The sequence below is a fragment of the Polypterus senegalus genome, chromosome 7, assembly GCF_016835505.1.
Source record: "Polypterus senegalus isolate Bchr_013 chromosome 7, ASM1683550v1, whole genome shotgun sequence".
In the NCBI taxonomy this organism is placed as follows: Eukaryota; Metazoa; Chordata; class Cladistia; order Polypteriformes; family Polypteridae; genus Polypterus; species Polypterus senegalus.
In genome coordinates, this window is record NC_053160.1 from 126,175,642 (window position 1) to 127,179,577 (window position 1,003,936).

Sequence of the window (1,003,936 nt, forward strand, 5' to 3'; positions counted from 1 at the left end):
ATGACGTGGACCTCAGACAACCAGCTCCCAACGGTTTGCCATTTCTCTATTTTGGGGCTAGATAATCTGTTGATCCACAGCACCGAAAGTAAGATTAGATTAAAGAAAGGATTTCCAGAAGTTTACAAAGAGGAAGCCATGAGATTTCCAGGGAGTGGATAAAATGAGTTTAGAAGAGATTGTAAGAGAAGAGAGGTCCAGGAGAAGATATATATTAGAGAAAAAGTTGATGCGTATATATTGTGAAAACTCGGGTCACTGTTGCCCCTTTAAACCCAACAGACAGACCCTCAGGACACAGATTAAAAGCAACACAAAGACATTTTCATATGTTCCTCTTTAAATAGTGCCTCTACGCACCACACCCACCATAAATAAACAAATACCAAGCACAATAATCTTAAACTTCTCCTCTATACTACCAAGCAAGTTTTGTCCACCTCCACCCGACTCTGGCTTGCTTGCTGGGTTTTCGGCAGTCCTTTATATATGGTCCGACCCTGGGTCAGATGGAGAACTTTCTCATTAGCCCGAAAGTACTTCTGGACTCTCGTCCTCATGACTTGATAGTACTTCCAGTCCCAAGGCCTATCTAGTCCCAAGGCCTTCTAACAGCATCCCCTGGCGGTACCCATGGTGCCTAGCAGGGCTGAGATACCGAACTCCATAGTCCATGATGCCCTGCGGGAATCTGGGGCACCATTAAGTTGTAGGGAATCTACCATGTAGCACTTTGGGGGAGGCAGTATCCAAACGTAGCCGCCTTCCCTCATTCTTCCATCCTCTGGGTGTCCTGGCTGGGCTGAGCTGCCAGCCATCCCTTACAATATATCTACTCTATATATATAAAATCCTAAGCCTAAAAGTGCAACAATTTTGTGGAACAATTTTATGTAACATTTTTATGTCACTTTTTTGTCACGCTTTAAATTGGACTTTTTTAAAAACCTACATATATATGTTTGGTATTATTCTTCTCAGAATTTATAGAACTGCTGCTGCTGTACAGGCTTTTAAATGTTTGAAGTGCCGTACAAGATACAGATGGTACAGCAGCAGCAAGTCAGCAGCTGATTGAGCAAAGAGGAGGTAAAAAACCTGTATTTGTTTCCCATTGTTTCACTGTTTAAGAGGGGGTTTCAGAAGAGTGATCACGTCTCCTTGAGGTGAGTTCAGCCCACCTCTTCAGAACACGAGCATCAGAGACACGAAGTGGCTGGCACATAGTGCAGACCACGGAAGTTGGGGTAAGCCCCCTAGTATGTATATATATATATATATATACATACTATATATATACTAGCCATCCTCTGCGGCTCCGCCTGCTTAGTAGTGAAACAGGACAGTGAGGAGAACCCTGCCCAGATCCCTACTCCTAATGTCCCACTTCCCCCCTCCCTTGGCCTGCAGCCTCTGTCTCAGATTACCGTGAATATATGTAGTATGCAAGCAAACTATGATTCTTAGCGCAATGAGAGAAGTCGCAAATTTAACTGGAATGTTCAAGCAAATTATAGAAAAAACCCAATTTTAATCCGTTAAGTACTTCTTTCATGAAAAGCGGACAGACATACAGACAAACAGACAGACAGTCATTGGGTTTTCATATATACACGCTCGTGTGTGTGTGTCTGTCTGTCTGTCTTTCTCTCTCTCTCTCTTTCGCTGCACAGGGAATGCATAGGGAGAGACTGAACACTTGCAGAAATCATCGTCGCACAAACCGAAAGGGTAACTGGCTTGTTCGTATACCAAGTCTGTGGTAGTGAACAGATGCAAAAGTTTGGCAAACTTTTTGGTCGTAAACCAATTTGTACGTGTTCCGAGACGTTCGTGAACTGAGGTTTCACTGTATATATATATATATATATATATATATATATATATATGAGTTTATTTATGTATATGTATGTATTTGTGTATATATATGTATGTATGTATTTTTTTTCCTTAATGGGAACTGTTTAATATCATACCCTTGGTTTATTGTATTGGGACTTTCTAAGACTGTATTTTATGTTTATAATATTTGGACTGTATTGTCAATAGATATCTCTATTTTAATCCTTATACACCACTGCTGGGGGCTTGTTTTGTTTTGGACGTGCTCTGTCTCTAGGTGTGTTAGAGGACAGTGACTTAATAAAGTGTGGTCTAGCCTAATGTGAGGAGACAAAATGGGGGTTGGGGGTTCTGGGGTTTGGGGGAGAAAAAGAGCAAGCTATTTCTAATCTATCCTTTAAATCCTTAAAAGTGTAAGTGCCAGTAACAATTGACTTCATGGCAATAACTCCTGGAAAAACTGGAAATTAAGATCAAAGCTATCTTATGAAATAATGTACAGTACTACCATAATTCAAGACTACCAAATGTCAACAAAAGTTCAAAAGCAATGTCTCCATGACCAAACAGTTAACTTTGTGAGCTGGAATGTTAAAGGTCTCAATCAAGAATTAAAGAGAAAGTATTTTCTCACCTAACAGGTCTAAACAATAAAATAGTATTTTTACTTATTAAGCAAGGATCAGTTTCAGTTGCACAGAGATTGGACTGGCCAAATATTCCACTCCAGCTATACAACGAAAACTAGAGGTGTGGGGATTCTTATACATAGAACAATTTCATTTGTAGTATCAGATGTAGTATCTGGGGGCTGTTCCACGAAGCGAGCTTATAAAATCGAGGATTATTTGTAATAGCCTCGCTTGAGTTAGCCTAACAGTTCACTTCAGGCTCATTGAGTTCCACGAACAAATTCAGGTGTATTTAATCTCCGCTAATTCAAGCCAAGCTTGATAAGCGAGGCTCGTGCGCGTATAAAAGGCTGCCTTGTTAATCGATGCTGGATAAGTAAGAATGGAAACTAAGGAAAGAGCTGCGTTTTTTTCGCAGGCGGAGCAAGAATTATTATTACAAACCTATGAGGACTACAAAGCTATAATAACTAGAAAGGGGAACACGAGCTGTATTATCAAAGGTCGTGAGGCTGCATGGCAGAAAATAGCTGACCAGTTAAATGCGTAAGAACATGATTTTAGTAACTTTTGTGTTAAGGATGTCAAACTATTTAACAACTAAATGAGAACAGTTTCAAGCCTTCAAAATGTATAGTCATTAAAATTTCCTTTTACATATGCATTTTGTTACCAGTTGTAAGGTACTTTAAACTGCACAGGCTACTACAATGTCACACGCTCTGTCTGGTGTAACTCTGAGATGCCGCAGGCAGTTAAACCTGGATTTTAACTGTCCAAATGTCATTTCAATGCGTGCCCTTGTCTTACAATGGGCATGGTTGAAATGTCTTTCTGCTTGTGTTGCAGGATCTGTATATGGTGTGAGAAGAAACGGTAGACATGGGTATCCTCTGTCACCAAGCAGCACACCAGGAAAAATTCCTATAATGGAAAGTAGACACATTAGACTGTAGTATAATAAACTATAGTATATTTGTGAATTTTAGTTGACTTGCCTTGTCTGAGGCTTTGAGCCAGTGAAGACTCGCAGAAAATTCTGGCATCATGTACTGATCCTGGCCATTTTGCCACAATGTTTGAAATTAGATGTTCAGCAGTGCATACCATCTGAAACATTTTAGGAAATGGTAATGACATACATTGCTAATGTTGGACGACTACACTTTCACCTCTTGTATATAAATGTGAGATATTATCAGTACTTACCTGTACATTAATACTGTGATATGATTTGCGGTTTATGTAATCAGGCTCTGTTGGACCTGCTGGAGCCTTTATCCTCACGTGTGTACAGTCAATGGCTCCAATGACGTTAGGAAAGCCTGACAAATTAAATTCAGTTACTTATCAGGTAATGATTTATGTGCTGTAAATGAGTAGATGTTTAAAGATTAAGCACCATTAATTCCAAAGAAAGTTTCCTTAATGGCAAGAATTCCTCGGTGGCCAGGAAAGGTAATGAATATATTTAAAAGGACTTTAATGCAACGCAAACCTTCCTGATTTCACGGCACACTGTAGATTTGCTTAAATGTTCAGCATCCCCCACACTGTACAGAAATGAACCACTGGCAAAATAACGCAAAGCGATACACAAAGACTGTGCAACCGTAAGGGCTTTAGAGCGCGTGTGTTTTAGAAATGTAAGGTTCCAATAACTGACACAAATATGCAATACTGTGTCTACTAAATCTATAGCTCGATAAATAATCATCCGCAAAATGCAATGGATCTATCCTGGGCCGAAGTAATTGTGGAACCTGTTGCCTTAAAGCTCTACGAATGAGCCTCGCTCCCTCATCAACTGGATTATGAATAAATGGGCACGCCATGGTTATTCATGTAAAAGCCTTCAATGCACTCCTTGTCATTTTATACTTTCTAAGTAATTAGAATCGCCTGCATGTAATCTGTAATAATTTTATATTGGAGGGTCGATGTGTGCGAAAGAGGGAGAGAACAGCAACAGAATAATCCCAGCCCCGCAGAATGTCGTGCTGTGACATCACATGGCTTGTCCAATCATATTCATCAAGGTAAGCTAAGCTTCACAACTAACCTGCCACGGAGCAGGCTTGTCCAAGAGCATATGTTGGCATAGTAATTAAGCGGAGCTTCAGGTTAGCCTCGTTCGTGGAACCGAATTTGGAGAAATTAAACCGGGATTATCGAAATAAACCTGGATTTTGAGGTTAGCTTGCTTCGTGGAACAGCCCCCTGATCCTGAAGGAAGATATGTGATTATCTTGGGCAATTTATTTATTTGAGATTTCTAAACCCAAACTCAAAAGCATAGTCCTTCTTTTCACCAATACATCACTGTTAATCAAGAATTGATTATTTCTCTATAGATAACAATTTCTTGACCACGATTAAATGTTACAAGTACAACGCTATTGTTATCTCTGATCATGGAGCTCAATCATTATGCCCCACATACTCATCTCGCAGCTGGTGTCTTAACCCACTTTTATTAGAAGATGAGAACTGTACAGAGCTTATATCCAAGCAAATTGATTTTTTTAGAGACAAATACATCTTCACAGGTCTCTGCAAGAATACTCTGGGAAACTCTGAAGGCTTTCTTAAGAGGACAGATTATTTCATATCTCTCACACAAAAATAAATCAGAAACCAAGAAGGCATTAGAGTTAATCCATGAAATTACCAGAATAGATCAAGAACATGCCAGGTGTCCAAATGGGGCACGTTTTAGGAAAAGACAGGCTTTGCATTCAGAACGTGACCTTTTGACAACAACAGATACAGAACAACTAATTTTTAAATTGCAACATCATTACTATGACTGCAAAGAGAAGGCTAATAAGGTCTTAGCTCAACAAATCGACAAGCAGGAAATTCATAATGCAGTACCAGTAATTACCAACACAGATGGAGACAAAATCGTTAACCACAAAAATATAATGCACGCATATAGAGATTACTATAAGTCCTTATATTATCAGTTTAAAGAAGACAAGACACAACCTGGATGCATTACAAATACCAGAGTAAGATACTCTCAGTGCAGCGGAATTGGATAAACCTCTGGCACTCTCATAATTACTGGATGGTATAACTCACTTCAGAGTGGGAAAACAGCAGGCCCTGATGGCTATCCTTCCAAATTTTATACAAAATTTTCAATTAAGTTAGCTCCCATTTTATTAGCAACGTTTACAGAAGCTAAAGACAATAAAAGTCTACCACAGACTTTTTACCAAGTTTTAATTACCATCTTGCCAAAGAAAAATATGGACTTGTTACAATATGCATCACACAGACCAATCTTACTTCAGAATAATGATGTTAAGATACTCTCCCAAGTTCTACCTAGAAGGATTGAGAAAGTGGTTCCTTCAGTAATATCACAAGACTGAACTGGATTTATTAAAGGCAGACACTTAGCCCCCAAATCTTCGATGCCTGTTTAATGTAATATATTCACCCATAAAGTCTAACACCCCAGAGATATTATTACCGCTAGATGCAGAAAAAGTATTTGATTAGGTTGAATGGGACTACGTTTTCACTACATTGAGGACATTTCGGTTTGGTCCAAACATATGCGCATGGATCAAATTACTGTATACCAGTCCAGAAGCTTTGGTTTGTTTTAACAACATTATTTCAGACTACTTCAAACTAGAATTTACTAGACAAGAATGCCCCCTGTCACTAATGCTATTTGCAATCACCATTGAGCCACTGGCAGTTCACTGTTGAAATGCTTAGATAAAGGGGATTACCAGAGAAGGACTTGAACAGAAAATATCACGATATGCAGATGATATGGTACTATATATATCAGATTCACAAAATACTGTGCCTGCAGTCCTAACAGCACTAACAGAATTTCAAAAGATTTCTGGTCTCAAAATTAATTTGAATAAAAGTGTGCGCCTTCCAGTAAACTCTCTAGCACACAAAATCAGATTGGACAACGTTCCCTTTTATCATTGCAGATCAGTTTAAATACCTAGTGGTAAACATCACAAGTAAACATAAACCTATTTATTAACAAATTGTGCTGTCTACATGGAAAAACTTAAGCATGACTTGCATAGATGGTGTACCCTTCATCTCACTTTAGCTGGAAGAATTAACATTTTTAAGATGAATATCTTTCCTAAGCTTCTTTCTCTATTTCAAAGCATTCCCATATACATTAACAAATCATTTTTTAAGAAGTTAAATTCAATCATAACCTCATTTATTTGGAATTCAAAACATCCATGCATCCAAAGAGCAACCCTACAAAGACCTAAGGCAGCAGATAACATGGCTCTACCTAACTTTCGATTTTATTACTGGGTGGCAAACACACAAGCTATAAAAACCTGGACATTTACACAAATAGATGAACACACACATTCTTGGTCTGCAATAGAAATACAATCTGGCAGTACTTCTTTATATTCCTTGCTTTGTACCCCAGGTAATACGAGTTATCACCAATATACTAACAACCCAATTGTGCTTCATTCGCTCAGAATATGGAACAAATGTAGGAAGTACTTCATGATAGAGAAGCTTTTATCTGTGGCACCTCTGCATGGTAACCACCTTTATTTACCCTCTCAAACGTGCACAGTTTTTAATGTTTGAAAAAAATAAGGGATTAAATCACTTAGAGATCTGTGCATAGATAATGTCTTTGCATCCTATGAACAGTGGTACTCCAAACTTTACTTTCCATCAACACAATTCTTTCACTACATCCAAAATAGAAACATTGATAAACAAAATCTGCCCAATTTTCCTCACCTCCCACCTTCTTCTATTCCAGAAGGAATATTGATCAGTCTCAAGGACTCAGACAGCATTTCAGTAATATATAAAACATTTTAAAGTCCCTCCCTTTCAAAGATCCCAGATTACAGTGGGAAAAGGATCTCTTACTCAACATTTTAGAAATGGAGTGGAAGGCAGTCATGTACAGAATTCACTCTAACTCTATATGCACGAACCATACAATTATTCAACATAACAGCACATTTGTCTCTTTCAAAATTGTCCACAATGTTTCCAGAGCAAGATCCAGCCGGTGAAATGTTGCAATCAAGCTCTAGCCTCATTGGGCTATATGTTTTGGGTGTGCATTAACATCATTCTGGAACAGAATCTTTAAATGCATTGCAGACAGCTTTGGTGTCACAATCTCTCCCAATCCACTAATAGCCATGTTTGATTTACTCTCAAATGGGTTTAAAATGGAGAAGGACAAACAAACTGTAATTGCCTTTACTTCGATAATGGCACGTAGATGTATCTTGCTCAAATTGAAGAATCCTGTTCTTGTTTTAAGTCAGGAAAAAGGAAAAAATTAAATTCTCACTTAGAGCATCTATTCAAAACTTTTTTAAAAAAAAACCTGGCAGGATCTAATCAATAACCATTTTGAATAAGTGCTTGAATTGGGGAAATTGAGTTTTTTCCCCCTTTTTTCCTACTCATAAAGTTTTACTCTGGCTGTTGGTCTAGCTTTATTTTTCATGGGTGGGGATTGATTTGAACTTAGTTTTGCTAAGTTTCACTTGTTTGTATGGAATGTTACTTGCTTTTAATAAATTCAATAAAATGTTAATAAATAAACAAACAAGCAAACAAACAAACAAATAAATAAATAGAGTTTGCTGGTAATTGGGGTTCTTAGATGATGCAGAGATATTTTTCAGTATAGCCTGGTGGTAGAATGGAGGTCACGCTGCAAGAGTGAAAATAAGATTAGGTCAGATGCGTTATGCAGACTTCCATACAGGGATGCCACAGTCTTAAAATTTGGAGATAACAAGATGGTAAAATTATGAAGAGGCTGGGATGGGAGTTAATAGAATATTGAGACCCCTTGTCTTTAAGGACCTTAAAGACAGAGGAACTAACTGGAACATTGAGAGTCTGGAGAAATAATGCATTTCACTAAGTATCTTGATGCCTTGACAAGAGAAAAGAGATTGGCTTACATTCTACAGAAAGGGCAGGATTCCATAAGACTGGGAATAGCTGTACCAAACTGGAGTTGTGCCAAGATGTTTCTCAACTTTCTGCCAAACCTGCATACCATATAATACTAAGGGACTTACACAATAGTGAAAGGACTTTAATTTCAAGTCAGTGAAGGGAAGAAATGAAAGATCTAAGAACACCATATTGCATTCCATTGGAACTCAGAATGGTAGAATTATGAGAGGATTTATCTTCACCATATTTGTTGAAAGGTAAGTACCCAAAGATATAGCTGTAGGTCTGGTACAAGCACCTCTCCATTGAACTTATCATGAATCAAAGTGGAAAGAAAAATGTCTTACCATTCCATAGAAAAGCAGGCTTAAGAAATCTGATCAGTATTTTATGGCTTGAAAGAGAGGAAATATAGCACTAATAAAGTTAAAACGGGGAACTATATTTATTTTAATAATTGCCAATCTAGAATGGAATGTCACTGGCAGTGAGGAAAGGCATTTCTTGACACTCTTAAAAATACAATGGTAATTAGAATATATAATGTGTCGAGGATGCCAGGGGTGACAACCCGGCCGGGACGCCTTCAGGGACCGGAGGTGGGCATGTGCCCAACTGGGATCATGTGGGGGCCGCCATCCTGGTTGCTTTGGGGGCCATGGGTAGAGGGGACCCTTGGTCACCGCCAGGGGGCGCCCCAATGCCTTGGGGATCCTGGACCTCAGCACTTCCGCCACACCAGGAAGTGCTGGGGGGAAGAAGAAAAGGAACACCCAGAGAGCTTCCGGGAGAACAGCCGGCATTTCCGCCACACTGGGGCGTGTCCAGGAGGGAATACCGGGAAACACCTGGAGTTCATCTGGGAGTATATAAAAGGGGCCGTCTCCCTTCATTCGAGGCTGGAGTCGGGTGGAAGAAGGACGAAGCAGAGAGAGAGTGGAGGCGGCCCGAAAAAAGGCAAGGTGTTGTTTAGCCAGGACTTTGGGGACTTGGGGGTTTGTGTGGCACTTGAATTGTAAATATTGTGTATAATAAACGTGTGGTGGTGGAAAACAACATGTCCGCCTGTCTGTGTCCGGGCCATTTCCACAAATGTCAATGTCAATATCAACTTTATTTATATAGCACATTTAAACAACATAGGAATGCTGTGGCCAAAGTGCTTTACAATAAAAGAATTAAAGAAAAACATACAATTAACATGAATAATATAAGCAGAAATAAAATAAATGAACATAAATAAAATAAATAATAAACAGAAGTAATGTTACATAATTACAATAAGGAATTACTGTAGGTCACGGAAAGCAAGTGAATAGAAATAAGTCTTTAATCTTGTTTTGAACAGTTCAATTGTAGACGACTCTTTTATGTGATGAGGTAAAGAGTTCCACAGGCGAGGAGCAGCAGCTGCAAAAGCCCTGTCCCCCTTGGTTTTACACTTGGTACAAGAGACAACTGACCAGAAGATCTAAGCACTCTGGATGGCTGGTGTAAAGCACACAATTCAGATAAATAGGCAGGAGCAAGTCCATGTAAAGATTTAAAAACTAGCAACAAGATTTTAAAATCAATTTGAAAAATAACAGGCAGCCAGTGTAAAGAAGCTAATATTCTTGCCCCAACCAGAACGCGAGTAGCAGCATTCTGGACCAACTGTAACCTGCGTATCAGGGATTTGCTAATCCCAGAGTACAGCGAGTAATCAGTAGTAATCAAGGCAAAAAAATATAAAAGCATGAGTAGCATTCTCAAGATCCCTAGAAGATAAAAAAGGCTTGATCTTACCTAAAAGACTGTAGCAAGGCTACATAGTAGTAATAGTGTTGTCTGTGTTTGTACCACATGCGTCTTGTTTCCATCACCCCGTTTACTGTTTGTGTGTGTCAGTGAATGCCGTCCCCGTAAAGGGGGACAGATGATGGAAGGAGACCGTTGCCCCAAACCTGGAAAACACAGGTTTTCAATCAATCAGTTACATTTGTCACAGGACTATAAAAACAATCAAGAGGGAACGAAGAGGGGAAGGAGAAAGGAGGAGAGAGAGAAGGAGACTTTCATTATACGACCATGAACCACCTGTACCTGCTGTATTCCACATCGCGCATTTCCATCCAGTTTGTTTTTCATTCTGCCGGGCTTACTCCAACACCCTCATCACGAGGGTGCAGTATTACCTGAGTCAGTAATAATAGAGATGTCATTGAATACTTTAAGGAGGGCCGTCTCAACACCATGATAACGCCTAAAGCCAGATTGGTAGATCTCAAATAAATTATTGGAGTTAATGTGATCAACCAATTGATTATAAAAATTCTTTCTAATATTTTAGCCAGAAATGGCAATTAGGAGATCGGGTGAAAATTGACTAAAACTCCAGGATCTAATTCAGCCTTTTTTAGACTGAGACGCACCGCAGCATGTTTAAAAAATGAGGGCACAACTCCCTCACTAATAGAATCATTGATAATGGCTAGTAAAGATGGGCCCTAAACATCAAAGGCTTCCACTAAGAGACATGGTGGTACAATATCAAGAGGACTGGGAGCTGGTTTAAGGGTGTCAATAGTTCTTTTTAGCTGTGAAAGTGAGACAAGATCAAAAGATTTGAATACAATACCATGATTAACAGTAGGAAGTTCATAGTCAGTTGGAGCAACATCATAGCGAATTTGATCAATTTTACTGACAAAGAATGAAAGAAATTGCTCACATGAAAGAACAGTGCTATTTAATCCCATCACAGAATGAGGGTGAATGGCTGCATTAATTGAATTAAACAAGACCCTAGGATTCTTAGAATAACGGGATACTAAATCAGCAATCATGTTTAGCTTTCTTAACTGCAACCTGGAAGTTGAATAAAGAAGTCCTAAAAATCTGTTTAGAAACAATCAGTCCATCTTTTTTCCAAACGCCGTTCCACAGTTTGACAGGCGCAGCGCAGCGATCGCGTAGTTTCATTTAGCCAGGGAGCAGGTCTTCCCTTATTACAGCGTATCTTGAGTGGAGCAATTGAGTCTAATACCGTTTTACAAGAAGAATTAAATTTTAAGACAGAATCATTGATACAATCATATTGAACATGCATATCAAGACTAGAGAATATGGTTTTAAAATCAGATATAATAGAAGAATTTAAAAAGCGAGAGCAGCGTGAAGCACAATTAGTAGTAGGGACATCTACAGTAATATTCAAATCCATCATTATAGAAAAGTGATCAGTTAAAGAAACATCGCATACATCAATAACTTTAACTAAAATATCACGTGTAAGAACGAGATCAAGGGTGTGACTGAGAGAGTGAGTTGGCATATTAATATGCTGGATAAAATCAAATGATTCCAATAGTGATAAAAAGTCATATAATGTCCTGCAGAAAAGGACAACTGTCAATGCCAAAATATTTCAATGGGTTAGCCAAAGGGAATGTATGGCGGAGAAACTGACTGGCAGAGTAGGGAAATTAATGGAAGGAAAACAGATTTGGCTCAGTTAATTTTATTTTTATACTTATAAACATAAATATATGTAAATTATATTTTACATTATTATTTTATTTCAAACATACTAAATAAATCAAGGATTTGAGGAAGATCAGAAGGACATTACCAAAAAAGAGAAACCATTATTAATATATAAAGAAATTTTATGGTATGAGCCAAGAGCTACAATAGTGATGATCAACTCAAGACTGTGAAGAGCAATAACAAGGGACTCAAGTGAGATATTTAAAAGTAGAGGAGAAAATGGACAGCCAGGCCAGTCTGGCAACTTCTGAAACCAGCTAGCAAAAAAAAAATGATCTAAAACGTTCCATAGAAAATGCCAATTCAGGCGGTCAAAAGCCTTCTCGAACATGTGAGCCAGCACAGCTGGAAAAGAGAGGTGGCTACGACTAACTTAATATCTTTTGCCTCGTGAGAACAGAAAAAAGGAGTTTGATCAGGCTAGATTAATGTATGAATAATCCTAAACAGACACAGTGCAAGGAGCTTTGTTTAGAACTTTGCATCTGTATTCATCAGAAAGTTTGGGCAACAGTTAAAGCAGGAAGATTGCTCTTTATTCTTTTTTAAATTGAGGGTAATAAATGCTTAACTAAATGAGGAGTGCAGATTGAAAAATGAAATAGCATTGTTTATCATATTCATGTAAGGGGCAGTTGATACCATAATGCAGAAAGGACCTCAGGAGGCAACCATTAGGAGTAGGCGAATTTCCAGAACTAAAAAAATCTTGAGCCTCCTTAAGATCTGATAAGTAATTGGGGATACAGTGCAGTGCCTTTGTCGACTGAAAGATTGGAAAACGACATGTTATCTAAAAAAGAAATTCTGAAGGAAAAGACTTAGAGCTTTCAGTGAATATTTCAGATTAACACTCCAGGAAATGGTTATTTATATCCAAAGTGTCATTAGTTAGGTTCACACATTTATTTTTAATAAATGAAATAGTTTCAGAAGCCACAGATTTTCTTAATCTCAATGCCAGTAACTTAAGCTCCAGAAACATAATGTTAAACCAGAATGTAGCGAAACTCAAATTCAGCTCTCTGTAACAGCAAAGGGTTTAATTCAGAGAGTACACTTGAGAAAAAAACAAAAAAATTATGATCTGGATTTGCCACTCAGAGGTGCAGTTCCTCCAAACATGAGAAGTGAGATTAAAGTTTGATGTTTTTTTTGCATTTGTGAACCAAGTTACTAGCATATTCAATCATGAGGTGAAGAATCAAACCTTTTATGGCTATCCATACATGTGTGGAGTCATCAGAAGAGTTGGAGTTAATTTTAATGAAATCTTCAAGCTTTGAAAAAGATTCTTTATTCTTTTGAGCAAAGATGTATTGAACTTCCACCAGGCGCTCAGAGTGATGGCATTGGGAGGTCAATTTCCATCATTTTGCAACAATGATCTGAGAGACTGGCTGTTTCAAGAGTTGCATTAACAGGAAGGGAAGCAAATGACTTAGTGAGAATGGTGGCTGGCCAAAAAAAAAAAAAAAAGAAAAAGTCCTAACAGTGGGTCAATCAAATGAGTTCAAATCAAAATTTGAACAGGGTTGGAATTGAGACAAATGCATTGAGCTAGAGGAGCTGCCGTTTTGTCTATCCAAGGATTCACAAAGGCATGTGCATACTGACAATTACATCAAAAGCTTTCCGATTCAGAGTCTTGCTAGTTGTATGCAGAAAAGGCAGATTCATTAGGTGTTGGAGAATAAATGCAGTACAGGGCTCTTTTACTATCAGTAATTCACTTAGCATGTAATAGAATCTGCCATTGTCATCTTGTACCAGCTGTCTCAAAATACCTTGGCTAGTTGCTACACTTCATGGACTGATGCCTACAATAAGCTTGGGCCTCGCCAGGTCAACCTCATACTCTGCTTACATCAAGTTTCCCTTATTCTCTTATTTCTCCCAATGGGACAGTCCAGAAACAGAAAATCACAAAATAGAAAAGTACATATATTGTAAAGAAAGTTGAATATATAAAAATATAGATAAGAGAAAGTGCCAAAAAATATTCATTGAATTAATAAATAAGAAAACAACCTAATGTCAATATACACTAAACATTAGTTAATAGACCCTATATACAATCCAAACATATTTCCAAATAATCATTACAAAATAAAACATATAAAAAATACCATACCCCAGACACACACAAAGTCCAGAATGGAACTATAACTGAGAAAATGGTGGCAAGTAATGAAGCTGGCCTTACTCCTTGAAGTAAAATGGATGGTAAAAAAATCAAAAAACGACTGAAATACTAGTGTTATCCCATAGAAAATGGGCCAAAAAAGCCAAAGCAATCTCACCAGTGGGAGTCTCACCACATATGAAGGGTTTTCCATGCCCTTCCTGTAGAACTGTAATGAGATAAATTCTGGAAGTCCTTTGGCACTGGTAGTGGTTTATCAAAATCTGTCTTAGTAAGTGAAATTGAGATGACGGTGTAGGAAGAAATTTTCAAAATGCACCCAAAGAAGACAGACTGGTTGAATTTAATTTTTTGTGCCATCATGCGTGGCACTCATTTTAAAAAAAACTGACCTGCTTGTGCTAGAGTCTTTAAAGTATTTTATTTATTTTATTTACATATTTTTTCTATAATTAAAGTTTTACTCTGCTGACCTAACTCTCTTTCCCATGGATGGAGGTCGATTTGTTTCAAACCTAGTTTTGTTAAACTTGACTTGCTTGTATGGAATGCTATTTGATTTTAATAAAATTTATAAAATGTTAAAAAAATATATTTTAAAGAAAGCTACCATGGCAATGTGATCACATCATAGCATTCATAGCAGTGCATTCTGTTTCAAAATGACAGAACATGATGACATCACAACCCTTGAGTTAAATGGTGAAAAAACAAATTAAAACACTGTACGGGCCAGATGTGGTTTTCTCACTGATCATCTTCTTCTGTCTGCATCTTAGGTAGCCACTTTACTTCACCTAAAGTCATGTGGCTCAGTTCGATTGCAGAATACAGAGACACATCAAGTGGCAACCCCTCAGGAGTTTCTCTTGTGAGCATTCTTACATTCTTTCTTCCATTTAGATCAGTGTTTTTGTTTTATTCTTTGTTGGCTGTTTTCTTTGTTTTCAAGTTTTGGAGATGGATCAAAGAAGAATGTTTCTGAGGATTTTGTTTCATTCTTTTCCCAAATTCCCCAAACTAGTAGTTGCCCTACATTTGTCTCAATCCTCAAGAACAATTTCTTTAACTACTTAACTCCATTTCAGAGCAAAGTGTGTAAGTTTCAGTTTATTTGATGTCCACTCACAATCTCAAATATTGATCTGTTCTAATTTGTTGTGTATGAAATCTGCAAGACATGCATTCACTCACTGGAATGTTGCTCAGAAATAGAAAACGCTAAGCCGAATGGCAGCAGAATTTCCTGGAGCTGGGATCCCAATTGTGGTAAAAGAACTCGCCAACTGTGTTAGAAATTGATCTGCTAATTCCGACCAATCCAAATACAATGCAACTTGAGTGACCTTTTGCTTCTCTCACACTTCTTTCTTAGTATATGTAATCAGTTTTCTTGTTAACTGCTTTCCTTTTATTAGGACTGCCACAGAGATTTATTGCCTGTGCCTCTAAGGAACACCACAGGAAAGCACTACATGTATATTTGTGTCAATGCTCAGTTATTTTTTTAAATTTAATCATAAATAAATGTTTTTGAAGCTTTCCATACAGTATATATTGTGAAAGGAGAACACCCTCTTGGCATCTTTTCACATCAGAAATAATACAAAGGACTCCTGATATACTGTAGTATATGAAAAGATTTAGGTTGTTTGCTTTGTAGAAAATACACGGGAGAAAAATAAATACAAGTTCAACATAAAGTAAAAAAAAAAAAGATTACAATTTTAATTCCATCAATGTATATTTGTATTGTACTCTTCCCTGAGTGCAGGCTCAGAGAGCTGTAACAAATTCACACTAAAATACAATTTCAAACTTTAACAATTGTCATATTATTGTTAGGGTATGTCTAGTAGACAACAGAAAAATAAAAACTCCAGTCAGCAGCTTTCCTGGAGAAAATAAACCTCTGGATGCCTAAAAACGAAGTCAAAAAACAAAGTCAGACACAGTCACAGTCCTGGAGACCTGTGACCCGATATTTGCGCGATAGACATATGAGCGCCGACAAAATAGCGCCGATTAAAACGCGGCGTCAAAATCGCACCGACAAAATCGTGCCGACAAAATCACGAAAGTTTAATTAAATGTGAATTATTAGTTTAAAGCATATATAATAATGTTTATTTTAGAAGTCAATATTATGAGACGCGGCATGCTATCAGCACGGCACGCAGATAGTCCTTAAGATCACGCCCTGCATATGTAGGAAGAATTGCAGCAAGACATCTTGATAGTTGAGCGTATTTGTATACGACGTGTTATGCCAACCCTCGACCCTGAGTTATTTGTTCGTGGCATGCCATCAGCAGTTATAACAGTTATAACCTAGCACATAATGTGTACATAATGCTCACGTACGCGTCCCACTCTCTTGGCCTCTCTCGCGATTTTGTCGTGGCGATTTTGTCAGCGCTCATATGTCTATCGCGCTTTTGTCGGTGAACCTTGCTACAGGGGGATACCGAGAAAAAAAATCAAAATAAAGGAGAGTTAGCAACAGTTCTTAATCACTGCAACACACAGATTTCTAGACTCTTTAACCTGGATTTAAAGCTGAGACTGAAAGAAAATTTCCTATATAAGCAGTTCTTCAGCTTTGGGGTCCTGTAACTTTAAGCTCACACTCCTACTTTTGTTTTATTAATCCTTGGAATCCTTAGCCGACTGAAATGGTGAGGTCTTAATATGAGCTTCGCTTGTAGTGATACATTCAGATAGTAAGGTAGTGCCTAGACTATTTCAAACTATATATGTAAGAAGGAGAATTTTGAAGTCAGCCCTGCACTTAACTGGAACCTATGTAAAGATTAAGAATGTGGTTTCATTTCTAGTTCTTGTGATGAGTCTTGCAGCAGTATTTTGAGTTTACTGTAAACTTCATATAGATCAGGTTCAACAGCCAGTGAAAAACACATTGCTGTAGTCAACCCTAATTTAAATAATTACATGAATAATACATAATAATAAAACATTTGCAATTTTCAAATATTCCTCAACTAGAAAAACAGGTATAGTGTTGTAGATATAAAACATTGTAGTGTTGGATTCAAAGATAATTGTATTCTGGTTTAATATAACTAATGTTTAAACCTACTGAGTTGTTTGTTTTTTATTTTTTATTTTTTTGCAATCAATTTTTTTATCGATTCAAGGAATTTAACATATAACTATACCTACTGAATTAAGTAATGAAATATGTTGCAGTCTGCATCATACTCCCTAATGAATAAAATTTGTTTTTTTCACTATTCAAAACCAAGTAGTTGTCATCCGCCCACTCTTTTAATTCACTAAAACAATTAAAGACACTAGTGAAGAAATGCTGTTTGGTCTGAAGGAAAGTTATAGCTTAGTAAATATCAAAGCAAGAAACTTGGATCTCCCTAACCAGTGTGGTAAACCAGACACCAACACAGACAGACACAGGAAGTCCCAAATCACACGCGTTTTTTTACAAAGTCCCGCACACAACACAGTGCACCAAACACCCTTTCAAAGTCCGGGCCTCTTTCTGGTCCTTCTTCCACCACCTCTACTTCTCTCCTCCGAGCTCTGTCTTCTTCCTCCTGACTCCGGCTTTTGACTGTAGGAAGGCGGCCTCTTTTATATCAACCCGGATGTACTCCAGGTGCTCCTGGTGTAGCAAAAGTGCAGCATGAGCACCCAGAAGTATTCCGGATGTCCCTGGTATTCCTTCTGGCAGCACATCCGGGTGTGGAGGAAGTGTTGACATCCAGGGCTCCTCAATCCTTCGGGCGCCCCCTTGTGGTGGCCATAGGCCCCAGTATGGTTGAACTTCCATGCTTGAATCCCGTGGCCATCATACACACCAGGGCGGCTGCCCTCTCATGGCCCGGGGAGGTATAATTCCTCCCCTGGTCCTTCTAGGTGTCCTGGCTGGGCATAAGCCCCAGGCTGACCGCCACACCAGGCACCATATTAGAGCCCTTTCTGGCTCAGATGATTGCTGTATCTTCTTCAGAGGCAATACCTCTCATGCAGCCACTAGGCACCCAATTTAAAAGGATTTCCATTCTGAGAAGACATACATATATATACAATATATATATTGGCAGGAGGCTGTGGGTCATACCCAGCTGGGACGCCTGGAAGGGCTGGGAGGCAGTGTATATGTCCCCCGGGCCACGAGGGGGAAAACCCCCTGGATAGTGTGGGGACCACGGGGATGGAGTGAGGAGGCTCAAACCCACAGGGGCCTGTGGCCACCGCCAGGGGGCGCCCTGAGCCTCATAGAGCCTGGAAGATCTGCACTTCCGCCACACCTGGGAAGGTGGATGGAGGACCTTCCAGGGACACCTGGAGTGCTTCCCAGTGCTCATGCGGCACTTCCGCCACACCAGGAAATGCCGCCAGAAGGACATCAGTGAGCACCTGGAGCACATCCAGGTGACTATAAAAGGGGTCGCCTTTCTACAGTCGGGGAGCAAGAGTCGGGTGCTGGAGGAGGATGAAGCTCCAGCATGAGGAAGAAAGGCAGCCCTCGGACATTAAAAGGCCCGTGGTTTGGGGTGAATGGTGTGGGAGCACTGTGTGCTGTGCGGAACTGTGTTGGGGACTTTTGCAAATAAAAGCGTTTGTTTTATACTAGTGCCGGTGTCAGTCTGATGGTGTTTGTGCTACCTCTCACAATACAGACAGTATATATTTATATATAAAATCCAACGTCTGTCTGTCTATATGTCTGTCCGCTTTTCAAGAGAGAACTACTTAACGGAATTCGATCAAGTTTTTTTCTATAATTTGCTTGAACATTTCAGTTGATTTTGTGACTTCTCTCATTGCATTAAGTATCATAGTTAGCTTGCGGTACCAATCTATTTGCCCAAAACCGACAGAGAGGCTGTGAGCCAAGGGGAGGGGGGGAGGATCCTCCTCAATCATGCACCAGCCTCCATTCGACTCTACCTAGACATTATCATCTAAAGATTGTTAAGGAGTAGTGTTTGACATTTTTGAGAGAGAGATCACAGCCATGTGTGTTTTAGAGGGTATCTGCTGATTGCCAGAGATATCACAGCAACGTGCTTTTCTCCCCACGTGGGAGACGCTCTCTTGTCAGAGCTGAACACAATCAGATACAGTGCCAATGTTTGACGTTGGAGCATACCTACCTTCCACTTGGCCAGAACTACATTTCTTTTTATTATTTTTATTGATTTTTTAAACTTTGTTATGTTTCACTACTACATGGGTGGGGCAGCACAGGACAGCTAATAGGTAATAAGAAAATGTCCGGACTTTTGTCAGCCATCCCTGATGTCACTCTTATTATACCAACACGGTTTCAGTTTTCATAATGATGGACTATGTAAATAAAGAATTTTGTGTCTTCTTATCTTAAAGCACCACTGCCATGAAACTGGAATACCCTTATAGCTTTCACATCTCATCACAGGGTTTTCCAACACTTCAGCGTCTACTTTCTTCACATTCTGATATGCAGTTATTCTATCACTTCCAGTGCTGTTCACTATTGTTCACTATTTGACTCACAGAAACCCTATGGAAATATTTTTATTAGATAGATAGATAGATAGATAGATAGATAGATAGATAGATAGATAGATAGATAGATAGATAGATAGATAGATAGATCCATTTCATGATCAATTTAGATCCATTCCTAGCCTCGGAAAAAAATGGGAGAAGAATTATTTGTTTTTAACTAAATCACAGAAGATTAGCATAATGTAATAAAACAAAATAGAAAGCCTTCCTAGTTCCACTGACATTGCCTTCACTCTCTTCTCACGTCCTTTTCGGTCATCGTTGTTTCCTCTTCCAATTTTGGTCCCTCAGACAACCCATATTTATTATAAAATTCGATTTGGGCTTCTAGACATGTGATATTACACACATTTGATTGGCAGGCCATCTGTATGATGGATGATTTCTGTCTCAGTTTTTGATCTATTTATGTATCTCTGAACTCCTTCCTTTTCCCATACTGTAAACTAATTTGGTAATTTCTAGTCCTGTAGCGTCCATTTGTTCGTAGGTTATTAAGTATTTCCTGGTCTTCTGCTTCATTTATACAGATGTTTAAAGGTGATTGATTATTGGTCAATTCAGGAAAAGAAGATGCTTTGATGTTAATTTTCCATGCAAGTGTCCTGTATTTCAGTCCATCTCTTTTGTTTGAGCAAATTAATAATGAAAATACAGACATCTATTATTCTCCTGTGTTTATTGCTGTTTTTTGCTTAATGTGATTTATTGAATGTTGTAACCTAGAGTAAGACCTTTTTGGGCCTCATTTCTGTGGGTATTTTTGAAGGTCAGACCTAGTTTTCTATTTTAGTGTCAGAATCACTACACTCTACTCTACACTCCTAATAAATAGGAAGCTGTCGTGAAAAGTTCAAAATATATTTTAATGTTCAAAAATATCAAGAAAATGACCCATAGGAGGAAGAAAATGTGAAAAACGAATCCAATTCAAAGTGCAAAATCTTTATAAAATGAGAATATCGGTTCCAAAAGGAAAAATGTAACAAAAACGCTCAAAAGAGCAAAAAAAGAATTGCTTTAATGGCAATCCAATTCAAACAAGTCTCAAAATACAACCTGTAAGCAATAACCCCAAGACCGTGCTGAAAAAATGTCAAAACTAGCAACAACACACAGTAAAAATTAAGGTGAGGTGGTAGCTCTCTAGCTAAAGGATCTGGGCTGGCAACTCAAATGTTGCCGGTTCAAATTCTGGCAGTGACAGAAGAAATGCTACTCCGTTAGGTCCTTAAGCAAGGCCCTTAACTTGCATTTGCTCCAGGGACACTGTACAAAATAGCTGACCTTGCGCTCTGCCCCCAAACAGCTCTGTGTGTGTCTCTGAAGAGTAAGTTGAGGTATGTAAAAAATGACAAATTCCTAATACTGTACAGGAAATTGCATATCTATACTAATAAAAGGCAAAGCCCTCACTGACTCACTCACTCACTCACTGACTCATCACTAATTCTCCAACTTCCCATGTAGGTAGAAGGCTAGAATTTGGCAAGCTCATTCCTTACAGCTTACTTACAAAAGTTGGGCAGGTTTCATTTCGAAATTCTACGCGTAATGGTCATAACTGGAACCTATTTTTATCCATATACTGTAATAGACTGCAGCACGATGGCTGTGGGAGGCGGAGTTGCGTGTCGCATCATCACACCTCCCACGTAATCGCGTCAACTGACTGTGAACACAGTACGTAGAAAACAAGAAAGAGCTCCAAAGAGCGCTGAAGAAAAAACGCATACAAGCATATTCATAAGTGCAGCTACTGCGGAAACAAAGCACGGTGTAAAATTAAATTAAGTTTATAGACACGCTCCCGCTGCCGTTTGTCATGCCTTCGACGAATGCTTTATTCGCGAGATACAAGTTTAATGAGAAGACACGAGGTATAAACGAGACTTTGGATCACTTTGTAACGGAGTTAAAATTGCTGTAGCGAGAAACTTTTAAGTGCCAGGTCTTAGCTAACATTATATAAAGCCGTGGACATCGCAACATCGAGCAGCTCACGTGAACTGACTGAACGCAGTACGAGTGATCACTTCCATGAATCAAACCTGTTCAAAAGACGCATTACACAATTGACAAGGTAGGAAAATAATATGCTCCAAGCTGAGCTACAGTGCTAACATGGTCTTGCGGAAGCAACTTCGTCACGCTGCCACCAAATACTCACAGAAAAATCCACAAGTTAATACACACGCTGTCTCTAGAGTTTCTCCACACTCAATGTATTCCTCGCATCCCCATTATACCCTCTGATCTCCCATTTCAATTCAGATGCCTCCAATTTCCAGTAAGGCTCTGCTGCGCGATGACAAGTAATAAGTCTCAGGGACACACCCTACAAAAGGTTGTCATTAATTTGAGGCAACATTGCTTTTCTCCTGCACAACTATACGTTGCATTCTCAAGAGTAAGCTCGCACAGCTTTATTATATTACAACCGTAGTGCTGAACTGACAACGTGATATATAAAGAGAACTATAACAATCGTAATAAACGAACAATAAAACAGCGGAGAACCCGTGGATTAAATAAAAAGGCAGCTTCCTTGGCGAAGCAAGGAAAAAGGATGGCCTTATATGTCGTTCGTTTATAAAACAGCGGAGAAGCTGTGTAAAGGCTGCTTCACAAAAAAACAGCGGAGCACCTTATATGAGCAGGCAGTCAGCTAAAGAAGAGAATCAATAAATATCTATAATCATGATAAACAAACAAAAATAGCTGAGAGGCCACGGATTAAATAAAGGAAATGGGTACCTGAACAGTAAAGCAAGTCTCAAATAGCTACACAATAACTATAACAATCGTAATAAACGAACAATAAAACAGTACAGAACCACGAAGCAAGGAGAAAGAACGGCCTTATATGGCGTTCGTTTATAAAACAGCGGAGAAGCTGTGTGAAGGCAGCTACACAAAAAAACAGCAGAGCACCACACTTTGAATGTATTCCTCGCATCACCGTTATACCCTCTGATCTCCCATTTCAATTCAAATGCCTCCAATTTCTAGTAAGGCTCTGCTTCGCGATGACAAGTAATAAGTCTCAGGGACACACCCTACAAAAGGTTGTCATTAATTTGAGGCAACATTGCTTTTCTCCTGCACAACTATACGTTGCATTCTCAAGAGTAATCTCAGTGCACAGCTTGGTCATATTACAACCGGAGTGCTGAACTGACAATGTCGTATACAAAGTGATCCTTAACAGATAATTATTGGTATATTTTCCCTCAGTTTAAAAAGGTTTTCTTTTCTTCTTAATCAAAATTTAAAAGCAGTACTTCGTCGCTGCGAGGCACGGGGATTTTGCTATATACAGTTGATATATATATATGTATGTATGTATGTATGTATGTATGTATGTGTATATATATATGTAGATATGTATATATATGTGTCTGTGCATGTATGTGTGTATATATATATATATATATATATGTATGTGTATGTGTGTATATATATGTATATTTATGTGTATGTATATATGTGTATATGTATATGGGTGTGTGTATGTATGTGTGTATATGTATGTGTAAATACACTCACCTAAAGATTTTTAGGAACACCATACTAATACGGTGTTTGACCCCCTTTCACCTTCAGAACTGCCTTAATTCTACATGGCATTGATTCAACAAGTTGCTGAAAGCATTCTTTAGAAAAGTTGGCCCATATAGTTGGGTCAGTGCTAGGGCCGCTGCTATTTTTAATATATATAAATGATTTAGATAGGAATATAAGTAACAAGCTGGTTAAGTTTGCAGATGATACCAAGATAGGTGGATTAGCAGATAATTTGGAATCCGTTATATCATTACAGAAGGACTTGGATAGCATACAGGCTTGGGCAGATCTGTGGCAGATGAAATTTAATGTCAGTAAATGTAAAGTATTACACATAGGAAGTAAAAATATTAGGTTTGAATACACAATGGGCGGTCGAAAAATCGAGAGTACACCTTATGAGAAGGATTTAGGAGTCATAGTGGACTCCAAGCTATCAACTTCCAAACAGTGTTCAGAAGCCATTAAGAAGGCTAACAGAATGTTAGGTTATATATCACGATCTGTGGAGTACAAGTCCAAGGAGGTTATGCTCAACCTTTATAATGCACTGGTGAGGCCTCATCTTGAGTACTGTGTGCAGTTTTGGTCTCCAGGCTACAAAAAGGACATAGCAGTGCTAGAAAAGGTCCAGAGAAGAGCGACTAGGCTGATTCCAGGTCTACAGGGTTTGAATTATGAGGAAAGATTAAAAGAGCTGGGCCTTTACAGTTTAAGCAAAAGAAGATTAAGAGGTGACATGATTGAAGTGTTTAAAATTATGAAGGGAATTAGTACAGTGGATCGAGACTTGTATTTTAAAATGAGCTCATCAAGAACACGGGGACACAGTTGGAAACTTGTTAAGGGTAAATTTCGCACAAACATTAGGAAGTTTTTCTTTACACAAAGAGCGATAGACACTTGGAATAAGTTACCAAGTAGTGTGGTAGACAGTAAGACGTTAGGGACTTTCAAAACTCGACTTGATGTTTTCTTGGAGGAAGCAAGTGGATAGGACTGGCGAGCTTTGTTGGGCTGAATGGCCTGTTCTCGTCTAGATTGTTCTAATTGTTCTAATTGTTCTAATATTGATAGGATAGCATCTTGCAGTTGATGGAGATTTGTGGGATGCACATCCAGGGCACGAAGCTCCCGTTCCACCACATCCCAAAGATGCTCTATTGGGTTGAGATCTGGTGACTGTGCGGGCCATTTTAGTACAGTGAACTCATTGTCATGTTCAAGAAACCAATTTGAAATGATTCGAGCTTTGTGACATGGTGCATTATCCTGCTGGAAATAGCCATCAGAGGATGGGTACATGGTGGTCATGAAGGGATGGACATGGTCAGAAACAATGCTCAGGTAGCCCGTGGCATTTAAACGATGCCCAATTGGCACTAAGGGGCCTAAAGTGTGCCAAGAAAACATCCCCCACACCATTACACCACCACCACCAGCCTGCACAGTGGTAACAAAGCATGATGGATCCATGTTCTCATTCTGTTTACGCCAAATTCTGACTTTACCATTTGAATGTCTCAACAGAAATCGCAAATCATCAGACCAGGCAACATTTTTCCAGTCTTCAACTGTCCAATTTTGGTGAGCTCGTGCAAATTGTAGCCTCTTTTTCCTATTTGTAGTGGAGATGAGTGGTACCCGGTGGGGTCTTCTGCTGTTGTAGCCCATCCGCCTCAAGGTTGTGCGTGCTGCGGCTTCACAAATTCTTTGCTGCATACCTCGGTTGTAACGAGTGGTTATTTCAGTCAAAGCTGCTCTTCTGTCAGCTTGAATCAGTCGGCCCATTCTCCTCTGACCTCTAGCATCAACAAGGCATTTTCGCCCACAGGTCTGCCGCATACTGGATGTTTTTCCCTTTTCACACCATTCTTTGTAAACCCTAGAAATGGTTGTGCGTGAAAATCCCAGTAACTGAGCAGATTGTGAAATACTCAGACCGGCCAGTCTGGCACCAACAACCATGCCACGCTCAAAATTGCTTAAATCACCTTTCTTTCCCATTCTGACATTCAGTTTGGAGTTCAGGAAATTGTCTTGACCAGGACCACACCCCTAAATGCATTGAAGCAACTGCCATGTGATTGGTTGATTAGATAATTGCATTAATGAGAAATTGAACAGGTGTTCCTAATAATCCTTTAGGTGAGTGTATATGTTGATATGTGTATATATATATGTACTGTATATATATGTAGATGTGTATATGTATATATATATGTATATATGTGTATATGTAGATATGTATATATATGTATATACTGTATATGTTTATGTGTGTGTCTGTGTGTGTGTGTATATTTATATATATGACAGCAACACTCATAACAGTGACAAAATAATTACATTGACAATCATGTTATGTTATTTTTAAAATGTTTCCTTTTCTTTTTCATAACTTCTTTAACACACTACTTATCTGCTGCGAAGCGCGGGTATTTTGCTAGTGGTAAATAAAAGATTAAAAATCACCAAAAATCACTAAAACAATACTGGCAGTCGACTCTAAACAACTTCAGTGCAATTCAGACTTAAATCCACTTTTTCTGGACCTAAATAGCCAGATGAAGGCCTCAAAAGTGGTCATATCAGGATGGCCTCGCTTCTTGGGATGCCAACCACAGAACACAATGAATGAACTCACATTAAAGCAACAGTACATAACTAAGAGAAATAACATATCAGTATAGCAAAACAGAAAAGAAATACAAACCCAGGAAAACAAGACTGTAATATAAATGTAATATAAAAAGGCATTTGTCACCCTTAGAGTCAAGATGCAAAACATAGAGTGCTATTTTATACAAAACTGGCCCATCTGATTTTAGTCATACAATGCTTTGATAATATAATTATTCCATAACATACCAAACTTGCACTACAATTATGTGAATTCTATAAGGGATGCATTTCTAACAATTTTATTTTTAAGAAGTGTACGTCTGCCAAAACCCAAAATAACAGTATTTCACAAGGCAACCTCCATACTGTTTCTTTATTAACAGAACTTTTTATAATTATTATAAAACTAGTTATGTGTCTTTCCTGAGCATTGTTATGGTTATCTCCTGACATGTACTGCAAATATGACCTCTGCTCTAGATTATCCCTGTCAATAAAGAAAAAATGTTGGCATGTGACGTGTCAAATCCTAGTCAGTCTTTGCACAAGCCAAGAATTGAACTTAGCCTTTGAACTTGGTGTAATGCACTCAGGTTACCTGGAACAAACAGAGTGTAAGGCAATGCATCTAATCACAACAGACCAGCTAACTAAGAGGAAATACTAGGGTAAAGTTTAGAAGAGTAGAAAGAATACAGAAAGATCAAAGGTGTAAATGACTTTTTATTTGCACCCTCTGGAGTGCTGTTTGTGATTGGCTACAAGTATTCTGTAGAGTTGCCTTTTTCACTGAAACAACACAAAATTGCTATTTGTCACCTATGTCTTTGAATGCTCAAAATATTTAAGGGAACACTTAATCATCACAGTCTAACACCAAGTCGATTAAGCTTCGGGGATATCAGTCTGTCAAGTTAGTAAGCATAAGTGATTGTGAATGAATTTCACCCGCTTTGGTGCAACTGAACATGACAGGGAATGGTTTTGCAAGTGGTAGCCACAGAAAATTGCTCTCTCCTTATTCTTCCTGACTGATTCTTCTCTAGTTTTGTGTTTTGCTAGTGTCCTTGTCACTACTGGTAGCATGAGGCAGTACCTGCAGCTGATTCAGACTGCACTTGGTAGTCCAGCTGGCCCAGTATGGCACATCCAGCACAAGAAGGTGTGCTGTGTCTCCCGTCTCAGGGACGTGGTGGAGATGCCAGTAGATGGGCAGTTACACAATAAGAGCTAGCAGCAGGACTGGTATCTGCTTCATTCTGCAAGGAGGAGCAGAAAGAGCATTGCCAGAGCCCTACAAAATAGCCTCTAGCTGGCTACTGGTGTGAATGTTTCTGACCAGACTGTCAGAAACAGACTCCATGAGGGTGGCACAGGGGCCTAACATCCTCTACTGTGCTCTTAGACCATCACTGTGCAGCTCGATTGTCATTCTGCAGAGAATACCACAATTGACAGCTGCGCCATATGTACCCTGTTCTCTTCACAGATGAGAGTAGGTTCAAAAATGTGCCTAGTGTATACCTGCACTCATTTGTGAAGAGAATGGGACGCCAATACCACAGCTCCCATTTGTGGTATTCTCTGGTGAGATTTTATGGATCCAGAAACTACAAAAAACCTTTCTTGAAACCTGACTTTCAGGAAAATAGTCTTCAAATTTAACTAACAATATTTTGTAAAAGATTAATCACAACAAGTTTTAATTGGTTAAAATTGTAGTCTTGTAGCAGTGCTACTTAGATTTGTACTATATTTCCCAGTGGTCATAGCGGTTTAACGCTATTGGATAGCTTTTGGAGGGTATAGGAGCTGCTGGGAAGAAGATAGAGTGGACTGGCTCTTTCAAAAAGGGGTCTAGAAGTTGGACTACTCCATTGGGCTATTCATACGCTATTCACATCCATTTGGATTAACCGTTGATTATTTTGGTTTACTGTTCCGGTCTGAATGTGCGGTATGTCTTGTGCTGTCTGTTTATGTGAGTTTGTACGGTTTGGATATGTCTTCATCAGAGGAAGCGCTCCCAATCACCTCATCCTACACCGCTTCAGGAAACTAAGACAAATTTTACTTTGCTTACAGTGAACCATTCACAGGATTTTTCTTTCACCCATCCAGCATCAAATGCTTCTGCTACATTGGACTGGTTCCGACATTGTTTATTGTTTGTAGTGTTGTCTTTGGATTTGTTATCACCTTTGGGGAACGGAGAGGATTGTTGCATATGTGATTTTGTTATATTGTGTGTTCTTTTTCCTTCATTTGATTAACATATTTCATTATTATTTATTGATTTGTTGGGCTACTCTGTGAGCGAATCTGTGCTTGCCAGGTCACTGGGTGTGTTCCTGGAGTCCCCACCATAAAATAAATAAATTGTTGTCTTTCTGACCGTGTGAATCTTAACGTCACCATGACTGCTACAATCTTCATTTCTTTTTTCTGCCTCATTCATTTAGTCAGTTAAGTTTTAAAGTTATCAAAAAAGTTGTTTTCAATTCTTTTCATCTAAAGTTTTATTTTCTTCTTTGGATCTACTGTTTTATTATAACTGTCAAATATTGTTTTATGCCTTTCCTGAAGTGATAAGTTAAACTTTTACAAAAACTGTATTATGTCTACAGGATATCATAACTTCATGTTCCAAGTCACAGTTTTTGTTTATAGGATTTAGGGGGCTTTGCTATCTGTTTGCTTTGCTCGCTAACTCTCGGGCCTGCACTACGCACTAACCTCTTTGCAGTTCTGCCACTCACATATGGGGATGCGGATGTACAATTTAATCAGATTTTTATTTTCATGGGAATTGTTACATATACATCATAGAACTAACTATTTTACATTACAGTGAGTAATTAACCATATTAAAAAATAGTAAAACATAATAGTTTGAAAGTAAATTATATTTATGTTGCATTAGATTTATGCATTGTGTAATACAATTTCATTCTGTTTGGCTTTGAAATAAACACGCAAATACTTTTTAATCGTACACTTTTACTGTAAAGCTTCAGTAAAAACAATTTTTTAAATAAAAATTCCGTCAATATCGCATTGAATTTTGATTCTGTGTTTGGACTTTCATTGTGACAACGCAACATATAACCGCCTGTGATTGAATTTCATTTCTTTCTCTGTATTAAATAAAACGACATTTTTGAATGTTTGGCTCTGAGATTTGTTAATTGTCTTTGCAAAAGTTATTCTAACGGGAAACTGTTAACGTTTTAATATGCAAGGTATAACAAGATTTCCTTTGTTATCCGCGGAAGATTTACTACATTACCTGTCTTGGATACATCCTTCTTTCTACAGTAATTTGTACACTGGAAGACCTGACGGTGTTAACGGTTGTAGATATTCTTCAGGATATTGTAAGTTGATGTTTTCATGTTCCGCATGATCATAACCAACTGTTTCAGCGTAGTCTATTGATACGCATTTAACCAATTTGCCATTTAACCGATTGTCATTTAAGGCGTTAATTCATTTGACTTCATCATTTCTCAGTGCTACGATTGCCAATGTACTCATTTTTTCTGTTGATAACCCTTTGGGATGAAATTCTTCAATATGATTTGAACATAATACATCTTCTTTAATTGGGAATGTTAAAATTTATAAGAGCTGAGAGAGGAGGAACTGTGTCTGTCAAAAGCATTCACACATTGAGAGGTGAGAGCACCGTGTGCGTGGTTGAATATGGTTGAGAGGAGGGCGTGACTTGAAAAAATCTCATGGCAAAAGTCTCACAGGACTTGGAAAAAATCTCTTGATAAAAGTCTCATCTCGTTCCAGGATTTTTTTATATAACAACAACAACAACATTTATTTATATAGCACATTTTCATACAAAAAGTAGCTCAAAGCTCTATATAATAGAGAGATAGATTTATTTCTGCCCTTGATTATCACAAGCATCTGAGTGTGATTAAAAAAAATAATAACTTAAATTATTTACTCCTATTGGTGATAAAAGTTATAAAAAATAAATAACCACAGTCCACTTTAGTTAATGTGCACAACTAGATTCATGATGACAAATGCAACACTGCATATGTCAAACAACAGAAATGCTTCATGCCAGTCATGACAAACAGTGGAACCTCTGCTACCTAGTTTAGGTGAGCTCATGTCAGTGTGACAAGTGAATTTTGTTTCAAATTCAGGCTATTCGTTGATCACAGAATTTTTTTTTCCAGTATCTACAGCTGACGCAAGGCATTATGACTGATGGCTCACAGAACTCCTATCAGTTTTCTCAAAACCCTTTTTTTCACAGAATGCAGTTAAAAAAGCACTCTAGGTTGATGGAAACACAATGCAGCTATCACTGTGTTTAAATTCTTAAAGCAATCAGTAGAGAGACATAATACTGGCAAAAGGCTTAGTACTAGATTCTACATTGATGACCCTTAAACAGGGTGTAATGTTGTCATATCCAAAAGCAATCTGAAACTGTACGTTTACAATTTCTTTATGGATGATAGTTAAATAATGGCAGTGCCTCCATCAAGGGGATGTGGGAGGTGCGTTGTCTTTAGGTGAAAGGGAAATTCATAGAGCTAGCCAATTGTAACAGAGCTCAAAGTGACACAGGAAGTCCTTTAAAATAGATGGTGGCATGAACTGGAAATCAGATTTGTTTTGGGTAATAAGGGAAACTCCTCTTCAGCATCAGTCTAATGGTCTGATCCACTGCCTTAATCTAAAGTTACTTTGGAAGTTTCTTTTAGAGATACCATTAAAACTTTCTATGTTGAAGAAGGAGAGAAGCATCTCTGAAGCATTTCATTTTAAAGCTTCCCATTGCATAGGACTGGATACACTGTATTAGCTCTTCTGGGAGGGGGTTTACCTATAGAGTGTGGGAGAAACTCTGATATCATGCCAGCATGTGGTACATTAGACTATTTCAATTTGAATGGAATTCCAGGGTCTCTATTTTTATTTTGGGTTTTCTGTTTCTGTATATCTTGCTTATATTGTGAACTTGTTAGCACTGAGTAGGTGGGGTAGGTACAGTATAGAATTCCAACGCATGATTTTTGAATGTGCATTTTTATAGTAAAAAGCAAGGTTAACCACATATTTGAATAGAAGGTAATCGATTCTTTGTTGTTGTTAGTTCATCAGCTGCAGAATGTACCTAGGCCTTGATTTATTATTCTGTTTTAGAAGTTTGACCAGTTAAAGAATCTTACAGAATCTCTGCAGAATTGAAACAATTTGATAGTCCAAAGACATGCAGGTTAGGTTGATTGGCGATTCTAAATTGGCCCTAGTGTGTGCTTGGTGTGTGGGTGTGTGTGTGTGTCCTGTGGTGGGTTGGCACCTTGCCCAGGATTGGTTCATGCCTTGTGCCCTGTGTTGGCTGGGATTGGCTCCAGCAGACCCCTGTGACCCAGTGTTCAGATTCAGCGGGCTGGAAAATGGATGGATGGATGGATGGATGATTCACAAGATTATTATTGCTTTCAGCAGTTAGACTGTTTAATGGCAAAAAGTAGAGTGAGTATTTATTTTATATTTTCTGTTTATTTTGTGTAATATTTGTTATTTTTCAGTATTAATACGCATATTCAACACATTAGCCTTTGCAATGGTTTTGTGTCCTGAGGAGTGAAGAAGTCTACTGGTGCCGATATGTAAGAATAAGGGGGGTGTGCAGGACTGTAGTAACTACAGGGGGATAAAATTGATAAGCTACAGCATGAACTTATGGGAAAAGTAGTGGAAGCTAGGTTAAGAAGTGAGGTGATGATTAGTGAGCAGCAGTATGGTTTCATGCCAATAAAGAGCACCACAGATGCAATGTTTGCTCTGAGAATGTTGATGGAGAAGTTTAGAGAAGGCCAGAAAGAGTTGCATTGCGTCTTTGTGGACCTGAATAAAGCATATGACAGGGTGCCTCAAGAGGAGCTGTGGTATTGTATGAGGAAGTGGGGAGTGGCAGAGAAGTATGTAAGAGTTGTACAGGATATGTACGAGGGAAGTGTGACTGTAGTGAGGTCTGCGGTAGGAGCAACAGATTCTTTCAAGGTGAAGGTGGGATTACATCAGGGATCGGCCCTGAGCCCTTTTCTTATTTGCAATGGTGATGGACAAGTTGACAGACGAGATTAGACAGGAGACCCCGTGGACTATGATGTTTGCTGATGACATTCTGATCTGTAGCGATAGTAGGGAGCAGGTTGAGGAAACCCTGGAGAGGTGGAGATATGTTCTGGAGAGGAGAGGAATGAAGGACAGTAGGAACAAGACAGAATACATGTGTATAAATGAGAGGGAGGTCAGTGGAATGGTGAGGATGCAAGGAGTAGAGTTGGTGAAGGTGAATGAGTTTAAATAGTTGGGATCAACAGTAAAGAGTAATGGGGATTGTGGAAGAGAGGTGAAAAAGAGAGTGCATGTAGGGTGGAATGGGTGGAGAAGAGTGTCAGGAGTAATTTGAGACAGACGGGTATCAGCAAGAGTGAAAGGGAAAGTCTGCAGGACGGTAGTGAGACCAGCTGTTATATGGGTTGGAGACGGTGGCACTGACCAGAAAGCAGGAGACAGAACTGGAGGTGGCAGAGTTAAAGATGCTAAGATTTGCATTGGGTGTGGCGAGGATGGACAGGATTAGAAATGAGTAAATTAGAGGGTCAGCTCCAATTGGATGGTTGGGAGACAAAGTCAGAGAGGCGAGATTGTGTTGGTTTGAACATGTGCAGAGGAGAGATGCTGGGTATATTGGGAGAAGGATGCTAAGGATAGAGTTGCCAGGGAAGAGAAAAAGAGGAAGGCCTAAGAAAAGGTTTATGGATGTGGTGAGAGAGGACATGCAGGTGATGGGTGTGACAGAACAAGATGCGGAGGACAGAAAGATATAGAATAAGATGATCCGCTGTGGCGACACCTAACGTCAGCAGCCGAAAGAAGAAGAACAAGTATATATCATTCAAAAGTATTTTAAAGGATTTAGGAACCCTGCGGATGAGTGTATATGTAGCATTGCTAGTTTTAGAGTTAGCAAGGCTACACCTATAAGGAAACTTCCGATAAATAATTTTGGTGGTCCCATGTAAGCCGTTTGGTGGAACATTCAATGAAAAAGGCAGTGCCGCAAGATAGGGGATGCGTTATGAGCCAGTGAGTAACTATGTTAAATAGTTACTAAACCAAAAGAGTAGTACTTGCTGTAGGCAGCCATTGTATTAAGCTAACAGATTAAGGCAGAGGCCATCATTGGATTTACTAAGACTTTACCCATTTTTTGAGGAGTTCTGGGCACATTTCCCACAGCCTTTATTTCCCAGACCTAACTGTTTATTAGACTGCAATATAACTAAAAGCTAATATATTTCCTATACACTTATATTTATGCAAGAGAGCTTTTCTTGTGATGGACATTTCATTTGTGTCTGCGCACTTTTATTCATCATTCTTTTCCTTGTGGTGAGTGTTTTAGCATTGTAGAAGGTATAGAGATCTCAATATTCACCTTTGGTCTTGCATCCTTATAATAAAACTAAAAGGCTGATTAGTGAATCTTTAGTATTTCTATGTTTCTAAAAATATTTCAAGTTACAGATTCTGGTGCCCACCATGAAGCATACACTCTATATAACAATGATTAAGATCATTCTCTCTACTTCTTTCACCTGTGAACTATGTCATTGAAGAGTCATGCACAAGAGGATGCCAGTTTGAGGACGTTACAGGGTGTTAGCACCATTTGTGCTCCCAACATCAGTGTCAGAGCACACAAAGAAGTGGCTAAAATATTGAAAATATCTAGATTCACTTAACATCCCGATTCTGATGAGACTGGAGAAGGAGGATGTTGACTCAGTAGTGTTGTAGGTTGACATTTATGATTGCCAATTGGCCTTACAAAATTGATATATGGAAGTGTGTAAAAGTGCCATCATTGACAATTGAGTCCTCCATGTCTATCAAGATGACTCAACTGTGTGATTATGTTGAGGAATTGTTCACTCATTTGGAGGACGTCCTTAGTAAATTGTCATCAAAGAAGAGGTCATTGGTGGGAGCAAGAGTTACAAGGAACAATTAGAAGAGGCATCGTTGCCACTACATTACCCATCATCAATGGGAAGGACAAATACCAAGTTTTCCTAAACCATCTCATCCTCTGCAGTGCAATGTCTTCAGCTTCCAAAATTAGAAGCAATGTGCATGTTGACTGCAGTACTCATTTTTGCGGAAGAAGAGGATATGGAATTGACTCCACAAAATCAGACTGAATTAATGGGAGTTTTTAATATTGCTCTTAGTGGATTGGCGTGCATCTAGTGGCTGACCAGAAGGAAGAATATTTATGACTGACCCATGTTTCTTTTTTCCTCAGTGGTTGGTTTTGAGCAAACTACATTGTCAGCCGCGGGGAGTCTCCTTGCAGTGGTCGCAGGTGTGCCAGGATGATTTCTTGAACCTTAAGGCAGCAATAAGGATTTCATTAGTCTTAGCACTGCCAGATCCACAACTCCCAATTCAGGCACAAACAGACAGCAGCTGCCTCAGTACAATGATAAAGAAGAAAATGTAATCATATAGGCATCATAATCACTGTTGGATCCAGGGCTCAGCTGTTCAGGCAATCGTGTGAGTTGAGAAAAACATGGAGCCAGTACATGGAGGAATTACTGTCTGACGTAATCTATGACCACTGTGCTCTGATATGGACATTTAATTGCCTGAAAATATCTTCCCAATAAATAGGAGGGTCTTGCAGCTCTCTAAGTGTTGCTTCAGGAGGGATGTGTGAATCTCATTCCAGAGGCATTGTGTCAAGGAGCAAAGCCAATTACGATATCAGTAGTCATATTAATAAGTCAAGTTAGTGAATTCCGACACATCGACAAAGTACAAATGCACAGCTGTGCTCTGTCAGGGAACACCCTGGTGAAAGAATAAGTCATATTAATTTTATGGAACTCCTGGTTTATGGCCTCAAGGATCACAACTTAGATGGAACACACTGATCCAACACTATCCAAAGTTAACTGAGTGTAACAAATGTATTAGTTAGCTTGTTTTGAGTTTTACTTGTAGATGATCAGGTAAATCTCTGATATCAGTTTAATTCTTATGCTATTAACCAATTCCAGTAAGGCACTTGAAAAAAACACAGTTATACTAAATATAAAACTCATGACTAAAATGAACAATGCTGCAAATCCTCCCTTTCTCACAAAATCATTAAGTACTTTTAGCCAGCAAGTTATTCAGCATACGTGTGTCAAGAAAGCGACTAGGGCTCCTTCATACCAACGACAGCACGCCTGCATAATGCCTCACTCTGACTGCTCTGTTATCTTTAGCCAAATCAGGACGTTTTTCTTATTTTTTTGTAATTCTTGTGTGTTTGAAGGAAGTTGCTGTTGTTGTTTGTTAGAATCAAGAAAAATAATATTGTATGTAAGAGCTAAATTACCCCTTGGGATAAATGAAGTGAAATTAGTCTTTCTATCTTATCTTATATACAGGATGACACAGAACAACGGGAACTTTTGAAAAACCCAATAAAAATAGAAGAGATCCAACAAAAAAATTTTATTGACAGCAATTGAACCACTACAACTTGCCTTTTAAGAGACAGTAATCCAAATTATCAATGTCTGAAAATTACGTCCTGTAGATGGCGTCCTCCTGTACATATGCATTCTTCCAATCTGCTGTTGAGGTTCCCCATTGATCGCTGCAACATCTCAGCTGGAATACCATGAATTTCATCTTGAATTCCTTGTTTTAATTCATTCAGTGTCCTTGGCCGAGTCGTGTAGACCCGACTCTTAAGGTAGCCCCACAAGAAAAAAATCACAAACGGACAAATCTGGTGATCTTGAGGGCCAGGGAATGTCACCGAATCTTAAGATGACACGGTTTGCCGAACAATTCTCGCACAGCTGCCATTGGTTGCCTTGCAATTGATTACTAAATTACAGCTCAAGGTCCCTGTTCCGCAGTGCTGCCAACTGTACATGGCTGCCACTACGCATTTCAAAAGTTTCCGTTTTTCTGTGTCACCCTGTATTTTCACATAGTTCACCCTGATGTGGGTTTTGGGAGTAAATTTTTCTCAGTAAATTCTTCCAACACTTTCTAGGCTTATCCCAGATAATTCCAAGCCATCTAAGAGATATAATAATCATTTCTCCAGCATGTGGTGGGTATGTTCCTAGTGGGTCATTCATTATACAGCCTCCCATTGGAGGTACCAAGGGGGTGTTCTGTATACATGCCACAGCTCCTTCAACCTTATCATACTGGCTAGGGGTCCCAGTCCAGTGCTGGGCACTTCATGCATCATAGCTGGAACTCTATGTTTAATGTTGTATTATGCATAATTTAAGTTGTTATTGTGGAATGGAAGTTAAAATCTATTGCTAGCTTCTGTATGAAAATCTGCATGTTCTCTGTATGGCTAGGTATTATTATAACAGATAAATAAGCGTGCTTACATAGAGTAGGGCTACTTTATCGTCCAATTAAGATGCCAAACGTATGACAAGTTTTCTGATAAGCTTAATTAAAAATATAAGAAAAGACTAGAATTTCTGTTTTCCGTTGTAATCAACAAATTGTGTAAGAATGTTCTGTGACCTTTAGATGAAACTGAGCTTATTTTTCTAACCACTGCTTTGAAGATCTCTGTTATAAAATGCAAGTCACCCCCTTATGAGGGGGCTTTTGCACTTAGTCTCTGTAAGGCAAAAACCCTCTACTCACCAAGAATAAAGAAATAAAAGAATTCTGCTTATTTGAATAGGTGTCCGCCGGCTGTTGTCTCGACTTCGTCCACATTATGTACTCTGGACATTTGCCCTGCAGAGTGATCATTATTTGCCGTGCGTTAATATTCTTGTGATTCTGTGTGTACATTCAGCCATTACAATATTTTTTTCTGTTCATGGTCAAAATGATTGGGAATTTCTTTGTCATTTCCTCAAAAAGTATTTTTGAAATATTTTTCCTTTATATATAAGACATTGGGACATCCACATGTAAATGATGTCATCCATAGCAACCAAATTCTGGCTACTCTTTAACGTATATCCATTGGTGGGCATGGGGGTGTCATATGTGAATCAGCAACACTCTCAAGACAGTGCTGGAGAACATGCTTGTGTGCTGTAGCTGTTTTGTTTCCTTCAGTTAGTTGGACTGGCAGGATTGAACTGGCTTGGTGTGTGTGAATTGGTCCCAACTATATTCAGACTATACCAATGTGCAGGATAGCTATAAAATACAGTTTTCCGAATATTAAAAATACCTTGCCACAAGAACTTTATACAAGGCTACTCATTAAACTGAATTTTGATTGGTCACAAATGAGTGACAGCTCATGTATCAAGTTTGGAACTGAAAACATCAAATCACATTTGATCAGCCTTCACCAATGAGAGGAAGGTGGCATGTAAATGGCAATAAGCCTCAGGCACTGAAAATAAGAAGGGAAACAATGCAGCTGGAGACGGATATGCAAGAAAAACAAGTAGTTATTTGATTTTGTTTTTATAACTATAATGATGTATTTTTGTCACATCTGGAAATTTCTTACTTGCTTGTGTGGCTGGTGTCTAATGTCACTTGCTTAGATAGGTAATGTTTTAGACAGCAGGGAAAATCATTATTACCATAAATCTAAGGATAGGACATCTATATTTATATACACAATCAGTGATGCGAATCGTCATCAGAACAAACATCATTCTTCTAAGGCTGTATTATTTTATGTCATTGTGCTGACTCATGCTCAGTGCTGAAATAGGCTGAGAGCCAACCCCTGCATAGTAGGGCCATTGTGGCCTAATGATATGTGAAGTCAGTAACAGTCTTCTCCTCTTCGAGAATGTTCTGTGTCTCCTGTGCGGATAAATAAATGAAAGGACAAACTGTATTTTTGTCAAATTAACTGTTAAATGAGAAGTGAAATGCCATGTAAACAGCAAACAGCTTTTGGTTTGCACATCTACACGGTGCAGTTTAGACTTGATTGTACTCTGCAGGTTTATTGTAGCAAGTTTCCCTTTTTTTCATCTTTCTGTCTTTGTAAGTTAGCCAGGTAGATTTCAGAGAGAAATTCAGCATCCCCATTATTAGTGGCACAGAATCCATTCTCCAATGTCACTTGTAGCATTTCCCCCAAAGTTAGCAGTTAATTTATTTGTTATAAATGGGGTTGTTGATAGCACAGTCTAGCAGGCATGTTTTGTGAGTGTGTCGAGAGGAGGATGTGATTGTCAATTTGGCACAGCTTTGTGTGCGCAACAGCAAAGAATACGTCACGTTAGAAAATGGCAAAGGAATATTAAATATATATTTTGAACATGGAGATTGTAAGTATTGTTTTCAATTTGGATTGGCTGAATTTTTTTCGATTATTTTTCTGCTCTATGCCTGGATTATTCTTTGGGATTGTATAACAGGACTTGTTTGCTGTAGATTGTCTTTTTTGGCCAAACCTTTTTTTTATTTTTTTCTTTGTATTTGTCTTATTTGGTTTATGCAAATGTCTTGTTTACCCTTTTATATAAGCTGAGGCTATACAGTCATCCCTTCTTTTGAGGAAACTGTGATACTTATGGGGCATTTAAGTTTATTTTTGAGGTTTAAATACCTTTTGCATTTGCAAAGTCTATGGAAGTTCTCTCGAGTTGAGATTAATTTTATGTAATTAGCCTGATTTAAATTTTACAATGTTTGAAACAAGAAACAAACACAAAACCTTACCTGGTAACACAATAGCCAATAGCCAATAGATTAACTATTTTTATTTTTTTGTTTATTTAACTTGCATATAATAATGCACAGCGCCTTTTAATTTATAGCAGGATTTATTGCATTGCAAGAAAAACAATGCAAATGCTGAGAAAGTTACCTTGTTATTGTGTATTGCTTATTCTGTTATGATAAAGTAAAAAGTGCCTCTGTGGGTACTTTAATGTCATTCAAACTTCTGACGCTTAACTTGTCTTGTATTGATCACATTTAGAGTGAGTGTAGGTGGTGTAAACAAATCAGCTATAACTATGAGTGGTGGACCCTGACTTATGTGATGGATTAGAATTTAAATTGTCAGGGGAATTGGCGCAAGAACTGAGAGAGTGACAACTGGGGTGGGCAGCGTTTGGAGGAGTCATAGAACAGGGCAGACAAACCCAGCAGATGCTTGACATACCTGCTCCTTATTTATTCCCATTGGGTGGTAGCAACTTGAACGGTTAGGAAGACGACACAGCCTAATAGTTTAAAGTGGAAGAGGGTCCCTAGCTTGCTGGGGTGGCCCTTTATCAAACAGATCTAGATGCCAGAATTTAGCCAATAAACTGCCATAGCGTAGCACGCTGTTCCTGACCTAGAGCAGCTCTGACTTGGTGTTTCTGTAACTAATTTCAGGGCTTAGCTTGAATTGATCTCATGGATGATGTTCAAAGCAGCCTCAAGGCAAACAACAGGGAAGGCTCTAGATACAAATTAACCTTGAGGAACTTTGTGCTCCTAAATAAAAGAAATTAGGAGCCACTAGCTTTAATTTATGTGCCCAATAGTAAAATATGTTAAATATTCATCTTTTAGTCTCTTACCTGTCTAACCTCTATGTACATGTGTCTAATTCTTTTCCTTCTCCTGTACAGTGAATCCTTCCCTTGTGCTTTTGTGTCCATTTTGATGATTTCAGAAACTGGATATAATTATAACTTTCTAACTATGTACAGTCATACTGTAAATAAGAGTGTGCTTTACCAGTCTCTGAGTCTTTGTCACTTATTGGCCATCATAATGTCAGTGTCAGATGGTCATCCAGTGTGGTCAACTTTTCCTCTTGTTTGAAGTTGGCCAAGATCAAACTACTTAAGCGATTGGCCTTCTGAGTTTATCCTGCCTAATTCCTCCAAGGTTGAGACATTGAGCAAATTTCACACTTTTGATTTTATTCTATTCTGTGCTGAAAAGCCACATTTACAACGAGCTGCTGAAATAGTCAGAACAAGTAGGATCTTAACACGATATAGAATATCGTGGAAAGGCTTCCCAAAATCTGTTATGACTTATCTGAGAATTGGCCTTTTATTGAACTTTTCATTAATTTCTATTCTGCTCGTACTGTCTTGTCATCACATGAGTTCTTCTGTAAGGTTTCTTCTTACCAGTTGTTTAAAGCTTCAGTTCCATTTTCTCCAAAAATGGTTAAATAATCAGGCCATGAATCATGACAGAAGATTAGGAAGCTGGAATGATCTCTCAGCTTCCTTGCTGCATATTACCCCTCCAATTTGCAAACTGGCTTTCCAGTTCCTTGACTGTAACCTGCACTGTTTTCTCAACATGCAATTGAAGGTTATCTCTAAAGTTGTTGAGGCTTGGGTCTTTGAGTTGGATATTCTGAAAGGTAATACCTGGATCTGTACGACCCACTGACTTTCCTTGCTTTTTAGTTTGTGCTCTGTCTCAACACATTTTTATGCTGAGCGAGTGATTCTAGCAGAGTGTACTGCAGAAACTCCTGTAAGTTTCCATTCTGTAATGTTCTGCCTGACATCACCTTGATTGTGGGAACACAACTGTCAACAGCTGCTACAATATGAAGCAAAACCAAAGGATTATTCTGAAGTGTAACACTTAACTTTGAGATTTCCCCAAACAAGTCACAAGGAATGAGACAGAATGCCACAAAAGACAGCCTCTTGATTGGTGTGTTCTCCCTTTAATGTCCATATTTTTGAAATTATAGCCAGGTCTACCATATGGTAGTGCACATCTGTATACTGGCATGCCCTGTGTGATCTAAGTGCAAAAAACAGAAGGAGCCCAGTAAATGTTGGAAAACCAATGGCGAGTCTTCACTGCAGAATGTGTGCACTTAGAGCAGCCAAATATCACACCGATTACTCTTGGATCGCACTTGCTTTTGGAGCTGAAGTTGTATGTTTTCCATATCAGCTGTAGTCAGTCATAGACTTTTTCAGTCATTGAAAGGTATTTCTAAATGTTTAACATGACCAATCACAGTCTGTGTGGTAAACAATGGAAGGAAAGGACATGTTTTCGTATTTCTCCTCTTAAAGCTGCACCTACTTCACCTGAGGCACCCACGTTCACTCTGGTTCCATCTTCAACAAAGGCCCACATTTTTTCAAGCACAGTGTGAAGTTAAGGAAATACCAGTGGAAGCTAGGATAAGGAAGGAGGTGATGATTTGTGAGCAGCAGTATGTTCCATGCTGGGAAAGAGCACCACAGACGCAATGTTTGTTCTGAAGGTGTTGATGGAGAAGTATAGAGAAGGCCAGAAGGAGTTTCACTGTGTCTTTGTGGACCTGGAGAAAGCATATGACAGAGTGCCTACAGAGGAGTTATGGTATTTTATGAAGAATTCGGTAGTGGCAGAGTATGTAAGCGTGGTACAGGACATGTGCAAGGGAAGTGTGACAGTGGTAAGGGCTGCGGTGGGAGTGATGGATGGGTTTAAGATGGAGGTGGGATTATATCAGGGGTCGGCTCTGAAATAGAGAAATGCTCTAGAGAGGAGGGGAATGAAGGTCCAAGACAGAACACATGTGTGTGAATGAGAAGGAGGTCAGAAGAATGGTGAGGATGCAGGGAGTAGAATTGGTGAAGGTGGATGAGTTCAAATACTTGGGATCAGAAGTACAGAGTGTGGAAGAGAGGTAAAGAAGATTGTGCTGGCAGGGTTCCGAAGAGTGTCAGGAGTGATTTGTGACAGATAGGTATCAGCAAGAGTGAAAGGGAAGGTCTACAGGACAGTAGTGAGACCAGCTATTGGAGACAGTGGCACTGACAAAAGACAGGAGACAGAGCTGGAGGTGGAAGAGTTAAAGATACTAAGATCTGCTTTGGGTGAGATGAGGATGGATAGGATTAGGAATGAGTACATTAGAGTGTCAGCTCAGGTTGGACATTTTGGAGACAAAGTCAGAGAGGTTGAGATTGTGTTGGTTTGGACTTGTGTATAGGAGAAATGCTGGGTATATTGGGAGAAGGATGCTAGGGATGGAGCTGCCAGGGAAGAGGAAAAGAGGAAGGCCTAAGAGGAGGTTTATGGATGTGGTGAGAGAGGACATGCAGGTGATGGGCGTAACAGAGCAAGATGTAGAGGACTGGAAGATATGGAAACAGATAATTCGCTCTGGTGATCCTCAATAGAAGGAGCTGAAAGAAGAAGAAGACGATCGGCAACGTGGACTCTGGCAGGGAGGCATTAAGAATGGTACTCCATCTACAGCTGCTTGTCTAATTTTACGGTCAATGATACTTTCAAGTTTGGAACATCCAAGGAATTCTCAATAAATAACATTTTGTTACTGTTTTCTCCTGGTATAGTAAGTGCTGAGATACTTTTATTTAAACCTGTGAAAACACCATGAACAAGGATGTCAGTTCACATTAAGTCAGGTCAACAGATGTCAGGCCATAATCTGTTTAAAATGATAAAACCATCATCATTTCAGGATTTGCTAAAGGTTGAGGATTTTTGCATTGTCTGTTTTTTTTGCATCTTTTTTAAGAATAGTATTTGATTCCTTGTGTGTTTTCCATTTGCAGTGTCATTTATGCATGATTTCAGGTTTGTTATAATTTAATTAAATCACGCAAGTGGCCAATGACAGAGAAGAAATGAAAAACAAGACGAAAACATTGATAATAAATCAAAAGAGCAGAATAAATTTTAAGGTCAGAATACAAAGATGAGAAATATAAGTTGTGAAAATAAAAAAAAAACAGAAAAACAAGATCTAAAGTTAAAAAACAAAGAAAATGTCTATACATTAACTTGTTTCAATACCCCTATCACAAAGAAATATCCATCCTTCCATTATTCAACCCGCTATATCCCAACCACAGGGTCACGGGGGTCTGCTGGAGCCAATCCCAGCCAACAAAGGGCGCAAGGCAGGAGACAAACCCTGGGCAGGGCGTTAACCCACCGCAGACAAAGAAATATGTTGATTTATTTTTTAGGAAAAGTAAGTATAACCTAAGTTGAATGTGCCTGGTTGAATCATAAATCCCATAAGGGTAACATCACATGCCACTCCCAAATTCAGCAGCGCCCATGACTCACCAGTACAAAAACAGCATTTTCTAAGAAAACAAAATGGCAGTGTGAGAACTAATAAAACGTGCACAAATATTTCAAATTTTGAACTACAGTAAATAACGGGTTAGGGCTTTGCTGATTAAGAACACTTTTGCAGAGATTTTCCTGAAAGAAAAACAAAGACTTGTTTTTAAGATTATGTATCAGATAGTTTGGTCTTAATGAGATTGCTTATCATTCCTGCTTTAAGAGGTTGAACATAAATAAACAAAATTTAAGAGAGGCAAACACTTCATAGGTTGGTATACTGTAGTAAATATAAACATGCAAAAGAAAATACTGTGAAAGTACCCTCATGGGGCTTTTGTTAGACTTTATTTCAGCAGTTGTGTCAGGGAGTTCTTAACACCTTATGTGTGCTTAGACATAGCATAATTAGTTATGATGGTACATTCCTTGAAAGCAGTTACATAAGGCTGAATCTACTTCCAGGCATTTTATTTTTATCATTTTCCATTTAATTATGTTACACACACACACAATCACACACATAGATATATATATATAATAAATATTCTAGTTGAAATTCAATTAGGGTGTGCTAATACTGTAAATTTTTGATTAGCACTATGAAGAGGGAAAAGTTTTTAGAATTATTTAAATGCATTAATTGAACAAAAGAGGCTAATAATAAATCAACAAAATAAAAAAAATGTTTACTATTATAGGAAAAGGAGAAACAGAAAGGATACTTGTAATTATACAAAATAAACTTACAGGATCAGTTGCAGTATACCTGAGACAGTACTGTACTAGCTGCAGATCAGGATCAGACGACAAAGTATGGTACTAAGAGGAGATGATCCTCAGGTCTAAGTGCTGTTGCAGTAACCAACGAAATACAGTAAGATCAGCACCAAGTTGAAATAATCCACAGCTAGTGTTGTTTTGGCTTCGTGTTTCCCCCTGGATTGCTCAGCAGGCTGTGTGACTACCCATTAATGGAGGCACACTGGCAATTAACATCTCGCTCTCACTCAATTAATGGTATGCCACTATACATTCCTTTAGATGTAAAGGGACAGAGCACAGAGAAGCAGTACATCCTCATGTGAACTTATTAAAAATAATTGTAATTGTTAAACTACATTAGACTGAAATGATTGTTACTGTTGTTGTAAATGTTATTTACTTCAAGCGTAAGAAAATGCCCTGAATTCAATCCCTATACAGAAAGGAATGATGACAAAAGTTAAATGTTAGTAGAATCATATCTGGAGCATAATTGTTTCTCTCTAACTTCTGGGCAAATCAACCATCAGGGTGACAAAGGTCCAAGCTCTGGAGCCTTGGCATGTTGGAGAAAAAAATAATGTGAGCATTTAGATAGATAGATTTAGATTATTTAGATACTTTATTAATCCCCAAGGGGAAATTCACATACTCCAGCAGCAGCATACTGATAAAAACAATATTAATTAAAGAGTGATAAAAAAAGCAGTGCAAGTTAAAAAATGCAAGGTGGAGAGTGCGAGGCAGATATAACAGTCTATAATCTTGTGTAGTGTTAACGTTTACCGCCCTCCAGGTGGAATTGAAGAGTCGCATAGTGTGGGGGAGGAATGATCTCCTCAGTCTGTCAGTGGAGCAGGGCATTTTTCTGTTTCAGCAGCACTTTGTGATGTTTCATTCAATACATGAACATGGTCACTCAGAAGTCATATCGGTACTGCTTGATTTAATGTATGAATTTCTGAGGGAGACCAGCTCCCTGACTTGTTTCTTTCTTATATGAGAAGTTAATAGACTGTAAATAGACTTCAAGGCCTGTGGAGAGGCCTCTCTCCTGCTGCACCCTACGCAACTGTGCTTGATCTAATTCAGGAAAACAGCCCAGTTGCCCCACGGCAAAAAGACTTTCTGAGACTAAGGTCATAAAGCTTATGAAACCATTTCTTGACAAAGGCAGAACCGTAACAACAGTTGCGTGGAACTTCCACCTGCAGTACACATGTAGTTTGTGAGCATGCCAATGTCGATCAAATAGAGGAAGCTCTGCAGTCTACTTAGACTTTATGCTGTAGGAAGATAACTAAATGAATCAAGGTAAATAACATTCGATGTTGCTTTTATATAAGTAACATATAAGTGTTTTCATATAAAGACCATTACAAAACATAATCACAATCAGCACTGCACGATATCTTGGCAAGCTCTGTAAGCCGCATTGTTTCATTGAAGTACAGGTGTGGGGCAGACTGACTGGCAGGATGATGCCAGTTCTGTTGCTGCATCTAAACTGTGCCATCTTTCACCTTTTCACCTGGTGCAGCTGCGTTGTTCTTATATGTGAGTGGACGTTTCTTGTGTGGGTGGCTTCTGTTCTCTTTCTCCGATGTAGAACCCTCATCCTCATCTGAGTTCACTTCTGTTATAGCATGTCTTTATTTGAAAACACCAGTGTCAGATCAGGGGGAGCGTGAACGCAACTGAGAGAATAAAACTGAATAAACAAAAAATAAAGCACTAACCTTTACAAGTACCATACATTTACACCATGTAAATACAATTAAATGTATATTTTTATTGTATAATAGTAACAATAAGAGCAGCTCACTACTCAAAATGTTTATTTTTGGACAGGGAAAGGCTCGTACCTACGGCCTCTTGATTATGAGTCAGCAGTTCTTACCACTGTTTTTATGGTACAATAGTAACAATAAGATCGGCTCACTACTCAAAAAGTTAATTCTGGGAAGCAGCCAGGATCGAACCCGTGACCTGTTGATTATAAGTCAGCAGTTCTTCCAATGACGTACACTAACCCAATTTCTTTTTCTTTGGTTATATTCGTGAATAAAAGCGGACTTGTTTTGTTATACGTGTACCTTTTATGAAAGTGTTTATTTGATATTTGGACTTCAGTCTTCACACATTATATACTTCATGTCAAACTTTTGTTGTTAGTACTAAAACATGGAAAAAGTTTGTCTTTTACGTATGTGTTCAACATTTCTTGCATTTCCTATCATCCTACACTTACATAGAATATAAGTGAAATGCATGTGTTCCAAATAACAATATATTATTTTATCCTATATAACTCCAGGTACCTCACTCCCAGATAAACAAGGCTTGAGCTGAGAGAGCTTTTTGCCCTTTCTGCAGCAGTGGGGGGATGTGATACCAGGCTGCTTACTGCTTGTGATTGTGCTTATCGACACATTTACAAAATAAAAGACACTGATGGAGAGGTGCAAAGGGATTTAAGGTGGGTTGGGATTACAAGTTTTTTAGTAGGCTTCAGGGATTCTAGTGTTAAAGCATGCAGTTTTCTAAAGTTATTTAACAATATATATGCAGTATAGTAATTTTTATATTAATTTATATCGTAACTACATAGCACCTAAAGACATATAAAAGCCTTAAAAGCTTAAGACCGAAACATTATTGTTTTACTTTTGTTTTTTTAGTGTGAGTGGATTTGTGATTTAAAATTTACTAAAAAGTTAAAATGAAGATACCGGGATAGTGGAATTTCTTTTGTTACACATTTGATTTATGCTGCATCCTGCCTTTCTCAACAAACTCAGTAGCTGCTTGAGTTTGAGAACCTTGAAAATAAGCAGCTACATTGTAGGTTCCACAACTAAACAATTAAACACAATTAAAAATGAGAAAACAATTATACCATAAATTATTGGAAAGACAAACAATTACTGAAAAGTAACTAAAGTCCAAAAAGATAATAAATTAAATGCAAATATAGAAAAAACACTAAAAAATAAAATACAAATTGTGACCCTAACCCTCTAATAAGTGCTTCTTATTTGTAACTGACATAATGAGGGTCTCCCTGAGTAAAGGTTATGATTGGCTGGATTGTTGCCGGTGGCACACAGATTTACAACAAAATGGCTACACTTTATTTGTATATTTCCATTGTACCTTGTAATGTGGCATTTATTTTGGCATATATTTTTAGCTACAAGAGCAAATAAGACACAATCCCAAGTGAAGAGAAGTGTATTCGCTAGAATTTGTGTTCATTGTTTTAATTTTTGGGATTCTGTGTCAGCACAACTGACTTCTTTCAAAGCAGTAAGTCATCTAAAAGGTTGTTTCAGGTACCTACCTGCCAATGACATATTAGAACACTTATTTGGCAGGAAATAAAGGAAATCCTTTTTATTGGCTTTAAGGATAAAGAAAACACTTGTAGATGCCAAGCTGGAAGAAACAGAACACTGTTAGGGCACAGGCATGCTGGAAGTCACACTGTACTGGGAAAAAGGCAGGTCTGATTTGTAAAATGCATTTTCCTCTAGTGTTCCACAAGTATCTGGTCAGACGCTTCTCTTATTTTTATTATTTGTCATCACACAGATACAAGATGGCAAATGTGAACAGCAAAGAATTGTTTCTCTATTTCAAGCAAATGGCATGATTGACAATTTAATTATTGTCAGCAATACACAAAGAAAAAGTTAATAAAATAAGAAATAGTGAAATAAATTAATATTATTTAGAAATGAATGATTAAATGGGATGTCTCAGGCAGATGTGAATATGATTAGGATTTTAAAGTGAATAAGGTGTGCTTCAGTCTTAATAGCAAACAAAATCCTCAGGCCTGATGGGAGTTTACCACTAGCAGCAAGTACTGAAAGAAATTAAATACATTTTCTATCCTCTGGGTAACACTTTAGTTTAGGTGCTGCACCATTACTCATTTACTCTTATGCAAGAAGACTTTAACAAACACTTCTTTTGTTCTTCATAACACTTACAAAGTATCAGTAAAGTGTGTACTCATCTCTGCAATGTGACCTACTAGCAAAACTTCACTTTAGAGTGGTCTAAGGTGGCTGACCTGAGACACATTTCTCTTAATATTACATATCTAGAATAAGACCTGTGAATCCTTCATCATATTACTATCAAGTCAATATTCCACACTGCACAAAGATAAATGACCTAATAAGAGGATGCATTTTTGCAGGACAATAAACCTCTTCTATGGGAATATACAGATGGGAAAATTACCTGACAACTGGCGCTTTAACACTAGAATTACCAGAGTTTACGAAAAAAGTCATAGATCCGGCCCACCTTAAAACCGTTCGCACCTCTCCACCAGCATCTTTTGTCTTCTAAATGTGCCGATTAAGACGAGCAGCAAGCAGCTGGCTATTCCATCCCCTACCGTCGCAGAACGTTTACTAGGTTTTCCCAGCTCATGCCTTGTTTGATTATCTGGGAGTGACTGAACTGTTGGAGCTTTAGTGTTGAAATAATAGTTTGTTATTTGGAACAAATGCATTTCATGTGTGATCCGTTTCTACAGTAATCTGTGTAAACACATTGTTAAAACAGAAACTTTTTCATATTTTAGTAATAAATGTTACAAAATGTAGGCATAAACTATAGAATGTGTGAAGCCTGATTTCCAAAGATCAAATAAACACTTTCACAAAAGGTTCAAGGACGATACCAAAGTTTCCGTGACGTAGCGCTAAGATATGCTGTCTCAAAGCACAGAAGGCCTGCCATTCCTCAGAGACCCGAGTTCGATTCTAAAATTCAATTTTAAAATCCTGATACTCTGTATATCCAACTCATTATAATAACTATTCATGGTGGCTCTAAAATCTGTAATAATCCCTACTCTCTCTTCTGTTTCCTTTTCCGGTATCCTTTTGGTGGTGGCTTGTGCCACCACCATCTACTCAAAGCACCATGATGTTCCAACAATGATGGATGGATTAAAAGCCAGAAGTCTGTATGACCATCAACATCAAGTGACTCCGTGAGAACCCTAAATACAAAGAGGACTGTTTGATTTATATTAGATAGAGTGCCCAGAGGGGACTGGGCGGTCCCATGGCCTGGAACCCCTGCAGATTTTATTTTCTCAAGCCGTCTGGAGTTTTTTTTTGTTTTTTCTGTCCACCCTGGCCATCGGACCTTACTCCTTTTCTATGTTAACTATGTTGTCTTATTTTATTTTCTTATTTTGTCTTTTATTTTTCTTTTCCTCATTATGTAAAGCACTTTGAGCTACTTTTTGTATGAAAATGTGCTACATAAATAAATGTTGTTGTTGTTGTTGATTCCCCGCTAGGGCGAAAGTGTTATTTTTTTTTCTTTTTAACCTCAAACGGACATAAAATTTATAAATTGGTATGCACTGTCAGTTAATGAGATCGTTATATTTTCATGTGGGATGATCCTTTTAAAATATTTTTTAACAATTGAGACTGCAATTAATATGAACAAGTTTTCTTGTGTCCTAAACACTTTCACAAAAGGTTCAAGAACAATACAACAGCTTCTGTGGCGTAGCGCTAAGATTTGCTGTCTCATAGCGCAGCCGGCCTGCTGTGCCTCAGAGACCTGAGTTTGATTCCCTGCTGGGGAGAAAGTGTTATTTTTTTTTCTTTTTAACCTTTGCCGCTCTACCTGCCTGCAAGTGTCTGCTTTCTGTGTGCTGGGGCGTTTTTCTTTTTTTTTTCTTAAGTAAATCAAGTTTAAAATGTTGATTGCGGTTATTTCTGTTGATTAATTCATGCTTTCATTCATTATAGCTAATTCTGTTATCAAGTGGTCGCTGTTTTTACCTGTTGTATACAATCTATCTAGCGTCTTTCACATCTATCTCCACTCTCACTACATACTTGCCTGCGTGCAGCATGTGTCGATTGATATAGGATTTAATGTATTTCTTTTTGACAATTCTCCGAGTTGTAAAATACATATAATTTATATATAAAATGAAACTTCTATATAGCGAATACTGTTATGTATCTGTCTAGTGCCTTTCTTGTCTATCCATTTATCTAGTGCCTTTCACATGTGAATGTACTCTCATTGCCTGCTTGCCTTTCTGCAGCACCTGTCAGATGTGTCATGCCTTTCACATCTATCTATCCATTGTCGCAGTAGGGGGCAGTAGTGCTCCCTTGAACCCTCAGGTACCACGCCAAACACCTGGTAAAAGTGCTACAATTATTCTTTTTATTATAACAACGTGGCGCAGCGGGCGTTTCTTCGGCACCTACCTCTGAACCTTGACTACGGTTTTTCAGTTCATATAGGTAGTCCTTTGTGTCCGATGTCCAGCAGCCATCCCGCTGCCGTAACGCACGTGCCCTTTCGGCTTCAATCATTGCCCGGTCTTCCTCGCTTCCCGTCAGGTAGGTCCACGTACTCGCGGCATCATCTAGGGGCTGTTCTTTTGGGCGATCCTCATTCTTCCAGATTTTTTCCCCATAGCGTACCGAGGTCTAGACAGGCTTTCCAATGCAGCGCTTTTTGTAGAGGGTAGCGTTTCTACCGTCGGACGTTCGAGCGGGACCTTCTTAGGGTCGTCTGCGTACACAAAATTTGTTTTAAATGCAGGTCCCCTGCCAACGGACGGCCAGAGAATCCTGCCGACTACGCCAGTGTCGCAGTAGGGGGCAGTAGTGCTCCCTTGAACCCTCAGGTACCACGCCAAACACCTGGTAAAAGTGCTACAATTATTCTTTTTATTATAACAACGTGCACTAAGCACCCTCCACTCCACACTATTCATAAACCACAATAACAATAATAAATCAATAATAATCACAATCCTCCACTCCCAGATGCGTTGCCCTCCTACCACCCAGCTCAGCTCGCCGTCTGGGAGTTCCCTCAGTCCTTTTATATTCCCTGACCCGGAAGTATTCCCAGTCCCCAGTCCATGTGATCTTGTATCACTTCCGGGTCAGGTAAAAAGTACTTTTCTTCATCCCGGAAGTCCGTCGCTCTTCCTATGACGAACTTCCGGGTCATAGTGTACAAATAAGTCTCTGGTCCTCCCTGCAGCTCCCTCTTGCGGCCCCTGTGGTATCCAGCAGGGCTGAGAATAAAAACTACATAGTCCATGACTCCCTGCTGGTCTTAGGGGCACCTCCATACTGCAGGGAGGGCTCCATCTGGCGGCTTGGGGGACTTGGCCGGAATAAACTGCCGGGCACAGTCCACAATACTTCCCCCCCAGCGAAAAATTATAATTTTGAGCATCCTGCTCCGCGAGGGATGTCTTCCTCCAGGAGGATCCGAAGGTCGGGTCCTGGCAATGTTGTCTAGCCTCCCTGGAGAACCTTGGGGGAACGTTATAACGGGCATCCCTCTGATCCCTTGTCCTCCAAGGACAGCATCGCCACACATGACCCCTCCGACGACAGTTATAGCAGATCCGCTGTCCTCCTGGTCGCCCTCCTCCGTGATACTGGAAGCACCTTGGTACTCCTGGCTCACTCCATCTCTCCGCTGGGACGGGATTATCAGCCGCTCTTACATTTTCCAACTTATTAGGAGAGCCCCGTTTTATTTTAAGGATCTCCTTTTTATTCTTGGGCTTATCTGCAGTTTGAGTCTCTCTATGGGAAAGAGAGACCCCTTTCACTGCTTTCTCGCCCTTTAATTTATTTATCGCTGGAGGTGGCGTCTTTAGCACCGCAGCGTCGCGAGAGACAGCACTTTTCAGCTGCTCCGTTCCGATCGGCGCTTCCTCCTCTCCTTCGGTCATCACGCAACAATCCCTTGTTGGGTTTGCAGTGACTTGACACCCGGTACTTATTAGACGCGGGGCCAGTTCGCACTGCGTCCCTTTATACTCTACGATACGGGAGGGACTTACCTGCGCTCCCGCATCGATCATCTCTGGAGCTTCTTGGCGCAGCCGCTGCACGAATCCCCTCAGAGCCTCCAACGGTGCTGCTGCCGTCGCTCCCAACTCATCCATCTGTTTCTTAACATCTGCCAATGTCTGTAAGAAAATATATACGGGCTCGAGCAATTTCTCGAGATCCCGCAGTCCCACAATGTCATTTATTTCGGCCAAAGGCAAGCTACTTTCATTATTCATCTTACCTTTCGGCCGGGAGCCAATGAGCACGTCCGCTCCTGGCACGTGCTCGGCTGGGTCTTGCAAAGGCTCTTGGGAATTGGAGTTTCTTTTAGAGGGCCGGGGTGGCGCTACTGGCCGACTGCGATCTGCCTTTTCTATTTTATCGGCGGATCGTTCAGTCACATCCCGTCCCTTTTTACTTTCCCGAATAGCTGGCGCTGCTTCGCCTGCCTCCCCTTCCCCTTCAGGGAGCTCGATTCCATCACGGAAATGCTGACCTCACCTCTGGACTGTTGCCGACCTTCTCCTTCCCATAATCCGTTTGGGGAAATCACGTGCCCCTTTTCGGCAAATGAAAGGTGACCCTCCTGGTCATATGATCGACTGTAGTCCTTTAGTTGCTCCCAGCCAGCTCCGGGATAGATCACGTGACTTTTTTCGTCAAATAGGATCCCTTGTTGTCGACTCCTAGATGGGCTAGCCGCTTCGTCATCACGGCCATCTTGCCTAGGTGGGAAGTATTTCTCCGACTCATCGTCAGAAACGAAAAGACAGACCTCTGAAAAATAGGAATAAATCCCTGGCGCAGCGGGCGTTTCTTCGGCACCTACCTCTGAAACTTGACTACGGTTTTTCAGTTCATATAGGTAGTCTCTTTGTGTCCGATGTCCGGCAGCCATCCCGCTGCCGTAACGCACGTGCCCTTTCGGCTTCAATCATTGCCCGGTCTTCCTCGCTTCCCGTCAGGTAGGTCCACGTACTCGCGGCATCATCTAGGGGCTGTTCTTTTGGGCGATCCTCATTCTTCCAGATTTTTTCCCCATAGCGTACCGAGGTCTAGACAGGCTTTCCAATGCAGCGCTTTTTGTAGAGGGTAGCGTTTCTACCATCGGACGTTCGAGCGGGACCTTCTTAGGGTCGTCTGCGTACACAAAATTTGTTTTAAATGCAGGTCCCCTGCCAACGGACGGCCAGAGAATCCTGCCGACTACGCCAGTGTCGCAGTAGGGGGCAGTAGTGCTCCCTTGAACCCTCAGGTACCACGCCAAACACCTGGTAAAAGTGCTACAATTATTCTTTTTATTATAACAACGTGCACTAAGCACCCTCCACTCCACACTATTCATAAACCACAATAACAATAATAAATCAATAATAATCACAATCCTCCACTCCCAGATGCGTTGCCCTCCTACCACCCAGCTCAGCTCGTCGTCTGGGAGTTCCCTCAGTCCTTTTATATTCCCTGACCCGGAAGTATTCCCAGTCCCCAGTCCATGTGATCTTGTATCACTTCGGTCAGGTAAAAGTACTTTTCTTCATCCCGGAAGTCCGTCGCTCTTCCTATGACGAACTTCCGGGTCATAGTGTACAAATAAGTCTCTGGTCCTCCCTGCAGCTCCCTCTTGCGGCCCCTGTGGTATCCAGCAGGGCTGAGAATAAAACTACATAGTCCATGACTCCCTGCTGGTCTTAGGGGCACCTCCATACTGCAGGGAGGGCTCCATCTGGCGGCTTGGGGGACTTGGCCGGAATAAACTGCCGGGCACAGTCCACACCATCTATTTAGCCATCTATCAACTTCTGTCTGTGCATTATTCAATGATCTGTCTGACAGTATGTGTCTTACAGATCTTAAAAATAACAAGTTATAAGGACACTTGTTCAAGTTAATTGCAGTCTCAATTGTTAAAAAATATTTTAAAAGAAGCATCCCACATGAAAATATAATGATCTCATTAACTAACAGCGCATACCTATTTATCAATTTTATGTCCATTTGAGGTTAAAAAGAAAAAAAAAATAACACTTTCGCCCCAGTGGGGAATCTAACTCGGGTCTCTGAGGCCTGCCGTGCTTTGAGACAGCAAATCTTAGCGCTACGTCATGGAAGCTGTTGTATCGTCCTTGAACCTTTTGTGAAAGTGTTTATTTGATCTTTGGAAATCAGGATTCAGACATTCTATAGTTTATTTCTTACATTTTGTAACATTTATTACTAAATATGAAAATGTTGTTTTAACAATGTGTTTATACAGATTACTGTAGAAATGGAACACACATGAAATGCATGTGTTCCAAATAATGATCTATTATTTCCACTCTAAAACTAACAATTCAGTCTCTCCCAGATAATCAAACAGGGCATGAGCTGGGAAAACTTTGTGAACATTCTGCGATGGTGGGGGATGGAATAGCCGGCTGCTTGCTGCTCATCTTAATCGGCACAATTAGAAGACAAAAGACGCTGGTGGAGAGGTGCAAACGGTTTTAAGCTGGGCTGGATCTATGAGTTTTTTCGTAGACTCTGGTAATTCTAGTGTTAAATCTAAGCTTCTCATACCACCTTTATTCAAACAAGGTTCATAGTTTTTTCAGAGGGTATGACAGCTTATTCCATTGCATTGTAGGACCCACTCATATGTACACACAATGGGTCAATTTAAAACCACCAGTTACCCCACTTACATGTCTTTGGGGATGTTGGAGGAAAGTCATACATGTAGGAAATCACATGCAAAAACAATAATTTGCAAATTTCACTTAGACAATGACTGGGATTTGAACTTGGGATGCTGGATTCAAGTGGCATTAGCACTTATTATTGCACCACCTTTCTGCCCAGTGGAAGGTATAGTTAGAAATAAATAAAGAATATGATGATAAATCAACCTGTTAGGTCAATTTGAAAATCATGCTGTAAATGCAACAGATGAAAGAGGAAACAATACAAAAAGTTATTGATGTATTATGGGCAGTTTGAGCACCCACTACCCATTTCACCTCCGTTCTGAGCCAATGTCCTTCAGTGAATTTCAGCAGGTTTCACTCCCTCTACCCAAAGAAATCTCATCATATTCAACAACGGTGCAATCACACAACGGAGCATCCATGTTCATTTGACTTTGTCTTCAACTAAAATAAAGGCAGAGCACTGTGCTGTGTGTGTCCTGAGCCCATAAGCCAAGATGAACACGTTATACTGCGTCAGCTCCTATTCATTGTGGTTACCGCGTAATTTTCACATTGCCTTTACTTTTTTATTCGCCCTTGTGTATACAGTATTTTAAGGAGCAGCCAGTATGGGTTTATAAGGAGATGTTATTGCCAGTTTTAAGACTAAAGTATAAGAAAAATCAACTACAAAGGTGGGCAATAACAAACCACCTTTACCATGGCTTCAAACACGATTAATTCCGAAGTGAGAAGCCATTGGTATCAGGACTAACATGTAAATAGTGTAGAATTATTACATTGGTTCACTTCATTCCAAAACATTTGTATGTAATACACCAGAATCTTAAGCTTTACAGAACAAGTGACAACTGTCCAATTAACATTTAAGAACTTGTGCAAAAAAAAAAACTAGCTACTGCAACACTCAAAGTCATCACAGAAGTCAAAAGCTCAATCCCGCTCATTTTCCTTGGATCAGGCAGTGCACAGTCTTCAAAAAACTGCATTTAATGGATGTGTGCCATTCACTATAACTTAAAGAAACAGCAGCACTGCGAACATTGCTTCTTCTGTCTTTTTATTTGCAGGATATATTAGATGGCTCAGGAGCTGTTATTTAATCATGTATTTTGCAGCATTTAATGTTTAGGAAATACATTCAATCTTTAGAATATAGAAAAAAATCAATCTACTAAATTAAGAGAAATGTAAATCTCTTGTACATTCTGTAATTTAAAGCTAATCCTTTGGTGTCACAAAATATTGCAACATTTGTTCTCACTGTTTTAGACAACAAAGAATTGAAAGCTATGTTTGATTTTCAGTCTAATGAAATTTTAACATTGTTATGTGCTGTCATTTTGCTTTTCTTGTGGGTTCCACCATTTTGTGAGTATGCCAGCCACTGGTAGGTTGCAGATTATAATATCACAAACAAAAGGCTTTATAAGCCATAAGTCAAAACTTGTGAACACTATGGACGCAAAATCAGTATAAATGTTCTTGAGTATGTGATTATTTTTGGCAACAGATTCTTTCCCATTTAACGAGTATGATTTATTATTCATATTTTGTGGTTTGTTAACATTCTTCTTGTGCTTCTGCTTTCACCTTAGTTTGCTTTATTATTACAATCCATCTTATGATTCCTTTCTCCATACAATAATCATTACAAATTCACCAATATATTTAGGATGTAAAACTTCTTGAATATGTAACCAAGGATATGTGTAAATCTAAGCCAGGGATCACTTCAGTAGAATTTGTTCAAAGATTTATTTATGGTGTTAATTATTAGGTTATTTATTAGAAACCTGTTCTTAAATAATATAAATTAATAGAACTGACTTGTAAATCAGCTCAATAAATTATACAGGTCACATAAGTTTAAAATGGTGTGTAAAATATTTAAAGAGCATTTTATTTTTTCTTTAATTATTGATAAATTCAGATTCTACTCTCCCCACTTAAGCTGAAGTGGATGATTCCGAAATTCAGAAACAGTAAGCAATTCAAAAAAGTGAAAAAATAAGGAGCTAAAAAGTAAGTTACATCTGAAAAAGCAGCTGTACAAAGGGTAAGAGAATTAACTCCAGCACTAACAATGGGGCAGATGTGACCATAAGAGCAATGGTTAAAATGCTAAAAGACAGCTGGAGAGAAATATTCCAGAAAAGGCAAATGATGACCCAAACAGACTGTTTCAATTTTTTTTTGTGGTAAACGAGCAGCCAAGGAGGAGGTGAAGAATATTAGGAACAGTAAGCTAGAATATATAGACAGTGAAAGAGCAAATGTTTTGAACTTGCATTTTATTGAAGTTTATATGTGAGAAGAAGTCAAAAACCTTCCAAAAGTAAAAGAGACGGATGATGGTGTACTAGAAATAAACAGTCTGCGATGTAGGAAATCACCAGAACCAGAGAACATTTATTTTCCAGTGCTAAATGAAGTTAGTGAGTGCATATACAGTATAATCCCTTGGCACATATTTTTAAAAATATCTCTGCACAATGGGATAATTCCTAAAGACTGGAGGCTAGAAAATATTATAACCTTGTATAAAAAGGGTGATAGGGCTGATCCTTCAAATAAATTCAAGAACACAGGGACACAGTTAGAAACTTGTTATGAGCAGATTTCATGCAAACATTTTTCTTCTCACAAAGAATTATAGACATATGGAATAAATTACACAGTAGTGCAGTGGAGAGTAGAGCTTTAGGGACCTTCAAAATTCGACTGTTACATTGGAAATCTAGATGAATAATGTGGATGAGCTTGGTGGGCTGATTTGCCTCTTCCTGTCACAACCTCATATTTTAATGTTCTAATTCCTTTAGGAGCTATAGACCAAGTACTAAAAATGTCATATCTGATGCCTTATCCTGTTGTTTGATTACAACAATTATAACAGGGAGCTACAAGATTAACAAGAATAACATTCTCTCAGTACAACTTGATATACAATGGAAAAAAATAGAATTGTCCTGATAATTTTCAAACTGACTTTAAATAATGATGAAAGTCATGTTTCTCCCTTAAAAGACACAACTAATTAACTGCTGCTTATCTGTGAATAATAATGCTTTAGGGAAGCTTATGACATTTTATTTATGATAGCCCTATATTATTGAAGACATTTCACAATTCATGAGGATGTTATATTTTATACAGAAGAAAAAAAATGCCCTACCTATCAACCAGAAGGATTTTGTTTATTCTGCCAAACCTTAAGAAATCACAGGTACCCCATAAAGTTGAGAGCTTGGTCAAATAATAAAAATGTAAATGGATTAGGCTGTGCAGTGACCTGAAAAAAGTCCCATTAAAGTACATGGAATCTGCTGATCACTAGCTGTGTATGGTAATCAACTAGAAGAGTGTATAAGAAGAGAGTTAATGCGTCTTTATTGACCTGTTGACATGGATAAGAGACAATGACATACCTGTAAAGCTAGCTTGTGCTGTGTATGTTAGGTATGTTAACGAGTGACAGTGTTTAGAGATGGGATTTCCTTTGGCACAACCAATGTGTTCTGGTTTATTTAGTTTAAAAAAACTGTTAATTCATAACTGTCAGCTTCCACAATGTACTGCCTGCTGTCTTCTTTGTTTCACTAAAACCATTTCCTTAAAGATGACTGTAATCTTCACTGAATAACACTCACCGCCATCTCATCCAGTCAACTTGCAGCAGTTAGGCAACATTACAAAAACCAGCCAGCATTTCTCCATTCATTACAGAGACTTTACATTTTTTGGATTTTGTTTTATTTTTTCATATATATATATATATATATATATATATATATATATATATATATATATATATATATATATATATATATATATATGCTCAAAAGAATTAAAGGAACACTTTTAATCAGAGTATAGCATAAAGTCAATGAAACTTATGGGATATTAATCTGGTCAGTTAAGTAGCAGAGGGGGTTGTTAATCAGTTTCAGCTGCTGTGGTGTTAATGAAATTAACAACAGATGCACTAGAGGGGCAACAATGAGATGACCCCCAAAACAGGAATGGTTTAACAGGTGGAGGCCACTGACATTTTCCCTCCTCATCTTTTCTGACTGTTTCTTCACTAGTTTTGCATTTGGCTACAGTCAGTGTCACTACTGGTAGCATGAGGCGATACCTGGACCCTACAGAGGTTGCACAGGTAGTCCAACTTCTCTAGGATGGCACATCAATACGTGTCATTGCCAAAGGTTTGCTGTGTCTCCTGCACAGTCTCAAGGGCATGGAGGAGATTCTAGGAGACAAGCAGTTACTCTAGGAGAGCTGGAGAGGGCCATAGAAGGTCCATTACCCATCAGCAGGACCAGTATCTGCTCCTCTGGGCAAGGAGGAACAGGATGAGCACTTTCAGAGCCCTACAAAATGACCTCCAGCAGGCCACTGATGTGAATGTCTCTGACCAAACAACCAGAAAGACTTCATGAGGGTGACCCAAGGCCCCCATGTCCTCTAATGGGCCCTGAGCTCACTGCCCAGCAGCATGCAGCTTGATTGGCATTCGCCATAGAATACCAGAATTGGCAGATGCACCACTGGTGCCCTGTGCTTTTTACAGATGAGAGCAGGTTCACCCTGAGCACGTGACAGAAGTGAAAGGGTCTGGAGAAGCCATGGAGAACATTATGCTGCCTGTAACATCATTCAGCATGAGCAGTTTGGTGGTGGGTTAATGATTGTCTGGGGAGGCATATCCATGGAGGGTCAAACAGACCGCTACAGGCTTGACAAAGGCACCTTGGCTGCCATTAGGTATCAGGAGGAAATCCTTGGACCCATTGTCAGACCCTATGCTGGTACAGTGGCTCCTGGTGCACGACAATTCCTGGCCTCATGTGGTGAGAGTATGCAGGCAGTTCCTGGAGGATGAAGGAATTGATACCATTGACTGGCCACCACACTTTCCTGACCTAAATCCAATAGAACACCTATGGGACATTATGTTTTGGTCCATCCAATGCCACCAGGTTGCACCTCAGACTGTCCAGGAGCTCAGTGATGCCCTGGTCCAGATCTGGGAGGAGATCCCCCACAACACCATCTGTCATCTCATTAGAAGCATGCATCGATGTTGTCAGGCATGTATACAAGAACACAGGGGCCATACAAAGTGCTGCATACAATTTTGAGTTGCTGCAATTAAATTTTGGCAAAATGGACTAGCCTGCCACATAATTTTTTCACTCTGATTTTTGAGGCGTCTTTGAATTCAGGGCTCTGTAGGTTGATCATTTTCATTTCCATCAAACGATGTGGCATCCTTTCGTTCCTAACACATTACCCAGTCTATATCAGTATAGATATCCAGGAGGATTTCTTTTTCCCATTGAGAGCTGATGTGTTTTCAAAGTGTTCCTTTAATTTTTTTGAGCAGTTTTGAAAAATAATGTAACATGATTGTGAAAGTAATTGTTTTGTGTATTTGGCGGCAGCGTCACGAAGTTGTTTTCGTCTAGCTGCATTAGAAAATGTACCATGACGTTGACCACCTCATTTTTACTGTTTTCTCACAGCTTGGATTGCTGCTGTCATAATGGGTTTGAGTCTATATATATATATATATATATATATATATATATATATATATATATATATATATATACATACATATCTTCATATCTATATACATATATACATATGTATATACAGTAGATATCTACACTATGTACATATCTATCTACATCATATATACACACACATACATACATACATACATACACACACACAAATTATATATGTGTGTGTGTGTGTGTGTGTGTATATATATATATACACATACATACAAACATACACACAGGTATACAGTGGTGTGAAAAACTATTTGCCCCCTTCCTGATTTCTTATTCTTTTGCATGTTTGTCACACAAAATGTTTCTGATCATCAAACACATTTAACCATTAGTCAAATATAACACAAGTAAACACAAAATGCAGTTTGTAAATGGTGGTTTTTATTATTTAGGGAGAAAAAAAAATCCAAACCTACATGGCCCTGTGTGAAAAAGTAATTGCCCCCTGAACCTAATAACTGGTTGGGCCACCCTTAGCAGCAATAACTGCAATCAAGCGTTTGCGATAACTTGCAATGAGTCTTTTACAGCGCTCTGGAGGAATTTTGGCCCACTCATCTTTGCAGAATTGTTGTAATTTAGCTTTATTTGAGGGTTTTCTAGCATGAACTGCCTTTTTAAGGTCATGCCATAGCATCTCAATTGGATTCAGGTCAGGACTTTGACTAGGCCACTCCAAAGTCTTCATTTTGTTTTTCTTCAGCCATTCAGAGGTGGATTTGCTGGTGTGTTTTGGGTCATTGTCCTGTTGCAGCACCCAAGATCGCTTCAGCTTGAGTTGACGAACAGATGGCCGGACATTCTCCTTCAGGATTTTTTGGTAGACAGTAGAATTCATGGTTCCATCTATCACAGCAAGCCTTCCAGGTCCTAAAGCAGCAAAACAACCCCAGACCATCACACTACTACCACCATATTTTACTGTTGGTATGATGTTCTTTTTCTGAAATGCTGTGTTCCTTTTCGCCAGATGTAGCGGGACATTTGCCTTCAAAAAGTTCAACTTTTGTCTCATAAGTCCACAAGGTATTTTCCCAAAAGTCTTGGCAATCATTGAGATGTTTCTTAGCAAAATTGAGACGAGCCCTAATGTTCTTTTGCTTAACAGTGGTTTCGTCTTGGAAATCTGCCGTGCAGGCTGTTTTTGCCCAGTCTCTTTCTTATGGTGGAGTCGTGAACACTGACCTTAATTGAGGCAAGTGAGGCCTGCAGTTCTTTAGACGTTGTCCTGGGGTCTTTTGTGACCTCTCGGATGAGTCGTCTAAGCGCTCTTGGGGTAATTTTGGTCGGCCGGCCACTCCTGGGAAGGTTCACCACTGTTTCATGTTTTTGCCATTTGTAGATAATGGCTCTCACTGTGGTTCGCTGGAGTCCCAAAGCTTTAGAAATGGTTTTATAACCTTTACCAGACTGATAGATCTCAATTACTTCTGTTCTCATTTGTTCCTGAATTTCTTTGGATCTTGGCATGATGTCTAGCTTTTGAGGTGCTTTTGGTCTACTTCTCTGTGTCAGGCAGCTCCTATTTAAGTGATTTCTTGATTGAAACAGGTGTGGCAGTAATCAGGCCTGGGGGTGGCTACGGAAATTGAACTCAGGTGTGATACACCACAGTTAGGTTATTTTTAACAAGGGGCAATTACTTTTTCACACAGGGCCATGTAGGTTTGGATTTTTTCTCCCTAAATAATAAAACCATCATTTAAAAACTGCATTTTGTGTTTACTTGTGTTATATTTGACTAATGGTTAAATGTGATTGATGATCAGAAACATTTTGTGTGACAAACATGCAAAAGAATAAGAAATCAGGAAGGGGGCAAATAGTTTTTCACACCACTGTATATATGTGTATATATATGTATGTGTCTATATGTGTGTGTATAGCTTTGGTCACTGAGTGCAAGGGAAAAATAATAAAATATAGTTATTAAACAGTAAAACATTAACGTTTTAAGAAGTACAGGTACATTGAGCACTACTCGAGTGGTTGCGGGTAAACTACATTTTAAAAGACGATATAACAGAACAGGTAAGTAGTACTAACAGCAGCTAAAATGTATATGGATCATCTCTCAGTAGTAGATCCATTTTGAAAGGCGCTACACGACGGCTGTGGTATAGAAATTACATTTTCTATGTGAACGTTCAAATTTCTGCCTCTGGTAATGTGCCTTACCGGTATTACCAGAAATTAAAGAAAATTTGTTTTGTGTCCTCTGCAGTGTTAAGAGAGAAAGGCTTTGGTTTGGGATAAAAGGAAAAAAGGTGTAAAGAAAGGAAAGTTGCCTTTTTCTTTTATATAGTATAGAGAGATGTGTTAAGCTGGCGTTATGATCGCCTTTTGGGGACAGTCGCGGTGGGTCTTGTGTAGACTGGTGAGACGTCCCTGCCATTAATCGGCTGTGATGGCACTGTCAGTCCTCCACTCGTGTGCATGTCTTCATAATCCGAGCTGAGGACCTGATAATCGTATACGTGCAAAAGAAAGTGTGAATCGCCTTAATATTATTTTGCCGTGGTGTAGAAAAGGGGTGTTTGCACTTGTCTGGGCTATAGCTCAGGGGGAGGATGAAAAAAATTAAAAGTGCTCACTTTGACTTAAGGCAGAAGCGCAGTCAGCATCTCAAATCCCGACACAGCTATGCGCGCGTGCCGGCTGCTCGACTTTTGCTGGGTAGGAGACCCCAGTTTTTGTACACACGTTCCACAAATGAGACACACGGGTTTACCGGCAATGTCAGTAAACATATACTCAGCCTCCCATCGGTTTTTAAAGGCTCTATGTTCAGAATCACCTTTTCTCTTTGGCATCGTGTGGGCTAGCTTGGCAATAACTTGTAGCATCATAAGCTAGACTTGATTAACGTGGTAAGTGTTCGACAAGGCAGCTGAAGCGCTGGATTATGGGATCTGTAGTTTATTGTGTTACCAGCGCTTCATATCCCCGGGCCATTAATAACAATAATACAGTATATAAAATGATCTCGTGGGCCGGATATAATTACACGCCGGGCCGGATGTGGCCCGTGGGCCTTGAGTTTGACACATATGGACTAAATAGAACTTGAAAAGAAATATTTTTTGGAATGTGATCGCGCAAGTCAGATCGAGTTGACGCGCACTACAGTACATCGAGTCCACGTGCTATTGTGGTTTTGCTTGTGTGCCTCAGTAAGTTACCGTCCCCTCGCTCTTACTTTTTTATCGTTCATCTAATTAATACACTGAGTATGGCTTTACCAAAACAATCATTGATCGTGAATTGATCATTAATCATGAAGCTTCAATAGGTGATCAGTCTTTCTGCGTAAACCGCATGTGTTTTCATATGTCTCAAACTAAGGGGATGCGAGGTTAAAATGAATCAAGAAGTGCGCGTACATACTTAGTGCATCCCCTCTCGGGAATCGAACCTCGGACGTCGGCGTTACAGGCGAAGGCTCTACTATTGCGCCACGGCGTGTGGTTTGTCTATTTGAGCGTAGAAGTGTAATTCGGTTTTTGTTCAGCACTCTTTGGAACTGTTGCCTTTTGCCTGCACACTGTGTCAGTTCACGTGAGCCGCTGAATATGGTTTTATATGTCACTCGCTCGCTTCTAATTGCTTCGCTGCCTTCTTAATTATATAATGCATGTTTTCTTCAGCGTATTTTGTAGCTCTTCCTGGTTTTCTACGTAATGCGTGATTATGTGAGAGGCGTGATGATGTCACACGAAACTCCGCCCCTCACGGCTTTCGAGCTGATCTCCATTACAGTAAATGGAGAAAAATAGCTTCTAGTTATGACCATTATGCGTAGAATTTCGAAATGAAACCTGCCCAACTTTTGTAAGTAAGCTGTAAGGAATGAGCCTGCCAAATTTCAGCCTTCTACCTACACGGGAAGTTGGAGAATTAGTGATGAGTCAGTCAGTCAGTGAGGGCTTTGCCTTTTATTAGTGTATATATATATATATATATATATATATATATATATATATTTATTATTTACAAATGAGCTTCCTGCATTTTTTCTGTTTCACAAAAGAGAACCCCTTACATTTCATATACAGTAAGGGAAAAAGGAAAGTAGATACTTTGTATTTATGATCTTTTAATTTGCCATGCACTGCAAAAATGTATATTTAATGTTTTGTATGGGGAAATGGCTGTGTTTTGTATTTTATTAAAAATAAATATAGCCATTTTGTTTCATTTGTTTTATCAGGTGTTGATTTGGGAAGCTGATTTGAGGTCAGTGCGGCTTGACGTAGCAGAGTCCGATGTTTGCTGAAGCCTCCAAATTTACATGTAATTAGCTGAACATCACAGTTGGGCCCTGTTAGTACACAGTTTTTAATCGAGGCATAAGGTTTGGCTATGAACGAACAGAATTTGTTTTCATATCCCCTCAAAGAACTTGGCTCTGCATTTCATTAGCCCATTAAAGATTGTCGGTCAAATGGCTTTTCCCAGTTTTGTCATGTCTCCTTGACATCTGGGTTGGTGTTTTCTCTCTCATTTCTCTTTTCTGGCTAACAGGGATCTGAAATATTGTCTTGCCCAGATTTCCAAATGTGTTCTTTGACTAGGCAACTGCTAACGGCTGCAAGACTTCTATGACCAAATTGTTTGGTAATTAAGCCCTAATGTTCACTTCAAGCTTGGCGTTTAAACACAAATCCAATTACAAGGTATATCAGACAGGAATTTGTTCTTCTTTTTACTGCTCGCCTCCATCCTTTCTGTCTATGCTAAAGTCAATGTTCAATGTCCTTCAGATTCACTTTCCAAATCCAATCACGACATCTTGTACTGAAGAGCAAAGTTATCCAGGCCTTCAAGAAACTAAGCCAAAAACGTTATCCCGGCTCTGTGTATGATTTTTAATGGAAGACGACCAAAAGATGTATTTTGGCTGCACTCAGATAGAATTGGGAACACAACAGAACACTTATACATCCACATATCTTGCTATTGTGTAGGTGAAAGTAACCTTGTCGTGTAATCTTTTAGTTTACAAATGAACTATAACGTGTCACAAAAATGTCTTAAAGAAAGGGAGTAAGTTGCAGGTAATAAACACAGGTTTACTTTGTAATTATTTACACACACCGATGACTTACAAATTGATTTGTGCAGAAACTGAGCCTTAGAAGTGATCAGGCAGAAAGTGCCTGGCAAGCACAGAGACAACTTTGAAATAAAGTTCTGCAAACACAATATCTTGAGCTTTGCTCTAGTTGTTCAAACTTTGGAGAAAGAATAAACACACAGCAGAGGCATTTTAATCCCTCTGAGAGATGCAGAACCTAATAAAAGAAAAGCAAATTAATTCAGGAGTTTAATAAAAGACAGAAGCCAGCCAAAGATGAGTGGACTGGAACAGCAGAATCTGTGATGCTGTCTATTACGGCCCAAACTTAGTGATTACTGCAGATGAAACTCAGGCAAGCAACTGTTGTGTTTTTGGAAATCAGGGGCATTCATTGGTGCCTTTTAGTATTTTTTTCTTAAGCACGTATCAGAGTTTGGACAAATTTTAATAATTTGTACACGCTTTATATCCAAATAGCTGCAAAACATGGCACAGAGATGCAGGTGGGAATAAGGAAAGAGGTGCGATTATAGGGATAAGGCTGTCAGGCTTGAACACTTTAATTGTTCCCAAAAAATGATTATAATTTGGTTGGGATTACTCTGCAATATTTTTTTTTTTTTTATCAAAAATGAAAAAAAGCAAACAGTCACAGTTATGTGAGAAAACAGATTGGAAATGTACAAAAAAAAAGTTAACGATTCAATGTTTTACACAGGATTACATTTAAATGTACACTGTACCATGAAACGCACTGGGATATAGAGAATAGAAGATACGTTTATGAAAAAGAAACAGCCTCTGGTGTTTGTTTTCAAAATAAATATTGATCTGCAAAAATGGCAGGTACTGTGTATTATTATTGAAAGTTGAAAAAGAGTTTTAAGACACCAGAAAGAAATCCATAGCAGTTTTTAGCTCACCCCTGAAGGCCCAGGAGTTCTTGGATGGAAAAGTCTAATATTCCTGGGATCTTCAAGGACTTACATGTAAGAGAACTTCTTCATGCAGCTGGGAGTTCATACAAGTGATGACAATGAAGATTTCTACAAGAAATAACATAAAAGAAACAACCAACCAAGCCAAATTAAGTGCAAACATCTGCACTGATGTTTTACCCACAAGGCATTACCAAACAAGTCAGAAGACTGTCTTTTTCAAATCAGGATGCTCAAAAATTGATATTATACTTCTCAAATGTATTTACAGAAGCAGAACACTGAAACATAAAATGCATTACAAATGGAAAAAAGTGGCATTTTTTTCTATTTTACAAAAAAGAATTCCTTACATTGGCAAGTCAGAAAAGCTTGACGTGTAGCTCATAAAAGAACAATGTGAAAACCTTCTTTAACATGTTTCTGAAATAATTCAGAGTTCCCAAGTTACGATCTTCTATGAGAAAAAAAAAAATCACCGAAAATTTGAGTGGTTTGTTTGATAAAAGAGCAGAGGTTAACAACAAGAAACAGAAGAAAGCCTTAAGGTAAACGGGTATCCGTATTTCAGTTTATCATCATTTTCCATATAGCTTGATAGCTGTGTGCTTGAAAACAACAAAATTCAAATGAGTCCTGGTGTGATACTACCGGGTGGTGCACAAAAAAGCATTCCCACACTCACTAAGCCAGCAAAGCTAGCGGGAACTCGGTAAGCACAGCATTATGCTGAGTCAATTCAGTTACCTGCATATGTGCTGGAGAGAAGACATGGCATTACTCTTTGGAACAGCTTTTTTCAATTGACAAATTGTATGTTCATGTAGATCCTTTCATGTAGACATGTGAAGGATTAGTGGAGAATCGCCTGCAACATGCACAATTCAGCGAATGATGAACAAGTGGTGGACTACTGGTCCTGTGAACAATGCACTGAAACCCAGAGACCCTTCAACCCAGACCACAGAGGTTGTGGCCGATACTGCAGATCATATACCAAAAGCTAATCATAAGTTTACATGGCGATTATCACAGTAAATGGGTGTATTATGAATGTTATATGGAGCAGAATTTAGCGTCACTGCTGGCAGAGGCCATTTTCAGTACAGTATTTAAAATGGTCAGTAACATTCTTTAATAAAATTCTCTAACATTAATAAAATAACAAATCACTTTTAAAGTGTAATACTGTATATCACCTGTTACTCTTTTGTTACTAATGAAACTTTAATGACATCGAAAATAACACCAGGCTACTTTCTTGTATGCCACCTTGTACTGTATATACTGATAGAAAAAGAATAAACACTTAATTGTTGAAATTATAATAAAATAATATTATGAGAGCAAAACAATAGGAAAACAATTACATCTGTGAACAACAATCACCTTGTAGTTCTTCAGTATCTTGTGTTCGGTCACTGCAGCTTCAGCCAATCAGTCACAGAACTGGCAATTGTAGAGTAGCATCTCATTTTTGCAAAAGGACCTGACAAATGTTTTGGCTACTAGCACACAAAGGGTCAGATCTAAAGATGTTGTGATCCAGGGCATCCAAGCATGATGCATGGAGGTTGTGGTCAAGGGTAAACATAAGCCAGAAGAACAGCTGCACACCAGCATTCCTCAAGACAGTTGTGACCACAGCAGTTATGAGTGGTCTGGCACTATTCTGCTATATAGGGTCAAGGTAGTGAAGGAGGTGTGACAATGGAATTTGCTCTCAGGCCAGAACCATGGAGTACATAACTGAGTGGGCATTGTGTTTCAGGAACAGACCTAAAATGACTGCTCAGTTATGTCAGTCCTGTTGTGGTGTAATTACTCGAGGACATCTAGAACTGAAACATTACCTTAATTTGAGATAGAGTGGACTAGATTCATTTGTTACAGTGGAATGCAAAAGTTTGGCCACCCTTGCTTAAAATATCTGTTACTGTGAATAGTTAAGTGAGCAGAAGGTTATTCACAGTAACAGACATTTTATGTAAGGGTGGCCAAACTTTTGCATGCCACTGTGTTGTCTGGAAATATTGGTACATGACATGCCTTCTTTCTGCATGCCAATGACCCTATCCCTTGTTTAACGTAACATCTGAAGCATTGAGGAAAGCCCAAAACTGACTAAGTGAGGCATCTGCCTTGCTGTGACTTAAGCTTTGAAGCTTGACTTGACCGGGCCTTTTCTACCAGTTCACCTAGCAAACTCTGGGGTATTTGACATGTTGCAATGCCTGGCTGAACAAGTTGTGTTGTTGGTCATTTTGTGAAATGTATACAAGTTATGATTATTTTTTTATTACAGAAATTAGTGTTTTGTTTTTCCATCAGAATATTTTATTTATTTATTTATGTGGTAAATGTAATTCTCATGTACCAGATGGTAAGCACATTTTATGTAGCAAAAAGTGCATTGTGTTACTAGATGACATTTCACATTGTTACATCTGGACCGTCAGTAACTAAACTGTAGTGTAGTTAATTCTGTACATACAACATATTTTAGTATTGGGTTTCAAAGGAAAAGAATAAATCAATGGCAATAAAAACACAGAGCTACAAATGTATGAACTTAGAAAATAGCCATTACAATCTTATTGTATAGTACTGGATTAACATTAATATGATTTTCAAATGTGAATGAAGCTTTAGAATACAGAATGAAAGGAAATTCCATACTGAATGTATTTTTAATTGGAGAAACCACATAGTTCTCAAAAGAATGACAAAAAAAAATATTACTGCAAAAGGAATGCCTAAAATGAACGAGTATAAGATGATCTTAACTAAATAATAGAGAGAAAAAGTAATTTTTACATGCCATACTCTTCAGTACCTTGTTGAATTCAGTACCTGAAAAATAACTGAACCTTTAACAAATTAAATTCATATTGAATAGGGAACCTCAAAGCAAAAAGAAATTATCCTTAGGAAAGATAACAATGTAAGAACTACTAAATACACTTGCAGGTAATGCTGGTTGCACCTGCCATTTTGTTTTTTTTTAACCCGTTTTTAAATCAAGGTGGCACAGTGGTTAATGCTGCTGCCTCACAGCTCCACAGTCCTGGGTTCGAATGTATGGTCCTCAACTGCCTTTCTACATTCTCCCCATGTGTGTCTGGGTTTTTCTCTCAGTGATATAGTTTTTCTCCCGGATGCCAAACTGTGCACATTACATTTACTGGCGATTCCAAACTGGCCCAGTATGAATGAATGGGGGGTGTGTAATGAGCCTTGAGAAGGACTGGTGATCCACCCAGAATTTTTGCCAGCATGGGCAGCAGCTTTCCAAAACCTGAACTGAATAAAGGATGTTAGAAAATTATTGGTTATTTTTTAATGCCTTTTGTCATCTGTCTGAATGAGTGACAAATTCTTAATTTGCACTGTGTGGTATTAGTTACTTTCTTGTATAACATGAGAATTTTTAATACTTTCTTCACAATGTATTTAATATATAATTACTGTAAATGCAAGGGAAATAAGATAGAAAGGATTATCCCCAATATAAACCAAATCATCTCCCGTCAGTGCCCTCCTCCTCTAATTTATATTGTTTTTCAAATGCTGTACCTTTTCTTATCCAATATTAGTCAGTTGTTTCATATTATGGCAGGTTGCTCGACTTTTACCCTTCTTACCTTTTATTATTTCAACCCAAGCACCAGAATCAGTTGAAACATAAATGTTATTTAAAAGTAGAGAAAAATGGAAGGCTTCTGCTCCTAAAGACAGAAAGTTTGTACAGAAGAGAGAGGGTTTACAGAACAGGATAAACATCTGGAGGTACTTGCTTGTATATTAAATTTTTGAATGTTCAAATGTTTCCTAAACTTTTAGTAAAATTTCCATATTAAACACATACTTAAGAAATTGTACAAATTGCCTTTAAAAAATGTTTTAATCCAATAAACTTCAAGAAAATGAGGAAAAGTGCCATAGACTCATTTTAAAAGAAGAGCCACAGAATATCTGTTTTTAATTACCTTATATTGAACACTCCATTCACAATCTTTTGTGAACTGTCATAGGCTATAGTTTAAAAATGGTTACATCCCCAAGTAGTAGAAATACTTATAAATTTGGTCTTTTACAGAGTCAGGGCTCAAATAATCCAGACATCCACTGCAGGCTGAACCCTGGATGAGGGAAATGTGCAAGTGATTGTTACTGCTGCACTAAGTATCTGCTATAATTTCAGTTAAATATTAACAATTTCCACATGCTGACACAAGCTCAGGCTTTCTTTTGTTTCTTGATAAAGACAGAGCTGTTCATTCACAGGATAAGCACAATGAAACAGTCAAAAAAGGAACAAATCCTCCTCCCAATATTATACAACCAGTATCATTCGGATTTTCTGACTACAAAATAACTTATTTAACAGTGGTATACACAGTACAACATGAACTTCCAAGTAGAGAAAAAATAAAAAGACTGTGTCAGGCTTAAAATATGTAAACGTTTAAAGAACAAAAATGGAATAAAAAAGTCTTTTTTTTCTACTTAAAAGAAGTTTTGATTATTCTTGATCCATATAACAGCTTAATGGGATATATACAAATGATCATTTAGCAGTTCAAATCATGGTGATTTTTAAAATGCATTTCAGTCTTAAAAATGTAAAAGGGGGGAAAAAAAGAGGTTTGGACCCACTTTCTTCACAAAACTGATAGAGGAAACAGTGGGCTCAGACGAAGATCCTCTGTTAACTGTACACAAGATAAATAAATCTTCTCTTCAGATTCCTCCTTGAGGGCAGTCAATCACACACTCATGGTCATGCTTGGAGAGTACTAAAAAAAAAGAAATAGCCTAAATTAATACAGACATGTTTAATTAATGATATGTTCAGAGCCACCAAGTGACATTAAGACATCCTAAAGCCATACACATGGCTCATTTGCTCTCTCTGGCAGCAGAGAGCTTTAAATCAATTAAATCAATTCTGGAAAAACAAATGCTGAAGCTGGACATTTCCTCTAGGTTTAACGTATGTCACAATTTATGTTTTTGTTAACTAGTCTTATTACAAGTAACATTACCATTCCTGTTTATATTATGTTGCAATACTACAGCAATACAGAATGTCTGAAGTATACCATTTGTGCCTAACTATAAGGAATAACTCCTGTATCAGTTTATCAAATCAATCAGTCTAAGACTATTGTGTTGCCAATGTTTATTTGTTGAAACTGAGTATAGAATAATATTCAGCAATACCTTAACTATACAGTTAGGTCCATAATTATTTGGACACTGACAACAATTTTCATAATTTTGACTTTATACGCCACCACAATGTGTATGAAATAATTACATGATTTAGGTGTAAGCTTTCAGCATTAATTCAAATGGTTTAACAGAAATATCATATCAGCCATTTAGGAATGACAGTCATTTTTATACATGATCCCAAATTTTCAGGGACTCAAAAGTATGATTGACTGACAAGCTGTTCCATAGCCAGATGTGAGCAGGACCCTCATTATTTCAAGAACTATTAAGCAGGTAGAAGGTCTGGAGTTGATTCAAATTTTGGAATTTGCTTTTGGAAATTTCCAATATGAGGTCCAAAGAGCTGTCCATACAAGCAAAAACAGGCCACTGTGGTCATCGCTGCTCTTGTGAAAAGAATGGATATAAAAGCCATCAACTCAGAGAGGGAGAGGCAAGTTCGTTTTACCATGTGAACGTCACTGACAGAATAAAACTGAATAAAAAAAGGCAAAAGTTAACTTTTACAAGTAGACAAAATTGAAAGTGTGTGTTACTGACTCAAATCAAATGTATGTTTTTATTATATTATAGTAATAAAAATAGCAGCAGCTCAATACTCGGAGTGCCGAGACTCGAACCCAGTACCTTTGGGTTATAAGGCAGCAGCTTACTTTTGTGCCATTCAAGAATACATATAAACTTCCAGTCAATTGATATTTGAGCTTGGGTTTTTAAGTCGTTGACAGCAACATGTAAATCGAATGATTTTTTTTTCTTTGGTTATATTCTTGAATAAAATTGCATGTGTTTATTTGATATTTGGACTAAAGTCTTCACACATTATACAATTCACACCATTATTAGTATAACATGGAAAAAGTTTCTGCTTTAGGAATGTATTCAGCATTTCTTGCATTTCTCGCATTTCCTTTCATCCTACACTTACCCAGATCTTTGTAGACACGGAATATACGTGAAATGCATGTATTCCAAATAACGATATACTGTATTATTTACCCTATACAACTCCAGGCTCCCCACACGGAGAAAAGGAGTCTTGGCTTGAGCTGGGAGATCTTTTTGCCTGCAATCATAGCTCCATCAAGGTGGGGGATGGGACAGCAGGTTGCTTGCTGCTTGTGCTGATCAACACATTTACAAAATAAAAGATGGAGATGCGCAAAGGGATTTAAGGTGGGCCGAGATTATGAGTTTTTCGTAGGCTTCAGGGATTCTAGTTTTAAAGAGAAGGAATGACTGCTGAGCTCAGCAACACCAGAAGGCCTGGACAACCATGGAAGACAACTGTGCTCGATGACCGCAGAATTATTTCCTTGTTGAAGAAGAACCAATTCATGACATTTAACCAAACCAAGTACACTCTCTGGAAGGCAGGCCTATCATTGCCAAAGTCTACAAACAACTGAAGACTTCTTGAAAGTAAATACAGGTTTACTACAAGATGAAAACCACTGGTAATCCTTAAGCATAGGAAGGACAGATTAGACTTTTGCCAGAAAAGATTTAAAAAAAACAGTCCAATTTTGGAACAGTTTTTTTTTTTTGGACAAAAGAAATTAAGATCAAGATCAATACATACCAGAATGATGGATAGAGAAGAGTATGGAGAAGAGAATGAACGGCTCATGATCTGTAACATACCACATCATCTGTAAAACATGATGATGGCATAAGGAGGCAGTGTTATGGCATGGGCATGTGTGACTGCCAATGGAAGTGGGTCACTGGTGTTTACTGATGATAAAACGGCTGACCAAAGATGCAGGATGATTTCTGAAGTGTACAAAACTATACTGTCTACTCAGATTCAGACAAATGGTGCAAAACTGATAAGACAACACTTCACAGTACAGATGGGCAATGAGCCAAAACATACTGGGACAGCAAACCAAGTGTTTTTCAAGGAAAAGAAGTGGAATATTCTTCAATGACCAAGTCAATCGACTGACCTCAACCCAATTGGACATGGAATTCACTTGCAGAAGATAAAATTGCGGATAGAAAGTCCAACGAACAAGCAGCACCTGAAGACATCTGAAGTAAAGGCCTGGCAAAGCATAGTAGAGTGGAAACCCAGCACTTAGGGAAGGCCATGGGTTGCAGGCTTCAGGCAGTCATTGACTGTTAAGAATTTGTAACCAATTATTGAAAATTATTTTTGTATTCGTTATTATGTTAGTTTGTCCAAATACTTTTGAGCTCTTGAAAATGAGGGACCATGTATAAAAATGTCTCTTCTCTAAATGCCTCATACAATGTTTTGTTAAATGCCTTAAATTAAAACAGCAAGGTTTCAACTTCAATCACATCTTGATTATTTCATTTAAAGTCCATTGTGGTGGTGCACAGAACCAAAATTATGAAAATCGTATCATTGTCCAAATACTTATGGACCTAATTGTATAATTACCAAGTGTATGTCTCTTCATTTCACATTGAAATAAAAAAGAGTCATCTCACTAAGTTCTAAAGTGCATCTGATCAGGAACTTTATAAGAAATTTTAATTTCAAGAAATACAGACCATCTGTTGATATATTATCTAGATTAATAATAACTCCAGGAAGGTGTTAAAAAGTCTGCCCTTAAAAGGCATTGATGGGTCAAAATGAAAAGAGGTGAAGTAAAGTGGCAAGTGCTTCACCATGGCACTTGTGAGGCAGGAATTTGGATGAGTCAACACAGGTGGTAGAAATAACCAAGTAGGCCTATCCAGTGCAAGAGCTGCAATTTTCAGACTTCAGGTTCTTCCTTGGTTATCATCAAGGTGTGTATGAACAATAACTACACCTAAGTTAAATATTAGGACCCTTGGGCTTTGTTGTATAGCGATACCAGGAAAATGTTTTCACTGTTACCATACATTTATAGGATATTTCCTATACGTATTCCAGATGTGATAAAAAAAAGATGAAAGCTCCCACAATTATTATTGTAAAAACTAGTGACTTTGTTTAATAGAAAAGCAATGAATAAAAGGAACAATTCAATCAAATGAACAGAAACAAAATGATTTTGGTCTGCGTCATTAGAACTGACTATATGTGCTCTCACCCTAAATTCTAGCTAAATAGCTTGCATATCTAATTGCCAGTGAGTATTAAAGTTTATATTTTTACTCAAAATGTGCTAGCTTGTTAAGTTATGAACAACAGAGGCTTCTGCTCCAAACCCTTGTATTTATGTTCCAAAATCTCCTGTACTCACTCTGGCACATGCCACTTTGTAACTCCTAAAGTAAAGGTCTGCATTGCTATGGAAATTCTGCATTAATTTTGAGGTCTGGGTCAAGGATTTGCAGCATGGGTAAAGGGTAAACATTATTCATGTGGAATCAAGAATGGTCACCGCCTAGCTGAACCTTTGAGAAAATTACTTAATGAAAAGTAAATAAACTATCACGAATACCCTACTCAATTGTAACACTATGGAATGAGACAAGGGAAGAGTTGGGGGCAACTCCATGGTGAACCCCATTTAATGGAGCAACAAAAATAAAATAAAGTAGTAAAGCAAACACAAAGTTCAGTGGCCACAGTTGCTTTACACAAAGGGCCAAGCTTATAACTGCTACACAGTAGAGCTCTGTCTCCTAGCCCATCTAGTCCTTTAATGAATGCCTTCTTCTGGAAGTTGGAAGGTTTATATAATGTGGGGTCTGCATTATGTGAGCCACCTGAGGAAATGAGGTAAGTGACCTGAGTTTCTGAGAGTTCTTCAGGACTGTGGAGGAAAGCAGAGTTCAGAGACCTGAAGGTGTCCCCCCTAAGTGCTCGTGTGTGACACAACGCTGTTTCATTGCAGAGTTTCATGCAGTCAGAAAAAATGAAAAATCTAGTGTACATATCTGTAATGTGCACACTGTCTAATTTTTTTTTCAAATGAACTGTTCCAGGCATTATGATGCATATGTATAACAGCAGTAAAGGCAGACACACAAAAGTGAGTATTGGATGGAGCATTATTTTCTTTTCACCCTCATAGATTCTGCTGTTTTAACAATCCTCTTACAGTAGACAATGTGCCTAATTCATACGCTTTTTAAGGGGAAATGGAAATGCAGTCAACAGTGGAATGGAACTTTTGCAAATGAAAGTATCCGAAAGAGGATGAAAAACAGGAATTAAGTTTGTTGGCAGTGGACAGGAGTGTGACAGAAAATCAGTACCTTGCAGATGTGAATTATAAGGCTATGTCACATTAGGTGACTTTTCCACTTGACATTAACATTAACTATATGACAATAACATTTTATCCCGATGACCAAAAACTGGACTGGTAAAGGTGGGAGCCCTGTAAGAGAAATATCCAGCTCATCTAAAAATGATCTATGGTCAATAGATGGTTCCTTTTTCTGACCAGCTTGTTTAGTAGTTTCAAAGTGTATTGTGTATGAACTGATTACCTCCTAGGTAAATAATTATCTACTGCTGCTTCTAGAGTCCTCATTATAATTTTATGTTTATGTGTTTGTATGACTTCTTACTCCAGAACAATGCTGTCTCATGTAGGAAGAGCAGTAGTGTCTACTTTGCTTTGGCACTCAATTTTTCAGCTTAAGCTTTAGTTGCAAGACCCTTCTTCCAGCTAAAATCAAAACTCTCCTCAAGGCAGATTCTAAGTTTCATCTGAGAAGACTGATCAATCACAGGCAAATGATATCCAGACCTGTCTCATTCTTTCACCATGTATCACTTGGCTAGTGACTAAAGAACTGTAACTCAACCACTGGCAAGCTTTATGGAAAATAATTTGCACCAGTTATCAACAGAAAGGATAGACGTACGTGCATTCAAAAAAAAAAAAACAATGGCAACATGTCCCGTACTTCCTTTAAAACCTATTGCAAGCACTAGCTTTTCAATCTCTGCTTGGCCTTAACACCTGCTCTGCAGCAGGACTTCCACTGTCTAAGGTGTGGCCTTTTAGTGCCGAAGCAGAGGGTGATGGAGTTGGAGAGTCTTAAATGGCTACCGACTGCTCAGCACATTAATTTCCATACCAGTTAAAATAGTGTGAAAACTCAAAGGCTGTAAACTGCAGTACAGCCTGTAATCACAAGCTTTGAGAAACTAAGAGAGAGAAAATTATCCAAACAAGGCAAAGTGCACTGAACATCCTTCCACATGTGCCAGAAAATCTTCCTACAGACCTTGGAATCAACAAGAACCAAACCACGTTGATTACAAGAACTATAGTCTGTAACTTGGTAGCTAGGATAAGGGCAGTGAATGTATTAACATATATCATTTTCAAGTTATTAGGGTTGCTTTAAATAAAAATATTAACCTTTGTTAAGCACATAAGAAATATGACAAATGAAAGGAGATCATTCAGTCCATCAAGCTAATAACTAAGCTGTTATCTCATCCAATACTTCTTAAAGGTTGTTAAGGTTTCTGCTTCAAGTACCTGTCTCGGTAGTTTGTTCCAGGTTCCTCCAACTCTTTGTATTAAAAACATTTTTCTGGTTTCAGTCTTAAAAGCACTTTCCCTTAATTAGCGCTGGTGTCCTTGAGTACATGATTTACGCTCAGGCAGAAAGAATTCTGCTGGATCTACTATATCAGTACCCTGGAGAATTTTGAAGACCTGCAATATGAACCTCATGCAGTCTCCTCTTCTTGAAAAGACAACCGGTCCAAGGTGCAAAGAATGCTGAAATGTCTACTATACTAATGAAAGTATGTACCGTATGTATTCTTGAGCCTCATGCAGTCAATGAAAGGTTGTAAAATATCTACCACTTTACATTGGTTGTTGCTGATAATCATTGTGAACAAAGAATTATCACAACAAAAACCTGAAAATATATGAAATTCAGAAATAACACTATTCTCCCAAAATGTGTAATCCAACAGATTTTTTCTACAGAAAACCCTTTAGTAATTAAATATGAATTCTGACATTCAAAAATGGAGCCACTCTAAATACCAATGGGTATTATTAATGTATGAACACAGTGTTTGAAGTATTTTGGTATATGTTGTCCTTTCCTTTCCTTTCATCATCTCTTACTCCCTTGCTCAGTTGGCCACTTTCTGTGGGGCCTATGGGGAGGTCATGCCAAGATAGGGTGGCTTTAGCAGTTCACTTTATATGAAACAGGCAGTACAACATCATTTTAAGGTTAATATAGTAGATTCTCTCAGTTTTACAGACTATATGTGATGTCTTTATATAAGTATGAGAGGTGCAAATGACCAAAAAGAAATACTGAAAACATCAAATATTTCCAGGTTACTAAAAGAGCATTTCATATTTTAATACAAACAATTCTGTTAATCTTGAATGTTTTAGCTAACAGCTCAGTACACAAAGGTCAAATTCAACTTTTAGTTGAACTGAATTGCCCCTCAGATTGAAGGCAGTTGTAAAATGAATTAATACTTGGCGTGAATGCAATAACAATTTGCTCAGATTGATTTAATGAGATGAGTTGTTTCTTAAGCTCGGTGTATTTAACATACAACCTGTATTTTCCATCTACTGTACAACAGCATTCTTAGCAGTTATTTGTTTCACTTTATTCAGGTTTTTAAATGCAAATGATACACATATAAATATAGAATAAAAATTTAAAGACATTGAATGGAACTTTATAGTAACAGAAGTTAATGCACGATTATCTTCAATTTTAGTGTGCCTAAACTTTTAATGCATTTTTTCACTTTTGAAATAGCAATCAAAAAGAAAAAACAGCACCTACACTTTCACTCTGAAAAGGATTGAGGAAGTTCCCACCCATCTCTCCGTCGTCCCGTGGAGTGCCTGGTTGATTAGTCATGCTCATATTACCAGGAGAGTTCTGCCCAAAACAAATACAGAACAGCATGAGTAGAGCACAACAAGACTTATGTCTACCTTGTCATAGGAGTATAAGCTGAGGACGACAGTATGAATCTCAACCATGATTTTGAATATTAGAACAATTGTGACAAGAACAGGCAATTTAGCCCAACAATCTTGTTCATCCTATTTACCTAAATTGTTAAAAATATCACCAAGGAAACCACGACAAGGAAATAAATAAGGGTATGTGGCAGGGTCAGGTACATTGAGTGTGCCTTTTTAATTTTACTGTGGATTCAGAAAGCATTCAGAAGCCCTCACTTTCTGCACACTTTACTGTGTTGTTGGTTTATATTAAACATATAAATTTGCCATTTTTGTCCATCAATCTACACTAAATAACCTGTAATGACAAAGTAAAACCAAGGTTTCATAACTGTTTGCAAATGTATTAAAAATTAAAAACTAAAATCTCTCATTCATGTAATCATTCAGACCCTTAATTCAGGACTTCTAAATTTTGGCAGTTTATTTCATTCTTCTGGACAGATCATCTTAAGAACTGTTAGACTGGATGAGAAGCATCTGTAAACTGCTATCTTCCGGACTCTTCACAAATGTTCTATGTGGTTTAAGACTGGGTTTTTTGGCTTGGCCACTCAAGGACAGTCAGAAACATGTTCCAATGCCACTATGGTGTTGTCTTGGATGTATGCTTCAGGTCACTGTCATGCTGAAAGGTGGACCACTGTCACATACTGAGGTCACATGCACTCTTGAGCAGATTTCTTTAAGGACCTCTCTGTATTTGGCAACATTCATCCTTCTTCAATTCTGACCAGTCTCTGCTGCTGAGAAGCACCCTCCATAGCATGATGTTGCCAACACCATGCCTTATCTTAAGTATGGTATTAGGAAGGTGATGCACAGTACACGGTCTCTGCCAGAAATAGTGCTTGAAGTTCTAAAGAAATAGTTTAATTTTTGTCCCATCAGATTAGAGAATCTTTTCCCTCATGTTCTGAAAGTCCTTAAAATGATGTTAGGCAAAATCCAAGTGGGTGTTTAACAACTCTACTGTAAATGCCTAATTGATGGAGTGCTGCTGAGATGGTTATCCTTCCAACTAGTACTTCCATATCAGAAGAATACTTCTGAAGCTATGTTAGAATGACCATTGTGTTCTTGGTCACCTACCTGACCAAAGCCCTTTTTGCCTGGTTACTCAGCTTTGCTAGATAGCAAATTCTAAGAAGAGTCCTGTCAGTTAAACTTCTTCCACTTCACAATTATTGAGGCCATATTAATCCTTGCCCTCATCTATGCCTCACTACAGTTTTTTCATGGAGATCTATAGAGAGTTCCTAAGACTTCAGGGCTTGGCTTTTGTCCTGACGTGTATTGTGAATTGAAAGATCTTATATACACAGGTGTGTGTCTTGCCTCTGGTGGACTCTGATCAAGCTCTGATACATCACAAGGGTAGTTAAAGTGAACAGGTTGCACCTGACCACAATTTGAAGTACCACAACAGAAAAGGGTCAGAACACTTACATGCATAACAAAATTGAGTTTATGAGTTTTAAAAAATCTGAAAACCTTTTGGAAAACATTGTGAGTGTAGATTATTGGTAAAAATGACCCTAACCCTAACCCCAAATTCATACATTTAAAATTAAATCTACAACACAATAACATGTGCAGAAAGTGAAGAGGTCTGAATACTTTTTTGAATCAACTGTAGATTACAGTTCATGGGATTATTTACAGTAGGTTATGCTGTTTTTAATGTTCTGGCAGAGAGCTCAGTTTTTATCATTAACCAGATTCCCATAAAATCATGATACAGTTAAACGTTCAGATGGTTGGCATCAAAGTTACGGACATACTTCATTGTGCTAAAATACAATAGCAAATACCTTGGTGAAATAATAATTTAAAAATTCTTTATGTTTCCTTATATTACTGGCATCCTGAAGAGAATAATAAGATTAATGCTATCACAGATATGGATTGACCTAGGAATAAACTACCTTTTGATATCCATTAAATTCAACTTAATATTATTTGTAACCAAGTATAGGAAAGTGAAACACAATTTCTAATAGTGTAAAAAACACTTACTTTTAGATGCCTCATAAAACCATTACAAAGACCCTAAACAAAGACCTCTAAAACTACCACTTTTCTAATGATTTGTTTCAAAAGCAAATGCAACTACAGTATAGGATAAATAATGACTTAAAGGCTCAAAACAAAAATATTCTTGATTGTTTAAACCTCACCATTCCAAAGATAAAAAATGTATGTTTATACAGTTAAATCTATCCATCCATCCATCAATCAATCAATATTTTAGGCTGCATAATCCTGTACAGGGTAACTGGGGCAGAAAGTACTCTGGCAGCATTAGGCTCAAGGTAGGAACCAATCCTGAGTGGTGTGCCAGTCCATCAAAGATCAAACACTCAACATGGAGCATGCAATATGTAGATTTTTTTCAACTATTCTTTTCTTAAACATTTACTTTGAGGTAAAATGTTTGTTAGTTTAGGTGCATATATCAGGCTGAAAAACAGCTAAATAGGTGAGAATCTCTTTGATAATTTTAACAATTAAGAACAGGTAAAGGTTTATTGCAATGGCATCACACCTGACAGTTAAAAATCATAAAATAAAGTAATAACTGAAATATCGAACCTACATAACTGGGAAAAGATGAAGGGGAAGAAAAAGAAATGTAAAGCAGTTCTTTGTGTTGCGAGAACAGCTAAGGCCTAGCTTATGCATCATCATCAATTACATTATTATTGTATTAGGGTATTATTACAGGTGCTAGGAGCTGTAATAAAGCATTATAGAATTTGGTCATAATACTTGATAAAGCTACCATTGAAGCTGTAGACAAAGTGGGTGGAGCTGACACCCCACCTAGGTGAAACAATTTTTTTTATCTAAATTAAAAAAAATTAGTGGTCCAAAAACAGAGCACTGAACTGGAAACACAGTATTGAAAAACCCATGCTTGAGTACTCTCTAGTAATAAAGCTACACTGCAAATTGCTGATAGGCTGGTAGTCTGCCTGCAGCTCAATTATTATAAAAATTAATTTTGGATCCTAAACTGTCATGTAAGTTTCTAAATAAAACATACTGTACATAGCTGAGAATTAGTTTCCTTTAACAAGATTCAGGTTTTGTAATAAATCTGTTGGCATTGCTGAAAAGGTGGAAATCTTTTTTAACCATGCTTAAAGCTGAGCATTTCAAAATAGTGATGCTTCATATGATAGCACTTTTGTATCCCAGATTTACTGCATTCTGCATCTGCAACTCATACCAATCCTCTCTGAGCAATACAATAAAATCTGCTTAACACAGCTGTTTCAGCTCAAAGGAATAACCTTGAAGTGGATGATGAGAGTGGGGCATCATATTCGACCTGCAGCAAAAGAAAGCAGTACGTTCATTACTCTGGGGCCCAGAGGTTTAATCCTCCACTAATGAGGAAGATGTACATTTCCAGTTTCAAGTGAGCAGAATAAACTCCCTATTCATTCTTCATATAGAGAGGTTATGGAAATTTTCCGATCAAAAAGAAATCATCTGCCACCAATGTCCTGTGCTTTGAGCGACCTCTTCATAATTCATTCATTGAATAAAGAGGTTTACACTATAGGCTATAAAAGAAAGATGATCACTAGGAGGGTACTTTTCTGAGACCCTTAAATCCCGTACAGTGTTATGAGATTAAAGTTGGGAGTTACAAAAATAATAAACACTGCCATTTTCATGTGATCAGCCTTGGGTCAAGCATAGTGAAATACTGTAGAGGTAATGTAACAATGTATAATGGCCGTCATTACTTGATTTTAAACCAAACCACATTTAGAGACTTTGTGACTCACTTCAAGAAGGAGTCCTTTATTTATTTTCCAAACTGGTTAGTTGGGGTCAGAACATACCCAGTATCGCAGAGGCAATGGGTTTACAGTAGGCACCACCACTTTCTGAGGGACACTCGCATTCTCTTGTTCAAAGTCACTGTACAGAGGCCAATCAACCTAACTTGTACCCTGGATTACATGTCTGTGCTACCCCTCAAGGTAAATTATGGGTGGACAAAAAATAAGGATACAAAATGTAGAATGTCCAACTTTTATTTATGTCCATATATGGAAAGTGCTAGTTAAAATTTTCAATCCATAAGAATGACAAACAAAGCAGCTATAGGTCTCACTCATCAAACTAGCATCAACCTAATATCTCCATTCAAAATATGCAGCAAAGTAAGCCAGGTTCCAGACTCATCAATTTTTCATTTCTTTCAGAAGACGAATAAATAATTGATGTCACTTAGGGAGTGCTAACTTTACCACAGTAAATGTTTTAAATAACGTGCCTTATCAGCAAAGAAAACCAGAAGCTCATTTTATGTAATAAATAATAAGCCTGTAGCTTACAGCATCAACAGTTTTTGACAATATTTTTTAAATTGTTTTGTTTTTCAGTCATCCATCTAAGATTATAACTAGAGTCTAAAGCTGTGCTTCTCAAGCTCTGTGTGGCTGCAAATGTTTATTCTAACCAACTTCTGTTTTGATTGGACTCCTAGCCTATTCTAGCAATATTTTATTCCCCAGTTTCTAAGTTTTGGTGTCAATATAGAAATTACAAACTAAATTTGGAGATCTTTTTTTCTTTCATTTTTAAATGTGACATCTTATTTCATCTTCCTATCAGCACATTGATCGGTACCCTACTTTTGGCATATGTTAGCACAATTGGGGGTGACACACTACAAATCCACCATTTCATCATATTTGACAGCTGCCTCAGCATTAAAAGGTAACAGTTAAGTGCTCATGAGGACCACTTGCCTGTATCTACTATTTGATGCCTCATGACCATTTTTCACTTTTGTTTCATTTGCCAGTTCATTCTGTACCATAAGCCAGATGTAAAATGTTTACATAAAATATTGTGCACTGAAGTGCAACATTTTTTAATGAACGCAACTTCATGGGTGAACTGATGACTGTTTGTTAAGCGTGTTGCTATTGTTACATGTGCAAACCTGACCTTAAGCGTACAGGGAGTTCCTAATTCTTGAATATACACTGTGATTACAATTCACACAATGTCTGAAAATTGGCACAGAAATAAATCATTAATGGGAAATATGCAAATCATTCAATATCAATCTGCTGTAAAAACAGTGTACTTGGAAAATCTGCCATAGAAAAAATGATGGCAACGTCTAGGTTTGTGACTATTACAAGTAGAAGTGACTTGTTCACTAAACGCAAAGTGAATTGGCAATTCCAGCAAACCCTGGGATGGCAAGTTTAGGGTTGGTTTACTGAAATAAAAAGTTATACAATTAGGTAGCCACATTCTTCTCATTTCATTTCCAAAGTCTCTTTAAAGGATTTATGAAAAATGAGTGATTCCAACTGTATATAAATTTATAATATATGATTAATATTGGGCAGCACAGTAGTTTTGGCTCATTGAACAAGTTTCCGGGATTTAAATTTCATGTTGTAGATATGGAGCCTGCATATTCCTGCTGTGTCTTTATCAATCTTCATCCGGGTTTTCTCCCACATCTCCAAAAATGTTAATTTTAGTTTAATGGAATCCACCACCCAGAAATTATATTCGTTTTAATCTGTTATTTACCCGGTGCAAGGCAAGAATCAGTTCTAGGCAGCCAACTTCACACAGGGCCCACTCATGAATCCAAAAGCCTACACTGAGCCAATCTAGAATTACTGGGTAAAGGAAAAGTCCACTGAAAAAAGAAATAACCTTTTAATCTGTTACTTACCCCTTGATTGTTTGTAGTGATGGCCCAAAAAATATGCATTCACAGAGAATGCAAATAACAAAATTCATGATACAGCGGACATTGAACAACTGCAAATAATATCAAAATGTCCATGAAAAAAATCTCAGCATGTATACATCATTCAAAATAACTATATTTTAGCTGGGTAAAATATTGTTAAATGATCTCTGAAAAATATTTTAATGTGTAAAAGTGAGGCACATTCAAATGAGATCAAGCTTTTGAATTGAAGACCTGCACCATCACCCCATTTATTAGTTATTATTATTATGTTCTTAGTGGTTCGCCATAACTGCAGTACTTCAGGGATTTTCAAATATCAGTTTGTGAAAGTGCACCTGTGAAATGACGTTCTTCTTGTTGAAGCATCATGTCTATGCACAAATACAGGTACAATATATTCACTTGATTTCTTTAATTTTTAATCTCTAATTATATCAGTACTCCTCTCTCAGACTGTACTTTGAGATGCTTATACCATGTCAAGCACCATGGTAGCCAGTAAATGAGGTACAGTACATCAGGGCAGGAATCTTGGTCAATAAATGAGGGGCGTGAGGGATCTTCAACCTTATTTTAGTCTGAACATACCCCACTGTTGTACATAGAGGATTTTCCAAAAAATGTTAATTTAACAATATTTTATCTGAAATACCCTAGTTTAGGGGCATTGAGAGCATAGAACTGGATACCTCGCATGTGGATCATATAACATAAGTTATTTGAGATTGTTTTTCATGGACATTTTGATATTGTTTGTGCTTGTTCAATGTGGGTGTATGTTATCTCCACAGTCCATAAAAAATTAGATACTTTTTTTTCTTAGCTATCTCTACAAACAATGTAGGGCCAGTACAAGATAAGAAAGTGGTTGTTTTTGGACGGATTATTCCTTTCCCTGACAATTGCCAAGTGTTCCACTGTAAGTGTGTGTATGCATCTCTAGGAGAGACTGCCTGTCCGTTTAGGACTGATTCTTGCATTGTGCTGGATGATACTAAGATAGGCTCCACTAGCTCACAACATTTAATTGGCTTAAGTCGGTCAGGTTACACTGATTCACAATATACCTCAGCTGTAATGGGTGATTTTTAACCTTTCACCTCTTCCTTCTGTCTTTTTTCTTTGTCTTTTACTTTTTAAAATCTGTTGGGTCTTTTTCATATCTCAGTATATTAAAGTTCTTTAACGCTTCATTTATTTTCCTTTGCGTTGAACAATTTCTGTTCTTCCAAATTCAAGCAGCTATCTTGCTTACCAACCACAAATCATCCATTTTCCAGCAGTATATGAATTTCTAGTGACAATACCCATAAGAATGACAGACTCTGTTTTCCCGTTTTCAGACCACCTTTACATTAATTGGATATCAACTCCGCTCAAATTACTCCTCATTAGTATTTTATATTATGTTTGACAGCTCTCATGTTCTTTTCCAGTACGGTTGAAAAACACATCATAAAATACCATGAAACTCTCCTTCACAAACACATCTGTCTTATGTTCACTAATAATTCATGCCCTTTAGTTTCTAAATTCCCTTCTGGGAAGAGATAACACTACCTACTTACTCGTTTAGAATCAAAATCTCTATGAGTGCCAGCAAGCTTCACCTTTTTTCCTCAAACAGAACAAAAACAGTCAGGCACTAATTTCAAAGTACTGCATACTGGAAATGTCAATGTTTACCTTCACCTATGAACCTGTCAATCAGTTCAAGAACTGTCAGTTTTGTCAGGCTTTCCCTGCACATGTTTTTACATACATACATTATATATATATACATTAATCCCTTCTCGATCGCGGGGGTTGCGTTCCAGAACCCCCCGCGATAGATGAAAATCCACGAAGTAAAACCATATGTTTGTATGGTTATTTATATATATTTTAAGCCCTTATAAACTCTCCCACACTGTTAACATTATTCGAGCCCTCTAGACATGAAATAACACCCTTTAGTCAAAAGTTTAAACTGTGCTCCATGACAAGACAGAGATGACAGTTTTTTCTCACAATTAAAAGAATGCAAATATATCTTCTCTTCAAAGATGCATGTCAGGAGCAGAGAATGTCAGAGAGAGAGAGAGAGAGAAAGAGAAAAGCAAACAATCAAAAAATCAATACGTGCTTTTGGGCTTTTTAGTATGCCGAAGCACCGCGATAAAGCGGCATTTTTTAGAGGAGCGTCCGTATCCTGTAGGCAAACAGCCTCTGTGCAAACAGCCCCTCTGCTCACACCCCCTCCGTCAGGCAGAGAGAGTGAGAGAGACAGAGAAAAGCAAACAATCAAGCACCGCTCGGGAAGCATATCGTATATCATTGAGGAGTTTTAGTTAATACGTAATACATGCTCTGATTGGGTAGCTTCTAAGCCATCCGCCAATAGCGTCTCTTGTATGAAATCAACTGGGCAAACAAACTGAGGAAGCATGTACCATAAATTAAAAGACCCATTGTCCACAGAAATCCGCAAACCAGCGAAAAATCCGTGATATATATTTAGATATGCTTACATTTAAAATCCGCGATGGAGTGAAGCCGCGAAAGTCGAAGTGCGATATAGCGAGGGATCACTGTATATATATAACCCAATTTATATTATATTTACCTAACCCAATTGTTACTTTGATTCAATGAATATTTAAGCTTATTTACCTAAGGAGCAATAACAAGAAGCAGAGAGGGTGGATCACAAATTTATTTTATTATTAGTAATAACAAATGTTCTGCACAGTAAGTGGACAGACACACCTTCTGATTTCAGTCTGATTATGTTTAGTAAGTTTCAAAGGTACAGTTATCCAGCATTTTGTGGCAGAATCATCATCATGACTGCACTCCACTTAATTGCATTAGTCATTGTGAAAAGCTCACATAAATGGTTAACTTGAAGGAAAATTTTTAAAAGCAGTGTAAATTGACAACCAGGTCCTCCCTGCGTGGAGTTTGCATGTTCTCCCCATGTCTGCGTGGGTTTCCTCTGGTTGCTCCGGTTTCCTCCGACTGTCCAAAGACATGCAGGTTAGGTGCATTGGCAATTCTAAATTGTCCCTAGTGTGTGCTTGGTGTGTGTGTGCGTGTGTGTGTGTGTGCGCCCTGCAGTGGGCTGGCGCCCTGCCTGGGGTTTGTTTCCTGCCTTGTGCCCTGTGTTGGCTGGGATAGGCACCAGCAGACCTCCGTGACCCTGTAGTCAGGATATAGCAGGTTGGATAATGGATGGATGGATAAATTGACAATGGAACTGATTATTCCCCACTCTGCTTTAGCCACTGCTGATTTTTATAAATGTCACAAAATTAGAGTGCTCGACATGGTTACTCACTACAAGGAAAGGAATATCTCTACTTCACTGTATACCCCACTGGTCTAGCAGTGAACCCAAATGCTTTGCTTTCTTCTCCATTAGAAATGAGCAGCACAGCTGCTCCAATATGAACTAACCAATTTAAGAATGATGTATTAATCGTGATCATTAAAATCATTAAGTAAAGTGTTCCTATAAACTAATTACAATTTAGTTGTGGTGCTGTATATTACTGTTATATACTGTTACATGGAAGTCACACTACTGGTGACTCCCACACTGGGAGTAATGCCAAACAAGTCATACATATTGCAATTGTGTATTAGTGTATTGGTGAAAGCACAAGGAATTGATAACCAAAAGATAAAACAAGATTTAGGTGCTGAACTAGGCCTTCCTAGGCCTGTCTGGCGAGGCAACTTGCCCACATTCACACTTCTTAAGTATCTCAGTACTCTGCAGATCTTACACTGGCCTGGCCTATCTTCTTCCAATCAGCAAGTCAAAGTTGGCTTCTTAACTCAAGTAAGGTAAGTCCTGTACCATTAGGGGGATTTAAACTGCCAAGTGAGCAACTGTGTGCTGCCATTTAACAGTGAGAAGAGTAACAGTTGGTCTCCTGCCAGTCCCTTCGGATCTGACTGTTTAAAAAGACACCATTAACCTGTGTTACCTGCTAATGTTCTGACATCTTTCTTCTGGATACTCTTTTTTTCTTTGAAAACTTACTAAAAGAGGCTTACTGCTGGTGACCTTCTTCCTGTACTGCATTGTGGATATGAATCTCTTCTCTTAATGCAATGCTGAACACTACCCTTGTCATATAGATAGATAGATAGATAGATAGATAGATAGATAGATAGATAGATAGATAGATAGATAGATAGATAGATAGAACTTTATTAATCCCAAGGGGAAATTCACAAATGCCAGCTTTAGCCCTAGCAATTTCTGCTAGCTGCATAACTCTTCAGTTTACTAGCTAGTAGCTCCCCTTTTTTTACAACGTGCCCAAAGATTTGGCTTTTTTTGGATTTTTGTTGTAGTGGCACTAAATATTTCAATAGTTCTGTTTTCTCTTTTTCTTTACTTTATGTAGTATACAAAATAGTCCCTGTTTGCCAAATACTACAGTCTTGCTGTGGTACTATGAAATATACAGCACAATACAATGGAATGTACAATTAAATTAGCTTTGTAGAATGCTACCACTAAGAAAATGCATATCTTAAGTAGGTAAATTGCATTATATATGGATATGCAATTTGTAAACAAATCCATGCCATCTTGAACTTCTGACCAACATCACACAGAATTACCACTTTTCATGAAACATACACATTTTTATGCTACACGTGTGTGAAACACTAAAATGAATATTTCATCATGTGGATTGAGGTAATTGCATGCTGTTAATCAACTCAACACTCAGCTACAAACCAACACTACTGCATTAGTTAGATAATGGCACAGAATGCATGTTATTTCAAGGGTAAACTAATGTTACTGTGTAATGTGGTCAGTAGGATAAGAAACTGTAACAGTTTTGTACATCATAATGAAAAACTCATATTTGCTTTTCAAGAAGACCACCTGTTTAACAATGCAGAATTCCACGTTTTGCACCTATTCCTGAAATGCTACTGATCCTTTTGTCAAAACCAAAAAAAAAGGTGACAATGTTCTCTAAGACAGAATGATAGGGAGTTAATGTGATAGTGGCTACAAGAAATGGAAAGAAGAAGAACAAAAGCATCTATCTGTCTGTCTCATGGTGTCACTCCTGCCATTTACTTAAGGATGAAAAGCTAAGGTTGAATACAATAATTTGAGGCTCTGGACAAACACAACATACAACTGGATAGTTTAATAAGAAAATGAATGTAATAATGGATGGATATATTACCAAGTTTAGAGATTGAAGAAAAAAGTAACATGCTTACTTACCTTGGAAATACTATCCATATCTCCTGAGCCTAAATTAGAAAACAAACAGGACAGTATTTGTTTTTTAATAGTCAATCATTAACATGGTGATACAATATGCATAAAGCTTTAAGGGTTCTGTCTGGACAGTGCATAGAAAAGAGAAAGAAAGAAATATTTCACCCAACATTGTTTAGATATCACAACTGAAATAAAAAGGTGAAGAAATGAGTATGAGAAAGTCACTGATGTAGTTTGGCGCGAGGTTATTTAAGGCTTTGTAGGTTATTAGTAGGATTTTATATTCGATTCTGTAGACACAGGGAGCCAGTGAAGATGGAGCAGGATGGGTGTGATGTGCTCGCTGATGCTGCGTCGAGTAAGGACTCTTGTAGCTGAGTTTTGAATAAACTGGAGCTGTGATATAAGATTAGAAGGGGCACCTGCCAGCAGTGAGTTACAATAAGCAATGTGGGATGTGATAAAAGCATGGATAAGTTTCTCAGCATTAGAAAAGGAGAGGAAGGAGCGAACACAGGATATGTTACGGAGGTGAAAGTAAGAAAGTTTCTTAATCTGATTTATGTGGGTGGAATAAGAGAGGGAGGAATCAAAAATGACACCAAGATTCTTTGTAATAGAGCCAGGTCTGATGAGATCACCACCAAGATGGACTGGGAAGGAGCTCATTTTATTAAGTTGCATTTTAGTCCCAATTTGCAGGAGTTCAGTTTTGTTGCAATTTAAGTTTAAAGAGTTCTGCTCCATCCAGGTTTTAATTTCACTAAGGCAGGCTGTGAGCTGAGAAAGCTCTGATGAAGTTCCACTTTTAACATTGAAGAAGAATTGAGTATCATCTGCATAAAAATGATAGCTCAGTCCATAGCTACGAATAATATGGCCAAGGGGAAGCATATAAATACAGAAGAGAAGAGGGCTGAGGACAGAGCCCTGAGGAACTCCTTGTGTGACTGGCGCTGAGCTGGATCTGTTGTTGTAAAGACTAACAAACTCTTGCCTATCAGGCAGATAGGACTTGAACCATTGGATGGCAGTGCCAGAGATACCCAGCATGTTCTCCATTCTGGACGGTAGAATGTTATGTCTGACAGTGTCAAATGCTGCACTGAGGTCTAATAGAATTAATATGCTGGTTTGTCCAGAGTCTGCTGCCATAAACAAATTACTGGTTACCCGTAGCAGAGCAGTTTCACAGCTGTGCCGCGCCCTGAAACCAGATTGAAAGGGTTCCATCAGATTGTTCGAGGTTAAGTAATTGGTGAGCTGGGAGGCTACAACACGCTCAAGAGCTTTTGACAGGAAAGGTAAGTGGGAAATAGGGCGGAAATTGTTAAGATTGTCAGCATCAAAACCAGACTTTTTTAACATTGGGGTTACAGAAGCGATGTTAAAAGTGAGCGGCACAGAGCCAGTGTCAAGGGATGAGTTTATTATTGTTGTAGCAGTCGGGATTATGGCATAAAGGCAGGATTTAAGTAGTGTGCAGGGGATGGGGTCCAGTACACAAGTAGTCGGCCTCATCTTACAAAGCAGGTTATTAACAAACGCAGATGTGACTGGTGAGAACTTAGAGAAGGAGCTGGATAGAGTGGGAAAACAGGGAGAGATATAAACAGATGATGTATTTATGTTAGCTGAATTATTTAGATCTTTAATTTTGTTACGGAAAAAGTGCAAGAATTCCTCACAGACTTCAGTTGAAGAGGTAGTTGGGCCAGATGTGGGATGGAGTAGTTTATTAACTACAGAAAACAAAACCCTTGGGTTATCATGGCCACTTTCTATTATTCTGCCATAGTGGATGTTCTTAGCAGCAGTTAGTGCTTCTCTGTAAGCTCTTTGGTGGTCAGAGAAAGCCTGGATGTGTACGGTGAGGCCAGCCTTATGTGACATTCTCTCAAGGCGTTTAAAAGCCTGTTTGTTTGGGACCATTCTCAGCTGATAGTTATGGACATTAGGGGGAAATAAATAGTCTGTATCATTCAATCAGAAGATGTGTATAAATGCAGCAGGGTTTTATTGTACAAATTAACTATCTAATTTAATACAAATATTTTAAATAGTTTCAAGATTCATCAGTAGTCTTCTATGTCCAGCTTTGATTAATCAAAACAGCATAAAAGTAGCTGATTCATAGGTCTTAATTTATCTTATCTACTTTACATTTTTTTTACAAACTATGCAGAATAAGAGAGAACATGTTGGAAGTTCAGTTATCCTGAGTGATTCATCATAAGTTAGCAAAGTGCATTTGTTAAACAATGATGGTGTCAGGGTAAAACGGTGATGTCTAGTATTTAAATGTTAACTTTAAACAGTATATATGTACTGTTCAATGATCTTAACAGCGGTGGCCACAATCCCTTGGCCTGGTTTAACAATTAAAAAATGGGCTTCCCTTTGTTTAGATTCAATAGGGAAACCTTCTTTAGCTCTTGCTTACTTGAACAACCTGGTTCTAAATATCATCAAATTTTTTACTTGTTACAAACATAAAGACAGAAAGAATGAGAGAGACAGACAGACAGATACACCATGATCAGAAACAATTGTGTCTTCAGATTCCTGAGATTTGTCTACCAGCAGTGATTTAACTCTTTATTATCCCACTGCAGTTTTTTTCTTTAAACTACTAATTCCAAATTTAGGTATGTACCTCTCCCGCATTACATGTAAAACATTTTTAAACCTGTTCCACTGTTCCTTGACTGTCTCCACACTTAAAAGCTTATCCCTATCTATTCTTCATAGACTGACACATCTGGTCAAAATTTGCCCTACTAAAGTTAAACTTGATAGTTTTAGTCCTTGATTCACTCTCTTTCAAAACACTGAGAACTGTATTATATTATGGTCACTTGACCCTAGTGGCTCAATAACCTCTACACTCTCAATTCTATCCTAATTATTAGAATATACAAAATCAGACAGGCTTCCCCAAGTGTTGGCGCTTTAACATTGTGTTAACACTAGAATCCCTGAAACCTGAAATTTTTTTCATTGTCCCAGACCACCTTAATTTTTCTTGTAGGTCCTTACCACTGTACCAACAGCCTGCCAATAAGCATTTGTTTTGCAAATGTAACAATAGGCAATCACTAGGGCCAACGATTTACCGCAGCAAGAAATTGTAAATTCCGTGGCATGTTTTTTTAAATTCTGCGGAGTACCGTGGCGTGGCAAATGCAGTACCAGAACTCCATAAGACTAATTCGTAACCCAAGCAAAATAACTGAAATTTTTCTTATTCTTAATCCTTAATAATAATCAATCATAATTCGTAATACTAATCAAATAGGTACAGGATGCAGCAGAAATAACTCCCACATTTCGAAAAATCACTGTGTGGTCCCCAAAGCAGGTAGAGGGGTGTGGTCCGTTCTGTTAGGTACGGTACATAATAAAGTTTTCAGTCGTCACCATGCCGTGGTCAGGTGAGCATCGAGGCTTTGTAGTGGAGGCTTTTTTCAAAAATGGCGAATCTGTAGCTGCGACGCAGAGGGTGTTTTGCACACGGTTTGGTTTACATGCTAATGAAAGTGTTCCAGACCAGAAAAAGATTTTGCTGTGGGTTCAAACAGTAAGGGCAACAGGAGGTTTTCAAACATCGTCCTTGGACCAACTAAAGGAGGCTATTCAAGAAGAAATTGAAGGAATTTCGCCCAACATGCTAGTGAGAGTGATGGAAAACTTCCAAGAACGGCTCCAAATGTGTATCAGCCATCAAGGCCACCATTTGGACGATATAATTTTTTAAAATTAAAGTAAAAAAACTTTTTTATATCTACATTTGGGAAATAAAAAGTTTTTGGTGATACCTCGTAAAATGATAAAACAAGCTTCCACTTGATGCTCTTTGTTTACACTGCAAAATGTTTGCAGCAAAGGAAAAAAAAAAGACACGCTGACTCAACTACCATAATATCTTGTGTAAAGGAGGAATGCAAATCAATTACCGTAAAACTTACAAAATCAGTGGCTGAAAATTGGTTTTATTGATCAGCCTTTTTACCTGTCTTTTTTTAGTGAAAATCGGATGATTCTGATACCTAGTTATTGCTAAACTATCATAATTTTGTTCTGCTACATACATCTCCAACACACTTGCATTGTGGTGGAAAAATGTGTGCTCCAAAAGCTATCATAATATATACGTTTTATTTAGGCGGAGCATGAGTAAGAATTCTGATGCTCTAGTGTCAAACAACAAATATAGAAACTAACTTAATGAGGAGAGTTATGTTTATGCTCCAGTGAACTGGGACACTTTATGATATTTCTGAGTTAGATTTGATCTGTAAGTAAACTCAAAATGTGATTCTTCATCTGTAGAGAAACTGGCCTTATTGTCATGATATACAGTATCATTTACTTGTTTTTAATTATTATATTTCTTTTTTGATAGATTATTACATGTGGTTTTGTTTCCTTTCTGGCAATAAACTACTTTGACATTTTAATTGAGGTTAAAGTCATTCTTCAACAAAACTGCCAATAGCTTTGGTATCTTTTTAAAAAATGTCTTTATCATAGTGCTTAATGAGAAAATCTTTGGAAAGTAAATTTGCTATAAAAGTGGTTAATTCCAAGCTAGTGGCAAATTGCGTAAAACAATTAATCAAAATGAATGAAGCTATCACATCCATGTAGCAGCTGCTAATATATAATCATTATCACCTCTACAAATCATAAGCCTGATGTTTTTCAATGCTCTGACAGCGATAACACTGTGTGTCCTTATTTATTTTAATTACAATGTCATTTCTTGTAACAATTACATGTTTTAAATGTAGTCATTTAAAAGCAATGACTCCAGCTTTTATTTAATAGGACATTGAATAATAAGGTTGTATTCATTCATGTCAAGCATGTTTCTGGAATATTCAGAATACTGGGGGTAAGATCACATAACTTGTCTATCAATTTCTGTGCTATGTCAAGTCTTCTGAAGCAGACAAAATTAATTAAGCAAGTGGCTATATCTCTATGGAGGAATATTTCGGACAAAATGAAATAAATAAATAAATGCGTAAATAAATAAAAGTACTGTGAAATGTGAGCATAAATAAATAAATGTGTCATGAAATTAGAGCCTTAATAAATAAATATGTCATGAAATGAGAGCATAAATAAATAAATGTGTCACGAAATATGTTTTTCGCTGCTTATTTATTTATTTATTTCATTTTGTCCGTAACATTCCTGCAAACCGTCATGAAATACGGCTTGAAATAAAACTGTCACTTTCACTCGTCAAAGTTGAGAGGGTGGGCTCTAACACGCCCTCTAGTTACTGATTAGTGAATCGATAGCACAAGAGTTAATTAGAAAAATGCTTACTACTGCCGATGAAATGGATTCTGCCGAAGATATTACGTATTTCAGAGAGAGAATTGAAGATTTATCGGAAGAAATTACAATGTTGGCGGCCCTTTTATATTCCGATATAGATGAAACTGTTTTTGAAATTATCGAAAAACAGGTGGAACGGACTCGACTACACTCCAGTTCAGGTGATGCAGTACCCTGCTCTGGACGTCCATCCTTTGACATTCCAGCTGAGTCAAGAGAACACCTTCTGTTATGCGGTTTAAAAGTACGACAGATTGCAGATCTGTATGATATATCAGAGAAGATGATCACAAGGCGAATGAGCCAGTTTGATATACGGTAAGCTGCAACGACTGTATTAATTTAGGTACTTTGACATGGAATGCCCAAAGCAGCTCCACCTAATATTTTGAACTGAACAACTTTACCACTGATCAGAGCTGTACAGTTGTTTGAAAAAGTAGCTGCGAATATGCAACTGACTTTCTACTCGTAAAACAAGGGTCAAATACTCAGTTCTAAAAGGGCCGCCAACATTGAAATTTCTTCCGATAAATCTTCAATTCTCTCTCTGAAATACGTAATATCTTTGGCAGAATCCATTTCATCGGCAGTAGTAAGCATTTTTCTAATTAATTGTTATGCTATTGATTCACCAATCAGTAACTAGAGGGCGTGTTAGAGCCCACCCTCTCAACTTTGACGAGTGAAAGTGACAGTTTTATTTCAAGCCGTATTTCATGACGGCTTGCAGGAATGTTACGGACAAAATGAAATAAATAAATAAATAAGCAACGAAAAACATATTTCGTGACACATTTATTTATTTATGCTCTCATTTCATGACATATTTATTTATTAAGGCTCTCATTTCATGACACATTTATTTATTTATGCTCACATTTCACAGTACTTTTATTTATTTACGCATTTATTTATTTATTTCATTTTGTCCGATATATTCCTCCATATATCTGTTTCTTTGCTGTTGTGTTAATCCATGAAATTTAAAAACTGAGCTTGCTAAAAAAAAAAAAAAATCTTTTGAATGTATCAAGTATGTACAGTATCAGTGTCAATTGCTGTTGTGTCTACGACCAATTATTAACACTAGAATCCCTGAGGCCTACGATAAAACTTGTAATCCTGGGCCACTTTAAATTCCTTTGCACATCTCCATTAGCATCTTTTGTTTTGTAAATGTGTTGATCAGCACAAGCAGCACGCAGCCTGCTATCCCATCCTCCCCACCGCTGCAACTTAACTCAGGAAAAAAGTTCTCCCAGATCAAGTCTGTTTATCTGGGTGTGAGGTGGCTGGTGTTGTATAGAGTAAATAATATATTATTATTTGGAACACATGAATTTCATGTGTGTTCCGTGTCTACAATGATGTATGTAAATGTAGGATGACAGGAAATGAGAGAAATGCCGAACAGATGATTAAAACAAACTTTTTTCATGTTATAATACTAATGTTGACATGAAGTGTATAATGTGTTTAGACTTAAGTCCAAATATCAAATTAACAATACTGCATAATACAACTATGGACAGCCAACTGCCCTAGGTCAGGAGAACTTTGACCATACAGGTAAGTCTTCCAAATCATAGACTCCTAAAACATTATTTGTTATTGATAAAGTTTTTTCTTACAGACACATTAATTGGATTTGGAATTGGATTGGATTTTTTCTATCAATTGTATATCTTCAATTACTTTATATTCTTTTAAACATAAGAATTTTTAAAAATGTGTTTCTCGATGTACAGGTGAACAAGAGTTTACAGACTTCTCTATTACTGTGCCTTTACATAAACCAAAGGTTGTTTGAATCCTGACGTGGCTACTGTCTTTGTGCAATGCAAACATTTTTTCCATGTCTGTGATGATTTTTGTGCATTCTGTTGAGGGTTGGTTGTCATGAGACAGAAAATAGACAGATTGATATAATAAATAAATATGTGCACTTACAGTGGGATGCAAAAGTTTGGGCAACCTTGTTAATAGTCATTATTTTCCTGTATAAATTTACACTTTCTGTAAATCCAATAAACTTCATTTCACTTCTCAAATATCACTGTGTGTGCCTCCTATATGATATATTTAACTGACATTTTTTATCTTAACAACCAACGATTTATACAGGAAAATAATGACTATTAACAAGGTTGCCCAAACTTTTGCATCCCACTGTATGTGCATAAATATTGCAAGAATATACACTGTTTTTTGCACTGCAAATATGTGTAGGTTGCCTGCCTTTAGTGTTGAGTTTCATGTAAGTATGGATTCAATTGAAAAAATCTGAACTGACTAGATTGTTGTTTTTGTGATGCACTGTGTTCTGTTACAAAAGAATGGAAGGTCAAGCTATGTTTCTAAACAAATGTGAGATATGGTGGTGGTGACGCTTAATCTGACTCTTCTATAATATCCCCATAGAGAGTCAAAAATGTCACATTTTCTTTTTCGTACTTGAGACATACGGAGAAGCTGCTGTACACTAGGAAGTCATTACCCACAAAATAAGGATCAGATGGAACTAAAACGTACACTCATTACAGAAAATCCAGACTCGCTGGTTATTTAATAATCACAGCTAACACAGTCTCAAGAGAGCAGGCCATACATAACTAAGGCAACAAGTCTTTAAAAAATATTGATTTACCAGTTTTGCATTGCATATATTTTATGTTTCACATTTTCTAACAGCAGTATAATGCATGCTATCACAGAAGGCATTTATATTGTTATATAATGGCATTCACAGTAATAGTATAGTTTCTCAGTTTTATATTTTTACTACTCCTACCTCTTACTGTTCAACTCAGATGAGGTAAAAAAGCAAATAAAACTGCAAAAAATATATAGCAGAAGCACAGTACAGCATAGTTAAGCTTCAACTAAACATGAAAAGGAAATGGGTAGATATTTAACTTTTATGACTGATCAGAGGTGAATCAAAGCAAATGCACAATATCAAAAAATATTTTTAAATGGAATGAAAGTGTAATTTAGTTTTACTGTTCAAATGATATTTATTGTAAGGTCATTCCAGTAGTATTTTACTGGTGAAACAAGGGTTTACTTTGAATACTTACACAAATTAATAATCATTACCAACTTACAATGCTCTGAAAGTAAAATATGCAGAGCGTCTAACAAACTTTGAACAGATAAAATAAGCAAGAAAGTGAAGTAAAAAGTAATATCTATACATATTTTACCTAATGACCCGTTCATATGATGGGGCTCCATTCCCCCCATTCCTCCCATCGGACCATCTGACCCAGGACCCATTGGGAACTGTTAAAAGAGAAGAATAAAATCATCAGGTGTTGATACTTCCACATATTTTCAATCTATTTTTTCAAAATTAATATTTTTCTAAGTTGAGTTGAGAAAAATTTTATTTAGCTTTGTCTTAGGACTATTTCAGTAAAATAGAATGCAACCAATTTAAAATGACAGAATAACATATTAAGAATTTCAATCTACAGTAATGACACATTTAACTGTGGAATGGAAATTAAAATAAATTACCTTATTGAACAATTGCTTAACAATAAGCTGACTAACTGCAAAATATAAAAGAATACTGAATTTGCATACACAGTAGTAGTCGTCTTAGCACTACACTACTACTGTTCATATAAAAATAACATATTTATTACATGTTCCTGTTGAAAGTCAATTAACCTTGTTCACCTCACACTGCAAATTTCCAAACAAAAATGTTTCTCAACAAAGTGGTACAATTCCTTCATACCGTGTCCCAATGATAAACCCACATTCTTGTTAAAGGAAAATTCACACTGTCACAAGTGTAAAGAGATTTATATCAGGGGTCTATTCCAGACAGGAGGATTAGTGTGAAATCCATTTTATCTAAGCTAGGATCCACAGAAATATGGCTATTTCCATTCCAGAAAAATCCTGGATTTTGTCAAATGTATGTTTCTGGAACAGATAAAGTCAGACTTATGTGATCTGTGAGGTTAATTATGCGGATAATTCACTAATCCTGCTTTTTAGAATGGTCTCCTGACTTTGCCTGTTCCAGAAAGAAAGATTGAATTTAGTTACTGGGGCAACCAGTGCCTAGAAACTAAACTGCAAAACATAGGGTTTCACATGAAGGATTAATGTTTTGAGGTCACAATAATTTCTCAGCAGAGAAGCTAATTGTACGACATCTTTGTCAAAAATGTTCAGAAATGCTGATCCCAGCTGCACTATTTAAGAAGCAGAGAAAGCCAATAAAATACCATTTTTCTTTCTTCAATGGCCAACTGAAATAGAAGCACAACTCCTTCACCAAATAGGGCAGAGAAAGATTAGACCCTGAACGGACATTCTGGCATGCTAAGGGAATTTCCTACATTAATGTTACTGTTTAATATTGGAAACTGCAATATATTTGAGCAAATGGCTATAACATGCATTTCCAATGTAACATTTTGCGGCTTTGAGCTGACATCCATGCAAAACCTGTGCATTACTCATTATGTTTTGCTAACTGCTGCTCTCTTTACAAAATTTGAGATGTCACACATATCACCAAAGCAATGATACACAGGGCAATCTGAAAAGTGACCTGATGTTGAAACAGCATCTGCACACATAGGTTGTCTTCCCAAGTCAGAATTAAGTAGCCACCATTAAAGAGAAAATCTACAGAACTGCAGTCTACATTAATAATTAATTTCCTAAGCAAAAGTTACCAACAATAGACTTGCTAGTGGAATGATTTCACCACTTCAAGAAATGGCTCTGTAGACTCTCTTTTTAAGCAAATACCTATGCAATTATAATGCAGTTTTGATTTGGGGATCTTAAATAGAATAACACAAGAATTATTGTAATTCTTTTTACAAATGTATACAGAACCTATGACTACAAATGAGTTTGACATTCTCCTTCTTGTTTTACTTGCTCCAAGCAGGGTCGGAAATAAAAGACAAAGAGAAGAAGACAATGTAGAATGTTGTAAAGATACACATGGAGAGCAGGTTAGAGATTATTAAAGTACTAAAATTCGAAAGTCTAAAAAAACTGATAGTAAAGATCGCATTATCGCTAACAAACAGAAATTATTACTCGGTGAAATAATTGAAAAGCGAAAAGAGATCAAATATTGGGACATAGGTGATATGACAAAAGTATGTAGATATTGTTTGGCTTTAAACTTTAAGTCGGAGAATTGTAGATCATCTAATTCGAGTTGCCATCAGGGTAAAGTAGTGTTTCTTCCAAATGAAGAGGTGTATCCGCAAGAATTAAAAGATTGGTTGTTTGGTGAAAGTGAAATCCACATACGTGAGCAAATGAAGCTAGTAGGGGGCAGAGCCCCCTAGTATTATAAAAGACCAACATACTTCCTGTGGTAAGCGTTGAGAACTTTGACACTCAAGTATATGGAGTACAAGCCAAAAAAATTAGAGAACGTCTCCTAACCTTGTCCTGGATAGCTAGCTTGACAAAACGGCATCCTAACCTTCTACTGTTTTATACCAGAAATAATCAAAAACTGGCTGTTTGGTAAACTGGTATGACTTTCACATGCTACCACTGAGCTAAAGACAGTTTTTAAAACCTGCAGGTGAATGAACAAATCATAGGGTCCATATTTTGAAAATGCTCTAATTCCTTGCAAACTTTAGTGGAAAAGCAGGTTTGCACTAAAAGAAAGATTTGTTTCCAAAATGTGCTCAGAAATATGGAAAAAAGTCCACTCTAATCTCAAATGTTTAAATACTAGCACAGGTTAGTTCTAACTTCTTGGATGTAAAGATTTAAAAAATTATGACATAATGAAATTATACAATTAAGATATTGAACAATGTAAATACAATGTTTATACCAAACAAATCTGATAATGACACTTAAGAAATCTGTATTGCCATGTCTTCATTGTAGATATGAACATCTGCATTAAATACTCCTTAACCTAATTAAATGTCAAAAAATGAAGTACTATATCTATTATTTTACTCCATATTTAATATATATATATATATATATTGATGCACTTCTTTATTCATAACTGTTAATGGTGTTTGAAATGGTTTGGGAAATCTGTGAAAGCATATTTGCTTTTCTTTTAAACTCTATTGACATTTCAATATATGTTACCGTAAATATATTTTATTTATGCCTTAAAAGGGTATGCAGACATATATGATACTTTTAACCACACATGTAAAAGTATTTTAACTTATTCTTCAAATATTAGTTGTTATATGAGGTGGGAGATAAAGCTCATTTCAAATAGATTAGGTAAAAATGTGTATATAAGAATCTGGACTTTGATTAAATAGAAACACTTTTATGCCAAAAAAGTTTGAATATTTAATAAAAAAAAACAAAGAAAGCATTTTTCTACATAGGGTCAAGGGAATGGAATCTTATTCCTGCTACTCAAAAAAAAACATTGTAATATGTTTTATTTTGTAAACATATTACATTATTTTGCAATAATTATTTAATTATTTCACAAACACATTGAATTATTTCACAAAAGTATCAAACTATTTCACAGATACTTTGATTGCTGCTGCTGGTAACATAGTGACAGCTTTCATGGGAGAGGTTAAGCACTATTTAAAAACATAATATAACAAATAAATGGTTTACAACTAACATATACTTTATTTATAGGCTTTTATTACTGAATTACACAAGGCACACTCTTTTCTGATTAGCTGTGTGATTGAACCCTGGTGTATCATCCACTATGTTTGCTTCCTGCCTTACACCCAGTGTTGCTGTAATAATCCAGGCTCTTTGTGACCCTAAACTGGGCAGATTAAATTTACCCCTCAACATCTGTAGGATTATATGTGCGGTATAAGCCTATAAAGTCTGTTCAGTTCTTGTCACTTAGTTGCATGCTATGCATTTGCTTAACCTCTTGCACAATAGTTGTCACTAGACAACCACTGAATGCACATGCATGATGACATTAAATGCAGCAAGCAATACCTTTACGAAATAACACAATACTTTTCTGAAATACTGCAAAAAAAAATGTTTCTTAGTGGTGGAATAAACTTCCATATATGGGAGATGTCACTACAGTAAAGAAAAAATGCCAGGAATCAAGTGGAATAAGAATTAAGGTGGGGGCAATTTATTGTAGTGTCACAGTGTCAACCTAAAATCTTCTGTTTGAATGGTGTGAGGGCAGCCATAGTTACCCAGAAAAACAAAGAGAAAACGAAGAAGATGTGCAGACTTTTATATAGAACACAGAATAGTTGAGAAATGTAACCAACATTTAAACATCACCTATTCAGTGTTTCATAAAGACTGACATTGCTGTTGTTTAAGGATGCTTGTTCCCTTCACTCAAAAAAATGTAATACAGTAATCCCTCCTCGATCGCGGGGGTTGCGTTCCAGACCCCCCCGCGATAGGTGAAAATCCGCGAAGTAGAAACCATATGTTTGTATGGTTATTTTTATATATTTTAAGCCCTTATAAACTCTCCCACACTGTTAACATTATTAGAGCCCTCTAGACATGAAATAACACCCTTTAGCCAAACGTTTAAACTGTGCTCCATGACAAGACAGAGATGACAGTTCTTTCTCACAATTAAAAGAATGCAAACATATCTTATCTTCAAAAGAGCGCCGTCAGGAGCAGATAATGTCAGAGAGAGCGCTCGCTAAGAAAAGCAAACAATCAAAAAATCAATACGTACTTTTAAGTATACAGAAGCACCGCGCGGCATTTTGTAGAGGAGCGTCTGTGTCCTCTGTGCAAACAGCCCCTCTGCTCACACCCCCTCCGTCAGGCAGAGAGAGTGAGAGAGATAGAGAGAAGCAAACAAGCACCGCGTGGGAAGCATATCTTATATCATTGAGGAGTTTTAGTTAATATGTAATACATGCTCTGATAGGGCAGCTTCTAAGCCATCCGCCAATAGCGTCCCTTGTATGAAATCAACTGGGCAATCAAACTGAGGAAGCATGTAACCTAAATTAAAAGACCCATTGTCCGCAGAAACCCACGAACCAGCGAAAAATCCATGATATATATTTAGATGTGCTTACATTTAAAATCCGCGATAGAGTGAAGCCGCGAAAGTCGAAGCGCGATATAGCGAGGGATTACTGTACGTTATTTCAAAATGATTACTGCATTATTTTTGCGGAAGTATTGCATTATTACGCAAAAGATATTGTCTGGTATGGTTGGTATTATAATCGTGCACGCACATTCTCTAGACATTCTGTGATGGCTACTGAGGAAGAGATTAAGAGTGTGAGGATAGCTCACAACTTTGCAAAATAATGCAGTTTTTTATGCTAAATAATGCAATAATTATTTTTGGAGTGATGTGAAAAAGCTTGCATAATTTTTCTCTCTGAAAGAAACAAATACTATGGAATTATTTAAATATAATAAGATTTCATTCTCTCACAATAAGTCTTGATTTATAAATGACAGTATTAAACATTCTGCTGGTGAAGACTCAAAAGGTGTGATTGCGCTAGATTTTTTAAAATGTCTGTTACTTACTTGGAAATCTTCAATAAGAATGGTTATAATAGGTGATGGTAACTAGTCTCTTTTGAAGATGTACTTAGGCATGCATCTGTTAGGTCATTTGCTCAAACACTGCAATTCTATTGCTTGTAGAACGACGATATTCATTCAATAAGTGGGGATTTTGACATGAAAATTCTGGTGGGAGCATGCAGGAATTTTCTCTTACGTGTGCTGACCGCTTTAATATTAATGTTAAACTTGTCCAACTAATAATGTACATTTTTGTTAATGGCTACTGAGACATACAGGTTCACACATCACAACAAAAAATCAATTAATCAATAGGAAGTTGATGCCTGGTTTGTCTTCATTGGCAGCAAATTATTGTTATATCCTCAGATATCATCATCATTGACAAAATACATCAATTTGGATTTACATATTAAGTAAAATGAGAGCCTTGTTACAACTCTGTGCCCAAGAAAATAATTTGGCTATGAACTACCTAAATAATTGTAACACAAAAAATAACACACAGTCTTCACACACTGCATAACCTGAAGACAAAACTGTCGGGCTGCTTCGGTACAAATGCTAACCACTGAGCCATCAGGTGATTTCTTGACAGAACAAAGCTGGCAAACAATTTACCTAGACTTTCTTCATTAGGACGCTGCACTTCTTTGAAAAAAGGACACCATGCTGTTTGATTCTTTTTAACAAAGGATCCCTCATCTGATCTGTTTTTTTCTTTCTTTCAGATTACTGTAACCACCATTAAGGGTGCAAATGGTACTGGACTTTTTATACTTCTTCACTCAATGGCTTGTGCTGAACATTCTTGACTGGGAAAAGTTTGAATTGGAAATACACAATTAAAAATAAGGCAGTTCTCATGTTCATGCAGAGGATTTAGGACTCTAGCTTTCAAGTCCCATGACTAAACTAGAAAGATTAGGTTGTACAGGGGCGCGCACACACACACACACACACACACACACACACACACACACACACACACACCTAACAGTAAAGCTAGAACACTGCAGGGGCAATTGGTCTAGCTTCTTAGTCATAAATATGCTAGCAGCATCCAGCATGAAGACAATTTAACATACTACAGAAAGCTATTATTTTTTAGACAAGAATTTTCATTTAATAGTAAGTTGAATTACTGAAGGAAGTTAATGAAGAAAGAGTTGAAGGTTATAATGCATATTTCAATAATAAGTTCAATTACTGAGGGAAGCTCATTAAATATTTTTCACAACTGCCCTTTAATGCAGAAACCCACTTCCTCACTAATGTGATCGTTTTGTAATTATTTTACTATGCAAATCGCCAGGTCTAAATAAAATGTAACAGACTTTTTTTTCCCCTACACTGCTAAAGTCTGACTTTCTGGCTCCATTTTATCTTTGCCATGCATTAGGATTTAATGTAGTCTGAATTACTGCTACTCTCTCCTTAGTTGTCTTCAAGCAAAACATTCTGAAGTTCTGGTTCACAGTTTGTCTAATCATGAAATGTACTGTTAATAGTAGCAGCTGTAGTAATGGTAGAAGTTGTAGTAGTAGCAGCATTAGTTAGCATTACAGAATATATTAACATTCTTATCATACTTACTGTTGTTATAATTGGCCAACATTGTGTTAAAAGTGTCTACCAGTCTTGCATCTAGCTTATGAGCTCAAATCCTTGCTCAGTCATTGACTTTGTGGAATTTCCATGTTTTCCAAGTGTTTGTATGAGTACTTAAAAGGATATGCACTTTAGGTTAACAAGCAAATTACATTAAGTCGGTTTGAGAATGTTATTATTATTGCTGTTAAAGTTGTTGTGGATTCTTTTACATGTCAGAACAATCTTCAATCCAGTTCTAGTCATTTAAAAATTCTGACGTTGAACACTAGGTGGCACTGTAGCACTACAGTTAGCATGGATCATTTGCAGCTCCAGGTTCAACTTTCTGCTCAGTCAGTCTTTGTGGCAGAGGATACAAAGACCTGAACCAAGCAAAATGTTATAATAGCAATTCACTGAAATGAGTGTGATGTTTTGTTTTTATTCCAATCTTTTGGCTTCTAATTATCATGATTCTGCTTCTACTGCAAACTGCTGCTTGTAACAATCTGAATGATTTGCTTTGTATACCTAAGTTAGTAATGCTTGTATAGGGAATTGCATTGTGTGATTACAAGGTGTATTTATATTTCTTACAATAAACAAAACTATGAGAGCTGCACACGAGCCCATGAGTCACAGAGGGCTCAAATTTACAATGCCTAGCTGGGACACATGAGGAATGCTTCAATGGCTTCAGAGTTTAAATTGAGAGTAAAACCTGTTTATTTTTGGCCAGCCTATTCCTGGTAGAGCTGCTTATATGGCGTTCCACTACATATTATTGTTTGCTGCTTAATTAGGATGTTTAGTTTACCATTACAGTTATGGCTGCAGTATATTCTTCTGGACTCCTGGATGATGCTTCTTTTTCTCCAGGTAAAGAACACACCCTACTGCCAAAGTCATCTTTACAAATTGGCATTACATTGTAGTGCCATCTCTGGAATTGGCCAAGTCTTAGGTCTGCTGAACTCTCAGACAAAAGCCTTGCTTTCCTAAATGCTTTTCTCTTTATAATTTTTTATCACGTTTGACATAATTAGTTCTTCATGAGATGGTGAAAGATTATTGTGACACAACTAAAGGATTGTGGTGACATGTTTATGTTAGACCTAATCTGCTTGTTTGAAAGTCGTGAGGCACTTGTGATACTAGGCTTGGGGTTGCTAGCAGTGAGCTTGTTAGTGCTCTTTCATACTGAAAAAAATAAATTAATTAATCAAAATAAGAAAATGAAAACTGAGTGGATAATACTACTTGTTTAAGTTTTAACTATTTAAAAAACAGAATAGCAGATACTAAATAATGTAATTTTTTACAAAGAGGATGAAGATTCACTGAGAATTTGAATGCCTGTTGGGAGTAACAGAGATGTTATGAATCATACAAGACAGAAAAACTAAGATTTCTATCATTTTATCAATATGACAGCTTACTGTGTTCAAAAACCAGAAAGTAACGTTTCATAAAATACTTACATTAGACCTGTTTCCTCCCTGTGGAACAGGATTGATTATGTACATGTTGTCTCCAGAATTGGTAGAATCTAGAAAAATAAACACAATTGAATAAGGAAATGTACTGAAATAAATGTGAAAAAGTAATGAAAAAAAGAAAACTCACAGTGCAGCATTCATTTGCAAGCTTTGAACAGCAACATTATCTACTGTATACTATTTCCTGATCTTGAATCCAGGTGATGGCACCCTTTACCTGCAATAATTTAGGATCTCTTTTTGTCTGATAGGTATACTAATATTATGCCTAACTCTATATAAGCCCTCGATTAGGGAAGAATAAATAAAACAAATCTGTTAGCATTTCAGTTTCTGGTTAACCTATAATTTATTCTCATTGGAATCTATGATACTGGTAATAATGTTAACAAAACTAAACATCCTGAAAAAAACATACTATATCCACAAAAAAACCACATTATTTCAAAACATTATGACCCAAGAAATAATAAATGAAACACCTTAAGTGCTGAATAAAAATGATGGTAAGCAATGAAAATTTCCTACATAACTTCTCTTGATGTGAGCAAACATTTGCGAAAGAGCAGTCTGTAACAAAAACAGTTTAGAGTTTAGATAAATCATATCTTATGTGATGAATGCTACAACTGCAATTTCCTACTGATGATTCATGTTTTAAAGCCTAAGAATGTTTTTCAAACAATCCGCATGATGAAGGCCATGGGTGTTGAATCTGGAGCATCTAGCCTACTAATTTTGCTTTGTGTGCAAAAAAATATGCTCTATTGTATATTTGTGTGCTGGCTAAGGCACAAACATTTGCCCGTGACATCTACTGGTCATGTATGATAAAGGTATGGCTATGTGACCTATGATGGCCTACCTTATGACTGAAACTGTCAAAACAGGCTCCAACTCCAGCACCAATATATTAAAATAAACAGGTTCAGAGAATTAATTATTGAAAGCTTTTATATTACATATTCTGAATATCTATTTATACCAGAAGCAAGTACAAGTATGTATAGATTTATAGATTTCTGCAACCAAATACATCTTTTACATCTTGCCTGAAGAAGGGGCCTGAGTTGCCTCGAAAGCTTGCATATTGTAATCTTTTTAGTTAGCCAATAAAAGGTGTCATTTTGCTTGACTTTTCACTGCAACCAAATATTAATGTATATATTTTTTTGGCTCTAAATTACCAAATCACTGCACTTATACTGGGTTAGATCTGTGTGTGCCTATAAACTAATCTTGATATCTTCAAATTAGGGATGGGTGGTACCACTATTTTTGAAATTGATGTCGATATTTTATGTGTCAGAATTCTAATACCGATACTGAGTATTTTTGAAAGAGCATAGGAATTTGTTTTCGACTAATGATAGTGTTTTAGAATGGTAATATTAATGGGTCAATCTGTATTTAAATTTACTAATATTACGACACGGTATCAAGGTCACCATAGCAAATTTATTACAAAAATATATTAATAGAATGAACATGTCAGGTTAATTTCTAACCCGCTTGTCTCCAGACCAGGGCTGCAGTGAAGTGCCAGGGCCTATCCCAGCCACCATAGGGCATAAGGCAGGAGCAAACCCTGGACAGTGGTCCCAGCCATTGCAGGGCGAACACACCAGAAACATGCTACGGTCAATTTAGCTTTGCTAGTTCACCTAACCTGCATGTCTTTGGACTGTGGGAGGAAATTTACGCAGACACAGGGAGAACATGCAAACTCCACGCAGGGAGGATCCAGGTTGTGAACCTCTGTCACCTTACTACAAGGTCGCAGAATTACCGTCCAGAATGAACATTCAAATGTAATAATGATAATATAAACCTCTATGTTTTCATAACAATTTGGTTATTTGTTTAATACATGTAAAACTGCCAATCACTTCATGAAAATACATAAACTGATCCCCTTAGAACACTAAGATTTACTACAAAAAAAAAAAAAAAGTTCTCATATTTGGATTTTCTATTATATTCTGCCCTTCTCTTTTATCAAGAAAGATTTGGTCATATTAGGTTTACATTACTTAAGTTTCCATCCATCCATCCATTTTCCAACCCGCTGAATCTGAACACAGGGTGACGGGGGTCTGCTGGAGCCAATCCCAGCCAACACAGGGCACAAGGCAGGAACCAATCCTGGGCAGGGTGCCAACCCACCGCATTACTTAAGTTTCAAATTTGTATTTTGAAAAAATAACATTGACCTTTTTTACGCTTTATCCTATTTTGTCTCTGTGGGTGCAAGGCAGGAATAATCTCTGGACAAGGTAATTTAACATTGTCAATCTACCAAATCTGCATGAATTTGGACTGTAGGAGGAGGCAGGAGCACAAAAAAGGTAGATTTTTTTTTTATTACACTAGATGCTGTTACAAATGCAATTAAAGAACTTTTAAATCCATTGTGGCGGACCGCCGGGGCCCTTACCTGGCCAGGATGCCTCGATCATGGAAGGACCAGGGGAGAGAGCTTACTGGACCTTACAGGGGAGAGAGCTTACTGGACCTTTCCTAAGCCCAATTCAGAAGCATTTCCATCACACCCGAAAGTGCTGCCAGAGGAAGCTTGTCCAACACCTGGGATCCTTCCAGGTGCCCTATAAAAGTAGCCAGCCACCACTACTAAAGGAGCCAGAGTCGCGAGGAGGTGGACAAAGCTTGTCGGGAGAGGAATGAGGCTTTTGTGTTGGACTGTGCATTTGGTGCTTTGTGTTCTGTGATGTGGGAAGCAGAGAATAGTGTATATAATAAATGTGTGCTGTGTGGCAAACTCATGTCTCTGCCCGTCTGTGTCGGGCTGGGGCAGCTGTACACGCCCTGGGTTTCCACACCACTAAACTTGAAAAATAATTAATATTTTTATTAACATTTACTTGTGCACTTATTTTTTGGAAATGAAAAACTACTTTCATTGAAAACTTTCATCTTCAGATTAGGCATACCTAGTAAGTATTTTGCATAGTGTTAAGACTATTTAACATTCTTATTTATGTATATAGGTTAAACTGTACCCTTCTTTTAAATCTGGAGAAAAAAGAAAATGGACAGAATCTGTGGCAAAATGCTCTAACAATTATGCTTTACACTATTCCATCCATCCATCCATCCTCTTCTGCTTATCCGAGGTCGGGTCGCGGGGGTAGCAGCTTAAGCAGAGAAGCCCAGACTTCCCTCTCCCTGGCCACTTCTTCCAGCTCTTCCGGGAGAATCCCAAGGCATTCCCAGGCCAGCCGGGAGACATAGTCCCTCCAGCGTGTCCTGGGTCTTCCCCGGGGCCTCCTCCCGGTTGGACGTGCCCAGAACACCTCACCAGGGAGGCGTCCAGGAGGCATCCTGATCAGATGCCCGAGCCACCTCATCTGACTCCTCTCGATGCGGAGGAGCAGCGGCTCTACTCTGAGCCCCTCCCGGATGACTGAGCTCCTCACCCTATCTTTAAGGGAAAGCCCAGACACCCTGCGAAGGAAACTCATTTCAGCCGCTTGTATTTGGGATCTCGTTCTTTCGGTCACTACCCATAGCTCATGACCATAGGTGAGGGTAGGAACGTAGATCGACTGGTAAATTGAGAGCTTTGCCTTACGGCTCAGCTCTTTTTTCACCACGACAGACCAATGCAGAGCCTGCATCACTGCGGATGCCGCACCGATCCGCCTGTCAATCTCATGATCCATTCTTCCCTCACTCGTGAACAAGACCCCAAGATACTTAAACTCCTCCACTTGGGGCAGGATCTCTCCCCCAACCCTGAGAGGGCACTCCACCCTTTTCCAGCTGAGGACCATGCTCTCGGATTTGGAGGTGCTGATTCTCATCCCAGCTGCTTCACACTCAGCTGCGAACCGCTCCAGAGAGAGCTGAAGATCACGGCCTGATGAAGCAAACAGGACAACATCATCTGCAAAAAGCAGATGGAGGCTTTACACTATTATGTGTCCTATTATGCTAATAATGGGCTTTACATTTCATAAGTATTTAATGAGTGGTAAATGGCAAAATGCTAAGCTAAACTAAAAAGTCTTCAGTAAACCACCATCTACATAACCCTGCTAGCAGCAGCTACCTGCATAACATCTTGTGCCTCTTTGCAAACTCTCCTGCAATGTTCCCTTTCTGGCACTGACTGTAACTAAATCACTGTGCTTCAGGATTGCATCTCTATGATTTTTTTACAAACGCCTTTCTGTTGGTCAGCATGCGTGTTTTTAAAATGGGCTACTTGTTTTGCCACAGTACTGCTCCTTCTTCTCACAAATATTGCATCAGTCAGCTGTATTCTTATTTATCTGTAAAAAGTAGAAGCATACAACGCTACGCTTTCAGTCTACCATTGTCGTATAACAGTCTGCACTTGTGAAAGGGGCGTGGGTTTATGGGATCATCAGAGAGACGTGAGAGTGGAAAGTGTATTAGTACATTAAATGCCTTTGCAAGAACCTTTCTGCCGGATCTTACACAAAAAAATACTAATCCATATTTTTTAATGGTACTTGATACACCAAATGAGTGTAGTTTGAGTACTGAAGTATTGATTGCTGTGGTATCGATCTGCCCATCCCTACTTAAGATATGGAAAGAAACTGGCGTAACCAGAGAAAAACCAGGAGAAAACATAAAAATTTCACACAGACAGTAACTGAGCCTAGGATTTAAATATAGCACCAACTAATCACATTTTTTAAAATACATTACTACTATAATAAACCTTTTAAAGATATCAACAGACAAGAAATTAAAACTGGTAGCAAAATCTAAGTACCTACTATACGTTTAAGTGAAAACTTTTTATACATTAAATCTAACATTTGTATTTTTCTTCTTTTTAATTTGCATTTATAACCAACACTTGGAGGTATTCACACCTCAATCTCTCAAAAAAGTATGTAGGATCTTTTTATTATTACATAATGTTCATAAAAAATGCCATAGTATATTCGCTGGTTAGAAACACAACAATGCTGTCTAATAACTCAAGGACAGTGGATCTGGATGTGTGAGTGTGCCCTAAAAGGCACTGTTGTCCTATTCATGACTAGAGCTTGCATTGTAACCCAATAGAGGTTCGGTCCTCTATTATTTACATAGGCTTTATGTAAACTTATACTAATAAATATTTACAGATATATACAACCAATCATGATGTTTGTTTGTCCTGAAATCAAAATGTCCCTGGCTAACAATGTGGGTGAGTGTGACCAGGACCAATGTCTGTCTTAATATGCTCCAGCTTCCTAAGACCCTAAATTTGAATTAGCTGTTTACCAAATTCATGGATTTATACATGGATTCTGCCTAAAGGCAAATATAAACATTATAATAACTTCAATTGAAACGAACAAAGCATACAAGCACAAGGACAGCATGGAGAAAAACAAAACAAGTATTCATAGCTCATTTGTGAAGATATGAGTATGATAACCACAGAGTTTAGAAACATAAGTAAATGGCTGAGCAAAACTATACATGGATTAGTAGTGAGAGGGTGGAGCACAAAAAATTAGCTTAGGGATAGCACCAGATTATTAAGAGTTTTATTAATTTCACCGTACACTTTAAAAGTTGTTTTGTTATTTTATCCATCCATCCATTATCCAACCTGCTATATCCTAACTACAGGGTCACTGGTGTCTGCCGGAGCCAATCCCAGCCAACACAGGGCGCAAGGCAGGAAACAAACCCCAGGCAGGGCGCCAGCCCACTGCAGAGTGCACACACACACCAAGCATACACTAGGGCCAATTTAGAATCGCCAATCCACCTAACCTGCATGTCTTTGGACTGTGGGAGGAAACCAGAGCACCCGGAGGGAACCCGGGACACGGGGAGAACATGCAAACTCCACACAGGGAGGACCCGGGAGGCGTACCCAGGTCTCCTTACTGCGAGACAGCAGCGTTACCCACTGTGCCACCGTGTCGCCCTGTTATTTTATTATTTTAGAAAATGGTCATCCAATTTAATAATGGTGCTCACTATTTTAAATTCTATGCTAAAAAATGGTTTCCATCAGCAGCAGTGCAAAGTTACATGCGCTGTAACATGTTCATGAAACAGACAAGATCTGTCTGTCTGTTGTGACAATTGCTGTATACATTTATGAGGACTTAATTCACAGAACCAGTGGCATGCGACTTTTTCACTATTTGCTGAATTGTGAATTTTGCAGGAACACTCACAATGGGGTTCTTTGACCCATCATACCCCATTAGGGAGTGAACTCCTGGGGTTGTTGTGGCATGCACAACTACTTCAAGGCCTGCTTATTACTTGTGCTGAAGATACTCTGGTGTAGTTTCCTGGTCCACAAATGAGAGTTTTTCAGGTCTAGAAAAGTGGGAGGAACCTAAAAACCTCTGCATCTTGAAAAACTAGACATCAAGATGCATCGAATGATACCCTGCATGTAGCGGTTTTCTTGTACAGGTGAGTCTTACAAACACAATATTGAGGTTACCAAAGAGGACTGTTTCACTTATGTTAGGTAGATTGCCCAGAGGGGACTGGGCAGTCTCTTGGTCTGGAATCCCTACAGATTTTATTTTTTTCTCCAGCCGTCTGGAGTTTTTTTTGTTTTTTCTGTCCACCCTGGCCATCGGACCTTACTTATTCTATGTTAATTAATGTTGACTTATTTTTATTTTTTACTGTGTCTTCTATTTTTCTATTCTCTATTTTGTAAAGCACTTTGAGCTACATTTTTTTTTGTATGAAAATGTGCTATATAAATAAATGTTGTTGTTGTTGTTACAAGTTTTAAGGTGTGGACAATACAACAACAATTCATTTAGTGAGAGTATGAAAAACTGTACTGTGTTTTTAATAGTTTTATTTTAAACAGAACGAAAAATCTGCTTATTTTTTACAAAGCTTACAACAGATGTTAAAGTTACAAAATTACTTTTATTAATAAAACATCTCTGGATTTTTGACTGAAAAATTATATTAAGATAATGGTAACTTAATAAAGGTATTTCTGTTGGTATAAATGTCCTATTAGTAAAAGAACTTTTAAATTCATCTAAGACAGTCTTAAGCCAAAGTCATAAAAACAAAGTATATTTTGTAATAGCCTGGCAGAACAGAATTTCTGCTAGAAAACAAAAGGGCCATACCAACCAAGAAACAACTACACTCTTTCAAAAGAAAAGAGCAATATTCAAAATGCTCAGGAAAAATTTCTCAAGGTGTCATTCATCGAAAACATACATAAAATTGTGACTGATGAAACAGAATGCTGATTACACAAAAGACAACTGTCCTAAATTAAAATAAAACCATCCACTAAAAGCTGAAAGCACACTAAAGCTTGACTTGGAAAAAAACAGACTTGCATCATTTCACCTTTAAAACCATCAGGAAAAAAAAATATATAGGCCAAGTAATTCAGCTGACTGGGCTTTTTTGGGTGAACTGCTCAGCTTGAGGTAAATGTTTATTTACTGCTGAGCCATGCAGGATATGTTTGTTGGAATCGATCTGGATGGGATTTTTTTCTCTAAAATTCTCTAAAGGATCTGTAGCAATAACTCAGGGAATCACAATGAAAGTCAGCGCCTTCCCAGTTACTTAACAGGGCTAGAGCCCACAGATGGTGTGTTTGCTCAGCCCCACTTTACCCAAAACAGGTAGCAAGTTACTCTGCTCCATGCAGACTCTGCCTGACTTTCTAAAATGGATTACTTAAATCATAAAAGAATTTTTATAGCATTATTGAGACAATGCCAGCAATTCAACGAAACTCCTGAGTGACCCGATGAGAGAGCATTAAGACTTAATAATGGCAGGACCTGCAGTGCAAGAGAAGTTTTAAGTCTTCCTTGAATTTATTCTCCCATCAGATTAGTACCTTTCACAGTTAAGGAAATGCTGGTCATCAACATATTAATTGATTGGTTAAAAAACTTAAATTTATACATTTCATAAACTTTAAAGCCAGCGTTCTCTTAATTACTTGACTAATTAATAAGTTAATTTTGGTTTACTTTTATTCCAAGTTATGAACACAGAATTATTTTCTTTTAGACAGACAGAGGCTTTTTAATAGCAACATCGCAAATGCTTGTGTTATACAATTAAAAGGAAACTGATAGGAAAACAAGTATTAATGAGAATGGGCAACTCAGTCTAACAGTCCATGGAAATTTCTATTCACCTTATGTTTAAAAAAAAAAAAAAATTAGCAAATATATTTGTGGTGAGCCAAGTCTGTCAGCTTCTACCAATTAATCAATGGATAGCAGATGTAGGGATGGACTAGTAGACAAAACATCATTGTTTGAAATCCAACACTATATTGAGCCTGGCATTCACAAAATACAGTCTATTAAAACTGGAAAACTGGAGCACTTCTAATTGTTATACATTATACATTATACATTGTTGTATTCTTTAAAAACTGTCTTAGAATGCTAGCCACAGTGAAAGTTGACACAAAACATAGAGGAAAAACACAATAGATGATGGTACAGCTTCTCAAGCTTACTATATTGCAGTGCTCTCAACATTTCTAGAATGAAAAGCGGAAGTACAATTAAGTTAGTATTATTTACTGAAAAGATAAAAGGGTAAAGAAAAGAGAGCAGTGGCAAATGCAGTAGATAGCAAATTATATATATATATATATATATATATATATATATATATATATATATATATAGTATATATATATATATATATAATGTTAAAATGTGTGGTCTGTAGCATTTGAGGTGAAATAAAAGAAAGTATACTGAAAACCTGTGAAATGCCAACTCTCAAGCTCAGCTCAAGAATAGTTATAGAGTAGCACAAAATGTCTTACCACCCCCCACACTCATAAACACAAAAATAAAAGAAAGGATTTCAAGAAAGCATCCATATAGAATCATGGAATTCAGACCCCTTCTAGAGCTAGAGAAGGAAAAACTGGGTAATTAGTGGCCAGGTACCAAAGAGTATACAATTGTCCATTAGTGATGCTATAATGACATGAAATAACAATAAGAAATCTGCAAACACAATTTAGATTGGTGCAGCACAACCTATACAAGACAGGTTTTCATTCTGTAAAAACTGGAAGGTAAAACATTCGTAAAAGCTGCACCATACTGTACATGTGAAAAGATTTGTTATCTTTATGGCAACCATGCCACCAAATTGTCTATATCAGGTAATCCGTGACTCTAAATATTAGGCTCAGTACTCTGGGCTGTAGGAACCCGTCATGGGAAAGCAGGAATTCAAAGGATTTTCTGCCATAATCCACTCTTCTAGCAGACTGACTGCTCCAGGACTGATTTCGCGTGCAAATAAAAGTCGCCCCCAGAATATGACAGCATAAGCATACCATCCTGGAGTTTTAGTGCACTCTGCTGATAATTACCTTTTACACTTTAGTTCCAAAAGCACTTCAGCATGGCAGCCAAATTTTAAATATACCATTTGCTTTGTTGACTTCAAAAGTTTGTACAAAAGCAACCTACAGCACATGAAACGTTTAGGCTGGCTTTTATTCTAGTCACAGGAACGAAACTGCTTTACCACCAAAAATTTTTTAAATAACAGCTTTTTTGTGTGGATGGTTTCAGTTTTACAAATGAAAACTAATAAGATTGTGAAACTGATGTGATTTAAAACAAAAAGGGTGGAATTATTTGGAGATTCTAAAAATGGTTGATAAATAGTTTAGGGACCAAACTCCGGCCAAAGTTAGCAGTGCCTGTAATGTTTGTAATTATGTAAAATACATTATATCCACCTGTGTCTGATTATTGAAATATATTATTGTATCTTGTTTCTGTTTATTGAAATTCTAAATGACATGCAAACAGCTGAAACCAGCTGGTGTTAAATTTTGAATGTTAAGTCACAGGAAAACATGTATACACACTAAAGTGCACTGTTTCTGTCTCTCTTAGAATGGGGCAATTAGTTATTATAGGCAAATATCGGTAATTCTTATGCTATTATGTATTATGATACTTAAACCACATGCCATCTTAAATTACAATGGAGAATATTAGATAAGCAGGGAAAAATAAAGTTATGCTTTCCATAATGTTTGGACTGAACATAATAAATTGTGGCCCTATTAAAAGCCAGAGATGCCTATACTGAGACATTAGCTACTGCTGAGCTGATCAGATCATCTTTCTTGGATTCCTCTTTTAAGAGTAAATTCTAACATTTGATTATTTTGTTTATGGACTTTTGCCCTTGGTTTCTGATATTAATCATTCAGTTTTGTGTTTTGTTTATTTTGTAATCTTGTAGACTATTTTTAAAACCTTTTATTAAGAATATTCTTTTAGATCAACCTTCATATTGTTTTCAAACATTTACCCATCTACAGCAGAGACAGACTCCTTTACAAGTCTAAATGGATTTGGCCTGCTGTGCCCAAGTCTCCATCTGCACTCAACATGTTACAAACAGCAAAACTTTCTTACTTTATCAAAAACAGCTCCACTGCTGTTATACAAACTTGCAATTGCTAAATCGACATTCAGCACTCCTCTCACATGCTTTCTACAAACAAAGGTTGCATTCATCATCTGTAGACTACCCTTGGCACCTCTACATGTTTTATGCACCCACTTCATACAAACCTTGCATTGGATTGAATTTCACCCATCACCTTTACCAGCTATGCACCCACCTCATCCATACTTCCTGTCTCCAAACATATCCTCGGTCTGTCCTACATTTAAATGAAGGTATCTTGCTTCTTAATTAGGCTTCCATTTCACTTCTTTCACTCTCTATTCTGCTTCACCTTTTTACCATTTGAGATCAATATATGAGAGCTTTCATTTTTCATGAACTTCTCTGGTTACATGAAACCAAACTACATTTCACAAACTTAAACTTGATCTCTGGCTCTTTTCTCTAGCATTCTCTCAAGTCATTTTAATTACCTATATCAAAATCTTGAACCCAAACTTCAATTAATCACCCTTTCCTTTGTAGAGAATTATGAGCAGTTATTTCCCAGTCTTCAGGAATTTTACCTTTACACACAATCACGTTGCATATGTCTATTAAACACTGAACTTGATGACCTTCTACTTCTCTCAAAATTTCCTCGGGCCTATCACTATCTAATCAATTTCCCTCATCCACCACTTACTCCATATACTTCTTCCAGGTATTGTTGATCCATTATTATCAGTCATGATTCTTCTTTCAGGATTTTTCAGGCTCTTCAAACCCACTATATTCCATCTTTTATTTTCCATGTTCTTCATGATCACATTTCTCCTCATTTTGCAAGTTACTTGCAAATTCCTGTCTCTTAGGTTCAGATGAGGCTGGGATTACAAGTTTTTTTCATAGGCTTTGGTAATTCTAGTGTTAATTATTTCTATGACCATTGCCACAATGTAATTCCACATTACCGGTGCCCAAATTGCTGTTGTTGGTCCACCGATGTTGTACACTTGGGCATTCACTTTGAGTTCCTGCACCTCATAGTTTAAAAATTAAGCACTGACTGTTGGAAAGATGACATCTCACATCACGTGATGGCATTGGAGCACTACTGCCAACAACAAAGAATCACAAACTGACAGCATCATAGCAAGAAAAGCAAAATAAAAAGGCATCAAAAATGTAAACAAATTATATTAAAATTATTAACAAGTCAAGTCAAGTTCAAGTTGGGGAGCATGCACTGGTACAGTGCGTTGCCGCACCCACTACACAATGAAACAACTTGGGATCCCAGTTTGAAACCCCCCAAGCAGACACGCGGTGCAGTCCCACCCTCCAGAAATGACCCTCTATCTGCCGCAGCTAGGTGTTACGTGGGCGACCCCTTGTTTTGGTCCATCCACTCAAGTCCCCAACAATGAGGATCTTACAAGCCGGATCACCCTCGGGGAAACGCGCCACATGGCCATAGTGCTGTAACTGATGCTCCCTCACAATGCAGATAATGTGCATCATTTAGGACTCCATGAGCAACCGCTCATTCGACACAAAGTCAAACCAACGGTACCCAAGGATTTTCCGGAGAGACACAGTACTAAAGGAGTCCAGTCTTCGTCTCTGGTCACTGGATAGCGCCCATGTCTCGCAACCATATAGTAAGATCGGCAGTCGTTCCCAAATCTGAAAGTTCCAGAGACAAAATGCGTGCAACCTCATTAGAAACAGGCTGGTCTTGGAGTCTAGCCAAGTCCAGGCTCATTTTCCTAGTAGGTAGTAACCTACTGGACCTAAGCTGGATCCTAAGAGTAGCATCAACAAGTCTGTGGTCAGAATTCACAAACTGGGCACTTCTGTAGATCCTGCAGTTTTGCAAGAGTCTGCAGCGTCTGCCCACGAGGATGTGATCGATCTCCTTCACCGCACCACCAGTAATTATTAACAGTATGAAAATAAAGAAAAAAAGTGACTCTGGCCCGAACATTTGTGCATGGATTAAATTACTATATACTAACCCAGAAGCTTCAGTTTGCATCAACAACATTTGCTCAGACTACTTTAAACTAGAACGTGGCACTAGACAAGGATGCCCCTTGTCACCACTGCTGTTTGCGATTGCCATTGAACCACTGGCAATACATTGTCGAAATACTGATCAGATAAAGGGGATTATCAGAGAAGGACTGGAACAGAAAATCTCCTTATATGCAGATGACATGGTACTGTATATATCGGACCCAGAAAATTCTGTGCCTGCAGTCTTAGCAGCACTCACAGAATTTCAAAAGATCTCTGGTCTCAGAATTAATCTGAATAAAAGTGTACTCTTTCCAGTGAATTCTCAAGCATATAATATTAGATTAGACACCCTACCTTTTATCATTGCAGAACAGTTTAAATACCTCGGGGTAAACATCACAAGTAAACATAAAGCTCTTTATCAACAAAATTTCGCAGTCTGCATGGAAAAAATTAAACAAGACTTGCATAGATGGTCAACCCTTCATCTCACACTAGCTGGAAGAATTAACACTGTTAAGATGAATATTCTTCCTAAGCTCCTTTTTTTATTTCAAAACATCCCAATATACATTAATAAATTATTCTTTAAGCAATTAGATTCAACAATAACCTCATTTATTTGGAATTCAAAACATCCACGCATCAAAAGAGCGACCCTACAAAGACAAAAGGCAGAAGGTGGCATGGCTCTACCTAACTTCCAGTTTTATTACTGGGCAGCAAATATACAGGCGATAAGAACCTGGACACAAATAGAAGAACATACACAGGCTTGGACCGCAATAGAAGTAAAATCTTGCAGTACTTCTTTGTATTCCTTGCTCTGTGCTCCAATAAACACACGTTATCGGCAATACACTAATAACCCAATTGTGCTCCACTCACTTAGAATTTGGAACCAATGTAGAAAGCATTTTAAGACGGAGAAGCTTCTATCTGTGGCACCTCTGCAAGAGAACCACCTCTTTCAACCTTCACAAACATATGCAGTTTTTAATATCTGGAAAAATTTTGAATTAACTTGCTTAGAGATCTTTATATAGACAACGTCTTTGCATCCTATGAAAAATTACATTCCAAATTTAACATTCCAGCTACACATTTCTTTCACTATCTTCAAATCAGGAACTTTGTTAAACAGAACCTTCCAGATTTTCCTCATCTTGCACCCTCAACCATGCTGGAAAAATTATTGCTCAATTTCAAGGAGTTAGACTCCATCTCTACAATATATAAAATCATTTTACAATCCCTTCCTTTCAAAGATCCAAGAGGACACTGGGAAAAAGATCTCTCAATTAATATATCAGAAAAGGAGTGGAAAGTAGCAATGCAGAGAATTCACTCAAGCTCCATATGCGCAAAGCATACAATTATACAACTCAAAATTATATATCGAGCACATCTGTCTCGACTAAAACTCTCCAAAATGTTTCCAGGACATGATCCAACCTGCGAACGCTGCAACCAAGTCCCAGCCTCAACAGGTCACATGTTCTGGGCCTGCACCAAATTAACATTATTCTGGACAAAAATTTTTAATTACCTGTCAGACAGCCTTGGACTCACAATCCCTCCTAACCCATTAACAGCTGTGTTTGGGGTTCTTCCAGAGGGGTTTAAAGTGGAGAAAGACCAACAATTTGTGATTGCATTCACTACACTGTTGGCAAACAGACTCATTCTGATAAACTGGAAGAATCCAAACTCTCCTCTTTTAAGTCAGTGGGAAACCGATGTGTTATATTATTTGAAATTGGAAAAAATCAAATACTCAGTTAGAGGATCTGTACAGACCTTTGTCAAAACATGGCAGGATCTAATCAGCAATATTTTAAAATAAGTTCATAAAGCACAGAGAATTTTTTTTTTAAATTAGGTATGTTTACAAGCCTTAAATGTAACGTTATTTGGCTTGCTCTCTCTCTCAGGGGTGGGGATCGATCTGTTCTTAACTCAATTTTTCTTTTTGTAAAATCTTGATTGCTTTGTATTTATTGTAATAAGATTAATAAAAAAAAAAAAAGTGACTCAAAACTGGTTCATAACAATTACTAAATATAATATCTTGGGCTTACTGGAACTACTTTAGCATGTATTAACATGTCATGAAATATTGATGAGGGCAGCATGTTAGCATAGCAAATAGTGCTCCTTGGGTTTCAGTTTGATTTTTAGCTGGCTTACCTTCAAACTGTGCATGTTCTCTCATAGTTTTCTGCAATTTCCTACAGGGAATTTTGTCATGCAACAGTCCACAAACATGATGTTAGACTGATTGAAAAATAGAAACTGGTCCATTGTGAGCAAGTGAGAGTGAAGTCCACAATACTTGTTACAGAGTGGTTAATTCCTGGAGCTCACAGTTGATGGGATAGGCTGCAATTTGAAAAACCACTGCCAGTGAAACACGTGTAAGAAACTGGATGATAGATGTTGTTTTATTCATGTAGAATGTGCTGTTTTCTGAGAGTCACATTATGGTGCCTAGTTGGAAACAAGCAGTGCATATCAATTACTGTATGCTCCCATGTAGGCAAATCTCTCCCAGGCTTCTCCACTGGATTAACTTTTAAAGTTATTGTATGTTATTAGACAAGTTCCTTGCATATACATTTGTAGATTTTTGCTAACTCGGGCAAAGAAAGTCTTGGTCTATTGTGCTCAAAAGTCTACATTTCATACTGTCTGAGTCAAAATGTCTGAAATTACAGGTAGCCTTGACTAAAGCGATCAGGACTGACCCTAAAGGGTCCCTTGAAGGAATAGCAAAGACCATATCCATATGCAGTCATTCTGATGGAAATAATCTCAGAATAAATGCATACTTCCCACTGTTGTAAATGGTGCTCTCTTCATACTGTATATGTAAAGCTTTCTACTTGTTGGTCTTTACATCAGTCGTATGAGCCAGTACCGCTACAAAAAAAGTAAATATGAAATCCATATGATACAGTCAGAACATGTACTTGGAATGCATCAAATAAATTACTAGTCACAGGCCAAGCATTATACAGGGTTTTTCATGAAGATCTCACTTATTATAAAAGCTTATATTTTAATGATACTTTAGACAGAGCAATACATCAAGTGTCATGTATTAACACAGAAGTCAGAAGCTTCCAATCTCAGCAGGGGAATCTGAAAGTTAAATAAAATGGCTACTCTTCAAAAAAAGCACAGCATTTCTTTCAGTTTGTTGTTGCAAACCCTGCAACACTAGTATAGCGGTGACAACAAACAACATTTAAGACTCAGCTACCAAGAATTGTTAATACAGTTCACAAATGTCAATGTGTTATGAGTAACCATGCAAAGCTGTGAATCTAAATGAGCTAATTGCAGCACTTCTACATATGGAATCTCTGTAACACTTTGGAAAAAGAGAATGATGTATTGCCCCTGTTAACTGGTGTTGGATACTTTACTGTTATAAATGAATGTATTTTAGTGGTATAAACAATTATAATTAACTAGCTCTCTATGTAAAAGAAAGACAAACAAGGCAAGAATCACTATGCAATAAAAACCAAACAGAGCAGGGACTAAGTCTTTTGTATTTCTTTATCTACGAAACTCATGAAACTAGGATTTTGTGTAACCAGTCAAAATTCTTTCAGTCAGAAGTACTTGACCCTGGCTCTTGACTTGAATTAAAACCAATAACAAAGTTATCTTTTATCATTAATGAAACCAAAGCTTACATTGTATAAGGAGATCACATGAGATTTGACTGTATTATGCAATCACAATCAAGCATACATTGAGTTTAAGTTTAAAAGTGAATATTCTATAGCTTTGTAAAGTAGATACATGGTGGAAACACCCAACATTTTAAAAGAACTTAACAGTCTGAAGAAACATCAGTCACTTATTGCAAAATATTGTAAACATAAGAATATCATTTTGCGTTCAGAAGGACATACACCTTAGTTCCAACCCTTTCAGATAATGGATTGATACTGATTATTAACTGAAAAATATATATTATTGACCTTCAATATATCTTTGTTTCCCTTTTCAGTAAATTTATATTTACCTTTAACAGATTTATATTTTCATTATTAAAAAATTATGAATTATTGTTATGAATTAACAGTGTAAATTAATTCTTTCTTAAATTCATCTTATGAACCACCTGCACCTAAAGAAACATGCATGTTACATTTCTTGGTAAATACAAATGGGCCCAAGTGTAAAAAACCATTAATGTGTATGTGTTAGTGGGCTTTGAGATAGACTGACACACTGTCGGGGGCCGTTTCTTTACTTGTGCACAATGATCTCCACCAAACCCATCTAGAAAATGCCCCCGAACTGGATTAAGCTGTTTAGAAAATTATATCATTGATATGTTTAGATTGACAAAGGTTCTATAACAAGTCCTAGTATGGTCACTCTTTGTGTGGTGCTTGCATATTCTCTCTGCTTCTTTGTGGTATTTTTTCAAGCCCTCCAAACTTTTTTCCCCACATCCCATGATTTGAGGCAGTGCAATGGTGTGTGCGAGTGTGTTCTATGCTGGACTTCTGTCCAATTTTTGGTTGGCTCTAAATATTTACCAGATGCTGTATGCTTTGTTTTTCTATAACAATAAAACTGGAACAAGCAGGTTTAGTAATCAGCATGCAGGGATGGATGTAGGTGCACCTTCAACCTCACATACAGATTTGTAAAAGATCGTAGAAAACAGGTACATAAAAATCGGAGGGCTCTCAATTATTTACTGTATGCAGTGTGCAGCTGTAAGACTTGCAAAGAAAGCTTTAGCAGAAAATATAAAAAATGAGTCATTGAATCCCATTACTGCCTGTGCTGCATAACGCACCAAAAAGAAAAAATGTGATTCCCGGCATTCATTGTTGTTAATCAATTGACTTCAGACTGCATTTCTACTAATGCTTGCTTTGAAACATTTAAACTGGAATATTTTAACGTACATCACACATAGGAAGTAAAAAAAATGATCTTCTCTAATTAACTATAAATTTTATAAGAGACCTTTTTAACCATAAATAGCATTAAGGCGGTTTAAGAATGTTACATAAATTAGAATAGTGAGACAAAATTCATTTTTTTTATTTTGAACCTTTTTTCATCTTTGGGAGAAAAAGCTAGTTGATGCTGAAGACTAATGATTCAAAATGAGTACCTCCTGACTGTTTACAAAAGACATTTCCACTATATTTCACATTTCCAGTACTGAATAAAGTATAGCATGTCCATATAAATACTATTAACTAAATGCTAAATGTAGAAAAAAAAATTGTAGACACACAGCATTTTGTCTCATTTCTTCTATTTATGTAAAGAGTCACCTCTGTTTTTTAAAGCATTCTGAAATCCAGAAAAAAAGTACCTGCTGGGCTGGGCATTATTGGAGTTCCTGGGGGGCCCCCTCCTCCCGGCGGACCCTGCAAAGCAACAACAGGATGAGTGAGTCAAGCGCAAAGATGAAGACAATGGCAGTTTATGAAATGCTGTGAGAGCAAACAGCCCTGGCAACCTGCTCCTAAAACAAACAGTTATTCTAGGTGCTAGGAGACTTAAGTAAAACAGAGGGAGCAAGTATAAAAAGAAGAGAAAAATATATGGTATTAGAAAACATATAAAAGCTCAAAATGATCAATTTCAAAAGACTATCATAAAGTAAATACTGCACCTTCAGGTCTGTTACAAGTGAAACGTTTAAAACAATTGAGGCACAGCTATCAACACAAAGAGTATGGCACTTGTGCCAATTTTTGTCTGGGATGTCTTCCGTGTACATATCTCTCATCTTCTCTGTAATAGCATGTAAACTCTAATTTTTTTCCCCACAGTTCTTACTCATGCTGTCAAACCAAATGATTTACCTAAATTTCTCTGGTGTGTGCATCTGTTAATATGTCTGCTCTGGGATGGACTTGTGGGTCACTTAGGTCAGGTTCTTGACATGACCCTAAAGCTACCAGGTTAATTGTAGATCACTAATAAAGATATGGGATTGCTGGATACACAACATAGTGCCTGCATAACCAGGAATTTTAAAATGAAATACTTTTACCAAAATCCATATGCACAAATATCTGATTTTATAATATCTGGTGTGTGTGAGTAAACATGTGTATGACTGTTTATTGTTTATCTTCTTTCAATAGCATTCAAAAGTTTTGAATAATCTAAAAAGTCAAGATAGTACTAATGTGCCAAATGGCTATTACAGCTTGAAAACACTACCTTATAATTTATTATTCACATATGACAAAAAAAAAAACATTTTCAATAGCCATCACTCAAGTATTTCAATCATAAACTCTCTTAGCTCATCCCTAATCATTCATGTTTAAATGCTAATTGATTATTAGAGAAACTTATGAAATTAATTATGGTAGTAAAATTGAAATCTGTTATTCTGTTAAATGAAGTACATAAATTAGCTTTCCTTGCAAGATACTTGCATACCTAAAATTCAATTCTGGGCCCTAGCACAGCCAAAATGAAGCAGCATTCTCAAAAAATATGTCAGTATGGTGTTATTTAATGTGACAGATTGTCAAGAAACTGAAGATTTCCTATAAAGGTGTCTGTTACTATATTGAGTCTAGAGGGCAAACTGGATCTCACCAGGATAGGAATAAAAGGGGAAGGGTTAGATATACAACTGTATAAGAGGATAAGAACACCAGAGTGTGTAGATTGAGAAACAAATGCTTTATGGGTCCTCAGTTGGCTGGTTCCTTAAACATACACCAAATGCCAGTGTCATTTGCAACAGATTAAAATGGGCAACTGAACATGAATGGTTGAGTGCTGGGTTATTCCAAACTTTTGCCTATTTTAACCTTCTCTTTTTAATTTGTCAGTTTCAAATATGACTTTTCTTTGAAACTGTCTCTAAAGCCAGCACCCAGCAGACATCTTTTTTTATATGTACGTATATATTTTATTGCTTACTTATTTTTCAAGATTTTTTTCAGAGGTTCATATACGCTCTAACCTCATGAATAAATTATAACTGGTCACATCTGCTTGCAATTGTTACATTTTCGTACCGTAGTGTGGAATTTCCTCTGGAATGTGGACCTTTAGGGTACTTATGTGTGTAAATGTTGTACAGTACAGCTTCAATATGCCACTTTTGCAAGATTTTTGTATTGCTTTAACCTTGTAAACATAAAGTTGGCAATATGTACCTGAATTTAAGATTACATTTTGGTTATGATTAATTTAAGGAAATTTTAAAATTGTTATTAGAGTTCAATAATTATTCTTGGACATTTTAAAATGTCTCCACCATGTTGTTTATACTGATGACACTCACTGCTGATCACAAAGGTTGGACTTAGAATTGTGCAAACTCCATCCATCCATCCATCCTCTTCCGCTTATCCAAGGTCGGGTCGCGGGGGCAGCAGCTTAAGCAGAGAGGCCCAGACTTCCCTCTCCCCGGCCACTTCTTCCAGCTCTTCCGGGAGAATCCCAAGGCGTTCCCAGGCCAGCCGGGAGACATAGTCCCTCCAGCGTGTCCTGGGTCTTCCCCGGGGCCTCCTCCTGGTTGGACGTGCCCGGAACACCTCACCAGGGAGGCGTCCAGGAGGCATCCTGATCAGATGCCCGAGCCACCTCATCTGACTCCTCTCGCGCGGAGGAGCAGCGGCTCTACTCTGAGCCCCTCCCGGATGACTGAGCTTCTCACCTTATCTTTAAGGGAAAGCCCAGACACCCTGCGGAGGAAACTCATTTCAGTGGAGTGTGCAAACTCCACTTCTAAATAGTGAAAGCTAAAAGTCACTTCTGAGATTAGTCTGATATTAGTTTGAAAACCTTAGATTTTTTTCATAATTATTTTACTTTGAGATTTAAAGGTTTGAAGTTTGTCATAGTTTGACTTTTGGCTGTCTCTGATCACATCCCTGACTTATATCAGTTCTAGTTATCACTTCTTTGGCTGTTCTGTTTTTAATTTGACTTCTAGCTTGTTGTACCCATGATTAAAATTTAACAAAACTGAATTAAACTATTTGTTAAAATTGAGGTGTGTAGCTTTAGATTGCCAATTTCTCTTTCTGTGCAAGATTTAGAATATCAATTTAGGAAAGGCACTGCACAATATTATGGGACTGCTACCAGAATACAGCAGAACTACGATGTGTAAGGAGTTACATTTGACTTGTATAATGTTTATTATTAGGGCAAAAGGTTTATTTTTGTTACATCTATTCAATCAACAGTTTGGCAAAACTTTGCAGCAAACACTTTAAATGATATTGCAAAGTCAATGCAAGCTTTAAGAAGGTAATTTTAAGTAAAGACTTATTTTTGCCATTGACATGTAGAGTACTTTATGTGGAATGGGTGGAGAAGAGTGTCAGGATTGATTTGTGACAGACGGGTATCAGCAAGAGTGAAAGGGAACGTCTACAGGACAGTAATAATAATAATACTAATAATAATACATTAGTGACACCAGCTTTGTTATATTTGGTTTGGAGACGGTAGCACTGACCAAAAAGCAGGAGACAGAGTTGGAGGTAGCAGAGTTAAGGATGGTAAGATTTGCATTGGTGTGATGAGAATGGACAGGATTAGAAACAAGTACATTAGAGGGTCGGCTCAGATTGGACGGTTGTCATGAAAGAGGTGAGGTTGCGTTGGTTTGGACATGTGGTGAGGAGAGATGCTGGGTATATTGTGAAAATGATGTTAACAATAGAGCTGCCAGGCAAGAGGAAAAGAAGAAGGCCAAAAATAAAGGTTTATAGATGTGGTGAGTGAGGACATGAAGATGATGGGTGTAACCAAGCAAGGTGCAGAAGACAGGACCATATGAAAGAAGATGATCCGCTGTGGCAACCCCTAACAGGAGCAGCTGAAAGGAGAAGAAGACATGCAGACTACTTTATGAAGTTCAGAGCACTGCTGAATTCTGCTGCTTATATTGCATATCAACAAGTTTACTTTGCAAATTTGTTCTTGACATTAGTGGCCCAGAGCTGCCAAGATAGACTCCAGCACCTGTGACCCTGAACTAGAATAACAGAACTCACTAATGAAAATTAATATTATTTTTTAAAAAAATCACTTTACTGCTCCCTCACACATTAGTCAAATAATCTCAACCATCACTTACTTCATGGCCTGTTCAATACTAGGTGCCTGAAATGGATTAAGTTTTGCGCCATCAGGCATATCATTGGCTATACGCTAAATTATAGCCAGAACTCAACAAACGTACCATTACCTTCTTAACAAATGCCTGAAAACACCACTGCTCTTTTAAAATCACTTTGCTAAATGATTACAAATATGCTTGCTATGATGTAACTGTATTGTGAACAGCTGCTAACTGCTAAACACCACTGGCCATAATCTGTTTGCAATACTGTATTTTTGTCTGCTCTGCTCAGTTCAATAAAGCATAACATAAAAGACACGATTTAAAAGAAAAATTGATGGCACAATTGACTGATTGACTGATAGCAACCCTTAGGCAGAGTCATGTCAAACTTAACATTCAACAAAAGTGAGCACATTATCAATTATATGGGAAATCAACGTATAAATGAAAACACTAAACCTGAAAATTTTTCTTGACACATTTAATTATCCTATTTTTATTGGTGACTACTGAATACTTTATCTGGTTTTCAGTGTACCAGAAACATTTTCTTGAAGTGCATATTGACTTTCATTCAAAGGCGACATGATTATGTGCTTGTTCTACAAAATGACTTGAGTGCTTCTTTCTTGTTATTTGTTCTTAATGTCAGCACAGGCTGCACGCTTATTTTAACTGAATCAGAATAAATGCAGATTAAAGGCAAAAAGAAAACCTTAATTCTGACTGCTAAAAAAAATAAAGCTTTGATGATTCAAGATAGGGAGTTTTCATTTTTAAGTTCTTGTATTTTTACGGGAAATCAATATATAATATTTTTAGAAAAATATACAATGTATTCCAAAATTTTGTGAAAATTGTGTACCCTCTTTATTAATCCTTCTTTCTTTGTAATTATTTGAGATAACCTTTATAGAAATCGAGCAACTTTTCTTGGGGATTTTCTACTGCTGGTATTTAACATTTCTATATAGGAGGGTATTGTGTATATTTCTGTATATATGGAACAATTTCCACTTTAATAGAAATATAAATTAAGCTGACAAGTAAAACAAAAATTGGTTAACTGACCTCACCTAGTCAGATCAAGTCAACTGAAGATTATGAATTGGCCTAGTATGAGTGTGAACATGTGCCTGAATAAACCCTGTGACAGAATGACTCCTCGTCCAGGGTTAATTCCAAACCTGAAGCAAATGGGAAAGGCAGTGGTTCCTGGCAGCCTGAATTGTACAAGTGCATGCAAGAAGATTGTTATATATTTTAAGCATCTGCTGTAAGGTAAAAATGTGGTTAGAAATAGTTTAAATAGAAATAATTTCCTGTAGTCCAGTTTACTGAATAATACAGTAAGATACCGAGGAATACAGATTTCTTGATTCTTGATTAAAATAAAAACAGCTACTATTTCTCAATAAATGTCCTGCTGACACTTCATACGTTTAGGTTAAGCATAACCAATTTCATCTATTGTAGTGTCAAGCTCACTTATTCTAGTTCACAGCCTCAGTGTTAGGAAAAGCAATTGACTAATTACAAAAGCAAAGCATACAACATAGTAGTGAACTTCAGAAAGCTTTTGATATGGACCCACAGCAGTTTAATTTTAAAACTAGAAGCTGTTGGCATTGGAGGTAATGTACACAAAACTAGATCTCAAATTGACAAAGAGTACAGATAAGAGGATTATACTCTGTGTGGGGTGAGGTCATCAGAGGTCTATCTTTGGACTACTCCTGTTTATAACTTATATTATTGACATAGATTCTGTTGTACAGTAGTTAGCAAATATGTGAAATTCCCAGATGCTAAAATTGGAAGATAGCAGATACAGAGGAAGAAGCAAAAATAGTTCTTAAAGACTTGCACAATCTACAAAGTCTACATGTGGGAAAAAGAACATAAATAAATATAAATTTATTTATTTATTACATTTATAAATAATAAGTATAAATAATACATGGGAGACACTAAACGTATAGGAAGTAGCCTCAGAAAGTGATTTAATGGTTTATGTTAACACAAAACCCTAAATGTCTACGCAATGTTCAAAAGAAATTAAAAAATGCAAATAAAATGTTAGGTTATATCATAAAAACTGTTAAGTATAAATCAAGTGAGGTTATCCTTAAACTTTTTAATGCACTAATGTGACCTTATCTGGAGAAATGTGTACAGTTCCTGTCACCGTGCTGCAAAAAAGACATAGCAGCACCTGAAGCTGTGCAGAGGAGATTAACCAGGTGCATCTCAGAATTTTAGGAAATATGCTATTCAGGCTCAAAGAATTAAAACTGTGTAGTCTCAAGCAGAGGAGACTGTGTGGGGAAGTAATCTAGGCCTTAAAATTCTCAAATATTTCAATAAAGTAGATCTAGCCAAATTATTCTGAATGAATTGCAAATCGCATATGCGAAGACAGCAGTGGGAATTAAGAGAAAGTGCATTTAAGGCTGGAGCCCGGAGGCACAACTGTGGGAATCTGGAACAAAGTACATGTAGCTGAAGCAGAAACCTTGACAAATTTTTAAATAGTATCTGGGACGAGATATTCGGACAGCTTAGCTATTAGCTAATCAAACCAACTCGATGGACTAAATTGTCTCTCATTTGTCAAATTTCTTATTTTTTTCAGGTTCAATATAAATATTTAAAGAAAACCTAAACTTTCGCAAAATAAAACTTTAATGGAAATTGTAAAGCATGCTACCAAGAAAGATATGCTAAGATATGCTAGACACACACACACACACTATCTAGTCACTGTGTTAATCAAACTGTTTCTGTAGCTGAAGAAGTCTGAAAGTCTGAATCTGATTGCTGTCAAGGTCTCTCCAAGGAGGACTGCTTAGATTTAGTCATGCTTATAACTGTGATCATATGAACTAGTTATGGCAGTAAGACATTTTATATACTAAGGTAGAGAGCACAAACAGAATATTTTATCACAATTTAGCACCACAGGACAGTACAAAGAAAACTTTCTTATTTCATTACTCCTAGTTGAAACTGAAGAGCCTTGTGTTGCTGGCTTGCTAAGCGTTTCTTTAAACTGTTTTTTTTGTGATTTTTGTGATGACTGTTTCATACTTTCTCAATTAAAAACCCAATATCCCTCTCCAAAGGCAATTTTTCTATAAAATTATTTTAAGTGACAAGTAAAGAAGAGACTGGGGAGAGAAGTCAAAAGAAGTATGAAAAAAGAGAAATAATAAGAAGAAATCAAAATATCAATTACACTTTAATATAAAATTAACTGATTGTTGGTTTTTTAGATATGCAAAAAAGCATCCTGCAGACACCTAAGCCTGTTCATTGCAGCTTGAGTGATGTTTAAAAGTCATCTGGAGGCAAAATAAAAGCAATATATTAATAAGCATGTTACAGAGTGAAAGCCTACTATCACAACATTAATACTGATTTACTGCCAAGAGTCAAATTTCTCAGCAGGTAATATCCACACACGTCTCGTTGCTTTTTGTACTTAGTTATTCATAATTAAAATTTAAAGTAATTTAATGCAACCTTGAGTTGGAATACAACATAAAATTATGTGTGTGTATTATCTGGACTGAAAATACTACATATGTGTACTAAAATTAATATACACAATTGTTCATTTACATATAGTGTTGTAGATATGACTTTCATGGATAATTTATGCATGTAAAATTGTATTCTTAATGACAGCTATCCATTTTTCCAGCTTTCAGGTTTGTGGTAATGTATTTAACCTACTTTAACCAATTTTTTATAGTTACCTACTTTAAATTCCAGAGACTATTCTGGCAACAGTGAGTTTGTTATACTTTATATATATATATATATCTCCAGGCTCCAGAGTAAACTAATTTAGGTGAAGAATAGAGTTGTTCCCTACATTGCCTACAGATTTTAAAGTATGTTGCTATCAGTCAGTGTGCAGGGTTCAAATGGCATTACTGTAGGTAGAAATAAAATTTTATGTTTTTGAAATTCTTAGTTCATGAAACAGTAAAATTCTTAGTTCACATTCAGGAAAAAGTAAGCATAGGTTAAACATTAAAAATTCCTTGGCCAGAAATACACCTCTCTTCAAATGGAAATGAATGCAAACATAGGCAATAAGAGGTAATGTGGTTTATACTTTTTGTCTACATTCCAAAAATGCATACTTCATCAGAATTCCAGGTTTTGCATAATGTAAAAAGGAAACTACAGATGGTTCAAAACGTTGCCATATTCTGTGAAATTATTCTATATAGCTATTACCATATGCAGGCATTTTGATTCCCACTGTACAAAGATGCTGGATTGCTGCCATAAAGGCTTGCACTAATGGCAATACTTGAGGTACCTCTACATGTGGCCAAATACTACTACGAATATGACCTGTTTAATTGGTAATGCCTCATCAACAGTTACCTTAAGCCATGTTTAAATAAATTGCAAAACAATTCCAACATTTATGATTCAAGTAGAACTATTCAGATGCAAGACAGATGACTAATGGTGATTAAAATCTGACTGATTTAGGTACTAGGCTGAGGTCTTACTGTGTCATCAACAGAATTTACAATGATGGCCACTGTATTAAATGTACACATTCTAGAATAATATTTACAATCTGAAATAAAGAAACTTCTCAAGTATTTGAATGGCTTACTTTAATATTGATTTATTATGGTTCTGATCAATTTATCTCTCTCTAAATGTGTAGAACAGATAATCATATCCAAAATTGCAATGGGTTGGCTCACCATCCAGGCTTGGTTCCTACCCTTATGTCTAACCCTGGAGGATAGATACCAGCTTCCTGTAACCCCAAACTGGATAAGTGGGTCTGGAAAGCAGATGAAATATTTAAATATTGTATTTAATGTTTTTAAGTTTTCTTTTTAGAATAGTACATAAAGGTCTGTACATTTTTTAAATATGTCAAGTTGTGTATTTTAAAATTAAATTCAATATTTTAGGACTTTATGTATATCTGTGGGCTCTTTAGGACACCTGCTGCCATAGCCACTGTGCTATGACATTAGTTTTCTTAAGGAGCTTTGTTCTGTGTTTTGGCTTTAGTGCTTTGCTATAGATTATGAGATCAATGGTTGGTGATTCTTTTGGTTTGGAGTATTTTTTTAGTCACCACTTACTTCTTGAAGGTTCTTTATCTTATGTAGCTTTTGAATTCCACATTAAATTGTTTAGTTTCTTGTTCTCTTTCCCTGTTTAGTTTATTTTCTGAAAATTCAATTTTTGCATTCCTTATATTATTTAATATACTCATTAAATATAATGAAAAGTATTATGCTGGGCAAGGTTTTTGGTGATTCTGGCCTTCCTATTTGCGAAATTCATAACACAATAAACATTTATATATTAATAAAATTTGAAAGAAAGCTTGATTTAATAATGCTTCAAAACTACATTAAGTTTTTCATATGCCTTCAACACTACAAAAACGATTTGGTAAAAACCTTTCATGACTTGGTTAAAACTTTTACAAATTTTGTTTGAAACATGCATCACAAAACAGCAACCCTTCCTTTTCTGGGTAATAAAACACCTCCTGGTAGATTTTGACTGTTGCAATGTTTTAATATTTTTCTTCTGTCATTACCATGCATCATCTGAACATGGTAAAGCCTTACTTTTATGTAACTTTAGTATTTTCTTTGGCTCAAAGACAGGAGCACAACACAAGAAATTTCAAAATATAATAAAAAGGGTAATAGACAATAAAACTTACCTTACAGAATTAAAATGAAATAATATCAGGTCATTCTTATATAGCACTCTTCTCAGAAGACAGGCATGCAAAGTTTTACAAATTATAATAGTAACAGAAAACACAGCATCTTGCTGTTTTCATACATACAATACATTTACACTAAGCAGTGTTTAAAGAAAAATTGGTAGCAACATCCAATACATTATCTAGCTGGTTTAAATATAACCAAAAAGATGTTAAAAATGACAAATTGAAAGGGAAATTCACACTTTTTGCATTCTGTTTTTTATAAAGTTTATCTACTCTGATCTAATATTTTTGGCATGTATTTTCATTACTCTGTATCGTAAAAACGTCTCTATAAGTGATCTTAAAAGGAGCAAAAATGTTATCGATTAAATGCCTTTACTCTAAACAGGGAATTGAAACCCTACATTTACTAGTATTACAATAAATGTTTTTAAAATTGCAATTATTTCAAAAATCTTCCTTAACCATTTTTCTACAGACTAATGGGAAGAAGAAAGCTGATATATCCTTGCTTCCTATGTTTGAAAATGTAAGCAACAAAAAGCAGGGATACATGTAGTACTATTCAAATAATTTGAGAAAAATAACACACTTGATTTACTGGAGCTGTGGAAGACCAAGGTGTGGTTTTAAAATCTGCTAAGTAAATTTTGATGTTGAATAGGTTTACATGGGGGATTGAGTAAGTACTTTACTAAGTTTACTAAATTCAGTTTAAGCTTACTGAATAAATGTAAATATCTCCGCTAATTGGTCAGCACAGGCCTGGAGCACACGTCCTTGCACATTATCAGGACCTGCTGCCTTCCTTGTATTGATGTTTTTGAGTGCCCGCAGCACATCATTTATGTATACGACTACAAACTGTGAGTCTCCAGGCAGCTCAAAGTGACTGTACGTTTGTTATTGTACTTGTCGAACCGTGCAAAGAAACTGCTAAGTTCCTCTGCTAGGTTGGCATTGTTATTGGCCAGTGTGTCTTGTATGTCATTTTTCTTTTTGTAATCCGTGATTAATCGGATGTCTTGCCACATCCACTGTGAGTTTGAGTTACTGTCAAAGTCCTCCTCAATCCGTTGTTTGTACATTAGTTTAGCAGACTTGATGCCCTTCTTGAGGTTAGCTCTGGCAGTTCTATAGGCTGAGGTATCTCTTAATTTAAAGGCTTTGTCCCATTCCCTGAGCAGCTGTTTGACTTCACTATTCATCCATGGTTTCTCATTTGGGTAGACCTTAATCCTTTTGTTGACAGTGACATTGTCCACACAGTAATTAATATGACAGCACAGATGAAGTATACATGTCTCTAAGTCTGTCTGATGAAAAAATATATTCCAGTCTATTTGTTCAAAGCAGTCCTAGAGCTGGCAAATGGCAGCTTCAGGCCAAACCTTAACAGTCTTGCTAATTAGATTAGTATTGTTGATGAGGGCTTTGTGCACTGGAACAAGAAACAAAGAGAGATGATCAGACTGGCCGAGGTGGGGGCGTGGAATGACCTGACAGGCGTCTTATGTTTGTATAGATGTGGTCTAAGGTGTTTTCCCCTCTGGTTTTACAATGTACATGCTGATAAAATCTGGGGAATACATCCTTAAGATACGCTTGATTAAAATCCCCAGGATTGATAAAAACTACATCAGGGTGCGAGTTCTGTTGTTTACTGATAACGTCAAACAATTTTTCAAGCGCTGACTTAACATTAGCCTGAGGAGGTATGTATACTGCCGTAACCATAATAACAGTATGTTGTCTCGGTAGGTAAAACAGTCGGCAGCTTAGCATCAGATATTCCACGTCCAAACAACAAAACTTGTTGATTGTAGTTATATTAGTGCACCAAGCATTATTAGTACAGACACCCAGTCCTCCACCTGTTTTCTTACCAGAATTGGGGGTTCGATTGGCTTGATGGAGCGTGCAACCTGCAAGTTCAACTGCTGTGTCCGGTAAGGTGGGATCCAGCCACGTCTTCGAAAAAATCAAAAGGCAACAGTTCCTTATAGTTTTAAGTGTGGAAATATCCAGTCGGAGCTTGTCCATTTTATTTGCGAGTGGTCTAGTATTTGCAAAAAGAACGCTAGGAAGAGGGGTTTTATGCGGAGCAGCCTTTAGCCTAGCTAGTAATCCTGCTCGCTTGCCTCTTTTTTGCTTCTTCTCCCTGTGCCATCTGCGTCGCAGTCCTGCAAGTGTAGTAGTCAACATAAGTCCCGGTGATCTGAGAATCTCCTGTGGTATTGCTTCTGTGTTATAATAATTATCTTTGATCTTAACATTGATCAAACATGGCCATGTTTGGTGTCATTGGAAACATCAAAGTCCCAGCTATCCAATGGTGTGAATTTTGTGATGATATTTCCCACACACACTCCACCGGAGTTGCTAGGTGGTTCAAGCCCTTAGTCGTGGCTGTGTTTGTGAATTACGTTGTGTTTCTCAAGACTCCTGAGGGCTTGTTTCGCTTAGGAGAACCTGCTGTAATTGTTGATATGTTACTTGAATATTTTTGCTTTGTGGAGTTATATGCGAGAACACACAAAAATGCAGGTGCAAGGTGTGACAGTTTTTCTAGTTTTTGGCATGCAGTTTCTGTTTGCTCAGTTGTAGCGGGGGTTCAAAGCCTCATATAATATCTACTGCTTGGGACCTTTCAAATGATGTGCAACACTTAGGTATTCCTTGTACAGACAAAGCTGTAACTATGCGATCACTATGAGTGTGTAGTACACACCCATGGCTTTCAAACGAGGTACTGTTTGTGTCTGTCTATGACGCAGTTCGTGCGTATGATGTGGCGAAATGTATTTTAAAAGATTTTCTGAACCCTTGTCAGCCTGGTACCAGGCTGCTTAGGGATTAAATTAACTGACCAACAAGGTACTACATTCGATCTTTGTTTAGTGTGAGTGTATATGCATGAAACATAATCAGTTTTTACCAACATACATAGGCAATTTGCAGCAATGTCTGGGTCTCCTAACATAGTCGGTGCACTATATTGGATTAATATTGCAATTAGGGCGCTCTTTGAGAATGAAGCTGCTTTTGTTAACTGTAACCAGTTACATTAGAGTAACATCCCATTAAGTCATCTGTGTTACCAAAATTAGACTGACAAACTTCATGGCTTGGTGGTCCAGGTCAACCAATGATTTTTTTATTTTCAGGTAAAGCAGTGTTGGCAGACAACTTGCTGATGGTGCTGTATGTGTTGGCTGGCTTGTTGGCAAGGTAGCTGGCTGAACCCTCAGCTTTTCATATGGCATCTACTATTTATTGTAACAGCAATCATGTTATTACAGGTACCAGGTCATAAAGAGTACCCACTCAGATGCTGGCACATTACACCTTTCTGACCCACAGAATGCATAGGAGAGCTGTTATATTGCTGTGCATTCTCTTGGCTCACTCAATTGTGAAGTGCAGTGTGAGGTATTAGGAGGGAGGCTGCTCTACTAACACATGAAGTTCTGCAGCATAGTCGGGATGTTAAATAGTGGAAATAGACGAAATTAGAGGTGGGTTCATGTAAACACACATTTTCAAGATGACTGATTGTTTTTTTTAACATTTCATTAAATTTATTAAAGGCAAGTAACATTCCATACAAGCCATGCTTTATAAATATTTTGTTGCCATATGCATTTTTCTGTGTTTTTTTTGGTGTAAACATATTTTCATGCTCGAATCCACACAAATGTTTATAAATGAAACCCCAGGTGCTAGCTGACTCGTATTAGATGCCAGAGTTTCTCCACAGGGGAGTCCTTATTGTAGTACTGTAGATTTTTCCTCCTCTCCTGTTTTGATAGGTGGAGTTTCATTTCTGTTGCACCAGGGCTCATTACTACACTCTGGATGTGGTTTGATACCAGCATGTTGAGTTATCTGTTTGGTAGTTCAGGCCTCAGAATATTCCAGAATCCTTATTCTGACTTTTGCATTCCTTCAAATTCCTTTTCATTCTATCTGGAATTGCGCTCAGCACTAAGGTTTTAGCTCCTTTACACAGCTATCATCATTTCCCCTTTGGGTTGGCTTTCTCGTCTAAAATATCTCATTGATTTCTTTTATGCTGCCAGTTACAATTGCTCCTTTACCATAAATTCTTATTCTCCTAGATCTCCCAGGCCTCATTCTCTTTCTTTCTCTCTGTATACTTTTTTACTGTAATTTACTTGGGTATTGTAGCTGCCAACATGCTCCATGCTTCCTGAAATAATCACTATGAAGAACTGGCTGTTCTCATTCAACAATTTGATTCACCTAGAACTTTTTATGTCTTAAATACACAGAAAATCCAGTCATTTCACCCATAAATGGGATCCTACTACTTGCCTGGTCAAACATTTATAAGCAAGAATTTTGAGAAGTAGTGCCTGGCTTAGTTGGATGTTGTAGTGTGGTTTAGGGGCGCCAAAGTGGAAGGGTGTGGAGGAGGTTGGTTTGTGTGGACTTGTACTGGTCTGAATCCATGAGAAATTACTGTACTTGCTTACATTTAACAATATACCAAGAATGACTAAACAGTCTTGCTGTCTTTTCTGAGCAGGAGATTGTATATCAAGTGATTTTTTTCACTAATGTGTTCGTAACTGTGAAAGCTCAAAGGCCAATCTGACACAAATTAGTGTAGTAAGATAGGAACTGTTATTTACTAACTTTGCTTTACATTAAAAAATACTCTGTTGTATTTGGTTAGCATTGTATGAAAACACAAGCTGATAATCTTTTGCATCTAAATTGAAACAAAAAAAGTACATGCTGGTAATGATTATGATAGATATGGGGGTTGAAATATTATAAGATACATGTTGATAATGTATAATTAATAATGGCATTGTGAAATGACTGAGGTGGGGGTTTAGGGTAGAAAGGGTAGAAAGAACATAAGCACAGTTCTATACTGAAAACTGATAGGTATAATGGCACCCTTGGTGTGACAAGTTTTGCATTGCTACAGTGGGTGATGGGGTTGTTATTTCTTAAATGATATACAAATAGTAACCCCAAGATATGATAATATTTTTGATTATATTTATAAACATTTACTCACAAAAAATGATGCCCTGACACTACATCTACTATTGTTAGTTAGTCCATTATTTTTCAATGTGTATAGTAATGTGAACAACATAAAATGAGATTGATAACATTACTGCCAATCTAAATGTACTTTTTTGTGTTTGGCTAATGATTATGCACTTATTAGCTAGAAGGATTCCAGACATCTGCAGTGGGCTGGCGCCCTGCCCAGAATTTGTTCCTGCTTGTGTCCGGTGTTGGCTGGGATTGGCTCCAGCAGACCCCCGTGACCCTGTGTTAGGATATAGCGGGTTGGATGACTAATGGATTCCAAACATATGAAAGAGATAATTTAGTTTATTTATATAAGTGCATTAGTACATTTATCAATCAGTGAAAAGTCTTTCTTTTAGCAGAAGATCACAATATTCGGTAACATCACTTTAAACGCGACAGTATTAAAAATGAGAGAGTTTTTAGGCACAGAATATTAAATCATGACAAAATACAAGTCAAAAGATCAGCCACTACACAGATCTGTGAAACGTGTAATAAATGAGTTTCTGTGCAATTGTGGTAGCCAATTGTACTGGTGTATTGCCCATCTCAACAGCGTTTTGCATGGTTTTGTCTGTTTGTGCGTACTGTCTTGTCTAATTTGCATAATGTGTATACTGTGAGTTTTGTCATTTTGTCTCAGTTGGTTTCTGCTCTTGCTATGGAACTTTTTCAGACCTCAACACCTCATTAACAGAAAGGTGGCACTGTGTGTCACAGTCTTTAAACTAGAGCTCTGTATACTATTTTAAAGACTCACAGTAATTAATAAGATTTGTTTTGTTTTGAAAAACACTCAATTTTGTGTATATGCAATCAAGCACTTTATGACAGTACTAGCAAAATACCGGCGCTTCGCAGCGGAGAAGTAGTGTGTTAAAGAAGTTATGAAAAAGAAAAGGAAACATTTTAAAAAACGTAACATGATTGTCAATGTAATTGTTTTGTCACTGTTATGAGTGTTGCTGTCATATATATATATAGCAAAATACCCGTGCTTTGCAGCGATGTTGTGTGTTAAAGAAGTTATGAAAAAAACATTTTAAAAATAATGTAACATGATTGTCAAAGTAATTGTTTTGTGTATTTGGCGGCAGCGTCACGAAGTTGTTTTCGTCTAGCTGCATCAGAAAATGTACCAAACGTCTGACACGCCTCCTTTTTACTGTTTTCTCACAGCTTGGATTGCTGCTGTCATAATGGGTTTGAGTCTACATACTGTATATATATATATATACATACCTATCTACTTTGTACATCATATATACACACACATACATACATACATACACACACACAAATTATATATGTGTGTGTGTGTGTGTGTGTATATATATATATATACAATGTAGATAGGTGTGTGTGTGTATAGCTTTGGTCACTGAGTGGAAGGGAAAAATAATAAAATGTAGATATTAAACAGTAAAACATTAACGTTTTTAGAAGTACAGGTACATTGAGTACTACTGGAGTGGTTGCGGGCAAACTACATTTTAAAGACGGTGTAACAGAACAGGTAAGTAGTACTAACAGCAGTTAAAATGTATATGGATCATCTCTCGGTAGTTGATCCCTTTTGAAAGGCACTACACGTCGGCTGTGGTATAGAAATTACATTTTCTATGTGAACGTCCAAATTTCTGCCTCTGGTAATGTGCCTTACCGGCATTACCAGCAATTAAAGAAAATTAGTTTTGTGCCCTCTGCAGTGTTAAGAGAGAAAGGCTTTGGTTTGGGATAAAAGGAAAAAAGGTGTAAAGAAAGGAAAGTTGCCTTTTTCTTTTATATAGTGTAGAGAGATGTCTTCGCTGACGATATGAGCACCTTTTGGGGACAGTTGCAGTGGGTTTTGTGTAGACTGGTGAGACGCCCCTGCCATTAATCGGCTGTGATGGCACTGTTGGTCCTCCACTCCTGTGCGTGTCTTCATAATCCGAGCTGACGACCTCATAATTGTATATGTGCAAAAGAAAGTGCAAAGCGCCTTAATATTAGTTTGCCGCGGTGTAGAAAAGGGGTCCCGTGTTTGCACTTGTCTGGGCTATAGCTCAGGGGGAGGATGAAAAAAATTAAAAGTGGTCACTTTGACTTAAAGCAGAAGCGCAGTCAGCGTCTCAAAGGCCGGCACAGCTATGCGCGCGCGCCGGCTGCTCGACTTTTGCTGGGCAGGAGACTCCACTTTTTGCAGACACGTTCACGCTATCAAAAGTCTCCGCGCTCTTTGGAGGTCATTCATATATATATATATATATATATATATATATAGCAAAATACCTGCCGCAGAGGAGAAGTAGTGTGATAAAGAAGTAATGAAAAAGAAAAGGAAACATTTTAATAATAACATAACATGATTGACATTGTCATGAGTGTTGCTGTCATATATATGCCTGCCTGAATAAGTCACCCTTGCTTCACTTTTACTTTTTTACCGTTCACTTAATCATGGCTAGTGGCGGAAAAATTATAAAATGGAAGGAGGATTACACTGAGTATGGCTTTACCAAAACAATTATTGATGGGGAATCGATTATTCATAAAGCTTGAATTGGAGATCTGTTTTTCTGTGTTAACCTCATATTTTTTCATACTTCTTCTCAAACCAAGGGGGTGCGAGGGTAAAATGAATCGGGAAGCGCTGATCAATGTAATCGGTGTACCAGGAAATCATGCATTGACAAAAGTTCCCCTTTGCCTGTAATGCAAAGTGTGTTTAAATGCATTATTTTTTAACGCATTATGGAGCACATGCATCGAAGCTTCTCAGCTGTGCTTGTGTTAAGAAAAGGAAGCATTTTAAAAATAACGTAACACGATTGTCAATGTAACCTTTTGTAAGTAGTGCCTGGAGGATTCAGTGTGGAGAAACTCTAGAGACAGCGTGTGTATTAACTTGTGGATTTTTCTGTGAGTATTTGGTGGCAGTGTGACGAAGTTGCTTCGTAAGACGGCATTAGCCGCGGAGCTCAGCTCAGAGCGAAATGAGGTGAATGGGAGGGAGATGATGACGTCACTCCTCCACCCGCCTTAACTGTCAATCCCCCCACAAACACAGTCTCTCGGAATTTGCATAAACACAGCCTTTGACCAGCAATTTGAACTTAGTTAGAAAGTGATCAAAACTGTCGTTTATACCCTGCGTCCTCTCATTAAACTTGTATCCCGCATTAGCCGTGGGCATGACAAACGCCAGCGGCAGCCTGTCTATGAACATATTTTAAACTTTAGGTTTACACTGTGCTTTGTTTCCGAAGTAGCTGCAGGCATGAATATGCTTGTACAGTATGTGTCACTCGCTCGCTTCTTATTGTTTCGCTGCCTTCTCAATTGTATAATGCATGTTTTCTTCAGCGCTTTTTGGAGCTGTTCCTGGTTTTCTACGTAATGCGTTGACAGTAAGTTCACATGATTACGTGGGAGGTGTGATGATGTCACACGAAACTCTGCCCCCCACGGCCATCGAGCTCAACTCCATTACATTATATGGAGAAAAATAGCTTCCAGTTATGACCATTACGCGATTTTAGAATTTCGAAATGAAACCTGCCCAACTTTTGTAAGTAATGTAGCTGTAAGGAATGAGCCTGCCAAATTTCAGCCTTCCACCCACACGGGAAGTTGGAGAATTAGTGATGAGTCAGTGAGTGAGTGAGTCAGTGAGGGCTTTGCCTTTTATTAGTATAGATTAAACATAACTTGGAAATATAAAAAAAACTGGAAGAAATTGACATTATGAGCACTGTAGAACAATGTAGAAAATTTTAAAAACTCAAATAAGTGTATATGATGTGGCAAGAAGGAAAGCATCACAAAGTTTACCTCCATATCTATTCAGTAGTTTGGCATTCATTTCCTTACCTGTATGTCTATTTTAAGTGCCATCGTTAAGTCCTTCTACTCTACTGAAAACAAAGGACTAATTTAATTGAAAAAATACCTAAATATTTCTAAGAGTAGATCAAATCTGACCGATTAGCTATATCCAATTTATGACTGATAATTTGAAAACTATCTGCTTTATACTGTATGATATGTGTTAATTTTTGCCTGAATCATTTGTACACTCATTAATCTTTTTGCTTAAAGGTGTCTATTTGTCTAAATACCTGAATAGTATTCATTAGGCTTATTTAAGGTGTTTTCACACTCCTACATTGTAGCAGTGCTACCATTGGTTAGAACTGCATCTCCCAGCAGTCCTTGCAGGGCTGTTGGGGGCAAAGGTGGCCAGAGGGGTTCAAAAGGAGGGCAGGGGACGAAGAGAATGGAAGTTTTGTTCTTGTTTGTTTGGTGCTTGTTATAACTGTTGAACTGCCTGTCGTTGTCTGCTTTACATCTTCGTGTCCTGGATTGTGTTGTTTGTTGGGGTCTGGAATCATTCGTCTACCTGTTTACTGTTACTGAGGACGTTGTCTGGATTCATTGGCTTTCACGGAAGAAGGAGCGCTCCTGAACCATTCATCGGTCATCATACTTCGGCAATTACCGGTAGGACTGTGTTTTTCCATTTCCCTCGCTTCATACAAATCACTGGACATAACTTCACCGCTGATCATTTCATACATGGACTTTACTGCGTGTTTGTCGTGTTTATCTGTTAATTGTAATATCGCCGAAGAGATCAGGGGTGGTATTATGGTTTTCATTTAGTTAATTTAATTTCATTATACTTTTTTATCGTTTAAGTCCCAGTACGTTTTCTTTGTCTCTGTAGTGTGTGTGTGTGTGTGTGTGTCGTGCCAAGGCTGGGGTTGTCCCTGGTAATCCTCATATAAAATAAATAAATCACCATCTTCCACGACGGTGTGAATCTTAGCGGCTTCTGACCGCTACAGATTTTGGCGAGCCGGGTAGGAGCCAGGGTTATTTACGACACCTTCTAGTGCGACTTCACTAACACCCTTTCAGAAGCATGTCTGTTGTAAGCGCAGTGCTGGGCGAGGAACTTGAACTTAGTGAACCGCTGGTTGATGTGCGTCCGCTGCCTAGGCCGCGTCACGTTACGGTCAGAGCCCCTCTCGAGGAGGAGTTGAGCCTGCTGGATACCCTGTGTGTCTCCAGTCCGGAGCAGCCCGAGATCGGCGAGGGACAGCTTCTGCAAGACCTGACGTTGCGCCTAGAACAGCTAGAGACGCGGGTTGATGACATCGCCCGCAGTTTTCTAAATCGTGATGAAACTGTCCATGATCTTATCGAAGTGTGTGCAGCGCCTGGAAGCCAATATGAGAGAGGAGATCAGGAGGCAGGTGCAAGAGAGCTGGCATGCCATCACGCAGCCAATGGGGCAGTCGACTCCTGTAACGGGAGTGAGGAACGACTGGGGACAGTTGGCCTTGTCCGTTGCGGTGCCGCGGATGGAGTTTCCAAAGCTGGCCCCTCAGTGTGCACCCACGGGCATTGTCGACTTTGTAGAGGAGGTCGACGTGTTCGTGGAGCTGCATCCTCTGAGTGGAGCCGAGCTGCGGGGATTCCTGAACACGGCACTCAGCGGGCCGGCACGCTCTTGGTGGTTTGCTGAGCGGCACAAGTACAACTCCTGGGCGGAGTTTTGCGCTGCTTTCCTGAACGCGTTCCTCTCTGACGAGTACCAGGCGCTGTTGGAAGAAAAGCTCCGGACCTTTGTGCAAAAACCATCGCAGAGCCTCCGGGACTTTGTCTTTGAATTCCGTGCGTTGTGTCTGAAGTGGCGATCTGACATGCGTGAGGAAGAGATATTGCGACGTGTCCTTGATGCATGTGACCCTCGGGTGGCTGCTACTCTGAGGGGGGGCGTGAAATCGGTCGATTAGTTGGTGAAGGTGGGGTCCCGAGTGGAAAAGGATTGGGCGGCTATCGGACTTAGTGGGTCTCGAAAGGGTCCCACGTCTCGAGATGTCCCCTGTCCGAAACCACGAGGGAAAGCCCCAGTGGATCCCCGGGCCGATCTCACCTTGGTGCAAGCCACCTTGCCCCTCTTAGTGGTGCCCATACAAGTGCGGGGTGTCACTGGAAAGGCAGTCATAGATACAGGGAGCACTTATACCCTTATGAAATACAGCTTGTGGGAAAAGCTTAAAGTACCTCATGAGCAGTTAAGGGAAAGTGCAAAAGTAAAATTCTTTCTTGCGGATGGAAGGCGCGACGGGCAAAGGGCAGGGTTCCCATGAGGTTCTGCTTACATGAGACACACTGGGAGACAGAAGTTTACATCCTGGAAGATGACCACCTGTCAATGCCCTTGTTACTGGGAATGGACTCTCTGGTGTCGGTAGGTCTTACCATCCATCTGTCGGCTGGAGTATGAGTTGCCGGGGGGTGGAGTCCATCGGTTTGGGACGAAGGCTCAAGGTAATCTGGTTTGGCCTAACTTGTGTTATTACCTCGCGCAGTTGGTGGACGAGCCCAGCCCAGTAGAGAAGGCTATTCTTGAACAGCCGGAGCTCATTCAGCCACTGCTTAGGAGGTGGCACTCTGTGTGGACGGACAAATTGGGTCGGACTGAGGTGGTGTGTCATCACATTCACACAGTCGACCCTGTCCCTGTTCGGCACAGGGCTTACAGAGTGTCGCCTCTGAAAAGAGGAATAATCAAGGAGTGGGTCGACTAGATGTTGGCGGATGGGGTCATTGAGCCTTCCACCTCGCCTTGGGCTAGCCCTGCGGTGCTCGTTCAGAAGGCCGACGGGACCTACCGATTCTGTGTGGACTATCGGGAGCTGAACAAGAAGACCTTAGATGATGCTTACCCCATGCCCCTCATTTGTGACATCTTGGAGTCTTTGCATGGGGCAGCGGTTTTCAGCTCCCTTGATCTGAAGTCCGGGTATTGGCAGGTGAGGATGGGGAAGAGTAGTATGGAGAAGACGCCGTCATCACCCCAGGAGGGTTGTTCTAGTTTCGGATGATGCCCTTTGGACTTAAAACGCTGGGGCATCATTCCAACGGCTAATGGAGCAGGTCCTCCGGAGACTCATTGGAAAGACCTGTTTCGTGTATATTGATGACATCATCGTATTCTCCCCATCTGTCTCACAACATCTGAAGGACCTTGATCACATCTTCCAGCGACTGCAAAAGGCTCATCTGACACTCAACACCGCGAAGTGTAGATTTCTACAGGACCATCTAAACTTCCTTGGCCATTTGGTGTCGGCAGACGGGGTCCGGGTAGACCCAAAGAAAATTAAGTCCATCTTGGACTACCTAGCGCCCCAGGAGGTAAAAGTCTCCAGCGCTTCCTGGGGATGGCTGGGTGGTTCCACAAATTTGTGCATGGGTTTGCCGACATCGCTGCCCCTTTGTTCCAGCTGCTGAGGAAGGGATCCCCCTGGGAGTGGTCACCAACGTGCCAGGACTCCTTTGAAAGACTTAAACAGGCATTGATATCGCCTCCAGTCCTGGCACAGCCTGATCCCAAATTAACCTTTCAGGTCCACACAGACGCAAGTGACCTCGGACTCGGCCGTTCTTGCTCAAACTAATCAAGGAGAAGAGAAGTGGTGGCTTATGCTTCACGGTCATTGAAGGGCGCCGAGTATAATTATTCCACCACCGAGAAGGAATGCCTCGCTGTCGTGTGGGCCGTGGAAAAGTGGCGTCACTTCCTGGAGGGACATCCTTTGAAGTCTACACCGACCATAGGGCTCTGACCTGGGCATTCAATTGCCCGAAGACCACGTCTAGGCTAACAAGGTTGGTTTTGCGCCTCCAACAGTTCACGTTCAGGGTGTGCTATCGGAAGGGTTGTGCTAATGTGGTGCCTGATGCCTTATCCCGGGTGCACGAGCCCGCACCGATGGTATGTGCGGTATCGGTCTCTAACCCTTGGCCTGATCTTCCCCTGAACATGCAGGAAATTTTTCATTCTCAAGCAGCCAGTCCTGTGTGTCAAGGGTTGAGAGAGGGCTCAGGGGGGAGGTCTGACCGCATACATTATAGGGAACTTCAAGGGGCACTCTATCGCTGCATTCCTACAAAAGACCGGGGTTACCATTATCAGTTGGTAGTGCCCGAGACATACGTGCCCAAGTTCCTACAGTATTACCATGACAGCCCGATCGGTGGACGTACTAAGACGCTGTTTAAAATCTTGGAGGTGGCATGGTGGCCGACGATACGCAAAGACGTCTGGTCCCATGTCCAGACTTGTACCACCTGTCAGCAATACAAAACCCCACCTGGTCTCCCCTCAGGACAGCTCCAGCCAGTAACCATCACTACCCCGGGGGAGAGCCTAGGCGTGGACCTAATGGGACCATTACCCACTAGTAAGGACCGGAAGACCTACCTGATGGTGGTTGTGGACTATTTTACCCGATGGGTGGAGCTATTCCCCATGGCTAATGCCACAGCCAAGAAGATATGTTCCACCCTGAAGGATGAGATCTTTACCCGATGGGGGGTGCCGAAGAACATCATCTCAGACCGGGGCCCGCAGTTTACCAGCTCAGAGGCCGAAGAATTTTGGAAGCAATGGGGGGTGGTTCACCTGAAGACAACAGCGTACCATCCCCAATCTAATCGCACTGAGCGGGTGAACCGGACCCTGAAGACAATGATTGCATCCTTCGTCGGAGACCATCATCAGGATTGGACACGGTGGCTGCCTGAGCTGCGGTTCGCATTGAACACGGCGGTGCACGAGGTTACGGGTGAGACCCCTGCATTGTTAGCTTTAGGCAGACAGCTAAATGGTCCACTAGAGAGGATAATTAATCATAAACCACCCAATCCAGACACCTCAATACATGATCATTTGCAAACACTACAACTTATCACACAACAGGTAAAGGAGAGGATGGTGAGGTCCCAGTCCAGACAATCTCAGTCGTACAACCGGAGACATAAGCCTGTGCAATTCTCAGTTGGGGAGAAAGTCTGGATCAGGACTCATCCCCTCTCCAAAGCCTCCGATAAATTCACAGCTAAACTGGCTCAAGTGGTTCGGCCCGGCAACTATAGTCCAAAAGAAAGGACCAGTGACCTATGCGGTAGAGTGGGGATTGCCAGGGACAAAGAAAGTAGACACTGTTAACATCGCTAACCTCAAGCCTTGGTTCGGCCGTACACCACGGCCTGGGGAGGGGGATTGTAGCAATGCTACCATTGGTTAAAACTGCATCTCCCAGCAGTCCTTGCAGGGCTGTTGGGGGCAAAGGTGGCCAGAGGGGTTCAAAAGGAGGGCAGGGGACGAAGAGAATGGAAGTTTTGTTCTTGTTTGTTTGGTGCTTGTTATAACTGTTGAACTGCCTGTCGTTGTCTGCTTTACATCTTCGTGTCCTGGATTGTGTTGTTTGTTGGAGTCTGGAATCATTCGTTCACCTGTTTACTGTTACTGAGGACGTTGTCTGGATTCATTGGCTTTCACGGAAGAAGGAGCGCTCCTGAACCATTCATCGGTCGTCATACTTCAGCAATTACCGGTAGGACTGTGTTTTTCCATTTCCCTCACTTCATACAAATTACTGGACATAACTTCACCGCTGATCATTTCATACATGGACTTTACTGCGTGTTTGTCGTGTTTATCTGTTAATTGTAATATCGCCGAAGGGATCAGGGGTGGTATTATGGTTTTCATTTAGTTAATTTAATTTCATTATACTTTTTTATCGTTTAAGTCCCAGTGCGTTTTCTTTGTCTCTGTAGTGTGTGTGTGTGTGTCGTGCCAAGGCTGGGGTTGTCCCTGGTAATCCTCATTTAAAATAAATAAATCACCGTCTTCCACGACGGTGTGAATCTTAGCGGCTTCTGACCGCTACAACATGGTTTGCTTTGTTCTAAATTAGGAAAGTCAGTTTCATTAATTTGTATAAATTTCCAGTTTGATCAGTGGTGTTTCACAGTGCAAACATCGAAATAAACATCCCATGGACGTGTCATAGGCTTCTTTCATTGGACAAAAACATTTTTTTTTTACAGGGGAAAATGTTGCGGAGTACAGACAACATTTGTGTTTGCGGACTGACAAATTTTCCATAATTATTTGGTTTATTTAGCAAATGCAGCTCTATGAGCAAAATGTCTATTATTGAAAAACTGGAAGAATACCTGTACCTATGTGTGTATTTATCTTTACCTTTTTAATTGTTTTTCTTGCTCTATGTTAACCCAAGATACATTATGCTGTGAATGAAATTCTTTAAAGGCAACAGATGCTTAGCATGACAACCACAACATGCATCCTTTCACCTATAAGGCACAGCATTTACTTTAACTAGAACAGTCCCCTGTCAGATCACATTGAGACCTCTGACTGCTCTAGGGTTCACTTGGTACCACTCACATACAACCCTTTCCAGAGGGTCTAGGTTTGGTTTTTCTCTCCAGTACGTAAACAAACCACACGTTCAGGGAAATCACACCAGAGCTCAAAAAAAAAATGCAACAAACATACTAGGTGTGAAAACACCTTTCGATTACAGATGCTTCACCATTAAGTGTTGTGTGCCATGTGCTGCTGCACTTTTTACCAGAACAATCAAGGTGACTGTTGATGGAAGTTTTAATATATTAGTTTCCTGTGTTGTTATGGAAAATATAGGTGTTTAAATACGCATGTTAAGAAACCATTTAGCAAAATGACAAATAGGCACAATTAAGTTAAGGTATTATTAAGGTGCAAAAAGTGTAGTGTAAGGGTCGTGGGTGCGCATGGCAAATGATAAGCTTAATGCAACCTTGTCAACCTTCACTTTAATTTAAAAAAAATCAACTTTCAACAAATGGCCTCTCAAAGAAAAAAATAACCAGAAAGAACATAAAACTACAATGTTGGACCTCAGTGATTTTTTCCTCTTTCTTTCAAAGAAGAAACAAGTGGCAGTGATTAAGTAGTAACTATTTAAGATGCTTTACACCTTTCTGTTTATATTAATTAGTCCTGCCACTGACTGCAGTTTCACTTTAAAGTATGCATAAGTTCCAACAATCATTTTTTCAGCTTTGCCTTTTAGGTGTCCTTCATATTTTCTATATAACTAAGATTTGCCATATTCATTCCTATGTATAATGTAATCTGCTGTATGGTACCACTGCTTGACTGAGTGGTGCATGGAATTTCTTAAAATGCATGCTTTTTAGCACAGTACACATCAGCTCATTGCACTTAAATTTGGTTTTAGTTTCCACATTTATAGCTTGGTTGAACAGTTATTTTTGATTCAAAGCTTGACTACTTTGTATTGACTAACAGGACAACTTTACTTTGTTATGATGATGCATTGTTTGCTTGCAACAGTAATTACAAGGAAATTGCTCATTTACAAAATATACTTGATATCTAGTGTTCTAAATAAACAGGCCGTTGCTCTTAGTGACAGATGTCACACTTTTATTGCCAGGCAACATGTGCATTAAAGGGTAATAGTCCTTTCAAAACTTTGGTGCAAAAGAAAACATTGCTCCGTATGTTCAGGATGCTGTCTTTTTTTCATTATAGCAACTATCACTTGAGTGACGTAACAGGACAAGGCAATTAAAAAATGAACTTTCTTAGTACATCATTAAAAACTGATTCAGAGAAAGTAAACTGAATGTTATCATTATTATTCAACTGTAGAAGACTTGTGCAAAACAATTTGTTTATAAAACAAAAATCAGAGAGTAAACAAATATAATCTTTTCAAGGGAAAAAAGCTAAACAAACATGAAGACTGACATAACAAGTTCAATGAAAGAGTCAAATTCTATGACTGATACCATACACTTTGCCCTCCAACACAACACCTAACCATTACTGAACCTGAAGGGTAAAAGGCTTGTACCCTGTGACATTGAGCGAAATGTAGGGACCAGAATTTGGAGTATTGGGCCAGTCCTCTGCATTGAATACACTCACGTGTATACTATGTCACCCATGTGCACCAGAGGATTGCCATCTGGGCACACATAAGATATGAGGGTACCACCCTAAGATGAGAGGGGGCACTGTCACTTACAGTCAGTCTCCGTTTTTTCACAAAACTTTCGAGAAGCCACTCCTTGAGGGCAACAGAGCCAGAGCAGCCCTGTCCCTTCCAGACCTTCTGGTATAAAAGGGCGACACTCCTGGAAGGTTGCATCTCCATCTGGACTTAAGAGTTTGACTAGCAAGAGACAAACTCAGATAAATAGTCTATAAGAACACTACCAGAGCAACTTAGAAGGCAAAAAGTCAACAATTTACTTTTGTTTTAATAAAATGGGTTTGCCCAGTTAGCACCCCAAAAATTTTCAGACTTGCCCTGCTACAACTGGGACAATTAACATAATCAGCAAGTAATAGGGATATGGAGGGAAACTGTAAAACTGTGGGAAAAAATCCATGTGGACAGAGGGATAACTCAAACAGAAAGCTAGGATCTAAACCCAATTTCCCAGAAGAGGGAGTCAGCCGTGGCATAATATATGACATAATGTTATCATCCAACACAACAACAAAATTCATCCTTACACAAAATACTACTTTAATTGACTTGGTTTCCAAGAACTATGACCTCAACACGAAATTACAGCTTATTTCTGCCTTTTCAGCACTGAAGAGGTTAAATGACATATGTTACCTTACACATTTCAATATGATTTGCTAAAGCAAAGCTGAAGATAGCAACAATCCTTTTGAGTCCACACTTAATACACACTGCCTTATACTTTGAAATCTGAGAGACAAATGTACAGTGCCCTGGACACAGTGAGATGTTACTGTCACTGTTATCGCTAGGTATCCCATTAGCATCTTTGTCCTTGGGGCACTACAAATGCCCTTTTCTCTTCACTGCTGGTTTTCACAGAGTTATAGAAGATGTGAAGGATGTCACTTCCCACTTTGAAGGAACACAAGGAAAAAGAGCCTGCTCTGCCCTTTCTTATATAGTTCCTCTGTGTTCTGAGACCTGTCCAAACTGTCATTAATGTAGACCATCAAGTACTTGTAGGAGTGGACCACCTGTACATCCACTCCTTGAATAGTGATAGGACACAGGGGCCCTTTGAAGCGGAGAAATTCAATAACCAGTTCGTTAGTTTTGCTGTTTTTAAGATGCAGACAATTGTTTCTGTACTAAGAAAGAACCTATACTCTGCCCCATCTCCTTTATCAAATCACCCCATAAGTACAGAATCATCGGAGAATTACAAACAAATAAGTCAAACTTAAAGTAAATTCGACTCAACCTCCACCGATAAAAAAGAGAGGAAGGCCAACAGACAGAGTAAAACTTTAAGAGTAGAAAAGAGGGAAGAAAATCCTTTTCTCCCAACATAAAAGCTGATTCTAAAATGTTATTGATTAGATCGCACAAGGTTATAACACTTTTGAACAGATACTCTAAGCAAGAATTAGATTTTTTTCCAATTTCAAATAGTGCAAAACAGTTACCCACTGAGTTAAAAGAGGTGGGCTAGGATTCTTCCAGTTGAGCAAGATAAGTCAGTCCTCAAGACTGATCAATACTTCTTCTGGAATAGAAGTAGGTGGGAGGTGAGGAAAATCGGGCAGATTTTGTTTAGCAAAGTTTATAATTTGGAAAAAATGGAAAAACTGTGTTGATGGGTTTATGTACAAATCTCTAATTGATTTAATCCTGTACGTTTTCCAAACATTAAAAACTGTTTAATTTTGAGAAGGTGGCAAAGGTGGTTATTGTGTAGAGGTGCCACAGATAAAAGCTTCTCTGTCTTTAAGTACTTCCTACATTGGTTCCATATTCTGAGTGAATGAAGGGCAATTGGGTTGTTAGTATATTGACAATAACTTGTATTTACTGGGGTACAACGCAAAGAATATACTCAAGGAAGTACTCCCCTTTATCAATATACCCCATAAGCACAGAATCATTGGAAAATTTCTGTAAGTGACATGACCTGGTGTTATAATTATTGCCAGAGGTGTACAGAGTGACGAGAAAAGGAGACAGGAATGTTTCCTCATGGTGCTCCAGTGTTGCTCACATTTTTAACAGAAACATAAGCCTTGAATCTCAGAAACTACAGTCTTCCCGACAGTCCCTTAGCTAGGACACCATAGACTCATCCACCTGCATATCTCTGCAATCACTGAGTTTAACCCATAACAGGAATGGCTATATGGTATTGAAAGAGCTGGAGAAATCAAAAAAACAATCCTCACACAGTGACAAGAAATATATATATATATATATATATATATCTTGTCACACATGTGCACATGGGAGGCAGCTAAAGGGCTTGAGTGAAGGCAGTTCTGAGGCATGCCGGGATGTGGCAGAGTGCACTGACTCTTTTTCTCCCTTTTCTGTAGACCATTCCCGGGTGATTCCACCTGGCTCTCTTGACGTCACTTCTGGGACCGAGCCAATGGAAGTAGACCTTACCGGCTCTGGCCCCTGTGATGTCACTTCGGGCTTGATCCAATGAATGAAGAACGTGGGCTTGATCCTTATGACCTCACTTCCTGTCTTCCCCTTTAAAAGCCTGCCCTTTTTCCCTTTTCCCTAAGTCTTGTTCTGGACTCAGTTGTATGCACTTCAGTGCGGATTATTTGATAAAAACGACTTTTGCAGCCGGGATACCATATTATATGGGTGGCTGCCCCAAACCTTTATCTGTTTATGTCTCGTTATTGTGACATATATATATATATATATATATATATATATATATATATATATATATATATATATATATATATATATATATATATATATAGTCATGCATACATGTCTGGTGACCACCTTCTGGGATGATAAGGGCTGCTGACAATGATATAGTCTTTTCCTTCTTCCTCCACGGCCAAAAAAAAAATGCCCAATAAATACAACTGACCCCGCCTCACCACCAAGAGGAAATTCTGCTCCTTCGAAGTCCAGCCCTATACGAGTAAATCTGGCCTGTTCCTGGAAGGTGCTGTCAGATACTAAATTAACTCTACTAAATTAACTCTTGCAGAGGAAAGAGTTATCAGCTGTCTTTTTTATTGTCATTAAAAGGCTTTACCAGAGTGGTACCTTAATCTTTCTTTAACTCCTTGTCTTTTCTGGTTGCCCGGCTACCCTTACAATATTTGTCTGCGGCATTTGTGAGCCAGTAGAAAAAAGAAAATATCAGAATTGTACAGATGCTATCACCAATCCCAACCCCCTACACACTCTACTTTTCAGCTTTTTTGTTTTCAGGTCAAGAAGTCTACAGATTTTTTTTCCTGAAATTCATGATGTCCTATTATATATTGACTATTTATTTTTGCTATATTCAGGTTATAAGACTCAGCTAGGTTTTTCATGCCTTACAGTGTACAGTATTGCTGCAGACAATATGTTGCTGTTCCATATGCCAGAGGGGGAGGGAAAGAAAGCTAGAAAGAAAAACAAAAGTGCTCTAGGCAATTTGGACTAGACTGATTACTATTCCACTAATGAATATCAACATATGTACTGGAAATGCCAGACAAAACAGAAGTGCATGAATCAGATGTTCACTTCTAAGCCAATACACAAGATACTTTGTGCAACATCTGGCACAACTATTTCTACACTTCAACAAAGATGCATTAGGCCTTCAAACTACAGACATCACCTACCACGTAATTCCCAGGAGACGCAGAAGAGTATGGTATCTAGAAGAAAAAAAAAAGAATGGAGGTTAGCTGCTATGTAATAACAAACCACTTCAGGAGGTATACTTCAGTGACTATTATCAAAACATATAAATCTGATTGATAACGAACTATAGTAAATTACTTCATTAAAGCTGTGTTCTGGTTTACAGTGCCATTTCTCGTAAGGTCCATTGTAAAGTGGCTTACAAAGAATTTAATAACATGGTGATTCAAATGAAATAAAACAATACATTGACAATGCATGCATTATAATAAAGGTAACCTAAATAGTACAACAAGGTCTAGAAGGTTTGTAAATTAGACCTTCCAATATTCTCCTGAATTTGCATTGTCAGTCATAGTTTTGCTGGGACATAATGTTTAAACTGGAAACATCAAGCACAAGGCACATGAAAGCAAAGTCATCTACACACTCAAACTCATTAAAAGGCCAATTTAGAGTCATCCTTGAATCTTTGAGGGGCATGGGATAAAAGCAAAGAACCCAGATCTACAGACTATATATGGATTGTGACCAAGTTACAAATTGAACTTGGGTGTCTCCAGATTTAAAGCAGCAGTGCTAATCACTGCTAATATTTTAAAACAAGGTCATTAAAATTTGAAAATGCCACAAATATTTTTTGACCATCATTAAACATATTTAAATATGCACTAAATTGCTTACTACAAGAATTAAATACTGTATATAATGGGCTAAATAATTAATGCAATGATACAGTTCTAGTAAAATAACTATCTTATCAAATTATATTAATTTCTCATTACTTACACATAGGAAGCAAGAGTTTTGAGGCAGAGGCAGAATTAATGAGTGAGGCAGTGATTTACATAAATGTGCATCACTGGAAACAATTTATGAAATCTTAATGCTATACACACACATATACTGTTTACATATATATATACATATACACACATATATACATATATATATACATATACACACATATATATATACACACATATATATATATACACACTGTGGACGCTGGCCCGGACACAGACAGACGGACATCTTATGTTCACCCAACACACGTTTATTTTTATAATTACAGTGCACAAACCCCAGTGCCTCCAGCACCGATCCCCCAATGTCCAGGCCACACAGTCCTTTGTGCCTCTCTCTCCTGGCCGCCTCTAGTCCTCCCTCCGGCTCCGTACTCTTCCACCCGACTTCTGCCAATGACTGGAGGGAGGCGGCCCCTTAAATGGGAACCCGAATGGGCCCCAGCTGGTTTCAGGCAATCGTTTATAGCCACACCCCAGTGTGGCGGAAGTGCCGGCTGCGCACCCAGAAGCCGTCTGGGTGTCCCCTGTCGTCTTCCCCCCAGCACTTCCTGGTGTGGTAAAAGTGCTGGGCTCCCGGGATATTTAGGCACTGGGGCGCCGCCTGGCGGTGGCCACGGGTCCCTACAGGGCTGGGCTTCCAAGCCCTTCACCCGAAGCCCCCAACATAACCAGGGCGGATGCCCCCTCGTGGTCTGGAGGAGGCACAAGCCCTCCTCCGGTCCTCCTGGGCGTCCCGGCCGGGGACCACAATACATATATATATATAGATATACTGTACACACATATATATATATATATATATAGATATACTGTACACACACATATATATATATATATATATATATATATATATATACACACACATATATATATATACACATATACATACACACATACATATAGTAGCGCATGTGCATCAGATGACCTCCTCACAGGCTTATTCGAGGTATGTAATATATAATAATGTAAGGTTTGATCATATAAGAGAAAAAAATGCCCAGTTTTGCTATGTTGTGAGTTGAAGGACAATTACAGCAACAATGATACAGAAGATGGTATGCAAGTTTTTTTAAGTATTGCCTATGTGAGAAATACATGAATAAAAGCACATTTGTATTTCAACATTAAAGTTTGATGATTTGCTTCTCTGTATCAAACCATTTATCAAACATCGAATCACACACATTGATCCTGTTGGAGCTGTGATGGGGCTTGCCATCACATGTTGATAGTAAATAATGATGCTGGCGTCACGTACCAAAACTTGAACACACATGCCACCCATGTTTTTCCTGGTACTGCAACTTGTTTATGCGTCGTGGTAATTTCTGATGATGTGCTCAGAGGACATCTGAAACCAATGCTGGGAATGTGAGGCAGCCATGATGTGTGCAGGTAAGCGTTAAGTGTAAACTGGCCCTTAGACCCCATTTGGTGGTGAGGACAGAGCTGTCAATGTTTATGATACAGGTCTTTTTCACTAATATTAAATAAAGCTGTTAGAACAGTCATGTAATTATACTTTTTAAAATTTACAATATGGAAAATTAACTCTCCAAAATTAAAAATGTAAAAAAAAAAACAAAACACAACAATGGGATCTTTATCATTTATTTTAAGCTTCAGATCAGTCACACAAATCTTTGTGTTGTTATTATCTTCAGTTTATTGCAAGCTGTTGTTGAATTTGCTGACAAAGTACATGTGTACTGAATTGACTTTAGCTGCAGGTGGAAGCTCCTGTTACACTCCTGCATCTTGAAGTACTTCATGGTAGATCATGAAGTGTGTTTTGGATCTTTGTTTTGTAGAAACCATTCTTTTTCTGGCTCCAGTTTCCTGACTGATTGTGCGACATTGTCCTCGAGTGTTACTTGATATTTAGTGGAATCCAGTATTAACTGTACTGAGTGTTTCCTGTGCCGCTAGCAGAAATACAACCTCAAAGAATAACAGATCCACTCCTGTACTTAACAGTAGGCAACATGTTCTGTTCTTTCAGTGATGCACCTGTTTTCTCCAAACAACCCTTTTGTATTTGTGGCCAAAGAGTTTCCTTTTGATGGCTCTTCCATAAAGGCCCTGTCCATGTAAGCAACACTGCATGGTAGAGCAGTACACCATCAATCCTTTTGCAGCTGAAAACTTCATGCAGGTCCCTTGCAGTCATATGGGCTTTTTTGTTTTGCCTTCCTGTGCAGCATACAAACTGTTCTATCTACTGTATCAGTGTTTTGGTCTTCCAGATCTTGCCTTGACATTCACGATTTCTCTTAACTGCCATTTCTTAATGACATTTTGGACTGTTGAAATTGCTAGCTGGAAGTGCTTTGATATCTCTTTATAGTCTTCCCCTGATTTGTAGGAATAATTTAATTTCCAGATTCTCAGTCAATAGCATAGAAGAGTCCATGGTTTTTGAATGTCGTACAAAGTTAGAAGACTCAAAGAATTTATTAGTCTCTGGAAGTGTCACCAGCTGACAATGCCTAATGATAACTCTTAACCAAACTTTCACCTAACGAGCTAAGCCACAGCAGAACAACAACCTATACTGTTCTGAGATGTTACCACTGAAAGCATGTCCAAACCTTTACAAATGCCACATTTACAAATATAGAATTGCTTTAGTTTGTTTGCTATGTAAGTTTTATTTAATATTTTTACATCAAATTTTAAAAAAATATGTAATTCGGCTAGGGTGTCTAAACATGGAGCTGTACATTAACACTAGCTGCCACTCCGAGTACTAAAAGGTTCACACCAGATATAACATAATTGTAAATAAATGCTGAAAAGTCTCTGATTATTCCAGGCACATTATTTTATTACTGTGTATGTAGGGGTGATATGTCTTCATTTCTTCCATTTGCACAACTTCTCTGAATTGTAGCTGGCATTCTGGACCAAAGTTGCCTGTAATAACTTGTCACTGAATGCTCATAGATTCCTAATTTTAAGGAAGGTTTGAGCTCAGAATAAGTTAGTAGGACAGAGGCAGAACTGTCTGTATAACGTTTACATGCTGCCATCCATTACTACTTTGTTTGACCCAAATTACATTGCAAGGAAACTGAAGTTATGAATAATCAAACAGTTCATTCAGAGTTGCTGCTGTACAGAGAGACTTGATTTTTACAAATCTTATTCCTGCTGTTGTTTTAATATTCCCTTTCAATTTAAACATTTTTGTTATTCATATGTAATTAATCATTTTGCAGTGGAGAATTTCAGATGTGTGAAATTTCCCATGTTTTTTTAAAAGTACAGTATTGAGCTGAAAACAAAAATAATTTCAGAAACATGTATGTGAAACGTTATGGACAATTAACCTCTGAATGTTCTAAAGCAGAAACTAAGGCTCTGTTTAATGTCATGGCAAGAAACATTGCAATCTCGAAGGGCCGTCTACTGACATTAATCATTTATGCAACCAGGACATGAAATATGAATGCTGATTCACTGAAATCCAGCTGCATTTGGCTGAGAACAAACACAAACACTATGAAACTCAGAACATCTTTAATCCATGATTTTCATGATGAGTTTCAGATAATATTGCAGAATAAAAAAAGGAATTTTGTTTTTCACTCTGCCTCACAAAACATAAACCAAACACGGGCCGATTGAGTTTGAAAATAAATCAGTTTTAAACCTTTTCTTAATACAGTGGAAAAAGAATGAGAATGTCGTATAGGTAACATCATTCTTTAGTATTTTCAATTCACAATGTTTACATTCAAAATTATTTGAGGAACCAATCAGCATCCACTGCTACTTTGTTGCAGGGGAGAAGGGACTCCCATGCTATGCTGTCGAGACTTAAATCTTTAAGGGAGTTTTGTGCTTATTGGTGGGGTTGCATAAGGTAATTTGGTTGGAAGTGAGTGGATAGGAAAAAAAAAACTGACTCTCATGCTAGAGCTGCAAGTCACATTTGCTAGAAAATGCCTGCAGGCTGAATGATCTGTAAAACTTGGATGGGTTAATTGTTAAATTTGATTTTTAGGGGATTGTTCTTGTATTTCAACCTATTCAACTTATGTTATTGACAATATGAGAATTGAGCAAGATAGAAATAATTCTGTGAGCATGATTTGATTCTATTAGGTATGTGTTAATAACAAATATTTAATACTACACCGAGGACAAAAAAAATGAGTACAAGCTTTGCTGCAAGCATTCCCTTACTCTAGTGCACCACATGCAGCTTAATATCTGATGACACGTGAAGTTCTTTTACAAAGACAAGGCCTGAGTTGCCTCGAAAGCTTGCATATTGTAATCTTTTTAGTTAGCCAATAAAAGGTGTCATTTTGCTTGACCTCTCACTAAAGACAAGAGACATAATGCAAAACAGTGCTTTGAGTTTTCACTTTAAGGTGACCAAAAAATTTGGGTAAGTATGACTGAGCACCCATCATTGGCATAACTACAGAAAGTATTTTCTTTATTATTAAGTTAACATTAAGTTAATGTTGCTCTCCTTCCCACACTTTCATAAGCCTAATTATGACACATCTCACTGATGGAGGTCATTTTTTGTTATAATCTTTACAAAAAAAAAACAAAAACAGAAAAAAAAACAAACAAGGGAATATTATAACAAGCAGAAACTGTAATAATAATAATTCAAACACCGCAACACTGATGTGCATATATGTCATCCACCAACTTGTCCTCAGAAGGGACAAAATATGTTATCAGTCCAGAAGGCCACTTATGTGTCATAAGTGGAGACACTGTCAATCAAGAGCAGAATGATAAAAGAAAAAAAAAAGATGGCAAAGAAAAAAGATGTCTCATGGACTACCCTTCATACAGCCCTTAATCAGTTGGACTGCATTAGATCAAGGCTGAATTGTGGAACTAGACAAATGATTGATCCATGTAGTAGAATTTAACAGACTGTAAAACAAGACTGTTATGTGGAAGGAGAAGACATATCAGGATGTTTTCTGGGAAAATGTTACAGCAAATGTACTGCCAAAGAAGCCAACTTCATAAGCCTCTGCTGGAGAGTAGAGTGAGATAAACAGAAAATGTTCACCAAAGCTTTACCGGAGTGGAGCTAGTCTTGGCAACTTGTTTCTTCCTTTTTCTCTTGCCTAGAGCTGATGCACCAACCACTACTTGATGATGCCCACTATATTATATATTATGACTTTACTGGAAGCTGCCTAACTATCGATAACCTAGCAGGAGTACATGTACAATGACTGTCTCTCCTTCAAATATAGTTACTGTCACTGACTAGTTTGAGGGAGCTCATTTTATTAATTTTTAAATGCTAACATTCTGGTACTGACTTGGGAACATTTACATAATAACACAAACTCCTACTTTTCAAGGGTATTATTGCTGTAAATTCCCATCTTCCCGACTGGTTAAAGTGAAGGGCAAAATTTTCAGCACATACAGTACAGTATATATTTAGCCAAAGATAGACAACACATGAGGATTGGATATACTGTACAATAGATAAAAATATCAGGTGACAAGACTTCAGCATAATTATGGCTTCTCCTAAGGTATCTGCACACCTTTGAAAAATCAAGAAAGAAAAATAATAAATCCCCCAACAATTAAAAAAAAGATTTATTTAACTGTCATGTTTATAAGCATGCAGGATATTAATCATCTTTTTTGATAACAAGTCAACGCTAACAGGACAAATGATGATACCATGTATTTTTCAAAGAACATCTTAAAAGACTACTAGCACATTTCTTACTAACTTATTAAAATCATATTACACATACACTATATACACAGTATATACATTGTAATGGATACCAGGCACTGGCTGGCATTCCGGCTGGGAGGCCAGTTTGTTCGAAGGGCGGAGGGAGGATAATTACATGGACTATTTACCTCCCCAACACACTAGGTGGCAGCCCACCTGGACGGTGGTGTCTCTGTGGATGCCCACAGGGTAAGCTGGGAGTTGCAGTTTGATAATGTAGCCCTGAGGTGTTACACATTCTTCCCATTTCAGGGTACATCCACCTGACCTGGAAGAACCTCCCGGGTCTGGCATAAAAGGAACCACTCAAACGCATTCAAACGAGTCAGAGTCGGGATGCAGTAGACAACACTTGTCTGGACAGAGAAAAGGGAAGAAGAAAAAGGTGGATTTGTATTGGCACGATCTCTATATTGAGGTTGGTTAAAATAAACCATCATTTGAGCTACAATATATATTGTTGTCGGTGTGTTGAAGGGTTTTGGGATTTTGTGGTGCCCTTTACTGGTCACTACAATAAATATATATATATATATATATATATTGTGACAGTAGGGGGCAGTAGCGCTCCCTTGAACCCTCAGGTACCACGCCAAACACCAGGTAAAAGTGCCACAATAATTATTTTTATTATAATAATTACATGCACTAAGCACCTTCCACTCCACACTACTCATAAATAACCACAATACTCCAATAACAATAATCAATCCTCCACTCCCAGACGCGTTGCCCTCCTACCACCCAGCTCAGCTCGCCATCTGGGAGCTCTCTCAGTCCTTTTATATTCCCTGACCCGGAAGTGTTCCCAATCCAACAGTCCACAAGTCCTTATTCCTTTTGGGTCAGGGTAAATATTGCTTTTCTTGACCCCGGAAGCCTGTCGCTCTTCCTGTGACGAACTTCCGGGTCATAGTGTGTAATTGAGTCCACTGGCCTAACGACAGCGACCCCCAGTGGTCCCCAAGGTATCCAGCAGGGCTGTGCATAAAAACTACATAGTCCATGAGGCCCTGCTGGAATTCGGGGCCCGTCCATGCTCTCGGGAGAGCTCCTCCTGGCGGCCTGGGGGTGAGGGCCAGAATATGAAGCTGGCCATCCACTACAATATATATATATATATATATATATATATATATATATATATATATATATATATATATATATATATATATATATATATACTAATAAAAGGCAAAGCCCTCACTCACTCACTAACTCACTGACTCACTCACTCACTCATCACTAATTCTCCAACTTCCCGTGTGGGTGGAAGGCTGAAATTTGGCAGGTTCATTCCTTACAGCTTCCTTACAAAAGTTGGGCAGGTTTCATTTAGAAATTCTACGCGTAATGGTCATAACTGGAAGCTGTTTTTCTCCATTTACTGTAATGGAGATGAGCTTGAACGCCGTGGGGGCGGAGTTTCGTGTGACATCATCACTCCTCCCACGTAATCACGCAGTACATAGAAAACCAGGAAGACCTCCAAAAGCGCTGAAGAAAACATGCATTATATAATTGAGAAGGCAGCGAAACAATAAGAAGCGGCGAGTGACATATACAACCATATTTATGAGTTCTGCTACTTCGGTAACAAAGCACGATGTAAACCTACACTTTAAATTAAGTTCATAGACAGGCTGCGCTGGCGTTTGTAATTTAGTGCCTGCCCATATAAGGCCGTCCGTCAGCGGCAATCCAATAGCAAACTCCCACTAAATATTCACGGGTTAAGGACTGTGCTTATGCAGAGGAAGATGAGATGGTCAGGGTGGTGTTTGGTACAAACTCAGCGAAACTGCGAGAGAAAGTTTTAAGTGCCAGGACTAAGGTAACATTAAATACAGCCATGGACATAGCGAGATGGCACCAGCACAGCTGGGAAACTTCGATGCATGTACACCGAGCGGCTCACGTGAACTGGCGCGTGCACAGATAAAAGCAACAGTTCCAAAGAGCGCTGAACAAAAACCGAATTACACAATTGAAAAGGCAGCAAAAAATATGAAGCGTCTGATACATACAAGCATATTCATAAATCCATCTACTGCGGAAACAAAGCACACGTTGGAAAAAGTCAATGTCCCGCTAAAGGAAGACAGTGTAAAAAAAACCCGTGCATGCAGTGTGTCAGGTCTCAGATGAAGAAGAAGACGAGCTGTTTATTGATGCAGTAAGCGAATCGATGAATGAAACCTGTCATCTTTACAGCGATTGACAAACACGGAATGTAACTTGAACACAACACATCCTACAAATACGAACCTGATTGAAAGAAATAATGATAATCAAATCCTTGATGACAGCAACACTCAGTAACACTCACAAAACAAATACTGTATATTGACAGTCATGTTACGTTATTTTTAAAATGTTCCCTTTTCTTTTTAGCTTTTTAACACACTACTTCTCGCTGATACGGGTATATATATATATGTATATATATATATATCCCGATCTACATACTCGAATAATGGATACTTTATTCGCCATCAATGATTGTTTTGGTAAAGCCATACTCAGTGTATTCATTAGATGAGCGGTAAAAAGTAAGAGCGAGGGAGGATGACTTATTGAGGCATGCAGGCTGTAGTCTTGCGTCAACTCTATCTGAATTGCGATCACATTTAAAAAAATATCTTTTCAAGTTCTATTTAGTCCATATGTGTCAAACTCAAGGGCGCGGGCCACATCCGCCCGGCGTAATTATATCCGCCCGAGATCATTTTATATACTGTATTATTGTTATTAATGGCCCGGGTATATGAAGCGCTGGTAACACAATAAACTACAGATCCCATAATGCAGCGCTTCAGCTGCCTTGCCGAACACTTACCACGTTAATCAAGTGTAGCTTATGATGCTGCAAGTTATTGCGAAGCTAGCTCACACGATGCTGAAGAGAAAAGTTGATTCTGAAAATAGAGCCTTTAAAAACCGATGGGAGGCTGAGTATATGTTTACTGAACCCGTGTGTCTCATTTGTGGAGCTAATGTGGCTGTAATTACAGAATTTAATCTAAGGCGGCACTATGAGACAAAACATCAGGGTAACCTGAATGCAATGCAGAAGATACAGAAAGCAGAATAATTAAATAAGAATCTGACACTTCAGTGGACGTTTTACCGTGCACAATCACAAAGTGATTTCAAGTGAAGCTGCTTTTATGGGAGACACAAATGCACCAGTGCAATTTGCCCCACTTTCCCTGTTGCCAAGTAATGTTAAACCAAGTCGTCACTACGGTGTTCCCAAATACGCACTTTGCTGATAATCTGAGCGCACTGAGTTTGCACGGCGCTTTGGTGACTTTGAAGAACAAAAAGTCCGTCTACATGCGGCTCGAACCTTGTGCATGTTTGGTAGCACATATCTGTGTGAGAAGCTCTTCTCAGTGATAAAGACTAACAAAACAGCACACAGGAGTCGCCTCACTGATGAGCACCTGCAATCCATCCTGAGAATCTCCACAACACAGAACCTCACACCAAACAGAAACGAACCTGTTGCCAAAAAAAGATGCCAGGCGTCCAGCTCTAAAATGACATATGAGCAAAGACAACTGAATGATTTGATTTGTTATTGCTGAAAGGAACACATTTTATTTATATTTCCAGGTTTTGTTATGCAGCATGTTCATATTTGAATTTGTATAATTTTGACAGGATATATTTTTATGGAGAGCAAAATCTTTTGGGATATTTAAAATCTAAGTTTATTTTTATATAAAATTACATAAGAGTAAAGAAATTTGAATGTTTGTTCTTTTAACGTTTACTTTATTTCTAACTTGTATAATTTAGACAGGATATATTTTTATGGAGAGCAAAATATTATAAGTTGTTTAAGGTTTGAGTTGATTTATTCAGGAATAATATTCCTGTCTGTTTTACCATTCCTACCAAAGATATTTCTGTCGACTAAATAAAAATTCCTTCTATTTAAAATTTAAATAGAACTTGAACAAATACGATAGTTCATAATATCCACGCAGACTTGCACGTAAGAGCGGAGTTATCCGTTTTAACAAGCAGCGTATTGCACTGATACGAAATAGCTGTGTGTGTATATATGTAGATATGTATGTATATGTATATATATGTTTATATATGTGTGTGTGTATGTATATATATATATATATATGTATTTGTGTGTATATATGTAGATATATATATATGTATGTATATATGTGTGTGTGTATATATATATATATATATATATATATATATATATATATATATATGACAGCAACACTCATCACTCACAACAGTGACAAAACAATTACATTGACAATCATGTTACGTTATTTTCAAAATGTTTCCTTTTCTTTTTCATTGCTTCTTTAACACACTACTTCTCCGCTGCGAAGCGCAGGTTTTTTGCTAGTCACCTATAAAATCCTGGGCGTCCTGGAAGAAGGCATCATTGATTTGCCAGAGTAACCGTGAGGTGCTGATGTCAGGGGTTTGATCCCTGTAAGAGAATGCAAAAGTGCATATACCTGACGAGCCCTAAAAAGGGTGAAACACATGTTGGATACTATTTGTGTTATTTGTCAGATACTGTATCACATATCTATGATCTGCTTCTCACAATTGGGAGGATGTGGCAGATATCTGCCAACTGGCACACCAACCACAAGCATTACCTGGTAAGTAACCACCCAACTAATCAGACTGCATTTCAGACCTAAGAATATACAGTATATAAATATATATACATACATACTGTACATACATACATACATGCACTAAGCTCACTGCCTTAGAATGGCAAACAATGTTATTAAAGACCTCAGACATTCTGCACAATCGCTTTATCTCTCACCTTTCCTCTGACATACAGTACAGGACCACTAACGCTCACAGCAGTAGATTCAGGGATAATTTCAACTAATGGATCTCAATGTAACTGAGCAGTTAATTATATATACATATATACTTTGTTGGCAACTAGTTTTTTTAAAAAGAGATTTACAGTATGTTGCGTCTGTTTTAGTTAAATGATTGGTACTTGTACTTGTTAATTGTACTAAGCTTTTGTTATCCTCAATGGCAGGCAGCATGACAATATCACATTCTGATGTGTTCTTCCAAATTTCACTGAGAATTCTGTCAGAAACACAGCAACATCTACCAACTTGCAGCAGAACAGAACAGAACACTGACAATGGTTACATCGACAAAACTCTCCATAGTCAAAAAAAAAAAACAAATTTTTAAATAAAATAGAAAATGTGAAGGACATAGCCTGATACTTATTTTTCTTCCTAGTTTCTTACATCAATTATTTCTCTCTTGAGAATAGTAAGATTATACAAGTTATGAGTCAAAACAAGCCTGAAACTAAAGGAAACAGAAAAGTGTCTTCTCTGATCACATTTGAGCCCCTGATACCAATACTGATAGCTAATGAAATCATAATATACAGTATTAGCTGGTACAGATAAAATATCACAGAAAAAATATTTAGTAATCTCACCAAAACAATTCTGCCTCATTATGACTTCAAGGTTTACAAATGTATAGAAAAGCTTGAGCATCCTGCATGGGGACTTTAGGGCATCATCTGCAATGGACATTAGGAAAGCCACTTTGGAATCCACAGTCTTGAGGTGATTTTGCTTACACAGCCATATTCTTATTTTTTTTAACAGACCAGTTCAGGAATACTTTACTTGCAAAATGTTCTCATTTTATGATGTAACAGATGAATGTTATACAAAATGCCAGCTACTCAGTTTTGGGAAATAAGTCATATTGATCACCTGCACTGCAGAGATCATTGAAAATGCAGTCAATACTACATTGAAAAAAATAAATTAATGTTATCTAATTTGTGAGTGATATTAATAAGGCCAGTAACACTATTTTCCACAAAAAAGAAGAAACATTATCAGATTGGGCCAAGTGAATAAATCTCATACAAGACACAATTAGTAAACAGGGACCTAAAAAGTCACAAATTAAAAGAACATGCTGTCAAGACCAGGTGGCAGGTTAAAACACTGCGCTGGCACATGTGTAAACAGAGCAGTACTCATATAAATTCAATATTATAATAGTGCTCCTCCCACTTGATTACTTGAAATAAATACAAAAGCATCAAAGTAAGATCCAACCCCAAAAATAACAAGGTTAATTAAATCGATATTCAAGGGTGAGAAAACAGAAAGAAAAAAACAATACAAATAAAAAGCAGCAAAACCTGACTATATTTGATTACCTATTTAAACACATATTTTTATTCTTACCCAGCCAGGTATTTGCATTTCTTGTTAGTTTCAGAAACATTTAGCAGTCCCTTTTATTTAAATGTAAAGGAAAGTAAAACAGCATCTGGACTGTCTGAACTTTGCTAACAGTTTAGTGTCCCATAATCTTCATGAAAGATCCTTTGCTGTCATTTACACAGTTAAATAAATCTACCTGGATGTCTGGTTGTCAACAGTTCCATTTGTCTGTACCTAGTAGCACTAGAGAATTACCTTCCATGGCACCTGCAGGTATTACATTCAATAAATCCATACATACTGACAGGCCTTTCTAAGTTTGGTTTTTACTTTTATTTGGGCACCTCTACAGGATTCTTCTTTAGAACCATTCCAACTAAATATTCGTTTTTTTCTTTCCAGCTGGTCAACTCATTGCAATGTTATATTAATATGATTAACTACTTAATCACAGTGTTGGTTGCAATTAACCATGATCACATTTTTCAAATTGCTTATTTACTGTAAATGCAATATAAATGGGTTCTAATTCAAAAATAAGTATGTAACACAAATAGGTTAACACAAAATTAAATTGAAATAAAACTACATTGATTAATAGCCTGTCAAAGGGCAAATGTTACTTTTTATTAACTTGTTTTTATTAAGGATTCCATATTCAGCTCCTGGACAGCCATGGTGATAGAAAGTTATGTTTCAATCAGATTCTTATCTACAGGGTGGTGCAGATCTAATTATGCAGATCCAGATCGTCTGGATGACTTTGATTTATGCAGGGACGATTCCAGTTTGGCACAAAGACAATTCTTCATGTCGTCAGTTCACACACTTCGCGATGGTCCAGGATTTTTCAGGTGATTTTCTATGTAATAAACTTAGTAAGTTATAGCATAATGAAAATTGCATAATTAGGTCTGGACCACCCTATAGAAGCTGTTATTGGATCTTCTTGTTAACTTGATATTTCGGATTACTTTAATTCCTTGTCTTTAAATTGTTCAAACTCCATAGTTGTTTCAATAATGTCAGTAAGGATCAAAGTAATGGTTCAAAGTTTTCAGACTTTTAATTAAAGCTGAAGTTACATTATTTGAGCACAGAACAAAGGGCTATTCTTACCACTTTAATTATTGTGGCAATTGTTAATGATTACTGTGCGATTACTAAACTGTTTTCATTCTTTTTTTATTCTTGATAACTTGAGGTTGCACTTGACATCATTGCCATCTTGATCAAGTTGTTCTATTTGACTTTGGAATAACACCTTGAAATGGATGTCATTATTATTAACTAATCCAGCATCAGTTTTTCATCTTATTCTGTAAACATGCTCAACAGTTGCCATCACGTTAGTGTGCTGGTAAATGTCCAATGACAGATATTTGATCAAAGGCAGACAAGATTTGTGTAAATTTGAATTTTGTTTTTTATTCTCCAGTGAAACCTGGACTTAGCTTAAGATACAGTATAAGCTTGTGTTAACTTAATGTGTTACCATAATGACATAATCCAATGAGAGAATGCTTTATGCACATGGTTGCTGCTTTTTGCTGGTGCTACATGATTTTTTTTTTTTTGGTTAGGTTTTGGCAGTGAATATTTTTAACTGTAGTTAGAGGTTTTGACACTGTCTCAATATCAGTTAACAACTTTGCATTTTGTGGGGCAAGCAAATCTGTAGTTTGGGTTTTGTCAGAGTATTTGCTCTTGTATAATTTGGATGTCACAACACTGCCATGCTGATCAGACACTCAATCATTGCAGCTTCAAAGTCTGAACTTTTATCCTTGGCTAAACTCTAGAACATATAGCATGACTTTTATATGTCAAAAGGAATTGTTTGTTAAATTACACAGCCTGCCATAATTGTATACCTTAAGAGTGTGAAAGTTTTTCATTTGAATATACAGTCTGAATATACTGTACAACCTTAACAACAAAAGTGAATAACTTCATGATGTCATCTTACAATAGAAATTCAACTTGTGCAAGACATGGGAAAAGCCAGATGAACATTTAAATTTCAATATGTGTTCTCCCATAGGTTACAAATATTGCATATTAATCAGTCATGTCCTTCAGGAAGGGGCGGTGGCTTTGCTGTTATTTATAGATCTAAATTAACAGTCAGTGAAATTGTTGTTATTATTGCACCATGTTTTGAAAGTTTTGCACAAAAAATTATTTTAGTTTCTCTAATCTTACTTGTACTTATGTATAGGCCTCCCATGCCCAACCTTGTGCTCTTCATTCAATTTGAACTCCAGGTTTTTCATAGTATATATTTTTTCTGCTGGTGACCTTAATATCCACAAAGTCGGTCCAAGTTATAGTTAGGCAGTGAATTTTCAGACATTCTTCATTGTTTCAACCTCTTACAGCAAGTTACATTTTCTGCATATAAGAAAGGTCATATTCTGGATTTGGTTTTCACTGCAGGTATAGATATATACAATCTTGTGAGTACTGAATGGAGTATTTAAGATTATAAACTAATGGCATTATATTTTATTCAAATGTTCCATTGAATCAGTCTGCACAAAAACATGTTATCTGATTTAGGAATATTAAAAACATTGATAATGCTCTCTTCTCTAGCTTTGTTATTGAGCCTTTATGGATCACTACAATTCTGTATTTCCATTTCTTTTTTATCAGTTTGTACCTATGAAAAAAATGTTCTACATGGAAAAAAAAGTAAATTATGTACACTTAAAGCTAAAGGAAGGTAACTTGAATGACAATATAAAAAAGAGTCAGGTCTTACCGTTTATAGACACATGTTTGAATGACAGCAATGAGAATACATTAACAATCTCAAAGCTGCCAGATCATCATAATATTAATGATAGATCAGGCAACCCTAAAATTCTATATTATACAATAAGAAATTGCACAGATTGACTGAGAAGTCAGTCTGATCTTCAAATGAGCAGTGTAATACACTTTTAAACTATTTTATTAATAATAAAAAAAAATAATAATTTTCTCTTCATTTTCTGTTCCCCTAATGAAGTTGAAATTTATCCCATAAGTCCTCCTCCCTCTATGGTTTTCTCGAGTTTTACTGCTGTCCAGGTGGAACACATTTTTAATGTGGTGTCAAAAATGAGGGCCACCAATTACGTTTTGAAACATGTTCACACTTACATTTCAAAAAATTGTTTATCATCCATTTGTCCTATTATCATTATGATTGTCAAAGACTCTCTCACCACTGGACTAGTTCCCCCTGAACTAAAAAATGCTGATATCAAACAAGTCCCCAAGAAGCCAGAACATGGTGCGGGCAATCTTTATGAACAGATCTGTTCATAAAAAAGAAACATTTTGTTTCTTGCTGAAATTCTTGAATACATTGTCTCTACTCAATTACACCATCAATTACCTCTTCTTACTTTATAAAACCCATTCCAATCTGGTTTTGGACCTGGATGCAGCACTGAAACTCCCCTAGTTAGGGTTATGAATGACATGCCTATTTCTGATGACTCATGGGCTATCAAAATCTTAGAGCTGCCTTTGACACAGTCTGCCACAAGTGTAATTGATGGAAAAATGGCTGATTTAAGTCTTACTTATAAGACCTCAGAGTGCTCTAATAGGTAACAACAAATCTCACTTTCCCCAGTGCACCATAGTGCTCCCCAAGGTTCAGTTCTGGAACCTCTTCTGTTTACCATCTCATCTGGTCATTATTGTAAAATCTAAGTATATTTATCTCTACCATTTCTCTCAAAGAAATACAGTCATGGATTTCCTTAAACTAAACTGTTCAAAGACTGATGTTATTGTAATTGGTTCATCATCATATCACCCCTATACTTACTACACTGGTTTTCTGATAATTTACTCATACATTCAAAACTCTTGTCCTCAAATACAAAGTAGTCTGTGGCACAACCCCTCATTACATTTGTGACCTTGTCAATTTCAATGTTCACTTGCACTCTCTTTGTTCTACTAGCTCTTTATTCCTTAAGCAGCTGCTTTCCAAACTTAGGTCCACTGGGGTAAGAGCTTTTCCTTGAAGTGCTCCCTGGATATGGAATGTCAAGCCAGCAGCATTTATAAAACCCTGACTCTTGACTGCTCTAAGAAGCAATTTAAAACATACAAATTCAATGTAGCTTTTAAGGATTCCAATATTGTTTGAGGTTTTCTTTTGCTTTCCTTTTATCTGCATTATTTTATGTTGTTATTGTGCCTGGGAAAAATAACGTGTTAATTTTTGCGATTACTGTGGCCTGTTTAACCGATTAAAAGATATTGTTGCATCCAGGGCTGCCAACCAGGAAAATACATCAAGCAGTGCTTTGGTCAGGACAGCATTTTCATGTATTATGATTTTTTTTTAATATTATAAAACAATAATAATAATAAGTTAGGTGTGTACCTAAAGAATAACATACACATTCAGTACCATATTTATTTATTTATTTTACTACTGTTAACAATTTTACATAAAATTTTCATTTAAAGGTAAAATAGTTCATATTATGTGGTCCACAACAATACAACATATGTCAATACATAGTACCGGTGTTTATTTTCTTGATTTATACATACAGACAGGGGAGTGGAAGAAAAAAGTTGCAAAGATAAAAATTACGCTATTTTTTGTTTCATTTCATGTTTCTCTAAGAAGATCGAATCAAAGTTGTATCACATAAGTGCTAAATAAGTTATCTTTGAATGTCACTAAAACCAAAATAAGTCTCCAGTATCTCTGTATTTAACTTGCCAGTCTGCCAACCAGCTTACAGTGCTGACTGCCCTAATATAATAACAAAATTCTACAAAACAGAAGTGTAATGACTATCCCTACCCATGTTCTAGTTTTCAGCATCTTCACTAATTTATGGAAAGAACACAACATGGAGATAGCAGAGATAGCAGCAGCTACAGAGGCCTTTTTTTAGTGTGCCTGGAGCAAAGGTGTCGGTTGAATAGTGTCTTCCAACCATTATTCTGTGGTGGAACACACTTTTTGCAACCTGACTAAATCCCAAGGCATGATTCTGTGAACCACAAAAGCATCAAACCTCTTAGACTTGCAAAACTGTCCAAAGGGGCAGTACAGGGCAAAAAAGCAGCTTGGAAATTGTTTTTCACTGACATAGCACTTAGTGAGCAGTTTGTATGGATTTTCCAGCTGCTTCATCCCTTTCTCTGCTTATACAGGTAATCCTCTCTCTGCCTCACTCCACTGACCCAGGGTCAGAGGCAACTCATATGCTCATTTTCCCTTGGCTCTGCAAGAGTCATTAGCGAACATGAATCCAGGCAGATGCACTACAGACACATTTCCTGGCTTCTACAGTGCTCTTTAGGTGCTGTGTCTGCAAAACGGCAATCACAAAGCTGCTTGTAAGTCGGCGACTCCAGGTAGTTCCATCCTCATCCTCATCGTGGCCACTACCAGGCGGCACCCCGGTGCCTGAAGAACCCTGGACCTCAGCACTTCCACCACACCAGGAAGTGCTGGGGGGAAGAAGACTGGGGACACCCGGAGGGCTTCTGGGTGCGCAGCCGGCACTTCCGCCACCCGTGGGGGATTGCCGGGAAGCAGCTGAAGCCCATCCAGGTTGGGATAAAAGGGGCCGCCTCCCTCCGTTCATTAGCAATAGTCGGGTGGAAGAGGACGGAGCTTGAGAGAGGAGTGGAGGCAGCCAGAAGGAAAGCAATTTGTGACTGTGAGGCCTGGACTTTGGGGGATCGGTGCTGGAGGCACTGGGTGTGCACTGAACGTATTTGTAAATAGTTGTTAAATAAATATGAGTGTGTTGGGTGCAAAACCGTTGTCCGCCTGTCTGTGTCCGGGTCCAGTTCCACAATGGTTAATATGATGTAGTTGATATTGGCCGTAAGAGAATAACCTGAAGTGTGAAATGAGATGTTGTAGTATTCTAGAGTTTTGAATCAATACCTTATATATTTTATGCAAAATCATAATGTTTAAAACAATCTTAATGACTCTTATTAAAATTCATCTTAATTGTACTACATATTGAATGAATTGTAACAATTATTACATTTGTTGCTTAATGTTAAACACATACAGTTTGTGAAGAAGGTACTGAAATAACTCTAAACTTCACAAAATCGCAGATTTTAACTTCAGTCCTATTTTTTGCATAGTTTAAAAATTGGTAACCAGTTCAATCTTTACAAATGTAACCATCACAAAGAAGTTTCATTTAATCCATTTTGGTCATATCATTACATAACTGGAGAAATATCACAAACGTTAAATTAAAATATATAACGTTTTTAAAAAAGAAGCACTCTTGCTTTTGGTCATGATTTTGAAAAAAAGAAGGAAAAAATTAAAAATCAAAACACTTACAGATAATATTTTTACCATTTACTAATTATGAATGTTGAAATTAGTTCACCGCTTCACAAAGCTTCATCATGCTCAGCAAAGTCATTCCAAAGCTGCCTTTTGTTTGCTGTAGAGCTCTCACACTTCAATTTCCAAATTGCATTCTGTCTGCAATCATTTATTCCAAATTAAAATGTTGCCTGATCTGTATACTACAACTGTAGCTTTCACTGCATTTAGCCATCAATTTTGAATGTAAAAAGAGACAGAACTTTAGCAGATGGTACATTAATACATTTTCTGAATAACACAAATCTTAAAAAAAATCACAATTTCATCCATTACCATAATGGAATATCCTACTTTAGTATGGTGCATTTAAATTACTCTAACGAATAAAATGAAAAGGAGACAGGCCATCACAAAGTTAAAATATTTTTTATCCTGCATAATAACTGTTAAAATTACTGAAGGGTTAAACTGTCAAAAAATCTGTGGTCATGTAAATGATTCAGAAATATTTAACCATGAGTTCACTATTGGGAATTCCTGGCAGTGTGTGTATGAGTGTTCCCTTTAACTGAAAGGCATCCTATCCTTGGATATTTTCATCTTTTTTATATTCAGATGAAGGATAGATGTTCCAACTACTATTAACAAGCGTCTAAGTCTCTGCAATCTTTGCTTCATTCTCTGTATTCAAAGGGTGCACTGATTTTGTTTTCACATATTTACAGACTATATGAAAACTGTGATTACTGAAAATCTAAAAACATAAAAGACACAAAATTGTTCCTCCTTGCCAGGTGCAGAGGTTACACATATTATAACATTTTTTGTATTATGTTTCAGAATAAAAAAAACCCCAAAAAAAAACAGCCTTACACCAGACCACAGTCGAAAACACTAAATCAGAGGCACAGTCAGAAGAGCATTACAAAGATCTACCAGTGGTGTTTTCAGCAGGAAAATTCTGGTAGGGCCATACCATAATATTCCTATATAATTGTATACTTTTCTATAACAGATATTTACTTAAGTAATTAATATCTCTCTCTTTTGTTAATGAATTTTCTTGTCTCTTAACTGGTATGTGCTACATGGCCTTGACTGGGAAAAGCTTAATCTGAGCAAACATGGAATTAAATTAAAAAATGGATATGCGCACACACACACTACACACCCTAGGGTACACAGAACACTGCAGGGCCAATTGTTCCAGCCCTCCCAACTGGAAACAGGCTCGCAGGAAAGACCATGTTTTGTTTTATGCACCAACTACAAGGTCACTCAAATAGATTTGTTTTAGTAAAATATTGTTACTGTATGTTTTGCTCAGTAAAATGTATTTAAATAGTATATTAAAACAAACCCTTGATTTTACATTGATACGCAGAAGAAATTCACCTGTGGCAGTCAATTTGTTAACAATAAGTTAAATTGCACAGCGTACTTCCTGCAATGGCAGTGAGTCTGAAGGGACCTGTAAATGAAACATACTCAATAAAGAAGCTGAAAATTCATAATCAGACTGAAGTCATTAAGCCTAAATCATAGTCATAGCACAAATAATAAAATCACTAACTAAAACTTTCAAAATAACCGAGACTGAGTGCTACAGTGTTTACATGAATTTACAGTCTTCAACAAACTGTTGTGCTGGTGATGTCACATCAAACAACCTGAGGCCAAACCCCCTAGCAAGTGGATTCAGCTACATGGAAATGATTTGACAAAATGGTAGTGCCCACAGTAAAAAAAAAAAAATCACATGAAAACACAAAAATATTTCAACTCCTTCAAAACAAAGACAAAAGAAAAAAAACAAATTGGAAAATCTGAATCAAAAACAACCATAAAAAGACTAGAACAAAAAAGGTACATAACATCTAGTGGAGCTGTGCTGTTCTTTATTTCCAATTCCAACACAGCACCACTAGAAAATGTGCACCACCATCTTATATAGGCAGAACTTGATGACACAAGCTATTCATTCAAAAAATAAAACAAAAAATGACAATGGTAGAAAAAACACAGATTTATTGCAATTTGTATTGATATTAACTGTTACGGTTTGAGACGTGATAGAGATTGACAGGTTATTATTACTTTGCAATATTTTATTAGTATTAATTTCATATTACTGTTGTATTTTAAATTAATTCTATATTGACAGTGTGCTTTTTTATATTGCTTTCTTATTACACAGGTACAAATCGCAGGAAATTATGGCTTTACAAGAGGACACTCGGTGTGGCAGCTTTTTTACTTTTCATATACAGTACAGTACGTATTATAATACGAATTAGTTTCTACTCCCAAGACACTTATATTGTGTTAAAGAGAGAATTACAGAGATGAGGACAAATAGTATCTTCTTTCTTTCTTTTAATTTAACAGCTATGAAAAATCAATTCCTTTGCCATTGGCTCAGCTGTTAAACAGTGTGTAACACTTTAATTGTGTTTCCTTGACCATTGAATAGGGTTAGAATACCTATGCCATTTTTATTACAAGCTTTGTTAACACTCTTTCCAGTTCTGCAGTTACTACATCATAAAAAATAATACAGCCATTTTAAACTTTAAACTATGGCTCCTGGCCTACTTCAGGTTGCAAAGTATTAGATTTAGAAGGGAGACTTACAAAACCTAATAACATTATTAAAATGTTGCTGTGCTCAACCCTGAAGCAATTCAACTAGAATATCGAGACTGCCAACAGGATACAATGGCAATAAAAGGAAGGACAGAGGCTCTTTTGTGAGAAATTAACATTTGAAATAATACAAATTATAATTTGAAACATAAAAAATATGAAGACAATTTTAATTGCAAATATCTTAATGATATTATTGAAGATTTTCTCAATGCTAAATTAACATATTAGGACATATGAGTATATATTGAATGTATATTGTTTGGTTAAGTCACACATCACTAAATATTTACAAGAAAAACTACAAAAAAAAGTTTTAGGTCTAACAACATTTATTTAACATGCAGAAGTATACTACAGTGACTTCCCACAAAGTTCCAGCCATCTCCTTAGAGACTATTAGGTTAAACAGAGGTTAAATGCACTTACTGTACTGGAATAAAGGGTAAAATATTAAGAGGATAGTTGAATTAACTCACACAGTCTAGACGGTTCACCGCCAAAAGCGCGATAAGACATATGCGCCCCGACAAAACCGGGATGGACAAATGAGCGCCAACAAACCCACTAACTGGTTTTCGACAAATGCACGCTGACAAAATCGTGAGAGAGGCCAAGGGAGTGGGATGCCCTTGCTGCAATTCTTCCTACATATGCAGGGCGTGATCTTAAGGACTATCTGCGTGCTGTGCTGATGGCATGCTGCATCTCATAATATTGACTTCTAAAATATACATTATTATATGCTTTAAACTAGTAATTCATATTTACTGAAACTTTCACGATTTTGTCAGGGCGATTTTGACGTCGCGTTTTAATCGGCGCGCATATGTTTATCACGCAAATGTCGGGTCACAGTCTAGACACAAGGAAGTATCTGCCACACACGTGGACCTCTAAACTGGCTCTACCAGACAAGACAAGCTAAGACAAGACTGCACATGAGAAAAATGTAGTGAGTGCTCTGTGGGTTACAGAGTCTGAGAAGAAATATTGTGACGTGTCTTGCCACTGCATGGGCTGTAGAGAGTGGAAGTAGTGTTGGGGTGGAGTCTTGGGGGAACACTTTTTGTAAGGGTTTAGGGCACCTCCCTAGAGAGAGAGAGATGTGTGACCAGGATCACGGCTAATTAATGGTGTGTGAAGGAAAGGGGAGGGGTTGGTCAGAAATGGTAGTTGTTGCTGGTGCGAGAGGAAGACAGCATCAGGTTGAGAAGGGAGTGAGGAGTTAAAGAGCAGGCAAGATGTACATAGGACTAAGGCAAATTATTTTTGTTATTTTGGAGGTGTTCCCATGATCCAGAAAATGGTCGGTGGTAGGGCACCATTTATATCGCGGCATATTCAATAAAAAGCCAGTCTGCATTTGGAAGACTCCCCCAAAAAAGCGCCTCATGAGTGTGTTTTATTCGATGGGACGTTACAAAGTTTTTTTCTTTAAGTATCAAAAACAGAAACTCGGAGATAGATACTTGTAAATTTGGGGAAAGTTGCTTCCTTTGTATAAACACATTTAGACTCAAGTACAGTACTAGATATTGAAATATTACTTACTGAGTTAGCACTGGGGGGATTTGGCCAAGCTCTACCGCCTCCGGGACCCCTGCAAAAAAATTTCAGTTAGAAATAGTGACTTCACTAACACCCACTCTTTAGCATTTTTCTACAGTACAGATAATAATTTATTAGATCCCTAATAGTACATCTTTCAGCCAATTAAAGTTAAAAGTAATCAATATAGCTGTTTTTTTAAAACCTCATAGGTGAGAAAAGAAGCCAAACATTTGTCAGATTTATTTAGAAATATAAGGCAGTAGGATTAGCAGAAAAACAAACTTATACATATTGGGGATTGCCTTATAATTTTCTAAATTAGTGCCATAAATAAAATATGCAAAAAAAAAGACAGGATTATACAAAATCTTTGTTGATGCTTAAAGATCATCATGTCTCCTTTAAATGTCACCCTGGGAAGCTGTTTATTCGTGCCATAATTCTACTATAGTGTAGACTGTGACTCACAGAGCTCTTGAAATACCACCATCTGGCAGTTAAAAAAATTTTAAGGCTATATTAGACTAAACATCAAACAGCACAATGCTGCCAGAATGTGATCAGGACATTTCCAGAAAAAAGAATCTTCTCAATGTGTGAATTAAGCCACACATTTATAAATCATGTGAATTTATAAGAATAAGAATTTTTCATAAATAAGTATATTTAATAAAAAAAAATTCAGAACGTACATAAAACACTGAAAAAGAAATAAATCTTATTGTGGCAGTGCTTTAAATTACTGTGGACCCTGTAGCTATACGGTTAGCATACTAAACATTCTGGTAGGGTCACCTTTGGCAGTGCTGGTTGAAGCACCAGAACAAGAAAGAAAGTGACAGTGGTGTCATTTTGTCCTGTATTTCAAAACAATATAAACACAGCCACAGGTCTTAGAGGAGACAGAGTTCTAAGGAGTGTGGCCTGCAGGGGGTGCTTCAGATCACCAAATCTGATACAGACAGACACTGGCTCAAATCTAGCTCAACACAAAGGTTTTGTGGGGAAAGTCTTTTCCAACAGTTTCCCACAACAATACTGCACAGTATAAAGCACCAAGCAACACACAGCACTTGTCTTCTTGTCTTTTCTTCCTTTACTCTCCGCCTCCTCCTCCCGTGCATGCTCTCTCCCCAAATCCTTCCACTTCAAAGTTGTCCTGGCTGGGTCGGGGTGCTGGCCATCTGCCACTGGAGCTATTATGAATATTTACTTTTAAAATGCTATTTTTTCTCTTAAACAAATGCTTGCATTTCTTCCTTATTGTTCCTGCTTCCCTTTGACACATACACATATGGAGATCCATCACAATAAAATGTATAATAAATCTATAAAGAAGACCCCAGATGTTACAGAACACATTAAAAGCTCGCAATACATTTACATACAGTAATTATTTGTTTAAGTTTTGTTCACTTCTCTCCCTAGGATATCATAACTTCTAGTAAACATCAACATTAAACTTCATTATTAACATATGTGGTATGACTGTTAAGCAATTTTGGATAAATATTACTATCATTTTCCAAAGGACAGATGCATATATTAAATAAATAGTGCTGATATTCTTTGCACTAATTATGGGAGCAACCTAATGAGATTCAGAGTTACTTCAAGTACAGTAATAGGTTGCTTAAACCATAAAAAGAGGACATCTAAAGCTCTTAATTTTACATCTTGTCGTAGGGTAGCTTAGTTGAAGACCTCTGTAATTTTATTCCCATCCGAATTGTTCATGTCAGCAAAATTTACAGACTGTGCATTTATTGATAATTATTGTACCTTTTACCTTTTATAAAAAAAAAAAGTAGGTTAAACTAGTTCTTCGCAAATCAACAGATCAGTAAAATTCCATCATTTGAGAGATTTGGACACGACTGAAATTACAGAGGCCTGCCACTAACAATCATTTACCCCCACCTTTGGGTGTAAAAGTAATCCCTTCCAAATACGGATGAAAAATTACAGAGATCCTCTGGTAGTGCAAACTAAGGCAGCTTTAATATGTCACTGTGGATTAAACTCGGCAGCAAAGACTACTGCAATCTGGAGTGACATGATCTACAAGTTTACTCCGCTATTAGAAATCAAATTTAAGTACATTAGACAAGAGGTAAAAATCACATAAGACAAACAGAAACATGAGATAATTTTATGATTTCATCAAAGTATCTACAATACATAAACAAACTTCTTGACCTTTTTGATTCCAATAATGAATATTTATAAGGGAGTGTGTGTTATTTTTTATTTGTCAGTGGGTAATTACTCTTATAGCTGTTCTTATGTTTTACTAGGGGGCTCCACCCCCTGCTCACTTTGCTCGCCCACCCCCGTGTTTGGTTTACTGGATATACAATACAATACAATTTATTTTTTGTATAGCCCAAAATCACACAACAAGTGCCGCAATGGGCTTAAACTGGCCCTGCCTCCTGACAGCCCCAGGCCTTGACCCTCTAAGAAGACCAGAAAAAACTCCCGGAAATAAAAAAACCCTTGTAGGGAAAAAAAAAATTGAAGAAACCTTGGGAAAGGCAGTTCAAAGAGAGACCCCTTTCCAGGTAGGTTAGGCATGCAGTGGGTATCAAAAAGAAGGGGGTCAATGCAATACAGTACAATATATAGAACAGAATAAATCTTCAGTACAGTATAAAAATAAAAATTCTAGAAGTACGGAGTAGAATTTCACATTAGATGATATCACATAATATGATTTGGATTTGTTTTAAGTCCTGGAGACCTCATTCATCAAGCTGCCTCCCCCATTTTGCCATTCCACATCTGAAATTGCGCTAATCCAATGAAAGAACCCCTCTTTCCCACGATTCCTGTGATCCTCCATCAAGGATGACTTTACCTTAGGTAGGCAATATACAATTTAAAGAGATTGTTATTTTCTTGGGAATTGTTACATATGCATTATTTTCACTTTTACTTTAAAAACTTTTGTAAAAACAATACCTTTATTTCCGGCCCCGTGCGTGGTTACATCTCTTTCTTGCCAGACGTATAATGCTGCTCGTGTTGTGAAGGGGTGGTGGGGGGGTCGGCTAGACGCACACTAAGGATATGCCTTTGGATCATTTGCTGTCTTTTTGCTGCTTGTGAGCTGCCTGTTCTGCTTGTCGCATGTCATTGTTTTAAGAGCTGGGAGCACATGATGCTTGTCTGCCAAATGCAATCCAACAACTGCTAGGTTAGATGTCTGTGAACTTGTTTTAAATGATGGCTCACTGCCTAGTCTCACGTGATGTTGTAAAAACAATACTTGTCTTTTATTTCCAGCCCCCAGCGTGGTAAATTTCTTTCTTGCAGGATGTATAACGCTGCTCGCCTTGTCGGAGGGGTTGGGCTACTGTTGCGCTGCCCTTCAATCTTTTTAAACAGCAGCTGTCCTTTTTGCTACTTTGTGTCTCTGCTGCTCTTGTTATTGTGCAAATCTATGTTTTGTGCATTGAATGATGCGAATGCAAAAAGACTTTGTTTTCTGCTCTTTTCCATTTATTTCTGACCTCGCTTTGTCCTGCTATTTTTTCAATTACACCTGGTCCTGATGATTCATTTCCTTTTCATTTGCGCTAATGCGATCTTTTATTTGTCGATATTTAATTTATAACGTATTGTCCTTTATACGATTTATATGCACTGAGACACCTGTATCTGTGTGTGCTGCTTCCCTTTACACTACAGATTTTTTTTTCCTATTCTCTTTCGTCTCACGGTTCTTTTATTTGTCTTTCATGATCTTAATGTGAAGATCACGTATCATCTCATAGTCGTTCATTCCACAAGATTTTTTTTTTATAATAGAGAGATGTATATATTAATATTTTACTTTTATGACCTTCACCAAATCAAATTTCATGTAACATGTTAATGATGTGCCTTGCAGTTAGGAGACCCGAGTTCGCTTCCCGGGTCCTCCTTCCATGGAGTTTGCATGTTCTCCCGGTGTCTATGTGGGTTTCCTCCCACAGTCCAAAGACATGCAGGTTAGGTGCTTTGGAGATTCTAAATTGTCCCTAGTGTGTGCTTGGTGTATGGGTGTGGGTGTGCACCCTCTGGTGGGCTGGCACCCTGCCTGGGGTTTGTTTCCTGCCTTGCGCCCTATGATGGCTGGGATTGGCTCCAGCAGACCCCCATGACCCTGTAGTCAGGATATAGCGGGTTGGATAATGGATGGATGGATGTTAATGATGTTACTATCTCAATAAAATATCTCTAAGAAATGAGGTGAACAACTCCAAGTCTACAGGCTCAGACAGCAGCAGAAGGTATCTTGTTTTGTATAACTCTTTTGTACTTTATTTTTACCCTTTCTTATCGCATGAATATATTTTATTGTTTTAATATTTGTACTATTTTGATATGTATGACACTCTTGGTATTTGGAAGTATAGAAACAAAATACTAGTAGAGAGATACTTGTTACAGCTAAAATTAGTTTCAAAAAACAAATATTTAAAAAAAAAACAAACAAAAAAAAAAAAAACAGACAAACAAACAAAAACCTCCATGGACATTACTGTCAGATTTTAAGGGTCATGCAGATACCATGATGTCACTCCATACCAAGTGACTTTACTTCACAGTTCATATTTGAAACATTGTTGATCATACTGAGATATGGAGACTTCCACTAGAACAGGAGTTTTTAAGCATTTCTCTTGGCATGCCACCCCCAGTAATTATTTTAAACAGGTCAAGGGAACACAACTTTTTTACGGTCTTAAAATCTTAAGCACTGAACTGTTATTAAGTATTATTTGGGTGTTTTAACATGGTATTATGGACAGCTTGTGTGTGCACATGTGCCCTTTAATTTTCCTTTTGTTTTTTTTAGTAAATTATTTTTTTTAATATATGTGCACTAGTGTGGTTTGACATGGATTAAAGTTTTGAATGACTTAAATGTTTATACATAGAATAACAACTGTGCATTTAAATGGTTTTTATACTCAATGTTGAAAGAGGGCCAGACTTTGAGTTTGAAATACCTGAATGTTCATTTGCACACCCTTATTAAACAGAAAGTGGTTGTTAATGGGGGATTCATCCATGTCACAGCACACCAGATTGTGTCAGAGAATGGAAAGCCTACTTAACTGAAAAGGAATCTATAAACGACTATTACAGAGATTGACAGGTATTCTAAAGTTGAAGGCTTGTCCTACAGAAAAGTGAAACCTGTGGTTGCCAAGAACTATAATTTCTCATTGAACAATTCCAGTAGGACTTAGCTGCTTATGTTTTTTTCCTGTTTTCATGAAGTCATTCACATTCATTACTTTATAAAACCTAATCTGGTGCTACATAAAATAATTGTGATGACTGTATTTTTTGGATGTTTTATGGAATTCTTTGGTATTGTCTGTTTTTAGAATATATTCTGTTTAATGTAATCATGCACTGTGGATGTTGTGAATTAATTGAGTTGGGTGGAGGATGAGAGCTAATAATGTAGACTTTTGATCCTGCAGTTCTCTGATTCAATGTATTGTTTTTTTAATAGAATAACTCTAGATCATAAAATAAAAAAGGTAAAAATAACAATAATAACTATAAATAATCCCAAGGGCTACAACCCATGTAAAACGAACATTGACCTAATCCTGTTGTTGTAGATTAGGGTGCCCAACTCCAATCCTGGAAGGCCGCTGTGGCTACATGTTTTCATTCTAACAATTTTATTAATTAGTGAAAGTCTTTTACTGCTAACTAACTTAATAAAATTAATTTCCTATTTTAAACACACACCCTTTAAATCAGGAGTGATCAACTTCACTCTTGGAGGGCTACAGTGGCAGCAGGTTTTTGTTCCAGCCCAATGTCTTAAGGAGTAGTCAATTATTTCTGATTCAGCATTTATAACCCAAGTAACATTTTTTCTGCTTCATTGTACTTGTCTCGCTTGTTAAGACTTTGAACCCTTAATTGCTTATTTTAATCTTAAACAGGCTGCATTCACTCTTTTAATTGCTCCTTATTAGCAATAAGATGCAAATGCCAAAGGAACCAGCAGTTCTCCATCATGTTTGTTTCCATTTACACCTATGTGTATTCACTGGTTTAGTAAAATGCTCAAAAGGAAACTGAAGAGAAAGTGAAGAATGGAAAATTACTCATCCATTTCAGGCTTCGAATCATTTTGATGATACAATTAGAAACAAAAAAAAAAACTTTACGATTTAAGGATTACCTGACATGACAGAATTAAAACACTAACAAGCCTTGATATTAAAAAAGACCTGTTATTGGCAACAATTGTTTTCTAATTAAGCAACTGAGTTGGAACAAAAACCTGTAGCCACTACGGCCCTCCAGGACCAGTGTTAATCAAAATTTGATAAAGGGGCTAATGCTGTGTAGCTTCTGATTAATGAATGTTTAGAAAATGCATAGATATTACAGATATAGGCATGACTATTATCCTTTGCCAGTCTTTTAAAAAAATTCATAATATGAATTCTGAAAATTCTGAAAATTTACTGTTTTTGAATTTTTGCATTAATGGGGTAATACCTAAAATTAACCGAAGGGAACAGCCTTACTTTGCCCTAAAAGGCACATCATTATCCATGCAGAACTGTGCATTAACAAAATTACTTAGATGTGGAAGAAGCCAACAAAGACACTGTTAGACCAAGTACTCATGTTGGCTTTTAAAATTGCACAAACAAACATATTCTGATAAGTGGTTTAGAGAGGTACAGATTATTTCAGATGGAGAATCATGGCCATCCTTTTATGATGCTGCAAAATGAAGTTATAGCTATGTATTTGTTGTATTTCACACTAGTAAACAACATTCAGAATTTAAAACACCAAATGTATTAATGCCTTAAAATCTTATTAATTTACGGTAAACTCATTGTCTTATACATCATTTTTGCTGATTTCTCTAACAGGTACCTCCTCTACATTAGTCTTTTCCTCCTTTTTCCTCTTCCACATCACTCAACAAAAAATGCATATCGTCATTCACAAAATTGAAATGCATTGCTGTATGGAACACTCAACTAAACAATGACAGACTTGGTGTTTTAAGGGAAAACTTTTGCAAGCACAATAATAAATGAAACATTACACATTAGCTACTATATACCTTGTTACTTCATGTCTTGAAAGGTACAGGGTGCCATTTACTAAAGACCTGACTGGTCTTAAAAAAGCAAAATAATTTTTGAATTAAGAGAGGGTGACATGGTATCTAATTTGTACATATACTAGATAATTAAAAATGAATCTTTACTCCTTTTGAAATGTGTGCTTATCAAATCATGTAGCCTGGTCTCTGTTAATATCCAAACTGTTCCTAAATCAGTAACTTTGTACAAAAGCTTAATGTTAATTCAGATCTCCATGGAAACCCACGAAACACTAAAACCAATCTTACATACCTAATAAACACACTTAATTCTCTCCTGCCATTGCAATAGTCTTTGTAAATAAATAACATTTTCTCCTAAATTATTTTTGAATTTCAAAATACAGTCATATTTTCTTCTGTTTACATTCTGAAATGAAGGCGGTAATAAATATTAATGTACAGCTGGGTGTAGACTGTTTCCCTTTCTTATTTACTGTTTGCAAGAACAATAGAAAAATGATACTAACTTGTCTCGTGCCCTTTGAAAATGAAGTAAGTATGATAAAGAAGACTTGTGCTGACAAGAATTAAGTCTTTGTGTTTTTTAAATGTTGACATTTAAAAAAAATTGCAAATGTAGTGTTGATGTTGAAAATGCTAAACGGCATGGTAAATTAATTACTTTTTTTTAATCAAGTTTTAGCTCAAATCGCAAAGTATTATTTTGGAGAAAAAAAATATGAATACAACAAACTGTTTATTTTATGAGCATGATTATACAGGGAGCCAGGGGTCATATTCCAGCATTATCAGATGAAAAATATGTGCAGAAAAAAATCGTACTCAGCTAATTAATTCCATTCAGAGTTAATTTTATGTATTGGAAAGATGTATATATTTTAAACAAATGTAGAACACATAATGAGAGGAGACCCACTGTACACACATTTAGAGAAACCACAAAGCCATGTAAATGACTGGGTAAATGTACTGTGGAATCTATTGTTCTGCATCATGTTCAATCCCTCGCAAAAAAGTTAAAAGCTGCACCCACTTGAATGTCGGTAATAACTGCTGTCAAAAATCCATATCACATTACAAAGAAAAATTCAGTTTTTTGTAGGGACTGAGATATATATATTTGTATATACTGTTATGAACCCAGACCAGCCTGGCATACTAGTGAAAGCTCAGTCTAAAAACCCAACTGGGCTAGAACTGGGAGGGACTCAGATAACAAAATACTTAAATTTGCTTGTAATTATGTGGCTACTAATTTGTGGAACATGGGAATTCAGCAATTGATCCGAGCATATGGGATGCAATGGCACTTAAAGGCCACACCACCTTGTGCACTACGGCACAGGAAACTGACCTTTTGACTTGTTGTTTTTCTTCAGACAAATTCCGATCAGGATGCTAATTTCTTGAACTGTTACCTTATGGAACAACTAACTGAATATTTTCTTACAATAATGTGTTGAAGTAATATTAAACATAAGGGAAACAGAAATAATGAAACATAACTTATGTAAAGAAATGTATAGTTTGACTATGTGTTAGGGATATAAGAAGAAACTGTTTAGCTTAAGAAGGGGAAGTATTACACTATCTCAAAAGGGAAAGTCCAGGGTGAGAATTAATCAAGAAATGGGAGAATCTGGACACAACGGCAAAAAATATTTCTTTTATAAAAAGATTAAGAATAGGGAATCATATTGAAGACAGAGAGGGAGGACTAAATATTTTAAACTGCTATATAGATATCATTTTTCTTTTTTTACATTTTCCATTTAATATTTTTAATTTTGTATTTTATTCTTGTGCTTTAATAAACACACTCTTCTTGTTTCAAATCGTTGGCTTTAAAGATGCATACCTTGCTAGGCTTGAGTGTACTTCACTCTTGACAATATTCTTAAAAGCTCACTTACAGTTCACAACCAAGTCCATACACAAAGACATTACCTTTAAGACACTATTACACCAACATAAAACCAAACTTTCTGTTTTCTGTTCTGACGTGTGCCTTGCTTAAATGCATTTGAAAGTTTTCCACAAACTTTTAGTCTACCAGGAAAATGTTTATTTTTTCAAAATCCACAACACAAGAAGAATTTCATCTAGTATACCAGTTCAACCAGCTTATCACCCACTTCAATTTGGAGGCATTTGGCTCTGTTGGAAATTCAACAACTTCTTCAAAGGCAGCAGACATGTCATCACATGGTAACAAACTAGTAAAAAGTAAATAAAATTTAAAAGTGTATGGGAACCTGTTTGTCATTTGTTTATGTATCAACTAAATTAAATCATTACATTTTTCTTTATAGTGACTGTCCATGATGGAAAGTCAACCAACAAGCTTCACACATTTATCTCCGTGCGTCGCATCTATCTTGCTTGCTTTTGTTGGCATGCTTGCACCACATGACCCAATATGCAGTCAGCTTAACTTAATATGCCAGTTTTTGGTATATTTGTGGAAATCTGGACAACAGCCACATTAGAAAGCAAAAATACACAACTCTGTAGATGGGAATCTGAGACCCTGAAGTCTGAAAAAAAATGCAAGTTATAAAAATCTAAGCAATAGATATTAAACCAGTATGAGTTATCCACACTGCTAAAAATGAGCAACTATTTTGAGAAGGATTACATTTAAAAAAAAAACAATTTTGTCCTTAAAACATCCTTTTTCAAATATCTTTTCATGCTGTTAACCAATTTCACCATCTTAAATTAATTAGGAAATTGTGTTCCTTAGTGGCAAAGGTCTTATGCCAGAAGACTGTTCATTTAAATTCCCCTACTTTTTGCACCTCATCTGCCATTCTCCCAAATGCAGTCATTTGGACACAATTGCACAGAGATATATCTACATTGCTTTGGTTAAAAAAAATCTAATTGCTTTAAAGTCTTTGAAAAAATTATAATCAAACATAGGCTGAATTGTTTCAACAGGTTTAATTGAATTACTCTAAGGAAATGTCTTTTTGTTTTTCTGAGTATCAACAATGCTTCTCCAGAATCAGAAAATCACTTACATATTCATGCCAGGCATTCCAGGACCACCTAAAGCATTCAGAGGGGGTCTCATTCCTCCGCCATAACTCTGCAATGATAACCAAGGATCAGACTAACCACAAAAATAAAAAAGAAAACCAAAGAGGAAGGGAAAAGAAAGGAAAGTAAATTAATAATTTTCGCAAATATGATGGGATAACAGGAAACAGGCCATTCTAATTAGCAGTGACTCGGCATACAGTGTGCAGACTCAGTGTTACAGGGGATTCAGTCTCAGATTAAACAAATGTAACAGGAATCCTCACACCATTTGATCTTCAACTCATTGTACCCGAGATCTACCCACTGCAATTACTTAATATGAATCTACTGACATTTTGGGTTCAGATTTGAGGTGTCTAATTTCAGTCTAATAATGAACTGTTCTTCTACTTTTAGTTATCTGGACATAACAATAATCTAGCATAGTTCTACTGATCTTTAGCTTTGGCAAGGCAAGGTAAGGCCCAGCATTACTGTTATGAAGTGGTGTCACCTATGTTATACAGTTATGTGTCATATTTCTTTTAACAATGTGCAAACATTCTAGAAACACACCTCATTCTGCATTTTCGTGTCATATATGGAATTTGGAGATGTGGCATATTTCAACACAATTTCAATTCCTATTGACATATTCAAATGGAAAATGGCTTTTTGTTTTTTTGGCAGGTGGTCTTTTTTACATTATCCCAAGCTGAAATTAATGACACTAGACTAAAGTTGAATTAACAAGTTCTCCTCAAAGTATTTATGAGTTCAAAAAAAATAAATTCTTCAGTAAATAAACAGAATTTTAGGTAATAACTTTGTTAAGCAGTTTTAAATGGAATTGCTACATTAAGTAAATAATATGATACATTTAGAGAAGAAAAGGGGGATATGTCAAGTATCCTTAAATTGTCATAAAAGTGATTCTGTAGCTGACCTGAGATTTAAACAAGAAAAGACTCTGTAACTTGGTATAAACTCAGGGTAGACTATTCCGATTCAATTACTACCACTTAATCAGAACATGAAAGAAAATCAAATTTACATTATTTATTTTAGCTAAGTACTGCTAATAATATATACATTACATTTACCACTAACTGGTTCAGTCTGGTGTGATACAAATATCATTTAAAATTTGAAGTATGCTAGTTTGTTCATACACTAACATATATAGTTTTGGCCTTGCTGATATGATCTAATTAAACATGTGTGCATTTTTTGGGTAAACATTAATGGTATAATGGCATAAACAGTATAAACATCAGAAATAAAGTTAGAGTGTCACTTCATCAAATGTTTAACACTAGAATTACCAGAGCCTATGAAAAAAACTCGTAGATCTGTCCCACCTTAAAACGCTTCCCACCTCTCCGTCATGTCCTTTGTCTTCTAAATTTGTGGCTAAGCAGCAAACAGCAATAGTTTTTGCCTACATTTTGTAAAATTTATTACTAAAATATAAAAAAGTGTCTGTTTTAACAACGTGTTAACACAAATTACTGTAGAAACGGAACACACGTGAAATGAGTGTGTTCCAAATAACAAACTATTATTTCCACTCTAAATCTCCACTTCACTCCCAGATAATCAATCAAGACATGAGCTGGGAGAAGTTTGTGCACATTCTAAGTCGGTGGGGGGAAAGAATAGCCGGCTGCTTGCAGATTGTGTTTATCAGCACATTTAGATGAACAAAAGATGCTGGCGGAGAGGTGAGAACGATTTTAAGAAGCGATTTAATTTGGGACGAATCTATGAGTTTTTTCGTAGGCTCTGATAATTCTAGTGTTAAGGACAAGAAACAGATTGGATTTATTACTGTGGGCACAAATAAATAATGAATGTACTAAATTATTTTTTCAGAATTTAATTTATACATTACAAATATAAAACAAGAATAAATTACCTTTGCTGTTAATAGGTTATGGATAAACCAGATTAATAAAGATATAATAAGCATACAATTTTGTATTAGCTTTTTTTGTTGTTTACAGTAAACATCCATCCATCCATTTAGTGTACTCAGTGTACTTTAGTGTTTTTGGTCAGGGGAAGCTGGAAACTATTTGGAAGCAACCAGCACATGGTGAGAACCATGTCACACTCACATGCACACTGGGCCAGCTTGCAGATCCATGTTTTAGGGATTTGGGAGGAAACCAGGAGTATAACTAAAAATTTGCAAGTAGGCAATGATACAACATCTAGACTTATCACAGAGATAAGCCTCAAACCTAGTCTCTAAGACATGAAGGAGGGGTGCTATCTACCACACTACTGTGTCACCTTTAATTTATCATTTTGTATTTATTGTTTTGCTGTTTGCATAATAATGAGCATTTATTTGGTAACGACACATTGTTCAATAAAGAAACAAAGCCTGCAGCCTGAAAGTGTAATTATTGACCTCATTTACTAAAGATATTAATAAGGAGGGATGGATGGTTAGTTTCAAAGAATCTAGGTATACATAGCTGAGCAGGAAAAAAAAAAAAAACAAGACTAAACACTCTATTATAAGGTATTGTTTTTTAAAATCCTGCCTACGTTTATTCTTTTTCCCCTTAGTTCTCTTCCTTATGAAATAAGCTGGCCCTATTTTATTTTAACAGCTGTACCAAATTTGAATCTGGAATTGCAACTGATGATAATCAAAGGTTAGGATTTTAAATAATATGTTTGTTAAAAATATGTCTGGATATCTTCAATAAATCTTGCAAAAAGAAAACTTCTGTTTAGCAACCCATGTGGTATGCAAATATCCAGTGTGTACAACTGAGAAATAACATACAATAATTCTTACAATTAAAATATGTTTTACAAACCTGTATAAATATACAGTACTTAAAATAGTCTTACACAGTTGCTATACTTATTTCAGCAAGACTTAAAGGATCTGCTGCTAACGTCTTGGCGTCAGATACCACAGGACACCTTCAGGGGTCTTGAGGAGTCCATGCCTCAACAGGTGGGAGCTGTTTTTGCGACATGAAGGGACCTTCACAAATTTCAATTTTTGGCAAAAGGAAGACAGCTAAAGCACTTTGGCAGTGGAATGGTTCAAGCTAAACGTTGAAGCTACATGTCTGACAACCTGCCGACAATTTTAAACAAGCAGTTCTTTGTAGTATTCAAGAATGCCCTAATCTAATAATCACTATTCACAACTGCACTCTGTGCGCATTGAAAATTTTGTATTTTAAAAGCAGTTAACAAATGCAATTTATAGATGATTAGCAAAACTTAATAAACTGATCAGATTTCTTGGCAATTTGTTAATTCTGAAAAAAAAATTCTTTTATCACAAGACAACTGACTGGAAGCAATTAAACAGATCGAGTTGTTCTGTCCTGTTACTCAGAATATTTTAATTTTTATTATAACTACATTTGTATGACATTCAGTTTAATTGTGCTTTATTTTTTCATTATGTTATGATCACTTTTGACTTTTTAAAAACTATTTAAACTACTTACAAATTTAGAAGATTTGGTTATAATATTGTCCTTATAACATATTATGAAATAAAAAGTGAGGAGGGCGGCACGGTGGCATAGTGGTAGCTCTGCTGCCTCGCAGTAAGGAGACCTGGGTTCGCTTCCTAGGTCCAACCTGCATGGAGTTTGTATGTTCTCCCCGTGTCTGTGTGGGTTTCCCCCGACAGTCCAAAGACACAGTTTAGGCGCATTGGCGATTCTAAATTGTCACTAGTGTGTGTGTGTGTGTGTGTGCCCTGCAGTGGGCTGGCGCCCTGCCCAGGATTTGTTCCTGCCTTGAGCCCTGTGTTGGCTTGGATTGGCTCCAGCAGAAACCAGTGACACTGTGTTATGACTGACTGAAAAAGTGAGGAATGAAACTGGTCATTGAGCAAGATTCAGCTCTATCCTGCCACCAGCAAATTTTTTAGTTTCTCTATTTTTATGGACATATATACTTTCCAAAAATAATAACAAAGCATCTTGAAATTTTTAGGAAATATTTTAATTTAAAACTGTATATTCAGTGAATTAACTACATTTATAAGCAGATTCTTATAAAATAATTTAGATTTTTATTATATCAGATTGTACTCCATTTTAACTCCTAAATTAATGCTGCAGAAAGTCTTGGGCATTACTTTATGCCCATGTAAACATCAATAGTTACTGTAAAATGAAAACATGTAAAACAGACATAACCATTAACCTATCAAAGCATCTTAAGGTATTATGATGTTCTACCATATTTTTCAAAACACATTTTTACAACCTTGGCAAGTGTAAAAGCTGCAATCCACACATTCCCAGTTGGAAATTGAAGATGCTCTAACTGTGTAGAGACAAACATTACTTTTCTTGTATAATAATGCTGAATACTTCCATTTATAACACAATTTCCCAAAGGCACAAGCCTAATCCTAATAATAATCCTATACATATGATAACAACAGTGATCCTTTGGCCTAATTTACCATGTATATTATCTTTTAGCTATTAAACTTTACAATATATATCTAGTGATGCCAGAATTGGTTCTAGTTACCCAAGACAAAGAACTCTTTTGTATAGTGCAGTTTTCTATTATGTACATTTTTCTAAAGTGTCTACCACTAGTGTCAAGAACATTAACTGCTAATCTGAACTGGACCTTTATTGAATCAAAGTAAAATAAATTTGATATATCAAGAAGCTAAAATATAATTAAATTAAATTATAACATACTGGTTAAGAGTCGAATTAGTGGCACATTTTTCATTAAATATACCTATAAAAATATGATTTATTACATTAAAATGACATACCTGTGGCCCAAGAGGAACCATGCCTCGAGGAGGTGTCATTCTTTGCATTGGTCCACCCATGTTAGGATGCCCTGCACCAACCAAAAAGTATATAAAGATTGTCAATAAGGACCTTTATATTTTTTGAAAATATTTTATTTATTTTTCTCACCTGCAAAAACATTTCTTGTTTTATTGGAGAAAACAACAAAGTAAATAATACATTGTAGGCTTTTGAAATATAAAACCTGCTGGATGCATTATAACAATAATGTATTACAACAATGACTTGGGTGCTGAAGTGTTAGTTAAAAATTTCATTTTATTCTTTGCCCTTATAAAATTAAACTACAATCTAATGTTAAGGTGATATTGTAGAATATTATTATCTACTAAAATGTTTTTAACTGAAAGGTTGGCTGCATTAGAAATCATGGTAATGCTGTTTTCATCTTGGTGTGAATTTTATAATTTAAAAAGTTTTTCAATAAAGAGCTTTCATACCAACTTCATAAACCAATTATAAATTACCTAAATTATCTATTGTGAAATTTCTAAAGCGCTGGATACATTTACGTGGCTGTAAATAACTGCTCTAATAAAACAAAATGTCATTTACATTAGATCTTGCTAAGGATAAAAAAAATGATCACTGGTTGAATAAAGAACAGTATTATTAAGTAATCAACAAACCTAAATATATGCAATCATTTACAAATATACAATATATACAGTATATAACAAAGCTGAGTACATCCCTGGATAAATAAAATGTTATGCAAATACAAATCCAGTATGTTTAATACATTTTATTTGTTTATAGCTAAAGTGTAAGACAAATGAAGTCAATTAATTTGAAAAATGTAAATGTCTGCCTTTAAAGACATGTTTTCATAGCAGTTCACAATTAAAAATGTTATTTTGTGCACAAATATTAACAGTTTAACAATAATGAAAGGTCCATATTTAAGAGCTAACTGCAAAAAAGCAAGTGCAGTATACCGTTCACTAGTGAGATACCATTCTTTTATTATTTTTTTTTATATTTAGTATGTCTGCCTTTATTTTGATTCTCCAAGGCATGGATGATACAAGGTCTTGCATGAATCTGTGGAGAGATTTTTTGCCATTTTTCACAGATGATTCTTTTTATCTACTCTTTGCTGGAAGAGTTTTGTTAATCTTCCATCCACTTTAAAGCATCTCAGTGGTATTTGATTGGGTTCAAGTCAGGGGGCATATTTGGTCTCATGCTAGTTTACACTTTTTTCTTTTTTTAAAAAACTCTTACATGATACTTTGGAGTATGTTTTTATCATTGGCATGCTGGAAAATTCCTCTTTAGCTTCTTGAGACTTGCATTCATGGTGCCTTTATAAATGTCATCTCCCCTACACCTTTTGCGCTCATGCAGCCCCACAACAGCTCACTCCCTCCATGTTTCATAGTTGGCACAACACAGTCACTGTGCTAGTCTTAGCCAGGTCCAATCTAAGGATAGAAATACCTGATATGATCCAAAACAAAATTAATTTTCATTTCATCAGAACAAAGAATGCTTCTAATATTAATCAATCTTCTTTTCATGATCTTTAGAAATGTTTTATTTTGCAGTTTTGAGTCTTTTTGCGTGATTGGTTTTCTTCTTTAATGTCATGCATAGAGGTCGACTTCATGCAATGTAGTTCACACTGTTTTAGCAGACACTGAAACACACATTTTTATAGATAATACTTGTTTCAATTCAGAAGCACTTGCTTGTCTGTTTTTCAATGAGAGGTTGCGTAAATAGAGAATTGGCTGTTCCTGTACCTCCTAACCATGGCTACACTGTGTTTTGGCTTACTGTATGTTCATTAGCCTACTAATGCTTTTGTAACCTCAACTATATTTTTGAGGTCACAATCTTAATTGGTCCGGCAATTCTTTTCTATGTCGAGCCATGCTTCATCAGGCACATCTTAGGCCAAAAAAGAAAGCTGTGGTGTTCTCAGATTATTTTATAACCTTCTTTCAAGCAATTGGCCTTAACAGGAAATCATAGATGTAATCATTTTTGTTGTGGTGCTCACAGGTATAGTCAATTTTGTTGCATTTTTTCCTTACAGCATGCATTTCCAAACTAGTCTATCTACATTGTTATTGTGCTTGTTTTAAAATATAAAAAACATCAAATACCCTACACTGTAACTGAAAAAAAAATGCAACTACTGAAAGATGATACAATTTAAAATCACTTAACATGTTAGTTATATTGACCGTGGTGCACTCAGTTTTATTATATACTATATTATATACAGTACTACATATTAAATTACAAAATTGTTGCATTGAACAACTGACATGAGCTAACTTTCTATGAAATTAATTAAAAGAAAAATACAATTTCTCTCTTTTTCTATCATAGACCCATATTTGTTGCAGTCCTAAATGATAGTAAGGGACAAATGTAAACCATTTCTTGTCAAGTTAGCAAAAGCATAAGCTTACACGCTTAAGATAGTCTTGTTTTCTCTTAAAATGGCCTAAAAGTTTTCCTTGGCGATCTTGTGTTAAACTACAAAGCAGAGTATTGCCTAAAGATTGAACTGTCCATTTGCTTCAGAAAAAAACAAATATAGGCCATTGAAGTGGAAAAGCAAACAAAATGATCTAATACCTTGTTGCCTTGTTGGATCTATTCCACTTGACAATAAAGCTTGGTTTCCTGGGACACCTCCAAGTGCCTAAACACCAGATAAATGAGTTAGCAACATCAAACAATGCATAAAACCTTCTAGACACAGAACTATTATATACTATATAGTATATTATTATGCAGCATGTACATGATAAATAATTAACCAAAAAATCTATTTTTTCTTATTACATAGCTATACCTTTACAATGTAAAAATAGAAATGTAAAGCATGCATTTCTTACTTTGTAATAGTACAAGGCATAAATAAACAGAACGATCAAAAGCAATAGTTCTCTAAGTATAAACAGGCAAGACATATTGGGGGTCAGATGGAAGCACACGTGAAAGCAAAATTTTGAGTACTATTATTTTTGGTTAACATAGTACTTTTATTATAGCAGGTAGTGGTCCACTTCAGTCAACCCTAAAAAAAACAAAGTTTGAATGATACTGAGACTATTATATAGTAATAAATAAAACTTCAACATGGCCAGATCTCAATACTAGCATCCTTGAGTTTCACTTAAACAAAATCAAAAAACACTTGGCAAAATTGAATAGTACATTATTAACATTTATTTATTTAAGTAAAGGCACTACAATAATGTAAATTTGATAGCCATTCCTACTGAATAATAACACATATATATTTAATATAGCATATATTCATAATCATTGCATTATACAGCCTTTCCACAGATGAAATAAATGGGATATTTAAACAAGTCAACATACAAAACATATCTGGTCTGGACGTAGTAATCAATTAGCTAAAGTACTCACAAAAAACATATATATCAGTAACAGTAACTATGTCAATATACTGTTAATGTATATTAATATAGTTGCTATCTGGCATTGGTATTATACAAACACATGACAAAACACCTTAGGATCCTAGCTGGCAAACCCACAGGCAGACACGTGGTTATGTGGGCGTCCTCTTGGCCAGGTCCAGCCGCTCAAGTTCTCAGCAATGAGGATTCTGAATGTCAGATTGTCCTCAGGGAATTGCGCCACGTGGCCATAAGTGCCATAACTGATGCTTCCTCACAGTGAAGGTAACGTGCCTCATTCGGGACTCCATGAGCAATTTCTCATTTGACACAAAGTAAAAGAAGTGTTACTCAAGCATTCTCCAAAGAGACACAGTACTGAAGGAGTCCAGTCTTCATTTCAGGTCAATGGAAAGCATCCATGTCTCGCAACCATATAGCAAAACAGGAAGCACCAGGACTCTGAAGACGTGGACCTTCGACCTCTTACAAAGATACCAAAAGCACTATAAAACCCTTTCCAGCTATTCTTATGACTCTAACCTTAATTCAGAAACTATTACAATGACTTTGCCTTTAAGACTCTGGTGCAACTTTTGATACAAATAGCCACAGAATTCTGTTGGAAAGCCTGGATAACGTAGCTGGACTTTTAAACACTTTGTAACAGTTGTCACACGTGCCTAGTGTCATTGTCTAGCTGTACTTTTTCATCATTGCAGTAAAGCACAGTATCTATATTGGCATTAGAATCCTATTGTTCAACTACAAAGGAGCACCTGACTCGGAAGGCCAATAAAAACTAATAGGAGAGGGTCTGACCATACCTATAAATGCGAAGATGCAGTAACAAAGGAGAGAGGAGAAGAGAGGCAAGGAACAGCAGCAGACAGAAAGTTGTGAATATTACGGAGAAAGCTATGCTGCCTACAGAAGGAAGCTGGTGAACCCGGTGTGTTTATTCATGGAAGGCAAGATGACTTAGCAACAGAGGATCCTTTTACTGTTTTTTGGAGAACATGGGAGAGGGCCTGACATAATTGTCTAAGGAGGAGGTGTGAGATAGATATTTCACAGTACTGAGGTATGGCTTGGCATGACCCTCTCAATAACAGACATTTAAAAACAAAAAAAAAACAGAATTTCTACTGATGGACATTCAAAAGACGTTATTTCTCACTCTTAGTTAATCCTTTATAATTGTTATGAGTATATTCATGTTTTATATTTCATGTTTTATTAGTGGAGTATTTTGTATTGTAATCCATCAATGTGGGGGTTGTATTGCAAAATGTGATTTATGTTAATGGATGATTTATTAGTTTGTAATAACAATTTTATGTCACTCTTACATTCTGCTTCTGTTGGTGTGTCCTGTACTTGTTGTGCAAATAGTAGGGAAGTAATTCACATGCCACATCATTTATTTACTAATTTTTTTCTTTTTGCTACTGCTATAGGTAGTGAAACACAAGACATTTTAACCTTATGTTTTATACAGAATGAAAGAAAAATGTTTAAGACATAACAGACAGTTAATGGTGACTACCATATATGCTCACATATAAGTCAGGTCTTGAAACCCGAAAAATCAGTCATAAAATCAGACCCCAACTTATACGCCCGTTCAAAAATGTGACACTTAATTTTTTTTTTTTTTTACATCTTTGTGCCTCCTCCAATCTCGCATCAGTTTCTCAATGCATCAAATTTTGGTGCAGCAGTGCAGCTACCAATTTCTTTCGATACTTAAACAATTTTTAATTCAAAACCAGCTTCATATTTTCTTCTGATCAAATGCTCCATCACAGATAAATGATGCTTTTAGAGAAAAGGTGTATGAGGGTGTGAGATACAAAAAACACAAATCAGTGCAAACGTTGTTTTTGAATAGTTTGGGTATTACTGTGTGGTCACGTAGGCACAATAGAGAGAGAAAGGTTAGAAGCACTCACTGATACAGCGCATTGCCGACCCACATAGAAAAAAAAAAAAGGCAGTGTGCTCCATGGTTAATCCCTAAGGAGGGCGTTACAATATCATGATCCCTTGTACCAATAATGTGTATTTTCCGCATTCGACTTATACGACCGACATTATAAAATACCAGAAATTATACTGTAAAATCAAGACCCGACTTATCCGTGAGTATATACGGTAGTTCTATCCAACAAAAAAAAATTTAAAAACATTCCACGGAAAAAAAAAAAAACGTAATTGTTTCGTAATTTTGCATTAAATAATCCACATGCCAGTTATCTGTGATAAAAATGTGCAAAATGTGTGCATTTTTTATTTAGTAATATTAACAACAAAACTGTATTTAATATCAACAGGGCATATGTCATTCCCGCAATACAATGCTTTTTGATTGAAGATTTGGTTCATGACCAATGGATAGAGAGACAAAGGTGGATGTTCAATTGAAACTTTTTTTTGGAGTATTACTTTAATAGTTTACTTTCCACGTATCAAATCATTTTCAATATATTCTGTAGGACAAAGTGGACATTGGCAATTTTGATTGTTTTTTAGTGGTATATAAGGCATGTTAACATAGCAGTTATGCCCACACTTTTCTGGCTTGTGAGCTACTTTTCAAATGACCAGGTCAAAATGATCTACCTACATTAAAAATGCTACATATACATATACATATATATATATACATACACTGAGTATACTTTATACATAAAATATATGTTGTCGTACCTTGCATAACTGAATAACGTTTATGGCACAATAACATTTATGGTCACTACAGTATTTGGATTTAATAATCTTCATGTGGGAAAAGGCTGACTCGCATAAATAAGTAGAGCCGAATAATGCAGTCAAGAAGGTAGCTCTTGGAAGGACTTTTTATGCTTAATGATTGAGTGACTCACCCGGAACGATGCTTCGGTGTGTCTGCCTTTGCTTTCGAATTCAGCCGAGTGAAACATGACGGCTGTCCGATTAACTGCAATTTTAGTTCCCCCTCCTTTCTCTTTCTCAGATCGCTTTTCGGAAGGAAGTCAGTTTCGTAGTTTTATGAACAGTTCAAAAGTGCCTTTCCACATTTTCCTTCTTTGGAATAGCAATGATAGATTGACAGATCAGACAAATGCAATTTGATTGTGACATTGTGAGAAAAAAAATCCTCTTCCAATTCCACATCCAGCCCATACCCTCCCCAAACAATTTTTTTTTAATCCCTTCTTTAGTCGATATAAATTGGAAGGCTAAATAGATTCCAGCCGGAGTTTTGCAGTAGTTCGCGCGTTTGATTGTAGGTGCGGGATGACCAGTGTGTTAGAAGTAAAGAGATCTCAGACTGGCCACCCTGTATGTCAATCAAGTGACAAATGCCACAGGGAGGATATATGATAGACTAACGTTTAAAAATTTTTTTTTGAATGCAACGCAATCTACCTGCACTACCTTTGCGATCTACTGGTTGATCGTGATCGACGTCTTGGGCACCCCTGAGATAGCAGATTTAACTAGGATGCAGAAATTTAGCTGCACACCTCCTTCCTTGCATTCCAGAGTAAATGGCTGAACTGCAGCTTGACCAGTATCAGACCTGTACTTCTGTTATCAAAGGCATAAATCTGAGATGATCTAACACCTTTGCAGAGGCTCTTTTAGACAAAAAAGTGTCCAAATGGACATTGATCTTAAGTTTGTAGCTGAAAACTGAACTTGGGCTGGATGTGTTGGACAAAAAACTGGAAGTGACTTTGATCTAATTACCCGAGGTTGCACCTTCTTTCAAAAACTATCTGCACTCATCACTTCTTACTCTCTGAAACTTAAAGGCTGTCAAACTGTCTTTGGGGAGCATTAAGGCAGACAGTCCACTATTTTTGGGTTAGCTGAAAGCCGATAAGTTGCTCTCTCTTTGAGGAAGTTTAAAGCTAACAATCTATAATATCTGTAAGCTAAAATAAGCTGTCTACTATCTGTGGAGCAAAGAGCTCACAAACTTTCTTTGGCTTGGAAGAGGCTCTTCATAGAGCCTTGGAGCTGGGTGTCCTGAACTCTAAGATGCAAAATGCCAAGCCAGGCTCGGTGCCAATACCTGAGCCCTGTCTGAGAACACTAAAAAAGAAAATGCAGATGAGACAACAATTAGCTTAACAGCAAGTTGAGAAATGCAGGATCACAGCACACCACAAACAAAGGACCACATAGCAAACATAAAGAGTGCACTCCAACACAAAAAAGTCCTCCACTTGAACATGGTGGAACAACAGAAACAACTCCACAAAACATTGAATACCATCCTTAAAGACGGAATCTTAAAACTGTTTATCTTTGCAAGAAAAAATTAAACTCCAAATACTGTAGCTTTCAAAAGGCCATAGTTTTCTGTTTTATATGTTTATCCATCTTGTCTGTCTTGTGTCCTGTCTACTATGTCAACATATAGTATATACAGTTATCATGCTTGTATAATCCTTGTATTTATCAAAAAATTGTATTATTCTGTTTCTTAAAATGAATGTGCTTCAATTCCTTAATAATAAGTTTAACGGCCAGAGACCCTCCCCCCTACAAAGAATGGAAAGGAAAACCTTACCAAATTATTTAAATAGTTACCAGCATTGCCGAAGGCAAAATTTATAATTAACTAATTGAGTGATCTATTCATCTTTTTCCTATAGTACAACCTCACTCTTAGTTGGTAATAGGTTAGCTTTAGTTGGTTAGTGTAACATAGTGGCTATAAAGTTTCACTGCTGTTACTAATTGTTCTCTCTGTATATTGTGACTTGGGGGTCTGAAATAAAGAGCCAGTCATTAAGACAGTCTTTAGCAGATAAAATAGCTACGCACTGCAGGGGTGAAAAATGCAAGCTCACACTACACTTACAGTTGAATGTTCCAGTTAAAAATATTGAATCCCTCCGTGCCAGCCTAATAAGCTAATAAGCTATTTTATAAATTAAATGTTATTCATCACACTCTGTAATAATTAAAAATCTTCATACATGCATACAGTTTTTGTCTATTCACCACAAAATCTTTGTACAATATATATTGCTAATAACAGACAACAGCTTCAACTTAGCTGTCTTAGTAACAAAAGTACATAAAGAATTGCATGTTCAACTACTGAAGACGATTTTAGTTCAAGTTAACCCTTTTTTACAAGACAAAACTTTCAGCGCCTGTTGTGATGTGACTATGCCGTATATCACTTTTACCCAAATATTTTATACAGTAATTTCCCTAATGCTATTTGCCTATAAATTATCCAAGGATAATATAATCCTGGGCATTGTTTGACATTCAGCTATTAAAATCATTTAATTCATATTTAAAAATGAATAAGCTAATATATGGGTAGGCTACACACCAGGGTTGCTACTCATGCTAAGCTGCTCTCTGACTAGGCTTTAAAGTAGATCTTAAGTCCCTTCCCTGTTAAGCTTAGCACCAATTTGAACATGCTCTTTTGGATAGATAAAAGACGTATAAATTCATATATTCTGGAGTTTATAACATGATCAGTGATGTGCATGATCTTAACATACCAAGAAAAAATGTAAGTGCTGGAAGAAGTTGTATCTTTATATATAATTCACTAAGGGCACCCAAGACAATGAGCGCAAGCAAGACAGAACCCCGTCCGCCAAACAAATGAATTAAACTGGGAAGAACCCCAAGCACAATGAAGAGAAAACTTCAATATTAAATAATAATAATAATAAACCTGGACTAGATTACTATGATAAGGGTGCTGTGCAACATGACATATTATTGTCTCTCTAGCATGACAAAATATTTAGTCATCAACAAAAAGAGTTACATAACTTTATTATATTAAACATATTACACAGAGAAATATTTTTTATTTATGAACCAGTGTAGGTATAAATCTTCCAGGTACTTGTCAATTTTTATTACATCTTTCTAATACTTTGCCACACAGGAAAACAGTCGAGTGTAGTAGGAAAGGGCCTGCGGTCAGTAAATATCACACAGGAATTAACTAAACTCACTTTCTCCATATCATTTTGGGTGACTGTCTGCACATTATTTTTGTGGCACAAGTGCTCATCTAGCATTTCTAAAGGCTACACAAAAGAGAAATACTGTAAATTGACTTCTCTTGGTTGAGACTGCTTCTTCACAAATTTTGGGAGATACAGGGATAATAGGAGATGTTACCTCAGGCAGGGTCATAATGAGGGACAGGAAAAGGACAGAACAAAAAAGGATAACAATAAGCAGTAAAAAAATACACAAGGGTGAATGAAATGAGAAGTCAGGGGCAGAAGAAAATCAAAACTGATATAAAACCTAACACTAGGCCTATTGGGTGATACACTAACCGATCTATAAAATTTTCTTTGAAGGAATCTTTCTACCAAGGAATGACATGCTACATTATAGAGCCTTTGTATTGAAAGTAAAACATCTGCATATGTGCCACTCACAATCAAATGTCATGAATTGTGTGCTGCATTAAAAAAAGATGGTAACAGCCAAAATAAAAATTAAACATGGTTCTTACAAATAGGTAAGTGTTATAAAACTGTGTTGAATAACCAAACATTTTCATTTTAGGAACCAATTTCCAAATCAGATTAGAACTGCTATCCACAACAGAGATAAGAAGTGAGGGTATGTCTTTATATGACATATTCTTACTTGATTTGTCACCAATAAGAGTTATAATTATAGACCAGACCAAAATGCATACAACACAGCTAGTGGGATGAAAATTAGACCATAGTTGCCTCCTAACACTTACTCTATGATTATTAAGAAATTCTCATTTACTGCATTCAAATGCCGCAAACATGTCACTCACTCTCTGATAACTACTGCCTGCCTGACCACAGACATGAATAATACAGCAAATCTAATCAATGCATATCATTCTTACTGCAGATGCACAGAACAAATGCAGCCCCAGGGACTGCCTTAATAAACTACATAAAAGCATGATTGTGCTACTAACTAGAACATTTAGTTGCTATGTTTGTATTGCACACCATGGTATAATATGTTTTATCATTTTATTATAAATAAGAGATCTTAAACCATGAGTAAAAAAGTGGCACATTGACTGAAATGTAAATTAAAGGGACAAAGTATTAAAAAGCTGGGTTTGAAGTGGAGTCCTCAAAATATGGGACATCTTTTGGCTTACCATAAGGTGTGCAGGAGTTGTGACCAGTTTGGGTATGAAAGAACTACTGAAGGACAACAATCCCATAATGCCGTTAACTACTAAAGGTATGAGACCTTATGTTTGTTTTACAAAATCAGTGGGTAGAAAGTTACTGCTGAACTTTAGAACATTTGATGACCGAAAATGAGAATGGAAATATAAATCTTATTACTGTGGATGGCAAACACCTTGTATACACAGTACATCATTTTTGGATACTTGTTCCAGAACATTATTTTGTGTTGTTGTTGCATTAGTTTTTCCTTACTATATTTGTAATCATTTTATGGTGTATTGTAAGTGAAATTGTCTCTCTATTATAAAAAAAATGTTGGAAGGAGACGAGACGTCATTTTCTCTGAGAGACACTTTCACTTCCCGTGAGATGAGACTTTGTGCCAAGAGATTTAACTACTCCTGGGGCCAAAAATAAAATAAAAAAACAAAGAGTAGATGACAAAGTAGAATTTTGTAAAGAATCCAAAAACGCTGGTGTGGTACACATGCTGAGCAGGTTAGAGATAATAAAAGTATAAAAATTCGAAACTCTCAAAAAATGATAGTAAAGATCACATTAGCACAAACAAACAGAAATTATTAGTCAGTGAAATAATGGAACAGCGAAAAGAGATTGAATATATTGTTAGGATTTAATTTTAAGTCGGATTTAATTTTTCCTGCCATCAGGGAAAAGTAGTGTTTCTTCCCAATGAATAGGCCTACCCATGAGAATTAAAAGTTTTGTTGTTTGGTGAAATTGAAATCCACATACGTGTGCAGCACAGACGCGAAGTTGCTGGCACATAGTACAGGCGGGGGGGGGTTTTGGCGAGTGAAGCGAGCAGGGGGCTAAGCCCCCTAGTGTTTAATAAGAATAAATAGAAATATTCTTTTCCTTTTTGAGTGAGATTAACTACACCTGTATATTAAGCAATTTTGTACACCAGTGAAAACAAAGATCATTTTCTTCTTTATTGAAATGCCTGTGAAGTAGCCTTTCAAACCATCACTTTAAAAAATAACAATAACAAAACATTAGAACTTGACATAAAGCAACAATCTAAAAAGGAAGCTGTACACTGCAAATGCTTCAACACATAATGGCAACCACACCATCACACTATAGCATGTGTATGGATAGCCTGTGGCATAACAAAACAAGGTTTATGGCAATAAATGAAATCATAAATACACATTAACCATAAGTACCAAAAACTAATGACAAAGAAATGGATGAAGTAAAACAAAAAAAAAAAATAGCAAGAAACAGTACAAAATACACTCAAAAGAAAATGAATGCAAAAGGACAATTAATCTAGAGGTCTGTTAAGAAAGACCATGATTTTGACATTAAGGAGGCCAATAGTAAAGAGGGGCATGCTTGGGAGGTACTATGAACTTGGTTTGTTTCTTGAATATTATGTTTGGATTTTGGATATACTCTTTAATGAAAATGTCTTGGGTGCATACTTAAGTGCTTTTAAAGTGGATTAATCAAGGACGTTGTATTTAAATTGGCCTAGACCGTGTATTTATATATTACCCTATGACACAATTACAATTCTATCACACAATTAGCTGGTGATAATACAACTTTGATGTTTTGTTATACTAAGATGCTACCACCATGGAGCTCAATAAATTTCCAAAAACAAAGTTTAAGCTGTCTAAATACTATGAAAATTCACTTTATAAAAAGGATTTTCCAAGGCTGAATTAGTTTCACAAAGCAGTGGAAGACTTTTGTTTGAATATTTTAAACCCAGACCAAAAAAGGGATCTTTGAGGTTAGTGTAGATTTCTTTTGTGAAGTTCAGCAAGTTATCTTTTGTTTTACCTTCCAATACAACATATGAAAATGTGTACAACTTGTAGGGGATTATAAGTGGAAGAATACATTTTGCTGAATTTAATTAATTTGGATGATAAAAGTTTGCCCATTTTCGTTTTGATTTCAGTTTAACTACTAACAATTATTTGACTAAACCAGAAACAAAATTATTATTTAAAGTTCTAACAGAATTACATAATTTGAAATTTTCCCAAATCAGACTATGGTCATTTGTTTATTTAATACATTTTTAGCAAACAAACAAAAAAAAAATTACACAACCAAAACTTTGATTATCATTGAATTGTTGGCATCACTCTCCCTTTCAGCAATACAGAGTTGAAATATAGCAACCAAAAAAAAAATCTACAGTTATTTTTATAAATTATTTTTAAAAATAAAGAATGATTTTCTGTGAATAAGCAAAACAAATGTAAGCATTGTTTTCATGCCATAGTGTGCAAATGAGTCTGAGTAAGAATAAAGACTGTACCTGATTGGGTATTCTGAGAGGTGGCCGAGGGCCTCCCGGGTATCGAGGCGACATGAACGGCTGTGAAAAATAAATGAAGAGAAACTCAATTAAGAACAGCATGATTAGCTCTAAAGGCAATCCAGATAAAGTGTCTGTGACCTGTAAGTAAAATGTCAAGGCATCTGCACAAGAACTGAATTAAACTGATGCATAAATGTAACATTTAACTTGTTGTCACCAGAACTCGGGAATCTGAAAAAGAAAAGAAAATCAGCTTTTTTGGGTGGGGTCATCATACTAAATTGACCACCAACAGCAACATAATGTCATGTACGTACTGTATATAAGTAACCCTTTCTTAAATGTAAATAAAGCATAATGTAGACAGCCTCTTTTAAAACCTCTAATAATCCAGTAGAGTGACCCCATATTTACCTAACCCCACAGATGATTGTTATCACTGCAAATTATTCTCGTGGCTTTTTCTGTCTCTCATTTGTTAAAGCCAAAAATATACCACGTAACGGTTCTTTAACCACATTTGAGAAATTTTAAACTAAATGTGGTTTATATATAAGATTGAATTAATTTATTTAAGTTATTTATTATTATGATTATTAATTAAATGAAGATTATGATCATATGAAAGTGCAAAAAGAAAGTGATCCAGCTGCTATTCTAGATGTGTTACTTACATTCATTGGCACCTATGCTTGCTCATTTGCTATTGGCACCTATGCTTGCAAAACCATTAAGCAATAATGGTGGGGCAGCTGAGAGTGAAGAAAAAATAATGAGCTTTCGTAACTACCTGACATTATCTAAATATATATTTTCTCAGTAAGTAAACTATAAAGGGTACCGTATTGCTAAATTTTGAAGTAAACAATCAAATTAAAATGCAAGAAACAGACAAGTACTGAGACAGTTGCTAGGATAACAAAAAACATTAACTGCATAAAGGCAGAGCTTCAGAAACACTGAAAGACCAGTTTTGAGTAATCAACATCACTGTTATTACCAGTTTTCATATATGTTGAACTAGCAATGGTAAAAAGAAAAAATCTAGGTTAAATAATTAATTAGTAATATTACTATTGTACTGAAAATTGTTGCTTATTTCAGCTCTCATGTGGAACACAATCATTTAAACTTCAGACTTGACCAAGGAAGATTCTAGGCATAATGATAACGACATTGATCCCTACACCTTTGATAAGGCAGTTTCTGTGTACTTTTCTGTTATTTGGACACAAGTCCATTTTGCTTTTACCAATACATAAATATGTGTAACTTGTAATTAAGTAAAAAGAAACCATTAAATAATGTTGAATTATACTCAATGTGTCAATTTGTTTTCAGAATTCAATTTGTATTAATGATGCTATCTTTTGATGTATACTAAATGGAAGTTCAAAACCATATAAAACTGTCCCAAAAATCAAGACACAAACAAATAATTAAATTATATTTTTTCAAGGGATAACTAAACAAATGAAACTGGAATTAAGTTTACAATTTACAAACTACTAGACTTAATCAAACAACAATAACAAACACACCATCGGATGATAGTTCAAAAGAAGCCTAAACAATGTATACATAGAAAAGAACTAGATGGAAAAGAAAAATAATGAGTGGAATTATTAAGAATGGAATAGTTGAAAAGCTAAGTAGAAGATCGTTACCACAATGTCATAACAATCTATACAACAAAACTAAAGTGCAAGGCAAAAAGTCATGGATCACAGCATCAAAAGAAGAACAAAGCAACTGTTCAGAAATATCCCAATCTGAAGGCAACCAGAAATCTACCAATTTAAAGTTGAAATTTTTAAATCAGTGACTGTTTATATAACTCAACTACATGCCCTGCTGAGACTGTAGAATGTGTGAAAGTGCACTGCTAGTTTTTATGAGCTAGAGGGTCACTTGGCCTGTTACGATTTGCATTGAAATGTATTTAGTAAATTAAGATGAGTAATCACACGAGAGAGAGAGAGAAGCTATAGGACGAGGCTTTGCTGCTCTTCTTATTTTGAGATTTCCAATACCACTGTCTGAACACTGCATTCAGAAGAAGCTATGCAGGTTGGGTGTAATAGTATCAAATGCCAAGGATGAGGAAGAATTAGTCTCTGCTCTTTACTAAAGAGAAAAATGTTATAATTTCTGTTGCATTACAACTGTATAAATATTATCACAACTTAGTACTTTTCAAATTATTAAAAAAAACAGGACAGATATATGCTGCTGCATAATTTGACACTGAAGTTGAACAACGGACATTTTGTTATTTTATTTATACCATGGGTACCTTATTTTCCATTGTAAGTGAGACCATGTTCATATTGCAACTTATTTCATTGTTAAGACCAAGCAACTATTGACCCCTTGCAGATCAACATTTTGTTGCAACTAATAATGTCTCTGAAGGCCTCAGTCAGGCTCAGGCTAGAAAACTGCCAAAACATTGTTCACTTTGTTTACTCTTTAATCAGTTGTGTCAAGGGAGTGCCTGCATATTCTGGAAATAGAAGGGACTATAATGAGTCACACACTTAGTACAGGTGAAATTAAAGAAGAGGGATTGTCAGGTACTGATAATTATGTCACCTTCATTACATTTACTCAGCTTAAGTCACACTTACTATGTAGACCAAATAGTTACCATTATAGCACTAAGGCAAATTTTAAAACCTGTGCCCCTCTCACATTCAACTTCAAAGTCATTTCATAGTCCTGGACCTGTTTTGCTCCTAAGTCTTTACTTTGTTTGTGAATAATGATTTTCATGGTTTTTGTTTTTTTTTTTATTTCTGTTAGTGGTCTCCCACAGACTCCAGTTTAACTCCATGCCAGTCTTCCCCCAGAGTTGTCCACTTTCTGTATCAGATCCACAAAATAAAGAATCACCTTACAGATGGCTATGGCTGTTTAAGCATTCACAAAATTACATACTGCTTAAGGTTTATCTGCCAGAAAAACATGAGTGTTGATATGTCAAAGACCTTCAGAGAACTGGACAGCTCTCTGTGGTTTTACATGCTGGATGTACAATTAAGCCTAAACTGGAAAAAAAGTTACCACAAAATTCACATGGAAGAAAATAAATTTTTAGGTGAAAAGCACATTGAACAAATGAGACATGGAAATATTTTATACATTAATATTGTAGTTGCATAGGTTTTGAATCATTTTAACTGAAGTGTGAAGTTATTTAGGTTTGCTTTTCATTTTCAGAATTCACTTTTCTAATGTTTTGGGGAATTCTATTCCCTCATAAATTTTACTTTATTCAGAGGCTAATACTGTATGTAGGCAGGGCCTTTCTCATTGTTGCTGTTTCAGTTCTACCTATAAAGTAAAAAATGACAGGAATAGTGTAAGTCTTTGTTTTACTTTTGTCCAATAAAGGACTAGTCTGTTTTGTGTCTTTTCTTTAATCAGGATTATTTTCAGTTTGGAGTAAAAATGAACATTTTCTGCACAGAGGGCAGATTTTTTTTTGTTAGAACAGAGAAAAATGGGTATATGAATTTAACATTTTTTTCTTTCCCTGAAGATTTTCTTTTGTCATACAATTTTATAATCACTGTATGTGGGTAACATTAAATTAGTAGAGATCAAGGCTCCTCAAATCCCAGCTCTGCATCATCACTGAGAAATTGCACTTTGTCTCATCGTTCCCAGTTGCTAGGATATTGAACTGTGATGGCATAATTAGAACAGATCTTTAGTGTACAGGCAGGAGCAAAAAAACACAGCAAAGCAACTTCTTAAAGCAATATACATCATTTTATGCATTTGCATAGTGATTCAGTCCAATTCAGAGTTACAAGGGGCTGGCATCTATTTGGGCAATATTCGGAACATGGCTGGTGCTAGGGACAATCACACACTGACAGACAATATGCTTATTCATACAAGTATAATTTAGAGTCCCCAAATAGCCAACCAAACATAGTCGACTTGTGGGAGTAAATAAAGAATTACAATCACACAGGGAAAACATGCAAACTCTATACGGACATTAACCTAGCATTCTTAAAATAGGTCACCAAAAATTCAGGGTGAGGGAAAATGTAGGGCTCATCTGAATAACTAGGTTAACAGTTTTTTGCTTTTTTTATACATATATATTTTGTACATAAGCACTGTGAGTTTTATAATGGTTGATGTGGGACACTTGTAAAGAGAGTGTTGAACTCCTACTACAACATCAACACAATAAATACAAAAAAAAACAGACCCATGAAAAGTTGTGCATGCCCATGCTAAAACAAGACTACTTTATTTTGGTTAGTTTGCATTGCTTAATGAAGTGAAACTATCCAGTTATTGTGGTTCTGAAGGTGGGAACACTATGGCACAAACTCATATTCACATCAAACGTGAGTTATCTAGATTGGAACTGCAAATTCACTTTGGAGCTGGAACTGCACTGGACTAATAGGAAGCTGTTTTCCTTCTCATTCAACAGAAGCATTGGACAATTTTTACTTTTCAAAACTTTTTAAAATATTTTAAATAAAACAAGGATCTATTTATTATTTAACAAGCAAACTTCACAAGAGTGTACACTGCTAAATAACCTGACTCTGAAGCTCCTCTGTGGAAATTTTGCCATTATATCCATTTAAACCTATGGGAATGTGTGCATTATGGAAAATACTGTGTTACAGTTAAATGTTTATTCATGCAAGATACACAATAAGTCAAAATGTATCTACAATAATATATTATACGATGTAGTAAGAGTTGCACATGCATCTGGGAGATTTGTTTGTCTAAGTCGCTGTGAAAAAAGTTCAAAGTGGTCTGGTTAAATACAGTCATATGAAAATGTTTGGAAACCCCTTTCAACCTGCATAATAATTTACTCTACTTTCAACAAAAACGATAACAGTGCTATGTCTTTCATTTCCTAGGAACATCTGAGTCCTGGGGTGTTTTCCAAACAAAGATTTTTTAGTGAAGCAGTATTTAGTTGTATGAAATTAAATCAAATGTGAAAAACTGGCTGTGCAAAAATTTGGGTACTCTTGTAATTTTGCTCATTTGAATGCACTGCTCAACACTGATTACTTGCAACACCAAATTGGTTGGATTAGCTTGTTAAGCCTTGATAAAAGGTATTTAAGATGGCCAATTACAAGTCTGAGCAAGAGTGACAGCATGGGATCCACAAAGCAACTCTAAAAAGATCTGAAAACAAAGATTGTTCAGTATCATAGTTTAGGGGAAGGCTACAAAAAGCTATCTCAGAGGTTTAAACTATCAGTTTCAATGAGGAAATGGAAGGCCACAGGCACAGTTGCTGTTAAACCCAGGTCTGGAAGGCCAAGTCAAATACAGGAGCAGCATATGAGCAGGATTGTGAGAATAGTTACAGACAACCCACAGATCACCTCAAAGACCTGCAAGAACATCTTGCTGCAGATAGTGTATCTGTACATCGTTCTACAATTCAGTGCAATTTGCAAAATAACTATCTGTATGGCAGGGTGATGAGAAAGAAGCCCTTTCTGCACTCACGCCACAAACAGAGTCGCTTGTTGTATGCAAATGCTCATTTAAACCAGCCAGATTAATTTTGGAACAAAGTGCTTTGGACTGATGAGACAAAAATTTAGTTATTTGGTCATAACAAAAAGAGCTTTGCATGGTGGAAGAAGAACACCACATTTCAAGAAAAACACCTGCTACCTACTGTCAAATTTGGTGGAGGTTCCATCATGCTTTGGGGCTGTGTGGCCAGTTCAGGGACTGGGGCCCTTGTTAAAGCCGAGGGTCGGATGAATTCAACCCAATATCAATAAATTCTTCAGGATAATGTTCAAGCATCAGTCACAAAGTTCAAGTTATGCAGGGGTTGGATATTTCAACAAGACAATGACCCAAATCACAGTTCGAAATCTACAAAGGCATTCATGCAGAGGGAGAAGAACATTGTTCTGGAATGGCCGTCACAGTCCCTTAACTTGAATATCATCAAAAATCTATGAGATGATTTGAAACAGGCTGTCCATGCTCGGCAGCCACCAAATTTAACTGAACTGAAGAGATTTTGTATGGAAGAATGGTCAAAAATACCTCCCCCCAGAATCCAGACACTCATAAAAAGCTATAGGAGGTGTCTAGAGGCTGTTATATTTGCAAAAGGAGGCTCAACTAAGTATTGATGTAATATCTCTTTTAGGGTGCCCAAATTTATGCACCTGTCTAATTTTGTTATGATGCATATTGCATATTTTCTGTTAATCCAATAAACTTAATGTCACTGCTGAAATACTACTGTTTCCATAAGGCATGTCATATATTGAAAGGAAGTTACTACTTTGAAAGCTCAGCCAATGATAAACAAAAATCAAAAGAATTAGGAGGGGTTCCCAAACTTTCTCATATGACTGTATTAGCATGTTTTACTATTGTTACTATGGTTGCTTCCATTTCCACATATACAAAAAAACAGCACTGGGCTGTTTCTGTTTTTTGTGAGCTGAGACTGCATCAATAGTGCAGATCCATAATTGATTTCCAATGCAAAATGGAATAGATTGAAAATAACAAGAATGCTCACAAGTGTAACTGATGAAAAACAACTAGATTTTCCATCCTCGTCCACTAATGTTGACAATAGTGAATGTGCATGTGACATTGTTCTGGAAAATAATTAAGCATGTGGCAATTTCATTAAATGTGTTACTGACCTAGAAAACTGTTGAAAACTGATGCTTAAGTAAGGTCTTGTTTCCTTTCTTATACATATACACTTATTGATTCACCCATGAATTTCTTTTAAAATGTTTTATTAACAAATACTTTGTACTCTAATAAGAAAAGGTAAGGGAAAATAAACAACTAAATTTGGATCAAAAATGAGCATTAGTATTAATGTAAATTTGAAAGAATGAGCTGATACAGGTTTATGCAATCCTCTGGGATTCCAACGGCTGTATCACATAGTAAAAAATCAACAACAAAATCAAAAGGACAAACAGTAAATTTAATAACTTTTAAAGAAGGTATTTAAAAACAACTTGTTCTTTGCATAGTATTACACTGCACCACATACAGTATATACCATGCAGTACTTCCACAATGAAAAAGTCCACCCCACTTCTTGACCCTGGAATATTAAATCCTCTTTGCAGAAAAACTGCAATTATTTAATATCTAAAAATATTTATAATACAAAAATAACTGAAATAATAATAGAAAAAGATGTACCTTCAAATTAAAAACTAGAACCCCACTGTGATTTAAGCAAATAGAATGATATCATTTTCTATTCAAAGTAGAAATTACAGATTTGTTAAAAAAAACAACCTGAAGTCATAGAAAAAAGTTGCCAGATTACATTACCAACACAGATGTAAAATATATATAAATAGGGAAAGAAACAAATAAAAAATATTAATGCGCTATGTACAAAAATCCAAAAAAAAAAAAAAAAAATGTAGTGTCAAAGCCCCAAAAGGCCATATAAAAATACTGCATAGGGGACAAAACACAAACTCCTTATTAACAAACTAGCAATCATTTACCGCGCTCTTCCATCCTGTGATTGTGCTTTTATAAATTATTGTCTCTGTATTAGTAATATGATTTTTCACATTATTATGTAATGCTGTCTTATTTTAAATAGAGGCACTCTTTCATTACTGTGGCATCATTTATGTTACCAATTAAGCACATGGTCAGGCACCTGTCCAGGAGTCATTATAGTCATGACGCTATTGTGTGGAAATTATTAAAGAACGCAGTATGCATTCTTGGGAATCCACATTTTTGGATAAAATTTAGATCATGATTATAGCACGGTCAGCAAATTCAGCTTTACTGGAATCTTTACACCTTTAATTACCTTTCATTTTTAAATATCTTGATTTTGAAGACTCATTCAGGTTTTAATGACATATTTCCAAGTCTTTCTGGCCTTCTGACACTTTTTTTTCCTTTGAATTTAAAATCTCCATCTTTGTGGTTTATTGTGGTGTGGTCTATTACCATTCATCTTTCCTGTCAAGCTATCTTACCAATAGGGAAAAACAAACATGCCAGCTTAAAATAAACCAACTCCTGAAGAGAAAACGACTACAACTGCAAAACACAAAAAGAAGAAACAGATTTGAGTAAAAAAGCGGAAGCTATTAGAAAAGATCTTCACAAGAGAAATATGTAAATTTAGAAAAAGCTCTTTTGGCCCCTGATCATTTGTCCCTGCCAAGTTTATGTGTGATAATTAGTCATTAAATACAGAAACCAACACTATAGTTTGCAGCACTGCATCACAAAGAGTCTTTGGCGTACAACCAATTTAGAGTTTCCTATCATATGAACTTGAGCATCTCTGGGATGTATAATAAAACAGGAGTACCTAGAGAAACTCCAAGTGGATATGTGAAGAATGTGCAAATTCTGTACAGACAGTGGTCAAGCAAGCATTTCAACCTAGAATTCTAAGATGAAGAGGTGACTCCCAGAACTTATGAGGACCACCTATAAGGACAACCAGGTCAGGCAATTTCTGATTTCCAACCTAATACCTGATTATAAACTAATTCAAAAGTACTATGAGATTTGGCTCTGCATTTTATCATGAATATTTAATGTTACCGGATATATGTCATAAGCATTCATTTCTATGTATGCACCTGCACTTATAACCACAATATAATTTGTGCTCTTCAAGAATTAAACAGGTTGTGAGTAATTGTTGCACTTTTCCATTCAATATTTATTTCAATGTGTTTTTCTGTGTACAGAAAACAGCTGTCTCATTTACATAATTTGAGTATTGTACAGCTGTTACAATATAAAGTACAATTTATACAGCAATTGTTTGGAACTGTAGCTACAAATGGCTTATTCTTTAATTATTTATTTTACTGGTACAAGTTGCATCCTGTTCTTATTTCTATTTTAATGTATAGCCACATAATGTTTTTTCTCTACTTATGAAACTCTGCTTAATTATTTCTGTTAAAGTGAGACTCTTTGTTATCATGGCATCTAAAGTGGCATGGATGGAAAACAAGTTTCCAAAACATAATTGTTTTAAAGAAGATTTTTGATACTATGATGTTGAAATGAATTCTTCCAGGCTATGGTACAATATTAAACTTCGGCTTTTCTTAAAATCCCTTAAGCTTTTCAGCATTATACCACTATTTGTAATACTTCTGTTTCACTGCCTTCCTCTACTAATGTAAACCTTTATAGCACACAATCCATACAGACAACTCTGCCATATGCAGGATTCAGACAAAGGATAATACAGTTATGGCACAGCAGTGTTATCCATTGTGCAGTATGTTGTTAGTGCACATAAATAACAGATGGGTGGCACCTTGGTACAGCTACTGACCTCCTAAAAAATTCAGGTTTGCAGACACCACCCAACTAACTTTGTGTGTGCATACTCAAAAACACACTGGTTTTCTTACATGAGAATGTTTGTGCTTGCTTTGACAGAACAGCAACATTCGCTACAAAATAAACCTGTTAACTAATACAAGTGGCTGTTGTACTGTCTGAATTAGTAGCAAGGGCAGTGATTTAAAGTAAGAGAACAGAAGATGAACCATAGTCAAAAAACAGACAAAGCCTGTAACCAAGAAAGTCAAAAAATCAAAGCATTAAAGCTTAAAGAAAATCCTAATTCCTAGTCAAGTAGATTCTAAATAAGAACCTAAATGCAAAAAGTCAAACAATAAAGAAAATGTGAGATAAATATTTAGGATATTCACAATCTTGGACAAACAGGAAATGCACAAACGTTTGACCTGGTGATGCAATGAACATGCCTTGCAATGGCATAAAAGCAATAAACACATGATCACAAAATGGTAACAAAACAACACTGCAGGAGAATGCTTTCAGTTTTTAATGTACTGTAGTTAAAAATAACTTAGAATGGAATAAAAATGTTAAATATGAACTCCTTATTGTTTTAGAACTCTTATTTATATACAAACTTTTTATTTAACCATGTTTCTGTGTGGGTTTCCAATGGGTGCTTGAGTTTCCTCCCACTGCATTGGCCCTAGTGTGTGTCTGGTGTGTGTGTGTGTGTGTGGGGGGGTGTGTTTGGGGGGTTAGTGTTTTCCCTGCAATGGTCCGGAACCCTGTCCAGAGTGGCTCCAGCACCCCCGTGACTCTGGTCTGGATTAAGTGGGTTAGAAAATGATAGTGACTTTTATTTAAAGCCTAAAATTATAATTTGAAAGTAATACAATGGATTTAAATAACAAATAACTATTTACAGCCTTTTTTTTAAATAAAGATCTATTTATCTATCTATCTACAAAGAAAAAAGTCACTAACCTCTATCAAGTACTTAAAAAGATAAGGTGTGGTGTTGGATTGACTAACACAATTGCTTTACAACTCCAGGGAGCCTGGGTTGAAACCTGGACCAGCACAGAATTTATATGTTATGCCCACATTCACATGGGCTTTCTCAATGCATTCTAGTTTTCTCCTACAGTACTGTATATCCCAAAGATATACATGTTATACTGAATACCAAATGATCACAAAAGTACACTATACACTATTATACCATATAGCAAATGTCAAGTTTAGAGTTATTACTGCTTCCTACCCAGTGATGATGAGATTGGCTCCAGCCCCCCAGACCCTACATTGTTTTAGGGAGGTTAAAAAAGTAGGAAAATTGATAAAACAGATTATTAATCATTTAGGGGAAAAAAATCATTTTCAAATAAATGTATTAATTTTTAACAAATAAAAAGTGTAATTATTTATTAAAATTATGCGTAGTATTCTGTAAATGTTCAACAGTTTTCTGTTCTTCTCAAGGGATTCATCCAAAAAAATTTTACCAACGGCATATTCTTTCGACAACTTCTGAATTCAAATAGTATGAAAATGTAATTTAAAGCATTTTTCTTTTGGAAGAAAATGATTCTATTGTACATGTACTAACTACATCATTTTAAAGGTGTCTGCACTTGTTAAAATGAAATTGTTTTTTATTTGTGTCATACTGTATCATTTCTGAAAAAACTGAACATTGAAATAAACACGCTGGATTTTCTGATCACAGTGAGCTTTTCAGAAATATCCTGGATAGCATTAAAATTCTAGAGTACTATGTTCAGATCAGTCCCTTGACATCAGTGAGTCGGTGAATCCATATCAAACAGTACAAGAAAATGACATTCTTCATAAGCCCAAAATTTACACTTCTATTGGAATTTCACTGTGACAGCCTTGATATAGTGCAGCTTTCATTTTCAAATGTGACAAGCCAGCTTTTGTCTATGAAACGCTATAAACAGCAAAAGGAACAAAAATGTATACACTACAGAGATTTGAAAGACGACATGCAAAAAGGTTTTCTTTAAAGATCTGATGAACGCTGAACAGATAAACTGCAGTTTGCTGCGAGGTTAACAATGTAATTTTGGTTGAGGTGTACATCAAGTACCATCATAGACAGAAATGCAGAACAAAGCAAGTGAAGCATTTGGAGTTTCTGGCTCAGTGTGTATAAACCAGTTAAACAGTGCTGTTATCCTCTGGCAGCAACCTTACATTCATTTTTATTAACTATGTACACTATATTATATATAAAAATAATTATAAATAATATAAAAATATTTCAGCAGATATATTATTATTTCCTAATGTGTCTGACAAAGTCTTGCAAATTGTTTTATTCTGGCATACACCAAAGCAAGAAAAATTATTAAATGGATTGTACTGTAAGGTGATTTGTATTATAAAGTGGTACTGTGCAAAGCAGCCATTTAAAATGACGAAAGGCCAAATGAAGGAAGGATATGTTTGTATTTAAGTAATTTCTTCCATTTCTCTTTTTAAAAAGTACCAAATGAAAATATCCCTGTAACAAATACTGAATTATTGACCCACAGAGAACCAGTTCATTTGACAACTAAGAAATGTTGCTTCTTCTGCCAGGAAGTATTATAGTCATCCAACAATTAGCACCAAGAGTGAAGATTATTCTACAAAACATATTTTCACATGGACTTGGGCTACAAACCCTTAAACAAGTAAACAGTATCACATTGAGTTCACATAATTTAGATTTGAAAAAGCTACTTAAATACCAAATTCTAGAAACAACACTGAGATCTGACCTGAGCACTAGAACTGGAAAATGAAAGATGCCACAAGATGAGTCTGTCAGGAAAAAAATCAAACTAAATCTCCACTCATATAATTGCATCTACTTTTATACCAGACTCAGAATCTGGGTGTCACATATCAGAAGTTTGTACCAGGCGGAGAAGCATGGATATGTATGAACACATACAGGTGCAAAAATCAAGTCTGCTAAGCAGGTATTGACTGCTACTTGTTTATACATATTGTTTCAGTTTGTCCACCACCTTAAGATAAACAAGTGGGAAGTATGGGAAAAGACCAAGGGGAAAGGATCGGAATCCCAGATGAGGAAGACAAGAAGTGTGCGAAAGATCAGCCTCCCCACTGAGGTAAAACTTGAACACAGGATAGAGATAGTATGTTCCATCTGTTCATGGATGCTCTCTTATAGATGAACACTTTGAGTCCCCACTTGATAAATAGGAATTAGTAATTGAAGGGCCCATAAAGACTTATTTTGGGCATAAAACATACCACGGAGAAACCAAAGAATCTGTGTTAATCTGGACAAGTCTAGGTATTGCTAGCCTGGTCTTAAAAATGATATATTAATATCTGTTTCCTTTTTAGTAATACAGTAGTGTGGCTAGGGTGCAAACTATATTGACTTTGTGTACAGCACACCTTGCATACTCCATCTATCTATCTGTCTATCTAGCTATCTATCTACAAAGAAAAAAGTCACTAACCTCTAAAACTGGTCCCCATATGGTGTGTGAATGTTCTTCACAACACTTACACAGGCTTAGAAATTTAATCATCCATCCATTATCCAACCCGCTATATCCTAACTACAGGGTCACGGGGGTCTGCTGGAGCCAATCCCAATTTAATCAGGTTAAAAGAAATCAGACCAAACACTTTTCTCATGGAAGCTGCATACCATTAAATGAAGCACAAACAATAACTGCAAATGTCCCCATGCTAGTCCGTTTAGAATTTATTGACTATACTTTTAAATACTTGACATCTTTTGACAAGCTCAGCAATTAATGAAAAAAGGAAGACAAAAGTTCTTCCAATGACAGCTGTAAAAAGCATGTACTGTAGTTCCACCAATGAAACTAACTGTAATACCCCCAGATATTTTTCAGACAACCTTTCAATGTTTAGTGGAAATCTTGCTTAAAAGGGGAGTTTGAAATGCTGACCCAAACTATATTTGTGTTATCAAAATGCAACTATAGAATTTAATTGGTAACCATGATGAGAAGTCACAGATCAAAATTCCATCCTGCAACCAAGCACAACAGAATTTTTATTTTGAACTAAGCATATTAATGTAGTGAAGTACTGTACTGATGTGGTGGAAATACCGTATAAGCTTAAGAAGTCAAGAAAAAAAAAGCCCTGAGCATTTAGAGCAATATGGCTAACCTGGACATTATCTTAGTTTTTCAAATACAGTAACAGCTGTATCCTTTAAGCCATCAGAAAAATAGAAATCTCTGAAATGTATTCTAATGAATTTTAGCACAGTGTGAACAATTCGCAATTGATATTATATCTGCACACGAGGCTGTAAGTGTCGCTTTCTCCATTAAATGCTTTCATTGTATTTCTGATGGCAAGCTCATGGTAATTTATAAATATTTTATCGTTTACAAGGAAATAAAAAACCTACTTGATGGAAAAAAAGGGAGCCTGACCCACTTGTGCTCTTCAGAATTTTCACTCTCCAATGCAATTTTAATACCAGAAATCAGGGACTGAAGGTCAATTCTTTTGTACCATTTTCCGGTTATAGTGATTTGTATGTTCTTTGCAATGCTCCATTTTTAGATTTCCATTCACATCTTTAGAAAATGACAGTAAAAGAACTGGACAATTGGAATCTGTTAACTTGCTGATGTTTGTTTGCAGCCACAGATATACCTTCTCCTGCCAGCAGATAACAGCATTTTAACTCTTCTGTTAGACACAAACAATACATTAGTCTTATACGGCATACAAGTTTGACAATGACCACAGAGCTTTTATCATACCTTTAAAGCAGTGGAATTTGCTTTAATCTTTTAACAGCTGTATAGCGAAGCTTCCAGCTGTTAAGGTTAAAATGTAAAATATTAAACTGAATTATATACTATTTACCTTTTGACATATCACAAACAGTTATTATCAGAATAAAAGAAACATTTTCAAAAACCACAAATATGTGTAACATTTTGTTTTACAGGTTCAAGAGTATGGCCATGTGGTTATGGTTACATAAGATTAATCTTGCCTTATTATTTACTTATACAACTATATAGTATGAAATCTAATTTTAAGCAATTCAAATTATTAAAATTAAATAGAATTTTCATTAAGAGCTCATATTTAACTAAAACTCTGCAACCTATTCATTTTAATGTCCAAGATTCAGAGGTAAAGCAAATAGTAAATAGGGAAACGTTTATACTTTTTACTTGTTACAGGTATAGTTGAGCAGTAGAATGGTCAAGGGGGCACCCCATACTGCAAATGCAGGCACCATTTTTCTATTTGAATTTATCTCTATATATTTTAATTCTTCCATTGTCTTAAAAGCATACCCAATACAATACAGGTGAATGTCTTAAGATATCAGTTTACTAAGATTGCTTGGATGTTCAATGATATTTCACCACAGGCAGTCCCACTGCATATTGAAAATGAACACCGAGAGAGAAGCTGAACTGTTAAATTATTTTTGGCAATCAACATGTAATGAGTGTTTTGAATATGATGTATTTATTTTGTGATGAACTTTATGCTTTAACTTTAACTAGATCAACGCAGATTTAACTGATGATTGCTGTTTACAACAGTACTTTCTGTAGAACATGAATCTTGTATGAGTATGTAACAAGGTTTCAGTCTGTATGAAATTGCAATCTTGTAAAGCTTGTTTGCAGAAAATCACTCTTAACTGTTGCTTAAGACAGAAAGTGAACTTAAAAGCCACCCGGGAAAGGAAGAGGGGCGCATGAAGTGCAGAGTACTATCAAAGCCAAAAAGGAAGAACTCAGGTGAATGTTTCTAGTATAAAATTCAGATCAGAATTGTGCACTGCCTGTGAATGTGTAGGGGCTCCCCTTGATGCAGAAGATCATTTAAGGAGAAAAGTGTTTGAGTTACTTTTATCTGGCAAACAAATGGGATCCTGTAATCGTTTGATTTTATTCAACATTGTTGAAGCCAGCATTAGTTTAATTTCCCATAATGTTTGTGAAACAAAAGGGACTGCATCATTTTGCAGGTGCTATACAGGTTAATGTATAAATCTTTCCTAAATGAAAATACGTGTTTGTACGGTGGGTTTTCTATAAATGTTACAAGTTGTTCTTACTGGTATTTGGAGGGGAATTTGGTTGATGGAGGTGTTTCTATTAAGGGATACTGAATCACTGAAAGAATAAGAAATTGAAAGATTCAAAAGTTTAAAGGGAAACAATTGCAATTTCTGGCAAAGAATACTAAATGCTAATTAAATGGAGGTGGCCGGATTTGCACTAAAGATAGTAAAATAGAATTTTTCCAAGATGACCATCGGAATATTAATCTGGTGTCTGTTAGGAAAGGTGATGTACTTACAACTTGTAAAGCAGGCAGGCATAATTTCTTTTTAAATACAAAAAAGAACAGAGTGTCACATGTTTATTTGACGGAAAGTACAATGCCATGGCCAACTGCAGATGGGTTGGGCCAACTACCACTAAGGATAGAAAATAACAGCAAGCTATCTAAAACTCCTGAAGTTGCACTTGGATATCTGTTAGCAAAGTTAATATTGTATAGTTATGGTTATTTAAAAATGAAAGCATTACCTTTAAAAGTGTTTCAGACAGAAAAATGAATAATTTATCCAAGGTGCAATATCACAGCACAAAGGCATTCAAAGCATTTCTTACACTGCATTTGCTGAGAAATATGGTCCTATGGGCAACCACTATTTGAGAAAGTGAAAGTAGCAGTCCGGTCAAGGCTCTCCTTTTATTAATCCAAGCTTGTATTTGGCAGAAAACATCACATTCAGACAGATATTACAGGGACATGTTTATTATTTTTGTCTTTTCCTATCTTTCATCTTTAAGATGATACTTAGTCACTCATACATAGAAGGATTCCTGTGATTATGGCATACTTGGCAAGAATTATCAGGGATATCTGATGAATATTGATTGATATTTGAACCTGCCTGTAGCCTCTTCTCAGGTCAGCTAGGGCTAGATGCTGCTGTGGCAGCAGCCTGTCCTGCCAGAAAGAGAAGCTCATCTTTTGACAAACCTCAAGGGGATATGAACATTAATAGAAAAAATGATATACAGAAGTCCCATGCAGGATTTAGGGCCTTTACCTATGATAGCTGATATTGAAATTCTTGCTGTGCTCACATTGAAAAATGTATGTTTTTTTAAATGTCATTATGGTTACTATTGCTTTTATTATTGAATTTTTTTGTGCCTCCCTGAAGTGATTCTGACAATTTATGTATTCCTTGTGGTGTTTTGGCATCCAATAAATCAAATGTTGGTGTTTATTTAGAGAGTTAAGAAACAGTATCTTTGTAAAGTTTATTTTTTTAACATTATGCTGCAATGCCATTTTGTTTTTCTTCTGGGTGCAGCCATTTACTGGAAGTAACATTGATAGTTTCCATAACGTTGAGTTCCAGAATTTCCCAGGGATTTGCGGCATATGATGTCATCTGTGAGACCATAAACAGATTGGCCTATGCATTACATTAGTGAGACTGGATAAAAACTGTTTTATTTGACTATTACTTCTTTGGTGAGTTTCTGGTTAAAAGACTTACTTTCTGACTTCTTGACTTTGATTCTTGTATAGACACAAGATTTGATTGACACAGAGGCTTATCAACTAGTTAACAATCCCAGCATGGGTTGCGGTTTACATATTTCTCCTGGTTCTTTACAAAAAGATTTTTACTCTATTCTGAGATGGAACAATTAACTCCATGCCCCTAAACAAAGGGAAAGCTAAGTAATCAGACTCATGTTCTAGAGTACAGTCTCACTTTTTTCTGTTGTTCAGTAAGCAAGCTTGTTACTGTCGTTTAGTGTGTTCCTCAGTGCTTCCATCTCAGTGAGCAAAAAGGAGTCTATGTCTATTTTCTGAATTAGGGATTGATGAGGAAAAATGCAGTGACTGTATTCTCATGGTCCAGTAATACCACAACTGTGAGCCTTTGCAAAGTGTTTTGATGGCCATGGTAGTTTGTCAAACTTACATGCCAGGCTGACCTACACATTCTATTTGCTTTGTGCTGCTACAGTGAAACCTGAGCCATCAATTTTGGGATTAAGTCAAACCTGGAGGGAAAGGAACTCAAAGGTATATGTTGCTTCTCACTCCTGACTGCAATTTTCATAGACAAAATATCTAGGCATCTGTTTTAGGATGGCTCTATTGTTTTAATGACTGTAATTTTAGGCCACAACACAGTGTGAAGTAGCTTGGGTGAGAATCAGGATTATGAGTCATCTCTGCAGATGGGCAAAGCAATCATTGAGTAGAAAGCCACTACACCTGGCAAAAGGGTTAGAGTATACTTCTGTGTTACTCAAGCACTTTAATGTCAAAAGGTTTGTAAGTGACTGGAAGTGTGGCACCAACACTGCAGACGCTGAACCAGATAGTAATTTGAAACAAGGACAAAGAAGTAATTTCATTAATCAGTCTTTTTGGTGCATTTTGCCATCTTCACCCATGCCTATGTTCATTACCCATGCATTGATCTAAAAGAATGTAGGTACAAACCACTGAAATTATGTTGCTCAACAGGACTGTGAAACTCACTCACAGTGTTAGAAGGAAAAGCTTACTAGGAGACACTGGAATAGAAATACTACTGCTCCTGATGAAAACGAGTTCAGGTGAAGTGGGTTGAATATTTAACACTTTGGAACACACGCATTTCATGTCTGTTCCGTTTCTACAGTAATCTGTGTCAACACATTGTTAAAACAGAAACGTTTTTATATTCTAGTAGTAGATGACAAAATGTAGGCATAAACTATATAATGTATGAAGCCTGAAGTCCAAATAGCAAAGAAACATTTTCACAAGAATAACACAATTGCACTTTTATTCAAAATATAACTGCAGAAACAAAAAGCCGCCTAAATATGTGACATTGACACCACTTTATTGTAACTGCCTCCGTGGCTCGATAGACTCAGCCCCCGCTTGGGAATCAGAAGGTCACGAGTTCGATCCTGCGCCCCTCTGTTTTGAGAAGTAAACTGCTCTTATTCTTACTGTTTTAAAATAAAAGCATACATTTGATTTCAGTATGTAACAGCCGGTGCAATTTATGATCCTTGTAAAGGCTAGCTTTTTTTTTTTTTAATTCACTTTTCATTCTCTCAGTCGCGCTTCAGAATCAATCTATACAACCCCATCTGACACGGCTGTTTTCACTAAAGACGCGCTATAGCTCTGCAGTGTACCACGATGCATACTAACGCCAAACACCCTCAACCTAAAGTACCGGTTCTGACACACAAGCGCTGGCTGCTTTCTTCGTATCTCACCGTCACTTGCTTTTCTTTTTATTCAGTTTTATTGAGTGTTCCTGCCAGTCCCCGCATGTTGCTGTATGCTGTTTCTTTTGTACCGGGACATGCAGAGGAAAGAATGGTAAAGACCAGTAACTTCGCGCTATATGCAATCATCAGACACTCCCCATCTGCCCGTGTCGCTCAAACACAGGAACATATATTGGTGTAAAAGTATAACAAAAGTGCACTTTTATTCAAGTGCACTTTTCCCATCGCCTTTTCCTGTAAGAAGCAGTGTACACACTTCTCTCTATGCTGTGGTTTCTATTACACACCTGAAAGAAAGAGACAATACATGTGAACATATCCAGCATACAGCAACATGCGGGACTGGCAGGAACACTCAATAAAACTGAATAAAAAGAAAATCAAGTGACGGTGAGATACTAAGAAGACAGCTTCGCCAGCGCCTGTGTGTCAGAACCGGGTGGGGGCGTTAGTATGCATCGTGGTACAACGCAGAGCTATAGCGCCTGTATTCTGTTTCTTTTGTACTCCAGGGCACGCAGAGGAGAGAATAATAAAGAGCAGTAAGTTCGGCGCTATATGCAATCATCAGACACTCCCATCTGCCCGTTGTTTTGTTATACTTTTCAATACTTTTTATACTGCTCAAACTGGCATGCTCAAAAAATACACGTGTAATGCCACGAAAAGTGCACGCAGACACTTCATTTCACAAGGTGTGTAATAGAAACCACAGCATAGAGAGAAGTGTGTACATTGCTTCTTACAGGAAAAGGCGATGGGAAAAGTGCACTTGAATAAAAGTGCACTTTTGTTATACTTTTACACCAATATATGTTCCTGTGTTTGAACGACACGGGCAGATGGGGAGTGTCTGATGATTGCATATAGCGCCGGTTACTGGTCTTTACCATTCTTTCCTCTGCATGTCCCGGAGTACAAAAGAAACAGCATACAGCAACATGCGGGGACTGGCAGGAACACTCAATAAAACTGAATAAAAAGAAAAGCAAGTGACGGTGAGATACGAAGAAAGCAGCTTCGCCAGCGTTTGTGTGTCAGAGCCCGGGTACTTTAGGTTGAGGGTGTTTGGCGTTAGTATGCATCGTGGTACACTGCAGAGCTATAGCGCTTTAGTGAAAACAGCCGTGTCAGATGGGGTTGTATAGATTGATTCTGAACGCGACTGAGAGAATGAAAAGTGAATTAAAAAAAAAAAAAAAAGCTAGCCTTTACAAGGATCATAAATTGCACCGGCTGTTACATACTGAAATCAAATGTATGCTTTTATTTTAAAACAGTAAGAATAAGAGCAGTTTACTTCTCAAAACAGAGGGGCGCAGGATCGAACTCGTGACCTTCTGATTCAAGCGGGGCTGAGTCTATCGAGCCACGGAGGCAGTTACAATAAATTGGTGTCAATGTCACATATTTAGGCGGCTTTTTGTTTCTGCAGTTATATTTTTGAATAAAAGCGCAATTGTGTTATTCTTGTGAAAATGTTTCTTTGCTATTTGGACTTCAGGCTTCATACATTATATAGTTTATGCCTACATTTTGTCATCTACTACTAGAATATAAAAAACGTTTCTGTTTTAACAATGTGTTGACACAGATTACTGTAGAAACGGAACAGACATGAAATGCGTGTGTTCCAAACAACGATCTATTATTTCCACTCTAAAACTCCACTTCACTCCCAGATACTCAATCAAGGCATGAGCTGAGAGAAGTTCGTGCACGTTCTAAATTGGTGGGGATGGAATAGCCGGCTGCTCCTAGCTTCTCTTTATCAGCACATTTAGAAGACAAAGGGCGCTGGCGGAGAGGTGTGAAGGGATTTAAGAAGCAGTTTAAGGTGGGACGGAATTACGAGTTTTTTCGTAGGCTCTGGTAATTCTAGTGTTAATAGCGGGTCATGAGTGATTTTTAAATACAATTTAAAAATATAAAATTTGAAAAAAGTAAAAGGTAACATTTGTGAGCGCTCTTTTCAGCTGCTTCATACAAGCTGCCATTTCCCACTCATCTACTGTAGGTACAGTTTTCTGCATGACAGCAGTATATCTTAATGTCTGTGTACTCACTGTAGGCACACAATCCTTATAACAATGCAGCAAATTACAATAAAAAACATATTTTGAAAATGAATTGTTTAAGTTATGTTTGTTATACCTTGTCCAATCGCAACACTCAAATCTGGTCACTACCGCACAAAGAAATAAGTTATTCCCAGTAGAAGCCATAAGTTTGATAGGTAGCATGAAATCAACAGTTGACAAAGTTTGCCTCTTTTTTTGTTTTTTCTCTTGGAATACTCATGGTTCAAAAAATATATATATTGTCACAAAAACGAGACATATGAGTCATGAAAAGGTTTGGGGCAGCCACCCGTATACTTGTTATTCTGGCTGCAAAGTCGATCAAATGAATAACGCACTGATGTGCACAAAACCGAGTCCAAAACAGAACTGAGAGAATAGGGAATAGGTTGAGGCTTTTAATGGGGAAGACAAGAAGTGACGTCAAAGGGGTCAGGTTCATGAAGGTCTTCTGCCATTGGTGCGAGCCTGGACGTGACATCACAGGGGCCAGAGCCGGCAAGGTCTCCTTCCATTGGCTCGGTCCCGGAAGTGACGTCAAGAGGACCAGGTGGGATCTCCTGTGAATGGTCTGCAGGCAAGGGAGAAAAAGAGTCAGTGCACTCTGCCACATCCCGGTATGTCTCGGAACTGACCTTACTCGAGCCCTTTAGCTGCCTCCCATGTGCACGTGTTTGACAATATATATTTTATATTAATGCATATGCAAACCCTATTGATTGGGAGATCTTGCACCTGGAAGTAGGTCAAAATGGTGGCGCACTTAGATGCTGTGGTTGTGTGTTCTCCGGCTCAGAGTTTGGTTTTTCCACCCTGCATGGATAATACATGTATAGCTGGCAGGACATTTTATCTACGTCCACAACATTCCGGATGACATCGCATGGGCACTGGTGCTCTCTGTGGATTACAACTGATACGCCGGTGGCGGTGGAAAGACTGTAGGCTAAGGAAGCAGCCACATAAACCACCGCTTCCAAGCATTTTTTCCTCAAATGTGAGGTCTCTGGTGAATAAATTGGATGAGTGGAAGCTTGGATTGCAATGGAAAAGATCATCAGGGACTGCTGCATCCCGCTGAACATGGAGAAGTGCCTAAGCCAACTCATATCGAGTTAGCAGGCTACACAGCATACCGGCAAGACAGGACAGAGAGCTCCGGTAAGAAAAGAGGAGGTGGGCTGTGCATTTATATGAACAGTAGCTTGTGTACGAATTCCAACATAGTCACCAGACACTGCTCTTCAGATGTTTCTGACAATTAAATGCAGACCTGTATACCTCACCTGTGAATTCAACGCCGTAGAGCAAACTGCTGTGTATATAGCACCAGATGCTAATGCTAACTCGGCTCCGGGGCTTTTGCATGACACCATCAGCAGCAAACACAGCAAGTATCCTGAGGCTGTTCACATCATTTCTGGAGACCTTAATCATTCTGAAAGCAGTTCTCCCCAAATTCCATCAACATATAAAGTGTGCAACGAGGGGAGTAAAAACAATGGACAAGCAGTACACAAACATCAGACAGCCCAATAGGGCTAAACCCCTAGCACACCTTGGCCAGTCTGATCATACCCCCCTCAGGAGACAAGCTCCCACTATGACCAGGACTGTTACCATATGGCCCGGGAAGGCCTCCCAACAGTTGCAGGACTACTTTCAGAGAACTGACTAGGAGGTTTTCCATCACCAGGACCTGGAGAGCCATACGACAGCAGTCCTGGATTTCACCAGGTTCTGTTCAGAAAATGTCACCAGGGACAGACGTATAAGGATTTATCCTAACAGGAAGCCCTGGTTGACGAGGGAGGTCCAGAGTCTGCTGAAAGCCAGGAAATACTGCTTTCAGGTCTGGGGATGGGGTATTCTACAGTGCAGCCAGAGCGAACCTGAAGAGAAAAATCCAAGAGGCCAAGGCAGTATACAGAAGGAGGATAGAGATCCAGCCATCTGAGGAGTAACAACACCAGGCAGGTGTGGCAGGGCATTCAGCACATCACCAGCTACAAATCCAGCAACTCCTTGGCCGTTGAGGGAGACGCTTCTCTGGCAGAGCAGCTGAATATCTTCATTGCCCGTTTTGAGGTGACACCAACAGTAGATCCATCACAGTCCCCTGTTCACAATAGCAACACACTCACGGTGGAAAAGTGTGAGGTGAGGCGGGTGATGAGAAAGGTGAACCTGAGGAAGGCTGCAGGACCAGAAGGGGTGTCTGGATGGGTGCTGAAAGACTGTGCAGATCAATTGGCCGGAATCTTCACTAGGATTTTCAACTAGTCCCTGTCCCAGGCCACTGTCCCATCCTGCTTTAAAGTCCTCCATCATTGTTCTGCTGCTGAAAAAAATCACTAACAGTCTGAATGACTTCCGCCTAGTGGCACTCACATCTGTCATTATGAAGTGCTTTAAGAAACTGGTGCAGAGTCATGTCATCACCTGTCTGCCGGTAGACCTGGACCCACTAAAGCAAAGAGAACCACTGAGGACGCTGTGGCTATAGCCATTCTTGATGCCCTGACCCACCTGGAGCAGAAGGTGAGTTACGTCAGACTGCTCTTTGTGCATTTTTTAGCTCGGTGTTTAACAGCATCCTGCCATAGCAACTGGTGTTCAAACTGGCAGATCTGGGATTTCCATCACTCACCTGTAGTTGGATACTGGACTTCCTGTCTGGTCACTCCCAGAGGGTCAGGCTGGGTCCCCACACCTCCACTGCTCTCAGCCTCAACATGGGGACGCCACAGGTTTGTGTGCTTAGCCCGCTCCTCTACACCCTCTATACATACGACTGTATCAACACTCACTATAGCAATGAAATCATAAAGTTCGGATGACACGATGGTGGTCGGACTCATCTTGGGCAAGAAGGGTGAGCTGGCATACAGAGATGAGGTGGATTGGCTGTTGGAGTGGTGCAGAGTCAATAACCTGCTCCTTAACACCCAAAAATGAAGGAGCTTGTTATTGACTTTAGAAAAAAACAAAACTGACATCCAGACACTCATCATTGGTGAGGCCTGTGTGGAGAGGGTACCGATGTTCAGATTTCTGGGCATTGAGTTGGAGGATGACCTGATCTAGGGCGCCAACACCAAGAAGCTATTGAAGAAGGCGCAACAGAAATTGTATTTTCTGGGAATCTTCAGAAAGAACCATCTCCCCAAAAATCTGCTCCTTGCCTTTTATCACTGTTCCATCGTGAGTGTGCTCACATACGGACTGTGTGTGGTACGGCAGCTGCACTTCCTCAGAAAGGAAAGTGTTCCACAGGGTCATCAGGACAGCGAACAGAGAAATTGGCTGTACCCTCCCCACACTGGAACAAATCAACACCTCCCGATGCTGCAGAAAAGCAATAGACCTATCACATGATTCATCACATCCCGGTCATTGCCTCTTCCAGCTTTTGTCATCGGGCAAGAGATACAGAACAATGAAAACCAGGACAAACTGCCTTAAAATCAGTTTTTATCCAAAAGCAATCGTGGCCCTGAACTCAAATAAAACTGCTTCATATCATTCTCTAAATGTGTAATATAGACCTTGAGTCAACCAGTGCAATTTGTATATTTAACCAGTGCAATCTGTATACTGTATATGACAAGTGTAATTTGTATATATTTGTAATGTACTTTTATTACTATTCCTTTTCTTGTTTTTTAACTCTTATGCCTCACACTGAGTCAACAGCACCTTTAATTTCATTGTTCTTTTGTAAAAGTGACAATGACAATAAAGATCTATCTATCGGGTCGTCCAGATCTAATTATGCAATTTTCATTACGCTATAACTTATTAAGTTTATTACATAAAAAATCACCCGAAAAATCCTGGACCATCGAGAAGTGTGCGAACTGACGACATGAAGAATCATCTTTGCGCCAAACTGGAATCGTCCCAGCATAAATCAAAGTCATCCAGATGATCTGGACCTGCATAATTAGATCTGGACTATCTATCCATCTATCTATCTGATATTACCTAGAAAGGCAAGAGGAAAAGCAGTGGTTTCTCAATGATAATTGTATTTATGACTATTTATGTACATGGGCAGGACATAAGTTAATATGATTTATGTTTTTACTCTCAGATCTTATAAATAAATGCTATTGTCCATATGCCTTATACAATAATCTTGTTTGCGTTGTATAAATAAGGCAAAGAGTGCTTAAACAATTTGTTTTTTCAGCTTATATTAACTTCAAGCTGAATATAATAAAAGATAAAGAACACCTTCCTTCATATGCCCACATATGCCAAAGTCAATTATGGAATGTTTCACATGCTAGGAATAAAGTGATTCTGATTCATGATGTGACAAAAAAGTTATATGCCAATTCCAATAGTGGTTACCACTAGATATGCCTAATAACAGGTTAAAAACTGTAGAATAAAATGCACACCAACTGCTGAATGTTAGCGGTGCACTTGAACAAAGGTGTGACCAAGGATTTTTTTATTTTTTAAAGGGGATGTTCTGTTCTGCTATCTTTATATATAATACGCTACTGTAGCTATTCGTTTTTCTGTCCAGAATTTGAAATCACCTGTAGTTCGCAAACCGCTTGACCTATTGATCTGAAATTTGGTACACACAACGTGATGTCTACTATCCGCTTTTGGGGTGACAATTGACATCCAAGTTTATTTCTATTTTTATTTTATTGTAGAATCAACTCTTGTCAGCAGCCAGCAGGGCGGCCATGAGGCACATGCGCACGGGCACCGTACTCATCCCTACCACCTTCACCGTCACTTCCCCTATCTCTTCATATCTTAAATCATTCTTGAAGCAGATTGAAGACTTAAGTGGCAGCTTAAGTGAAAAATTAAAGAAAATGTAATTGCAACACAAACACCGACTTAATCAGTTTTAATGTGAAAAGATGCCTATGAAAGAAGAAAAGAAGCGAGCCACTATGGTGGAGAAAAGAAGAGCTGCTCAGGAAGCAGTAAGCGCATCAACCTCTGAGCAAACGAATGCTAAACGTATAGAGAAAGAGTATATAAACTATGATTGCTCAAGTTAATTGTATTCACTGCATGTCATCGTGCAGTACGCCGTTACTGGTAAGAACGATAATTGACTTAGTGGTGGAATTCTGTGAATCACAATGTTCAAAGCTTTAAGGATTTTTAGGCTGACATACACAAACTAGGTGTCAGAAAAGCTGTTTTTTGAGACCACGCTTTGGGAAGAGTTATATTAGAAGATGATAAATATGACCAGCAACACAACAATACTTTTTCTTGACCAGCTATAAGATATTTTGCATACTCTTATACACTGGCCAATGAGTATTCAATTTTAACATGTTTATTTGTTTGTAATGTTTGTATTATTTTATCTCTCCTAATATTCTGTTTGTAATAATTAAATTGTTGAGAGTATGCACTGACTGAATGTGCTCTATTGTATGTCATGAAATGGTGCCAACTAAAAATGAACAAATTTTTACTTGTGGACAGAAAGTCACATTCTAAGTACTGCATAAATAAGATTTTCTCATTAACTAAGATACATATGTTCATTCAGATTAAAACATTACTACAAGGAATCACATGGGAATCATGATACCCATGCAATTGGGAAGTTTTGCACAACTCTCACATCTTGCACATTCATGATATCTAGTTTAGTAGAGTCCTTATTAAATTCTTGACCACATACTGCAAGAAATGATTTGCTTGTCAATTAATAGTGGATTATGAAGCAAAAAAGTTTTCAATGTGGATATATGGAATTTTGTATGTCTGATCTTGTTTCACCACCCACCCCAACCCATTGAAATCCATGGACGCAGCAAAGTGGTAGTCTGAGGTTATTACCTGACCGTGAGGGCCCATCATGGGATTGCTGGGATTGTGGGGTGGAGGCTGTGCGTGTGGTGAAGGCTGTGAACCGGGAGGTCCCTATGGAGAAAAGGAAATTCATAGGTTACAACATAGCAAAGTAAAAGAGATCCGCACTCCACATGTGCTCAAAGCTGGGGATTAAAGTGTTTTGCTCAGTGACACTGTGCTCAAATAATTTTATCTAGGCAATTTTTTTTCTTTCCTAGTGGTATTTCTGTCAGCCATATATTTAAATCAGTGATCCGAGTTCAATGTACTTGTGTGAAGACCAAAGGCAGTGCATGTTTGTAAAGTTAAAGTTGTTGAGTGATTAATAAAAGAACTTTATACTGTTGAGAAACTTGTCAGAATATAAATTCATTTTTATCTTAGTTCGACTTCCCAGAATAACTAGTAACGTTTTACAAAATAATTAAAAAAAAATTCAACATATGGTTAAGCTATTTAAAATATAGGACAGAAAAATTACCTTAGAAAACAAAATGTATCACTTATTCACCAGCATTAGCAATGTTATGCTAATGAACCAATCAACACACTCAGAACATTTTAAAGTCATAAGTGGAATGTAATGGTTCTCCAGATTACTGTTTGACAAGTGTCAAAATCTATTGCACAGGATGATCATTTTAACTTTAGTCGATTTTTATATAGTGCACTAGTAAGACTACATCTGGAGTATCGTGTACAGTTTGGGTAGCCATGCTAAAAAAACAAATAGCAGTACTTGAAACTGTACAGAGGTACATCCAGGCACATGCCAGGGCTTAAGGACATGTCATATTGTGACATATTCAAAAAATTAAGCATGTTTAGTCTGAAGCAGAATAGATTGTGTGGGGACCTAATCTTCAAAATCCTCAAAGGTATATTGATAAAGCAGATTCGGGCAGAATTATTCCAGCTTAAGGATGAATCACATACTCAACGACATCAGTGGAAATTAAGGGGAAGTGCATTTAAGACTAAAGCCAGGAAGCACTTCTTTATGAAGAGTTATGGGAATCTGGAAAAAGCAACCGGAATATACAGTTGAAACAGAATCCTTGACAACCTTTAAGAAGTATTTGAATGAGATAATGGGGCAACTTATTGTAATTATTAGCTAAACAGACAAGCTTGATGGACTGAATAATCTACTCTAGTTTGCCAAATCTGTTGATTATATGTACTGTAGCATCTTCCCATTGCTACAATACAGGTAGACAGATTTGTACACTGCAATTTGAAGATCAAATGCAATATATGATACCACTTATTAGCACTGTCCAAAATTCTCTGGTGAGTATAAGCTTATTGATTGTGGCTACTTGAGTTTTCATCTGTTTTAGGTAAAATGTTTTTCTATATGGCTGGTAACACAGCCTGTAAATGGAGTGTGGTGACCTAGCTCAAAATATTTGATTAAGAGAAAGCTGAAAGCCTTTGATTGATTGGTAAGCATTGATTGGTGACATGTACTGTTTTATTATTGGACCTATTTCAACACAGTATTACAGAGTTGGCTATGAACTTTGTCGATCTTTCACTCAAAATTCTTCCAAACTGCGACATGCTTCAGGGGTGTATTCTACTTCAAGATATAAAACGAATTGCTTAAACACTCCCACCAAATAAACAAGCCGTCTCAAAGTCTATACTAGGCGTAGCAATGTATTAAAACACTTAAAGTTGCCAATGCAAATTAAAATTTTCATAACTGATTAAAACTATTAATTTTAAATTAGAATTAAGTTAATCAAACTACAAATAACTCTTTTTATACCTAAAACATACATTGTTAACTCTATTAATTTGATTGAGTACAGCAGGTGCCCAGGACCTCTGAAACCACCACTGAAAGTGGGAAAGAACTCAGATTAACGGTCCTCTAATGGAAGGGTTGGCACTAAACGCACACACACACGCTAATATACTGTTTTCATATATCCTGACCTGCACGTCTTCTGAGAATGTCAGAGTTGCACCCCACAGAAAGCCCACATGGACTAATGTTAAACGTTGTACCGTTAATGAAGAAGGACTGTACTACCAGATTTTTTAAAAAAAGTTCGATAATAGCATTATGCAAAACTCAGCAATGTCACTGCAGGAAAATCTGACAGAAAGTGCTTTGTTGAAAAGCAAGAGCTATGTCACTAAGAAAGGCACAGACAGTCCTAAGTAGACATATTCATTATTTCACTGTCTGTGAAACTAGCAGAAAATGAAGTCACGCTAGGTGAGATTTGTTACTTAACAAGTCAGATAACAAGAATACATATGAAAATGATTTATTACACTAGTCGTCTCCAACTTGGTGATAACCAGGGTAGTCAAAGTAAGATATTGCAATACTTTTCTTATAACACAAATGAAAAAGGTGAACCTGAAGATGTTACAGCTCCTATTTGCAATTGGTGTTACAAGACTTGTATATCAACAAACAAGGCAACACATCAAATCTTGCAAAGCATTTAATGCCTTACTAATACCAACCAACCAACCATTATCCAACCCGCTATATCCTAACTACAGGGTCACAGGGGTCTGCTGGAGCCAATCCCAGCCAACACAGGGCGCAAGGCAGGAAACAAACCCCAGGGAGGGCACCAGCCCACCGCAGCTTACTAATACCAATGTAAATAATTGTTTAGCACAAATTACAGCTTAGACAAGCACTTGGTCAATGTTACAAAGATTAAGAGTGACACTATAGTCAAGTAGATAATATTAAACTTAATACAAATCTGCCTTTGGTGATGTCTTACACAAAACCAATTTAGGCAAAATATGAATAGTTATACATCAAAACAGATTTGTGCTGAGTGGACAGTTAGTATAGAAGCAGCAATATTATATTTTCTACAGTATATTCAAGAATCATCCTGACAGTTGCTCATATTGCTTGCATAAAATTAGATATGCTATAGCTTTAGTATGTTATTTACAAGAACAGAACTTCCTGAGAAACACTTCAAAATGGTATTTTAACAATGTCCACTTTTTAACAATGAGAACCTGGTCAAACTTGTTGCTGCTGTCCGAGTTTATCAACATAAATATTCTCTTCATAACAACGATTCACTCCCAACAATAACTCTGTCAAACCTGCTATAATCCAGTTCATGGAACTCAAAGCATGTCAAGGTAATATAAGACACACGTCTATAAATTTTATGTGGATAGCGCTTCAGTCCGAAGCAAGGTACATACAAGTGCACACAAAAAAATGGACTGATTCAAAACCTCCAATTAACACACAAGAATGCAGGAGTGAAAGCAAAATACACAGTGGAAAACCCACACAAATACTAAACAAATAATGACTAGGTATCGGTTTCATAGCCAAAACCCCAGATCCATATGAGGTAGGAACATTAACTGCCCCAAGGTTCTTTTATATTTTTGACAAAATGTTAATTTGCTATTCTTAATACATTATTTGTATATGCACACTGGAAAGTGTGTAGCAGAAACACTGAGTGATAGATTGCATTTGGGGATTGAAGAAAATTACACCAAAAATAAAGATGCCAGATGAGGAGAAAGGGAGCTCCAGGAGACCCAGTCTAATTTAGCACATCTCGCACTCAATACTCAAAATAAAAAAAAAAAAGATGCCCAGCAGCTTCTTAAAGGTCAAGTTGTTAACAAAGAACAAGACAGATGCAGAGTCCTGGAAAAGAACAACCAAGACAATAATGTGCACTGAAATGTCCAAAGATGGAAGGTTAAACTGGTATGACACCAAAAATAAGTACTAGTCATGGATATAGTAATGTGTATCCTATCTTGTGACATCTGGAGTAAGGCACTAATCAACACATCATGGGAGGACGACCCATACAGTGTATATAAATACATACACTCGCACTGTCAGAAAGGCCAAGTCACTTCAGAGACACAAATTAACTTACCATGTACCTCTTTAGGAAATAGAGGAAACTGTGCATGAAAGAACTATTTAGGCTGGGAATCCAGTTTTTACTACAACTGTAAAAGTTGGCATCATTTTACGAAATTGCTTCTTGTGAAAACTGAATGAATAGTTTGCCATCATTCAAAGTATAGTCAAACAAAATCAAACTGTTTTATTTAGTACAGTTAGCCTAATTACGAAGCAACATTAAAGTATGCTTGGTAGAAACGCAATTCTAAAAATATTAACTATATGATCTGAATAAATGAGAAGCCACTGTCAATTTTTGGAAGACTGACACCTCCCTTGACAGTTCAAGCAGTCTGTTTTAATATATGCAAGTCTGTTTTTTTTATTGAAACTATGAGAAACATGAGAGGTATGAGTTGAATCAAGAATACATTTTTTCCTTAGTATTGCAAATTTATAATAAACCACTTTTGAGAAAAACCTAGACACTCCCCAATGACTGGAAAAACAATATTTACCATCTTATGGTTATTAAGAACTCAACAAATTAACTGAGGCAAAAAGATTAAAAATACAATTTACAGCAGATACGGTACGTCATGCCCTTGCCATCAACTACACAGGTTGTTTTACTTGAGGGTTCTTTAAAACATTATATAAGTAAGTTATAAGTATAGCAACTAACACAGCTGAATGTTTTTAAGCAGCAAATGCATCTTTACTGTAAAGTGTTGACATAATAATGTGTAAATGAAATGTTGATGCATATGCTATACCACTGACTTAATTTTTAACTATGCCTGCCAAGCAAACAATGATGAAAATATAAACAAAGTGAATGCATAGAGATATCCCAGACTCTGCTTAAATTAGTTGTTTAGCTTTAAAGTGTTTATGTATGTAATTATTCTACAATTTAGTACCCTACTGTTATTATATTCTAGTAGTATTTTTATATATTCATATATGTGTGCTATACAAGAATACATTGTAATGAATTGAAAAAAGGCACTGGAGAAGTGTTTTATTAATGTGATATTTCAACAAAATGAAAACTATAAAAAATTACAATATGCTCTAAACTACATGTAGAGCAAAATACTGAAAATTATCACTGTATATCAAAAAGGGATTTTTTAGTAGGCAGATACCCTCACAATTCAAAGTTTTTTACTTCTTATTAAAAGTTGGAAGTAAATCCATTATTATTAAGATCATTTTAATCTTGGCAGTTACAAAGCTGTCTAGGTTTTTAAGCAATGTGCAAAACACCAGTGCCCTGCTAGTGTGGTCGCTGAAAATAAATTTTAAAAACACATTATGGTATTACAAATCACTTGGTACCTATTAATGCATTTGTGAAAATGTACGCTCAAATACAAACGACCCAAAGAAAGTCAATAGTTAGGTGTTCCCTTCAATTTTAGCCAATTTTAACGCTGAAATGTTGTGTTTCTGATCAAATAAACAACAATGCTGGTCTGTGGCAGGGCGTCTTTAATGATGTTTTATTGAACCGTTTTGAAAAAAACAAGAAAACTTTTCTCTGATTATAAATACTGGCTTTAATTTAAACTGAAATAAAAAAGTCCCATAAAAAGAATTTTTAGCCAAAAGTTTCATTGCTGCTGAAGTGAGCATTTAGTGGTGATGCGGCGAGTGATAGCTTTGGTAGCTTCTGTTCTTCCACACAGAAGTGCACACATGTAACGGATAGTGGCTGCTCTGCATGATACTGATCAGAAGTAAAAGGCATTGTGGCTTTTGTTTGTGATTATCCTATTTAAGATGTGTGTATAGCTAATTGTACAGTATATTCAACAACATCAGAATAAGATTTCCATGTTGAACCAAAAACAGAACACTAATGGGACCACAGACAGACAGATAGATAGATAGATAGATAGATAGATAGATAGATAGATAGATAGATAGATAGATAGATAGATAGATAGATAGATAGATAGATAGATAGATAGATAGATGAGAAAGACAACATAAAAAAAAGAAAAACCTGGCAGTTACAGCCTCCTTTGCAGGCCTATTTCTATTGGTATAATTTAAGTCTATACAGTATATCAATGCACATTGATGCCAAATACAAAACATGACAAAATTAAAATGATCTTTAAATTTGAAATGACTGCCACAATAGCAGCATTGTGTTATGTGCTTAATGCATATTTGAGCCATAAATTTACATTGAAACTTGCAATATCCATGTCCAGAAAACTTTGTCAGCTAAAAAGTACTTTCTTCATAGTATGTAGGTTTTCTAAAAATATAGTCACAAAGCACTGTAATACAGTGGATTAAAATTAAAAATACTGAAGGGAACTTTAAAAATAAACTAATAAAAATCTGTCTGATCCTGCAAGTGTTCAATGCACTGGGAGAGATCTGCACAAATTTGATGTATACAAGTGAAAAGCTGTTCCATTTTAGATTTAGGCATGGCTAAAAAAAGTGGCCTCAGCAGATGCAATGTTCCGAGCATGTGTACGCACTGACTAATAAGATTCAAGTGTCCTTTAGTGTTTTATAAGTTAAGAGAGCAATTTTAAATCTTTTTGGATTTCCATGCAAACCCGTATTGTATAAAAGCAAACCTTAACCCATCACAAATTTAGTAGAAAATGTTCTGAGCATATTAAAGATTACAGAGAATCTTATTAATGAAGTTTTACAGAGGGGCTTAGCAATAATAAGTTCAATTAGAAAAATATAAGACTGTCTATAGCAACAAAGGACAAAAAAAAAAAAAAAACATGCAGTGAAAGATTAAGTTGTACTTGCTTCATGCTAATTAACAGATTTATCATTTTAAAAAGACATCACTATTTTTCAAAAATAAATGAAATTCAGATCACAAAATACATGCCTATCATGCGACAAGAGGAAAATAATACCTGTATGATGGCAGTTTAATGTATTTTTTGCACTTGAAGCATGTCAATTGTACAGTATTTTTTGAAACGTTTGTGGCGACCTACATTTCTAAAGAATTAATATTTTGCTGGGCAGCATGGTGGCACAAAACTTAGTGGTGTTGCTTCACAGATTCATCCACCAAGGTTTGAATCCTGACCATGTTGAGTGCGAATGTTGTGTTCATGTGTTACCCTGGTATTTCTCCCCTTTTCCAAGGATTTACAATTTAGGTTACATAGCGACCCAAATGAAACCAAATGTGAGAGTGACTGTTAGCAAGCCCTGTGATGGACTGGCGGCCTGTTCAGAGTTGTTTTCTGCCTTGCACCAAGTGCTGCTCACACAGACTCTGGAATGCCACAACCCTGACCTAGTTTGAGATGGTTGTTTATTTAAAAAACTGCCCACAGTAATAAGCATAAATGATAATGGCTCACTTATAACAGCGACTAGTGTTCAGATGGAGAATGATAAGTAATAAAAAGATATCTGTGCAAGTTATATTTGTTTATCAATCAAAAGGATTTAATAACAAAAAGATTTAACAGTTAAACATCAACAATACCTGCTAGTCCTATATTTCATACAGTAAATCTATAGTAAATGTGACATGGGCCCATAGATGTTGTGGCTCCACAAAGAGATTTTTCTTTTAATATTCAGATAATGAAAGTTTGGATTAATATACAAGAGACAAGATAATAAATTGATTGAACAGATTTGATAGAAATCAGACTGCCAGGTAAAATTAAGTAGATTCATTAAATCAAAGCAATCAAAAAATAACACTGGGACCTTATACAATGCTAAAATATTAAGTGAGGTGGTAGCCAAAATGTATACTCCTGGGAGAGCCAGTAAGCAGATAAAACACATTTAAAAATGCATTTCGAAAAAAAGTAATTTTCAGTTGGATCACAATGCTTTTTTAGCAAAGGGGTTAGAATGGGTATATAAAATGTAGACAGTTTCTAATCATCATACAGTAAGTGCCATTATTTGTTTTGCAATATTTGCTCATCTTTTTCATTAGTAAAAGTATATTCATTATTCTATTAAAACCACACTGGAGGGATCTTATTCTTTAAAGTGCACAGCATGTACTCAAAAAATACAATAAAAGCATTTTATTAATAGGAGAAGATGCACAGAAATTATCAGTGTCAGTCCTTAAAATGTGCATCACATCCTTGACCTTCATAATCATTAATAAAATCAAGTTCAAAAAATGAAGAAATATGTGAAAATAATTTATGCCTAAAAGTGTAAGAAATCATACAGTGTATATTCATTCATTTTCCACCACTTTTCCGACTGGGTCACAGAGGCAACCTTCTTAGCAGTGAGGCTCATACTGTACGTCCTTTTCTTCAGACACACTAGCCAACTCATACTGGGGGATCTTATAGTATTCCAATGGCATCTAAGAGATATAATCCTCCCAGCGAGCCGTGAGTCTTTCCCAGGGTCTAATCCCAGTTGGTAGTTCCTATAAAACTTCCACTGGGAGGCGTCTGGAAGGTTGGTGTATCAGATGCCCAGACCACCTCTTCTCTAAACCTGTCCTGGATGTTTGTGCTTCTCAACCTATCTCTAAGCAAGAGCTCAGATATCCCATAATAATCCAATGGTATCTAAGAGATATAATCCTCCCAATGAGCTATGAGTCTTTCCAATGGTCTAATCCCAGCTGGCCGTGCCTGTAAAATATCTGCTAGGAGGTATGCCCGAACCACCTCTATTCTGATTCTATCCTGGATGTCTGTGCTTCTCATCCTATCTATAAGCAAGAGCCCAGATATCCTGTGGAGAAAGCTAATTTTGGTTGCTTGTACCCATGATACAGTTTTTTTGGCCATTACCCAAATCTCGTGACCATAGGTGAGGGCTGGGGCATAGATTGACTGCTTCTTGCTCAGCTCCTTCTTCATCATTATGGATCAATATAGCGATCCATGTGTCAATCTCAACATCCTTTTCCCGTAACTCATGAATAAGACCCTGAGGTACTTAAACTCCTATACTTGAGGTAGTAACTCATCTCCTGCTCAGAGAGGACAGTCCAATTTTTTCCTACTTAGGATCATATTCTCAGATTTGGAGGTACTGATTCTCATCCTCGCCACTTCACACTTGGTCATAAACCATCTTAATGTGTCCTGGAGTTTACAGCCAGATGAAGCCAATAAAAAAAGCAGTGACACGATTCCAAGGTCACTAAACTAGACACCATCATCTTCCCGACTGTACCTTGATATCCTGTCCATGAAAATTACAAACTGTACAGGAGAAAAAGCACAGCCCCTGGTGGAGTCCCACAACCAATGAGAACAGTATTGATGTTTTTAAGAGTATCAATCAATCAATCAACATTTATTTATATAGCACATATTCATACAAAAAAATGTAGCTCAAAGTGCTTTACAAAATTAATAGAAAGATAGAAGACACAATAAAAAATAAACATAAGTCAACATTAATTAACATAGAATAAGAGTAAGGTCCGATGGCCAGGGTGGACAGAAAAACAAAAAACTCCAAAGGCTGGAGAAAAAAATAAAATCTGTAGGGGTTCCAGACCAAGAGACCACCCAGTCCCCTCTGGGCAGTATGTGGGCGGAGTTCTCACTTTGATAATACAAGGGCCAAATAGCCCTTATTACAGTCCCCGGAATCCCACCCAGTATAGAATCACTTGAGGAACATGGTCAAACACCTTCTCTAAGTCCACAAAACATATGTAGACTGACTGGGTGAAGTTCCATGGCCCCTCCAGGATTGTGATGGTCCACTGTTCCAAGGCCTGGATGAAACCCACATTGATTCCTCTGGATCAGAGGTTCCATGATTGGGCAACATCTCCTTTCTAGTACCCTGGCTGAAGAGTGAGCCTCTGATAGCTGTCAGGTCCCCTTTTTAAAAATAAAGACCACAGTCATGATCTGCCAATCCGGAGGCACGGCTCCCAATAACCTTACAACACTGAAAAGGAACATCAACCATGACAGCCCAATAATGTCCAGAACCTTCAGCATTTCTGGGTACTGCCACTACAGAGTTACTACATTACCTCAGTTATCTCCCACCAAGAAATGAGCATTGACGACCCCATATCAGCTTCTGGCTCTGCCTCCTCCAAAAGGGGGTGCCTATCAGGTTCAAGAGCTCTTCAAACTGTTCCTTTCAGCTCCACACTCCATCATCATTTCAGACAAGAATTTCTACACCCTTGCTGAGAACAGTCTGGGTGAAGCTCTGCCTTCTTCTTCCGATTCCCCTGATGATTTGCTACAAACTCTTTGATCCCGACTGATAGTCGCTTTCCACGGTCTTTCCAAACTCTGCTGTTGTGGAAGTTTCCCCAGCTAACTATATAACAATGCTAATTATACAACAATCTTAATTAGTGCAAACTGTAACTAGTCTGTTTTGTCAGACTCCGTAGTGCCATGCAGTTTACAATTTGAAAACGCTTGGCAGTCTCGCTTTTTAAAAACATCAAATCAATTTAAGATACATTTTCTTAATTAGCATTTCAAGGCTTACATTTGTTATTTAAAAGTGGTAAAATTTACAAGTGATCCAAGCTCTTTAACTCTCTAAGTAAAACAAAAACATCATAATTTCAAATTATTTTGAAGCCTGCTGCTGAGAGTGGAGAAGTAGTTTCCACTTGTTTACCTGTTATTCTGTAACTTAATAACAGCAAACTGGAAAGACAGACAGACCGTCTCTCCCTACTTGAAAAATGACAAATGTGCACACCCTTTCAGATGCTGACTCTGACAACTGTCCTTCAGGAAGTAACTGTAGTGCTACAGTACAGTTGGCACATCAGTAAAGTATTGTAATGACTCTAAGCATTATATCAGCCGGCGATGGCATTAGCACTGAGTCAGCAGCAGTATAAGCTGGCACTCCATTATTCAAATTAGCAACATCACAGCCAACCACAGGGAACACATTCTAGTGTGGTCAAAGGATGCTTCCAGTAGAGCAGCTAAATGCTTTGCCATTTGTTCTGCTTCTCCTTGCCACAACATTATATAACATATTTGGAACATCACTTACCCTGTTGTCGACTCAAACGCATTTCTGACAGGTTTTTCCAAGGCCTCAACCCTCTCTTTCTCTTCTTTTACTCTCTCCCCCTATATATATTCTTGCATCGCAGACTTAAACTATACTAGAGCAGATGGTTTCAGGTTACATCCTGCACAGCATTAAATTATACAATATAGAGAGTTTTAGATGTGCTGTAATAAATTCTAAAATGTTAGTATATATTTCTCTGGCAAGATGACATTCAGTTTTTCTTGCTTCATGTACAGATTCTGTGTTTTAAATTAATATTATATTTAGCTGCTTTTCAAAGACAGTGTATTTTTAACATAGGCACAAGTTTTGAGTATACACTTTTTTTTGCTTGGAACACATCCACATTTACTCTAATCATACATTAGAAAGGGGTAGTGATGAGACATTAATCTTCTAAAAAGGCCTCAGGAGAGCTATACATGATGGCCAACAGTATGTTGAAGATGCATTCAATGTAGCAGAAGACTGAAATTTCAGAGCAAGCACACATCTGTCCTGTTTTACAGCATCAACCAGCAGGCTAATGATCATTTAGAATAACAGGACTAAATCATTAAGAATTAGGGACTCATTTAAATAATTAGTGGAATTCCTATGAGAGTTTGGCACTGGAGTATTATTAGAAAAGAAAAAAAAAACAGAACTAGAAGAAAAACCTGAAAATACACTTTTTTATCCTTGTCAATATGGCAATGCATAAGCAAATATTTAGACAAATGCTGAGTAAAAAGATTTAATTAAGATTGTTTAAACTGTTTAAGTATGGTTTTGTGCTTGACAGGATATCTCAGTACAAATAAAGACTAAGCAATATTTGGTTAAGATTCCCCCCACGAGACTTAAGGTAAATAAGCACAATTTTCTTCCATAGTACTATTCAAAATCTTCAATTTTGTTGTCAACAGGATGAAGCATTTCAAACTAATGAACATGTTACAATTAAGAGATGTAAACCATATTAGGTTGTCAAAAAAAGACATGTAGGGTGAGACAGCGAGCAACCTACTGTAACTTGAAAGCATAGTTATGTCCTCGCACATCCTATATTTAACCCAAATAAAACTCAAATTATAAAAGCCAAAACAAATTTAAGGTTTCAAAATAATAAGTTCCCAAATAAATTTAAAATAAAATCTAGTCATTTTTATGTATCCTTTTAATAATTTAGGGGATTGAAAACAATTTTTGCCACCTTCTTTAGGTATGAACGAGATGCCCCATGTCTGCTTGCATCTTAATTTCCATTTCCAAATTGCTTTTTTAAACACATATAACTTAGTATGGATTAATCAGTTTCCTGAACTAGCTCATTTCTCTTAAGAGGCAAAACCAATCTATTCAGCATAGAAAGCTAGTCAGGGACCTTTCTTGGCTGGAAAACCTGTCTATCACAGGGCACACATACTTTACTCACACTCAAGTGATTTCTGTCGTGTCCACACTTTCTTTGGTGCTGACAGACAACCACACCTATAAAGAGGAAACTACAGAATCAAGAAAATACCTTTGTGAAAAACATGAAAAACCCACAGTGATGGTAGGTAGCTGAGATTCAGGTCCAGCCCTAGCCATTGAACATCTATGACTCCTTGTATAATAATTATCATCACCTTAATACAAAATAAAGCACCAAATGCTTGCAGGTTTAGTTATGAGAAGGATAAAAAAACATTAGCATCTGCACTGAAAAATGATCTGTTTATCTTAATAAACAAATGTACTGTAATGGAGGAGCTGTGAAAGTACTAGTGACTTTTGATTTTGATTTGATATAATTTATTAATTCCCAATGGGAAGTTGTCTTTTTACATGACCTTTGGGGGTCAGAGTGCAGGGTCACCCACTGTACTGCACCCAAGGAGCAATTTCAGGTTTAGGGTCAAGCTCAAGGCGCAGTGGAGTAGGATTTCTTCTGGCAGTAGCTGGTTCAAATCCTTGCACAAAAACTGCAAGACTTCATATGTGCAAAACTATAATTTGTGATGAATACAGTTTATTGAGTTTATCAACATTGACTTAGTTTATAAATGCCAATACCCTCAAGATCCAAGCCTTCTTAGAATTTCAAGTAAAGAACTACACACATCTGCTTGCCACTCTAAAGAATGCCATAACCATCTCAAAATTTAAGTTAATGCTGATTATTATTATTACTATTATTACTATGTTTTGTATAAATTATAAATCACGTCACTGTTCATAGTGAAATTTTAAGTTAGCTTTTTTCTTCTTCATTTTTGCCTATAATAATTAAAAAAGATCTACAGATTTTTAAAAACACTTTATTATTAATGTCTGTTTGTATAAATGCATATAATATTATGTCATATTCTGTTTTGTAACTTTGAGGATGCACTCTGAATTTGTCTTCTAAGAGAAGACTTAGATAAAAATAACGTCAACTGAAACAAATAAGAAGGTTTTCCAAAGCATACAGACACTAAAAGTAGTGCAGTACTGCACGGCTTTACTGGCATGTCAGGAGTAAAATCAGTTTCTACTAAAAATAAATAAATTTAATAACACTGTGTTACTGAAAGATATTTTTATTACATGCAGTCCATATAAAAATTACTGTCATGGAAATTATGCATACAACTCAAATTACACAGATAATAATGAAAAGAAAATAACTACAAAACAGTATTCCAAGCATGCCAGAGATCTGATTATTAAAAAGTAGTAGTAAGGTGATGGAAAGAAATACATTTCTAAGGCATTTAACATCCATCAATGCTCAAAGCACTCCACCATACAGAAATACAGTAAATAACTACCAGCACAATGCTTAGATCTGGCCGTCCTTCTAAATGTATTTTACATGACAACATATTTAAGTGCTGGTGAAGTTACTGCAACAATATCGACTTGAACTTAATACAAAGTTGTTATTCATGAATGGTAACAAAGAAGCCTTGCGTGAAAAAAATACACCTGACCTTGCTTAGGAGAAGGAAGAGTGGTTTATGATTAGTAATGTTGCAACGATAACTAAGAATGGTTCCAAGGCCATTTAAAACTTCTGTCATTTGGTACTGGCTAAAACATTAGGCTGCAGCACACAGAGCTGTGTTATTAACATTATCTGTTCAAACAATATATATGTTTGAACAACAGCTGATGACAATCATCTTTGGCAACTGAGTACCAAACAACAATTTCTTCAGCACATAACTGACATTTGAACCAGCTAATGAACAGGAACATATTTCATATTTCCTTTTTAAAAATCCATTGTTATCCTTGTACTATTCAGTCTACTCTTAATCAGCTTTAGAACTGAAAGAGAACAAGCTTTCAGATCGAAGTCAGGAATCAACCCCAAACACAAATAATGTATGCATTCAAAAAAGAAAGAAAAAATAAATAACAAGACAATCACACCTTTGTAGAAGTTAGCATCAGCACCAGCATAACATGTAATTCTGCAAACAGCAGGACATTAGCACATCTGTGGCTACTATAACCACTGGCGGCTTGAAAGGAGCCATTTCAAAAAAGATATCAGTTTTATTTAATTTTTTGCCACTACACAAATTAGTTCTGCTACTTGAGTGACATGCTGAGTACAGATGGAAGTGTCTGCACTGCAATGAAAGAAAGGCTGAGAGGTGCAAGGATGAAATTTGGAGTTTTGTGCGCCATTCTGACTTCTAGTGAAGTCTGTCTATGGCATTAAACAGTAAAGTTTTTAAAAAATTGTATGTGGAGTAGTGAGCTCTACTGTATTGGAGTGATATATCGACTATGAATGTGAAACATGAAGCAAACCCTGGAAGAACAGAGATGAGAGTGACCATGTGGATTTGTGGGGTGTGAGCAAGGCTTGGTATGGAGGTGACAGCTGTTGTGCTAAGGAAAAGCAAACCAAGGTGGTTTCGATATTTGGATTAAATAGCAGAGAATGATTAGGTGAAGTGGTGCACCAAGATGGATGTAGCAAGAATAAGTGCCAGAGGGAGGGTAAAGAAAAAGAAATTTGGAAGTGGAGACAGATAAAATGAAAAGAATGAGTCTCAAACCAAAGGAGGCTCTGGACTGTGGAGAGTGGACAAAAAAGATGTGGAGGGAAACCAGTTAACCTTGATAAACCTATGGAAAACAGTCAAACTGGTACAAGGCAATTTTCCAGAATAGTGGCAGCATTTGAACATGGATTTTAAAAGGTAATGTGGCAAAACTGTTTTTATTTTATGGCATGTGTTTCATTCGATGGCGCAATAATTACCTGTAGTCTGCATCTGGGGAGAAAGATCTAAGATCAGGTCAGGTCAGGTAAGGTTGGGGAGCATACATTGTGTTGCCACACCCACGACATGATGAAAAAGCTCGGGGTCCTGATTGGCAAACCCCCAGGCAGACAAGCGGTCCAGTCCCACCCTCCAGAAATGACCATCTATCTGCTGCAGCCAGGTGTTACATGGGCATCCCCTTGGCCTGGTCCAGCCACTCGGGTCCTCAACAATGAAGATCCTGCAAGCCGGATCATCCTGAGGGAATCACACCACATGACCATAGTGCCATAACTGATGCTCCTTCGTAATGCAGGGAATGTGCGTCATTTGGGACTCCATGAGCAACCGCTCGTTCAACACAAAGTCAAACCAGCAGTACCCAAGGATTTTAAGAAGAGACACAGTACCAAAGGAGTCCAGTCTTCGTCTCGGGTCACCGGATAGCGTCAATGTCTCACAACCATAGAGCAAGACAGGAAGCACCAGGACTTAGACCTTTGCCCTTTTGCATAGATATCGGGAGTGCCACACACCCCTTTCCAGCGACCCCATGACCCCCCCACCCTCTCCCAATCGATCTATTGACTTCATAGGAAGAGTCACCAGAGAGATAAATACCACTCCCGAGGTAAGTAAAGACCTGTGGTGAACTAATATGAAAACAAATTAATCTACTGCTAATGATTTCTTTTTTTTTTAAACAAATGCATTTTTCACTTTAAATGATCCTGTAGTATAGCTAACCTTTTATTGCTGAATTCTTTTTCAGAATAATTAATTTAAAATATAAAAGTATAATTTGGCAGGGTATTTCCATTTGAAAATGTCAGCTTTATGCATGATACGATACATATTCTTGGAAAACAAGCTTTGTTAGTTTAAAAAGTAATATTATTACCATTTCTACATTAAGACATATTTGCTCCTATGAAGACTACAAAACCTCCCTTATAGGTTATAATAGGTATTTGGTGGAAAGTCTCATAATATTTTGAAACTTAAGTTGAACTTAAAAGCCTAAATACTAAGTGGGAAGGCAGTTACAGTTCCACCATCCTCACAGTCAAGTTCAGTGACAGTTTGTGACGCTTTTAGCAGCAAGGAAGTGAAAACTTTCAAGATTTATAGTAAGATAAATAGCATAAATATGGAAATACCAGTGAGACATGGTGCTCCTCTGTCAGAAAAATGAAACTGAGGCTCATGCTCATGTTTTAACAAGACAATAATTCAAAGAAGGTAACACTGCAGGGGTGTAAAGTGAAACAAAAAGAAGTCTTGAATTGCCGGGTAAGGCTAGTGATCTAAGCCCAATTAAAGAACTGTGCAAGACCTCAAAATTGCTGTTTATTACTGTTCTCCAACTTACTCAACACAGCAACAGCAATTTTGGAAAGTAGGAAAGGGAGATACTGGTTCAGCACAATGTGAAAAACAATTACTGTTAGTTAGAACTGTCTGAAGTCATTCAGAAAAATAATGATCTAGACGATGAACACTTAAAAGTAATGACATTTATTTTATTTTTTTAGTGATTTTTTTAGTGATGATAAGTAACAACATATATAAAACATGTAGAATTAGAGTAGCAGTTCAAAATATGTTTACTTTTTTTGTTTTTATTCTTTTGTACATCTGTTCTTCTTCCACAGCAAATATATATCAGAATATCTAATACAGGCTGTTATTTGTGTTATGATTAATTTTGTGAACTCTGTGATCACTCACTCTGGAAGGCAACCTACAGTATGTAAAATATGCAAGACGAGCTCCTCTTTTTTTCTTTATTACCAAAAAAAAAAGCAATAACAAATAGTTTGGGAGAGTAGACCTCAACAACATAATTTTAAAATAATACATTTGTCTATTTTTCTGATGTTAAAAAGGTCATCCACTATGTTCAGAAATGAAAAACAGTAAATCCACTTACCGTAGTTTGCAGGTCTGAAGCACAAAGACACTAAAAGTATGCATCATAATCAAAAATATTTTCTGTAACCGAGTACACACACACTCTCCATTGCTACAAAGTGAAAGCATTAGTTTTTTTTTTTTTTTTTTCTTTTATTTCAGAAAGAATAACACTAGTGAGGACATCATTCTACTAAACTGGGACAGTTACAGATTTCTTTCCATTTCTTTTTCAAGGTTTGCTTTTCATTCAGATTTCTACTCAACACTTTTCATTACATCAGTATCACAACACCCATTCCTCTTTTAGGTTATTTTAATTCCTTAGTAGATAAAGCAGTTTTCAATCAGAGCAAAATAAAGACATATGGCACTGTGCTGGCACCATGGCTTGCCAGACATTTCAAATTAGACCCTATTTTAATATTAGTATTTTCTAAATTCTATACATATCTTTATATAGACATTGTAGTTGTATTTGTTATACATACACAACAAAGAGAGTACCATTTTGGCATATGTTTATTAGCATATTGTTGTTTCCACAACATTCCTTCTTACCCAAGTGATAGCACCACTCTCTGGCTCTCATTTTAGCTATTAGCTATTTGCTTGCAAATACCAATTGTATTCTTATTCGTTAAATTACAACACTTTAAGATAATACGGTTACTTGGCTGGAAAGGCATGACAACAGTCAATAGAGGCAAGAATATACAATAAATAAATGCAAGTAGATAAAAAAATGTAATTAGGAAGTTCACAGAAATATAGCCTATGTCTGTATTTTTCCTCATTCAGTTCTAATATTCAGAAATATGTAAATAATAGCAAAACACCACTTGCGCTTCTCCTCATACTGCTTATATAGCTGATCAACACTGCCAACTACCCCACTGGACCTTAAATGAAGCCTTAGAGGCTTTTCCACTAGTAAAACAGCAAAGTCTGCATAATTTATAATGCCTCAGGCTTGAAATTTTCTTCAGTGATGCTGAACTCGGCAACTGCTACTCTGTTTTTATTTAGGAGCAGATGAATAAAAGAAAGGGTTTCTGGTATTGTGCAAAACAAGAAATCATCAAGATCCAATCAAGGGAATGCAGGCACACATTTTGTTTAAAATACACATTTTAGCATATTTAGTAAAATATACATTTTGTTAACTTTCTTGTGTGACACAAAACAGAAATATAAATTATCCACTAAAGGTTTCCATCCATGAAAGACAGTTACTATAGCTAGAAACAGCAAAGTCAAAAAACCTGGTCTAGTTTTGAGTTTCAGATGCGTTTTGTTTTCTGGCTTAAGTATATACACTATTTATTTTTTGTCATTTTTCCTTTTCGAAGTATTTTTTAATGTATTTTTTGTAATTTTTAATTTTTGTTACTATTGTATTGTTTAAATATTATTAGGTGTTTATGTCTTTTACATATATGCCTCATGAGTTTGTTCCTTGCTTTTTAGGGGTGTTACCCCAAGGGTTGGGCCCACCTTGACATCACCTCTGCCTTTACATTTTAGCCAAAAGTTGAGGTCCTGAGAAAATCCTTGTCATAAGATCATTCTTAGTATGAACATTTTTAGGCAACACTTTAGTTTAGGTACTGCAAAATACATCCATTACTCATTTACTCTTAAGTAACAAGACCTTAGCAAGGACTTGTTTGGGTCTTCATAGCACAAAGTATCAGTAAAATACTTATGTATCTCTGCAATATGACCTACTAACAAAACTTCACTTTGGAGTGGTATGAGACGTCTGTAATGAGTCATATACTAAATATATAACATTAAGAGAAATGAGACAAGTGAATCCTTCCATTTCAATATGCCACACTGCACAGGGATGAATAACTTATCTACTGATGTTTTATAAGTGTTATGAAGACCAAAAGAAGTTATTGTTAAGATCTTGTTACATAAGAGTAAAGGTATAATAAATGCATTTTTGCAGTACTTAAACTAAAGTGCTACCCATTTTTATAATTTCTTGGTTTATTGTTATTTTGTTTTGGTTTTTGGTTTCTGAGTACTAGATTTGTGGATGAATTTTGTTAGCTTTGGTTTTACATCATTTCCTATTTTCACATTGCCCTTGCCATTTTGTTCTTTTGTTTATTTAATAAACTCTTTGAATTTAAAAAAAATCACACTTTAGTTTGTGTCCTTCAAGACAGAAGGTTTTAAAAATTTCTCCACTCTTGAATGGTATTTTTGTGCATTTAAAATATTTCTGGAGTTTTAAAGGCAGAGCCTAATTTGGGATCTGTGCAGGCTATAAAGCCTGCCTTTTGAGTTTGGGGTCTGACTGCTCAGGAATAAGCCTGTTATTGGGCTTTTGTGGTTTTTAAGGTCAAGCAGGCTACATCTCATAACATTATCACATCGGGCACATGGTAATGCATATGGGGTATTAGTAAGATGGTAGATATTTTTATAGTGAGAAGTAATTTATGAATATATAAAAAGCCTAAAAAAATATTCACAAAAATAAATATAATTTTATATGCCACATTCTTAAAACATGTAGTAGTTGCTTACTGTCTAACACAAGGTTTCATGCACTCAGTACATTTTCATTTGGTAAAAGCTGTATCAGTGGTAAGATGCAAGCAATATGGTTAAACCAACACAGCCCACAAGCACTCATTACAAGCTGCTTGCCAAATGAACCTGACAAGAATTCAGAAAGATACATTTGTTTAACATTTATGTTAATTTTATGAACTTCCAAAGTATAATGGCTATGTAGTTTTATTTTTCTATGAATGAAAGAATTCAAGCTGTCAGATGAATAATTAGAAATAAAGATCAAATTGAACATACGACACAAGTAAACAATGATAATTTACTCTTGCCTTTAACACTCACATCTCTCATGGTCTCTAGTCATGGTGTTGTTTCTTAGTCTTTACTTTCACCCTCAGTTCTGTTTCACTTCCATTGTGCCTTGTCTTGGTGTCCTTACTTTGCTATCACTGTGGATATGCTCTTTACTTTGTTTACATGGTTATGTCTAGAATCTGTATTTATTAATTTATTTTGCTTATAAAGATAGACTTGATCAGTAAGTGTGGCTGCAGGCCTAGTCGTGAAACTTAACTCCATGCTAGCTTGGCCATGTAGAGATGAATGATCATTTACTTTATTAAATTATATTATCCAGTATATTTTAAAATACACCTATTTTTTCATGCCTCACCTTATGTGCCATGCTTCATTTCCAGTACTGGTAACTCTTTATCCATATTAAGTAATTTTGCTCATTTTAACTAACCTTTTTAATCACAAACTACTTGTTAACTAGTAATTTCACAACTCTATAGGTAAAGGAGAAATCTCAAAAAATATATAAACCCAGACTTCCTAAAAAAAGCAATGAATTTAACATTAAGGGTACATTTACCTTTAATGTGAGCTAGATATAGACTAACACAATTTAATATTGTAAACATTTGGCACTAGCCATATATTTTTTTGTCATTTTTACTATCCTGTTGGTAAACAGATGTTAGACCCTCATATTTTAATTGATCTTTTTGGAATTATTCAAATGGAACGCCCATCCCTCAAAGACTGTCATAGTAATATTAATTAGTCAGTTCGCTTTGCTACACAAACTGTGTACTACTACACTTGCAGTGGCTTAGTAAACATATCACTCAAAACTGAAAAATATTAAGTACATTTAAATGGATCAGCACAGATATTTTAACAAAATACACACATATTCTTATTCCTTTTGTTTTTTATGCAGTAGTAATTCCATGATTTATTAAATATCCAAAGTATGTTTTTCCATATTTTTCAACATTCTCTCATTAACTAGCTCTTTCTCCACATATAACATAGAACAAAAAGCAGAACAGAAAGGCTACTTTACTGCTTACTACATTCTAACATCATTTAGCCTGAAGGGGGAAGGAGTACTGCCTCCCAGCTAAAGAAGACTGTTTAAAATTTCCCCAAACCCCGGCACTCCTTCCTCTTGACTCAACTGTCTCTGAGGACTTTAAACATTTTTTGACTTTTCCCTGGTACTCTGTTTATCCTCCCATATCCTAAAGACAGGTCTGTTATATTAACTGTCAATTTAACATTGACTCATTTTGAGTGAGGGTGTTTTTGTGAGAGCATGTCCTGGAATGAGAAGGCACACTTGTCCAGTGCTGGTTTGTTCACAGTGCTCCATGAAAACTTATAAATGACTTCAACAACTTCAGAAATAGATGGTTGAGTGGAAAAGAGTGGACTGGAAACATTAAAATTTCAGAAAAAACTATTTTATATCATATTAATGATATAAAACGCAATAAAACATATTAAAACATATGTGATACAATAAGACCCAATGATTATCAGCACTCTACAAATCATAAAGTGATGTGGAAAATGACCATGGGGGAAAAAACATTCTCACCATACTCATACTGCACAATCAACATGTCAAATCATATGTTCAAAACACATACATTTTTTGCTAAAATGTCATTAAACCAGTATATAACATAAACAGGAAAAGAATTCCCAAAACAATGTGCTTTTGAATTGAAGGTCGGCCTTTCCATGTCATTCATTGGTCAAAATTCCTGTATTATCCATCCATTATCCAACCCGCTATATCCTAACTACAGGGTCACGGGGGTCTGCTGGAGCCAATCCCAGCCAACACAGGGTGCAAGGCAGGAAACAAACTCTGGGCAGGGCACCAGCCCATCGCAGGGCACACACACACCAAGCACACACTAGGGACAATTTAGGATCGCCAATGCACCAACCTGCATGTCTTTGGACTGTGGGAGGAAACCCACGCAGACACGGGGAGAACATGCAAACTCCACGCAGGGATGACCCGGGAAATGAACCCGGGTCTCCTAACTGTGAGGCAGCAGGGCTACCCACTGCGCCACCGTGCCGGCCCTTCCTGTAATATTTTGTGAGAAATTTTTTTTTGTCTGGTTCTGCATGAAAACATGAGATACATTTTTTTTCTCAGCCATCACTACAAACTAATTGATTAAGTAACAGATGGTTAAAAAAAAAGATAATTTTGGGTGGAGCAATCCTTCAAACAAAAGGAATAACAATGTTAATAGTAATGATGATCAAACATCATAGAGGTAACATTACTCTTGAGTTTTAAGATAGAATTCTCGGGACAACATAAAATAAAATAAATATTTACAAACATTAAAATAAATTATAGTTTAAAATAATAAAAATAAATGCTAACATGTAATTTGCAACACTCTCAAGGTAGTAAAATACAAGCAAATCACTCAACTTTCAGAAAAGAGCATTTTCACATTCTTGCACATCTCTGTCACTAAATGCTGCTTCCACATAATGAGACTGAAATGGAACAAAACTTTGCGAAAATATAGCTTAAGACAATAAACTATGGTAAAGTATTTGGATAACCTGAAAGTAAAACTCAAGCCTCTTCCATTCGGCTGTTTTAAGGATACAGACCACTAAATCAAAACAGTGTATGCTTACACAAAAAGAATAGCTTGAATTTGTTACATAAAGTTAGCAAAATACTGGCTATTTATGGGCTGATCATTAATCGCATCAGAAGAGCAAAAAACTTCCAATGTCAATTATTGTGGCAAGGAAATCAGCACATCACTGGTTGTACTGTAAGGAAAAACATGAATGCAGTACAGTGCAGTACAAATTTGTCACCTAACATAACCTCATGAGAGACAGATGTTGCTGGAAACTATGTAATATAACAAAGGAAGAAGCAGAAAAAAATAGAAAAACTATTATATACCTACCTTAATAAAAGTATAAGTACCTCTGTGTCCATCCAGTTGCTAAGTCTCTGTCATTCCAATAGTTGGTGCATATGTATAACAAACCTTTCTCTTTTTACTATATGTGTTTTCTCAGGAGATGTTTTCTCTTCTCTTCCATTTGCAGGCTTGTATCATGTTAATGTTAAACTAGTCCTTTTGATTTTGTTTCAATTTCCATTTAATGTTGATATACTGTGTGAGGGTACAATAAATAAAGCTCTGTTTGAAGTGTTTGGGACACCACAGAAGAGGGGCTCAATCATACTACATCCTATTGTGGTATCATACCCTTCATTCAATCCTCCTTGCTTTATCCCTGGAAACCAGCTTGCTATAGTCTCAGTAGCCTTGCTGGCAATAATGCATATCTGTTACAAATATTGCAACTACCTGATTTTCAAGAACATTTGACAAAATAAAAAAAAAAAAAAAACAAAAAAACAAACTACAAAATGCATAATTACTATGCTGAAAATGAAAAGTGCTGACTATTAGTTGTACTTGTGAAATACAGTTTAAGATACTAATTTTTATTTGTTTTTTGCACAACATGGTTGATTGCGGAATGTGATCATTAGAGTTATTCTTGCTGACCTACAGACTACAAAAACATTATGGGGTGTATCAGTGCCTCCTGTCACACACGTGCGCATGGGAGGCAGCTAAAGGGCTCGGGTAAGGACAGTTCTGAGACATACCAGGATGTGGCAGAGTGCACTGACTCTTTTTCTTCCTTGCCTGCAGGCCATTCCCGGGAGATTCCGCCAGGCTCTTCTGACGTCACTTCCGGGACCGAGCCTATCGAAGGAGACCTTGCCGGCTCCGGCACCTGTGATGTCACGTCCAGGCTCGAACCAATGGCTGAGGACCTCAATGAGCCCGACCCCTATGATCTCACTTCCTGTCTTCCCCTTTAAAACCTCCTCCTTTTCCCTAATGCCCTCAGTTCTGTATTGGAACTCGGTATTGTGCACAGCAGTGCTATCATTTGTAAAGAACGCTTTGCAGCCAGGAAACCAAATTATACGGGTGGCTGCCCCAAACCTTGCTTTGTCTCATCGTGGCTTTTGTGACACTCCCCTTCTGAAACTTGCAGAACATGCCAGGGTGTGTGGCATTGCTCAAGTGACAAAGACAAATGCTTTGATCAGATCATAAAGCTCTTAGTAAACAGAATAGAGAAGTTATGATGTTACTTGCCAAAATGTTCTTTCTCATCTTTTCCTTTTACACTTAATTATTGATAAAGCAAAATACAACATATCCACTGATTTCTCTAAACCAAAAAGCTGTTACTATTATAAGCTAAAATCAAGAGATCATTGCACCCAAGATAACAGCTGCAGATGTCACAAATAAAGTTTGCTTCATTATCATGATATTCTCATATTCATCCATCCATCCATCCATTCTCTTCCGCTTATCCGAGGTCGGGTCGCGGGGGCAGCAGCTTAAGCAGAGAGGCCCAGACTTCCCTCTCCCGGCCACTTCTTCCAGCTCTTCCGGGAGAATCCCAAAGGCGTTCCCAGGCCAGCCGGAGACATAGTCCCTCCAGCGTGTCCTGGGTCTTCCCGGGCCTCCTCCCGGTTGGGCGTGACCGGAACACCTCACCAGGGAGGCGTCCAGGAGGCATCCTGATCAGATGCCCGAGCCACCTCATCTGACTCCTCTCGATGCGGAGGAGCAGCGGCTCTACTCTGAGCCCCTCCCGGATGACTGAGCTTCTCACCTTATCTTTAAGGGAAAGCCCAGACACCCTGCGGAGGAAACTCATTTCAGCCGCTTGTATTCGCAATCTCGTTCTTTCGGTCACTACCCATAGCTCATGACCATAGGTGAGGGTAGGAAGGTAGATCGACTGGTAAATTGAGAGCTTTGCCTTACGGCTCAGCTCCTTTTTCACCACGACAGACCGATGCAGAGCCCGCATCACTGCGGATGCCGCACCGATCCGCCTGTCGATCTCACGCTCCATTCTTCCCTCACTCGTGAACAAGACCCCGAGATACTTGAACTCCTCCACTTGGGGCAGGATCTCTCCCCAACCCTGAGAGGGCACTCCACCCTTTTCCGGCTGAGGACCATGCTCTCGGATTTGGAGGTGCTGATTCTCATCCCAGCCGCTTCACACTCAGCTGCGAACCGATCCAGAGAGAGCTGAAGATCACGGCCTGATGAAGCAAACAGGACAACATCATCTGCAAAAGCAGTGACCCAATCCTGAGTCCACCAAACCGGACCCCTTCAACACCCTGGCTGCGCCTAGAAATTCTGTCCATAAAAGTTATGAACAGAATCGGTGACAAAGGGCAGCCCTGGCGGAGTCCAACTCTCACTGGAAACGGGCTCGACTTACTGCGGCAATGCGGACCAAGCTCTGACACCGGTTGTACAGAGACCGAACAGCTCTTATCAGGGGTCCGGTACCCCATACTCCCGAGCACCCCCACAGGATTCCCGAGGGACACGGTCGAATGCCTTTTCCAAGTCCACAAAACACATGTAGACCGGTCGGGCAAACTCCCATGCACCCTCCAGGACTCTGCTAAGGGTGAAGAGCTGGTCCACTGTTCCGCGACCAGGGCGAAAACCACACTGTTCCTCCTGAATCCGAGGTTCACTATCCGACGGACCCTCCTCTCCAGAACCCCCGAATAGACTTTTCCAGGGAGGCTGAGGAGTGTGATCCCTCTATAGTTGGAACACACCCTCCGGTCCCCTTTTTAAAGAGGGGGACCACCACCCGGTCTGCCAATCCAGAGGCACTGTCCCGATGTCCATGCGATGTTGCAGAGGCGTGTCAACCAAGACAGTCCTACAACATCCAGAGCCTTAAGGAACTCGGGCGATCTCATCCACCCCGGGTCCCTGCCACCAAGGAGTTTTTTGACCACCTCGGTGACTTCAGTCCCAGAGATGGGAGAGCCCACCTCAGAGTCCCCAGGCTCTGCTTCCTCGTGGAAGGCATGTTAGTGGGATTGAGGAGGTCTTGAAGTACTCCTCCCACCGACCCTAGCGTCAGTGAGGTCAGCAGCGCACCATCCCCACTATATACGGTGTTGACACTGCACTGCTTCCCCTCCTGAGACGCCGGACGGTGGACCAGAATCTCCTCGAAGCCGTCCGAAAGTCGTTCTCCATGGCCTCTCCAAACTCCTCCCATGCCCGAGTTTTTGCCTCAGCACCAACCGGCCGCGTTCGCTTGGCCTGCGGTACCTATCAGCTGCCTCCAGAGACCCACAGGACAAAAAAGTCCTATAGGACTCCTTCTTCAGCTTGACAGCATCCCTCACCGCCGGTGTCCACCAACGGGTTTGGGGATTGCCGCCACGACAGGCACCGACCACCTTGCGGCCACAGCTCCGGTCAGCCGCCTCAACAATAGAGGCACGGAACATGGCCCATTCGGACTCAATGTCCCCCACCTCCCTCGGGACGTGGTTGAAGTTCTGCTGGAGGTGGGAGTTGAAGCTACTTCTGACAGGAGACTCTGCCAGCCGTTCCCAGCAGACCCTCACAACACGTTTGGGCCTACCAGGTCTGACCGGCATCTTCCCCCACCATCGAAGCCAACTCACCACCAGGTGGTGATCAGTTGACAGCTCCGCCCCTCTCTTCACCCGAGTGTCCAAGACATATGGCCGCAAGTCCGACGACACGACCACAAAGTCGATCATCGACCTGAGGCCTAGGGTGTCCCTATTCTCATATTCTTCAAACTTTATTTGACCATGGTATTTTTTTATTCTTATTTTGTCATTTGGAAACAATGGAGAAAATGCCATGATAAGGTAAAGAAAATATTTTTAGACTACTGGCTCTTTCCTTTGTTTGTTTAAAAATACCATCAAGCAAACATAGTCCAACAAAAGTGCTGTACAGTAACTGTAATTTAACTTGAGCTACAGAAGGAATATATATAGTATCATATTTTATCTGACTTAGCCACAAACGGCCATGCTTGAAAGATGCAGTGTAATCCTATATACTACACTGTAAGAAGCAGCCACAGTGAACCACCGTGTTTTCCTTTTAAATTAGAAAACAGCAACCTGACTCTGAATGGCTACCTTCCAGGTTCCAGAGGGTTCTGATGATCCTTGTGGTTCAGGATTTTCTATTTACTTTCTATTTTATTGGGGGTTGGGTACAAAGCTGAGGTCTATTTCCTCCATGCAGTTAGAGCTAATTTGTGGCGTAACAAGGAGCAACATAAGCAGTCTATTTTCTCCACAGAGTTACAGCAAGGAGCAACATAAGCATCTTGGCAATAGCAGGAAGTCCAGCGAGTGAAATCAATCTTTGTCACTAAGTAGTAAATGAAACACTTGAAAGCATTTATAGCATGCACAATCATCAGACCAACAACATGGCACAGATTATCTCCTCTATAACAATAAGCTGAATTTCACAGCCACCTATTGATTATTTCCTTATTTAACAAAAATTATTTTTGTCCCCTATGGTTTTTCCTTTTTTGCAGGATCTGTTTCAATACTTCACAACTGTGCCTGCTCAGATTCTATAATGATTCACTTATTACTTGATACTGTATATGACCAAAATGAATACACTCAAATGGAAGACAGCAAGGGTGTGTCACTCACTAAACAAAGACATTCAGTGCTTCAAGCACCACCATCACAAATTTTCCAATTCTAATTAATCAATTAACAAATTGGTCAGTAAATAAGCTGAATAAATACAAAAGCAGTGTGATCTGAAAAAAAAATAATGGATTGCTTTCAGATTTATCAGCTTTAGTGAACTCATGCTATCTAGTAATATTAGGTTACAGCATCACAAGTCTACGAGTATAAAAAAACTGCAACACGCCAAATAAGTCTTCAACAAATCTTCACAGGGAATGAATTTTACATTATGTATGAACACTTACATTATTACAATAACATAAAATAACACAATACAAGGATAATGTGAAAGAAATGCATAAGGAAGCATCACTAGGGGGAGACATTACACCAGCAACCAAAACAACAAAGTTTTTAGTGGCTTTGAGAACTCCACAAAAGTTGTGTTGCAGGCTTTGTTTCCATTAGAGGGAAATTACATCAGTCTTTATAATAGAAAACATCTTTCTTTCTAATAGGAAAGTAAAAGCTTCTAAGAAAAGAATGTGTTTTTTTTTTTTGCTAGTACTGCAGGCTGAAAGATCCACAATGAACTTCCACTCATTCATCAATTATTTCAGAATTTACTGCATGGATCAAATTATATACAAATATGTTCATATGTTTATAAAAACGATTTATGTTGAGCAAGACTTTCTGCCTGACCCATATATAAAGCAGAAAACTGTGGTTTTTATTTTAATTACATTGTTTAGCTTTAATACTGGTGCCCCATCTGAAGCTGGTTTGCGCCCAGTGCTGTCAGAACGTGCTGACTTGTGAGCAAAAATTAGAAAAAAAATGGGTAAAGAAAATGGATATAATTAGCTTTTACAGACAATTTAGCATTGACAGGAACATAAATGAAAGCAAAAGCCATATCTTATTGAGTTTATTTCTCCTTTTAATTTTATACTATGGTGAATATAATGTTTACAGATGTTTAAGATTTGGGTTTCTTTGCACGACATATATTTTTTTTCTTACATCTGAGATAATATTATTAAAAAAAAAAAAAAACCAAGTAAACAACATTGCTGGAAATTCTCCATACTAGTTAATCTAATTAGAGATTAAACAGGGCCGGAGCCTATCCCAGAAGCTTCAAGCGCAAGGCAAGAATCTGGAAAGCGTGCTAGTCCACTGCAGGGATACTAAGTACATTACTGCTTTCATTTAGCTGAATTGAAATGTTTTTGTGCTGTCTTATTATATCTCTGAGAATGGATTCAATGGACGTAAAACAAGAAAAAGCCAAACAAAGTTTAGATTGACAGACATGCATTAACCACACTTACTAATGTCACTAATAATGAGCATTAAAGACTGATAGCTGTTTGGTTTTTTTTTCAGAAATACCTAGAAATACAAATTTATCATTAAGATTTAGAAAAGAAAAAGCCGCTGGCATGGGCTTTAACTGTTCTACAATTCTGTAACTGAAAAAGAGGGCTATGAAAAATAGTGGACAGACATTAATTACAATATTTAGAGGCAAAAGAAATCAAGTGCACTGACTCACATGATGAAGATAATTCTTAGGTGATGCTCAAACATTTCTGGAAACATGATAGAGCTTAAAATAAAAGAGGACTCATTGCCCTACTTGGATAATTTCAAAGCTCCAGTGGGATAGTAACGTGTGAGTGTTTTATTATATTATATTATAACAAAATAAACTGTGCACTGACATGACTTGTGCTTTGAATCTCCATAATGTTGAAATTTCACCATTGTTTCATGGAATATTGTACAAGGTGTTTGGTTGACCTTAAAATGTTAGTACTTGGCCCCATTATTAAACTGAAACCTTCAAAGACCTATTGCTGGTTCTGGCTAACTGCGGCCCTGAGCACTGGTTTATTACAAATACTCAACGGTATATTTGAACAGACTGATTTCTGATCAATGACTGATAGACAGACATTAGACAATCCTTAACTACCATGAAACAAAATCATGACAATAGGATGTTGATTATACAGTAGAGGAGTGTGTCTGGTATGTCTCACACTGGTAAAAATAAATGAATAAATAAATAAATGTATGTAAAGACATGATGTGTTTATGTCTGTTGTGACAGATAGGGGGTGCTATCGCTCCTTTGAACCCCTGTCCACAACTCCAGACACCAGATAAAAGTCCAAATGATGACTTTATTAAATTGCCACAGTGCACAAAGCGCCCTCTCCTCCACAATACTCATATATATCACAATACTGTACTCAATCACAAATACAATCCTCCACTCCCAGACGCGTTGCCCTCCTACCACCCAGCTCAGCTCGCCGTCTGAGAGCTCCCATAGTCCTTTTATATTCCCTGACCCGTAAGTGTTCCCAATCCTCAGTCCATGTGATCTTGTATCACTTCCGGGTCAGGTAAAAAGTCCTTTTTCTTCATCCCAGAAGCACGTCATTACCCTTGTGCATGTGACTCGGACGTACTTCCGGGGCGTAAGGTAAATAACCTTTGTTCCCCCCTGCAGCGTCTCCTAGTGGCCCCCATGGCATCCAGCAGGGCTGTGTATAAAAACTGCAATGTCCATGATGCCCTGCTGGTCTTCGGGGAACCTCCATACAGCAGGGAGGGCTCCACCTGGCAGCTTGGGGGTATTGGCCGGGATAAACGGCCGGCCATACACCACACTGTGTAAGTGCTCCAATTGAACCTTCACTTCTCCTTTGTACAATCACTCTAGAATGTCCAAAGTGGAGCCCAAATACTTTTCTTGCCACTTTATTAAAGACGCAATTTAAAAAGACAATACACTACACTCTAACATACAGTAATTCTTAAATCCTTCTCAAATACTGGATACAAATGCTGCAAGTTGACAATCAATTCTAACAGAATCAGAACCTTCCCAACCACTTCCTGTACTTTACCCATCTAATCTCCAGGCTTGTCCAAATACTGTCTGGTCTGGTGAACTCATATTGACATTAAATAATGTATGCTTTATGAGGACCATATTGAAAAGTAACGGTTCTTGGGTGTACCAAATCTTGCACACTTCATTTTAGATATTCTTTAATTGCTGAGGCTATACAGAATAAAAGAAATTAAAAGGCTGCCTTTTAATTTTTTCCTGGATACCAAAATTATTTTGACATGGATAAATAAACATTTTTCAAAGGCACACTGTATGACCCTGAACTGGATCAGTGAATTAGCAGATGGGTGGATGGAAATCTGATTTGTTACTTTCTTTACCATTATTTTCATATCTTTTTAATTTCATGTGATCAAATCCATCCTGACGGTATCTGACACAAGACTGGTAAGAACCAGGAATAGGACACTAACACACAAAAACATCACGAAAACAGGATATTCAGCTCAACAAAACTGGTCCATTCTATTGACCTAATTTCTAAAAAAAAATAACAGATGTGAGTATTGAAGGTCCTTAAAGTCCTACTGTTCATCACAATACTTATGAACTTACTCTCTGAAAAAAAAATATTTTTTGTACAAAATTTTCTCTTAACAAGCTTCCATCTGTGTTCATGAAGAAGTCATTTTAAAATAAAAGTTGGAATCTACAAAAATAATTCCCTTTAAAATTTTAAACACTTCAATCATGTCATTCTTAATCTCTTTCTGCTAAATTGAAAATGTTCCTCCTGTAATCTTTCCTCAAAGATCTTATCTCTAAGTCCAAGAATCAGCCTAATCACTTTTGTCTAGATTTGTTTTCTTTTTTGCAATATGGAGACAGAAACTCTACACAGTATTCCAGATGAGGCCTCACTAGTGCTAGCTTAAGCATAGCCTCCATTGACTTGAAGTCCACACTTTTGGCTATAGAGCTTAACACCTTCTTAATTGCTTATCTGCATTGTCTGGATGGACAAAGTGAAGAGTCTTCTATGAATCCTAAGTCCCATAAGGTGTATGTTCAAGTTTGAAATCTCCCAATGTGTATTCATTTCTAACATCAATGTCGCTCCTGGAGGGCCACAATGGCTGCAGGTTTTCGTTCCAACCCAATTGCTTAATTAGAAACCAATCCATGACAATTTCAGACCTTATTTAATTTTATGGCTTGTTACTCTGCAATATTAGGCTCTTCTATCTTTCCTTTCCAAGGATATTGTCCAAATGATTTGAAGGCTAAAATGGATAATTTTCAGTCCACCACATTTTTCTATTGTGTTTTATTACACCAAATAGTACATGATGAATCCACACAGATGTAAATGGAAATAATTTAGAAGGAGAACTGTTGGCTCCTTTGTCATTTTCATCTTATTTCTAATAAGGAGCCATTGGAACAGTGAATGCAGCTGTTTAAGACTGAAATAAGCAATTATGGGTGGGAAATTTAAGAAAAAAGACCCTAAAAATGAAGCATTAAAATGTTACTCCAGCAAAAAGTGCTTCATCAGCAAAGATTGACTTCTCTTTAAGAAACTGGGTTGGGACCAAAACCTGCAGCCACTGTAGCATTCCAGGACCTACACTGCCCGCTCCAATTCATTTTATTCACTGAATTCTTTTGAACTACCCATTTAGACGAATTGATGCTTTTACTTCATTTGATTAATTTACACTCCAGCGTATATATAGGGGGAGCTTTGATTGCATCCTGAATATATAATTTAATAATTTGTACATCATTTGGATATACAGTATATGTTTGTGTGTATATAAATATAATTAATTACATTTAAAGTTCAGTACACAAAACAGAGTTGTTCTTGTATCATTATTTATTTATTATTTATTATATTACTTATTTGTATAATTTGTTATCTAATTTATTTGTCTTCTTATTTGTCTTGAATGAGAACTGTGTAGCTCATAATGACTCAATCTCGAATCAAATGATCAAGAGTCATTGGAGACTGGTTCTCAGGTAGTGACTCATTCATGAATCAAATGAATGAGAATCATCAGACAGATTCTTAGGTTGTGAACCAAATTCTTATTCACGAATCAAATGAGTCAAGACACATGATTCTGGCTGTTCTTGTGCATGCACTTTAAATATCGATCAGTTAAACGAAAAGACACTGATGGCATCATGCAAGAAGGATACACATGCGGATTAGCATTTCTGTTGAGCTCCAGTGAATCGATTTGTCTGTGCTCACAAATTGGTTTATATGATTCACCAAATAGAGTCCTTCAAAATGAACAAGTTGGTTGCAAATCGCCCTTTACTACTGAATGACTTTTGATATGCTCAGGGTTCTCTGCTACCCTTTATCTATCCATCTATATATATATATATATCTATATATACAGTATGTTTATGACTGGGGACCCTACCCAGCCGGGATGCCTGGATGGTACCCAAGATGGACGATACCTCCCCTGGGCCATGAGTGGGCAGCCGCCCGGGTCTGCCTGGGGGCAACGGGAACGGAGCTGGGACACTCACCCCTACAGGAGGACGTGGCCACCGCCAAGGGGCACCCGGACGCTTACTAAATCCTAGATGAAGAAATCCAAGGGACACCAGGTGCTCTCCTGACACTTCTGCCACACCAGGAAGTGTCGTCAGGTGGAGCACCTGGAAATCATCCGGGTCATTTTAAAAGGGGCCGCCTCCCTCCATTAGACGAGCCAGAGTTGGGAGGAAGGAGACGGAGCTTGTGAGGAGGGGTGTGGAGGACAGAAAAAGAAGAAGAGAAAGAGAGAAAGAGAGCCAGCTCTCTGACACTTTTAGTATTGGCTTTAAATTTTACTTGTACATTTTCCCAATTAAATGTATGTCCTGTTGATTTCTGGCTGAATCCTGGTTATCAAATGAGAACGCCATCAACAGACACTTGGACATAAATCCAGCATATGCAAACTTAAGAAGAACTTATTCATAATAAGACTTTACACCCAATAAACCCTCCCCCTCCCCGGACCACATGGACTTAGCCACCCCTCACCACGTAATTTATTGCTATATATTGCCTTTGATTCTTGTAAGTCTAAGCACTATCCTCTGATGAAGACCCCTGGTAGGGGTTGAAAGCTCAGGAATAAAAACTACTTTATGATACGTGATTCATTTTCTCCCTTTGCAGATCTCCAGCTGCAAGTATGCAAACTGTATCACAGACCTTCTCTTCATTCATATCTATATATATATCTATATTTATATATATATCTATATCTATATATTTATATATATATCTATATCTATATATATATATATATATATATATATATATATATATATATATATATATATATATGTACAGTATATATATATATAGGTCAATGTGTGTATGTATGTTCCAGCATCACTTCCGAATGGCTGGAGCGATTTTCATGAAACTTGATAGACATGTTTGTCATTGGTAGACTAAAAATGCTGTATGGTGAAATCAACCCTAACCCACCCCCTTCTGGGAAGGGTGGGGGGTGATCTTGCAGTCTTGTATGCATGTTATCATCCAGTTGACACTCTGAACGACCACCAGAGGGTGAACTGGAGGTGACTGCCAGCATTCTTTATGTTTGAGCACTACCATACCCCTGTTGCTTTTGAAATTAATTAGAGTTGGCTGGGTTGGCATTTTTGGGACTCATTTTGTCTTTGTTACGGCCATATATATATCTTATATATAAATGTCTACGCGTGGAAGTGTGTGTCTCTGTCCGGCCCGGAAGTGAGAGGTAGAGTCAGGGAAAGGGCTCCACCTCCTAGGATATGCAAGCGAGGCCATCACACCGGCAAAAGGAAACCTCCGAAGAAAGACTGCTGCTAATGCACAAACGATGCGAGCACGCCGGCAACACGAATCCTCATAGCAGAGACATGCCCAAAGTAGTTCTGACGATTTCAATACTTTCTAGGATATATATATATATATATATTATATATATATATACATACATACATACACATATATAAATCTAAATATATAAAAGCCAAATACCACTGACTCACTCATGAGGACTCCTGGGACTTGAAATTTGGAATATAGGTTACCCTTGGCCCATAGGTGCTCGCTAACAAATGGTTTTAAAAATTTTGTGGACCAACCATGTTCTGTCTGTATGTCTGTCCGCTTTATGTCTGTCCACTTTTCACAAGAGAATTGATTAATGGATTTAGATCTGGCTGTTTTCTATAATTTGCTAGAACTTTTTGGTTGATTTTGTGACTTCTCTCATCGCGCTAAGTACCATAGTTCGCTTGCGATACTGATGTATTTATGAAAATCCAAGAGAGTGGCAGTGGGCAGAGAGCAGGCAGCAGGACCTTCCTCATTCCCTCGCCACCCTCTGTTTGAGTTAGTCTACGTCTCACCATGTGTTGGAGTGCACCTTGCCTCCTCTTAGCTAGTGATGCTGGTTTGTTCAACAGACATTATCATCTACAGATTGGTAAGGAGAAACATTTGACATTTTTGAGAGGTCAGAGCTACGTGTGCTTTACAGCATAACTGCTGATTGTCAGAGATATCACAGGCATGTGTTTTTCTCCCCAAACAGGGAACACTTTCCAGTCTGAGCCGAACACGATCAGATACAATGCCAGCGCCTATTGATTTTTGAAGTTTGTCCTGTTTCATTAAGTCAATGTATGTGTGTGTATATTGTGATGGCCAGCCGGGTCCCATGCCTGGCCGGGACACCCTTACTGCATCTGTTCCAGGGGAGCAACCATGGGCAGCTCGATACCTCCCCCGGGATGCTTGGTGGCAGCCTCCCTGGCCGATGGTAATTCCCCAACCGGTCGCATGGCTCCATGGGAGATGGAGTCTTCCACAGCCTGGTTGGGAGCTCGGATGGCCGCTAGGGGGAGCTCCATGGAGTCAACAACCTGGCTGGATGAGTCTTCAGCCAGTCTAGGACCAGGTGGTCAAGTACCTGGAATGCTTCTGGGTGGGCTATAAAAAGGGCCAACCACCACCACTCGGCGGCCAGTCAGGAGGAAGAGGACTAAGCTTGAGGAGGAGTGGTGGTAAATGAGAGAGCGTTTTGGTGCTGTTGAATTGTGTTTTTGGGACTTTGTATTACCTGTGGGTCACGGGGAAGACATGTGCCCACAGGGGAAGAAAAATACAAAGCCTGTGAATTTTGTATGTGCCTCTGGGTCAGTCTGTGCCGGGTCGGGCACTTATATAACGCCTTATTACAATATGTATGTATGTTCCAGCATCACTTCCAAATGGCTGGAGCGATTTTCATGACAGTTGGTACACATGTTTTTCATTGGTCGACTTAAAATACTGTAGGGTGAAATCAACCCTAATCCTGTGGGTAGGGTGGGGAGGGGGTGATCTTGCGGTCATGCATGCATGTTATCATCCAGTTGACACTCAGATTGACCACCAGAGGGTGAACTGGAGGTGACTGCCAGCATTCTTTATGTTTGAGTGTCTGTGTGGGTTTCCTCTGGGTGCTCCGGTTTCCTCCCACAGTCCAAAGACATGCAGGTTAGGTGCATTGGCGATCCTAAATTGTCCCTAGTGCATGCTTGATGTGTGGAGGTGTGTATGTGTTTGCCCGGCGGTGGGCTGGCGCCCTGCCCGGGGTTTGTTCCTGCCTTACGCCCTGTGTTGGCTGAGATTGGCACCAGCAGACCCCCGTGACCCCGTGTTAGGATATTGCGGGTTGGAAAATGACTGACTGACTGACTTTAGTAATGATAGCAAAGTAATGAAAGTCCACATGCATCATATGAAACAGATCTTCCTTCCAGTTTCCTTGTTAGATAGCATTGCTCTGCTTCTGCAGTAGGATTTCAAGAACACATTGGCACTTTTAGATATATCATTTCTATTTCATAATTTAAATGTATTATGCATTTTGTAACTTTTTTTCCAAGAATACAGTAATGTCTGTAATACCTTGCATCAATATATACAATCAACTTAATGTCAATGTCAATTTATTTATATAGCACATTTAAAACAACATAGTAATGCCAAAGTGCATTACAATAATAGAATAAAAGAAAACAAAAACAATAGACAATAAATCATAAATAGTAATAACATATATGAACATAAAATAAGATATATAATAAACAGAAATAATGTTATATAATCACAAAGAGGAATACATCCACATGTTATTATTCAACCAGTTTATTACAATTGCGGGTCATTGTGCAGAGTCTATGCCAACAGCACTAGATGCAAACGCAGACGCTCTGGTTATTATAAAACAGGTTCACACAGATTTCCAAAGTTATATTGGGCCAGTTTAGAGTTAAATTAATACACACATTTTTACGATAGAAGAAAAAGACTGGAGAGTATCCAAAAAAAGATATGTGAAGAATACGCAATTTCAACACACACAATATGTTAAGTCTTCGAACCAAGGGCCCTAAGAGTTGCAAGGCAGAAATGATTGACATTGTTTCACTTTGTGAAGTAAGATGCTTTAATCAGAAAATCAAGTTCACACAAATATGATTTTATAGTTATGTTATCTGAACTCTGTGCCAAAGACAAACATAAGCATAAAACAGGAAATGACATATTTTATAAACCAAAATTTCATTAATCAAGCATTCACCATTGTTAAATATACAAGATATATCTAAATGGGTCTGCAGCCTGCACACACATATGGCTGGAATAAACAACTGCAAACAGGTAGGCAAATCACAAAAACCGCTGCTACTAAAAGCCCAAGACCAACATCTGCTTACTTAAAAGGACAGCTGGCTCCAAATATACAGAAGACAGCTGCACCTAGATCTGACTTGGCAGGTAGAAAATACAGATCAGATACAAGGCAACTGTTGCACAGACAGAACTGGTCAATTGGCCAGACAAGCAGAGAATATGCAGCGGCTGACAAGCAATGGTTTGGCAGCTTCAAACATAAAACAGAGACAGACATCTTTCACCTGGTTGTTGGTAAAATACCTCACAGAAAAGACAGAGAAAGGAAGCTGCCACTTAGAATGATAGGTAAGAGTGAAACGGGAGTTGAGGGAGTATTGCATCTGTGTATTTCACTCCCTCAACTAGCAAATTTTGGACTTTTTAACCCTTCCATTCCTTTTAAATAATTAAATATATTACCTTTTCATTTTTTTACTTCTATTCTTAATTTCATATTCTTACATGAAAGTATCAATCTACTTTTTTGTATATCATAAGCAGAATATTTAAATCCATTATAGAAAATAAAACGTAAGGGTAATTATTCATAACTACACAAAACACATTTACACAAAAAAATCCTTATACATCAACAAGCTTCGAAATATAATGAGTCCTTAAAAATGGAGCCCCGATTCAAACCACTTTTTACTCCACATCCTTGTTTTGTGCAAAAAATACATGTGAATACAGTTCATTTGTCATAGGAGTTGATTTTGAGAGGAGACAGACTTAGAAGAAGTGGAAGGATCTTGGGAGAAGCATTTTTAATGTAGATACTTAGTACGGCAAAGAAGAGAATACAGGATGTCTGGAGTATTCTAATAAACAGAAATGTGATCAAAGAGGGAAAGTGGGTACAAAACTGTTTGGAAAAGAATGTGAAAAGGAAAGTAAAGAGAAACATTTAGAAGTGAGGTAAGGAGAGGTGGAAGGGCTTGAGGAACTGGGGAATAGGAAATATTCTTTTAAATAGGGACTGAAGCATTTAAAAGTGGGCTCTAGTCTAATATTTGGGTAAGAGTATCTATGGATTTGAAAACAGAATATATGATTAGACTTACGGATCAATGCAATCAGCTCAGCTGTTTCACATCAGCATTCTGTGGGCCGTAATTTAGGGCACCGCACCCACATGAGTATCAAAGTGAGTCTGAGGACAGTGATAGAGAGGATTTGGGGGAAATAAAAAAAAAAAACAGAAACAGGGTTGTGGAGCAGAGTGTAGAAATCAGGAGCATGAGCCAGTGTGGAGGACAGAAGGCATGGCAGTCGGGAGTTAGCCCAGCTTTGATGTTTGTCCTGTAGATGCCTATAAGAGGAGGTGGTAGGAAGACGGAGCCAGGTTTGACATATCCCAATGATGACCAGATGAAGAGGCTGGGATGCAAGCTGTGTTAACAGGTTGACCGCGTATGCCGATGTCATAGCTCCCATACTTAATGGGTGAGCTGGGGCTGAGAGGATGAAGAGTGTCACTGAGACACAGAGAAAAAGAAGAGCACCCAATTGTAACTTTCTGAAACTAACCTGTGTGGAATTTATTTATTTATGATGTTTGATTTTAACTTACACAGAGCACTGGTCCATTTTATCAGAACATTTAGAGGAATATTTGTTATAATATTTATTTATTGAAGGAAGACACACAGAGCTATAGTGCTACTCACCAGATAAAACTTCTAAAATTCTTCAGGTAGATAAAAATATTTTAATTCACTACTGTGGAAAAACTTTAAACTGAGATGTGACTATACATTGTACTCTACTCAAAATCGAGTCATAGAGGAAAACCGAGTAACACTTTTTATATTTGGAACAATTTGCTTGAGAATGTCAGTGCCTGTTGAAATAAATACTTATGGATTGGTAACTCATTTTTGTCAGTCATTTTTAGAAATAGATCTTAGAAATACGTCTTGCCTGAAGAAGGAGCCTGAGTTGCCTCGAAAGCTTTCATATCATATACATTGTCATTTTGCTTGGTGTTCTGAAGCCACCCTTTTCCACCGTGTATACCGAAGCACATCTTTTCCTATGAAATGTGTCACTATATCAGTGATTTTGTTTCCCAACAGAAACTCAAATAGTTATTCAGACTTCTGCTTGAACAAGATCTATGTTTTGTTTATCTGTTATTTTTGTCATTCCTTCATAATAAATGCTGCATTTTTTACAAACTGATAAAACATGTTAATGATGCCACTACATTTCTTGGTATGATTTTTGCACAGTTCACATAGTGGGTTAACATTTCTTAAATTTAAAGAAACTCTAATTAAAGCATGTTACATTATCATCTTTATTTTTAAGGAAATCTTCTACTTTTAAAAGTCAGTGAGTGCTCTCTAATGAAACTTTTGTTTATGTTTGTCAAGATGATATGAGCTAAAGGTTTATTTCTCTTTACAAATGCAGCTTTTCCCCACAAAACCACAATAATGAAGGAGGCTTGATAAAGGAAGGCACACAAAATAAACCTTTACTACTGGCAAGTGTAAATTAGAGGAGATTTCATTTTTTAAAATATTTTGATTATATCTTCAAAACTTCTCTGCACACTGTCAAGTCAAGTGTGATTATAATGTCATTACTGCAACATACTTTTTGGGTCAGTGCCTCAGTCCATATATGGCAAACACACCAGCCAAACCAAGTCAAGAAATAACTGAAAACCTGAAATAAAACATAACAATCAAGTATTTGATTTTTGTTAAGGTTTTAATTATTAAAAGTAAAAAAATATATATTCTGGATAATATTGTAGACCTATTCTACTACTACTAAAAAAACATCTGTCAGAGTCTCTTTACATGCTAGCTGTATTACAAGTATATACAGCGGACACTGGTTCACCCCTATATCAATGACTGAAAGGCCAAGTGTGAGCTTCAGTTGAGGTAAAGACACCAATAAATTAAGTAATGACAAGAATACAGGACCCCCAGTAACCAGAGGTACAGAGCATCATATCACGCCACACTCCAATGTGGTATGGGGCATCCTGGAAAGTGTGCCCTATCTGGGAGAATACCCCTTTCTGTATGATCATTGCCTTGGAGTTAGCACATCACATCATACAGGAGCATGCAGGAGACTTGACTGTTGAAATAGCAGATCTCGAAGCAATTCAAACATCCATTTTAATAAAACAAGTCCAGGTAGTGCTGAAGCAGGTCCATAAAAAAAGCTTAAGCGTGTAATCACATCAGACTCATTATAGGACAATGTGGTCTGAAAGTTTCAGGCTTTAATAGGGCAGCCCTGACCTTTTAAAGTAACTCCAGGGATGCTTTGAGCGAAAGGGGCACGGGTGTGTTAAGGAAATTAATAGTTACATCCATCACAGCTTGATAAATTGGGGTTAAATGAAAGAAATAAGAATTCACTCACAGGAGAAAAAAAAACAATGCAGAGAGAGAGAGAGTGAGAAAAGGCAAGAATGCATTTGATGTGATGGAAGAAGACCATCTATTTCCATTTGTAGTTAAAGCATTTAGCATCTATAAAGAAAGTTCCATGGCTTTGTTTTCTGTTTTTTTTCTTTAAGCTCTTAACTCATCTTTATATTGTATTAAATTCATTCTCTTACTGTAATATAAATTGGTTGCATTACATTATAATTTCTGGGTTATAGTGGAATACAGACATGTCCCAATTATGATAAAGACAAGATAAAGACACACACAAGAGTGTGTGTGTGTGTGTGTATAAGTGTGGAATGATGCTGCAGTGGTCAGCATTGTGATTTCACAGATGAAGCATTTCTGTTTCTAATCCTGATCTGGGAATTTTCTGCATGGAGTCTGCACACTCTCTCTGTACCCTAGTACAATTAATGTGGTGTGGATGGACTGGCGCATTGTCCAGGGTTGAATCCTACCTTGAGTAAAAAGCTGAAAAGTCAGGCTCTGGTTCTCTCTCATCCTGTATACTTAAATATAGGAGATACAAGAAATTGAACACTGATGGATGAATGTATATACTGTATATTTATACACACACAAACACAAGTCATATTTGATCCTGCTCAGATTATGCAACAAGAAGCCAGAATATGGGACAACAGGCACTAGACAGACAATATGTGCCATAGGTATACAGGGTTTGATGACTCTGCAGAGGTTTTAACCCAGGAGAAACATAGTAGCCCGGTGTACGCTAAGGGTTAACATCAATTATGCGCAGGCAAATTTTATAATGAAAAAATGGCACCATATTATTCTCTTGAATATATACTGTAGCTATCTGTTTTGAGCATCAACCCTGACAATACCATATTTTGTCTGCATAGTCCAATTTCAAATCTGCCTCTTTCGTTCTGAAATTTTAAAAGACAAAACAACTAAATACATTCTAGCAGTAATCCCCATGCATGATTTAAAAATAAACTTGAAAAAAGTCCTGTAGTTGTAACATTGCATACATATACTAGGACTTTTTGACACTAATATGTTCAATATAAATTTTTTGCCACACAGTACAGAAGGCTCTTTTGTGAAATGCAAGTCATCCCTTCTCTTTGTTAATGATGAGTCACTCAAGCAGCTTTCAAACAGAAAAACTGGAATAGAGATGGAAATTTACAGTGGAAATCAGTAGGGGATGTGCTGATGCTGCATAATCTTGCTGTGTAGCCTCTGTAGGTCAGTGCACAATAAGCAGACTATTATTTTCTTGATTGGGTTCATTAAAGACCAACATGCTGAAAGTCTCTTAAGGATGTTGATCAATTCTTGAAGAATAAATCAAACATGTTGAAACATAATATAAAAAAAGTTCCAAGTACTTACAGAAACTGAGGGCAAGAACTTTTATTTAAAATAATAAAATGAGGAAAAAATCCTATTTTCAAATTATTGCTTTTGCACTGAATCTAACATCTGTTTTTATGGTTCAAAGCAGCATCTCCTGTAATATAAATGTTTAGTGTGCTTGTCTTTTTTTGAGCCTGCCAATTAACTTTCAAAACAGCCTGAACAGCTAAGGTTTACTTTCTTTAGCAAATATCAAAGCTAGTCTTATTGTAAGGTGATTTAAAATAAACTGTACAAATAATAATAATAATAATAATAATAATAATAATAATAATAATAATATCCTGAATTGCAATAATGTCATTCTTTTATGAAAAAAATTTCTAGAAGTCTTTTTCTCAGTGATACACTAACCATCTCATTACAGGCAATTGCATCACATTAAAACATATAAAAGGCCAAAAGCTTGGCTACAGTTGATAAGAGGAAGAAAAGCACAACAAACCACTGCAAAATAAATATCTGGCCTCAGGTTTTTTCCACTATAAAGAAAAAGGCACTCGGAGACATTACTTGTACCTTGACTACACAAGTAACAGAAGCTTAAGTACTAACCTATAGGGAAAATATGGAGAAAGAAACTGTGATTATTTTTAGCCACTGTTTAACAATGAAATATATTTTTTTTAATGTAGCCTCTTTGATATTCTTCTATCGAACAACTTAATACCCAAATAATAGTGAACTCTGTCAAAACCCACACTCCAGAAAGTGATTTTGTGTGTGTGTATACAGTATATATATATATATATATATATATATATATATATATATATATATATATATATATATATATATATATATATTCATTCCATACCGGATCAGTCGAGGCCTGAGTTAACAACGGCCAACACCAGCACTGTTAGCCAACAGGGTGCTGGTGGAAATTGGGCTACTGTTGGTCGAAGATGGAGAAGAGGAGGGAGACATATCCAGAGGCCGAAGGACAGGAGGAAGGTAAAGAGAGTGGAACTGAAGGTAGGAACTTTGAATGTTGGCAGTATGACTGGTAAGGGGAGACAGTTAGCTGATACGATAGCTGATAAAGAAGGAAGGTTGATATACCGTGCATGCAACACACTAAATGGAAGGGGAGTAAGGCCAGATGGATTGGAGATGGATTCAAATTGTTCTATCATGGTGTGGATGGAAAGAGAAATGGGGTAGGGTTTATTCTAAAGGAGCAGTATGTCAAAAGTGTTCTGGAGGTGAAAAGGAGTCAGACAGAGTAATCATTATGAAGCTAGAAACTGAAGGTGTGATGATGAATGTTGTTAGTGCATATGTCCCGCAAGTTGGGTGTTCCATGGATGAGAAAGAAGATTTCTGGAGTGAGTTGGATGAGGTGATGGACAGTGCACCCAAGGTACAGAAATGGTGATTGAAATGGATTTCAATGGACATGTTCGTGAAGGGAACAGAGGAGACGAGGAGGTGATGGATAGGTATGGTGTCTAGGAGAGGAATTAAGAAGGTCAGAGGATAGTGGATTTTGCCAAAAGGATGAACATGGCTGTGGTGAATACATATTTAAAGAACAGGGAGGAACATAGGTTATGTACAAGAGTGGAGGAAGATGCACAAAGGTAGATTATATCCTATGTAGAAGAGTCAATCTGAAGGGGATTGAAGACTGCAAAGTGGTGGCAGGGGAAAATGTAGCTAGGCAGCATAGGATGGTGGTCTGTAGGATGACGTTGGAGATCAAGAAGAAGAGGAAGAGAGGGAGGACAGAGCAATGGATCAAAGGTTGAAAAAGTAAGACTGTAAGGTTGAGTTTAGGGAGGAGGTAAGACAGGCACTGGGTGGTAGTGAAGTTGCCAGACAGCTGGGAAACTGCAGCAGAAGTAGTAAGAGTGACAGCAAGAAGAGTGCTTGGTGTGACATCTGGACAGGGGAAGGATGAAAAGGAAACTTGGTGGTGGAATGGGGAAGTACAGGAGAGTATACAGAGGAAGAAGATGGCGAAGAAGAAGTGGGATAGTCAGAGAGATGCAGAAAGTAGACAAGAGTACAAGGAGATAAGATGCAAGGTGAAGAGAGAGCTGGTAAAGTCTAAAGAACAGGTGTATGATGAGTTGTACGAGAGGTTGGACACTAAGGAGGGAGAAAAGGACCTGTACCGATTGGCTACACAGAGGGACCGAGCTGGAAAAGATGTGAAGCAGGTTAGGGTGATAAAGGATAAAGATGGAAACATACTCACAAGTGAGGAGGGTGTGTTGAGCAGATGGAAAGAGTACTTTGAGAGGCTGATGAATTGAGAGAATGAGAGTGAGAGAGAAGGTTGGATGATGATGTTGGAGACAGTGAATCAGGAAGTGCAACAGATTAGCAAGTAGGAAGTAAGGACAGCTATGAAGAGGATGAAAAATGGAAAGGCCGTTGGTCCAGATGACATACCTGTGGAAGCATGGAGGTGTTTAGGAGAGATAGCAGTGAAGTTTTTAACCAGATTGTTTAATGGAATTTTGGAAAGTGAGAGGATGCCTGAGGAGTGGAAAAGAAGTGTACTGGTACAGATTTTTAAGAATAAGGGTGATGTGCAGGGCTGTAGTATCTACAAGGGGATAATATTGATGAGCCACTGCATGAAGTTATGGGAAAGAGTGGTGGAAGCTAGTTTAAGGAGGGAGGTGATGATTAGTGTGGTATGGTTTCATGCCAGGAAAGAGCAACACAGATGAAATGTTTGCTCTGAGGGTGTTGATGGAAGTTAAGAGGAGCTCAGAAGGAGTTGCATTGTGTCTTTATGAACCTGGAGAAAGCATATGACAGGGTACCTTGAGAGGAGTTGTGGTATTGTATGAGGAAGTCGGGAGTGGCAGAGAAGTATGTTAGATTTGTAAAGGATATGAATAAGGGAAGTGTGACAGTGGTGAAAACTGCAGTAGGAGTGACGGGTGCATTCAATGTGGAGGTGGGATTACATCAGGGACTGGCCCTGAGCTCTTTCTAATTTGCAATGGTGATGGATAGGTTGACAGGCAAGATTAGACAGGAGTCCTCATGGACTATGATGTTAGCTTATGACACTGTGATCTGTAGAGAGAGTAGGGTGCAGGTCGAGAAGACCCTGGAGAGTTGGAGTTTGCTCTAGAGAGGAGAGGAATAAAGGTCAGTAAGAACAAGACAGAATACATGCGTGTGAATAAGAGGGAGGTCAGAGGAATGGTGAGGATGCAGGGAGTAGAGTTGGCGAAGGTGGGGGAGATTAAATACTTGGGATCAACAATTCAGAGTAACAGGGATTGTGGAAGTGAGGTGAAAAAGAGAGTGCAGGCAGGGTGGAATGGGTGGAGAAGAGTGTCAGGAGTGATTTGTGACAGACGGATATCAGCAAGCGTGAAAGGGAAGGTCTACAGGACGGTAGTGAGACCAGCTATGTTATATTGGTTAGAGAGGGTGAAAACAGGAGACAGAGCTGGAGGTGGCAGAGTTAAAGATGCTAAGATTTGTACTGGGTGTGATGAGGATGGACAGGATTAGAAATGAGTACATTAGTGGGTCAGCTCAAGTTGGACGGTTGGGAGACAAAGTCAGAGAGGCAAGATTGCATTTGTTTGGACATGTGCAGAGGAGAGATGCTGAGTATATTAGGAAAAGGATGTTAAAGATAGAGCTGCCGGAAAAGAGGATGGCCTAAGAGAAGGTTCATGGATGTGGTGAGAGGGGATATGCAGGTGGTGGGTGTAACAGAGAAAGATCCAGAAGACAGGACGATATTGATGAAGATGATCCGCTGTGGCAACCCCTAACAGGAGCAGCCGAAAGAATAAGAATAAAGTGAAGTTTGGCACATCATATAAAACCTAGCCTTCAGAAATTCCCACATGAATTCCTACTGTAGTACAGACAATGAATGTAACACTTCACCTAGCCTAGCAACATTCAACCCACAATGCAGTGCCACGACCATTGCCAATACAGGTGGTTGTGGCATTGACTATATACTAAATGATTCTATAATTAATTGAGTGCTGAGTCTGTTATATTCCAGTTTCATTAAGTGAGCGTGAATGTGGGTTTTCACAGATTAATTGTTACTTCAATTAGAGCCTCGTTACTGACAAGCACCGTCTCCACACTTCTCTTCAAAAGACTCGCAGGCCCTTTACTCACACACTTCAATCCTGTGGATTCATGGCTGTTACAAGGATGACGATCAGCCATTGACAATCAAAGCAAATAACGAATTAGAAAGACTGCATTTGATGAAAACAAGCAAAAAGTTTGGAGTTTTCTTTAAACCTCAATTAAATTAATCACTCATTGCTTTGCAAGACAATGAAACTTTTTTGTAGAATATAGAGCTCGTTATTATCCTGCGGTTAATATTCTTTGATTTAAAACAAACCTGCGTTCCCTCAGTGTGCAGTAGACATTGTATTTATGTGTGTTAGTTACTGTTACTACTTATTATGGGTTTGTGCACTGGTAGCTTTGATACCATTGACAGTTTCTTCTATATTGTGCTAAATGCACTTTGTGATGTGTAAAAATATTTTTTTTATTTAAAAAAGGATACCAATGTTGTTGGTAATACTGTGTACTATTATGAGATGTATGAAGAAGAAAAAAAAGTATTGCTACTACCTCAGATTCTGTTCAGTTATAGCTTTTTTATTGCTTTTGTATGTACTTGTGTCACATGTGACCAAATTTAAAAGGGAAACAATGAATAAACATTACTTGTTTTTCAATACATTCATTTGTGTTTGTTTAAAATTTCTTTTGCCCTGCCCGGGGTTTGTTTCCTGCCTTGCGCCCTGTGTTGGCTGGGATTGGCTCCAGCAGACCCCAGTGACCCTGTAGTTAGGATATAGCGGGTTTGATAATGGATGGATGGATAATATAAGGAAATGAGAAATTTCAATTTTGATGCAATTAACTAACAGATCCCAGGTTAAAACTGATGAAATATTGTATTGTCACTGGAGATCAGCATGCATGCAAATTTTGAAGGAAATTGGTTTGGTAAAAGTGGGTAAAAAATTGACTGCAAAATTTAACCCAGACAAAAAGACAACAAGTTGAATAAAATCATGTTTTTAAAAAAAAAAAAAAAAAAGTGGGAATGTTACAACATTTATACATGTGTAATTGCAAAATAAATAAGGCTGCAATGATTAGTCGACGTAATCGACGACACAGATTTTTTATTGTCGACACGTCATAAACAGAATCTTCAATAGAGGCTCCAGTCACAAAGAACCACATTGGTTTTTGTAACTGCAATGCACTACATGAATGTCTGGGGGCAGTATTGTTTGTTATTGTTTATCAAGACTGCACACAGTCCTACCAACGAAGAAGAATGTCTGAGGAGTAGAATGTAGAGGAAAAAACGTGGTTGCAATGGCGAGTCGGATAGAGGAGGGGGAAGGAGATGGAAAAAAATTGAGACAGAAACTTTCTAAAGTGTGGGAGCACTTCACCAAAAAAGGAAAAAAAGTTGAATGCAGATTATGCAAAGCAGAGCTTTCTTTTCACAGCAGCACCACCGCAATGCATGAGCATCTGAAACGCAAGCATACTGGAGCTGTGATGCTGCCATCTATTGAGAGGTAAGTTTTAGCGAGAAAAGTTAGTGTCAGGTGTTAACATTGATGTATGTACTATAATGTGTATATCAAGGTTTCAACAATGATAGCTAACCCGTAAACCGACACATACTTGGGGGTTAATGCACCCCTGGATGCCAAATACTTTTTAGCTGCAGTTTTTAAGTAAACGTCACAATTCACAAAGAAAATGTGAAATTTTAATGGAAAGAGCATTACAATTACTGCAACACTGATCATTTTACACACTGCAAATGAACTGTAAAACTATTAAAAAAACTACTGCAATAATCTATTATTATATGTTCAAGGTGCAACTGAAGCCAATTGATGAAATTCAGTAAATCACTGAGCCAACTGCGCTTGAACTGGCTGCACGCAAACACACAGAGGTAAATGCTGATGATTGCAGGCTCATCTAGTGCAGCGGCTGAATCCCAGAGACATTAGTACTGCAGTTCTGCTGGGGTCGGCAGTGCTCATGAGCTGGCTGCTCAACGAATGTACGGCACTGACTGATCAGTTCCGGCATCATGCCAAATTGCTCTGTGAAGTAAATATAGCTGGTTGCGGGATTCAATGAATGTATGTTTCCGAATATAATCGCCCCCTGCGTGCTGGCAAATTGCACTGAGACACGACTACAGCCGGTTGCAGCATTCAATGAATGTACATCGCTGAATATACTCGGCTCCGGCGTGCTGACAAATTGCACTGAGAAACAACTTTAGCCGGTTGTGGAGTTCAATGAATGTACGTCGTCGAATGTATGTTGTCGCATATACTCGGTTTCGGCATGCTTCCAAATTGCACTGTAAACCAACTCTAGCTGGTTGCGGTGGTTTAAGGGTTAAGTGAATATAATTTCAGTTATGTTTGCTAACGTGATTGGAGCTATAGTAAACAAATGAATAGTTGTAACTGACCCGTCCTAGTTTTATTTTCTTCTTTTTTCGTATAATATTTGAGTTCATATGAATAATAAACCATCTCTAACTAACGTTAAGTAACCTGTGTTTTGGAATACATCAGTAATTAGCTTGTTACATATTTTAGTCCATTATTTTTTTATTTTGGCATAATATAGTACATGATGTGATAAACTACAACACTTTGCCTTCAGAATGTGATGATTAAAACATCTTTTTCTGTCTGCAATATCATTCTTATGTACAGTAATCCCTCGCTATATCGCGCTTCGACTTTCGCGACTTCACTCTATCATGGATTTTAAATGTAAGCATATCTAAATATATATCACGGATTTTTCGCTGGTTCGCGGATTTCTGCGGACAATGGGTCTTTTAATTTATGGTACATGCTTCCTCAGTTTGTTTGCCCAGTTGATTTCATACAAGGGACGCTATTGGCAGATGGCTTAGAAGCTACCCAATCACAGCATGTATTACATATTAAGTAAAACTCCTCAATGATATAAGATATGCTTCCCGCGCGGTGATTGTTTGCTTTTCTCTCTCTCTCACCCTCTGTGACATTCTCTGCACCTGACGGAGGGGGTGTGAGCAGAGGGGGTGTTTGCACAGAGGCTGTTTGCCTAGAGGATACGGACGCTCCTCTACAAAATGCCGCTTTATCGCGGTGCTTCGGCATACTTAAAAGCACGTATTGATTTTTTGATTGTTTGCTTTTATCTCGCTCTCTCTCTCTGACACTCTCTGCTCCTGACGGCGCTCCTTTGAAGAGAAGATATCTTTGCATTCTTTTAATTGTGAGAAAGAACTGTCATCTCTGTCTTGTCATGGAGCACAGTTTAAACTTTTGACTAAAGGGTGTTATTTCATGTACAGAGGGCTCTAATAATGTTAACAGTGTGGGAGAGTTTAAAAGGGCTTAAAATATATAAAAATAACCATACAAACATATGGTTTCTACTTCACGGATTTTCATCTATCGCGGGGGGTTCTGGAACGCAATCCCCGCGACCGAGGAGGGATTACTGTATTCCTGCTACCTTTACTCCCTCTGAGTGTCTCTTCTCAGCAGCTGGGAACATTGTCTCAAAGAAGAGAGCCAGCCTCACCCCAGAGCATGTCGAAATGCTCACGCTCCTGCACTGCAATCAAGAATATATGAACTGAATCTTTTATAAACTGTACATTATTGTTTTATTTTATTTGTTTATTTTTTATTGTATTGAAGCTTTATTTAAACTTTTGGACTTTAAGACACACCAGTGGCCATTTTTGTTAAAAAGTTAAATGCACTTTTTTTGTTTAAAGACTGTGTGCACTTTATTTTGTATTGTTTAATGTATTTCTTTTTTATTGTGATGGTCACACTAATATAAAACATCTGATTATTTTCAAATTCATATGTTTCACTGGTTATTTTAATTTTATTATTATTAATTTTAATTGTGTTAATGCAGAGACATCAGGGTGACATTCACAGGTGGACAGACGTGAGAAGATGAGGTAAGACATGCACTGGAGCCCAGGTCGCAGGCATCAAAATAGTCATGAAATAATCGTGACTAATCCGGAAAAAAAATTGAACGATTAGCCGACTACCAAAATAATCATTAGTTGCAGCCCTAACCATAAAGCAGGTGGGACAGAAAAATACATAAATAAATATAAAAAATAAAACACTTTACAAAACACCATAACAAAATGAAACAGAAGTCTCACCCATAAGTACAAACACCTATAAAAAAGATATATAAAGAAAAGTCTTAAAACTGAAGAGGCCATGCAGGAGCTGTGGATCCAAGGTAGAAAACCAAATAGGAAGCCCTAAGCTGACTTGTATCAGAGGCAGTGGACGCATTGCGGGACAAAAACAACCTCTTCTTCAGGGCTAAGAAATAAACATATTTATTATTGTTATGCCCAAGCATAACATATCAAATAATTTGCACAGCAAAAAGGTCAGACAAGTCACTCTATTATAAAAAAAAACTTTTCAATGAGATGTGATCTTTTGAAGAGAGACAGAGAGTCAGACAGACACTTCAGAGAGATACTTTCAAGTCCCGCAGCACCGTCCTTTGGAAGCAAATCGCACCGTACTTACAAACATTTTCAAACAAGATCATGGTCATCTAACATTTCAGTTGTTGGCACACCCCGTTTACAGCCTTTTCAAACAAGAACACGGTCACCTAAACGCTCAGTTACATTATTAATGTGTATATAAAAGTTGAAGCTAATCGTCTCTTCTTTAATAAATCTAATCAAGCAAAACTTAGAATAGAACATACGCAAGGTCTCATTGATCACATTCAATATTCAAATATCAATAGTTCAGATAAATTCAAAATAGGTAAAGCAGTAATATTACCATCATAATATAAAGGTAGTCCAAGAGCATTGCAACAGTTATATCATGTTGGAATGACAACATCATGAACTATCGGTTGGCCAGATTTATTTATTACAATGACGTGCAATCCACAATGGCCAAAAATCTGCAGATTCTTGAGAACAATGCCACCGGCTACATCAGCTCTGGATATTCCCACTTTCATAAGTAGATTGTTTTATCAGAAAGTCTTATTTTTCTTGAATGAACTTGAAACAGTGTTCGGTCAAATCAGAGGATACATTTACACGATCGAATTTCACAAACGGGGTTTGCCTCGCATACATTTATTGGTTACTTTGCAAAATAAATTATTAACTGCTGCTGTAGTGTGCTGAAATTCCAAACAGAGAAACCTGAAATCTTGAATTATGGTACAAAGTCATTAAACACATGTCTCACGGACCTCATTTAAAAGATTCAATATGTTGGGACTCAAAAGAAAAAAAGTGTTTAAAGAAATCTCCAAAAGCGTTTATTCAAACAAAAGATATGATTAAGGCTGGTTTTCCTGATTACCGCCAAAGAGATAATCGTCATGAACAACACACTTATCACGGAAAGAAAGATGGTACAATTGTGATGCTCGATATTTCAATGATTGTACCATATAACCCGTATTTGCTCAAACAATTCCATTGTCATATTAATGTCAAGTATTGTGCATCGGTTATAAGTATTAAGTACATCTACAAGTACATTCATACAGGGCATGATAGAGTATGCGTAACTTTATCGAGCGAACAGTCTCAGAACGAAGTTCAAGCATATTTAGATACTCGCTATGTCAGTGCAATGGAAAGCAGTTGGCATTTAATGGAATTAAGTTGCTTGTTTAAATATTGCATCACCAAAAGATATCTAATAGTTTAATTTAAAATTGTTGTTAGGTGAATCAAAAGGAGCAACGTCATGTTCTAACTATAGATGGAACTAAGTACGGACAACTATATGTTTGAAAAGATGTCTGATGCCACTTCTGTAACGATGCCTTCTTCATGTACTTAATTATGATAGGTGAAGTTGATGCTTTACAATTATGGGAAGCATTCAAAGAAACATTAACTGAAAAGTCGAATGAACAAACGGCTCTTTCGATCATCAAAGAAATGTTAGAAGCATAAGATTTAACAATGCACCAATTTGGACTTCCAGAAGAAACAGACAAATCAGAGGTTAAGAAAGACATAACAGCAGACAAAAATTTAACAGTGGAAGACCATAAAAAATTATATCAGGAAAGTTAATTCCACATGTTGATTTTACTGAAGTTTTAAAGTAAACGTGAACATAATGCGTATGTAACAATTACCATGAAAAAAAAAAAATCTCGAGCAGAGCAGAGGGCGAAGCTCCCTAGTTATTTAAAAAAAAAAATAGAAAGAACAGCAATAAATAAAATAACCAGCATCTTACGTATATAATAAAGCATGCAAGTCACTGGGCACATGATGCAATAGTAAAGGCTTGGCAAAAAGCATTTACATTACATGGCATGTATTTGTATGAAATAGACTGAGAAATTATAAGGTAATCCAAATGGAGACTAACAAAATATGAAATGACCACTGGATTACTACCACAAGTAGTAAGTCTATGATAAGCGGAATACCACTATGCTTTGCACTCACGGGACAGAAGGACAATCCCGACCGCTTTTATATAGTAGATTATTGTACTGTACAATTAATTACACACACACACAGTTCTTACACACAACCACTAACCTATGAAGGCACAACCTCAGAGGAGAGTCTTCAGGTGGTGCTGTATCTTCAGCAGGTGCGTCGTTAACTTCTTCCGCTGAAGGGGTACTAGGAGTAGGCAGTGGGTGTCTGGGTGCGCGGCTGAAGAACATCTTGATAGGCAGTTGTTGGCGCTGTCTTTTCATATGCATGAGGAGGCTTTTGTAGGGTATTGCCTCCTTCTCCTGGATAGTAAGCAACTTCCTCCGGCGCTTAGTTTTATTGTCAGAAGGCTTAGAAAAAGCAGCACGTTTAGGAGCCATCGTGGGGCTTAGATAAAAGTTCTCAGAAAGCGCATGCGTAGTGACGTAAGCATGTATGAGAAAATAATCGCGATAGAGTGAAGCTGCGAAAGTCGAAGCGTGATATAGCGAGGAATCACTGTATATTTTTCCCCGTTGGACATTCAATATGTGACACAAGTTTTGACCAACAGTGTAATAGGTTAGTTCACTTACACACAGGTTCCACAGTCACAATTTGTGTCACAGGGTTGGAAATAGAGCAGTAATTTATATGTATAATTGCATCTACTTAATTTCTTTTTTGACTGGGAGGATATTAGTATATATGGTTATACGTGTTTGTTGCTGGGTATAACTCAATAAAGTACATTTAAATAAAAAAAGTCTTCATAATTATTGCATTTCATTATAAGGCATTATAATATAAGGCATGCAAAACTGAAAAAAGTAAACTCATGTGTCATTTATTCTCACTCCTTAAAAATACAAAATGAATTGAACATGAACTAGTTCAAAATTGAAATGGTGAACTATGAATGTGAATTTATTCATTTTAATCTGTGTGAACTGAACTTTCAGCTAGTTCTTGTGAGGTGGGAACTTGCACAACACTGGTCAAAATAGACTGCTCATAATAAATTAATGAATCAAAATTGCCCTAATCCTAGTGAAACTTTTGGGCTTGGATGTTCTTGCACAGTTTGTCCACTATAGGTTGCAGCTGGCTTATGGACAATTTCAAATCATTTTCTACATTTAGATGTACTCTGTTTTTGGTTATCAGTACTTTCAATGCAGAAAAACCTGACTCAGACAAATACAGTACGTTGCAAATGACAAGAAGCATCAAATGGCTTTTTTGTTCAACACTGGGTATTTGTTTCTGAGATTCCTCCAAAATTTTGACAGGAAAATAGCAGAGATTTGCATTTTCAATCTTTCATCATTGGCTATTTCCATTAATTCCTCTTGTGACCTCAAATCAAGACAATCCTCTTCAGTTCTAGACTCAAATTGATTTCTGATCCAGCTTAAATGATGATTGTCCAGGTTTGGGAAGCAGTCACTAAAGAATTCCTTCAAGTGTATCAGATGTGGCAATTTTACAGGCAGGACTATTGGAAAATGTCCTGACCTCTTGTCTTCCCCCGAATTTCTTAGCAGAATAAAAGCACCTCAACAAATTATAGACATACACAATAAGCTGTGCTGCATTAGCTACATCTATTACATCCTCAGCCAGATATCCATCTACACACAGTGTTGTCTGACAAAAGAAAAGTGTCAATTTTATGTGCAGTTTCCTCACCAAGCAATTCCTAAATTATGACTTTGGTCACTGGTAATATCTGATCTTCTCCAATTTTGCGAGCTTTCTATGCACAGGCATTGCAATGTGATACCTAAAAAGATGCCTTCAGTGCCCTTTCTGAAACCGTTGCTTGCTGTGTGAAAGTGCTCACTTGCTTCATAAGTACTGCTGCTTTCCTTTGGAAAAAGTCAACAGGTTTCCTAACATTAGCTGGATGGATGCTTCTGTTATAGACGTCTTTTTAATTAAGATGGCTTTAAACATTAGTTTAATAGAATTTCCTGAAAAAGAATGCATTTGGGGTAATAAAGTTTGGCTGTTTTTTTAGCCAGCACAAATCCGTACTCTATGAATTAAGCTTCATACTTTCTAGATTTGGATTCTGCTTTTGAATATGACTTATTTGATGAATTAAAGTAGAACTACAAAATGAGTTTTCTTCAGAATGTTTCCTTTTAAAAAACGGTCTATCATCATGTATTTTTTAGCATTCAGCACATTGTGTCTAGGTAGGTTGTGAACTGCTTTAATGCAACAAGTGTATGTCTATGGCAGCCTTTGAGAAGAATTTTTAAAATGTGTGTATTAATAGGCGTAATCGACAAGCGAACTAATGAAGTGACGATGATATTATTAAAATACAATGTGAACTGTCCCTAATCATTACATCTTGCCTGAAGGGGTCTGAGTTGCCTCAAAAGTGTGCATATTGTAATCTTTTTTAGTTAGCCAATAAAAAGTGTCATTTTACTTGACTTCTCACTACATTCATAATGGCTAACATGGTACAACACCCTAGTACAATGAGAACTAGAAAAATGCTTTATTATTTACAACTTTTTAAATAATAAAATTGAATTTTTTTTTTCCCCATGTTGCCACGGACCCCCTGACATATCCCTGTAGACTCACAGGGTGCCATGGACCTCAGGTTGGGAACCACTGATTTAAACATACTGTACCATAAATATTGAATGGATGCTGATTCTTATGATTGGTCAACTCATAGAGCTGTTCTACTCTCATGTACTGTCAACTCATGTTAATTTGCCAGCATTTTTCAGAGTAAATAAGTGGTCCCTTATAATTTATCATTTATTAAATGATCATATAGTCTGCATTAGCTTGGTAATTTAAACATTATTCCTGTTAACTTTATAAAGTTTCTATTGATGGTGTGGTCTGTGAAGGGTTCTAAAATAAAATAAAGATAAATTGACCTATTAATTATTTAAAGACAAAAGTAAATTAAAGGCCAATTGAAAAGGTTATAAATTATTTAAAAAATCCAATTGAGAAACAGCGAAAGCGGAACTAATTTTTAAACAAAATTATCACTTACAGTATTGTTAACACAGAACTGAACAATATAGTATTTTTAATTCACCTTCACGTCATCAGATGGTTGCTTTTACCACTGGCTTTGTCTTATCTGCCTCTGTTTATTCCCCTTCTAACTAATGTTCTCTGACTTGCATTATGCTCTGCAAATTCTGGAGCCAGGATTTCATAAATGGGTGGGCTTAAAATTGCCACAAGTAAGCCTAATGTTATTTTTCTTATTTTTAAATACATGTTCATCCAAAAATAAATCTGTCATTTTAGAAGTCATACCACTGGGAACATAATTTTTGTCTTTACTCATCTAGTTTGAATTCATTGCTACTTGAAATACACTTGCAAACTCTGAAAACATTTTGACTGCCTACCTTTTGATCATACATACAAGAAACCTGTCCATTACAGCACACCCATGTCCCAATAATATTTGTTATATAACTTTGAATGTTACATAACAGCAAACAGATTGATTAGTGGCTTAGTTTTTGTCAAGAATTGTGGCATTTCTTGGAATTTGTACATTTACAAAGTGCTGTCCCTAATTTTACTTGACTCGTGTTTTGAATGTCTGTAGCACACATTTCCAAACTCTGAATCCATGAGCGAACCTACCCCTCAGTTAGGATTATCACCAAAATGCCTGCACATTTTTCCCAAAAGTTGCATCTTTTCACATCCTGTATTCAGTTATATACCAATGAGCCTCAAAACTGCATGTCTCACTGGCTGCAACAGAAGTACCAATTGAGTCAGTGGCTCATGAATATCGGACATATCTGTGACCTGGCCAAACATTAGACATTTGGTGGTAAAGTGGTTGTAGACTTTCCAACACAACAAATAGTAGCATTGGTAGCAAACCTATTGTTAAATCTTATACAACAAGCAGCAGTATTTTCATCTGCCACTGGGGTATCACCAAAATTTTTAGTCCCAAAATCAGACCATTAAACATTTAGCAGTTCTCTTCATTTGTTTTTGTTTATAAAACCTACAAGGTCTGCTTGTCAAGACATTGTTATCATTTATCTTGTCTTGTTTCCTGTTTCCTTCCTACAGGACATATATAAATAGCAAATTCAATAAGGTACTAGCTGATAGCTTCCGATTAATATTCAATATTTTAGGTGTTTGTGATTGGTAAAATTGAAAGTCAATCTAATTTTTGATACCACACAGTAAAATTGCTATCCACGTTAATAAAAAGAAATGTCTATATCTGTGTATCCGGTTGCTAAGTTATTCCAACAGATGGTGCATCAGAAACATTTACAGCAACAAAATGCATTGTACTTGTCATTCTAACAAATTTGACATTGCAACCATTTGTAGAAATGCGTTTTATTGCTACATATGTTTGTGGTGTGCCATTTGTGAGACTGACAAACACAGTAAATTTTACAAAATACATCTTAATAGATATAATTCTTTGAAAGTATCTGGAAAGCATAAGTGTTACCATTGGTAAAGTTAACTAGTGGTTATGTTTATAATTGATATTTTAATCAAGGGAGATATGTATAAAAATGAATTTATGTATGTAGTATAGGTACATGTAGTATAGGGTGGGCCAATGAGAAAAGAAGATGGGCACAGGTCTACCCAGGCCCAATACTGGCATCATGCCTGTATTTCACCCTAAGGGCTCAATAGCCTCAACACTGTGTTGCATAGTAGTTTTTTAAACATGGAAGTATCATGTTTTTTTCTTTTGTACAGAGCCAAAATCCTTCTCTGTTCTTTCATTGCAACTGTCACTTTAAAACAGTCTTTTGACAATATGCAGCAGATTTCTTCTTTATTATAATATATTTTGTAAATGTACTGTTTTGAAAGACTTTTTAACTTAGTGTAAGGTGTGGAAGTTCAGCCCCAACACAGACAGGAACAGTGATACATAAATCCCAAGCACACACATTTTATTTGCTTTTCTTTCCTTTACACAGAACCAAATACCAACAATTATTACTCAGTCCTTTTTTCTCTCTTCTTTCTCTGTTTCTTCTGCCACTTTCACTCCTCCACACAAGCTCTGTACTCCACCTCCCTACTCCGGCTCCATTGATTGAGTGAGGCAGCCCCTTTTATATTGCACCCGGAAGTGCTGCAGGTTTGCTTCCATTAGCTTCCTGCAGCACTCCTCGGGGTGGCGGAAGTGCTGCATGAGCTCCTGGAAGTACCCCAGGTGACCCTGGATCTTCTTCTAGCAGCACTTCTGAGTGTGGCGGAAGTGCTGCTGTGCAGGGCTCTGCAATTGTCCAGGCACCCCCTGGCGGTGGCTACAGGCCCCAGCAGGGTTGACCTTTCAGGCTCTAATCCAAATCTGGCCCCAATGCAAACCAGGGGGGCTGCCCTCTCATATTCCAGGGGAAGTATTGACTCTTTCCCGATATTTCTATCTTCAAGGTGCCCCGGCTGGGCAAGAGCCACAAATGTCATTATATCTTTTTCTTTAAGTCTTGGTTAAACAAACTGTAAATATATTTACAAGGGCTTGCCTAAAAGTATAAAAGAAATGAAAGGCAGGGGATTTAGTGATATGTAAAATCAGAAATGAATTGTAATCTTTTTCCTTTTTTAAAGATGAGCTTTATTTGATTTGCCAAGCAAACGTTATTCTTTCAAAGGTTTATACAAACATTTGTCTATTGTTCCATAAGTTCTGCTGTACAATATGTAACAGATTATTGTGCCTTATTATGTTAGAAAGACTGGTTCTAGTGAGATTACGGCCATGTCTCACACAGAGATAGGCTCACATCATTTTTGTTGTTATAATTTATTTACTTATTTATAGCACTTTATTTGACAAGTATGTAATTAAAGTGTAGGTATTAATCTTATCCCAGAATTGTCCTAACAACACTGAGCCACTGCTAAGGCATTTGTAGCCCTGTTCCAAACCTGCCTCTCATTGTTGTTCCTTTCGTCAGTTACATTGACTCCACTGACCAGCAGTAACTCTCTGCAACCTCTATGGGAGCAGTAGATGCAGCAGACACACGGTAGCAATTTCCAGATTAAATTAACTCACGTTTCCAATTGAATTCGGTCTAATATGTATGTCTGATTGACGACCTAAAGGTACTTTAAATTGATGCTCAAGCTGCATATACATTTCCCAAAATATATGGCTTAGGGGGGTGGAAATGTAGATCTGATTTTTCAAAAACTATTTAGATTTACTTAAACACTGATGAAATTGATCAATTAGAATACATCACCAGCTTTAGATACAGTTAAGACTAGAATTACTAAAGCCTACGAAAAAACTTGTAGATCCGTCCCACCTTAAAAAGCTTCACACCTCCCTGTCACGTTTTTTGACTTCTAAATTTGTGGCTAAGCAGCAAGCAGCCTGCTATCACATCCCCCACCGGTGCACAGTTTTCTCAGCTCAAGTTTGTTTACTTGCGTGTCAGTTGCTTGAAGTTGTATGGAGTGAGAATTTAAGCAAAATGACACCTTTTATAAATACTATATCATTATTTGGAACACTTGCATTTCATGTGTGTTCCGTGTCTACATAGATCTATGTACACACATCGTTAAAAAAGAAACGTTTTTCATGTTTTAGTCATAATTGACAAAATGTAGACATGAAGTTTATAATGTGTGAAGCCTGAAGTCCAAATATCAAAGAAACACTTTAAGAAAAAGTACAAATATAATATAACAAGTGTGCTTTTATTCAAAAATATAACTACAGAAAAATAACCCGCGTTAGAATGCGATATTGAGATGCATTTGCTAAGAGTGCTGTGGTGGCACAACAGTATCAGCTCTTGACTGGTAGTCTGAACTTCACTGGTTCGATTCCAGATGAGTCTGTTTTGAAAAGTAAGCTGCATGTATTCTTACTATTTTAGAATAAAAACATACATTTTATTCCAGTATGTAACAGCCGGTGTAATTTATGACACTTGTAAAGGTTAACTTTTTTTTTATTCTGTTAATCTCTTAGCCGTGTTCACGATCCCAACTCATTTCCACTCAGAGTCGAATCGGGCTTGTGAGATTTGTCCAAAAATGAGCCCATACAAAAAGAATAAATAAATATAGTGTTCAAAATGCCGGGCACGTGCATCATTTTGAATGAATTAACTGAACAGTGGGCTTTTTTAAAATGTTTTTCTGAAGATGTTTTTGTTAACTTAGTTCATGACGTAGTAGGAACTCATTGAGTTTACTAAAAATGCGCCAAAGTCGTTTCAATCAATATCAATATAATCTGACTTTAAATTAACTGTATATATTCAGGAATGAGGTTATATATTCCGACGCTGACTTTATATATTCGGTAATGACTTTATATGTTCTGACGCTGACTTTATATAATCAGGCTATGACTTTACATATTCGGGAGTGACTTTATTTATTCTAACTCTGACTTTATATATTCAGGAATGACTTTATATATTGTGATGACGACTTTATATATTCAGGAATTACTTTATATATTCAAGTTTTGACTTTATATATTCAGGAATGACTTTATATATTCTGAAAATCATTGTAATTGCCTGTTTGGCACCCCATTGGGCACTGTTTAATAGATATATAAATAAACAGCTTAGGGGATAGATATATAGATAGACAAGAAGGAAAGCCACTATATGATAGGCAGACAGGGAAGCTGCTATATAATAATAAAATTACTGTTATTACTATATAGAAAGACAGGGAGTTCAAGCAGGCAGAACGGCAAAGGTTTTAAAAAAAAACAAAAAAAACATTTTCTCCCCAGCGGGGAATCGAACTCGGGTCTCTGAGTTAGAGCAAGTCTGCTCCGAGTGACAAAATCTTACCAGTACACCATGGATGCTGTTGTGACATTCTTGAACCTTTTGTGAAAGTGTTTATTTGATCTTTGGCCTTCAGGCTTCACACGTTTTATAGTTTATGCCTACGTTTTGTAACATTTATTACTAAAGTATAAAAAAAGTCTGTTTTAACAATGTGTTTACACAGATTACACTAGAAACAGAACACACATGAAATTAGTGTGTTCCAAATAATGATCTATTATTTCCACTCTAAAACTACACTTCACTCCCAGATAATCTATCAAGGCATGAGCTGGGAGAAGTTTGTGCACGTTCTAAGTCAGTGGGGGGAACAGCTTTTTTTTATCAGCACATTTAGATGAACAAAAGACGCTGGTGGAGAGGTGAGAACGGTTTTAAGAAGCGATTTAAGGTGGGACGGATCTACGAGTTTTTTCGTAGGCTCTGGTAATTCTAGTGTTAAAGACACAAACTCCACAGTCCAACTTCCTCCTCCACCTCCATCTTGTCCATTATCAGAGAATTGTAAGATACTTTTGTCAGACTCTATGTGTCAAGGCTTTTAAACATTTCTGCAGGTTTCTAAAAGGGTCAAGGCATCACATTTTTAAGGCAAGTTTATATACAGTATGATGTGTGCATTAGACATGCACAGTTCATGCTGAGTGTTTGTGGAAAAACTAGACAAATATTTAACTTGATAAACATAAAGCATGTGGTGTGCTATCTGAGGTCAAACAGTTTGATGCAAGCACTATCTTCATTTCTTTTAATTGCTTTTGCCATAAACTACTGAAGTCTGTATCAATTCCAGAAGTAGAGAAGTGCAGATCTCTTCAGCCACAGTCCTATTTTATCAGATTTTAATTGTTTTTACATTTAATATAAGGAAAGCATGTTAATAGAAAAATCTGGAAAAGTACTATGTCTTGTTACCCACTTGTCCGTCTATAATTTGAACTTTGCCATGACCAATTCAGGTTTGTATGGGACAACAGTTTAAAATAGCAAAACTGGGTTTAAAGGAAGGAATCAAACTTGTATCTGGCGCCATCACTGAGCACATTTACAGACAGTATATCTACACTCTCTTACACAGTGTCAATTTAGTGTTACCATAAACAGAATATCATTATGATGTGGTTAGGGTTATGGAGGTCCTAGGGGGAAAAAACAACATGCAGACAAGAGGAGAACATGCATACTTTGGTTCACATTTACATCCAGACTCCTGCACACTGAATTGTCAATGATTTATTATGAGAGGCAAGATTTCTAGACTATTTATTGCATGATTTAAAGGAGCTTAGCTGATTTCATTTACAACCCCAATTCCAATGAAGTTGGGACGTTGTGTAAAACGTAAATAAAAACAGAATACAATGATTTGCAAATCCTTTTCAACCTATATTCAATTGAATACACTAAAAAGACAAGATATTAAATGTTCAAACCGATAAACTTTATTGTTGTTTTGCAAATCTTCACTCATTTTGAATTTGATGCCTGCAACACATTCCAAAAAAGCCGGGACAGGGGCATGTTTACCACAGTGTTATATCACCTTTCCTTTTAACAACACTCAAAAAGTGTTTGGGAACTGAGGACACTAATTGTTGAAGCTGTGTAGGTGGAATTCTTTCTCATTCTTGCTTGATGTACAACTTCAGTTGCTCAACAGTCCGGGGTCTCCGTTGTCGTATTTTGCACTTCATAATGCGCCACACATTTTCAATGGAAGACAGGTCTGGACTACAGGCAGGCCAGTCTAGTACCTGCACTCTTTTACTACCTACGAAGTCACGCTGCTGTAACACATGCAGAATGTGGCTTCACATTGTCCTGCTGAAATAAGCAGGTATGTCCCTGAAAAAGACGTCGCTTGGATGGCAGCATATGTTGCTCCAAAACTTGTGTGTACCTTTCAGCATTAATGGTGCCTTCACAGGTGTGCAAGTTACCCGTGCCATGGGCACTAATACACCCCGATACCATCACAGATGCTGGCTTTTGAACTTTACACTGATAACAATCCAGATGGTCCTTTTCCTCTTTGGCCCGGAGGACACGATGTCCATGATTTCCAAAAACAATTTGAAATGTGGACTCGTCAGACCACAGCACACTTTTCCACTTTGCGTCAGTCGATCTCAGATGAGCTCGGGGCCAGAAAAGTCGGCGGCGTTTCTGGGTGTTGTTGATATATGGCTTTCGCTTTGCATGGTAGAGTTTTAACTTGCACTTGTAGATGTAGCGACGAACTGTGTTAACTGATAATGGTTTTCTGAAGTATTCCTGAGCCCACGTGGTAATATCCTTTACAGAATGATGTTGGTTTTTAATGCAGTGCCACCTGAGGGACTGAAGGTCACAGGCATCCAGTGTTGGTATTCGGCCTTGCTGCTTACGTGCAGAGATTTCTCCAGATTCTCTGAATCTTTTGATGATATTATGGACAGTAGATGACGAAATCTCTAGATTCCTTGCAATTGTACATTGAGAAACATTGTTCTTAAACTGCTGGACTATTTTCCCACGCAGTTGTTCACAAAGTGGCGAACTTCGCCCCATCCTTGCTTATGAACGACTGAGCCTTGGGGATGCTCCTTTTATACCCAATCATGGCAAACACCTGTTTCCAATTAATCTGTTCACCTGTGAAATGTTCAAAACAGGTGTTTTTTGAACATTCCTCAATTTTCCCAGTCTTTTGCTGCCCCTGTCCCAGCTTTTTTGGAACATGTTGCAGGCATCAAATTCAAAATGAGTGAAGATTTGCAAAACAACAATAAAGTTTATCAGTTTGAACATTAGATATCTTGTCTTCGTAGTGTATTCAATTGAATATACAGTAGGTTGAAAAGGATTTGCAAATCACTGTATTCTGTTTTTATTTACGTTTCACACAACGTGCCAACTTCATTGGAATTTGGGTTGTATAATAAAATAACAGTGTCACTGTTATACATTTTTTTTATAAATTCAAATTTCAGTGAAGTATGAATGTGAAAACTTTTAAGCAATCTAAATTCCAGTGCACAAAAGCAAACAGATTAAGTAAAACACAGATTTTTATACAGTAAGTCTTTGAAACTTTGTATTCTAAAACACATATCTCATTTTAGCAGATGGCAGAAAAGAGTAGAAGGATTAAAATGTAACATTTATTCCATTTCAAAAATTTTAAATTGTTCAAATAATGCATTAACCATTTTATATAGTTTTAATCAGCTTCATATTTACAGAAACAATAAGTCTACTTAAAATTAGTTTCACAACAGTTTTTGGTGCAGATTTTTACAGCAATCTTAAAAAACAGAAATTACTTCAATCTGCAGTGAGTAGTTTACAATAAACCGTCAATGAGGAAGCAACGATACGAGGGACTTTTTATTACTTTCATTTCATTTGATGAAATAAATGTTTTTTCACACCCAGTGAAATATGTATCTAGATTTGCATTATATGTACTATGGATAGTACGAATTTCATTGGCCACTGAAAACCTTTTGTTTTGTGAGTTTTTTTTTTTGGGTATACACACACATACACACAAAATTCCCAGAAGCGGGCAACAGCCCAAAAATAGAGTGTAGTTCTCAAATATACCACTAGGTATTATATTGCCAACAATCCGGTTAATCACTCCACAGAGTGGCAACGTGCTGATTGAGTGTACGTTTCTGGTATTTATTTTAGAATCATGCACATGACAAGAACAGTTTTTTTCCACCAAGCCACTATGGCAGATTCCCAGGAGACAATCATGATCATGTTTTTTGACACTGGACAGTGTGTTAACAGGTGACATTAAACTCCACTGCTGATGTGCACATGGAAAAGCATCAGCAAAAATCGTCCGGAGAAGTGGCACACCCAAAACTGGATTTTGCACCATGATAACACACCTGTGCACATCACATTGTCAGTCAAAGAGTTTTTGAGCAAAGCAATATGGCTGTTGCCCCCCCAAACCAACCCCCCCATAATTTACCAGGTCTCACTCCCAGTGAGTTCTTTTTGTTCTCACAATTAAAAATGAGGCTGAAAGGAAGGTGATTTGCTACCATGCAAAAAAACACAAGAGGTTCTAGACATGGTAACAATCGATGAGTACAGGAAATGATTTCAGAAGTGGGAGAAGTGTTTGGACAATCTAAAGGATAATTAAATAATTGTTGTAAGTTTTACTGTAAAGTTTTCTTTTTTTTTTTAAACAATGCTGGAAATATTTGGGTCCCCCATAGTATATAGCACTGTGCAAAAGTCTTTGACCACCCTTTGCTTTAACACCTGCATTTCCCTTAGGTAAACTTGTATGCAGTTTCTAAAGGTCCTTCCACGGTCGGTTGTTTCACATGCCACAGATCTATTATAGATTTGTTTCTGTCTCTAAAGGTAATCCCATATTGGCTTGATGAGGTTGAGATCAAGGATCTGTGGATAATAAAGCTCTATTTTTTTTTCTTTGTATAGAAAACCTACATATTATAACACTGTCTTGCATGCAACTAGTCTTCACTCTAAGCTTCTAATTAATAATCTTCCAGATTTTTCAAGTTAGAAAAATTTGTTCTGAATACAATAGATACGCTAGCACTTTGACCAACAGATTTACTACCCATGGTTACAAAATAAAAGTGTAAAAAAATCCATCTAAAAGGGTACTTACTGATCATGAAGGTTTGCTGCACTTGAATAAGAAATGTACTGTACACCAAATAGACTGGTATATAACCTTTCAGTATGTTTTCTGCTTATGCAAAGCAGGTTGTTAGATCTATAAAAAACTAGCATATTTTACAATTCAACCTTGTTTTTTTTTGGCCGTTCACTCTTTTCACTTTTACCCATAATGTAGTAACATGCCCTGACCAATGAATACTGTAAGTCTGTTACTTATAAATACATTTAAAAAGCAGTTGCTGCTCGGTATACCAAGATATTTCTGTTCATACTTTGGAAGCCGGAAGTAGCAAAAAAGTATGTGAGGGTGGTACAAGATATGTATGAGGACAGTGCGAGTGCAGTAAGTTGTGTGTAGTTACAATGACAGCTTGTAGGAGTAAGATGGAGTATATGTGCGCAAATGAGAGGGAAGGTGGTGGAATGGTGTAACTGCATGGAGAAGAGGTGGTAAAGGAAAATGAATTTAAATACTTAGGTTCAACAGTCCAAAAAAAAAGAGAGTTCACCAGAGACGTAAAGAAAAGATGGTGGCACTGATGAAAAGACACAAGGCAGAGCTGGAAGTGGCAGAGTTGAAGATGCTATGATTTTCACTGAGAGTAATAAAGGTAGACAGGATCAGAAATTAGTATATTAGAGGGATAAAACAGTTTGGTGACTGAATGAGCGAGACTAGATTGAGATGGTTTGGGCATGTGAGGAGGAAAGATGAGGGGTAGATCAGGAAAAGAATGTTAAGGATGGATCCACTAGATGAAATGAAAAGAGGAAGGCCAAAGAGGGGGTTTATGGATGTAGTGACAGAGGACTTGACGGCATGTGGTGTGGCAGAAAATGATGTAAAATATAGGGATAGATGGATATTGATGATCCACTGTGGTGTCCCCTAAATGGAAGCAGCTGAACAGGATAAGAAGATTTTGAAATATGATTGTTTATTTATTTATATAACTGTCACAATTCCTTGATTTTTTTTTGTGTGTATTTTGTTGGAATAATTATTAAGCACATCTACTCTCTTTTCACCTGCGTTGGACTGGCACCCTGTCCATGGGACTGATTCCTGCTTGTACCTTATGCATACTTTGATAAACTCTAAAACCCCCATGACCCTACTCAAGTTTATGCAAGCTTAGAAAATGGTATGGTATTGCATCTACTTTATTTTGCATGGTATTTCACATTGACTATTACTAAGAAGATGAAAAAAAAGTTATGTTTAGTTGATTTGAAGATGAAAACTGTTTAGGAAATTAAGGCTAAGCCTCTTCCCCTACACTAATCACAATGAACTTTACATAAAACACAGGTTTTCAGTATAGCTTCTTTGTCAAATTGCATGACAATCTCAATTTGACAATCAAGATAATAACAAAGTGGCCTCTTACAGTCACAGGTTAAACAAGTGTGGAACCTTTCCTCACCCATCTTCCTCAATTCTCATGCTCTGTTGACATGCACAGTAAGAACTTATAAATACAATGTGTTCCCACACTGGTGTCTTTTATAACACAGGCATGGAAGCAACGGTGACATTACAGACAAGTAGTGAGCAAACAAAGTAGAAAGAAGGAGTACTGTAGTCACACAGAAATACTGTGTGTAGTATGGGCATACTATGAAAAGATGTGTCAGAACTTTGCGGATTTAGGGCACAATATTGTGTAAGCACTAATAAACAATATGTATCATAAATAACAGATATTAGTGTGAAAAGGCATATTCCCATTGGTATTCAGGGTGAACCACAACATTGCAAATTCAACAAGAAATAAACAAAAATGGCTAATTGACTACACTAATAATAACTCTTTACATTTACAGTATATAGTGCTTTTCTCCTTACTCAAAGCACTTTCCACATGGGGAGAACCTGGGACGTGAACCCATAATCTTCTTATTGCAAAGTAGCAGTGCTATCACTAAGCCACTCAGAGTCAAAGCACTACATCTTCCTTCTCAAATGCTTTAAACAGTAGCACATTTAATTGTAAATTATAACATTTTCAAACTTTATAAGTTATAAAGATTCATTGTTATTTAAGAGCAAATAAGATAATAAAATTGGGCTACTGTTGGCAGAAAAAGAAGAAGAAGAAGTCCAGAGGTAGGAGGAGGAGGAGGAGGAAGGTAAAAAGAGTAGAACTGAGGGTAGGAACTTTGAATGTTGGCAGTATGACTGGTAAGGGGAGAGAGTTAGACAATATGATGGAGAGAAGGAAGGTTGATATATTGTGCGTGCAAGAGACTAAATGGAAGGGGAGTAAGGCCAGGTGGATTCAAATTGTTCTATCATGGTGTGGATAGGAGGAGAAATGGAGTAGGTGTTATTCTGAAGGAACAGTATGTCAAAAGTGTTCTGGAGGTGAAAAGAGTGTCAGACCGAGTAATAATTATGAAGCTGGAAACTGGAGGTGTGATGATTAATGGTGTTAATACATATGCCCCACAAGTTGGGGGTGCAGTGGATGAGAAAGAAGATTTTTGGGAGTGAGTTGGATGAAGTGATGAACAGTGTACCCAAGGGACAGAAAGGGATGATTGGAACGGATTTCAGTGGACATGTTGGTGAAGGGAACAGAGGAGACGAGGAGGTGATGGGTAGGTATGGTGTCAAGGAGAGGAATGAAGAAGGTCAGAAGTTAGTGGACTTTGCCAAAAGGATGGACATGGCTGTGGTGAATACATATTTTAAGAAGAAGGAGGAACATAGGGTTACGTACAAGAATGGAGGAAGATGCACACAGGTAGATTACATCCTGTGCAAAAGAGTCAATCTGAAAGAGATTGAAGACTGAAAAGTAGTGGCAGGGGAAAGTGTAGTTAAGCAGCATAGGATGGTGGACTGTAGGATGACGTTGGAGATTTAGAAGAGGAAGAGAGTGAAGGCAGAGCCAAGAATCAAATGGTGGAAGATGAAAAATAAAGACTACGAGATTGAGTTTAGGGAGAAGGTGAGACAGGCACTGGGTGGTAGTGAAGAATTACCAGACAGTTGGGAAACTACAGCAGATGTAGTAAGGGTGACAGCAAGAAGGGTGCTTGGTGTGGCATCTGGACAGAGGAAGGAGGAAAATGAAACCTGGTGGTGGAATGGGGAAGTACAAGAAAGTATACAGAGGAAGAGGATGGCAAAGAAGTGGGATAATCAGAGAGATGTAGAAAGTAGGCAAGAGTACAAGGAGATAAGATGCAAGGTGAAGAAAGAGGTGGCGTAGGCTAAAAAAAAAAGGCGTATCATGAGTTGTATGAGAGGTTGGACAGTAAGGAGGGAGAAAAGGGCATGTACCAATTGGCTAGACAGAGGGACCGAACTGGGAAAGATGTGCAGCAGGTTAAGGTAAGAAAGGATAAAGATGGAAATGTACTCACAAGTGATGACAGTGTGTTGAGGAGATGGAAAGAGTACTTTGAGAGGCTTATGAATGAAGAGAATGAGAAAGAGAAGAGGCTGGATGATGTGGAGATAGTGAATCAGGAAGTGCAACGGATTAGTAAGGAGGAAATAAGGACAGCTATGAAGAGGATAAATTATGGAAAAGCCGTTGGTCCAGATGACATACCTGTGGAAGCATGGAGGTATTTAGGAGAGATGGCAGTGGAATTTTTAACCAGATTTTTAATGGAATCTTGGAAAGTGAGAGGATGCCTGAGGAGTGGAGAAGAAGTGTGCTGGTGCTGATAATTAAGAATAAGGGGGATGTGCAGGGCTGTAGTAATTACAGGGGGATAAAATTGATGAGACACAGCATGAAGTTATGGGAAAGTGTAGTGGAAGCTAGGTTAAGAAGTGAGGTGATGATTACTGAGCAGCAGTATGGTTTCATGCCAAGGAAGAGCACCACAGATGCGATGTTTGCTCTGAGGGTGTTGTTGGAGAATTTTAGAGAAGGCAAGAAGGATTTGCATTGCATCATTGTGGTCCTGGAGAAAGCAAATGACAGGATGCCACGAGAGGAGTTGTGGTATTGTATAAGGAAGTCAAAATATGAGAAATATGTAACAGTTGTACAGGATATGTATGAGAGAAGTGTGACTATGGTGAGCTCTACGGTAGGAGTGACGGATGCATTCAAGGTGGAGGTGGGATTACATCAGGGATCGGCTCTGAGTCCTTTCTTATTTGCAATGGTGATGGACAGGTTCACAGATGAGATTAGACAGGAGTCCCTGTGAACTATGATGTTTGCTGATGACATTGTGATTTGTAGCGATGGTAGGGAGCAGGTTGAGGAGACCCTGGAGAGGTGGAGATATGCTCTAGAGGAAAGGAATGAGGGTCAGTAGGAACAAGATAGAATACATGTGTGTAAATGAGAAGGAGGTCAGTGGAATGGTGTGGATGCAAGGAGCAGAGCTGGCGAAGGTGGATGAGTTTAAATACTTGGGATCAACAGTACAGAGTAATGGGGATTGTGGAAGTGAGGTGAAAAAGAGAGTGCAGGCAGTGTGGAATGGGTGGAGAAGAGTGTCAGGAGTAATTTGTGACAGATGGGTATCGACAAGAGTGAAAGAGAAGGTTTACAGGACGGTAGTGAGACCAGTTATGTTATATGGGTTGGAGACGGTGGCACTGACCAGAAAGCAGGAGACAGAGCTAGAGATGGCAGAATTAGAGATGCTAAGATTTGAATTGGGTGTGACGAGTATGGACAGGAATAGAAATGAGTACATTAGAGGGTCAGCTCAGGTTGGGCGGTTGGGAGACAAAGTCAGAGAGGCAAGATTGCATTGGTTTGGAAATGTGCAAAGGTGAGATGCTGAGTATATTGGGAGAAGGATGCTAAGGATAGAGCTGCCAGGGAAGAGAAAAAGAGGAAGGCCTAAGAGAAGGTTTATGGATGTGGTGAGAGAGGACATGCAGGTGATGGTTGTAACAGAACAAGATTCAGAGGACAGAAAGATATGGAAGAAGATGATCCGCTGTGGCAACCTCTAATGGGAGCAACCGAAAGAAGAAGGAAGAAGTTATTTAAGAGCAAAAAGAAAATCATTAATTTGAACATTCTGCTCATTTGAATACAGAGTTGTGGGTCAAGAACAGTCATTTAAGGTTTCATATTGTGCATTTTATTGGATAACTCTGAAATAAACACTTTCTGGGTATCACATGAATCACGCCTGGTCTTTCAACCTGCCACTGGCTATCCACATTTGCTTATTTTTCTTTAAAGTGCGCCAGCTATTCTTTTTTAAGGCCTAAATGCCTTCCATTATGTCCTTCTTTTCAAAGTTTCTTGCTTGTTTACTTTCAAGCTGTGGGCAATGTACATTTTTTATGGTAAATTGGATAAGTGTTGGTCTAGACCATTATTTAACCTTTGCATCTGTGTTAAACACAACATACTAAAATAGCCACTTTCCACAAAAGGACACTTCTGTGTCCTTTGATTAAGAAAACAGAACTCACTAACTTTGCTGCAGCTGCATTATGTTACAAAATTGTAGCAAACAGGTTAATTCATTGTGAAAGCCCTTAACCCACAAAACATTGCGGGTACTTGTGTGCTCTTCAAGCAAGGTCACAATGCCTGAAGAAAGGCATCTAATTGGTCATCTGTTGTTTATCTTAATAAAAATACAGTATCTGTGTTTGCTCATCCACCTTTCTGACTAAAGTCCATTCATGTCCCCCCAGTCAAACAAATGCTAATTTCATAGTCTCTCACTTGGTATTACAGAATCCATCTATTTTTACTGTTTTCCAACTTCTCTATATTTTCTTGTCTTCCTCTTCATATTTATCTCCATCTATTTATGTATAATTCTAATTACTTTCTTTGTTTTCTCTGCAAGCATTCAGCCCACATGCCTATTATATTCTGTTTGTATTTCTGTCCTGCTTTCTGTATATCAGTCTCTATCTATGTATGTTTGTTGGCCTGTTCATCACACTGTTCCCATCCATATGTCTGAGTGGCAATTACTCAGACTGTGAGTACAAATGACTCTAAGAACTGTTTAAAACCTCACCCAATGCGGTATAAAGGTAAGCAGTTGCGACAAGATGACAAATTGCTGGCTTTACCTGAAAGAATCCTGGAGGAACAGGCCCCACTGGCATGCCATCTCCTGGGGGAATGCTTCCTAACACCGGGCTGGGGGCTGCAGCAGCACTCTGGAAGAGACCAAGGGAAAAATAAGCTATAGTCATAACACAAAACACATCAAACAAGTACACATGAATGATCATGTTTGTCCAAGCAAAAAAGAAAATTAGTTACTTGGGATTAGTAAGAAATGAACTATTATTTTTTACAACACATTTAAAAAGAATAAAAAATACTGTAACACATTTAAAAAGAGTAATTCATTTGGTGAAAGTACAGATTTAAAGACAAAAAATGGATTTAAAATAACATGATAATGAAGAGGCTCCCTTCATTTTTTGTTAAACGGCCCCCCTTAACTGTTCAATAGTTACACATGTAGCCAGTAAGTTGTGAACTCTATCACAGCTTTTACAAAAGAAGATCTATTTGTGGAAAACACAATACACAGTCATGAGAACTCACAATGAATCTTGACAAAATCAAGAACCAGATAGGGCACACTAATAATCTAACTCAAATTCACACACACTATACCTAACCTATGGCGAGGCAAATTACCACTTACAAATATCTCAAAAGGCATACAATATCTGAAAATGTATATTAAGATAATATGTCTTGTGGAGGATGGCCGGCCGTTTATCCCGGCAGCATGGAGGTCCCCAGAAGACCAGCAGGGCATCATGGACAATGGAGTTTTTATGCACCACCCTGCTGGATGCCATGGGGGCCACTAGGGGACGCTGTAGGGAGGAGTAATGGATATTTTCCCTACGCCCCGGAAGCACACGTGGACAAGAGGAATGACATGCTTCCGGGGTGAAGAAAAGAACTTGTATCTGACCCGGAAGTGATTGAGAGTCACATGGACTGGGGATTAGGAACACTTCTGGGTCAGGAGATATAAAAGGACTGTGGGAGCTCCCAGACGGCGAGCTGAGCTGGGTGGAAGGGTGGCTTCACGTCTGGGAGCTGGAGGATTGGTTTATTGTTTATTGTATTAGTTATTGTGATTTGTATGAGTATTGTGGAGGAGAGGGTGTTTTGTACACTGTGGCTGAAGAATAAAGTAAATTTGAGGACTTTTACTTGGTGTCTGAAGTCATGGACAGGGGTTCAAGGGAGCGAGAGGGCCCCCTATCTACCACAGTGGCGTAGTCGGCAGGATACTCCAGCATCTATAGCGGAGGACCTGAATCAAAAATTTCTGTAGGTAGTGAAACCCCGAGAAGACTATGGAGTCAGGAATCACCACAGCATCGCCAAAACCTGAAAATTCCGAGTCCAAAATGGGGAAGAGGAAGGGCAAACAGAGCGACAACGCCAGCGGGAGTGCCTTAGGTGCAATGGCCGCCGCTCGGGAGGAGTCAAGGAGCGGCCTTATAAGTCCAGAGAAACCTCCAGGATTCAACAATCGCTCTGAGGTATGTGCCGGGAACGTTAATAACAATCCATTTATTATTACTCACTTTGTCCCATGCATGTACCTCGGAGATGATCACCTGGAGGCTCCGAGGGAAAAAGGATCAAAATATCTTAAAATCCCAGACACTTTCAGATATCTGAAAAGGACTCTTAAGGTATCACAAAACCATTCTGAGATACTGTGAAATAACTCCAAACACATTTTGTGATATCTAAGATCATTTTGGATGATATTAAAACTGTTTACATTTTCATATATCTGAAATGCAATTCAAGATTCACTATCTCAAAACGACTTCCTATAAAATTTCCTTTCAATGGGAAATCTCTTATTTTAATATATCTTCAGATGTATTTTAAATATCTGAAATTGTAAATGAAACTATTTTAAGATATCTGGATATGAATTTTAGAGATCTTAAAAATGTTTAGTTGTTATTTTAATAAAATTTGAAATGCGAACAAGATATCTTAAAATGCATTTTGATATCCTTGTGAATCACAATTGAAACACTTTTTTTTAGATATCTCAAATTCATTTCCTGATTATCTTTAAATGGACCCCTGGTCCACTTGTGTTATACAGTCTAAAATGGATAAAATACACTCCGTTTTTAAAAATCCTCATTTTAACATTTTTTTTTTGTTTCTGGTCAATTTAATGTTTACAAAAAAACAAAAGAAAAAAAAACTCATTACAGTCAAGTCCACGTTGTCCGCAAAATCCATTACAACAACGTTGTCCGCAAAATCCATTACAACAAAGTAATTTTGTATAAAAAAATCAGCAACACACAAATACTTCTAGCCTTGGCCCAAATATCATGATTTAGGTGCTCCACAGAACAATCACTTGGATTCTGTCTGCAGCTAAACATGTCTGTAGAGCTCAAAAAGGTTTACTGCAGATTGGAGACACTGTGGATGGATCTAGGGGCAAGATAACTGTCAATCAAATTCAACAGCTGTACTTGAGCTCTGGAGGTCTGCCACAGCCAGTAAGTACATCAACAAGTTTGAGGAATCATTTTTGCTGACTGCTGAGCTTCCTTGAGTTTGTTTCTAACATGTTTCATAAATTCATTGAGATTTTACCCTGTGATCTCCTGCTTACCATTATTTTTACAAAAAACATTTTTGTCGCATTTAAATGCATCTTTGAATTTTATGCTTGCAAATGTATGCTTCTAACGATTCTTATTCTTAAATGTGTTTTCTTCATTTCCTTAAACTTTTTATTACAATCATTTATGTAAAACATTTCCAGGTCAACAATAAGGATGACTCACAAAAAAAACAACTAAAAGTCAGAGAAAGCCAGTCAAACCCTTAGGCAACATAGGTGGCCATCACTAATGAACATTCCATGATATAAACAATGAGGGTCACCATTTTGCTAACTCAGGGAAAGTGCACTCCGGACACAGAGCTCCCTTTCCCTACTTCTCACCGAAATTGATGATGGGAACAAGAAAAAAAAGGTGTTGCCATCAGGTCTTTGTCAGCTGCACACGCTATGTGTAAATTTCATTATAATGAAATCCCTATTATACAGTAACTAATTGTTTTTTCAGTCCCAAGCACAGCACTTAATCTGTATTAAAAAATGAATTTTAAGAAATCTGAAAAGCATATATACTTGACTATCTATTGTTAATAACACAATAGACATTCATATATTTTGTTTTGTCTAGTTACTGAACATTGTACAATTTAAATGACTTTTAAAAAATATTTTATTTATGTTAGAGTTTTTCAGAGGCCAAGGACACAGCACATTGCTGTTTAACATGGTGTTCTCATAGCACAATTACTTTTTACATGAAGGCAGTATACACAGTGAAGTATCCAAATACTTTTTTGAATATGTGAAAAATAAAACATTTTTTGGTAGCAGGCTTCATATCTCATGTGACTTTCTCAGACTTTGTTTGCTTTTTGCCTCAAAGTATTGTATTTACTTCATGTGTAGCAGACTCTGGCTTTTTTTTTTGACAACTAATTGGCCAATTCCATTAAATAAACCTTTGCTCGTCTAATCTACTACTAATACTACTTATGGTTTACGAAGCCTTAAAAAATCTCGCTTCATCTTATATATCGGAATGTCTGACACCTTATATTCCAAATCGTAACCTTAGATCTTCAAATGAGTGTCTTCTTAGAATTCCCAGTGAGGCGGCTTTCTGCTGTTATGCCCCCAAAATCTGGAATAGACTGCCAATAGGAATTTGCCAGGCTAATACAGTGGAGCACTTTAAAACACTGCTGAAAACACATTACTTTAACATGGCTTTCTCATAGCTTCATCTTAGTTTAATCCTGATGCTCTATATATGCATTTAATTGTCATAACTAGTCATGGTGGCTCTAAAATCCGTACTAACCCCTACTCTCTCTTCTGTTTCTTTCCCGGTTTTCTGTGGTGGCGATCTTCGCCATCACCACCTGATCAAAGCACCGTGATGTCCCTACATTGATGGATTAAAGGCCAGAAGTCCACATGACCATCATCATCAAGTTCTTTCATGAGAACCCTGAATACAATGAGGACTGATTGTGAGGTCATTTATGTTAGGTAGAATGCCTAGAGGGGAATGGGCGGTTTCGTGGCCTAGGAACCCCTGCAGATTTTATTTTTTTTCTCCAGCCGTCTGGAGTTTTTTTTGTTTTTTCTGTCCTCCCTGGCCATCGGACCTTACTTTTATTCTACGTTAATTAGTGTTCTCTAATTCTATTTTCTTATTTATTTTGTCTTTTTTTTTCTCTTTCGTCATTATTTAAAGCACTTTGAGCTGCATCATTTGTATGAAAATGTGTTATATAAATAAATATTGTTGTCGTTGTATCTGTGCCTGAAGGTTCAATTCTCCATGCTATGATATCCATCTCATTAGAGTTAGAACTTTAGCAGGATGCATAAGAGTTTAGTAACGTTTATAGGCTTTCCACATCGTCTTCTTCTTGGTGTTACTATTATTAGTAATTTTAACAGTTGTAAAATGACCAATGATGAAAACAGCACTGTATAATCCTGTGATGCCTATAGTCATATTTGGGTTGAAGTTATGTTTATGTTTCATTGTTGTTTTTGACCAATTTTATTATTCCTAATGTATTTGCTATTTCTTTTGGTTTTATATGTGATGTTGTAATAGTGTACCATCTCTGTAAATGTAGTTATGTTCCATATTCTTTGTGAGTGGAGCAGTGGCTTATTTAAACTGGGTGAGAAGGCTCAGGAGTGGGGAATCACTAGTTTAAAGAGTTTCTGTCCAATTTTTATTAAGTATTGATGTCTATGTTATTAAATTTTCTGTTTTTGATTATTTTACTTCATATTAAGTATACTAATTACCAGAATATGATTTGGACCTTGCTGTGGATTGCCTTTTTGGCACTCCCCCTTTGTCTCATTTTGCTCTATTGAGCTTTTGTGCTTTCTTATCTATTTCTGTGAATACATCTTTTGATTTATAAAGATTCCTTTGTGTCCTATTGTTCTCAAACCAGGGGTTGATGGTTCTCCTGTCACTTGTGGAGCTTTTTCTTTATTTTGAGATATTTTTACTTTTGCCAGCTCTTCATGTTTGGACCTGTTCCATATTAAGCCAACATGTAATCTTAGGATCCTGCCTGAAACGGACAGCCTCTGCTGGGCATACTGCGTGAGATTCTACCCAGCTGCCTAGATTATTTTTTGGGGGGCTCCCCCATTTTACCTTAGAGAAACTCCATATATTTAAACCTATAAAACTGTGTTGAGATATTTTCTATAGTGTAATTTAATCTCTTGGATAAGCATCTGCTATTTGCCAAAAATATGAGTATTTAACTGACCAACACCAGCAAACACGCCCATTTGTGATACGTTAATCTCAAAATTATGCAAAGGTGTAAAAATTTTAGGCACATAGTAAATACAGCATATCAGGGAAATTGATACATGTGGTTGAAGCCCTGGGATCAGCAAGGCATATTGGCTGGTCATGTTGATCAAATGGCTTTAATGGTTAACAGGATTTACTAACACTTCACTGGCTCTCATTAACTGGTGACTTTCAAGGCCAGAAAATCAAGATGCAGATAACAAATCTAGGAGGGAGGATGACTAGAATGTTGTACCATGTTAGCCATTATGGATGTGGTGAGAAGTTAAGCAAAATGACAGCTTTTATTGGCTAACTAGAAAGATTACAATATGCAAGCTTATCGCGGCAACTCTGGCCTCTTCTTCAGGCAAGATGTAATCAATTTGCATCTTGCCTGAAGAAACGGCCTGAGTTGTCTCGAAGCTTGCATATTGTAATCATTCTAGGGAAGCAGGAGGAAAAAGAAAATTACATGAAAAACACTTTACTTACTTTTTTGCTAATCAATTATTCATTTTTGACAGTGATTCACAGAAAACAATACAAAAAGAAATTAACAATATTAATGTGCTAGAATACAAACTAACAAATGTATTATTTCAATCCCAAAGTAAGGGATTTCTAAAAAATAATTCTGGAAGTTTGAAAAATTCAGTAAATAAAACAATACAAAATTATATTAGTCAGGTGTACTTTATATACAAATGATTTTTCCTTTAAGTAATTGGTAGGGAGCTTGAAGATTTCTAGCTTTACATTGCACTGGCTTTCCTTTCAAAAATCAGGCAAATGAGAGGACCCGTCTCCATGATAATCTCCATTGTTGTTTGGAATAGCAGACTTTTGATAATCTCTAAAGCTTCCTGGTGTCGTCTGCCAAATGCTGCCTGACTAACAATAACTTAAAAAAGCTCAAGGGCTAAAAACAGATCCCTCTAAAGTGCATAAAGGTAGACAGTTGACTAGGTAGCTCTCAAATTATGTTTAATTATAAACATAAATGCCAAATTTGGTAAAAGAAGAAGGAGAAAAACAGAGAAATAGTTTTAAGATAATGACCCAATATTACACATAAACTGCTCAAAAAAATTAAAGGAACACTTTGAAAACACATCAGATCTCAATGGGAAAAAGAAATCCTCCTGGATATCTATACTGATATAAACTGGGTAATGTGTTAGGAACGAAAGGATGCCACATCGCTTGATGGAAATGAAAATGATCAACCTACAGAGCCCTGAATTCAAAGACGCTCCAAAAATCAGAGTGAAAAAATTATGTGGCAGGCTAGTCCATTTTGCCAAAATTTAATTGCAGCAACTCAAAATTGTATGCAGCACCTTGTATGGCCCCTGTGTTCTTGTATACATGCCTGACAACATCGGTGCATGCTTCTAATGAGATGACAGATGGTGCTGTGGGGGATCTCCTCCCAGATCTGGACCAGGGCATCACTGAGCTCCTGGACAGTCTGAGGTGCAACCTGGTGGCATTGGATGGACCAAAACATAATGTCCCAGAGGTGTTCTATTGGATTTAGGTCAGGAAAGTGTGGTGGCCAGTCAATGGTATCAATTCCTTCATCCTCCAGGAACTGCCTGCATACTCTCACCACATGAGGCCAGGAATTGTCGTGCACCAAGAGCAACTGTACCAGCATAGGGTCTGACAATGGGTCCAAGGATTTCATCCTGATACCTAATGGCAGCCAAGGTGCCTTTGTCAAGCCTGTAGCGGTCTGTGTGACCCTCCATGGATATGCCTCCCCAGACAATCATTAACCAACCACCAAACTGCTCATGCTGAATGATTTTACAGGCAGCATAATGTTCTCCATGGCTTCTCCAGACCCTTTCACTTCTGTCACGTGCTCAGGGTGAACCTGCTCTCATCTGTAAAAAGCACAGGGCACCAGTGGTGCATCTGCCAATTCTGGTATTCTATGGCGAATGCCAATCGAGCTGCATGCTGCTGGGCAGTGAGCTCAGGGCCAATTAGAGGACATGGGGCCCTTGGGTCACCCTCATGAAGTCTTTCTGGTTGTTTGGTCAGAGACATTCACACCAGTGGCCTGCTGGAGGTCATTTTGTAGGGCTCTGGCAGCGCTCATCCTGTTCCTCCTTGCCCAAAGGAGCAGATACTGGTCCTGCTGATGGGTTATGGACCTTCTATGGCCCTCTCCAGCTCACCTAGAGTAACTGCTTGTCTCCTAGAATCTCCTCCATGCCCTTGAGACTGTGCAGGGAGACACAGCAAACCTTCTGGCAATGACACATATTGATGTGCCACCCTGGAGAAGTTGGACTACCTGTGCAACCTCTGTAGGGTCCAGGTATCGCCTCATGCTACCAGTAGTGACACTGACTGTAGCCAAATGCAAAACTAGTGAAGAAACAGTCAGAAAAGATGAGGAGGGAAAAATGTCAGTGGCCTCCACCTGTTAAGCCATTCCTGTTTTGGGGGTCATCTCATTGTTGCCCCTCTAGTGCATCTGTTGTTAATTTCATTAACACCACAGCAGCTGAAACTGATTAACAACCCCTCTGCTACCTACTTAACTGACCAGATTAATATCCCATAAGTTTCATTGACTTTATGCTATACTCTGATTAAAAAGTGTTCCTTTAATTCTTTTGAGCAGTATATTTACTATTAAAAATATTCACATTTTCAGATGTGTTATAAATGCTGTGGCTCCAGCTTAAATGATATAATAATAACATATTTCAAAATGGAAGAATTGGTGAGCTTCCTATCCCTAGCCATTTGTGTGAGTTAGTGGCCAAAGTGATTCATTTTTAAATGACCATACTTCAAATTTAAATGACGCCTTTGGCACACAGTGGCATACCAAGAAAATTACTTACTTTCATTCTATTTCCCCTTTAAGAATAACATCATATACTGTAAATTTTGCATTTACCATATACAAAAAAGTCTGTCAAATAATGAGAACTTAGTGGATCATATGAGAATGAGTAGTTTTTTGTTTATTTTATTTTTGTGATCCTGACTACAAAAAAATTGACATCTACTTTTAAAGGAAACTTCTAACAGACTACAAAAAAAAATTAAATTAAACTTACTTTCATAAATGAATAACTTGAAATACTTGCAACATTTATTGTCACAAATACATATCTTTCTCCTTCATGGATTTTAACCCTATAGTCATATTTCATTTTTTTCACATCTCCAGATCACATACATTATCTTAGACTAAGGCTTGATTATTTTTAAATATAAAATTAGAAACACGTCTTTTTGTCTAAAATATTTCAGTACAATAAAGTAAACATATTTTATAGGACATAATGCTAGTATAACAGTCCAAATGTAGACTATATATCTAAATACTTAGTTTACAACAACAACAATATTTATTTATATAGCACATTTTCATACAAACAGTAGCTCAAAGTGCTTTACATATTAAAGAATAGAAAAATGAAAGACATAATTATAAAAAAAAAATCAACATTAACATCGAATAAGAGTAAGGTTCAATGGCCAGGGGGGACAGAAAAACAAAAACTCCAGACGGCTGGAGAAAAAATAAAATCTGTAGGGATTCCAGACCATGAGACCGCCCAGTTCCCTCTGGGCATTCTACCTAACATAAATGAAACAGTCCTCTTCGGATTTAGGGTTCTCACTGTTTAGAGGACATAATGCTAATATAACAAAGCAAATGTTGATTATGTTTCTAAATACTTAATGACAAAGTGCAAAAGAAATCTCATATGTAGAACTAAGAAAGATGAACAAAAAATACCCTAACAGTCAACCTCAAGTTTCCTTTACTCTTTCATCCATCCATCCATCTATCATGTACTCCACTTATCCGTTTCAGAGTCATAGGGAACTTGTGCTCAAGGTGAAAACCTGAAGAAAATATCGTAACTCTTCAGTTTGAGAACTTTTATCATAACATGATTGCAAAGAGGTAAACAGTACCAAACAGAAATTAATATCAGCTACATGTTTCAATTTTGATTAATTACGGGGTTTAGATTAGGTGTGACATTATAAATGTGAAGACTGGCCACTGGAATTAGTTTCATGTGATGCTGTGCAGGGTGACAGCTTGGCCTATGCACACTATATTTCCTTCTCAGTTTAAGTGATTGACTATGCGAATAACTGAATAATGGATGCATTTTTTAAAATGTGAATTAAAATTTTCTTCGTAACATTTAAGCCAATTTTGTTTGGTTTTACTAGTTCTACAAATGGTTCTAAACCAAGGAATCTAAATTCTTCACATGAAGCATCCCAAATAACATACACTTTAGTACATTCTATTGAAATAAATGCTGTTGTTGTTGTCAAAGAGGGAAATTATTTTATATAAATTTATCCAAAACCAAGCAAACAGTAGAGCATCACAACAAAGGAATTGCTTACCTCTGACGTTTTAGTGAATGATGAAAAATATTTGGCATTGACACAATAATGCATCTCAAGGTAATTTTTGAAATAATCATACTTTGCTTAGATCGCTTATTGAATTTTAAAACATCTTTATTGTATGTATGTATTTATCTTAGTCTTGGTCATATTTCTGTTGGTTAATAACCATGAAAAAAAGTATTTTGACTCAGACCTGCAGAAAAAGTTTGGCTTTTCAGTTAGCTCTGAACAATGCAAAAATGGTTTTGAATTGTATTGTCTTCTTGCTGATTAATTTCATTTGGGATCTGAGGTGTACTTTTAGAGTCTTTTATAACAGTGAAGCAACATTCTGAAGCAAATACTGTAGACCTGCTGATTGATGATGTGTTTGTTTTCTTTTTATTATTGACTTGTACTTTAGTTTAAACTGATCGATGATGAGGCGCTTTATATAATGAGAAGCTTCAATGTTTTTGTAAACCATTTCATGGAATTTCTGCCTAGAAGTCAAAGTAAGTAATTCTGGCTCTCAGCAGAGTTGATAGCCTTGTGCCAGTTTTCTTGCAACAATCTCTTATTAGGATCAACTTGAACTTTAACTTAATTATGGTCTTTCCTTACATAAACTTCTTGTTTGTTTATTTATTCTTTCCACACAGACCTGAATTGTGAAACTTCACAAAACTATGCATTTACTTGAATCTGTATCTTAAAGCTTTGTTTTTTTTTCTAACTGCATTTAAAAGCGATAAATATGCAATGAAGAGACTCAGGTGAAAATGAGATTGAATGAGAATCACCTCATTATAACACCTTACTTGTTTATCTTAGTATTCCTTTAAAAATACCTTCATAGCTCATAATAAGCACCTCAGCGAGAGAAAGAGAGACAGTGACAGAGAGAGAAAACACTATTGTAAATCTAATGTCAGTACAGGTCTACTAAATGCTTTTTAAGAACTTAGCACATTAATATTGAAGTCTTATTAGGAAAAATTAAAACAAAGGAAAAGCAAAGTAATGAAGGAGTTCAGTACGTGATAGACATCTACCTGAAATTTTATTTTATTTTGTCTGTAACATTCTTCCACATAGTGTTTTGCTGAATGTGTCTCTCAAAAATCATTTTATTACATTACACTGTGAACTACAGTAAGTCAAACAAATGAAAAGTTGACCTATCTTGTACATATACAAAACACTGATCACACACTGTACCAAGAATTCAATTCAAATCATGCATTCTGGATTCAGGAGCTATTGATGATATGTACTGAGCATTAAAAAAAATAAGAAAGAAAACAGAAAACATTCTGGCCTAACGACACTGGGATTATGTATGGACATCCCCGGCACTGTAAGTGAATCAAAGCATTACCCTTGAAGAAATCCTTGCTTGTAGTTTAAAGGTTTCTGTGAGCTTTAGAAGCGTTGAAGTGAATTTTGGCAAAGTCACAGAACACAGAGCTAGTGAAGACAAGACATCTGAATAAGAAAATGAAAGATGACTAGGAGGATAACAAAATGGGCACTTCTATTCTTATTGCCCAGTAACAGCGTTTGAGAAGACAAGTCCTTTGAATCAAATATATTCATGTAGTTTTTCTTTAGTTAAATCCGCATATATTTAATTAAATTGAAAATCAATAGGCTATACCTGTACAATGCACATCTAACTCTTTCTTTAGCTGGGCTGTATCCACTGTCCTATTATCTTTAAAACTTTGCGTAACCCACCCATGCAATCCTGCTGTGGCTTCTAAATGCCAGCAGCAGGAAATTTAAAGCAGTGGTATGCACAATATGAGGCATCATTGACAGCGGCTTGTGTGCAAACTACAGAGGGTAGTGGGTGGCATCATTAAGTGGTAGTGAGCACAAAACAAAGTAAGAAACGGCAGAAACTGTGAATTAAATGCTAAATGTTCAGTAAGTATACTACTTCTGAGTAACTTACTTAGTTATGCACCTGAAATGAATAAAGAATGAGATGATTCGCAAAGTGTAATTTCAGATCATAGAAAAGAGAGAATGTCTTCATGTTTAGTTTAGTTATCGAACACTTACATCATTTATCATAGAAATGTTTGATTTTAGTAAAGTAGAAATTCTTTTGACTCCAATTTTGCTCTCTTCAGTTTTGTTTTGTTGGGGTGAAAGAGTTGGAGGGGCTTTTTTGAGGTGGATGGATAAGACTGGAATGAAATCAACGGTCAATCAAGAAAACTGATTTCTAAATCAGCTAATCATTTTTTTCTATTTAACTGAATCAAACAATTTTGAACAATGTAATATTCATACTACACAACTTTAACACTTGGCATAAACAAAATATGATTTATAATTTTCACTTGCATGCTATAAATACAATAGCGCTCTAGGCTTCATGCTCATAAAATTCCTATTACTGTATTCCACTATGAGAAAAAGGTAAAAAAAAAAAAAACCTTGCGTGAAGTGCGTGCTTCTTTTTCTGTATAATTTGTTCATGCAGAGAATCTGAAATTTTGCACTGAAAAAAGTGAATTAACCTTCAAACTCTTGAACTCTGAGCTTTAAATATTATACAAGTATATTCTGACTGGTTCCTTCAACTGAAATAGTGACATCTGCTAGAATATTATAGGACTTTGAATAGCACTTTGCATTTAAGAGGAAAAGGCTACTCTTCCCAAAAAAAGCTGTCCCCTTTGATAACAATAGAACCTATGCAGCCAAACACAGGAATAGGCTATTCATGTAGGTAATTTGTCACTATTAAATGGTGATATGAAAAATTATGCAATGTTGCATAATTATGTCCAGAGTAACGCAACATTAATAACAGATATTTGCATTTTTCAATTCAGATTTGAACACACACACACATAGACAGAAACATCGGATTTTGAAAGTATTCAGAACTTCACTTGCTGCTTTCTTTGATTGTGTTGTAGATTTAACTTTAAATTGATTAACTTGCCTTTTTTGCCCATCAATCTACAACTCAATACCATGTTTACAGAAAGATCTACACATTTATTAAAAATCAACAACTGAAATTTCTCGTTCATATTAGTATTCAGACCATTAATTCCAAACTTTGCAGAAGCCCCTTAGACAGCAACTATAGCTTTGAATCTTCTTGGGTAAGTCTCTACAAGCTTTGAATACCTAGATTGTGGCAGTTTATCCCATTCCCACAGCAGATATGATGGGAAGATGTTCTATTGAGTTTAAGTTTGGGGTTCGGGTTGGCCACTCAAGCATACTCAGAGACATGTCCTGGAGCCACTCAAGCATTGTCTTAGCTTTATGGTTTGGAATATCGTCATGCTGAAAGGTGAACTGTCACTCCAGTCTGAGGTCACATACACTCTGGACCAAGTTTTCTTCAGTGATCTTGCTATATTTGACTGCAACCATCCTTTCCTCAATTCTTTCTTTTTTTTTTAATTTTATTGAAATCACACAACATTCCATACAAATAGATCAATTTTACAAAAAAAGGATTGAAAACAAATCAACCCCCACCTCTGAGAAAGAGAGCATGGGCAGCAGAATAAAACTTAAAGCTAGTAAAAATAGGTGAATATAGGCAGTCCCCGGGTTATGTATGAGATAGGGACTGTAGGTTTGTTCTTAAGCTGAATCTGTATGTAAGTCAGAACAGGTACATTATTTTAATAAATGCTATTGTTAACCGACTGGAACCAAGTGCTCTGCCAACGAATGGTGGAGTTTCACCTCTCTGACCTTTTTATTATTTCAACTTTATTTTCCATGGTGATGGTTTTTCTCTTCTTTACTGTATTACCCGCACTTGCATCAGATTTGTGTTTCAGAGACATTTTTGAAAGGTGAAGACAAAAGGTTAAGATGAGCTCTGCTGCATAGCACTGTACACACTATCACAGCAGGAAGGCACCCGTCGTCAACACGTCTGGTGTACTGACGAGAGACAACTTCCTATATGTACATAACAATACAAACAGGCTTGCTATTGAGAATGAATGGGGGTGACAAGGGGCGATTCACCACCCACCCACCACACACTCACCTCCACTTGCATACAGCATGCTGCCTGCAGCGTCTGCCCACCGAGAACGAACAGGGTGCGGCCAAAGGAGGGTAGTGAATTGCCCACCACCACCCCCATTCAACAGGCAGCTACCCGAGGCATACTACAATGCTGCCCCACGCCACCCCATTCACCCTCAATGGCCTCCGTTCAGTCACAACTGGGTCACCGCTTGCAGCTTCAACAGCCTCCCACCAGGAATGAATGGGGCAGCCGTTCGAGGGACACTGCAAGGCTGTGTGGTGGGCGGGTAGTGAAATGCCCCATCAAGCCTCCGTCTTGCACATGAGCGGTAGCTGAGGCCCTGGTGACTATGGACCATTTGTCATGCACCCAGCCACCCACTGAGAATGAATGGAAGCCGGAGTCGCCTGAGGGACACTACACTGTGCGAGCAGCGAAATCGCCTCTGTCCAGCCACCGCTTGCTGTGTCCCCAAGCTGAAAATAACGAATCAGTTACTGAGGAGCCTGTGTCGCGTTACCCAGACAGATGAAAAAGCAGCTGTGGCCCTGTTCATAAGTCGTAAGTCAGATGTCCGTAACTTGGGGACTACCCGTAGATGAATTAATAAGTGAATAAAAATAAATGGAGAAGGAAAAGAAATGGGGAGAGAATCTGCTTCCTCAGTGCTTTAAAAGCTTATTTTAAAATGTTATTGATTAGATCCTACCAGGTTTTGAAAAATTTCTACACAGATCCTCTAAATGAGAATTTGATTTTTTCCAATTTCAAATAATATATAACATCAGTTACCCACTGACTGAAAAGAGGAGAGTTAGGATTCTTCCAGTTTAGCAAGAAAAGTCTATGTGCTGTCAGAAACTCCACACAGAGCCATAGCAAGGTTTGGGGCAGTCACATGTATAACTGGTATCTTGGCTGCAAAATCGTGAATATATTACACAGCACTAATGTGTACAAAACCGAGTCCAAAACAGAACTGAGGGAATAAGGAAAAGGTGGAGGCTTTTAAAGGGGAAGACAGGAAGTGAAGTCTGATGAGTTGGGCTCATAAGGGTCTTCAGCCATAGGCTCGAGCCCGGACATGACATGAAAGGGGCTGAAGCCGACAAGGTCTTCCTTCATAGGCTCGGACCCAGAAGTGATGTCAACAGGGCCAGGTGGAATCTCCCGTGGACGGTCTGCAGGAAAGCGAGCAAAAGAATCAGTGCACTCTACCACATCCCGGTCTGACTTGGAATTGCCTTTACTCAAGCCCTTTAGCTGCCTCCCACGTGCACATGTGTGACAGTGCCAATAGTGTAGCAAAGGCAATTACAGTTTGTTTGTCCTTCTCCACCTTAAGCCCATCTGGGAGTACAGCAAACACAGTTGTTAATGGGTTAGGAGTGATTGTGACACCAAGGCTGTCTGAAAGGCATTTAAAAATTTTGGTCCAGAATGATGTTAATTTGGTACAGGCCCAAAACATGAGACCCAGTGAGGCTGGATCTTGATTGCAGCATTCGCAGGTTGGATCTTGCCCTGGAAACATTTTGGAACATTTTAAACAAGACAGATGTGCTCTATGTATAATTTTGAGTTGAATAATTGTATGCTTTGTGCATATGGAGCTCGAGTGAATTCTCTGAATAGCTACTTTCCACTCCTTTTCTGAGATGTTGAGTTTTCCCACTGTCCTCTTGGATCTTTGAAAGGGAGGGACTGTAAAATGTTTTTATATATTGGAGAAATGCTGTCTAGGTCCTCGAAACTGAGCAATATTTTTTCCAGCATAGAGGGTGGTGGGAATATAAGTTTAATGTCACTGTGTCAAAGTTAGCACACAGGGGCTCTCAGCATTTAGAACTGCTAAGCAAGCATTTGAAGAGAGAAAAGTACAACTACGGAAATGGGCATTGTCCTATTTCTGTATTTGCTGTATTTATCAATAGCACCTGATGACCCCTATTCTCTTGATTCACTAACACAATGTCTTACTTGTATTTCTGAATGGATAAATAAAGAGAAAACTGAAATCTTAGTGATTGGCAATAACGGATACAATGAGGCAATTAGAAATAAACTGGATACATTAGGATTAAAAGTCAAGGCGGAGGTAAAAGCTTAGGGGTAACTGTTGACTGTAATCTGAATTTTAAATCGCATATTAATCAGATCACTAGGACAGCATTTTTTCACTTAAGAAACATAGCAAAAGTTAGACCTCTTATATCACTGAAAGATGCTGAGAAATTAGTTCACGCGTTTGTTTTTAGTCGACTAGATTACTGTAATGCAATCCTCTCAGGAATACCCAAAAAAGACATAAATCGTTTGCAACGAGTGCAGAATGCACCTGCTAGAATCCTAACCAGGAAAAGAAAATCCGAGCACATTTCTCCAGTTTTGATGTCACTACACTGGTTACCTGTGTCATTCGGGATTGACTTTAAAATTCTGCTTATGGTTTATAAAGCTTTAAATAATCTCGCCCCATCTTATATATCGGAATGTCTGACATCTTATATTCCAAATCGTAAGTCGAGTGTCTCCTTAGAATTCCAAGAGCAAAACTTAAAAGAAGTGGTGAAGCGGCCTTCTGCTGTTATGCACCTAAAATCTGGAATAGCCTGCCAATAGGAATTCACCAGGCTAATACAGTGGAGCACTTCAAAAAACTGCTGAAAACACATTACTTTAACATGGCCTTCTCATAACTTCACTGTAATTTAATCCTGATACTCTGTATATCCAATTCATTATAATAACTATTCATGGTGGCTCTAAAATCTGTACCACCCCTACTCTCTCTTCTGTTTCTTTTTCCGGTGTCCTTTTGATGGACTGTGATGTTCCAACAGTGATGGATTAAAAGCCAGAAGTCTGCATGACCATCACCATCACGTCCGTCCGTGAGAACCCTAAATACAAAGAGAACTGTTTCATTTATGCTAGGTAGAATGCCCAGAGGGGACTGGGTGGTCTCGTGGCCTGGAACCCCTGCAGATTTTTTTTTTCTCCAGCCGTCTCCCTGGCCATCGGACCTTACTCTTTTTCTATGTTAACTAATGTCTTATTTTAATTTCTTATTTTGTCTTTTATTTTTTTCATTATGTAAAGCACGTTGAGCTACTTTTTTTAGGAAAATGTGCTATATAAATAAATGTTGTTGTTGTTGTATGGTAGAGATGAAATTGAATCCTCTACTGGCCTTGTTTAGAGCCTAGGTAAGAGCATGCACGTGGAGAAGACAGTATAAAAAGACTTGGAGAGCAGCCAAATACTTTGAAGCCGATGGACTGATGGAAGATTACGTCATCCGTCCTGAAAACCCTTCCAGCGCAGCGCCGTAAAATGGAAGACTGTATACATCGAGATCCCACCTTGATAAAAGTATTGTCTTGCTATGGCTTCCTCCGTTTGTAATGCCGTGTAAATCGTCAGTAAAGAAAGCTAAGTTATTTTCTTTTATGTGATTTCTTACCGCCCTATCACTATGGGAGGGATATCGCCTTTTAATATCATCTATATAGTTTCTGGTTACTTAAAACGCCACAATTACAAAATAACATTCCAACTAGGGAGCTAGTGACCCCTAGAGGAAACAGGAGGTGAGGAAAATTGGGCAGGTTCTGTTTAACAATGTTCCTAATTTGAAGATAGTGAAAGAAATGTGTTGCTGGAAAGTTAAATTTGGAATATAATTATTCATAGGATGCAAAGACATCGTCTATGTACAGTTCTCTACATGATTTAATCCCAAATGTTTTCCAGACATTAAAAACTGCATATGTTTGCGAGGGTTGAAAAAGGTGGTTCTCATGCAGAGGTGCCACCGATAAAAGATTCTCTATCTTAAAATGCTTTCTACAGTGGTTCCATATTCTCAGTGAGTGAAGCACAATTGGGTTCTTAGTATATTGGTGATAACTTGCATTTATTGGGGCACAAAGCAAGGAATGTAAAGAAGTACTGCAGGATTTTATTTCTATTGCAGACCAAGCCTGTATACAGTAATCCCTCCTCGATCGCGGGGGTTGCGTTCCAGAACCCCCCGCGATAGACGAAAATCCGCGAAGTAGAAACCATATGTTTGTGTAGTTATTTTTATATATTTTAAGCCCTTATAAACTCTCCCACACTGTTAACATTATTAGAGCCCTCTAGACATGAAATAACACCCTTTAGTCAAAAGTTTAAACTGTCCTCCATGACAAGACAGAGATGACAGTTCTTTCTCACAATTAAAAGAATGCAAATAGATCTTCTTCTCTTCAGGAGCAGAGAATTTCAGAGGGAGAGAGAGAGCGGCTAGCAAAAGAAAAAGCAAACAATCAAAAATCAATACTTGTGCTATTAAGTTTGCCGCGGCATTTTAGAGGAGCGTCAGGATTGTCTAAGCAAACAGCCTCTGTGCAAACAGCCCCTCTGCTCACATCTCCTCCGTCAGGCGCAGAGAACGTCAGAGAAAGAGAGCGAGATTAAAGCAACAATCAAAAAATCAATACATGTGCTTTTGTGCTTTTAACTATGCCGAGCACCGCAATAAAGCGGCATTTTTTTAGAGGAGCGTCAGTATCTTTTAAGCAAACAGCACCTCTGCTCACAGCCCCTCCGTCAGGCGCAGAGAATGTCAGAGAGGGTGAGAGAGAGGCAGAGACAAGCAAACAATCAAGCTCCGCGCGGGATGCATATCTTATAGCATTGAGGAGTTTTAGTTAATATGTAATACATGCTCTGATTGGGTAGCTTCTAAGCCATCCGCCAATAGCGTCCCTTGTATGAAATCAACAGGGCAAACAAACTGAGGAAGCGTGTAGCATAAATTAAAAGACCCACTGTCTGCAGAAATCCGCGAACCAGCAAAAAATCTGTGATATATATTTAGATGTGCTTACATTTAAAATCCGCGATAGAGTGAAACCGCAAAAGTCAAAGCGCGATATAGCGAGGGATTACTGTATATTCTATCTATTTGTGTCCATGTCCAGGTTTTTACACTTTGTATGTTTGCTGCCCAGTAATAAAACTGAAAGTTAGGTAGAGCCATGCCACCTTCTGCCCTTGGCCTTTTTAGGGTTGCTCTTTGGATACGTGGATGTTTTGAATTCCAAATAAATGTGGTTATGGTTGAATCTAATTTCTTAAAAAACAATTTATTGATGTATATTGGAATGTTTTGAAATAAGAAGAGACGCTTAGGGAGGATATTCATCTTAACAATGTTTATTCTTCCAGCTAAAGAGAGATGAAGGGTTGTCCATCTGTGCAAGTCTTGCTTAATGTTTTCCATACAGACAGCAAAATTTTGTTTACTTCTGATGTTTACCCCTAGATATTTAAACTGATCTGCAATGATAAAAGGGAAGGTGTCCAATCTAATCTAACACTTATTCAAATTAATTCTGAGACCAGAAATTTTTTGAAATTCTGTTAGTGCTATTAGGACTGCAGGCACAGTATTTTGTGGGTCTGATATATACAGTACCATATCATCTGCATATAGAGAAATTTTCTTTTCAAGTCCTTCTCTGATAATCCCCTTTATCTCATAAGCATTTCGACAGTGAACTGCCAATGGCTCAATGGCGATTGCAAAAAGTAGTGGTGACAAGGAGCATCCTTGTCTGGTACCACGTTCTAGTTTAAAGTAGTCTGAATTAACATTGTTAGTACAAACTGAAGCTTCTGGATTGGTATACAGTAGTTTGATCCATGCACAAATGTTTGGGCCAAACCAAATTTCTCCAATATAGTGAAAAGGTAGTTCCATTCAATCATATCAAATGCTTTTTCTGCATCCAAGGATAATAATATCTCTGGGATGTTTGACTTTGCGGGTGAATATATTACATTAAACAGGCGTCGAAGATTGGATGCTAAGTGTCGGCCTTTAATAAATCCATTTCAAAACGGTCAGAAATGTTAAGTAAATAGTAACGATTTGAGATGTAACAAGATTAAGCTTAGAATTGAACTTTTCTTAACATTATTTTTTCTTTTTTTTGCTACTTTAATTTCCTTATTTTTGTGTAAACTGTTTTACTTCAAAACTTAACTAAACTTAAAAAACGAAGATACTTTGTCTGTGGAATCATTTCTGCGCGTCAGGCTTTTGTTGAATCCCATTTTTGAGTTGAAGCTGCAGAACTTTGATAATTTTGGGAAAAATGCAGCTACATTTTCGTCAGAAAACTGTATGCTTATCCCATTTCTAAACTTAAAATGGGTCTTTCAAGTCCCTCTTTACTGGGACCTGTTCTAAACAAACTGAGCTTATTATCACACTGTTACTCAGTTATAGTAAGAAGGTTCTATCTCTTGCTAACTTATAGGGGGAAAAGACTATACCATAAGTTATGACTATGAAAGGAATTTATATTCTATTCAAATTAAGCAAACATTAATATGAGTTTAACTCAAAACTTTAACTTTCTAAGATTGGCTCTTACATTTCCGGCCCCTAATTGGCTATACAGGAGCGGAGACAATTACTATACTTTACTTCAATATGAGCCAATTACTTTTATATTAACTATTCTTTTCAAATCATTAGCAATAACACTGCAAACAAACATTTTAAAAATTTCATATTTCAAACATTGGCTCTCTTGAAGCAGGCACAGTTTATTCATGGGTCTGTCCAGTGTGCTGGTTTTGGTCCGCACACAAACTCTTCTGACTGCACCTTTGGCATCTGGCATTGTCTTGATGACTCGACCCATTACCCAGGAATTGCGAGGTGTAGCTTTATCTACAATTAGAACAATGTCCCCTGGTTCAAAATTTCTCTAACCTCTCTCTCTCTCATTTCTCCTAGGGCACGAAGTAGAAAATGGCCGACAGTGGGGTAACTCGCGTTGAAATCGTAATTGAGGAACTCCAAGCACTTGATGAAAAGATTCAGAAACTCCTGTCCCGACGGAAATACCTGAGAAATCTGAAGGCCCGGCTGTTGGATAAACCGTCCTTGCCATCTGGAACCGGCGAAACATCAACCCCGCGTTGTGCCGACCTCACCCCGCGTCTGTAGGAGCGGCGCGCTGCTGACCTCGGTGGATTTCAGCTATGCAGGCGGGGGTTCAAGGCCAGAGCACCTCCATCGGCACAGGCGAGCATTTTATCTCAGAACCGGTTTGACCCTCTCCGCGTCCCCATTTCGCCTTCAGCACCTGGTGATGTATTAGTGGTAGGTGATTCCATCGTTAGAAACCTTAATGTCGCATGCCCTAATGCAAAATCGTTTGTTTCTTGTTTTCCCGGTGCTCGTGTCCGAGATGTAATGAAACGTGCGCCAGCAGTCTACGAGAAACACAAGGAGAGGGCAGTTGGATCAATCGTCTTGCATGCCGGCGTAAACGATATAAGGCACCGACAATCAGAAATCCTGAAGGCTGACTTCGCAGCTCTGATTAGAGACACGAAGGAGAGGACCCCATCGGCAAAGATCTTCGTTTCGGGTCCACTACCTCTCGTCAGACGATCCAACGAGTACTACAGTCGTCTGCTAGGGTTGAACAACTGGCTACAGGGTTTCTGCAAGAAGAAGGATGTCGGCTTCATCAACAATTGGAATCTCTTTTTGGAAAGGCGCGTCTCTTCAAGCGTGATGGCCTGCATCCGAACAGTTTCGGCGCCCGGGTCCTCTCCGAAAACATATCGAAGGTAATTCGTTTTTCTTGACTATCTATCTCTGCTCTTAACCCCTTCCGAAATAATACTGCTGTGCCAGGACATGATGAATGTTTAATAGAGTCTTCCGTTAAAGTTCACACCATTAATACTGTAATAAGCAATCTCAATGCACGTAGAAAACCTAGGAAATACGGCATAAACTCCAATAATCTAATTAAAATCACTATTTTAGAGGAACAATGTATTAAAACTATAAAACAGATCACAGATTAAACAAAAATATACACAGAGCGCTAATAATAATAATTTAGTTCCTATTCCAAATAACAATAACGCATAGTACTCATCTCTGCACCTCCAAACATTAAATATGGCACTATTAAATGTCAGAGCTTTAACTAACAAAACGTTTTTATCAACGATCTTATTAGTGATAAAAAATAGATCTTATTGCACTAAATGAAACATGGCTGAATTCAGATGCGCGTCAGTTTTAATCGAATCTGCCCCGGATTACAGTTTTACTCATTCAAACCGCCAGGGAAAAGGGGCGGATTGGCTAACATTTACTCGAGCGATTAAAATGTAAAGATGTCAGTTTTGGTAAGTTCAAGTCCTTTGAGTATCTCGCCGTTGTTATTCATGGAGATTCTCAAGTTCTAATACTATCCGTGTATAGACCTCCTAAATATAACGCGTCATTTTTTGAGGAATTCTCTGACTTAATGTCAATTTTAATTACTAATTATGACACACTCCTAATAGTTGGCGACTTTAATTTTCATATAGATAATCAGTGTGATCTAAAAGTAAAAGAATTTATGAACCTCCTGGATTCTTTTGATTTGAGACAACTCATAAATCAGCCTACACATAAAGCAGGTCATACATTAGACTTAGTGATTACTAAAGGACTGAAAGTTGATATAAAACAGATCATTGATATTGGTCTATCAGACCATTTTCTTCTACTTTTAATATAGAAATAATGATAAAAACACTCATGAGAAGCATATTGTTAAAAACGCTTCTTTGATTCGCAGCAGCTTTAAAACTTACAAACATTTTAAGCAATCAGTCCGTTTATAGTGCCAGCTATAATAGCGAGGACAATGTAAATAGTAAGGTGGAAAGATTTAATTCTAAAGTGAGAGCTGCTGTTGACATAGTTGCACCTGAAAAGACAGTGAAAAAATCTTCTAGCATTGGTATACCATGGAAGACCCAAAGAGTGTCTGATTTAAAGAGAACATGCCGTAGAGCTGAGCGTCAATGGAGGAAGACTAAACTTACTATCCACCACGAAATATTAAAAGTCAAAATAACAGAATACAATAACACTGTCCGTCTTGAGAGACGCTGCTATTTCTCTAATATTATAAATAACAATGCTAGTAATCCTAGAGTCTTATTTTCAACAATTGATCACCTACTAAACCCAGGTAGCTCAAAGGAATGCCTCCTAAGTGCTTCCAGTGAAACCTGTGAGGCTGTCGCTGTATTTTCAATCAAAAATTAATGATATTAGAAATAACATAGTATATCTCCCCAACACTAAGGATCCCCTAAACCCCAACATCCTGTTATAAACAAATTAAACTCTTTCACTAGGATAGATTTACCTGATTTACAAAAATAATATCTCAATTAAAACCCTCCACCTCGTCCTTGACCCGATACCAACAAGGTTTTTCAAAGAAGTATCAGGCGTGCTAATTGATAATGTTCTTGACATAGTAAATTCGTCACTAGATACTGGGGTCTTCCCAGACTGTCTTAAGACTGCTGTAGTTAAACCCCTACTTAAGAAACATAATCTTGACCCTCGCTCTTGAAAATTTTAGACCCATCTCTAACTGCCCTTCTTAAGTAAAGTTCTAGAGAAGGCAGTCATTATGCAGTTAAATGACCACCTAAATAAACATGCTATTCTTGATAAATTTCAGTCAGGTTTTAGAACAAATCACAGCACAGAAACTGCACTCGTTAAAGTAGTAAATGACTTGCGGGTAAATGCAGACAGAGGCCATTTATCTGTTCTCATCCTCTTAGATCTGAGTGCTGCATTTGACACCATTGATCACAACATTCTTAGAAATCGCCTTAGTCAATGGGTGGGCCTCTCTGGCAGTGTCTTAAATTGGTTTGAATCCTACCTGACAGGGAGAAAATATTTTGTTAGTTGTGGGAATTACAACTCAAGACACATGATATCCAATATGGTGTTCCACAAGGCTCTATCCTGGGTCCGCTGTTATTCTCAATCTACATGCTTCCGTTAGGTCAGATTATCTCAGGGCACAACGTGAGCTACCACAGCTATGCTGATGACACACAGCTGTACTTATCAATAGCACCTGATGACCCGATTCTATTGATTCACTAACACAATGTCTGACTAGTATCTCAGAATGGATGAATAGTAATTTTCTCAAGTTAAATAAAGAGAAAACTGAAATTTTAGTGATCAGCAATAATGGATACAATGAGGCTATTAGAAATAAACTGGATACATTAGGATTAAAAGTCAAGACGGAGGTAAAAAGCTTAGGGGTGATTGTTGACTGTAATCTGAATTTTAAATCACATATTAATCAGATCATTAGGACAGCATTTTTCACTTAAGAAACATAAGTAAAGTTAGACCTCTTATATCACTGAAAGATGCTGAGAAATTAGTTCACGCGTTTGTTTTCAGTCGACTAGATTACTGTAACGCACTCCTCTCAGGACTACCCAAAAAGTATATAAATCGTTTGCAACTAGTGCAGAATGCAGCTGCTAGAATCCTAACTAGGAAAAGAAAATCAGAACACATTACTCCAGTTTTGATGTCACTACACTGGTTACCTGTGTCATTCAGAATTGACTTTAAAATTCTGCTTATGGTTTATAAAGCCTTAAATAATCTCCCCATCTTATATATCGGAATGTCTGACACCTTATATTCCAAATCGTAACCTCAGATCCTCAAATGAGTGTCTCCTTAGAATTCCAAGAACAAAACTTAAAAGAAGTGGTGAGGCGGCCTTCTGCTGTTATGCACCTAAAATCTGGAATAGCCTGCCAATAGGAATTCGCCAGGCTGATACAGTAGAGCACTTTAAAACACTGCTGAAAACACATTACTTTAACATGGCCTTTTATAACTTCATTTTAATCGTAATTTAACTTAATCCTGATACTCTGTATGTTCAATTCATCATAACAACTATTCATGGTGGCTCTAAAATCGGTACTGACCCCTACTCTCTTTTCTGTTTCTTTTTCCGGTTTCTTTGTGGTGGTGGCCTGCGCCACCTCCACCTACTCAAAGCTTCATGATGCTCCAACAATGATGGACGGATTAAAAGGAAGAAGTCTACGTGACCATCATCATCATCAAGCCCTTCCGTGAGAACCCTAAATCCAAAGAGGACTGTTTCATTTATGTTAGGTAGAATGCCCAGAGGGGACTGGGCGTTATCATGGTCTGGAATCCCTACAGATTTTATTTTTCTCCAGCCGTCTGGAGTTTTTTTGTTTTTTCTGTCCCCCCTGGCCATTGAACCTTACTCTTATTCGATGTTAATGTTGATTTATTTTTTATAATTATGTCTTTCATTTTTCTATTCTTTAATATGTAAAGCACTTTGAGCTACTGTTTGTATGAAAATGTGCTATATAAATAAATGTTGTTGTTGTTGTTGTTCTTGGTGCAAGCCATTTTTGACGTTTTTGAATTATTGGCAAATACTCTTTTGTCCATCTTTTCCAAAACAAATCAGCCATGTATTGAATTTGTTTCCAGCATCTTCTTGGGTATGGTTCATTTTCTGAAATGAGTTTAGGTGGTATTTCAGGTTTTGTCTTCAATAATAACAAGTTATTGGGTGTGAGTGGTTCTAAATCATTTGGGTCATCTGATGTCTCCGTAAGGGGTCTGTTATTGAGTATTGATTCTACTCTACACATCATTGTAGGAAGGTTTTCGTCATCGAGTGTTTGTTGGTTTAGTGTTGAATTTAAAATCTTTCTTATGCTTCTGCTTTGTCTTTCCCACACTCCACCTTGGTGAGAGGCTGATGGTGGATTAAAAATCCATTTGATTTGTTCTTGCATCATAGCGTCACTGATTTTTTTGTGTTCCAATTTTTTAATAGCTTCTCGTAGCTCTCTTTCTGCTCCAACGAAATTTGTTCCATTGTCTGAGCACATGATTTTAACTTGTCCCCTTCTATCCAGAATCGGAGTATGGCTTGGATACAAGAATCGGTGTCTAAGCTATGTGCGATCTCTATGTGCGCAGCCCTGGTTGTTAGACATGTGAAGATTACTCTGTACCTGTTGACTAGACTTCTTCCTCTTTTGACTAGGAAGGGGCCAAAATAATCAACTCCAACATTAATGAACGGTGGTTGGTTTGATGCTAGGCGATCTTCTGGCAAATCTGCCATTTTTTGCTCACCTACTTTCGCATTGTATCTTCTGCGTGTTGTGCACTTTGAAATTATTTTTCTGATAGCTGAATTTGCTTGAGGTACCCAGTATTTCTGGTGAAGTTGTGCGAGCACATATTTGCGCCCACAACGACCAATTCATTTATGAATGTGCTGCAATATGAGAGAAGCAACATGTGAATGCTTGTGTAGAATTGCGGGATGTTTAGCTTCTTCAGGCATTGCAGCTTTATAGAGTCTTCCTCCTACTCTTAGTATTCCTTCTTGTATGATCGGGTCTAGTTTATAGATTTGACTGTTCTTTTTAACACAAGTCTTTTTCTTTAAAGCTTTTAATTCTTCTGGAAATTCATGCTGTTGACTTAGACGGATAAGCTCTGTTTCAGCTTTAACTAAGTCATCTAGAGAAATTGGACTTGGTTTTAAAGTCTGTTTATACTTTTTCATGTGCTTTGTGATGAGTGATTTTTGTTCTTCTGGAATACCTTTAGTCTGACTGGCTTCTAGTTGAAATGTTTTTCTTTCATTTCTTAAGTGCAACAGTATGTCTTTAAACTTGAGAAACCAAGCCACCGCTTTCTTCAAGCGATGCCAATCTGAAAAGTAAGTGATTAGTTTGATGATGGGTTCAGTTGTCTCTCCTATTTTCGTCAGAAAACTAGCTAAGGCCTGAACTGGATTCTACCATCTGAGAACAGAGGACATTTCTGCTCCAGAACTCGTCAACGAAGAAAAAGAACTGAATTATTCAGAAGGGTATGTTGCTTTTGTCTACTATCTTCGCATGATTATAAATAAAAGCAAGGTCGCCGCACCTTGAGAAGATTTGAAAGACTGTGATATTATATAGAAAGACGTCTTGAAAAGAGACATTTTGGATGATCTGATGTACTTTGGTCTGAGTCATTAAAGCTTTATTTCAAGGAAGTAATTGCTTTGTTGGAATATCCCGATTGTGATGATATTGCTGTCAGGAAACGTCCTGTCATTTGCTCTAATTGTTGTCATGGCAATGTTTAAACAGAGCTCAAGTGAGATCGGCAGTGACCTGAGTTCAGACTCGAAGTCAGAAAATATAATTAGAGATCTTAAAGATCACATAAGTCAGAGGGAAAATAAGCTTTCCGTGTTCATAGCTGAGATCGAAAGTCTTAAAAACATTCCAGAAAACCGCTTAATAGTGGCGAAAAGATTTGAAGATTTTCGTGTGCCACACAGAGAGCTAGAAGAACGATATGAAAAGCTACTTTCTACGTCAAATAAGGAGGGAGCGATTCAGAAACAGAAAACGACATTCGCCGAAAGCTTTAAGAAATGGAATGAATTCACTGTCACTACTGCGGCGTGGCTGGAAGACGCAAATAGACTGTTAGCACATAAAGCTGATGAACAGCTAGTTAATCAGTTCAAAGAGATGCAATTTCAAGAAGGGGTTCGTTCAAAATCAAAAAAACGAAAGACGTCACCTCAATTAAAACATACTTTTGATGTTAAACTTGATTCTTTAGCTCAGAAAAACGCAGCTACATTTTCGTCAGAAAACTGTATGCTTATCCCATTTCTAAACTTAACTTTTAAACTTTCAAGTCCCTCTTTACTGGGACCTGTTCTAAACAAACTGAGCTTATTATCACACTGTTACTCAGTTATAGTAAGAAGGTTCTATCTTTTGCTAACTTATAGGGGGAAAAGACTATACCATAAGTTATGACTATGAAAGGAATTTATATTCTATTCAAATTAAGCAAACATTAATATGAGTTTAACTCAAAACTTTAACTTTCTAAGATTGGCTCTTACATTTATAGTAAATTATGTTTTCTCAGTTTGTGTTGGTGATTTCTGGGATTGCATTGCGAACTTCTTGCTTGTGGATTTTAAAAGCTTATTAGCTTTCTCTCCATGTTCATAGTAATGATGTCTTGATTTAAAAATGAGTTGTTCTGTTTCTTTAGTTGTCAAGAGGTTGAGTTCTGAATGCAGAGCCTGCCTTTTCCAATGAAGAGCCTCACTTGGACACCTGACATGTTCTTGATCTATTCTAGTAATTTCGCTGGTTAGCCTTCATACCTTCTTGGTTTCCAATTTATTTCTGTGGAAACGATATGAGATAATCTGTCTTCTTAAGAAGGCCTTCAGGGTTTCCCAGATTATTCCTGCAGAGACCTCTGAGGATGTATTTTTCTGTAGAAAAAAACTGATTTGTTTTGATATAAATTCTTTATAGTTCTCATCTGCTAATAAAAGTGAGTTAAGATGCCATTTGCAAGATGAGTATGTGGGGCATAATGATTTTAGCTCCAAGATCAGAGGGGCATGGCCAGAAATAACAATAGCGTCGTACTTGCAGGATTTAATCGTAGGCAAGAAATTGTTATCTACAAAGAAATAATCAATTCTTGAGTAGCAATGATGCATTGGTAAGTAGAAGGAATATGCTCTTGAGTTTGGGTTTAGAAATCTCCAGGGGTCTGATAAGTTGTGGTCAGTTGCAAACTGTGTAATTGTCTTTGCAGTGTTAGATGTCATCACCCCTGTCACAGGAGACCTATCTAAAAGTGGATTTAAAACACAATTAAAGTCCTCAGCCATTATAATTTTATGGGTGTTCACATTTGGGAATGGATGCAAATACATTTTGGATGGTCCCTATCATCCACATTGGGTGCATAATCATTTATCAAAATCACTTTTCAGTTAAATAAATTACCCATGACAATCATGTATCTCCCTTCAGGATCAGACACAACATCTGATACTAAAAATGAGACTGTTCTATGGATAAGAATTGTCACACCTCTAGTTTTTTTTTTGTAAAGCTGGAATGGAACATTTGGCCAGTCCAGTCTTTTTGCAGCCGGGACTGATCCTTGCTTTATAAGTGCGTCTCCTGTAAAAATACTATTTTAGCGTTTAGACCTGTTAGGTGAGAGAATACTTCCTTTTCTTTTTAATTCGTGATTCAGGCCTTTACATTCGAGCTCACAAAGTTAACTGTCCCATCTTGGAGACATTTATTCTGAATTTTTGATGTAATTTTCTTAACCGAAAGTAAGACAGCTTTGACCTTAATTTCCAATTTTCCCAGGGATTATTGCCATGCAGTCTATTGTTATTTTGGTAATTATAATTATAAGGATTAAAAGAATAGATTAAAGATAGCTTGCTCTCTTTTCTTTCCCCCCCAGTCCGTCCAAACCCCGTTTTGCCTCCCTACATGAGGCTGGACCCCACTACACAAAGTCCCAGTCCTCTGACATGGATACAGAGCATGTCCAAAACAAAACAAGCCCCCCCAGCTGTGGCGTATGAGGATTAAAATTGAGATATCTATTGCCAATACAGTCTACATACTATAAGCATAAAATAAAATCTTCAACAGTCTTGAAATATCAAGGTAGTACACCCAGGAAATACAATAATAACAACAAAAAACCAAGGGTATGATGTTAAACAGTCTCCTTTAGAATAGTAAAAACAGAAGAGAAAAAAAGGGGGTTACTAAATTTCTTCCACACATACATACAAAAGTGTGTATAATTGTAATTAAAACATAAACTGAAAGTGACCGACAAGGGAAAAGGATGTATAATTACGATACTAGTATCATTGCAAGCGGATCAGACAGCCGGTATTTCAGGAAAGTGTTGGGATCAGCTTTTTTAAACTCTTTATCTGCTTCCTCCGTAGTGGTAAAGATGTAATGTTTGCCTTGAATATCCACTTTCAGTTTGGCAGAATACAAGAGGCTGTATCTGATATCGGCTTTCCGTATCTGTTTAATATAAATATTATAAAATGAGGCACGTTTAGCTGTTGAGGCTGAGAAATCAGGGAAAATATAAATTAAGTTATTTTCAAATATAATGACTTGTTTCTGTCTGAGAAGTGACATTACATTTAATTTAGATTGTAATTTCTCAAAGTATACAACAAAAGCCCTAGGTTTAAAGGTGTTCAATCCCAGTATGTGGTAAGCTCATGCTATCTCGGTGTCTGATTTAAAGTCCTCTCCAATTACTGTATTTTGGAGAATAGTTCAGCTATGATTTTCACTGGGTTTGGACTTTCACGATTCTCAGGTAGACCTTTAATTCTAATATTATTCCTTCTACATCCATCTTCAAGAGCAGCAAGTCTGTCTCCAAGTTTTTTGCTAAATGTTCAGCTGTTTCAATTCGAGTCGTGAATGTCTGCTTAACGCCTTCCAGCTGATCGGCAAGTGCTCTCAGTTTAGACACATTTTCCTGAATGTGCTCCTCAATTTTTTCCAGCATACCTTTAATCATCTCAAAGCGATTATATACACATATCTCCAAGTCTTTATTATCCAGCTTCTCGCTTGTCTTGAGCATACCATTTATTTCTTTCTTTATCTCTTGCTTGAGCTCAGCGATCATTAACTTTAGTTCGGACATATCATTTCTGCTTTCGTCAACGTAGATGAAGCAACGAGCCCTGTTGCAGCCAATGCTACCGGCTTGCGAGGAGTAGACGAAAGTGCGGACTGCAAGGCCTTTTCCAGTATCAAGTGATCTTCTGGAATCGGCGAGCTATCGTGAACTGCATCACTTGCACATTCACTCCCATTTGGAGACGACACAGTGGACCGTGGTACCGAGAAGTCTGGGCTTTCGCCTGTCTGTTTCAGGTCAGTCTCTGAAAGGCCATACCTTGAACTTGGACTTGCCTGTCTAGGCTTGGATGTAGCTTTAGGTTTCTTTTCTGTTTCTTTCTGAGCCCTTTTCTTACCGGTCATGTTTATATATGCTTACATATACTGTAATAGAACCTCCTCTGGTTGGGTAAATACAGGATACCTTGGTATAATCAGAAATAATAGAAAAAATAATACCGCTGCTAACAGAGCTCCACTTCAGATGTCCATCTCCCGCAACGGATGAAACCGTTTTCCTTTCCTCAATTCTGACCAATCTCATTGTCCCTGCCACTGAGAAGCACCCTCATAGCATGATGTTGCCACTACCATGCTTCACCATTCAGATGGTTTTAGGCAGGTGATGAGCAGTGCCTAGTCTTCATCAGACATAGTGCTTGGAGCTCTCATACAACCAGAGAATCTTTGCTAAATATTAAGCCATTAACCAGTAAGCCTTTTTACATTAATGATGTTATCAGTGACAGGAACATAGACTTTCTTACATTGAGTGAAACATAGCTCAGTAGTGATGGTGCCGCAATGCTAATTGAAGCAGCACCCATTAATTGCAATTTTGTTTACTCATTTTGCCAAGGTTAAAAACTTGCCAATCTATCGAGTATTCTCTTGAGCTGATTAAACTTGACTTGAATGTGTGACAAACACACATTTATGAAAGAATAATTGAGTTGTACTTCAAAGTGACTGGCCAATAGCAGTATTCTGTAGTCTGTGAACACAACTGCAAGTGCTGTTGCTTCCAATGCAGTGCTCATTTTACATTGCTTTTTCCATAAACCATTAGGCTCTCTAGTACAAGTTTTGTTTTAATAAATTTATTTACAACAAATATAATGCAATATGTATGATGGACATAATGCATGATTCTCCAAGTAAAAACTAAACAGCTGCTTTTTAAACATGTATTAATATTCGATACAACAAAATTTTTGGACCCCCAAATAATGCAGATATTACAAGCGATAAAGAAACTACTATCACAAATAACAAGTTGATACTTAATTCAATTTCTACATTTTTCTCTAATGTCTGTTCATTTCCTTGTCCTCCTTAGCAAAGTAAGTTTAAAAGTGTGAAAACATGACAAAAATAAATGTTGGGTCAATTAGTAGTGTGACAGCAACACATGTGCTGAGAATCAGTGCTTTACATGACATTAAACTAAAATCATAGTTTGAAAAAAAGAACTGCTGGCATTAAAATAATGTGTTTGACATTGCTGGAGCCACATATGAGAGATGCTGAATAATGAGCAAGATATCAGATATACAGACCTAAAAAGGAAAAATAATGTAGGGTGTTAGGTAATGCAGATTACTTTTTTAAAATCTTTCAGCAGGTAATGCTGAGACAAAGAAAATACCAGAGCACTGTACTGAATTTAGACAAAATACATTTTATGAAGTGCTGATGCATGGACAGTAATAGCTTTTTCCAAGGATGGTTCCATGTTATCTTCATCAGTTACACTTTACTGAATAACTTGCCTATTCTTAACCCTTGCATTACCTACTGATCAATGTTATTACAACCACTTTCATGGTGTTCCCAATAAAAGAATTGTCAAAGTACAAAATGAAACCCTGTCAATCCATTAAAGCAATTCATTACATTTTGCTTTTTAATGTGAAAGGTACAAATGATTTTAGTCAGTTGTCGAAAAAAGCAATCTTTGCTTCTGCCAAGCAGTGTTCCACAATTCACTACAATCACAGAATGCCAGGGGAACTCAAGAGAACCTATAAAACAGGATCAGAAGATCTCTGGAGAAACAACTTAACTTGTTCTGATAAGCACTTTGAACAAGAAGGAAAGGCAGAGGCAGCATGGGTAGGTACAAAAAGACCATGAAAGAGGGTCAAGGGAACATATTATCCAGGTGTACCTGTACTGAGGGAAATAAAGGCCTGTGACATCATTGAATGTCAGACACTTTAATAAGGGGTTGAGCGGATGTTGAGTTTTGGACAGAACATCTGAACCAGTGATTATCAATTAATAAAGTGTAAACCGCATGGATAAATTAGTTATGGTTGACCTGCGGTTTCTTGGTTAGTAAAGTTCCTTCTAGAAAGCATCAATGTTTAACCACTCCAACATAAGCAACATAAAGGCAATTTAAGCAGCTGCTTTGCATAATTATCTAGTGAAGTACAACACATTTTCAGGTTTGTGTGATAGAGGTAGCATCCATTTATCCATAATCAAATTCACTTAATCTGGACTGGAGTTTTGAGTATCACAGCCTACCCCATAAGCTCCAAATGCAAGGCCTAGACAAGATAACACTCGACTGTTAGGCACACTCAGACAGAGTAACTCAAGTGAATGTTTCACATAACTTTTAAATACTCCTCTTTACCATGAATTCTATATTTTGATCACACTGAAAAAGGTATTTGCATGGCTCACTAACTAACCAAGATGGGCTCATTTTCTAAAGTACTGGCCATTCTGAGTCATATTCCCTTAAGGTGCTACACTCCACTTTGTTTTGCCTTGACAATAACATAGCAGATGCCCATCCCTGTTAGTACTAAATAGTTTGCTTTAGTGAACAAATGAAAAGCTCTCACTCTCTATTTCACATCTTGCACCTACATTGTAACTAAAGCATTGTCTGACTGCTGCATGAACACTTTACTTCGTTATTAAATTGGAAATAGTTTAAAAATCTCTTTTCTTTTCAAATTTTGGATGCAAAAATCTTTACTGGAACTTTCCTTGGCTCATCTACCTCATAATCACTGAATGTGGTTTGCTCAGTTTGTAATTATTGTCATGGTTCATGAATTATTAATATTCTGATCATAACCCAATAAATAAGTAATGCGGTAACATAATAATGCAAATCGAAACTCAGTTATCCAACTGGACTGAATTAAGCAATATAGTGCATTTCTAGAAAACACTACAATGAAAGTATCATATCTGACAGACTCAATTTAATGCAATTACTATATGGAAAATGTTATGAACTAATAATTCATACAGTAGGCTAAACATGTTAATGCAGTTGTATATGAAGAAAGGAAAAAAAAATCAAACATTGAAGAAAGTAAGAATGCATGTGGTAGGCTAAAATGTACAAGGTATAAAATAAAAAATATTTAAATAAATAAGTATGTAAAATGTTACCTAAAATAATAAGATCTACAAGAGGTGTACATGGCAGAACACAGGCTAAGAGCTTAAGTCTTGAGAAGGAAGAAATGAACACTCAAACTGTTTCATATGGTTTCTGAATATAAAGTTTAACATTTTCTAAATAGAGAAGAGACAAACATATTTCCTTATTTTTGCCTACAAAAAAAAAAATAAATTCAGTACTTTGGCAAACAAGTGTTAAAGAGAAATGAGAATGAGAAAAAGGCTTAAACTGAACAATGAAGAAGGATAACAACAATTCCATTATTTAAAGCCTTCAGTAAAGTTCTGTAATTTTAGGTTTTACATATAGTTACTACTGTTTCAGGGGGCCCTTGAGACATCTTAAACAACGGAACTATTCTTTATCCTTAATCTTTTTTAATTATATAATTATAATTTGAGTATTTTTATGCATTATTCAGCTGTGAGCTGCAGACAGTTTTCTCTACCTGACGAAAGTGAGTTTTGGGCTTTTCAGGAACAGATGAAGGTGTTACTCTTCTCTCTCTCTCTCTCCACAGCACCCATGAATATAGAAAAAGATGGAAGAACAGGAGTGTTTATTATCTATCTCTATTCACATTTTTTTCACACTTACTCTAAATAAGAATGCCTGTAAAAATGAAACTCTGGAGCACTGATTTTATTAATGGTTGAGTGAAGTGCAAGCAAGTGAGCGGCTAGGAGCACAACAGTGTTAACAGTTAAATGTAAAATTTGTAACATGAACACAGAAAGGTGTAATACCAGACACAGAAGTGATGAATAATCATAAAATTAAGCTTGTCAAAAGGAATACCTCACTAGTCTGTAAAAATAATAATAATGAGCTGACCAAATATGCAACTGTTCATTTCATTACAAGTCAATCAAAGTTAGTCCTAGTATCTGATCTACCCCGCATTCTGACTATTTCATTTTCGCTAGTCTTTTTAATACAAAACATAATTGGTTATTGATCCCTGGATCATAATGTGAGGACAGCCCAAGTAAATTGCCTTCACTTTCAACATTTAGCTAGGAACTACACAGCTGGTTCTTACTCACGTCCAGTAAGCTTTTAACATTCTCTTTAGCTTCCAGAAGATTCTGAACAGTAACAGATAGTGAAATGAATAAGGCACAAAAGCAAAACGGCACATTTAAATGACAATGGGCCAAATATTGTATGTCTGTAACTGATTAAGCAAGAGCAGCATCAGAGGAGTTTAATCCTCTGCAAGAAATAAAAAGATGTTTTATTCTGGGAGTTGTCAATGCCTTCCTATCTGTCTTTGAAAATTTAATTAAAAAAAAATATAAGAAATGTTACAGGTGATCAAAACTGAATTCATCTGCTTTTGTTGACTTAAACACATACACTTAAACAGTGGGGTACATGTATATGCTTTCATTAGAATGACCACAAAGTATTTTATGAGATTTCAAGCATAAAAGCTATGAAATTCAAGGTACATTGCATTGTTTTAAGACGACATACAGATGACGTGAATTGGTCGCACTAAGTTGCCCATGTTGTGTGTGTGTGTGTGTGATTTGTAATGAGCTGGGGCCCTGTCCAGGGTTTGTTTCTGTCTTGAGCACTATGCTAGTTGGGATAGGCTCCAAACCCAATCATGGGCCCCCTTGCAACCCTGGTCTGGATTAAGGGGGTTAGAAAATGACATGACATATTTACTGTAAAAGTTTAAAATGAATACTGTACAATTATATATTTTAAGTTTTGCATTCACAGAAGCAGGTACTGTATGATTTTTTCTTAGAGTACAATTATTAGACCATCCTATTTAGTCATATAGGATTTTCCCCCATTTTCTAATCATTTGAATTTGTCTTCTTATTCTAGTATGCCGTGGAATAGCATTCTGCATTATTGTCATCTGGTCAACATATTCCACAGCTACCTTTGATGCTGTAAATGTTATTGCTTTAATGAAACCTAAGAATCTTCCTACTAGAATCTTTCATTACTTTGAATCATAAGAAGATATTAGTTAATTGCACATTTAAGTAATGCAGATATGCCCAAGTGGGGATTAGTGGTCTTGGAAACTCCCACTAGATTTATTAACTTTAGCATTCACACTAGTGGAGTTTTTGTTTTCCTCTCCATCCTTTCCACATGAGAACTGCAGGAGTCAATTCTGGCATTATCTTTTGCCATTATAACAGATTCAATTGTAATGTAACTTACATTCAATTTCATAAAATCAGCTTGGGATGTTTTTGTGATTGTACCTTTTCTTTTAAGTTGTAATTTTTCACTAACTTTCTATAAAAATGTCCTACATAAATAAAAGTTGTTCTTGTGTGACATCTTCCTCATGGGACTCAGTTGCATATTTCCAGCATCATCATACAAATATAAAGTTCTGCTCTACTTATCCCTGATAATGCCATCCTCTTTCCAGTATGCTCCAAGAAAAAACTCAAAATATGTTACATCTGTTCAAAATACATCAAGAATTGAAAATGCAGATTCAAGAATTGTTCAACTCTCACAAAGTAATCAGACAAACAAAACTCTGAAACACTGCAATGGCAGCTGAACACAAGGAGGTGAGATTGTATCGGGACTAGAATCCAGACATTAATTATACTGAAAATGTAATCAATCTTCCAAAGTAAGCAGAGAAAAATAATGCATTGAATAACATAAGCAGCCATGTAAATAATCAAATTTTTGTGCCTCAGAGTCATGTAAGGGCACATTTCAATCTTACACATAAAGTTTTCTTGAAGAATGTTAAGCACTAGGACCAAATAAATGGTGTGAAAGACGCTATATAGTTCCCGACCCGGCACAGACTACGCAGAGGCACGAGTAAAAACACACAAGCTTTTTATTTTTCTTCACGCGTGGGCGCATGTCTTCCCCGTGACCCCCAGGCAATACACAGTCCCAAAAGCACTAAAACAACATCAACAACTCTTCCACCTTGCACCACCACTCCTCCCAGGCAACCTCGTCCTCTTCCTGGCTCCTGAGTGGTGGAGGCTGGCCCGTTTTATAGCCCACCCGGAAGTGTTCCAGGTTTTTGACCACCTGGTCCCAATTTCACCTCCGGGTGGGGCTGATGACTCATCCAGCTAGGTTGTTGAGTCTCGGCAGCACCCCCTAGCGGCCACCCCAGCTCCAACACAGGTTGTGGAGGACTCCATGTTCCATGGAGCCATGCGGGAGACTGGGAAACTAACATCGGCCAGGGAGGCTGCCACCAAGCGTCCCGGGGGAGGTATTGAGCTGCCCATGGTGGCTCCCCCAGAACATATGCAGGAGGGGCGTCCCGGCCGGGCATGGAACCCGGCTGTCCATCACAATGGTTATAAATACAGTGGTGGGCAAAGTGGATAACATTATTCAGAGAAATCATTATTCAATGTGTTTTGTTACAAAAAGCTGGGTATTATATTCTCAAATCTAAAATATTGTTGATTTAAAAAAAAAATTATTTAAAAAAAAATTATGACTAGAAGCATATAAAAAGTTGGTGACATATATTTAATTTTTAAATATTTCATGACTTTGGTATTTTTTATACTGTATTAATCCCCAGGGGGAAATTGTCTTTGCATGACTGCTGGAGGTCAGTGTGCAGGGTTATAATGAGAACATAATCAGAGTAAAGGTAAATGAAAAGTAGGTGAGAATTAGTGAGTTTAAGTAAACGTTATCTCTACCCTAAAACAAATAAAAATAAAATTCATTCTACATTAAGCATAGACAAGCAGCAAAGATAATCTGTAAAAAGACATAATGGCTCAGTTTGCACTATGGGCATTTGCTAAAAAATGTCCCAGACCAATAGCAGTGTGGTAATAAGCAGACTGAAAGCTCCAACCTAACTGCAACCTGTTTTCCCAGAAAGCAGCACCACCCAGGATGAGCCTCAGAAACTTTACTGGCATTACTGGCTGTAAACAGGAGTTCTCAGCAGTGCTTCCCTTCCTTGCTGCCCAGAAGCAGTAAGTGCTCCAGCTTGGGGGTGAAAACTGTGCTATGACAGGTTGCCTGCCTGGCATGACAGTGCCAGTAGTAAGACTGATAGTAAACAAGAAAACAACATGCAGTCTTTTTTACCTATTTATAGTATACAGTAGTACTTTACCTGCGTTGTACTTGTCCTATGTTTAGGTACTGTATATGTTACACCATGTGTCTGGAAGGTATGACAATAAAATCTCTTGACTTGACTTAACTAGAATTGTTAGCATAATGAAGCAGTATGTGTCTTTAGTTCAATATGAATAGAAGCAAGAAGTGCCCTATCATTTTATCTGCCTTCGCTACAAAAACAGTGTTTTTATACTTTGCAAAGGAGCATACTCCGTTAATGTTTGACTGTCACTTTTTTAAATACTTCATTATAAGTCATAAAAAACAAACACTCACAATCAATTAATCGGTTGTAACATTTTTTCCCCACCTGGTGATCCTATTACCATTTTCATCACAAGAGTAAGGGAAGCCCTTTCAGACCCAAAGAGCGCTTTTCACTGACTTAGTAAAGTCATTTGTGTGAATTTGCTCAGAATCTCTCATTTAAACTCCATCCTTAATGAGAAAATGATTGGTTTTGTTGAAAACCTGTTTCTAGTTCTTCTCTGTGCCTGTTTCTCTACATTATGTTTGCTTTGAATTCCCCTTACATTTATGTTATAAAAAATGCAATAAATAGATTTATTGATTATATAATAAGTAATTGCACATTTCATAAAATAATCAACTTCAACACCATCCCCAACCTTTCTGGAAAGATGGAAAACGGATGACCCAATTTATACAACCCCAATTCCAAAAACGTTGGGACACTGTAAAATTTAAATAAAAACAGAATGCAAAGTTTTTCGGATCTCATAATCCCAATGTTTTATTCACAACAGAACATAGAAAACATATCAAATGTTTAAACTGAGAAAAAGTGCCATTTTATTAGAAGAATAAGGTAATTTTGAATTTGATGGCAGCAACACGTCTCATAAAAGTTGGGACAGGGCCATGTTTAGCACCGTGTAGCCTCCCCTCTTCTTTTAACAACAGTAGGTAAACATCTGGGAACTGAGCAGACCAGCTGCTGGACTTTTGGGAGAGGAATGTTGTCCTATTCTTTCCTGATATAGAATTCTAGCTGCTCAACAGTCCTGTCTTCTTTGCTTTGTGATGTGCCAAATGTTTTCTATTAGTGAAAGGTCTGGACTGCAGGCAGGCCAGTTCAGCACCCGGACCCTTCTGCTACAAAGCCATGCTGTTGTAATAGATGTAGTAATTGGTTTAGCATTGTCTGCTGAAATAGGCAAGGCCTTCCCTGAGAAAGATGTTGTTTGGATCGGATCATATGTTGCTCTAAAACATGTATATGCCTTTCAGCATTGATGGTGCCTTTCCAGATGTGCAAGCTGCCACTTCCATAGGCATTCCCACATCATCAGAGATGCAGGCTTTTGAACTGTGCGCTGATAACAAGCCAAATGGTCCATCTCATCTTTAGTCTGGAGGACCCAGCGTCCAAGTTTTCCAAAAAGAATTTCAATTCTACTGGCAACATAATAGTTTTCCACTTTGTGAAAGTCAAATCTTAAATGAGCTTTGGCCCACAGAAGATGGCAATATTTCCGGATCATGTTCACATATGGTTATTTCTTTGCATGATTGAGTTTTACCCTGCATTTGCACGGTGAACTGTGTTCACAGACAATGATTTCTGGAAGTGTTCCTGGGCCCATGCTGTGATTTCCATGACAGAATCAGGCCTGTTTTTAATGTATTGCCTTCTGAGGGCCCAAAGATCACAGGCATCTAATATTGATTTTCAGCCTTGTCCCTAGCGCACAGGGATTTCTCCAGATTCCCAGAATCTTTTGATGATAATACGTACTGTAGATGATGAAATATTCAAAGTCTTCCTTTGGTTCCCATCTTGATAGCCTCCTTTGGAGTCTGCTAGCACTTTCAGAGACTGACTGCCTCATTCTTTCTGCCTCAGTCGGAGTCTGCAGGATCTCCGTCTTTCTCCTACAACCCTCCTTGGCGTATCTGGGATCCCTAGGAGGCTAGTCATTCGCTCCTGGTCCTCAAGGCTGTTCAGAAGGGAAACTGTCCATCCCAAGATGCCATTCCTATCGGTACCTCACTGGACACTGACCACTCTGCACTGACTCACTCTCAATTCTGTCTTTTCCTTTCAATTTGACCCCCCTGTCTTGCTCAGGCCCCTCTTTATTCAAGTGTGGATATGGTACCATAATTACCTGTAAGCTGCAGACTACAATTAACTTGCTGTCCAATTCCGCAACAGGGCACTAGTGATGAGCAAACTCCATGGTGTTTGCTTCACCTCGAGTTCAGAGAAATCATAGGAAGTATTTGCGAATATTAATGAACTCAGAAAAATTCTTTGACAATAATAGGGATGGATTCATTGAACTAGATTTGACTGAATTGTAGTGGTGCAATCATCTTGAAAGAGTCTCTGAGGGCTAGGGAAACATCTACCAACTAGATTGGACTTATTACTTTGGCCAAAAAGGTGACCTGAGCTGTGCGGCAGCAACACCAACCACCGCACCAATGTGCCTCTGTGATATCAAAGAAGAAAGAATGCAGTCAGAACCGTGCAACCGTATATTTCAACAAAACAAAATAGAAATGCTGAAATCTCAAAAGTTAGAAAAAAATATGTAGGTCTTTTAAAAGCAGAAAATTCACAGTGGTGTATCATGATTGAAAAAAACTTTGGGTCTAAGTTATGTTATATTAACTACTGTATGTATTCTTAATGATAGTAAAGATAAAAGGTGTACACAAGCTTTACAAATCACTCCCTAGAAACAAAACCTAAAAGGTATATGGGAAACCATCCTCTAATATAAATGTACTAAAACATGGAATCCAGATGGCAGCAACTTAATTTGCTGTGATGAAGGTAAGTCTTCAGGAATATGCAAATTATCTTTTAAAAATGCCATTTTCCTCAAAATTATCACTAAAAAGAGGAGAACAATAATGACACTCATCAAAATAAGTAAAAAAAATCAACACCTAATAAATAATGATTCAAAAAGACTTAAACCAATTTAAACCAATTTGTAAATGAACTCACTGCCTTTTCTTAATCTTACAAATACTCAACATGTGTCCCATGTGTCAAATGGCACACATCAGTCCTGTAATCTAATTTATCCCTGGCTCATTGTAGCATATCATTGTCAAAGGCTGATATAGCAGCCAAAGCGTTCCTTTAATTCCTCAAGCACCACAATCTAAAAAGAAATTAAAGATACCTTTACAATTTGGAGCATACTATAAGTTCACATAATGATAAGTTACTGAGTAAACATTTCTGAAAATATTTTATTCTTTTTTAATTACCTTGTATATGGATTTGTTCCTCATTGACAAATGTTTTATGGTACACAGTGATACAGTGTTTTGTGGTACACTGATCACAATAATTTTTTAAAGGAATCAAAGAAAAGGAATGGCTTAACTTAAATACTAATTCTTCAGAAGAGTGCCAAGAAATACTAATATATGAATTTCTCTGCAAAGAAAGTAATTTATTTTCTGATAGAGAAGGAAATAGTGAACATGTGCAATTTGACTGCGCTACTCCAGAATCACACTTAAGGGAGAAACAGTGGGAAACTCTTAACAAGTAGTGAAAGCAACAACATCTATTACAAATTTAAATATACATTCAAAGCAGCACAAATGCCAAATTAATTAAACTGTGAATTACATTTTCAGTACAAGTTTAGTAAAGACCCTTAAGACTCTGATTTGAGCTTGTAATTCCGTTTATCAGCTATTACACTAAATAGCCATATTGGATGATCAGCTACTAACAGCAAAACTCATTGCAAATTAGTAGTTTAAGTAAATACTTAATATTTCTTTCTAGAGAATCAATGGCTGTTTCACCCACGTCAAAGCCCAACAAGCCAAGAGGTAAAAATAAATTCCACCTTCACCTCATCATTGACAAAAGCTAAAAAATGTAACTAATAAATATTACGTAAGAGATGCCTGGCATGCTGTCAGTTTCCCCTTGTATACTTAAGACACAAGAATTTTTGGCTCTTTGCTTTGTGTCCTTGGGAGATTTGTTCCTATGCCTCTGCGGAGAGTGTAAAGACAGCTCTAGGTTATATCCATGGTACAGAGTTTTCTGTTTTGCCAGGATCCAATTTGTATGGCCTAAACTTGTTGCAGAGCCAACAATCCAGTGACATACTGGTTTCAAATGCACATTTTGTTTTACTTAAAATACAGGGCACTATTGGTTGACTCTTTGCCATTGCTTCAGAACCTGTGAACAATTAATCTATCTAACAGTAAGGTTAAACACATGGGTCAGCTAGAGAAAAATCAATGACAAGCACAAGCTGATACATGAATGAGTAGGGATAACTCATAAGAGCAAAGGTAAGTTGTTGTTGTGGAAACACACTGAACATCAAAACAATACAAAGACAATAAACAAGGACACACATCAGCTTTAAAAGTATTAAAGATGGTAAATTGAATTCAGCTTGCTACCTTGCCAGTTATTGATTAACATTTCAATGAGTGGACAATTAGTTTGTTTTAGAAGGGTGGGAATATTCAGTTGCACTCTTCTGTCTTCCTTATAGTGCCTTTAAAGGGCAACTATGAAGTAATGTTAATGACTATATGATGCTTGTATATTTGCTTATATTGCATGTAAATTTGGAGTTACTTATCATGATGGCATATAGTCATTTAATAATAATAATTTTGAAATTCTTTTTTGTCCCTCTTTATACAATTTCATTTATAATTAGAAGAGATTTAAAGACATTCTGTCTAAACTTATGCATTGACAAAAGTATTCTTACTTTTACATTGCAGGAACGAACATTAGAAAGGGGACCGATAGACGCTCAAAATCAAACACCAAAATGACACAAAGCAGATTTAAAGCTAGACTAAGCTAACATCTGTGTCTTAAAGGATAGTAGCAGAAAACCTACATAGAGACGGACAGGAAATTGAAATATCACTTGATGGGGATTTATAGGAAACAGTTGCCAACGATTGTACAACCATATAGTCCATGTATGTATACACAAACATTATTATATTAACATAAATATAGTTTTAAAATTTTCAATCACAGAAGAGTAATATATACAGAACACTCATAGCAATCCTATTGCCAGCACAGGTAAATTACAATTTGGCAAAAATATTGACATTTCACATTTTCATAATTATTCATATATTTACAATAATAATTTACAACAATAATACACAACATTATGATTATATCTCCTTGAACCTGTCTGATGTTTGTGCTTTCTAGGAGTAGGAGAAAGTGTTTATAAGTCCTACCATCTATACTTGCTTCTCTTCCTCTGTTGAGTCTTTACAATGCAGTATCATGAACATTATTACATAAAACTGTATTAAATTATTTATTAAATTCTTGCCAGATTCACATTATCTTGATTTTATTGTAATGATAAAGTCAACCCATCAACATTTTTCATGCACGGTTTCAATATAAATATCTACTAATAAATGGTATGTTAATTTCTTTCCTTTCAGGATAGCAGAGATTTTTACTTTCAAATTGTTAAACCTAAACATTTTTAAAAGTCTCCAATTACAACAGAGAAGCTCCATAATTCCAGACAATTACTTTCAAGAACAGTTACATTAATCTTAGACTGTAATGGGCTAAAGATCAGTTGATACGACTTTACTAGCAATCAAAAAAAAAAAGACAATCTTTACCTCACATTATGGCCATATATCCTTTTGTTCTACCATTTTATAAAGCATTTGACAGTACTCAGGCAAACATAGCTACTCAGGAAAACTGAAAAAAAATATATATGGGAAGGAAAAAATAGTACTTTTTGAGACAAATCTCCTGAGAGCTACACAAGGGGTTAACTTCACACAACATAAGCAAAAGAGCTTTGCTGCTTACTTCTGCTCACTTAAGACTGAAGACCTGCATATTCAACAGCGAACAAGTCAGCTCCTGTCAATCAAGTCTAGCCTCATTTCACAACCATGCAAAAGAAATCTGTTGCTATGGAAACCGGCCGAGCACTTTGCCATCCCCAAGGTATACAGCATTACACCAGAATGAAATTATGTCCCCGTGTTTTCTCCAATGATAAAGACACCTTTAAGCTACCATCTCTACATATTTGCATACATCCATACACAGACGAGCTCACATGCACACAATGTTGATTTTTTTTTCATACTTACACAAAAATTCAACTGCTTATTTATTAAAATGCAGATTCATTTCTAGTTTTCAAGTCTGTAGGGAATAATTAAGACTCACTGACTAGAAGAACATGACACAGCAAGAGATACATAAAACAAAAAACAAAAAAAACCTTGATTGTTCAAGGGGAAAGCTTAATATTGGCGTCTGAAGACTCCCAAAAAAAGAATGTCAGGTATTTGCATGAATGATCCCTCTTACAAGCAGGATATTGTGCATACTGTAAATAAAGCTGAAAAACTCAACATAAATAGCATTTTAGTTTCATGATCCAACCCATATGTCTGTTTCCTTACACATGTTGTTGTAAGTTGTAATATACATTGTATGAGTTTTTGTCTGACAAATTTTGTTATGTATGGCATTAAGAGTAGTTACATAAAGGAACATATCCAGGCAAGAAGCGTTCACTTTCAAGCACAACACAACTTCAATATTTTAATTATTTTCAATGCCTGAGCACATTATTTGATATAACAAAGTGTTAAACGTACAGTTATGATTTTAACAGTTTAAAAATAGGGAATTATTCAGTCTACAGTATACTATCAACTCAATAATGTACAGTAAATCCAATAGAAATTAATTGTATTGTAGGTTATTCATTACATGTACAAGTACGAAATAGTGAAACAGATATGCTGAAGTTTTTAACAAAAGAGTTCCAAGTTTTCAGAAACTGAACCATAACAAGTGGTTAGGCTCTATAGCACACTAGAACAACAACAACAACATTTATTTACTGTATATAGCACATTTTCATACAAATTATGTAGCTCAAAGTGCTTTACAGGATGAAGAAAAAGAAGAAAAAAGACAAAATATATACGAAAATAAAATTAGGCAATACTAATTACAGTGGGATGCAAAAGTTTGGACAACCTTGTTAATAGTCATTATTTTCCTGTATAAATCGTTGGTTGTTAAGATAAAAAATGTCAGTTAAATATATCATATAGGAGACACACACAGTGATATTTGAGAACTGAAATGAAGTTTATTGGATTTACAGAAAGTGTGCAATAATTGTTCAAACAAAATCAGGCAGGTGCATAAATTTGGGCACCACAAAAAAGAAATGAAATCAATATTTAGTAGATCCGCCTTTTGCAGAAATTACAGCCTCTAAACACTTCCTGTAGGTTCCAATGAGAGTCTGGATTGTGGTTGAAGGTATTTTGGACCATTCCTCTTTACAAAACATCTCTAGTTCATTCAGGTTTGATGGCTTCCAAGCATGGCCAGCTCTCTTTAACTCACACCACAGATTTTCAATTATATTCAGGTCTGGGGACTGAGATGGCCATTCCAGAACGTTGTACTTGTTCCTCTGCATGAATGTCTTAGTGGATTTTGAGCAGTGTTTCGGGTCATTGTCTTGTTGAAAGATCCAGCCCCGGCGCAGCTTCAGCTTTGTCACTGATTCCTGGACATTGGTCTCCAGAATCTGCTGATACTGAGTGTAATCCATGCGTCCCTCAACTTTGACAAGATTCCCAGTCCCTGCACTGGCCACACAGCCCCACAGCATGATGTAACCACCACCATATTTTACTGTAGGTAACAGGTGTTTTTCTTTTTATGCTGTGTTCTTTTTCCAACATGCATAACACCCCTTGTTATGCCCAAATAACTCAATTTTAGTTTCATCAGTCCACAGCACCTAATTCCAAAATGAAGCTGGCTTGTCCAAATGTGCTTGAGCATACCTCAAGCGGCTCTGTTTGTGCTGTGGGTGGAGAAAAGGCTTCCTCTGCATCACTCTCGCATACAGCATCTCCTTGTGTAAAGTGCGCCGAATGGTTGAACGATGCACAGTGACTCCATCTGCTGCAAGATGATGTTGTAGGTCTTTGGTGCTGGTCTGGGGGTTGACTCTGACTGTTCTCACCACTCGTCGCTTCTGTCTATCCGAAATCTTTCTTGGTCTGCCGCTTCGAGCCTTAACTTGAACTGAGCCTGTGGTCTTCCATTTCCTCAATATGTTCCTAACTGTGGAAACAGACAGCTTAAATCTCTGGGACAGCTTTCTGTATCCTTCCCCTAAACCATGATGGTGAACAATCTTTGTCTTCAGGTCATTTGAGAGTTGTTTTGTGACCCCCATGTTGCTACTCTTCAGAGAAAATTAAAGGAGGAGGGAAACTTACAATTGACCCCCTTAAATACTCTTTCTCATTATAGGATTCACCTGTGTATGTAGGTCAGGGGTCACTAAGCTTACGAAGCCAATTTGAGTTCCAATAATTAGTTCTAAAAGTTTTGGAATCAATAAAATGACAACGGTGCCCAAATTTATGCACCTGCCTGATTTTGTTTGAATAATTATTGCACACTTTCTGTAAATCCAATAAACTTCATTTCACTTCTCAAATATCACTGTGTGTGTCTCCTATATGATATATTTAACTGACATTTTTTATCGTAACAACCAACGATTTATACAGGAAAATAATGACTATTAACAAGGTTGCCCAAACTTTTGCATTCCACTGTAACATAAAATAAATGTAAGGTCCGATGGCCATCAGGGAGGACAGAAAAAAACAAAAAAAAAACTCAAGACGGCTGCTTATTGAAAGATCTGATTATATTTTAGAGTGGCTATAATATAACCAAAAAATAATAATAATAATAACCCTATGGTGACAGACTTGAAGCCAACATTTCACCAACGGACGTATGCACTGGGAAGTTAGCTTGATTTCTACCAAAATGGAAATCACAGCTTCATATTTGGTAGTGCACTGTGGCAGTTTGTGAGTCACACACTTGAACACACATATTGTCACTGGTACTGTCACTTGTGCTCTTTTGCACAGACGGTGTATAAATACACAGGCAATTATTTTGATTTATAGAAGTGCAGGTAATACAGAACACACTGGGATTATAAACACAACACAAAAAAGTGGAATATGTTAAAAGTGAGCTTTTACATTTAAAAAGTATACAAACCTTGAACAATGTTCCATTCTAGCATTATTCTTTTTTGCTTTAATTTTTAACATTTTCTTACCAGAATTAAAGTTTTATTATTCTCCTTTCAAATTTACCCATTGATATGTCACAGAATCTATATAGTGTAACCCAACATAACATGACATTAATAATAGTAATAGTAGTAGAAGAAAATGATGTTCTGATGGGCAAATACCTCAAATGGCAAATGAAGTGAAAAATGTCCATGAAAAAAAGAAAAAAATCTCTTGTTACTTGTGTTGCATAATCCACATGTTCATTATCAAGTCAAATTCTCGAAACGTGCAGAACACAAGAATTTTTGCTAAAATATCATTAATACTTACTTCCAGATAAAACTGAATAGAAGGTAAATAGGAGAGGTGTATTCCCATAATTCTATGCTTGACCAATAAATAAAGGAGAAAGGCAAGCATTCAATTCAAAACCACATAGTTATGGGAATGCAACCTTTCCTATTTACCTTTCTATGCTGATTTCTCTGGAAGAATGAACAATATTTTAGCAAGTTTTGCTCATTTTGAACACTCAACAAAATAATGTTGTGAATTGAAGTCAGGACTGTAGCAAAGAGGATGTGAAGCCTTCAAATAAGCAGCAGAGCAGGCCAGGATCTCCATCGGTCTATCTAAACAAACCTCACTCCTATCCAGTCAGCTCTCTAAATACTGCCTGAGGATAGGGCCATCCAGGGGCAGAAATTATAAAATTGCCTTTAAAATTCAAAACGCTTCAAACAATTCTAAAATATCTTTTATGTGTCCAATGGGAAAGGAACCCATAACAAAAAATCTTTGATCCAAAAAATCCTTATAAATCAAAAATAATGATATGAAAATATAAATAAATTAACAAAAATGTTTAGAGAACAATGCAAATTACAGCAAATTAGTTCCAATATAATAATCAAAAATGCAATTCACAGCAAATTAGTCCCAATGTAATAATCCAAAGAAGAATCCAAGAAATAAAACAGAAATAATCAAAGTGAACAATATTTACTAGAACTCCTTCACAACTTCAATACACCATGTCTTTGGCTTTGTAGGCAGACGGAGGGCTCAGGAGTGTTGATGTCAGGGTGGCACCGCCTCTTGGGGCACCACCCACAAAGAACACGGAATATAACTACATTTAAGGCAACTGAACATAATTATGAACATAACAGAAAAGACATAAAAATAAAACACTTATCTCAGAAATAACAAAAATAACAGAACACATAAACACATACAATATCATAAATGATAATGTCCACATGGATTGTGCATTGCAAGTAATGTAATCATTTTTATTTTATTTTCACTTATGTTTTTCACATAGTTTGCAATTGGACAGAACAGGCTGCCATTATAGTCCATTATATCATGAACTGTTTTCTCTCATTCTATAAGAAAACATGAGATTATAATATTTTCTTGGCCAACACTACAAGCTGCATGGGATAAGTAATATATAAAAACATCATGTTCGTGTAAAGGATTCCTCGAAAAACATACATATACTGTATATAGCACTGAAATGAAATCATAACCTAAGCAAAACAGCATAAGCCAGCAATGAAGGAAAAAAGACGAAAAACTAAAGCCAATAACGAAATAAGCAGGACAAAGTTTGATCTTGAAGTACCAGAATCCAAAACAAAATACAGATGAACCTTAAGCCAGGGAAAATGGGCAACCTCATATGGCAATCAAAAAAAGGTTTGAGCTTGACCTATTAAGAGAAACACACCAGCAAAACCACAACAAGTTTCAAATCCATTTAACATACCAATTCCTTTGTTATACCAGTCATGCAGATTTTCCATGACACATAAATAAAGCATAATATCTTGCTTGTGCAACCACTTTTTTACAGACAAGTTGATATCTTCATCATTTGCAGAGCAGGTTCCATTAAGTATTCCTTCAGATTGGAAAGCTGGTGGTAGTCCAATGAGTGGTTTTTGTATTATTTTGAGTCTATGGTTTTGCAGATGAGCCTTTAAAATTGGAACAGTTTGAGCAAGAGCATCACCATGCAAATGATGGAGAATGGTTGACATCTTTTATTTGACACTTTTCAGAGGAATTTTTAAAATTTCAATTTTGATTTATTTCACGGTAGAAACACTTTGATTTGTCATCACCATCCAAGGCCAGTAAGACCTTAGGTCATCTCCAAGGGATACCCTGCTATAATGGAATTCTGCAGCTCATCTCTTGACTATGGCATATGAAGCACACTGGTCTAAGTATATGCTGATTTAATGAAAAAAAAAAAATCCAAAGGTATATTGCTTTCCAGTCTGAGAGATTCAGTTATGGAATGATACTTGAATTTGTGTTTTTTGGCATTCATGTTGAGTTGGTGATAGAATGATAGAAACTGGTAGTTCCTGTGCTTCACTACACAGGAGCTAACCTTTGACCACTTACAAAGTTATTACTATAGAATAAATCAGATTCAGAGTCAAAATTTTTGATCACCTCATGTAATTACTAGAAAGTCCAAGTTCAGGGTATGGAACCAAACACAATTGCCAGAGAGAAGCAGCCAATATGAGTGAGAGCTAGACAGCAGAGGAACACAAATCAGCATAGGCTCTGAACCAGTTAGGGAAGTAGTGAGTAAAGATGCCCTTAGCTAAACAACTAAAATCTGAGTCTGGGAAAACCTACAGTACATAATACAAAATGTTAACATGACAAATGCTGCAGAGAAAAAGAAAATTAAGTTTATTATTTGGAAGATCTAAACTAGATAATCCAGGAAAACCAGTCAGAAAAACAAGATTACTGAACTACTAGGTAAAAATAAAAGACAAAACAGGAAAACTAAACCAGGCAGTGGAGCAGCTCAAAGCTGAAACCTTAATTCATTTCAATGTAATAGTTCATTTAGGTAATTTTAAAGAAGGGGACATTTCCTAATATCTGCAAATACATACTTTGTTTTTCTCTTTTCATTATACACACCCTCGTGAACAACCATTACTTCAAACTGACATTTTTCAAGATAATTTGCTATCTGCAACGGGGGCTCAAACAAATCAATCAGAAAAGAGTATATAAAGTATCTTATTGGAGTCACCCGGTAAATTGTCACTAAGGGATGACTGCTATATTCTGCATGTCTCAGGCCATTAGACTCAAGTTGTTTATCCAAAGTGGGAGCATGACCTTGTATTTGAGAACTAGCAACAACAAGATCCTTGGGGAAAAATACTGCTTTCTCCACAACTCTCAGGTCAACCAAGTTCAACAAATGTCCAAACTGTTATTGCTAAAGTACAGCACACAAGGGACCTTTGTAGGTGCCACACACTATCTCTGACGCTTGTGGTTATTTTCAGACCATTACAGGTAATCAAAACGTACAGCTCTAAAAAAGCCAATTAAACTCTATTTGCCTAGTCTTTTGAACACAAGACTCCAAACAAATTTCTATTCAGAAATGATCTGGAAAAGCTACCACTACACAATTTACGTTTCAGACTTTGCAATGTGCTTTCTCAATGCATTATATACATTTTAAATGCAATCATTAATGGGTTTCAGAGTACAAATATTGCCATTTGGAAAAAAAATTAAGTCATTCAGGTCAGTGCTTCTCAACCTTTCTGGTGTTACAACCCACTTTGTGTACTTCGTGACACACCACCTGGTCCCACTTGGTGAGCCAAGCTCAATCATCAGAGTTTGTGTGGTGTTTCACCACTTGGTGAACAGAGACTGATTGTGACCACGCTGGTCTTCCTTGGTTAATTATATATACTCATCGGGGTTGTGAGGTTTTTCTGGGCTATTTCCGATATTGAATTTTTCTTATCTGGTTGTCTGTTAACCCAAAAAAAGCACAATCATCAAGGGTGATGAGAGAGATAATCGGAGCGGCGAACCACTATCATTAAAAACAGAAACTGGCGGCAGTCAATTGGGGACATATGGGACTCTTCTGGTGTTAGTCATACAAATAACAATGGAAGATGTGTGCTCTGTACACAATACAACTACAACTAAAGCTACTATTAAGAGATTGGGATGAAATTTTTTAAATCTAGCACACCTTTTAGGCATTTTGCATTATTCAATGTCTAACTTTGTCTTTTAGCCAGCAAAGTGCTTATATTTACAAAATCGGCAAAACACTGAAACTACACCAATCTATTAAATTAAGTGCTAATTACAATTTATTTTCTTGTTTCTATTCAATGTTACAGATTGCAATGCTTACTATTTGCCCAAAAGGTGTAAAGGTTTTTCCTATGCTTTATCCTATTGCACTAGCATCTTACCCAGCTCTTCATTTTTGAGAGGCCAGGATTCAGACAAAGCCAAACAAATTTTGTGGAGATGGAAAATATTCTCTAAAGCCTAAAGCACACATAGCTATCACCAAGTGTTCTTATAAAACCTTCAAGATAATCAAAATATTAAGCTCTAATGATACAATATGTCATGTAAGCCTGTATTGTTTATAAGCTACTGGATAAATTAATGTTGCTTCAACACTGAAACATTTGTATTAGCTCACTGTGAGTTGCATCTTTTCCAGTGAAGCAGTTAAGATACAGAATTAATGTGACACCAAATTAGACTTGCTTAATGCAATAATAAGCACTGCATATTAGAACAAAAGACTAGATTATTCTGTGTTATGTACACTTTGATGTATTATAATAATAATACAACAAAACACTGCCTCTCCAACAGACGGATTCACTCCAAAAACATAATGCCCTTAAAGGATAAAGAAAGTGTGACAAATTAAACAATAGTATTAAAAGCTGAAAATAAAGCAGAATGAACTTCTCGCGAGTGAAGTAACAGAGCAAAGCATGAGCTTGCACACAGCACATCAAGCTCTGCTAATTTATGGTATATTATTCTTCAAGAAAAAAGCCTTAAACCATTCTTCGTCTGATGTTCAGCAGTCATTATTTCTGTTTTACAGTTCAAATTTCCAGAACAGATCAATAGTTTTAAATGACAGAAAGTATTTCTTCAGCTCAACTAAGTTGAAAATGTGTCTCAGTGTTTAGAGGGACCTGGACAGCATACAGGCTTGGGCATATTTGTAGCAGATAAAATGTAATGTAAGTAAATGTAAAATAATACAAGTATACAGTAGAAATGCTAGGCATCAGTACACAATGGAATGTCTGACAGTTAAAAGTAAACCTTATGAGTAGGATTTAGGAGTTGTAGTGGACTTGACACTATCAACTGCCAGACCATAATCACAAGCCATTAAGAAGGCTAACACAATGATAGATTATATATCATGATGTGTATAGTACAAGTCCACGAAGGTTATTGCTAAAGCTTTATAACACACTGGGTAGACCTCATCTGGAATACTGTGTGCAGTTTTGCTGTCCAAGCTACAAAAAGGACATAGCAGTGCTATAAAAAGTCCAGAGAGGAGTGACTATGCGGATTCCACGGCTAAAGGTAATGAGTTAAAAGGAAAAATTAAATGAGTTGAGCCTCTTCAGTTTAACCAAAGGACGATGAATGAGTTCATCGAGGACATGGGAACATAGTTGAAAACTTGTTAAGGATAAATTTCTTACAAACATTAGAAAGTTTCTCTTTACATAGAGAACCATTAACGTTTGGAATAAGTTACCCAGTAGAGTTGTAAACAGTAGGACTTTAGGGACTTTCAAAACCAGATGTGATGTTATTTTTGAAGACTTATGTGGATAGGACTGGCGAGCTTTGTTGGGCTGAATGGCCTGTTCTTGTCTAGATTGTTCTGATGTTGTAATGTTTTGTTCAGAAAGTCAAAGATTTCAGCCAAAACTGTGCACTGGTAACATTTAAAAACTGGGGCTAACAAATTATTTTCACTTTTACTTTAAAACTTTTTTAAAAAGAATACTTTATTTCCAGCCCTGGTTAAATCTTTCTCGCAGGACGCAACGCTGCTCGTGCTGTGAAGGGGGTGGGGTCCGGCTGGACTCACACTAAGGAGATGCCGTCGGATTATCTGCTGTCTTTCCACTGGTTCTGCTGGCAAGCTGCATGTTCTTTTTGTCTCGCTACACATTGATCATTTATAAGCCTGTACAGCAGCTGTCCTTTTGCCACTTTGTGTCTCTGCCATTCGCGTTGTGAAGGGGGGGCTGAATGCACACTAAGGAGTTGCAGTCGGATCATCTGCTGGCTTGTTGCTGGTAGTGAGCTGCGTTTTCTGCTTGTTGCGCTTTGCGTCGATCATTTCAAAGCCTGCACAGCAGCTGTCCTTTTGCCACTTCACGTCTCTGCCGTTTGCGTTGTAAATGGGTTGGTGAATTTGGGGCTGGACGCATGTTAAGGAGAAGCGGTCGGATGTACTGCTGCTGCTGGCTAGCTGCATGTTCTGCTTGTCGTCGTTTTAAGAGCTGGGAGCACATGATGTCTGTCTGTCAAAAGCATTCCAACAACTGCTTGGTTAGATGTCCGTGAACTTGTTTTAAATGTTGTCTCACTGACTTGTCTTGCATGACGTCAAATTGTCTTCCGAGAAGATCATGTCTCGTCTCCCTAGTCTCCCTCACAGGATTTTTCTTTATTACAGTATATACTAGGGGGCTTAACCCCGTTTTGTTTTTTCGGATACACACTTTTTAGATTTTTTTTTCTTTGAATTGTTACTATTTCATTAGTTTCACTTTTATTTCAGAACTTCTGTAAAAACAATATTTGGAATCTTTCGAGTCCCAATGTGCTGAATCTTTTTAATGAGGTCAGTGAGACATGTGTTTAATGACTTTGTACCATAATTCAGGATAAGTTTCTCTGTGTGGAATTTCAGCACAGACAAAATAAATAAATAAATCTTTTTTTTTTTTTGCAACATAACCAATAAATGCATGTGAGTTAAACTCCATTTTTGAAATTCTCTTGACTTAAACTTCAAAGCCTTACAACATTTACACACTTCTGACATATCACCAATGTCCATATATTCAATCTCTATTCGCCTTTTTGTTATTTCTCCGAGTAATAATTTTGCTTTCTTTGTGCTAATGCGATGTTTACTTTGTTTGTTTTGACACTGTCGTTGTTTCCTGCTTTCATATTCTTATATATCATATATCTTACTCTGCATGTGTTTTGTGCCTACGTTTTCTTTGAGTCTTTTGAATTCCAGTTTTCATTATCTCTAACCTGCTCTGCATGTGTATGGCCCCCTTGTTTTTTAACCTCTTTATGATGTTTTACTTTGTTTTCTACTCTGTCTTTTATTTCTGGCCTCGCTTTATCCTGCTTTTGTTTCAATGACACCTGGGGCCTCATGTATAACGCCGTGCGTAGACAAAAATGGAAATGTGCTTATGCACAAAAAAATCCAGATGCATAAGACTGTGCGTACGGCAACTTCCACGTTCTCCCGCTACATAAATCCCAGTCAGCGTGAAATGTAACACACGTGTACGCGCCTGCTGTCCCTCCACAACTCCTCCCAGAATTACACCTCTTAAATATGCAAATCAATATAAATAGCTCTTAAGCTCAGCCTTCTGTGAAAAGGCAATGGCAAAAGCAAGAGGGAAAATAGAAGAATTTCACTGAATACCAAGTGGAGGCAAAGAAAAATGTACTATTTATTGGTTTAAACAGTGGTATAAACAACAAAAGGACGTTGATTGAGTGACATAGTGTGTCGGGAGAAACTCGAAAGCTGTACAGTGCCCAAAATAAAAAAAAAGTTGTCAGATATCAAAGTCACCGTGAAGTGTCATATGAAAGCTTATTAGGGTACAGAGAAAAAAAAAGGCACACAGTGCATGAAATGTCAACTTTAATATCTAAATTTCTACTTTAATCACGTAGCTTATTTTGTGATTAAAGTAGAACATCATAAACTTCATCTTAAAATTGTTTAATTTACTAGTTTCTCAATCCCATCGTAACTAAGTAGCACGTTAAATGCTTTGTTTTGTATTTGATCTTCTATGTGCTCTATGTGTGTGAATTACTACGTGCTTCTGAGCTTTTTCTTCCTCCGACAGGACACAGAATCCATTATATTTGTGATATTACAGCTCTCTGAATAATTAAAATACTGAGATGTATACATGATATCATTTTTATGATGATACGAGTTAAAGCATGTTATTAAACATGGGAACACGGTGGCGCAGTGATTCTTCATGTCTCACACAAGATGCTTGCTGCGCCTTTTGCTACCTTCTATGAAACACTTTATTGTAGCAGTACTGTCTCTTTTAAACATACTAACCTCCAATTCCTGTCCTTACTTTTCTTTCTCCAAATACCCAATCGCCACACAATAAGCTCTGTAATAGACATTAAGACATCCATAAGCTTAGCACGCCGATTCTTCAAAACTTTTAAGGAACATCGAAATATCTTCATGGTACATGTTTAATTATTCTATCCATCTATCCTTCCAGTGTCGCAGCAGCACCAGCAAGAATACATCGCAAGGCAGGAACAATCCGTGAAAGGAGTGCCAGCGGCTCACTAGCGCTGCGGTACCGTGTAGTTAAAGTTTTATCTGTATAAAATAATAAACATATTTTGCTGCATTTCATCTTAAAAATGATATAATCCTCATATGTAAATACACGCTTTATAAAGTTGCTCAGGTTGTGCAATATTATAATTGTAGTGAAAGTTTACAGTGAGGTGTTTGTACCAATAAGTACAAACAGTTCTACAAAGAGCACTTGATGGACTGATGGAGTGCGTTTAGAGTTCTTGGGATAAAACTGTTTCTGAGCCGTGAGGTCCGTACAGGAAAGGCTCTGAAGCGTTTGTCATATGAGAGCAGTTCAATAGACAGCATGGCCGAGGCAGTGTGTGCTTGATGCTGTATACCAATAATTCTCTTTCCGATCAGCTGCTGTACAGCTGTGATTCACACTCAGATACAGTGATATAAATACTCCGAGTGGTGCAGTCAGAGTAATATGGAAAAAGATGATCCGATGTGGCATCCGAGTTGCAGTGAGAGTGACAATGTTAAAGCAGTAATGGTATTTGGAATAGTGTGACCATTCTGTGGACCATTATATTGTTACAGGTTAATTACAATCAGATGCATTAATCTAATAAAGAATATGCGGTTAATTTCAGTGTATTTATAAAGCCGCGTCAGGGATGTGGATCTAAAAAAGAAAGGATAACCACACAGGAACAGTAGCACTGCTTTGACACTGGGTGCCGCCAGTCTGCAAAACCGAGCAGAGAACTTGCGTATGACAGGGTATGAGCTACCATGGAAATGTGTGTGGCTTTATGCCAAGTTTAGGTTTTATACATCGTGATTTGAACGTGTAAACGTTCTTACGCAACATTTTTGTGGGTACGCATTGTTTATACATGAGGCCCCAGGTCCGCGCGATTATTTTCCCTTTTCTGAGTAATAATTTCCATTTGTTTGTGCTACTGCGATCTTTACTTTCTTTTTTTATACTTTCCAATTTTCCTACTATCATATTCTTTAACACTATAATTACCAGAGCCTACGAAAAAACTTGTAAATCCGTCCCACATTAAATCGCTTCTTAAAATCGTTCACAGCTCTCCACCAGCGTCTTTTGTCATCTAAATGTGCTGATAAAAATCAGGCTGCAAAGCAGCTGGCTACTCCATCACCCCACCGACTTAGAATGTGCACAAACTTCTCCTAGATCATGCCTTGATTGATTTTCTGGGAGTGAAGTGGAGTTTTAGAGTGGAAATAATAGATCGTTGTTTGGAACACATGCATTTCATGTCTGTTACGTTTCTACAGTAATCTGTGTAAACACATTGTTAAAACAAACATTTTTTATATTCTAGTAGTAGATGACAAAATGTAGGCATAAACTATATAATGTATGAAGCCTGAAGTCCAAGTATCAAAAGAAATATTTTCATAGATGGTACAAATCTAACACAACAATTGCGCTTTTACTCAAAAATATAAATGCAGAAACAAAAAGCCGCCTTAACATGCGACTTTGACAAGTGTTTATTATGACTTGCTTGATGGCGCAATTGACTCAGCTACCGACTGGAAATCAAAAGGTCGCGAGTTCAATCCTGCACCTCTCCGTTTTGAGAAGTAAACTGCTCTTAGTCTTACTATTTTAGAATAAAAACATACATTTGATTTCAGTCTGTAACAGCCAGTGTAATTTATGATACTTGTAAAGGTTAGCTTTGTTTGTTTTTTTTAGTCAGTTTTATTATCTCGGCCGCGTTCACGAGCCCAAATACACCCCACCCCCGCATCTGATACTGCTGTTTTCACATAGACGCTGTAACAGAGGTAAACTCAGCTCTCTTCTACATCGGAGCAAGAATGCACATACCATTGCTTGCATACTACAGTAGAGTAGTGAACGCGGCCGAGATAATTATTATTATATTATTATAACTATTATTTCTACTCTAAAACTTCACTTCACTCCCAGAAAATCAATCAAGGCATGAGCTGGGAGAAGTTTAACAAAAGACGTAATTCTAGTGTTAACTTTCTACACATGTGTATCGCACCAATGTTTTCTTTTTGAGCCTTTCGAATTCCACTGTTTTCATAATCTCTAACCTGCTCTGCATGTGTATAGCGCCAACATTTGTGAACGTCTTTATGAAGTTCTACTTTGTCTTTTACTCTGTCTTTTAATTCTGAGCCGGATTGGACATGCTTTTTTTTCAATTCCACTTGTTCTGGGCTGATAATTACTTTTCTTATTTTCTGAATTTGCACCTAGATTATTCTTTTTCTTTTTTGTCTCTCCAATGATTTTGAGTCTCTTTACTCTGCGCTGCTTTCTTCTTCGCTTAGTCGTCTACATTTCATTTATAACATATTGTCCTTATACGCTTTACATCCGCTGAGAGCCCTGGATCTGTGTGTGCTCAAAGCCAAATCACGACTCAGTGTGTTGCTGCCTGTGCTCTTATTTGGTTTAAGTAGGGCGTTTCTTGCAAGAATCTCATGTTCTACATCATCGCGAGATGGTCCTGGGTCAATCTTTTGGCACAAAGTCTCATGTTTAAGGTCCCCGCGAGATGCTCCGTGGCCAATCTCTTTAGTCTCATGGGCATTTAAAATGTCTTCCGTGATCTTAACGTGAAGATCACGTCTCTTGTCCTACTGTTTCTCTCCAGGATTTTTTTTTTATAATAGATATATATATAGAAAGATATAGATATTTAGATATACTGTATATACATATACTGTATATAGAGAGATATATATAGATAAACTGTATATATATATACTATACTGTATATAGATAGATATAGATACAGTATATACCACTGACTCACTACTCACTCATCATGAAATCTCCCGAACCTTGAGGACTTAGGACTTGAAATTTGGAATGTTGGTTACCCTTGGCCCATAGGTGCTCACTAAGAAAATTTTTTTTAAATTTCGTGGTCCAAGAGCAAAATTTCTTACAGTTTTTAATACCCATTTGTATGTCTGTCCGCTTTTCACAAGAGAACTACTTAAAGGATTTAGGTCGGGTTTTCTCTATAATTTGCTTGAACATTCCATTGATTTTGCAAGTTTCTCATCGTGCTAAGTATCATAGTTTGCTTGTGGTACTGATTTATTAGCGTGAATCCAAGAGAGACTCATCAAGCTGCAGGGAGGGGGGCGGGGCCCTCCTCACTCACATGTCTGCCTAGGGGCGTAACCTTAACTCTGTTTAGTTAGCAAATGAGAGAACTACTTAATGGATTTAGATCATTTTTTTTTTCTATAATTTGCTTGAACATTCAGATTGATTTTGCGACATTGCTCATTGTGCTACGAATCATAGGTCACTTGCAGGAGTGATATATTCGCGCTAATCCGGGACAGAGGCTGTGGGCTGAGGGGAGGGAGAAGAGTGATGTCAGGAGTAGAGAGCTGGGTGGGGCCCTCCTCACTGTCCTGTTTAACTAATATGAGGGCAAAGCTGTGGGGGATGGCTAATATATAATAAACAAGCATCCAAAATATTTAAGCCATGATCGAATATACAGTATTAGACTATATACTTTTCAAATGAGTATTCAGATCTTAATTTCTGGCTAATTTGACAGTTGTACTGGATATTTCTTTGTTCTACACTGAATGTCAACATTGAAACTGTAAATTTACAACAAATTACATGATTACCCCTCAAGTCATGTTTTAACACTCCCAAGGTGTCATGAAACCCAGTGTGGAAAGCTCTGCCTTAGCAATATAACTAACTTGCCTATTATCCTGTTGTACCAAAGACTTTCAAGAAGTTAAATCAGCTCTGAAGATCTAAGTGCTATTTCCTCTAATATTTGAGTATTTTGTCATTAACCATCTGTTTTATGGCATCTTTTTGGCTAGCAACATGTTGGAAGATAAATGAACCTACAGTTTTCTGAACCAAACTATTATTGCAGAATTGCAGAGGCCTGCTGACTATCCTGGTAGCATCAATGTATATAGGCTTTATTTAGAGCCAACAGCAAACTAACCTGCACAGTTTTGGGATCTGAAGAATTAATCTGGCAAGGCAAAGACTGAATTTGATCCCAGGACTCTAGAACTATGAGGCAGTAGTGTGTCTATACCACACTGTCATCCTAATATAAAACCAATATATTTTGAATTCACGAACATCTGAGATTCTACAATATGTTTCTCAGTAATTAATTTTAATACAGAGCATTTAATATAAGTCAGTATGAAATGTCTGTCTGAACAGAGTTCACCTCTACAAGTATGGTCTCCTGAATAAACCATTTAACATACACCATTGTTTGAGGCCTTGAGGCTTCTGTTCTATGTCAGATTTATTTACCAGGTGAACAACTGAATCGGTGGACAACAAGTGCAAACAGCAGCAAGGTTACATAACTGGAACACTAGCTATAAGTAAACTACGACAGTCATATAGAGCGGACAACAGGACAACAAGAACAACAAGAACAGTAACAGATCAAGCAAACTATTCATTTTAAACAGGTAAAATGTTTGAAAACTAAGTGAGGAGAGAGAATTGTATAGAATGTTTCTAAGTAACAAAACATTGCTGAGTATCACAAATTCAAGAGTACTTTCTTGCCTTTCCACCTTCTGGTGATATGGTCATTGAAAGCTCATGGGCACCTTTTATGACCTAGTGAAGGAAGAAATGCCAGTTTTCCAAATTCCGTAAAGAGAAGTCATGTAAATTCAGGAAATATTTTAAGCTGAAGAGTTAATATTTACCATTGTGACAAGACTATTTTATGATATTTTCCTCTCTTACATACTCTACACCAGATCTATTCAAATGGCGGCCCGCAGGCCATATGCTACCCAGAAGGAACCTCCGAGTGGCCCAGCCCATGGTCCGCCAGGACTCCAGACTGCAACTGAAATGATCTAAAAAGCGACCAAAATAGGTTTGTCGTTTATCATTTCTACTTAGTTCACCAGTGGTTAATGAAATCATTGAAGCTTTAAACTATTATATTTTAACAGATGTAAAAGGCCAATTTTTTTTTTGTATTGTTGAGGGCATGTGCCGTTAACATATGTGTTGGTATTGGCTGCCTTTGCATATTCCTGAGCTGCATAAAGGCTGGTTTATATTCTGCACTGGGTGTGAGGGAGTTGAAACGAAAATGACTTCAGAGGTGAAGATGCAGACAGGAAAATATTTCAAAGTACATGGCACTGCTGATGGGACAACCGTGAATTTCAACGATAGGCTGGTTACACTCGTGCTGAAATAATGAACGAAGGGCAGAATACAGTATGATGCAACCGTTCATAAAAACAAAAGGTAGGCATGCAAAACATTTGAAAATTCCTCTGCCCATCATATAGGCTCCTGTTATGAAGATATCTTTGCCTCATGGAATTCAGTTGTCCCTACTGATTTCACACAGGCACACTAAGCTGTAATTGTCACAGATCTCCTTGTGTTTGTGCATCTTTGCATGCCGTTTCTCTTTTGATTTAATCAGTAAACATGTACGAGTGGTCGGCTGCCCGCTGCTTCGTCATGCACAGTGATGTGATGAAGTCTGTGTTTCAAGGTTGCAAGTGTATTACTGTTGCTTTATTCGCTCTGTGATTTACGGCAAACAGTAAACTTTGTTAAAATGGTATTGAAAATGCCACTTCGTTAGTTATTACTTAAGTTGTTTTGACGTGTGCACAATATGTTCTGTTACCAATAAATTCTTCAACGGGAGCTCAACAACAAAGAAACGTGGAAAATGATTTAGTAAAAATAATAATAGTAATACAGTAATTATAATTAATGATTCACTACTTGACATCCAAGATCTCTGTACAAAGACATTTTAAAATAAATGTACTAATCCACTTTCACACCATATGTGTAGCCTTGCTCTTAAACATTTACTCAGGTAGTTTTTTTCTGGGGGAAAAAAATCCATGTGAAAGGCATTGTCGTGGAACTCAAATTTAACCTCTGTCATATGAGTGATTAAAACCGTGTGAATGAAATAGTTTAAGTTCTATGAAAACAAAAATCCCTTGCCTGTCATGACTACCCCTTTAAATTGGGGGAGGATTTCATATTTCAAAAGGGAAACAAATGTTATTGCTAATACTGTCGACTTTTTTCATTTTTATGCACTTTGAGATGTGTCGGAGTCAGATGTGAGCAAAATGTTGGTTTTTTTTTGTTTCAAAATTGGAAAAAAATATTTTTGCTACTACCTCAGACTGTGTTCACTTATAGCTTTTTTTAACATTTTAAACATTTCTTATTTTTAAATACATTCATTTCCATCCAACCATTATCCAACCCGCTTTATCCTAACTGCAGGGTCATGGGGGTCTGCTGGAGCAAATCCCAGCCAACACAGGGCGCAAGGCAGGAAACCAACCCCGGGCAGGGCACACACACACACACCAAGCACACACTAGGGACAATTTAGAATCGCCAATGCACCTAACCTGCATGTCTTTGGACTGTGGGAGGAAACTAGAGCACCCAGAGGAAACCCACGCAGACACGGGGAGAACATGCAAACTCCATGCAGGGTGGACTCGGAAAGCGAACCCGGGTCTCCTAACTGCGTGGCAGTAGTGCTACCGTGCCCTACATTCGTGTTGATTTAAAATTTGTCATTACCTGCTGCTGATTTAAAATTTGTCATTACCTGACAACCATGACACTTGTCGGGAGGCCGAGCTAGATAGGGGCCCGCCCTTTAAGTGGCGTTTTAAAATATACAAACATATTTGAAACATGAAAGGGACCCGAACTCTGTCAGCTGCCTGGGTCCCAGAATTTCCTAGGTGCGGGCCTGCCAGCTTGGTGTGAAAATCTGGCCCAACTGAATTTGTAATCAAATAGCCCGGCTCTACACTATTTTACTGTTCCTTAGCAATAGCCATCCTGCCAAACATACCATAGGTCTGACTTAGGAAGAGAAAAGAAGACAGATAGAGCACCCAAGGTTTGTTATTCAAGGTGTTTGTGCCAATTTAGTTGCAAATTATGCAAATATAAAATTATGTGCATCATCTTTAAGAAGTAATCAGAGGCTTTACAAGGCTCATGTATTCATGCACAAACACTTTATTTTCTGCTTATTTTTAAATTATAGTTATTGTGAAAAATAGTGAAGAGTCTAGAAGAGTATAGTTCCATGACATGAACGGAGTGAATAATTCCCAAACTAACTTTGTAACTGAATTAACAGCCATGTACACAACTCAGGCTATCTCCTTTATAAATTGAATTTACACAAAAATGGAAAACCAGGCTATTCCTTTGATTGGTATATCTTCCGATTTCTTTACATATTAACTTACAAACTAATGATTTTTATTTTGTAATATTAAACTTGAGTGCACAATTAAACTACTGTAACGGCAAAATCCATTAACCTGGGTTTAAAAAATATAAATTGGTAAAGAACACTAATGCAAATGAGCAAACATATACAAGTGTGCAACATACTGTCTGGTAGCATAAATGTTATTACAGATAATCTTAAAACTACTAAAGAACAGTCACTTACATTATATGCCTTAATCAAGACCCAGTCTAAAGCTTAAGGGTCCCTTTCATACATATAATAATCCCCATAGATTTCTGCAACTGTATATATTACTATAGTTCTACACATAACGTGAAAATATAGAAGGAGAAGAAATGAAAAACAAAAGTTACACCATATAGTGTATTGCCTGAAATAGGTGGCATATACAGTATTTATTTCACAAACCCTGTGCTTTTACACAGAAAAATCAGAAACACACCCACTTATTAAAATAAATATATAAACATTCAAAATATTATAGCACTACCTAAAGAACATTATTTTGGCAAATTCCTGTACCTGATGTGTACCAGGCTTCCTTAACACAAAAAGCAGTCTCATGTGCTGCTTTCCCTTACCAATGAATCAACTAAATATATAATATTGAATGGACAATTGTTGTATTGCAGAAAGAGTTGACCCATGAAGACATAAAAACCAGGACCAATAGTCATTCAAAAGCACAACCACAAACAAGAAAAACACTGAGATAGTGATGAACCTCAAAACCTGTAAAAATTACCAGCACACTTGCATAATGCCTCACTGTGACCGTGACAATCAAGTCAGAAGTTTTCTTACTTTTTAATTCTTTTGCTTTATAGTCATTCTGGTGTGTGTACAGAAAAGTGTGTGCATATATTTATTTACTTAGATATGTACCTATTTATTTATTTAAGGATCTTCTGGATAAAGCCAAATTTTCCCCTGGGATAAATAAACTTGGTTCTTTCTTTGTCTCTTTCTTTCAGCTGTCAGTATGTAAAGTTCACTTAGCAGATGCCGGAGGCATGACCACGGGGGGGCTGGGGTGGGTACTGCCCCCCCAGAGACAAGCCGTGCCCACCCTGCGAAATGTTCTGTCTGTCGAATGAAAACTCTGGAGAAGAATAACATTTTTTTTTCAAAATTCACTTTGCAGCACGTTTTGAACCATGTTGACCTCATTCTTTAATTAAAACAGCATATATGTTCCATTCTTCTTTTATTTTCTGGTAGGTAACACCAAGGTCTATGCATAGGTGGCTTATTAAAAAGTTGACATCTTCAACCTCTGTCCCTCCGCAAGCTGCTGGCTCCATGGTTGAGCCCAGCAACGCTGCTACCAACACGGAGCACAGTGTACCCATGTCAGGAACTGAAACTCCAAAAGATGTAGATAATCCTACACAATCCTCCAGCTCTGCGCCCGTGTCGGGTACTCCAAACCTCTGCCTTCAACAAAATATACAGTCCGGTCTACCTGACTTAAATATGGATAGCACATCCCAGCCCATTTTAATTAATTATCCCAAGCGCGCATTCGGAAAGATACTCAGATGTTTTAGTGCAAGCTGGTATCAGTCTCGACCATGGCTTGAATATTCTGTTGTCCGTGATGCCAGCTTTTGCTTTGCCTGCCGCAAATTTAGTATTTCCAATTCGGACCGCGAGGACATATTCACCAAACACGGCTACACTAATTGGAAAAAAGCTCTAGAAAAAGACTGTGGTGGCTTCCACAAACACGCGTCTGGTATCCCGCACGTCAGAGCCATGTCTGCATAGCAAGAGTTTCGGCGACGGGCAGAGATGGGTGAGAGCATAGTTCAACTTCTGGGTCCAAACCAGATAGAAAAGAAAAGATATTATGTGAAAAGCACTGGGGAGGCCGATCAGTTCCTTGCAATCAATGAACTGGCTCGGTGTGGTTACGATCACGAAGGTGGGGAGGAGGGACTTTTCCTTAAGTTCTTTGATTACACAATCAAAAAAGATGCCAAACTTGTAGAAGTTGTAAAATACATAACAGACAACGCAAAATACACATCCAATGTAATTCAAAATTAAATAATTTAGGCTCTTGCCAAAATGGTGGTAAAAGATATCAGGACCAAATATGAAAAAGCTGACTCTCCTGGACTTTGTATTAAAAGTGATGGTACCAGGGTATGGAGGAATATTTCGGACAAAATGAAATAAATAAATAAATGCGTAAATAAATAAAAGTACTGTGAAATGTGAGCATAAATAAATAAATGTGTCATGAAATGACAGCCTTAATAAATAAATATGTCATGAAATGAGAGCATAAATAAATAAATGTGTCACGAAATATGTTTTTCGTTGCTTATTTATTTATTTCATTTTGTCCGTAATATTCCTGCAAACCGTCATGAAATACGGCTTGAAATAAAACTGTCAGTTTCACTCATCAAAGTTGAGAGGGTGGGCTCTAACACGCCCTCTAGTTACTGATTGGTGAATCGATAGCACAAGAATTAATTAGAAAAATGCTTACTACTGCCGATGAAATGGATTCTGCCGAAGATATTACGTATTTCAGAGAGAGAATTGAAGATTTATCGGAAGAAATTACAATGTTGGCGGCCCTTTTAGACTCCGATATAGATGAAACTGTTTTTGAAATTATCGAAGAACAGGTGGAACAGACTCTACTACACTCCAGTTCAGGTGATGCAGTACCCTGCTCTGGACGTCCATCCTTTGACATTCCAGCTGAGTCAATAGAACACCTTCTGTTATGCGGTTTAAAAGTACAACAGATTGCAGATCTGTATGATGTATCAGAGAAGACGATCACAAGACGAATGAGCCAGTTTGATATACGGTAAGCTGCAACGGCTGTATTAGTTTAGGTACTTTGACATGGAATGCCCAAAGCAGCTCCACCTAATATTTTGAACTGAACAACTTTACCACTGATCAGAGCTGTACAGTTGTTTGAAAAAGTATCTGCGAATATGCAACTGACTTTCTACTCGTAAAACAAGGGTCAAATACTCAGTTCTAAAAGGGCCGCCAACATTGTAATTTCTTCCGATAAATCTTCAATTCTCTCTCTGAAATAATGAATATCTTCGCAGAATCCATTTAATCGGCAGTAGTAAGCATTTTCTAATTAATTCTGTGCTATCGATTCACCAATCAGTAACTAGAGGGCGTTAGAGCCCACCCTCTCAACTTTGATGAGTGAAACTGACAGTTTTATTTCAAGCCGTATTTCATGACGGTTTGCAGGAATGTTACGGACAAAATGAAATAAATAAATAAGCAACGAAAAAAATATTTCGTGACACATTTATTTATTTATGCTCACATTTTACAGTACTTTTATTTATTTACGCATTTATTTATTTATTTCATTTTGTCCGAAATATTCCTCCATACCAGGGACCACTGTAACATTGAGAATGTGTCTGTAGTGATTAGATTTGTCCAGATCTCCATCCCTGAAGAACACCTGATTGGCTTAATTGAACTGAATCAGCTTGATGCTGAATATATTTGTAACCAAATTCAGTCACATCTCTCTGAGCTAGGTTACAGCCCAGACAATTTAGTGTGTCAGTGTTTTGATGTCATGTCTGGGGCAAGGGGTGGTGTCCAGGCTTTGTTACAAAACAAAGTTGGTAAGTACATTCCATATGTACACTGCTACAACCACCAGCTCCATTTAGCAGTGATACATGCAATGGAATCAGAACCTCTGGCTAAGAAGTTCTTTGACTGGTCAAATTCATTGAACACATTTTGTCACAGACATTATGTTTCACACACATACAATACACCCACACTGAAAAGACTTCTAGAAATACGATGGACCAGTCATTATGATGTCACAAAGTCCATTGTCAACAATGAGGAAGCTATAAGGGGGCTTCTCTCAGAGGTAGCAGAGGCTGACACTGCCCCTTTTGACATTTGCATAGAGGCATGTGGTCTTTTGACCCAATTAAAAAAGCAGAATTTCTTCAATACAGGAAAATTCCTCCTTCATGTGCTTGGTGTGCTGAAACCAGCCAATGCAATTCTACAGGCACATGCAGTGGATTTGTGCACTGCTGGGGAGGTGGTGACAGCTTCACTGGCCACACTGAAGGAGATGAGATGCCACTCATTCTGGGAGGAGCATTTCTCTCAGTGTGAAAGTAGGCCTACCAATTCGCTCAAAAGGAAACGGAAAGTTAATTCACAGCTTGATGATAGTATTGTCATGTCTACGCTTGGGCATGGTGACTCTGATGAACAAATTGCTCCTAATCAGACTTTTAAAAGGGCTATGTTCAGCATTCTTGATAGAGCTATTGTGGAAATGGAGACAAGATTCTCTCAGAGAAATGTTGAATTATTGAGGGCCACATCGCTTCTCCTGCCAAAATCAGAATTATTTCTTGATCATTCTCTCCTGAAACCACTTCAGGCACTTGCAGGCACAGAGCAAAACAGCATGAGCTTGCAAAATGAAATTGCTGTGGCAAAAGCAATGTTGATCAATAAACTGCCAGCTGATGCTAATCTCTCTGAAGCATGCAAATGCATTCAGCAGTACAAAGAGGCCTTCCCTATGTTGCATTCACTATATGTCACAGCACTCATCATTGGTGTGTCTTCAGCTGCATGTGAAAGCTCTTTCTCTACTTTGAACCGCATTCTCACTCCACTCCGCCGAACAATGCTGCATTCAAGGAAGAGAAATTTAGTCATTCTGGCACATGAGAAAAACATCACAGAAAATCTAGACATGAATGAATTTATTTCAGAATTTGCCAAGAGTAACCGCAGACTGGTCCTGTAGATAATATCCAGGTTAAACACTGGAAACTGACATCCTATAGCCTTCCTAATGACTACAATGAGCCACGTTTCTGTTCTTGCTCTCATATGTTGTATACATTTGACTTTATTGATATTTACCTTGTAGATGTAGTTCTATATTTGTTCACAAAAAATAATAATACAAGTTCCATTGCCTCTGTTAATTTTATTGAACAATAGGTTATGATTTATGCCACAATTTTTCCTTTTATATGTTATATAAAACTATGTTGTTATTATTATTTGACCCCTCTAAAAAAATGGGGATGGATGGATGGATATTTTTTGACAACCGACAAACCAAATGCCCACCCACACATGATGTTCTGGTCACACCTCTGGCAGATGCTGAAGTAGTCATCCATCTCCCATTGTCCAAAATGAATCTGGTAAACTGAAATGATTAACACACTTTGGGGCAGGTTCAGTTCTTCCTTAGGGTTCTAAACATCCAATCAGTCCCAGTTGGTCATATAAGATGTACTGTATCTATTGCATTGATTAGCTACAGATCTATAGAAATGTTATAAGCCAGCTCCACAAAACATATGAAGCTGCATAACAAGTAACATGAAAAAACATACTTTTAAGCTATCTAGGTTACACAAGTGGAACACAATTATGAAGAAGCTGTTTACATGAAGCCATCATAAAGTACATAAACAGTATTGGTCATTCAATTCATCAATATCACTGACCATGACCCTATTTGGTATGAAACATACGTTTTCATCAGTCTTTATTAAATTATTATTTTTTTCAACATTCTCCACAACAATGAGTTTCAAAGGAACTACTCCCTGGCCAAACTCTCCAAATATTTTGTAGCCAAATGTTTCTGAACAGGATCAAATACTACTTTACAATGTGAGAAATCTATGCACACTCTGACATCTGTTGCCAATATAAAGCATAGAACCAGGCAACAATGGTAGACAGAAGACATAGGTCCTTTCTAGCCATAATCTGCTCTGTGTTTTCAGATACCAAAAAAAATAGAAATGTGTCTAACAAAAGCATTCACACAAATGAGAAGTGAGAGGACTGTGGCCTTGATTGAAAATAGTTGAGAGGAGGACGGAACTTGAAAAAATCTCTTGGCAATAGTCTCGTCTCAAGATTTTCTTGTATAATAGAGAGAAAATATGTTAACAACATGTACATTACAGAGAAGCATTCAAGCACCCACTTTAGCTTTAGTGGTATGCTCAAAATTAGTAACTGTGGAACAATACTGCAATAATAATTTATGAACTTAAGTATAACAGTCGTCTTATGATGCCAAATGCCAATCTTGCTGGAATTTACAAGAATAAAAAATAAATTTTAAAAGAGAAGTTATATTGCAAGCACCACCTTTGTCCTTAATTGTACGTAACGACTGTTCAGATAGGTTACAATGTGATAATAGTTAACTAAAGATTTTCATAGTTTAGCACAGCATTGACCTTACAGTATTCTTAAAGAAATGCCATTTATATTAAAAGATATTAATTCAAACTAGGGTGTATATGGTAGGAAGTTATAGCCAAATTTAATTAAGAAGCAAACATTAAATGTATGCATTTTTCACATTATTTTTTTCTGGTTCCATAATTACAAGCTAGTTGTTTGGTTCAGAACATTTGCTCAAATCATAAAGTCATTTATCACTTATTTCAGTATGTTACAAGTAGTGCTTTAATAAAGTTGTTATTTTCACAGTATTCTTCATATGTAATTAAAAAGTGTGATCTACACACATAGTAAATTAGAAGCGAGTTTACGTGTGTACATTTCAGTTGTTTATGTTGTGAAATTTTCAAAGTGAGGCAATCTTAGTAATTTTTATTGTTCACTAATACCTTTAGTCACATTTTTTACTTTTATTCCAAAAATCCTGAAAAATCATATTGCATTGTTTCAAAATTGAATGCGTAGATTGGTGGTAGTCCAAGTGACTAGTAATTAACAAATTGCGTCAATAATGAGGATTTATCAGCAAATATCTTGACTTGTTTATCCATACTCGTGACCATATTTTATTAAAAAATAAAAAATAAATATATGCAATCATCATGCCCATCACGCACCACTTACCTTTGTAACCATTTAGCTAATTTCAATTCTTTTTTGCCTTGTATACAGGCTAGGGTCTAACTTTGAACCTATATGTCCGCTTTACATTAAAATAACATTCAAATAAATTCAAGAAAGTGTTGTCAAAATTCATTCCAAATGTGGAATACTTCAAAGTGCATTAAAAGAGTGTATAATTAGTGCAGATCAAGTAAATCCGGCTAAACTGCTTGTGTGTTCTACTAGTCCAGGGGTTTTTAACTTAGACCGTGGAGGACCACAGTTGCTGTAGGTTTTAGTTCTGTCCACTTTCTTATTTAGTAACTAGTTAATTTTGGTAATGTAACATAACACTTATGCCTTAATGATGACTGACTTGCTTAATTGTTTATTTCCTTAACCATAATCCACACATTAGAGATACCAAACAAACCAACAGAAGATCATCTAACTTATAATTGTCAAACAGTTCTGTAGGGCCAACATTTTTACTGCAAGTAATTTCCTATTTAGCTGTTAATGAAGTCAATCTTTTTATATAATACACTACTGTGGCTGTCCGTTTATCCGTCCAGGAGATTAAATCACCTGTAGCTCGCAAACTGTTTGACCTATTGACCTGAAATTTGGCATCTGCTATCCGCTTTTGGGGGTGATGATTGACCTCCACAGTTATTTCTATTTTTATTTTATTGTAGAATCAACTCTCAGCAGCGGCCAGCAGGGCAGCAGTGTAGCACATGTGTACGGGCGCCGTTCTCTTCCACCTTTGCTGTCACTTCTCCTACCTCTTCATATCTTAAATCATACTTGAGGCAGATTGAAGACTTAAGTACCAGCTTAAGTGAAAAATTAAGGAAAACATACTACGTACTTGCAACACAAACACGACTTAATCAGTTTTAATGCGAAAAGATGCTGCCAAAAGAAGAGAAGAAGCAGGCCGCTAGGGTGGAGAAAAAAAAAGCTGCTCAGGAAGTAGCAAGCCCATCAACCTCTGAGCAAACGAATGCTAAACGTACAGAGAAAGAGTATGAAAACTATGAATGCTCCAGTCAAGTGTATTCACTGCACGTTATTGTGCGGTGTGCCATTACTGGTTACTTAATAATACAGTTTGCTAGTATTCTCACTCAGTCACATCAGTATTTCATTTTTCTCAGATCATCATCAAAATATTTTAAGGACCAGAGCAAATCAGTATTTCTCAGACCTTCAATATTTTCTTTTCAGTTACTGTATTTTAGTGAAACAGATATACAGTATCTCACAAAAGTGAGTACACCCCTCCCATTTTTGTAAATATTTTATTATATATTTTTATTGGACAACACTGAAAATATGACACTTTGCTACAATGTAAAGTAGTCAGTGTACAGCTTGTATAAAAGTGTAAATTTGCTGTCCCTTCAAAATAACTCAACACACAGCCATTAATGTCTAAATCGGTGGCAACAAAAGTAAGTACACTCCTAAATTAAAAATGTCCTAATTGTGCTCAAAGTGTCAATATTTTGTGTGGCCACCATTATTTTCCAGCACTGCCTTAACCCTCTTGGGCATGGACTTCACTAGAGCGTCACAGGTTGCCACTGGAATCCTCTTCCACTCCTCCATGACGACAGCACAGAACTGGTGGATGTTAGAGACCTTGCACTCCTCCACCTTCCGTTTGAGGATGCCCCACAGATGCTCAATAGGGTTTAGGTCCAGCACCTTTACCCTCAGTTTCTTTAGCAAGGCAGTGGTCATCTTGGTGGTGTGTTTTGGGTAGTTATCATGTTGGAATACTGTCCTGCAGCCCAGTTTCTGAAGGGAGGGGATCATGCTCTGCTTCAGTATGTCACAGTACATGTTGGCCTTCATGGTTCCCTCAATGAACTGTAGCTCCCCAGTGCCGGCAGCACTCATGCAGCCCCAAAACATGACACTCCCACCACCATGCTTGACTGTAGTCAAGACACACTGGTCTTTGTACACCTTACCTGGTTGCCACCACATTCGCTTGATACCATCTGAACCAAATAAGTTTATCTTGGTCTCATCAGACCAAAGGACATGGTTCCAGTAATCCATGTCCTTAGTCTGCTTGTCTTCAGCAAACTGTTTGTAGGCTTTCTTGTGCATCATCTTTAGAAGAGGGTTCCTTCTGGGACGACAGCCATGCAAACCAATTTGATGCAGTGTGCGGCTTATGGTCTGAGCACTGACAGGCTGACCCTCCACCCCTTCAACCTCTGCGGCAATGCAGGCAGCACTCATACGTCTATTTTCAAAAGACAACCTCTGGATATGACACTGAGTACGTGCACTCAGCTTCTTTGGTCAACCATGGTCAGGCCTGTTCTGAGTGGAACCTGTCCTGTTAAACTGCTGTATTGTCTTGGCCACCGTGCTGCAGCTCAGTTTCAGGGTGTTAGCAATCTTCTTATAGCCTAGGCCATCTTTATGTAGAGCAACAATTCTTTTTTTCAGATCCTCAGAGATTTCTTTGCCATGAGGTGCCATGTTGAACTTCCAGTGACCAGTCTGAGAGAGTGTGAGAGCAATAACATCAAATTTAACAAACCTGCTCCCCATTCACACCTGAGACCTTGTAACACTAATGAGTCACATGACACCGGGGAAGGAAAGTGGCTAATTGGGCACAATTTGGACATTTTCCACTTAGGGGTATACTCACTTTTGTTGCCAGCGGTTTAGACATTAATGGCTGTGTGTTGAGTTATTTTGAGGGGACAGCAAATTTACACTGTTATACAAACTGTACACTGACTACTTTACATTGTATCAAAGTGTCATATCTTCAGTGTTGTCCCATGAAAAGATATAATAAAATATTTACAGAAATGTGAGGGGTGTACTCATTTTTGTGAGATACTGTAGTATAAAAGACAAAGGTGAAAATGAGATGAAAGCTAGCCTGGTCATCTACTGGCTAGCTTTGCATTTCACTATTGTTTGGCTGCTCATTAAAGAAAAGATGAAACAATTAAAAAGCAATTACAGCAACAGAGCATTAGTAATTGGTTAATAATAAAGAAAGTGGCTGAAAAAAGAAAAAAAAATGCAGCCCTCTAGGATCTGAGTTGAACACACCTGTGATAGTAAATGCTGACTAAGTTTGTAGAAAAATAAACCTAACCAACTTCTGACCACTTGAAAATTCCTTTTCACACAGGTACTCTGGAGTGTTACCAGATTAGTAAAGGTTGCAAGGGGGACAAATATAGCCAGGGTAATACAGTACGCGTGTCTGTCTACTACTGCAACAAGGAACCCAGATGGGAAAGAATTACAGTCACATAAAATTGATGTTAGATAGCAGCGCCCCCTATATTTTGTGGGGAGGCCAACCACAAAATCATTATTTTGTTATGAAGCAAATAATGGCAGCACATAATTCTTGAATTGCACGAGTAGGACCATGTTGCCCTTTAAGAATTTCAAAGGACTGTGGGATGCAGAGATACCAGTGGTATATAAAATGAATTCAGCTTGGTATCCAGTAATCAACAAGAGAGAGAGGGGTTGGGAACATGCACTGATACAGCACATTGCCACACACACCACATGACTAACCACCTCAGGATCCCAATTAGGACCTGAGTGCAGACAGGCAATGGGTAACACCTCAGCACCACTCTAGTTGGAATGAACAGTATAACTGCATGAATTCCTTCATTTGACCAGTCTACAATCAGGAGGAAAGGTGAAAATAAAGACAAAGATATTTACACAGAAGTGATGTGACAGTAGAGAGTACTTTGGTGGCAGATAATGTGGGTCAGCAAATCAAGGCAGGTGGGCTAGTTGGTCAGCATCCTCTTATAATGCACAGTAAAAAAAAAAAAAAAAATCTTTTTCAAGGGAGAGGTTGGAAATGGGGATGGCTGAGGTTTCTTTCTGCTTGATTATTTCCTTTGTTACTACATGTGCCCTCTATGTTCAGGCTACCTTAGTGTTCGGGCTACTTTGACAGTAAATGCAAGAAACCTTATTGTACTTAAGAGCTACTACATCTAGAAATTAATGTACTGACACCACATGTAATAAGTGATATTTTGTAAGGCAGCTCACTAAATAACATTACTGGAACACCTAGCATTATTGGAAATACACTAGAGCGATCATTCTGTTTCTAATTATCTCATTTATAAACTATGCCTAAGTTGTTATAAAGGTTTATCCTGAATGGCCAACAGTCAGATGTGCACAAATTTAAGAGTCACTGTTGAAAACTTAAGGAGAGCAGAGTGTGTGAGTTTGGCAAGTCAAGGTGAGACAAAGGGATGCAAATGTTTTGAGACCTTAACAAGCAAAGTGAGATTTAATGGGCTTTTAAGTTACATAGGAAAAGTCACAGCATACTGGTAACATTGGAAATAGTGCTGTAGTCAATATTAATATTAATCTTTTTGAGCAGGTGTACTTACTCAACTGACTGATCCCAGAACAAAGTATATGTACATTGGATATAACAAGTAGTTTTTCCTCCATGGGCATCTGCAGCTGTTCTTATTTTACACAAACAAAAAAAAAACTAACTGCATATTTTCATTGTGTTTAACGGCATAGAGGAAGGCTCATGAAAGCCACTATACTAAAATCTCAGACAGCTGGTTCCCCATGATGGATACAATCTCCCACCACTTTTTTTTTAATGTGGAGCAAACTGATATTATGCAAAAAAAGCTTTGGTGTTCACATATGAAAGGAAACACACAGTGGATATTCATATGCTTAATTACAGTTCTGATACAGTCCAGAACAAAGTGGGCACTACCTACTTTGCGAGGCTTTTAATGGCATATAATGTCTGTTAAGACAGAACATTTAAATGGGATGCAGAAATCCAGCTTCACCAACAACCTCACTTTCTGAATTTAATTTTCATGTTATCCTTGTAACATGAAGAAAAATGTACAAATTTTACTCTACCAACTTTTTGTCAATATTCCCTGTCATTTTTTCTGCCTAATTCCTGTCTGTAAGTCTAGGAGATTTTGACTATCATCATTATTACTTTGAATGGTTTTGGCATTTGACATTATGCTTAACCTTTTTTCATTATTTTTGTTATTATCTGTCATTTTGCTTTCAAATTTTAGGATACAGCACTGGCACTTTGCAGTTTATTTACATTTGAAACAACTTTCATTACCACACCTTGATTGCAGAAAATCACATCAGATGATGTCCACATGCTGTTTAAGGTAGTGTCATGCTATGCTGAGTGTCTGGATAAACTTCAAAACAAAATTTATTAGGTTGCTTCAATGTAATTTATTATTTTTTCTTTTATGTATAGCACTATTCACTGAGGTTAGGCTTCTTCCTCTTTCGGCTGCTCCCGTTAGGGATTGCCACAGCGGGTCTTCTTCTTCCATATCTTTCTGTCCTCTGCTTCTTCTTCTGTTACGCTCATCACCTGCATGTCCTCCCTCACCACATCCATAAACATTCTCTTAGGCCTTCCTCTTTTCCTCTTCCCTGGCAGCTCTATCCTTAGCATCCTTCTCTCAATATACTCAGCATCTCTCCTCTGCACATGTCCAAACCAGCGCAATCTCGCCTCTCTGATTTTGTCTCCCAACCGTCCAACTTGAGCTGACCCTCTAATGTACTCATTTCTAATCCTATCCATCCTCATCACAACCAGTGCAAATCTTAGCAGCTTTAACTCTGCTACCTCCAGCTCTGTCTCCTGTTTTCTGGTCAGTGCCGTCATCTCCAACCCATATAACTTTGCTGGTCTCAATACCGTCCTGTAGACCTTCCCTTTCACTCTTGTTGATAGCCGTCTGTCACAAATTATTTCTGACACTCTTCTCCACCCATTCCACCCTGCCTACATTCTCTTTTTTCACCTCTCTTCTACAATCCCCAATACTCTGTACTGCTGATTTGCCAACTCTACTTCTTGCATCTTCACCATTCCTCTGACCTCCCTCTCAATTACACACATGTATTCTGTCTTCTACAGACCTAGACCTACAGTCCTACTCACCTTCATTCCTCTCCTCTCTAGAGCATATCTCCACCTCTCCAGGGCATCCTCAACCTGCTCCCTACTATCGCTACACATCACAGTGTCATCAGCAAACGTCATAGTCCACGGGGACTCCTGCCTAATCTTGTCTGTCAACCTGTCCATCAACATTGCAAATAAGAAAGGGCTCAGAGCCGATCCCTGATGTAATCCCACCTAAACCTTGAATGCATCCGTCACTCCTACCGCAGACCTTACCACTGTCACACTTCCCTCATACATATTCTGTACAACCCTTACATATTTCTTTGCCACTCCCGACTTCCTCATACAATACCACAGCTCCTCTCGAGGCACCCTGTCATATGCTTTCTCCAGGTCCACAAAGACGCAATGCAACTCCTTCTGGTCTTCTCTATACTTCTCCATCAACATCATCAGAGCAAACATCGCACCTGTGGTGCTCTTTCCTGGCATGAAACCATACTGCTGCTCACTAAACATCACCTCACTTCTTAACCTAGCTTCCACTACTCTTTCCCATATTTTCACACTGTGGCTCATCAATTTTATCCCCTGTAGTTATCATGGTCCTGCACGTCCCCCTTATTCTTAAATATCGGCACCAGTACACTTCTTCTCCACCCCTCAGGCATCCTCTCACTTTCAAAGATTCCATTAAACAACCTGGTTAAAAACTCCACTGCCATCTCTCCTAAACACCTCCATGTTTCCACAGGTATGCCATCTGGACCAACGACCCTTCCATTTTTCATCCTTTTCATAGCTGTCCTTACTTCCTCCTTGCTAATTTATTGCACTTCCTGATTCACTATCTCTGCATCATCCAAACTCTTCTCTCTCTCGTTCTCTTCATTCATCAGCCTCTCAAAGTACTCTTTCCATCTGCTCAACACATTTTCCTCACTTGTGATTATGTTTCCATCTTTATCCTTTATCACCCTAACCTGCTGCACATCTTACACAGTTCAGTCCCTCTGTCTAGCCAATCAGCACAGGTCCTTTTCTCCCTCCTTAGTGTCCAACCTTTTATACAACTCATCATACGCCTTTTCTTTAGCCTTCGCCACCTCTCTCTTCACCTTGCACCTTATCTCCTTGCACTCTTGTCTACTTTCTGCATCTCTCTGACTATCCCACTTCTTCTTTGCCAGCCTCTTCCTCTGTATACTCTCCTGTACTTCCCTATTCCACCACCAGGTTTACTTTTCCTCCTTCCTCTTTCCAGATGTCACGCCAAGCACTCTTCATTCTGTCACCCTTACTACTTCTGCTGTAGTTTCCCAACTGTCTGGTAACTCTTGTGAAAGGTGCTATATAGGCACCAGATACAACACAGACTGACAACAGAGGTATGTGTAAAAGTGAAACATAAATTTATTTTCTTCACCCGTGGGCCATGTCTTCCCCATGTCCCCTAGGCACAGCACAGTCCAGCACAAACACACCTAAAGTGAATCCAAAACAAAAAGCACAAAAGCCTTCCTCAACTTCTCCCAGGCAGCTTCGTCGTCCTCCTCCTCCTTCCGACTCTGGCATGCTGAGTGTTGGGTGTTGGCTCCTTTTATAGCTCACCCAGAAGTGCCTCAGTTGATAATTAAGGCTGCACTTCCAGGTGTGGCAGCGTTACAGCCCACATGGGCTCAGGAAGCCGTGCAGCTCCCCCTGGCAGTGGCCACGGAGTCCAACATGGATGACCTCCGGTGTTCCACAATTGTGTCCCTGATGCAACCCAGGGGGGCTGCCACTAAGTGTTCCGGGGGACATAGTGTGCATTCCATGGCTGCTCCCCAGAATCCAGTGTCAAAGGGGCGTCCCGGCTGGGCATGGATCCCGGCCGTCCACCAAACTCTTCAGTACCACCCAGTGCCTGTCTCACCTTCTCCCTAAACTCAACCTTGCAGTCTTCCTTTTTCAAATTCCACCATTTGATCCTTGGCTCTGCCCTCACTCACTTCCTCTTCTTGATCTATAATATCATCCTACAGACCACCATCATATGCTATGCTGTTTAACTACACTCTCCCCTGCCACCACTTTGCAGTCTTCAATCTCCTTCAGATTGACTATTCTGCATAGAATGTAATCTACCTGTGTGCATCTTCCTCCACTCTTGTATGTCACCCTATGTTCCTCCCTCTTCTTAAACTACATATTCACCACAGCCAGGGCCATCCATTTGGCAAAATCCACTATCATCTGACCTTCTTCATTCCTCTCCATGACACTATACCTACCCATCACCTCGTCTCCTCTGTTCCCTTCACCAACATGTCCATTGAAATCCGCTCCAATCACCACTTTCTGTCCCTTGGGTACACTGTTCATCACTTCATCCAAGTCACTCCAAAAATCTTCTTTCTCCTCCATCGCACACCCAACTTGCGGGGCATATGCACTAACAACATTCATCATCACACCTCCAATTTCCAGCTTCATAATCATTACTCTGTCTGACACTCTTTTCACCTCCAAAACACTCTTGACATATTGTTCCTTCAGAACATTATTTCTGGCTAAAAGTGTTGTAACAAATTCCCAGGTAAAATGTAATTACAAATTCTGAAAATTACTTATTACATAATGCATAGACATAAACACAGATTCATTTAGACATTTAGTAAATGGTTCACCAAGACATAGGGATTTATGACATTTGTAGTGTAAGATTTTTAATTAACATTCTGGGCTCTTAAGATCGGTTTATCTTTCAGATTCGAACAAGGCCTAGGCTTGTTTTTGACTTTGAGTTATGTTTTTGTCTTATTCTACCGACAATTTCACTTTCCAAATTTCTGCCTTTTCAAATGTAGCAGAAAAACATTACTAAACTAAAGGATCTGTGCAATTTCTGCTGCTAGCAAAATACTCCTAATGTCAAACATGCTACACATAGGCTGGACCAAACAGTAAGTAATACAAACCAATAAATTTAAAAAAGAATGGAAAAAGAAGCCATTCCCTCAAACAAAGAAAAGGGACTTATTTGCAAGGTGATTGTTTATTTGTATTTCTTTATCTTGACAAATAAGATACAAATAGGGTAAGCTGCATTTGAAAATCCAAAAGAATCATGAAAAGAATTTATGGGTAGTTTACAATTAAACACCATGTATTTGAATATTTATTGTGAAAGTGGAACGCAAAGGAAACTGATTCAGTAAACTGAAGACAGAAGAGTTAGAAAGTTGGTGGCAAAGTACTTGAAAAACCTGAAGTTATGAACATATGAAAGAGCAGTGAAAGAGATCAGATAAAGATAAAACTTGGAATTTTCAAGGTGTTAGCCCTAAACATGGTCAATACAAAAAAATGGTAGAAAAAGAGATGGTCTTGATCAGAGTTCCAGGTTCCAAGATAAAAGCCTTAGTGAGAATGTACAGCATACATTGAAGAATCATGGGGATGTGAAATATCACTGCTTACTGGTAGGCCACCATGTACAAGTAAATCAATCAGACCTTTTTCAGTCAATACTATGGGAATTGTTGAGTTATTTCATCAACTTAAATAAAATGTTGTTCCAAATTTCTAAACAGTTTTCATAAGAAATGCTGTTGGAAAGGGGGAATATACACTGCTCCAGTTATTTATTTTATGAAATTCTGTACATGAGGCCTGACACCTTAATAATAGAACTCAATGATCTAGACTTGGACTTCAAATAAAACAGAAAAATCTCCACCCAGCATCTTTAAAGTCAGCTTCTTAAAAAATGTAACATAATGCAATGCTAAGCATGTCCACACTGGCAATGTAGGCACTGGTCATTCACCTGTACATACACTTTCTGAAACTGTGTCTTTCTATTTTAGAGTTGTAAGGAGATAGCACATTTCCTGCTCAAGTCAGACAGATTTGTGACATAAATATTTATGACAATGCTATCAGATACAGCCAAGTCATGCCTCCAAACTACCAGGTCATCGCAAATAAACCTTACTGAATTAGTGCACTTGGCTACAAAAAGCACAGTTTACTTGGTACAGCTAAAAATGTGTTACCAAGTGGAATTAAAATGGTGAATGGGCAGAACAATGCTCCTGTTCGTATTAGGATAAGCTAAAAAAACTAAAGCTTATTTTCCAACTCCTAAAATAAAACTATATTATTATTATTATTATTATTATTATTGATAATAATAATCCTATGTAAAACAAAGGCTGCAAAGTGCCATCACACAACAGCAAAGAAAATGAGAGCACAAAGCTGCAGTTAATCTCTCAGTCTTTATGTACTTCATGATCAGTGCAGTTTTTTTCTTCAGCATTTTTTACAGAGTTTACAGAGTAAACATTTGGCATTCCTACATTGATTACTAATTTACAGTTCCATTGATAATTTCTCTTTATAGAACAGGTCATATGAATAACTATTAAAGCATGCATTAAGGACAATTGTTTAACAGTAGTACTCGGCTACTTTTCTGGATGTGTTGACTTTCTGAAATGTTCTACAACAAATTTTAGGAGACCTAGAAAAAAGAAAATAAAGTATAATCTTTGATATATCTGTGGAATGGCGATTGATTTAAGTGCATCTTTATGAAAGTGGCTTTTTTCTGCAGAAAGTTTTGGAGGCCACTGTGACTGCAATACAACTCAAAATTAGGTTTTCTTTCATAAATCAATTCTGAGTAGAAAGTCAATCAATTGTGCAGACTAAGCTCAATGGCAGGTATGGATAAGTGTATCAGAACCTCCATCATATGAGAAAACAAATTCTATATACAGTACAAAGGACTTCAGATTTTAATTGCTTGCTTTGTGCTGCAATGCACCCTCTTGTTTGTTACTGATGCAAAACAGACACTTAAAATTCACAAGCCTGCAGAATGGACCTGTACTATCGGGGTGTCTCACAGTAGTCAGTAACACATTAACAAATGCTTTCTAAATATTTCTAAATACTGTGCCCTCCATAGCTACATTAAAAAAACACACACACACAGTTGAGATGTCAGGTCATCATAGAGCACATTAATTAACTCCTCTAAACTGAAATGCAGTTTAGATGTGATGGATGAAAGCAAAACACCCACAAAAACTCATCCTAACATTTGGAGAATGTGTAGATTCCAGAAAACCAGTAATAGGGTAGGAATTGAACCCAATCTCCTAAAGTTGTTAGACAACACAGCTAACCGATACTATCACTGGAGACCATCTGATCTTGAACATTTAATTTAACATAATGTAGGAGATAATGGGTGGATGTTTTCTTCATTAGAACACTAAATAATTTATAAAGCAAAGCTCTAATATAAGACACGTTCCATTAAGGTTCCCACTTTACTTTCCTCTATGCATTGGAATTTTTGGCCATTATACTAGTATTATTATAAAGTAACTCAGTCAAAAACCTTTAAAAAAACAAATGTAACGTGATTATTATAAGAACCTTGTCAGTGTATCTATCAAGCCTGTGTGTTTAGATACAGTGATAGCTAATTTGCCTCAATATCTCATCCAGATTGCTGATCCAACTATATGTCTCGTCAGTTTGCTCCAAAGTCCACACGACTCTTTGCATAAAGAAGTGCTTCCTGGCTTCAGTTTTAAATGCACTTCCCCTTAATTTCCACAGATATCCTTGAGTATGTGATTCACCCTTAAGCTGAAAGAATGTTGCTGGATCTATTTTATCAATGCTTTTGAGGATATTTAATAACTGGATTAGTTCCTCCTACATAGTCTCCTCTTCTCAAGGCTAAGCAAGTTTTATTTTTTGAGTCTGTCAGAATAACCACCACAAAATTGCAGTGCATAAACAAAGAGAGCTGAAGTGTGGTACAAAATTCAAACTAATTAACTTAAATTTACCAAACTGGGCTAACATAATTTTACCCTGTTGTATTGTAGTGGGAATGTGATGTGTCTAAAAAAAAATGAATTTTAAATATTCAATCATAACAATAAATGCGAGAGAGACAGGAAACTTTGAAACTCTCAATAATCTTGCACAGCAACAATTAGATGCTGTAGCTTTATATAAGAGAAAGAAAGAAAATTAAGTAATAATTATATTATTTTAGGAAATACACTCAAGGAAATGCAGAAAGATGATCCAGTACAATCAAGGATTATGTGCTGTTTCACTGGCAGACAACAGTTTGGAGCGTTCTAAGATGGTGTGACAGAGATGCTGGTCAAAAACACAAATGGCGGAAGGTTAAGTTTCCTCTCTCCCTTTCTTTTCACCCTTCACACTAGGGATGTGTGGAATCAAAATTTTAAGTATAAAACTTGAAGGTTTTCAGGCATAAAGCATTAAGTTTTTTAGGCTGCTTGGTAACTTTTTGGTAACTGCAACTGCTCTTTAGTAAGGCACTGCACAAAACTAACAGCCTATTGTCAGGTAACAGGCTGATTGCTAAGGAATAGTACCTAGCATGCTGGAAGCTGTGCTGTGTGAAGGTGAATGTGCTGATGGTCACGTACAACAATGTATTACAGAAACAATCATATTAAATTCCAATACTTTGCTATGTAAAGAGGAATCTCTATAAATCGTAAGGAAACGAAGGGAGGTGCAGGCTCATGTACAGAGGGCTCACTCTGCAAAGAGTAATAAAGATTTGTATGATGAAGCTTCCTCCTGCCTGATTTCTGAGTTGTCCAAAAAAGGGGTTCTAGGTCTCAACTTCCACAGCTGTCACAAGAATTATACTTTGGTACCAAACAATACCAAAGTTCTGAGAACATAATAGTACTAGCTTTTTTACAGTATCAGTAGTAACAACTGAAACTTTGTACTGCACTCAAGTGTGACCTATTATAATATGATTATAAGATGAGACAAAATGATGCCAAGATGAATTTAAGTCTCCCACACAGTCCTTAAGGAAGAATGGAGGCTTTGCATTCATTCTTTGATTGCATCAAGCACTTCTTCAGGTGTCCATTTAAGCATTCATCCATTTTCTAAACCATTTGTACAGTTGAGGGTCACGGGGCAAACCTGGCTGACCTCTCACGTAAAACCAATTATCTATATAGAACTGTGCATACTGTAAGGGCTAACAACAGTCGTAGCAAGTAAATATCAAGGCAAGTTCCAGACAAAGTGGCTAAATAAAACTTCTTTGTTGCTTTAAAACACAAAGCACTGAAGTTTTGCCGGTTAACAGGACTGGTAAAACCGTATACTTTATTACTAAATATAAATCTGCAAACACTAAGTTTGCATCATTTGTTTGGCTTTTGAAGTATAATTCCTAAAATATGATAAATGGAGTAAAATCACATTACATATATATAAATAAGTATTTTTGACCCCACAAGGTTATCTGGAAACTGGGGTGCATCCTAGTGGTCACAAGTGCAAAGAGACAGTTGTGGGTTCAAACATACTTATTTTATTTAACAAAGTACCTTTTAATATTCTTTTCCCTTCTTCCTTCCACTTTACTCTGCTCCTCCCAGGTTAGCATTCCCTGCCTAGTCCTGACTCCAACTATTAGACTGAGGTGAGGGGTCCCTCTTATGCTGGTCCCAGGAATACTTCAAGTGCTGCAACACTGTACCTGGAAAGCACTTCCAAGTCAGCCCAAACTTCCATAAAATGTGAGATCTTCTTCTGGAAGTGCCTCATAGTGACACCAAGGACTCCAATACAGCTTTCCTCCCAAACTATAAGTCCCAGGAAACCCCGTGGATGTCCACACTGGAAGTACATCAGTGTAGCCCTAACACCTATCACTTTGGTGGAAGAACTGTTCCTAGTAGGCAACATTCCCCAGTCTGTCTCTCCCTAACTGGGGAAAAAGAACAGGAACAGCCCCAGCAGGGGTGTGCATCCATCCACATTGTCCATCCATTATAGCTTCACTGCTAGGTAAGAAACAATTCTCCATCTCAGTCAGGATGCCAGTCCAACCATTATGTCTTTTACAACATATACTCTATGTACATACTGTATATTCATACAATACCGGTAAAAAGTTTTAGAACAACCTTTTCCAAATCCAGACAAAAATTCTCAATTGGATTAACATTTAAACTCGGCCACACTAAAGCATTAACGTTTTTGTATTTAAGTAATTCCTGCATAGCTCTATGCTTTATGTGTTCTTTTGTATAATAATACTTTTTTCCCCTCATCTCTTCTCTTTGACATCACAGCAGCATATTTTAGTGTATTCTGGAAGCTATAGCATGTGCAAAAAAAAGTTGGTCTTTTTTCCAATAGGAAAGTCATGTATTTAGTTCTTTTGTCAGCCCAGTTCACTCCTTTTGCAGAATGTGTTATGATCATTCATAACCCAGAATCATGTAAGTCCATCAAATGCAACTCAGAATGTGTCAATTAAATCAAGTGTTATATTTTTTTTTTGTCTGCACCCACACACAATGAACCACCCAGACTGGGACCTGAGTAAAGCCGTGCAACAGGTGACGCCTCAGCACCACAATGAAACAGTGAGAGTTTTTTTTTTTCCCTGCCACCAACCCCCAAATTAATCTGGATTCAGATTAACATCATACCCAGGACAAAGCAATTGCAGGTTAAGGGCCTGTGATTGCCAGCACAGACCCCTAGCCTCAGAGCCACCACTCCACCCCATTATACACCAAAGGAGCAGAGTGGTGTATGAAGAAGTAAAAAAATAAATAAATAAATAAATAAATAATTACCATTGGAAAGGAAAATACCCAGTTGTAAATAAAGTTTGGTATTGTAATATTGGGGAGTTGATAGATCTTAGATGGGTTGAATCTGGTCATTCTGAGCAAATCACTTGCTTTAACTGAATGTTCTAAGAATTTCCACAACATTGCAAAACAGAGCAGGAATTACAAACTCAACATAATGCCTATACATGATGAAGTAAGGCCAAACAATAGGCAGTTACAGTTGCAGCAAAGCTGATGAAAAACACGTTCAATCATACTTCCAGACTGTGAGTACTGGAGAAGAAGTGAACTGTAAGAGAAAACGTGGTACAAAACACCTGCTTTAACAGAAAGTGAGGAGGTATGCCTGAACAATGATGGAAATAAAAAATTATTGGGCAGGGTAAAATAAAACTTTTTGAAGTATAACTTTCAGCAAAATCTGTTTTAATACAGAAGGCAGAGGGCACTATACTTTCAATACCATTACCTTTTAAACAGAGGCAGATGTCTAATGTTAGCTAAATTTGCACCGTCTTTAAAAAGGATGCTTCTTATTTTGAATGAAGTAGAGATCTGCAATGAGCTCTCCAATGCTTCGTCACAATTCTTAAATCGATGGGTTGGTTCGGAATTAACATTTGTTGTGGTTTTATTTCAGGTGCAGTTTTATTGTGAAGGCAGATGTATTTTATTCTTCTTCATTGTACTTGTGTCTCAGATACATTTTTCAACTCTCTAAAAATGATGTTTTAGGGAAACAGGAAACTAACTGGCTAATTATGAAAAGAGTTCAAAACCGAAGCCAACAAATTCTTAGTCTGCTTCAGAAATGTGATTAACTACCATATTCTCCAGTGTCCAATACTGCAAATCTCACACAGTAGAAAGCTTTTTAGCTTTACAAACTTAAAAACATCCTAAAATTAACTTTTGTAAAAAGCAACACCCTGCAAAGAGAAGCACCTCAGTCCGCAGCAGGTACAGTATATGAAATTGATTTCAAAGGGTGCATTTGCATTTGAAAAAGAAAGACATATTGTGTTGGAATCCACAGGAACAGGATGAAACTGTTGAGATGATAAGTGCATCCTGCAATGCAAAACGGAGAGTTGTTTAGAAAATCATGCATTTTACCCATCATTGAGAAATATGGAAAAACAGCAAAAAGGAAAACTTCCACTCCACAAGTCATCAAAACCAGACCTGCAGGCACAAGCAGGTTACCGCAAACCCAGCAAGGGGGCTGGCAAGCCACCCGGCAGCTGTTGTGGTAACTGCAGGAGCAGCACAATCAGAAGCAAGAGCCAGCTAAATGACAGCTCCCTGCTGTAAAATGAAGTGTTCATAAGTGAATTTCTCAAACCAGTATCACCGAATCAAAAGTACACAGATTAAATCCAACACAACAAAACATAGTGTTGCCCCAAAAAAAAAACTCATATCTTAGCAGGATGTAGTAGGAGTCGGATAATTTATTGGCAGAAATCAAAATTTGTCTCCATTCATTAAAACATTTTCAAGAATGAGGAACTAATAGCGTTAACTTTTTCATTATAAAATGTATTGATAATTTTCTTTTTGCAAAAAAGTAGACTGCTTTAGCCATTTTTGTAGTTTGGGTACAAGATAAAACGATTATTTCAAGTATGTATTAGGGCAGTGCATTCAACAATTATGCAAAAAATCTCATCATAAACATTAAGAGAATGGTAACTTTGCTAATAAAATAAGCATCAAGGTCAGTATAGGGGGTGGAATCTTATACCGTTTACATTTTGTGATGGGGCTGGAGTGTGTGAGAGCGAAGCACTCATACCCTGCTTTGAGAGTGAATGGCATCTGCCAACCTTCACAGAAGACATGTCTCTGCATTGAAAGGCAGTCAGGATTTCTCAAATTCCAAAACAGTCCTGGCTAAAACCTTATAATTATGCAGGCATGCCTGTCCATTGTTTATACAATCTTTATGTTTTGACAAGATTAAGTGATCTACTGGCCTGAAATTATTTTTTAAAATCTAAAAATTAAATTAAAAAAGGACAATCATTTAATTAAATAAAATACAAACTGTAAAAGAATTTAACAAAAAGAGAAATAACTGTATCAGGGACCATTACTGTCATCTATCAGTCAGAAGGTATGCAAACCTTCTGCACTTTGCAGCCTATACTACAGTAACACTAGGTAACACTAGCACCTGCTTATCTTAGCTAAAAACACCAAACCATTCTAAAAAGTTGTTAAATAAACATTTGTTCATTACATAAATAAAGCATTTCTAGTTAATGAAATCTTGAACAAAAAGTCTGAAATTTGTTTCCTTACTAAAATATGGCTTATCGTTACAATCCCTGAAGCCTATGAAAAAAATTTCTTCGCACCTCTCCATCAGCATCTTTTATTTTGTAAATGTGTTGATCAGCACAAGCAGCAAGCAGCCTGCTGTCCCAACACACCCCCTTGAAGGAGCTCAACTCAGGCAAAAAGTTCTCCCAGCTGAAGGCAAGGCCCTTTCTCTGCATGTGATGTGCCTGGAGTTGTATAGGGTAAATAATACAGTATATCGTTATTTGGAATAAATGCATTTCATGTGTGTTCTGTGTCTACAAAGATCTGGGTAAGTGTAGGATGAAAGGAAATAATTGAAAGGCAAGAAATGCTGAAAACAAACCTAAAGCATAAACTTTTTCCATTTTATGCTAATAATGACATGAAGTGTATAATGTGTGAAGACTTTAGTCCAAATATCAAATAAACACGTGCACTTTTATTCAAGAATATAACCAAAGTAAAAAAAAAAAAATTCATTCAATTTACATGTTGCTGTCAAGGAGTTACAAACCCAAGCTCAAATGTCAATCAACAGAAAGCTAATACATGTTCCTGGAGAGACCGGGAGCTCCGTATTTTGAGTAGTGAGCTGCTATTATTATTACTATAACATAATAAAAACATACATTTGATTAGAGTCTGTAGGGCGTGGTTTAAATTTTGGCTACTTGTAAAAGAATGTTTTTTTATTATTCAGTTTTATTCTCTTAGTAATGTTCATGTGGTGCAAACAATTTGCGTTTCCCTCTCTGACTTGATGCCATTTATATCTATTCTTTTCACAAGAGCAGTGATGACCACAGTTGGTACTGTGACTGATACCTGGTCAGAATTATTTGTTGTACCGGCAATCAAAGACAATGTCCAGTGACTGCTATCAGACTGCACAAAGGCAGAACCGTAACAATAAACAGCTTCTTCACAGCACATTCAGTGGCTAATACACTGCTGCCCTGCAGCACAACTCTGCTTGGCACCATAAAGTAAAATGGGATTTCCACCTGCAGCTAAAGTCACTTTAGTATGCGAGCAATTTGCCACGCAAGTGTTTAGATCTGGCAGGGTCATGCTGGCGGTGTATACAGCCAAAAACAAGAAGTCTGTCTGCATTTTCAATACACCAGGGGTGCCCAAACTTTTTCGGCTTACGAGCTACTTTTAAAATGACCAGGTTGATATATATATATATATATATATATATATATATATATATATACATACACACAGGTGCCGGTCATAAAATTAGAATATCATGATAAAGTTGATTTATTTCAGTAATTCCATTCAAAAAGTGAAACTTGTATATTAGATTCATTCATTACACACAGACTGATGTATTTCAAATGTTTATTTCTTTTAATTTTGATTATTATAACTGACAACTAATGAAAGTCCCAAATTCAGTATCTCAGAAAATTAGAATATCAATTAAGACCAATGCAAAAAAAGGATTTTTAGAAATGTTGGCCAACTGAAAGGTATGAACATGAAAAGTATGAGCATGTACAGCACTCAATATTTAGTTGGGGCTCCTTTGGCCTGGATTACTGCAGCAGTGCAGCGTGGCATGGAGTCGATCAGTTTGTGGCACTGCTCAGGTGTTATGAGAGACCATGTTGCTCTGATAGTGGCCTTCAGCTCTTCTGAATTGTTGGGTCTGGCGTATTGCATCTTCCTCTTCACAAGATTTTCCATGGGGTTAAGGTCAGGTGAGTTTGCTGGCCAATCAAGAACAGGGATACCATGGTCCTTAAACCAGGTACTGGTAGCTTTGGCACTTTGTGCAGGTGCTAGGTGCTGTTGGAAAATGAAATCTGCATCTCCATAAAGTTTGTCAGCAGCAGGAAGCATGAAGTGCTCTAAAACTTCCTGGTAGACGGCTGCGTTGACCTTGGACCTCAGAAAACACAATGGACCAACACCAGCAGATGACATGGCACCCCAAACGATCACTGTCTGTGGAAACTTTACACTGGACATCAAGCAACGTGGATTCTGTGCCTCTCCTCTCTTCCTCCAGACTCTGGGACCTTGATTTCCAAAGGAAATGCAAAATTTACTTTCATCAGAGAACATAACTTTGGACCACTCAGCAGCCTTTTTTTTTTTTTAGCACGGGCGAGACGCTTCCGACGCTGTCTCTTGTTCAAGAGTGGCTTGACACAAGGAATACGACAGCTGAAACCCATGTCTTGCATACGTCTGTGCGTGGTGGTTCTTGAAGCACTGACTCCAGCTGCAGTCCATTTTTTGTGAATCTCCAACACAGTTTTGAATGGGTTTTGTTTCACAATCCTCTCCAGGTTGCGCTTATCCCTATTGCTTGTACACTTTTTTCTACCACATCTTGTCCTTCCCTTCGCCTTTGTCATGATATTCTAATTTTATGACCGGCATACATTTATGGTCACTATGGTATTTGGATTTAATAATCTTCATGTGGGAAAAGGCTGACTGGCATAAATAAGTAGAGCTGAATAATGAAGTCAAGGAGTTTTTGAATTCGGCCGAGTGAAAAATGACGGCGCTCCGATTAATTGCGATTTTAGTTCCCTCTCCTTTCTCTTTCTCAGATCACTTTTCGGAAGGAAGTCAGTTTCGTAGTTTTTGTGAACAGTTCGAAAATGCCTTTCCACATTTTCCTACTTTGGAATAGCAATGATTGATCAACAGATCAGACAAACGCACTTCGATTGTGACATTATGAGAAAAAAAATCCTCCCAATTCCACATCCAGCCGATACCCTCCCCAAACAATTTTTTTTCTTTAGTCGATATATATTGGAAGGCTAACTAGATCACTTAGATTTACAGTAGCTCGCGTGTTTGATCATGCGTGCGGGATAACTAGTGTGTTAGAAGAAAAGAGATCTCAGACTGGCCACCCTATATGTCAATCAAGTGGCAAAAACCATAGTTAGGATATATGATAGACTAACGTTTAAAAAAAAATTTTTCTGAATGCTATCTGCCGATCGATCGTGATCAACGCATTGGGCACCCCTGGCATACACCATAACGTGGAGTACAGGCAGGATCGAGAAAAAAACATGCTCAAATGACAACTCAGGTTCAAATGACATAGCATTTTCAAATACTGACATTTTCATGTATGAATGTGTGTGTTCATGCACAAGAGAGGCACAGGCACATTTGATCTCGTTCAAGTGGTTACTGGAATATAAAATAAACACTTTCACAAAAGTATAACAAAACAAGTGTGCTTTTATTCAAGAATAAAACTGAATAACAAAAAATTCAAGTGACAACAAGATACCAAGAAGATATGATTCATCAGCGTTTGTGTGTCTGCTTATATGCCTTCAGTGATGTCTTTTACAGGCAGCAAAACTTTACACCGGCTGTCACAGACTGAAATCAAAGGCTTTTTCTTTTTGGGCGCATACACCGTCAGCATAACACTGACTCTCTCACGTATGCACACACATTCATACATGAAAACATCAATATTTGAAAACGCTATGCCATTTGAGTATACAGTAGTTGTCATTTGAACATGTTTTTTTTTCGATCTTGCCTGTACTCCGCGTTATGGTGTATGCTACTGAAAATGCAGATATAATTCAGTATCCAAATCTTCCTCAAAAGTGCACTGCATTCATACTCTAATAACTAACCTCAATGCTTGTAAAAAATCTAGAGTGTGCAGCATAAATACTGTGAGATGTGGCCGGCTTGTCATCCCGGCCAATACCCCCAGGCCGCCAGATGGAGCCCTCCCTGCAGTATGGAGGTGCCCCGAAGACCAGCAGGGAGTCATGGACTATGTAGTTTTCATCCTCATCCCTGCTGGATACCACAGGGGCCGCAAGAGGGAGCTGCAGGGAGGACCAAAGACTTATTAGTGCTCTATGACCTGGAAGTTTGTCAAGGGAAGAGCGACAGGCTTCCGGGATGAAGAAAAGAACTTTTACCTGACCCGGAAGTGATACAGGATCACATGGACTGGGGATTGGGAACACTTCCGGGTCAGGGAATATAAAAGGACAGTGAGAGCACCCAGACGGCGAGCTGAGCTGGGTGGAAGGTGGCAACGCGTCTGGGAGCTGGAGGATTGGTTTATTGTTTATTGATTGTGTATTGAGTATTATATGAGTATTGTGGAGCAGAGGGTGCTTTGTGCACTGTGGCAATTGAATAAAGTCTACATTTGGACTTTTACCTGGTGTCTGGAGTCGTGGACAAGGGTTCAAGGGAGCGAGAGCGCCCCCTATCTACCACAATATGAATAATTTAATTAAGAATACAACTCTAGATGAACAATGTATTAAAACTATAAAAACAGACTATAGATCAAATTAAAAAAAAAATACAGAGAGGCACTAATACAAAAAAAATTAATTTCTATCTCGAATACCCATAACGCTCCAATTCAGTTCTGCTCTTCCGAGACATTAAGTATGGCTTTAATAAATTTAAATATTAAATTTAACCATCAAGACGTTTTCCATCAACGATCTTATTAGTGATAGGAAAATCTATTTTATTAATAAGCGAAACGTGGCTTAGCTCTGATGGTGCAGCTGTTTTAATTGAATCTGCGCCTCCGAATTACAGCTTTGCTCATGTGAATCAGCAAGGTAAGAAAGGCGGCGGTTTAGCAAACATTTACTTGAGCCGGTTAAAGTGTAAAGATGTTGGCTTTGGAAAATTCAAGTCCTTTGAGTATCTTGCCGTGGAGTTTCTCAGTCTCTCTGTGTATATACATCCTACATACAATGCGTCTTTCTTTGAGGAATTCTCAGACTTGGTGTCAATTGTAATTACAAACTATGACACGTTCCTAATAGTTGCTGACTTTAACTTTAAAATTAATTATCAGTGTGACCCGAAAGTAAAAGAATTCATGCACCTCCTGGACTCTTTTGATTTGAGCCAGCACATTAGTCAGCCTACACACAAAGCAGGGCATACATTAGATTTATTAATTATTAAAGGACTAAAAGTTGATGTGAAGCAGATTGTTAATATTGGTTTATCAGACCATTTTCCCTTACTATTTAATATAGAAATAATGATACAAAAAATTCACGAGAAACATATTGTTAAAAAATGCTTCTTTGATTCATCAGCAGGTTCAAAGTTTACAAACATTCTAAGCAACCAGTCCATTTGTAGTGCATACTACAATAGCGAGGATAATGTAAATAGTAAGGTGGAAAGTTTTAATACTAAAATGAGAGCTGCTGCTGACATAGTCGCTCCTGAAAAGACAGTTAAATAATCTTGTAGCACTATTATACCATGGAAGACTCAAAGAGTGTGTGATCTAAAGAGAAAATGCCGGAGAGCAGAGCATAAATGGAGAAAAACTAAACTGATTATCCACTATGAGATACTGAAAGGTAAAATAACAGAATACAACAACATAGTCCGTCTTGAGAGGCGTGTTATTTCTCTAAAATTATAAATAACAACGCTGGTAATCCCAGAGTCTTATTCTCTATAATTGATCATCTGCTAAACCCAGGTCACTCAATGGAATGCCTCCAAACAATTTCCAGTGAAACTTGTGAGGCTTTTGCTGTATTTTTTAATCACAAAATTAATGATATTAGAAATAATATAGTACATCTCCCCAATACTGATCCTCTCAAATCTATTTCATCAGGATAAATTTTCCTGATTTATACAAAATAATTTCTCAACTGAGACCTTCCACCTACATCCTTGACCCAATACCAACAAATTTTTTCAAAGAAGTATCGGGCATGCTAATTGATAGTATTCTTGACATAGTAAACTCATCATTAGATACTGGGGTCTTCCCAGACTGTCTTAAGACTGTCGATTCCTCTGCTTTTGAAAATGTTATATTTCTAACCTGCCTTTGTTAAACAAAATCCTAGAGAAGGCAGTCATTATGCAGCTTAATGATCACCTCAATAAACTTGCCATTCTTGGTAAATTTCAGTTGGGTTTTAGAACAAATCACAGTACAGAAACTGCACTCGTTAAAGTAGTAAATGACTTGCGGGTAAACTCAGACAGAGGCTGTTTATCTGTTCTCATCCTCTTAGATCTGAGAGCTGCATTTGATACCACTGACCACAATATTCTTAGAAATCTCCTTAGTCAATGCGTGGGCCTCTCTGGTAGTGTCTTAAAATGGTTTGAGCTCTACCTGGCAGGTAGAAAATTCTTTGTTAGTTGTGGTAATTATACTTCAAAGACACATGATATTCTATGGAGTCCCACAAGATTCTATTCTGGGTCCACCGCTCTTTTCATTCTACATGCTTCCATTAGGTCAGACTATCTCAGGGCATAACGTGAGCTACCACATCTATACTGATGACACACAACTGTATTTATCAATAGTGCCTGATGACCCAGACACTCTTGATTCACTTATAAAATGTCTTACTTGTGTTTCTGAGTGGATGAGTAGTAATTTTCTCAAACTAAATAAGGAGAAAACAGAAATTTTAGTGATTGGCAAAAATTGATACAATGAGGGTATTAGAAATAAACTTTATCCATTAGGATTAAAAATCAAGACGAAAGTAAAGAATTTAGAGGTACCTATTGACTCTAACCTGAACTTTAAATCACATATAAATCAAATTACTAAAACAGCATTAGCAAATGTTGGACCTCTTATAACACAGCAAGATAATGAGAAATTAGTTCACGCTTTTGTTTTCAGTTGGCTAGATTACTGTAATACACTCCTCTCAGGACTACCCATATAAGACAATTGATTGCAACTAGTGCAGAATGCAGCTACTAGAATCATAACTAGGAAAAGAAAATCTAAACACATCTCTCCAGTTTTGATATCACTACACTGGTTACCTGTGTCATTTAGAATTAAAATACTGCTTATGGTTTACAAAGCTTTAAATACTCTCACTCTATCCTGTATTTCAGAAAGTCACCTTACACTCCTAATCATAACCGTATATCTTCAAATGAGTGTCTGCTTATAATTCTAAAAGCTAAACTTAAAAGAAGTGTTGAGGCAGCCTTCTGCTGTTATGCACCAAAAATCTGGAATAGCCTGCCAATAGGAATTCGCCAGGCTAATACAGTGGAGCACTTTAAAAAACTACTAAAAACACATTACTTTAACGTGGCTTTCTCATAGCTTCATTTTAGCTTAATCCTGATACTCTGTTTGTTTGTTTACATAAAATCTTTTTCAATATGTGCATGTCTGAAGACAGCACTCCATTGGTTGTTAGGTTTTTAGACATGGCGTTCCAATGGGTATATATTGGTGAGACCAACTATCTTTACTCTACAGTATATAAGTAACCATATGGCCAAGTAATCTGGTCTGAAGACACAATATTTGTTTGAATGCAGATGCCGAGGACTCTCAAATGTATTTATCATTTAAACAAGATAATAATTCAATTATGTCATTAAACTACTACTTTAATGATGTAAAATGGATAAATGATAATTGTGTCTATAGATTCAGAAAAATAAATATTTTGGGGTTATAACGAAATAGTAAGGTAATACTCAATAATCTTAACTCAAAAAACATGAATTTTGCTTTAGTTGAAACCATCCTAAATTTAAATGTTATCTGAATTCACCTTCAGTCATCACATTTCTGATCTTTCTATAAAATAATAATATAAATAATAAATAAAAAATAATATAAAAACTAGGAAATATTGCAAAAATTGATAAGGTTTTCTTAAGTTCTGAATATTGAAGAGCTTGTTTTGAGTACTGACTATTGTAATGCTTTGTGGTCAGGCAGTTCAAATCAATTACTATTTTACAGGCAATTCAAAACATTATGATCAAAACAAGAAGTAAGAAATGTGAGTCTTGAAATCACTTGATTGGCTTATCAGTTAAGATCAGAGCAGATTGTAAAAATGCTTCTGCTCACATATTTAGTCATAAATGTTTTAAACCCAATCCTGCCTTTTAGATTTTATTGATACTCTGTAGCATAAAACATAATCCCAAGATTAAGGTTTCCTTAAATCTTTCAGATCAAATTAAAACTAGTGTAGAAAGCAGGACTTTTAGCTAAAAGCTGTAAAAAACTTCTGAACAATATTTCACACCATTGATCTCATTATTTTAACTTTGCATACTCCTATTAGTGATGCTGTTTAGGTTGTTTTATGTTGCTTTTCAATTGTGGAATTGTTTTAATTTAGCCTTTTCCATTTTATCTCTCTTCTCAGGGTCTGCCTTGAAGTAAATATGCCATTACATATGATAGACCTGTTAATAAGCATAAAAACGCTTAACAAGTATACAATGAATTTACTGAATCTATATTTTTAAAAAAGCATGACCTTTGGGCAAAGCAGTACGGAACTTGTTTCCAAAAATGACTTGTTATGTTTTGTCATTTAATGATGATGTAATCCATCTGAGTTTTGATTTCAAATCAGTTTGAGTTTCAGACCTTGAAAAGACCCAACCTTGATTCTAACCTCAGTGTTTTCTACCATTTGATGTTATAAAAAAACTGTCCTTGGACCTCATTTTAATTGAGGGGTTATGTATTGTACATTAATTCAGAATGTTATAGGAATCTTGTTTTTCTCACAGGCATAAATCTCAGTCAAACAGAGATTACTTTCTCCTTCACTTCTTGAATGCCAACATTTTATCTGTGAACTTCTCTGACCACAGACTGAATATTTTAAACTAAATTCCAGCCACTTGCACTAAGAAATTGTGCAGCAAATCAGCAATTTAACACTTCACTTAGTAAAAATGTTTAAATCCAGTTTTCATTTTTAATCAGTCTCCAAGTACCAATATTAACTTTCTCCAGGTTCTAGCAATTCTGTGGAAATTAAATGTAATTAAATGTTTTATTAGGAACAATGCAATTGAATCTATTTCTCACTTCTGTCTGTAATACTTGTAAAATACTGCATTTCCCTTTTGAAAAGCCACTGAACTCCTTGTTCAAACAACTGGCAAAATTTCAAATGTATAAAATGTGCTTTTTTTTGTTTTAACTAGTCTGTAGGTTCAAAATAAGTTCAGCTTCTGGTACTTCATGAAAGTAAACAAATACCATGCACTAGTTTTGAAAAATAATACATTTTCAGTTGTCAGAGAGTCATTGTATCCTTCTGTAGTTAAATAAAATTTACCTCTAAAGCTCTCTGAACTACAAGCTTGTAGAATATACTAACAACAGTGGAGGAGCATAAGGACATACTAGATGAAATAAGCTTTTAAAATTAATGGTACATATTTTAAAAATTGTATTAACAATGTGCATTATTGTTCCTAGGATCAAATTCTCATATGCTACACTGTGTGCACAATTATTAGGCAAGTTGTATTTTTGAGGATTAATTTTAATATGGAACAAACACAGTGCTATCAGTCAATCCAAAATGTTAATAAACCTGAAACCTGAATGTTTCGCAACGGAAACGTGAGTGTGAACATCATCAGGGGAATGCAACTAAAGGAAAAATGAAAATTTTCCCATCTCACTTGTTTATTTTCATCTGTTATAGTGAGAATAATAAACAAACACCTCAAAACACCTCAAAATTTACAAATAAACATCTCTGACATTTCAAAATAAATCAATCAATCAATCAATGACCAATATAGCCACCCTTCTTTCCAATAACAGTCATAAGCCTTTCCATTCATGGAGTCTGTCAGTTTCTTGATCTGTTGACGATCAGCTTTTTGTGGAGCAGTGACTACAGCCTCCCAGACACTCTTCAGAGAGGTGTATTGTTTTTCTCCCCGTAAATCTAGCGTTTAAGAAGTGCCCACAAGTTCTCGATAGGGTTTAGGTCAGATGAGGAAGGGGGGCCATGTCATTATTCCTTCATCTTTAAGGCCTTTACTGGCTGGCCACGCAGTGGAGAACTTCGATGCAAGTGATGGAGCATTGGCCTGCATAAAAATCATGGTCTTTTTCCTGTATCACTGTTTGAAGAAAGTGTCTTCGAAAAACTGGCAGTAGGTTTGGGAGTTGATTTTGAGTTCATCTTCAATGCAAAAAGGTCCAACTAGCTCATCTTTAAAAATACCAGCTCATACCAGTACCCCACCTCCACGTTGGAGTGGAGCTCTGTGCCCATTACTGATCCACAGGTCCATCCATCTAGTCCATCAAGAGTCACTCTCATCTCATCGGTCCATAAAACCTTTGAAAAAATCTGTCTTCAGATATTTCTTGGCCCAGTTTTGACGTTTCAACTTATGTTTCTTGTTCAGTGGTGGTTGGGTTTCAGCCCTCCTTACCTTGGCCATGTGTTTGAGCACTGAACACCTTGTACTTCTGGGCACTCCAGGTAGGTTGCAGCTCTGGAATATGAAAGTACTGGAGGATAATGGGTTCCTGGTAGCTTCATGTTTGATTCTTCTCCAATCTTTGGCAGCTAATTTGCGTCTTTTGTTCTCAACACGTTTCTTGCGACCCTGTTGACTATTTGCAACAAAATGTTTGATGGTTCTGTGATCACACACCAATATCTTAGCAATTCCAAAAGTGCTGCATCCCTCTGAAAGACTTTTTACAATTTTTGACTTTTCAGAGTCAGTTAAATCTCTTTTTTGGCCCATTTTGCCTGAGGAAAACTAGCTGCCTAATAATTCTGCACACCTTGATATAGGGTGTTGATCTCCTTAGGCCACACCCTCCCTCATTACACAAATACACATCACCTGACGTGCTTAAATCCAATAAGCATTCAAGTTAATACAGCTTGGAGTTGGAATATACGCATAAAAATGATGATATGGTCAAAATACTCACTTGCCTAATAATTGTGCACACAGTGTATATTCTTACTTGCTGCCAATAAGCTTTGCAAATTTATAACGTGAACACTTTTTTCGTCTTAAGGGCATGCAAGGTGCCCAAGTACTATTACAGGTGAGAAATGACCTAAATGAACTAAAACATGGCAAAAGGACAAAAGCGGAAATGTGTGTAAGCACAAAAAAATCCAGATGTATAAATCTGTGCGTTCACCAACTTCCACGTTCTTTCGCTCCATAAATCCTGGTCAGCGTGAAAAGTAACGCACGTGCATGCGCCTGCTGCCACTCCCCAAACTCCCCCCAGAATTATGCCTCTTTGAATATGCAAATCAATATAAATAGCCCTTAAGCTCAGCGTTCTGTGAAAAGGCAATGGCAAAAGCACGGGGGGAAATAGAAGAATTTCAGCGAATACGAAGTGGAAGCATGGAAAAACGTACTATTTTTTGGTTTAAACAGTGGTATAAACAACAAAAGGAAGTTGATCGAGTGACATAGAGTGTTGGAGAAACTCAACTTTAATCTCTAAATTTCCACTTTAATCATGTAGTTTATTTTGTCATTAAAGTAGAACATCATAAATTTCATCATAAAATCGTTTAATTTACTAGTCTCTCAAATCCCTTTGTAAGTAAAGTAGCATATTAAATGCTTTGTTTTGTATGTTCTTCTATGAGCTCTATGTGTGTGAATCACTACATGATTCTTAAATGGGCTTTCTCTTACGCAGACAGGACACAGAATCCATTACATTCATGATAAGCTCTCTGAATAATTAAAATACTGAGATGTATACTTGTTATTTTCATGATGATAGGAATTAATGCATGTAATAAACATGGGAAAACGGTGGCACAGTAATTATTCATGCCTCACGCAAGATGCCTGCTGTGCCGTGCGCAACCTTCGATGAAATAATTTATTGCAGCAGTACTGTCTCTTTCAAACATACTAACCCCCAATTCCTGTCCTTCCTTTTCTTTCTCCAAATACCCAATCACCACACAATCAGCTCTGTAATAGATGTTAAGCCATCTGTAAGCTGAGATCACTGATTCTTCAAAACTTTTAAGGAACATTGAAATATCTTCGTAGTACATGTTTAATTATTCTATCCATCTATCCGTCCAGTGTCGTGCCAGCCCCAGCAAGAATACAGTGCGAGGCAGGAACAATTTGTGAACAGAGCGCCAGCTCCTCGCTAGTACTGCTGCATCGTGTCCTCACATGTTTAATTATTAACAATATAGATTATTTAAATGAAGTTAAAGTTTTATCTGTATAATATAACATTTTGCTGCATTTCATCTTAAAAATGATATCATCATCATATGTAAATACGCTCTTTATAAAGTAGCGCAGGTTGTGCAATATTATAACTGTATCACAAGTTTACAGTGAGGTAATTGTACTTATAAGTACAGATAGTTCTACAAGGAGCACTTGATGGACTGATTGATTGCGTTTATAGTTCTTGGGATGAAACTTGGGTTTCTGAACCGCGAGGTCAGTACAAGAAAGGCTCTGAAGCGTTTGTCGCATGAGAGCATATCAAATAGGCAGCATGGCAAAGGCAGCGTGTGCTACATGCTGTATACCGATAATTCTCTTCCCAATCAGCTGCTGTAGAGCTGTGATTCCACACTCAGATACAGTGATATAAATACTCAGAGTGGTGGAGTGAGAGTAATATGGAAGAAGATGATCCACTGTGGCAACCCCTAACAGGAGCAGCTGAAAGAAGAAGAAGAAGGTGCAGTGAGAGTAACAACTCTAAAGCAGCTATTTACAATCAGATGCCTTAAACTAATAAACGATATGCGGTTAATTTCAGTATATATGATAAAGTCGCATCAGGGATGTGGGTCTAAAAAAGAAAGGGAAACCACACTGGAACAGCAGCACTGCTTTGACGCTGGGTGCCGCCAGTTTGCAAAACCAAGCAGAGAACTTGCATACACGAGGGTTTGAGCTACTGTGGAAATGTGAGTGGCTTTACGCCATGTTTAGGTTTTATATATCGGGATTTGACCGTGGAAACGGGAGTACGCAACATTTTTGTGCGTAAGAACAGTTTATATATGAGGCCCCAGGAAACAAAAAGGGGGCAGAAAAACACCAAAGGTCACAAATACCATAATCACTATGATACCAAGCAACCAAGAATAAAGGGGCAAAAGAAGTGGTCAAAAACAAAGAAACAAACCTGGTGCTAGTGCTTACTTAAATTTGACACTCACTAATGAAAGCAAGAGAATTTTGTCTCCGCCTATGAAAACTAAGATTGTGAACACCACCATATTTGCAGGGAACTCAGTTAGACATTGAAAATATAACAAACAGTGTTGCATAAATATGGAAAATCAATAAAAAGACTGACTTTACAAAAAAACAGACAAAACAATGGTGAGAATTAGTTTCTTTAGAAATCAAAGCCCCAAATAATTAAAAAAAAAGGCATATAGCGTAGATAAAATAATATATAGAGACATAAATAAAAAAGGAAGAGGGTTTAAGTCTTGTAAATGAAAAGTGGTCATTGAAGATTAATGTAATATGTACCGCACCTGGATTTTTCAATTGAATTATTTTCAATGACTCTTAGAGGCCAAAAAATAAAACAAAAACAACCAAGTAGAATGCTAATGAATATGATGGTGCCAATATACCCCTAAAATCCTTAAAGAAAAGAACCCTTTAACATAGTGGAATAAATGGCAATGTGAAAGTGGACACAAAGTCCAACTTGAGAAAGAGTGAGTAGATTTTTTGTTTACTTTTGTATTTTGTGTTCAAGCCACTTATTACTTAATACACAAACGGAGTACTTGAGTGACCATGTCACTGAATTTGCAATTTTGCTGTTTCACATGTTCAGAACACATTTTTGAGAGCTCAGCGGCATTGTTAATCAGTAAAACATCATGCAGGTAGGCTTATTATATGCAGTTCAAATCTGACTGCACATCATAAAGTATTACTGCATTTGACATTGGTTTTGATACCTGTTCAAATGTAACATATATACCCCTTTATAATACACAACTTCTGTGTCTTATGAAGAAATACCATTCATTACAAACTAATGAACTTGCTGAGGAATTCACATAGTGGTAATCACTAAGCTTTGATAATTTTCATTTAAACACACTAACTTATTGTGAGCTAAGCCTACCAGCTGCTGTCAATCAAATGCAGTATTTCTAAACCCAAAAAGTAGACAGCAGCAGTATAGATTCAGAAACATGATGCTAAGAGATGTGTTCAACAATGTGCATAGGGATTAATTTACTGCTTTTCATCTTTAAAACAGTCAATGCTTTCAATATCACTGCACATTTGGAAAACATACACTTTTACGCTACACAGCTCCACCATCCAAACAATTGTTTCTCTTCGCATTCTGATTCACTGGAAATAACGTTTTCATAGGAAGAAGTATTAACTCAAATTAAAATTAGACAAAAGGAAATCAACTAGAAGAATTTAAATGTTAAACATCACTTAAAGTCCATTCTCAGGGGATTTTCATAAATGGCGAAACAACTACTAAGAAAAGAATAAAAGTATTTAATGTACTGATCCTTGGTAAAACTAAGACAAGTAATAATTTGAGCAAAGCCGCTACCATGTGAAAAGATGAAGACGAAAAGATTTCCTTGCAGCTACATAATATCCCAGTTTTGTGCTTCTGAGATTGCATGAAAAACTTTTGATAGATTTTATCATGGATACAAAAACTGACACAGAATAATTATGTTGGAGCCTGGGGCACAAAATACATAGCTTCAAGGAGATATATTTTTCATAGCAGGTTGTTACTATCATGTTTTTCTTTAGAAGCTATTGACTGGCAGGTTGCTTGTGACTTGAATAAAATCAACTGAACTGGGCTCTTTTTGTATCAAGACTGAAGAGGACCCAGTTTCAAGCTGCCAAGAGTTGAAAAGTGGCAGCAACGGCCTTATGAGATCTTACAGATTAGGGCTGAATGTTTCTAATAGATCTATCTACTAGGTAAAATGGAAAGCATACTTAGCTCCCTGAGTATGACATCCTCTTTATTCTGTAAGTACAAGACAAACGGCAGTAAACAATTTGGCAAACCAGAGATTATTACAAAGAAAACTCATAGTAGCTGTCAGGTTTTGTCAACACAGAAAAAAGTCCTTTACGGAGATTGTTTCTTTGTTACACCTTGGACGGGGGGGGGAGAGAGCAGGTTTGTGGTGAAACTGTTGAGGACTCATTTCTATCTTTATCCATAGCACAGAAGACCAATTTCAGGAAACAGACTAGTCATTACAATCCATCGTGGCCCAACCCTTCCAGACTGAACTGCATATTATACTAATGACATGAGAAGCAGGCATCATTTGACCATCTGAGCTAAGGTTCAGATGTCCTTACATTTTTTGCTGCCTTTAACTGGTGAATAATTGGGGTCTCCAAGGTGGGAACCACAACTCTTTATCTTCTTTGTTCTTTGATTTACACAAACATAAGCTGACAAGGCATTGTGATAATGTAACAGCTTCCTCCCCCAAAACAGCTCAAACCCTGCTCTTTGCAATTCACCCTCTGCAATTATTCTTTAAAAAAAAAATCAAGTATTGTAACATGATGTGCAAACCTCCTACTACCTCTAGAAACATTTCTGTTACTCTGCATTCTTGAAATGTGCCTTCTCTTTATCATATGGTGTAACTGAAAGTACTGTAGATCCCTGTCATGCCTGAACTTGAACTTTATTGCCAGGCAACATAGCAGTTTGTACGACTTTCTCTGGCATTACATTCATACACATAACGAGATAAATACGATACATACTGTATAATTAACATAATATACAATACATGACCCCATCATAATATTATATACACTAAACACATACATGTATAAAACACCAGTAAAGCAAAATTGCACTCCTGCCCAGTAATATTAGGTAAGTCCTATACAAAATAAGCAATTTGTATTGAATGGAGAAGAATAGAACTCAAGAAAAGACTGATGAATCAGGGATTGTATTTAACTATATTGATTGCAGTATGAAATTGTTTCAGTGTCTAGTAGTTCTTGCCTATAGTGACCAGTAACATTTCCTTGATGGTAATAACTGTAGTTTTTATTTATTTACGGCTTGTTTCCTGACCAGAGAAACAAACAGGACCTCAATGGAGTGCAGTTTCAGTCCTACAGTCTGTTGTCCAAATAACACATTACAGTTTATGTTTCAAGTGAGCTGATGAATTAATATAAGAGACTGTTATGCAGAAAGTGAGGAGTCTTTCAATAACAGTTCGACAGGGTGATCCAGATCTAATTTTACAGATCCAGATCGTCTGGATGACTTTGATTTATGCGGGGACGATTCCAGTTCGGCGTGAAGAGGATTCTTCATGTCATCAGTTCGCACACTTATTGATGGTCCGGGATTTTTCTGGTGATTTTCTATGTAATAAACTTAATAAGTTATAGCATAATTATATCTGGACCACCCTATATAAAACTGGGCAAGCACTGATTGGAACAGGTTACACTTTTTAAGTTGATTGAGAAAAAACACCTGTTGCAGAGCTTTTAAAATAACACCAACTATATTTTCATCCCAGTTTACATTGTGAGTGATAGTTATGCCAACAAATTTAAATGATTCTATACTGTTGAAAGTGATATTATTTCTAAATAAGGGTGGAGAAGAACATGAGCGTCTTCTAAAACCCAAAATCAATTCTACTGTAAGGAATTCAAGTTAAGGTTGGCGAGAGTGCACCAACTGGCCATCTGATTCACCTGCCTCCAATATGGCACCTCATCCCCTTGTGTGATAAGGCAAATAAAGTTGGTGTCATCAGGAAACCTCAGCAGTCAAAGGGATAGGTCACTGGAGGTCCAGTCATTGGGTTACAGATAGAAAAGGAGAGAAGACTGAACACAGCCCTGAAGAGACCCTGTGCTCCTATTCAGGAATGATGACTGAATTTTGCCCATCTTCACTGTCAGACAACTGTTACTTAGTAAATCAGAGATCCAGAGACTTGTGGCAAAACCCATATTCATGCTGAGGAATTTCCTGTGGTGAAGCTCTTGTATGATTGTATTAAATGTAGAACCAAAATCTACAAATAAGATCCTTAAAGAAGTAGATGGACAGTTTAAACGCTGCAAGATATAGTGAAGAGCCATGTTCACTGCATCCTTAATTGACATGTTGGTACGGTAAACAAACTGAAGGAGGTATTTGTGTCAGATTTTAGATGATAAACAATCAGACTTTCAAACTACTTCATTATTAGAGAGGTCAGTGCTGCTGGCCTCCAAACATTTAGACTATAAGTATTTTGCTTCTGAGCCAAAGGCAGAGTAAAAGATTTTGTAAATACTGGGGCTAGCTGATCGAAACCATGCTTTAGTGTGAATGGATGGATGTTATCTGGACAAGGAGCTTCACATTTCTGTCTCAGAAAATGGACTTTATGCTCATAAATGCTGATGAAGAGGAGCAGTTGGACTGTACGAGAGATAAAACTGTTGAACTGATGTCCTGAGTGGAGGAGTAGTGCTTTTCACACCAAGGAACAGAAATATAAAATATGCATGGTTATTGTCTATGTGGAGTTTGTGTGGTCTCCTCATATCCATTTGGATTTTAATGCCACAACTACAAGACATACTGATCCGGCTAACTGGTGATTCCACACTGATCTAGTGTGAGTGTGGGTGCATATGCACTTGACTGATGCTCTGTGCGCTGCACTGGTCCCTTATCTGAGTGCTTCCAGGACAGGCTCAAACTCCCTAAAACCCAAATTGCATTTAGCAGGTTTGAGAATGCTGTTTTATTATAAAAACAGCTCTGCTTGTGTTCACTGTTTAAAATACTAGTCTTCTGATGTACCTGACAGAGCTGTCAAGTAATTATCTACGACAATGAAGTACAGTACATGAAAATGAACTATACGAAGTATATGAAATATACTGTAGACTTATTTCAACAAGACATTTACACTAACATATTTCTAAAAAAGAGTCTAAAGATCTACAGTTTTTGACCAAAACCATGAACACTAGCTTCCCCTATGGTACAAAATGGCACTTGCATAGGTTCATTGTGTCAGGATTGTCACATATGCAGAGTACTATGAAATTGTTACTTGTGTGTGATAATCTACATGCAACACATAACTATTATCAAACAGACTTTTCAAGTAGGAACTGAGAAGCCAGTTGGCACAGGTCACAAACTTTAAATAAAGACAGCGAGTCTCAGTAAGTCCATACTTCTCTATATTTTGGTACACTAGATTGGTATTTTCCTCAACCTCCATTTCCATCTGGGCTTAGCGCATCACATTGTTCTGTTTAAGCCTATCTTTCAGCCATCAGATTTTGTGCAGCAACCACACTAAAGTGCATTGATGATAATGTGAATAGTCAATGTCAAATGTTGTGGCTAATGACAAGTTATTTCAATTAGAAAAATAAAATCAAGTAAGATCTAAATAACTGATGTAGAACGAAGAAGGCACATTGGACCCATTACCGGAATCCACATGACAACCAAATATTTTAATTTTAATTAAAAGTCATAAAAAGAAAACTGTATTAACAAAAGTGAATAATAGGAGTAAGGAAGAGGAACAAAACTCATAGGAGGTGAAACTTCAAAATCTGACCTTGGTATAAATACAAAGGGACCTGACTATCCCATGGGGATGTTGTTTCACTTACTGTCAAACAAATTCCCCTGCTCATGCTACAGTTCAGCTTTCTCCTCAGTACTCTAAACTTCTTTTCTCCTGCCATTTGAGCCCTTATCACCAGATATCACATTACTCTAAGCTCTAGAATGCACTGAGTGAAAGGACCTAGTTCATGAACAATTCTGGCTAACCCTAAACAAGCATTTTTGGATTGATGTTACCTTTAAATAATATCCTGACACATTTCCATTCAGGATAACCATACCATGGACTGCCAACACTGGGCGTACTCATCAGTACTCTGGTGACTCTAAACCACAGTGTCCTTTAGTGGCCCTGGGGAACATTCTCTCTACTAATAAATCTATTGTTACCAATCCCACCTTTACACTGAAGTTCCATTACCACAATCAACAAAAATTAACTGCATAAAATTTTCTAAATAAAAACACGTAATCCACAATGAGAGAGAGACATAAATCTGATCAAATTTTGGAAATCTTCTGGAAAAAAATAGGGATTAATTTCTAACAGCTATAAAGTTATTTAGTAATTAACAATCACTGGTTTAACTAATGACTATTATGGGTGTTATTTGGGAAGCAAAAGCAGGAGCAGCCATCTGACAGAGGAAGAGAAGTAAAAGTCCATGAATAAGCCAAACAAAACTAATAGGGAATTTCCATTAGTCTTGCGGGAGTCCTCCCAGATGCTAAATTGCATTACGGTAGCCCTGTAGATTATACTGGAGACAAAAACCTGCCAGAGACTAACCAAGAAGTTTCTGAGGTAGTGGTACTGAGGTGTATTAATAGCTGGGGCCACTAAAAGGAGCTCTATCTGCATGGTTTTAGGGGTTCCACATAACATCCAGGACCCCAAGTGTAGTTTCCAGAGGACGCCAGAGACTAGCTCTTGACTGAGGTTTACAGGTCCCTTACAACCACAAGCCTGTTGAGCATGGAATTATAAATCAAGTGATTGGCAATGACACAGCTAGAACATGAAGAGAGGTCAGAGTGGTTAGAGAAAATAATAGATAGGAAGGATGATTACTTTGTGATCCTTTGTGGGAAATTTGTCGAAATACCCCATATTATAGTAAAGAGCCTTTAATTGCAAAAGTAGTTCCTGTGAAGCATTGTTATTTATTGTTTTTTGCTATCGGTTTTAATTTGTGCTCCCCTCCTTCCTGTTTTTAACCTTTCCTTTATTACACCCCTGTTATATGTACGCTGTTAGCTTCCTTGAGTATTTTGTGGGTTCAAGGACAACTCAAGAACACACCTACTGTGTATTCTAAAGTGTAAAGTGCATTAAAAAAATGACACACCTCCCTACATCACATCCCCCATGTACAGCCTGACCTGAACAGACAATTACCCAACTGCCTTTCATTTAAAGATCACATGAATGCCAATGGAAAGGCAGGGTATTGCTCTTAATCTGTGATATTCAGTTCTATTATGATTGTGTTCTATTAATCATAACCAAAGAGAAAATAAAGGGAGAAGAGACCATAGAAAATTTTTGTATACAATGAGTGAACACTTTTCAGAACAAGGTCAAAATCCAAATCACATTAAAAAGAAACTGTGAAACCTTGCCTAAAATTAAAAGGACCACCAGCTTCACTAACAAATCCCAGGACGACTGCACTTTGTGTAGGCTGCTACATTATGCAAGACTGTGAGAAACCAAGGATGCAAGCATACCGCCACTCTCTACCCATTAATCATTTAGAAACTCTCAGCTACAAATGCCACAGTCCATCTCAAGCTATGTCTGGGGCCTGTTAACTGCTCATTCCACCTAGCCTTGCTACACATGAAAGCCTGCTAATTAAAATCTCACCAGGAAATCCGGGCTACTCCAAACCACAAACCAGGATGCAAAAAAGAAGATACCTATGGTACAGTTTAATGCATACATGCATTTTTTGATCCTAAAGGACACAATTTCCATAGTTACTAAGCAATACTATGTCTAAAAACGAAATGAGAACAGTTTTCTTTATGATGACAATATGTAAATAGCTACCACAAGTTTGCCAAAATGCACTAAAAACATAGAAAGCCTAAATGATCCCAATTATTTCACACTTTTGTCCAACAGGTAGAGCACAATTCCTCAATGTTGGCCTTTATAAAGCCGGCCCCATTTCAGTAAACAGCTCCAAGAGGATAGCTCTTGGAAATTTAAATTGACTTAGAAGTCAGTCATCATCATGGGACAAGAAATCAGTATGATCTCTAAACACGCGCTCTCTTCTAATTCTTCCATTCGCAATGTCTTATAACACGAAAGCAGCTATGGTAGCTAGAATAGTTTGGCAATTCCCTGCACCATTTTATTGTTATAGATTGATTATAATCAAGTGCCTTAAATTTGTAAAAAAAATGCAATCAATTTTGGTGTATTTGATAAAATCAGTGTCATGGTTGCAAATATAAAAAAGATAAGGAAACCACACAGAAACAGTAGCACTGCTTTGACACTGGGTGCTGCCCATTTACAAAACTGAGCTGAAATGTGTGTCTGAGGCTGATGTGAAAGTGTGTGTAGCGTTGCATCAAGATTATTTTTTATACATCTTGACACGAGGGTAGGAAATGGCCGTACACAACCTTTTGTTTGTAAACATTGTTTATACATAAAGCCGCGGCTGTTTTAAATAAAGCCTTTTGTTATGGAAGGAGGCACTACTACAAATTTGCAAATTATTTAAGGAAGATAATGATATTTTGCGTAGTTTTGCAGCTCATCCCAATCAGCAGCTAAGTCTGCTAGGGGTATTTGAAGCCCCACTGCTTCCTTGCTATGCTCTACTGCCGAAGTCTGTGCACTTCTCCTCACATGTTGCATTTTTAGAGGAGTACTTTTGCTGTTTAGTGTATGGGTGTAATGGTATATTTTAAGCACAATGTGTTCTTCTATAAATTAGTACATGAAGCAAGTTAATAAATCTATCTGGTAACAAACTAGACATATCACAAAAAAGTAACAAAAGATTTATTTTCCTTTTACAATGTACTAAAAGGTAGCCAACCTTACCATTACACTAAATCATCAGATTTTAGGATAAGTGGTGATAAAACTATAGAAAGAATTGGGTTGACAGGTGTAATGTGATTACATTACCGTGAAGCCAAGGGTTATGGTGTCAGAAACTTCCTGAACTAGAAGATGTTAAATGTGGTGTCCCTTAGAATCAGTGCTGGTGCTACTGCTTTTTTTAAAACACATAAATGACAGCCAAGCTGGTTAAGTTTACAGATGTACTAAACTAGTCGGAATGGCAGATAAGTTAGAATCATCCAAATTATTATTTGGGTATCTGGACAAAATTTGGGTAGATCTACGGCAGATCATATTTATATACATTAAATTTCAAGTATTACATGTAGAGTTGTAGTCAGAAGTTTACATACACTCATCATGGACATAAATGTCACAGTAATTGTGGACTTTCAATGATTTTTTGAACTGTTCCTTTTCTGCTTTTCTGGGGTGGAATGATTGTACAACATACATTGTTAATGACTCTAAAAAAACAAGTATTTGGTGCACAAGTTTGAATTTATTTTGGATTTCCTAAAATCCACACAGAACGTGTATATGTAATTTTTACAAAAGCATATTAATTAGGGCCATGGTGAAAAAAAAATATGGACACAGTGAAGAAAAAAAAATCTAAATGTTGAGATTAAAGTCGACATGTTGACTTTATTCTCGACATTTCCACTTCATTCTCAACATTTAGGTCGAGATTATTTATTTAGCCGAATCAACTCTAGCGATCAATGGTGAATTACAGATGTCACATGGCGAGATTAAAGTTGACATTTCCACTTTGTTCTAGTAGTTTATTTTGTCAGTAGAATGTTGCAAACTAAACTTCATCTTAAAATCAATGTTTAATTTACTAGATTTTCTCAAACCCTGTCATAAATTAATGTAGCACATTAAATGCTTTATATTAAGTGTTCCCCAACCCTGTTGTTAATCTCTACGCGCTTCTTAAAAAGACTTCCTCTTGTACGCCAGATAGGGACAACATGCATGCAATAAAGAAAACCCGCTCAGAAGAACATCCATTGAATTCTGCGTTCATGTCTCCGATCACCACATCACGAACCCAACATTTACACAATATTTAAGTCAAAGCTGTGCAATACCAATTCCTATATCCAGTTTTTTGGAGCCTCGTCACACCTGCCATAAAGTTCTCTACACTGAACATACACCTGGGGACCCCTTAATGCAAGGGAGCAGGACTACAGCCACGCCCCCGTGCCCCCCGCCACCCATGTTTAATAAATGCTTTAATGCATTTCATCATGAAAAAGATCAAGTATTTATCTTAGTATTCTGAATGTTCATAGAGCAGGAATATCATGAAGTCAATGTGCAGCGATCGCTGCCGGCACCTCTCAGTCTAAGTGGAAGTCTGTTTAAGAAGCGCGTAGAGATTAACAACAAGGTCGGGGAACACTTAATATAAAGTATTTAATGTGCTACATTAATTTATGATGGAGTTTGAGAAAATCTAGTAAATTAAACATTCATATTAAGATGAAGTTTAGTTTGCGACATTCTACTGCCAAAATAAACTACTTGAATAAAGTGGAAATGTCGAATTTAATCTTGACGAAAATGTCGAGAATAAAGTGGAAATGTCGAGAATAAAGTAAACATGTCGACTTTAATCTCAATGTAAATGTCGAGAATAAAGTGGAAATGTCGAGAATAAAGTCAACATGTCGACTTTAATCTCGACATTTAGATTTTTTTTTCTTCACTGCGTCCGTATTTTTTTTTCACTGTGGCCCTAATACACTTCCATAAATTTTGGAAAACTTAAAGGTGTAAAAAAAAAAAAAAAATGTAAAATCTAACAAAATGTATTTCCTCAAATACAGACCCAAAGACACATGGAAAAAGTTAGCAAGTAGCATGAAAGATAGTATTTTGAGGATCTTTAAAACTTACCTAATCATCAGTGTGGAAAAGTTAGGCAAACAGAGGTTAAAAATTTCTGGTCAGCATAGTTTAAATGTTTCTAAAAAATGTGTAAAGAATGACTCATGTTGATTGACAGTTTGTATTTTTGTGCATAACATTGAAAGCACTGCCTTATTTATCAATATCTTACCACCGTAATGTAAATCAACCCCAGAGGGGCATAAGCATTCTTAAGTATCAGTTTTCTACATCTGTCTTTAAAGTGGTAATTCACATTGTAACAAATCTGAATTTCTTAATGAATCACAGAGTGCCACTAATTGCAGCTCTTACTAACATAGCCTTCTGTTTCATTCCCTCTTTACTCTTGAATACTAATCAAGCTCTTAAATTCAACTGTGAGCTACACAGTCACAAGAAACAGAAGTGCCACGCTTCCTCTTGCTGACTAGAACTACATGATGTATACAGAAATGAGAGCATCGTCCATCTCTTTTTCTGCCTGTTGCATGGTCTCTAATTGACACCATCTTTTCATTTTGAACATATGGTGCTAATCCTGAGAAGAATTAATTTCTTAAGAAACAGGAAACAGCTGAACAATATAAATTTAACCCTAATACATTCAGTGTGGATGAATTTAGCACATGATTTAAAATAAAATCAAGAAATGATATCCATGGATATTGTCAGCACTGTCAACTTTAGTTTCCATTTTATTGCTGTGATAAAATTGAGAAAATTACCTACTGCAGTCCTCCTGAGCAATATAATGTCCCTTACATTTATACTCTCAAATGTCAGTCTAAGTTCAGAATCATCCTTTACAATTTTAAGCAAAGTAATTGTATCTTGAGTACTGCCCAATTCAGAAGAATCTCATTATAATGGAAATACAAGAGTTCTAGAAATTAGTCCAGACAATTTAAAATTTTACAGAATAGTCTCACCTGAAATGATAGATAAATTGTGACATGTTAACCATGAATGTGCAGTGTAGCTAGACTGGTATTACATTTTAATGGTACTACACTAGAAGGTGTCTTGAGACCATGGCACAAAATGTCTGCCATAGTGTTGCAGCATTTTCTTCATGTCACCTGTTAACTAATGTAACATTCCCCTTGGTTTGAGTCTACTGGATGGGATTACTTTTTTCTCTTGCAATGTATACTTAAGACTGATATTGCACATAGGTTTGTGTTTTCTGATGCAAGTATATCCTTTATAGTAATGGATGGTTCTCTTTGTCTGCTGAAAGTAAAAAATACAGGTCAAATTCCATTAGAATTAACTCGGTTTTAACGAAATCCTTGGTTTAACAATTTTTTTTGGTCCTGGACAATTTCCTATATAACTAATGTTAAAGCAGCCAATCTAATCTACAAAATCCATTACAACAAAGTCATTCTCCATTAAAAAATAGCAGCAACATGTGTACTGGAATTCTTTTGTACTTAGCCAAAAAAATCACAATTCAGGAGTTTTTCTGAACAGCTAACTAGATTGCACATTTATGTGACTTGCTTTATTCAATTGTTGTCATACTCTTGCAGCGGAGCGGAGTTTGAGAAGTGTATATAATCCTCCATGCTGGAGAAGTTGTGTCATGTAGACACAGAGTATTTCTCCAGAGAGTATGAGGCATGTCCTTCAAATACATGAAACTGGACTCTTTCAGACACCATACAGGTCATTCTTTGGTAAATTTTGGAATAAAATACCATTAATGTGATGCATTTTTAAAATGAGGTTTTAAAAAGTGATAAAATCATTTACATTTGGTTTAATTATAATGTCACATATGGGAGGTTCTGACTCTTTCATTAGATTTCCAGTGAAAAACTGCTCACACAAAAATACTTGCACCCAATTTTATTAAAGTCTTTTAATTTGTTAACAATTGACCCCCCAATGTGGACAGACCTATTCCCAATCTTATGTGGTATAGTTGCATCAGACTTCCAACTCTTTACTGACTTGATCAATAAAATCAACTACTTAAATAAAAAGCAGATAAGCAGAGAATTTAAACTGACTGAATCAAACTTCATGATTGAGTTCCACACTACTGGTTCTTCAAGTAACCAAAAGACTGAATTCAGACTAATTCCTACTCTGTGTGTTTTAATGTGCCAAATTGAGGTAAAAAGTGGATAACACAGAAAAAGCCAATTGCTTGATATCAATGAAAAGACGTTGCATATCAAAATTAAGATGACCAACCCTGTGGAAAACAATCAAAACTCAAAACTTTTTTTTAAATTTTGTGCTAGAAAATGAATGCATCTAACAATTCTCATTTAGTAATGAGACCTTCATGTCCTTTAACTTTTTATCGTGATGTTTTTATGTAAAACTTTTCCAGGTTAAAAAAGAAAAAAGGTTGACTCACCAAAGAGCAGTTGGCAGCCAGAGACAGCCATTTATAAAAGTCGAGGAGTGCATTTTATGTATCCCAAGGAGCACGGTTTTTGTAACTCAATTGCCACATGCTCCAGACACTGAGGGGGATCTCCAACCTTCCTCCCCCCAGATCGTGAAGTCTTAATAATAGTATCTGCACACTATGGACATCAAAGGCCATTTATTAAAACAAAGCAATTACCTTTTCACTGCCATTGATACCAGTTTAAAAATAAATAGATGTTACTATCATATTTGGAATTCTGCAGTCAGCTTGATCAACTGTACATGGCTAAAGGCTACACTAATAGAATTTGATCAGTATTTGAAAGATAAAAATATAGTCAACCTTACTAAGGAGCTTCATATAACAAATTGTGGAATAATATCAGTGTGAAAGGCTACCAGGAGATGAAAACTTGATGCATCATGTCACATCTAATGTGGTAAGGCAGAACAGTTAGTGGCACTGTCACCTCAGGATTTTAGTCTCCTGTGCTTGAATCCCATGTTCTGACACCATCCATATGGAATTAGCATGTTCTGGGGGCTCGCTTTAGTAATTCAAGTTTTTGTCTCTCATCCCCAGAGATGCATATGAGGTTACTGGAGATTTCAAATTGTCCTTGCTAAAGTTTGAATGTGTGTGTCAATGGGGCCTGCAGTGTACTGCTGCCCTGTTCAAGACCTATTCAAGGTACCTACTGTATCTTCCATCCAGTGCAACAATTGTTTAAAGATGGTTTTAAATATTGTGTTATCTGACAGACAGTATGGGCTTAAGCTTAGTATTCAAAAAGTCAGAAACATATTATGTATTTATTTGTGGTTTATCAGTTACAAACAAATAAGCATTCTTTACTGCGAAATATGAATTAAAATCTATCCATTTTCTGCATCTTCTTATTCCGTTATAGGGTGGCAGTAGCCTCGAGCAAATGAAGAAGGTAAAACTAATCTTTTACAAGTTGTAACACACACACACAAGCAACATGCTTTAAAGAAAACCAGCAACCAAACAAACACCATGACAATAGCCACACTGCACAGCCACTAGGCCCAGTCTTTTGTTGGGTAGTAGGGACAGAAACACATCAATAAGCTACTGTGCTGCTCTTTGATTTATAATGTTGCATATATTACCATTTCTCTTTTATTATTCTTTTCCACAACACTTCAAGCAAGTACTACACAGGGTGAATTACACCCTAGTGTACTAAACGTGTCACCTAAAGCTAACAAATTCACACAGTTTTACAATGCCCAACACATACGCTTTGTGTTAATTGGCATCTGTTACTTAAAATAAAATTATAGAACAATAGCTCTACACTGAAGCTTGTTTTGCAAAACTGGTAGAAAACATTTCACACTAAGATTTTTAGATCTTTTGTGTTTGTTTTCCTCTGTCGCTGTATACTTATTCTAATTAGGAAGAAAATGCATTCTTGCTGAGGCAGACACCTCACAGGTAAGATTTTCACTGCTATTCTGTGTCGCTTCCCAGTTTGGAGTGTTATATGTAAATAACCTCCAGAGGTATATTTTTCTCTCTCCGTTGCTGGGTTAGAAAGCTCCCTACTGAATGCTTCTGCAGCTTTTTTCTGCTTTATAAACTAAGAATAAATTACGCAAGGCTCCTTTCTCTGTGTCGCAAAATCCTTGGGAAAAGAAATTGATCTCTTTAGAGGGTTTAACTGTCCACAATAAAGTTTACTACATTCAAAAAATAGCACCCCCAATCCACTTTATCTGTTGTCAGAGGATATTTAAATTAATTTAGAAATACCCATTACAATCTTAACATCTATTATTTTTGAAGAACATTATCATAGAACAATCGCATAATTACGACAATTTAACATATAAGAATTATCACAAAAAATAAATACAAACAATAATTATTGAGAGGCAGTGAAAAGAGAATAAAGGGAAGAATAAATAAGCATTTCATCAGTGGATTCTAGTAAAAATAGTTCTAAAATGATGCATTGTTAATTTAGCAATTTCTGAAAAACAGAAAGACACAAAGATTCAGAGGCACACACTACAGGTTGCATTTCAGCACATAAAACATTTTTATTATAAATCCAGTGTATTATTAGCTTCTTTCAATCTCTTTTGTCTCCAGCTTCATAAGTACTGCTGTTTGGGGTCAGAATTTTAACTTGCATCTCTAGGTGATGCATGTTTCCATTTAAATTACAAAATAATAAAAAACCTTGACAATTTATCCTTATCTATGGTGAAGTTATAGGTAAAGAATACAAATCTAAACTACCAGGAAAGCTTATAAAGAAAGCATCTGCTACATGATCACGCTTCAGTTTATATATATATATCTCCAGGATCTTAAAAAAAATTAATATCTACATGTGAATTGATTCAATATTTTCTTTATTTATGATTTTTCTAAACATAACAAATTGTTTTCACAGTGTACTCAACAACCATTAGTAACAAGGATAAGATGCTCTACAAAAGTTGATAGAAATTGGCTGATGCCCTTTTCCTTTCCTTTCTAGAAGACTTCTCTTTTCAAATTCATTCTTCTTCTTTCAGCTGTGAGGTATACAGGTCATCCGCCCCAAATATTACTGAAAGGCAAATCATGCTGCAGTTGATTGGGAGACTGGCTGCCTGAGACTCATCATCACTCTTCCTCTTAATCTTCTCATGCTGGCTTGGTCACACTTTTTCATCGGGTGCGACTGGGTCCTGTTGGTTTGCTGCCCATTAACATTGTCCTTTAAAGTGTCTTACAGCCAAGATTTTTTCCCATTTGACGGTTCCTTTAATTAATTTGAAATTATTTTTCAATTCTTTTAGATTAGTTTTTATTTGTTCTTCTTTGTTCTCTGGCCTTTAAATGTGTTTTCATTTTCTGTGCTTTGTCAATGGAGCTGCAGTAGGCAGGGCCAACCTTACATCACTGCTGTTGGGTCCTCAGTCTTCCTGCCTTTATATGCAGTCAAGAAAGACAAACCTAACAGTGAAGTACTGAGTTTGTTTTTGGAGATTTATGAGTATCTCTTTGGATTTATTGTTTTTATTTTTTTGTGTGCTATTTCTTTTGTTGCTTCTGGGTATTTGCCTTGTGAATAGAACTTTGGACTTGTTCACCTTAGAGTGCTTTTTACACAAATCCTTTCTTGCTCTTTTGAGCATTTTCTCTGTTTTGTTTCTCTTTTGGTCAATCAATTCTTCATTTATAAAGAATCCTCATTTGTTTTGGTGACAAGCCAGAGTTTTCACAGTTTTCTCCTTCTTGTAAAGGCATTTTGAGCATTGTGAACTCTAAAACAAGTTTCCCCAATTTGAGCCTAGCCAGGCTGAAGCCTGCAGGTAGTTTTCAGGGTAAGCTGGCCTGGGGTTAGCCTCTTCTGGGCTGAGCAATGAAGGTCCTTGCCTGCTTTTACGGGTCTTCCAGAGGTCCCATTATCTTTTTGCCATGCCTGTGACTCCAGATTACAACAATGATAAACATTTGGCTAAGGTTCTGTATTTGTTTATTCTATTTTTAACAACAAACATTAATACACTAGCGTGTATCAATGATGCCATCGACAGAGAGAGAGAGAAACATATTTTTTCCCATCAAAGAAACATAATTTCTTTGCCCCTGACAATCAAGTATCCATGCTTTATACTGTGAAGTGGTACACACAATTACACTCAAAGGCCAAACTGCCTTTAAGTTTTCACTTTAACCAAGCTTTCAGTTAATGTAATTAACTTAATTACTTGACTAGCTGGAGATAATTAACACTTGTGCTGGCCTGAACTATTTTACTGCAAAGTTCGCATAAGTAAGTGCATTTTAAAACTGTCATAATTAAAAGTGAATATTTCAAATCTCAAAAAAACAATTTCATCAATTTACAAAGCTAACCATTTAAAACAAATAGTGGCACTCAAGGGCCTAAAACTGCTAAACAGAAAAATGGTACAAAAAAGTGTGTCACTCATTTGTGTTTATACAGGATATGCTTGTTTGGTATTTAATGCTGCAAACCTTGCTCTATATAAAATTAGACACATGGAGGGAATCTGTGAATTTCACTCAATTTAACCTGTTTACCACTGCAGTATATGCTCTCTAGAACAACAACAACAACAACACGACACTCCTTTTTAGACTGTAACCTGAATGTAAATGTCCTGTGCATGACTTCCTTATTTGACAATCATCACTTTGTAAGTCCACACTCTGGCAGGTTTATAACATTTTGCCTTCAGTCAGCATCTCTTGTGCCCTGTTTTTGTCTCATCCTGCTGCCCAACCTCACTATCCAAGGCATTTTTTAAGGGCCCCAAAGTACAGCTTAAATTATTTAGTTCTAACTACCCATGCATTTTCATTTAAATAAAAAACTAGCAGATGAATACAAAAATACATTGAACACAATTTCAAAAAGACAGAAAAATGTTTTTTACATCATTGACTGGAATAACACAAATTCTCCTTTGCTTACTGACAAGGTTACTGTGCCTTTCATCTTTTGAGAAGCCAGTACTCTAAAGAATTAAATAATTATAATAAGTATAACTATATGGTAAAGAGATTTAATGCTCATCAATATAAGATAACTGACTTTCTGTTCCTGTCTCATGTTTAGCTGACCTCTCAGTTATTAACTTAAAATGTTGATGCCTGACCAAAGAATTTCTCTTAACTGAAGCTGAAAGAATGCAGTAGGGCTATAAGACAAAACACAGATGCTGCAAAGGAGCTTTATTGATCGTGTAATGCTTCCAAATTGATTCTTGTTTTGACATTCTTCACACACCAATGTAAAACCTTCATGAATCATACATCACCCTGTTATTGGGCATGATGAAAAATGAGCATCCGGATTTTGAATCAGAAATGCTGCACTGCATCTTAACCAATAGTCTGAGCATAGCAATCAGTTCAAAACATCTGCAAGCTGATAGCCTAGTTTATAAAATTGTAAATGGACAGAAAAATGGTTTTGACGAACCTGACTAGATTATGTCTTTAATAGCAAATAGGTAATTAGGAGACCATTTTCACAAACAATGTTTTAAGACAGGGGTAACATAGTGGCAGAGGGTCACTGCCTCTGCTAAGTTTATACATTATTCCTGTCTATACGAGATCTGTCACTGAGTATTTTGGCATCAACCCACATCTCAAGCATGCATCATGTACTGTATATGAAATCATCTGTTTAATTAAAATTAGTGTAGTCTTTGTCAGTGCAGGTGTGAGCTTGTGTATCATGCAGGAAACTGGTGTCTGATCCAGAGATATTAAGCTACCTAGATGTCCATTAAATACCGCAGTCTAATACAAAGAAGCGATCGCTAAAAGAAATTGGGAGTTTTATTTAGGTCCATATTTTACTTGACAAATAAGAAGTCTAAAATATCTGCCATAATTTCACTTAGTAATAGCAATGGCTTTACAAATTTCTTTAATAAAAGACTGAGTAATATAAGGTTACAGATTTAGCAGTAATCTTCAAGTATTCCAAACTGGATCTAGTGTATCATATTAGTTCTGCCCTTTCACCAACTTCCCTAATAAAATTAAAGTGACAGAACAGATCTTATGTCTCATTCTCAATTAGTCTGAGAAAAATACACTAAATAAAATGGCACTGTATCAGAATTCTACAAAAGTAGTCATGGTTACACCTCTTTCAAATACTCACATCCAAATTTTAAGTATTGTATATCAAATTTACACTTACCCTTTTCCTTATCATAGCACAAAAAACACTTTAATGCATATTGCAAGTGTTATTCTAACTTTCTCCAAATGTAGGAAATGCCACTGTTCTACTTCTACACTTAAGTGCTGTTTTGGATACTATTGCGGAGAGCATTCTACTTTAAAGGCCTGACAATTTAGTCGACCTATCTGGCAGAGTTTTTCATTGTTTGTTTCATGCTTATCAATTGTTTTCAATACGGATGGATAGTACTACTGTCCACAGTGAGAGATACTGTCCCTCAGGATTCTGTGGTACTACCAATTTTGATTTCTCTTTATATGTTACCCTTTGAAAATACAATATTGCCTTTCAATTGTATCCTGATGACACTCAGTTGTAATCAACCTTTAGCACTAGAATTACCAGAGCCAACGAAAAAACCCATAAATATGGCCCACCTTAAATCCCTTCACACCTCTTCGTCAGCGTGTTTTGTCTTCTAAATGTGTCGATAAGCCCAAGCAGCCTGTTATACCATCCCCCAACTGCATCAGAATGGGCAAGAAGTTCTCCCAGTTCCTGCCTTGATTGATTATCTGGGAGTGAATTGTAACGGGAAATAATTTGATGTGTGTTTTGTTTCTACAACAATCTATGTAGACACATCATTAAAACAGAAACGTTTTCACGTTTTATTAATAAATGACAAAAATGTAGACATGAACTGTATTATGTGGAAGGCTGATGGCCAAACATCAAATAAACACTTTCACAAAAGGTGCAAGTACAATACGACAGCTTCTGTGGTACAGCGGTTAGAACAGCCGACTTATAATCCATAGGTCGTGAGGTTGAAACCAGCTCCCCTGCAAATTTACCATTTTGAGTACTGAGCTGTTCTTATTGTTATTATACAATAAAAACATTCTTTTGATTTGTATCTGTAACAGCCGGTGTAAATTTATAGCACTTGTAAAAGTTAGTGGATTTTTTTTTTCACTTTTATTTTCTCAGTCATGATCACGATGCAACACCCACACCTGGCCCCAGGTCTGACGTGGTTACTTTTTATCTGAAACTGGGAATAACTGTAGATAGTGGTGTTTTGAGACAATGGAACTGGAAATTCTCTGATCTGGAGGGATAAAAGCTGACACACAAAAGCTGGTGAATCTGCCTTCTTCGTATCTCACCATCACTTTAATTTTTTTTTATTCAGTTTTATTGAGTGTTCCTGCTCACGCTGAATTAGTATGCACCTTATGGTCCATGATGTCAAAGCCGCAATGACAAAAACAGAGACATACTGTAGGTATATATGATATTTGGAATTATTCATTTTATGACCTGTATAGTACATTTCTGAAAACATTGCGGCACGGACGCAACATTATTCATAGTATTTAAAGTTGTAAAGCATTTAGCCCCCACAAATTATCAGTGCCTATAGTCCATCCAGGGAGTTTTTTTGGGATCTCAATTTATAGACCTCTTTAAACTCTGAGAATAAATAATACTAATGTAGCTGTACGGCAGTTAAACTCACCCTTTGAATAAATCCTGCGAGAACATTTTAGGTAATATACTCAGCTGCCACAGAGGTTATATATACTGCTTCCTCATATTGTTTTTCAATTTACTGTCTGTTTTGATTTGCCATTAGAAAGTCTCTCATTTTTGTTCTCTTCTCAGCATCCACAGTTGTTGACATGTTTCTCTGTACAGCAAGACCAGCTGTGCAATCACAGACGGAACCACAGATTTGAGTGAGTCCAAGATGAAGCAAATAAGCTAGCGATAAAATAATTTAAATATTCCATAGTCCAAAAGCAGATTCCAAAATATTGATAAGAGGTCATATGCATTGAAAGGTTTAAAGGCACAGGCAAACAATTCCAATAGCTCAAGATAAATAGCACAAAAAGGTCAAAAACAATCTAAATACGGGCTAAAATTAGGAAGTGAGGGTGAAGAAGAGTAAAGCACAACAAGGGGTGATCAAGGGGTATATCTAGGAAGTGGCTGTCACAATGGGAAGAATACAAATACTAGACAGAAGCCATTATCCTATACTCCCCTTTTCAGGTCACCAGCCCTCCTTCTGGCCCAACTCACAAATACGAGGAGCCTAGGGCACAAGGCAGTTGAATGGAAGACCCCTTGGTCTTCATTAAAATGGACATCCCAAAATAATGCACTTGTTTTCAGATGTTTTTAGTTTATAGGGCACGTTTCATATTTAATTGAAAATGACATTATTGAATGCAGAGTGATTAATTTAAAACTTTGCGATCTTGAGATGTTTGGAATTTGTACTAAAATAATACATATGAAAAGGCAGTGAAGGCTGCAATTTTACCTACAGTCAGCAGGTGGTTCTACCTGAAGAATATTGGGAAAAGTCAGCTGGGAACTTTCATTGAGATATCACTAGACGACTAAGTTGCTAGTGGGCAGTGTAGTTGGCTCCTCTAGGTTGTTGGGTGGGGCAGCCTGTCTGGTCTTAGTATGTCTTTATCTACAGTTATGAGTTTTTACACAACATTGGTAATCCTAGAAATTATTCTCATGGCATACTAGAGGTAGCTGGTGGCCAAGGCCTAAAAGGCCTGTCTGGCCACAAGAATACTGATCTTAAAATCAAGAGTTAAAAGTTTGGCAAGGACACAGCTTTTTGTAGAAAACATATTTGGTGAAGAGGGGGTCTTTTGTGTAGCACTATTGATAAGCAGACCAGCCATTCCATGTGTTAGTAAGGGGTCAACTTAAATAGGCAGGCTAATGGAGAAAGTTTTTCTTATTTTTTTTTTTTGTCCTTTTGTGGTACTTTGCATTCATCTTGTACTGTTATCCTTCATTTACAATAAAAAAAAAAATGTTTTGCACTTTTTTCCATGTGGTACTTATTTGGGGATGGCTTAAGATCCCCCTACAGTTATTGCATACTACACTCTTTCTTATTATCTCTAAAAAGGACCAGAAACACTCACCACCTCAGAATTACTATGTCATTAACACAGAGTATTTGTCTTTGCTAAGATCTCAGAGGGAATCAACTTCACTCAAAGAGGAGCATTCTTCTTCCCTTTGTAGAAATTTTCCCTCTGCCAAATAACTAGTTGATAATTCAGTTTTATAAATTAATTAAAATGACAATGTCTCAGGTCACATTTACGTTATGCAGTGATCTGAGACGAAGACGGGAATCCTCCTGTACTGTGTCTCTTCCAAGAATCCTTTGTTTGACTTTGTGTTGAACAAGCAGTTGCTCATAGAGGAACATTACCTGCATTGTTAGGGAATGCCAGATACAGCGCCACCGCCATGTAGCGCTATTCCCCATGGGTGATTTGGATCAGTGGACCCTCATCGTTGAGGACCTGAGCAGCTAGACTGTGCCAAAGGGAAGCCCACATAACACCTAACTGTGGCAGATAGATTGACATTTTTGGAGGACGGGACTGGACCGTGTGTCTGCCTGGGGGATTGCTAACCAGGATCCTGAGCTGTTTTGTCATGTGGTGGGTGCACTTTACCTGTTCATACTTCCCAACCTGATCTGACTTGACAGTTTCATCTTCGGTGCAAAATCATTTGAATTGCTTTTTGCAACTGTGCCCAACTATAAGCTAATTATATTTTCATCAATATCTTCTAGTAAGGCAGTTTTCTTCAAGCTCTGGTGAAATTGTTTCTACTTAAAATGTTGGACACTTAAAAATTTAGAATGAAAATTTACAATGATTCTCTGTTTTCTCTCCGAAATAATTATCTCATGGTGATGTCTGAAATGGTAATTACCATAGGTAGAAGGGACTCTTAAAAATGTGTACATTCTGTCTCTAATGAAAAGTGAGAATGACAAAAGTTGAACTGTTTGCTGAAGATTTCTTATACAGTTGTGCTTGAAAGTTTGTGAACCCTTTAGAATTTTCTATATTTCTACATAAACATGACCTAAAACATCATCAGATTTTCACTGAAGTCCTAGAAGTAGATAAAGAGAAACCAGTTAAACAAATGACACAAAAATATTATTGGTCATTTATTTATTAAGGAAAATGATCGAATATTACATATTTGTGAGTGGAAAAAGTATGTGAACCTTTGATTTCAGTATCTGCTGTGACCCCCCTTTGCAGCAGTAACTGCAACTAAACGTTTCTGGTAACTTTTGATCATTCCTGCACACCGGCTTGGAGGAATTTTAGCGCATTCCTCCGTACAGAACAGCTTCAACTCTGGGATGTTGGTGGGTTTCCTCACATTAACTGCTCGCTTCAGGTCCTTCCACAACATTTCGATTGGATTAAGGTCAGGACTTTGACTTGGCCATTCCAAAACATTAACTTTATTCCTCTTTAACCATTCCTTGGTAAAATGACTTGTGTGCTTAGGGTCGATGTCTTGCTGCATGACCCACCTTCTCTTGAGATTCAATTCATGGACAGAGTTCCTGACATTTTCCTTTAGAATTCTCTGATATAATTCAGAATTCATTGTTCCATCAATGAAGGCAAGCCGTCCTGGCCCAGATGCAGCAAAACAGGCCCAAACCATGATACTACCACAACCATGTTTCACAGATGGGATAAGGTTCTTATGCTGGAATGCAATGTTTTCCTTTCTCCAAACATAACGCTTTTGATTTAAACCAAAAAGTTCTATTTTGGTCTCATCCATCCACAAAACATTCTTCCAATAGCCTTCTGGTTTTTCCACATGATCTTTAGAAAACTGCAGACGAGCAGCAATTATTTTTTAGAGAGCAGTGACTTTCTCCTTGCAACCCTGCCATGCAAAGTCCCTGACACCACAAAATTCTAGATGTTGAACATTGCAAAACCCTGAATCAAATAGTGTAGGCCACTGGGAAACTACTAATAAAATGTATTAGTTGGTGAATGGCAGTGAGGAGGCCCACAATACGAACATGATTGGGATCCTTATCAAAGTCCCAAGGGTTTTATATATTTTATTTAGGACAACAGAAGTAATATGTAAATTATTAATGGGTCAGAGCTTAAAGGTCCCTTGGAGTCATTAGATTAGTGAGGCTGGATTTGGGAAATGATTGAGTGGCAGGAGCTAAACTGGTGGGAAGAAGAAAGCTTAGGGAGGAGAAGATTCTTGTGGTGGTGCTAGACAAGGCAGACAGTGTTGATAAACTGTTTATTGGCAAGTTGACCAGCCACCCAATAGGTTAGCTAGCTGGTTACATGAGCTCTACTATTACTTCTTTTTTTTCATACTTTGTGTTCTCCCAGTTCTGTTGCACTTGCTTTATAATGGAAACCCTTTTACTTTTACACTTTTGTATTCCTTGAGTTTTTGGGCTCTGAATCAGTTCATTACTCCCCTATACTCTCCACTGTTTAAATCCAAAAGAACTGTCATGTGTACATTAGGGTTGGACAATACACGGTTAAAATTACATCACAATATTTCAAGATACTTTTGTCACACTTTTAAAACAGTAGTCATACTTCTATTACTTTTATTATTAATTCCAGCCAACAGTAAACTAAAATATTGTGCAAAGTTTAACTAAATATATTTAAATAAGAAATAAAACTAATCAAGGGAATCAAATATTTAACAATAGCAATAAATAACTAAAGTTAACCTAAAATATTCAAAGTAAATATAACAGAAACATGAATGCTACACTTTAATCTTTACTATAAAAATAAACAGTAAACTCACTCAAAAAGAACCTTTCGTTGAACATTTTGTAATTAGATGTATTTAGAATTACTAACGGTCACGGAAGTCCAATGATCCCCAGTAAGAGCCACAAAGTCCGCTTTCTGTAATGCATCTAATTTTGCTTGCTTTTCAGTGTGCACAAAACCATGCTTTTATCAAGGCTTCGCCGGTAGTCGAAATGATCAGTCGAGGAACGCGCTTTATTCCGACTCTAACATTTTTGTAGCTGTGAGCCCCAGGATGAATGTAAACAGTCAAATGAGATAGAATATGAACTGTCAAACATGCCTACGACTTTAGTCATAAAAATGAAAATGTGCATTTAATGCAAATAAATACACGGTTTCTGAAAACAGAGTAGCATTTTCTTTATCTGATTAAATGAGGCAGAACATAACCAGCTTTAGATTATTTGACAAGAAATAGCATATAAACAGATGCTGGCTTTAGTGCTGACCTGTGACAGGTTATTACAATTCATCAAATGCTAAATATCCTCTCAGATGGTGCACATGTTTCTTGGAAACAGTGATATTTTTTGCCTAAGAAGCTGACTAATAGATACTCAACACAATCATTATGTGGCCTGAAAGAGACTAATCTTTATTATTAACAAAAAATAGATCAATTTAAACATCTTAGTTTTTTGCTAAAATTCCAAGTAATCTTTATAAACAGTTGCAAGGTTGCAATGCATCTTCTATAAAAGCCAAAGGAGATGAAATACAGCCCCATTTTAAACATTAGGCTTCAATATTTTGACCACACTGTGATTGCTGCCATTAGTTGCCACAATAAGGTATAACTTCAAGTGCTTTTAGAGATTTTTCAGAAGAATACGATGCAATCAAAGCATTAACTATCGTTTCTGTCTTGGTGTGAGCACATGACAATTTTTGGGCTGATGCACAGTCTATTGATCTGCAACTACAGAGATTCCTAATTATGTGAAATCTGAAAGCGCCCTCAGCTACAGTCCCAGCATCTTCTGTTTTATTTCATCTAACAAAATAGTCTAACAAAGTTGCTGACTCTACCTTAATAGCAGTTCTGAGGCTGGTAGAGTAAACATTACTTTCTAAGTCACTAGCACCTTCATTTAATGCATGTACAAATAACACATTTGCATATTAAAAAGAGAGGAATTTGTCTTTCAAATTATTTTTTAAAATTTATATTTCCATCTGGGCATTTCATATATTTATTATCTGGGGTTCAACTGAAATGTGGTATTTCCTTGTCTTTGAAGCTGTCAGCCAACTCAAACTGACCTGAATGTTTTTCTTATAGACAACCTTCCCCATTTTGTATTAATGTCTGGGCACAGAAACAATCAAAGATGTAGGCCTATGTCTGTTTACATGGAGTAATAAGCAAAATAAAACCCTTCCTATCAACAGCTACTATATAGTACAATACTTCAGCATTTTTGGTTGTTCACAGAATGAAGAAAATATGTAGGCCTGTATTTGTTTACACAATCTGAGAAATGAGCCAGTCAAAATGACAGCGTTAGAAATTTTAAGTCTAAAAAGAGGGCATGTCTGAGGAAAAGAGGACATCTGGGCACCCTAAATTTCATATTTACTAAAACAACAGGCAATGAAAAGAAGATGCGGTGCCATCAGTGGCATCTTTCCGGTTGGCTTATTGTTGTTGATTGCAGCAGTGAGAGAGAGGGTGATGGCAAAGTAAATGACGAAGAAGGCGATTCCAGAGCTCTTCAAACTATGTTACTGAATAGTCCATGTCTTATGACCATTTCTCACCTATTGCAATGGGAGGACAAGACAGGCAAGGGCCCAAATGTGGCCGCAACAGCAGTGGTAGGTGCATTAGCTGCACACCCAAATGCTTGGTATGTCAGACCTCTTTCATAGAGCTTTCTGTTGCTCTCAAAAGGAAATGCAAATTGATTATCAAAAATGCTAAGATGGCTTATAACTCAAAAGGATATTAAATGAAACCCCTCAAAAAATTGAAAATATGCAATTTAAACAATTATATCATAGGGGTATCTGTGTTTACTTTTTTTGTATTGTAAAAAAGGCGCTATATATGCGTCTGACCTTACACAGGATCACACCAGAGGCATGTATAAAAATAAACTTTTATTTTTCTTCACCTGTGGGGCACGTCTTCCCCGTAATCCCCACAGGCACAATACAGTCCCCAGTACAAATAAAGCACCCAAAACACTCTTCTCCTTTGCACCACCACTTCTCCTTCAAGCGTAGTCCTCCTCCTCTTCCTGACTCTGGCCAATGAGTGGTGGTTGCTGGCCCCTTTTATAGTCCACCCAGAAGTGCTCCTGGTGGTTGATTGCCGAGTTCCAGCTGCATTTCCGGGTGTGGCAAATATGCTGCCCATACAGGCTCAGGCGTCCCAGCTGCAGCACCGCCTGGCGGAGGTATTGCATCGTCCAGGGCAACTAACAACAAAAAACAAATACAGTATATACTATATAATAATATTGTCACAGATGACCGGGGACACTACCCGGCCGGGACGCCTGGATAGTCCCCGAGTTGGACAATACTTCTCCTCGGCCACGAGAGGGCAGCCGCCCGGGGCTATTTGGGGGCCACAGGGACAGAGCTGGGACGCTCTGTATGAGAGGACGTGGCCACCGCCAGGGGGTGCCCGGACAATTAGAGAAGCCTGGATGGCAGCACTTTCACCACACCAGGAAGTGCTGCCGGAAGCAATTACGAGGACACCCGGAGTGCTTCCAGGTGCTTTCCTGACACTTCCACCACACCAGGTAGTGACGTCAAGGGGAGCACCTGGGGCTCATCTGGGTCATAATAAAAGGGGAAGCCTCCCTCCAGTAGAGGAGCCAGAGTTGGGAGGAAGGAGACGAAGCTTGTGAGGAGGACAGGAGGTCAAGAGAAAGAGAAAGAAGAAGAAGACAAAGGAAGAGAGTTGGTGCTTGCAGACATTGTAGTGCTCAAACAGTTAATAAAGAAGTGTGTTTTGGACATTCTGGTGTCGGTCTGTCTGTGTCTGGGGGTACGCTTTCCACAGTATATAACTATAAAACATTACAGTACAGCTTAGAGAGTTTATAAGAACTTTTTAAATTCAGAGATCAGGTTCAACACTCTTGATATGTTTCACCTTGTCATTTATAAAAAAATCCAAATAATGAGAAGTTTAAAAATATTTTATTAGATGAAATAATAATTACCAAATGTATCTAAATGTAAATAAGAGGGCTTCTGAAAGGTATTGGGTATATGATTTTCTTCGCTAAAATTTATTTAGTATTATTTTTTGTTAAATTTGTCATTTATTTGATGACATGTCTACACATGAGATGACCCTTTCACCCATGACAATTTAATATCATTTTATTTCTTTGCACAAGCATTAATGTGAATGTCTTTTCAATGAAAATTCTTAGTGTTATTTTAATACTAATGAATAAATAAAACAAAAAACAGCAGAAATTGCTAATTAAAGTTCTTTTTTTAAGGGTTTATGGCTGACCTCTCACAAGGGGTAAACCACCAATTATTCTTTGCCCCAGTTGCTATTTTAACAGAAGAGTCTTGTGTTTGATGCAGTAATCAATACCTTATTATCACACGGCCAGAAGCCAGGAGTCTAAAGAATTAAGTAGTTGTTCAACTGCCAAACAAGTAGATACCCTGAGAAGAAATTTGGTAAGTCTTTGTCAGAAACAATAGTCAGAAACATACTGTAAATCCTGGCAAGCAATTTTGAACTTAAAAGAACACAGAAGAGCATTCTCTGCTCCATTTGCATTTTCTATATTTCCATGTTCATTAATCGATGACTCAGTTAATCTAATATTTTTATAACAATCATTACTAAATAAAAACAAAACTTACTAGATGTTATCTTGAGAATTGCTTAAAGAAAAAGTTTATTATTTTTCAAATTAAGCAAGTTGGACACACTGCGATCATCAGTAGCATGAATTACAGTGCATATAATCAATGATACTACAAACTATTAAAATTCAATAAATTATAAATGAAGGGTTTTTAAAACAATGAAGTTATTTTCATTGTAAAAAGTACATTATCTATGCTAAATATGGTGAACATGTGTCCTTGGTTATAATCCAGATCTTGAATTACACATCAAGAACAAAAACAGTTTATGCTACTTTTTTAAAAATGGCAAATTGATATGAAAAGATGTCAGAGCAAGGTGAATTTCATATTTAAAGATAATCCATTTTGTAACTGCAGTTGTTTTGTCTCCATTTTTTGACTGCAGTAGTACCCTGGTTTAGAAAAGATGATTAAATTGTGTATGCATGTTGCGGAAGTAAACGAATGTGTGCTTTATTGCATTTTCTAGTCAATTTTTGCCAAGCATGTCAATGGTTTTAAATTCCTTATTAACTTTGTGCAGAACTGTAAAATTGTTTGTTTTTTGAATGTGGATCTTGAAACAATTTCAGGATTACTCCACTGTTAAATGGATATTTTCCAGCCAAAGGAATGCCCCAACTGTGTGACACAAAAAATTAAAGCATTAGTAGCTTTAACTTCAAAGTGTTACCCTTTTCTACAAGAGACTTTGTGACCGAAGGAAAAAGAACTCTTTACTCTCTCCCAAAAATGTGTTTATGTATCACACATATTTAAAAGAGGCATTTAGGATGGTCAGAAAAATGAATTTGTGGTGATCACTCCTTAACCAAATAAATCTAACATTCCTCTAAATTCAGCACTAAAAATGAATGAAAAAAATATTTGGGCGTAAGTATTAGTATGCATTGGGCCCTAGGAACCAAGTTACCCAAACTACAAAATTTCAGTAATGATTACCGCTCTGATTCTGAACTTTCTGATCATAAAACAGGTCATTACAAAAGCAGCTGATGAGAAGAATTCATAATTAATTGCAGAATACTGTATATTTGACGGTCTCTGAGGGTTCCTCTAAAATACCTCTTTCTCTTGAACAAGAAACTAATCAGCACATCGCCATCTTATAACAGGCTTAAGTTTTAAGTTTGGTATTTTTCCGTTCAGCCATTTAAGCTCTAGACCATCCTCAAGAAACTGACACACAAACACACACCCATCATCGAGATATCAATGATTTCGGTATCAGGGGACAAACTTAAAAGTAATATTTCAGATGGGTTAGACTGGTATCTCTATACTTGTATAGTATCTATTTATCAATGCAAAGTGGGAATTATAGTATTACAGCATTTAACATATTAAGAACATTCAGTCAGATAATGTATAACAACTATAAAAAACAGAGTTAAATAAATAAATAGGTTTAGAGAGCTATTGTCATATGTACAGAGTAGAAAAGCAGCTCTATTTATGTTCATCGAGGGTCACCACAAACCCCTAGACAATGGGCATTGCAAAACCCAGAAGAAAATAGAGCAGGCCACTGGGAAAATCCTAGTAAAATGTATTAGTTGGTAAATGGCAGAATGGAGCCCTACAATATATAATAAACAGCATAGTATTGTTTGGCATAAGGAAATGTTATAAAATTTGACTACAGCTGATAAAAGTACCATTGTAAACACATTTAATAAAGCAATATTTCCAAAAAAAATTGCATAGTCATACTATTACTATCACTAAAGGACATTTTGATCAAAAGATAAAAAATGAATATGACATTTCAAAAAATAGTGTGCGGCATACAGTACAGCTCCAACTAAAGTAAGCAACTCTTCAGCTTCTGCAACTAGTAATACCAATTAACGTCTATAAAATAAAGAACAAATACCTTAAGACAGACATACTCATTTGTTACAAATTTTACAGACAACTCCATTAATGAATAAATACCATGACTTTTTGGCTGGCTTTGTTGCCATTGCTTTTTTATAGTCTGTTAAATGAATATATTGTTACAATGCTTTATAAGTTACCAAATTCATAGAATTGTTTGCTGAAAAAAATCTATGTAATTAGTACAATTAGTCACACTAAGGTCTTCCTTACCTACCAAAAGAAACATGAAAAAGAAAGATGTACATAAAAAAATAAACACAAAGAAGAATAAAGAGAAAAAAATAAGTAAAGTAAGTTATCAAATGTCACAATGGCTAATATGTTTTGAGATGTAAAGTGTATTCAATGATTACTTTAAAGTATTCTAGTTGATGGCAAAATTAAAAAAAAGCTATCATATAATGAAAAGTTGTCCTACTGAGTAAACAAAGTGGCAAACTGTTATTGTAGTAACAGTTAAAAATTGTTATTTAGACAAAAAAGAGCTATTAATGGGAGAGTCTTTGGTGTAACCCTGGCACCAGTCAATGAGTAGGTGAAAAGTTTACTCCAGTAGGATATAAACAGACGGGCAAACCAACTAGCCAAGGAGAACAGGCTCTTGAAGAAATCTGTCATGGGTAGGATTTAGTTAGAGTATATTTTTGACAGACTACATAGAGAGAGATGTATTATTATTATTATTATTATTATTATTATTATTATTATTAAATAACAATAATAAGAATAATAATATTTAACATTTATATAGTGCATTTCTCACTACTCAAAGCACTCACCATGCAGGGGAGAACAGAAAACTCTGAGCTAAGTTCAATTTTTTGTTTCTCACCTTATAGGCATCTAAAAGTCCGACTAAGCAAGTTATTTTGTTGAATACAAAGATTCCATCAATCATAATTACGCTTTGTGAAAAAGATTTCTGTTTTTTTTTTTTTTGTTTTTTTTGTGGACTTCTGTTAAAGTTGGTTCCCTTACTAAATGCTAGAAAGCAACTAAAACTGTTAACTGTTTCAAGACACTTTCCAGGTACTAGCAAAACAAATATGTTTTAAAGTATTTCTGTCAAGTGTCAGTTATTAAAAAAGCGTTGGGACTTAACTACACAGGCATTTTGTAAAAGTTGTTCCAAAATACACATGACTGAGAGGGGATGTTTTGAATGAATAACTGGTGAAAACCCTGCAGCTGTGAATTTGAACTTGATGCGGGAGGAGCAGAAAGTTGTAAACAACTAAGTTTATGTTATCCTGCATGTGCCCCTTCTCCTAGAACTGCAATCGACAAATCTTTTCAGCACCAACCTCCCATTTTTAAGTTCTATAAATCCATTATGCAGTGGTGTTAGCTGTATTCGCTACAAAACAGTGGACCAGGGCAAGCTCATTCTTTGCTTTCTCTGTGACAGGGCAGAAAGATGCATATATGTACACAGTAGAATTAAAATCAAAGGGTGAGCTGTGTGGTGCAAGGTGTGCTCACCATTTCCTTCCTATAGCTGGATTATCTGCAAACCACTTGCACTTACAAGTACTACATAAATCAATATCCTCATTTGCTGAAATTAAAGGGAGGTGCTGAGCTAAGCATTACACAGCACTTCTGTACTTAACTGTATTTACAATATACACTTAGATATAGAGCCTCAATGGCTTTAAGCAAAGTCAAGCAGCCTCTGTGCAATTTGACCTGTCACATGCACTGTCACATTTACCAAGGAATCTGCAGCTTTGCCAACAAACAAGCAGCAATGTCAATAAACAGACAAGACCTAGGCTTATATGTACACCATATAATGTATGGTAACAGTAATGCCAGCATTTACAATCCTAACCTCTCTCTCTCTAGAAATTCACATGTACTGTTGTTATCATGTAGTACTATAAAATGTTTATTTTATTTACTTCATTGATAGTTATCTATATAGCACATTGTCATCCATTTTCTAACCCGCTGAATCCGAATACAGGGTCACGGGGGTCTGCTGGAGCCAATCGCAGCCAACACAGGGCACAAGGCAGGAACCAATCCCGGGCAGGGTGCCAACCCACCGCAGGACACACACAAACACACCAAGCACACACTAGGGCCAATTTAGAATCACCAATCCACCTAACCTGCATGTCTTTGGATTGTGGGAGGAAACCGGAGCGCCCGGAGAAAAACCCACGCAGACACGGGGAGAACATGCAAACTCCACAAAGGGAGGACCTAAGAAGCGAACCCGGGTCTCCTAACTGCGAGGCTATAGCACATTGTTCATGCAAAAATTGTAGCCCAGAGTGATTTACAAAATGAAAAAATATAATTACAAAGAAAACAAATAAACAATTGAATACAATAACTTAAAACGGGACAATGGCTTGCTTTGGTAGGACACCAAAGTATTATGTATGCATTGTGATAGTTTCTTTGACCTGTAATCAACTTTCTATTTAATACTCTTTTGTGTTTTTCCAGCACCAGAACATTATTTAATGACTAAAGACACCTGCTTTAAAGAGGCTATTTCCCAGATAGCCCTCACCTTTGTGTGTTATTTTCGGATGATTAGCTCAAAATATGCTGATGAAAGGACATGAAAATAAAACAAAACTGTGGTAACATATTGAATGCTGTATCCATCAGAAAGGGCACATATCATGGGGAATGTGTTCTTTATCAAATGCAGAACTACAGAAACTGTTAAAATACTTTTAGCCAGTACTCAGGTCAGAAATATTATGACTAAGAAATATGGTATCAAAAGAAGGATACACTGTGCTCGTTATTTAAACTACAGCTTACTATTCCAAATAAGAACAGCATAAAGAGAAAAGCAGAAAATCTATACATACATACACACGGTGGATATCAAACATGTACACAAACCTCTTGCTTAGTGTTCCCATGCATATATTAATTAAAAGTGTTTCCATTTATGCAACCAAAGCACTGGATTAAAAAAAAAAGAATTATTCCATTCTAACTACATGCATGTCAGGTAAAGTGACAACTGTAAACTGTGTGAATGATTATTTAAGGGTGCGTTTGTGTGAGTGTGCCCTGTGATAGGCTTGTTTTTCATCCAGGGCTGGTTCCTGCATTATGCTTCATTCTGCCAAAGCAGGTATGATCTCCACACGATCCTTAGCTTGATAAATTCTTTAGAAATTGGAAGGACGGCTGATCAGTTTATTTCTTTCTTTATTTGTTCTTAAATATCATTGATTGCAAGTAGTAATGAAATAAAATGGTCTGGTATGACATGAAATTTAATTCAGCACAAGAAGACTTTTCATACCCAATTGTATGTGTCTGCGATTTTGGGCTTAAATACATATCTAAGCTAAGCCTAAACTATATGTGTATAAAGCAGCAAGGCTCACAGACCATAGCAATATATTTACTATTGCCTATTGTTTATGTTTTACTTTTGGCTAAATATACGTCAGATTCTCAGTCTAATATTTTTGGTTCACATTATAAATATAAGCAGAGCAACAATGGAGTTCTAAGTGAAAATCTGAATAAAAATTATTTGTATTGTTTAATTATGCAGTAACTAAGATACTAGTGTGAGCTTACCAAAAAAAAAATCTTGATTTGAAAATGCACTAAATCAAGGAATTAGATTTCACACTAACCATAAGCTGACACTAAAAGAAAGCAGTGGTCACCACTGAAATATATTTTAGAGTAGAGCTTTAAATAAAGTACACATAACATGAAATAAACAAAAAAAACCTGAGTTGATATACAGCATTCATGACACAGACGTTTTGGGTACAGAGGGATTTAGTGTTGACAGGAAAAGAAAAAAGTAACTTTTTGTTGCACTTACATATTAAATTATACTATAAAATGTAACAGACATTATGTTTTATGATGGTAGTGGTATTCTACTTTGAAATTTGATGCTTGCCTATTAAGCAGACCGAAGTAGTGTGTGATCATTTTCAGGGTTCTACACTAACACAAGAGTAAGGCATCATATTTCAATAACCTGCTCTTATACAGAAAGAAATTCACTTGAAGGATGTTTATTTCACTAGTGTGTTTTAGGTGTCACAATATAATAATGTTAACTAATCAATTCTCAGATGTATTTTAAGTTCTAAAACATATTACAAAAGTAGTTTGCTGATTTGTCAGATACAGAAGAATACATTCCTGTCATCAAATGGAAAAACATGGATGCAGTGAAATAAAATCTACAAATATCAGACAGATGACAGCCTAATCATGTCACAGGAGATAAGTGAGACTCACTTTGCTCAGTATATTTGATCATCCATTATCTTGTGAAATGAAAATTCATGTTTATTTGGAATTAGTTATTTTCAAAGGAAAACACAGTATAGAGACTCACTCCTTCTCAAAAATATTTACTTAGCCTTACTCCAGACCTGATATGCTGAAAGTAACTCAGAGATTGTATTACCTTTGCCTTGAATTGTGTAGAATTTTAATGACACACAAACAGTATATGAACATAAGGTAATCAAGGAAATTACAATTGTCTGGAACAGCGGATGATCAGATTTTCATTTAACAATCTATTTTTCACATCCAGTTATCTTAGTTATGGAGTTTAATGGGCAAGGATAGGCAAAAGGCAGTAAACAGCCTAATGGGGATTCACGTTCAATTTGTGTAACAGACATCTCACTTACTTATGCAGTACCAGAATATAAAAAATTAGAAAATTTGATCCGCTTTCAAATATTGATTTTCTGAAATTGGCAAAATTAATGTGTACTCAAGTTACTTGAGTAAAAAATAATCTCAAAAATGGACAATTTTATTAAATTAAAAAAGAATAATTTGCATGCGTGTACTGTGGTGGATGGTAAGGACCCTTACCTGGCCAGGATGCCTTCCTAAAGGAATGACTGGGGAAAGAACACGCAAAGGGCATTATCTCCAATGGACCACTAGATGGCAGCCCCCCTGGGTTGCTGCGGTGCCTTGGATTCCCACAGACCTTAGAATTCGGTACAGCCCTGCTGGGTTCTGTGAGTGCCGCCAGTGGGTGCTGGGATTGCGGAGCACTACTTTGTCAGGCTTCCACATCACCCAGAAGACCCATGCTAACGGGTCACTGAAAGTACTCCCAGGTGGAGGATTAAAGAAGCCCGCTGCCACTGCTCCAGGAGCCAGAGTTGGGACAGAGGAGACTACTAATGCTGAAGGATTAGTGGAGATAGGAGCAGAGAGACAGGAAGAGACCAAAAAATAAAAGGCAAAGTATTGAGTGTCTACTTGTGCTTATTGTACTGTGTTGCCTGTGTTGTGCTGGACTTGTGCCTTGTGTTTGGTTGTATAAGGTATGGGGAGCTGGAGCACCCCCTGCAGGTCACTGTACATATGGCATCTCTTTGTCAAGCGGGAAAAAATCAGACAATACAGTATATTTCAGACAGATTTCTTTAAGCTTTCATTTTCAAGCTTTGTTACATTTAATTAATATGCAAAACTCATGCTACCTTCTTTGATAATTTTCTCTTCAGGTACAATATTCAATTTAATTCAATTTATTTATTTATATGCATTTATTTTTGTGTAGCGCTTATTGCAGAGTACAGGCTCAGAGTGTTGTAAAATGTTTACAGGTGAAACACATCTTACACAATTTACAAGGTACAAAATGTACTCACATAGGACTACAGATTTAGTTAAACACACAGTAAAACAAGCAGTTTCATACTACTTAACATACATGGATCCTAAAAGCTCATTTATACTTCACGCTCAGAAAGCGTATGTACTCGCATCACGGCTGCCACACGTTCCCAGCATTCATTTGACGTGTCCTTTGAGCAAGTCCTCAGAAATTAACGTGATACGTGCGCGAGTTGCAGTACCAGAAAAAAGTTGGGGGGTGCAGCGTGATAAAAGTTGGAACATGACGTCAGAGTCTCTGTATACTATCTACATGTGACGGAAAGCCTCTATGCAGATCCTACGGGATCCATGTGCGCGCGTTGATGTTTGATGAATGGTTCGATGTGGTGAAGCAAAATGCCGACATACAGATGCTTCGTGGTGCTTTTATATTCAAGCGTTGCATATTCCCGATCTTAATGACACGATACATTTAAAAAGTCTCACAGACTATCTTCTGTGCCGTCTTTTTTTCTGGGACTTCCTCCTCACCTGACAATAGTGGCAAACAGCAATAAATCACCACACAGAACGCATTAAATGTATGGTATTCCAATTCTCTGCACATTTAGAATCCTTAGATTTATACTTGATATCGCTTTCATGATGAAATGCATTAAAGTATGCATGTTACATTTTACAGATACATCGTTAATTTTGTTTAAATAATGAATACTGTTAATAATTACAAACATGGGGATGACACGGTGGTGGAGTGGTAGCACTGCTGTCTCGCAGGGAGTCACGTCACTGTTGTTCCTTGCTTGGAGTTTACATGTTTTCCTGCTGGGTTTCCACAGTGTGCTCCGGTTTCCTTCCAAAGATATGCAGATTTGATAACACTAAATTGATGCCAGTATATGTGTGAGTGCTTGTATTCACCTTGCGATGAGCTGATGTCCCGTCTAGGGATTGTTTCTGCCTCATGCCCAATGCTTCCTGGAATGGACACATCTCTGGATTGATGGATTTAATCAATAAACATCCTTTTCAGAGATGTTGCTGTAAGGTGTCATCGGAATTTAATGGGTGTTCCAGGCAATTCACAGCACAGTGAAACCAAACCTGTTCTTACCATGATAATATCTCGCACTGCCACCTGGTGGATTCTTCCAGATTTACGTAAAGTATGTGCACAAGTATAAACAGTAAAATACTTGCGTAGCAGGAGCGTCCGCTGGACCATGTGTCGCATCACGTGAAGTATAAACCTGGCCTAACAATCCAAGTCCATTAATACTATTTTTGAGTTATGACCAACTAATGGAGGACAGGAACACAAAAACTACAGTCAACAGCATCTCTTGAACTAATAAACCTGTGTGGAGGTCAACGGCCAGTTATAATGCAAATTTGTGACAAAATAAGACAAGGTTACACACTTTTGAAGACTTAGGCAATTTGGCCACACCCTGCATGGACATACAGTTCATATCAAAAGTTCCAAAAAGAAAAACTAGAAAAAAATCATGTAGAGCAGAACACAATTCAGTACTTAGATAAACATTATTCAGATACTGGCATGTTTTTCATTCTTCTATTTATGCATTTGTTTATTTATTTATCTATTTATCTATCTATCACAAAAGGAAAGCATAACAAAAAGGACACCACAGACACCAGATATGTCTAATCCTGGTCTCAGTAAAAGTAAAATGATGAGATCCCAAATACATTTTGTGGACATCTAGTCTTCTTTCTCAATGCCCTAAACTCACTACTAAAGTAAATCTTGGTGGACGTTCCTTTATCTTCTGATATACAAATCAAAGGTTGAATAACTTGAATAACAGTCAGCATTAAATATCACTGTTTCCACGGGCAGCAGTGCAAGAGTTGCGGCGTGTAATCACTTCCTGGACATATAACTCATAAACAAACAAGTGCAAGGAACCACAAACAATGTGAAAAATACTTGTAAACTGAAGAGAGCACCTTGGTACTCAGTAAAAGCAAACAATTATTCTGACCATAACTTAAAAAAACTGTCAAAACACACTGACAGTGTCATCTGTAAAGTCTGCCAATTTCAGTCACCAGAAATTCACTTTGATATTAAACTGTTTTGTACCTTTGACAAAATTCTAAGGTCATTATTAACTTCACCGGGGTCACTATTTGAGCAAAGTAATTTGCAGGGTTTTCTTTTTTTAATAGAAGTCTTGTCCACCTACATAGGACTCATCATTCCATGACAAGGTATTGAGAAGACATTATGAGCATGACAGTGTTTTATAAATAGACACTGCAAAGGAACATACAAGGGTTTCATTCACACCATTGAAATACAGGTATCATTATTACAATTTACATTCAGGAAGCAAACAGTAAAGTTATCGGACAAAAATGAAAAAGAATTTAGCTCCAGCAAAAGTACTCAGAGAGGTGACAAAAAAGTTTGACATTAGGTTCTTCTGAAGTCACATAAATCTGTTAATTGCCTCAAAAAACACATCATGAACAATAAAGTTCTATAGTGCAGATGCAAAAGAAAGAATCACAGAACTCACATAATCATGAAAGGCTTTTGCTTCACTTGAATGTTCACATGTTTCTCGTCTCTCAGGTGCAGCACAATAGAGGTCCCAAAAAACACTGTTGGGGGAGATAAAACAAAGTAAAGTCACTCAGACCCTTAATAATATGATACAATATAAATATTTACATCTACAAGAATAGAAATGTTTTCCTTAATTGCCTAAAAGATTAAGATCAACTGCAATTAACAGATACTGCATTTGAGTGCAAAAAAACTAACTTTAAAGCCTAGTGTAAAAAGGAGACCCAGAAAAAAATTTAATAATACAATGAAACTATCAAAGTGTAGGACAGAAATAAGACTGTAAGGACATTCTGGTGGCAGGTACGCTGCCATTGACAAGTGGCCACTGTTGATAAAGGAGATAGTGATTGCAAAAAACCCTGCAGCAAGTGACTTTGGGGTAAGAGTGCAAATTCAGCAAAACTGGGGATGATAGGAAACATGCATCAAGTCCCACATGCAGTTAAGTAGTAGCACATTGGTCTCTCTGCTCCCCATGATAATACTAGCTGAATACTAGCTGAAACTACAAGAAGAATTTCTAACAGGATGGTCACGAATTTACTAGCCATTTCCTGACCACAAAAAAGATATCTGAGCTACCCTAGAAACAGATCCATAGAGGTGCTTAAAAGGTCCTCCTGACTATAAAGAGTGAGGAAGAAAGTTGGCAAGATTTCACCTGGCAGGAGGAAGACAAGGTAGAAAAGACACAAAGGTAGGAGGAGAAGCAGCAGATATACCAAGGAAAATTCAGTTTAAGTGCAAAGTGCCACACATGGGAAACAAAAATGCTAGATGTGAAACACTGTCATATGGGAAGCAAACTCTTTAAAGAATTTATGGCTTTATGTTAACACAACTTTTTCATTGTTTAAGCAATGTGCAAAAGCCTTTAAAATAAAATGTTAGGTTATGTCATAATAACTGCTGAATATAATTCAAGGGACATTCTGCTTAGAGTATGTGAAGCACTAATGAGTATTATGTGTAGTTCTGGCCAATATGCTACATACAAGTGCATGAAGCTGGGCAGATGAGAACAACCAGGTGCATCCCAGGACTTAAAGACTGACAGACTAAGAGAATTTAACCTATTTAATCCTTTGCAGAGGTGATTGCGTGGAGACCTAATCAAAGTTTTAGAAATCCTCAAAGGCATTGATAAATTAAATCCAGTTCTTTCAGCTTAAGGCTAAATCATGTACTGAAGGACAAAAGTTAATATTAATGGGAACTGCATTAAAGACTGAAGCCAGGAAGCACTTTATACAAAGAACTGTGGGAATTTGGAATAAACTACTCAGACATGTAGTTAAAGCACAACCCTTGACAGCCTTTAAGGAGTATTTGGAAGAAATATCGAGACAGCTTAGCTATTAGCTAAACAAACAAGGTGGATGGACTGAATGGTCTCCTCTTTTTTCTCAAAGTTCTTATATTCCTATGTTGTCTGGTAATCCAGCAAGCCCAACACTTTTATTATTTTCCTTATCATTTGTATCCTGTTTCCAAGACATTGTTAGCCTAGTGTTTTATTACTGTATATTTTTGTAATGAAACTATAATTCTAATTGACATATGAATACAAATAATTAAAGACAAAAAATAATGCGCAAAAGTCATTTCTAATAAACATTTTTGTGTCTTTTGGGTGATGTAATTCAACTGCCATTTTGGTTTCACTTTCCTCCAGCATTCTCTTTTGTTTATAGTAATGAAGCATGTTGTCAGTAATTTGTGTATGGTGTGTGGCTTCAAGGAGGACTGAAACACAATGACATCACACAACAGTTATCACCCAAGTTTCTTATTAAAAACAGATTTAAGAATGATTTAGTTATTTAGGGGAAAGGATCGCTGGGTAGCAATGAATATTTTTACTTTTGACCATCATAATCTTACATTGTGGGCTTTGGTGATCATGCTACTTTGTCTTCCTAGTTTTTGTTGTGAAGAGGTGACAAGAACATGGCAAAAAATTAACCACAAAGCAGACCACGACTTTCACTGGTCTGCCCAGAAAAGGCTCACTCCAAATCAAACAGTCCACAACTAACAGCAGGCTTCAGTCTAAGCAGGCCCAGAAATAGTAAGATGGCATTTAATGTTCAAAAATGCCCTGAAAAAAATTCTCTACAAGGGAGAGGATGATCGTAAACATTTAGATTGAAATAAATGGCCAAGAATGAATCTTTATAAATCTAGATTAATTAAAACAGAAAAATATAACAAAATGCTCAGTGAAGAAGTCCCAATACACAATACCATAATTCTAAATACAACGCAGAGCTCACAGTAAACTCCACAAACTCAATGCCCCTACAGTGGAACTTCGGTTTACGAGTAACTTGGTTTACGAGTGTTTTGCAAGACGAGCAAAAATATTGAATAAATTTTGACTGGATAAACGAGTGATGCCTTGCAATATGAGTAGTATGGATACACTTTGTCTGCTGAGCGTCATGTGATCACAACTCTCTCTCCTTATCTCGCTCGCTCGCCCAGCGCATCTCTCTCTCTCTCTCCTTATCTCACTCGCCCAGCGCTCTCTCTCTCTCTCTCTCCTATCTCGCTCGCCCAGTGCGTCTCTCTCTCTCTCTCTCTCTTATCTCGCCACTCGCCCAGTGCGTCTCTCTCTCTCTCTCTCTCTCTGGCAATCGTCTCCTATTCTCCGTCTGAGTCTGTGTGCTTCACTCATATAGTCAACATCCGTACGAGCGTATACTGTTTACTACAGCATTGTGACTGTGTGTGTGTGCGCTGTGAAGTGCGAGTCCCCATCTTGCTGCCCAAAACACGAAGCTGAGTCTCAGTACTTTAACACCAGCTTTATTCAGCTTGAAACAGCAACAGCGCTGTTATTTATTGTAGCGGGATCTTTATAATGTTCCTTGTATGACCCATTGACGACAGGCGCTTATAGCATGTCTGCGATCTTTTTGGAAGCGCTTATACGACGAACTGCTACAGCGCTGGGAGACTGCGATTGCTTTGGGACGCTCTTCCGCGTGTCATCCCGTTGGGTGGAATCCCACATAAGTTTAGAAACTCACACCAGCCATGATTCTTTTTAAAGGTAAAGTGCAGGTTAATTTGTATTATGTATTTTACATTAATCATTTTTATATGAATAGTTTTGGGTTGTGGAACGAATCATCTGAGTGTCCATTATTTCTTATGGGGAAATTCGCTTTGATATACGAGTGCTTTGGATTGCGAGCACGTTTCCGGAACGAATTATGCTCGCAAACCGAGGTTCCACTGTACTAAGATTCTTTCTCTGACTCAATATATAGCCAGAGGGAGTTCCAAACTGCAGTGGCATCAGGGTAGCCCCATCTCTTGGGGTGCCACCCACAAAATGTACCAACAAAAAGTAAAATCAAAATGTAGAAAAAGTACCAAAATATAAAATCATAAACATGCATAGTAGAAATTTCATATAATATGAAAAATATTACTTTAAAATATAACAAAAATGATAATGAAACAGAAAATACACTTAAGGCCAGGCCGACACCTTAGCCCACCTAATGACTGTTCCTTGTTTTCCCCTCTTTCACCTTCAATGCTCTGTCCACTCTTATTCTTTCTCACACAGTATGTTGTTGTTTTATTAAATCTTAATAAAACCTATTTTTTTGTATAGTTCTGATCTTGTTTTTGTTTTCCATTGGTCATTAATGAACACCACAAGTCCACACTAGAAATTTAAAAAATTCATGTATAACTACTACCATAGACAGCAATATGAAAGCGCTTTTAACTTACAATCTCAGGTATAAAAATGATAACAGTAAGATGAATATTATTTAAATGTCCTACGTGCTTTTCAAGATTTTTTACAATAAAAGTTTCCATTCAAAATATTCTTCTGCAGCTCATTTATTTTAATGTGTTAATGTGAACATGTTCAAAGTTTACATCAGATTAATATTTTTCTAGTACTGTGGATAAGAAAAGTAATAATAATAATACATTTTATTTATATGTCACCTTTCCCATGCTCAAAGCACTTAAAACAAAACGATACAAATATTTTCTACATAAAACAATAAACAAGTAAACACAGGTTATACAAAGGCATTAGGCAGAATAAAAGAAAGAATAAACCAGAATATAATACTAAATGCAATACTAAAAGAAATGCCTGAACAAGTCACATATTTTATGACATAACACACAAACACAAATTATTCTGAGCATCTGGACAGAGAGGTAAACTAAAAAAGAAGGGGCAGAGTGTTATGTTAAGTTAAACACCTCCCTGTTGCTGGTTTGTGTAAAGGATTCTTGCAGCAGAGCTTTGAATTAACTGGAGATGTGATATAAAATTTGAAGGGGCACATGCCAGTACGGAGTACCAATAATCGATGTGGGATGTGATAAAAGTATGGACAATTTTCTCAGCATTAGAACAGGAGAAGAAAGAGCGAACACAGGCTATGTTATGGAGGTGAACGCAAGAAAGTTTCTTAAAGTGGTTTATGTGGTTAGAGTAAGAAAGGGAGGAAATCAAAAATGACACCAAGATTCTTTGCATTAGAAGGTCTGATGAGATCACTGTCAAGAGTGACTGAAAAGGACCTAATTTTCTTAAATTGCGCTTTAGTGCCAATTTGCAGGAATTTAGTTTTGTTGCAATTTAATTTTAAAGAGTTCTGCTCAATCCAGATTTTAATTTCACTGAAGGAAGTTGTGAGCTGAGAAAGCTCTGATGAAGTTTCACTTTTAAAACTGAAACAGAGTCAAGTATCATGTCATAAAAATGATAACACAGACCAAAGCTATGAATAATATGGCCAAGAGAAACTACAGAAGACCAAGGACAGATCCCAGAAGAACTCTTTGTGTGGCTGGCACTGAACTGGACCTGCTGCTGCCAAGACTAACAAACTCTTGCCTGTCAGTCAGATATGACTTAAACCACTGGAAGGCAGTACCAGAGATGACAGCATGTTCTCCATTCTGTACAGCAGAATGTCATGTCTGACAGTGTTAAATGCTGCAATGACATCTAACACAATTAATATGCTTGTTTGTCCAGAGTCTGCTGCCATAAGCAAATCATTGGTTATCCAAAACAGGGCCGGTTCATAGCTGTGCTGCACTCTGGGATTGCATCAAATTATTAGATGTTAAGTAATTGGTGAGTTGGGAGGGTTTAACACACTCAAGAATGTTTGACAGAAAAGGTATGTGAGAGACAGGCCAAAAATTGTTAAGATTGTCAGAATAAAGACCAGACTTTAACATTCGGGCTACAGAAGTGATTTTAAGTATCTGGCACAAAGCCAGTGTCAAGGGGTTTAAATATTATAGTGGAAGCTGTCAGGATTTTGGCATGAAGGCAGAATTTAAGAAGTGTGGTGGGGATGGGCCCAGTATGCAAGTAGACTGATGAAAGGTTAGTCAAAAAGCTGAATGGAGTGAGAATACAGGGAATGATATAAATGAAATATGGATTTATGTTAGTTTAATTATTTAGATCTTTAATTGTATTATGGAAAAACCAGAGGAATTTATTTCACAAGCTCCAGTAGAGGAGGTAATTGGGCTAGATATAGGTCGAAGTAGTTTATTAAATACAGAGATCAAAACCCTCAGGTTATCAGGGCCAATTTCTATTATTCTGCCATAATGTATGTTCATGGCAGCAACTAGTGCATCTCAGTAAACCCACTGATGGTCAGAGAAAGCCTGGAAATGCACAGTGAGGCCAGTCTTACGTCACATTCTCTTGATGCATTGGCTAGCTGCTTTCATAACCATAACTGAACTGTACCACGGAACTGAATGCTTAAAGGAAATCTATTTATGTTATTTTATGTTTTAATAGAGCTGTTTAATCTAGTACTGAATGAAAGGCTGAGTTGCAGTAGTCAACAAGACATTGATGGAATCAGGGAAGACAGAAAAAGATCAGAAATGGACACAGCAAGGATAGAGGGTCAGATATGTTCAGGTTTTCTGAAAGAAATTTAATGTTTACAGGTAAGAAGAGCGAGAGGTAATCAGACAGTGAAAAGTACTGCTTTAGGATCAGACAGGCCCAAATCACTGCTATAAGTGTTGCAGACAGACAGTCTCCTTTAAAGTAGAGGATGACAGGTTCACATTCAACCAATGATCTAACATGCAGGCCAAAGGAAGATACTTCATCTGTGCTCCTGTAACTATACTGTACAAATACAGTCCAATTATTAGAATAAAGCAAATACAATAGTTAAAAATCAAAAAAGCTAAACGGATTTATTTTACTCCAATAAGTGAAGTAAATCTCTGTCCACAATTCAATTAAAATGTAAGTTTGTCTCTGCATGAGCATGGAATGGCTGCACTTGTATGTGACATAAACACGTCAGAATGTTTATTATGAGGAGTGCCTTAATATGCATGTTCAATTATCAAATTCATGTTAAATAAATACAATCTTAAATAAATCTTTCAGTTTTACTACTGCATACCTTTTATTGCTCATGCGACCATAATTTCCAAATCAGCTTTACTCTTATTCTTCAAGCAGCCAGAAAAAGCATGAAATGATTCATTTTTAAACTGGACAGTAGCCTGCTGTTTTGTTCCTCTTGAGAGTAAAATAAAGGTGGCAACTCTACTTGTTGTAAATAGTAAGTGTTACCAGACAGGAATTAGGTAAATAAAAGGGTCTGAAATAACTAGGAGAAAACAATAAGAAACTCATAGTAATAGTTTGAAGTGGTCTTGTCACATATACAGTATTACTCAAATATATCTGGAGCTCAGCAGAGACTTTTAATGATTGTGGAAGTGCAGTAGCACTATGAGGTACTAGTGGTAGTGTTAGGTTACGCGGTTTTCACAAAATATTTAGGACACCGAAATTAGTTTCCAAAGAACACCTAAAAGTAATATTTGGCTATGGCTTAAAATTCCCTTCCGAACATATAGGTGCTAAGTTTGGAATCCAAAGGTACCAATTGAAATTCTTTAACCTTCTTTCTAAAGTCAACATGGTTAACATCGATGACAGTTTAAAAATAGGAAGTGTCTACTGTTGTGCTAAAGGCTAAGATTGAAAAGATTTATGAGGAAATCTCTTCCTTTTCCTTGTGTCTACTGTACACAGAAACACAAAAAGATGTCAAGGAAATGTTTCATTCCTTAAAGGTATCACAGAATATTAAAACTATTACAGGTGAAAACGTAGCAACTGATGTAATAGAAAGTAAACTGTACATGACTATTGTTTAGAGGAGTACGTTAAGCAAGTTTAAATTTAGAGGCGTAGGTGGAAGGTGGCAGCTTACTCAGTACCTGGCTTAACAACTAATGAAATTGACATACTAAGACAAAAGCAAACCTTTCCTCAAATTCATATTACAAGTGATACAATTACCGTAATTGTTTTGCATGTTTTGAACTCAAAGCTCCAGTCTCTGTTCATCCATTTAATGTTAAGTTTGGAGATGTATGATCAAACAAATCCTAATCACTTTATAAAATAAAATTTGTTAACTACGTATATCTTTTTTTTTTTTTTTTTTAATAATTTCACTTACATCTTGATTATTAAATTTCTTGTCTTCTTATATAGCCTTGAGCCTGAAGTTGCCAAGGTAGTCCTTGAGTTATTGTGACCAACCTAAAAAAATTAGCAAGTCGATTCCACAAATGGATGAATGAACAGAATAAAGAAATTCTCATGCATGACAGAAAATGATGCAGGACAAATTTTAAATTAAAGCCTTTACTACTCCTCCAAACATTGGTATGATAAACTTTTACATTAAGATTAAAACAACACATATTGTATATACCCTTAACTCCACTACACTAAGTACGAATAAGAACAATAATCAGAAACCATCAACTATCTCTTCCCTGTTTTGTGTAAATCTGGCCATAAAAAAGCTCTGAGAGCAACTAGAAAGAACCTCAGAGAGGACATAAAAATCTAAAGATTACTTTCCCATATGCAACTTTTCCAGTGATTTCAATCAAAGCCTTCATTTGTATAATCTTGGCGAGTGAAAGGTAGTTGGGGGCGACTCAGTCCAACTAATCCAAGATTTTCTATATAAACCTGTTTGATTTTGTCTTTAGTAGTAGGGGTAAACCATCAAACGCTGAATGTTAAACCAGAAGCATAATGGATATAATGTAGCAACAAGGAATAAGGAACACAGAGGCTCTGGACCTCACAAATAGAAAAGATGCTTGTCTATATGATGTTGTGTTTTATGTACCATGTCAAAATGGAAAAGCAAAAGAAAAAAAACCTTGCGCACCTGTTAACCCATCATACAGCTCAGACACCATCAGGCAGCAGAATATGGTGAAAGCATAGGTTGGCCCACAATTTCTAAATGTGTCATGCCCAGTGATTTTCAGTTGTATAAACTGAAATTTACTGAGGACAAAAATGAAGTTGCATCATGTGACGGTTGGCTTTAGCAACAATAAAGAAACAAATGGTGAACTATTTCAGTAACAATTCAGAACTACATCGCATGTAGAAACAAATTGGCAAGTGAGACAAAGAAGATTTTAAATTCAGGACCATGGAAGTTTATTATAAATAAATATACAAATAAATAAATTAATATTCAAAGTATCGGAGTTAAAAAACTATTAAATTCCTTATACTTTTTCATCTGCTCCTTATAAGGACTCTGCTTTGCCTTCTCTAACTCTCTCTGGTGGCCTCCTCTACTTTTGTCCACTTCTCTGCTCAGCAGGCAAAAGCACAAACACCACTCTGAATCTTTCAGCCTTCATCCCTGCTCTTCCATACGCTCGCCACCAATGGTCGATAACACCTTTCCTCCCTGACTAGCGATCTTTCTCCAATGATAAATCCAAAACCAGACTCTCCCTAGAACTTACCAGTTCCCCCTTTATCTTACTTAGCTCCAACATGAGCTGGTGCTCCTGATTACCACACCACCAACAATGTAATCACCTTGTGAAGCAGCACGCATTCACAAGTGTGTTGCACACCAGCACAGGATTAAACAGGCTGCGCCAAAAATAAATAATGAAACAAATAAGCTACACCAACCTTACCATAAATCTTTAAGACTATATACACCTGCTCAGTATTACCTTATAATCAGAAGGTCCTTTCCAGATAAGCTTACCAAATTTTATTCTCACTTTGAATAAAACACAAAGGGCCATCAAAGTCACAGCTCCACCAGGTGATCAGACTCTCATACTAATCTACAGGCAAATTGTGAAGATCTCTGCTACAAGTGTCCTTAGCTGTGACTTAAAAGGATACGATAATAAATAAATCTTGAAATTGAATTACCTCTGTTTTTCATCAATACTCTAATGACATGAAAGGGGGGCAATGAGTCTTAAGTTTCCAGAAGGCTATAAGTATTTACATCCAGAACAGCAATAGAAAGCCAGCTGTAACCGCAAGAAGAGTTTTCAACTCGTCATCCAGCTTTCATGAAGATTTTCATTTTCAGCATTTTATCCTAGTGTTGCACACCATGCAAGAAGTGTTTAGTTAATTTAGAGATGGCTAAGATATGCAAGGTCTGATTAAGACCCAATGGCTTTACTGCAAAGTGCAAATTGGAATTGCTTACAGTATTCAAATTAATTCAACGATTTTAAATTCAACTGGAGTCCTCCAGATATCCTTGTACTACTGATGAGTCTAATACAACAGCAACACAATTTGACCACATAATGAATAGTTAGTCAAAAATGTCTTAAGTTATCAAAAATTAAATGTCCTGCATCAGTGTCACCAATTCTGAACAAGAACAGGTATTCTGCACCCATAGGCTTGTCTGATGATTCTAACAAAAAGTGATTATAACTGGAGAGTCCGTTACCTTACAATGTTAGAATTCGTAACTATGAAAAGCCAGAATTATAAGCTAAATGTTGTCCAGGGGTTTCCAGTGAACCTTACAATGATAGAAATGTTACCTTGATTCTCCATGTTGGCGCTAATATTTTTTTTAGCAAATGGAAGTATTAAAAATTACCTTACTATTTATGTGTAAAGAAGTTAACAAAAATATTAAATTGTGCCTGGCCATTTACTATAGTGGTATAAAGGAGATGTAGTGTAAAGTATGCTGCTGTCCTTTCACTGTTGATCGCAGATCAAGACTGCATTTAAAAGCATGGCCTATGTGAATAATCAATTTTTTTTTAGAAAGTTCTAGACTTTTTAATCTTTCCCCTCCAACCAAACTAAAAGGATTGTTTTATTCCATTGTAAATATGGCAATAAAACTACAAATTCTGTGATTTTACATTATAGACTGTTAACTGTTCTCTATGTGCTCTAAATCACATTCATATTGACTATGGAGCAGTATCTCAAAAAATTGTTTCCGCTACAATTTTCAACAACAATTTTCAAATTGTTACTTTGACAGAGAGACCATAATCTGACCTTGAATTACTGACAAATCTTCAAGTAGGAAGTATCTGTGTTAGTAATGTGTTACATAGTAAAGCCTCGCTTAGAATACTTTTGATGTGAAGTTGCTGCCTATTAAATATTAAGAAATAAAATTTCTTGTTTATTATATTAATCACAAAGTCTGATATCAGCTTCCCTACTGAAACTTGACTTACACATTCAGATATATTTCCTTTAGTTGAAGTAAACCTAATAGTTTACTTTTCTCTGTAACTCGAACTTCATAAGCCAAAGAGGTGGACATTTTTAATGATGTGTGGTTTGAATATCACAACAGTATGTCATATTACATCCTTTGATTAGTATATCCAAAATTTAAGTGAGTTTGGCAATTTCACATCCAAATTATCTATTGATAAAATAAAAATAATATTCAAATAGCTCTGGAAGCTGACGCCTTTAGTACTGTAAATGTTTTCTTTCCTTGATTGGATTGTATGGGGTTTCTCCAAATTGAAAAAAGTTCAACACACTTTCATAAGAACAATTTAGATTTAATTATCACTCTTGGTTTTGACATTCTTAAGGTACAATAAGCATCTCTCCACTTAATGAAACCTTTTAAGATCATTAAATTAATCTGATTGTTCCTTCAAATTGGTGCAATGTTAATAAAATTAATTAAATACCAACACATTTTACTAGTAAGAATTGCCTCTTTTTATGTAAATAAGATATAAGCATCAGTACTTCAGAAACCTAATAAATGAGCAAGTAATAGAAATGCTGCTGAATATTTTAGAAAAAAGGACATAAAATAGAAGGTCAGCAGGCAGAAATGACACAGATGTCTAATATTTCAAATTTAAAAATGTGGAGGACTGTTACATATTTTCATTCATAAGACATTTTCTATACAGAACATTCACATTTTACATTTTTTCATTTGCCTGATGCCTTTATTCAAGGCGACTTACATTTATGATACAATAGGTTACCTTTCTTTTGGTTTTTCATTTGTAGCCTAGGCAGGTCAAGTGGTTTGCTCAGTGTCACACAGTGTCAGTAGCAGGATCTAAACCCACAACCTCATGGAGAATACAGTGGTGTGAAAAACTATTTGCCCCCTTCCTGATTTCTTATTCTTTTGCATGTTTGTCACACAAAATGTTTCTGATCATCAAACACATTTAACCATTAGTCAAATATAACACAAGTAAACACAAAATGCAGTTTTTAAATGATGGTTTTTATTATTTAGGGAGAAAAAATCCAAACCTACATGGCCCTGTGTGAAAAGTAATTGCCCCTTGTTAAAAATAACCTAACTGTGGTGTATCACACCTGAGTTCAATTTCCGTAGCCACCCCCAGGCCTGATTACTGCCACACCTGTTTCAATCAAGAAATCACTTAAATAGGAGCTGCCTGACACAGAGAAGTAGACCAAAAGCACCTCAAAAGCTAGACATCACGCCAAGATCCAAAGAAATTCAGGAACAAATGAGAACAGAAGTAATTGAGATCTATCAGTCTGGTAAAGGTTATAAAGCCATTTCTAAAGCTTTGGGACTCCAGCGAACCACAGTGAGAGCCATTATCCACAAATGGCAAAAACATGGAACAGTGGTGAACCTTCCCAGTAGTGGCTGGCCGTCCAAAATTACCCCAAGAGTGCAGAGACGACTCATCCGAGAGGTCACAAAAGACCCCAGGACAACATCTAAAGAACTGCAGGCCTCACTTGCCTCAATTAAGGTCAGTGTTCATGACTTCACCATAAGAAAGAGACTGGGCAAAAACGGCCTGCATGGCAGATTTCCAAGACGCAAACCACTGTTAAGCAAAAGAACATTAGGGCTTGTCTCAATTTTGCTAAGAAACATCTCAATGATTGCCAAGACTTTTGGGAAATACCTTGTGGACTGATGAGACAAAAGTTGAACTTTTGGAAGGCAAATGTCCCGTTACATCTGGCGTAAAAGGAACACAGCATTTCAGAAAAAGAACATCATACCAACAGTAAAATGTGGTGATAGTGTGATGGTCTGGGGTTGTTTGGCTGCTTCAGGACCTGGAAGCCTTGCTGTGATAGATGGAACCATAAATTCTACTGTCTACCAAAAAATCCTGAAGGAGAATGTCCGGCCATCTGTTCGTCAACTCAAGCTGAAGCGATCTTGGGTGCTGCAACAGGACAATGACCCAAAACACACCAGCAAATCCTCCTCTGAATGGCTGAAGAAAAACAAAATGAAGACTTTGGAGTGGCCTAGTCAAAGTCCTGACCTGAATCCAATTGAGATGCTATGGCATGACCTTAAAAAGGCGGTTCATGCTAGAAAACCCTCAAATAAAGCTGAATTACAACAATTCTGCCAAAATGAGTGGGCCAAAATTCCTCCAGAGTGCTGTAAAAGACTCATTGCAAGTTATCGCAAACGCTTGATTGCAGTTATTGCTGCTAAGGGTAGCCCAACCAGTTATTAGGTTCAGGGGGCAATTACTTTTTCACACAGGGCCATGTAGGTTTGGATTTTTTTTCTCCCTAAATAATAAAACCATCATTTAAAAACTGCATTTTGTGTTTACTTGTGTTATATTTGACTAATGGTTAAATGTGTTTGATGATCAGAAACATTTTGTGTGACAAACATGCAAAAGAATAAGAAATCAGGAAGGGGGCAAATAGTTTTTCACACCACTGTATATGTATAATGAATTTATTAAAATATATAGTATTGTACCAACTCATCCATCCACCTATAACTGACTTATACCAAGCAGCATCGTGGTGAAGCTGGACCCTATCCCAGCAAGGGTGAACACACAGACACACAAACTGAAATACACTAGGGCCAATTTAGCAATGTCAATTTAACTAACCTTCATGTTTTTGGATGGGTGGAACATCAGGCCAAAGCAAGAATATGAAAACTCCATATTAAATATTACAATTATTATTAACTTTTTGTGTAAGGAATCCATATGTTGTTGCTTATACTCCTATGATGTTGAGCCCTGGATAACCATTCATTTCTCAAATAATAAATTTGAAATGCCAGACATAATTCCACTTAAACTTTAATACTATCAATGTTTTACATTTCCTTAATAAAAAACTACACAGCATAAGATTTTGCCTTCAGCAATTACTTTCCAAATCTATTAGCACTGCATTATAAGATCGCTCCACTTTTACCCAACACAATAATACATTTAAATTTAAGACAGATCAATAGATTTTATATCACACTTCAAAAAAAAAAAAGTCCTTGCAGTTTTGAGCGGTAAGCAAGCCCCACCCTATTGTTTGACATGCTTGTCTCCACACACTAACATCCTTATTCACACAGCGCAACTTTCACTGAGACCACAGTAAAGGTCAGGAGTGGAAGTTAAACTTTTTAAAACAGCATTCAACACTGAACATTACAGCCAATAACCCTTCAGTTTTATGTGTTTGGGAAAGGAGAAAGAAAACCTACATAAACACATGGAGAACATTTAAACTACACAGACAATGACTGCACTCCAGATTCCAATGAGGCAGCACTAAAGTGTTTTCAATTGAATTTCAATCATGTTAGCTATGCAGCTGATTTCCTGTTATGTGTTAAAGAAAATGTGAGGTGATGCTTTCAACAGCCTTTGAACAAGCTTTACCAGCTATAAGCATACAAGTTCTTTAAAAAAAACAAAACAATCATTTATAATATTTTAGCTGCTCAGACACACAATTTCATAATTATATTACTACGTATTTGTATTTATTCATTAACTTTTAAACAGCAACAGCTAAATTGTGTTCATACTGCTGTACACAATATATGGAAAAGGATAAAAAAATTACGCAGCAACATTTTATGAGGGACAGAAGTTTTATAATAGCAGAACAGCCCTGTGACTCTGCCCTGTTTAAGCATATAAGGAGGATAGATGGATGTCAGAACAAGCACATTAAAACTATCACTTATCAACTGTACAGAAGGTCACATAGTTGAAAATACTGCTGCATAAATAATATGAAGAGGATGAAATCTGCAGTTTCTTGAAGAACTTAACTGACATCTACATTTATGTATTTTGTGGTGTTAATTGTGTATTGTGTCATTGATTGACTGGAAAAGCACAATCAAATAAATGTATTGTTATTACTGCTTTTATTTTCTACTAAAAACACATATCATTTTTATATTCTACAGTATATTAACTGTAGAAAATCAATAAAAGTCTAAACAGTGTAAGAAATTCTATAATTCGAAGATTCTCACTGAGCTTTGATTGAGATTCGAATGCTTGTTTTTTCTAGTATGCTCCAAATGTTCCTCATACTTTTTCAAGTTTTCACTGCTCCACCTGTTTACAAACTACTGCACAGTAACATTACTGAAAATTTCTAAAATGGTTCAGTCACATGCAGGCTGCTGCAGTCAGTGAACTGCAAAATAATGCAGTTGACTAAGGTAGGCCAGACTTTGACTATGTTTAGTCCAAAGGACTATGAACACCCAAAATAATTATTTTACCTAAAATGTGTGTATTCATGTAATTAACAGTTGCACAGTAAAAGCTCTTTGTCACTTTTTTAGCTCTGTAACATTTTGTAAATGGTCTCAGTATAGCAACTGAAAAACGCTAGATAAAATTGAATTAAATATACATATATATACAGGAACAATATATTCATGTGAAGTCATATTTTTCCCCACGTGATTAAACAAAATTTAAGAGTGACATAGTAGTAGACTGTTAGATAAATGAGCATAACGTTGCAATGGTTAAAGATAGGAAACTAAAAAAATTATAGTAACAGGGGTGACTACCTAGTAAAGCACTGGATAATGTGTGCAGTTATTAGTTTGAGAGCAGAAAGACATTCAAGTAACAAAGCCATGCATGAATAATTTACCTTAACTGAACACTGGCAAAATTCCTTCTAAAATTATACATGGAAAATGATGAAAAAATAAATGTTGCATTTTTAAGTCTTATAGGTATACAACTGAAACAAGGGTAAGTTAAATTAATATTGAAGTATTTCCTTAGGTCCTAACCACAAATACCTAAAATGTTCATCATATAAAAGGCAGAATATTTTGTAATGGAAAACAGTAAGACCTTGAAGGATCTAATTTTTCATCAAAAGTACACTCACAACTACTGTATCATTGTGCATTTGTTTCACCAGCAAACATTTCATTTTTGGCAACAAATTAAAAACTAAGTTTTTGCTCAAATTGTGTTTGTCAAAAAAATCATGGGGCATTAAAATAAGAGACTGTTGACAGATATCATTCCTTGTATTACTGACACTGTATCTAAGGAAAGGTAAATGGTGTAGACAGTTCTACAGTTTTCAATGCTTTGTACGTAATAGAGGTATAAAGTGTTCAAGTGAGAGAAAGCTGAAGCAAAACACAAACCTCACTGAGTTACAAAGAGACTGAGTTTATTTCATCAAGTGCAACAACACTGTGAGACAGTGGACATTTTTGTAAGTTTGTTTTCAATGAAGATGATGTCATTCCACAACTGATAATGGATTTGACTCACATTTAATATAAAAATTAGTTAAAAATCAAATACAGTAGTTATAAATCGAATGGTTAATCGCACACTTAGGAAAAAAAATTTAACTCTGATCAATCACCAAATAATATTTGTATATCTATAAATATCTGCTATTTCTAATAATACCCTTGATTAGAAAGCATGAGTAAAATATAGTTTTGAATTTTGATTTTATTGCATATGTTAATGTTGTTTTTAATTTACTGCCATATTAGGTACTGAAAACTTATTTATTATTTTGGATGACCTGGGGCATCATGTATGAACAGTGTACACACACAAAAATGTTGTGTACGCCCGTTTCCATGCTCATATTGAGATGTATAAAAACTAAACCTGGCATAAAGCTATGTACATTTTCACAGCAGCCTCAGACCATATGTATACATGTTTCTAATTGGTTTTGCAAACAGGTGGTACCCAGCATCAAAGCAGTACTGCTGTATCAAGGTGGTCTCCTTTTTTAACTATTTGCATCCATGATGTGGGGTTTATCAAATACACAGAAATTAACTGCATATATTTTACAAAGTTTAAGGCACTTGACTGTAATCATTCTATTACAATATAATGGTGCATGGATTGGCCAAACTATCCCCACTACCATGGATGCTTTAGAGTTGTTAGAAGACATTTGAAATGGAAGAATTAGAAGTATTTAAAGATCATACTCATTTCTTGTCCCATGATAATAATAACTCTTTGCATTTATATAGCGCTTTTCTCACTACTCAAAGCACTCAGCAATGATGACTGGCTTATAAATCAATTTAGTTTTCCAAGAGCTATCTCCTTGGAGCTGTGTACTGTTAGAATGCTAGGATATATATTTTATATCATTTTTATAATAATGTTTTGAAGTACGTATATCACATTTTACAGATAAATTGTTAACTTCATTTAAATCATGTATACGGTTAATAATTAAACATTTAAGGGCACAGTGGCGTAGTGGAAGTGCCACTGCCACGCAGTAAGGGAATCATGTCGCAGGTTTCCCCTGCATGGAGTTTTGCATGTTTCGGTTTCCTTCCATAGGCATGCAGATTTGGGGATTAGGTGATGCTAAATTGATGCTGCTAGTGTATGTGTGAGCTTGTATTCACCCAGCAACAAGCTGGTTCACTGTCCTGCCTTGCAGATGATGCCTGCTGGGAAGGGAGCGACCCTGGATGGAATAATTAACACTAGAATTACCAGAACCTACGAAAAAACTTGAAGATCCGGCCCAGACCTTAAATCCGTTTCAACCTCTCCATCAGTATCTTTTGTCCTGTAAATGTGCCGATAAAGACAAGCAGCAAGCAGCCTACTATTCCATCCCCCTACTGCCACAGAACATGCACAAAGTTCTCCCAGTTCATGCCTTGATTATCTGGGAGTGAAGCGCTGGAGTTTTAGAGTGGAAATAATAGATCGTTATTTGGAACACATGCATCTCATGTGTGTTCCGTTTCCACAATAATCGGTGTAAACACATTGTTAAAACAGAAACTTTTAAATATTTTAGTAGTAAATGACAAAATGCTGGCATAAACTATATAATGAATGAAGGCTGAATTTCAAAGATCAAATAAACACTTTCACAAAAGGTTCAAAGATAAAACAGCTTCCATGGCGTAGAGGTAAGAATTGTTGACTTGTGATCAAGAGTCCTCCGGTTCGATCCTGACTGCCTCATATATTTACCTTTTTCAATAGTGAGTTGCTCTTATTGTTAACATTATACAATAAAAACATACATTTGGTTTGCGTCTGTAACAGCCGGTGTACATTTAAAAGACTTGTAAAAGTTACCGTTTTTTTTTCACTCTTATTCTCTCAGTGACGATCATGAGCCATACTACCACCCTAGGGATCTGACGCATGTCATAAATGTAGGAAAGACGGTCCTTGTGTGTGTGTGAACTGTTACATTTGAATTGGATGATTGTATATAGTGCTGAACTGACCTCTCTATACTATTATTTCCTCTGCATGTCCTGGAGTACAAAAGAAACAGCACTATACAGCAACATGGAGACTGGTAAGATTGGGAAAAATAAAAAAAAAAAACACACGGCCGCTGATTACAACCGCAAGATGTTATGATAATGAATATGAATAATATGAATAACGTTGCATCCGTGCCACAATGTTTCCCGAAATGTACTATACAGGTCATAAAATGAATAATTCTAAATATCATATAAACCCATGTCTCGGTTTTTTTTTGACATCATAAACCATAAGGTGCATGCTAATTCAGCGTGAGCAGGAACACTCAATAAAACTGAACAAAAAAAAATCAAGTGACAGTGAGATACGAAGAAGGCAGATTCACCTGCGTTTGTGTGTCAGGTTTTATCCATCTAGATCAGAGAATGTCCAGTTCCATTGCCTCAAAACACCACTCACATCTGCAGTTATTCCCAGTTTCAGATAAAAAGTAACAGCGTCAGATCCCTGGGTGGTGGGGAGCGGTAATATGTATCGTGATTGTGACTGAGAGAATAAAAGTGAAAAAACCTAACTTTTGCAAGTCCTTTAAATGTATATTGGCTGCTACACACTAAAACCAAATGTTTGTGTGTACTGTATAATATTAACAATAAGAGCAGCTCACTACTGAAAATGGCAAATATAGGAGGCAGTCCGGATTGAACTGGGGATCTTGATTACAAGTCAGCAAATCTTATCGCACGCCACGGAAGCTGTTGACTTATCCTTGAACCTTTTTTTGAAAGTGTTTATTTGATCTTTGGACTTCAGGCTTCACACATTCTGTAGTTTATGCCTATATTTTGTCATTTACTACTAAAATATGAAAAACAGTTTCAGTTTTAAAAATGTGTTTACACAGATAACTGTGGAAACAGAACACACATGAAATGCATGTGTTCCAAATAACAATCTATTATTTCCACTCTAAAACTCCAGCACTTCACTCCCAGATAATCAAGGCATGAGCTGAGAGAACTTTGTGCACGTTCTGCGGCGGTGGGGGATGGAATAGAAGGCTGCTTCTCTTTATCGGCACATTTACAGGACAAAAGACGCTGGCAGAGAGGTGCGAACAATTTAATGTGGGCCGGATCTACAAGTTTTTTCGTAGGCTTTGGTAATTCTAGTGTTAAACATAAATAATGAAGATTTTTAAATATTCCTTAAAATTTCTGAACACTCAGTGTTCAAAGTTTATAGTTAGTTTTACTAGCACAAAGACGTTTATTATGTGCTGATTGGTTATATGGGGAAAGAAAACAGAACGACAGGAACTGTGGTTTGGAATATTTGATAGAGACAGCATGGCTGCAATAAAGAAAGCCCGCTCAGAAGAACATCCATTAAATTCCCAGGACACCTTGCCACAGTAGCTCTAAAAATTGATTACAAAAGCAGCTGTACATTTAATGCAGAGAACATTTATGGAAGTTGTGACAAGGCTCCAAGAGGCTAGATGTATGAATGAGTACTCCACTGGTATTGAAATAATATGTATATGATGGCTTTATAAGCTGTGGTTGGGGACACAGACACAGAACTCAATACCAAGAATATCCGTGATGGCATCTTGGTTGGGGAGGTTCCTTGTGAAAATCGCCACAACTAAAAATGTCATTTTCTTAAACTGCCTATGTTGACCCACAGTAAGACACCACACAAACCACATGCAACCCTTTCTCAAGGAGTACAATTACGAATCTCGATTTTGCATGACCTAAATTTACACATGTTGCCCAGAGGGGACTGGGCGGTCTCTTGGTCTGGAACCCCTACAGATTTTATTTTTTTCTCCAGCCTTTGGAGTTTTTTTTGTTTTTTCTGTCCACCCTGGCCATCGGACCTTACTCTTATTCTATGTTAATTAATGTTGACTTATGTTTATCTTTTATTGTGTCTTCTATTTCTCTATTCATTTTGTAAAGCACTTTGAGCTACATTTTTTGTATGAATATGTGCTATATAAATAAATGTTGATTAATTGATTGATTGACATTAGGTCATGTCCTATTGTTTAAGAACCTATGACTTAGAGTAATAAAATCCACATTTTTCAAAGGAACATCCAAGAGTCACACCTATACCACAATATGTTTAAATTATTTAGTGAGCCCCATTAATAGAAGAAGTGAGTGTGGGTAATGTGAGCATTTTCCATTGCAAAAGGTCTAAGCTGTGTAAGGGAAAAGAAAGAGAGAAAGTGCTTAAAACTGCATATAAACTAGGGCATAATGACCCGCACACATTATATTAGAAAATGACAGTACGCATGCAACACTTAACTTTACGCTTTGTTCCATGAAAGCAGTTTAAATATAGGAAGTCTCATTCTGTAAACGAAATGTTTAGACAAGACTTTTAATGATTAACTATTTTAGGACCTTTGGATGTTATTTAATGGCACAGGGGTATTGCTAGAATGTACCTTTTATTTAAGTGCTCATTGGTGTGATGGAAATGTTTACTAGCGACAGGAGCTGTTCTCTTAAGACTACTATTAACCAGATTTACTATGGACAGCTTTGATGTTCACAGAGCCTCCACCAGTTGGTATAAATAAAGAATGACCATGGAATTTAACTTTAACAATGACACAGGACTTTATTTTTCACAACAGTTGTCTTCTCCTATTTCCAGTTTCTCCCCACCCGGTGCTGAAATTGCACAGAAAGTTAGTCTACACAAAAAACTTCATTTTGCTGAGGTAATTCCATCCATCCATTATCTAGCCCGCTATATCCTAACTACAGGGTCACGGGGGACTGCTGGAGCCAATCCCAGCCAACACAGGGCGCAAGGCAGGAAACAAACCCCGGGTAAGGCGCAAGTCCACCGCAGCTGAGGTAATTAATTATTCTTATTCTATCGAAAAGTTAGCTGAAAATGCTGTATATTTTGAAATTATACATTTCTATCAACGATACTTACAAAGTAAAACAAACATTTACTGAAATATTTTATTTCATAGATATAGTGTGATTATCGAAAGTGATTAACAGACTGGGGAAGGAACACAAAGTAAACAATAACAGGCATTTTAACAGAAATGAGGATGATGTCAGAGGACTAGGGTGGCACACATACTGCATATTACTTAAAAAGTCAGTACAGAAAACTAATTAAAGACATCCTCCAGGAATCACAACATTCATAAGAGTCAAACAATGATAAAACTGCATTAAACAACCTTTAAAATAGGGACAAGTTTAATAGCAAAAGGAGTTAACACCAAAAATCCAACTGATGAGTGAATGTAAAAACGCAAAAGTGTCAAAATAAGATACACATTCAATCAGATTAAAATTGTAGAGAGGAGACAAAAAGAAAGAGTTCTTCAGTTTTCAAATTGTTATCATCCACAAGTCTCTTGTTGTCCATAGTGACTAAATAAACAGCAATGTCTTTACTGCATACAATTTTAAGAATTTAATTATAGTGTTCTTTCCACTGTGCGTAAAGTACAGATTTAAATGGAAGAGAAAATACCTTCAAGGCTTAAGACTCACAAAAGAGATGGAAGGTTTAAGAAACAAGAGGCTAATGCCTTGGAGTAACTAAAGGACAAAGTGTAATTTGGCGCCTTAAAGCACTGCTTGAAATTGTCAAAATGACTTGGTTCAATATCCAATAAAAAATTCTTTTCAGACTCATCCTGTAAGTGTACAATTTATCAATGTGAATGAATGTAAGGCAGAAGATTCAGGCACAACAAAGCTGATGTGTGGTCTTGCACGCAAAAAAACACCAAGGCTGAGCTTATTAGACTTTAGTGTTTAATGTACTTGCTAAAAAACAATGAAAAACCTGAAGTAGCAAGAAAATGGCAGAAACACAGGTAGCAGCAAAAAGTAAAATAACGAGCATAGTACAGGACAAATACAGAATAGAAAAGGAAAAATAACACCATGAATCAAAAGTCATTACTGAAAATATGATGAATATTTTTATTTACTATATGCAATATTCTCAACACTTAAAAATACCTTGCAGAAGTAGAGCAAAAAAAAAATAAATTACAATTTTTATCAAAAGAATTCAGGAGTTAGCACTGGCTATTAGTCTTTGTAAACAGGAGAAATGTCTTCAGGAAACATTAAGGTCTTTTTTGGGGTCAACATAAATAAAAATAATATACCCTCGCCATGAATACTCAAGTAGAGAAGTGTGTTACTGATTGACACACAATGATTATCTCATTTAAATGATAATATTAACATAATTTTGATAGCCTGTACATTTATTTAAATATTGACTAGACTACTATAAATTCTTGAGATATAATATATAAAAAAAAACAAACACTATCTTACCACCACCAAGAATGGAGAAATCCAGGAGGTTCCCCTAATGTGATATTTTTCTCCCATCTTATCTAAATAGAAAAAAAAAAGAGATTGTAAATTACAATAAAAAAGTGTAAATTAAACAAATAACATCAAAAATAGAACAAATAATCATCCCGCTTGAAAAGACTCCAGGTGCCCATTAGGTTCATTTGTTCCACAAGGTGATTTAATGTTGGAACAACCAATTCACAAATTGTGTCTAAACAGGGTAACATTAACACCAAATTAGTCACCTGCCTGCTTGTTAGCATTAAAAATAAATGTGTCACAGGAAAGCGATATATCTTCATCTAGCTGCTGTAACAAAAACAAACTGAAGAGCCACATTTCACTTCCAGCTCCACAGCAATATGAGCCAAACCATTTCAACATGAGCTCTTGCATTCTGAAAGTTCACATAGAACAGAATAATACATGATTTACACCTCAACATTGTAACAATTTACTTTTTTAAATATAAAGATGCACAATGGTGGTGCCTGTACCTATTACACTTGACCGTTTCCAGCTAAAAAGTGACAGTTGAATAGAATATTCCCATTGGAATGATAATAAAATGGAGTGATGGAGGAATGGGTATATTGCAAATTTTACTCAAGAGTAAAGTGGCAGTTCTAGACTTTTAAAACAGAAAAGACTTAACTAAACTAATTTCTGTGGCACATCTGCCCATTTTTTAAAAGCACTGCTCTCATATCTCAGGCTTTATGGGCCTGCATGCAATTTTAAAACACAATTGTTAATCTATACAAATAAAATTGTAAGTTATTTGTTTGTGAACTGATTTTCATGAAAAGCTACATGTGTATTACTGCCACTCCAACTTAAAATACCAGCTACATGGTACATCAGGGAAAGTGTTCATAATAAAGAGGAGCAACCGAAAAACCAATGCAAACATGGGACTACAATTCCTATCAGGCAGCTGGAGTGTGCTGAGGATAATGAGAGGACATCGTGATTATCAGGAAGAATCTCATCTAAGACCATAGGTACATTGTTTTCTTCTCAACTAATCTGAATAGCAACTTTATTGTCTGGAGAGATTATAGCTTTTATCAAACGGTACATTGGGGGTTGTGTTTAGTTATGTATAACTTCCAAAAGACAGTTTTGGCTCTTTTAATCTAGACTTTTTCCTGAGAAATTTACAGGTCCAAAAGGGATATACATGTTATCAAACACTTAAGGAGCAATGCACCTTTCTTTCAAACCACACTAAACCAAGAAATACAAAGTAGTATCGGTCATTATTTCAACTAATCAAGGAGTACCCAATAATTATGGAATCCAATCACACACAAAAAGAACACTAATAAAAGCTGAGAAATTGATAGTTATTAGAGAGATAGTATAGATGATGGATGGGACGCAAGCATTTCAACAAACAATGACAAAAGGATCAGCATTTAAAAAACAAAAAAAAACAACATTGGTTTCTTTCTTACCTTAACCCATTATACCATTATACAAATGCAGTGGTACCTTGAGATACAAGTTTAATTCGTTCCGTGACCAAGCTCGTAAGTCAAATCAATTTTCCCCATTAAAATGAATTGAAATGAGTTTAATTCATGCCAGCCCCCAAAAAACCACCCCAATTTTTTGTTAAATGTTTTCAACATAAGAAAAATGTATTTATAATGAACAAATATTGTATACAAAAAAAATAAAACCTAACACATAAAAGAGAATCTCAAGAAATAAACAGATGTTGGCAAAGCCGATTAGCGTATTGTAATATTTTTTCTTTCACTTTTGCTTAACTTAATTTTCTTCTTTTTTGACAAGCTTTCCTCACTTTCATTCTCAAGGCGTTTCAATAGAAACCTATCCAAGCAGCCTTGTTTAGTCCTCCCCTTTAGAATGTTTCTGAAATGCGTTAGGCAAGTGTCATTAAATAGAGCCGCTGCGCAATCTGTTGTAACTTTTTCAGGATATTTCTTTTCAGGAAAATCAAGCGTTAGGCAAGTGTCATTAAATGGTGCCGCGGCACTATCAGTTGTAACTTTTTCAGGATGTTTCTTTACAATAAAGTCAAGCGTTAGGCAAGTGTTATTAAAAAGCGCCGCTGCATGATCAGTTGCAACTTTTTCAGGGTGTTTCTTTTCTTTAAAGTTCGAAACTTTTTCCCACATTGCAAACACTTCCTTTATCTCACTTTATGAGGTAACCTCCTCCGCCTCTGCCTCCTCTGCGATACCGATCTACTGCAGAACCTCAGTATGTTGCCGCGTCTGTAGTTCCGTCAACTCCTCTGTCGTCAGTTCCTCAGAATGTGCGGCGACAAGCTCTTTGATGGCTCATATTTCGAATTTTGGCTCGTAACTCAAGGCAAAAAAAACGACCTAGGTCAGGATAAGCATAAACACATTTAATGAACTTTAGGACGCTATTGTAATCAACCAGGCTCTACTTACTTGAAATTTCTCTTTATTAGTGTTTTTTATATAAATTTTAGTAACTCGAGAATCAAAAGGGAATCCGTTTAAACTGTGATGCATTTTCCTCCCCATTTGATTTTATATTTTACATATTTTCAATTATTACTAAAACAGGAAAAACGTTTCTGTTTTAACAATGTGTTTACATAGAATGTTGTAGACATGGAACACACATGAAATGCATATGTTCCAAATAACGATATAGCATTTATAAAAGGTGTCATTTTGCTTGACTTCTCACTCTATACAACTCTAAGAAACTGACACGCAGGTAAACAGACCTGAGCTTAGAAAACTGTATGGAGGTGGGGGGATGTGATAGCAGGCTGCTTGCTGCTTATCGACACATTTACAGGACAGAAGACGCTGATGGAGAGGTGCAAAGCAATTTAAGGTGGGACGGATCTACAAGTTTTTTCGTAGGTTCTGGTAATTCTAGTGTAAATCATGGCTTGACCTTCTGGACTACTAGTAAGTATTCCTTTAATACATATAGTGATTGAATCCTAAAACTAGAATTAGACTTAGGACCACCTGATTTGTATGTAATTCTTTGACTATCAGAAACGTATCCACATAAACAGGCCATCTATGAGTTAGGAGGCAATGGAACATCCTGCAATTAGTCACATCTCACTCTGAAGTGGATTTTAAAATAGAGAGTCTGTACTGAACCTTGTTCATTACAACTTTTGCGCTGATTTTTTTTAATACAGCTCTGCAACTTCACACTTATCAGCTCCATCAGCAGATACTAGCTTCCCTGTAATTATTTCTAAAAATTAAGTGACAAAACAGCATCTAAAATGATAGGTACCTGCACTGCAGCACAGAGAGATGCAGAATGAGAACATTAAGCCTGGAATCTAAGCTAGCAATTATATTACAGTTGTGCTTGTTTGTGCAATGAAATAAAATTATTCCATTTTTCAAGTTCTCCTTGTATGCTTTTTTGCTGCAGAAAAATGAAAGCTTGTCCCATTTGCTTTGCAAAAACTGAAATAGGAAGAAAAAGTACGATTTCAGTATTTTCTGCTCTGAAACTGAAACAGACACTTGTTTTCATTTGATCACTAACCTTTGTAGGAAGGGGTGTAAGATCACTCAGTAGTTTTACCTTAACCAATGCTATTAATTTAATTATAATAACCAGTAAGAAACCCCACAAGGAATGCCAAGTAAAACATAAGTTGAGTTAGGAATCTCAGTTTAACTTTTCAGCCAGGGTGCCAGAAATATGAAGAGACCTGTAAAATTAATGATGTTTACTAATCAGCGTCCACACTATCACTTTTACTCTCTCTGAATTGGTTTGAATTGGCAACAGACTTCGCAAATAACCCAAACACACTTGTTGAAAAAAAAAATACAACTTATTTATAATATGAGGATGAATATGTATGCCTCTCTATCTATATGAAAAAGACAAATACAAACCACACATAAAATTACTAAAAAAAACTTTTTCTCTCCTATAGAAAAAGGCACGAACTATTGAATTCTGATCTTCAGTTCATGTGGTTAAGAGTGATACTTTTTTTAGCTAGTTATTAAGCTTCTTGTGCCTGCACCGCAGCTTTAATTTCCTAGCTAACTTACCAATCCGACACTGAGTATGAATGTGAGTGAAAGAGCACTTTCTTACTGGATATAGGAAGAGAAACAGAAACTCATAATAGCCAGAACATATCCTTCACAAGGTAATTGGTTACACAGATCCCAATAAAATAACATATTAGCTGAGTTTGTTTTTTCTCATAATTTACTATTAGTAATTCCTGGAATCAAAGTGGGTGTACTTATGGTTTGAGATATACAATGTATGGTTCCTTTCCTAGTCGCCTTTCTCCAGACAGGTTGAAGGATATTCAACACACTTTCTTTTGTGTTTGGAACTCGTCTTCTTCATTTGCCTTGGTTGCCCTTTTATGCTTGCGGGAAGCACTGTAGCTTCTTTTTGAGGGTACAGCACACCATGTCAGTTCTCTTGTGGCTAGCAAAAAGTCTCATCTTGATTAACTGGTGATCAAGTAGTTGCCATTTTCAACAAGACAAAAACAATTCTCTGCTCAAACACTTGCTATCTTACCACACCTTATAAGCATTGAGGCCTCTGCTATACAGCAGAAGTTATGGCCAAGTCGAACAGTGAGCTTGACGGAAAAAGCAATAAGTTAGGGTGTGATAGGGCATTCTAAAGGCAGGAGCAGATGTTTTAACATTGGCTTCTTGGGTGCACATAAACTCATCCTTTTATGTTGACCACTGATGCAAAGTCTGTCCCTCAAGGTTCTCAGTCCTTGAGTTACAGCTATTTGTTTGAGCACAGTTGTTAACTGGTACCACAAGAAGATGCCACTGAGTAGAGTGTGAAGATGTGACTGGTTTACAAAGGGTAATTATAGGCAAGCGCACCAAACGGTTGCTACATGACAAATTCATGTCACATAGATTGCCTTCAGGTAAGAAAAAGAGACACTCAAGCCATTGTGTCTGCTGGGTCTTCTGAAGTATGCCTTTAATGTGTGCTGCACTCCAAAGAGCAGGGGCACCAGCTTAAGAGAGAAAGAGAAGGAACTTCAGTAAAGCATGTAATGTTCCTCTAGGAAGCAAAAAGGTATTTAAACCAGCATTTACAAGGCTTATTTAATCCTCATCTATGCAAGAGAGGGAGAGAGGCCAATGAGGTAAAACTTCCTGGCCCCAAGAGGGAAAATGGTTCCAGGAGAGAACACATGGAACCATTACGCTCCTCAGATTGTGTAGGCAAGCTGACACCCAGTCTTGAACGCCTAGCCTTTTAAGGTCAATGGAAGGCTCAGGGGGGCAGAAACATAAGGGGCTGTTACTGCAAGTTTAAGTAATGTGTTCCTGCTATAGGTCCAACAACACTTGTAAACTGCATTTCTTGAGAGCTATTAACACAAAACGTTATTTTCTGTGCATTAGCTTAAAAAAGGTACCAACAATTCAATCCACATTTAAAAAAAAAAAAAAATTGATAATTTATTTTACAATAAACATTGTTTTTCTTTAGTAAGACTGAAACACTGACAAATAATTTTACAATAGTACTCTTTCACAATAACATAAAATATACAATTGTAATCATTATTCTTATGCTTTTGTAACAGTGCTTCCTACAGTATATAAAGTATTAGTCAAAGACGAACAGTAGTAGTATTATATGCTAATGTCTTTGCAATGTATGTTAACAATTACTAAAAAATGGCACAATACTGAGGGTTGAATATGTAATTTGAATCACTGGTTTTGAAGAATGCTATTGTACTTGGTATGCTATTATACTTTCATTAAAGGTGATCTTTTATAATGTATTGTTTTAAAGGGAATGAATAAAAAAGAAATGCATTATATATAAATTATTGAACTAATACTTTTCTTTTGACAGCATGTGATAATGAATGATAAAGACCCTACTGTAAAATATACTGTAATACTAATCCTGACTTTTTTGAATAAAATTTACTGTAATATTACTTTTGTTTTTCTACCCTGTGCCTTATTATTCATTTATTATTATTATTATTACTACTATTATTATTATTTTATTTCTTTGTGACATGGTAGACTATATAACTAGAATACTATTCTGGTCACCACAGAACATACAATATACAGTAAAATAATGACATGTCAGATTTGACAGGGTTTATATGTAGTTGTACATTAATATTTTGGCCTAATTCAATGTATTTGTTATGTCGATTCCTGTTCACAATTACTTATAATAAAAGGTTGACAGCCCTGGGGTTGCTGGGAGATTGTGCTTTTAAGTTGTAATTTTAGTATAAAAACATAGCAGGAGTAAACATAAATAAAACCTACATAAAGTATATAAATGGCAATAACAAAAGCAATGATTCAATTATAAGATGATCTGTAACAAAGAGCATCTCAAATTAAATCACAACAGGAAGTAGACTGCATGGCCTAAGTGTGCAAAAGAGCAAAGGAGGACAATAAGCCAGGACAGGCTTATTGTTAAGGTTTTTTTTTAAATGAAAACAATTTCACTAACATTTTTCTGCATTTTTCTTTGGTTTACTTTACAAGATTATTATTGGGTGTATTGAATACTTTAGCATACAATTTGCTTAGTGTGTTAATCTTAATAAATGATAAAAAAGAATAAAGAAATGAAGAGATGCAGTGTTAATCATACTGCCTGCATCTAATTTCATTACACCTCAAACATGAATTTTTCAAAGATCTGGTTATTTTACCTTCACAAAATGCAGACCTAACTTTTTCTTTATTTTTACCATACTTATTTAAACTCAAAGAATTCACTCAAATTGAAGTGACCCCATTCAATTGTACCATTAAAACTTTCTGCCCAAAGCAGGACAGAATATCAGTGTCAGTAAGACAATTTGCCACAAATGTGTTTTATTAAAAAATTCAAATTATATGTATTAAAAGTAAGTAATTTTAATCGGTGGGAATATGTTATTGTAATGAAAAATGTAATTATTGGTAATGTGTATATTTTAAAAAGACCCAATGAAGGAAATGAAGATTCCAAAATGTGCTAACTGCTTATAAGATGGAAATGAAGCTTTACATAATTTTGAGGGGATATTTACAAGCAAGTTACCAGTAATAAAGGTTTTCTACCTTTCGTCTGTTTAATGCTTTATTCTTTCTTTTTTTTTTTTTTAATCCGTTGGACTTTCCAACTCCTCACATTCATTTAAAAATATTTGACATACAAATATTAAAAAAAAAAGCCTCAAAATTATTGACCACATTCTGATACAATCTTCTTGAAACACCAGCCCAATGTGATAACACTATGTGACAAATTTTTATTTTTATTTTGTTTTCCTAACCCGTTATGCCTAAAAAAAATAGAAAATACAGTGGGATGCAAAAGTTTGGGCAACCTTGTTAATAGTCATTATTTTCCTGTATAAATCGTTGGTTGTTACGATAAAAAATGTCAGTTAAATATATCATATAGGAGACACACATAGTGATATTTGAGAAGTGAAATGAAGTTTATTGGATTTACAGAAAGTGTGCAATAATTGTTCAAACAAAATCAGGCAGGTGCATAAATTTGGGCACCGTTGTCATTTTATTGATTCCAAAACTTTTAGAACTAATTATTGGAACTCAAATTGGCTTGGTAAGCTCAGTGGCCCCTGACCTACATACACAGGTGAATCCTATAATGAGAAAGAGTATTTAAGGGGGTCAATTGTAAGTTTCCCTCCTCCTTTAATTTTCTCTGAAGAGCAGCAACATGGGGGTCACAAAACAACTCTCAAATGACCTGAAGACAAAGATTGTTCACCATCATGGTTTAGGGGAAGGATACAGAAAGCTGTCCCAGAGATTTAAGCTGTCTGTTTCCACAGTTAGGAACATATTGAGGAAATGGAAGACCACAGGCTCAGTTCAAGTTAAGGCTCGAAGTGGCAGACCAAGAAAGATTTTGGATAGACAGAAGCGACGAATGGTGAGAACAGTCAGAGTCAACCCACAGACCAGCACCAAAGACCTACAACATCATCTTGCAGCAGATGGAGTCACTGTGCATCGTTCAACCATTCGGCGCACTTTACACAAGGAGATGCTGTATGCGAGAGTGATGCAGAGGAAGCCTTTTCTCCCCACAGCACAAACAGAGCCGCTTGAGGTATGCTCAAGCACATTTGGACAAGCCAGCTTCATTTTGGAATAAGGTGCTGTGGACTGATGAAACTAAAATTGAGTTATTTGGGCATAACAAGGGGCATTATGCATGGAGGAAAAAGAACACAGCATTCCAAGAAAAACACCTGCTACCTACAGTAAAATATGGTGGTGGTTCCATCATGCTGTGGGCTGTGTGGCCAGTGCAGGGACTGGGAATCTTGTCAAAGTTGAGGGACGCATGGATTCCACTCAGTATCAGCAGATTCTGGAGACCAATGTCCAGGAATCAGTGACAAAGCTGAAGCTGCGCTGGGGCTGGATCTTTCAACAAGACAACGACCTGAAACACTGCTCAAAATCCACTAAGGCATTCATGCAGAGGAACAAGTACAGCGTTCTGGAATGGCCATCTCAGTCCCCAGACCTGAATATAATTGAAAATCTGTGGTGTGAGTTAAAGAGAGCTGTCCATGCTCGGAAGCCATCAAACCTGAATGAACTAGAGATGTTTTGTAAAGAGGAATGGTCCAAAATACCTTCAACCACAATCCAGACTCTCATTGGAACCTACAGGAAGCGTTTAGAGGCTGTAATTTTTGCAAAAGGCAGATCTACTAAATATTGATTTCATTTCTTTTTTGTGGTGCCCAAATTTATGCACCTGCCTGATTTTGTTTGAACAATTATTGCACACTTTCTGTAAATCCAATAAACTTCATTTCACTTCTCAAATATCACTGTGTGTTTCTCCTATATGATATATTTAACTGACATTTTTTATCGTAACAACCAACGATTTATACAGGAAAATAATGACTATTAACAAGGTTGCCCAAACATTTGCATCCCACTGTAGCTGTTGTTCCACAAAAACTTTGCTTTTGTGATCAGGACAATGATATTTTGAAATGTGTCTGTTTTCGAGAAAATTCTCGATTCGCATTCAATACTGAGTAGTCTTCCAGAATAATCTTGAACTGTTAGAATTGTCCATAAGTTTCTAGAATTTTCCAGAATTATCTACAACTTTCAAGAAACTTTTAGAACTTTCTAGAATGTTCTCGGACTGTCCAATAGTAGTCATACAAGTATAAAAGCACAGGTGACTCAAACCAACATTTCGGTTTATGTTATTTTTTTGATTTGATTTAGATGGCATCAAGAGGTTGTTTGCACCCAGCAGATGCATTTTTCTACGTCTGTGGACAATTTATAAAGACAAGAGCGAGAAAGTATTCCGTGAAAGCATGTCGTAAGATGTGTGAGGCCTACAAGGCATACTTCTGCATGCCTGTCGGGGATCAAGACAAGCCCTGGGCACCTCATTTCACATGCGAATATTGCAAGAAAACTCTTGAAGGTTGGTACAGGGGAGAAAAGAGAGCCATGAAGTTTGCTATCCCGCGAATTTGGCGGCAACCGACTAACCACTCAAACAACTGCTACTTCTGCATTGTGGATCCTACCAAACGTCGCACTGGCAAGAATGCGCCTCAGTTTGTTTATCCAGACATTCCTTCTTCCATTGTCCCGGTACCACACTCTCCTGAGCTGACCGTTCACACTTCTCCAAAGAGGGATCAGCCATCTTCAGGAGACAGCAGCAAGTCAGACAGCGAGAAAGATATTGCAGAGAGAAGGCCATACTTTCCAAACCAGAAAGACGTCAACGATCTGATCAGAGCCCTTGTCTTACCAAGTCCAATGCTGAGCTTCTGACATCCAGGCTCAAGCAGTGGAACTTGTTGGATGAAAGCGGGCAAGGACAGTATAACGAAAACATAATGGGGGACTACATTTGGGGGCTTCTTCGAGAAAGCGATTTGCAGTACAGTCACAAATCTAGAAAACCTACTCATTTCTGAACCTTTTTGAGCGGTTTTGACTGTCTTTGTCTATTTACCATGCAAGTGTTGTTCTTTATCAGACCGCATGAACGAAAAGATAACAATTCCCTTGTTTTGTCACTATAAATACAAAATTTTCTGGGCTGTGGTCATGAAATTAAAGTTTGTGCTGAATGTAGTCGTTTTTCTTTAGGCTTTAGACATAAGCAGTTGAAATATAACTCTTGGAAGCCAGGAACAAAAATTGTGTTACATAGTGTAATCACTGTTACCTTAAAATGAAGTCTGTAGATACAATCCACAATGTTAGAGACAATTTCTGAGGTACAAGTGGAAAAATTTCTTGGTTTCGGTGCACTGCAGACAGAATCAGTAGTATACTGATTTTCAACCAGAGTTGGAAAGAACATTTAATGCAGTACTGTGATCCTATTTTTCTTTAACAATGCCTATGAAAAGTATTGCCATCCATTGAAAGTTTACACAATTTATTATTATACATTGAATAACAGCGAATTTAACTTGGCTTTTTTGATACTGATTAACAGAAAAAGGCACTTATAAATGTTAAAGTGAAAACAGATTTCCTCATAGTCATTTAAATTAACTACAAATATAAATCACATTTGCATATTTCTCCACCTCAAGTCAGTATTTAGTAGATGCAGCCACATGTCTGTGCATGTATTTATCAAGCATTGTAGAATTACTCCTATAAATTGCACTAAAAGTTTGACTAGGTCAAGAGTTTCCTACCACAGTGTAGGACACAAGAAGTACTTATAAACCTGCCTACACCTATTCCCAGCGAGAAGAAGAAGATTTTTATAGTTTCTTTTGAAATATGATATTTTTTCATTTTCTGATGCTAATGCTTCACCTTGTGGAAGTAACACCCGAGGAAGACAGGAAATATGTCAATCAATTCGTCTTTATTCAGTCACAGATGAGTAAGTGGATTCATGCTTTGCAAAGCAGAAGAGCAAAGTTTCCCATTTTCAGTCAGCTATAATATTAATTTTCCTCCCTCCCCATTACAGCATCTAAGTATTTCATCAATTCGGCCAACCATTTCTTTTTTGTGTAGTGTCAAAAGGGACCCCAAAGAAGGAAAGGTCATCTTTCCTGTGTCTAACAGACACGTTCCTACAGGAAGTTACCCAAGTTCAGCTTACTTCACCTTATCTTATGACAGACGCCTGTATGAATAACCTGTTGTTATAATAAACCAGCTTTTAATCCTTAGTAGCTTGCAAGTAATTTTCTTTCACAACCTCAAAGATGACAACAACAACAGAAGAACAAATAAAGCTCTGTCTGTCTGTCTATAACAAGGTAGGACATTGCTGTAAGCTGCATTTGATGCTGCTGTGATGCTGAAACAATTAAGAACAATACTATAATGCAGAACAAGATGGAAAGACTGACACACACACCTTAATGACAGTAAAGCTCCATTACTGGCATGCTTATTTAACAATGTATAATGCGCAGCTGTACTTTCAAAAGAATCACCTTCCCAGTGTTATGACCTCAGGAAACACCTATTGAAAGTAGCAACAGTTATTCTGTCACTGTTTCTATAGTTGCATTCACTCTTCCAGTGATCCAGATCATCTTCCACTGTGTTGCACCATGTCCCCCTATACCTTCTCGAACATGAGTGTCAAACTACAGTCCTGGTGGGCCGCAGTGGCTGCAGGTTTTCATTCTAACCATCTTCTTTATTAGTGACAAGTTTTTGCTGCTAATTAACTTCTTTTGCCTTAGTTTTAATTGACGAGACTCAGGCCCCTTAGTTGTTTCTTTTTCCTTAAATTAGCAGCCAAACAATAAGTAGACACAAAACGAGCCACCACATGACCAGCTCACCTGTGCCCATCACACAATACATGAAAATAAAGGTGATGGTGGTCTCGGTAAGGTTGATCTCGCTGGTCACCAAAACATTTTGTTCTTAGAAAAAACAGAAAAATCAACAGTTTGGGAAATGTCTTCTGTGGCTGAACGAGAGTAGCAACAAGCCATGGAATTAAATAACGAGTTTAATTAACAGCAAGAATCAGCTTTTCATTAAGAGATTGGTTGGAGTGAAATTGGTTGGAGTTTGAAATCCCAGCTTAGCTCTCTTCTGTTTGACTACCATTTAATGAAGAAAGGAATAAATACAGAGGACTGAATCCTTAAAAACAGGGCTATTACAATGAAAGGAAAAGAAGTTAATTAGCCGTGAAAACTGTGCACTGATTAGGAAAAGGGTGAGAATGAAAATCTGCAAACACTGCGGCCCTGTAGGCCTGGAGTTCAACACCCCTGATCTAGAAGACTATTTATGGAATTCCCCGTGGAGTCTGTGCCTGCCTTTATGGACCACCATGGGGTTATAAAGTGAAACATGAATGTTCCAGTAGTTTGTGGAAAGCAGAGCTCATAATACTTTTGTGACATTTCACTATCAGTCACCTATCTTGCCCTGCCTAACTTCAGGGTAATATGCTGGCTACTACAGTACAGTGTTCATGTATGACCACCTGAGTGTTGATACTGTAATATTGCTTTAATTCACATATGTGTGTCCATTCACACTGATCTTTATGTACATGCCTATTTGTATGAAGGAGGTTTGCTTTAACATTACCTTAAGTTAATTCATTGGGAAATATAAGAATTTTAATATTGCCTCAAGTGTTGTAAGGGCATTCAAAGTTTGGTGCAAAATCTGAATAACGATTTGTTGCAACATACCCAAATCATTGCTATTGTAAAGCTGAATGTTCTCTGTGGCCAAAAAAAAAACCATAATATTATTAACACTTTCAATTCGGCTGACAGAACATGGCTTTTTCGTGTAGACGGAGTGATCACAAGATGTACAAGATCAGCAGCATTTCTAAAACATTCTGCCTTTCCTGGGTTTTGCATGCTGATCACTGCCTAAATGCCATCTTCTGGCAGCTCCTAGTGAGTTAAGACAGCTTACAAGCTCTCATAAATACTAGTGAAGTTAGGAGTAGTTTCCAAAATTAAGAAAATTGAGAAAACGCTTTTACCTCTACTCCAAAGAGTAGGACGGAATTTGCATCACTCCTGAGATTTTCAATGCAGATAAAACCATTTCCCTACCCTGACATGCTTGATAAATATGGACACTGGACTCTGCCTCAGCCACTCCAGGATATTAGCATTGTTGTTTATAAGTCATTCCTGTGTAGCTTCATGCTTGGGGTCACTGTGAGAAGTCATAAGGTGGACCTTGCAGATACAGTTACACTATAATAATCAAAACACATTGACTACATATGGTGATCCCTACTTATAATAATTAATAATTAGTTCAATATGGTACTTCTCTCTGGCAAGCATACGGCATACAAAAAATGCACAGGGGCTTTCCATTAACTTCTCCTGACTGCTAAAACCAGGGTACAGCTTCTTACCATGCACAGAGCTAATTTTCTATGTATCACCTTATGTGAAAATATAAAATTATACTGAGCTGGATCAGTGACAACCAACATGACCATTGATTAAAAATGTCCTTCCTTGAGTAACAGACAATATTTCAGAAGGTAATGAAAATATGGACAAGGCTCCCAGGATGAGGTGACAGAATATTGTCAGTTGGGTGAGGAGTGTTTCACATTTAAACTGAAACTGTCTATCAACAGTGTAAAATTGAGCTGCCTTACAATTACAACACTATGACAATGTAGCAACATTTAAAACCACACAAAAATCGCTTCACAAGCCAAGTTTAGCAACTTCAAAAAAATCACTGTCCATTTTGAATAGAAAAACAGAATTAAACTCCACTATATGATGCCTCACACATATTTGCAGCTTCCTTATAGGAGCTCAGATCGACCAAAAGAAGACTCAAGTCCCACAGCAGGACATAAAGCACACTGGACTGTCCAGCACACTCTGTAACTCTTTCAATCTTTATTTTATAGTCACTTCAATTTTTTGATATTTTAAAATAACCAAGCACCTAAAAAATAAATTATATTCATATTCACAGTGCTGGTGAATAATGCTTTAATTACATTTTTGATTACTAAAAGCTAAAATGAGAACATTTATAAAGGTACATTTTAATTTGAAGAACTTAAAACTCTACACCTCAGGAAAGTTATATGAATAGTTTGAAACCCTTTTTCAATAAACACTTTTTTTAAAATATTGTATATTAAACCCTGTACCAGTTTAAACTATCCACTGGTAAGCAATCTGTATCCTTGTGAATTTTTTCATTATACTATCGGGTGTATTGAAAGAAGTCCAACGAGAACAGACACACTTTAAAAGGGCCACCGTTTTCTTAAAGAGCAAAGGAGATTGCATTTATTTGTATTTTTCATTAAACTTTTTAAAGCTTGTTAGTTTATCTTTTCCCCAGCACACTGCTTCACTTATTGTGAAGACATTTAGGTGATTACTCAATTACCTATATAATCAATAGGGACATCACTAGTTAATAGATTGTGTTTGGACACTTTTTTGCAATAAATTGTACTAAACTGAAAACAGAATAACAAAAAGTACTGTGTATAGTGTGCAACACAAACATAAAGGTAAAGTGACCAAACCCACCCTATCCAACTGCAAAACACCCCATTTCAATACATCCAACCTACTTTAGCCTGAGCCAAGAGGTAGATACTAGAAAGGCGCTTATCCAATGCATAGTACAGCACAGCACGGTTCAGTACAGCTCACCTTGGTTCGGCTCAGTTCGGCTCGGTTTGCGTTTCGACTGCAGTGTAGTACCGTTTTAGAGTGGGCGGGATTATTCACGTGTCATTATAGTTGCGCCGCCTCTACTGCCGTGACATCATCGTCCGATGGTAGCCGTGTGCGCCCAAGAGCTTAGCGACCTCCTGAAAAACTTTTTCATTCCGCGTCGCTCCATCCAGCTCTCGCTGGATCCGCTCCTCGGCTACCAACGAGAGGAACGTCTGTACTTCCTCAATAGACCACAAAACAGCCATTTTTGGTTAAAACAAAATGGTGCGTCCGAACCTTCGCTGGCTGTGCTAAAAATCTAGCGGGTCTGTTGTGTCTCGTGTCGCAAGTTCAGTGACGCAGTAATGACGATTTTCTCCGGCCAACCAGTGACCAGCAGAGTTTGCACATCACGTTTTGGTAACGGTTCGGCGCGCTTGGAACCTCGGCTGAGGTGGTACTAAAAAAAGGACCAGGTACCAGGTACTGTTTCCAGTGGAAAACCCCCCAAAAGTGAGCTGAACTGAACCGTGTTGTGCCGTACTATGCAGTGGAAAAGCGCCTGAAGATACAGGGGAAAAAATTCTAATCATAACATCAGACTAGAATAATAGGGAGCTGCAGAGAAGGAGAGATGTATCATGAGGAAGCCACAAGCCAGGATTTAAACAACTAAGCTGATGCAATTCAGTTCATAATTGTTCTGGGGGATGCCCCTATTATTCTGTAAAGAAGATCATTTAAGATTAATTAAATTGTAGAGATAAACAACAGTTCTCCATAGTAACACATTAATTTATGTAGGTGAGAATTAAGAGGTACCATACACATTTTTAAGTAATAGTGCAATAGTTAAGAAAGAAAGAGGAAAAAAAAGAATGAAATATCGGAGACCAAAAGGAAAAGCAAAGAGTCTCAGTTATAGAACATTTGGAGAAAAATACCAGTTATACCAAGGGGACATAAATGGCAAAGTGGGTCGGGGTAAGGTCGATCAGTGGATACTTGCAAGGATTACAGAAAAGTCTAAGAAGAATTCAGAGATGGTCAGCAGCAGTAACAGTAGTAGAGTACTGGTAGTTGGGGTTGCTGAAGCAGGATTTACAGTCATGTGAAAACCCTTCTTACATCTGTTGCATGACCCAATTTCAGCCAAGCTTTAGCCATCACAGAGACAGCCTCACATTTGACTCTAGAATACTTTGGTATACAGAGTGCTTCATGGTTGCCTCATTGACTGCAAAGTGCTCAGGTCCTGTGGCTGCAAAACAAGCCCAAATCATCACTCCTCCACCAACACCATGCTTGATGGCTGGTATGAAATGTTTGTGCTGATATGCTGTGTTTAGTTTTCGCCAAATGTGGCGCTGGGGTGGGAAAGCGAGAAAAAGAGAGATAGAGAAGAAAGAAAAGGACTTTGGTCTTATAGACATTGAGCTCTTGTGGGGAGCGAAAAAAGCGATTCCCCACCTGTAAACAAAGGTGTGCTGTGTGGAGAAACTTTTGTCCTGCCTGTCTGTGTTGGGTTAGGACAGCTGTATGTGCCCCGGTGGTCCACACTCTTAATTCCTATGGAAGAAGTAAGGGTGTACTTAATTTGTCACACATTGATTCTGTATTTTGTCTTAGTTTTGTTAAATAAATACTGGCACTGCGTAATATCACATGTTGTTTTTCACCTCAGGTTGCATTTATCTAATTTTAAAACCTGTTCAGGACCAGATGATTTTTTGATATGCCCTGTTATGTAAAACTATAGAATTGAAAGAGGGTGTACTTTCTTTTTCACATGACTGTATATTGGAGAGTGGAGTGTCCAGGAAAATGGGCAGTAAATAGGAGAAAGGTTGGTTCTGTCTAGCAGGAAGCATAAGCTCCATGAATAGACTCGACGGAAAGCTGGAAAATGCACTTTAAAAAGTTAGCTTGCTTACAGTATTGACTCAAAGACAGAAAAGCAGCAAAAAAACAAAAACTAAAATGATACAAAAATCATAATATATTTAGCTCGTATTAAAATATTACTCAGTTTCTACATCACAATCTACATCAGGGTCCTCTGCTTAAAAAAAAAGAAAATACACATTTGGAGTTCAGAATTGGAATGCTCTACTGAGTTACTCTCAGTACTCTGGCCATTATCTTCTCTAGGTCCTGTCGGAGCATACAAAAGGTTACAGATGGCCCCTATTAAAGAGTCTCAAGTCAGTGTCTGTGGTGCTCCCAAGTGCCTGCAATTCAGTGGTTGTGTTATTCTCAAGGTCCAGGTAACATTTTTTAAAATAAAAAAATTAGTGTTCAAACAAGGAGTTTTGTTAGAAATCTCTGTAAAGAAATAACCTTCTGTTTGTCTCTCCTGGCATAGCCCAAACAAATTCTTCTCATAGACTGAAACAACATATTAGCAAAGACACAATGCTAGAATATATCAAATATGAAAAGCAAACATGATAAAAACAATACCTAGAAATAAAATATTGTATATGAAAGAGTAGAATTCATTTTCAGGAAGTGACACTCCAGAATAAAATCTTTCGTGAATTACAATTGATTGCTTATAGAACATGCCATTGGAAATCGTGCTGTTAAGCCAAGCATTTTTTATATATTAAAAAAAATGTATACCCTCCCTGCTCTTGTGGTTTAAAATTGTATAAACTGGACATTGAGGAAAATGTGAAAAAATGGCTTAAAATTTACCAAATATATTCAATTTAAAGCAGAAAAGGTTTTGAAATCAGATAATATTGGTTAGTGTTTCTGACAAGAAAATGACTTGAAAGTAATGAATGTTATCAGTAATTCTTGGAAAATATTTTTCCTTGTGCTAAAGGCAAATTCCTGTTCAGTTGTCTACTCACAGTAAGCTTTGTGGATGGTTTCCAAGTAGATAAGTAAGTGAAACAGCAAAAGGTTCATTTAAAATGTCAGAATCTCACAAAATACATTGCTCAAAAAAATGAAGCAAACATTTAAATAATCAGATTTTGATGAATGAAATATTCAAGTAGAAAATCTCAGGTGAAGTTGATTCCCTGTTACTTATGCTTCCTAACTGGACAGACTGATATCCATGAAACTTTATTGACTTGGTGGTAGACTGTTATGATTAAGTGTTCCTTTAATTTTTTTGATCAGTGTATATAATTTTATTATAAAAAATGACATAGGTACACTGTTTTACTATATGCTCATAACCTTAAGATACATATCAATGATCAATGACAATCTTAGATTGAAACTGGAAGCATTTGATAAATTTTACAGCTTTTTTCATGTTTGCGCCAGTGGCTCACATCATTTTAAACTAAGACAGACTGAGAATTTTTTTTCTAATCTATAAAAATACTTCACTTAAGAACACAACTTTTCATGGCAAATTCCATAAGCCACTATTGTGAAAAAATGACTTTGACTTGAAAAATACTACACTTGCCCTTTAAGGTTACACCTACCATTTCACAGAACTCGGTATCCTGCCTGTAAATGAACGTTTAGTGGGAAGAGGGAAAGGAACCATGAATGTGAATTCACCAATGCTGGTGAATTTGTTGAGAAAAAAATGATGTAACAAAAGTCAATGGAAAGCAAAAAATTAGCCAATTGAGGGCTAAATTCAACATCACACCGAAAACCAAGGTCAAAGTTTGAAATCACAGGCTGATCCAATTTGTGTGAATTTCATCATGGCAACTCATAATGCGACTCAGTAGTGTGTATGGCCCCCACATGGCTGTATGCAGTCCTGACAACATCTTGGCATGCTCATGGTGAGATGGTAGATTGTGTCATGGGGGATGTCTTTCCAGACCGGGATAAAGGCATAAGTGAGTTCCTGAACAGTCTCTGGCACAACTTGGTGGTGTCGGATGCACCGATACACAATGTTCCAGAGGTTCTCAGTTGGATTAATGTCTGGGGTAAGCATGGGCTATTTAATGGCATAAATTCCTTCATCATCAAGGAACTTGCTGCACACTCTGGCCATGCAAGGCCGGGTATTGTCCGGCACCAAGAGAAACCCAGGGCCCACTGGCTATGGGGATTTCATCCTGGTACCTAACGGCAGTCAGGGTACCATTGCCTAGCACGTGGAGTTCTGTGTGATCTTCCAAGCATATTCTTCAATAGACAATCACTGATCCACTGCCAAACCAGTTATGCTGGATGATGCTACAGGCTACATAATCTTCACCACGGTATCTTCAGACTCTTTCACATCTGTCACATATGCTCAGTGTTACAGTCTTCTTACATCTGAAGAGAATGGGGCATCAATGGCGGAGATGCCAATTGTGGTATTCTCTGGCAAATGCCAATCGAGCTGCACAGTGATGGGCTCAGAGCATAGGTCCCACTACAATACGTCAGGCCCTCATGGAGTCTGTTTCTGACACTTTAGTCAGAAACATAAACATGAGTAACCAGCTGGAGGTCATTTTGTAGGGTTCTGGCAGTGCTCCTCCTGTTCCTCCTTGTACAAAGGAGCAGATACCAGCCCTGCTGCTGGGTTGATGACCTTCAATGACCCTGTCCAGCTCTCCTAGTGTAACGGCGTATCTCCTGGCATCTCCTCCATGCTCTTGGGTTGGTGCTGGTTGATACAGCTATCCTTCTTATGGAGGAATGTATGGATATGCCATGCTGGAGGAACTTGACTACCTGTACAGCTTTAATCGGCTACAGGTACCGCCTCATGCTACTGGTAGTGACAAGGACACTAGCAAAACAAAAAACTAGAGAAGAATCAATCAGGAAGGATAAGCAGAAAGCAATTGTCTGTGACCACCACCTGCAAAACAATTCCAATTTTGGGGGCTATCTTGCTGTTGCCTCTCCAGTGCACCTGTTGTCACTTTCATTTGCACCAAAGCAGGTGAAGTTGATTCCCTGTTACTTATGCTTCCTAACTGGACAGACTGATATCCATGAAACTTTATTGACTTGGTGATAGACTGTGATGATTAAGTGTTCCTTTCATTTTTTTGATCAGTGTATATAATTTTATTATAAAAAATGACATAGGTACACTGTTTTACTATATGCTCATAACCTTAAGGTACATATCAATGATCAATGACAATCTTAGATTGAAACTGGAAGCATTTGATAAATTTTACAGCTTTTTTCATGTTTGCGCCAGTGGCTCACATCATTTTAAACTAAGACAGACTGAGAATTTTTTTTCTAATCTATAAAAATACTTCACTTAAGAACACAACTTTTCATGGAAAATTCCAAAAACCACTATTGTGAAAAAATGACTTTGACTTGAAAAATACTACACTTGCCCTTTAAGGTTACACCTACCATTTCACAGAACTCGGTATCCTGCCTGTAAATGAACGTTTAGTGGGAAGAGGGAAAGGAACCATGGTATTTATAACTGTCAAACAGGGTACAATGTTCACTTTGAAATTAGAAAACGAGAAATAAGAAGGTTAGACCAGTTGTGAGAGTTTCATTCATCAAACAGGGTGTGATAGTTATGAAAGGATACATTATACATATCACTGTGTGGTATACAGGTAAAAACGAGGCACCAGTAGAAACTAGTTAACTGGTAGAAATATTAATATATCATTTGTATTGTTGTTGATAACATCAGAAAGCCACCTTTTTTACTTTTCACAAAAGAGGCGACGCATACAGGGGTGTGGGCATTTTGTTACCTTCAGCTGTCTCTCTTCACAATACATAACCAAAACCCATCCCTCATCACTCTCACCTCAGAAACCGTTTATGATCACATTTTTGGACTTTAAAGATGACCCTTCAATCATTCCACCCCGTTTCACTCTCCAAAATTATTTTTAAATTCAATCACATCTTCACACATTCCCCAAATTCCACAATCACTGAAGAAGTCAAAAACAAGATTAGAAAACAGAATGCCGTTATTTCTTCCACTTCAAATACTGATGACAATAAAGTAGCCCTTAATCAATAAGTAAAATAAGCATATGCTTAGGTCACCAAAGGAAAACAGAGCAGCACATACTCTGTAAAAAAGTAGGTGACAACTTTAAATAGATATACAGTAAGTAGGCAAGATTAAGCATTATTTGATCCATGTTTGTTGAAATACTGTGCATCTTTAAAGTTAGAAAGCAATGAAATGGGAGATGTTTTGTTTCATACAAAAAATAGTTTCTTCAATAGAATTATCTTTTAAAAATACTGCCCACCGATTTCTGTAGAAAGGAGATTTTGAGAATCAGTTGTGTGACAACTGAAAAAGCTTTCTTTAGTAGCCTGTATCACAGGGGTCGGTTTAATAGCGTCTGCTGAGACAGTATTCAGTCAATGTAAAATTTCTTTGTATCATTTTTCTTCATGTTAATGGTTTGAAAGGCAATATTAGAGTCTAGTTAGGTTTCCTTGTATTTGGTCAATACAGAAGAAAAGGAATTGGGAAGAATAGTTCCTTGAATATTTATTTTTTTTTTATTGTCAATCTTTTTTTTTTTACTGTATAGTCTAAAAAGTACACATTTTCAAACATTCAGTGTTTTAATGGTATGTGCAAAATACATTTACTGTATTTCATGATCAGTTCTTATGTTGCATAATAAAAATATCTTGAATATAAATTAACCTTGTCACCTTACTCAAGCCATTCTTTAAAATTCTAAAACTTATTTGTTTAGGACAACATTAAACTTAGCTTTAGACATGTCTGTTGGTTTCCTGTTTATGTATACACTGATTATTCAACTACATAACAATACTTTAGCAAAAAAGCATTTGTTTGCATGTTTTGAGCATACGACTGGATAACAGATGTGTGAATTATACAACATTAGCAACGCAAGAATTTTTTTTTCCCCTGGCCCTTGGTGATCTGTCTATTGCAGTTTGACTCTGTGACACTGCTACTTCACTGCCTACTTTTGCTCAAATGAAAGCACTCTGTACTGCTATGGTTGAGGAATTTCCTATCTTATTTGAATTTTAATAAATTAAAATTAGCTCCACAGGGATCAAAAATGCTATTATACAAAATATGACAGCCTTTCTTGGACACAACTCTATTTTAGCTTCAACTCTTCAGAGCAATGTTACACCTTTATTATTTAGCTATTTCTTTTTTCTGACTTCTTAATAATTGGTGAGAAAGGTAGAGTATTACTATAAAGAGGGAACATCTAAAAAAGTTAAAAATAAAATTATACTAATAAAAACAGATGGATGAATGAGTGATGTAGACAAATTGTATTTTTATTGTTGTTTTGCACTGTTTATGAAAATCTCAATGAAGAAGAATGTTTCATAACATTCTTAAAACTGCTTAATCCAACTCAGGGAAGTGTATGGAGCCAGTCCTACAGAACAGCGAGCAAAGAAAAAAAAAAAAAACAGCCCCATTTTATTCTGGTGCCTTTGTCATTTTAACTATAACAGTTTGTTGGTAGTAGTTGAAGTATAGCATGATAAAAAGTGCCACTTGCTCTATTGGCCAATTGTCAAAATGGTTATAGATTAGAATGTTTCTACTTGAGTACTGAACATAATAATTCGCTTAAAAACACACTATACTGTATAAATAAGATGTCCCATAATACAATTACTGCATAGTTTAAGTATGCTTGTCACTCAGTTTTCAAGAAACTTCGGCCAAAATCACCTTTAACAGTTGAAATAGAAAATCTGAACACCTACCTCTGACAGAAATGTCTGTGCCGATTTCTGTGCTCCTACATGGAGCAAATATTCATAAACATACAGCGCTAACCTGGGGGGAAAAAAAAGAAAAAAGAAAATGGTTAATTTTTATAGTACTGAATATATTTAAAAACAGCCAAGAAGCAATACCTGAATAAAGAGCCTGTAATCACAGGGATCAAAATATTTCATCTATAGCTAACTTGGGAGCTTCCCTATGAAGCTGTTGGTTAAAGCATTTTATTATAGTTTCAATAGCTGAGGGCTTTCAGTTCCACAAACTGTGTTAATGAAAGGGTGCGACAGGGCTCACAAAGTACAATTTCATCACCTGCCCATGAAAAGGATGAATTAGGAAGCAGGCAATGTAGTGTACCTTACTGCTACTTATTTACTACATAGCACTATGTCAGGGAAACCCTAAAAGGTTTTTTTGCCTTTGAGTGCCTTTGAGCAAGCTTTTACCCTGGCTAAACGGTTAATATGTTTTTATTTTTTACTTTGTTTTGTTACATAACTATGACATAAATAACTGAGTATATAATAAGTGACTACCAAATCCCTGCTGTCCACGAGGCAATGTTTGGAAAGGGTTGCACAGAGAATTAAAAATATAGGAATTGGATGTGGACACATTAAGACGTGTTTTCAGTGAATCAATCACAACCGAATAGTACTTGACCATAGGCTTGTGCTGAAAGGCAATATCATTAGCAATCGACAACTGACTACTTACATCACTGATGAATTTTTCTTTCCCAATGATTTCAACTATGTGATTAATAACCAGTTTACACTAGGCACTTGGATCCCAATGCGGATAGGCTGTAAATGCATTGCATTTAGCTAGATACTTCAAATACTTTTTTCACAAAAAAGTAAAAATCCAATTACATTTTCATTCGCAAAATTTAAATTAGCAATCTGACAACTTCTTCTGTTGTGGGGTTCAACAAGGTAGGTGTGCTATTTTACACGTTTTATGTTTTTACTGATAATGAAAGTGCATGTAATAAGCCTATTGTGTCATATTGATAAGAGAAGACAAGACAAGAGAAACAGAATCTAAATACTAAATGCTGAAATAATGACAGCAGTAGCTAAAGCCACAACTTTGTAGCTGTCACTTTGGAGGCAAAAAATCAAGACTGGTGAAATCCAGTTCTACTTACAGTAGATCGTTTAACACTAGAATTACCAGAGCCTACGAAAACACTTGTAGATCCGTCCCACCTTAAATCGTTTTATTAAATCCGTCCTCACCTCTCCCAGCGTCTTTTGTCCTGTTAATGTGCAGATTAAAAGCAGCAATCAGCCAGCTATTCCATCCCACACCGTTGCAGAACATGCACAAACTTCTCCCAGCTCATGCTTTAATTGATTATCTGGGAGTGAAGTGGAGTTTTAGAGTGGAAATAATAGATCGTTATTTTGGAACACACGCATTTCATGTGTGTTCCGTTTCTACAGTAATCTGTATAAACACATTGTTAAAATAGAAATTTTGTCATATTTTAGTAATACATGTTACAAAATGTAAGCATAAACTATAGAATATGTGAGGGCTGATTTCCAAAGATCAAATAAACACTTTCACAAAAGTTTCAAGAATGATACAACATCTCCCGTGAGTAGCAGTAAGATATGCTGTCACAGCATTCCTGCCGTGCCTCAGAGACTTGAGTTTGATTCCCAGCTGAGGAGAAAGTTTTTTTTTTTTTTTTTTTTTTTTTTACCTCAAATGGACATAAAATTTATAAATTGGTATGCACTGTCAATTAATGAGATTGTTATATTTTCATGTGGGATGCTCCTTTTAAAATATTTTAACAACTGAGACTGCAATTAACATGAACAAGTGTCCTTATAACTGTTATTTTTAAGATCCATAACACACAGACAGACAGAGCACTGCGTAATAGAGAGACAGACAAACAGGCAGAGAAGTCACTAAATAAACAGGGAAGGCACATGTACTGAAAGAAAAAAAAAAGATCAACATGTGCATTGTTCCTGCCGCACTGAATAAGCTCAAGCGCTCTAACACCTCTCCATCTCCCCCGATCTAACACTAAGTAACGCTCGCGCTTTTTTGAGTTTTATTTTCTCAATGACGATCACGTTCTAACCCCCCGCCTGCCTATTTTTCATTTAGTAGTTCTTTCTCTGTCTGTCTATTATACTATGAACTTTGTCTATCTATATAGTAATAACAGTAATTTATTATTATATAGCAGCTTCCCTGTCTGCCTATAATATAATGCCTTTCCTTCCTATCTATATAACTATTCCCTTAGCTGTTTTTGATTATATCTATTATACAGTACTTTCCCTGTTTATTTAGTGACTTCTCTGCCTGTTTGACTGTCTTTCTATTACGCAGTGCTCTGTCTGTCTGTGTGTTATGGATCTTAAAAATAACAGTTATAAGGACACTTGTTCATGTTAATTGCAGTCTCAGTTGTTAAAAAATATTTTTAAAGGAGCATCCCACATGAAAATATAACAATCTCATTAACTGACAGTGCATACCAATTTATAAATTTTATGTCCATTTGAGGTTAAAAAGAAAAAAATAATAACAGTTTCTCCCCAACGGGGAATTGCACTCAAGTCTCTGAGACACGGTAGAAGTGCAAAGACAACAAATCCAAGCACTACGCCACGGGTGCTGCTGTGTTGTTCTTGAACCTTTTGTGAAAGTGTTTATTTGATCTTTGGAAATCAGCCCTCACATATTTTATAGTTCATGCCTACAGTTTGTAACATTTATTACTAAATATGAAAAAGTTTCAGATTACTGTAGAAATGGAACACACATGAAATGCGTGTGTTCCAAATAACGATCTATTATTTCCACTCTAAAACTCCACTTCACTCCTAGATAATCAATCAAGGCATGAGCTGTGAGAAGTTTGTGCATGTTCTGCAACGGTGGGGGATGGAATAGCCGGCTGCTTGCTGCTCTTAATCTGCACATTAACAGGACAAAAGATGCTGGGAGAGGTGTGGGTGGATTTAAGTAGCGATTTAAGGTGGGGCGGATCTACGAGTTTTTTTCGTAGGCTCTGGTAATTCTAGTGTTAACATACATACATTCTCAGCATACATTGCCTAACATTTTTCTGTGTCGGCAAACACTGCAGTCTCTAAGGCTGTGGAGAAGAAAAGAAATGAGGTTTCGAAAATATACCTGTTAAAAATTACTATATGTCGCAGTTGGTGCTATATTGCCACTGGTATTGATTGTAACACTTTATCCAGTGTAGATGCCACACAGGCTGGACGGGCATCCTGACCAGCAGAGGGAACAGACCTGGAAGGAAGGACCAGAAAGGGTGGACGGACAGCCCATTAAAAAGAGAAGTTGGTGGAGGCTTATTATTTCCCCAACACACTAGATGACAGCAGCCATGGAGGTCGTTGCACAGTAAGAAGCCAGTAGGGCATGCCGGGATATGTAGTCTGAAAGAGCAGCTCTGCTGGGGTCACTGGCTGCCACGAGAGGGTGCTGTAGGGAGACAAGCTCCCTAATATGGACTTCAGTGCAACCCGAAAGTACTGTCATCGTGCAGTCGCCCTGGCACCGGAAGTACTCCCGAGTCTGTAATGAAAGAGACTGCACTCTCTTATCCAAGCGATTCGGAGCTGGGAGGTAGTGGAGCAACGCTTGATTGGAGGAAGGTAATGCGGTAGGGAGAAAAAGAGAGATATAGTGAGAAAGATCTGTATTTGCTTGTATCACATTTGGAGGGAGTTAAAATATAAAATCTTTGATTATTTGAACCTGGGACTGGACAAGAGTCTTTGTGTTAGGGTTTGGGGCTCACTGATGCCCTGGGTTTATCACACCAGTCTTTTCAGAGTAAATAAACCATCAGTGAGCCAGTGTGTTTAGAAACATGATCCGTTCTGTAGGAGACATACGTCAGGCTTTCTTAAGGGAAGCAACTTCTTGGAGAGGTGCAATCAATGAATCACAAACGCCTGTCACTGGCCCAAAGAGAACTGGACCTTGATTATTACAAGCAAAAGGGATACCATTTAATCTACAGTTCTAACTCCATCCTATAATGGACCACTTTCTGTATAAGGGTGGGATTTTGGAGAAGTTGAAGTTGATGCATGTGGCTTAGTAGGAATAATGCTGCTTTAAAAAACTTTGGAAAGAATACATAAAGCAAACATCATTTATTCACATAATATGAAATAGTTCTGGTACACTTGTATCCATCTCAAGCTACCATACTAATATTTAGTATTTTTATTCATAACAGCTGGTGAAACGAGTCTTTAGCGCTTATGCTAGCAGCATTGACTAAACTTGTGTAGTACACTGGATGGTGTATGCACAAATTCATGTTCATCATTTGAGAATGTTTCACAATAACAACCTAACTTGACCAAACTAAAGATTAGCTGTAAATGCAGATCACATTTGGAGTTAGACATGGGTAGCCACCAAACTTAAAACAGATTAAATTAAAATTCATTGTCTCAACAGAAATATCTGCACAGCGGAAGTGACACTGGATATCCATTTGGGCATGATTTGGGCACTGGAAACATTAATAACAGGATAAAATGTAATCTGGTTAAATTTTATTTGAATACATTTCAAATTCAAAACTCATATTAATAGTTGATGTAAGCTAGGGCCTAAGTGTCACTCATAACCAGAGGTGCTAGAATTATAGCGTACTATGTTTAAATATGTATAAGTTGTAATCAGCAAAAAATCCCACTAATTCCTGACAACAGCACAGCAACAGTCTCAGTCTTCAGGTATTTAGAAAAAAAAAAATTAAAAAGCAATTTAAAGAGAAAGATCCAACTTTAAGTACTATTGTATATAAACCAAGGGATATTATGCATACTTTTTATCCTGCAGTGATGAGACCAGATACAGTATGTTGCATGCAATTCTGCCCACTGCAAAAAAGAAAACAAAAAAAAAAGATTTGCTTCCTCTGGACAGTTTATAATAAAAGAGTTTGTAATAAAAGAATGTCCCTTTCTTTTAGGCTAGGAAAAAGAAAGCTGTTTAGTTTTAAACAAAGAAAACAATATAAAGCGAATTCTTGTCTGCAAAATTCTAAAAAGCATGAATAAATAACTACATCAGAGTTCTATCAGTTAAATAGTAAATCCTTAAATTGAGGAACATAGTGAAAATTAAAATGTGGTGAAAATGGGAAATCATTTCTCACCAAAAAGATCCCTATGATTTGAAACAAACCACTGAGTCATGAAATTGCATGGACACTACGGTAACTTAAAAAATAGCACTGGTCAGATACTGTGATGTATGGTTTCCTCTGATTTGTAAACCTTATCCTGACCATCTTAAAACATTTGACATAAAAAGTTTGATGTGAATTGAAACTGATGAGAGGCTTGACCCACTTAAGCTTACAAAGCAACAAAGGTATGGTATGCTGCCTTGATTTTCTACACATTTAGTATTGTACAGTAAATACGCCATGCATATAGTCATTACCTCAGAATATGGAACTCCAACAAAGCAGCTCATGATTTCTCAAAAATGCAGTATAAAGTTAAAAGTTAACTACATTCTGGAGCACCTAATAAAGGGAATACCATCTGCATTAAATTATTAAGGAAGAAGTGCTGGTTTGGAAACAAAAATCAGTGCTGTTGACTTAAATAACTGTTACAGTACGGACAATCCTGAACAGCAAGTTACTTGAATCTACTGTTTTTCATTGTTTTCTGAGACTGCCTTATGAGTGTTGTTCTAAATAAACAAGGGTGGAGCCTTTCTGTTCATATTCATTGAAAAACTGCCACTCCTCAATACAAGTGTTACCTAGTTAGTGTCAAAGAGTATCTGCTGGTACATTTCAAGCATTTCACTGTTTGGAGGTGGGGGAGTGAAATGGAAAGCAAGTGGTAAAATAAAACAATCATACAAGTTCAAAAAAAGCAACAATATCAAGTCAGCTATTCATTTTAAAGCCTACAGTTCAAAATGCTTCCAGTGCTATGTCATCTAGACAGCAAACTTGTACAATATGCTATTCTGAAGCCTCAGTACATTATTTTAGCCAATTCTCATTCACTTTCATAATGCCATTAAAAAAGGTAAAGGTCTTTCAATATAAACTTAAAACCCATGACCCCTTGTTTAATAAGGCAAAGTAAATTCTTTAAGTGAAAAAACTTTCTTTGACTTGTAATTAGACGTTTAAATCACAGACCTGTTCTTCTTAAAGTCATGCCCCAACAGGCACAAAACAAAATACAGTAAAACATGCCACTGGAACATCTAAGTTGCAGCGATGAAAGACAAAAAATAAATAAATAAAAAGGAATTAACCAACAAGAATACTAACAGCAGCAAGCACATTTTTCGCTTATTGAATCCTTCAAGGGAAGTACCTACGTAATAAACTTGGGCTGCAAAGGCAATAATCCAAAATCAAACTCAAACAAAACAAAAAAGGAGTTCAAGCAAGAAAACAAATACTTAAGATAAATACTCAAAATACAAAACTTGTAATCAAATAAAGGAATCAGGCTATCTAATGAAGGAAAAAAAGAATTATTTTGACTCTTTGAGCCACAATGGCAAGTCAAAAAAAATGGCCACAGTGATGTCAACACAATGGCAGTGGCATTCCACTTAATAGCTGTACTACCACAGGATTATTGCCTGATGACACAACAACATCACAGACATTCAGAAAATCCTAAAATAGGTAATCATGAGATGCTACAAAAATTAAAACAGCCAGTACAAAATTGTGTTCAAACTGCCATTGATCTCAAAAGTTGCTATGTACTATAATTAAAATTGACTTATAAAGCAGCTTGTGAAATTGTTCTTTGTGAAAGATTTTAGATAAAGATTAACTAAAATTAGATCTAAAGAAAAAAGAAAGTTGTCTGCTAGAGCAATGTAAAACAAATTGAGCATCACTCCAGAATTAGTTGATAATAGAGTAAACAAAAAAAAAAACAACTCTGAACACTGTGTGGTTTAATAGGTACAGAACAGACTGTTATTTCTTACAATGTATACCATTAACAAAAATAGTCTTCAACTCATCCACTTTTTGATTGGGATGTGGTAAAGATAATACACATTACCAATCTTAAAGACCATCATCATGACAAACATGCTGCCCACTTCAAAGCTAAAGGAGAAACATTAACATCCTCATTGCACTTTGGTGCACCTACTGTATGTGTGTAGTACATGAATATTGGATGTGGATGACTGAATGTGGTAAACCACATTTGTATTTAAAACAGTTCAGGCAAAACAAAGAGGCTGAGTCTCTCTCTCTCTATATATACTATATACTTGATTAGTGTATATATACTTACTTAGTGTATGTATATATATATTATATATATATAATATATATATATATGTATATATAGTGACAGATAGGGGGCGCTATCGCTCCCTTGAACCCTTGTCCACGACTCCAGACACCTGGTAAAAGTCCAATAATTGACTTTATTTAAATTCCACAGTACACAAAGTACCCTTTCCTCCACTATATTCATACAAATCAACACAATAACTACAAATAACCAATCCTCCACTCCTAGACGCGTTGCCACCCTTCCACCCAGCTCAGCTCGCTCTCTGGGAGCTCCCATAGTCCTTTTATATTCCCTGACCCAGAAGTGTTCCCAATCCCCAGTTCATGTGATCCTGTATCACTTCTGGGTCAGCTAAAATGTCCTTTTCTTCACCCCCAAAGCACATCATTCCCCTTGTCCATGTGTGCTTCCGGGGCATGGGGAAAATAACCGTTGTTCCCCCCTGCAGCATCTCCTAGTGGCCCCCACGGCATCCAGCAGGGCTGCGTATAAAAACTGCAGTGTCCATGATGCCCTGCTGGTCTTCGGTGAACCTCCATCCTGCAGGGAGGGCTCCACCTGGTGGCTTGGGGGAATTGGCCGGGATAAACGGCCAGCCATACACCACAATATATTTTATATATATATATATATATATATAGTCAGGGATGCCAGGGGCCACGACCCGGCCGGGACGCCATAGAGGACCGGAAGAGGGTCAAAGCCCACCCTGGATCACGTGAGGGCTGCCTTCCGGGTTGTTCTGGGGGCCACGGGTCGAGGGCATGGAAGCGCCCCAATGCCTTTGGGACCTGTTGCCCCAGCACTTCCGCCACACCAGGAAGTGCTGGGGGGAAGACTTTGGACAACACCCGGAGAGCTGCCGGGAGGACAGCTGGCACTTCCGCCACGCTGGGGTGTGGCCAAGGGAGGAATGCCGGGAACACCTGGTGCTCATCCGGGGACAGGATTAAAGGGGCCGTCTCCATTCATTCGAGGCTGGAGTCGGGAGGAGGCAGGACGAAGCACAGAGGAGGTGTGGAGGTGGCCCGAAGAGAGGCATTTGTGGCCAGGACTTTGTATTTGGGGTTTGTTTGTGCACTGAACTGGGTCTGTGTGACCAATTTAATACTTGTAAATAAACGTGTGGTGGTTGAGAAACAACATGTCCGCCTGTCTGTGTCCGGGCCGTTTCTACTATATATATATATATATATATATATATATATAAATACACACACTGGAACCTTGAGATACGATCACTTCTGTATACAAGAAATTCAAGATAAGAGGAAAGTATGAGCAAAAAATTCGGATCTAAATACGAGCATTGGCTCGCGTAAAGAGCCACGAGCCAGGCTGTGGGTATGCGTGACGCGTTTCCCGATCCGCCTCAACTCTGGGATTCACCCAAGCTGACGCTGCCAGCCCGTCAGCTCACTCAGTGTTCCTTGTTCTCTCGTAGCATGAGGATCTACGAGTTTGTGCGCTTGTGATTACATTGTTTCGCTGTAGCAGTTCGCCGTATAAGCGTATCCAAAAATATCGCGGACATGCAGACGGAGAATAGGAGACAATTGCCCTCAAAAGGAGAGAGAGAGAGAGAGAGAGAGAGAGAGAGAGAGAGGCGCGCGAGCGAGCGAGAGAGATAAGGAGAGAGAGAGAGAGAGGTGCGCGCACGCGAGCAAGCGAGAGAAATAAGGAGAGAGAGAGAGAGAGGCGCGCGCGAGCGAGCGAGAGATAAGGAGAGAGAGAAAGAGAGAGATGCGTGTGCAAGCGAGAGAGATAAGGAGAGAGGGACAAGCACGAGAGAGAAGAACCATCAGCTCAGTTATGATCACATGACGCTCAGCAGACAAAATGTATCCATACTACTTGTATTGCAAGACATTGCTCGTTTTATCAAGTCAAAATTAAAAAATTTAGCTTGTCTTGCAAAACACTCGTAAACCAAGTTACTTGCAAACCGAGGTTCCACTTGTAAATATTATTTATCAGTGTTATTTGTTAGGAAAATTGATTTTTAAGTTGATTTTTTGGGGGTGCAGAACGGATTAACTGGATTTCCATTATTTTCAATGGGGAAGTTTGTTCTAGATATGAGAAATTCGCTATACAAGCTCAGTGCTGGAATGAATTAAACTCGTATCTCGAGGTTCCACTGTATATCTATACTAATAAAAGGCAAAGCCCTCATTCATTCACTCACTGACTCACTCACTCATCACTAATTCTCCAACTTCCCATGTAGGTAGAAGGTTGAAATTTGGCAGGCTTATTCCTTACAGCTTACTTACAAAAGTTAAGCAGGTCTCATTTTGAAATTCTACGCGTAACGGTCATAACAGTCAACAACTTCCGCCATGTTGAACTTTCTTATTCATAGCCCCATCTTCACGAAATTTGGTAGGCGGCTTCCCTGCGCTAACCGAAACCAATGTACGTACAGTGGAACCTCAGTTCAAGAACGTCTCGTACACGTACAACTCGGTTTAAAACCAAAAAGTTCGCCAAACTTTTGCCTCGGTTCGCGACCACACACTCGGTATAAGAACAAGCCAGTTTCCCTTTCGGTTTGTACATGTTCAGTCTCTCCCTGTGCATTTTCTGTGCAGCGAGCGAGAGAGAGAGAGAGAGAGCGCAAGAGAGAGAGCGAGAGAGCGACACACAGACACGCACACACACAGGCAGCGCGAGACAGGCACGCGTGCACACACACACAGGCAGTGCAGAGAGGCACGCGTGCGCACACACACAGGCAGCGTGAGAGAGGCGCCCACAGAGGCAGTGTGAGAGAGACGCGAACACACACACACACACACACACACACACAGAGGCAGCGCCAGAGAGAGCAGCGCGTGAGAGACTGCGACATATACACACACACGTAAGCAGCCCGAGATGCAGATGCACAGGCAGCGCGAGAGAGAGCTGGATGCATTAAGGTAGGAAGGCAGTTAAAGTATGCACTGGGCTTGATTTTGTTTTCACTTCTGTTTCCAGCGATCTGTTCGTAGCGTGCATTGTTGCAATGTTATTTTTCTTGGTGGTTTATTAAATTACGGATTTTTTCAAATGTTCATTTTTTCCCTGTGCTTAAAACTCTTTTAAAAAGTGCTTTTAGCCGGCGGTTGGTAGCGCTACAGCGCAAACTATTGCAGTGTTAGTTTTCTCTGTTGTTCAAGGTTTTCTCAGTGTTATTCAATGTTTTTACATTTAGTTTACTATTATGCTGTGCATTCTATGGTATAATTAACTATATTTGTGCTTAAAATTATATATATATATATATATATATTTACATACAGTTTGTATGGTCTGGAACGGATTAATTGTATTTACATACAATCCTATGGTGGAAGTTGCTTTGGTTCTACTGTACTTATTTCAGTGGTATGACACCACTGTCAGCCGCCATATTGAACTTTCCAATGTCCCTAATTCTCCAACTTCCTGTGTAGGCAGAAGGCTGAAATTTAGTACTTATTTCGGTGGTATGATGCCACTGTCAGCCGCCATATTAAACTTTTCAACGGTCTTTGTTACTTATGGGCCCATCTTCAAGAAATTTGGTTCGCGGGTTCCCAACGCTAACTGAATCCTACTTACGCATATATATCGCCCATAGCCTGCAGCTCGGTCACTGTGTAAGGCGGCGTTGGGTCCCCATCCCAACGCCTCCCACGTTGTTGGCTGCCTGCCTATATAAGGCCGTCCATCACTCCAGTCTCTACATTCCCTTCCTTGCTTCACCACGGATTCACGCCTCCTGCTGATAACTACAGCCTTTTTATTTAATCCACGGCTTCTCCGCTGTTTTATTGTTCATTTATTATGATTATAGTTATTGAGTAGGTATTTTAGACTTACTTTATATTGTTCAGGTACCCATTTCCTTTATCATTCCAACCGTACCCCCATTACCATGTCTATCGAGGTGATCACCATCGCTCAAAGAACTGTCACTTAAAGAGTGGTTTCCATGCCCGGAGATGCCACCTACCTTTTCCATTCTCTTTGTTACATATTGCACGGCAATATCAGGCTCACTCTTGATATCCGGAGGAACATTGTGTCTTATGTATTGAATGACTGGGACAGGTTCAAGGTGTGGACTAATGATGGTACAGGAGATAATTATACTACACAGGAGCACTATAAGAGTGAAATGCTTAAGCCCTTCACCTATGCATCTGCATGTGAGTTGATGGCTGCCGGTGAATTGTTCAGTTGTCGCTTTCAAGTGTACCGAGATGGCCAAATATTTTACACCTTTTGACAACCGCCAATGCCTCTTAAACATCTTAGATTGACAGGTGACGATTTCAGTAGTAGACACTTTGATGTTTATGAATGTTTAAACTCTCAAAAGCTGGATGTAAAGTTATCGATGAAACTGTTTGTATACTTACAACGCTTGACAGATGCCGAATGTCTCTTCAACACAAGTCCTACAAATACTGTCGTAATTGAAACAATGAAACACATGAAACTCAAACCGATTATGACAGCAGCAATCCAAGCTGTGAGATTTAAAACAGATTACTGTTCACATGGCCAACTGTACGCTGCATGCTCAAGAGTAAGCTCAGCGCACAGCTTGGTCATATTACAACCGGAGGGCCGAACTGACAATGTGGTATACAAAGAGATTCTTAACAAATAATTATTGGTATATTTTGCCTCAGTTTAAAAAGTTTAATTTTCTTCTTAATAAAAATTTTAAGGCAGTACTTTGCCGCTGTGAAGCGCAGGTATTTTGCTAGTGTATATATATATATATATATATATATATATATATATATATATATAAACTCAGCAAAAAGAAACATTCCTTTTTCAGGACTGTGTATTTCAACAATAATGTTTTAAAAATCCAAATAACTTTACAGATCTTCATTGTAAAGGGTTTAAACAATGTTTTCCATGCATGTTCAATTAACCATAATCAATTAATTAACATGCACCTATGGAATGGTCGTTAAGACTTTAACAGCTTACAGAAAGTAGGCATTTAAGGTCACATTTCTAAAAACGCAGGACACTAAAGAGACTTGTCTACCGACTGTGAAAAACACCCAAAGAAAGATGCCCAGGGTCCCTGCTCATCTGCGTGAACGTGCATTAGGCATGCTACAGGGAGGCATGAGGACTGCTGATGTGGCTAGGGCAATAAATTGCCATGTCCGCACTGTGAGACGCCTAAGACAGCGCTACAGGGAGACAGGAAGGACAGCTGATCATCCTCGCAGTGGAAGAGCCCGGATCTCAATCCCATTGAGCACGTCTGGGACCTGTTGGATCGCAGGGTGAGGGCTAGGGTCATTCCCCCCAGAAATGTTCAGGAACTTGCAGGTGCCTTGGTAGAAGAGTGGGGTAACATCTCACAGCAAGAACTGACAAATCTGGTCCAGTCCATGAGGAGGAGATGCACTGCAGTACTTCAAGCAGCTGGTGGCCACACCAGATACTGACTGGTACTTTTGATTTTGAGCCTCCCTTCATTCAGGGACACATTGCAAAACATTTTTAGTTTATGTCTTATGGTGTTTACTCTTTTAGTTTTCATACAAATATTTACACATTAAGTTTACTGAAAGTAAAAACAGTTGAAAGTCAGAGGACGTTTCTTTTTTTCCCCGAGTTTATATGCTTATACTAAGCCTAAAAGTGCAACATTTTCAGGTCACGTTTTTGTCACACTTTAAATCAGGCATATTTTAAAACCTCCATAGTATATGTTTGGTATTATTCTTTTCAGAATGTATTGAACTTTAATGTGATGTTGTTAGATTAAAAGATTCTTATTCCATTTTTAAATTATAAACTATAAAATATCAAGAACTCAGGTCCCGCGAGATGAGAGTTTGTGCCAAGAGATTTAACCACGGCCAGGGCTGGAAATAAAAGACAAAGAGTAGAACAGCTGCTGTACAGGCTTTTAAATGTTCAAAGTGCCACGCGAGATGCAGATCACACGGCACGGCAAGCAGCAAGCCAGCAGCTGATCAAGCTAAGAGGAAGTAAAAAAAACAAAAAAAAAAAACTATTTGTTTTCAATTGTATCACTGTTTAAGAAGGGGCTTCGGAGGAGAGACCACGTCTCCTTGGGGTGCATTCAAACCCCCTCTTCACAACACAAGCAGCAGAGACACAAAGTGGCTGGCGCGTAGCACAGGCCAGGGGGGTTGACAAGCGAAGCGAGCAGGGGGGAACCCCCTAGTATAAATATATAGACACTTCTCATTTAATTAATTTGTGCTCATTTATATTCATCAGCTTATGCAGAAACTTAGTTGAAAGTTACATAAAAAGAAATGCAGGGAAAAATAGCAACACACAAACATCAACACCAAAATAACATAGGAAAAAGCAATTATCAGTATAGGACTACAATTTGCATTATCAATAATTCCAAGTCTGTCATTATTTGTTTTATTTTGAATATATTTTTTTTCTTTCAATTTTTTTCACTTGGCCTACGTATTGCAAAGTGTGTGTAGTGCAGAAAAACTAAATACAATGGAACTGTGATTTATGCTTTAATTTGTAATAGAAAATATATATTTTATAATATATTTACATATACTGCTATGCCACAGGATGTAAAGAGTTGACAGTGCTGCAAGGAGTTTAGGACCCCAAGATGAAGTGCAGTCAAAAACAGGAAGGTAAAGAATTTTTCAACAAGTCCAAAATGAAAATCAAAATTCAAAGTCAAAATAAGCCTAATCAGAAGTCAAAAACCAACATAACTTAAAATAACACAATAAGTCTTAAAGAAATTATCCATAATCTTGTCTCATATTCAATTGAAGTGCAAAGTTCAACTGGAACATCCACTTAAGCCAGATTTCTAACTCTGAAACTTAAGGCTGGTCTAACAAGTACAAGTTTGTCTGACTTCAGATCGATCATGCTGTAGGTCTAAAATGGCAACATAGACTACAAACCTTTATAAATGGATATGATGCTACAGTAATTGGATACACAAAATGCAGTGTAACACATTGCTATAAACTGTTATTTATTCTAATGGAGCAAGCACAACACAGGTTTTACTGGACATGTCCATATTGGTTTTCCGAATGTTTTACTGGAATATGGTCAACTTGAGTGTGAGGTCAGCTCCAACACCCAGCTTTTTAGGTAAAGGAAATACAGCATTGGGTAGAACTGCATAAAGAATTAGTAATAAGAATTGGTCAATACTTGATATCTTTTATTTCTTTTTTTTTTCACTCACCGCATTTTTTTATTAGACATATTTTTTGGGGACTAAAATCTCTTACTCTCAGCTGCATTCAAGCTAAGCACTGGCATAAATAATAGACTAACCAAATATTTATTTGTAAACCAGTATCACCAAAATAAAATTGTCATGTCATGATATTTTCTAAATGGCTTAATCCAGACCAGGGTCGCAGGGGGTCGGGAGTATATCTCAGCTAGCACGGGGCACAAGGCAGGAACAAAATCTGGACAGGGTGCCAGTCCATCACAGATAAAAAAAGTCTGAATACTAAAAACAATTCCTCTTTTAGTGTCTGCAAGTTAAGAGGTGAAACTAAAAACACTGAATAGCATATATTATCTGTTGTATATGAATTAGTGATATGATAATTTCCTGTCACTGCTACAAATTATTACACAATGCACCTTTAAGTATATTGCAGGTACCATCACTCATTTCAAAAGAAAATTTCAACATTGGTTTAATAAAAATAAAAATGTTAGTAAAAATGCTCCCAACCTAGATTTAGAGGTGTTTATTGTTTTTGCCAAAGTAAAGTACATGGTATGGTATCTGACAGTTTACTAAATGACAGCATATCACTTTTTTCTTGGTTACACAGTTATCATCAGTGAACAGAAGGTGTTGATATAGTTTCTGTTTCACCTGACTGTACTTGTTTGGCTCCCTGACTAACAATTCTAGTTTCAACTTAACCTGCTTTTATTTCACCTGAAGACCTGCTAAAGTTCAGCCTCTATGACTTTATCCATCACAGTTGTTTCTATTGCATTAGCTAGTTACCTCTTTACTAAACCATACTATCAATCCAAAAAAGTGGAATTCATGACAACTAAATGTACAGTTTGCCTTTTTGTTTAACTGATAAATTCGAAAAACAGATGTACATGTCGTTAAAGGAAATAGACTGTGAGGGAAAAAAACCTCTGAAGACTGCAGGAGAAGGCAATGTGCAAAGTTATAAATGATGAGAAGGCACTACAATTTTACTATTTACATTTGGTAAATTGACACCTCACAGGTACAGTAAAAGTACCATATTTATTGACATTATGTAGAGAACATCATGAAATAAAAGCACTTTCCTTGTATCTGTCTTGTTCAGTTTAAACTGTATGGTGGTGCAAAACAAGGGTTATTCTTTAAATATGTATATATTCTTTAAATACAAGATGATAGCATTTATTATACAGTAATCCCTCCTCGATCGTGGGGGTTGCGTTCCAGAACCCCTCGCGATAGGTGAAAATCCGCGAAGTAGAAAGCATATGTTTGTATGGTTATTTTTATATATTTTAAGCCCTTAGAAACTCTCCCACACTGTTTATAAATATTCTCCGCACAGTTATACAGTAAACCCTCGTTTATAGAGGTTAATCTGCTCCAGACAGATAAATGAATTTCCACGAAGTAGGATTCTTTATTTATAAATCTTTATTTATAAATATTTTCGCAGTTAGAGCATAGAAAACCTGTTTACAACTTTCTAAATACGTTTTTTAACATTATTAGAGCCCTCTAGACATGAAATAACACCCTTTAGTCAAAAGTTTAAACTGTGCTCCATGACAAGACAGAGATGACAGTTCTTTCTCACAATTAAAAGAATGCAAACATATCTTCCTCCTCAACGATTGCGTGTCAGGAGCAGAGAGTGTCAGAGAGAGAGAGAGAGAGAGAGAGAGAGAGAGAGAGAGAGAGAGAGAGAGAGAGAGAGAGAGAGAGAGAGAGAGAGAGAGAGAGAGAGAGAGAGAGAGAGAGAGAGAGAGAGAGAGAGAGAGAGAGAGAGAGAGAGAGAGAGAGAGAAAAGCAAACAAGCAAAAATCAATAGGGCAGTTGGGTTTTTAAGTAATGAAGCACCGTGATAAAGCCGCCGCAATGAAGGGATCAATGTGAAGGTAGTCTTTTCAGCATTTTCCGTATTTTCTAAGCAAACAACCTCTGTGCAAACAGCCCCTCTGCTCACACCCCCTTGTCAGGAGCAGAGAATGTCAGAGACAGAGGCAGAGAAAAGCAAACAATCAAAAATCAATACGGGCTGTTAGAGCTTTGAAATGTGCGAAGCATCGTGCAGGAAGCATATCGTATATCATTGAGGAGTTTTATTTAATATGTAATATGTGCTCTGGTTGGGTAGCTTCTCAGCCTCCGCCAATAGCGTCCCTTGTATGAAATCAACTGAGCAAACAAACTGAGGAAGCGTGTACCATAAATTAAAAGACCCATTGTCCGCAGAAACCCGCGAACCGGCGAAAAATCTGTGATATATATTTAGACCTGCTTACATTTAAAATTCGTGATGGAGTGAAGCCGCGAAAGTCGAAGCACGATATAGCGAGGTATCACTGTACTTTGTAATTTAGTTTCCAATAAGAAATTATTGCTGTTGAAAATAAAGCTCTTGTAAATAATTGCTTCTTGTGACAATGTAATATCTGCCCTCTGCTAGTAGCAAGGAAATCCTAAAGTAATGGATGTTAGCATTTCTAGCCATAAGTAAACTTCTCAGTCAGGTCTGTTCAAATTTGAATGTGTTTAATGAATAGGAATTTTTTCACATTTTGCTTTTCATAGGATTTGTACCTTTTGTTGCATGTAATGGGCATATTACTGTATCTATACAGGAAAGTACATACATATATATAATACTCTACACTAATTGCAGCTTACCCTTACAAATAATGAAACAGTCATAAAAACAATGCAACCTAAAAATAATGAAACATTCATAAATACGATAAAATGGTAGCATTCTATCATTTAAACTGCCACTACCTGTCACCTTACTTTTGATGCAGCACTGACAACTCCATTTGGGTGCTGGCTAGGGTTGAATTGTACTAGAAAAGTACTGAAAAGCCTAAAGTTTAAAATGGCCTAATACCAGCTACTTGGGATTTTAAGAACCAGAAGTAAAATCAGCTTTCCACTCAAATCCTTCCCCCTGACAACTTGTGGATTTGCCAGGGAAAAACATGCTTAGCCATGCTAGAGACTTCACGAAAGAACATGTTTCAGCATGATAGGGACTCCAAGGGGGACAGACAGCCACTGTTGTATTGCAAGACACACATGTAATGCTAACAAGAGGGAAGTGGTGCGTAGTGTACAATTGTACCAGGGAGGCTGGAGTAAAATTGTGGCAGGTAGGGGTTTGTAGATATCCGTTAATCGCTTCAGAACTGTTTTGGTATTGGTACTGGGGTTCAAAAGCTAATATTGATGCCGAAGTTAAAATTTCAATACCAATCTAACATTAGTACTGGCACTAACATTCACTGTATGAGTTGCTGAAGTTGTACAGTATTAGTGTTATCAGTTATGTTTAGATTTTTGTGCATCTTAAATGGCTGTGTAAGGTAATGTTTTACCATAGTTAGGTTAACCAATAAGCAATAGTCTTAGAGGCTCCATAGTAATCATATATTGTTTTACATAGCACAGAATATTACAACACCAATCACTTTTGGGAAGAACACAAAATAAATTTAGAAGGGGAACCTTGAACTGAACAATGTTGAGTATTTTGTCCAATGTTATAAAAGCTGAGAAGGAACTACAATTTGGTAGGATACAGATGTCCTAGGGTCGGTGAATAAGCAACAAGTTCCCTTCAGGACTTCACCGACTCAAACCAGGTCTCTTCCTGTTCAACAATAAAATCTTTAACATTGTAATCAATGATGCAGATCTAATCAAACAAATGAAAAAAGTTATGGAAAAAATGAATGGAAAAAGTAAAAACCCCAAGGACTGATGATATGCTAGACATGGTTTCACTGGTTGACTGAGCAGTAACAAAGTAACAAAGCAGTAGTGTAAATTAGAGGTACTACTGAGTTGGAGTCTCTGATAAAACAGCAGCACTGCTCACAGGCAAAGAGAAGACTGAGCAGAAGCCAAACTAGTACTAAAAGAAAAACAAAAGAGCAACTACAAAAAAAAAAGTGCCCCTTTAGGAAAATGATATTGACCACTGATGGCAATATTGCCACCTGCCAGAGGTGACCTTTCATTCTAGACAGTAAAGTAAACCAAGAATTTGTGAGTTTATTATTTATTTATAGTACATTTAATGGACTTTTGACTATTCCCAGTTCGGATCTGTCATTCTGTAACTATCCAGTGTGGAATACCAGGGGGCACACTAGCTGACTCACACAGGCAGACGCACAAGTTCAGCACATACATTTTATTTCTTCCACGTAGGAAACACTTTCCCTCATATCCCACATTCACAGCACAGCACGTCAATGCACAAAATACTTTCTTTTGTTCTTTCTCTTCCTCTCTTTGCCTCCACTCTTCCAGCAAATTTAATCTCTCTTCCTCCTGACTCTGGCTCCCAGAGTAGAGGCTGCTGGCTCCTTTTATATGGCAACTGGAAGTGCTCCAGGTGCTTGATGGCCTTCTTCCAGCAGCACTTCCAGGTGTGGTGGAAAATACTGCAACAAAGAGCCCAACAATTCTTGCTTTGCCCACAGAACCCAGCAGAGATGTTCCAAACTCCAGTTCCCAAGGAGCCCTGTGGTAGACCAAGGCACCGCTGCAATTCAGGGGGGCTGCCATCTGCTGTTCCAGGGGAGGTGATTACCTGAGTAAGTTCTCTCCTGGATCCTTCCACTGTCGAGGTGTCACAATCACGTAACTGTCCCGGACATCTGCCTCACCAGTTCACCTCAGAAATGCTAATTTTGAACTATCAAGACAATCGCTATGTAACGTGAAAAATAAATGCAAATATACTGTTTTTTTTATGCCACAGCTTAGATAAAAAAAAAAATCAAGCAAACCTAGAAATAGATCTTTTTGCTCAGAGAATACCAAGAAACATTATCGCCATGGCAAAGTGATGTGAAGTGAAAATTTGGGCATAGTTTGTGAAACAGCATCATATTTAAATAATAACCACAAGATTAAAAAGAAAACAAAATCTGCAGGGGATCCAAGGCCAAAAGACCATCCAGCCCCCACTGGGCATTCTACATAACATAAACGTTCTTCAGTCAGGCTTCACATGACAGAATTCTGATTAAGTTAGTCTCATGGAAATATGAGACATTCACCATCATTCCATCATTTCAGGGGGCTGCAAAGTGCTTTGATCAGGTAAAGGTGGCACAGATCGAAGAACCGGACAAGACAACAGATAATAAAAGGGATTAGTAAAAATAGTAGATCCCTGCAGAAAATGATAATTCTATACCCATACAATCTATAAGGAATACAACTGAAATGTAACTCTGTAAAAGCATTATTAATTTTTTTTAAATGTTCCACAGTATTACCCTGGCACATTTCTATAGGTAAAGTATTCCAGATATTAGGTGCATAACAGCAAAATGCCATCTCACCAGTTCTTTTAAGTTTAGCTCTTGGAATTATAAGCAGACCTCTAATTGAAGATCTAAGGTTACAACTTGGGAGTGTAGGAGGACAGTTCTTCCAAAATATAGGATGCAGCAAGATTATTTAAGGCTTTATAAACCATTAATAGTATTTTAAAGTCAATTCTGAATGACATGGGTAAGACATGCTCAAATTTTCTTTTTCTAGTTAAGATTCTCACTGTTGCATTCTGCACTAATTGCAACCAATTCATGTCTTTCTTAGGTAGTCCTGCTAGGAGTGCATCACAGTAAACTAGTAGACTAAAATAAATTGTTAAATGAAAAAATGCAATCCTCTTAATCTGGTTAATATGTGATTTAAAGTTTAGGTCAGAGTCAATGACAACCTTTAAATTGTACCTAAGGGATCAAGTTTATTTCTAATGCCCTCACTATATCTATGTTTGCCCATTGTTTTAAAAAAAATTGTTAAAAGAGACATTTACTAAGGATCTTTTAAGAATGTTTTTTTTGGAAATAAAAAAAACAAACCTGTAAGTATCACATTAAAATAAGTCGCCAGAATTTCTAAATAATTAATCAGAGAGTGAGTGACGATTACTACCACCTGAAAACATTCAACGAAAATGTGCCACACTGTTGTCAATACCTTTCAAAAGAAAGGCAAATCATTTCAAATACACAACATGGTGGTGGTGGTATTTATCAGGATGAACTGGCATGCCTCATGTTGGCTAGTGAGCACGCAGACAGTACCTTTCAAAGGACCTGTTAGCTGTTCTGATATAAGAAATTCTCCAAGACAATATGGGAAAAAGATGTAACCAGAAAGGCAAAAGTGTAAGTGTTATGATTTCCAACAACAACAAAGCACAAAAAGGAGAGCAAACCTCCAGAGATCCTGATCAATTCTGAGAGTGGTCTGGGCATCAGGGACAAATCTAGCCCTAAATACAACAAGAAGGCATTCAGGCCTGCACAGGACCCAAGTGGGGTTTATGCTTTTAATGTTTAAAACAATTCACAAAAAATTGAGAGGGGAAATCAGTAACTCTCAGATACTCAAAACAAGTCAACAATTTTTAAACATTTATGGATTTATTAAGAAGATTTTAAAGTATTGTAAAAAATAGAACAGCAGCAAAATATAGAGTAAAAATAGGAATGCCTAAAAGTTAAAACTTAAAAGGAAACCCTTCTAAACACTCCCCTCCTCCACGATTATATACAACTTATATGCATATTAATGCAGTTTTCATTTAGGTTTCTATAATAGAATAAGGCAACATTATTGCAGTTCATTTCACTGATGGTTTTTACTATTATCTATAGCATTTGTGACTACTTAGATCCTGTTTTCTGTTGTTCTATTTTATAGTGCACAGGCAACAAAATCAGGATGAAACTGTCAACGTGCAGTTTCTCAGACATCTGATATTTTGCTATCCCAAACCAGCCATGATGAATGTTAGTAGCACCATCATCTATGCCAGTGCTTCCCAACCTCAGTCCTGTGGCCCCCCTGTGGCAGCAGGTTTTTGTTCCAAAAAGATTCCTAATCAGTGACAACACCTGATAACACTGATCTCATTTAATTAGCTGGCATTATTTTTCTTTTATTCTACATTCAGAAAAGCACAGTAGCATGATTTTTACATTTGTAGGACATTTAGAAATGTTTCTGCTTTTGCTATAGATTTAAATGCTTGACTCTATTTTGTTGATTTTATTATGTTCTGTCCTTTCTCTGGGCAGTTTTTCCCGTCCGTTGTATCTTACTAATGACAATTAAAAATAAGCAGAGCAGACACGCTGGCAAACACTGAGTAATCAAAGGCTGCAACTACTTTAGCATCAGACCCAATAATCAGTAAATAATGGATTTATTAAACAATTAGAACACCTAGAAAAGTAGAATGAAAATCAAGATGAAAATATTGTTAAAAAGAAAAAAATACATTATTCCAGTATAACTGCTTGGTACATTTTAATATATTGTCACACACAAGCGCATAGGGAGCAGCTTAAGGACCCGACATGCAACACGACAAGTTGTGCCAGGGGACTACAGCAGGGTACTAACCTCTCTCTTTCTATTTTCTCAGAAAAGATGAAGCACCATCACCATAATCTCACCCTCTGGTCCCCATTTGATGACGTCAGCTATCCATCCATCACCATGGTTTTCCCAGCATCTCACTGTTTGATTTCCGGTCCGGTCCCATAAATTATCCGTCTACCTGCCCTTGTGTGTCTGATGATTTTGTTAAAATTATTTGGCCTTGATTTACAGTATACGGGGCCTAAAAAAAACAAATTTTTATGCGCTTGTTGTCTGTTTACCATATATATATATATATATATATATATATATATATATATATATATATATATATATATATATATATATATATATATATAAACTTAGTTTTCTAATTTCTATATTGTTCCCAAAACACAGAATTTGGGAAATAACACATCACTTACTTTGCCCAGGAGTCCAATTAAAAACAGAAGCTGGTTGGAACAACAAACCTATATCCACAGTGTGCCCCCAGGACCAAGGTTGGGAAACACTGATCTATGCCACCTTCATGATGTAAAAGTCTACATATTCTTCTACTTCAGAATCAGTCATTACTGAAAAAAAATACATAAGCAGAAGCTGAAATCAGTTTTTATAATGACACATTCAATCTGTGAAAGTTCACCAGAAGCAAGGAGCTTTGTCAGTGAGATGTAATTCTAATTGATTGATCAGTTGACAGCTTCCTGTTGAAGTTTCAACATCTGAATCCCACAAGTTCTGTCAAGCAGATGTTTAGTAAAACCTAACTTGGCACTGAATGTGTCACAAATTGTATATATGTATTTCTTGTAAGATACCCTGCTGTTTAGATGATCTATTAGTGTAACCACATCATTTAAGTTTATATACTGTACGTCTGTTTGCTCCTTGAAGATGAATGATTTTTCATGATATATTAGGTTTTTATTATAATATTTATACTGCATGTTTTGTTTTAGTTTTTAGATTTTTCATTCCAGGTTTCTTTCAAATTAAAATATATCTATGCTTTACCCACTTTTATTAATGTCAGAATTGATGTGATTCTACTCTAGCCCTTCCTTATTTATCTGTTTTCTCCTGGCTCCTCCTATCTGTGCCTGTTGCCATGCAACTTCAATTAACTAGCAATCACATAAGGAGAGTGGAAAGGGAAATAAATAAAACTGCATGTTCAGATAGTAGTGTTACTCTAGCACTGTGTACTTTTATGTCTTTGGAAGATACATATTTGCAAGCTTCTTTTACATTCTAACTTTGTCCTGAGTTTTTTCAGAAACATTTGCTTAAATATTTTGCCTAACTTACAAAAATATGTTGTTTTGACTATTCTTTAGTTTCCGTTATCTCACATTGTCCAGGCTTTGATTTAATTAAAGGAAAGGCCCTCATGAGTAACTCATCACTCAAGCAAGTAATCAGACTTTTTAGAGAAACAAATCTGATTTTGAAATGCATTTAGGTTTTGCCTTAGTACTAGCAATGAAATATATAAAAAAAATAATAATAATTCTGTATACCAACTCCCGATAACAACCTCAAAAATTCTTCCATTAGTCAAAGAAACACCTGTCTATCTTTCCAAATTATTATGATAATGTGTTCTGGAGGAAAACGGTATACTGATGAGAATCAGTGCAAACAAATAAATGATTTTACAGCATGTGGCTGTTGAATACAACTACCTGTATATACAGTATATTCATGATTACTCTTCTACTTGTGCCTTATTTGGACTTCTTTTTAACTATTAAAAAGAGACCCTAAAATACACAAGAAGAGGAACACAGCCGAATAGATTAGTCCTAATCAATTCTCAGAAAAAATGATTGAGATGATCAGAAACACAAACAATAAACATTAACAATTTATGAATATCTCAATGTAAGTAATTTTTTGATATAAAAAGGTCAAGTACATAATATACAGTAGTTTCCTGTTGAAAAATCTGTAGTCTTGACAGGTTGGAGCAACATAAAAAGAAAGTGTGTTATTTTAATTTAGTACTGTCGCCCTCAATTTTTACAAGTAAGCTTCACTTTCTGGTTGCCTATATCCTGAATTCATGCCACATGCTACAGAGAATTTGAGTAGTTTAATAAGGATTTGCTAACTCAATTTGCTTCTAAATCCAATGCTTTGGAGCTCTCCTGTATGTTCTCTTTCAGTGCAAAGAGCCCTTGCACAATATTTGAAAGGCAAAGCCCCATGACATTTTTATCCTGAGTGACTCAAACAATAGCCTTTTCTGATTCAAAACATTTTACCACAGAAATTCATAAATACATTAGCTATTTTCATCTATCTGAAAACTGCTCAAATGAAACTTTTATTTTTAAATTGCCAGAATTTTACAGAACATTTTGTAATGTACTTAAGTAATGAACTCAAAAGCACATAATACAACATATAAATAGTTGACAACTACTGTACATTAATTTCACTCAATATATTGAATCATCCATCCATCCAGTTTTCAAAAACCTGCTTGACCAGTTAAAGGTCAAAGGGATGCATGAATCATGTTTAAAAATGAAAACAGACAGTCTTATAGTTCTAAATAAGAAAATAGTAATGATTCATTAAGTATATTGTGATGTTAGAAAATGTACTTTGCTTTTAATTTTAATTATCATTTCTGCTTTGTATTCCATTAATTCTGTGGGTTTTTTCTAGAAATTCAAATTTCAGTTTTGATAATTGTGGAAGACATAATAAATTAACCACTGAACCATAGGAGATTCATTCATATATAAAAATAAGACAACTTAATATGCTCCTATATTTGCTTTACAATGTGATACGAAAATGTAACCAAATTTATAGCAACAGGAAGGGGGTTATAAGGATGGCAAAGGGAAAAGTATCACAATAAACCTTCAAAAATGAAAGCCAACACTATCATAGAGAGACAGAGAGCAAAGTGACAAGCAGGTGCAATATGGCAGGTGGCACTAGGGGGTCAGAAGAGCCTTTAATGCATGGTGCCCTGGAAATGAAATGGACAGATGACGCTCCATGAAGAAAACTGGCAACAGCAAATGTCCATCATGTCTCCAGAAATACACTTCTTTTCTCCGTAAACCCCTGTGAAATGCTGTATCTGACAATATAACATTATCAAACTCAATGAACCCAATTCAAGGTGGACTGGGGTATCTGATGAACTTTGAATAAAAGAGGTTGATTAAAAAAAAAAAACCTGCAAGATGGTCAACCCTTCATCTCACTCTAGCTGGAAGAATTAACGTTGTTAAGATCCTTCCTAAGCTTCTCTTTTTATTTCAAAACATTCCAATATACATGAACAAATAATTTTTTAAGTAATTAGACTCAACCATAACCTCATTTATTTGGAACTCAAAACATCCACGTATCCAAAGAGCTACCCAACAAAGACCTAAGGCAGAAGGTGGCATGGCTCTACCTAACTTTCAATTTTATTACTGGGCAGCAAACATACAAGCTATAAAAACCTGGACACAAATAGATGAAAATACAAAGGCTTGGTCCGCAATAGAAATAAAATCCTGCAGTACTTCTTTATATTCCCTGCTTTGTGCCCCAATAAATGCTAGTTTTTGCCAATCTACTAATAACCCAATTGTGCTTCACTCAATCAGAATATGGAACCAATGTAGAAAGCATTTTAAGATGGAGAATCCTTTATCTGTGGCACCTCTGCATGAGAACCACCTTTTTCAACCCTTGCAAACATATGCAGTCTTTAATATCTGGAAAAGATTTGGGATTAAATTGCTTAGAGATCTTTATATAGACAACATCTTTGCATCCTATGAACAATTACATTCCAAATTTAACTTTCCAGCAACACATTTCTTTCACTATCTTCAAATTAGAAACTTTGCTAAACAGAACCTGCCCGATTTCCCTTATCTCCCACCTTCCTCTATGCTGGAAAAAATATTGATCAATTTCGAGGACTCAGACAGCATTTATGCAATATATAAAATCCAAGAGGACAGTGGGAAAAAGATCTCTCACTCAACATATCAGAAAAAGAGTGGAAGGTAGCAATGCAGAGAATTCATTCGAGCTCTATAAGCGCAAAATATTCAACTCAAAATTATATATTAAGCACATCTGTCTCGCTTAAAACTGTCCAAAATGTTTTCAGGGCAAGATCCAACCTGTGAACGCTGCAATCAAGTTCCAGCTTCACTGAGTAACATGTATTGGGCCTGCACCAAATTAACATAATTCTGGACCAAAATTTTTTAAGTGCGTTTCAGACAGCCTCGGTGGCACAGTCCCTCCTAACCCATTAATAGCTGTGTTTGGTGTACTTCCAGATTGGCTTAAATTGGAGAAGGACTAACAAACTGTGATTGCCTTCATTAAACTATTGGCATGCAGACTTATTTTGCTAAACTGGAAAAATCCTAACTCTCCTCTATTAAGTCAGTGGGAAACCGATGTTTTATATTATTTGAAATTGAAAAAAATCAAATTCTCAGTTAGAGGATCTGTGCAGAACTTTTTTAAAACCTGTCAGGATCTAACCAAAAATATTTTAGAATAAGCTCTTAAAAGCACTGAGGAAGTAGATTGTCTTCCCATTTCTTTTTCTTCTCCATTTATCTTTATCCGCCTATTAAACTCATCAATTTATGTATTTTTACAAACTTTACGTTTTACTCTGTTGACCATGCTCTCGTTCTCAGGGGTAGGGGCTGTTTCATTTTCAATCCTATTTTTTGTAAACATTGATCTATTTGTATGGAATGATTACAATAAAATCAATGTCTGTAGTACTAGGTTGTTGTACCGTGTTAGCCATTATGAATGTAGAGAAAAGCCAAGCAAAATGACACCTTTTATTGGCTAACTAAAAAGATTACAATATGCAAGCTTTCAAGGCAACTCAGGCCCCTTCTTCAGGCAAGATGATTACATCAATCTATTATTCCTGGACCAAAAATGATTACAATTTTTGATTTACAGTCAACAAGTATGTTTTTCCTCATTAAATGCTTAACCTTTATCAATTTGACCACTGTACATCTCTCATCAAGAAAGCACACAATAATGAGAAGCAGAAAACTGGTGGTTTTGACAGGTAAAGCTGAAAATAAAGGATACGTTTGACAGGCAGGATCAAGGTTCTATTGAGTGACTAACACAACATAACACTAAGACACACTGACACACTAGCTTATATGTCCAAAAGAAAACATGAAAAATATGCAGCATACACAGCTTATTCTACAGGGAGGAAGATTTACTACTATGAACACCAAAATTATGCTATTTATCATTATATCAAAAGATTAAATTGCCTCAATATATATAACTAGCAAAATACCCGCGCTTCGCAGCGGAGAAGTAGTGTGTTAAAGAAGCAATGAAAAGAAAAGGAAACATTTTGAAAATAACGTAACCTGATTGTCAATGTAATTGTTTTGTCACTGTTGTGAGTGATGAGTGTTGTTGTCATATATATATATATTTACACACACACACATAAACATACATATATATATATATATATACATATATACACACACACATATATAAACATATATATACATATACATACATATCTACATATATACACACACAGCTATTTCAGATCAGTGCAATACGCTGTTTGTTAAAACGGTTGACTCCCGCTCTTACGTGCAATAATAAATCAAATCATTCAGTTGTCTTTGCTCATATGTCATTTTAGAGCTGAATGCCTGGCATCTTTTTTCGGCCACAGGTTCGTTTCTGTTTGCTGTGAGGTTCTGTGTTGTGGAGATTCTCAGGATGGATTGCAGGTGCTCATCAGTGAGGCGACTCCTGTGTGCTGTTTTGTTAGTCTTTATCACTGAGAAGAGCTTTTCAAACAGATATGTGCTACCAAACATGCACAAGGTTCGAGCCACATGTAGACGGACTTTTTTTGTTCATCAAAGTCACCAAAGCGCCGTGCAAACTCAGTGCGCTCATTTTATCAGCAAAGTGCGTATTTGGGAACACCGTAGTGACGACTTGGTTTAACAGTACTTGGCAACAGGGAAAGTGGGGCAAGGTGAACTGGTGCATTTGTGTCTCCCATAAAAGCAGCTTCACTTGAAATCACTTTGTGATTGTGTACGGGTTAAAACGTCCGCTGAAGTGTCAGATTCTTATTTAATTATGCTGTTTTCTGTATCTTCTGAATTGCATTCAGGTTACCCTGATGCAAGGCAGCTGAAGCGCTACATTATGGGATCTGTAGTTTATTGTGTTACCAGCGCTTCATATACCCGGGCTTTAATAACAATAATACAGTATATAAAATGATCTCGCGGGCGGATATAATTACACGCGGGCGGATGTGGCCCGCGCCCTTGAGTTTGACACATATGGACTAAATAGAACTTGAAAAGATATGTTTTTCAAATGTGATCGCGCAATTCAGATAGAGTTGACGCACTACAGCCTGCATGCCTCAATAAGTCATCCTCCCTCGCTCTTACTTTTTTACCGTTCATCTAATGAATACACTGAGTATGGCTTTACCAAAACAATCATTGATGGCGAATAAAGTATCCATTATTCGAGTATGTAGAGCGGGATATATATATATACATATATATATATACCCGCGTCGCAGCGAGAAGTAGTGTGTTAAAAAGGTAGAAAAGAAAAGGGAACATTTTAAAAATAACGTAACATGACTGTCAATATACAGTATTTGTTTTGTGAGTGTTACTGAGTGTTGCTGTCATCAAGGATTTGATTATCATTATTTCTTTCAATCAGGTTCGTATTTGTAGGATGTGTTGTGTTCAAGTTACATTCCGTGTTTGTCAATCGTTGTAAAGATGACAGGTTTCATTCATCGATTCGTTTCTTACTGCATCAATAAACAGCTCGTCTTCTTCTTTATCTGAGACCTGACACACTGCATGCACGGGTTTTTTTTACACTGTCTTCCTTTAGCGGGACATTGACTTTTTCCACCGTGTGCTTTGTTTCCGCAGTAGCTGGATTTATGAATATGCTTATCAGGCGCTTCATATTTTTGCTGCCTTTTCAATTGTGTAATTCGGTTTTGTTCAGCTCTTTGGAACTGTTGCCTTTTATCTGTGCACTGCGTCAGTTCACGTGAGCCGCTCGGTGTACATGCATCGAAGGTTCCCAGCTGTGCTGGTGCCATCTCGTGCTATGTCCGTGGCTGTATTTAATGTTACCTTAGTCCTGGCACTTAAAACTTTCTCTCGCAGTTTCGCTGAGTTTGTGTCAAACACCACCCTGACCATCTCATCTTCCTCTCCATAAGCACAGTCCTTCACCCGTGAATATTTACCCGTGGCAGTTTGCTATTGGATTGCCGCTGACGGACGGCCTTATATGGGCAGGCCCTAAATTACAAACGCCAGCGGCAGCCTGTCTATGAACTTAATTTAAAGTGTAGGTTTACATCGTGCTTTGTTTCAGTAGCAGAACTCATGAATATGGTTGTATATGTCACTCGCTTTCTTATTGTTTCGCTGCCTTCTCAATTATATAATGCATGTTTTCTTAAGCGCTTTTTTGAGCTCTTCCTGGTTTTCTATGTACTGCGTGATTACGTGGGAGGCGTGATGATGTCACACGAAACTCCGCCCCCACGGCGTTGAACCTCATCTCCATTACAGTAAATGGAGAAAAACTGCTTCCAGTTATGACCATTACGTGTAGAATTTCGATATAAAACCTGCCCAACTTTTGTAAGGAAGCTGTAAGGAATGAACCTGCCAAATTTCAGCCTTCCACCCACACGGGAAGTTGGAGAATTAGTGATGAGTCAGTGAGTGAGTCAGTGAGTCAGTGAGTGAGTGAGGGCTTTGCCTTTTATTAGTATAGATGAAGGTGTTTTTTGTATAATGTAAGATTCCAGGCATCAACATTTACTAGACATTTTGTCATTTGTTGCTTTCACTTCAGGTTACCTGTATAGTTTCAGTTTTCTATCAAACAGTCCATCATTATTTTGTATAGTGCCATTAACATCTTGCAATATCACATGACACTTTACAAAGCAGACTGGATTACAATACAGTATCAAAGGGAAACTCATCATTACATTATAATGCAAAATGAAGTAAAAATAAAATAGAAGCAAAATTCAAAGCTGGGAGACATCTAAAGAATTATGGAGATGATCTGTCAATCATACACTATGTACATATTAAATCCATACATATACAGTATACCATACAGTTAAAATACACACTACCCATACTACATGTAAAATTCAGAGTGGAGTGCCTTACATACTTCAACTAACATGTGTAAAAGATAAATGCAGATTTTTTAAATTAAGAATCTGCAGTGACACAATAAAATCCAATCCACTAACATGCATTATTGCTGGACTAGGTTTTAATCATTATTCTATTGCTAATGTTGCTTCTCTACTGCTGACAGATTCTTAATTATATGCACCTCCAGCTTTTTCTTTTCATTACAAAAAATGATTAGGATGCAAAAAATGAATTAATAAGAAAATAGTGAGGCAACTTTTAGAACCTGCACAACAGGACCAAATAGCAACAATCTAAATAAACATACATTAAGGCATTTATTTTAGTAAGGCAGGACATTCCATGCAGAGTATATGCAGTGACCAACAGCGGTTGAACCCTACAAAAGTCTACCAATTTCATGAGTTTTTGTTTGAATGAATGCTATCTCGAAAGTAATACACTTTCATAATTCATTATATTTTATTTTTTAATTATCACAACCTCTGCAAAAGCAGCTGTGAATATTAAAATATCTAAATGAAGTTACTATTAATGTCTCACACTTTGCATGGTTCACTACAAACATAGAGAACTGTCTTAATAATATGAGATGGCTGCATAAAACACAGTTGTTGGAAGACTGATTCGAATAAAATACAATACACACATCGATTGACCTAACAGGGGCTGGATCAAATGGTTTTCTTTTATAAGTCAGTAAAAGACAGATGGTATGTAATGTTATTAAATCTTATATACATACCTTGGGTCGCTAGCAACCCATAACCTCATGCTTACAGCTCTCTGAATTAACACTACAATCCCTGAAGCCTACGAAAAAACTTGTAATCCCAGGCCACCTTAAATCCCTTCGCACCTCTCCATTAGCGTCTTTTGTGTTGTAAACAAACAGCACAGGCAGCAAGCAGCCTGCTATCCCATCTCCCCACCGACACAGCTCATGTTACACAGAAGATTCTCAAAACTCATGTCTGTTTATCTGGGTGTGAGGTGCCTGAACTATAGAGGGTAAATAATATATCGTCATTTGGAATACATACATTTCATGTGTGCTCCGTGTCTACAACGATCTATGTAAATGTAGGATGACAGGAAATACAAGGTTGTTGAACTAAAACAGAAATATCCTTCCAGGCTGTGGGCTTACTGGTCGGGTAGGGTTCCCATGTGGAGACCCTCACAATATTTTATAAACATCTCAGTTTTTCCAATTTTTAATTAGTAATGTAATGTAATGTAATGAATGACCTAAAACAGTGATAAGGTACTGTAGCAGAACTGCCAGAAGTTTACATTTAAAGTTTAGGTTAGCAAAAACTGAAAAAAAAAGAAATATCAAAATATTATACATGGGCCTTCTTCAGGGAGCAACTAATAAGTTACAACCTATAGATGTTCTGCAGCAATTAAAGTCGTACAAATTAAAGCAAACAATTTTCACAAATGTCCCAAATTCTGTTGATTACTTAAAAACCCTCTGATTGTCTTTAAGAAGAGTTCGAACAGACTGTTACTACACCCACTGAATTGCCACTTGGACAATATTTCAGTGATAATTGCAATTAACAAATTAAATGTGACAGAATATTATCCTTAAAAGTGTAGGTCTTTCATTTAAAGAAATTGCAAAAAAACAATAAAAGCGTATGGTGTCCTACTGTTGTGATGTGGGATTTTGCATATAACTTGATATGTTTTGTATGTCTTTATTTATAATTTAGGCAAACCAATGTAATTTATTCGTGTTTGCCAACCCCACCCCCAACCCGCCTATTTACGACTGTCTCTTTGTAATTTTATGACAGGATTTGGGGGGATGTGTCTTAAACCAGTTTGATGAGTATTTCTTTGCTAAAGTCTTTGTCTCATCCCCCACACAAAGCCAGGTTAGCTTAGCATATGGTCTTGGGGGGTTGCAGGTGTTAAAATGTACTATTTCTCCCATTGGTCTGAGATATGGCTGTCTGGATTGGCTGGAGGTATTGGACAGAAAACCTATAAATTTGATGCTCAACCACATTCTCTCTCTCTAACCAACATATGATGAAGAAGCATCTCTCCTGCTAACCTGTAATGATGAAGACAACACAATGAAGAGCACAGCTCAGCAGCCATATTGAACAAACATGTGGCTGAAAGCTGAGCACCAACTATGCCTTAACTAGAGACATTTTAAGTAACTACAAGTATGTGTGCTACCTGAGTTACACATCACCATTTTATCAGGTTGTATGGTTGCCAATATTCAAATGTACTTTGCATTTTGTTATTATTTATGAATATTATCAGTAATACATTATTTTAAATGTAACTTAACTCCAGCTTGTCTTTTTACTACATCTAATTGCCTGAGGTTATAGATATAGAGGGGAAGGTTATATACAGTAATACCTTATAAACAGTGGTAAGTCTGTGAGATTAGGCATTCTAAGGCTACATATTAATAATACAATCGGGGAAACAACAGGTAGAGCAATATATATTACTCTACCAAGATAAAACACCTACAAAATCCAAACGCAATTGGAAACTGGAAGAAACTGATAGGAAGGGATCTGGCAGACACAAAGTCACAACCCAATCAGAAGACAAGTTTCTGATGGTCACCAGTTTACATGACAGGAACCTCACAACACAACAGCTTCAACCACAGCTTATCAGTAGGCGAAAAAAGCAAGTCTAAGTTTCTACTGTGAAGAGAGACATTGCCCAGTCTGCAGTAATACGCAGGTGGTATTTCAAGGCCCTATTTTGTCATTTTAGGAATTGCTAATTGATAGCCACTTGCCCTGTCAAACCTGCAGCACAAACATGAAAACCTAGCAATGCCCTAACACATGCAAGTAAAATTATGGCAAAATTAAGCATGTGGTATGGGATGTCCACAGCTTGATAATAGTTAGCCTGTTTTTAATAAATGTATAATAGGCCGGCCGGCTCTGTCTCCCTAGGAGGTATAGTCTGCCCCAATTACCTCATCAGCTTTCTGAGGTGCTCGATAGAGGCACTGAGACATATAAGGAGAGCCAGCATGAGAACAAAGGGAGAAAAAAAAATGAGAACCGAAAAAAAGATAAAATGATGGAGTTAAAAGTGAGGAGAAGAGAGGTAGGATTGGGAGTGAGCCAGTGCAAGAGAAGCAGACAGCTGGAAATGAGCCCTAGAGAGGAGCATGTGTGGCCAGCACTCAAGAGGAGGCTCATGGGTCGCTCCTGCTGAGTTACCATCATGCTTGGGAGTGTATGCTCACTGGGAGGAGCCATCTAGACGGTAGCAATGGGTGCATAGCAGAGCAGGGTTCTGTGACTCCCTGGAGACTGCTGCATTGTTTTAACCTTGTTTTTAATGGATTATTTAGTTTGATGGATTTTTAACCTTCACTAGCACTACATTTTTTCTTTATTGTAGTGCTGGGCGGTATACCGGTTCATACCAAAAACGTTTTTTATTTTTGTTATGATATGGATTTTTCTTATACTGGAACACCGGTTTATATAACCTAAACAACATTCGGAATGTGGCGCAGCGGGAAACTATTTAAGGGGGGCCCGTTTTAACTGCTACAACGCTGAACACGGATGCAACGGAGTACATGCGTTAGTGGAGGTATTGCGCTGTGAAAATGGACAGAGAACATTCTGAAACTGAAGCTGTAGCAGACAATAAAGTTGAACATGATGACACAGAACAACTTTTGCTGAAAAAAGGAGCTGTGTCTGTTGTCTGGAGATATTTGGTTTTAAAAGGGAGGATGTGGACCTTTATGTTCAAATGTGTGAATATTGTTTTGTATACTACTGGATAATACTGCAAGCCAAGTTGTACTTGTTTTATTTTTTTTTGTTTCCAATAGTGTGTAATGTACCTGGGTACTGTGTAATAGTGTGACAATGCCAGTCCCCTACAGACTCCCTCTTCCCACATGGGAGTCTGTTGAACCAACACTATCGATAGATATGGTCGAGATGAGCTGACAAATTTCATTGAAGCCAGGGAATAGTAGAAAGTGCTCAACGGCTTTTATTAACAAACAGTCAAAAGTAAAACCAAAAATGTCCATTGTGCAGTGTTCAAAAAATATAGTACCCAAATAAACAGCAAATCCATAAAACCAGTGAAACGTGGGGATAAAATCCATAATAAATAAATCTGTTAAAATAGAGGTTAAAATGCAGTCTCTCTCCTCACTCGATCGCAGCCCACCACCTTCTGTCACCCCACCTCACCCATCACTCGTGTTGCCAGCGGAGACTCTGCAGCACAAACTCCTTTCTGCCGACCCCCGCCACACTGCGCAGCCAGACCGTCCAAGGTCGGCACACCTCCCGTCTTCCTTCGTGCTCACTCAGTCACTCCTCAGATCCATTGGGAAGTCTTGCAATTTGCCCCACTCTACGCGCTTAGTCAGTGGGGTGAACCAGTAGCCCCTAGAGCACCTCAGCCTGTGCTCCCTCATGGAGTCCCAGCTCATGCTGCCTTTTCCTTCCTGGTGTCTGGATCGTCTCCCATGACTGCTTTTTCCCTTCTTTAACATCCTTCTGTTCTATCTTTTCTTTTTTCCTTCTCCCTATCCTGCTAGCCCATAAATATGTCTCCGTGGGCACAGCGCCTTAATCACACGCCACAGGAAGCTGACAAAGCAATTGAGAATGATCGGGTGCAACTAGACCCAATCACCTCATCAACTCCCTGCAGTCATGCAATTCCACCCACGGAGACAGACACAGCAAACTGTATTTAAAAACGAACCATTTTTTTTTTGAAGCAGCAAACCCACTAAAGCACAAATAGCATTATAAATACAAGTTGCTTTTTTATTATTTATGTATATAGCTTAGCTTGAAGCAATGTCCATATTAATGCAATTTGCCGTAATGGTGGTTCAGTTGATAAAGATGTCATCACCAAGTTGCACTTGTTTTATTTTATTTTATTTTTATTTGGTGAATACTGTGTAATGCACCTGGGCTTGAAATCCTTGAAGTAATAGTATCATTACTGGAAGTTGCACTGTTATTTATTTTATAGTTATTATTTATTAGTTTAAATATTATGCAGCTTAATGATGGTAAAGTTGTTTAAAAAGTCATTTTAAAGTGTCAGTGGAGGGGGATTGTTAACATTAACAGAAAGCGTAGTTGGTTTACAAAAAATATTTACTATTTATTCCTTTTCTAAGACATGTTCAATGCAATACAACTTTTGACAAGCACCTTTTACTCAGTCTAAATGCCTCTTTGGATGGTTGAAAATATGTTGTCAAAATGATAGTTTAAATTGTTTGCAAAATTTGTTCAATAAAAAGGTTCTATATTTTGACTGCAACTGTCATGCAATGTGATTCTTTCTCTTCATTAGTGCCCCCCCTTGACAAATATCACTTTATGAGGCCATGCAAATCTGTATTAATACTTGTGTGCACATTCAAATGTTTTCTTGTACAATGTGCAATTCTCATGACAGTGGAATAGGTTATTCTTAGCCAGTCTACTGCAGTAATTGCAGCGGAAAATTTGGTAAACATCCACTCATGCATAGGAAAAAATTACCGTAAAATACCGGGAAACCGGGATAATTTAGAAAAATACCCTGATATAGAATTTTGGTTATACCGTCCAGCACTACTTTATTGGATTATTTATTGAATACTTTGATGCACTACACTTTGGGCACTGTGTGTGAATTTGTTGGTTTTAATAAAAGCACTTTTTTTTTTTTTTTGTTTTGCACCAACCCCTGGCTTGGCACAAGTGTTCTCATTTACTCGGAAACGTTATCGGTGGCAGGTTCAAAAGGCTCCCAAAGGGAATTTGAAGCATGGAGTCAACCCACGCCATCAAAAAATTAGTGCATCCACTGTTAGTTTTGATCAGATTAGAGAAGCAGGTTACGCAAAATGGCCTGAAAAGTTCCACGCTCTCCAGACTGCTTTCTACTATTTGACTTGGAAGTTCTTACAAATTTATCCTATTATAATCAAATTCTTGGTAGTGTGGCTTATACCCCCAGAAGTTTAATTTCTTCAAGATGTGACATCTTGCAATAAACACACGTTATCGGCAATACACTAATAACCCAATTGTGCTTCACTCACTTAGAATATGGAACCAATGTAGAAAGTATTTTAAGACGGAGAAGCTTCTTTCTGTGGCACCTCTGCAAGAGAACCACCTCTTTCAACCTTCGCAAACATATGCAGTTTTTAATTTCTGGAAAAAATTTTGAATTAACTTGCTTAGAGATCTTTATATAGACAATGTCTTTGCATCCTATGAACAATTACATTCCAAATTTAACATTCCAGCTGCACATTTCTTTCACTATCTTCAAATCAGGAACTTTGTTAAACAGAACCTTCCCAACTTTTCCTCATCCATGCTAGAAAAAATATTGCTCAATCTCAAGGACTTAAGACTCCATCTCTACAATATATAAAATCATTTTACAATCCGACCCTTTCAAAGATCCAAGAGGACAGTGGGAAAAAGATCTCTCAATTAATATATCAGAAAAGGAGTGGTAGTAGGAATGCAGAGAATTCACTCGAGCTCCATATGTGAAAAGCATACAATTATACAACTCAAAATTATTTATCGAGCACATCTGTCTCGACTAAAACTCTCCAAAATGTTTCCAGGACATGATCCAACCTGCGAACACTGCAACCAAGTCCCAGCCTCAACAGGTCACATGTTCTGGGCCTGCACCAAATTAACATTATTCTGGACGAAAATTTTGAATTACCTTTCAGACAGCCTTGGCCTCACAATCCCTCCTAACCCATTAACAGCTGTGTTTGGGGTTCTTCCAGATGGGTTTAAAGTGGAGAAAGAGAAACAAATTGTGATTGCATTCACTACACTGTTGGCACGCAGACTTATTCTGATAAACTGGAAGAACCCAAACTCTGTTCTTTTAAGTCAGTGGGAAACTGATGTGTTATACTATTTGAAATTGGAAAAAATCAAATTTAGTTAGAGGATCCGTAGAGACTTTTTTCAAAACATGGCAGGATCTAATCAGTAATATTTTAAAATAAGCTCATAAAGCACAGAGAATTTATTAATTTAGGTATGTTTACAAGGCTTAAATTTCACGCCGTTGGCCTTGCTCTCTCTCTCAGGGGTGGGGATCGATTTGTCCTTAACTTAATTTTTCTTTTTGTAAAATCTTGATTGATTTGTATGGATTGCAATAAAATTAATAAAAATTAAAATATATATATATATATATATATATATATATATATATATATATATATACGGTAATGGCATCTGTAGAGGAATGTGATTTTATTATTTCATATTCTTCAAATGGTTAAGGATTACAGACAACATTTTATGATATTCAAACCTACATGCTTTATATGTAAGTATACTTTTCCTTGGCTTGAAAGCAGCCTGTCTAAACATGGAAAAAGGAAGTATTAGTAAAGGCAGAAGGCAGTATTAGAGAATGGAAAATTTTCTACAGTCAGAAGAGTAGACAAATACTTTTTGCAGACAAGTCTAGCAAGATGAAAAAGTCAGAACATTAAATGGTGATCTGGTCATAGTTCTAGACTCTTCATGTACATAAAATCTAAGCCTGCAAAGCAAGAGGATGCAGTGATTTAAACTTAAGAGACTCAAAGCCATACATATTGAGTGTGTCAGCTAGAGTCATCTAGGACAGCTCCTGAAGTATTCTAGATTGAATGAACTCATTTTTCATTTCCATGTACTGTCCCTTTATTTATTTTCACTTTTTGGAGCATTAATATTCTGAAACATTTTTAAGGGCTATAAAGACTGAATAAAAGTTTATTACTTGCTCCACTTTCTTGACTTGTTGTTCTGTCTTGCTATCTGGGGTAAAGAGAAAAGATGAGAAACCCTCTACTAGGATAGTGAAGCACAATAGCATTTAGGTCTGGGTAAAGTTAGTTCATAGTCCCAGTAGCATGTGCACTGCAACAGCAAGGTTTGTCTCCTTCCAGACCAGAAGAGTGCACGAATAAGAGAACAAGAGTTTTGGTGGAAGACGTGTGTATCTACTGTCACACACGTGCGCATGGGAGGCAGCTAAAGGGCTTAAGTAAGGACAGTTCCGAAGCATGCCGGGATGTGGCAGAGTGCACAGACTCTTTTTCTCCCTTTCCTGTAGACCATTCATGGGAGATCCCACCTGGCTCTTTTGACGTCACTTCCGGGACCGAGCCAATGAATAGTGAAACAGTAAGCCTTTATATGATTCTGTCTCATATTTATGACACTACATAACTCAGAATTTGTGTATGGGAATGAAAGCATCTAATGTTTTAGGAAAGGGTCACCCTAAAATCCTACCATGATAAAAACATGGCAGAGAATGCTGATGTGATGAGTATTGGTCTGACATGCAAGTTAACAATTTTCCTGTATGTGTCATAATATCATAACTACTACAAGGTTTATAAGAAAGTACACTGGGAAGAAGCAAGACAGAGTAGGATTGTTTGCATTTGTTTTCAGTTGTTACTAGTGGAGTGTTAGTTTGTGTTTTTGTACTGCTGCTGCTTACTTAAGGTCAGTTGCAGGTCAGTTCAGGGGCACATCAAAAGTTCTTTGTTTGTGGACTAGCGAGCGGCCAAGTAGAACTGTTTGCCTGTTAATTGATGCTAGTTAGCATTACACCTCTACCAGACAATTTTAGGTGCTCCCTTGCAAAAAGAGGGGAGTAATTTTCCAAAATACTACTGAATCCAAATAATAGCAATACCAAAACCTCTACTCTTTTGAAAAATCAATTACTGACTGTGACGATGTGGGTTCTGGCTCCACACTCCCATTGCTGTTGGAAGCACTTGAACCCAACACCGTCGATAATGTTACCGAGTGAGCTAGTCAATGGAGGCAAATTACTGAGCAAGGGGAAGGTAAAAAGTGCAAAAGTGCTTTTATTTAAAACCAACAAAAACAGTGTTCCATAAACAGTGCAGTTTCAATTCAAATTCTTCATCAAATAATCCATAAAAGAACGTGGGGGATAAAACCAATAAATAGAAAAAAAAACACATCCTTAAAACCAGAGGTTAAAATCTTCTTTAGGAAGCAGTCTTAAAAACAACTAACAAGCTCCGTGCTTATTTTCTGTTAGCGTCTCACCTGCTTATCCCGTTTGGGCCAAGCAGCAGGCAAGACGCTCTTTGCAGCTGCCCTCTTCTAGACACACACACGAGACTGGAGACCTCCCGATCCCTGGCTCCGGTATGGCACTCATCCCAGTCCCGGAGAACTTGGTTTCCACCAATGGCCAGGTCGCTCACGTTGGGGATTCCCACCACCAAGTCTCCCGACTTCCGCTGCCTTTCAATGGCCTCTCTGCGGCCAGTCGCCTTCCCTGGTCACTCCCGCTACCTGATCGCTCAGCGGGAGCGACATCAACACAAACGCCTGGGTGTCGGCCTAACACCCAGCTTCCACGCAGCTGTCCACGAGCGATCGATCGCGCGCTCACCACACTCACACACCGCGTTGCTTCCTCTCCTGCTCCCGGTAACCTCCGTCCTCTCCTTTCCTTTTTTCTCTCTCCATTTTTTCCCCCCACCACACCGACTCGCGCTTCTTTTTAAAACGTGAGGGGCCATCACAGCTGTAGCATTAGCCACGGGAGCAATCACAAATGTGGGCAGTTCCTCACCTGTGCACACGGTGAGAAACGCCCACATCGACGACTGCCCCGCGGCTCGCTACAACAACGCCCCCCTCACGAAGCCGCCTCGGGTGCGGTGATTATTTAAAATGAATGGCCTTTTTGTCAACGAGCTGTGGACCCATAACACCACACTGACATAAAAGATTACAGAAGAATCTGTAAAGACGAAAAGTAGAAAAATGCTTCTCAGGCCCATCACCTGCAACACATGTGATATGCGGACTGTTATTCAAGATCCCACTACATTGGACTATATATATGAGTTTCAGAGACTCACCAATCTGTACCACTGCAAACAAAAAGTTGTACTTCTGTCCAAATTAAAGAAAACAACAAGCTGTTATAGACTACAACAGATCAAACAAGGACTCAGGCAGTCCAAAGAGGAATATAAGACACCACAGCATCTCATTAGAAAATAAGACTGAGCTAACAAACAGATATATCTTGCTCCGAAAGTGTAAGAAAACTTTACCTTCAAATAAAGTTAAAGAGAATGAGGGCCTTTAAATTATCACCAGCTTAATAAGCAGTAGAGATCGGAAGTCAACCACAGTATGCTGCTTACTAGGAGCAAGAGTTTCCCACATAACCAAAAGAGTGGACAAGTTACTTGCAAGGGCAGGTAAAGATCCCTGGTTATACTGTAGTTCAAATTGGAACTAGTGATACTGAAAAGATAAGTGCATATTCTCTGCAGAACAAATTTAGAGAATGTGGAGACCAAAGACCAAATCAAAATCAGTAATTTTCTCCAAAATCTTTCCAGCATCAGGAAAAACACTACACAAGCAGAATTTAATATTCAGTCATAATGCATAGATGAAAGCATGGTGTGAACAAAAACTCTGTACATTTCTCAGCCACTGAAATGCCTTTTGTCATAAACATTTCCTTTACCGACAAGATGAACTACATCTACAAGAGAAAGAGACAAGCATTCTAGGATTGTGAATCTTCAGGGAATGGTGCAAAACATTGAAGATGCAAAACAGTCAACCCAACCTAAAAAAAAGCTTAACCAAAAATACAAGAAGTTACTTTCCTCATTTAAAATGTTTACTCCTTAATGCAAGAAGAAATACCAAATGGGAAAGCAAAAACTCAGCAACTATAAATGACAGTTCCCATCCAAGCTCAAATTAAGTTTATTTTAAAAAGCAATAAAACAAAATGACTAAAGAATCAGCCAAAATGGATAAATATAACTATTATTTAAAAAAGCAAAAATGAAAAGATCACTGTGCAAGAAAATTTAAAGAAAAGCCAGATAATTCTGACACAAAGGAATACTGAAAACTACAGCAAGAGATCAAAAAAGCATTTGAAATGTCAAAAGAAAAACCAAAAGAAAAACTGCTAGAGAAACCAAAACGAACATCAAGCATTTTTTTCAGTACTACTCCAGTAAAAAGATAAAAGAATTTCAGAAACCTCAGGGACATGAATGGAGAAATCATTGGCAATGAGAAGGAAATAGCAAATGACCTGAACAAATATTTCACCCAACTGTTTATAAAGGAAGAAACAAGTGGAATATCTCATGCAGAAAAAAAAATAAACTCCGAATTCATAAATTTTAAAATAGAAGAGTCAAATGTGTTTGAAGATGTTTTAGACTAATAAAAGACCCGGGACCTGACAGGGTCTTACCAATTGTATTGAAAGAAATGAAATACATCATCTATTAACGCTTACTAGGCATATTTTAGAAGTCACTTCAGAAATGAGAAGTATCTGATGACTGGAAAGTTGCAAACATGGCTCCAATTTTCAGGAAGGGAGACAAAAATGGATCCTAGTAATTACAAACCAATTAGTCTTATTTCTATGTCATGAAAAATTTTAGAAACTACAGTATAATAAGAAATAAAGCAGAAAAAAACCTAAAATAAAATTCTAAATAAAAGCTATTATGGCTAAACCGATCTTTTAGATTTTTTTGAAGAAGCAAAAAAAAAAAAGCATACAACATTATTTACTTAGACTTACAAAAGCATTTGATGGAGTCCCACACCAAAGATTAATTCTGAAAATAGAACCTGTAGACATCAGAGGTAACCTACAAAACTAGATCTCTAGTTTGTTAACTGGCAGGAGACAAAGAGTACACCATAAATGGAGAATGCTCTACATGGAGCAAGGTCATTACTCAGGGGGCTCTGTCCTTGGACCATTACTTTTATGATTTATATTAATAATATTGACTCTGGTATAGTTAGTAAACTTGTTACATTTTCAGATACACAAAAATTGGAGGGATAAAAGACACTGAGGAGGCAGCAAAAAGAATTCAAAATGAACTGAGCAACCTTCAGAACTTGGCGTACACCTGAAAAATGCAGAAGAGTGCAAAGTGCAGCACATTGGGAAAAAGAGTACCACTATAAATACAAGACGGGAGACACTGTCATGCAGAAAGCAACCACAAGAAAAAGTCTTAGGGGTACATGTTAGAGCAACATTTTCACTGACTAAGCAATGCACAGACACCATAAAAAGGCAAAAACATGTTATAGTATATCATAAAGCTGTTAAATTTAAGTCAAGGCTATTATGCTTAAACTATATAATGCACTCAGAAAGACAACATTTGAAGTAGTGTGTGCAGTTCTGGTCACCATAGCACAAGAAAGACATAGCAGCACTTGAATCTGTGCAGCGGAGATCAATGATGTAATTCTCGGGACTCAAGGACACGTCTTTGGAGAATTAAACCTGTTTAGTCTTGAGCAGAGAAGGCTGTGGGGGGACTTAATGCAGGTATTCATAAATCCTCGGACGCATTGATAAAGCAGATCTAGCAACATTCTTTTGGCGTAAGGATGAGTCACATACTCTGGGTCAGCAATGGAAATTAAGAGGAAGTGCATTTAAAAATGATGCTATGAAGCACTTCTTTATACCAACATTTGTGGGACTCTGGAACAAACAACCGAGATGTGTAGCTGAAGCCGAAACCTTGAGAACCTTTAAGAAAAATCTGGATGAGATATTTGGACAGCTTAAAATAAAATAAAAAAAACTTGATGGACTGAATGGTCTCCTCTCATTTGTCAAATTTCTTAAGTTCTTTTGTTCTTATATACTACTACTAGCAGCCAGGCTTGGTCTCGTTCTTTGATTATAGAACAAGATACAGCTCACAGATTAACAATAGAATTACCAGAGTCTACAAAAAAACTCGTATATCCGGCCCACTTTAAAACCGTTCGCACCTGTCCACCAGCGTCTTTTGTCTTCAAAATGTGCCGATTAAGACAAGCAGCAAGCAGCCGGCTATTCCATCCCCTACCGTCGCAGAATGTTCACTAAGTTCTCCCAGCTCATGCCTTGTTTGATTATCTGCGAGTGACTGAACTGCTGAAGTTTTAGAGTGGAAATAATCGTTATTTGGAACACATGCATTTCATGTGTGTTCCGTTTCTACAGTAATCTGTTTAAACACATTGTTAAAACAGAAACGTTTTTCATATTTTAGTAATAAATGCTACAAAATGTAGGCATAAACTATAGAATGTGTGAAGCCTGATTTCCAAAGATCAAATAAACACTTTCACAAAAGGTTCAAGAATGATACAACAGCTTCCGTGGCATTGCACTAAGATTTGCTGTCTCAGAGCGCCGAGATCCGGTTTTAAGGTGGGCCAGATCTACGAGTTTTTACTCTGTGTCTAAAATTTGAAAAATTAATGATAAAAACATCATTAAAGGAATGATTTTGTTTAACTGGGACTGTCTCCATGTTGCAGTGCTGGTTCCTGACTTGCACACAATAATTCCAGATGATGAATATAAAGCAGAACTACACTGTGTTTGAAATAAGAGTCCACAACAAGACTGGCACAATAACACACACAATTAACATAACACAGGCAGTTTGAGCTACTGAAAAAAATATTTAAATCATCTGATGTGTTGTTTCATAATGGTGTACCAGCATATATAGTATGATGATTGAAAATAGCCTTTTTTCCCCCACTTGGGAATCAGAAAAGGAAAAATGTATAGTAAGAACTGATAAATTCCCAACATGCTTGCAGAAAATGCTTTCCACAGGTTTATTCTTCAAGTCTATCAAGGATTCTATTTTATATTCCATTCTTTCTCAAGTCATATTTGCTTTCCACCTCTCTGCTAACTATACTTTGCCCTTACAGAGTCTGTGCTCCAGACACACATACAACAGGGTCCATCTACTCTTCCATTTTTTGACCATGTCAGAGTTGCAACAGGAAGAATCTATTCCGGCAGTGTCTGTTGAAAAGCAAGAATAAACATGGACAGGGTGGCAGAGCACCAGAGGCTACATCTACAGTCACTCTTACAGTGGCAATGGTGATCTTAGCTCACACACTATCAGGATGGTAGCCTTTAAAAAATCAGTCTGTCTCAAGAATCTTTTCTGGTTTCAGGATGCAACTACAACATTACAAGACCATATAGCCATACCACACTACCGCCCCCCCAAACTTTTTTTTTTAAGTGTTAGGAATACCGATTTCCCTCTGGAAACCTCATGTTCACATTTAATTCATAATCAATAACATCTTGGAGAAATAATGCTAGCTTCTTCCCAGATGATGTCAAATTCTAGGTGTGCTGCTCTCAGAAACATTCCTTTTGGGATAGCCTCTAAACCTATATAGTCTTGCACACATCAACAACCACACTTCACTCACAAAGGTGTAGCTTTCACTCTGTCTCTGTATGCTCCCTGGTGGGCCTATTCTGCTCCATATGTAAGCCTTTTCTTCCTCTGACTGCTCCTTACCATGACAGGCAAACCTTTGCACAAGTTACCAGGCCGAATTCAACTATCTGAATTGGCTTGTCAAATGTATACAGAAGTCCCTTGAAAAATCCATGTAAAACAGAAAAAGGATTTTTAATTCCCATGCCAAAGGCAAACCCAAACTAGCTCTGCCTCAAGCCGAGATTACAAATCGCTATATTATGTGGTATAGCGCTAGCACTAGGTACTAAACTAACATCACCCCTCTTTTGGAGAAATGTATATACTGTACTGTCCGATCAATTAATGTAAACAAACAGTCTCACGCATTATTTCTTTCTGTAGATTCACAATTTCAAAAAGTTAAATCAAATGGCACATCTCTTTAAAGCTAAAGAAAAAAAACCCTTAGGCAGAGACAAAAATGCTTTGAAACAAAACACTTCAACTTGTGGCTATTCCTTTCCTATATTTAAATGACACTGGCAATGATGTTTCTGGAAGTAACAAATGCTGAAAGCAGTAGGACAAATGTATATCTGGCATAAACAAAGAGTATTGATTAAAAAAAGAAGCATGCGTAAAGAAAATTGCTTTCTCATGCTTCAGCTTTCTGGAGCTTGACCATTTTTACTTGGCAGTGGAATCATCGCTACTTTTGAATGACTTGATAATAATCTGGCTGTGTTCAGCCATGCGGGAACAGTAGAAAACGAGTCCTCATTTGTTGTGATGACATTTGAGAATTGGCAAGGGTATTTAAATTTAACGGAGCCAGATTTGTATTTCATTTTTCTTGGAATTTCGCCAAGGTATTGCAGTTAACACCATGATGCTCATCCCAGAAAGTGCCATGGGATCTTTAATGGAGATAAGTGCCCCTGAATGGCAGACTGGGATTCTTAACCAAGTTTTGGCCCAAAGGGAATGTTCCCCCTACACAGTTCCACATCACTGACTACTTATGGGAAGCATTCCATTCAAACATCCACCTTAAATGACCTCTGAGGGGGGAATAACAAGCACATTTATTTATAAAGTATTCTGACCTCAGACTGAACAAAAAAAAAAATCCAGTATTCAAATTGTGACAATTAAAGTAATGATTTTTTCAACTAGTAATTACTTTAGGACATTTTTTAATAGAACTCTTCAAAAAGGTAGGATTACTACATTATGCAGTTTATGGGAAAGTCCAGATAGTAGTCTGAATAAACATAATAAGCAAATAAATACAACTATGGTACTAGCTGAGACACTAGTAAGGTGGTAATACTACTCGCAACACTTTCTTGAAATGCAGAATACAGGCTAAGATTAATGATATCACCATACCAGCATTTTTGTATTCAGTCCTAATACCAGTGAAGTTTTACAATACTCGATACCTATTGATACCATGGCAAAAACAAAAATCCCATTCAACTGCTTTTAACTAAAAGTACCTCCATTTTTCAAGTTAACATTAATTTATGAATACAATTAGCAAGAATAGTTTTAAAATTCTGGTATATCCAACTATAATTTAGAAAAACCTGGAATGAAAGTCATAAATATCAAAATACAAAAGAGGGCTTAGATTTTAATGTGTGATAGACACAGGGATGCCCTCAATGTAAAAATTTAGACTATAATTTCAGTATAGGGTGTATGAAGATTGATAACAGCATGGAGTACGCAATTTATCTTACAATATGCACATTATAAACTTATTCTTTGACAATTCCTGTCCAGAAACTGAAAAATGTAGCTTAAAATACTAAAAAGAAAAATTCAAACATTATTATATAGGTTCTGTTGTATTCGTGAATTTCAAAATAATTCTGAATATTTATACTTAAATAAACTCTTCAAAGATGTTTTTCTAAAAATATACTTTTGAAATCTTATTTTTATATTTATAACATTTACAATTTTAATATTTATATTTCCATCATTACCTATTTAAAAAAAAACTTGACTAAATGTAAGTTAACAGAAAAGTCAAATTAATTAATATTTCAAAGGTCAAAATTTCTTGGTTCTTTAGTTACCCAAATCCTGTACCTCATTTTCTTGTACTTGCCGATAATTTAGGGTTTCCTGTATAAAATCAATCTGGTCAGTAATACATTAATGTGTTACTTCAGGACTCGTGTAAAACTGTTTTTGTTGTGCTGTTTTCAAAGTATCTTATATGAATGATTGGACTATGTTATTGCTTAGCCTATGTACATATTTCAGAATTAGAAAATGAAGTAAACTGATATTGCCTGTAGTCAATTTTAAAAATTCAAATATATGACATATCTGCTTTTACTACATTCATCTCATTTTAAGAGTTATACTGTGAGGGATGCCCTTAGCTTCAAAGGGCAACATGCACAGGGCATTGTCTCACCCGGAGCACTAGATGGTAGTCCCTATGGGTTGCAGCAGGCCCCTGGATTCCCACAGGGCATCATTGGAACTGGAGTTTCTCAGCTCAGCCCTGCTGGGTCGCATAGGAGCTAACAGGGGGCCTTACACAGAAGTGCTCCCAGGCCAAATCTTTGCAACACTGGTAGCACTCTTTAGGTTATATATACAGGGTGCTGCCTGCCTCAATACAGGGAGCCAGAATAGGATGGAGGTGAACAAAGCTTACAGAGGAGAGAGAGAGAGAGAGAGAGAGAAGAACAAGACGACAGGGCATTGCTGTGTGGGGTGCTTATTTTACTGTGACTGTGGCTGTGCTTCTGGCATGTAGAACATTTACTAGGAAACGTTTCAAATATAATAAAATCCTCTATTTTAGTGCAGAACTTGTGTTCGAGACTTTGTGTTGGGTGTTTGTGGTGACCACAAATGGCATGTTTAGTAGGATTGGAACTTGTACTTAAAACTCTTGTGGCCAAACTCTGACACAACCGAGCAGTAGCATGCAGACAACCCACAGAAAAGGAAAGGGGCAGCAAATGCCCAAACCTCCTCCTTGGGAGAAGGTAAGGGTAGGGGTTTGGGTTTGTTGGATTCTCGCCAATAAATTTGTGTAGGACATTATTATACAGTAGACTCCCACAAAGTCGCAGTTCAGAGTTCGCAGCCTCAGTCATTCATGGATATTTCCTTAAAACCTATCTAATAATTGTTAGCAGAAACCTCTAATATCCTCCGCAATTTTTATGGCTTTTATTGTGTCTATACTGCACTGTAGAAAGAACAGGAAGCAACTGTAGAGAAAAACGCAGCTTGGGATGGTGAAAGTAGCCAATAGGATTTGAAACTGCAACTTCCAGCATTTACTGCCGTGGCTCTGATTGGTCTTCTGCTGAAGGTGCTGGAGTTGTTGGGGTCAAACGACCTCGGCGCAGCTTTTAAAAAGGGGGCCGGTGACCAAAAGCAAAAAAAAGTGTTTGCAATTTGTGTTACAAGTTACTGTCTGTCTGCCATCTGTTGGGTTACCTGTACTTATTCATTTTGTCCTGGATCGTTTCGTGTGTCTGGATTGTCTACCTTCTGCCTGTGTACATGAGGACTGTAAGTGGACTCATGGCCATCCTACAAAGAAAGGAGCTCTCCTAAACCCGTCTTCACCATTTCAGGAACTAAAGGTAGGACTATCTTTACATTCCCATTCAACGTGCGGATCTCTGAACTATCTATTTTCATCATTACATTTCATCTGTTGCCATTTTTCATGAATGTTTTTTCATGATTTACTGTGTTTTGTTTGTGCTTTGTTGAATGTAATGTGTAATTGACGTAAGGGGAATAGGGGTGGTATTGTTAATTTCATTTGATATTATTAAATTTTTTATTTGCTGTTTGATTACCGGTTTGCTTTGTTTTTGTCTCTGTGAGTGCCTGCAGGTTGGGCTAAGGCTGGGTGCGTCTCTGGATTCTCCACCATAAAAATAAATAAATCACCGTCTTTGACGGTGTGAATCTTAGCGGCAACGGACCGCTACAGCGTTATTCATTTTTCCTTGCTGCTGATTGACTGTGATGCATCTCCAGCTGAGTGTTTTTGTGTTTTCCATTTTGTTCCTCCTAACCCTAAAACCGCCACACCTGGCTATAGTCATTTCCCAGTTCCATTTTCGAGCACACAGGAGCTGATCAGTCAGTGGCGTAGATTCGTTGTGCAGCCAGCTCATGACCACTGCCAGTTCCCTGTAAGCAGAGGGGCTGACCACACCCCTAGAAGACACAGACGCTCCTCAAAAAAACGCTGATAGACTACTTTCACATTGCTCCCTTACTTGCTGGGCTTACTTGCTGCTGCTCTGTCACTTGATATGCTTCTCGCGCAACGCTACACATACTTAAAAGCCTGAACAGCGCCTGTCCTTTTTTGCTGATTGTTTTGTTTCTCTCTCCTCCCCCAGACATCCTCTGCTCCTGTTTGGGGGTCCTGCTCCCGTTGTGCTCCCCTATGATGTTTGTCTATTCTTTAATCGAAAAACTAACTGCATACTGAGCTAGTTTTACTTATGAAAGAGACATGTATGTTTGAAGTGTTTGAATAAAGATCCGGTCTCTACAATCTCCTGTGTTTCTGTGTAATTCTGTGACCCAAGCATGGCACTCTGCAGCACTGCAGCCAAACTGTCCCTGGGATTGAGCCGCTGCACTAGACTAGCCTGCCAGCATCAACGCTTACCTCTGTGTGCTTGAGTGCAGCCAGTTCAAGCACAGTTGGCTCGGTGATTTACATCCATGGCATCAGTTGCACTTTGTATATATTGTTCCAGTAGTTTTTTTTTAATAGTTTTTACTGTTCATTAGCAGTGTGTAAAATGATTAGTGTTGCAGTAATTGTGATGCTCTTTACATGAAAAAATGTGTTCCATTAAAATTTCACTTTTTCTTTGTAAATTGTGACATTTACTTAAAGTGCAGCAAAAAATTATTTGGCATCCAGGGATGCATTAACCCGCAGATATGTGGCAGTTTAAGGGTTAAAGCCCCAAGATGCCATTGAAACGCCATGCACCTTCTAAGGCTTCTGGCAATGAAAACTCGCTTGCTTGCATGAATTACAGTACATATAGCAGTAACATCGATATTTTACATTCTAGCACTGCGGGTGACATATCAGTACAGTACTGTTCAGTATGAAGGTTTACCTTTACATTCTTTTTTTAAGTAATGTATTAAGCTGAGTTTGAAATTAAATGAAAGTGTTTTGGGGGCATATTTAGGGTTTAAACTATAAAAATAGGCATTTTTTTTTAACCACAACCAAAATTCGTAGTTTTTCACAATTTGCGGATGCTCTAGGAACATAATTTTGGGGGTGTACTGTACTCCCACTACCTTAGTTTCAGACTTTGTTTTGAGGTCTGGTTTATGTTCTTTTGTAATTTTGTAGAATTAGAGCCCCACCTATTAGTTTCACTTCATGATCTTTTTCACTCTTGTTTTCCCTGGTGGATTGCTAACTTGAAAACAAGCATTACATATACTATATGGTGGGCAGTAATCCAGGTCACCACATTTTGGTTGTGGTGGCTATAAAACTGAATCTGATTATCAGTCAAAACTAAGACTGTTAGGTAGTATAAAAGAAAGAAACCCAACAACTACCAGACGCACAATGAGTAAATAAAAACAAATCAGGCTACAGGATTAAAAACATACACATGTACAAACAAAAATTCAAAAAAATGCTCCCAACACACACCTCTGAAGTCTATAATCAAATACAACTATTTTCACAAAATATAAAACCCTGAAAAGAAATATTTACAAATAAAACAACTTCTCAAGCAATCCTAGAGAAAGTCTTTATAACAAGTGACCAAATTGGATTGGAAATAAAAATGGCAGCAAACAAAATGTATTGCATCCAATAGTTTAACATTACATAACATAGCATTAGTTCAAGTGGACCACAAACTGCAACTATGGAGACCTACAATACTATGAATTGATAGTTCTGATGGATTCACCAAAGCTAATAAATCATTTGCATACTGAAAACATAAGTCAATAAAATGAATGTAAGAAAAACAATGTTAAATGTCAGAAGCACATAAAATTATCTGTTATTTTAACCGACAATTGCTGGCAGCATATATGACAATCAGACGCACACATGTACCTGTGGCTTTGTTAATCTCTTATTATAACTTTAGTAAAATGCAGTCTTTCAGTTCATACCCTTAAGTGACACTACACTTGTAATCTCTTTATGCTCCTTCTCTTTTGCTATTTGAGTCTTTGGATGGTAGAAGACTTTGATTTCACCATGTGTCTTTCACAGGTTTATTTAACGTAATATCCATGACAAAACATTAGGAGCAGATGGCATTTCTATGTATAAAAAATTAATTCTGAGAATACACAGTTTATTCAGAAAAGAATATATAAATAAAAATGCTACAAAAAATGTTTGCTGATAATCTTTTCCATCCATCCATTTTTCTTTAATTGGAATTTTACTAATACATAAGCCTGCAATGAGACAAAGAGCAAAGCCTAAAGCAAATCTTAAATAACCTTCAATCAATTATAGCTAGTTGATATAATTTACACTGTAACCCTCAATGAGATTATATTGGGTCTGAAAATGTGTGGATGAATGCCATTATCTAAATACACATAGAAAGATTAAGAACAGGTAACTGTAGGACGGGTTAAATTAAGCTGTATGAACACATACCAAAATAAGTCTTCAAATTGTATCCTCTAACATACTGTACAATCATTTGATTCTTACTTAGTGTTTTTTCAAAAACTAACTAACAGCAAATTGTTGTTTTAGACTTTCCTGCATAAGGTTTGGAGATAATAAAAAGAAACAATTGCTGAAAAAGCCAAACAAGCTGCTTGAATTGTGTTACCATATCATGATGAAAAATAAAGAAACATTCATAGAATAATTGCCAGTCAAAAAGAAAGAATTATGCTAAAATGCTAATTATTTCCTCTTAAAATACAAATCTGTAAATTAAAAAAATAAACATTTTACAGAATTAAAAAAAAAACAAATGACAATTTTTTTCACTTATTTTCAAACAATTAAATACAGAAAAAACACTTTTTCCTCATATTTTATGTCCAGTGTACTGTATAATTGCAGTAGGTTGGGTTTCTAATAATACAATACAGTGCTGTTCTTCATCTTCCATTGTGTGCCATAGGTGCCCTGAGCCATACTCATGGCTGACTAGACTAGGCAAGTAAATACTATTTAATGGCTCCAACTGCTATATTGCACATGTTAAAAATAATTAAAATGAGAAATGTCCATTACCTACAAAAATACATTTTTACAATCCCTTTCAAAGACATCAGAAGTATTTATCCCACCTAAAAGAAACATTTATTGTGGCTTTTGTCTAACTTTTCATAATAATAAACATGGGAATCCTATAATTTAAGATATTGCATCATGTTTGAATCAAGGTCTGATATACACAAACACAATACTATATTTGAAATTGTTATTTCTGTGGCTTCTGGGGCTCTATCTTATTGTCAGATATTGCTCTACTTTGACATGAAGGCTCTAGTAAATAGTGCTGGCATCAAGAATGTGCATCCATTCATTAATCCTGCCTTCTATCCACATGTATTATCTGAATCACCTCCATTTTTCAGTTAAAAGAAGTGGAGAACCTCCACCAAACCCAGGCATAAGGCAAGGACCAGCCTTGACTAATTTAAATTCTCAATAAGGTATATTTCAAAGCTGTACTTGTATCTTGTGCCATGTGTGGGTTGTTAAGGAGTAAACTATCCCTTTACATTGAGGGCATTTCTTTCTTCCTAGCCAAATGAAAATACTAATGCTTAATCCAAATGGACTGATTACCCAATATACAATTTCTCAATATTTTTCTGTTTATCTGAATTTTTCATGTTTTTCAAATTTAAAATCTAAGGATTCCCATTTTAAATATCTAGTTTTTTACTTGACATCACTAAAATGACCCTGTAAATTATAACCTTTCCAGTGAATCTGGGAGTGGGGCAGGTTAAAAGTTTAGCCCTGGCAAAAAAAAAAGTAAGACTTCATTCATGGGGAAAAAAAAAAATTGTGAGATGAGATATTAATGCTATTTAGAGTTGTCAGAATGCCAATTTTACAAACTTTTATATGCAACTATTTGATAAAATACCCAATACAGTATATAATGTAACTCAATAAACAAAGCATTAAAATTAATTGCAATTCTGTATGCATTACAATGTTAATATTGATGAAAACAAAAAACCGAAGCTTTAGTCATTAAGTATAAATACTTGAAGTAGCTCAATCTTTTGTAAAAGGAAAGTGTAAAGATTTTTGCAAATAAGTTTAAATGAGGCCAACGTTTTTTTTTTTTTAAATACTGTTACTTAAGTATTACAATAAAATGTTACGGCAAACGTCTGTAAACAATATATATAAAATAATAAAACAAACATTAAATAAACATTCAAGTAAAAAGAACACTAATGTGGTCTTTTGTAAACAATTGTTCAGAAATGTAACACACTTAAAGGCTCTGCATAAATGCAAACAGTGTACATTGCATTATTGCGTAAATAAATTATGATGTCTTTGTAACTTTCACATTATTTGCAATAAAGACTAGCATGTCAACATTTTCTTCCATGAGGCTGCTGTGTGCTTTTTGTTGGGCTGCAAATGAGCCCTGACATACTAAATACTGTGCATACACTGAAGAATGTATATGAGCAAAAGGAGGAGTAGCGCCACAGTTTACACAGTTGAGCACTAAAAAAAGTGTAAGTGCCATACAAGATGGACAGGTGTCCGAGCCAGGACAAGTTAAGGTTCCTTGCCCAAGCAGGAGGCCCAAGGTGGATGGACAGGCACCCTGACCGAGAGAGAGGAAAGGTTCCATGCCCAGATGAGAAGCCCAAGGTGGATGGACAGGAGTTCCGACCATATGCATTTGCACCTTTCCTGGCTGGGATAAAAGGGAAGGACAGGGAAGGACTGTCTCTAGTGGCTGTTTACTGCCCCATGATGCTAGTTAGCAGCAGACCTAGATATCGATACCCGTTCTAATGCCGGGACTTGTAGTCCAGTAGCGCGGCCCTGCTGGGGTCTGTGTGTGCAGCAAGAGGCAGTTTCAGAGAGTTACACTCCCTACTATTTGGGACATCCATATGACCCAGAAGTGCTTCCAAAGGGTGAAGCCCTGGCACCAAAAGTACTCCCGGGTTCTCAATCAAAGGGGTCACACTGCCTTGTCCAGGCTAGTTGGAGCTGGGTGGAAGGAAGGCAACACTCGACTGGAGGATTGGCAGTGTGGAAAGAAAGACAGCGAGACACCGTATGCATTCTTTGTAAAAAGTTATTTTGTGCAATAAAATACCCCATTATTTTAAACCCAGTACTGTTTGCGTGTTCCCTGGTACCCCCTAGCCATCACAAAAGTGATAGTGCCTTACAGTCAGTCATTTTCCAACCCACTATATCCTAACACAGAGTCACGGGGGTCTGCTGGGGCCAATTCCAGCCAACGCAAGGTAGGAACAAACCCCAAGCAGGGCGCCAGCCCACCACAGGGTAGTGCCTTATATTATATAGCAAATATGATTAAATATTATTTTAAAATTGCACATAATAAACTAGAAGAATGTAACATGCTAAGACAACACAATTCAAGGTGAAGGTTTAAAAATCAAGGGAGTGACAGAGCTCTATTGCTAAATAGTTTTGCCCCTGAACAAATAGTAAAAAATTAGAGTAACATACAATTAAAAGTAATTGTAGACTCCAGTCCTGATGTGTTAACTGTTTAACTGGCTAAAAAATAAGTCTGTAACAGTTTACAAGTTTATACTTATAGTACTAAGGTGTTGTACCGTGTTAGCCATTATGGATGTAGTGAGAAGTCAAGCAAAATTACACCGTTTATTGGCTAACTAAAAAGATTACAATATGCAAGATATGGAGGCAACACAGGACCCTTTATCAGGGAAGATATACATAATTAAGTTTATACTTGCAGTATTAATGTTTCTGCAATTTAGATATAAGATACCTCTAGAAAATTTTTGTACAGACTTGCTTCTAAATCTTGCATACAGGCTTGAATGCATCTTGTGGTTTTCCACCCCCATTTGCTATAAAGCTTAAGTATTTTCAGATGACACTCCGGCTGCCCTCTTTGTTATTTAAGAGTGCTGGTGAAAGAGCCGACGCTGCTGAAATTGCCATCTTATTAACTTCTGTTAGTGGATGGAAATGGGGCTGCAACTCAAGAAATGGCAAACTGGAAGTGCATTCATAATGCAGGCTGTTGAATCGATACCATAAAAAAATTATTATTGTAATAAGTAATTTTAAAAAAGTTAAAACTGACACTTATTGTTATTTTGATACTTTTGACAACCCCAAAGCCATCAAAAAATTCTACAAACTGCATGAGCACATCTACTGCTTTCATATGACAAGTTGCTCAAATAGCAGGTAAAATTACAATAGAACTCTAGTAATTGTGCAGTTTGTTTAAACAAAAACAAAAAAAAAACACAGCCAGTACATTCAGATACATAAACAGATTTTTAACTGTAATAAATGCTGAAGTTGAGCCACACTGAGGTCCACTTCAGCTTATGTGCTTTCATTAAGCGTAGTCTATACCAGTGGTCATTTTCATGGTAATGTACCAATACTATTTTATCCCCAGGAGGCAGCATGGAGTTCAGTTTTGTGACAATGGGCATGCTTGTTTACCAAATTTCTATGCTAGGCATAACTTCTCCCTGTATAAAAAATTCCAATACCTGCAGCAAAATGTAGTTTCAGGAATGAACCATATATATAAACAACAAATTAAATTAACAGCTACAAAGGGGCACACTGGCCTCCCAGAACTCGTGTTTGAGGCCCCTGTGGTCATACCATCCAGCTACTTTTTTCTGTGTGTCAGCCAGTGTGCTCCAATTTGATTAGTACTTCCTCTGCCAGTTTTTATTCCATTTTATATCATTTTTTCCTATTTAAAACCTTTTATTAGGTTATAGTGTTGATTGTAAATGCCATTTATTAGACTGAAAAAAAGCAATGAATTTTTTAGTATACATGGCTAATGCCTTGGAATGGGAGTGTCGAGAAAGATGCCCCCTGAGTAAGTGTGTCACAAGTGACATCATACCTATCCCACAATATAAATATGTGTCACACCTGGCTGTTGCATTTATAAATTAAACATACATAAATCATTCATTGTAGGCACTTTGTAGGCAGTGTAGACACTGCGGCTGTTTAAAATTTTTTAAATGTCTCAAAAGCTTTGCCATTCTATTTATTACAATTATGGACAAGTTCAAAAATTTCCTTTATTGATGCTATTTATTGTGTTAAGGGTAAACACCTGGGGAGCATCTAACTGGGACTGTCAAAGGAGGACTGTCGAGCACAGGACAGGGGCAAACATGATACTAACAACTCTTCTCTCTGTCTTCCCTGCAGACCAGAAAAGTCCTGGGACAGAATGTAACATCACATCTGGTACAACTATGGAGGACCTGACCCTTCGGCCCCTGGGGGTTACTTACAGCCACGTTGAAGACAGCCTGGAAGCAAGCATGCCGCACATTCTTGGCAAACTGGCAGCCACAGCATGCAGCAACAACCATATTATGTTGATTTCTGAGTGAAACCATTGTTTTTTGAAAAATATTTTCAGCCCTCAAAGAGTTAATTGCAGTTTGGAGTTGGCACCACTAATTGACTTATTGATAATTCAGTTCTAATTAAAATGTTCAAATGTAATTCACTGACTTACATTTTCCAATATTGTGGCACTTACATGAACACAGGAGAAGTTAGTGAAGTATGTTTAAAGGTGCACTCCCATTAAATGAAAAAGCATCTATTGTTGTGTCTGTTCTCATGAAACAACTTGATTTAGTGAAAAGTTGGCATTGTTATTCTTCAAAGAAGTTTATTAGCAAAGTTCAGTTTTCATGGCGATCTCTCAACTTAGTGTGCTGAACAACTTTTTGATACTTTAAAATTTCCATTTAAAAATCTTTGTTAAATTTTTGAAATTGTCTGTCTTAAATATTATGTTCAACGTAAATTACTGATTAATTGATTTTCTCAAATTTACCTTGAGAGATTTTATTTCAATTCTTTTATATATCAGATATCTGTCCTTGATGGGAAAAGAAATGCCAGCAGAGTTGCATGGGCAGGTGGGTTTTAGCAAGAGCACACAGCAGACGCTCCATCAGGTACATCTGTCAAAAATATTATGCTTCAGAAAAGATTAACTAAAATTAATCACAGACTAAATACAATCATGTACAATAGTAAATAATCAATACAATTGATATTACGCATAACATGTATTCTATGTACTCTGTTAACACATGTAATTACATTATATTACACTTTTTATTTTTGAACGATTTATTGGTAAAAGCATATGCAAAAATGTGATTTCTGTCTTTGAAGTATTTTTATTTTTTGTTTATTTATTTCATTAATTTTCAAAACAATTAACAAATTCCTCTAACACATCAATTGTTATGTCATGTGTGTATTTAATCTGTTTTCTTTCAAACAAAGCTTTCTAAGATAAGTACAGTATATGCCTCCACCAACACCCCTCCCTTCTTTTTTTGTACAGCTTGTGCATTTTTTGTGCAAACCCTGTATATTAAATATTGCACTTACTATCCCCACCATTGTACATAAAAATAAGAAGCAAAACATTGTGTTGTAAAGTTTGGTGATGGCTTCAACTTTTTAGAAAAATATTTTTCATTTTATAAATGACAGCACATTTTGGTGAAATATGTACTAAAAAGGTCATACCTGATGTCAAAAATGGCTGACTACAAGAGAATAAATTAAATGAGAACCTGCTGCACATGGGCTTTTTCTTGTCCTGTATATGCTTCCATGTGATATAATATGCATGCAAAAATGGTTGCACTAAACTTTAACATCAGAGTAAATGTGCAGTATGTGAGTATCATTTAGTTTGAAGGGAAATGCACACCACAATCCAACTTCTTTTGCTATGCAAGTAATGTGGTCAGAAACGTAACAGAGGTAAGCTTGAATCCTGAAAACATCCTATAGAAAAAAGCAGCACATTGGAAAGTGCAGTGCTTCATATGTCAGTGTATTCTGGATGCATGAATAGAATTTCTCATCCACAGCTGTTTTCTGTTGAAGTACAGTCAATTTCTTCTTTTTTGCAACATCCCCAACAGCAGAACATAAAATGAGCTGGTCATGTTCCTGACAGGATAACAATAAGAAACATCTTAAGACGTAGGAATAAGCTCAGATGAGGATTACTGTATATGTCTCTGAAGATTCAAGTGGATGCACATGAGAAATGTTACAAAAGTTTGCAGCTATTAAACGCACAATAAAGCAGTGTCAAGCATATCTGAAAGAAATGTATTAACATTTTTATAGCAAATGTAAAATATGAAGTATTTTTCAATAATTTCTATTTCTACAAGCAAGGGGATTCAGTCTACATCTCACAGAATTACTCTTCTTTGACAAGCAAGCTAAGAGGTCTTCCTAAACATAGTAGCCCAAACTGAAAACTAGTAGCTTTAAACAAGTGCTACCAAACAAATCAATCTAGTAAGCTCAGTTATTATACCTTCACCACGAACTGTCATTTGCCTTTTGCCAAGATTGAGAAACAACTCACAATTAACATACAGTATGGACCTTGATATTTTTGATTGAACAAAATGGTAATATAAGTTTATATTTTGTATGAAAAAAATTGTTGATTTGAAGAGTTTATGTAACTCAAAAAGCAGGCCTCAGTTTCAAAAACAAGCCTCTACTCTCACATAGGCCTGAAAACTCTAAGTAGGCCCTACCAGCAGAAGGAATCCCAGCTGCAAAAACTCTAGAAGAAGGCTTTACAGTTTACACAACCACTGGGAGAGGGGAATCATGAAAAGTCCCATGACCAAATAAGGTTCCTTATTATTAAAAAATGTAGTAATGAAATATTAAAAAAGCTAGAATAAAAGCTAAGGCTTTGAAAAAGGTAACAAAAAAGAGGCAACCACAAAAATCAAACTCAAGTCTGCTGTTTAGAGTTTTTTCTCCACTTTGGTCGCATTATAAAAACACCAGGACCAAATATGTATTTTTTTTTAATTTATAGAAAGTACTTAACTTTAGAACACAATTTTGCTGGCCAAATGTATATAAAGCATGTTTGTGAAGAAACAACTCTGACTTGAAAAATATCAAACGTATCCTTTAAAATAATAATAATAGTACATTTTATTTATATAGTGCCTTTCCCATTCTCAAGGCACTTCACAGAGTTTTTGAAAGAACAGCAGGGTATACAGTATATAGCATTGTACTAAACCAAAGAAATAAATAAAGAAGAGTAACATAGTAAATTCAGAGAAAAGCCTAACAGTCAACATAATTGATGATCTAGCACACACATACAGGTTATATGAGCATCTTGACATAGAGGTTGTCACGCACGAGCGCATGGGGAGCAGCTGAAGGACCTGACACACATCGCAACAACTCGTGCCAGGGGACAAAGGCGGGGTACTAACCTCTCTCTCTCTCTTTTTCCATAGAAAGAACGAAGCGCCACCGCAATGATCCGTCCCGCATAAACAAAACACCATCACTTCCGAGTTCCTTTCTTCCCTCTGGTCCCCTGTTGATGACGTCCAAAACCCATTCACCACCATGCCTTCCCAGCATTCCATGTCCCTAATTTCTGGTCCGGCTCCTTTTAATGACCATGCAACCCTCCCTGTTTGTCTAATGCATTTCTCTGTTTATTTTTGTGCGATTTGGAAGACCTTTTCTTTGCAGTATACAGGGCCTAAAAAACCCAAATCTTTCTGACTTGTCTGTGTCTTATTACAAGGTAAACTGAGAGAAGGGTAATAAAGTCAAGTAGAGCTTAAAGCCTTCCTGAACAGATGAGTTTTGAGTTGTTTTTTAAAAGAATTCATGGAGTTAGTTGATCTGATTAATTTCGGTAGGTCATTCCAGAGTCTGGGCGCTATACAGCTGAAGGCCCTGTCAACCATGGAGTGAAGATTAGTGTGGGGCACAACCAGATTGCCAGAATCAGTGGACCTTGGTGGGCAGACAGGCACATAGTGATGGAGAAGGTCACTGATGTAGTTTGGCGCAAGGTCATTTAAGGCTTTGTAGGTTATTAGTAGGATATTATGTTCGATTCTGTAAGACACAGGGAGCCAGTGAAGGCAGAGCAGGATGGGTGTGATGTGCTCGCTGCTGCTGGTTCGAGTAAGGACTCTTGCAGCCGAGTTTTGAATAAGCTGGAGCTGTCATATAAGATTAGAAGAAGAACCTGCCAGTAGGCAATTGCAATAATCAATGCGGGATGTGATAAAAGCATGGACAAGTTTCTCAACTAGAAAAGGAGAGGAAGGAGCAAACATGGGATATGTTAAGGAGGTGAAAGAAAGAAAGTTTCTTAATGTGATTTATGTTGGCGGAATAAGAAAGGGAGGAATCAAAAATGACACCAAGATTCTTTGCAGTAGAGGCAGGTCTGATGAGATCACCGCCAAGATTGACTGGAAAGGAGCTCATTATATTAAGTTGCACTTTAGTCCCAATTTGCAGGAGTTCAGTTTTGTTGCAATTTAAACCCACCCCCTAAATATATAAGCTAACAGAAATAACTTAATTAAATTTACACAAGATCTTTCCGTAGCAGTTTCAGTTACTGGTAGAGCTTGCATGTGTCAAACGGGCTCTATTACTCTAAAGGTAATTTTATACAAACAGTATGCGAGCATACATTGTGTAAGGACTACAATACACTAGTGGGTCTCAAAAGGACCCACAGGTATAGGCAGTGCCTTCTATGAGGTAGGGGTATATTGGGGGGGGGTAGTTTGGTAGATGCAAAGGGGCAGCTGTCTCCCCCTTGTCCGAGAGCATACTGAGGCTACATTCTGACTGCAGTTAACAGTGAGGAGATAACGATTTTTGTCTCATGTCTAATTTTTTCTTTTGTTTGTTCAAACTACTTTTACAAGTATTGCAAATTAAATTTGATTATGTATCAATATCTACCCTGTATCTGAAAAAATAAAATAATTTAGATAGAAACAACCCAATAGACAACCATGAATACCAGCTATATACCAACTGCAAAATGTTGACATCAAATTGCTTACTGTAACAGACTGCCAATTTGTCAGCTACCAAGTACTCAAATATGCGTCGAGTGAGATCGGTATATAGAAACAAGAGGACACAAGAGACTACTTGTTGTGTTCCTACAGTTATGACTGGACTGGAAGGGAAGTCGTGAAAGAACAAACACTACTTTATCAAAGATTTATATTAAAAGAGTTTACTGAAACTGTTACTTCAAGCTGATAACAAGGAGGAAAAAATAATTAACAATTAAAGAATTAAAAAATTAATTCAGAAAACAGTTTAGCAATAATGAAAACCAAGAGAATTTCAAAAAAGAAGAACTAGTCTAAATTTAATGCTACATGCTAGAGTAAGTCAAGTAAATTATCCAAAGAACCCAACTAATGAAAAAGTACAGAGAAAGCACATTTAAAATATAACAAACTGGTAGCGGACCAAACGACCCAAATCACACAGTTGATAGGATGGTGATTTATTTATGTTGTGGGGATCCCAGGAACACACCCAGCCTTAGCCCAACTCACACACCCTCCCACACAGAGACAAAAAAGCAACTGGAAATAAAACAGAAATTGAAGAATGTATTAAACAATAATAATGGAAATATAACTATACAAACTAAAACGATCCCACCCAAATTCCCTTACGGCGATGCACAATAAACACAAATTCAACAATAAAAAAACAACTAACAAAAACAACACAGGGTTAAGTCCAAGAAAAACTGCATCTGATGAAATGAAATGATGGAGGTTGACAGTCCAGAGATCAGCAGGCTGTATGTGAATATAAAGATCAGTTCTACCAGTATTTTCTGATGAAATGATGACGTGTGAATGGGATCAGGAGCACTCCTTTCTTTGAAGGACATCAACAAATCCTCAGACAGTCCTCATGCAGCATGAAGACACCAGACAAGCCATACACCCAAAACAGGAGACGATCCAGAACAAAACACAAATCCACTGGTAGCAAACGGGAAGTGAAACAGACAGGCAACTCCACACATAAAACAACAATAGACTTCTCTTCTCTTTAGAACTGGCCTCCTTTAAAACCTACCACCGCCTACTTTTCCCCAGCAGCCCATACACCCTCGGCACACAACCAATCAGAGCTACTGCAGGGACTGCTGGGAACTGAAGTTTCATTACCTTGCAGCTCTGCTACAAACTCAAAGAAGGGTGGCCAAAAACATTAAGAACAAGTCAATGCCCCAGCAATTACATGGCGGCTAGCAGTGTCCTTAAAATGGACAGCCTCATGCACAGTTCTGTATTGGGTTGAAAACAGGTATAAGGTAATTTTAGAACTTATTCTTTGCAGGTTCAGGTCTTGATCAAAACCTCTTAATACAATAACAACGTATTGCTGTTTTCTACATCCCACTGTTTTTCTCCCTTTTCTCTGATAACACAGTGGGCAAATCTAGTCATTACTGGGAGGGTCCATACACAGATTCTGCTCCTTCAAAGCAGAGAGGAAAAAATTCTCTAATAGGAAAGTCATTCCCTTGTCCCTGTCTCCTTCAGTGTCTCTGACAAATAAAAATGGCCAATACCATTAAAGCAAATGAACACTTTTTTGGGTAATTGTTAGAGAAAACAAAAAGGCTATACAGCTTGCCAAAAGTGCCAAAGGCCATACTTTAGATACATTAGTGATAATTTTAAAATAAATAAATAAATGAGGTCACTGTGCCAACTAGTGTGCTAACCATGAAACATATTTTTCTATTAAATGGGGAACTTAAAGTGGCAAAAAACACAAGAAAAAACAAAAAAGCACAAGTTCACACTCACACCTACAATTGCATTACAGATTTGTAAGGTCACTATTGTCACTTGTATAGAGAAAAGTAAAATTCTTACTAATCAACAAGCAACATGCTACCACTCACCAATACCACGTCTGTTGAGATGTCATAGATTAAATCTGCAGTACCCACGCAGACACCGGTAGGATGGTGGAAACTCTGAGTACGGTTTGAACCCAGTATGCTGAATCCATAAAGCAGCAGCTGTAACAAATGCTACCGTGGCACCAAACAACAGATTTAAACAAAAAGTTTAAGCATTAACAACACTGATGAAGAATGTGTCCATGCTGCCTAAACATCACTGCTAATAATTAAAACATATTTTCATATTCTCCACCATAGGGTGATGTGCAGTCCAAAGTTGGTCGTCTTATTTTTTCAAATGCTTCCCAGCAAAAGCAGTCGCTCCCCACAAATCTGGATTGGAATAGCAGGGAAGGATATGGATAAATGAATGCATTTTAGAATATTACTTGTAATATATACTGTTGTCTGAAAGGTGAATCTGGCAATCAGATACAGAGATGTAGGTGGGAAAGGCAAACAGCTCAGTAGTCATGGAAGATGAATACAAAACTAATAAAAAGGGTAGGTGGGTGGGCTGATAGAAAAGAACTTTTTGTTTAAAGCAGCTGCAAGCTACCTAACAAAAGTACACAGTATTGTGATTGAATCATTAAAGACACCAAACAACTCTCTTCAAATTCCCAGGAATAATGTGCTCAAATTAAAAAACTATTTAAAAAAAAAAAACAATCATTAGTGCATACATACAAGCTTGCATAAACTTTGCTCATGAACTCATTCCAAACTAGGGTCGTGGGCGGCCAGAGCCTCAGGCTCAAGAATAATTGAAAATATTTAAAGTTCAAACAAAGATGGTATGCAAGCGACATAGTAGCTCATATTTATATGAAAACCCCATTTCCAAAAATGTTTGGACACTTTCTAAAAATGCAATAAAAACAACAATCTGTAATTTGATAATTCACTCAAACCTTTATTTAACAGGCAAAAGGACAATAAGAAAAGATTTTCACTGTTTTCAATTTCTAAATTTGTTATGTTTAACGAATAGAATTATGTTTGTCAGTGAAAACACAAAAAATCTTTCCTTTATCCTTTTGCCTGTTAAATTAAAGCTCAAATGAATGACCAAAATTTGATAGAGTTATTGTGCAAATCCAGGGTGTTGAAGCATCTGTTAAAGCTGCTGATGTGATTCAAAGTCCTTTGGATGCAGCAACAAGGCAACATTGAACTGAAAAGAATTTCACTTTTAAGTCTACCGAGAGGTATAAACTTCAGAGTCACCAATTTCTCCCTTATGTATAACTGCATTTTTTTAAATGCTCATAATGGGAAGTTCCAAAATGTGAGTATTAACTTCTCTTACTCAGTCTGAAAACAATACTACTGATGCAATCCAGATAGACAGACCAACCTCAATTTTTCCCCAGGGGAAATCTGGCATTCAAGCCAATAAACTCAGTAAGTCTAATTACCACAAAAAAATGAAAGAAATTAAGAACATAACATATTGTGTGATTTGTTGTTTCCATCAAACATCAGGAGTAGGCAACCTTTATCGTAGAGTGCCAAGAAGATGCAATAAGTTATTCCAACCCTCCTATTCCACCTTTGGCTCTACCTATAATATTTTACTTAGACCCCCACCATAGGAAGAGCCACAAATGATATTTTAAAATATGAATAAAATCCTACAGGACATCTATACTCCAGGAGCAGGGTTGCCTATACCTGAATCAATTCCTGTTTTATCTCTGTTGTTTGTTTATACTCAGTCAGATTCGACTGCTAAATTATAGCTGTCAATGTACAAGCAATGTGATTTTTGATCTAAACAACAGTCTGCCCTCTTGAACAAGACTATGCATTGATTTACAGTTTGTTTTTTGGCTAAACTGAAAGAAAGAGAAGGATATAATGTGTATGTTTATGGTTTATTTAAGCGCACACTCACTCTAAATAACTGAAGTTTTTCTCCTGCCTCGTTTAGATGTTCCGAAAAGCTTGACCAAAATATACAGGATTGACAAGTGGATGAGATACAATTTTAGGCATTAAATAGAATCAATATTGTCCTTACTGCAGATATAATTAGGGGTCCAAGCTTTTGGAACTGTATTTGTGTTTTTTTTACGTTCAAGTAACAAAACTGTGGATCCATGTTTTTTTGTTTTATGCAAATCAACCTTACATTTTTTTTAAACTATTTACTGTATTGTTTATAATAAACTTGTTAAAAAACTGTAAGGAGGCACAGTGGCGCAGTGGTGGCGCTGCTGCCTCGAAGTAAGGAGACCTGGGTTTGCTTCCCGGGTCCTCCCTGCATGGAGTTTGCATGTTCTCCCCGTGTCAGTGCGGGTTTCCTGAGGGTGCACCGGTTTCCTCCGACAGTCCAAAGACATGCAGGTTAGGTGCATTGGCGATCCTAAATTGTCCCTTGGTGTGTGTGTGTGTGTGCCCTGAGGTAGGCTGGCACCCTACCCAAGATTTGTTCCTGCTTTGCACCCTGTAGCGGGTTGGAAAATGACTGACTAATAAAAACTGTATTATATGTATTTGTGATTGCTATTGTTATTCAATGATTTCATTATTACATATATTATGTAAATAATACTGAAGTGCATATATTACTGTAATCGTTAATAGAATTTATTTAGCATTCTTCAATATTTGTTACATTCTTGAATAATATTAAAATATAGAACCTAAAACAAACATTTATATTAATTTGTTATTTCAATTTATGCTTATTCTTATTAATAACTTGGTTATTAGTTTATATTATAAACAATATAAATTGCATTCATTGATTGGGCTTTTTATTCTTGGTTACTGTAAAATAAGGTAGCCCATGCAGCCCACAAAACACCCTTGAAATGTCAACTTACAACCCCTGCAGAAGTCTATATGTACCTTATACTGAAGTTACAGTATATCTCACACAAAACCCATATATAGGGCAACTGTGATTAACCACAAGGTTCTCTCTTGTGACCTGTCTGGTATCCATCATCCCAAATGGGTATCCACATGTACAGATCATCTGCAGCCTTCACACAAAAGTTAGTGGGGCCCAGATTAGCTGCCCAGATGGGTCCCACTTTCAAGCCCATATAGGAACAACGTAGGTCCCATGTGGACATGCTGGATCTGTAGCACTAGGACCCATACTTGTTTCAATTATGATTTCAGCATGTAATTCTGGACAATCAACTTGTGTTCTTCTGTCTCCCAGTATTGCAGTCCTGCCTTCCTCTTTGACTTTGGTAATTGCACGTTGAATTAGGTACCAAACTCCTGATCATATTGCTTTCTTCAACCTCCCTGAGATCATAACATGTTTCTGCAGATGAGGAGATCGAACAGATTGAAGTTGAGAGAAAAAAAAAGAAAGACACAGAAATGGAGAGGCAAAAGCAGGATAATATGCAGCTTGAAGTAAAGGAGAGGCTCCAGATAGCTGGCAAGGCGACGTAAAGCTATTGTGATTATAATAAGGGGGTCAATGGAACATGGAAACTCTTGATGTTTTCAGTTTATTTGCACATTCTTCATACATTTTTTTTATATATACTTTAATCTGGGTGGCACGGTGGTGCAGTGGGTAGCGCTGCTGCTTCGCAGTTAGGAGACCAGGGTTCTCTTCCCGGGTCCTCCCTGCATGGAGTTTGCATGTTCTCCCCGTGTCTGCGTGGGTTTCATCCGGGTACTCCGGTTTCCTCCCACAGTCCAAAGACATGCAGGTTAGGTGCATTGGCAATTCTAAATTGTCCCTAGTGTGTGTGTGTGTGCGTATGTGTGCCCTGCGGTGGGCTGGCACCCTGCCGTGGTTTGTTTCCCACCTTGCGCCCTGTGTTGGCTGGGATTGGTTCCAGTGACTGAGTTAGGATATAGCGGGTTGGATAATGAATGGATGGATACTTTAATCCCGGAGTGTAAATTACCTTTTCACGTGATCTTTGGGAGGTCAGTGAGCAGAATCAGCCATTGTACAGCATCCCTAGAGAAAGTTTTAGGTTACAGGCCTTGCTCAAGTGCCAGACGAGGGTCCTTTCTAGCCAAAACGGGATTTGAATCCGCAAACTTCCAATTTAAAATAAAAATTCCACTGTCCACAGTCACAGTAAACAAACAAGAGGGCAGTAACATATCCTTACCTCAAGGAAAAATAGTACCAAAATATATTAAACGTATTACTTTCAAATTCCTTTTGTTGTAATAAATATATATTGCCTCAGAAAAAAAGAAAGGCACATTTTCTAAAATCAAAGAAATGCTTAAAAACTTTTGTTTTCTTGTTTTGACCAGTGCCCCAAAGACCTCATTCTAAACCATAAGTATAAGCATGGTATTATTTAAAGATCATAAAAAATATTTTATTTATGAAGACAATTTTCCTGTGCCAAAGTAATACATACTATGGTTGTCAAAAATAACCAAATGTATCATTTAAATAGCTTTGTCTTTTAATTAGATGCACCATAAGGAGACAGGCTTGGTCTACTTGATTTTCACTTTGTAGATGGTGCTACACTTTACTCCTTTCAACAACATGTCAATTTCAGCAAGTCTTCATAAACTGTCTTTTCTTAGCTGGCAAGGTGTCCTCACATTAAAAACCTAAGTCATTCCACCATTTTTCAATTAGGCATACTGTCTATCTCATGTTCATCCCTCTCCACAGTAGGTGCTTTGGTTTACATTGTGGCTTCATGGCAATTGTTAGTAAATGACATTAGCCAAACATGGATAACTGAGAATTTACTCTTGATTTTGCTCTTCTGTTAACCCTAAGTTATTTAAGCTAATTATGAGGTGCAAGTTAAATAACAACGTCCCCTGAGCCCCATTTCACATTTTTGTACAGGCATACTGTAAATACAGTAGACTGGTTAGCTTATCTAAGCTTAACCATGAGAGAGAACTTCTTCCCTATGCTTGCTGTATTTGCATATTTCTTCCAGAGTTCACTGATTGAGCATATCTGTTTGCATGTGAGAATTCAATGCTCTGTTAAAATACATTTTTATCCCTTCATTTTGTTTAGCTGATGGATCAAAAGAATTAACAGATCTAATAGAGCCCTTTCTAAAGTTCTCTCATACTTGGCTCTGGAACATTTACCTTTTTCACTAGCCCCTCGAATGAATGTCTTCCTTCACCTGTATCTGTTCCCCCTCCATGGGCTACCCCTGAAATAATGATGTCATCGTTGAGCTAAATCTTCTGCTTGTCAGCACATTCAGTCCTGTCAGCATTTTACTTTACCCATTTTTTTATCCTAAACTCTGGGTTAAATGCATACAATTAAAAGTCATGCTAGTTTTCCCAAATAAGCCCTAAGTAAAACACACAATTAAATATGATTCTTAAACTAAAAAGCTCAATTTTTCAAACTCCCTTATATATACCACCACCAGGGAATGTCAAAGATCAAGAGACAGAACTGCCTGGTATGGACACAAATTCAATTTTGAGGCTGACATGCCTTCTGTACAGAACCCTACCTTGAAGTACATTAGATCTTGTCCAGGGTCAATTTTTCCTGTATCCCATTACCCAAATATGCAACGTCAAATAGAAAACCCAAGTAGTGGGTGGCAATGACTGTGCCCTGGATAAAACTTGCATCTACTTCACTGCTGTTTCTTGATAGGAACACTGCAATCCTGACCAGGGTAAAATGAAGTGAATACTGAAAAAAGGACACCTGAATATCCTTAATGTATTTGTAGCTTTATAGCTGAAGTTGTAATGGATCTTCATTATCTACTTAGAAGTTTCAGAATTTGACATTATCCTCCCCTTTCCTCCTGATACTTTTATATCTCTCTATTATAAAAAAAAATCCTGGGAGAGAAAGATGGGAGACGAGACGTAATCTTCATGTTAAGGTCACAGAAGACACTTAAAAGACCCACAAGACGAAACACTTTGTGCCAAGAGATTAACTCAGGACCGTCTTGCGATGACGTAAAACATGAGATTTTTGCAAGACACGCCCTTACTTAAAACCAATATCAAGACCACAGGCAGCAAAACACTCAGTCGTGTGAGTGTAAGGATTTGAGCGCATATAGATCCAGGGCTCTCAGCGCATATAAGGATAATACGTTATAAATGAAACATCACTGACTAAGTGAAGAAGAAACCAGCGCGGAGAAAAGAGACTCAAAAACGTTGGCGAGAAAAAAGAGCAAAAAAGAAAAAGAATAATATAGGTGCAAATACAGAAAATAAGTAAAGTAATTATCAGCCCGGAACAAGTGGAATTGAAAAAAGCATGTCCAATCGGGCTCAGAATTAAAAGACAGAGAGTAAAAAGCGCTCACAAACGTTGGCGCTATACACATGCAGAGCAGGTTAGAGATTATGAAAGCAGTGGAATTTGAAAGGCTCAAAATAAAAATGGCGCGATACACATGTGGAGAAACTTAAAGAATATGATTGTAGGAAAATTAGAAAGTATAAAAAAAAGAAAGTAAAGATCGTAGTAGCGCAAACAAATGGAAATTATTACTCGAAAAAGGGAAAATAATCATCAAGGACCAGGTGTCATTGAAAAAAATGACAAAGCAAGGTCAGAAATAAAAGACAGAGTTGAAAAAAAAATAAAACATCATAAAGAGGTTAAAAAACAAGGGGGCCAAACACATGCAGAGCAGGTTAGAGATAATGAAAACTGGAATTCACAAGACTCAAGAAAAAATGCGAAACACATGCAGAGCAAGATACAGAATATGAAAGCAGAAAAAAATGACAGTGTCAAAACAAAGAAAGTAAATATCGTATTAGCGCAAAAAAACAGAAATTTATACTCGGAGAAATAACAAAAAGGCGAATAAAGATCGAATATATGGACATAGGTGATATGTCAGAAGTATGTACTGTAAATATTGTAAGGCTTTGAAGTTTAAGTCAGAGAATTTCAAAAACATAATTTACATCACATGCATTTACTGGTTACTTTGCAAAAAAAATTATTAACTGCTGATGATGTAGATCGTTCTGTCTATGCTAAAATTCCAAACAGAGAAACATATCCTGAATTATGGTACAAAGTCATTAAACACATGTCTCACTGGCCTCATTTAAAAGATTCAGCACATTGCAACAATTCAAAGAAAAAAAAATCTTAAAAGTGTGTATCCAGAAAACCAAAAAAATGAGGGTTTGGCGAGCGAAGCGAGCAGGGGGCAAAGCCCCCTAGTTTATTATATAAATAACTGGAGGACATAAAGCTAATGTTTGCATTTGTGTTAGGTTAATATGTCAACTCAGAGGCTATACTGGATAAGTGGCTGATTTCAGTTAAAATATTCTGAGACTTAATAGTTGAAGTCATTCAAAAGAGGATTCTAATACTAGAATTCAGCTCATGTTGACAACTTAGGCTGTTAACGATTACACAGATTCTGAAATGATGACAGTTAAACATTTCATTTGGGCTAAGAATGTATATCAGTTGAGAGACCCCAAAAGACTAACAACAGATGTACTAAGCTGAGCATTCGGTGAATAGCCCCTTACTTAACCTACTCCATCTTGGAATGACAGGCAGAGAATGGCACCACCAAATCATGCACATCCTTGTCAATTTGGCTCAATACCTACTGAACTTTCACAAAGCAGAACGTGGAATAAGACAAGGTCACAGGATGTACATTAACCACAGCAGAAGCACAAGCCAAAGTTCATGGAATAAACAGCTGGCAATTATAAAACATAAGGCAATGAAACAGAAAAAGCCTACAGGCATCATATTAAGTAGTAGAACAATAAAATGAGACAATGTATGCCTTATATTAAAAAAAAATGTTTGATAATTAATTTATAATTTAAAAAATGAAAACAGAATTGCTGAGGTCACCTGGGTTAAACCAGAAAACAAACTGATGGTGATTTCAGAATAACACAAAAATGATGCTAAAAAAAAAGGGGGGGGGATGTAATTCCAATGAGAGTGGTCTCTATGGACATATAAACTGACAGCGTATAAATATCAGATTTACAATATTTAAAAATTCTGTTGGTATAAATGGGCAGCACAGTAGCAAGTGTGGCTGCCTCACACATTAAGTGACCCATGTTAGAATTCCAATACTGTTTATTGTTCATCTTGATTTTGCACGTTTTTACCCTGTGATCCTCCCACTTTCCCAAAGGTCAATTGGTCCTGCATGAGTGTGAGTAATAGGGAGGGTGAGTTTGGACTTGCAAACTGTTCTGGGTTGGTGATACTGAATTGGACTAAATGGGTTAGAGAATGTCCAGTATGATATAAACTGTCATTCTGAACCACTGTTTAACTGTGCTAGCAGATGCACAGAAGAGTACACGTTTATGCTCTTTATATAGACCTAAATTAAGTTGTGATGTCTTAAAAATCAAACCAAGAACTTGTTACGGGGGCCAAATTAGAACCAGGAACACAGACAGACATGTGAATCAAGAATATTTTTTTCACTGAAATACAGTGAAAGAAACTCAAAGAAGACACCTATTAGAAATGTTCAGGCCTACCTTAAAAGGTGCAAGTCCCAGTCCAACTGAGAAACTAGTGCGTATGCTCCTCATGCTCTTGTTAATGACTGGAACAAACATTTGCATTTTGCATTCTTGGTTTCTTCTCTAATAATGTCTTTTGCAATTTGATAAGAGGTTGATTTCATATGGCTGCAACATCACAATTAGAAGCATATCCTACTATTTTTCCCCTATTTGTGATAAGACACTGATGGGGATAAACAGTGTGGAACGATTCATTTTTTATTTTTCTCATCAGGAAAGTGGCTGAAAGCAATTGTTTTGATAAAGATTATTAGTTTGTAATTTCCTGAAAAGGTTTTTAGATGAGGTTTGTGTGAAGTAGCAAAAATGCATGGAGCATCACGGTCAGCAATAGGGTGGGGCTGTAAAAGTAGCACTTTAAAAACACTCTGGTTTAGATGAAGCAATGTGTGTGGCTGGTTTAAAAATAAAGCATTAATGCCAGCTAAAGACAAAGTTTAACAATTCTTTTTACATATAAAATGTGGGTTCTTACACTCTTTCTTTTTAGCTGTTTCCTGTTCTTTCTCTTTTTCTAGTATTTACCCAGCCTTGCTCCCTTCCAGAAAGTTATCCTCTTTCTACCAAATGACCTCAACTAGCTCTGTTATCAGAAAAACCCACACATGGCTTCTCTTTGGAGGTCGAAAGAGTGACCTTTAAAAGTTTTAGAGTCATCAGATCACATTACTGCCTGTGCTGTATACAGTATACTGTATAGCCCTAATTCAGGGATATTTTAAGGACCAAACAGTCAAATCAAATTCTAGGCTGCTTATTCTTTTGAGTAAACAGCTTTTTGCAACAAACTCCTGCTGCCAGCTTTCAGACTGGAAAATGTGGTTAGGCCTCCTTAAAAACCTTCAGCAACCACCTTTCACCACCTCTGGAAACAAACGTAAGTATGCCTATTGCCCACAGAAAGGAACCCCATCAGTACAGATACTGCTGGTCTCCTCTCGCTGGCCCAAAGCACATTAAAATGTTACTTAAGCAATCTGCCTCTGAAGTAATTTATTAGGGATCACCTTTTTTCTTTTCTGACCTCTCTCTCTCTCACTCTATGAAGTGTTTTTCCCTTCCTGTGTGCCAGAAGTCCACCTCTTGGTTCCAAACATAACACTTGGATGTGTCAATAGTCAACTTTTGATAAATCATATTCAACAACTTCGGAGATGTTAAACTTGGAGACTTAGTTTTAGACTAACATTTTATTGCCAATTTTCAGTCTTTATGTTAATGTTTTTACTAAAGAAAGGGCACTTGCAAAGATCACTGGTCTGATGAAAGTTTAGGTATTTATCTTTTTTTGGGGGGAAAAAAAACACGACACACACACACACACCTTATCCCATAATAAGCAGTGATCGGGTGATTTGACAGCCAGGCATTTTTCTTGATTATGCCTGTTGTGTAGTTTACCGATGTACAATGGTGAAATTAATTTGTTCAAGTTAACTGAATAACAGTAGGTTTGAAATTCTGGATGGTGTAGTGCAGAGCTATAGCATCACAGCAGGAATGATACCTCTAATAAATACTATGCCACAGGTGAACTGCACAAAGTTACATCACAATTCAGACAAAAATAGATCATTCTATACCCTGTTTATATTCAATGGCAAAGTTACATGAAGTTAAAACAAACTTGAGGTTGTATTGTAACAATTATTTCTCATACTGAGTGACAAACTGCTAATCAAATAAACAGATAAAAAAAAACATGCTATCCCATGTGCAGTATTGTTCAATCTACTGGTAAACTGTTTTGCCTAAGCGCCATTTCAATCTCTCTTTACTGCAAGTGTGGTTATATTTGTTGCCAAGGATTGTTTCTTGCTTTGCCAAATGTTGCTATTATAGACTTGAGGTCCCATAACATTAAACTGGAAAAACATATTTGATAATGTCATGTTGCTTTTATTGAAGCTCTAGACTCTCAGGTCTCCCTGTGAAAAAGCTTTAAGTGCACAATCAGCGCAGATATGTTCATACTTAACCAGGGTATCATCTTATTTTGTTCAAAGATAGATTTATCCATCATCAACCCCACTTAATCAGGCTAGTAGGTGGTGGCAGAGCTAATACTGGCAACAATCAGTTAATTAACCTTTGGGATGTAAAAAAAAAAAACCCTCACAAAAACAAAGAACATACTCTCAAGATATGCTTTAAAAGCAAGACACTGGAGCTTTAAAACAGAACTGTTAATCTTATTATTGCTGTGAATTTTCTTACCTTCTCACCAAAATTCAAAAACTGCAAGTCTCAAAGACAGAAGTTAAATCCATAGCCCCACACAGGTTTGAAGGAAAAGTGTAAGCCAAGTCAGCCTGGCATCAAACTCAAAATGCAGACTTATATGGCACACAAAGTCTCAAAAGAGGGACAAAGGCTTTGTGGAGGACTGCCGGCTTCCCATGCCGGTCCTCACCCCCGGCCGCCAGGAGGAGCTCTCGCGACAGCAGGATCGTGCCCCGAGGTCCAGCAGGGCCTTATGGACTTTATAGTATTTATACGCAGCCTTTTTAGATACCTTGGGGACCACCATGAGTCGCTGTGGGGGGGCTTATGGGCTCTGTGATGCCTTATGACCCGGGAGTACGTCACAGTCACGTGACAGGAAGGAATGTCGTGCTCCTGGGTTAAAGTAATGGATTGATTGCCCTGACCTGGAAGGAGTCAGGAACTGTGGACTGTTGGGACAGGAACACCTCCGGGTCAGGGGCTATAAAAAGACGAAGGCTCAGTCCAGACGCTGAGCTGTGCTGGGAGGGAGAGGAGCAAAGAGTCTGGGCGAGGAGGAGTGATTAGTGTACTGTGTTGGAATTAGTGATTTTCTATGAGTAGTGTGGAAGGTGCTTGGTGCACTGAGAAGAATAATAAAAGTCTTGGACTTTTACCTGGTGTCTGGAGTTGTACATGAGGGTTCAAGGGAGCACTAGCGCCCCCTACTGCCACAGCTTTTAAAGTCAAACATGCCTAGAAAAAGTGAAAGGAAACCCATTTAAAAATCCTTTCAATCAGTAAATCTTTAATAACAAATACAAACATTAAAAACAAAACTGAAGCAATAGGTATCAAAAGTTGATTGCCCACAAGAGGTACACCCAAGTCTACCAAAATAAATAGACAATCACAAATTCAGTACATTAAAAAGAGTAAGACAAGTCCATAAACCAAAGAATCCATTCAATAACAAATCTAGACTGTCATGCATCATGACATTATTATAACGCGCCACATATACCTAATTCATCGAAGACTGGAATTTCGAATGATAAAAAATCTAGATAAAATTGTGTCATTTCATATTATTACCTTTTGTTTTTACTGGCTATGACATTTTTTCTGCCCTCGGATTACATTTTAGGTGTCATGTTTCTTGGCTCTGGTTACATGTACCCTTCTTGTCTTATGATTTGCTATTCTGTTTTCTGAACACGATTCTGGCAACACATCCTGAGCTTGTTTTTACCAAATGTGTGTTCTGACTTCTCCATGTCCTCTCATGATTCCAGTTTCTCTCTAACCTGTCGACGCTGTGCAAACAGGACAGCAGTTCCCCAGCCCCACTAGTTTCCACATTTAAAGGGCAAGACACATAACCAAAGAAATACATAATAACGTAAAACATCAACATTAATTAAGAAAATATTTTTGATCAAGACCAACAAATAAATACAGTTATGAATTAAACATTTAAAAAACTATAAAAGTTACATGAAATTCAAACAAACTTGAGGCTATACTCTAACAATTATATCTCATACTGAGTGACAAACTGTTAATACAATAAATTGAGATAAATTACTTAATCAACACACTAGATATATACTTCAGAATAATAAAAATGTTTAAAGCCAAATCTACAACCTTCAACTTTAACCTGATAACAGATCCTTGTGGTACACCATATACAGGGAGAGCCGAAAAAAATACCACATTTCTTAAGGTCATTGTGCAAGGCAGAGGCAGCCAAGTGGATTGGGGTGGGGATCCTTAAATAGGTGATCCTTTGTAGTTTTCAGTCTGCAATATGCCTTGGTCCGGTGCAAACCGGATTTTCACTGTTGAAACATTCTTCAAAAACAACTAAACCATCATCACTACGCAAAGCGCCTTTCAAACACACTTCAGCATTCCTCATAACGGTGACTTCCCATATTGGAAAACAATTCTTTAGTGTGTGGCAAAATTTACACAAACGGGTATAACATTGAACAGAAAATGTGCAGACCGTCCAGACTGTACGAATGTCTGAAAACATCCAAGATGCAACAGTATCAATTTTGCAGTCCCCTAGACATTCAGCGCACAAACATGCTTCTGCCTTAGGCATTTCCAACACGTCTCTGAGGTGGATTTTGCATAAGGACTTTAACTTCCATCCATACAAAATGATGGTAGTGCAGGAACTCAAGGAAAGAGACTGGGAGAACTGCAGAAAGTTGTGTACGAACATTCTGCAAACCGTTCATCAAAATGCCATTGTCATGTGCAGTGACAAGGCACATTTCCATTTGAATGGTTGTGTAAATAAGCAAACCTTTGACTATTGGGCTGAAACCAACCCTTGTGCGCTTCAGGGACCCCTGCACAGTGAGCGTTTTACAATTTGGTGCACCTTTGCAGAATTAATTTAGGCCAACACTTTGTTGAGGAGGGGAAGTAATGGTCACCGTCACTTCAGAACGTTATATTGAAATGCTACAGAACTTTTTGTGCCCCCAACTGGAAGAAATGGATATGGTGGATGCCTGGTCTCAACAGGATGGAGCAACAGCTCATATAGCACGGAGAGCCATGCAAGTTTCGCAGGCAAGGTTTCTGAAGAAGCTGATCTCTCTGTGCGGCGATGTGGGGTGGCCTTCACCTGATCTCGCTCCGTGCGATTTGTTCTTGTAGGGCTATCTCAGATCAAAGGTAGGCACACACCGATCTCAAAACCTTGAAGCCCTCAAGGATGCTATTCGCCACAAAATTGTTACTATTCCCCTTGAAGTGGCCGAACAAGTCATGCGAGGGTTCAGAAATCGTCTTGAACAGTGTATCGCTAATGATGGCCACCACCTTGATCATTTTTAAAACACAGTGAAAAAAATCTACTTTGTATACCCTTTCTTGCGTCATAATGAAATGTATTTTATCTTGTAGTGTTTTTTGAAGAATAATACATTTGAAATGTGAAACCTCATTTTAGCTCACCCTGTATAATATCATGGGTCTCCGAAATACAATTATCACAGCTAACAAAGAATTTCCTACCTATCAAGCATGACTGAAACCAATTTTTGATGCTGCCAGAGAGGCTAACCCACTGTCTAAGGAGATTTATAAGAATACTAAGGTCTATGGTGTCAAATGCTGCACTCAAGTCTAAGAGAACAAGAACAGATATATGGCCCCTGTCCACATTAATCCTCAAATCATTTACTACATTAACCAGTGCAGTTTCTGCACTATAGTTTGTTCTAAAACCTGACTAAGACTTGCCAAAATAAAATGCTTATTTAACAAATAATTAAACTGCTTAATAACTGCCTTTTCTAGAATTTTACTTAAAAAAGGTAGGTTAGAAATTTATCTAAAATTGTCAAAGACAGACTAACTTAACTACAGTGATTGCAACCAAACACGTCCAACAAATTCAAAGTCAATCTTAATCATTGGTGTGGAGAATTTGTTTTTTTCTGTCTGTTCTTTGCAGAACTGATTTAATTCATAAATATGTTTTAGATTTCATGCAGGTCTAGACTTTGACTTGACCATTCCAAAACTTTTATTTCTTTTATTTTCTTATTTTCACCTGTTCTAACTGTTGTCTTGCTGCATGACCCAAGTACACTTTTAGCAGTGGCTTATGTGTTGCTGCTGCTCATTTTAGCAGGCTGGACATTCCAGGGGAGACTTGTTACTGTTCTTAGTGTTTTATTTAGATATTATGGCTTTTATTGTGTTATGATGAAGTCCCGGAGCCTTGGAAATTGGTTTGTAGCCCTTTCCAGACTGACATTTTTCTGATCTCCTTGGAAATTTCTTTTATTCATGGCTTTATTTGTTTGTTCAATTTAGCAGCATGACTCTGATCATAAGGTTCAAAATAAGTGAGGATCACTGAGCAAAACTGACTATGATCAGCTAGTTAATTATCTCAATAATGGGTCTGATTTAACTAGGGGGCAGTTACTATTTCTCACACAGCTGAGGCTGGATAGTTTTGTTCATTAGATAACTTAAACAAGTTTAAAAACTTATTTGTTTACTCAGTTGCCCTTATCTAATGTTAGATTTTGGCTTAAAGTCTGAAAATATAAAGTATCAAATGTTTGCAATAATAGAGAGAATCGTCATGGAGCAAAATAATGTATGTTTTCAATGCACTGTACTTTCAAAGAGTTCAGGATATCACTGATTACATTACAAATGTACAAATTAGCAAGAATAAACATTGATCCACACCTGAACTAGAAACTGTGCTACATTCTTTGTACATCAACAGATAATGATTTGATTTGGTGTTCATTTAACAAATTATGTAAATACCATATGTCCAGTTTCATAAAATGGGTTTTCAGTGTTTAAGACAGAAAGTAAATCATGACAGACTACTTTTTACTGGTAAATGACAATGCTATTGATGCTTATGGAAAAATCTGACAACTCTTTTTCTAGATTAATACTTTTACAAAAGGCAGAACTTGCCAGCTATTTTTATATGATTTCAAGACAAAGCTAGTCATTCTGCTTTTAAAGTATATTACCATCCTCATGACAGTGGTGCTTTTGTAATGATGGCATTTTTCTTTCGTATCATTATAGGATCAGCAGCCTTAATGGAAAAGAAGCCTTCTGAAACACTGGTAAGAGTAGGAGTATAGAAAATTGTTCAGAGGTACAGTGTATTGGAGCTCACCAACTGCAGACTAACCCCCCTGCTGTGTCCTCATTTCAGAAATTAATAAGAATCAACACTATAATCATTCAAAAGTAGGTCACCACAGAATATTTTGGGAATACTTGCAAAACTGCTGCACTGTATTCAAAATACAAATGGCAAGGCATTAAATTCAACACATTTTAACCACTTTAGCTCAGGGTGTTCTTTTTAGGTATTAATTATTTCTCATCAGAAAGTGACTTTTCCTAGTACTAAAATATAATTTTGAGCAAAATATCACCAATTCATTTTCCATAAATATTTAACCTTATACAAATTTTATACTGTTAGTTGTCTGAGTCATCTTTTAATATCTGTTATACCATTTTAACTTTAGGTTATACAGTATATTATTTGATTTAACATTGTTAAAGCAATCAGTTATATGTGCTGTTAATTTAGCATAAATCCTATGATATTTTAACACTACAATCCCTTAAGCCTATGAAAAAACTTGTAATCCCAGGCCATCTTCAATTTCTTCACACCTCTCCATTAGCGTCTTTTGTTTTGCAAATGAGTCAATCAGCACAAGCAGCCTGCTATCCCATCCCCCATCAACAGAGCTCAACTCTGACAAAAAGTTCTCCCAGCTCAAGTCTTGTTTATCTGGGTGTGAGGTGCCTGGAGTTGTATATGGTAAATAATATAATGTTATTTGGAACACAAGCATTTCATGTGTGTTCCGTGTCTATAATGAGCTGGGTAAATGTAGGATGACAGGAAATACGAGAAATAAAAGAAATGTTGAACACAGACCTAAAACAAACTTTTTTCAAGTTTTAGTACTAGCAACAAAATTTTGACATGAAGCGTATAACGTGTGAAGCCTGAAGTCAAAATAACAAATATCACAAAAGGTGTATCCATCCATCCATCCATTTTCCAACCCGCTGAATCCGAACACAGGGTCACGGGGGTCTGCTGGAGCCAGTCCCAGCCAACATAGGGCACAAGGCAGGAGCCAATCCTGGGTAGGGTGCCAACCCACCACAGGACACACACACCCACACACCAAGCACACACTAGGGCCAATTTAGAATCGCCAATCCACCTAACCTGCATGTCTTTGGACTGTGGTAGGAAACCGGAGCGCCTGGAGGAAACCCATGCAGACACGGGGAGAACATGCAAACTCCACGCAGGGAGGACCCGGGAAGCGAACCCAGGACTCCTAACTGCGAGGCAGCAGCGCTACCACTGAGCCACAAAAGGTGTATGTATAATAAAACAAATGCGCTTTTATAATATAACTGAAGAAAAAAAAGAAATCAGAGCACGATACTGACACGACCACTTGGGTGGTGCAGCAGTAAGTACTGCTGACTCATAAGCAAGAGGTTGCTGGTTCTAGTCCGGCCGCTTCCCAGAATTACCTTTTTGAGTATTGAGCTGCTCTTATTGTTTCTATTATCACCTATGTTAATATAGATGAAGTTATCCTATTTCTAAAATCCTTGTTTATCAATAAACATTCTTAAGAAGCAGAAACGCACAAGTGTGCTTCAGTAACCTTGATATAACAGCTAGAAATGCCTCCTACTGACAAAGGTAAGGAAAATTAAGTAGGAGCCTTACCAAATTATTTAACTAATTACTGGCATTGCTAAAGGCAAAACTGATAGTAAATTAACATCAATCAATCTTTTTTCTCACAGTTATATACCAATTCCTACATTTGTTTGGTGTCCCCTAGTTGGAGAAAACTAAAGATCCCAAAATATCATAGGTAAGATGTCAGAACTGGGCCTAGGAATCTTGTACCAAAGGCCCCCTGACACAATGCAGGACATTTTTAGCAACTTTCAGTCATTAGCTTTGATTTACAAAATATTTGCAAATCAAGGACAGTTGCAGAACACACCCATGACTTCCAATCGTATAATATAACATTCCAGTTACATAGCATTCAAATTCCAACATTTTAGGTCGTAGGGGTGGGTGGTAGTGCATGGAAGAACTGACAACAAATAAGCATTCAGCTGGAAGTACAATGCATATAATGAGATTGGAAGAAAATAAGTAGGTATTTTAGACTATAAAAACAGGAGCAAGGCTTGTCTGTCTAATGTCTTGTGGCATGATAGAAAAAAGAAAAATATGGACCATGACTTCAGGTATAATCATAATATTTGAAAAAAAATTGTTTAATTGGCTGTCAAAGTGTGGAGAGCTTATAATATTTTAGAATTTAGAAAATGTGCTGAAAGTCTTGATGCAGTTATATAATACATTACCCACATGATCCCTACTTACATAATCTGACATTGTCAGGGGATCGAGATTGAGCCACTGAAGTCTCTAAATTTGACATGCCATCTGACTCAAAGATGTGCAGTGTGCCAATAGCCTAAAGTGATCTTCCCTAAGTAAAGCAGTAACAGTCACTTCCTCAGAATAAAATTTTAGTTTTTAAACAATGCAATGACCATATGATTTTACTACACATGCATAAAAACATATTTGGATTGTTGGGCAAATTTCTTAGTTGGTTTATTTAATTCATGCTCATCAAATCGTTTTTACTAAGAGCAGAACTCTGATGACAACACTCCCTGTTTGTTACTGTACTCTTCTCTTTATGCAGTAAGTTGCCATTATGTATATTGCAAATTACAAGTTGTGTTTATGTTCAATTTGTGATTTTTATTTTATTTTAAACTATACTGCCTCTAATGATCAGCCTGCCAAATCTTTTACTGGAAATAATTGTTACAAAAATAAACTGAATAAAACTAAATTAAAAACTACATATTTTACCATATAGAAGTGGCAAAACATGATGCCGATTAGTAACCCATGTTCCTTCTAAGCTGCATAGCCCCACATCTTTTTTCTGGGTGCCATCAGGCGCCACTGAACTGCTGCTCTGCCGTTATCATGCCACTCACTCTATCTCCCGCACAACAGTTTAAAAATGCCACCTATTTTTTTTTTAACCACAATCTTCACCCTTGTCTTTGAAAACTCCACGTGGCACTTGATACATCACAGGGGAATCAACCCCACCTCCATCACTCCTTGTGTGGTGTTGTTTCATGCTGTGAGCTCCTGTGTTATTCACACCAACTCATTATTTAAAAAAAAAACAGAGGGAACAATGTTAGTAAATCATCCGTTTTTGCATACCTCTCCTGCTCATTTTTAATTTCTCACATACAATGTATCCTTTTCCATTAAGACCTGTATCGGATTAGGAATGCTTAGTTTTACTTTCTGCTTAACTATCCATTTGTGTGCTCCCTTTAAGCTTATCTCTTATTGCACTATGGAATTGAGCTATGACTAAAACTGTGGAGGATACCTTTAAGGCTTTGAGAGAGTACTAACCTATAACCTTATCAAATTTAATAGAAGAAAAAAAGAAAGAAAGAAAATATGGCACTGAAGCACTTTGTTTAGTAAGAACTATGCACAGGACATAGAACAGCAACAGTATGTGTTTTACAAAAGAATAGGAAAAAAAGTCCTATTGTATAATTACCGCTCCTCAATTCAAAAGAGGTATAAGTTAAACATCCACCTCCTCAGCAATTTGCAAAGCTTCAGTCCCCGTTATTAACTGCAAAGTCAATCCTACTTTTTTTTACTTTCATAGTTTAGAACATCTGAAAGGGAATGCTTATCAATGAATAATGTACAGCAGAGCATAAACAAACTAAATGACATCTGATAGTTTTGAATAAATTATTAACTTTATTAAAAAAAATAAAAAGAATTGTCTTCATGTAATACTAAATTGGCTTCAGCTTTTCAGATAGAAGTCAATCTTGTTACATTATTTGCCCAGCTCTGCAACATTATTCAGCAATGAACAACCTAATTCAAACAAAACCAGTAGCTTTCTGTCTCTCGGCAAATGGAAAAAGGACAGGGAGAAAAATGAATGAAGTATTTATGGTTAGAATACATCATAGGCAGAATATTTACCTTACTTTTAAAGGCCATGTAGACAACACGATACCCAAGTGGAAGCTTAGACATACAAATTTCAATTAGAAGGGATGGGAATATCAAGGACTTCTGTGGTACCTGAAAGTATGAAGTGTAATTTCTGAAATAGCCAGGCAGTGCCACCCATACTACTACTATGTTTTACTAATTCAGTACTAGTGAAATATTGGAACTGTTGAATGAGGAGTATAATGAGGATGCTATGAAAAAGTCAAGTGTCTTTGAGAACCATAAGAGGTTCAAAGAAGGGCAATAAGATGTGAACAATGACACGTGAAGTCAATCAGCCATCATGACAGTGCCCTGAGCTATGATACACTCAGTGTTCATGACTTCCTGGCTGGCTAAGAAATCAGTTTCCAAATTGAATCATCCACCGTATTACGTGACTTGTGAAAAGCCCCATGTGATTTCTGGCTCTACCAAAAAATAAAAACTGCTGTGAAAGAGAAAAGATTTTCAGACTTTTCTGTCATCCAGAAAAACACGACAAAGGAACTCAAGGGTATTCCAGAAACAGAGTTACATGCATGTTTTCAGCAATGACAGCGTCATCTAACTGTATGCATAGATACAGAAGGAAATTACTTTGAAGGTGACAGTAGATGCTAGTGCACAGATACGCACATATTTTTTTCTACAGGATCATTCTGGGAATTATATTGTCACACCACGTAAGCAAGGAAATAAAAACAAAGACATTTTAAAACTTGCTGAAATATGTTGGGCTGGCAGACAGCATAGGCCTGATGTGATATTTCTTTTTTTTATTACTTTTATTTAAATCACACAACATTACATTAATAGAACTGAAAACAAATCAACCCCCACCCCTGAGAAAGAGAGCATGGGCAGCAGAGTAAAATTTAAACCTAGTAAAAATAAGTAAATAGATAAATTAATAAGTGAATATAGATGAAAGGAGAAGAAAAAGAAAGAATAGGGAGAGAATCTACTTCCTCAGTGCTTTAAAAGCTTATTCTAAAATGTTATTGATTAGATCCTGCCAGGTTTTAAAAAATTTCTGTACAGATCCTGTAAGTGAGAATTTGATTTTTTTTCAATTTCAAATAGTATATAACATTAGTTACCCACTGACTTAAAAGGGGAGAGTTAGGATTCTTCCACTTGAGCAAGATAAGTCTGTGTGCCAGTAGTGTAGTAAAGGTAAAGGTTAGTGTAGTAAAGGTTACTCAGACTATACTTTCTGAGAAGGTTGGCATCCTTCAACATCTGCAGTAAGATGCTGCAGATGTTCTACCAGACAGTTGTGGCGAGTGCCCTCTTCTACGCGGTGGTGTGCTGGGGTGGCAGCATAAAGATGAAAGACGCCTCACGCCTGGACAAAGTTGTTAAGAAGGCAGGCTCCATTGTAGGATTAAAGTTGGACAGTTTAACATCTGTGGCAGAGCGACGGGCACTAAGCAAACTCCTGTCAATCATGAAGAATCCACTGCATCCACTTAACAGTGTCATCTCCAGGCAGAGGAGTAGCTTCATTGACAGACTTTTGTCACTGTCCTGTTCCACTGACAGACTGAGGAGATCGTTCCTCCCCCACACTATGCGACTCTTCAATTCCACCCGGGGGAGTAAATGCGAACATTCATTTTATTTTAATTCTTTTCATTTTTATTACTATTTAATTTAATATTGTTTCTTTGTATCAGTATACTGCTGCTGGATTATGTGAATTTCCCCTTGGGATTAATAAAGTATCTATCTATCTATCTATCTATCTACTTACAGTTTGTTTGTCATTCTCCACTTTAAGCCCATCTGGGAGTACACCAAACACAGCTGATAATGGATAACAAGATATTGTGAGACCAAGGCTGTCTGAAAGGCATTTAAAAATGTTGGTCCAGAATGATGTTAACTTAGTGCAGACCCAAAACATGTGACCCGGTGAGACTGGAACTTGATTGCAGCGTTTGCAGGTTGGATCTTGCCCTGGAAACATTTTGGACAATTTTAAGCGAGACAGATGTGCTCGATGTATAATTTTGAGTTGAATAATTGCATGCTTTGCGCATATGGAGCTCGAGTGAATTCTCTGCATTGCTACCTTCCACTCCTTTTCTGAGGTGTTGAGTGAGAGATCTTTTTCCCACTGTCCTCTTGAATCTTTGAAAGGTAGGGACTGTAAAATGGTTTTATAAATTGCAGAGATGCTGTCTTAGTCCTTGAAACTGATCAATATATTTTCAAGCATAGAGGGAGGTGGGAGGTGAGGAAAATTTGGCAGGTTCTGTTTAACAAAGTTTCTAATTTGAAGATAGTGAAAGAAATGTGGTGCTGGAAAGTTAAATTTAGAATGTAATCGTTCGTAGGATGCAAAGACGTTGTCTATGTACAGTGATTTAATCCCAAATGTTTTCCAGACATTAAAAACTGAGTATGTTTGCGAGGGTTGAAAAAGGTGGTTCTCGTGCAGAGGTGCCACCGATAAAAGAATCTCGATCTTAAAATTGTTCCTACATTGGTTCCGTATTCTGAGTGAGTGAAGCACAATTTGGGTTATTAATATATTGGTGATAATTTGCATTTATTGGTGTGCAAAGCAAGGAATATAAAGAGGAACTGCATGATTTTATTTCTATTGCAGACCAAGCCTGTATATGTCCATCTATTTGTGTCAATGTCCAGATTTTTATATGTTGTATGTTTGCTACCCAGTAGTAAAACTGAAAGTTAGATAAAGCCATGCCACCTTCTGTCTTTGGCCCCTGTAGGGTCGCTCTTTTGATACGTGGATGTTTTGAATTCCAAATAAATGTCATTATGGTTGAATCTAATTTCTTAAAGAATGATTTATTGATGTCTATATGGGAATATTTTGAAATAAAAAGAGAAGCTTAGGGAGGATATTCATCTTAACAATGTTTATTCTTCCAGCTAAAGTGAGATAAAGGGTTGACCATCTATGCAAGTCTTGCTTGATTTTTTCCATTCAGACAGCAAAATTTTGTTGATAAAGAGCTTTATGTTTACTTGTGATATTTACCCCTAGATACTGTATTTATATGATCAGCGATGATAACAGGGAAGGTGTCCAATCTAATATTGTGTGCTTGAGAATTCACTGGAAAGAGCACACTTTTAATCAAATTAATTCTGAGACCAGAAATATTTTGAAATTCTGTTATTGCTGTGAGGACTGCAGGCACAGTATTTTGTGGATCTGATATATACAGTCCCATATCATCTGCATATCGAGAAATTTTCTGTTCAAGTCCTTCTCTGATAGTCCCCTTTATCTCATAAGCATTTCAACAGTGAACTGCCAATGGCTCAATGGCGATTGCAAAAAGTAGTGGTGAAGGGGCATCCTTGTCTGGTACCACGTTCTAGTTTAAATTAGTCTGAATTAACATTGTTAGTACAAACTAAAGCTTCTGGATTGGTAAAAAATGGTTTGATCCACTCATTTATCGCCCTCCAAAATACAATAAGAACTTCTTAGATGAATTTGCAGCTTTCCTGGCTGATATTACCTGCAGATATGATCGCTTCCTTTGTTTGGGTGATTTTAATATCCATGTCTGCTGTCCCACTAATCCTCTAGCAAAAGACTTTCTGGACATTATTCACTCCTTTGGTCTGTCTCAACTAGTGAACAGACCAACACATGGACAGGTTCACACACTGGACCTGGTTCTTTCTCGCGGTCTCAGAATCAGTGACTTGGACATTCTGCCTCCCAGCCTTGTTCTGTTTAATCTGGATTTGGTCTCTGCTGAGCATGGTAAATCCACCACCACCTGTCCCTCCCGTGTCATTCCCCCCTCTGCTGCTGAAGATTTTGCAACTGCTTTTTCACCAATCTCCACATCATGTGAATCCACGGATGCTGATGTTTTATTGCAAACTTTCCACACTTCCTGCTGTTCTGTGATGGATGTTGTAGCCCCACTCAAACGGAGACAATCCAAAGTCAAGCATGACCCATGGCTAAACGAACAAACTCGCTCCACATCAGGCAAAACCGTAGAACGTAAATGGAGGAAAGATGGTCTCACTGTTACCTTCGACTGCATGAGAGACACGTGGTCCCAATACCAGAGAGCAGTCAGAGGTGCAAGGAACCGTTTTTTCGCTGACATCATCTCAAAAAACTCTGGCAATCAACGTGTCTTATACAAAACACTAAATGCTGTCCTCTCTCCAGCCGTAACTGTTTTCTCTTACTGCCTCCACTGCTCTTTGTAATCAGATCCTCACGTTTTTTCTGGATAAGGTCACGAACATTAGATCCCAGATCTCCATTTCTTCGTCTGGCTCTGTTGATTTAGCCGCTCCTGCGCACGGTTCCCTCACCAGCTTTGAACCCATTTCGCTCCCCCATCTGGAAAAATCGTCGCCTCAATGAAGCCTTCGGCTCTCCGGACGATGTGGTGCCGTCCAGACTGCTGAAAGATGTGTTTCCTGTGATTCGATATGATGTCCTAAAGATCATAACTAGTAGTCTATCCTCGGCTATAGTTCCTCGTGCTTTCAAACACGCAGATATGATGTCCTAAAGATCATAACTAGTAGTCTATCCTCGGCTATAGTTCCTCGCAAACACGTTGTACATCCAATTGTGAAAAAACCTGATCTTGACCCTGCCGTTCTTTCCAATCTTCGTCCAATCTCCAAACTACCTTTCTTGTCAAAAATACTAGAAAAGTAGTTTATGAGCAATTAACTCATCACCTACAGGACCATCAGGTAATGGATCTTTTTCAGTCAGGCTTTAGGCCCCAACACAGCACAGAAACCGCACATTTACGTGTCCTAAATGACGTCCTTTTGGCATTGGACTCAGGACTCCACGTGGTTATGGTTCTTCTCGACTTATCTGCTGCTTTCGACACAATCGACCACGACATCATGATCTCCGATTCAATCCTGGGCTGGTGTATCTGGCTTAGCCCTCGACTGGTTCAGGTCATATTTCTGCAACAGGACTCTCAGTCTCATGCTAGACGATTTTTCATCTGAATCAGTTCCACTCCCATGTGGGGGCCCCCAGGGTTCCATTTTAGGGCCACTACTTTTTTCAATCTACATCCTGCCTTTAGGTGCAATTTTTAGAAAACATGCAATTTCATATCACCTATATGCTGACGACTGCCAAATTTATTTCTCCCTCAAGTCAACTGACTCCACCAAACCTCTCCTCGACTGCCTATCTGACATTAAGGACTGGCTGGCTGTAAACTTCCTTCACCTGAACGATTCAAAACCGAGGTCATTGTTTTTAGTCCGGACTGCAAACAGGCTCCACCCCTTGACCTCGTTTCTCTTCCCATTCCAGTAACTTCGTCTGTCTCCAATCTTGGAATCAAAATGGATACGTTCCTGAAAATGGATGCATAAGTCAACAGCACAGTAAAACCCTGCTTTTTCCATCTAAGGCGAATCGCCAAACTCAAGCCTATTCTGTCTAACCACCTCCTGGAATCAGTAATCCATGCATTCATTACATCCCGGCTTGACTACTCTAATTCCTGCCTTTTTGGTATCAGTAAAGCCACTCTTTCTAGACTCCAACTGGCTCAAAATGCGGCTGCAAGGCTTCTAACTGGAAGTAGCAGAATCCAACACATTTCACCGATTTTAAAAACCCTACACTGGCTGCCGGTTAGATTCAGAATCGATTTTAAGATTCTCCTCCTAACCTATAAGGCATTAAACGGTCTAGCCCCGCCTATTTGAGTGTCTTGCTCCATTGTCACAATCCCCCTCGTGTTCTTAGATCCGCAGATCAGCTGCTCCTAACCGTTCCCAAGGCACGTTTTAAAGCTCGTGGTGAAAGGGCTTTCACCGTCTGTGCACCCAGGCTCTGGAACTCCCTGCCCTTAGTGGTTAGGCAAGCCGCTTCAGTCACCACATTCAAATCTCGCCTAAAACGCACTTCTTCACATTGGCTTTTAATTTTTAACCTGTTTCATTTTCCACTTGCCTTTTGCTATTTTCTCTATTTTATTTGGTCCCTGACCTGTTTTAGTATCTCTGTTTTAATTCTCTCTTAATGTTTGTTTTTAATATTTTGCTTTTAGTCCTGCTTGTTGTAACTGTACAGTGCTTCGGTCAGTTGTAATGCTGTGTTTTTAAGCGCTCAACAAATAAATATGGTATGGTATGGTATGGTATAAATGTTCGGGCCAAACCCAAATTTCTCCAATGTAGTGAAAAGGTAGTTCCATTCAATCATATCAAATGCTTTTTCTGCATCCACAGATAATAAAATCTCTGGAATGTTTGACTTTGCGGGTGAGTATATTACATTAAACAGGCGTTGAATATTGGACGCTAAATGTTGGCCTTTAATAAATCCAGTTTGATCTTGTGATATTACTGAAGGCAGCACTTTCTCCATCCATTCTTCTAGCTAAGACTTTGGAGAGTATCTTAACATCATTATTCAGAAGTGAAATTGATCTGTATGATGCACATTGTAATATGTCCTTATTTTGTTTAGGAAAGACGGTGATTAATGCTTGACGAAAAGTTTGAGGTAGAATTTTATTGTTTCTAGCTTCTCTGAATGTTGCTAATAGGAGGGGAGCTAGCTGAGTGGAGAACTTCTTATAAAATTTGGCAGGATAGCCATCGGGGCCTGCTGCTTTCCCACTCTGAAGTGACTTAATAGCATCTAATAATTCTGAAAGTGCCAACGGTTTATCCAATTCCTCTGCACTAACAGTATCTATTTTTGGTATTTCTAATGCATCCAGAAATGCATTAGATTGTGTCTTGTCTTCTTTAAACTCAGTAAAATATAAGGATTTATAGTAGTCTCTAAATGTGTGCATTATATTTTTATGGTCAATGATTATGTCTCAGTTTGTGTTGGTAATTGCTGGGATTGCACTGTAAACTTCTTGCTTGTGGATTTGTTGAGCTAAAAGCTTATTAGCTTTCTCTCTATGGTCATAGTAATGATGTCTTGATTTAAAAATGAGTTGTTCAGTTTCTTTAGTTGTCAAGAGGTTGAGTTCTGAATGCAGAGCCTGCCTTTTCCTATGAAAAGCCTCACTTGGACACCTAGTATGTTCTTGATCTATTCAAGTAATTTCGTTGGTTAGCTGTGATACCTGCTTGGTTTCCAATTTAATTCTTTGAGGAAAGATATGAGATAATTTGTCCTCTTAAGAAGGCATTCAGGGTTTCCCAGAGTATTCCTACAGAGACCTCTGAGCATATATTTGTCTCTAGAAAAAAAACTGATTTGTTTTGATATCAATTTTGTAAAGTTCTCGTCTGCTAATAAAAGTGGGTTAAGACGCCATCTGTGAGATGAGTATGTGGGGCATAATGATTTTATCTCCAAGATCAGAAGGGCATGGTCAGAAATAACAATAGCGTTGTACTTGCAGGGTTTAATCATAGGCAAGAAATGGCTATCTACAAAAAAATAATCAATTCTTGAGTAGCAATAATGCACTGGTGAGTAGAAGAAATATGTTCTTGAATTTGGGTTTAGAAATCTCCAGGGGTCTGATGAGTTGTGGTCAGTTAAAAATTGTGTAATTGTCTTTGCAGTGTAAGATGTCATCGCCCCTGTGACAGGAGACCTACCTAGCTCTGGATTTAAAACATAATTAAAATCCCCAGCCATTATAATTTTATAAGTGCTCACATTGGGAATGGATGCAAATATATTTTGGATGAATTCCCTATCATCTACATTGGGTGCATAAACATTTATCAGAATCACTTTACAATTAAATATATTACCCATAACAATCATGTATCTTCCTTCAGGATCAGATACAACATCTGATGCTACAAATGAGACTGTTCTATGTATAACAATTCCCCCTGATGTGATATTTCTCAAAGGGAAGCTTTTCAGTTAACATTTATGCAGGACTGATTGCACCCCATCAAAATCTAATACTTTTCATCCTAAAATATATAAATTAACAGAATAACCTTTACATAAAACAAATCCACACTGTATATAACAACAAATATGTAGTCACATAATGTGACATCTTTAGGTATAAAGTTTGATCTTTTAGTGTTGAAGATAAAATATACGTATTATCTGTAATAGTTTGTTTCTGGTAATTCAGTTTACTTTTTCTATACATAGAATACTTTAAACTATTAGTTTTTAAAACTTTAAAGATGATAATTACAAACTGCACCATGCGTAATTTGATACAAAGGAATATCAAAAAGTAAAGGCAAATAGAAAATTACTTGGTAACCACAATGGAGAGAAGCCAATGCTATACAATCTGTACACAATAGCTTATAGGTAGTTCAAACACGCAGAACTCTACCTAGTTGAAATCAAGGTCAAATAAAAATGGGTGATCTACTGAAGGCTTGAAACCTGCTGATTAACCAAAGGATATTGGCTTGTACAAATCAGCAAGGTGTTTGGGCTCCCATCTTGTAGAAACTTGCTGATTTACTGACTGTGGCATAACTAAACCAGTTTGGGGAAAAACTAATATCTGGTGGAAAAAGGTTTAGCACAATTAGAGGTAGGGACAAATTACTACAGTTGGTACGATAAAGAATAAAGGAAGCAAAAGGCAGAGGATCCATATGTGACAATTTAAAGGGTCTTTTAAAATCTTCACTGTAAAAACAAGGAACAAAGAAGAGACTATCAAGAATATGCAGTATACCACATTATATCCCATATATAAAATAATGAGGAGTAAACATTTGAGGTGATTTTGGAAAGGCTCAGACTAAAGTCTTCACCCTGCCACAACCTGACATGAACTGAATGGTACATTTAGGGGCACTTTTAATTAAAGGATTAATTAAATGATACACCATGTATACAGTACTTAAATATTACCTTCTATTTATAACAGATCACTGTAAATGACAGATGATATTTCCATCAGTCTAGTTGTGTAACTTTGGGGTCAAATGTGGCAGGAGCCTATTCTAGAACAATGAGCTGTGAGGAATGAATGATCCTTGGATGAAACTTATTCAGTGCAATTCAAAAATACAAAATTGTTCAATTAAACAGAAGAGCAAACAATAAAAAACAAAATCACATGAATATGTATGCTATAGCAGGGGAAGATTCCATTGTAACATCTGTCCATAAGCAAAAAAAAAAAGCTAAGGAGACCTAAATGAACAAAAAATGTACTTAGATTATTTGTATCTATAAGAGAGAGATAAAATCGGTGGGAACTCAAAATACAAAAGAAACCCTTTAAATAAAACCCTGATGCCAAACTGAGCATACACAGCAGGATGTTACTCTGTTTGCCTTCCTAACTTTCCTAGTATTTCTTGCAATTCTGGTCTCTTGCTGCTAGTGACATCTTGAGCCCAGGTCACCTACTGTAACTGAGTGAGCCCTTAGAATAATGCATCTTCCTAAGGTTTCAGAAGTTCAGAAGTCCTAAAAAAGTCTGTACTCTGTGATGCCTGTCTTAGGGCAAGTGTAAATCACAGGCGCCTACTCCGTGGGTACCTTGGAGCTCAAGCATCTCTAATATTTCTTAAATATATAAAAATACCACAGAGCCTACATACAGTATTTTTAACATGTTCTATTGTAACATGATCTTAAGAAGTGCTTTATTGGTTTCCAGTTGAAAGGAAATTTAGTTCATCATCACATGGGAAAGACATTGCGATGCAAACACATTTTAGTTTCCTTCACCGATTTTTTGTGAATCAATTCATTTGATTCTGCAACAGGATCCAGGGTGGCATATGCAAATATACAATCAAATAAGTTATATGCCTGTCATGGTGAATGTGAAAATATTTCTTAAACACAGGGGACACTAGTACAATAACAGTGAAAAATGCATAATTAAATAAAAAAATATATTCCAATTTGTTATTTAATTTTGATGCATGTAGTCTCACAAAGTTCTTCACTGATGGTACTGGGATTTGCTGTGTAATTTGCAAACAATTTGAGGGTCACAGGTTGGATTCAGCAGAAGAATCAGAAATAAACTAGAATTGCATGACTCATGTGCAGGTTTGATTTATTTTCCAACTCAAAAGAAGCAATGACTCATATCTGCTGAGTGCAGGCAGTGAGCCTTAAATAAAAAAATCTGCGTATAGGTCCTTATGAGCAATATAAAGTTGAAACCACATAACTGTTAGAAATTCAATTCATGTTTTATAAGATTCAGTTTTTTGTGACTGTAATTTAATTTCTTCAATGTACAAAGGGATATAAATATATTAATACTGAACTATATTTATACAGCATATACTATTAAAATAATTTCAACAACAATTTGTAAAACAAAAATACATTTTATTCTAAGAATAATCAGTGTTGGTGTGTTGTTCCTGTATTGTACTTTTATGATGAATGAGAGAACCACCAGTGAGCTAGTCCTCACTTGCCAGTAATGATACTGTAAATTTTGAAACAATCAAACATCAATTTGAAACAATCATAAAAGTGAGTAAGAATCATGAATCAAACTAGTGTTACATGCACATGCATTTTACACATCAATTTGTAAAAAGAAAAACACTAACCACATAACCCATGCATCATATAGCATTAGTATTATGCGCCACTGAACCGTTTATTGATTTACATGATTCACTAAAGAGTGCTATTCATGAATCTCCCATCACTATTAGTTAGAGAGTTTATTGACAATGAAATTGACAAAAAACAGCATGGCAAAGAAAACTATAACAGTCATGTTTATCGTATGACTAAATACATTTTCATCAGCACAGTTGTTCACAGCTCAGGTACATCCAAATAATGAAGAAAATACAAATTAAGGCAAAAATAATGTAAGAGAAGTGCAGCCAGGCAAAGTGCTAGTTACCACAACAGACGAGACTTGAGAAATCTGGGAGAAAGAACCTGTGAGGCTGAGTTATATGGACAGTGCACTTATGTGGGCTGTCATGGACTTGCATCTATTTTACTCAATATTACATTGTAAGTTTACCCAATTTATCTCCATTTGGCACCAATGGTGTAAATAATGCAAAAAGTTGAACAAAGTTGCAATCTACAAAGTGGTTTCTTAAATCAGCAAAAAATCATAAGAAATTAGTTGATGTAACTTTGTGTTTATACATCTGCATGCATGGTGACATTTGTTGACATATAAAAAGGAGGATAAATTGGTTGAGTTGTTGTAAGAAAATCATCTCCTGTATTATATTTCTTCTGAAAATATTGCTTAGCATCTATAAATTTCAGGTAGCACAGTGTATTTGTGCTTTTAACAGATTATCATAAAGTCGACAAGTTGTAAGATAGAAGCTAATCAAATAAATACTCCGAGAGCATGGGTACATTAAGTTCACTGTAAAATCAAAGATACAGCTAAATATCACTTCATTCTTTACACTGTCAGACTGCACAACTACATGAAGTCTCATCCAATGGGCTAACCACACAATCATGACTAAGCTTGAGTTTTTTTTTTTCTTTGATGAGCCCAGAAAAATCCAGGTGGATGCCTGCCTCTAAGTGATAATCAGTACAAATTAGTCATTAAGTGTGAGGAAGTACCCCAACTTTAACACGTTAAAAAAATGCATACAGTATACCCACCATTAGAAAGGTAAAATGATTTTATTCCATCCAGTCTGGAACATTTAACAGTCTGAGCCTAGAGGTTTATACCTGGCTATTTACTTTTCAAAAAGACACAAGGTCCTAAGTTCTAATAAATTCACTCTGGCTTCACTATCTCTTTTGATAGAGAGTCACATGTCTATTGTGTTGCCTGCTCCCTAAGTTACTTAACGAATGTTACATTTTGTCCAATCCAGCCACAGCTCACTCCACCTTATACTCATTGTGCCACCACCCGCTGCCTTCCAGATCAACCAAGACATGTGTAAAACTTGCTATTAAATAGCAGCCCATGTTTTCTTACACTGATGCACTCCGTCTGTCAGTGGGGGGTCTCTCTCTCTCTCAAAAGACGTGCAAGGGAGTTTCTCTTGCCAAGTGCCATTTTAGCAATTCATTTCCTCTGGAAATCCCTTGCTAGTCAGGCATCTCTTCACTAAATATGATCATTATATGCATTTTTCTTCCATTTACTGTAGAAGGTTTTAACACTAATTTATTTTCTGATTTATGTTTTATTAAAACCTTCTTCAATATAATCTAAATTTTGCTTCTGCAAGCAAATTACTGCTAAACAGGACTGGATAAAATGGGTAAAAAGCATGATAATTGATTCTGTTTACCTTGCTAATGATAAATGCAACAATATGAATAAGCTAAAGAGCCAGTGATTTATCACTGTAGCCTTCATAACAGATTAAATAACTAATATAAAAATGTACAGTACTAAATTAAAAACCAAGCATTGTATTCCTCTGTTAAACAAACAGTACAATTTTCTTGCTCTTGACTTTGGATCTTGAAGTTTAATACTGGTAATCATTCATTTACATACTTTTAAAATGGAAAGGTACAAATAAAAAAAACTTTTAGAAAAAAAAGTATGCATCTCAGTGATCTTCACTAATGCTATCAGCACGATCCTTCACAACCTAATAACCCATCTAATTCTAAATGTCGTTACTTTCATTTTATTTTTTTTATTATATATCAAAATATAATAGTAACTTGTTAAGTAAATTATTTGAAATCTTTGTATTTCCAGAAATCACGTGTATGAAATTGGAAAAGTGTAAATTTCTGTTCTTTACAGTATGTACACTAAATTTCTTTAAATTTCAGAGGCTGTGCAATTGCAATCAATCAATTTAAATTCATTACTGCTATTTACTGAGCAATATTTAATTTAATTACACTTGGCCTTTTCTTGTACATGTCTACTATTTTATTTAACAACTGAAGGCAGTCACAAGTATTAAAAGTGAACCCTGTAGTTAACAAATTAATCCAAACTATTTAACTATGGCCACATTTTACTCAAACAGAACTGCCTACACATTCCTGAGAAAGAAACATAGGCATAATTTACAACCTTGAATGAACCAAGCAGTGTTTTGGTTTCTCCTAAGTCCAGATTTAACATCCCCAAAAAAAAGTCAAAATGACACCAAGAAAAGTATGTACCTCTACAATAGATATGTGGACTTAATGAGGACCCGGGAAAAAAAAATAAGTAAAATCCTGCCAACAGTTATAGTCTTGTCCTTTAAAAAAGGGCAAACCAGGAGAAAAGTCTGTTTTTGTTATAACTATTAAAGACTAAAACTCTACACTATGCCCATAGAGGCCATTTTGATTTCATTTCTACAGTATTTAATAAATATCTGGAAGGTGTCTGAATAGTGAAAACAATAAATCAGATTTTTGCTGTTCTTTATCTATGTGTATCCCAAGGGGATAATATATACTGTATGTGCAGCACAATAAAAAATGTTAAGTGTCATAGAGAGTCATCTCTACTAAAATTTAATTAACACAAGTGTTTATATGGTCCCGGTGAGATGACAAAAACACAAGTAATGTGTAATTGGCATGTGTGATTTTGCTGTACACTGGCTACTTCAAACCAATAATTCTTAAACAGATTTTCAGTTAGCACAGATCTTATTTTGAATTTCAGTCAATCGGAAATAATGCTGCAGTAATGAATGATTTCTGTGCATATTGTATTTTTTCTCCTCCTTTTATAGTAATGGTACCAAATAATTTGCTAATTAGGACTTGAAAAAGGCAGGTTAATTGGAAAAAGGTTTCTTTAAAAGTTTGACTTTGCTACATTCTTTTTTACTTTATGAAAAATGTGTTCTTCATATTTACATTATTTTTTCAGAACAGTCTCTAGTGGGAAGCATTTTTTGCAAGCATGCTATATCCTGTGGGTAGCATATTTTGATTTGGTAAACAAAACACAGACAGAGCTCCAGACAGAACTCATTCACAATGATTAGAAAAAAAAAATTAAAATAAATTATAGACACAACTATGATGTACACCATGTCTTCTTCATTTCGTCCAAAGAAGTATTTAATGTACCTAATTTAATACAATGAGTCAGACTGCCCTATAAAACATGTCAGCATGAGTCCAAATTTTGAATCCACCTCTATTACTAACAGAAGAGCATTTAGTTACAAGAAGATACTCTAACAGCAAAGAACGCTATAAAATGTCCCTAGAAACACATTACACTAGTCAAGGTTCAATGTAACATTTAAGCGAAAAGTCTTTCCTTTGCAGGTGATTCAAAATGCAGGAGCATATGTGGTGTTCAATCATCCAAGATGAGCATATGTCACTCCTTTCTTTACATCACTACATGGTCTTCCTGATTGTAGCATGTATTATTGCATATATATATATATGTATATATATATATATATATATATATATATATATATATATATAAACTGCTCAAAAAAATTAAAGGAACACTTTGAAAACACATCAGATCTCAATGGGAAAAAGAAATCCTCCTAGATATCTATACTGATATAGACTGGGTAATTTGTTAGGAACGAAAGGATGCCACATCGTTTGATGGAAATGAAAATGATCAACCTACAGAGCCCTAAATTCAAAGACGCCCCAAAAATCAGAGTGAAAAAATTATGTGGCAGGCTAGTCCATTTTGCTAAAATTTAATTGCAGCAACTCAAAATTGTACGCAGCACTTTGTATGGCCCCTGTGTTCTTGTATACATGCCTGACAACATCGGTGCATGCTTCTAATGAGATGACAGATGGTGTTGTGGGGGATCTCCTCCCAGATCTGGACCAGGGCATCACTGAGCTCCTGGACAGTCTGAGGTGCAACCTGGTGGCATTGGATTGGATTATATATATATAAGCAACATACACATACATATACATACATATACATAAACACACATACATACATATTATACACATACATATATGAGGAAGAGCTAGAGAGAAACCTACAAGGTCCTATGCTGCTCCTTTTCGACCACTCGGGTATGTTGATGAACAGTGTCTGATGATGCCACCTTTCAGTCCAGACTGGAACAAGAGTCCCTTTTCCATTCAAAATTATGACTCTATTGAAATATTTAAGAAGTCTTTGAAGACTCTTGTTTGGTAAATGTGTGTCACAGCTGCTGTTAGTTTTTTATTATCTAATTGTAACTCACTAGTATTTTTTTTTCTGAGCTCTCCATTTGTGATGGTCATTTTTGTAACCTTGTCCTATAACACTTGTTCACAAACAGTCCCCAAAATGATGTTTACTCAGTTATATTGATCTTTGTTGTAATTTGCTATGAACAAAAAACATCTGCTAAGCAAAATAAGGTAAATGTAATGTAAATGCAGGTTTTTCTGTATAAGAAAAGTTGTTTTTAATTCATTTAGGTTTCTTTTATGTTAAGGTGTTCGTCTCTGAAGGTATCAAAGTTTGCTTCAGTATGACTACATGTTTTAAAACAAGCAGTAAATTTAATGTCAGTATAAATTATTTTTAAAGCACCAGTATAACCTCTCAAAAGAGGAGGTCACTTACATAGCAATCATTCTTACATTTGTCAGGTCTCACGACTATACTTACAAGAATCAGCAAGAGGCAAAAACAGCCATTATTAGACAAGTAAAGATGCAGATTCAAAATTTGCTTCTGAGCAAATCTAAAGCAAAGTCTTTTGTCATTCAGTTCAAATAATGAGATTGCTATATGCCACATATTTCATAGGAACTTCAGAAATTAAAAAAAAAACGTGTATTGAGCGTGCATCACTTGTACTGATGAGCTAACCACAATGGATTCATATTGCCTCCAGTACGGCAAAAATCACAGAAATATTCTCTAACTTGACTGAACCCTGCAAACTGCATTGAAATCAAAGGGTAATAAAGGATCTGAACTAGATTTCAGCAGATTATAATGGTGCAATGGTTTTTAAGTGTCCATGAGGGCTAGACAAATGTTTGTCAACTTTCTCAGACAAACTATGTCCAAATAAGTGATCTAAACTGCGAGGCAGCAGTATTAATCACTGCAGCATAGTGCCTTAAACAACAAAGGACACAGACCGAATAAATACCAGAAACAAAATACAACAAACGGCCACAACCTAGCAATAAGTAAAAAAAATATTCAGTATTGCACTCACATAGTTCGAATCTTGAGGTACAAATTGGCCGTGCAATGAAACGGCAGTGCAGACCTGGCTAGCTCTATTGTTTGAAGTTGCAGCTTTGAACACAGTAAGAATGTCTGTTTCGTTTTTCATGCATCTGTGTAGAAGCTTCAACACTTTCTTCCTCCATCAAGATGACCTTGTAAATACTAATAAATCTTTTGTTTTTATTACTTCACAGCATGTCCTGTGTTTTCTGATGATAAGAGGGCAAGGGATGGGCTCCTTTAAGGCTTGTTTTGAAATAATTGCTGGACACATGACTAACTTGCAAACAAAATTAGATATGTAGTAATTGCAAAGATTAGTGCATTTATCCAGTTGAAGTAATCTTAATATTGCAAGTTTTTTTTTCCTTTCTTAAACGCCATGTATCTCAAAATTTGTTGCTTCAGGACCCATTTTTACCTTTAAGTTCACTTGCGATCACATACATTAGGAGTGAAAAGAAACACATTTTCTGGCACAGAACATACATTTTGGCATAAATTTCTCTTTAAATGCATATTTTCTCAATTAAAGAAAAACATAAAAATATGGAACCTGTGGTGGACAGCTGAGGTCCATGACTGGCCAGGATGCCCCTTCATTATATACTCAGGGGAGCAGCCATGGACTGTGCAATTCCTCCCCCTGCACGCTAGATGGCCGCCGCCATAGGTTGGAGCGGTGCCTCGGTTTCCCACAGGGCTCCATTGGAATTGGAGTTGGGTGCAGCCCTGTTGGTTCCCACAGGCACCATCAGGGGGTGCTGTAGCTGGAACTCCTGAGCCCTTATGGGCAGTGTTTTCACCACACCTGGAAAAGCAGCCGGAATTCAGCAATCAAGCACCTGAACCACTTCCAGGTGAACTATAAAAGGGGCCAGCAGCCACCACTCTGGGAGCCAGAATCGGGAAGAGGAGGATGAGGCTGCCTGGGAGGAGTGATGGAGGAAGAAAAGAGTGTTTTGCTGTGTGTTTTATTTGGTGTGTTGTGCTTGGGACTGTGTACTGTCTGTGGGACACGGGGAAGACTTGCACCCACAGGCGAAGAAAAATAAATAGTTTATTTACGTGTGCCTCCGTGTCCAATCTGTGTCGGGTTGGGCGTCTATATAGCACCTTTTCACAAACCATACTTCTATATTTCTGTGGATATGCTTACATTTTAATACAAGAACCAAGTAAGCTTCTTACAAACCAGTCCACATTAGCAGTCAGCACAGAGGAAGCTTTACTGCAAAATATTACATTGTACACTTTTATTTTATATATTTGCGCATCTTTGTACTTTTCACTGGTTGACCCTACCATGAAAAGAGCCCAAAGGTATGCTAGGAATTGTATACTGTCTCTGCACTTCATCAGTTTTTGTGTCACCTTTCAATTTTGCAATGAAAAGTGATGTGTAAATACTGTCAACGAATGAATCATATTACCACAATCACAAACTAACTTTCCATTGTAGTTAAGCAAGATCTTCCTCCAAATAAGAAATAATATTTTAGTGTATATTTTTTATTTAAATCATTAGCTAACTAAAATTTAATCCAACTAGCAATCTTGAATTGCACTGCGTGAAAGGCCATCAACATATCATAAAAAATAAATGCTTATTGATGGTTATGTCTGCCCTTATTTATAATACATGATGCAGTTCTGCACAAAGTATGCCAAGTTCCTGATATAGCAGCAAAGCTGTCAGTATTCAAAGTACACAACGAGCACCAATTTGATATGGGGAAAGGAGAACATGCAAGGTGCCACACTGCAGACAGAGAAAGCTTTGAAGGAAGGGCAGAGGGCTGATAGGAGGTTTGGTCAACATTTTCATGAACAAAGCAGACCCGACACTGTATGCAAATGTAAGAATAAACAGTCGCCTTTCTTTGCCTGTCTATAGTTAAGTACCATACTGCATCAGTTTCCATCATCTGTGAAAACAATGTGAGTGAACTGCCTTTCAGTTCTGTGCTCTTAAAGGCACTTCCAGCCTGTTCTCCTTTCCCCAGGTCAAGTTCATGTTGGCTGTTCACTTTGCATTCCAAGTTCTTGAAAAATATTATGATGTCATTTCAAGTGAGTTTTCTATATGCTTTTTACTTAACGGAAATAACTAGAGCACCAACACTTACCAGATTTGCATACTACTTTCTTCATTACATGTAGTGAAACAATGTGAGTGGGACATTTATTTTGGCGATTATTTTCCAGTTGTCTGAAGAAGAAACAGCAATTCACATCAGGATAAAAATGTTTAGGAATGTCAATAATAACAAGAGAGGATTTGTTGAAGTAAAAAGGATGTGCAAAACAAGTCAACTCTGAACAGGAGAAGTGCCGATTGACACATGGGTACTAGTCTTTAATAGTGCTGCTTGTCATGTGAATAGCAAGTCTTTTGTGAGAAAAAGGAAAAAACATATTATCAATCATGTTTTCTGAACAGAATTTCAGAGTAACACCACCATGGGATTTTGCAATGCAGAAAATTAGGAAAAGGCAAGGAAGGACAGGAGCATGGAAAATATATTGACTAAATAACTAAAGATTTAAATGCAGAGTGGCAACTGGAGTCAGCTATGTGAACTCAGCTTCACGTAGAGTGCTGATTTTCTCATTTTTCTTAAAAGGAAATATAGAATAAATATAAATAAAACAGGTTTTTTGTAGATCCAGTCAGGAACCACAATGAACCGGTTAGTAAGGCATTCAAATAGGAAATAATAGGACAGCCAGTATTGATGAAATGTTTGATGTTTATACAGAAAATAAGAAGTTTAACTTTAGATGGTTTCAACTGCAGTATCTTTATATGACAGCTTTATAGGGTCAGTGTCCCATGTACAGTGAGTACAGAGAAATTCTTACTTGCATGTGGTAATGAACATTCAACATATACTGTATTATATTACTGGTGCATAAAAACTGCAGTAGCACATACCCTGAAGACAGGCAGGGCTGGATGCAGGATAGACTGCAACCTAAACTGAGCTCATAAAACCTAGAAATGCTGGTGGAGACCATCAAAGCATAAAATAAATAGAAGCCACCGCAGAAGAATTACAGAGAGAGACACAGTGCACCAAAGTGGAAGACAATCAGAAGGTAGATGAGAAAAACAGCATTAAGAAGAGCACAAGAACATTCGTGGCAAGATGTCCTTAGGTCTTTGCTATTTTATGAGCCATTTCCCATGACCATAGCAGCGTGAAGGTGCTACTTCTCAGAGTGTGATCTTACAGTGTTAAATACACATACCAGTCTTCGACTTAACTGGTATTTGGTGCATGTATCTTTGTTTCCATCTCAGGGATTATTACAAAATTTAAGATTGTTAAATACAAGTTAAAATATACGGTATATTTATTTTGAGGATTTCATATCATGGGAATCTATACTAATAAAAGGCAAAGGACTGACTGACTGACTGACTCACTGACTGACTCACTCACTCACTCACTACTAATTCTCCAACTTCCCATGTAGGTAGAAGGCTGAAATTTGGCAGGCTCATTCCTTACAGCATACTTACAAAAGTTGGGCAGGTTTCATTTTGAAATTCTACGCGTAATGGTCATAACTGGAACCTATTTTCGTACATATACTGTAATAAGACTGCAGCTTGATGACCGTGGGAGGCGGAGTTGCGTGTCGCATCATCACGCCTCCCACGTAATTGAGTGCCGGCCCATATAAGGCTGTCCGTCAGCGGAAATCCAATAGAAACACTGCCGCTAAATATTGAAGGGTGAAGGGCTGTGCTTATGCAGACGAAGATGAGATGGTCAGGGTAGTGTCTGGCACAAACTCAGCGAAACTGCGAGATAAACTTTTAAGTGCTTTTAAGCTAACATTAAATGAAGCTGTGGACATCGCACGAGATGGCACAAGCACAGCTGAGAACCTTCGATGCATGTACACCGGGCGGCTCACGTGAACTGACGCAGTACGCAGACAAAAATCAACAGCTCCAAAGAGCGCTGAACAAAAACCGTATTACACAATTGAGAAGGCAGCAAAAAAATATGAAGTGTGTGTGACGCATACAAGCATATTCATAAGCTCAGCTACTGCGGAAACAAAGCACACGGTGGAAAAAGTCAATGTCCAGCTAAAGGAAGACAGTGTAAAAAAAACCTGTGCATGCAGTGTGTCTCGTCTCAGATAAGGAGGAAGACGAGCTGTTTATTGATGCAGTAAGAAACGAATCGATGAATGAAACCTTTTATCTTTACAACGGTTGACAAACACGTAATGTAACTTGAACACAACACATCCTCCAAATACGAACCTGATTGAAAGAAATAATGATAATCAAATCCTTGATGACAGCAACAGTCATAACAGTCACAAAACAATTACATTGACAAGCATGATACGTTATTTTTAAAATGTTCCCTTTTCTTTTTCATAATTTCTTTAATACACTACTTCTCCACTACGAAGCGTGGGTGTATATATATATATAATATACTAGCAAAATACCTGTGCTTCGCAATTTTCGCAATTGTCAATGTAATTGTTTTGTCACTGTTGTGAGTGATGAGTGTTGCTGTCATATATATATATATATATATATATATATACACACATATAAACATATATATATATATACGTACATATCCATACATATACACAGTACGTATATACACACACACATATATACATCCATCCATCCATCCATTTTCTAACCCGCTGAATCCGAATACAGGGTCAAGGGGGTCTGCTGGAGCCAATCCCAGCCAACACAGGGCACAAGGCAGGAACCAATCCTGGGCAGGGTGCCAACCCACCGCAGGACACACACAAACACACCAAGCACACACAAGGGCCAATTTAGAATCGCCAATCCACCTAACCGGCATGTCTTTGGATTGTGGGAGGAAACCGGAGTGCCCGGAGGAAACCCACGCAGACACGGGGAGAACATGCAAACTCCACGCAGGGAGGACCCGGAAGCGAACCCGGGTCTCCTAACTGCGAGGCAGCAGCGCTACCACTGCGCCACCGTGCCGCCCCACATATATACATACATATATATATTTAAATTTTGTCACAGATGACCGGGGACACTGCCCGGCCGGGACGCCTGGAAAGTCCCCAAGTTGGACAATACGTTTCCTCGGCCACTAGAGGGCAGCCGCCTGGGCTATTTGGGGGCCACAGGGACACAGCTGGGGCGCTCTTTATGAGAGGACATGGTCACCACCAGGGGGTGCCCAGACAGTGAGAGAAGCTTGGATGACAGCACTTCCGCCACACCAGCGTTTTCCACAATATACACATATATACACATATATATACATATATATATACATATCTACATATATACACATACATATACATACACACATACATACATACACACACATATACATACACACAAATACATATATATATATATATATATATATATATATATATATATATATATATACACATATACATACACACACACACACATATATAAACACTAGCAGAATACCCGCGCTTCACAGCGGAGAAGTAGTGTGTTAAACAAGTTATGAAAAAGAAAAGGAAAAATTTTAAAAATAACATAACATGATTGTTAATGTAATTGTTTTGTCATTGATATGAGTGTTGTTCTCCTATCTATATATATATACATATCTATATATCTATATATATCTATATCTATATCTATAGTCAAAACTTGAATATATAAAGTCATCGTCGTTATACATAAAGTCAAAACTTTTTTCTGAATATATAAAGTGAAAACTTGAATATATAAAGTCATCGCTGGAATATATAAAGTGAAAACTTGAATATATAAAGTCAGCTATATAAAGTCAGCGCTGGAATATATAAAGTCAAAACCTGAATATATAAAGTCAGCGTCGGAATTTAGAAAGTCGTTCCTGATTATATAAAGTCAACATTGGAGTATATAAACTCATTCCTGAATATATAAAGTCAAAGTCAAAATCTATTGATTGAAACGACTCTGAACTGAACTAAGTGAACAAAAACGTATTCAGAAAAATAAATAAAAAAAAACACTGTTCAGTTAATGTTTTGAAAATGATGCATGTGCCCTGTCCAGGATTGGTTCCTGCCTTGCGCCCACTGTTGGCTGGGATTGGCTCCAGCAGACCCCTGTGACCCTGTGGTCGGATTCAACGGGTTGGGAAATGGATGAATATTCCAGCGCTTACTTTATATATTCCGACACTGACTTTATATATTTAAGTTTTGACTTTATATATTTGGGAATGACTTTATATATTCAAGTTTTGACTTTATATATTCCAGCGCTGACTTTATATACAGTAATCCCTCGCTATATCGCGCGTCGACATTCGCGGCTTCACTCTATCGCGGATTTTAAATGTAAGCATATCTAAATATATATCACGGATTTTTCGCTGGTTCGCGGATTTCTGCGGACAATGGGTCTTTTAATTTATGCTACATGCTTCCTCAGTTTGTTTGCCTAGTTGATTTTATACAAGGGACGCTATTGGCGGATGGCTTAGAAGCTACCCAATCAGTGCATGTATTACATATTAACTAAAAATCCTCAATGCTATAAGATATGATGCGGTGCTCGATTGTTTGCTTGTCTCTGCCTCTCTCTCACCCTCTCTGACATTCTCTGCGCCTGACGGAGGGGCTGTGAGCAGAGGTGCTGTTTGCACAGAAGCTGTTTGCCTAGTGGATACGAACGCACCTCTAAGAAATGCCGGCCGCTTTATCGAGGTGCTTCCAAAAACACACTTATTGATTTTTTGATTGTTTGCTTTAATCTCGCTCTCTCTCTCTCTCTCTCTGACGTTCTCTGCGCCTGACGGAGGAGATGTGTCCAGAGGGGCTGTTTGCACAGAGGCTGTTTGCTTAGAAGATACTGACGCTCCTCTAAAAAATGCCGCGGCAAACTTAAAAGCACACGTATGGATTTTTTGATTGTTTGCTTTTCTTTGCGAGCGATCTCTCTCTCTCTCTCTGAAATTCTCTGCTCCTGAAGAGAAGAAGATATATTTGCATTCTTTTAATTGTGAGAAAGAACTGTCATCTCTGTCTTGTCATGGAGCACAGTTTAAACTTTTGACTAAAATGTGTTATTTCATGTCAAGAGGGCTCTAATAATGTTAACAGTGTGGGAGAGTTTCTAAGGGCTTAAAATATATAAAAATAACCATACAAACATATGGTTTCTACTTCGCGGATTTTCATCTATCGCGGGGGGTTCTGGAACGCAACCCCCGCGATCGAGGAGGGATTACTTAATTCAAGTTTTGACTTTATATATACCGACGCTGACTTTATATATTCAAGTTTTGACTTTATTTATTCTGACAGTGACTTTATATAATCAAGTTTTGACTTTATATAGTTAAATGTAGTCATCATTGCATAACATTTTCTTTACCATAGAAATTTAAAGACTAAATTCAACTTCCATTCCTAACAAAGATATTTCTGGCGACAAAATAGAACCTACTTATATCCAATTTCGAGCTATTAAGCTGTTGCCTGCCTGCCTGAATAAGTCACCCTCGCTTCGTTCTTACTTTTTTACTGTTCATTTAATCATGGCTAGTGGCGGAAAAATTACAAAATGAAAGGAGGATTACACTGAGTATGGCTTTACCAAAACAATTATTGATGGCGAATCGATTATTCAAAAAGCTTCAATTGGTGATCTGTTTTTTTTGTGTTAACCTCATATTTTTTCATACTTCTTCTCAAACCAAGGGGGCGCGAGGGTAAAATGAATCGGAAAGCACTGATCAATGTAATCGTTGTACCAGGAAATCATGCATTGACAGAAGTTCCCCTTTGTTTATAATGCAAAGTGCGATTAAATGCGTGATTTTTAACGCGTTACGGAGCACATGCATCGAAGCTTCTCACCTGTGCTTGTGCTGAGAAAAGGAAACATTTAAAAAAATAACGTAACATGATTGTCAATGTAACCTTTTGTAAGTATTGCCTGGAGGATTCAGTGTGGAGAAACTGTAGAGACAGCGTGTGTAATAACTTGTGGATTTTTCTGCACAGCCCTTTACCTGCAATTTTAACTTAGTTACAAAGTGATCAAAACTCTCGTTTATATCCTGCGTCCTCTCATTAAACTTGTATCCCGCATTACCCGTGGGCATGACAAACGCCATTGGCAGCGTGTCTATGAACTTAATTTAAAGTTTAGGTTTACACCGTGATAAAATGAATCGGGATGCGCTGATCAATGTAATCGTTGTACCAGGAAATCATGCACTGACAGAAGTTCCCCTTTGCTTGGAAATGAAAGTGTGATTAAATGCATTATTTTTTAACGCGTTATGGAGCACATGCATAGAAACTTCTCAGCTGCGCTTGTGCTAAGAAAAGGAAACATTTTAAAAATAACGTAACACGATTGTCAATGTAACCTTTTGTAAGTAGTGCCTGGAGGATTCAGTGTGGAGAAACTCTACAGACAGCGTGTGCATTAACTTGTGGATTTTTCTGTGAGTATTTGGTAGCAGCGTCACAAAGTCACTTCTGTAAGACTGCGTCAGCTGCGGAGCTTAGCTCAAGAGTGAAATGAGGTGAATGGGAGGGGAGATGATGACGTGACTCCCCCACCCGCCTTAACTGTCAATCCCCCACAAACACAGTCTCTTGAAATCTGCATAAGCACAGCCCTTCACCTGCAATTTTAACTTACTTAAAAAACTCTCGTTTATATCCTGCATCCTTTCATTAAACTTGTATCCCGCATTACCCGTGGGCATGACAAACGCCAGCGGCAGCGTGTCTATGAACTTAATTAAACTTTAGGTTTACACCGTGCTTTGTTTCCTAAGTAGCCGCACTCATGAATATGGTTTTATATGTAACTCACTCGCTTATTATTGTTTCGCTGCCTTCTCAATTATATAATGCATGTTTTCTTCAGCACTTTTTGGAGCGCTTCCTGGTTTTCTACATACTGCGTTGACAGTCAGTTCAAGTGATTACGTGGGGGGTGTGATGATGTCACACGAAACTCCGCCCCCCCCCACAACTTTCAAGCTCAACTCCATTACAGTATATGGAGAAATATACCTTCCAGGTATGACCATTACGCGTAGAATTTCAAAATAAAACATGCCCAACTTTTGTAAGCTGTAAGAAATGAGCCTGCCAAATTTCAGCCTTCTACCTACGCGGGAAGTTGGAGAATTAGTGATGAGTGAGTGAGTGAGTCAGTCAGTCAGTGAGGGCTTTGCCTTTTATTAGTATAGATATATATATATATATATATATATATATATATATATATATATATACTACCAAAATACCAGCTTCAGCAGCGTAAGTACTGCATTAAAATTTTTATTAAGAAAAAATGAAACCTTTTTAGACTGAGGGAAAATATGCCAATAATTATTTGTTAAGGATCTCTTTGTATACCATGTTGTCAGTTCGGCCCTCCGGTTGTAACATGACCAAGCTGTGCGCTGAGCTTACTCTTTAATCAGTTTTAGTTTCATGGTTTGTTTCAATTACAACAGTATTTGCAGGATTTGTTGTGTTGAAGTGACATTCGGCATCTGTCAAGCGTTGTAAGCACACAACCGGTTTCGTCGATAAAATCACATCCAGCTTTTGAGAGTTTAAACATTCATAAACATCAAAGTGTCCACTACTGAAATCGTCACCTGTCAATCTAAGATGTTTAAGAGGCATTGGCGGTTGTCGAAAGGTGTAAAATATTTGGCCATTTCGGTACACTTGAAAGCGACAACCGAACAATTCACCGGCAGCCATTAACTCACATTCAGATGCATAGGTGAAGGGCTTAAGCATATCACTCTTCTAGTGCTCCTGTGTAATATAATTATCTCCTGTACCGTCATCAGTCCACACCTTGAACCTGTCCCAGTCATTCAATATATAAGACACAATGTTCCTCCGGATATCAAGAGTGAGCCTGATATGGCCGTGCAATATGTAACAAGGAGAATGGAAAAGGTAGGTGCCATCTCCGGGCATAAAAACCACTCGGTAAGTGACAGTTCTTTGATCGATAGTGATCACCTCGATAGACATGGTAATGGGGGTTGGAATGATAAAGGAAATGGGTACCTGAGAAATGTAAAGTAAGTCTAAAATACCTATACAATAACTATAATTGTAATAAACAAACAATAAAACAGCGGAGAAGTTGTGGATTAAACAAAAAGGCTGTAGTTATCAGTAGGGAGTGAATCCCGAGGCGAAGCAAGGAAGGGAATGTAGAGACCGGAGCAACGGACAGTCTTATAAAGGCAGGCAGCCAACAACGTGGGAGGCGTTGGGATGGGGGACCCAACGCCACCTCACACGGTGGCCGAGCTGCAGACTATGAACGTATATATGTACGTAAGTAGGATTCAGTTAGCGTTGGGAACCCTTGTACCAAATTTCTTGAAGATGGGCCCATAAGTAACAAAGAATGTTGAAAAGTTCAATATGGCGGCTAACAGTGGTACCATACCACCGAAATAAGTATGCACATTGGTTTCGGTTAGTGCAGGGAAGCCGCCTACCAAATTTCGAAAAGATGGGGCCATAAATAAGAAAGTTCAACATGGTGGACGTTGTTGACCGTTATGACCATTACGCGTAGAATTTCGAAATGAAACCTGCTTAAACTTTTGTAAGTAAGCTGTAAGGAATGAGCCTGCCAAATTTCAGCCTTCTACCTACACGGGAAGTTGGAGAATTAGTGACGTTGGAAAGTTCAATATGGCGGCTGACAGTGGCGTCATACCACCGAAATAAGTACGTACATTGGTTTCGGTTAGCTCAGGGAAGCCACCTACCAAATTTCGTGTAGATGGGGTCATAAATAAGAAAGTTCAACATGGCGGACGTTGTTGACCGTTATGACCGTTACGCGTAGAATTTCGAAATGAAACCTGCTACACTTTTGTAAGTAAGCTGTAAGGAATGAGCCTGCCAAATTTCAGCCTTCTACCTACACGGGAAGTTGGAGAATTAGTGACGTTGGAAAATTCAATATGGCGGCCGACAGTGGCGTCATACCACCGAAATAAGTACGAACATCGGTTTTGGTTAGCTCAGGGAGGCCGCCTACCAAATTTCGTGAAGATGGAGTCAGCCTTCTACCTACACGGGAAGTTGGAAAATTGGTGACGTTGGAAAATTCAATATGGCGGCCGACAGTGGCGTTATACCATCAAAATAAGTAAGTACATCGGTTTCGGTTAGCGCAAGGAAGCCGTCTACCAAATTTCGTGAAGATGGGGCCATAAATAAGAAAGTTCAACATGGCGAACGTTGTCGACCGTTATCGACCGTTATGACCGTTACGTGTAGAATTTCGAAATGAAACCTGCTTAACTTTTGTAAGTAAGCTGTAAAGAATACGCCTGCCAAATTTCAGCTTTCTACCTACATGGAAAGTTGGAGAATTAGTGATGAGTCAGTGAGTGAGTGAGTAAGTGAGCGAGAGTCAGTCAATCAGTCAGTCAGTCAGTGAGGGCTTTGTCTTTTATTAGTATAGATATTGTAGCAGTAGGGGGTGCTAGCGCTCCCTTGAACCCTCAGGTACCACGCCAAACACCAGGTAAAAGTGCCACAATAATTCTTTTTATTATAATAATTACGTGCACTAAGCACCCTCCACTCCACACTACTCATAAATAACCAATAATCCAATATCAATAATCACAATCCTCCACTCCCAGATGCGTTGCCCTCCTACCCCCCAGCTCTGCTCATTGTCTGGGAGTTCCCATGGTCCTTTTATACTCCCTGACCCGGAGGTGTTCCTGCCCAACAGTCCACAAGTCCTTATTCCTTCCGGTTCAGGGTAAATAGTCCTTATCTTCACCCCAGAAGCACATCATTCCTTCCGCTCATGTGACTTGGAAGTACTTCCGGGGTATAGGGCAAAAAGAAGTCATTGGTCCTCCCTGCAGCTCCCTCTTGCGGCCCCTGTGGTATCCAGCAGGGCTGAGGATAAAAACTACAAAGTCCATGACTCCCTGCTGGTCTTTGGGGCACCTCCATATTGCAGGGAGGGCTCCATCTGGCGGCTTGGCGGACTTGGCCGGGATAAACAGCCGGGCACAGTCCCCAATATATATAGATATATATATATATATATATATATATATATATATATATATACTGTCAGGGATGCAAGGGGCACGCGACCGGCCGGAACGCCTTGAGGGACCGGAAGAGGGTCTACGCCACCCTGGATCACGTGGGGGCCACCACCCTGGTTGCTTTGGGGGCCACGGGTAGAGGGCTTGGAAGCCCAACCCTGTAGGGACACGTGGTCACCGCCAGGGGGCGCCACAATGCCTTGGGGACCCAGGACCTCAGCACTTACGCCACACCAGGACATACATATATATATACTATATATATACTAGCAAATACCAGGCCATATATATACTAGAGAAGCAGTGTGTTAAAGAAGCAATGAAAAGAAAAGGAAACATTTTGAAAATAACGTAACATGATTGTCAATGTAATTGTTTTGTCACTTTTGTGAGTGATGAGTGTTGCTGTCATATATATATATATATAAATATATATATATTTACACACACACACATAAACATATATATATACATATCTACACATACACACACACATATATACATACATATATATATATCTACATATATATACATATCTACACATACACACATACATACATACACACACATATATATACACACAAATACATATATATATATACATACACACACACACATATATAAACATATACAGTGGTGTGAAAAACTATTTGCCCCCTTCCTGATTTCTTATTCTTTTGCATGTTTGTCACACAAAATGTTTCTGATCATCAAACACATTTAACCATTAGTCAAATATAACACAAGTAAACACAAAATGCAGTTTTTAAATGATGGTTTTATTATTTAGGGAGAAAAAATCCAAACCTGCATGGCCCTGTGTGAAAAAGTAATTGCCCCTGAACCTAATAACTGGTTGGGCCACCCTTAGCAGCAATAACTGCAATCAAGCGTTTGCGATAACTTGCAATGAGTCTTTACAGCTCTGGAGAAATTTTGGCCCACTCATCTTTGCAGAATTGTTGTAATTCAGCTTTATTTGAGGGTTTTCTAGCATGAAGCGCCTTTTTAAGGCCATGCCATAGCATCTCAATTGGATTCAGGTCAGGACTTTGACTAGGCCACTCCAAAGTCTTCATTTTGTTTTTCTTCAGCCATTCAGAGGTGGATTTGCTGCTGTGTTTTGGGTCATTGTCCTGTTGCAGCACCCAAGATCGCTTCAGCTTGAGTTGACGAACAGATGGCGGACATTCTCCTTCAGGATTTTTGGTAGACAGTAGAATTCATGGTTCCATCTATCACAGCAAGCCTTCCAGGTCCTGAAGCAGCAAAACAACCCCAGACCATCACACTACCACCACCATATTTTACTGTTGGTATGATGTTCTTTTCTGAAATGCTGTGTTCCTTTTACGCCAGATGTAACGGACATTTGCCTTCCAAAAGTTCAACTTTTGTCTCATCAGTCCACAAGGTATTTTCCCAAAAGTCTTGGCAATCATTGAGATGTTTCTTAGCAAAATTGAGACGAGCCCTAATGTTCTTTTTGCTTAACAGTGGTTTGCGTCTTGGAAATCTGCCATGCAGGCTGTTTTTGCCCAGTCTCTTTCTTATGGTGGAGTCGTGAACACTGACCTTAATTGAGGCAAGTGAGGCCTGCAGTTCTTTAGACGTTGTCCTGGGGTCTTTGTGACCTCTCGGATGTGTCGTCTCTGCGCTCTTGGGGTAATTTTGGTCGGCCGGCCACTCCTGGGAAGGTTCACCACTGTTCCATGTTCTTGCCATTTGTGGATAATGGCTCTCACTGTGGTTCGCTGGAGTCCCAAAGCTTTAGAAATGGCTTTATAACCTTTACCAGACTGATAGATCTCAATGACTTCTGTTCTCATTTGTTCCTGAATTTCTTTGGATCTTGGCATGATGTCTAGCTTTTGAGGTGCTTTTGGTCTACTTCTCTGTGTCAGGCAGCTCCTATTGAAGTGATTTCTTGATTGAAACAGGTGTGGCAGTACTCAGGCCTGGGGGTGGCTACGGAAATTGAACTCAGGTGTGATACACCACAGTTAGGTGATTTTTAACAAGGGGCAATTACTTTTTCACACAGGGCCATGTAGGTTTGGATTTTTTTTTCTCCCTAAATAATAAAACCATCATTTAAAAACTGCATTTTGTGTTTACTTATGTTATATTTGACTAATGGTTAAATGTGGTTGATGATCAGAAACATTTTGTGTGACAAACATGCAAAAGAATAAGAAATCAGGAAGGGGGCAAATAGTTTTTCACACCGCTGTATATACATATACATACATATCTACATATATACACACACAGCTATTTCGTATCAGTGCAATACCCTGCTTGTTAAAACGGATAACTCCCGCTCTTACGTGCAAGTCTGCGTGGATATTATGAACTATCGTATTTGTTCAAGTTCTATTTAAATTTTAAATAGAAGGAATTTTTATTTAGTCGACAGAAATATCTTTGGTAGGAATGGTAAAAACAGACAGGAATATTATTCTGAATAAATCAACTCAAACCTTAAACAACTTATAATATTTTGCTCTCCATAAAAATATATCCTGTCTAAATTATACAAGTTAGAAATAAAGTAAACGTTAAAAGAACAAACATTCAAATTTCTTTCCTCTTATGTAATTTTATATAAAAAATAAACTTAGATTTTAAATATCCCAAAAGATTTTGCTCTGCATAAAAATATATCCTGTCAAAATTATACAAATTCAAATATGAACATGCTGCATAACAAAACCTGGAAATATAAATAAAATGTGTTCGTTTCAGCAATAACAAATCAAATCATTCAGTTGTCTTTGCTCATATGTCATTTTAGAGCTGGACGCCTGGCATCTTTTTGGCACAGGTTCGTTTCTGTTTGGTGTGAGGTTCTGTGTTGTGGAGATTCTCAGGATGGATTGCAGGTGCTCATCAGTGAGGCGACTCCTGTGTGCTGTTTTGTTAGTCTTTATCACTGAGAAGAGCTTCTCACACAGATATGTGCTACCAAACATGCACAAGGTTCGAGCCGCATGTAGACGGACTTTTTGTTCTTCAAAGTCACCAAAGCGCCGTGCAACTCAGTGCGCAGTGCAGTTTATCAGCAAAGTGCGTATTTGGGAACACCGTAGTGACGACTTGGTTTAACATTACTTGGCAACAGGGAAAGTGGGGCAAGGTGACTGGTGCATTTGTGTCTCCCATAAAAGCAGCTTCACTTGAAATCACTTTGTGATTGTGCACGGGTAAAAGCGTCCGCTGAAGTGTCAGATTCTTATTTAATTATTCTGCTTTCTGTATCTTCTGCATTGCATTCAGGTTACCCTGATGTTTTGTCTCATAGTGCCGTCTTAGATTAAATTCTGTAATTACAGCCACATTAGCTCCACAAATGAGACACACGGGTTCAGTAAACATATACTCAGCCTCCCATCGGTTTTTAAAGGCTCTATTTTCAGAATCAACTTTTCTCTTCAGCATCGTGTGAGCTAGCTTCAATAACTTGCAGCATCATAAGGTAGACTTGATTAACGCGTAAGTGTTGGCAAGGCAGCTGAAGCGCTGCATTATGGGATCTGTAGTTTATTGTGTTACCAGCGCTTCATATACCGGGCTTTAATAACAATAATACAGTATATAAAATGATCTCGGGCGGATATAATTACGCGGGCGGATGTGGCCCGGCCCTTGAGTTTGACACATATGGACTAAATAGAACTTGAAAAGATATATTTTTCAAATGTGATCGCGCAATTCAGATAGAGTTGACGCCAAGACTACAGCCTGCATGCCTCAATAAGTCATCCTCCCTCGCTCTTACTTTTTACCGCTCATCTAATGAATACACTGAGTATGGCTTTACCAAAACAATCATTGATGGCTAATAAAGTATCCATTATTCGAGTATGTAGATCGGGATATATATATATATATATATATATATATATACCCAGCTATCGCAGCGAGAAGTAGTGTGTTAAAAAGCTAGAAAAGAAAAGGGAACATTTTAAAAATAACGTAACATGACTGTCAATATACAGTATTTGTTTTGTGAGTGTTACTGTTATACATATATAAAATATAAAATTTGTGAACTTACCATAAAAAGGGCGGACATCTTGTTAAACACCACCCGTTATCCAATATTTAAATAGTCATGGACCCCAAAATTCAGCCCCAGTCACGGCACAAACAAACCCAAAAGTCACGGCCACAATGCCTTGTCTGGCCCCCCAAGCTCCTCTTGCCTCTGCCCTTCTTCCACCCAACTCTAACCTCGAATGAATGGGCGGCCCCTTTATAGAGGACCCGGATGAGCCCCAGGTGCTCCCGGCAATCTTTTTCTGCGCCCCAGTGTGGCGGGGGAAATGCTGGCTGTCCTCCCTGCCTCCCGGCCGTCATAACTTCCCCCAGCACTTCCTGGTGTGGCGGAAGTGCTGGGGTAACAGGTCCCAGCACTGGGGTGCCCTGGCGGGGACTACGGGCCCATACAGGAAAGGCTTCCCATGCCCTTGACCCGGGCCCCAAAGCAACCCGAAGGCAAACCCCCGTGATCCCGGCAGGGCCCGACCCTCTTCCGGGCCCTCCTGGCATCCGGGCCCGGGCATGGCCCCTGGATCCCCCGACAATATATATACACACAATATATGTTTGTGTGTATATGTAGATATTGGTATGTATGTATATTTATATATATATATTTATATATGTGTATATATATATAACAATTACATTGACAATCATGTTACGTTATTTTCAAAATGTTTCCTTTTCTTTTCATTACTTCTTTAACACACTACTTCTCCCACGGCGGGTATTTGCTAGTATATTATAAAGCCTGAATCATAATACAAATTTTATCTTGGAGAAGTGTATTGTCTCTTACCCTGCTGGAGCACGGAGTTTACCCCTCTGTCTGTCCCTTTCTTTTCATCGAACATGGTGCATTTGCTTTACAGGGGGCAGAGTGTAGACTTTTTTATCTTGTTAACACTAGAATCCCTGAGGCCTATGAAAAAACTCTTAATCCCAAGGGACCTTAAATCCCTTTGCACCTCTCCATCACCCGCATATCGCAGGAGAAGTAGTGTGTTAAAAAGCTAGAAAAAGAAAAGGGAACATTTTAAAAATAACGTAACATGACTGTCAATATACAGTATTTGTTTTGTGAGTGTTGCTGTCATCAAGGATTTGATTATCATTATTTCTTTCAATCAGGTTCGATTTGTAGGATGTGTTGTGTTCAAGTTACATTCCGTGTTTGTCAATCGCTGTAAAGATGACAGGTTTCATTCATCGATTCGCTTCTTACTGCATCAATAAACAGCTCGCCTTCTTCTTTATCTGAGACCTGACACACTGCATGCACGGGTTTTTTACACTGTCTTCCTTTAGCGGACATTGACTTTTTCCAACGTGTGCTTTGTTTCCGCAGTAGTTGGATTTATGAATATGCTTATATGTATCAGACGCTTCATATTTTTTGCTGCCTTTTCAATTGTGTAATTCGGTTTTGTTCAGCTCTTTGGAACTGTTGCTTTTATCTGTGCACTCGCCAGTTCACGGAGCCGCCGGTGTACATGCATCGAAGGTTCCCAGCTGTGCTGGTGCCATCTCGTGCTATGTCCATGGCTGTATTTAATGTTACCTTAGTCCTGGCACTTAAAACTTTCTCTCGCAGTTTCGCTGAGTTTGTGTCAAACACCACCCTGACCATCTCATCTTCCTCTCCATAAGCACAGTCCTTCACCCGTGAATATTTAGTGGCAGTTTGCTATTGGATTGCCGCTGACGGACGGCCTTATATGGGCAGGCACTAAATTACAAACGCCAGCGGCAGCCTGTCTATGAACTTAATTTAAAGTGTAGGTTTACATCGTGCTTTGTTTCAAGTAGCAGAACTCATGAATATGGTTGTATATGTCACTTTCGCTCGCTTCTTATTGTTTCGCTGCCTTCTCAATTATATAATGCATGTTTTCTTCAGCGCTTTTTGAGGTCTTCCTGGTTTTCTATGTACTGCGTGATTACGTGGGAGGCGTGATGATGTCACACAAAACTCCGACCCCACGGCGTTGAAGCTCATCTCCATTACAGTAAATGGAGAAAAACTGCTTCCAGTTATGACCATTACGCGTAGAATTTCGATATAAAACCTGCCCAACTTTTGTAAGGAAGCTGTAAGGAATGAACCTGCCAAATTTCAGCCTTCCACCCACACGGGAAGTTGGAGAATTAGTGATGAGTCAGTGAGTGAGTGAGTGAGTGAGTGAGTGAGTGAGGGCTTTGCCTTTTATTAGTATAGATATACATATATATACACATATATATATTGTGAACTTGACCCGGACACAGACAGGCGGACATCTTGTTAAAACACCACCACACGTTTATTATACACAATATTTACAATAATAGGTCACTAAGACCCCAGCCAATGATCACTCAGACCTCAGTCACGTGCACAAACAAACCCCAAACAGTCACAATCCTGGCCACAATGCCTTGTCTTCGGGCCGCCTCCACAGCTCCTCTTGCCTCATCCTTCTTCCACCCAACTCTAACCTCGAATGAATGGAGACGGCCCCTTTTATAGAGGACCCGGATGAGCCCCAGGTGCTCCCGGCAATCTTCTTCTGGCCACGCCCCAGTGTGGCGGAAGTGCTGGCTGTCCTCCCGGCTGCTCTCCGGCGCCGTCATAATCTTCCCCCCAGCACTTCCTGGTGTGGCGGAAGTGCTGGGGTAACAGGTCCCCAAGGCACTGGGGTGCCTCCTGGCGGTGACTACGGGCCCATACAGGGAAAGGCTTCCATGCCCTTGACCCGTGGCCCCCAAAGCAACCCGGAAGGCAAACCCCACGTGATCCAGGCAGGGCTCTGACCCTCTTCCGGTCCCTCCTGGCATCCCGGCCGGGTCATGGCCCCTGGCATCCCTGACAATATATATACACACACATATATATGTTTGTGTGTATATGTAGATATGTAGATATGTATGTATATTTATATATATATATTTATATATGTGTGTATATATATATAACAATTACATTGACAATCATGTTACGTTATTTTCAAAATGTTTCCTTTTCTTTTTCATTACTTCTTTAACACACTACTTCTCCGCTACGAAGCGCGGGTATTTTGCTAGTATATTATAAAGCCTGAATCATAATACAAATTGTATCTTGGGAGAAGTGTATTGTCTCTTACCTACTGCTGGAGCACGGAGTTTCTACCTCTCTGTCTGTCACTTTCTTTTCATCGAACATGGTGCATTTGCTTTACAGGGAGCAGAGTGTAGACTTTTGATCTTGTTAACACTAGAATCCCTGAGGCCTATGAAAAAACTCTTAATCCCAGCGCACCTTAAATCCCTTTGCACCTCTCCATCAGTGTCTTTTGTTTTGTAAATGTGTCGATCAGCACAAGTAGCAAACAGCCTGCTGTCCCATCACCCACCATGACAGAACTCCCAGCACAAGCCAAGGCTCCTTATCTGCATGTGAGGTTCCTGGAGTTGTATAGGGTAAATAATACAGTATATTGTTACTTGGAATACATTCATTTCATGTGTATTCTGTGTCTACAAAGATCTAAGTGTAGGATGAAAGGAAATGACAGCCAAGAAATGCTGAACACATACCTAAAGTAGGAATTTTTTCCATGTTATTTTAATAATGACATGAAGTGTATAATGTGTGAAGACATTAGACCAAATACCACAGACATACATGTGCTTTTATTCAAGAAGATAACCAAAGACAAAAAAAGCATTTGATTAACATATTGCTTTCAATGAGTTAAAGCCCAAGCTTAAATATCAATTGACAGGGACTTTACATGTATTCCTGAATGGTACAGAGGTAAGAACCACTGCCTTATAGCCCAAAGGTCCCGGGTTCAAGATTGGGCGCTCTGCGTTTTGAGTAGTATGCTGCTATTATTATTATTAATATAATATAATAAAAACGTACATTTGATTTGAATGTATCTATAACACCAGGTGAAAATTTTGGCTACTTGTAAAAGTTAGCGCTTATTTTTTTTATTATTCAGTATTATTTTTTCAGTGACATTCAAGTGGTACAACGAACTTGCCTCTCTGAGTTGATGGCATTTATCTCTATTCTTTTCACAAGAGCAGCGATGAGCACAGTGGGTGCTGTGGCTGATACCTGCTCAGAACTATTTGTTGTACCGGCATTGACAGATATGATGTTCCGTGCCAGCTATCAGACTGGAAAAAGGCAGGACCGTAACAACATACAGCTTCTTCACAGCACTTTCACTGGCTAATAGACTAGTGCAGTGCAACGCAACTCTGCTTGGCACTACAAGTAAAATGGAATTTCCACCTGCAGTTATACCTATAGTCACTTTAGTATGCAAGCAATTCGCCACACTAGTGTTTAGATCTTGTAGTATCATGCTGATGGTGTATGCGCCAAAAAGAAGAAGCCTTTGATTTCAGTCTGTAACAGCCTGTGTAAAGTTTTGGTACCTGTAAAAGACATTGTTGAAAGGGCATAAGCAGAAAGACAAAAATTGGTGAATCATGTCTTTGTGGTATCTTGTTGTCACTTCAATTTTATATAGTTATTCAGATATATTCTTGGTTTAGGATTTTCTGGAATCTACTACCTTTTTTGTTAATTTTGAATATTGTGAACTTCTTCTATTAAAGAATAACTAAAACAGTTTGTCAAGCTTTAGGCCTTATTATTTGGAAAGGAGGACTATCGTTTTTCTTTTCTGCCTTAGAAAATTATTGTTTTTCTGTAATTTAGTTTTAAGTTCTTCTTTCTCATTTTATATAAAAAGTTTTATTTTTTATTTTGGATTGCTGAATGAGTATAGTGTATGATGTCATGTGAGTATTATTTATGATATCACAACACTGTGGCTATTTATGATCTTTGATTCCAGGTATTATTTTTGATAAATCAGTCTTCTTTTCTTATTTTTTACTTTAGACTTTTGCTTGCCATACAAACAACACAGTAGAAATGTAGACTAAAACATCAAAAGCATGTTAATTGATGATTACTTTCCCTTGTTCATTCTGAAAGGTTAACCAGCACAACATGTGCCTCTCGGGCATCTTAAGTGTTCTGCTCACCCCTCCTCTGTTACAGTTCTATAACTTGAGCTCATATGAGGGACTATAACTGCTAGAAACTGTTGTTAAAATAAATTATTAAAAAAAGAAATGAAACCTTTTAAACATGCAACTATGATTACTGAATTGCCACCTGTTGTGCTTAATATGAGGATGGTCTTTTTAGCCTTTTCCCCTCTTTCACTGGGTCATGTGAGGGACAAACCACAAGACTATTCTGACTCGGAGTCCTGTATATGTCAGGGAACACTTTTGCTGTAAAGCACATGAACAGAGGTCTGCTGTACTGTTGCTATATGCCTGCCTGAACACTAAAGCTTCCCCTGCCTTTTCCTCTTCTCTCCTGAGCTTAAAATAAAGTGTGAGACAGCAAACATTCAAAAGACTGTCAAATTATATATTAAGCTACCAATAAAAGACAGGTTAATGATATAAACACTCAAACTAAGGTATAATGCTCAGAATATAAACACAAACCAGACAGTCAACTGTGAGGAGGCTGGAATTGATCCTGAATTCTCAATCCACACAATCTGGCACGTACCATCTATACTGTTTCAGCAGTGTTATCCAACTCCCAATGCGCTGCAAAGAAAGTCAACAACAAAGGCATCTGCTACAAGTGCAGGCTCTGACATCATCTCTAATGTTTATTATTCTGTCTGTGTGCATGTTCAGGCTTATCCCAAAGAAAAGAAATTGGTGAAAATGTTTAGATATTTAAGGTGGCTCCAGTACTCATTTAGTAGAACTTTTAGATTATTTAGATTTTAAAATAAATTAAAACCCTGTAAGTACTGTCTTTTACTTATTTGCTTGCTGTCAGGCACCCTTCATGCTCACATTTAAAACATTCAATATATTTTCACATGTCTAAAAATAATGCAAATGGCTTGATGTATCATTTTCAATAACAGAGTCTCTCTTCTTTTTAATTAATTTATTTGTTAATACACAGCAAGTTTGAATGTCAACTGATAATTGACCAAATTCCAAAGCCTTGGTCTGACAATCTTCTTAGAACTTAGAACAGTATGCTGTTTCTGTGAATAAAATATTTTGTAATATACATTATATACAAGCCACACAGGTGTCTGGGCAGGCCACTGGACTGCTACCACTGCCCTGTGTGATGCTTTTTTTCTTTTCTGCTGACTTGACTTTTGCTTTTTAAGAGAAAATTGATTTGTCTTTCAATTTGTGTTCAGTGTAGCCATTGCAAATTGAAACACTCCAGTGCTTAAAGGATAAGTTCTAGGGATGTAACGATTCACTCTGTTCACGACTCAGTTCGATATCTCACTTTTTTGAAGCTAAATCTGAATAAAGAAAACCTACGATTGAAAAGTATTTGTTTACTATTATTTCTGAGACAATACTTCTTCCAAGCATTTTAGAATCAACAATCGTTGCCACTACTTAAATAATATGGTAACAGTGAAAGTCTTCTGCACAATATATAAAAAAAGCAAAACACACTTTTAATACTATATTTAATATTATATATATATATTAAATTAATCTAATTATTGTAAAAGTTTTCTTACCAGAAAAAGTATAGTGCCAAAAACAATGCAAATAATAAATCTAACAACTACACTGGCTATAAAAACTAAGAGCAAAGATTAATAATATCCTTTCTTAGTCTAGGAAATCAACAATTTTATTTTTTTTTTAAACACAAGCATATCCAGATTTTCAGGTAGGGACTGTGACTTTTGGGCATTCACAATATTTCCTGCAGTCGAAAAAAACATGTTCACTTGGAACAGAGGTTGCTGGATTGGAGAAGTTTTAGCCAGTAGGGAAAGCAGTGGATAATTTGGAGATTTTTCTCTCCACAATTTCAATGGGCAGTATGTGTATATAATAGAGGACTCTTTTCTGTACATATCAATCTCTTGCTCTATTCCACTCGTGGACAGAGCTACTGATTCAGTGAGGCAATCTAGCAGGTTTTCAAGAGCAGACTTTTTTCGAGCTATTGGTTCCAGCTCAGCACTATGTTGTTTTGCTCCCCTACCTCCTGTCCCCTCTGTTTTCTGTCTCTACAAATGGCAGCTTTTTTTTAATATAAAAATTCTAATTATAATATTTATAGACAAACTCACAATTTGGTCAGGTTATAAGTCATGATATATCCAACATTTAAATTTAGTCAGTTCCATTTTGTATCAGTATTTCAACCGTCACTAGTCTGCTTTCTATCTCAGATACTATTGTGAGTAGTACAACTAGCACTTTACAAAACATACTTTTACTGCTGAGCACAGACACAAACACACATGAGCAAAGTAAATAAATACCTGCCTGCACTATAACTGCTTTGCTTTTTCCTTCAGCCTGTTGAACATAATGTATAGTGCTGGCTGGGTTCCAGATGTGGCAGAGTTCTACATCTTGTACCCATAGTGGTGTTCCCCACAAGAAAATCATACTCCCCACCGTATCTGGTCATGAGGTCTTTCAGAAGTGCACTGTTTATGCTGGCCACGGTAGTTGAGTGTCTCTCTCTCTCTCAATCGAGGCATGCTTTGCACAATCATTCACTTCTGTAGAACAATGTGGGGATATGTTCATTGCATAGCAATATGTTAGCAAATGTGATGGATTTAAGCAGTTGTACAATGTCGATTTGACATGCATTTCACCATGCTTATGACGGCTGCTGTTATCGCTGCTTGCTGCTCAAGATAACAAGTAAGCATTTTTAGTTTATTATTCCATTGTGTTATAATGTTGACTATCTGCGTATGTGACAGAAGGCCAGGTAATTTCTGTTTGGCTGTGAAAACAGCTGAAGCTGTGGGACTCCAGTGGAAAAAAAATCAACAACCTTTGTCCCTCAACCAAGCACTTGACTAACATGCAGTGTGCCCAAGCCTGCTTGGGTAGCTAGCCAAATTCAGAGTATGAGCAAAGCACCTGATATGAGGGCAAAGGAAAGTTTAACCACTTTGATTGCTACATCCATGTTATGTGGATTATCGGTAACAACAGTGATGCTGCGACTAGCCCTTCCAAGATCCCTCTCGAAAACAGACAATTTCAGCATCACAGCAATGTTGCATCCAGATTGGGTTTCAAAAAGAGGTAGAGTTTGAAGCACAAAACCCACCATTTCCCAGTTTCTGGTGATAGCATGGGCTGTGATCATAAAACTCGCCATGGAGGTCCAGCTCTCGGTAGTTATTGCAATGCTTCTGCCTCTTTCAGAAATTCCTCACGCTCATCTTTGTTGTAAAGGGCCAGAAATATAATGTTTTGCACTCAACTGTGAAAGCAGTGCTACAATTGCTTTTTTGCATGTGATGATTTTAATTTGTCACTGTAAAGGTGTTGTACATGGTTCAGCATGTTCCTAGTGTTTTCTGTAACATATGTCAACTCTCTTGCAGTGCTTGCAAATGGTGTTTGTCTTAACTATTTTCTTACAGTTTTCTCTTTTAACAGGAAATCCAAAATGCTGCCAGACAGCAGAGTTAAAATGACAGGGCATCTTCAATTGCTACTTCATTCACTCCATTATTTCGGTTACTCTGCGCTTAGCAGCACACACTCAGACTAAGGCAAGGGCTTGTTAATAATAATAAAAAGTTGCATTTATAGAGCGTCTTTCACAAACCAAAGGTTGCTTTACACACTGAGTAAAAAAAAAAATTACACAGAAGACAAACGTTTGTAGAAGAGGAAAGTTTTCAGTTGAGATTTAAAGGTCGAGAAAAAGGAGCAATCTCAGTCAGACTGAGGAAGAGAGTTCCTCCCAGGGTGGAGAGTCTGGTGCATGGGACATGGGACAGAAAGGAGATCACTGCTCAAGGACCTGAGCAACATGGAGTGTACAGAGCTAGGAGCTAAGTGAAGTAAAGAGGGGCAAAGTTATGTAGGCCTTTGGAGGTGAAAAGCAGAATCTTGAATTTAATCCTTGATGGAACTGGTAACCAGTGAAGCTGAGAAAGAACAGGGGAGATGTGAGCAAAACGCTTTGTGTGGGTGAGGACTCTGGTTGCGGAGTTCTGAATGTACTGTATAGATTTTGCATGTATGATGCTGACTGCAACCTCTGTTAAAAAAAGAGCATTTAAGAATAACACAACTTTTTTGTGGTTGGTCTTCTTTTAAAATGGCTGAATCTAATAATATTGGGGTGTTTTGTGTGAAATGACATGTATAAATTATTGTACAATATGAGTGTAATTGGAAGACGTGAATCAATACTTCAACTACCTTGGCTTGAAAAATGGGTGTATTTGGTAAGTTTAACACTAGAATCCCTGAAGCCTACGAAAAAACTCGTAATCCTGGGCCACCTTCAATTCCTTTGCACCTCTCCATTAGCGTCTTTTCTTTTGAAAATGTGTCAATCAGCACAAGCAGCAAACAGCCTGCTACCCCATCCCCCCAGCTCCAGAGCTCAAATCTGATAAAAAGTTCTCCTAGCTCAAGTCTGCTCATTTGGGTGTGAGATGCCTGGAGATGTATTGGGTAAATATATTGTTATTTGGAACACTTACATTTCATGTGTGTTCCGTGTTTATAATGATCTGTGTAAATGAAGGATGACAGGAAACGCAAGGCAAGAAATGTTGAACACATAGCTAAAACAGCAACTTTTTTCATGTTATAGTACTAATGACAAAATTTTGACATTAAGAGTATAATCTATACTAATAAAAGGAAAAGCCCTCACTGACTCACTCATTCACTGACTGACTCATCACTAATTCTCTAACTTCCCGTGTAGGTAGAAGGCTGAAATTTGGCAGGCTCATTCTTTACAGCTTACTTACAAAAGTTAGGCAGGTTTCCTTTCGAAATTCTACGCGTAATGGTTATAACTGGAACCTACGTATGTACATATATACCGGCCATAGCCTGCAGCTCGGTCGCCGTGTGAGGCAGGGTTGCGTCCCTCATCATCACGCCTCCCATGTAATTGAGTGCCTGCCCATATAAGGCCGTCTGTCAGCGGTAATCCAATAGAAACACTCTGCCGCTAAATATTCGCGGGTGAAGGACTGTGCTTATGCAGACAAAGATGAGATGGTAAAATGTACATATTATATATATATATATATATAACACTCACCAAAAGGATTATTAGGAACAGCTGTTCAATTTCTCATTAATGCAATTATCTAATCAACCAATCACATGACAGTTGCTTCAATGCATTTAGGGGTGTGTTCTTGGTCAAGACAATCTCCTGAACTCCAAACTGAATGTCAGAATGGGAAAGAAAGGTGATTTAAGCAATTTTGAGCGTGGCATGGTTGTTGGTGCCAGACGGGCCAGTCTGAGTATTTCACAATCTGCTCAGTTACTGGGATTTTCACACACAACCATTTCTAGGGTTTACAAAGAATGGTGTGAAAAGGGAAAAACATCCAGTATGCGGCAGTCCTGTGGGTGAAAATGCCTTGTTGATGCTAGAGGTCAGAGGAGAATGGGCCGACTGATTCAAGCTGATAGAAGAGCAACTTTGACTGAAATAACCATTCGTTACAACCGAGGTATGCAGCAAAGCATTTGTGAAGCCACAACACGCACAACCTTGAGGCGGATGGGCTACAACAGCAGAAGACCCCACCGGGTACCACTCATCTCCACTACAAATAGGAAAAATTTGCACGAGCTCACCAAAATTGGACAGTTGAAGACTGGAAAAATGTTGCCTGGTCTGATGAGTCTCGATTTCTGTTGAGACATTCAAATGGTCAGAATTTGGCGGAAACAGAATAAGAACATGGATCCATCATGCCTTGTTACCACTGTGCAGGCTGGTGGTGGTGGTGTAATGGTGTGGGGGATGTTTTCTTGGCACACTTTAGGCCCCTTAGTGTCAATTGGGCATTGTTTAAATGCCACGGGCTACCTGAGCTTTGTTTCTGACCATGTCCATCCCTTCATGACCACCATGTACCCATCCTCTGATGGCTACTTCCAGCAGGACAATGCACCATGTCACAAAGCTCGAATCATTTCAAATTGGTTTCTTGAACATGACAATGAGTTCACTGTACTAAAATGGCCCCCACAGTCACCAGATCTCAACCCAATAGAGCATCTTTGGGATGTGGTGGAACGGGAGCTTCGTGCCCTGGATGTGCATCCCACACATCTCCATCAACTGCAAGATGCTATCCTATCAATATGGGCCAACATTTGTGTGTATATGTAGATATGTATATATATATATGTATATATGTATGTGTGTGTATATATATATGTTGTGAAGGATGGCCGGCCATTTATCCTGGCCAATACCCCAAGCCGCCAGGTGGAGCCCTCCTTGCAGCATGGAGGTTCCCAGAAGACCAGCAGGGCATCATGGACAATGGAGTTTTTATGCAAAGCCCTGCTGGATGCCGTGGGGGCCACAGGAGGGAGCTGCAGGGAGGACCGAGGGCTTCTTCGGTGCCCTGTGACCCGGAGGTTCGTCATAGGAAAAGCGACGGACTCCTGGGTTGAAGAAAAGAACTTTTACCTGACCCGGAAGTGGTTGAGGATCACATGGACTGGGGATTGAGAACACTTCCGGGTCAGGGATTATAAAAGGACTGTGGGAGCTCCCAGACGGCGAGCTGAGCTGGGTGGAAGGGTGGCAACGCGTCTGGGAGCTGGAGGATTATATTATTGATTTATTGGTGATTTATATGAGTATTCAATCAATCAATCAACATTTATTTATATAGCACATATTCATACAAAAAAAATGTAGCTCAAAGTGCTTTACAAAATGAATAGAGAAATAGAAGACACAATAAAAGATAAACATAAGTCAACATTAATTAACATAGAATAAGAGTAAGGTCCGATGGCCAGGGTGGACAGAAAAACAAAAAACTCCAAAGGCTGGAGAAAAAATAAAATCTGTAGGGGTTCCAGACCAAGAGACCGCCCAGTCCCCTCTGGGCATTCTACCTAACATAAATCATCATATTTTCATGGAAGGACCTGATGATGATGGTCACGTAGACTTCTGGCTTTCAGTCCATCAATGTTGGTGTATCATGATGCTTTGAGTAGGTGGTGGTGGCGCAGGCCTCCACCACAAAGAAACCGGAAAAAGAAACAGAAGAGAGAGTAGGGGTCAGTACGGATTGTAGAGCCACCATGAATAGTTATTATGAATAATTGAACATACAGAGTATCAGGATTATGTTAAAGTGAAGTTATAAAAAGGCCATGTTAAAGTAATGTGTTTTCAGCAGTGTTTTAAAGTGCTCTACTGTATTTGCCTGGCGAATTCCTATTGGCAGGCTATTCCAGATTTTAGGTGCATAGCAGCAGAAGGCCGCCTCACCACTTCTTTTAAATTTAGCTTTTGGAATTATAAGGAGACACTCATTTGAAGATCTAAGGTTACGATTTGGAATATAACGTGTCAGGCATTCCGATATATAAGATGGAGCGAGATTATTTAAGGCTTTATAAACCATAAGCAGTATTTTAAAGTCAATCCTGAATGACACGGGCAACCAGTGTAGTGACATCAAAACTGGAGAAATGTGTTCGGATTTTCTTTTCCCAGTTAGGATTCTAGCAGCTGCATTCTGCACTCGTTGCAAATGATTTATGTCTTTTTTGGGTAGTCCTGAGAGGAGTGCGTTACAGTAATCTAGTCTACTGAAAACAAAAGCGTGAATTAATTTCTCAGCATCTTTCAATGATATAAGAGGTCTAACTTTAGCTATGTTTCTTAAATGAAAAAATGCTGTCCTAGTGGTCTGATGAATATGCGATTTAAAATTCAGATTACAGTCAACGGTTACCCCTAAATTTTTTACTTCCGTCTTAACTTTTAATCCTAGTGCATTAAGTTTATTTCTGATAACCTCGCTGAATCCATTATTGCCAATTACCAAAATTTCAGTATTGTGGTGGAGAGTGTGCTTTGTGCACTGTGGCGACAAAATAAAGTCAACTTGGGGACTTTTACCTGGTGTCTGGAGTCGTGGACAGGGGTTCAAGGGAGCGAGAGCGCCACCTTTCGTTCACAATGTATATTATGTAGATATGTATGTACAGTATATGTATATATATGTTTATATATGTGTATATGTATATATGTAGATATGTATATATATATGTATATATGTGGATATATATGTATATATGTATGTGTATATATATATGTGTATATGTATATGTATATATGTAGATATGTATGTATATATATATATATGTATATGTTTATGTGTATACAGTAATCCCTCGCTATATCGCGCTTTGACTTTCGCGGTTTCACTCTATCACGGATTTTAAATGTAAGCACATCTAAATATATATCACAGATTTTTCGCTGGTTCGCAGATTTCTGCAGACAGTGGGTCTTTTAATTTATGCTACACGCTTCCTCAGTTTGTTTGCCCTGTTGATTTCATACAAGGGACGCTATTGGCGGATGGCTTAGAAGCTACCCAATCAGAGCATGTATTACATATTAACTAAAACTCCTCAATGCTATAAGATATGCATCCCACGCAGAGCTTGATTGTTTGCTTGTCTCTGCCTCTCTCTCACCCTCTCTGACATTCTCTGTGCCTGACGGAGGGGCTGTGAGCAGAGGTGCTGTTTGCTTAAAAGATACTGATGCTCCTCTAAAAAAATGCCGCTTTATTGCGGTGCTCGGCATATTTAAAAGCACAAAAGCACATGTATTGATTTTTTGATTGTTGCTTTAATCTCGCTCTCTCTCTCTGACGTTCTCTGCGCCTGACGGAGGAGATGTGAGCAGAGGGGCTGTTTGCACAGAGGCTGTTTGCTTAGAAGATCCTGACGCTCCTCTAAAAATGCCGCGGCAAACTTAAAAGCACAAGTATTGATTTTTTGATTATTTGCTTTTCTTTGCAAGCGCTCGCTCTCTCTCTCCCTCTGAAATTCTCTGCTCCTGAAGAGAAGAAGATCTATTTGCATTCTTTTAATTGTGAGAAAGAACTGTCATCTCTGTCTTGTCATGGAGGACAGTTTAAACTTTTGACTAAAGGGTGTTATTTCATGTCTAGAGGGCTCTAATAATGTTAACAGTGTGGGAGAGTTTATAAGGGCTTAAAATATATAAAAATAACTACACAAACATATGGTTTCTACTTCGCGGATTTTCGTCTATCGCGGGGGGTTCTGGAATGCAACCCCCGCGATTGAGGAGGGATTACCGTATGTATATATATGTTTATGTGTGTGTGTGTATATATATATGACAGCAACACTCATAAGAATGACAAAACAATTACACTGACAATCATGTTACGTTTTTTTTAAAATGTTTCCTTTTCTTTTTCATTAATTCTTTAACACACTAATTCTCCGGTTATTTTGCTAGTGTGTGTATAAAGTCTAAATATCAAATAAACGGTTTCACAAAAGGCACAAGTATAACAAAACAAATGTCCTTTAATTCAAGAATATAACTAAAGAAAAAGAAATCAGGTTAGTGCTGACATGACCGTTTGTGTGGTGCAGCAGTAAGAACTGCTGACTCATAATCTAGAGGTTGCTGGTTCGTTTCCTGGCCTTTCCTAAATTTACCATTTTGAGTAGTGAGCTGGTCTTATTGTTACTACTATAGCTTAAAAACACACATTTGACCTGAATGTGTAACAGCCGATGTAAATTTATGACACTTGTAAAGGTTAGATTTTTTTTTTTTTTTTAATTCATTTTTATTCTCTCAAGTCACGTTCACACTCACCCCGATCTAACACTTCTGTTTTTAAATAAAGACTTGATATAACAGAGGTAAAAAAAAAAAAAAAATCACATGAGGATTCTACATTGGAGAAAGAGAACAGAAGCCCTCCCTGCAAGAAACATCCACTCACACATAAGAATAACACAGCTGCACCAGGCATAAAAGTGAAAGATGGCACTGTTTGGATGCAGCAAAAGGTTGGGTGTCATCCTGCCACTGAATCTGCCACACACGTCCTTCAATGAAACAGCAGGCCCTACAGACCTCGTCATGATAACATGCAAGGTTCTGTTTGCAATTATGTTTCTTGATGGTCTTTATATGAAAAACATTTATATGTTACTTATTTTAACGCCACATCAAATGTTGTTTACTTATATTTATTTACTTCTCTTCCTACAGCATAAAGTCAAAGTAGACTGCAGAAAACTGAGGGATTTTGGATGAATAAACATTGAGAAGTATAAATAAAATGTATAAAGATAACTCCGCCATGATAAAACTAAAGTGAAGACATCTGCTGCTATGTATTTGATAAGACATTTAATACTACATCATACAGTAGTACATGCTTAATTTCAGCAGCTTTCATTATATGCAAGTAAAAACAGAATTCTTTTGACACTTTTATTCACTTTTTTTGAAAATTTTTTTAAATTTCTGCAATGTTAATAAAACAGAAAGTGAAAGGACAGAGATGACACGCACAAGTGTCTTTGAGTGAATGTTTAGATGTCCCCTACAATTCATTGCGAGATGTTAAAGGAGAGTTTAGAGAAGTTTCACATTCACTTCTGTAGTACTGCAAATCCCAAGATCCATATCAGAACCACCATTGCCTGGACGTCAACAACTATCTGGGCACTGACCGACCAATTAGAGAAATTTCCTTGTATACAGCAGACGCAGCAAGAGCATATTTTTCTGCCCCATGTAAGAGTGTAGGAACAAAGAGTGTTTAGTGTGGCTTTTCAGTTACTCAATGAGAAAAGAAAGAAAATCAGACAATAAAACTGGAATGCTTGTGCTGCTCCTCAAACCTGCCCTCTTTTTGTCCATGTGAGTTTCTCTGTTTCTCTCTCAAAATAGTGCATTTATTACATTACACAATCATTTAGATAGTCGCATTGTAATGTTTATTTCAAAGAATAAACATAATTAACAGTTTTAACTACATACATCACACCAGCCTAAACACTAGCTACAAATGAATAGTTATTTGGTTGGAGCTCAACAACTATAATTTTAACTTTCTAACTCCAAACTTGTCTGTGTGATTGAGCTCCTTGTTACTTTCCAAAGAAGGCCATCTGTGAATTAGACTCACTACACTCTAAGCAAAATAGCACAGATGAAAATTCCATATACCTGTAAATGCTCAAGCATACAGACATCTAAATGAGCATTAGAAATGTTAGTTATCCATAAATGTCCCTTCTTAATGGTTCATGCTTGAATATTTGTCATGAGAACAAAATATTCTCCCCAAACCAAGGTGTCACCAGTGAAACAGACTTGCAAAGCAGAAAATCCTGTTATTGATTAAAGAAAACTGCCCATCACAAGATTTCAAATTGCTATGTGAATAGTAAGATTTTCCCTAGTTTTACATCTGTATACACAACCCATGAGTCATTATTATTGGTCTCCATAGTTGTAAAATGATTAGCCAAATAGACTCTAAAAGACAGTGCTCCTTAACGAGAAGCAGACTTATTTCTGCTTTGAAATAGTTACATTGACAATGCAGCTAAAAGTGGCTCAATTTCTATGTTTGAACACACATTTTCATCAACCAACAACAGATGGGATGCTTAGCCTGTCTGTGTGGTGGTTCTGTCTTTTTGTCTTAGTTGGGTTGCAAGTAACACAAGTTATACTCACCTTTCACCAAAACAACTGAAGATAAATTCCTGTTTTTCACTGATATATAATCATTCAGGTGATAAAATTGTCACTGATGAGGAACCATTTGGGACAATGCTCCCCCTCTCTAGTCACGTTCCATGAGATGGTAAAGCAGGATTGCAAGCAAAGGTCACTGGAATCAAAGCCAACATCTCAACCACTGCATAAAGAAAAGTTCTGTCAGCCAAACTCAAATACAGCCACTTAGCTGGTTTGCCTGCCTGCACAGCAGCTTTGTTTTTTTCTATCTCTAAGCTGTACTGTGTGTGCAGTCAGTTTCAGAATATCGAGGGGAGTGTTCAAGTACTTATTTCAATGCCTGTATGCAAAACCCTTTTTGAAATATATGCAGTTGGAGTGTGCCATGTCCTTCAGAAAGCACACAGAAATTAGGCTATACTGGATAAATAATAAAAATAATATATTTTATTTATTTGTAGGCACCTTTCTAAACACTCAAGGACATCAAACAATAGACAAGACACAGATTTTAAACAAAAGTAAAATACAGAGTAATTGTAATCAAAGTCAAAAAGCAGTCTTAAACAAATGAGTTTTAAGTTTAGATTTGAAAAGTGAAAAAGATTCAGTATTTCTAAGCTCAGGTGGTAGTGAGTTCCAAAGCTGGGGAGCAGAGCAACTGAATGCTCTGCTCTCCATAGTGGTAAGACGGACGAAGAGGACAGTCAAGTGGATGGAGGAAGAGGATCTGAGGGTGCGGGAGGGAATGGCAACATGGAGGTCAGATAGATATGGAGGGGCAAGGTTGTGGATAGCCTTAAAGTTAGTAGGAGAATTTTGAATTGAATTCAGAACTGAACTGGAAGCCAATGAAGCTGCTGCCAAACGGGACTGATATGGTGAATAGAGGGGGTCCTAGTAATGATGCGGGCAGCTGAATTCTGCACCAGTTGAAGCTTATATAGAGATTTGCAATAAAAGACCAAAGAAAAGGGAATTGCAATAATCCAGACGAGAAGTGACAAGGCTATGAACAAGGATAGCAGTGGTGTGGGGAGTGAGGGAGGGGCGAATACGATTAATATCACGCAGGTGGAAATATGCAGACTGGGAGATGTTATTGATGTGGGACTGAAAGGATAAAGTACTGTCAAGGATGACAGCCAGACTCTTAACCTGTGGGGAAGGGGAGACAGAGGAATTATCAATAACAAATGAAAAATGATTAGTTTTGGATAATGTTGATTTTGTACCAACAAGGAGAACCTCAGTTTTGTCACTATTTAATTTAAGAAAGTTTGAAGAAAACCAGGATTTGATTTCTGTTATGCAATCAGTAAGGGAGGCGGGTGGAAAGGAAGCAGTAGGTTTGCTAGTGAGATAGAGCTGGGTGTCGTCAGCATAACAGTGGAAGCTGATGTTATATTTACGAAAGATGTTGCCAAGGGGAAGGAGGTAAATAATGAAAAGGAGGGGCCCCAGGACAGAGCCCTGGGGCACACCTGAAGTAAGAACGGTAGGTTGGAATGTGAAAGTTTTAAGCTGAACAAACTGAGTGTGGCCTGAGAGGTAGGATCTGAACAAATCTAGTAGTGTGTGGGTAATGGAAATTGAAGATAAATAGTGTCAAAGGCTGCACTCATCAAGAAGGATGAGAATAGTAATTAAACCAGAATCAGCTGTCAAAAGGAGGTCATTATCAATTTTTATAAGTGCCGTTTCTGTACTGTGGAGGGGACAAAAAACAGATTGGAACTGTTCATACAGATTATTTAGAGATAAATGAGAATTAAGTGGAATAGCCACTATTTTTTCAAGAATTTTGGAAATGAAGGGTAGATTAGGAAAAGGACGGAAATTACTGAAATTAGTGGGATCGGCACCAGGTTTTTTCAGTATTGGGGTTATTGCAGTTTTAAAAGATGAAAGAACAGTACCAGTAGTGAGAGAAAAGTGGATTATAGCAGAAATAAGAGGGACCAGAGAGGGGAGGCTGGCTTTGACCAGAACTGTAGGGAGTGGGTCCAGTTGTCAGGTGGATGGCTTAGACTTACAGACAAGATCTGAGATTTCTGAGAATGTAGGAAGCTAAAAAGAGGAAAATGAGTGAGTTGGTGGGTGAAATTCTGAAGTACTGGAGGAATTCGTGCAGAGAGACTGGTGAATCTTCTGGATTTTTTTCATTAAAAAAGGACATAAGGGAATTGCAAAATTCAGTTGAGTAAAGGTGAGAAGGTAAAGAATCCGGGGGTTGTGTGATATTGTTAAGTAGTGAAAACAATGACTTGGTGTTTCCTTCATTGGAAGAAATAATGAGAGTATAATAGTTAGATTTGGTTTGGGCAATACAGTCCTTGTAATAAAGTATATGGTTTTTGTACATCTCTTTGTGAACAAAGAGTCCAGTTTTTTTATATAACCGTTCAAGTTGCTGGACTTTGGCTTTCAAAAGCCGAAGTTCAGGCATGAACTAGGGAGCAGAAAAGGAGAAAGAAACAGATCTAGTTTTAAATGGAGTGACAGAGTTAAGAATACCGTTAAGTCCAGTATTATAGTGTGAGACCAGTTCTTCATGAGTGGATAAATTATCAATGTCTATAAGGGAATCAATACTAGCGAAAAAGAGAGTCAAAGTTAATATTCTTAATATTACGGAAAGACATGAGACGTGAAAGCTTAGTGTTGGAAAGTGCAAGTTTAACATTGAATGAAATAAGAAAGTGATCAGTTATGGGGAGTTCATCTGCAGTACAATCAAGTGGGGTAACTCCAGAACAGCAAATCAAGTCCAAGATATGTCCTTTGGAATAAGTGGGAACATCAGTATGCTGCTGGAATTCAAAACTCTCAAGGCAGGATGTAAAGCCTCTAGTAATGGGGACATTGATATTATCCATATGTATATTGAAATCCCCCAGAAGTATTATGTTTGATGAAACAGTAGATAAGTGTGTAAGGAAAACAACAAAGTCATTCAGAAAGTGATTATTTGGTTTAGGGGGCCAATAAACAGTTTCAATGATAGTAGGAATAGGTCCATTTAATTGACATACAAGAGATTCAAAAGATCTGAAGGCAGGAACAGATAACAACAAGACTTTCCAATTCTCACGATACATTAACACCATACCTCCACCTCGGCCAGAGCCATGGGGTTGAGAGATGTAAACAAACCCCAGGGGAGTGCATTCGTTAAGTTGGGAAAAATCATGGAGATGTTGCCATGTCTCAATTAGACAGAAAAAATCAAATTTATGATCAATGAGGAGGTCGTTGATGAGAGGCCCCTTGCTCGTGAGGGAGCAGATGTTCAGCAGATCGAAGTTAACAATGGCGTTACCGCATTTAGCAACGGTGTTAGCTGACCGGGCTAGGCTGGCTAACACAGTGGTCAGTGACTCTGCCTAAATTACATCGAGGACGTCGAGAATTGGACCAGATGGAGTTTATCATTTTCGATTTGTCAGCTTGGAAACTCCGGCGGGAGAAGAATACGATGTCTGGGTGGAGATATACTGTAGGTCAGTCAGCGGAGGCTCGGACAGGTGAAAGCGGAGTCAGAGTAGCTCGGTAACTGAGTACTGCAGCAGGCCCATCGCAGGTTGGATAGCAAGCGACAGAAGAGACCAAACAAACACAAACCAAATAAATATCCTACCGGTCCACAGGTTAAGCGAGGACGCAGACAACTCGGATGTCCGGAAAACAAAGCCAGGTAAGTCTCAAAGCAGGGATAAGCCGAAAAATAGTCATATACAGCCAGATCAGCAGTCAAGCTGGAAATCAGTCTAGCTTTAAGTGATTGAAAAATATAACTAAATGAAAAATGAATAAATCTGCCCGAAATGAAAATGAAAACAGTTGCTTAGTCCATTAGATTATAAGTTAGTTGTAAAAAAAAAAAAAGTTAAAAAGTTAAAAAGTTAGAGTTACCAGAGAGCAGCGGCAAGCAGTCACACCAGCGTTCACTCAACCGGAAGTGAAGATACACACTGTCCAATTCCTTTGGCATTGAAAATTCAAAAATTGCTCAATCACTTACTATGTATTCTATACTATACTGCCTCAACCAGCTGATCTCCACTATATCCTAGAGGACTCTCTGATGCACCGAGGATGTACACAAGGTGCAGGTGACACTGATAGGAGTCATATTAAAATCACTGTCCCTTTGATAACATACATTCATAATCAAATTCTTCAGCTTTATGAACAAAATTCTAGTTCTAGAGTTTAGATTCAGGGTAAATGCTAGTAGCATATAGTTGCATTTAATTTAGTTCCATGTGCAAAAGTGGTCTAAATCCAATCTGAAAATTTTGATTATATTTACAGTCTTAAAAATAATGGTTCTTTAATGGCACTTTACTTGGTTGTGCGTCTCCTCGTAGAACCATTTCTTGACAAAGAATAAATTCGGGGAAAGGTTCTTTGCATATGAAATTGGTTCTTTGGACTGAAAAAGGCTCCTAAAACAGAAATCTTTAAAATATATTAGTCTACCTAGAAGGATACAACAGATAAAGAACACCCAAACTTAACCTATTTTATTGTATGCAGCCAGAGAAGCCCATTGATATTAATAAATCTGTTGCCATCTATACAAAGATATTTATGGAGCCTGCTACAAATCTAAAAAAGGTTCTTTCCTGAACCTTCATGTGGATGGTTATTTAGGAAGTCAAAAATGGTTTGCTCTGAAGAACCACTGTGTCACCTTTATTTTAAAGGGTATACTTGTTTGCCGTACATGTTAAGCTTCACAAAGAAACTGCATGATTGTCCCTTGTTTTCCTGCATTCATGCAAGTGGCTTTGTGTAAAAAACTTGACAGAGGTAACAATTTAGAAGAATGAAGACTAAAGACTCATCTAAAAGAAGCCTAAAAGGAGAATTTTCTAAATAACAGTAACAAATATGCGTTGATATCTGTTGTTAAGTCTGGGCATTTGAAAGAGACCTATGAAAACTTTGAAAATATTCTACAGAAAATAAACTACAATGTGCACTATTGGTTCATACGTACAGACTGAAAGTTCTGTGAATTTTATTGGGTCAGCAGTCAGGTTATATAAAATTCCCCATGTTTTCTCTGTGACCGGGACTGCAGAACTAAGAATTTACATTGGGTTCAGAACAAATGGCTACCTAAAATAATGCTGGATGTTTCTGCATACTTTACAAACTCAGTTCAAACATTTTAGCTTTAAGTGCATCAGACATTCAAGCCTGCCTATACTACATACACCATATTTTCCCTGTTAGACATCAACTCTGTTCTTTCTTTTCTTACAAATGGTATATTTGTCAGCATTTTCATTTTCTTGTTCTGTTCTTCATGAAATGTCTTTGCTCTCTTTGGACAGGTCCACTCACATATACACACCCACCCACATTCACACAGGGCAAATGTGAAATCATCACTCAAAAACAAAACCAAAACAATAAATTATTTCAGAGAAACATCAAATGTTTAAATAATTCTAAGAAAACAGTTCTGGTGCTGGTAAATGATGGTTTCTCAATAAAAATCAACAACTGAATGATTATGTTAATAGAGCAGTGATCTGTTAGATCACAGCATACAAATGAACATAAATGGTCAGCTTTTTAACCCATTCAGAACTATTTTTCTATTTGGTAAGCATGTTATTATATCAGTAATAAGAAACTTTCTCTTTAAAGGGGTAGGCTTTTCTACACTTCATAGTAATGTTCAGAGCGGATGGCTTGACAAACTGGTTTATATGACAATTCCAATACAATGTACAGTATTCAGTGTCTCATTTTGAACAAGGAATGTTTCTGCACTTGCTACTTCAAATTTTAAGCTCTACCACACCATTTTGTTAAGATGCTATTATGATTTACAGTTTGGCACAGAGGTAGACTGACATTTAGCAGCATGATAAAACAATGTGCAACTAAAATCAAGACAGGACAGATAATTATAAAGGTACATGTATATTCCTCAAGTGTCATGACATATTTAATTATTCAGGCTACTAGAAAGCCACTGCAAAACTGTGGCTAAAGCAGTAAAGAACTATTTTCTTTAACACAATTAGGCACTGAAGCCTCTTAAAAGATGAAGTTTCTAAATCAGAAAGACAAATGTGTATTAAAAATATGCATAAAAACTGAAATTGCAATGGCAATGTCTGCTTTCCTATCAAAAGGTGGTTTTCACAAACTTAATTTAGGAAGCATGCTACCAATTCAAGAACATTTATACTGTTGCAGTATATTCATACAATTTTACATTATAGTACATACATAGTGTAAAAAACACAGGGCATAATGAGCAGCATTTGTGGGAGTTTATATCTATATGGCATAATAAACTGCTGCCTCAGCACGTTAATCTAAACCTTAAAGTCAGAATTGGCTTTAAAAGGATTTTGCAACAGCCAGTCTCCAATGCAATGTAAACAGAAAAATGTGTCTAATTCAGCTTTCACCTACTCAGTCAAAAATAATACCCACAAAATTTACGACACCACATATTATTCCAATATGGTACTATACTTTCTATCACACAAAATAATGATCACATGGGGAAAAGTTAATACAGTAGAATATTGCAACATTATTTATTATCTAGATCATGCATACAGTGAAGAGCTGACAATATCATAAAGTGTGCAGAGGTACAACACAGGCCTTATGCCACAAATGGTCACATACTGAAGTGACTTTTGCTGCAGGTGGAAGTCCCATTTTACTTTATGGTGCCAAGCAGAGTTGCGCTGGAGTGCAGCCGTCCATTAGCCAGCAAAAATGCTGTAAAGAAGCTGTCTGTTGTTACGGTCCTGCCTTTGTCCAGTCTGATAGCGTTCACGGGACATTGTATCTTTGATTGTCAGTATAACAAATAGTTCTGAGCAAGCATAAGCCACAGCACTGCTCTTGTGAAAAGTATGAAGATAAATGCCATCAACTCTGAGAGGGAGAAGCAAGTTCATTGTACCATGTGAACGTCACTAAGAGAATAAAACTGAATAATAAAAAAACAAGCACTAACTTTTAAAAGTAGCCAAAATTAACACCGGGTGTTACAGACTCAAATCAAATGTTGAAATAATCATAATAATAATAGCAGCTCACTACTCAAAATGCGGAACACCCAGTCTCGAACCTGGGACCTTCAGGTTATAACGCAGCAATTCTTACCACTGCACCATTCAAGAATACTTGTAAAATCCCTGTTGACTAACAGTTGAGCTTGAGTTTTTAAATCATTGACAGCCACATGTAAAATGAAATGCTTTTTTTCCTTTGCTTATATTCTTGAAGAAAAGCGTATGTGTTTATTTCATATTTGGACTAAAGTGTTCACACATTATACACTTCACGTCATTATTAAGATAACATGGTAGAAGTTTCTGCTTTAGGTATGTGTTCAGCATATTTTGCATTTCTCACATTTCCTTTCATCCTACACTTACCCAGATCTTTGTAGACATGGAACACACATGAAATTTATGTATTCCAAATAACAATATACTATATTATTTGCTCTATACAACTCCAGAAACCTCACATGCAGATAAGGAGCCTTGGGTTGAGCTGGGAGAGTTGAGCTCCGTCAAGGCAGGGGATGGGGCAGCAGGCTGCTTGTGCTGATCAACGCATTTACAAATCAAAAGCCGCTTAATGGAGAAGTGCGAGGGACTTTAAGATGGGCTGAGATTACAAGCTTTTTTGTAGGCTTCAGGAATTCTGGTGTTAATGTAGAACTCTTCACAGAAATCAACTGATATAATGAAGAACAAGAAAGAGGAGATGCGGCAAACTTCAGTTAAAATAATTTGCCATATTCAACTGCAATAAAGCTCTTTGAGAAACAGAAAAGACTAATGTCCTTAAAATAAAAAGTAAGGGGAAGCAAAGCTTCACAGGATTTTTTTTTATTTCTCCAAAGCAAATTAGAATGGGATTTTACCAGTATTTCAGAATTGGTCAGCATTTAACATGTTTTGCTTGTTTATGAAAGGTTAACAATTTCTTGTGAAAATACCACTTTAATAGTGGCTACTGGAATTTTAAACACATGTATGTGTGTATAGTGTAACCCTGGAAGGCTCTGGGCAGCTGTGCAGAGTGCAAATATTTTTATAAACTGAAAACTGTTCCTCCATAATGAATAATAAATGGCAGGCCGGGGGCTTTACTATTAGACAGGAAACAAAGAGAAATGTGGTAAAAATGAAAGCAAAAGTTAATACTGGGAAGAGAAAAAGGTATTGGCAGCTAAACAAAATCTTTAGGCAAAGAATCAAGGTTAAAATAAAGTAGGAAGTCAGTAATCCAAGATTTTAATAACAAGAACGTTTGCATACCAGGTTTCTTTTAGTAAATATCCACAACTGTATTGCTGGATTTTATATTGTTGCAACTTCCAAGCTCACATCCCAAGCAAACCAAACCAGGTATGAACAACACAGCAAAATAATGCAACCAATAAATGGTATCCTAGTAAACGCCAAAATATAACAAAAAGAAAGATGACTTTGTGAAATATTAATTCTAGAAATAGGAAAATCATGATTCACAATTCCTATTATTTCAAAACCTCTTTAAAAAAAAAAAAATATATATATATATATATATATGAAAAGAAATACCTTTTTAATGCCCCTCAAATCACAACAAAGAACATGGGGGAGCTGAGAGAAGAGAGTGCTCCTCTAAGCTTAGCCTAATAGCATAAACAGGCAAATCACATATGTTAGTTCTTCTTTGTATGTCTTACATCCTTTGTGTTAAAAGGGCATGATGGTTGGTATGTCATTTATAAATAGTGACAGGATTCTCTTGTAATAGTGTACTTTGCAAAAGAAAAAAAAGCCAGTTTGATTGTTTACATCACCATCTCCAACTTAATTCTTTTTTTAGCAACAATATTCAAATAATATCCTAAATCTATATCGGGCTAATCATAAATATTCATTGGAGTCCATACTACTGGCCCTGTCCCTTAATGGAGTGGGGGTAACTGGGACAGCTTCTCTTAGCCATGCGTTTGGGTCACCCCATGTCTTATTTCTCTTTCCCAAATATCATTAAAAAAATGAAATTTCCATCTTATGATATGCTAAGGGATGCACTGTAGCTTCTTCCCTTCCCAAGACCCCAGACAAAAGAAAATTTCAAACAATCACCAGCATTTGGTCAGATAAGTTTGCTTGTTAGCAGAACCAACCTCCTTGGGCAGCGAAACTGCCGTTCAAGTCCTTTGTTTTAAAAACTGAATCCATTTAAAGGTACTGTGTGGCTATTAAAAGCTGGATTATATGGGTTCAGCTTGCTAGAAACAGAAATAAAATTCTAAGAGGGATAATGTTTTCTGGTGTATTTGCTGTTTTCCACTTCGCTGTTCCCAGAGGTATATTTAGAACCTGCTTATTTGTAAAGGTCTGTGGTAACATGAAGATGCAATATTTTAAAAAGGTAACACTGATGTGTCAATAAACCTGATCAATAACTCGAAAGATAAAATCCCAGGTTTTTTAACTTGACTTTTATATGGCCCAAATGCGAGAACCACTCTTAAATTCACTGGCAGACTTGACACACTCTCTTAATCGTCAATAGAGTGAAAGTTAGAAAACTTTGAAAAATCTAATTTTAAAAATTATCTTCAGCGGCTCTAGCCTAATATTTTACAAAATGAGTATTAAAAATTTTAATTACAAATAATGTGATGACAGAATTTAATTATCCATTCTATTTCATGACCAAAAACTACCTTCTTTTTGATAAACAGTGCATAAAAATTTACCATTTTCCATTATTTATACTACAGACAAACATGTCTATCTGAAAAAAAATTCAGATTTCTTAAACTGCTTTAACTATAATTTGAAGCAAAGAAAATTAGTCTCATAACAGTAACTACTGTACGGTTGAATGGAGTGCCTGTCCATTACAGCACGTAACTCGTGGCTGATAACTAAAATAAGATGGGAGCTTCCTGAATTAATCATTTCAGCTGTAGATTTTATTATCGTACCCAATAGATAAATCACAAAGAAGTGAACTTTCTAGAAAGTTGAATCAGTTCATCTGTACATAGTTGTTTTCCAGAGAGATACGTTACATCACTCATCCAAGTGACTCTCGGTCTCAGTTGACTGCAGGTTTCTCCAACCTTATAAACTGTACCTTCGCATAATGACCGAAACTAGCACCATTGACTAACAATGGGCCGTGTGATCAATGATATGAAAAGTGTCCATTGATCAATGGCCATGAGTACCATTCACAGAAAGTTGGGGAATGGCTGCAATCACAGCATTGTAAGATGGTGAAAGATGTACCCTTTGGCCCCCTCCTCGGTTCACAGATGGTCATTCCTTTATCACGTAAATGGCCTCCTTAACCTCTGTGGAGCCAACCCGGACACAGACAGGCGGACATGTTGTTCTTCAACCACCACACGTTTATTTACAATTATTTACAAATATAATGGTCACTAAGACCCAGTCAATTGTGCACAAAAACACCCCAATACTCAGCCCTGGCCACAAATGCCTTCTCTTCGGGCCGCCTCCACACTCTCGTCGTACCTCGTCCTACTTCCACCCGACTCTAGCCTCGAATGAAGGGAGACGGCCCCTTTTATACATGACCCGGATGAGCTCCAGGTGCTTCCGATACTCCCCCGTTGGCCACGCCCCAGCGTGGTGGAAGTGCCAGCTGTTCTCCCGGTAGCTCGCCGGGTATCGTCCTTATTCTTCCCCCCTGCACTTCCTGGTGTGGCGGAAGTGCTGAGGTAACAGGTCCCCAAGGCATTGGGGCGCCTCCTGGCGGTGACCACACCCCTACAGGGTGGGGCTTCCATGCCCTCAACCCATGGCCCCCTGAGTAACCAGGAAGGCGGCCCCCCACGTGATCCAGGGTGGGCCTTGACCCTCTTCCGGTCCCTCACAGCGTCCCGGCCGGGTCGTTGCCCCTGGCATCCCTGACACCTCGCTCAAACCAGCATTCCTCCTTGTCCAGGATGTGCACATCTTCATCACTGAAAGAGAGACCATTGTCCTGTAGGTGTAAATAGACTGCGGAGTCCTGGCCTGACAAGGTAGCTCTTCTGTGTTGTGCCATCTGCTTCGCCAGTGGTTGTTTGGTTTCCCCGATGTATAATTCACAGCAATCCTCTTGGCACTTAACTGCATAAACTATATTACTCTATCTGTGCCAGGGCACCCGGTCCTTGGGGTGGACCAATTTTTGCCGCAGCATGTTATGGGGTTTGAAAGCCACCGAGACCTGGTGTTTTGAAAAAATGCATCTCAGCTGTTCCGATACTCCTGACACATAAGGGATCACCAAAGGTTTTCGACTTAGGCAGCGGTTGTCCTTTCTCTTTCCTGGATTGCTTAGAGCGTTCTTTAGGTGTCTTCTCTGTTTTGACAAAAGTCCAGTTGGGATAACCACATTTTCTCAGGGCCTTTTTGATATGATGTTCTTCTGCTTCCCTGTTCCCTTTGTGTCTGTGGGTATGGTGCTTTTCTCTGTGTTGTAGAGTCCTGATGACACCTATATTGTGCACTAGTGGATGGTGAGAGTCAAACCTTAAATACTGATCTGTATGCATTGCCACACATCAACATTCAAATTTCCCCCATTGCTGATGGAAATTTCACAATCTAAGAAAGCTAGCCTGTCACATTTCATGTCCTCCCTGGTGAACTGGATGTGATTGTCCACTGAGTTGATGTGGTCAGTGGGCCACAATCAAATCAACCAAGAGTGAACATGAGGCACAGTTAAGATTTAAAACAAGAAGCATCAGTGAAAGAGTCCACAGACTAGTTTCTACATTATCAGGATCAAAAGGCTTCACAATCCTAACACAAAATTTTTTTTTTTGCTACAATATGAACCTGCTTGATCTTTTTATGTAAAAGACCAGTCTAATAACGCTCTGTTTTAACCCTCTCACAGAAGCTGCTGACATGATGAAAATGCAATATGATTCTGTGCACAGGTTTTATATTTTTCAGTTTACAAAAGCAATGATCTTAGGCAGAATGTGACACATCACAAAAGATGTATCCCATGAGTCAGAAATATGTCAGTTGACATACATACAGTATCTGTGCTACAATTGTTTCACCCAGGCATAAGAGTATTCTGCAGTCAAAATGTGAAAGGGGTATTAGTGTGCATCTTTTGCTTTTTTACTTATGGGAGCAAGCTGCTAAAAAAGACTGAAAAGAAAACCTCTGTTTAATTTTTATTGCTCAGCTATAACATCCCTTTTATTTAGAAATCATAACTCAAATGTTAAATTGTTTATGAGCATGGCAGAGGGGTACTATGAGATAATTGAACGTCAACAGCTATATGCCAAAATAAAACAATTCAGTCAAAGTTTAAACATTTCACTACAATTTTCCTATCTTGACAAATATAAAGAGGACTTTTTTGGTATTTGGTACACTGTATTAGTGTGATTATCTAATTGTTCATCCTCTTCTACTAGGAAACATATACAGTAGTCTGTAATTTTCATGAAGAATACACTTCACCTATGCACCAGGTCAGGTTCACAGCACTATAAAGAAGCAATACAGAGTACAATAATCAAATATCAAAATAAGCTTTTTGCAAGTATGCATTTCTCTAGACCCAGACTGAAAGGAAGCAGCCAGTTGAGAGACTACAAGAGTGACCAAGTCCTTGAAGGACAACTGAAGGATTAGGGGATGCAAGGTACAAAGATAGCAGGTGATGTTAGAGGGAGTTTGACCCTGTTTTTTTTGTACCCAAAGTAGGGTAATCACTGACACCAGAAGTAATCAAACAGATTCTAGAATCAAGTTGGGGCAAAGGCTCTTTTGGTGGCAAGAAGCAGCCAAGGACAAGAACGACTGAAACATAGGAAGTCAAGTATTATGTGCTGTTTGATAGGTGAGCAAATTAATGTGCCACTAAATAAGATAGACAGGGATGCAAAACCTGCACAGTCAGACTAGGAGTAGCAGATGATGCTTTGTGTAATATTTTGTTTATTTTGTGTGTCATCCTTTTGTATGTCCTTCTCTTGTGTGTTTATCCAATAAATTGTCTATTTCTGGACATTTTGGGGTTATTCTACAGAGGAATGTACATACGATCTCCAGACCTTTAACATATATATAGTTTATGCATTAGCCTGCACACCTTCACATGGATTTAGTGCTTAAATGGTTGACTTCAAAAAAATAAAACTGAAATTTAAAAATTTGTGAAAAACAATGTTTTTAGTGCTTGAAAAAAAAAAAACATTGGCATAACAGCAATTCATGGCTTAATTGACAACCTGTGTAACTGAAGATGAGACCACAAAAAGTAAAGGAATCTCTACACAAGTGGATAAGTATGGAATGTACTTTAAACTACTGGGGATCATCATTATTCCTAAAATGTTTGTAAATCTGACCCCATGGTTAAATAGACATTTAGGACAACAGAAAATATGTTAAGTTTCTCATTGCCCCTACAGCAATGCCAACAAAATGTATATTTATAGATGTATTATTTTGATAAATTTATATTTGATAATAAAAGAATACTCTGTATAAACTTCAACACTATGCTAAGCCAATTCATTTTGACAATATTATTTCTTCCAGATAATGTAAATTGAAGAGATGGTCATACAATACATCTGTCACTGTAGGAATTTTTCCAATATACCCGATTCACATATTGCTGATAAAACAAGATTTATGATATAAAGCACCATTTCATCTACACAAAAAGATACATTTTGTTCAAATTCATCCCTTATGATAACCCAGAATATCAATTAGTTTACAGATGTGGATAGTAAAAGGTTCAACAGAAATGTCAAATACCACAAGCAATAAGGGGTAGTCTTGACTTTTTCAGTTACGAAGAAAAGTATTCAGATATTATTTACACACTAGTATATACTATTTAAATCCATGAACATCCAAACTTAAACTTCCATAGTATAGTAAATAAATATCAAGATTTAACTTCATCAGCATATTTTTTCCTAATCTTAGATGTAACCACCCAGTTTAAATTAAGTTGATTTTATTTATTTTCTAGTAGATATCCAGTAGAAACTCTGATGACAAAAGTCAATATTAACTGTACACACTTGGAAAATGACAAAATCAATATGAAGCAGCAGGAAACTTTCATTACCACAGTAGGTCGATTACAAATGCTTACAAAACAAGAGGGGATAAAATTTAAGTAATTCAAATAATTAGACTCACTGTCTCTATACCTTACCATACAATGAAAGCTACTTGTTACTACATGCTAGAACAGCATATTGCAGTAAATACAAACTATTAAACCAATAGATAGGAATAAAAACAAAATTAATAACAATTAACTGTATGAAAGAAACAATAAATATATAACAAATATAAACAAGTAATATTTACCCAAGGGAACAAGTAACAGTCATAAAATACAAATAACAGATGCTGTATACAGAGTTGACAGTTTAATAGCTCATAGTTATCTACAAGTATATTGTAGTTTCTCAAAATGAAAAATGTTAAAAGGAAATTATGGAGTATTACTGAAAAATATCACAACAAAAAATGTCTTACTAGTTATGAATAGAAGGCCTAAAACAAAATGGTAAATATTTCTCCTTAGCCTTCCTTGCTATCTATCAAAAACCGGTCTACACTCACACATTTGTAAAAGTTTACCTACATATCATTTTCCAAATGTACATGTTGACCGATTCCATTCTAAGCCACCTCTTTAGAAAGCACTCATGCAGTCCTATGTTTGTACACATTCTGGTCAATGCCTTCAGCTACAGCAAATACATTACTGCCATCCAAATTCTACTTGTTCATGTGAAATGTATTTAAGTGAGCTTCTTGTATTCAACATTCTTTCAGAATTGTAACATTTTTTTTTTCTTGTTTTGGTATTGATTATTTTCTTTGTTTCCAACATAGTGTTACACACCCATGACAATTTTTCCGAGACACTAGCCTCATATTAATAGATCCACATCTTCATACAGCAGCTTAGTGGATATTGAAGGGTAAAAACAATAATCCAAAAATTCAGAACAGCAAGATACTATCCATCCATCCATCCATTTTCTAACCCGCTGAATCCGAATACATATAACGTCTATGTGCCAATAGTGTAGTAAAGGCAATTACAGTTTGTCCTTCTCCACTCTAAGCCCATCTGGGAGTACACCAAACACAGCTGTTAATGGATTCGGAGGGATTGTGACACAAAGGCTGTTTGAAAGATATTTAAAGATTTTAGTCCAAAATGATGCTAATTTGGTGCAGGTCCTGAACATGTGGCCTAGAGAGGCTGGAACTTGATTGCAACATTCGTAGGCTGGATCTTGCCCTGGAAACATTTTGGACAATTTTAAGTGAGAAAGATGTGCTCGATATATAATTTTGAGTTGCATAATTGTATGCTTTGCACATATGGAGCTTGAGTGAATTCCCCGCATTGATAGCTTCCACTCCTTTTCTGAGATGTTGAGTGAGATATCCTTTTCCCAATGTCCTCTTGGGTCTTTGAAAGAGAGGGACTCTAGAAAGGTTTTATATATTGCAGAAATGTTGTCAATACCTATTTTTACTACGAAAAAAAAAAGAAATCCCATTCAACTGATTTTCTTCAAAGATACCCCCATTATTCAACTGAACAATATTGTTCTCTTTTCTGTAATAGAATATTGAATACATAAATACTAACACTAACAACAGCTTTAAAATAGTGGTATACCCATCAAGTAGTTACCCAACTATCATTTAAGAAAACTAGTATGTTCAATCATAAATCTCAAAATACAATGCAGGACTTCAATTTTATTATGCGATAGACAAATGGATTCCCCCAGTTATAACAAAAAGGGTTATAATCTTTGTGTGATTTCAGTATTTGGTTTAAAATGGATGATTTCATCATGAACTACCTGATTTATCTTACTATGTGCACATTCTAAATGTATTCTTTGATATTTTCTCTCCAGTATCTGAAAAATACTGCTTAAACTTAATACTAAAATTAAAAATTCAAACACTATTATATCTCCTGAATTAGTGAATTCCAAGATTATTCAGGTTACTTTCATTTCAACAAACTTTCCAGCTATGTCAGCCACAAAATGCTTTTATAATCTAGTTTGTCAGAGAATTGCAAGCATATGACACAGATTTAGCACTTGCACATATTCAGCAATGAACACAGTACATGTCATATTAATAGGAACATGTGCTTTGTGCTTCAAAACATTAAAACACTAAATGATTTTTATTTTAGTATTAACAAACAGTGCAGTACATTTCATCACCAGAGCAGATAAGCCAAATAGCCTCTTGTTTGACATTTGCCTTGACTTTTACTTGTTACAGCTACTGTTATTATTACCGATGTGCACTTTCCTACTACATTGCACAATTCTATATGCTTAACTATGGATTCTTGCAATATTTTCCTTGCGACTTTCACCTGTATACGACTCTTAAAAAATGAATGGATGCTAAAATGGGTTTAATATCTCTTGAAAACCAGTCAGTGTATTTTTGTTTTATGTTTTAATAATAAGCACACTTCCTGCAATTGAGCGCTGAAATGCTTCTGGCTCAAACACAACTTCACTTGTGTGGTTTTTCATTTTGGCATGTGTTAATACGCCACTGTATCACCACCACTGTGAGCCATTTAAATTGTTACTCATGTTTCTCTCACATGTTATTGTGCCATCTGAAGGAATTTGTCAACACTAGCAGTTATGCATGAGTGTGGTACTGATTTTCATATGGTATTATAAATACTTTGAATAAGCTAGTACCATTACCTTTTCTTAATTTTCGTATTGACTTGGTACTGAAATATTAATTCTTGTGAATCCCTACCAAGGTCTGTGTCTTCTCGCAATGGGCTGTGCCTTTTATACTTTCTGTGGCGGTGCCAAGAGGTCATTCTATCTACACACCAAAATCATCTCAACTGGCTCTTCTGAACCCAAAGGAGAAGCAGTTCCAAGGTTATTCTGGTATTGCTATCACAAAGAATGAGCTCAGCAACCTGTTACAGAATCCTCATTTTGGTTGCGTGTATTTGTGATCTCATTCTTTTGGTTACTACTTATACATTGTTTCCACAGGCAAACCTGAAGATGTTGGCAGAGTGATAAAATGAAATGGACTTAACTCCTGCTTCATCAGTTCACCAGAATCTCATAACCACTTCTTCTTGTATTTGAACTTCTCTAAAAGGGACAGTTTCTTCTTTTGCCTGAAAAGACTGTTTGCTTCAATGCAAACAAATAAACTGTGAGTGAACACAGTTTTGACTTCAAAACGTCTTATACTATATGATCTCTTCCACATGTACAACACTGCTTTTTGTTTTATGAGTAGAAGTAACATAAGAAACTATGCTATGTTTAGACCAAATGCACAGCAAGACACACACTGCAATAGAAATTGTGTGAAATATGAAGGAAGGAGGTTTATAAATATGTCGATGGCATGACTATAAAAGGTACAGACTTAGGCCTATTACTAGTCGAATGAAAAAAAGATGGGACATGAATTGGCTTCACTCCATCGCGGATTTTAAATGTAAGCATATCTAAATATATATCATCGATTTTTAGCTGGTTCGTGGATTTCTGCGGACAATGGGTCTTTTAATTTATGGTACATGATTCCTCAGTTGGTTTGCCCAGTTGATTTCATACAAGGGACGCTATTAGCGGATGGCTGAGAAGCTACCCAATCAGAGCACGTATTACGTATTAAATAAAACTCCTCAATGATATACGATATGCTTCCTGCGCAGTGCTTCGCATACTTGAAAGCCCGAACAGCACGTATTGATTTTTGATTGTTTGCTTTTCTCTGTCTCTCTCACTCTCTCTGACAGTCTTTGCTCCTGACGGAGGGGGTATGAGCAGAGGGGCTGTTCGCACAGTGGCCTAGAGGATACGGACGCTCCTCTAAAAAATGCTGAAACACTACCTTCACATTGCTCCCTTCCTTGCAGCTGCTTTGTCCGGCGGTGCTTCGCATAATAGGCCCGAACAGGCCTATTGATTTTTGTTTGTTTGCTTTTCTCTCTCTCTGTCTCTCTCTCTGACATTCTCTGCTCCTGACGCGCACTCCTTTGAAGAGGAAGATATGTTTGCATCCTTTTAATTGTGAGAAAGAACTGTCATCTCTGTCTTGTCATGGAGCACAGTTTAAACTTTTGACTAAAGGGTGTTATTTCATGTCTAGAGGGCTCTAATAATGTTAAAAAATGTATTTAGAAGGTCGTAAACAGGTTTTCTATGCTCTAACTGTGAAAAAATATTCGATTTATAAATAAAGAATCCTACTTTGCGGAAATTCATTTATCGTGGTAGTCTGGAACGGATTAACCACGATAAACAAGAGTTTACTGTATTTAGGTTTGAATATTATTCACATACAATGCACAATTAACTTTTAAAAACATATACTAGCTTACACTTAAATGATTATTCATACTCAGAACAAAGTAAGTTATATTTGCCTCTAATAACCAAAACACGAGAAAAATGTAAAATACCCTTATTCCACTTGTAACATCTAATTGCACTTGATGCATCTGATGAGATTATGGTAAAATTGTGTTTAAACCTCCCGGATTCTGCTCCCACACCACTGCATATACTATATACTGTACAATGCGCTATTAAGAGCAAAGAAGTGGTTCATATGCTAAGTGATATCTACAGCAGCTGTGGCATGACTGGCATACTCATGTAAGATTAAACAATCCAAACTTACTGTTGTCTCCAATGCCTCAATGAGATGAATGGAAAATGCTTTGGATGAACAACACATATTTCTTACAAAGAAGGAACAACACAGAACTTAGTTTTATCTGCTCCCTCATCCAAGATTTCAAAATTGCAGAAAAAGCATGAGATACTGTAGTCTCACAGACTACATCAGTGTGTTAAATTAATAATTCTGATAAGCACAAATACAGTAATAGGAATGGTTAATGTAGAATATAAATATTTGTAAAATAGCTGAGGTAAGAGTCAGTCATTATCCAACCTGCTACGTCCCAACACAGGGTCACGGGGGTCTGCTGGAGCCAATCCCTGCCACCACAGGGCAGGAACAAATCCCCAGGCAGGGCGCCAGCCCACCATAGGGCACACACACACGTACACAAACATGCATACCAAGCACAGACTAGGGACAATTTAGGATTGCCAATGCACCTAACCTGCATTTCTTTGGACTGTAGGAGGAAACCGGAGTAACCGGAGGAAACCCACGCAGGCACGGGGAGAATATGCAAACTCCACGCAGGGAGGACCCGGGAAGCGAACCCAGATCTCCTTACTGCGAGGCAGCAGCACTACCACTGCACCACCGTGCCACCCTGAGGTAAAAGTAAATATTCAAAAACCAACTGGCATTTAACCACACCCATTGTTAACTATGCAAAATGACAACAGTTTACTCTGATAAATAATTATTTAAATTTAATTTTTAAATAAATGTTTTATCTATCCACCCATTCACCCTTTCATTTATTCAAGCCAGAACTAATCCCGGTAGCACTGGGCAAAAGGCAAGAACCATCCCAGGGCATACCAGTCCATTACAGGACCAGTTCTTGTACATACACATTTTCAGGGGACCTGTGTAAACATCAACTAGAATACTTGGAGAAAACCATACAAAATCAGCATAAGAATGTACAACCACTACAAATAAAGTCAACAGGGCTGATTCCAACACAGAAAATAAATAAATAATACATTTCTCATTGAATTCTTGTATGTGCTGAGCCAAAATTGTACAATACAGTATTACATTTTCTGAAATTATAAACCTACATAGAGTGGCAGAGAAGTGCAGTATTTAGCACTACTGCTTCATGGATCCAGAATCCTGGGTTTGAATCCTATGTCTAGTAATTGTCCATGTGGAGTTTACATGCTGTCTCTATAACAAAACACTTTTAGTGCTGCTATAGGCAGCTGCCTGCTATAGCAGTGCTCATGTGTGTTTGTTTCTGTTGTTGTTTCATATTGTTTGATAACTTTTTTTGGATAACACAAGTTGTGAGAAAGGACTCATACTCTGGAGCTGGAGCTAATCGGTGTGCTTTCAGCAGAAGTATTGTGTAGATACAGAGGAAAGAGATCAAGGGTCCGGCTCGGCGATAAGAGCTGAAGGAATTGATCCTACCTGCCTTCTATCATTATGGGCAATGTAAGATCACTAGACAAGCTTTCAGCACTGGTCAGTAGCTAAAGTGAATTCAGACTCAGCAGGCTCATGTGTTTCTTGCAGACAAGGCTTAGAACTGAAACTGTGAATTCCATGGTTGCATTGGATGAATTTAAAATTGTAATGGTGGGCAGAAGCAGGAGTAAAAGTGGTAGGGAAAAAGGAGGTAGACTTCCCATTTTTGTTAATGAAACCCTGGACAAAAACTGATCTGTAACGTGAAGGTCAAACTGCTAGCTGTAGTCTTACCTATTATATGCCGAGAGAGTTCTCACATACCTTTGTGCTGGCAGTTTACTTCCCACTCTCAACAGGTGCGGCAGTTGCAACAGACACAGTATATTCTGTGGTAAGCAAAATTATTTCAGACCTTCTCAGTGCTTTGATCACAACTTTTGAGGATATTAACCATGTTTTAATTTTCTACAATGTCTTACCAGTTTGTGGACTGTTTAACAAACAAGGGAAGATTGGACCCTGGCCTTGTTATATGCCAGAGTTAAAGAGGCATATAACTCTGTTGCTTTGCCACCTTTGAGCAGATCTAATCATAATTTGGTACAGCTCATAGTCCAGTGGCTGTCAGTCACCACCAGGATCATGTAGTAATGGACTGTGGAGGCCGAGGTGTCTCTTAAGGATGCCTTTGAGAATACTGACTGGAATATTCTCTTTCAGTAAGACGGTGAGGACAATGAGGGATTCAGCCACTTTATCACAGACTAAGTCAGGTTTTGTGTGGAAAACACAGTCCCCAGAGCACTGCTTTCCCAACAACAAACTAAAGATCACAAAAGACTTGAAAGCCCTGCTGAATAAGAAAAATCTTACTCATGATCTACATGCTCCACAGAGCCTACTCCAACTTGGACAAAGCAAGCACCACAGTTAGGATAATATTCTTTGACTTTTCCAGTGCCTTTAATACCATTCTGTATCATCGACTGGGGAACATTCTAAGGCTATGCATCTTGATGACCCCACTATCTCATGGATAATTGACTACCTGATCATCTCACAGCAGTTTGTGAGGCTCGGGAACTGTGTGCCAGAAATGGAGGTGTTTAATGCTGGAATACAACAGGGAACTGTCTTGTCTCCCTTCCTGTTTACCTTCTACACAATGGACTTTCAGTATAATACCAACATTTGCCACCAACAGAAATTCTCAAATGACTCCTTCATCATATGCTGCATTAATAATGGAGCCAAGTCAGAGAATAAAAGCCTTGTGGAGGATTTTGTCTTAAGGTGCAAGGAGAACCACATGCAACTCAAAATCAGAAAGACAAAGGAGTTGGTGGTGAATGCCTGGCTTACCAAAGAGCCAGACACCAGTGACTATTCAGTGGGAGGATGTGAAAGTTATAACATTCCAAATTAAATGCTTAAAGTCTTTAAGTGCACTTTTGCAATTTCCGCATAAAAATGCAGAATGTAAGTTGTTTATTTATTGACTGATTGATTATATTATTTGTCCTGAGTCTGTACCTTGTTTTTTTATGTTTCTGCTGCTGTATGCATCTAAATTTCCTTTTGGTATTAATAAAGTTTAACTAATCTAATCTAATGTTTTTGAGGATCTTCCTCCAGGTACTCTAATTGTCCTCCCAAATTCCCAAAATCGTGCAGGCTAGGATGACTAATGATTTGTGAAATTGGCTTTGTTTGAATGTGGGGTGCATGCATGACATACTGGCACCTGTCCAGGGATGGTGTTTGTTTTTCACTCGATGCTACTAGGATCAAGCTTCCTATTACGTTAAACTGGCTTAAGTGAGTTTGAGAACATTATATTATAAACCTATCTATCTCTCTTTTAAATCTTTTTATAGTGAGTGCATAATAGCATGAAGACTGACAGTTTTCCAGTTTACATGACCACTTGACAAAAGATTAAATATATGTAATAACTAAATGATTGCTATCATTCAGAGGTATGATGGGAAAGTTCAGGAAGAACAAAGAAGATGGTCTACTGCTAAGTTAAGGGGAGCAGAAGAATACTTTGGGAGTTCTAATAAATAGAGCAACATGCAATTGCACAAGATATCACAACACCGGTTAGATGCTAAGAGGATCTTTTACTGCATGACAGACATTTTTCCTCATGACTTATGAAAGTGATTTTATGTTAAATGTAGTAAGAACATACTGTACATCTGCATATCATATATAATAAAGTGAATCAAAATATACTGCATATATACAGTATATAGAATATATGGGCATGCCCTGGAGGAGATATCCTTGAGCACTCCCCAAACCTAAATATAGACAAAAGAGGCCAAATTACCTAAAAAGGGGTTAATTTCTGCCAGGCAAGTCTTTCTTAATGTCAGTCCTCCGACTTCCAAGTTTTAAAACAAAACTTGATCCAAAACTGATATTTTTTTAAAATGTAACTTACCCCGTGTAGTTTGTAGTGAATAGAAAACAGAAGTAAGTCTATGGTGACAAACACTGGATAACAGCAAAAAATATCAAAATGTCCATGAAAAAAATCAAACATTCCTTAAGTCCGAATATTCCAGATTTCAGCTTATCCAATCGTATACTCAAAACACCTCAAACACGTTTTTACTAAAATATTGTTAAATAAACTAATTCTGAAAAACACTCTAATGAACTAAAACAGAATATGCTCAGAATTTTCAAGCATTTGATTTGAAATCCCAACTCAACCCCCTCTTTCACTGATCTCAAGTCCATCCCAGTAACAGCTTATTCGTTGGCCAACATTGTGTTTCACATGATATCGACTGTGCACATTTCACTGAGAGACGTGCACAACTACAGATTAAAAAAAAGAACAGCAACTGAAAATATTACTGGGAACTGAATGTGCCACAGAATGGTGCACATCTGAGATGATCTAACAAGCAGAACGTCAATTCACTCATGCAGTTTCAGAGCCTGCTGATAAATATTCCAGAGATACTCATTGTGGATATGAAAATATATGTGATAACAGGAAGTAGGGTCTCCAGTTCAAATTCTCTTTCACTTCTGAGAGAATTTTGTTTTCATATGCAAGTGTATTTTCTGGAAGTGGCTTATTTAACAACATTTTAGTAAAAATACATGTGGTTGTGAAGTTGTGAGCATATGACTAGATGACTTCACACACTGATTATGTGACATGAGTAACACAAGATTTTTTCATGGATGTTTTGATATTGTTTGCTGTTGTAAAGCATTGGTCTCCATACAATTCTATGGTGTCAGAAACATTTATCTCCATTCTGCATGAAAAAATGAGTTTTTTTCTTGGTCGTCGCTATAAAACTACATGGGGTATGTAACATATCAGAAACATCATTTTTGGGTGGAGCATTACTTTAAGGCCCATGCCAAAAAGAGTTCTGGGACAGAACACCCGGGGTCGGTGTACTAGAATTAAAACCTACTGGCCCCACATATACTTGCAAGTTTTTTTTTCCAACTCCCTCTAAATGTAATATAGCAACCCTCAAATCACATATCCATCTCACAAGGTCAAAGGACCTTGTAGCACCTATGCATTTGGGGAGTTCTTAAATTTTCACTCACTGTTCCCAGTACAGTATAGATTTGTGCTCAAGAAGTAGTTATTTTCCCTAATTTCACACTGTGGCATAGCTCCTCTGGTTAGAGGTGCAAGAATTCCACCAAGGTATTTAAAACTATAGCTTCCATTCAGCATCACTTCATTTGTGCTGCAGCTGCATTACCCACCACTCCTTTCTTTACAATAATCATAGATGTTTCATGGAGTGAATGGAAGAAGACTGTATTTTTTACTATAACATTATTGAATTTGGTATCCAAAAGACTGGCAATATTATAAACCTACATAGTTCATGCACAATTAATACAAACTATAAAAAAACATTCAACCCATCAAGCATGTTTGAATTGCTAATTGTTTAACAGTTTCTATGTCTTGTCCACATTTTTTTAACACCTTTTTAGGTTTCTGCTTCAGCACAGCTTAGTAGTTTGTTCCCAAATGTCAAGTGCTCTTGGTTTCCGTTTTAACTGCACTTCCTTGAAATTTCTACCAGTATCCTCAAGTGTGTAATTCAGTATTTAAAACTGGAAGAATTCTGCTATATCAGCTTTACTGATGTCTTTGGGAATTATGAAGCTCCAGATTACGTCACACACAGCTTTTTCTTTCAGGACTAAAGTGGTTTAATTCATTAGCCTGTCAGAAGGACATGCACTTTAGTCCAGGGAGGCTTCAGGTGGTTCTTTTCAATAAAATGCAATTTTCTATCTATGCTATTTTCAAAAATGAGTTATGACTCATGATAGTAAAATATTTTATAGTCTGGGTCACCCCTCAATTGATATGAATTATTGGGGTATTCAAAGCTTGACTGCACCACATTCTTTCTACTCAGAAATCTCAACAATAGTGGGAGATAAACAAAACTTGACACACCTTCCAAAATCCTGCCTTAGAAAGCTGCGGCAAATTAACTGGTTACACACTCATTTATCTCTTCTTTTACTACATGTTGATATGAATAAAATACTCAATATAAATATATAGGTCAAGGTAAATATTGTGCTTTTTACTATTAATTTCCAGCTGTTAGTTTACATGATTACTGACAAAATCTGGAGGAATAGTTCATACTTCTCACTTACTTTAATCTGTTCTGTTAAACAGTACAGCTTTCTCTTGAAAGTTTCTCCACAATAACAGCATTGCTTTTTTGACTGTGGTTGTTTAAGAGTTATACTGTACTCAAGTTTTTTTTGTTTTTGTGGGAGTCAAAATACTGTCCTATATGTTGACATTAATTTGGGGTATACTATGGTATCTATATTTACTTTAGTTGATAAAATGATGAAAATACTGCGCTGTTAAGGAACACACTTTCATGCTTTTCTTAAAAATAAAATAAAAGGGGGTGCAACTACATTTAGCAGTCATCAAAGATAACCATTAACGATTATTTGAGATAACCTTCTGACATGTATTGTCCAATGGGGCATATGGATTTCAACCACTCTGCTTAGTGTCACACCACATAGCTCCAGGAGACTTGGTTCAAATCTTAGTCTTGTCTTTGGTCTCCTTGTATATGCATCTGTCCATTGATGCAAATATTAGGATGATTAACAGTTATGATTTGTGCTGGTTTAGGTGTGTTCTGAAATCAACTTATACCCCATTTATGGATGGTTCCTGCCTTGAATCCAATGTGTATGAGATAAAAACTGGGCTAAGTAAGTTCTGAAAAAGAAAAGATAGATTTCATTATTATTGTTTATTATTTTATTATAATTTGCTTTAGTAATCGTACTTAAAAGATGACAATTACAATGAAAGAGTTTTATTTCAGTATACTGTGCTGATGTTCTATTAACTGGTAGTTAATTGTTAAAACAGAAAATAGGAAACCGGTCCATTAAAAAACATGAGTCTGGTCTAGTTTCTCCTTCTAAAAAGGAATTCTTACTCTACATGGAAAGCCATTAATACTTTTTCTAAAAGAGATCACAGTCAGCCCTGCTAAGTGTTTATCCTCACAGTACCTTTATTCCTGAATGAGCTTGACTTTCCAGATCCTATTTGAAACTTTGCCAGATTTCAACAGACAAACAATAGTGACTAATAGCAGCTGTGGTGTAATTAGACGATAGCAATTAACATTTCACTAAGACACTTTCTACTCTCTTTCTGAAGAGAAATGAATCCTCTGCGCCCTGATAAACAATTAACATGTTTCTGCACAGTGAAGTCTTTTAGACAACATGACACTTTGTGCACTAAGAGTGGACATTTATGTTAAAGGTCACCTTTGTATAAAAATATACTTTAGAATACGTAAACATGAAACAGAATAAGAAACATACACATGTATATACAAATATACATAAAACAGAATAAATATACATGAATGTCTTTCTTCAAAGAGAAAAAATTTCAAATAATTATGATCTTTATGCTTTTCAGTAAGATCTGGAAATCTAAAACTTTATTGTTTTTTACAATGACGTATGATCATTTTCATATTTATGATTTAGCTAATTCTGAGGATGCCCACTGTATGGAATTGCTAGTTCTCTGCATAGCAGACTGACATTCACACCCATGGCATAAAAAATGAAGCCAAGGGGCACTCAGCCTCCTTGAATAAGGCATGAGCTCTGCTGCAAGAGGCTTTTGTCAATGTACTCTAGGTAAATACTATTAGAAGTCAAAGAGTTTCAACATTTTAATTTCAACAAATTTAACTTTAATGTTAAGATTAAACTAAGTATCCTGTTCAGAAATCACTACAGACAAACAATTAATATAACCTAATTCTTAATGCCCATCTCATCACTTTCCACGGCACCCAGCCAAATGTTTTTTCTAGATCTGATTGAAATGTGAAGCAGAAATTTCTCAAGGTAAATGCTGGAAATACTTAACATTATTTGGGCATGTTAATCTGATTTTCCTTATTTAATGGCACATGAACATTTTAGATGCATGCTAGTAAATAAGACAAGTTAAATGTCTAACTTTTTGAAGATCGGGTAACACATCAAGTGGATTGAATTGTAGCACAAAATCCCCTGATTTAACAGAAGCTTAAATGAAAAAACTTTTTATTCTAAGCATCAGTACCTGAGTAAAATTACAAAGTATTTAATTTCATCACAAAATGATATCTCAGCAAAGAAATTTAAGAGGTATGCTTTCTGTTTCTAGTTGGTGACAGCTTTCAAATAATTATTGCAAGTGATATTACCAGTTTGTTTCTGAATCCACCTTTTTATATGTTTATTGCCTTACCATGGTCACACAACACAAACATCATTATTATTTCAGGCTTTTGATCCAAACACACATTCAGATATGCCCACACAGCATTTAATGTACCTAAGGTAACTAACTACTGTATGTTTGGCTTTTATCTTCATCCTATCCTAGTCGATTGGATATCAAAATGGCGCCGCAAGACAAGGCAATATCTCAGCACCCTTAAAATGAAAGAATTGATAACTAATATTAGAACTGTATTATATGCCTCAAGTGAAAAAATAGTAAGACTACAAATTCTAATCACAACAGTTGCACTTCTGGTTAAGTACATGAGAAAAAATAATTTCATAAAAGAATAAAAGAATCAAAGTGCAGTTTCCAGCAAGAGTAATCATTAAGGTTTAAGGAGCACAGCAATGTAATATTTTGCCCAATTTTATATTTCTCTCACCAAAAGCAAAGAGCTTTAAAATCCATCTATCCATTTTCTTAACCCATTCATCCAGAGCAGTGTCATGGGTTAGCCGGAGCCTCCACCAACAGTCATGGTGAACAGTTTAGCAATGCCAAGTCACCTAAGTTGAATGTCATTAAACTGTGGTAGGAAACTGGAACACTGAGTGTAAACCCAATTGGACATGTGGAGGACATGCAAACTCCATGCAGGTAGCACCTGGGACACAAATTCCAATGTCCTTAACTGCAAGGCAGCAGCATTACAACAGCACCACAGTGCCTATCAAAAGAGAGCTTTACCATAAGGTGTGAAAATGACACAAGACCTATAGTATTATTGTAATGTTCAGTAGGAGAAAAAGGTTTCAATGTACGCTATATGAAAATGGACTGCCTATAATCCAAACCCAACACAATCTATTACACTACCACTGCATGCAAAGGCCCCATGTTATTTATTCAAAAATGCAAGATATTGTTGTTTTAGGAACCTGTGTAATTGTATTGAATGATGAACATTAAGACCTACAATTTTATAGTAAAATTTTATCCAAAAGTAACCTACTGCGTAAAAGTTTCTTGCATGAAACCCATTTTTTAAAAGAAAGAGAAGAAATTTATTATGTAAATAAATGTATCAATCAATTATCAAAAAAGTTGATGCTTCAAGATAATAAAATGCTATTCACTCCAACAGTAATACTGTCCCTAATTATTCACTTAGGATGCATTAGGGTCATAGGGGCAATAATTTCTCAATTAGAATCTCTAAGTCTTGTTTTTTCAATATTATTCTGTTTGGCTTGACAGCTAACACATTGTCAAAACTAACATATATATGACAGCCAAATTTCATGTCAGCATAGCTCAGATTGTGATCATGGATACAACAGTGAAAGGTAGTTTGTTTAAAAATACATGCAAGTAGTAGAAAACAAAGTTTCATTGTTAAGCTAAGACATCTAAAATATGAATGCAATGACACAACTTTTCCCATGTGCATTTTTGTCCTTTCCACAGTGAAGCCAAGGAGAGTACAATTTCTAGCTGTGCTGCAGGAAATGTCTTTGTCTTATCTAAGAAGAAAAACACTTTACAATAGGTCAAGTAAAGAACTACAAAGCATGAATTCCTACAACAGAGGGCAAGCATTTACAGTAAAAGAAAAAATAAATAAATACCAGTACCTCAAAAGAGTGGAAATATTTCTCAGGTTATTATTATTTTTTTCTGTTTGCTTCACCTAATCTTCTGTTGGCAAGTGAAAAATTCGAAGGACTGAATTTAATTCAAGCCGTAAGGCACAGTCATGGAAAGAGAAGTTTCAACCTTAAAAGCCCTTTAAGGAAAATGTTTAAAAGGGCTCTGCCAAAAGGAAAACAGGTTAGTCCTGCTTTTGTCAAGAAATTATATGGAACTGAATATCCTTATTAACGTTTCTGCCAAGTACCTACTGGACTTGACTTTACAGAGAAAAAGAAAGAGGCAAACCTTAATCATGGCAAAATAGCTTTAAGGTGAATTTATGAACTTTCACATACAGTAACTTTCCTGAATGTAAGGTGAACACTGTAATTTATATAGCTTCCAACACATCATAGATTTTAAAAGTTCATTATTTAAGATGATCTATTGTTCAAATATTTACCATTTAATTTAGTTACAGAAGATACTGATAAATGTCTTCCTTAATCTCAATACTGTACGCTGCTTCTATTATTCTGTTCATGAAATATCTCTCAGCAATTGTTATTGTCACATAAACTTTGGAGTTTCTTTGCTTACAAATTATGCTTAATTAAACTAAGCAAGAATTACAGTTACACTAATATTTTTAAGACATACTAAATGATTAATTATAAAGCATAATATGATGTAAATTGTGCAATAGAGCAAGATTACATTCCGTACAACATTCTATATGAATCATTTTCTTATCCCATGTTTTCTATTACAATATCACTGGGAGCCACAGCTTAACCCAGCAGTGTTCAGCACCACTTAATATTACCTGAACACCTATGGGACACAGGAAAAAGTGCATGAAACTAAGAGGTAAAAATAAAAACTCAGAAAATCTTCACAGACATTAGTCTCCCGAGGCCGGACATGATTCTCAAATGAGAATACATGTCTGGGAACAACACTTGACAGTGAGTGAACAGAAGCAAAATCTTGCGCTGCGAAAGCTACACCCCACAGGGCTTTTTATTAAAACATCCGCTCCTAGTTCTTCCAGTCCGTGAAGTTTAAACTGCTGGGGTTTTAGGGAGAGAGCAAAAGAAACTAAACAGAAGACTTGATGCTGAGAGAAATTAAAAAGCTAAAATTGCCATTATCAATTCAGAAGCTCAATAACACAAGATAACTGAAGCTTAATAATTTGCATGTTGTAATGAGTGTTATGACAGAGGAGAAAGACACACACACAGACCACCGCAGCTACTTGGCTCCACATTTGAGAAGTATTTCTGTTTGCTACAATATCTTTCCGTCATTTTGACTACGGCATCACTATATTGTGGTAATGCCTAACCTCGTGCATTACCGATTTAAAGTAGCACTAAACTGTAACATTTCTGCTTTTAAAGGTCAAAGTGAGTCAGCTTAAAAGAATAGCGTTTACTGTTTTAGATTGAAGGTGCTACCGGAGGAACATGTGACCATCTCAGCAAGTATGTGCTGCGAGGTATGGCAAGTCTGAGTACACGGGGAGCTTGTATACTGTCCAGTACAAGTTCCTTTGCAGGTGTCTGTCTGTCTGTCTGTCTTGGATGTTTTAAGGTGCAGTGAACCTGGAAGAAAATGTCAGCATTTGTACAGAAGGCTGTGTAAGAGAAGAGGATCCTGTATTTTAAGTAAACAAGGTTTACTTACTGTTTCGACTATTATGACATGCGTGGGCTCAGGATAGTCATTGGCCGTCTGTGCTTACGTACAAGCGACGAGCAGAAAGTTAAAAAGAAAGTTGGCCAGTGTGTATCGCTGTGTGCTCCATGAACACACCAGTGTCTATCTAGATAAGTGAGTGGAGTAGACAGGGTGGCGAATTGGCTGGATAATTTTGCCGGTTATATTTAAGGAGTTGCCGGCCAACAGGAGTCATCAGTGGAACTAAAGGCGAGGTAGGGTTAAGCACTCCTGAGCTATTGAAGGAGCAGTTGTTTTAGATTCTTGATGGCTATGTAAATTGTTTTGTACATATATATCTCCAAGTGATAGTTTTGGTGGAGGTACACATAGATTTTTGTTTTGGGATAATGTTTTTTTCTGGGACTGGTGTGATTGTTTTTCTTTTTGTATAAATACACTTGTTTTTTTCTTGTAAATATTTTTTCCTATTTTTTTCCTTTAGAAGAGATTTACAATTAGACAGTGATGTTAAGTTACTTTAAGTGCTCTTTTAGACAAGCATGCAGAAGGTGGGTGCTGTGTAGCCTTGCCCATGCTTTACTGGTGTTGTTAAGCAGATTCAAGTGTTTGGAGGACTGAAAATCTCCTGTGGCTCTTCGTTATCAGATCTCTTAATGGCAGTCCTTTTGATGGAGTGTGACACATTGTTTCTATTAAATGCATATTATGATGTTTATAATTTCATGAATATAGTAGCTGCCAATTCTCTCAACCTTACATCACCTCCTACACTATAGCTATAACTGGACAACAAAGAGCACACACACAGTACCCACAACAACATATTGTTCACATTTACCACTTTTCTTCTGATGTCTTCAAATGCCAGTGTATAATCTGATGTAACAGAAAGATTGTTCCCTTGCAACAGGTAATGATTATTTTTAAAAAGTGCAATGTGCACCCTGTATACATGACACACATTTATAAGTCTAATTGGATTCTTTTAGGCAGCTATAAATGATTCATCATAAGAAGAAGCTTGCTCTCTGTCAGACTACAGACTACACAGACATTGATCAGGCTAGGAATTTAATACTTTGTGCCTGGTACACACAGCAGTAGTAAGTACAAAAAGTTTGCTTATAAAATAGTGCTAATACTCGGCCATATACATTTGTGCTCAATCAAAAAATTATATGATCAATGTATTCTGGAGGGAACACACTCCAAGAGAAATTGCTCTTGTACTGAAAACCACACTATGTTCCCCACAACCAACTTGTGACCAAAGTTTACTCAAGCATTAGAAAAGAAAATTTCCCATAGCTTTACTCAAAATTGGTTTAACCGCCCAGGAATCAGAGAAAGTGCATAACGCTGTGCACAACCAAAACATGGGTATCTGTTTTATGTTAGTAAACTCACAAATAGACAATTATTTTGTCAACGCTGAATTTCACAGGCTTTCCAGATGACACAAGGTGGTGTGCTTCCAAAGGCTTTACTATCTTGAAGAATGGCAGGGAATCTAACATTTCTGAAAGACGGGATTATAAAGATAGACGTTTTGGTCCTTTTCATCATTGTAATGATAATTTTGGGGATCGATTTTCCTTTTAAGCCATTTTGACAGGGACATTTTTGCTAGCTAACTTGTTTTGAGAGCTAATTTGAAATGTGAATTTTGAATTTTAATTCCTGGCTATTCTGTCAAAAAATTACAAGATTGGGTACAGCCACTGTGGATTTTCATAATAAAAAAAAATAATTTAAAAGATTAAGATTACTCATTTGGAATTATAATAATAGCATGATTAATTCAATGTAACATATGCTTAATGATTCCAAATCTATGTAGACATAAATTTGGCAGGCCCCAATATTCCAAAGAAAGAACTGACTGTCCAGGCCAGCTAGCCTAGAAGAATACAGGTGGCTAGGACATTAAGACTGGAGTAGAAGGAATAGCTAGGTGCCCCTTCCATGTCCAAGAAGAAAAAGCACACTGGAATGGGTCTGAATCTGCCTAAGCTGAGTCATTGTGTACTACACACTTCATTTGTGCAAGAGGCACTTCAAGGACCAATAGAATTAAATAAATGAGACCTGCAAAAGCATGCTCTCCCTCACTACCATTTTCCATTTATGGAGAAGCCCAGGCCACCACTGTCTGTATCCAAAGGCCATTCAGGAGCGAAGGCCAAGTTGGACATGAGACAATTTAAACTTGCTAAAACGGAGAGGCACCTGAAAGTCTAAGCAAGATGAACTGATTATTGTCCAGATTATATTAGTATTCTGGAAACACTAACATGTGCACTTTCCTTATATTTTGGGCATATTATCTATAATACATAATAAATAAATGTGTAACTGACTCTCCTGTCTGTTTTAGTATACTGTCTTGTTCCCTGAAGGCATAGATATAAAGGTAGTGTAAAATTTAGGAATGTCAAAACAACTGGTACTTCCCATACCAGTCCACACCACAGTTCCAAAAACATAACGGCAGTGTTTTTAGAGCAATGATAGTATTGAAATTCAGAACTAAACATACACAAATTACTCCAGAAGGCACATTTATATGTGAACAAAAAGTGAATAAAAATCACATATAAAAATGACTCACAGTGGTGATAATACAGCACCATATCCACGTGTCGAAAAGAAAAACAGCAGGTGTCAGGTCTGGAATTATATTGTTTCCAAAGCAGCCTAATTTTAGCACCTGGCTGCAGAAATCATGCTTATTATTATTCTGATTATTATTATTTTAAAAAAAAAGTTAAAACATACACATGTATGCTTTTGGTATTATCACCATTCCCATTACGAAGATAGTTCCGAAAAAGCTTCATGCATGCTTTGTGTGTACAATGATATGACTGATCAGATGTGACTTTTAATCGTTCAACTTGCATGTCACACAGTTGTAAGAGGAGAAAAAATGACAGCGTAATGAATTGCTTTTAATGCAGTGTCCTATACAGAATCTAAAAAGAAACTGAGGCTTTACATTCATTCTCTAACTGCACTGAACATGTCCACAGATGTGTGTTTAAGCATCCATCAATTTTCTAAACGGTTTATACAGTTCGGGGTCAAAAGCTGGAGCAAGTAAAAATCAAGACAAGTTTCAGATGAAGTGGCCAGGATTGCCTAAACTGGTGCTTAAATGAGCTGTACCAAAATAAAATTTATTTCATGTATACTGCACTGTGATCATGCCAGTTAACAGGAAAGGCAAAACAGAATACTTTATTGCTAAATATGCATATGCAATTACTAAATGTGTGTTATTCACTTGATTTTTTAAGCCAAAATAATGTTCATTACTTTAATTCCTAAAACATAATAAACATAGTGAGAGCACATATCCTATATTTGAAAGGTACACTGGTGAGTGTAATGCAGCCAACCAGTTACACTGCAGGGTCTATTTAATATTGTGCAGTACCTCATGGGCTGGTACACAAGCTAAGGAAAAAGATGATCACTCATAAAAGGCAAGATATTTCAGAAACAGCACAACAAAGGGTGCTTTACAGAGGTTCTTAAACAATGGAATAATGTGCATCTAACAAGATTGATTTCAGTCAGGGAATTGCTTAATGTTTTTTTTTTAAGAAAGGAAGATCAGATTTGGAAAATTAAAGCTCCAGGATTTTGGGACACTTGAAAATTGAATCATCTGAATCGGACTGAAAACTGAATCGGATTCATCTGTTAAGTACTTTTAGTTTTTTAACCTGTTAATGATGCAAATATAAAAGTTAAAAATAGCAAATGCTACAAATCTAACAAAGTGATTCACTGACAAACCAGATTTTAAAAACATGTTGTTAAAAAAGCAGCTTTAAAGAGTTTGTTTAAAGTAAAAGATTCTGAATGACCTTAGAAATTACTAATTCAACAGTACAGATATAATATTTGAATATTTATTTTTAGTATTGATTTTAAGGAGTATTTTTAGTTACTGGAGAGAAAATGTCAGAATTTAAATTAAAATGTGCACGTGGCAAGACAGATCAAGTAGTCCATGATGACCTTTTTATGAAACATATGCTGAAATCCCCTCAAGATTACAAAAGTTTCCCCATTTATTGAAACACTAGAGCATTACCCGTGTTTATCACACATTACAATTCAAGTTCTGCAATGTAATTTGAAGTTTATGAACACTTATACTAGTTTACTTGAATGATAGTTGGGTAACTGCTTGATGGGTATACTGGTATTTTAAAGCCGCTGTTACTTCTGTTGCATAGTGGTTAAGGTTTTGGACTTAAAACCCTGAGGTTGTAGATTCAAATCTTGCTACTGACACCGTATGGTAGTGAGCAGAACACTTAACGAATTAGCATGTACATATTTGATACTCTATTATATAATATGAAAAAATATTGTTCACTTTAATAACTGAGTTTAATAAAAAGAGGTTGAGTTTTCAGTTTTTGCCATGGTGTTTGCATAGGTATTGGATATCATGAAATTTCACTGGTATTGATACTGAATACTAAAATTCTGGCGTTATGATATCCCTAGTAACATATGAGGGCTATAGCAGGGATTTTGGACAAAAAGGGGAAAATTAGATCATCCTAGGACCACACCGAAACACTTATCAAAATAAAAAGGTCACTAATCCAACATGACTTATAATATTTAAAGAAGAAACAAAAGGGCATTCGAACAATAAGGGAAGTTAGCTACTGCCTCAGCAACAAAGTGTCACCAACAGGAGGTTTACAAAAGCCTCTTGGGTCCCTTTTAGATTAGTAGTGGGAAAAGAGACCAGGGTATAATTACAAAAAAGTACAAACAGCAGTAACAGAAAACAAAGGAGGAAGTAGGGGAAATTTTAAAAAATTTTACAGAAAAACAAAACATATTAAAAAAACAATCCTTATACAATTAGAAAAATTATAATAATACTTGAATGAGAGCAGCACAGGTGACAGAGATACAGAAAAAAAAATTAAACCATCAACAAAACAACTTGAGTGTTACTCTAGGCTTTGAATAAAGACTGATGTAATTCAAAGTATAAGCATGTTCCAAATGAACACTCAGCATATTAAAGTTTGCATTAAAACTTAGCAGATACTGTATCCACATATCCTCCTCCAGTGTTCACCCATCTATCACTTTACTGGTAGTTCTTTGAATTTGCTTCTGTTTCACCAAAAAGTTATCTGTAATTGGATTCTAGTTAAAAAACCTTCTGCTTTTATGTATTGTGTGAAAGACAATATTGCATTTTCTGCATATATTTTCATGGACACAGTAAACAATAACTATGAGTCAATGATTTAGTGAGGGAATCAAAAGTTTACTAATAACACAAGTGTATTAGGGCTTGAATTTCATTTTAGACAAAATAGATTCCCTCTCATGTAACCTTTAATGCAGGGATTTTATAGATTTAGAAGTAGATTTCAGCACTGGTTTTAGGAAGAATCATAAATGATCATCATTGAATAACTAATTTATCCTAGGATAAGCACATACCAAATGTATTTCTTAACATTTTCTTTTCAATATTTAATAAATATGTTATGCATTCTTCATAAGCACTCACATATAGTCATCCTTGTTTTGCAGCAAATTCATAAATAAATTGAACATTGTGGGTATAATTACAAAATGCATGGATGGCATACAGTTTTAATCCATGCCTTAATGTGCCTAATAGTATGAAATGCAATGTGCTCTACTGAACGTGCACTAAACTTTTTTAAAACAAACTCTGGGGCTGAGAGATTTCTTTCGGCAAGTACTTGACCCATGTTTTTTTATCAATAACGATTAAAATTAGAAAACAGCATAATTTAAGTCCTACAAGAACCAGGATACTTTCACTTACAAGTTTTTAAAGCTGCTTCTATAAGAAGACTTTTCTTGTTAGTTTTATCAACTAGTTGTTTTTTCAAATAACTAAGAAGTGCTGCTATAAGACTAATCTTTGCAAGTGTAAATTCAGAAATAATTAATGATTAATAACGTTTAATGAAAAATTGGTACAATTCTGCCCAAATACAGTAGCTTGAAGAGGACGGGGAGATGAAATGAAGCCAAAAACATAAACAAGGTGAATATAAAACTTTTTACATCAGAGGGAAAATAGTAAGATCAGAAAACACTGAGAAAGAAATGCCCACTAAGTTTGATTGTTTGAGTTTTTATCCAAATCACTGATACAAATAAATCTTTGAGTCAGTATTTAAGGTGTCATGCTGATGATGTAAGATGCGCCAGTATCTGAAACCACATTACTTGGCATTCAGAGCGGCATGGGGAGCACCTATATGCAAAATAAAATAATGTTTGAGCAACATGTAATAAATAATCACTATGATCAGCAAGCATTGTAATGCAAAAGTAACTGCACAGAAATGTTCCATAAATAAAGAAACACAAGATCATTTTTTTTTTAAGTAGACATCTCATAACATGTACCTGTACGGAAATTTTCAAATGTACATAAATTTTATTTAGAATGAATATGGCATAGAGAGTAGTTCATCTTTGTCACCAATGTACAGTACCCACAGGTATGAAAAGCTACTAAAATTCAAATTTGTCCCAACTTTATTTTGTACAACTACAGATCCATTACATGCAAAGTATTAATTCAATCAGTATGTTTTCTTCTTGGGGTACAGTGTTTTTAAATAAATGTGTGTTGAGTGCTGGACTTGGGCTCTGTGTCTATTAGGACCGGGGTTTGGGGAGCTGTACATCCCGTGGTGGTCCACAAGTGGCATCTCAGATGGGACTTCCTGGCCATCTGCTGGCAAGAGCCCAGACCGCATCTGCTACATGGTGATTTGAACCACTGCTGTTCTTCTGATCTGAAGATGGGAGCTAAATCAGGATGAATGCCCATGTCACAGCTTCAAGTAGTTCCTGTTTTGAATGAAGTCCTGAGACTGTATCTGCCTTCTCCATACAGTAACAAAGTACCTATATTTTTCTTGAAAACCTGGACTTGCTTTCCTATCTCTCAAGCAACTCTGTGACCAAAGCTTGAAAAAACCTGTATAAAAAACATTCTCCAAACCGCTATATCCTAACAAAGGGTCACGGGGTCTGCTGGAGCCAATCCCAGCCAGCACAGGGCGCAAGGCAGGAACAAATCCCAGGCAGGGCGGTAGCCCACCACAGGACACGCACACAGACACATACCAAACACACACTAGGGACAATTTAAGATCACCAATGCACCTAAACTGCATGCTACCACTGTGCCACCGTGCCGCCCATATAAAAAACAGAGCTTAAACTGCAAAAAATATTTTATTTGAAAATGAGACATTAGATGTAACTTTTTTTTATAGTAATACAGGTATGAAAATAAAGAATGAAAACAAGATGTTAGATGTAACTTTTTAGAAGATAAATACAGGTATGAATACAGTGGGCTGCTGACTCTGAATTCAGCTATATCTATATGATGTTATACCTACACTCTTGCCAAGACTGCCTGAGACTGGAAATATCACAACAGACTAATTTTTTGAGCCTTGGCGCAGAAAGTGTAGGTGCAGTGCGAAGTATTTTTTGCATCTCATTATTATCTTCAGTGGTCATTTTTGGTAAAAAAAATGTACATTTCATTAAAATTAAATTCATTTAACTTGATTTTGCATGAACATTTGTCTGGGCTCACAAAAAGTATTTGTTACTAGCCAACCCGCGGCGTACCATACGCCGCATAATCAGGCCGGTTTTTTAATAATTTTTAAGCAAAGGGAGAAAATTTAACATTAACATTTGCAAAATCGGTAATGTAATAAATCAGCAAGAAAAGCAACATTGTAACAATGCACGGAACGAACCAACACACAATCGTCCGTGCGGCGTAGCGAGGTGGGAGGGGGGTGTGTACAAAGTGCAGGAGCATCTAAGAAGACGCATGTTTGTCGCGGATGCGAATTGCTGTATGTAGTGTGTACAACACTTTGCTATGCTAGACGCGGTCGTGCGTCATAACCGAAAACTCGTTTTCTAAAGACAGTTCACTTCATTGTGTTTTAACCTCAGTTGTAAAGGAATGTTTTAATGATCCCATGGGATACCCCTCGCAAACAGTTTTACACGCTGCATATGGCGATTCACCTCCGTGAGAAACATGCCTCTATTAACAGTCAACGTGTGGGAGGGGGGTGTGTACAAAGGGTAGGGACGAAAACAGTGGGAGCGGCTTAGTGAGGCTTTTCATGGTTGTCTTGCCTTAGTGAATTATATACATAGATTTTGAAAATTTTGTTACTTTGGTATTCAACATAACAGGATTTGACCTGTATATATTATGAGGTTTCTGAACTCTTTTGGGAACATCCCTCAATGGGATGACACGCCAAGACGTGACAAGCCAATCAAGTTTGCACTATATATAAGTGCCTGTCAGCGATGGGTGATGCAAGGAACATTATAAATGCAGGGAACAGTATAACTTGTCCACTGACCTGGCCCCAACCATGCCCGTTTGCTGTGTTTGTGTATAAGACAGTGGAAGATCCCTCTGCAATAAATAATAATGCTGTTCCTGTTTCAAGTTGAATAACGCTGGATTTTCTAAAGGACTGAGACACAGCCTTGTTTTTCGGGTGGAAGACAGCGACTCATGTGTCACAATACTTACAGTGATCCCTCACTATATCGCGCTCCGACTTTAGCGGCTTCACTCCATCACAGATTTTAAATGTAAGCATATCTAAATATATATCACGGATTTTCCGCTGGTTCGCGGATTTGTGCGGCCAATGGGTCTTTTAATTTATGGTACATGCGTTTGTTTGCCATATTTCTTACAATGGACGCTATTGGCGGATGGCTGAGAAGCTACCCAATCAGAGCACATATTACGTATTAAATGAAACTCCTCAATGATATACAATATGCTTCACACACTTAAAAGCTCTAACAGCACGTATTGATTGTTTGCTTTTCTCTGCCTCTCTCACTCTCTCTGACATTCTCTGCTCCTGACGGAGGGGGTGTGAGCACTGTTTGCACAGAGGCTGTTTGCTTAGAAGATACGGATGCTCCTCTAAAAAATGCTGAAAGACTACCTTCACATTGAACTCTTCCTTGCGGCCGCTTTATCCCGGTGCTTCTACTTAAAAGCCCAACAGCCCTATTGATTTTTAATTGTTTACTTTTCTCTCTCTCTCTGACATTCTCTGCTCCTGACACACATTTCTTTGAAGAGGAAGATATGTTTGCATTCTTTTAACTGTGAGAAAGAACTGCCATCCCTGTCTTGTCATGGAGCACAGTTTAAACTTTTGACTAAAGGGTGTTATTTCATGTCTAGAGGGCTCTAATAATGTTAAAAAAATGTATTTAGAAGGCCGTAAACAGGTTTTCTATGCTCTAACTGCGAAAATATTCGATTTATAAATAAAGAATCCTACTTCTTGGAAATTCATTTATCGCAGTAGAGTCTGGAATGGATTAACCACGATAAACGAGGGTTTACTGTATATATATGTATATTGTCACACATATGTGCTTGGGAGGCAGTCAACAAGTCATGAGGTGAATGAAATATCGTAAGATGAAGGACTGACTTATGGTACTAACGTCTCTCTCTCTCTCATCAGAACCAAAGAAGAGAAATAACAATCCCGTTTACTAACCTGCACCAATTCCAGATTCACAAAATGGCCGCTCAACGTCACTTCCACTTCTGGCTCCTGATGATGACGCCACTTCCTCTCTCCCAATAATGATGTCACTTCCAGCACCTGATGATGATGTTACCTCTGCCTCCCTCTGATGATATCACTCCCGGTCTCTACTCAATGAGGTTACTTTCGTCTAACAGTCTATGACGTAATTTCCTGCCACATCACATCTGACCACCACTGTCAAATGCTCTGGTTTTTGATCATTTTTTCTTTGCTTTTCATAACGTCTGCTGGACATTTTACGGGGTAATTCCCCAACTCTTTTTGCTTTGACAAACTCCTTTATTCTTTATTACAATATATCTATATATACATACACACACATACATAGGCTAATGTTGATAATAACATCAGATGGCAGATATACAGTGGTGTGAAAAACTATTTGCCCCCTTCCTGATTTCTTATTCTTTTGCATGTTTGTCACACAAAATGTTTCTGATCATCAAACACATTTAACCATTAGTCAAATATAACACAAGTAAACACAAAATGCAATTTTTAAATGATGGTTTTATTATTTAGGGAGAAAGAAAATCCAAACCTACATGGCCCTGTGTGAAAAAGTAATTGCCCCCTGAACCTAATAACTGTTTGGGCCACCCTTAGCAGCAATAACTGCAATCAAGCGTTTGCGATAACTTGCAATGAGTCTTTTACAGCGCTTTGGAGGAATTTTGGCCCACTCATCTTTGCAGAATTGTTGTAATTCAGCTTTATTTGAGGGTTTTCTAGCATGAACCGCCTTTTTAAGGTCATGCCATAGCATCTCAATTGGATTCAGGTCAGGACTTTGACTAGGCCACTCCAAAGTCTTCATTTTGTTTTTCTTCAGCCATTCAGAGGTGGATTTGCTGGTGTGTTTTGGGTCATTGTCCTGTTGCAGCACCCAAGATCGCTTCAGCTTGAGTTGACGAACAGATGGCGGACATTCTCCTTCAGGATTTTTGGTAGACAGTAGAATTCATGGTTCCATCTATCACAGCAAGCCTTCCAGGTCCTGAAGCAGCAAAACAACCCCAGACCATCACACTACCACCACCATATTTTACTGTTGGTATGATGTTCTTTTTCTGAAATGCTGTGTTCCTTTTCGCCAGATGTAACAGGACATTTGCCTTCCAAAAGTTCAACTTTTGTCTCATCAGTCCACAAGGTATTTTCCCAAAAGTCTTGGCAATCATTGAGATGTTTCTTAGCAAAATTGAGACAAGCCCTAATGTTCTTTTTGCTTAACAGTGGTTTGCGTCTTGGAAATCTGCCATGCAGGCGTTTTGCCCAGTCTCTTTCTTATGGTGGAGTCGTGAACACTGACCTTAATTGAGGCAAGTGAGGCCTGCAGTTCTTTAGACGTTGTCCTGGGGTCTTTTGGGACCTCTCGGATGAGTCATCTCTGCGCTCTTGGGGTAATTTTGGTCGGCCGGCCACTCCTGGGAAGGTTCACCACTGTTCCATGTTTTTGCCATTTGTGGATAATGGCTCTCACTGTGGTTTGCTGGAGTCCCAAAGCTTTAGAAATGGCTTTATAACCTTTACCAGACTGATAGATCTCAATTACTTCTGTTCTCATTTGTTCCTGAATTTCTTTGGATCTTGGCATGATGTCTAGCTTTTGAGGTGCTTTTGGTCTACTTCTCTGTGTCAGGCAGCTCCTATTTAAGTGATTTCTTGATTGAAACAGGTGTGGCAGTAATCAGGCCTGGGGTGGCTACAGAAATTGAACTCAGGTGTGATACACCACAGTTAGGTTATTTTTAACAAGGGGCAATTACTTTTTCACACAGGGCCATGTAGGTTTGGATTTTTTCTCCCTAAATAATAAAACCATCATTTAAAAACTGCATTTTGTGTTTACTTGTGTTATATTTGACTAATGGTTAAATGTGTTTGATGATCAGAAACATTTTGTGTGACAAACATGCAAAAGAATAAGAAATCAGGAAGGGGGCAAATAGTTTTTCACACCACTGTAGATATATGGGAAGACAATTAACTGAAATGGAAGCCAAAGAAATAAGATAAATTCAAAACCAATTAATTTTAATACTAAATTTAAGTTTAATATTAATTCATTCAAGATTATTTATCTGATTTATAATTAATTTATAAGACTTCTTCACAGATTTTTAGAACTGAAGCACTTAATGCATGCTTTTTTTCATTGTATTTCTCATTATGTCTTTTCATTTTTACCACTTGAAATTAATATTTGTTTATTACACATCTTTCTTATACATGATTCTTAATCAGATTGCTGTGATCATAATGATTCTCTCACTCTGCATCATTAATTTACTCTTGTTCATATTACTTTAAAAAAATAGAAGCAAAAGAAGTCGGAAAGTGAAGTCTGTATTAGTGTGACATAAGTGAGGAAAATGCCATATCTGCTGAATTTATGGATATAGAGGAGCCTCATTGTTTACCTTTTATTGTCATTTTCCATAGGTTTAAATTGTTTGGCTAAACTTGAGATCATTAAATTGAACTAGCCAACCTGTATAATTATTTATTGATGAGTGAACACTCCCTGAAAGACACAGTTGTCCAAATGGGGAGGGTTTGAGGATACAACTGTCAGTGAATGAAAAGATGGAACTCTGGAGAGAGCAACATACAATTGTCCGTGAGTGAAAACAGGTTTTGGCAGATACAGGCATATTTTTTTGAAAGTTTGTCCTTGTGCCTTATTAATAGTCATTGCAAACGCCAATCTAACAGGAAATTGTCTGCGTGTAAAAGTAAATGGCAAATTAGAATCTGATGGGGTTAGGGAAATCCGGGGAATAAGAACAGTTTGTGAGGTAGCAGATGTGATAGTCTTACACTCCAGTACATTGTGGTGAATGCTGGTAACAGTCAAGCTGTTCACATCAACCTCAGCTGTCCACAGCAATTCCCAAATTGCACACCACATGCATAATAAAATCAAAAGCTTTTTTACTTCAAAGAGCTTGATCACCGGGGGTATACCTAAAAAAAGCTTACATAGCACTCACCATGAGCTTTAATTTTATGAAAGCTTATATGCCTTTATTATCCGTAAAACAGACTTACTGTAAGCAAATGTGGGCTGGAATGATGTCAGAATTGTTGTGTAGTCAGGTCAGTTTTGTTACAGGTGTTCCCCATGACGTGGGAGGAGGGTTAGAGTGGGCTTCATGGCTCTTTCGTGCATAACCCATGGGTGGGGCTTTGTTAGAGTTGGTGGGAGGGGCCCTGTGAGTTGGCAGTCGTGGCTCTCTGTCTTGCGTGCGGTGAAAAGTCAATGTGGCTCAGAGGTGCATGAAGACTTTTGCACAGACGAAAGCGACCGAGACTGTGTTTGGTGAGTTGTTGCGTGTGGGCACATGAGCAGGCAGTGCACATGCCTCGAGAGTGACGCTGGACGCGCGAGGACGGTTACAGTTGGCGTGCATGGCTCTGTCGTGCGTATCCCATGATGCGGTAGGAGGGTTAGAGTTGGTGGGTGGGGCTCTGTCAAGCGTATCCCATGGTCTTAGAGTTGGCAGGCGGGGCTCTCTGTCTTGCTTGTGCTCACTGTCTTGCGTGCACCTTAGTGAATTATATATATAGATTTTAGATTTACAAATATAGACTGTTTTCTTCTTTGTTCTGTGTAACAGATTGATGCATTGCCATGGATCATCTTAAAGGGTTTGAATTACGACCCCCATCGCAGATTTACAAAATAGCGCCCCCACAGAATCTTGCAAAGGGCTCCCAAAAAGCTAGAAACGACCCTGGCTCAGATAATAATAATTTCCCACAGGAACACCAGAAAGCATGGGTAACTGATACCTTTTCTCTTCCTCTCTCTGCAAAAAATGACTGCCTAAATGTCATTATTGATTCAGTTAAAAATTGGTTAACTAAACATGTAGTTTATCACACATTACCTTGAAGATAATACTTTTGAGAATATGAATTTGTTATGTCCCTTTCTCCCTGCCATCTTGCACATTAGATCTATTCAAAACCCTGCCTTTGCACCACCATGAAAAATTAACAACACTGTTCCCTGTATCCATTCATTTTCAATCTACATTTCTGATTTTTAATTTTAGTCATACAGCCTTTTATGCTTCAAATTATACTTCACCCAGACATTAACTTTGGCTACACTGCATGCACAAAATAATACACATTTTGTTTATGTTTATTCAGATTGGTTTTATTTTTCATTATTTTTCCTTTCCAAAATGCAAAAACCAGAACAAGGGTAGACAAACCCATTCTGTGGTGTTATTCAAGGTTTTTTTGGGGATTTGTTCTGCAACATCATTTATGATTTGTCAAAGAATTGATCAGATTTTAGACACCATGTTAATCCTACTATGTAGCCTCTAATTATACTTCTCTTGAACTGTCATAATTTTGTGAGGTTTTATACTGTTATTGTACATGGTTCTTTTTATTTTCTTTTTTGATATTGTGTGGTGACATTTTGAATTTTACATGGGTAACGCCATGTTGGGTTGATGTGGTGGTTGCCACTTATGTAGGGAAAGGAAATCTACTTACATAAGGACCTGCACTCTTGCTATTTTCTGACTTTGATTTTCAGGATTCATTTTAATTTGTTGCTTATGTACAGTTAAGTCCATAAGAATTTGGACAGTGATACAATTTTCATAATTTTGGCTGTGTGCGCTACAACAATGGATTTGAAATGAAGTAATCAAGATGTGATTGAAGTGTAGACTTGCACTTTTAATTTAATATGTTTAATAAAAACATTATATGAGCCATTTAGAAAAGTCAGCCATTTTTATACATCCCCCCTCCACACTTTTCGTGGCATTACACATATTTTTTTCTGCACTCTACTTGTGACTTTACGCTGTAGGAAGTAAGCAAATAACATTCGATCTGGCTTTTATGTAAGTAACATATAAATGTTAATCTTTTGGACACATGCACTCTACTTACATACATCGTCCTTTGTATGTAAGAGTCAGATCGAATGTTATTTACCTATTTACCTTTATTTATTTACTTACTTCCTGCAGTGTAAAGTCACAAGTAGAGTGCAGAGCTTTCCATGTTACATATACAAAGTACAGCAATGGCAAAAGTGCATTCTTGCTCTGATGTAGAAGAGTAGTCATGATCTGAGTTGACCTCTGTTATAGCGTGTCTATGTGAAAACAGCAGTGTCAAATGGGGGGAGGGGTGTTGGGATCGTGAACACGGCTGAGAGAATAAAAAAAAAAACAAAGCTAACCTTTACAAATATCACAAATTATACCGGCTGTTACAGACTGGAATCAAATATATGTTTTTATTCAAAAATAGTAAGAATAAGTGCAGCTCACTTCTTAAAACGTACTCGTCCAGGATCAAACCCGTGAAGTTTTGATTACCAGTGAACAGTTCATACTGTTGCGCCACCAAAGCGATCGTAGCAAATGCGTGTCAATGTCACGCCCTAACGCGGGTTCTTTTTCTGCAATTATATTCTTGAATAGAAGCGCACTTGTTTTGTTATATTTGTACCTTTTGTGAAAGTGTTTCTTTGATATTTGATTTGATATATCCACACATTTACAGGACAAAAGACGCTGACAGAGAGGTGAGAAGCGATTTAAGGTGGGACAAATCTACGAGTTTTTTCGTAGGCTCTGGTAATTCTAGTACTGAATGCCTTTCAGACAGCCTTGGTGTCAAAACCCCTCTTAATCCAGTAGCAGCTGTGTTTGGTATACTTCCAGAAGGACTTAAGGTGGAGAAGGAGAAACAAACTGTTGGCACGTAGACTTATCTTGTTCAACTGGAAGAATCCTAACTTTCCTATTTCAAGTCAGTGGGTAACTGATGTTATATACTATTTGAAATTGGAAAAAAATCTAATTCTCAAATAGAGGATCTGTACAAAACTTTTTCAAAACCTGACAAGAACTAATCAATAACATTTTAGAATAAGTATTTTAAATTGAGGAAGCAGATTCTCTCCCCTCTATTTTTCCTTTTTTTTACTCTATTTATTTCTATTCATTTATTAATTTATCTATTTACTTAACTTAACTAGCTTAAAGTTCTGCTCTTCTGGCCTAGGTCTCTTTCCCATGGCTGGGGGTTGATTTATTTTAAACCAAGTCTTATAAAACTTGACTTATTTGTATGGAATGCTATCTGTTATTTGATGTTGTTTCCAAAAACAGTTTGCAATTATGTTTTAGTGATGTAACAGAAAATAGTCAACTTTTATGCCACATGCACCTCACCACTTGCTGCTCTGCATAGTCTACCACTTCATGGCTGAGCTGTTGTTGCTCTTAGACACTTCCACTTCACAATAACGGCACTTACAGTTATTAATACAGATAATAGCACAAATTTCATTGCATGGCTATGTGCTTTATTTTAATCACTGCTAACAAATAATATGGATAAAACATCTGAACTCAGTATTTTGGAGGGGTGTCCACATACTTCTGGCCACATGGTGTATGATGAGTTCAATGATAAGTGCAAGTTCTTAAGCAGAGATATTGGTCAAATACATGAACTAAAGAATAGTATTAGTGCATACATACTTTTTACTGCCTGTGAATAGAGTGAAATTAAGCATTAAGAAAGCTGGGACCAAAAAGAAGATGCTGCATACAAAAACATGCTCATTTTCATGTTTGACATTTAATAAAATCAGCTCAGTTCAATAAGAAACATGATACTGTACATAGCTAACCTGTGGTAAATTAAATAAAATATACAATAGTGTATTGCATCCTATGGATTTGTTTAATTTTTATGTACACTGCACTGAACAGCCAGTACTTGCCTTGTTCCTAAGGAAAACATAAATGTTTGCCACAGTTCAACAGAGATGTGAAAGTAAAGTGCATGAGGGCTGTTTACTAGACAAGAAAACAGAAACAGTGCCTGCTTTTTCATATAAATGAAAAAATATAGGTCTACGAAAGGTTTGTTCAGGACAAAACCTCTGTAAATCTTACTCATGCAGAGTGTAATAAAATCACTGAATGAGCTACCCTGACATGAATTGATGCTCCAGAGGTTAAACAGGGTTTATCTAAGATAAAGCACTGAAGGATTTCACTAGCATTCTCTTTTTACTCAGATCATCTAGAGATTCTGTATCAATTAACAGATTAGTTCTAATTAAGAAAAGTCTGACAGCACCTTTCTGGAATCAAAGGTCATCTCCCATATCATAACTTCCTAATACGGCTGGACTTAAATATTCCCCACAAAGGGAAAAAAGGCTGAGCAGTCTTTGAGTCAGTAGGAGGTAAGGGTGGATGTGCTACCAAACTGCACTAAATACAAAGGGGTATCTGCATCATGCGAACCACAGAGTGTCTTCAAAGATGCACAGCAAAGTACAGGTCAGTCATACTTTCTCATCTACATCTCCACTCCAAACTCTGTGAGATCACCAAGCCTGTATGCGTCTGACAGAATACTGGAATCCTGAGAAAAAGACAAGATATGGAACCAGAGTGTGGCACACCACTAGATCTGAACAAGAAAAGCAATAGCTATATCGCGCTTCGACTTTCGCGGCTTAACTATGTAAACATATCTAAAATTATACCACTAGCCACTTCCCACTCGGTGCTTCGCATACTTAAAAGCCCGAACAACACATATTGATTTTTGATTGTTTGCTTCTCTCTCTGTCTCTCTCTCTCTGACATTCTCTGCTCCTGACAGAGGGGGTGTGAGCAGAGGGGCTGTTCACACACTGGCCTAAAGGATGCGGACGCTCCACTGAAAAATGCTGAAAGACTACTTTCACATTGCTCCATTACTTGCGGCTGCTTTATCGCGGTGCTTCGCATACTTAAAAGTCCAAACAGCACCTATTGATTTTTGATTGTTTGCTTTTCTTTCTCTGTCTGACATTCTCTGCTCCTGACACGCACTCCTTTGAAGAGGGATATGTTTGCATTCTTTTAATTGTGAGACGGAACTGTCATCTCTGTGTTGTCATGGAGCACAGTTTAAACTTTTGAAAAAGAGACAAATGTTTGTTTGCAGTGTTCACTGTCTCTACAACCTCCTGTGTTTCTGTGCAAATTTGTGACCCAAGTGTGACAATATAAAAATAACAATATAAACGTATGGTTTTTACTTCATGGATTTTCACCTTTCGCGATTACTGTATAGTAATCTACAGATTTTTTAATAATCTGGTTATTTTGGTTGCATGCTCATCCAGATCTAATGAGGAACCTCTAAACATGTCACAATTTGCTCAATGAAAACAATCTGTATGTTTTTTTCCACTGCTTTAACCCAGCACTAAACCATTTTTCATTTCTTTTTACAAGTTCCTCCCATTTCTGTCTCATCTTGTGATGGAGAAAGGTAGCCTAACCACCCAACCTTTTTGTTTGGACAGATTAACAAACTGATGATATTAAAGGTAACTATTCCTTAAATTTACATTGGTGAGGTTTCCAGTAACAATAAAAAATCCATTTGGATGTAGGGCCTGAATCTTTTTTCTGGAAAATGGAATTCCTCTCATGAAACAACAAATAGGAAGATTTATAGACTTGGATGAATTTCAGTATACTTTTTTTGAACAATGATACTGGCACCTAGAACTACCTGATGTATCTTACCATAAGAACATACCAAGTTTATTCACTGAAGTAAAAAATAATTACTACTTAAAATTAGTGCTAACAATATATCAATCATTATTATATTAATGGCATGTAAATAACAGAATACCAAGGAGACTTTGTGGAAAAATGCATCAGGAAGTAAAACATAGACATTAACAACTACAAAAACAAGTCAAAGAATATAATAAAATAAAATAGCATTTACCAGATTAGTTTATGCATATGTCTGTGCTGTGCTGTCATATACTTAAGGGTTTGGGGTGATAAACAATTTAATTTAATAACTTAAAATTTAGCTTTTGCTGCTATGCTGTATAACAACATTTGTTTATTTTATGTTGAAGTTCAACTGCGCATATTACCCTGCTCACCATATCGTTATACAATACTGATTAATTAATATACTCATTTATTTTAATCAAAGATTGGTTTCACTGACTTAGTGCAGTATATATATCTGCTTGTTCATTTCAAAAAATGGGTGTATGGATGCTACAGTTACAAAATTAAAAACAGAATTACACAGGCATATGTAAATTTTTGCCAAATTAGCTATCACTACAGTACTCCAATTAGAAATTTTAACAGGTACACAATGCCTGTTTTTCTTAATGAACACATTTATAATTTAAAATCAAAACAATCAAGCAATAACATTTTAGATGTTGTCTTTTCCAGCAAGCACTTTACAAAGCCAGCAAGAATAAAGTACAAGGCACTGCAAGACAACTGTCTAAATTACAAGGTACTTTAAATACATGATGCGGTACAGACATTGAGCATAACCTGCAAATGTCTGAATGTCAAGTAGGAGTATAAAACAATGAAGTGATGGTGCCAGAGAGTAAAGGGATGAGTCAATACACATTTCCTATACAGGACTGCGTTCAAAAATCATTTTTGTCAAAATGAATAATTGCTGAAATGTGCACACCCCACTTCAAGACAGCAAGTGTTGAACTGAACAGGCTGCTATACAGCAGCATAGTAACAATAACACAGAGTAATAGACATTAAAAGGAGAATTAAAAAGGAAAGCAATCTTTGCTGTTAATTAACTGCGGCAAAGACTGGCACTAACTGTGTAAGATTGTAAACAGACTGTGATTCAAAGGGCATGTTTCACAAATGAAATGAATAAAACATGAGAAACGTGTTGCCTTCTGCCCAGAATACATACAATATGGCTTAGTTTATACACTCCCTAAGAGGCTGTGTATCTGTTAACAGATATCCATTGTATATCTTGTCAAAGAAACAGACTTTGCCATTTTTGAGCCACGTAGTCCTATACCTGTAGATTGCAACATAGCACCAGCAGAAGCCCAGGGAAATGACATAATATGTGTTACTTATCAGGGTGTTTTCCTATTCTTGTGAAGGTATTTTCAGTCTCATTGCAAAGAAAGCTAGAATCAATATAAACCGTGCATATTTTGCTTAAATTAAAGCATTGCTAGATCAAACATTTTGAGAGCTTCTAGTTCTAAATGAATTATTTTTCATATTTTCTGTACCACTGAAAAAATAAAAGAGCAGCATTTAGGGTCAAGAATTATGTTTAAAATTTACCCTGTGCTCACAAAGCACAACCAGATCAAAGCTATTTGATGGTAAAGTTCATGCATCTGCAGGTGTCGACATTTCCTTAATACACATCTGTTTATTACAAGAGCTATTCACAATATTTAAGTGTTTAGAACAGAATTGGGTCCCATATTTAACAAACTGTTTATGATTTACTAATAGAAGGTAGTATTTTACACATCATTGCTCTCTTATTACCCGACTATAGAGTCAAACTGTACCATTTCTGAATAATCAATGAAACTGTACCATTACTGAAGGCCATTAACAGAAAACAATAAACCGCTAGTTTGCCTTAAAATGAAAACTATATATTATTTCCTTATCCTTAAAATACCATATTTCATAAAGAATATTATATTTTGGGTAATTGACAAAATTTACATGTAAGGCATATTTTTATGCCAAAATATAGTCAGAAATAATATTGCAGGGAAAAACTGAAAACTATTTTGCAGTCGAAATCTGTCCTTACATATTATTAACCCTTTATGATCAAAAATCTATCTGGGATACCTTGGAATATTTTAGTTTAATGATATTTAACTCTATTATCAGGTATTTCAAAATATTTCAAAATATTGACCGGCACTATATAATTCAAAATTGTGAAAGCTGTCTGCAAACTGACAAAGGAACAAAAAAATCGGAAATCTGTAAAAATAATAAGAGCATACAGAAATAATTAAACTGAATGAAAACAAAAAGAAAAAGGCAAACATATACTGTATGGACTAATAAAAGTTCATTTACATCACAGCTCATGTTTACAAGAATCTGGCTATTAGTTTTGTAGCTCCCTCCATTGACTTTATTTGTATCCAGGGCAAATCCTTACATTCTACAATAAAGATTGATTACACTTTCATTAAGTGTTGTATGTGTTGATTCTGCGCAAATTCATCTTTCCAGTAATGCCGGACACTATGCAATATAACACGAGGCTGTAACATTAATAACAAAAAGAATTGGGGACATTGTGCAGAGAGACAATAATGAGAAAAACTGACATAATTCTTCACATTTCCAGTGTAAAACAATGTAAGCAGACAGAAAGAATGAAGAAGTGAAAAACAAAATGATTTTTGATTCTACAAAACTAACTGTAAGCTTCTAATGTATTACTTACAAAGGAGTGTCCACTTTTTATAGTAGCCCTGTATTATTATAAAATACTAGTTGGTCTGGTACATGATAAAATGTTGAGTATTGGTCTGGCACTCCATTTATTTGAAATGAAATTAATGGAGTATAACTGCAGTCTGCATTTCCTAGGACATCACTCTTGACATGCCCATTCCAAGAAGTTTGTTGGGTGTGCTTAAAAAATGCATTACATTTTTCATTTCAACACAGGCCGCATTTAACTGACACTATCTACTGTATATATATTGCCCTGTGGTGGGCTGGTGCCCTGCCCGGGGTTTGTTTCCTGCCTTGCGCCCTGTGTGGGCTGGGATTGGCTCTAGCAGACCCCTGTGACCCTGTAGTTAGGATATATCGGGCTGGATAATGGATGGATGGATATCTATATATATAAAAGTCAATGTGTGTATGTATGTTCCAGCATCACATCCGAATGGTTGGAGCGATTTTCATGAAATTTGGTACACATGTTCCTCATTGGTCGAATAAAAATACTGTAGGGTGAAATCAGCCGTAACCCACCTCGTTCTGGAAGGGGGGGTGGGTATTGCGGTCTTGTATGCATGTTATCATCCAGTTGACACTCAGAATGACCACCAGAGGGCGAACTGGCGGCAACTGGCAGCATTCTTTATGTTTCAGCGCCACCGCGCCCCTGTTGGTTTTGAAATTAAATAGAGTTCTACACGTGGAAGTGTGTGTGTCTGCCCGGACCAGAAGTGAGATGAAGAGTCGGGGCGAGGGCTCCAGCTCTGAGGATACGCAAGCGAAGACAGTACACCGGCAAAAGGAAACCTCCTCAGAAAGACAGTCGCTTAGCTGCTAATGCACAAATTATGACAGCACTTCGGCAAGATAATTAATAAATTAATACTTAATTTATTTTTAACGATTTTTTTTTTTTTAATTATGTTTTTCTCAAACAATTAGGACGAACTGCACGTGACTGCCAACATTCTTCATGTTTCATGAAAAGCACGGCACCCCTGTTGCTTTTCAAATTAAACACAGTTGGCCGGTTCAGAGCGTCAACTGGATGATAACATACATACAACACCGCAAGACAAACACATTAGTGAGTCTTTATCCACCCATCTATTATACAACCCACTACAGTGTATATCCTAACTACAGGGTCACTAGGGTTTGCTGGAGCCAATCCCAGCCAACATAGGGCGTAAGGCAGGAAACAAACCCCGGGCAGGGCTCCAGCCCTCCGCAGAAAACCCACGCAGAAACAGGGAGAACATGTAAAATCCACGCAGGGAGGACCCAAGAAGCGAACCCAGGTTTAAAGTGTGTTCATTTATTTTTTCTCAAACAATTAAAAAAAAACTTTATTTTCCACCCAGGCATTTCAGCTAGTAAAATAATAAAAAGAGCCATGCACTTGGTTCCTAATCTGGATCCTGAGTTGCTTTGTCATGTAGTGGGTGCTGCAATGCAATGTATCAGTGTGTGTTCCTAACCTCTATCCTCTCTCTTTGCTTGTTGCCTCAATTATATGACAGCATTTGGTATACCATGTTTCCCCGAAAATAAGACAGGGTCTTATATTAATTTTTGCTCCAAAAGATGCACTAGGGCTTATTTTCAGGGGATATCTTATATTTATTCATGTAGAACAATATACTTTTATCCAAATACAGTCATGTCATCTTGTATCTTGTTCTGGAATATTGTCATAACTCTCCACATTCAAACCCTGAATTTCAGCCTGAATTTCTTGCTACTCCAGCTGCTTTTAGGATCCTCCGGGATCAATGTGCGTGCTTCGATGTTTGATGAATGGTTCAGTGGTGAAGCAAAATGCAGACATACAAATGCATTCGTGGTGCTTTGATATTCGCAAAGTAATGACGTGATACATTTTAAAAGTCTCACATACCATCTTCTGTGCCGTCTTTTTTTTTTTTTTTTGCACTTTTACAATACCATCAGATTGTATAAGCGGTGTATTTGAGCCAAAGAAAAAAAAAATAAGGATATAATGAAAATGTCTATTTTGTGATTAAAGTGAAAATTTCAACTTTAAACTCAAAATGTCCTCATTAACCTCGTAGTTTACTTTATCATTAAAGTAGACTGTCATAAACGTTATCTTAACACTAGAATTACCAGAGCCTATGAAAAAACTTGCAGATCCGGTTCACCTTAAATCTTTTCGCACCTCTCCGTCAGCATCTTTTGTCCTGTAAATATGCCGATTAAGACAAGCAGCAAGCAGCCTGGTATCCCATCCCTCACCACCACAGAACGTGCACAATGTTCTCCCAGCTTATGCCGTGATTGATTATCTGGGAGTGAAGTGCTGGAGTTTTAGAGTGGAAATAATAGATTGTTATTTGGAACACATGCATTTCATGTGTGTCCCCTTTCTAAAATAACCTGTGTAAACACATTGTTAAAACAGAAACGTTTTTCATATTTTAGTAGTAAATGACAAAATGTTGGCATAAACTATATAATGTGTGAAGCCTTTAGTCCAAAGATCAAATAAACACTTTCGCAAAAGGTTCAAGGATGATACAATAGCTTCTGTGGCAAAGCGGTAAGATTTGCTGACTTGTAATCAAGAGTACCCGGTCCGATCCCGACTGCCACCTATATTTGCTGTTTTCAGTAGTGAGCTGCTCTTATTGTTAATATTATACAATACACACATACATTTGGTTTGCATCTGTAACAGACACTGTACATTTATAGGACTTGTAAAAGTTACCATTTTTTTTTTTCACTTTTATTCTCTCAGTCACTATCACGATACATAATACTGACACCCCCACCCAGGGATTTGACGCTGTTAGTTTTTATTTGAAACTGGGAGTAACTGTAGATGTCAGTGGTGCTTTGAGGCAATGGAACTGGACATTCTCTGATCTGGAGGGATAAAAGCTGACACACAAAAGCTGGTGAATCTGCCTTCTTCATATCTCACCGTCACTTGATTTTTTTGTATTCGGTTTTATTGAGTGTTGCTGCTCACGCTGAATTAGTATGCACCTTATGGTCTATGATGTCAAAAAAAAAAAACAGAGACATAGGTATATATGATATTTGGAATTATTCATTTTATGACCTGTATAGTACATTTCAGAAAACATTGTGGCAAGGATGCAACATTATTCATATTATTCAAATTCATTTGCATAACATCGTGCTGATGTAATCAGTGACTGAGTGTTTTGCGTGTTTTTTTTTTTTTTTCCCCCGATCTTGCAAGTGTCCATGCTGCTGTATGGTGCTGTTTTTTTTGTACACCAGGACATGCAGAGGAAACAATAGTACAGAGAGTTCAGTTCAGCGCTATATGCAATCATCAAATTCAAATGTTAACTGTTCACACACAAGCAAGGACTGTCCTTCCTACATTTACGACATGTGTACCTGTTGCAGTGTACACACTTCTCTCTATGCTGTGGTTTCTATTACACACCTGAAAAAAGAGACAATATATGTGACATTTTGAAGAAATCATTTTATGACCTGAATAGTACTGATCAGAAAACATCATCACACGAATGCAATATTATTTGAAAACGAACAGCATCAGATCGGGTGTGAATTTATGCTAGCGTTGTTACTTCCAGTCAGATCAGAAGGGGTGGGTTTACGTGGGGCGGGGTATAACGTGATCGTGATTGAGAGATTAAAACTAAAAAAAGCTAACTTTTACAAGTACAATAAATTTATACTCAATGTCCCATGTATTTGTCTCTTTCTTTTTTTTCTCTTTGCTGCAAGATCCATCCTTCCTACATTTACGATGTGTGTACCTGTTGCAATGCGCACACTTTTCTCTATGCTGTGGTTTCTATTACATTGAAAGGGCACTTGACACTGACTCAAATATGAACCTTTTGTGAAAGTGTTTATTTGATCTTTGGACTTCAGGCTTCACACATTCTATAGTTTATGCCTACATTTTGTAACATTTATTACTAAAATATGAAAAAGTTTCTGTTTAAACAATGTGTTTACACAGATTAATGTAGAAACAGAACACACATGAAATGCATGTGTTCCAAATAATGATCTATTATTTCCACTCAAAAACTTCAGCACTTCACTCCCAGATAATCAATCAAGGCATGAGCTGGGAGAACTTTTTTGCACATTCTGCGGCGGTGGGGGATGGAATAGTAGGCTGCTTGCTGCTTGTCTTTATCAGCACATATTTAGGACAAAAGACGCTGGCGGAGAGGTGCGAACGGATTTAAGGTGGGCCTGATCTGAAAGTTTTTTCGTAGACTCTGGTAATTCTAGTGTTAAAACCAACCCAGTTGTTAAATCACTAGGCACTTCTGGGACTTCCTCCAGACCTGACAGCAGCGGCAAGCAGCATTGCCACAACGAACACATTAAATTTAGAATATTCCAGCTCTCTGCACATTTAGAATTCTTAGATTTATACTTGATACCACTTTCATGATGAAATGCATTAAAAATATGTATGTTACATTTTACAGATAAATTGTTAATTTGTTTAAATAATGAATAATGTTAATAGTTACACATATTGGGTGGCACGGTGGCAGAGCGGTAGCGCTGCTGTCTCGCAGGGAGTCACGTCCCTTGAGATCCCTACCTGGAGTTTGCATGTTTTCCTGGTGTGTTTCCACAGTGTGCTCAGTTTTCCATCCAAACACATGAAGGTTTGGGGATTTGGTGAAGCTACAATGACGCCAGTGTATGTGTGTGCTTATGCTTATGATGCCCCGTCTACATATTTTGTTTCTGTCTTGCGCCGATGCTGCTGGAATGAGCGCATCCCCAAATTGATGGATGTAATCAGTCAGTCAGTCATTATCCAACCCGCTATATCCTAACACATGGTCACGGGAGTCTGCTGGAGCCAATCACAGCCAGCACAGAATGCAAGGCAGGAACAAATACCGGGCAGGGCGCCAACCCAACACAGATGTAATTATTAAACATACTTTTCAGAGATATTGTAGCAAGTTGTCTTCGGAATTTAATGGATGCTTCGGCACACACGTCGCATCACGTGAAGTATAAACCTGGCACTTTACTTTCAGTTGACGATCTTGACTAGGGCTTATTTTTGGGGTAGGGCTTATATTACAGAGCAGCCTGAAAATCATGCTTGGGCTTATTTTCGGAGTAGGCCTTATTTTCGAGGAAAATGGTAGGATCCTCAACAGCAGTGCTAATGTACTATACTGTTTTGGAATGAAAAATGCAATGCATTTTAGGACTACATATGTAAAAAAAAAACATATTTTAATAGACAGTGCATTGCAGATATTAAAGTTCAACACTCCCAAATGGATGGACATAAATCAGCACTTAGTCATATTGTAAGTTTAGAACACATAAAGAGTGTTACATTATATATCATACACATGTGCAATATCATTCTACACCAGGCAGAATGCAAAACTAAACCTCACAGTCATGAATGCCACTATCACAAAGCACAGCTATACATATTCTGTAAGCGCAGAAATAAAATAAAAAAAAAAAGACATGGAAATGTCAAATGTAAGCAAGTCAAATGGTAAAGACAGATAAACTTACATACAAAAACATTTTATTTGTGTGTTAGATAGTACCCATTGTCAAGAAAATTAAACTGGCAAACAAAAAACTCTGCTCTTCATTGACTGGCAAAAGGATTTCTGGGTCTGCTACTGTTGTTTAAGTTTTCTTGCAGTGACTTTGTGTCAAAATGCAAAGAATTTGCTAACAAATAATTGTTCTGAAGAAAGATATATGCAAAACATGGCACTGGTACAGGCACAACATTCATGCTAGCTTGAGAGAGGCACCACCGGATGTTGCTTCAAAATTACTATTTTGCTTCTAGATTCCTTTCAGTACTACCCACAAGTAAGCTAAAGTCCTTTGAATGTCTGATAATGACATCAATTAACGTTCAAAGGCTTTCTCATGTAGGTCCATGTCAACAATAGGAAATTGTCAAGGGGGTTGCTGAACAGAAACAGGTGTCATATATTGTCAAAAAGCTCAGAATGTTTACTTTTATGTGAAATCACAAAAATATGAACATATCAAACCAGTCTACGATAGATAAAGCTTAAAATAAATGTGCTGACACAAAGGGACACAAAATGTGGGTTGCATATCTTTAGAAATAGCAAATTCACCATTGTCATCTGAAAATTTAAATTTCTTGATACCTACAACCAGGTCAGATGGGCTCAATACCACAAGTAAAGATGAACAATTAAAAGAATGTTAAAAAAAAAATTAAAAAGACACCAACTTCATACCACATTTTCCCTTAAGGACAACTTAAGTTCTATCTATTGTGGCAAAGGCACTATATAGGCGTCGCGCCAACAACAGAGGCACATAAAAATTAAACATGATTTATTTTCTTTAGCCGGCGGTCATGTCTTCCCCATGTCCCTCAGCCCTAACACAGACCAAAAACATACAAAAACACAAAGCAAAACACCACCACAAAACACTCTTCTTTCTCCTCCACTCCTCCAAGGCAGCTTTGTCCTCCTCCTCCCGACTCTGGTGCCTGGAGTGGTGACTGTCGGCTCCTTTTATAGCCCACCCGGAAGTACTGCAGGTGCTTGCTGACCTACTTCCAGCTGCGCCTTCGGGTGTGGCTGCATTCCCACACAGACGGGCTCGTTAGGCCGTGCAGCTCCCCCTGGCAGTGGCCACGGAGCACAACAGGGATGAGCTCTGGTGTTCCAAAATATTGTCCCCGATGCAACCCAGGGGGCCTGCCAACAAGTGTTCCGGGGGACGTAGTGTGCATCCCATGACTGCTCCCCCGGATCCATTGTCAAAGGGGTGTCCCGACTGGGCATGGGTCCCGGCCATCTGCCACACTTTCTATATATAGAAGTCGTACAGGAATACAATAAGATTAATAAAAAATTATTTAAAAAAAATAAAACATTTTCCCGTAACGAAACTGTAGTCAAAAAGTATATAGTAAACTCTCAACACTGGAAGTTATTTATTTTAATGGGAAAAGCAATAATAAAAATTCATTATGTAAAAACAGAGAACTAATTTTATTGCTTGACTATGCTGTGTCTCATGAGCATAGAACAGACAGATGTTAAGTGTTAAAACAAATCAAAAAGCACAACTAAAACACAACCTGCACTAAAAAGCTGGCATTTGTGCATCATCTTTCCATAGAATTATATTCTCACCCTTGGGGCAGTCTTACATCTGTCTGATCCACTCGCCTTTGAGCTGAGTTGCACTTTTTTTTTGCTAAAAAGGTTGCCAAATAAAGTAAGACTAATCTAACATGATTAATTAAACAATTATTTTGGCCTGACCCAAAACCAACAAACTTAATTAAATCTCTGGGCTAGAGTAACATGTCTTTACTACATACAAACACATGCCATAAACTTCATTAGATAGATAGATAGATAGATAGATAGATAGATAGATAGATAGATAGATAGATAGATAGATAGATAGATAGATAGATAGATACTTTATTAATCCCAAGGGGAAATTCACATAATCCAGCAGCAGTATACTGATACAAAGAAACAATATTAAATTAAATAGTAATAAAAATGAAAAGAATTAAAATAAAATTAATGTTCGCATTTACTCCCCCGGGTGGAATTGAAGAGTCGCATAGTGTGGGGGAGGAACGATCTCCTCAGTCTGTCAGTGGAACAGGACAGTGACAAAAGTCTGTCACTGAAGCTACTCCTCTGCCTGGAGATAATCATGTTAAGTGGATGCAGTGGATTCTTCATGATTGACAGGAGTTTGCTTAGTGCCCGTCGCTCTGCCACAGATGTTAAACTGTCCAACTTTAATCCTACAATGGAGCCTGCCTTCTTAACAAGTTTGTCCAGGCGTGAGCGTCTTTCATCTTTATGCTGCCACCCCAGCACACCACCGCGTAGAAGAGGGCACTCGCCACAACCGTCTGGTAGAACATCTGCAGCATCTTACTGCAGATGTTGAAGGATGCCAACCTTCTCAGAAAGTATAGTCTGCTCTGAGCTTTCTTACATAGAGCATCAGTATTGGCAGTCCAGTCCAATTTGTCATCCAGCTGCACTCCCAGATATTTATAGGTCTGCACCCTCTGCACACAGTCACCTCTGATGATCACAGGGTCCATGAGGGGCCTGGGCCTCCTAAAATCCACCACCAGCTCTTTGGTCTTGCTGGTGTTAAGGTGTAAGTGGTTTGAGTCGCACCATTTAACAAAGTCCTTGATTAGTTTCCTATACTCCTCCTCCTGCCCACTCCTGATGCAGCCCACAATAGCAGTGTCATCAGCGAACTTTTGCATGTGGCAGGACTCCGAGTCATATTGGAAGTCTGATGTATATAGATTGAACAGGACCGGAGAAAGTACAGTCCCCTGCGGTGCCCCTGTATTGCTGCACACAATGTCAGACCTGCAGTTCCCAAGACGCACATATTGAGGTCTGTCTGTAAAATAGTCCACAATCCATGCCACAAGGTGTGAATCTACTCCCATCTCAGTCAGCTTATCCCTAAGGAGCAGAGGTTGGATGGTGTTGAAGGCGCTAGAGAAGTCCAAAAACATAATTCTTACAGCACCACTGCCTCTGTCCAGGTGGGAGAGGGATCGATGAAGCATATAGATGATGGCATCCTCCGCTCCCACCTTCTCCTGGTATGCGAACTGCAGAGGGTCTAGGGCGTGACGGACCTGTGGCCTCAGGTGGTGAAGCAGCAGCCGCTCCATGGTCTTCATCAGATGTGACGTCAGAGCAACAGGCCGGAAGTCATTCAGCTCACTAGGATGTGATACCTTTGGGACAGGAGTGATACAAGATGTTTTCCAAAGCCTCGGGACTCTCCCCTGTTCCAGGCTCAGGTTGAAGATGCGCTGTAGAGGACTCCCCAGTTCCAACGCACAGGCCTTCAGCAATCGTGGCGACACACCATCTGGACCCGCTGCTTTGCTGGCACAAAGTATCAGCAGAAGGATGGTTGGAGGATGCAGTACTCCGAGGTGAGAGTGGGTTACTGTGATCAAACCTATAAAAGAAGTTGTTCATTTGGTTTGCTCTCTCTACGTCTGCCTCGATGGCGGCACCCCGCTTCGAGCTGCAGCCAGTGATAATCTTCATCCCATCCCATACTTCCTTCATACTGTTGTTCTGCAACTTCTGCTCCAGCTTTCTCCTGTACTGCTCTTTCGCCACCCTGAGCTGGACTCGGAGTTCCTTCTGCACGCACTTCATGCTATGCCAAGGTTACACTAAACAAGTCTCACCTATAAGTGGCAACATCTCATTTTTAAATGATACAGCAAAGTTGATTTGTCAATGATGATTTGATGGCATAGTTAGTTAAGTGAACAGACTGCTGCCTAACAAAAAAATAACAAATCCTTCATTTCAAAGTAGTTTAAACCACTCAATTAAAATGTATGTGTCAGTAAGTTTCTGCAACATAAAATTAATCATTCTTCAAAGTGCTTATGTTCAGTTTGGCAAATAAACTCTCACAACAGCTGGCAGAGGGCAATCAGCATCAGATAACAGGCAACTGCCAAAGTGATAATATTTTCAAAAATAAAACTTCATACCCATTATCATATACAAAACTGCCATTAACAATATAAGCCATCAATACCTGATCACACTGATGAATTGAGACAAACAATAATAACTTCACTAGACGTTAAATGAGAAGTCTTATAGTGAGGATATAGAAAAGGCTAAGTATTAAAAACACCAAAAATGAGAAAAACAATGGTAAGACCCGCAGTAATAATTAATGTTTGTCATTAGTCTCTCTGGTTCAGGAGGTTAATAGTGTACTATATGAGAATAAAAATACTAAAAGCATAATCATTTTCAAACTTCATCACATTATTAATGTAATTGCTTAAGAAAAATTAGAGGTTTAAATCCCAATTTACATGAAATTGATTTAAGTGTATGAATGTATACATTGTGCTGTAATGTATAGTTACAGGAAGGCCACCACCACACATAAAAAAATGCATTAACTTTACTGAATAAATTGCTACACAATATGTTGCATAGCACCAGTGAAAGAATAAATTATAACATAGTAAAACAAACAAAGAACCATTCAATTAAGATGTCAAAAAATAACATCCTCTCACTTTTAAACTTTCCTAATCCAATACTGGATCATAGGGCAGCAAAGCCTTTGCTGACAACACTGGGTAAAAGGCACACACTTGAATAGGGCCTGGGTCAATCTGAAATAACCAATCAACCTAAGCTGCACTTTTGTTAGCAATGAGTGGGGAAAACCAAAGCATCTGGAGGAAAAAATGAAGTCAACACATGGACAATGTCAGAGCACAATATTCCGATCCACGGTGCTGGACCCTTGAGGCAGCAGGGCTACTCTTTTGATCACCGTGCCAAACAGTCATAAAAACTAATGCATGAAGATTACCTGACATGTGTGACATTGGGACTGTGTTGTGCCTGTGGGGTTCAAGGGGAAGATGTGCCCCACAGGCGAAGAAAATAAAAGCCTTTGCGTGTTTTTAACACGTGCCTCCGTGTGAGTCTGTGCCAGGATGCAATGTAGCACATTTCTTACAACCTCTTGCACTGAAATTATATGTACAGTATTACATGTTAGACATTCTCTGATCCCATTATGTAATTTTTTATAAATACTCTTACTCTATGAAAGTCTTTTCTTATATCTATTTGAGATGATCCATTTTGACATTGAGATCCAGACTGTCACTTCATTTATGAGTTTACACTGTTCCTGCTAATCATGAGAGTCAATAGTACTGTCATTACAACTGTCTGCTATCCAAACATGGACAGTTAGCTTTGAAAGCTTGATCCATTACTCATAGATAGATATGCTCCGTACTCGATCTCGATTACAGTATACGCCGCTTTGTATTGTAGTTTTATACTGGAAATGTATTTTGTTTGCACGGCTCTTTTGTTTCTGCAAAATATACCTTTAAACTCTTCCAAGTAATTGTCAATGCAATGTTTTTCTCTTTATGGATTTTATTGTACTAATCAGTTTTTACAACTTAATATGTAGGTAATTCTGACTTCTCTGTAACACACTAGGTAATGTAGCATTCTGTTAATGGAGATATATAAAATATAGACTGGTTGACAGACAGTATAAGTATTGATCTTGGAGCTTTAATATTATGCTGTGCTGGGTGCCACTTTATTTGGCCACTGTTCATTTCAAGGCTGGATCAAAGCAGGAAAAACTGTATTCAGCTGGTGTCACCTTAAAAAGGAGACTGTGACAGAAAGTTTCTTAAGATTAATGAGCACTGCAAACAGTATTATAGCCCTTATAAAATTGTTTTAGGGGACTGTAAATGTTTCCTTTCTTTTTTATCCATTCACAATATCAAACACGCTGGATCTGCTGTGTTGCTCAGACTTTTTGCTACATTTCAGTATTAGGAATGTGCTATTTCTGGTTTGAGACATACTGTATAGTATGAGACTAAAATAGAACTGTTTAAGTGGAAAACAAACCACAGCAACTTGGATTTCACAGATTCTCTTTCTTTAACCTTCCTGTATATCTCTTGAGAAATAATATGCAGAAATGCTATTTTTCTGAATGAAGTGCATCTCCCTTTACAAAACTGTTTACATCCCACAGTCCACATTTACATGCACATCTTAGCAAAATGTGTGCTGCTGGATTGGATAGGTTACCTCCAGGCTGCTCAGTTTTAAATTGAAACTCAGGTCATTAGTATTCAAAAACTCTGAGGTGCACATAAATTTATACAGCAGCATTAAGTCAATCCATTATGCACGCTTAACCTTGTTCTAGCATTGGAGTGATGCGTCTTGCATGGTAATGAAGGAAAATATAAAAAAAGACTCAGTTTTGAAACTAAAGAGGAAACATGTCTGGCATTTCTTTTTTTTTCCCTTTTAAATTCTGTCAGCAAAGGACAAACCCCAATTTTAAATTTCATGCCATAATGCACTGCTAATCCCAGTATGTACTGTTTATTAAATATACCTTTTTCAGACACCTTAAATTAAATGTATTTATTCATTTGTATTTTTTTTTTTTTTTTGTACCCAAGTTATCTCAAACCTATGAGCTTATGAGCCAAACAAGATATCCTAAGACACAGGCATAAAGAGGACCTCACATAAAAAAATAATGTTGGACATACATAAGCACAGCTCACGCAAATGTACCTGCCAGTTTAAAATTGCCAATCAACCTAAAATCAATGTATAGTTCTGTTAACAAAAACATATGCAAGTGACACACAGAAGAAGCGTTAAAACTGATCTGGGCAAAAAAGTGTCAATTACATTTTATGCATAAAAAAACCCCAAAAACATAAAGATCAATCTATATTGATTACTAAGTGATTCAAACATGAATAATACATATCTATTTAATAGTGTTTTACTTAGTGGTAATGAACTGGATAAATTAGCAACAGTAAAGAAGTAATTGACAGAAAAAATATAGACCATTCGGTAATGGCAAATATAAAAATCCATGGCCTAAGAATCTTGATAAATGGATTTTGTAAACCAAAATGCTCTCTTTTCTAATGAGGTATAGCAAACAATTACATTAAACACATAATTTATTTGCAAGCTCTCATACTGCAAAAAAGGAACCACATCGTTCATACTGTAAATCTAACTCTCCTCTTGTTTTATTTGCAAATGAAGATATGAAGTACAAACATTATTTTCAAAATATTCCTAATATGGTTTTCCTCTTGGCCATTAACTTATTTGTGAAAGACTCAAGATCAGGCTCAGTCAACACTTTACCATTTAATCATAAACCACACCCCTGCTCTTTATAATTCAGTGACCTTTATTATAATACATAAAATATAGTACTTGGTATCTTTACTAAATAATTAGAAATCAACAAGAACTTTGTGATTGTAATGTCAAAGACAATAAAGAACTTAAAACTTAAACAGAATGATATGCCCAAAATGAAAATGTTCTTCTTCTGACCCACATGCTGTTTGTTAGCTGTTACTGTTATTTGTTGAACATGCTCCCCCTTTGTCTTGTCATTTATGAATACACCTGTTAGTCACGCCCCACACTCACAGTGGTGATATACATGTCCATGAAGCTCACGTAAAGTACGCAGGTCCCTTAATGAACATGTAAATACAATGCAGACCTTGTGTCTCATGTAGACATCCTTTTATCTCTTGTTTTGGTCACATCGAAAATGTATCTTTAAGGTATATAAACTCCTGAGTCTAGACAGTTTTGGTACACAGCAATCTGAATCTCTGTCTACGCACATCTCTTGTCATGATCTGACCCTGGAAATAATTTCCATGTAAAAGAGACCCAGATGTACATCTTAAAGCTTTATTGTTTAATGTATACTGTCTGTTATGTACCACTTTGTAAATCATTACTTATTTATTGTCTTTAGTTGTACACCTCTAAATACTTGTATGTTTCCGTTATATTTCTTTTTACAACAAGGTACATATAGTAAAAACCTTCAAGAAAGCTCACCCTTGTCATTTTCATGTGGATGTGCCAAGTTGTTTAAGCTCTCTTTGGCCACACTGCATAAATGACGTGGGGCGCAGGGGATGAGAAGTACCTAAAGTTGCAAAGTATACTTCTCAAAAAACCCAAAGTTAAAGTTAAAAATGAGTCCCATTCAAAGTTAATCCTTGAATTTCAAGCTTAAGTAGGATTAAAAACCACATGACATTTAATTGTATTAATAAGTAGATGTGGCCTCATTTTTGTATCCTCAGATGCATTTCATTTCACTTTTGCATATTTAGCTTGTGTATTGTTTTTTTTTTTAATCGTAGTGATGTCATCATGATCCACTTTGTGTTCTGCATGTTGCCATTTTATGATCTTTTCTCATGGTTGCAGAGCATACTGCTTACAGTTACGATGCCCATTTACATGACATAGTTGAGTTATCATTCCCTGCTTGTTTAAGATAGAGACGCAGAGCAGATCTTTAACCAAGTACTAGATTCATTTTAAAACAAAGAATGTTAGTCATAGTGGAAAGAATTCCACTTTGTGTTCAATAACGGAAAGAATTACAATTTGTGCTAGGACCTTTTTCTTGTTTAATTGACTTTCCCATTGTTTTTCTACATTTTGATCAGTCTTAGTTTGCTTCTTTTGATTCCTTGACTCCATTCTCTTAATAGACTATGAATTTGGCAGATTCTTGTGTTACCTCCATTTTCCAGTCAATGTTTTGGTTAAAAAATGACTGGTAGAACACATTTTCAACTTTTACTTAACCCTTTGTACTTTGCTTGTCATGTACTGATCTTTGCTCCCATTTTTGACTATTCTGATCTACAACACTCAATTAACATTTTTCCAATCATGACACCAGTTACAGTGGTGCAAACTAATGGATTACATTCACTTTAATTACTGTAGTTGAGTAGATTTTGTAGGGAATTTTACTTTTTAATGTCTTTTTAAATCTAAATAATATTAGTCTTTAAAATATGTATTTATTTAGTAACAATCCTACCTTTTCAATATAGGTAGATACAAAGTACAAATGATCAGCTTTGTTGAAAATCCAAAGTTCACAGTGGTCAATTAAAATAGAACTACTGCAAAAAGTTTGGGGATCACAGGTCATGAACTGGAAGCATGAACTATCTTAGTAAATTACATAATGGCCTTACACTTTTCTCATTTTCTATGGCTTACTAAGTGGATGCATGTCAGTTAATCACAGTGTACTGATCCACTGTTCACCTGCAGTGAGTAGTATAAATTTCAAAGATATGGTATTGTAAATCCCTGGTCACATTTAGAAGAGCTGTTCACTCTAAAGGACATAAGAAAAAACAGATTTACTCCAAAACCCGTGGAGCTACCTGCATACGAGTAATCTTCTTCAAATTTAAAAAACTCACAGAAGTAAGTTGATTTTAAAACTTGGTATTTACAGCATCAGTGATTAAACAATTTAAAATTAATTGCACTTAAAATACCACAATAAATTTCTGATAACCACATATTGTTAAAAATGAAACAGTATCCAATGGTCCAAAAGAATAAACTAGTATGACAGGCAGCATCATTTATAAAAAGTGCCTGCCTTTCACGATGCATGTGACACCCAAGAACACCAACACAAGAATTTCACTATAGCTTGTCGATGTTCTACTTCACTACTTAAAGATACCATATTAACCGTAGGTTTGATTTTTTTTTTATGTGCAAATTTGCTTCTTTATCCTGGCTCTGTACAGATTGTGCTTGCCTAATGTCAACACCATTCAAAAGCCTTTTCTCCACTAATTCACTTTATTTACAAAACAGTTTTACATTACTTTGTTTCTTTATTTTACTGTCTTAAATTATACTTTATAATTATAAGTACATTTTACATGTCAGCTGATATTTAAAGATGATTATGATTACTTGCTTACCGTGCATTTGTTGTCATGATATCATTTTTAGCATATCTTGTTTATTTTAAATACCCTGGTTATTTCAGTAATGTGCTCTATTAGTGCAATACACTGAGATAAGCATGTTCAATAATTTTTTAATAACAAGCTGAATAATATAGCAGCTTTTTTATTTCATATTGTAATTAGTATAATGCATATGTAGTAAGACAAATAAGTTGATTTATTTTAAAAAGTTTAAATCTCATTCTAGAAAGGAAGAATATCAGGAACTTCATAACTGATGAAGAAACCAGTTTCCTAAAAGTAAACCATAATAAATACAGTTTGAAATTAATGCGGCTGCTGCGCTGTTTAATTAGACTTTGGTTTGCAAATAAAAATGTTTTCATATGTTGAAATCCACTGAAAGCCACAAAGAGATGACAATGTAATTTTCTGTTATAAATACTCTATGTCTGGAAATGTATCATTTGATCGGTCGATTTTTCACATTTGATACAAAAACTGATTGTGAAGTTCTAACAAGAAAAATATGTGGTCTCCTTCACTTCCGTAACTTTAAATCTCTTTCTAGTAGAGGGGAGTACAACGATGTAATAGATGAAGGGGCACTTTTGACAGAAATGTATAGTAATACTTACATACAACTTGAAATCAATAAGGCTGTGGTGTGCTTTGATGAGATTTTCTTACAAATTTTTATTTTGTATTTCATAAACATGTGCAGTACAAATTTAACTGCCATATGAAGTACAGTAGACCATTTACTTTACACTCTATTTATCAGCAATCTTATTACAATATATATTCTGTTTATAATTTCCAATACTGAGTGGAAAAATGAAGAAATATTTATGATTATTTTGCATGTCAGGGCAAACTCAGATATGTATACAAACTTGTTCATACCTGAGCAATTTAGAGTAATCAATCAATCTGACTTCAGTTTCCAGATTTTTACTTTTTTTTTTCATTTAAGAGAAATTCTTCCTTAAAAGTGCACCTTCATGATGCAAGTAGCCTATAACATTCTATAAGTAATTAGTTAATCAACCACATTTTATTTCATTGAGCACCTCTCACATTCAGCACATCTGTCTGAGAACAAGAGTCAGCTTGTTGCCCATTCAGTTGTTTTTGAAAATGAAATTGGATAAATACAGGTAGACCGATAAGTAACTAAGCTTCTTAAGTAGTTGTAGCCACACTGAAAGATGTAGAATCAGAAATAACGCCTGCAATACTGGCATTATACTGAGACTATCCATATAGTGGCAAAGTATTAAAATTAACTTTAAATAAATTTCAGCATCTCTCAGTAATAATATTTTCATGTGGGAAATGAAAAGAAACTTAACATTGATTTAAGTACTGAATGTTTTCACCATCATACTTAGCAAAAATAGAAATGGATCAGAAAAATTAAAGAGATCCGTCAGTCTTCATCCAGAATGTTTAAAATGAGTTGGTAAAATGAGATATAGTTCAGTCACTCTCAAACAAAATAGCACTGACTGCTGAAGAATACTTTTAATTTTGTTATAATCAAAATATCATCAAAATAAAGGGGTTTCATTTCATCTAAATAAAGGTCCCTGTTTATTGCGCACCATTTTTAAAATGATTAAATGATTGGCATAAGTGCTGAATAAATTAAATGGCATGAGAGTGTTTGAATTTAATGCAAAGCCTCTATTACATTAAACTATAGGTAAGAACAGTATTTACTGCATTGCACAAGTCTGGGAAAATATACTTCCTCAAGAGGGTACGCGAAAAAGTACAGATTTATCTACTGGGTATTAATCAAGGTTTATCACAGCACTGCAACTGCATAAAAGCTGAGCACTAAATAACTGGAGCCCATTTCATAGCTTTATGATTTCACCAGGCAAACCCAACAGCATAAAAATGGTATTGTCTGAGATGCAGTTCAGTTATTGTGAGGCTAAAATGGGAAATTTTATAGTATGTGAACTGCCATTCTCTCAGCTTAACTCACCTCATGGCTATATTAAGTCTCTGAAATCCAGTTCTCTAAATAAATCAGAATGAGTATGACTACATGGGGCAAATAATAAATTCATTTGCTATGGAACAAATAATATGGATGACATTAAGCAATTTCAAGAATAAAAGTTTACATAAATATGTCAAGAAAACAACAGGAGAAAATAAGCAATATTTTGAATCTCTTGGGAAAGTAAATCAAATGAGACGTTTATTGATTAGTTCAGAACTTCAGTAAACATTCATCAACTCTTAACATCAACTAGTAAATGCCATTGTTAATTGAATATATTAACCTCTGTAATACATTTAACAAAGCTTAATTCTCATGTGTATGAGCAATTTAATGTTTTTGGAAATTACTTTCTACTGGTGGCATAGTAGTTAGCAATTGCAGTCAAAGGTTGGTTTTTGACTTAAACCCACGTCTAGGTTAATAGGTTCTGGTCTCATACTAGCTTTAAATGAAACAAACCATTTAAAAGAACAGATTGATGGACAGAATATCAGATTATTAATAACTTATGGGATCTGTAAAATATAATCATAGCTAAGAAGATGTATGTATGTAGTCTAAAACAGTAAAGACATTGTTAGAATTAGAATCAGAATCACATTTATTTGCCAGTACTTCATGTACAGTAATTTGACTTTGTAGATTTGAAGCTGCTTATAACAAAACACAACATCACATACTGTAGAAATAACATAAATAGCATAAGTTAAAAAAGAAAAAACATCATACAAAGTATTGAAGAATAGTGCAATTATAAAAGAAGTGTGCAAATGAAGATGAGCATGTGAAGGTTTGAGTGTGTATGTACGTGCACATGCACACACATACATACACATATACTATATAAACACAACTTTACATAGTATATGACAGAACACATGAATATGCAAAGAAGGCAGATTAAATTACTGATTTTAGGGGACTATAGCTCTGGGAAAGAACCTGTTTAGATATCAGTTAGTTTTAGTTTAAATTGACCTGAAGCGTTTACCAGAGGGGAGTTATTGGAACAAGTGATGAGCTGGGTGAGATGAGTTCATAGTGATTCTGTTCACATTGTTAGTGACATGAGATGTAAACAGGTCCCCAACAGATGGAAGAACACAGCCAATTACTTTCCCAGAAGACCTCACAACACACCGTAATTTATTTTTGGAGTGTGATATTGCTGAACCAAACCAGACAACAATGGAGAATGTGATTACACTCTCAATTATGGCTTTGTAAAATTGAACTATGATTGGCTGGCAAATATTTAATTTCTTTAGTTGGCGTAAAAAGTATAACTACTGCTGAGCCTTGTTAGTGATAGAAGTGATGCTAATGACCCAACTTACAGCATTTGTGATAGCTGTACAAAAAAAATTGAGGGAGTCTACCATATTGACTGCAGAATCATTAATTTCTAGAGTGATAGGCTGTAACTGCTGTTTGCGAAAGTCAATGACCATTTCCACTGTCTTAGACGTACTGAGGACCAGGCTATTTGTAGCACACCAAGACACAAGATGAGACACCTCCTTTCTGTAAGCGGTTTCATTACCATTAGTAATTAGTACAATAATGGTGCAAATAATGATTTTAACTGAAGGATCAGTGGACCTATGCTCATTGGTATACAGGCAATAAAGTAGGGAGCCAAGTACATAGTGTTGAATGGCAACTGTGTTGATATGGAGACAATCTGAGAGATGGGAGGCCACACAAATGTATTGTTTCCAATTTGTCAGAAAACTGTAAATCTATTTGCAGATGGAAGGATTCAGTTCAGTCTGTAGAAGTTTAGTTAACAACAGTTCCTAGACAATGGTGTTAAAACATGAACTGAAGTCTACCAACAATGTTTGGTATAAGTTCCTTTACAGACCAGATTTTGTACCACAAAGTAAAGGCCCATATTAATGGCATCATCCACAAATCTATTTGCTCAATATGCAAACTGAAGAGGGTCAAGATCAGTAGCAGTAACAGACATCAGATGAGTTCAGACAAGCCGTTTTCTTTGAGCTGAACTTTTGAAAAAAAACTGCCCTAGAAAGAGCTGGAAGGGGGCTGCAGTGGTTGCATAGGTAGGTATATATGTAATTATGAGGGAACCTAAAAAGAGATGTGGTACATGAAAAATGGCCAATGGGTACCTCAGGCAACTAAAGCTTTATCAAGTCTGCCTGATGCTGAAAGACCCAAAACACCCAGTGAGCCAGGGTTACACCACTGGTCATATGCATAGGTTTCAGGACATATAAGGTCCTAATGATAATAGGTCAGATTTCTTTAATGACCTAAACATGCCGCAGCAAAACCAAAAAATGTGTCATGAATAGTGGGGTGAAAGGCTGTATTCAGATCACTTTACTTTGACAATTGTGTATTATTACTAGACATCAGTTAATCTGTTTCATAAAATGCACAGTCATTAATTTACTCAGACATTAAGCATAACCTAAGTAAAAAACTAAGACAAAAAACTCTCTCAAAAAACGGTTTCAGAATGTGTTTTTAATAAATAATGTTTTGGTGTCACAGTGATGTAATAGTGAGCATTGCAGCCTGAGAATTTCAGAATCCTGGAACTGAATCCCATCCCTGTCACTGGAGTTTCTCCTAGTACTATAGCTTTTCTAATCCAAATTTAAGGCAGGCACATTAGCTTTATTGATGAGTTTAAATCATCCCTTTCAGATTGAGTGAGAGTAATTGTATCCTGCAATGGACTACTGCCTTTTAGAGGGTTTTTCTATCCTTGGAATCAGTGCTGTCTTAAACCTTGAATTGGAGGAACTACACTGGAAAATGGATAGATACTGTAAAAAGCATTTGATATGCAAGACTGCTATGGAACTTCAAACATAGACACCATCCAGAATACATAAGGATTATTTTAGCTTAGCAAGTTTGGTTATGACACTACTGTGTGTGGTTTGTAGCTAGGTAGTGGGCTACCTCTCATCTCCATGTGGTAAATGAAATACCTTTATTTAAGCCCTGGAGAAGTGCTGAGTGTATGATGCAGTCATGGGAACAACACTGCAGATAAGATTACCACTATTCAACGGAACTATGGTCTACTACTCTCAATTTTTCAAGTTAAAGGTATAATCATGCAGCAGGACAGTTTACTGTACTTGACAAGTCTGTGATGTAGGACAAAGTGGGCACTGCCAGTCCTGCTAGGCTTTCATAGCACACCTGGCCTGTTAAGGAAGCAGATTTAACTGGGAAGCAGGCATCCAGCTACACAAAAACCACACTTGCAACAGGGCATACTCTTGGGGAGGGGGACCTCGACAAAATGACTGAAAACATCTGAATCCTGATCTCTAAACCTAAAAGATTTGAGCCGCTCTTGCTTGCATAGCCGAATTCAACAAACTTATCTTTGTGAACCAGAAGCTGAGACCCAGTATTTTACCCAAAGCTGTGTGCCAGTAGCCTAAAGCTTCAATAAGGGAATTTCAGCATCTAAACTCTTGTCCCAGAATGAGTAATGCCTTTTCCCTATGAGGTAACAAAAGACAACAGAATGCAAGCTGAGAAAGCAACAGCACAACAGAGACATGTATCATGAAGCAAAGGGAAAGAGTACACTTGAACACATGAAGAATTCTCCATTTGAACCCTGCACAACAACAAAGCAACAACTCCACTAAATATTAGACATCACTTTTATAGACTTGATATTGTAAAACTATTTATCTATGCAAAGATAAAGTAAAATTCTAAATACCAGTTAACAGCCAGCTTATACAGTCTGTTATACTGTATGGTTATCTGTCTAGTCTGTCTGCATCCAGTCATAATTGTCAACATAAATATGCAGTTATCATACTTCAAAAATCCTTCAGTTAAATAAATTTTATTATTCTGTTCCTTAAAGTGAGAACGCCTCAGTTACCTTGATATGTCTAAAGGCTGAAGACCTGCCTTCTACAAAAGAGGAAGGTAAGGTAAACAAAGTAGGAGCCTTGCTAAATTATTGGCAAAACTGATAATTAATTGACCAAGTTAAAAATTTATTTTTCAACTTTCACATTATTATGATCTCCTCCAGGGTGGCCATCTTATTGATTATTAATCATCAAAAATTCTACAGTGATAATTAAATAAATAATTACCTTTTAAGAATGCAATGAATTTTTAAATCGAAATACATTAACACTGCTTAGATCTGGCTCACAGTTTAATTAATACATTTTCCTTACTTTCCAAAGAGTTTACCAACCATTTGAGGATTAATCTAACAGAAAACAAACTACTGCTTTCAGTTCAGTCTAATTTGAGTACAGAGTAGTACTGAGAGGCATTAGCATTCTGCTCTTGTTGTTTGGCTCCCCATTCAATCCTTTTTTTTGAATATTTGCAAGGCTTGCTGGTCTTTTGACCTTTTGTGTTGATCTCATGGTTATTGACAAATAGGGCTTAGTTTATGTGTTTTTACTTTGGGATTTTGATTCTGGTTTTACCCACTTTTTTGGTGGCCTTTTATTTTATGATTAACTTTGTGTATTTTGAATTCTTGAATTGTTGAACCTTTACATTTTGCTGATTACATATTTGTTTCCCCCATTTCATTCTTAAACGAAACATAAAAAAGTATTACACAGAGTAACTAAATTTTACTTTTTATCCTCACAAGAATCAATATAGGTCAATCTTACAGTAGTTTTGTGTTGAATTCAAATAACTATCATAGAAAAGATTTTAAGTGACACACTATTTATACATGCTGGTTGCACCAAACCTAAAAGGTAGAAGTACACAATTTTCTGCTGTACTTGGCCTCAAGAATATCCCTCTTAAGGACTCAGAAGTAGCTGGGAACAACACTGGGAGTCCACTTGCCTTGGTATAACTTTTCCATTTCAGAAATGCTCTGATGAAATTGTTCACTATACAGTTCTGGTCTTTGACTTATCCAAGATTTCCAGAGTAAATGCCCAGATGAAAATCTAACAAATGAACTTTAAAAAGATGTCAAACATACAGTAGATGAATATACTTTGACATGTAATCACCAACTGGCATTAATCTGTGCCTCGGGCAGAGAGCAGGCTCCTGTCTCAATAAGTCCAAACGTGTTACAGCCTGCAAACTCTGGCACAACAAACGTATTTTATGACCTTCTGGAAAGTGCTAAATTTTTCAACAAAAAGCAATAAAAACAATTTAATCCTGAATTCAAGTTTAAAACTCATTTTATTACATTTTACATTTTATTATTATTATTATATACTAAATATGCAACTTAAAAAAAAATAACTCAAATATTTGGTTTGATAGAAAAATTCTGAATACATTTCTGAAATCACCATGAAAAAGTACTTGTCAAACACCTTTAAATAGTTCTGTGACAAAAAAATTGTTGACCAGTGTTACTGGTTTTGCTCTTTGCACAAGGGGTTTTAATATTTTATTTCTCCTATAAGTGATTATTAATGAAGGTCTAAGGTATTTTTTTTTAGCTTTTGGCCTTTAAGAAGTTCTTTTGTCCCTGAATTGTCATGGTACAGCCAGGGTGTTTGCCTTGATTCATGTTTATTCTTTGCTTATTTAATATTTTTCTGCCTTTTTGAGTATTATTTGTCATCTTACATTATTAATTCTGTTTTTGATTTTGTTCTTTCTGTGTTTTATTTAACATTTTGTTATTTATTAATTGTTTTTCAATTTTGTATTATGTTAAAATTTTATGTATGAGCTTTCTTTATTCATTGTCCTTCCCCCTATATGTAAGGTCTCAAAGGACGTGGCCACCTAATGTTAGTTCTTGTGGACCAACCCCAGGAGTACTTAAGCAGAGGCTGCAAAGAAAATAGTAGTTTTGGCATTGGACTTTTTTTGTCTCGACTCCTGTTTGTGATTTTTTGAGCTTTATCTGAATTTCCTCAATTTTGAAACAAGCTTTTGTTTAGAAAACAGTACTTTTGATTAGTGTTTATAGGATTTGTTTGCTTTTGGGTTTTTCATCTTCTTTACTCTACCTTTTGGTGCTCTTTTGGAATTCTTTGATAAATATTGAAATATAAAATAATGTTATGCTTGTTTGTCCTAGACCAGGACAGTCAATAGAATTCCTCCCCTCCATTCTAGACATTTTCTTGGAATGTTGCTAATAAAAACTTTGAGCGCCATTTCTTGTGCCTGTGCAGGATAGAAGCCTGCCATTTGAATTTGAGATTAAGCTGCCTGGGTCAGTGTATGTGGAACTGGCTGCTCTGCCTGTTTTGAGGGTGGGCACCCAATTTTTGCTATTTTGGTGTTGTAGCATTGCCTTTTTAATTTATTTTCTTATTTTTTTATTTCCAAATAGCAGTCAGCATCTGCTTTTTCTTTCACCTACCTACCACTTTGTTTTATTGTAGTAATCATAAAAGCCTTGCACCTCCCAATTTGCATTATTCTATAACTAAAATAGTAGCATCTTCTCTAGACGCCCCCCCTAAAGCAGCTATAGCTAATGTAGCTTCTCGACTGTCATTGTCTGGAAAGACAAATCTTTCTACAAACTCCACTAAACAAAATAACATAGGAAAGCAGTCCAATGCTATACTTTCCAGCTTCACACACACACACACACACAAACAAGTGTTGTACGCTTTCTTGAATCAATTCTTTTCTGTGTGCAAGAAGAGGGCTTTAGTTTGAAGAACCCTTAGGATCTGATATCACAATTATCCTTCAAACAGGCAGAATTGATACATTATCAGAAAATGAGAAGATGAAACTCAGTTCTACTAATTGTTCTCTTAGCCTAGGCGAATGTTTCCATTGAATCAACTGTCTATTCTAACTTTTAATCTGCTATTAAGTTTTGTCAAACCAAGTACTGAAATCAATAAAAAAAGGATTTTTTTCTTTACTATTCTGTATTCCTTTTGAAACTGAAAGTCAAAAGAGACCAATATATAAACAAAATTTAGTCTAATGAGTTTTAAACATTACTTTTCTCACACTACTTATCAAAATCATTTACTCTGTCAAAATCTAAATAATTTAAATACACGTACATCAGTCTTATTACTAAGACTAATGCTTGTGAATGACAGCCTGTGCAGCAAGGTGAATAATGTATTGGAAGAGGACAAATCAGAATTTTTCCAATCTTACATTCAGTTCTAGGTTTCATAATGATTATCCTTTGACAATGTAACAATTGTAATAAGGGTGCATATAAAAATAATTTTATTGTACTTTGTACATATGACAGTAAAGACCCTATAAACCTATGTATTATCCAATATTCATCTGTACCTATAAATACACTTAGTCTACTGATTACATGATGCAAGATCATCAGATTCATAGCTGTCAAAGTACATGCTGTGAAAGCAAATGGACACACTCAAAATCAGAACACCATTCCAGATTGGTGAAATTGTGCAGTCACAAACTTTATTTGCTCAGTGTTAAGTAGTAGCATTACTATTACAAGTGAAACTATACATTTTATATATATATATATATATATATATATATATATATATATATATATATATATATATATATATATATATATATATATATATATATATATATATATATATATATATATATATATAAATACTCTTTCACAATTTCATCCAGTTGCCAATCTTGTTGTAGTCTACATACAAGCAAAGGCTGTAGAATAAGAGGATACAGACAGAGGTATAAAATAATGATACAATAACGATTAAAACTAAATTACAGGAGCCAAATATAAATGGTGACATTTAAAACTGCCATTGACTGGAAGCAATGTTTACAATTAACATCAACAGCAGCAATGGCATGACAAAGGGCATGCATGTTGAACAAAATATCTGCTACCATATTTTTCTGTGATTCAGAAATCAAAATAAAAAAAAAAACACATGTTAACTATGTAAAATAAAATTTTGATTTGTAGATTAATATGTCAAACATGCAATTTTTTTCTTGAGCAATGCTGAACATAATTTAGGTGGACAGTAATCTAAAAATCACTGTTAGATCTCAGCCAGTTAATGTCTAAAATTTAAAAAGCTTTGCACACCAGGCAGAAGCACAGCAGTCTCCTGTTTAATTATATGGGTTTGGTGGAGTTTTGCAATGAGAACAGCAGAAATGCTCAGCAGACTGGATCAGAAAAGAAAAAAAAAATACCTGATACAAAATGGAAGCTTGTAGACAAATCCTGAGCTATGTGTAGCAAGTTCAAAATCTCATTAGAAAATTAAGAAAATATGTGTTTTTTTACAAAATTAATGTACATTATTATCTGTGTAGCATGCACCTGACATTGATTGCAGGGTAAATAAATGTCACTGACTGATAAATAGTAACTTAAAACAAAGATTCTAGCATCAGTATATAATACTTTGCTTACATGCTAGGGTACATGATTCATTATTATTTAATATTCAAAACTATTCTTAAGTTTTGTTTACACAGTTTTTTTTTAGTTTGATGCATATTTGTGACTTCTTGGTGTTGTAAGCAATGACATAGGAGCAACATCATGTGCACATGCATCACCTGGAAATACACTCTGGTGACACATTTAGTAAACATGAATACTTAAGAACCCCAGCAAAAAGAGCAAAAACATAGCCAACCACTCAAAAGTACATTTGAGAAATTTATGGCAATACTATCTGGTTATTAAAATGGAATTCCATATGTTTTGTTTTATGTTTTTTTTTCTGTTTGGAAAAAGTGTTTTTTACTACCTAGTTCTGTTCACCTAGGCTACTTATAAAAAAGGATGCTCTTATTATCCATCCATTATTCAACCTGTTATATCCTAACTACAGGGTCAAGGGGGTCAGCTGGAGACAATCCCAGCCAACACAGTGCGCAAGGCAGGAAACAAACCCTGGGCAGGGCGCAAGCCCACCACATGGTACACACACACACACACACACACATACACACACACACCAACCACACACTAGGGACAATTTAGAATTGCCAATGCACCTAACCTGCATGTCTTTGGACTGTGGGAAGAAACCGGAGCAAATCCAAGCAGACATGGGGAGAACATGCAAACTCTACGCAAGGAGTACCCAGGAAGTGAACCTTCTTATTATCCATGCCCCTTAATATAATAATATTAAAAACATACTTTGAAAAGACAGCAGAATTCTCCACCCTAATTATTACACTAAACAACAAATAAAACAATACTTAAAACAAAAAAGGAAACGAAGAATAAAAAATCAAATAGATTTTCCAGGGGCCAACCCAGGAGTGGACAACTCCAATCCTGGAGAGCCATATTGGCAACAGGGTTACATTCTAACCATTTTGTCACACGGGATGGATGGGCATCCCAACCAGGAGAGGGGATGGTTCCTTACCTGGACAGGAGACTCCAAGAGGACAGACAGGTATTACAGAAAAGTAAATTAAAAGCATATTTTTAAAATTGATGATTTACATATACTCAAAGAGAAGCATAAAGTATGTATGAGAACAAGCATTATATATCTTAATGCACGTTTAGTTTAAATCATAAAAAATTGTTGCGCCTGTGTATTTTATTATTTCTTAACAAGTTGGAAAACTACCAATATTTCATGAGTTGGGTTCAAGTGTGAAGAGAAGGACTAATAAGCAAGCCCCATAAGCAAGCCCCCCTCTTCTCCAGGTGGCAAGTGTCAGATGAGAACTTGAGATAATGGTGGCAGGAATTGGACGTGTTCAAGGAGAGTAGATGACCTGCCAGGTGGCTATAATGGATAAGACAAAGTGCTATGGCTCTATAGGCTAGGAAATATTGGTAGAACTAATTAGAGCTACAATCAAGGTAACGGGAAATTGGAGTCAGGTATGAGTGTGAAATGTATTGAGTGAGTTTTTGAAAAGAACTGTAATAAAAATAAGGTTTGCTCATCACTGGGAGCTTAAGTCATCTGAATTGAGTCTGTATGTGCTCCGTACAATAAAGCTTGATTCTGATGCCTGTCCTGAGACTCCGAGTACCTTCTTTGGGGCTGAGGGTACCCGTGTTGTCTAATATGCTTCAACAGTATTACAGCCAAGGAAGAGAAAGGTGCTATATCATTGAACAGGAGTATCCAGGAAGATGGATGGACATTGGAGCCAAGGTAAAATAAGATTCCTTACTCAGATGGGAAGTCCCAGAAAGATGGACAGGCATCCTGACCGGACATGTATGTAGTACCTTCCCTGGGCAGCATGAAAGGGAAAGACATGGAAGGACTGGCTAGAAGGGATGTTCATTTCCCCAGGACACTAGATGGCAGCAGCCCTGTATATTTGCACCATTCAGACACCAGCAGGGAATGCCAGGAATTGTAGTCAGATAATGCAGCGCTGCTGAGGTCTGTGTTTATGGTAAGAGGACGCTGCACGGAGATACACTCCCTGTTATTCGGGACTTTTGTATAACCTAGAAGTACTTCCAAAAGGGAAAAGCCTTGGCACCAGAAGAACTCCCAGGTCCTCAATAAAAGGGGCTGCACTGCCTTGTCCAGGCAAGTCAGAGCAGGGAAGAAGAAAGGCAAAACTCAACTGGAGAAAAGTAGTGTAGCAGAGAGAGGAGGGGAGGAGAAACAAAAAAAAAATGACTTTTTTGTGCTTATGTATATGAGGTATTTGTAATGAACAGTCCAATATTTGAACCTGTGACTGTGTTGGTGTGTTTGGGGTTTAGGGCTCACTGGTGCCTCCTTGCCTTCAAACCAAATTTTTAATTAGTGAATAGTTTTTGCTACTAAATACCTTCATCTATACTAATAAAAGGCAAAGCCCTCACTCACACACTCACTCACTCACTGACTCATCACTAATTCTCCAACTTCCCGTGTAGGTAGAAGGCTGAAATTTGGCAGGCTTATTCCTTACAGCTTACTTACAAAAGTTGGGCAGGTTTCATTTCGAAATTCTACGCATAAGGGTCATAACTGGAAGCTATTTTTCCCCATATAATGTAATGGAGTCTTGAGTTGGAGATGGCATGGGAGTTTCGTGTGACATCATCACGCCTCCTCACGTAAGTCGTAGAGCACAAGGAAGAACTCCAAACAGCGATCAGCACAAAACGCCATTTCACAATTGAGAAGGCAGAAAAACATGAAGCAAATGATGCATACAAGCATATTCATAAGTACAGCTACTGCGGAAACAAAGCACGGCGTGAACCGTAAGTTTATATTAAATTAAGTTCATAGGCTACCACTAGCGTTTGTAATTTAGTGCCTGCCCATATAAGGCCGTCCATCAGCAGCAATCCAATACAAACACTGCCGGTAAATATTCACGTGTGAAGGACTGTGCTTATGCAGAGGAAGATGAGATGGTCAGGGTGGTGTTTGGCACAAACTCATTGAAACTGCGAGAGAAAGTTTTAAGTGCAGGGTCTTAGCTGACATTACGAGATGGCAGCAGTACAGCTGGGAACCTTCGATGCAAGAACACCAAGCGGCTCACGTGAACTGACGCAGTGCACAGACAAAAAGCAACAGTTCCAAAGAGTGTTGAACAAAAACCGAATTACATAATTGAGAAGGCAGCAAAAAAATATAAAGCGTCTTATACATAGAATCATATTCATAAGTGCAGCTACTGCGGAAACAAAGCACACGGTGGAAAAAGTGAATGTCCTGCTAAAGGAAGACAGTGTAAAAAAAAAACCCGTGCATGCAGTTTGTCGCATCACAGATAAAAGGAAGACGAGCTGTTTATTGATGCAGTAAGGAACTAATCGATGAATGAAACCTCTTATCTTTACAACGATTGACAAACACGGAATGTAACTTGAACACATCCTACAAATACGAGCCTGATTGAAAGAAATAATGATAATCAAATCCTTGATGACAGCAACATTCAATAACACTCACAAAACAATTACTGTATATTGACAATCATGTTACGTTATTTTTAAAATGTTCCCTTTTCTTTTTCATAACTTCTACTTCTCCACTGCGATACACGGGTATATATATAAATGTATATATATACCCCGATCTACAATACATACTTTAGCATAGACAAGCCACACGCTGTGGCTAATTGTAGAGTCTTAAGCCTCTAACGCGACATTCGAGGTTCGATTCCGAGAGGGATGTACTGACTATGTACGCGCTACCGATTCATTTTACCTTCGCATCTCCTTGGTTTGGGACGTATGAAAAAATATTAGGTTAACGCAGAATCATGTTACGTTATTTTTAAAATTTTCCCTTTCTTAGCACAAGCACAGCTGAGAAGCTTCGATGCATGTACTCCATAGCGCGTTAAAAATAACGCATTTAATCACACTTTCAATTCCAAGCAAACGGGAACTTTTGTCAATGCATGATTTCCTGGTACATCCATTACACTGATGCACACATCACAGCTACAAAAATGTTAGAGTCGGAATAAAGCGCGTTCCTACGACTGATCATTTCGACTTCCGAGAAGCCTTGATAAAAGCATGGTTTTGTGCACACTGAAAAGCAAGCAAAATTAGATGCATTACAGAAAGCGGACTTTGTTGCTCTTACTGGGGATCATTGGACTTCCGTGACCGTTAGTAATTCTAAATACATCTAATTACAAAATGTTCAATGATCACACTGTTTTAGCCTAATGTACAAAATAATTTTGGCTAATGTTACTCAGAGTTTAAAGAGTAAGCTGGTCAAATTACCTTTTATGTTTCTGACTTATTTTTTTAAGAAGAAAAACTGCACTTTATGGTGAAATTTTGGTTATTATTATTTAAAGACAATACTATTCTGAAAATGTACTTAAAATCCTGAGCTATGTGTAGCAAGTTCAAAATCTCATTAGAAAATTAAGAAAATATGTGTTTTTTTACAAAATTAATGTACATTATTATCTGTGTAGCATGCACCTGACATTGATTGCAGGGTAAATAAATGTCACTGACTGATAAATAGTAACTTAAAACAAAGATTCTAGCATCAGTATATAATACTTTGCTTACATGCTAGGGTACATGATTCATTATTATTTAATATTCAAAACTATTCTTAAGTTTTGTTTACACAGTTTTTTTTTAGTTTGATGCATATTTGTGACTTCTTGGTGTTGTAAGCAATGACATAGGAGCTACATCATGTGCACATGCATCACCTGGAAATACACTCTGGTGACACATTTAGTAAACATGAATACATAAGAACCCCAGCAAAAAGAGCAAGAACATAGCCAACCACTCAAAAGTACATTTGAGAAATTTATGGCAATACTATCTGGTTATTAAAATGGAATTCCATATGTTTTGTTTTATGTTTTTTTTCTGTTTGGAAAAAGTGTTTTTTACTACCTAGTTCTGTTCACCTAGGCTACTTATAAAAAAGGATGCTCTTATTATCCATCCATTATCCAACCTGTTATATCCTAACTACAGGGTCACGGGGGTCAGCTGGAGACAATCCCAGCCAACACAGTGCGCAAGGCAGGAAACAAACCCCGGGCAGGGCGCCAGCCCACCACATGGTACACACACACACACACCCCAAGCACACACTGGGGACAATTTAGAATCGCCAATGCACCTAACCTGCATGTCTTCGGACTGTGGGAAGAAACCGGAGCACCCGGAGGAAATCCACGCAGACATGGGGAGAACATGCAAACTCCACGCAGGGAGGACCCAGGAAGTGAACCCTCTTATTATCCATGCCCCTTAATATAATAATATTAAAAACATACTTTGAAAAGACAGCAGAATTCTCCACCCTAATTATTACACTAAACAACAAATAAAACAATACTTAAAACAAAAAAGGAAATGAAGAATAAAAAATCAAATAGATTTTCCAGGGGCCAACCCAGGACTGGACAACTCCAATCCTGGAGAGCCATATTGGCTACAGGTTTTCTTTCTAACCATTTTGCCACATGGGATGGATGGGCATCCCAACCAGGAGAGGGGATGGTTCCTTACCTGGACAGGAGACTCCAAGAGGACAGGCAGGTATTACAGAAAAGTAAATTAAAAGCATATTTTTAAAATTGATGATTTACATATGCTCAAAGAGAAGTATAAAGTATGTATGAGAACAAGCATTATATATCTTAATGCACGTTTAGTTTAAATCATAAAAAATTGTTGCGTCTGTGTATTTTATTACTTCTTAACAAGTTGGAAAACTACCAATATTTCATGAGTTGAGTTCAAGTGTGAAGAGAAGGACTAATAAGCAAGCCACCCTCTTCTCCAGGTGGCAAGTGTCAGATGAGAACTTGAGATAATGGTGGCAGGAATTGGACGGGTTCATGGAGAGTAGATGACCTGCCAGGTGGCTATAATGGATAAGACAAAGTGCTATGCTCAATAGGCTAGGAAATATTGGTAGAACTAATTAGAGCTAGAATCAAGGTAACAGGAAATTGGAGTCAGGTATGAGTGTGAAATGTATTGAGTGAGTTTTTGAAAAGAACTGTAATAAAAATAAGGTTTGCTCATCACTGGGAGCTTAAGTCATCTGAATTGAGTCTGTATGTGCTCCGTACAATAAAACTTAATTCTGATGCCTGTCCTGAGACTCCGAGTACCTTCTTTGGGGCTGAGGGTACCCGTGTTGTCTAATATGCTTCAACAGTATTACAGCCAAGGAAGAGAAAGGTGCCATATCATTGAACAGGAGTATCCAAGAAGATGGATGGACATTGGAGCCAAGGTAAAATATGATTCCTTACTCAGATGGGAAGTCCCAGAAAGATTGACAGGCATCCTAACCGGACATGTCTGTAGTACCTTCCCTCGGCAGGATGAAAGGGAAAGACATGGAAGGACTGGCTAGAATGGATGTTCATTTCCCCAGGACACTAGATGGCAGCAGCCCTGTATATTTGCACCATTCAGACACCAGCAGGTAATGCCAGGAATTGTAGTCAGATAATGCAGCGCTGCTGAGGTCTGTGTTTACGGTAAGAGGATGCTGCACGGAGATACACTCCGTTATTCGGGACTTTTGTATAACCTAGAAGTACTTCCAAAAGGGAAAAGCCTTGGCACCAGAAGAACTCCCAGGTCCTCAATAAAAGGGGCCGCACTGCCTTGTCCAGGCAAGTCGGAGTAGGGAAGAAGAAAGGCAAAACTCAACTGGAGAAAAGTAGTGTAGCAGAGAGAGGAGGGGAGGAGAAAGAAAAAAAAAATGACTTTTTTGTGCTTATGTATATGAGGTATTTGTAATGAACAGTCCAATATTTGAACCTGTGACTGTGTTGGTGTGTTTGGGGTTTATGGCTCACTGGTTTCTCCTTGCCTTCAAACCATATTCTTAATTAGTGACTAGTTTTTGCTACTAAATACCTTCATTTATTATATTTGCCAATTAAGACTCATACACTTTAAGTCAGTCCTGGAGGCCCGCAGTGGCTTTAGGTTTTTGTTCCAACCCAATTGTTTCATAAAAAATCACTCATTGCTAATGAAGCACTTATTGCCCAAGCGACATTTTTCTGCTTCATTTTAGACTTAAACAGCTGTATTAATTGTTTTAACTGCTCCTTATTAGCAATAAAAAGCAAATAACAAAGGAACCAACAGTTCTACGTCTAGCGTGTCTCCATTTCCACCTGTGTGTATTCATCATTCACTATCTGGTTTAATTAAGTACTCAGAAGGAAACTGAAGAGAAATTGAAGAATTTAAAATTACTCATCCATTTTAGGCTTCTAATCACTTGGATGATACATGTATCATCAGAAAGGAAAAAAAAATGTATGATTTAAGAATGATCAGACATGGTTGAGTTAAAGCCATTGTGGAAAGGTCAGACAGACATGCAAACCAGCAATGTCCCAAAACAAACACTGTTTCTTTTACAGCACACACACGGTGCACAAAACACCACAAATAGCTCACAATCCTTTCTTTCTTTCTCTTCCTCTTTCCTCTCTGTTGCATCCTCTCCTCTCCTGCAAGCTCTGTCCTCTGCCTCCTGACTCAAGCTCCCTGAATGGAGCAAAGCAGCTCTTTTTATGCTGCACCCGGATGTGCTCCAGGTGCACCCTGATGATTTTCTTACAGCACTTCCTGGTGTGGTGGAAGTGCTGCATGGGCACCCCGGAAGCACTCCAGGTGCAGCCAGATTCTCTTTTGACAGCACTTCCTGGTGTGGTGGCTGTGCTGCAGTCCAGGACTCCGGGATCGTTTGGGCACCTTCTGTCGTTGGCCATGGTCCCAAACAGGGTTGAGTTTCCAAGCAGTCAGTCTCAGGCCCCAATGCAATCGGGGGTGGGAGTATCTAACCTCTTGTGTCCCAGGGAAGGTATTGCCCCTCTTCCGGTCTTTCCCTTCTCCAGGCGTCCTGGTGGGGCAAGGTCCCCAGTCGTCTTCCATACCATGAAATGAAATAAGATCTGTTACTGGGGAAGATTGGCTTCTAATTAAGCAACTATGTTGGAACAAAAATCTGCAGCTACTGCAGCTCTCCAGGATCGGAGGTGGCCACTCCTGACGTGGCAAACATCTCATAAAATCTGCATAAATTCCAAAATATGGAGAACAAAGTAATTGAATCAGAGCAAACATATAGCTGAAGTCTGTATAAACTGTACTTTTATAAAACATGTAACAATGTACAATAATGTTTTGCAAATGCATTTTGGATAAAAGGAAACATTAAATAAATTTGAAAATACATTAAACACTCTGCAGCTTTAGACAAATAAAAATGCAGCGATAATATTAACAAATAAAACTTGCATTCAATGAAAAAGACTGTGAAATATCACACTGAAGTATTTCTACTATGAGAGACAAACAAGAATGTCATAGAAAAAATATGATCAATGCTTTGATGAACCTACATTACTCTAAAGCTTCTGAAAATAGCAGTTAAAAAGCATGCCTAATTTTATCAGAAAATATGCAACATACAGTATATCAATAAGCAGAATACCTTACACCTGTTATGGGCAACAACGTTTTAAAACATGTTTAAAAACTTGAAAGTACTCAAATAAGTTGAAGAATTACTTGAATGTAATAAAGGTAAAATTGTGTTTATTGCATAAAAATGCTGCATGTTGGTTTGACATGCAAGAAGGAATTGTACACATCAATTACAGTATACTACAATTATTATTAAATGGAGCTTCATGAGAAACCACAGTCCAAAAAAAAAAAAAACAGATTTGGAATTTTTTATGTTTATGTATGATACACAATATTCACAATAACCCAAAAATAAACATAAATCGCAAACTATGTGGACAACAGAATTACACCGCTTTACAAAAATATTCAGTATTCTTTTTACACAGTGTAGTGTCAATTTTAATAATGGAATATCCTGCAACATTTGGTTGATTTATTATAATAATGCATAACTCATTTCATTCAATAAATATAGTTACTAAAACACAATTAAAAGTTACCAGAGGGAAGGCTGCTACAAGGAAATCCAAAATGTACATGTAACAAATATTTATACATGTGCAAAACCACAACAGAAATACAATTTCTTATTTTTCCTTATTGTATTTTCCAAGGAACATGTTTTTATTTTTGTTTCAGAAGTATTACCAGCAAGGGGTGGTCAAATGGAGTATGATAACTACTAAAGAATCCTTAGATTAAGGGCAGATAAATTAAGAAGACACTTTAGAGGTTAAGTCCAGACAGACAATTGCTCCTAAAAGAAACAGGGACAGTGAAAAATAGTGCCTGTTTAGGGAAAGTAAAAATTGTTTGGCTACTTCTTATGGCTGTCAAAGATTAATGCCTAGAAAAAATAAGTAGTTAAACTAAAAGGACACAAAAATCTTTAGTGGTCATCTATCCAATTACACGCATTACAGGGTTAAGGATGTAAAGTATTTAAATGCAACAAACTTTTATATTTCTAAGTATACTTTGTATGTACTTACAAGAATTTAAAATGCCTACTGCTTAATTTGTCATGCCACACACCTTTAGCTTTTAATTGGAATGGATATTCTGCATGTTCTAATACAATGAAAAACAATATTATGATTTGAATCTCAAGTCTCCTAGTGTTCAAAAATAAGCAAAAACACTTTCAGTATCTGATTGCTACTATTTTCTAGTGATTTATAGTAGTAAATCTTAAAATAAATCCATAAACTGAATAAATTAAAAATGAAAAATATATTTTGTACTGAATGGCAGGAAAGCCAAACAACAAAATATCCTTCCTCAAAATAAAAGTCAAGTCAACTTCTGTGATATCCTTGAAGCACAATGCATCTGACCTAAAAGAATGCAAACACTTAATACCCAATCAGTAAAGAATCACTTTTACCCAAAAAAAAACTTTCAAAAATGTACTTTTACTTAATCAACAAGCCTGAATACTTTAAACTTCCTATTTAACTCTGTGAACACTATATTGTTAGTCTTATTCTATTTACGTGTGGGTGCTGCTTGTCACATGATTTTTCCGCTAACTTTGTCCCAATTTCAGAATGACTAATTTTTGTATTTACTCACTTTAATCTTCAAATGCTAACAAGTCACTGATGTTTCATGTGAAAAAATGTACAACAAAGTTGCAACCCCTTTTCACACTTTATGCTTGACAACCTTCTTTCAGAAACTAACAAGCCAAGCCTCTTAATCATTCATCAAGCTGCATTCACAGGGGACAGGAAATATTGAAAGAGGAAACAAAGTCTTAATTGCAGGCTTCCGGGCTTTGAACATCTCCAGTGGAAGCACATGAGACATGACACAAATATATAGAATTAATTAATTAATTAAAATATTCAATCTATAGTGTACATACTATAAAATGACAAATTCCACAAGATTTTGACCACTAACAAAGTTGCAGCCATATTGTCTTTGTTTTGATATACAGTATATATATTTTTTACTTTTTGTTAAACCTTGCATGCAGTTCATGAACCTAATTTGCTTTTGCAGGGATTTTCCAATTTTGCTCATTTCTTTCTTATTTTTGCTAAATTTACCTGTACCTTTTGAGCTATGGATTTAAAACTTCCTTCATATTCTGAATTATTGGTAGAATATAAAAACTGGACCGGCATCCCTTAGTGGAATCCCTGCTAGTTGCACATTTCTTTGCCATTTTCATCACTTCCAAATAAGGGCATTTGGAAACAATGTGGGTTTGCTATTTTTCATTCTCAGTGAAATACATTTGAACAGATATACAGTATTTGTATTTTTTCACTCACAATTTATTCTTTTTTTTTTTTTTTTTAAACTCTGATTGAAATGTTTTTTGGATACCACTTGCCTCTATTTTATTTATACAATCACAAACTACTACATCTGGAGAAGTTCAGCATTTGTTGGTTGTACAGTGATTTCATAATTTCAGACAATAAGTCAGTGTGTGGGTAAATCATACTTTTACCATGCAAACCTTTCGTTTTTGTTTTGCAAAAATATTTCCTTATTGTTCATGGCATGTCTGATGTAAATCTTCCCCCTATAAATAACAGAAGGCTTTTACAAGCTTGACACCTACATTATAGCTATTTACCTGTTATTCTCAAACATTATCATTCTAAACAGTTGACGGAAGGAAACCATAGTCAATCATAGCAGCATAAGGTATAAAGCAGAGAACATCTTAGAAGAAACATCAAACCATTACAGAGCACATTCACACAAACAAACACACACCAAGCTAATTTAGAGTGTCTGATTAAACTAACACACACAAACATTTGGATATGAGACGGAAAACTAGAACACCCAAAAGAAGTATGACGCATGGAGAGAAACTGACAATACCATAGACAGAACCTGGACTAGAATCTGAACCCACCAAGCTAATTTAGAGTGTCTGATTAAACTAACACACACAAACATTTGGATAGACGGAAAACTAGAACACCCAAAAGGACTGGAGAATACCATAGAACCTGGACTAGAATCTGAACCCAGTCTGCTCAGCTTGTAAGGCAGTGAATTTGCCATTGTGCTCTTTTAAGCAGAGTACAGTATGTACTAAAGCCAGAAACCTAAAGGATAAGTTCAGTATTTTAAAGTCAATCTTATTTCTTGAGAGTCATGGTATATATTCATTTTCCACAAAAAGCTGAACTCTGTAGTGAAACTTTTTTTTATAAATTATAAAAATATATCATTGTGAAAGTTCACCACAAAGTATGATGAAGTAAAGTGAAGTCCTCACCCGGTCTCCTTTTAAAATGGTTAATATCCCAACAATGTTTTGCTTTTTTGCTTCTGAAAAGGACATGGATAAGCGGTTTTGCAATATGTATGTCATTGCAAGACATAGAATAATAAATTAATTAATAATTAATAATGAACGTATTCAGTAAATTTTAAGGCTTTTTCTATCTACAAATCTATGTCTGCATTAGCCTTATTGTAAGCTGTAATAACAGACAGGACATTTATTAAATTTATAAAAAACATTTCACTTTAGAACACAAATTTTTGTGGCAAATTAACATATACCATGATTGTGAAGGAACAACTTTGACTTGAAAAATACCGAATTTGTCATTAATAACCATTTTGTTTAATTAAATCCAATATACTTTACATAAATCTAAGGAAATTTTACTTTTAAAATCTGAAAGTACACTACCCATTTGGAAAATACTCAGAAAATGACACAGTTTTCCACTTATTTTATGTCCTGTCTGTTATATTTATGAAAACTAAACCCTACAGTGGTGCTTTTTTGTTTGCACTACACTGGCATTGGCTCCAGCTCTGTGATTATGAATTAGATTGAGCAGGTTTGTGAATGTATGACTTGTGCTTGACCATGACACTAAATTCTAGTTAATCTCTTTTGTTTTATACACTTTTGTTCTGTGGAGAACCTAGTTTCATTCATTCTCAGGATGCAATCCAAAGGCAGCAGTGCCGTAATTTCATATTTATTTAGTTGTTCAAGATATCCTGCATTGTAAACCTCCTGGTAAGCTTTCTGAACAGCACAATGCACCCTTTGTCCAAAACAGAAGGAAGAAAATGAGCAGAAGAAAAGGAAAAAGTCTAAAGAGCTGCTGAATCTGAAGTAAAAAACTGTGATGGGATGCGGCATTTCAAGTATTGTATAGTGTGTATGTGGTTTTCTTTAGCAACTTTTTCCTGGCCAACTTTCTTGTTTTGTTCTGGTATTATCATTTGTTCAGTATTTATAAATGATTTATTGATTTTTTTTATTAATTAATGGTGTTTTATTATGTTGAAGGGTTTGAAAATATTTACCAAAGCTTATGATACATGTGATCCACATCCACAATGTACATAACATTACAAAAAGTATGAAAGGGAAAGGAAATAGATTTTCAGTCCTTGTTTTAAATAGGATAATTTTATGTGACAGCTTGTTCTATCATCTGCCAAACAGCCATTACTCCATCAAATTTAGATACATACACTGTGTAGGAAATGTTGCTCCATGGCATAACTCAGTTAGAAACTGAACCACAGACCCTGTTTTTGCCCTTCTGTCTACACAAAGCATTAGCCCACTAGTCAAAATGAATGCATCACTGACACTGAAGGTTATTAACAGCTGCATGTCATGCATATAGTAATATTGCTAGGCACTTTTGCGACATTAATATTTCATTGCTTTTTGAATATCAGCACATTTTACTAACTTTGCCAGAAGGAAAGCTCATATTAAACTGACATAAGAAAAATGTAATTGAAACAATTATGTAATACCAGGTATGTATACACTAAAAGATACTAGTAATAACTGCAGACCTCAGTTACAGTCACCTATACATACTTTAGTCTAGTCTATGCTCATTTTACTTTCATCATGAAAACAATTTTGGCAATACTAATATTAATGCACTAATACTAATGTATATCATAATATCACTGTTTGACAAGTAATCAACCACAAATTCTTTGTTAAAACAGCCACATGTTCACTGCCTTATTGTTTGACCAATATCTAAAAATGGGGGTTTGGCTTAATATACTATATGTGTGGTAACTAAAATACTGTGAAAATCAAGCTCTTCATATTTTTCTAAAAACTACAGTAATTGCTTTATTAAAAATAAACTTTTACATGCAAAACAACTTACTCTGTCCTCAAATGCAAACAGGACAAGTGACACTGGTTAGCTTCACCAGAAACATCAAAAAATGCATATGGCACAAGCTGCTATTATATTTTCTTCTTTTATTTTCCTGACTGTCTTCATTTATAATTTTATTGATATGTACAAAACAGCTACAACTGTTTGTGATCAAAGTGAATGAGGAAATCTCATCATCTGGTAATACAAAATGTATATGGTAATGACAGCAGTGTTATAAGCATTATGATCACCTGCTGCCTGCTGTGTCTACTAATCATTACACACTTTTTCCAATGCATTTTAGCTACATCATAAGGGATCCTCAAAAAATATTTTTTAGAAGCTTCTTTGCAAGCTTACCTCAGAAAACCGCCTCCTGAAGTGTCTCTGTTAGTTGGTAGCTGCTGCCTTCTGTGACAGCGCTACTTCTCACGCTGCTAATCGACTAACTAGGCAAGTGAACTCTGATCTCCTGCTGATGATTTATGCAAATGAGAGGCCTCACAGCTGCTAAACATCAGCCCCTAATTAACCCTAATCAATACATGTCAACTACTAAATGAGTAGTACAGGTAATTAGCATACCTAAATAATAATCAATCAAAATCAAGTAAACAATAACAATAAATAATTCAATTAGATAACTACATTAAATCTGTTACTACTCTAATCCAAATATCAAATACCTCTGATTAAGATTTACACCTATAGACCTAAACAGTACTTGGGTTTACACAAGCAATTACACATCTACCTGTCAATACTGACCTAAACAGAGTAAACTTTATTTTACTTGCATGAATTTTATTTGCATGTTTCTTCCCTCTTTCCCTCTGCAATGAGAAACTCTTACTACAGTGGAGGCAGGTGCCTTGGGCTTAGTGTTTCCCTTGGAAAACTGGTCTTAAGTGAGAATGCCACATATAATCCAAAGGTGTCAAATGTGAGGGCATCATTTTATAACAGAAAAACAGGCTTGTGCACTGGTAAATTCTGGTACAGCTCCTAGGTTCAAATACTGGCCCAAACACAACAGAATTTGGACATTTTGCACACTTTGAACTGTAAAGTGATCTGGAATTACCAAATAAGTGTGCCAATGTCAATGTGTGTATCTTGCTATTGACTGGTTTTAAAGATTTGTACCTGCCTTGCACCTGATGCTCACACATAAACTTTCAACTCCCACAACCATAGTCTGGGATAAACAGGATTGAAAAATGAATGAACAAATGAGAAAGGGAATGACTGGATTTCAATGGTAATAATCTTAGGGCATGTTCAGCCATATCACTCTGTCTGGGACAAAATAAACTATTAAAGATTAAAATGCATGCAGTAGACGTGACCAGTATTGATCCAGGCACTGGGAAAAAGAGAGAAACCTCAGGGAGGTGGAAATATACAAGTTAGAAAATGTATGCACGGCATAATATTCAGGTGCATTCGGCAAAACTGTCAACGAATATGAAAATTGGAGCATTCACATTTTTTTATTTACTTCATCCAAGGGTCAGCTATCATATTTTTGTGGGGCTGCAACAACTGATCGCTAAAAATTGATACATTTGATCATTAAATTTGTTGACAACGATTTTCATTCTTGAATAGTGGGGTTAGTGATGTCACATGCATTATGTTATATCATCACGTTCAGTTGCAGTACATTTTCAATATAGCAGAGACGGAAGGAGACAAAATTGTGGCAAAATTGCAACCTAAAACTTTTAAAGTATGGGAAACACTGTGTTAAAGCCTTCCATAAACTGGTTGGTTGCAAAATATACAATGCAGAATTGGCATTGGAGTATGACCGTCATGCATGAGCGCCTGACAAGAAAACACATAGGAGCAAGTGAAGATGTGCCTTCAGCACGGTAAGCTAACTTCCCACTGTTTATTAGGGCACTTTCACACTTAGATTAGGGATATTGTTTAATTGGTAGTTCTGCTGATATTGCAACAACACGGGACAAGTTACATCAGCCAGGAACGAGTCATCAAAATGATAAACTGGCATTATGTGATCAATAGCAGAAGTGCCTATAAAAAAGGTCAACTCCACACAGCCGACTGTACTTTTTCCAATTAGTTTGGCAAAAGGCAAACAGTCAGCGTAAGGACAGCGAGCCACCTCAAAGAGCCATGTAAAGAGCAAAGAAATCATTCATTGTGGCGATCAGCGCAGACACTACATTGCTGTCAGAAGCAGGAAGAGAAGACCTACAGTCCGAGTTAGTAGAGTGCAGAGTACTTTGGAGACCTAAAGCAAATCTGCTTGGGTCTTCTGAGGAGGTGCTGGAGAGTCTCAAGGCATAGATATGTAATCAGGAATGTCATTTGCAGCAGCAGTACAGGGATGGAGACTACTGAGACTGACACCTCTGCAGCTACACAACTGCTTCTCCATCTGCTTAGGTCCATTAGCTAGGTGTGCAGCAGAGATTTAGGGTCATGGAGCTGGGTGAAAGTTTGGCAGATCAGGTTGCCACTGACCCCAAATGAGCTGCAAGAAGCAGGGCCAGTAGTAAAAATGCACAGTCAAAGGACAAGGCAGATCTTAGAGGCGTTGTGAAGCAGCAGTGAAGAAACAGTATCAAAGCTAAGATTCAGACCTAGAATGTGATTTGCAGTGTCAATTCAGTAAAGAAAAACAGCAAAGAGAACGGTACATCTGCATCTCCACACAAAGAGGTTTGCCTGCTTGCCCTGTAACTGTGCTGCCCTGTGCATGTCAGCTGTGCATGTAGACAAGAGAAAACATCCACTCATTGAAAGAACATTTGTCTGAGGTGTTGCTCATTGCTCCTACATAATGTGACATTAAAAGCACACAGTGATAGTCAAATGTGCAGAAATTCATAATGAAAAATCGCACATACCCAGTTTGTGCAGGCAGAAATGGAATACAGCTAACTGAGAAGATGTCTTCTCCAAGTAACTAATTCTTAACATATTCGGCTAGTGTGGCCTTCATTACATCAGAGTTTCTCAGCATTTATGGTCCCGTAACTGAGTTTTGCATTTTTTAATTTATTAACATCCCACTAGCAGCAATTGCAAGCCGACCTCTTGGTGAAAAAAGAGTGATTGGGTGTTTTGGAAAGAACTTGCTTTGAAACTGGGAAACATTTATCAAAAAAGGTTTGGAGTAATGATAGAACACATACACTGCAGAACTGTCACAAACTATACAGAGCGAAGATGAACATGGTTTAGAAAGCAAGTAATTTTACAACTCTGCTAAAGAAAGAATTGAAGTGTTAAATTTAAAAAATGCTAATGTGATCATTTCTAAAGAAAAATTACACTTATCAACTGCATAGCTAGACATAGAAATATTCTATTATATATATTATATTTACAGTATACTATATTCTAATTTCAGCAAAAAACAACTTAACACTACATTTTTAGGACAATGCACCATGTACACCACAACAAGCCACTACCCAGAGTGACTATGTCCTAAATATGCTGGTAACTGACATGAGATCACTCTCCATGTTGGAGGATGATGGATTTTAAGAAATGATTCAAAGGCTCAATCCAGTTTTCACTCTGCCTTCAAGGACTCATTTTAATAAACTGATGGAGAGGAAATATTGGAAAATATTTCAAAAAGTAAAGACTTGCATTAAAGCTATAAACAGCAAACTTATAATCACCACTGATATATGGACAAGTGTGGCAACTGAAGCCTACCTTGGCATAACATGACATTTTATTGGAGAAAACTGGAACATGAAGTCAGTCTGCCTTACTACCATGCCACTGGAGCAGAAACATACAGCATCCAATATAGTTGACTGGCTAGAGGAGGTTGTATGCAGATTTGAAATTCCTCTCTGAAAAATTATTTATATTGTGCGTGATAATGGTGCCAATATTGCTGGCTCCAGCAAACATCTTAGAAGAGAAGCCGGAATGGTCCTCTATACTGACTACACCTTGCAGTTGGTAATTAAGTCTGGACTAAAACATCCAGGCCTTTCAGAAACTATTGGAGTAAGCTTGCTCCATGGTGGAACATATTAAAAAAGTGACCAAGCCTCCACAAAGCTGAAAGAAAAACAGCTAAAGATGGGAACACCTGAGCACAAACTTGTACATGATGTAAGCACAAGATAGAACAGTACATTCTACATGATTACCTGACTGGCTGAGCAAAGGTGACTCATAAATGCAATACTGTCTGACCCTACCTACAATCTCACAGACAGACAAGAAGTACCTTGACTTAAGAGCAAGCTGAGCAATGCAGCCTGCTTGAAGAGCTTTCCACTGTTCTTAAACTTTTTGAATGTGCCACTGTGTTTTTAAATACCCACACTTGTAATGCAGCTCATGAAATCTATGGCTCGTGATGGTGTGTCAAATGCAGTGCAGGCTTTCTAAGTTACTGCTATGGAACACCTTCAGCAACGATGCAGGAAGACGGTCATATATTGAGACTCAGCACCAAACACAGTATTCCTAACTACTGCACTGGACCCAAGGTTTAGAAAACTGAAGTTTCTGACACCTGAGCAAATGTTCCATATGTAAGCTAAAGTGCAAACACAACCACTTGAAGTGAAAAGGAAAATGGATCACCAACAGCACCATGAAGACAAAATCTGTGCTGCCAGTACCTCTACCAGTAATACAGCTGCTGAACCCACAACTGCTTTCACAGTCTTTATATTTGACTCACTTCTTTGCTCGGGAAACAACAATGAGGAAGATAATGGGGATACGGAAGCTATGGTCAGGTTTTAAGGAATGAGATCCTGACATGCTTTGGAGAGAAACAAGCTGCCAAAGAAGAAAATCCTTTACACTGGTGGAATGCTAATGAGGCAAGATATCACATTCTGGAAAGGCTTGCAAAGACCTGCTACCTCAACACAATCTGAGAGTCTCTTTTTGGTTGCAGTCAACATACAGTATCCTCCAAAAAAAGAGCCAGCCACAGCCATGAACATGTGGATTGTGACAGACAGAGGGTGCTATCGTCCCCTTGAACCCTCGGATCAAACGTCACACACCAGGTAACAGTCCAAATGTTGAATTTATTATAATAATAAAGTGCACAAAGCACCCTCCACTCCACAATACTCATATAAATCACAATCAATAATCAATACTACAATTCCTGCTAAGCCCAGACGCGTTGCCACCATTCCTCCCGACTCAGCTCATCCAAGTGGCTGTCAGGTGAGTAAAACAGGAAAATATACAAGGTCAAGCAATCATTCTCAACGTAAAATTGAAACGGTAAACGAATTTGTTGTTGAAGTTGCACAGAACGCTTCTCTGTTTTAAGAGGGACAGGTTTGCAAATTTGGCAACGCTTTTCAATGGGATATTATGAAATTTCTAAATTTTATACAATGCAATCTGTTTGAGATATTTTAACAAAAATTGACCTGTCTCAGAAATTTCATTTAAGAATAAGTGTACCACATTTCAACAAAATTGATCCGATGGGGTCAGGTTGTGTCATGTACAGTAGATAGACAGACAGATGGACATGGTTATCAGAATAGGTGCTTCATGCTTTATATGAAAATCCAACTAAAAAACCCGGTCTAAAGGATCTCGAGTTTGGAGTTTCTCCTGATAGATACCTCATCATTTTCAATCAGTTATAAAATGCTAAAAAATGTGACCAATACTTTTGATTATGCACCAATAACAATAAAAAGCATCTGCCTTTCTTGATCAAACATGCAATGCATTACTGGCTACATGTTTTTGTCCAACATGTCTTCAGTTGCTCATCTTTTGTTTTTAAATTTAATGATCTTTTAGAAAGTTATCAAATAAAAAAGTAATCGTTATGCTAGTGCAGACCCAGTTCTGTCTGAGAAGAATCTTTGACTATTTTTCAGTAATCATGATTAACCCTATCTTTGGGAATTGCGCTGTCATAGAACACATAGGACTCTGACATGCTTGAGAGCATGAGAGTGTAAAGTGACACTGTTAACGATGGCTTCATAATAATAAGATACAGTGAAAGAATATGAGTGTCAAGGTCAAAATGGGAGAAAAGGTTAATGGGAAAAATGTTAGCAATATAAAAAGAAACAAAAGAAAGAAGCCAGCAAGGACCTCATCAGTTGGTGCCACACAGGTCACATCCACTAAGTTGCTTGTTTTGCCCTGCAATGATCTACTACTTATTTTCAACAACACAGTACAAAGAAAAGCAAAATATGTTTCAGCTCATCGACCAATTGCTGTAAGCATAATAGCAAGGGTAGCTTCAAAATGGCAGCACATCCAAAGAAGTGATTTAAAAACAAGCAACAGCTTCTTAACACCTTACTGAAAAATACAATACAGTCCAGTGCGGAACTTGGGGTCTTAACTATAGTAATACCTCAGTTAACAAACTGGATGCTTTCATGCATTTTAGTTAGTTATAAGAAACTTCATAATCAGACACAGATTTAACATAGGAGTAATACAGATACCTATTGTAATGACCCTTGAGGGTGTTTGGGCGGGTGTCACAGGGTTTATACTATCTGCCATTTCCTTCCTTAGCCATCCTACAATGCCAATGCCAGCACCCTGATTTTGCACGGCTCCTTCCATGTAGTTTGACACACTCTCCTCTGCCTTGTTCCGTGCCTACACATTAATGTTGCAGGCTCCTTGTTGCACCCCCCCTTGGGCTCAAGGGCAACACCATCTGCTTCACTTTCCCCAACTGGGTGAGATGATCCAAGCCAGGGTCCTTAAGAAGACTCGCCAGAAGCCATTTGTCCAGGCTGATGGACTTTAACAATATAGGAGGCATCTATGAAATACATACAGTTAAGTACTCTCTATACTCATTCCATGCTCTGCAAAAGGCATTTTTCTCCAGGTTCTATCCTCATTATAACCTGCATTTTAGTTTCTAAAGACATTAGTTTATGTTTTTGTGACATAATTGGAAAATTATATTTATTCAAGTCAAATCAAGTTGGGGAGCATGCACTGGCACAGTGTGTTGCCGCACCACTACACAACGAAACAACTCAGGATCCTGGCTGGCATCCCCTCAGGCAGACACGCGGTCCAGTCCCACCCTCAGGAAATGACCCTCTATCTGCCACAGCCAGGTGTTACGTGGGCGACCCCATGGCTTGGTCCAGCCACTCGGGTTCCCAACAATGAGGATCTTATGAGCTGGATCACCCTCGGGGAAACGCACCACATGGTCGCAGTGCCATAATTGACGCTCCCTCACAATGCAGGTAATGTGCCTCATTTGGGACTGCATGAGCAATCGCTCATTTGACACAAAGTCATACCAACGGTACCCAAGGATTTTCCAGAGAGACACAGTACCAAAGGAGTCCAGTCTTCACCTCAGGTCACTGAATAGTGTCCATGTCTCACAACCATATAGCAAGACAGGAAGCACCAGGACTCTAAAAACTTGGACCATAATCCTTTTGCAGAGATATCGGGAGCGCCACACACCCATTTCCAGCGACCTCATGACTCCCCATGCTCTCCCAATCCAATCACCAGATACATGAATGTCACTGCTAAGGCAAGTAAACCTCTCGACAAGGTCGACACTCTCTCCGCAAACAGACACACTGCTGATGGCTGTGCCTAAGGCATCATTAAAGGCAAGGATACTTGGTTTTTATGTAGGACACTCGCAAGCCCAGGCACTCAGAATTCTCGATCAGTCTCTTAAGCACCCCTATCACAGCCTCCATTGACTACGTGAAGAACACAGCATCGTCGGCAAAGTCCAGATCCGTAAATCTTTCTTCACCAACAGATGCCCCACAGCCGCTGGACCCCACGACCTTGCCCAACACCCAGTCCATAAAAGCATTGAACAGAGTAGGAGCAACAACACACCCCTGATGAACCTCAGAATCAACTGGGAAAAACACAGAGATTCTGCCTCCCCTCTGCACAGCATTCACAATAACAGTGTACAGGCCGTCCATGATATCCAACAACCTCAAGGAGATGCCGCAAACCCTCAGGGTGTCCCACAGGGTAGCTCAATCAACTGAGTATATTTAATACTTTAAAAAAAATAGGCATGGTATCTGATGAAGACAAGTAAAGGAATACTTAAAAATTATTTGCTATCTCTTGCCCTAAATGTCCCTTCAGTGCCTTTTCTCTATATTTGCATGGGTGTGTAAACATCTTTTTACCAGTGCTACCTCGTGCGTTCCAATATAACCTGTTTCTGAGATTCTGTCATTATTTTCATGGCACCTTTCTTACATTCTGCCTAGTTTTATACTTGCTGTCTCAGAAGGTGACTCTTTCGGCGTTCACCTTTACTCCTCCTCATTCTCCTCGCACTTCCCTCTTTCATCACCAAAGCCAAACTGACCAATCACACCTAAGCCAAAATACCCAGTGAGAGTGCTCCGAGGCACTTGACACACAGACCTTAGTATTTTATTATATAGTAGATATTAATTTAACTACAGTATCCATAAAATAACCAAGTATTCATGTATAAAAACTTTTGCATTCTATAGTATAAACAGTACGAGCAAAAGACAATAACTATTCCATGTAAGGAAACTACAGAAAGACCGCATCCTAGCAGGCTTATACTTAAATTTCTGCATGTGCCATTGTGCATTTTATGCAAACTTACTTGTAAAGGGAGCTTCATTAACAGTATATCTGTTAACCAAGATACTACTCTGTTACTACGCCATTCTCAAGGGACACAACCCCAAGAAATTAAAAGTGTCCACTTTGTTTAGTCCCTCTAGATACAACAAGTGCACAAGTATTCTCCAATGGGTTTTCCTGTCAATGTTCATAGAGTACAAGTGGTTACCATCTAGCCAAACTGTCAATAAAGAAAAACCAAATGTTAGATCAAAAAATACATTGAACAGCAAATATTTAAAGGCCACGCTGTCTAAAAAAATTGAGTTGCGAAAAATAGCTGGTTTTAATAATTTCAAAGTATTTAAATGATAAGCACCAAAACCAAAAGGAAAATTCAAAATGCATAATAATTTTTCAGCCATGCCCTTGAAAACAAAGATCAGATGAGGAATTGTATAATAATCACAAATAGAAACAAATTGACCTCCATCCTCCCAAAATCAATGTTTCAGACCCAATAGTTTGTGAATACCAGAAAGTTGCTACATCGCATGTGCCTGATACTTAGCAGGTACCAAAGCTGTCACTCTTCTTCCTATCACGTAATCAGCTTCTTAATTTTGCTTCACGCTCAGCAGATGTCACTGCTCATCTTTATTTCTATTGTGTCACCTTCTTGATCAGTTTTTCTATGTAGTTTGCAGTAGAAAAGACACAAACTTGATACCTTGTCAGAGGTTGATGCTAGCCACATTTTTTGCTTCACCAGCATTTATATATATATATATATATATATATATATATATATATATATATATATATATATATAACATAACAATGCACATGCAACAGCCTTATGTAACACGCAAAATGAAGGCTTAAACAGACAAAATGTTAAGATATATTTATTTCTTGATGGTAGAAAATTAGGAAAATTGTTAAAATAATGTTAAACACCTCTAGACAAAGACAACAAATGTTTTATTATGCTGGTTAAGATGGGAAAATGTATTTTCACAATTATTATAAGTTGTTTCACATTACTCATGTATTCCCCCCAATGTGTGATTTTAAAGTATGGTAAATGTTTTTCTTGCTAAACCAAATATGTCAAGACTCCTCTGAACTGAACAGATAATGATCACTTAAAGAGTTAAATTAATTTGTTTCACTTGTACTAATAATTTGTGTCAAATTCTTTTTGGGGAAGTGATGGAATATGTGACTCATCAATTGCAATGCCTTGTGGGAGCCTGATATATATCTCGTGCTTATTGAGGAGCACAACACACTTCCCAGACACACAGGCTTACTGATAGTATGCTTATTCTAAAAAAGACAGCATGAGATATTACAACCAGCACTAGTGGCAAGATACCATAATGCCAGTTGTGACACACTTTTTTTAAAGGTACTAGGGGGCTCTGCCCCCTGTTAGCTTCGCTCACCAACCCATGGGTTTGGTTTACCGGATATACAATTTAAAGAGATTTTTATTTTCATGGGAATTGTTACATATGCATTATTTTCACTTTTACTTTAAAATTTTTGTAAAAACAATACTTGTCCTTTAGTTCCGGCCCTGGGTGTGGTTAAATCTCTTTCTCGCAGGACGTATAACGCTACTCATGTTGTGAAAGAGGGGCAGCTGAATGCATGCTAAGGAGATGCCTAAGATCAGCTGCTGTCTTTCTGCTGCTGGCAAGCTGCGTGTTCTGTTTGTCGCACTGCGCACTGATAATTTCAAAGCCTGTACAGCAGCTATCCTTTTGACCGTATGCTCTGTTTTTGACTTCACATTCTGAATTTGTGTATTGGGACATTGCTTCAGGATTACCTATTTTAGTCAACTCATTCTTTGCCTTTTTTGTGCTCATCTGAGCCTCCTCTGTTAAACAGAGCCTTTTTGAAAAACAAATCTTTTTATTTCTAAACATTCAATGATTGCCCGTTTTCGAATGATCTGGTATTTGGCAGTTTCCCCCCACTAGTGGGCATTTTCAATATTTTGTGGGGCTTTGCATCTAGGAATTCTCTAGTTCACAGCAACTCCTTTGGAGAAATACCAGATTGCATAAAAACTTCCAATGAAAAATTGGTTGTAACATCATGTACAACATGACTTACTTTGCTCAACTGGAAGAATAATAATCAATTTTCCTATCTCAGTGGGAAAGTAATATTGTATATTATCTCATATTGGAAATAAATTTAATTGTTTATTATATAATTCATATACTTTGAGAAAAGTAAACCACATATCAACCAACCCATAACACAACTGTCTACATGAAAAGATGAAATTTGTCTCTACCTATTCTTGAGTTAATAATACTTCATACTGTTAATAATAATTAATAAAATAAGCTTAATTTGAGGTTATATGTCTAAATTGCTCACATGAGAAAGTAGCTAACACAAGAGCAAAGTATCAATGAGACTGATTCATGGTTCATTTGGTACTTGCCTCAATTAAAGAAAATCTGTGGTTTAATTTGCAACTTTCACAACAAAGAACAACAAAACATTGAGTATCTTTTTGTATCTTTTTCTTGCCTACAAGGTTATCCATTTAATGACAGTTGCTGACTCACTAACCATTCTACACATATACTCAGGTCTAACTATCCCAGGAATTTAATGGGATTTGCTTGCTCACACTTTCCTATTAATTTCATGACTTGGAAAATACTCTGGGGGAGGGGATGATTGAAACTACATAAAAGGTCCATAACCATCAATGTCTAAACAGCTTATATTCATTTCATAAATTAAACATTTTGGCTTTATAACTCACTGTCTTACATGTGACTGTGATGAATGCCTTGGTGGGATCAGTTTGAAGGGACACGGGGAGGGAGGCAATAAGAGTTGCACTGACTCTGTATTATCATTTCCACTCATGTTCTTGGATAAGCATCAAGTCCTATCTAACAACATGTGACGTCAGTTCTGCTCCCTCCAAATGTCACCTCTTCCTGTCCTTGAGCTATAAAGATGCCCCAACCCAGAAGTCTGTCATCATGTGACCAACGGAAATCCTGAACTGAAGTTTAGTAAACTTCAGGGACAATACAATATAAAAGACAAACAATCCTTCCAATCATTTGACCTCTCCCATTTTCTTTTTCTAATACCTTCATTAAACTAATTTCACAATTTTATACGCCACACTTATTCAGAATTTTTGGTATTTGGTTGTACATTACCACATGCTTGTTTAATCTTAATAGAGAACTTGACATAGCTTAAATGAAAAGTAACTCCTTTATTTCAAATTTAAAACAATTTTCAAAAAGCTGAATCTTCAAAGCAAAGAAGCCAACTAAATTCATTTGATTGTGAAAGTTCTTCAGTTAGTTACAGGCTTACGTATGTCATCTGCTTTGTTATACAGTAGCTGGCTCATTTACAATAGCATATGCACATGTTACGTAAGTCTGCTGTTATATTTTGTGCTCGGCTCCATATATTTAAAGCATTGTTTAAGCTTAAGGTGATGCATGCAGATTTTATCTGTCTATACTGTATGTGGTGTGCTTGTAATGGACCATTAAATTGTACTGAAAAACTAAACCACAAAACTGTGGAGTGCACAAAAAAATTAATTCCACAAAAAAACTCATAATTTTAAATATTGGGTGAACTATTACTTAAAAACGTTTCAAAAGTACAACCTCAACCTCATGTCTACACGTTGTTGTTTATAATGACTATAAATTCAATGTTTGGAAATATAAAAGATTAATACAATGTCAAATATTATGAAAGAAAGAAAATATTATGGTTAATGTGTTTACAACTTTTTACACATTTTTCTTGAAGACTTTATCAATCATATTGCTGGAAAATGATCATTTCAAACTACAAATATTTAAGTGGAGTACTTATTTATGAACTTTTAAGCTGTATCATGCTGAAACAAAAGATACACATTAGCGTATTCAAATATAAACATCGAGTTCAGCTTGTTTTCTAATCCACAGTAAACATTTGCCTCTTCATTTAAAATGAGTAAAAAGTAGCCATCCATTCAATATTTTCTGTCTTTCTATTTTTCTCAACATTGTTGGAAGGAGATGCAGCAAAAGCCACCAGGAAGATTCTCTGTGAGACACCAGTCTGTTGCAAAGAACACTTACAAATGCATTTATAAACCAGCAGATACTCACAACTGGTCCATTAACAGCCAGTAATAGCTGGTCTTTTTTAATGTGAGATCAAATACTGTGACATCCAATAGAAATGAATGGCTTATTTTTATGTAAATAGTCCAAATAAGATACAAGAAAGTTACACAACTTTTTGAGCAACAGGCATGATACGGAAATCACGGTTAATGAAAAATTATTACAGAATGGAGAATTGTTGAAATAATTCATTTGAAAACAATGTTTTGTTTTGACTGTTTGACAGTGTTTTTTTTTACTTTTTTACGCAAAAAAGAACTATTTGGTTACTGACAATTTTGAGATTCTAATGGAAAGGTTTATTCTTTCCAGTAAAAAATTACATGATTTAGCCAGTTTTTCCCATTAGAATATCTACAATAATTAGGTTTAACAAGCAAGATTAAAAGAAAAAATTAATAGATATATCTATAACCCATCCTTCCACTGTCTAACCCTAGTAATTTAAATTTAGAGGTTCAAGAGGTCAAAGCTTCAAATGCCTCAAAAATATATAACTTGCTCAGATTAAGATACTGAAAAGTAAATTGGCTAAACAAAAAACTGCTATAGTAATGTAAAGAAGCATTTCTGCCAAACAAATACATGAAAAATGCTCTAAAACAGTGGTTTTCAAACTGGGACTGAGGCACCCCAGGTATCTGTCATGCTGTGGCATATAACACATTCTTAAAACAAAGTTTGTCTTTAAATTGCATGTAGTATTTAAGTATACAGTAAAATGGTAAATGGCCTGTACTTGATATAGCGCCTAACTAGAGTTCAAGAACCCCCCTAGGCGCTTTACAACACAACAGTCATTCACCCATTCATACACACATTCATACGCTGGTGATGATAAGCTACTATGTAGCCACAGCTGCCCTGGGGCACACTGACAGAAGTGAGGCTGCCGAACACTGGCGCCACCAATCCTTCCGACCACCACCAGCAGGCAAGGTAGGTTAAGTGTCTTGCCCAAGGACACAACAGCTGCATTCTCATGCCGGAAGCCAGGATCGAACCTGCGACCCTCCGATTGCTGGACAACCCGCTCTACCGACTGAGCTACTGAGCTACTAAAATAACCCTAATTATTTCATAAAAGTAATCCTGCATAAACATACTTAGACTAGTGGTGCAGTTATCAGCCAGTGTAGTATGAAAGTTGCTATAAGGTAGTATGCAAGGAAACACAAAAAGGAGACGCAGAAGCAGGCCTTACAGAAAGGACCATTAGTTGCACAGCAGACAAAGCCGTGTCTACATGCTAGGCTGTGTTTCAGTTCCAAAGCTCCAATTCAAAGTGCCGCTGCATTAGTTCTTTACTGCTGTCTCGCTCCCCACATCTTAAAAGTCAACCCATGGTAGGATTGCCTGAGGGATTTTTGTGAAAGAGCTTGTAGTAAACAGAAGGTAAAGGGTGTCTTAATCACCCTGACACAAGCAGTCTTCCCAGCTTCACTGTCTCTCTTTCAGGTCTGGTCAGCCAGTGTTAAAAATTTTTTAAATTTTGGACAACTTGTTTGATGTTGCATCATTTTCACAACAGTTCTAGAAATTGTAATGCAGAATAATATTACAACAAAGAAGATGAATATTAAAAATTATTAATAAAATGCACATAGGTAACATTTCATTTTAGTGCTAGTAATATTTAATAACAATGGAAAACTTTTTTTTCTAATACACATGTCAATATTAGGCAAGACTCATCCTTCCTTAAAAATGAAATACAGGAAAAAGATCAGCTTTTACATTGACATTAGTGAGTTATCTTTTTTTTTTTAATGCAAGTTGTATGTATCTCGCGACTTATTTCCTCCTGCTTTTGATCTAAGTATTGAAACTCTTTTTAATTTTCTATGTCAAATCACACTACTGTTTTTACAATTAATTAAAAAAAGCACTTGGCATATTCAGTGGTGCCTCATACTTCAAACAATTCTAACTTCAAACATTACAGAGTTCGAATGCTATATTCAAGAGAAATTTGATCTGGAGTTTGAACGATGCTTCAACATTCAAACTGAGAGCGCAGTGAAAAAATGCAGCAAGAGATGGTGCTTATGCAGTGACCATAAACGTCATCTCTTGTGTGCCCAAGTCATCTCCTGCATTACGGTCGTGTGTTTTCAGTGCTTTTTTTAAAAGCTTTATTTTTGGCGTGTTTAACCCTTATCTGTTAAATATGTTATCCAAAAAGCGTGTGGAAGCAACAAAGCCTAAGAGGAAGATTGTAGTATCAGCAAATGAGATGATAAAGGAACTTATCGCGAAACATGTTTATGGCAGTAACAGTTCTCTTCCTCTCCACCAGCCACACAGAGCGTCAGCACTCCTCACTAAGTTACAGTAAATGCAATTTTCATTTGCATATTTTATTTATTGTTTTCATGTTTTAATTTACTACTTAGGGCATTTAATTATGTTATTTTTACCTTAAATTATGTGTATTTGCTGTTCAGGTTTATCGAAATGGGTATTGCTTAGGGTCTTCCATTATTTCACCTTCCATTCTTTCTAAAGGGGAAAATTGATTTGGACTTTGAATAATTCAAATGGTCTCCAAAAATGAAGTAAGTCTGAAGTACAAGGCACCACTGTATGTAGAAAATTAAAAAGCATAGACCCACAAAAAAATATATATCAATAATCCCTTAAAAAATTCCCATCCGCAATATTAAAGAGTGGGGAAATCTACAGAAATATTACATTTAGTTGTGCCTAGGGTACAGTACGTAACAATTTAAAACCGAAAAAATGGCATTACGAAACATTTCAATTCCCGGAGTATTCCCTTGGTACACAAAGAAAAAAGATTCTTCAATAGACTTTTATACTTAAGCATTTACTTTGAAAAACAGGGTTGCTCTTACCCAAAATCATGCTTTCAGACTGATGCCAGCAAAAACAAAGGTCCAAAATCACGCCTGGGTTTGCTGCATTGGCAGTACATTAGAGAGGGGTCCTCATCAGTTGGTATAACATTTTGGGGGCCTTGGCTTAAAAGAGTTTGGGAACAATGGTTTTAAAACATTTTAGAGTATAGTTGTATATTTTTTAAATACCAGTTTACAGCTTGATACACTCATCCATCTTAACATTTCTTAAGTTTATAAACACTTGATCTGAATCAGTATCACATTTCACAGAAGGTGTCTATCAAAATTCAAGGTTCAACATTTTTATTCAGTCATGTTTACATAAGAAAACATGAATTGTGCCTTCTCAGTTACATCCAATAAAAGACAGAAATAAAATAAAACAAACAAATAGGGACAAGACAGTTTAAAACTTACATATAAATTCTACAATGTTTATATCATTTGAAAACAAATTATTTGCTACTTCTAGCAGTTTGATAGTGTGTTATTAACCATTAAATTATTTTAAAAAGAATAATTTAACTAGGCTTGAGTGAATCATTCCTTACATTTTGATTACACTAGCCTCCTACAACCTTGGTGCTTTTAATTTCCTATCTTGCAATCCATCCACCCATTCATTATCAAACTCATTAAATCTAATTCAGAATCACAGAAACCTTGGGCCTTTCCTCATAAACTAAAGAAAGACAGAATCAAGCTCTTTTTGGAATGACACTCCATTGCAAAGCTTACTAGTTCTTTCAGTGATGGTATGTCATCCAGTTTCTGAAACAGCAAATCATTCCGAGAATACAACTTTACTTCTTGCATGCCTGGGATTATGAAGTTCATATTGTGGAGGATGTTAGCATTTCTCAAGTTACACTGCGGTCCATGTCAGCAAAAGTTCCACTATTGGCTCTTCTGTTTGTGGAACACTAATACAGAACACTTCAGGATCATACAGATAAATTAAATTCAAGGTGAGCATTCAGATTCTTTTAGTGGTGGTTCCTGCCTTCTTAGTCTTCCATAAATCTCATTTTTATGCATGAGTTTTTATTTAACATGTTAAAATGAGACCAGAGGCCATAGATAAGAAAGACAAGACATTTAGATACTGTCGACATGTTTATTAGTACATGCAAGTTAAGAATTGAAATGTACTGTGTACACACAATAACAATGACCCTATATTGTTCTAGGATTATTTGTGATTTTATTGAAAATTTTCTTTCTGGATCCTGGATACATTATATTTGGGTTCACTAATCGGAAAACCAGATACCCTCATAAGCTTTCATAATTTGCACAAAGTGGCCTGTCAGTAGCTGTAGTAAGCTCCAGAGATGTAGAATTTGTTTTCTTTTTTTCTGTGACAATGGAGTGATGTGCTTCCTAGCTACTTCACAAAAATGGTAAAGGCCAAAATTAATGACATTTAAACTTCATAGATCTCGCCTTAATGTGTCTTTATTTTAACTAACGTATTCAAACAGCTCACACTAGTTATTTTCGCAAATGAACACACTTGGTTGGCACAATAACTTCTCCCCACAATTAGAGGTTATATATTTTTTATTAGATAGATAGATAGATAGATATATTAGCACAGAACTTTGTTACCACTTCTTTTCCTACAACCAAATAAAGGATCTGACCAAATTTATTGTGAAACATATTAAACATCACTATAGTAGAAGAGCAACTTTATCCTATAAACAAGATTCACTGGAGTCAGCAAAAGATAACTTATCTGTCCTTCCAGCTTAAAAAAAGATATAGGCTACACAAGGCAAAGACAAATATCACCTTACAGTCAGGAAGAGCTATGCCAGTTTTACTGAAGTACCTGTGTCTTCTAGACTGCAAACTCTTTTCAAGTCACATTTACTAGCAGAATGTGAGCTTTCTTGTATTTTTCCTCAAAAAAATGTAACAGTCTTCATTCGTCACCAGGATCACTGAGATCTCTAAAGGGCTGAAAGAAGCCACAAGGAGCAGAAATTTTAAGCTTGCTGGGTTTCTACTACTATGTACAAGTAGGTAAGATAAAGTATCTAAGTATTTGGGAGAACCGTGATTTATTAAACAATGGGGTTTATTAACTCTGAATCTTTTCACAAAAAGAAGTACCTTTATGGAAGCTCTTCAGGAAAAGCATGACTTAAAAACCACAACTAAACAATAAAACCCCGATTTCAAAACAAGGTGAGACATTTAAATTTGAAATGGATGATGTGCTTGTGTCAAAACCTGGGATTCCAGGCATTCACAACTGCCAAGCAGGATAGCCAGGAGAAAAAGCAAAAACAGTTGCAGCCTTTCAGAAGGATAGCAGCAGACTGAACAAAACAAAAAAAAACACAATTTTCACAAATAAACTGGTTGGCTTCACACATAAACTTTACCTAATAAGTATTACGCAAATCAGGCTAACTGGAATGGGAAAGGTTGTAGTCAGCAAACTATTTGGAATGCAGAAATAAGAGATGCTGCTGCCAAGATACAGGCTGGGCAGCTGAGCAGTTAAAACAGAACAAAATAGTTGATAGTTGCTTGTAGGCTAGTAGACTTTAAAGATAACAGAGAGCAAGAACAGGATTAGGTGATGATTGGTCAGTTGCATTCAGAAACTAAAATAAGGGAAGAGGCATGACAATACACTTTTCCTTATGGAATTCTTTATAACAAAACATGCTTTTTGACAATGTGCACTTTCATAACATAGTAAACATCAAATAACACATAAAATGCATTACAGAATAATTTAACTGGTAACATGCAAAAAAAAAAAAAATCTCACTACTCACTCCCTAGAATTATGTGTGTTACAATGTGATCTTTTACATTAACATCTTAAATAAAAAAAAAATAAATAACATTGTCTGTCTTGCATGCCTGGTGGATGGTGTTAGAGATTGTTAAGGACACACAAGATTCAAATAATCCATCAGTGACGCCTGCTTCTTGCGCTGTTTGATCCTTAAAGGATTTGGTGTATGGGTGCATTGCACAGGCGAGTTGATATTCACCTTTAAACCAGTTGGCCAATTCGTTAACTCATTAACAATAAAAGCAGACCGATGCAATTATGTAAAAAATTTCACCCTTATTAATGGTTAAGAGATTCCAACTAATGCACACACAACAATAACAGAGAGAGAATATAGTAAGATATTGGAGTATACAAGTGAGAGACGCATCGGATTGCCCCCACTTGCCTCTTCCAGTGAGTGGAATGGGTAAATATGCTTGCCAGCTTTACTTGTTTATTCTTGCGAAGGAGTAGCCTTGATGATCAAGGTGAGGAAGTTTTGTTGTAAGCTTGCCATTCTGTCGTCGATATTTTTTTACGCAGCAACCGAGAGCTAATCCTGAACATGAAAATAGAGACCAAAATATAATTCTTTATAGTATTCAAATAATTCTGCAAAGAAGATATATTATGTAATACTTTTAAAGAAGCTTCCCATTCATAAAAATGATTAAAGAAAAATCATTTGCAAAATACTCAAAAACTGAAAAGTAAAAAATTAAAATATATAAAAGTTTTTTAAGTAAAACAATTGTATTTACTTTAGTTATAAATGCACTAAAAAGCAAAGAATACATTTTTCCTTAACCATAATTTTCATGGTTATATGTGACTAAATAAAATCATGGAGCGCATATAAATTAATTCATTTAATCAATTAATAGAATAGCTACTTTCATCATAAAATATAAAAAAAAAAAATAACACTGTAATTTCCCACCATGCCAAACAAGTTTCAAAAATTGTTTGAATCAATACATAAAAACGTAGAAAGCAAAATCATACAGTAAAATCTTCTGTGAAAAACTGCAGCTGTTTCAAGGGCAGAACATGCATTTTCCTTTCAGCAACCACAATCATTTCAATCAGCCTGAGCTCTACTGCTTGACTCATCATTATGAGACACACTAGAGCATAAGGAATGTGCAAAAATGACAATGTTATTCAAACACTATAGGGTACCAGTCAAGGGATCAAAAACATTTTTTTTTATTTGGAATTTAAGTTCATGAACAGATTATTTTTTACATTTTAAGAATTTTAAAATCATCTATAGTATTTTAAAACAATATAAAAGCAGAGCTATTTTGTAATAGGTCTGTGAAGTATGACTGAAGTAATTATTTGCTATCAGCAGTTAATTAAACATTATTTTATATGAACACATATCTCCTAATATGTAAACTATAAAATGACAATGATAATAGCTCATCCATTAAATGCAGAGTTAGAAAGCACACTATACTATTTTTCAATTCTTATCTTGACATTGCCACTATTCTTTTTCTTTTGGTCATGGGGAACCTCATGTCCTATGTTCAGGTTTCAATAGTTAAGTTTCAAAGCATTTCTGAAACATACTTGTAAAATTATATACATCAGTATGTAAGCACAGGTTCAGATAACTTCAATGCACTCAAACAAAATGATCATTATTTTGGAACAAGTACCTAAATTGATTTGCTACAGTATGCAGATGGATTTTCTCCAAAATATAACAACAGTTTAACTTATTTCAGACAAATCATGATAGTCAGAGACTTCTGGAGATGTCATTAGATTTCTATGCTGTTATTGTTTCTCTCCTTGTGAAATGCCAGTATTTGTAGCAAAACCCTGAAAAAACATTTTTTTGCCAGTGGAAAAAAAAATTGTATGTGTCCATGAACATGGGTATGTTTATGAAAACATTTGATGGCATTGTTTGAAAATATATCTTCTGCAAAATCGTACTATGTTTAAAATGGTAGAAGTCCTCCATATATTTTCATGAGAGTTTTATTTAATGGCATTCAACACTGGCACACAGCATCAGTAATGAACAGTATAACTACACATAGTGCTTTTATTTTCCTTGATATTGTAAACATCAGAAATATAAACTGCTACCACTGGGAAACATGTTGTGATTCACCTTTAATGCAGTGCAAAGATATTTTGTAGGTGCTAGAAACAAGTATCTTGTCTCAATATGTTTTACAGGTAAAGGGAGAAAGTTAAATTATTATTTTATTGCTTGCTTTAAGGACTTCTGTTTTGCTTCCTTTGCTTTTTTAGTGTATTCTGTGTTTATTGTGAATTGAAACAATTTTCTTAGAAAACTTACTCTTATGTTAATTTTGTGGTTAAAGTTCCTATGGACACATTCTCCTGAACAAACAAAAGTTATTAACAATATAGTATATAATAAATATACTCTTACAGGAAACAACTGAGAAAATAACAACTTAAATGGCAATTCAGAATATGAAGTTTGTTTAGCTGCAAGTCATTCCCACACTATATCCGATTTCCGTGCCACGGAAAGACCACTGGTCAGCCCTAGACAAAGTGCCAGTTTGTCACAGAGTCTACTTATGCACACACCCCTACTGACACTTGCACAGGGTCAATTTGGAATTATCAGTCAATTTGGAATCATCAGTCAATCTAACTAGGACATAAGCTATTAGTGATGTGACAAAACAACCAGAGTACAGGGAGTAAAACGCATGCTGATAGGGGAAAAATGTGCTAAATATGCACTGACAATGATCAAGCACAGCATATTTACCAGGTTGCTAGATCAGCTAATTTGCAGCACTATGCATTGCACCATTATGCTTCCCTTTGTAGTAATCGTGTATAATCAAACACAGTAATGAAACACAGGTCAGGAATAAAATAATGAAATGTTTTGGCCAGATACCTATTCCCAATGTAACATATGTTTTTTTCAGAAAAGTAGGCAATTAAGCTATTTACTTGTAAGGATAACTTTTTTCATAACCTATACTTTAAACAAAATATGTTGCTCATGGAGAAAATTGGTATGCAATGAGGTGAAAACAAACAAAAGCATTTCACACTTAATGCATATATTTCTTTTCCAATAATGAAACATTTTAAAAAATAACAACCGTCTATTACTGTGCAATTAAGAAAGCTTATATGGCCTTGTGCTAGTTGATGCCACAAGTGAATAAAAGAGAATATACTTGAAAAGTATAAAATATTAAATTACTGACAGAAATTGACTAATGAGTGTGTTGGAGTAAGGACTATTTAGCCTCTTTTGTCTAAGCTTGGAGCATACATACAAACATAAACTCACAGATGTACAGTTAATGAATCTTCACTTCATTCAGTTAATCAAATGCTTCCTGATTTTAATATAGTGACTTTCCTCAGAAATTAACAAGCACTTAGAGCTACTTTTTGTATGAAAATGTGCTATATAAATAAATGTTGTTGTTGTTGTTGTTACTGTAAATGAGTGCACATTCTTCAGATGGAATGATGTCTAGGGCAGGTCACCAATCAGTGGCCACTGTTACTATTATTGCTTGGAATACAATTCCACTGATCAATTTATATTTAAATTTCCAAATCTAGAAATGCCACACAAGTCCCCAAAATGACAGTTTGTTTAAACAAGGAAGGATTAGACAGGGTCAAATCTCCCTGCTATCTCGTAACTCTCACTTCACTATCCTGCACTCACATTGTAAAATAACAGATTGGCAAAAAACACTGCAGTGTTGCCATATGTCTGTATGTAAAGAATTGGGTGTTGAATAGCTCTTAAATAGGACATTTTTCAAAAAGCTTTCATAAATGTTTCCCTTCAGTGTCAGGGAGTCTCCTTTAAAAATTCAGAATAAAACAGAGCTCTGACATTTAGTCAAATAAGCATCCCTGTATTGCTTACATGGAGTCAGTACCTATTCATGCATTCAGCATGGCAATATCAGAAATCACCTGTCTTCTCCAGATTGCTCAATTATTAATATTGTAGTTTACATTTACAAAATTACCATCCTGGAATCTTCTCATAACACTCAGTACGTATCTTATCAACTAATTCCCATGAAACGCCATCCCCAAACACACTATTCCCATTCAATTTTTCTTCATATTTTATCTACTATAACAACTCAAGACTAAAAAACTTTTAACATAATAAAAACATCATGTGATGTAATGTATAACAAAAAAACCTTACTGAGTTTGAACATATTTTAAATATTCAGTTATACTCCTGCACTTTTGTCTATATATTATGTTTGAAATAGATTGCTATAGCTTTCACTGCTCTGCTCAGAACATGATCAACAAATGCATTAAGGGGACACTGCAGGAAGGTACCTTTGAATTCTAAGCCTGAAGTAGGATTTCTCTTGTCTGTCAAGGGAAGAATCAAAATTTGCAGCAGGCAAAATCATGTTCAAGATCAAAGATTTTCAAAAAACTAGGAGGAGTAGATGTCAGATTATCTAACATACTCTATAGTACAAGAGGCATTAACAGATGTGTCTTGAGGGCATACTTGGCATTTTCATTCTTCAAATATAAAACGGCAAACCATCCAAACAACAGATGTAGAAAGATTCAGTACTTTGAAAAGAAGATTGACTACTCTTGGATATCTTCTCTTTATATGAAATAAAATATTTTAAAATATACACACACGATTACATGCATTTATACGACAACACCAAAACAATCCAAGTACAGAAAACAAAACTCATTTATAGCATTGCTGTGTAAATGATAATGCATGAGACATAGTTTGCATTGAATGAGTAAATTTTTCAAATTACGATCTAATTTTTATAAACAGTATCTTAATTTTTTACTTTATTCAAGCTATGAATGAAATATTTACTAATGTAAACTTTTTTACATTGCAGATTAATAAAATGCTGAGACTTAACCTGGGTAGAAAAAGGCTTATGACAGATTATAGCACCAAATAGGACACCAGTGGATTTCATGGCAAACTCATTTACACACCCACAACAGGCCAGTTCAACTGAGACAATCCATCTAACTGGACATAAAGTACTTGGCTATGAGATGTAAAAGGTATCCAAAGCAGCCAGAGAAAACTCACACAGATATTAGTAGAACTGCAAAATCAATAAACCCAAGGACAGGTAAAACTTTGGCACTAAACTTTACATCCATATTTGCACTTTTTTATCAACTTTCATTAATTCATTTTCAACCATTTAGTACATGTGGACATTTGACAATCTTGATTTTAATTTTTCATGACAAGTATTAAACTGATGGCATATTCTTCTTTAAAAATTAAAGTCATTTTCCAAACATGCTGTTTTAATGCAAGGCTGCAGTACTAGAGTCGTTCAAAGCTTTGTAACATTTTAAGAATTAAACTACACTCATCCATTCTTTCCTGGCAAAATGCGGCAACATTCAGGGACCAACCTTGCATGGAATGCCAGTCTTTTTCAGAGCACATTTAATGAATGCCTATACCACTTGTGATACAGCCACATGTGATTACTAAACCACAAAAGGCAGTGATTTATATTTACACTAGCCACTGTAGCTATCAAATACAAGTAATAAAATAATTTTAAAATATTTGCTATCTTTTGCCCTATATGTACTTTCAACTCCTTTCCTCTGTTTTAGCGTGAGTCCGGACCTCCCTTTCTCAAGAACATTCCCATAAAGTTAGCTTCTCTCACACCATTATTATTTTTATGGTGCCTTTCTCATCACCTGCCCACTATACTTGCCATCCTCAAAGATGACTCTCTCAGCGTACACCTTTAGGGCTTGTTTATACTTCACGCTCAGAATGCGTACGTGCTCGCATCATGGCTGCCACGCATTTCCAGTGTTCATTGGACGAGTTCTCTGAGCAGGTCCTCAGCAATTAACGTAACCCATGTGCGAGTTGCAGCACCAGCAAAAAGTCGGGGGGCGCAGTGTGATAAAAATATGAACGTGACGTCAGAGTCTCTGTTTACTATCACACGTGACTAAAAGCCGTGGATCCTAGTAGGTTCAATGTGCGTGCTTCGATGTTTGATGAATGGTTCGATGTGGTGAAGCAAAATGCTGACATACAGATTCATTCGTGGTACTTTTATATTCAAACGTTGCATATCTTGATCATAATGACACAATACATTTTAAAAGACTCACATACCATCTTTTGTGCCGTCTTTTTTTTCTGGGGCCTACTCCTGACCTGACAGCAGCAGCAAACAGCAATAGATCGCCACAATGAACACATTAAATGTATAATATTCCAACTCTCTGCACATTTAGAATCCTTAGATTTATACTTGATATTACTTTCATGATGAGATGCATTAAAGTATGTATGTTACATTTTACAGATAAATCGTTAATTTCGTTTAAATAATGAACACTGTTAGTAATTACACACATGGGGGTGACACGGTGGAGGAGCGGTATCGCTGCTGTCTTGCAGGGAGTCAAGTCGCTGATATTCCCTGCCTGGAGTTTACATGTTTTCCTGCTGGGTTCCCATAGTGTGCTCCAGTTTCCTTCCAAAGATATGCAGATTTGGTGACAATAAAATGACGCTAGTGTATGTGAGTGCTTGTATTCACCTTGCAATGAGCTAATGCCTCGTCCAGGGATTGTTTCTGCCTCATGCACAATACTAGCTGGAATGGACACACCCCTGGCTTGATGGATTTGATAATTAAGCATCCTTTTCAGAGATATTGCCGTAAGGTGCCATTAGAATTTAATGGGTATTCCCGGCAATTCACAACACAGCGAAGCCGAACCTGTTCTCACCGTGATAATATCTCACGCAGCCACCTGGTGGATTCCTCCAGATTTACATAAAGTACCCACACAAGTATAAACAGTAAAACGCTTGCGTAGTAGGAGAGTCCCCTGGAGCATGCGTCATGTCGTGTTAAGTATAAACCCGGCCTTATTCCTTCTCATGCGTCTTAGCAAAGTCAAAATGACCAATCACACCAAAGCCAAAATGACCAATCTGATTGCTCTAAGGAATAGGACACTCAATGTTTTATAAGAAAGATAAGATTGTAATCTACATGTAGTACCTATGTTTTACATTCATGAGCCAAGTTCAAATTTTCAACAAGATTTAAAGTGACCTTATTCACTTTTTTTATAAAAAAAATATGAATAAAAAATGGCAGAATATATTTTTAACATTCTTCTTTTTCTATTGCCTGATGTTAAAATGTTATTGCATTTACTTTTTATTATGGCAGTATGTAATTTTCTGGCTGAAACAGTTTTAGAAGGCAACACTGAGAGGAGAATAAAGAGCAATTTAAAACAATAAACAAAACATAAGACATATAACTTTCCCACCTGTGCCAAACTTCAGTACATGCTACATTGAGCAAGACAAGAAATAATCTGACTTTTCAAATAAAACATAATAGAAAATGTTGAGGTGGGAAGTTTCCACCCTAATAAAATATTTTTAAACTAAAAATAAAATGTTATATAGTACAAAATACATTAATTAATTTAATTAATAAATGGTAGTAAATTAAATAATATTAATTAATGAACTAATACACTTTTTTAATGGCAGTTGATGAAGAACTTTTCTTATATCCAAAGTACTGTTTGTTGTGATTGATAGGTTTTAAGGTGAAGCATGCTTGAAGTTTAAGAGGTGGGGATGTGATATGAAGATATATCACAATTTCCATTGTCTCCTCCTGAAAATGAGCCAAACGGCCAAATACAAGCAGCACCAAACCAGCATGAGAACCTAAGCACAAAGACTTCCCCTCCCATGAAATGTCGGATATATTTGTTCAATCTGTTTATTTTACTGTACATCATTGTATAATAGTGTTCGGATCTTTCTTTTTTTGGCACATACATATCTTGGGCAGAAAATAAAATATCTGTATTTTTGATTTATTTTATTTTCAATTATTTTATGAATTGTTGTTTTCAGTTATTAAAAGAAAATTACAAAACAATATTGTTGTAGAAAGGGTAAGTCTTACAACTATGTGCATAAATCAACCCTTTAATAATAAAATATCCATAAAACAAGGTTTTGTTTTTAACAGTGTGAAAATTCAAATGAGTTTTGGTGACATTCAACAAAACTTTTGCCTGGTATGTAAAAGTTAACTGCAAATTTAATTAACAAAAGAAGATAAAGATAATGTCAGTCATGTTAAGTGTGATCACGTGAAACACTGTTCACAGCCTGCATTCACTCCACACGTCAGTCGAAAGCAGCAGTTATACTATGCATTTCCTGAACACATGCAGAACCAATGAGAAACCTGTTTAATAATTCTGTATTTTACTAACTGAATTATTAAATTTTTTTATTGATTTGACAAATATTTCCAAAGCATGTTTTTTCAATGTGAATTATTACTACTGTATACCATAATTTGCTTTTTATCTTTTATACAAGCTAAAGATATTAAATTAAATGTTTATTACATTGTAGTTCAGATCATAACCTGATTTTTTGACCAGACCATGCAGTGCTGCCACTGTGCCACAGTACCATCCAGGGAAAGAATATGTAGGATGTAAAAAAGACAACAACTGGGACTAGAATTAAACCTTAGGTCTATGTTGCTATTAGGCAGAAGCATAACCACTGTCCCACTTGTTAACAATATTTTTAATTACTAAGATTATAGTAATTCTTTTGAAAACACAGCAGTATTTAGTTACTATACTCTCATGTTTTTTCACAAATTATTTTTGAAATGTTGGTTGAATGAAGAGACTGGTGTAAGATGCATACCAGTTTTAAAGGTTTAAGGTGAAAGTTAAGCAATTGCTGTAAAATCAAATTTATGATCATGAAAATGGAAAGCATCCTTCTTGTGGTTTAAAGTCTGGGATCAGAGTGGAAAGTTTGAAAATAAAAAAGCACTTCCACTTTGTTCTTTCCTTTAAAAAGATCTTATTCCTTTCATTTTATAATGCAGCGATCCACTGAATGGATTGATTCATGATAATCAGCCAAATAATAAATTATTGGCTTTACTTTTGGCAATGCTAATAATTAATACAACATTTCAGCAAGGGTCCCAGTTCATTTTCCATCCCTTTCTCTGTAGATGTTTGTTCCCAGCCATTACACTTAACTCATGGTAACTGAAGTATATTTAGCTTAAGACAGCTTAAGACAAACATATTTCTATATTGACATTAAAGATGGGATGCAAGACAGATGAGAAAATAAACACATAACACCAAAGAGATTGATCTTAATTCATTTAGAAGCTTTGCGGAAATTCTTTGTTTTTTATTGCTTCTCATTTGGACTTTTAGAACTTCATAGTCAGCTTAATCTTTCCTCCTCAGTGGAAGGGCAGTGGATGAGAGGGGGCTTAAACCATTATGCTGCAATGCAAAGCTCCTTTGATTCCAATTCACTTGATGCAATTACTTAGGAACTTATTACACAGTAACGATTAAACATGAAGAAACAGATTTTAACTGTCTGTTTACTAGCTGCTTACAGTTCTAATGTATCATGGCACTGGTAATGCAGTTTTATCATACCAAAGGAGATATCTGACACCTTACTGTGCAGCATGTTCACTACTGAAAAACACGTCTTAAAAAGGAGTGCTCTAATCGTTTCACTTTTCCTTTGTCTCCATCTATGACGTGTCAGTAACCAGGTTTCCATCCAAGGAGTTTTTGTGAAAAAATACTTAGCGCTTCAAATTTTAGCTGATGGAAATGCTAATTATCGATAAAATGTTGTACACGTCGACATAATATTCTTTCGTTTAACTTTAGCGCATAAATTCCATATCGATATTCAGATGTCGCAAAAACTACATTGGAAAAACTTTTTGTCGGAAAAAGAGGGCTTTAACGCAAATAAATGTGTCACATGATACATTTTCATCACATGCAATCAAAACGAGAATAGCGGAGCGGTTCGCATGGTCTGATGAAGAGACTCGTTATTTCTCGTGATGAGCCAATGCAGTAGCGGATAGACTGGGTCTCATGCTACTAAAAGGGGTACCTGAACTCCCTCCACATCAACTGTAGCCTGGTGGTGTCTCTCAGGATGTCTAAATAATACAAAAACCGCAAAGGTAATTTACTGTGCTAGTCAAAATATTTAAGAAACCGTGTGTTTCATTATCTAAACATTTTTTTCTTATTATTAAATGGCAGATGTTTTAGCATATATGAGAAATTCTCTCATTAATATTAACTTAAGTTTTTTTTTGATTAAACGTCGTTATTTTGTATTAATTTAAATTTCAGTTTTAATTAAAAACCTTAAGGTAAGCAGGTTACAGTACTAATTCAGTTGTTATCGCACTGAGAAGGGATGTTGAAAGGTAGGCTCACCTGTACAGATCCGATGCTGCAAACACAGCTGCATCATGGGCACTTCCAGGAATGCCAACGCAAATGTCTCATTTCATGCACCTGTCATCAACAAGGGCCTGGAGAACTATAGATGGCCACCCTTTGCGATTAATGTAATCGTGGTAGCCTTCCATCTGGGGAAGAATAGGCACATGTGTGCCATTCAGCGCACCGTAAATCTGTGGCACAAGAGGCACCAAGGAATTGCAGTATGCAATTTCATTGGTCTCCGCTACAGTCGGAAGTCTGATATAACGGCGCATTAATTTTTCTATAATAGCGGTGCACACAACATATACACATCGATAGACGGTAGTTTAACTAATCCCGAAAGTTTCTCCAACTACTCTATACTCGGCGCAGGTTGCCAGCTTGTAAAGGGCGATGGCAATCCGCTTTGGGGTTACAACCTGTGATGGGCGCAACATCAGGACTGATAAATCCACACAAAATCTCAAACATCGGCCGTGTCATTCTAAAATGTTGCAGCCAAAGATTTTCTGTGAAGTGTCTCCCGACCACCTCCTCCCAGAAGGTCTTATTCCGTCGTCTCTCCCATACCCGTGGGTTTCGTCGCACTGGGGTACTTTCTTCGAGCTCTAGGGCTATCAGACAAGCAACTGCTTCATTCTGCTGTCGTCTTCGGATATTATGTACAATTCCAATTATTTGTGAAACTGAAATAACAGTAAGCTGGCAAATTTCAAAAAACTGTCTGAATAATCTCTCCATTTCTTTGTCAGACTGCTGATTAATGTAAAGACTGAAAAGATGACTGCTTTTTCTCAGTCTGCATAACAAGCAGATACAAACATGTATCCCACTGCAAATTAGGTGTGACCAGGGCACCACTGGCAAAAAAGACTACACAGACAGCTCTTGTGACTGACCTTCGTGTTCATGCTGGTTTATTCAGGAGATTCTGGTTTCCTCCCATTTTGTCTGTCACATGCTGATCTGATGTTGAAATACATTTCAACATTTCAATGTTTTTATATTTTGAATATTCAAATTTCTACATAGAGCTTCTGCAGGTCACTCTGTGACTTGGGCTTGAAAGGTATAACCACATTACTCCACATATCTACAGTACCAAAGCTACAGTCTTATCTTGCAAGAAGCATTCACGATTCTTGTGCTGTCACTTGGTGTAGTCTTGTACATGAGCCACTAATCACTAAAATATAACAATTTACTTCACATGATTGCTTCATTTGAGAAATCTGGAAAGACAAATAGCACCCAGTTTATATAACAGAGTTTACAATGATTTTATGCAAGTGTAGCTGGTATCTGCAATATGAAAACTTAACACTACATGCAACCTATTGACAGATACAAACACGGTCTATAGAGTTTATTGTTCCGCTGCTTGATTGACAAATCACTAACTGCATACATAGAAGAAATCAAAAAACAGAGATTTTTAAGTCTTATTTGTTCTTTACTGAAATATATAAAATTGCCAGAAATGAGAAAATAAAAGCAAAGAGAACAAAACATTAGCAAAGTAGCATTTCATGCACAGGGGTTAAACAGCTGATATGTGAATTATAAATTTTCATCTAGCCACAATTAATCTCTATGACTAATAGTGAAAAAATATTAAAAATTAGAAAATACAACACTGTGGAAAAGGTTTTTCCCTTTTCCTGTTTCTCTATAATTGTAGATTTTTGACACCACATACAGTATGTTCATAACTTCAACCAAAATGTAATATGAGTTAATGGGTACCTGTGTGAAAAAATAAACCATTTTTCACTTACTTGTTTTCTCATGTGGTATATGTGCCACTGCGGTGGGTTGGCACCCTGCCTGGGATTGGTTCCTGCCTTGTGCCCTGTGGTGGCTGGGATTGGCTCCAGCAGACCCTCGTGACCCTGTGTTTGGATTCAGCGGGTTGGAAAATGGATGGATGGATGGATGTATGTGCCATGTAACTTGTCACATCATGGCGACCAAAAACATTGCATGAAACTGTAATGACTGCAGAAGGAAAAACATTTATAGATAGCTTGAAATTAACATTCAGGAGATTAAGTCAGAAAAACAAGCCAAGGTCGAAGCCAGTAAGTAAGACATTTACTGTTTTAAACAGACCCAAAAGCAGAAAAATAAGTCAAGAAGGACATAAGAAGAGGGTCAGGAGTCAGGAAGTCGAGCACTATTTATGAATCAATACAAGGGACAAGAATCAAAGTCAGGAAACCAAAACAAGTTAAAACCAAGAGATCAAATGAATATAATAAGTCGCACATCAAGTTCTTTGAAGTGATCTGAACAGTCAGATGATTCAAAAATGCATGATGTTGACTTCATCCTTTAGTTGCGATGATGTCATGCAACGCACACCTCCAAGCGTTATGCATAGCAGAAGCCTAGCAACTGAGCAATAGCAATGGCAGCATTTATACAAAAACAATACAGTAATCACTCGCTATATCACGCTTCGACTTTCGCAGCTTCACTCTATCGCGGATTTTATATCTAAGCATATCTAAATATATAACGCAGATTTTTCGCTGCTTCGCGGGTTTCTGCGGACAATGGGTCTTTTTACTTCTGGTACATGCTTCCTCAGTTGGTTTGCCCAGTTGATTTCATACAAGGGACGCTATTGGCGGATGGCTGAGAAGCTACCCAATCAGAGCACGCAGTTAAGTTCATGTGTGCTGATTGGCTCAGCGATGGAGCGCCGAATTCGATTCTGCTGCGTTAACCAGGAAGTCTTGTCTCACTCATTCAGCATCAACGTGTTTCACTGTGTAAAGAGTTAACTTTTGTGGTCTTTTGTGTTTATCTTTGTGCATCGTCAAGCCCTTCGTTATGACTCCAAGACGATCTGCTCCTGATACTGCTTCAGGGGCCATGCCCATGCACCAATGGAAGATGCTAACGATTGCCAAAAAGGTAAAAGTTTTGGATATGTGGAAGGAAGGGAAGAGCTACACCGCTGTAGGACGCCATTACGGCATCAATGAGTCCACGATTCTTTTTATTTAAAAAAGAGGAAAAGTATATAAGATCTACGGCCACAGTGTCCTTTAACCAGGGCGCAAAACGAGTTGTAAGTGGATGTAATAAGGTGGTAGTCCGGATGGAATCTGCTTTAGGGATTTGGATTGAAGACTGCCGGAAGAAGAACAACGGCGGTGCTACACAGTCGCCTGAAGAGGCTCCTTTAGAGAGCTGTAATGCTCTCCTTTGTTGTGCAGTAACATTAAACTCATCGTTATCAGACAAGTCATCGTGACATTGTTGGTGAGTAACCATAATTCATTTTCTATGTACAGTACTTAGTACATGTACGTACGTTTAGTGTCACTCTACACACATTTTACTACAATTTTTCTTGCATTGTACGTATTTATTGCTGGTGGCCTGTCTATTGTAATGGCTGTAACATATGTGATATCGGAGACGCTCGATATCTTTAAAATAATATTTAGGTTTTACTGTATATAAACAACGTGTTTACATACATAATTTTAACAAATCTTACCTACTATCTAAGAGAATACAAAGGGTTTATGCTGTATAACTGTGCAGGAAATGTTTATGAGTGTGGAAGAGTTTATAAGGGCTTAAAATATATAAAAATAACCATGTAAACATATGGTTTTTACTTCATGGATTTTCACCTTTCGTGGGGGGTTCTGGAATGCAACCCCTGCGATCGAGGAGGGATTATTGTATAGCATCACAGCACAAAAATTAAAAAAAAAATATTCATAGAAATACAACAGAGCAAAAAAATAAATGAAATTACCAAATTCTTTGACCTCAGAAAACTCAACAGCTAAATGATTACATAGGGAGAAGAAATGACTACAAAAAAAAATCAAACTAAGGCAGAAACTAGTAAAACATCAGTTTTCCCTTAAAGAATTCTGGTTCAGGCATTAATTATATTTAGAGACTATGACTTAATGAACTCTTTTGATATTTAACCAAAAATCATTTACTGTTTAGTGTAACAATCTAGGCAACATCTGACTATAATTTGCTTTAACCTAAAACTATCTCTGCCACCCAGTTTATAAATTAGTCTGTCTCAGCCTTGTTAAAGATTCTTGACGAGCATGGCAGTTCCTGTTTATAGTGTTGACAGAACAGCTGTTGTACATTTTTTGCACAATGCAAAATATAATTTACAAGCTGATGTTCAATACCTTCAGTACTGGATAGACATTCACATGGCTTAGCTTATGATGCTGCTTTAAAATAGAAGCACAAGGCAAACTAGTCTGATGACATATGTAAGGCATTAATGGCAGCTTTGTTTCACATCCACATTCATTTATTTGGTCAGCTATATTAGTGGCAATCATTGGATTGTTGAACTTACAGATATTGCACAACAGAAATAATGAAAACACAGAACACATATAGAGCAAACCATATTTGAAAAGAATGGCAAATACTGTGATGCAGTTTGCAATTGTAAGGGTTCTGATGGATGATGTATCAATGCAGTTAAAACCAGTCCAAGTTATACAGTGTATTATTTTTATTACTTCAAGTTGAATTTTATTAGTAATACATAAAACAATCACTTACTGATTTTCAGCAGTTTGTTTATACTGATACAAAAGGCACTAGCAGAATGCTGCAACAGCACACAAAGGCAATAGCATCTCAGAGACTAACTTTTTTTCCAGGAGAGGCACAGAAAAAACTGTCAATTCAGAATGTCAACCACTTTACATTATATTATGAAATATGTAAATCACGCAGTGGTAGCGCTATTCCCTCACAGTTAGGATACCCGTGTTCAGTTCCCAGGTCCTCCCTGCGTGGAGTTTGCTTGTTCTTCCTGTGTCTGCATGGGTTTCCTCTGGGTACTCCGGTTTCCTCCCACAGTCCAAAGACATGCAGGTTAGGTGCATTGACAATTCTAAATTGTCTCTAGTGTCTGCTTGGTGTGTGGGTGTGTGTGTGTGTGCCCTGTGGTGGGCTGGTGCCCTGCCCAGGGTTTGTTTCCTGCCTTGCGCCCTGTGTTGGCTGGGATTGGCTCCGGCAGACCCCCGTGACCCTGTAGTTAATATATGGCAGGTTGGATAATAGATGGATGGAATATGTAAATAGTTTTATGGTTAAAATGCTATACAAATCAATAAACTGGATAATTATAAAATTATATAAATTTGGAAAATGTCTAATTTATCAAAATTTATTTTAAAAAGGTTTTCACACATTTACAAAGTTGGTTTTGCTAAGTCTAAATGTTATTTTTGGTATATCTTAAGAATAAATATGACCAAGCTGTAGCTACATAAACAGAATTACTGGTCAACATTTTTGAAAAGAATATAACTAAATTCAACAACAGTAGTGACAGATTAAGTGAATTGCAACTAACAAATCAAACTAAACATTTACTTCTTAAAAGTGTTTAAAAATGAATTCAAAGAGTTTTTTAAAAATCTTAACTGTGAGCTAACCGGGTCTCAGCTTCTTTCTGTTCCACTTGTAAAGTAATTGGTATATTGTAGATGCTGGCATCTATCAATTTTGACAGGGAGCACCCAGAACAAAAGATAATCAAAAACAAGCTCTTCAAAAACAATGAATATTTTATTACACAAAGTAAAACAACAAAGCATGGATAAATAGTAGGAGAACAAAAAGTAAAAGAAAGAACAGCCTTGAGGTTACAATGAACCTAGCTAAAAAGTGAGTGGTTCACCTGCTCTCCACCATTCAAAATATATTGTAGTAGCACAGGTACCAAAAGTTGTTTTTCCACCTCCAAACTTTTACAACCCTGGCCACACTACTTCCTGTCAGGAAGTGTCATGCAGACTCTAAGCTTGGTAAACCATTGGCAAAGGTTGGATCTTAATATTAATTCTGGAGTAAAGACATCCCTCTTGAAATCTTGAGCCCAATAACTACTAGGCGTTCTGTTATTTTACTGTACATGACTGCAATCATTTTATATAATTATTTAAATTGACAATCTTACATTCAAATATCACAAACCGCTTTACAGTCCCATTTGTGCTTGCAGTGCTACTACTTCTTCTTATGCTAAGGTGGAAGAAAGTGGCAGATGTGTGAGCACACATCCAGAGGATAGGAAACAAAATGAGAAAGATGTTCTGCAAACAGGAAGAAACATACTTTGGGAAACAGTACTTTCCAAAGTTCATCATACTGCTCAAGTTCATCAACTGTTGTAACAATACATCAAAAAGCTACTCATCTTGCCAGCTGTAATGGAGATTGAAAACTTCAGTCTATTAAGTTGATGGTTCATCCATATTAAACAATTCTATGGCCTTGGTCGATCTTTCAACATATGCAGACGAAATGTTGCGGATTTTTTAGCACACTCACTAGTACTGTTAGTGGCATTTGCTGCTTTCACTTGCTATTAGGCATTATTTAGATATTCAGTGAACCTGAAAATAAACCAGTGTGGGCAAAGTCAGTCCTAGATGATTGTAGCAGCTGCATATTTTTGTTTCAAACCAATTTCTTAATGAGAAGTCAATTATTGCTGATGACGTACTTATTGCTCAAGCATAATTGTTATGCTTAATTTTAGTTGTCTCACTTGTTAAAATTCCTCATCCTGACATGCTTATTTTAGTCTTAAACAGCTGCATTTGCTGTTTTTAATGGCTTGTTATTACCAATAAGATGTGAGCCAGGCTTGGCTCAGGAAATCATTTACCAGGGATAAGCTCCTCCCCAATATCATGTCAAGCCCCCACACCTGTTGGGCTTCACTGTTGCTTGAAGTGAAGCAATGAGGCAATCGCCTCATGCATCACTCTGTTAAAGACACCATTATGTACATTTTTCTTTTTAATATCACAAAATAATAAACAAGTTAACTGTGAACATGAGAATTATATATACACATCACATTCAGTGCCTTACTTATAGTGTAACTTTTTAAAAGAGAAAAATACTAAAGTAGTGCTAGAGAAAAGTTGTGATGGTAAAAAATGCTTGTGCCTTTAGCTTCAGGAAAAGCAATGCAGCCAAGTTTTGTTTTGCATTCAATTTTTTATTATACATTTAGTTGTTTTTAATGCTAATTTTATCTGTTTTATTGTTTTAAAATGAGTATTTTTTTTGTTTTACATTTTTATCCAAAACAAATATATTGTTAGTTTATTTGTTTTGTTCAATGTTCTAAGATTGCACTGTTGTCCTTGATAGTACTCCATCATTTCAGTCCCACATTAATAACATCTCATGGACTGCATATTTCCATCTGCGTAACATTGATCATATTCACCCCTTCCTCACTCCCCACACCACTGCTATACTTGTTCATAGCCTTGTCACTTCTCATCTGGATTATTGTGTCTTTCTCACAAATCTCTTTATAAGCTTCAACTGGTTCAGAATTCAGCTGCCCCCATCATTACTAGAACCCCCTCTATTCACTGTATCACTCCCATCTTGCAGCAGCTTCATTGGCTTCCAGTTAAGTTCTGCATTCAATTCAAAATTCTTCTGTTAACTTTTAAGGCTATTCACAACCTTGCCACTCCATATCTGTCCAGCCTCCTCCATGTTGCCATTCCCTCCAGCATCCTTAGATCCTCTTCATCCATCTACTTGACTGTCCCCTTTGTCCATCTTACCACCATTCAGTTGCTCTGCTCCCCAGCTCTGGAACTCACTACCATCTGAGCTTAGAAATATTGAATCATTCTCACTTTTCTAATCTAAACTTAAAACTCATTTGTTTAGGACTGCTTTTTCTCTTTGACAACAATTGCTCTGTCTGATTTTAAATTTTGTGTTTTAGTTTTGTTTATAATGTGTGTTTCATCTATTTTTCTTCTATTCATCTAGTGTTCTTGAGTGTTTAGAAAGGCACATAGGAATAAATAATAAGTATTATTAATATTATTAATGTATTGAAGCGGCTGTACAAAAATACATATTTATTTGGACTGAGTGTATCATCTCCTGCCAAGGATATATAAGGGTAAGGCGAATGGGCAGCAAAAATGTACCTTGCCTCAAGCAGCATTCTGAAAATTACTGTGATCATTGCACTCACCAGCAGAAGCTCTCCTTTTCTGTTTCTGTTGCTGTTGTCACACTCATTTCATTAAACATGTTGGGTATACCCAGCAGCTCTCTGTCTAACTTGTTTACATTTACACCTGTGTATTCATTGTGAATTGTCTGGTTTAATAAGATATTCAAAAGAAAAAAGTGAAGGACTGAGAATTACCCATTTACTTTAGGCTTCAAATTATTTGGATGACATCCTTGGGAAAGGAAAAAAAAAATCTGCGATATAAGAATGACCTGACATGATAGAATGAAAACAATAACAAGCCATAAAATTAAATAAATTCAGTTGTTGGCAAGGATTAGTGTGTAAATAAGCAATCAGGTTGCAACAAAAACCTGAAGCCACTACAGCCTTTAGGACCAACTTTGCTCACCCCTGCATTAGATTGTAAAGTGTTCTGAAATTCTATTTGTTACCTAATAGCCTGACTATGTGGCATTTGCAACTGTAGGAGGTTAACATGAAGAGCTGCCTGCGTGAGGAGTGAATAATGAGATGTATGCAGAAGATGAAGTACTGTGTGCTGTGGAGTAGCTGAGAAGATATGATTCAGGAGATGTGGGGGGTTATGTACAGGACAGAGGATTGCAACGAGTGGCCACATGTTGACATGTGTATGACAGAGCATAGCCCATAATCATCCATAGTGTGAATTTATGTTTCAAAGTATGTTCTGAAGTTTGGAGTCAACAAATAACCTTATCTTCATCAAGTGTACTGTATGTGCATTTTTATAAAATCACAAGTTACAGTTACAGTGCTGAAAAAATTACTCTGGCATAAATACCATGATATCTCACGTAAAGGAGTACAGCAACAAAATTACAGTGAAGCATAGAAAAGCAGAGGGTGAAAAGATAATTTCTTTTGTAGTGAAAATCATTTGATTTAGATTGACCGCTGATGGATCAGAATATTCCCTACATAATTAGCGATATATTTTGTTTCAGTGAGCAAGCAAGTAAAAAGTGTGAGTAAAAATTCATAGTTGCACAAGATTGTGAAATAAAATATGAGATTTAAAAGAGAAGACCAACCTTTCTAATTTAACATGCAAGAAATAAACATTTTATTTACTCTTTCCTGCCCAATACTGGTTACTTATCAATATTCGGTCTGGATTGGATTTTAGTCCTTTTCAAATTTAATTTCTTCATATAAATAATGTGCTGACTGAATGTGTAGGCTTCAGTATTTTACTAATGTAATGGTTCCAAAGATTGACCATTGAATGACAAATTATACTCATCTTTTTATAGTTTATTACAGTTAATGTAAAAGGATACTGAAAACTTTCAGGAATGTACATTTTGTATTATTCTGTAGTTCCTATTGTTGCTTTACATCTGTAAATGTGTGTAGGCTTTTTAGGTTCTATTTTTAAGGAACAGTAAACACAATGAATTAAAGTGTAAGAAGGCATTGTGATCAAAGGTTTTAATCTATATGGAATTTAATTTGAATGATTCATGCAAATTAATCCATTTTATTTTTTTCTCCTACCACCTTCTTAAGTATGTACTTCAAAGAAATGTTGTGAAAAGTGAAGAAATTAAGTAGCTTCCACCAGGGTATACTTCCTGCTTTAGCCATATTCCCAATTCTGCCACAGTAAGAACTAAGCAGTCTCTCCCCAAGGTGGACTAGAAGAAAGCAGGTTAAAAATAATGGATGAACGGAATAATAATGCCTTTAGTACAAATAAAAATAGATGGGTGGATTAGAATGACTTTAACAAGCTGAATTGGAAATAACTGGAAAAATGGTTTACAAAAATACATCAATAAAGTGAATGAACGTAGAACAATGTACAGAAAAAAGTACAGATGAAAATTTTACATTATTTTTGAACAACTTTTATCAGGGTCATACACAGCCTTTCTTACTATCATTTGGTACAAGATGGTAACCAGTACTAAACAGTATAAGATCCATGATAGTACACATGTATGTATATGCCTTCACTCAATGATATCCTGTGGGGAAAAAGCCAAAATCTCTCAAGAAAATCCATACAAATACTACAAAAAATGCAAATTCCTTATAAAAGGCATTGCAGACAGGAGTCAGAGAATGTTTAACATTTGTGGGGATGCAGTAAATACAATCAATACTCAGTATTCCACAATGATTTATACTTTAAATGTTTATGCACATATATATGGAATTCTTTGCTAAATAAACATACTTCAACCTAAACGAGCTGTGTTACGCAGTTTTGCCCGGGCAATTTCGAAAGACAATGGGCCACTGTTATAGTACTTTTGGTTAATCGGTTGTATCAGAAGAACTAACTAAGTACTTTTCTGCATATAATATTCTTTTTTTTTTACCAACGCATAATATTATTGAAGTGCAATATTGTGTGTAAATATTAAGGCTTTGAACCTAGTGCTTCAAATTCTGAAAATGTGGGTTCAAATTCTGCTACTCACACAATATAACCATGAACAAGACACTTCACCTGCCTGTGCTCCAAATGGGGAAATAAAAAAAAAAATAAAAACCAACCGCATCTTAAGTTTGTAAGTCAGGTTGGATAAAGGCACCACTCAAAAATAATAATATTATTAGATCACTGGATCTACTTACTCTTGAACATGCAATACACAATGGCCCATGAGTAAAACATTCCTGTGTTAGATCAATTCCTGTCTTTCCCAGTGACTCGGCTTTTGCTGATTGTCACTGCAAAACACAAGTTTAGAGGAAAGGGCACTTACAGTTAGATCCATAAATATTTGGACAGAGACAACTTTTTTCTAATTTTGGTTCTGTATATTACCACAATGAATTTTAAATGAAACAACTCAGATGCAGTTGAAGTACAGATTTTCAGCTTTAATTCAGTGGGTTGAACAAAAAGATTGCATAAAAATGTGAGGCAACTAAAGCATTTTTTAACACAATCCCTTAATTTCAGGAGCTCAAAAGTAATTGGACAATTGACTCAAAGGCTATTTCATGGGCAGGTGTGGGCAAGTCCGTCGTTATGTCATTATCAATTAAGCAGATAAAAGGCCTGGAGTTGATTTGAGGTGTGGTGCTTGCATGTGGAAGATTTTGCTGTGAACAGACAACATGCAGTCAAAGGAGCTCTCCATGCAGGTGAAAGAAGCCATCCTTAAGCTGCGAAAACAGAAAAAACCCATCCGAGAAATTGCTACAATATTACGAGTGGCAAAATCTACAGTTTGGTACATCCTGAGAAAGAAAGCAAGCACTGGTGAACTCAGCAAGCAAAAGACCTGGACATCCACGAAGACAACAGTGGTGGATGATCGCAGAATCATTTCCATGGTGAAGAGAAACCCCTTCACAACAGCCAACCAAGTGAACAACACTCTCCAGGGGGTAGGCGTATTGATATCCAAGTCTACCATAAAGAGAAGACTGCATGAAAGTAAATACAGAGGGTGCACTGCAAGGTGCAAGCCACTCATAAGCCTCAAGAATAGAAAGGCTAGATTGGACTTTGCTAAAGAACATCTAAAAAAGCCAGCACAGTTCTGGAAAAACATTCTTTGGACAGATGAAACCAAGATCAACCTCTACCAGAATGATGGCAAGAAAAAAAGTATGGAGAAGGTGTAGAACAGCTCATTATCCAAAGCATACCACATCATCTGTAAAACACGGTGGAGGCAGTGTGATGGCTTGGGCATGCATGGCTGCCAGTGGCACTGGGACACTAGTGTTTATTGATGATGTGACACAGGACAGAAGCAGCTGAATGAATTCTGAGGTGTTCAGAGACATACTGTCTGCTCAAATCCAGCTAAATGCAGTCAAATTGATTTGGCAGCATTTCATGATACAGATGGACAATGACCCAAAACATACAGCCAAAGCAACCCAGGAGTTTATTAAAGCAAAGAAGTGGAAAATTCTTGAAAGGCCAAGTCAGTCACCTGATCTTAACCCAATTGAGCATGCATTTCACTTGTTGAAGACTAAACTTCAGACAGAAAGGCCGACAAACAAACAGCAACTGAAAGCCGCTGCAGTAAAGGCCTGGCAGAGCATTAAAAAGGAGGAAACCCAGCATCTGGTGATGTCCATGAGTTCAAGACTTCAGGCTGTCATTGCCAGCAAAGGGTTTTCAACCAAGTATTAGAAATGAACATTTTATTTCCAGTTATTTAATTTGTCCAATTACTTTTGAGCTCCTGAAATAAAGGGATTATGTTAAAAAAAATGCTTTACATTTTTATGCAATCTTTTTGTTTAACCCACTGAATTAAAGCTGAAAATCTGCACTTCAACTGCATCTGAGTTGATTCATTTAAAATTCATTGTGGTAATGTACAGAACCAAAATTAGAAAAAAGTTGTCTCTGTCCAAATATTTATGGACCTAACTGTATTCATTTGAATTTGGGTAATCAGTAGGAATAATCTACTCTATATACATTAAATCCTAAGCCTAAAAGTGCAAAGATTTTGTGCAACGATTTTACGTGACTTTTTATGTCACGTTTTAAATTGGGCTTATTTTAAAACCTACATATATATGTTTGGTATCATTCTTTTCAGAATTTATCTAACTTTAATGTGATGTTTAGAACATTAGAACGTTAGAACACTCTAGACGAGAACAGGCCATTCAGCCCAACAAAGCTCGCCAGTCCTATCCACTTGTTTCCTTGTTAGATTTTCAAATTCTTATTCTGTTTTTAAATTATAAACTAAAATATCAAGAAAGTCATGTTTTTTATTTTTGATCGAGTAAACTTTCTTTCACAGGAACAAACAATTAAAAAAAATTATCCATTCATAACACCAATGTTTGTATTTAAGTGATTTAGTTAGCTGAAGGTCAAGTTACGATAACCCATTGCATACCACTATAGTTTTCACGTGATTTTTTCTGTTATTCAAATGAGTAATTTAAAAAAAAAAAGTTTTTTAACAATAAGAATGTCAGTTAAAATGAATGGATCATTTACTTAGTCTCTTATAAATACTCATCGAGCACAGTGGACCTCAGTTTAATGGGAATACTCTAATAGGTAAGAGAGTAAATACTGTATTTTATTCTCATTTCAAGATTATTACTCTGTTAAATAATAATAAATTTTTATTTTACATATTTATAGAATTTCATGATTTTGACTCCAATAAATAATAATTTTTCTTTTATACATTTACAGATTTTACTAATATTCTGGTCGCAATCAGAGGTTGGGTGCCAAAGGCTTGCCCCCCTAGTGAGTATATATAACTATCATTATTAGATGTTGTTGTGATGTGAAATTTTGCATAAGTTGATAAATATTTTGTATGTCTTTATTTGTAACTTAGACAAAGCAATGTCATATTAGTGTTACTATCCATCCATTATCCAACCCGCTATTTCCAAACTACAGGGTCACGGGGGTCTGCTGGAGCCAATCCCAGTCAACACAGGGCACAAGGCAGGAAACAAACCCCAGGCAGGGTGCCAGCCCACCACAGATATTAATGTTACATTATTGATAATAACAGCAATGGTTTGGTGGTTTAAGAACCCCTTCCCCCCATTTAGGGTAATTTTACAACAGGGTTGGGGGGGAAGTGCCTCAAACAAGTTTGGTATTTCTCTGCTAAAGTCTCTCACTCAACCCCCACAGGAAAGCCAGGCTGCCTAACTGCCAAGCTTTACCTTAACATATGGTTTGGAGGGCAGGTGTGAAGGTATTCTATCCATTGGTCTGAATTATGGCTGTTTGGAACTGGCTTGTATCAAAAGCTTTTAAGTACTATGATGCCCTATTGGCTCTAGGGGTTGGACAGAAAACCTATAAATCTGCTTGCTTTACCTCACCCTCTCACTCTCTTACCAGACTGATGAAAGACCATCACACACCATGAACTGAAAAGGACAACACAATGAAGAGCACAGCTCGGCAGACATATTGAGACAGGCATGCAGCCTGTTCTAAAGAAAGCTGACCACAAAATGATGCCTTAACTAGAGATATTTTAAGTAACTACCAAGTCTGTGTGCCGCCTGAAACTAAGCATCACCATTTATCAGGTTGAATCATTGCAAATATTCAAATGTAGTTTGCATATTGTTATTATTTATGAATATTATCAATAATACATTGTTTAAATTGTAACTTAACTCCTGCTTCTCTTTTACTACACCTAATTTCCTGAGATTATACATGTAGAAGGGAAGGTGGGGAGAAGTTATATGGTACAGTACCTTATAAACAGTGGTAAGTCTAGGAGATTTGAGGCATTCTGACAAAGACTACATATTAATAATACAAAAGGGGAAAGTAGAGTAATATATTACCCTACCAAGACAAAACAGATGTTTACAACTTTGATTTGTTTACATTATTCACTCAAGTACAGTATTCCTTTTTGTGTTTTAATCACTTCTGTGTAGTCCCCCTTTAAATTCTGCAACTTTAAATATTTATTCAAAAAAGTGCTTAAACTGGATATACAAGTGCTGCTACTCTATGTGCTAAATTAATGTATTAATTTGAAGAGCGAGGGCGATGGAGCAGTAGCTTCAAGATTTACAACACTATTTCTGTGGCTTCCACAAAAAGATTCAAGTTCCACACTCAACTGGAATCTAAGCTGCCTGAATATTTCATCCAGATTCTATAACAGTTGCCAAGGTTTCCATATCAACTCCATGACTTAATAGCTTGTTGCAGATTTCCAAGACTCTTTTCGTAAAGAACTCTTTCCTGGTTTCAGTCTTTAATGCACACCCCTTAACCTCCACCAGTGCCCTTGGACATGTAATTGAATAATCAATTAAAAGCAAACTGCAGGGTCAGCTTTAATTAATATTTTTGAGAACTTTGAAAATCTGGTTGCAATTAGGCTTTCACTAAAGACTAGAGAGGTTTAATTTTCTTAAACTAACATGTGCACAGTGCTTTAGATATTTTCATGTTCAAAATGTTCATTACAGTCTGAGCATAACAGAGTACAACATGCCTTGATATCACTTATTGTGGACTTTGCTTTTTTTAAATGCTACTGTAGATCGTCTTGATGATGAAAATGCTGTGCCTATGTAAACCCCTAAAACACTTTTCAGAGGTTGCTTCAGGTAAGACAGCATCACTAAACATGCATTGATAATTAATGTTCCTTTTTCATGTGCGTAGTACTTTACTCGTTTCTACATTAAATTACATGTTCCAAGAAGCTGTCCAGTTTTGAAGATTGTCCAGTTTTCTTCAGTTGCTTTTGGTATCTCCTCAATATGTACTTTCCCTCCAATTTGAGTGTCCTGAGCAAATTTTAAAAATTTACCAACCATATCAGAATCAATTTCATTTTTATTAATTAGGAAAATCAATAATCCAAGGACAGATTTCTGAGGGCTTCCTCTGATTACCTCATCCCACATGGTGCATTCTACTCTCATCTGTGCTCTTTGTTTCCAATTAAATAACTAATTTGATGCATTGTTTTATAAGCTGCATTAGATACCAATGGCTTCTAGTTTCAAATTGTACCTTCATGTACAAAATGTATCAAAGTTTTTTTTTTTTGTTTAATCTAAATAATTTATGCAATTTGCTTTGTACTACTCCAGTTGCCCATTCAAAGCATCTAATCAATTTGTTTGGTAGGATCTCTCACTCATAAACTAATTAATTTCTAATTGTAGTTTCCATAACTTTGAATTGCTAAAAATTAAATTAGCAAGCAAGTTTTGTGCCTTGTCTCTTAGACACTTCAATTGTCACATTAACAACTTTCTAGTCGTCACATACTTCTCTCATCCGTAGTGAAAGACAACAACTTTAGTTTTTCTCAACATTTCCTATCAGAGACAGGAATTGCATTAGTCTTTAGCATATCAAGGGACTGAAGTAACTCTTCTATTTTAAATGTTGTAAACCTAAAGTATAGCTTTACTTAAGGCTTTACTATAACCTTTATTACATCAGCAGCACTGTAGCTATCTTAACAACATTCTCTATGGACAAGCTGATCATCATCATTATCATCATCTTAGTCATTGTTACCCATTACCATGTTTGCCCATTCATAAACCATCATTAAAGAGATTAACCACCATTTACCATAAACGGACAAGTGATGGTTGGTCAACTGGTGTCATAAAGCAACTTTTTTTTGTGTTTTCACTGACCTTCATGAAATGACCAGCAGCAATTTTATAAGTAAAAGCTCAGCAAGCCTTATAATGCATTACAGATATTTTATCAGTAAACATCCTAATTCAAGCTAATCTAGCTTTCATTTTTCAATAGGGGTAAGATTGACCATTTTAAGCTATTATGATGGTGGTGCATTGTCCTTCATGTTGCAGCCGATTTCTCAATAGCCAGACATACAACAAAGCAGTCCATTTTACAAAAGACAGTATTTAAGGAGTCAGTCAGGCAAAAACATGACAGAGAGAAGTGGTAAAATGAATACCATTAGAAGGAATGTTAAACCATAAAAAATTATATTTTTACTAACATTATTATAGTATAGAATGTTGAGGGATTTTTTTCTCTTTGTATTTCTTCAAGACAAATGATGTATTATAAAGGGCATGCTCAATAAGAAAACTCTGCCTGTACTATAACTGAAAGATGAATTTAAATTATATGTAAGACTCATCATGTCCAAAGCTAACACTAAGTGAGAAGAAAATGTGTCTTATACCACAGCATTACAGGCAAAAGGCAGATGATTGACTTTATACAGTAGCTGTGTCATCCCGTCTGCAACAATAACATTTTTGACATTAAAAGAACTTCTAGTCTATCAACAGATCATCATTTCATGGTGACAGAGTTCATCCCAGACCATGCAGCTAAGCCAAAGAAACCTCTTAAAATGCATGAAACTGTGCTCACACGTTCCACTCAAATGTATTATATACTGTTATTATTAAGATGACAAATCCAGTGCTTAAGTAAATAATCAAGATAAATAATTAGACTCTACCAAAATACAAAAAATACAACATGTGTACTATTACTTTCGTAAATAAACCAATTCAGTCATGAGATGGCTAGCAATATGATGCGCATATACTGTAGCTACAACTGTAAATATCACGTTGAAGTACATTCATCAAATAAGAGTAGCAACTGCTGCAGAAAGAAATACAGATTATTTTTTTATATGTGAACTGCTAGAAATGTTGCTGAATGACACAGAATTAATAAACCACATTTCTTTCAGACCAATGATCCATACTACCAGCAGCTACTAATTATCTAAGCCACAACCAACATCTCCACAAAAAAGATGCACACTATAAAAGCCCCCCACTCCCTATAAAATACTATGTAAGATTATACTGAATGTATTGTGAGTTATTCAAGGTGTCCATCCCTAGAATCTGCATGAGATTTGTCTATAATATCATACCTTAGACAGTCACTAAAATATTGAGATAACAAGAGGATACGCATTCTCATACAACAACAGAATCACCTAAATATAATTGGTTTGTATTTTGATACTTAATTGCCATTTGTATATACTGTATTACATATAATAATCTACTTCCAGACATAATGATATTTGACAAAAATCTCTTTCTATAATGGAAATAATGTAAGATTAATTTTACATAAAATGTAAAGTGCACATTTGAGGGCCAGGCTCTGTGTGTTTTAATTAATAATTTGAATGAATGGAAAATACCTTTGGAAAAATACAAAATACAGCTACCATGCATGTGAATAATTAATTTACAAGACAACAGCTCCCAAGACCTGGTAATCTGGAACAAAGGCCTAATTATCCTATAATCTCCCTCTCTGTATGATGTAAATAAAAAATACACCATAGTACTTTTTAATATTTTTTTTGTTGGTTGTTTCTCATATGAAAATGTATTTGACCACTCATTAACTAAAATTTTATTTTTAAGATTTAATCTGACAAATGTCAAGAAATTTGAAATGATATCTCTTCTAGAAAAATCACATTAAGGCAACAATGTCAGCAACCATAGTTATAATACTGTAGCTTTAAGAACTAAATAACAGTAAGAAAGTATTTTTAAAACTTGATATTAATGTGCAGATTAGGTGAATTTGCTCACATTGTCAACAATATATTTTTCAGTAATTACAAAAATTACTTAATTCATGCTATTTACTAGTGATTAAGAAATAACATGTAAATTAGCAATATATAATTTGTTAGTCTGCCGTAGTTTGTTCCTTGTTTTAGTATTTATCTATAACTACAAATTCATAAAAAGTAATATTACACAAGGTATTTTTAATAGGTTACATCACCCACATTTTCAAATAACAATACCTTTTTATTTCTCACATCTAACAGCACTGAACTGATCATGATAAAAAAAAATTTTGTTTACAACTTGAATTTTACCCTACAACCTAAGACAGGTAAAATATATGGAGCAAAAAAAAGAAAAATGAAATGCTATGCTTATTTTCTAATAAACATATCAGAATGGCAAATCAGAAGACAAAACAATAGCTGTTGATGATTAAAAGAGCTGCTCACATTTCACTAATAAGTAGTATTACACAAAGATTATTTAAATGTTTGAAAAGTACAGATTCTTTGCAATTCAGTTCAATTTATCCCTTGCCCCTTAAAAAATAACTGATGATTATGGTTGCACCATGCCAAGATATCCTTAGATAGACAATGAGTTACCCTGAGTCAGACAGCCAAGGCATCAAGTGAATAGAGTCAAGAGTACTAAAACAGTAATGACTGCAACTAGTTACTATGTCTGATTTTCCTGGACAACATACCAAGAACAACCAAAGACGCAGACAGTGTATGCAGATAATTCCCATTATTTTTTTTTCACTCTTTCATCATATTTATGGATTCTTAAAAGCATAAATCATTAAGAGTGCTGATTCAGACTGCTGCTACAATAAAAGCAGATTTAAAACAATGCTGCACATATAAATTGAAATTCCATATTAACACAGAAATATTAAGTCACACATGATCCAAAGAACTTCACTCTCAAAAATAGTGGACAAAATCTAAAATTCATTGCAATCTGCACATACAGTACCTGGAATCAGTGATCACATATATCTCTCTGTCGACTTCTTGAAATAACCATTTAATATCAGTTCCTTGTAAGGCAACCAGTAATCTCCTAAATTTGGGCAGCCAATCTCTAAATTTAGATTTAACACTAGAATCAGAATTTTGCACTGCTTCTGCGAGCGAGAACGAATCCAAGGGATGCTGAGATACTGTTTTAGTATTTACAGTATTCAAAATACTATATTAAGTTAAAACAATATTTTTCTATATAAATTGTTTATAAAGTTATAGAATTAAATATTTTATAGATTATGATGGTAAATAAGACAGCAAGATGGATTGAGTGTAAGGCTGTATATCATTTTCATAATATGAGCTGCTCACACATCAAAAAAAGGGTGCATTGGATTCACTTTTGTTTTGTCGTTTGTGTGTTCTGTGCCGCTTCTGCATGTTATCAGCATCTGTCTCCTTGACCATTTTTTGTGTCCTTTCACAGTGGGCTGACAGCTCCCGTTTCATTTTTCTTACACTTGAAGTTGAATAAAATAACTACTGGTACTCCCTATTGTGTCAGTAGTGTCAAAAACTGTGACATAAGTGGTTTTGTCGTGGAAAAGGGATAGTTAGTTGTTGTCAGGTGTGAACTGGAGGACAAACTGAAACCTGGCTTCCAAAGTTCAATTCTCATGGCTTGTGGTGGTAGTAGGGTTCTTTATGTTGTAAAAGGCGCTATATAGCACCCGACCCGGCACAGACCACGCGGAGGCATGTGTATAAAACACACAGGCTTTATTTTCTTTTCTTCAGCCGTGGGGCACGTCTTCCCCGTGTCCCACAGGCCCAACACAGTTCCCAAAGCACAAGATACAGCACAAACAACCCTTCCTGGCACCACCACTCCTCCCAGGCAACCTCGTCCTCTTCCTCCCGATTCTGGCCACGAATGGAGGGAGGTTGCCTGCTTTATAGCCCACCCAGAAGTGCTCCAGGTGCCTGACCAGCTGATCTTAATTGCACCTCCGGGTGGGGCTGGTAAGTCGCCCATTGTGGCGGCTGGCTCTCCGCAGCACCCCCTAGCGGCCACCCCATCTCCCAACTGGGCTGTGGTAGACTCCATGTCCCATGGAGCCACGGGGGAGACTGAGGAAGGACCCACGGCCAGGGAGGCTGCCCCAGGCCGGGAGGCATTGCACTGTCCATGGTGGCTCCCCCGGGACGGATGCAGCAGAGGCGTCCCGGCCGAGCATGGGACCCGGCTGTCCGTCACAATGTATAAAAACACAGAAAAATGTCATCAGTCACATTTTACGAATTTAAGAGTTATAACAATCAGACATTTAAAGTTCAGGACATTAGGAGAAGTCAAGGAAGGAAAGGAGCATGACATGCACACTATTGAAATAATTAAAGATTTAAAAACCTAGAAGTCAATTGGAGTGGGCCAGTGCGTTAATCAGTTTTCTACAAGGGTCCAAACAAAACTGGGTACATCCTACTGATTTTAAACACACAAGAATAAACAGTGCATCCTAATATTCTGTATACATTTATCCATGTATGATATTAAAGGTCTGTTTCCGTACTGTTTCCGGACTTTTAGTTTGGTCAGTAGTCAAACAGCAGTACCAAAAGGGAACAATATATTCCAAAAACAGGAATAGGAGACCAATTCATCATCACAAACCAGCTTTCTTCAAACATCATAAACAGATTAGCTGACATTAGCATATGGCTCACCTGGCTATCCGACTGCACATAATCCTGGATGATAACCCCTAAAACTCATACTGTACTACAGACAGCTAGAATATTTTGATCAATGAAAAAATGTTGATGGATATTCATAAAGGTGAGATGCAACACTTTACATTTCTTCGAATTGATCTTTATTTAATGCTCTTCAACACAGTGACCTAGATCATTTAAAGACTGTTATAAAGCTAACATTATTTCCAATGGTGTATGATGTCTATGATAGTATCATTAATCAAAGCCAGGAAGACAACAGGCCCTAGTCTACTCCTTTGTACAACTATACCAGTAGTATGTTCCCAATCTGAAAAGTGCGCCTACTAAAAGAATCACTGATGACAGTCAGTCATAAAAATGATTATCCATGGGATCAGACCTGGTCTCACACCTAGATCACGTATGCAATACACTGCTAAGGTACGTTATGTCAACGGCCTTTACAAACTCAGTTGTAATTAGTTTACACACCAAAATTTGGACTGTACTGACTCAAAATCAGACAGCATTTATTTTTTATGAAGGATATCGGGAAATAGGAATTTCTTCTGCGATTGTCACGAAAGAATGCAAGCAAATCAATCATCAAGTTTAAACTCGTACAAGTCAAAATCAAAGGCAAAAAAACAAAGCAATTTGAATACCAGGGAGTCTTTTAACAAGGATTAGAGTCATACAACAATACTGTTTCTAACCAATGAACTGGTGCAAAAAGGATGCAGTCTTTCAAGTGACGACACACATCACGCATTACCGAGTCATTCTGGGATAAATAGCTAGGGCAACAGCCAAACTACCACTCCCAAACTGATGCCGCTCGTAAAAAACAAATATGGTGATTCCCACAACAATACAGTAAAAATTTTCAAATTTTTCACTTTACTGCAAAAAAATGTTAAAAAGATGCAATATTTACAATCCCTAAAATTCAAAACCCTTAACTGGATGCATCCTTATTGAAAATCCATCCAGGAGAGGCTACAAAACAAATGAATATGTGCACCAAAGGAAAGATGTCAGATCAAGCAAAACACATTTCATTTACTTTTAATGGAATCCAAATTAAACAATATGGCATCACAGAATAGTACAACCATTAAATGAAACATAGAAATAAGGAAAATAATGAGATGATCCCTGTTCAAATGTTTGCATACCATTAGTTCTTAATAATGTATATTGCTGCCATTAGCATTTTTTGATAAATGTGGATGAGGTCCTTGATTTTCTCAGGTGGTAAAGCTGCCCATTCTTTTTGGCAAAAAGCCTCCAAGTCCTGTGAATTCTTGGGTTGTCTTGCATGAACTGAACTGAACTGAGTGCTTCCAGACTGATGAATGCAAATTGTCTTCCAATATTTTCAGGTAACATGCTGCATTCATCAGAGATCCACCACCATGCTTCTAAGTAGAGATGGTGCACTTTTTGTCATAGGCCTTGTTGCTTCCTCTAAAAGCATAGCGTTTATGGTTGTAACCATAAAATTGAATTTTGGTCTCATCACTCCAAAGGACTTTGTTCCAGAAGTTTTAAGGCTTGTCTAGATGATGTCTGGCTTATTGTAATCAGGCTGTTTTGTGATATTGGTATAGTAAGAGCTTTTTTCTTGCAACTCAACTCTGCAGCCCATTTTTGTTCAAGTACTTCCTTGTTGTGCATCATTATATAGCAACATCACTTGTATGCAGAGAAGCTTGTATCTCCCCTGAAGTAGCTTGTGGGTTTTTCTTGGCATCTCAACAAATGATCCCAGAAGTTGTGGCTGAAATCTTGGTTGGTCTACCTGACCTTGGCTTGGTAACAACAGAAACCCTAACTTTACACTTTTTATCAGAGTTTGAACACTACTGACAACCATTTTCAGATCTCTGGATATCGTTTTATATCCTTTCCCGATTTATACAATTCGAAAACCTTTTCTCGCAGGTCCTTTGATTGTGCTTTCCCTGTAGCTCGGTACCCAGCAAAGTCAGTGCAGCTCTGCATGAATTTAAATTTACTATTCAGACATGGACACTGATTACAATCGAAGAGGTTTCAGGTGTGGACGCTCTCCCTTAATTACCCCTAACTTGAACCTGTGTGTGTCAACTTGTCTGTATGTTATCAGCACCAACATTCAAGGGTATGTAAACTTTTGATCAGGCCCATTTGGATGATTTAAGTTATCATTGTGTTTTAAAAAGGACAAACACAATTATGCACAATGTGCAAAACACATTGCTTTGCCTGAGCACACTCCCTAATTAAAAGGAAGGTTTTCTGCATGATTGGTTATATTTTCCAAACAATGGCCAATATTTCACAAATTCTGCCAGGGTATGTTAATTTATTAGCACAACTGTATATAAAATCCACCAAACATACTTGGTAATGTGTTACAAAATGGATTTTTCATCTTCCAGTCTGCACAGGATCTAGATTAGTTTCAATATTTCTCAAGATTCTGTTTGCAAAAAAACTGTTTACATAGTTTAGAACACTGGGATATCAACAAGATCGAACTCAAACCTCAATATTTAGTGGAGACGATTTTGGGATGGGAATACTAGTGCCTTCTTTCCATTATCCAGGAACAACTCCACTTTTAAATTGACCATTAATAATATCACAAATAGGGACACTGAATTATTATGTAGACTCCTTCAATAATGCTGAAGATATCATGTCTGGACCAGAAGATATGCGACAGTTAATAGAGGAAAACTTACAATACACATTCCATATTGATATGATTGGCAATAGAAAAAAGAGAATAAAGCCGAAAAATTAAGTGGAAGAACCAATTGAAACATCTTGATAAAATTTTTGTTAATTATAATAGCAATCATCGCAAAGTCCAGCAGATCACATCTAAGCACACTGATTCGATCTTCTAATTTCATGATATTACACAAAGATGTAACTAAGTTATGCCTACTTCTAGGGTTCTCTTTGTATCCATCCCTTTCGCTCTAGATTTGTATAATAATTCTATAGCTACTCTTACTTCCCTCTGAACTTTATTTTTATAATACAGTACAGTACCTGGTCAGGACCCCTGATTCTCTATTTCAGGCTTTCTGTGTTTCATAGATTAAGAACTTAATCTTTTAAATTATCCATGGTTTACCTGAAGAATGAATGTTCACCATTTTTTATTAATTTTTTTCAACATTTGCCATGTATCCACCATTTTACAGCACCAATGGTGGACGCAGCAGATAATGACTTTTATGACTTAATTATGTACTGTATAGTGGCAGAATGATGTTTAAACACATATGACCGGATATTTCTTCAAGACTGAGTTCAACAATATATGAGGACCTTGGAATAAAGCCACTACTGCTCCTTTTCAAAGAGAGTTGGTTAATGGGATTTGGAACCCTAGTGAGGATGTGCCCTGTCTAAATGCAGCAAAGGTGGCTGTGAAGGAGGTTTGCAAACATAGCTTGACCCACTGGAGACACACTAGAAAGGCTTTATATTTTTACTGGCTTTATATCTTCAGGGATTTGAAAAGAACTACCTGTGCATGGTTACTGGAAAACGCATTTTTGTCTACTTTGCTTTGCTTGTAACTGTTCCTATTACACAGTTGGGCAAAAAGTTACAGAAAATGAACTAAAATCACAATACAACTGGCACTTTTGGTACATTTTATATATATTGTTACTATAAACGAATACAAGTTAGCCTTGATTGGAAGTTGAAGAGAAACAGATCAAAATATTTAGTATTTAGTTGTTAATAGTATTTGACTGGATTTTCAATATACTGCAACTTCAACATGCCATAGTAATAAATCAAACTGACGCCTTAACTTTATGTAAAAAAAGAATTGTGGAACAAACATATTTAAGAAGCAGGAGACCTCATTCAAATTTGATTTTAAGCTCACCTAAAGATAAATTAGTTGATTGTCTGATAGCTGGAGTTAAATGTCAAACTTTGGAGACATAAACATCTACAATATCTGTGCATGGGGCACTAGGTCATTCTATTTTATAAATAACGGATCTTGAGTTTCCTGTTTTTGTTTTTTTTTTTAAACTGAGAACAATTTTTTTAAACATATGCTAGTTTCAGCTCCTTTACCTAACTTGCATGTTTCGATGGCGTCTTTTCAACAGTTGTGAACTGCAATCCGCAGACAGCGTGTGAAAACCAAAAGCATATGCCTACAGCCCCGAAGCAGGCGGCCAAGAGTGTTGCATAACTCCCGACAGATACAAACAATAAAGTTGCGTCCGTCCCAAAAGAACAGCGTGTCCTGGCTTACATAAACCTTCAAGCCGCGGCAGGCGTCGCGGATTGTATTTTCCGAGCTCCGGAACAGCTGAAATGAACTTAGCAGTGCATAAGGTCGACCCCATCGCTCTGTTTGGCACGCGCGCTCACAGAGGAAAGGGGGCATGGGGGTTGAAAGTGTTACCACGACTCCTTCAGTATTCACCGGTAACGGCCAGCTGGAACAAGCATTTTCTCCAACGTCAAAGAAGTAGCCACACGTATCCATTGAGAAGCATTACAAAGGTGAGTAACTGTACCCACGGACTGCATAGTACCCCCCGCCGAAGATGACAAGCTGCACCACGATTGCACCTTCACCCATATAATCAGACAGCAGGCATAGGTTCGGAGGAAAAGCAACGGTGACAACTGAGCAGGCCACAAGAATCAAACACACTAATTGCGCCTTTCAATGTTGTGTCATTGTCTCTCTTCGAACTTGCAGCTGTGATACGGCACACGTTTTGTTGCAAAGTTGCTTTGGCCAAAATAAGGGAAACGGCACGTATGGCTGTTTCATATAGGCAGGATGACCCCAACATATAAGAAAGCAACCAAGTAGCACTGTTAAACGCTGCAGGTGGTTTCAAGGAGACGGTGCAGAGGAGTCAGACTGGCATCTCGATGCCGTATGAAAAAAGGAAACCCAGGCTCTCGGGCAATCTCTGTCATATTGGCACCACTTTGTGGGCAGGTACTGCTGTGCTAAAAACTCGGCAACAACCGACTGAAGAGAGCATGACAGCTCCACCAAGAAGTACAAGTTTGTATGGGCAAAACATACCAGCTTACTAAGAATTCAAAAAATAAAGTACGTGTAGACGCCCTCTTATTTATCAATCTGTCGCTTCTGGTGACTTTTCAAATAAGTCGAGTTGTTGCCACAGTCTGTCTGCATCGCTACAAACTTTCAGCGAAGCCTTGTCTGCAGTACCACTCTTGTCAATAACAACTTTTCCAAAAACCAAAACACACGAGGATGCAAGCATAACAGACCCTGTCGTTTCGTCGCTGCGGTATTGCGCTCTGTCCAATTGCCTGCAACTTGTTTTCAAGCCGAGCACATTTCGTCGTTTGCACACCGATGCACAAAATGATAATAAACTTACTTTTCCCTGGCCTGGCTGTCGGACGGTACGCTGTTACTCTTGCCTTTGGCGTACATGCTTGCAGAGAGCTCCGATTGTCACGCACCTGTCAACCCATCACAGCCTCTCTGGGCACAACCCCGTCACCATAGCGACACAAGGAGCGTCGCATTCTATTGGACACGAGGTACTCAGGGACCGCCTCGTTCACTCCGGTAACCACTCTGACAGACAGTGATTAACTCCTCCCCCTAGCTTCTCCTTCTCCGGGGAGCTCGCCAGCCTGCCTATCTGTCGGTCTTGTCGGTGTGGGGAGAAAACGCGCTCCGGAACACACACACACTTAAAAAAAAATCTTCGCTTCCACCCTGCTCTGCGTGAGGGGGAATTTGAAACCGATTGAGCAGTAGTCTTAAACAACTGGCTGTTCTCGTCAGAGACGCGTCCGCCCACCGGTAGATGAGACACAGAGAGAGAGAGAGGATCGAGCAGGCGGAGAACTGGAAAACACGCAAAACCAGGCCTGGAGGTTATTGAGGAATCGGCTACGTGCACTAACAATAAACATTTACCGAATCCGTTGACTGTAATAATTAAGCACCTCCCATACTGGCAGAACCATATGCCTACAGTTATAATAATTCAAATAAAAAATAATGCTATTTTGAAATGAAAACTTCACAGAACTTTTAAAATCCTAAAGTTCACACATTCTGAAAAATAATTCTTATAATTGGCAAGTGTTCAAAGTTGTTCTCCCAGGAGTTCATAACCATATACAATGCCGTTTGGAATCAGAGGCAGTCTGAGAAAGCAGTTTCTTATATTTTGTTGCAGTTTCCCTTAGACGATGCAGACACAGCTAACATATAACTTCTTGCTTTGTGTACAAATCAGACCAGAATAAGCTGTTCGGAAATGTAGTCTGAGGTGTAGATCAAGTTCTGAAATAAACTCTTTGTTAAAATGAATAACCCATCCACCAATTTTCAGAACCCTCTTTTCTTCATGCATTGTCACACAAAGTAGAAACCTAGCTGCTATTGGAACAAGATGAGAATCAACACCAAATTAAATGTCAATGCATTACTAGGAACATGTTTTTTTTAGGTTAGTCTGACCATTCCTGTCAAGTTAACAGCATACTGTGAACTGTTTGAAGAAAGTCAGTGACCAGAAGAAATGTGTACAAGACCAAAGAGAACATACAAATTCCACACAAAACACATTAAGACTTACCTTAAATGTTTACAGATGGCAGTGATACAAACTGAGCCTCTATGCCATAATATTCATCCATCAGTTTTTTAAATCAACTTTATAACTTGCTTATCTAAGTCCCATTGTGGGGAGATGGTGCTTTTCACAGAAGCACTGCATGTTAGGCACGAGCCAAATCTGGAGATGGTGCCAGTACGTCACAGGGCACACTCATACTTTTAGAGACATACACACTCATACATGAAAATTAATTTATATCTGCAGTATAATAACATGCTAAAGTTTGTGTTTCTTTTCAGTCCCTCAGAGAAATCTAAACGGTCAGTTTGTTCTGATTGATCAATTTGGCTTTGGTGATGCGATCAAAAGAGGAAGTGCTAGAGTGAGACACACAAAGAGGAATAAAGGTTTTGGAGGCAAGCTTAGAGTCAATATTTCAAACATTGGAACTATAAAAGTGGACAAGAGGCAGGCAAGGTGACTCAAAATGAAAGAAGCAGGCTTTATGGCAATGCGCTTGGCAGAGGGAGTGGCGATCAAGAGAGGTTCAGACACACAAAGAAATACAGGAAAGCTGCTAAAGGTACATGTACGGCAAGAAATTTAAAACATTTTAAAATTTATTCTGTTACCTGTGTTTGGCAGGTAACATGACTAGTTTTATATAAATATACATCGAGTAACATAACAATCACTTTACAAAATGAGTATCATGATTGCAATGCAATATTACACTTATCAATATGAATTGTTCTTTTTTGTCCTACTGACACTAAGATGCCAATGACCATGGACTATTAAGATAAAACAAGAATTTGGAAGGGCCAATCAGGGACTCTTTAAAAAAAAGGACCAACTGACTGAAGAATTCCTCTGAATACCAGTCTGAGCAGACTTGTGCCAGCAAGGTGAGGTATGCTCTGTAAATATAAAGGGTGGCCTGGAAAGATATTCTTCAGTTAATGTGGGAGACAGGGAGAACTACAGAGGCATTCTGTGAATGCAACAAGTGAAAGATGAGCATCATCAGAGAAAGTTACTGAGAAACTTCTTTTATTTTATGTAGGCAGTATTTAGGAACTCATTGAAGTCTAGGCCTTCAAAGGTGAACAGGAGCTCATGCTGCAAAGACACTTAATCTGCTAGAAAGGTAATGTTATAAGATGTCAAAAAAGTTTCTAAGGATTTTGATTAAATATTTCAGGTGTTGTTGTGGAACCATCCCTTGCTTGTGATTTAAAAGCCTCTCCTTGTCAGAGAGTCTGAAAGTGAATTGGGGCAAAAGTCCAACAGGCAGTGAATAGTACAGACTGAGATCACCGAATGTATGTGAGAGTGAGAATTTTGATAGATTGTTTCCAGTGTTAATCCATGTTTGCCTTTAAAGATTTGAGATAAAGTGAATTCATATTGGGCGGCACGGTGGCGCAGTGGTAGCGCTGCTGCCTCGCAGTTAGGAGACCCAGGTTCGCTTCCCGGGTCCTCCCTGCGTGGAGTTTGCATGTTCTCCCCGTGTCTGTGTGGGTTTCCTCCGGGCGCTCCGGTTTCCTCCCACAATCCAAAGACATGCAGGTTAGGTGGATTGGTGATTCTAAATTGGGCTGGGTGTGTTTGTGTGTGTCCTGTGGTGGGTTGGCACCCTGCCCAGGATTGGTTCCTGCCTTGTGCCCTGTGTTGGCTGGGATTGGCTCCAGCAGACCCCCGTGACCCTGTATTCGGATTCAGCGGATTAGAAAATGGATGGATGGATGAATTCATATCATCAACAAATCAGATGATATTTAAAAAACTCAATTTATATCATTTCCACTCACTCATTCTCCAATTACCTTAAAAAATCTGTTTTTCCGGTGACTTCTCCTATAGTTTTCTTTGCAGAAAGCTCTTCTTTGCCACATGAGCAAGGAAGCAATGGCTTAAGAGCCAGTGAAACATGTGGGCATATGTTATAATTGCAATCAATGTTTTCTGACATGGGCAATGGGCTACACAACCCCACAGGGCACTCAGCAAACATTCTATAGAGTCAGATCCAGTATGGCAGCAAGGCTTTGTTTCTGAGGAACAATATGTTTGTTATGTTTCGATTCAGACTTTAGTTAAGGATGTCTGGTAAATTATGTTGCCAGTAAAAAATTGGGTAATTATTTTTTGCTACAGAAAACAATTTTATAGTCTCATACATGAGACAATGAATATAGTTTTTGCCTGGCAGGTGGCACTACCAACAAAGAACTGTGTCTTACAGTACATTGTTGTGAAGAAAAGACAGGAGCAGCGGTTAGTATACTTGGAGTTCACCAGTATTTAGCCCCTTTGAAATGTCTTCCAGTTACTCAAATACACTGGGAAGGTGGTCTTTCTTAAGACATGTGTATTGTGTTGTATGAAAGAAGGAGGCTTTGTGATGTAACACAGGATCACAAAAGTGGCAGTATGCCAGGGCAATGGGGAGGTGGAGCGGGACAAAACTTAACTGGTGGGAGAAAGCAAAGGCCAGAATGTGTTGAAGGAGAGTGGTTTTGCTGGTTGAAGGAGAGTGGTTTTGAGGGTTGAACGAGAGTGGTTTATCTGGAGTTGTGAACAAGGAGAGTGAGGGCATACTCTGGGTAAGTGGATCAGGCAACTCCATAAATGATCGTGGCTTCTGCAGGTGGGTCCAGAGGGCTTAGGTATTTATTTCTTTTTACCTATTTATTGATCTTTCATGTTGCCCACTGTTATAATTATTCCTTACTGTTTTGCTAATAACTTGACTTCCTAGGTCATCATTTGATATTTGAAGGCATCTCATGAGCACCCATAGGTTTCATACCAATTTAAAACATAATTCAAAATAAACACTAATGCACCATGACTGAATTAAGCAAACTGTTTAAAGAATAGAAATGCAGTTACGGTGTTCATTTTCAGGGAACAGAGGTGTTATGGTGACAGAGTGATTAGCTGCATTGAACGAAAAGTACAGAGCTCAGATCTGAATTCATTTCTGGGCATTGTGTTTGTACAGTTTGCATGTTCACCTCATATCTGCTTTGGTTTTTTTTTTTTTTTATCAGAGTGCTCCAGTTTTAATTCCAAATTCCCAAGATGTGAATGGTACATTAGGTGGTGGCTCTAACTTGCCCCATTATGTGTGCTTGTGGTTTCATGCTCAAATGTGCCTTGTGACAGACTGGTCCATGCACTGTCCAGGTTAGTTAAAGCCTTACATTTGATTCTACCAAGATGACGCCAGACTACCTAATTGGCAGGTTTAGAAGTGGATTGATTGATTTTCAGGTAGCAGCTTAGTTAAGACATTAAGCCAGTGTAGACTGTTAGATGTTTCATGCTTTGACCTCTACACTTCACTCCCCTTCTGGAAGGTAACATCAACAGTAAGGTTTCTTCTGATCAACTAAACTGTAGAGTGAAATAACAAATTACCTTATATTCTGTGATATAGGAATGTTCATTTAGACATAAAAACTATGATTGTTTTAGTCATTGCTTATGCTTCAACCAATAAAATTAGTTCACACCATAACCGTGTTTATTTAATTCATAAGTCATTTTCTGAACCCACTTATTCCAATAAAAAAAATCACCTTGGTGAGAAAATTGCTTGATTCCCATCACAAATATATTTGAGAGTTTGAGCATAGCATTGTCTCAAGATGGGATGTGATCACTTGGTGCACAAAACCACATGCAGTATGCAACATGCTGAGACTTTAATAATCTAATATGTCAATATAATAACAAGTCTTATAAAAGGAGAACAAATTTACTTTATCAGTTCAGTAAACTGGTATAGCTTAAAAAATAAATACACATTTACAATATGTATATTATATTATATTATATTATATTATATTATATTATATTATATCTTTCTTCAATTTAGGCATTCATTTTCAATATTCATAACTGTATATATTTTACAAGTAAACTAATGGAGTAGATGCACTGAGACTCAGATGGGTAGCAAATTCAATTTACACAAATAGGGTTTGGATGGCAGATGCTCTAATGTCTTCTTAAGTACTGTTGCTTATTTTATGAAATGCTTTGAGTTATTTCTATGTAAAAAGTTTGAAAAACCGATGGAGTTTAAGCTCAGGTGAATTTATACATCATTTCTCAAGAAGAACAGCGTATTCCTTACTATCTTCTATCTAAACTTCTAAACTATTTTAAAAACTGAATTAAAAAAAGGAATTAAAATGAAGTGGATGCTTGGAAATTTTAGCATCTGAAAACATGTACCTACACTTTTTAAAAAACAGAAAGAATTTAAATGCTATCACTTACTTAAAATGATTCAAATTAGATTTTTCTTATGTTACCTTATTTAAGTTAAGTTCCTTGCCAAGTAATAACTGTTTTTTTCTAAACATGAACTGGTCTTTATTGGACTAAACCAGTTTAGCTGATACAATATGTTTACAAGGTGCTCTTTGTCAGCTGAAACATTTCAGCATTAGGCATCCATAAAACCTGGAATGGAATTTAACTTTAATACAACTAGGCAAGGTTTAAAAGATAAAGAATTTTAAAAAGATACATGTATTGCTGATAGAACAAATAAGAAAAATACTGTTGTGGTTCATATTGCTATATACAATAAATGTAACAAATCATGAGAAAATGACAGCTGGAATTGCTAATCAAATGACAGTATAGTGAAAGTGTCATTAAGAGGCAAAACAATGTCATTTAGAAAAAGACAATAAGTATATGCTGTCAAAATGAGACGAAAAGCACCTAGCAAACCAGGCAGACTCACTATTTATCAAGGAGGTCATCAAGAAGAGTTTTTTTTACAAAATGTACTTTTTAAAATGTATTTTGTCTGCATTCAGATGACTAGCTAGGAGATTAAAATTATTATTATTGTGGACTAGAGGCCAATAAAGAATGTCTGGGATCATACCTTTAATATTAATATTAGAAGAACAGACAAAATTAATGTAGTGTATTTAAATATGTATTGAAGTTTAATAAATAAATAATTTAAAAGATTTTACATTGTACTAATTTCCCTCTGTGTGTGTGCTGATATATTAGACTGGCTCATAAACAAAACATTACAAATGCCTTATTTTGAGTTAAATTTGCTCAACGGAATAATTTTTAAAATCATAAAGGCTGTTGTTTTCCTACTGTGGTGGGCTGACGCCCTGCCCGGGGTTTGTTTCCTGCCTTGCGCCCTGTGTTGGCAGTAATTGGCTCCAGCAGACCCCCGTGACCCTGTAGTTAGGATATAGCGGGTTGGATAATGGATGGATGCATGTTGTTTTGCCAAGGTTACTTATTCTTAACAGCAAATTGTTAATTGCCATTTGTAAAACCTGCAATTGGTGTGATCCGTTTGATTCATTTCTGAATTTATCAGTACTGTACTATAGTTTCATAACATTATCAATTCGTCTGAAAATAATTAGATTTTTGGTTGAGTTGCTTTTCTTCAGCTTCCAACATTTAACTCTTACTCCTCAGTTGGTGTCTGTTTAAAAAGTGCTTCTGGTCTCTTAGAAGAAGTTTTTTCAGTGACAAAAACGTAATTACTGTCCTGCACTATTAGGTAAGAATTTAGCAGATTAGGTGTTAGCATCCCATATGTATATGCGTACATTCTTTCTAAGGTAACTCAATATGTTTCAGCTCATTTAAAAAGCAAAACATTACTGTAAGGCTTAGTCTACACTAACATGGATACATGTGAAAATGTTGGTTTCATTTAAAAAGTCTTCCAACTATATTAGTGTTTTCAAATAATTTTCTACAAATTTGGCATCGAAACAATGTGTTTTATCTGAAAAGTGAAGCATTTGTTTATAGAGCAAAGTGAAAGTAAATTGAAATGCTGCTAAAATACAGCATTGGTTTTGTTTGTCTGGACAGACGATGAAGTGCAGCTTCTTTTAAAGGTTACAAGGAAGTATAAGGTTGCCAAAGCCTTGGAAAAAACAGGAGTTCTGCTGAAATAAATGCTGTGAAATATTCTGGTGTTTCATGATGCATCTAATGTAGACAAATTAGTAAAGGCCAATCCATCCATCCATCCATTATCCAACATGCTACATCCTAACTATAGGGTCACGGGGATCCCAGCCAACACAGGGCGCAAGGCAGGAAAGAAACCCCAGGCAGGGTGCCAGCCCACCGCAGTAAAGGCCAATCCTAACAGTAAAGTTGAAATCACAAAGCAAACTATCAGAATGTTTTACCATGGGTGCACAGCTGTAAAAGTATTCCCAGGACGTTGATAGTCATAACTGACAATTGACAAGTTAGAACACAAAAATGTGCAAAATTTATATTTATTGAAAAACAACTACAGTGTCACTTTTGCAGTGCAGATAAAATTCATCCTTAAATAAATGTCCATGTCCATGAAAATAGTGCAGGAGAGTGTTCCATAAATGATTAAAATCCATAAAACCAATAGAAAAACAGATGTCCTTTCCACAGAGCAGCAATCTTTAAAGCATTCTTTCTGCACTCAGTCCATAAATAGAGCCCTGTCTCATATCTCGTCGCTATACAAACTAGAAAGTCTAGCAATTCCATGCTCACTCCATGAACTTCATCCTTGCATCAACACTTGAATTCAACAGTTTGCAGATCCTCATCAGATGAGCACCAAGTCAATCCTGCTTCCTGTGAGCAGATGCGAACATCATCCTGGAATTCAGACCCTTGGGCCCTCCATCTGACACCTCCAGTTGGTACCCGCAGAAAGATTCCATGTCCAGTGTGACTCCAATGCGTCTGACTATAGTGAGTCAGGGTTGACCCCAAACTCTCTGAAAGCATGATTCTGTTACAAGGAGACAACATTACTCGCAGTTCTGCCTCTTCTCTCTGTCTCGTTCCATCCCATTTCTCTGTCAAGACTAGCCTTTTTCGCTTTCATTCTGACCCACAGTACTGCTAATGAGGGATGGCTGCTCAAGTCACTCACCCACATGTGCAGAATTAATGAATCCATTCCCCCTTTAGCGCTCTGTAGCCAGATCGCTTTCCTATTCACCTACACTTCCAACACCGAGTATCAATGTCTCCAAAAAAGAAAAATGTCTCCATTCTGCCATAGACCTAAGGCATGCTGTGCCACACAGAACAAACTCAAACCAGTGCCTGATCAAAAGACAATTATACATTAATGTTTTTGAAAAGCTTTGTTTTTTTCTCATCCATACTGCTAAAGGAGATCTGACTTTTTCAAATTTAAACATTTTGGATATGGTTCAGTGTGGTCAGAATGCCAAAATGCATATAAAAATGCATTTTCAAATTTAACTGTATTACTGTTGACTAGTTTAGGGCCTATGACACATGAACTGCTGGAATTACGTATCACCTCCATTGATTTTAATGATGTGCCAGCACATCTCTATAGTCAGCTAGGCAAAATGAATGTTTCTTTGGATGCTGCTGTGAAACTTAAACTCTTGTCAGTATGTCATAGCATTGATCTTTTGGCTAATCATTGAACAGTTGACCATACACACTACAAGTCCTGGTATTCCCTGTGGGTGTCCAAACAGGTAGCAGTATCCAGGCCTGCTGCCATCTAGTGTATGGGGGGAGACAATAAGCAGGAATTAATGCTTTCACCTTTTCTTCTATATTGTCCATCATGTCCAGGTAAGGACCCCAACCCAACTCCAGCTGTCAATTCTTTAATGTAACAAAATCTCATACTTCCAACTTTTATGGCTCCCTTTATTATGATTCTTGCTCTTTATATTCTATATATCTTTCTATTATATAAAATTTACATTTCTAGAGTTTGTAACCATGAGGATTCAGGAGATATTGTTATTTTCTTAACTAATATTGGCATTTTTTAAAGTTTTTATCATACTCCAACAACACCATTTTATTCAGTAAGTATTGCCATTTTGGTCGATCGTCGCTAAGATGCAAGCCCATGTTGGTAAGGCTATGTCCACAGAAGTCACATTGAATTGTGTTAGCAGTGCACCAGGATTTAAACCCACATCTCATAGTTCACTATATCTAATGTTTCTTAATAATTTAATAAAAGACTTGCCCTTTTATTTATCATATTTTCTTTGTTATTTTGAACTTGACTCTTCCTGTGACTTTGATTTTTTGCATTCCCTCTTAACCAGATATTTTAGTAGTAGTGGATTCTAGATTTGGCCTTACAACCAGTCCAAAGCTCTCTGTGTGTTCATGAGAAAATTATGGATTTGATTAAATAAATTAGTAACTTAATATTTGCATTTCAATTGCTCTAGGGCAAGAATGGTCAGATATTATAAGTGGAAAAGGTACAAACCCAACTGTCTCACCTGAGGAGCATAAAGGTCCACACATGTCTGGAACAGGACAGATGACAAAGACTCCCTACTCATGTAAAGAGTATTCAGCGGTGAAAAGATCAATTAAGAGATTCACGGTTCAGTGTGACCTCTAGCAAGTCACTAAATTAATTCCAGTGAGAAGATGTAGAATATCCCAGTAGCATGAGGCACAAAATAAAAAGTAATCCTGAGCAAATTACCACTTCATCAGAAAGCATAGTCACTCACACATTACACATAAAATGCATACACTTTAGATAATGGAGGAAACACAAGTTTGCACAGAAAACCTGTGCCAGGATCTTTTGTGAGAGAGCTGCATTATCCAGTATGCCACAGTGCCACCCAAGTACTAATCAGGTACTTCAAATTACCAGATCAGGCCCCTGTGACAGCTGGTTTTCATTCTAACCAGTTTTTATTCAAAGGCCAGTTTCTGTTTTCAATTGATTGATTTTATTATTTAATTAGATTAGTGTTCATGTGCTCAGTCTGTAAAGTCAAAAGGCTACAGCAGTGTGTGTTTTAGTTTTTTTTATAACAGTTGGATCTGTATAGTGTTTGGTGACAGTGAGTCAAGTATGCTGTGCCTCGCAATCCATCATTAGGCTGCAGTTAGATGGCAGTGGAAATTGCTTTGCAGTTACCTGAGGCCGGTTCTGACATATGTGTTAATTTATTTAAGCAGGCTCCTTGCACAAAGACTACTTTGTCATGAGACAACCTTCTCTTTTTTGTGCCCTAAAATTCCAAGCTTTGTTTCTCTGAACTTTTTGACCTTGGATTTATTTTTTTTTTTAATAGTGAAGTTTGCTCTGACCTGTTGATCATGTTTTTGCCTCATTTATGCTCCTGATCTGCCTGCTCTGTTTTTACCTTTTGCATTGCACTTTTTGCTGTTCATCCATGTCTCATTGTCCTTCAGCTGTCCATTTCACATAATCAAATCCACTTCTAAACACTTCTGTTAGTATCTCTCATCTATCTGCCTTGGCAAAATTCCTAAGGTCCAGCCAGCGGGAAAGAGTAGGAAGGAGAGATTAGCATGACCTTGCAGCAATGTGAGAAACAATTTCACTTTATTCATACTTCTTTCTTCCTTTTATTTTCACTTTGTATTTTGAAGGAGCACACTCTCATTGAAAAACTGGTCCTCTTATCTTGCAACCTTTGTCAACTGGCTGTAATCCTCCATGCAATACATCCACCTCAAATAAGTGACTAGGAAATGTTACATTTTTGATGCTGATTTAACTCCTTGAAAAAAAAAAAACTGTTAATGCTTATGTCTCTTTTCTTACTCTTGGGTGGGGGATGAATTTTGTTTAGCTTATATTCCTTTGTATTTCATTTTTCCTTTGTTTTCTCTGAATTAATTTTGAAGTAAATTGTTGTTACTGTTATATTATTACTAGCTTTTAGATTGAGAAATATGCCATTGTAATTGTCTGCTTTTTAAAAATAAAATAAAAATTGATATTAAAAAAAGCACAGGTAGGCAGTACATATATCCCCAGAACAACAATCTCAGGAAAACCTGATTGAGAGCCATTTCTTGTCAATTGCTGAGTTTTTTGCTGTTCAGATGCATACAGGGGGATTGGATAGGAGAAAAGGTCCAAAGGCTGGAAGGTATGATAAATTCAAGCTAGGACTGCCTATTGTTAAACGATAGTGATGAGCAAACCTCTGCAGAGTTCTCTTCATTTTGAGTTTGAAGAAATTGTGGAAATGTTCAGGAACTTCACCAAACTTGTCAAAATGCATTGAAGGCAGTAAGGAATTAGGTACTTAACTAGTTTTAAATGGGTTACAATGGTGCAATATTTTTCACGTATCCGTGAGAGCTAGGAAAGCATCTGAAACTATGCTGGACTAATTATTGCAGTGGTTCCCTGACTCGACCCTGGGGATATCCTGTGGCTGCAAGTTTTTGTTCTAACCAGATTCACAATCAGTGATAATAATTGATAACAACTGATCTCATTTAATTAGCTAGTTTTTTTTCTCTTCTCTTATTCTGCATTCAGAAAAGCACAGCAGTATGATTCTCTGAATGTTTATATTTAAGCAGGCCTACATAGCTTCTAATATTCGTATTCTTTGTATATTTGTGCAAACTCAAGGTAATCCTTTATCTAAAGATGTATATATAGAAACAATACAGCCTGTAACAGCAGCAATTTATTTCTTGTATAGTCCAAAATCACACAAGGAATACCTCAATGGGCATTAACAAGCCCTGCTTTTTGACAGCTCCCCAGCCTTGACTCTCTAAAAAAAAACCTTGTAGGGAAAAAAATGGAAGAAATCTTGGGAATGGCAATTCAGAGAAAAGGTATCCATTTAACCATTTAAAGTATACGTCACAGTGGATGTTTAATTTTTATTAAGTTTACTATGTGCTGCACAGTTTTGTCACTTAGATGTTCTATACTTAATTGGTAAATTTTGTGAATAATCCTCATTCATCTTTTCCAAGTTTTTATTTTTATTTATTTTTTTTATTTTATTGATTTTATTGCAATCCATGCAAAGCAATCAAGTTTTACAAAAGAAAAATTGAGTTAAGAACAGATCGATCCCCACCCTGAGAGAGAGAGCAAGCCAAACGGCATAAAATTTAAGGCTTGTAAACATACCTAAATTAATAAATTCTCTGTGCTTTATGAACTTATTTTAAAATATTACTGATTAGATCCTGCCATGTTTTGAAAAAGTCTGTACAGATCCTCTAACTGAGTATTTGATTTTTCCAATTTCAAATAATATAACACATCAGTTTCCCACTGACTTAAAAGAGGAGAGTTTGGGTTCTTCCAGTTTATTAGAATAAGTCTGCGTGCCAAAAGTGTAGTGAATGCAATCACAATTTGTTTGTCTTTCTCCACCTTAACCCATCTGGAAGAACCCCAAACACAGCTGTTAATGGGTTAGGAGGGATTGTGAGTCCAAGGCTGTCTGAGAGGTAATTAAAAATTTTTGTCCAGAATAATGTTAATTTGGTGCAGGCCCAGAACATGTGACCCAGTGAGGCTGGGACTTGGTTGCAACGTTCACAGGTTGGATCATGCCCTGGAAACATTTTGGAGAGTTTTAGTCAGACAGATGTGCTCGATATATAATTTTGAGTTGTATAATTGTATGCTTTGAGCATATGGAGCTCGAGTGAATTCTCTGCATTGCTACTTTCCACTCCTTTTCTGATATATTAATTGAGAGATCTTTTCCCAGTGTCCTCTTGGATCTTTGAAAGGGAGGGATTGTAAAATGATTTTATATATTGTAGAGATGGAGTCTAAGTCCTTGAGATTGAGCAATATTTTTTCCAGCATGGATGAGGGTGCAAGATGAGGAAAATCTGGAAGGTTCTGTTTAACAAAGTTCCTGATTTGAAGATAGTGAAAGAAATGTGTAGCTGGAATGTTAAATTTGGAATGTAATTGTTCATAGGATGCAAAGACGTTGTCTATATAAAGATCTCTAAGCAAGTTAATTCCAAATTTTTCCAGATATTAAAACTGCATATGTTTGTGAAGGTTGAAAGAGGTGGTTCTCTTGCAGAGGTGCCACAGATAGAAGCTTCTCCGTCTTAAAATGCTTTCTACATTGGTTCCAGATTCTAAGTGAGTGGAGCACAATTGGGTTATTAGTGTATTGCCGATAGCGTGTGTTTATTGGAGCACAGAGCAGGGAATACAAAGAAGTACTGCAGGATTTTACTTCTATTGCGGTCCAAGCCTGTGTATGTTCTTCTATTTGTGTCCAGGTTCTTATCGCCTGTATATTTGCTGCCCAGTAATAAAACTGGAAGTTAGGTAGAGCCATGCCGCCTTCTGCCTTTTGTCTTTGTAGGGTCGCTCTTTTGATGCGTGGATGTTTTGAATTCCAAATAAATGAGGTTATTGTTGAATCTAATTGCTTAAAGAATGATTTATTAATGTATATTGGATGTTTTGAAATAAAAAGGAGCTTAGGAAGAATATTCATCTTAACAGTGTTAATTCTTCCAGCTAGTGTGAGATGAAGGGTTGACCATCTATGCAAGTCTTGTTTAATTTTTTCCATGCAGACGTGAAATTTTGTTGATAAAGAGCTTTATGTTTACTTGTGATGTTTACCCTAGGTATTTAAACTGTTCTGCAATGATAAAAGGTAGGGTGTCTAATCTAATATTATATGCTTGAGAATTCACTGGAAAGAGTACACTTTTATTCAGATTAATTCTGAGACCAGAGATCTTTTGAAATTCTGTGAGTGCTGCTAAGACTGCAGGCACAGAATTTTCTGGGTCGATATATACAGTACCATATCATCTGCATATAATGAGATTTTCTGTTCCAGTCCTTCTCTGCTAATCCCCTTTATCTGATCAGTATTTCGACAATGTATTGCCAGTGGTTCAATGGCAATGCAAACAGCAGCGGTGACAAGGGCATCCTTGTCTAGTGCCACGTTCTAGTTTAAAGTAGTCTGAGCAAATGTTATTGATGCAAACTGAAGCTTCTGGGTTAGTATACAGTAATTTAATCCATGCACAAATGTTGGGCCAAACCCAAACTTCTCCAATGTAGTAAAAGGTATTTCCATTCAATCATGTCGAATGCTTTTCTGCATCCAATAATAATAATATTTCTGGGGTGTTTGATTTAGTTGGTGAGTATATTACATTAAACAGGCGTCGAAGATTTGAAGATAAGTGTCGGCCCCTAATAAATCCAGTTTGGTCTTGTGATATTACGAGGGAGCACTTTCTCCATCCTTCTAGCTATGATTTTAGAGAGTATTTTAACGTCGTTATTCAGAAGTGAAATTGGTCTGTATGATGCACATTGTAATAAGTCCTTATTTTGTTTTGGAAAACAGTGATTAGTGCTTGGCGAAAGGTTTGTGGAAGAGATTGGTTATCTCTGGCTTCTGTAAATGTTGCTAATAGGAGGGAGCTAGCTGAGCGGAGAATTTCTTGTAAAACTCTGCAGGGTAGCCATCAGGGCCTGCTGCTTTTCCACCTTGGAGTGACTTTATAGCATCTAGTAATTCTGATAATGCCAGAGGTTTATCAAGTTCCTCCACACTAAAAGCGTCTATTTGTGGTATCTGTAATGTATCCAGAAATGCATTAGATTGTGTATTGTCTTCTTTAAACTCAGTAGTATATAGGGATTTATAGTAGTCTCTGAAAGTGTGCATTATATTTTTGTGTTCGATGATTTTATCTCCGTTAGTGTTGGTATTACGAGATTGCGTTGCACTTCTTGCTTGTGAATTTGTTGAGCTAAAAGCTTATTAGCTTTCTCTCCATGTTCATAATAATGATGTCTGGATTTGTAGATTAGTTGTTCAGTTTCTTTTTAGTTGTCAAGAGGTTTAATTCTGAATGTAGAGCCTGCCTCCTCCTATGTAGAGTCTCGCTTGGTAGTCTGGCATGTTCTTCATCTATTTTAGTAATTTGCTTTTTATCTCTGCTACTTTCTTGGCTTCGGATTTATTTCTGTGGGAAAGATATGAGATAATCTGTCCTCTTAAGAAGGCCTTAAGAGTTTCCCAGAGTATTCCTGCAGAGATCTCAGGGATGTATTTGTCTCTAGAAAGAATTTGATTTGTTTGGATATAAATTCAGTACAATTCTCGTCAGCTAATAGAAGCGGGTTGAGCGCCATCTCTGGGTGAGTGTATGGGGCTTAGTAATTTTAGCTCCAAGATCATAGGTGCATGGTCAGAAATAACAATAGCATCGTATTTGCAAGATTTAATCTTAGGCAAGAAGTTATTGTCTATAAAGAAGTAATCAATCCTTGAGTAGCAATGATGTACTGGTGAGTAGAAAGAATATGTTCTTGAATTTGGGTTTAAAACCTCCAGGGATCTGATAAGTTGTGATCAGTTATAAACTTTGTAATTATCTTTGCGTGTTAGATGCTTCCCCTGTGGAGGAAGTCCTATCTAAAAGTGGATTTAGAACACAATTAAAGTCCCCAGCCATTATAACTTTATGAGTGTTCAGATTGGGAATGGATGCAAATAAATTTTGTATAAATTCCTTATCATCAACATTAGGTGCATAAACATTTATCAAAATCATTTTACAGTTAGATAAGTCTCCCATGACCATTACATATCTCCCTTCAGGATCCAATACTACATCTGATGCTACAAATGGTACTGTTCTATGTATGAGAATTCCCACACCTCTAGTTTTCTTTGTAAAACTAGAATGGAACATTTGGCCAGTCCAGTCTTTTGCAGCGGAACTGATCCTTGCTTAGTAAGTGGGTTTCCTGTAAAAATACTATTTTAGCATTTAGACCTGTTAGGTGAGAAGTACTTTCTTTCTCTTTAATTCGTGATTCAGGCCTTTAACATTCCAGCTTACGAAGTTAACTGTCCCATCATGGAGACACTGATTCTGAGTTTTTGATGTCATTTTATAGTCTTAACTGGAAGTGAGACAGCTTAGGTCTTAATTTCCTATTTCCCCAGAGTTGTTGCCATGCAGCTTATTATTACGTTGGTAGTTATAATTATAAAGATTAATAGGATAGATTAGGTATAGATCAAGCCTGCTCTCTTTCTCTCCCCCTTAAAACCCAACCATTTTTGCCTCCCCAAGTGAGGCTAAAACCCACTTCACACAGTCCCAGTCCTCTGACATACCCAGAGACAGAGCACATCCAAAGCAAAACAAACCCCAATGCAGCGGCATTTTAGGGTTAAAAGATAGAGATATCTATTACCAATATAGTCTTTAAAAAAAAAAAAAAAGAATTTTGCACTTAAAATATATATATAGTCTTCAGCAATTTTAGTGCATTAAGATGATACACCCAGATAATAAACCCGGTGATGGTGTTAAAAATGTGTCCAGAATAAGCATAACAAGTCTTAATGCAGTAATAGCAATAACAATAAACCAAGGGTATGATATTGAACAGTCTCGTTTAGGGTAGAGATGAAATAATTAGAAAAAAAAAAAAAAAAAAAGTAATTAAGCACAATAAAACATAAACAGATAGCGCCTAGTAATACTAAGTAATAATGAGAATATATGAGAATATATGCTGATAAAACCCGTATTTTAAAACAAATAGATCAGACAGTAGATTATTAATCCTTGCTTTATCATTAACGCCATGACTCACTATTATGTATCAGAATAGTCCCGGGATTAGCTTTCTTAATTCCTTTTCTGCTTCTTCCTTGCTAGCGAAGACATAGAATTGACCCTGTCATTCCACTTTCAGTTTTGCGGATACAAGAGGCTGTATTTGACTGGCTTGCCGTAACCGCTGTTTAATGTTGTAGAAGGCTGCGCTTTAGTAGCTGTTGCTGGAGAGAAGTCAGGAAGATACGAATGTGGTTATTTTCATATATAATATCTTCCTTGTTTCTGAGGAGTGCCATCACCTCTAGCTTAAATGATAATCGTTCAAAACGAACTATAAAAGATCTGGGTCTGGGTCTAACGGTGTTTGATCAGCGTGTAAGCGCTGCTATCTCAGATTCTGCTTTAAAGTTGTCCCGATTATTTTAGAAAAAAGTTCAGCTGCGAATTGCACAGGGTTTGAACTTTCTCGATTCTCAGGCAGACCTTCAATTCTGACATTATACCTTCTACTCCCGTCTTCCAAAGTAGCCAGTCAGTTTTTTGCATTCGGAGCTGACATTTTCTGCTTTTTCTTCAGCACTGGTAGCTAAGTTTTCGGCTAATTCAATCCTAGTCGTCAATGTCTCCTTGAGATCCTCCAATTGATCAGTAGGCGTTTCAATTTTACCCAGCATCTGTCGCATCTCCACTCGTCGCAGCCTTTCATTTGCCTGTTGCAGCATCATCCTCTGCGTTTCGTTGCAACTCCTGTTTCAATTCCTGTTTCAGTCTCTCATGTACCTTTGGCCTTGCTTTTTCATTTGCCTTCTCGGTTTTCTTTATATCTTGTATGAGCTCAGCGAACATCACCTGCAGTTTAGACATTTCAATTGTGCTTTCTTGTACCGTAGGTAAAGCGTCAAGCCCTACTGTAGCCGGTGTCCCCGGTATTCCCGGCTCGCGTGGAGTAATTGAGATCGCGGACTGTAAGGCCTTTTCCAGTTTCAGGTGTTCTTCTCCGATCGGCAAGCTGTCGAGATCTGCACTCACCATCGTACATTCGCTCCCCTTTTCACTCTCAGCCGGCGACAATGTAGCGGACCTTGGTCCCGAAGAGTCTGTACTTTCGCCCAGCTGATGCAGGTCTCTCTCTGAAAGACCGTATCTAGAGCTAGGGCTTGCTGATCTTAGCTTGGGTGCAGCTTTAGTTTTCAATTCTTTCGGACCCCCTTTCTTGCTGGCTATGTTTATGTATGCTTACATATATGCTGTAGCAATCTCCTTGGGTTGAATAGATACAGGATATCTCAGGATAATAAGCAAATAATATGAAAAATAACACCGCTGCTAGCGGAGCTCCACTTCAGACGTCCATCTCTCGCATCGGACGAGACCAAGTTCTTTTCCAAGTTTTTAGAGATGTAAAATGCATATGTTTACTGATTATCTATCTATCTATCTATATTGGCCACAAGGAAGCACTCCAACTCCCCAGTTTCCCAACACAAACAGGCTTGGACACAAGTTTATTAAACACAAGGGTTTTATCGTGGGAAACTCTTCCAGAAAGTTTTTCTAACCCCACAATAAACACTCTAGTTTCCAAGCACAATCACTGGTTCTTCTGCCTCTCTCAGCCTCTGCTCCTCCCAGCAAGTTTAATCCACCACCTCCTGACTCTGGCCCACAAATTGAAGTGAGGCTGCTCCTTTTATCCGGTAGCATGAAGCAGTGCCCCTAAACCACTTCTGCACAACAACCTGCTGGTACTCTACTCTACTGGGGCTGAAACCATCATCTTGGAAGGCTAGTACTTTGCATATTTTCAGTAATGTCATACTTTTATATGAAACTAAAAGTAGTTGTTTTCCACAAGTATTTCTGAATTCATCAATTTGGTCATGATTGTGCCACAAGATATGGAATTTCTACCTATTTTAAACCATGGTTGTTAGCCGCTAGATCCAGTCCCTGCAACATTGATGTGCAAGTCTGGAATGAAATGTGAATGGACAACAGCTCATCAGAGGGCACAATCCCTTACACCCACCCACATTCACTTATAGAGAACCAATTTAGAGTCTTCAATTACACCAGTGATATATTAAAAAATAACTTAATTGGGATGGAGAAGGAAAATTCACCACCTACGAAAAAACACAAAGAGAAAAAGACAGAGAAGAACCTGCAAAATCTGCACAGTAGGGTGTGAATGAAAATTTTAATATCTAAACTTGTAGCCCTGGAAATATGGCATTTTATGTTAATTAAAATTGTTTGCCCCAGAATGTATTAGTACAAAACACAAACTTCTAACATCCACACCCAAGACCTGATATAACCATTGCCAAAACAACTTTAGAGCAGAAAAAACTTTTAAAAAAGGAAACACTGAAAAATAAAGAAAGTAAATACTTCATAATTTTTGAATAGCTGAAGTTTTTGTGGAATTAACTCGTTGCATCCCATATCCCATTTCCAGTCATTTACCACATAAAATCTGTAGTCTGATAACCTAACATATTAATTATTGAGAAAATGTGCATCCGTATTTTCTGCTTAGCTTTGCAGGAATATTTTTCCACTGTCATGACATGTCCACTATCACATCTCATTCCACCACCTCGCTCCCTTTGGCAGGCAGTAACTTGAAGCTATTTTGTTTATCTGCTCTATGTCTCAGTCATTGAAATTCTCACATCCTTTGTTTAGATATCCTATTCTAGTGTCAGTAGTCCTGTTTTTTTTTAACCATGATACATTGTTCAAGTATTCCTAACTTATTTTGCCTGTGTTTAACTTAGTTAAATTTTCAATGTGAGACCATGTGTTTCATTATTTCCTTATCTGCTGAAGAAACAGGCAACACGCTCAAGAGAATGTTCCTTATTTATGTATTTAATAATCAACAACCACACATGAATGTACTGTCATAAGCACTTTTGCCTCCTTATTTCACTCTGATATTTTACTGCTCTGCATGCTATTATAATCAATTACACATCTATTTGTCAGTTAACATTATTAAACTTATATAAAATGCAAAACCCACTCTTTGTGTTTGTTTGCTTCTATCTGTTAACTTACTTACTTTTGTGTGATCTGTCTTCTTACTTCTGTACCGATACTGTAGAAATTGAGACAGACTGAAAATAAGCTGCAGGACCAGGTGATGAAAGCAAAGTGTAGTCAGAATTGAGTGGGGGGTTCAGAAGCTAAAAAGCCAATTACATGAATTTAAAAAATCGAAATTGTTGAAAACACATGAAAATCCTAGCTACCTAAAATGATTTAGGTAAAGAAATGCATGCAGCTTAGGCAAACTGCTGTGTGCATCACTGTGAAACCCATGGACGTCAAACTACACACACATCCTTGTAGTTTGAGACTAAACATGACCAGAAGAGAGACGTATGACAGGGAGGCACAGACAATGTTTGCTGTGCTTGAATATATGCTACAACACTCGCCACACTCGCTAGATCACAGGTGTCAAACTCCAGGCCTGGAGGCCGCAGTGGGTGCAGGTTTTCTTTCTAACCCTTTTCCTAATTAGTGTCCAGTTTTCACTGCTAATTAACTTCTTTTCCCTCTATTTTAACATCCCTGTTCTTAAGGATTAAGTCTTCTGAATTGATTCTTTTCTTCATTAAATGACAGCCAAACAGAAATGAGACATGAAACGAGCCAACAGATGACCAGCTAAATTGGGCCTTCAAACTCCAACCAGTTTCTTTAGTGAGAAGCTGATTCTTGCTGTTAATTAAACCCATTATTCAATTCCATGGCTTGTTGCTGCTCTCTTTTTGCCAAAGCAGACATTTCCAAAACTGTTGATATCCTGTTTTTTTCTAAGAACTCCTAAAATGTTTTGGTAACCTGAGGGATCAACCATACTGAGACCTTCATCTTTATTTTCAGATTTTGTTTGATGGGTGCAGCTGAACTGGTCATGTCCTGCTTATTTTATGTTTCATTACTGTTTGGCTGCTAATTAAGGAAAAAACAACTAAGGGGCCTGAGTCAAGCTAATTAAAGCTAAGGCTAAAGAAGTTAATTAGCATCTATAACTGGTCACTAATTAAGAAGATGGTTAGAATGAAAACCTGCAGCCACTGCGGCCTTCCAGGACTGAAGTTCAACACCCCTGCGCTAGATGGTCAAAAGGCGACCCTTCTCATGCAGAGCTATCTTTGCTACACAATCACCGCTTATGACGCCAATTCCCTGCAATTGCAGCAGGACCTAGCATGTCCAAGCTATGCAACACATCATGCTTCAACAAGGCCTTCATTAATGTTAATGTGGACTTGTGTGCATGTGTGATCACTCATCTACTTCGGGTTTGAGTACACCAACTCTTCTGGAACAACTATACTCAGCAAAAAAAGAAACGTCCTCTGACTTTCAACTGTTTTTACTTTCAGTAAACTTAATGTGTAAATATTTGTATGAACAGTAAAAGAGTCAACACCATAAGACATAAACTAAAAATGTTTCACAATGTGTCCCTGAATGAAGGGAGGCTCAAAATCAAAAGTACCAGTCAGTATCTGGTGTGGCCACCAGCTGCTTGAAGTACTGCAGTGCATCTCCTCCTCATGGACTGGACCAGATTTGTCAGTTCTTGCTGTGAGATGTTACCCCACTCTTCCACCAAGGCACCTGCAAGTTCCTGGACATTTCTGGGGGGAATGACCCTAGCCCTCACCCTGCGATCCAACAGGTCCCAGACGTGCTCAATGGGATTGAGATCCGGGCTCTTCGCTGGCCATGGCAGAACACTGACATTGCTGTCATGCAGAATCTCACGCACAGAAAGAGCAGTATGGCTGGTGGCATTGTCCTGCTGGAGGATCATGTCTGGATGAGCATGCATAAAGGGTACCACATGAGGGAGGAGGATGTCTTCCCTGTACCGCAAGGCATTGAGATTGCCTGCAATGACAATAAGCTCAGTCCGATGGTGATGTGATATACCGCCCCAGACCATGACGGATCCCCCACCTCCAAATCGATCCCACTCCAGGGTACAGGCCTCGGTGATGTACCGATCCTGTGCAGGTGTTGTTACACGTGGTCTTCCACTGCGAGGATAATCAGCTGTCCTTCCTGTCTCCCTGTAGCGCTGTCTTAGGCGTCTCACAGTGCGGACATGGCAATTTATTGCCCTAGCCACATCAGCAGTCCTCATGCCTCCCTGCAGCATGCCTAATGCACGTTCACGCAGATGAGCAGGGACCCTGGGCATCTTTCTTTGGGTGTTTTTCACAGTCGGTAGACAAGTCTCTTTAGTGTCCTGTGTTTTTAGAACTGTGACCTTAAATGCCTACTTTCTGTAAGCTGTTAAGGTCTTAACGACCATTCCACAGGTGCATGTTAATTAATTGATTATGGTTAATTAAAAATGCATGGAAAACATTGTTTAAACCCTTTACAATGAAGATCTGTAAAGTTATTTGGATTTTTAAAACATTATTGTTGAAATACACAGTCCTGAAAAAGGAACATTTCTTTTTTTGCTGAGTTTACTTACCCTGGGATTCACTGTACTTCTAATAATAACACTTTGCACCTTTTCTCTCTCCACAGCAGCTGGCAGTTACAAGATGCTGGCACTGGGTCCAGACACCATGTAAAATCACGTAGGCCTCCATAGCAAAAGAGATGCTAAGACGTCAGCATTTCATTGGGCAACCCTGCCAAAGCAGTATCAAAATGGTAGCCATGCATATAGACATATATTTAAAAAGTTAAGTGCCTTTACTTTATGTACCATTCACATAATTCTAACAAGTACCATCTAAGTTATTTTTCTTCTTAACTGGTAATATCCAACTAGGCATATTACCATAATTGCCCTATTAAAAACCATCAGTACTTGTACAGGCCATCACATGATAGCAAGGGTTATGAACACTGCTTTTATAAAATATGCTAAATAATAAACAAAATGATTATGTAATGACATCAAAAAATAGTAATAACAAATAATAACAATATAAAAATGAACAGACAAAATTAAGAAAGTGCAAAATTAAATTGTCAAAACTCAAAAAAAAATTAAAATCTTAACACCCTTCAGCAGTCAGTCTCACTAATCAAGTTCAGTCTTTTATGAATATGGCTAGTTGCTGTCTTTCTTTTAAGCGTGGTCAAGTGCAATAACGACTCTGTTTTCAATGGGTGGTTATCTTTGACTGGCAAAGAGGACAACAAGAGTACTTTTGATCAAGCTAGTTGTGTAACAATAGCACATCTTAATAGTACATTCTGTGTATTTTTGACTCATGGTGGAGGTGGCTGTTTTAAATCCAGTATCGAATATGTAGTTTCTGAATGTTGAGATAATTTTCTTACAATAAAATATATTTCTAAATCTCAGGTTAACATGTAATTGCATGGTGGGGCATTCTTGTGGATCCAATGTCCTGGACTTGAATCCAGTGGCCAAAACATTTTTCTTGTTAAGTTTTCCTATTCTACCCATCTCTGTATGGCTTTCCTTCCACATCCCTAAAGACCCGTGTACTAACTTTGTTGTTTTTTTTCCAAAGTGATCCCTGCATTGTACTGGTGCCCTATCCAGGGCTATTTTCCACCTTACACCCAGTACTGCCAATATAGGTGATACTGAACTTGATTAAGCAGGTTTTAGAATGTCATATGTTTAGGTTAGAGTGTAATAAAAAATAAAACTGGATCAAGTGGATTGAAGTTGAACATTATTTATTCCACACATGATTACACCTGCCCTAGCAACACAATCTATAGCACACTTTCCTGGAACCATTGTAAGGGAACATTCTTTATTTGTTTGGACTCATAGCTAATTACTACTGTTGGAGTACCTTCTCCTACATCATCTGTAATAGCAGTGATTTGTGCTTCCAGTCAGAAGCAGATCACAGGAGATCTTAGGCCACATTATTTATCACCATGCTACATACCATTAAACATACCTTTTTGCAACACTTGGGATGAGGATATTAGATATTACAGTCAGCCAGAAAGAGAGCAGAATGTAAGCGAGACTGACATGTAACAGGGAAATAAGCTTTTCACCCAACCCCCTTCCCTTCTCTGCTATTTACAAGCTGGCAGCTACCCTGAAACAGCTTCTAGGGAAGTATGCCCTTTCTATCCCAAAGCACCCTGTGGTGAACTAATTTCCATATCTGCAGTCTGACCCTGCTGTGCAGAATGCCTAAGATGCAGTATTTTTCTCTGTTTTAAAAATAGATGAAGAGTTTTCTTGCTCTGTTCAGTTCTAATGCTGACTATATTGCAAATAATGAATTAGGACTAATGTTCAATGAGCCTTCATAACCTGAATGGACAAAATTTACTTGTAGATATGTTTCCTTTGTTTTTATTATCTTCTGTGTGTAAGCACATTATTATGGTGCAGTTAAATGATAAAGAAATCATCATTTTTTCTTTATTTTGCAAAGCACCTTTCATGGCTAACAGACTGACAAGGTGCATATAGATCCAGACTGAAAGCAATAGCAGCATTTTCAGCCAGCCAGCCAGCCATGTAATCAACATTTTTCTGAACCCACCTTTCTATTACCAGTTTGGAGCAAGCACAATCTTATCCTGGGTATCACCCAATGCATGGTAGAACCAAGCCCTAGACAGACCAGTGCATCAAAGGGCATACTGTACTTACACAAACACTCATGCACAGTCCTGCAAACTAGATTAAATTATAGTTATCAATAAACCTAACAGAAAGTGAAACGTGTGAAGCAGTAAAAGTGGAACAATGCTGAACTAAAGAAAAACAGATCAGACTACAAGACTGCTTGAATTGTGTAAACTGGGACATGTTTAGAAACTCTTCATCTCATTGTAATCAGTATGCAGTCATAGTAATAGGGTTCAGTCAAAATCTCTGGACAACTCTGTGCACCAATAATATCAGGAATTCACTGAAGGCATGCAGCAATGCATTTCAAAATGGTGACATGGAAACAAACAAGAAATTCAGATATGAACTCAGAAAGTCAATCAAAGTGGTAAAATAGCAGTATGGGAGCAAACTAGATATGGAATTTAGCAGCAGTAACAAATCATGCAAATTTTGGCAAGTATCAGGTATACCTATGAACTACAAAGTAAAACCTAACCCAATGTCACCTTCATTTTCTCTTGCAGGCCAACTCAATATTTTCTTTGCCTGTTTTGATTACAACAACAAGCAGTCCACCATTTGATTGCCTACAGCACCACATAATTCATCTTTCTTTGTTTCTATACCGGACGTAAGGAGGGTTTTTAAACAAGTTAATGTCCATAAGGCATCTGGTGCAGCTGGAATTTCAGGGCATGTTTTAAAAACTTGTAGAGACCAATTAGCTGACATCTTCTGTGACATCTTTAATATTTCACTGTATGGATCTGTTACCTCACCTGGTTCAAAAGAACAACTGTTATCTCTGTGCCTAAGGAAACAAAAGTGAACTGTCTAAATTAATACAGACCACTGGCACTCACTCCATTTGCTATGAAGAGAGACTGGTGCTTGAACAACTTAAACAGAATACTCCAGATATTCATATCCGGCTCCAGTTTGCATATTGGCACAACTGGTCCACAGCAGATGCCATATCTCTTGTATTTCATATAAATCTGGCATAGTCATCCCAACCTGATGAGGTATTTCTGAACATGTACTAGTTTACACAGTCCAAGCAGTTTAGTTTAACCTTTGCTCCTTTAATTCAGCATTGCACCATTTTTGCTGCTCCTCATATTTTAGTCTCTGTTAGTTTAACTGGCAACTGTAATTTAGTGTAGTTTGCATGTAGTGTATTTAGTGTTTGTGTAAGTGTGCCCTGCAATGGACTGTTCGGTCTAGGGTTTGGCTCTACTATGCGCTGAATACTGCTAGGATAAGCTCTTGCACCTCACATTTTAGTCTGTGACAGGTTAAGAGGTGATTATAATTAGCGGAGTTTGAATGACTATGCCTGAGTGTTTGTGCAAGTGTTTCTATCATCTATTATCCTACAGTCCTGTTTATAGACTGTAGCTCAGCAGATGTACGAGTAAATTAACTCAGCATTTGTGGATTGGCAACAACATATTCTTGACACTGACCCTCAGCACTAGCAGTCGACAGGGTAGTGTGCTTCTGTACTCCATGTGCTTCTTGTTCACCTCTGACTGTGTGGCTAGACACAACTCTAACTCTTATCACTGAGTCTGCTGCTGACACCACCACCATAGGTCTGGTCACTAACAATTATGAGGTGGCTTACAGAGTACAGGTAGTCCTGCTGGTTCATTGGTGCCAAGACAATAAACTCACTGTTAATGTCATTAAAAGGAAGGAGCTGGTCATAGACTTCAGAAATCAGAGAACATGCCACACTTTTATCTACAACAGAGACAATGCTGTTGAGAGCCTGAACAGCTATAATTTTCTTGGGATAAAAACCACAGATGAACTGAAGTGGACACAATACATTTTGGTTCTTGCCAAAAAGACTCAGCAGCATCTCTGGATCCTCAGACGTGTGAGGATCTGTTCTCAGAGACTGCTACAGGTGCATAGTAGAGCTGATCCTCACTGACTTCTGGTGCAGCACCTACATGGTTCAAAATCATAAAGCACTGCTGCCAGTGGTGAAGGAGGCACAGCATTTACCAGCACACAGCTGCCTTCTGCTCAGGACGTATACAATACTCAATGTCTTAGGAAAGGCAAAGAGTGTAATTAAAGACCTCCACCATCCTGCACAGCCTTTTTTCTCACTCATTCCTTTTGGCAAATGGTACAGGACCTTTGTTACTTGCACCAGTAGATATCAGAAAGAGATTTTACCTACAAGTTGTATTTTTGATGAACAGACAATTATAGGAATTAAACTATTGTAACGTAACCTTAGATCCTCAAATGAGTGTCTCCTTAGAATTCCAAAAGCTAAACTTAAAAGAAGTGGTGAGGCGGCCTTCTGCTGTTATGCATCTAAAATCTGGAATAGCCTGCCAATAGGAATTCGCCAGGCTAATACAGTGGAGCGCTTAAAACACTGCTGAAAACCCATTACTTTAACATGGCTTTCTCATAACTTCACTTTAACTTAATACTGATACTCTGTATGTTCAATTCATCATAATAACTATTCATAGTGGCTCCAAAATCCGTACTGACCCCAACTCTCTCTTCTGTTTCTTTTTCCGGTTTCTTTGTGGTGGCGACCTGCGCCACCACCATCTACTCAAAGCATAATGATACTCCAACATTGATGGACTGAAAGCCAGAAGTCTACGTGACCATCATCATCTAGTCCTTCCGTGAGGACCCTAAATACAAAGAGGACTGTTTGACTAATGTTAGGTAGATTGCCCAGAGGGGACTGGGCGGTCTCTTGGTCTGGAATCCCTACAGATTTTTTTTTTCTCCAGCCTCTGGAGTTTTTTTTTTTGTTTTTATCAGACCTTACTTATTCTATGTTAATTAATGTTGACTTATTTTTATTTGTTATTGTGTCTTCTATTTTTCTATTCTTCATTTTGTAAAGCACTTTGAGCTACATTTTTTTGTATGAAAACGTGCTACAGTATATAAATAAATGTTGTTGTTGTAACAAACAGTATGTTTAAATATATATTACAGGTTGGAATTTATAACCCCAAATTTCAAAATGCAAAACTTTTTGAGTGGAAAATTCCACACCTGATCTTACTTGCCCATCTAGGGCTGTGAGTTTGACACTCAGTTTATTATCAACCACCATCACCGCCTGACCTGCAGGCATTACTCATTGTGTTTTTTTGTGTACAGTAACTGTTTAATCAAAACACAGCATCGTGAGTGGAGACGGAAAGCCTGTTTGTTGCTGATGTTGTTTAACAGCGGATACAAGTATTCTACTACAGTGCGCAAATTTTGTTACATGCACAAAATTATTAAAAACATTGTATAAAATTACCTTCAGGCTATGTGTATAAGGTGTATACGAAACATAAATAAATTTTGTGTTTAGACTTGGAACCCACTCCCAAGGTATCTCGGTATGCATATGCAAATATTGCAAAATTCAAAAATATCTAAAATCTGAAATAATTCTGTCCCCAGACATTTTGGATTAGGTATGCTCAAACGGTACCTACATGTACATATTGTATCAATTGATAAGATTCTATATCTATACTAATAAAAGGCAAAGCCCTCACTCGCTCACTCACTCACTCACTCATTCACTCACTCACTCACTCACTCACTCATCACTAATTCTCCAACTTCCCGTGTAGGTAGAAGGCTGAAATTTGGCAGGCTCATTCCTTACAGCTTACTTACAAAAGTTGGGCAGGTTTCATTTCGAAATTCTATGCCTAATGGTCATAACTGGAAGGTATTTTTCTCCATTAACTGTAATGGAGTTGAGCTGCAATGACGTGGGGGGAGTTTCGTGTGACATCATCACGCCTCCCACGTAATCACGTTAACTGACTGTCAACACAGTGCGTAGAAAACCAGGAAGACCTCCAAAAAGCGCTTAAGAAAATATGCATTATATAATTGAGAAGGCAGCGAAACAATAAGAAGCGAGCGAGTGACATATAATACCATATTCATGAGTGCTGCTACCTCGGAAAGAAAGCACGGTGTAAACCTAAACTTTAAATTAAGTTCATAGACAGGCTACCGCTGGCGTTTCACATGCCCACAGGTAATGCGGGATACAAGTTTAATGAGAGGACGCAGGATATAAACGAGAGTTTTGATCACTTTGTAACTAAGTTAAAATTGTAGGTGAAGGGGTGTGCTTATGCAAATTCCGAGAGACTGTGTTTGTGGGGGATTGACAGTTAAGGCGGGTGGGGGAGTCACGTCATCATCTCCCCGCCCATTCATCCCATTTCGCTCTGAGCTGAGCTCTGCAGCTAACGCCGTCTTCCGAAGCAACTTCGTCAGACTGCCACCAAATACTCACAGAAAAATCCACAAGTTAATACACACGCTCTCTCTAGAGCTTCTCCACACTGAATCCTCCAGGCACTACTTACTAAAGGTTACATTGACAATCGTGTTACGTTATTTTTAAAATCTTTCCTTTTCTTAGCACAAGCACAGCTGAGAAGCTTCGATGCATGTGCTCCATAGCAGCGTTAAAAATAATGCATTTAATCACACTTTGCATTACAAGCAAAGGGGAGCTTTTGTCAATGCATGATTTCCTGGTACACCGATTACACTGATCAGCGCATCCCGATTAATTTTATCCTCGCACCACCTTAGTTTGAGAAGCAGTATGAAAAAATATGAGGTTAACACAGAAAAAACAGATCACCAATTCAAGCTTTATGAATAATCGGTTAAGCCATCAATAATTGTTTTGGTAAAGCCATCCTCCTTCCATTTTATAATTTTTCCGCCATTAGCCATGATTAAATGAACGGTAAATAAAGTAAGAGCAAAGCGAGGGTGACTTATTTAGGCAGGCATATATATGACAGCAACACTCATGACAATGTCAATCATGTTACGTTATTATTAAAATGTTTCCTTTTCTTTTTCATTACTTCTTTAACACACTACTTCTCGCTCGAGCGCGGGTATTTTGCTATATATATAATATATGAATTACCTCCAAAGAGCGCTGAGACTTTTGATATCATGAACGTGTGTACAAAAGGGGTCTCCTGCCCAGCAAAAGTCGAGCAGCCAGCGCGCGTGCATAGCTGTGCCGGCCTTTGAGACGCTGACTGCGCTTCTGCTTTAAGTCAAAGTGAGCACTTTTAATTTTTTTCATCCTCCCCCTGCGCTATAGCCCAGACAAGTGCAAACACAGGACCCCTTTTCTACACCACGGCAAAATAATATTAAGGCGATTCACACTTTCTTTTGCACGTATACGATTATGAGGTCCTAAACTCGGATTATGAATTCACGCACACGAGTGCAGGACTGACAGTGCCATCACAGCCGATTAATGGCGGGGACGTCTCACCAGTCTACACAAGACCGACCGCGACTGTCCCCAAAAGGCGATCATAACGTCAGCGAACACATCTCTCTATACTATATAAAAGAAAAAGGCAACTTTCCTTTCTTTACACCTTTTTTCCTTTTATGCCAAACCAAAGCCTTTCTCTCTTAACACTGCAGAGGACACAAAACTAATTTTCTTTAAATGCCGGTAAGGCACATTACCAGAGGCACAAATTTGAACGTTCACATAGAAAATGTAATTTCTATACCACAGCCGTCGTGTAGCGCCTTTCAAAAGGGATCTACTACCGAGAGATGATCCATATACATTTTAGCTGCTGTTAGTTACTTACCTGTTGTGTTACACCGTCTTTAAAATGTAGTTTACCCACAACCACTCCAGTAGTGCTCAATGTACCTGTACTTCTTGAAACGTTAATGTTTTACTGTTTAATAACTTATAGACTATATTTTATTATTTTTCCCTTGCACTCAGTGACCAAAGCTATACACACACATATAGACACATACAAACATACACACAAGTATATGTATGTGTATATATATATGTATGTGTATATATATATATATATATACACACACACACCCTATCTACATTATATATATATATTGCAGACGGCTAGCGCGGCGAGGAGCTCGAATATGCAGGGGCTGGTAGGATCGGGGCTGCTGAGTGCCCTGGGTCCTAGCGCCCTGCGCTCCAAGCCTGCAGCTGTCTCCTGTCGCTCTGCCTGGACGCAGACGGGGCTGGATTTGAGCTTTCGCTGTGCTCAGACCCAGACCGTCAGCGTCCAAAGAAAAGAAGGAGGAACCGAAGGGTGAATGCGGTTCCTCCGATAGGAGAGGAGCGGCTGGAGTGCGCGCGTCGGAGAAGGGCCGTCCTCTGGATGGACAGAGGAGATCCTGGGCGGCTGGGCGAGCTGCCTGCGAGGCGGTGCCGAGGCCGCGGCGGACGGGCATGGAACCTGCGGCGGAGGACTTCAGCAGGCAAGTTGGGGGCTGTCGGAGGGGGGCAGGAGCACGGTCGATACGGAGACCGACGGGGCACTCGGGGAGAGTGTCCTGGCTGTGCTTCTGGCCCTCTTTTCCTTTTTTCCACAGGCCCGAAGCCCGGCGAGCGCTGAGGACGGCGTCGTCAGGGACCTGCCCTCCTGAAACGGGCCGCTCCGCGGGAGGGCTCCACGCTGAGAAGCCAATAGTGTCCCAACTGCGGGAACAGCGGGGGCGAGCGGCGCAGACCACAGGGGCGCGTTTGCGCCGGCGGGGGTGCCGAAGACGGATGTCCCAGGGTGCCGTGTTGGACCCTGGGGACATAGTAGGACCCTCGCTGGGGGCGTGCTGCCCTTTCGGGTTGTGCCGTTCGGACCGTGTCCTCGCTAGCGGTGGGGTACTGTGGCCCCGGCGGGCTGGAGCCCGGCGGGGCTAGGAAGGGGCGTGAGGAGGGCTTGTGCCTCCTCCAGACCGCGAGGCGTCCGTCCTGGCTCTGTTGGGGCCACGGGTTGAGGGCATGGAAGCCCTTCCCTGTAGGGGCCCGTGGTCACCGCCAGGTGGCGCCCCGATGCCGGTTTATCCCGTGCGGTTGCCGGTCGGGGCTGGAGCCCGGCCGGGACGCCTTGGAGGACCGGAGGAGGCGAGTGCCTCCTCCAGACAGAGTGGGGCGTCCGTCCTGGTTAGGCAGGGGCCTGGGTACAGGGCTTTGAAGCCCAGCCCTGTAGGGACCCGCGCCACCGCCAGGCGGCGCCCGGTGCCTAATTATCCGGGAGCCGGCACTTCCGCCACACCAGGAAGTGCCGGGGGGAAGACTTTGTGTGGCACCCGGAGAGCTGCCAGGAAGACAGCCAACACTTCCGCCACGCTTGGGCGTGGCTAAGGACGGAACACCTGGGGCTCATCCGGGAGCCTTATTTAGGGGCCTCCCTCCAGTCATTGGTGGAAGTCGGGAGGAAGCAGACTGAGCTGGAGAGCGAGGACAGGAGGCGGCCAGGACAAAGGCACAGAGACTGTGGGCCCTGGACTTTGGGGGATTCAGTGCCAAGGGCTGGGGTTGTGAGTGCACGTGATTTGAACTTGTCATTGTAAATAGTGTAAATAAACAGTGTGTTGGGCAAAAATATGCTGTCCGTCTGTCTGTGCCGGGGCCAGCGTTCACAATATATATATATACACACACACACACACACACACACACACACACATATATATAATTTGTGTGTGTGTATGTATGTATGTGTGTGTATATATGATGTAGATAGGTATGTATATATATATGTGTATATGTAGATATGTATATAGATATGTAGATATGAAGATATGTATGTGTATATATATATATTGTCAACGGCACCCGGGCACAGACAGGCAGACTTCTTGTTTTGCACAAACCACCACACGTTTATTTACAATATTTACAGTAATTGGTCACTAAGACCCCAGTTCATTGGTCACACAGACCTCAATTATGGTCACTCAGACCTCAGTCATGTGCACAAACAAACCCCAAATAGTCCTGGCCACAATGCCTTGTCTTCGGGCCGCCTCCACACTCCTCTTGCTTCGTCCTCCTTCCACCCGACTCCAGCCCGAATGAATGGAGCGGCCCCTTTTATAGATGACCCGGATGAGCACCTGGTGTTCCCGGCATTCCTTCTCTGACCACGCCCCAGCGTGGCGGAAGTGCCGGCTGTCCTCCCGGCTGCTCTCCGGGCGCCATCATAAATCTTCCCCCCAGCACTTCCGCCACACCAGTTAACAGGTCCCCAAGGCATTGGGGCGCCTCCTGGCGGTGACCACGGGCCCCTACAGGGAAAGGCTTCCATGCCCTTGACCCGTGGCCCCAAAGCAACCCGGAAGGCGAACCCCACGTGATCCAGGCCGGGCTCTGACCCTCTTCCGGTCTCTCCTGGCGTCCCGGCCGGGTCATGGCCCCTGGCATCCCTGATAGTGCCCCACAGCCAGCGAAGACCACTCGTGGGAAAGAGCGACCCGTCCCGTGAGGGCAGCAGAGTCCCGAAACGGGTCCTACCTGAGGATAGCCGGGGTCCGGCCCCGCACTCCTAGCAGGGACAGGGGTGGAGACACAATCCGAGCACCAACCCATGGTGCATCCCTGCGCCTCGCACAGGTTGTGCTCCCCCCTTTTACCGGCACCCCCTCCGAGAACTCCACGCCCCTTTGTTCTGAACCACTCGCTCCCCCGTAGGCTCCTCCAGCTGTGGGCGCGCCTGCGCACCGGCAGAGAGACCATTCCGCAGACGGCCCGACATCAGAGGGCTGGTTCGCAACGAAGGGGTTCCTTCAGCTCGCCCGGGGTCCGTCCCTACAAAAGAGAATACAGGGGCAGAAACGCTGCCAAAGCACCCTTCGCGTGCGACACACGGGCAGCGTTCCCCCCTCAAAACAACACCCCAGCACTTGCCTGATCGGCACCCTCTCCGCGGCCTCCATGTCCCTCTCGATGATGGAGTCGCCAGCACCACCTGCTCTCTCTCCGCCGGCCTCAGGGATTCCCTCTGCTCCCCCAGAGGGCAGCCAGCCGTACGCGTGCACCCAGCAATGCGTCTCACCATATTGGAGGAAGCGGCACCCAGCCGCTTAATCCTCCCTTCACTCTTGGACGCCTTGACGGTACGCGACTCTGTATTAACCAACACAAGCCCTTTCCCGTCTGCGTCCCTACAGTACAGCGCGAGGCCGCAGCCAACTTCGGGCGGGCGCTTAGGACCCGGGCACTAAGCAGCCCGTGTCCATTCTGCCTCTCGGACTCCCCTGCGCCAAGCATACAGCCATTAGCGCCGCACTATTTGTCGGAGGGCTGCTTACTCGAAACTGCTCATCGTTATCACAGCCATTTTCGGCAGACCCTCCCGCATGCTGTACGGAGTCGGCTGTACTCACCGAATCCGCCGTACCTCTCCGGCTGGAGATTCCAGCGCCGCGCCGTCCGCTGTCAGTCGAAACTTCCGTAAGGTCGCGAGCGCCTTCTTCTCCAGATCCCGTACTGCAGCCCGGAGGGCACGTAGCAACTGTAACACTCTCTGCTCTGCAGGCTGAAGGCACGCCCCCAGCTCCGTCAGAGCAGCCGGCAAAGACAGAAAGTAAACCGACGCGGAGCCTACCTGTACGCCAGCCTCCGGCGCCGGCCACTTCCTGTGGGCCCTCTCCTCTGGCCCAATCGGGTCTCCCCCCGGCCCGTGACGAGCGTTCCTTGGTCCCGCCTCTCTTCGGTCATTGGCGGGGCACCCAAGACACACCGTCCAACCGCGTGTCTGTCAGGGGGAGGGACATCCGGTCCGCGGCCATCTTGCCTCCCTTTTTTCGGCGTCAATATGCCTGCCGGCAGCTCTGTTGTTGCCAGCGCTCTTCGAGACGCAGCGTCTCCTTCTCCGCAGCCCTCGTGGCTGCCACCGTGTTGCCAGTGCCCTGCAGACCGGCATGCGCCCGCCACCGGCGTGAATCCGGAAGTCCCTGCCTGAGAAAGAAAAACCGCCCGGCCCTCCCGGGCCGGCTGCCACTAGGCAGGGGACTCACCTTCCCGGACCCGTCCAACCGAGGACACCTCCTCGGCGAGGCTTCTTCCGACGCCATGCCGTCTCGGCTTGCAGCAACGGCGCGATCTCTGGAGACCACTGCTCTCCTGCGAGGCATACCGTCCGCCCGCGTCAGGGGAGTATGGCCAACAAACGGACCCTGGCGGTCCGTGGGTTTCTTCTCTCGCGGGGCTTTGTGCACGCAGCACCCGCGGAACGTGGGTGGTGTCCCCTGCTGCGCCCGGCCGTCCACAACAAATTTGTTTGTTGCAGGTCCCCGCCTTGCAACAGGCGGAGCATCCTGCCGACTACGCCAGATGTCAACAGCACCCGGGCACAGACAGACGGCCCCTTTTATAGATGACCCGGATGAGCACCGGCTTCCATGCCCTTGACCCGTGGCCCCCAAAGCAACCCGGAAGGCGAACCCCACGTGGATCCAGGCCGGGCTCTGACCCTCTTCCGGTCCCTCCTGGCGTCCCGGCCGGGTCATGGCCCCTGGCATCCCTGACAATATATATATATATATATATATATATATATATATATGTATGTATGTATGTATGTATGTATGTATGTATGTGTATGTATGTATGTATGTGTGTGTGTGTGTGTATATATATGACAGCAGCAATCCAAGCTGTGAGAAAACAGTAAAAAGGAGGCATGTCAGACGTCGTGGTACATTTTCTGATGCAGCTAGACGAAAATAACTTTGTGACGCTGCCACCAAATACACAAAACAATTACTTTGACAATCATGTTACATTATATTTAAAATGTTTCCTTTTCTTTTTCATAACTTCTTTAACACATGACATCACTCGGCCTGGTGTTTTGCTATATATATATATCACAGCGACACTCATAACAGTGACAAAACAATTACATTAACAATCATGTTACGTTATTTTAAAAATTTTTCCTTTTCTTTTTCGTACCTTCTTTAACACACTACTTCTCCGCTGCGAAGCGCGGGTATTCTGCTAGTATACAATATATTCCATGCTAAGTACACATTTTGTTTCTTTAATTAATATATTGTACTACCTTTGCTACCACCAAGGCAGAACGAAATGTAAGTAATCAACGCAGACATCAGCACTAATGATTTCAGTGCATCACATAATGTAAACATCTCTGTCATATGCCATTTTGTATGGGATTCGTAAAAGCTGTGTTATTGTTTGTGATGTGCCATTAAGTGGAATGACAAATGCATTGCATTTTATTAGCACAAATGTTTGTGGTGCGCCATCTTTTGAAAAAACAGCAACTGGCCAGACACAGTTCTTTTAATAAGGTGGATTTTTGTTAACTATTCTACAATTTTTATTGTACTATGTATACATGCCAATAAATCTGACTTGACCTAAAATGTGCACGTTCAGGATTCAGTAAGGAATCAGAGAACCTGGTGAAAGCCCAAAAGAAAAGTAGGATATTATGCAAACTCCACATAGATGGTTATGCAGCTAGGAATTCAACAAAGGTCTCTTAAGCTGTGAGGCAGAATCATTAATCATTGTGCCACACTGGGGTGTTGTAGCATAATTAAGCTTAGTGAATTCCTCTGGGTTAAATAAAAAAAAACACCTGAATCAAAATTTGTGTTTAAGAACTGTTGAAATAAAGGGACGCCCAAATTGTCAGTAAAGTAGCACAGGTATGCATTGAAAAAAATGTTTTGATTGTTTTATGTGAATTTTTATGCATTTTTGGTTGTCAAATTCAAAAAGGAAAACTATTTTTTTCCATCATGTAATATTTTTTTTCTCAAAGTACATTTTTAACTGAGAATTATATATTTTTTTATTGTTTTCACACTATAATTAATTAAATATCAATATTTTATTTAAATTAATTTATTGGAATTTAATATTTTCTTGTATTAAAATCTATGTTTAGAGCAAGACAGTTATTTTGTTGAATATTGATATCAGAGTATACAGTAGCTGGAATTGAACATAGTGATGAGTCTTCGCAGCAGGTAGCAGCAAGTCTGGACCATTCCTTCCCTCACCGATGATAGAATTCATAAACAGAATGACAGAATTGATAGAATTCTACACTGGAGTATAGCAAATATACTTCAGTCAGTGCACTTACATTAAAACTCAGTTACGCACTGAAACTCGGTTTCTGAAATGCCATGTAAACCCTTATTCTGGTTAGAGGAACTGGGTTACTGGACTCTGAGAAATCTGGTTAACAGATGTTGATTTCTCAGTGAGTAACCTGGTTATTGACCATGTAAACCCTTAAGCAAGTTACAATTAATGATTTTGTTGTCTTCATGTATCTGTTGCACTCTGTTCACTTGCACATGTGTTAGCTATTCCATCTCTTGGGAACATTTTAATCAAAATATGCGCACAAATACTAAACCATTCATGCAATTCTACACACACCCTCTTTAGGGCTTTATATTATTTGATAGGCACAGCTAGAAGCATCCACAAGATACATTTCCTGAGGCAAATACACAGGTGATCACATTATTCCTTTTCCTGGCTGAAATAATCTGTCTCGATATTTCAGAAATTGCTAAATTTATGTTGATGAGCTGAATGTACAGTGCTAAGCTCAGCAGCACAATCTCGAGAATGGTAGGGCATCATGTTAACAGTAAGATTCATTACATTGTCCAATTACTTTTTACTGTAACAAGTAGCTTAGTTCAATACTTATTTTATTAAAGTAAAAATACCTATATTATTACTATCCCAGCAAACAGGGTAAAGGATAATAAGCAAATGTAGTGGTATGCCTATCCTTTGCAGGATTCAATCACAAAGCCAAGCAGAAAGGAGTATGCTGTGTGCAAACACATAATTGCAATTTATTAATAATGTGTCAGTTTAATTTTAACCTCCTTGGCATTAATCAAACTCAGAATTCTATGTTGTTACTCATAGTGATGTTTAATGATCTGTTTTACAATGTAAAGACAATATAAATCTTGGACAGTATTTTCTTGTCATCTAGTGGATAAAATAAAATTATACTGCAAAAATTATGAATATTTCTATGCATTTTGACACTTTAAGGTGCCTCATCTATATTCATGAGTGGGGTGGAGCCTTCATACAAAACACAATGGCATATAAATAAGAAGCAGTAAAGCCAGTTTTAGAACAAACTGGAACTGAACAATTAGTTGAATCAAGAGATAGCGATGACAATGTGAATTGATCGTGAGACATTGACGCTGATGTTGATATTGATGTGCATGGCATTGTATACTCAAACCACCATGATATGCGGGGTAAATTCAATCCCATAAAGCTTCATCATGGTACTAGTAGTTCTGTGACAAAAAGGGAAAAATGACTGCAATCAAGTAGAAGGACAAGAAAGATGTAAGCCCCCTAACTGCTGTTCACTATGCAGAAACTGTCAACATTCATATCAGGGTAAATGTGGAAGTCACTAAGCCTTGAACTGCGGTATGACTGACAATAAAAATATTATAAGAAAAGTGCACAAAGAAATATGCTTTTACTGTCCCAATTGCAACATTGTGCTGTGCATTGCTGTAGGATTTTTCTGACTGATTAATCAATAAGATGACCAAGGGAATATGATAATGATCTGGGATTTGGTGAAGAAATTAATTATAATTATAATTAATTAACCAAGTTAAAAATTTCTTTACCAAATCCCAGATAAATTTTTTTTTTTTTTTTTTACAAGTGCAAAGGTTTTTTGAATGGATTTAGGGCATTTTGAGGGTGCTGAATTCAAAAATCCCATTACTGTTGCTGAATTGGCTCTAGATTTTGAGATAATGGGCATCCATGAAAATAATGCATTCCCCCAGTGCGACTTGTGTATGATAACAAATGCAATAGCTTTTGATCTGTCTTTTGACTCTTTAACAGTGTCTTAGGTAATGAAATATCCCATATAATTATTTTGTATTTCAATTTGTAGGCCTACAATGCTATAAAAGTGATTTTTGAAGCCAGAATTCAACTGAGAATTTGCAAAGGAAAGAAGTCAGCTACAGTATAAGTTTGTCAACCCAGTCTTGGTTTACACCCAAAAAGTTCTGTCTTAATCCTTATATATAATTTGATACTATCCGTATGTATGGTGTTCGCGTCAATACCCCGTATGTATGGTGTTCGCGTCAATATCCCGTATGTATGGTGTTCACGTCAAAACCTCGACGCAATACAAGTTAGAACCATGCAATTGGACTCTGCCTCTGTAGTTAGAACATAACATGGCAAACGCGAACGCAGTATTGCATGATTGGCTAAGAATGTCCAAACGCTACAGTGACACCACTGGACGGCCGAGTATAGTATGTCGGTGTTAGTTCAAGCAGATAACAGTAAGTTCGGTTGGTTTTTGGAACATTGGTTTGGTGGGGTGTACTTTCCTGGACTAACATCGTCGACTGACTTAAACCCTTTGACAGCTCCAGAACCATAATTAATTTAGAACGTATCGCCATTTCCTTGGTACGTCAAGATCTATCTTTGGGCAGTTCGGTTTTGGCATCCGTCCTTCTGACATCTATTAGCAAACTGAGTAATGATGGCTGGGTATTAACAACGGTCATTGTTTAAATTTTAGCTCATCGCAGATCTAAAATGACCACGCCAACAGAATTATTACTCCAAATCTGATTAGAGTCGTAAAATATGGTTTGTTTTGAAAATTTGTTTGCCGGAAAAAATCAAATGAGGTGCGCCGAAGAACTGAGTTCACATCTCGCAGCCCCGTTTAAAAAGGAAGCTCTTCATTACATTGGCCGAAAAGGTCTATTTTAAGCATAAATCAGTGCCATGATAACAAAATCATTTCAAGGACTTAAAAAAACAAATAATTCTTTGCAGAGAAAGTATGGATTTCACAAATGTAGAATTTGTAGCCCGATTCGATCGGGCTCCCAGTCTCTAGTAAGTATATAAATACATGTAAAAATTATGACTTCATCAAGAAGAGCCTGCATCAACAATTCTGATGTATTCTGCTACATCTGTGAAGAGTACATGGTTGAAAATCAAAGAAGAAATATCACAGACTTTGTGCATTGAGTAAACCTGGCTTATTTCGGAGTACATCTTGGAGACCAGGATAAGTCTTGGGCTTCACATATGGTTTGCAAAACATGTGTGGAGCACCTACGACAGTGGACAAAAGGTGAAACAACTACAACATTTATTTATATAGCACATTTTCATACAAAAAAAATGTAGCTCAAAGTGCTTTACAAAATGAAGAATAGAAAATAGAAGACACAATAAAAAATAAAAATATGTCAACATTAATTAACATAGAATAAGTAAGGTCTGGGTGGACAGAAAAAACAAAAAAAAAAGTCCAGAGGCTGGAGAAAAAAAAAAAAAATCTGTAGGGATTCCAGACCAAGAGACCGCCCAGTTCCCTCTGGGCAATCTACCTAACATAAATTAAACAGTCCTCTTTGTATTTAGGGTTTTCATGGAAGGACTCGATGATGATGATCACATAGACTTCTGGCTTTCAGTCCATCAATGTTGGTGCATCATGATGCTTTGAGTAGGTGGTGGTGGCAGGCCACCACAAAGAAGCCGGAAAAAGAAACAGAAGAGTGAGTAGGGGTCAGTACGGATTTTGGAGCCACTATGAATAGTTATTATGATGAATTGAACATACAGAGTATCAGTATTAAGTTAAAGCAAAGTTAGGAGAAGGCCATGTTAAAGTTATGTGTTTTCAGCAGTTTTTTAAGTGCTCCACTGTATAAGCCTGGCGAATTCCTATTGGCAGGCTATTCCAGATTTTAGGTGCATAACAACAGAAGGTCGCCTCACCACTTCTTTTAAGTTTAGCTTTTGGAATTCTAAGGAGACACTCATTTGAGGATCTAAGGTTATGATTTGGAATATAAGGTGTCAGACATTCTGATATATAAGATGGAGTGAGATTATTTAAGGCTTTATAAGCCATAAGCAGAATTTTAAAGTCAATCCTGAATGACACAGGCAACCAGTGTAGTGACATCAAAACTGGAGAAATGTGTTCGGATTTTTTTTTTCCTAGTTAGGATTCTAGCATCTGCATTCTGCACTCGTTGCAAGTGATTTATGTCTTTTTTGAAAGAAAAAGTTTAAACTTTGGTGTGCCAATTGAATGGAGAGGACCGAAAAAGCACCATGATGATTGTTATTTTTGTGTTGTAAAGATTAAAGGCTTTAATCATTACAAGAAACTTTGGTGGGATTATCCTGATTTGGAATCAGCAAGATGACTTATTCCACATGGCAATAACGTTCACATACCAGTGTTTACCAGACTACCAAACCAGCCACTGTCAGACTCTGAAGAGTGGCAGGGATTAAAGTGTATGGCAGGTAGTAGCAGTGGAAGTGAATTTGAGGGAAGCTCTTCGACGCCTCAACCATTAAGCTAAAAAGAAGTCAATGACCTTATCTAGACTTACATCTGTCCAAGCAAGCATCTGAACATTTAGCATCCAGACTTAATGAAGAAATTCTTATATAGGCGGAAGTTAAAATTACAGCCTATCGGACAAGAGAAGAGAGGCTTCTCCCATATTTCAACCAAGAGGAAGAACTTGTATACTGCAATGATATCCCAGGAATTGTACTTCAAATGAGATTAACAGAATATCAACCAGAAGACTGGTGGCATTTTATAGACAGCTCCATTAGAAGCTTGAAATGTGTTCTCTTGCACAATGGTAACCGTTATGCTTCTCTTCCCATTGCTCACTCAACAAAACTTAAAGAAGAATATGAAAATGTAAAAATTGTATTACAGAAAATCCGTTATCATGAACATCAGTGGTCGATTTGTGTTGATCTGAAGATGGTGAACTTCTTGCTTGAACAACAATCTGGATACACAAAATACCCATGCTTCATGTGTCTCTTGGATAGCACGGTAAAGCAAGATCATTGGACAAAAGTGGCATGGTCTACAAGGGAAGAAATGATTGTTGGTGCTACGAATATCTTCAACAAGTCGCTGGTGGACAAGAACAAAATTATTCTCCCATCACTTCATATTAAGCTAGGATTGATGAAGCAATTTGTTAGGGCTTTGGACAAAACAGGTAATTGCTTCAAGTACACTAGTAGATCATTCCCTGGATTGAGCATGGAAAAACTAAAAGCTGGAATCTTTGATGGTCCTCAGATTCGTAAACTCATAAACGATTCCAATTTTACCAAATGCATGAATGACACTGAGGCATCGGCCTGGAAGAGTTTTGTCTCTGTTGTGAAGAACTACTGATGACACACATAAAAGGAAATTGCATAAACAGCATTTTTTGAAGCATTGACATTAATAGCAATTAATAATTAATATCGTATTAATTAATTAAATCATACATAACTTTTTTCCTGTCACTGTTAGATATTTTTAATTTCTTTTTTGTATGATGGTCGACTGTTTACTTACTAGTTGTAACTAAAATAAAAATATTCTTGCAATTCTGAATGCTTTTCAAACGTGTTGCATTAATTAATTAATTGACTATTAAATATTTCAGAAACTAGAGAAATCTGGCAAAACCAAAGTCATATTCTTAATCAGCACCATAAACTTAATATAAAACCATTCAGACATCGTTGGCACCAAAATCACTGTATACCAGTGTTATCAGTTTTGCCTCTGGCAATACCAGTAATTAACTCAATAATTCAGCAAGGCTCCTACTTTATTTACCTTACCATTCTCTGGTTTTGGAAGTGGATCTCCAGCATTTAGACTTATATCAAGGTAACTCAGGCAAACTCATTTTAAGAAAGAATAATACAATTTATTAATAAGCACAAGCATTAGAGAAGTGTGATATATACTGTATGTATTGACTATAGAATCCATTCCTGGACAGGTTCATCCATTCCCAGGAATTAGGGTATCCTGCGTCCCGGGGATGACACAGTGCACGGGAATCTCACATGTGAACGGTTTTAGAACGACCGACACTTATTTTTAATAAAACTACTGCAATATGTTGACACCAATAAAAGACTTACCTTATCTGCAAGCATTTCATGCTGTCATATAAGTACATGTATCTAGTTAGTTGCGGTAATAAGAGCGTAGAAAGCACAACGTGTCCAGCGTGCGCTCGTCCAGGCGAGAGCGCACCTTCATGCAGAGTATTCCAGCCGCTGAGAAAGCACGCTCTGCCTCCACTGAAGTAGGCGGCACAGTCATCAGATACTGATACACTTGTTCTAAACAACGCCCGCGCTTGCTGTTGCTCTGAAACACCGCCATTTCAGCTTTTACTGATGCATCCATTTTCTTGTCATCATTCTGTGATGGCAAGTTTCTTGGCACAGATAATGCGGATACAACAGACTGACGCATTGCAATTTCAAGTTGCTGTTCAAAGCTGTTGAAGTCAATGAAGTCTGTCCCGTCCCGGCACTCGTGAGCTGTAAAGTGCAGACTTCTCCCAGTCCACTGTGCTCAGTCTTAGTGGGAGCCAGGAGACTGACCGCTGCTGGTCTGTTGTTGACTGGATTAATCGGCAACACATTACACCGTGGGCCAAAAAACTGTGCCACTTAATTATTTTCAAGTATAACTCTGTTATTTCTTGATCTATTTTTAGACTTTTTCATACTATATATGCGAGCCTGGCCGTTTCCAGTTTCCCAGGAATTACAGCAGTTTCATTACCAGGAATGCAGTAATGAAAAATGTCCGGGAATCTCGGGATCCTTATTACAGTACAAAGTCTTTATGGATCATTTCCGATGTGTGGAGTTGTTGCTTTGTTGTTGCTCCAGGTTCAAGTGGAGAATTCTTTACTAGTTCATGTGTTGTGCAGTTTAGTGACGTCAGAGTGTTTTGCTAAAGGAGGACGCCCAAAGTCTACTTGTGCATGTAAACAGGTTTTTAAGAGACCAGGTTGAAACCTTAGCTGAGGTTACCCCTCTTATCCCGCTTGTGTGTGTCACTCAATATGACTCAGTGAGTTGATCAGTGGACTTGTATTGTACTGTATCGTTCAGTTAATTTCGATGATGGCTTCTAGAAGTTTTGTGAACAGTCCTGATATTTTTTGCTACATTTGCTACATTCCTGATGATATGCTCCCGATTACAGTACAACGTCTTTAAGGATCATGTCCAGTGTTGTGTGGAGTTGTTGCTTTGTTGTTGCTCCAGGTTCAAGTGGAGAATTCTTCATGCGTTGGAATGTACTCTTTCTCTTTCCTGATATTTTTTGCTACATTTGCTACATTTCTGAAGAGTTTTTCTTGAAAAAATTTTAAAAAGACAGAGACAGAACATTGCAGATTTGTGAAAACAAAACTATTATGCCTACTCTGGAATAAAACTTAGTGACCAGGAAAAACAGTTGGCCCATCCTAGTGCCTGCTCTATTTGTGTTGAGGAAATAAGGTAATGAATAAACTTTAAGGAGAAGGCACTTGATTTTTTCAGTTCCATTGACATGGAGGGAACCCAAAAGTCATAGTGACAAAGATGTAACAAAACAAAAATCAGAAATTGTCTATCCTAATCTTTCATCAGCAATAAGACCTGTATTTCATAGACTTGATGTACCACCCCCTATTCCACAAGACAGTCTTGATATAGAAAACTCACTCAGAAGAAGAAAGTACTTCAGGTGACGGTGATGAATATATTCCAAAATGTTCAAGCAATGAGCCACAGCTATACACTCAGGATGATTTAATAAGAGATCTAAGCCTTCCCAAAGATGCTCAGAAGAGCATGGGGTCCAAATTAAAATATTAAAAGTTATTACATCCAGACACAGTGCTTACTTGGCACCAACATTGAGAAGAAGAGTTTGCAGAATATTTCAAAAAAGGCAGATCGTTGGTATAATGCACTGACACAAGTGCCCTAGTGCAAAAATTTGGCAGAGACTAATTTTTTCTTATGACCAAATTCTTATTGATAACATCAAAAGGAATACAGCCAAACAAAACCAACAGAAACAACTGATTTCGAGCTATATAAGAACTAACACAACCACACTCCCCCCACTGGCATTCATCTTTAATCAACATCTTTAAGCAATATGAGACTGATATTGTCTGATTTGCGGAGAGCTATTGCCAGAGGCTCTAAAGAAAGAATAAAAAGAAGCGGGGACAAGAAACAGCTCTGTCTGGCTTCTTGAAATACACAAAAAGAATCAGTTTAGGAATCCCTGCCTCCATTTGATGTGTAAGTACCTTTACCAGCAGTTTGACATTAGAATTCATCAATGATAGCAGGCGATAACTAGTGGGATCGTTACCTTTTTAAGCAATAAGATAATCAGGGCTGAATTAAGTAAAGGGTTGAGGTGAAAAGAGCAAAGTTTAGCATCTGAAATAGTAGGACTAAGAGCTGCTTCTAAAAAGTAGACAAGATCTCAGAGGGAAAGTCATCAGGCCCCAGAGAATTCATAGAACTCATATAGTCCAGTACTTCTTTTAGTTCATTAAGTGATAAAGGACTATCAAGAGCAGAGGCCTCTGAAAGCTCTGAGAGGGGTAGGTATTTTAGAAATGACTCCATATCTGCAGGACCAGAGGGAGATGATGAAGAGAACAGATCAGAATAGTGCTGAAAAAAACACTTTTTAAATTTGCCAAGGTTTGTAGTGAGACACCCCTCCTTGGTTTTTATGGCATAGCGAAGGAATCACATTTCCGTAATCTGAGAGCCACGAGTTTACTGGGTCTAGACCCAAAAGCATAATAGCATGTCCTAGTGCAGATGACCAGATATTTTTCATGACACAAAAGCAAAGTATTCAGTTCTGCCCTAGTACTAGCAATGAGAGTTTCATGGTTTTTGTGAGCTTTCTAAAAGTGAGAGACGGTTTTCCATTTTGGAGATATTTTGACAAAAGTCACAGGCCATGCCACTGGCAAAAGCAGTAATAGCATCAGAAAGGAAACCTTTAACAGACATCCTGCAAAACACAGGATCTTGAGTTGACCCAAAATTGATAGAAATAAATTCTTCAAGCTTAGGAACCAAATAAGCAATATAAATAGGGTTCTGAAGCAGTGATGTATTAAATTTCCATTGTGGTACCTGGAAGACCAGAGAGGACAAAAACATGTGTAACACAGCACATTTATCAGAGATGCTGGAGGAGAGGACACTAGCATTAGTAGCAGCAAAGGCTAGAGAGCAAGAAACAAAAATGTGATCTTAACAAGACTTAGACTTCAAGTGGTGAAAGAAAAAGGAGTACTCTTTAATGGAGAAGTTAAATAAATAATATGAGTAAATCAGATTTTTTATTATATTTTATTGAATTTATTAAAAGCAAGTAACATTCCATACAAACAAGTCAAACTTAACAAAACTAAACCCCCCACCCATGAGAAAGAGAGGAAGGTCAATAGCCAAAGTACAAATTTAAGAGAAGAAAAGAAGGAAGAGAATCCTTTTCACCAATATAAATGCTTATTCTAAAATAGTATTAATTAGATCCTGCCAGGTTTTAAAAAAAAAAAGTTTTGAACAGATCCTCTAAGTGAGAATTACATTTTTTCCAATTTCAGATAATATATAATATCAATTAACCACTGATTTAAAAGAGGGGAGCTAGGATTCTTCCAGTTGAGCAAGAAAAGTCTGCTTGCTAATAGTGAAGTAAAGGCAATTACAGTTTGTTTGCCCTTCTCCACTTTAAGCGTATCTGGAAGTACACCAAACACAGCTGTTAGTGGATTACGAGGAACTGTGACTCCAAGGCTGTCTGAAAGGCTTTTAAAGATTTTGGACCAGAATGATGTTAATTTGGTGCTAGGCCAAAATATATGGCTCAATGAGGCTGGAGCTTGATTGCAATATTCACAGACTGGATCCTGCCCAGGAAACATTTTGGACAATTTTAAATGAGATAGATGTGCTTGATAAAAGATTTTAAGTTGAATAATTGTATGCTTTGTGCACATGGAGCTAGAGTGAATTCTGTGCATGGCTGCCTTCTATGCCTTTTATGAAATGTTTAGTAAGAGATCCTTTTCCTACTGTACTCTGGAATCTTTGAAAGTAAGGGACTTTAAAATGTTTTTGTATATTACAAAAATTAAGTCTGAGTACTGAAGACTGATCAATATTTCTTCTGGAATAAAAGTAGGTTGGAGATTAGGAAAATACTGCAGGTTTTCTTTAGCAAAATTTCTAATTTGACAATAGTGGAATAATTGTGTTGATGAGAAGCTAAATTTGGAGTGTCATTGTCTGTAGGATGCAAAGACATGATCTATGTAAAAATCTCTAACTGATTTAATCTCGTACATTTTTAAAACATTAAAAACTGTGTAATTTGGAGATGGTTGAAAAAGGTGGTTATTGTGCTGAGGTGGCACATATAAAAGCTTCACCATGTTGAAGTACTTCCTACTCATATTTTGAGTAAATGAAGCACAATTGGGTTTTTAGTTATTGTTGATAACTTGTATTAACTGGGGCAGGCACAAAGCAAGGAACAAATTATATATATATATATATAGGAGGATTTTATTTCTATTGATCATCTGTTTATGTCAACTTCCAGGTTTTTATAGCTTGTATATTTGCAATCCAGTAATAAGACGGAAAGTTAGGAAGAGCCAACCCACCTTCTGCCTTAGGTTTTTGTATGGTCGCCCTTTGGATATGTGGATATTTTGAATTCCAAATAAAGCAGGTTATGATTGAATCTAATAATAATCCTTCTCTGATAATCCCCTTTATCTGAAAAGCATTTTGAAACTGAACTGCCAAAGGCTCAATGGCGATTGCAAATAGCAGTGGTGACAGCGGGCATCCTTGTCTAGAACCACATTCTAGTTTGAAGTAGTCTGAAACAATGTTGTTAATACAAACTGAAGCTTCTGGACTGGTATACAGTAGTCTGATCCATGCACATGTTCAGACCAAACCGAAATTTGTGCAATGTAGATAGATAGATAGATAGATAGATAGATAGATAGATAGATAGATAGATACTTTATTAATCCCCAAGGGGAAATTCAAATACTCCAGTAGCAGCATACTGATAAAAACAATATTAAGTGATAAAAACACAGTGCAAGTTAAAAAATGCAAGGTGGACAGTGCAGGGCAGGTGTAATATAGTATTGTGCTAACTTTTACCCCCTCTCCCGGGTGAAACTGAAAAGTCACATAGTGTGGGGGAGGAACAATCTCCTCAGTCTGTCAGTGGAACAGGATAGTGACATCAATCTGTCGCTGAGGTTGCTCCTCTGTCTGGAGATGTAGTGAATAGTTGGTCCCATTAAACCATATCAAATGCATTTTTTGCATCCAACAATAATACGATCTCTGGGGTGTTAGACTTTGTTTGTGAATATATTACATTAAACAGGCATTGAAGATTGGAAGCTAAGTGTCTGCCTTTAATAAATCCAGTTTGGTCTTGTGATATTTCCGAAAGAAGCACTTCCTTTAGTGAGACTGGTCTGAATGATGCACATTGTAATAAGTCCTTATTTTTCTTAAGAAAGATGGTAATTAATGGTTGGTGAAAAGTTTGAGGTAGAATTGTACTGTCTCTTTCCCCTACAAATGTTGCTAATAAAAGGGGAGCTAACTTAGTTGATTTTCTTTTTATAAAATTCAGCAGGTAGACATCAGGGCCTGCTGCATTCCCACTCTGAAGTGAATTTATAGCGTCTAGTAATTCTGAGAGTATCAGATGTTTAGCCAGTTCTTCTTCACTGAGAGTATCTAGCTGTGGTATGTGTAAAGCATCGAAACACATTAAACTGTGTCTCTAAAGCTGTGCATTATATTTTTATGGTCAGTGATTTTGACTTTGTCTGTGTTGGTATTGCATTGTGAGTTTCCTGGTTGTTGATTTGTTGAGCTAAGATCTTATTAGCCTTCTCTCCATGTTCATAGTTATGATGTTGCAATTTAAAAATGAGTTGTTCCCTTTCTTTTGTTGTCAAGAAGTTGAGTTCTAAATGCAAAGCCTGTGTTTTCCTATAGTGTGCCTCATTTGGGCTCCTGGCGTGTTATTGAACTATTCTCGTAATTTCACTGATTAATTCCGATGCCTTCTTGGTTTCTGATTTATTTTTGTGGGAGAGATATAACATAATCTGTCCTCTTAAAAATGCCTTAAGAGTTTCCCAGAGTATCCCTGCAGTGACCTCTGAGAATGCATTTGTGTCTAAAATATCTATTTGCTTGGATATAAACTCTATAGTTCTCGTCGGATAATAAAAAGTGGATTAAGACGCCACTTACAAGATGAGTATGTGGTGCATAATGATTTGAGGCTCCATGATCAAAGGAGCATGGTCAGAGATAACAATGGTATCGTACTAGCAAGGTTTGATTGTTGGCTAAAAATTGTTATCTACATGTATAAAGAAATAATCAGTTCTTGATTAACAGTGATGTAGTGGTGAGAAGAAGGAATATGCTCTTGAGATTGTATTTAGAAGTCTCCAATGGTCTGATAAGTTGAGATCAATTACAAACTGTACAATTATTTTTGCAGTGTTATGAGTCAATTAGATTAAGATCAGCAACAAATTTACACAAAATGCGAGTTGAGCCGATGTCCCAGGAGAGAAGGAGATTTATCCAGGACTTGGTCTAGCACAGCATTGGCATCTGTGCCAATAACAAACTCAAAGTCATGGTGTCTAAGAATGTGACTATTCAAGTCCTGGAAGAATTTGCCATGAAAGGGGGTGGAAGCATACATGGCAACAAATCCAATCTTCCTACCAACAAGCTTGGACAGGAGAAAACAGTACCTACCATTAGAATAACGTCCAGAGCCCAGAACCTTAAGCTGAAGGGGTCACCAGACAATAATCATAACTCCACACTTGCAGCAGGGGGCAGATGATGAACAACAACAAAAACAACAACAACATTATTTATATAACACATTTTCATATAAATGATGTAGCTCAAAGTGCTTCACAGGATGAAGAAAGAGAAAAAAAGACAAAAAGACAGTCACATAATGTTTGGAGGTAGCCTGCATCACATCACACTTTAACAAATGCGTCTCAATTAAGAAAGCAAGTTCAATGCTGTGTCTATGTAAAAAATAAGTCAGATAAGACCTTTGTTCAGGTGTCAGCAAGGCTCTCACGTTCCCAGAAAACACATTTAAATTAGCCGTGATCTGAAATAAAGTGAACAATAAAGACAGAAAGGAAAAAAAAACAGAAAAATGTGACAAATGAAACATGTACATCCCTGCAGTAGTGTGCGTCCACCATTCATTCACAAACTCAGAAAGCTTGTCTCAGCAAAACACACATTCCTCTAAAAAATGACAAAACCCATCATCACCCAAGAAAGAATATAAAACCCATTACCCTGTGCTTCAGATAAAAAACTTTAAACCAGGCATGGCTTATACCGAAGCACTCACCCCTCTCCCTCCTGCAACCTTGTGTGAAACAAAATGCCTGCACTAAGACATCTGGGAGAAGAAATACAAAGGATTAAAAGTGGACATATGTATGACCCAAGAGTGCAAGGCATCAGAGTGAATACACACATGGTGCTCATTACCAAACCATGAGCGGATGCATGCATGCGTCTAATCACCCTGCTCAAAAATATAAAGAAATACAAAACAAAGATGAAAGCCCCTGTTATCAAGATCAGTGATTATGCAAAATATAAAATAATATCCAGACCCTGATGATCAGTCCACAGCATTACCCTCTAAGGTTACAACGCAATAAACAATAGTTAAAAGAAATTAAAATAAAATCACCAGAACAATGAGGGAATAATCAGTCCTCATAAAATTCTTTGAACAAGAAAAAGTCAATGAACAACAGAACCTTAGCTAGGCAAACTTCACACTGGTGTTGGTCTGAAAAGTCGTAGCAACAGCCCAGTGGAGAAATAAACGGTGCAGACCTCCAACGAAGCATCACATAGGAAATTCCTGAGTGATTTTAAGTCATCTAGAGCTTTGCTCACCTCAGCTGAGTGTTGTAGAATCTATGCTGACCTCCAAAAGAAAGATTGAGACGAACAGAAGATTAACTCCTCTGCCATTCTGATCAGCATGTTCATTGCCCGTCTTGCAGCAGCAAGCTTTAGCACTAATAAATACTGTAAGTCCTAATAAAAATACATTTTGTGATCTTTAAACGAGAGCTCCTGAAATTTTCTCGCCTCTCAAGCAACTGTCAGGCGGTCTTAATAACTGATAAACCGCCTTATAATAGTAGGAGCGTGAGATGTGTTACTCCACACACTATACCCCCTGTGTGCCCTCTCTATAACAGGCCCAAAGGAAGCAAGGGCAGGAAAACGTTCAGATGCAAAACTAAGCAGCCATTAGCAGCGTGAGTCATGAGATCCCTTCATGGCAGAGATCAGAATTCAGAAAGATGGAGCTGCTTTTTAGATTAATCTAAAAGAAGCCCAAAAGGACCTGAAGGAGACCTGAAAATTCTGTACATCTTACTGGGTCAGCAGTTAAAGCAAATAAAATGTCCATGATTTCTCTTTGAGTGAGAGAACACAGCAAATAATTTCCATTGTGTTCAGAAGAAATGGCCAGCTTGAAATAAACTACTGCTTGGTTTCAAAAATATTATTAGAACTTATTTGGTGGATCCAGATTAAATGCTCCCACCACTGCTCTATCAAAAGATGGAGCATGTTTTATGTAATTATGCTGAATGATTCTGTCTTAGGCTAAATTCAAACAGGGCATTTTTATCTGATTCCAAAAAACAGATTTCTGGTGCAGAATTTTACGGTGCATTGAACAACCTGAAAGAAAGAGACTTGAGTATCATTCAAAGAAGTAATTTGTCAGTTTTTAGGTAACAACAAAGATGAAAAAGTATTAGTTACGTTTAAGGAACTGAGTTGCAGCATGAATATCAAAGCTCACATTTTGAAAAGGTGAAAATATTGCATCAGGATATCAGACATGGAAAGATGGTATCAGAGACATTAAGTTGTCAGTATGATGGCAAACTACTACTGGAATCATTCATAGGATTGCACCAAAAAAAGAGCATACACGCTAAGTCACCAAACAAAGTTTTGGTTCAAAAAGCCTAAGAACGTAAGCCTATGTATGTCAATGAATATGTATTGTTGTTTTCTATACACATATGTTTTAAAATGTTAGATTAACTAAATATTTCCATGTTAAATTGAATAGAACAACATTGTATGCACAAATAAATTGTGTAATTTGTTAAGTTTTATTTCTTTTCCACTTTTTTTACTTGACTGTGACATTATGGAAATATTCAACTTATATTTTTATTGTGCTAATAAATCCAAATAAAAGTAGCTATTTTCAATTGCATCACGTAATACTGAGTTTAATTTTGTAGAACTCTGTAATTACTAATGAAAATGAATGTTCTTGACTAACTTGGACTGAAAAATGCATAATTAGAAAATAAAATGGAAACTGCTTGTTGTGAAAGATAAAGATGTAAAATATAAATGTACACGGGAGGAGAAACAAGAGAAGAATGCTGATTGCATAATAGTAAATAGAGAATAATGTAGTCATAGACGTAAAAAGCTGTAGACAGAACTGAGCAAATAACTTTACTATCTCGCTAAATGTTCCATTCATTGCTTAAGGATGATTGAATATACAAATTATATGATTAAATATAGCAATTAAAATCTACTCAGGAAAATCAAATGCAGTACACTGTAAAATGAAAGATATTAAAGCAATTGTTATTAATGGCCATCGAAGAAGAAGAAGAACAATAAATAACACTGGAGAAAGACATACAGTACACCAAAAAAAATAAATTGTGAGCATCTAGTCAAAATCATGAGCAAGACAGAAGCATGTCTGTTATTTTAGTTGAGTGGAGGTAGTTTAAAAGTGCAAAACAATTGTAAAAGTGGATTATATATCATGTTATAACTGTAATGATATGGTGAACCTTAGTTTTGAACATGAAGATTCAGAATCTCTTTTCCAGAATTTGTTGGCAATAGTCATATTTTCCAACATAGTTTAGTATTTGCAGTAATGCCATTTTTTTTTTGTTATGGGTGCCACCATTAAGAAGGCATATTTTGGGAAATTGCATGATGATTCTTTCACACATGTGACGTTATTTAAACCGGCATCACATATCTTACAACATTCTAATATTTGGACAGTGAAAACCAGGTGCTTATTCTGATCTTTTAGGTATTGTGAATCCTTGCAAAATTTTCATTCTAGTCTCTTGCTTAGTGATTATGTTTTGGTGCCTGTTTGATTATCTTCTCAGTTTTGACCATGTTATTCTCCTCGTCCTTTTCCTTCTTCTGTGGTCTTTTTACTTGCCACATTCTCTTTGTCATTGCAGAACAATAGCTACTGAGATGAGATCAGTGCTAAAACTGGAAAATATAATCAGGAGAAATAATGAGAATATATTTGGGATGTTTGATAACAGAGATCATTGTGCAAAAGCTGGATTGAATGAAAGAGCAGAAACTGAAGGTAGTACAGAAACAACAGAAAAAGAGTCAAGCTGTGCATTTGGAATCAGAAATGAAGTAACTTGGATATTAGAACAGAATCAAAAAAGGTTACTATGGATAGCAGATTTGATGGTCCAAGAAACAGAAGAGAAAAGGGAAGCACACTGAGATGAAGGCCAAAGGAAGACCAAAGGAAGAGTAATGTAATTGAATTGCAGTGTGTTCAGAAAATAGAGAGGTGTTTACTTTATAAAAAGCCAAAAAGAAAATTCCTGAAAAGAGAGTGACAAATATAATTCTCTAATGTGAAGTGACTGGAGGAAAAGGCAAATGATACTAGACTGTAAATTGTATTGAACAATTGTACATTTTGGTGAGACCTGAAGGTACATTAAAGATATAAAGTGTGGCCAGCCATGAGGAAGCAGTAAGAAGCAGGGGTAAATGTTGGGGTACCTCCTCAGTAACCCTCTTTAGTTATACAAGAATAAAATGGCCAAAACAGGTGCTTAAGCACACCACTAAAAAGCAACTGACTCAAAGTTATCCTTGCAGGTTTCCTCGCTCTCTCTTTCTCACTCTGGTATGCATCTCGGGCTCTTAACAGACTCAGGTCCAGGTCTGCTTAAAGATGTCACCTTTCCATGCCGTCAGTTTACCTAGCAGATCAGCTGGAATGGGCAGGACTTGTTCCAGAAGCCACAGTTTGGCTGGAGTGCTCTCTTTGGTTGTCTTCTCTGGGCTGTGGAGAAATTACAGGATGATGACAGCGCCTCCTTTCATCCCAGAGTGGTATTGCTTACCTCAGTTGAGCCTGTCTGGGGACATGCATAACAAAAGTAAATTTTACTAAAAATTTTTTTCTCTGCTTGTTTTTGTGTATTTTTAGTTTGATTTGGGGGGTTTCGATTATTTTTATACCTGGAATTTATATTATTTTTTGTATCTATCTGAAGCTATTTTTTTCATATAAGGCACAGCCATATTGTTTATGGGTTGTGATGGTAACCAACATTGGATACACAATACACAGGAGACATGAACATTCTTAGGTCAGATCATTTGATTTCTAGATCATCTGAGATTACAGATTGCTATGACATGCAGTGTGCCAAGGATTATTGTGAGCATAAAATAACCAGGAGATGATAGGAAATAAGAAATTGTCATCAAAATAACAAGCATGCCTCAGAATATTGGAAACGCCAAAATGAGAAAGACTGATCTGAATTAAAAAGCAAAACAAAAATTTAATGTCAGATACAGAAGGTTGTAGCCAAAAATACAAAATCCTTACACAAGAGACTGCTGGAAAATTAACTATTGCTGTGAAGATAAGTTTTTTTTTTTTGTTTTTTTTAACAAAGAATTACATAAAGTGCGAACATCACTATATTTATATTGTAGTTTCCATCATCAATGCAACGATTGCTGTCACGTGGCCTTCAAAATAAAGAAAACTAAGATGGAAACAAAAATAAATTTTTAAATTACAAAGTCACATCATGTGTTTTACTGACCGGGTTAATTCAGACAAAGGTCGCTGTGGGCTGAAGCCTGTCCCAGCTAGCATCGGGAGCAAGGCAGGAACAAACCACACCACACACACACACCAGGGCTAATTTAGCATTGCCAATCCACCTAATATGCACATCTTTTGATCATGGAAAGAAATTGGAGCTCCCAGAGGAAACCTGCGCAGAAACAGGTAGAACATGCAAAATTCACTCAGAACATGTGTGCTGGTCGCTTTACTGCTATGCAACAGTACTACCACTGTGCAACCATACTACCCAAATTACAAAGTAAAATGTGAAATCAATGAGAGAAATGGAATCATCACAAAAACAAAAATACATATTGTGGCGGACAGCTGGCAGCTCATCCCGGCTGGGGTGCCCCTGAAATGGAAGGATGGAGGAAGACAGCTTTTCCAAGACACTGCTTGCCCCAAAATGCTAAATGGCAGCTCCACTTGATGTGTAACAGTACCCCAGATTCCCGCTGGGCATCCTGGGACTTGGAGTGTGGTTTCTCAGCCCTGTTGGGTACCGTGGGTGCCACCAGGAGGAGCTATAAGAGGACCAGAGGAGCCATGCCTCATCCATAGCCCAGGATGAAGAAAAAAACAATTCTCCATCTAACCTAGCTAGCAAGTCACGTGGGCAGAAGGACATAAGCACTTCTGGGTCAAGGACTATATAAAGGACTATTGGGAACCCAGCAAGTGAACTGGAGTTGGGAGGTGTAAGACAGAACTTGCTGGGAGTTGTGGAGGAGAGAATTATTGTTGTTATTATTAAGAATATTATTGTGTATTCACTTGCCTGTTTATTGTGGCTGTGGTGCTTTGCAGGCACTGTTTGAGAAGAAAAAGAAGCATTAAAATACTTCTTGGTGCTTTTAACTTGTGTCCAGAGTGTCTGTCTATTGGGGCAAAGGTGGGCAATAGTGCCACCAAGCACCCTTTCCCTTACAATATACAAACAAACATTAATAATACATGGATATTACATTTTGAATTTCCCCATGGGATTAATAAAGTTTATCTAAACTAATCTAAACAAAGACTTTTGCAGCAGTGTGTGCAATGCAAGTTAGATTCTACATTTACTAGCTCCATGGCTCTGATTCTTTCAACTATGACATATAATTCTAATTTTTTAGTTATAAGAAATATAAGACAATGTCCCAGTTATAAATTTAGGCTTGGCTTTTTGCAGAGATTTTATCTTTAGTTTGAAGTTTTACATTTTCTTTGTGTCTCTGGTTAGACATCACAACAGATACAGTACCAAATCATATCAACATTATTAGGAGAAATATGTTTAGAATCTATTTGAAAGATTACATACTAAAGTATAAGAGCTTTAACAGGATAAAGAAAGAAAGGATTAGAATTGAGGAGGCATACTTACGGCCATGGTGGATGATGTAACAAACAGTTAAGAATCGCATTAAAGGTCATGACATGGTTAGAAGAAAGGGTGAAAAGGAGTTTGTAAGAACATAGGGTGTCTACAAGTAGAAGATGTGACTTGTTTAACAAAAATGATGTTTGAAAGAAAACAAATATGAAAACATATGCAAATCACTGGACAATAGCACTGAAATTACAAACACTGAAGAGGATGATCAAGGGTACTACTTAAAACTCTAAAAGAGGGCAAGCTGTTTCATTGATGAAGCAATTTGGATTCAGATTTTAGTTTACAATATATCTATACTAATAAAAGGCAAAGCCCTCACTCACTCACTCACTCACTCACTCACTCACTCACTCACTCATCACTAATTCTCCAACTTCCCGTGTGGGTGGAAGGCTGAAATTTGGCAGGTTCATTCCTTACAGCTTCCTTACAAAAGTTGGGCAGGTTTCATATCGAAATTCTACGCGTAATGGTCATAACTGGAAGCTGTTTTTCTCCATTTACTGTAATGGAGATGAGCTTGAACGCCGTGGGGGCGGAGTTTCGTGTGACATCATCACGCCTCCCACGTAATCACGCAGTACATAGAAAACCAGGAAGACCTCCAAAAAGCGCTGAAGAAAACATGCATTATATAATTGAGAAGGCAGCGAAACAATAAGAAGCGAGCGAGTGACATATACAACCATATTCATGAGTTCTGCTACTGAAACAAAGCACGATGTAAACCTACACTTTAAATTAAGTTCATAGACAGGCTGCCGCTGGCGTTTGTAATTTAGTGCCTGCCCATATAAGGCCGTCCGTCAGCGCAATCCTATAGCAAACTCCAACTAAATATTCACGGGTTAAGGACTGTGTTTATGGAGAGGAAGATGAGATGGTCAGGGTGGTGTTTGACACAAACTCAGCGAAACTGCGAGAGAAAGTTTTAAGTGCCAGGACTAAGGTAACATTAAATACAGCCATGGACATAGCACGAGATGGCACCAGCACAGCTGGGAACCTTCGATGCATGTACACCGAGCGCTCACGTGAACTGGCGCAGTGCACAGATAAAAGCAACAGTTCCAAAGAGCTGAACAAAACCGAATTACACAATTGAAAAGGCAGCAAAAATATGAAGCGTCTGATACATACAAGCATATTCATAAATCCAACTACTGCGGAAACAAAGCACACGGTGGAAAAAGTCAATGTCCCGCTAAAGGAAGACAGTGTAAAAAAACGTGCATGCAGTGTGTCAGGTCTCAGATAAAGAAGAAGACGAGCTGTTTATTGATGCAGTAAGAAACGAATCGATGAATGAAACCTGTCATCTTTACAACGATTGACAAACACGGAATGTAACTTGAACACAACACATCCTACAAATAAGAACCTGATTGAAAGAAATAATGATAATCAAATCCTTGATGACAGCAACACTCAGTAACACTCACAAAACAAATACTGTATATTGACAGTCATGTTACGTTATTTTTAAAATGTTCCCTTTTCTTTTCTAGCTTTTTAACACACTACTTCTCCTGCGATACGGGTATATGTATATGTATATATATATCCCGATCTACATACTCGAATAATGGCTACTTTATTCGCCATCAATGATTGTTTTGGTAAAGCCATACTCAGTGTATTCATTAGATGAACGGTAAAAAGTAAGAGCGAGGGAGGATGCAGGCTGTAGTGCGCGTCAACTCTATCTGAATTGCGATCACATTTCAAAAATATATCTTTTCAAGTTCTATTTAGTCCATATTGTCAAACTCAAGGGCCACGGGCCACATCCGCCCGGCGTAATTATATCCGCCCGAGATCATTTTATATACTGTATTATTGTTATTAATGGCCCGGTATATGAAGCGCTGGTAACACAATAAACTACAGATCCCATAATGCAGCGCTTCAGCTGCCTTGCGAACACTTACGCGTTAATCAAGTCTAGCTTATGATGCTGCAAGTTATTGCGAAGCTAGCTCACACGATGCTGAGAGAAAAGTTGATTCTGAAAATAGAGCCTTTAAAACCGATGGGAGGCTGAGTATATGTTTACTGAACCCGTGTGTCTCATTTGTGGAGCTAATGTGGCTGTAATTACAGAATTTAATCTAAGACGGCACTATGAGACAAAACATCAGGGTAACCTGAATGCAATGCAGAAGATACAGAAAGCAGAAGAATTAAATAAGAATCTGACACTTCAGCGGACGTTTTACCGTGCACAATCACAAAGTGATTTCAAGTGAAGCTGCTTTTATGGGAGACACAAATGCACCAGTGCACCTTGCCCCACTTTCCCTGTTGCCAAGTAATGTTAAACCAAGTCGTCACTACGGTGTTCCCAAATCGCACTTTGCTGATAAACTGAGCGCACTGAGTTTGCACGGCGCTTTGGTGACTTCGAAGAACAAAAAAAGTCCGTCTACATGCGGCTCGAACCTTGTGCATGTTTGGTAGCACATATCTGTGTGAGAAGCTCTTCTCAGTGATAAAGACTAACAAAACAGCACACAGGAGTCGCCTCACTGATGAGCACCTGCAATCCATCCTGAGAATCTCCACAACACAGAACCTCACACCAAACAGAAACGAATTTGTTGCCAAAAAAAGATGCCAGGCGTCCAGCTCTAAAATGACATATGAGCAAAGACAACTGAATGATTTGATTTGTTATTGCTGAAAGGAACACATTTTATTTATATTTCCAGGTTTTGTTATGCAGCATGTTCATATTTGAATTTGTATAATTTTGACAGGATATATTTTTATGGAGAGCAAAATCTTTTGGGATATTTAAAATCTAAGTTTATTTTTTATATAAAATTACATAAGAGTAAAGAAATTTGAATGTTTGTTCTTTTAATGTTTACTTTATTTCTAACTTGTATAATTTAGACAGGATATATTTTTATGGAGAGCAAAATATTATAAGTTGTTTAAGGTTTGAGTTGATTTATTCAGGAATAATATTCCTGTCTGTTTTTACCATTCCTACCAAAGATATTTCTGTCGACTAAATAAAAATTCCTTCTATTTAAAATTTAAATAGAACTTGAACAAATACAATAGTTCAATGTCTGGCACAGTGGTTAGCATTTTGCCTCACAGTTTCAATATCTTATTACTTGGTTGTGTAAATTTTTCATGCTCTTCCTGTACGTGTGTGTGTAAAGATTCTTCATCCACATCTGAAAGATCTGTAGGTCAGGTTAACTGGAGACTCTAAATTGGTGTAAGTGGTATTTGATAGACTGGTTCCCCATCCAATTTTGTTTATCTCCTTGTGATGAGTGCTCCCAGCATAGGCTGCAGTCCACTATGGCCCTGAACTGCATTAAGCAAGTTCGAGAATGTGTATGTATATATTGAAACGTTTGCAATAGAACAGGAAGAATATCATAGCATTAATAACATTACTGAGTGTAATAAGACTACAGTTTGGTTGGGAGTTATTCCCCACTGTTAAATTTGGCGAATATTAGGGACAGTGCAAAGGAAGGAAAATATCAAAAAATGAAGAAAATATGAGTGTAAACGGTGAAACAGAAGGCACATTACTAAATGTAGTACAGACTTCTTTGTCTTTGAGTCTTCTGGTTTGGATTATGCTACTCTTTATGAATTCTTTGTCTTGGGACTTGGTACTAATTGACAGGTATCAGTTCACATTTTGCAGGCATGGAACATCACACAAGGACTTTCTGTGTAATTCTGACGTAGTTGCCACATTGTTTTTTTCATTCTTTTTTATTTCTGTATTTCTATGTATCTTTTTTTTATTCTCCACTTGGAAGTTGTCTCTTTGTCCTCCTTCCTGAGTTATCAGTTAACTAAAATCGGTTTAAAAAAAAACCTTTAACAAAGTTCTTAGGTTTGTGCCAGTACTTCCTTTTGTATTAGAAAAACATTATTAGATGAAGTTTATAAAAGGAGTTTTACTCTTTCTAATGTTACCATTTTCCTATTGTAGTAATCTTCAGTCCTCTATTATGACATAAGATATTACTGACAAGAATAGTTAAGATATGGGTTCTATACACAATGTACATAAAGGAACACTTTCAATTACTTTACTGCATATTTTTCCTTTCTATTGTCTAACCTTTTATTATATAGCGAAGTGCTTTTCAAATATCAAGGAGGATGAAAAAATTGTAAAGCACATAACAGCTTAAGATGAACTGTCCTGTTCGTTTTAGAAGAAGTGTCAGGCTGGCTTATCAGTCAACAGCCCCTTAGAATTGGTAATATAATCTGAAAGGATTTATACTGTTGGAGATCTTGTGCCACAAAGGAACTTTAGCACATTTCAGTTCAATTCAGGAGCAAGACTTATGTTATCCAATCTGTTTTGATCTTTGTAACTCCTTGCCACATAACCTTGTGAATGCTACAGTGTGACCAGGTTGAAATGATAGTTCAAATGACTCTAGCAGCAAAAGAATAAAAAATAGTACTCTAGATATGGATGAAACAGTGAGAAATATGCATTAAAACTAAATCAAATCCCATAAAGCAGTTAATGTTAAGTGCATGGATTACTGAAAATCTATGGAAGAAAACTGGGAGGCAAGAGTGCTTTCTTCCCAGGTTGCAATACAGTCAAATAAACCTTGTTTTTGAAATGTAATGGAATGCAAAGTAAATTAACTTAAACTTTCTCAAAAGACAAATCATGGCCAATGGAAGCAACTAAAGATAAAAATAAGTCAACAAAATAAAAAGAATGACCTCTGCTATGCAGCCCCACTGGTGGTGTCAGCACCATGGACAGCACTCACACCACCTCCGTCTTACTCAAAGTTCTGATTGACGTAGCAGAGCTGTATGGTATTTCTTCATTGTGAGCCATTATTTCTGACTTTCAGTCTCTGATTTTTTTGCCAATTAGCAGAAACAAAGGAACAATTTTTAAAGCCATGCATCTTCTAATGAGTAAGTACCATTTTTCTCCTGTACAATATTCCATCCATCCATCCATTTTCTAACCCGCTGAATCCGAATACAGGGTCACGGGGTCTTCCCAGCCAACACAGGGCACAAGGCAGGAACCAATCCTTGCCAACCCACCGCAGGACACACACAAACACACCCACACACCAAGCACACACTAGGGCCAATTTAGAATTAACCCGCATGTCTGGATCTGCCGGAGGAAACCCACGCAGACACGGGAGAACATCAAACTATTTAACTTATAACAATATTCTTCCGGTTTAATTTTGAAAGGGACATTTTATTGTTCTGCGCATCTTCTATTTATTATAAAACTTCTAAATGCTCATTAAATGTGCAAATATGACAGTGTCTCATTAATTATCTTAAACTTCTCTATCCCTAAATATTAATATCAACTCTGTCCACATCACTTAATATCATACACATCTCCTCAACCTGTACCCTAATATGAATTAAGTTAACTGATGTTTGTTTGAAAAACCTAGTGGTGTAATTTTAAGCGGTCACCCCAACATGCCACAAACAACATTTGTAATATACTGAGCTAAAACAAGTGCTTACTCAATATTCCCTATACAAACAACATTTCTGGGATTTTCACTTAAAAAAAAGTCAAGTCTCTATGTAAAAGAATCAGTCTTGATTCTATCTAGCACACAGAGGTGAAATTGCATGTCCCTCAACCACAACTCTATGGAAGAAAACATGGGTCGCAGGACTGCAGTGGAGCACTCAATCCAGTGAAGCATGACTAGCAGTGTAAACCTTAATTTGGTGTGCAGATTGGGAAACACTGGTGAAATATGGTGAAAAATAAAATAAATGTATTAATAAATCCATAATCCAAGAGAGTAGACAGAGATCAAAAAACATATGACAAATAGAAATAACCACATTGTTACATAAAGATGGAAAAAAATGGCTGAGATCACACATAAATTACAGGACATAGAAGAACAAAGTTATAGAATATCAAAGAAGATTAACAAGAGCACTAGACAATATCAGAATCCAAAAATCTAGGTGACAACATGGTCAAAAACACACACAAGTAGTCTTTAAAATTGCTTTTTTAATTTTATTGATTTTTAAGGGTTTCATTACACTGAACAAATTACTCATTGAGACATATAGTACCTCATCAAAATAGAAAGAACATAATTTAATGTGAAGTAATTACTCAGAGATATCGAAATTTCAAAAGGTTAACAACGGTTAAGCATTCTCAATTAATCAAGGACAACATTGATGAATGCCTGCCAGATTCCAAAGAACTTTTAAACAGTTAATCATAAAGTAAAATGTTTTTTTTCTCATTTTAAATAAACCTGAACATCCTATTTTCATTTTGTCAGAATAAAAGGGATTGGATCTCTCCAGTTAAAGTGATTACAATAGACTGTTGATTAAGCATTGGTGCATGCTAGCTCTACATCCCAGCTCTGTCCGCTTTAAAACATCTGAAGCAAAGTTTAAGATTAAATGTCCATGTGGAATGTCAGTTTCATTGATTGCACTGAATTCACGCAATTCATGGTACTGAAACTCTCATTAAATTCATTAAATAGAAAAACATGTGTTACCAGGTACAAGCAGGCAGTATCTTTGTGAAATGAGATTTTTTTTCTGATTAGTTGGAATAAACATTCATAGGCATCGACATATGATAGATAGATAGATAGATAGATAGATAGATAGATAGATAGATAGATAGATAGATAGATAGATAGATAGATAGATAGATAGATAGATAGATAGATAGATAGATAGATAGATAGATAGATAGATAGAATTTTATTTGCACCAAGGGGGAAAATTACCTTGTACATGAGTTTAAGAAATATTCCAACAACAAACAGCAAGAATCCCCCTCAAATATATACACAGAGTTACAATACAGAGTCTGACTTGGCTAATGATAAGAGAGCAGCTTCAGTGAGGCACTATAAAGACACATGTGGGGACCTCCAGTAGTGTTCCCTGACACACTTATGCTAAATAGTTCATTGGCTAAAAGTGAGTCCAGGAGAGAATGTGTAACATAATTCATAAGGCAAACATTTGTTTCCCAGAACCTCCCATCATGATGCTTTCCAAAGTCATTGTGATATAAAACCTTTCACACATACCTACTGAAAAAGCATTGTGTATCATGAGTAATATCATAACCTGATCAGTACTCTAGTCGGATTTCTATCCCACATGTATATTATACTATAAAAAGTACTGCCATTAAATTTGCAACACTGATCCATACAGTATGTACTAGCCATGCGCTCAGCTATGATCTACAAACAAGCCTTCCAGGAGCCTTAACCTTCTCAGAAAAAAGAGACTCTGTGAAATAATAATAATGAAAGATTTATTACTATTTCCAAGGTGTTTCCTTTCTAGATGGAAGAAAAAAAAATGTGAAGCACCTGCAAGATACATATAAAAAAAATACATGAGCAGCAACTTCAAACAATGGAATGTCCCAGTCACAAGCTGCTGCTACATGGCATGATCAATGTGTTTCTCAAGACTTCTGTGACCACAATGATCTAAATTTTATTTACTTATTGCTAGTTTCTGGTCCATTTGTTGTATTTTGTTTGTGGTCTTCTGTCTGCATCATCTGTTGTTTGAGGTGCCTCCCAACTCAGATCACATTTGTGGCCACAATAACCAGTACATCATAGTTGGCAGATGTTTTTTTCAACCTCAAGGACACTTAAAAGACCACTGCACCATTATACTCCACTAAAAGCTAGTTTAGTTCCCCCTTACCCATTGACTTCAATAAATTTTGTGGCATTTGTCAAAGTTCGCAAACATTAGTTGGTCAGCTACCTCCGTGAACACTGCAGAGTTCACTCATTACTACTATAGTGGTATTCCAGTGCTAATACTGACATTTGAGTGCTATTCAGAAAACATTGTTTTTACCCAAGAGAAAAAAAACAATTACATCCCCTGTTTTTCAAAACTGATCGTAATTTTCATATATGCTGCCATGCTCTCTTTGTATGCAAGATGACACACATGATATACAGTAACTGTCTAAATACGGACTAAATTTGAGGCCAAAAACGTTCTTTTGAAGTACCTAGCAAATTCTCTGAACCTGTCATTTTTAAAGAAGTTTGGTTTTGAGTGGCTTTCACCTTAAGGTCTGATAAAAGTTGCAATTGCTAAAACCAGAAGCACAGATGAGGCTGCATAACATCCATTTTCTGACTGCACATCTAAAAAAATAATTAAACTGAGTGGACTTTACCATGTGTCCAGGCTTGACAGGAAACAGATAACTAATTATTTGAAATCAACTAAGAGATGTGTGCAAAAAAACTAAACAAAACAAATAAAATATAAACAAAGCAACCAAAACCCGGATGAAAGGCAAGGATCAAAGCCAAAAATCAGGCTAGAAGTCAAAACCAGGCAAGACACGAATTTCAATAGTAAATAGAGTGTTTCTTTTTATGTTTACAAGGTTTAACCTCAGATAATACTTGGTGCAAATGCTGACCTTTTATCCCATTGTGTTGACAAACTTGAGATCACAACCCCAGAGACCTAGAAACACAAGACACAACCATAACGACATTTACACAAAATACTTCTAATATAGAAAATGCCATAAGACCCTAAAATTCAGCCCTGATCATAACACTGTGTAATTGGAAATGCCAGAATATAATCACAGCAGTTAACAGTTAGTACAGGTAGTTGGCGACTTGCGAGACTTACGAGTGACCAGTTGTAAGGAGATCTAGACATTAGATGGACCATTATATGTATTCAAACCTGACCGTATGAATAATCTATATATATAATTCACTAAGGGCATGCAAGACACTGAGCGCAAGCAAGACACTGAGGGCACGCGAGACAGTGAGCGCAAGCAAGACCACCAACTCTAAGACCACGGGATATGCACGACAGAGCCACGCACGCCAACTGTAACTGTCCTCCCGAGTCCAGCATCGCTCTCGAGGCACAACTCACCAAACACAGCCTCAGTCGCTTTTGTCTGTGCAAAAGTCTACATGCATCTCTGAGCCACGTTGACTTTACACCGCACGCAAGACAGAGAGCCACGATCGCCAACTCACAGAGCCCCGCCCGGCAACTCTAACTATGGGCAAGCAAGACAGAGAGCGCACGCAAGACAGAGAGCCACGCCTGCCAAAGCCCACTCGCCAACTCTAACTAAGGGCAAGCAAGACAGACAGCGTATGCAAGACAGATAAGAGAGCCACGCCTGCCAACTCACAGAGCCCCGCCCACCAACTCTAAGACCATGGGATACGCACGCATTTAGTGTATGAATGGATATAAATAATTGCATGTAAACGATTCGCCAAAATCTGTTGTATGTAAACGATACTGTTTAAAACGTCATTGTTTTTTCATCAGAAAACCCGGTTTCCACATCTACCTGTATTAGTTTAAATGGCACTTTTACCACTCGCAATAGGGTGGATGCGTTGACTTATCGTGTCGACTGGGCAACACAGTGAATGCGGCGTCTATCTATATACATCTATGTTTTCCGTAGCCTGCTACAGGAAGGTACTCTCTCAACCATTAGCATTGGTTTCACTCCTTGCTATTTTCGTTATACTGCGACAGTGGATTCCTAAGCCTTTGTTATACTGAATTCCTTTCTCACCATTTTCCGTTCTTATTCTTACACCGCCTTATGCTACGGCGGGCTTCGGCAAGTAGTGTATAATCATTTCCTTAAGTCATGTTGTTTATTTTATATCCTGTTTTAATCATTCTTAGGACATTTATTGTAATTTATTTGTTTTTTATGTTTAATTATTACTGTTGTTCACTTGGATGCCGAACCACTAACAGCTTCACAAGTCGTTTCTTTGTCTGTGTTATGTTATGTCATCAGTGTGGGCATCTCCTATTGCTCATTATGTTAACTGTGAGAGAAGGAACTGTAGCGGCAGAGTCTGAGCACTCGTATGTTTTCTGTTTTAACATTTCAGCCTGTTAATAATTACCATTAACAGACAAAGGAGTTCAGTGTGGTTGTATTACCCCTTCATGGTGGTTTGCACAAAGCAACATACTGTGAGTCACAACACAGAGGTTTAGAGGTGCTCTGAACACCGGTTACAAAAGGTTACTTAAAGTCACATACGATCACATTCACTTTCTTTCTTCCCTCATGATGCTAATTTTTGTGCCAAGATCAATTACCCTTTTCCCTGTTATTGTAAGACCAATGTAACTGAATGTTGTGGGAAACTTGGAAGTAATAAACTGAGATTGAGATGAATGAGTCACGGCATATGGAGCTGGTGTGGCAAAAACTGTTGCTGGTGATGGAGATGCAGTAAGGGTCATAAGTCAATGGTATTAAGAGGCATAGGTCATAGGTAGATGACTATTGTGGCACAAGTGCAGCTACTTCATGTGAGCATCTATAAAGTGAAAAATTATCACATGTGTGATCTAGCAGGGGGTCTAATAACTGTTAAGTTTTCAAAGTGGTTATAAATATACATGATATTTCAAGATATCTTTTACAATTACCATATATACTCATGTATAAGTTGGGTCTTGAAACCCGAAAAATCGTTCATAAGATCAGAACCAGACTTATAGGCCCATTCAAAAATGCTACAATTTTTTTTTACATCTTCTTGCTTCCTCCAATATTGCATCAGTTTCTCAAACACATTGAATTTTGTTGCAGCAGTTACCAATTTCTGTCACCACTTCAACGACTTTTAATTTCAAACAAGCTTCATATTTTCTTCTGATCGAACGCTCCATCGTAAATAAGGGATGCTCTTATGATAAGGGTGTATGAGAGTGTGAGATATGATTGCAAACGTCACTTTGGAATAGTTCAGGTATTACCGTGTGGTCATGTAGGCACAATACATGGAAAACAAAAGGCAGCATGTTCCGTGGTTACTCTCTCAGGTGGGCATTAGCATATCATAATTCCTTGGATCAATAACATGAGTGTTCCAGATTCAACTTATATGACCGACATTATAAAATACCAGAAATTAAACAGTAAAATCAAACCCCGACTTATCCGCAGGAGAACTTATCCGTGAGTATATATGATACATATTGATATTGTATGAATAAATACCTGATTTCTATGCGTGATAAAGCATCAGGTACTAGAAAAACTGCTGTGGTTTGTAACTGTTGTGATAAATAACAGACCTGTGCCACGATGAAGTGTTGGGGAACCAGCAGACCCCTGTTTAGTCCCAGGGATGTGAGGGAAAAAGTGTTCAAAATAAACAGCACACAAGGGTGCCAAAACAAGAACAAAATGAAGTGCTTCTGAGTAAGTCCCTCTCAGTGGCAGTTAGTCAACAAACTGACACCCTCTTTCCAGTCCAAATTTGTTTTGAAGAACTGATTCCCGGAAAGCTCATGTCTTGGTAATGCAGCCCTAGAAGTGAAATTATTCAACTTCCATAAGAAATTCCCCTGAACTGCAGATGAAAACAGGACATTGCTTTAACCACAGTGCCCCATCTCTGCTCGAGGGGTGGCATTGCTAACCTGTAAAGAGCCTTCGAGGATGCCTCCTAAACGCACATGGCTGACACTGTAAATGCTAACTTTCAGTAAGAGTTTAGATAATATAATGATATACATTATTCCCATCCAAGTTCACAAATCCCCCAAAATCTATCCATCCCAGGTTAAGAACCCCCAATTTACAGTATGCTTTTTTTAAGATTTAATTTTTTGATTTTTTTAGGATGTAGAGCCAGGCAAGTTTACGACATGGTGTCACACGTGTGCTGATGGGAGACACCTTAATGGCTGTGTGTGCTGTTGGTAATTACCCACCAGAATTTGACAATTTTGGATGCAGTGTTTTCAGATCATAAGCCTGTAATATTTGACATCACCTTGCCTTGTAAAGCTGGTAAACCCCGCGCTTCTGCATGCCACTGTCGTGTCATTAATCCATCCACTGCTGTATATTTTTCTGCTTTGTTTAGTCAATGTGATCTTCCTGAATCTCCTGAATCCTCCGATACGGAGGAGCTCTGCTACTGGTTTCATTCCACCTGCCGAACTGTTTTAGATACTGTGTCTCCATTAAAAACCAGGCAGCCTAAAATGAAATCCAAACCCTGGTTGAATGACACAACTCGTGCTGTCAGACGCGAGTGCCGAAAAGCTGAGCGCAAGTGGAAAAAGGACAATTTGCATGTATCGTTTCAAGTATTGAAAGACCGCTGGCGTTGTTATCAGTTTACTGTGAAAGATGCCAAAAGAGTGTACATGTCAAATATTATTCTGTCAAACTGTCACAAACCTTGTGTGTTATTTGACACTATAGATATGGTTTTAAATGTTCCACAGAATGCCTGTATGGAACCCTCTTTTGAGACATGTGAGAAATTTTTGCACTTCTTTGTGAATAAGGTGAATAATGTTAGAGCACATATACCTCTCACTGTTTATGACCCCTTAGCCGTTCTTCCCTGCTCTGCTGTTTTGTATCAGTTTGAGCCGGTGACTCTATCCTGTCTATATGAGATTATTGATCAATTGAAGCCCTCAGGTTCTCCTTTTGGTGTTGTCCCACCTTCTCTTTTTAAAGAGATTATTTCTGTTTTAGGACCATCTGTTCTTGCTATTATCAATAGTAGCCTTTCCTCAGGCATAGTTCCTAATTTGTTTAAACATGCCATAGTGCAACCATTGATCAAAAAACAACAATTTTAGACCGATTTCCAAGCTTCCATTTCTCTCCAGAATTTTGGAGAGAAGTGTGTATATTCAATTGAAAGCCTTTTTAGATGAATGTGATGTACTCGAAGTGTTTCAATCTGGTTTTAAGCCGCTTTACGGTACTGAAACCGCATTACTGAAGGTTTTTAATGACATCCTTTTGGCAACAGACTCAGGGGATTATGTGATTTTAGTTCTGCTCGATTTAACAGCTGCCTTTGATACTATAGATCATAGTATTTTGTTATCTCCTCTGGACCACTTTGTGGGCATTCGTGGTACTGCCTTGGCGTGGTTTAAATCATACTTGACTCAAAGAACTTTTTCAGTGAGGCTAGATGAATTTAGATCTTCCTCTGCTTCACTATCGTGTGGGGTTCTGCAAGGCTCCATACTTGGTCCTTTGCTATTTTCTTTGTATCTCCTACCTCTTGGCTCTATTCTTAGAAAGCATAAAATTGCTTTCCTTTGTTATGCAGACGATACTCAGGTTTATGTACCCCTTAAACGCAAGGATGCTTACTCCATATAAACTTTGGTTATGTGCCTAGAAGAGGTAAAAGCTTGGATGGCAGTGAACTTTTTAAATTTTAATGAAAATAAGACAGAGGTTATAGATTTTGGTCCTGGGAGCACCAGTGGGTCTATTTCTACTTCTGCTCCTGTGGATTTGGGTCCCTTTGCACAATATGGTACGCCTGTTATTACAAATTTGGGTTTTAGGATAAATGAGAATTTTAGACTGATTTTCAGATCAGTGCGGTGGTGAAATCTGTTTTTTTTCAGCTAAGATGTTTGGCGAAGATAAAAAACATTCTTTCCAAAGATCAATTTACAACAGTAATCCACGCCTTCATTACAACCCGATTGGACTATTGTAATTCGTTGTATGTTGGTGTTCGCCAGTCCACCCAGCCTCGGCTGCAGCTAGTGCAAAATGCTGCTGCACCCCTTTTAACTGGCATGCGAAAAAATGAGCACATCACACCTGTATTATCCTCACTGCACTGGCTGCCTGTTCAGTTTAGAGTTCATTTTAAGATTGTTTTATTTGTTTTTAAGACCTTAAATGGGCGTGCTCCGCCCTACCTCGCTGAGCTGCTGCATATGCACTCTCCTTCCTGCTCACTCAGATCAGCTGGTCAGCTGCTTCTGGATGTGCCTAGGACTCAGCGAAAGCTCAGGGGGGATAGGGCTTTTTCTGTTGTGGCTCCACGGCTCTGGAATTCACTGCTGATCCACATTAGACAGGCCTCCTCACTGCCCATTTTTAAGTCTGCTCTTAAGACTTACCTTTTTGGTTTGGCATTTGATCCTGTGTGAGCAGTTGATTTTACTCTGTGTAAACTCTGTTTAGTTGTTTTTACTATGTTTTAATTTGTTTTATTTATTGTATTTTATCTACTTATTTATTATTTTGTTTTTGTTTAAAATTTATTTTAGTCTATGTTCAGCGGCTGTTGTAGGTAAAGTGCTTTATAAATAAAGTTGACTTGACTTGACTTGACTTTTGCATCCCATTTATGAAGATGTATTTGTGTTTTCTTAGACTTCTGGATTACTTTTATTTTAAACAATTACATGGGGTTCACCACAGTGCCCTAAATGTAAATGCCCTACAAGGCAAAAAATACAGGCAAAAATATTGTAAAAATATATAAGGTCAGAAAATAAATAAGAAAGTCAGGATACAGAAATCAATAATTTTTACTATATCTTTTTTCAATAACTTTTTCTGTGTTTGTAGGCTGAGTTTTTAACAGCCAGGGTTTATTACATGGTGAATGTGTGGCGTCCGGTTTGTTGTTGTTTTGGAATATATTGTAATGTGATTATATATTTTTGTTTATTATTTAATGTTCATATATTGTGTCTTTAAGTGTTTTTACATTCTTTGTGTTTTGTGGGTGTAAATCCAGGAGGCAGGACTACCTTGACATCATCTGCAGCCTTTATGTGTGTGGCTGGGGAATCAGTCCTTTAATGGATCATTGATTGTTGTAGGAGGTATTATTGTAAGTGTTGTTTTCTCTTTGATTGCTGATGTGCTGGAGTTGTTGCTTCTGTTCTTGGATTTTGGTATTTATTACATCTTGGATTTGTTTGCCCAGCATTGCCTTTTTAGGCATATCATTTAGGTTTCTATTTATGTCTTTTGATATTTTGTTCCTTTGTGTTTTATTTTCCACAAATTCCTTATTTATAAAGATTCTTGTCTTATCAAGCTAGTGGTTTGATGGTTCATTTCTCTTGAAAGGTATTTTTCATATATATTTTTTGGACATTCAAAGTACATTTTGAAATTTAAAAATCAGGGCCCCATTTTAGGCTTCTACAAGCTTAAGATTGCCTTTGGTAGTTGGGGGCTAGCTGCCTAAGGTGTGGCCATATCTGGTCAGGCTAGTGAAGGTTAATTCCTGCTTCGTTGGTTTCTTAGAAAGACTTATACCCTTTCTGCCATGTTTGTGATTTATTATAACGTTGACTGGAATCATAGCTGTTAAATCGTTTTCAAAAATGGCTGTTATCAGTAATAGTTGACATCTCATTCTGGAAGCATGGGGCAATAAACAGCAGCTTGCAAATGAAAAAAGCAGGCTGCCTGAGCTGATCAGGAAGAGTTCAAAGCAACTATAAACTATTGTGTTACCTAAAATCACACACCTAGCATTATCAGATTGTAAATTCACAAAGTCACATTATTTTTGCTTGTATGATACTTGATATAATGAAACTTATTACAACCCCAATTCCAAAACAGTTGAAATGTTGTGTAAAAATGTAAATAAAAACAATGCAATGATTTGCAAGTCTGATAAACCCATATTTTATTCACAATACAACATAGAAAACATGTCAAATATTGAAATTGAGACACAGTATTTCATAAAAAACATTAGCTCATTTTGAATTTAATGGAGAGCAACATGTCTCAAAGTGAAAAAAAAAAAAACGAAAACTCGATCAGCTTAGTCATTTCCGTTGTCCATGCAGCAATTTTGATTTTGCTTAGTGGTGAGAATGTCAGAGAAAAATAAGTTTAGTAGTACTTAGTTTTCATACATTTCTGTCAATGCGGAGACCTGATCTAAATGGATTGTCAGTATCTGGCAAGAGAGAGCTTTACAGTTAGTCCCAATACATGAGTTTGTAGCCATCATTTTAAAAAATAGAATATTCATGAGCCAGGGTCTAAGACACAATGGTGACTATTGAAGGAGGAAGTGGTTCCTGTGTTGTTCTCTGTTCCACTTTCAAGACCAGGGGTTTAGGAGAAAAGTGACCGATGGAGGATGACACACCAGGTAAGGAGGAGGAAGATGATAAAATCCTCAAAGACCACGAGTATGCTTAAGCTATGTATCCAGCAGTTGTCGACCCAGCACTTGATGACAACACAGAGAGGAGATCCTCCAGCTAAGCAAACAAATCGAGACACTTACAGTGAAGCAGCATATTGCCATTCACCATTTTTTTGGCTCAGACAGAGACATTCACTTTTATACAAAGTAAGATGCCCAGCAGATTCATGTTATTAGGTATTGCACAATCGGTGCCAAATGACACGATGCATAGATTCTCCGCTTTTTACATGGTACTTTGAGGTGGCTCTCTATCCTTGAATGGATTTCTTGCCTACTGCTAGTTGGAAAAAGCATGTGTAACTGAGCGGAGTTGCCATTTTTATAGGTACTTCTGATATTGATGATGTAATGCCAGCTCATTCCTTTGGTGACCATTCCCTGGCTGATATAACATGTCCAGTGCTGTTGCAGTATCAAGTTTATATTATATTCATTCAGGGTGACATCAGCTGTTCATCTTTCCTAAGATACATCAAAACTTTGGCTTGGTGATTACATATAACCCATTTATCTCATTGTACCCAGGGAGTTCTCTTTTAGCTCCATTGGCTGAAAGGACTGTTCTATCACCTTATATAATATGCTACCGTGGCTGCTTGTTTGTCTGTCCAGGATTTTAAATCACCTATAGCTAGCAAACCGTTTCACTTATTGACTTGAAATTTGGTACACATGTACTACGTGACGTCTACTATCTGCTTTCAGGGTGATGATTTTATTACTCTTTTTCTTTTTACTTTATTTTATTGTAGAATCAACTCTCAGCAGCAGGCAGCAGGGCGGCCGTGTGGTGCATGCGTATGGGCGCCGTTCTCATTCCCTGCCACCTTCGCTAATCATTCTTGAGACAGATTGAAGACTTAAGTGCCAGCTTAAGTGAAAAATTAAAGAAAATGTACTAAGTAATTGCAACACAAAAACTAACTTAATCAGTTTTAACGCGTAAAGATGCAGACGAAAGAAGAGAAGCAGCGGGCTGCTAGGGTGGTTGAAAGAAGAGCTGCCCAGGAAGCAGCAAGCGCATCAACCTCTGAGCAGATGAATGCTAAACAGAGACAGAGAAAGAGTATGAAAACAAGGAATGCTCAAGTCAAGTGTATTCACTGCACGTTATCGTGCAGTACGCCGTTACTGGTATATAAATAAAATGTATCATGATTATTATTACTGCGATGCACTGAGGCCCTGTCCATGGGATTGTTCCTGCCTTTGTCCTTGCTGTGCTAGGCTCCAACTCCTCACTATCAAGATCCTGGGACTTTCTGTAAAATTTTTATGGGTTATTTTCTGGCCTGATGCATATTGTTGCTGGGTTTTTTTGACACCGAGGAAACTAATTACATCATTTGTTTTTCGATACAATGCTTTTTCTAAAGTTCATTTTTGATTTCGTCCAATTGCTACTGCCAATTTTGTTTTTCGTTCAGCTCTGCTAATTTACCAGGTTGTGCCCAGTAAGGGTGTAACCTTAGCAATTTTCAGCCTGTCAGTCATTGCACAACAAGATAAAAATGTCATTCTAGGACTACTTGGATTCCAAAACCCTTCTTGCACTTTAATTTGTCAATTTATGTTTGGTAATTGGTGGGTTTTTGGTCACCTGGTTCAGACTATTGCTTACTTTATGTTTTTTCTCTACATATTTTCTTCTAGCTTTTCTCATTTTCTCTTGTCCTTTGGGCAGATAAGTACAACCCTGATCAGGATTGAGTGGGCTTAGTAAATGGTATTATTATTAATCCAAAATGTATCACTGCTACTGCCTTGATGACAATGTAGCTAGAGCAGTCAATAGACTCTATTTGATCCTACAAATGGCTTAAATAAGAACTTATTTCATCCTTTTTGCACACAGGAAGACAGCATTTTCAAAGTTACACCAGCTGCTAAGTATGCTGTTGCACAACTTGCATGTCAAGCATTTCTTGAAAGGGCTTTATTCTATATGTGAAGTCTTGTGCTCTAATTAAAGAAATCAAATGTACATTAGGGAGGTCCAGAAAACAATGGAAAGAGCTGATGTTTGTAGAATAATTTCTCCATAGCCTTATTCTTGTACATTGGGAATGGCTTGAATACCTTTGAAATTATGGACTGATTGTGAAACATTTTACAGTGGAACCTCGGTTCACGAACGTCTCGGCACACATACAACTCGGTTTACAACCAAAAAGTTCACCAAACTTTTGCCTCGGTTCACGACCACACACTCGGTATACGAACAAGCCAGTTTCCCTTTCAGTTTGTACATGTTCAGTCTATCCCTGTACATTTCCTGTGCAGCGAGCGACCGAGCAAGAGAGAGAGAGCGCACACACACACACACACACACACACACAGGCAGCGTGCGCGCAGACACACAGGCAGCGTGAGAGAAAGCGCAACACATACACAGGCAGCACGAGAGAGAGCAGGACACACACACAGGCAGCACGAGAGAGAGCTGGACGCATTAAGGTAGGAAGGCAGTTAAAGAATGCACTGGGCTTGATTTTGTTTTCACTTCTGTTTCCAGCGATCGGTTTGTAGCGTGCATTGTTGCAATGTTATTTTTCTTGGTGGTTTATTAAATTACAGATTTTTTCAAATTTTCATTTTTTTCCCTGTGCTTAAAACTCATTAAATAAGTGCTTTTAGCCAGCGGTTGGTAGTGCTATAGCGCAAACTAATTGCAGTGTTAGTTTTCTCTGTTGTTCAAGGTTTTCTCAGTGTTATTCAATGTTTTTGCATTTAGTTTGTGCATTCTATGGTTTAATTAACTATATTTGTGCTTAAAAACTTAAAAAATATATATTTACATACAGTTCGTATGGTCTGGAACGGATTAATTGTATTTACAGACAATCCTATGGGGGAAATTGCTTCGGTTCACGACCAAATCAGTTTATGACCAGAGTTTTGGAACGAATTATGGTCGTGAACCGGGGTTCTACTGTATTTGTATTTTTATTACGTACATACTCTACATACATAGCACAGGGTTTTTACCTGGCTAAGTGATTAGTAAACAATAAAAGGAAAAAATGAAACAGAGAACATTCTCGTACTGAAGGCTGAAGTCTCTAGAACATTCTAGTAATATGTAACGGTTTTTAAAACATTCTACTGTAGTATTAAGTAGGAGATTCAAGAACATTCTAGTAGTAAGTAGGAGTGTCTAACTTATTTCGGCTATATGCAGAAATTTTTAGAAGTGTCCAGTAATGACCTTTGCCTATTATAACGATGAAAACAGACAACGTTAAAGTTTTTGGCCACCTTTCAATCAACCCTGTACAATTGAAAATATCAAAAGAAAAGAAGTACGTATAAAATATGAAACTCGGACTTGCGCTTCAGGATGACTGCCCAAAATGGTGGCTCTTCTGATTTTCAGGCATTTTGGGAGGGAGGGGGACGCACCCTGGAAGTGATGTTAGAAGTAGAAAGGTGTCAGTCTTCCTTCCTACAGAGTAACTTGAAGAGAGAACGTTATTATACAGTGCCATCTCCTGTCTCGGTGGAGAACTACCATCACCTAAGCCAGCGTTTCTCAAGCTTTAAGTATTTGCGACTCGAGTTTTCATAACAGTTTTAATCGCGCCCCCCCCTAACATTTTTTTGAAATGTAGATGCATATTTTATTATACCTACTTAACTTTTATCGTCATTTATCTAACTCTATATTTATTGTTCTAATATCAGAATGTAGTTTAGGTTAATTTGTTTTGGTTTCAACAGATGTTTTTTTATATTTTTGATTCTTGTTTTCTTTTTTTCACATCTTCGTGCCCCCCTTTTTGTTACTTCGCACCCCCCTAGGGGGGCCCGCCCCACAGGTTGAGAACCACTGACCTAAGCCTTTAAGCTGTTTCCCATTCTCATGTTTATGACACTATATAAAATGTCAAACTTCATAACTGATAAGTTGTTACACTTTATGCGTTGAAAATATTCCTTTATAAGGATCAGTTCAGGATGATTGCACACGAATCCAAGATTATCACAGATTTTTCTCTTCTTGTCAGTCTTATATCAGACAGTAGAATGAAGCATCATTTGCAATCTGTGCTCCTCTCAATGGCTTATTCAAAGCGGGCTCTAGCCAGTAAGGCATATGAAGCTCAAGGCACCCCTGGTTTCTGTATGGACATTTAACATTTAAAAGGCTTAACTCTTTTTAATGACAGTCTTATCAGAAACAGGAAAAGATGGTGCAAAACCTGCAGTGGCCAATTTTACCAGATATTCTTCAAAATCTTAAACTGACAAATGAATCTGAACAGCTGATGTTGGAGGATCTGATAACAGAAAGACCAACATTCTTTTTTGATGTCTCAGTTGTTTCTCAGGAAACCTCCAGAACAGTGGACTTATGATCCAGTCTTCAACACATTTTGTAAACTGTTGGCATGCATGACGGTATTTAAAGACAGAACTGAAATGGGAATAAGTCTCTTTGAAAACTACAATGACATACTGACAAGGGATCAGGAATATCCATCCATCCATTATCCAATCCACTATTTCTTAACTACAGGGTCACGGGGGTCTGCTGGAGCCAATCCCAACCAGCACAGGGTGAAAGGCAGGAAACAAACCCCGGGCAGGGCTCCAGCCCACCGCATGGATCAGAAACAGAAATAGTTTATTCTTCGACTGGTTGCAAACCATCTCAAGAGTCTTCCAACTTAATCAAAGACAGTGGTAGACCTACAAGTGTGGAACAGTCGTTTGCAATTCAGTTCAGATGTCATAAACACTACCAAATGGAGTGACCTCTAAACGTTGCTTATTTTCATTCAGATTTTCTATGTATGTTATATATATGACAAAGAATAATACTAGCCTTGCAAAGAACTTAAATCTGTTTTTTTTTTTTTCAACCAGCCTAATGTACATGTGCCTACGACAAAGAATGTTTGTGGAGATAAATCATACATTATTGAATTCTACCATCAACTTGCACAGCTAAGGTGCAATTAACCTTGCTGTGATAGCAGGTGATTGTAAATAAAACTGACACTGATATATGGCTGTAGAAGATAAGGAATGCTATTGAGCTGAACCCAAATAACACCAAGGAGGCCAAAGAATACTAAAAGAAAAAAGGGTATTTAACAGAGTGTTAGGGACATTTAGAGACACAGAGTAAACAAAAACCTACAGCAGCCCTGGGCCTTTGTATACAAATCTCTGTAGCCAGTTTGTCTGCTTGGGTAGTTGGTTCACTTGCCTACATATACTAGTTGATTGCTCTCCCCTGACCAGGGAGTACATAACCTTTCTCCTTCCAGAATGTAAATGTTTTACTAAAACTTTAGCATTTCTGCTAAAACCATTCTGAAAGCACTTCGGCAACCCCACATAATGCTCCGTTTGGTGGTGGCCATTGCCAGTGCATTATATTTCAGGGTTTCTTACATTGCCACGCTTGTCCTGCCATTAAGAAAAAGCAGTTGCAGCTTCTGTCTCAACCAGATTATCTATCATATGGCAGAATTAAAGTTTAAAAATGATTCTTGTATTTGTTTAAACCACAACCGAAATGGAGGCTACAACTACTGAAATGCATAAAATGTGAATGGAAACAGGGTGGCACAGTGGTAGAGCTGCTGCCTCGCAGTAAACAGACCAGGGCTCACATCACAGGCCCTTCTTGTGTGAAGTTTGCATGTTGTCCCTGTGTCAGCATGGGTTTCCTTTGAGTGCTCCAGTTTTTTCTCACAGTCCAAAGACATGCAGATTAGGAAGATTGGCATTGCTTAATTGGCTCAAGTGTGTGATGGGGTGGGTGTATGTGTTTGCCCTGCAATGGACTGGCACCCTGTCCAGGCTTTGTTCCTGCCTTACGCCCTGTGCTACCTGGGTTAGGCTCCAGAACCACCCTGCAACACTGTTCAGGACTAAGCAGGTTAGTAAATGACTGACTGACTGACTGAATGGAAAAAGAAACTAGAATTAAAAAAGAAAATATACCTGGTGCCACTTTTTGTATTTTCCATGCCATGAATTAAAATTTCTTCTCTAATAGTGTGAAGATTAATTTAATCTTTAATTCTTTAATTTAATCAGTCAAGTAAGTGTTGTTGTTAAAGATGTCTGTGATTAACTGGGTATAATTAGTATACTAAAGCAATCCAGGGTTCAGGTGTTAAAAGGGGATGTAGACAAAGCTAACACCGTGAACCAATTTTTCAATAGATTCTCCTTCCCACTGCCATCTTCTTCCAATGACCCATCTCCTCACACCATCTGTATTACATCAACAACTCCTAAAACATCAACTAGAATGGTCAGTGACAAATCCACCTAAGACCATCAGTATGGAATGTCCATAACTGAAGACCAAGTAAGAAGATAACTGAGGAATCTACATACACAGGAGAAGCTGTGGGACCAGATGGAGTCAGTCCTCGAGTTCTTAAGGCCTGTGCCAACTAACATTGTGGTGTCCTCTGTCACCTGTTCAGTCTCTCCCTGAGGCTCCAGAAAGTGCTGCTACTGTAGAAAACATCCTGCATAATTCCTGTTACAAAGAAGGCAGGTCCCTCATCACCTAATGGCTACTGACCATTGACACTTACGTTTCATAAGAATTGTCCATCTGTCTATCTCCAGACATCTACCAATCCCCAGACTTACGCAGTAGCAAGCATCAGGTCATTCCAGCTCCCTCTTCAGCCCCTTAGTTGTGGCCTCACTCTCCCCCAAGGGGCTCCCTCTTGGCTGCTTGCCTCCTCTCTTATGCACTGACTTTCTCCCATTCCTGCCTGCTTGCCTTTTTCCATTCTTTAACCTCCATCTCTTTGTCTCTTCTATCTCTTTTTGCAGATCTTTTCCTTTTTTTTCTTTCCTCTCTCCATTCCTGGAGAGAACTGCGTTTGCACCCCCTGCACCCAATTGAAGCCTGCACCTCACGGGGTGTGATTATTTATTTAAACTCAGCACGGTGCTGCAGACCACTAATCACATATCTATCTATCTATCTATCTATCTATCTATCTATCTATCTATCTATCTATCTATCTATCTATCTATCTATCTATCTATCTATCTATCTTTTAGTAATATGATTCTGCAATGACACCATGTACAGTTTGCCTTGTTGCTGTTTCACAGAGTCATAAACGTTTCCGGGTGATACTACAACACACTTTGTACCTCCAAGATGTCACTTTCAGAGAGTGATGTTAAACGCTGAGATCTGAACATTACACATTTTCTTGAAATTTCAGCAGATTGTGGAAATAATCCAGCTTTCCATCTATCTGTTTTCATTACCTGCTTAATCCTTTTCCAAGTGGTACAAGTCATACAGGAGTAAAATGCAAGCAAACATCTAACTCCCTTTCAACTTTAAAAGTAATTACTATATTTGATTCAGTAGAAGTTTGGCTTGGCATTACAAATAAAATAACATCAAGGGATCTGAAAAAGGTTGCAGTCTGATTTCAAGCAGAACCCTTCATTATCATGGCTTTCAGGATAGAAGAAAATGTGTTAAACAACTTTGAATCTGTAAGCTGCTAGTCATACCTTTTTAAACATTATTTTGGGTGAAAGTAATAATGGAAGGACTGCAAGAAAAAAACAAAATTAATTATCACTTTCCATCCACAAATTCTTTCATTTATTCCTGGTGTGGCTGTCTGTTTGGAACATCATTGTTTAAAAGATTAACTAAACTCTCTCTGTTACTAATGAATAATTGCAGTATGGTTCCAAAATGGATAACTGCCACCTCACTGCAAATGGACATCAGTCTCTGCCTTATCCTGAATGTCATCTGTGCCCATGTTGGTGTCCTCCCATTGTTCAAAGACATTCTACTAATTTAACATGTCGGCTCTAATGTAGAATGCATGATCGTCAAATGCCTGAAAATCCATCAACAGCTAGTTTCTAGCTTTAGTATTTGTAACAAGGATGGGCTCAGGCTCCCCTAAGAAAGAGAAAGTGAGTTTAGATAGCACAGGATGGATTCCTGTACAATACATTGAGGTAAAACATATTTCAAAAAACAGCTAACATTTAAGTTGACAGTAATGTTAGCACAATAGTACTTCTGCATCAGCTACAGCACCCTGAATTAAAATTCCAGCACAATCTGTACTTGTATTCACGTTTCCTTCCACTTCATAAAGTTGAGTGGATTAGGTAGACTGGCAACTGTAGATTATCCCCAAGTGAGTCAGCTCCCACTATGATCGACTAGCACCAAACAAGGTAAACTCCAGAGCTTTAAAACTCTGTTTTTGAATAAGTGTATTAAGAAATGAAATTTACTACCATAAGAATAAAATTGGATCTACTTTTAATCATTCTTTTATCAACCGTATAAAATTGTACAGTTGTCTCTATAAAACAAAGATATAAAGCAATATTTAAAATTGCAGTGTTGAGAATGTGACAAGCAAGAGTTTAATCTGTGATTCCACCATTCCAAAGGAGCTCTTTGGTCACAAGGTTATTACTTAGTTGTCCCATTTTTAGAAATGTGTGGCTACTAGCAGTTTCCAAACATTCATATTCATGATACTGTGTCTGAGGAATAATAAATGAGATAATAACCCCCCAGGTGATAGTTTCAAACTGTTCTTTGGGACTATGCAGAGTTTGTATGCAGCACAATGTCTGTGAATGGGAATGTATTTCAGCTGTTATGATAAAAAATGATAGACTGACCCTCATCTTATCCTCTTAATTAAAGTGCACCTTTAGAAACTGTAGCCGTAGAAATGTCACGCACTCTTAAATTACTGATGAGCAATGCAAGGTGAAATTAGTGTTTTTTTTATTTTTACTTTTTGAATACATAACAAATATCTTACTGAATATTTGCCCTCTTAATTCAAGATTGTAGAGCAAAAAAATGTATGGCCCCTTATATGCCCTTTATATTAATTAACACTGGTCTACAAAAAATGTTTTTTGTTTGCTACTGGGAATTTCAGAGCAGCTCTTTATTAAGTTTTTTACACTGATTTCATATAAGAAATCGGAATAGAGCTAGCACATCAGGTTTTTGAAATACACATTATTGACATTTTGACACTTTTGAATATCAATATCAAAATCAACGATATCTGGAGTTTGTCTCACCAAAATTTTTTTAATGTGTTTAATCTGAAAACAAACCAGAAGATGATACCAGAGACACGTTAAAGCATATTTATGTCAATTTACCTCAATATAAAAGTGAATGTTGAAGGTACTCGCTTTTGCGCTTGTACTGCACATCTCTGCAAGAACCAATAGTTATTACCCATCATGCTCAGAGTGAAATTTCCCCAATATCAGTTTTCCATCACCATTATATCTTGATGAAATCTTTCCCTATACTCATTGCTGACATCGCCCAGATTTGGTGGAAAAAAGTCGAGATGTGAATGTAAAAAAATGTATCTTCCATGACATTCTGGCTCCCATAATCTGATATGCTTTCAGCAGGTTCTCCACAAGCTCAGCATTATTCTGGGCTCTTTGACTGCCAAAAAAATTCTGGACAACCCGCACGAATGCTTCCCATGCTGCTGATTCAGTGGGCTTCAGTTTCCTTTTGAACTCATCGTCAACCATCAGTTCACGAATTTCAGGAACTACAAAAACACCTTCCTTAATTTTGGCTTCCCTTTTCTCGAGACCAAACTTATTTCTTAAATGCTGAAAAGCATCACCGTTTCTGTCCATCGCTTTGACAACATTTTCAAAGTAATGGTGCATCCAACAAACAAAATGTCCTGAAATGCAATGTTATGTTTAACAGTAAAAATTCTACTTACTGCACCGTCATGTCTGAGTTGAGTCCTTATGCTTTAGAGTCATCTAAGACCTGTTAATCAGTAACAGATTTTTTTTTGCTAATTAAAAATTAATAATGACAAGGTAAACAACTCACAGCTGTTAGTAACATGTGGCAAATTCTTTTACCTCAATGGCATCCCTAGTGGAATTACCGGTATTTATCAAAATGGTTATCCACCTTTACTGTCCAGTCACCTTGTTGTCCAAGACCTGGAGCATCATAACTCGGCGGTTCTCAACCTGTGGTCGACTATGATCGACTAGCACCAAACAAGTAAACAAATAAACAAATAAAGCTAGTCAACCTGTGGGGCGCGCCCCCCTAAGTAACAAAAAAGGGGGCGCGAAGATTTGAAAATATCAAAAATACATCTATTGAAACCAAGACAAATTAACTCAAACTACATTCTGATACTAGAAAAATAAATATAGAGTTAGATAAATGTCGATAAAAGTTAAGTAGGTATAATAAAACTTGTAGCGGTGTATGAGCAGCAAAAAATATAGGAATACATTTTATTAGGGTTTCAAAAAAACGCTAGGGGGGGCACGATTAAAACTGTTATCAAAACTTGGGTCGCAAATACTTAAAGGTTGAGAAACACTGTCATAACTAAAAAACGGGACATGCTGGACAAAAATGGTTTTCAGATTTGGAGTCAGCAAGTGAAACCTGTTAAAGTAAAGGTGAAAGACTCCCAGTAGCAAAATGCTTGTTGATCAAATTACTAGTGGTAATAACCAAAGTGAATAATCTCTCCTGTGACTAGTACTGCATCTCATAAACCAATCTACAGAATGTGTACTATTTTTTTTTTTGTGTGTCTAATGTATATGAGTACACCAGAAGATATGTGATGTACTTAAAAGCATAGATAAATTTGAGTGGCCAAGATAACACTAAAGCAAAAATATACAAAAAATTAAACAGTCACTCAATGGCACGAAAACCAAAGAGGACTATTGGGACAAAGAAACATTTCAAAATGCCTTTCCAAAGGGCTTCAAAACAAAAGAAACCTTTCACCAACAAAGAAATTTTTTTAACATGGATTTATATTATAAGTCTCTACCTTTAAAAAAATGAATTTTCCAAATACATAAGTCTCACTATGATTTTGCCATGGACATATTTATTTTGTGACTTATAGAATGTTACTTGCCAATTTTGCTAATTTTTAGTGCATTCTGGAGAAGACACTAATTTTTCTTTTTCTTTTTGTTACATTTCCATGATGCCGTCTTGTTATTTATGGGTGCAACCATTTTGTGGTCTCCATTGCTGAGATGGCACTCTTGGTTGCCTGTGGGCCTAGAGCTTTGCGTTGCAACGTCCTATATCATTGTGATGGTTTAAATACTATTGCAATACTTCACTTACCATCTGTAATTTAGGTAAACAAATACTTCTAAAGTTTTTTGTGCGTCTCATTCCACTGATTTTTGATCTCAAACCTATCCTTTTCTTCCAGCTACAATCTCTGGTTTATGTTCTGATTTTTGGTCATAAAGAAAGCATTCTGTCTCTCAGGATTTACTTTTGTTTTGTACTTTGTCTACAATTCATATCCTGGTCCTGTACATTCTACTTTTTCTCACTGCTCCGGTTGCTGCCAATACAACTTTGGATAATCACTGTTTTTCTTTTATAGTTTTGATAATGGCCTTTACCAAACTTTAGATGTACTTTGATCTAAAATCTGCTTCCTTGGCACCACCACTGTTTATAATATACAGTATATGTCATATGTATGACACCACCATGTACAATGCAATTACTTCATATTCATTGTATCTTGCAGATGCTATTACAAGAACATGAAAATAAAAACACATAACTCCAGTTCTTAAGTCCTTACACAGGCTCCTGGTTAAGTTTAGGGCGGATTTCAAAATCCTCCTTTTAACATATAAAATTCTAAATCGAAGTTCTGCTTACTTATTTGTACTTATTACTTACAAAAAAGAGCATACATTAAGGTCTCGAGATGCTGGTCTGCTTATGATTCCAAGGATTAAAAAATTAAAGTGGGCGGATGAGCTTTTAGTTACAGGACCCCTAAACTGTGGAATGACCTGCCTGCTACTATAAGAGGTGCCACTTCAGTCTCAGCTTTTTAAAAAATTTTTTTTTAATTTTAATTTTATTAGTTTTATTGTAATCATTCCATACAAATAGATCAATTTTTTACAAAAATTCAATTTAAAACAAATCGACACCCACCCCTGAGAAAGAGAGCATGGCCAGCGAAGTAAAGGAGCTTATTCTAAAATATTATTGATTAGATCCTGCCAGGTTTTGAAAAAGTTCTGTACAGATCCTCTAACTGAGAATTTGATTTTTTCCAATTTCAAATAGTATAAAACATCGGTTTCCCACTGACTTAAAAAAGGAGAGTTAGGATTCTTCCAGTTTAGCAAAATAAGTCTGTGTGCCAAAAGTGTAGTGAATGCAATCACAGTTTGTTTGTCCTTCTCCACTTTAAGCCCATCTGGAAGAACACCAAACACAGCTGTTAATGGGTTAGGAGGGACTGTGACACCGAGGCTGTCTGAAAGGCACTTAAAAAATTTTGTCCAAAATGATGCTAATTTGGTGCAGGCCCAAAACATGTGACCCAGTGAGGCTGGGACTTGATTGCAGCATTTGCAGGTTGAATCTTGCCCTGGAAACATTTTGGACAGTTTTAAGCGAGACAGATGTGCTTGCTATATAATTTTGAGTTGAGTAATTGTATGCATTGCGCATATAGAGCTCGAATGAATTCTCTGCATTGCTACCTTCCACTCCTTTTCTGATATGTTGAGTGAGAGATCCTTTTCCCATTGTCCTCTCTGATCTTTGAAAGGGAGGGACTGTAAAATAATTTAATATACTGCAAAAATGGTGTTTAAGTCCTCGAAACTGAGCAATATTTTTTCCAGCATTGAGGAAGATGCGAGATGAGGGAAATCGGGCAGGTTCTGTTTGATAAAGTTTCTAATTTGAAGATAGTGAAAGAAATGTGTTGCTGGAAAGTTAAATTTGGAATGTAATTGTTCATAGGATGCAAAGATTTTGTCTATATAAAGATCTGTAAGCAATTTAATCCCAAATCTTTTCCAGATATTAAAAACTGCATATGTTTGCGAGGGTAGAAAAAGGTGGTTCTCTTGCAGAGGTGCCACAGATAAAAGATTCTCCATCTTAAAATGCTTTCTACATTGGTTCCATGTTCTGAGTGAGTGAAGCACAATTGGGTTATTAGTATATTGGCGATAACTTCCATTTATTGGTGTGCAAAGCAGGGAATATAAAGAAGTACTGCAGGATTTTACTTCTATTGTGGACCAAGCCTGTGTATGTTCATCTATTTGTGTCCATGTCCAGGTTTTTATAGCTTTTATGTTTGCTGCCCAGTAATAAAACTGAAAGTTAGGTAGAGCCATGCCACCTTCTGCCAGGTCTTTGAAGGGTCACTCTTTGGATACGTGGATGTTTTAAGTTCCAAATAAATGAGGTTATGGTTGAAACTAATTGCTTAAAAATTATTGATGTATATTGAAAATGTATTGAAATAAAAAGAGAAGCTTAGGAAGGATATTCATCTTAAGAATACAAAATTAATTCTTCCAGCTAGAGTGAAGGGTTGACCATCTATGCAAGTCTTGCTTAATTTTTTCATACAGACGGCGAAATTTTGTTGATAAAGAGCAGTCTCAGCTTTTAAATACCAGTTGAAGACTCATTAGCTCAGTTTAGAATATCCTGAGTAGAGCTAAGATTAGCTGTGCAGACTGTATCTCTGATTTTAGTCATTAGTACTAAAATATAAGTAACATGATATTTATAAACTATTAGCAATGCTTGCCTATTCTGTTTCTCTTCTAGTTATTCTCACGAGGCACTTGGTGCTACTACTTACCTATGGGGAAGTCATCTCTGATAAAAGAGCACTGGAAGCATCGGGAGAAGGGTCCTTTTATCAGATTGGCTGGCCCAGGACTGACTCAGCTGTAGATTGGTCAACAGAGAAGAGGCGGCTATTTGGCTGAAGCTTCCAGGACTCTGACTGGGTCTGGCTTGTCTGACTCCATTTCTACAATCTGGCCATGCTTCTACAATTAGTAGATGGAGAGATATTGTTGTTTTTCATGTATATAAATTAGTTTCTACTTTGTTTTTGATGTTTTAAACAAGTCTCTAACCTCATATGTGATGGTTCTGGATTTAGTGAGTGGTTTAATCTGTTCTTGCATTTTGCCTCATAGTTTCTTCTGTTGTACTGAAATTCTGAGGAGGCAACAATAGATTGGCTATCTAACTCTTTGAAGAGGATTACTTGTGTTCTGTTCTGTGTATTATATTTACTCCATTTTTTGACACCCATTGTATGCCCAACCTACCTGTTAAGGGGTCTCTCGCTGATTTTGTCATTCCCAAGATATTTTCCATTTTTTCTATACAAGTGTTTTTTGGGTGTTTTTTCTTTTCTTCTTAGGGAGTAAAGACTGAGGAGCTGTCAAAAAACAAGGCCATTGAGGCATTCCTTGTGTGATGTTTGGGCTATATAAGAAATAAATTGTTGTTTCTTGAAATTGATATTTCACCCCTCAAAACACTGCATTACAGTGCCACAAATTAAAATTGCATTGTTGACCTGAAATCCACATTATCACCAAGTTATCTCAAGGCAAGAGATATTTAACACTCCTTTCTTCCTGCATTCAAAAGCAATCGAAATTGTAAGTTTATTTGACTTGTTCCAAAACCATTTAGAGTTTAGCCTGGTCTTTGGCAACATGATACAAAAGTTTTTTTTTGTTTTTCTTTTGTTGATGTAATCAGAAGTCTCTCTAACCTAGTGGTTCCCAACCTTTTTCTAGAAAATGTTTGATTTATGTTCGTGCCCACTAAAAAAGTAATATCACATTTATTTATTTATTTATTCCTTTTTTTATTAATTTTATTACAATCCATATAAAGCAATCAAGTTTTTACAAAAAAAAGAATTGAGTTAAGAACAGATCAATCCCCACCCCTGAGAGAGAGAGCAAGCCAAACGCGTAAAAATTTAAGGCTTGTAAACATACCTAAATTAATAAATTCTCTGTGCTTTATAAACTTATTTTAAAATATTACTGATTAGATTCTGCCATATTTTGAAAAAAGTCTGTACGGATCCTCTAACTGAGTATTTGATTTTTTCCAGTTTCAAATAATATAACACATCGGTTTCCCACTGACTTAAAAGAGGAGAGTTTTGGTTCTTCCAGTTTATCAGAATGAGTCTGCGTGCCAAGAGTGTAGTGAATGCAATCACAATTTGTTTGTCCTTCTCCACTTTAAGCCCCTCTGGAAGAACCCCAAACACAGCTGTTAATGGGTTAGGAGGGATTGTGAGTCCAAGGCTATCTGAAAGGTAATTAAAAATTTTTGTCCAGAATAATGTTAATTTGGTGCAGGACCAGAAAATGTGACCCAGTGAAGCTGGGACTTAATTAGTAATATCACATTTAAACATGAAGAAGTCAAATTTCTAATCTTTTAAAACAAATTGAATCACATATAGTACTGTTGGCGAACAAACTGAACTCAGAAATATAAGCTTTTACCTAAGTACATAAAATTAAATATAAATTGAGCAATTTACCTTTATAAATCTCAATAGTCTTCCACTGTGATGCTTAGACACTCTGTTGACAATCTGGAGGTTGGGGTTTTTCATAAAGCTTCTAGTGATGCAAGGAAATTACACAGAATCAACAATCAAGGGGCTAAGAGGATTGAAGACCCCCATGAATAAATGTGTGGCAGTGCAACACTAAGCATGAAATATAGTCGACAAGCTTTGTTCCCGATAACACCTGCACTGCAGTTCAAAAACAGATGGATGCGCAGTTAAAATTGCCACGCTACTACCAGGTGTGCCAGAAGGAGAGGTGGGCTGAGTGTAAGCAGCAGGTTCTGCAAGAATGTCACTCAAACCTCAAAATCAGTGACGTTTCACACTCAGGTCAGGTATCGATATTAGACCTTCACCCTTCTCTATAAATCATTGCAAAGTCCAAATTCCAGTCTCATAAAAAAGTTATTTGTCTTTATGATCACTCTGCCCACAGCAAGGAATGCACGAGAATGTGCATTTTTGCAGCTAATTCACAGGTGACAATTGCTCGTGCAATACTTCATTCTTTTTATATCATAGAACAAGCACGCTAACTACTAATCTATTAAACTATCTTGAAAACTGAAAGCAAGTTAAATGTTACTCTCAAAATGCTGAACTCCTCCCACTTAATCAGCACTTGTGTAAACTTTTCATTCTGGTCTGTCAAGACACAAATGGGATGAAAATAAAGGCAACAGAGGTTTATGTCATTGCAAGATCCAAATTGCAATTGTTAAAGAGAAACAAACAATTTGGCAGTTATATAGTTAAGTATTCTTCTTCTTCTTCCGGCTGCTCCTGTTAGCAGTTGCCACAGCGGATCATCTTCTTCCATATCTTTCTGTCCTCTGCATCTTGTTCTGTTACACCCATCACCTGCATGTCCTCTCTCACCACATTCATAAACCTTCTCTTAGGCCTTCTTCTTTTTCTCTTGCCTGCCAGCTCTATCCTTAGCATCCTCCTCCCAATATACTCTCCTCTGCACATGTCCAAACCAATGCAATCTCGCCTCTCTGACTTTGTCTCCCAACCGTCCAACTTGAGCTAACCCTCTAATGTACTCATTTCTAATCCTATCCATCCTCGTCACCCCCAGTGCAACTCTTAGCATCTTTAACTCTGCCACCTCCAGTTCTGTCTCCTGCTTTCTGGTCAGTGTCACCGTCTCCAACCCATATAACATAGCTGGTCTCACTACCGTCCTGTAGACCTTCCCTTTCACTCTTGCTGATATCCGTCTGTCACAAATTACTCCGGACACTCTTTTCCACCCATTCCGCCCTGCCTGCACTCTCTTTTTCACCTCTCTTCAACAATCCCCATTACTCTGTACTGTTGATCCCAAGTTCTACTGACCTCCCTCTCATTTACACACATGTATTCTGTCTTGTTCCTATTGACTTTCATTCCTCTCCTCTCTAGAGCATATCTCCACCTCTCCGGGGTCCCCTCAACCTACTCCTTACTATCGCTACAGATCACAATGTCTTCAGCAAACATCATTGTCCACGGGGACTCATGTCTAATTTCATCTGTCAACCTGTCATCACCATTGCAAATAAGAAAGGGCTAAGAGCCAATCCCTGATGTAATCCCACCTTTACCTCGAATGCATCCGTTGCTCCTACTGCAGACCTCACTACAGTCACACTTCCCTCGTACATATCCTGTACAACTCTTACATACTTCTCTGCCACTCCCAACTTCCTCATACAATACCACAGCTCCTCTCGAGGCACCCTGTCATATGCTTTCTCCAGGTCCACAAAAATGCAATGCAACTCCTTCTGGCCTTCTTTAAACTTCTCTATCAACACCCTCAGAGTAAACATCGCATCTGTGGTACTCTTTCTTGGCATGAAACCATACTGGAGCTCACTAATCATCACCTCACTTCTTAACCTAGCTTCCACTACTATTTCCCATAACTTCATGCTGTGGCTCATCAATTTTATCCCCCTGTAGGTACTACAGTCCTGTACATCGCCCTTATTCTTAAATATCGGCACCAGTACACTTCTTCTCCACTCCTCAGACATCCTCTCACTTTCCAAGATTCCATTAAACAATCTGATTAAAAACGGCACTGCCATCTCTCCTAAACACCTCCATGCTTCCATGGAAATGTTATTTGGACCATCTGCTTTTCCATTCTTCATCCTCTTCATAGGTGTCCTTACTTCCTCCTTGCTAATCCGTTGCACTTCCTGATTCACTATCTCCACATCATCCAATCTCTTCTCTTTCTAGTTTCTTCATTCATCAGCCTCTCAAAGTACTCTTTCCATCTGCTCAACACACTCTCCTTGCTTGTGAGTATGTTTCCATCTTTATTCTTTATTACCCTAACCTGTTATACAACTTTTCCAGCTCGGTCCCTCTGTCTAGTTAATCAGTACTGGTCCGTTTGCCCGTTCTTAGTGCCCAACCTCTCATACAACTAATGATACGCCTTTTCTTTAGCCTTTGCCACCTCTCTTCACCTTGTGCCTTATCTCCTTGTACTCTTGTCTACTTTCTGCATCTCTCTGACTATCCCACTTCTTCTTTGCCATCCCTCTGTATACTCTCCTGTACTTCCCCATTCCACCACCAAGTTTCCTTTTCCTCCTTCCTCTGTCCAGATATCATGCCAAGCACCCTCTTGCTCTTTGTATCAGTATACTGCTGCTGGATTATGTGAATTTCCCCTTGGGATTAATAAAGTATCTATCTATCTATCTATCTATCTATCTATCTATCTATCTATCTATCTATCTATCTATCTATCTATCTATCTATCTATCTATCTATCTATCTATCTATCTATCTGTTACCCTTACTACATCTGCTGTAGTTTCCCAACTGTCTGGTAATTCTTCACTACCACCCTGTCTCACCTTCTTCCTAAACTCAACCTTGCAGTCTTCCTTTTTCAACTTCCACAATTTGATACTTGGCTCTGCCCTGACTCTCTTTGTCTTCTTGATCTCCAACATCATCCTACAGACCACCATTCTATGCTGCTTAACTACACTTTCCCCTGCCACCACTTTACAGTCTTCAATCTCTTTCATATTGACTCTTCTGAATAGGATGTAATCTACCTGTATGCATCTTCCTCCACTCTTGTACGTATATTCCTATATTCCTCCCTCTTCTTAACATACGTATTCACCAAAACCATGTCCATCCTTTTGGTAAAATCTACTATCCTCTGATCCTTCTTCATTTCTCTCCTTGACACCATACCCACCCATCACCTCCTCGTCTCCTCTGTTCCCTTCACCAACATCTCCATTGAAATCCACTCCAATCACCACTTTCTGTCCCTTGGGTACATTGTTCATCACTTCATCCAACTCCCTCCAAAAATCTTCTTTCTCATTCATTGCACACCCAACTTGCAGAGCATATGCACTAACAACATTCATCATTACACTACCATTTCCCAGCTTCATAATCATTACTCTGTCTAACACTCTTTTCACCTCCAAAACACTCTTGACATACTATTCCTTCAGAATAACCCCTACTGCATTTCTCCTCCAATTCACACCATGATAGAACAATTTGAATCCACCTCTAATCCACCTGGCCTTACTCCCCTTCCATTTAGTCTCTTGCATGCACAATATATCAACTTCTTTCTCTCAATCATATCTGCTAACTCTCTCTCCTTACCAATCATACTGCCAGCATTCAAAGTTCCTACCCTCAGTTCCACTCTCTTTACCTTCTTCCTCTCCTCCTGCCTCTGGGTATGTCTCCCCCCTCTTCTTCTCCTTCTTGTTCGGCCAACAGTGGCCCAATTTCCGCCAGCACCATGTTAGCTAATAGTGCTGATGGTGGTCGTTGTTAACCCGAGGCTTATCCTTATTTTTTTCCCACAGAACATGGGGGAAACATTGCACCAGCACCTAGCACAAATGAAGAGACGTTACAATGGAAAGTGGATTGAGTCTATATTAGCAGAGATTTGTTGGTCGTTGCACTGCGAAGCACCTTGAGTGACTACTTTTTGTAAGAAGAAGTCGTACATGACCCCCACGAATACTGTCTATTCTAAGTTTATTGCACTAAATAAGATGCATTAAGTTGTGAGAAATGCAAGATAGAATGATCACTAGGCAAACAAATCACACGTGTGAGACTGCCTGCTGAGACAAAGATGTATCATGCCCATCCTTTAGTGAATTATATCTTTTTATAAAAATTTTAATTATAATAAATTTTAGTATATATATATGGTTGTAAAAAACAAAAATGCTTAATATTACAGATACAAAAGAAATCCAACAATACACTAACCACAAATTACAGAAACACCCATGACACGGTCTAGTTTCACAGATGCAGATGATGGCAGTGTTGTTATGAAATGAAATCCCCTGTGAATAGCCTTTCAAAAGTTATGTAAAGTTTTGTCCTACCATGAAACCATTGTATGTGAAAATTAGTAGAAGGTGAGAGTGCTCTCCAGATGAAGACATTTTCCAACCCAGACAAATTAACACAATAAGGGGGCACAGGCCAAGATCAAAAATCTATAGAGAAATGTAATCTCATGGATGTAATTGTGATCCAATTGTGCAGGGAAGCATTGAAACAAAAAGACACCACCGACTGAGATCCTGCTGGCTTTTTATGGCTCACTTTAAAACCTAGCCCCCTTCTCTTTCACCCAGCATCCCCCTTGTGGCAACCACCGAAGCTGTTCAATGAAGTAGTACTCCTGAGGTTGCTGAGATTTGCAGTTCATTTAAGTAGCAGGGCTACAGCATCATTTATGGTTTTCCACAACACGTCAAGAAACTCACCAAATAAGTTCAATTTAATTATTATTGACAAACCCATGAATAGGTAAATCTACAAATAGTAAACCTGCAAATTGCAAAGGCCAAATGTGCATTTAAAACAATTATATATGACATAATTTTTTCAAGTTTAAATTAATTTAATTTAAAAAACTAGGGGGCTTTGCCCACTGCTTGCTTCACTTGCCAACTCCAGGCCTGTGCTACGTGGCAGTCACTTCGCGTCTCTGCCGCTCACATATGTGGATTTCACTTTCACCAAACAACAAATATTTTAATACTCACGGATAGGCCTCATTATTAGGAAGAAACACTACTTTTTCTGTTTGTTAGCGCTAATGCGATTTTTACTACCAGTTTTTTGAAATTTTCAAATTTTAGTACTTTCATGATCTGTTCTGCATGTGCATCACACCAACGTTTTTGAACCACTTTACGACGTTCTACTTTTTCTTTTACTCTTTGTCTTTTAATTCCGAACTCGCTTGGAACTGGGAATGCAGGAACAGTGTCTGACAATAGCATTCACACGATTGAGAAGTGAGTGAACAGTGGGTGCGCCAGCCACTTTGCGTTTCTGCCGCTCGCTTATGTGGATTTCACTTTCACAAGACAACAAATCTTTTAATTCTCATGGATACGTCTCTTCATTGGGAAGAAACACTACTTTTCCCTGATAGCAGCATGAATTAGACGATCTACAAGTTTCTGACTTAAAGTTTAAAGCCAAACAATATCTGCATACTTCTGTCATACCACTTATGTCCATATATTCAAACTCTTTTCACTGTTCTGTAATTTCACCAAGTAATAATTTCCGTTTGTTAGTGCTAATTCGATCTTTACTAAAATTTTTTTGAGACTTTTGAATTTTAGTACTTACATAATCTCTAACCTACTCTGCATGTGTATCGTGCCAATGTTTTTGAACCTTTTTCCGACATTCTACTTTGTCTTCTACTTTTTGTCTTTTAATTCCGAACCCGCTTGGAACTGAGAATGCAGGAACTGTGTTTGACAATAGCATTCACATGATTGAGAAGTGATTAGGCCATCGGTGTGGTTGTAAATGTTTGAGAGGAGGGCGAGACTTGTCAAAATCTCTTGGCAAAAAGTCTCGACTCGGAGGACCTAAAATTATCTCTAGAGGTAACTGAAATTATCTCTGAGAAAGTCTCATCTGAAGATTTCCATTTATAATAGACTAGCAAAATACCCGCGCTTCGCAGCAGAGAAGTAGTGTGTTAAAGAAGCAATGAAAAAGAAAAGGAAACATTTTGAAAATAACGTAACATGATTGTCAATGTAATTGTTTTGTCACTGTTGTGAGTGATGAGTATTGCTGTCATATATATTTACACACACACACAAACATATATATATACATATCTATACATATACACACACACACATATATACATACATATATATCTACATATATACATATACATACACACATACATACATACACACAAATACATATATATATATATACATACACACACACATATATAAACATATATATACATATACATACATATCTACATATATACACACACAGCTATTTCGTATCAGTGCAATAGGCTGCTTGTTAAAATGGATAACTCCCGCTCTTACGTGCAAGTCTGTGTGGATATTATGAACTATCGTATATTTTCAAGTTCTATTTAAATTTTAAATAGAAGGAATTTTTATTTAGTCGACAGAAATATCTTTGGTAGGAATGGTAAAAACAGACAGGAATATTATTCCTGAATAAATCAACTCAAACCTTAAACAACTTATAATATTTTGCTCTCCATAAAAATATATCCTGTCTAAATTATACAAGTTAGAAATAAAGTAAACGTTAAAAGAACAAACATTCAAATTTCTTTACTCTTATGTAATTTTATATAAAAATAAACTTAGATTTTAAATATCCCAAAAGATTTTGCTCTCCATAAAATATATCCTTTCAAAATTATACAAATTCAAATATGAACATGCTGCATAACAAAACCTGGAAATATAAATAAAATGTGTTCCTTTCAGCAATAACAAATCAAATCATTCAGTTGTCTTTGCTCATATGTCATTTTAGAGCTGGACGCCTGGCATCTTTTTTTGGCAACAGGTTCGTTTCTGTTTGGTGTGAGGTTCTGTGTTGTGGAGATTCTCAGGATGGATTGCAGGTGCTCATCAGTGAGGCGACTCCTGTGTGCTGTTTTGTTAGTCTTTATCACTGAGAAGAGCTTCTCACACAGATATGTGCTACCAAACATGCACAAGGTTCGAGCCGCATGTAGACGGACTTTTTTTTCTTCAAAGTCACCAAAGCGCCGTGCAAACTCAGTGCGCTCAGTTTATCAGCAAAGTGCGATTTGGGAACACCGTAGTGACGACTTGGTTTAACATTACTTGGCAACAGGGAACGTGGGGCAAGTTGCACTGGTGCATTTGTGTCTCCCATAAAAGCAGCTTCACTTGAAATCACTTTGTGATTGTGCACGGGTAAAACGTCCGCTGAAGTGTCAGATTCTTATTTAATTCTTCTGCTTTCTGTATCTTCTGCATTGCATTCAGGTTACCCTGATGTTTTGTCTCATAGTGCCGTCTTAGATTAAATTCTGTAATTACAGCCACATTAGCTCCACAAATGAGACACACGGGTTCAGTAAACATATACTCAGCCTCCCATCGGTTTTAAAGGCTCTGTTTTCAGAATCAACTTTTCTCTTCAGCATCGTGTGAGCTTGCTTCGCAATAACTTGCAGCATCATAAGCTAGACTTGATTAACGCGTAAGTGTTCGCAAGGCAGCTGAAGCGCTGCATTATGGGATCTGTAGTTTATTGTGTTACCAGCGCTTCATATACCCGGCCATTAATAACAATAATACAGTATATAAAATGATCTTGGGCGGATATAATTACACGCCCCTTGAGTTTGACACATATGGACTAAATAGAACTTGAAAAGATATATTTTTTTAAATGTGATCGCGCAATTCAGATAGAGTTGACGCACTACAGCCTGCATGCCTCAATAAGTCATCCTCCCTCGCTCTTACTTTTTACCGCTCATCTAATGAATACACTGAGTATGGCTTTACCAAAACAATCATTGATGGCGAATAAAGTATCCATTATTCGAGTATGTAGATCGGGATATATATATATATATATACCCGTATCACAGCGAGAAGTAGTGTGTTAAAAAGCTAGAAAAGAAAAGGGAACATTTTAAAAATAGCGTAACATGACTGTCAATATACAGTATTTGTTTTGTGAGTGTTACTGAGTGTTGCTGTCATCAAGGATTTGATTATCATTATTTCTTTCAATCAGGTTCGTATTTGTAGGATGTGTTGTGTTCAAGTTACATTCCGTGTTTGTCAATCGTTGTAAAGATGACAGGTTTCATTCATCGATTCGTTTCTTACTGCATCAATAAACAGCTCGTCTTCTTCTTTATCTGAGACCTGACACACTGCATGCACGGGTTTTTTTACACTGTCTTCCTTTAGCGGACATTGACTTTTTCCACGTGTGCTTTGTTTCCGCAGTAGCTGGATTTATGAATATGCTTGTATGTATCAGACGCTTCATATTTTTGCTGCCTTTTCAATTGTGTAATTCGGTTTTGTTCAGCGCTCTTTGGAACTGTTGCTTTTTATCTGTGTACTGCGTCCAGTTCACGTGAGCCGCTCGGTGTACATGCATCGAAGGTTCCAAGCTGTGCTGGTGCCATCTTGTGCTATGTCCATGGCTGTATTTAATGTTACCTTAGTCCTGGCACTTAAAACTTTCTCTCGCAGTTTCGCTGAGTTTGTGTCAAACACCACCCTGACCATCTCATCTTCCTCTCCATAAGCACAGTCCTTCACCCGTGAATATTTAGTGGCAGTTTGCTATTGGATTGCCGCTGACGGACGGCCTTATATGGGCAGGCACTAAATTACAAACGCCAGCGGCAGCCTGTCTATGAACTTAATTTAAAGTGTAGGTTTACATCGTGCTTTGTTTCCGAAGTAGCAGAACTCATGAATATGGTTGTATATGTCACTCGCCGCTTCTTATTGTTTCGCTGCCTTCTAAATTATATAATGCATGTTCTCTTCAGCGCTTTTTGGAGGTCTTCCTGGTTTTCTATGTACTGCGTGATTACGTGAAGGCGTGATGATGTCACATGAAACTCCGCCCCCACGGCGTTCAAGCTCATCTCCATTACAGTAAATGGAGAAAAACAGCTTCCAGTTATGACCATTACGCGTAGAATTTCGATATAAAACCTGCCCAACTTTTGTAAGGAAGCTGTAAGGAATGAACCTGCCAAATTTCAGCCTTCCACCCACACGGGAAGTTGGAGAATTAGTGATGAGTGAGTGAGTGAGGGCTTTGCCTTTTATTATAATAGATCAATGAATTACAATTTTTCTCTAAAATTGTGTTTTTTTTTCATTTTAAACCTTTTATCTCTCAAAATCTGGATTACATAGATACGTTCTGTTGACAGATTTGGATTCAGCACCCTTAAATAAATATAAAGAACACCTAATATTTTTGATAGGGGCAAAAAGCATTATTTTTTTGTAGACCAGTATTATCATTGTCCCACTGATAAGAACACAACAATTTGGGCAAACAATAGGAAACCATTCAGTCCATTTAGTTTGTTTATTTCAAAATGTACATACTGTACTCCGCACTGGCAAAGACCAGACCAAGATTTAAAATCAAATACCTGGACCTGTGAGACAATATTTTTATCCACCCACAGAGACATTTGCATCAACATCACTGTGCTGCATACTTTTGATAAGAGCATGAAACAAAATAAATGGCCTACCTTAAGACAAATGAATTCTCTCTAAACCACCATGACAGTTCATTGTGGTTGCAGTAGGTGTGAGACCGATTTCCATATCATTACCATGTAAATTGAACTTCTTGTGAATGGGAGAGTTCAATGAGATGCAAACTCAGCTGTAACTGACTAATATGACAAGGTCTGTTTTTGTCTAATTCACCTAATTATAAACACTTCACATTATTTGACAAGGCACACATCGGAAAGTCATAATTCTAAGATTTCCATTTTTGTTGTGTTGTATGATGAAATATCATACAGTTATTAGTTGAAATTTAAAACAAAGAGAAAACAAGATGACATTAAGTGCTAACAATGGGAGCCCTAGATATACATTTACAAAGGAACATGACCCAATACTGAAGAAAAAGCACAATCCAAGCTTTATGTCTCCTGCCCCTCCATGATGTGACTGACATGAACAGCAGTGACCATGAGATATAGACTTGCATAAGGATCGATTACGGATAGAGTCCCAGCCATTCAAGACACTTCGGTATGCAAATATTTTATCGCTGGGTTTTCTCTTCTAGTGTGCCTGTAGCTATATTACTTTGTGACATATCAGTTCATGTTTTGGTACTTGTGATAATAGTTTAGTAAATATAATTCAAGTATGTCAATGTAAACATAATACACAGATATTCTGAACTGGGAAAGAATGTTTGCTGGTGTGGCACAACAGGTACAGGAGTGAAGAACAGCAAGTAATTATAAATAAAGAAACAATCAGTTCTTGATTAGCTGTGATGCACAGAAAAGAAAAAAGGCATATCGCTTTTGGGATTATTTTGTTGTTTGCACTATTTGCCTCATTTTTGTGCTTCTTTTTGTTTAAATAAATGCATTCGTTATTTATAAAGATTAATTCTTAACCTAGTTCCTGTAGAGGTTTTATGCTTTACCTTCTCCCTTGAAGTGTAACTTTTGTTAAGCATATTACAAGGCAGTTAACTCAGTATCTGACTAAAATAACTCTTTGTCTACAGATATAACCTAGTTCTGTTTTATGAACACTGAAACGAGCTGGGCAGATATGGATTATTTATTGATGTAAAAGCTAAGCATTGATGCAAACTACCAGGCTAAGGAAAGATCAAGATTTGGCATTTTCACCTAATGGACTACATCAGCTTTGACTTCTTTTCAAACTGGATGACATTTGTTATTCAACAAGAAGCTGACAGTTTATTAAAGTAGATTAAAAGTCTAAACACTAGATAGCTTAAATAGAATGGGGTCATCAGATTGGTTTTTTTTTCAAACTTTTTGATACACTGCCTAACAGAAATATGCTAGGGTATTTCCAAAAGCAAAGGTGAATCATTGTCATTTCTTAGTAAGCACACAAATAAAAGCAAAACGATGCAAGTCTGTTTCAGCTTTCCTTGTGCGATAAACACTGAGCACTGATAACAATTTTAATTAAGTTCATTCTTCTGTATGAAGAGCAATGCCCTTCCTCCCTTTGTTATTGATTTCATTTCCATGAAGCAATTTGCCCCTCCTCTGCCTGACAGCCTGGCCTGCTGCAACCCCAACATTTTCCCTCTGCTCGTCTGCCCTTTACGCTGCTGGATATGAAATATGATCTCTTTCAAGGTTATATAAATGATACAATTTGCTCACAGTGAACAACTGACCTACTAAAACACACTGTCTTCGGGAAACCTCCAGAAGCATTTTTTTTAAAGAATGTTTTTGGAAAAAATGCATTTGGGCCCGTGAGGATGTGATTGTTTCATAAAGTCTAATCTGTAACCTCGAGTACTCTCTAGGGCAGAGTTAGATTTTCTCTGGGAAGGGCCTGATGCTTGGTCTTCTAATTGTTTTATGCACTTGCTAAGCGATGGAGAAAAGCCTTTTAGCAACTCTTCTGAGTGGAATTGTAATGAGGCTCAATTTTCAATTCTATTCTGAGTGTTAAAATTTAAACAGCCGAAAAGAGCATTCACATCCAAAAATGAAGGCAATTAAAATATTTTACTTAAATGCAGACTTTTAATGAACCTAAACTTCACATCACAATGAGATGAAGTCATTTGCATTCAGGTTTTCTCAGTGAAAGCTTAGTTTGAAGTTTTCTGCTTTCAGGCAATATTAATAAAATAGAAGACATCTCAGTACTTCAGATTCTCACTGTACAAGAAGGGGTGCTGGTTCAACAGAGATTGCCAGTGGCAGAAGCACCAACAAGATGGTACAGGACACTCTAAAGTCCTGCATAATGTCTCCACGAGGGAGGGGAGCACAAAAAGTCTTGTACATGTCAGAGTGGTAACTCTCAACACTGGTTCACTTTCAGGTCAAATACATCCATGCACTCTTTGTTAATCAAGGCTGAAACAACCAGAGTCGTAGCTTGAAATATTAGGCGTTATTAACTTTTTGTCATTGGCCAGTACACACTGTTACCTTTCATGCTGATTGGTGGGTCCATGAATACCAGAAGTTTTATGGATGATATTATGACGCACCTCAACCCAGCTGGGACAGCCCTGGAATGAAATGATGGGGGAAGGCACCTACTTGCCAACACTGCTTCCCCCAAAACGCTAGATGGCAGCTCCCCTGCAGTGTGGCGGTGCCCTGGATTCCCGCAGGGTATCTTGGGACTTGGAGTTCGCTTTCCCAGCCCTGTGGCGTGGGTGCCACCAAGGGCAGCTGTTGAAGAACCTGGGGACTCATACTTTCCTTTTAGCCTGGAAGTAACGAGGTAGTTATGAGGACAGAAGCCCCAAAGTACTTCTGGACTGAAGAAAATGTCAGTTTTTAATTAGACCCAGAAGTGCAGTCAGTCACGTGGTTGGAAGGACAGAAGCACTTCCGGGTCAAAGACTATTTAAAGGACTGATGGGAATCCAGTGAGTGACCCGGAGTTGGGTGGTAGAGGACAGAGACTTGCTGGGAGGTGTCGGGGAGAGATTTGTAGATTTAAATACAGTGGTACCTTGTTATACATCCGCTTTGGAATAAGTCCAACTTGGTATACGTCCTGTTTGGGCGTGAAAAATTTTGCTTCATATATGACCTTTGTTTGGACTACGACTCGCGTGCTGGAACACCGTGCACTACCCTTGTTTACCTCTCTTGAGACAAAGCCACGACTGCCCACACGTGTCAGTACGCCAGTTGCTAGCATTCAGTGAACAATCCGCGAATGCTACCCTTGTTTACCTCTCTCGAGACAAAGCCATGACTGCCCATGAGCGTCAGTACGTGCTTTAACTCTCTATGAATTTTCACGTGATTTTGTGTTTTTTCGCGTAAATTTGAATTAATTGTTGAAAAGTATGAAGGTGGCATGCGTATCTGGGACTTGGCTGCTGCATACTGTATGCCAAAAACGACGGTATCTACGATTGCGAAAAACAAAGACGTTATTAAAAAGTAAAGTGAGGTTAAATTTTCATTTATTTCATCTAATTGCTTTTGTATTTATGTATTTTAGTATTAAGCAGTGTTTAAATTATTTTATACAAACGCATCAATATATAATATGCCAATAACAATAGGATTTTTTTTCATGGGAACGGATTCATCATTTTCCCTTTATTTCTTATGGGAAAAATTCATTTGGTATACGTCCTGTTTGGTATAAGTCAAAGGATCTGGAACGGATTAAGGATGTATTGTTGTTTATTGTGGTGGATGTGCGTTGGACACTATTTACTTGAAGAAAAGAAATTAAACAGCTTCATGGTGTTTTAATAACGTATTGTCAGTGTCTGTGTGTCGGGTTAAGTGCTGGTAAAGCGCCATCTAGTGTTACAAAATGTTTATTCACCATTGACTGGATCATGAAAAAAGTGATACACCAAAAAAGAAATGGTATCCAGCAGAGGTTGTGGGGTCAGCTTGACGACCTGGACTTTGCTGACAATATTGTACTCCTGTCTCATAACCATTCACAGATACAACAAAAAGCCTCACATGTACAGGGTGGTGCAGATCTAATTATACAATTATGAAAAGACGATCACATTGCACCCGCTGTTCGACTGACAACTGTCTCCCCGCCTTTTTGGAATGCAGGGCAGGTGCTGCCATCTATCGGCAACAAAAATAATTTTTTGTGAATTCTCTATGTAATAAACTTAATAAGTTATAGCGTAATGAAAATTGCATACTGTAATTAGACCTGGACCACACTATATTTACTGTCTCAGCTAAGGTGGGGTTTGCTATCCATAAGGGAAAAACCAAGCTGCTAAAGATCAATATTTGCTGTGAAGAGGAAGTACGGCATAAGGGAGAACCTACAGAAGAAGTGGACTACTTAATTTTACTAGGTGGTTTGGTGGACAAACATGGCGTAACAGATGCAGATGTAAAGACACAGATCAGCAAGGCGTTGGAAGCATTTTTCCAACTTTGGAACATCTGGAATTCCAAGGAGTTTTGCTGTGCTTCCATGATTTATTTATTCAACACAAACATCAAGTTTGTGGTGTTATACAGAACAGAGGCATGGAGAATAACGGAGGTCACTCTGAGGAAAACCTAGAACTTCATCAATTACTTTCTATGCTACATTCCGTTGATTAACAGGCTGTAAACTATCAGCAACATGGAGCTATAGAAAAGAATGCAACAGTGACCCATAGTAAAAGAGATACAGAGAAGGAGTTGCGGGTGGCTTGGTCTCATCCTGAGAAAGCAAGGCACCAACATCACAAGGCAGGCCCTAACTTTGAACCCACAAGGAAAACATAACGGAGGATGACAAAGACGTTGGCACAAATATCATTGAGTTTGACTTGGTATTGGCTCAACAGGAGGCAGCAGCACAGGATGTGAATTTCTGGCAAATGGCCATCAGAGGTCTATGCTCCAAGAGGGATGAAGAACCTAAGTAAGAAAGTATGTTTTTTTTAATAGGGTTCTTAATGATCTGATCCAGTAGCATTGAATGTCAGAGTCTTGTGGAAACTGGTGGTGCTGTTTGTGTGGAGCATGGAGTTTTAAATATCTGTGCATTAGAGTGTTAATGCAAAAACAGAACTAGCACTGTTTTTTGTTGTAGATATTTTTTGCAGTGGTTGTGGATAGCTAATCAGCTTATGCTTCAGTAAGAAAACCAGTGTCCAGATGCTGGAATAGTAAGCTTCTTGTGCTCTATTTTAAGATCTTCTTTTCATTTGCCATTTGCATTTGCTCGCTCATTCTCCTTTCCTGTTAAATAGATGCACATATGTACAATGCTTGTATATATATATATATATATATATATATATATATATATATATATATATATATATATATATATATTTCTTACTATAAGAAAATAATCTTATGTCTGAATGTATGGAAAGCCATTTTCCTCACCTTCAGTGTTTTCTTCCAAATGATGTATTATTCCAAGAGACAGAATAATATATCACTATACAGAAACAATTTGCTTGTCAGTGACTGCCATTTTTTCCATATGGTAGGATAAATGACTTCAAACAGAATCACAACCCGAACAAACATCAGTACTACAAAGTCCGTAAGTCTTAGGAGAAGAAGCAATGTCAAAATAATGCTAATGATAAGATGTTTCTCAAGAATAATAGACACCAGTTACAAATATGAAAAATAAAATTTGCATAATAATAATAATAAGCATGTAGCTGATATAATGAGTGTGCTTACATTTTATTAAGTGCAGTATTAGGTAATGATTTTATATCTGAATGTATGAAAGATGTGGTGGGCTGGCGACCTGCCCGGGGTTTGTTTCCTGCCTTGCGCCCTGTGTTGGCTGGGATTGGCTCCAGCAGACCCCGTGACCATGTAGTTAGGACATAGCGGGTTGGGTAATAGATGGATGGATGTATGGAAGATCATTTACTCACCTTTAGTGTTTTGTTTCAAATGCTCTGTTATTTTAAACCACAACAACATTTCAAACATCAGCAACAACAACAACATTTATTTATGTAGCATGTTTTCATACAAATGATGTAGCTCAAAGTGCTTTACAAGATGAAGAAAGAAAAAATATAAAAATAAAATTATGCAATACTAATTAACAAAGAATAAAGTAAGGCCTGATGGCTAGGGAGGACAGAAAAAAACAAACAAAAAAACTCCAGAGGGCTGGAGAAAAAAAAAACCAATCTGTAGGGGTTTTGAGGTCACAAGACCACCCAGCGCCCACTAGGCATTATACCTAATATAAATGATCTCAATCATTCCTCATGGTGATCAGGCATCACCATGGAAGAATTAGACGATGATGATCATGTGGCATTTACTCAATCAATGTAGGGATGGCATGTTGCCTTAATCAGGTAGTAGTGGCGTAGATCGCCACCACAGATAACTGGAAATTAGAACAGCAGAGAAAGTATGTGTGAGCATGGATTTTGGAGCAATGAAAAAAAAATCAGTCTCTATAAGCTCTATAAGCTTAGGAGAGGGAGCAATATCAAAAAATACTTATGTGAAAATATTTCTCAAGAATTATTGGTACAATTTAGTACTATAAAATCATCCAATAATTAGATTATTTATGTTTCAAATCTGGTTGTTCAAGGGTTGGGTGCAAGTAAACAACCAGCTCTGGGTGAGGTGCCAGTCAGTCTCAGGGAACACACACACACACACACACACACACACACACAGAGTCACTAATACTGGGACAATTTTAAGTCAGGAATCAGACATCTTTGAGATGTGGTAGGACATCTAAGTACACACAGCAACGTTTCCATTGACATGAGGAAAATAAATGAACGTCCCAAAGATAGTGACTGGGCCAGGATTTAAATCAAACACTGGAGCTGTGAAGTAGCACTGCTACTGTACATACTATGCCACCATAATTCAAAGACCTGACCTATAAAATAATTTATAAATAAAGAGATTTTTTTAGAAAAAAAAAAAAGACACAGAGGATCACAGAGGGTTACTGTGAATTAGACACTGATCCCTAACTGGACATGCGCAGCTTACTCACTCACTCACTCATCTACAGTCAAGTTAATCTCTTTGAATAATCAACACTGATGTCGTTTGGGGTGACAGAAGAACTGGGGTTAACAGGAGAAAAATCCACTAGGAATAAGCAAATGTAATATTGGAATTCTCACAACTGCTCAAGCTGCTATTTCTCTGGTTTTAACAGCTAGAGGAAGGGTTCAGGAATGGTAACACCAGGGTGGTCCCACCTTTTTGGGAACCACCCACAAAGAGCAAGGAAAATTGACAAAGTGATAGGATCAGCTGCATTGGGCTGAGGACGATCTTGTGCTGATCAGGTCTTATTATGCATAGATAATAACAAGAATAACATTGGGTTTAGCGCTGTTAACGTAAACCCCAGAGCTGTGCAGTGGACCAAGAATAAGACTAAATACAGTTGCAGCGTGCTTCTTGGAGTCAAAGAAGTGGATAATGAAGTTGCATACTAACTTAGAATTCCTTATGAGCAGGTTCAAGGGACTTAGTATGGTGGGTAATGTTACAAAATCAATTCCATTTGCATCAGGCAAACTATAGCAGAAATAAAAAAGCACTGATATTAAATAAAAAAAATATAGAAACCACATTTTTTATATATATATTTGCACTGAAGTAGAGCATCATACTGAATCAAGTACATTTAAGTCAATGACACAAAAAAAAACAAATGATGTATGGAAATATTTATATTACATTGTACAAATCAATACACATTTAACCAATAATCTTTATGAAAAAACACAGAGTTGGTTTCCCTAATTAAGGAATCACTGAGCTGCCTGTTCCTTTGGAGTTTGTGGAGATATCTTTGTTGTTGTCCTCTGGATCTAATATGAGATCTCCCACAATTTGTTCTACTGTGATAAGATATTCTTTACAAACATTGTCCAACCTCTGATTACGTATTTTAAACACTTGGTTAAATGTTGCATTAATTGGTTATTAGGAACAGAATGACAGGTTTCAACTCTTTTGTATTATCTATTGTGAAAGAATGAATCTCAACACACATAAAAGGTTTGGGGCAGCCACCCTTATATTGTCCCTGGCTGCAGAAAGGGTATTCATATAAGCATAAGTGCTTTTGTTGAGTTCCAAGACTGAACTGAATTAGTAGTGACAAGATGGCGGCTTTAAAAGCAAAAACTGGAAGTGATGTCATCGAGGGCTGGAACCAGAAGTGACGTCAGTCTGGGTGCCAGAAGCGGAAGTGACATAGTTGATGTTGAATCAGGTTTTCCCGTATTTGGCCTGCAGAGATAACAGAAGTAGGTTAAGTGTACACTGCATAGGCCCATGGTGTCCAAAACATATATTTACACTCTATGAACATCACATATAAAAACAAACATGGGTTCCTGACAGAGATGAGAGTTTGCAGTCACTTGTGCATTACATCTTCCTCCCTTGGACATTTGAGCCCATAAATTTCATCAAGTTCTTCCCCATATGTAAGTGAGTGGTCACTAGTAGAGTACATTGAGGGGGATATAACATACAAGTAACCACATAGTGTGTTGCTTGGAAAAGCACAAGATACTGATGAAACAGAAAAATGCCGGCATTACTTTTTTCTCACATATCATGAGCGGGTCCCCAGCGCAGCGCATGCACCCAGATCAGTTTGATGGTAGATCTGCTCAAGAGTTACAAAGAAACAGTTATGCTTCAGATATGATTTTACTAACATGTAATTGTCATTACTTTTCACTTAGGGTTTTTTTAGCCTTTTTATATGCTCAGAAGTAAATAACATTTACAACACCAACAGCTGCACAGTGTACCTTAATGATTGCAATTGTTTTTTAGTAAGTGAAGATGTACTTTTTTTCCCTGTGCTCTGTCCCTTTAAATCAAGAAGAATGTGTAGCGTCACGTCGTTAACTGAGAGAGGGTGAGACGTGACACTTAGCATTAATTGCTGATGTACCTCTGTTAAATTGCAACCAAGCGGCCAGCTGAGAAAACTGAATAGAAACTCAAGGCCACAACAAGACTAACTATGGATCAGTTTAACTTGTTAGTGATCTTGTTCTGCTGTTCACCAAGACAGCTTCCTGCCCATTTTCAAATATCTGAAAAGCATTTCAAGATATGTCAAAATTACTTCCTGCTCATTTCGAAATATTTCAAATGCATGTCAAGATAGCTTAAAATAGACAGAATATCCCATTGAAAGAATAAGAAATTGAAAATAAAGTGATTTTGAGCTGGCAGCACAGTGGCACAGTGGTAGCGCTGCTGCCTCGCAGTTAGGAGGCCTGGGTTCGCTTCCTGGGTCCTCCCTGTGTGGAGTTTGCATGGTCTGCGTGGGTTTCCTCCCACAATCCAAAGACATGCTGGTTAGGTGGATTGGTGATTCTAAATTGGCCTTGGTGTGTTTGTGTGTGTCCTGTGGTGGGTTGGCACCCTGCCCAGGATTGGTTCTGCCTTGTGCCCAGGGATTGGCTCCAGCGGACCCCCGTGACCCTGTTTTCAGATTCAGCGGGTTAGAAAATGGATGGATGATTTTGAGCTATCTTGAAAAGCACATGCAATTATTTTCAGATATTTTAAAATAAAATGTATTGCAGATATCTTAAGTAAACTACATTTTAAAATGTCCATAGTTGATTTAGGGATATCTAAATGTTAATTCAGCATGCCATATGTGGGCACATTTTAAGGTATCTCAAAATGTATTTGAGATACCATAAAATGCATTGGAACTTATTTCAATACATATTGAATTTCACTTGAGATATCTTCAAATAGATGTATTGTTTAGAAATATATGTCATTTTAAGATACATTAGATACATTTCCATATATCCAAAGGTTCAAAAATGGAACTCAGATAACAATGATGGTCTGCCCTATATGTATTGCAGGAACAGTAAAAGGTGTATTGAGGGAGGCTGGAAAAGGAAGTGACGTCTGTAGAAGGACATCACCAGAGAATGGCAAAGGTTTTGTCATCAGTGGGTGGATCAGAGGTGGTGCTACTGGGAGGTATGGTCTTCACTTGGTCTGCAGAGGGACAAAAGGAACAAGGATTAGATGACAGCGCCAACCCCTGGTCTGACTGGGAAATGACACTATTTGAGCCAGTAAACCGTCTCCCATGCATACATATGTGACACCCTAAATGTTAATTCGGATTGCCATAGTCTCAAAGTATCTTCCCATCCATTTTTAACTAGTTGGAATGTATCTCAAGATGCATCAAAATAACATCCTTCTGATGTCATAATATGTCATATACATTTCTATACATTTCAAGATATCATACAATAGACAGGAAGTCACACTTAAAGAATAGGAAATTATAAAGGAAGTGATTTCAGGATATTTCAAAATGAATTTCAGATATCTTAAAATACATTTGCAAGGTCAATTTAAGTTTTCTGAAAATTATATTTGACATATCTCAGAATTTATTGGAGATGTCTTAAACTGTAAAGGAATAGAGATATCTGAAAACACATTTAGATATCTTTAAAGTTGAATTGCACTAAAATATCTGAAATTCATTTTGTGTTATTTCCAAGTGTTAATTTGGCTTGTCATAGGGATGCGCTAACAGAGAGTAAAATAGCCATACACAAGCATTTATGCAGATACTCACGTGAATGAGAAAGGTTTTGGAATGGCCAAGACAAGGTCCAGATCTTAACCCTATGAGATAATTTGTGGCAGTTTGAAAACTGCTGCCCAGAATTGTCATCCTACAAACTAGAGGAACTCTATACATTTTGCCAAAATGAATCACTCCTGAACAATGTGCAAAACTGGTTCATACTTACCGAAAAGAATTAAGGATGTTATTGTAACAAAAGGGTTCTCTACAACAACAACAACATTTATTTATATAGCACATTTTCATACAAATAATGTACAGTAGCTCAAAGTGCTTTACATGATGAAGAAAAGAGAAATAAAAAACAAAGTAATAATTAGAATAAGGCAACACTAATTAGCATAGAATAAGAGTAAGGTCCGATGGCCAGGGAGGACAGAAAAAACAAAAAAACCTCCAGACGGCTGGAGGCGAAAAATAAAATCTGCAGGGGTTCCAGGCCACAGGACCGCCCAGTCCCCTCTGGGCATCCCACCTCACATAAATGAAACAGTCCTCTTTGTATTTAGGGTTCTCACGGAAGGACTTGATGATGAGGGTCATGTAGACTTCTGGCTTTTAATCCATCAATGTAGCACATCACGGTGCTTTGATTAGGTGGTGATGGTGCAGATCGCCACCACAGAAAACTGGGAAAAGAAGCAGAAGAGAGAGTAGGGGTTAGTACGGATTTTAGAGCCACCATGAATAGTTATTATAATGAATTGAATACACAGAGTATCAGGATTAGATGAAGGTGAAGTTATCAGAAAGCCATGTTAAAGTAATGTGTTTTTAGCAGTTTTTTAAAGTGCTCCACTGTATTAGCCTGGCGAATTCCTATTGGCAGGCTATTCCAGATTTTAGGTGCATAACAGCAGAAGGCCGCCTCACCACTTCTTTTAAGTTTTGCTCTTGGAATTCTTAGCACTCATTTGAGGATCCAAGGTTACAATTTGGAATATAAGGTGTCAGACATTCCTATATACACGATGGAGCGAGATTAATTAAGGCTTTGTAAACCATAAGCAGTATTTTAAAGTCAATTCTAAATGACACAAGTAACCAGTGTAGGGACATCAAAACCGGAGAAATATGCTCGGATTTTCTTTTCCTAGTTAGGATTCTAGCAGCTGCAAAGTATTAATGTGTAGGGCTTGAATACTTATGCAAATGCTTACTTCTGATTTTTTATTCTTCAGTTAAATATCTACAGAAAATGGTTTATTTTGACTTTGAAAATGTATTGTTTCAATATAGGAATTCAAATTAAAAATACAGCACCGAATGGATAAATATGTGTACAAATCTTTTGCAATGCAGGAAATGATGATGACTTTCCAAGAGATTGAAAACATTTGCTCGCCACTGAATAAACATATAAATGACAAGGGTGTGAATAGTTTCAGCAATAACTACTGTGGTAGATAGGGGGCGCCCTTGCTCCCTTGAACCCCTGTCCACGACTCCAGACACCAGATAAAAGTCCAAATGTTGACTTTATTTAATCTCCACAGTGTACAAAGCACACTCTCCACCACAATACACATATACTAATCACTATAATCACAAATACAATCCTCCAGCTCCCAGACGAGTTGCCACCCTTCCACCCAGCTCAGCTCGCCGTCTGGGAGCTCCCACAGTCCTTTTATATTCCCTGACCTGGAAGTGTTCTTAATCCCCAGTCCATGTGATCCTCAATCACTTCTGGGTCAGGTAAAAGTTCTTTTCTTCACCCCGGAAGCCCGTCGCTCTTCCTATGACAAACTTCCAGGTCATAGGGCACAAATGAGACCTCAGTCCTCCCTGCAGCACCCTCTTGCGGCCCCTGAGGTATCCAGCAGGGCTGAGGATAAAAACTACAGCGTCCATTATTCCCTGCTGGTCTTCGGGGCACCTCCATACTGCAGGGAGGACTCCATCTGGCGGCCTGGGGTTATTGGCCGGGATGACAAGCCGGCCACATCTCACACTACATTTTCTATATTTCATGTAGGGATGTACATGATTTACATTTTCAAGTAGTTGACATTTGATTTGTAATTGATTTATTGACCCAGGGTAGGGGAGTCTTCAGATTTTTGTGCTTAAGGTGAGTTGGTGGAGCTGCTTTACAGGCAAATGTGGGCTGGGGACTGACTGTATTTTTTAGCAATTGTTACTGTGTATTAATCCCAGAGGGGAAATTGTCTTTTCACACAACCTTCTGGAGGTCAGAGTGCAGCCATTGTACATCACCCCTGGAGCAATTTTCAGGTTAAGTACCTTGCTCTACAGCCCAACAGAGTAGGATCTCTTCTGGCAGTAATGGGATTTTAACCGGCAACCTTCCAGAAACCAGTGCAGATCCTTTAGCCTCAGAGCCACCACTCCTAATTTTTTTAATAAATTATTGACAGTATGTTAGAGTGTGGGTGGTTTTTATTCCTTCTGTATTGGAGAAATGTGGGAAAGGGGCAACACCATTTCAAAAAATATACAGAAGTTGTTGCATGAAAGTGGACATCGTGTACAGAAATCCAGTATACATGGTAAGTAATTCTCTCATTTTATTGCACATCCACAAATCAATGTCTGCTTTTTGAGAAACAGAACCATCTCTCATATAGTATTCTCTATTCGAATACTAATAGTACCTTCATGCCTGATATACAAAAGTAATTTTTCTTTCGAATTATTAGTGAGTCATATAACACAAAAGCTTAAAACATTTATAACTTTGTTTTTCTTAATTAAATGTAGTGTTTTCCACTTTTCCTCTTACAGACGGACACAGAGCTGCTGCAGTGATTTCCAAACTCCTGCTATTGAAGTAGAAGTCATGATCTAGCCAAATGGAGAAATAAAATAGTGAAGTTTGCTCCTGGTTCCACTGGTGGACAACAACAATCATTCAGCAGACAGTGATGAAAGAGTCAGGAAAATACAAACTGAAAAGCAGGAGGCACACCAAGCACCAAAATGTAAAAGAATGCAAGAATGAAATACAGTAAAAAAGATAAAAGCAACTAAGAAAGCAAAACCATGCTTATTTGATCATAGCCACATAGGTCTGCTTATGCTGTGTCACAAAGATTAAGAAGCCCTCCAAAGAAAAGCAACAAATGCCAAAGTAAAGTTTAAACATTGTTTTCATATCTTTCCAGGACCGAACCAGTGAGTAATATTTCAACTCATTTAATTGTCCTTGAAAACATAGTTTAATTGAAAATATTCAGTCTGCATTGGAAATCCACAAGTTTTGTTTCCATGGTCTATATCGGTGGATTTCAACATCAGGCCTGGGGACCACCTGTGCCTGCAGGCTTTTGTCCCAACCAGTTTCACAATCCAATCCATGTGTCATTTTACCTGCTTTTGATCACATTGTTCAGTTAGTGATTTCTTTCTTGTCTTGATCTGCATTCAGAAAAGTGTAGTAGTATAAGATTTCTGACAAATACATAGGTATTAGTGATTTTTCTCAGCATTTTAAATGGTTACCTCTTGTTTTTCTCTGCCATTTTGTCCCTTATTTGGGTACTAACACTACCAATTAATGACAAAGAGAGTAGAAATCAGGGTAATAAACCAGCTGAAAGGCTGCAGGTACTTTGGTGACATACCAACTACCATGCAATGTTGAGGAAGATTACTTTTAAAAGTAACTTAGTTACTATCCTGAACTGCAGACTCCCTGAAAGCGAAAAGGTTGTGAGGCCTGGCTGGATTAGTCCTCACTACAGATGGGTTAAACTCCTAACCTCTTAGGCTTGCTCCAGGCCTTGCAGGCCCAAAAGAAATAACTTAAAATGTCCCAAAATATCCAAGCATCTTACAAGAGAAAGAAAAACTATAAAACCTTGGCTTGGAAAGACAGACTATGAAAAGAATCTATCAACCAAACGCTAGGATATGTGTGTGCAGTCCCTCAGAGTTATCCAATTGGTTAGTTGGGCTTTGGTGACACGATGAAAGAGGAAGTGCAATTGTAAGATGCATGAGAAGCAATAATAGTGAACACTGAGAGTCACCTTCAAAGACATAAAGAACAGAATTGGAGAGTAGTCAAGAAAGGAAAGTTGCCTTGAAAATACTGATAGAGTCCGAGAAGCAGGTTTTATGGCAACATGCTCTAGAAAGGGAGCCCCAGTGAAGAGACAGTCAGATACACTCAAATACAAAAGGACAGGTGAACACCAGATGACAGTCATTCTGTACCAGTGGGGATCACTGTACCATGATGAGCAGTGGCTGTTCTGTTATTAAATTTTCTATAACTGTGCCTCAGTCTGACACAGACAAGCGTGGGACACAAGTTCAAGGCACACACAATTTTTTTTTTCTTTTTCTGTTTCCCACAAGTCTAGCACAGTCCAAAGCACAGAACAGCAGAAACACAATGCTCTTCCTTCTCTTTCTCTTCTGCTCCAGTCAAGCTTCATCTTCCTCCTCCCGACTCTGGCTCCCCGAATAGTAGTTGCTGGCTCCTTTAATATTGCACCCGGAAGTGCTCGAGGCGCTTGATGACCTAGTTTCCAGCAGCTCTTCTGGGTGTGGTGGAAGAACTGCCCAAAAGGGCTCAGCAGATCCTGCTGCAGGACCCCCAGGTGGCGCCCGCGGATCCCAACAGGGCTGCACCAAACTTCAACTCCCATGAAGCCCTGCAGGAGTCTGAAGCACTACTGCATCCCAGGGGCGCTGCCATCTTGTGTCCCGTGGGAGGTAATGTTCTGGCCATGCTGGCTCCAAGCATGGAGGCGTCCCGGCAGGACAAAGGCCCCGGCTGCATGTTACACTGCCCCTCCCTCAGCTGAAGCTAGTGGGATTAAGCGGCCCTTCCCAAGAGGGCTGTCTTTCTCCAGAACGGGGGGGTCAACGCTGTCAAGTCCACGGCTCCTCACTACAACAATACAAGAAGACAAGCACGGAGAGGTGCTACCCCAACACCATCTCCTGGTGTTCACTGCCATTCTAAATGGACAGCAACTCCAGCAGTGACCCAGATTCACACATTCATAACAGCATTACACCCCCGTCTTGTTCCCGTGCCCTGGAGGCATGAAAACAGGAGCCTCTCTTTGCCTCTCACCCAGCAGAGGTGGGCGTTTCTTTCTGCCCCCATGCAGCAAAGCCCTCTGCTACACCTGAGCAGATGGGCTTTCGCTCTGTGCTGTTAGGAGACCCAGTTTTCCCTTACCAGGACCTTCTTTTGCTCTGGGGTGCAATGACAGCCTGGGGTCTCTCTATGGGAAGTTAAAAGACCCCTTTGGACTTGTGTGAGAGTGCTGCCAGCATTTCGGGTGGGGCGCTCTGACTGCCAGCACTTATGAGTCAGCGCCTTGAATGCACCTCTGTCGTATCTGCCCCACTGCATGATCAATCATCACACCTACATCCTCTGTCTGGGCTCTAGCTACTCTCCTTCCTTTAGGTTTTGCATCAGGACACAATTTGCTCAGATTACCTTCTTTATTTATGGTACAGGAAACACTCACCAGTACCTCTGCATCACATTGGCCGGAGACTCCAGCATTGCTCTGCCTCAGCCACTCTTGTGCTTCCTTCAGGGTCGCCTCAGCCATCCTCTTCAGCCGGTTGATTGTCTGCCTCAGCAGACCCAGCACCTGTAAGAAAGATTGTATGGGCTGGAGCATGTCCTCCAGCTCATGTACAGCCAACAGCAGATTAATATACTAAGTCGGCGGCAAATTTGGGCTTCCCTTGTTCATTTCTGCTGGCTGAGAGCCATTGGTACTGTGCACCATTGGTACTGTGTCAGGTGTTCTCAGAGATTAGGGAGGAGGTTCCCCATCCCCACTTCTACCCCTTTAGCGGCAGGATCCCGGCACACACCTTCCACCCTCTTACCTGATTCCTGTAGGCCTTCCTAGCCCTCCATTGCCCCCTCCTCCGTTGATTCAGCGTTGTCAGTTTGAGACTCCAGGCGCTTATCCTCCGGGCATTGTTTCTCAGCGACCAGTGGGCCTAGATCAAAGTTACTCTCACTAGATTGTGCCCTGTCATCGTCCCACAGATGAACGTGCTTAGGCCAGCAATGCGGATCCTGCAATTCGCCATTTAGGCGCCTACCTCTATGTGGACCCTGTCTCCCAGAGCTTCCGTCTTCTGGGTGGCCCCTCTCCACAGCACGCCAATCCAGGCCAATCCTTCGCAATGGTGTGTGTGTCTCTAGAGAGCCTGTTCAGTGGCTCTCTTTTTTTTTTTTAAGTGCAGCTTTAGTGAGTGCTTCTGATACTGCATATGTGCGTGTGCCGCTGTGCCGAGATGTGTGCGCACCTTGCGCTGCTGTGTCAGGTTGCCACAAGACATGAAATGCAGGTCCCTTCCTTGCAGTCGATCAGGAATCCTGCCGACTACACCACTTGTGGACCACCAGGCTGGCAGTACTGCCTCAACCCGACACAGAGAAACATGGGAAACAAGTTCAAGGCACACATGTTTTTTTTTTTTTTCTTTTAACCTCATGGGAAATGCCTTCCCCCATTTCCCACAAATTTAACAGTCCAAAGTACTGCATAGTAAAAACACAATCCACTTCCTTCTCTTTCTCTCCTTCTTCAATCCACCGGTCAAGCTTTGTCTTCCTCCTCCTGACTCTGGCTCCACGAGTAGTGATTGCTGGCTCCTTTTAAACTGCACCCAGAAGTGCTCCAAGTACTTGATAACCTAATTTCTGACAGCAATTCCGGGTGTGGCGGAAGAACTGCCTAAAAGGGCTCTGCAGATCCTGCTGCAGCACCCCCTGGTGGTGCCCATGGATTCCAACAGGGCTGCAGCAAACTCCAACTCCCATGAAGACTCCCATGAAGAACCTTTCCAACCCAGGGGAAGCTGCCATCTAGCGTCCCAGGGGAGGTAACGCTCTGGTCATGCTGGCTCCCCTGGTCCAACAAACGTCGTCCCTTGCTACAATATATATATATATATATATATATATATATATATATATATATATTAGCAAAATTCCCGCGCTTCGCAGCGGAGAAGTAGTGTGTTAAAGAAGTTATGAAAAAGAAAAGGAAACATTTTAAAAATAATGTTACATGATTGTCAATGTAATTGTTTTTTCACTGTTATGAGTGTTGCTGTCATATATATATATATATATACACACACACAAACACACAGACACACACATATAAACATATATACATATACATATACATATCTATATATACTGTACACAAATCTACTTATACACATATCTATATATATATATATATACATATACACATCTACATATATATACATATATATACACATACATATGCACACTACCTGTAACAGTACAATACTGACACCTCAGAACACCAGCATGAACTAGACTGAAGTTATGCATTATCATTTGGAGAGGGAAGGATGAATTATGGCAGATTCTTCTAGAAGAATTTATCACATAACTAGTTAAAAAAATTACACTGGAGTATCTGTTAGATCCATATGGTAAGAACACCATCCACTGCACCATTGTACTTCTATTTTTTTCAGTACATCCAAAAAATATGCTACTTAAACTGAAAAAGTGATAAAGAAAATAAACATAGCAATAAAAAAATGTGTATTGAGATTACAGATTAACATCCTAATTTAGTTTTATCTTCAATGTTTTTAATAATTTTTTCATGAATTGCACTAGTTTGACTAGTAATTTCAGCCAAAGCAATATGGAAAAAAATATGTGTAATGTTAAAACACTATATTGAACTGCTAGGCTTTGAATATGGACATATGCTAATTTAAGCCTGAAAAGGCCTTCTTAAAAATAATGGGACACATAAGCATGTGTGAAAGAGATTTAATTCTTAAATAAGTTGCAATAAGGATTATGATTAATGCTAAATTCAGACAGGTAAAGGGAGCAAATGTACTGTACATTAAAGCATGATAGTACATTCAAAGATATGGACAAAAAATACATTTAAACTATATAATACATACAGTTGTGCTCATAAGTTTACATACCCTGGCAGAATTTGAAAGATGTGTACCGTACTTTAAAGTAAAGATGACTAATCAGGCAAAAGACATTTAATTTACTTCTTATGAAATCCAAGTTAAACTATAAGGTATCACAGAATAGCAAAACCATTAAACAAAACTTTGTAATAAGGAAAATAATGAGATGGTCCCTATTCAAAAGATTGCATACCCTTAGTTCTTAATACTGTTTATTGCCATCTTTAGCATCAATGATGGCATGCAATCTTTTGTGATTGATTTGATTTGATTTGATTTTGTCATGTGGTAGAGATGCTCATTTTTCATGGCAAAAATCCTCCACATCCCATAAAGTCTTGCGTTGTCCTTCAGGAACTGCACGTTTGAGATATCCCCAAAGTGGCCCAATGAAACTGAGATCAGGAGACTGTGATGGTCACTCCAGCTGCTGTAGCCACCAAACAGTCAACTTGGCCTTGTGTTTTGGATCACTGTCATGTTGAAAGATCCAAGTAAATCCCAAGTGCAGCTTCTGGATTGATGAACACAAGTTGTCCTCTAATATTTTCCGGTAACAGGCTACATTCATCTTGCCATCAATGTGCACTAATTTACTCGTGCCGCTGTAGCTCACACCAAAACATGTGTGCTTTTTTTCTAGTATATAACCAAAGTTTTGTTATAGCTGTGTCTTTTGTGAAAGTGCTTATTTGGATTTCAGTCTTCACACATTACACCCCACGTCAGCATTTGGCCAGTTATTAGTAGAACATGAAAAAAGTTTTTGTTCTTGTGATATGTTCAACATTTCTTGCCTCGCATTTCCTGTAATCCTACATTTACCCGGATCGTTGTAGACATGGAACACACATGAATGTGTTATTTGTTCTAAATAATGATATATTATATACCCAATACAATTCAAGGCACCTCACATCCAGATAAACAGAATTGAGCTGGGAGAACTTGGTGTACGACTAAAGCTGTGTCAGTGGGGTGGATAGGATAACTGCTACTGGTGTTGATCGACACATTTGCAAAACAAAAAACGCTGATGAGAAGGTGTGAGGGAATTTAAAGTGGCCCGGGATTCTAATGTTAGTTAACCTTAATTTTAACCTGTGTGTGCCAACTTGTATGTATATTATCAGCCCCAACATTGTAGGGTATGTAAGATTTTGATCAGGCCCATTTGGATGATTTCAGTTATCATTATGTTTTAAAAAAGGACACACACAATTATGTGATAATAAATTGCCTCATCTGAGCACACTCCCTAATTAAAAGGAAAGCTTTCTGAATGATTCCTTTATTCTAAATAATAGCCAATATTTAACACATTCTGCCAGGGTATGTGAACTTATGAGCATAACTGCAAAAAAATGTAATTAAGCAGCAAAAATATATAACAAATATATAAAATATAATAAAGCCAGTAAAATTATGTCAGCATTTTCCAAGTCAATTACTCATGTCAACATATTCAATTGAAATAGTCAGGAACAAATAGTTATTTATCCTATCCTATCCACTTGGCTGAAAGTCACTTACAGATATTGTCAATCAAGTCCATTCTTCTCAGCAGAGAGTCAATACTGTTATACTCTGTGTCCATTTTTAAAACTGAATATAACATATCAATGTAACATATCATTGTATCAGTAGAACATACTACACTTGAAAATGTTATTTATTGAATTAAATATATTGAATTCACATTAAAAAATGATTAAAATTAAACTAAGAAGAATATTTGGCTTTACAAAAAATATTGCAAGTCCATATGTCTTAAGAAGCTTAAGTAAATCAAATATTCTAAATGTTTTGAAATGTACACATAATTTAATAAGAAAAAATGGTAATGCGTGCCATCTAAAAGAAACAAGAAATATGGCCACTTACTAAAATAAACATATATCGTGGAGGTAATACAGTTTATAACACAATGTTAATTGTGTTACAGGTAAAGCCAGTAAAGGAAAACAATCATTAACTTTTTGATAAAACAAATACTTTTAATTAGTTAAAAAATAAATGACATGAAAGATCAACTGTAAATGGTGATTGGGATACAAACTGAAGTAGCAGCATATTCACCAATCTAACAGTATCAGTGACAGGTATGTACACAAAAGCTGCCATCTGTGAAGACGTACAGTAGCATACTGAAAACCCCCAGAAATGACAGTACAGGCCTGGAATGGTGTATGAGGTTGAACAAATATATTGTGCACTTGAACTTGGATTCTGAGTCAGGAACCCTCGGGACATCCACAAGTAGATACTATGGGTGAGATGATGAATAAGAGGATTTCATTCTTGAAGTTCTTGTTCACAATGCAACAACTATATCTCACATTTTCTAATCTTTTTTGCAACTTTGAAGCAAAGATTTTTTTAAGAAATACTTCTGGATGTATGTACTTTAGCATTCAACTTTAAAATCTTTTAAAAAAAATCTTTTTTTGAAAAAAAGTTTCATCATCACTTTCATTATGGTCTTCAGCTATGAAAAGGGAAGCATTATTCATAAATGTAAATGACATTCACTTCAAAAGCATTCTCTCCATTTCATAGAATGAAAACCAAACGCAACTATCCTTATATATAATTTGATACTATCCGTATGTATGGTGTTCTCAGCAATACTTCGAGCAGCCACAAAAGCAGCGGCCGCGGGAAGGATACGTAGGAAACGAAGTCACATGACTGATGCGTAGACTTGCTAATGCGACCAAACGTACACAACAAACGGATGAGCAGCGTATGGCTACAAAACTACTAACGCTGAAAGAAATCGTGCAAATCGGACACAAACGACAGATGAAGAACATGCGCTGCAGAATACTACTAATGCTGACAGACATCGTGCCAGCCATGCACAAGCCACTGAAGAAGCTCGAGCAGCCGCAAATGCAGCATGGGTTGAAAGAAATCGAGCAGCCCGTGCCTTGCGGCAGCCAAAAAAGATCTACTTTAACCACAAATCAGTGCCATCATTTCAAGGACTTAACAAAACAAATAATTCTTTGCAGAGAAAGTATGGATTTCACAAACGTTGAATTTGTAGCCTGATTTGATTGGGCTCCCAGCCACTAGTTTATTTAAAAATAGAAGGTATTGTCTTGAAATTTGTTATGCATTATTACCTATTGGATTATAAATAAGAATATCTCAGGGGAACCACCATGGGGACTGCTTTGTCCCCTTCTAATGATATCAGTTGCCATGTAGCATCAATCAGGTAACAGTCACATAATTTGAGTGGGCAAAGTAAATAAATGGGGGATTTTGGCAGAGTCACTTGGCTTGAGCATAGTTCCTCCTGACTTTGCAAAAACCTCTTTCAAGATCTCTGCATTTGCCAAAAACTAAGAACTGTGAGGGGCAGCTTCATCTGTTATCACACAATTTCAAATGGAAACTTTTGTGACATCTTCCTGATTGTGCAGGAAAAAGTTTTGGAACTTTGAAAATGCGACATCTGGTTCTTTGCATAAATCATAGCAGCCATGTACTCTACGCTGTGAAACTAGCATGCATACAACCCCTTGTTGAATGCATAGCTTCAAAAAGACATGTGCACTAAAAGCATAAGAATGCTCAGTATGTTCATTTGGATCTTATATCAGGTTGTCATTAAATTACTTCAATAATTATGCACTACCGGTCAAAAGTTTTAGAACACCTCTGTTTTTCTCCAGATTTAATCAGATGAAACGCGTGATTGAGCTAAAATGTTGAAAAGTTAAGCAGTAAACTGGCAGGGGTTTAACACTAGAATTACCAGAGCCTACGAAAAAACTCGTAGATCCGTCCCACCTTAAATCGCTTCTTAAAACTGTTCTCACCTCTCCGCTAGCGTCTTTTGTTAATCTAAATGTGCTGATAAAAGAAAAGCTGCAAGCAGCCGGCTACTCCATCCCCCCACCGACTTAGAACGTGCACAAATTTCTCTCAGCTCATGCCTTGATTGATTTTCTGGGAGTGAAGTGGGGTTTTACAGTGGAAATAATAGATCCTTATTTGGAATACACGCATTTCATGTCTGTTCCGTTTCTACAGTAATCTGTGTAAACACATTGTTAAAACAGAAACGTTTTTTATATTCTACTAGTAGATGACAAAATGTAGGCATAAACTATAAAATGTATGAAGCCTGAAATCCAAAAATCAAAGAAATATTTTCACTGAAGGTACAAATCTAACACAACAGTTGCTCTTTTATTCAAAAATATAACTGCAGAAACAAAAAGCCGCCTTAACATGTGACATTGACTGTTTTCAAGATTGTTTCTTATAACTGCCTCTGTGGCGCAATAGAATCAGCTGCTGACTGGGAATCAAAAGGTTGCAAGTTTGATCCTGCACCACACCGTTTTGAGAAGTAAACTGCTCTTAGTCTTACTATTTTAGAATAAAAACATACATTTGATTTCAGTCTGTAACAACATTTCATGCTTCATATATTATATAGTTTATGCCTACATTTTGTCATCTACTAGTAGAATATAAAAAACGTTTCTGTTTTAACAATGTGTTTACACAGATTACTGTAGAAACGGAACAGACATGAAATGCGTGTGTTCCAAACAACGATCTATTATTTCCACTCTAAAACTCCACTTCACTCCCAGAAAATCAATCAAGGCATGAGCTGGGAGAAGTTTGTGCACGTTCTAAGTCGGTGGGGAGATTGAATAGCCGGCTGCTTGCAGCCTGATTTTATCAGCACATTTAGATGACAAAAGACGCTGGTGGAGAGCTGTGAATGATTTTAAGAAGCGATTTAAGGTGGGATGGATTTACAAGTTTTTTCGTAGGCTCTGGTAATTCTAGTGTTAAATTTAAAGTTTAGGGTTAGCAAAAACTGAAACAAAAGGAAATTTCAGCATATTACAAATGGGCCTTCTTCAGGGAACAACTAAAAGGTTACAACCTAAAGATGAAGATAAAGTAAGTTAAGTATTCCCAGCTGAAACAATTTGCACAGGTGTCCCAAATTCTGTTGATTACTTAAAAATCCTCTGTCTGTCTTAAAGCAGAGTTGGGACAGACTGGTTTACTACTGTACACCCTCAGAAGTACTACTTGGGCAATATTAAACTGGCATCGAAAAAATAAACAGTGAAAAATAAAAAAATAAGTCAAGGAATCATTAAGTATGCAAAATTGTATTCAAATTTCGATTCATGAAAGTAGCCACCTTTTGTTGATATAACAGCCAATCTGTGGTGACCCTTTGATTCAGAATAGCAGTCTCTCTATCACTCTGTGCAAAAAGTTTAAGATACAAGCTTAAGCTGTAACTTTGTTCTACAGTATTGATGAAACCTTATAAGTTCCAGTACAGAAAAACTGTATTGTATAGTATTTAACTTATTGTTAGATAATTGGTTGGAATGTATTCACTTTTTGATCACTTTTTCCACTTCTGGACTTCATACATAAATCAACATTATCTCTGTATAAAATATGAGTGGTAGTTCCTGTTTTATAGCAAGTGGGATAGCACAAAACTTTGAAGCAGTTAGACTATTCCCAATGTTTCATTGATGTTTGAAGATTCAGACATCATCAGTCACTTGGTAATGGGATTTAAGTATTAAGAACATTATTTCAACACTGTGTGCTTCATTAAAGCAGTACAAGCCTTAGTGTCAAATGTCCCTTCCTTAATTTCTCCTGCTTCAACATTTCTTGGTCAAAACCAAAAGTATTCCTCGGTCCATCTTGTCCAACACAGATCAACAATGCAGTGTACTTGTTGTCAGTCTTTATGTATACTAATTATTTGGTGCAAGTATTCTTGGAAGAATGAGTAACTTTAAATATAATACGTGATTGGGGGTCAAACCTTCCATCTAATACCTTTGTGAGGGGTCTGCTGTTGATGATGGCTTTAATTTTACAAATAACGTTTTATCACTACTTTCTCTTACCCCTCCATGTTCAGTATTTGACAGTTAAAAATCCAACTGATTTCATTCTCATCGTAAGATTGCTTATTTTTTTTTTCATTGAGGTGTTTGACTGCCTCACAAAGCTCAATTTCAGCCCCAACCAAGTACCTGAGCGAATGACATTTACTTGCCTCTTTTTGCAGATTAAATGATATCTGGCATTGATGTCAGAATCAGTATCTTTACCATGTGTGAACTCTGTTTGCACTGCTCTTATGATTAGACAATGAAAATTACACTATAATTAAGATTGCTCTTGACTAAACTTCACCAATCTATTTGCTCAACATATTGCAGGAAAAAAATCATCCTCGTCACATTCACTTACACACACACATACAAAGGTTTCTTCTCTATGACATTACAGTCTTGGGTTTTCTTACATTAAGCTTCAGTTTTGCTCTATGCTTAATTATTTTTTCGTCTGTACATTTTCACCCTTCCTTGCCAACTTGGTAGCTGCTCAACTTTGGGAACCAGGAAGAGCCACAGCTGCACTTTAAATCTGAGACTGCCTGTTTACTTCAGACATTGGTTCAGGACGAAAGAAAACAACAACCGTCTGACAGTTTGAGTGAAAGGCAAGAATGGTCAGAAATGGAGAAAATGTTAGGAGACTTAAAGATACTTGTGGACTATGATGCAGGTGGAAGCATCAAAAAGTGTTCAATCATTTAAAATCTACACATCTGCAATATTTTTGCAGATGCAATTGAAGATGTCTTCACATAACTGATGGCATTTTCTTAGGATTTTGACCTTTTCATTCTCTTTGGATTTGTATTTGTTTCATTTTATGGTACCTTTCTTGTTGCTATTCAGCTTCATTGGATGATCATCTATGTGCCTGCTTACTACTAACTTACTAATAAAATATCGCAAATTAGTGTTTATCACGTCATGGCTCTCACTGAGCTGATCTGTACAGTAACTGTGGTGTGTGATGGTAGCTGTGCTTTATACGATGACACTCTGTAGACCTGTCACTTGGCATATCCTCCATTAAAGCAAAATAAACTAAAATATGTATGTATATTCCATATACCTCCAATCTGTGTTGCTTGTTACATTTGTCAACATATTATGAGATATCCATTTTAAAGGAACCTATATATCAATTATTAATAAGGTTGGAGGTTATAATAACAAGACATTCTGAAGCCAACATAAATCAATTCAGGGTCACCATGAAGCTGGAACACATCTTGGCTGGACTTGGAATAGTTAGTCAACCTGACCAGCATGCATTTGGGGAGGAAAAGCATCATAGATATTATGATTTTTTTTTTGCGTTTATTTCTTAATTTTGCAAGTATCAGAGTATATTATTATTATACTAGACATTAAGCCTGTTACAATAACGGGCGCTAGAACAGTAGTGCATAAACATTAGTAGGAACAGTTTATATTAAATGGCAAGGGACCTTGTATGTGGCTGTAATATGCGTCACTGTATTGTGTGCCTTTAATTTTCTCTCACAGCATTCCTGGTTTGTATTTCCATAAAATGCCTGTAATTTTGTCTGACAGTAATACAGTGGAACCTCGGTTCACGACCATAATTCGTTCCAAAACTCTGATCGTAACCCGATTTGGTCGTGAACCGTAGTAATTTCCCCTATAGAATTGTATGTAAATACAATTAATCCGTTTCCAGACTGTATGAACTGTATGTAAATATATATTTTTTTAAGTTTTTAAGCACAAATATAGTTAATTATACCATTGAATGCACAGCGTAATAGTAAACTAAATGTAAAAACATTGAATAACACTAAGAAAATGAACAACAGAGAAAACTAACACTGCAAGAGTTCGCGCTATAGCCTTACGACCCGCTCGCTAAAAACACTTTTTTTAATGAGTTTTAAGCACAGGGAAAAATTGAACATTTGAAAAATCCGTAATTTAATAAACAACCAAGAAAAGTAACATTGCAACAATGCACGCGCACGCTTGTGTGTGTGTGTGTGTCTCTCTCGCTGGCCTGCGTGTGTGTGTGTCTGTCTGTCTCGCGCGCGCCTGTGTGTGTGTGTCTGTCTGTCTGTCTCGCCCCTCTATGTGTGTGTCTAGCGTGCGCCTGTGTGTGTGTGTGTATCTGTCTTGCGTGCGCCTGTGTGTGTGTCTGTCTCTCGCGCGCCTCTATGTGTGTCTGTCTCTCATGCCGCCTGTGTGTGTCTCTCTCTCTGCACACAAAGGGAATGCACAGGGGGGTGATTTCACTGCCCACCCACCACACATGGCTGAACGGAGGCCATTGAGGGTAAACGGGGTGGCGGGGGGTAGCATTGTAGTGTGCATCAGATGGCGGCCTGTTGAATAGTGGTGATTCACTACCCGCTTTTGGCCGCACCGTGTTCGTTCTCGGTGGGCGGACGCTGCAGGGTGCATACTGTAGTGGAAGTGACTGTGAGGTGGGCTGGTGATGAACCGCCCGTTGATGCCCCCATTCATTCTCAATAGCAAGCCTGCTTGTACTGTTACGCACATAGCAGGAAGTTGTCTCTTTTCAGTACATCAGATGTGTTGACGTCTGGTGCCTTCCTGCTGTTATAGCGTGTACAATGCTGTGCAGAAGAGCTCACCTTAACCTTTTGTCTTCACTCTTCAACAATTTCTCTAAAACACAAATCTGATGCAAGTGTTGGTGATACAGTAAAGAAGAGAAAAAACATCACCATTGAAAATAAAGTAGAAATAATAAAAAGGTCAGAGAGAGGTGAAACTCCTTCATTCATTGGCAGAGCACTTGGTTACAGTCGGTCAACAATAGCATTTATTAAAATAATGTACCTGTTCCGACTTACATACAAATTCAACTTAAGTACAAACCTACAGTCCCTATCTTGTACATAACCAGGGGGCTGACTGTAATGGCCACAAATCTATTTATTTTTTTAAACAAATATTTTTTCTGTCCATCTGATCATTTTTGATCAAATCCATCCAATCTACCAGAGCCTAGAATGACAACATCAGGGGCAAGGCAGAAATCAAGACAAGGAAAAAAGTTAATTCTAAAAATGACAAAAATAATACAAGGAAGCGTCACCAATCAAAAGCGTCCATCTTGAAAAAAGCTAATGACTGAGAGAAATAGTAAGAAAATGCTTAGGCTTATTATAAATGGAGTCTGAAATGGGGTGGTGGTGGAGAGGGGCCTTTGTATGAAACACTGAGTTGACCCCCGCATCATAATTTAACAAACTATCAGTTCACTTTATTCACTGTGTTTCACAAACCAGTTACTTCAAAGTAAATAACCAGCACACTGTGTATGAATAACATTCTCTATGGGTGAGTATAAGTCAAACAAACTGAGTCACTTTAATGTCAAACTTTAAAGGATTTGCCTGTTGGCTTTCCTATTGGCTTTCTGTGGCAAGTTTAATGATTAATTAATGGGGTAGAACCATTGTGGCATCTCTCTTTTGTAAATTTTTAACAGGGGATTTCTGACTTTTTTTATTGTGCACAACCAAAAAACATTCTCAAACTTAAAAATCCACATACTGTATGCATGTTTCAGAAGAAATATTAGTCAATAGTAGGCCCCTGGCAATTGGTTTGGAATGGAAACAACCGTTTTTTGTTTCCACCCATTTTAATTATATTTTAGTTAGTTTTGAGCATGTGGTTTTAATTTCAGTTTTGTTTTTGTTTTACAATAATGTTTCAGGATTGTTTTTATTTCACACACAAAAATGTTTTTATGTCCATTTTATTTACAGTTTTCATTAACCATTAGCCATGTCAGCTGTCAAAGACATGTAATAGAATAAATTTAAAATGATTTGGTATCGCTCACCTTTATGTATACTCTCAGCATTTGTACTATGCCTTTCCTATGCCATGTGTGTCTCAAACAGCCTGGTCTGGCACTTAATGTCTTGATCATGATATGGACAAAGCTCCAAGGATTATTGTGAGCACTAAAACACTGGGAGACACTAGGGTGATGACAGTAGAGAAAACAGAAATCAATCAAATAAAACTCAAAAACCCGAAGCATAAGTTAAATGCGCGATTTTTGCCAATAACTATAACATGAAGAGGTGTTTCTTTTGCTTGGAATTATTTACCAAGGGATAATGGATACCATTGGCACACCATATTTAACTCGAAAGTAATTGGACTGACTTCCTATTTGACCAACTGGAACTGAAAGAAAAACTAGAAACAGAATGATTATTTAATAGATTGCATTTGACTGAGTAATCACAACAAAACTGACCAATCAGACCAATCAAATTTCTCAGAGGTACACCGATATTAGCATTTTATTATGTAGAAAATAAAATATGGGCTTTCCATATAAAAAAGGTCAGCATCTCTAGTTATTTGCCTCCCAGATGACACATATATAAAAATTCTAATCAGAAATTGTTGTTTTACAACAAGTGAGGCTCTGACCATCAAGAGAATGTTTCTTAAAGAGGCAATGCTGAGTACAGGAGTAGGAGCAATGCAATTACTCTGGAAGACATCCCTGCAAGGCCAGAGATTGCAGCAGGAGTCAAGGGAGCATACGTTACATTTAAAATGCACATAAAAAAAAAAACCAATAACATCTATAGTTTTAAAAAACACCAAATTTGATACACACACCCTCAACATACACCACAACTTGCAGAATTTTTGTTCTAAAAAAAGTTGCCTCTTTTGTATTTCATAACTATCAAAAGAAAATTTTACCTTAAACCCTGATCATTGTTTAAAGGAAGGATGTTTTTCAAATTTATTAATATTTAGATGTGGAGATGTTTTCATCATACCAAATACTATACATATTCAAAACTCATAATATTTTATATAGCTCAGTTAATTTATACCAAAGATATTTCTAAGTTTGTGTGCACAAGCACACAATTATTGTTAACTAATACCAATTTCAAAACTAACTGCTGACAAGGGAACGCCTTTTACATATTACTTCTAAGGCACAATACAACATTTTCAGACACACCCAGCATTTTTAAAAATTTTTTTAATTACTCGCAACATTTTTCCTCAAATATTCCATCTTATAAAACAATAAAGTGAACCTTTTCACCTTTCAGTAGCATTTTCACTTTTTATTCTTTTCTCTCAGACTCTCCCTCTCTCGCTGCAGTGAGATTGCTGTCAGCACTGTGCAAAACAGTGTATTAGAATGTCCCACTAACTTGAACATTATTATCAATAAATAACAATAAATAAAAAAAAATGTGTCAGCTAATTTTCGTTTTCCTATATCACCAAATTTGAATCAAATCAGTCAAAGCATTTTTCAGATTTTGGGATATTGAGGTTTTCTATTTGGTGGGAGATTACCCTAAATATCATTGGATAGTGGTGCGGTGGCACAATGGGTAGCACTGCTGCCTTGCAGTTAGAAGACCAAGGTTCGCTTCCAGGGTCCTCCCTGCATGGGGTTTGCATGTTCTCTGCGTGGGTTTCGTCTGGTTTCCTCCCATAAACATGCAGGTACGGTGCATTGGTGATCCTAAATTGTCCCTGGTGTGTGTGTGTGCCCTGCGGTGGGTTGGCACACTGCCCGGTGTTTCTTTCTTGCCTTTCTCCAGCAGACCCCCGTGACCCTGTAGTTAGGTTATAGTGGGTTTGATAATGGATGGATGGATTATTGGATATTTCCTGCCCTAGATGTACCATCCTGACAAATTTGAACTTTTTAACTAAATAGGAAATAGTTTTTGTTCATTAATGAGTGAGTGAGTGAGTGTGAGAGTGAGAGAGGGAGAGAGTCATCTTTGCATATACTATACTGTCAAAATATAAATAAATAAATAATAAATAAATATAAATTCGCAGCGGCAAAGTACTGCCTTAAAATTTTTATTAAGAAGAAAAGTAAACCTTTTTAAACTGAAGGAAAATATACCAATAATTATTTGTTAAGGATCTCTTTGTATGCCACGATGTCAGTTCGACCCTCCGGTTGTAATATGACCAAGCTGTGCGCTGAGCTTACTCTTGAGCATGCAACTTACAGTTGGCCATGTGAACAGTAATCTTGTTTCAAATCTCACAGCTTGGATTGCTGCTATCATAATCGGTTTGAGTTTCATGGTTTGTTTCAATTACGTTAGTATTTGTAGGACTTGTGCTGAAGTGACATTCGGTGTCTGTCAAGCGTTGTAAGCATACAACCGGCTTCATCGATAACTTCGCATCCAGCTTTTGAGAGTTTAAACATTCATAAACTTCAAAGTGTCCACTACTGAAATCGTCACCTGTCAATCTAAGATGTTTAAGAGGCATTGGCGGTTATCCAAAGGTGTAAAATATTTGGCCATTTTGGTACACTTGAAAGCGACAACCGAACAATTCAGCGGCAGCGATCAACTCACATGCAGATGCATAGGTGAAGGGCTTAAGCATTTCATTCTTATAGTGCCCCTGTGTAGTATAATTATCTCCTGTACCGTCATCAGTCCACACCTTGAACCTGTCCCAGTCATTCAATACATAAGACACAATGTTCCTCTGGATATCAAGAGTGAGCCTGATATGGCCGTGCAATATGTAACATAGTTAGTTTCGGTTAGCTCAGGGAAGCCACCTACCAAATTTCGTGAAGATGAGGCCATAAATAAGAAAGTTTAACATGGCGCCGGTGGCATCATACCACTGAAATTGTCAACCGTTATGACCATTAAGAAAGTTTAACATGGCGGACGTTGTCAACCGATGACCATTTGAAATGAAACCTGCTTAAATTTTGGAAGTAACCTGTAAGGAATGAGCCTGCCAAATTTCAGCCTACCTGCACGGGAAGTTGGAGAATTAGTGATGAGTGAGTGAGTGAGTGAGTCAGTGAGGGCTTTGCCTTTTATTAGTATAGAAATATATATATATATATATATATATGTATATATATATATATATATATTGTAAAAGATGCAACAACAAGCAGCATAAAGGTTTGGGGTTTTCCGGCCAGCTATATTTCGGACAATCCACAATTAATGAAAAAATAAACGGTCAAAAATATAAACACAACAGTTCATATGCGCGACGCCGAAGATGGCGTCGGCGGCCATTTTATGTAGGAGGAGCGGAAGTGGAGGAATGCTGGGAAGGAACCGTGAGGGAAGATGGGATTGATAACGTCAGGAACAATGGTGGAGGAAGGGCGGAAGTAACGTGCTGAGGGCAAATGAGGCTTATGGTGGTGGAGCGTCTTTTTTCCTGGAAGAAAGCAAAGGAGAAAGGTTAGTAGCCTGCCACTGCCTGCCGGCGAACGTCTTCCGAAGCGTGTTAAGGTCCGTCTGCGGTCTCCTATTTGCACGTGCATGACAATATATATACGGTTGGTTTTTAAGTAAAGCTGCTTTGTAACAGTCTTTTATGGGTCATAGAATTTGAGTGATGTTTAAAGATTGGGATTTGATGTTTAGCAAACTTTTATCAGCCATGTGTCACAGGCACTTACCTGTTCAGAGTTTTTGTTGTTGTTGTTGTGGTTCATTGGTCAGACATAATCTCTCCATACTTGATAATGTACTGCTTATTTAAGTACATATTCTGCAATGCTTTAAAGAATTCATTTGTTTTTGACTGACATTAATGCAAACATTTCAGCCTTACTTCTATTAAGACATGCAAGCTCAAAAGTTAATGAAACAGCTCTGACTTGTTCCCGAGCACTTTATTTTCAGCTTTTGTGGGTGCTGACTTTCTTTACATTCCATCAAAGCAAAGCCCACTTTCTTTCAAATGCAGTGTGCAGCAGAAGAGAATTAAATCTTTAGTCATGGAGTGTGCCCAATTGAAATGGGTCACCACATTTTAATTCCCTTATTTGGATTTTTTATTTGATCAGACATTAAAGTACAATCAGTAAATTAAAGGTTTAATTGCAAAGCTGAAGTCTTAATTAGCAATGCTTAAGAGAGCACAGCACGTTCTGAGGCACAGAAAGAGTCCCCTGATGGTAAAGTCTTTGTTCCTGCCTTGCAGATAATGTATGGGGATTCTTTATAGACCTCTTGGTGCATGTTAACATCTTAGAGCAAATAACTGCAACTTTTTTCAGAGCTCATAAGAAACATTCTTATGTACTTCCAGTGTCAAGCACCTGCTGTAATGATGTTTAAATAAGCTGGAATTTGAATGTGGATGCTTTCAACTCCTATTTTCTGTTGCCTGCAATGTTATTGACATCTCCTGTCAACAGATAGAACTTTATTTGTTCCCAGGGAGAAATTTGGCTTTTTACAGAAGCTCTTTAAATAAATAAATAAATACATAAGTAGGTAGACAGATAAATAAATACATAAATAAATGTACACAAAAACTTTGGTCTGAACACACACCAGAATGACTATAAAGCAAGAAAATGAAAAAGCAAGAAAAACTTCTGACTTGGCTGTCACTGTCGCAGTGAGGCACTATACAAATGATGCAAATGTATTGCTGTTGTTATAAAGGAGCCCCAGTAGCGCTTCTTGACACTCATTTGCTATACAATTCATTGGCTGAAAGTATTCAGTGTTAATGTGTCAGAGAGAAGATGTGTAACATTGTTCATAATGGTACTCAGTTTTTTTTTTTTTCTCATTTGCTACTTCCTCCATGTGGTGTAGTGCGTGTCCTATAACTGTGCTTGTGTTGATTTGGTGGGCCTCTCTTCAAGTGATGTTATCAGCACAGCACACTACAGTGTAGAATATTGCACTGGCCCACACACAGCTACAGAAGATGTGAAGGATGTCACTTTCCTACATTACAAGAACATAGTTTCCTAAGGAAACAGAGCCTGCACTGCCCTTTCTTATATAGTTTCTCTGTGTTACAAGACCAGTCCAACCTGTCATTGATGTGGACCCCTAAGTACTTGTAAGTGTGAACCACCTCTACATGCACTCCCTGAATAATGACTGGAAATAGTGTCTCTTTGGTGTGTTGAAAGTCAATAACCAGTTTCTTGATTTTGCTGATTTTAAGATGCAAGTAATTATCTCTCCACCAAGAAAAAACCTCTCCACTGACTCCTATACTCTGTCTCATCCATCCATTCATTATCCAACCCGCTACATCCTAACTACAGGGTCACAGGGAGCTGCTGGAGCCGGGCAGGGCACTGGCCCACCGCAGTACTCTGTCTGATTTTATTTATCAATAATCCCCATGACCTATTGTATTACACTTGTAGTTAGAGGTGTAAAGAGTGAATAGAAAAGGAGACAGGTCTGTTCCTTGTGATGCTCCTTTCACATAAACTGTGGTCTACCCAACATATAGTCCATTATCCAGGGCAACATAGGCTCAACCTCCTGCATATATTTCTGAGTTTACCCCTTAGCAGGAACAGCTGGGTGGTATTGAAGGCACCAGAGAAATCAAAAAACATAATCCTAGCAATGCTGCCAGCTTTGTCGAGGTGAGAATAAGCCTTGTGGTGAAGACCGATAATTACATCTTCCACTCTACTCTTTGTCTGATAGGCAAACAGCAGTGGGTACAGGTGGTCTACCACAAAATGACTCATAGAATCTAGGACTAGTCTCTCAAAGGTCTTCTTGATGTGAGACATGAGTGCAACTGGTCTGTAGTCATTAAGTGATGAGGTGCCTTCCTTCTTTGGAACAGGAACAATGCAGATGTTTTTCACAGCAGTGTCACTTTCTGAAGCCTTAGGGGCAGACAAAACAGGTGACACAGGACATCACATAGTTTGTCAGCAAAGTTCTTGAGAACTCAAGGACTGACTCCATTTGGTCCTGAAGCTTTTCCTGTGTGTAGCTTCCTCAGTGGTCTCCTTACTTGGTCTTCAGTTATGGACAATTCACACTGATGTTATTCTGAGTGAGTTTGTTGTTTATTTTAGCTTTGTAAGCATTCTTTCCTTCACTCAGTTTTTTCTTTAGCATACGCTGTATGTCCTTCAGAGACACTTTGTCACAGGATTTCAGTGCGCTCTTATTCTCATTCAAAAAAACTTTTAACTCCTTAGTAATTCAGGGCTTGTTGTTTGGTTGGCCTTTGTGGGTACCACTATGTCAACATAGTATTAGTTTGTGATGTTGTCCCTCAATATTGTCCCAATGTGATTCACACATCCGTTCTCAGTCTGTCGTTTGGAAGTAGTCATTCAGAGCCATTTCAGCCTCCAGGCTCCACATCCTCACTATTCTGATGGTAACAGACTGACGTTTAATAACAGGCTTGTAGTTAGGAATAAGATGAATCAGGTTGTGATCAAATTTGCCTAAAGGAACCAGTAGTTTATACTTAAAGGCATCTTTAATGTTTAAATACAGCAGATCCAACTTGACATTTCCTCAAGTGGAACTGGTCACAAATGGAAAGAAATTTGTCATTGTTCTTTCCAAAGTCACCTGGTTGAAGTTATGATATAATTGCAGAGTCGGAATGAGTCATCATTAAAATGCTGGTGACAGTGTAAAATGTTGTCAGTGCCACTCAAGAAACAATAATTAAATATTTAAATAATATTGTGGAAACTTAATTAAAATGCAATTGTTCCTAAACAAATAATAGCAATCGTCACGCTTACTAATGTGATGTCAAGATTTATCATTTATTTTTAATACTTTACAATTTCTCCTTGGCCTCTAAAAATAATGGAGAATTTGTTTTGGGTGTTTTAGAGGTCAATGAATCTTGTCATCACATTGATTGTTGATTCAGATGCATTTGTAATAGATTTGTTAAATAGATATATTCTCCTGCAGCATAGTCTTGTTTTTCATTATGAACAAAGCTTTTTTGAGCACTGGTAGTTAGGGCTGACGTCTCTGTAAGTTGGCGTCTCTGTAAGTCGGATCAAGTAATATCATCAGTGCAACAACTTGTAGGTGATAGCATTTAGTGCTCATCATTCATGTTTGTGGAAAAAACCTAATACCGAGTGTAAGAGCCATTTGTTAGTTATCTACGTTATATTAAATGTTTGCTTATATATAAGTGCATAGTCTATGGGAGGTTCTTATAACCCCCACAAGCTGAATTGACTATTCTGAATAATATTTTAATTATTTCTTGTTTCTCTGACCGTAGATTAGTCTCAGTGAGCTAGGTAAGGCATGGAAGGTACACGGTTTTACCACGCTCAGTTGTATGTGCAGAGCCGCATGTTTAGAACGTGCTAAATTTTAAGTAAAAAACCTCCCTGGCCTGTGCTACGTGTCAGCCACTTCGTGTCTTTGCCGCTCCTGTTGTGAAGGGGTGGGCTGAATGCATCCCAAGGAGACGCAGTCGCTCCTCCGAAACCCCCTTTTAAACGGTGATACAAATGGGAAACAAATACAGTTTTTTTTTTTTGCTGGATCAGCTGCTGCCAGGCCACGTGATCTGCATCTCACACAGAGTTTCGAACATTTAAAAGCCTGTACAGCATCTGTCTTTGTCATATACTCTTTATCTTTTATTTCTAGTCCCGGGCATGTAAATCTCTTGGCACAAAGTCTCATCTCATGGGACGTAAGTTCTTGATATTTTTTGGTTTATAATTTAAAAATGGAATAAGAATCTGAAAATCTAAGAACATCACATTAAAACTGGGTAAATTCTGAAAAGAATGATACCAAACATATATATGTAGGTTTTAAAATATGCCCGATTTAAAGCGTGACACAAAACGTGAAATAAAATCGTTGTACAAATTCATTGCACTTTTAGGCTTAGGATTTTATTTATGTATATAGATTTTATATATATATATATATAGTCACAGAAGGCTGGGGTTCTTACCCAGCTGGGACGCCTGGAAGGATCGGAAGGTGGCATTTATGTCCTCCGGGCCACGAGGGGGCAACCACCCTGGGTTAGAAGAGGAGCGCAGGAGGGGGGTGCAAGGAAATTCCAACCTGTTGGGACCCGTGGCCACCACCAGGGGGCGCCTCAAATCTCATGGAGCCCGGGAAACATTTACTACCACCACTCCAGGGAATATGGAGGAAAATCATTCCGGGGACGCCCAGAGTGCTTCCGGGTGCAAGGGCAGCACTTCCGCCTCACCGGGAAGTGCTGCCAGAAGGACATCATCAGGTACCTGGAGCACATCTGGGTGGGAATAAAAGGGACCACCTTATTACAATCGAGGAGCTGGAATCGGGAGTGGGAGCAGTACGAAGCTCCCATAAAGAGAGGAAAGGTGGCCATGGACATTGAAAAGAAGCCCGAAAGAGGGGTGATTGGTGCTGGGAGCACTGTGTGCTGTGTAAGGGACTGTGTATTTGGTGCTTAATAAATGTGTGCTTTTATAAAGATGTGGTATCTGACTGGTGGTGTCTGGGCATGTCTCACAATATATATTGTCACACACGTGTGCTTCGGAAGCAGTCAACAAGTCCTACGGTGAGCGATATAATAACGGATGGGGGTTTGTTTCAAGGTTCTAATGCCTCTCTCTCTGACCTTATAGAACCAAAGAAGAAAAGTAATACAACTATTCATTCAATAAACAATAACTCCGAGACTGAGACATCAAACACTTCTTCATCTGCAATATCACTTCCGGCTCCTTGAGATGACATCACTTCCGGTCCCTCCCCGATGACGTCACTTCCAGCTCCTGACAAAGACGTCATTTCTGGTCCCTCCCTGATGACGTCACTTACGGCTCCTCGCGATGCTTTTACTTCCGGTCCCTCACTGATGCTGTCACTTCCCATTTGATCATTTCCTGCAGCCATTTTTCTCATGTGTAAAAGCCACCATTTCACCATCATTGTTTGTCGAATATTTGAATTTATTTTCATTTACTTTGACCAGCGTATTGCAACCAAGCAATATACGGGGCTATTCCCCAACTCTATTCCGTTGTTGTGTCAACGTTATTCACCACAATATACAGTGCATCCAGAAAGTATTCACAGCGCATCACTTTTTCCACATTTTGTTATGTTACAGCCTTATTTCAAAATGGATTAAATTCATTTTTTTCCTTAGAATTCTACACACAACACCCCATAATGACAACGTGAAAAACGTTTACTTGAGATTTTTGCAAATTTATTAAAAATAAAAAAATTGAGAAAGCACATGTACATAAGTATTCACAGCCTTTGCCATGAAGCTCAAAATTGAGCTCAGGTGCATCCTGTTTCCCCTGATCATCCTTGAGATGTTTCTGCAGCTTAATTGGAGTCCACCTGTGGTAAATTCAGTTGATTGGACATGATTTGGAAAGGCACACACCTGTCTATATAAGGTCCCACAGTTGACAGTTCATGTCAGAGCACAAACCAAGCATGAAGTCAAAGGAATTGTCTGTAGACCTCCGAGACAGGATTGTCTTGAGGCACAAATCTGGGGAAGGTTACAAAAAAATTTCTGCTGCTTTGAAGATCCCAATGAGGACAGTGGCCTCCATCATCCGTATGTGGAAGAAGTTTGAAACTACCAGGACTCTTCCTAGAGATGGCTGGCCATCTAAAACTGAGCGATCGGGGGAGAAGGGCCTTAGTCAGGGAGGTGAACAAGAACCTTGATGGGCACTCTGTCAGAGGTCCTCTGTGGAGAGAGGAGAACCTTCCAGAAGGACAACCATCTCTGCAGCAATCCGTCAATCAGGCCTGTATGGTAGAGTTGCCAGACGGAAGCCACTCCTTAGTAAAAGGCACATGGCAGCCCGCCTGGAGTTTGCCAAAAGGCACCTAAAGGACTCTCAGACCATGAGAAACAAAATTCTCTGGTCTGATGAGACAAAGATTGAACTCTTTGGTGTGAGTGCCAGGCGTCACGTTTGGAGGAAACCAGGCACCGCTCATCACCAGGCCAATACATCCCTAAAGTGAAGCATGGTGGTGGCAGCATCATACTGTGGGGAACTGGGAGACTAGTCAGGATAAAGGGAAAGATGACTGCAGCAATGTACTGAGACATCCTGGATGAAAACCCGCTCCAGAGCGCTCTTGACCTCAGACTGGGGTGACGGTTCATCTTTCAGCAGGACAACGACCCTAAGCACACAGCCAAGATATCAAAGGAGTGGCTTCAGGACAACTGTGTGAATGTCCTTGAGTGGCCCAGCCAGAGCCTAGACTTGAATCCGATTGAACATCTCTGGAGAGATCTTAAAATGGCTGTGCACCGACGCTTCCCATCCAACCTGATGGAGCTTGAGAGGTGCTGCAAAGAGGAATGGGCCAAACTGGCCAAGGATAGGTATGCCAAGCTTGTGGCATCATATTCAAAAAGACTTGAGGCTGTAATTGCTGCCAAAGGTGCATCGACAAAGTATTGAGCAAAGGCTGTGAATACTTATGTACATGTGATTTCTCAGTTTCTTTATTTTTAATACATTTGTAAAAACCTCAAGTAAGCTTTTTTCACATTGTCATTATGGGGTGTTGTGTGTAGAATTCTGAGGAAAAAAATGAATTTAATCAATTTTGGAATAAGGCTGTAACGTAACAAAATATGGAAAAAGTGATTCGCTGTGAATACTTTCCGGATGCACTGTATATATATATAAATATATATATAGCACTGTATAGTAAAGTATAAATCTATGTTCAAGAACAGAAGGAACTTGACAAACAAGAAGAGACCATTCAGTCCATCAAGCCTATTTGTTTAGCTAATAGCTAAGCTGTCCCAATATCTTATCTGGATTTATCTTATAAGTTTTCAAGGTATCTGCTTCAAATACTGTACATTTAATTACATACTTTTTCTTAATAGAAGTATTTAAATTTGAATTTAATTATAATTTGAATGATTTCCTGCAGATTTGAGTGTTTTATTTTGAAAGTGAAAAATGAATTTAATTTAAACATTTTTTTTTTAAAATATAAATGAAAAATTAAAGCACTACCTTCAGTACTAAGGTTTTGCACCGTGTTAGCCATTATGAATGTAATGAGAAGTCAAGCAAAATGACACCTTTTATTGGCTAACTAAAAAGATTACAATATGCAAGCTTTCGAGGCAACTCAGGCCAGATGTAATCTTTTGAGTTAGCCAATAAAAGGTGACATTTTGCTTGACTTCTCACTACAAGCATTACCTTTGTAACACCATTCAAGTCTGTATAATGACATACAGTGTTGAAAACTTTAACTTAAATATATCTAAGGAGAAGGATAATTTCCTAAGTTTTATACTAAAATACATTGCAGACCAGAAGGGCAACAGAGTTAACTCATCATATATCTAAAATCAACGACATTTATACAAGTTTGTCCACTGCTGGGCTCTACAAAAGCTGCTTACCACAAGTCCATCGTTGAACCTGGAGTCAGGAGATAAGCACTATGAGGTTTGTCTGGTGGGTGGAACCGAGTATAGAGAATTTAGAGGAGTGGAATGTCAGAGATAAGATGGATGCTAGTTGAAGGAACATATAGATGGACAGATATGTCAGACATCTCACCAGACAAATAAAGGCTAAGATCTTATGAAAGCAGCCTCTGAAATGCAGCAGGATTTTTGTACTTTAATGCTTTTTTCCTTTATTCTAATAATATAAACTTAATTTTAATACCTGTTTTTTTTATTTTGGTTCAATGGATGGCTAAAAGGCCCCCTGTATTATCAACATAATTTAAGGCAGCTGAGAAATTATCAGTGGAATTCTTTTTCTTGGAAGCATAATTCAAATAATGATGATCCTTTAATACAGCAGACTGGACGGCCCAAGACAGACAATTGTTTCTACTAATAATAAATGACACAATATCCTAATGCTGTCTATTGCTGTTAATCAAACATGGACTAAACCTCAAAAAATGTAACAATATTAGTATAAATCTTGCTAAAGCAAGATTCATACTGACAGAGATTCTGGACAACTGGAATCACAAGGAAATCATATTGATGGTCAACAGATCTGAAAAAAAATGACAAGTAGGCCCTAGGAACTAAAACCACATCTTCTGAGGACCAAAGAAATACGTTCTTGAGGTTTCGTAAGTCAAGTCAAGTCAAATTTATTGTCATGTTTTCATAGTTTGTTGTGTTAATAGTGCAATGAAACATTTACTTGCATGTCTAATTAGAGCAGTGGCAATTTCACAATATTAGTAAAAGTAAGACAAACGGCAGACAATGAAAAAGTGTTGGAACACCAATAGTGAACTCTGTGTAACTGTAGGATTTGTAAAAGCAAAAAAATAACAAGAAAAATAACAGCCAGCGATGTGATGCAAGTCTTCACAAACATTATGGTGGTGGTATCCTATTTGAGGCAGCCCTACAGGAACGGATGGGTTCAAACAGCTGGAACAACAACAACAACAACATTTATTTATATAGCACATTTTCATACAAAAAAAAACTCCAGGCGGCTGGAGAAAAAAAATAAAATCTGTAGGGAATCCAGACCATGAGTCCGCCCAGTCCCCTCTGGGCAATCTACCTAACATAAGTGAAACAGTCCTCTTTGTATTTAGGGTTCTCATGGAAGGACTTGATGATGATGGTCACGTAGACTTCTGGCTTTCAGTCCATCAATGTTGGAGCATCATGATGCTTTGAGTAGGTGGTGGTGGCGCAGAAGAAACAGAAGAGAGAGTTGGGGTCAGTACGGATTTTAGAGCCACTATGAATAGTTATTATGATGAATTGAACATAAAGAGTATCAGTATTAAGTTAAAGTGAAGTTATAAAAAGGCCATGTTAAAGTAATATGTTTTCAGCAGTGTTTTAAAGTGCTCCACTGTATCAGACTGCTATTCCAGATTTTAGGTGCATAACAGCAGAAAGCCGCCTCACCACTTCTTTTAAGTTTAGCTTTTGGAATTCTAAGGAGATGCTCATTTGAGGATCTAAGGTTACGATATGTAATTTAGGGTGTCAGACATTCCGATATATAAGATGGACCGAGATTTTTTTAAGGCTTTATAAACCATAAGCAGAATTTTAAAGTCAATCATCTATGACACAGGTAACCAGTGTAGTGACATCAAAACTGGAGAGATGTGCTCGGATTTTCTTTTCCTAGTTAGGATTCTAGCAGCTGCATTCTGTACTCGTTGCAAATGATTTATGTCTTTTTTGGGTAGTCCTGAGAGGAGTGCGTTACAGTAATCTAGTCGACTGAAAACAAAAGCGTGAATTAATTTCTCAGCATCTTTCAATGATATAAGAGGTCTAACTTTTGATATGTTTCTTAAGTGAAAAAATGCTGTCCTAGTGGTCTGATGAATATGCGATTTAAAATTCAGTTTACAGTCAACAGTTACCCCAAAGTTTTTTACTTCCGTCTTAACTTTCAATCCTAATGCATCAAGTTTATTTCTGATAACCTCATTGAATCCATTATTGCCAATTACTAAAATTTCAGTTTTCTCTTTATTTAGTTTGAGAAAATTACTATTCATCCATTCAGAAATACCAGTAAGACATTGTGTTAGTGTATCGAAAGAGTTGGAGTCATCAGGTGCTATAGATAAGTACAGCTGTGTGTCATCAGCATAGCTGATTGAAAAATAAAGCAATGTTCTCACAGGTTTCACTGGAAGTATTCTGGGGGCATTCCTTTGTGTTACCTGGGTTTAACAGATGATCAATTGTAGAAAATAAGACTCTGAGATTACTAGCATTGTTATTTATAATATTAGAGAAATAGCAGCGCCTCTCAAGACGGACAGTGTTATTGTATTCTGTTATTTTAACCTTCAATATCTCATAGTGGATAGTTAGTTTAGTTTTCCTCCATTTATACTCAGCTCTATGACATGTTCTTTTTAAATCAGACACTCTTTGGGTCTTCCATGGAATAACAATGCTAGAAGATTTTTAACTGTCTTTTTAGGTGCAACTATGTCAACAGCAGCTCTTACTTTAGAATTAAAGTTTTCCACTTTACTATTTACATTATCCTCCCTATTATAGTTGGCACTATAAACGGACTGATTGCTTAGAATGTTTGAAGTTTTAAAGCTGCTGATGAGTCAAAGAAGCGTTTTTTAACAAAATGCTTCTCATGAATGTTTTCTATCATTATTTCTATATTAAATAGTAGAAGGAAATGGTCTGATAGACCAATATCAATGACCTGCTTTAAATCAACTTTAAGTCCTTTAGCAATCACTAAGTCTAACGTATGACCTGCTTTATGTGTAGGCTGATTAACGAGCTGTCTCAAATCAAAAGAGTCCAGGAGGTTCATGAATTCTTTTACTTTTTGGTCACACTGATTGTCGATATGAAAGTTAAAGTCGCCGACTATTAAGAGTGTGTCATAGTTCGGAATTAAAATTGACATTAAGTCAGAGAATTCTTCAAAGAAAGACGCGTTATATTTAGGAGATCTATACACGGATAATACTAGCACGTGAGAATCTCCATGAATAACAATGGCGAGATACTCAAAGGACTTAAATTTACCAAAACTAACATCTTTACATTTTAATCGGCTCAAGTAAATGTTTGCCAAGCTGCCCCCCTTTTTTCCCTGGCGGTCTGCACGAGTAAAACTGTAATCCGGAGGCGCAGATTCGATTAAAACAGCCGCGCCATCTGAGTTAAGCCACGTTTCACTTAGTGCAATAAAATCAATGTTTCTATCACTAATAAGATTGTTTATAAAAAATTCTTGTTAGTTAACGCTGTGCCATATTTAATGTTTAGGAGGGGCAGAGCTAAATTCTATGCGCGTTATTGGTATTTAGAACAAAAACTAAGTTATTTTTGTTAACACCGCTCTGTGTGTATTTTTTATGTAATCTACAATCTGTTTTTATAGTTTTAATGCATTGTTGATCTAAAGTAGTAATTGCAATTAAATTATTGGTGTTTATGCCGCACTGCCTAGATTTTTTACATGCATTAAGATTATTAGATTATTAAAGACTGTGTTAAGCCATTATGTCCTAGCAAAGCAGTAGCATTACGGAAGGGGTTTAAAGTAGAAATAGACAGTCAAGATAGACGAATTACCTTAGCGATGTTTTCGGAGAGGACCCGGGCGCCAAATCTATTCGGATGCAGTCCATCCCGCTTGAAGAAGCGCGGCCTTTCCCAAAAGAGGTCCCAGTTGTCAATAAACCCGATGTCTTGAGTCTCGCAGAAGCCTCTCAGCCAGTTGTTTAAACCCAGCAGACGACTGTAGTATTCATTTGATCATCTGACGAGAGGTAGTGGACCCGAGATGAAAATTTTTGTGGATGGGGTCCTCTCCTTCAAGTCTTTAACTAGTGCTGCGAAGTCAGCCTTGAGAACCAATGACTGTCGGAACCTTATGTCGTTTACGCCGGCGTGCAAAATAATGGATCCAACTGCCCTCTTGTGCTTCTCGTAGATGGTCGGTGCCCGTCTCATCACATCTCGGACTCGAGCACCGGGAAAACAAGAAACAAAAGATTTTCAATTAGGGCATGTGATATTGAGGTTTCGTACAATCGAATCACCTACCATGATTACATCACCCGGGGTTGAAGGCAAACTGGGGACGCGGAGAGGGTCGAACTAGTTCTGGATTGGGATGCTCGCCTGTGCCGATGGTGGTGTTCTAGCCTTGAACCCTCGCCCACATAGCTGAAACATGCCGAGGTCTTCATCGGCGTTGTCGTCGCTCCTACCAAAGAAATGCAGGTTAGGTGAATTGGTGATGCTAAATTGTCCCCTGATGTGTGTGTGTGTCTGTGTGTCAACCCTGTAATAAGCAGATGCCCTATCAGTGGTTGTTCCTGCTGGTGCCCATTGCTTGCTGGGATAAGCTCCAGTTGCCTGTTTCCCTGGATATGCAGGTTTAGAGGATGGATAGATCAACAAATAAAATAATCAATCCTGACCAAAGCAACTCCCTCTTGCATGTCAACAACCTTTAAAACAGATAGAGAACTACTCTGCACAATTTCAATTACAGATCACTGTTTCTGATTTAGCTTGAGAAAGGTTATTTCAGCTTGCATGTTTTGTATTCAGTATTTTCCTCCTTTACACATCCAATAGCCATTCCTGTCAGCAAAACCAATCCTCAGCATTCAGCATGAGGAATTGAAATGGCAGCAAAGCCTCTGTCAGAACAAATAGCAAACCTCTATCACACTCATCCTTGTGACAAAATATTTAAAAAAAAAAATGTGATATTTATCTCTTTGAAGAAGAAAATAAATAACAGAAGATGCCCCAACTTTCAAATCAGTTAACTAAGTCACACCTAAATATTATGCTGTTGCTATAAATGCATTTTCTAATTTGTTAAAATAAGAAAGTGCATATTTTGCCACAGTTATAATACAAACTTAACTTAAAACACAACCTTTTCAGTCATTTAAATATTGTAATCTATTTCATAAGTTTGAAGTTTTAAATGTGTTAATGTAAAAAAGGCTTACTTCATATTGAAAATGTATATTACAAACAAATTACCATATTTGACTTAAGGTGTTATGTAAATATTTAGTAGTACAGTTGAGACTCTAAAAAAATGCATTTTTTTTATAGTTGGTTTGGCCCTTCAAACCTAAATGTCAGACTCCTCCAATAGCTATGATGGCGCCATTATTGCAACCAGTGTGCAGTCAATTGAGCTGATTGCATTAAAAAATCAGCAATATCTGCAGATTGCATTTTGATCTCAGGATGCTCACCCTGACTGAAAGGAAATTGTATATAGCTGGGTAGCATCTTAATCATACCATCCCAAACAGATGACATGACATTGCTCAGGGATGACAGCGAGATTCCCAACTGGTCAGCCAGTTGCCTAATACCCTACAGTTGTTACAGCCTGTAAAGAAACAGGAATCGCATGATTTCTATTTGACGGTCTCTGTAATGTATGTTCCGGTTCAGCACACAATTCTAAGAGGATGGCTGTAAGTCTAAATCAGTGAAAAAATCATTGTGATCCATGAAAACACGTTCCTTCCATAGCCTGCAAAAAAAGAGCTGACGCAGCCATTGCCAGTTGTGTCAGATAACACACAGCACCCTTTTTATAAAAAAATAGAGAGGCTACACACTAAGGCAATTAACATTAAATCTATGTATTAGGCTTCATTACCAATGCTGAAGACAGCTGTATTCATAGAACATGTCAGTTAACTGTGATATAATTACTTCAAGAGCATCAAAATTTGAAGGCAACACATCATTAAAATGTGCAATGAAATGAGATTTTCTGTTCACTTCATTGTCCTGCCACCTGGAGTCTCTAAAATGGCAGCACCAAAAAAGTCTGCATAGGATTGAAATTTGCTGTAACGTTAAGCCACTTTTCACATTCTTGTTTTATAAATCCCAGGTTTTGGCTTACACATTGCATTATCGTGGTATTTCCCTCTACTTACCCTTTACCTATTTTCTTTAAGGGTAAGTATAATCATCAAGTTCATTACTGGGGTGGTCTACTGTTGCACTTTATGATTAACACACATTTGCCTAGATATATGCGTACTGTGACAGATAGTGGCGCTATCACTCCCTTGAACCCTCAGAGAATACGTCAGACACCAGGTAAAAGTCCAAAGTTTGGATTTATTATAATAATAATGTGCACAAAGCATGCTCCTCTCCACAATACTCATACAAAAAAACAATACTCCTACAATAATCAATAATCTCTCTCTCCCAGACACGTTGCCACCCTGCCACCCAGTTCAGCTTGTTTGTCTAGGATTTCCCAGAGTCCTTTATAGTCCTTGACCCGGAAGTGCTTCTGAACCCTCAGTCCATGTGACTTCCTAGCACTTCCTGGTCAGATCAAAAACTCTTCTTTTTCATCCCGGAAGTACGTCATTTCCTCTGTCCCTGTGACCAGGACGTCCTTCCGGGGTATAAGGCACATAAAAGTCTCTGAGCCTCCCTGCAGCGTCCCATTATGGCCCCCATGGTATCCAGCAGGGCTGTGAAAGAAAACTTCAATATCCATGATGCCCTGCTGGCATTCGGGGCACCTCCATGATGCCGGAAGGGCTCCATTTAGTGGTGTGGGGGTATTGGCCGGGATGAACAGCCGACCATAGTTTACAATACACACAGACCCTAACCACAAAAGTACTGTATGAAAGACGTAAACACATGCACGTTATTCTCTAGCACTTTAACCCACACAAGTACTGTATGAATAACACATGCACAGTCCACTTTCCCTAGTACTCCAAGAGACTTACTTATCATAGCCTCGAACAACGTGCAATGTCTTACATATATCTCAGACCTAAATATTACTTTTGATCTCCAACAATACAGTATATTGAAACATACAAAGGCTCAACATCCCTGGCTATAGGCCATTTATCAACCAGTGAATGTTTTACTTTAAAGCACTGTTCATTACTGGACAGAGCTCTTCGTCCGCAGCTCAGTAAACTTTGCAGCTTGGATCATATGGCACTTCCACACTGCTCCAGGTGATCAAAGAAATTTACCTTATTACCTCAATCACTCTAAACATTAAGAAAAAGCATAGAAACTTAAAAGCAGCATGTTAATTATTATAGGAATAATAATAATACCAGTGCAACAAAGAATAATAGAAAATAGAACTGATAGAAATGTCTGGATATATAGTCTTTAGAAAAAGCTTACAAAAAAGTAAAGATGACAAGGATGAATGTCGCAGGCGGCTTATTATCTAGCACTTGTAGTTGTTCATTAGATGCTTTTCTGATGATCGGATGTAAAAGGCCAAATGTTGACATTGCTCTGTTCTCTTCTTCTGATGTCGTTCTTTAGCCAAGACATATGTATTATAAAATTCAGAAGGTGGGTTTTGCAAGATCTGCTTATTAGATATTCCAATTGGGTGGCTGTCAATATGATGAATGAATTCACTTGTCTGTTTTCCCAAACAATAAAAATTTTGATGTTGCTTAGTACTACTGGCATGTCTTCCTTTCCCAGGCTGTAAACCAATTTAGCAACTTGTCCCAGATCTCAGGTTTTAAAGTAATCAATAGCCTGAGGAATCTCCTGAATTGCTGGTCAGTTCAAACAAATGGTACTGTGATTTAGGAAAACAAATTGCCCTTGATCTTAACTGTCCAAGCAAGTATTAAGTTCAATCTTCAAGAAAATTTAATTAAAATATAGTCCAAAATTTACAGATGTTTTACCCCATAACACACGTTTCCATGTGTAAGCATGTTTTATACATGTGACCCCAGAAATCATTTGAACTGAATAATGTTTCCTTGTGGAATTCTTTAGACGGTTTTTATTTGTCCTTTCTTGTGTAGGCAAGAAGAAAAAAAATCAACAATTTGCTTTATACAGATACAACAATTTACTTCAAAATTAGTCCAGAGAAAACAAAATAAAAATATAAAAACCAAAGAGAAAAAAGAAACCAAATGAAAGAGAAAAAAGAGAGACATGAACAGAAAAAAAATCTTTTGAAATGTAATAAAAAAAATTAATAGCATAAGAGAATAAATCAAAGGCCGGCTTTCTTACACAAAAACTGGATTAATTCATTTTTTCTGTGTTTTTAAAAATGTTTTGTATATTATGAAGGGTTTTTCATTTTTACTCTGCTACCTCTATTTTATTTTTGTGTTTTGCCTCCAAAGCCCTGCACCCTCCTTTATCAGTTGTAATAAAACAATTTTTACCTTTTATTTTTGTTTCTGTGGCATTTTTTTGGGTTTGTACACTGAAAGATCACCCCTACAGGCCACAGCATATCCTTTAATAGAGAATTTGATTTTTTCTAATTTGAGATGATATAAAATGTCACATATTCACTGAATTATATAAGAGGGTTTGGGGCATTTCCAGTTAAGCCAAGATAAGTCTACGTGCTACTAGTGTGGTACATCAGCAGTACCGAACCACTGGGCCACAGACCGGTACAAGGCCGTGGATCATTTGGTACTGAGCCGCAGGGCAGTATGCCACACAACCAATAAATAATGGCAGTCCTGAGTCTGGCTGTCAAACAGTCTAATTCAATCTACTGGAAATTTGTATTGCCTTATATGGATGTACTGCACCAATGCCTGGTATATAACTGGAATGAAGAAACATCTAATTACCAAAATAAAAGTCATTTTTAAACACACAAAATAACCAAGAAGTCCTGCCCAACAATTGACTGTCGGCGTCTGCAGGGTGGTTGGTGGTTTATTTAAAAAATGACCAGATCATCTCCCCATCACTTCCATTTGTACCTCTTTCCCACACTTGTTTCAGTAACAGTTTTAATTCGCTATAGACTTTCGTGACAGGTGAGTCACATACTCCAAGTCCGTTCTGTTTAATAGGTAGAGACCGGCTATCCAATGACGCCATGGTGCCTTCAAAACAGCTTTGACACATAGAGACAATGCACCCTGCATTAAAAGACAAGCCTTTGGAGTTTTTTGAAAGAAAAAATGTAAACATGAAGGATAGAAGCAATTATTGAAGGCCACCACAACAACAAATCTGTCTGCACTGAGAGCATCATACTGTACTTAGTGGTTAGCCATATTCCTAAGGCTAAGAAGCCTTTTACTATTGTAGAAGAGTTGATCCTGCCTGCTGCTAAGGACATTTTTTATGAACTTTTAGGAGAGGCTGCAGTGCAAAAGGTACCACAGGTTTCTGATTTAGCTAGCACCACCACTAGACGATTCGATGAAATAGCGTAGGACTTTGAAGCACAATTGTTAGAGGCTATTTATGAATCAACATGGTACGTAATTCAGGTTGACAAGTCTACTGATGTTGACAACAAGGCAATAATGCTTGTTTTTGTGCAATATACATTTCAGAATGATGTGTATAAGAATATGTTATGTGCATTATTGTTGCCAACCAACACCATGGCTGCAGAACTATTTAAGTCTTTGAATGATTACTAATCAAGAAAACTGAATCGGTCCTTTTATGTCAGTGTATGCACGGATGAAGCTGCTGCTATGACTGAGTGGTTTTCTGGTTTCACTACATGGACCTGAATGTGAGTCCATGCACTGTGTCATTCACACAAAAATGCTGACTAAACAAAAAATGTCACCTGAACTTCATAGTGGTTTGAATGATATCATTAAAGTTGTTAACCACATAAAAGTGCATTCCCTTAACTCACATCTGTTTTAACAGCTTCGTGAAACACTTGTCTTTTTGAAGCAGGTGGGAAACATGGTGAGACCCTAAAGATTGCAGTGTTGACAAAAACTGCATGAAAGTCAGCTTGTTATTGTGATTAACATGGATCTAAAAAGCACTAACATCCATCCACGAGATACAATTTAGATGCAAATGTTTTGGGCTTTAGTATGCAATCTAGAAGCATCTGTGGACCCTGCCAAAGTTTATGTACATTATGACTGCTGCTATTATTTCATCTTATGCCCAAAATGGTGTGCTATTTTAATTAGTTTGTTGAGCTTATAATAGCATTTCTTACATGTTTTGTTATTGCTGGCCTGACATCCTGTGCTATGAGTCTTTAGTAAATTTTGCCAATCCATGATTTTTTATTTAAAAAAATTCAGATTGTTTTTGTAGACACAGAATTATCTGCAATTTTTTGATGAATCGTTTTATGACAGTTACAAATTTATTCAGCTCACCCGAGAATTCTCAAGAATTCATAATTTGCTGAATCAAAGCAATTAAGTAGTTCACCACTAAACCACTTTTCTTATTGGTTACTCCTGTTTCACTCACTGCTTGTAATCTGGAAGCATGAGTACAAGGAGATAATCTGATTGTATGATGTATAAGTAGTATGCATCTTTTATGAGTATAATAATGTAGTTAGGATATAGCGGGTTGGATAATGGATTGATGGATAATGATCCAGAGTGTTAGCAACCCTGGTGGGCCTGGCGAAATGTTAATAAATTTTATGGCAAATGTTTCTTAAATTTCCCAAGTAATAATATATAATCCCTCAGAAAGTAAATGTTCTAATTCCTTTATAATGTTGAACAGATCACTTAGCGCTACGCTAGTGTTGTCTTGCAAAGGAAGATAAACAGCATTAAGCAAAACAATGGAAAACTTTCTTAAAAGATAAAATATGTGGCACTCGATCACTTAATATTCCAAATAATATGAGCAATTTATTTGGATAACAGCAACAGTGCAACATTTAATTCTATAGCACATTTTCATACAAAATTTGTTGCTCAAAGTGCTTTACAGGATGACAAAGAAAGAGTTACAAGAAAAGAAAAACACCTTTGACCTTGGAAACACACAGGTATATTTTCCCCAACATCCCGTCCAACTGAAGATTTTATTTTCCTGTCCTAAACAGCTATCTGACCATAGTTTGAAATTATGCCGGACAATAAAGCACTTTGTGTATGAAAATATGATATATAAATAAATGTAATTGTTGTTGTAGACAAAATTAAACCAAAACTGGCTTTCCAAAACCACTGTTTTGTTTTTTCTGGAATCATGGATAATGACAGAGACAAATCAGGATGGATGCTATAATTAGATGTTTTATGTTTCATATGTTTTGTAATGGCTCCAATTTATGTATTTGGATATTCATGCTATTTCATATTACAACAGGACGTGTATTGTCCATATAGTTATTAACATTCACCAATACACTAAGTTGGATAGACCTGCTCACACTGTGGTTTAATACATTGACTGCCAGGCCATTTATCATTTATCAGGACACTGCAGTATAGGTCTATGAATATATGATAAATAATGAACTCTATAAAAAGAAACGGTTTCATTATCAATAGTTACTATCAAAAATGTAAAGAAACTGTTAATTACATGACTAAAAGTCTGCATTTGAATGATAGAACTTGAAGCATGGCACCTAGCAGAGTGTAGGCTTAGAAGCACATGTGCCACTAATATAACATGTTTCTTTTCACTGTTCATGCTTGTTGCACACAACATATTTGGTAGTTGTTGACTGTTGGCACTCAATGGGCAAAAGAATGTCCACTCCATGTACCACTGTCTTGACAATCGGAACAAGTTGGATGCCTTGTGATGAAGAAACGCCTTTGAGCAGCTATTTAGATCAGTACCAGGGCCTACTTGTTGCAGATCATTCAGTTGATTGTCACTTTCTTAATCACTGTCATTATCATCCACATTTTTCCTCTTGCAATAATTCTAGCTGTTTCAAAAAATCAGAAACTTTAAACCTTTTTTTACAACAACGTAACTACAGACTGTCTATTTAGAGCACTATTTTTCGCAAGCTGTTGCCAACAAAAAGAAAAACATCTATGGCTATCCACTCGATGACAACACTATAGTAGGTAACTGAAACACAGCAGTAAAGCTCACCTGCAAGCTGGCTGTGCCTGTAGTGATCAGATATGACTTCTCTTATATATAACGTTTTGACAGGCTCAATGAGATACGACTTAACTCGTACCTTATGTTCAAAGTGTTAATACTCACCTTTGTTCCAATTTGACAGCTGAAAAATACATACTGCTATGACATTTAGTCTTGATTTGCTGATAGTTTGCAGCTCAAGTACACATATACTATCAGTGTTAAACACGACAGATAGTTTTGCAATTAGACAAGAGGATCTTAGGACGATTCTGTGATGAAAGCGGATGAAAGTCTGAAACGTGTGGAAGATCCAGTTGTGAACCATAAAATATAAATACTGTATTTACTCGTGTACCACGCGCCCTTGTGTAAGACCCGCACCATAATTTTTACAAAGAAAATTGCGAAAATCGTTTTGCCCCATGTACGACGCATGTTGTGATTGTATAGAAAGTGTTTAGAGAGAGAGAGCGCGAGAGAAAGAGAGAGAGAGAGAGTGCGTGAGCAAGCAAGTGAGAGAGCGAGCCCAAGCAGAAGAAGTAAACATTACAGAATTACATTTTCTCGAGTATGACACACACCTGATTTTCTAATGCTAATTTTTGGGAAAAAATGTGTGCGTGGTACACGCGTAAATATAGTAATTAATTATGCAAATTGCCAAAAGTAGAACTAAATGGTGTCAAAGCCTTTTCATTATGGGAAATCTTAATTGATAGATTCCCAATGTGGAAATCTTGATTCATAGAACAATTTCATGTTGTAGTATCAGATATAGTATATGATCCAGAAGAGTGATATGTGATGGTGATGCATAATTTATTCAATTGTAAAGTGATTTTGATAAATATCTATGCATCCAATGTGGATAATAGAGGCTTTATCCAAAATGTATTTGAATCGATTCCTAATTTAACCACTCGCAATATTATAATAGCCGGAGACTTTAATTGTGTTTTAAATTCAGACCTGGATAGGTCTTCAGCTACAGGAATGACAACATCTAACACTGCAAAAATCACACAGTTTTATCAAACCCATGGAGATTTCTAAACCCATAATTAAGACCTTATTCCTTCTTACCAGTACATCATTGTTACTCAAGAATTGATTATTTCTTTATAGATAACAATTTCTTGCCCACGATGAAATCTTGCAAATACGATGCTATTGTTATCTCTGACCATGCCCCTCTGATTGTGTAGCGATCATCAATATACCCCACATTCTCAACTCACAGCTGGCATCTTAATTTCCTTCTATCAGCTGACGAGAATTGTACAGAATTTATATCCAATCAAATTGATTTTTTTTCAGAGACAAACACATCCTCAGAGGTTTCTGCAGTACTAATCTGGGAAACTCTGTAGGCATTTTTAAGAGGACAGATTATCTCATATCACTCCCACAAAAATAAATTGGAAACCAAGAAAGCTTTAGAGTTAATCAGTGAAATTACCAAACTAGATCAAGAACATGCTAGGTCTCTAAATGAGGCACTTTTTAGCAAAATACAGGCTTTGCAATCAGAACTCAACCTTTTGACAACAAAAGAAACAGAACAACTCTTTTTTAAATAGCGACATCATTACAAGGAACATGGAGAGAAGGTTAATAAGATCTTAGCTCAACAAATCCACAAGCAGGAAGTTTACAATACAATATCAGTAATCACCACCACAGATGGAGATAGAATCATTGGCCATAAAAATATAATCCACACATTTAGAGACTACTGTCAGTCCTTAAAATCTACTCAGTTTAAAGAATGTGTTTTTTGATACATTATGGATACCACAGCAAGATTCTTTCAGTGCAGAGGAATTGGATAGACCTCTGACACTATCAGAATTACTAGGCACTATAAACTCACTTCAGAGTGGGAAAGCACCAGGTCCAGATGGCTGCCCACTGAATTTTACAAGAATTTCTCAGTTAAGTTAGCTCCCCTTTTATCAGCAACACTTATAGAAGCCAGAGACAATAAAATTCTACCTCAAACTTTTTGCCAAGCATTAATTATTGTTTTTTCTAAGAAAAATATGGACTTATTAAAATGTGCTTCATACAGACCAATCTCACTTCTGAACAATGATGTTAGGATATTCTGCAAAGTCCTAGTTAGAAGGACTGAGAAAGTGCTCCCTTCAGTAATATCACAAGACCAAACCGGATTAAAGGTAGACATTTAGCTTCCAATCTACTATGCCTATTTAATGTTATATATTCACCCATAAAGTCCAACAGCCCAGAGATCTTATTATCTTTGGATACAGAAAAAGCATTTGACATGGTTGAATGGGATTACCTATTCACCACTTTGCATAAATTTGGAGTTGGCCCAGACAAATACAGTTCAAACTACTGTAAACCAGTCCAAAAGCTTTAGTTTGTATTAACAACACTATGTCACACTACTTCAGAGTAGAACGTGGTACTAGAAAAATATGCCCCTTGTCACCACTGCTATTTGCAATCACCATTTAGCCATTGTCTGTTCGCATTTGAAATGCATCAGAGATAAAAGGGACTTTCAGAGAAGTTCTTGAACAGAAAATATCACTATATGCAGATGAGATGGTACTGTATATATCAGACCTACAAAATTCAGTGCTTGCAGCCCAAACTATACTAGCAAAATTTCAAAAGATATCTGGACTCAAAATTTATTTAAATAGAAGTGTGCTTTTTCCAATGAATTCTCTAGCAAATAGCATTAGATTGAATGCCTTTCCTTTTATCATTGCCAATCAGTTTAAATATCTAAGCTGTTTTTCAACAAAATTTTGTTTGCATGAAAATTAAAAAAGACGTACATAGAGGGTCTACCCTCCATCTTACTTTAGCAGGGAGAATTAACACGATCAAGATGAAGATCGTACCTAAGCTTCTGTTTCTATTTCAAAACATTCCCATATACATTAACAAATCATTTAAAAAAAAATTAGATTCATTCATAACCTCATTTATTTGGAATTCGAAATATCCACACATCCAAAGGGCAACACTACAACTACTTAAATGAGAAGGTGGCATGGCTCTACCTAATTTTCAATTTTATTACTGGGGCACAAACATAAAAGCTATAAAAACCAGGGGCCTCATGCATAATGCCATCCGCAGAATTTACACTAAAACATGGCGTAAGTACAAAAGCGGAAATGTGCGTACGCACAAAAAAATCCAGATGCATAAATCTGTGCGTTCGCCAGCTTCCACATACTTCCACTCCATAAATCTCATTCAGTGTGAAAAGTAATGCGCCTGCTGCCACTCCTGAAACTCCTCCCAGAATTACGCCTCTTTGAATATGCAAATCAATATAAATAGCCCTTGAACTCAGCGTTCTGTGAAAAGACAATTGCAAAAGCATGGGGGGAAACAGAAGAATTTCAGCAAATGCCAAGTGAAGGCAAGGAAAAATGTACTATTTGTTGGTTGAAACAGTGGTATAAACAACAAAAGGAAGTTGATCGAGTGACATAGAGTGTCGGAGAAACTCAAAAGCTCAAGTTCACAAAGTCGCACAGTGTCCGAAATAAAAAAGAAGTCAGATATCAAAGTTGCAGTGAAAAGGTGAGTCGTAGCCCACTGTCTGAGTGTCATATGAAAGCTTATTAGGGTACAGAGAAAAGAAAAAAAAAATGGAACACAGTGGGGAAAAAAGCTCAAAATGTCAAATTTAATCTTGAAATTTCCACTTTAATCACTTAGTTTATTTTGTCATTATAGTTGAACATCATAAACTTTGTCTTAAAATTGTTTAATTTACTAGTTTCTCAAATCCCATCGTAACTAAAGTAGCACAGTGTTCTTCTATGTGCTCTGTGTGTGTGAATCACTACGTGCTTCTTAAACTGGCTTTCCCTTTCTCCGACAGGACACAGAATCCATTACATTCATGATATTAAAGCTCTCTGAATAATTTTAATACTGAGATGTATACTTGATATCATTTTCATGATGATAGGAATTAAAGCATGTATTAAACATGGGAACACGGTGGTGCAGTGATAGTGAAGAGCTGCCCTCTTGTCCAGAGATTGTTCATGCCTTGCGCACGATGCTTGCTGCACCGTGCACAACCTTCAATGAAATAATTTATTTCAAAAGTACTGTCTCTTTCAAACGTACTAACCCCTAATTCCTGTTCTTCCTTTTCTTTCTACAAATACTTAATCGCCACACAATCAGCTCTGTAATAGATGTAAAGCCATCTATAAACCGAGAACACAGATTCTTTAAAACTTTTAAGGAACTTTGAAATATCTTTGTAGTACATGTTTAATTATTCTGTCTATCTATCCATCCAGTTTCGTGCCAGTCCCAGTAAGAATACAGTGCAAGGTAGGAACAATCCCTGAACGGGACGCCAGCTTGTCGCTGGCGCTGCGACACTGTGTCCTCACATGTTTAATTATTAACAATACAGATTATTTAAATGATGTTAACATTTTATCTGTATAATGTAATAAACATTTTTGCTGCATTTCATCTTAAAAATGATATAGTCTTCATATGTAAATACGTGTTTTATAAAGTGGCTCAGGTTGTGCAATATTATAACTGTATGGCAAGTTTACAGTGAGGTAATTGTACTTATAAGTACAAACACTTCTACAAGGAGCACTTGATGAACAGATTGAGTGCGTTTATAGTTCTTAGTATTAAACTGTTTCTGAACTGCGAGGTCTGTACAGGAAAGGCTCTGAAGCATTTGTCGCATGAGAGCAGTTCAAATAAGCAGCATGGCTGAGGCAGCATGAGCATGATGCTGCATACCGATAATTTTCTTTCTGATCAGCTGCTGTAGAGCTGGGATTCCACACTCAGATACAGTGGGATAAATACTTGAGAGTAACAACACTAAAGCAGCTATGGCATTTAGAATAGTTTGGCCATTCTGTGGACCATTATATTGTTACAGGTTAATTACAATCAGATGCCTTAAACTAATAAACAATATGCGGTTAGTTTCAGTGTATTTATAAAGCCGCATTAGGGATGCACACCTAAAAAAGAAAGGGAAACCACACTTGAACGAAAGCACTGCCGCCAGTTTGCAAAACCAAGTGAAGAACTTGCGTATACCAAGCATTTAGCTGGCGTGAAAATGTGTATGGCTTTACGCCAAATTTAGGTTTTATACATCATGATTTGAGCGTGGAAATGGGAATATGCAACATTTTTGTGCGTATGCACCATTAATACATGAGGCCCCAGGTCACTGACACAAATAGATGAACACACACTAGCTTGGTCTGCAATAGAAATTAAATCATGCAGTATGTCTTTATATTGCTTGTTTTGTACACAAGTAAATACAATGTATCATCAATATACTAACAACCCAACTGTCCTTTATTCATTCAGAATATGGAGCCAATGTAGGAAGCACTTCATGTTAGAGAATAGTTTATCTGTGGCACCTCTACATGATAACCACCTTTTTCCACCCTCAACAAACTTACATAGTTTTTAATGTTTGGAAAACAAATAGGATTAAATCATTTAGAGATTTTTTTATAAATAATGTCTTTTCATCCTATGAATCTCTAAATTTAGTTTCCCATTAACACAATTTTTCCACTCTCTCCAAATTAGAAACATTGCTAAACAAAATCTGCCCAGCTTTCCTCACCTCCTAGCTATTTCTAGTCCAGAAGAGAGATACTGATCAGTTTTGAAGACTCAGACAGCATTTCTCTAACATATAAAACCATTTTAAAGCCCCTTTCTTTAAAAAGATGCCAAAGTACACTTCAGAAAATAAGTGGAAGGCAGCCATACACAGAATTCATTCTAGCTCCATATGCGCAAAACATTCAGTTATTCAATTTAAAATTATTTATTGAGGACATCTATCTCATGTAAAATTGTACAAAATTTTTCCAGGGCAAGATCCAACCTGCAAGTGCTGCAGTCAAGCTCCAGCTTCACTAGGCCACATGTTTTGGGTGTGCACCAAATTAACATCATTCTGGACAAAACTTTTTAAATGCTTTGGTGTCACAATCACTCCTAATCTATTAATATCTGTATTTGGTGTACTCCCAGATGGACTTAAAGTGGAGAAGGGCAAAGAAACTGTAATTGCCTTTACTTCACTATTAAAATTTAGACTTATTTTGCTCAACGGGAAGAATCTTAACTCACCTCTGTTAAGTCAGTGGGTAACTGATGTTATATACTATTTGAAACTGGAAAAATTCTAATTCTCTCTTAGAGGATCTGTTCAAAACTTTTTAAAAACCTTGTAATATCTCATCAATAATATTTTAGAGTAAGCACTTATACTGGAGGGAAAGACTCCTTTCCCTCTATACTACTCTCAAAAGTTTTACTCTGGCATTTGGCCTTCCTATCTTTCTCATAGTTGGGGGCTGAATTGAATTTAATTTTGTTTAGTTTGACTTAATTATATGGAATGTTAAATGCTTTAAATAATTTCAATAAAAGTTAAAAAAGTCATTTTATTATCTAAAGTTAATCAGGTGTTAATGTGAATTCATACCTTGAATAGTACAGAACTTGTTTTAGGATAACTATGCTTAGGACCAATAAAGCAATAAGCAAATATTTTTTCAATGAAACAATCCTGCACTGCTCAAAATAAATTAAGAGCAAAAAAGCACAGACTCATTACATTAAGATATGGCTTACTGTTCAGTGTCCATATCTGATTCTGAAAGGCTGTAGAAGAATAATATATTATTGTTGCAACAGCCTTATGTTAAATATAGCCCGAGCTGTGCAAATGAAATAACAGTAGCTGGATATCTAGAACATGGATAATAATATCTTGCAACATTAACCCCAAGAAAAGTGTCTGTAGGTGTCTGGCTGTGGGGAAAGTAGAATAAAATACAGACCAAAACATGGAGCTACATGGCTAGGGATGAAAAAAGGTCAGGGTACCAAGAAATGCAAAAAGAAATGATCAACAAAAGACAAAATGCAAGGCCCAGGCATTATTGCATTAAGTGCGCTTATGAAATTAAGACTTAGCCGAAGGTTCCTTGCTTGAATAAGCTTTATTTTCTGATCGAGGCTCAGTCAGTTTTACAAATGGCTAGTGTTTCCTGTTAACTCGAAGTGGGCCTTGGCAGCCTATGATTCTGCACATACTCATCAGATTTAAGATCTGATCATCAATAAAATCTATCAGGGCTCAAAAAGCAAAGAGGGCAGTGCAAAACTGCGGTAGAATAAAATGTGGAAAATATATGAAGGTAAAGGTAACATGTAAACAATAAAAATGTAAAGTCTTTTGTGAAGTCGATCCTTTAAATTAGGGATTCTTAAACTTTTTAATCTGAGGACCAAAATTAAAACGAAATGGTACCATACTGGGACCTAAGAAAAAGATTATTAGGATAATGACAAGAGAGCCATACACAGACAATAACAATTGCCATATAATAAAAACAGTAAATGTTTTTTAGTTTCATTCAAGCATATTTCTCACATGATTCTAAAGCAATAATTACCACTCAAAACAAGGTTTAGACTTCATAGATCTGTCACTGCCAGTGTAAAGTATAAGTTTAAGCTAAGTTAAGAAAAGTACATTTTTCTTTATAGCATATAGAGCACAAGGATATGATGAATTTTAAATGGACATTAGGAATGGTCACTAAAATTAGTCATTTGATTCATGGCACTTGAAAAGGAACAAAGTAGTCAAAAACGAATTAACCAACGCTGTTTATTTATCTTGTCTTAAATAACATTCTTTTCAAATGGGCTCAATCACTAATAATACACTTTTCTAAATGAGTTTGCAAATGGTTCAGCATATCACAGTTTTCATTTAACAATTCAAAAAACTGAGTAAAAAAGGTTCAGATGCTTAGCTAAATTTTTCCTAAAAATGTATATGCTATATGTATTTTATGCAGTTATTCTTTTTGATGAAGAATTTGGTGAAGAATCCAGTTTGAAAATTTTGATTAGAACATTAGAACAATCTCGACGAGAACAGAACAAAACTTCCCAGTCCTTTCCACTTAATTCTTCCAAAGTAACATCAAGTTTAGTTTAGAAGGTCCCTAAAGTTCTAGTGTATGCCACATTACTTGGTGACTTATTCCATGTGTCTGTGGTTCTCTTTGTGAAGAAAAACTTCCTAATGTTTGTGTGAAATTTACCCTTAACATATTTACAACTGTGTCCCTGTGTTCTTGCTGAACTCATTTTAAAGTAACTAATTTTCTTCATAATTTTAAACACTACAATCATGTCTCCTTTTAATCGCCTTTTACTTAAACTGCTTTCTGCTTTTGACTACAGTTTTGGTTGAACAGTTTGGCTTGGTTTTTTGGTGTATTTTGTCATCCTCTGTTCAAATCCAACTGCCTTCTTGTCCCTCTGTACAGTACACATTGTCACACACGTGTGAGTAGGAGTCAACTAAAGGGCCTGAATAATGGCCATTCCACGTCCGACCAGGGGGCGGTGGGATGTACTAACTGTCCCTCCCAATCCTTTGCAGACAATTCTCGGGAAATCCCACAGGGTTCTGCCACCTCTGATGACATCACTTCCTGTTCTGGTGCCTCTGACGATGTCAATTCCCCTTCTGGCCCCGATAACATCATTTCCTACCCTGGCCTTTAAAGCTGCCATCTTGACTTCATATAATCAGTTCTGTTTTGGACTCTGTCTTGTAAACATCTCTTGAAAAATATTTTTTTGCAGCCAGGATATATTATACAGGCGGCTGCCCCAAACCTTTATAATGTCTTTTCATCATTCTTGTGACAACACTTACTTACTACAGTGAAGATATACACTGCTGAACTGTGTTACTGTACTGTGTGTCAGAAGATTGAACAGCAATCTGAAGCATCTCCATCCATTTTTTCATCCACAGCCTAAAAAGGTTTAAGAGAGAGTAGTCTGTCCAAGCTGAGCCAGTTTACAAATATATTACATGATAAATAAATGCCATTAAGGCATTTGAAACAAAAAAAAAATTGGTTATATGCTTGAACATGCTTGAATAATCAATACAATTCTTAATTGCCACGATCATTTCAATTTGTGGAATTACATTTGATGTTTTGCTCTGAGTAATACATGAAGCTGAAAACATAAATATTTTCAATGGGTTTGCAAACATGTATACTAAATTTCATGAAATGCTTATATAATGGGCTTAGAACAATTACTTGGTCAAAATAATATTTTTTGTATTGTTTCATAGTACAAGGGTGTACTGTGTTAGCCATTATGAATGTAGTGAGAAGTCAAGCAAAATGACACCTTTTATTGGCTAACTAAAAAGATTACAATATGCAAGCTTTCGAGGCAACTCAGACCCCTTCTTCAGGCAAGCTTGTTTCATAAAATACTTCAAATGGCTGATATTACCTCCTCTAAAGAATACATGTAATGTTTTATTTAGCAAGCTGCCTCAGTACCTGCAGTGAAACTGTCACCAGTCTCAAAAATGCAAAGTATTAGACCATTTCCTATTGGAATCTCAAATATTTCCAGCAGCCGTTTGTTTTGGGTACATGAGTTCCTTTGTTTGGAAAAACACGCAAATACAAACTGTAATAGAAAGATAGTGCTTTAGGCACCATGAATGACAACTATAGTCTCTGTTTTTCACTTTTAATATTTGTATTTTTTTGAGAATATCCTAATTCCTTTTGTGGTCTTATTTTGAATTTCTCCTAATAATGTGATTGGTTTAACTCTGGGAGGGACTGATGAGAAATCCTTATACATGTTGTAGGAGAAAGACAAGGCCATGTACCACCCTAGTAACCCTGTATAACTGAATAGTTGTGAGCAAAAGAACACATGAAACAATTGCTAAAACATCTTCACAGACGCAGTTTCATAGCAGAACTGACTCAAGATGGTGGATCTTCTGGTTTTAAGTCCTTCTGGTAAAAAGAGATGGGTCCAGGTGGACAGACACCAGAAGTGATGTCAGTAGTGGTTTGCAGTGGAAGGACAAGGAAAGGCATTAGTACGTAGTGCCCATCCCTGGAGCGACAGGGATTTACAATCACTAGAGCCTTTAAGCTGTCCACTAAGCACATGTGCATGAGAATGTTCCTTCAGGACGGTTTGTGAGTTTATTTCTCTGCAGAAAACTGATACCATCTCATATTCCAAAGAGAGTGGCTCATCAGCTTTCATCTCACAAAAGTACAGATCTCCAACTTTTAGCTCCCCCAAAACAGTAAAACTAATCATCAGCTTTTAGCTTCCCAGAAAGAGTGGTTTGTCAGCGTTTTTGCCCCCAAAGAGATAGAAGAGATAAATGCAGAATGTTTTGAAGGAAGGTGTAACCTCTGGTGATTGGATTAAGGTGCTATTCTAGTCACAGATCCGGTGCCTGCTTATAGAAATGTTGTTTTGTCCATCACATCTTGCCAGAGATCAGTTAGCAGTTATAAGCCTAAAACAAATGTCCACCTGGATGTCTTTTTGTCTGAGGAAATCTCTACAGAGTTGTCAGGTCAAGTCTGATTTACACCTTTGTTATAGATGAAGTAGAGAGTGTGTCTCTTTTCTGTTTCTTTTTCCGGTTTCTTTGTGGTGGTGGCCTGCGCCACCTCCACCTACTCAGCTTCATGATGCTCCAACAATGATGAATGGATTAAAAGGCAGAATTCTTCGTGACCATCTTCATCAAGCCCTTCCATGAGAACCCTAAATCCAAAGAGGACTGTTTCATTTATGTTAGGTAGAATGCCCAGAGGGGACTGGGCGGTCTCATGGTCTGGAATCCCTACAGATTTTATTTTTTCTCCAGCCGCCTGGAGTTTTTTTGTTTTTTCTGTCCTCCCGGTCATTGAACCTTACTTTTATTCGATGTTAATTAATGTTGATTTATTTTGTTTTCTTATTGTGTCTTTTATTTTTCTATTCTTTATTATGTAAAGCACTTTGAGCTACTGTTTGTATGAAAATGTGCTATATAAATAAATGTTGTTGTTGTTGTTGTTGTGGTGTACTGCCGGGGCCCGTGCCCAGCCAGTATGCCTCCAAGCTGGAAGAACCTGGGCAGCATATCCAGAGCATTGCCTCTCCTGGAGCAATAGATGGCTGCCCCTCCCTGACTCATGCAGGGCTCCATGGGAGCTGGAGTGCGATACAGTCCTGTTGGGTTCCATGGGCAAAGCCAGAGTGTACTGCAGCTGCTGCTGATCCCTTAAGGCAGCTCTTCCACCACACCTGGAAGTGCTGCCAGAAGTGGGTCAAAAAGCACCTGGAGCACTTCCGGGTGCCTTATAAAAGGAGCCAGCAGCCACTACTCCAGAAGCCAGAGTCAGGTGGGAGTAGATAAAGCTTTTCTGGAGGAGAAGAAGAGATTGAATTGTTCTGTGGCTGTGCTGTTGCTGTACACATGGGAAACGGGGGGAAAGTGTTTCCCACGGAAAAAATAAAAATAAAAAACGTGTGCCATGTCTGTCTGTATCAGGTTTGGGCAGCGGTGCACCCTCTTGTGGTCTACAAGGGCTAATCAAAATATTGGTACAAGCTGCAGTTGAGCCATTCACTCAGGAATGCCGGTGGTTGCATGTGAAGCTGAAGTTCTTCAATCCAGTTAAATCTGCTCTTAGCAGTGTCCTAGTTCAGAGTTCTCTATACTCAGCTTATGTTCTTTTTTATGTGTTCTTTGTGAAGTTTAAAGTATGTTGCATATGTCTAACATGTTTATTTAGATCCCATTTATATTATTTCATTAGTATGCATTTTTAGTTTCTATGTATTTACAAATATTCCCCTATGTTCATTTTGTTTTGTTGGTGGTTTTCCAAGAGGTGGGGCCACCTGTCCATCTCTATGTGGAACAACCCCAATGCTATAAAGGCTGAGGAGACCCACAGGTCAAATGTGGTTAATTTTGCCTGTTCTTGGTATTAGTGAGTTCTCTTGTGTTTTGGCATATTATTATTCATTTGATTCTCTGGATTTCTGACCCGTGCTCTGATTTTTTGCGCCTGTGTGAGCATTTTGGAAATTTCAGAGGCTTGTGAAAATAAATCTATTTTAAGAGACAGATTCTTTATTTGGTCTTTATTACAATACCAGAAGTTTATGGAAACCCTCTCCCTGTAAGGACATTTGTTGATGTACTTTTGGAAGTTTTGTGGCCAACTTTCCATTTTGTGCTCCTGCTCCCTGTGAAGCCAGCAGATGACACTTGGGGCTTAGCCAGACTAAGTGTGCCTCTGCTGGGTGCACCATTTTGGATACTGGCCTGCTCCCTAGCCAGGGTGGAGGCCCCTGTGAAGATTGTGGATTTTGATTAGCAAGAACTCTCTTATTATAACAAACAGGACTTTTGTGACAGTAAATGTCTAGCAGAAGAGCAATGTCCATTTTGTCCTACATTATTATGTATTTTCCTTTCTATCAATGAGAATCATGTACAGGGCTTACAACCTACTTCAGTCGACCAAACAATACAACAATATATTTTATTAAAAAATACAACATATACAAATTAAATTGTAAAATGAAATGCGGTATACATACATGCTGAAAAAATATGCAGCTGGCATGAATCAAATTCTTTACTTATGGTGGTTCCTTTCAAAACTAGGCAAAAGGAGAGAGAAAAAAAGGAAAACAATTGTCCAGAATATAGAAGAGCCGTTCATAAAATTAAGAACATAAGGTAAAGCAGCAATACGTTATTAGATAAGTCAAGTCAAGTCAACTTGGGGAGCATGCACTGGTACAGTGCGTTGCCGCACCCACTACACGGCGAAACAACTTGGGATCCCGGTTTGCAACCCTCCAGGCAGACACCAGCCCAGTCCCACCCTCCGGAAATGACCCTCTATCTGCTGCAGCCAGGTGTTACGTGGGCGACCCCTTGGCCTGGTCCAGCCACTCGGGTCCCCAACAATGAGGATCTTACAAGCTGCATCACCCTCGGGAAAACGCGCCACATGGCCATAGTGCCATAAGTGACGCTCCCTCACAATGGACCCAGAGATATCCAACATCCTAGCCGGAGGATCAGCTTTGAACTGCTCAAAGTAGCCAGCCCAGTGGGTCACAACTGCAGTGTCATCCGTAAGGACCATTTCATCAGGTGCCCTGACTGTGACTTTCCAAGGAACAGATTCAGATGTGCGTAATACTTTGATTCCTTTGTAAGCAGGACGTGGGTCACTAGACCACAGATGGTTTGTCACTTGCTCACAAATTCATCTAATAAACGCCTCTTTATCTGCCCTCAGAGCCTTTGCAGCCGTCCTTCTCAGTTCCCGGTATAGATCAGAGTTGCCATTGAGCCGTGTACTGCGACTCCTCTCGATGATATCTAGGGTGCCCTGCGAGATGAAACACCTCCTTCTGTGAACACCGGTAACCCCAACACAACCCTCAGCAACCTTCAGGGTCTTGTCACGGAAGGTCTCCCACATCACATTAGAATTGGCAGTCGTACCCAAATCTGAAAGTTCCTGACACAAACTGTGTGCAAACTCATTAGAAACAGCCTGGTCTTGGGGTCTAGCCAAGTCCAGGCTCATTTTCCAAGTAGGTGGTAACCTGCTGAACAAGCTGGATCCTAAGAGTAGCAACAACATGTCTGTGGTCATAATTCACAAACTGGGCACTTCTGTAAACCCTGCATTTTTGCAAGAGCCTCCAGCATCTGCCCATAAAGATGTGATCGATCTCCTTCACTGCAACACCAGTATTGGAGTACCAAGCCCAACGATGTGGTTCAGGGCGCTGGAACCAGGATCCAGCGATTCACAGCCCCTGACCTTTTGCAAAGTCAAGAAACATGGAGCCACTTTCACCACGGTCACCAGACCCATAGGGACCGAGACAATCCTCATAGCTAGCCCTGTCAGTTATTAGATAAACTGCCGTTTAATTAGTCAAGGGCACTGTTATCTACCATCAGCTAATATTTTGATAGTTAACATGACAGCGCTACTGTTGTGAATTTGTCAATTGATAAAATTTGGTTGTGTGCCCTTCATGATTTAGAAAGACTATTGGACTATTATAGTCAGATGTATTAAATTAGGCCAGAAATTCTGACTGTCAGTAGTGTATGGTACATCATTTGTAAAAAAAGTTTTAAAAATTAAAATGTAAATAAGAAATTAAAGGCAACATGAAAATTATATCTATAATTAAGTCTTTAAATTAAAAAAAACTGCAAGAATAACTAATAAGTAAAAGACTGATTGATTGATAAATGACAAAACCAGGTTTAAAGTGAAGTATTGAAATAAATAATTACCTGTTTTAAAAAGTGCTGTGTGGAAAAGTCCCACTATGAAATATAAACAGCCTTTAAAAATCAGGCAATTTTTAAATAAAATCTGCAAAAGTCAAATTAGAAATACATTATTATAACAATAAAATGCTGATGTAGCATTTCGTACAATAACTAGTAGTATTAGTATTTAGTATTATCAAATACTAGCCAACATGCGGCGTACCATACGCCGCATAATCAGGCCGGGTTTTTAATGATTTTTAAACACAGGGAGAAAATTAACATTTGAAAAATCGGTAATGTAATAAATCAGCAAGAAAAGCAACATTGAAACAATGCACGGAACGAACCAACACACAATCATCTGTGACTGAAAACTGGCGCACCACCATCGCTCATGTGCCCACCTCCAACTCGTCACTTGAGTCGTCGTCATGTTTGCACAGTCAACATGCACCTGTGACTCACGTAGACTTTCCGTGTTCCTGCAGGAGCATCTAAGAAGACGCATGTTTGTCGCGGATGCGAATTGCTGTATGTAGCTGGTCGTGCGTCGTAACCAAAAACTTGGTTTTTAAAGACTGCTTACTTCATTGTGTTTTAACCTCAGTTGTAAAGGATTGTTTTAAGGATCCCATGGGATACCCCTCGCAAACCGTTTTACATGCTGCATATGGCAATTCACCTCCGGCGTGGCTCCTTCCTGCGTGTGCCATAAGTGTCTTACTTGTAGGCGGCTTAGTGAATCCACGCCCCTTCCGGCGTGCTTTCCATGGGTATCTTGCCTTAGTGAATTATATATATAGATTGTATTATATTTTTACAGTTATTTTGCATTTATTTATTTCACTTACAAATGAGAGACAAAGTGATGCACTGAATATAACAGGCTGACTATGCCCTTGTAAAATTGTGAATTCCCACAGCAAAATGTCCATGTTCATGTGACCTTGGCTTCAACTAGACCAATAGGCAGAGAGCTGCGCTATTTGTGTTTGAATTACCCATAAGCCATTGTGAACATGTGTTACATCAGCTTCTATCAATTGCAGTTACTGTGTCATTTTCAAATTGCCATTACATTTTAATTTACCCCCCGTGCTTACTGTGGTAGTGGCCTTTTTGGGTTGGACAACCTGTTGACCTCAGTGGGTGTGGTTTCCTTTTAAATGGTGCATCTTGCGTTATAAACAAAGAAAAACATATTTTGAATCACCTGGAATTTCCTTTCCCTATTTTTCCTTTCCCTGTGCTCCTGGAACTTGTTTCTCAACTGGTCGGGGTAAACTATGACTCTGTATGTGTCATTTCTTGTCAAAATATCCTGACTTCTTTAATAATGTTTTTGCAATGTTTAAATATATAAAAGCTGTCTCACAAACTTACTGTGTATAGCGGACTACAGAGGGCTCAATGATTAAGTTTCTGGAGTAACAATTAACTGTGGCTGAGGAATAAAATAAGAATATAATGTCCTATAAAGCATTCTTTGTTTCCTAATTAAATTAGATAACAGCAATTTCTATTTCAGTTTGCATTTTCAGCACCAGAGTTTAATGAATTTTTAACAAGGACTGAGCCTGATAATATGTACATGTCTCCTACATGCTTTTAATTATTTGTGTTTATTGTTTTAAACCTGTACCTTAGTGGTTGTTACATTTACAGTGCAGATTAATAGTCCTTGGATTGAATTTTGTGCCCAATCATTGTTTGTATATAGTTTTCATGTTTTCCCTATGCATGAGGTTTACTTTGGCTAATTCAATTTTTATCCCACATCCCCAAAGACATGTAGGATGTGCATGAGTGGGCCCTGTGATGGAGTGGTACCCTGGTGAGAACTGGTTTGTGCCTTGTACACACCCTTCAGTCCCTATTAATCTGTATTGGATTAAACAGGTGAAAATACAGTATAATGCTATATATATTCCTTTTTTTCCCTCTTTGAAGACAGTTTTGTATTTATGACCTAATGTTACAGAACACTCTTACTTTTGATAAAGCATCAATCTAGAAAATAAAATGCAATTTTTACTTTGTTGGTTATTTCTGAGTAATATTCCCCTTCTCCACCCACTGGCAACACAGGTTCCAAATATAAGTGAATTGCGTTTCTGGCACACCTTGCAGCATTTGGTTGCACTGTGGGATATGAACCCACGTAACAGATTTTATTTAAGAATTATTTTTTCAAAATCAAATAAACTAACATGTTTTTACATGTGTGAAAAATTGTCTTACCAGGGCTCTATCCCTAGTCTCAGTTTTCTTTATTTAATTTTTCTTTTGTTTCTATTTTTTGTTAATAATTTTGTAACATTTTTCGATGGTAATATTTTTGTTACAGTAAGTTCTTTCATGCAGTATCTAGTTTTGTCTTTATTATTTTTAAATTATGTTGAAATTGTTAATTACTTTGGGTTTATATTTATATTAGATTAACTGTTGAACCTGAGGGGGTGGGGCCACCTAGCACAGCTTGGCCTGAGGCGTATTTAATGTACCACCAACTGCCATAGGCAAACTGATGAGGCATTAACCATTGTCCTGGTTGTTGTATTTCACCATCCTTTGTTATTACTTTTTTGTGTGGGTACTTTTGTTTGTTATTTCTTAGTTTTGGAGTCTCTGTTTTTTGGCTCTCTTTTCGATTAAAGGCTATGGGTTATACAATTTGACCTTTCATTTTCATTTTGTTTTTTTTTTCTTTGCTATTTTAGTGAATTTAGTTTTTTGCTCCTTGAAATTAGATTTTGAAAATTTCAATTACTTTTTCTTAAATTTTTTAGTTATTCTTTTGTATTTAGAAATTCTGCAATAAATTAAATGTTAGCTAATGAAGTTCACTTCACTTGCCAAAGACAAGAAATTGGTAACTTCTCTAAATCAAAAAAAAATATATAAAAATATTCGGTTGGAGGGAACTGTGTTTTGTAATAACTGTGCCAAGGATACAAGACATTTTTGCTGGTCATATTGAGAGAGTTGAACCATATTGAGTCCCTCCCCAATGGGGCAATATGCCAAAATGCGATTGACACATCCGTTGAGAGCTGCTTGTCCATTACCGAGGCAACCGCAGGTTCACAGCACCTCACAGGTTTGCAGCCTCACAGAGGCAACTGCAAGCTCACTGCGTCACCTTGACTGTCACCCGATGGGAGATGCAGGGAACATTATAACTGACCTGTAGTAGAGTGGTAGCTCCTACTGCAATAATTAAACTTACTGTTCCTGTTTCATGTTGAATAAAGCTGGTTTTTCCTGGAGTTCTTAGACTCAGCCTCATCTTTTGGGTGCAAGGCAGTGACTAACGCATCACAATATGTCTGATAAGACTTATTCAACCATTTACAAACAATCTGAAGTCAATCATTCACCTTAAACACTAAGAAATATTTTTTACCAGTGTATTTTTCTCAGGAGTTGGTTTCTTTAAATGCTCCAAGAAATCACAACAAACCCAAAAGCACTATCCAGGGAGCTACAAGCCTCTAACAACATAGTAAATAGTACTGTTAATGACTATAATATCAAAAAAAGATTTAAGAAATAAGGCTTTTATGGAAGGGTATTGAAGAAAAAGACCGTTATGCAATTTAGTAAAAGTTAGCTTTGCAAAGATACATATGTGTCAAGCACAAGATGTCTGGAACAAAGTTCTTTGGACAGGTTTGAATAAATTGGATAGCTTTGATTATTATGCCAAATGCTATGCTCAGCAAAACACAAAGCATATTACCGTAAAGACCTCATAACAACCATCAAGTTCAGTGGTTGAAGGCAATGAATTGTGCTGATTTGCAGCCACAGTTTAAGGGCACCTCTCAGTCATTAACTCCACCAAGGAATCCCCTTTATGTTAGAGTCCATCTGTGTAAAAGAAAACGTTTGCCATTTTTAAATCATACACCAGGGGAGCACGTTTGTAAGCAAACCAGCAAACATACAACTAAACATCTGAAAAAGAAAAGAATCAAGGTTTTGAAATGCTTAGGTCCAGAAATGCTGTGATAGGGCTTTAGGATATCATAACATGCAAGGTGTCAAGAAAAGGACTGGAAGATGGCAAAAGACAATAATTATAGTCAACAAAATGGAAGGCAAAGGTCAAAATATCATGAAGCAAAAATAAAACAACGAAATGAAAACCAAAGGGGTAACAAAAAGAATGAGCTTCAGAGTGCAAAGAGTTTAAAACCAGAAAATCGAAAACAGACACTAAGGTTTACTTCTTTTGAAGATAACTATCTATACTAATAAAAGGCAAAGCCCTCACTGACTCACTCACTCATCACTAATTCTCCAACTTCCCGTGTAGGTAGAAGGCTGAAATTTGGCAGGCTCATTTCTTACAGCTTACTTACAAAAGTTAAGCAGGTTTCATTTCAAAATTCTACACGTAACGGTCATAACGGTTGACAACGTTCGTCATGTTGAACTTTCTTATTTATGGCCCCATCTTCACGAAGTTTGGTAGGTGCCTTCCCTGCGCTAACCAAAACCGATGTACGTGCTTATTTCAGTGGTATGATGCCACTGTCAGCCGCCATATTTAAGTTTCCAATGTCACTAATTCTCCAACTTCCCGTGTAGATAGAAGGCTGAAATTTGGTACTTATTTCGGTGGTATAATGCCACAGTTGGTCGCCATATTGAACTTTTCAACGGTCTTTGTTACTTATGGGCCCATCTTCAAGAAATTTGGTACGTGGGTTCCCAACGCTAACTGAATCCTACTCACGTACATATATACATCCATAGCCTGCAGCTCGGTCACCGTGTGAGGCGCCGTTGGGTCCCCCATCCCAACACCTCCCACGTTGTTGGCTGCCTGCCTGTATAAGGCCGTCCTTTGCTCCAGTCTCTACATTCCCTTCCTTGCTTCGCCACAGGATTCACGTCTCCCTGCTGATAACTACAGCCTTTTTATTTAATCCACGGTTTCCCCGCTGTTTTATTGTTCATTTATTATGATTATAGTTATTGTATAGGTATTTTAGACTTACTTTACATTTTTCAGGTACCAATTTCCTTTATCGTTCCAACCGTACCCCCATTAACATGTCCATCGAGGTGATCACCATCGATCAAAGAACTGTCACTTACCGAGTGGTTTCCATGCCCGGAGATGGCACCTTTCTTTTCCATTCTCTTTGTTACACATTGCATATCAGGCTCACACTTGATATCCGGAGCAACATTGTGTCTTATGTATTGAATGACTGGGACAGGTTCAAGGTGTGGACTGATGATGGTACAGGAGATAATTATACTACACAGGAGCTCTAGAAGAGTGAAATGCTTAAGCCCTTCACCTATGATTCTGCATGTGAGTTGATGGCTGCCGCTGAATTGTTCGGTTGTTGCTTTCAAGTGTACTGAAATGGCCAAATATTTTACACCTTTTGACAACCGCCAATGCCTCTTAAACATCTTAGATTGACAGGTGACGATTTCAGTAGTGGACACATTGATGTTTATGAATGTTTAAACTCTCAAAAGCTGGATGTGAAGTTATCGATGAAACTGATTGTGTGCTTACAACTCTTGACAGATGCCGAATGTCACTTCAACACAAGTCCTACAAATACTGTCGTAATTGAAACAAACCATGAAACTCAAACCGATTATGACAGCAGCAATCCAAGCTGTGAGATTTGAAACAAGATTACTGTTCACATGGCCAACTGTACGCTGCATGCTCAAGAGTAAGCTCAACGCACAGCTTGGTCATATTACAACCGGAGGGCCGAACTCACAATGTGGTATACAAAGAGATCCTTAACAAATAATTATTGGTATATTTTCCCTCAGTTTAAAAAGGTTTAATTTTCTTCTTAATAAAAATTTTAATGCAGTACTTCGCCGCTGCAAAGCGTGGGTATTTTGCTAGTCACTAATAAATAAATGGCTTTTATATTCAACTCGGGGAAAAACTGAATGTGTGTTCTCCAGAAAATGTATACGTAGCGTTGAGTGACAATGCAATTGCAACAACATCATCACTTGACTAGTACCAAGGCATTGCCTAAATAGTAAACACTAAGACAGTAAATATTTTCACATTTAATTTCAATTCAAAATGTAAAACAAATGTGAGAATTAAACACTATTTTATATGTGAAAAAATCCTGCAAAATGCAAAAATACATTCATTGAATTGTTTGTATTCTACAAAAAAGAGTTGTGTATACACTGTCATCAACACACTGGGCCACAGTTCCTTTAGTATAATGTAAGAGACTGATAAACTCATCCAAAAAATATATACTCGCAGATAAATTCTCCCCGCAGATAAGTTGGGACTTGATTTTACTGTATAACTTCTGGTATTTTATAATGTCGGTTGTATAAGTTGGATGCGGAAAACTCATGCTATTGGTCCAAGAGATTATGATATGATAACGCCCCCTGAGAGAGTGCTTATTATTTTCTATGTATATTGTGCCTACAAGACCACATGGTAATACCCGAATTATTCCGAAGCAATGTTTGCACTGATTGTGTTTTTTGTATCTCACACCCTCATACACCTTTATCATAAGAGCATCCTTTATCTACGATGGAGCGTTCGATCAGAAGAAAATATGAAGTTGGTTTTAAATTAAACTTCGTTGAAGTAGCGAAAGAAATTGATAGCTGCACTGCTGCAACAAAATTCGATGCGTCTGAGAAACTGGTGCACGATTGGAGGAGGCAAGAAAATGTAAAAAAAAATGTAAGTGTCACATTTTTGAATGGGCATATAAGTTGGGGTCTGATTTTATGAACGATTTTTCGGGTTTCAAGACGCGACTTATAAGTGAGTATATATGTTATTTCAAATTATTGCTACTACAACGCGTTTTTCAAACTACAAAAATGGAGCCTTAGTTTTTCACACAGAACTTCTGCATGTTTTTTTTTTTTTTTAAATTATAAAAGACTGGTGTCTTGGATTTCTTTTAAACGAAGGTCCTAAAGTCACTCTTGAATTTCTTTTTTTAATTCAATAGTTCTGGAGAGCAGCAACTAAGCTCTCTGTTCTACTTGAGCTACTCTGATTAGACAATTGCATTCTTCAAATTATATACACATAAATAAAAGTAAAAAAGTAGTAAATCATCCTTAAGACTGTGGAAAGTTACTATGAATGTAAGTAAAGTACACAACTTATCACATAACCGAATTCATGCCATCTTTTAGGTGAGGTTAACGGAAATTCTTTATTCTATAAACATAAAATATATATGTGCATACATAAATATAAACCTGGTTATATACTGTATATTCAAAAAGTATATAAAAAAATAATTTTCTTTACACAGGGTATAACGATTTGACCAATAATGGAATCCTTAGATAACTGCGAGAATGAATATGTATAATATCAATAATATCATATTAAAGCATGCCTGATGATAGCAATAATAATGCATTTGCCACTACTTTTTGTTTTCATTTACACAGAATATGTAATATATTGTAATTAAGAGAGCATTGGACTGAGGTTCATGCTGGAATAGAGGGTGTTATTACTGGATGGAACTATAAAGTGAGAAGATTGGGGGAGACAGCCATCCGTGACAGTACAGTCCCCTAATATGCTAGATGTGCCCCAGGTTATGCTCCTGGGCTGGTGCATCAATGCATACACCCACAGATAATGTTGGGAACTGTAGTCTCATTACAGATCCCTGCTGAGTGCCATCAGGGGGAGTTGTAGGGTAGAATTATCAACATTCTGAGGCATTTCCTCCTGACCTGGAAGTACAACAATCTTGCAGTACTGTGGCACCAGAAGTATTCCCAGGTCTGGCATAACAAGAGAGGTGCGGACAGAGTGACAAAAGAAAGAGAGTGCTCTGTTTTGTATATATTGTGCTCTGCTGGACAAAATGAGAAGGAGCTTACTGAAGATATTTACAAAATTGAAATTATTTTATTTCAATGTGTGACTGTGTTGAAGTATTTGTGTCTGCTGTTTGGAACTAGGTGTTGACCTGTATATTTTGTGGAAATAAAGAGCACTGAAATAGAAAAAGGTTTCAGGTAGCCACCTCGTATACTTGAAAAGCAGGTTTTAGCAAAGAAATTAGTTTTTTACGTGTTGGAGTCCTATACAGTACTGAGTAAAAGTATGCAAATTTGCAGTCATATAGGTGTACTGGAGGAATGATGTCAGAAGGACCAGAACCAGAAGTGATGTTAAAACCAGAAATAATATCCTTAGACTCAGGTGGGATTTTCTTTGGCTCGTCTGCAGAGGAAAGAGAGAAAGGGTTAGTGAACACTGCCATCCCCTTGTCCGGCATGTAATTGAAATCACCTTCAGCTGCCTGCCATGTGTACAGTATGTGTGTGACTATACTGTATATTGTCACAGGAGGCTGGGGGACAGATCCAGCTGGGACGCCTGGAAGGACCAGGAGGTGGCGTATATGTTCTCCGGGCCATGAGGCGGCAACCGCCCTGGATCTGAAGAGGACCCGTTGGGGCCCTTGGCCACCGCCAGAGGGCGCCCTGAGCTTAATGGAGCCTGGGAAACATTCACTTCCGCCTCACCCGGGAAGATGGAGGAAGATTCTTCCAGGAACGCCTGGAGTGCTTCCAGGTGCAAGAGCAGCATTTCCTCCATACCAGGAAGTGCTGCCGGAAGAGCGTCATCGAGCACCTGGAGCACGTCCAGGTGAACATAAAAGGGGCCACCTGGGACAAATTGGGACGAAACTCCTGTGGAGAGAGGAAAGGCGGCCCAAGGACAGTGGGGAAGAGGCCCATGTTAGAAGCGGCTAGTGCTGGGAGCACTGTGCGTTGTGGGAGAACTGTAAATAAAACATGAAAAGGCATGATTATACATGGCTGCAAAAGGAAGTCAGTCACTGGTGTTTATTGATGATATGACTGCTTGCAGAAGTAGCAGGATGAATTCTTAAGTGTATAATGCTACAATATCTGCTTAGATTCAGCCAAATGTTGCAAAACTGATAGGACGATGCATCACAGTACAGATGGACAATGAGCCAAAGCATACTGCAAAAGCAAAGCAAGTGCTTTTCAATGCTAAGAAGTGGAATATTCTTCAATGGCTAAGTCAATCAACTGACCTCAACCCAATTGGACATGCATTTCACTTGCTGAAGACAAAATTGATGGCAGAAAGTCCAACGAACAAGCAGCAACTGAAGACAGCTGCAGTAAAGTCCTGGCAAAGTATCACTAGGATGGAAACACAGCACTTGGAGATGGTTATGAGTTCAAGACTTCAGGTAGTCATTGACTGTAAAGGATTTTCAATCAAATATTGAAATATAAATATCATTATATTTATGTTCATGTTAATTTGTCCAAATACTTCTGAGCCCCTGAAAATAGGGGGACCATTATAAAAAGTTTGTATTTTCTAAACCGCTTGTACGATATTTTTATTAAACCCTTTGAACTAAAGCTGAAAGTTTATGCTTCATCACATCTTGATTGCTTTGTTTCAAATTCATTGTGGTGGTGTACAGAGCAAAAATGATAAAAATGGTGTCAGTGTTCAAATACTTATGGACCTGACTGTATATAATTACAAAATGCAGGTGTGTTATTTTGTGCTTTCCAAGTGGAGAGCTTAGGCGAGAGACTATGTTAGTTTCCATACTTAAGGATGTTCACTTTATCTCATAGCATAAGCACACAGTATCAAGAAAAAGCCGTTCACATCTAATGGTTTGCACAGCAAGCCACAGAAGCTAAAATTATTCCCCACAAAATTACTTTTCCTCTTTTATATTTTAAACATGAATTATTGCCCAAAAGACAAGGACACAAGAGCACATCACTTCATAGAATAACAATTTGCCTTAATTAAGATACAAAGAAAAACAAGCCGATTTGCATACAAAATGTCTTAAAACTCACATTAATTTAATAAAACAGCCTAACAAAAAGCATTTTAGAGACACTCTCTGTAACTGGCTAATAAAAAAAGTTTTGCTTTAAGCACATCAATATTGAATTTCACATCTGAATTAGGCACACTGACATCACAACCTAACTGAAACAGGTGTATCTGTGATTTCTGTGTAAAACTCAGTGGCAGTGATAGCTGGTACCTTTTTCTTCACATTATTGCACATTTCTGGAACTGGTGTTTCACCAAAGTACTTTTGATCAAGCACATCATCATACAGGGGCTTCAATACATGGATCATATCTTTGAATTAGGCTTTTTCTGCTGTGTAAAACGGGAATATAACTTGAGTTGAAAAAACAGATAACTGCATTGGTGTAAGCCTCCCATCTGACACTCTCTTGTTTATATTCTATCGCTTTTGCAAATGAAAACTGTAGGTCTGCGAGGCAGGAGGTTTCCCCTCAGTGTGGACTTTGCAGTGGTATTTGGATACATAATGTGTTAGACTATTTTTTATTGATTTTTCTCAATTCTTTTTTAGGCAGTACCGGGATCAACTTCTTCACCTTATACATTTGGTTTAAAATCAAAATAATGTGAAACAGATGAAATTGCTTCATTGCCTTCTCTTGCTTTCAAATGCACATCATTGCATGTTCTGCCATTGTAACAGAGATAATTTTTCTTGTGTGTGATTGTTTCCCAACAATTCTTTAAGAATCAGAATTACATATTTTCTTTGCAATTTACATACAATCATTTTGATGGTCAGTCTGCAGTTGATTAAGAAAGTAAAAAGCCTACATTTTCATTTATCTCGATATAAAACAAAACTATTCATATGAAAACAAAATAATTGGTAATTAAATAGCATGAATATCATCCTCAGACATACAGGGGTATTGATTACATAAAAACCCAGGTTTTACTCTCATATTGCCTTTGGAGTTTATGTAAAGGTTTTGCAAAGTTGAAGGTTAAGATTTTCTACTAAATTTAATAAATGAATAACACGTTATGATCATAATTAAATTTAATTGCTGGGTAATTACGCAACCTGCCCCTATCAGTGGGGACAGGTAAAAGCAGCATGTGGCTCACTCCTGCAGCCAGCAGCTTGTTCTCTATGATCTCATTGCTGTAGATGGCAATACCATTTTCCTCAAGAGCTAGAAAATTTTGTCTGACTGACCGGATACTGACACACTTGGATTCCTTCGTAACTTTTGGGGTGCATGATGGTGCATGATGGTGGTCAAATTTAGCAACAACATGAGGAGTCATGGCTGTATAGTATTACATATGTTAATTTGAGAGAAAATGTGTCAAAAAATATGAAGCAAGGAATATCCAAAGTTATCACTAGGAATTAGGCAGGAATTCAAAATTCTATGACAGACAACAGAAGGACTAAGATGTAAATATCATCAAAAAAGTTGAAGGTGTTGTGAAAAAGAAGAGGAGGAATCCATACTCAGATAAACAGACATTCTGGAAAAACACATTGAACATCAAAAATGCCAGGCAAGCACAGAATGAGATGAATGAACCTGGAAGTCAAACATCAGCACTTAGAGATAATGTAGGTAACCTTTTTAAAAATCCTCACAGCTCAGCATCATTTGCCTGTTGTATGATGAGTATGCCAGGCATCTCAGGAATAGAGGTTGAGCAAAGAGCAAGTTTCAAGTGGAAGGTGGTGGTCAAAAAAAACTTCATTCCTGTCAAAAATGTAAGTGTTTTTTATAGATCCGTGGGTGCTGAATCTAAATCTGACAACAAAATAAATCACATTTATTTTTTGAGAGATGAAGGTGTGATGGAACCCAGGGGCGTCAGTGAGCCCCAAACCCCTAAACACGATCACAGCAAGTCCTGGGTTCAAATAATGGAAGGTTTATTATACAATTCCTCCACAAAGTTACACTAGCACAAATAAATAAGTTTTCTCTCTCCACTATACCTCTCCTTTTGCCAATGCTCTGCCCTCCTCCAGTCGAGTGTTGCTGTACGTCCTCCCAGCTCCGACTCACTTAGATAAGGGAGTGTGGACTCTTTTATTACAAACCCAGGAGTACTTCCAGTGCCAGAGTGACTGCCTGATGGAAGCACTTCCGGGTCACACAGAAGTTTCATAAATTGGGGAGCACAACCCCCTATAGTGGCACCTAGGTCCCCAGTAGGGCTGTATCGCCGGGCTACATTTCCCAGCATTCCCTGCTGGTTCCCGAATAGACGCCTTTATGGATGGCTGCCATCTAGTGTCTGGGGGGATTAGAAAGCCCCCAGGAACCTCTTCCACTTCTGGTGGGTTGTCCGTCCCTTTGTTCTGGCTATCCCATCCGGGTCTGGTTCCTCTCTCTTCTCTGGTCGGGATGCCTGTCTGCCTTCTAGGATTTTCCCATCCGGGTAAGGAACCAACCCCTCTTCTGGTGGCAATGCCGGTCCAGCCCATTTGGCATCTACAAGGTTTAAGATGAAAAAACAACACTATTTTGGAGAAAAACATATTTTAAAAGTAATTTTTTAGACTTAAAATATATATAAATTACACATGTAACTGTTTTAAATATAACCATTATTTACAAAATGTAGTCAGTTGGTAGATTCTTTTGAAGTCATTTCATGGTGGAATGACCAACGGACATCTGCTAACATAAACTCACTCCACTTTCCACTGTAAAGTCTCTCCATGCAAGCATTGTCCTGATGGAACCTCTCTCCATGTTCTTTAGAGACTGCTCCCATTTTCTTAGTGAAAAAAAATCCAAATGAGAATGTAAGAAATAGATTTTTAAAGACATGTTACTCCTAACTACTAGGTAGGAAGAGAAGCCCCTCAACTAGTTCCTCATACTTTGTATTCATACTTCAACTTTGGATTCTTTTTTTTTTCAATAAAGTAAGGGGTTGTATTCTTTTATTGGTTGGTTACCTGTTACCTAGTGAAGACGATGAATGGATCAACCTGACCTTGCATATTTCTGCAAAAATCATTAAAACAACCCCACAGTACCCAGAACCTCTGCACACCATTACTATCTCCTCAATGCAAGCAATCACAACGTCATCTGTGGATTACCTGTTTGCTAACAAGGAGAAGGACAGCCAAAGCTATATAAATAGAAGGCCCCATGCTATGAGCACTATCATTATTGTCAGCTTGACCGCCGAAAGGTTTGACTTGAAAGAACAGAGGCTGACTAGAAAGGGAAACCCAATTTGCGGGAGACAAGAATCACCCAGCTGAGACAAGAGCAGAGATCACATGGGCAGCAGGACAATGAGACAAAGGAAGAGGACAAGGCCTACATTAGTAGACTTCAGAAGTATTGTGAGAAAGAAGCTAATTACCATCCGTCAAGCTGAGTGAAACTGTATAGGAGGTAAGGAGAGGTCTCAGAAGCATGCTGCCCTGATAGCAAACCTTTTCAAGCTCAAGTGGCTGTGGAAGATAATCACAATAAGGCAGAAGATAGCCCAGAAGTTTAGGTTCAATTAGGGTGTCTGGATTTTGAAAGAGGAGAACTCAAGCAACATCAAGAGGTTTAGGATAATCTTGTTCCTCAGTATAGAAGGCAAGATTTTCTTCAAAATCATTACATGATGTCTGACAGAGTTGCTCCCGCAGAATTCTTTCATAGACACATCAGTGCAGATGGGTAGTGTACTAGATGTGCCAGAGTGTATAGAAGATTACTCTGGTGATTCGAGAAACAAAGGAAGGCCTTGGGAGACATGGTTGTTTTGTAGCTGGATCTTGCAAATACTTATGGGTCAATCTCACACAAGCCTGGTGAGATTTGTGTATCTTTGAATCACATACAACATCATCATGACATCAGCTGGAAAAAGAAATTATCACTGGATGTGCCATCTCAGTGCTCCTGTTTTCGTTAGCAATGAGTATGCTTGTTAAGTCAGCAGAGGTAGAGTGTAGAGACCTGCAGACCAGGTTAGAAATCTGAAAACCCCTTATAAGAGTCTTATTGGATGACTTGACAATAACAATCACATGAGTGACTGGATGTAAATGGACACTCCAAGGCCTTGAGCAACTCATTTACTGGGCAAGAATGAGTGTTAAGTAAAATAAGTCCAGGTCTCTGGTCCTGAGGAAGGGACGAGTCACATATCAGTACACTTTCTTATTAGGAGGTATCAAGCTCCCATTTGACACTAAGAAGCCAGTCAAGAGCCTGGGCAAAGTCTTTCACTAGACCCTGATGGACACAGCAGCCATAAAGTCCACCAGAAGAGATTTGGAGGCGTGTCTAACAGAGATGATAGAGGTCAGGGTTACCAGGAAAAATACAAGGCCTAGATTTACCAGCATGGCATTTTGCCACGACTCCTCTGGCCCTTGCTGGTCTTCAAAGTTCCACGGCTACTGTAGAGAGGAATATCAGTCAATTCCTGTGTTAATGATTGGGCTTACCACAGACCCTTAACAGAATTGCCTTGTACATGCATATCAACAAATTTCAGCTCCCTTTTAGCAGCCTCTCAGAAACATTCAGAGTAACCTGTTCAAGAGCAGGTACTGCTTTATAGAGAATCTACTGACACCAAAGTCTCTGCAGCAGGCATCAAACTTAGGACTGGGAGGTAATGGTAGGCTCATCAGGCCATTGTCCAGGCTGAAGCACGACTGTGGCTAAAATCACTGGTTTGCAGGGCTGCCATCTAGACTAGCCATGCCTGGTAGTATACCAGAACTATGCTATGATGAAGCCCAAGGCAAAGAGAGATTTCATCTAATCTAGGAAAAGCTGCGAGTGAAAGTGGAAAACAAGTGCTGATGGGGATGTGTCAGCAGGGTACATGGACAGGTGGGACTAAGCAATGAGCCGCAAGATCTCTTGGGCTGCTATCATCGTTGACCTGAGCTGTGGCTAGTCTCAATTGGCTGGCACTGAGGATCTGAAATCTACCTTACATCTACAACATATGTGAGTGTGAGATACTTTGAGAAATGTAAAATGGAATATAATAGATATTGTATTACTCAGGTGATAGCACTGCCATCAAAGGAGCTATCTCATGCCGTATCCAAGGAACAGAGTGCCAGAGAATAGCCAGAGTGAAGATCCAGAGCAAGGATAAACATAAGGTGGAAACAAATTAAAACTAGCTAGCCTCAATAGTTTTTTTAAATTGAAAGAACCATCACATCTTATGCCAAATTATGGTAAGATCAGGTATTGCGGCATTTTGGGTATTCTGTGAAATCCAAATGGGAGGGATACTTCCAATGGCTGGTAGGAATATTAAAAGCAGTCTTCTCCTTTGCGGATTCCATTACAGTAATTTGCCAGTACTCCATTGTCATGTCAAAAGTAGTCAGATGTTGAGCTTTGCTGAGTCATGTGAGGGGCTTGTTAATTCGCGGCATCTGGTCAGCATCGATTTGGGTCATTTGGTTAAGTCTGTGAAAGTCATTGCAGAAGTGCCAACTACTACTTGGCTTTGGTAAAGATGGGGCTAGACCAGTGACTAAAACTTTTTTGGTCAGCGATAAATAATCAACCAGTCCTTTCCTCTCCTTAATTTCACAGGGGCCTTGCCGATTTTCCAATAATTTGAAATGTGATGTGGGAATGAGGATCATGACTTGATCTCCAGGATGGAACTCACGAAGTGTCAAGAGATGATTGCAAAAATAAACTGGTGCTGCTTGTGTATGTGCCATGTTTCTTTTAGAATAGGTCTAACTTTTTGAATCGATCACATAACTACACAACATATTCTAAAATATTGCTGGAGGAGAGTGCCTCTTCCTCCCAATCCTCATTTAGAATATCAAATAATTTCCTGGTTTGGTTGTGTATACAATAACTGAAACGGAGAAAAGCTAGACTTGTGGGACCTTCCAATATGCAAATAACATGAAGGGGAATAGCTGATCCTGGTTCCTCCCATCATTGCTGACCACCTTTGGCAGCATCTGTGTGAGCATTTGATTAATCCGCTCTACTGAGTTTGAGTATGGTACACTGAGATTTTTAAATGTTTAATTCTGACTAGGGCAGCACGGTGGCGCAGTGGGTAGCGCTGCTGCCTCACAATTAGGTGACCCGGGTTTGCTTCCCAGGTCCTCCCTGTCTGGAGTTTGCATGTTCTCCCCGTGTCTGTGTGGGTTTCCTCTGGGTGCTCTGATTTCCTCCCACAATCCAAAGACATGCAGGTTAGGTGCATTGGCAATTCTAAATTGTCCCTAGTATGTGTGTATGTGTGTGTGTGTGTGTGTGTGTGTGTGTGTGTGTTTGTGTGCGCGCCCTGTGGTGGGCTGGTGCCCTGCCCGGGGTTTGTTTCCTGTCTTGTGCTCTGTATTGGCTGGGTTTGGCTCCAGCAGACCTCCTTAACCCTGTAGTTAGGATTTGGCGGGTTGGATAATGGATGGATAATTCTGACTAAATTGGTAACCTTCCGCAATGTGTCCAAGGTGTGTGTAAGGAGTCCCTTGATCTGTTAGGACTTCTTTTGGGATGCCGAAACGCACAAACAATCCTAACATTTGCTGTGAAATTTTTCTGGAATTGGCTACTCTCAGGGGGATAGCCTCTGGATATGGTGTAAAATAATCAACAATCATTAATATATATTTATGTTCATAAGCTAAGAATTCCAGGAGTCCTATAACGTCTACCCCTATGCGCTAAAATGGGAAGTCAATGAGTAGGAATGGGGACAAGAGCAGCACGGTCCTTTCAAGGAATCTGCTGCAGTTGACATTCCAGGCAGGAAGTGCAAAAGTAGCAGACCTCTTTATTGATCCTTGGCCAAAAAAATCAGAAACTTAATCCACTCTAGCATCTTCTCAGCTCTCAAATGGAAGCCTAGGAGGTAGGCATGTTCTAATTTGCAAAACTGTGGCTGGTACGTTCACAGGACTAGCAGCAATGGCCTCATCTTGCCCTCATGCTCAACTATACGATACAATAAATCATTATTAAGCACAAAGTGTGGAACCGGTGGCTTTGGATATGATTTTCATTGTCCATCTCTCAAATAAACCGGATTAGAAAACTTCAAAGAATCATTGTTCCATTGTTCTCTTTTAAAAGAGGCCAGTGTTTGCCAAAATTGAAAATGTAAGTCTAAGAGTGGGATGGAGCGAACTCAGTGGGCACAGTTGTCAGTCTGTGCAAACCAGTGTTACGTCGCTCATGTCATACTGGGTATCCACATGACCATTGCTCTTTGGCCATCTGATAGCACGGCATGGAGACAGCTTGAGATTGGTTCTCACTGATGCGGGGGACAAGCCACAGTGGTATGGCTCACCTTCCCACACTTGCAACAGTGGGGAAGGGGCATGTGCTTCTCCTTCAGTTCTCCTGAAGTTTAAGTCTTGTGGCATGTAGACTTAGAAATGGCAACACCTCCCCTCCCAACTTATGGTGATCAACAGGCCATTCCAAGTGCAGTTTGCATGGCTGCCCGGTGCCACTCAAGGGATGCAATGAGTTTATTAATGGTCTTATATTCCAGCTACTGGACTAGCTAGGTGAGGTAATCAGGGAAGAAGTGCAGGTGGAAGTGGCAGTCATAATCTTGACCACCTTTTTGGGATCAAGGATTTCTAGCTGTAGCCAACACCCAACACTGCCCCAGAGTTCAAATACTTGGGAGCAGGCTGTATGCTCTGGGTCAAATCTCCACTCCCAACAAGCCCTTGCTTGCTGGTCTGGACTAACTCCATACCCAGCAGCTAGGCTTTTAATTGGTAATAATCCACAGCGACTCGTTCATCGAGGTTATAATAAGCCTATTGAGCTGGTCCCCTCAAAAACAGCACCAGTATGTGCACCCGCTCCATATGCTCTCAGTGATGATGGGTAGCTATATGCTCAAATACTAGAAAGTAAATCTCAGTATCATCATTAGCATGTAATGGCAACAATAACTGGGATGGACCCATTAGTTGATCCTGCTGGAGGGCAACACACGTTTGACTATGTACAGTACCTCTGCATTGGTGAGCTGAGCCAGTTGTTCCCCAACCTGGACCTTTAGTACCTGGAGTTTAGTTGCCATGGTCTGAAGAAGCATCACCACATCCTGTTGCTCCATCATCCTAGCAACAAATCCTGCCAACTGTGCCACTGTAATGATGATGACAATGATAAAGAGTTGGGGTGTCACCCTGAATAATTGGTTTTGGAAAATTAGGAAAATACATGCAGTTACTGCAGATTTATCTTTGCAGACATGAGTTCAAAACAGAACTATCCGAAGATGGTTGGCCCTTCTGACAGGTACATGACACCAGAAGTGACGTCAGAGGTGTTCTATCTGTCAGTAATCCCTTCTGCAGAGGGAGGAAGAGAGAAAGTCATTAGGACACAGTGGCTACTCCTGGAATGGCAGTAGAATTACATTCACTAGAGCCCTTCAGCTATCCCCTAAGCAGATGTGCATCACAGTATATATATGTACTTTTTTCTTTTCTTAAGCTTCTGTTAGGCTTTAATTTGGTTTTGGGGACAAATAAAGTATAAAGTAATTCTACTGTGCATATAGGAACAGTGAACAGATCTTTCTTCTCTACTTGTGCATGTATCTCCTTCTGATTTTAACATACATCCTGCACAACTAGTGTTTGAGGAACTAAATATAGAGCTGCAGTATATACTACAGACCATTAGTGAACTTGTCAGTTATATCAGATCACATCCATTATGTGCAGACATGTTTGCCATTATGTAAAAATATGGGTTCTGAATTGATGTACAATGTTTAATATCAGATCATAATACTTATTGACAGACTGTGTATTAAAAGGGCTTGATTTAAAAATTAGTTAGTGGCAAATTAGTGTTAAATGTATATAAAAAATCTCTTGCTTTTTGTCATATTAATAATTTTTTTCCTCCCAGATTATGTACTTACACAGTGTATATTCGAGAATTTTAACACTCTAAATACAAGCATACAAAGAACAAAGATAACATTTGTGTTAAATCAGTCAAGAAACTGAAGGTTTGTGAAATGTTTAGCAGGATGATTGAACTATCCAATCAAATACATGTTGTAGTGAGTAGCAAATATTTGAAACAATTTTTCTTTTAGGGCAAAGCAGAACAACTGTATGGTGGTTAGGGGAGCAAGTGTGTTGAGTATTTTAAGATTTTTACAGAAAATGGGAAGGTCAAACTTTCAACCATGCTTAACACAAAGTTTTTCTTAATTTAACTTAAAAAAAGAATATACAGTAAGAAGAAAATACAGTGCAACATTCTAATTGTCACAAATTACTAATCAATAAATTATGTTCCATGATAGTGCAGTGGTTACTGGTGCTGACATAGATACTGCACACTGGGTTTGAAGCATCCCAATGTGGTCACTCTAGAGTTTGGGTCATGTGTCTGAATTTATTCACCATTTTAACTTCTCAAAAAGGCTGACCAGTGTCTCTACTTCCTTAGATGTCCGAGGACCCCACCTATTTCCCCATCTGTTGTCATGAACCTTTGCAGGGGCACAGCAGAGTCCTTCTTCATCAGCAGCATAATATCCTGGTACGACACCTTCTCTACTCAAGAACACAGAGCAGAAGATGGTGAAGGTGGTAAAAAATATTACTGGTACACTGGTGCCTTCTCTTCATGGTAGGCACAACACTCACTACCTTGGAAAGGCAAATGGAACAATTAAAGGCCTCAGCCATTCTGAACAGTTGTTATTCTCACTCCTCCTTTCTGGCAAACAGTTCAGAACCACAGCAGCAAAGTAAATTCACGAACAGTTTCTGCCCAAAAATTGTAAGGTTTCAGAAGAGTTAATTATAAGAATTCAAATATTTCATATAAGTTGCATTCTGTGTAAACTTTATTTTATTTTTTTGTTATGTATTTTGTCAACTGTTCTTAGGAGACATGTAAGTCAGAAGTTTATTGTACCAAGTAAATGTGTAAGAGCCAATTTTAGAAAGTTAAAGTTTTGAGTTAAACTTATATTAATGTTTGCTAAATTTGAATAGAATATAAATCTCTTCCATAGTCATAGACAATGATATTGTCTTTTCCCCCTATAAGTTAGTAAGAGACAGAACTTTCTTACTATAACTAAGAAACAGTGTGATAATAGGTTATGTTGTGTTTAGAACAGGTCCTAGTACATAGGGACTTAAAAGACCCATTTTCTACTATAAATGATTTAAAAATTAGTTATTGGCAAATTAGTGTTAAATGTATATAAAAAAAAACTCTCTTGGTTTTTGTCATATTAATAATTTTTTTTCTCCCGGATTATGTACTTACACAGTGTAAATTCGAGAATTTTAACAATCTGAATACAAGCATGCAAAGAACAAAGATAAAATTTGTGTTAAATCAGTCAAGAAATTGAATTTACCATCTGAGGTACTCGTCAATGAAAGAAAAAGAACTGAGCCGAGGTACTGTGCTCTTATCTTCTGTCTCTGCATGAACGTAAATGAAAGCAAGGTCGCTGTACCTCAACTTGAGAAGATTTAAGACACGGTGATATTATAAGGACATCGTCTGTTGTCAGAGTGTTTGACTGTGACGTTTTTTGCAGTTAGGAAACACGCTGTCTGTTATTCGAGCTGCTGTCATGGCAACGTCTAAGCATAGCTCAAGTGAAGTCAGGAGTGATTTGAGTACAGACTCAAAGCCAGAGAATATAATTGGAGATCTTAAAGGTCACATAAGTTGGAGGAAAGATCAGCTTTCCGTGCTTATAACTGAAATCGAAAGCCTTAAAGACACTCCAGAAAATCATTTAGAAGTAGCAGAAAGACTTGAATTTTTTCGTGAGATGCACAGTCAGATAAAAGAGCTACATAAAAGGCTACTATCAGTGCTAAGTAAAGAAGGCGCAATTATGAAACAGAAAACGACATTAGCAGAAAATTCTAAGAAATGGAATGAATTTATTGACACTACAACGGCATGGCTGAAAGATACAAATAGCTTTTTAACACACACATCTGATGAACAGTTAGTTAATAAATTCGAAGAGATGCAATTGCAAGAACGGGAAGTCAAAAACACGAAAGGCGTCTCCTCAGTTAAAGCGCGCTCTTGATATTAAATGTGACTCTTTAACCCAGAAAAGCACATCATCACCTTCTTCGATAGTCACACTTGAACGGATGGAACTTGATAGTATCCTACAAATGCTACACGAACTTAAAGTTAAAGTGGAAAGGCAGGAACAATCCACAGTTAGCGTAAAAACCAACACTCAGAACTCCAGAAATGATATACTAGATGTATTAGTATGAAATCAAGCCGAATATCAGAAGAATCAAGCAGAATGTCAGAAAGCAATCATTGAAATGGCTAAATCGTTAAACCAACAAAAGATAGCTACTGCTCCACTACCTCCTGCGCCGCGCAGTGAAGTACCACACAGACAGGTCACTTTATTTTCAGGTGACCCACTGACTTATGCAAATTTCATCAGAGCCTTTGTTCACGCTGTAGGTGACGTACTAGCAGACCCACAAAATAAATTAGATTACTTGATTCAATATACAAGAGGACCAGCTTAAGAAATGATTAATGGTTGTGCACGATTGCCATCAGATCAAGGTAATGAAAAAGATAGAAAGCAGCTTGAAAGTTACTATGGCAACAAAATGTTTGTTGTAGATGCGCACATAAGTAAAGCATTGAAGTGGCCTCAAATAAAACAAAATGATGGAGAGGCCTTGAGAGACTATGCAACCTTTCTTGATAACTGTATGGACTCCATGACTAAAGCAAGAAATCGAGCAGCATTTAATAGCAATGAAAATATCCGTACTATACTCTCAAAGCTCCCACGTATGTTACAAAATATGTGAGAAAGCATAACTTATGAAATTGAAGAAGACAGAATTTCAATCTGACATTCACGATTTAGCTACCTTTTTACATAAACAGGCTAAGATATTTATGCATCCTATTTATGGCAGCACAGAGAAAAAGGAAAGACCGACAAGGTTAGGTCTCCTCTTAAGTATGGACAGAGACCAGGGGGTATATCTGATGCTGTCGAAAAGGGGACTCAAGAAATCTCTGTCAAGAAGACTGTTAATGATACATGTGCATTTAAAAAACCTTGTGTATTCTGCAATGACCAGCATACTCTTGCTGAATGTAGTAAAATCAAAGAACTGCCACATAAAGAAAGAATTGACTTTTTAAAATCTAAAGGTTTATGTTTTCGCTGTCTCAAACAGGGACACCTTGGTAAGAACTGTAAAGAAAGAATGAAATGTCAGACATGTTCTCTTCAGCACCCAGACATCCTGCACATCAAAAAAGACAGTAGAGCAACATCTAAAGCTACAGCCAGTGTGGCAACACCAACTGAAAAGGAAACCAAGACGGGAACTTGTGCCTTTACTGGGGTCGGAGAAGAATGCACACTGCAAGTAGTTCTTGTTAAGGTAAAATCCAAGAAGACTGAGAGGTATGTAGAAACATAATGCCTTTATAGACCTCGGCAGTACAGTAACAATTTGCACTGAAAGGCTCCAAAGACAATTAAGCCTTCAAGGGAGAAGAACACAAGTATTCCTCAAAAATATGAGTAACTATGATGATGACTCAAAAATGCTAACCCAATGTTCTGTCTTATCAGATTTACAAGTCTGTGGTCTCAATTATGATGAATATTTTGATTTGCAAAAGGTCACACAGGTCTCCACACCAGTGAACAGAGAAATTATTCCACTACAAGAAGATATCGATATGTGGGCATATCTTAAAGAGGTACGTCTAATTCATAATGACTCTGAAGTTGATCTTTTAATAAGAATCAACTACCCAGAAATCTCTGAGCAGTTGCAAATCATACCTAGCCAAGGAGGTGGACCTCATGCTATTAAGACTGCACTTGGATGGGTGGTTGGTGGACCATACAAAGAGATAGATTACCTCGCAAAACAAAGCGGTAAGCTGCCCAAACATTCAATCAATCATGTCAGTAACCGAAATTGAATATATGTTGTTGCAACAGTATAACACAGTTTTTCCAGAGCACAGTTGTGAAGAAAAAGAGGAAATGTCACCGGAAGACATCAAGTTCATGCAGATAGCCTCATTCAGAATCTACGAGACTGGTAGGTGACCACTATTGTTTAAATTTACCTTTGAAGGATGAAACACTTAAAATGCAGAATAATCGCTGTATTGCTAAACAGTGTGCTATAGGACTCAAAAAAAAACTGAGCAAAAATTCAGGTTTCCACGAAGACTATAAAGCATCCATGAAAGGCATTATTGACAAGGGTTACGCTGTCAAGGTACCCAAAGAAAGCCTGAATTGCAGTGAAGGCAGGGGGTGGCACATCCCACATCATGGTGTGTATCATCAAAAAAACAAAAAAAAAATTTGAGTGGTCTTTGATTGCACTGCCACCTATCAGGGGATTTCACTTAATGAACAATTATTAAAAGGCCCTGACCTAACTAACACACTCATTGGCGATCTTACAAGATTCAGAAAGGAGCCAGTAGCCTTAATGGCAGACATTAAGTCAATGTTCTACCAAGTTAAAGTATCAGATAAAGACACTGATCTTTTATGTTTTTATGGTGGCCTGAAGGTAATCTAAGTACAATACAATACAATACAGTTTATTTTTGTATTGCCCAAAATCACACAGGAAGTGCTGCAATGGGCTTTAACAGGCCCTGCCTCTTGACAGCCCCCCGGCCTTGACTCTCTGAGAAGACAAGGAAAATCTCCCAAAAAAAAACCTTGTAGGGAAAAATGGAAGAAACCTTGGGAAAGTCAGATCAAAGAGAAACCCCTTTCCAGGTAGGTTGGGTGTGCAGTGGGTGTCAAAAGAAGGGGGTCAATGCAATACATATATAAGTAAAGACCTTGAAGAATTCAAAATGACAGTACATCTTTTTGGTGCTACTTCTTCACCCAGTTGTGCTTCTTATGCTTTGCATAGAACAGCCGAAGATGCCAGAGATACATTTTCTGAGGAAGCAGTTAACACCGTTCTCAATAACTTCTATGTGGATGACTGTTTAAGGTCAGTGACAACAGAAGAACAAGCAATAAACCTGGCAAAGGACCTCCAAACTCTATGCCTCAAAGGGGGATTTCATTTGACTAAGTGGGTGAGTAACAACAAAGCAGTTTTATTGTCTATTCCTGAAGAAGACAGAGCTCATGAACAAAAGGACTTAGACTTGAGCCACACTCTGCTTCCCATAGAGCATGCCCTGGGCGTCCAGTGGTGCACAGAAACGGACAGTTTCAAATTTCAGATTGTTATGAAACAAAAGGCATGGTATTCTGTCTACTGTTAGCTCAGTTTACGATCCACTTGGTTTTCTAGCACCCTGTTTACTGCCAGCAAAGCGTGTTCTAAGAGACTTATGCAAAGAGAAATTTGGGTGGGATGAAGAAGTAGAAGTCAAACACATTCAGAAATGGAAAAAATGGATGGATGATTTTCAGTTACTTACGGACTATAAAGTGAACAAATGCTTCAAACCTACCTGGTTTGGAACCATAAAGACAGCACAAATGCACTATTTTGCAGATGCTAGTGAAGATGGATATGGTACTGTCACTTACCTTGTCAACCAATGAAGAGGGAAAAAAGCATAGTTTATTCCTGATGGGCAAGTCAAGAGTTGCACCATTGAAGCAGGTCACGATTCCAAGAATGGAGCTGACAGCAGCCGTTGTGGCAGTTAAAATGGACAAAATGCTTAAAGGTGAGCTTCAAATGCCCTTACTAGAATCTACATTTTGGACTGACAGCACCACAGTGCTAAAATACATTTCAAATGAAAGAACTCAATTCAAGACCTTTGTTGCCAGCAGAATCTCCGTGATCAGAGATCATTCACAACCTTCACAGTAGAGGTATGTCACATCTGCCCATAATGCAGCTGATCAAGCATCTAGAGCAGGGGTACCCACACTATATATATACTGAGTATAGTTTATACATAAAATATATGTTGTCGTACATTGCATAACTGAATAACCTTTATGGCACAATAACAATTCAATACATTTGTGGACACTACAGTATTTGGATTTAATAATCTTTATGTTGGAAAAGGCTGACTCGCATAAACAAGTATAGCCGAATAATGCAGTCAAGGAGCTTTTGAATTCAGCCGAGTGAAAAATGACGGCTATCCATTTTAGTGCGATTTTAGTTCCCTCTCCTTTCTCTTTCTCAGATTGCTTTTCGGAAGGAAGTCAGTTTCATAGTTTTTATGAACAGTTCGAAAGCGCCTTTCCACATTTTCCTATTTCGGAGTAGCAATGATAGATTGACAGATCAGACAAACGCACTTTGATTGTGACATTGTGAGAGAAAAAAAAACCCTCTTCCAATTCCACATCTAGCCCATACCCCCCCAAACAATTTTTTTTTTAAATACCTTCTTTAGTCGATATAAATTGGAAGGCTAATTAGATCACAGTCAGAGTTTTACAGTAGCTTGCGCGTTTGATCGTGCGTGCGGGATGATCAGCGTGTTAAAAGAAAGGAGATCTCAGACTGGCCGCCCTGTATGTCAATCAAGTGGCAAATGCCATAGGGAGGATATATGGTAGACCTGCACTACCTTTGCGATCTACCGGTCAATTACGATCGACGCATTGGGCACCCCTGATCTCGAGGACTAAGCAGAGAAAACTTTCTCAAAAGCACCACATGGTTACAAGGTCCAAGTTTCTTATTGAAACCCGAACATGAATGGCCAAAAAGACCAGATCAACAGAATGATTCACTTTTTGAAGATCCAGAAGTTAAAACTTGTGCAGTTAACATGACAAGAACAGAAGAGGCAACTGAACACATCAACAAACTAATCACTTACTTTACAGGTTGGCATCACTTGAAGAAAGCAGTGGCTTGGTTTCTCAAGTTTAAAGACATAAAAGACATGAAAGAAAAACATTTCAACTAGAAGTCAGTCATACTAAAAGTAAACCAGACGAACAAAAATCACTCATCGCAAAGCACATGAAAAGGTATAAACAGACCTTAAAACCAAGTCCAATTTTTCTAGATGACTTAGTTAAAGCAGAAACAGAGCTTAGCCGCTTCAGTCAACAGCAAGAATTTCCAGAAGAATTACAGGCTTTAAGGAAAAAGACTTGTGTTAAAAAGAACAGTAAAATCTATAAACTTAACCCATTCATATAAGATGGAATACTGAGAGTTGGAGGAAGACTCTGCAAAGCTGCAATGCCAAAAGAAGCTAAACATCCTGCAATTCTTTACAAGCATTCACATGTTGCTTCTCTCATATTGCAGCACATTCATAAACAAATCAGACATTTTGGATGCAACTATGTGCTTGCACAGTTACGCCAGGAATACTGGATACCTCAAGTGAACTCAGTTATCAGAAAAATAATTTCAAAGAGCACAACATGCAGAAGATACAATGCGAAAGCAGGTGAGCAAAAAATGGCAGATTTGCCAGAAGATCGCCTAGCACCCAACCAATCACCGTTCACTAATGTTGGAGTTGATTATCTTGGCCCCTTTCTAGTCAAAAAAGGACAAAGTCTAGTCAAGAGGTACGGAGTAATCTTCACTTGTTTAACAACCATAGCTGCGCACATAGAGATTGCACATAACTTAGACACTGATTCTTGTATCTAAGCCATACTCCGATTTATGAGAGGACAAGTTAAAATCATGCACTCTGCACAATGGAATCAATTTTGTTGGAGCAGAAAGAGAGCTACGAGAAGCTACTAAAAACTTGGAAAATTAAAAAATCGGCAACACTATGATGCAGAAAGATATCAAATGGACTTTCAATCCACCAACAGCCTCTCATCAAGGTGGAGTGTGGGAAAGATAAATCAGAAGCATAAGAAAGATCTTAAATTCAACACTAAACCAACTAACACTTGATGATCAAAATCTTCATACAATGATGTGTGAAGTGGAATCAATACTGAATAACAGACTCCTTACAAAGACATCAGATGACCCAAATGATTTAGAACCACTCACATCCAATCACTTGCTATTAATGAAGACACAACCTGAAATGTCACCTGAACTCGTTTCAGAAAATGAACCATACCCAAGAAGATACTGGAAACAAATTAAATACATGGCTGATTTGTTTTGGAAAAGATGGACAAAAGAGTATTTGCCAATACTTCAAGAACGTCAAAAATGGCTTGCACCAAGAAGATATTTTGAATCAGGGGACATTGTTTTAATTGTAGATAAAGCTACTCCCCATAATTCATGGGTAATGGGTCGAGTCATCAAGACTATGCCAGATGCCAAAGGTGGAGTCAGAAGAGTTTGTGTGCAGACCAAAACCAGCACACTGGACAGACCCATGAATAAACTGTGCCTGCTTCAAGAAACAGCCAATGTTTGAAATATGAAATTTTTAAAAATGCTTGCTTGCAGTGTTATTGCTAGTGATTTGAAAACAATAGTTTATATAAATGTAAAGTAATTGGCTCATATTGAAGTAAAGTATAGTAATGCTCCTGCATAGCCAATTAGGTATAGGTAAATGTAAGAGCCAATTTTAGAAAGTTAAAGTTTTGAGTTAAACTCATATTAATGTTTGCTTAATTTGAATAGAATATAAATCTCTTCCATAGTCATAGACAATGGTATAGTCTTTTCCCCCTTTAAGTTAGTAAGAGTTAGAACCTTCTTACTATAACTAAGAAACAGTGTGATAATAGGTTCTGTTGTATTTAGAACAGGTCCCAGTAAAGAGGGACTTGAAAAACCCATTTTCAACTCAGAAATGGGATAAACGTACAGTTTTCTGACCGTTTTGAAATGGTTCAGAAATGTTAAGTAAACAGTAACGATTGAGATGTACCAAGATTTTTTCTTAACTTGAATTTTTTCTTTTTTTTTTTTGCTATTTTAATTTTCTTTTTTGTGTGAACTGTTTTACTTTGAAACTTAACTGAACTTTTAAAAATAAAGATATTTTGTCTGTGGAATCATTTCTGAGCGTCCGGCTTTTGTTGAATCCCATTTTTTGAGTTAGAGCTGCTGAACTTTGGTAATTTTGGAAAAATGCAGCTACAATATGTGATAATGAACTTGACTTAATTAAAGAAGATGAATTACTAAAAGTATTAAAAAGGAATATATAAAAATAAACTGAAATTAATTAATAAACAACAAAAAGAAGGCAGTATCAAAAATTCTCAAAATGCTCAGCACCAAAATATACACCTGGAGCCAGAAAAGGCAAAATGGTCCTCAAGGGAAACACAAAATAAAATGTGAGGAAGACAAAAATGAGGGACTTGGGGAGAACAACAATATGGTAGAAATTCAATTGTAAATATATTAAAGAAAGAAATCTGTCCTCAAATAGAACCTTTTTGGTTCAGGAACAAGACAGGAGGAAACTTGTTCAAAGCATCTTTAATGTCTCTTCATGAAGAGCGAGCACTCCATCACAGTTGTCTGCCATGGGATGATCACAGAGCAAAAACAGAGAGACACATTTATAGACAATTGAATTTGCATAGCAGAGTTGAATTAATGCTTACACAAATTCTGACATTCCTCTGGTTCGTTAACTTAAACACCCAAATAAATTCCCAAAAAAAGTCTCATTTCACTATCTATTGTCTTTCCTAATACTTTCCAGTACTTCTGAATTCATCTCTTATTCTGGTATGGAGGTTTCTGCATACATGATACTGCCACAGCTTACTAGGCACATGGCAGTCAGCCACATTTGAAACCATTACCCAGAACCTTCTTCTTCCTTGTTGTTCAGTTGACCTTAATCTGGTTTTCCTGATATGCTTGACCAAGAATCTGACATTTTTAAACCCTTCATGATACTTCTAAGATAGATGTTATATTTCTAATATAAAAAGCATGCCAAAACACTATTTTACCCCTAAATGACTATGTTTTATTTTTCTTTCACAATAAACAATAAGAAAAATGTTTAAGGGGTGAAGCACATGATTATCTATTTTAATAGACTGGTGCTAAGGTCTCACATGACTAGTGATCAGACTAAAAGAAGTGGAAATTCAATGTGTGGTATGGAGATGGGTTCAAAATTAGCTTAAACAAAGGAAGCATAAAGCTATGGTGTAAGGAACCTTATTAGAAATTGAATTAAGTGGCATTAAAAGTGACACTCCTTATAGGATCACTGCCGGGCCTGCTGCTTTTTTAATATACATAAATGATTTTTATAACATTACAAATAACAAGCTAGATAAGTGAACACATATACCCAAACTAGGTGGGATGGCAGATAATGAAGAATTATCCAAATCATTAAAGATGAACTTGAACAGAATTCAAACTTGGGCAAATCTGTAGAGAAATGAAATTTAGTGTATATATTACACATAGGAAGTAAAAATGTGACATTTAAATACACAATAGGAAGTCTGTAACTTTAAAGTAGACCTTACAAGAAGAACCTAGAAGCCACAGTGGATTCTTCACCTTTTACTTCCAGGCGGTATATAGAAGCGATTAAGATGTTAATATTATGTTTGGTGATATGGCCTGATGTGTGCAGTACAAGCCAAGGGAGTTTTTGCTTAAGCTATATAAAGCATTATTCAGACCTCTGGCTGGTTCCAAGACTGCAAGGTATGGGTTATGAGGAAAGATTGAAAATGGTAAAAAGTTTGTTTATGTAAATGGAATTTAAGAGGTGACAAGACTGATCTATTCAAATTTTATGAAAGGATATTATATGGATGATCCTTGATACGATTTTAAAATGACTGAATGACTAATAAACATGGGGACATAGACGGGAACTAATTAAAGGTAAATTTATCACCAATGTTGCAAGATTTTCCTCACATAGAACTATAGACTACTACGGTTTCCGTAGACTACCAAGTAGAGTGTCAGAGAGTTGGACTTTAGGGATCTTCAAAACTTAAATAGAAGTACTTCTGTAGAAACTACATGAAAAGGATTAGGGAGCTTTGTCAGCTTATTCTCATCAAAATTGTTCTAATATTAATGTAATCAAATATTACAGAGGATATATTTGCAAATATTTCTAGATGGTTTTCACAGCATAGTCAGAACACCTACAATTCAACATAATAGTTTTAAAAATAATGCACCCTTTTCACAGATGAAGCCAGTCAAACCATTAATTTAGCTTGGCTGATGGGAAATGACATACAGTTTTTGCATAAATCCCTCAAGACTTTCTAAGGATTTGAAAAATTGTGCATTTGCTGTTTCCCAAATTAAAACATCTGAGTTACATACACACCTCTGTGTTGTCATTTCTGCTTTGTCAAATGTGGTTAATTTTTAAAAATGCCGCTTCATCCACCCAAACCTTTTCTATTTGTGAGCTTAATATAATTTTTAGAGTCACAAGGTACCAGAGTCTATACCTTCAGTGTCAGGTGCCAGGCAGAAGCCAGTTTTGGAAAGGGGATGAACAGCGACAACATTTATTTATATAGCACATTTTCATACAAACAATGTAGCTCAAAGTGCTTTACATAATGAAAAAAGAGAAAAAAGCCAAAATAAATAATTAAAATTAGGGAACACTAATAAACATAGAATAAAAGTGAGGTCCGATGGCCAGGGAGGACAGACAAAACAAAAACAAACTCCAGACAGTTGGAGAAAAAAAATTAAATCTGCAGGGGTTCCAGGCCACAAGATCACCCAGCCCCCTCTAGGCATTCTACTTAACATAAATTACCTCAATCAGTCCTCATGGTATTCAGGGTTCTCATGGAAGAATCAGATGATGATGGTCATGTGGACTTCAAGGTCAAGGTTAGTTCATTCCAAAAGTACACACCCAAATTATTCATAGCAGGCCAATTTAAAGTAATTTATTTTACATAACATGCAAGTCTACATGATAAAAAATCCTGTGCATGTGGAGAAAACCCCTGGACACATGTGGCATGTACAAACTGAGATAATAACTGAACCTGGAGCCATGAGGCAGCAGCAAGCCTTGTAAACTAACATATATGTTTTAATTGATATTTATATATACAGTAATCCCTCCTCGATTGCGGGGGTTGCGTTCCAGACCCCCCGCGATAGGTGAAAATCCGCAAAGTAGAAACCATATGTTTGTATGGTTATTTTTATATATTTTAGGCCCTTATAAACTCTCCCACACTGTTAACATTATTAGAGCCCTCTAGACATGAAATAACACCCTTTAGTCAAAAGTTTAAACTGTGCTCCATGACAAGACTGAGATGGCAGTTCTTTCTCACAATTAAAAGAATGCAAATATATCTTCTCTTCCAAGGAGCGCCTTCAGGAGCAGAGAATGTCAGAGAGAGCGCTCGCTAAGAAAAGCAAACAATCAAAAAATTAATACGTGCTTTTAAGTATGCAGAAGCACCGCGATAAAGCGGCGTTTTGTAGAGGAGCATCCGTATCTTCTAGGCAAACAGCCTCTGTGCAAACAGCCCCTCTGCTCACAACCCCTCCGTCAGGCAGAGAGAGTGAGAGAGATAGAGAGAAGCAAACAATCAAGCACCGCACGGGAAGCATATCTTATATCATTGAGGAGTTTTAGTTAATATACTGTATAATACATGCTCTGATTGGGTAGCTTCTAAGCCATCCGCTAATAGCGTCCCTTGTATGAAATCAACTGGGCAAACAAACTGAGGAAGCATGTCCCATAAATTAAAAGACCCATTGTCAACAGAAAGCTGTGAACCAGCGAAAAATCTGTGATATATATTTAGATATGCTTACATTTAAAATCCGCGATAGAGTGAAGCCGCGAAAGTCGAAGTGCGATATAGTGAGGGATTACTATATATATATAGTGGTCTATGGCCGGCTTGTCATCCTGGCCAATACCCCCAGGCCGCCAAATGGAGCTCTCCCTGCAGCATGGAGGTGCCCCGGATACCAGCAGGGAATCATGGACAATGGTGTTTTCCTCTACAGCAGTGGTTCTCAACCTGTGGGTCAGGCCCCCATAGGGGGGTGTGAAGTAACAAAAAGGGGGGCGCGAAGATGTGAAAAAAAGAAAACAAAAATCAAACATATGAAAAAAACATCTGTTGAAACCAAAACAAATTAACTTAAAATACATTCTGATACTAGAACAGTAAATATAGAGTTAAATAAATGTTGATAAAAGTTAAGTAGGTATAATAAAATATGCATCTACATTTCAAAAAAATGTTAGGGGGGGGCACAATTAAAACTGTTATGAAAACTCAGGTCGCAAATACTTAAAGGTTGAGAAACGCTGCTCTACAGCCCTGCTGGATACCACAGGGGCCAACAGAGGACGCTGCAGGGAGGCCCAGAGAGTCACATGTGCCCTTTAACCCGGTAGTACGTCATAGGCAAAGCGACAACGGAAGTGACGTACTGCCGGGATGAAGAAGAGGATTTTAATCTGACCCGGAAGTAATAAGGAGTCACATGGACTGAAGGATGAGCAACACTTCCAGGTCAGGGACTATAAAAGACTCTGAGAAACACCAGAGCGTTGAGCTGAGCTGGGTGGAAGGCAACACGTCTAGGAGTGGTGGATTGTTTATTATTGAGGATTATTGTTTATTTAATGAGTATTGTGGAGAGGAGGGTGCTTTGTGCACTATATAGTTCAAAAATAAATAATAATTGGACTTTTACCTGTTGTCTGACGTATTGTCCAAGGGTTCAAGAGGACGATAGCACCCTCTATCTGTCGCAATATATATACAAACAGAAAAAGAAAAATGTTTGAATTAAGGGAAACTGTACACAATGGGAAAAATTGGCTAACATTTCTAGATGTCAAGATTTCTGGAATTTTAAAAAATTACTACTTAATAAGCGAAAGCAAAATCATCTGAAATAATACATCAACCATGTAGGTCAAAAATCAAACTGTATATCAGAAAATTGAAAGCACATTTTACAAAAAAATATTGAATTAATTTTACACATACTCTAAAAGAAATATGCTTTATTAAATTAAAATGTATTGGCAAGTTATAGCAGAGTAAATATATTCTATAGAAAAAGCCTGAAGTCAGGGTTAAAGTCTCAGTGTGCAGATATTCACTTTTCCATTAAGAGTTGGCAATAATTTATCCACAACTATTTCTAACATCGACATCAATTTGAACAGAAGGGTAATTCTTTTCAGTAAAAGAATCCCTCTGTTAATTACTTCGGTCACATGAAATTGCTTGACAACGTGGAAAGGTCATAAACTGGCAGTATGCACCCCTCCCCCTTAACTGGAGAATCTTAACTTTCAAAAGCATGTCATGGCCTTCAGAAAGTTCATTAATTAATATTTGATATGCTGTGTATCCTGAGATAGTGATGCATCAGCAGTATTTCTTTTTCACTCAACCAAGAAAATGCATAGCTCCATTGAGACACAATTCCTCTGCAGAGGACAATAGAGAAAAGACATTTGGGTACAGGTGGAGGGCACAGCAAATTCTGGAGAATCCTCCTATTAACAGTAAAAGCAGTATTTTTGTTCTGAACTCTTCAACACTCTCAGGCTCTAGATCTTTGTCCTGTCCTTTCAATGTGAATCTCTCAGCCATTCTATAGTAGCCTCCTCCTGACATTAGTTCTATACTCCAAGAAGCAAACAAAACGTTACAGGAAAATAAAATAACAGTATTACTGTGATCTAAAGCCTATCGCAGAGGTTACGTTCCAGAACCACACGGGATAGGTGAATATCCGCGATATAGAAATACCACATTTTTTTTTATAGTTTAAGCCTTAAAATACCCATCCGACACACTTTAAACACATGTAAACTTATTAAAACACACTTTGTTAACACATATGATATGTGGATGTCAGGCTAAGGATATGAGTAACATCTCTCTATTATAAAACATTTTAACTTCATGCAAGACAAGGCAGAGGGACAGGATAAGAGCTGCAGTACAGGCAAGCTGAAAAAGCATCTTGGCAGACGCAGCAGAGAGCCAGCAAAAAGTCCACTTCTCCTTAGCGTGCATTCAGCTCCCCCCCTTCACAACATGAAGTGGCAGGATCGTAGCGCGCCTGGGGGAGGAGGGGTTTGAGCGAAGCGATTGTGACCAGATCCAAGCACTTCTTCTTAGCGTGCGTTCAGCCGTCACAAAACTCCACCTCCTTCTCCTCCTCCTCCTTCAGAACGCACAGAGCAAACAGAACAGCAATCTTGGCAGAAGCAGCACAAAGCCAGTAGCTGATCTCTCCACTTCTGCTTAGCGTGCATACAGACCCCTCCTTCACAACACGGGGAGCATTATAAGTGCCGCGAGAAAGAGATTTAACTACGCCCAGGGCAAGAAAAAAGGACAAATATTGTTTTTACAAAAGTTTTAGAGTAAAAATGAAAATAAAGGATATGTAACAATTCCCATGAAAATAACAATCTCCTTAAATTGCTTATCCGGTAAACCAAATGAAGGGGTGGCCGAGCGAAGCGAGCAGGGGGTGGAGCCCCCTAGTGATAATAATAGTATTAATAAAACCGCGATGTAGCGGGGGGCGCGATAGCTGGCCAACGATAGATCTGGGGGTATTTATATATATATATATATATATATATATATACTGTATATATTGTCACACACGTGTGTTTAGGAGACAACTAAAGGGCTTGAAAACATGTGATTCCATGCCAGACCAGGGGGTGGCGACATGCACTAACTTTCCCTCTCAATCTTTTGCAAACCATTCTAGGGAAATCCCACCCAGCTCTGGGGCAGCCAATGACATCACTTCCGGTTCCAGTAATGATGACATCACTTCCTCCACTGGCCTTTAAAGCTGCCATCTTGCATCAAGAGAGGCAGTTCTGTTTTGGACTCTGTTATGTAAACATGACAACCCTTTGGAATCAATTTTGCAGCCAGGAACAATTATACGGGTGGCTGTCCCAAACCTTCTTAATGTCTTATGGTCGTTTTTGTGACAATATATATATATATGTATATATATATATATAGTATATATATATATATATATATATATATATAGTATATATATATATATATATATATATATATATATACACACACACACGCATACATACATTCATTTAAACACGCACATATTTTATGTGTGTATATTGTCATGCACAAGCGCATCGGGAGCAGCTTAAGGACCCGACGCACACCGTGACAAGCCTGGCCAGGGGACAAAGGCAGCGTACTAACCTCTCTCTCTCGTTCCAAAGAAAAGACGAAACGTCGCCACCATAAAACGACCTGGACTAAACAAAGGACTGCACTTCCGGGTTCCCTTCTTCCCTCTGGTCCCCCAATGATGACGTCCAACCCCCATACACCACCACGACTTCCCAGCATCCATCACGTCCGATTTCCGGTCCACCCCTTTTTATTTTCCGTCCAAACCCCTCCATTTTGTCTATTGTTTTCATGAGTTTGTCTGGAAAAAGAGACCTTATTTTCGTTACAGTATACGGGGCTCAAACCCCAAACCTTTATGCTTGTCTTGTGCTTCTTTTACAATATATATATTTCCATAAACATTTTGACACTTCAAAAAATGAAATAAAAACTAAAATCTGTAATTTGGTAATTCACTTGAACCTTTATTTAACAGGCATAAGGACAAAGAAAAGATTTTCACTGTTTTAACCAACAAACTTAATTAAATTTGTTAAACATTTTCAAATTTAGAAATTGATGCCTGCAAAACACAGGCAGAGGCAAAGTAAGACTGTAAAGGTAACATTCTGTAATGTTCCTCAAATAGCAGGTTAACTGGTAACGGGTGTGGGTGTCAAGATTGGGTATAAAAGGAGGATCCATCAAAGGCTCAGTCTTTGCAAGCAAAGATGGGTTGTGGCTCATCACTTTGTGCTGAACTTCGTGAGAGAATTAGATGTCAATTTAAAACCAATGTTTCTCAGTGCAGGATAGTAAAAAATTTAGGTTTGTCACCAGCTACAGTTAATAACATTGTGAAAAGACTCAGGAAGTCAGGAGAAATCTCTGTGTATAAAAACCAAGAGCAGAAACCACTGCTGAATATGCGTGACCTTCGAAACCTTACGCAGTATTGAATTAGAAACTGCCATGTTACTGTGACTGACATAGCCACATAGAATTGGGAGTACTTTCCGCTACATCAAGAAATGCTCCCTGAAACTGTATTATGTAAAGAGGAAGCCATACATAAATTTTGTGTGGAAACATTGGTGAGTTCTCTGGGCCCGAGCTCATCTGAGATGGATCGAAAGGCAGTGGAAACGTGTTCTGAGGTCAGGTGAGTCAACGTTGGATTCTATGTGCCAAAGATGAAAAAGACCATCCAGACTGTTATCAATGAAAGGTGCAAAATCAAGCATCTGTGATGGTATGGGGGTACATCAGTGCCCATGGCATGGGGGAATCTGTATATTTGTGAAGGCACCATGGTTGTGGAGGTTTACATCGAAACAAATACAACTCAGAGGTGCTACAGTTTTCTATGTTTAGAAATGGTGCCCTTTCTTATCTAGATTACAGAGTACACCTACAAAACAATAAAAGAAAGCTTTCCCTATCAATTAAGTTATCTCCTGCCAGTTATGTTCTTTTATTTCTCTTTACCACAAACACTCTTGTTTATTGTCTCCTGACTCCCTACTCAAAACTTCCTTTCACCACACCTTCCTTTTCCTGTTAACTTCTCCCGTTACTCCTCTCATAAGAGGCGTGTCCTCCCCTTACAGAGAAGAAGCCCTTCAACCAGTCTCATCACTTACAGCATTCATTCCACCCTTTCTGCTCCCGCACAAGCTGCCTGCAACAAAACATAATATAAATGAATTTAAAAGGAAAATTACAATACAGAAGAACATTAACATAAATCGACATGTTTTTAAATTTTGAAGGGATTACACTTTACATAAGTCCCTGTTGTTCCTCCTACTCTATAAATTGAAGCAATACTTGAGGCACTTTTGCTGTTTTGTACATGTTTAATAATTTCATTTTTTTTGTGACAATTCTAACACCACATTCATACATTTATTGCCCATAACAATGTATAGTAGATTCTTCTTCTTCTTTCAGCTGCTCCTGTTAGGGGTTGACGCAGCGGATCATCTTCTTCCATATCTTTCTGTCCTCTGCATCTTGTTCTGTTACACCCATCACCTGCATGTCCTCTCTCACCACATCCATAAACTTTCGCTTAGGCCTTCCTCTTTTCCTGTTGCCTGGCAGCTCTATCCTTAGCATCCTTCTCCCAATATACTCAGCATTTCTCCTCTGCACATGTCCAAACCAAGGCAATCTCGCCTCTCTGACTTTGTCTCCCAACCGTCCAACTTGAGCTGACCCTTTAATGTACTCATTTCTAATCCAGTAGATTAATTATAACAAAAGTGAAAAGCTACAAAATGCTATTAAAACTGAAGGTATGTAACTCACACTGTAATTTCAAAATGTGGCATGATACATGGTGCTAAGGAAGAGCACTACGCGCTAACACAAGGGGGAGTTGATCCAACGTACATAACCTGGGGTGTACTGCACGGGCATTAGTAGTACAATATTAGGTAAGCGCTGGTGTGCTCGATTTTTTTTTTCTTGGGTGGGCTTGATGGTTAATGGAGACTGACAGTTAATCGAGTAATGGATAATCAACGTTTTACTGTATATATATGTACATCCACCCATCCTTCCATTATCCAAACTGCTATATCCTAACTACAAGGTCACGGGTCTGCTGGAGCCAATCCCAGCCACCACAGGGCGCAAGGCAGGAAACAAACCCCAGGCAGGGTGCCAGCCAACTGCAGATATATGTACATAGTTGTATATATACAGTATATATACAGTACATATATATGTATTGGGAAGTAAGGCGCTATATAGGTTCCTGACCTGGCACAGATTCCCACTGAGGCACGTGTCAAACCCAAAAGACTTATTTTTCTTCACCTGTGGGGCACATCTTCCCCGTGATCCCCACAGGCAATACACAGTCCCAAGCACTTAATCAAAACAACCAACCCTTCTTCTGGCTCCACCATTCCTACCAGGCAACCTCAACCTCTTCCTCCCAATTCTGGCCCCTGAGTGGTGGTTGCTGGCACTTTTTATAGCCCACCCAGAAGTGCTCCAAGTGCTTGATCACCTGCATCTGATTGCACCTCCGGGCGGGGCTGTGGAGTTGTCCAGCTGGGCTGTGGAATCCATGCAGCACCCCCTGGCGGCCACCCTAGCTCCCAACCGGTCTGTTGAGGACTCCATCTCCCATGGAGCCCTGCAGGAGGTTGAGGTATCACTGCCGGCCAGGGAGGCTGCCACCAAGCATCCCAAGGGAAGTATTGAGTTGCCCATGGTTGCTCTTCCGGAACATATGCAGCAGGGGCATCCCGGGCCGGGCATGTATCCTGGCTGCCTGCCACAGTATATATATATATATATGTAAATATATACTATATATATATATATATATAGATAAAATGCATAGTTGATTGACTGACTTATTCACTTACTCACTGACTCAACAAAAACACTATTACCCATTAACTTAAAAAACTGAAATTTGGCAGGATGGTAAATTTATGGCTTTATGTATCTGCTAAGAAAGAGCAATTTCATATATTAATATTTAGGGATAACCTTTCCCAACAACAGAAAAACTAAATATCCCAAATTCTCAAAAACGCTTTGACTAATTTAGCTAAAATTTGGTGATGTTATAGAAAAAAGGAGATATATGCCAACACACTATTGTCCCTGACCAAGCTGAGGGCCATAATCATACAGAGGAATGGGGCTACCACTTTTAGCAAATTGAGGCCACTATCAGAAGCAAAGTGGAAGGATGAAAGTTTGGTGAAACTCAAACAAGATGTGCTCAGCAAGTACCATGACTGGGGAAATGCAGTACTCCCTATTCTTATTTTTTGTAATATGGTATAAAATAACAAACCAATTTAAAAGGAAGGGATTGTCCCCTGTGGATTTCCCTCCATGGACTGTTGACTGTGCAGGTACACTAACAATAGAATGGTTGATGAAGAGCCCTTGATGGTGAAATGCATGTAATACTGCAATATCCCACTTCACTCTGGTTTGCAAAGCAAAAGCAGGAAAGTGCTGGCACAGTGTACCAGTCCACTATAAGCCCTGGGTACAACATAAACCAGGAGTGACACCTTGGTAAGTTTAAATGCTTGTGCAGCTCTCAGTAAAGAAGACACAAATGGACAGAACATAGAAGAGATGGACATTGTACATAGTTCACCATACTATTTCTTTTCACATGTTCATTTCTTTACAATTTTTAAAATGTTTAGTTCATTGCATCAACCATGTAAATGTTCAACCTGTAAATGTCAATGCTGTATGTAATAATATGTTTAAAGAAACCACAGCTTAATATAATTCTTTTTATTCAAACTCTGCAGACCTTTGTAAAGGTATAAGATTACAGACCAAAGCATTACATTAAGTCTGATTGAAGTTCAATTGTAAGTAGCATATTAATGAATGAGGAGCACCAGTTAAATAATAATATTGGCTCCTGGTTAAAAATATATATACAGTATTGTATACAGAAAAGTACTCAGTTAGTTACATAGTACTTCTCAGACATCCGATTAACAAATGCCACTACCATTGTAGTCTCACAGGGCCAGATGGAATTCTCAAACGTCTGGGGACAACCCATTAAAAAAGTGTGTAGTCAATAGCAGCAAAATCCTGTTCTGCAAATGCTACACCCACTAGACTTTTTACTAAAACATCCCAATTTCTCATGTCCATACATTTTACATTTTTAAAGAAGAGAGCAAAAGATACTGAACAAAAAACTTGATGCTGAGAGAAAATCAAAAAAATAAAATTGCTGTTATCCATTTTGGAACTCAGTAGCACAAGGTAGCTGAAGTTTGATGATTATTAGAGTATCGTAATGAGCACTGAGACAGTGGAGACGAAATGCACAGTGAACCACCACACCTCTCTGGTGCCTCTGTTTTCTATAATATTTTTCTGTTGTTTCATCTATTGCATCACTATATGACATAATAACAGCAGAGTTTAGATAAGCATTGTGGTATATTGGATAAATAACAGGTTAAAACAGTATGGCTATTTTGTCACAAATGTTTGCATTTTCAATTAGACAATAATGTTAAATTCCTTTAGTTATTCGTTTAGACATGGAGTCAGAAAGTGGGTGCTGTGCTGCCTTGGCTGTGCTTTACTGGTGTTGTTAGGCAGGTTTGCTGATTCGGGTGTTTTGGATACTGAAATCAGCATCTTCCGTGGCTCTTCATTATCAGTTCTATTAATGGCAGTCCTTTTGACGGAGTGTGACTCGCCATTTATTTCAAATGCATATTTTGCAGTTCACATTTTCAGAACCATAGCTGTCAGTTCTTTCAAACTTACATTGGCTTGTACACTATTGTTGTAACTGAGCAAAAGAGAGCGCACACATCACCTGCAACTATATATCATTAATGTTTACCACTTGTCCATTGATATCTTCGAATGCTAGTTTATAATCTGATGCTAATCTGATGTTTTCCTTTTGACAGCTTATGTTTAGTTTTAAAATGTGTAATGTGCTCTCTGCACATGCGACACACATTTATATGTCTAATAGGGTTTGTTTAGCACCTATGATCTTTGCAGTTCAAAATCACCATCGTTGCTTTGAGCGCCACCTTCTTGAGGTGTTGGTTTGGGTTAGAAATGTGACACTCTGAACTGTCTAAATGTTCCCACTCATTTTTAAGCAAAATGCACTCATGGTTGTTTCCAGACATATATATTATACATCTGGGTTTAGTGAGACTATTACAACCAAAGCACATTGTTTAGGAAGTTTCCCAGGTGAAGCTGGTGTCACACACGTATGATTAGGAGGTGGCTAAAGGGCTTGAGTAATTGTAATACTACATCAGACCAGGGGGTGGCGGAGTGTGCTGACTGTCTCTTTCAGTTCCTTGCAGACCATTCCCGGGAAATCCCGCCAGGTCCCGGCGTCTCTGATGATGTCACTTCCAGTCCCGGTGCCTCTAATGATGTCAGTTCCGGTCCCGAGAATGTCACTTCTGGTCCTGAAGATGTCATTTCTGGTTCCGGCACAGATGATATCATTTCCTCCACCAGCCCTTAAAACCGCCATCTTACAGTGGGATGCAAAAGTTTGGGCAACCTTGTTAATAGTCATTATTTTCCTGTATAAATCGTTGTTTGTTACGATAAAAAATGTCAGTTAAATATATCATATAGGAGACACACACAGTGATATTTGAGAAGTGAAATGAAGTTTATTGGATTTACAGAAAGTGTGCAATAATTGTTCAAACAAAATCAGGCAGGTACATAAATTTGGGTACCGTTGTCATTTTATTGATTCCAAATCTTTTAGATCTAATTATTGGAACTCAAATTGGCTTCGTAAGCTTAGTGACCCCTGACCTACATACACAGGTGAATCCTATAATGAGAAGAGTATTTAAGGGGGTCAATTGTAAGTTTCCCTCCTCCTTTAATTTTCTCTGAAGAGTAGCAGCATGGGGGTCACAAAACAACTCTCAAATGACCTGAAGACAAAGATTGTTCACCATCATGGTTTAGGGAAAGGATACAGAAAGCTGTCCCAAGATTTAAGGTGTCTGTTTCCACAGTTAGGAACATATTGAGGAAATGGAAGACCACAGGCTCAGTTCAAGTTAAGGCTCGAAGTGGCAGACCAAGAAAGATTTCAGATAGACAGAAGTGACGAATGGTGAGAACAGTCAGAGTCAACCCCCAGAGCAGCACCAAAGACCTACAACATCATCTTGCAGCAGATGGAGTCACTGTGCATCGTTCAACCATTCGGCGCACTTTACACAAGGAGATGCTATATGCGAGAGTGATGCAGAGGAAGCCTTTTCTCCGCCCACAGCACAAACAGAGCCGATTGAGGTATGCTCAAGCACATTTGGACAAGCCAGCTTCATTTTGGAATAAAGTGCTGTGGACTGATGAAACTAAAATTGAGTTATTTGGGCATATCAAGGGATGTTATGCATGGAGGAAAAAGAACACAGCATTCCAAAAAAAACACCTGCTACCTACAGTAAAATATGATGGTAGTTCCATCATGCTGTGGGGCTGTGTGGCCAGTGCAGGGACTGGGAATCTTGTCAAAGTTGAGGGACGCATGGATTCCACTCAGTATCAGCAGATTCTGGAGACCAATGTCCAGGAATCAGTGACAAAGCTGAAGCTGCACCGGGGCTGGATCTTTCAACAAGACAACGACCTGAAACACTGCTCAAAATCCACTAAGGCATTCATGCAGAGGAACAAGTACAACGTTCTGGAATGGTCATCTCAGTCCCCAGACCTGAATATAATTGAAAATCTGTGGTGTGAGTTAAAGAGAGCTGTCCATCCTCGGAACCCATCAAACCTGAATGAACTAGAGATGTTTTGTAAAAAGGAATGGTCCAAAATACCTTCAATCACAATCCAGACTCTCATTGGAACCTACAGAAAGCGGTTAGAGGCTGTAATTTCTGCAAAAGGCGAATCTACTAAATATTGATTTCATTTCTTTTTTGTGGTGCCCAAATTTATGCACCTGCCTGATTTTGTTTGAACAACTATTGAACACTTTCTGTAAATCCAATAAACTTCATTTCACTTCTCAAATATCACTGTGTGTGTCTCCTATATGATATATTTAACTGACATTTTTTATCTTAACAACCAACGATTTATACAGGAAAATAATGACTATTAACAAGGTTGCCCAAACTTTTGCATCCCACTGTACCTCCACATATTCAGTTCTGTTTTGGACTCAGTCTTTTAAACAACTCAATTATTTTAACCTTTTGCAGCCAGGATCATAAAATACGTGTGGCTGGCTCAAACCTTTTTGACTGTCTGGAGTCTTTTTGTAACACTGGGTAACAAAGCTAGCTATATGACTCTAACCTAGGTGTAAGATAGCAGGGTACAAATGTATGGGGCACTGACACATACACTGTAATAGAAGGGTTCCATATTGCCACAATGAGCTATATTAGAACCAGGTAGCCATTCAAGGACAGGGAAGGTGCAGGTACAGTGTTCTGCTCTCTCTACAGTATATATAGATATGCTGTATAAAACAGTATATCAATTAAGTAATTAAGATGCTATCTTTATCATTTCAGGCTTGACAACGAATGTGCAAATATCTGATTTTATTAATAAAGAGTAAATGTAAAACTAATAGTCCAAAAAATTGATAATATTCTAAGTCTGTGCAATGCACAGGAAATCATCTACATTAAGAGTGTTAGAACTGTAATTAAAACACAAGCAGTAATTGCATTGCGGTAGATTCAGCACATACAGACTGCGTTTGGATAAGAACGAAGAATATATATGGGTCTGACAGAAACAGATGTCAAGCATTACTTTCTATTAGGCAGTCAGAGAGGATGTAACAAAGTATATTTTAGAATACTGAAAACAATATGAACGAAACAAACAATAGACAGATACACTTTTGCAAATATAACATGAAAATTATTTAATATAAGCAATGTTGGAAAGAGTGTTTTGGACAGGCCAGAACTAATAATTGAAAATATGTACTATTAATGAACTTGTGCAAACACATCATTAAATCACCAATACTAACATCATAAGGAAAACTAATTAAAAACAGAAGGATTAATAAAGGTTTACATTACTTCTGGTGACTACAGAAAAACAAAACATCAAAGTTGAGTAGGCAGGGATAAATATTATATTTTATTCCCGATGTTGCAAATTACAAGAATTACATATCTGCATATCTAGTTACTTAGCAAGCATTTCTGCTTTATTGAAACTAATGGGATTAAATTATTTCAAAAAATTGTTCCTTGAGTTTTTTACTACAGAAAGACGTTCACAGTGAAATAGCAAGGAGGCACACTACTAAGCACAAGTAAGAATTAAGCACTATTGACATTTGTATATATGCAATAATTTTAACTTTATTATGAAACCTCTAAACCAGGTCAGACTGTGCAGCCTTGTAAGATGTCTGATTCAGCTATGAAATTAATTGTTGTACTTGTTGTAGTTGTTGTAATGTTACAATGTTCTAATTGGTGTAATGTTGTATATTATCTAAACAAACAAGCTTCATTGACTGAATGGTCTCTCACATTTGTCAAATTTATTGTGTTCTTATATTCTATATATATTTATATTCTACTGTTATTTTAGATTGAAATGGCACCTTTTATTGGCTAACTAAATAGATTACAAATGCAAGCTTTCAAGGCAGCTAAGGCCCCTTCATCAGGCAAGGTTTCACCTTGCATTTGTAACCTATTTAGTTAGGTAATAAAAGGTGTCATTTCACCCTACTTCCTCCTGTATCAATCTATGGCTAACATGGTAAAACACTCTACTGTTATTTTAGATGTCATTTAGGATGCTAGTAGCAAAGCTCTCTCTTACTCAGGAGTTACCTCAGCAGTTGGCTGTACTGTGAACTACATAAGCCTTTTTGATATGTATTTCTTTACTGCTATCATCTGATATTGTTAAGTATTTAATGTAAAGTGATTTATTCATTGTCTCATTGTACTGAATGTCATTGTATTTTTGTGTTTCCCAGGTTGTCTACAACTCCTTTAACCTTGGTCATTGATAGTCATGAAACCAAGGATAGACAAGTGCAATGAGGACTCAGACAAGCAAAGGTTTGTGCAACAGTGCTCAGTGCCTTTTATTCAAAGACTAAAGTAAATAAATACAAAAAATAGTGTTCTTGTGGAGGTTAATATCCATCAATAAATAAGTCTTTAAAGAGGTTTAGACCAAGGATAAAATCACAGTCATTAAAAACCACAAGCCTCAGTACATCCTACCTAGACCTTGTCTCCGCTGCTCACCCACATAGTGTTCAGTTGGCAGAGATGCAGTCCCACAGCACAGCCAGCCTTCTTTGGCTTGTGTCCCCACCTCCATTCCTCTATGTCCGTGGGGAGCCCATGAGCCCTGCTCCTTTGTCAATCCACTTTCCAACGGGCATCTGTGGCACATTTTGGAGTGATCGGGTGCTCCTTCTACAATCTGTTCCTCAGCAGCAGCAACCCTAACCCAGGGGCATCTCTGCTCCATCACTGCCATGCTCCGTTTGTGCTGCACTAGCTCTGCCGTAATACAGACTTTCCCCTGATTTTACCTCCAGTCTTTTTCTCCTTCACTTTAACTTCACTTTCTCTCCAGTGATTGCAGATGCATCAAATAACCCACAGAGCTCAGACAGAGACAGCTGCATTAACTGCTGTCAACCACGGGGTCTGTGCTGCCTCATTGTTTTTCAAAAACCCGGACTGCCACGTTCCCCTAACATACCTTCCCACAGCTTTGAGCACATAACAATAAATGAAAAAGCTTTTTAAGAGCTTCTTTAAGTCTATGACTTATTCACCAACACTGCACCAAAGTATGTGTGAGGTACTTTATAGAATACAAATAGTTAGGCTGAAGGCTGTGGTAAAACAAAATTTTCATTTTACAGCTTACAAGCATTCAGCTTACAAGCATTGACCCAGAAGATAAAGCACAATAAGTACCAAGCAAATGAAATGCATGCCAGAAATTGTTGGCAAACATAAGATATTTGCCTTTCTAATCTATTGGATATCTTACACTTTATTGCTTGGTCAATATTTTATTGGATTAAAAAAAAAAAGATTTCCAGGGTTAGTCTGATGTAGAACACACACAATGTTATATACTAAATTCCCTAAAGTGACTGATATTTTGTAATGTATAATGCATTCAGCTATAAAACTGAAACAATAATATACAATTCCAGAATAGAAGAAGCATAACAGACCATTTACATTTTTAAGTCATTGTAAGAGTCAGTACAAAAAATATAAATGCCAAACAACAGTAAATATTTTAATTAGTATTAAAAAATAAGATAAATTAATTTTAGCAAATATGTAGTGTTATGTTTTCTATTGGCATATCACAAATTTATTAGTACTGTTTGTACAAATGAATGACCTCATATCTGCACAAAGATTGTTAAATGTGTGTGTGTGTGTTTTTTTTTTTGTTTGTTTTTTGCAAAAGCTTGTATTGTTTTTCATGTTCAGCAAGAATATTAACTGACAGCTAAAAACAATGAATTCCCTTGAGACACATTCCTCAGGTGAAAAATTCTTCTATTAAAAAACTGTCAGGGTTTTGTTTTCTTTAATTTAGCAAAATATGGACAAAAACAATTTTCATGATTTAAAACTTTACTTTGTAAATCATGAAATCAATGCATGTAGAATGCATGCAGCTATAAATCTGCTGGCAAATACATACTATATTTGCTGTATTACAAGCTGCTATCCAAATGTGTCAATACTGCTGCTAAAGACCGCCTATTGAGCACAGGGTCAGGGCTCAAAGTTCAGTGGGGTCTCTCATGAAAGTAGCCACTTACTGTATGCACAAGGCATCTTGCCAGCAGGACTCTGCAATAATCCCACAAGTCAACAAAAAGTAATAATGGTATTTTTACATACCAATGGGTGTTCTCTTTCAAATAAATTATATGTTTCCAGGTTGTCTGCTCTCTCATTATCAAAGCATGCACCTTGCACATGTATACCCAGAGGTGAGTAGTGCATCACAACTGAGTGAATCGGTTTTTATCAAAGATCTCACCTACATCAAGCCACACACAGTGAAAGGCTCATTATAAAATTAGATAATTGAGTTTTAGCCCATCCTAATGATGTATATTTGTCTGCCATTCATATTACATGTCACAACTGTGCATAAAAGACAGGAAATAAAATACTTTTGCCACAGCTCATCTTAACACATCATTACACACAAAGTTGAGTTAGATTCTGGTCACAGTTTTGATCCTCTTTAGAATGAAGTTTTTGATGCTACACTTGATTTGTAAGTACTACTTTTAGTATAACTTTGAAGCATTGCTTGAACACTTTTACAGTCAAGCATCATGGGTTCAATTACCATACCCAGACGCTGTCTGCTGCACATTCTCTCTGTATTCGTTTATTATAGAAAAATATGGGGAACTCCGTTATTAAGTTCAAAGAGTTGCATGGTTAAGTCCATATTGTTTATTTCAGTTTTGTGGGAGGGGGGGAAATGGTTAGGGGTATAGGAATAGCTATGATAAAGTGTGTTACATGGCGCACTGGAGTAGCAAAATGGCGTAACATAATATAAATTTACAATATTCTCAACATTCTGTTTGGAGTTGTGGGGGGCCATTGAATTTACCAGGAGACTTGAGCACACAGAAGTAACCAATCCTAAACGGGCTGTTGGAGGGCAAGGCCTGCATTCACTCCACAAGTAACATCTGGTCAGTTTACAGTTACCAGTCAATCTAACATGCATTTCTTTTCCTTATTTCTCTACTTCTGATATATTACAATTTGGTAATTAAGCTTTGTAATCTGCATAACAATGGAACTATATTATCAAAGAAGTAAGAATGAATCTTTTGTTTTTAACTCTGTGTAGCAGTGGATTTCATAGGATGTAGGATCAATTAATATTTACCTTAATGGGTTGCCAAAATACTGTCAAAAAACAATTTAGGAAAAAAACAAGACAAAGATAAAGTGATTGGTCACCTTGAAAGCAAACCATGAGGTCTTTACAGACAGGAGTCAAATTATAGACTAAATCAAAGATGCAGCGGAGCCCCTTAAGAAGAAGCCAGACCAGAAGGGACAGGGTCAAGAAACTGTGACCTGGAAGTGATATCACTGAGACTGCCAGCAATCTGATCTGTAGGAGAGAAAGTAGGAGACGCATTTGGCCACACTGCCAACCTTTGGCTCAGGGTGGAACTTCCATTAGATAAGCCTTTAAGTTGTCTCCCAAATGCACATGTGTGACAACATTTACAGTAAAAGTAGTGGTCTTAGTGTAATGATTTTCAGTCAGAACCATAGTGAAAAAGGGTGTGGGGCATTCTAAAGGCTCCACAAGCTGGATCAGGCCTCCTTTACCTTTCAAGAATAGATGCCACCACAAAGTCTTTGCTCAAACTATGAAGGTCTGTTTCAGTCTACAGAAACCTGGGAAGGGTCAGTTCTTAAAAATGTCAAAAAAACTTATAGTGCCCTACAAAGGAAAGAAAGCCGTAAAAACATTTGCCTTGCAGAGATTACTCCACCCAATAATCTTTATAAATAAAACATTTGATTTACAAAATAAATAAACACAATGACAAAATGCTCAAAGAACAAAGAGGAGGTAAAAGGAGTTGCCTAAATGCACTACCAAACACATCCTAATACAATCCTCCATTCGATGTGCCTACTTCACATCACGAGGAGGAGCAACCTGTAATAATACGTATCAATGTCAGTTGTTGCCCATCACAAAGTTAATGAAGATATAATATAAGCTATTTTAGAGAGATCATAGTGCAATCCATTGGTTATAAACCGAAAATTGAACCAGATTGTATCAAATGTTGATTACAGCCCATTGGTTTTACACAGTACCTCTCAGGAATTGGAGTCTTATGATCCCATGCAATTATAACTTCAGAAAGTCTTGATCCTGATATTCCTGTATTTATATTACTAGCTGACAGTTTGTTCATGTTTAACTTTTTTATGAAAACTACATAAAAATAATGCATTTTAATGGCTTAACTGCTGCTTGGAATTTCTAATGCAACCCAAGAAGTACTAGTTGTGATTTACCCTAAACGAGAAAGGGCAACACTGCTAAAACACCTTGCCCAATAAAACACTTCATTCAAATGCATTTAATTTAATAAAGAGTTTGAAAAAATCAAAATGATAAATAAAAAACAGAAATGAAATCATAGAAAATACCAGAAAATAATTAACAAAACTATAACTTAGAGTTAACTAATAAACAAGTTCAAATTCTAAAATCAAAATATATTCATGTCAAAGTCATAAACCATCAAATTCCAATAAAACCTAAATGATCAAAAACTTCCATACTTATACAAACAAAAGGAAGAATAAAAGGGAGCCAAAGAAAATCATTTCTTTAAGTAAGCAAATGCCACAGCTACTTCACTGTGGCAGGAGGTGTCTTAATAGGACTCTAAGGTAAATACTGACTTGAGTAAGGGAGTGAAGGAAATGAGACAACACAAGAAAAAAGGTCAGCTAAGAGTAGATAAGGTAGTGAGAATAAATTACAAAAATGGCAGCAATTTAAGTAACAGAAAAATATAACAAAAACTCTAACTCTTCCACAGTGATAAGAGTAAATCCCTCTCTCCAAAGAACCCATTAGCTTATGCTTGATTTTTATATCATGATTTTAAGAGACTGCTCAAACTATGATTTTTTTAAGAAATAAACTTTCCCCTAGAGATTTTTATAAGATTAATTCTCCTGACAGTTATTTTCCTGTATTCATTTCAACATGAGTAAAAGCATGGTCAGACAAGAAGTTTCACCAAAACTATCAGAGAATCTATTTGAAAGAAAGCACATCAAGTGTTAGAATGAAAAATATTCATCATAAATGAATAATACTAAATGGCATGTAAGGAAAAAGGTATATAGCCACAAGTAGATGTTCTGAAATAATGTTAATGTTTAACAAGTGAAATTCATGAAGCACCCCATTGTCAAGCAACAAACCTGGCTGATGAAACACACCAAAGTTGTGTCCTTGTTTGCCGTCTTGTAATTTGCCTTCTTTCCTTTATTCCACAAAAAAAAAAAGACTTTAGAAAGCTTTTTTTATTGTTATAATGTTCATTATTTGTCATTTTACTCATAAATATGTCTTAACAGAAATTTCAAAGAATTTATAAGGTAACTGCATAGGACACAAAAAATGTAGTTTTGAGCTATTATGCTTTCGTAATATATTTTACTAATTGGATCAGACTTGATTTTTTTAAGTCTTAAGAAAGCATAACATCAGTTGCTTAAAAAGTTAGAACTTCTCCTGTTCTTTGCTTATCAAATACATACAGTATAGAGACAGAATGCTTACCTGCTGAATAGACAAATTCCTGAAGAGCTCTGAAGTGCTTGCCATTCAATAATATAAAGTGGTAAATGTTACTTATTAATTATGGCAGAGCTAGATATTGCATTTATTAAGCCCTTCAACAAAAACATAAGTGCTGCAAAACAGCAATGGTGGTATAAAAGGGCCTTTTTATTGTAAGGTGAGTAGAAAAAGGCCGACTTTAAGTTATCTGTGAATTACCACAATTTGCCTGATTTTACTTAAAATATCAGTCTTAAATATTTTGACTTTGCCTCCTATTATTAGGAAATGTGCAAGCATGATTTTGTGATGCATTATAAATCTGCAGTGCTGCATTTTAAAAGTGACATATAAAATTGTTACAATAATCCTGAAATTTGTTATATTAACAGACTAGCAAAATACCCGCGCTTCGCAGCGGAGAAGTAGTGTGTTAAAGAAGCAATGAAAAAGAAAAGGAAACATTTTGAAAATAACGTAACATGATTGTCAATGTTATTGTTTTGTCACTGTTGTGAGTGATGAGTGTTGTTGTCATATATATATATATATATATATATATATATATAAATATATATATATATATTTACACACACACACAAACATATATATATACATATCTATACACACACACATATATAAACATATATATACATATACATACATATCTACATATATACACACACAGCTATTTCAGATCAGTGCAATACGCTGTTTGTTAAAACGGATGACACCCGCTCTTACGTGCAAGTCTGCGTGGATATTATGAACTATCGATTTGTTCAAGTTCTATTTAAATTTTAAATAGAAGGAATTTTTATTTAGTCGACAGAAATATCTTTGGTAGGAATGGTAAAACAGACAGGAATATTATTCCTGAATAAATCAACTCAAACCTTAAACAACTTATAATATTTTGCTCTCCATAAAAATATATCCTGTCTAAATTATACAAGTTAGAAATAAAGTAAACATTAAAAGAACAAACATTCAAATTTCTTTACTCTTATGTAATTTTATATTTTATAAAAATAAACTTAGATTTTAAATATCCCAAAAGATTTTGCTCTCCATAAAAATATATCCTGTCAAAATTATACAAATTCAAATATTAACATGCTGCATAACAAAACCTGGAAATATAAATAAAATGTGTTCCTTTCAGCAATAACAAATCAAATCATTCAGTTGTCTTTGCTCATATGTCATTTTAGAGCTGGACGCCTGGCATCTTTTTGGCAACAGGTTCGTTTCTGTTTGGTGTGAGGTTCTGTGTTGTGGAGATTCTCAGGATGGATTGCAGGTGCTCATCAGTGAGGCGACTCCTGTGTGCTGTTTTGTTAGTCTTTATCACTGAGAAGAGCTTCTCACACAGATATGTGCTACCAAACATGCACAAGGTTCGAGCCGCATGTAGACGGACTTTTTGTTCTTCAAAGTCACCAAAGCGCCGTGCAAACTCAGTGCGCCAGTTTATCAGCAAAGTGCGATTTGGGAACACCGTAGTGACGACTTGGTTTAACATTACTTGGTAACAGGGAAAGTGGGGCAAGTGGTTGTGTCTCCCATAAAAGCAGCTCAATTGAAATCACTTTGTGATTGTGCACGGGTAAAACGTCCGCTGAAGTGTCAGATTCTTATTTAATTCTTCTGCTTTCTGTATCTTCTGCATTGCATTCAGGTCTTTCCGGTTACCCTGATGTTTTGTTTTATAGTGCCGCCTTAGATTAAATTCTGTAATTACAGCCACATTAGCTCCACAAATGAGACACACGGGTTCAGTAAACATATACTCAGCCTCCCATCGGTTTTAAAGGCTCTATTTTCAGAATCAACTTTTCTCTTCAGCATCGTGTGAGCTAGCTTCGCAATAACTTGCAGCATCTTAAGGTAGACTTGATTAACGCGTAACTGTTCGGCAAGGCAGCTGAAGCGCTGCATTATGGGATCTGTAGTTTATTGTGTTACCAGCGCTTCATATACCCGGCTTTAATAACAATAATACAGTATATAAAATGATCTCGGGCGGATATAATTACACGCCGGGCGGATGTGGCCCGCCCTTGAGTTTGACACATATGGACTAAATAGAACTTGAAAAGATATATTTTTCAAATGTGATCGCGCAATTCAGATAGAGTTGACGCAAGACTACAGCCTGCATGCCTCAATAAGTCATCCTCCCTTGCCCTTACTTTTTACCGCTCATCTAATGAATACACTGAGTATGGCTTTACCAAAACAATCATTGATGGCTAATAAAGTATCCATTATTCGAGTATGTAGATCGGGTTATATATATATATATATATATATACCCGCGATCGCAGCGAGAAGTAGTGTGTTAAAAAGCTAGAAAAGAAAAGGGAACATTTTAAAAATAACGTAACATGACTGTCAATATACAGTATTTGTTTTGTGAGTGTTACTGAGTGTTGCTGTCATCAAGGATTTGATTATCATTATTTCTTTCAATCAGGTTCGTATTTGTAGGATGTGTTGTGTTCAAGTTACATTCCGTGTTTGTCAATCGCTGTAAAGATGACAGGTTTCATTCATCGATTCGTTTCTTACTGCATCAATAAACAGCTCGTCTTCTTCTTTATCTGAGACCTGACACACTGCATGCACGGGTTTTTTACACTGTCTTCCTTTAGCGGACATTGACTTTTTCCAACGTGTGCTTTGTTTCCGCAGTAGTTGGATTTATGAATATGCTTGTATGTATGAGACGCTTCATATTTTTTGCTGCCTTTTCAATTGTGTAATTCGGTTTTGTTCAGCTCTTTGGAACTGTTGCCTTTTATCTGTGCACTGCGCCAGTTCACGTGAGCCGCTCGTGTACATGCATGAAGGTTCCCAGCTGTGCTGGTGCCATCTGGTGCTATGTCCGTGGCTGTATTTAATGTTACCTTAGTCCTGGCACTTAAAACTTTCTCTCGCAGTTTCGCTGAGTTTGTGTCAAACACCACCCTGACCATCTCATCTTCCTCTCCATAAGCACAGTCCTTCACCCGTGAATATTTAGTGGCAGTTTGCTATTGGATTGCCGCTGACGGACGGCCTTATATGGGCAGGCACTAAATTACAAACGCCAGCGGCAGCCTGTCTATGGAACTTAATTTTAAAGTGTAGGTTTACATCGCTTTGTTTCAAGTAGCAGAACTCATGAATATGGTTGTATATGTCACTCGCCGCTTCTTATTGTTTCGCTGCCTTCTCAATTATATAATGCATATTTTCTTCAGCGCTTTTTGAGGTCTTCCTGGTTTTCTATGTACTGCGTGATTACGTGGGAGGCGTGATGATGTCACACGAAACTCCGCCCCCACGGCGTTGAAGCTCATCTCCATTACAGTAAATGGTGAAAAACTGCTTCCAGTTATGACCATTACGCGTAGAATTTCGATATAAAACCTGCCCAACTTTTGTAAGGAAGCTGTAAGGAATGAACCTGCCAAATTTCAGCCTTCCACCCACACGGGAAGTTGGAGAATTAGTGATGAGTCAGTGAGTGAGTGAGTGAGTGAGTGAGTGAGTGAGTGAGTGAGTGAGTGAGTGAGGGCTTTGCCTTTTATTAGTATAGATGATGATAGATGAGTGTGATGGAGATTTGAGTGATATCAACAGATTAAGATGATCTAATTTAGCAATTATGAATGCACTTTAATTATTATGTAATTATTCCATCAACAAAAATAACACAATAGCACTAAAAGGTTAGTACAACTCTAATTTAATCATCCTTTTTATATAATTAGGATTAACACACCAAAGTAGTTGCCTATTAATATAATTATTTACAAAATGGAAAAATAAAACATATTTTTTTTTGTTTTTTTAGATTGTTTATTTAATTTTTTTTTGAAGAACAGATTACGAATTTTAAACACCATAAAGTCTCAATGTCATATATACAAAGTATGTCTTTCCATTCTAAAATGTGAAAACTAAGGGAGAATAAAAATTCTTCAACTGCAGGAATGCCAAAGTTAAAAACAACTTTCAAGTGCAGAGTATTCTTCTAGGTGTATTTCCATTTTTTAACAAACCCTTACTCTTCCTTTATTTTCCACATATTAAACTTGATCTTAATTACCTCATTTTCAAAACAAACTAATTTTCCTGTTAATACTTGATATTTTCAGATCTCAAAACACCAGCCTTTTTTAACCTTCTTGCCATTTGTAGTGCTGTGCATTGATCACTTCACCAAGACACGGTACGGTTCTGCATTGTGTCTTTCAACACTATCACAAGCACACTTATGCCTGGTGTCTTGAGCACCATAATTAGGAATCTATATGCCAAGTATAGCACACTGGCTGGTGTTTTACCTGGCTGTGGCAAAACTAGAAGGGGACTAATTAAAAAAACAAACAAAAAAATTGTTTTGTTTTTGGCATTGCTTTCTTGCTTCAGAATGCAGTTATGTTCTGATTGGGGCTTGACTTGTAGGTTTATTGTTTCTGCCTTTACCCTACTGTCCCATTTATGTGTTAAATTGTTTTCTCCTTGTCTCTTGAGAATTAAGCCAAAGGAGGCAGGGCCTCAAATTATTACCAATTACTGAGGTATGCTGCTAACTGTAGAAGCCACCTGATGTGTCACGAATTAAAGCTCAGTGTCTTCACTGAAGCATTGCTTGCTGTACCTGTGGTTTTTCTCTGCAATCTAAAGCTTTAACTTTATGATAAGCCATTGAAGTTATTTAATTTACAATGATGTCTTGGAAACTCAGATTTGTGTTTTGGAGTTTAAATTTTGGATTTACCTTTTAGCATCAAGTTGTTTTGGGAGATTTATTTGTCTATGTTTAAGCAGCTCTTTGGAACAGCACTCCTTAATTAGCAGTGCTGATAAAACAAATATTGCTAAAGTAAAATATCTTATTTGAATAAGGTTTAGAGTTTGTTTTGTGCTGTGATTTTGTATTTTTCATTTTCATAATTGTGTCCTACCTTATTGGATTCCTGTTGAATATATTTTTATTTATGTAAAAAGTTTTTATTAAGCTTTGGGTTACAAGGAACATAAAATATCCAAAATGAACAAGAAAAGAGTGAAAATGGAGGACCACAAAGATGCTGTTAGACCAAAATATATGAAAAGAAACTAGGCACTTTAAGAGAGCATAAATTAAAACTATGTCGGGGCTAAACCCAATAAACATCATTTAAAGGAAATTATATAAATCCTATGAACAATTTTATATTGAATACATTGGTAATTACAGTTTTGGGAACAATTTGACTTCTTTAAAAACTAAATTCCAGCTCAAGGTGGTATAGGGGTCCAATTCTGAATCCCACATGACCAAGCTACCAAGAAGCTTTTTGCCTGCATCACAGATTTGTTTGTACAACAAAGACCAATTTGAATTAAAAATTAAAAAAAAATATGATGAGACAAGGGAGGATAGAACTTTCTTGTTCAGTTAAATATATATAGCATATTAGTTTTCTTTGTACTAATTTAATAGGGTTTATTATTTTTTTTAATCTAATTCAGTTGTGTCCATCTGTTTCATTAAATTAGTACTGTGTATTTTGGCAAAAGATTGAGGTGAGATTTATCTTTGATGGGGTATTTAGGATTTTTGTACATCTTTAGAGAAACCAAAATCTTCACTGAAATTACCTTGTTTTAGAATTTTTAGCATCAGGGACCTGTGACTCTGGATTGTGTTGATATTCCAAGAAAATCTAGATAAGGGCCATTGGATTCTGTTAAACTGGTTGGGCCTGAAGAAAGGAAATCCCTCTGAAAAGCAGCCCTTTGTTTTACAGTGAGCAGCACTTTTCTAAGAGTTCTGTTGACTCAGTTGTCCAGGAGGTCAATGCATGTTTTGCATTTTTATAACTAGTCAACTCCTAGACTGTTCATTTATTACTGACTGGTTGCTGTTATGATATTTGGTAAAAATCATTCAAGTTTACAATGAGAAGAGTGTAACCATTAGATAACAAAGATAGGAATTTTGAGACAGAGAAATATGTTTAAAAAAAAAACTGGGATTGGTCTGCCCTAGACTTTCTCGTATACTCAGATATGGGGATAGATATTTGAGGAGTAAACCACAAGACAATGATTATATTTTTATAACATGTACATTAAAGAACCGTCAACAACAAATCAAATCAAATTAATAAAATATTGAACCATTATTATAAAAGTAAAGTTGAATAAATCAGACTCTGCAGCTGCATAAGTAAAAAAAAATTACCATTATAATTTTATTTTGGCGAACAATTCAGGTAAATTACCACTTTCAGTAAGCGGAAGTGGGCCAAAGATTGCAAGAGACTTTAGTAATGTGTGTAATGTAATACATTCTCAAATATTTATGTAGTACCATTTGAACGTCAAATGGAAAGTTGCAATTTTCTCGAAAAAAAGTCATTTTTCAAAAAAATTTAAAAAAAAGCGTAGTATGTGATGTTTTTCCATAATATAATGTGAAATTATGAAATTTTTAATATTTTTGTGGAAACGTTTCAGGTGAAGTACCCCTTCCGGTTAGAAGAAATAGCTCAAAAGCTAATAGAAATCTACGTTTTGTACCTAATACTTGTATGCAAAATTTGGTTGGCCTAAGCGAAAGCGTACTCAGGTTATCGTGTTTACATACACACACAGACAGACATGCAGACGTAATTCCAAAAATGGTATATTCTGATTCAAGGAGGTATAAAACAATCTTGACGTTGAATGCAAGAAAATAACAAAAGCCAAAAAGGAGACAAAAAACATAATTAAAACCCAAAATGTCAACCAGAGGTCAGGGAACAAAATACTAAAGCAAAAGTTACAAACCATAACTATATTTTTAGTCATAACTACTCTGTCCAATCACCTTTTGTTTATAAGTTAATCCAAAGGTAGGATGTCTATATTTCTGTGCTTCCCTGTTTTATAATTGTGACACCATGATTTCACACATCTCTCTGTTGTTAAGACATGTTATTGACAATTGGTATCATAGTTATAAACAATATGGTTCCTGCCTTGTAGACTGAGTCAGAAAATGGTGCCACTCATGGCAAAAAACATACTGCATTGATGTCACTAAAATAATCCTTCCATCCATTATCCAACCTACCATATCCTAACTACAGGGTCATGGGGGTCTGCTGGAGCCAATCCCAGCCAACACAGGGCACAAGGCAGCAAACAAACCCCGGGCAGGGCGCCAGCCCACTGCAGCACTAAAATAATGTTAAAATAAGAATAACAAAAATCAAGTAACTATCAAAATGATTGATCTAGAATGAACCTGAAGGTGACCTGTTTAATTTATGACAGTTCATCTAGCATTGTGGTGGTGATTTTGTGTTTGTCTGCCCAGGAAACACTGTCCTGCCTGTGCAGCTGTAGACCTTTAATCAAAGAAGCTGCTGATTTTTGAATGTCTTATTGGTATAGCTGGCTGACCCACAACCAACCGCTTGTTTGTGTAACTAGCCAATTCATAATCTTATGTGACAGCTACCTTTTCTCTATCTTACCTGCCACTAAGGTTTAAATGGCAGTATTGTAGCTGTTTTCGATCTTTCCAAATAACAATCTCCTTAGTAAAGTAAATAGCATAGACTTTCTAGTTTTTAAAGAATCATATTTGAACACATAACAGAAAGAACAACTCTGAACAACGCCAAACAATATCAAAAACACCCATAAAGAAAATCTAGCGTTAGTCATGTTGCATAAGTCAAGTCATACAGTCAAAAACACAAATTTTGCTAAAATATTCCTAAATAAATAACTTAAAAAAAATGAATGTAGTCTACAAACCAGAAACATCTTCACACTGAGTTGTGATATTGAACTGATGACCCAACTTTCCGACTGGTTCACTGATCAAGAGTCCTATCTTCAGTTCAAAAGCATGATCTCATGTGAAGTGTTTTCTTGTTTGTGGACAAATTGTAATTTCTGGAGTTACTCATTTAACAATATTTTAGCAAAAATACATGCAATTTTTACACTGTGAGCATGTGTTCTTCATGACAACATGAGATTAAAAATTTCTTGGTCATTACTACCACCTGCATGGGGTAAGAAACATACTTTCAGTCGAGTATACCTTGAAGGGCAGGTGGGGCACTACCTTGTCTCACTCAATAGATGTTTCTCTTTAGCAAAAATTAAGTAAATAGTAAACTCTCTCCAATCATACTGAGTGGTGCTGTTTTCTTCTGACCCAGGGTATTTCTAGGACAAATTTATTCTGTGATTTTTTGGGTAATGAACACAGAAGTTTCAAAGTAATACAGTCATACTCATTTTTATGGCACCGGTGAGTGACATATCCAAGAATTTCACTTTACTTTGTACATTTGACAATAATGAGCTTGTAAACCTGTAATTTAATGTTTTATTAAAATTTTTACAGCAAACTGAACTTAACCATTATAATCAATTTTTTCCAATTTTCTGTGACATGCTAAAAGTATTTTTTTTTATCTAGAAACATTTATTTTTAAATGATGTTAAATTATTTGGGGGGGCCTGGTGCCATTAGCATTTTTTGGTTTGCTAGGATAGGCACTAGGACCCTTGAGTGTTTTACGCATGCCTTTTTTTTTCTTTGTGCACATCTGATGGCAAAACTTTTCAGTTCCTCCTTGTGGCTTGAAGGCTAGAGCCCTTTTAAATGGTTGATTTTTTGTGACGCAATTTATAGGATGCATAAACTTGTACATCTCATTATTCTGAAGTACTCGTCAACATTATCACAAATCGCTTTGATTACTTATCAATGGTATGATTTAACAATTTGACTATTGAACAAAATTTTAAACTTATGAAGATTAATTTGTGTTTATACTTTTTTTGTCGGTTGCACTGTATGACAAGATAATATTTAATATGACATTATTCAACTGACAATTATCATCCCTGGTGCTGTTAGCCTAGTACATTGTGAAACACAGTGTTTCTCCCTCACATTAAGTTTACTAGAGACTGTAGCCTGCCTTGGCTACCCACCAGTGTGGCTGCTATCACACTGGTCTTCCTTGGCTTCTTCCAAGTGGCTTCAAAGATTTTAATTTCTGCCCAGTTCAATACCTGTACATTCACAACTCTGCAACTGCCTCACCCCATTCACTTTGGGTCAGAGCCAACACCATCTACACTCACTTTACTGAACTGTGTGACTCAAATAAAACCATGGTGCTTTCTGAGGCTTACTGGTTACTATGTACTTGGGTCAATGGATTTAAGCAGAGGAGTGTTGCTCTTTAACAGCTCAATCGTTTCTTTCTCTTTCTCACACTTGCACTCTCATTCTCACTTACCCACTCTCACTTACATAACATACACATCCTCTGTACCAGCTCCTTTTGTGGTCAGGTTCTCAGGATGACTCTGTCCCTTCTGACACTTTACAAATCACCTTTGCACTATCTGTCTCCCAGGTAAACTGACATTTAATGCCACGAAAATAGCATATGATTAAGAGGATGTTAGTGAAGTCAGGCATGCTTGAAAGTTTAAAACATTGAGACAGAAAGCAGAAGAGTTAGTGAATAGTGTCACACATGTGTGATTAGGAGACAACTAAAGGGCCTGAATAATAGTAATTCCATGCTTGACCAGGGGGCGGTGAGGCACACTAATTGTCTCTCAATCCCTTACAGACCATTCTCGTGAAATCCCACCCAGTTCAGGCGCCACCGATGACATCACTTCCAGTTCTGGTACTACCTTTGTGATGACTCTTTGTCGTTCATGTGACAATAGCATGTGACAACATGACTAATAGGAAGTTTCAGATAATGGTTTAGGATGCAGGGACTGGATGCTGTGAATGCTCAGGATTGCTTCTGATGGTATGCTGAAATGCCATGGCTGTGGAGGACAAGGAATATCTTGCAGCACTATGGATGAATTTAGTTACATGCTACATGACGTTGCTACTTGTATTACAAGGCTACCAGACTTCAGGCCAGGAGATAGGTCCACCCATAAAAGGTCTCCAGGACATATGAGTACATTTTGCATGTTTCCAGGGGTCAGATTCTGTCATTCCTTCTAATATAAATGTATATGCTTGCAAGGTATTTTGATCAGTTTGTTTTTAGATCTTGTATATTTGTTTGTGGATACAACAGTCTTTAGTGGATAATGTTTTTAGCTGATAATTTTTGCTTTGCGCCCCCCAACCATAACCTATCGTCTAGATTTGTCAAAATTTTGATCTCTAGTTTTCGATGGATCTTGAAACTTTTGGGTCCCCTGATACCAAAAACATCGATATCTCAAAGTGTCTGTCTGTATGTGTGTCTGAGTGTCACTGTTTCTTGAGGATGGCCTAGAGCTAAAATGGCTGTACAGAAAAATACCAGTCTTTAAAATTAAACCTTTTATGAGATGACGATGTGCCAATTAGTTTTTGAGCCAAATTGTGCAAAAGACGCACTCTACAGGAAGCCACAAATATTTTAGTTCTGCAATTAATTATGAATTTTTCTCATCAATTGCTATTGTAATGACCTATTTTATGATCAGAAAGATCAACATCAGAATGGTAAATAATTACTGAAATGTTATAGAATAGTTCAGGTAACTTGGTTCCCAGGGCGCAAAGCCTACTGACGGTCTCCTAAGAAATTTTTGTTCAAGCAAAACATTTGTTAAGCAGCTGTGTTGCCTACTTTGTTTTTACATACATGGCCCTGAACTTAACCTTATGCCTTTTTTATGTGCCATTCCTGGACTGGACACCAGTTCGCCACAGAGTACAGAGACTAACATTGACTCATTTGTTGTCAAAAGTTAACTTAAAGTGCCACAGAAAAACAGTATGGGTTGATTACACACAATGTTTACAACTAGGCCAGGATTTAAATTCAGGAACTGTGAAGAAGCACTGTAATGAAGATACAAGTTCATAGAAACAGACTAATGGCAAAACACTGGCTTCCACTTTGTAATTTTCAGGTTCCCCTTTACCTTAAGATCACATTTTTTCTAGCAGCCACTTCTGCACAATCTTTTTTACATTCTCAGGTAAGCTGAATACTCTTCACACACACACACACACACACACACACACACACAACTGTAGGCCTGGACCTTCTAAATTCTACGTCATCAGACTCTTCCTATAATTTGGGGGATCATTTTTATGGCTGGGTTGGTGGGAGGAAACAGGTCAGATTTTTTAAAGAGAAAACATTTGGGTAAAGTGATTGGCTGTCTAAAATGAATCACCATCCACTTAAATGCCAAGTGAGAACTTGTAATAGAAATTTAAGATTGACATACTGTATCTATATCACCATTCTGTTAATTGGTTAATTGTAAAAAAATGAGCAGGTTATTGATGGTGATTTGAAGGTCGCCTTGCCTCCTTCTGAAGCCTCTCACTTGTGTTCTCCTGCTTCCTAGAAAGGAGAAGACAGATTTTGGAGGAGGACAGGGGTAGGGGTGGGGAACTGACATTTTGTTGAATGTTGGAAGTCATTTTTTCAGAGGAGGGAGTGATGACAGTTTTATTGGGAGGATGGGTGTGATTTTGGAAGAAGTAGAGGAAAGAAAAAGTTTTGCAGGAGGGATGGTATGGTTTTCTCCAAAGTAGGCAAATCTTTCTCTCTCGCTCTCTCTCTCTTTATCCACTTCCAGCTCAACGTACCTCAAAATATTTATGTTTTTCAAGTCAAGTGGGCATTATACCATACCATTATATACATATTATAAGTTATACCATCACAGTGCAATATCAGGCAATAAATATGACAATGAAACAATACAAAGAGGTGGGTAATTTTATGTAAGTGAATTTAGGACAAGGAACAACATCTGAATAATGTCAACATCATATTGACAAACAGCAATCGGTGATAATTGGTCAATGGACAAATGAATGCAAAGGAATGCTGAACAGAACAGTAATTAGATATGAGCTTTTGATAAGAGTATAAATGCTGGGACAAGGGGTAACATTGTGTTCAGGGGCCTGACTGCCTGTGAGAAAAAGCTGTTGCTCAGTCTGGCAGTGCTGGTCTGCAGACTCTGATACTGTCTATCGGATGGAAGAAGGGAAAAGAGATTCTGGGAGGGTTCCCTCATAATGCTGGAAGCCTTATGGATGCAGCACTTTGTGAACATGTCCATGATGGAAGCTGTGGCTGGGGCAGCCGCCCATGGTGCCATCTTGTCAGGGATAGCATAGGGTACCTGGCTGCATTCAAAAATTTGTAAAGGAGATTATAGCCTGAGCTGGTCAATCCATTAGGGGAACCATTTATTTTCATAAAGTTATTTATCATTTTTCATAGTTTTATCAACATATCCTAAAATGGACATTGTATTAGTATAGTGCATTTAGACATGAGGTGATTCTAAAATGTATTAAAGAAAGAAAGTGAGATTTTTACCATATGGATTTCAAGAATAGTTTATATAATTTATATACTATATGCTTTATACAATGTAAAACTAAGAAATCCCATATAAGAATCTAAATCAAATGGAAATTTAAAAAAGACAACTGTCTATTGTAATGCCAGCATATGTCTTAGTTTTATAAGAGGAAATGTTTGTGTAGTGAATTTTATGTCATGAAGTTTAAACAAAACAATTAATAATATATGGAAAAATATATCTTCTTGATATATAAACCACCTTCATTTTATATAGCACGTTTCTATTGCCAGCATCATTCTAAGATTTTTTTCAGTACAGCAGTGTATTTGTTTACATACATTTTGTACAGTTGGAGTACAGGAAGGTTAAATGACTTATTCAGGGTCACACAATGAGTCATGGGTAGCAAGTAAAATTTTCACTTTGAGATTTAAATTTTAATGTTTCATTCACTAGACCACACTGTTTACAGATAAAAGAAAAGACAAATTTAAAGAAAGTGAAAAAAAGGCTTCTGGACACAAAAAAAGGCAGAGGAAAATGTATTTACCATGTGGTAAGGATAAAAAATACTACCATACTGCACTGCGTCTACAACTTATGCTGCTGTATACAGAGTAAGATGTTTAAGACAAAAATTAAGAAATATATACTGTTTTATTAGGAAACACGCCAGTGGTTGATCTGCTTTGAGCTCTACACTCAAATTAACAATGTGCAATAAAAGACACTGAATAGTCTCTTTGGATTGTATTCTAAAGGACTGCATAGCATCTCATAGTAAGTGATTCTCATTCAGTGCTCGGGTGGGATGCCATTTATGTTGAGTCTGTATTTATCATGGGCTTCTTCAAAGGACTTCAGCTACATGCCAGTGTCAAAGACTTCCAAGTCAGGTAGCGTACCATACATAATCACAACTTTAAAAAAAAACAAACTAAAATTTAGCATTTGGCTTTTAAACAGGGCAGATTTTCATCTTACTTTGATCTAGTAGGAGCTGGCATGATGCATTTTTTACATTATAAGAAAAATATATCTAAAAAGTTACATATAACATTAGGTGAAAGTGTTTATTCATGTCTTCTACACTTTTACAGTTTCTTAATAAAAAATCTGCAAACTCTGCTTACTGGGATTATTGGTTAATTAAAGAATCCTAAACAACTTATATACAGGATGGACCAGACTCGTATTACAAAGGGACAATGCAAGAAAGGGCTGAGCAGGCTCTTTTTTCTTAGGAGATTGCATTCCTTTAATGTGGGTAGTGACATCAAAATTAAATCAAATTTTATTTGTCACATACAATTATACACATAGTGCAAATTGTAGTGAAATGCTCAGCTACACAATTTATATATTCTACCACTCTGTGATGGCCAGTGTGATTTTCTATATTTTGGTGTGCTGGCCTGGTAACATAACTTCAAACTAATTAAAAATACAGGCTGTCCACCCCCTGGAGGTAGCAGCAAATGAGAAAATGAAGAAATAGCTGTGTGCCATCATGAACAATGCTGAACATCCTCTCCCTGACACACTGACACTGACCACGTTCAGCCAGCCAATCATTCAGCAGAAGTGTATCAGGAAACATGCTACTGATATTATTTTACATTCGAAATATTATTTTATGTACCGTTAAAGGTAATTATTAATCTTTGTACTAATCTTGAGTGTGTATATTGTGAACGATAGGGGGCGCCCTCGCTCCCTTGAACCCCTGTCCACGACTCCAGACACCAGGTAAAAGTCCTCAAGTTGACTTTATTTTCTTGCCACAGTGTACAAAGCACACTCTCCTCCACAATACTCATTAACAATAATAATACAACAATAAACCAATCCTCCAGCTCCCAGACGCGTTGCCACCCTTCCACCCAGCTCAGCTCGTTGTCTGGGAGTTCCCACAGTCCTTTTATACCTCCTGACCGGAAGTGTTTCTGCCCAATAGTCCACAAGTCCTTTTCCTTCCGGGTCAGGGTAAATCGTCCCTTTCTTCAACCCGGAAGTCCGTCGCTCTTCCTGTGACGAACCTCCGGGTCACAGGGCAACGAAAAAGCCCTCGGTCCTCCCTGCAGCTCCCTCCTGTGGCCCCCACGGCATCCAGCAGGGCTTTGCATAAAAACTCCAATGTCCATGATGCCCTGCTGGTCTTCTGGGGACCTCCTCGCTGCAAGGAGGGCTCCACCTGGCGCTTGGGGTATTGGCGGGATAAATGGCCGCCATCCATTACAGTATTCCCCAGCGGCGAATTATTATTCGGCGGCCTGCCCCGAGGGAAGTCTTCCTCAAGAGGGCGTCCTGGTTGAGCCTTGATTAAAACGAACATCTTGGTCCCTGGAGAACCTAGGGGGAATATTATTCCAAATTGACCTCTTGTCCCCTCTCTCCAAGGACAGTTCCGCCAAATATGGCCCAACCTTCGGCACCCGTAACATTGCCTCTGTCCTCCTGGTATTCTTCCCCTACGGGACTGAAAACAATAAGGAACTGTTAGGTCCGCCCCTTTTGCTGGGAGAGAAACCCTTTCGCCTCTACTGGTGCTTTTTCTCTTTTTGACTCTTTCCCTTTCTTGTCAGGAGACCCCCGTTTTATTATCGGGATCTCCTGCTTAATCTGGGGCTTGTCCACAGTCTGAGTCTCTCTATTAAGTAAAGAGAGACCCTTTACTGTTTGCACCCCTTTACTTTTATAAATTACCGGCGGCGGCGTCTTCAGGGCTGCCTCGCTCCGGGAGTCAGCACTGTCTAGCTGCCCCGGATCGATTAGCCCTTCCGCCGACCACTCGGTTAACGTACCGACCTCTTTTGTAGGGTACGCCGTGTATTGGCACCCGCTACTTATTAAACGCGGGCCCGGATCACACAGCGTCCCTCTATTATATACGATACGGGTCTCGCTTACCTGTATCGCCGCATCATTCATTACGGAGGCTCCTCACCAAATCGCCGCACGTAGGCCCTCACCTTCTCCAACGGCTCTCTGGCTGCGCTCCCAAATCCCGACGATCTTTTCAATGGTCGTCAGGACCTGTAAGATACTCGCTACGGGCTCGATTAGTTTTTCGAGCTCCGTAAGTCAATATAATTATTTATTTCGACCGGCAGAACACTCACTTCCTCGTTTGTGTTACCTGCCGACCGGGAACAATGAGCACGCCCGCTTCAGGCACGTGCTCTGACGGGTCTCGCGGAGGCTTCTGGGATTTGGAGTTCTCGGAGGGTCGAGTTGCCTTCTTCGGCGAACTGCGGTCTGCCTTTAATATTTTTCGACATCCCGATCAGCTAATTCCCGACCCTCCTTACCTTCTTGTGTGTTGAGCGATGCCTCGCTCGCCTCCCCCTTCCCCTTCGGAAAGACCAAGTCCGCTTCTTGGGCTCGAAGGTGCAAACAGCAGGGCGCTGAGCTCCTCCTTCCCAGGATGCACCGGGTTTGCTACCGTGTCCTCGTCGGCTGCCATCATGCGGAAGTCGATTTCTAGGTGCTCTGGCCGACAAGAGAAGGCCGTCGTCTTGGGGCAGTCTCCTTTTCCCCTCGGAGCCTCCAGGTGGTCATCTCCAAGGTACATGCAGGACAAGGTGAGAAACAATAAAAGGATTTTTAAAGTCGCTCCGGCACGCATTACCTTAGAGGGATCGTTGCTTCCTGGAGGTTTCTCCGGACTTGTAAGGCCTCTCCTTAACTCCTCCCGCGTCGGCCATTGCACCTCACGGCACTCCCGCTGGCGTTGTCGCTGCTTGCCCTTCTTCTTTCCCATTTTGGACTCGGTTTTTCGGTTTTGGCGATGCTGTGGTGATTCCTGATTCCGCAGTCTTCTCGGGGTTCGTTTCCCACAGAAATTTTGATTCAGGTCCTCTGCAAACGACGCTAGAGTATCCTGCCGACTACGCCACTGTGAGCGATAGGGGCGCCCTGCTCCCTTGAACCCTGTCCACGACTCCAGACACCAGGTAAAGTCCTCAAGTTGACTTTATTTTCTTGCCACAGTGTACAAAGCACACTCTCCTCCACAATACTCATTAACAATAATAATACAACAATAAACCAATCCTCCAGCTCCCAGACGCGTTGCCACCCTTCCACCCAGCTCAGCTCGTTGTCTGGGAGTTCCCACAGTCCTTTATACCTCCTGACCGGAAGTGTTTCTGCCCAATAGTCCACAAGTCCTTTTCCTTCGGGTCAGGGTAAATCGTCCCTTTCTTCAACCCGGAAGTCCGTCGCTCTTCCTGTGACGAACCTCCGGGTCACAGGGCACGTAAAAGCCCTCGGTCCTCCCTGCAGCTCCCTCCTGTGGCCCCACGGCATCCAGCAGGGCTTTGCATAAAAACTCCAATGTCCATGATGCCCTGCTGGTCTTCTGGGGACCTCCTCGCTGCAAGGAGGGCTCCACCTGGCGGCTTGGGGGTATTGGCCGGGATAAATGGCCGGCCATCCATTACAATATTTATAACACTGGTTGACCTCTGCTGTGTCTTAGCTTATTTTCCTGTATTTGTGGAACAATATTTTATATTTTTGTTTATTGTGCTGCAAACAAAATTTCCTTCTAGGATAATAAATTCTACCTGCATACCTATTGAGGCGCCTTCATACAATAGCAATAAGCGTGTATAACACCTCACAGTGAGTGTAACTGCTATATCAGTACTTTTCTTTCTTATTAATTTTCTTTCTTTTTAGACACTTTGGCGTATATCTGATATTGGTTTTTGGTTTGTCATAATAAAATAATATTTATCAAACTTCTCTAAAAAGCCAAATTTTTCCTTGAACACAAATGACAATCTATCTATCTATCTATCTATCTATCTATCTATCTATCTATCTATCTATGTACAGCAGGGGTTCTCAAACTCGGTCCTGAGTACTCTGTGGCTGCAGTTTTTTGTTCCAACAAGTTTCGGTTTTTTAATTGGGCTCCTGTGCTAATTAAGTGAACTGTAATTTCCCATATTCTGTGTTTTAGCAAAAATATAGAATTTAGAAAACTACGTTTGGAAAAAAAAATTAAAAAGTACTAAGCAATTTTATAGGAATAATGTAGTTTTTCTTTTAACAATATTTTAATCTTGATTGTCATTTTACTTTTCCAGGTGTTCTAATTGTTTAATTAATACTAATTAGTGGGTTTGATGCTAAAGTAGTTGCTGCCTTTCACAATTCAGCGCTGTTTGACTGGGTGTCTGCTCTGCTTGTTTTTAATTGTCATTATTAAGATACCAGTAACGACACACTGCCTGATAACGTGCAGTGAATACACTTGACTTGAGCATTCATAGTTTTCATGCTCTTTCTCTGTACGTTTAGCATTCCTTTGCTCAGAGGTTGATGCGCTTGCTGCTTCCTGAGCAACTCTTCTTTTCTCCACCTTAGTCACCCACTTCTTCTTTTCTTTTGTTGGCATCTTTTTCCGTTAAAACTGATTACGTCAGTGTTTGTGTTGCAATTACTTAGTACATTTTCTTTAATTTTTCACTTAAGCTGGCAATTAAGACTTCAATCTGCCTCAAGAATGATTTACGATATGAAGAGATAGAGGAAGTGACGGCGAAGGTAGTAGGGATGAGAACGGCGCCCGTATGCATGCGCCACATGGCCACTGCCAAGAGTTGATTCCATGATAAAATAAAAAGAGGAATAACCTTGGAGGTCAATCATTACCATGAAAGCGGACAGTAGACATCACGTAGTATATGTGTACCAAATTTCAGGTCAATAGGTCAAACGGTTTGCAAGCTACAGGTGATTTAAAATCCTGGACAGACAAACAGACAGCCACGGTAGTGTATTATATAAGAAGACAATGAAGGGAGCAAGCTGCACTGAGAAAGGCAAAATTTAATGAAATCAACAAAAGAGAGTTAAGCATTTAAATCTGTAACAAAAATAGAAATATTTAAAAATGTGTTGTAAATGTAAATATCAAGCCACTTTGCTTTTCTGAATGTAGAATAAGAGAATATATATATATATACCAGCTAATTAAATGAGATCAGTGTTATATCAGTTGTTGCCATCGATTATGAAACTGGTTGAAACAAAAACCTGAAGTCACAGTGTGCACCCATGACTGAGTTTGAGATCCCCTGATCTACAGTATATAAAGGACTGAATTTAAAACGTTAGATATCATTATGAAATATAGATCACATTTTCATTTAACTTTTTGAACTGGTATCTTTTAAATTAATACTAATGAGTTGCAACTTTTTTCATGGTTTGTGATCATAAGGTCCTACTTTTTTTTTGTTTTAATTGTTTGTCAGGTTAAGCAGTTGCTTTGGGATATGAGGGTGACTACAATACTTGCCCTCTGTCTCATATCCTTAATTTTAAAGAACTCTTTAAAAAGTGTTTATTGGTAAATATCACAGAGATGTTTTATTCCTTTTTGACGGTTAAGTGCCAGGCTGGTGCCGTGGCGCTCTATCCCCCCTACGGCACCCCTATTTCCTCGTCCCGGTGGCGCCGTCCGTCGCAAACACCTTTCTTGGTAGTCTGCGCTTCTCTCCAAAGGGCGACTTGAAACCGCTTCCCTGAATCGCATTTGCTGTTCCTTTGCACTCCCTCTGCAGCACTGGCATCCCGGAAGTATCCTGGGTAAGAAAGCGAGTTGTGGTGTGCTGCTTTGCAAGCCTACAAGGTTTTTCTGTCTGTTTGTCGTGTATGTGGGGTACTCCAAATGCACACTATCATTAGATATGTATTTGCAATCGTTTGCCTTGCACACCACTGTTTTTAAGGAGTAAACAGTATGCATTAAAGGTTTACCTGGCATGTTTCTACATCTTGGGAAATGTTCGGCTTGCGCCGCGATCTAAAAGAAAAAACCTGCGGAGGGAGGGCGGCCAACATATAAAACGGAGCACGTGGTCAGACGGCAGGCGGGTGTCTTTACACACTGAGGTTACTGACATTGTCGCTTACACAGTCTTTGGGCTTTCGTTTATGTGCCAGTAATTGTTATTCCCGTTTTCTGCCATACTCTAGAGTAATGTGGAGATTGAATCTGTGACGTGACTAAGCTGCCATGGCTTCGGCGTGACTCGGCATATTATGTGGTAGGAAACGCGTAGAACAATGTTCCCGATAGACTCAGAATCGGACGGACGGACGGAAGGAAGAACGCGCACTACCCAAATATTGAGAACTGCCTGCACATCAAATAGCCCCTTGAGCAGTGGAAGTTGAAAACCTAAGATATAACGGGACTGTTGCTCGGTGATGGCAGTGATTGATTCAGAACGTTACACGACGAGTAGCAGCATAGTGATGTCAGACAGGTGATCCAGTGCATGTCCCCTCAGACTCGTTTTGTGTAGGGCCTTTCACGTGCTGTCTCTCTAATAGATCTCTTCATGATGGTAATATATTTAAAAAGTACATCCTGAAATGATGATAATGTTATTAGAGTGCTGAAATATTAAGAAAATCCATTAAATTTGTGTGACTGGACACCCCTGTATAGGTTAGGGCAGTCTTCTATGTAATACACTTGTGTGTAATTCTAAAGTGCAGTGGATTGTCCCATTTTTGGTGAAAATGAGCTAAGAAGCATATGGCATAGTAGGCAATGCAACCTGCTTGCCTATTGTAGTATATAGTGGCTTAGATATTGATGGACATTTTGTGTCAGTATTGCCCTTGTCTCTGACTCTGTGTGACCTTTAGCCAGTCATTTATGGTGTGTTCCTGTGTATTGGGAATTTTTGGAGTTGTCATTTGTGACATATTATCTTTCCGCATTATTAAGGTAATGCTAATTTCCAGTCCACATTTTGGAAGGAATATAAAGTCACTGAGCGCATTTAAATGCTCTTTAATAACCTGGTTATTCATAGAAACCCAATTTCAAAAATGCTTTGTGTACTCATACTTCAGTTAGAGAAACCTTAGTCTCTGAGAAAGTGGGTTACCTTTTAAATTTCACTTTGTGTAACCCCATTTTATGGCAATGTAAACCCTTAACTGGGTTGCTGTTAAGGATTTTGTAGTCTGCGCATGTCTGTTGCATTTTATTAGCCAGCACTTGTTCACAGCCCGTTACATCATTCTGAACACGGAGAGCAGCAGCAAGTACGGAATGGCTAATATAACATAATTTTACAAATAGACTTCTTGACTTCCTAAAGGTTTCTCTCCAGTCATTTTCGGCAGACTTTTTTATAACAACTCTGTCCCACCAGTCTTTGCTTCACTCACTCATCCAGCAGCCATAGATGGAAAACAAACAGGTGTCCACAAAAGTAAAAATGTTGGAATTACTGTAAGCTGTCATAATTTGAGATGTTCATGAGAAATTTAGTGATTTTCTTTGTGAGGTATAAGTGCATTATAAAGAAGAGTACTTTCATTAGGTATTTGAAATAGAAAAATGTGTGCTTCAGTTTAAATGTCTGAAATGTAAATACTCTGGATTGTAATTGAAAAAATAAAATAAGATCATATTCATAATCACTGTTCTTGAAATACTCTTAAATGTTACCCCACATGCTTGTTTGACGATTGTAATTTTTAACATTTCTGGGAATTGGTGTTAGAGGGCTAGGACCACTGGTAAAGAATCAAATATCAAAAATATTTTTTTATTCTTGGTCAGTAATTTCAAAATAGCATAAAATGACATTCGGCATGCCTATATTACCGATCCCCATTTTTCAAGGTTTTGTGAAAAGGAGTATCTTTAACCCCTCATATCCCATAAGCACAACTTCATGTCATCATGATTGTTTTTTGCTTATGGCATGTATTGGTTTTCTCTTTGTCTGGTGTAATTTCCAGCTTAAAGTATGAACAAAAAAAGCTTGAAATCTTGATTAACTTGACATCAAGATGTGTTAAATGGTATAGCATATGTGGAGGTTTTCTTGTACCACTGAGAGGCAAAATGCTTGGGCATTTGCATTATTCCTTCTCCTGGTTTAAATAATCTGTACCTACATTTCAGAAATCACTAAATTTATGTTGAGGAACTGAATGTACCATGTTAAGCTCAACAGCTTAATCTCAGGAGGCACAGACTCCATGCTTGTTTTAAAATTCACGGTGGCCATTGACGACGTTTAATTTTTTTATTTTTTTATTTTTTTTTATATGTAGTTTAGTGATGTCAGAGCATTTTGGCAACGGAGACCTCCATAATTAGACTTCTGTATATCATTTTTTTTTTAATTTTTAGCAACCAGGGTTCTGCCTTAACCAGGTTACTTACCTTATCCCAATTTTGCATGTGTGTGTAAAACTCACTTTTGATTGTGAATTCACATTTTTTGTGAAAATTAAAAGCAAATGTGTTGTATCACTCTAAATACAATTTGACCAATAATTATCACATTTTGGCTGACCTGGTTATTATTTTTTATTATTTTATATATGTTTTTAAACAATGTCAATGGTAAATTCCACATCTATAAACTGTCCTACTTTGAAGGGCATTCACATGTACTTTCCTGTTGGAAACTCATTTCTGTCCCATAACATCATGTACATTATTCCACCCAAACTACAATTGCAAAAAATAAATCTAAATAATTATTTATTTATTTGTGTTAAGTCATGTTAGTTTGGTGTTCATTACAGATCACAATTTTTTTCAAACATGTTCAGTCCAATGTTGTTAGGAGCCAAAGCTTATTCTTGCAGCTCCAGGCAGAAGGCAGGAGCCATCTCTGGATAGGGTACCAGTCCATAGAAGGGTGCACTCATGTGGAAACTGATACTCTGCCAGTTTAAATTCACAAGTAACTACTAACCTGCATGCCTTTGTGGATGTAGGAGGAAAACCATGCGGACATTGTTACTGCCTGGGTGAAGTCTGCACAATGTCACTATGTGTGGAGTTTGAACCTTGATGCTGGATCCATGTGGCAGTAGTGCTAAATACCTTGCCACCCACTATAGAACAGAGCTCTATTAGTAACCTCTTGTGAATTTTTGCCCTTTATTTTTAGAAGAAGAGTATCCCTTTTTGTGTGATATAACAAATTAAAATAAGACATTCTGATTATGGCATAGTGCTATTTAGAGTTCTGCCCTTTAGGCCAATGATTTAACTTGCTTAAGTATCTGAACAACTAAGTACATGTATACTAGGCCTTTAGTTATCTAGTCGTTCTTACTGGCAATGTATTTTTCAGGTAGAAATCAGTTATGGAAGCATATTTAGAGCTCCTTGCAGACAAAATATACATTCAATTTTTTTCAGTTTAAGGCTGTGGGAAAAACAGATGAATGGGCTCAATAAAACTAGCAATGGGATTTCTTAATTCTGCAGTATCACTGCTTCACAGAATTACCTTTAAAAAGGATGTCTGAAGACTGTAACCTTTCCAAAACACTCTTTGTTAACTTTACAATATGACTTTCAGATACACCTCATTCATTCATAGAAGATGTGTTTAATATGGCACAGTGAAGTGTTGATTGTATCTGCACATAAAATTATGTGTGTAAAACCAGGGCTACTGCATCTGTCTCAAACAAATGCCTGTTCTTTGTTTCCCAGGTGCAAGTATATTGTGTATGTTACGTAGACATGCTATTCAGTAAGTCATTTTGGCATGCATTGTTCATAGGTATTGTGAAGAGTTGCACAATGAATTTGTTCAGTGTAAAGCATTTTTAATTTGAACGTCCATGATAAATACTTATTCCTTGCTCTAAAACATAACATATAATAATGAAAAAAATCTATCATTTAGTGAATTACGGTCACAACTATACTAAAATTCACCTAAAAAAAGCATTGTTTCATATTACAAACAATCTTTTATAAGTTAATTTCAGAGTAAACACCACTACTAACCATTTTTTGTATACACTGCATCATAGTTTTAACAGAAACACAATATCCAGTCAGTAAACGGCTTTTCCTATTTTTTAAAGTAAATGTTTTTCTTTTTATGCTTTCTACTGCAAATCCTGGCAGCTATATGGTGCAGTGAGTAGTTCTGCTGCTCCATGTCTTTGGAGTCCTCTGTTTCAACCCTTGCCAGAGTGAACTTTAGATGTTCTCCTGGTATCCTGTACATTTCCTCTTACATTCCAAAATATACACTGTAGCAGTAGGGGGCGCTATAGCTCCCTTGAACCCTCAGGTACCACGCCAAACACCAGGTAAAAGTGCAATAATTCCTTTTTTTATTATAATAATTATGTGCACCAAGCACCCTCCACTCCACACTACTCATTAAACACAATACTCCAATAATAAACACTCCTCCGACTCCCAGACACATTGCCCTCCTACCACCCAGCTCAGCTCGCCGTCTGGGAGCTCCCACAGTCCTTTTATAGTACACGACCCGGAAGTGCTTCTTAATCTGCAGTCCATGTGACTTCCTAGTACTTTATTCCTTCCGTCCTCGTGACCTGCAAGTACTTACGGGCTTTAGGAAAAGCAAATGTCTGTGCCTCCCTGCAGCGTCTCCTGGCAGCCCCAACGTTATCCAGCAGGGCTGTGTATTACAACTCCAAAGTCCATGATGCCCTGCTGGAATTCGGGGCATCTCCACATTGTAGGGAGGGCTCCATCTAGCGGCTTGGGGGTCTTGGCCAGGATAAACTACCGGGCATAGTCCACAACACACATTGGTTTAATTAGTAACTCTAAATTGGCGCTGTAGGAGTTCCCTGAAATGGACTGATATCTTGTCCAAGATAGATCTTTTTCTTGTTTCTGATGCCTCTTGGATAGCCTCAGACTCATTTGTCCTTCAGCTGCATTAAGCAGTTTGATATTGTATTGGTTACTAGTCATGGTGACTTTATTGATCTATGTACATCTTTCTATCTGTTCCTGTGTACCTTCCAATAGTTGCATCAATTCAGAGATTGTGACAGAACATTTGCAGATTTTTTTTTCTCCTACTGTTTTTCATAAGTTTGAATTATCTTGCAGTTTCGACTTGTGAACTTGCAGTACTTTGTATTATTACATTAGTAAAGCAATGATAAGCAGTAGTGAAGTAAAATGATACCTTTTATGGGCTAACTGAACAGATTACAATATGCAAACATTCGAGACAGCTCAGGCCCCTTCTTCATGCAGGTTCTAGCGTACTTGCCTGAAGTAAGAGCCTGAGCTGCCTCATTTATATTGTATATTTTTACATTTTTTCATATAATGAATACATTGACTCATAAACCAATTTTTATCAATTGTTATATGAGTTTCTTTTGGAATAGGAAGTACTGAATTGTACTGAATACTTGTGTAAAGGACTATTCTGAGAGCTTAAACAATTAGCTCTTCCATTTTTTAAGCAAATTTACACTAGTAAAACCCAGAGTCTACTGATATAACATTATCCTTTTTATTCAATTCAGGGTCATGGGAGGCTGCGGCCATTTCTAAAAGCACTTAACAGAAAGCAGGAACTAAATTTGAACTTTGTGCTGGTCTACTGCAGTATAGGGTAAGTAGTGATTTGTGCTATGTTAATATACTTACATTTAAAGATGCTTGATGTGTACAGAAGTCATAAGGAAAATTAACATTTATGTATTAAACAAATATATTCTATTATTGTGTATTGTATTATTGTATATGTTCTCTTAATGTCAAATACTTTTCTCTGTGTAAAATTGTTTTGTAGTTTAGTATGCTTATAATATCATGAAATGCTGAATAATATACGAAAGTGCTGTGTAATACAGTTGTCACAGTCTAGTAAGAGATACATTTTGTGTGAAGCAGAATACCTGTCAAATCAAAAATGTGGATAATTTAAATGCTTCAGAATGAGAGAAATGGTGCCCCCAAAAAGCTGAATCCATAGAGCAATTGCAAAAATATAAAAAAGCAGCAAGCTGTAGTATTTATTGATGAAATATGCATGCAACAACATCTCTTATCCACTTTACAGTGGACACTTTTATACTTAAAGCAACATTTCTGACAAATACAGATATTTACAAGGTGTTTAAACTGGCAAATAATGAACGTAATGCCCTGTGTCAGCAGTCCACATCATTCTCCCTTTTTGAGGCATCTTGCATTTCAAACACAGTGGATGGATTAGGGTGAGAAAGGCAGACAAGCAAGACTTTTAAATGAGGAAAGTGGCAGTTTATTAAAAACAACAGAATTTAATTTCTTGACATGTACAAACAGTGCATTCCAGAATAAATGAGTCAATAAAGATCTTTAAAATTGTGCCTTTAACTGCAGTGTTTATAGATAATGTATTTTTGAGATATATATATACTGCTCAAAAGAATTAAAGGAACACTTTTTAATCAGAGTATAGCATAAAGTCAATGAAACTTATGGGATATTAATCTGGTCAGTTAAGTAGCAGAGGGGGTCGTTAATCAGTTTCAGCTGCTGTGGTGTTAATGAAATTAACAACAGATGCACTAGAGGGGTAACAATGAGATGACCCCCAAAACAGGAATGGTTTAACAGGTGGAGGCCACTGACATTTTTCCCTCCTCATCTTTTCTGACTGTTTCTTCACTAGTTTTGCATTTGGCTACAGTCAGTGTCACTACTGGTAGCATGAGGCGATACCTGGACCCTACAGAGGTTGCACAGGTAGTCCAACTTCTCCAGGATGGCACATCAATACGTGTCATTGCCAGAAGGTTTGCTGTGTCTCCCTGCACAGTCTCAAGGGCATGGAGGAGATTCTAGGAGACAAGCAGTTACTCTAGGAGACAAGCAGTTACTCTAGGAGAGCTGGAGAGGGCCATAGAAGGTCCATAACCCATCAGCAGGACCAGTATCTGCTCCTTTGTGCAAGGAGGAACAGGATGAGCACTTTCAGAGCCCTACAAAATGACCTCCAGCAGGCCACTGGTGTGAATGTCTCTGACCAAACAACCAGAAAGACTTCATGAGGGTGACCCAAGGCCCCCATGTCCTCTAATGGGCCCTGAGCTCACTGCCCAGCAGCATGCAGCTCGATTGGCATTCGCCATAGAATACCAGAATTGGCAGATGCACCACCGGTGCCCTTTGTTTTTCCACAGATGAGAGCAGGTTCACCCTGAGCACGTGACAGAAGTGAAAGGGTCTGGAGAAGCCATGGAGAACATTATGCTGCCTGTAACATCATTCAGCATGAGCAGTTTGGTGGTGGGTTAATGATTGTCTGGGAGGCATATCCATGGAGGGTCACACAGACCGCTACAGGCTTGACAAAGGCACCTTGGCTGCCATTAGGTATCAGGATGAAATCCTTGGACCCATTGTCAGACCCTATGCTGGTACAGTGGCTCCTGGTGCACGACAATTCCTGACCTCATGTGGTGAGAGTATGCAGGCAGTTCCTGGAGGATGAAGGAATTGATACCATTGACTGGCCACCACACTTTCCTGACCTAAATCCAATAGAACACCTCTGGGACATTATGTTTTGGTCCATCCAATGCCACCAGGTTGCACCTCAGACTGTCCAGGAGCGTAGTGATGCCCTGGTGCAGATCTGGGAGGAGATCCCCCACAACATCATCTGTCATCTCATTAGAAGCATGCACCGATGTTGTCAGGCATGTATACAAGAACACAGGGGCCATACAAAGTTCTGTGTACAATTTTGAGTTGCTGCAATTAAATTTTGCCAAAATGGACTTGCCTGCCACATGATTTTTTCACTCTGATTTTTGGGGCGTCTTTGAATTCAGGGCTCTGTAGGTTGATCATTTTCATTTCCATCAAACGATGTGGCATCCTTTCGTTCCTAACACATTACCCAGTCTATATCAGTATAGATATCCAGGAGGATTTCTTTTTCCCATTGAGATCTGATGTGTTTTCAAAGTGTTCCTTTAATTTTTTTGAGCAGTTATATATATATATATATATAGGGGTCGTTAGTGGTCATGAGCTGGCAGCACAACAAATGTACTGCACTGACTGATCAGCTCCGGTGTTCTGGTAAATTTCACTGGGAACCGACAATAGCCGGTCCCGGTGTTCAATGAATGTACTTCTCTGAATATACTCGGATCCTACGTACTGGCAAATGGCACTGGGAGACGACTATAGCCAGTTGCGGTGGTTTAAGGATTAAGAAGAACAAAATGGAAAACACGAGAACACTCAGTTGGAGATGCGTCACAGGCCAGCAGTCAATCAGGAGCAAGGAGAAATGAATAATGCTGTAGCGGTCTGGAGCTGCTAAGATTTACACTGTCGAGAAGAGGGTGATTTATTTATTTTTATGGTGGTGATTCCAGGGACGCACCCAGCCCTGACCTGACCCACCCGCACGCACTGACAAACGGAGAGAAAAACGAAGCAAATCTGTAATCAAACAGCAGATAAAGAATGTAATAAAAACAAATGGAAACAATGATACCACCCCTGTTCCCCTTATGGCGATTATACATTTAATACAACAAAGCGCCAACAAAACACCCAGTAAAAGTCCATTAAAAATGGCAATGGATGAAATGTAATGATGAAAATAGATAGTCCAGAGATCTGCACGTTGAATGGGAATGTAAAGATAGTCCTACCAGTAGTTTCTGAAATGGTGAAGGCGGGTGGATGGGTTCAGGAGCTCTTTTATTGGCAGGATGACAATGAATCCACTTACAGTCCTCACATACACAGGCAGACAATTCAGACCCCAACCACGAAATGATCCAGGACAAAACAAATAAGTACAGGTAAACCAACCGTAGGCAGGCAGAGAGACAAGAACTTGAAACACAAATTACAAAAACTTTTTTGTCCTTTTGGTCACTAGCCCCCTTTTTAAAAGCCGTGCTGACATCCTTTGACTCCAACAGCCTCTACATTCTCAGCAGAAGACCAATCAGAGCCACTGCTGGGAGTTGCAGTTTCAAATTCTAGTAGAGTACAACACTCTCGGATTGGCTACTTTCACCATCCCAAGCCGTGTTTTCCTCTACGGTTGCTTACTATTCTCTCTACAGTGCAGAATTGCCACGAAAAAAGCCATAAAAAATTGTGGAGGATATTTGCAGTTTCCGCTAACAATTATTAAAATCTGTGAATGACTGAGGCCGTGAACCCTGAACTGTGTCTTTGCGGGGTCTACTGTGTGTGTGTGTGTGTGTGTGTATGTATGTATACAGTGGAGGAAATAATTATTTGACCCCTCACTGATTTTGTAAGTTTGTCCAATGACAAAGAAATGAAAAGTCTCAGAACAGTATCATTTCAATGGTAGGTTTATTTCAACAGTGGCAGATTGCACATCAAAAGGAAAATCGAAAAAATAACTTTAAATAAAAGATAGAAATTGATTTGCATTTCATTGAGGGAAATAAGTTTTTGAACCCCTACCAACCATTAAGAGTTCTGGCTCCCACAGAGTGGTTAGACACTTCTACTCAATTATTCACCCTCATTAAGGACACCTGTCTTAACTAGTCACCTGTATAAAAGACACCTGTCCACAGAATCAATCAATCAAGCAGACTCCACACTCTACAACATGGGAAAGACCAAAGAGCTGTCCAAGGATGTCAGAGACAAAATTGTAGACCTGCACAAGGCTGGAATGGGCTACAAAACCATTAGCAAGAAGCTGGGAGAGAAGGTGACAACTGTTGGTGCGATTGTTCGAAAATGGAAGGAGCACAAAATGACCATCAATCGACCTCGCTCTGGGGCTCCACGCAAGATCTCACCTCGTGGGGTGTCAATGGTTCTGAGAAAGGTGAAAAAGAATCCTAGAACTACACGGGAGGAGTTAGTTAATGACCTCAAATTAGCAGGGACCACAGTCACCAAGAAAACCATTGGAAACACATTACACCGCAATGGATTAAAATCCTGCAGGGCTCGCAAGGTCCCCCTGCTCAAGAAGGCACATGTGCAGGCCCGTCTGAAGTTTGCCAATGAACACCTGAATGATTCAGAGAGTGACTGGGAGAAGGTGCTGTGGTCTGATGAGACCAAAATACAGCTCTTTGGCATTAACTCAACTCGCTGTGTTTGGAGGAAGAAAAATGCTGCCTATGACCCCAAAACACCGTCCCCACCGTCAAGCATGGGGGTGGAAACATTTTGCTTTGGGGTGTTTTTCTGCTAAGGGCACAGGACAACTTAATCGCATTAACGGGAAAATGGGCGGAGCCATGTATCGTGAAATCCTGAGCGACAATCTCCTTCCCTCTGCCAGGAAACTGAAAATGGGTCGTGGATGGGTGTTCCAGCACGACAATGACCCAAAACATACAGCAAAGGCAACAAAGGAGTGGCTCAAGAAGAAGCACATTAAGGTCATGGAGTGGCCTAGTCAGTCTCCGGACCTTAATCCAATAGAAAACCTATGGAGGGAGCTCAAGCTCAGAGTAGCACAGAGACAGCCTCGAAACCTTAGGGATTTAGAGATGATCTGCAAAGAGGAGTGGACCAACATTCCTCCTAAAATGTGCGCAAACTTGGTCATCAATTACAAGAAACGTTTGACCTCTGTGCTTGCAAACAAGGGTTTTTCCACTAAGTATTAAGTCTTTTTTTGTTAGAGGGTTCAAAAACTTATTTCCCTCAATGAAATGCAAATCAATTTCTATCTTTTATTTAAGTTATTTTTTCGATTTTCCTTTTGATGTGCAATCTGCCACTGTTGAAATAAACCTACCATTGAAATGATACTGTTCTGAGACTTTTCATTTCTTTGTCATTGGACAAACTTACAAAATCAGTGAGGGGTCAAATAATTATTTCCTCCACTGTATATACACACAAAGACACAGTTCAGGGTTCACTGCCTCAGTCATTCGCAGATGTACTTTTTCACACAGGGCCATGTAGGTTTGGATTTTTTTTTCTCCCTAAATAATAAAAACCATCATTTAAAAACTGCATTTTGTGTTTACTTGTGTTATATTTAACTAATGGTTAAATGTGCTTGATGATCAGAAACATTTTGTGTGACAAAC

At 37.5% G+C, this 1,003,936-nt stretch overlaps 1 protein-coding gene across 9 annotated transcripts; it reads right to left on the minus strand.

Moving 5' to 3' along the window:
* Nucleotides 1-66,026: 66,026 nt before the first annotated feature.
* Nucleotides 66,027-761,769, minus strand: ssbp2 (single-stranded DNA binding protein 2). 9 transcript variants are annotated; one of them, XM_039759274.1, is made up of 19 exons: nucleotides 761,463-761,528; nucleotides 489,751-489,805; nucleotides 484,871-484,943; nucleotides 462,490-462,551; nucleotides 440,211-440,295; nucleotides 302,603-302,692; nucleotides 231,656-231,739; nucleotides 205,060-205,119; nucleotides 194,768-194,834; nucleotides 192,130-192,209; nucleotides 187,337-187,428; nucleotides 177,197-177,245; nucleotides 153,844-153,879; nucleotides 123,770-123,824; nucleotides 105,955-106,022; nucleotides 97,579-97,657; nucleotides 89,018-89,046; nucleotides 77,830-77,928; nucleotides 70,647-70,676 (listed from the first exon to the last, which is right to left on the minus strand). In XM_039759274.1, coding segments are annotated over exons 1-19 (1,194 nt in total). In that variant the 5' UTR covers nucleotides 761,464-761,528. The 9 variants fall into 9 exon arrangements, with proteins under 9 accessions (XP_039615209.1, XP_039615215.1, XP_039615208.1 ...); XM_039759275.1 differs by lacking the exon at nucleotides 489,751-489,805 and having other exon boundaries at nucleotides 66,027-70,676; nucleotides 761,463-761,764; XM_039759276.1 differs by lacking the exon at nucleotides 489,751-489,805 and having other exon boundaries at nucleotides 192,130-192,200; nucleotides 761,463-761,765.
* Nucleotides 761,770-1,003,936: the final 242,167 nt, after the last annotated feature.

Coding starts and splice junctions, on each gene's coding strand:
- ssbp2 (XM_039759275.1), bottom strand. CDS start 761,518: ATGTACGCCAAAGGCAAGAGTAACAGCGTACCGTCCGACAGCCAGGCC. Junction 77,929..89,017: donor ATATGGATAGTATTTCCAAG/GTAAGTAAGCAT, acceptor TGTTTTGGGCAG/AACTCTCCTGGTAATATGAG. Junction 70,677..77,829: donor ATCCTTTTCAGAGTGAAAGT/GTAGGTGCTGTT, acceptor CTTTTTTTTTAG/TACTCTCCAAGCATGACCAT.